This window comes from Schistocerca nitens, chromosome 7, assembly GCF_023898315.1.
Source record: "Schistocerca nitens isolate TAMUIC-IGC-003100 chromosome 7, iqSchNite1.1, whole genome shotgun sequence".
NCBI lineage: Eukaryota > Metazoa > Arthropoda > Insecta > Orthoptera > Acrididae > Schistocerca > Schistocerca nitens.
In genome coordinates, this window is record NC_064620.1 from 108,864,165 (window position 1) to 110,017,597 (window position 1,153,433).

The 1,153,433-nt window shown below is 42.5% G+C and overlaps 1 protein-coding gene, 1 non-coding gene and 1 pseudogene across 2 annotated transcripts; all 3 read right to left on the reverse strand.

Annotated features, from left to right (window-relative positions):
• Window positions 1-14,387: 14,387 nt before the first annotated feature.
• On the reverse strand, window positions 14,388-713,411 carry LOC126195052 (dipeptidase 1-like). Its single transcript, XM_049933499.1, has 13 exons — window positions 713,302-713,411; window positions 674,361-674,489; window positions 585,277-585,412; window positions 450,038-450,203; window positions 442,157-442,313; window positions 433,204-433,333; window positions 399,007-399,157; window positions 319,062-319,131; window positions 281,314-281,490; window positions 238,121-238,205; window positions 42,658-42,733; window positions 25,052-25,190; window positions 14,388-15,464 (listed from the first exon to the last, which is right to left on the reverse strand). The coding sequence occupies exons 2-13, from the start codon at window positions 674,454-674,456 to the stop codon at window positions 15,363-15,365; spliced, it is 1,485 nt and encodes a 494-aa protein (XP_049789456.1). The 5' UTR covers window positions 674,457-674,489; window positions 713,302-713,411; the 3' UTR covers window positions 14,388-15,362.
• Window positions 713,412-931,728: 218,317 nt separating this feature from the next.
• On the reverse strand, window positions 931,729-931,846 carry LOC126196048 (5S ribosomal RNA; annotated as a pseudogene).
• A 205,825-nt stretch (window positions 931,847-1,137,671) lies between these two features.
• Window positions 1,137,672-1,137,778, reverse strand: LOC126196840 (U6 spliceosomal RNA). The gene has a single exon (XR_007539272.1). It is a non-coding gene; the product is annotated as a U6 spliceosomal RNA (small nuclear RNA).
• Window positions 1,137,779-1,153,433: the final 15,655 nt, after the last annotated feature.

The following is a 1,153,433-nucleotide window of genomic DNA, read 5'->3' on the forward strand; positions in this document are numbered from 1 at the left end:
CCTCCGGAATATTTTACCCAAGAGGACGCCATCATCATTTAATCATACAGTAAAGCTGCTCTATCAAAGGTACAGACACAATAAATTTCACTTTCACAAATTCAGATAATATAAATCCAGTAAGCATGTAATAAAATATCGTGGTATGACGTTAAAGAAGCAATACATAACAGCAAATGGATCAATTACCAGTGACATGACGGTGACACCTGTTGATAAATGAGTTACGATCGTATATCAGTCCAATACCTGTCTCCTACGCTGTTAAGTCAAACATTTTGTGTGAGTAGTATTACACAGTTTCAGTGCCTTTAAAGACATTGTATTATGTCAAAAGCTGCTGTGTTTTGTTCTTTATCTGTGAAACAGGTTAAGATAACCAGAAGGTTACGTCATTGTCACAAATACTCGCGAGGTTTCACTTTAGCAGCGAACTTTGCAAGATGAAAGCACTGGAAGAAAAAAAATCTGTCTGTTAAACTAGTACAGCCTATCACTTTAGTCGTACGAACTGCTTGTATCCTGCATGAGATATTGCTATTACCAAGTGTGTGCTGACACGAGTCACTTACACAAAGCCTAGGATCTGGATCTACCGATATCTGTTTATAGATGGCACCAGCGATTGTTATTCTAAAATATTGGAACCTTAGGGGACTCAGTGATACGGATAGGCAAAGCAAAACTGTACACGTTCTGTCTTTGTACAGGTCTGTAAACGTCTCATAGATAGTGTTACTTACTCCAGTCATCCCCTGGAATATTACCATTTTACATATCCAGATAACCGCTAAATGTGTATAAATGTACATCAATACAGACACTATCCTCCTCATATTACGACGAAACGATGTATATGAAATTGTATCACGTATAAAAAATTATTAAAAAGCAGTTTCAATGCGCACTTCCGTGTTACAAGCACAATGGTAAACACAAATAAAGTTCTTCCTACATATTGCTTGAAATATAACATGTACACAGAAGCACATACTGAAGTAGTTTCTCATTTGAAAGCCACCTGATAGAAACGGCTTCCACATAATGTATCACTCGGCAGGTGGCGAGTCACTGGAATGGGGCAAAGGCTCATCTGCTAGCACAGTCTTATCTTTGGTTATGCAGCGCACCCTAAACAATACTTTGAAGGCAGGCCGTTGTCTACCAATCAGGTCGGTAGGCCGTTAGATTGGAGTTTGCCTGACCCAGGCGTGTGGGAACAAAGAACTCTTGACTTTTACTTCCTTACTCGCAACACCCGGGGGTGGAGACACTGGTAACATCGCGCTGTACTCCGACGATTTAGTAAAACTATAGACAAGTACCCTTGTGAGTAATTTGAGATGAGCATTACGCAGATGAAGCTTGCAGGAATTTTCCTGAGAATGATGGATGCACTGTATTGGCATGATTAAATTTTATGTCGTTATTTAGGTACAGTTGTGTATCCGTGTGTGTAAGCCTAGGATTTATTTTACGATCACGAGATTGCCAGAATATACAGGGACCAATATCGGTCTTTCATTTGGTCACCCGTGGATACAGATCGAATTTCACCTTAATTTACCCACTCACTTAATAGCATTACAGGGATCTGAATGTATATCGGATTCTATTCTGCTTTTGTGAATGTGTGATATATGTACATGCACGTGGACGTAGTCTGATTGTGAACATAGGTATGTGTGAATCAGGAATTTCCATATTTAATTTGAATGAAAAACGAAACTAACTTAAAATCTCTCATGTATTTTTACTCAAATCATCCTTTAGGAGTAGAACTTTTGGAATGGGCGGCACATGTTCTCATTTAGATTTTATCTTGAGTAGTAACTGCAGGTGCGAACTGCAAACACAACCTATTGTAAACGATCTACTTTCATGGTAGTCTGTATAATTTTCAGCCCATTTAAGCAAGTCACAAATTGCAGAGAACTTCGAGACATTACATTTCAGTAATTCATGCTGTTGTTACTTGTCTTTAGGACATGTAAGAAGCTGTTCTGTAAGGAAAGACGCATTGCATTCACACTGGTAATATGTAATTGGATATAATTACATAGCTATAATTTTGTCTTACTTTAACAAATATTAAAGATACTTTTAAGCATTCCATTGCACTTTAGAGGTCAGCACACCACTTAACAATAGTCAGGTTGTGTTGCATCAAATTTTTGTAAGCATGGGAATATTTTCGGGGCACTAATACCGGAGCCATAGCTTATGTACACTATCAGCTGAAATCGGATTTTGGTGAAGATTCCACGTATTGAAAAAAAATCCATTTTTCTAATTACCGTCGTAGATAATGGAAGAATCCATGTATCGCTATATGAAAGTACAGCAGGAAAATCAGTTTCTCCTCTTCTCTTTTTTGTTACAGTTAAAATTGGTAAAACAATTAAAAGTAATATCTTAACATTTACTTAATAAATAAAAATGTATAACAGAAATGTACAACACTTTAGAAAACCACATTGTATTTACCTTATTGGAATTTAAGCCCTGTTCTCATGCTTATAGAAAATAATAATGAATTGAATGAATTGAGCCATATATACAAAAAAATTTAGGCGAATTAAGAATACATTAGGTGTATACTGAAATCATAAATTTTCGATTTCTTGTTTAGATAACGTATGCAATTGAATTTCACCATTTGATACAGAATGTCTCTCTCTCCTGTGACTGTCAAATAAAAGCAGCCATGTCATGTATTCCGCCAAACAGAAATGTTACAGTAATGTCAGTATTCATTTCTTTTGCATACTATATGACCTCGGAACTCTATCTTAATGTAAAGAAGTTGGCCGGTTCCCCATTTGTTGTTGCTACATTAGTTTGTGTTTGAAGTAAACTGTGGGCGTTGGTAAAATTTCATTGCATTTGTTGTGGAAAACTGTCTGCTGTGATACATAAGAGCACACTGTAAATTCTATTGTGAATTTGTAACAGCGATTACTTGTGTTGTCACGTATTCGTTGACGAATTCTGATTGTTATTTCACTGCTGTGGCTCACACAAACTTATTGGGACACAGTTACTCTAGAGATGTACAATTATCAATAATTTTTAACGCTGTTATGTTTGTAATAGTCGATCAGAATTTTAGATTGTTCTGTTGTGTTTTCAGTTTGTTTGTTTATTTCTGTGTCTGTGTCTGAGTTCATTGTGTGTTTTTTGATAGTCCGCTTATTGTTGATCTGATGAGGTTTTTTCTCCTGTAAGAAGTGTTGGATATTGAAGGTTCGCTCAGTTGTTAGGAAATATTAGTGACGGTCACTGCGCATTGGGATCTGGACTTCTGTTTCAGAGCTACTACGAAGGTGATTGTTTTCAGTGATGTGGTCTGCAAATGTGTACCGATGACTTTCAGTGCTCTTATGTCTTCGGCGTATGTCATCCTAAAATTTCCACTTGTCTACCTCACATATAATGATTCATGCTAACTGATGTATAATTGAAACTTCCTGGCAGATTAAAACTGTGTGCCCGACCGAGACTCGAACTCGGGACCTTTGCCTTTCGCGGGCAAGTGCTCTACCATCTGAGCTACCGAAGCACGACACACACCCGGTACTCACAGCTTTACTTCTCCCAGTATCTCGTCTCCTACCTTCCAAACTTTACAGAAGCTCTCCTGCGAAACTTGCAGAACTAGCACTCCTGAAAGAAAGGATATTGCGGAGACATGGCTTAGCCACAGCCTGGGGGATGTTTCCAGAATGAGATTTTCACTCTGCAGCGGAGTGTGCGCTGATATGAAACTTCCTGGCAGATTAAAACTGTTGGAAGGTAGGAGACGAGATATTGGCAGAAGTAAAGCTGAGAGTACCAGGCGTGAGTCGTGCTTCGGTAGCTCAGATAGTAGAGCACTTGCTCGCGAAAGGCAAAGGTCCCGAGTTCGAGACTCGGTCGGGCACACAGTTTTAATCTGCCAGGAAGTTCCATATCAGCACACAGTCCGCTGCAGAGTGAAAATCTCATTCTGATGTATAATTGTTTTGCTGCACTTATTTGGGGCTACGAGCACACCACACGACCACAAGAGGGCGTATGTATTCCATGCAGGCGCAGGTCGATTAAAGATGATTATGTCATTGAAACTTTTGGTGAGTTAAAAAGACTTTTTTAAAAAATTGGTATCATTTTCATGGTATATTTGCTTGTTACCTTAATATGGTCCCTCGTGAAAGTTAAAGACGTGTCTTACCTTCTGTAATGCTTCCTTCAATATTTGTTTTTTGAATTTAACAGTTTAAGACGTCGTGTGTTGCGAAAGAAATTCAATAAACTTGTACACACAGTTTTTTGCGGACGTCAACTCTCGATGGACATTATTTATTGAACTACATAAACGCAGTGTGTTCAATGTTTATCACTCCACGTGCCTCTGTCATTTGATTTATTTATAAACATTAAGAGTTATGATTGTTTCAACGATATGATACAAATGGATAGTAGAGGAGAGCTATAGTATGTGACATAGTGGGATGAATCAGTATTATCCACTTTATCGTACCCCATTTCCTTACTAGTATGTGAGACAAATAACCCAGAGACTAATTCAATAACGTCTTGAAGAAATTGAGCTTGACACAGTCTGAAATGAAAAAAGGAAAAAAAAAATCCCACAGGGATGAGACAAACATCACCTCACAGTGGTGGGAAACTTGAGGAATAGCTACTCACCTATGGTAGACCCATGAACAACCGAATTTGCGGTGTAGCAACATTATTCGCCCTGTAGACAGCGCTGACATTTCATAGCATGGACAGAGGGAACACAAAGCATCCTGGAGCCATCCGGACCAATTACCACCCAGTACTCAAGGCTATTTGTCAGTCAGAGTTAGATCCAAGACGCTCACATCTGGACATATCAGACCCCAAATGAGCTCAGTTTCAGTATGTCTGCACTTAGATAATTTCGGGGACAATAGCGGAAGGGGAAGGGAGATTTACACAAGCACAATCCGAACATTTTTCTAACCATTCTATCCTAACTACACATAGATCTATATTTACATGAATACTCAGCAGGCCACAGTACGGTGTGTGGGAAGGTTAATAGTCTGAATTCCTTCCGTCATTACCTGGTTTTCTGTCCTATTCCGTATAACACTGCGTTATCGGTTTGGTACTTTCATGTACGTAATTAGCAACAGAGTTTACAGAATTCACTTATAATATTAGTCCTTCAAGTTATTTAATGCTCTAGCATATACTCCTGTATTGTTCTGATATTGTCATCTCTTCGTATCTACCATACCTAATGTCCCGTAAAATCTGAATTGTATATTCTGGTCTTCCAGCTCCTATTTTTCCCAACTTCTTTTCCTTTCATCGCCAAGTTAGCTTCTCAGAGATGCCATAGCACATGTCCCACAAACCCGTCCCTGGTGCTGGTAAGTTGTTTCTTCCATGCACTTCTTTCCCCACATATTCTTTTTGTACTACTTCATTTCGGGACTAATATGTTCAGTTAATTTTTAAAATTTTTCAACAGCAATGCATTTCATTTACGATAGCTCAGTTTTCATGTCAATCCACTGCTGTGCTCCCGGTGTAAGGGGCATACAGTTTTAGGAACTCGTTCTTTAGTCTCAAATCAGTATCTGATACCAGCATGGCTATTTTGTTGAAGAAATTCTCTTCACTTGTTCCTGTCTACTTCTGACATCTTCATTATTTAAGCTATCCTACGTAGTCTTGCTGGCTACGTAGAAGAAATCTTTTTCCTCTTTCACTACTGGATACATCCTTAATTTGATGTAAATTAAACTATTATTTTCCTTTTTAGAGAGTTCATCACCTTCATCATTGCTTGTTTATGAAAAGGCCATATCCCTTGCTTTCGACAGAACCTGTAAGTTTTTCTAACATTAGAGATCTGAATTGATCTGCACGTACATGGCGAGCTAGTTTAAGTTGAAATTATAAACAGAATCTGACAGAGAAGCCGTCTGTCCCTGTTGACTTGGAAAGGTATAATGACTTCGCCCTATTTTTAGCGCACTGTTACCGGAATGTACGTCTCTGAGTTTCAGCAGTTAAATTGTAGTCAACTTTCTTGATCTTACTTTGACAGAGCAGTTGATAACAGAATCTAAATTGGTCTTATGTTCAGGTGTCTTGTCACTAAATTACCCGATAAATACCAACCTCTGTGGTCTAGTACAAAATAGTTTGCTATTTGACTAAAGCATTCTCCAGAAATTCAACTGATTGGAACAACAACACATGTAGATGCTCTTTTTCCCTCTTTTTCCCATCAAGACATCCTTCAACTGTTAGAAAATCCCTTGTACTATACACCTTTTATGCCTTTTTCTACTATCAAAAAGGCACATTCATTACTTGTAGATTCAACATCAACTCTTCCTTCAGCTCAGACATATACAAAACTGTTTTGTCGATTTGTTTCGTTGACCAGAAATTGTTGACGTGTTAGTGGTGCCAGTACACTATTTAATAGCTTCAGACAAGAGAACGACCTCGTCTGGGTCATACATTTCGAATCCTTCAATCTTATATCAAATGCTACTCAGTTCGAAAGGGAAGAAGTTACACGGTAGACCTACAATGCCTGTGACTGGATTAAGAGTGTTTCAAGGAACAGGAATCAGTGTATCATTCGGGACAGAACGTGAGGACTTATATACAGAAAAACCTATCTTTGGCCTGGAGCAAATTGTTAAGACAAAAGAGCAAACGGTCATAGTTCACAATAGTATCACTTGTTAAATGACGACAAGTGTCCGTAGGAATTACAGCGTACCACAGTACAAGTAATGTACTATGAAGTCTTCCAATACGGAAACACGAATACAACTTGGTGTAATGCATGAAACTTATACATCACCAACAAATCCAGACTTACTCGCGTGGCAAAGCTTGCTCATCCCTTAAATCTCATGACACCATCTCCGTTTGAAGCAAGAGAAAATATAGCATGTAAAGCCAACATTGCTCTTACATTTAACACATAGAACGATGTAAATTCACTTCCAAACATCCTTTTCTAATATTCTTTTTTGAAGAATTATTCCATTATCAGGACACAATTTTTTGGGGTCATTAGTCTACAGAATGGTCTGATGCGGCCTGCAGCGAATTGTTTTGTAGTGCCAAGCTCTTAATCTCAGAGTAGCACTTGCACCCTGTTTTCTCGGTTATTTGTTGTATGCATTCCAATCTCTATTTTGCCTTAGAGTTCTTGCTTTCTAAAATTCCCTCTAGTATCATGAAAATTATTCCCTGATGTCTCAGCACGAGTTCTATCATGTCATCCCATTTTCTTCTCAGTGTTTCGTATATCTTGACTTTGACGATCCTGCCGCGAGAACCTAATGTTTTATGTTATCAGTCCCCGTAATTTTCAGCGTTCCTATGTAACGCCAGGTCAAACTCAACAATATTTTCCTTTTCGGTTTTCCCACACTTCGTGATTAACTACCATTCGATTTTGCGTTTCAAAAGTACATTCTAAAGAATTACTTCCTCAAATTAGATCTATGTTTGATAGCAGCAGACATTTCTTAACCCGGAATGATCTCTTTGCTTGAGCTAATCTGCTTTACATGTCCTCCTTGCTTCGCCGTCATTGAGTTAGTTTGCTTCCTAGGCAGCAAAATTCTTTAAATTTGATGTTAACTTAATCGCTACTCTAATTTCTACTACGCATCTTTACTATCAACTTTATTGAGTTTACTTTATATCCGCATTCTGTACTTATTAGACTGTCCTTTCCATTCGACACGTCCTCTAACACTCCTTCACTGTCACTGAGGATGGCAATTGCATTTGCGAATCTTAACATACACATTCTTTCAGCCTGAATTTTAATCCCACAAATGAGCCTTTCTTTTATTTGAGTGACTGCTCCTTCGATGTCCAGAGTGGGCGAAAGACTAAACCCATCTCTTACACCCTTTTTAACCCGAACACTTTGTCCTTAGTATCCGTTCCTATGGTTAATTCTTGGTTCTGTGTATATTAGGCACTCTCTTATTTTTCCCAGAATTTCGAGTCTCTTGCACCATATTACATTGTGCAACACTTTTACAAGTCCCACTAATAATATGAAAGTACAGATAGATCTCGTTAACGCGATTGTTACATTCTACCGGATCGCCACGTGTACAGAATTCACGTAAATCGAGTGTCATTTTATATGTAAAGTATGGCGTTAGGTTCTCCTTCACGCAGATATTATGTTAAAAATAGAGTTTTTTAGTACTTTTAAAAAACTGAGCATTATCATACCTGTTAAACGCACTGTAATGCAAAATTTATGCATTTAAAAATTTAACACTGAAACACAAGAATACATCAATATAATTTCTCCGTCTCCAATGAACTCCTACACTTCTCTTGTCACAACCCTTTAGAGCTCTAGGATTTTAAGAGTGGTAGATCGTAAGGGGTTTTAATTTGCAGCCTTCGGCAGCATTCCCTCCAACAAAAAGGGTGCGTCAGGTCTTGACAGCCTTAAATCCAAGTGATATTTTTATCTCGATTGAAATGAACCTGAGGCTAGACAGTCGTTTCCAAAAAAAGCCAGCTTCATCAAGGTTAAAACCTGCTTCGTAATATAACCTTTTTCTGTTAAAATTTCTTTAAAGCTCTTTTTAAATTCCCTGGCTTCAACTTCGTAGATCCCTCTCTTGTCATTTTAATGTTGTGAGCGCCAAAACGATGCTAGAAGCGATCAAAGCAATCTGAGCTGGCGGCCAATTGTGCTCGATCTTGCTCTTCTTTCGTTAAATCTACAAGCTATTAGCTTTAGCTTTAATAGCAGCTCCATAGTTAGGCATGTGCTGCTGTCTGAGGTGTTCAGTCAAATATCTTAACATTTTTTCCATTCATTCCATCGCCTCCGAGCGAGATTTTGTCACTCTAGTCACTCTTAGGTCAGTTGAATAGTGAGCAGTTTTTCGAATTGATTCAGCATTGTAACGAACGGTTTTCACATTCGATTCAAGTCCCAATGCACACTGTCAAGAAGACGCTCACCTTTCTCATGTCTATTCAAATCTTTTTCTTTCTAACTAATACGCATTCGTACACGATTCTTTCCCTCAACAGGCACGCCTTCTTTCCTTTTACCTGACTTTATAAATACAGTCCCTGTCAAGTGCAAATTCAGGATTCTACGGACATGAAATAATGACTCACGACTCGACAAACACGATAGGAGACTCTCGTTCAGACACGCTGACGCATTACTGCTTCCGTTTACTGCTAACAGATGGCAGCACAACTTAAAATTAAAGTAGCGTATATGTGAAAACGCGGACAACGAATCCGCGTATATCGGAGTTCACCTGTATCTTGATTTTTCCTAAGTCATGCTTCCATCATCAGTCACAACGTCACAAGTGATTCTCGGGTGTTTTTACCTTTCCGAAAACCACACCGATTGTCATCCAACATACCCTCAATTTTCTTTTCCATTCCTGTCCATATTACTTTTGTCAGCAGGTTGGATACATGAGATGTTCAGATAACTAAGCCAAATTTTTTGCACCTTTTTGCTCTTGCTGCCTTCGTAACTGTGTGAATCAATTTTTTCTGGAAGTCTTATGGTATGTCTCTAGTCTCATAGGCTCTAACACCAACTTGAATAGTTGTTCGATTGTTTCTTCACATAACTGTTTTAGAAAATCCGAAGGAATGTTTTCTGTACGTTATGTCTTATTTAATCTCAAGTGCTCCAGACCTCTATTAAATTCTGACTTTAGGACTGGATACCCTATATCTTCCCTATCCAATCCCATTTTTTTTTCTTTCATGTCATCAGGTAAGTCCTTGCTCTCGTAGATGCTCTTTCCACCTATCCGCTTTCACCTTTGCGTTTAACAGTGAGATTACGATCACACTATTAACGTTTCTATTCATTTCAACTAGTTTTTTTTTTTTACTTTTCTGTCAAATGAATCAGTTCTTCAAACTACCGTCCAATTATCGATTTGTTTGAATTTTCCTGCAGTTATTTCGACTAGAATTCCCACCATTTTCTATTTATTTCATTCCTGAGGGACTTACAGCGCCGGTATTGCAATGTTTCCTCTGAAGATTTTTATGCTTCCGGGTTATTCCCTTAAATTTCAATCTACTCTTCGTCATTACTAAATTGTGATCCGAGACTGCATCTGCTCCAGGGTACGCCCTGCAATCCAGTATCTGATTTCGGAAGTTCTGTCTAACCATGATGTAATACAGCTGCACTCTTTCGTTGTCGTCAGGTGTTTTCCAAGTATTCCTCCTCCTCTTGTGATTCTTGAACAGTGTATCCGCTATTGCTGCCTGATATTTTTAGCGAAATTCGGTTAGTCTTTCTCCTCTCTTATTCCAGCTACCAAGCTTACATACTCTCTTGATGTTTTCTTTTGCTCCTTCCCCTACGGCCGCATTCCAGTTCTACGTAATTATTAAATATTGCTCTCCCTTTACACACTGCAATGCCCACTCAGTATTCTCACATATTTTCTCCATCTCTTCATCTTCTGCTTGCGATGTCGGCATGTCTACCTCAGCTATCGTTGTCATTGTTTGCTACTGAATCTGATGTGGAAAACCCAACCACTGAACTGTTCATAGTACCTCGCTCTCTGTTCTACATCCCTATTCGAAACGAATCCTACTCCCATTATCTGATATACTACTGCTGTTGATCTTACCGTACATCCGTCTGACCAGGAATCCTTATCTTCTTTCCATTTCACTTCACTGACCCCCTCTGGATCTAGACTGAATCTTTGCATTTGCCTTTTTTGCCTTTTTTACTACGTTAAAACATTTGACTGGTAGAATTTTATCCCTTCGTAGTTAATTCCATATTTTTCTTAAGGTCACCTCCCTCTTGGTAGTACGCTGCCGGAGATCCGATGGTGGACTGATCTGTAATCTTTTGTAAATGGAGAGATCGCCATTACACGTTGGCCAGTCACAATTCACGTGTCCTGTGCGTACAGATTTTGCATCTTTAATTCAGTGGTTTCCACTGCGTTTTGCAACCCCATGCCGTTAATCATTGCTGATTCTACCGTCTTTTTGGGGGCTGTTTCCCATTCCAAGTGCAAGAGAGCACCCTGAACCTCTGTCCTCTCCTCCACCCTCTTTGACAAGGACGTTGTTTCCAGCCGGGTTGTAACAACATAACTCGTCACCATAACGACACAGCTGTCCATCATCATGACATTAGGTATTGTAACGCGTTGCACCGTAATACGATTTGATCGATACCCGTTTAATACAAATGTTATAAGCTGTAAACAATTGAAATCTTACGAAATAAAGCTAGTTCATCGAACAAAGTTATTACAATATGTTGTTTCACGCCAGTACTGCAACCTGTGTATGGCGAAATGGTTGACCCCAAAATGGTCATTCTTTTAAGTTGAAGCATCGCTGCATTTGTAGGGGTACAAGAACTCAGAAAATCATCGAACTTGGTGCACTAGAGCCTTCTTCAATAATATAAAGAGCCGCTGTAAAATAGGAGTGTCGCGTGTCATTGGTGCAACACGAATTATTGGACTAGTGTTGATCCATCAAACCAAAACATCTGATAGGAATGTGAACGATGAATTGCAAACATTCTCGGAGCACTAACAGTGGCAGTTCCTATCATCAAAACCTATTAGTGTCACAGACTCATAAATGGCGTTGCTCTTAACCTGCAACAAGTAAGTGTAGGATTATCCTTTATGTTTTCGTTATGTTCTTATGAACATGGCACAAAATGAATACAGCAGTACCAGGAGAGACCGCCATCACACAGAAACAGGCACAGGCTAGTGATCTTCTCAGTTCTGAGCAGCCACCAATACATGGCACTCACTAATCGGGACTATCTTCTGCTTCCGTGCAACGTTCACTGTCTCTTTAGATTCATCTACCGACAGTACTGCCAGCTGCCAGATAGCACTCATAACTGTGAACTACTTTCTTTCTCTGTAATACAGGTGCGAATGAGAATCCTTCTGCCAACAGGTTCAAAAGGCGATACGGTGCTGGAGCTCACGCAGTTCCTGAATTTCATTCAGTTTCCACAGTGTCAGAAGAACGGGAACTCCTGGACTTACACAGTTCCACGAGTTTCACTAGTTCCATTCAGAACACTACAGTTCCAACTTCGCAGTTTCCATTTATGGGACATCAGGAACAACGAAGTACAAGTGCCTACAAAATACTTTCATAGGGACTAAATCATACACTGCCAAGAGACAACGAAGTTATTTGGATTTCATTTTATTGGTTATAGGACATCAAGTGTCACACCTCAGACATTACCAAACTTAAGTGAAACTGCGTGTCATCAATATTAACAAACGTTATTGAATATTTCTTATTGTGTTGTTACATTTCTGGTCTTGTGGCACCTTGTCGACCAAGTGTATAATTAGATCTTATTTGCCTGCGTATTGCTATCTTTTATAGAAACATTGTAGGAAGTAACTGTTCTGCTGGATTGGTCAGTGTAGACACTACTCACTACTTTGTTAGGTTTCATCTTGTGTTTGCACACAGCTCTCCATTCAGATGTTACTGATACATTAGTCTGAGCAGCTAAAAGACGCAACAATATACCTATATTTCTTTCCAGAGGCGTTCCTGTTGGCTGATACCAATACGACAGTTGCCAGAGTCCGAAAAACGAAGCGCTGTGTACAATGTGGTGATGGGTGTCTGCCTCCTCTGTTTCCCTTCTCTGCCCATCTCCTCCCCTGTCTCCCTCTCATCCCTTTCTCTCTGTCCACCTCATCCTCCTCCCTCTCAGTACCCATCCCATCCCCAGCCTCTCTCTGCCCCCAAATGTGCCCATCCCCATGCTTACCCACCGGAAAACCTCTCGATTTACCTGCAAAACTGCCTGTCTTGCAAGGCAGCCTAGATGTCAGGGATTACCAATCCCTTTCACTTCCACCCCCACAGCACTTTCCAGACAATAAATAGAATTTCATCCAATGTATACAGAGTGTTGTGTTACATTATTATTAACATTGTGTTTCAGTGAATGGTACAGTGTGATACATTTTTGAATAGCTCTTTAGGAGAGGAAATGAATTACCGAACAAAAAATACAAGGTGCCATTTAAAATAATCATACCACTCTAGAATGAAATTTTCACTCTACAGCGGGGTGTGCGCTGATATGAAACTTCCTGGCAGATTAAAAGTGTGTGCCGGACCGACACTCGAACTCGGGACCTTTTCCTTTCACGGGTAAGTGCTCTACCAACTGAGCTACCCAACCACGACTCACGCCCCGTCCACACAGCTTTACTTCTGCCAGTACCTCGTCTCCCACCTTACGTGAAGTATCATACTGACGATCTGGAACAAGTGAAGCTGAAACAGAACTGTTACTGTTGATAGGGGTGGTTCATTTCCTTGGTCTCCTTGATCGTCTGACGTTACACCAGTGGACTTCTCTCTAAAGCAGAATGTGAAAGACAAAGTCTACCAAACGCTTATGAAGCACATCTATGATTTTAAGAATCGGATAGTTACTACCATTAATACTACAAATGTGGATATGTTGCTCCAAGTGTGGACAGAGCTTGAGTATGGACTGCATGCTGTGCAGGACACCGCAGGTGCACATGCTGAAATTGATTGAATGGCATAAAACTTTGTGAGATAGTGTATCACGTAATCCTAGAATCGTCGGAATTTAATTAGCTTGGATGCAGTGACATATTCAAGTTTATTAATGTACCTTTTGACAAACCCGGTAAGTAAATATTCTTCTTATAATCTTTTTCAAGACGCTATCCATCCATTAAACTCATCATCCAAATCTTCCTACAGTTTTCAAACAATTAAATGGTTATCTTTGAACTTCAAAGTTTTCATTTCGTCGCCCAAACTATTATTATCTTTCCAAATTTGTTTCATTCCCTTTATCGCTTGCTCTAGGTTCCCGACTGAGCAACATGGAATGCTACAACACCTTTTCATTTTCTTCTCAACTACTGTGTTCTTTTCATGCTATTCCACTTATAATTGCCGTCTGGTTTCTGTACTGTGCTGTGGATAAAGTTTCATACACTATTTTGTATCCTGCTACGGTATAATGCATTATTAACTACGTAATATATGTATTTAACAGAATTTGTTATATTAGTGTAAAGGTAAATAAAGTGTTTGTACCTGAATTTCAGCAGAAACTTCATTATTACTTGTGTCAGACTGGTAAACACAATGGATTACTAAACATTACTCAGAATTCAACGTAAACAATACACACAAATTTTGCTTAAGAAATATTTCCCGCAAAAGTATATTAAAACAGATCAGATCAGTTCGTAGATTTTATATACTTATTTTGCGAAAACCTTATATCTTATACCAATAGGTTTAGCGCATATTAAAAAAAATTGTTACAGCAAGGTCTCAACAAAACAAAATATTGAAATATCTAAGAGTAGAACAGTTGCTAGGAGGACAATACGAATTTATGTTCATTCATTGAGCTAGAAACTTTCAGGCAAATAATCTGTACCAGCACATGCTAGAAATTAGCGTACGAAAGTGTTGTGAACTGTTTTAGCGAGGTAAGGAAGGATAATAAAGGAAACATTTCCTTTTTATTGATATGATGCATATGCTTCTGTACATTTCTTTATGCGTATACGCTGCTTAGTACTTTTCCAATAGCTTTGGTCCAACATAAGATTTTATGCATTCTACAACATGTAACAAAACGGAATAAATATAGACAACTCTGATTTTTGCACAGTAAGTGTTTTAGTCGCGCTTATCTACCGTTATTTATTCTGTTCGCTGACATTATTTTGCTTCAGTCGAAACAGTCACTTGCGTCCTGATGTTCCTGAAGTGGCACTTCTATCACTTTTTCGTAGATATCAGTCGTTTCACACTCCACTCGAAGTAGTAACAAGACAATTGATCGTGGAAACTGCTGTTCATTAAATGCGGAAGTATAATCTCGAAACGAACACATCCACGGTCGGAGTGTTCTGCTGTTCGTAAACTCTGTGAGGAAATTAATAAATCGATAAACGGATTATCAGTATTTGCTATCATGAATGAAGGGAAGACTAAGTCACTTTTGTGATCATGGAAAAACATTGAGAACATTGTGCTGCCTGAACTGTCCAGGAAAAGTTTGCAAGTTGTTGCATAGATGCCCTCCACAATAGGTATTAAAACTGTCGGCAGAGCTCGGCAATGAAGTTGCTGACTCCCACGACAGTGGAGCTCGTTGAGTACTGAAACCCCCGCAGCAGAGGCCACTGCAGTCAGGTCGACGCACACAGAGGCTGCTCCTCTGGGCGTCAGCCTGGAGGAGCGTGCGGAGTCTCCCGCTGATGGACTGCTCCCGGTCCTCACCTACCGAGACAGCCAGCTGCGTCCTTGCCCTCGAGTTCCGCTGGAGGAACCACATCCTCGTCTGGTTCAATGGCCAGGAGTCGCATTTCTTCCTTTACCTGCAACATAAGGTGTTCAGTGTCTGTATCAATCGCGATACGTTGAAAACTCTAGAAAGTTGTAATTGCGAATAAATGCGACGCCACCTTCAAATAGAGTAACCAATTATAATCACACACCTCTTTCGATTGTGAGAGACTAGATTTTATTACATTGTGCATTCCGTAGACCTTTATTGAGGTGACACTGCGGAGTGCCATTAAATACTTTATGTGGAGATTGACTCAAAGAAATATCCATCCCAGCTTAAGGCTTAAGCGGTTCAGTGAAAACAAGGCAACCCTAAATTCTAGCCAAAGCCGGCATTACTTGCAGAAGTTAACGTCGCTACCTGTAGACTCCAGGATTACGGATTCTGTTCCCGACCAGCTGACAGATTTTCTGTGTGTTATCATTTCCTCTCATCTTCATTGACGCGCAGTTTGCCGAAGTACATGTATCAGGTGGCCGAACTACCCAAGACTGTGTCTGTCGGCCAGTGATATACGATTATTTATTTGACAGCGGCCCGTTAGAAACTGATTGAAAGAGAAAGCTAAACAGATCGCGAATTCAAAAAAATCAAATGTGTGTGAAATCTTATGGGACTGAACTGCTAAGGTCATCAGTCCCTAAACTTACACACTACTTAACCTAAATTATCCTAAGGACACACACACACACCCATGCCCGAAGGAGGTCTCGAACCTCCGCCGGAACCAGCCGCAAAGTCCATGACTGTAGCGCCTTAGCCCGCTCGGCTGGTCGTGAATTGGATGCTGTTTTAAACACAGGTTTCGGACTACCAATAATAACATCTCCTGTCACTCACCAACGACGGAAACACGCCAAGAACTCATAGCTACGACCAGTAGCATCGTCAAACAGAATGTGCCAACCTACACGATACGGCAGCTGACGATTCAGATGGACGTAATTTTGAATTTTTGAAATGGTATTGTAACACTATATCTCAGTGCCTCAAGTATTTTTCAACTACTTAGTTTCTCGAATTTATAACCATTTTTTTGTAAATGTATATATTAAGAAATTTTGTCATTAATTAGTGTTTGTGAGAAAGTAATTTATGTTGATAGGATAGATTAGAATTATTTATGTTACATCATTACGGTAAACACGCTGGCCATTTTAGGGATATTGTTATTATATAACGTGTAGAGAATGTCGTTCGTATAACAAAACGTAGTTGGCGTGAGTGCGTACAGTCATAGAGGTGAAGGCAGAGAAGTAGTTGCGAAACATCTGTGATGTGGAACTTACATGTGTTGGGACGTAAATACCACAGTTGGATCTAAAATGTTTTAATACATTCCTGGAAATGGAAAAAAGAACACATTGACACCGGTGTGTCAGACCCACCATACTTGCTCCGGACACTGCGAGAGGGCTGTACAAGCAATGATCACACGCACGGCACAGCGGACACACCAGGAACCGCGGTGTTGGCCGTCGAATGGCGCTAGCTGCGCAGCATTTGTGCACCGCCGCCGTCAGTGTCAGCCAGTTTGTCGTGGCATACGGAGCTCCATCGTAGTCTTTAACACTGGTAGCATGCCGCGACAGCGTGGACGTGAACCGTATGTGCAGTTGACGGACTTTGAGCGAGGGCGTGTAGTGGGCATGCGGGAGGCCGGGTGGACGTACCGCCGAATTGCTCAACACGTGGGGCGTGAGGTCTCCACAGTACATCGATGTTGTCGCCAGTGGTCGGCGGAAGGTGCACGTGCCCGTCGACCTGGGACCGGACCGCAGCGACGCACGGATGCACGCCAAGACCGTAGGATCCTACGCAGTGCCGTAGGGGACCGCACCGCCACTTCCCAGCAAATTAGGGACACTGTTGCTCCTGGGGTATCGGCGAGGACCATTCGCAACCGTCTCCATGAAGCTGGGCTACGGTCCCGCACACCGTTAGGCCGTCTTCCGCTCACGCCCCAACATCGTGCAGCCCGCCTCCAGTGGTGTCGGACAGGCGTGAATGGAGGGACGAATGGAGACGTGTCGTCTTCAGCGATGAGAGTCGCTTCTGCCTTGGTGCCAATGATGGTCGTATGCGTGTTTGGCGCCGTGCAGGTGAGCGCCACAATCAGGACTGCATACGACCGAGGCACACAGGGCCAACACCCGGCATCATGGTGTGGGGAGCGATCTCCTACACCGGCCGTACACCACTGGTGATCGTCGAGGGGACACTGAATAGTGCACGGTACATCCAAACCGTCATCGAACCCATCGTTCTACCATTCCTAGACCGGCAAGGGAACTTGCTGTTCCAACAGGACAATGCACGTCCGTATGTATCCCGTGCCACCCAACGTGCTCTAGAAGGTGTAAGTCAACTACCCTGGCCAGCAAGATCTCCGGATCTGTCCCCCATTGAGCATGTTTGGGACTGGATGAAGCATCGTCTCACGCGGTCTGCACGTCCAGCACGAACGCTGGTCCAACTGAGGCGCCAGGTGGAAATGGCATGGCAAGCCGTTCCACAGGACTACATCCAGCATCTCTACGATCGTCTCCATGGGAGAATAGCAGCCTGCATTGCTGCGAAAGGTGGATATACACTGTACTAGTGCCGTCATTGTGCATGCTCTGTTGCCTGTGTCTATGTGCCTGTGGTTCTGTCAGTGTGATCATGTGATGTATCTGACCCCAGGAATGTGTCAATAAAGTTTCCCCTTCCTGGGACAATGAATTCACGGTGTTCTTATTTCAATTTCCAGGAGTGTACGTGCCCCTGGCAAATAAGTTGGCGAACAAGTGTGTAGGTACAGTGCAGAGTGTTTCAAAAAGGGCTTTAAAACTCTGAAAATTCATATAAACTAATTCATAGTACCTACAGAGGTGACTGTTGCGTCAATTTGTAGAGAAATACTTCACGTTTTGAAACTTCTTGGCAGATTAAAACTGTGTGCCGGGCCGAGACTCGAACTCGGGACCTTTGCCTTTCGCGGGCAAGTTCTCTACCAACTGAGCTACCCAAGCACGACTCACGCCCCGTCCTCACAGCTTTACTTCTGCCAGTACCTCGTGTCCTACCTCCCAAACTTAACGGAAGTTCTTCGAGTCTCGGCCCGGCACACAGTTTTAATCTGCCAGGAAGTTTCATATCAGCGCACACTCCGCTGCAGAGTGAAAATCTCATTCTGGAAACATCACGTTTTGTCTCGTGCAGCTCGCTAGTGCCGAATCGCACCGTAATGACCGCTAGCGGGAGTTGCGTTAAAGATGGCTGCGTTCACTTGAGCGTGCTCGCTGTGTGTCTTGGTTTGAAGAATCGAAGTTAGCCACAACAGTTGAGCGTAATTTCTGTGCCAAGTACGCTAAAAATCCTCCTAGTAGGCCTACAATTTATGAGCTGCATAAATGTTTTCGAGAAACAGGGTGCTCGGTAGGACATGGGAAAGCATCAGGTCGTCCAAACACATCTAACGACGTCTTTGAGCAAGTGAAATAACTTTTTGCCAACAGCCCTACATAATCGATCCTGCGTGCATCTCGCGAGCTGCTAATATCACACAGTAATGTTTCGGGTGTGTTGAGAAACCGTTCGCATTTGAATCCGTACAGATTGACGATCGTACAAGCCATAAATGATACTGCGAAAATTGCTGGCAATAACTTCTGTGCGGATATGTTAAATCGATTACACGAGGATGATAATTTCTTGGATCAAATCATCTTTCCTGCGGAGTGGCCGCACGTTTTGACGCGTCATGTCACGGATTACGCGGCCTCTTCCGCCGGAGGTTTGAGTCCTCCCTCGGGCATGGATGTATGTGTTGTTCTTAGCATAAGTTAGTTTAAGTAAAGTGTAAGTCTGGGGACCGATGACCTCAGCAGTTTGGTCCCTTAGGAATTCAACACATTTCAACATTTGAACATCTTTTCTGACGGGTCAGCTTTTCACTTAAGTGGCATGGGTAACATACATAACTGTAGGATTTGGGGCAGTAAAAATCCGCGTCAAACATTGCAACATGTTCATAATAGCCGTAAACTGAACGTTTCTTATACATTGAGCAAGAACAAAGTGAACGGCCCCTTTTTTCCGTAAGAGAACCATCAACGGGATAGTGTACCTGGATATGTTACAACTGTTTTTGGTACCACAGATCGATGAGAATGACGAAGAACGAAATGTTTACATCATGCAAGATGGTACACCATACCGCTACCTGGCTGAAGTCCAATATTTTCTCTGTGACCACCTTCAAGGCCAATGGATTGGCCGTGGTGCGCCAGTTGTATGGCCCCACGTTCCCCAGACCTGACACCACTCGATTTTTTAAAATGAGGATTCATTAAAGTTATCGTGTTTGTACCTTGTGTGCTGGCTTCTCTACCCGAACTTACAGCAAGATTTGCACCGCCACTGAGCGAGTTACACTGCAATGCTACAGCGAGATTGGGAAGAAATTGACTTCCGACTGGATGTGTGCAGGAAAACCAACGGAAGCCACATACAACATCTTTAGCTTAAGATAAAAAAAGTTTGTGTGTTTCCATACAAAATAACACTACACCCAGCTGTACATTTTCTTTCAATAAGATGTAAAGTCCTTTTTGAAACGCCCTGTATATGGTCGCAAGAAGATTTTCGAAGTATTGAAGAATACTGTGTGTGCCAAAAGTATTTAAGCTTATCACTAATCAAGAGGAGCCTGTCGCCAATAACAGGTCTTATAATAAGCTCTTCATAGCACCACAAACATCGCCTCCGAAAGCAAGATCCATCTAGTATTTTTGTAGTTGTGTAATAGGCATTCCAGCATCTTAGTAACGTTCTGGAACATTATAGTGTGGTTAGGTAAAGAACAAACTTGTTCATTGAACAGAGTCGTTAACCATCAGCAACGTCATGTCCTTTCACCACACATTAGAAGAAAGTCAGAAGTAAAAGAAATAGTCGAAAACAGACAAATCTAGTTAAATTTACAGTTGACTATCAATCAATTATTTACTGTGTTCGGAAGCAATAGTAACAATAGTGGTTCAAATAATGTATTTCACTACTACCGGAGACAGTTTAAACTAAAAGTGATTTAAAAGAGATTCATATTAAATGACAAAAGTATGCTGGCTTTCTTATAATAAAAGCAGTTTTATAAATTTGTTGTATTATGTAAGGAATATTATGTGCACACGTCTACGTAATATTACTACTGAAAAAAGTCGTTACTGCATTAACCTGAAACGCAATCATTTGCAAAGTAATAGTAAAGAATGAGAAACAGTGTGTGTCACGACCCGCATATTTTCTATTGAACAGCATTATCGTGAGTTACGTATCACAATTCAGTTTTCCGTAAAGAGTTGCTAGTGATTCATTATTATTGGCGATAATTATGGTAACTAACACCACTGACTTCTAAATGAACGTCTTTTGTGTTCATGTTACACGTGTCTGTTACATGTTGGTTAGTATGTGTTCATTTTCTCCAGTTGCTGCATTGTCTTTGCAACACTATCTTTATGCAATTTCAATATATTTACAATCATTTATCACATTTAACCTTTGTCGTTTTGGCGCTAGCGACTGTTTTATTCTTCAGTTTATATTATTTTGATATAAATTCTGTCATTCACAATTATGGAAAACTATACAAAAACCTTAATGTAGCCTTTTTTATTTTATTTTGTTTTATTTCTTTTCTACATTTACATCGTTGTTGTATGTACTAAAAAGCACTCGTGTGATAGCGATCAGGTTGTAACGACATGAATTCTATCGTTGAACATTGGTCTTTGGACTCGATTCCTCGTTTCCATTAACAGCGGAACTTAACGTACACGTGTCCCAATAAAAACCTTACATACACCGTAGAGTGCAGGTACTTTATAGTACCATCTAACGATGAATACCTAAGTGTGTTCTATGACTATCTTCAGGCGTCACAAGGAATCTTGCACTTGTCAACAGAAAGACGATCAAGGTTATATTCCACACGTTCCGTTACTCATCTGCTTTGGGTACCCCGGTGCTCGTCATGGACTCCTAGAGATCGAAATTATGTGTGGAGACTGCTGCGTACCTTCTGGGTCGATATTGTCCTCCCAGTTTCCACCAAGATGGAAGCGCACAATATTTTTGCATTCTCTTTGATGTAAGTATAAGCCATATTTTGAAGGAAGCCGTCCACATGAGTAAGTACAGGAGTGCAGGTATCTCTATGTTGTAAACAACAGATCTACATTATTCTTTCTATCAAAATATCGGTAGCATGTAAAAATGGCGGCTCTTCTGTACGCCAATCGCGAGGGCATCTTCCCGTCCTGGTAACCTTCCATGCGGGAAGAGACTTTTTTCCTTTCTTATTTTTGTATGGTTTCACAGAAGCACTACCACCCCGTAGTTGGACTCCCTAGGTGCAAAGGGTGAAGGTGTAATTTTCTGTTTATTTCCGAGTGAGAAGGGTAATGAGCATTAGATGCTTTGACCCTCCTAAAGTGTGGCTTACTTTAATACATTTTATTTAACATTGCAATCTTTGCCAGCTGACTTTACTCTTCTGTCACGCAACGTTACATTACTTTTTCTCCTATTTTTGTTACTAAACATACATTACTTTCTTAGGTCACTGAGATGCCTCTATGAGGGAGCGGGGAACTCTGATGCGGTGCCACTCCCAGGGGTGACAGACCCCTCGTAGTCAACATATAGTGTGCCTTAGTGCTTCAGTGGTAGCGAGCTGCTTTTGCGTGGATGACACGATTACTTCCCTAGTGCTTTCCAGGTGCAGCTCCTGATGGAGATCCCCTACGCTTGCCCATCTAGAGGCTCCAAGGATTAACCATAGGATGCCGGCCGGAGTGGCCAAGCTGTTCTAGGCACTACAGTGTGGAACCGCGCGACCGCTACGGTCGCAGGTTCGAATGCTGCCTCGGGCATGGATGTGTGTGAAGTCCTTAGGTTAGTTACGTTTAAGTAGTTGTGAGTGTAGGGAACTGGTGACCTCAGATGTTAAGTCCCATAGTGCTTAGAGCCACTTGAAAAATTTAATTTTTTTATTTTTTTGAAAGTTGTGTTGCTTCAGGATGGTTCGAAGAACAAGAAAGTATGATCAGATGCTCCACGTAGTCACTGTAGTGGAGCGGCGAATGAGTCAGCTGGATGTTTGCAGCGAATGTCGCTGTGAGTCAGATTGATGTCTCTAGAATGTGGAACAAGTTTCTAGCGACGGGATCGGCTGAGAATCGTCGCAGTAATGGCGATGAAGGAATACAGCAGGTGTGCAGGACCGAAAGCTGCAACTAATAGCAGGCAGAAACGCTGAACGTTGCTATACGTCTACGGCGGCAGTTCCAAATAGGTACAGGAGTGCAGGTATCAATGGTATAGACACCATGACCAGGAGGAATTACCTGGCAGAGGACCTCTCAGGGCGCTTTCTCCAAACCGGGGACGGAGAGGGACTCGTATAGCATGGGCACGAAACGAGTCTTTGTGGGATAGGCAGCAGTGGAACGCAACGTTCTTTTCTGATGAGATCCTTATGAGTCACCCTAACAATACTGATATTCGTGTGTAGAGATAACGAGGACAATTTTTACACCCTAAGTGTATTGTAGAGCCCCACTCTTCTCAAGGCCGTTCAGTAATGTTTTTGCGGCGCAGTCATGTATGGCTGCATTAAACCCTTGTGGTAATACACGGGTGAGTGACTGATGGTTCAAATGGCTCTGAGCACTATGGGACTTAACTTCTATGGTCATCAGTCCCGTAGAACTTAGAACTACTTAAACCTAACTAACCTCAGGACATCACACATCCATGCCCGAGGCAGGATTCGAACCTGCGATGGTAACGGTTGCGCGGTTCCAGACTTCACCGCCTAGAACCGCTCGTTCACCCTAGCCGGCGAATCATTAATGTTGGGTATCGGGATGACATACTAGCTCCATTTGGTGAACATACTGGCTCCATTTGGTGAACATACTGGAGCGGGATTCACACTGATGGACTATAGTTCACGCCCCCATCGTCAAAGTCTTGTAAACGACTTCCTAGTGGAGCACTGAATCAGTCGGACGGAGTAGCCTTTATATTCTCCCGATCTCAGTTGCACTGAGAATGCATGGGCTATGGTAGGACGAGCTGTTTGAAACCGTCCTGTTGCACCAGAGGCATTATAGGGCATTATACAGGTAGCGGTGGAGGGTTGGGACAATATCCTACAGGCGTATCTGGACAGTTTTATGAGGATTATGCCTAGCGACATTAAAATGTGTACGCAATTACGAGGAGGACGAACTGGCACACAAACTATGTGTTATCCTAGATGACAACACTAGTGACTGCAGTAGAAGCGTTTTTGTGGAAATGTGTTTGTCTTCTTACGTATGTAGCTGACAGAATAGAACCAGTTTTATATATTAGATGCAGTAGCGATGTATAGCAATATGGTAACATTTATTGTGCGGCGGCCGGAGTGGCCGAGCGGTTCTAGGCGCTACAGTCGGGTACCGCGCGACCGCTACGGTCGCAGGATCGAATCCTGCCTCGGGCATGGATGTGTGTAATGTCCTTGGGTTAGTTAGGTTTAAGTAGTTCTAAGTTCTAGGGGACTGATGACCTCGGCAGTGAAGTCCCATAGTGCTCAGAGCCATTCGAACCATTTTTTGTTTTTAATTATGCGCGACTGCAGAAGGAAAATATAAAAATTTGAGGTTTCCAAGAGAACTATAGTCTGAGGAAAGAGAAAAATATGGTAAAAAATATGAACTACGAAGGAAGATCAATAAGTGATGCAACACGTTATTTTCTGAAAGTGGACTGGTTCTAATCAGTACTCCAATGTACCAAATTATTCCCTGCTCTTTTGGCTACAAAACCCCATTATTCAACATAATCTCCGTTCAATTCAAAGGCCTTACGCCACCATCCTGGGAGGGGGAACTGTGTAACCACGTGGTACTGCTCTACTGGTCGATGTTGGAGCCAACGTGTTGCTGCGTCAGTAACCTCCCCAATACACACACACTGCTTCCTAAAGCGGAACAGATGGAAGTCGGAAGTTGCGAGATCTGGCCTATTGGGTGTGTCAAGGACAGTCCAGTGAAGTTTTGTGAGCTCCTCTCGGGTGCGCAGATTTGTGAGATGCCTTGCGTTGTCGTGGAGAAGGACAAGTTCGTTTGCACTTTTGTGGCGGCCAACACACTGAGGTCTTTTTTAAATTTCCTGAGGGTAGCAAAAAACACTTCGAAGTTGATCGTTGCACCATGATTGAGAAGCTGAAACAGAATAACTCCTTCAGAGGTCGAGGACATCGTCGCCAGGACTTTATCGGCTCAGGGTGCGACTTTGGTTCAAATGGTTCAAATGGCTCTGAGCACTATGGGACTTAACATCTGTGGTCATCAGTCCCCTAGAACTACTTAAACCTAACTAACCTAAGGACGTCACACACATCCATGCCCGAGGCAGGATTCGAACCCGAGACCGTAGCAGCCGCGCGGTTCCGGACTGAAGCGCCTAGAACCGCTCGGCCACAGCGGCCGGCCTTGCATTAACATAAAATAGAAAATTAGAAGTAAGTTATAGAAATATGGAGAGACAGGAGAATGTGATAGGTCGAGGTCTCACCTTCTCGACTCCCCTAAGGACCCTGAGGATGTTCCTGCCAGCCAGCTTCTGCAGCTGCTCCATGGTCCAGCCCCGACTCCTGTGCAGCTCCGCCAGCAGGAAGGGATACCGCGACACGTCCTCCAGCCCCAGGGGCGTCCTGCAAGCAGTGATCAGTATAAGTGCTACTGCTATATCACTCTGTCCGGACATTATCACGTTTCTAATTAATTTACGCATCCTTTTCACTAAGCACGATTGGGCTCTCCCTCACACCTGTAGGGAGCTGACATTTAAATATGCACAACAATCAGCTGTTTATAATACTAATAATAATAATAATTATTATTATTATTATACAGGGTGTTACAAAAAGCTACGACCAAACTTTCAGGAAACATTCCTCACACAAATAAAGAAAGATATTATGTGGACATGTGTCCGGAAACGCTTGATTTCCATGTTAGAGCTCATTTTAGTTTCGTGAGTATGTACTGTACTTCCTCGATTCACCGCCAGTTGGCCCAATTGAAGGAAGGTAATGTTGACTTCGGTGCTTGTGTTGACATGCGACTCAATGCTCTACAGTACTAGCATCAAGCACATCAGTACGTAGCATCAACAGGTTAGTGTTCATCACGAACGTGGTTTTGCAGCCAGTGCAAAATGCGGAGTTGGCAGATGTCCATTTGATGTATGGATTAGCACGGGGCAATAGCCGTGGCGCAGTACGTTTGTATCGAAACAGATCTCCAGAACGAAGGTGTCCCGACAGGAAGACGTTCGAAGCAATTGATCGGCGTCTTAGGAAGCACGGAACATTCCAGCCTATGACTCGCGACTGGGGAAGACCTAGAACGACGAGGACACCTGCAATGGACGAGGCAATTCTGCGTGCAGTTGACGATAACCCTAATGTCAGCGTCAGAGAAGTTGCTGCTGTACAAGGTAACGCTGACCACGTCACTGTATGGAGAGTGCTACGGGAGAACCAGTTGTTTCCGTAGCATCTACAGCGCGTGCAGGCACTATCAGCAGCTGATTGACCTCCACGGGTACACTTCTGCGAATGATTCATCCAACAATGTGTCAATCCTCATTTCAGTGCAAATGTTCTCTTTACGGATGAGGCTTCATTCCAACGTGATCAAATTGTAGATTTTCACAATCAACATGTGTGGGCTGACGAGAATCCGCATGCAATTGTGCAATCACGTCATCAACACAGATTTTCTGTGAACGTTTGGGCAGGCATTGTTGGTGATGTCTTGATTGGGCCCCATGTTCTTCCACCTACGCTCAATGGAGCACGTTATCGTGATTTCTTACGGGATACTCTACCTGTGCTGCTAGAACATGTGCCTTTACAAGTACGACACAACATGTGGTTCATGCTTGATGGAGCTCCTGCACATTTCAGTCGAAGTGTTCGTACGCTTCTCAACAACAGATTCGGTGGCCGATGGATTGGTAGAGGCGGACCAATTCCATGGCCTCCACGCTCTCCTGACCTCAACCCTCTTGACTTTCATTTATGGGGGCATTTGAAAGCTCTTGTCTACGCAACCCCGGTACCAAATGTAGAGACTCTTGGTGCTCGTATTGTCGACGGCTGTGATACAATACGCCATTCTCCAGGGCTGCATCAGCGCATCAGGGATTCCATGCGACGGAGGGTGGATGCATGTATCCTCGCTAACGGAGCACATTTTGAACATTTCCTGTAACAAAGTGTTTGAAGTCACGCTGGCACGTTCTGTTGCTGTGTGTTTCCATTCCATGATTAATGTGATTTGAAAAAAAAGTAATAAAATGAGCTCTAACATGGAAAGTAAGCGTTTCCGGACACATATCCACATAACATATTTTCTTTCTTTGTGTGTGAGGAATGTTTTCTGAAAGTTTGACTGTACCTTTTTGTAACACCCTGTATACTGAACTGTAAAGATAGTGCTTGAAAAACGGTCCCATATTCGTACAGTATACAGTATTGGCCCATACTAGAAGTAAACAGAGTCGAACTTGATACCAGTGGGATACAAGAAATAACATACAAATTAATGAAATACCTCAGGAAAGAAGAAGGACATATTGTAAACCTCAACGTAATACAACTATCAAACTGAATTACACATTATAAAGAACTCTGGAACAATCTATAAATCAAAGAAGCTGATGAAGAACAACTGCAAGGATTAGACTATACTGGAGCGGCGGAATTAAAGACAAATTAAAAAGAAAAACGAAAACCGAAAATCACCGGGAATAGATGGAATAAAGGCCGTAATGATTAAACGCCGAATAATTACCTTATAATTAAGAATGTTACATCTCTTTGACATGTGTTGCGTAGAATATGAGATACCGGAGGAATAGAAAATAGCAAATGTCATTTCAGTACATAAGAAAGGTGAAAGAAGTAATAGTTGTAATCACAGAGGCATAAATATTCTGAGCAATGCTTTCAAAATTTATTTTAATTATATTACGGCAAAGGTGCTGCAGTCATGGACTGTGCGGCTGGTCCCGGCGGAGGTTCGAGTGCTCCCTCGGGCATGGATGTGTATGTTTGTCCTTAGGATAATTTAGGTTAAGTAGTGTGTAAGCTTAGGGACTGATGACCTTAGTTAAGTCCCATAAGATTTCACACACATTTGAACAATTATAATAGTAAACGAATGATTGTGAAATATATCGGACATAATTTTAATGGAAGAACAAGCAGGTTTTAGAAAGGAAACTCATGCATAGGTGGTGTTGTTGCACTGAAAGAGGTAATTGAAGAGAGACTACTATTTTAAATGGAAACTCAACCAGCATTGTGGATTACGAAAAAGCGTTTGACGGAATTCACAAAGAGAAGATATGAGCAACAAAGGAAAAGAGGGGAATCGCAAAACATCTGATAGAAGTCGCAAAAAACGTGTATACGAACTCCAGCTCTAGAATTGACACAGGGATAGAGATACAGTAGTACCTGAAATATAAATCAAGAAAAAAAAACGAGGCTGTAGCTTATCACCAACATTATTCAGTATTTATATATACGACATGACCAGGTGATCGTAAAGAGATGGAACACAATCAGGCATTAACACTGTAAGGAATAAAAATATGAACACAATGTTATCCGCGGATGGTCAAATTATCATACAAGATAGTGAAGATAAATAACAAATGGCGTTATGCAAAACTAAATACGGTAAGTACAAGCTACAGTCTGCCTCCATATATACAAATGCAACTAACACCATGGCCATTTTAGGTATTCACCCAGTACGAACAAAAACAGTCCTCAATAATAAACCAGTAGAACAGGTAACCCGGTTTCAGGTATGTAGGATGTGACGTATCTTTTGATCATGAGATGAATACACAAAAAAACTAACAATTAACATTGTATATGTGCCACTATCAGAAGAAAACTTAAAGGTGAAACAAGGAAAGATGTACAACTGAAATTTTAAAAGTCCATGGTAATTCCTACTGTAGTGCATGGCGCAGAAAGTTCGATGCCGAGAAAGATAAATTTACGGCAGCAAGAATCATCAGCAACGAAATTTCTAAGATCTGTGAAAGCCTCTACTAGGAAAGACAAACTTAGAAACGAAGTAATGAGGGAAGATTTACACTCCTGGAAATGGAAAAAAGAACACATTGACACCGGTGTGTCAGACCCACCATACTTGCTCCGGACACTGCGAGAGGGCTGTACAAGCAATGATCACACGCACGGCACAGCGGACACACCAGGAACCGCGGTGTTGGCCGTCGAATGGCGCTAGCTGCGCAGCATTTGTGCACCGCCGCCGTCAGTGTCAGCCAGTTTGCCGTGGCATACGGAGCTCCATCGCAGTCTTTAACACTGGTAGCATGCCGCGACAGCGTGGACGTGAACCGTATGTGCAGTTGACGGACTTTGAGCGAGGGCGTATAGTGGGCATGCGGGAGGCCGGGTGGACGTACCGCCGAATTGCTCAACACGTGGGGCGTGAGGTCTCCACAGTACATCGATGTTGTCGCCAGTGGTCGGCGGAAGGTGCACGTGCCCGTCGACCTGGGACCGGACCGCAGCGACGCACGGATGCACGCCAAGACCGTAGGATCCTACGCAGTGCCGTAGGGAACCGCACCGCCACTTCCCAGCAAATTAGGGACACTGTTGCTCCTGGGGTATCGGCGAGAACCATTCGCAACCGTCTCCATGAAGCTGGGCTACGGTCCCGCACACCGTTAGGCCGTCTTCCGCTCACGCCCCAACATCGTGCAGCCCGCCTCCAGTGGTGTCGCGACAGGCGTGAATGGAGGGACGAATGGAGACGTGTCGTCTTCAGCGATGAGAGTCGCTTCTGCCTTGGTGCCAATGATGGTCGTATGCGTGTTTGGCGCCGTGCAGGTGAGCGCCACAATCAGGACTGCATACGACCGAGGCACACAGGGCCAACACCCGGCATCATGGTGTGGGGAGCGATCTCCTACACTGGCCGTACACCACTGGTGATCGTCGAGGGGACACTGAATAGTGCACGGTACATCCAAACCGTCATCGAACCCATCGTTCTACCATTCCTAGACCGGCAAGGGAACTTGCTGTTCCAACAGGACAATGCACGTCCGCATGTATCCCGTGCCACCCAACGTGCTCTAGAAGGTGTAAGTCAACTACCCTGGCCAGCAAGATCTCCGGATCTGTCCCCCATTGAGCATGTTTGGGACTGGATGAAGCGTCGTCTCACGCGGTCTGCACGTCCAGCACGAACGCTGGTCCAACTGAGGCGCCAGGTGGAAATGGCATGGCAAGCCGTTCCACAGGACTACATCCAGCATCTCTACGATCGTCTCCATGGGAGAATAGCAGCCTGCATTGCTGCGAAAGGTGGATATACACTGTACTAGTGCCGACATTGTGCATGCTCTGTTGCCTGTGTCTATGTGCCTGTGGTTCTGTCAGTGTGATCATGTGATGTATCTGACCCCAAGAATGTGTCAATAAAGTTTCCCCTTCCTGGGACAATGAATTCACGGTGTTCTCATTTCAATTTCCAGGAGTGTAGAATCCAACCAACGACCCAAAAGGCAATGCAATGCAAAGGAAAATGGATAGAACGTATACTTCAAATGTCACCACAAAGACTGTGCGAACTAGCAATAAATTAGGAAAACAATAAAGCAAGAGAAGTGTGGGAAGACCGAGGACGAGATAATGACACCGAAATAGGACTTAGGCCTAACCTGGAGTGGCAGAAGAAGATTAGAAAAAAACCCTGTAAGCATGTGATTGGAAACAAGCACTGTTTCACAGACATACCACTCTGTCCTTTGTTATCATATGTTGGGCTACAAGAATCATTTGACTGGACGTCCGATCCGAATATTACTCTTACTTTTCTCCTATCGCCACTGTTAATTAACGTATGTATTCGGTCATGATAAACACTGATGAGCCAAAACGTAATGAACACCTGCATAATGGCGTGTAGGTCCATCTTCGGAACGAAATTCAACAGTGATTCAGCATGGTACGGATTCAAGAGGTATTGGTAGGTTACTCGTGGTATGAGGCAACAGACGTTACCCACTGACCACGAAATCCCCGTAAAGTACGTACCTGTGCCTTATGGGCGTACAGCTGGCAACCAATAACGTCCCAGATATGTTTTATAGGGTTCAGTTGAAGTGGAATTATTGTCAGAGGCATCAGTGTACGTTCTTCACTGTTCTCCTATGGAAAGGTTTTTGCCTTGTGACATGGACAGTTATCCTGGTGGAATATGCCGTAGCCGACACGGAATACATCAAGCATGAAGGTATACATATGTCACTCAATTATATCCGCGTAGTGCGCAGCAGTCGTGGTGGCTTCGACTACTAACTTCATAAAACTGCCACCACTGGCATTCGCTCTTAGTTGGTTGTGTTTGGAGCAGCCGTTTGCCTGTGTGAAGGCGTATCCGGGAACAACCATCCCCCTGGTGTAGCCAGAAATGTAATTCATCCGAACAGGGGACGCGTTTCCTCTGTTCAGTCTCGATGATCCCGCGCCCACTGCAATCGTAACTGAGGATGTGGGGACAGGTACGGTTCATCTGCTGCAGAGTCCCTTATTCAACAATGAGAGCTGTTACAGTGCTACCTGTACCATCACTGTACTCTGTCGTCAGGTCTTCCACAAATTGTTGCCTATCCCGCTTTACAGAGCTTCACATTCTTTGAGGAGGTGTGGACATCCAACATTCATCCAACATCTTGATGCTTATTCGTGGCTTCACCGATCTTCAACAGATTTCCGTAAATGCTCGAGCTAGTACCACATAGAAAACGGCAGGCCACCTTCGTCGTTCCAAAAATGTTTGTTCTCTATAGCAATATCCTCTTTTTCAAACTCTCTTGTGTCACTAAAATCCCCATTTTCGGTCTATATCGACACTGGTCTTTGCTTCACCCATACTTCACTCATACGCTATCCTTGCCGTATCACGTGCAAGAAAGGCCGTCACGCGATATTCAACCTCACGGTGGGTAGTAGTTATTACGCTGTGGACTGTCATTTAGTGACTGAGTGATAACCAATGAATCAACTAACGGCAGGACGGGACAGATCGTGAAGAGCATGTGGAATCAAAAACACCATCATCCTTTTTGAAGACTAACTGCAATTTATGCAGAAAATATAGCAATTCATTTATTTTCGCCAGCTAGTTACCAGACTAAGATCGACATTGTAGCTGTTTTGATATCCATACGCTCGCTCCTTCCTTGAAGACTCGTCAGTGTTTATCCTCTAACTATTTCCATGGCATGACTGAATAAAACCTTATCAGGTTTCAAGCCACATCCTTCCGACTAAAACTCGAAGCTTTCGGAAACTGTCTTCACCATCGTTACCAGAAATAAAAACTTGCCTCTGGAGTCCGCATGATATTGCTTTTATATCGGTGCGTCAATATTAGCGCGGCACAGCTGATGAAAGAGCGAGATGCTTATTCGAAATGATAACCGCAGAAATTTTATTCACGTATGGTTCTGATAATCTGTAAGTGTGATCATAAGCCGATTCATCCACAGACTTTCTACAGCAGGTCAAAGATATAGGGCTACAATTACGCACTTGCTTGTCTCACAATATGTACTAGTACTTCTCTGTCGTAAGGACTTCCATTGCTTAACAAAGGTTCCCTATATGCGCACTAGGACGAAGTTTTCTCAGGGTGTATACGGGGACAAGGAAAAAAAATTCCCGGATTATTCCCGGATTTCTCCGGTATATCCCGTTTAAAAAATACGCTTTTTCACGGGCGAAAATACACTTTTTCTGTGCTAATTGACAGTAGATTTTCCGTAGAATTTCCCTCGTAACTGTAAAAGTTATCAATTCTTTGAATGGTTAACGTTTTGTACAATCGCGTAGAACTTCAAAAAAAAAAAATAAATAAATAAATAAAAAAAATAAAAGGAGAGAAGTGTTGGAAAGACCTTTGATTTGCAGCAACATATACGTTGCATATTTTCGTATTACGAAAGTATAAATTCGAATTGCACCAAACACAGCGCGTTAGTTTGCGGAGCGTTGAAACCGAGGTTGCGATGTCCTTTTGTAAGCGAGTCATATCTCAAGCCACGAGATCTCGTCAGCCGATGACAGCAGCTATTCAGATCATAGGACACGTGTTATAGTCAGCCAATACCAAGATCACTGGTTAAATAGCGCGAACACGCAAGAGGAAAAGTTACGGTTTACATTAATGTTCACAGTACCGTATGTCTACAATAAAAGCTAAGCTTTCACATATAATATTAGTCTCTAAGATTAACACGCTACAACAGAAGCTTAGCTTTCACATGTAATATTGATCTTTTTTGCGTGTGTTATACTTTAAGATACATCACACAAATGTGCCAGTAAATTTAATATTATGACATAAATGTCTCGGCTCGAAATTCTTGTAAGTGGCTGGTCCTCAAACCGTTCAGTTTCGAACGCTCTGTGATTTATATATCCATCCCACTTTCTCACAGGTAACATAATTCAACCTCGCGTAAAAAGAAATTTACTTTGAAAATAACGCTCTTCTAACCTCCGTTGGCAATATTATCCGAAGACTGTTAGAAATAGGTTCGATTTACCAGTTTCCAGAGAGCGCCAGAAAACAGGCATTATTGTGCGTGTGCAATTGCAGTGGTGTAGGAAGCCCGTATGTTCGTGTGTATAAAGCACTAAAAGAGCTTACATTACACCATAAAACAAACAGGGCATCAGAGGGTACTCCAAAGAGCATCGGAATTTCGTAAACCATACTAAAGTGCATAATTCGGCTTGAAGTGCGAATTGGCTTTTTCCAAATTCACAATGAAGTATGTCCCATCTGATATTAAGCTTTTCAGTGTGGTTTTTGGGATGTAAATTTTCTTGGAGTACCTCAGCGGAAAGATTAACAAAGCCAAATTTCTTTAGCAAACTTGCAAAAATAACTTCACTGTTCTGCAAGGCGAGTAATGCTTGACTGCCACTAACTTGGAAATAAAATAAAATCAGAAAATTGAAATTAATAATATATTTTTGCCCTCCATAATTATGTGAATGTATTTTAATTCACTTGATAGCTCCCCGGCCACAGAAATCCGTTTTGTTTTCATTTGACTTGGGAGCTGTACACGAAGAGACGCAGCGAAATCACTTAACGTAAACACGCGTCACGTGGAGGTTAACCCCTCCCCACTACAGCTCAGACAACTCTGTGCAAGCGTGAATCTGGCAGCTAGGGCGCGCGAGAAAAATTTTTCTCGTTTGCATCTGGCTGCCTGCTACTGCTACCGACACAGCTAACAGCCAAACTACAAGTAGCGGGAGAAGGTACTGCTTATACGCTAGTCAAATGCGCATGCGCAACAGACCGCTGGCAATTGGTCAAACAAACCTAATGTGAACAGTTGTGACGTTATGCTCATAGGAAGCAGTTTATTGTTACGAAGAATTACAGTCTGCGCCCTAAGGCCTTTGACATATTTTTGCTATTTGCAAACGCTTGTGCGTGCACGGTTTTTTGTCGTTGTAAATTGCACATTTCCATTGTCACTAAAGTTTTATTTATTTCCCTCTCGTTTATATTTTATTGCTGCAGTATCATTCTCCAGTAGCAGGATACAATAACATTCTTCGCTAGAGAATCAATTCAGCAGCCAAAATTAAAAAAATTTAACTGAAAGCTAAAACAATGAAAAATTCCCGGAATTCCGAAAAATTCCGGGGTTTTTCCCGGTTTTCTGCCGGATGAAAAAATTCCTGGGTTTTTCCGGGATTTCCCGGTTGTCCCGTGTCGTATACACACTGTTTTCTTCTATTCATCTGCACAGAGCGTAAATTTTTTCTGTAAGCATATGTATTTCAGTTTAATTTTCTATATACTGATCATGTTTTATTTTGTTTCTTTTCATTTTCTCTTCTCTGCATTTCGGTGTGATCTATGCTGCTCCTCCTTTCATTAATAGACAGATTTCACATGAGTGCGTCCGTAGACATGTCTACGGCTTATAATAAGGGGCAGCCAATGATAACGGAAAGGTGGAAAAAAGTACGTAAACTGTTTATTATCTCAAAAGTAATGGCCGTAACTGTTACTACATTCATCACATATGAGATAAGATGGAACATGAACCGATTACCTCAGAAGTAATCGCCATAACTGTTACTGCATTGATCCCATGTGAGATAAGACAGCCAATGCCTTCGTGGAACATACCATGAATCGTGACTGTGTTGACAAGAAAGAATAAAAGTACAGTTGTCGTATCGATAATTCGGATGGTTTTCCTTTCAACTGCATTAAACTCTATAGCAATTACCGATTATATGTTGTGCCGGGTGATTGGCGGAGGGGGAGGAGGGGGGGGGGGGGTGAAAGCAGAACCTTGTGACTGGAGAGACCAGATGACTATTCTGTGGAGCAACAAGGAAGACTGTTCCAACTTCCGATCGTTCACTTGTTATTTGGAATTGAAAACAGTAAACGCAGGAATCAACGACGAGGAAATAGACTTGGACCACAATGTAGGATTGGGAAGGGACGTGGAAGAATGTTGGCCATGACCTTTTAGAAGGAACCGAGGCATTAATCGATTGTCCACCATGTGCAACCTAAATCTGTATGGCTGGCTGGCTGAGTACGGGTAACTTATTTATGACTTGTTGAATCTTTGAGGTATATGTGTGTTTTCTATGGCATGTTGAAGTCACAGTGCTTACGCAATAATATTGTGACATTTACTGCAGTTGTTTTTCACTTCTGGGAGATGTCCTATAGGTGGACGTATGTAGTAGGTTCCTCGTCATCGTGTCGCCCTTCCACAACAAAAAATCCCTGCAGTGACTGTGGCAGTGCTATGTTGTCCACAGAAGGCACCTCAGACTGTGTGTTTGTGTGTGTGAGAGAGAGAGAGAGAGAGAGAGAGAGAGAGAGAGAGAGAGAGAGAGATCACCATCAGAGCCTGCTGTTGGCCCCAGTATATTTAAGGCTGGTCAAGCTATTGCACAATCGCTTTGTGTAGAAATTGATGGATGTGAGGTCCGTCAGTTATGCAAAGTATCGTTTATCCAAGTTCCCAAACATATTTCAGTACGTCTGTGACATTATCAGTGGGCTTCTGTTTTATTTAATCTGCAACGTGAACATTTTTACTAAACGATTACAAAATTATGTGGATATTTAGTTCAAACAATAATTCGTTTCTTTTTGTTAATACCTTTACACTCAGTTTACATGGTTTTTCAGGACCACTTGTGTATTATTTATTACAGATAGCTTGTCATCTGCAACCAAACGATGTTGATGAGAAATTTTGTTGGGAGTTAACCTATAATTTTATGCCCTAAACGTAATTTAGTTCGTCGCTATTTTTGGTGCTTATATTCGTTTTTACTTATGTTTTTGTGTACATAATTGGTTCCTGCTGAATGTTACTTAAATATTTTTTTCAAGTTGTTAATGCTTCTGTGGAATAAAGTAGTTTACAGTCTACTGGCTGTGTTGTACTTATACCTAATTACAACACAACTAGCGATGAGTGTGGTCCTGTTCTCTGTGCAAATTTGTACTCTAGTTGTTCGTCCATTTATTGTCTCAGTGATACAGAGGACATTTTATGTTGGTTGTTGAACAGCAAGAATCATTCACTCAGCGCTGCACCATGAATCACAGGCACTGGACGATCAAATTCAAATACTTCAATCACTAGCTTCTGTTTTGTCTAGTCAGTCAGTCTGTGTCGCCTGCTGTTTTGCCCTCCAAGGCCCCCTTGGCTCATCTGCCTCCTATTGCTACATACAGTGAGTCTGTTGAGGAATGGGACGCATACGAGAAATGTCTGCGACAACACTTTCAAGCTTTAGGTATTACTGATGCTATTTTATGTCCTGCGTTGTTCCTTTCGAGGATATCGCCAAGGATGTATCAAGTCCTATGTCAACTTGCCCCTTTGCAAGACCTGTCTTCTTTAACATCTAACCAAATGTATTAACTTCTTTCAAAGTACTACTGTAAGCACAACTAAGTTATTGCATCCTGGGTTGAATTTACGCACTGCAGGAAGCAACCACATCAAACCTATCAAGCACGGGAAGCTCAATTTCGCCGATTACGTCGTCATCATTTTGTGTCCGATGCGCATAAAGAACCACATGCTGATCAGATAGTGAGAGATGCTATCATTCATTAATTCTGGATCATGAGGTGTGAAAGTGTGCCGTCCAGTGTGGAAATCAAGCCCCCTCCAGGGTTTTAGCTACCGCACAGTTGTTCAAGGTGTCACAAGCTGCTGGTAATCAGACTGAGTCACAGTGGGAGGTATTGGCAATCCAACCGTCTCCTCCACACCAAGCATCTGATAAGTTTCAGGGTCAAGCTTCATATAGTTCTCAGGGGGAAGACACAGTGGTGGCAGTCGCACACGATCACAGCGTCAATGGAGCCGACCTCGCTCTTAGCAGTAGCCCCACCAACAGAGTAAACAGGCCTGTCAACAGCAACGTACATGATCCACGCTCTCGGTGTACTGGACTACCTGTCAATTGCAACAGAAAAGGTCACATTGCTTCTGTTTGTAAAGCAAAAATCCAAAGGTCCTTTTGTTGATATGGATGTAAACATTGTATTGGCTATTTCTGTTGCACCAAACAAAGCTTTTCATTGATGTTATGGTTTTTCATAAAGTTCTGCACATGCTGTGGTAACCTAGTTAAACTCACAAACTTATATGGACTTGGGTTCCGCTTCGCTTCTCCCCCTGTCGCAAAAGTTAGCAAATTGCAATAAGCAGAGCACTCCTATTTTGGCCAATTCTCTGCCCCGGTGACCTATAAATCAGTAGTCCGGTTACTTACATTTCTTGTTGTAGATAATGCACATATGGAGAATCTTTTTGGATTAGATGCTCTTAAGTTGTTTGGTTTTGTCGTTTCAGATGACATGAATTTAATGTCTCAGCATGTGCACACAGATGCATTACATTCCGAGTTTTCCTCTTAGTTCTCTCTTGGATTGGGGTGTGCCAACGATTTCCATGTGCAAATTACCGTGAAAACTTCTGCTCGTCCTCATTTTTTCTGGGCCTGTCCGGTTACAGTGGCACTCAGGGAACAAGTCAAAGATGAATTACATTGGCTCACAGAATCTGCTGTTGCTCAACTTATTGCATGAAGTGAATGGTCTACCCCTTAATTATAGTAAAGAAACTCTTGGACCAGCCATGCCTCTGTGGCGATTTTAAAGTTTCTGCGAATGCACATACCCGATAGCGCACCTGGACGAACTCTTTGCAAAGTTACCAGGTGGTCAATATTTCTCAAAAATTTAATTGTCAGAAGCCTGCTTACAACTCTATGTCCATAGTAGATCTTTAAAGGACTCCACCGGTGGTGTGAATTACTCACTCCTTCAATGGTGACATGTTACGCATCTCTAATCACGCCTATACTGAAAGTAGCACAACTGAGACCTCATCCTAACTTCTCCTAACCTCCGTGGACGTATCTCTGCAGACTTCCTGGGTTCAATTGTAAGTGGCCACCTACCTAACCAGCTAGCTATCCACTACTCATCACCTCTCTTCTACTTACCCCATCTCAACATCCTCCTCAAACTTAATCAAGACTACTCTCGGGCCAACTGGAGTGCCTTCTGCAAATCCGTGATAGCCATACAGAAAGCTAGCCGTAAAACATCCAAACTGGCTATGTATCTCGTGCAGCCTGTTTCCTGCAGCAAGCCTCCTTAGAGCCAGTATACACCTACAACCCTACTGAACACGTTTATCCAGACCGCTCTACACTTTCTCCACAAGATCTACTACTCCTACGTGACTCCTGTCGCTTGTACCTCTTGCTCCTGCGGTGCAGACTCATGACCGCCATACACTCAACCGCCACCGGCGGTTACAGAGACAAATCGGAAACAGACTCAAGGCCGAAAAACACCGATTCGGCGCCAAACATACACAGAAAAACACTCCCTAATAACTGCTCTGAGTACCGGAAAGCTTTGCACCGACTCACAGACAGCAACTCCATTCCTCATTCCCTACTTCTACACAATAATAATCCCTGCCTGACGCCCTGAGCAAAGCTGATCACTATGAATCCTATCTGACACCACTATTTCACTACTTGTTCCCAGATTCTATCCTACCACAGACAGATCGAACGAAATCCATTCACAATACATTGCAAAAAACAAGCGTTACACAATAAAGGCATCACAGTTCCCGGTCACAACTACAGGCTAGTATCCTGAGCTTTAGAAAACCTCCAGGATCCTACTTTTCCTAAGCTCGAACAGACCCCCTAGCAATACTTCCTCCTACCGATCCATCAGCCTCAACTCAGTATTTAGCAAGTCTACCAATCCATTCTCTCCCCACACATTCATAAGCACCTGAACCAGCACCTAGCCCTTTCTGCGGACCATTCAGGCTTCTGTCGTAATTTATCCTATACAGACCAATTCCCATGCTTCACAAATCTCGTAACCCTTCACCATAACAACAGAAAATCCTCAGTTTTCGAACCCTCGACGTCTAAATAGCCCATGACCGTTTGTCTCCTCTTTAGACTGCAGACATATGCATTTCCACCTGACTATGTTCGCGAAATTGATTCCTTAATGTTTAAGCGACCATCGTTTGTCACTATTGACAATAGCTACAATTCTTGTAGCATGTCTCTTGCAGCTTGTATCTTGTAGCTGTGCCATTAAGTTCTATCCTCTCTCCCCTCCTGTATCTTGTCTAATACTGCTGATAAGACAACGCCACTCACATAGGATTTGTGACTATCCACTAATTCCACTCTGGTGTCCTGTGTCTATGTTGCCTGGATATCCCCTCAACCCAGGTTCTACCATTCCCTCTAAACGCTTGAGTGCCAAGCACTGCGTTCGACTGTACTTTCTGCACCCGTTTCCCTACCCTCACACGGATTCTGTACAGTCTTACCAATTTCGCACCACTTCTAAATCATAGCGAACACCACCACGTTTCTTAAATTATCCACAAACCATATTGTGATGATCGCATTTTTCCCCTCCTATCACCAATATCAGTGTGCTGACACCTGTACCAACACGTGGCCACCGCCCCTACTATCATATCCCAATGTCACTTCAGCCGTCTTCTTCCATAGACAACGGAAACTGCGCCGCTATTTATCTGAACTGTCAACTATAATGCTAAAGACGAATGTTGAAACCGAGCGAGGTGGCGCAGTGGTTAGACACTAGACTGGCATTCGGGAGGACGACGGTTCAATCCTGCGTCCGGCCATGCTGACTTAGGTTTTCCGTGATTTCCCTAAATAGCTCAACGCAAATGCCGGGACGGTTCCTTTGAAAAGGGCACGGTCGACCTCCTTCCCCAACCTTTCCTAATCCGATGAGACCGATGACCTCGCTGTCTGGTCTCCTTCCCCAAACAACCCAACCCAACCCCAACGAATGTTGAAAATTTGGTGGACTGATAAGGTACGGAATGAGGATGTTCTGTGAAGAATCGGAGGGGAAAATAAGATGTGGAAAAACTGACAAGAACGAGGGACAAGGTTATAAGACATCTGTTAAGTCACGAGGGAATGACTTCCGTGGTACTAGAGGGAGCGGCGGATGGCAAAAACCGTGGAGAAAGACAAAGACTGGAATACATCCAGCAAATAATTGAGGACGTGGGTTGCAAGTGCCACTCCGAGACGACGAGGTACGCACAGGAGAGAAGTTCGTGGCGGGCTGGATCAAACCAGTCAGAAGACTGATGAGAAAAAAAAAAGCTATCTTCCATCCCACTCCACATCACAGCTTGCCTCTTCACCATCTTTCCTCGCCCCTTCTCCCTTTGCTATTACAGCCGAGCACCAGACTCCTTGTCACTTTCTTCCCACTATCCACTCCCAAAACCTACCTTCGTTTGCACGGATATTGCCCCACGAACCTTTACATTTATACCACCATTCCTCAACGCTGCACAAGACATATTCTCCTTCCTAATTCTTTTTTCCTTTTTTACAGTTCAAGTCCTCCAGCTTTTTAGTGCAAGTGCAGAGTTTATTTGTAAAAGAACGCCACCGTTGCTGAAATATATAAATATATACACAATAGTATCCTTTTATAGACTATAAAACATATGTACAATTTGCAACTATTATTATTTTCAATCTATATTATTGTTATTATACCCTTTGGATGAAGAGCATAGCTCTGTACTGTAAATAGCCCGCCTAGCACCAGTTTGGGACGAGGAGTATCAAATACCAATTAAAAAAGAAAAGTCGTCATCGTGTTTGGCTACTAGTAATCCCGTTTATCAGAAATGCAGCGTGTTTAAAAAATGGCCATCCGACTTCGCAAGACTATATCATCTACAAAAATAAAAATAGAAATTTGGGGGGGGGGGGGACTTTAACTTCCTCATGAGTCTAAAAGATCTCTTAGCACCAGCTGTAAGTTGCGGCTTCATTTGATTGGGCGCAGGTATCTCTCTGATGCTTGTAGCTGGCTTGCTCGTCCACTAGCCATTACTGCACAATTACGAGAATCTGCTGGAAATTTCATTTTTCAACAGAAACGAGAGCTACCGGACTGGCGCCTGGATGTAGTAGGGTGTCTTAACAACGATTTGCTTTAACGATGGAGAGGCTGCAATGAGCATATGGGTTTTGCATTTCACCACTGGCCACCAACGTTTTCTGATCCTTTTTTTTCTTTTTTGACTTTCTGAAAGTTCCCGTATATGAACCTGTCTTTCTAACAGCTTTGCCTGGACTGTAAGGTCACATATCAACAGCATTAATTGCAGTAACCCCAGATGCTTTCTCAGAAGCATCTGTACATCCGATGGAGGCCGTATTAACTGTTGGTAAAACATAAATGAATGCTTTTAGTCCAAATGTAAATGTAAAAAGTAGCCGAAAGCTATATATGGTTGTTTATAAAATAAAAACTGTGTAGTGTTGTGTGTAAGTTAACACCTACCACAAATTTCTTTATTCAGGTAGAAAATATGGTCGTGTGAAAGAGGATGAGGCGTTTTGAAACACCTTGTACTATGTGAATTAATTGTAACATCCTCCCTACCCCTGCCAGCAGAGAATTTCCAGTATAGAAGAGTGCTTTCAATTGTACAATTACTGACCATAAAATTCTAGTTCGAGTTTTGGGTGAACACCAAGTGGGCTAAGCTGTGAGTGGGAAATTTTACTGAGGAGGGAGATGTACTAGGGTGGTCTGTGCACTACTGCAAAGCCACTGTGCCACGGTGGCGTAGTGGTTAGCGCATCTGCCTAGTGAGCAGGAGACCTGGATTCGTGCCCTTCATATAAGGTTTCATTCGTCGCTTCAGTCCGCTTGTATACATCATAGATATTTGAGACCTGAAAAGGCCTCTGGGGATCATGCAGTTTCATTTGATCCACTATCTTTGCCTGAAATTGTCACTATTTTACAGGAAGAATGGTAGAAGAACCCCTTGGAAACCATACAGGACGTGTATTTATCCATTCGGAGACGAGTGGAAACTGTTTTGAGCGCCACCGTTTTTTCTGCCCCGTACAAGACATGGTGAAGTGTCATGCTTTTGGTGCTTCCATATTGTTGTCCACCCCCTGTAGACTCATAGGCTACTGAAAATAATTTTCAAATTGGAACTTTAACATCAATAGTGATTCATATCCACTTTTCGACGTGACGTGTTGTTAAACTCTCAATTTCGAGAATCTTGTTAGTCGTTAAAAATTTGTATTACTGCAGTAAACTATGTTATCGAAAAGTTTCTGCCTGTTGATGTCCGCTTAGCGAGACAGCCATCAATTTCGTGAAGATTAGTGTCCACGTGCGTGGTAGTAAGCGCTTGTCTCCTCCTCTGTGGCACTACAAAAGCGAATCGTCGGTCCCACCGTTATTCGGAGCGGATTGTGGAGGAACGGCTACGATAAAATGTACAGTCAGGAAGCGGTGGCGCGTGGTGACAGCACGCCGCTATCGCGTGGCGAGCATCCCCTGGGAGACATTGGCAGCGCCGCAGGCTAACGTATGGCCGAGGTGCGAGGTGCTGACGCGGCGGCGCCGGGCTGGCCGTGTTTGGGGTTTGTTACCCACCTGTTGATGCCGTCGTACCCGGCGCCCAGGCCCACGTGGTCGTCACCCGCCACGTCGCGGATGTGCGTCAGGTGACCTGCGGGCACACAGCAAGCAGACGGTGCAGTCAGCAGGGCGGGGAACACACTCGGGGAAATGGATTTGGGTTCAGATAGTTAAAAAAAATTCCTCAAATGGCTCTGAGCACTATGGGACTTAACACATGAGGCCATCAGTCCCCCAGAACTTAGAACTACTTAAACCTAACTAACCTAAGGACATCACACACATCAATACCCGAGGCAGGATTCGAACCTGCGACCGTAGCAGCAGCGCGGTTCTGGACTGAAGCGCCGAGAATCGCTCGGCCACCGTGGCCGGCATAGATTTGGGAAAAACACAATAAGCGAGGGGTACCTTTTATAAAAAGGGTTTCGTTTCTTTGGATTTTCGTTGGTAAAAATACAGCCATTTAAAAATTATTTTTTAAAGTTAGCGAACACAGTATACAGTTATTTTACAGATATAAAGAGCAAGTCACCCACAGTTTTTACCGATTTTATTTCGTGACCGGTTCCATATATCGAAAGAGATTTTCTGCAAATGACGGTAAGCAAAAGGGCACTTACTTTTCTCAACTCTCGCATCAACAGAGATAGTGACGATGGTGAGGTCCCATACTCCGAGGAGAGTAGGGAACGATGCGGAACACCCGCACCGCCGACTAGGCAAGTTCATCTACATCTACATCTACATGATTACTCTGCAATTCACATTTAAGTGCTTGGCAGAGGGTTCATCGAACCACAATTATACTATCTCTCTACCATTTCACTCCCGAACACCGCGCGGGAAAAGCGAACACCCAAACCTTTCTGTTCGAGCTCTGATTTCTCTTATTTTATTATGATGATCGTTCCTACCTATGTGGGCTGGGCTCAACAGAATATTTTCGCATTCGGAAGAGAAAGTTGGTGACTGAAATTTCGTAAATAGATCTCGCCGCGACGAAAAACGTCTTTGCTTTAATGACTTCCACCCCAACTGGCGTATCATATCTGCCGCACTCTCTCCCCTATTACCTGATAATACAAAACGAGCTGCCCTTTTTTGTACCCTTTCGATGTCCTCCGTCAACGCCACCTGTTAAGGATCCCACACCGCGCAGCAATATTCTAACAGAGGACGAACGAGTGTAGTGTAAGCTGTCTCTTTAGTGGACTTATTGCATCTTCTAAGTGTCCTGCCAATGAAACGCAAACTTTGGCTCGCCTTTCCCACAATGTTATCTATGTGGTCTTTCCAACTGAAGTTGTTCGTAATTTTAACACGCAGGTACTTAGTTGAATTGACAGCCTTGAGAATTGTACTATTTATCGAGTAATCGAATTCCAACGGATTTCTTTTGGAACTCATGTGGATCACCTCACACTTTTCGTTCTTTAGCGTCAACTGCCACATGCCACACCATACATCAATGATGATGATGAAGACAACACAGCAACACCCAGTCATCACGAGGCAGAGAAAATTTCTGGCCCCGCCGGGAATCGAGCACGGTACCTCGTGCGCAGAAAGCGAGAACACTACCGCAAGACTACGAGCTGCAGACGAGATACTGAAGCAAGTACTTTTTTTAATGGAACGTCATACATTTTTAGCATCGTTCTAAAGCCCTTGGAAACAAGACTGTAGTGATATAACGCTTGTTGAAACTGTATTATTGGAATAAGGGAGAAACAAATATTGAAGTGTTCCTTTTTGTAGAATAATATAATTTCATTGACGTGTGTGAAGAACCAGTCTCCTTGGAATTGTTCTTTCCTTTCATAGCCTCTCCGTGAGGAGAAAGACCTCACACAATGTCTCGTTGTTTAATGAAATTCCAGAGTGGTCATTTATCGATGGTCAGCGATGTTTAAATGGCACCCGCCAGGGTAGCAGAGAGCGTTAACGCGCTGCTTCCTGGTCTCGGGGAGACGCACCGGCCCCGGATCGAATCCGCCCGGCGGATTAACGACGAGGGCCGACGTTCCGGCCAGCCTCGATGTGGTTTTTAGGCGGTTTTCCACATACCGCTAGGTGAATACCGGGCTTGTCCCCATGTTCCGCCTGAGTTACACGGCTCGCAGACATCTGAACACTTTCGCATTATTCCATGCATTACACTCGACGCAGACAGTTGGGGTACACTAATTCCGCCCTGGAGGGTACTGTGTGGCGGAAGGAAGGGCATCCGGCCACCCCTTCACCATTAACATGCCAAATCCGATTAACGATGGCTGACCCTGCGTAACTGCGGGACAAGGCTCAAGCGATAGAAGCGATTTTTAAAAGGCCTGTCGATAAAAAAATTGAAGTATAAAGAATCTTACGTTGTTTTTATATAATATTGTGCGTTCCCTCACTCTTGTTCTGTCTTTCTTCGGTGGTGTGAGTAGCGAACAGACATGCTACGTAAGTTGCGTTTAAAAACCATTGTTTTGTGGCTTAAAATCGTTAAATGTGATACTCATTTAGAAATACTGCAATTATTTTAAATCTGTCTACTCCTAGTACACATAAACATATGACATTTGTGTAAAATATTTCAAATCGGGAACTGCGAAGTTGGTAGCTCATTGTGAAGAGACGTATTGCGTTCAGTAATTAATATGCCTTTGCTCAAAGTAGTAATTAGACTGCTGATACACATTGACGACAGAAAGGTGGCAGGAATGTGAAACCGTGGCGATGTAGTGTAGTCGTGAACAGGATGGGAAAATAGAAAAATGAGTACCCAGGGAGGTATTTCATGCACCGTAAGGCAGCCCACCCAACTTACATTTACTCCACCCATGGCAGATGATGAAAACTGGGCTGCCCATTTTATGGTGCACGAATTATTTAACAGGCCATACTTCTATTTCCTGTCCAGTGTAACGGAGACTACCAAAATGTGACAAGTAAGAGGTCTTAGGTCACTTAAACACAACATAAAAATGAGTTAAGACTAAAGCTCGCTTTACAAGTAGCGTAAAATGGACACCTGTTTGCGTACCAGGTCCATGCAACAGTTTACACCGAGCATCTGAGCGATGTAAAATTTCTGTCTCGTTCCAATATTCTGTTCAGCGGAACGTTCGTGAAGTATGAAGACGGATGCGCATTAGTGCGCTTATAAATAAAAGGGGAGAGAGAGCACGTATTGTCTATGAAAGAGCGGTGTTTCATCGCAGCACCCAGTGACTGGCATGCTATGTCGCAAAGCAAGTTTTACAACACGTTTTACTCAGCTGGCCCAGGATGATACCGAATTTTTCAGTTATTTTAGTGCAAAAAGTTTGGTATCAAAGCATGAGTACAGAATAATATCGAGATCACATGCAAAGACACGGTTATGAGACTGTGTTATTCCGGTACAAATGTCTGGTTTTAGTTGGATATAGAAAATGAATTTCGGAGTAGTTGGTTGTTTGGTTTTGGGGAGGGGACCAAATAGCGAGCTCTTCGGATTAGGGAAGAGTATCGGCGGTGCCCATTCAAAGGAACCATCTCTGGAGTGATTTAGGGAAATCACTGAAAACCTAAATCAGGATGGCTGGACGCGGGTTTGAATCGTCGTCCTCCAGAATGCGAGTCCAGTTTGCTAACCACTGCGCCACCTCGTTCGGTGAATTTCAAAGTGTATTTATAGTAACGAAATATATTTTCTGAAAGACCGGATCCCAGAAATCAGTTGTTTTTGCATTTTTCTGTGAGAGGTCTTCCAGCAAGCCAATGCTTCGGAAGCGTTTCCATCTCTATGTAACTACGGCAACCTACATGAATTTGAAATCGTATAGTTTGCCTATGCAAATTAATAGTCTCGCACTTCCATCCATGTGTGGCATATATTTTGTTTCTCCTTAATTTTATTTCAAGCCTCTTCATTAGTTCTCCGATCTCCTCATCCAACATTCAGCATTCCTTATTTCAGAAACATCGATACTGCTCTTCTCTTAACTGTTTCCGCCGACATTTCATTTCCGTGTAGAGCTACGCTCTATGCAAATACATTCCGAAAGACCCACCCATGCAATGTTCAGCATTCGTCTGTTACACCTTCTTTCAAAAGTCTAGCCTGAACTTTTTTCCGTTAATATTTATTTACAAGGCTTTACTCTTTACAGTTACCTTCGGAAGACCTCTTGCCATCTCAACTTACACAAATACCTCTGTTTCAGTAACCCTTTTACGGTGTCAGTCTGCAAGTTGTATTCCCTATGCTTCAGCTATCGTTAAAATTTGTTGCATAAATAGCAAAACTCATCTGCTACTTTTACTGTCTTTTCTCAATTTATTTCAACTCTCCTTGTTGCACTTTCGTTTATATTTTATAACAGTACTTATGATCTTCGAATATAAACTCTATATGTATGTATTTTACCAGGTGTACCTTTCTAATTGTTTATTTCACTTTTTGTACTAGATGTAGTTTAACATTCCTACCAAAACATATGAATGTAAAATAAGTAGAATGCCTGGTTAGATGTAAGAGAGGGCCTCATGGCCCTAATCTTGCCAGGTTCAATAAATAAATAAATAAATAAATAAATAAATAAATATATTCATCTTATAACCTCTTAAAGGCTCCGTCAGTCTGCTGCCCTGATACACCATGTGTACGCAATACTACCGCCATCCCATGACTAATGTCACTTCTGTGTGTATATGTGATTATTATGATTTGAAAACAGGATCCGATTCACTGACCACACAGATAAGTTCCTTCTCTTCGTTTCAAAGAGTAGCACAAATATGTCTTGGCCTTGTCTCGTATCTGGATTTGGCAATGCTAGTGATAGAGGGTGCCCGGATGCACTTCCTATCGGAAACCATTTTTCCCTCATTTTTCGGTACGGGTTTATAATTCCCATTGTCTACGTCAAGTGTTAGCCTATCTAAAACTATGAGAACTTTTACGAAGCGTTTTAGAATAATGTAACTGAGGTGGGACATGGGAAACAGCCCAGTATTCATTTAGTCGGACGAGGGAAACCGCCTAAAGACAACATCCAGCATGGGTAGCACATTGGCCTTCGCCATTAATCCATGGGGCGGGGAATTGGATCCGGAGCCGTCGTTTCTCCCCGAAACCCGAATGTCATGGGCAAACCCGCGGAGCTATCAGGCTGAGTTTCAAACAATAGTATAGTGATGAGATTTAACTGTTAATAGTGACTATAGAAGTAACTTTTCCCTGTCAACACATATTTGACTCGTTCCACAGCCCTCAGTGTTCCCTGTTGTGAGCGAAATCCAAGGGAAGTTGGTAATGTAATGCGTGTAGTGACAGTCATCGTTACGAGAACATCAAGTGAGTAACAAGATGAGATCTAAACATATACTTTCGGGGAAAGGAGCAGAGCACAGCATTAACTTTTTAAGTACCCTGTTCTTCATTGTATTTCGATTGTCAGTTCATGAGTTTCCAGCATGTATCTGATAATGTTTTTGTCTTCTTTTGAGTGCAACATCGTCACAGGTACACGTCTATGTCGGTAGAAAACTGGTCTTACGTACATTTTAAACAATTTATTGCAAGACATTCCTACTAGCTAGTGTTTCTGAATTATTCTAGCCAAACACCTGTCATATTAGTTTTTGCAGATTCTGCAGCACGGCGGAAATAATCAGTATTGTGGGAAAATGTATCCGGGGCAATTCGTAACATGCAGCACAAAACTGTATTTGGTATGGAACGTATTTTCAGTAATATTTCCCCGATAGCTGTCACTATTCATTCTCGCACACCTCATGGAGCACGAGGGAAAGAAAATTATAACTTTTGCACTAATTACACGTCATGAATCGTTACAGCATTTTATCTAAATTACAAAACTTTTCTGGTTTAAATTTCGTATAAACATACAGAAGAGCTGCTACGGAACGTCTGTCAGATTGAGATCAATAAGAAATGAAATTTATAGGACGGCCAGGCGGATATGGGAGCTGGATGCTATGAAAATTGCATGGGACCACGCTTTCGGTATGCTGAATGTTTTATTACTTCATTAGGTGCTGCGGAAACCTCTGCAAGCGTTTCCGCTCGAACTTCCGGGAAGAAATATCTCAGGTTATGTCGAATTCAGTGCTTAATTCAGTGATTAAATTCTGCCTATTCCTTTCTCTCTACAAGTGCGTATGAGTATGTGTGTGTGTGTGTGTGTGTGTGTGTGTGTGTGTGTGTGTGTGTGTGTGTGTGTGTGTAGGTGGGACTGGATTGAATGCGAGTGGATATTCTTCTTTATAATGACCTGACTGCAATTTCATTGATTTACATGTATAAGTGTGGTGAAAAATCATTAAATCAAAATGCAGTTTTACGCGATGTCTTGTACATTGCCTCATGTGTGTTTATTACTCTTCCAGGCATGGAAAAAGAAATGGACTAGGAAGACAATCGTATTTCAAAAGAAATGATTGAAGCTGCATGTAATCAAAACAAAAGGAAGAACCGAAATTACTTAAAGAGTGCGCAGAAAGACCGTTTTCAAAACTTGAAAAAAAGGCTCTAATAATTATACTTCATGGAAAAGTGGCAGACAAGAAAAATCTGTTGACTTTTAGCTGTCTCTCTACAATGTATAAGACATTTACTTAAACTTTCACAAAAGCATATGTAAACGAACAAGACTGTATTAGAAACGTATGTAGTGTAATGAATCATTTGGCACATGAACTAGATTATAGAATGAGTAAATGACATTGAACTACGACTGCGTCAGAAAGCCGTGCATTCTGCGAAAACTTTGGACTCACTTTCTAAAAAAAATCGATACTGACAAGCTCTCAGAAACTAAACATTAAGTTGATACGCTCAAGATTAAAAATGCATTTGCTATGGGAGCCATTATATTTTATCATGATAAGCAGAGATTCAGAATGGACAGGGGAATCATACAAGGAGATTCAACACTAACACAATTGTTTTTGTCATCTCTAGAACAAGATTTGATATCCTTTAACTGAAGCATAGGGTCCTTAACTGAAGAATAAATGTTGACACGACATCGACTGTATCTTTCTAGTGCAGATAAACATCGACAACGAATGAAAGAGCATAGTGGGCTACGTTTGGAAATTATTTACCAGCTTGAAAATGTGTCACAGAAACAATAAAATGATGTACAACCAACATGTAGAAAATCTGGCACAAATTAAAAGAGTATTAATTGATTCGATTATTGAAATGTTGCAACTACTTGATAGCACTGGATGAAAAAATCAGTAAAAACATGAAGTTACGCATTTGTCCATATATGGTCCACACAGGCCCTCCCGACCGGAGTGTCATTCTCTGCCAGTAACGTCACTGGATGCGGCATGGAGGAGCGTGTGGTGAGCACAACGGTCTCCTGTCGGTATCGGATTTTTGACACTGCAAACGCTACCTATCGGACGAATAGCTCCTCAGCTGGTCTCTCAGGCCAATCAGGGCTGGCCTTGGAACCTCTAACTTTCATTCAGGTAGCACCTCAGTTGACCCCACGAGGCTGAATACACCCCATCCCAATCCTTCCGCCATGAAAAAATCCCTGCCCGTCTCGGGAATCGAACCCTTGTCCTCGGTATTGCAGACGGATACATTGACCGCTGAGCTATGGAGATGGAATATTACCTAGAAATAACTAGAGCTTAAATCTTAGGCATAAAGAATTTGAATCTTCAGTAAGAACTACGTATTAAGGTTTGGGACAAATGATTACCTTCGGTGACAGGGGTACGAAAAATCCTTTGCAAAAGACTGGGCTCATGTTTAATTTTAATGATTTCTTTTAAATGAGTCTAAGTTTACTAACTTATGGTAAGAGACATTGCTCAAGACGGACAATAAATGCAAACACCGCCGTGTTTGATGTCGGTGGATACTGCTTTGGATTTGGCACACCGTGATTTCAGTAGTTTCAATGTAGGTTATATAGAATGTAGCTTCTATCTTCATTTGTATTTGCGTAGTAAAAGGTGCAAGACGGCAGATTATCTGGCCTCTTCGTTCAATTTTAAATGCCATCAAACCTGCCTATTTTGCATTTCTAAAATCTGAATTTGCGTACGTGCAGATTAATGCCATTTCGTTACCGTAATAAGCTGTCGTGCAAAGTAGTAGTAGTAGTAGTAGTAGTAGTAGTAGTAGTAGAGGCGTTTTGTGGGCGCACGACAGCAAGGTCTTCAGCGCCCGTTCAGTATCATAGTGAGACGGGTGTCAAGAAAAAAAAAAAAAAAAAAACTCAGAACATTTACATAAAACGGAACATAAAACACGGGGAACAATCATTGAAAAATAGGTGCTCACCAACACCGAAGCGTGGGATGAAGCAGGGCGTCAGCAGTAAAACATGGACAACACAGGAAGAAAATGGTAGAGGGAGCTAAAACAATGTAGCGGATGGAAGTGGCTGGCTGACCGCAAGGAAAAAAGGGAGGAGTCAGCCACTCTGCAATACACTAAAAGTTGAGGCCAGAGTCCAGACACATTACAAAACTTAAAAACCCTAGACACACACGTCTCATCGTTAGCTAAAACAGAAGGCAGATCCCCATCAACTTGTGCTTCTGCCCTTGCATCACGGTATAAAATGCAGTCTGTTAAAATGTGCTGGACAGAGATGTGCACACCACAAGCATCACAAAACGGAGGATCCTCCCGCCGTAATAAATAGCTATGCGTCAGAGGACAGTGCCCGATCCGAAGACGTGTGAGGGCCACCTCTTCCCGCCTGAGCAACCGGCAGGAGGAACGCCACGACCGAGTGGTTGACTTTACCGACCGCAGTTTATTGGCCGTCACCGCCAGCCATTCGTCCTCCCACAACTCCATGCACTTCCTGTGGAGTGCAGCGATGACTGACTGCAAGGGGATAGGACACTGGACCACATCCTGCTCTCTGCAGGCCTCCTTGGCAGCCCGATCAGCCTGTTCATTGCCCCATATGCCGACATGACCAGGCACCCAGCAGAAAGATACCTCTTTACCCCGCAAAGTAGGTACTTACACGATATGCACCGGTATGTACATGATCGGTAGCATGATGCATGTATATCGTAATACTATTCATGTCAAGTAGGAGACGAGTGGGAACTTTTGTAGTGTGGGGATGCCAACCACTCACAACAGCAGGTGGTGGGCCGACTTGCCATCACTGGCAGTTGCGAACCGAGCCCTGACCCCGAGCTGGCAGCTTTCTCTTTTGATGTCGGGTCTCAAGGGTAAAAGCGAAGGACGCTTGCTATTTTTACAATAGCTGGGGCAGTTTTCTCGCGAAAGCCTCGTGTTCTGGGTAGCAACGCGCCAGTTCGGCGCTTTGGCTGTGCTATTATCTGGGATGTTTCGGTGAAATGATAGCCGAGCTCCACGGAAGAACCGATAGAACGGCACCGAGTGTCGCACTCCGATTATATTCCGTTGGCCCCTGGAAGATTCCCACGCTAAGTCCTGGTGGAGACTTCGATAGGCTGCTCAACTGTTACGTCAGTTGGCGGGAAGGAATGGTATTGACGCCCGGGTTGACAGAGTAATGTAGTGGCAGCCTAGACAAATTTGTTGTAAGGCCGCAATTGGTGAAAGCTTTGTTTATCGGCGACGACTGTCCTAGTTCTAGCGCAAGTGGAATGCTCACTCTCTGGGCAAGGTTTGGAAGAGAATAGGAGAGTTGGTTCCTGGCCTCCAGACGAGTTGGTTGCGTACTTTGCCGCCTTTGCCGCTGAATAATTTCATTAACAGTTTTACTTGTCCGGCCACCCGGACAAACACTTGGTTCTTTTTTTCGTGCTCGCGCTTCTGTCGATTTCCAAGGGGGTGACCATCTCCATGCAGTGGCCGACCAAGAGCAGCAGCAGCCACCAGCACCCCGCCTGGCACCGTACTGTCGTTAATAAACGCACTTCCGGCCAGTAGGGGCTCACATGATTTTTCAGCCGCCCAAAATTCGAATCAAGGATTTTTAGCGTTTCCATCCGTAGAACCACTTTGCTTCCTTAGATGATAACGTGGTACTGAATCACATTAGCAACATATTTATCGATGTTATACAATTCACCTGTTCTCTTCCCTCGCCCTTCTCGTAATAGAGGAGAAGAACACTAGATTACATGCAGTGTTCTCTGCAATACCTATACCAGGTGAGGACTATTTAACGTTTATTTTACGTTAACATACGTGATTGTTCCTAGAACAAATTCATAAATTTTTAAATAAAATAAATATAAATGTATATTTGTAGGACGGCATTTATCTGTCAAACAGTCACGCTCACCAGGATCTTTTCCCATCATTTTTGGAGGGGATCTTTTATCAGTTACTTTAATGATTAGGTTATATGAGAGGCTAGCCATTTAATGTAGGGTTTATATCAGAGCCGTTGTAAGTCTACATTACAAACATTGTGCAGATTGAATGTAAACTCACTTGCGTGTGATTTACACACACCATGATTCTGACCCTTCACTTGCATATTAGTTTATGGTAACAAACAGCAAACACGATTCCTTAAGAAAGTACTTTGAAAAATATATTAACATGACCCGGTAAGGGGATGAGCCAGTAACCACCACAGACTTATTGCGAGTGTTAAAAGCTAGATTACCCATACATATTAGAGAAAAATTATTTAATGTTACAGACACCGATCTGAAAGAATTTCTGTCTGTAATTGATTCTCTGGATCTAGTGCAAGAAGACGCCAGAAAAAATTCTGACGTGATCAGCAATAATAATAGTCCTAATAGAAAAAATTCATGGAATGGAAATAATGGAGATAGGGGCGAAGGTACTCCAAAGAAAAATAAAATTAAAGCTTATAGTAACGGAAAATACAATAATAATAATAGTAGTAGGAATCCATACAACCAAAATCTTGGTTATCCTAATAATAATAACAGTAATAATCAAAAGGCCGAAGAACACCAACAACCGAATGGTAATAAGAGGCCGTACCACAATGAAAACCCAAACAATAACAATAACTACCGAAAGAGACGAAATGACAACAGGTCAGACAGTCCATATAAAGACAAGCCTAAAAATATGCGGGGTAACAGTGAATATTGGCGACATCCAGGGCCAAGTCATTGGCAGCCGCAGCAAAATTCTATCAATTCAGGTGAGCCAATAAATTATGTACAGGCTATACCTATACAAAGCAATCAATAATCACCGTGGTGGGATCCAAGCAGGCCTCCTCCGACTGAAAACTCACAAAATGTTAGAATAGTGGAGGTACCTTCGGAAACAAAACAAAACATTCAAAAGCCAACAAACTAATTTCGGTCCCTGTAGGCCTTCGCCAGGTGACCGAGGCCAACAATGAAGGCAATAGGTCGACAGAACAAAAAATAAACATGATAGAGTATCAGGATGGCAACAGGATTGAAGATGAGCTATATCAGGAACCTGCTGTCTCTGATAAGCCACAAAGGGTAAATATCCAAACAAGTGTCACCGGAGCTGTAAATGGTGTAACAACTACTATTCTGCTTGACACAGGTGCGAATGTATCAGTTATGAACACGCAGTTTTTCAAGAAGGTATCGGAGATAAGGAGATTGCCGATTTTGCCGGTTGCAAATTTTAAGTTTATAGGGGCATTGGGAAACAAGGCACAGAGTATAAAATACCAGACACAGGTGGAAGTTTCCTTGGGAAATGATCGCTTATTATGCACGTTCCTACGAATCGATAACTTGTCAGTACCGGTGCTTCTGGGTCTCGAGTTCCTTCGGGAAAGAGAAGCTGTAATTGATCTCGCCCGTGGGACATGTGCACTTAAGTACCAACAGCGACCCATAACATTAATGCTGAATCGGGAGTTCGGTGCGAACCTTCCGCTGATGAGAAAAATGAATCTTTCTGTCAGCAAACAAAAGTTGTTAGTGTTGGATCATAAGCACCCACAGATGTGTCACAGAAAGCGAAATATCGATGCACCCCACAACGTGAGTGACATCGTCACAACAATAGAAGAGAAAGTACAGGAGGCAACTTGCATTAATGCTTCAGAGGCTAGACAATTAACAGAATTATTATCCGGATACGTCGAAGTATTCACTGAACGCTCTGGAATCATAAAAGATTACCAGTATAATATGAAAGTATATCCGCACAAGACCTATTGCAGAGCATCTTACTCGGCCCCCTGGACTAAGAAAAACGAAGTGAATATACAAAGGACCAATCAGAAGTGCAAGTGCACTATCCCATAACTGTAAATATAATGTTTATGGTAAAATAATTAGCAGTAATAATTTGATAATATTATGTATGTATTAGTTTATAAGCTTTTATGTCAAGTATTACACTGCATTGTTGATGAATTATTTGAACAAGGAGTAGAGAATCCCCATAATAAATGTATTTTTACTCTAAAAGGGATAAATAACTTGATAAACACTTGAGTGTTGTTGCATTAAATGTGAGGAATTTTACCTTCCTATACGTAGGATAGAGATGATTAAAATGCTTAAGTAATATATTTTTTCGTGTGTAAGAATGGATATAACAAAAATATTTTCATAAGATCGAGTCATGTTGTCCCACACACGTAGTGAGTGTTGGTGGTGCGTGAGCTGTGTGATTGATAAAAAATAAATAAATAAATAAAAAATAAAATAAACTGCTTTCACCATTAGTGAAACGAAATCTGAATGTGTACTGATTTACGTACACGGTTTCATTACAAAGTCATTTAAAATGCTCTTATGAGCAACATTCCGGTTAGATAAACCGAACGTGGACATCTCTCCCAAAAACATGGTAATAACAACCCCAATAAAAAAATAAAAAATATAAATATATGTATCTACAATAAAAATGGAAATGTACTGTTATCTGGACAGTTCAGTAATGATCTCATAGTCAAGATAATGTAGCAGATTCTGAAAGTTTTATATTGTCTCATGTTTATTTGACAGTGTAAAATTTTAAATTTTGTTATTCAGTCGTGGTAATATGAACTTACGTGCAAGTGTACCAGACCACATTATTTGAAAAGTGTCATTTGCATATAGATTGTCTGTTAAGTACTGTGGAAAACTACTGACAGCAATCAGAACAGTGAAACGAGTTTCGCAGGAACTAGTGGACGCGTGAAGAACTGTGATTTACATTGTGAATAATGATGAACAGTGATAAAAACTGTTATCACGTAACCTTATGAACGCTCTTGGAGTGTCAAAGTTAGCATCAATGCTATGAACGTTGAGTACTGTTGACTGTGTTGATAATTAATTTGAACTGATGACTTTTAGTAGTTTGATATGAAGCGTCTCCACGTGCCAAATTTAATGTGACAGACTGTACAGCCAGCCGCACGGCAAAACAATAATACACGTTGGCTACGCAGCGCGTCACGAAAATATTTACTTTCCGCTTAAGTAAACGAAGCACACTACGGACACTTGTATGATTAACGGTGCAGTGTTGAAAATATGCATATTGTGATGAACTAACATGTGAATCACTACATTGTGTTGAACAGTGTCAAAATACAGAACATACTCCAAAAACAGTCTAAATCCATCCTTGTGAATGCAAGTGAAATGGACACTAATAAACTTTTCCACAGGATGAGAATAGTAATTATCTTGTCACTGATGTTTATATTTTGACATTTCATGTACCCGTCTTAAACTGAGGGACGTGGGAAAGGAGAAACAAGACCTGCTGCAGCGCGACTTCTAGCCAGCAGCAGATCCAAACCACGATGCAGCCGACGGCAACCAACGCCCCACCGACTCGGCCGGGGGCGGTCTAGCAGCAGCCACTGCCTGTCTGCGGTCCAACGGCTCGACACGAGGGCGGTCTTACGACGTCAGCAGCGAATTCTTATGACATTCGATGAATGAGTGACTTTGGAAATTATGATATACCACCATGAAAAAACATTCATTATCTCAAATGCTTACAACAGAGTCATAAATTTGCATTTTCCAGCATATTTTTTTTACATTCATGTCAAGCCTGACTGTTAAAAGTAGGTGTCTGTATTTTCTTGAAGCCCCTTGGACGGTTTTATTTCCGGTTTTCCGAGTCCATTGAACCCAAATGGGGGGGGGGGGGTAAGTTAATCCGGGAAGTATCCGCAGCAATTTCCGAGATAATACAGTCACTGAAGTCATTTAAACTACTCGATTCAACTATAATTTTGTCATGTCTAAAACAACATTGAAACTAAACATTTGCATCTTGAGAGTAGCAAATCTACGTGGATTACGTGGACTGATAAAAAAAAATACACAATAGATAAACAAATTTTTTTTCTCAGCCCAAGGGGCATTGTAACATCTACGTGATAAATTTTTGGCTACAGTGCGACGAGAGGAAATTATGCCTCTAACAGTTATAAACATTATGTATTCGACGTATGAAAACACAATAAAAACTTATAAATATTAAGTATTTATATAATATTCCATGATGTAATTAGACATATCGATGTGTATCATACAAAGACAATGATAATTGTAAATTCCTTTTATGATCTGTGATTGTCTTCTTTTGTTTTTTTACCTTTTGTTGGTTGGCTTTTGTAGATTGCGGACCCATATCGAACTGAGGTCTGTTAAGAAATTGTAATTATTTGTTACTTATTACTTGAAAATAGAGTTTATTATTATTATAAATATGAGTGAATAATTATTCGTAACTTTAATTCCTCTCTCGGTAAGCATTATCTGTGTTAACTATTTCTTTCCGCTGCAAGGAGTGCAGCCATTGATGATAGCGATTTGTATCGCGTTTTTGTCTGTGTTTTCCTTAGAAACAAATCAAATGTTTGCTTGATGAAGTCTAAATAGTGCACAATACGAAAGTAGATTTTATAGCGTTTAATAACCATTTTAAATATTTACTTACTTGCTCTAACAATAGAAAGTCTCTATCAATTGTCTGCCGCCATCTTAACAATTATCTCAGCGGCAAATTCAAATTTAAATTACGCAAATCTGCAGACATAAATGCCAAACGTAATACAAATGTGTAAAAATAAATGTGCACCGGTGGTCCCGAACTCATTTTAATGAAAATAATTCGAATGAGATTGGTTCTTTAAAAACAGTGCTCATAGCACGATCGTTATAACAAACTTTTCTTGGTGATGTATGGAGCCGAAATTAATTACGCACAAGTTGCGAAGAATATTGTTTCAGGTAACATACGTCAGCGTTGTGCGCGGCTGATATTCGGTGGTTTTAATTATCATTTTGCTGAAGATAACTGCTTCCATCATAATCCATAGTTGTATAGAATCTGTTGTATGAACTGTGATTTAGTGACACTTACACAACTTACAGACAACACTTTAACACGACGTTAACTTGGAGTTCTTTAGCAACTTGCCGGCCGTAGTGGCCGAGCGGTTCTAGGCGCTACAGTCTGGAACGGCGCGACTGCTACAATCGCAGGTTCGAATCCTGCCTCGGGCATGGATGTGTGTGAGGTACTTAGGTTAGTTAGGTTTAAGTAGTTCTAAGTTCTCGGGGACTGATGACCTCAGCAGTTAAGTCCCATAGTGCTCACAGCCATTTGAACCATTTTAGCAACTTGATCAAATCTTTAGCCGGGAGAAAAATTATTTAGTAATTACTCAATGTAATAAAATAAGATTATCATTTTCATTTACAAATTAGTTAAATACCAAACCACTGAATAACACAGCGAACGCCACAATGTGAGAGTGTGAACTTTCTGGTCGTAGTAACAACTCCCCGTGGCATGTTTCATGTTCTGTACGGATGATTTTGGCGATCACCTCTTACGAAGAAGACAACTGAAACGACCGAATGCTTAACTCGCGATTAGTTGTGGGTCTGTGACAGGTAGAACGTGAAAATTAGTCGGGTCGGACTTACTAAAGTTCTGGCTGCTTTTCGAGTGAATATTTGTTATACAGACGGTGAACTTTGAATGATGTCACGCTAATATATTAAATACGGACTTAGTAGCCATTTAATGTGTTTCAGTAGGAATAAAAATCAGAGTTCATATAATATTAAACGCTTTTCTGCAAGTAGACTGAAGATCCCGAACGCCCGATTTTTTAATCATGAACTTTCAGGAACTGACTGTCAGCTGCCTCTCTGTGGTAGCTATTGCTTTACATTGCCTAGCACGTATCTGCTACCACAGAGGGAAGGGACGTCGGAAAGAATCATATCGGCGTAGGTGGACTGAACCATAACGTTAGCAAAAACGCAAACGACCGACCCCTTCCCCCGCCGCAGTATGCGTTGTTTTATAGATTAAATTAATGAAAATTCTGTATTTGCATTGCTAAGACGAGCATCGATGTCCTGCTTGTGATCAGTACATTTGGAAGGAGTGGGCTGATAAAGTCATCCCAACTAAAACGAATTAACGATGGGGTGGCGGTAATAATTTTTCTTTGATATTTTATTTCTCTTTTATACATGAGTACGATGGACAATAGAGAAAGAATTCTGACGTTGCGTTTGATAATGGAAACAAGACTGAAGAAAATTCGAGGCATGTTCATTGGATTTGTCGACCTGGAAAAGCGCTCGGCAATGTAATATGCTGCAAGATGTTCGAAATTTTGAGGAAAAAAGGGGTCAGACGAGTAATATAGAATACCTACAAGAACCAAGAGAGAAAAGTGAGAGATGAAGAACGAAGGGCTCTTATGAATAAGCCTTTAAGACAGGGATATAGTCTTTCGTCCCTTCTGTTCAATCTATACATCGAAGCAGCTTGTGGTCTTACGGTAGCGTTCTCGCTTCCCGCGCGCGGGGTCCCGGATTCGATTCCTGGCGGGGTCAGGGATTTTCTCTGCCTCGTGATGACTGGGTGTTGTGTGTTGTTCATCATCATTGACTCGCAAGTCGCCGAAGTAGCGTCAACTAAAAAGGACTTGCAATACAGTGGCCGAACTTCGCCGCTTGGGGCCTCCCAGCCAACAATGCCATACGATCATTTCACAATCTTTCGTCCCTTCTGTTCAATATATACATCGAAGAAGAAATTACGGTAATAAAAAAAAAAAGGTTCAAGATTGGAATGAAAATTCAGGGTGAAAGGATGTCAATGATAAGATACGCTGACGAAATTGCTGTCCTTATGGAAGTCAAGAAGATTACAGGACCTGCTGAATAAAGTGAACAGTCTAATGGGTACAGAATATAGGATTGAGAGTAAATTGACGAAAAATGAAAGTAATAAGCCGTAGCAGAAATAAGAACAGAAAGAAACATAACTTCGTTATTGGTGATCAAGAAGTAGGTGAAATTAATAAATTCTGTTGCCTAAGCAGCAAAATAGCCCATGACGATTGCAGCAAGAAGGACATCAAAAGCAAACTAGCACTGGCGAAAAGGGCATTCCTGTCCAACAGAAGTCTATTAGAATCAAACACACGCGTTAATTAGAGGAAGAAATTTCTGATAATGTACTGCTTGCACACAGAACTGAAGCATTAGAGATGTTGAGCAACAGAAGAATATTGCAAATTAGATGGATTGTTAAGATAAAAAATGAGGAGGTTCTCTACAGAATGGATTAGGAAAGGAATATATGGAAAACACTGACGGGAATAAGGGGTCAGATGGTAGGACTCCCGCTAAGACATCACGAAATAACTTCCATGATACTACAGGAAGCTGCAGAGGTTAAAAATTGCAGACGAAGACAGAGATTGGAATACACCCAGCAAATAATTGAGGACATGTGTTGAAAGTGCTACTCTGAAAGGAAGAGGTCAACATAGGAGAGGAATTCGTGGCGGGCATTCCACAGTATTAAATAAAATCTGTTTGCTTGTAACTGTACTGTAGAAGTCGGGCGCAATATTTGCCGGTATGTTAGAATCAGAACTTTCTACAATCTTCAGTATTTAAAGCAGCTTTCTGACTTTATAGACTATTTTATTGGGACTGAAATTTAAACTATAGGCCTAATTAATCTACTTCGGAGGAAAGAGGATTATGATAAATTTTGAGTCCGGGAAAATAAACCACCAAATACGCTATCGAAATTCCGGGTGCAGCTTACTGATAAGTTTACGTTTGGAGTATGCCTTAGAAAACACATTTATGTTAACGTTTTATCAATGTCCATTGCTGTGCTTCTGGTGGTGAACGTTGCTGAATAAATTCTTCAAGATGAGCTAAGTCATCGCAGAAGGAAAAAGATTCCTATTTTCTCTTCTAAATGCAAGTAAGCATTCTCCTGAGAGGTGAATTTACTGCTAAAATGATAACAGATGTGGGACTATAGGGACGAAGTAATGTAATATAGGTCCACTGGGAAATAACGTAATGGTTGTGTTTGAACGTTAACGTTTCTGTGATGACCTTTGAAAAAATATCTTACTTCCTTTTGTAATTTCTACCACAGTGTTGAGGAGGGTGCACACCTGTATGGTCACGTTTGAAAGACAAACACAGCAAAGTTCTCCTATCGCGTTGTAAACTACATGGCAACCATGTTCTTTCTCGTCTTCCTTCGCTTCCTTGACATCGAACCTCAGCTTTGACAATTTAAGGGGCTCCGGAAAGGCTCAAAATCATGAAAAGTTCAATTTTTACTTTTTTGCGTTTTCTGAATCTGCAGACTATTACCTTTTAATAGATATGTAATTTATTCAATTCCGAAGACTACAACTATTTTTAAATTTTTTTTGAAATGTGTTCTACATGGGCGTGACCCACTGTGGCGCTGTTAAACTGCTGTCAAATGGTGTTATTATTAACGTCCGTGTTCATCAGGTACATTTTAGTGATGTGAGATAAAGTATGTGTTGTGGCTAACCTGTGATGGTTCAATATATATCGCTGGTGTGATTGTCGATTGTTTCATGTTTATTTACTCTGTCGTTATCTCGAAAATATTCGTAATTAATTCTGTTTCTTGAGTCTCTGTTTTGTTGAAGTATAATAATGAGTAAAAGTAAAGTTATTAGAAATCCTCTGAAGGCTTTTAAGAAAAGGAGAAATGTTGGAAAGCCAAAGGTATTTTGAAATATGGGAATGAAGATAGGTTCTAACATGGTACGAGCGATGCTTGCTTTAGACAAGGAACGCCTTCGGGCTGCAGACAGGGCTGTAAAGAGTCTAGAAATACAAGCAAGAGTAAACAGGAGGAGGAACATGAGGAAGTTGGAGGAGGAGTTTGCAGAGGATGAAGATAATCCATCCAATGGACCTGGAATGCACTAAAAAAGTTAATCCAATCTTTGTCGCTCGATTCCCAAAACTTTTATTTTCTCATACTAATTACATGTTTTCTAAGGATCTTCCAAACATATTTGTTTCAAACTCTCAGTAAATGTTACACAGTACCTTCTGCATAATTTAACACAGCCTTTTTCCAAAAAACTGTATATTTTTGAATATATAAATAAAAAATTGCAAAAAAATGTTGTGAATTTTCATTGCAATTGAAAAAAAAATCATCTTTAATAACTGAACTAAAATTTTGTAAGATCCCCGTGTTAAGTTGTAGCCCATATTCCAATAAATAATCTGTAAAAAGTTCAACTTCCTACCTCAAATACTTTGTGAGGAAAGATGTAATTTATAAGCGTTATTTTAACATTGCAAGTATAGGGCGTTCCGGAGCCCCTTAAAGGCCTATATATTTTTGTAATTATATTATTTAAATCGTAAAAAAAGGCATTTCAAGAAAACTGTTTCTCTTTTTACCTACCTGATGTATTGCTAAAAATTATTCATAGGTTCATGAATAAATAGACGAACTTTGAGGGAATGAAGTTGTGGCAATGCAACTGACACATTAACTATTGATGAAGAAGAGGTTACACTTGGCGGGATTTCTCCAAGAGATAATATTAAAGAACACGTCCCCCGCACAAATAAACCTATGGCAGCACGTTTTGTATTATCGCGAAATATGGGAGAGGGTGTCACAGATATGATACAGGATTTGGGCTGGACATCATTAAAAGAAAGGCGTTTTTCGTTGCTACGGAATCTTCTCACGAAATTCCAATCACCAACTTCCTCCTCTGAATGCGAAAATATTTTGTTGACACTGACCTACACAGGCAGGAACGATCACCACGATAAATAAGGGAAATGAGGGCTCTTACGGAAAGATATAGGTGTTCATTCCCTCCGCGCGCTATACGAGATTGGAATAATAGAGAATTGTGAAGGTGTTTCGATGAACCCTCGGCCAGGCGCTTAAATATGATTTGCATAGTATCCATGTAGATGTAGAACCAAAGTACGATGAGAGCTGTTTAACATTTGAATTGACGTGTACTGGCGAGTCAGATGTTCTTCTTGCACTGTGCGTTTTATGTCGAACAAAACTCGCAAACAGTTTTTTGAGCCCAGCCAAACTTCGTAGGCACTTATATCAAATAATTACCTTTGAAAAAAAAAAAAAACTAAAATTGAGAATGTAACAGAAGAATATTACCGTGTAAGTTTTGTATCGCACTTAATGGTGAACCTCATTCAACTGAAGAAAATGTTATGAGCCATGTGTAAAAGACAGTGTCATGCGCTATTAACAAGAAGACATAAATAGCTAGAGGAGGAGATATATTCACTTACATAAAAGATTACACTGTAAAACATAAGATCGGTTGCTACTACCTTATTGATGTTTGTATAGATGGTGCTACAGCCAAGATAGGAAAAATAAAGGGATATGTGTCACGTCTCTGTATAGAGCTCCAAGAGCCACGAGCTGCCACTGAATTTTGCGTAGGTAACCACTAGTAAAAAAAAAAAAAAATTAAAAAAAAAATTGCCTCCTGATTTAAAATCCGTTATCGATGAAGCGGTAAACCTGATAAACTCTAGGCCACTACAGTCCAGATTGTTGAAAATTTTGTGCAACGAAATGGACAGTGAACGCAACACACTTCTGCGTACAAAAATGAGATGGCTATCCATAGGAAAAGCCCTACCGATCCTTTATAAACTTCGTAATGAGTTCAAATGGCTCTGAGCACTGTGGCACTTCACTTCTGAGGTCATCAGTCCCCGAGAACTTATAACTACTTAAACCTAACTAACCTATGGACATCATACACATCTATGCCCGAGGCAGGATTCGAATCTGCGACCGTAGCGGTCGCGCGGCTCCAGACTGTAGCGCCTAGAACCGCTAGGCCACTCCAGCCGGCGTAATGAGTTATTAGCCTTCTTTAATGCATAAAATTATTTAGTCTGAAATGTTATTGACTTTTAAGAAATCCTTTATAGCTGGTAAAACTCGCAAATCTAGCCGACATTTCTACCAAGGGCGACAAAATTAACTTTTCACCCGAGGGAAAGAGTACTAAAGTTATTAATATTTTTAATACAAGACACATAATTGTATCTTTTGAGATAAAGTTGAAATTTTAGATTTATTTATTTCATGGAATTAATTTTAACTCTTTTCCTGATTTACATAAATGTTTAAATGAAAAACATTTAAAATAGATGACTTTTCTAAGCCATTTATACAGCACTTACAGGACTTTGAAGAAACTTTTCTGCAATATCTTCCGAGTATTAGTGAGGATAATTCCTGAGTTAGAAACCCATCTCCGTAACAGCTAAACCAGCTAGCCTAAATGAATGAGACTACGAGAAAGTAACTGACTTAAAAAGTGACTGATTTAGAGCAAAAGCAGGAAGTTTAGCCATTATGCAATATCTGGCCGAATTTATCAGGGGAATACTTCTGTTATCAGAAACTAGCACTGTTTTTCTTCTATTACGACTACATACGTATGTGAATCAGAATTTGGTAATTGTGCTGCAATGATCTCAAAGATCGAGAACTGGCTTGATGCTCTACCAGGTATCTGAATTCAACTTTCTAGCTGATATCAAGATTTAAGGACCCAAAGTCACTGACGCCATAAAAAACTTTATTTCTTTTGGTTCTTATGTGTTAAGAAAAAATAAAAACAGATCTGAAATAAATACAGAATTTTTTCTAATTTATTTAAATTGTATTATGTTTATTAGGTATGATTGAAAATGGAAGTAATCAGTAAGTAAAACAAGTTTTTCTCATTCCAAAAATTTTATTCATCTTATTCACATTCAAAATAAAGTGTTCCATCAAAGTACCAGGGAAAAAGTTCGGTAAGATCTGCCCTAGACAACCACGAGCCAAGCAATTTACCAGCTGCTGTGCCATCGGCTGTCGCCTCACGCCTAGCTACCACTCATGCGGTGGAGTATGACGGGTTGCCGCCTTCCAGTACACCATCAACACCACTGCGAGAGATCACCCCTCCAGCTGCATGACGGTACTACGTGTCGTTACTCTCTCCGTATGCAGCGGTTCCGACATCGGCACTATCTCGCCTCTGTCTGTCACGTTCCACAACTACGCCTTCCTGTTATTCTCCAGCTGATCAGCTTACTCAAGGGATATTCGGAAAGTAAATTCCGATCGGTTAAGAAATGGAAACCACTGTGAAAATCTAATAAAGCTTTGCACATATGTGTTCGACAGAATCCCTAGTATGCCTGTTGGTTACATCACTTCGCTCTTTTCAGTTCTGAGCGCATAGTGAGCACATAAAGATGATAGAAAACAGTGTCTTCCGCCAAGTAAGAGGTCCTTGTGAGAGATTTCGCCTGATGTTACGCAGCCCACATTACAGAACTGTCATCCGGTTCCTACTTTGTAACAATTCTCGGCAACAATGTGCAGAGGCAATGAAAATGTTCCTGCAGCGTTTTCGATAGGAAGTGTTTGATCACCAGCACTACAGCCCGTAATTGCCTCCCTCTGTGTTTCATCTCTGCTCACATTATCTGCTGGCTATGAAGACAACATAGTCGCACAGACAACGATCTATAGATGAGCGTAGAGAATTGGCGGGAAGCATAGGCGGCTGCCTTCTATGACGAGGGTATTGGAAAGTTGGTACAACGCTACGACAAATGTCTAGGAGTGGCGACTATGTTGAGCAGTGGCTGGAAGCTGTAGCTAACTGTTGCAGGTAAAATATTTCTGATTTTCAAAAGTGGTTTTCATTTCGTGATCAATCGGAACTTACTTTCTGAATAGCCCTAGTAGTTGGCCGAACGGCCGCTTTCCAGGCAGTCTACATCGGGAGTGCACAGTTAAGGGTGGTCTGGGCTTAACGCCGACCGTGCCATGATCCCTGAATCAGAGTTATATTGGCTCAGTTATATTGGCAGTTCACTTCAGGCTCCATGCCGGCCATGTCCATGATCCACAAGTCGAAGCCTGCTGCCTCAAATGCCGCTTTCAAACCGTCGAGTCATCGTGAGCACATCGACCACGTACGAACATTTCCCGGCTATGTCAGCGATATCCTATTAGGAGATCCTAGGTGATATCCTATTAGGAAAGACTACGCAATGTCAGCGACTACGCTAGTACACATGGTGTGGCTAGTGTGTTGTAAGAAAATGCTATTGGTTTCGAAGATTAATAAACTTCAATTTTTCTCTGGCTATCTGGCAACATCCCTTCATTAGTAGCTTGTATCATCCCACAAAGAATAGATCAGCAGCCACACATCATTCCTGTGGTACTGATGCTGATTACCTGTGACGTCGATGAGTATCAAAAGTAAGCCCCTGTTGTAACTATAAAGGAACGCTTAGAGTCAATATGTTTTATTACTTTTAATTTAATCCTTGATTCATCAGTTTTTATAAATGTCCATTAATAATTATTTTCATATACAGTATTGGTAGGAATACAGGAAAAATTTAATAAAAGGTACTTTTATAGTTCGTTAAAAATGTATTTTATGACTTTGCATACTTGCAAAACTGTGCGTTTGTGGTCACATTTACCAATAGCGGTACAAAGCTGCACCAATTCAAATACTGCTAAACTCCGATTGACAGCATAAAAGTATCCAGTTCAAGCTCTGCTGCTCAGGTGCGCTGATCAACATTGATGAGAGAGTAGTTCTGTAACTCTAACTTGCCGTGCAATGCCCTGCTGTTGGAGCAGCTGACAGGGTTCGCGAGAGCGACATCACGTTCCGGAGTGACTTTAGCAGCTGTCGTCCTCTTATTTTTGCGAATCCTCTTCCATGGTCACTCAACACAATTTATTCCCTATGTAAATGGATGATAATGGACGGACTTAATTCTTTGCTTGATTGCAAGAGTTAGGAAAGGAGGGGGACCCCGAAATTCTGGAAAATGGATGACGTTGAAAAACAAGCAAAAGCAAACTGAAAGTGTTGACTGCAATGCGTGGGAAACTAGAGGGGGTCGATATCAATCACAGGATCATAAACGCTCTCTGAGGACGATGGCAAGGTTACGTACTTGTGTCTCAAGTGAAGCTGGGGTGCAGCTGAACCTTTGGTTAAATACATTCACATGCCAAAAACAAGAATTACGTGTTGCAAAATTGTTAACATTTTTACTGCCCTCTACCTATTATATCCTAAATGAAACCTGGTGTAAGCGACATGTATATTAGTTCAGGAAACAAATTTCTACTGTTCCCTAGTTTCGTACCTACAAAATTTCCATAAATTTATTAATTAATATTTGCACTGAGATGGTTAATTTTCATTCTCGGATGGTTTTTGAAGAGCAAAAGGGAAAAAATATGGGTCTAATTACACGCCAAATACATTTGCTGGGAAACATATCCTGACAGAAATAAATAATGCAGATGAAGGTTAAAACTATATAGGGCATTGTCAAACGAGACACAGGACAGCAGTCGGTGTACAACATTCGATAATCATTAAACTACATGAGAATGTTGTGACTAACAATTCATAAGTTACAAGTACTTTTAACTGTCTTTCCAGTCGTGGTAGCGAATATAGGAATGAACGGTACAGTTCAAGAAGCAGGTATGTATGTTGAAAATGTCATTCAATAAAACTCTTAGCAGCTGGAAGTAGCACCAATATCCTTTACTGAAATTAACACAATTATAAAAATTCTAAAACACAAAAGCTCTTACGGGATTGGTGGAATTTGAAACGGACTTCTGAAATGGTGGTCCAACTTAATAACAAATATCCTTCGCCATACACGCAATGCATCTCTGGAAAAAGGAATTTTTCCAGACAGGTTAAAATATGCAGTTATTAAACCACTTCATAAGAAAGATGACAAGACTAACAACTATCGTTCAGCTTCCTTATTGACATCTTTTTCCAAAATATTCGAAAAAGTAATGTACTCAAGAGCAGTTTAACACTTTAGTGGAAACAATTTACTTAGCTCATCACAGTTTGGATTCCACATAGGTCACTCGACTAAGAATGCTATTTATACACTAGATCATCAAATAGTAGAAGCCTTAAATAATAATATATAGCCAGCTAGTATTTTCTGTGATCTGTCCAAGCCCTTCTATTGTTCAGACCATAAAAATCTCTTACAAAAACTCAAGTTTTAGGGAATCGATGGCCTTACATACAACTGGTCTCAATCATACTTGACAAACAGAATGACAAAGTTGTGCCGAACAGTCCAATGTCGGAACGGTAGAATAACGTAGCGACTGGGGTAAAACCACAAAGGGAGTCCCAAAGGGTATAATTTTGAGTCCACTCCTTTCCTTATATATGTGAATGTCCTTCCACTTGACATACAACGAACAAAATTGGTACCTTCTGCCGACGATACAAGCGTTGTAATAAATCCCATTAGACAGAAAGCAACAGAAGAGCTACTAAATGATATTTTACAAACACTTATTTAATGGTTCTCTGAAAATGGACTCTCACAAAAATTTTAAAATTTTTGAAAAATGAGATATGTAGCACATCAGCAGAAGTCAGTAAGTAGTGTAGAATGCTGCAAATTTTGGGGCACACATGTTAATGAAAACTTGATCTGGAAGAAGCATGTTACTGACTGTTGAGCTTAGTATAATTGCTTTGCATGGAAATAAGCTTAACCTCCTGCGATATTTTGCTCTTCTAGGAGTTAACTTTCTATCTGCGCCGTCACAATACATATTTTCGATAGTGAAATTCGTCAAATAATCTATCGCAGTCTGAGAAAAACACTTACATACTGACATGGCCCCGCAGGCGTTAGCTGGGATAGATACCCGGGAAAACATCAGACAACGCCCGAAGGCCCAGGGAAAGGTTTTCCACTATGTTAACAGGGGGCAACCAACTTATACAAATTGCATATTGGAATTATATGTCGATATGGATGCGGCTCCCAAATCTTAAAACGGGCGAGGGAGTAGATATCGTACTATTGAACACTTCGACTATACCGCACCGCACCAAACATCAGTACGGTAGGGCAGACAAGAGACAAATCAACAACTGTTTCAAGGCAACCTCAGTAAAGGCAGTAAGAAAATATTTGAGACTTGGAAGGGCCACACCAAACTACAGAACGAGGTCCCAAGCTAAATTATGGAAATGCTATATGCGATTTCTCCACGCCAAGTAGAACCATAAAATACCATAAGAAATGAACTACAAATAGCACGATTCATAAGCGTCCGACTGAAAAGCTCCACAGTCATTCTTTCGATTACTGCAAACCGGGCGGACACTACCAGAGTGTCAAATTACTAGTTATAACTATAGATAGTGGGGTTTAACACTCTGGGGGCCGACTTAGGTTACTTAATAAGGCAAGCAATGATTCGGTCCTTCACTTGGATCCACCTTCGATCCAAAACAGTCATTTACTTTAAAGCAGCTAAATAGATGACAATGCCGATATCAACGCTCTCCTCCCAAGCAGCGCTCTAACTGGAGACTGCAGTACCGAAGAAAAGCTTATACCACCCACAAGTCTGATATACGCGCCACCAACGTGCACCTTTTCAGAATTCTTAGGTTCACCTCAAACACCAAACATGCCGTAATCCAAGGGCAGAACCAAGAAATCACTTCTCAGCCCTTCAGTGACCACACGTTGACCGCTATCGGACAAAACCGTCCCTGCACACTACGTCCTTCGAGCCCACTGCGTTCCGTCCCCAACCGATTGCTTCCGCGGGGTCCACCGACCAAGCGGCATTGCCCTACGACACCGACGTCGGTTCTCACACAGTCCAGAGCTAATTCACAGCAACCCATTTCTTCCTCGTTCTGTCACCTCGCGGCGCGCGGGAAGCCAACTAGCCAAAGATATGCGGCGACCAGAGACTCCAATCCGATCTCCGTATTGGCATCGTGGCGAGTAATGAGAAGGCGGGGCCGACCGGAGTGGCCGTGCGGTTCTGGGCGCTACAGTCTGGAACCGAGCGACCGCTACGGTCGCAGCTTCGAATCCTGCCTCGGGCATGGACGTGTGTGATATCCTTAGGTTAGTTAGGTTTAATTAGTTCTAAGTTCTAGGCGACTGATGACCTCAGAAGTTAAGTCGCATAGCGCTCAGAGCCATTTGAACCATTTGAGAAGGCGAGTGATTTACAAAAAACAAAAAAACAAAAACAAAAAAATTAAAAAGCGAGCCGCACCGGCTCACATACCTTCAACACTACAGGGAAAAATGATGTTTATTACCCACTATTAAATCTGTCAGTAACTTAGAGAGATGTTCAATATGCAGTAGTAAATATTTTAAAGATTTGTGATCATTTGCCCAATAAAATAAATTGTCTGACAGGTAATGAAGCAAGGTTTAAATCTAACTTAAAATACTTCTTCAATAAAATTCTTCAGGGTATCAGACCGCATCGTCATAATTTAAAATGCGCCAACGTTTCGGCCAGCGTTGCAGCTAGCCTTCATCAGGGCCTTACGTTAACTGCTAAATGAACACACGTGGTTCCTTAAATAGCTGCACGAGAAAACCGTGTCGTTACTTGATTGGCGCATTTTAAATTATGACGATGCAGTCTGATACCCTGAAGAATTTTATTGAAGAAGACAACGGCCGCGGAAGCCTACGCTTACAACTAACTTAAAATAATTTCTCGAGGAGAATTTCTGATTCACTGACGAATTTGTACTTAAGAACTTGTAGGCAGAAAAAAACAGATTTTTACTCGTATTTACTTGAGTGGGAGTAGTAAAATGATAAAGTGTTCATTAATGTTAATATTAATCATGTATACATATCGTGTAACCTCACTCGACCCACATAATTTCGACGAAAGACTCACGCAAATGATCTATGGACCTTGTAATTAACTTACTAATGTGACCAACGATCAGGTACCTTACCGAAGCTCTGAAATCTCTAAAGTGTTAACCACCATCAAACGCAGAAAAATAGTATTGTTTGGGCACGTACTTCGAACTAAAGAGCACCACTTCACGCAAATCATCGCTGGAGGACAGAGAGCAAGAAAACATAGACATGGTACGAGAAGAGTTTCATCGTCGCAGAATGTGCACGAGTGGTTCGGTATCCCAGGTATTCCCTAAACGATTAACGCAGCTGATAACAGAGAGCTTTCCATCGAATCTTCTATATGCGGCCATTCAGCTAAACTCATCTTTTCGGCACTGATTATCAGTGTTTAAACATTTATTAACTGCTACGTAATTTTACGAGCGTGCGCACGCGCACGCACGCCCACACACGCACATGCACTCACACCCACACATCCACACACACATACACACATTTATGCCGTTTCTATAAGTTCTGATTATGTGTTTGTATGATTTACGCACTAACACTCATAAATGCCACATTTAAAATCCAAAGCCACTGAATGACACCTGTCGCCTTATACTAGCACAAAATATTAGTAGGCTCAGCTTCGCGAAATATCTCTTTTATGATTTCCTAAATCCAAAGAATGACTACGCAAGTAGAGCCTACGGTCGCTTCCCTCGAAGAAGTACCAAACATTAAATTTCTGATTAGTGCGTCAAATTTATTTACATATTAATAACTGAAACTGATAAAAGGGTACCACCTCACAGATCATTTGATGATCTAAGAAAATACCATTTCATATGTTGAATATACTATAATCATGATAAATTTCATTGAAACATTGTTACTCGGAGGTGAAAATTAATTGATTTTAAAGTTCCTGCCTCGGAAGCGGAATGGCAGTGTGAGATGCAGTAGCAACAAATTTAGCAATAATTACCGTTTACTTCCTCATTAAAAGTAATACACACACACACACACACACACACACACACACGCACACACACACACACACACACACACACACACACACACACACACACACACAGATGTTAAGTTAAATTACTCTAAATTACATTCCAAGTAACTCTAAATTACTGGTTACAGATTATCAGGATCATACACACCACGTTCACACTGATCACTCACGCAACAAAAGATAGAATTTAGAAGGAAGTTTCCCTACTCCACTTGAAGCTCACTGGGTAAGATGGCGGCTGGCTTTAACGGTCAGTTTCAGAGAACAAAGTCCACTTCTGAAATTCTTCACTTCCGAAATTCAGCACAACTCAGCAATTTCGTAAATAAATGTATCAAACGTGAGCATATCTAATTCGTGATGAGAGGATTCAGTTCGAAGACGAGAGGTGTTTACGTCGAATTGGAGTCTCATGTTTTAGAAAGAAACGCACATGGTGCAGCAGAGTACGGGCTACTAAGTCAATGGGAAAGAAGCACACCTCGAACGGCAAACTAAAACAAAATTTACCACAAGCATTGCACAAATCACACGACATATTCTCACATGAAACTAGCCAAACCTGTACATCATGTAGTTGTACAAAACATCTCATCGAATAAACTGAATATTGTTTGTTTCTTGTGGTCTTGAGTCCTGAGACTGGTTTGATGCAACTCTCCATATTTATTAAATGAATACCGTTCCCTGACTGAATTAGTTGGTGCGGCATGATTATCAACGGAACTCAAACTGAGCTCTCACACATTTCAGCTTAGTACACAGAGCATCCTTAGTCATCGGCCTCCAAGGGAAGACTAAAACTAACCTGCTCCATCACCAGGGTATATACAGCAACCCTGAAGGTCTCAGAGAGCTTAAGTGGCTTCTACATGCACAAATCTCATAATAGATGCTGACCAGTGGCCACTAATGCCTCTCTGACCCTGCATAACCGTATTAAAAGCTCTACACAATGGTTGGCTGAACTGCCCTTAACATTCAAGGAAACCTCCTGGCAACTAAGAAAACCCGAAGTGGCAGCTACAGGCAAATAACATGTTCATACTGGAAGATGACAGTGGGGTCAGGAAGGATTAGACATGGTTACATGATAATAGATTCCACCGACGGGTACAGGACACATTTATGAATTTGAAACTTAAAAACATATTCTCCTTTGGCCTTGAAACCGTGCTGAGAAATGCCACTTAATATCACGCACTCCCTCGTCCATCGTTCTTTGAGTCGTTAAGAATTTTTGCAAAACGAAAGGTTGCTCTCCAAGATCAGTGGAACGGCTCACGTGGAGACGTTTCACCCTATGGTGGTAGCGATCTTCACTGTCGACTCTGGCCATCCTTCATAGCGTACTCTGTTTTGTTCTAAGTAACTGCTTGATGTTCCGCAACTATATTTAAACAGCATTTAACTATCAGTGGCAAGAAGCAATCATTTTAGGCTATCTCTATAACGGAAGAAAGAATTTTGATCATAGATACGTAGTATGTCTGAGCTAGATCCACATCTTCGTTAAGCCTTGCAGACATTGACTCTGCAAGTAGTATTAAACTTGTTAGTGTCGAAGTCACTCTCTCTCTCTCTGCACCCTCCCTTGCTCGCTCTGCTACTCTGTAAGATAACTAATTTATGCTGACGACTCGAAGGGAGCGAACCTAATTACGTTGTGCAAAGAGAGATTTCCTTTACTACCTCATTAGCGAAACGTAATTACGTGTCTGGAAGTCGACGCGAAGCTTTTAACTTATTGTCTATATTAAAAACTCCTCGAGTCTTGTCTCCTTTGGAGGTTTTTTCAGTGAAAAATGGTTCAAATGGCTCTGAGCACTATGGGACTCAACTTCTGAGGTCATTAGTCCCCTAGAACTTAGAACTAGTTAAACCTAACTAACCTAAGGACGTCACACACATCCATGCCCGAGGCAGGATTCGAACCTGCGACCGTAGCGGTCTCGCGGTTCCAGACTGCAGCGCCTAGAACCGCACGGCCACTTCGGCCGGCTTTTTTCAGTGAATGACATGCAGAAAATGATGATGAATGTTACTTTATGAGACCTAAGTGAAACACAAAAGTGACAAAACTTATGAATGTAAAGCAATGGTTTCAACGTTGTGCCCTGACATTACCATGACACGATTGAGGTAAAGTACGTCACTTACAATATGCGCAGCTATCGACGGTTACCACACTGATCGTTCAATAATAATAATGGTAATCAAAATAATAACAATGTTAATACTGTGTGCTAACTCTTCTTGGGCTTAAAGGGATATAAAACATATACAAACAGCTGCAGGGGTACCTCCTTATTCCGAGTTACGGGCAGATTCCTATCGAAAATCATACTTAACAGACCTGAAGCGCAGATAGACCAAATACTTCTCCGGATATTAGGCAGCTACAAAAAAAAAAAAAAAAAAAAAAAAAAAAATGTTCTACTCCGAAAAAAATTCTTAGTGTAGCAAATATACGTACTTCACAGATCAGTAAACCCAGATGATTGTAATATCATTCCTGTGCTTCAGGCATCATAAATTTAACAACGCACTCACAATATTCGACAGATTAGAAAATAAGAAACAAATTAAACTTCAACATTCCGTTGACGGTTTCGTAATTAGAGACGGAGTACGAGCACGAATTGAGAATGAATGTGGACGCATACCGGTTGTGGCACTTGAAAGGAACATTGTGATACTTTTCTTGAGCGATTTAAGGAAATCAGAGGAAATTGTAAATTATAGAAGCCGGTCGAGAATTTGAGTCGTCGTACATCAGAATCAAAAATTACTAAGTGCAACACTAAGAAGAACAAAGGGTGTACATAAGCTGATGGTGGGTATTGGCGATCCTCATCAAGGTAGAAGGAGTAAAGAAAATCGACAATAGCAATTCATTTTTTTCCCCTGGTTCGCAGTATGGTATCACTTTTTTTTTTTGAGCCATAAGTCTTTTGACTGGTTTGACGCGGCCAACAGCGAACTTCGCTCGTGTATCAAACTTTTTTTTTCTCAGAGTAGCACTTGCTAAGTTCCTCCGTCATCCTGTACAGTTCTACAGCTATCTCTAGTACCATGGGAGTTAATCCCCGATATCTTAACAGATGTCCTGTCATCCTGATTCGTCTGCTTGTCAGTGTTCTCTGTACTTTCCTTTCCTCACCGATTCTGCGGGAACTTCTTCATTCCTTATCTTACCAGTCCACCTAACTTTCAGCATTCGTCTGTAGCAGCACACCTCACAAGCTTCGATTCTCTTCTCTTCTGGTTTTGCTACAGTCCAGGTCTCACTGCCATCTGCGCTCCAAACGTACATTCTGAGAAATTTCTTCCTCAAATTAAGAGCTGCGTTTGATACTATTATACTCCTCTTTGCCAGGAATGCCCTTTCTGGCAGTGCTAGTTTATTTTCTGTCTTCCTTCCTCTGCCGTCGTAAGTTATTTTTCTGTCTAGCTAGCGCACTTCTTTAACATCATCTTCTTCGTATTAGCTACTACGATGTTATTATCGATGTTCTCATTTCTGCTACTGATCATTACTTCCGTCTTTCTTAGATTAACTCTCAATCCATGTACTGTAATTACTAGGCTGTTCATTCCATTCAGAAGATCCTGTAATTCTTCTTCACATTCACGGAGGATAGTAATGTCATCAGCGAATCCTACCATTGACATCTTTTCACCTAGATGTTTAATCCCATTCTCGACCCATTATTTTATTTCCGTCAGGGCTTCTTTCTCTTACAGACTGAACAGGAGGGCGAAAGACTACGCCACCGTCTTTTACACTTTTTAATCCGTGCACTTCGCTACTGGTGTTCCACTCTTACTGTTTTCTCTTGGATCTTGTACACATTCTTAATTACCTTTCTTTCCCTATAGGGGTACCTATTTTCCTCAGAATCTCGTTTAGAGGTCGAGAAAACCTATGAATGTGTCTTGTCAGAAACTTGGATATATGAGCTGTTAAGCTGATTGTGCATTAATCCTCGCAATTTTCGCCTCTTGTTGTTTTAATGATTGTGTGGAAGATGTTTTTCGAAAGCCTGATAGTATTTCGCCATCCCAAATATTCTCCATAGCAACGTGAATAATAATTTTCTTCATTAGTTAAAATTTCCGGGCTAAGAGGCCGTGGTAGATCTGTAAGACTTCTTCTTCCTAATGTTTTGTTGCTAACTACGGGCAACATCTTCCGAAGTGAGCGGTTGAGTCACCTCGGAAAATGTTGTCCGCAGTTGGCAACAAAACGTCAGGAAGAAGAAGTCTTACAGATCGACCACGACCGCTCAGCTCGGAAATTTTATTTAATGAAGACGGCGGCCGTTGAAAGCCTACACGCTATGAATAATTTTGTTACAACTTCCCTCAATGATGCTGGGAATTTTGATGAACTGTTATCCATCCTTCCTGCCAGATTTCGAAATTCTGTTTCTAATACTAGATCCTCTATCTCTTCCCTGCAGACTCCTGTTTCTTCTTCTTCTATCACATCATCAGTGAAATCCTCCGCCGACAAAGGCCCTCAGTGTGCACTTTCCACCTATACGCTCTCTCCTTTGCATTTAGCAGTGGAATTCAAATTGTACTCATGGTGTTATCACCCTTGCATTTACTTTTGTCGAAGGCTGTTTTGATTTTCTTGTATGTTAAGTCAGTGCTTCCGACCAGCATTTCTTTTTCGATTACTTCACAATTTTCATGGAGCCACTTCATCTTAGCTTCCATGCACTTTCTAATTATTTCGTTCCTAAGTGACTTGTGTTTCTGTATTCCTGAATATCACTGCACATTTTAGTATCTTCTTATTTCATCTATCAGCTCAAGTATTTTTCTGTCACCATTGGTTTCTTCTCAGTTACCTTCCTTGTACGTGCGGTTTTCTCTCTAACATCTGTGACTGCCCTTTTTAGAGATACCCATCCCTCTTCAACTGAACTACCTGTTGAGCTATTGATATTTGGAATATATATAGCCTCAGTGATCTTCAAGCGTCACTACAACATTACAAGCAAAGCCATGTCTCCGCTAAGATCCTTTCTTTCAGGAGTGCTAGTTCTGCAGGTTCGCAGGAGAGCTTCTGTAAAGTTTGGAAGGTAGGAGGCGAGGTACTGGCAGAAGCAAACCTGTGAGGACGGGGTGTGAGTCGTGGTTGGGTAGCTCAGTTGGTAGAGCACTTGCCCACGAAAGGCAAAGGTCCCGAGTTCGAGTCTCGGTCCGGCACACAGTTTTAATCTGCCAGGAAGTTTCTTAACATTACAATTGTTAAACATTCAGCTAATTCAACAGAAAATCATTTTATTAGATGCAGTAGCGAGGCAGGTGGGTGGGGCGGAGACTGAAACTTAGCTTATATGAAATTTCGTAAGTTCCTCGTAATGTCAAATATTTTTTATAATTTTATAGAACAGCGTAAAACTGATAGCGGCAGTCACTCGTGACGATTCCGATCACACAATAGGATTGCTTGGTCTAAAAGGACGCTGTTAATCAGTGTTACTTTTGTTAGGACTACGTTTAGTGGATTTACCCGAAGCAAATGGGGATGGACGGCAGTGCTCTGATCCTACTGTCGGTGTTATACTCAAGGGAGAGTCCACAAAATACATACTAAACATGTACTGGAAATAACTTGTAGTCAACAATTAATAGCAAAGTTCAATTCAAAGAGAGAAACGGATTCGGATTCCCGTCAATGAAAAAGCTTATTCATATTAGTGAAGGTTAACTGTTATATTACACTTATCTTTAATCAGTACTAGAGCAATAACAATCTGCTGCATCGACGCACAATGTTCCGCAGTGTCGAGGCAGATGTATGCAAAATATATTTGAAAGTAAAACTGATTTAATCTCAGACGTTTCAAAGGATGGAAGGTTAGGGTTTAAGGCACCGTTGACAGTGGGGAAGAAAATCAAGGTGCTCTTGCAAAAGGACCATCCCTGCACTGACATAAGCGATTTCGAGAAATCACGGAAAGTTAAATATGGATTGTAGGGCGTGGCTTTGGACCGTTGTGTTCCCATATGGGAATTCAACCGTGAACAAATACGTACTTTACTTCCACAGACGCAGTCAAATGCTTCGTATGTTGAAATATGAACGTATACTGATCTGCTTCATCGTGTTCTCCTGACAGCCTAGACTTCCCAACACTTCCTCGCCTTTCATTTAATTTACTCGATACAACGCAGGAAAGTTAAAGAAATGCCTGTGACTGAGTAAGTTACATCCGGCAATTTTGGTGCAGATCATGGAGATATTTTCAATAACTAAGAATATTTTTATTATTGCCTTTGTTTTAAGTCAGTGGCCTGATGTGCATCTCTGTTTCATATATTTCCGAATATGTTTATGCTCTCCACCCTTATTAAAATTCTAACCAGTAATTGTAATTAAAACAAATAATATTCTTAATGTTTTAATTACTTTGTGATGGGGTTAGGAAACGAGGTAAGTATCGGTAAAGGACAGGCAGGTGAAAGAATTAGCTTCCGTGTCCGAAGCAAGTGTGAAAGATTGTTATTACATTCTCAATAGCTGATCATTTGTGAGCAAGTTGGCCGTATTTTGTGTAAAGACGCACACGTTCCGGAACACATACATAGTACAAAAATGGTTGCACACACACACACACACACACACATTACACATCTCTTCATAAACTACTGGACCGATTTCAATCAAACTTGGTAGACCTATCACTCACTGTCTGGAAACAATCGATGTGGGGTAAGAACCAAGTACCTATGAGTGTGGCTGGCGTGACGGTGAAAAAGTAGTGTAGCTCATGACGCGCGAATTCGAGAATTTATGCATCCAGTACTTAAGAAACAGAACACTTAGTGACTTGCAACAAACTTTACATATGAATTCAAACCTGTACGAAACTTTCTCGCGCTGACAGCTCGCTCATAAAGAGAGAGAAAAAAGTTTGTCACAACATTTTCGCTGCTCATGCAATAAATCCGCCACCCAAACATGACGTTTTAATCTATTATTTCTTGACTACTGACCGTATGGAAGATACATGTCGCAGACGGTATTCACATATGCCTCTGAATGTACCTGAAAAATTATATCAATGTATGACGCATAGTTAAGGAGAAATGACGTCATAAACGTCGAGCTGGGTGAATACGAAACTGCAGCGTAATATTCGCTACAGATACAGATGCAACATCTGTGCAGATATGTGTGAAATATATTAAATATAAGTAAAGTATATGTAACATGTGCGTATGTCATCGAAGCCGCGGGTGAAGAACCCCTAAACCAGTGGATCGATTTCAACAATGTTTGGTACGCATGTTACTTACTATCTGCCAAGAAGTATTGTGGGGGTAAGAGCCAGCAACCTCCTATTGGGGTCGGGGGTGATAACGTGAAGAGAGAATGAGGAAATAAAAGCTGTATAGACAAAGAGGGCGAAAGAGGTCATGGATAGAGACATGAGGAGGAGAAAATCGAGAAAGAAAGGAAAGAGGGAAGTGACAGAGAGAGAGGGAAGGATACGGTGGACTGAGTGGGGGACGAGGAGATGGGCAGAGACAGGTGGAGAAGGAGGCAGGCAGAGAGAAGAGGCGGAGAGAGATAAAGGGAGTGAAGGATAGAGTTGGTAGGAGGAGACTTACACAGGAGGGGGAGGAACAGTCAGAGAGGAGGAGGGAACACTGAGACAGAGGATGCTGGAGCAGATGGGAGGAGATCATGGACAGAGAGAGGGGGAAGTAGCAGATGGACTGAGAGAGGTGTAGGAGCGAGTGGTACAAGAGCAGAGCAGATAGATGGAGCAGAAGGAAATGGACAGAGAAGGACGCGCAGGAAATGAACATAGAGGGGCGGTAGGGAGAGACAGACTAATAGAACTAGGTAGGTACATACCAAGGCAAGGCTGGGAACTCAGATAGTAAGAGTGCTATACGAGTATAGCTGGAAGCATTTTTATTATACAACGCTTTTCGTAGATTTACGTTGTTACTTGTTTCATATTCTCTGAAGGCTGAATGAGACGAGCACATCCACAGCCAAGTGTGACAATTTGTTAACGAGAATTCCACCTACGGTGGTAGACCAATTGTGGAACAGGTATGCTTTCCTGTGACTAAGGAATGTGTGCTCACTTTAAGGGAACGATGGAGACTGGTCGTTGAATGTGCCGAACATGTTGCATTCTCCTGTTCATCGTCAGTCACGTATCAATGTGAACAGACCTTGCTTCCTCTAATGTAACTGACTCCTGCCGTCAGATGGTTATAAACGTTTCCCTTTATAATTTTTCAGCAAACAATTTTCTTATAAAATCAAAGTGATTAACATACTGCGTGATGAAAAATAATTTTCCATTTGCTGATCCAATGCAGTAATTTTATATATAAAATATTTTTTTCGTTATTTTACAAGTGTACGACGTTACCCAACATTAAATTTCCGTTTTGTGTTAGGTTTGCCTGCTATTTTATGTATATGGGTTTTCCAGGTGATTATCGGTTAGGGCCTATGTCACGGTACATAAATGTACCTGAAGACGTTCATTTCGAAATGTTTGCTCTTTGTTTACGAAATGTATTTGCCGTTTAGTATCCATCATTATGTTAGATCGGTGAGATTTAGGTAATAGGAGCGTACGAGCTTTGCTTTGGTGGAACGTTCGTATAGCGCGAAATATTTAAATTTGACGGCTACTGCATGAAAACAGTGTTTGGATCCTGAGGAGTACCATGAACCATTGTGTCTCAGCTGATGACTGAACTTGATCCACACAGGTAATCAGGTTGACCTGACCGACAGGAACTATGAAAGTGATTATTCTACGCCTACATGTGTCCGAAGTCCATAGTACAGTGGACACTAGATACTTGATATCTCTAAACCGTTCCTCACAATTGGTTCCTCTCTTACTATAAACAACTTTACTGATAACGGCTACGACGTTCAGTCGCTCTCTAATATGGCAGGGATTTCTTGAATATTTCTATTTGCTGATGATAATAGCTTGCAAATGAAGCAAGTTCTGAGCAAGATTGACAATGTATCAAATATTACAGTTCAAGACATGAGTTCATGGCTGTAGAAAAGAAACTGATGCTAAATCATAGTAAGTCATTTTTTTTACAGTTTCTAATGTACAATTCAACTAAAACTGACTATTTGATTACTTGGAAGGATTATTTTGCCAGTGAGTTCTGAACAATTCATATTTCAAGCTGTTGAGGTAGACCTTAAACTGTCGTGGTAAGTCCAGAGTCAGGGATTTAGTCAAACATATAATGCTGCTATATTGATCATTAGAGAAGTGTCTGAAATAAGTGACACTTCAACAAAAAAATTAGTGTCTCTGGTTATTTTCATTCGAAAAGGATATTTTAGGCTCAGTAACGGGCAGTTCGACAGTTCTAGCAATATATGGTGTATGCGAACCTCTTGCCCATCCCTGTTCAGGGGTGTGGCAATTCTGACATTGGCCTCTCAATACGTATTTTCTTTACTGTCGTCTCTTGTTAACAATATGAGCTTATTACCAAGAATTCCCTTTCGCTCACTTAATACTAGGCAGAAATCAAGTCTGCATTTGTGTCGTACACCTCCTTTACTCTTGTGTAAAGACGCGTGCAGTGTTCTGTTTCACCCATTTTCAATAAGCAGCCACAAGTATGAAAATATCTTAGCAATAATTCACGCAGTTTCCAGTCCTAACTGATGAGTACCCTGATGGATCACTCTTTCTATTCTGCCGGTAAGTTCCTGGGAAAAATGAAGGTTCTTCCTGTGTTACATTGTTGATTATGCTAATATACTCTTGTAGATTGTCGTTTGCATAGGATTCGTATTATCACAGTTCTGGTAGTAATTTCATGTACTTATCCGTTAGCCGGCCGCTGTGACCGAGCGATTCTAGGCGCTTCAGTCTGGAACCGCGTGACTGCTACGGTCGCAGGTTCGAATCCTACCTCGGGCATGGATGTGTGTGATGTCCTTAGGTTAGTTAGGTTTAAGTGGTTCTAAGTTCTAGGAGACTGATGACCTCAGATGTTAAGTCCCATAGTGCTCAGAGCCATTTTTGGCATATCCGTTCAGTGACCATGGGGTCTGCTCCTCAGTTTGGTTTCACAGAACTAGTCGTGTGAAAATAGAAAGTCTATTCGTCTGCTTCGTATAAAACAGGGTAGACCCAACAAAGTTAATTTTTCTTATTCGCACTAAAATATCTTCCTATACTTAGAGGCCGTCGATCATAACGTTTTCTTGTGGAGAATCATTCTGTCAATATACTGGCATTGGTAGTATACAGCACACCACGTTCTCCAGGCTGAACGAATATTAAAGTCCGCGAAGCATTGCTGGGCAGCGTCGACGAACATTTTGCCTCCAACAAAAGTGGTTCTCCATGACGTGATCTACCACCCCTAGGAGTTTGATTCAATGGCTTAGAAACACCTAGTAGTTATGAATATAATTTACCACTCCTCCAGCTCCATTCGTAAATAGTAGTTTGTAAGAAGTGTTGTGAGTTATTTCGTGTCGTGGTCATTAAACGAGATATGTTTTAGATGATGTAATATGTTTCCTCCTGTTTCTGCAACTGTCCATTCAGAACAATGTAGGTAAAGGCTACTTTACACTATGACACTAAGTTCCGAAAATCGTTTTATCAGATCAGTCTCGCGAAAGTGGTTTCGTGTGTGACGGTAGACACGGTAACCCCAGAGTACACTTCAGTTTCTCGTACTTCGTAAGGCGAAGTCGTCTCCGAAACAAAAATTCTCGAAGCTTCACAAGTGGTGGTGGGATTAATATTCCTCTGCATGTTATCATTGCACACGAAAACAAATGAGACACTTGCTTGAAATAATGACTAGATAAAAACAAAGCTGCTCATCGACCTCGATGAAAGGAATTTTTGCCAGCCGGTGTGGCCGATCGGTTCTAGGCGCTTCAGTCCGGAAACGAGCAACCGCTACGGTCGCAGGTTTGAATCCTGCCTCGAGCATGGATGTGTGTGATATCCTTAAGTTAGTTAGGTTCAAGTAGTTGGAAGTTCTAGGGGACTGATGACCACAGATGTTAAGTCCCATTGTGCTCAGAGTCATTTGAACGATTTGAAAGAAATTTTTCAGAAAGACCTGGGATATTTTTACAACCATCTAAGAATGTCAGCAGATCAATTCACGTTGCGCTTAATAGAGCTAGTGATGCTATAAGGAAGAAAGCTAACGTAATGCGTGAAGGATTGTCACCACAATTGAAAAACTATATATATATATATATATATATATATATATATATATATATATATATATATATATATATATGCAAGTGGGATTCGTATTCGTATGTAGAGTCTCAAAATTGTGCTCCAGTATGAACTACTACTAAGTTTATACGAGCCGTTTGTGATGCCATCTAACTGGGACTTCCAAAATACATGAAAATAAGGCTCAGTAGAGTTCCATTATTTGTTTAATCTAAAATCTCAAAGTAAAGAACACACAGATACTTACAACTGTAGCAAGAAATATCCTTACAACTTTATAATTTAAGGTGTCATCGTAATATATGAAAATTTTTTGAAAATGTGACGCAGACTCAGCGGGTGGTGTTTGAAGAAATCACAGTAGCAAGTAGATATCTACTACTACTGTATTGCTGGCCCCTGCTTCGATTACAAGCGACGTAGATTATTCCTACACGTCGGCCAGGGGCCTGAAGATGATGTAATAAAGCACTGAAACTGGTTGTCTAATAAAATAAGGCTGAAAATTGACGGCTGAAAGGTGTTTGACATCATCAATCGAACAGCCGAGTCCCATGACCTAATTTCCCCCCCCCCCCCCCTCCAATTCTAGTCGGTACCTACTGTTTAGTTATGTGATCTATCCATCTAATCTTCTGCATTCTTCTGTAGCAGCATATTTCAAAAGCTTCTATTCTCTACTTGTCTAAACAGTTTATCGTCCTCTCCCGTGTTTCACTCTACGGCCAGATGTTGGAAACAGTGTAATACAAGACTCATTCGACCAAGTGATTTTCTCCGTTGCTGCAAATTCCATGTTTTATGCCTGTGGCATCACGATTTCCAGTTACGGGGATTTGCATCTTTGATGAGTGGTTTTGCAATTCCAGCTAGTCCCACAATTCGCAGCTTATGAAGCAGCCTTCGTGTCCTTATCCTGCTGACAGAGTTCGCGAATGCGACGTTCATTTCTGCAGTGGCTTTTGCAACAGTCGTTCTACTATCCGTATGTAAAGGTCATTGCCGGTCGCGGTGGTCTAGCGGTTCTAGGCGCTCAGTCAGGAACCGCGCGACTGCTACGGTCGCAGGTTCGAATCCTGCCTCGGGCATGGATGTGTGTGATGTCCTTAGATTAGTTCGGTTTAAGTAGTTCTACGTTATAGGGGACTTATGACCACAGATGTTGAGTCCCATAGTGCTCAGAGCCATTTGAACCATTTTTGTAAAGGTCACTCAACACACATTTTAGTCAGCGCTGTGTTTTTAAGCTCTCCCTGGGTTCAGTATAAATCTTCGATATGGTGTCACTTGAAACGGCAAACGCTTCGGCTACGTTGTTTACTAAAGCACATACTGGACTAGTGCCAACAATTTGCCCAAGTTTTAAATCACTTAGCTCCGATATACAGCATCCATAACTAAGCAGAACACTATTCAACCACGACTGATACTTGGAATGTATTGAGGGCATTATGTAGGTGACGTTCGTGGTCAAATACTATAGCACAACTTTCAGACGAGGTTAGCATCTGCATTTGTGTTCAATGACATATTTCTCGCGATATTTTCGTATTTCTGTTGAATCCCTTTATGTACAGCAGTGCACAGAAATAATTCAGGTCCGCCAACAAACGTTTCGGAGTAAGCCCCCAAAACAGCACGTTGCGTCCCCTAATTTGGTCCACGCACTGCATACTGCTGCAAGCACGTTCGTTCCCGGCGGCAGTGCGAACAGGATTTCACCCAAGTCTGGGGAAACCCCGAAGTCAGGACATGAAGGAGCGTTTCTATGGTCACGGATAAGAGAAAGCTAGTTTTCTGGGGGTAGTATCGCTTTATATTTGTCACTCAATGAAACCGATGTTTCGGACAAATTTCCAATGGGCCTCTTACGAGTCAGGAGACCCACGAGGACACTGAAGCCAAAACCGAAACGTCGGTTTCATTCAGTGGCAGTTACCTACAACACCCAGGAAGCTTTGCATTATGTGCCTTTTGCCATGGACTTTAACGCTTTTACAATAACAGGTAATCAACGACTGGTTCAAACTATTTAGTGCGTGAATGATGCTTCCTTGTGGCTCTTCCAATAAATCTGAGTCCGAAATTCACCTTGCTTATGGCTAGATTTATGTGGGCATTGAATCATAAAACTTGCAGTACCGAAGCTCCTTGGCACTGTGTGATAGAATTCTCCGCAACTGACTGGTCATTCCATAAATCCGAGGTCGATTAGGACCAGTCAGTCTTTTCCAAATCAGCTGCTTTAATGTTAAAATTTTATCTCAGCTACCTATTTACACTACAAGCTAGGCGTTTCGAAGTCAAGCCTTCATCTTCAGAATAGTTGTACAAGAAACCTCAAACGTGGACCAATACAAAACATAAAGAAGAACAATGACGTGGTTGCTTCCCTTGCAGCCGTGTCTTCTTAAGTTATGCACCCACATTGCGGTCACCTAATAAAATGGATTAAAGTGGAGCTGCATATGTTGTCCACAGGTATTGACAGCGTCAGAGTAACAGGTATGGTACGTGCACAGTCCGTGTATCTTCTTGAAACCCACATCCTGCATACAAAAACAGGTGGTTGAGGTGACGCATAAACATTGGGTTTAGCACCAACGGCCACATATCTGTTCTGGACTAAATTAGAGAAAACCGCTTTGTTCGTCATAATCGAAATTCTAGGTAATACAATGTTCTTCTGTTTTAACATCATAGACACTGTCGGGTATAACATAGAATTGCTTGAAATTATTCGTCCATTTCCATATCGATCCTTTTACATATATTTAATCAACTCTCTTTCTGTGAATAAAGCTTTCGTACTTGGCTTCTCGTTTAGAAATTATCTTCAGCTGATGACTAGTTTTACGAAAGGTGTGTTAACTGCTACCAGTTAATTATAAACATGCATCAATAACTTTCGTGTCCGCCCCCGGTAGCTGAATGGTCAGCGTGACGGATTGTCAATCCTCTGGGTCCGGATTCGATTCCCGGCTGGGTCGGGGAATTTTCTCCACCCAGGGACTGGTTGTTGTGTTGTCCTCATCATCATCCTTTCATTCTCATCGACTACAGATCGCCAAAGTGGGGTCAAATTGGAAGATAGGCATCCGGCGAACGGTCTGCCTGACAGGGGGCCTTAGACATACGATTAAATAAATAATAACTTTCGTAACACTTTCAGTAAACGAAACGCAATTTGAGTTTCACAGTACTATGACGAAACTGAATCGTTTGATATACAGCACGATAAAATTTTTTTCGATTGATACAGGGTGTCGCAGGAGGAATGGTCAATATGCAGGGGTATGACCGGAACGATGATTCGAAGGAAAACGTCTGGTAAACATGGACTCTACAGTGCATACCTTAACTATTATGAGCGCTTCATGTTAGATGCTGTGAAACAAACCTTTTTTACTGCAAGGTCTTTGATTTTCATACTGTTTGGGAGGAGGTAGTAGGAACCAAAAAAAGAAAAATTTTCTGGTAATCACCGGCCCTAAAGTGCATGCTTTAAAAATTATCAGCACTTGTACAATAACGAAGATGAACAAGTGCTCATGCCTCTTAAAGTATTTACTTTAGAGCCCACATTTATTCGACTTTTTGTTTGTTTTGATACATAATACTACCTGTCTAAATATGGAAAGCAAAGAGATTGAAGCAGAAGTGATTTGTTTCATAGCATCGAGGATGAAGAAGTGTCTATGGCTCTTAAGGAATGCATTATAGAGACCTTGTGTACAGATCTTCTTGCTTCATGTGATCGTTCCTTACGTACCACCGAATACTGTGATATTTTAAGATCTTTTGACTTTTATTTTTTGAATACTTATTTTAATTACATTATTTTCTATAGTATGTATTACAGCGATGCTTTGGGAACTCAAATGGGAATCCCTGGAGGGAAGCCGATCTTTCCGCGATGCACTGTTGAGAAAATTTAGAGAACTGGCATTGGAAACTTATTGCAGAATGATTCTACTGTCCTGAACTACGTACCACGTAAAGACCACGAAGACAAAATAAGAGAAATTAGGGCTCGTATGGAGGTATATAGAAAGACGTTTTTCCCTCGCTGTGTTTGCGAGTGGAACAGGAAAGAAATTGACTGGTAATAGTAAAACGTACCCTCCGTCATGGACCATATAGATGTAGATGTAGAGTGACCGTTCTTTAAGGTCACACTATGTTTTGATATTTTCTAGTGACCTTCTGCAATCGCACTCCGATTCAATCCGGTCGAATCAATGTACACTACTGGCCACTAAAATTGCTACACCAAGAAGAAATGAAGCTGATGAATGGGTATTCATTGGACTAATATATTATACTAGAACTGATTACATTAGAAGTGATTACATTTTCACGCAATTTGGGTACATAGATCCTGAGAAATCAGTACCCAGAACAACCACCTCTGGCCGTAATAACGGCCTTGATACGCCTGGGCATTGAGTCAAACAGAGATTGGATGGCGTGTGCAGGTGCAGCTGCACATGCAGCTTCAACACGATACCGCAGTTCATCAAGAGTAGTGACTGGCGTATTGTCACGAGCCAGTTGCTCTGCCACCATTGACCAGACGTTTTCAGTTGTTGAGAGATCTGGAGAATGTGCTGGCCAGGGTAGCAGTCGAACATTTTCTGTATCCAGAAAGGCCCGTACAGTATGTGCAACATGCGGTCGTGCATTATTCTGCTGAAATGTAGGGTTTCGCAGAGATCGAATGAAAGGTGGAGCCACGGGTCGTAACACATCTGAAATGTAACGTCCACTGTTCAAAGTGCCGTCAATGCGAACTAGAGGTGACCGAGACGTGTAACCAATGGCACCCCACACCATCACGCCGGGTGATACGCCAGTATGGCGATGAAGAATACACGCTTCCAATGTGTGTTCACCGCGATGTCGCCAAACACGGATGCGACCATCACGATGCTGTAAACAGAACCTGGATTCATCCGAAAAAATGACGTTTTCCCATTCGTGCACCCAGGTTCGTCGTTGAGTAAACCATCGCAGGCACTCCTCTCTGTGATGCAGCGTCAAGGGTAACCGCAGCCATGGTCTCCGAGCTGATAGTCCATGCTGCTGCAAACGTCGTCGAACTGTTCGTGCAGATGGTTGTTGTCTTGCAGACGTCCACATCTGTTGACTCAGGGACCGAGACGTGGCTGGAAACGTTTTTCTTCCATTTCTTCATATCATCACGGACCATATTGGTAAAGGTCTCGAGAGACGGACTAGCACTCGCCCCAGTTGTACGGACGACTTAGCTAGCGATGCACACTGACGAAGCCTCGCTCAGAGCAGATAGTTAGAATAGCCTTCAGCTAAGTCAATGGCTACGACCTAGCAAGGCGCCATTAGCATTACATTGCATGTATCTACAGAGTCTCACTTGTATCGTCAAGAGCGATGTACAACAAAGTTAACTATTCCAGCAGCTACGTACTTTTCTTTATAGCATTCATTACGTATCCTGTTTCAGACCTCACGCCAGCCTGCGTGAGTTAACGCGTGCATTCGGCCTCCTCAACCAAGTAGTGTGCGTAGTGTTGGCTAACTGCTAACACTACAGGAACAACTAAAAGGAATGTTAATACCCGGCTGAGAAATCAGCTGTAGCGGAACACGTTTTCAAAGACGGTGATCACGAAATAAAATTTAGTGAGACAGACGTGGTAGCTAGGAACTCACAATATTATACTCGCATGTATAGAGAAGCTATAGAGATCTACAAGCACGGAAATAATTTTAATAGAAAAAAATAAGGATTAAAACTAGACAAGATATGGCGTTCGATTCTGTACCAACGAAGTGACAATCGATTACCTGTAATCGAGTGAGATGGCACTAGCCAGAGATAGTTTTAAAGTCGAAAGCACGTGTCGAGTGGTGGCGCCATCTAAGCGCTCTATATAAGTGGGACTACCAGCGCCTAGCAGCCAGTCGCCGACTCAGATGATGTTGATTGCAGCCGGCAACGAAACGTCAGGAAGGAGAAGAAGTTTTATATATGGACCACGGCAATTCAGCCCGGAAGTTTTAATTAATAAAGTATATTCATTCTGTCAGAAGATATATGTAAAATTACTACACAAGTAGCCACAGGCCCTCAGTCTGTTCCTTTCATGACTAGTAAGTAGAGGAGGAGGCACATAAACGTCGCAATTTTCCGGTGCGTCTGTTAATTGTGGCTGCCAATTAGAGAGATGGCTACGCGACTCCCCACGGCGCTCCGTAATCTCAGATGTATGGTAGGCAGCAAGCAGAGACCAGATCGCAGGGGCGCCTGGTATCGATTGGGCAATGGAGTGGTCGCGCTGACAGCCGTAATTTGCGTCCAGCCCAGGTTACTCCGCACGTATCCTCCGGGGATACGAGGCCCACTCTGGTAATTAGCAAACACCGACCCCTGGGGCCGTTCTTTCATATTTAGGCCGAAGCTACCCGTGCTCGCTGTTAGGCACGCCTGTATGAACGCGTCCCACGGCTGCCGTCTATGTGCCGGAGGGCGTTGTATCAACGGAAACCCTGTGGTCCGGCGTCTTCCGCATCACAAGTGTTCCCCACACAGACGGCTACAACTTGATGCAGCTCTGAAGCAATTAATGATTTCTCAACAAATCAGAGACTGTGGGTATCTGACAAAACGAGTCCCACTAATTCCTTAATATCGTAACTTTGAGGAGTACGTTGCACTTAATGATGAAAAGTGGATCACGTGCAACAGTCCTACATGTTATGGTGTACTCAGTGTGGTGTTATCCTAACATCATCTGTAAGGTGTTTGCAATAAGTGGACTATTTTCTTAAATGAACAAAAATAATTTTTTGTGTAACAACCATTACAAAATACACTGAGGTGACAGAATTCATGTGATAGTGATATTTACATACACAGACAGTGTTAGTATCGCGTACACAAGGTATAAAAGGGCAGTGCTTTGACGGAGCTCACATTCGTACTTTGCTCATACACGAGAAAAGGTGTCCGACGTGATTATGGCCGCTCGACGGGAATTAACAGACTTTGAACGTGGAATAGCCGTTATAACTAGACGCGTGGGATATTACATTTCGGAAATCGTTGGGGAATTCATTACTCTGAGCTCCACAGTGTCAAAAGTGTGGTGTCACCGCCAGACACCACACTTGCTAGGTAGTAGCTTTAAATCGGCCGCGGTCCATTAGTACATGTCGGACCCGCGTGTCGCCACTGTCAGTGATCGCAGACCGAGCGCCACCACACGGCAGGTCTCGAGAGACGGACTAGCACTCGCCCCAGTTGTACGGACGACTTTGCTAGCGACTACACTGACGAAGCCGCGCTCCTTTGCCGAGCAGATAGTTAGAATAGCCTTCAGCTAAGTCCATGGCTACGACCTAGCAAGGCGCCATTAGCCTTACATAGCAATTGATACTTTTCGTATAAAGCATGTCTCATCAAGAACGATGTATACAACAAGGATGGATTAAAGTTAAGTATTCCAGAAGCTACGTACTTTTCTTTATAGCATTCATTAAGTATCCTGTTTCAGACCTCACGCCATCCTTCGTGAGCTTATAGCGTGCATTGCGGTCCCCTCAAATCACACTGTGTCGGCACTTCTGTCGACACATCAAAAAGTGTACCGAGAATGCCAAATATCAGGCATTTCTCACCACGAACAATGCAGACGAGGGCGCCCTTGACTTAATAGTCGAGAACAGCGGCGTGTGCGTAGAGTTGTCTGTACCAACAGGCAAGCAGTACTGCGTCAAATAACCTTAGAAATCAATGTGGGACGTACGTATCATTAGGAAAGTGCAGCAAAATTTGGTGTTCATGGGCTATGCCAGCAGGCGACCAACTCAGCTGCCTTTGCTAATAGTACGGCATCGCCTGCAGTGCCTCTCCTGGACTCGTGACCACATCGGTTGGACCCTAGACGACTGGAAAACCGTGGCCTGGTCACATGAGACACGATTTCAGTTGGTGAAAGGTGGTGGTATGGTTTGAGTGTGGCGCAGACCCCACGAACTCACGTACGCAAGTTGTCAACAAAGCATTGTGAAAGCTGCTGGTGGCTCCATTTGGTGTGGGCACTGTTTACATGAGACGGACTAGGTACTTTGGTCCACCCGGAACGATCATTGAACATTTGCAGCCATTCATGGACTTCACGACGCCAAACTCCGATGGAATTTATATTGCTCTCTATTGGTTTGAAGAACATTCTGGGCAATTCGAGAGAATGATTTGGCTCCCCAGATCACCTGACATGGGTTCCATCGAACATATATGGGACATAACCGACAGGTCGGTTCGTGCACAAAATCTTGGTCCGGCAACCCTTCCGCGTTTATGGATGACTATCGAGGCAGCATGGCTGGATATTTCTACAGGGGACTTCTAACGACTTGCTGAGACCATGCCACGTCCAGTTACTGGACTATGCAGGGAAAACGGAAGTCCGACACGACATTAGGAGTATTCCACGACCTTCGTCACCTGAGTGTAGTTGACTACTGCACAAAATGTGAAGAATTGTTAATGGAATGTAAACACCTGTTGTGAGGTGACTCAGATTCGATTCGAACCAGCAGATTGACGACTATTTATTTCGATCTCTGATTAGCCAGGACGTCATTTTTAGGTGTTTCCCCCGTAGTTTTGGCTTATCTTCCATGTTAACCCTAGAGGGCATCATACGCAATATACAGTCAAACAGTCAGAACGATAATTGCCCAATTCATAGACACGTGGCGCACACGAGTTTCTCATTTACGATGGAGGCGAGAATATGACCAAATCATGCATTAGCTGACCCTACTACAGGTGAAATTAAAATTTAAAACCATAACTACAAGACAAATACCCTAGCAAGAAACAGGGGGGAAGAAGAACAACTAGTAAATGAAAATATAGATGGTACAGGAAACACAATACGATGGTTTCTGCGGAACACAGCTTTCAAATCCACATCTGAACATCGCAACAGATACAATCCAGAAAAGTAATAATTTTTCATTCGGCTGTTAGCTCTGTTACGTGGCAGTGCGGGTAAACGTTTTGTGTCATAGAGACAACTGATTAATATTGAGTATAATCGCTACGTGTTTTCGATTGTGAATCCGGTTGTGTTGCTGGGCTACTTCTTAAGTTACACTGATTGACAAAAATGTGAAGCACTCAAAAGACGTGGTCGGATGCCAACGTTACTTCGTACAAATACGCACCATCGGCGCGTATGTAAATGATTAGAGCTGTGCTTCTCTGTGACAGGTAGTACGGGCAGCAGGTGCACTGGTGTTGTTCATGTTTAGTGTTGTTAGCAGGCCTGGTAGGGCATATAAACAGCGTCACATGTTGAGTGATCACTGAAGCACAAGGGGACGCCGCGTACTCGTGTGAGACAGCGTAATCAGTACCTAAGGGGGATGATCGCCATCCTGTGAAACAAGCGGATTGTAATCCCGTCACATTTGCGTCTGCCATCAGAGAACAAGTAATGGAGCCCTTGAAACATCCTGTGTCATCCCGCACCATTGGTCGGAGACTAAAGCAACCGGACAAGGGCTCTGAGCACTATGGGACTTAACATCTGTGGTCATCAGTCCCCTAGAACTTAGAACTACTTAAGGCTAACTAACCTAAGGACATCACACACATCCACGCCCGAGGCAGGACTCGAACCTGCGACCGTAGCAGTCACGTGGTTCCGGACTGAGCGCCTAGAACCGCTAGACCACCGCGGCAGGCAACCAGACTAGGGAATTACCATCCCACGCGTAGGTTGCCGCTAATACCACAATAGAAAGGGCTGTGTTAGGAGCGGTCCCGTGATCGAGAAGAATTAGCTCTGCGTTTTCTTTGACAATGAATAGAGGTACTGAGCTACGCCATCGCCAGCGAGTTTCAAGGTAACCCTGCGAAAGGCAACATCCATCCAATGTTTTGGAGACGCACGACGTGTTAGTCCTGATATTATAGCATGAAAATTTTCGTTTCTGATTTCCGATTATGGTTGGTAGCAATTGAGGGAACTCTGACGTCACAACGGTACATTACGGGCATCTTACATTCCCTATTTTCCAGTAGGTCAGTGCCTGTCCACACGTGGCAGGCTCTATGTGAACTATCTGTAAAAGCTGAGGAACTCTCTGGGCTGGCGATATCACCAGATCTGTCCTAGATAGAAAATATGTGGGACCAGGTCTGGCGTCAAATGTGTCCCAGTGCCATTTGTAATAAAAGTGGGTAAGATGAGATAAATGTACTAACTGGTCTTGGGCCATATGAAATGACCGACTCGCAAGCTGAAAACTAAAAATCCAGAAAACCAGTACCATATAATTATACGAAAATGTGTAAACGTTAACATATGTAAACACTTTGTCTAATTACTATGATTATTACTGATTATAAAGAATTATTTCCACTTTAGTTTTGCAATGTATGGTTCCAAAGATACAATAGCGCTATGTTTGCTTTATGTTGTGAGAGATAGACCTTTGTTCTTGTTTAGTACGATTTTTAGTACGATTTGGGAGTACGAGCTACATACGAGTTGAGTTAGCATGGAGGTTGGTCTTCGTTGTATTGTGAAGTGATATGATTAAAAATACACCAATTTAACAACGGAAAATCCACCAGTACCCACGTAATGCAAGAAAATGAAGCTGGGCACCTTCTAGGCCAGTACACAAAGTTGCATTTCAGAATCTGCCGTGGACGTGGACTACAGGCCTACGACTCTCGACAACTACGAAGAGGAACAACAATAGATGAGTAGTGTAAAAACAGTTTATTTAAATTGTGCCGTTCCTACCTCTCTCTGCAGTGCGTCACTGTTTCAGCGTGCGAATTATGCAATTGTGACCAGCCGCCCAAATTTAAACTTACTTCAGTATTAATGACTCAACTTTGCGTTACAAGAGGGTGGTGACGTTACACAGTATACGTGATATAAAGGACCAGTTACAACAATTGTTTCCCACATTGCCTCAGGAGACGGTACAACGGCTTTATGACACACCCCCAACCGAATCATTGCGCGCATCCAGGCCAGACGGGGTGCATCATCATTCTGATCAGTGTGCTCATACTGCCTAATTCATTTAACTTTATTCTGTAATAACCAAAATAAAATCACGTACCTTCTCAATCCACGAAGTTTCGTCCTCTCCTTCTTTTCTCAGCACTTTTCTTTTTGTTTTTAGTCAGTTTGTTTACAGTAAAATGTCAATGGAAAATTCTGGAACATAGCCTGCCCGCTAACTTTTCATTAGCGTGTTCTGTTCACTAATGCGAATTTTTATGCAAAGATTAATCTTCACATGTTTAGTGAGCTATCCGAAAAACTTCATCGGGTCATCGGCGTGGCAAAACCGTGTTGCCTTGGTAATATAGTGCTTTTATAATTGTAAATAAGTAATAGTAATACACCGACGGTAAAAAAAAAATCGCAACACCAAAAAGGAGTTGGTAGGAGTGTTTATACATCAAAAAGGGGGTGTGTATTCAAATTTCACTTGAGTTGTATATGCGTAGCGTCACTATGAGTATGCAAATCAGATTTGCTATCATTTTCAAGCTTTTAAAAACCACGAGCTCTGGTCTTTAAAGAGTTGAAAATGACAGATGAATTAGAAACATTGTGCCTGTCACGGCTGACATTATGCTTTGCCATGAAAAGCAACGAAAAGCATTTTCCAATCACAATGCAGCCAAGCAAATATGTTAATAAAAGTAAAATACAAATTTTGTCTATGGCAACAGAAAAAAAAGATTAGTCCTGATTAGTTATATTAATACTTAATAAGCCTGTTATTATTTTAGAAGTAACTTATAAGTAATCATAATTTAATCCCATAAATAACAAATTTAGTTCCGCTCCTTGTTGAAGAAAGTAGTCGTTCAGTTTTTGCTTTTCGCAGCTCGTGGTCTAGTAGGTAGCGTGTTCAACATACATATACCCAACACACTCTTTCACCTCAAACACCTCTTATAGAGTATAGCAACGTTCAGTTAATGTAACTTGGACAGTTTTCGATGAAATTAACTGCTATCATATTTCAGAGCTTAATATGAAAATCCCCCTCATTAAGCAGTCGTTCAGTACGCTTCTCTGTAATTTTAGATCTGGATTAGCACTGCCAGTGGCTCTTTTCTCCTTCAATTCTACCATTCGTATGTAGTTTGTCGTGGTTCAGAAGACTGGAAATCTCACAACATGGACCCGATAGAATAGATCCTCTGTTATCAGAGGAAATTGCCGCCATAAAAGTGTAGCCCAGTCCGCGGATCGTAGGCTGCCATTATCGTTCCCCCAGTCCACTCTGCAGAAGGGATGAGGAACACTCATTCCTTTCTCGAAGTAAACCTGGATTTTCTCACAAAATCTCTTTTAGCCAGATAAGGGATCTCTAGCCAGGTGTGTTTCTCTCCGGGCGCGTGAATTTTCGTTACGACTACTCAGAAATATGTCGAGTTCAAACTTCAGAACACCACCCCCTGACTGGCTCACTCTGTAAATTTCGTCAGTGTGCCCGCTTTCCTGCTGTGCCTACGTGCAGAGCTTCACATTTCTCCAATTCAGAATCATGTCACGAGGCAGGAGAAATCTCCTGGCTCTAGATGCCCGTCCCTGAGCTGTTGGCTGAGGTACACTATAACAGAAAACAGTAGGAGACTCTTTAACGTTGTTCGCATTTTTCATTCGGCGTAATTCGGAATATCAACTATCATTGTGGAGCGATTGCCACGTCTGACAGTAGGGCAGACGAGTCTGAGACGTTCTTAGAGAAAACATTCGGTTTTAGGTCTTCGTAATGTAAAGAGTAGGACTTGCAATCTACATCCTCAAACAACTTAGGGAAGAATATAACGAGCTCCCATCGGTGGTCCAGTCTTCCATGTGTGGACGAACGCTTCGAACTCGAAACTCGGTTACAGTACGATTGGTTCAAGTGGCTATGAACACTATGGGACTTAACATCTGAGGTGATCAGTCCCCTAGAACTTAGGACTACTTAAACCTAACTAACCTAAGGATATCAAGGTAACTACCTTGCACACCACATGTTACACGCTACAATTTAGAGCTCGCTAGTGGCAGAGGACTACAATATGTGCGCGTGCAGAATGAAAATGTAGAATGTTAATAACGTTTGTTTTATTTATTTAAAAGGCTCTGACAGTCTTCACAGAAGAAATTCGGAGGCATTACTTTTTGACACGCCCTCTTAAACTGAAATCGCAATAGTATATAAGCGCAATTTTCTAGTGTGAATTAAAGGGCAAAACAATTTTTATAATCTGTTACTCAAGGTAATTCTAAATTGTATATAGAAACAGACGGCTACACACGTCTTTACAATAGCCTAAAAAGACGCTGCAGTCTGTTGATAGAAAATTACCTCGTCAACAAATTAACATGATCCAGTGTACGCAACATTTCAATATAAAATTTCCCAACTTACACACTGTATCTTTTTGAAAATGTTACACTAGATAGAAAACCTTACATTAGGTAAGAAACTGCGATTTTCCGTTTGTGTTAACGCTGATTGACTTACTGTAAGGTATAATTTTTACATATTTTTACTGTCACTTTTTTCCGATACAATCATAGCTGCTTTCGGCCTTCAAAGGCCATCTTCAGATGCTATGGAGCGGCACTTGTTCGTGAAATACCGCCCATAGCATCCGAATACTGTATCTGCAAGCCGAAACCTCTTATGATTTTATCATAAAAATGTGACTGTGTCAAAGATATAAAAATAATACCCTACAAAAGAAGTTTCAGGTCTGTAACATTATTCTAGCAACTGTGATATTTTTTAGAACATGTATTATGCGCTAGAATTTTATCCCTCATAGCTAATTAAGAAAGCATAACAATTTTCGTTTCACTAAATATAAAGCAGTGGTTATGAAAAGTTTTTCATGTGATTTGTTACGTACATAACATTAACCGTGTATTGTAATATATTTAATTCTTTTATTTATAAAGTGTAAAAAATGTTTCCGAAAATTATTTTCAGTTCTTGGGTGCTGTTTAAATAATTCACTGGAAACAATAAAAAAGCTTAGAAACCTGACTTGTATCAAAATATCATACACTAAAATTCATTCATGTTTCTCCATTTTACTCGAATGAATCGTTATCAGTTGTTTTTCAGTACATACATAAATTGTACATTATTACGCTGTGAAGTACTGTAAAATTTAAAAAATTATACGTTTCGGCTTTTGTTATGATGGACAGGAAGACAAAATCTATTGCATTTCAAAATTTCTACTCCCGTTTCCGTTTTCATGGAATTTCCCCTCAGTGCCTTTGTTGGCCTCCTGTCCAGGACCTATTAGCACCACATAATTACGGCGCAGTGAGAGCAAGTAATCGGCAGCCATGGACCGGTCAAAGACGCTTAGTTAGCCTTGAGCACACGCAGGGCGCTCGCCAGCTGCCACGCCTGGGAGTTATGTGAACTTGGGCGCTGGTGAATGGCCCAAGTTGCGCTCTGTGCCAGGGGTGGGCGGTCGTGCGGTAGAACGCGCTTCGGGAAGCAGGGGGACGAAACTGTCGCAGCCAGTGCCGATAACAAACCAGCTCCCTCGATTCAGAGACAGAGTGTTTAAAGGATCTAGAGATTCATAATTAATTTGCAATTTCACGTTTTTGTGGACATATTATGCAAACAACACGCTTTGTTACTGGAAGCTAAGTAGCTGTTATTTCAGTAACGACAAATACACTACTCACCCGCAAATTAAATAACAAACATTGAATAATTGAAACTGGCCAGGAAACTCAGTCTCAGGTTGTTCGGCCAGCAATTGAAAGTGTTTCCATTTGACAACAATGTAAGTCTTACTTGTCGATGAAGATGGAATCATAGGGACAACACAAACGCCCAGTCCCCAAGAGAAGAAAATCTCCAGTGCGGCCGGGAATCGAACCCGGCTCTCCACAGTCTACAGGAAGTGACATTGACCATTGGACTACGAGCTGCCTACATTTTGCAGCTCTATTTTGCGATATTTTATCGGGAAGAACTTTAATTCAATTGGCAAATGTTTAGGGGAGAGTTTTCCAAAACTGGGTAGTTTAATAAAATGTGATATCCTCCCCCTACCTCCAGTAGTTGCTGCTATCTACAGTTTTTTGTAGGCTGCCACATCCTCCCTTTGGTCCGCAGCTCGTGGTCTAGTGGCTGGAGTGGCTGTCGCTGGGCACGGGGTCCCGGATTCGATTCCCGGCCGAAATGGGTAATTTCTCTGCCTGGGAACAGGGTGTTTCTGTCCAATGTAAGTGCTGTTCGTACCTACTTATAATGAAGAACGGGAAAAGTAATTTGATGTTAGCAACAAATTATTGTCAGCCTTTAATCATGTTTCATAACCTTGGAACAGTCGGCACTGGCACGAATATTTACTTTATAATGCAGAGTTTGCCCAGATGGGATACTACGTGGTTGGGAAAAATCACAGAGTGTGCCATTTTAACCGAATAAATTCCATAATTTGCACAGCTTACAAGTAAATCATTTCCTTATATTTCCTTCCGGTTGGAAGATGGAAAGGGAAAAAAATACAATATAACTTTTATTCATACAAATGATGGTTTTGATGTTTACTTATTTTTATTTCTATGGGAAGGTAAAAAATGGCAAAAGTTCATTAGTAGATATGACCAGAAAATATATAGTTTTATTACCCTCTGTCAGTTCGTAAAGAAATGTGTGACTATTGAAATGGACCAAAATTAATATCTTGTTTTTTGAAAAAAGTTCAAGTCAAGGGAAAAATGTGAACCTGCTTACAACAATTATTTCACAGTCCGCAGGTGGAATATTGTCTCATTTCCTGTTCAGATTTATGGTTGGTTCAAATGGCTCTGAGCACTATGGGACTCAACTGCTGAGGTCATTAGTCCCCTAGAACTTAGAACTAGTTAAACCTAACTAACCTAAGGACATCACAAACATCCATGCCCGAGGCAGGAGTCGAACCTGCGACCGTAGCGGTCTTGCGGTTCCAGACTGCAGCGCCTTTAACCGCACGGCCACTTCGGCCGGCTTCAGATTTATCCGTGAAGAAATAGGAAAATCAAGTAGATTGTGACATACTCAACCAACCAATAACGTCCTTTCTATTTTTCTTAATTCAGATTTGTACTACACAACGAAAATAATCCTATCCATTAATTTTTTCAGATTGATTGGTGATGTGGGAAAATGTACGAGAACAACTGAAAATCAATCAAGGAGTGCGGAAAGTGTGAATCACGCCATTAAGGATATTTTAGGAAGCAACATGAGTTACCTGAGGGCATTTGAGGAATACAGAGCTCGACAGCCGCGGTGACCGAGCGGTTCTAGGCGCTTCATTGCGGAACCGCGCTACTGCTACGGTCACAGGTTCGAACCCTGCCTCGGGCATGGATGTGTGTGATGTCCTTAGGTTAGTTATGTTTAAGTAGTTCTAAGCTATAGGCGACTGATGACCTCAGATGTTAAGTCCCATAGTGCTCAGAGCCATTTGAACCATTTGAATACAGAGTTCCACGTAATACTATACAAGCAAGAGTATCTAAAGTGGAATAAAGCGTTTCTAGCTGTGCAGAGATACACCTGTCACTTAATTGCGATGAACTTCAATTTCTTTCCTTATGCAGTTATTGCACATGATTACTTCTTCAATAGGTAATAACATGATAGCCTGTAAAAACAAAAGTGCAGGGTGCCCATAATATATCTTTACAAATTTCGACTTCAGTAACTTTAATACTAAGCTAGATAATAACATGTGGTTTTAGACATAGGAAAAGATAAGTCATAGATTCTTACGAGTTATCTGGTCACATTTTGAAAAAGTCAAATATTGTTATGACTTGCCTGGTCACATTTTCCAACTATCAGTTGCTGTTACTTAACTAGCACTTCGCCACGCCGCTATGGCCCGTAGGATGTCTATCGGCTGCTGTGTCATCCCCTGCCTTGCGGCGTCCTGTTGATGCGGTATGAAGGGGAGCCATTACTTCTCTCTAAGGTAGATTCTCAGTTGGCATCAAGAGATTGAGTGCACCTCGTACCAGCTGTCCCACCAAGGAAAAATCCTTGACAGTACCGGGAATCGAACCCGCGTCATCCGCATGGGTGGTATCTAAGCTGACCGCTTAGCTACGGAGGCGGTGTTGTTACTGTACGCTATAACTTTAAAGTTACTAAAGCCAAAAGTTGCACTGCAATTAATGTGTCTCTCATCTCTTAAATGATTACTTGTACAATTAACAATCACAGTTGTAAGAATTAAATAACTGTTGGTTGATATCGAATATAGTGCTTTCTTTCGATCACCAAAACTATCTGCATAGAGAATGGTTTAGATCCTTAAACTAGGAAAAAGAAAAAAGAATATTTGTTAATGAAATGTATAGGATTCATCCTCGTTTAGCTCTGCTTGCCTCCACTAAAGATAAACTTCATTCTTGAACGAATGGAATACCTCAGTCGATTACTTTTCATAGTAGAGGTAAAATGCAGTTATAATGACTAAAACCTTATGTAAACGACATATCAAATATAAAATAAAAGCCGGCCGTTGTGGCCGAGTGGTTCTAGGCCTTTCAGTCCGAAACCACGCTGCTGCTACGGTCGCAGGTTCGAATCCTGCCTCGGGCATGGATGTGTGTGATGTCGTTAGGTTAGTTAAGTTTAAGTAGGTCTACGTCTAGGCGACTGATGACCTCAGATGTTATGTCCCATAGTGCTCAGAGCCATTTGAGAAAATAAAACAAAACACCAGTGAGAACAGAGAACAAGTGAATGAATTTTATACTTGGGACAGTCGAAGAAAAGACCAGATTAAGCGGGAAATAAATAATAAGAGGTAAACTTGCCTCTAATACTTCTATGAAACTAAATTTGGTTTTCAAAACAAAGCTTCTTACGTATACGCAACCTACGTCTCAAACGCACGACTGTGCATGGTATCTCTAGTCCAAGGCAATCGGATCGAACCTGCTGGTGAATGACAATTTCGCGGCGAATATTTGGTAGGCAAGATAGTAGCGTAAAGTGGCGTAAAGTTGCTGATCACTTGCATTTCCGCCATGCTCTGGATTAAATTCCAAACCACCCTGCAATGACTCACGGACTGAAAGTATGTGTCGGTGTTGATGGTGATCAATGGGTCAAATGGAGACCTTATTTAATTTATCTCACCTTCATTCTCGACGGCCGCGTTGCTGCTATTCGAGAGGAATAAGCTATGTGCCGGCTTCACGTTCCACCCTCTCCCTTGTCTCACGCAATGCAAACATGACACCTCAGTATACATGCATACGCTAAAGTCACCTGCATTCAACAGGTGCGCTTACGACACAAATCTCGTACAGTGCGAGGAAATGAGTCATTGTTCTACGTTCTTGCCGAAAGGGAAGGTGATAGAGGGAGGGGCATGGGAAGTGGAGGGTGGAAAACCTTTTCCGATTAGGTGGATGGACCTGCCCCTTCTGGTCTCCCACCCACCAATGCCATACAAGTTTTTCTCTTTCCAATGTCCCTTCAACAGGAATTATTATTATTTTTTAGTGATTCTTGTGCGGCAAGACGGTATCTGCTATGATGGCGAAAACTTGTGTCTTCCATGGATAATAAAAAAATGTTAAAATGTGTGTGAAATCTTATGGGACTTACCTGCTAAGGTCATCAGTCCCTAAGCTTACACACTACTTAACCTAAATTATCCTAAGGACAAACACACACACCCATGCCCGAGGGAGGACTCGAACCTCCGCCGGGACCATGGATAATATTCACACTTTGTGGATAATATTCATAACAGTTTAGCGTGATGTGGAACTGTCAGGAGGTTTACAAACAGAGATGAATTTTTCCTGTGGAAATATGTCTATAAGCTGTCCATTTATACAGCTGAGCATTTTTTTTTAAATCTTGATCACTATCGAAATTTGGTAAGACACCGACATACATATTATCTTTTCATGAATTCAGGAATTAAATAGAAATGATTCCAGTTCGTTTTTAAAACCTTTGTTCCACAAAGCATGTAATTAAATCTTCTTATGATTATGTACTCTGCTCTTTCAGCGCATCAGTAATCTTGATCTTCAGATCTGAAAATTTTGGTTGTACTTAGCGCTAGTATTCTTTACTAATTCTGCCTGGTTCTGCACAACAAGCTTCGTAACACATCAATGTCTTGTGGATCTAATTTTTTAAATAAATACCTACATGAACTTCGAGAAAAGATGCCAGGTATCATCCCTATAGTATATTTCTGTGTAATAAATACTTTGTGTATTTGGAATTGCCATATAATACTTCCCCGTATGACATTAATAACAGGAAGTATGTTAATTTTCTAACACTTTCATTATCAAAATTGGCTGTTAGACATTGAAAGCTGCAGAAGATCTATAAAATATGATTTGCAATTCATTTTAGATAAATATACATAATATGAATGTGGAATATTCGGCTTTACTTTTTTCTCCTGCGGTCTGTTATATTGTTGTTGATGAAGGTAACCACGAGGTATGCCCTATAGAACAGACCTTCGCTATAGCAGCGTATTAAATATTCCGAGAGGATGAATGCCTTTACCGAGAGATGACGTATTGGTATTGCCAGTTCCACAAGTGAAGTTAGCGGTTTCGCAGCAATTTCCCCACTTCTGGAGAGCTCCACAGTTGATCACATGATGGATTTCTCCAGATCAGCACAAAGAGCGGTTATCCAGTTTTTTTTCTTGCAAAAGCCGATGACGCTTCACGAATTCACCTCATGAAACAGGAGCAGAGAGAGTGGTGTCCTCGAACGGTGAACAGTAATACGGTGGTGTCAGTGTGGGATTTCTGGCCAAGAAAACATACTAGTCCCGTCAAAAATTTCAATGGGAGGTCCTGGAATATCTTCCTCGTAACCACGATATCCCCCCATGTGACCCTCACATCCTCGGCCCCTTAAAGCAGCATCTGAAATGTCCGATGTTTATTTGCGACAAGGAAGTGCAAAACCGGAGAACTGGATGCGTCAGAAACCCATGAGTTTCTGCACTGAAGCCATATATTCCCTCCCACCGCGCTATAATCAGTGTATCATAGTCATTGGCAATTATGTGTAGTTGTTATGTTCCACAAACACTGTAATTATAATAATGCTATTAAAATTTCTGTACATGTAACTCTAGTCCGTTTTTCATTTGGGCTCACGTTATGTATCTTACCCTGTATAAAATTAAAGGAACTATGTTTTTCTTCTAGGTTAATTGAAGTACAATTTCCCCGATCAACTTAATACTAAGTTTGAGTATTTCATTTATTGCCCCTTTCCATTTGTAGCTGTCTCATATCCTGACACGGATCACCCATAACAGCAGCGTTTGACTTTTGACGCTGCCCTGGCGGCAAAAGCACTTTCTTTCTACCTGCGGACATAAAAAAAGATAATAGTCAATGTGAACACCGAATTCCACAAGCGCTGTACTGTGGTCTATACAATAGTCGGTCACTAGAAGCAATTGAAGTTTACTCGACCCGGCACCTAAAACTTCACACTGGTGCCACCCTGGAGCTAGTCAGGTCTCGTGAAGTTACCCGTCCTCTGTGGCTGCCACACTACCAGCCGGAATCTATTTGTCAACAAGGTGGCCTTTGGAGTCCTAACAAGCTGCGTCGTGCGTCCGCCTACTGCTGCCGCGGTCCTCCCACAAAGCGCCGAGTTTGTCGTGTGGGCGGAGTCCGCCCCCACGGGCGCAGTGAATACTCGAATTTAATTCCATTACCGCCATTTTCTCGGAATATTCTCCGAGGCAGCGGCAATTATTTTAACGCGCGCAGTCCAGGGGCTGTAATCTAGAGAATTACGGCCTCGTGTCTCAGCGCCGTCGGAGCTCTTGCGTGACTAAGGCCTCCTTTTAGTTCCGAATCAGACAGCAGGCGCCGCCACCTGCCACAGGTATTTAACGTTTAACGAGCTTCGGATCCTTTGCCTTTCCCCTTTGTACAGAACGCTTATCATTAGCAGCTATGCACTTGAAGTATGGCACTACAATATTGTCTCACTCCGAGAGTACGTCTGATATCACTTCAGTACGCAATTTGTCAATTAAGTATCCACTGATCCATTGTTATCACTAGCAGTGAGAGAATATGCAATTATGGAACAGCGATGGCATCGAAGATGTCCCTCTTTCCAAGCATTTATTTTCAAGGGCTAGTTACGCTGCTTCTCGTTATTTCGAAAATTTGTTTTGATTTAGTAACCGAAGGCCCTTCTGTCACCAGACTCTTGGGGTAAACAAAGGGCAGGAAGCTGTGTGCGCCATCTGTTTGTAAATCGCGTAAACTTTGTTCTCTGTGTCACCGTATTTTAAATGTTCGTGTATTTAATTTTCAGAGAAAGAGACTGGGTAACAGCAAAACATATGCCCAAGTTCAAGCTTAGATTAGCCGGTGTGCGAGGAAACTGATTATTATTTCACCACTGGGATTCAGTCCAGGTTTTGCTCTTATCTCTGAATATTTTCTGAGGTCTGCACGTTACTTCACGCCAAATTAAGACACCGACTTTCTTTTGTTTACTTTGATATGTGCACTATTTTCTAGGACACTGGAAAAGTGGAGAAACAGTTCAGAGGTGTCGATTGTCTCTATCGACATGACAATGCATCCAGTCACGAAGCAACCTCTGCGGTGCACTGGTTTCTGGAAAGTAAAATTCATGAAACAGACTGGGTCGGCCAGAGTCCCGATCTGAACCCAATGGAACGCCTTTGGATTGAGTCAAAAGTTGACTTCGCTCCGGACTCCAGCATCCTACATTACTACCTTCTCTCATTACGGCTTCCAAGGAAGGATGGCCTGTCAATCCGCCAGAGACATTGAGACACCTCTATGAAATTATGCCCAGAAGAGGTGAAGGCGTCATAAAGGCCAAGGGTGGACAAACCCCATTTCACGTATCCACTAACAGGTGTCCAAGTCTTGTACGTTTTGAAAGCAACTACAAACGGACGTGTTTTACTGGCTAGCTAGGCGTGAGGTATTGGGGGATATTCTTTCATGGTTAATTCGCGGGCGTTTTTAGTCTCGTGCCGTATCTGCAAAGCAGCAGGATTCTGATAAATTTACTGGGCATTTCCGCCACTCAGGCATCATCAGTACCCTAAGGTACAACTCTTCCGCCCACAGTTGTTGGTTCTCCGTGTCAGAATAAACTTACACGTCCGCCTTATCTAGCGTTCGGATTAACATAAAGGGCGATCAAAGAGTTTGCATTCAAAGACCGTCCCGTCCAGAGTTAGACAAAATCTCCGTGAGCATTGAGGTACTCATTCCAACGAGGCAACACGTTGAAGATACTTGTTTGGTGTGACAAGGTGTGCTGCTGCGTGAAAAAGTCCATGACTGCCTGCTGTAAATCCTCGTCAGACAGTAATCTTCGAGCTTCCAAGGCCTTTTCAAGGGGTGGTAATCGCATAGTGAGAGAACTATACGGCGGTGCTCGAGTACTCCCACTTGATGATGAATGAGACTGACCTCCCTGATCGACTAGTGTCTTGTGCCGAATAGCGAACAGCACGGAACTTGGCGCACCATACCACAAAGGTGGTTTTCGATAAACATGCTGCCCCATCCTCTTGCTTCATTGTTCGATTGATTACCGGTGTTTGTCCCTCGGCAACTGAGAAAACGATAACAGCACGTTGGTCCTGTTTGGACGCACCATAGTTTACGTTTATGCATTTGCCGCAGGCACGTCGGAAAGACCCGAATGCCATGCCCATCTCTCGCTTACATGTCGGTGCATCGGAGTCACGTTGTGCTACATATATGCTGCAGCAACACCCTCAAACGGAAACTTTTTTATCGCCCCTTAAATCTTCATTCGCCTTTGAAGGCGTTGGTCTAGTTCACCTCCCCTCACACGTTGCTGACTACTTAGCTTCGTCTCACCTCTTACTAAACGACTAGATCTTAGAAGTAGACAGTCCCGCATTGGTTATCTGGTTCACTTATTACTGAGTCCCCACATCAAGTCAAAGCTTAGCCCGTCGGAGGGACCATAGGAAAATCTCCAGGTGCAGGTGAAGTGAATGCTGACATGGTAAAGACAGCAGGCGCAGAAGGTTTACAGTGGCGTTAGAGAGCACTCAGTGCAGCGTGGAAAGACCAGTTGCCTGCAGACTGGAGGAAGGGTGTTATAATTCCCCTGTTTAAGGAACGCAGTAGGTGGAAGCCCAATAATTATGGAGGAATAATCCTCCTGCCACATGGGCTGAAAATTCTAGAGAAGCTCAAAGAGCCATAATTGGGAACGATCATAGAACCCAACAGTGAATCTAATTTTCAGCACCATGCTGACGGAAAAATACTGAGACAAACACAAGAATCTATCCACTGTGTTCTTAGATATAAGAAGGGCTTACGATGGTGTTACAAGGGTGAATATCTGGAGTGCCTGAATCTACCAGAAGGGCTGTAAGGAAAATCCATCTGTTATACCAGGACTGTAGTAACTGTGTACAAGTTGGAGAAGATAATCTTCAGGGTTTCAGACGAAGAATGGAATTCAGCAAGGTACTGACGTGCCTTATTACTATTATGGATGACATAATAAAGTACGTCAAGAAAGGTGGCTTTCACAATGATGTCAAGACCTAGAGTGAAACAAGAGGAAATTCAAATCACATTAAACTCATAGAAATGCAAGTCCAGGACACACAGTCAACATGGGTGTAGAAAACATCGTTCCTGTGAAACGCAAAAAGCTCTTTATTTACATGGAGTGTTGAGTGCTATTGACAAGAGATTTTAGAACGATTCCGTATTTCTGGATTTCCGGAAGGCTTTTGACACGGTAGCACCCAAGTGGCTCGTAGTGAAATTGCGTGTTTATGGACTGTCGTCTCAGTCATGTGACTGGATTTGTGATTTACTGTCAAAGAAGTCACAGTTCGTAGTAACTGACCGAAAATCATCGAGTAAAACAGAAGTGATTTCTGGCGTTCCCAAAGGTACTGTTGTAGGCTCTTTGCAGTGCCTTATCTATATAAACGATTTGGGAGATAATCAGAGCAGCCATCTTCGGTTGTTTGCAGATGACGCTGTAGTTTATCGACTTATAAAGTTATCAGACGATAAAAAAAAACCTGCAAAACGATTTAGAAAAGATATCCGGGGACTGATGACCACAGCAGTTGAGTCCCATAGTGCTCAGAGCCATTTGAAGCCATATATAGCTCTCGGGATGCTGTATATGTAAGAGCAGTATGGCTTAAAGTCTTTAAATTGTAGGCATTTTTCTTTCAGTTGGTGATTCTTCACAAGCCTTGTCCAACAAAGTGGTGCGCGGTAGCCTCTCTATACGCCAAGGTGGAAAAGGAGGCTGTAGATGTGAAACAAAGTTTAGCCAGTGTTGGTTGGACGGGAATTATAGTTAGAACTCACGTAGATTTATATTTGTGTGCAGTACTGTGGCTCGGGACATGTGATACTTTTGCTAGACATAATTTCAGGCTCTAATAATTATATTCATGGTCAGCAAAAGGACGAAGAACAAATACAACCGTAATTCGAGGACTGATTATTCTGCTATGATGAATAGTTTTTACACGGTGAACAGTCCTCTCTCTTTCATGCTCGTTTGAATATAGAGCGGGTTGAGCTAACTGTCACATATATTGTCTCGGCGTAAGAGTCCAAGAACTATGAGAATAGTTCACAAAATTTTAGTGCACTTGTAGGGGGAGTTAACATTGTTTAAATTCAGTTGATCTACATGAATTTTCATTATTATTTACTGGAAGGACATCTGTGGAAATTGTGATTCCTGCCTTATGGTGCCGATTATTACATTTCAGACACTTCGGTGCTGTCATAAAGAGACGGCTAAATTATGCTTCATATCGAAGAGCCCTTAATAAGTCTTCGTGATACGTTACCAGAGAGTATCTGACCGATACTTGATTTCGGTTTTCTGACTTTACAATTAAAAGAAGAATTTCGGTGCATGAGTATTGTATCCCTTAATTGTTAGTGTGAAACTATTAAATAAAATAGTAATCATCACGAATATCACGGATCAGAGTGACACTGTATTGCAACATCGTCCATTACCTTGCAGTAGCATTGCCGTCAATATTAGTGTAATGTGGCTGTGAGACAAGGCAACGTTATCATAGTTTGTGTGGCCTTGCCACATCTAACCCTGTCGCTGTCTATAAATGCTTCCCACTCGCTCTCACCCTTGCCTCATCTTCCTCTCCCCTACAGCGCTAGAGTGCCAGGTCACGTCTCAGTAAAGATTGTTTCGCTTCAGTTAAAAAGTTGATGCCCGCTCGTACAAGCACTTTATTTTTTTGTTGCTAATAGGAACGTGGAAGTGGACAAGCATGAGAACCGGAATATTCCATAAATGTGATCCATCCACAAGCAAAGCTGTGGAACATAACATCGCAACCATAACATCGCAACCAAAAAAATCATTTTTTCCCTGCTGTCGTCGTATTATAGAATATATGAAAATGTGAACCATAACTGTATTCTGAATAGGTTCGTAATACTTTAAACTTCCTTTGAACTTCATCACGTGAGTTTACATGTTTATGAGTAACAACTATCTAAATGTCCCCTTTCTTATGGCGCTCAATGTACAGAGTACTTTGCTTGTCCCATAACTGTAGCCGTAGATGTATAGTATTGATGAGATTGAGTTTCTCTGGAAGTACTGGTAAACCATAATAACATATTAACATTAACATTTGATGTTAATGAATTTTTTGAGTCCTTCTCGAAAGAATTGGAGACTACTTGTTCCAAGTGGCACTGCGGTGAGTAGCGGACTTTAGAAGTACATAAAACTTCTGCAAAGATCACCAAATTCCAAAATCTGAAGTGTGACAGCCGGTTGGCTGTTTCTCTTATACAGTCTTTCATAATGGCAGCTGACGTACCAGTTCTGGGGCATATTACTGTCACGATGTATGCAAAATCGTGTTTCGACGGTCTGTTGAAATTAGGAAAAATTATACGTATTCAGCATCAGTTCACGAGTTAAATTTTCGGAAGCAGTTAGATTACTTGAAAAATAACGAATCTATAAAATTGCTGTTTCTCGATCTTTTTTTCCCTTGTTTAATGCAATGTCAGGAGAGTTCGTTTTCGAGCATTTCGCAACAGAACCGTGGCCGGGAAATGGATTGTTGCAAACACTGCGAGGGAAGGGTCACCGGTAATGTTGCTGGACATGTAATTACAATTCGTGACCAGAAACGTTGTCTTACACATGGTAGGCAGTATGCAATTTCTATGGCTCACGTAAACGTGTGGTAGTACTGTGTCCTATTTGAATCTAGAAATATGATTACAGATACAATGTCTCTGAACATACAGATCTCAAAGTCCTTGGATGTTCTGTGACAGCAAATAACATTGTGTGACAGCAAATGCATCTAAAACCAAATAATATGTTAACGCAAATTCCAATCCTGACCACTGCGGTTACGACCAGTGAGTTCCCAGACCACGCCTCATGCAGCTGAACGGGGCGCTAGTGATGCGAAACGGAAACTTCCTTGTAAACTCATTACAACAAGTAAATTGAATCTCTATTCAACTGTGCGCAAGAAGAGAGGGGGGGGGGGAGAACCACAAGAGCGAATAGTTCACAGAGGCCACGTCTCTGGTACACAAAATTTTTAACGAGAAAGCCGAACTACTGAGATAACCATCGCTGCGACTACCTAGAGCCGATCAAATACGATTTGAAATGTTTACCACTGTGCCACAACGTTCAAAAACTGATGAGAATTTTACATAGTATTGAAGGAATGTTTAGGTACTATTTCGCATATTGTCTACTGAAAGGATGTTACCACAATTCTCACTTTTCAATCGTCTGAAGAATTGAGAGGAATTCGCAAGTACAGGCATTCGTGAGTAACGCAGTTAGCCAAAGGAAAGTATTGGAGCCGGTCGGTGTGGCCGAGCGGTTCTAGGCGCTTCAGTCTGTAACCGCGCGATCGCTACGGTCGCAGGTTCGAGTCCTGTCTCGTGCATGGATGTGTGTGATGTACTTAGTTTAGTTAGGTTTAAGTAGTTCTAAGTTCTAGTGCTCAGAGCCATTTGAACCATTTGAAAGTATTGGAGAGCGGATGTTTTGTTAACATTTTAGACAATTTGCTTCGTTTACTCATACTCGCTGAACAATATAAAACTTCCATTGTAGGCATCAAGGTCGCACTTAGTTAATGACTTGGATTTATGTTGAGAAGAAATATGTCTGACGTGTTAATGTGACAAAATCAGCAATTTACATAGTATTTGAGAACTACTTAACATTTTGCCAAACTGAGTGACAGAAATTAGCTATATATGCACTGCTTCTCACTTCTAATCTATAAGGGACAATCAATAAGTTTCCATTCAGAAGCAACACTAACCCCTTGCTTAGATGTCAGTACTGATATACGTGTATGGGAGTCGCGTTGGGTTGCAGCAGCGGTATCAAGCGGAAATTTTTTGATCGCTCCTTATACTTGCCTAGTAGGAAGTTATTCGTAAGAGAAGACGTTAAAAACTGTGAGAGTGATCAAACTTTTTGGTAACCTCGAAAAAATGTTTATGTATAAAATATTATGCTTTCATTCAACAGTCAACAGTTTTCTTATTGTTCTGACGCTGAGGGTCGCAGAAACTTGATGAGTTACTACTAAAATGTCAGTTTCAAACGCCTGCTAGTATAGTTCCGTGATATATCCTCGTAGAATATGTCTAAGAAACGTTCTTATTACCTTTCCAATGCAAAGTATCACGTAAGTTGATTAGTTGAAATGGTTCAAATGGCTCTGAGCAGTATGGGACTTAACTTCTTTGGCCATCAGTCCCCTATAACTTAGAACTACTTAAACTTAACTAACCTAAGGACATCACCCACATCCATGCCCGAGGCAGGATTCGAACCTGCGACCGTAGTGGTCGCGCAGTTCCAGACTGTAGTGCCTAGAACCGCTCGGCCACTCCGGCCGACTGATTAGTTGATTTGGGGCAGGGGACCAAACAGCGAGTTCAGCTGTCCCATCGGGTTAGGGAAGGACGGGGAAGGAAGTCGGCTGTGCCATTTCGAAGGAACCATCCCGGTATTTGCCTGAAGCGATTTAGGAAAATCACGGGAAACCTAACTCAGGATGGCCGTAGGCGGGTTTGAACCGTCGTCATCCCGTATGGGAGTCCTGTGTGCTAATCTTTGCACCATCTCGGTCGGTCACACATTAGTCTGTACACAGGACACAATCATTCCACCTCAACATAAGCGGAATCTGCTTTCATTCAGCGTTCCATATCTCAATAACCTCCATCAGGCGCCGGATCAACCACTTTGCTATCGCAAGGACGCATTCTGCATGCCATCAAAACTACAATAGTTGTTCTTCAGTTGTCACATCTATCAAATGGTTCGATTCTGACAGCCTCTCACGACAAGACGTTGATTTCTTTAGATATCATTGATCCATATCATATTGACGACTACGCCATTACAAATACTTAGACTTGTTCAACGTTACTAACACGCTGGGATGGTTCAAATGGTTCAAATGGCGCTGAGCACTATGGGACTCAACTTCTGAGGTCATTAGTCCCCTATAACTTAGAACTAGTTAAACCTAACTAACCTAAGGACATCACACACATCCATGCCCGAGGCAGGATTCGAACCAGCGACTGTAGCAGTCGCGCGGTTCCGGACTGAGCGCCTAGAACCGCTAGACCACCGCGGCCGGCGCTGGGATTGGAAAACCTTATGACTACTCACTCAACGGAGTGTGGTATATCTCTGGAACACAGTATAGCAGCGATTCTGCGTGGGATAAAGCTCTTGACACGATTCCGGAGGTACATGTGGTGGATAAAAATTTGGAAACACTTTATCATGCCCAATGCGGTGTAGGAAAACCGTTGGCTTTAAAGCAGCACCCATTCATCTCTAAATGGATAAATACAGACCCTGCATGGTTTTCAGGGGAATATTGTACCACTTATCCCGCAAAAAGGTGGCGATTACACATAACAGTGATAGCTATCCTGCACTATACTTCTCCAATAACAATGAGATTCGACAATTCATCCTCGTGCTCACAAAACCAGTCCACGACAATGCGAGCTGTCTGAACACGGGCTCTATCGTGTTGGAACACAGTGTCACCATTGAGTGACAATTATAATAACATGGGATTGACCTGGTCGGCCGAAATTGTTACATAATCCTTTGGAGTAATTCGACCTTGCACGGTAACCATGTGGCCCATGGAATACATGGATACTTCTGCCCAAATCATAGCCGAACCCCCCCCCCCACCCCTCCACGCTTCATTCCTGGGACGTAAAATGGGCCAGAAGTTGGAAACAGTGTAACACAAGACTCACTTTCTTCCATTGCTTCGCAGTCCGGAATTTATGAATTCGGCACACGTTTTCCTGTTACGAGCACTTGCATCACTGAAGAGTAGTTTTGGAATTCCAGCTCGCCCTGCTCCTGGAGCTCCCTTCGTAGTGTTCTGGTGATGACGGGGTTCGCGAGTGCGACTTTCAGTTTTTCAGTGAGTTCTGCGCCTGTCGTCTTGTCATTTTTCGTTTAGCGGATGATGTTTTTCCGATTTTCCTGTATGCGGTATAAAGGTTCGATACGGTGCCTCTTGATACATTGAAAGGTGGCTACACTGAGCCACAGCGCCAGAGATCGCGCCAGAGAGTTTTGTTTAGCCGCCTCCACTGGCAGTGCTTGTTCAGAACTCGTAGTAGGCAGTGATTATTGAGATGTCGTAGTGGGCAGTGCTTGTCGAGGACTCGTAGTAGTCAGTGTGTGTTGAGATGTGTTAGTGGGCAGTGTTTGTCGAGATGTTGTTCCGAGTTTTATGCAGTTGTTTGATGGGCTAGACAGCAGATGGTTCGAATGGAAATACTGTAATGATCAGAGTGCTTTTCGTCAATATATATGAAGGTAAAATATTCCGTGTTTTTTTTTCATTATTTCAGTGTCTTAAATAATGCGTCATTACAGGTTCAGTCAACAAAGCATCTGGCTTGTGTTCTTGGATTAGAGTGTAATTCTGGTTCTCTTGAGTAATTATGGTGTTTTTATTTTCTTTAATTAATTCAGTATAAATGATATTTAAAATTTCTTGTGTTATTGAAGAAGAACCGTGCCAGATGCGTACGTTGAGTCATACTTCCACACACAGAACAGTTATACTTGTGCTTTGGTTTCGTAGGTTTTATAGTTGCTGGGGACTTAATTAATTAATTGTGTTAATGAAAATTTCCATTTCAGTCTTTGTTGTTGTTCTAAGCAGTCAGATTGCGTAATAATACTAGTCAGGGCCAACCGTTTACGAGACTTCGTAATCGGACAGACAGCTACTAAAGCAAAAAATTAAAATTATTTGCATTTCATATTTATTTTAATTAAGCCCCCATGCAACATCAGACACTTTGGTTACCTCGGTTACGGAAGCACCCACCATACTAGAACCAAAAGAATGTCCTTCTGACATAAAGGGCTCACATTTACCCAGCACACCGCTCTGACCACGACTGACACATGCAACATACTGACATTACAGACGCGCCGTTCGTGGTGAAATATAATAGCACCACCTTAATGGGTGGCTAGTACCTACATTGACGTTCAAGCGTGCGTTTCCCGCGTTATTTACATATTTTCGTGGAACCCCTGTACATGGCAGCAGCTGACTACTCTCAGGTCACGCATTGCCGTAAATTATAGGATTGTGGCTGCGGATTAGGTGCCCGATCGCGTCCAAGATGTTTTCCATCGCGTTCGGGCTAGGCGAATTTGTTGGCCAGGACATCAACTAGAATACACTGCCGTTTTCATCAAACCATTACAGTACAATACTGCTGATCTGGCATCAGAACCGGAGATTTCATCGCCGTCTGGGAATACATCGAAGACGGAGGGATGCAGGTGGCCAACAATATTGTTCACGTTATCCGCAGCTGTAATTGTGCGTTCTCTTGTTACCACGGCTACAACGGGATCCCACGTGATTGCCCCCATAGCATAATACTGCCTCATTTTTCCTCTTCCCTGGTGCGGTGGGTGTTTCGAGCAGCTGTTCACCTTAATGTCGGCGTATCCAAGAACTACCATGAGCTTTATATAACAAGAAACGTGATTCAACTGACCAGTCCACATGTTTCCATAGATTCTCTTTCTGTTCTCGAGAATCCGGTGCAGACTGCAGTCCTAATTAACGGTGTCATTGGTTCAACATGGGAACATTGGGGACTAAGCTCCAGCGGAACCGCATGTTCAGCCGTCTGTGTTCAACGATATGTCCCGAAATCTGCCAGAGATAGCAGCCTATCCAGCTTTACAGAGCGGGCAGTCTTCCGACTTCCACGTTCTATGATGAGGCTTGGATGTCAGGAGCCTTGTCACACATTCCTGTTTTCACGTTCCTTCAACCTCTTTTTGTGGATGCGCGCGACTGTAGCACGCCAGCAACCATCAGGCCTGATCTCCCAGTTTTACCACTTTCTAATGCACACCGGGCTGTGCCACTCCTGGGAGAAACAATTTTAAGGAGGAATGGTTTAGCCATAGGTCAGGGAAATGTTTCTGGAATGGATGTTTTACTCTGCAGCGAGGTTTGAGCTGCTTTGAAATTTCCTGCTGCATCAAAACTGTGGGCTGGTCCTTCACTCGAACTATAATCTTCGCCATCCAGGTGTGTAATTCACACAAGGTATCTACATCTACACCTACACGATTACTCTGCAATTCACAACTAAGTGCCTGGCAGAGGGGACATCCAACAACCTTCAAATTATCTCTACCGTTCCACTCTTGAACGGCGTGCTGGAAAACCGAGCTCTTATTTCTCTTACTTTACCATTACGATCATTTCTGTCTGTGTAGGTGGCCCCCAAGAGAATATTTTCGCAATCGGAGGAGAAAGTTGGCGATTGAAATTTCACGCGAAGAACTTAACGCAACGAGAAACGCCTTTATTTTAATCACTGGCACCCGAATTTAAGTATTATGTCTGCACTCACCCATTTCGCGATAATTCAAAACGAGTTGAACTCCTGTAAGCTTTATCGATGTCCTCGGTCAGTCCCATCTGATATGGATCCGACACCACACAGCAGTACTCGAGACGAGGACGGACAAGCGTGGTGTAAACGATCTATTGCACTTTCCAGATGTTCTGCCATTAAATCGCAGTCTTTGGTTTGCTTTCCCCACAACATTATTTATGTGAACGATCCAATTTAACTTATTTCTAATGGTAATCCATAAGTATTTAGTTAAATTTACAGCACTTACATTTGTGCTGTTTATCGTGTTACTGAGATTTAGCTGATTTATTTTAGTATTCATGTGGATGACTTGACACTTTTCATTATTTAAAGTCAACTGACATTTTTCGCACCTTGCAGATTTTTTGAATGATTTTGTGATTGGTTTTGGTCATTTGATGACTAGACGGTAAATGATTGCATCATCTGCAAACAATAGAAGAGTGCTGCTCATATGGTCCCATACGTCGTTTCTGTAGATGAGGAGCAGCAGGGGTCTATAACACTTTCAACACTTCCTTGGGGAAAGCCAGATACTACTTCTGTTTTACTTCATGAATTTCATCAACAACTAAGAACTGTGAACTTGCTGACAGGAAATCACGAAGATTCCAGTCGCACGACTGAAACTATACTCCACTGACAGGCATTTTGAAGTTGCTCGTAAGGAACGGGGTCAAGTCTTCTGTAAATATGAAACTATGGACTAAACTTGACATCGTCTGTCGATAGCACTCATTATTTTGTGAGAATAAGGAGCTTGTTGTGTTTCGCAAGTGCTATATTTCCTCAATCCACGCTAACTGTTTGTCAATAAATCGTTTTCTTGGAAGTATTTCATAATGCTGGAACGCAGTACATATTCCAAAACCCTAGTACAAATTGACGTTAGTGATATGGGCCTGTAATTCAGTGGATTACTCCCATTTTCTTGTCTGGGTATTTCTGTAACTTGCGTATCTTCCCCTGTTTAGGTACGGATCTTTCGACGGGTTGTACATGACTGATAAGTACAGAAGTAATGAATCAGAATACTCTGAATGGATACATGAGAATTTCTTTGGTATTGATAAGTAGTTGATGCCAGAAATAAAGCTAAGAGGGCGTTTCATGAGACATGCAGGGTAGGTAAGAAAGTGAAGTTTCTGGGTTTGAGTCTCGGTCAAGCAAACAATTTAAAATTGGCAAGTAATGTCAAAACAGCGCACAGTTCTCTGCAGAGTGCAAGATTCGTTCTGGAAACAGACACATGTTCCACCGAACGTTTATGAAACATGGTAGACACTTTGTAGTCATCGGATACCACCTCGGAGCAACAAAATAAAAGCCATCGTGTGCGGTCTAAAGTGGTGGCCGAGGGCTCAGCCCGTGGCCATCACACAGTGGATGCAAAACCCGCTTCATTGCGGCTGGAGTCGGACTGCGTAACGCAGCGTTTATCGCCGTGCAGGTCGACCATGTACGTGCTCGCCTCAGGCCATAAAATCCCGTGTGTGGCCGCCGGCGGTGTAGCATCGTCAGCGGAGCAAATCAAGTTGTCCTGCGTTTTTAATGCGATGTAAATGCGCGGCCTTTTGTAGCGTGCGCAGTCCGCGCCGCATTCAGCTTTCGGCCGCAACTTGCCGGCAGTTTAGTGGCCGTGGGCACGCGCAGCTCGCAGAGAGGTGGGCGGACAAACAACACATTCCCGCCGGCTGCGCCACTTTGTAGTTGCCTTTGCTGGCTGGCTGCGCGTTTCGCTAAAACTGCGCTTTCGCGGATGTTTAGCAGCGGCGGGTCGGGCACGCTCGCACGTGATTGGCGCGGGTAGCTGAAAGATAAGCTGAATTTGCCGCCTATTCGGCTTGGAATAGTGTCTGTTGGTAATGTTGTAGGAAGTGACGATAGAAGAGAGGATGCTGTCATTTTACGAAAGACAGTGAACATACTCCATCAATGTTCGTTCTGTTACACTCTACATGCCTTATAGAGCAACATATTACGTTATGCTGTTAAACGAATATTTTCATGCAAGCTAAGAAGGAAACCAAGAGAAATTCGAAATGGAAGGAAGGTATTTAAATTTTATGATTTTCGAATGACAATCTATTTCTGTCAAGACGACTAAGTATTTGAAAGATCAGTCGAAGGGAGTGTATAGTGCTTTGAGAAGATGTAACGTGAACATCAATAATGACAACATAAGGGTAATGAAATGAAAACAAATTAAGTAACGCAGCACTGAGTGAATTAGGTGAGGGATTTGATATACTCAATCGTATAGACGGGTTTTTACAAAATATATCACGATGGCGAAAGCAGGGAGGATGTAAAATGCAGACTGACAAAGCAAGATAAAAATTTTCGAAAACAATAAATTTGTTAACATCGAATACACATTTAAATATAACGGTTTCTTTTTTTGGAGGTATTTCTCTGGAGTGTAGCGCTCTACGGAAGTGAAACGTCGATTGTAAACGATTCAGATGAGAAGAGCATAGAAAAATTTGAAATGCTGTGCAACATCAGATTGCTGAAGTTTATATATGTAATGGAACAGCTAATGAATAAGTACTGAATTTAATAGGGGAACACATACAAACATGAAAAAAGTTTTGCATCACTTCGGTTCAGAGAGATCCGGACCCTGCACAGAAAATTGGAATAGAGATCAAAATAAAAATTATTTCCGCCTTTTTTATTGCTCATGAAATCCGCTCATTGCATGTTGTACCACCATACAGCGAGACCTTCGGAGGTGGTGGTCTATATTGTTGTACACTCCGGTACCTCTAATAGCCAGTAGCACGTACTCTTACATTGATGCATGCCTGTATTCGTCGTGGCATACTAACCACAAGTTCATCAAGGCACTGTTGGTCAAGATTGTCCCACTCCTTAACGGTGATTCGGCGCAGATCCCTGAGAGTGGTTGGTGGGTCGCGTTGTCCATAAACAACCCCCTTCAATGTACCTCTGGCATGTTCGATACGGTTTATCTCTGGAGAACATGCTGGCCACTGTAGTCGGGCGATGTCGTTATCCTGAAGGAAGTCATTCACAAGATGTGCACGATGGGGGCGCGAATTGTCGCCCATGAAGACCAATGCCTCGCCAATATGCTGCAAATACGGTTGCCCTATCGGCCGGAGGATGGCATTCACGTATCGTATACCCGTTACGGCACCTTCCATGACCACCAGCGGTGCACGTCGGAGCCACATAATGCCACCCCAAGACAGCAGGGAACCTCCACGTTGCAGGACTCGCTGGACAGCGTGTCTAAGGCGTTCAGCCTGACCGGCTTGCCTCCAAAAACGTCTCCGACGATTGTCTGGTTGAAGGCACATGCGACACTCATCGACGAAGAGAACATGACGCCAATCCTGAGCGTCCCATTCGGCATGTTGTTGGGCCCATCTGTAACGCGCTGCGTGGTATCGTTGTTGTAAAGATCTCCTCCGCGTCCGAGCAACATCGCTTTGGTTCACTCCGAGACGGACACCTCCCTTGTTGAGAGCCCTTCCTGGCACAAAGTAACAATGTGGAGGTGGTCGAACCGCAGTATTGAGTGAAGTTGCGCATCATGCAGCCTATTGCGCACACTTTGAGTCGTAACACGACGTCTTATGGCTGCACGAAAAGCATTATTCAATATGGTGGCGTTGCTGTCAGGGTTCCTCCGAGCCATAATCCGTAGGTAGCGGTTACCCACTGCAGTAGTAGCCCTTGCGCGGCCTGAGCGAGACCTGTCATCGACAGTTCCTATCTCTCTGTATCTCCTCCGTGTCCGAGCAACATCGCTTTGGTTCACTCCGAGACGCCTGGACACCTCCCTCGTTGAGAGCCATTCCTGGCACAAAGTAACAATGTGGAGGTGGTCGAACCGCGGTATTGACCGTCTAGGCGCGGTTGAACTACAGACAACACGAGCCGTGTACCTCCTTCCTGGTGGAATGACTGGAACTGATAGGCTGGCAGACACCCTCCGTCTCATAGGCGCTGTTCACGCACGGTTGTTTACATCTTTGGGCGGGTTTAGTGACATCTCTGAACTGTCAAAGGGACTGTGTTTGTGATACAATATCAACAGTCAACGTCTATCTCAGGAGTTCTGGGAACCGGGGTGATGCAAAAGTTTTTTGATGTCTGTATTTACGGCAGAAAGTAATTAAAAGGACGTATCGTTTGACAGGACACATTCTGAAGTAAGGAAAGAAGGAGAATTTGGTTTAACGACCATTCGACATCACGCTCATTAGAGAAATAGCAGAAGCTCGGATTGTGTCAAGAATGACGAAGAAAATCGACAGTGACCTTTGAAAGGAACCATCACTGCATTTGCCTGGAGCGATTTATATAAATCGCGGAAACATAAATCTAGATGGCCGGACGACACAGTCTGAGGGGCTAAGGATCGCCAGTTTTGTAATGAGGAACGCTTTTACAATAAAAATTGTAGAGGGAGGCCAAGACTTCATTCCAGCGAGCAGGTCCAAATGGATGTAGGTTGCAGCACTTATACAGAGATGAAGGGGCCTGTACACGAGAGACTAGAGAGGAGCAATACGTCAACGTTTCAGAATGAAGACCACAACACCGACAACAACTGGACCGTTTTTCATTGGAAAATAAGTTATTTCTGTTTAAAAAGAAATCAACGTCATGATATATTATTTGAGAAAAATGTCACAAGCCAGTACACATTGAAGCTTGTTAAATATATACCGTGCAGCTGGTAGTGCCAGGAAAGGCGTCTTGCGAGAGTTGAGGCAAAGATTTCAATAGCCTGTGAACGAATCTGACCAGAAGACCTTTAATATCGGTCGCACACCAGCAGCAGCAGCCCTCTGTTGTGGTTGGTATACAGAAAAACCTCATCCATGTTGTAACACCACATCTTCCAGTAGTTGCGACACTGGAGATACTATCTACAGCTATGAAGGGGACTATTTTATTGGCTGCAATACTGCGTTCTGGAAATCAGGAGCCTCCATCTAGCCCTGGGACATGTATTTATGTGTCAACATTTTGATGATCGCTTCATCTTGGGTAGGACATTCTACTGTTGAAATTGTACCCCATTTTAATGGGAGGACGAGATCAGGGAAGAGTTATCAATCTACTAAAAAAAGGAAAAAAATATACAAGCGCTCGGAAAATGTGAGAAGCAAAAATTGAGGTACTATTTTCTTCAAAATGTGGCAGAACAGAATTTGTTACTTATGGGAGGAAATTTTGATTACTTGTGAGTTATTTCCAAAGTATTAATAGATTTAAGTATTAATGTAATTACTCGTGACTAATCATTCATTCTATTACCATAGTCAAAAAATTATATTTTACTTTTCCTAACATATTTTCTTGGCTGCAGAGTGACTGGAATATTATTTTCGTTGCTTTTCATGCCAAAGCATAATGTAAGTCTTGATCTGTCATTTTTAACCCTTTAAAGACCACAACTTCTGGTCTAGTAGGTAGCGTATTCAACATATACCCAACACAACATATACCTCAAACACTTCTTACAGAATATAGCAACGTTCATCTAATGTAACGTGGCCAATTTTTCGTTAAAATTGACGGCTATGATATTTCAAAGCTTGGTATGCAGAGACCCTTAATTAAGCAGTACGCCGTTCCGTAATTTCAAATCTGGATTAGCACTGCCAGTCGCTGTTTTTCCCTTGACTTCTACCATTCTTATGTAGCTGGTTGTGGTCCCAAAGGCTGGGAAGCTCACGACCCGCTAGACTAGAGCCTCTGTTATTACAGGAAATAGCACTCAGTGAAAGCACCCCGTCCACGGGTCACAGCATGTCATTATCGTTCCCCCAGTCCAGTCAGCAGAAGCGATGGGGAACACTCATTTTTTTCCCCGAAGTAAACTTGGACTTTTTCACAAAATCTCTTCTAGCCAATTAAGGGATCTATAGCCAGATTGTTCTTCTACGGGTGCGTCAACGTTTGTTACGACTCCTCGGAATAATGTCGAGTTCAGACTTTAGAACACAAACCCCTAATTGCTTCACGCTGCCACTTTCGGCAGTGTGCGCGCTTTTGCGCTCTGCCTACGTTCTGAGCTTCTCATTTGTCCATTTCAGAATTACGTCATGGAGGAGGAGAAATCCCCAGGTGTTAGATGCCCACCCATGAGCTGTTGACTGAGGTATACTGTAACAGAAAAGAGAAGGAGACTGTTTAACGCTATTCCCATTTTTCATTCGTCGGAACTTGGAATATCAACGCTCATTGTGGAGCGATTTCCATTCCTAGCAGCAAGACAGACAAGTTTTAGACGGTTCTTACAGAAAACGTTCGGTTTTAGGTCTTCGTAATGTCTTGTCAGGTTTTGGAAAATACAGACCTCAGGAGAAAAGATGAGACGAGCCCTGCTCCCGCTGGGACGATGTCTGTACTCAAGCACTAAGTACAAAAAGCGGTCTGAAGGCACATCTTCCAGCCGTTGCCGCCGCCAGCCCTTTTATGAACTCACCTGCCTAATGGTAAGATAATACACCGTAGCGCCCGCCGAAGCAGCTTAATAACGGATGTAAGTAGCTCCCATCGGGACCGAGTTCGCAATCTTAAAAAGCAACGCAACCAGCTTCTTGCTCTCAGGGCACATTTCGGCCATCTCATGTTGTTTACTCCTAATCTCTCCGTGTACTTTCTACACTTAACTAACAACTTATGCAGTCACTATCGGTGCTCGCGAGTTATTAACGAAACTGTGTTTTATCCTCCCTACCCAACCGTACTTAGGCTACACTTTGAGTAGTATTCCCTCGTCCGATCGTTTATCACCTTTTTAAGCCGCCGTCAGTGGGCAACTTTCGTGTTCAGTTAATAAATATGTTTGTTGTAGTGTACATTTGTTTCCCTTCATGTATAGAAGATCCTTCTTCCTACTGATAATCATACGTCTACGTTAGTGTTGTTGTACCTATCTATTTCATGCTAACATCTTCATCTACTACTACATACACAATCCGATAGCCGCCGTACGGTGCGTGGCGGAGGGTACCCTGTATCAGTACTAGTCATTTCCTTTCCAGCTCCGCTCGCAAACAGAGCGAGGGAAAATGATTATCTACATGCCTCTGTGTGAGCCCTAATTTCTCGAATCTTATCTTCGTGGCCCTTACGCACAATGTTTGTTGACGGCTGTAGAATCATTCGGCAGTGAGCTTCAGATGCCCGTTATTTGGGACACCCCATTAACATTCAATTTAATAGGACGTTTTCTGTTGCGCGCCAGTATCCTTTTTTCATTTAATTTGCATTAACATTTGGGTTGATTCCTCATTATGTTGGGTACCAAAATTTGGTTTTGTGCATCGTATGGGTATGCTCCGGCCACAACCGACACCGCACACTATCAACTCCAGAAAGGGCGAGAAGCAGAGGAAAAGACGTATACATTAACCTAATGGAAGGCGACGATAGCAACATAACTGAACAGTAGTACCCAAGTTTTGATTTGCATTGAACTCGGAAAAACATCAACAACTGTGACCTGTCATCTAAGGATAAATCTATCTTGTATTTATCGGTTAATAGGTGAAAAGCTACCAACCCTTAAACTGCGCAGTACATATTTAGTGGATTCACCGAAGTGTTACGTATCTCATTTAATAGACACTGAAGAGTACAGATTTGTAGGCAAAATAGTGGACGAAATATGACACTGCATAAGGCAAAAAAATCGCCTGCATCAACAGACCGTCCCCAAACGTAAAGCCGGCACCTTTCCTGAATACAAACGAGATGCTTTTTCCCAGCAACAAAAGAGGCTGCAACTAAGTGGATTAAATGACTAATGACTTACTTTATATTAAAAGAGAGAAACGAAATGGAAGGAGATTACTGGGTGTATCTCACTACACAGCTTCATATGTTACTAAACAGTACAAAGAAAAGTACACAAATTTCCTGATAATGACAGGTAAATACTTCAACGACAATACTGAACGTGCTACGACGAAGTACAGAATATAGACTGCAAGACAGAAGTTACTGTTTGACAGTTTACTTCTTTATACTTTTAATTTCTTGGTCTAACACATGCTATTACTAACGTCATGTAATTATCAGCCTTATCATTGTATAAAATGACATTTTTCCATAATCGTCTTCAAATCTCTTATCTGGTACAAATAAAGTCCCTTTTACTATGGGAGAGAAGAACATTTGTTTTACTAATATTGCCGACGAAGAAAAAAATAATTTCCTTGATGATAAAACTGTAACTCGAAAAAGGAGAGTGATTTTAATCAGAATATGTTACTTTTACTCAAATAACGTATCTTCTTTTCTAAAATGTGTTTAAAAAATCGGCTGTAAAAAGGTGGTAAAATAATACGCACTAAAAGAACTTATAATGAAAAAAGGATGACAACTGATAAGCTCGGTGTTGAAGACATAATTGGAGAGCGTTAAGGACGGTGGAGGAGACATGGGGAAAGGACGCGAGAAAAGTAGGTAGCGTCAATCCGCTAGCTCGCTGGGAACCATGTCGGAGACTTCCCTTGCATGATGAGTGAGTGACTGTCTCGTCCTCAACATTTCACCTCATCTTCATCGACAGGAAGGTCATTGAAATGGTTTCAAATAGAAATATTTGCACCTGGCTCCTGAATAACACTAGGCACGGCCTCCCGGCCAATAATACCATACGACCATACCATTTCATTTCTTTAGACAACAAAATTTAAGATCTTCTTGCACAGAAAGGGTGTAAAAAGCATATTTATGTGTTTTAACGCCAGTCGACGACGAGAAAATTAGAGATGGAGTACAAATTAAGTTTGGACGAGGAAGTGAATCAGTGTAATGAACCTACAGAGAATCTGGATGAATACCTCCTGATTATAAATGCAGTGCCGAGCAGCATACACAGCACACGCCCGTGGGGCATTTGGATCACAATAGCCGTGGTCTAGGGGTAGTGTCTTTGATTCATAATCAAAAACGTCTTCGGTCCCGGGTTCGATCCCCGTTATTGTTGTTGTTGTCTTCAGTCCTCAGACTGGTTTGATGCAGCTCTCCATGCTACTCTATCCTGTGCAAGCTTCTTCATCTCCCAGTACCTACTGCAACCTACATCCTTCTGAATCAGCTTAGTGTATTCATCTCTTGGTCTCTCTCTACGATTTTTACCCTCCACGCTGCCCTCTAATACTAAATTGGTGATCCCTTGATGCCTCAGAACATGTCCTACCAACCGATCCCTTCTTCTGGTCAAGTTGTGCCACAAACCTCTCTTCTCCCCAATCCTATTCAATACTTCCTCATTAGTTATGTGATCTACCCATCTAATCTTCAGCATTCTTCTGTAGCACCACATTTCGAAAGCTTTTATTCTCTTCTTGTCTAAACTATTTATCTTCCATGTTTCAGTTCCATACATGGCTACACTCCATACAAATACTTTCAGAAATGACTCCATGTTAACAAATTTCTTTTCTTCAGGAACGCTTTCCTTGCCATTGCCAGTCTACATTTTATATCGTCTCTACTTCGACCATTATCAGTTATTTTGCTCCCCAAATAGCAAAACTCCTTTGCTACTTTAAGTGTCCCAATTCCTAATCTAATTCCCTCAGCATCACCCGACTTAATTCGACTACATTCCATTATCCTCGTTTTGCTTTTGTTGATGTTCATCTTATATCCTCCTTTCAAGACACTGTCCATTCCATTCAACTGCTCTTCCAAGTCCTTTGCTGTCTCTGACAGAATTACAATGTCATCGGCGAACCTCAAAGTTTTTATTTCCTCTCCATGGATTTTAATACCTACTCCGAATTGTTCTTTTGTTTCCTTTACTGCTTGCTCAATATACAGATTGAATAACATCGGGAGAGGCTACAACCCTGTCTTACTCCCGTCCCAACCACTGCTTCCCTTTCATGTCCCTCGACTCTTATAACTGACATATGGTTTCTGTACAAATTTTAAATAGCCTTCCGCTCCCTGTATTTTACCCCTGCCACCTTCAGAATTTGAAAGAGAGTATTCCAGTCAACATTGTCAAAACCTTTCTCTAAATTCTGATAAATAATCAGCATTGGCGGCCGAAGACTTCCGGCATAAGAAGTCAGCCTCATTCTGCCAAAGGCCTTGTCAAAGACGGCGGAGGAGCGGATAGAGGTTCAGGGCACTCTCTTGTCCTAGGGGTGGGAAATTGCCCCTAAAGGCGGAAGAATCAGCAGTGATCAACGACATGAGGATGCAGAAGGCAATGGAAACCACTGCATTAAAGACACGTAACGTGTATCCACAGGAAATGTGGCCTGTAATTGAAGAAGTGACATGATGATCTCTCCATTGGCAAAAGATTCCGGAATAGTCCCCCATTCGGATCTCCGGGAGGGGACTGCCAAGGGGAGAAAAAGATTGAATAATCAACAGAAGGATAACGTTCTACGAGTCGGGGCGTTGAATGTCAGAAGCTTGAACGTGGTAGGGAAACTAGGAAATGTGAAAAGGGAAATGCAAAGGTTCAATCTATCAATCTATATATAGTAGGGGTCAATGAAGTGAAGTGGAAGGAAGACAAGGATTTCTGGTCAGATGAGTATCGGGTAATATCAACAGCAGCAGAAAATGGTATAACAGGTGTAGGATTCGTTATGAATAGGAACGTAGGGCAGAGGGTGTGTTAGTGTGAATAGTTCAGTGACTGGGTTGTTGTAATCAGAATCGACAGCAGACCAACACCGACAATGATGGTACAGGTATACATGCCGACGTCGCAAGCTGAAGATGAACAGATAGAGAATGCGTATGAGGATATTGAAAGGGTAATGCAGTATGTAAAGGGGGACGAAAATCTAGGTGTCATGGGCGACTGGAATGCAGTTGTAGGGGAAGGAGTAGAAGAAAAGGTGACAGGAGAATATGGGCTTGGGACAAGGAATGAGAGAGGAGAAAGACTAATTGAGTTCTGTAACAGGTTTCAGCTAGTAATAGCGAATACCCTGTTCCAAAATCACAAGAGGAGGAGGTATACTTGGAAAAGGCCGGGAGATACGGGAAGATTTCAATTAGATTACATCATGGTCAGACAGAGATTCCGAAATCAGATATTGGATTGTAAGGCGTACCCAGGAGCAGATTTAGACTCAGATCACAATATAGTAGTGATGAAGAGTAGGCTGAAGTTCAAGACATTAGTCAGGAAGAATCAATACGCAAAGAAGTGGGATACGGAAGTACTAAGGAATGACGAGATACGTTAGAAGTTCTCTAACGCTATAGATACAGCAATAAGGAATAGCGCAGTAGGCAGTACAGTTGAAGAGGAATGGACATCTCTAAAAAGGGCCGTCACAGAAGTTGGGAAGGGAAACACAGGTACAAAGAAGGTAGCTGCGAAGAAACCATGAGTAACAGAAGAAACACTTCAGTTGATTGATGAAAGGAGGAAGTAAAACATGTTCCGGGAAAATTAGGAATACAGAAATACAATTCGTAGGCGAATGAAATAAAGAGGAAGTGCATGGAAGCTAAGCCGAAATGGCTGCAGAAAAGATGTGAAGACATCGAAAAAGATATCATTGTCGGAAGGACAGACTTAGCATACAGGAAAGTCAAAACAACCTTTGGTGACATTAAAAACAACGGTGGTAACATTAAGAGTGCAACGGGAATTCCACTGTTAAATGCAGAGGAGAGAGCAGATAGGTGGAAAGAATACATTGAAAGCCTCTATGAGGGTGAAGATTTGTCTGATGTGATAGAAGAAGAAACAGGAGTCGATTTAGAAGAGATAGGGGATCCAGTATTAGAATCGGAATTTAAAAGAGCTTTGGAGGACTTACGGTCAAATAAGGCAGAAGGGATAGATAACATTCCATCAGAATTTCTAAAATCATTAGGGGAAGTGGCAACAAAACGACTATTCACGTTGGTGTGTAGAATATATGAGTCTGGCGACATACCATCTGACTTTCGGAAAAGCATCATCCACACAATTCCGAAGACGGCAAGAGCTGACAAGTGCGAGAGTTATCGCACAATCAGCTTAACAGCTCTTGCATCGAAGCTGCTTACAAGAATAATATACAGAAGAATGGAAAAGAAAATTGAGAATGCGCTAGGTGACGATCAGTTTGGCTTTAGGAAAAGTAAAAGGACGAGAGAGGCGATTCTGACGTTACTGCTAATAATGGAAGCAAGGGTAAAAAAAATCAACACACTTTCATAGGATTTGTCGACCTGGAAAAAGCGTTCGACAATATAAAATGGTGCAAGCTGTTCGAGATTCTGAAAAAAAGTAGGGGTAATCTATAGGGAGAGACGGGTCATATACAATATGTACAACAACCAAGAGGGAATAATAAGGGTGGACGATCAAGAACGAAGTGCTCGTATTAAGAAGGGTGTAAGACAAGGCTGTAGCCTTTCGCCCTTACTCTTCAATCTGTACATCGAGGAAGCAATGATGGAAATAAAAGAAAGGTTCAGCAGTGGAATTAAAATACAAAGTGAAACGATATCAATGATACGATTCGCTGATGACGTTGCTATCCTGAGTGAAAGTGAAGAAGAATTAAATGATCTGCTGAACGGAATGAACAGTCTAATGAGTACACAGTATGGTTTGAGAGTAAATCGGAGAAAGACGAGGGTAATGAGAAGTAGTAGAAATGAGAACAGCGAGAAACTTAACATCAGGATTGATGGTCACGAAGTCAATGAAGTTAAGGAATTCTGCTACCTAGGCAGTAAAATAACCAATGACGGACGGAGCAAGGAGGACATCAAAAGCAGACTCGCTATGGCAAAAAAGGCATTTCTGGCCAACAGAAGTCTACTAATATCAAATACCGGCCTTAATTTGAGGAAGAAATTTCTGAGGATGTACCTCTGGAGTACAGCATTGTATGGTAGTGAAACATGGACTGTGGGAAAACCGGAACAGAAGAGAATCGAAGCATTTGAGATGTGGTGCTATAGACGAATGTTGAAAATTAGGTGGACTGATAAGTTAAGGAATGAGGAGGTTCTTCGCAGAATCGGAGAGGAAAGGGATATGTGGAAAACACTGATAAGGAGAAGGGACAGGATGGTAGGACATCTGCTAAGACATGAGGGAATGACTTCCATGGTACTAGAGGGAGCTGTAGAGGGCAAAACTGTAGAGGAAGACAGAGATTGGAATACGTCAAACAAATAATTGAGGCAAGTGCTACTGTGAGATCAAGAGGTTAGCACAGGAAAGGAATTCGTGGCGGGCCGCATAAAACCAGTCAGTAGAGTGCTGACCAAAAAAAAAACATGAAGCAATTACCGTCAGCACTGGCTGAATGTTACGTGATACCATGTACTTACAAGTTTGTGACTATTACAGCGCCATTTATCACAAAGCGAAAAAAGTGATCCAACTGAAACATTCATATTTCTTTACGTACTACACGAATATGTAATAAAAATTGTGGGTTCCTATTTTAAAAAAACGCAGTTGATAGTTCAATACATCCATCTTTACAAATTTCCTTTTTCTGGCAAACACACGTCCAGTTCGTCTCAAAACTCTGGCATTTCTCTCCCTACATCCACCACTGCTGGCGGCTCACCTCCCACTGCGCAACTCTATGCACTGTTCCGATCCAACTGCCGAACACTACAGTAGTGAATATTCCAACAATGCCAACCTGCCACAGACTGCACGCAGCACAGTCAGTGATTTTCATACAGAGCGCTACGTGACGTTACCAACATAAAAACCTAAACAGCCTACTTACAAGCAGCACGTGTTCAAGTGTTTGGCGTTAGAAATATTTAGATGCACACTTTTTCGGCATTTAATCACTTTTCCAATGTAACAGTTCGTAGCTTAGAGAATTTTTTTATCAGTGAGTGACTGTATAGCTATTAGTGACTGAACTTTGTTTTGGTGGAATGGTTATTCCACATGGGTTTGGATGAAATTGTTGAGCATTAGGAATTTTATACAGTATAGATGAAGTTGGTGCACTTCACAGTATCTATGGCCTACATTTGTCATTACCTGCACACGCTCTGCCTCCTCTGTTAGATCAGTTCACGTATCTTATTTGTATCACTGTGTATAACGTGGTAGTATGTTTTAAGGTCACCAAAAAACTTGCGTTTGATATGAATTAACTGATAATTAATTGTAGCTTGCTCGTTTCTTTTGGCTTCGGAGGGATGGAAATTAAAAAAAAAAAAAAAAAAAGAAGTGAGTATTGCCTGTCACCGTCTTTCCTACCATCAGATTAGAACCTCAGGCGATGATTTGCTACTCTGCGGACCTTGATGGAGTCTGATTCTTCTTCAAGTATTGCTTAGTGAAGAGAAGATAGGAAGACTGCAGATGACTAACACATAGCTAAAAGAAAAGCAGATGTATTCTCTTAAACACATTGAAAAAGTATGGAAAGAAAGAAAGTAGGAACAAAGATTACGCTATCTATTCCAGTCGCTATAGAGGGTTCTCATGCAGCGTAATAAAGATAAATTCCTGGATTCGAATCACTAGTTACGACAAAGAGCCAAGAGTAGAAACATAGTGTCAGCACGTAGACAAAGACAGTACGACAAAGTCGACCGAATTAACACCGGTAAGACTGGAAGGTTGATCTATCGCACTCCAAACAAAATGTTTACATTTTAAACACGGCCGACTTTGTTATCAGCTTTCTACCACGGATGACTTGATGAAAATGGAGTGTAATGGTGCCTGCTTGTTTCCATAGCGGTGGAAACGAACACATGCAGCGAAAAATGGTGAATACTACCGTATCACTGCAATGTACTGGTGTGGAAGCAGGAATCTGGACGTCGGAGAGGTTGGGTCCCTCTGCGCAACCGTCTTCTTGGCGTGGATTTTTGAAACCACCGACCACTGGATTTTCAGCAATTCTACGCCATTTGGACAAATTTATGTATTAAATGACTGGTGAACACAGAAACCTCTCTGTCCCCGCTACGTCATAAGTCTCTATTCAGGCAAGCTATCTGTAGAAACTTCTTGGCAGATTAAAACTGTGTGCGCGACCGAGAGTCGAACTCGGGACCTTTGCCTTTCGCGGGCAAGTGCTCTACCATCTGAGCTACCGAAGCACGACTCACGCCCGGTACTCACAGCTTTACTTCTGCCAGTACCTCGTCTCCTACCTTCCAAACTTTACAGAAGCTCTCCTGCGAACCTTGCAGAACTAGCACTCCTGAAAGAAAGGATATTGGGGAGACATGGCTTAGCCACAGCCTGGGGGATGTTTCCAGAATGAGATTTTCACTCTGTAGGGGAGTGTGCGCTGATATGAAACTTCCTGGCAGAGTAAAACTGTGTGCTGGACCGAGACTCGAACTCGGGCCTTTGCCTTTCGCGGGCAAGTGCTCTACCATCTGAGCTACCGAAGCACGACTCACGGCCGGTACTCACAGCTTTACTTCTGCCAGTACCTCGTCTCCTACCTTCCAAACTTTAATAGAAGCTCTCCTGCGAACCTTGCAGAACTAGCACTCCTGAAAGAAAGGATATTGGGGAGACATGGCTTAGCCACAACCTGGGGGATGTTTCCAGAATGAGATTTTCACTCAGCAGCGGAGTGTGCGCTGATATGAAACTTCCTGGCAGATTAAAACTGTGTGCCGGACCGAGACTTGAAATCGGGACCTGTGCCTTTCGCAGGCAAGTGCTCTACCAACCGAGTTCGAGTCTTGGTCCGACACACAGTTTTAATATGCCAGGAAGTTTCATATCAGCGCACACTCCGCTGCAGAGTGAAAATCTCATTCTGGAAGCTATCTGTTGCTATAGATGGCTTGAGAGAATTACTTGTAATGCATAATTAAGAGAATGAAGTTCATCATCTTTTTATGAAAAGCTTTTCAGCTCCGTGCTTAGTACCATTCAACTCGTAATTGTATAAAAAATCTGATCTGAGAGTGCAACAGTAGATTTAGTTTACCCCTCTCATTGTACAAGGCTGTGTTCAACCACTTTAGCGACTTCGACATGTGCTCTAAACGTCTCTGGAAAGCCTGTGTGTCACAAACTCTAATCCTGTGGATAAGGTACATCATTATCATACGGGATCCTTCCTTTATCAACTTCATTTAATAACGTTCCTTTACTTACGTGCTTTTGTATATTGTTCTCTGATTGTTCCTTAGGCTGGCCGTATGATTATTAGACGCGTCCATAAAGGTACAGTGCAACAGTGCACGTCCGAACTGCTATGTTTTCTGACAACCCATAAACAGATTTAAGGTAGTGTACTTGTTCTCTCCTGGTCAGGTAGCAGCAGTTTGATTCCAGCCGACGATTCGTCTCACAATATGTAGCCTATTTTGTTCTCGTTCTTCTTCTTCTTCTTCTAACTGGGTCCAAGATCGGCGCCGGGTCGGCAACGTTATTAACGCATTTGCCACAGTTATTTTAAGCTTCTGAGGGTATTTTCGTTCCATCGTTACAACTACATGAAAATGTCCGTTTTTCTCACCAGACGCGTTTCGCTTTATTGACATAAAGCTTCGTCAGTGGTCTGTAATTGAAGATATTCACAACATGTTTTTGGAATCGAAAAACATTTCGTTAACAGTTCCTTAGTTCCAGTGATTTGTGATAGCACGCCTTTAGTGTTTTTCTTCAATAGACACTGTCACTTGTAGTCTAAATTTTCGCTAATGAAGAAAAATACCTAAGATGTGCTAGCAGATGGAATTTCCTGATGTAACCGATCTTAAAAACAAATCAAATTTTAAATATCTTTGCCGCGCGGAACTAGCCGAGCGGTCTTGGGCGCTGCAGTCATGGACAGTGCGGCTGATCCCGGCGGAGGTTCGAGTCCTCCCTCGGGCATGGGTGTGTGTGTTTGTCCTTAGGATAATTTAGGTAAAGTAGTCTGTAAGCTTATGGACTGATGACCTTAGCAGTTGAGTCCTATATGATTTCTCACACATTTGAACATTTTTGAACTACCTGGGACGGAAATGTGTGTACACTGTCTGTGTGTAGTGTTAGTTATGTAAAAGTAAGCAACAGCTTCTAAATATTTACGAATCGTGTAATTAAAGAAGAACTTAAGGATCAGCCCGGTATTCATCCAGCAGCATGTGGGAAACCGCCTAAAAATCACCTTCAGGCTGGCCGGCACATTGACCCTAGTTGTTAAACCATCGGACGGATTCGATACATTGTTGTGGTATCTCTCCACCCCAGAAGCAGTACATTAATACGTGCAGTAACCTGGAGTCGCCAGTGCAGTTGTAAGTCTCGTAAGAGGTAACCACTGGGTAAGCAGGATGTCTTTGAGGTACTGTTCTGACATGAGATTTACCTGTATCACCTCCGGGGTGACCGATGAGTGGAGTAATCTCGAATCTCGTATGCTCTGCATCGAGAGCTGTAGCGTGGAAGCAGGGCTTCGGCATCTGTACCACCGTTAGGAAGAGGGTACGGAGAACCTCTGGAGTCGCCAGTGCAGTTGTAAGTCTCGTAAGAGGTAACCACTGGGTAAGCAGGATGTCTTTGAGGTACTGTTCTAACATGAGATTTACCTGTATCACCTCCGGGGTGACTGATGAGTGGAGTAATCTCGAATCTCGTATGCTCTGCATCGAGAGCTGTAGCGTGGAAGCAGGGCTTCGGCATCCGTACCACCGTTAGGAAGAGGGTACGGAGAACCTCCGGAGTGATTTATTTGGAAGCGTCATATCGTGATGTAGCAGACGACGCGTTAAGGGGGACGTGTCGCCGCGCCGTGGAGCGCCAGTAATGGCCGACGACGGGCGGGGATTGGGTGCGTCCCCCAGCTTCCGGTCTTTTGTTGGCTTCCGGCGCCGTCGGCCGTGACAGCCGCCCGTATAGCCAAGTTCCAATCCGTGGCTCAATTCCACCGCCAGCTGACGCTCCGTCCGCGTATTGATTCCCGCCACCGCCGCTCTCGCCACTTGAACACGCATAAAACCCGCTCCCGGCCGCGATGCCGCCGCGACTTTGTACCGCCTCGGACTGGCTGCTATAAATCGCTCTCTTACCCGGCACTTTTAGCTGAGAGCATTTTACAGTCTCTGCGAGCTACATGTGACACATCATGTGATTGGTGGAGTGAGATTTTTGTCTTGAGGCAACGAAATATATCAACAAGTACGACTCAGATAAGAAAAAAAGAAAATAAGTGCGCAATGTTTTTAAAAATGCTATCCGACGATGCCAAAGTTGACTCCCACCACCAACGCCAGAGGGTTACGATGTGTTGGAAATGGGGGGCTACTTCTTTATCATCATCATCTACGTCAAGGATTAGGCTGTTTGGTCCATTTCATCTCCTTCAAAACTGGAAAAGCCATCTCTCCATTGGCCTGCCTAAAGATCTTTTGTATCTAGGTGTATATTGTTTTGCGCTTGGTATACGGCCTGTATGTTCTTTCCATCCTAACTGATAGTTTTTTGATCTGATGGAATAGCATTTTTCTGGAGACATTTGAGTCTCAACTTTATATTCAGTAAGGATAGAAGCTGAAGTAATGTATTAAAACATATACAATGGAGGGGACTTAAACCCGTGTGTCTCGCTTGGTAGGCAGTAGTGGTAGCCATTACACCATTACAGCATTGTAGCTACCCCCCCCCCGACCCTCCCCCCCACCCCCCACCCCCCACACCCCCGCTCTGTGCATGAACTACGTATGTCCAATGCCTTCTCTAACATAAACTTTATTTCAGACGTTCAGCCCATTTTCCCCTTTTCACATTGTCACAATTGTCGAGGCTGTCTGAGATTGGAAAGCACCTTAGCTTTGTACGTAAGGGGGAAATCTTTGCCTGTATCCGAGATATAGGTGATCTATTGATCTGCTGGAGTAACATCTTTCTAGAGGCATATGAGTCTCAACTTTGTCTTCGATAAGAACAGAAGCTGAAGGTATGAACTGAAATTTGTGCCACAGCTGGGACCTCAACCTGGGTCTCCTGCTTAGTAGGCAGATGTGCGAGCCGTAACGACTTCTTGGCGTAACGGATAGCACAATTGCCTAGAAGGCAGGACAACAGGATTCACGTCCCGGCTATGGCACAAATCTTAATTCATTGCTTTAGCTTCTATTCTATTCGATGATACTGTTTTATTATTCCGTTCAGCCCGGATATCATCATTTCTACTTTGATCTAAAGTATATCTAGCCACGTGTCTAATGAAATTCATTTCACATTCCCCTGTTCTCTTGTCAGTTTTCTTCTTAAGGGGCTAGATTTCGTATCCTTGGAGCAGTGCTGATACAGTCATAGCCTTAGAGAACTTTATTAGAATACATCTGAGGACTTTCCGTAAAGTTACAGGTAAGCAGTTAAAAAGATCTAACTTATTTTGTATTTCATTGTTTGCCCTAAGTGTAATAGTGCACCATAGAGCCGGCCGAAGTGGCCGTGCGGTTAAAGGCGCTGCAGTCTGGAACCGCAGGACCGCTACGGTCGCAGGTTCGAATCCTGCCTCGGGCGTGGATGTTTGTGATGTCCTTAGCTTAGTTAGGTTTAACTAGTTCTAAGTTCTAGGGGACTAATTACCTCAGCAGTTGAGTCCCATAGTGCTCAGAGCCATTTGAACCATTTTGCACCATAGATATCTACACTGAGAAGCCAAAACATTATGACCACTTGCTTGATAACTTGTTTGTCCGTCTTTGGAAAGAAATACGTCACTAATTCCGCGTATCGGGGATCCGACAGTCTGCTGGTAGGTTTGCCGAGATCTGTGGCATTAGATTTCAATGCAGAGGTCATGTAATTCGCTTAGATAATGGCCCGCTTATTTGCGCACCCGGAGATGGCGCCCGATAGCGACCCAAATGGGTTGCATAGAATTTATGTCATGTGAATTAGCTCGCCGAGACACCACTGTAAGTTCACTATAATGCTCCTCAGACCACTGGAGCGAGGTCCTGGCTCTCAGACGCGGACAACTCTAGTGCCTAAAGATGACATCGCTGTCGGGGAAATACTACCGCAGGTCCAGTGCAAGCGCAGGAGCATATCTCCCGTAGCAGAACACTGCTCCCACCTGCCCGCGTCGGTGGTACGCAGCACGTTTCGAGCCGCCGCTCACCTCGATGACGGCGTTTGTGGCAACGACCCTCGACCTAGTGTAGCAAAAATGTGATTCGGGCGAAGAGCCGACACATTTCCGTTGATCGACGGTCGAACCCCGATGGTGCCGTCCTCACTCCAATCGTATTTGCCGCTGTCGTTGGTCAAAATGTGAACACGTAGGGGTGGTCTGCTGCGGAACTCCGTGTTCGACAATGTACGACGAACGTTATGCTCCGAAACGGTTGTGCGTGCACCAGCATTGTTCTCTGCCACAGGTCACCATCTATCCTACTTTACTGAGCAGACAAGCCTCCGAGCCCCACGTTCTGTAAAGAGTAGTCGCCCTCCAACCATTTGGCGCTTAGTAGTAGTTTCATTATCCTTCTAGCTCCTTCCGTGGAAGTTCAGCACAGTAGCACGTGAACGTTCAACCAGATTCACCATTCTCGGGGTACTCTTAGCTCACTCAATGGATTTCCCCACTTGCAGCCTTTTTTTTTTTTTTTTTTTTTTTTTTTTTGACCGCATAATGTTCCCGCAACGCCACCAGGCGGCATACAACGTCGCGGATGGCACAGTGGTCTATAATGTTTTGGCCTATCAGTGTAAATGTATTAACTTGCTCTATGACCTTTTTGTCGGTTTCAATCTTAACTCGCATGGGCTGCTGTCCTAAAAAGTCACTGATTTTGTCTTCGTGCTGGAGACGTTCAGCATGTGTTTCCTGCCTATTTTACATAAGTTAAACACAGCTTCTTATAACCCATTTTCATTCTGACTGTTACTTGGTTGGAGGCAAAAAGTAGTGTGCTGACATTCACGTCATCAATTGTAAAATGTTTTATTGCCCGTATCCAAGTTTTGGCTACTTCGTCGTTATATATATGAAAAAGGGTAGGTGAGAATGAACACCCTTGTCTAATTCCTTGGTTTATTTCAGCCATATTATGTCTGCTGACTGCTATTTTTACTTGCATTAGGTTCTTCATATATAATCCCTCTATCGCTCTTACAAGATCAGATAGGATCCCTCTGTTTCTTAAAATTGGCAGTTTGTTTCCATTTGCTTTATCAAACGCTTTTTAGTAGTCAACAAAAGCAATAAAGGTTGGTAAATGGAATTCACGACGTTTTTGTATTAGTTGAGTGACGGTGGACTACAGCTCGAGTATGATCTGCCGGTCGAAAACCATGATGGGCATCAGATGACACAGTTTCTGCGATTGATGACAGCAAAAATGGTTCAAATGGCTCTGAACACTATGGGACTTAACTTCTGAGGTCATCAGTCCCCTAGAACTTAGAACTACTTACACCTAACTAACCTAAGGACATCACACACATCCATGCCCGAGGCAGGATTCGAACCTGCGACCGTAGCGTGACGACAGTCGTTTTGTTAATATTCTAGAATGAAATTTACAACATGAATTCGTGTGCAGTTCATGTCTGTCTCCTCTCCTACAAAATGGGCAATCTTGACTATATTCAATTTTTCAGGTACATAACCACTTTGCAAGTACATATTTGTAAAATATAATATAAATTTTGCAATATTTGATTGATATTTGACTTTGTCACATCCCGGAGCGAGATATAGCTTACAAATCTTAACTAGGAACATCCAGTTGTTATTATATAGTCGGACTCTGCGGGCGAAAATGCGTAATTTCTGTATAACATTTTTGTCATTGCACGACAGATGGTACTGTGTGTGTACATACACACACACACACACACACACACACACACACACACACACACACACACATATATATATATATATATATATATATATATATATATATATATATATATACCCGCGCTCAGTAATTGTGAAAAAAACTTGTTTGAAGTGTGTCTCTCACCTCTCATTAACGGTGTGCTCGTTTAAACTGTGTTCTTTTATCTCTCACGTCACCAATGAAACGCTTGTTTGTGAGAATTATTTCACAAGAACAGCTCAAAAATGTCGCCTCTAGCTTCGATGCACTTACTTATCCGCACATGCAATGATTCGACCCAACTGAGGAGAAATCCCTGTTTCATCTGCTGACATGCATTGATGATACGCTGAGCCACGTTATCACGAGTTCATTATGAATTTCACTTTTAAAGTAACCCCACAAACAAAAGTCATGCTGACCAAGACACTGAACGGCCTCTTCCGATCCAGTGACGATTGCACACGCGATCTAATATTTCGCGTGCTGCTGAAGAATAATGTGCTGTATAATTATCATGGGAATCGCAATGTTTGTCAGAATCCCAAGGTAAGGTCTGAAAACAATACTGGACTATCGTTCTCCAGAAATTTGTGATATATATCAACACTTAAGGTGCCCTCGTTAAGGAATGGACCAATGAGTCTGTCGCCAATTATTCGACATCAGACATTAATCTCACGTACGCTGGTGTTCAGCCTGACGTAACTAGTGTGGGTGTTCCACATTCCAATTATATATGTGGCGTCTATTAATAGTACCGTGGCTCTAGAAGGTCGAATCTTCAGAGAAACCGAGCGAGGTGGCGCAGTGGTTAGACACTGGACTCGCATTCGGGAGGACGACGGTTCAATCCCGCGTCCGGCCATCCTGATTTAGGTTTTCCGTGATTTCCCTAAATCGCTCCAGGCAAATGCCGGGATGGTTCCTTTCAAAGGGCACGGCCGACTTCCTTCCCCGTCCTTCCCTAATCCGATGCGACCGATGACCTCGCTGTCTGGTCTCCTTCCCCAAACCAACCAACCAACCAACCAATCTTCAGAGAACAATACTCAAGCAAAGAAATAGAGGTCTGGTTGTGTTTCATGAACTAACACTACCAAAACGTTACTCGGGTCTGGAGGGCATTGGCATGAAGTTCCTGATAAGAGGGAAATATGAAACGAATGATATTTTCAACGATTCAAAATTCGGCAAACGGTTGCCTGACTAATTCCCGAGTCACGACTTAAATGCCGTGTGCTAATGTGAGGGCTATGATTTACTTCAGCTATTATCGAAATTTCGTTACTGTCTCCAACAACTGTTCTTCAACAGTTCTTTTTTCGTTGTTGTACAGTTCCTTCAGTGAAGATCGAATAATCAGACAAAAAAGAAGCACGGGAATGCACCGTTTTGGAAACGTTGAGCACAAATGCTTACAACATAACCGACGCTCCTACCACTTTCTCCATATATGTAACCAATTTTAACTTTCTCTTCTATCGGAGCAGCCTGCCTCCTAATTAATAACGCAGTCTGATGGAACTTGTTGCAGAAAGGACGACTTACATGAAATAAGATCAAGTCACATAATGAATGAACAGCTACACAGAGACAAATGCAAAAACTGAGTCATTTGCCACATACGTCTGTTTTTATGTTTGGTTCAAGGTATTTTCTCAAGACAATACCTTTTCAGAACACAGCTGTGTTATTTTTCGATTTCAGCGCCATATATATGCAATGAAAAACGTGTTACAGAAAAAAAATTCACGTATTTTTTCTCGTAGAATCCGATTCTACAATAAAAATGCGATGTTACTATTTAAGGCGCGGCGGTGGGGCTCAACAGTGGTATCACCGGATAGAGTTTTGAAAATTACTGAGCATGTATTTTTCCATTTCTTAGTTCGACGCCTAGTTTTTGAGAGTATGTTGTCTCAGGATATAAAACTCACACCGTATATATTTTTGCAGAACCACTGTTCTATAGCTTTCTGGATTATCTATTAGTTGGTTAGTTAATTAGTAATTTGCATGTTCCCTGACTGTATTTGATTTCTCGCGCTGTTATGTGAAACCAGTGAGTTAATATGCGACTGTAATACAATTCCTTAGTCATGGAACTTCCTGATCAATTATGTGACTGCCTTCCACAGGAGGGTGGTACAGAAGGCAGTGTCGTTGCTTGCTTAGTACAACCCAGGGATCACGTGAAATATATTTTAAGGTTACACCTATGGACGTGACGAAACATCTGCATAGTGCTAAAATTGGCCATTGACACTAAATAACGAAAGTGTGAGGTCATCCGCATGAGTAATAAAAGGAATCCGTTAAATTTCGGTTACACGATAAATCAGTCAGATCCAAAGGCCGTAAATTCAACTGCCGTAAATTCAACTAAATACCTAGGAATTACAATTACGAACAACACATAGAAAATGTTGTGGGGAAGGCTAACGAAAGACTGCATTTTACTGACAGGACACTTAGAAAATGCAACATATCTACTAAGGAGACTGCCTACACTACGGTTGTCCGTCCTTTTTTAGAATACTTCTGCGCGGTGAGAGATCCTTGCCAGATAGGATTGTCAGAGTACATCGAAAAAGTTCAAAGAAGGGCAGCACGTTTTGTATTATCGCGAAATAAGGGAGAGAGTGTCACTGAAATGATACAGGATTTGGGATGGACATCATTAAGACAAAGGCGATTCTCGATGTGGCGGAATATTCTCACGAACTTTCTCCTCAGTGTGCCAAAATATTTTGTTAACACCGCCCTACATAGGGATTAACGTTCACCACGATAAAATAAGGGAAATTAGAGCTCGTACGGAAAGATGAAGGTGTTCGTTATTTCCTCGCGCTATACGAGATTGGAATAACGGAGAATTGTGAAGGTGGTTTGATGAACCCTCTGCCAGACACTTAAATGTGATTCCGGAGTATTCATGTAGGTGTTGATGTAGGCGTAGGAAACGTCGTTATTGTTCCTAATGATGTCTTCAGCCACGTTCCGTAATTGTATTAAATTTTTCAGTGAAACTTAACTTTCACTAAATCTTAACTTTTCACAACAAATAACATACTTACATTTTTAGTTTCAAGACCCTTCTTACACACCAGTAGTTTTTTAAAAGGTATGTTGTCAATAAAAGTCAACGAAAATGAAGAAAATTTGTGTTATCTTAACTTTTGGCCTTGACCATGAAGTACTGCACTTGGGTTATGAGTAATTTGTTGGTATTACTAAGATTATTCTAAAAAATATTTTAGAGCTCTGAACCCTACTTACACATCAGTGGCCATTCAAAAAGTGTGTTGTCAATAAATGTCCAACACAATTAATGAAATTTTATTTTTATTTATGCTTTGGTGCTGGATATAATGCCCCTCCACATCCTCCCCTTTGGGAGTACACATTATGGAAAATACACTGGTATTGCTGAGGTTAATGTTTCAGTGAAGGAGTATTAAGTTTACTATTTGGGTGTACAAAGCATTGTTCATTATTTTTCGTGACAGCAAGAGTTTCACTGTGGTCACTTACCATCAATATTACTGCGCTGCGTTTTGATTCATTCATTATCCTATTAATCACCATATTAAGTAATTCAAACTTCGTTGATTCTTAACTTTGACATAAATATCCCCTGAACACAAGATTTACTTCGCACATAGTGAGTGACGTCAGGAATACAAGCATAAAAGATTGTTGTGTGGAACCTATTACCACCAATTAGTTCTAGCGTCATTAATCTGCTGTAGAGCTAGGGATCATATCATTTATGTTATTAATAGTATATCACTTAAATAGGAATATGAACAACCACACTTCTTCCTAAACAATCGAAACCAAGCTTTACTTGCGGTTCCATTAATTAAGTCATGATAACACATTCTACCGAACTGCTATTCTCGCGTTTAGATGTAAATCTTCATATTTTCAGGGAGAATTACTTGATCAATAAAATTGCGCGATTTCAGCTATAAACAACCCGTAATAAAAGTTTCTCGGGCTTCCAGCTGTGTCAAGTGGTTTATAATCCACGAGCTTTCGGCCGAGTCACAAGTTTTTATTTCGGTCGCTTCCTTTACTATACCAGCCCTAAAACTGTTAGTCCGTGTGATAATAGATGTCTCGTCGAATGCAATACGATGACCGTTTTCTAGTGCATGCTCTGCTACCGTTGATTTCTCTGGGTACCGTAGATGAAAACATATCTAGTGTTCTACACAGCACTGTTTAATGGTACGCACAGACTGTCCGATATAGAACTGTCAACACCCACATGGTATTTTACATACTCCTTGAGCTCTGAGGCCTACGTCGTCTTCCACAGGCCTCAAGAGTTGTCGAATTTTTGCTGGAGCCCTGAAAAACGAATAGATTTTATGTCTCTTTAGGAGTCGGCTCATCTTTAGTGTTATTGAGCCACAGAACGGCAAGAACGGAAACTTCTTCGAGTCCTCCTCGGAGTCTTTCTGCTTACGTATTTTCGGAAAGATATCTTGCGAAATATGGCGGTTGCTGTAGCCGTTTTTCTTGAATACTTTCCGCAAGTAGCTGAGTTCCTTCGGAAAGTTTTCAGAATCTGACACGGCTTTGGTTCGATGCACTAAGGTCCTCAGAACAGAAGGTTTTTGCGACGGATGGTGGTAGCTGTTGCGTGCAGATATCGGTCTGTGTGGGTGGGTTTCCGGTGGCTGGGAGACCTATTTGCCTTGTGGCGGACGAGGACATCAAGAAACGGCAAGGCACCACTGTCTCTATCTCCGTGAACTTGATGTAATGGATGTTGTTGATGCAGTCCAAGAAGTCTCCCAGCTGTCCATGAGACCAGGCAACGAACGTGTCGTCGACGTAACGATAAAAAGACTTTCAGTAGCCCTGTCCAGGTCGATGTTTTCGAAGTACTCCATGAACAGATTGGCTACAACTGGAGCTAATAGGCTTCCTAAAATATTCTCCATCTTACGATGACGTCAGGGTATGCTTAAATAAATTCACAACACTGTCGTCAAATAACTGGGAGAGCAGATCTACAAAGTCTTCATTGGCAACGCGCATGAACAGTGACACTACATCAGAGTTGACCATAATATCCCTTCCTACAAGACGCAGGCATTTAATTCGACTGATAAAGTCGGCTGTATTCTTGATGTGGTGCACACAGTGGCCAACGTGCGGTGTAAGGAGGTTGGTCAGATGTTTCACGAGTCTGTAAGTTGGTGATGCAATGGTGCTCACGATGGGGCGTTGAGGAGTGTTCTTCTTGTGAACCTTTGGAAGGCCCTACTATGTAGGTGGTCGAGGTGACCGAGGGAGGAGATTTTTGGTAACATTCTCTTCCAGCGAAGACCTTTTGAGAAACTCCGACGTCTTCCTCATTATTCTTGAATTTGGGTCCTTTGACAGTTTTTGATCTGTCTCCTCCTCCAGCATCTACCGAATCTTTGCGTTATAGTTGGCTCGTTCCATAAGCGCCGTGAAACTATGCACTGTATAACCAAACCGTGTTTTAAATTAATATTTTGGCCGTAAATCGATCAGCAACGTTTGGAGCGAATCATAAAGAGTGATGATAGAGAGGGGCAGTAGGTTAGCTCACTGCCGCCTGTGTGACTCCTGGTGTGCGCCTGCGCATTTGGGTTAATCGCATCTTTGAGGCCGGCTCCGAAGGAAGACATGACTTATAAACGAAATATTAGCAGGAGTCTTGGTCTGGCTACGACTGAATTGCAGTTTTACAAGTACGATTAGTTGTTTCCCATAACGTTTTCGTTAAAGTACTTCGTAGTAAATACCTTACCGATTTATTGGGGACGCGTAATTATGGTGCAAATGACTAAGCAGAACGAAGTACGAGTGTTACAGTAACAGGAATGTAAAATTTAATTTCAATGAGTGCAACTCAACACATACATGCGGAAATCTGTAACATATAATTCCAAATTCTAATTCTATATTGCAACAAAGCTGTTCCATACTCTCAGGAAGGGACTAGCCTCGCTCAGAACGTTCGCAAGAAACACGTCCGCCTCTTCATCGAGCTATTGGTGGAGGTTGCAGGATGGGTTTTTGTTCAGGACGGAACAAGAGCCGGGCTGAGCTAATTAGGGCAGCACGGCATGGGTTGGCCGCCCGGCCCGGGGCGCTGGCTAATTTGCGTCACGTGTTCCATTTTACCCCATCAGGGCCGGCGTCCTCACGGAGACGAGCGACCGGCGAAGGGGTTAGGAAGGCCGAAACCCAGCGGGCGGAGAGGGGCGCTGTAATGCGGGACAGCATACTTGCAGGGGCGTACGTCTTCACTAACAAGCCCACTGCAGGAGGCACTTGCCAGGAAGCAAATTCTATCGCCCGCTCACGGTTATAAAAAATGTCTTGTTGTTCGCCAAAAACTGAAAATCGGATATCTGAGCTTTTATACCACTTGCTTTATTGTTTCATAATATTACTCAGTCCATTAAACATCTATGATTATACTCTTAGATATCTACGTAGTTTTTTCCACTAACCACTCCGAAATGAGTAGCAGCAGTGTGTATACATGTGTGTGTATGCGTGAAAAGTTTGACAGAGCACTGAAAGACCTAAGTCGAAACAAGGCCCCAGAAGTAGACAACATTCCATTAGAACTACTGACAGCCTTGAGAGAGCCAGTCCAGACAAAACTCTACCATCTGGTGAGCAAGATGTATGAGACAGGCGAAATCCCCTCAGACTTCTAGAAGAATATAATAATTCCAATCCCAAAGAAAGCAGGTGTTGACAGATGTGAAAATTACCTAACTATCAGTTTAATAATTCACAGCTGCAAAATACTAACGCGAATTCTTCACAGACGAATGGAAAAACTAGTAGAAGCCGACCTCGGGGAAGATCAGTTAGGATTCCGTAGAAATGTTGGAACACGTGAGGCAATACTGACCCTACGGCTCATCTTAGAAGAAAGATTAAGGAAAGGCAAACCTACGTTTCTAGCACTTGTAGACTTGGAGAAAGCTTTTGACAATGTTGACTGGAATACTCCCTTTCAAATTCTGAAGGTGGCAGGGGTAAAATACAGGGAGCGAATGGCTATTTACAATTTGTACAGAAAGCAGATGGCTGTTATAAGAGTCGAGGGACGTGAAAGGGAAGCAGTGGTTGGGAAGGGAGTGAGACAGGGTTGTAGCCTCTCCCCGATGCTATTCAATCTGTATATTGAGCAAGCAGTAAAGGAAACAAAAGAAAGGTTCGGAGTAGGTATTAAAATCCATGGAGAACAAATAAAAACTTTGAGGTTCGCCGATGACATTGTAATTCTGTCAGAGACAGCAATGGACTTGGAAGAGCAGTTGAACGGAATGGACAGTGTCTTGAAAGGAGGGCATAAGATGAACATCAACAAAAGCAAAACGAGGATAATGGAATGTAGTCGAATTAAGTCGGGTGATGCTGGGGGAATTAGATTAGGAAATGAGACACTTAAAGTAGTAAAGGAGTTTTGCTATTTGGTGAGCAAAATAACTGATGATGATCGAAGTAGAGAGGATATAAAATGTAGACCGGCAATGGCAAAGAAACCGTTTCTGAAGAAGAGAAATTTTTTAACATGGAGAATAGATTTAAGTGTTAGGAAGTCGTTTCTGAAAGTATTTGTATGGAGTGTAGCCATGTATGGAAGTGAAACATGGACGATAAATAGTTTAGACAAGAAGAGAATAAAAGCTTTCGAAATGTGGTGCTACAGAAGAATGCTGAAGATTAAATGGGTAGATCACATAACTAATGAGGAAGGATTGAATAGAATTGGGGAGAAGAGGAGTTTGTGGCACAACTTGACCAGAAGAAGGGATCGGTTGGTAGGACATGTTCTGAGGCATGAAGGGATCACCAATTTAGTACTGGAGGGCAGCGTGGAGGTTAAAACTCGTAGAGGGAGACCAAGAGATGAATACACTAAGCAGATTCAGAAGGATGTAGGCTGGTGTAGCTACTGGGAGATGAAGAAGCTTGCACAGGATAGAGTAGCATGGAGAGCTGCATCAAACCAGTCTCAGGACTGAAGACCACAACAACAATGTGTGTGTGTGTGTGTGTGTGTGTGTGTGTGTGTGTGTGTGTGTGTAGGTGCGTGCACGCAAAGAAGGCACGAGTTAAAAGATTATCTCACGATTAGTTTAGTAAGTCGTGCATGTAACTGATGACGAATCAGGTACTCTTGCGGCCCACGGTTCCTAACCCTATATTTTAGTAATACGCATCTATTAACTAACAGCCGAAGCCAATAACTTCAACTAGCATTAAGAGCTTGTTAAGAGTAGTTTCCCTGATCATTAACAAAAAGTGGCCGAGCGGTTCTAGGCAATTCAGTCCGGAAACGCACGACTGCTACGGTCGTTGGTTCGAATCCTGCCTCGGACATGGATGTGTGTGATGTCCTTAGGTTAGTTAGGGTTAACTAGTTCTAAGTTCTAGGGGACTGATGACCTCAGATGTTAAGTCCCATAGTCTTCAGAGCCATTCGAACCAATAACAAATAAAAATAATATAAAAGACAGTAATATTTATAGAAGTCCTTAATTTTAATTGACGTTGGTGAATTTAGACATGAGATAGGTTGATAGCTTACCTCAAAGGCAAAAGAATAAAGTTGCTTGGCCACTGCAGCTATAGGGGACGTTAGAAGGCGAATATTTTATTGTCCGTCTTCCAGTACTTACAACATACGGACGTACGCAAAGTATGAGACAAATTTTGACACGAAAGTGAGATTAATGAGTGAATGCACAACCCAGAGATAGTCATCTTCAAATGTGGTTTTAGGCCTATTTGTATAAAGGGTCATTGAATTAACTATTGATGTTGTAATCCGGCAGAATGAGTAGAAGAATGACATTCAAAACATTTTTGATTTTGTTCCATGTGTTTCGTACTGCACAATGCATGTTAATAAAACTACAGTTGCCATTATCAATCAATTAATCATCTGCTCAAACAGAGACCGCAACAACATTTCGTCAGGCTGTTACAGTGGTACTGCTTTGGGGTCGCTGGTTGTGGCAGCAATTTTAAAACGAACAGTAGAAACGAAATGTTTCAAATGCTGAAGACTTCCAATGATCATCACTTGGGGGACAGCGGCCAAGCTATCGCACCCTTACTATAGATAGCGTATTGGATTCTCATGACATACCAATTTATGTAGGTTGCCAACTAGTAATAAGGTCGGTACAAATGCGGCGCGGTACCCCCCACAAGTCAGTATTAGGGCTTGAACAAAACCTTTTGACCACCTGGAGTGAGATCCATATGATTTCCGAAAAGGAAATGATACAAGGGTAGCAATGCTGCCATTGACCATTGAAATTAACCTTTTACTGAAGAACAACCAGGATACCTTCCCACATTTTATAGGGCTAGATAAGTCCTTCGACTATTTAAAGTGGACCAAGGTGTTTACAATATTCAGAGGATTGATGCTTAACTACAAGGACAGTGTGTTAATCTACAGCCGCTACCAAATCCAAGCTGGAGTTTTAAAAGTTTTTCAGTAAAATTCTTGCTAAGAATGGTGTAAATCTGAGTCGCAGTTTACAACACTGTCGTTCGACTAGTACTTGGAAAAGCAATGAAGAAAGTGAAAGATAACTTCACATGTGAAATAAAAGTTAAGGAGAACATGTGAACCGGCCGGAGTAGCCGAGTGGTTCAAGGCGTTACAGTCTGGAACCGCGCGACCGCTACGGTCGCAGGTTCGAGTCCTGCCTCGGGCATGGATGTGTATGATGTCCTTAGGTTAGTTAGGTTTAAGTAGTTCTAAGTTCTAGGGGACTGATGGCCTCAGAAGTTAAGTCCCGTGGTGCTCAGAGCCAGCCAGAACATGTGGTCTTTATGTCTCACTGCGGGCCATGATTTATTATATCGCATCTAACCGGATACGCTGGTGTAGCTATGCAAATCGGTATAAAAGGTAGGCTACCCACTCCAGTAGTAACATGTGATCATCTCGTACGTACCGAGAGTGTGGGAAAGCGATAAGAATAGGGTGAGTGGTCCCTGAGCGACGACAGGTAGTATAGTGAACGCCATATCAGATAATTCACAAATTCAAGAGCAAAAATTCTATGTTTAAAATGTTAAGAGACCAATCGGAAAATTATTAAGACTTTACGCACTCCCATCCCTATACAACTAAAACTGAAAACATGATCTAAATAGTTTAGTAAAGGAATTTATGTAATGTTACAAATGACTGGCGGACGTAACCGACGAATCACACCTGCTCGGGAATGTGCGGAACAGTTAGGATAGCCCAGCTAGGAGTGTAAGACTTGTCTTCACAGAGGCAATATGTGTGCACTAAGTGTGACTATTTTGTTTAATTAAAAGTGTGTTAATTTTAGCTTTGACTTAGGAAACGTTTGTGCCCAGTCTAATTTTGGCATCCAGACTGTGAACACGTATAGAACAAGAGTGCCACATTTCAGTTAAGAAAACCACTTAAAGTTTGATTCTGAATGTTGCGACGATTTGGAATGGATAAACATAGAAACAGATAAAGTGCATTGCTATGTGATTATTATGGTGCTCGAAGGATCTGACAAGCTTCCGCGATTGTTACTGTGATTAATGAGTTCGAAATGGATCTCATATTGTGTTGACTATGATTATTCATTTTCCTCATTTGTATTAATAAATGAGGTGACATCCCGTGTGTCAATACTTCATTGTGGCATTGTAGCAATATCCCAGAAAGCTATTCCAGAATCGAATGTCTTTAAAGCACATGATATGCGCCGCAGCCTACGGAGAAGAGATTCAATGAGGTCATTGAGACACCTTCAGAAAAGATGAGGTAAACAAGGCTCCACTTCACAATCAAGAAAGAATCAAGTGTAATCTGCTTCACAGTTCATTCAGAGTAGCCCTCCACATGCACCCGATCGCGAATTACAACTTGAGCGGTTAGTGTGTTCTATGTAGTAACGTGTCACGGCAGGAAAATCTTCTCATTTTAAAGGTTCGTTTAAATCTGACAGTTATTGCATGATATTTATTTCAGGCAGAAGCCGTATCTCACGTAAACAGTGAAGAATTTATGTCAGAGGTACATATTTCTACCTCGAGTGATATGTGTCCACACATCTGTACCAACACACGTCATAGCTATTAATTTTCAAGTTAAAACTCGTCCGAAAGAATTGTGCAACATTATACACAAAAGTTATAAAGACAGGGCGAAGAAACATAATACCTCAACAAAAATGCCAGAAGAATTTAGATGAAATTCAAAGAAAAATTCATAACTTCATAAATTAATTTAAAAGCGTATATAAAAAAAACGCACGAAGCCAAATTCCGGCCAGGGCAATGCAGAATTGTATGTAACAAATGGGCCGTACTATAATTTGCTGTTATTCCTGCTAGGAGGCTCAGTGCCTAAGCTTCATCTTTAAACATGTACGTTTATATTTGAAATAATATACTTTTAATAAGCGTTTTTTGAAATAAAATGGTATTTGTACAGTAGTGTTGCTACTTACTTACTTGATGCTAAAAGTTGCAAGGTAACAACGAATCGTTCTGTTACTCTAACAGCTTTTCCGAAATTGGTTTCTTGCTTTGATATAAGTGAACCAGTTTTACAATCACGATTTTCGAAATTAGCTAGTTTTATTCTTGAATATTCGAAAACGGCCCTGGATCATCAATACAGAGCTCAGATATTAATTGACGCAGCAATGAAATTTTCACATCTCTAAGATCCAGTCTTTTGTAACATCTGTAGAACAACTGCTCTGCCGGCCGCGGTGGTCTCGCGGTTCTAGGCGCGCAGTCCGGAACCGCGCGACTGCTACGGTCGCAGGTTCGAATCCTGCCTCGGGCATGGATGTGTGTGATGTCCTTAGGTTAGTTAGGTTTAAGTAGTTCTAAGTTCTAGGGGACTGATGACCACAGCTGTTAAGTCCCATAGTGCTCAGAGCCATTTGAACCATTTTGAACAACTGCTCTGTCCGTGATTTTGCGTTTCGATGCTTTCATCGCGGGAAGCAGAATGAAATAGATATACGATACAGGAAACACTTTTACGTATCGTGCAATAACTATTATATGTAGACGTACTTACAAATTGTAACATTCGGGGAACTTTCAGATACATATCCATGACATGAATTTCTAGTAGTTTCTGCCAGTATCTACATCGTCAAAGCGATGTTCTGTCCCACACTCAAGATACATTTTAGAAGAGAAGTGTCAGATGTAAACGCAGCATAAGAGAGGAAACGCTGCAAACAGATACTGATGCTAAGGTTCGTACCACTTCTTAAATAATTCAATTAATTAATGGGTTAATTAATTAATGGCTTAATGAAGAACAATATATGGGTGAAGACGATGGAGTGTGGAAGAAACGAGAGCAAAGACTTGCTTGGAAACAACATCACAGGCGACCAAGTAGTGGAAGAAGAGAAAGAATTCTCCTGTCATGAAGTAAGATTACAAACAATTATATATGCAAATGAAGATATCAGTAAACTGATATAACGTATTCTTATTGAAATGAGGGAGCTGCTCGTGAAAATGTATGTCTGGAGCACGGCACTGTAGGGAACTAAAACGTGAGCTATGAAAAATTCGGAAAGAAGAAACTGCAATCATTTGGAATGTGGTATGATGCAAGAATGTTAAATTATAGGCGCACGCAGAAAGTACGAAATGAAGAGTTACTAGAAAGTACAAGCGACGGAAGGATGTGTAAGACGCGTATCAGATGATTCACGTGTCATCACGCAGAGTTTCAGCATCTTTCCAGCAGACTGCTGTTTACAACATAGTGACATACTGAGCTACAACTGTTCGTGCAAGAATCACTTGGATTCCGAGATGAAGTAACTGAAGAAGTTTGTTTATAAATTACAGAGTGCAGCAATCAGTCATCCTTTTTTTTGTTTTTTGTAGGTTTTATCTAGCAGATCTAGATTTCGGCTAGTGCCTAGCCATTACCAATGCACTATTTTCTAGTCTCGATACATGTCAGTTTCCTGTTGTTCGGGCGTCAGTCACAGTTCTTTGAATAGTAATGTCTACAGAACAGTGCCTAGTCATTATCAATGCCGTATTTTCTACTCTCGGTACATGTCAGTTTCCTGTCTTTCGGGCGTCAGTCACAGTTCTTTGAATACTACCGTATGCAGTATACAGTACAGGAAACTGACTGACTAGAAAATAATGCATTGATAATGATTAGGTACTAGCGGAAATCTGGATTTGCCAAATAAAACCTACAAAAAAAGGACGACTGAGTGCTGCGCTCCATAATTTATAAATTATATTACAATAGCTGAGTGCACCAACTTTCCTAATGGAAGGTAACCTGATGAAGAAGTATGTATCCGAAACAATAGCAATGGTGCCCGAGATATAAAGTTAAGCTCCCCAAGCAACGAAATCGTGACAATGTTAATCAGTTACGTGGTGATTTACTTATTGTGTGACTTATTTTCTATCTTACTACCCCCAGGAAAATGGGCAAAGTCCTGCGTAGACTCATGACTTATTTTTCGACCACCTAAGGAGTGAACCGGCCGGAGTGGCCGAGCGGCTCTAGGCGCTACAGTCTGGAGCCGCGCGACCGCTACGGTCGCAGGTTCGAATCCTACCTCGGGCATGGTTGTGTGTGATGTCTTTAGGTTAGTTAGGTTAAGTAGTTATGAGTTCTATAGGACTGATGACCTCAGCAGTTAAGTCCCATAGTTCTCAGAGCCATTTGAACCAACCTAAGGAGATAAAGTCTATGTACCCGGCTACGGGCAGTCTCGATCTTGGGTCTACAGAATTCAGAAGATATGTTGTGATTTCAGATGCAACTACAAAGTATGTGAAGCTTAAGGACTAAAGTGACTTTCGCACGATGTGTCACTGCCAAGCATCACAGCTCTATGAATCCTAAATCATACTTATAAAGAACTAGTACACTATACTACGGAAAGTAACTGAAAGAAATCGCCAATGAGGTGGTCGGAAATGACGCTCTTATTCAAAGACAATAATTTCACTGAAATCATTGGCATTAATGATATTCCCCTAGACATTACAAAAGGTGTGACATGGTTCTTAATAGGGCGTGTGATCCACCAGCCTGGTTCATAACTGCCGGATGGTCGTTGGTGCGTGTGGACGAGCTGCAATACGTCTCTCCAATGCATCCAGTAAGGCCTCGACGGAATTCAAGATTGGAGAGTGGGAGGCTCGTCCATTCGTTGATTAACCTCTCATTCCAAAAACTCCTCCACCTGCACTGTTCGAAGCGGTCGCGCATTGTCATCCACACAAAAGAAGTGTCGGCAGAATGTACCTATGAGAAGATGTACATGGGGAAGGAATTTAGTTCACAACACGTTGACCGGTAAGAGCATCGTGTCAAAAAATTTGTTTGCTATTCACCATTATGCCTCCCAAGACCATAATACCTGGACCACCAGAACGATCATGTTCATCAACTCTGGACGCATCGTCATATGGAGAGAGGTGGCCCCGTATTTCCATTCATGGAACTATATTAAGAAACACGTACCGCATTTTCTAATGGCGAGGGGAACATAATGAAGTGCGATGACTTCAGAGAAATTATTTTCAGTCAATAAAAGAGTCAATTCTGTTCGTCTTATTCCGTAATTATTTCAGTTATCTTCTGTTTTATAGCGTAATAGTTCTTTCCTTGTTTAGGACTCACCAAGGTATGTTACTCGACAGTGACGTCGTGCGAAGGTTACTTTAGTCCTTACGTTTTGCACAATGGTTTGTATCGATGAGTCTATACGCGCCATGTCTAACCGACATGCAGAGCACGAACGGTACAAGGAAAATCTGGAACTTACAAAAGCAGCCGTTTATGAACACCGCTCCACAAAAAATACAGAATTACGGATGTTTTCTGAAACGAAAATCTTGTCCTATGTTTCCACATACTGAGATTCTGTTATTGAACAGGGAATAGAAATTTGAATGTGCGAGAAGAGCTTCTACCAGGATATTGGATATATTCCCTATTAGTGCGTGGAACGGAGCTCTCGACGCTGAGGAGATCCAGAGCAATTCCCAAATTGTTTACTTTTCTATGAGATCGGTGGTGACCACAGAACAGAAATTGTCAGAATTTCTGGCAGCAAGATGAAATGACGTCCTACACATACTAATCCCAAGATATCTATGGGCTATAAAAAGCCACCACAGCAGCAACTGAGACGGTTAGTTGCTCCTCACAAATACGACAGACATGACTGTTAGAGGCTAGAGTTCTTACAATTTAAACTGCAAGTTTGCACCAGATTCGCTGTTAGAATCTCGTTAATTTTAATTGAGAGAGCAGCCAAGTTTGAGTGTACATTTGTTTTGTATTGCGGGCTAAAGCTACTACGCTAACAAATATTTTATACAGTTGCTTGTGACGTACAACCTTTTAACTAGGGTGCAGTCGATTTTTCCTTCGCTAAAGCTGCTTCTGAATGTCGAAGACTTTAACAACCGACTTTGTTACTGATATGAAAGATTCTTCTTCCTTTCGTAACCGCTTTCCACTTTTAATTATTTTTTTTAAACTTCTTGTGAGTCGATCCGTGGATCAGAGATAATTTCTCTATCAACAGAAACGAATCTAGAAGTTATAGGGCGGAAACATTTCAGGAAGAAAAATTCTCAAGTTCTGTATCAAGCTCAAAAATCGTGTACAGAAGTGGTTACGTCCACTATACTTTAGAACACGCGTTTAATTAGGTTGAATTTGGTGCTTCTAAGTCCAGAAATATCTGCCTCCACTACCGCATTAGTGACGTATTATTACTTTCAGAATATGCAATAACGTTTAACGATTGAAAATTAGAAAGAAAACTAATATTTATCATGCTATTCTGAATATCAGAATTCCAGAATGAACAAAATGTGTTTTTAGATAAATTGATCTTAATTCTTTAGCAGCCGAGCAGGTTCATGTAACACTGATTTAGATAGTGTCATTTATTGCAAAGAGGTTTGTGTAACATTTCAAAGATACATTTTTACTGTCGTAAGTGCGTGTAATGAAAAATAGGAGGGAGACATAACTTTGTGTCTGAATCATTGTCCTCAATTTTTTGAAACTGACTTTCTGTAACCTTTACTTACATACTCTTTGAGGTCTTAATACAATACCGTGTGTGTGAGGATTATAAAGATTAATAAAATTGTTCCTCAATATATTATCTTGTAAACAATTAACAAATTTATTAAAGAATTTTTTCTTTGAATTGCTTCATTAATTCAGCTTCAGAACTCTGCAGGATTTGACGTTAAAAGACGGCTTAAATTTTCGCCAATTGAGGCACTAATATCGCTTCAGCTATCAGACGGTGACCCTCACAACGGCGATTGTCGCGAGTGTACAGTCGAGCTCAAAAGGATCCGAACGACCTGAATTGCATTTCGCCTGATTCGAATGTAACCAACGTAGTGCAGCTGTCTAGCAGGTCCTCTAATCGCCCCTCGGTACAGTCGTATGACTATTGAAAATGGTACCAATAAGTCACCACTAGAAAACACTGCTCTGTATCGCAATAACTCAAGATGTAAAGTAATACCAAGGTACTACCAATATTAGGGAACATCTTATCACAGATAAGACGGTTCTTAAGGCGTGTAAGCTCACATTTGTTACAACATGTGTCATACATGAAATGTTACCACTCTCATTATTACGTCAGATAGGTAATTCACATAGTAAGTTCGTCGTATTCATGATTTCCTCTTCAAAATAACATACCGTACTTATTATTTAACAAAAAATGACAGCAGGAAGTGATCCTACAGTGGACTCGGAAGTGACCATAGCTGACGTCTCAAAGACGCGGCTGCTACGGCCTGCAGTACGTAATCCGTCTGATTCACATTTCTGTAACTGGGTTTAGGGACGGGAGCGTAGTTACTAATAGTTACTAATAATACTCAGAACTGACTGCAAACTAAGCTTCATAAATCAGCAACTCTCATAGGCGTTTTTACGTAACTTTCGTAAGTGTACTCAAATCTAAGAAAATCATTGACGAACGTTTTCGTGCCTCGCCGATAGTCGAGCACAACAAACAAATATAATTAAAAAAAGGCTGTGTGTGTGTGTGTGTGTGTGTGTGTGTGTGTGTGTGTGTGAGAGAGAGAGAGAGAGAGAGAGAGAGAGAGAGAGAGAGAGAAAGAGAGATTGAGTGAGGGATAGAGATAAAAATTTAAAAAAATGAGAGAGAGTGAAAAAAATTGTTGCAAAGAAACTGAATCATGGTATGTAAAGAAATGTTTCATTAACATGTCACGTTCCACATCATTACGAAATGTCGTATTCATAATCTATGGAACAAGTATTCATCTAATCTAATCTAATCATATCATATTGCTGACTAGTCATAAAGAGGCACGGATTACATAAATTTTCGCCAATATCAGTAACCAAATCTAAGCCTGAAAATAAAAGACGACAGTTTTGTAATCAACCGAGACGCCTGTAAGGACCCTTTCGTCCCAGTTAACTAACCACGAAAGATGTGTGATATACCTCCATTCAGAAGGAATAAAGTGTTCATGCATTTAAAGATAAGAAAACAAACTTATGTGCCTGAGCGACAATCGAACCGCACACCTACCGTCCTTCTTTATCATCCGCATACATAGCTTAAGTAACACTTGCTTACTCACCAACAGTAAAATGTGTGCGTGTTTGACTAGTAATAACGACACCTATTGCGATTGTTGGCAACACATGAACAGACATTGTGACCACATTTCCCAGCCCCAGGAGTGTGCTGTAACGAATGATGTGCTTAGCTTACAAAATTGGTAACGGTGGAAAAAATGAGAGTCTATTAAATGGTTGAGTAAATGCAATCTTCTGACGTGGAGATTATGCTATTGTCATGTCAGCAGGATGTAAAGACTCTTCTAGGTATCATAGCCTCGATGTGAAGCCATTTTGAAATATTCACTAATTCAGCAAATTTCTTAGTTCGAGAAAATCCACTGTGAAGTGTGAAGCTACCGGATAATTCGATTATTACCGTCATTGTTACTATCATTTTCTTCATACTGATGCTGGAACACATGTGCTTGAAGATCATTTAATGCCTTTTGGTCATTATAGAAGTAGTTGCCCAAGAAGAGATTCTTTCCGTTTACGAAGTCCTTTTCATGTTAATATCAAACATCAGCAATTACTCGCAGATTACATTTAAACTAAAGTAATTGATAACAAAAACGCGCTTCCTTTCTTAATTTACTTGCGCTTAGAAATGGCTGTCGAATACTGCCAAACAGAAAGCCAAGGGATCTTACTGCCTTCCGTTATACGTCGCTATCAATTCTTCCACATGATTTGGTCGACGTGACCTGTTTCAAGTTGTGTATGGCAGAGAATGTTTTAAAAAATCAATTGTTTTCCTTTGCAATAAACAGAAAGATTTTCATTGTAAGCTATCCAAGTTCGAAATTTTCGCATTTTTAGTTGAAATTTAATATTCATTTCTATAATGAAGGAAAGTATTTCACAGTTGCAACATCATTCTGACAACAGTAATGTGCTTACACTGATGACAGCCTCACTGTTCGTTTTAGCTGATTTTGTAATCATTTAAATAAAACAACATCACCTTCCAGTGGGAGTCATTTCGTGCCCGTTTTCCTTGTGTGAAATTTGTCAGTAAGCTTTTTGCCTTCCAGACAGCGAAATGCGGCAGAGTACGGCCAGTAAACGATTCACATGCCACGATTTAGTGCCGTTAAGACGATTTCTTTAAACATTGTTGTAGCTGAAGGAATTTAGTTTCTTCCTTAATCGTCTTATGCAGCAACTTTCACAGACATCTCAAATAGGAAAAGTTCTTTATCCAGGTACGAAGGTTGTGGGACAATCTTCCCACAGTTTGTGTCAGGTTGATCTTTTCGTTTGAAAGCACTGCATAAGTATTTTGTCTAAGAGGTACCACTAGTAGTGTTGGTGTAGCTGTGGGAATCATTGGTTGAAAACAAGTTTAACACCAATGGGTACACTACTGCCAAATATTCAAAATGATTATCAACCTAAGTCTGAGTTCATACACAAACTGAGGCGTATTTATAATACTGTAGCTAGACTGTGTATCCTTCTCTTCCTTGAGTGGGCATTGAAAGGCTTTTACACACACATATACAATACTATGAATACTTCGAACGCTACAGTTAACGTTGCTCCCATAAAATAATTTTGTTTTGTTAAGTTTCCTGGGTGTTCAGCGTGCAATACGTGTTGTCAATACAGTCTTAAGCAAAAAAAAAAATTGTCCGTAAGGTGGACAATACAATCGTGGTGCCATCAGAATTCTATGTCCGGCAATATGCTCGATCTGGCTTCGTTTTAGACTGCGTCACTTCCTGGAGGATGTCTTGAGTGCGTCATTTTCCACTGCGACTATAGTCTTGAGGTAAAACGCCGGACTAGCTAATGCGACATCTGGCTACCGAGAGCACACGTCGACATAATTTTTATCGCCCCTTTCCTCTCGGTACTGAAGCTATGAGTGTATTTCAAGCGAATCTACACAATATTTCGCTTTCTGTCACATTGGTAATAACAGTTTGGTTCAACAATATTTTAGCGAGAGATGTCTTGGCCGACCATCCGCCTCTGAACATCGCATGCGTCTGAGTTCTCTGTGACCCGTTTGCTGCCTACCGGCGGGGGCTGAGGCACTGCGCTGCCTTCTGCCGACAACGTCTGCTTCACTCCTCACTCTCGACGATGTGAAATGCTTTAAAGTTGTTGAGTGGTGACCCATAAAATCTGTCTTACGATTTGTGTTTCACACTACTGCAACGGAGGCACAAAACCGTTTTTATTTGGTAAGTATTTCATTACACTAGTATGCAATACATCAACGTGGCACAGATTTAAGTTCATTGTGATCCAGTGCGCTATAATTAAAGTGTCATATCCTGTTCTTTTCCCTTTCACAGGAGATTCTTCAAGCAATTGGTTTATTTCATGGATTCATATGTGTTAGTCAAGGCACAGTGTGTAAATGCAGTGTAATGTGTTTGGTTCCTTTCTTTGATTCCCTATGGTAAATGGATGCTAAGTATAGTGTGAATACCTTTCAGAACCTGCTATATAGCTACTCAGGCATATTGCTTGTTTTGAGGTCTATACATTAATTAAAGGAGAAGTGAACGCTGTTAAAAAGTGATATTTAAAATATTCAATTGGATTTAAGGCGACAAAATTGCCCATATTTGAAGCTACCCAGAGAAAATGTAAGTCGCTAGAGCCGCTGTTAGTAAATGTCTGCAGAGAGTTCCTAACAGCTACTGTGGAAATTTGGCATAGAGGCCCTACAGTAATCAGGAGATTCATTCCCTTCATACTTATCACCCTGGCATGTGAGACTTAAGTGAAGAACAATATTGAAATTCGTATCGTAGACGGTCGATTCGAATTTCGTCAGAGATGCTTGTATTGTAAAGCAGTTTGACAGTCAGAAAGCCAAGAAGAACAGCATTTCTTTAGCCAAAAAATTGAATTTTCAGTATCACTGTCTTAGTTTACATGAGGATTATATAGCACGAGTCATTCAAATGGAAAGGGAATATCAAGCGAATTTAGCGAGTCAATTCAGTACCATACGGGGAAGTGATTGCACTGTCACAGTGTTGCCAAATGTTTATGACGGTGTTACCAATTCTCAGCTGTGCTAGGAACAGCTCTGTAGCGGTATGTGAGGAGAATCCCATGTTCATCTCATTGCAGGATACAGAGAGGAGGCGTGTGGTTTGGTTAATATGCAGTGTTTTCTCCTACCACTTGTGTTAAACATTCAGGTGCATAATCTTCCATAACAATTACAGTTTCCCACAAAATAGATATGAATAAGACACTTACCTTGTTACTTTGTGACAAAAGATTATTTCAGTACAATAAAAAGTTTTTGGAAGTAAACGTTTCCAATCTGTCACAAAAAGTAAGATAACAAACACTATACACCTCGAAATCGATTGCACCTATGTGCAGTCTTGTGATCATACAGGTAGAATTTCATGAATTGAACGAGAATGTAGAAAAATGTTGGTGCGAATGGATGCTGTAAGAATCACAGTTAACTAATGATTCTGTGCCATGTAATAATCAATTCATTTGAAAATTCAAAAGAGAAGAAACTAAAAATTATGCCCATTAAGACAGAAAGTAAAGTGCAGATCTGCGCTTTTTCATCTTCCGATCCATACAAATAATGCATACTAATCAGCGTATTCATTGCTTTCGTAATGTTTCCCTCTTGTTTAGTCTTATAATGATGAACTGGATCCACAACCATGAGTCTGATAGTTTCTTTGTATCCTTCCATCTACTATCTTTGTTTGTTATTGCTCAGTGTTCAAAAAACAAAATATTAAGCCTGCTCCCACGAGGTATTAGAACGAGGTCGCAAGAAGGCTAACGAATTATAATCAAAATACACCGAGACGCCAATTTCTCTGTCGTCATGGTGTTAAGTCGACAGAAATAGTTGGATATTATTGCCTGTATCACCGGCATCCCGTTGTCGTCTTCTCTTACTGAGATTTTCATATTACCCTGAACATAACACGCCGAGAGAAGAGTGTATATTCTCCGCGACGAAACATCCCACATTCCATTCATCCTGATCCATTCGTAACGTGCTTCGACAGCAGGGAGTGATAGGAAATCTGTTGTGAGGTGACGAATAACAGTCACAATGGTAGTAATAAAAAATCAGTAATCAAAAATGTTTACTGCATTACAGACAATTGCTAAGGATTAACAAAATAACCAAGAAAGACTGAGTGTTTAGCTGTCGCACTGCATAGGTCTTCTTACCTCTTTGTTACTAAATTCTGTTCTGGTTGTTTGCAGAGAGAAAAGAAAGACCCCGGTAGCCATACATATCGCTAGTACAACGAGATACTACCTATCAACTATCCTTGCTTTACATCACGAGACGAACATGGCGTCACCGAGCTGATATTTGAACTCTCCCTCTCTTTTATTTTTCTTTTTATTTTCTGAGGAAAGCATCGAGAAGCGCGAGTAATAAGCAAGTAGGCATATAATCTATTTACAGTTATTTTAATCGGGATACATAATGCTAAAATACAAATTTTAATTGTATTATTGCGTAATTCCAATTATTGACAGTCTATTCGTGAGCTTGGTCGCATTCAGTGGGCTGAAACCCGTCACAGAAGCAAGTTAAACAAATATAATTCTTACACCATGCGCAACACACAAACGAAAGAGAAGACGGCAATGGGATGTCGGTGACGCAGGCAATAATACCCAACTATTTCTACCGACTTAACACCATGATGAAGGACAAATTGGCGTCTCAATGAATTTTGATTATACTTCGTTAGCCTTCTTGTGACCTCGTTCTAATACCTCGTGGGAGCAGGCATAATTTATTGCTTTTTGAACACCGAACAGCACCACACAAATATATTAGATGGAAGGATACAAAGAAACAATCAGACTCACGGGTGTAAATCCACTTCATCATTAGAACACTAAACAAGAGGGAAACACTATCAAAGCAAAGCATACGCTGATTTGTATACATTATTTATATCGATGATAAAAAAACGCAGATCTGCACAGTGCCTGCATCTGCACTTTAGTTTCTGTCCACACCCATGAGTCTGAGTGTTTCATTGTATCCTCCCATCTACTAAAATTAGTTTTGAGACCAAAGTTAGCTACAGCGTTCGCGGTATTCATAGTACTGTATACGTGTGTAAATGTCTTCCAATGCCCACTCAAAGAAGACAAGGATACACAGTCTAGCTACAGTATTATAAATACGCCTCAGTTTGTGGATGAACTCAGACTTAGGTTGATAATAATTTTGAATATTTGGCAGTAGTGTACCCATTGGTGTTAAACTCGTTTTCAACCAATGATTCCCAGAGCTACACCAACACTACTAGTGATACATCTTACACAAAATACTTATGCAGTGCTATCAGACGAAAAGATCAACCTGACACAAACTGTGGGAAGTTTGTCCCACAACCTTCGTACCTGGATAAAGAACTTTTCCTATTTGTGATATCTGTGAACGTTGCTGCATAAGACGATTTAAGAAGAAACTAAATTCCTTCAACTACGACAATGTTTAAAGAAATCGTCTTAACGGCACTAAATCGTGGCATGTGAATCGTTTACTGGCCGTACTCTGCCGCATTTCGCTGGCTGGAAGGCAAAAAGCTTACTGACAAATTTCACACAAGGAAAAGGGGGACGAAATGTCTCCCACTGGAAGGTGATGTTGTTTTATCTAAATGATTACAAAATCAGCTAAAACGAACAGTGAGGCTGTCAGTATAAGCACATTACCGTTGTCAGAATGATGTTCCACTGCCCAGGGCCTGTAATGATAATGGGCCCGTTTAGGTCAGGCATATTGTATACAGAAGTGGAAGAGAGAACATAACTAAATTCCACAATCCGCATGCGTTGCATACTCACAGAAATTACTGTTACAGTGTACTATTGGAGCCCAATGAGTGAACTGCATATTTTCCGGTGAGAAAGAGCACTGGCATACAGTCTTCGCTACATTAGGGTACTTATAATGGTGGCACTCTGAGCTAGAATTTATGGTCAGCGACTAAATATAAGGTCAATGAGTTGGATGCGGGTTTTGCAACTGTGAAACACTTTCCTACATTATAGAAATGAGTATTAAATTTGAACTAATAATGCGAAAATTTCAAACTTGGATAGCTTACAATGAAAATCTTTCTGTTTATTGCAAAGGAAAACAATTGATTTTCTAAAACATTTTCTGCCACTTTTTATTTTTTGTTTGTTATCAGTCTACTGACTGGTTTGATGGGGCCCGACACGAATTCCATTCCTGTGCTAACCTCTTCATCTCAGGGTAGCACTTGGAATCTACGTCCTCAATTATTTGCTTGACGTATTCCAATCTCTGTCTTCCTCTACAGTTTTTGCCCTTTACAGCTCCCTCTGGTACCATGGAAGTCATTGCCTCATGTCTTAGCAGATGTCCTACCATCCTGTCCCTTTTCCTTATCAGTGTTTTCCACATATTCCTTTCCTCCCCGATTCTGCATAGAACCTCCTCATTCCTTACCTTATCAGTCCACCTAATTTTCAACATTCGTCTATAGCACCACATCTCAAATGCTTCGATTCTCTTCTGTTCCGGTTTTCCCACAGTCCATGTTTCACTACCATACAATGCTGTACTCCAGAGGTACATCCTCAGAAATTTCTTCCTCAAATTAAGGCCGGTATTTGATATTAGTAGACTTCTGTTGGCCAGAAATGCCTTTTTTGCCATAGCGAGTCTGCTTTTGATGTCCTCCTTGCTCCGTCCGTCATTGGTTATTTTACTGCCTAGGTAGCAGAATTCCTTAACTTCATTGACTTCGTGACCATCAATCCTGATGTTAAGTTTCTCGCTGTTCTCATTTCTACTACTTCTCATTACCTTCGTCTTTCTCCGATTTACTCTCAAACCATACTGTGCACTCATTTGACTGTTCATTCCGTTCAGCAGATCATTTAATTCTTCTTCACATTCACTCAGGATAACAATGTCATCAGCGAATCGTATCATTGATATCCTTTCTCCTTGTATTTTAATTCCACTGCTGAACCTTTCTTTTACTTCCATCATTGCTTCCTCGATGTACAGATTGAAGAGTAAGGGCGAAAGGCTACAGCCTTGTCTTACACCCTTCTTAATACGAGCACTTCGTTCTTGATCGTCCACTCTTATTATTCCCTCTTGGTTGTTGTACATATTGTATATGACCCGTCTCTTCCTATAGCTTACCCCTACTTTTTTCAGAATCTCGAACAGCTTGCACCATTTATATTGTCGAACGCTTTTTCCAGGTCGACAAATCCTATGAAAGTGTCTTGAATTTTCTTTAGCCTTGCTTCCATTATTGGCCGTAACGTCAGAATTGCCTCTCTCGTCCCTTTACTTTTCCTAAAGCCAAACTGATCGTTCCATTTTCCATTCTTCTGTATATTATTCTTGTAAGCAGCTTCGATGCATGAGCTGTTAAGCTGATTGTGCGATAACTCTCGTACTTGTCAGCTCTTGCCGTCTTCGGAATTGTGTGGATGATGCTTTTCCGAAAGTCAGATGGTATGTCGCCAGACTCATATTCTATACACCAACGTGAATAGTCGTTTTGTTGCCACTTCCCCCAATGATTTTAGAAATTGTGATGAAATGTTATATATCCCTTCTGCCTTATTTGACCGTAAGTCCTCCAAAGCTCTTCTAAATTCCGATTCTAATACCGGATCCCCTATCTCTTCTAAATCGACTCCTGTTTCTTCTTCCATCACATCAGACAAATCTTCACCCTCATAGAGGTTTTCAATGTATTCTTTCGACCTATTTGCTCTTTCCTCTGCATTTAACAGTGGAATTCCCGTTGCACTCTTAATGTTACCACCGTTGCTTTTAAAGTCACCAAAGATTGTTTTGACCTTCCTGTATGCTGAGTCTGTCCTTCCGACAATCATATCTTTTTCGATGTCTTCACATTTTTCCTGCAGCCATTTCGTCTTAGCTTCCCTGCACTTCCTATTTATTTCATTCCTCAGCGACTTGTATTTCTGTATTCCTGATTTTCCCGGAACATGTTTGTACTTCCTCCTTTCATCAATCAACTGAAGTGTGTCTTCTGTTACCCGTGGTTTCTTCGCAGCTACCGACTTTGTACCTATGTTTTCCTTCCAAACTTCTGTAATTTGCTGAATTAGTGAATATTTCCAAATGGCTTCACATCGAGACTATGATATCTAGAAGAGTTTTTACATCCTGCTGACATGAGAATAGCATAATTTCCACGTCAGAAGATTGCTTCTATTCAACCATTTAATAGACTCGTATTTTTTCCACCGTTACTAATTTTGTAAGCTAAGCACATCATTCGTTACAGCACACTCCTGGGGCTGGGAAATGTGGTCACAATGGTCTGGTGGAACGAACTACCATAGGTGCATTGCGCGGGTTAAGGGATTTACTTTTAAGAGGCACAAACAGATTTACTTCACCTCTGGTAACCTCAAGAGAAAGACGTTATAATACAGAATCTGCATTGGACAGAGCCGGTTTACGTTGGGAAATGACATAGGCGGAAGTCATGGTAAACGGAAATACTGTCTCCAGTAAACTTACTTACATTAGAAAATTTTATTTTATTTGATGAAACGATAGCCATTTAAAGGAACGGAGCTCTCATTTGTCTTGGACTTGAATGAACTAGAGACGTTGAAAAATTTGGTGCCGGACTGTGATTCGAATTCGTATCCATTCTTTCGAGGATCTGAATCTCTCGGAACAGTATAGTTCAATCATTTCGTTCCTTTATCGAAGACTACAATTTTCTCTAGGTCTCCTCCGAAGGTAAGTACGTGGGTCCGAATCCTGATCCACTACAAAAATATTCATAATTTCATTTCAAGCCCTATCACGTGCATACCAGTCTGCTCGTGAAAATCAACGTGCATTTTTAATGTCTGTTCATGTGTTGCCAACAGTCGCAATAGGTGTCGTTATTACTGGTGAAACACACACACATTTTACTGTTGGTGAGTAAGCAAGTGTTACTTAAGCTATGTTCGCGGATGATAAAGAAGGACGGTAGGTGTGCGGTTCGATTGTCGCTCAGGCACAAAAATTTGTATCCTTATTTTAGAATCAAACATTTAGCAGCCGGTAAGGAAAACCGATACGTAACATTTGATTTCACTTAGTTAACAATCCTATTCCGTGTTGGGTTCGTATCTCCGTCACAGAACTTCAAATCATGCGCTTCATCTTTAAATGCTTGAACACTTTGTTCCTTCTGAATAGAGGTACATCACACATCTTTCGTGGTTAGTTAACAGGGACGAACGGGTCTTTAAAGGAGTCCTGGTTGATTACAAAACTGTCGTCTTTTATTTTCAAGTTTAGATTTGGTTACTGATATTGGCGAAAATTTCTGTAATTCGTGCCTCTTTATGACTAGTCAGCAATATGATATGATTAGATTAGATTAGATTAACACTTGTTCCATAGATTATGAATACGACATTTCGTAATGATGTGTTACATGACATTTTAATGAAACATTTCTTTACATACCATGATTCAGTTTCTTTGCAACAATTTTTTACACTCTCTCTCATTCTTTTTTATTTTTATCTCTATCCCTCACTCAATCTATCTTCTCTCTCTCTCTCTCACACACACACTCACACACACAGCCTTTTTTTAATTATATTTGTTTGTTGTGCTCGACTATCGGCGAGGCACGAAAACGTTCGTCAATGATTTTCTTAGTTTTGAGTACACTTACGAAAGATACGTAAAACACCTATGAGAGTTACTGATTTATGAAGCTTAGTTTGCAGTCAGTTCTGAGTATTATTAGCAACTATTAGTAACTACGCTCCAGTCCCTAAACGTAGTTACAGAAATGTGAATCACACGGATTACGTATTGCAGGCCGTAGCAGCCGCGTCTCTGAGACGTCAGCTAGGGTCACTTCCGAGCCCACTGTAGGATCACTTCGTGCTAGTAACGTAACTGAGACTCGGCAACAAGACAAGCTATATTTGTCAACTGTGTGATCGACGAGTTACTTCCTGGTGTGCACGGAATTAAGCCTCAAAGTTCACTAGATTTTTCCTGTTATTTCAATTGAATAATCTGAATTATTATTAACGCTTAAGCTGTAACAAAAGACTGTAAATTTACGGTTTTCAGCCCAGGAAAGTCGTTGCACGTGAAAATCGCATCTAATCTCGTCCTTTAAATAGCGGTTTACGAGTTCTAGCCACTACTCCTAACGTAAGAGGAAACCAAGACGCGTGCCTCCTCCCGAGCTTTGTGGAAGCGTGCTAACCTGTGAAAAAGCGGCTGCTATGGTTTGCGGTTCCAGTCCTGCTGACTGTAACGTTTTTATCCCTTCTGTGAAAGAGCTACAAACAGCTAGATCACACATCGATAAGGAAATCGCAAGAAAATACTTTCGGCTCATAGTGCAATGGTGAAAAACGTACAATGCTGCACAACAGGTAACGCCTCTTTCCGCTGCTGACAAGCAAATTTCTGGTTTCTAGAAATACATAACTTTATTTATGAAATGCCACATTTGCATACCACTTGAGTATGACACAGCATACCAATCAAATACAGACCCAATCGAAATCTAAGTGATTAGTATTTTACTAATTCTTGCCGATAGAGGCACGCTTTTGTACAGATACTCAGTTTTATTGAAACAGACTTTCGTCGTAAGGTTATCGTGGGTAGTTTTATTTCATTTCTTATAATACAGTGCCCAATTTTCGTACGGTTTCTTTTAGTGTTGTTAAAACATTAGTTAACATGAGAGAGAAATTAATGATCAACGATATATGCGAATTCTCTGATGTTATCTATAACAGTCTGACAATGCACATGAAGTTTATTGATTACATGCATGTAGAAAACTTGTTCTGAGTTAAAGCTGTTAAACAAGGTTTGATGAAGAATAAAATGCCACTGCCACACGACAGCTAATGTAGAAAATACTTTTCTGACGTATTTTGGAACGATGCGCTCTCCCCATACATCATACAAAAGTTTCGAGATGCATCTGCAGCCTGGGCATTTATTAAACCTGAAAAGAACAAAATGTCACAGAAGTTAGCCATTTTTCCACATGCGACTATTGTGGGTTCAAAAGTGAAGTGAATTATGTTCAAAGTTCCATTAGATCTATAGCTCCAGCAGACAGCAGTATGGCGTTTTAAAAAATGTAACAGTGAATGTACCCAAACTCGCGACGTCTTATCAACAGTGCGCGACGCTTACAGTTTCTTTTTTTGATTTTTTGCAGACGCTCTATCCATTTTTTTAATGGCAGACGCTCTATCCATCTTTTTTTCTTTTCTTCTTTTTTTGAATTTTTTCAGGAAGCAGCGCGTTAGCGCTCTTTTTTTATTATTTTTTTAATTGGAAATTATTATCGCTGCCAACCTTTTTTTATATATATGGAAAAAGGCGTCTTTCAGTTACGACAAACAAAATTAGAAATTTGTATCCGTAGCAACAACAGAACAAGAGTTCCTTGTAAACTATGAAAAACAATTTGAAACTAATAGTGTGATGATAGATAATAAAGAAAGAAAAATGTAACCAAATACCGCACGCCATTCCATGTGCATGGGCCATCTGCGTACAGATTCCATGTTCCAAATTGGTACAACATTTCGCAGCGTGTGGAGCCCCATGTCGGCGGTCATCCTCTGCCCGGTACTCCCCAACTGTGATGTGGTTTATCGAAGACACTGCGCAAATAGTTCGCAAATAGTTGTCGGTATCGGGGTGTACACTCAAGTGTGCTATGACTGTCCTGGAGAAATTGCCAGTAATCAAGCACCATCTTCTCATTATCTCGAAAGAGGTAGTATATGGACATGCCTTTAAACCATGTGAGAGCGCGAGTCTTCGCAGGTGGGAAATAAGTATCCTCTGGACAAAGGAGGAGCCGTGGCTCAATTGAGCGAGGCGCGATACGCAGGTAGCAGGCGAGGATCTTCTGCACTAGCAGCCATACCTCTAACGCCGATCCACATGTTAAGCGGTGTTCGTCAGTATCCAGGAGGTGGCAACGTGGCAAAGGGGGGAATCCGTCATCCCAATAGCGTGCAGCCTTTGTCGTGTTACAATCTTCCCGTTCACCACCTGGTACCACGCGGATCGTACCCGCGTGGGGAGGAACGGCTTCTGGACCGCTCTCGACACTGCAGGCCATAGGGTCGTAGGGATCTTCCTCTCAATCACATTCCGAGGGATGGACCTTAGCAGCAGTCTGTAAACGTCTATCGCCTTGGGAGTGCGAGTGCTGGGAAGGTCTGGGTGCACGTAACTATATTCAAGAATAAATGCCGAGAGGTGCGAGAGTGAAGGTATAATGTGCGCAACCGTGACAGGTGGCAGAAGAGACGCCGGCAGCAATTCCTCTAACAGACGCCCCGTAAGGGAAGCATCTTTGTGGGTCCTCAATTTCATCATTGTGCACAAGTATAACGCTGTAGCTCTCGCTCGTACATTTATAAGTCCCAGTCCGCCATCACGCGGAGGGAGGGTGAGTGTTTCGTAGCGGACTTTGAATAGGTGTCCGGCGGTAAGGTAATATCCAAACGCTGCTTGCAATCTGTGTGCCATCGCTGTCGATATCGGTAGGACCTGGGCCATGTGGATCATCTTAGTCGCCACGTGAAGGTTGAGGTATTCCACACGCTGTTGGAGGTCCATCCGTCGAAGTAAGTTCCGGCGAAATTCTGTGCGTATGGCCTGTAGTAATCGTGCATAGTTCATGGCTGCCGTGAGGCGCACATCCTGTGTAAATGTTATGCCCAAGAACCGGATCTTGTTAACTAGTGGGAGTGGGGCTAAAGCGTCCTCCTGTAGACCTCTCCCAATCGGCATCGCTGCCGACTTGGCCACATTCATGAGGCTGCCCGCTGCCAAGCCATAGCGACTGATCCATTGTATCACCAAGCGTACCTCGTCACCAGATCGGACAAGTAATAGGTCATCAGCATATATCCTGCAGTGAAAGGCGTAATCCCTCAATGACATTCCCGAGAGCCTGTTTTTCAACCCTCCGACAAGTGGTTCGAGTGCGATCGCGTAAAGGATCATGGAGAGTGGGCATCCTTGGCGAACTGACCGTCGGATCGGAAAGGGACCCGCAATCCGTCCATTCACCAGTACACGGGATGCAGCTACACGGAAAGATGTCGAGAAAGTCAGGCGGGAAGGCCATGCCGGCCATAACGGACAGAAGGAACTTGTGGTGAACTCTGTCGAAGGCGTGGTCGAAATCAATGGAGATCAAAGCAGCTAGAAGGCGACAGGATGTGGCGATGGCTGTTAAAATTCCTGCATTCGCTGGTTGCCGTTTGCATGTTGGTCACTCCGCCCTGCGTCGTTTGCTGCATTGAGAGGAGTAGGGGCAGAACCTTCTTTATGCGGCTGGCGAGTAGTCGGGCGAAGATTTTATAGTCCGAGTTGAGCATCGTAATGGGCCTGTAGTCCTCGACCGTCCGACCTCTGGAAGGCTTGTGTATCGGTATAAGGAGACCTTCCACGAATGCAGGTGGCACGTGGGAACCGGAGGTCATCAGTTCTTGGAACATGATGATCCATCGGGGCATTATTAGATCGCGGAAAGTCCGATAAAATTCGAGTGGCAGTCCGTCTGGCCCGGGAGATTCTTTGAGTGCTCCCTTGTTAAGCGCGTCCTCGATGTCGTCCCGTGTAATTCCACCTAACAGCGTCGCCGCTGCTGCATTGTCGAGGGTGTGCGACACGTGCTGTAGTATGTCGTGATCGTCCGCTTCCTCTGTATTCACCTCGTCGTAAAGCCGGCGATAGTGATCTGCGAAGACTTCTGTAACCGCCGCCTGAGTTATTACGACCCTACCACCTGGCAATACGAGGTCCGTGATCAGCTGCTGTCGGCGTCGGCGGCTGTCGAGCACGATGTGATGCCTAGACGGGTTTTCTTCTTCCGCTCGGTCTTGACGTCGCGATCGCACGACGACCCCCTCCAAACGTTTCCTCGTAAGAGACAATATTTGACCTTTAATTCGGCGGCTTTCCATTTGTCGGTTTGGAGATGGTGGTTGGCTGTCGAGTTCGCGAAGCATCGTGTAATAAAAGTCCAATGTGTGACGATGCCAAGCTGCGATATCTTTACCGAATTGAGTTAGCACACGCCGAAACGCTGGTTTTGCACAGTCCACCCACCATGCTAGAGTCGAAGTGTATCGGGGAAGACGACGTTCGCAATACAGCCATGTGTTGGCGATAATCCGACAGCATTCCGGGGCTTGAAGATGTGCCACATTCAGCTTCCAGGGTCCTCGGCTGCGCCATATCTGCTGCTGTTGTAGAGTGAGTGTGCATATCCCACGCCCGGGTTCCCGGGTTCGATTCCCGGCGGGGTCAGGGATTTTCTCTGCCTCGTGATGGCTGGGTGTTGTGTGCTGTCCTTAGGTTAGTTAGGTTTAAGTAGTTCTAAGTTCTAGGGGACTGATGACCATAGATGTTAAGTCCCATAGTGCTCAGAGCCATTTGAACCATTTGAGTGTGCATATGAAAGCGCTATGATCGGAGAAGGCAAGCGGCCAACGTTCGGCGTCCAATACTCCCGGCGCTAGAGCGCGTGAGACATAAATGCGGTCTAGGCGATTGGCTGAGTGACTAGTAAGGTATGTCGGCCCGGGACGGTAACCGTGCACTGTCTCCCACGTGTCGGTGAGAAGCAGATCTCGAACCTGGAGCCGCAGTTCTTGACAAGTCGAGAAGTGTGGGACTTGGTCTTTGGGGTGGAGCACACAGTTAAAGTCGCCGCCGAAGATATATTGATCGAAGCGGCTGATAAAGAGGGGGGCGATATCCTCCGAGTAGAACAGCGATCGTTCGCGGCGTTGGTCAGTTCCTGATGGAACGTAAATGTTAATGATGCGTGTGCCCAGTGCTGTGATCGCCAGCCCCCTTCCGGACGGAAGGTAAGTCACTTCTTCGATGGTAATTTCGTCGCGCACTAGTATTGCCGTACCGCTGCCATTCCGGTCCGCCGGTGACATATATGTCACATAATCGTAGAAAACGGGGAGGGCCGCTATATAGACTTCTTGCAACAGGGCAATGTCAACATTCGAAGAACGAAGCATCTCACGCAGCAACTGGATCTTCACTGCCGTTCGTATCGTGTTGAGGTTAAGCGTGGCGATATGATAAGCTTGTTGCCGAACCGCAGGTGTTAAGTTATCCATTAAGACTGGAATTACCTATGACGCTTCTGACTGTATTGACACCTCCGCATCCCCCCAAACCTCACCTGCCGTCCATTCTAGAGAGCCGGCGCCAATGGCGTGGGCCCTGTTGGCGTAACTTGCATGGGTCCGTCGTCGTCGTGGTCATCCGCCCACGTCGGGGAACTGAAAGCAAGATCGGCTTCCCTAGTTTCCTCAGGACACGGCATAGGTGCTTGCACTCCAGAAGGTGGTGGGCAGCATCTGTCCTGCATATCGTCATCCGATTTTGCCACTGTAGGTATATGTGGTTTGTCCTCAGTTCCGTTCGGTGGTGCCACACTGCAGCAAATGGCGGCTGCCTCTGTGGTAGCGTCGTCATTGAAGGTGGAGTCGTCGTCCTCTGGAGGCTGTGTCGCATCCCGTTCGGAAGTTGCTCTACGCCTCCGCTTCGGAGAGCGTTGCTTCCTGGTGTGTCCTTCTGTGTCAGACGACGGCAAAGATTCCCGACGTTCCGGCACAAAGGCAGCTGTAGGCACAATAAGCGAGTCTACGGCCATGCTATCGTCATGTATGTTGTTATCCGTCGACGGGGGCGGCGGCATCGGAATTGAACCCGTAGCTTGTGGAACGGGTGTGTCGTCATCGCCCTGTATTGGAGGATGGAGCCGCGACCCAACAATGGATGTCGGCTGTCGTGGTGAAGTGGTAGCTGTCGTGAGGGCTGCTGCATAAGTCGCGGGAAGCAACGTCGGCTGCTATGACGGGTCTGCGTCAGCCGGCGGCAGTTGAGTGATTCGACTTTGGAGACATTCTGATCTGATGTGTCCCACCTTCCCACAACCAGAGCAGGTCTTTGGTTGCCCATCGTAGATGACGATGGCACGGCAGCCACCGATATTCAGATATGAAGGTACATGTCTTTTAAGTTCTATTCGAACCTGGCGGACTCCGTTCAGGATATGTCTGGAATTGCGTCGATTTTTCCGCAATATGATCATGGACCGTGCCGTAGGGGCGCAGCGCTGTCACGACGTCCTCCGCCGGTAGTTCGAAAGGAAGTTCGAAAATTCTGATCCTGCGAAGTCCCATGCCAGAATAATCGACGTGTGCAGTTCCCACATTGCCATCAGCATGGCAGAAACGGAGGCCCGGTATCGTGTCCCCAAGGATCCGTTCACATGTTGCGTCGTTGATGATCTTGACATATACGATACTATTCACAATGGACGAGTGAATGCCGAGAATGTCGGTCGCCGGGATTTTAACTTCTTCTCGTAGAAATCGTTCGACTTCGAGTGCTTTTGGCCGTGCAAATTCGTTGCGGAACGTAAATTTGAGCGTCGATTTTCTGTATTGGTGCGCCATAGTGATTTATATGCTGAGTACGGCACGCGCGAAACGGCCGCGTACGATGTAAACATCACGAGCGCTCTCTCCGCGGCAGGAACACAAACAGCGCGTCCTCACCGCAGCATAGCCAAAGGCCAACTAGTTACGCTACTAGCTGACACATAGATACAACACCTCCAGAACGCAACAACAACGCCTCCAGTGCTGTGAGATAATGCATATGGCCGGATCTAGACTTCTGAGAGACCGGCAGTTACAGCTTTTCTTTTGCACTGCACGACGTTTTTAACAAACAAATAGCGGAATAGAGTAGCTCAATTTGAAAGGAACACTTCCTATTTAAATTTCTGCGTCCTACACTGTTGGCAGTTCTGTGTAGGTGTCAGTTACGTGATTTAATTTCGGTGTTTACAAATGTGGAATGTAAGCACTGGATAGCCGAGGCAGCAAGTTCATGGCGATTCGGTCAACCAAGTGAATGAATGTACTGAACATGCTGTAAACCACTACAAGGAGTCTGTCAGAATCCTCATCCAGTGTGGCGCAACATTGTTATGATAGAAAAATGAGTGATCGAGAGGAGAATTTGGTGGTCTCTTGGACTGATGCTATGTTCATATACTCATGGTGTGGGTTCGATTCCAGCTTCTGTTGATGATTTTTGATAAGGAGAGACAGATTCTGTTCTCTTCTGGCTACGCCCAGTGAAGAATATATAATGGCATTGTGGTCTGACATTCATGTTGAACATGATATTCCTTCTCTACCAAGTAGACGTTAGGTTGAACCACAATAAAGTCAGGAGTCGCGACCCGTAGAAACTCTATCAACAGTAACCTCTCTTATACTAGTTATTTATTTCTAGTGACGAAACAAACCCTATGTAGGGTCACAGAACAGTTATTCCATCTTTTATTTGAGCTTCTGTATGTCGATAAAATGGGTTCTGAACTGGGAATGCAACTCAGACCGCCCTTAATGCGGAATTTGATCCCTTCGTGACAATACAGCTCGACTGCAATTTGGTATTTGTTCAAAACTGCAGATTCCTCAACATCTCCACATATTGCGCGTGAAAGGGTTAGAATCCTGGCCCGGCGCTAAAGCTTTCGTTATGTATTATCAAGCTCTAGCATGAGAACACCTAACTGCTGGTAGGTAATAATTTTGATTTTTAATGTATTTTCATTCGTTGTCAACACTAACGATATCGGACGTTTTTGAGTCCCAGTGAGACACAGAACTGTTTGCGAAATCATTGTAAATTCAAGGATTTTATTCCGAGCTGCTGGTGGAGAAAAATTCGGTAGCTGACGTCTCTTTGTGTGCAGTCAACAACGATATGTGTGGGGTTCGATTCCCAGTCAGCACTGAACTCTTCGTCATATTGTTTCTAGTTCAAGCATGCTCACATGTCGCTGCTTGTGTAACAAACCCATTTTTAACGTTCGCTTTCTCTAGAATATAGCAGCGATAGGTGCCAGGTTGGAGTCCTGGAAAATAAAAAATTAATGTTTCGTCTCGTCAATTCAGTTAAAACATCTACCTACTGCCGAGAAAATCCGATATGTCACAGTTGATTGTGCTTCGATGACAATCCAATTAGGTCCTGGGTTCGAATCCCTGTCCAACACAAAGCTTCATCTCACGGCATTTCAAGTAAGTTACTTGCGAAGAGGCAATATTTAACATCTCTCGTAGTTCGTTAACAAGGACAATAGATGCTGGGTAGGACTTCGCGTCCGTTAAAAATGTTTAGGTTATGTAATTTAAAGTTGATATTTGCTAACTGATACTGTCTAATATTGAGGTATATCACTCTCTGTATGCCTAGTTAGGAATGACTGTTAGTTTCCGTCAGTCACGAAGTCTTTGCTTAGTCTGTATGACCTGGGTTTGAATCCATATGCAGCACGAGACGGTTCGTCGTGTCATTTGAAGTTCATACATGTTCTCAACTAGCTGCTCGTGAATAACTAGAATTTTATGTCATTTTGTGTTAAATAATAAGTACGGTATGTTATTTTGAAGAGGAAATCATGAATACGACGAACTTACTACGTGAATTACCTATCTGACGTAATAATGAGAGTGGTAACATTTCATGTATGTCACATGTTGTAATAAATGTGAGCTTACAAGCCTTAAGAACCGTCTTATCTGTGATTTTGAGTTATTGCGATACAGAGCAGTGTTTTCTAGTGGTGACTTATTGCAACCATTTTCAATAGTCATACGACTGTACCGAGGGGCGATTAGAGGACCTGCTAGACAGCTGCGCTATTTGGTTTGCATTCGAATCAGGCGAAATGCAATTCAGGTCTTTCGGATACTTTTGAGCACGACTGTACATGTGAGACTGTGGCGAAACTTAAGTACGGATCGTTGGCCGGCGAGCCGTAGCTTGCAGCGAGCTGTTCCCCCTGTCTGCGCAGTGCAGCTGTGTATACAGCTTGCTGGCAACGGAACTGCACGGCCGACTTACCTGTAGCTGAGAGCGCTCGTGCGTTGCATCGCTGAAACATCGAGCGCCATCGCAGTCCGCCCCATCCATACCGGCAGAGTGCACTTCCCACGGGTCTGCACGTCCGCTCACTCGACACGGAGACTTTTGGTGCGGTTCCTCCGAATACTGACGCCCACAGGCGGATGACTTTCCGTAAGACCGCCTTTGTATCACACTTGTGCCTCGATGTCACCTCATCGACAAAAGTATACACGTAAGCAATGTAATGCTAAGCTCACTTGATGCAGTCTCTTTAGGTGTCAGCGTCAATTTGAATTACCATTCTTGAACCGTCAAAGATCGATAGTAAGCAGCTGATCATTAAAGAGCGCAAAGATAAAATGGAAAGTATAGGACTCTGACAACGGTAAAAAGAGACGTTTTTCCCTCCCTCTACTTACGAGGGGAACAAGAGTGAGAATGAGTACCAACGGTTCATCATGTCCTCCGCCAAACACTGGACAGTCGCTGGTGCAATATACAGTGCGTTTGAAAGAATTTTTTCAAACGTTTAGGTGATGAGGAACAACTTTTGTCAGAGGCTAAATATAAGCTGACACTCCTGTAGAAGTCCTTCAGTATTCGTTGGTCGTGGGGCGACGACATTTCACCAAAGTAGCAGGGTCTGCTAACTAGGTGTACTGCATACTACCTAGTCCAGCAAATTAATAGAGTGTTTTTCGAAAAGCATATCTTAAGAATGAAAGTCTGTAAGGGAGTAGAAGTACATGAGAATCTTTAACTGTAACGGGGAGCCATTCCGTCTCTTAGGACCATAACCAATGCAAACGGACGCGTAGCGTCGCCGGGAACATCAGCGAACAATTAGTCTCTAACAAACATATTTCCCCATAACACGACTTATCATCTCTTCATATTAAAAGCAAAGCCTTTTAAACACACTGTATAACGGTATGTCCAAGGAACACCGATAACAGTTACTACGTTATGCATTATGACAGGCAGATTAGTTTTCAAGAGGTATTTCTGTACGAAGATTAGGTATTTGTGCACGTCCACTAGGGAAGAAATTTTAGTGTTAGTGTGAATATTCTTTGCATTTTTATTGTAAAGTATCGAAATCATTAATGTATCATCTAATGCCTAACCAATCTACTATCTGTTGCATTCACCAAATGCACTTGGCTTCAAACGCCCGCAGCTCGTTGTTTAGTAGCTAGCGTTGCTGCCTCTGGATCACGGGGCCTGGGTTCGATTCCTGGCCGGGTTGGGGATTTTCCCCGCTCGGTGACTGTGTGTTTGTATTGTCGTCATCATTTAATCATCATTCATTAAAGTGGCGAGATTGGGCTGAGTAAAGATTGGGAATTTGTACCTGCGCTGATAGCCGTGCAGTTGAGACCTCCACAAACCAAACATCACCATCAATATCATTGGCTTCAGACATACAAATATGGTAGGAAGACGACCCTCTACCAACGGAAGTCGTTGGGGTTATGAGGTGGCGTATTTGCACGCAGTTACTATGCGGCCTCCTCACAGGGCCAAACAAAAAAATGGTTCAAATGGCTCTGAGCACTATGGGACTCAACTGCTGTGGTCATTAGTCCCCTAGAACTTAGAACTAGTTAAACCTAACTAACCTAAGGACATCACACACATCCATGCCCGAGGCAGGATTCGAACCTGCGACCGTAGCAGTCGCACGGTTCCGGACTGCGCGCCTAGAACCGCGAGACCACCGCGGCCGGCCAGGGCCAAACAGATTGCGGCAACAGCTTTGGGAACTACTTTGGCAAAAGTAGATGCCAACTATTTACAATGACTTATTGAAAGAATATTTCTTAGAATTTACTAAAGTACGAGGATTGAGCATGGGTAAGTAACTCAGTGTTCACTTTCACTGATCTCCCTTTAAAACCCAGCGTAGTTCCACATCCAGTAAACGCTAACATCACTTTCATAATGTTCAGTTGGCTCTTCTTGCCATTGACTGTACACGACTCCTGTGACATTCGCTGAGCCCTGTTCTGCAGTAATAAAAAAGCGGCTAACTGCTAAGTGGAGCTGTGTGTCAGCTCATATTAACGTTTGGTGGATGGCTGTCCACTTGGGAACTTTTTGTGTGGCGTCTGGCAGATGCATAACGTAGACCTTATTGGTGCGCTTGCTTTTGGAGCTTAATATTACTAAGTTTAGTATGAGTCATAGGCAGCTTCGCCGTCTTCTATGAAGACTGTGACCCGTATCCTATGGAGTGCAGAACACTGTCCAACGATGTAAGCACATGAATAATAAATAAACTGTAATAAAAAATTGCTTTGCGATTTATATGAGAAGACGGGCATTTTGGCTGAGTTTCGATGAAGGAAATAGTCTCTATGACATTGGGCAATAGCAGTAGGGTGACGAATAGGAAACACAAAGAAAGTTGCTTTGTGAAGACGTCTCATTTATTTCTACCCACCCATTAACATTCTTGCACACTTCGCCCCTTGTTTATCACTTAGCATCGGAAAATGTTCCTTTTAAATGTGGAGGAGGTGTCATTTCTGTTTCCTGTCCTGGAATATTATTTAAGGGTGTGGGACGAATACCAAATAAGATTAACATGGGATATTGAACATACACAAAAATTAGCTGCACGAATACTCAGAGAGTTGTTTGACCAGCTGGAGGAGGTCTTGCAATGTTGACAGACATGAAGAGGTTTGCCAGTTATCCCACGAAAACTCCTTATTAAATATGAAGGAACGCCATGAAGTGAGGACCATGGCAACCACTTATATATGATGATTCAGCTGCATGTACCACTGGTTTTTATGCATCCCGCAACGCCTTCAAATACTATGCAAGAAATTTTCATTTCTCTCGCTCGCTACATGCAAACTACTAGTCCTGGACAAAAATTGAACATGATCTTTTTGTAGGAAAATGTATGTAGTTAAATTTTGTACTGGGCTGCGTTTTCGCTAGAGGCCATAGGGTTCGAATTATTCAAGAAAATGTCAAAACCGACCTTCACAGTGAAGGTGATCGCCACCTAAAAGATACACCAGTACAATATAAAGTGCAGAAGTTTTCATACAAAAAGGTTCTGTTCATTTGTTCTGTGGGACTAATAGTTAGCACATAGCGTATGGCATTTCAAGTCTCTGCGGGCTGCATAAAACGCAGCGTTAGGGGCACTTTACTCACCCTGTATATCCCTTGTTAGGGATCGCAAAAGTAAGACTAGACTAATTACAGCTCCCACAGAGACAATTAAGCAATCATTCTTGGCGCTCTCCATATCTGAATGGAACATGACGAATCTGTAACACACGGTACTCGGGAAGTGCCCTGAGCCATTCACTTCACAGTGGTTAGTAGATTTAGTAGAGTGTACATGAAGATGTAGGTGACGCCTACAGTTAATATCGTGACAATGGAGAAAATTTCCACTAACGCTAAACTGGAAGGTGATCTGCTCTCAGTTAAAACACATATGAGATTGTGAGAGGACTGAATGGGAGCGCCAATTCGTGAATGACAGGTTGAAGCAGTTTTACCATTTTTCTGGTGAGCTATCATCACTATGCGTGACATCTGAAGTATATGCAAAACCATACAATAAATAACTCCTCAAAATATAGCTAAACACTAGATTAATAATTTAATGATAATTCCCTAGTGGATCAAAAATTGTCTTCCCGCACAATGACACGTGACCAGTGTGAAAGTAACTAGTCAAACCCAGGTACATATTGGACTCACTTGGTTCACATAAGAGCTGGCGATAGCAGCTCTGCCATTGCTGTCCTTCTTACATGACTTGCATTGAAATTTTTCCACAGACACAACTGGCTGTCATGGATTTCTTGGGACAAATGAAAAGGGAAACATGTGTACAATATAGCGTCTAGAATGAATTTTGGTGATTGGTGCCCAAATCTGTTTATTTTTAATATTTTATCCAGTAATAAATGGTAAACTGCGAGCGTCAAAACAGCAATAAGATGAATAAAGGCAAACGTTCACGAGACATGTACCTGCGCAAAATATCATTATGGGGACTGTACCCCTTCATACGTAAGTACTTCGGAATATGGTGTTGCCTGGAGCTTGGGAAACGTCGAATTCAAGCAAATTTAAGGCTCAGCACGCAGAAAATAACGAAAATTACGTCTTCGTATTAGCTGCTAGCCCTCACCGTTAATCCAAACATCACATTTTCAAATAAAATGTATTCGGTTTTCATGCCTCATTTATTCGAATTGACGAAGCTTAGAAACAGTGAAGATTTTATTCGTAGTTGCCGACGCGAAGGACTCCTAGTGGGAAATCATTAAACGGTTACCTTGTAGATAGGCAGCACACACTGCTGCTGTGCTTGCTGCGTGAACAGATATAATGGCTTGTGTGCCACTTCCTTAAAGCAACTGGCCGAGAAAGCCTAAATCTGCATGCATGACACGCATGTCAGTACTGTGCGTTACCGATCTCTCCGGACTGATTTTCCTTTCCATCCAAAAATGTAATATCTGCTATCTGCTATGACAGGCATTGTACGAAGCCACCCATTTTATACCTTTCGCACTGTGCTTCGCAACACATCGCGAATTCTTGTTTCAAGTCCAGGGCTACACACAACAGTTTCAGGGCGTCGCTCTTCGTGCGCAGTACAAAGATTTTCTGTAATTACGGGTTTTCTACAGTCGTTTTATGTGCATAATTGCTAGACTGCTCGTTTTCTTTACTTTTGTTCACCTGTTTACCACTCTTTTTTTTAATAAAAAATTGCAAATCATCACCTTTCGTGATCATCGAGCTGCTTAAGATTAATTTACGTTGAGTGAGAGATACCAAACAATAATGGAATATTGTGCGTATATTTGCACTTAATATTAAATCCAGTCGTGTTATTAAAGTTAACATCCATCATTAATGCTTTACCAGTAATTTTTTTCTCTATTGCTGTATGTAACAAAAGAATGTTTCCAATGAGTTCTGGAAAGGCAACAGCTACCATATTTATAGGTTCCACTGACAGATTCCCGATTGACAATTGTAAAACGGATGACCTCGCCCATTATTACAGAAATGAAATAAATTATACCCTTTCCTTCATCCTTATAAAAAAACTACAAATCACTTAATTAATGACCGTATTGCATCAGCCATAAGGGACCAACTCTGTGTGAGCATTGTCCTCAGTGATTAGGCAACCTCTTATCTCTCTGTGTTTACAAACAAGCACGTGGGTACGCGTGCTGCTAAAGCGACTACAGCACGCGTACGGGATAACACCCAGACGCTGGACTTAAGAAAATTTCTGCATCGGCCGAGAACTTGTAGATGTACGTACATCGAGAACCAGGGGCTCAAAGATGCAACAGTTTTGTCTATATAAGTAATTAATCAGGTAAGAAGGCGTCAGTCTTCGTGCAGCCGCTCGAGCAACAGCATTGGACCGTTCAGTCAGAAGATGGCACGATATTATAGGAGGAGAAGGCGTACCCGCCTTACTGTCTATAAAGCAATAGACAATATTTCTATTGATACCGAAGACTATGTAGGTGCACAAGTCGTCCTGCATGGTCCATCAGTGTTCTGTGGTGGAGTTCTTAACTTTACCCTTAGCAACAATGATACCATGCAACATGGTAACGGCTGGGTAACCGTAGCCCTCGTCGGTGGACCTTAAGTCGATAAAACTGCAGGGCTAGAAAATTGTAACAGCCGTGACGTCATTGCTTATCGGACATTTCACATCGGAGAGGTCTACAATAGAGATATGGAGAAAATAACTGAAAGGGCACCCAGGAATCGGCCTCGTTAGCAATCTGTAACGTCCCCGATGACATCGAAAGACGAAGATCACACTTTCAGATGTTGTTGTTGTGGTCTTCAGTCCGGAAACTGGTTTGATTTTAGCTCTCCATGCTACTCTAACCTGTCCAAGTTTCTTCATCTCCGAATAACAGCTGCAATCTACATCCTTCTGGATCTTCGTACTACATTCATCTCTCGGTCTTCCGTTCCATACTAAACTGGTCATTCCTCGAAGTCACAGGACGTGTTCTGTTAACCGATCCTCTCTTTTAGTTAAGTAGTGCTACGAATTTCTTGTCTCCCCAGTTCTATTCAGAACCTCCTCAGCGGCATGAGGATTTATAAAATGTAAAGATCTGTGGACTTTTTATCCAGTTTCCGTCTCCCTGGGTCCACCACCGTAATTTACTTTTACTTCTTTTCCCGCAGGATAGCACCTTCTCTGTATCCGACCAATTCGCAACTCTCATCATACCCAAGAGATGCCACTATAACCGCCAATTCAGTAGGTAACAGATTACAAGATATACATTGGCGGGAAAAAATTGCGACACCAAAAAATAATGAATGTGGAGTAATGAAACTTCGAGAAAACATTTGTCTAACTGTCATACTTAAGTGATTAATATTTCAAGACCACAGGCTAATGTAAGGGCAAGATAAGCTATTGCAAATGTGAAACGCTGATGCATTAATAACCAGAATACTGGACGTAAGCATGCTAAAGCGCATGCCTTGTGTTGTACAGGTGTCAGTTTGTGGGTTGGCATTCAGTGCCTATCGCACTCGGTCGATTGATACACGGACGGTTAACGCTGTTTGTGGAGGTCACTGCTGTTGTCATCCGATGATGTCCCATATGTGCGCCATTGGAGATAGATCTGGTGATCGAGAAGGCAAATGCAACATTACACACTCTGTAGACGATGATGGGTTTTGGCAGCGGTTAGTGGGCGAGCGTTATCCTGTTGGAAAACACCCTCCGGAATGCTGTTCACGAATGGCAATACAACAGGTCGAATCTTTAGACTGACGAACAAATTTGTAGTCAGTGTGCGTGGGATAACCACGAGAGTGCTGCTACAGTCGTACGCACCTCAGACCACAACTTCAGGTCTACGTCCAGTGTGTCTAGCACGCAGACAGGTCAGTTGCAGGCTCTCGACTTTCCTCCTTCTAACAAACACACGGCCATCACAAGCGCCGAGGCTGAATCAGATTTCACACAAAACACAAAATACTTCCACCCTTCCCTCCAATGTGCTCTCGATTGACACCACTGCAGTAAAAAATGGCGGTTGGTGAGGACAGTGGACTACACACTACAGGACGTCTGGCTCGGAGCTGTCTTGAAGTAACCGATTTGTAACAGTTCATTACGTCACTGTGGTGCCAACTGTTGCTCAAATTGCTCCTTGAGATGCATTACGACGCGCTAGAACCATATGTCGAACACGATGATCTTCTCTCTCGGTAGTGCCACGAGACCGTCCGGAGCCCGGTCTTCTTGCGATCGTGCATTCTCGTTACCGTCACTGGCAACAATCATGTATGGTGACTGCACTCCTGCAATATCGCGGAAGGAACATCCAGATTCCCGTAGCCCTATTGCACGACCTCATTCAACTTAACGAGGTGTTGATAATGGCGTCTTTGTTGCTGTAGAAGCATTCATGACTAACATCAATTAATCACGTCCACTCTCAATGGTAACTAACGCTCGCAACCGTTGCAGAGGGTATTTAAAGTACACCTCATTGACGACCTCATGAAGGCGCTACTAGCGCTACTTTTATGCGACTGGAGCGACATCTGAACAGACACCATCTTTCAGGTGACGGAACACGCCTACCAACTTTCGTTTATGTCGCACAACTCCTTCTTGGTGTTACGATTTCTTTCCCCGTCAGTGTATATTACACAATCATCACTATAATTGTACATGTGGTGTCACCGCCAGACACCACACTTGCTAGGTGGTAGCTTTAAATCGGCCGCGGTCCATTAGTACATGTCAGACCCGCGTGTCGCCACTGTCAGTGATCGCAGACCGAGCGCCACCACACGGCAGGTCTCGAGAGACGGACTAGCACTCGCCCCAGTTGTACGGACGACGTAGCTAGCGATGCACACTGACGAAGCCTCGCTCATTTGCAGAGCAGATAGTTAGAATAGCCTTCAGCTAAGTCAATGGCTACGACCTAGCAAGGCGCCATTAGCCTTACATAGCTTGTATCTAAAGAGTCTCACTTCTATCGTCAAGAGCGATGTACCACAAGGATGGATTAAAGTTAAGTATTCCAGGAGCTACGTGCTTTTCTTTATAGCATTCATTACGTATCCTGTTTCAGACCTATCTCTAGCCTGCGTGAGTTAGCGCGTGCCTTTCGGCTACTTCCGAGTGGCGTGGCTGCCTTGTTACGCCACAACAGTATACGCAAAACTTTCTCCTGAATTAGTGTGTCGATTAGTGCAACCCGTATCATAGTTCCTTCAGTAGTTACTGAGATTATCCGTCACATTTAGACTGACAAACGCGGCTGAAGGCTTCAATGACGACTTGTATTTTGTTTGCGTGCCACGAATGAAATTATTCAGAGAACAGCGTTAAGCAAGTGAATATCATTAGCTTCATTTACCTTACATAATGTAGGCAGTACATGACAGATGAATGTTATGTGTTCCGTGTAGAACTGGCACTTGGAGTTACATCTCATGGCAATGATGTACGTAATATGTTTATGGCGTCTGTAAATATTGTATGCGAAACATGGGTGAATGATTGAGCACGCATCGCAGGCTGGTTGAGGTGACACAAATAAAAGAAAAAACACACAATGTACGCGTTTAGGTGGTGTCACAGCACACTTCTTGTAAAGTTCACTAAGCACTGTGTTGCATTATTGAGATTCGCTAGTACAATTGTTTGTCAAAAATGGCTCTGAGCACTATGGGACTTAACGTCTGAGGTCATCAGTCCCCTATAACTTAGAACTGCTTAAACGTAACTAACCTAAGCATATCGCACACATCCGTGCCCGAGGCAGGATTCGAACCTGCGACTGAAGCGGTCGCGCGGTTCCAGAATGTAGCGCCTAGAACTGCTCGGCCACTCCGGCCGGCAGATCTTTGTCGTGGACTGTTTATGGCAGACTTCTTCGCCGTGCCAAGCAGAGAATCGTGTCCACGTCTAAGTTTGAATGAAGGAAAGCAGAAATCTGGAAGTTGTATCATCTGCGTTGCTGAAAAGGTACTGCACATAAACGAAGCACAGTTTCTGAAATAGTTTTTCGGGAAACGTTTTACTTGAAGCATAAAAAATTAAACACCACATGTTTTGTATTCATACGTTTCCTCCTTACGTAATGGTTTTCAAACGATTGCAAAGCAACTATTGGTTAAAAGGGTTTAATTATTTGAAATTACATGTCCAACAACACGTGATAAAGTGGTTGCATTTCCGTTACTTGTCAAATTTATTTGAATACTGCAAAGTTCAGTAACTCACTGGCCACTGTTCGAAGCCTTTGCAGCAAACTAGGAATGGGAAGTGCGATGTATAATGTGAAGAAAGCAGTAACTGGCTCTCTGGTGTCGTCGTAATATTTGGAAATGCGTTCCTCAACCATCTGTAAAAGTATTTCAAAACCTTGCTTGTTCAACCGCAAGGAATTTCTAAATCGCATTCAAGAACATCGTGCCCATTTGTTTCTGGCCTTCAAATGATCTAAGTCCCTTACTCGCCAGTGGCGATCCGTAAAGCAGTCTTCTGCATAAATTGAAGGCGTCCAAAAAAATAATATCTTTCGCTCCATCTATGTTAGAATCAGAAAATTGAAAATTGAGTTATATGCTGAGCTTTTGCACAACTTTCTCACGTAAGCGAAGCAAAGATGCATGCCCATGCTGCGTTATACTTTACGCATAAAGAATTGAAATCCACAGGTTTGCGACAAGCATGTTATTTTCACTACGCAGTTTTCCGAAACGATTACAATCATCTAGATGTCACTTGGGTGACTTGCATGTCCATAACCAGTTATCCAACAGGGAGAAATGGAACCTACAATGTAACGTGCAATGCGACCCACGTTTCGTTTCTGGCGAATTTCCACATCAATGAGAAATGAATAATTGGTTAGAAAGGCAAAGGGGAGGAAAGAGATCTAGTCGGAATTCGATAATAGAACCTTTCTGTTTGTAGCGAGACCTTACCGCTAAACCAATATAACAGATGCCAATTGTGTAACGCTTCCCTTTCTCTCAAGTAACTGCTCCTCTCTTGAGTTACGACAGCTGCTCGCTAGCTGGCAACTGCGTTGCTTTCAGAAATGCAATTTATTTCATGATAATTCAGAAAATTTATATTAAATGTTTAGACAATACAGAAAAAAACCTTCCTCGTGAATCAGTGTGTCTATTGATCAAACGGGATCAAAATTCATTCAGCATTTCCTGAGTTTAGCCTACAGGTACGGATAGATGCAGTTTAAATTCAGGAAAGTTTATATATATATATATATATATATATATATATATATATATATATACTTGAGGAATTGATTGAACTAGGCGTGACGCAGTGCAATTATTAGGTAACAGTTAGAAAGGGAAGATAGCGGAACACCCATTTATCGCTTAAGTACATTTTTTGCATTAACACTTAAACATTAGGTGTTTAAATTATTCTAAAATAAGAAAAACCAACATGCTGTACATACAGGACAGTAGTCGTGCATTACAACAGCGGCTCGATGTGGCGACCTTTATCGTTTTCACAGACATAGTACTTACGGTGCATTTTCCATACGACTGAATATCTCTTCAGTTTCTAGTCCAGCGGTCAGAACTCGTTCCAGCAGATATACCTCTATCTCTACAGGAGACTTGTAAATTAAACTCTGCATACGACCCCACTAGAAGTAGTCCACAGGAGCTAAATCCTAGGCAACTGGACAACCTCGGCCTATCCATTTTTCTTCATATCGTCTATTGAGATGTTTCGAACAGCACGTGAGAAGTGCGGTGGTGCTCCATCATGCTGGAACATCATTTCCTGACAGACCTTAAGTGGTGCGCCTTCCAAGAACGGGTCCAATACGTTTTGTAAGAAGGCCAAGTACGCATAAACCGTTAGCTTAGGTGAAAGGAGGTATGGTCCAATTACATGACTGTCTAGAATGCGGAAACGGTACGTTTAGACATGGGTTCCTTTTGAAAATATAGTGTACTCATTCTTCTCTGCAAGACCTTGAAGTTTGTAATGGGAATTTCCGCACACAGTATATACAGTGCTCGGAAATTACCATTACAAACGGCATATATATCGGTCAAGAATACCATCCTACGACTGGAAGAGCGGTGTGCCGACCCCACGACCCTCTTATCCGCATGGTCCACTAAGGATGACACGGCGGTCGGATGGTCCCGGTAGGCCACTCGTGGCCTGAAGACGGAGTGCTTTTTATTATTGTTATTATTACTATTAGTATTATACAGTATATGTATATGCCGTCTCGATAGGTTTATACGTTCTTAGCCAGTGGCATGGAATTTACCAGGTACGACTTCAGCATAAGACAAATTGAGTTGCGAGCAAAATACGTGCAGATACGGATAAGGCACTTGCGGCTGCGGTGTGGATGTCGGTCTTATGTCTCTTATTCCCGTGGACCCCTGGTGCTGTCAGGCAGCTCCCGTGTATCCTGAACAACTGCCGGCGCTTCCCACCTGGCGAGGGGCGGAAAAAGACTGTGCTGCAGTGGTTGCCGTGTTGTCGAGTGGAAGCGAGTCGTGCTTCACTGTCCTGCCGCCTTTTAGGAGCGGCGCGGCCCACCAGCCACTTCCCCCGCTCCTCGCCTCCCCCCGGTGCAAAGTGGGACTCGGAAGAAACAATGAATCAGACAGCACTGTGGTGCGCTGTCGCAGTATTTTTCCGGCGACGCCGTCCTGATACACCCGTTGATAGCGGCTGCCTCTTTGCTCTGCTCCGCTCCGCCTGGTGGATAAAATCTCCGCACAGAAACTCCGAGCCGCTACAAACAGATTCGACTTTTTTCCAGGTCTGGGATCCTCCGACGCTAACTGCTACGGTAGCGTCCGCACCAACATCGTCCACAAATACTTCGCGGTTTTTGAGGTGGCTCAGCTAACCCTCCAAAAGTTTCTCTAAAAACTGAAACCCGATGAAAGAGATTCAGTTTCGTGCAGCCTCTGAACCACTGGACTTCATCTTTTCGAGGGTTCCGTATCTCAGTTGGTGAAAACGGAATCCTTATAGGATCAATTTGCTGACTGCATGTCGGTGTGCCTGTTGAAAACCCTATTTCTCAGGAACGGATGGACGTTTCACGTAGAAATGGACGTTACATATTAAAGTCTACGGTTCCTCGACGACAGAAAAGATTGGAGCTTCTAAGTCAATGCAGTCGTATCATATAGCGTACTTTCCCTTGAACAAGAATCATGCAATTTCACAAGAAGCAAAAGTTCACAGTACACGTAAAGGGAAAGATACAAAAATCGTTAATCTGCAATTACATCACACGAAAGAAAATTTTTTTCTCACTTCGAGAATCTAGTTGAAATTTATTTCAAATACTAAGGTCACCGGTATCTTGGCAGTGTAACACATTTCAGATTGTAAGTCAATGCAGTTGAAAATACGGATATTTATGTCACATATTTCGATACTTGCGCACTCACTAAACAAAACGTAGAGGGTATTTCCCGCTGACTTAAAATCATGAAATTTCGCAAGAGGCTATGTTTTACGCTACAAGTAAGGCAAAAATAACGAAAATTGTAATCTGCAACTATATCAGACGAAACAAAAATTTTACATTTGTTATCTGACTGTGTTGAATGTCCTTCTGTTAAGACCTCTTATTCTCTGAAATGGGTTAATATTCCCAGTATCGATCTCAACAGGAGGCAAAAACTGTCGATATCATCTATTCCCGGTATGGATGAACTATCTATAAACAAAATTAAGTTTATACGAAACCCTCAAAGCGTGAAGCAACCTCGCACTTCTCCGGACCTATTTCCCACTAAATGCCTTCAATTATTTGTTTGATGTACTCCAATCTCTGCCCTTCCGAACAGTGTTGGCTTCTACAGCGTTCTCTAGTACAAGGAATTAATTTCTTGGATACCTTAAGACACCCCTTCATCTTTCCTCTCTTTGTGGCAGTGTTTTCTGCATGTTTCCTTGCTCTACGACACTGTAGGGAACCCTCTCAAGCTGCAGTCATGGACTGTGCGGCTGGTCCCGGCAGAGGTTCGAGTCCCCTCTCGGGCATGGGTGTGTGTGTTTGTCCTTAGGGTAGTTTAGGTTAAGTAGTGTGTAAGCTTAGGGACTGATGACCTTAGCAGTTAGGTCCCATAAGATTTCACACACATTTTTTGAACCATATCATTTATTATATTCTTAGTCCACCTAATTTTCAATTTTCTACTGTAATACCACATATCAAACTCTTCGATTCTCTTCCTTTCACAGTTTTACCACTCTCTATGATTCACTACCAAACAATGCTATGCTCCAAACGTACATTCCCAGAAACTTCTTCCTCGAGTAAAGACTGATGTTTGATACTACATGCTAATCCACTTTTTACGTTCTCCTTGCTTTTACTCCCCAGGTAGTAAAATTTTTTGACTAAATCTACTTCGCGTTTCTAAATTTTGATGAAGTTAATATCCGATGACACTTCTGCTAAATCTTATGAGTTTCTCGGTTTTTGGTTTACACCCAGTCCATATTTTATGCTCTTCAGTACAAGAATGGATCGCACTATCACTCTATGCATTCATTAATCAAACTCAACCTTGGACACGCTGGTGAATAGGAAGCCATAACAGCCACAACAGCGGGAAATGAGAAAGTTTGAATGCATGACTAAAGAGTGTTGTCCAAAAAAGTGCGAACGTAATTAAAGTAACAGTTATTTTTCACAGAAGTAGGACAAAGATGTTTCAACAGTTAACAATAATATCAGTTAAAATATCTAAAAAAGAGATTTTCTGATGTTTAGAGACATGGAGCTGTTATGTTAGGTTGTAAGGAATGGAAAAGACCCACCGCAGTTTAACAGCGGTGCTAGGAAACTTGCTGCGTAACCAAATATAGCTCCTTCCTTGCCGCCTTACCCTTCGTACCACCAAAGATATAACTTCAGCAGCTTGGCTGCTCCCACGAGGCGGTCGACAATAATTCCCGCCCACGCAGTGAGTCTGAATTGGCGCTAATGTTTCGCTGACACCAAACCGCGAGGGTTCTACGTAGCCCACAGGTTCGTGCTGTGAAGGTTGACTATATTGTTCCTCGTAAGGGTAGTTTCATCTGTGAGTATGAAGGATGATAAAAATTCCAGCACCGTGAGGGCCTGTGCTACGAAACCAGTGACCATCTGCCGGTGCAGAGGCCAGTCCGTTTGTAATAAGGCCTGCACGTGTTTAAGTGATTCGGATAGTGGAGAATGTTCTACACAGTCGTCAGGGCATACCCCATGAAGATTGGCCACCTGCCTATTGCTGACACCTTTCTCATGTGGTTGTACGTTCCTTGGAACGCATTTCTATACGACCATCTTTGCTCCTTATCCTGTAAGGGATGGTTTTCTGTAGTTTGTACCCATTTAGCAAAATCAGGCTGCATGTTGTGATAGATAATAATCCAATAACAGTTTCTTGGAGTACGCTGAAGTTACTTCCATGTTGAAGATCTATCTCGATCATGAATAACATACTGCGTTCTGTTTACTAGGAAATTTTCAGTCCAGTTACAAAGCTTTTTTGAAAAGTTCATATCTGACTAAGGTGAGGCCAAAAATATCAACAAGTCTATGCAACCTCCCACATGTGCGACATCTTTTGCATCCGTGATTCAGAAGCCTACTCCAAAAGCCGATGCCTCTACGCAGACAGAGCTGGTGAGTGTCAGAACTAACACCTCCAGATGTCAGTGGACTTGCAACTCAGCCAGTGTTTCAGAGCCTGTAGCCCCTGCTCGAACGGCAGACAAAGGTAGAGTGGCGAACTTGGGCCAGCCCCTGGCGCCTCCAACAGCTGAGACTGCTTCGAAGCCCAGTACGGCCATTACCACTCCCACGTCGGCACCCCCAAAGCCCACTAAACCGCAGAAAGCTCCTATACAGCTGCAACAGCGGGTCAAATCACGTGGTAAACCGTCTGACCATGCAGATGTCGTTTTACGTGAGGCTTCATCTGACTCTTCCCCAGAGCTGATGGAGTACGACGTATGTTTGGGGCAATCATCTCGCCCCACGACTGCCCCTCCACTTGCTGCAGTCTTCCCACCCGTCAGCGAGACAGGATTAAGGTGCTACCCCCATCATAGTTGGCGCCCAAACTTCAGCGGAACTTGCAGGGGTTCAGGACGCATGTGGAGAAACTTCGTCTCCTCTCTCAGGGCAGACCCCTGTGTCTTGTGTCTCCAGGAGACTTATTTCCATCCATCTTACTCCCTTGAGCTACGAGGCTATACATTCCACAAAAAGGACGACCTGCGTGGAGAGAGAGCTAGAGGAGGCGTAGGTATTTTCGTCAGGACGGACTACCGCTCCTCACCTCTCTCGCTTACGACGAGTTTACAACCGGTCGCTGTGTTCGTGCACGTGCGTCATCCATTTACTATGTCTTCTCTTTACTTGCCACAACATGATGGACTTGATGACGCGGCCCTCACCGACCTTCTTACACAACTCCCCACGCCGTTTATTATTTGTGGTGATTTTAATGCCCACAATGTGCTTTGGGGCCCTGCAATTATCAGTCCCAGGGGTAGAGCAATTGAGAGGCTTCTCCTGTCATCCTGTGCCTACTTGTTCGATGGAGGACAGAGCACTCATTTTTGCACTGCGACTGGGTCATTCTCTGCCATTGATCTCTCGCTTTGCTCTCCAGCTCTTGCCGCCAGTGCTCAATGGGAATTGGTCGCTGACTTGTACGGCACTGATCACGCTCTCCAGCTCTTGCCGCTAGTGCTCAATGGAAATTGGTCGCTGAGTTGTACGGCAGTGATCACTTCCCAATCTGGATTCACCTGCCAGATGGAGTGGGCCCCAAAAGAAGGCCACTCAGTGTGGCTGACTGGACACTTTATAGCCAGTTGGCCCAGTTAGAACACTGTGCGAATGTTGAGGCGTGGGTGGATCATATTACCGAAACGGTCCACCACGCCGGTGCGGCATCCATTCCACAGTCCACAGGCCACCGAAAGAGACAACCTGTCCCTTGGTGGAGTGCCGAATGCCGCTCTGCAATCAGGACCAGGCCTGCGGCTTTGATAGGTTCCAGGGTCGGCCAACTGCTGAGAACCTTGCAGCCTTTCGGGTGGCGAGGGCAAAGTGTCGCCGCATTATTTGAGAGGACAAGAGGAGGTCGTGGCAACAGATCCTGAACACCATTTATCGTTCCACCAAAAGTGCCATTGTGTGGGAGACCGTCAAGAGAATTTCTGGGAGAGGAGGGAGGTGCCCCATGGCTTCTGTAATGAATAACGGTACTCTCCATATGGATCCGCGATACATTGCCCAGACTATGGCAGCGTATTTTGCGACAGTTACTGCAACAACCAGTCAGCATCCGGGTTTCCAACACCATAGAGCGGTTGCTGGGATGTGCAGTCGAGACTTCCAGTCCACCTCTAATGAAGTTTACAACTGCCCATTTCCTATGTGGGAGCAGGATTCTGCATTGCCTGCAGCTCGTGACACATCCCTTGGTCACGACAGGATCCATTACAGTATGCTACAGCACATCACAAAGAGCAACAAAGAAATGCTCCTCACACTTTTTAATGCCATTTGGGCGTCAGGTCACTTTCCTCACTCGTGACGTGAGGGAGTTTTAATTCCTTTTTTAAAACCAGGGAAAGACCGCAAGAGCCCGAGTAGCTACCGTAGTGTTGCCCTCACAAGTTGCATGGGAAAGACCTTGGAGCAGATTGTCAACCGCCGCCTTGTCTGGATGTTAGAATCACGGCAACTCCTTAGTCGCTTTCAGTGTGGGTTCAGGAGGTTTCGTTGCACCTTCGATAACCTTGCCCTCCTGGAGGCGGCTATACAACAAGCTTTCCTAGGCCGTTATCACCTTCTAGGTGTATTTTTTGACATCGAGAAGGCCTACGATACCACTTGGAGGCGTCTCATCCTGGAGCAGCTTCTCGTATTCGTGGTTGTCTTCCTCTTTATTCAGGCCTTCTTCTCGCCACGATATTTTAGATACGGAATTAATGACGTCCTGTCTGACTGTTTTGAGCAGGAGAACGGCGTCCCTCAGAGTAGCGTTTTACGTGTGACTGTATTTGCCATAGCTATTAATAAGATTACCTCTATAGTGAAAAGTCCTGTTCAGTGTTCCGTGTTTGTGGATGATTTCTCTTTGGTTTGCTCTTCTTCAAGCCTTGCAACGACAACGCGTCAGTTGCAACTTACTCTTAGACGTTTGGATGACTGGACGCAGAAGAGTGGTTTTAGTTTTCAACCGAGAAGTCCGTGTGTGTTCGATTTTAACCTTTCCTGAGTTGAGGATGAGGGACACTGTCCTTACTTTCAAAGACACGGTGAGATTTATGGGGCTCATTTTTGACTCGAAGCTTACGTGGTTACCTCATCTTAAAGACCTGAAACGACTGTCCCTTAAGGCTTTAGGTATTTTAAAATGTCTTAGCCACAGCACATGAGGAGCCGACAGGACTTGTCTGCTCCAGTTTTACAGGGCGTTTGTGCGATCTTGGCTCGATTATGTGTGCACGGTGTATGGGTCTGCGAGGCCTTCTTACTTAAAGATATTGGACGTTGTGCACCATGAAGGGCTTCGGTTGGCGACTGGGGCATTCAGAACTAGTCCCATACCATGCCTGTGTGCAGAGGCCACTTCATATGCGGCGGCGGCTACTTACGGTGCGCCAGGCGTATAAAACTTTGTCCACACCATACACACGTGCATACCATACCGTTGCTCAGCTTCCTCTGGCACGGCTATTTCATAACCGGCAACGAGCGACGCGGATTTATGGGATTCGTGCACAGGATTGCGTCCCTGTGATGGATATGGCTCGTCTTCATGTTTTCCGTCGCGGCTGGAGTAGATTTCCACCTTGACTCCTCCGGAGACCCAGATTTATTTTAGATTTGACTAATTTTAAGAAAGATGGTACACCAGATTTTACATTCCAATCTATTTTTTTTAACATTTTAGGTGTGCATCACAGTTTTACCGTCGTTTACACTGATGGCTCCAAACAAGAGCATTTCCTTGGCTGTTCTGTAGTGTTCCCTGATCATGTTACTCAGATTCGCCTCCCTAATGAATATACCGTTTTCGCAGCGGAGCTCCACGCGATCCTGAAGGCACTGGAGCGGATGAATTATGTTCGGGGCAATCGATTTCTCCTCTGCTCCGATTCTCTTATTGCCTTACAATCATTGCAGAATCTGTACGCAACTGAGGAGATGGTCTAGCTGATATATGACCAACTGTACTTGCTCCAACGGCGGGGTAAGGAGGTGTCCTTCTGCTGGGTGCCTGGTCATGTAGGAATATGGGGCAATGAAAAGGCCGATCGGGCTGCCAAGAAGGCCTGCAGGGAGCAGAATGTGCTCCAGTGTCCTATTCTCTTGCAGTCTGTCATCTCTGCACTCCACCAGAAGTGCATAGAGTTGTGGGAGGAAGAATGGCTGGCGGTGACGGCCAGTAAACTGCAGTTGGTGAAGTCAATAACTCGGCCGTGGCGTTCCTCCTGCCGGCTGCTCAGGCGAGAAGGAGTGACCCTCACGCGTCTTCGGATTGGGCACTGTCCTCTCACACATAGCTTCCTATTATGGCGGGAGGATCCCCAGTTTTGTTATGCTTGTGGTGAGCACATCTCTGTCCGGCAAATTTTAAGAGACTGCATTTTATACCGTGATCCAAGGGCAGAAGCACAAGTTGATGGGGCTCTGCCCTGTATTTTAGCTAATGATGAGACGTTGAGACGTGTGTGTCTAGGTTTTTAAAGTTTTGTGATGTGTCTGGACTCTGGCCTAAACTTTTAGGCTGGAGGTTTTAGTGTGGATGGCTCCTCCTTTTTTCCTTGGGGTCAGCCAGCTACTTCCATCTGCTATATTGTTTTAGCTCCCTCTACCATTGTCTTCTTATGTTGTCCATGTTTTACTGCTGACGGCATGCTTCGTCCCACGTTTCGCTGTGGTTACGCACATATTTTTCCCACCTTGTTACATGTGTTTTACGTTCTGTTTTATCTAAGTGTTCTGAGTATTTTCTTGACACCCGTCTCAATCTGTTACTGAGCGGGCGCTGAAGACCTTGCCGTCGTGCGCCCATACAACCCTCTCCATCATCATCATCATCATCATCATCATCATCATCATCATATCTGAATATTATGTGACAGTGTGTGACCGTATCTAATGCCTTCTGGAAGTCAAGAGGAACAAAGATGGCTTTCACATGGTTGTTTTTTGTGGGATCTAAGTTGATTTATTACAGAAGCATGATACGTGTTCCAAAGATTCTACAGCAAAACGAAGTCAGCGATATAGGCCTGCACATTCAATCTTTCACTTTGTGAGAAACCATTGACCTGAAAACAACAGTTATCGAAAGTAATAAGAAAAATATAAATCGTTTGTTATTGACGACATTCTCTCTCTCAGTAGCGAGTGCTATAAGTAGTAGGGTAAATTTTATCGTTTGACAGATGGCAAATCCTGAGGGTTTATCCGATTTCATTTTAATTAATTCAGGTCATGTGTATGTACACATTTTATGCTCTGTTATCTAATTGGGAAGGCACAGGACGTTTAATAAATTGGGCTGACGGGGGTCCATTTCACTGAGGAAGACTGTGGGGTTAGATACGGTTGCGTGATTCGTTGAAGAAATCATGCCAAATGTTAATTGGTAGTTAGATAATCCAAGGCGGTCCATGTGGAGCCTTTCTTCGAGGCGTATGTTTCTGGAGAGGGTTTCGATCAATTGCTCTAGAGACGGCGTGATAAGATGATAGGAGAGCTCTTCTGTGGACTGCTTGTTATGAAGATTACATAGGTCGTCCAGGGACGTCGCAGAGCGAAGATTGAAGTGGTCGCCCAGAGAGCATCAGTAGAGGCACAGTCCAACATTCGAGTCCAGGCAAGGGAGCGCTGATCGCGTACTTACAGATTTGCAGTGCAGAGCGCGGGTTTACTGGAGATGAGAAGTTGTGTGTTGTGAGCATTTTTGCATATGCGGCACATCAGGAATTTTTCCGAGATGCTTCAATCCCCCCGTCCCCTCCCCTCAAAGACGTGTTCTTTAGATCTGCAGCAGGAGTTGTTTAGTTAATACATGTAGCACAATCTTACAGTTAGGGGTTCACATTCATTGTCGCTTAAGATAGAGTTAGTCAGGTACCGTTAACGTTGATACTCAAAGACGGCGGCGTCGCCGGCCGAAGTGGCCGTGCGGTTAAAGGCGCTGCAGTCTGGAACCGCAAGACCGCTACGGTCGCAGGTTCGAATCCTGCCTCGGGCATGGATGTTTGTGATGTCCTTAGGTTAGTTAGGTTTAACTAGTTCTAAGTTCTAGGGGACTAATGACCTCAGCAGTTGAGTCCCATAGTGCTCAGAGCCATTTGAACCACGGCGGCGTCGCCTAGAGAATTTCACCTCTTCCCGCAGGTTTACCAACCGTCCATTGGTACTTAAACAATAGCGATGTATACGTAATTTAATCGCACATCTCCTCTTTATTAGTGTGTCTGAACGTCATAACGCATGCATGAGTTTTGCAATAACTGCATCTTCACAATCAATAACCTTCATCATTTCAATAGAGAGTACACCCTGCTCACTTGATAATTTATGTTCTTTTTCTGTAGGATATTTTATGTCACTTACTGTTTTGTTAGGAATTGGCCAACTTAGGGTTCACTACCAATTCTACCCATTACTGATATGCGTTTAGACAGTCCATTGCACACAGATTACAGTAGAGTATCTTAAGGGTGGTTCGGTGGCGAGCGTCATTCCGATGCAGAAATTAATCACAGATGATTTTCACATTGTATAAAACATTCTCGGATTTCCTGCCGCGTCACTTCAGGGTAAAACCTCGAGATTTCTTCGATTACCTCCATCATCTTCGTCAGAAGCAACCGACTGTCGAAACACCTGCTATGGTGGCCTTTTGTAGCCCATATACGGCTTCAGACGGGTCGGTAATTACGCAGAGCTGTCGGAGATCTCGCTTCCACGCACCGCTAGGGTTATATCTGCCGTCACCGTTGAAGTTTCTCTTGCAGATTCTTATTTCTACAACTTCTTTAATAAAGGACTCCCAATATACAGAAGCCTGAGACAAAAATTTTGCTTCATCAAAAAATATTTTGTGTTTTTTGTGAGGCTGTGGCAGCAACTGCAGACTTATCCAGTTCTCGATTTTTAATACGCTGTTGATGTTCTGGACAGCGGTCGCAAACGGTACAGATGGACTGACCAACGTAACTGCTTCCGCACTCACAAGAGATGTTATAAATCCTAGGGATCCAGAGGCCGAGACAGTCCTTAACAGGGCGTAGCATCACCTTTATGTTCTTAGGAAGTCGTAAAATATGTCTTATACCTCATCTTCCCAGGACTCTCCCTATTTTTCTGGATGTAGCGCCACAGAAAGGGAGGAATGCAATCGGTAGCTCATCACATGAATGTTCAACACTTACACATTTCCTTTCCTTGGAGAGTTGCAGGCCCAGGAAGACGAGATATAAGGTTTATTTTCCGACCTCCAACTATGATGCAGATGCTACCTCCCGTTGAGGGCAGTCTCGGCATCAGGTTTCATGAAATTTATAACATCCCTTCTGAGTGCGGAAGTAGTTACATTGGTCAGTCCATCTGTACCGTTTGCGACCGCTATGCAGAACATCAACAGCATATTAAAAATCGAGAACTGGAGAAATCTGCAGTTTGTGACGACAGCCTGATAAAAGGCACAAAATATTGTTTGACGAAAAAAAGTTTTGTCCTATATGCTGCTAGTCCGTTATTAAAGAAGTTGTAGAAATAACAATATGCAAGAGGAACTTCAACCGTGACAGGGGATATAATCTTAGTGCTGCGTGGAAGCAAGCTGTCGACTCAGAGAAGAGCTACAGATATTCGTTATAATGTTTACCTTACGTCTACACCTTGGTACTACCAGTTTAGACGTTGATACCCTCCGCGGCAGCCTTAAGTAATTACCGACCAATCTGAAGGCGTCTATGTGCTACATAATACCACTACAGCAGCAGTTTTGTCAGTAAGTTTCTCCTGATGAAGACGATGGAAGTAATGGCCGAAAGCTCGAGCTTTTATCCTGAATGACAGGGCAATAAGTCCGATAATGTTTCATACAACAGTGACTTCGAGAAAGACTTCAGTCCCAGTTGCCATACTGCCGTAGCATTTCGTATATTTGCCGGTGTTCCCCATGCCAAATGTATTGTTCACAGTGGATGGAGCGTAACCGTGTCAACAAAACAGCCTGTTGAATATAGTAATATTCTTGTATTAATCAAATAAACAGTCTACACAGTTCGCCGTATACATACACATGCATACTGAATGTGGAGGAGTGCCACTTCGTCATGATGTTTGTCACAATTCCATGTGTGCTAAAACGGCCATTTTCAATCGGTATTAGTGATTCTACAAAGGGATTACAAACTCCTCCAATGCCAATGATGTGTATTCGGCAGATATGGTTAAAGTGACTTTTCGCACCAAAAATGATGTATGCAGTAAGTAAGCGTTGCAAGACACCACTGTGCACTGGTGAATCCCACATGTGGGTCTGTTTGTGATTTAATAAACTTATTTTCTTACATACAAGTTCATTTCTCCATGACACGACTGATAATATTTGTTATGTGATTAAGTGAATGAAATACGCCGTAGCATTTCTGAGCTATATAACTAAAGAAGCTAAATTAATGACTGCGAACTTCGCTCAAGACAAGAACCTTGTACGTCTAAGATGCGTGATGGAATAGTTTAACTTTCACTCTCAGTGATCCAATAAAACTTTATACAGGTATTAACGCTTGACTCTTCTATGTGTCGTAGAGATATTGTTAACAGCTGCCTGCTAGTAGGTTTCTTTAGAGCTACCAGACACTTTGTTTCGTTCTTCTGAATTGCTACAGGCAAAAGTTTGAGTAATGGACTAATTAAAGCGCTAAAAGTTTACGCCAGAGAGACTTTGTAAAGCCTGAGCACAAACAAGCTCATCCTAATGACCCACGATGAAACGAGAGGGCGTCTCTCCACAGCTAAGGTAATTTGTTGCAATATCTGGATCTTCTTTTGTAACTTTAGCGGGAACGTTCCACGTTTAAGAAAGATATGAGAATCCTTGTTCTGCGTATATTACTAAATTCTGTTGACGGAAGTTTCATAATTCAGGACGTTGGTCTGGCAGTCTTTTTAACCTTGTATTATTTTCACTTTAATTGTTGTAGATGAAATGGTTTCCTATTTGCACCATGCAAGTACACGCGATCATTATTTTCTGTACGGTAATGTACTGTTCCGGTTTCTTACACGATGTGCGACAATAAAGTAATGAGACTGATGTGAAAAAATTTTGCTTACCGTTTTAGTCAGGTTTAGTGTTGTATCCTTCAAAGAAGTTCACCTCTGATTCGACACAATTTTTCCAGCGCTTCTGCCATTGATGGTAACATTTGTGGAACTCATCTTCTGTAACATCCTCCAGGACCCTCGTCACGGCTTTTTGAACATCTTGTGTTGTTTGAAAATGGTGTCCCTCGACCGCCGTTTTGACTCTTGAAAATAAAAAAAAGTCGCACGGAGCGATATATGGTGAATAGGGTGTCTGTGGTAGTACTGAAATTTGTTTTGAGGTTAAAAGTTGGTGTACTGACAGAGCAGTATGGGATGGCGAATTATCATGATGCTGAATCCAAATATCAGCAATATTGGCACAGACGTGAAGAACTCTTTTACGAAGTCTTTCTAAAATTTCTTTGTAGTAATATTGGTTAACTGTTTGTACAGGAGGCACCCACTCTTTATGAACAATTCCCTTGGAATCAAAGAAGCACACAAGCATGCATTTCATTTTGACTTTGACATGCGAGTTTTATTTGGTGTGGGTGATCCCTTTGAGCTCCACTGCGAACTTTGGCATTTTGTCTCTGCATCGTACTGAAAAAACCAACTTTAATCACCAGTAATAACATGGCTCAATAAATTCTGGATTGATTTCCGTTTGCTCTAACAGTTCGGCTGCCACATTTTTCCGTGTTTCTCGCTGTTGTGGTGTGAGATTTTGGGGGACAATTTTTCCACAAATCTTTCTAATACCAAGATCTTCAGTTATTATTAAACTAACCGTTTCTCGATTGATGTTCAGTTCTTGTGCAATCATTTTCACGTATAATCTTCTATCGAATGGTACGAGTTCACGCACCTTGGCCAAGTTGACATCCGTCCGTGAGGTTGATGGTCGTCCATTGCAGTCTTCATCTTCGACATTCGTTCTGCCTTCACTAAACATTTTATGCCGATGAAAAACTTGAGCTCTTGACATAACTTTGAAAGGTGGCTACACTGAGCCACAGCGCCAGAGATCGCGCTAGAGAGTATTGTTCCGCCGCCTCCACTGGCAGTGCTTGTCGAGAGGTCGTGGTGGAGAGTTCTTGTCGAGATGTGGCAGTAGGCAGTTCTTGTTGAGAAGTCGTAGTGGACAGTGATTATTGAGAAGTTGTAGTGGGCAGTTCTTGTCGAGATGTGGCAGTAGTGAGTTCTAGTCGAGAAGTTGTAGTGGGCAGTGATTATTGAGAAGTAGCGGAGGAAGTGCTTGCTGAGATGTCGTAGTAGGCAGTGCTTGTCGAGAGCAGATGTTGTTCCAGTGGGGATATTGTAATGATTAGAGTGCTTTTTTTCAATATATATGAAGGAAACAAAACTCTTATTCTTTTTTTCTCTCATTATTTCAATGTCCTGAATAATGCGTCATTACAGGTTCTGTCAACAAAGCATCTGGCTTGTGTTCTTGGATTAGAGTGTAATTCTGGTTTTCTTGCGTAATTATGGTATTTCTATTTTCTTTAATTACTTCAGTATAAATGGTATTTGAAATTTCTTGTCTTATTGAAGAAGAACCGTGCCAGATGTGTACGTTGAGTCATACTTCCACACACAGAACAGTTATACTTGTGCTTTGGTTTCGTAGGTTTTATAGATGCTGGGGACTTAATTAATTAATTAATTGTGTTAACGGAAATTTTCATTTTATTCTGTGTTGTTGTTCTATGCAGTCAGATTGCGTACAAAAACTAGTCAGGGCCAACCGTTTACGAGACTTCGTAATCGGACATACAGCGACTGAAAAAATTTAAAATTTTCTGATTGTAGAAATAGTAGACAGTAGGATTGTTGTAGTAATTTGTAGTTAGTAATTGTAGTCTATATTGCATGTGTAGATTTGGTAATTGTCATTCTTCTATTGTTCGTTAATCGTGTTTGAGGGAAGCATTTCGTGTGAATGATATTGTTTATGATAAAGTGTCATTGTGTGTAATTTTCATATAGTGACGAGATTTGTATATTTTGTAAATGATTACGCGATCAATGAAAAAGGCGAAAATGATGGATAGTGAGAATGACGAAATTGTTGACATGGCGAACTCGCCAACACAGGAGAACAGTATGATGAATAATGAAGTTGAAAATAATTTAATAAGTCGGGAAAGTAGTCCGGAACCATTTCAAAATTTTTCACAATAAAAAAATTTTCAGAATACGAGATTAATGACAGAAGATTCTGGAGTAGTATCGAACACAGATAGCTTTACAGCTATGACGAAGGAAACTGGTTTTTCAGGAAATGTTAGGGGCGAAAAGAATTTTGAAACAGTTAACATGGAGCAGTTGATGAGTGCAATATTAAATTTGGGATCTCGGTTAGACTCACAGATGGGAACAATGGAGCAGTTACGATCTGAATTAAAAACTGATTGGGGCACAATGGAAACACGGTTAGACTCACTGGGATCACAATTAGGATCTGAATTGAAAACAGTGGCAACACGGCTAGAAACAGAGATAGAAACAATGGAAACACGGTTTGATTCACGAATAGGGACTTGTTTCAAAAACATGAAAGATGAATTAAAGGAAGAAATTAGAGAAGAAGTACAACCGATTTTGAATCCTCACAATAATAGTTTAATTTCAACAGGAATTAGACAAGAGGAACAGGACAAGGAACAGGAAAAAAAGGTCGCGTGATAGTACGAAAATTTTCAGAATTAAATTTACAACGTGCAAACGATAAGGAAGAAATACTTGAAAGAATCGAGGAATCCGTACCAAATGACAGAATAAATAACTAAACGCAACAGTGTGAACAGTTAACTACTAAGTGTGACAATACCGAAACCCGAGTCGCAACACTTAAGGAAGATGTAAATAAACAGAAAGAAAAAATAGGTGACTTATCGGAAAGAGTTGAGCAGATTACAGATAAATTGACAAGTCTTAGCTTATGGGGACAGAGATTCGGATGATACAGCTCCATTTCCATTTGCAGAAACAGAAGAGTACCAGAGCATAAGTAAACATGTTGACAATCATGGAAAATTTAATGAACGCGTTAAAATAGAATTTGAGGTGTTACAAAAGTAAGTCGAACAAATTGAAGGCGAAATCGTAGAAAAAGACAGCAGAAGAAATTTAGAATCACAAATGGCAGAGGGGTTTGAAGAAAGTACACTCCTGGAAATTGAAATAAGAACACCGTGAATTCATTGTCCCAGGAAGGGGAAACTTTATTGACACATTCCTGGGGTCAGATACATCACATGATCACACTGACAGAACCACAGGCACATAGACACAGGCAACAGAGCATGCACAATGTCGGCACTAGTACAGTGTATGTCCACCTTTCGCAGCAATGCAGGCTGCTATTCTCCCATGGAGACGATCGTAGAGATGCTGGATGTAGTCCTGTGGAACGGCTTGCCATGCCATTTCCACCTGGCGCCTCAGTTGGACCAGCGTTCGTGCTGGACGTGCAGACCGCGTGAGACGACGCTTCATCCAGTCCCAAACATGCTCAATGGGGGACGGATCCGGGGATCTTGCTGGCCAGGGTAGTTGACTTACACCATCTAGAGCACGTTGGGTGGCACGGGATACATGCGGACGTGCATTGTCCTGTTGGAACAGCAAGTTCCCTTGCCGGTCTAGGAATGGTAGAACGATGGGTTCGATGACGGTTTGGATGTATCGTGCACTATTCAGTGTCCCCTCGACGATCACCAGTGGTGTACGGCCAGTGTAGGAGATCGCTCCCCACACCATGATGCCGGGTGTTGGCCCTGTGAGCCTCGGTCGTATGCAGTCCTGATGGTGGCGCTCACCTGCACGGCGCCAAACACGCATACGACCATCATTGGCACCAAGGCAGAAGCGACTCTCATCGCTGAAGACGACACGTCTCCATTCGTCCCTCCATTCACGCCTGTCGCGACACCACTGGAGGCGGGCTGCACGATGTTGGGGCGTGAGCGGAAGACGGCCTAACGGTGTGCGGGACCGTAGCCCAGCTTCATGGAGACGGTTGCGAATGGTCCTCGCCGATAACCCAGGAGCAACAGTGTCCCTAATTTGCTGGGAAGTGGCGGTGCGGTCCCCTACGGCACTGCGTAGGATCCTACGGTCTTGGCGTGCATCCGTGCGTCGCTGCGGTCCGGTCCCAGGTCGACGGGCACGTGCACCTTCCAACGACCACTGGCGACAACATCGATGTACTGTGGAGACCTCACGCCCCACGTGTTGAGCAATTCGGCGGTACGTCCACCCGGCCTCCCGCATGCCCACTATACGCTCTCGCTCAAAGTCCGTCAACTGCACATACGGTTCACGTCCACGCTATCGCGGCATGCTACCAGTGTTAAAGACTGCGATGGAGCTCCGTATGCCACGGCAAACTGGCTGACACTGACGGCGGCGGTGCACAAATGCTGCGCAGCTAGCGCCATTCGACGGCCAACACCGCGGTTCCTGGTGTGTCGGCTGTGCCGTGCGTGTGATCATTGCTTGTACAGCCCTCTCGCAGTGTCCGGAGCAAGTATGGTGGGTCTGACACACCGGTGTCAATGTGTTCTTTTTTCCATTTCCAGGAGTGTATTTTGTTTCATTTACGGGATGCAACAAGAGAGCGCCAGGCGCGCGAACTTGACAATAATCGACATTCGAACTGGGACAGACGCGGTAGGTCTTTGTCGCCACGAGGCGAAAACTTTGACTATAAACACTTTTTGACTGTTCGGAAATTTAAGATCTTCCGCAATTCTAAGAATGACATACATCCATGTTCATGGTTAGATCAATTTACGTACGCACTTCCGCCAAATTTGCCACTAAGTCACAAACTGAAATTTATGTGCAGCTATTAAGGTCCTCACTACACTACACACTAAGTGAATATGTGCCGTAGCGTTCACAGGGCCCCGAGCTGTAGTGGTGCTATTTCCCTTTTAGTTTTCTGCACCGCTGCCTACTCTTTCACTATTCTTTGTATCTATAAAAACAACTCTTCAACTATCAATCTATCTAGACAGTAGGTAAACAATAACCGGATATGACGATTTTACCCAAAAGTGACTTCGGAAATTACCATTTGGACTTACTGTATCTTCAGCAGCATTCGTTCGTAGCTTAAATGAAATTTTACCTGTTTATCTTCGTGACAATATTACTTCATATGTTGACGATATTCTTATTGCTAAACGTTCTTGGAGTGAGTACAACAAAATTTTGGATTCATTATTACGTATTTTTGCAAGAGTCGGCATTACAGTGAACTTAAAAAAATCTGAATTTGGTCGTTCTTAGGTGAAATTTCTCGGTCACATTATTTCTACAGAAGGTATTCATCCTGATCCAGAGAAACTAGACGTTATTCGTAATTATGCTGTTCCTACCATAAAACGTCATGTTCGTAGTTTCCTTGGTGTCTGTAATTTTCTTAGACGCTTTGTTAGATTGGATGATTTGGCCACACCTCGTTTACACATTTCAGTTATTCACACTTTGTCCCAGAAAATGCTTTCATAAATTACGAGAAAATTGCTACTTCAGCAATGTGGAAAAACGTATTCGATCTGTTCTTGCCAAATGTAAATTATGTCAACAGGGTAAGCCGCCAACTGTTTCTCACAGAGCACCGTTGTTTCCTATCATTCCAGCGAAATTAAAGGACATGGCTGCAGTCGATTTGTTCGGTCCAGTGGCTCGTTCTATTAATGGTTTTGCGTATATTTTCGTAGCAGTGGAATTGACATCAAAATATGTGTGTTTTACACCTTTACGCAAAGCAACAGCTCGTTCAGTATCTAACGCTTTCATCAAACATTTTCTTAAGGACGTGGGTCATGTTGATAAGGTTATATCAGATAATGGATCACAGTTTCGCTCTAAAATTTGGCTTCGTACTCTACGGCGTCGTAAGATTAAACCAATTTTCATTTCACTTTTTCACCCTCAATCTAACGCTTCAGAAAGATGAATGAAGGAAATCAATAAATTGTGTCGTCTTTATTGTCATCAGTATCTTCATATTTCCAAAACATTCTGAATGAACTTCCTAATGATTCAACTTCTTTACCGCCTATACTGATATTAAAAAATAAAGTACCAACAAATTGCATTTCTGAAATCGTTCCTTTTCCGCCTTCACGGAAACTGCGGGATTCTGAAGTTGTGAACCTGGCTCTGCAAAATATTGCATCTGCGGCTGCTAGAAGAGAGAAATCAGCTAAACGTCCTGGTCGTTTAAAAATTTTGGCAGTTGGTCAGAAGGTGTTAATTAAGTCCCATCGTTTGTCTCACAAAGTAAAGGGCTTGTGTCGCAAATTTTTTCTGCTTTATAACGGTCCATATAGGATTCGCAAAATTATTCATGATAACACTGTTGAAATAGAAACTCTTAAATCTCGACGCTCTAAGGGAATATATCACATATCTAACGTTAAAATTTTTGTGGAATGACATACTTTCGAGAAACCAACAGTTATACGTAAACATGCGGAGAGTACAAGGATACCGCGCCGTGTTCCGGCGGCGGCACAGACTCAAAGCAACAGTGAAGTCTGCGCGCCGCACAAGGCAGTCGTTGACCGCAAACAATTACTTCCTACGTCACGCGCCTACAGCTGATCGAGCGCTCAGTGCGAATGCACTGACAGCCGTAAACAGATACACAGTCTAATTTCTTGATTAAATTCAGTACAAAGCTATAGTGACTTGACAAATTATGTTATTAACGTTCAGTATTTTTCAGGATACGGTTGTATAAAATATTTAAGAACTTCAGGTAAATTCTGTGTGTCCGACGTTAAGAGGACTTGCTATCGAGAAAATTTCAGGAAGAATGTAATTTCGAAGAAGAAACTAATAAACTAAAAAGGTAACTATTAATTGAGTTTATTTTTCAGGTAACATATTTCCACTTAGGTACGTACTTTAGACGTAATTTGCTGCTTGCGATTACGTGACTCATACTTTGTGCTAAATTTCATGTTCTATGAATTTACCTGTGAAGCGACGTGCTTGCGTACATTAACTGATTTTGACAATGTTTTATTAATGAACAGTGTTATTACTTGCGTATATTATGCATCGCTTGGCTGCTATGCTTTTTCACTGATGTCATATTTTTTTTTATTATGTGCCTGCTGTGCTTATTTATTTAAATTGTAATTGTCAACTGATTAATTGTGCTGACTGTGGTTATGTATGTAAGTTATACTTTGTGATTTATCTGCTTGCGCCTTTATGTTTACTTATTAAGATTACGTACGAACATTTATTTGCTTATGCTGATATGATGCTAATGACCTGTTTATTATGTAAGATATGTATTTGCTGCTTTGCGTATGGATTGCATATTTACACATTTCTGTTTTGTTGTCATAACTACTCTTTAATTTCGAATATAGAAATGCTGATATGCGGAGTACGAACATGGAGTTTAGGTCACACTATTGTATTAATTATAGATTGTTTGCTTGGCAGAGCCTCGTTGTGGGGATTGTGCTGCATCCACTTGTTGACATTCTGTTCTCTACTGGTATATTTACTCGCTATTGCATGTTTTGCTTACGCTCAGTGCATTATATTTTAAGATAAGAAAATGAACTGCTATAATTCTACGAACGACATTGATACACGAAAGTTCATAGAAGTCACATGAGCTCGAGGTTTTATGGAAGCTGTATAAATTTATGCTGATAGGAAGAAAGCTAACGACATGACATACCAACACTAGGTTTAGACCATTGGCAGTTATTACACTGCATTCTTTGTGAGCAATTGAAATAGCAAGTGACACTTGACACAAGAAATACTCCACATGTTTGCTTCTGTTTGCCATAATTCTTGAAGTTGTGTACACACTGAAATATCATGATTATTCACACTTCATAATCGTACTTACTTACTGAAAGTTCTTCGAACTAAAGGCTGTTACAGGTCATGTATGCATTTCTTTTGTTTAATGATGGACAAGGTAACCAAAATGTATCTTCTAATTCATAATGAGTAGAAGATTTGGGTCAGATGGATTACACAGAGGTTGTGTGTTGACATTGTGTCTTCGGATTGTATGAGATGATGAATTGAGGTTTGCACTAGGATTTTATCTGTACTTGTTCGAGGAGACTGACTAGAGGAAAGAGTTGTTATGGAAGTGAAATGATATTGGTAATAAGGTTTATATGTATTGACGTATTGAAGAGGTATTATTGAGGTATTGAGATTATGTGAAGTTGATGATTATTGGAGTTTTGGTGGACAAGAGGTAAGGTAAATGATATTGATGATAAGGTTTATATGTATTGATGTAAGAGGTATTATTGAAGTATTGAGATTATGTGATGCTGATGATTATTGGAGTTTTGGTGGATAAGAGGTAAAGTAAGTGAGGAGCATATTTTTTTGTTGGTTTATATGGAACAAGGAGGATGAGGTTGGCAGACTAGAACACTCAAGTAGAAGGAAGATAGTCTACACACACACTTTGTTAAATCAATAAGCAGTACATACTTTTTTTTGAGAGAGGAAGCATTTGCATATCTTGGCACACTGACAGTTGTTCAGCAACCGTACATTTTGAGCTGGCTTGGCAAACATTGGTCTTGACATGATGACTATGACGTTGACTAACTATTATTGACTGTTATACATTGCTGCCACTACTACTTGATACACATGATGAACATAAAATTTTGACAGAATTGCATTTACACAGTTAACACTATTCAACTACACAGTAGCACTAAATGTGGATGAAAGATGAGTGAGTGTGTTTTGTGTGTTTTCCTTTTATCATCCCAGAGAAGTGGTCCCAACCTATCTCCTAAATATTATTTTATTTGTTTGTTGTGGCTTGCACTGACACCCATAAATATTATAGGTTTACTGATATTTGTGTATTTGTAATAGTTAATATGACAATGATCTGATATCATTTGTGTGTTTATTATAATTTGTATGTTTAGTGTAAGAGCATTGATAATAATTTTGTTAAAGCAATTGTGTGTGCATTCAAACTATTGTTCATGACTGAACTGTCTCAGTAGTGATGGTGAATATTATGGATTGTTACCTGCACTTGTTCAACATAATGGGTGCCACTTGGAAATGTTTAATTTGTGCTAATGAACTTTGATTAACTGACTGATTAGTGATTGTGAATATTATGGACTGTTACTTGCACTTTTCTACTTGATTGGTGCTACTAGGACATGTTTAATTTCTGCTGATGAACAGTGTGATTAGAGATAGTGAATATTATGGACTGCGGTCAGCACCTGCTTAACAATGCTGGGTGCAACTGATGGAACAGCTTCTATTGAAAAGATGTCACCTGTTGCTGTCAGCACCTGTTCAACATTGCTGGGTGCCACTGATGGACTGCTTCTACTGAAATGATGTCACTTGTTGCTGTCTGCACCTGCTCAACAATACTGGGTGCCTCTGATGGACTGCTTCTACTGAAATGATGTCACTTGTTGCTGTCTGCACCTGCTTAACATTGCTGGGTGCCACTGATGGACTGCTTCTACTGAAATGATGTCACTTGTTGCTGTCTGCACCTGCTCAACAATACTGGGTGCCTCTGATGGACTGCTTCTACTGAAATGATGTCACTTGTTACTGTCTGCACCTGCTCAACAATACTGGGTGCCTCTGATGGACTGCTTCTACTGAAATGATGTCACTTGTTGGTGTCTGCACCTGCTCAACATTGCTGGGTGCCACTGATGGACTGCTTCTACTGAAATGATGTCACTTGTTGGTGTCTGCACCTGCTCAACATTGCTGGGTGCCACTGATGGAACTGCTTCTACTAAAATGATGTCACTTGTTGGTATTTGCACCTGTTGACCATTGCTGGGTGCTACTGCTGGAACTGTCAACTACTTGTTCTTGAACTATGGAAAGCATTTATGTGAATATTTGTATAAACTGCTTTTTTGTGTATTTACTGTTTATGAAAGTTATGAGACTCTTACCTGCACATATTCATCATTGCTGACGCTATTGATTGAATTGTTTAACCACATAATACTTGTGTAAACTATTATGTAAAGTCACATGTGTGAAAGAATTTGTATTCCTTACTGTATTTTATACATTAGGTTAGTGAAAGGTCAGTGCAAAGCCAAAATTTTATCTAGTTATATGATATTTACGCATTAATATTATCTTTTATTTTTGTCTGTATTTTTTTTAAGAATTTGGTGGTATTTTCACCACCAATGCTGGCAAAAATACCATCAAATTCTAGCCTGTGGAGGAGGGGCATATGAAAGGTGGCTACACTGAGCCACAGCGCCAGAGATCGCGCTAGAGAGTATTGTTCCGCCGCCTCCACTGGCAGTGCTTGTCGAGAGGTCGTGGTGGAGAGTTCTTGTCGAGATGTGGCAGTAGGCAGTTCTTGTTGAGAAGTCGTAGTGGACAGTGATTATTGAGAAGTTGTAGTGGGCAGTTCTTGTCGAGATGTGGCAGTAGTGAGTTCTAGTCGAGAAGTTGTAGTGGGCAGTGACTATTGAGAAGTAGCGGAGGAAGTGCTTGCTGAGATGTCGTAGTGGGCAGTGCTTGTCGAGAGCAGATGTTGTTCCAATGGAGATATTGTAATGATTAGAGTGCTTTTCGTCAATATATATGAAGGTAACAAAACTCTTATTCTTTTTTTTTCTCATTATTTCAATGTCCTGAACAATGCGTCATTACAGGTTCTGTCAACAAAGCATCTGGCTTGTGTTCTTGGATTAGAGTGTAATTCTGGTTTTCTTGCGTAATTATGGTATTTCTATTTTCTTTAATTACTTCAGTATACATGGTATTTGAAATTTCTTGTCTTATTGAAGAAGAACCGTGCCAGATGTGTACGTTGAGTCGTACTTCCACACACAGAACAGTTATACTTGTGCTTTGGTTTCGAAGGTTTTATAGTTGCTGGGGACTTAATTAATTAATTAATTGTGTTAACGGAAATTTTCATTTTATTCTTTGTTGTTGTTCTATGCAGTCAGATTGCGTACAAAAACTAGTCAGGGCCAACCGTTTACGAGACTTCGTTATCGGACATACAGCTACGAAAAATAAAAATTATTTGCATTCTTTTTTATAATTAAGCCCCCATGCAACTTCCTCTGCAAAAGCCTTCTGAAGCGTACCATAAGTTGTCGTCGCGTTCCACCCCAATTTAACGCAAAAGAAATGGCATGCCGTTGCACAATATTATGTGGTTTCATTTCCGTGACGAGAGACACAAACAAGTGTTAACTTATTGCAGCACAACTCACGACTGAGCAGTTGCATCGATGTGCTGCTTGGAGTAGAAGCAGCTTATAGACCAAGGTCAAAGATATTGTGCCTACGCAAGCCTGCTGGGTTGCCATAACTCGCAAAGAAAATCAGTCTCGTTACTTTATTGTCGCACATCGTAAAGCTGTATGATACTATCAAACACTGCAGCACATAAGAGCACGTTTAATTACGTTAGTGCAGCGTCTGTATTGGGCAGTGTCTGTAAAATTCGATGCAATGCTCCTTTGGACTGCGTGCATGTCCAAAGTAACAGATACTGCTAACGATTTATAAGCATATTATGTCATGAAAAGTATTTGCAAAACTTCGAATACGATACCACCAAGGCTATATAATTTACTGGAAACAACTTAAGATTTGTACCGAAAACTGCAAACTGTATATCTGTGGTGGTAGAGTATTCGTAATATGTGTAGAAATGTCATTAGTTAATTTGGCTATAAATCGTCAACATGGTCTGTTGCTTCTGAAGTGAACGCATTGCATCGAACTTCACAGATACTGTCAAATACACATACTAAAGCAATATATTTCAAACTTCCTGGCAGATTAAAACTGTGTGCCCGACCGAGACTCGAACTCGGGACCTTTGCCTTTCGCGGGCAAGTGCTCTACCAACTGAGCTACCCAAGCACGACTCACGCCCGGTCTCACAGCTTTACTTCTGCCAGTATCTCGTCTCCTACCTTCCAAACTTTACAGAAGCTCTCCTGCGAACCTTGCAGAACTAGCACTCCTGAAAGAAAGGATATTGCGGAGACATGGCTTAGCCACAGCCTGGGGGATGTTTCCAGAATGAGATTTTCACTCTGCAGTGGAGTGTGCGCTGATATGAAACTTCCTGGCAGATTGAAACTGTTTGCCCGACCGAGACTCGAACTCGGGACCTTGGCCTTTCGCCGGCAAGTGCTCTACCAACTGAGCTACCGAAGCACGACTCACGCCCGGTCTCACAGCTTTACTTCTGCCAGTATCTTTAGTTCTGCAAGGTTCGCAGGAGAGCTTCTGTAAAGTTTGGAAGGAAGGAGACGAGATATTGGCAGAAGTAAAGCTGTGAGACCGGGCGTGAGTCGTGCTTCGGTAGCTCAGTTGGTAGAGCACTTGCCGGCGAAAGGCAAAGGTCCCGAGTTCGAGTCTCGGTCGGACACAGTTTTAATCTGCCAGGAAGTTTCATATCAGCGCACACTCCGCTGCAGAGTGAAAATCTCATTCTGGAATATGTTTCAAGCCAGAGCCAAGTCAGTCTCACGACAAAACTAAATAAGTCTCTCCCTGAATCACATGACTGTGCAAGCACTGTGGGAAGCAGACAATGGGACCTATAGAAGGCTGAATAAAGAAAATGAACCGCCGCAGTCGTAACATCAAACGAATTTATTTCAAACGACTACTTTTGGCGTAACATGTACGCAGTCTTCAGGCCCGCCATAAACTAGAAGTGTACTATGATTTCTTGGCCTATGTCTCGTAGAACCCATGTAATGCTAATTGTCGTGGTTTGCTATATCTGAAGTGTATATTCTATAACGTGTTCACTGTATGAAGGAGCTACGTTACATGGGTCAAGGAATGCTAGTATTCTTTTGGGTAATGGTGGACCTGAAGATGGCATAAGTGTTGCGTCGAAACAAGTCATTTGAATTAGATTTCCCTGATGATCGGGATGTGGTGCTTCGTTTTCCTGATTTATATTATCAGCCAGTGTTCCACGTCCTCGAGAACAATGGACTTCCACATGTGGAAATTTCGGTCTATCCTCGAAGCGTGTTCGGATAGGAGAAACAGTAAACGCGACTTCTCGCGTAAAGCGAGACATTCTGGTTGGAGTCCCGGTCCGGCGCAAATTTTCATTTCTTTCCAGTAAATTGTATAAGTGTGGTGCTTTTCGTGCCACATTTCATTATTTTGTTGAATTATATTTCCCATCATTTCATGCAATGTTAGCCTGCTAGCGAGTTGAAACAGCCACATCCTCACGATTACCCTGCAATCCCCAATTAACAGTTTGGAAGAGAGTGCAGGACACCACTTCCAGACTATATTTCAGCTGTTCCACTCTCTAATAACGTATAGAGGAAATGGACATCTGAATGCTTCCGTGTGAGCTCTGATTTATCTTACTTTACACGATGGTCTTTCCTTCCTACGCAAGGTGGGAGGCAACTCAGAAAAGTCAGCTGTTGACTGAAATTTTGTGAAAATATTTTATTCCGATGAAAAAGTCTTCGTTTTAATGACTGCCATCCCATCTCAAGGTCGCTGTACGTTATATTTGTGATAAGACACAACGAGCAGCCATTGCTTGAACAATTTTTGTGTCTCACATCACCTGTGTGTGGCAACAGTCTCAGAGTGTACAGCAGTACTTCAAAACAGGACTTCTCCAGCTGTGTTTCGCGGAACATTGCTGTTCTGCGGGAGGTTAATAAGGGCTCCGCAAAAATCTATTAATATCACGATGGTTTCTTTCGAAGTTCTAGCATTATTTTAAAAACGTCCGCCTCCATAGCGCAGCGGTAGCGTTACCACCTACCACGCAAGGGGGCCCGGGTTCGATTCCCGAAAGGGGACTGGGTGTTGTGTTTCCTTCATCATCATTTTCATCATCATTGACACGCAAATCACCGAAGCGCCGTCAACTAAAAAGACTTGAAATACGGCGGTCGAAGCCCGAAAGGGATATCCCGACCAATAAATGCCATACGATCATTCACTCCCTTTCATTTAAAAAAAAAATTTGTTGTGATTTCTGTGTTATGGTTGAAAATCAGAGGAATTCTTGGCGGGCCAATTCAAACCAGTCAGAAGACTGATGACTAAAAAAAAAAAGGGGGCTCTCGCTGTAACTGGCTGAACATTAGTACCTTAGGAGTACATTCTAGGGCCCGTAGGTCAATACACAAATGAGTAAACAGCACTTGTACCTCTAATAATTACGTATGTGGTATGAAAAATTTAGGTGCTGTTGCAAGTATTAGCTGTCACTACTAAGAAAGGGCGGGCGCTTTCTCTCTGATGTTTCGGCATATATTCTCAGTCTCGTTGCTGCGATGTATGGCTGCAGTAATCTCAAAGAACTACTGCGTATTATGTTTTTCATGCGGCAATTTAGATGATAAGCGTTTGGCTTGTTTCCCACTGCAAAGCAAAATGATTTTAAAAATGCGGTTTAACCTACCCTTTCGACAGAGAGGTCCCACATCAGTCTATTGTGACATAAGTTTCATAGATATCTTTTAAGAGGGACAGTAGAACACGAAGATTAACTAGTACTCCACCAGCGACTGAGCAGCATTGCTACGTGGCGGTAGCATTCACTGCGGACCACGGCGATGCTATCGCTGATAGGGTACTGCTTATTCTCCGTGCTTCGATCTCCCTGTTAATACATGTGAATATAATACATATGTATACATATACATTTGTTTATAAAATAGTATAATGGTTCAAATGGCTCTGAGCACTATGCGACTTAACAAGGTCATCAGTCCCCTAGAACTTAGAACTACTTAAACCTAACTAACCTAAGGACATCACACACACCCATGCCCGATGCAGGATTCGAACCTGCGACCGCAGATATAGATGATGTATGTGTACATGCATGAATACGAACAACCAGCAGCTGTATCTGGGGATCACGAATATTTGTGCTGGCCAGGACTCCAACTCGGGTTTCCCGCTATACATGAGCAGTCGTCTTCACGGCTTTGATTGTCCGTGCTCGAGACACGGCCAGACACAAACCACCATAAGTCGTCGTTCCTACTCGTACACATAGTATGTAATTCCCGTACACAGGAGGATACTTTAATTGAAAGTTGCTGCTTCGTATAGGCGCTTAAATATGATTTTACAGTGCTGGTGTTGTTAACAAAACCGACACAGCAGTATCATAATTTATGATAACTCTGCAGCATGGGCACTAAAAATTCCAATTTTAACATCATTTTGTTTGTTACGGGAAACAAACCGTACTTTTCCGTAGGCACTGGGCATCACGTAAGACATGAGTAATATTTGTTTGGGTCGATTACAGCAACCCATTGCAAAAGAGAAACTGAAAACATCTGCCGAAATACGAGAGAAATTCACCTGACAATTCTTAGGAAGGGCACTCTGTATATTACCTGATGAGGTTTATAACATAACATGATACATCGGTGTTAGGGACCGCATTGCCATAGAAAACAGTTTTACAGTAAAACCATAAATTTTCAATAGTTCGTGCTCTATTATTTTATAAAAATAAGCAATGAAACGAGACAAAGGCTACAATCTCCAAACAGCATTAGCACAAAATATTTTCAAATACTTTCAGTAGTCTGAAATAGTTAATAGCAAACGTTGTGAATGTTTGATCCGAGTACAAATAACGTCCATACGTTTGGGTATAACTGGATTGTCACAGTATCGGTCTAATTCACGCGGAAAGATTACTCGCTTACAGAATGGTGGGAGGAAAGACTAGTAAAGATAATATTTCACACCGGAATGGGATATCGACGACTGACATTCGTAAGCAACTGTGTGGGTGATGGGAGCACTGGTTTTGAGAACTGTTTACCGTATGAATACCAGCAGTGAATTATGAATCCATCGTAAAGGTAAAGATCGTTCCACATGCTGGAATTTCGCTCTCTGAATGCAGATACATACATTATGACAAATGAATATCGGTGAGCCTTTATAACTGATTCAGCTGTAAACGAAGCTATAGATCCTTAATTTCACAATCGGACAACGGGACATAGTGCCGCTACCATGTCTCATGTTTACCACTGATAGACGATTCTGCCGCTATGAGAGGCAACATTGGATTGTGACCGAATCACCCCATTGTACACACGATATCGGTGTTTTGGATCAATAACTTGTTTCTCCCCGCCCCCGAAGATAGTATCTCTTTTTTCTTTGGTACTGATTTTTAGCCCGTTGTGTTTTTTATAGCGCCCGTGAAGGAATATTTAAAGAGGATATAGCTAACCACCCATTTAGTACGTGAAACTACGCTACATCGCACTACATACAGACGAAAAATTCTATGCTGAGATGTCGCAAACGCTTGATGTTCAAAACTCATAGAGATATTTACATGATCGGTGAATGATGCTACCTTCAATGTATACTGCAAACATTTATAAAGATTTTCAGGAGACGTTTATGATCTATGCCAGGTATTGATGTTCTTCTCAAGTACTGACTATTCCATGGTGGTTCGGTACTGAAACCGGTCGCAGTTTACTCTCGGGAAGAATATATCAGCTAAGCACCTGCCAGTCATCTCATGGTAAATATGGAAAAACTGTCACAGGATTCCTAATTCACTGGAAGGGAGTGTTCACATTCTTCGAGTGTCACGGCCTGAAAAAGCCACATGTATACTCAAAACAACTGTGCATGCAGGATGTGTTGTTCCCGGCAGGGATAAATTGCCTAAGCAGCTTGACCACATAAAGAAATTATTCACAAGAAATGAATTTTTCAGTCAGGAGATTAACAGAGCATCATCAATCAGCATCAAAAACCAGGCAGAGGATACTGTCGAAAGTACATAGACAAAGTCCTTGGCTTTAGTAGACTAGCTGTAGTGATAAAACGCTGTAAAGTTTGTGAGATACAGAGGCGAGAGAGTGTGCCGGGACTTACCCCAGTTCACTGCTAGCAGCGCCACGTCACTATAAAGCGTCTGTGCGTAGCGCACACTATTGAACCGTAATTAAGAATAAAATTAAGAGTTACAGTTGCTTTTTGAAACTTTGTCAACATATACTTTAATGTAACGATGTTTTAAATGTCAAGTCTCAGATTGATTAGGTCAATATTTTACCTACATACATCGTTTTAAGAGAATAAATAAGTGGCGCTAAATAATAAAGCTGGAGAGCCAGAAATTGGTCATAATGAGCAGATGTATATCAAAATTAACTGGTGAAAGTCTCAACGTGACTAAACAAAAACTGTGGTCAGAATCCCCGTTTTTAAGAAAAATTGAAGGCGCTAAGTATTAGACTTAGAAATGTGAAACTTTGTTTGATGCTTCAGTTCAATCTAAAAATAACAACTACGTGACCCCATTAAGCTACCTCTAATAGTTTTCGAGTAATTTACTGAAAACAAAAATTGGAACAAAAGCGTCGTTATATGTAGTAGATTAAGTATCAGTTATATTAATGCTAGAAAGATTTGGTTACAGCACATTATAAAACCTATTAAGTATTAGAGTCTTTACAAGTTTTAGGACCGTGACGTTAACAACAAGCAATACAAGGTCTCCTATAGATCAGAACTAACGATCTACTGTCATTTCCGTTCTAAAAATTCTAGAAGGCAAAGATTTTATGCAAGTGAGATAAAACTTTTTCTGTGATTTTAACCAACTTAACTACATGCATGCAAAAATTATGAACTAGTTTAATTCATAGCATTGTTATTAAATATTGTGTGTACAAGAAAGCGTCCGTTTAGAGACTGCTACCGTGTGCATAGAGCGGATGACAGCAAGTGTTCCCTTGGCTGTCCGCTGCGCCACATATAGAAATACAGCCCGAGAGGCAAGACCAGGCTTCACTTCGCACTCAGCCACTGTAACATCCGCGTCAGTCAAAGCCGGAGTGCACCCTGCCTCGGATGACGTCAGAGACAGGCTGTTACAAAACGCTGATTTTCAGTAATAATAGATAGTGAATTCGCGAGGACTATAAACAGTCATGGATCGCTTAGATTTCGCTAAAGTAATTATTAGTGTGCCGTCGTTGATACAAATCCACGTGGCAAGTGGTGACAATTATTTTTCACTTCTGTGGCATGTTTTTTGAGTTCCGCAGTTCGTGGTCTTACGGTAGCGTTTTCGCTTCCCGCGCACAGAGTCCCGGCATCGATTCCAGGCGGGGTCAGGGATTTTCCCTGCCTCGAGATGACTGTGTGTTGTTGTGTCGTCTTCATCATCATCATTCATCCTCATTACGGTCGGAGGAAGGCAATGGCAAACCACCTCCTCTAGGACCTTACCTAGTCGGCGGTGCGGGTCTCCCGCATCGTCCCCTTACCCTCCTCGGAGTATGGGACCTCATCATCATCATAAGCGAGAATTAAAGACAATTTGGTAAAAACGTGCCGTAGACGTCGCCTCTGAACTGCTCATAGTGCTGTTTAGGATAGAGGGATTTACTGTCAATATGAACATAATGAATATTACAATGTTGTGCATGTGAAACTTTACTAAATATATGTATCAATTAGAACTCTAAATCTTCATGTATAATCATAGTCCTGATACCGCTAATCAAATACAGAATAGAAACATTTTTTTCAGTGGGCTGGACAAGAATGTGGACATGCAGACTGGAAACTATGGCCAGTATGTTCTCCATCGTCCTTGGGTGGCCACAAAAATAGTTGCCAGGCTCTCGTAAAAGACGTCGAATAATACTCAACAATGTTTACAAAAATTTCAATTCCCTCCAGTTATTACAATTAAGATCAACCCGAAACCACACATAGTGATACTGCCTCACGGAAAAATCATGACCGTCTTGTTTCTTTATTGTTTCCATAGGAAATGTGACTTATATAGGCTGAGTTACTGTGAACATGAATACAGAACACATCGTTTGTAACCCACCAAGTTTGTCATGTCCCTTCACTGCACACTTACCAGACATTGAACAGGGCACGGGAAAATAACTTTGCAACATCGTTGTTAAAATCCATAATGAAACAATACGAAGATACAAACACTGCTGAGCACCCTATTAATCGTGAGTGCAGTTGTTGTTGTGGTCTTAAGTCCGAATACTTTTTTGATGCAGCTTTCCATGCTAGTCTGACAAAAACTCTTCTTCTCTGCACAAGCGATGCAAACTATATTCCAATGGATATCGAGTTTAAACTGCTTAATGTAGTAAAGCCTTATGCGCCATCTATCATTTTTATCCCACTTTACTCTATTGCAAAATCGAAGATTGTATGATGGCTCATGATATATCTTAGTAGTCGACCTCTTTCTTGAGTGAAATTGCGCCATAAATTTATTTCCTCCCCATTTCGATCCAGCACCTCTTGATTAGTACTCCAATCTCTCCTATTAATTCTCTGCAATTTTCTATAGGACTTCATTTCTAAACACCCTATTTTATGCTTTCCTGTCATCGATGTTTCACTTCCATACAAGGCTCAACACACAAAGACATCATCCTATTCAGCTGCCCCTATAGCTGGCTTTTATGCAATCCGCAATGCCTTCAAATATCATGCACAAGATTTTCATATTCTCTCGCTCACTACATGTAAAGTTCTCGTCCTACAGAGAAAATGAATGGCACATTTTAGTGAGAAATTTAAGGAAGTTAAATTTTGTACTGGGATGCGTTTTCGCTTGAAGCCACGGTTTACGAGTTATTCAAGAAAACCATTTTTGAAGGCCACATTCGTACGTTTTTCTTGAATGATTCCAAAACTACGGTCTTTAGTGAAAACGCATCCAAGCACAAAATATAATTCCATTTAATTTCCTACAAAAAGACCGGTTCATTTTTTCTGTAGGTGCAATAGTTTGCATGTAGTGAGTGAGAGAATTTGAAAATTCCGTGTCTGATGTTTGAAGGCGTTGTGGGCTACACAAAACCCAGCTGTAGGGGCAGCTCCATCACTCTGTCCGTAGAAAAACTGTTCTTGCAATTAACAGTCGGAACTTGATATTCCGTGTTCTTTGATCATCGTCAGTTATGTTACTTAGCAGCTAGCAAAACTCATCTGGTACTCTCCGTGTCGTGTTACCTACACTAATTCCCTCAGTATTACACGAATTGATTAAAACTACATTCCATTACCTATGCTTTACTTTTTGTATTCTTCCTATAACCTCATTTCAAATCATTATCCTTTCGTTTCAACCAATCTTTCAGTCTGAGACAGTCTCTGACAGCATTACATTGTCTACAGAAACCGGATATCAGTTGAGTGATGCATGGAGTCCCACCATTTCTTGCTCTCTGTGGTAGATTGTGCAACACTGGGCTGGACAGACGAGATTCACTCTCCTACCTTCGACGGCATTGCCAATGCCGCTAGGCAGTGTGCGTAGTCTGAAGACTACCATCATGTCTCACTGGCGAGGCGCTAGCTGTGAGACGTGCGAAGTGCGTAGCCTATGTCATAAACGGAGAGTGCAAATTTTCTCATTCATTCCTGGAGTGACAGGCTGTGCTACTCGTACTCGGTTTTTAAATAAACTTGTTTGCCTGCCATGCAGCTCTGAAGTTGCTGTTGTAACTCCACTCTCGTAACTGTCTCATTCGCCACAAACAAAAAGATATGCCAAAAGAAAATTTTTTGTATTTGCTTGAGTGAACAGTCCTGCAATATCTTGGATATGTGAACATTTTCCGCCTGACCTGTTTTTTAGAGATCACGATTTCAATGCATGATCGTTTCATTTAAGAGGGTACTGTCCTAGTATCAACCGTCTTTACATATTTGATGTACATAAAAAGACGAGATACTATGTTATCTATGTTAAAGTAAAGAGTGACATTTATTGAACTATATGAAATGAAATCGTCAAAACTTCTGAACGGTTTGCGGTTGGCCGCGGCGCATGATGGGAACTAGTACGCGAATGTATGGTTTGGTTTAGCGACGAAGCCCACTTCCATTTGGATGGTTCGTCAATGAGCAACATTGGAGCATTTGGGGGCTGCGGACCTGCATTTCGCGTTCGAGAGGTCTCTTCACTCTCAACGAGTGACTGTGTGGTGAGCAATGTCCAGTCACGGAATAATCGATGCGATATTACCTGATGCCACGGTGACTACCGAACGGTACGTGAAGGTTTTGGAAGATGATTTCGTCCCTGTTATCTAAAGTGACCCTGATTTCGACAATCTGTGGTGTATGCAAGACGGAGCTCGACCTCATCGAAGCAGGAGAGTGTTTGATTTCGAGGAGGGCCCTTTGGGGACCGAATTCTTTCTCTGTAGTACCCAGAGGCCACTGGCATGGGCCTCGATTGGCTCCCACATTCTCCGTATCTGAACACAAGCAACTCCTTTTTGTAGGGCTATATTGCAGACAAGGTGTACAGCAATAACCCCAAAACCATTGATGAGCTGAAAACAGCAATTCAGGAGGTCATAGACAGCGACGATGTTCCTACACTTCAGGGGTTCGTGCAGAATTTCGCTATTCGCCTATGCCACATCATAGCCAATGATGGCAAGCACTAGAACATGACCGAGCGAGGTGGCGCAGTGCTTAGCACACTGGACTCGCATTCGGGAGGACGACGGTTCAATTCCGCGTCCGGCCATCCTGATTTAGGTTTTCCGTGATTTCCCTAAATCGCTCCAGGCAAATGCCGGGATGGTTCCTTTCAAAGGGCACGGCCGACTTCCTTCCCCATCCGCCCCTAATCCGATGAGACCGATGACCTCGCTGTCTGGTCTCCTCCCCCAAAAACCAACCAACCAACTAGAACATGTCGTGATGTAAATCCAAATATCGGTCGTGACTTTTAAATGTTGAATAAAGTGTGTGGACGCTATAGTTTGCAACTAATTTACGTATTATTTTTATAGAGTTCAATAATTTTCACCCTGTAAGTAGCTCTTCATGTGATAATTACTATCCAACTCATGTCATTTGCCCGGTTTTCACTGTTAAACTAGATACCCAAATAACTTTCATCAGTGACACATTTTCTTATTCTGGGCATACCTCAATAGTCTTCAGCTTCACAGGATAACAATTCTCCTTTTGTAAGGTATTCCCATTAGCAGCAAGTCTTGTAACAGTACAGTTGCATAGTAAACAAAGAGACTCCACTTTTCTCTGCGAAAAATAAGGTCACAATATAAACCTGCCGAACTCATTCAAATGACACCCCAAATATTGCAGCAAGACCTAATGCGAAGTTCTCCAGAAACCTGTGCTACTCTGTTGAGAGAATGCTGTGCATATCACAAACATAAAAAACCTTTCAAACCATCAAATGGTATCCTATGGGTCAGAGGCGTGATACCATTTAGGATGAAGGTTGGTGTTGAGCAACTGTTGGCTGCCAATGGAAACTGAATTTCCGAGGCTTCGTTTTACTACAGCTGGAATTTCTACGTACGCTAATGATGGGTATCATGTTTTTTTCAGAACATCTCTTGTCAGCATTCAGTGATCTTGAAAGTTCAGGTGGCTTCTCGGTTGTCGAGTTCTGTAAAGCATATTCGTGCCACAGCTACACCACGTGAAGTTTACGACGAGTAAAATCTTTACCTCAGTTCAATACCATCGTTTCGAAACTAGCATTTACTCACTTCAAAATGAGAGGAACGTCTCTATAACATCATACATAAGAAATGCAATAATCGTATTATATAAGTACTGCAAGAAGTTTCCAAAGAATATTTTATGTGAACAGAAGTTAGTTACAGTACTGAACGGAAACAGAGGTAATGTAATAATTCCAAACGAATGAATTATACGTGCCATTATAGTAATAATTTGGCTTATTATGTGTCATTATACGAACATTTTGTAAAGTTTCTGTCATTTAGAAGAAAAATAATGCATATATTGGAAAAGTACATTACTTCCTTCTAGCTGGAATGCGGTAACAGACAAAATTAGTACCAACCAAAGCAATGTTAAAAGGAAGGTATTCCGTTTCGACACAGAAAAAGTTGATTACCAGAGCAAGGGAACCTTATTCACTGCGTCAAGAACTCAACACCAAAGACTTACAATACTTTGTCGACTAGTCTATGAAATTTGACCGCTTGATTAAGGTAAACCACATTCTTTACTCCGAGAAAGTTCAGAGTATCTTAATAAGCTATGTTTCAGTAGTTCTTCTGGGGTCCTACAGTTTCTACAACGTCCTGTACCGAGATAGATTTTGTCGACTGATACAATAATGCAGTGCACACCAACGAAACTTCCTTTAGCCTGATATGAAGGTACCCGTCATTTGAATATGGTATCTTGACGGAACTGAGTGACTGTAAAGAAATATTCATTGCAGAAGCTGTTGGTGGTTTCGAGGTGCCCTTCTTTATTCTTCCCTAATAACCGATCGCAGAATTGCTCTGATTTGCCCTGTCAGCGATAAGGTCATAATCCTGCGCATTGTGGCTCGCACTAAGACAGTGATATGGAAAAATTTCGTTGTTTAACGCAGAAGAAAAATGGTTGCCTGTCGTTGTAACCACTTTTATGTCAATTCACATTACTCATACATTTTTTCTCAGTGGAACGTCTACGGCGTACTTGGAAAGATGTTCACAACATGTGGGTGGGCGCACGTGTTGATTTGTTTGTTTATACGCTGCGGAAGTTTCGATTCGAAGCCCTTACACACGCTCCATACATTTCAGATCTCTTCCCTAGTGATTTCAAGAGGCTTGGAGCCCTTGAAGAAAGACATTAATGGCGGTCGATTTGGTTTCGATAAAGAAGTGCACGCCTGGGTGCAATCGTGGTTTTGCTGACAACCGCCAAAGTCTTTCCACACGGAAATTACGATCTTCTCTCACAGTGCGATAAATCCATTAACAGTTATGGCGATTGCTTTTGGTGTAGTAAGCATGTTCTTTACTTTTTTTCCATCTCTCTTGTTTTCAACTGACTGTCCCTTAAAGCAGTATATACAAGATTACCACAAATTTCGATCATACATGATTGTGGGTTCATATGGACAGGAAATACACTACTTGACAAAAAATTTGAAGCACCGAGAAGAGGAAGAGGAAACGAAATGACATTTAATGGGTTAAGACGGTTTTCGATTTTGTGTCAGTGATAAAAAAATCGAGTCACATTTACAAATAGACAGGCACTATGAGCCCATTTACTAGGTGACGTAGCACCTCCTCGGGTCTGGGTGCATACATTGATTCTGTTGGGAAGGGTGTCATAACGCCTTTGTATGCTCTCCTAAGGCAAGATAGCCCACAAGAGTTGTAACTAGTCCTTGATACCCTCGATGCTTGCACTTGGACACAGCTGATGTCTGAGCTGGTCCCAGACATGTTCTGCCAAATGCAGACTTGCGGATCTTGCCACAGGAGCACCTCAACATCACACAGACTACAAAAACTAGTACTACGTGTAAACGAGCGTTAACCTGTTGAAAAATGGCACCACGATACAATCGCATGAAAGAAAGCCATATCTACGTGACCCACCGTTGTGACATCAAGAGTTCCCTCAATGACGCCCAGCCGTGACCTGAAGTCACACCCAATGGCACCCCACAGCTTAATGCCACGAGTAAAACTGCTGCGCTTCTCCAAAACATTGTAAGAAGGGGGTCTCTTCCCAGGCTGCCTCCATACTCACTAGCGATGGTCACGCGGGATAGTGTACAATCATGATTTATCGCTCAAAAAAATGTGTCGCCATTCATCAGCAGTCCATGCTTCCCAGTGATGACACCAATTCAAACACAGTCATTTATATTGTGATGTTAACGGCAGCCTTTGCATGGGACCATAATTCATTAGTCTGGCTACTGCTAGTCTCTAGTCAATAGTTAGGTACGACAAACGGTGTTGAATGGCTCTAATTGGTCATGTACAGCAACTGCCGATGTGAAGGAGTTACGATGAGTCTGGAGCAAAATACGGCGATCTCCCCTTGTGGTGGTCAGATGTGCTCAACTGAAACCTTGAAGACCAATATGTCTGCCTGATGTTAACATGGAGTCCAGCATCGGGCCACTGTCCAATTAGAAGGCCTTGCAAATATGCATACTGAACTAATCGACAAGCCGACCTAATGGAGAGCTCACGATGAGGACACTTTGCAAGTACGCGGCATCTCCGCGTCCTTCACAGTAATCGCTCAACTTCCGCCGTTGTTCACGTCTCTTTTATACCCTACCAGGCCCGTTTTTTTTTTTTCATCAGTCTTCTGAGTTTTCAGACTGGTTTGATGCGGCCCGCCACGAATTCCTCTCCTGTGCTAAACTCTTCATCTCAGAGTAGCACTTGTATCCTACGCCCTCAATTATTTGCTGGATGTATTCCAGTCACAGTCTTCCTCTGCAGTTTTTGTCCTCTACAGCTCCCTCTGGTAAAATGGAAATCATTCGCTCATGTCTTAACAGATGTCATATCATCCTGTCCCTTCTCCTTGTTTTCCACATATTGCTTTCCTCTCCAGTTCTGCGCAGACCCTCCTCATTTCTTACCTCACCAGTCCACCTAATTTTCGAAATTCGTCTGCAGCAAAACAGGCCGGCCGGGTGGCCGAGCGGTTCTAGGCGCTACAGTTTGGAGCCATGCGACCGCTACGGTCGCAGGTTCGTATCCTGCCTCGGGCATGGATGTGTGCGATGTCCTTAGGTTAGTTAGGTTTAAGTAGTTCTAAGTTCTAGGGGACTGATGACCTCAGAAGTTAAGTCCCATAGTGCTCAGAGCCATTTGAACCATTTTTTTTTTCAGCACCACATCTCAAATGCTTTGATTCTCTTCTGTTCCCGTTTTACCACAGTCCATGTTCCACCACAGTACAATGCTGTACTCTAGACATACATTCTCAGATATTTCTTCCTCAAATTAAGCCCGATATTTGATATTAGTAGACTTCTCTTGGCCAGGAATGCCCATTTTTTCCATTGCTAGTCTGCTTTTGATGTCCTCCTTGGTCCGTCCGTCGTTGGTTATTTTACTGCCCAGGTAGCAGAATTCCTTAACTTCATCTACTTCGTGACCATCAATCCTGATGTAAGGTTTCTCGCTGTTCTCATTTCTACTACTTCTCATTACCTTCGTCTTTCTTCGATGTACTCTCAATCCATACTCTGTACTTATTAGACCGTTCAATTCGTACAGCTAATCATGTAATTCTTCTTCACTTTCTCTCAAGACAGCGAATCGTATTATTGATATTCTTTCACCCTGAATTTTTATTCCACTCCTGAACCTTTCTTTTATTTCCATCATCGCTTCATCGATGTACAGATTGAACACTAGGGGGAAAAGCTACATCCTTGTCTTACACTCTTTTTAATAAGACCACTTTGTTCTTGGTCGTTCACTCTTATTACTCCTTCTTGGCTGTTGTGCGCATTATATAAGACCGGTCTCTCTGTTCAGTTTACCCCTACTTTTCACAGAATTTCGAACATCTTGCACGATTTTACATTGTCGAACGCTTTTCCCAGGTCGACAAAGTCTATGAACGTGTCTTGATTTTTCTTTAGTCTTACTCCCATTATTAACCGCAACGTCAGAATTGCCTCTCTCGTGCCTTTGCCTGTCCTAAAGAGGAACTGAGCGTCATCTAGTGCATCCTCAATTTTCTTTTTCATTATTCTGTATATTATGCTTGTAAGAAACTTGGAAACATGAGCTCTTAAGCTGATGTGTGATAATTTTCGCACTTGTCAGCTCTTGCCGTCTTGGGAATTGTGTCGACGATGCCTTTCCGAAAGTCAGATAGTATGTCGCAAGACTCATATATTCTACACACCTACGTGAATAGTTGTTTTGTGTCCACATCACCCAATCGTTTTAGAAATTCTGATTGAATGCTATCTATCCCTCCTGCATAATTTGATCTTAATTCCTGGAAAGCTCTTTTAAATTCTGATTCTATTACTGAACGACCTATCTCTTCTAAAGCGACTCCTGTTTCTTGTTCTATCACATCAGACAAATCTTTCCCCTCATCGAGGCTTTCAATGTATTCTTTCCACTTATCAGCTCTCTCCTCTGCATTTAACAGTAGAATCCCCTCTGCACTCGTAATGTTATCACCCTTACTTTTAATATCACCGAAGGTTGTTTTGACTTTCCTGTATGCTGAGTATGCCATTCAGACAATCATTTCTTTTTCAATGTCTTCACATTTTTCCTGCAGCTATTTCGTCTTAGCTTCCCTGCACTTCCTATTTATTTCATTCCTCAATGAATTTTATTTCTGTATTCCTGATTTCCCCGGAAAATTTCTGTACTTCCTCCTTTCATCGATCAATTAAAGTTTTTCTTCTGTTACCCATAGTTTCTTCGCAATTACCTTCTTTGTACCTATGTTTTCCTTCCAACTTCTGTGATGGCCCTTTTTAGAGATGTCCGTTCCTCTTCAACTGTACTGCCGACTGAGCTATTCCTTATTGCTGTATCTATAGTCTTAGAGAACTTTAACCGTATCTCATCATACCTTAGTACTTCCGTATCCCACTTCTTTGCGTATTGACTCTTCCTACTAATGTCTTAAACTTCAGCCTACTCTTTATCATTACGATATTGTGATCTGAGTCTATATCTGCTCCTGGGTACGCCTTACAGTTCATTATCTAATTTCGGAATCTTTGTCTGACCATGATGTAATCTAACTGAAATCTTCCCTTATCTCCCGGCCTTTTCCAAGTATATCTCCTCCTCTTGTGATTCTAGAATCGAGAATTCGCTACTACTAGTTGAAACTTGTTACAACACTCAATTAGTCTTTCTCCTCTCTCATTACTTGTCCCAAGCCCATATTCTCCTGTAACATTTTTTTCTACTCTTTCCCCTACAACTGCATTCCAGTCCCCCATGACTATTAGATTTTCATCCCCCTTTACATACTGTATTACTCTTTCAATATCCTTATATACTTTCTCTATCTCTTCATCTTCAGCTAGCGACGTCGGCATGTATACCTGAATTATCTTAATCGGTGTTGGTTTGCTGCCGATTCTGATAAGAGCAACCCCGTCACTGAACTGTTGACAGTAACACACTCTCTGCCCTACCTTCCTATTCATAACGAATCCTACCCCCGTTACACCATTTTCTGCTGCTGTTGATATTATCCTATACTCATTGACCAGAAATCCTTGTCTTCTTTCCACTTCACTGGTATCATCGTTAAATACGAAAAAACATTACTGCTCACTAGTGGCCGTCCTACCCGTCAGACAGAAATGCAAATGTAATGATATACATAACCGCCGATAGCGCGTATCTATACGAAATTACATTGGCATCCGACCATGTCTTCTGCATGCTTCACATTTACTTATTTTTTGTTGCCAATCAGAGGCGGTATTCTAAATCCATCCTTTTAAACAGTAACCCCTTCGTACAGAAGTGCGGCTTGGAAGTCGGGAGCTTATGCGACCAACGCATGGCGATGTTTTATGAATTATTAACTACGCAACCTCCTACTTGGAACTGAAAGCCAGATCCCCATTGGTCAACGTCAAACATGAGGAAGTCAGCTAAGAAAGCGACAGAAAAATTACACGGAATATTGTTATATCCTCGAATAACTGCCGTTTTATAGAAGGGTCAATATTAGTGCTAAATACTAACTATAGAAATTCCAGGTTGGAAGGTAACAATATTATGAAAAGGATAGTTGCTATTCACCGCATAGCTGAGTTGCTGAGTCGCAGATAGGCACAAAAAAAAGACTACCACAAAATGAACTTTTTGCCAACAAGACAGTCAGAAATAGCCAACACACACACACACACACACAAAAGCAACTCACATGTGCATGACCACAGTCTCTGGCAGCTGAAGACAGATCATTTTAATTTTCTGATTATGTTACTGTAGGAGAAATATCTGTTTCTTTCTTTGTGTTCCCTTGATAGTTGTCACCAAGAGGCATTTTTCTTATTTAAATTTTTAGCGGCGACCAAGGATGGCTTGGAATTGTTTCTGCCCTTCAGGACTAAAATTTGCTAGATCGTTCTGCGGCGGCGCGGTTCATGTTGAGATTAAACCAGCATGTACCTGTGAATTCGTCGCAGCAGATCGCCTGTAGGAAAGCCGAGCAGAAACCTAAAATACTGCGACTCGCACCAGGCTGGATACAACGTAACTATTCTAAAAATCGGGAAAAGATCCTAACTTTGAATGAAAGATGAAAATACTGGCAAAACTGCGGTACATTCTGAAGTCGTGAATTACACGTTTACTACTAAGCCCGTGCTAACCCTAATACAGTCATGCATAAACCCTTTCATTCACGTTAGCAAGTTTATGGTAACGTATTTCCCGAAATTTGAACAGCAACTAAACACGAATTGTTCTTAAATAAAAATGTTCGTCATACTATAAAGTATATCAGTGTCAAATGCACTCGAGTTTTTGGTCAACGATCTGCTCAATAAGCCACGCGGAATTATTGTCTTTTCTCACACACAAAATTACTTAAACAATCCGTACTTTCTAAAAGAACACACCGGAATAAATATGCTTCCTCTTTAAAGCACGTTTGATGATTGTAGCACAACTAAAACCGGCAAACTGTAACTTCCTTCGGATCTCATACCACACACGACCGTGCCATTGAAAGACTGAGCTTCGACTACTTTAGACTACGTAAGCATTCCCTATCTCCAAGAGAAAAGACGCGCCAAGGATACTCCGTTCCGATTGGTCAGTTTTCTTTAAGGCCAATAGAAAAATATTACTCTCCCGCGTTATTCCGAGCTTTTCATGACTAACCAATTAACAGATAACACACTTTCGAAGCTTACTTTTTTCCGAAATAGATATTTAACATTCTGATATATTATTTTTACTTTACGTTATTAACTATTTTCATTTGCAAACGAATTAGCTTTCCTTTTACCATAGACTTTACTGTGAACGTATTATGATAGAAAATTCCCAGTCGTTTGCATTTACACTCTCTTAAAAATTTCTCACGCTAGTTCGTACAGCGTTTGTCAGTATAATAATGATCTACATATTTACTTTAGACCACATTCACGCATCATACACACTACTAAAAAAGAAAATTCACAAAAACATTCTCTTGACCTGTTTCTTGAATGTCTCTGTTCGTTACTGTACTCAGGTGGACGAAAATTAAAACTACATACTAGACTGAATCCGCTTCAGACCATCTGTCACTGTGCACTCATGAGTCATTCTCCCGATACACAGGCTCCAGACAGGAGCGATGTAAAGGCAAAACACCTCAGTTCCGTTCGAAGAAGAGGTCCTGCTTTTGGATGCAGAAAGGCAAATTGAATAATCAAAGGGTCAACTTTTTCCAAGGGGACGTTGGTGACCGCAAGTACTGACCGAAATAGGTGGAAGAAGAAGGAAAAGTATGAAACAAAGTTTATTAAGGAAAGTCCTCGCGAAAAGTGGTAGACTCATGTTAGAGTCCTGATGTGGCATATACACTCCGTAACACAACCAAATGGTAGATGTTTTCGAAATAACAGATACCACTGGATCCCGTGCAGCTTTTCTAGAATAAATGATAATTAACTGGAACTCTCAGCTGCCGACAGCTGAGGGTTTCAATTAATTATCATTAGTTCTAGAGAATTGGCACGGTCATCAGTGGTATCTGTTCTTTCGAGAACAGCTACTATCTTGATATATAGTTAAATGGCTACCTGACCATTGAACATCGTCTGTGTGAATGCGCACAGGTTGCCCGAACTCTTAAGGGAATCATCACCCTAGTAAGTGCGAGTAATAAGTGGATGGGCAAATATCTATTATAAACATTAGGTATGTAGATTGTGGACTGTTGGGAATGTGGGTCTAACAGGAAGCGTGCAAGGGATAAGTCCCTACAGTCGCCCTATTCATCTGTGTCCTCCGTGGCTCAGATGGATAGAGCGTCTGCAACGTAAGCAGGAGATCCCGGGTTCGAGTCCCGACGGTGGCACACATTTTCAGCTGTCCCCATCGAGGTATATCAACAACACCTGTCGGCAGCTGAGGGTTTCAATTAATTACCAAATGGTCACTTATTCGAAACCCCTAATTATCTCCCACTGCGGCGCAGATGTTTGAAATTCGGCTCAAATGTGGCCTACAACCATCCTTCTGGAATGGTACGAAACACCTAGGGCTCGTGGACGTTTTGAACAGCAAGGTGTCGACTCGTGTGGAAAGAAGGCCAGATATCATGAGTTTATGTGGGTTAATGATGTCAAATTGGCACCAAATATCTACATACATATTCTCGGCGCCACCGTGGACATTTCATACCAATGGACTGTCGTTACACACCCACTTATCACCCCTCCTTTTGACAGCTCTGCCACGGAGATTAAAACCGTGAAGTCCAGCGTTGAAATCATTCGGTGTACTTATAGGTGGACAAAGGAAACATTACAGATTCTCCGCCGCTTAGTATCGACACGAGAAGACACCCCTTTCCTTGGGACGTTGTTTCCCACATACACTCCTGGAAATGGAAAAAAGAACACATTGACACCGTTGTGTCAGACCCACCATACTTTCTCCGGACACTGTGAGAGGGCTGTACAAGCAATGATCACACGCACGGCACAGCGGACACACCAGGAACCGCGGTGTTGGCCGTCGAATGGCGCTAGCTGCGCAGCATTTGTGCACCGCCGCCGTCAGTGTCAGCCAGTTTGCCGTGGCATACGGAGTTCCATCGCAGTCTTTAACACTGGTAGCACGCCGCGACAGCGTGGACGTGAACCGTATGTGCAGTTGACGGACTTTGAGCGAGGGCGTATAGTGGGCATGCGGGAGGCCGGGTGGACGTACCGCCGAATTGCTCAACACGTGGGGCGTGAGGTCTCCACAGTACATCGATGTTGTCGCCAGTGGTCGGCGGAAGGTGCACGTGCCCGTCGACCTGGGACCGGACCGCAGCGACGCACGGATGCACGCCAAGACCGTAGGATACTACGCAGTGCCGTAGGGGACCGCACCGCCACTTCCCAGCAAATTAGGGACACTGTTGCTCCTGGGGTATCGGCGAGGACCATTCGCAACCGTCTCCATGAAGCTGGGCTACGGTCCCGCACACCGTTAGGCCGTCTTCCGCTCACGCCCCAACACCGTGCAGCCCGCCTCCAGTGGTGTCGCGACAGGCGTGAATGGAGGGACGAATGGAGACGTGTCGTCTTCAGCGATGAGAGTCGCTTCTGCCTTGGTGCCAATGATGGTCGTATGCGTGTTTGGCGCCGTGCAGGTGAGCGCCACAATCAGGACCGCATACGACCGAGGCACACAGGGCCAACACCCGGCATCATGGTGCGGGGAGCGATCTCCTACACTGGCCGTACACCACTGGTGATCGTCGAGGGGACACTGAATAGTGCACGGTACATCCAAACCGTCATCGAACCCATCGTTCTACCATTCCTAGACCGGCAAGGGAACTTGCTGTTCCAACAGGACAATGCACGTCCGCATGTATCCCGTGCCACCCAACGTGCTCTAGAAGGTGTAAGTCAACTACCCTGGCCAGCAAGATCTCCGGATCTGTCCCCCATTGAGCATGTTTGGGACTGGATGAAGCGTCGTCTCACGCGGTCTGCACGTCCAGCACGAACGCTGGTCCAACTGAGGCGCCAGGTGGAAATGACATGGCAAGCCGTTCCACAGGACTACATCCAGCATCTCTACGATCGTCTCCATGGGAGAATAGCAGCCTGCATTGCTGCGAAAGGTGGATATACACTGTACTAGTGCCGAAATTGTGCATGCTCTGTTGCCTGTGTCTATGTGCCTGTGGTTCTGTCAGTGTGATCATGTGATGTATCTGACCCCAGGAATGTGTCAATAAAGTTTCCCCTTCCTGGGACAATGAATTCACGGTGTTCTTATTTCAATTTCCAGGAGTGTATTTTACAGTCGAAAGCGACAATTCGCTGTGCAGTGAGCAACAGGACGAAGTTCTTGACGACCTCTGACACTGCTGACACCTCATCTAAGCGCATTGTGAGCCTACAGCCCAACTGACCATGTCGCACCCCTCTAGATTGTATCGCGATCGCAAATTTTGCCTTAGTGTACAGACTGGAATCATTAGCGCCCAATGAAAACGAAATTCGACGAAATTTGAATGTGATCGAAAGCAGGAAGTATTTTTATGCTTTTTCAGCTCTCCTTCTCGAGTGTTCCTATGAAGTGGCCATGAGAGTGGATGACATTGTCAAGTGTGTGAATAATATGGTAAAGGGTCCCTCTAAAAGTCCACCAATTGGCAACGCCCTCGGAGCAGCCCAATTACCTTTTTTGGCACTTTAAAAATGTACCAGTGCCGGTTTCCTAGCTGCCTGCAGGTAGGCAGCGCTTGAGATCTTTCAGATAGTGGACGTTGTGCTCTGAGAGGTTCCAGGCGTTTGCTTGCTAGCAGGCGCCTATGAATCCATCACGGATTACCTCCGCGCAGATACGTATTTAAACTTCTCAGCAAAGGTGGGCAAGCGTCACAGAAGATGTTGCCAACGTGGGGAGAGGGGCGGAGGGCCTTATAGGAATTAGTCAAGCGTGTGTCACTGTCAATGTCACAACACGTCACGGAGAGCTGCCAGACAGGAACGCTGGAAAAAAAAATGCTGCTTCAGATCATATTCAGATTTCGTCAAGTGGTTTTGAATGTGTCCTTGCAATGAAACAAAAATTACGGTCGCCCTACACTCCAAAGGGGTGCGAATACATTCAGTGGTGTTATCGGTACATACTGTCCTTACAGAAGGGTTGAATCAACCTAAGGGCGTCAGTGTGTGTGCGAATCAAATCCCAAGGGAAGGAAAGGTTTCATCGCCCCCCTTTATGTCACTTCATGAGACTTTTTAGCGTCGATTCTGAGCGGTGGTGGGTGCGAGCGTAACTTTTGCTTTAGTTTACACGGTGGAACCCAAGAGGGAATCGCGTTATTTCTGCGCTGAGCGTCGTGGTTCTCGTCTCCTTTAAAGAGGCGCCAAAAGAAGAGGTGAAATGGGTGTAAGAAGGCATGTGACAAACTTGTCGTCGTGTGAAATTTCCACGATAGCGTTTACAGAACTGCGGTTCCAGTGTGATACTTATATATTTATTTACTTGCTATTTTCTTTTAGTCTGTTAACTGCATAAAGGAAACAAACCGAATGTTGCACATGCATTGGCATGAATAAAGCACCTTATATTTTAATTAACGTAATTTCAAATGTGTTAATAGTAACTAAGCATTATGCTACTTGGGGTTGGGGGGGGGGGAGGGGAAGTATGTGATTGTTTCTCTTTCTTTTATGTTAGGAAGGAAATGGTAGGTTCTCCTCTCTGTTTCTGCCCTTTTCCCAGATTTCTTGCCATTCTACATCAATGTATGCCTTTATTTGCTTATTTGATACTGATCCTGTGCCCAGAGGCTTATCGTAATAGTGCTTTTTGAGTCAAAATTGTTGTGCACCTCTGTTTCTTACCGCTAGGTCTAGAGACCGGTAGCCTGATATCATCAGCAGCGCCTCAGTCGGTGTTGATCTATACGCGCCTGCCAAGCGCAGGTGTACTCTCTGCTCGTCGAAGAGCCTGTTCTGTCCTCACCTTTCTAGCTTTACGAACCCGAACACAATAGCGAGTAAGATGGCATAGTGATACGTCCTTATAGCACTCAGTGGCTACCGAAAATTTGTTTGGTCAATTGTTGCTAGCCGGCCGAAGTGGCCGTGCGGTTAAAGGCGCTGCAGTCTGGAACCGCAAGACCGCTACGGTCGCAGGTTCGAGTCCTGCCTCGGGCATGGATGTTTGTGATGTCCTTAGGTTAGTTAGGTTTAACTAGTTCTAAGTTCTAGGGGACTAATGACCTTAGCAGTTGAGTCCCATAGTGCTCAGAGCCATTTTTTGAATTGTTGCTATTTTATTTGGGATTGTAATGCCTCTCTGGCAGACGGTATGTACATGTGAATGGAAGTTTTGCGTTTCGTCGGTGTTAATTTCAAAGTATCTATATATGTATTTTCTTTTCACAAGTTCGTCGTTTATTCTGATTTTTGGGTTTCTCATTCTTGATAAAGTGCCTATTAGTAAAATGTAGACTGTCTTGTGCGCTGCTATCGTTAGTTTGTTTTCAACACACCAGTTGTTTGACCTTTCAAGAACTAACCTACTGTTTTCTTCTAACTTAACCCTTGTGTTAGGAGATACTATATTTAGCAAATTGTCTTCATAGCCGATGAAGCTTCTAATGTTTGTTATAGACTGAAGGTGGTTCAGTAATGGCTCTATGCCAATATCCCAGAACTATGGACCACAAAGAGAGCCCTGTGGGCTACCCTTCGCAATGTCTTTCACAATTTTCTTTCGAAGACATTCTTATTGCACCTACCTGTTTGTACAGTCATCTCGTAGACTATGTCTTCCGTGTGATATCATTAATCTGCCTTATACCATACATGAACTTCTAAATCTGGTCTGTTTTTTTCGTGTATCAACACTTTATGTTTGAACCCTATGCTAGCCTAAGTGTGACGTATCGTGTACCCACGCTTTTCCACCGCAGCAGACGAAGGTTGTAGGCACCTTTGAGTCAAATTTCAAACTTATGCGTTGCAGTGGAAGACAACTACAGGGTTTTGAACAAAATGACCTTCGATTTTGTTGCACAGAGTATTTTTACATGTCACAAAATGTTAATTACATTGCACACTGAGCATATGTAAGCCATTTTCGCTTTTATCATTTGATGTCATTAGATGTACATTAATGGGATTAACTCCATGTCATTTAACGAGTTTAATTTCATTTGCTACATGTGGGAACTGATGGAAAGTGGAGTGGGTTTGATTTGGTGAGAAACATAACTTTTTCATACAATTTTGTAGCTCTAGCCGCTGAGCTTAGCACCGCAAAGAAACTTGGACGGAAGTTATATGGTCATGATGAAAGCTGATTTTTTCCCCTTTTCAGCTCAGACTTCCGCCTTAAACTTTCTTTCACTCAGTTAACACAGAAACAAGTGCCATTAACGTCAATTATCGTTTTATCAAATTTCGTCCTAATTAAAACGAATAATATTTTAACATGCAATAAAAAAGTTCTTTTCTGGAGATGTAATCAACTTCGTTTTCTTATTTTATGGTTGGCTATTTCTATTAGCTGCTATGAATGCTGTTTCTGACTTGAAATGTTATTCCCATGTTTCAAAATAACAAATCTACACATAAGACAGTTAAGTTTCTTTATAAAACGTTCGAAATACATCTGAAAACTTCGTTCTCGCGCTTGCTTGTAGTCGACCTTTAACATAAGTGGCACACATTGTCCTCAATGATTTCTCATATATGGTTCTTCGTGTAAAGGTTAAGGCATTTTTTATTCTGATATTCCTTTCTGTTAACTGATTCAATCTTAGAGCCTACATTACTCGATACCATCTTATGTACGTTTTCAATATCTTCATCTTGTGATTGCAGTTTCTTAATGTCTTGAATATGGAGCATTTCCAAGGGAATCAAAGCCATTAGCTGACACATTGACAATGAAAGTACAGTACCATTACATGACTTCATCAATTACAGATTATTTCCATCGACTATAAATCATTCAAAACAAAGAGTTATATGACAGACCAGTGCTCCAGTTTACCCTTTGAACGAAATGTGCAACACGACTACTATAAAAAAAACACTGAACAAATATTTTCCGCTATTGATTCTGGTAAGTTAGTTGCCGTGTTATGAAACACATCCGGACATGGCAGGAACAAAATCTTCTAAAAGTCAGTGCCATCTGTGCTGTGGGGACAGCATTCCATCAAGTCGTCAGAATAGCACACTTCGCGTTTGGCCTCTGTCAGTGAAAAACATTCAGTATTCATCTACAGCACCACAAATGAAACTATATTCATCACGTCTGAACTGATTACCGTGATATTTTCATTTCCATACAAGGCTATATGCCAGACAAATACCCTTAGAAAAGACTTAACAGTGCTTACATTTGTATTAGTCGTTAATAAGTTCCTCTTTCTCAAAAATGATTTTCTCCTGTTCCCAGTCATCACCACTTATCCAAAAGAATTATAGAGTCCTTTGGTCGATGACATCAACAGGAACAGGGTTGAACTGAGGCAGTGGGTTGTTGTCAGGATGATGACCGATAGTTGCAGAAAGAATCATCATTACTACGTACTTTACTGGAGTACAAACTACAACAAACACACACACACACACACACACACAGAGAGAGAGAGAGAAAGAGAGAGAGAGAGAACAGGACTTTGCTTCAGCAAACGCCAGACTTAAACTTTCATGATCGGCATGGTGTCACAGTGCATTCGAAGGCACGATTTGAAGAATGAGTATAGCGAAAAAAAGGGGAAAATAACACTGATCTAGTTACTAAGGGTCTGTTTGTCCTAATGACTATTTTACCACCTTCAACTGTCAATTTTCCTGAGACAAGTTTCATTAAAATCGATCAACTCATTATCAATGGACAAACAGTTTGCTACGAACATTACCTTCCGCTCAGTTTGTAGTCTGAAACAGCGGTGCCTCTGCGTATCCTAACGGGAAACGACATCTAGAAATGTTTCGAGCAGTGTAAAGAACGACTGCGGATATGTGTGGCAGTCTTCAGTATCAAATGTTGCAATTTTCGTAACGTGGCACACTGCTATGTTATTATTCATCCGTCACTCCTTCCTGCTTTTAAGTAATTAAATCACTCCTAAAAGCTACAGTGATTCTGCGACGAGACGATCGTCTCCTGAATTACAAATTCTGTCCACCATTATTACAACTGTTGTTTTCTTGTTACAAGCTTGTCATATACCTGAATAGGTTTCAATTCGTAAAACGATACAAGCACATTGCGCATTTCCGTGGATGGAGGGAGTTTCAGAGTTTTGATACAGCCTCGTTGTTTGTTTGTAACAACATGGCTACGGCACCACGAGAGAAATCATTTTGTGCATTGGAATTTAGGTGAAGTTAATCCTGAGCCGTGACGGCTGGCACATGTTATGTGTTGGATTAAACCTTGATTGCTATTCTGTGTTTAGTCTCCCGCGGTTATCGCGATTAAGCTGTTATCCTCTCTCTACGCGAGTGACAGCAGCGGTGTGTATCGATATTCGCACCTTGTACTATCTTCGGCCTGGCGCTTATAGTTTCGGCTGTGCTGTGTGCGATCAGTTGGTCGGTTGGCGTGAAGCAGCGAGGAAATCTCCGCGGCGCGTAGTTTGGCCGAGGCCGCTGGCGGCGTCCACGCGCGGTCGGAGTGTGTGGTGCTGTTCCCATTGCTACGAGGTCCATGGCTCACCGATCCTCGACACGAAAGTTGAGTTTTGACTTAATCAACCAGCTAGTCACGACTGTTCACATTGTGTCGTTTGGATTTCGTTGTCGGCTGTTGGGACATTCCCGCGAGCAACAACGTGTGTTTTCAAGTTGGCAAATTTCAGCCACCCCCCGTTAAGTTTAACTGTACTTGGTTATTTTGAACTGAAGTACACCAGGGGAATCTTCTACCTTGTGGGCGTTAACGTTCCGGTTAGCTGCTCTGACCGTTGACGTAAATTCAGGCAGTGTATTCTCCTCATCGTGTTGTCGCTGTCCAGCACGGTGTGTAGTTTGACAGTTTAATGTATAATTGGTTGTGAGCGCCAATACCTTCTACGTTGTTCCATTGAACTCCCTGTTGTTTGCTGGTCAGGTGGAGCGGAAGTTGTCTTGTCCGTGGGTCCGTTGACTATCTGTCGGTTGGGTTGTCGTCGGATCGAGAATTGTTGGGCCGACTGTATGTCTCACCTAAGCGAGCGTTAGTGTTTGAATTCCAGGCCGACCCTCGGAAACTTCTGAGCGCTTTTGGGTCTGCTGCCTTTTCTTATTTGTTCTTGTTGTTTGTATTTGTATGGCGTCTAGTCGATTTTTAAATATTGTTTTGCCTTATGGCGTAAGATTGTTTGGGCCTTCAGCGTAATTTAAAGAACTGTTATAAGGAAAGGCATTGGCCTTTTAAAAATTTATTTTGGTTTGAGTCTTAAGTGATTGACCTTCAGCCGACTGTTAAATTAAGGTTGTTTTGCCCTTAAGGCGTAAGATTGTTCGGGCCTTCAGCCTAATTTAAGGAACTGTTTTAAGATAAGGCCTTAGCGTTTTAAAATTTTATTTTGGTTTGAGTCTTAAATGATGTGCATTCAGCCGGTTGTTAAATTAAAGTTGTTTTGCTCTTAAGGTGTGAGATTGTTCGGGCCTTCAACCTAATTGAAAGAACTAGTTTTAGATAAGGCCTTCTGCCTTGTAAATTTCTGATTTTGATTTGAGTCTTAAGTTATTGGCTTTCAACCGATTTCAAATTAAAGTGGTCTTGCCCTTAAGGCATGAGATTGAAGGGCTCGTCAGCCGGTAAATTAATGCTGTGTTTTTTTTTAATTTTCTTGGCCCTTGTAATGTTTGCTCAAATAAATAATGTTGTATGTTCGAGTGTAACTAACAGCCGCTTAGTTTGGCCCCTTTCCACAATATAAACTACCTGTCCTGTCCTGCGGGTTTAGCAGGGCGTCTCAAATCCATTCTTCTAGCGCAACTTGCATTCGACCGTCGATTCACCAAGAAGCAGCCTTGTGCACAGCACATTTGTGACATAAAACATTCTTGGAAGTTGGTTGCACACGCAGAGGGAAGAGTACTGGTAGGCACGCACGTCTGATGAAAATGTCGACCGTGTGCGAGATGAGTTCATACTGATACCTCGAAAGTTCATTAGATCTCTAACTACGGTGTGACCTGTTCTGAAACAACGCCAACGCCTGCATATGAAGCCTTACAAGTCGCAGTATCTGCAGGAATTATGCCTCGATGACCACAACAGAAGGTACGAATTTTGCATTTGAGTCGTTTCATCTATTTGGTGAATAAAAACCACAACAAAGTAGGAACATGGGATACTACCTTTTTTTTTTTTTTTGGGACGAAACTGTGGCAGGGGTGTTACACCTGGACGAGCAGGAAAATTGATTGCTTCCTCACTTCACGAAGATTCAGATGATTTCATTTCTATGCACGAAGGCGCTCCACCTCACTTTCACATTGAGGCGCAGGGGCATCTTCGCAACACCATCCCACAACTTCGGACTGGAAGAGGCAGACATAGATCTTCTTGATTACTTTTGGTTTCCGTATTAACCAGACCTCAAATTTACTAGTTTTTTCTGTGGTAGTACATAACAGAATGAGTCTTCGCCCCACCTATGACATAACTTATTCGAGAGCCGAGAAATCGAACTGTTAAATCTGTCGTTTCAATGAACAGATACCTGTTGATTCGTGTGAAGAATGAAGTAAACTACAGTTCCGATGTTTCTCGAACAGTGCATGGTGCTCATGTTGACTGTATGGTCTACTGTCTATGCGAGCATAAGACCTTCAACTTTCCTCTGCCCAATGATACGCGCAACGTGTTTATATCGTTTACAGTTTGTCCGTAATAAACGACTGAAATCTATCCATCATATTTGGATCACCCTGTGCTACCCGGTGTGGCTGAGCGGTGCTAAGCGCTTCAGTCTGGAACCGCGTGACCGCTAGGTCTCAGGTTCGAATCCTGCCTCGGGCATGGATGTGTGTGATGTCCTTAGGTTATTTAGGTTTAAGTAGTTCTAAGTTCTAGGGGACTGATGCCCTCAGCTGTTAAGTCCCATAGTGCTCAGAGCCATTTGGATATTCATACGTCAAAAGGTTCACTTAAGTTAACACATTAAATTCAATGCTTACCGTGTTATCAACCATTATGAAGAGGTGACAGGATTGAACATTCATTTCCGTGAGGATAGCGTATACCTTAGAGGTTCAACCAGCGCGCAGAAAGCTTCAGTTGTTGTTACAATAATTTTGAAGGAACCATACAGTCAGTTCGCTGTTGTTAACGACGTACTATTAAATCTCACTGTTTTTGGGATACATCTTGGATCGCACCACTTTGTTGCAGTAGAAAATTTTTGAGTAAGCAATAACAGAATGCCGCGCGGGTTAGCCACGTGGTTTGAGGCGCCTTGCCACGGTTCGCGCGGCTGTCCCCGTCGGCGGTTCGAGTCCTCCTTCCGGCGTGAGTGTGTGTGCTATCCTTAGCGTAAGTTACTGCAAGTTAGATTGAGTAGTGTGTAAGCCTAGGGAACAATGACCTCAGCAGTTTGCTTCCGTAGGAACTTACCACCACCACCACCAAATAACAGGAAAATATTGATGGGTACTCACGCATCACGTCCTCCATGCGAGCGGCAGGAGAGCAGGTGAGGAAGTCGTTGTAGAAGCTGAGCATCACCACGCCGCCATTCTGCGCCTGAAACAGCGGCAGCAGCACACTGGTGATGCACACATGTGCGAGCACACTGACATACACTCCAGGAAATGGAAAAAAGAACACATTGACACCGGTGTGTCAGACCCAACATACTTGCTCCGGACACTGCGAGAGGGCTGTACAAGCAATGATCACACGCACGGCACAGCGGACACACCAGGAACCGCGGTGTTGGCCGTCGAATGGCGCTAGCTGCGCAGCATTTGTGCACCGCCGCCGTCAGTGTCAGCCAGTTTGCCGTGGCATACGGAGCTCCATCGCAGTCTTTAACACTGGTAGCATGCCGCGACAGCGTGGACGTGAACCGTATGTGCAGTTGACGGACTTTGAGCGAGGGCGTATAGTGGGCATGCGGGAGGCCGGGTGGACGTACCGCCGAATTGCTCAACACGTGGGGCGTGAGGTCTCCACAGTACATCGATGTTGTCGCCGGTGGTCGGCGGAAGGTGCACGTGCCCGTCGACCTGGGACCGGACCGCAGCGACGCACGGATGCACGCCAAGACCGTAGGATACTACGCAGTGCCGTAGGGGACCGCACCGCCACTTCCCAGCAAATTAGGGACACTGTTGCTCCTGGGGTATCGGCGAGGACCATTCGCAACCGTCTCCATGAAGCTGGGCTACGGTCCCGCACACCGTTAGGCCGTCTTCCGCTCACGCCCCAACATCGTGCAGCCCGCCTCCAGTGGTGTCGCGACAGGCGTGAATGGAGGGACGAATGGAGACGTGTCGTCTTCAGCGATGAGAGTCGCTTCTGCCTTGGTGCCAATGATGGTCGTATGCGTGTTTGGCGCCGTGCAGGTGAGCGCCACAATCAGGACTGCATACGACCGAGGCACACAGGGCCAACACCCGGCATCATGGTGTGGGGAGCGATCTCCTACACTGGCCGTACACCACTGGTGATCGTCGAGGGGACACTGAATAGTGCACGGTACATCCAAACCGTCATCGAACCCATCGTTCTACCATTCCTAGACCGGCAAGGGAACTTGCTGTTCCAACAGGACAATGCACGTCCGCATGTATCCCGTGCCACCCAACGTGCTCTAGAAGGTGTAAGTCAACTACCCTGGCCAGCAAGATCTCCGGATCTGTCCGCCATTGAGCATGTTTGGGATTGGATGAAGCGTCGTCTCACGCGGTCTGCACGTCCAGCACGAACGCTGGTCCAACTGAGGCCAGGTGGAAATGGCATGGCAAGCCGTTCCACAGGACTACATCCAGCATCTCTACGATCGTCTCCATGGGAGAATAGCAGCCTGCATTGCTGCGAAAGGTGGATATACACTGTACTAGTGCCGACATTGTGCATGCTCTGTTGCCTGTGTCTATGTGCCTGTGGTTCTGTCAGTGTGATCATGTGATGTATCTGACCCCAGGAAAGTGTCAATAAGGTTTCCCCTTCCTGGGACAATGAATTCACGGTGTTCTTATTTCAATTTCCAGGAGTGTACTTACACTCGCACGCCGCACTCGAAACTTAGTTGTGCGAAGTCTGTTGGGATATACAAACACAGAACATGGTCTCAGTTTAAAACTGCAGAAAAGAGGTCATAATAACAATAACGAAAAATACATACTGGGCTCAATTTAAATAACTGTTTATAAAGTTGGGGTTCTTCTTGCAGCATCTACCAATCTGTTTGGCCAATTGGTAAGAAAATCAGTAATTATTTCGCTCACAAGAGCAATGATAACCATGAAACAACTGTACCTATTGGTAAAAAAAAACACACAAATCACGTTTTTCTTCAAGCATAAAGTTTTACAACCAACTTCCAAAGGAGATTAAAGGTAAAAATTAAAACAGCATATTTCTTACTTCGTTAGGACAACTCTCTCCAGCAGTACATGAAACACAATCACGGATTATTTAGAGAACACAAAGGAAGAATTATTGCGAAGTAAATCTTTAGCATACCCCATTGTCATTTTACAGTGTCCAGTCAAAATATTAGGTTGGCGTGTAAGCTCGCAGCGTTTTGGATTTGCATCTTCGTATTCCGGTTGCTGCTGTTTTATTTATCGACTGTAAGTTTCCTTGTAGCGCTCTGTTGCTATTTGATTTCACATATTGTCATTTTGTCATTTGGAGACAGTGGGTGGAGTTGTGTACGGTAGGAAATGTGATGTCATTTGAGAAATTGGAGCATTTCCGACATACTCTTCTTATTGAGTCCAATGGAGGGTTGACAGCAGCGGAGGCAGTATGAAATATTTGCGACGTGTATACGGGAATGCCACCGGATAGAGGACGGCAGGAAAATGGTTTTGTCGTTGTAAGAAGGTTCTTATTGACATTAATGACACTCCTCGTTCAGGGAGTCCTTCGTGATTAGATGAAGATTGTTTAAACGCATTAATTCAAAAAGATGCGCGTCATTGTACTCGAGAACTGGCAAATGTTACGAACTGTGATCATACCACCATCTTCAAAAATTTGCATGCAATAGGGAAGGTTCACAAATTGTTTGTATGGGTATTGCATGTTCTGAACCAAAATCACAAAAATCATCGGGTGGCAATATGTGCAAATCTCCTTGCTCATCATCAGCTTTCTCGTGAACAACACCGACCATTCCTATCCTGTATCATTACTGGTGACGATAAACGGTGTCTTTATGCTAATATAAGGATAAGAAAGGAATAGTTGAGCGCAAACAAAGCGGCAACTCGCCGTACCAAGACTTGCACGCATCCACATATGATAATGTTATTCATCCGGTGGAACAATGACCGTGCGATGTACTACGAACTGCTTCCTCGAGATAACGTCCTTCCGCATTTTGTTAGACTGACAGAAAACATTAAACGGGAGTTGGGTTGCGACATCATCGGCACCCACTTTATTCACATGAACTTATGCCCTCAAAATTTCACCTTTTCGTCTCTCTCTACTGAACGATCTTCAAGAAACCTCCTTTCCTGGTGAAAATGCGCTCCGGACAATGTTCGAGTTGGAATAGAAAAATACCCCAGCGTTGGCAGACTGCTATGGAAAGCGCTACCAAATTCTGCGACAACCTGATATAAATGCTCTCTGTCCCCCCCCCCCCCCCCTTATAGTAGCCTTTACGTTATCTCACTGAAAATTCCCTTAGTCAGCCAGGTTTGTTGACATTTACATTTCGATACCAATTCTTTTTATATCTTTTTAGCTACCCGTTATGTGGAACTAAAAACGTCTCTAAGTCGTTCCTGGGGTTACCTATTAAACAAGCATTGTGAAGCCTAATGCAGGATTGGCTCAGGTGACTGTTAACATAGGGGGGTTATGTAGGGATCAGGTAGTGATTGTGGGTGGGGCTGGTAATAGTATTGATAGGGATGGGGAGTATGACATAGATGGTGACCTGGAAAAGATATCCACTCAGACCGGCAACACGAATGTGCATTTCGTGGAACTGTTTCAGCGTCACGATCGGCCTCATCTTACTACAGCCGTCAGGCGTAATAACATGAGACTTGGGGGTGCGCTGATGACAGAAAGCATGGGTCACATTTCAGTGGTGTCGGTGGAGTCTACCAGCGGGACCGGTTTCACTAGACATGGCCTGCACCTCAACAGGTATGGGAAGGGGAGGTTGGCAAAGCTTATAGGTGACAGCATAGGTGGGGTTGGTGGGATCACTCATGGGAAAATTCCTGCACTAGTGGGTTTTAGAGCTGCACCTTTTTTAGATTGAAGTCAGCTGATAGGTATTCTTGCTTAAGGGAAGTCTCTCTAACAAAGGAACCACTTTTGACAAAGCTTAGGTATCCGAGTAATGAGGGAGTTAGTACATATCATCAAAATATACAAGGTATTAGAGATAAAGTTAGTGAACTGCTTATAGATGTTGATTCTGAAATTATTGGTATACCTGAACACTTCTTAAATAAGGAGACAATTCAGAGGCTTCCTTTACCAGGATACAGGTTGGCTGGCAGCTTTTCGAGGAGCTCTTTGCGGTGTGGGGGAGTAGCCATGTATGTGAAAAACGGCATCCCATTTGAGTCAATTGATGTTTCAAAGTACTGCACTGAAAAGGTATTTGAATGTTGTGCAGGTGTGGTTAAATTTAACGGAGCTAAACTTCTAACTGTTGTTATTTATAGATCCCCAGACTCTGATTTCACAACATTTTTGCTAAAGCTAGAGGAGGTTCTTGGTTCACTTTATAGGAAATACAAAAAGTTAGTTATATGTGGTGACTTCAATATTAATTGTATAAGTGATTGTGCAAGGCGGAGGATGCTGGTAGACCTCCGTAATTCATATAATCTTATGCAAACCGTATTCTTTCTAACGAGAGTGCAAGCGAACAGTAGGACAACCATAGACAACATTTTTGTTCATTCCTCATTACTAGAAGGGCATTCTGTTAGCAAAAAGGTGAATGACCTTTCAGATTATGATGCTCAAATTTTAACTCTGAAAGATTTTTGTGCTGCAACACATGTTAAATATAGTTATCAGCTGTTTAGGAAAGCTGATCTAGTTGCTGTAGAGACCTTTGTAAACCTTATCAAGGAACAAGAGTGGCAAGACGTTTATAGCGCTGATACAGTAGACGATAAATATAATGCTTTTCTCAAGACTTTTCACGTGCTCTTTGAAAGTTGCTTTCCGTTAGAACGTTCAAAACAGGGTACTAGCACAAACAGGCAGCCTGGGTGGCTGACTAGAGGGATAAGAATATCTTGTAGAACAATGTGGCAATTATATCAAAGCGTTAGAAACAGTCAAAATCTAAATGCAGCAGCCCATTACAAACAATATTGTAAGGTGCTTAAAATGTTATTAGAAAGGCAAAAAGTATGTGGTAAGCAGATAGAATAGCTAAGTCTCAGGATAATATTAAAACCATATGGTTAGTCGTAAAGGAAGTGGCTGGTCTGCAGAGACAGGTTGAGGATATAGAATCAGTGCATAGTGGGAATGTCCGTGTTACTGATAAGCAGCATATTTGTACAGCATTTAATAATCTTTCTGAATATAGCAGGTGAACTAAATAGAAACCTAGTCCCAACAGGGAATCATATAGCGCTCTTAGAAAAAGTAATCCGAGACTGTGACCTGAAATGCCCCTCCGTGATACTAACAAGAGGGAGATTGAGTTAATAATCAAACCACTAAAGACCAAGAACTCTCATGAATATGACGGGGTATCTAGCAGAATACTGAAGTATTGTTCTATGTATGTTAGCCCAGTACTTAGCGATATCTGTAACTTTTCCTTTTGGAGTAGTCGGTTTCTTGACCGATTAAAGTACTCGGTAGTGAAGCCACTTTATAAAAAGGGAGACATTGATAATGTTGACAATTTAGACCTATTTCTATGCCATCGGTGTTTGCTAAAGTTATCGAGAAGGTTGTATATACAAGGTTACTGGAGTATTTAAATTCACATAATTTGCTGTCAAATGTTCAGTTTGGTTTTAGAAATGGTTTACAACTGAAAATGCTACTGTCTATTTTCTCTGTGAGGTTTTGGACGGATTAAATAAAAGGTTGCGAACGCTAGGTGTTTTCTTTGATTTAACGAAGGCTTTTGACTGTGTTGACCACAAAATATTACTGCAGAAGTTGGACCATTATGGAGTAATGGGAGTAGCTTACAATTGGTTCGCCTCTTACTTTAAGAACAGAAAGCAGAAGGTAATTCTCCGCAATATTGAGAGTGGTAGTATGTTCAGTCCCAATGGGGCAGTGTTAAGTGGGGCGTTCCCCAAGGGTTGGTGCTGGGGCCACTGCTGTTTCCTATTTATATAAATGATATGCCTTCTAGTATTACAGGTGATTCAAAAATATTTCTGTTTGCCGATGACACCAGCTTGGTAATGAAGGATCTTGTGTGTAATATTGAAACAGTATCAAATAATGTAGTTCATGAAATAAGTAAGTGGCTTGTGGAAAATAATTTGATGCTAAATCACAGTAAGACTCAGTTTTTACAGTTTCTAACTCACAATTCAACAAGAACCGATATTTTGATCAGACAGAATGGGCACATTATAAGCGAGACGGAACAGTTCAAGTTCCTAGGCGTTCGGATAGATAGTAAGCTGTTGTGGAAAGCCCATGTCCAGGATCTTGTTCAGAAACTAAATGCTGCTTTATTTACCATTAGAACAGAATCTGAAATAAGTGACACTTCAACACGAAAAGTAGTCTACTTAGCATATTTTCATACGCTTATGTCGTATGGTATTACTTTTTGGGGTAATTCTTCTGATTCAAAGAGGGTATTTTTGGCTCAAAAACGGGCTGTTCGAGCTATATGTGGTGTAAGTTCGAGAACCTCTTGTCGACCCCTATTCAATAGTCTGGGAATTCTGACATTGCCCTCACAGTATATATTTCCTTTAATGTCGTTTGTTGTTAGCAGTATTAGCCTATTCCCAAGATTTAGCAGCTTTCACTCAGTTAATTCTAGGCAGAAATCAAATCTGCATGTGGAATGCACTTCCTTGACTCTTGTGCAGAAAGGAGTGCAGTTTTCTGCTGCATCCATTTTCAATAAGCTACCACAAGAACTCAAAAATGTTAGCAGTAGCCCAAACTCTTTTAAGTCTAAACTGAAGTGTTTCCTCATGGCTCACTCCTTCTATTCTGTCGCGGAGCTCGTGGAAGTGCTGAAAAATTAAGCAAATTGCAGTGTTACATTGTTGATTTTCTTTATTTAAACTTACGACTTGTCACCTGAATATGTTTTTTTATATTTCATTTTATCTGTTTCTAATATCGAGTTATAATTTCATGTATTGACTCGTTCCATGACCATGGAGACTTCTCCTTAATTTTATCCCACGGAACAATAAGTAAATAAATAAATAAAATAAAAACAAATTTTCGTTGTTTTCTTTGGCTTGTATGTGTCAGACCATTTTGATGCGGTCCGCCAACATTCTGTCTCTAGTGTTAACCTAGCCCTCTGAGAATAGCACACACAAGTAACTTGAATTATTCATCGTATTTTCTACACTACCGGGTACCTAGAATGCGTTGCAGTGCCAGAAAAAGAAAGTGTCTGCGTTTAAATTCTGTTTATTGAACAGCTTTTAGATTCACAAAGTTTTTTGCTGACACTATGTAGTGACTCTCCCTGTACTTTCTTGGTGGTAACTGCAAATGCGTGTCCCACCAGATACTACAAACGATTGAATTCGAATGGCATATTTATAAGAATCATTAGGATGCTTGGCAACGGCACGTCTACTCCAGAAAATTTTCCATCTGAAATGATATTATTCATCATCTTTTTCTCTGAAAGCCTGGTACCCTTACAAAGTCGTGATAGATGTATGCTTCGTAAAGGAAACGGAGGCACGATAGTTTTCAATGTCAAAACGTGCGACTCCATGCCTGCCAAATCAACGGAATTCAATAATTTAGTTGGATGAGTGACAACTTCGCCTTAATACACGACAGTATCAATGGACAGACACGTCGTTGCTTCTCCTGGCGTTTCGTTTCGTATACTGAACTGCTAACATAGCACGTGCACTGTGCCACTGTTCATTTCCCCCCCAAGTCATTGAGTGTACGATGAAGTGATTCCAATGCCTTTTTGGGCGCCATAGTACAGTCGACTCATAAAACGAGTTGTCATTACTGAAGTAATTTGGAGAGTTCTTGCTGATATTTCATTTTGGTGCCTCAGTGATCGCGTGATTACCAAAATAAGTGAAATGAGGAAAGTTTTGCCTCTGCCTCCACTTGCTTCTAGGAAATACAATCCTTTGTTTTCACTTGTAATTGCATGAATAATTCTAACAAAGGAAATGCCTTTTTCTGAAAGCAGTTTCGGAAAATTCGTTTCAACAAATGTACCCGATTCGTCGACATGAGTGTATGATTTCGTTGCCAACAAGATCGGAAAGATTTTTGCATATCTATTCGGCGCAGCCATTCCGAATTACAGTAGGGCTTTATAGTGGTCGCCAAACATGTGCCCTTAATCAAAACCGATGCCTCAAAATGTGGATAACGCTCCATCGCACCGTGTTTGGAGTTCGTGTTAAAACTGTAGGTCCAGATGACACTGACGTTATGTTGTTATTTGTGGTCTACAGTCGGAAGACTGCTTTGATGCTGCTCTCCACGCTTGTTTTTCCTTTCAAACCACTTCATCTATGCAGAATAGCTACTGTAGTGGACTGTTAAGGCAGCCAGTCCACAGTGAAGTAGCCGAAAGGGCACGCGTCAACTCACGCCGTCTGGCGTTAAGTCTGGAACAGGATTCGTAATGAATGTGATAAAGAAAAGAACGTAGCTACTAGAACACTTAACTTTTATATTGTCCTTTGGTATACAGCATTCTGGATGATACAAGTGAGACTCTATCTTGAGGTACAAGCAACGTTACAAATGGTTAATGGCGCCTTGCTGGGTCGTAGCCATTAACTTAGCTGAAGGCTATTCTAACTGTCTCTCGGCAAATGAGAGAAAGGCTTCGTCAGTGTAGTCGCTAGCAACGTCGTCGTACAACTGGGGCGAGTGCTAGTACGTCTCTCGAGACCTGCCTTGTGGTGGCGCTCGGTCTGCGATCCTAACAGTGGCGACACGCGGGTCCGACATGTACTAATGGACCGCGGCCGATTTAAGCTACCACCTAGCAAGTGTGGTGTCTGGCGGTGACACCACAACTACAGTGTACATCCATCTGAAATTTTATATTGTCATATGTAGTTATATGTTCCAGAGACATACTCGTATTTAGTCTCTGCTTTATCTATGAGCACGAATACACGCGGAAGCAATGAATTAAAATTTATGTGAAGGCTGGCATTAGAACCTTGTTCTCCTACTCACTAGTGAGACGCTAACGCCGCTGCACGGATTACCCAGTATCTCTCCTTCCCCAATACAAATTCCGTTACTAGTTAAGGAGAGGAACATTAAAACGAGATGAAGAGTGAACTACGATGTTTCCAGTCAACGATTCCCTGTCCTACAGAAGCTTTCCATAAATCTCTTTTCTACTTGATGTGGAATAAGAAATGTCGAACTACTGGCTTCATAAGTCAGTTCAAAGTTCGCAAGAAGACAAGGATGTACAACCTCCAATAAGATGATAATCGTTAAAGTACTGCGTTCTTCAAACTAATCTTCAGATTGATGACGGATTTACTTACTTACTGCCCGCATCTCGTGGTCGTGCGGTAGCGTTCTCGCTTCCCACGCCCGGGTTCCCGGGTTCGATTCCCGGCGGGGTCAGGGATTTTCTCTGCCTCGTGATGGCTGGGTGTTGTGTGATGTCCTTAGGTTAGTTAGGTTTAAGTAGTTCTAAGTTCTAGGGGACTGATGACCATAGATGTTAAGTCCCATAGTGCTCAGAGACATTTGAACAATTTTTTTTTACTTACTTACTAATTTGACGAAACTGCTGCTCTGAGAGGACTAGATTGGAACAGCAGGGAAACAAAACTACTCCGAAGACCTATGGGAATAAAAACGTAGCCGTTTAAGGATGAAAATAAGGAAGGAAGGAAATAAGATTATGGTTTATCGTCCTGTCATCGTCGAGCTCGTTAGAGATGGAGCTCTAATTGATTTGGGGAGGGGAGGGGAATGGTTGCGAAAGGGAAGGAAATCAGCCATGCTCTTTCCAAAGTAATCATTCCGGCAGAGTGATGTGGAAGAATTAAGGAAAACTTAGGTCTGGATATGAAACTTCCTCGCAGATTAAAACTGTGTGCCCGACCGAGACTCGAACTCGGGACCTTTGCCTTTCGCGGGCAAGTGCCATTACTAGTTAAGGAGAGGAACATTAAAACGAGATGAAGAGTGAACTACGATGTTTCCAGTCAACGATTCCCTCTCCTATAGAAGTTTTCCATAAATCTCTTTTCTACTTGATGTGGAATAAGAAATGTCGAACTACTGGCTTCATAAGTCAGTTCAAGTAAAGCTGTGAGGACCTGGCGTGAGTCGTGCTTCGGTAGCTCAGATGGTAGAGCACTTGCCCGCGAAAGGCAAAGGTCCCGAGTTCGAGTCTCGGTCGGGCACACAGTTTTAATCTGCCAGGAAGTTTCATATCAGCGCACACTTCGCTGCAGAGTGAAAATCTCATTCTAGGTCTGGATGACCGGAGGCATATTTCAACCGTCGTTCTCGTAAATGCGAGTTGGTTATAGGCGTCTACATTCGGACCTGGGCTGGTTCATATCAATTGCAAGATAATATAATTACTATCATTAACTGTATAATTTAAAAAAATCTAATTCTAGCAAGCTGCATAAATTTTCCGTCTTAAAGAATAAATGTTTCAAATGGCTCTGAGCACTATGGGGCTTAACATCTGAGGTCATCAGTCCCCTGTAACTTAGAACTACTTAAACCTAACTAACCTAAGGACATGACACACATCCATGCCCGAGGCAGGATTCGAACCTGAGACCGTAGCGGTCGCGCGGTTCCAGACTGAAGCGCCTAGAACCGCTCGGCCATACTGGCCGGCCGTCTCAAAGAACAGCTCTCATTGAATTAAACATGAGTCACTATACTACACGTATTTAAGTTTCCACCTAAACGGTTCTTAAGTTTTATGTAGAGGTATTTCACCGGGTGGTGCACAGTGCATTTACTAATTAAAAAATCGCTATCAATGCTTCGCACACAGTGACAATATTTCGAAATCAAAACGAAACAGCAACTTGTGTTTTCCAACAAAACATCAATCAAATTATTTATCTTTCCCATCCAAACTGCGGCTTGTTACACATACTATGAAGTCTTTTTCACGATTCACTAATATTTGGAACAGTTGATCAGGCAGGAAGAAAATACCCATTTCTCAATTCGGTATAAGCTAGTAATGCAAATGTTGCAGTTGATTAGAAATTCTATCTAATGAGCTCACGTTATAGATTGAAACGATTACTATACTTAAAGTGGCTAATGTAAAAATTCCGCAGCCAAGGAGATTTGTTCTCTTAAGCCTGTTTATCGGAACAGTTTAAGACGGACAATAAAGAAAGAAATAATCGTTTGAAAGAGAAAGTTTTAATATAAACTGATGCGTTTCGGAGTATGCAAGCGAAGTATTGTATACAGAAGAGGCATTAAAATTTAAAGATTCATGTTTTACACAATGTTACTCTGAAGTATGAAGGTATGTAATTCCATGATATACTTCCTGTAGGATAGAAGTGGCGTTGTAGAGGAACTTAGATGGCCGCGGAGAAGGACTACGTGAGAGCGGATATTCCGCGATGTGTGACATAACGTTCTGGCTATCAACAACCGTGTCTCGTACGTCCTGCTGAACAGATTTACGACGAGAAAGTTTTCGCATCCCATAGTGAACTTTAAACAAGAGGCAGTATCGTGAGGGGAAAACCCAACGCTGGGTCACGCGAGACGAGAATACGTTTTATGATATAGGACAATACGCAGCTGAAAGCATCGACTACATGAATCCGCAATCTGTCAATGGAAGCTCACAGAAAACCGACGCTACGGGAAACTGCCGGTATTACATTTTTAATACTTTTTCCATTACTGTTATTATTACATCTCTCCTCGCCGTAGTTATTAGCTATGCATATATTGCCACTGAAGTCTGTTAGAGCGGCGTAATGGAAAAGTCAGTACTATGTTGTGAGACGGAGTAATTTCGAGAAAGGTTAATGGGTAGCACAGTACATGTCTTTCGTGTTTGTCACTACTTGCCATAGAACACGAAATTTGCAGGCTACATGTATTTTTGTTTCCTACAGACAGGGAAAAGATATTAATATTTGAAAGAAGAGTAATGAGGAAGATATGGGGACCAGTTTTAGATAACGGAGAATGGAGGAGGAAGAAAAACGAGAAAATCTACCTTCTGATGCGACAACTAAATATACTACAGAAGATAATGAGCAAAAGAATACAATGGGTGGGCCATATAGCCCATATGCCAGATGGAAGGCAGGCGAAGATGGTGCTAGTGGGGAAACCAAACACCAAACGCCCCATTGGACCAGCAAGGCAGCGCTGGTTGGACGACCTGGTGAAGGACCTAGCAGCCCTGTGAATTGAAGACGCCTGGAGGAACCGGGCACAAAACAGGAAGAAATGGAGGCAGTTTGTGGAATCAGCGCGTGGCCTGCAGGGCCTGTGATCGCTGAATATCAATCTATCTATAGACTATAATTCTTCATCAATCATCCATTATACGGCAAACACTGCACTGAAATCACAACCGAAATAGGAGTTGCATGCGACAAAAGTAACAAAGTCACAGATTTCAGGTAAGTTTAGTACAGTAATGTACTAGGGCGTGATGAAACGTAATGTCTTCGAGTTTTTTATGTGAAGACTCTTAAAACATTTTAAATCAAACAAACATTACTAACATCATCCATCTTTAATCTTCATGTCTAAAATATCTACTTCTCATCATCGTCACGCTGGTGGCGAATACATTTCTTCCAATGAGAGCCCAATTTGTTGACACGGTCGCTGTAAAATGTTCGACTTCACCTCAGCACGAGGCAGATGAAAATCGTATGGGGCCAATTCGGGATTTTATGGAGGATGGTCAGTGACAGTAAAGTAGAGGCGTTGGATTGTTGCAGATGCCTCAGAACTGGTGTGTGGTCTGGGATTGTCACGCTGAGGGATAGGGTGCTGCATATGTGGGCGAACGCTTCGAATTCGAAACTCGTTTACAGCACGCTGTTCCTCACACACGGACGTTGTTATGTTATACACCGATATCTTACACACTATAATTCGAAGCCATATACTGGCAGAGAGCTGCAAATATGTAGGCTTAAGAATAAAGATGTAGTATGTTCATAATGTTGGTTTTATTTAAAAAAACATTAAGAGTTTTCAAATAAAAATTCAAAGGCATTACTTTTCAGCACACCCTCGAAATATGTATTCTGAATAGTCTTTTGACAATGAGTAGAGGTTACACACAATGAAGGAGTGGCTTCTTTAATAGTAATAGGATATAATCTAATATCGTCTGAGATGACACAAAAGATACCCATTACAGGAAATTTTCTCGATAGGCTTATATTAAACAGTGAAAACTTGTTCAGTAGCAAAAACTAAAAATTAGGGCACCATTTTTAAGAAGGGAAACTCCCCAATGTACCGCTTTCAGATTTAGTGGTAAAGTGGCCCAGTGGAAAGTCCGTTGAAAACTGAACACAAATCATACATGAAAATAGGAAAATGTTGTACTAAACTGCGAAAAGGGAACCAAAATACCAACAGCAAAATGCACTATCTCAAGGTGTGCAACATCAAGCAATTTGCAAGAACGGTGACGTGTTTGTGTGTTCACGGTGTTGTACTGCAAAGCGGGGGATACATGTTGAAATCTCCGTAGAGCAACATTTCTGTTTTTCCAAAAAATTGTGAACTTTACGACCGATCATCGAGGTTTATGTTCTCCTACTGTAATCTTGGCAATTGTCATAGTATACATTGGTTATAGAATATGGGTCAGGTGGAAGGAATAAACCGCATGGTGTAGCCGCGTGGTCTTGGGCGCTATGTCACGGTCCGCGAGACTCATTCCCTCGGAGGGTCCAGTCCTCCCTCGGGCATGGGTGTGTGTGTGTGTGTGTGTTGTCCTTAGCATAAGTCAGTTTAAGCTCGAGTAAGAAGTGCGTAAGCTTAGGGACCGATGACCTCAGCAGTTAGATCCCGTAAGACCTTACCACAAATTTCCAATTTGTGGAAGGAATACATTACTGTCAAAAGTAAATATGATGAATAGTGAGTGCACCCGGGATACGTCATTGACCTCTCACAGAAAGGAAAAAAACAAACAAACGGGTATGAAGTATCTTACAACAAAGGAATTCATGGGTGGAAACGTAGAAAACGAAACGCAAGAGTGATAACATGTAGTACTTGTGTAAAACAAATAGGAGGTATGTACGTCTGAGGGTCCCTTTCTTACACCTCGCTGTTGCAAATGGACGTTACACCACGACACAGACACAAATTTGAATATAGAGAAGAGACACGTCAGTGGCCGGACTGACAATTCATAGCTTAGTGAAAAAATATATATTGTGCGCGAACGAAATTTGAACACCGATTTTCCCCTGCGGAGTCCAACACCGAGTTCACAGAACCAAGACCCAATTACAATTCAGATTCGCTCTATGTTGCACATCTTTAGCTTGGACCGTTCACTGTTTCTTTTTCGCTTCTTTTTCACTGTCCAGTACACCTTCTTCCTGTTTTCATGCGTGATCTGTGTTCAGTTTCTGACGGGCTACCCACTGGATCATCTTACCACTAAATCTGAGGGGCTGCGCTCGGGAGTTTCCCTTGTAAGTAACATATTTTACCTTGATGTAGGTACAGAGAAATGTGTTCGCAGTTGCAAATACGAACAATTTTAAGCTATTTAATGGAATGACGCCATTGAAAATTTGTGCCGGACCAGGTTTCGAAGCTGGATTTCCCGCTTGTCGTGACCGGTCATCCTAACCACTTCAGCAACCTGTACACGCTTTACGGCCAGACCAAAACATCCATACGTCGTTTTCCATATGTGTGCAGTGACAGTCTTGCAGACATGCAAGAACTGTAATACCGTCTTTACTTTCCACATTATCATAAAAAGGAAGAGTACAGCACAGTGCTTGTATCTTCATCTGCGTCGGCATTATGAAAATTTAAATTTTAGTTACTCGAAATTTTTGTTACAAGTGCTGTAGTGTAGAGCAAGAGTGTAACGAGCTCGTCATCCAGACATTGGAGGCCCAAGGGATTTCGACCAGACGCCCTGTCGTATTATGCCTTGCGGCGTCATGCGGACGCGGTATAGAGGGGCACGTGGCCAGAGCACCACTCTCCCGGTCGTTTTGCAGACATTGCAGACCGTGGGACGCTATGTCTCACACAGGTAGCTCCTCAGTTCGCTTCGAGAGGTTGATGGCAGTCCTGTACCAGTACTCCCACGAACGAAAATGTCTTTGGCAGTACCGGAAACCGAATCCAGGTCCTACTTGTGCAAGTCATCTACAGTGACCACACAGCTATGGAGGTGGACGGATCAAGAGCGTACTAATTACGTTTGAGAGGGTGTCTGTTGTTTCTAATGAAGTGGGCGATTGTAAGCAAGATTACCACGGGAGATTCAAATCTGGATACAGAGTTTCACTGTCAGAGCAATTTTTGAGTAGACGTCACCGGAGTGGGTACTTTGTAGAGATGTATCAAAAACTAAACCCACGGAAAAAAATCGCAACATAAAAAATAATGTACAGTAATAAAATTTCGGAAATACTTTTGCGTAGGTAACATATTTAAGTTATTAACGCCGGCCGCGGTGGTCTCGCGGTTCTAGGCGCTCAGTCCGGAACCGCGCGACTGCTACGGTCGCAGGTTCGAATCCTGCCTCGGGCATGGATGTGTCTGATGTCCTTAGGTTAGTTAGGTTTAAGTAGTTCTAAGTTCTACGGGACTGATGACCTAAGATGTTAAGTCCTATAGTGCTCAGAGCCATTTAAACCATTTTAAGTTATTAACATCGCAAGATCATACGTTAATATAAAAGCTGATACATCAATAACAGTTGTAACTGCCACAATGTTGAATTCAAGCATGCAAACTTGAGTGTATTGTGTTGTACAAGTGTCGAATGACAGTTCGTAAGACGGACTACCATGCCTTATTGCACTTGGACGGTCAATACAGGGGCAATTAAGTTGTAGATAAGGCCTGTCATCCGATGGTGTCCCATATGTGCTCGACTAGAGACAGTCAGGGTGATCAAGAAGACCGAGGGAAAAGTTGTCACTCTGTCGAGCATGTTGGGTTACAACAGCAGTATGTGGACTACCGTTATCCTGTTGGAAGACAATCGCTGGAATGTTGTTCACGAAAGAGAGCGTAACTGGTAAAATCCCCAGACGGACAGCACAAATTTGCAGTCAGAGTGCGCGGGATAACAACGACAGTGCTCCTACTTTCGCACGAAATCGTACACCAGACCATAACTCCAGGTGTGTCTACCACGGAGACAGGTTGGCTGCAGGACCTAAAGTGGCTCATTCCAGCCAACACACGGCCGTCAATGGCACTGAGGGAGGAACAGATTTCATCAGGAAACACAACAGACCTCCAATAAGCTCTCGCTAGACACCACTGAAGTCAAAAACGGTCCTGGTTTGGGATCAAAAGAATGCACGCTACAGGGTGTCTGGCTATGAACTCTCCTAGAAGTAACCGATTTGTATAAGTACTCTGTGTCACTGTGGTGCTAACTGGTCCTCACATTGCTGGTGTAGATGCAGTACGATAAGAACGGCGTCATACGCCGAACGCGATGGTCTTACCTCTCACTAGTGCCATGTGGCCCTATGGAGCCCGGTTTTATTGTGACCACACTTTCTAGTGACCATCGCTGCCAGCAGTCATTTACACTGGCGATATTCTTATCAAATCTTTCTGTAATGTCGCAGAAGGAACATCCAGCTTATCGTAGCCCTACTAGTCGACCCTCTTCAAACTCACTGAGGTGTTGATAATGGAGACTTTGTCGCCATAAAGGCATATGTGACTAACATCAAGTCTCTATGTATAGTCACCATGGTGACTAAAGCTCGAGACCTTTAAATAGTACGTTTAAGGAAAAGCATTTAAATCAGTTACCTGTTACAGAATCTTACTCTGCGACAAATCTTCTTTGATTCGATTGAGTTTCTTTTATTTATTTGAAATTTTGTGACTTTTGGCCTGGAGGCCACACAGCCCGGTACGTCTGAAGATGAAATTATGTAATTTCGAAGCTGACTGCAAAATAACTTACGAATGGCGTGGATAGCAAATAGCTGACCATATGAATTGAACTGAATAAATACCTCAGCTGAATGGGTTATCCAAAAACAGTATCTTATTGAGGAAGTAAGTGGTCATTGTACAATACCGTGTTATAATGGTAGTATGTGGTGTCCATCCTAGAACCCTTTTAGACGACTCTTCTAGCTGTTGAACAAATTGAGAAGATTGTGACAGTACATCTACTGTCTGATAAAGTCTATTACGAATTAAGGATCACAGCAATTACACCTATTATAAAAATGGATGTAAGTGTGTGTGTCAGCGCGCGCGCATGTGTGTTTGTGTGTGTGTGTGTGTGTGTTCAACATCCCCACCTAAACCACTGAACCCATTTCGACCAAACTCGGTACACATATCCCATACTGCTAGGCAACAATTGGTGTGTGTGGCCCTGCTACGCAACAATTGGTGTGTGTTGGGGGGCGGGGGGGGGGGGAGGAGCGTAGAAGGGGGGGATGAGATTCACCTACCTATAACAGCTCAGGAGGTATAACGTCATAAACGACGAGATGCGTGAAAAACTGCCACATCATGCATGACGTTCAAATTTATTACTTCTGTGGCGCTAACTTTATTCGTAATGCGTTTTGCAGACAGTATCCTTATATACCATAAAACTCACCTACAAAATTATGTTGTGATAGCTTGCATAGTTCACGAGATATAACGTCGTAAACATTAGATATGTGAAAAACTGCCACATTGTGCATGACGTTTAAATTTATTATTCCTTTGCTATCCACTCCATTCGTAAGTTATTTTGCAGGCAGTATCTACATATGCCGCTGAATTACCTACTTAACTATATCATTGTATGACATACAGCTAAAGACATGTGACGTCATAAAAACGGAGATATATGAGATTAGATCAATTTCTTCTGTTCTACAAACTCTATTCGCAATAAATTTCATTGACGGTATCCACATATGCCGCTGAATGTACATACACAAATATATGTTGTGCGGAAGGCTAACAAAAGACTGCGTTTTATTGGCAGGACACTTAGAAAATGTAACAGACCTACTAAGGAGACTGCCTACACTACGCTTGTCCGGCCTCTTTTAGAATACTGCTGCGCGATGTGGGATCCTTACCAGATAGGACTGGCGGAGTACATCGGAAAAGTTCTATGAAAGGCAGCATTTTTTGTATTTTCTCGAAATAAGGGAGAGAGTGTCACAGAAATGATACAGGATTTTGGTTGGAAATCATTAAAAGAAAAGCTTTTTCGTTGCGACGGAGTCTTCTCACTAAGATCCAATCACCAACTTTCTCCTCCGAATGCGAAAATATTTTGTTGAAACCGGCCTACATAGGGAGAAACGATCACCACGATAAAATAAGGGAAATCAGAGATCGTACGGAACGATACAGGTGTTCATTCTTTCCGCGCGCTATACGAGATTGGAATAACAGAGAATTGTGAAGGTTGTTCGATGAACCCTCTGCCAGGCACTTAAATATTATTTGCAGAGTATCCATGTAGATACAGATGTAGAGCGTTGTACGACACATAGGTCAAGAGGTATGAGGTAATCAACACTTGGGTACGACAAAAAATGTCGCATAATGAATGAAGTTGTAATATATTTACTCTCTGCTGCTAAGACAGTCCTTCGGTCGAGTCACTTAACGAAATCCCTGACACCAGGCAGAGGTTTCGACAGTTCCAAAGTGCGAAACGCAGACAGCTCTAGGCGGAAACGATATGCGCCTATAGAGTTATGAAAAGGCGTTACCACAGAGACGATAACAAAATCGCGTTGCAGAGAAACGAAACAGCCTTTGCCCAAAGCATAGAAATTGTACTGGATCATGTTTCTTAATTTGGACATTGTACTTAAGACATTTGTACATTATGTATATTTCTTTGTAGACTGTTTCTCAATTTCAAACGTAGTTTCACGAATAGATGGAAATGAAACTTTTTCTGTACTTCACTGCAAACGCAAGTTAATTTTTTGTTTTCGTTTGTAATAGAAAATTGGTTAAATGAATTCCTTGACAATGCCGGGTTTGTCAGATACAATGTGAATGTAATAACAAAAGGAGAAATGACTTACAATGCCCATTCTTTGGGCTGAGTGGGGTCCAGAAACTAGCGAGAGATTCATCAACAAAATCAGCGACCACATATCCAGTGACTGAATAATTTAAATGATGATAAAATTGACTTGAAACACAAATATAGACAGTATATGCAATATATGCTTGACAGTTGGTTCTACACCAAAGAAGAATTTATGAACCTGTAAACTGTAGAGGAAGTGTGTACGTATGTGTCAGGAGAGATAGAGAGTACAGAGAGAGAGAGAGAGAGAGAGAGAGAGAGAGAGAGGAGTGGGGGGGGGGGGGGAGGAGAGGAAGACTGGTGCTCAGACAACGAACAAGTCAGAAGCGCCCACGGAATTTATATTTACGGTCAGCAGTTCTCAGTTACACATCGCCCATTCTGATATCTGAAGAAAGAGAGGCCGGCCTGGATGAGAATTCCAGGGGCCCAGAATTGAAGCTCGGAAAGAAGCAATCCACTCGTGCGTGGCAGAAACGCACGTCGCGGCGCCGTGTACCCGCGGTCCGCCGTTCGCGAGCCGCGGTGACCCCGCGTTTTATGGAAATGAGCGCTCGTCTGCGTCTGGCGTCTGTCGCGGACGCGCCCAGATTGGGGACGCGTGTTGCTGGCGCCCGACGATGTGGACAAAGGCCGCCAGCAGAGGTGGGGGGGGGGGGGGGGCAGCAAGGGGGCATTTTTCATCCGCGGTACCGGCCCGGGGTCGCCGCGGTTGTATCGGATTCTCGTGCGGCCGGTCTCGTCCGCGTTCTGCACCAATAGGAGATTACAAACGGCCTCCTACAGCCGTCGCCGCTGAAGATTTTGCGGCGTTACTGAATGAAAAATACCTCTCCTTGCGTGCAGTCACAAAGTGCTGCTCTTAGCCTTTTTTTTTTTTTTTCATTTCGAGTCCAGCGCCGGCAGACTGGAACGGAAAAATGGGGCAAAAGTGCCGTCGGAGAGAAAAAAAAAAGAGAAAGAAAGATTAAATTCATACTGTTGACCACACGCTGACTCTGTCGTATCGTACGGGACGCCCTTCCGTTTTATTGGTTTCATTTTGTCATTTTCAATGTCGTAGTGTGGCACCCAAAACGTTTGAGATTACACAGGATTTAACGGGTGTAAGAGTAAATATTTTTATATTTAGTACTTTAATATGTACACACATGGTTGTTATTCCTCTCCCTCTAACAGTCTTCCCATAAACACGTCACAAACTTAACCGGATCTTTTCCGTTCGATCGCAACTGCACCACTAAGTGGACTAGACCTGTCAGTATAGACTTACTATTTACGTCTACGCGTTTACACTTCTACACCTGACCTACTGTCCAGGGGAACAAAAAAAGAAGCCCTGATTGTATGTTTTTGCCACAACTACTCCGAGGTACTCAAAATGGTTCAAATGGCTCTGAGCACTATGGGACTTAACTTCTCAGGTCATCAGTCCCCTAGAACTTAGAACTACTTAAACCTAACTAACCTAAGGACATCACACACATCCATGCCTGAGGCAGGATTCGAACCTGCGACCGTAGCGGTCGCGCAGTTCCAAACTGTAGCGCCCAGAACCGCTCGGCCACCCCGGCCGGCGGACTCCGAGGTACTACCCAACCTGAAAGCAAACGACTTGTAATAGGTGTAATTAATAGTCAGCATATGACATAAAAACTGCCATAATGTTGTTCAATATACCGTCCGAATTGTAATAGTTGTAATTAATTATATATGACATAAATACTGCCGTAATGTTGTTCAGTACACCGTCCTCAGTCACCAATAGAAAAATCTGCATTTACAGCCTTTGTTCAGCGAGTGAGTTGTTCAAAAATCATCATTATCATCATTTACTGCATTATTTGACATTTGAGACCTACAGTAGAAAAGAAAAGAAAGACTGCATTAAAGAAGAAAAATTAAAAAAACACCACACTACAAAAAAACAGTGAAGGATCACATTACAGAAAGCACAATAACCAAGGGAAGTTAGTTACATGTAGGAGATCTCTACCGCAGACGGTAGTCCCTTGTTGACAGTTAATCGAAGCTAATGTTTTAAAAGCGACGTGGCATATTTTCCCAAGAGGAGAGGAGGACAGAAATTGAACTGCATTATCTGTTAGCTCACTATCACTTTGAGAGGTGCTTTTGGTAGGTAATGAAATCTTATCGTACCTCATTTTAATTCGTAACTAATAATTTTCACGAATATGCTCATTTGGTCGAAGTTGAGCACCATGATCGAAAGGATGCCTGTGCTGTGGCAGTTATCAGTATAAACAGGGGAAGAGCTCCACTGCCTTTCGCATACGCTGTAGGTGATAAATCACTACGAACTGCCACGTCTGTAAAATACCGAGGAGGAACCTTCTGGTGCCATCCTAAATGTAACGGCTGTCACACCTGCTACAGTGTCACACAGTCTTTATTACACAGAAAACATGGATACCCTGTTATCACTTGATACTCCACGTCAGTACGCAACAAGATGTCGTAAACTTTAGAACAGACCAATGGAATAAACCCGATAGTCTAGGGTCAAGCAAATCCTTCAATAACACGCACAGCAATCCAGCACATAGTCCTGTCGGAAACCAGTAAACAGCCAGGTCACGAAGCTGCTGCCTTCGCGAGGTAGAGACCTTAGCAAAGAAGGATTCGAAGTGTATTGCTGCGCCACTGAGGGCAGGTTATATCTCCACCTTGACGTCAGCTATCAGGCTAACAAGACAGTCTGCTGTCACCTCTTACCAGCTGGAGGAGTCCTTGACAGCGGATTAAGCAGGGTATCGATTTCGCATTGAGATGTCAGAGATTAGCAATGGCCACATAAAGTCAACCGTCAGAAAAGCAAAATACAGGCTGACATGCACTGGAAGAATCTGAAGAAAATGTAACACCTCAACGAAACCAGAGCCCCACAAAACTACTGTAAGACGAATTACTGAATATTATTCACTCCTCTTGGAAATTTATGAGGTTGGATTAATTGAAGAGACTGAGAAGATGCAAGAAAAAGCGACACCATTCAACATGGGACCAAGCTCCAGTATCAATCGTTAAATAAATGGCTTTGTGTTATTTAGAGAGGTTTAGTGATGAAAATACAAGAGAGAATGTTCCAGCAGTAGTCGGGCGATATGCTATTGATCCCTATATCTTTCGCAGAAAGACCGCGACGAGAAAAATCAGTAAATTAGAGCTCTTTCAGATATTCTGCCACACACTATTTCACGAACAGAACAGGCAAACGAGGTTAAAAATTGGTTGAAATGGCTCTGAGCACTATGGGACTTAACTGCAGAGGTCATCAGTCCCCTAGAACGTAGAACTACTTAAACCTAACTAACCTAAGGACATCACGCACATCCATGACCGAGGCAGGATTCGAACCTGCGACCGTATCGGCCGCTCGGTTCCAGACTGTAGCGCCTACAACGGCTCGGCCGCCCCTGCCGGCTGGGGAAACGAGGGAGTGACACAGTTACGAGTTATTTGTATCTTCCGTAAAATGTTTTATGCATTATAGCTGTAGATGTAGGATCAAGCAGGCAACGAAAACTAAGAGACTGCTATAGTATCCTCAGAACTTGTTCGTGAAAGTGGCGGTATTTTACCAAGGACGTCCATTGAAGATAGAAATGGGAAAGAGCGCCATACAGGACAATACGGTGTTTCATTTCTGGGACCCAATCTTGAATTAGGAAACAGAAAAATGGCCACTTTTCTATTTCGTCTGTTTTCTGTAAAAGGCAACATTTAATTTCAGTACGATGCGGTCAATGCACAGTACAAATGTCCCTCTAATTAGGAATTGGGACCTTTATATTGAAGTATTGATGCACTCAGTAGATGAATCCCGTCTTACGCTTCATTAAACTTCTAAAAGCAAACACTGTGCAACAACCGAAGGGCCGTTAGCGTCTGTGGAATGTGTTGGTCGCATTCCCTGGATGATCTCTTCATTGTGGAAGGCACAATGGATCAAACCAAGAATTCATCTACCCACGGGAATCTATCTGTACTTATTGTTAGTTTCTCCTTGGCACGATGACATCTACCAGCAGGACAACGCAACATGTCACACATCTCGCAATAAACGTGCGTGGGTCGAAGAGCGCAAGAGTGAGGTTACCGTACTTTCCTGAGCACCAAACTCACCGGATTTAAACAGTCAGAATCCGCGGGACCACCCCGATCGCACTGTTCGCGCCATGGATCCGCAAGCGAAAACCTAGCGCAGCTCCAGAATCTCACTGACACTCTTCCTGCACGTCTTGCAGCGATCCGTGCAGCAAAATGCGGCTATTCCGGCTTTTGCGGGTGGTCTCTTTAATGTGACTGGAAGTGTATTGGAGGTATTCACGTGACACAGAAAGAAAACTTCATGGTTATTTTATAATAAGTGGAGTAAAGTAATTAAGTCTGGTTAATGGATCACGCAACACCATCACGCAATGACGTCCATATCGGAAGCCGTAACTTGCAGTGACTACTTCGATCACCGACAGTTGACAGAGCATCAGAAGCATCATGGAAGGATTGTACCTTAGACAATAAGACTGTCTTTCTGCATCCACAGTACGGACAATAAAACCGAGCTCAGTGTAAATCATACGACTTGAACATCAAAAGTTTTGATCAAATTGCAAAACTACAATAACGTTTTCACTTTTACTCATCAGAGACAATTTCTTACGTGTCCTGATATTCTTAAAAATGAAGTTCCATGTGTTGTTGTTGTTGTGGTCTTCAGTCCAGAGACTGGTTTGATGCAACTCTCCATGCTACTCTATCCTGTGCGAGCTTCTTCATCTCCCAGTACCTACTGCAACCTACATCCTCCCGAATCTCCTTCGTGTATTTATGTCTTGGTCTCCCTCTACGAGTTTTAGCATGCACACTACCCTCCAATACTGAACTGGTAATCCCTTGATGCCTCAGAACATGTCATACCAACCGGTCCCTTCTTCTAGTCAAGTTAGTTATGTGATCTACCCATCTAATCTTCAGCATTCTTCTGTAGCACCACATTTCCAAAGCTTCTATTCTCTTCTAGTACAAACTTTTTATAGTCCATGTTTCACTTCCATACATGGCTACTCTCATACAAATACTTTCAGAAATGACTTCCTGACACTAAAATCTATACTCGATGTTAACAAATTTCTCTTCTTCAGAAACGCTTTCATTGCCATTGGCAGTCTACATTTTATATCCTCTCTACTTCGACTATCATCAGTTATTTTGCTCCCCAAATAGCAAAACTTCTTTACTACGTTAAGTGTATCATTTTCTAATCTAATTCCCTCAGCATCAGCTGATTTAATTCGACTACATTCAATTATCCTCGTTTTGCTTTTATTGATGTTCATCTTATATCCTCCTTTCAAGACACTGTCCATTCCGTTCAACTGCTCTTCCAAGTCCTTTGCTGTCTCTGACAGAGTTACAATGTCATCGACGAACCTCAAAGTTTTTACTTCTTCTCCACTGATTTTAATTCCGACTCCGAATTTTTCTTTTGTCTCCTTTACTGCTTGCTCAGTATACAGATTGAATAACATCAGGGATAGTCTACAACCCTGTCTCACTCCCTTCCCAACCACTGCTTCCCTTTCATGCCCCTCGACTCTTACATACATATAGTGCTTACATATATATATATATATATATATATATATATATATATATATATATATATATATATATATATAGTACTTTAATATCCTGAAGCGTTAAACAATTGTGAATTTCGTAAAGTAGATTAGACTAGTATAAAAATTGTAGAGGGACAGGAAGGCTTTGCAATTGTAAGGAGGTGCAAATGGATGTAGGTTGCAGTTGTTAATCCGAGACGACAAGTATAACAGAAAAAATAAGTTCACTTATTAATCTTGGGAAACAGTGTCAGTCTAAGCGACTACCTTCAGTTCAGAAGCTCCTTGATACGCCATTTCATGGAGCTGCTGTGCACACAAGAAGGTACTGGCAATTTGTACCTTTTGGTACGCACAGTTGCTTCATGAACCAGCTCTGTAAGTCGTCAAAGACCTTCTGGCCTGAAGATAGTGTCAGTAATTACCAGATTTAATAAATAAACTATTGTTGCTATGTGGAGTCACTGATTCTGTTATAATATTAAATATGACAGCTGTCGTTCCACTACGACATCTGAACTGATTAGTGATGAAAAGTCTTACATAGGATGGACTTGCATAGAAAGCTGTAGACAACAGCAACAAAAACAACAAGATCTACTACTATTAATTCTATTTCTACTGTCAGGTGGCCATTTATTTCTTAATCTGTCACCCAACATATTTCAGAGTATTTTTAAGCTCATTTTCCTTGATCAAGTTGTTGATCTCAGATGTTGCATAACAACTTAATTCACGGTGCAGTACCTCCATTGAGTTTTCCTTTTATTGTTTTCTATTCCCTTCTCTTTCTAATATGACAAAGGGACTGCACAACTAGTAGTCTATGGCCTGGCTAGCAAAAGATAAAGCCCCTTATAAGAGGACATGGTTCCCATCAAACTGTCCAGAATCCGAGGCGAAGTCGCGGCCTCAGGTAAACGAATAGGCATTCATTTCCCTCATCCTGAACTCTCCAGGTGGGACATGGGACGGCTGCTGTCTGTCGAAAGACAGCCATGTATCGCTTTCCAGATTCTGATGTATGAACCTTCGTTACCAAAGATGCGATGCCACGAAATAACGTTCTGTTCAGATTTTCAAAATCCATCGTTCCGGTTGGTTCTCACTGTTATTTTCCGTAGAGCACACTGTTTCTCGGTCACACGTACGTGTTCGTTGGCGCTTGTACCTCAGCCTTGAGAATTACGGCATTTGGTGGAAGTGACAGTTGTTGCGAGTTAGTGAAGGTTTGCGATTATGTTTTGTGTTAATTCTGACCCGCTAATGCCCTGCAGTCATGGACTGAGCGGCTGGTCGCGGCGGAGGTTAGAGTCCTCCTTTGGGCATTGGTGTGTGTGTTTGTCCTTAGGATAATTTAGGTTAAGTAGTGTGTAAGCTTAGGGACTGATGACCTTAGCAGTTAAGTCCCATAAGATTTCACACACATTTGAATATGCTGACCCTCTTGTAAACATGAGCTGCCAACTTTATTCTAGGTGCAAGGTTGGCAGCCATGTCAAGAATTGCACTCTCTTCATATTCTCTCATACGCTCCTGTCATACTGGTTACAAGGATCACATCACGTGTTCATTCATGTTTCCATGATGTTGAGGGAACCTACTGACCACACACCGGTTGGATATACTTAGGAACAGGGAAAGCTTGCAGTATCATGATTGCTCATCTGCTCCAAAACTCAGTGTGTCACCGTGCAGAAATGCCGATGTCTGCACGTCCTGAGAAGCTGATAGTGAGAGAAACCGAATACAGGGAACAACACGCTGAAGGCAGCGAAGGAGATATGTACGCCGACCCAACACTTCAACGCCACTGTTAATCAAACGAGTCACAATTTTTGTGTAAAGGTGATTTCAGCTATCTTGCTCGTGATTTAAATTTGTCTATGCAACAGACTTTTCATCGACAAACCTAAAAGCATTTTCTCCTTCTTCCTGAACTTTCATTCTTACTCCAAATTTTTGTCTGGTGTCCCTTGCTGCTTGCTCAGAGTACATACTGAATACCATTGGGTATAGGTTACACCCCTGTCTCACTTCTTTCTCAACCACTGCTTCCCTTTCATGTCCCCCGAAACTTATAACTGCAGTCTGGTTTCTGTACGAGTTTTAAATAGCCTTCCTCTCTGTATTTTATCTCTGGTACCTTAAGAATTTCAAATAGAGTTTTCCATTCAACATTGTCAAAAGTTTTCTCTGGCTCTCTAAATGTAATAAACGTAGGCTTGCCTTTCCTTAACCTATCTTCTATGATAAGTCGTAGATTTGGCACTGCCTTGCGTGTTACTATATTCCTTCCGAATCCAAACTGCTCTTCCCCGAGGTCGGCTTCTCAAGGTTAACTGCAATTCATTTCGATACTCAGCCTGGATAGACAAAGCATAACTGCTTCCTATGCGGATGGGACAGTAGAGACAGATAAAATGATTATACTGGAAAAATGGCATGCTCAGAATGAAATTCCGCCTGAACAGATAAAAGCTGAGAACACTCCTTTAATTGGCCGCAGACATGTGTATCTATCTCCACTCCACATTAAATTTGGTCTCGTCGAAGACTTTGTGTAACAACGTGGGTTAATTTAGTTCCGAGAGAAGTTTAGATGGATCAGTGAATCAAAAATAAAGGGAAAAATATTTGTAGGACCACCAATTACGGAATTAATGTGCATGAACTTCTCCTTTATTTGTTGAGTAATACTGAAACAACGACAACCAAAAGCTCTCTTAGGCAACTACAGGGCCTGAATTACTTGATATAATGTAACATGTCACTTAGAGTACATTTTTTGAATGATGGCTTGGACTTATTCCCGTATAATCTTGACACCTTCAGTGACGAACAGAATGGTTCCAATTGAACGTTTCTCAAATGGAAAAGCGTTTCCAAAGCAAATGCAGTTCCGTATTACTCCCCGATTACTACTGATGCTTACGGAACTATCACCTTGAGGCTCAGTGTCGCAGGAGATCGAGACAGAAATGTTTTAGATGTTACAGTTTCATTACTCTTTGTTACTCATTTCTTTAATTCCTTGGCGTACTGACAGACTTCTGCTGTCTGCATTTTGAAGTCTCGCTGCAAAAACAGGTCGTTTTCCCTGATTCGTTGGCTGCTGTAAGCACTTACAAAATACCTCTATTAAATGAAAACTGAGGCATGTATAGATATTATGAAATTATTTAGGGATTCACTGGGCGAATTATTTACCAAAAAGGTGTATATTGTTATTGTAACAGAAACCAATTTTTTGTTATTTCACAGTTAATTAGCACAGTTACTAAGAACATGTTCAAGACTGACTAGAAACAACCACAGTACCCAATAAATGTGCCTGTTAGGCGACAGATTCCGTGCTGTAGCAAACCACCTTCTGATACATTAGGAGCTACTCCTCTGAGCATAAATTAACGAAATGCGACTACAGAGAGATGAAGTGAAATCAACGAATATTCAAACCGTGGAAACAAAGTAAAACGTATTGTTCGTTACACGTAGGCATAGTACGTGTAAGTGAGCACCTTAAAGGTTAGGCTCTTCACATTCTTTGAGCGAGAGAGAGAGCGACGGTCAAATTAAAGCAACGAAATCCAGTAAGATAGCAAATTGTAGACGTAACTTGCTGGACTCACAAATAACAGAAAATCGATCCAATAAACAAAAAGATAGGAAGTAAGTGGCGTGAGACAGTATAAAGGAAAGCACGGGTCAATTGAAGACCGTAATTCATGGAGAATGCTTTCATGCAACAGTAAAAGACAAACAGCTGGTGACGATGAGGATGATGATGATCTAAACGTCTGCAGAAATTCACCATAATTCATAACTCCGGGAACGGTTTTGGAGATTTCAATGGAAAAAGCGTCGAGATGACATGAATCTTCCAGTCGGATCTCTGAATGGGAACTATCACTTGAGAGGTGATCGTGAGAAAAATATTGTATAACTAACGAAATGGCAACATTCTTTGAGTAGGAGCGTAGACTGCTCAAAGTATGAATGTGACAGGGAAACTAGATAGTCTGAAAAAGGGAAATGCAAAGGCTGGCTAGGTATAATGGGGATCAGTGAAGTCATCTGGAAAGAAGGTAACGATTTCAAGTCGACTGAATGTAGGTAAGAGATATTGGATTCTGAAGCGTACGCCGCAGCAAATATAGACCCAAAGCACCATTTAGTAACAGTGCAGAGTAAAACGAAGTTTAAGGCATCAATGTGGAGGAATATATGTGGCATCTCAAAAGGGCAGTCACAGAAACAGGACAGACTAATAGAGGTATAAGGAAGGTAACTTCAAAGAAATCGTGGATAACTGAAGAAATACTGGAATGAATGAAATGCAAAAACATTCATCAAAAGAAAGAAATATATCAATGGAAGTCAATTAGGAACGAAATAATGAAAAAAATTCGGGGTCACTTAGGAAAATGACCACACGAGAAAGCTCAAAAAAATCGAAAGAATTGGCCGTCGAAAGGACTGATTCAGTTTGTAGAAGAAAAAACACGAATTAGAAAGAAATAAAAGAGGGTTGCTAAAGTTATATGCGGATGAGAGAGTGGACAGTTGTAAAAAGTTCATTGTAGACCTCTAAGAGAGGACGGAATGTATAGTGACGCGATAGATGAAATGGGAGTCGATATGGAAGGTACAGAGGCAGTATAAAAGCCAAGGTTTGACACAGCATAGGAAGATTTGTAATCAAATAAGGCGGAAGGAAGAGATAATTCTGCAGTCATTGAGGGAAGCGGCATCCAAACGACTCTAAGAATGGGAACATTATCAGACTTTCGGAGTAAAACCGTCCACACGGTTACGAAAATAGTCACGGCAGATAAGTGCGAGACTATTGTACATCGTCTTAGTATCTCTTGCATCCAACGTGCTAAGAGCAACAATGTAGGGAAAACTAAGATTCTGTTAAGTGACGATCGGTTTGGCGTCAACGTGAAGATTCAGCAAGGCACAAGAAAAATTACCACATGTTTATACGAATAGTCGAACTAGAGAAAGTGTTCAATAATGTTTAATGGTAAAACGTTCGAAATTCTCAAGAAAGTGCGTATGCTATAGGAAAGGTCAGGTAATGTAAAATACGTTCAATAACCAAGAGGGAGAAAGAATAATGGATGACCAAGAATGCAGATAGGTAATGAGATAAGACTGTACTCTTTAGTCCCTACTCTTCTATCTATACGCCGAAGATGCAATCACGGGCGTAGAAGAAACGTTCAGGAGTGGAACTGAAATTCACTGTGGAAGGATATTGATGAAGAGATTCGATGATGACATAACCATCGTAAATGAAAGTGAGGAAGAGCTGCAGGATCTGTTGTTGACAACCAAGGTCCATGGTTTCGCGGTATCGACGCCACACCCGAACTTTACCATCAGCTCTTACCAACTGAAATCTGGACTCATCTGATGAGGCCACGGTATTACAATTGTCAAGGGTCGTACCGATATTGTCACAAGCCCAGGAGAGGCTCTACAGGCGATGTCGTGCTGTTAACAAAGGCACCCGCGTCGGTCGTCTGCTGCAATAGCGAATTAACGTGAAATTTCGCCGCGCTGACCTAACGGGTAGGTACGCCACAGCCGGCCGGTGTGGCCGTGCGGTTCTAAGCGCGTCAGTTTGGAACCGCGTGACCGCTACGGTCGCAGGTTCGAATCCTGCCTCGGGCATGGATGTGTGTGATGTCCTTAGGTTAGTTAGGTTTAAGTAGTTCTAAGTTCTAGGGGACTGATGACCTCAGTGGTTAAGGCCCATAGTGCTCAGAGCCAGGTACGCCACACGTTCCACATTGATTACCTCGGTTATTTTACTCGGGGCTGTTTGTCTGTCATCACCGACAAATCTACGCAAACGCCGCTGCTCTCGGTCGTTAATCGAGGGCCGTCGACAACTGCCTTGTCAAAGTTTAGGTGTAATGCATGAAATTTGGTGTTCGCGGCACCCTCTTGACAATGTGGATCTCGGAATATTGAATTCCCTAACGATTTCTGAAACCGAATGTGACGAGCGTCTAGCTCTGTTTTAATTCCCTTCGTGCTGCCATAATCACGTCGGAAACCTTCTCACATGAATCACGTGAATACAAATGACAGCTTCGCCAATACACTGACCTTTTATACCATGTGTGCGCGGCACTACCGCCATCCTAATAGCGTGAGCGCTGCAAGTGCAGTTATTCAAACTGCTCAAGAACCGTAGATAATACATCCGTGAAAGTTCTTCGATAAGTTAAGAATGTACAAAACTAAGAATAAATGAGGTTCAACAGTTCTGACAGGTTCCTTCTTTTTTTCTTTTTTATTGTGGGACTCAGAACTGCCCCAGTTCACAAAGAGTTAATCCAATACCCCCATAATCATGTTATTTTGAACTAAAATACACGCGTCACGGAAATACAGGCGGCCCGTCATGAAGAGGATAGGATTTTTGTCACCTGTTCATCGGCTGTGGGGCACCCTTTGATGCCTTTATGACAGTTTGTGTAAGCCGCTTACATTCTCCAGCTATACTATCCCTTGTCTTAGTGTTCCTTGTACATTCAACTGTGCGATACTAGCCAGTAATTTGTATTTGTTCCGTATTATAAAGTACACAGAAATTTTTATGTTCACAATACAAATGGTTCAAATGGCTCTGAGCACTATGGGACTTAACAGCTATGGTCATCAGTCCCCTAGAACTTAGAACTACTTAAACCTAACTAACCTAAGGACATCACACAACACCCAGCCATCACGAGGCAGAGAAAATCCCTGACCCCGCCGGGAATCGAACCCGGGAACCCGGGCGTGGGAAGCGAGAACGCTACCGCACGACCACGAGATGCGGGCTTCACAATACAGCTGAAGGCTCCCCACGTTCAGAGGTTTGAAATCCGAGTTAAAGAGAGATACCATACGTTGATACAAGCACATGTGGACTTTACCAAGTGGTTTACAAAATTCTTTCAGTCACATGTGGTCATTTAACCATTTGCCAAAAAAAAAAAAAATACAGCGGTATGTATAAAATGCTTTACAGAGAGGGTAAAGCCCAGGCCCGCACTTCCTGTGAAGCGCGCACGCTCAACACCTTTTCTTATTTTATTCATTTATTTATTCTTTCGTGGGACCAAATTAAGGAGAAGTCTCCATGGTCATGGAACGCCTCAGTACATCAAATTATAACACGATAGTAGAAACAGATAAAATGAAATATAAGAAACATATGCAGGCGACTAGTCGTAAGTTTAAATAAAGAAAATCAACAATGTAACACTGCAATTTGCTTAATTTTTCAGCTCTTCCAGGAGCTCCTCGACAGAATAGAAGGAGTGAGCCATGACGAAACTCTTCAGTTTGGACTTAAAAGTGTTTGGGCTACTGCTAAGATTTCTGAGTTTTGGGGTAGCTTATTGGAAATGGTTGCAGCAGAATACTGCACCCCTTTCTGAACAAGACTCACGGAAGTGCATTCCACATGCAGATTTGATTTCTGCCAAGTATTAACTGAGTGAAAGCTGCTAACTCTTGGGAATAAGCTAGTATTGCTAACAACAAACGACATTAAAGAAAATATATACTGTGAGGGCAATGTGAGAATTCCCAGACTGCTGAATAGGGGTCGACAAGAGGTTCTCGAACTTACACCACATATAGCTCGAACAGCCCGCTTTTGAGCCAAACATACCTTTTTTGAATCAGAAGAATTACTCAAAACAAAAAAATACCATACGACATAAGCGTATAAAAATATGCGAAGTAGACTACTTTTCGTGATGAACTTTCACGTATTTCAGATACTGTTCTAGTGGTAAATAAAGCGGCATTTAGTTTTTGAACAAGATCCTGAACATGGGCTTTCCACAACAGCTTACTATCTATCCGAACGCCTAGGAACTTGAACTGTTCCGTCTCGCTTATAATATGCCCATTCTGTCTGATCAAAATATCGGTTCTTGTTGAATTGTGAGTTAGAAACTGTAAAAACTGAGTCTTATTGTGATTTGTCGCCTCCTCGTCGTTTCACCGTCCTCAAACCATATGACAGTGGCATGCGAATAGCCGACAGACTTCGCCATTTTCAAGAAGCTCGTTCCCAGGTACCAGTCCATAACCGTTTGTCCTCCATCAAATCCCTACATAACTACTGGATGCATTCATTACGTAATGCAAGACATTTTCTTTCTGAAAGCGGGTTGGTTTTATTCTTGATTCTAATACATCGTAGTATGCCCCACCCTTTTGGCTACAAAACCATACTTTTCAACATAATCTCCGTTCGATGCGGTAGCCTTACGCCATCTTCCTAGGAGGTCCTCTGTGTCAGCATGGTGCCATCCTCTTGGTCGACTCGAAACCAACACGTTGTTGCATAACCTCCCCATCATCCATACACTGCTTTCCGCGGAGTGCATCATGCATTGGGCCATAAAGGTGGTGGAAGTCGAAATGTGCGAGATGTGGGCTGTAGGATGGATGATGAACAGTCCAATGATGTTTTGTGAGTTCCTCACAGGTGTACAGGCTTGTGTGAGGTCTTGCGTTGTATGGAGATGGAGAAGATAGTTTGCAGGCTTATGTAGCTTCTTCAGATTCCTGCACGTAGCCCAATTCACGTCGGAGGTGATCGTTGCATCATGTCGGATGACATCAAATTGAATAGCCCCTTCAGAGGCCGATAAGACCTTCACATTGAGTTTATTGGCGGAGGGGGTTACTTTGCACTTCTTCTTCGGAAAGGGGTGGTATAGTATCCTCCATGGATTGCAGTTTCGTTTCTGGCTCGAAGTGATGAACCAATATTTCTTCGGCTGTGACGGTATTCGAGAAATAAATGTCACGACCAGTCTCGTAACGCGCAAGCAATTCCTCATTTATGGTCCTTCGTTGCTCTTTATGCTCTTCTGTTAGTCGCCGAGGAACCCAGCAGCCACACATCTTTAAATATCCCAACTGATAAAAGCGTGTGTCAGCACTGTCATCAGAGACTTCTAGTTGGGCAGCGAAGTGTTTGTCTGTGATCCATCGATTACCTCGAATGAGAGTGTGTGCACGTCTCAAAACTGCGCATGCCTGGGACGCGCGCGGTGGTGGGCACGCGCGAGATCGATCAAGTTTGCGCGACCCTGTTGCGATGATGACAGACGCCTCGCCCAACGACTCACCGTGATTTTGTTCACTGCGAGTCAGCGTAGGCACTCTGCAACCGCCTATGAATGTCTGCGATGGTCTGGTTTTCCTCGAAACGAAACTAAATGATATCTCTCTGTCTGGAACGCATTTCCGTTACAGACGCTGTTTTGAATTCTATGTACAGGGCCACCGCCTATCGGAACTTCACGAAACCATATGGGTTGAAACGGGAATATGCCATGTCGCCCCACAACAAATTCTGCGTTTCTCAACCGAAACCGACCAAGAAAAGAATGTGATGCCTTACTTTTTGGGTTTCCACATTTGCGGTCTGCATCGTCATTGTTTCTTCGCAGTTCAAGCGTCCGCAAGCCCTACCAGACGACATTCAGTCTCACGGGGGACAGAGCGCGTAATGTATCGGTTCATCAGAATAAGTTTTCCACTGTCTTAAACTAGGTTGTTACAACTTTGAACATATAGTCCGCAGATCGTGGTCGTGCGGTAGCGTTCTCGCTTCCCACACCCGGGTTCTCGGGTTCGATTCCCGGCGGGGTCAGGGATTTTCTCTGCCTCGTGATGACTGGGTGTTCTGTGCTGTCCTTAGGTTAGTTAGATTTAAGTAGTTCTAAGTTCTAGCGGACTGATGACCTCAGAAGTTAAGTGGTGGTGGTGGTTAGTGGTTAACGTCCCGTCGACAACGACGTCATTAGAGACGGAGCGCAAGTTCTGGTTAGGGAAAGATTGGGAAGGAAATCGGCCGTGCCCTTTCAAAGGAACCATCCCGGCATTTGCCTGAAACAATTTAGGGAAATCACGGAAAACCTAAATCAGGATTGCCGGAGACGGGATTGAACCGTCGTACTCCCGAATGCGAGTCCAGTGTGCTGGCAAATGCGCCACCTCGCTCGGTTAGAAGTTAAGTCTCATAGTGCTCAGAGAGATTTGAACCATCATCAGGAGGATAGGAGCTGGGCGGAAAGCTTTTGGTACCAAAACGTGCTAAGAAATTACATTTTTGTTTTCATGTCCATCTTGTGCAATCACCGTTAAGTATCAATCAGTATTATTCCTTATTTTAAGTTATGCAGTTTCAGAGCGTTTTTCACAAGCAGCATTCCGCCTTTATTTTCAAAGCATCTTCAGTGGTAATTCGAGAAGTATGAAATACATATTACGTTTCTACGTTTTGATATTTAGAGATTTAATGCGTATTTCTTTCAAACTTCTTTCTAACTTGTTTTACACACACACACATATATACACTCCTGGAAATTGAAATAAGAACACCGTGAATTCATTGTCCCAGGAAGGGGAAACTTTATTGACACATTCCTGGGGTCAGATACATCACATGATCACACTGACAGAACCACAGGCACATAGACACAGGCAACAGAGCATGCGCAATGTCGGCACTAGTACAGTGTATATCCACCTTTCGCAGCAATGCAGGCTGCTATTCTCCCATGGAGACGATCGTAGAGATGCTGGATGTAGTCCTGTGGAACGGCTTGCCATGCCATTTTCACCTGGCGCCTCAGCTGGACCAGCGTTCGTGCCGGACGTGCAGACCGCGTGAGACGACGCTTCATCCAGTCCCAAACATGCTCAATGGGGGACAGATCCGGAGATCTTGCTGGCCAGGGTAGTTGACTTACACCTTCTAGAGCACGTTGGGTGGCACGGGATACATGCGGACGTGCATTGTCTTGTTGGAACAGCAAGTTCCCTTGCCGGTCTAGGAATGGTAGAACGATGGGTTCGATGACGGTTTGGATGTACCGTGCACTATTCAGTGTCCCCTCGACGATCACCAGTGGTGTACGGCCAGTGTAGGAGATCGCTCCCCACACCATGATGCCGGGTGTTGGCCCTGTGTGCCTCGGTCGTATGCAGTCCTGATTGTGGCGCTCACCTGCACGGCGCCAAACACGCATACGACCATCATTGGCACCAAGGCAGAAGCGACTCTCATCGCTGAAGACGACACGTCTCCATTCGTCCCTCCATTCACGCCTGTCGCGACACCACTGGAGGCGGGTTGCACGATGCTGGGGCGTGAGCGGAAGACGGCCAAACGGTGTGCGGGACCGTAGCCCAGCTTCATGGAGACGGTTGCGAATGGTCCTCGCCGATACCCCAGGAGCAACAGTGTCCCTAATTTGCTGGGAAGTGGCGGTGCGGTCCCCTACGGCACTGCGTAGGATCCTACGGTCTTGGCGTGCATCCGTGCGTCGCTGCGGTCCGGTCCCAGGTCGACGGGCACGTGCACCTTCCGCCGACCACTGGCGACAACATCGATGTACGGTGGAGACCTCACGCCCCACGTGTTGAGCAATTCGGCGATACGTCCACCCGGCCTCCCGCATGCCCACTATACGCCCTCGCTCAAAGTCCGTCAACTGCACATACGGTTCACGTCCACGCTGTCGCGGCATGCTACCAGTGTTGAAGACTGCGATGGAGCTCCGTATGCCACGGCAAACTGGCTGACACTGACGGCGGCGGTGCACAAATGCTGCGCAGCTAGCGCCATTCGACGGCCAACACCGCGGTTCCTGGTGTGTCCGCTGTGCCGTGCGTGTGATCATTGCTTGTACAGCCCTCTCGCAGTGTCCGGAGCAAGTATGGTGGGTCTGACACACCAGTGTCAATGTGTTCTTTTTTGCATTTCCAGGAGTGTATATACGAAACTGTGAAAGTGTTCAAAAGAGCAGTACTGATAAGGTTGGCAATACTCAAAAGCTACAAAAAAAAGAAAGAAAAAAAGGAAAGATGGAGAAACGGAACATGCACTGTTAGTACATGGTACGCCAAATTTGTGAAAAAAAGCTGTTTTGAATCTATAAAAACCATAGTCGAGAATTCTCAGTGAAGAAGCTTTACAAACAAGTGCGGGACGCGTCTGATGAGAAATACTCTTAAACTGCAGTAAGCTTCAAAGGGAGACTAACAACAACTTACATGCTAAGAGAGTTTCATACTGAAAATGCTTTCCGATTTTCGACTAGACCGAGAATATGAGCACAAACATAACGCACCGTGTCTGTGTGACCTGAGACTCATGTGTAAATAGGTTGTACTTCAATAATGTTTAAATTAAGTAATAATGACATTGTTATCGAATCGGTGGTAAAATTAGTAGTTACCTTCTCATCTGGCGAAAAGAAATTTGCGCTGTTCATGAAATGTAGATACGTATTACTTTTAGTTAAGAAACTGTTGAATCGCTTCCATCATCAGCCATGGTATGCAAACAAACAACTGGGAGTAACATTGTGTGCGCATACGATGCGGAAAGTCATATACACTACGTCACAAAAAGTGTACTGACAGTCCTGTGGAATGTGGAATCGACAGGTACGTGTCACGTGAGGCGGACGCACCACTATAAAAGGAGGCGGGAAATTTTGCGTTGTAAGCGGAGAAGGTGTAATGGGAACGGGTCGGTCAGTAGAACATGGACTCGTCGCTGGATGTCAGCTCAGTAACACAACTAGTCGTTGGATGTCACCTGAGTAACGCATCCGTCAAGGACATTTGAAGCCTTTTACAACTGCACAAGTCGGCTGTTGTTGATGTACTTTGAAGGAACAAAGCAGAACCAGGAAGAACTCATGGACTGACGGATATGGACCGTCGAGCTTTGCAGTAGGCGGCTGTAAAAATAGTGTGGTGTCACCGCCAGACACCACACTTGCTAGGTGGTAGCTTTAAATCGGCCGCGGTCCGTTAGTATACGTCGGACCCGCGTGTCGCCACTGTCAGTGATAGCAGACCGAGCGCCACCACACGGCAGGTCTAAAGAGATGTACTAGCACTCGCCCCAGTTGTACAGCCGACTTTGCAAGGAAAGGTTCACTGACAAATACGCTCTGATTTGCCGAGACGATAGTTAGCATAGCCTTCAGCTACATTTGCTACGACCTAGCAAGGCGCCGTATTCAATTGATATTGAGATTCTATTAATGTATCATCAAGAGCGATGTTCTACAAATGTGGATTAAAGTTAAGTATTCCAGAAGCTACGTACTTTTCTTTATAGCATTCATTACGTATCCTGTTTCAGGCCTCACGCCAGCCTGCGTGAGTTTAAGCGCGTGCCTTTCGGCTTCCTCTCATTGTGTCTAAGCTGTCTTGTCTAGACACAACAAATAGCATGAGCGGAAGAAATTACTCATGAGTTACACTGTGCTACCAGAAATCCTGCTACTACAATGATTATGGGTAAGGAGTTATGAAGATTGGGGTACAGTCGGCGAGAAGCTCCTCATTAGGCAGAAATTTCTGTAGTCAGTGCTAAGTGACGCTCCGGGTGGTATAAATAGCGACGCCACTGGACAATTGATGACTGGAAGCTGGTGATTTGGTGCGATTAATCACGCTGTACCCTATGGCAATCTGATGGAAGTGTTTGGTCTGGGATATGCCTGGAGAAAGGCACGTGTCATCATGTGTAGTGCCAGCAGTGAAGTGCGAAGGAAGTGATGTTAAGGAATGGAGGGTGTTTCGTGATTAGCAAAACGATGGTTGAGGAAGGATATGAGCACATTTTACGGAATTATGCACTGACTGAAACAGAGGAACAGTTAAGAGACGATGACTGGTTGTACCAGCATAACAATGCATCCCGTCATAAAGCAGCATCTGAAAGACAATGGTTTATGGACTTAACATTCCTGAAACGGACTGGCCCGCCCAGAGCCCCGACCTGAGCCCAATGGAACGAGTTAGAATCTCTCCGCTCCAGACACTAGCATCCAACTCCCTGCCTCTTCTTATTTGGGCTGCTGAGGAAGAGTGGGGTGCCATTCCTCCACAGACATTGACACACCTCATTGGATATACCCTGCAGAGCTCAAAGCACCATAAATGCGAAGGGTTGACACAACCCATATTAGTACTCCCTAAAAGGTGTGCGAATACGTTTGATCATGTAGTGTAGTTTCCATTACGTGCGACAAAAACACGAGACATTTTTCCGATAGCTGCTAACTGTAGCTGGTCTACAAATAACTTATTCATAATCTCTGTAATAATGACCAAGACTGTGTGATACCTAATGGATGGAGTGTCGCAAACACTGATGTAGTTTCGCTTGGTGTTGTGTAATTGGTACGAGACATCGTCATGACATTTCGCCATAATTCGCGGCCGGCCCGTGTGGCCGAGCGGTTCTAGGCGCTTCAGTCTGGAATCGCGCGACCGCTACGGTCGCAGGTTCGAATCCTGCCTCGGGCATGGATGGGTGTAGTGTCCTTAGGTTAGTTAGGTTTAAGTAGTTCTAAGTTCTAGGGGACTAATGACCACTAGATGTTAAGTCCCATAGTGATCAGAGCCGTTTGAACCATAATTCGCGCTAAGTAAGAACGCAGCTATACACAAAAACTGACAGTTCAATTAATACTTTCTAACAATAAAAATATGTAACCACAAGTGCCATGACTAGAGCGTACGACTAATGGAAATGCTGAATAAACTTAACTGTCAGAAAATATAACCACTTCCTGTGAATTATAACACAAAATACCACGTCTATACTCCCAGAAAGAAATATTTCTTCAGTCCACTACATACCACACCACTAAGGACTACAAATGTTAAGTTATGCTAATAGTAGTTTTTTGAAGCCAGAGAGGAGTCATTACTCTCATAAATCTAAAAAAAAAGTGATGGGAAGAACCCCCATATTCCATTAGTCTGAGACGCACGCTGTAATGTGTTACTGATGGCATGAATACGAATAAATAATGGGAAGAACCATCAAAATATATTACCTTGAAACGTCCCCTTAGAAAAATTTATGAATTACTGCGCTGATAAACCTGTTACGTTATTTGATTTTCAAACAGCTGAGCAGAACTGAACGCACTCGGACATTTCTCTCTTTACTTATTCTGATCAACACTACACTGACACACAATATTTTTAGCGCAACGCAATCTGACTTTCAATAATCCCCACCAAAGATGGCCCTGACTGACAATACCTATACCTTTCATGAATCACTTACATCACAAAAATCTTCGTTACTCGAACTACTGCAAAACAGCGAGCGCCAATACCGCCAGCTAAATAAAAGATTCTAACTACAGAAGGCACTAACTACTGATAGGCATAGTTAGCAAATGAAAGATATTGATAGAGAACAAACAATGTATTTACCTTAATAGTGTTCAAAAGTCATTATATATATATATATATATATATATATATATATATATATATATATATATATATCAGTTCATGACATCCAGTCTTACAAATTTTCTCTCTCTGATGGACACACGGCCAGATCATCCGCTCTCAGAACTCCATCTCTCCCCCCACATCCACCACTGTTGGCGGCTCACCTCCAACTGCGCAACGCTACGCGCTGTTCACATCCAACTGCCCAACACTACAATATCGAATATTGCAACAATGCCAACCAGCACACAGACTGCACACAGCACAGTCAGTGATTTTCATACAGAGCGCTATGTGGCGTTACGAACATAAAAACCTAAACAGCCTACTTACAACCTTAGTGGGAGACCCACATACCAAGAAATTTTCCAAGGTAATAGCTCTATAGCTCTCTCCCTCCCCCCCTTCTTTTTTTTTTTTTTTTTTTTAGTGCTGAATTCGTATGTGACACGTACAGTTCCGTCTCAATGCTACATCTTTATATACAGGAATTTTGTGCCCTTTGACTAATAAAGTACAATCTCCTTTCTTTGTAAATAATGTAAAAGGGTCGTTTCTCCGATGAGCTGCTTGTTCTACGTATGGGTGAAGAGATGAAAATTAGACTCGCATCATAATTTCCATTGGCCCTGATACCAAACGTCCAACACTTTGATGTCTTGATTAATGGTCTGTCGTTGTTCCACACTGGCATCTCTCGAATCTTTTGGAGGGAATTCAAAGTGACTGTTCAAAGAGTGACACTTGAGTATCATCAAGCAACTTAAATCTTGAATATTTTCAATATATTTGTTACAACAGGTATATGAGTCCTTCTAGCTGAGTATGAACTTGCTATCAAATTCCTTGAAAGACAACAAACAATTAGTATGACTCAGTCACTTTTTATTCAAAGTTAAAATCGGATATACTTTTTTAATGACAGCGGTGTTTCAACTTAGTTTCCAATAAGTGACGAAATTTCTCACAGAGATGCTTGAAACAGTCTCCATTTCTGACTAAGAATTTCACCTATTGTTTCATTAGGCCCAGCTTAACGTGTAGATATTTTATCGGCTGCACGATTTTCTAGTGCAATAGGAGAGCAAACAAGAAGCTTGTCACTATAGTTACATTTATCAACCAGTGAATCGTAATCCACTGAAATGTAAATTTCGAATGATTACTGATTGACATAGTATGTGAAATATATAGCATTTAAATTAAAAACAGTTATTTTTTCCAATATTTTGTCTTAATTGTAAAAAGAAATGGTAAGCAATACGTCTGTTTCGTTAGGATACTAGGCTTCAGAACACTAAAAGTTCAATACGTCGTTGGTAATACGGAAACACACATGAAACGTAGCTTCAAGAGTGCACAAAGGGAGTGTTTTGAGGATGTTACTGTTCTCGACGCATATATAAATGATATAATGTATAACGCCCAAGGCTACGTGACGTCGTATGGAGGAGTCGCTGTTGCATGTGGGAAATCTATAATGCCAGAAAACTGTAGCAAAACGCAGCAAGACCTGCTGAGGATCGACGGCCAGCGCAGAGACTGTCAGCTGACCCTCCTCGTAAACGATCTGTGATTTACCAACTACACAAATCTATTTGTAGGGAAAGCCCCCTATTCTGCTCCTAGTCGTGGATATTTTGATGATGATCGGAGAACTGCGTGAGTTGTGAAAAAGAGTGTGTGTTTGCTTGAGTCGTAGCAACATACTCAGAACACACAATTTAATTTTCTGGATGTACACCATTTGGGGTTAAAAACTTCGTCACATACCTGACGTAGAAGACTGCGAGAGATAGAATTACAGCTGTTGGTTCACCGAGAGAGGTGGTGCAGTGGGTAGCACACTGGACTCGCATTCGGAAGGACGACGGTTCAATCCCGCGTCCGGCTATCCTGATTAAGGTTTTCCGTGATTTTCCTAATTCGCTCCGAGCACATGCTTGTATGGTTCTTTGAAAGGGCACTGCCGACTTCCTTCCCCGTCCTTCTCTAATCCAACGAGACCGATTATCTCGCTGTCTGGTCTCCTCCCCCAAACTACCCTACCCTACTGCTGTTAGTTATAGCCGCTAAAATGGACGTAATGCTACAGATCAGGAATTCTAGTGACGCAAGCCAAAGCCATGTCCTGTATCGCTACTATATGCACAATGAAGCAATCGTACAGCAGTCTTTACAGAGAGACCCAGAGAAAACTGTCTTTCTTCGAGTGTCGTGGCATCTTCTTTAGCGACGTGTCAAAGTGGTATCTTAAAATATATGTGTTGAAAGTTTGTAACTGTGACAAGTGTTTATAGAATTATTAACATATTTGTGCTGTTCATGAAGGAGGGTGGCGGCAAATGAACTACATCTTCCAAATGGATCAAACGGAGCAGCTTAGCTCTGTATACACAACCGACTCTTCTAAACTTCCACTTTTTCTCATGTCAAGAGACACTGAAGAGATGTTTGGAACTTCGCTCAAGATATTTGCCCCTTGTCAGGTGAACATTATCCTTACGTCATTATCCGTCATCCCATTGTGAGCAAATGCTAGCTGAGAAACCTTGTTCCGCAACCAGAAACAGAATCGCATGTCCTAGTCGGGCGTCACCGAGCTTTTGTACCTTGGGGACCTTAGTAATGTAGACGAGCAGTTGTTCACTCGTTTTTGAAATAGTAAGTACAGACATTTTATATCAGTGTGACAAATATATACACAGGTCAGTCTCAGCAGCTCTGTGACATCCGTGATATATCATACTTCCACAAGCCAAAATTGCATAAAAATTCCTTTATTTACAAATAAATGCTTTCGACAGACTTTGCTATCATCATCAGGTGTTAAAAATTTTTTGTTATAAGATTTGTTTATTTTTAGTCGATCTCAAGCCAAGTTTTGATGCAGGCCTAGATAGAATGTTGCACGCTTTACAAAGTCTTTATTTATGACAAACTTTATATAATGTGCCACGTTTTATCTACATGATAACTTGAGGTATAACAAAAATTTTTGAAGACCTGAAGATGACAGCAAAGTCTGTCGAAACCGGTTGTTGGTAAAAAAGAAATATTTATGCGATCTCGGTTTAAGAATTTTTTTAGCAGGTAAAACAGATCGTTCCTTCTGATTTCTCAACATGAGAAAATTGAGATTGACGACGTAATTGGTTTATTTTCAACCGATGAGGACTCAGCACAGCTTCAAACTGGAAAGAAGCACCTAGTCGAGAATGTAGAGAAATGAGAGGACAGACTGTCTTACCAGCTGGGTGAGCACGGAGTCAGGCACGTTGCGGGGGTTGTCGCAGAGGGCGGCTGCGGCGGAGTGCGAGAAGATGACGGGGCTGCGGCTGACGTTGAGCACCGCCTGCACCGTGGCGGGCGCCGCGTGCGACAGGTCCACCACCACTCCCAGGCGGTTCAGCTCACGCACCACCACCTGGCCAACAGGCAGCACGCCCACACCTGTCACAGACGAGCTACGTAGCTCCGTGAGAAACCACACAGCGCTGGTTTTCAAAACGATAAGCCCAAGAAAACAGGTTCACCACATCCTTAAAGCACTTCAGCTCATGTGCCTGCCACCACCTGACCCCAGGCAGTAAGCTGACACTTGTCACTGCCAACCCAGGTAATGCACCTAAAACGTACACAGCGCTGATTTCAAAGGAAGAAGCCCAAGAAAACAGGTCCACTACCGCATCCAACTGGTTAGGTTCGCACTCCATCATCTGGCAGACAGGCAGCATGCCACAGTCTGTCACTGCCAAGCTACCACACCATGAGACCATCGCGCCGTGAGATGGTACGCAGCACTGGATGTAAAAACGGGAAGTTCAAGAAAACAGGACCACCACCACAACCAGGCAGTTCATCTCGTGAACCACCATCTGGCCAACAGAGCATCTCGCCAACACCCTTAACAGATAATACAGGCCAACGATGGAAAAACTTTTTTGCTGAAAACAACTTACGCTTATGTTTTTTTATGGTGGGAAATCGAAATAAGATACTTAAACTGTATCACCCACCATTTCTTCACATTTTAGAGTTAAATTTATTAAATTAAGCGATTTTTAACAGGATTTAACAGCTTTTATACAGTTAAAATAATTTAAAAAGGAGGAGTAATGAATGTGGATTACGTTGGTAGCACTGCTGAAAAACATTTACTGGCAAAAAAGGTCGATTCTATTTTTGTGTTAGCAGATGGTGTTTTGTTTACTCCCAACCTAACCTCACTTTCCCGTCTCCTGTACATGTGCTCAGTACAATGTCTTACAGTGATTGTAAAAACTGTGCTGACAGTTTTTGTTATATTTGTGGTAAATTTGTGATTAAAAACACCAAAAAATTACAGATTTTGTGAAGAAGGTTTATCTATCATACTTTAGATCTAAACTTGGTGATCAAGATAAATCTTGGGCGCCACGTAAGGTATTTTATATGTGTGTTGCGGATCGGAGAAAATGGTCCAATATGGAGAAAAAGGCCTTTAGATTTGCTGTTCCTATGATATCGAGGGAGCCATGAAATCATTCCGATGATTGCTGCTTTTGCAATGTTGATACTACTGGTTGTAATTCGAAAAACAAGAAGGTAATAAGCTCCCCCAACCTTCCGTCCGCCATCCCACCAGTAGGGCATGGTGTAGATTTGCCGGTTCCTGAACCAGAAGTATGTTCTGATGTACAGTTTGATTCACATGAACCAGATGATGACGAAGTCCATTGTAATACAGAAAGTCTAGAGCCCAAATTGTTTACTCAGACCGAGCTTAACGATTTGGTAAGGGATCTGGGCTTAACGAAAGGGAAAGCTGAAATGCTTGGCTCTAGATTAAAAGAAAAGAACTTATTGGCAGTTGGAACCATCATATACATGTATATAAAGTGAGAGCAGCAATTTTCCAAGTTTTTTCAACAAAAGGTGATTTAGTGTACTGATCAGACATTCCCAGTCTGATGAATGCGTTGGGTATTGAATACAAAAAGGAAGACTGGAGGCTGTTTATTGATTCATCCAAAACTAGTTTAAAGACTGTTTCATAACACAATAGTAACATGTATGCATCTATACCTGTTGGACATTCTATACATATGAAAGAACGGTATGAAAACCTAGAAATAGTGCTAAATAAAATAGTCTATTCTCCTCAAAGTTGGATGATATGTGGCGGTCTAAAAGTAACATGCATGCTCCTTGCTCAACAAGGTGGCTTTAGCAAATTTCCATGTTTCTTGTGTGAATGGGACAGTAGGGCTAGGGATCAACACTGGTGCGGAAAGAACTGACCTGTTAGGGAGTCTTTAAGACCTTGTGAGAAGAACATTCTACGTGAAAACCTAGTAGGTCCAAAAACGTACTCCTGCTACCTCTACATATAAAGTTAGGCGTAATGAAGCAGTTTGTAAAGGCTTTTCCAAAGATAGACTACGTTTTAAGTATCGCTGCCAAAAGTTCCCACACCTTTCAGAAGCTTCACTAAAAGAAGGCGTCTTTGTCGGATCTGACATTAGAAAATTTATGTTTGATGTTAACTATGAATGCACAATGACCTTAAATGAGAAAGGAGCATCGGTATCATTCAAGCAAGTCGTTACAAAGTTCTTAGGACATAAAAAAGTCCCAGAATATGTTTCTGTTATACCTACGATGCTAAAGAAGTTTAAAACTTTAGGATGTTTAATAAGCCTGAAAGTTCACTTTTTGAGCAGTCACCTTGAATACTTCCCAGACAATGTGGATGATGTTAGCGAGGAGCAAGGAGACCGTTTTCACAATGGCATTGAAGTGATGGATAAACGCTACCTACGCCGGTGGAACACAAATATGATGGGGGACTACTGTTGGTCACTTCACCGAGAAGTTCTGCAGGTAACTCATCGTAGAAAAAGCTACACAAGAAGCTTCAAAGAAAGAAGAGAAAGAAAATACAAACCAATTCCAGCTGACAAGTGAAACCTCTATGAACATGTATCATTGTTTTAAGTAGCTTACTGTTAGTATAAACCATGCTTATATTGTAACAAAGCGTTTCATTAATTTCCCCGTGTACCGTATAGCATAGGATTTTTATAGTATATAATAAAAAGCATATTGGCCGAAAACCATGGGTGATACAAAAAAACTAAGGCTACATTTGGATTCAGCTCATAAAATCTATGAAGATCAGCTTTCAAGGTAAAATTTTTCGTTGGCCTTTGTAATTTATGTAGCGTCGTCAGAAAAGACACAGTGCCTTCTGTCAACTGAATACTGTGTATGTGTGACACCTCCAGAATCGACTCCAGACAATGCAGCTTGAACATTAATACTGGCCGCCGGCCGAAGTGGCCGTGCGGTTCTAGGCGCTGCAGTCTGGAACCGCGAGACCGCTACGGTCGCAGGTTCGAATCCTGCCTCGGGCATGGATGTGTGTGATGTCTTTAGGTTAGTTAGGTTTAAGTAGTTCTAAGTTCTAGGGGACTGATGACCACAGCAGTTAAGTCCCATAGTGCTCAGAGCCATTTGAACCATTAATACTTGCCCAACAGAGCACTGTGGCCACTGGCCACTGGAACCAAGAATGAACATGATACGAAACTCACCGCTGTTTGCCGATGCTGAAACGCGAATAGGTCGGTAATGGTCGCCGAGTCTGTGACATTCGGTAAGCATCATATGATTCTGCGACCTCCATTAACAGTATGTCTATGTAGATATTTTTTGAGTCGTCGCGGTCTCATGTGCATGCATGATTCCACCGGCGCCACTTGTGCACGGGTTCCATTGACTCTGGCCCTCGTCGTATCATCTTTGGTGGGTTATGTGTTCCCTCTGTGGCTGTGTGGTAGTGAGTGGCGTGTGGGACACGGAGCTGGACAGGTGTGCCAGAGTACTAGGCGTCCTGACGACTACAGCGAGTTAACACCGTTGACCGTTGGACTAAGGACGCCCGCGTTTCCCTGCAGCGCTGACCGTTGGTACCTGCGAGTTTAATAGGCAAGAAGCGTCTGTTGTCGCGTGCAACCAGGTAAGACGTGCATCGGTCAGCGTTGGAGTGCTGGCTGGCCGGTGTGGCCGAGCGGTTCTAGGCGCTTCAATCTGCAACCGCTCGTCCGCCACGGTCGCAGTTTAGAATCCTGCCTCGGGCATGGATGTGTGTGATGTCCTTAGGTTAGCAGGGTTTAAGTAGTTTTAAATTCTAGTGGACTGATGACCTCAGATGTTAAGTTCCATAGTGCTCAGAGCCATTTGAACCATTTTTGTTGCAGTGCTAAATACGTCGAGATGTATTGGACAACTTGTTAGCAGCCGCGAGCAGCAGAGCAGTACGATCCTGTGCCTACCTGGAGTCCTGAAGCCATTGGCCTTCTTGACGCTTTGTTAGAAACCATCGATGATGATTGTTTAGTAAGTACTGTACTTAAAGAGTATTAGTAGTGCCCGGTGTGTGGTGGCCAGGAATTTAGTTTCTTCATGCCTTTCGGTGACCCTTTTGTGGCTGTGTGTCTCAATCTGGAGGTCTCTGTTGCCAAGCTAGTATTTTGCAATGTCAATCTCGTACCTACACTCGTTGTTTGTTATTATTGAGTATGTCATACTACAGATTGTAATTTCTGGTTGTCTTTGACCTCATGGCCCTTCCTGGGTCGAGTTATTGGATTGCGCCTGTAACCAAAGTTGTGTGCGTTGAGCCAAAAAGTACGCACGTGTGGGTCATGTGTGTGTGCTTGCTTGTATTTGCTCACTCTCTTCCTCTGTATTGAGAAGACCCTCGGGCTATAAATGTACAGTTCAACCAGCCATCTGCCATTGGTGCGTATCCCAGTTACAGTGTCCATAGACCTTAATAAAGGTATATCTTGATTTTCTAAATCTTGTTGGAATTTTTGTGTAATTATTCTTTTAAATGACCTTGTACATTGCTTCTTGTTATGGCTAGGAAGGTTAACTTGCATTGTTACCAGCGAGCAGCTCCCATACTACAGTTTAAATAATTCAAATTTCAACTGCCCGTTTAAATAATACAATCTATGTTAATTTTTAAGGAACTCCATTTGCTTGTTGTTCTTTGGTATATACTGACAGCCTTGTATCGGTAGCAGTTGACGCGTAGCTGTTCTGCCAGTCTGGGACAGCTCGTGTTGTCGGATTAGGAAGTAATTGACTCAGCAATTCTGTTATTTCTTGTGCTTCGGCGTCCTTCCCGTCATCGCACGAAGCCATAATAACTGGCAGGTCACACGCAATACTGAGGATCTCCCATTCCAGCCTCAAGATGGGTAGTCTGTTGTTATTCTTTTGGTATCGTGCCACGGCGGGCGTGTTGTCGGATAAGGAAGTAATTGACTCAGTAATTCTGTTATTGTAAGGCCCTTCTGGGCGTGTGATGAAAATCGTTGGGCAAACTGAGCACTGAGTTTCCTTTAAAAAAATTATTGGTTGATTGTCATTATCATTTTAATTGTGTTTTAGCGACTCGGTAGCTTAAAGTGATTTATATGGGACTGGCTTGATGCGTATCAGTGAAGTGCTACTGTGGCTTCGGTTTCAAATGCAGCGTGGCCGTATCTCGTCTGTATGAGAGCAGAACAACCAGCGGAGATGTATGCTTCTTGACGTTTATTGTTTAATGTTTGTCGAACTTATATTCAAGTCCTGTTGTGGGGTTAGCCCACAGTTGTGGTATAGTTGCGGGGACACACTTCCGCCGCAGATTTATTTAATGAATGAAATGTTTGCAGGCGGTTCAACATTTGTATTGCACAGTTGACATCTTTCGGTACTATTGGTAATTTTATGTGTAATGCAAATATCCTTATACGTTGTTAAATTAATTTAAATATCTTAGCTATTTGTATGTACACTCCTGGAAATGGAAAAAAGAACACATTGACACCGGTGTGTCAGACCCACCATACTTGCTCCGGACACTGCGAGAGGGCTGTACAAGCAATGATCACACGCACGGCACAGCGGACACACCAGGAACCGCGGTGTTGGCCGTCGAATGGCGCTAGCTGCGCAGCATTTGTGCACCGCCGCCGTCAGTGTCAGCCAGTTTGCCGTGGCATACGGAGCTCCATCGCAGTCTTTAACACTGGTAGCATGCCGCGACAGCGTGGACGTGAACCGTATGTGCAGTTGACGGACTTTGAGCGAGGGCGTATAGTGGGCATGCGGGAGGCCGGGTGGACGTACCGCCGAATTGCTCAACACGTGGGGCGTGAGGTCTCCACAGTACATCGATGTACACTGAATAGTGCACGGTACATCCAAACCGTCATCGAACCCATCGTTCTACCATTCCTAGACCGGCAAGGGAACGTGCTGTTCCAAGAGGACAATGCACGTCCGCATGTATCCCGTGCCACCCAACGTGCTCTAGAAGGTGTAAGTCAACTACCCTGGCCAGCAAGATCTCCGGATCTGTCCCACATTGAGCATGTTTGGGACTGGATGAAGCGTCGTCTCACGCGGTCTGCACGTCCGGCACGAACGCTGGTCCAACTGAGGCGCCAGGTGGAAATGGCATGGCAAGCCGTTCCACAGGACTACATCCAGCATCTCTACGATCGTCTCCATGGGAGAATAGCAGCCTGCATTGCTGCAAAAGGTGGATATACACTGTACTAGTGCCGACATTGTGCATGCTCTGTTGCCTGTGTCTATGTGCTTGTGGTTCTGTCAGTGTGATCATGTGATGTATCTGACCCCAGGAATGTGTCAATAAGGTTTCCCCTTCCTGGGAAAATGTATCCACGGTGTTGTTATTTCAATTTCCAGGAGTGTATTTCGCAACAAGCTTGGTAACTGTCAGGTTACTCACGACTGAATTGTTACTGAATAAAAATATGTGTTTGGGAATGATAAATGACGCATCAGGTTGGTCCAACCTTCCACGTGCTTTCCTTGAATTAACCCCGATCCTTGTTCTTAGTCTCACCTTCATCGAGCATTATCGGCTGCGTCGCTGCAATCGCCACCAATGGCGCATTTCTGTATAGTGACACACTGAACCTATCAACGCCACCACCCCAACTGCAAGTGCCTTATAAAGACGACCAGCCTGGATATCTGATCATCGAGGTCTGAGTGAACCATCTCACACTTCCATATGAGTACGCCAACCTGTTCGGGTACTGACCGGGTGGGACTGAAACACTGCGATGTGTGATGTGATGCCTAGGTGATAAGGACTCCTGATGTTGGTGCAGTACTAAAGAATTGGCCATGCTAAGGTCTTATATGCATTTTCCTTTATAGATCCACTAAGCTATTACAGGCACCTTCGAAATAAGCTCAGTCTTCCACTAGCCCTACTTACTCGTATTTCAGACCTTATGAGTTGCTCCACTTTATACATCTTACTGCCACTTGTAAATATTTAAATGATGTGACGTTCATAAAATATTCGCTACGAATATCGGATATTGCCATGTTCTTTTTCACTGCAATAGCTGTTTACCCTCCATTAAATAAACCTGCCGTTTTTTGTACCACGACAAAATTTGCGCAAGGCTCTCTTCGTTTCGTTACAATCGTCCAGAGACGATATTCCCCTGTAGATGACAGTTTTGTTAGTGAACAGATGCCGTTAGCTACATTAGCGGTGCACGATCCCATGCCTTTGGTAATGAAACTATGATGTGGTTTGAAACAGAAGATTGTGCTCAACATATAGAAATTCCAGGTCCAGAATTAGAGACTCCACGTCAGCGAGATCAAGACAGTGGTCACGATGGAAGAGATGGACATGACGCAAGTGTGAAAGTAGGAGACCATCAGATAGAGTTTGTTGACACATTTCCTAGCTCAGAGGTACGGTGTCGGGGATAGCTTAATCAAACAGAAGACTACCGTCAAATAGCAAGAGGGTTCTGAATTTTGTCAACCAGTAACAACCCTTAGGGGACTATATGACTGAACAAAAATCAAAATCAGTGACGCCCAACAGCTCTTTTATGCCTATAGTCACTAATAGTATCGAAGTATGAGCCCTCTAAAAGAGAGAGTCAAGACCAGGCATCAAAATCCATTTTAAATGGTACCTACACATCCTGGCTACAGTGTCACGGCATGTAATGAGGTCAGAGCCCACAGTAGCAGCTCGAATAAATGTGGAAAGAGAGGTGGACGGGGAACATCCTGTAGGAAGAACCACAAGCCGTTGGTCATTCAGTAAGTACCCCTTTTCTTAAAGCAACTTGGTTTTATTCAGAATCCCAATATATCACAGTATTCCCCACTCATTTAGCTACAAACCCTATTTTTCAACATAATTTCCATTCAGTACAACGGCCTTACACTACCTTACTGGGAGGGTTGGTATGTCAGCATGGTACCAGTCTACTGGTCGAAGTCGGAGCCACCGTCTTGCTGCATGAACAACCTCCCTATCATCCACGTACTGCTCCCGCGGAGTACATCCTTCACTGCGACAAACAGATGGAAATCGGACGATGAGACATCCGCGCTGCGATGTGGATGAGGAAGAACAGTCCAATGAATTTATTTGAGCTCATTTCGGTGTGCAGACGCGTATGAGGCCTTTCGTTTTCACGGAGAAGCTGATGTTCGTTTGAATTTTTGTGGCGACGAACACTGTCGTTCCTCAGTTTTCTGCACGATACACTTCCGAGTTGATCCTTACACCATGAGGGAGGCCAACAAACAGAATAACGCCTTCAGAATCCCAGAAAGCCGTCGCCTTGACATTGCCGGTTGAGGGTGCGGCTTTGAACTTTTTCTTCGAAGGAGAGGTTGTGTCGAGCAACTCCACGGATTCTCGATTTGTTTCCGGTTCGAAGTGATGAACCCAAGTGTGATCGTCTGTGATGATGTTTCATAAAAAATTGTCACGATTAGATTTGGCAATGCGCAAGCAATTCCTCACAGATTGTCAATCGTTGTTCTTTATGGTCTTCTTTTAGGCGGTGACGAATGCAACCGCCACACACTCTTTTGAGTACCCTGGTGGACGAATGTGTCAGCACTACCAAACCACTAGTCCGGTTGTGCAGCGAGGTTCCGACAGTTCAGGCGTCTCAGATATGCGCGGCAGACCGATACCCGGGAGACGGGGTAGCTACGTGAAACCTTGCTGGGATGATGATGACTCGCCGTTTGTTTGTTCACTGCCACATCTCCATAGTCTTTCTGAAAAAGCCCATGAATATCTACAATGCTCTTGTTTTCCACGCACCTCCTTTACAGACACCAATCTGAAGGTTACGCATAGCGCCGCCACCTATCGAAACTTCATAAGACTGTAGGGGTTGGAGCAGAATATTCCATGATGTCCCACAATAAATTCCGCATTTTTTCAACCGAAATTCGCTGAGAAAAAAAAAGTGTTGCATTACTTATTGAACTCTCCTCGGTCAACGAAGGAAGACCTCGCTGGCAGAAAAAGAACAGAGGGTGATATTTCTGTCTAAGAAGATGTACCAGGACAGTAGGAAATGTAAGAAGCTCATTAACAGTAGCTGAGAAACTGGAACTATACAGTGCTGATTTTATTTTCTTTCATTAGTTCGAGCTGAGATAGTTCCCTTGTCGAAAGTTTATACTTTTCGCCCTGAAAGTAGCGGCAGACACAACACGACTGCTACGTTCCCGTACAGGGTTTAATTCTGCAGACGCGGAACAATTTTGCGGGAAGACCGGACGTCGGCAGCCGGCAGCCGTGTCGCCAAGAGCTGTTCCGCAGCGGCGGCTCGCTTAGCCTCGCGTTTCCGCTGCTGGCGCGCCGACCACTTGCTGCCGCCTAATTTGTAGGTCTGCGGTTGCGGTCGGCCGCCGCCTTATTAAATAACAAGTGCTCCAGATTAAGCCGTTCCGGTCACGCGGTCGGTCCTTTTAATTAATTCACAACTGCTGGTCGCGCCTCGCCGACTGCGGAACCCGCTCCGCCAGCGTGCGGCCCCAGACGCACTGCGACGAAATTACACGGCCAGGAGCAGGGCCAGACTCCCCTGCGCACTTCGTATCTTTATTTCCGCCCACAACCTTTTTTTCTCTCTGACTTTCCGTCTCACCACAGGTTTATGAGCAGAAATGGCGCCTCGGGCAGGAACATCGTTTACTGCAGTGCGAAAGCAGAAGGTGGAAAAAGAGACGGAGCGATAGAAAGGGAGAGAGACAGAGAGAGAGAGAGTTAGTTGCGGGAGGAGGAAGGAAGACAGAGACGGTGTAATAAAGGAACGCGACCTTAATTTGAGCTGAGGGCCGCCAAGCTTCAACATAGTTCGCATGCTCTGGCAATACCGCGCGCGCTTAGCGACAATACGCGAGCAGAGACTGGTGGATGAAAATGTAGCGACAAACTTTAGGCAGGAATGGTAGAACGCTGGAGATCAACGTGCATCACCACACAATGCGATCTAGAGTAAAGGGAGACTCTCTAGCGACAAATATGCATGCTTAAGTTTCAATATTAAAACCTGGCGTCATAACTTCTCTTACAATTATAAAACAATGTAACTCTTTCCCTTTCAACCTTTCGTTTGTTAAACATATATGTATTTGTTTCATAACCTTACAGATTTGTACTACCTGCAGATTTGTTAATGTACAGCATTACACAATACACTTTCATGCCAGTGTTTCATAACGTTTTTGTTTTATACAACCTAGATCTTAGGCTAGAAACTCATTTTCAAATCCACTATTTGAAATAATATTCATGCGCTTTCGTGTAATATGAAACGAAGAATGCATAAATAGCAAAGAAATTAAGCAATAATACGTGTTACATCGAAGTACTACAATATAGGACAAGTATATAACGTGGTGACGTAAAACTTGAGTGAGTAAATTCGTAGCTCATTGTACGTTTTAATACAAATTTTCTCATTCCAGTTCCATGAGATTAGCGTCTTTGTTTACCACACAACAGAGATAAGAGATAGGATTTATATAACTGAAGAACACAGAGTGGATGTTGGAAGATGGTTGACTGGGAATTTGTTTTGCTTTTCTTAAATTGAAACATTACAAAGCAAAATCCGTTTGGTCACTCAGTAGAAATTCTGGATGGTTCTTGTGGTGTTCTCATTCGGTGGTTAGTTTCACTATTTTAGGCGCTGAAGTAGTGAGAGCGTAATAGTCGATTATTGTTCACGATATAACCAAATAATCGTTAGATAACGTTGGATGCTGTGGGTGGTCGTTCGTGATTTATGCAGCTGTATATCCGAAATTCGTAATGCCAGAATGTTATGGGGAAGTGGAAGAAGATCTGCTTCAGGATGAAGTTTAGTAGGCGGGCCTCGCACTTGACAACTTAAATATATGTGACATACAGCACGTGCATATGCAAAATGGGACTTAAAGTCCCTCAAGAAATCTTTTGTTAACGTTCCGATATCATACTTTCCAAGGAAAGTCAGGCGTAATAACACTTCATAGAGTTTATATCTCTCAGAAAGACCATAACGGGATGCTGGAGAAATACAAGCCAATGCAGAAACTGATTACAGTCGCTCTTAAACCGCGAAGCAAAAGGAGAAAAGAGCATTGGTGCATCAATTACGCTTCACCACATGTGATAGGATCGCAGCTGAGTACATTTTTACACATGTATGTGTGACGAAATGTAAAAGTTAGTAAAAAAGTGTGTAGAAGAAAAGAAACTGCACGATATTTACTTGCAAACACGGCTGAAATACACAATTAATCATTGCAACAGAACACGGAGCGACTTGAAATAGTGAAACACATACCCTGTCGTACATGGGTAGAGTAAAAGGTTAAACCAGTCATTCCACGTGAGTAATATCAGATGTGCTAGTACATTGCACATTACACGTAACCCTACAGCCACCTTTTCCAGTCAAAGGTACTTTTAACCCTAGCATTACCAACGGGGGGGCCTCGTAGGCCCACTGACTCAGTTTTTCTATGTTGTATCCACACCCTTTGATATATGAACTTGAAAGCAAAGGTAATTGTTCGTTATTGAATGTACTATTGAGTCATTACAGAATTTCGGAATAAAAATGTAATTAAAATTCATTTACTTGATTTAATTCTCTGTGGGTTCAAATGGCTCTGAGCACTATGGGACTTAACATCTATGGTCATCAGTCCCCTAGAACTTAGAACTACTTAAACCTAACTAACCTAAGGACATCACACAACACCCAGCCATCACGAGGCAGAGAAAATCCCTGACCCCGCCGGATTCTCTGTGGGCCTTAGAAGCCCACCCGTTGGTAATAGCAAGGAAAGATTTACGAGTATGAGTCTCTCGTTTCAAATTCTTACCATGAAACGAATTTTGGCATTGTTGCCTTCAGACATATTATTATGAAGCGGACCATTGTTATTTTCAGTGTTTCTGCTGCTGTTGAACCAGCAACATGAGTAGACATCGTTTACGTGATAGTTCCATTGAAAGAGTGCTAGAAGAAGTTTTGAACGAATCAGATTTAGAGGAAAGTGAAGTGGATGATGATGTGGAAGAAATTAGAACTGATTCATCGTCTGAGAATGAAGATGAGGTTGAAGCCAATCCACCAGATGATAATGATACGGAATGTGATAAATTCATTGCAAAAAGTGGACGAGAGTATATTACGAAGCCATCTCGACAATATCGGCGTTCTGTACAAAATATAGTGCGAGAAAGAATGGGGCTAGGACAACAAGGAAGAATTGCGTCTCCGAAAGAGGCTATAGAGCTCTTTTTTACACCTCAAATTATGAATCTAATAAAACTACACTCAAATGAAGAGGCTTCTCGACTAGGTATTCAGCACACAGATGAAGATGAGTTATTTTGTTATATAGGACTCTTGCTAATCATGGGTTCAAATCATGACAATAAGATACCTGTCCAAGATTTATGGTCTTTGCTTCAGGGCCGACAAGTGTACTATGGATCAATGAGTCGGACCCGATTTTTCGAATTGACTAAAATATTGAGGTTTGATGATAAGAACACAAGAGAAATTCGTCGCCAGACTGACAAGTTTGCTCCAATGAGGGAAATTTTTGAAAGCTTCAATTCTTCACTTCCATTGTATTTCATTCCTGGTCTACATACAACAGTGGATGAGATGTTGTCTTTGTTCCGTGGTCGCTGTCCATTCAAGGTGTTTCTAAAAGAAAAACCTGGAAAATACGGCATTCTAATTCGAATGCTGTCTGATTCTGAGACTAGATATGTGATCAGCATGGACATCTATACAGGCAAGTCAGGAAATACACAGCATTCAAATGGACCGATGGAAATTGTAAAGAGACTAATAAAACCTATTGAAAAATCAGGCCGTAATGTTACCACAGATCGGTACTATACTTCAGTGGAGTTTGCTGAGACTCTATGGAATGATTTTCACCTCACACTTGTTGGCACCCTACAGTCTAACAGACGACACATACCTGAAGAGCTGAAGACTACAACTGGCCGCAGTTTACACTCTTCCATCTTTGCTTATACTGACCCTCAGACACAGAGGCCACCAGTTACTCTTGCATCAACGCTAGTCCGCGAGAAGCCAAAACGACTGCTGTTGATGCTTTCAACTTATCACTCAGAAGGGGTGTTGAATGAAGACTCAAAAAAGACTAACATAAATCTTTTTTACAATTCTACAAAGGGAGGCGTGGACACCATAGACCAGATGGCAAGACACTACAGCACAAAGAGAGGAACAAGAAGATGGCCTTTGTCCCTCTTCTACACACTCATTGACATAGCAGCAATAAATGCATATTCACTCTTCCTCCTCAACTTTCCGAATTGGAAAAAGAATTTGCTAAACCGCAGAAGAGTTTTTATCACTAACTTAGGTCTCGAACTAATAAGATCTCAAGTAGATAAACGGGCACAAAATTTGTATGGACTTCAGAAGCCAGTAATAATGGCAATGGAAAGCATCACACAACGGAAGCTCAGCTGCTCTGTAGAACCATCATCCTCAACAGCAGATGGACGGTGCCACCTATGCTGCCAAGAAGCTGCATCTAAAAAGATCAAGTACAACAAGCTGGGAAAGTCAACTGTTACCTGCTCTCAGTGCCACAAACACGTCTGTGGGAAACACTGCAGGAAGACAGTGTTGTGTGAAAAATGCGTTGCAGAATGAGACAGTAAATTTTGTTTGCTTCATGTAGTGTATCGAATTAAAAAAGTCGTTTTTATAAGAAAACACTATTTTGAAACATTATTCCAAAAAATATATACACTGAATCTTGTGATTTGTTCATTTTATTCCTATTATAATAACATCTTTTATTATCCAGTATACAAAAACAATGTCTAAGCATTTTGAATTGTTATTAGAGGTATCAGAAGTAAATAAACTTGATTTATGATAAAATAAATTGTGGTATTCTTTATGGGCCTTTGAGGCCCCCCCGTTGGTATTACATGTAACAAAAAATACGTTGGTAATGCTAGGGTTAACATAACATCGGTGGAATGTGAGTCGAATTTATTTCTATGAGTAATTTATTGCGGTAGCTCGTAGATATTGTTTATTCGGAGGCTGTCGGTTAACCCCCACATATAAAAGTATGCAGCACGTAAATACATAAAAGAAACCAATAATTGTGACTGGCAGATGATGATTGAAATTGGAATTCAGTACTTAGGTTTTGTGCCATTTTAAAATCAGCGGCAGTATTGAATTTTAATGACACAAGTACCTATTTCATTTGATTGTGAACATTAATAGGTATTTGATACAAGTGCAGGGTTTCTATACCGGCTAGAGACTCTGAGAGACGTCTTATAATGTCGCAGAAAGCCCGCCTGGGTAGCCGATGGGTCTAAAGCACGGCTTTCCGGAGTGGGAAGGAGCGCCTGGTTCCCCGGCACGAATCCTCCTGGCGGACATGTGTCGAGGTCCGGTGAGTCGTCCAGTCTGGGAGTGGATATAAGGTGGTTTTCCATCTGCCTCGGCGAATGCGGGCTGGTTCCCCTTATTCCGCCTCAGCTACACTATGTCGGCGATAGATGCACAAACAAGCTCTCCACGTACGCGCACACAACCATTACTCTACCACGCAAACATAATGGTTACACTCGTCTGGTGTGAGACGATCCCTGGGGGGCGTCCACCGGGGCCGAACCGCACAATAACCCTGGGTTCGGTTTGGGGTGGTCGTCGTGGGGTTGTGGACCACTGCGGCTGCGGCGGGGACAGAGCCTCTCCGTCGGTTCTAGGTCCCCGGTAACCATACAATACAATACATACAATGTGACAGAAGTAGTTTCCTGGGCGAAGTGATTCCATTATTGCCAATAGAATTCCTGTGATTCAACAACAGTTTTGACATTGATTTATCGTTGATTTTGCCTTTTCAGTTGCAGATTTGTTTTTGTGGTATGACTACATTCGTTATAAGTTGATCATCTTCAGTTCTATGCAGTGGGGCAAGCAACCGTCGTGTCCATATGGAACTACACAATAGGTGCTTGTGGAGGGTTGATTTGCAGCTTGTTGTTAATAGCTGATTGCAGACTTTCGCCTAGTGCACAGGGTGTCCCAAACCATTATGTTTTGATTGTAGAGACACTAAGGTAAAGCCTGTCAGTCTCGACCTAACTCTACAGAGAGTACTTCCTCACTGCAGCATTAGGTGGCGGGATGGTGGAGGGTGGGTTGGGGGGCAAGCTTTCCGCTCCGGCTGCCTTTCAGTCCCGGAAGATATCCCCAGTACTCATCTGATAGCAGGCTGAGTCGACAGGGGCGCTCCTGGGGCGAATAGAACAAGGAAAAATCCGTGCCCCTATTCAAGACTGAGGCCGAAACCTCCAGGAATGGAGCCTAGTGCCCTACGCGCTAGACAACGAAGGCCACATGGAGACGATAGTGGGTTCTAAACTACAGGGTGTTTAAAAAATGACCGGTATATTTGAAACGGCAATAAAAACTAAACGAGCAGCGATAGAAATACACCGTTTGTTGCAATATGCTTGGGACAACAATACATTTTCAGGCAGACAAACTTTCGAAATTACAGTAGTTACAATTTTCAACAACAGATGGCGCTGCGGTCTGGGAAACTCTATAGTACGATATTTTCCACATATCCACCATGCGTAGCAATAATATGGCGTAGTCTCTGAATGAAATTACCCGAAACCTTCGACAACGTGTCTGGCGGAATGGCTTCACATGCAGATGAGATGTACTGCTTCAGCTGTTCAATTGTTTCTGGATTCTGGCGGTACACCTGGTCTTTCAAGTGTCCCCACAGAAAGAAGTCACAGGGGTTCATGTCTGGCGAATAGGGAGGCCAATCCACGCCGCCTCCTGTATGTTTCGGATAGCCCAAAGCAATCACACGATCATCGAAATATTCATTCAGGAAATTAAAGACGTCGGCCGTGCGATGTGGCCGGGCACCATCTTGCATAAACCACGAGGTGTTCGCAGTGTCGTCTAAGGCAGTTTGTACCGCCACAAATTCACGAAGAATGTCCAGATAGCGTGATGCAGTAATCGTTTCGGATCTGAAAAATGGGCCAATGATTCCTTTGGAAGAAATGGCGGCCCAGACCAGTACTTTTTGAGGATGCAGGGACGATGGGACTGCAACATGGGGCTTTTCGGTTCCCCATATGCGACAGTTCTGTTTATTGACGAAGCCGTCCAGGTAAAAATAAGCTTCGTCAGTAAACCAAATGCTGCCCACATGCATATCGCCGTCATCAATCCTGTGCACTATATCGTTAGCGAATGTCTCTCGTGCAGCAATGGTAGCGGCGCTGAGGGGTTGCCGCATTTGAATTTTGTATGGATAGAGGTGTAAACTCTGGCGCATGAGACGATTCGTGGACGTTGGCGTCATTTGGACCGCAGCTGCAACACGGTGAACGGAAACCCGAGGCCGCTGTTGGATCACCTGCTGCACTAGCTGCGCGTTGCCCTCTGTGGTTGCCGTACGCGGTCGCCCTACCTTTACAGCACGTTCATCCGTCACGTTCCCAGTCCGTTTAAATTTTTCAAACAGATCCTTTATTGTATCGCTTTTCGGTCCTTTGGTTACATTAAACCTCCGTTGAAAACTTCGTCTTGTTGCAACAACACTGTGTTCTAGGCGGTGGAATTCCGACACCAGAAAAATCCTCTGTTCTAAGGAATAAACCATGTTGTCTACAGCACACTTGCACGTTGTGAACAGCACACGCTTACAGCAGAAAGACGACGTACAGAATGGCGCACCCACAGACTGCGTTGTCTTCTATATCTTTCACATCACTTGCAGCGCCATCTGTTGTTGAAAATTGTAACTACTGTAATTTCGAAAGTTTTTCCGCCTGAAAATGTACTGTTGTCCCAATCATATTACAACAAACGGTGTATTTCTATCGCTGCTCGTTTAGTTTTTATTGCCGTTTCAAATATACCAGTCACTTTTGAAACACCCTGTAAGTACTCTGAGATAGTAAACCAGTAGTTGAAAGTGTATATTTTGTTTCTTTTTTAATACATACATACAACTAAAACTTCGCAATAGCCAGCCGGAGTGGCCGAGCGGTTCTAGGTGCTACAGTCTGGAACCGCGCGACCGCTACGACCGCAGGTTCGAATCCTGCCTCGGGCATGGATGTGTGTGATGTCGTTCTTAAATTAGTTAGGTTTAAGTAGTTCTAAGTTCTAGGGGACTGATGACCTAAGAAGTTAAGTCCCATAGTGCTCAGAGCCATTCGAACCATTTTTGAACTTCGCAATAACGGGTTCAGTCCGCAGAAATAGGTCAAACTGCTGAACACTGTTCTCAGTGCATGTATTGCAGTGGCGCACAAATTTTCCTCCGCTGCGTCAAATACTCATCTTGCGCGTTGCATAGTAGGACAGGCAGCTACGTCCATTCCAAATCCCTCCATTGTCTAACAAATTTTCATACTAGTAAATCAACTGAAATACACAAGGCAATTTTATGTCGTAATCGTAGCTCCTCAGTAGACATGCAGCCTCAGAGCAGGCCGCAGTTAAGCAGCAGCATCTTATCGGTAGTACACAGTTCGTTGACATAGCTTAGTTTCAAGAAATGGTTCACATGGCTCTAAGCACTATGCGACCTAACATCTGAGGTCATCAGTCCCCTAGGCTTACAACTACTTAAACCAAACTAACCTAAGGGCATGACACACGTCCATGCCCAAGGCAGGATTCGAATCTGCGACCGTAGCAGCAGTGCGGCTCCAGACGAAGCGCCTAGAACTGCTCGGCCACAAAGGCCGACACACAGCTTATTTTAATGCTGTTCTGCGTAGAAGTGAACAGCGATCAATCTGCGGAGCAGACGTTAGTGTTGGTTTATTCTCCTGTTTCTATTTGTCATACATTCCATCAGCAGCGATTTTGAGTGGAATGACCACAAAAAAAATTTATCGCAAGTTAGGCAGTTGCCAGACGGAGATACACTGTAACAATCCTCAGGAAAAAAAGTCCACGGAAAAAGGAGGTACCTTTGAAACCACTTGGGCAACCAATACTTGAATCCAGAATGAGATTTTCACTATGCAGCGGAGTGTGCACTGATATGAAACTTCCTGGCAGATTAAAACTGTGTGCCGGACCGAGACTCGAACTCGGGACCTTTGCCTTTCGCGGGCAAGTGCTCTACCATCTGAGCTACCCAAGCACGACTCACGCCCCGTCCTCACAGCTTTACTTCTGCCAGTATCTCGTCTCCTGCTTTCCAAACTTTACAGAAGCTCTCCTGCCAACCTTGCAGTAAGAGACGATATACTGGCAGAAGTTAAGCTGTGAGGACGGGGCGTGAGTCGTGCTTGGGTAGCTCAGATGGTAGGACACTTGCCCGCCAAAGGCAAAGGTCCCGAGTTCGAGTCTCGGTGCGGCAAACAGTTTTAATCTGCCAGGAAGTTTCAATACTTGAATATTTAATCATCAGTCGGCGATCAGTGCCACATAGCACCGATAGACAAAACAGGGAACAGGAGCGCTTTTCGCAACAGGTTCTTTTATAAAGTACAAAAGGGCCACTGAGATACTCAGCCAATCCCGGTGGCAGACGCTGCAAGGGATGATTCTGCATCATAATGTGATATGATGTTAAAGTTCCGAGAAAGAGTAACACAATATATTGCTTCCTCCTACGTGTACATCACGAAAAGTCAATGAAGAGAAAATTAGAGTGATTCGAGCCAACACGAAGGCTTATTAGGAAACGTTCTTTCTGTGAACCACTGACTACTGGGACAACAAAGGGGAAGGATTGACAGTAGTACACAAAGTAAAAAAAAAAAAAAAAAGTTTCAAATGACTCTGAGCACTATGGGACTTAACATCTGAGGTCATCAGTCCCCTAGAACTTAGAACTACTTAAACCTAACTAACCTAACGACATCACACACATCCATGCCCGAGAGTACACAAAGTAACCTCCACCATACACTGTAGATGCGGCCTGCAAATTACAGATGTAGGTGCAGATCAGAGGACTCCATAGAAAACGTCAAATACCAGGAAACATAAGCACATATTCATCAAGACCTGGTACAACCTGTTGTAATGATTTATGACAATCTGTTCTTTTTCTCAAAATATACAGTTTACAATAACTCATGTCTATATAATTTTCGTAGATGTAGATGGTCAAATGTTTTCGCGTTTCACAAGAACTAATAACGACAAAAGTTAAAATACATGTGACAGTAACGTGATTTCTACATTCATGTAGTAGTGCTCTGCTGAATATGGGTCCAAGACATTTTTTCCGATTTTCGGTATCACTATGACGTAGTCGCTGCTTTCCTGCAACATTTCGAGATTTCGAGATGCTTTTCCGGCAGAGGCTTGTCTTGCGTTTCATTCAACAATGCTGAAGCACTACTGTTCTCGCGCCTTTACGTGAAATGAGGGAAGAGTCATTCGGTATTCGCACGGAACGGTCGCAGTCAGCCTAGCAGAAACAAAAATTATGGAGAATTTTCTCATCTTGAATGTAGGTTAAGAAGCTTTCCGGCGAATGGTAAGACAAACTGAGCGATTAATTGGCTTATCGGTGAAAGTGGGGCGCGTAATTACAGATGAAATAAATGGTGTAATCAGCATCGTTAGTCACAGCCGGTAGCATGCGATGGGGGGCTGTATTAGTACCTGAACAATTATTAAGGTGACAGTGAAGTTTTATAACATGATAATTTAATACAGAAAAGAAATACAGCGATGACAAACTTTAGTGTGGAAATGGAACTGATTTAACTATTACTGTGAGCATTGTTGGGTCTATCTATCGTTAGGAAGTGTACTACTTCCGAACTCAATAAGCAAAGTAAGCCGTATGAACTATTTTCCTTTAAAAGCAACCTTTCCAATTAAATTGAAGAAGTGATGACTTTAATATTCGTAAAGAAGACAGACACGTTTTCTTTTACACAACAGGATTATGTTTCGTAGGAAGAGTGTTCTCTTTCGTGAAGGTATGTAATGTCTATGCAACTAATTGAAGGCAGTTTGTTTCGTTGCCATACGCGTTTCGCTTCTTTTGTTTGGGAAGCGTCATCAGTGGCCTGCAGTAGATGTTTCCTTTTAAACATACAATAAGCGTATTATGTGGTAGATATAATATGCTGCTGTATTACATTTTGTCGTGTCTTTCTCTTGTGTTTAGGTTAAAATCAACTTTTGTAGCACAAAGTTCGTAATGTGAACTTACCGTTCGGTGTTGCTAACGATTTCCAGCGCTGTTAACTCATGAGTGTGGTCCTGGAGATGTATTCGTTAGTTTACATACTCCATAGTTTCCATATATCTCCAGGACCACACACATGAGTTAACCGCTGGGAATCGTAACACCGACAAAATGTTATATAGCAGCATATTATATCTACCACATAATACGTTTATTGTCTGTATAAAAGGAAACGGGTATTACAAAAATGTTCATATGTGTGTGAATTCCTATGGGACCAAACTGCTGAGGTCATCGGTCCCTGGACTTACAGACTACTTAAACAAACTTAAACTAACTTATGCTAAGAACAAGACACACCCATTCTCGAGGGAGGACTCGAACCTCCGGCGGGAGGCGCCGCGCATTCCGTGACAAGGCGCCTCAAACCGCTGGGTCGCTCAGCGCGGCCAAGTATTACAGGTCACTGATGTTGCCTTCCCAAAAAAAGAAGCGAACGCGTATGGCAGCTAAACAAACTGCCTGCAATTAATTGCATGGACGGTACGTATCTCCGCTAATTTCAAGCAACTAAGGGAAAGACGAAAAATAGAATAAAGTGTTCTTTTTATTAGCTATATTCCACCAACAGCCGGCCGGTATGGCCGTGCGGTTCTATTCACTTCAGTCTGGAACCGCGTGACCGCTACGGTCGCAGGTTCGAATCCTGCCTCGGGCATGTATGTGTGTGATGTCCTTAGGTTAGTTAGGTTTAAGTAGTTCTAAGTTAAGTCCCATAGTGCTCAGAGCCATTTGAACCATTTTTTTTTTCACCAACATCAGATTGCCACAAACAATAAAATAAATATCAGCATAGCTGCAGAGGTACAAGGGCTATAAGTTTACTTTCGTGGTACTTTTTACGTAATTTATGAGGTCGGAGTCTGGTTTATGCAAAGATATTCGTATTACATCTCATCCTTCGAGCTATGTACATTGCGTCAAGGTCTGCCATTCAGTATAACTAATACTCTCTGTCTGAGAAAAGAGTGAAGCTGCCAGAAGTCGATTGCAGAATCGAGCAAAAGTTCAGTACAACTTGGCTATATGAGCCCACGTACCAATATGACGTTGCAACACCTCTGGCCTGGATGCATGCAATGATTCAGTTCGGAATAATGTCTTAAAGTAGTTGGAGAGAATATCTCCTGAGACATACCTGTTGTAACTGATCTTTGCTATCGTGGCACTGTAACATGCACTGGGATCGAGTTGATGTCCGTCTTAGATCCATACATGGCGACAGATCTTGAGATATGGCTGATCAAGGGAGTATCCCAACCATACAGACTGTCATAGAGACAGATGCCATGTGTGGACGAATATTGTCCTTTGCAAAATGGCACCACGGTACTGTCACGTGAGACGTAACACAAGAGGACGCGGTATACCCGTGCCAAACCGTTGTGCCACGAGTACTTAGAATGTCTGTGTACCTTATAGTGGTCTCTCAACGTGACTTGAGTCCTACCAGGTCAGGTAACGAGTTCTCTCAGTCACTACTGTTTGTATCCGATGGCACCCCACAACACGATGCCATGAATAACACCCTATTCCTCTCCAAAACATATCAGCAATGGATCATTTCCCCAGGATGGTGCCATACACGCTGACGGTGGTCATCTGTGGTGGTGCAGAGGGCGAATCGTAACTAAACACAATGCGACGCCATTCATCAGCAGCCCAGGCTTTCCGGTCATGGCACCAAATGCAGCCGTTTGTGTTGTGAAGTATGGGACGGAGGAGGAGGAGGATATTGGTGTTTAACGTCCCGTCGACAACGAGGTCATTAGAGACGGAGCACAAGCTCGGATTAGGGAAGGATGGGGAAGGAAGTCGGCCGTGCCCTTTGAAAGGAACCATCCCGGCGTTTGCCTGTAGTGATCTGGGGAAATCACGGAAAACCTAAATCAGGATGGCCGGACGCGGGATTGAACCGTCGTCCTCCCGAATGCGAGTCCAGTGTGCTAACCACTGCGCCACCTCGCTCGGTTGTATGGGACGGTAATTCCATAGTCCGGCTACTGGTACTGTCCGACCAAACGCGCGGGATGGCACAGAATGTTGCAGTTAGTCAATTTGTTGTTTTCTGACTGCAGACGCAGATGTGAAGGGGTTACGATGCGCTTGGTGCAGAATCTGTCGATCCTTCCTTGTAGTGGTCGGTCGTGCTCGGCTCGAACTTTGAGGATGCTTGTGTCTGCCCTCACGTTCACATGCAGTCCTACATCAGGCAGCTGTCGCATCCAAGCGCCCTGCAAATCTGTATTTTGCGCCATTAGACCAGCCAGCGAAATGGAGATGTACAATGAGTCCCGTTCCAAACACTATGTCTACAAGTACTCAGCATTTCTGCGTATTTGTAACGGTTCTGAAGCGAATGCGGTGAAGTGTTTCCTTCAGTTTAGAAATCGAACTCACGAGGGCTTAATTCAGGGAAGTGCAGTAGGTGGTATAGCAATTAGCAGCCCCATCAGTCAAGCAAATCAGTAACAGCTTGCACTGTACGTGTTTGAGCATTGTCCTGTAAAATTATGGTCAGATCCTGCAGAAAGTGTCATCACTTCTGTCTCTTAGCTGGTCGTAGGTTTTCTTCCAAAAATGAACAGCATAGAGAAGACATTCGCTTCCACACTGCTACAGATTCGTCGGGCCATAGACCGCGCTGCTCGAAATGTCAACACAACTGGCACTGCTGAGAGTATCCTACGAATTCCACATCGGTGGCAACAGGTTATACACAATGCTGGTGACTACTTTGAAGGTCAGCAAGACTTTGGAACACGTATCTATTTTCGAAGAGCTGTGAATAAATAGTTACCACTATTAAAGCTCCAACCTTCGTATTTCTTTATACGACTGTTTCATTATTTCACAGGTGTTTTCACGAATACATGTAAATGAAATTTTTGACACTTCAGTACAAACACAGAGTGTTGTTTTTTTTTCGTTTATAACAAGAAATCTGGAAAATGAATATCTGCGCAATTTCAGGTTTGTCATCTAGCGCTTTCAGTAAAGTGAACTGTGGCATTCTGTAACTTTTGCATGAAGAAAGTTTGACGGCAAGTGATATTTATCGTCGGACCCAAGCCGTGTGTGAGGAGGCACGTGACAGATATAGCACTGTGTTCACGCAATGTGATCAGGCTCCGGAGCTGCCAACGAAGTGGCCGGACCTCTTTCGCCATAGACTGGACATAATAATCAACTGTTTACCATACTAAATGTATTCGCCGTTGCGAATATGGACAACCGTCAGCTGTATAATGGGATGACGACAATGAAAATTTGTGCCGGACCGAGACTCAAACCCGGATTTCCCGCTTATCGCGAGAAATTGCCTAACCATTTGGCTATCCGAGTGCGGGTCACGGCCAGAAAACTTCCATATGTTGTCAACCGTGTATCTATAACCTGTACTCGTACATCCATTACGTATATTCCCGTACAGGAAACAGATTTTAGTCGAAAGTAGCTTGCACAGTGTCGGCGGATAAACACGATATTGCAGTTCCAGTGTTATTCAGAATTACGGTGCAGTGTTCCTACTGACATGCGTGCATGTATGTATGTCCGAAGGAACATTGCGTCGTAATTCAGAATAACACAGGCTCTGCAGTATCGTATAATCGATTGTAAGTTTAAAACCTACTCAGTTGGTATCGAACACTGCCTTTCATTTTTTCTTATTGGCTCTTTTTTCCGTGTTTATTACTAATACTATACGGGCGCTAATAGATTGTAAAAACACAGAGAGGTTTGCAAAAGCAAATATTGACGTATTTTCTCCCTTTCGTGTCCGAAGAGAACAGATGGAAACGGACGACGGTGCATACCAGAGGCGCTGCTGGGAACCTAAGAGCATTTTTGTACACCACATGTCATGGGCAGAACATAGAGAGGTGACTGCGTTGATTTAAAACAAAAAAAAAAAAAAATTTGCACGGCATATCACCAATTACTCAATCTCTGGATGGATGTATCTGTGAAATTTGTTGGCTCTGAGCACTATGGGACTTAACAGCTATGGTCATCAGTCCCCTAGAACTTAGAACTACTTAAACCTAACTAACCTAAGGACATCACACAACATCCAGTCATCACGTGTGAAATTTGTTCTTCAGGACCAGGTGTCTTACAATTAGCTCCCCTTCGTCTGTAAGCTCCGTTAGGGTAAGATATATGTGTTAAGGCTGCATGAATTCTAATTTTTTTTAAACTGCGGTTAACCAATTTAACACTGTATAAAGCTATATTGTAAGAGAAAAACGCGTCAATGATTGCTGAAAAACTAATTCTCTTTGTAATGAGCAATTTCTCTTTAGTTAATGGGTTACAATTAAAAACTATTTTTCATTCTTACTGGAGGTAGAAATTCATTTCTTTTCAAATCAACAACACTGTTGCAAATAGTCAGTGGTGAATTAACTCGACTAGAAATGGCGATTCTGCATTTGTAGTTTCCAGTTTACGTATTAACAGAGGAAAAGGACTGTTCTAAGTTTTTTCCATCAAAAAATACATCTACATCACACTCAGCAATCTACCTAACGGTGTATGGTGGTTGGTTGATATGATACCGCTAAGTGACCCCACCTGCCCTGTTCCACTCGCGAATGGCGCGTGGGATGAATGATTGTCACTAAGCCTCTGTATTAGTGCTAATCTCTTGAATTTTCTTGTATTGCTCGTTTCGGGGGACTTATGTTATACATATGTTGTCTGACTCTACCGTGAATGTGCTCTCTCGAAACTTCAGTAGTAAAGCTCTGTTTGAAGCAAAAGGCCTCCGTTGTAGTGCCACTGGAGTTTGTTGAACATTTCTGTTGAGCGATTCCGTGACGAAAAGCGCCGCTGTTAGTTGGATCTGCTCTTTCTCTTCTATCACTCCCACCCGGTAAGGATCCCAGACTAATGAACAGTACTCAAGAATCAGTCGGAGAAGCGCATTGTAGACCACTTCCTTTGTGGATAAGCTACATTTGCTTAATTGCAACTGCGCGAAATTTGCACATACGTGTTTCCGTATTCGGTTCTCTAACCACATTATTTACTTTAATCACTGTTTAGTTCTTTCTAGTGTTCAATACGTCAATCGATGAAAACAGGACCCTTACAGGGCCACTACAGTCACTTGGTGGTGTAATACAGTTAATCTTATAAGTCTATGCAGTTAAAAGATACGGACATTTTTGCCACATATTTCTACAAACATAAACACTTATTAAAACCTATTATGTTGGCCTAGACTCAGGAAAATTGGCAAGAAGAAAAAAATCAGATAATTGTTAATTACAAATTATTTTTCTTTTGTCACTATCACTCGACTACCAACTTAAAACAATCTCAAAGGTCTTGGAGTTCCCAGGACCGATATCTTGACAGTATCAATTCCGATAATGGGCAAAAATCGTCGACATTCTCAACTCTTGGGATGGATGAACTGTCTATATACATAGTTAAGTTTGTACGGATCTCTGAGTGCACAATGTCAATTCTTTATCTGAATCCGCATCTTACGTGAGCCTACCTTTAACACCTTTAGCTAGTAATAACGAATACCCTGTTCAAGAATCACAAGAGGAGGAGGTAGACTTGAAAAAGGCCGGGAAATACGGGAAGATTTCAATCAGATTACATCATGGCCAGACAGAGATTCCGAAATCAGATACTGGACTGTAAGGCGTGCCCAGGAGCAGATATAGACTCAGATCACAATATATTAGTGATGAAGAGTAGGCTGAAGTTCAAGACATTAGTCAGGAAGAATCAATACGCAAAGAAGTGGGATACGGAAGTACTAAGGAATGACGAGATACGTTTGAAGTTCTCTAACGCTATAGATACAGCAATAAGGAATAGCGCAGTAGGCAGTACAGTTGAAGAGGAATGGACATTTCTAAAAAGGGCCATCACAGATGTTGGGAAGGAAAACTTAGGTACAAGGAAGGTAGCTGCGAAGAAACCATGGGTAACAGAAGAAATACTTCAGTTGATCGATGAAAGGAGGAAGAACAAACATGTTCCGGGAAAATCAGGAATACAGAAATACAAGTCGCTGAGGAATGAAATAAATAGGAAGTGCAGGGAAGCTAAGACGAAATGGCTGCAGGAAAAATGTGAAGACATCGAAAAAGATATGATTGTCGGAAGGACAGACTCAGCATACAGGAGAGTCAAAACAACCTTTGGTGACATTAAAAGCAACGGTGGTAACATTAAGAGTGCAACGGGAATTCCACTGTTAAATGGAGAGGAGAGAGCAGATAGGTGGAAAGAATACATTGAAAGCTTCTATGATGGTGGACATTTGTCTGATGTGATAGAAGAAGAAAGAGGAGTCGAATAAGGCAGAAGGGATAGATAACATTCCATCACAATTTCTAAAATCATTGGGGGAAGTGGCAACAAAACGACTATTCACGTTCGTGTGTAGAATATATGAGTCTGGCGATATACCATCTGACTTTCGGAAAAGCATCATCCACACAATTCCGAAGACGGCAACAGCTGACAAGTGCGAGAATTATCGCACAATCAGCTTAACAGCTCATGCATCGAAGCTGCTTACAAGAATAATATACTGAAGAATGGAAAAGAAAATTGAGAATGCGCTAGGTGACGATCAGTTTGGCTTTAGGAAAAGTAAAGGGACGAGAGAGGCAATTCTGACGTTACGGCTAATAATGGAAGCAAGGCTAAAGAAAATTCAAGACACTTTCATAGGATTTGTCGACCTGGAAAAAGCGTTCGACAATATAAAATGGTGCAACCTGTTCGAGATTCTGAAAAAAGTAGGGGTAAGCTATAGGGAGAGACGGGTCATATATAATATGTACAACAACCAAGAGGGAATGATAAGAGTGGACGATCAAGAACGAAGTGCTCGTATTAAGAAGGGTGTAAGACAAGGCTGTAGCCTTTCGCCCCTACTTTTCAATCTGTACATCCAGGAAGCAATGATGGAAATAAAAGAAAGGTTCAGGAGTGGAATTAAAATACAAGGTGGAAGGATATCAATGATACGATTCGCTGATGACATTGCTATCCTGAGTGAAAGTGAAGAAGAATTAAATGATCTGCTGAACGGAATGAACGGTCTAATGAGTACACAGTATGGTTTGAGAGTAAATCGGAGAAAGACGAAGGTAATGAGAAGTAGTAGAAATGAGAACAGCGAGAAACTTAACATCAGGATTGATGGTCACGACGTCAATGGAGTTAAGGAATTCTGCTACCTAGGCAGTAAAATAACCAATGACGGACGGAGCAAGGAGGACATCAAAAGCAGACTCGCTATGGCAAAAAGGCATTTCTGGCCAATAGAAGTCTACTAATATCAAATACCGGCCTTAATTTGAGGAAGAAATTTCTGAGGATGTACCTCTGGAGTACAGCATTGTATGGTAGTGAAACATGGACTGTGGGAAAACCGGAACAAAAGAGAATCGAAGCATTTGAGATGTGGTGCTATAGACGAATGTTAAAATTAGGTGGTCTGATAAGGTAAGGAATGAGGAGGTTCTATGCAGAATCGGAGAGTAAAGGAATATGTGGAAAACATTGATAAGGAGAAGGGACAGGATGATAGGACATCTGCTAAGACATGAGGGAATGACTTCCATGGTACTAGAGGGAGCTGTAGAGGGCAAAAACTGTAGAGGAAGACAGAGATTGGAATACGTCAAGCAAATAATTGAGGAAGTAGGTTGCAAGTGCTACTCTGAGATGAAGAGGTTAGCACAGGAAAGGAATTCGTGGCGGGCCGCATCAAACCAGTCAGTAGACTGGTGACAAAAAAAAAAAAAAAAAAAAAAAAAAAAAGTTTAACACATGTGTGGTTGTGATTCAAATAAACTGTTGATTTAAACTAGAAGTCCTAGGTTTTGTCAAAGTCTTTAATCCTACGTTATTTATCCAATCATTTATCATGGTTATACAATATGTGATCAAAAGTATCCGGACATCTGGCTGAAAATCACTTACAAGTTCATGGCACCCTACAGCGGTAATGTTGGAATTCAATACGGTGTAGGCACACTCTTAGCTTTGATAACAGCTTCCACTCTCGCAGGTATACGTTCATCTAGGTGCTGGAAGGTTTCTTGGGAATGGCAGCCCATTATTCTCGGAGTGCTCTACTGAGGAGAGGTATCGATGTTAGTCAGTGAGACCTGGCACGAAGTTGGCGTTCCAAAACTTCCCAAATCTGTTCTGTAGAGTGCAATTCAGGACTCTGTGCAGTCCTGTCCATTACGGGATGTTATTGTTGTGAAACGACTCCATCACAGGCCCTGCATTATGAACAGGTGCTCGGTCGTGTTGAAAGATGCAGTCGCCAGCCCCGAATTGCTCTTAAACAGTGGGAAGCACGAAGGTGCTTAAAACATCAATGTAGGCCCGTGCTGTGATAGTGCCACGCAAAACTCCAAGTGTTGCAAAGCCCCTCCATGAAACCCACGATCACACCACTGCCTCCGAATCTTACTGTTGGCACTACACACGCTGGCAGATGACGTTCACCGGGAATTAGCCAAGCCCACACCATGCCATAGGATCACCACATTTTTTACCGTTATTCGTCACTCCACATAATGTTTTTCCACTGTTCAATCGTCCAAAGGGAAATGGATAGGTTAAAGTTAGATATGGTGGGAATTAGTTAAGTTCGGTGGCAGGAGGAACAAGACTTCTGGTCAGGTGACTACAGGGTTATAAACACAAAATCAAATAGGGGTAATGCAGTAGTAGGTTTAATAATGAATAGGAAAATAGGAATGCGGGTAATCTACTACAAACAGCATAGTGAACGCATTATTGTGGCCAAGATAGATACGAAGCCCACACCTACTACAGTAGTACAAGTTTATATGCCAACTAGCTCTGCAGATGAATAAGAAATTGAAGAAATGTATGATGAAATAAAAGAAATTATTCAGATAGTGAAGGAAACGAAAATTTAATAGTCATGGGTGACTGGAATTCGAGTGTAGGAAAAGGGAGAGAAGGAAACCTAGTAGGTGATTATGGATTGGGGCTAAGAAATGAAAGAGGAAGCCGCCTGGTAGAATTTTGCACAGAGCATAACTTAATCATAGCTAACACTTGGTTTAAGAAACATGAAAGTAGGTTGTATACATGGAAGAAGCCTGGAGATACTAAAAGGTATCAGGCGCCAGGTTGAGATTCATAGGAAGAATTCTAAGAAAATGTGACTCATCGACGAAAGAACTAGCTTACAAAACGCTTGTTCGTCCGATTCTTGAGTATTGCTCATCAGTATGGGACCCTTACCAGGTTGGATTAATAGAAGAGATAGACATGATCCAGCGAAAAGCAGCGCGATTCGTCATGGGGACATTTAGTCAGCGCGAGAGCGTTACGGAGATGCTGAACAAGCTCCAGTGGCGGACACTTCAAGAAAGGCGTTACGCAATACGGAGAGGTTTATTATCGAAATTACGAGAGAGCACATTCCGGGAAGAGATGAGCAACATATTACTACCGCCCACATATATCTCGCGTAATGATCACAACGAAAAATCCGAGAAATTAGAGCAAATACGGAGACTTACAAGCAGTCGTTCTTCCCACGCACAATTCGTGAATGGAACAGGGAAGGGGGGATCAGATAGTGGTACAATAAGTACCCTCCGCCACACACCGTAAGGTGGCTCGCGGAGTATAGATGTAGATGTAGATGTAGATAGATTATATAATGGTAAGACAGAGATTTAGGAACCAGGTTTTAAATTGTAAGACATTTCCAGGGGCAGATGTGGACTATGACCACAATCTATTGGTTATGACCTGTAGATTAAAACTGAAGCAACTGCAAAAAGGTGGGAATTTAATGAGATGGGACCTGGATATACTGAAAGAACCAGAGGTTGTACAGAGTTTCAGGGAGAGCATAAGGGAACAATTGACAGGAATGGGGGAAAGAAATACAGTAGAAGAAGAATGGGTAGCTCTGAGGGATGAAGTAGTGAAGGCAGCAGAGGATCAAGTAGGTAAAAAGACGAGGTCTAGTAGAAATCCTTGGGTAACAGAAGAAATATAGAATTTAATTGATGAAAGGAGAAAATATAAAAATGCAGTAAATGAAGCAGGCAAAAAGGAATACAAACGTCTCAAAAATGAGATCGACAGTAAGTGCAAAATGGCTAAGCAGGGATGGCTAGAGGACAAATGTAAGGATGTAGAGGCTTATCTCACTAGGGGTAAGATAGATACTGCCTACAGGAAAATTAAAGAGACCTTTGGAGATAAGAGAACGACTTGTACGAATATCAAGAGCTCAGATGGAAACCCAGTTCTAAGCAAGGAAGGGAAAGCGCCGAAAGGTGGAAGGAGTATATAGAGGGTCTATACAAGGGCGATGTACTTGAGGACAATATTATGGAAATGGAAGAGGATGTAGATGAAGATGAAATGGGAGATACGATACTGCGTGAAGAGTTTGACAGAGCACTGAAAGACCTGTGTCGAAATAAGGCCCCCGGAGTAGACAACATTCCATTTGAACTACTGACGGCCTTGGGAGAACCAGTCCTGACAAAACTCTATCATCTGGTGAGCAAGATGTATGAAACAGGCGAAATACCCTCAGACTTCAAGAAGAATATAATAATTCCAATCCCAAAGAAAGCAGGTGTTGACAGATGTGAGAATTACCGAACTATCAGTTTAATGAGCCACAGCTGCAAAATACTAACACGAATGCTTTACAGACGAATGGAGAAACTAGTAGAAGCCGACGTCGGGGAAGATCAGTTTGGATTCCGTAGAAACACTGGAACACGTGAGGAAATACTGACCTTGCGACTTATCTTAGAAGAAAGATTAAGAAAAGGCAAACCTACGATTCTAGCATTTGTAGACTTAGAGAAAGCTTTTGACAATGTTGACTGGAATACTCTCTTTGACATTCTAAATGTGGCAGGGGTAAAATACAGGGAGCGAAAGGCTATTTACAATTTGTACAGAAACCAGATGGCAGTTATAAGAGTCGAGGGACATGAAAGGGAAGCAGTGGTTGGGAAGGGAGTAAGACAGGGTTGTAGCCTCTCCCCGATGTTATTCATTCTGTATATTGAGCAAGCAGTAAAGGAAACAAAAGAAAAATTGGGAGTAGGTATTAAAATCCATGGAGAAGAAATAAAAACTTTGAGGTTCGCCGATGACATTGTAATTCTGTCAGAGACAGCAAAGGACTTGGAAGAGCAGTTGAATGGAATGGACAGTGTCTTGAAAGGAGGATATAAGATGAACATCAACAAAATCAAAACGAGGATAATGGAATGTAGTCGAATTAAGTCGGGTGATGCTCTGGGAATTAGATTAGGAAATGAGACAAAGTGGTAAAGGAGTTTTGCTATTTGGGGAGCAAAATAACTGATGATGGTCGAAGTAGAGAGGATATAAAATGTAGACTGGCAATGGCAAGCAAAGCGTTTCTGAAGAAGAGAAATTTGTTAACATCGAGTATAGATTTAAGTGTCAGGAAGTCATTTCTGAAAGTATTTGTATGGAGTGTAGCCATGTATTGAAGTGAAACATGGACGATAAATAGTTTGGACAAGAAGAGAATAGAAGCTTTCGAGATGTGGTGCTATAGAAGAATGCTGAAGATTAGATGGGTAGATCACATAACTAATGAGGAAGTACTGAATAGGATTGGGGAGAAGAGAAGTTTGTGGCACAACTTGACCAGAAGACGGGATCGGTTGGTAGGACATGTTCTGAGGCATCAAGGGATCACCAATTTAGTATTGGAGGGCAGCGTGGAGGGTAAAAATCGTAGAGGGAGACCAAGAGATGAATACACTAAGCAGATTCAGAAGGATGTAGGTTGCAGTAGGTACTGGGAGATGAAGAAGCTTGCACAGGATAGAGTAGCATGGAGAGCTGCATCAAACCAGTCTCAGGATTGAAGACCACAACAACAACAACAATCGTCCAATGTTTACACTTCTTACACCAAGCGAGGCATCGTTTGGAATTTACCGGCGTGATGTGTGGCTTATAAGCAGCCGCTCGACCGTGAAATCCAAGTTCTCTCACCTCCCCTCTGACTGTCTTAGTGCTTGCAGTGGATCCTGATGCAGTTTGGAATTCCTGTGTGATGGTCTGGATACATGTCTGCCTATTACACATTACGAGCCTCTTCAATTGTCGGTGGTCTCTGTCATTCAAGAGACGAGGTCAGCCTGTACACTTTTGTGCTGTACGTGTTCTTTCACTATCACATCTGAAACAGTGGACCTAGGGATGTTTAGGAGTATGGAAATTTCGCGTATAGATGTATGATACAAGTGACACCTAATCACTTGACCACGTTCGAAGTCCGTGAGTCCCGCGGAGCCCCGCATTCTGCTCTTTCACAATGTCTAATGAGTACTGATGCGCTGGTATGGAATACCTGGCAGTAGGTGGCAGCACAAAGCGCCTAATATGAAAAACATATGCTTTTGGAGGTGTCCGGATACTTTTGTTCACATAGTATATGTTACTCGACAAATTTTCTAGTTGCTCAAAAGTATTTCAGATTTACTTCTTTGTTACATACATGGGCTTTAAAGCGGTGAAGCATGACTGACCCATGTGATACAAGTAGCGTAATGAGACAGCCCAGCAAGTGGAGTCGTGCATTGTCTACACCGATAGCCGTATTTAACAGGCGGCATTGGGCTCGTAAATGGAAACATCCGTCATCAGATCGGCCACTCAGAAATCAATCATTTGCTGTACGTGTAAATCACAGTCAACGGGCAGTGCAAATAATAAACTCCGCAGGACTTTCAAAGGACTAATAGACGAATGTGATCAGGCAGACTGCCAGAAGATGTAAATTTTCTTCATATAAAGCAATAACGCAGAATGTGAAGACTACTCAGGGCACTAAGTGTTTACTACCGTGACAAGTGATTAATCAACCGGCTTTCCGTATTGCCTACGGAATTGTGATTATTGCTGTTTGGTTCCTTAAATAAATCTTTCAAAGATCAGTGTTTCATGCATTGCGGGTTGCTGTGTAAGAATAGCATCATCAATAAACATCATCCTTCTTCGGGGAAGGTGTACAATCTTTCGCTATATTCTGAATAATGGAGAAGGTCATGGGTTCTTGAAGTTTCACGTGCTGTTCCATTTCTACAGTGTTCGTTTCTTAGTAAAGTATCTAAAAGGTCCCAAACGCCAGTATAAATTTTATTTGAACTGCCGGTGTTCATCCAGCGTGGTGAAATACCAACAGGGGATCTTTTCGCTCCATTTTACTCAGATGTATTAGCTAATATGAGGCTTCTAGCGATATTGGGAATGAGGTTATCTCAGACAAAAACCTATAAAGACACCAGGAAAGTATACTACCTTTGTTCTTAGTGTCTAGTAGAAGTCAAAGTTTTTAAGCTGCGCACTGGAAGAAGTCTCTTCGAAAAATATTACGTGTGCAGTAAAAGTCTGTTGCGAGAAGAACGTCTTGAAGTGTTCTTATGCCGGATATAAGCGGAACTTGGCGCAGACTCGTGAAGCGGTCACAAGAGAGGTTTGTTTAGTGGACCAAGAGGAACAGCATATCCCGTGGAGTGAAGGAGAAACACAAGGGAAGTGCTTATTTGCTGGAGCACAGTTCTGCTCAAGCGCGGGAGAACTTCTGTAAGTAAGCGGACTGAACTGCGAACAGTTTAATCAGTTAAAAGCGAGAAGCGAATTGACCTTGGGTAGATGTGCATTTAATTTAGCTTTTTCAAGTACACTTCTCGCTTAGACGTTAGAGAGAATACTGGAGTGTTCATGGCCTGAAGTGGATGCCGCCGATTCAGTCGTAATGAACTCTACGGTCCAATGCGTAACAGCGATATGCGTTGGAAAAAAAAGTACCCTACCAAGTAACAGTAACTGGCAGGTTAACAAGCTATCACGCAGTTACGAAGAACTAATTAACTCGGTTTTGACGAACAAAAGTGAACATATCAAAGAAATCACCAAATGAATTGAGGCAAACTCCAGAAGCTTTTAACATTGTTATCTTCGTAGAACGAAAACTGTGTAAAAGAAGAAATTAAAGTATTCGCATTAATGTAACAGTCAAGTTTCATATTACTGCAATATTTCCTTCCAGCTTCGTACATAAAATTCCTCACAATTAGCTGTTATTTTAATTATTGCAATTCTAATGCCACAAAAGTTCGTCAGTATGGAGTGGAAGAGGAGAGAAGATTATTCAGTTTTTGGTGTGTGAAAAGGGAAACGACATCTAATTTCTGCTAGCAGGAGAAATATTAACGACCAGTATTATTATTCATCTGAATATACAATCCCAAATATCGATGGCATTCAGTAATGTTACTCTACACGTGGCTTTCATTGTTCATCACACAGATATGTTCCTTGCGCCGGTGATTCAAAGAATGAAAGATGATTGAGTGGAAGTATTGGAGGAATTAGAGAAGAACAATCCAAACGGAGAAGTCTTCCAGCACAAATCGCTGAGGATATAGGTATAGGGTGTAAACCTTTATTGTAGGCGTCGTTTAGGACTGGATTTCTCGAAATTCTATGGCTAAGGAAATAGGGGATGAAAGGTTTCTTAAAAAAAGGGTATGAAGCTAGTATTACGAAATTGGTATTTTGCTTCTCGGTCAGAAATACAGAAATACCTGTTTCAGTGTTTTCGGAAATTCAGCCTCTAAGGGGGGGTTACATAATGGACGAACATTTCATGCAAAGATTTCGTTATATTAAAACACTTTAAAGTAAATAATAAATAATAATTGTTAGGGGGTGAACGTTTCTATGGCAATATCACCACAAGAACTGAAAAAGCAGGATGAACCAAGATCTCCGACTCTAGCTGGCAGAATCCCTCTTAAGTCAGAAGTAAATTCAGAAAAGACGTTCCTTTAATGCCGTTAATTAGCGTGCAAAGTTTAGAAGAAACTCAGTTTGTGAATAAGAGAAAAATTCGATTGAAGGAAAACAAATAATTCTAAGTAGACCATGCAGTCATCGCAAGCGATGTAGGGGCCGCTAAGCTAGTAATAATAACAATAAAAATAATAATCAGCATCATCACCATCGTCTTCACTACGATTATTAGTCCTCTATGAATCCTACTTGTTCAGTTTCCCATCGTCCCCTCGCTCTTCCTTGACTTGTTCTCCCAAGTCGATTAGTCTTCACCTCTGGAGATATAACTTTTCCGCTCACTCTTTCAAGATGTTCGTTCCACGTTTTCCAAGTTCCTTTTTTTTGTAGAGGATATTAAATATATTCAGTTCTTCCTTACGTTCTGACCTTCAAAATCTGTCAGCTCACGTGCATCCCTTCACTGCTCATAGAAATCTCACCTCCATTGCTTCCATGTGACTTTCTTGATATTTATTTATGATCCGTGATTTACCTTGTAAACAAACATTGGGTCGGCCATTGTCTCATGAAATATCAGTCTTTTTTCTTTCTTCGTTTTAGTTTTTAGACACCAGTTTACTGTTCCACATATGTGTTCCCAAACATTGCGGACTTCCTCTCTATGTCTTCATCATGCTCGTATGTGACGCAGCAACCTAAATAACTTAAATGTTTGACTGGTAACTTTACTCTCCTGTTAATAATAATTTTCATGTACTATTTCACTTACAGTGCTACCTTTCCGTGATATGTTCTGGCAAATTTCATGTTTTTTTTTTACTTGCATTATTATTACTACTGTTGCAAAACTAAGTCTGTTTACGAAAGCGTTGAAGAATGGACAAAATTCTAATAGCTACTCCGTCACTAAGGAATACATTTTTTGATACAGATCTACCGCAGTGTTCAAGATGTGTATGATGTGTTTACTCCGTCTTTTATAAAATGAATAGTTCTCCTGTAGAATCACTGTTTTGACTGTATCAGTTCCACTGCTGTTCCCAACAAGCTGTCAAGGTGAGCTTCAGCAAAGAGCAATGGTGATGTGTAATTGGGAAACCATAACAGGCAGTAGCAAGTGTTGTAACAAAGAAAACCAGTAGGACACATAAATTTAACTATATAAAAATGGTCAAAAGAAGAAAAATTATTATTAACTTAATCAGAATTATTTTAACATTTTGACGGAAACCCTAAAACATCAATGTCATAGATCAAAGGACTGAAGGTAGACTTGAGGATGATGATAGTTATAGAGGGAGAAATAGGAAGAAGAGAAAAGTTCAGAGCAAAAGCAAAACGTTTCAGGAGCTTGCAAGAGAACATAAAGAGAAAGCAAACGAAATACAAACACAAGAAAGTAGAGAAAAACGTAGAGAAAGAATGAATAACTACTGGAAATAATGAAAGGAAGAAAGGACACAAAAGCTATTTCAGATGGCCCTTAGTAGACCAAAACAAGGATAAAAGTAGTCAAATGAATATCATACGTTTTGTAAACGATGAATGTAAGCCGTGAAATAACACTGAACGGAACTACTTTAGAGACCATTACCAACTCACAACAAAAACGGCTCTATATAATGCTAAACAACTGTCTCTTTCTAGATGCATCGTCTATGACTTAACTCCCGACACCGATTATGACATCGCTCACAAGCAAAATAAATACGGATTGTGTCAGTAGCAAACCGAAGTTCACCATAAAGAAAAACGATGGAAGTGAAAAGAACGAAATTTTAAAAAATGGTTGTTGCAGCAGTTCTTCTGTACGGCTCAAAAATGTTTGTGATGAATAAAAAATAGTAAGATATAGGCACCAGAAATGATACTCGTGAGATCCGTTAAGGCTGTACGACACTGGATAATTTTAAAATGACAATATGCGGAGAGAATTGAAAACATTTAAATTACATTAAAGATTAAAATAAAATAAAAAGAAACGAGTTTTATACCGGAATAATTTGCAAAAAGGAAAAATATAGTAAGAAATTAAGTCCCGTTGTCGGATGAGTTGGAAGACCACATAAACGTTTGTAGCAATTTGCTCTGTGGCTAGAAGATGAGAATCGCCAAATTCTTGAAAGATGGACCATTGAAAGCTAGGAAGTCCTTCGATAAGTGAAGTACGTAGAAAACTTTCAGTAATATCATAGAAACATCTGCACGGTTAACCTCTCCGACCATGATTTGAGTGTTACAGGTAAGAAAGCTACGCTTATTCAGTCAACACCTGGATGGTAAACTCGATGTAACGAGTTCTCAGGTCTGTGGAAACAGTTCAGCAGTGCAGTGACCAGTACCAGGCCATTCCCAACTCGCCGCCCCCGCTCCGCTCCTCACACACACACACACACACACGCACACGCACATACACATACAGAAAGAGATAAAATATAATCGTGAAAAGAAGGGGAAAAAACATGTAAGGCTGTGCGCACTACTCACCTTCCCGAAGTCGGTTAGCCCTTGACCTTTCGTGTTGGAGTCTTCTGCTGACCCTGAGGACGAATCTGCCCTAACAAAAAGGGAAGTTTTAGAACGCTTACCAACAAGGAATAACAGTGAAAGAACAGCACTAAGTACATACATTACTCAATTTTCTACTACATAGAAATTTGGATTAAAAGAACGTTTCGTTTTACAAAGTTATTTCCTAATAATATTTCACTGATGTTGCACAATATGCTACATACAAGTGTACATTTTGCGTTTTAGCACCTAATCATTTATTGTATTTTTATTTTCATGCAGTCTTGTAATGGCTCAATCAATCTATCCATTGTGGCCTACAGGTCTTTTCTAGCAAAATGATCATTCATCTTCATAGATGCGGAGAATTCGTAAGATATTGTGTTTGTAATGTGTAGAGGAATTTCAGTTTTCGCAAACAATAAAGACTGCGTTTGCTAGGCGGAATACGGGAGTGTATCGTAATGGTGTAAAGCTACTCTTTCTGTGTGTTGCGTCTGTAGTGATTCTGTTGAGTTGAAGCATAATATACAGGGTGATTCAAAAAGAATACCACAACTTTAGGAATTTAAAACTCTGCAACGACAAAAGGCAGAGCTAAGCACTATCTGTCGGCGAATTAAGGGAGCTATAAAGTTTCATTTAGTTGTACATCTGTTCGCTTGAGGCGCTGTTGACTAGGCGTCAGCGTCAGTTGATGCTAAGATGGCGACCGCTCAACAGAAAGCTTTTTGTGTTATTGAGTACGGCAGAAGTGAATCGACGACAGTTGTTCAGCGTGCATTTCGAACGAAGTATGGTGTTAAACCTCCTGATAGGTGGTGTATTAAACGTTGGTATAAACAGTTTACAGAGAATGGGTGTTTGTGCAAAGGGAAAAGTTCTGGACGGCCGAGAACGAGTGATGAAAATGTAGCACGCATCCAGCAAGCATTTGTTCGCAGCCCAGGAAAATCGACTCGCAGAGCTAGCAGGGGGCTGCAAATTCCACAATCAACTGTATGGAGAGTCCAACGAAAAAGGTTAGTTATGAAACCTTATCGTCTGAAATTGGTTCAAGCACTGTCTGCAGCTGATAAGATTAAAAGAATCGATTTCTGTGATTTTATCCTTGCTCAAATGGAAACAGATGAATCTTTCGTTTCAAATATTGTGTTTAGTTATGAAGCAACTTTCCACACTAACGGGAAAGTCAACCGTCACAATGTCTGTATATGGAGCACTGAGAATCCGCGGGAAACAACTCAGTATGAACGTGACTCGCCTAAGGTGAACGTTTTCTGTGCCATTTCAGCCAATAAAGTTTTTGGTCCCTTTTTCTTCGAAGGTGCTACTGTAACTGGACTACAGTATCTGGAGATATTAGAGAATTGGCTGTTCCCTCAGCTCGAACAAGAAGCACAACAATTCATATTTCAGCAGGATGGAGCGCCACCACATTGGCACTTATCTGTCCATAACTAACTGAACGTCAACTAACCGAGGCGATGGATCAGCCGCCAGGCAGCCCGTAACAGAGCACTTCATCACTGGCCTCCAAGAAGCCCTGATCTTACCCCCTGCGATTTTTTCTTATGGGGGTATGTTAAGGATATGGTATTTCGGCCACCTCTCCCAGCCACCATTGATTTGAAACGAGAAATAACAGCAGCTATCCAAACTGTTACGCCTGATATGCTACAGAGAGTGTGGAACGAGTTGGAGTATCGGGTTGATATTGCTCGTGTGTCTGGAGGGGACCATATTGAACATCTCTGAACTTGTTTTTGAGTGAAAAAAAACCTTTTTAAATACTCTTTGTAATGATGTATAACAGAAGGTTATATTATGTTTCTTTCATTAAATACACATTTTTAAAGTTGTGGTATTCTTTTTGAATCACCCTGTACATTTGATGATAACATTTACTGATTTTGATGCTGGGCATGATATCAGCAGTGTTGGTTCAGTCAGTTTAAAAGTTCTTTCTTCACCAACTTCCGACGTATTCTCGTCAGAAAGCGTAATTTATACATAGAGTTGTTTTTTGAGCAGGCCCTACACGGTTAATAATATTTCACAATAATATTGTGGAAAATTGGTGATATTATCCCTAGTCTTCTCAGTAATACAGTCAATTATGTTTTCAATGATATGGTGCAATGATACTGTAGTTAGGGGTGTTGGGCGATCAAGTCGCTTCTGCTGTGATAATTGCTTTTCTCTGTTGCAATCAGAAAGAAAGATAGGTGAAAAGTTGGTCCAAGGAGCCCCAAAGAGCACACAAAAAAACATGTTAGAACTGAAGTGGAACGAAGAAGAAGATTATAATAATATTTTGTGTGTTGTTCGTTCAGCGTTTGATACATTACTGGAGATGATTCTCCCCACATATTGACTTTCCGTATACAGGGTGTTTCGCAATTCATATTCCACACTGCTAGAGGTTGTAGAGGAGGCTTAGTAGATCAAGTTCCACATAGGGAACCATGTCTCAAAACGTCATCGCCACGCGGCATTAGCCGAGCGGTCTCAGGCGCTGCAGTCATGGACTGTGCAGCTGGTCCCGGCGGAGGTTCGAGTCCTCCCGCGGGCATGGGGTTGCGTGTTTGTCCTTAGGATAATTTAGGTTAAGTAATGTGTAAGCTTAGGGACTGATGACCTTAGCAGTTAAGTCCCATAAGATTTCACACACATTTGAACATTTTGTAAACGTCATCCGACGACGCTACAGGCGTTTCCGTGATGATGATACAAAGTTGCAAGATGATGCAGGCAGATAAATGTATCACTTTGAGGTAAAGGTTCCTGGTCAGGAAAGAAACGATTCGACAGTTATAAACGAAAATCATTCCAATACCTCCAATAGAGAATGTATGGTATATAACTTTCTGAGGAGATAATATGGACCAAGACAAGAAACAATGCCGAGTGAACATGGGCTGTAAAATGAATATCTTAGGAACTGTGGGCACTTGTTCATCTTCGCTAGTATGAAGCACATCTCTTCTATTGAACAAGTGCGTGTAGCTCTTAAGGTATGCATTTTAGAACCCATGTCTATTGCACATTTCTTCTTGTCTTGCTGCATATTATGACCTCTAAAAGTTGCCTGCCTCACAATTTTAGCAACAACAGTACCGATGAGTGTATTCCACTATCAGAGATATCAGAATGGTTTTCACTTACAACTTTCGACTCGTTCGTATTCTGTTCAGGGACCATTACCTCAAACTGATACATTTATCATTCCCATCAGCCATGAATAACTGTAACATCATCATGGAATCACACTGTATATATACGAGCATAGATCAGGCGTCGATGCCTTTGACTCTCTTTAGCCTCGCTGGATGACTTTTTCGGACGTAGGTTCCCGTGTAAAACTTGATCTACCCTCTACAACTTCTAGAAGGATGTAACATGAATTGTGAAACTCACTGTATGGACACTTATCCCTCCCCCCCCCCATTCGAATAAAAATGTGTGGAGACCCCCTTTTCATAGTATCAGAAACCAGATAATACAATGAGAGTCGTAGTTTCATCAAGCCAGCGCTTACCCGTTACACCACGAGACCTTGTTACTGGCATTTCTTTTTGGAGGCTTGAAATTTACATGTTCAGTTTCACATTACAGTATTCGAGAGATAGTTGTGGAAACAGTATGAAGGCTTTCACGACCGGATGACATATCTTCTGGTAAACCTTCCGGGATGTAAGGTCGTGGTCCATGAAACTCTTCAGCTCCTAACGTTTCGTCCAGAGCTGCGCTGGATATCTTCAGAGGGGTGTTTCTCCTCCGATGAGTCTTGCCGACTGACGGGTCGGACGTCTGAGAGCGACTTATATATCGTAGAAAGTGGGCGTGACCAGAGTTGCACGTGATATGCAGAGATAATCTTTGTCAGAGATAAAACTTAACTGGTTTTCAGAAATTACTGCAACCAGTCGCCTTTTATGTAGATGTATTTTATTTAACCATGACCGGTTTCGAGCTGCCTAGCAACTCATCATCCGATGGTGTATACATTTAGTGCTTTTTTGTACCCATTGTGTGGGTGGTTGAGTATCTGTGGAAATAAATCTTTTTGCAGGTATATATATCTCTTTTAGGACGTATTTTTGAAACCATTGTGTCTTGTTTTTCACAATTTCACAAGTTAAAACTTTCACTAGATGTATATTACTTTTATGAGGCACTGTTGGAAACATATATCTCGTTTTTCGTAAACATCGCTGAACACACTTAGCCACAGTATTCGTATCTGTGGCTAAGTGTGTTCAGCGATGTTTACGAAAAACGAGATATATGTTTCCAACAGTGCCTCATAAAAGTAATATACATCTAGTGAAAGTTTTAACTTGTGAAATTGTGAAAAACAAGACACAATGGTTTCAAAAATACGTCCTAAAAGAGATATATATACCTGCAAAAAGATTTATTTCCACAGATACTCAACCACCCACACATTGGGTACAAAAAAGCACTAAATGTATACACCATCTGATGATGAGTTGCTAGGCAGCTCGAAACCGGTCATGGTTAAATAAAATACATCTACATAAAAGGCGACTGGTTGCAGTAATTTCTGAAAACCTGTTCACACCACAGTCGCAGTGCTCCACATCCACAATGGATAAAAGTCTTATAAAACTTAACTATCGATCGTAATCTCGTCACGGATAAAACTGTCTAGCAATTCTGTAGTGCTACTTTCCAAATATCACTAAGTTTCATGGTCTCTTCTTTCCGATTAAAATTATCCCTATGTTTATATATTTCAATTGCTTCTCTACAAAGCCGTGGGTAATAGTTCGTCGTTGTAGATAAAATTTTTGTTTCGGAAAACTTCACTTGATGATTTCCTGACTGAAAAGCGTGTTCTGCTACAGCCGATTTATCTGTTTTTCCTAATCGGCAAAGACTTCTGTGTTCTTTTAATCGTGTATTTACGCTTCTTTTTGTTGTTCCAATATAAACTTTACCGCATGTACACGGAATTTTATATACGCCACTGGCTGATAGAGGAGCGCGTTTATCTTTTACAGACCGGAGAACATGACAAATTTTCTTCGTTGGTCTAAAAACAGGTCTAATATCATGTTTACTTAAAATCTTTCCAATCTGATCCGTTACTTTCTTTATAAAAGGGGGAGAGACCGTATTCTTCCATCGTTTTCCGGGCTTGTCCTTCGGCTTTTTGTTGTTTGGGTGCATAATTCTGCTTACTTCTTTCTTTGAGTAGCCATTTTTCTCAAAAGCGTGCTTCAGATGTTTTAATTCGACGTCTAGATACTCCGGCATGCAAATCCGTCTGGCTCTGTCAACGAGACTTTTAATCACACCTCTCTTTTGTTGTGGATGGTGGTTAGAGTTTTTATGTAAGTATCTGTCTGTGTGCGTTATTTTTCTAAAAATCTGTTGTTTCAATCTTCCATCTGTCTGTCTTATATTTAAAACATCCAAAAACGGTATCTTGTTACAATTTTCTCTCTCCATGTTAAACTGGATTCTAGGATTTATATTATTAAGGTAATCAAAAAATTCGTCTAAGGCTTCTCTACCATGTGGCCAGACCACAAATGTATCGTCTACATACCGATACCAGCGAGATGGTTTCTTATCTGCTTTTTCCAAGGCTGACTGTTCGAATTTCTCCATGTAGAAATTAGCTACTGCAGGACCCAATGGATTACCCATTGCTACGCTATTAAGTTGCTCATAAAATTCATTATTCCACTGGAACTGACTGGAAGTAAGACAATGTCTGAAAAGAGCAGTCAGATGTTCTGGAAAAATATCCGTTATAAAATGCATAACTTCGTTAACTGGAATCATAGTAAATAAACATACTATATCAAAACTTACTAAAATATCTTCAGGAGTCAGAATTAAACCTCCGATTTTCTCTATAAAATGACGTGAGTCCTTTATATATGAGTCAGTTTTTCCAATATATGGTTGTAAACGAGTTGCTATATATCTTGCTATTTCATACGTAGGAGAATTGATAGCACTAACAATCGGTCTCAGAGGAAGGTCCCTCTTATGTACCTTGGGTAGGCCATAAAGTCTAGGACACATAGCTTCAGTCTTCAATAAAGCTCTTTTTTCTTCTTTTTGAATAGAAGTGGCCGATTTTATCAGATTATTTGTTTCCGGTAGTACGCTGGCTGTAGGATCTTTCTTAAGTTTTTTGTATTGTCCTGACGTTAAAAGATTTAAAATTTTGCTTTGATAATCTTCTGTATTTAAAACGACAATAGCGTTCCCTTTATCAGCAGGAATAATCACTATGTCTTCATCTGCATTTAAACCTCTCAGAGCCTTTCTTCCGCCATTGGTTAAATTACTTTCCAGAGGTTTACTGCGGCATAATACTCTGGTGGTTTCGATCCGGATTGCATTTGCAGTTTCTTTGGGGAGAGTACGTATACCTGCTTCTACATTTGCAATAATATCCTCAACAGGAACTTTCGGAGGAGTTATAGCGTAGCTTCCTCCTTTTGCAAGAACTGAAATTTAGTCTTGAGATAAAACTCTGTCTGACTTGTTAATAACAGCTTCGGACATTCACTGTATTATTTGTAGATTCTGCATAAGTTTGTAACTTTTCGAACTTCTTCTTATGCCTTCTAGCAGTCGTTTCCATCATGGTTTCAATAGATCGAAATGTAAGGCAATCTATTTTATTCCATAGATCTATCTGTATCTTACTAGCAAGGAATAAATGTAGCTGCAGTAACTTACGGTCAACAGAATCCATCTCTCGTCTTGTATAATGTATCCTCTCTCGAAGTAGCGCTGCTTCTGTATAATCAAATATCCGATGAACACTGGCTGTCTGGAACATCCTCTTCAACTTTAGAAAATTCGGTATGTGTAAGTAACGTATACACAGAGATAAACATCTATATATACTTTTATTCATAACTTTGCATTTATTATATTTTTGTAAAAATCTTGCTTCGTGGCCTTCTCCTGTATTTTCCGAGCAACAAATCACACGATTTATCAACACTTCCGTTTTGTTCTCATCTCTACTAACATTACGCAATGAGTTTTACATTTCGATGCAACAAAAATAAGCCTAACCTTCTTGGCCTGTGTAGCTTGCGAGAGAGTGTCGACGGCACAATATCTCGTAGCAGAACAACATATTCCCAAATTTTTTGATATTCTGAATATCACTGCGAGACCTCTCAGTCTCACTCGTAGACGGTCTGTATTATTGCGCACCGTGAAATACTGTCAATATTATTGGCCGTCAAGGGGGCACTTTACAGCAAATAATTTTTGCAGAATGACATTCCCTTGATATGGCGAGCTTACTTAGAAAAAATTAAATAGTGATGAAAGACCTGATAGCGAGGTGGAAGATATATATTCAGCTGACAATTATGTTGTCATTTGTTAAGTACTTATAACATAAGACGGAAAAAGTTGATGGTCCAAGGAGAAGCATTTGTATTTACAGCACCGTTGGTCTCATACTTTAAAAGTGCAATAAACATATTAAATTATATAACAGTCGATGAAGCTATCGTCGACCGAATGTAGCCTGAATGAATCCTGAAGGAAAGCACAGTTAGATACACAGACTGCCAAAACTTCATTTGACTTCTTAGCGTTGTTCGAGTCAGTAGGTTTATCAATAAAGATAACGATGTTTACTGCATCTGGGCAATAATATTGATGAGGTTCCCCTGTTGAGGACGTCGTTGTTTCTCTAGAGTGGCTGACATCCTGACTTTTAATGCTGCGGTAGTGGTTTCATCCCATCGTTAAGTAATGAGTCATTTGTTTGAGAGACGTTACACCAAACGACGCTATCCTCTGCAGATAAATTGTAGAATAAATGAATAGCAATGGAATTACATCTGACTCAAGCTTATTTAACGTGTTAAAAGCCAGAAAGACGAGAGAAAGAAACCAGGCGAAGCCCGGACCATGATTTTAGCTAGCAGATGCTTACAAGAAGTGTGAGTCCAGCTTACGGATTATGTTGCACAACAAACAATGACATGCAAAGGATATGTTCCAATTTTCACAGCCCCATAAAGTAGAAAATACCAGTATTCCTTTTGAGTTATACTCATTACAATGAGTTTTTCTCTGAGCCAAGATGTACGTTAGCTCAAAAACGTCACCTCACCCTGCTTTACTATACGAAATCCACTGATGAACGAATGCATTAAAACTACGATCAAAGCGCAAACTGAAAGCTACAATTAATATGACTAGTATGCAAGAGCAGAAATGGCCAATAACTGGCCAAATACGAAGAGACTTTGTTTGCTAATAAACTACAGTGCAATAATATTCTGAAAGATTTATTCTTAATCAACTCTATGTACCCTACCAGCGAATTTCTCGGAGGGAATATTTAATCTGTGTATTTCTATTAATTTCGAATATGGTCGTTTCTATGTAGTATTTAACCTTTGTTCGTCTTCTGTTCGCTGTAATAAGGCTATTATAAATACATACTGTAAACAATTTTATTTTGACTACTCCGGGATAAGACAATCTATGAATTATTAAATGCAAGTTAACATGTATTCATATATTTTATGACAATTATTGGGTTACTTTGCAGATCGATATAGTTAACATTCTTTAATATCGGGGAATACACAATAAATCGAAGTGGATGAACACTGTACACAATAAATGAAAGTATCAGCTCTACTATAAAATATGGTGCCGCTATTCGCTTTTTCTATACTCCACTTCGGCAGATATGTCTTCATTGTTGGCTCAAAAGATTGATTATTTATTGCAACCTGAAGCAAGCCACAACCTACTTCGTTCTCGGAATGACACCGGTTCTAAGTTGTGTCAATCAGTTACATTGTGAGATAATCATGTATTTCTTGAACACAGCTGATGCAGTATCCAATGTGAAACAACCAGAAAAGAAACATAAAATGTATAAAGAAGCAAAGACCCCCATACCGGTGGCTAGAGGGTAGGGGGGGGGGGGAGACTCACTCTCCCTCACCCCCTAGCTCTCAGGGAAAAGAAAAAAAATATAATGTAGTCAGGTTACTTTTTCTTCCTCCAAATTTGTTTAAAAGCTGGTGTTACGAATGTTTTTAACACGGCTGGAACTGTAACTTTTTAGAGGAGTCTTGCATTCGTCTTCCAAAATATTAAAAGCACTCCATAAATCCCAGACTTTGCCCCCCTCCCCTCCACCGTCCCTACAAACTATAGTATGGGCGCCCTTGTATTGCGAGAAATTCTATAAAAACTTCGAGATAATTATGTGATACGCAGAAATACAAACGCAAAGGGAACATGGGATGCAATGATAGGGAATTTATTTTACGTTATGTTTGCTCGAACCGGTCACAAACGCGTTTCCCACAGCTAGTATTACGTTCCCCGGCATTCGCCGGACATCATCTCTCCGCACAACACGACTTCGCCACCGGCCTACCTGTCACGTAGTCAGCGAGGGCCTCCTCCAGACGGTACTTCAGTCGGGGGAACTACTTCTCCAATCCTTCCTCAGAAGCCATTGAAACGACGGATGGCATCATCTACCCCGGCGAGCCAATTAGCGAGCAGCTCGTCAACGGGACCGGCGGCAGCCAATCTTGCAGACCGAGTGTATCCCTCCACGTGATATTATAAGCGATCCCGACGGGCTTATGCGGGAGTCTTCAGCCAGCAAGCAGCCATAAATCCAGCGAATACCACCGCCGAGATTTTTCGGAACGACTATTAGGAAGTCTGCGTGGAACTGTCTTTGTATTCCTTTCTTACGAGATAAGTGTTGCAATAAATGGTTCATAACTCCTTCTTGTGTACCTGTTCCTGACACTACTGTAGTGCAGACGGATTGAGGATATCCTTCATCGTATAAGTCTCTAGCTGTCACTGAATTTCGTTGGCATTCTCCGTAAACGAGAAGCATATTGACTTGTTCTTCGAAGGAATACATCAGTCACATTCGCTTGATTCTACGATACTAATCGTACCGTTCCTATTAGTGTTGTATTTCGAAACCGCCGAGTGGTGTTTACATGTCAATGGCACGTTAGATGAATACGCCGTATTCGGCGAATATCTAGTATCTGCACGATATACCAGAGAGAATTTTCACAGCATGTGCTTCGATAAGTGCCGAAGTGATAAGGAATACCACTCATTACATACAGGGTGTTTCAAAAATGACCGGTATATTTGAAACGGCAATAAAAACTAAACGAGCAGCGATAGAAATACACCGTTTCTTGCAATATGCTTGGGAAAACAGTACATTTTCAGGCAGACAAACTTTCGAAATTACAGTAGTTACAATTTTCAACAACAGATGGCGCTGCGGTCTGGGAAACTCTATAGTACGATATTTTCCACATATCCACCATGCGTAGCAATAATATGGCGTAGTCTCTGAATGAAATTACCCGAAACCTTTGACAACGTGTCTGGCGGAATGGCTTCACATGCAGATGAGATGTACTGCTTCAGCTGTTCAATTGTTTCTGGATTCTGGCGGTACACCTGGTCTTTCAAGTGTCCCCACAGAAAGAAGTCACAGGGGTTCATGTCTGGCGAATAGGGAGGCCAATCCACGCCACCTCCTGTATGTTTCGGATAGCCCAAAGATATCACACGATCATCGAAATATTCATTCAGGAAATTAAAGACGTCGGCCGTGCGATGTGGCCGGGCACCATCTTGCATAAACCACGAGGTGTTCGCAGTGTCGTCTAAGGCAGTTTGTACCGCCACAAATTCACGAAGAATGTCCAGATAGCGTGATGCAGTAATCGTTTCGGATCTGAAAAATGGGCCAATGATTCCTTTGGAAGAAATGGCGGCCCAGACCAGTACTTTTTGAGGATGCAGGGACGATGGGACTGCAACATGGGGCTTTTCGGTTCCCCATATGCGCCAGTTCTGTTTATTGACGAAGCCGTCCAGGTAAAAATAAGCTTCGTCAGTAAACCAAATGCTGCCCACATGCATATCGCCGTCATCAATCCTGTGCACTATATCGTTAGCGAATGTCTCTCGTGCAGCAATGGTAGCGGCGCTGAGGGGTTGCCGCGTTTGAATTTTGTATGGATAGAGGTGTGGCGCATGAGACGATACGTGGACGTTGGCGTCATTTGGACCGCAGCTGCAACACGGCGAACGAAAACCCGAGGCCGCTGTTGGATCACCTGCTGCACTAGCTGCGCGTTGCCCTCTGTGGTTGCCGTACGCGGTCGCCCTACCTTTCCAGCACGTTCATCCGTCACGTTCCCAGTCCGTTGAAATTTTTCAAACAGATCCTTTATTGTATCGCTTTTCGGTCCTTTGGTTACATTAAACCTCCGTTGAAAACTTCATCTTGTTGCAACAACACTGTGTTCTAGGCGGTGGAATTCCAACACCAGAAAAATCCTCTGTTTTAAGGAATAAACCATGTTGTCTACAGCACACTTGCACGTTGTGAACAGCACACGCTTACAGCAGAAAGACGACGTACAGAATGGCGCACCCACAGACGGCGTTGTCTTCTATATCTTTCACATCACTTGCAGCGGCATCTGTTGTTGAAAATTGTAACTACTGTAATTTCGAAAGTTTGTCCGCCTGAAAATGTACTGTTGTCCCAAGCATATTGCAACAAACGGTGTATTTCTATCGCTGCTCGTTTAGTTTTTATTGCCGTTTCAAATATACCCGTCATTTTTGAAACACCCTGTATTAAGAAGATTGCAGCACTGCATTCATACCAATGGTCATCACTTCGGACACCTTCTGTGAATGGACGTTCATGCCATCTTTTTTACATTCGTTGACCTTCAAAGACCTTACAGTTACACTTTATTGGATTCGTCGCGATAGCCGCTATAAGAAAATAAGTACCAAACTATAGCATCTCATTTAAAAAAAACAAAGTTGACCTTCAGATTTCTGACGTGACCCCACTTAGCAACAAAAAACCAACGTCATATTATGGCCCCCGTTGTCCCCACAAACTTTTCAGTTACTATCATGCTTTCGGAGTTATCCTAGGTGGCAATAGTTAGTGACTGGTTACTTTACAGTGACTGCTACTTTTAACTGATAGCCCTCGCCCCCCGCCCTCCCCGCCCCACACACACACACACACACACACCCACGCACCATGAAGTCGGAATGGGACCTGTTTGTCATTGGCGAACGCACTCAGGAACAGACAGCTCACCAGGTCTACCATGTATGACTATCACCTGCATACAAGACGTCAGAGGGCCATTCCACTATCTAGTCAACTCTTTTACGACCCCAAAGTAGTCATGCTTGACAGTGTCGTCGTGTCTGTGGTATCCTGGCCAGAAGCCCACGTGATGTGTCCTGCCGCAATCAGACAATTCCCAATGTTGCCTAATGACACAGTATGCGCTACATGTCCGAGGATTTCGTCCCTGGTTGGTCACCACAGCTCGATCGTGACGCCTCTGTACTATTCAGAGGTCCAGAGTCTGGTTTACAAGTGTCTGTATGTTCCACAGTCCACTGTGCAAAGCAGCAACACACCACCGATACATAGTGCCCAACAAGCGCAATAATCCGTCGATAGCCGGCCGCGGTGGTCGAGCGGTTCTAGGCGCTTCAGTCTGGAACCGTGCGACTGCTACGGTCGCTGGTTCGAATCCTGCCTCGGGCATGGATGTGTGTGATGTCCTTAGGTTAGTTTGGTTTAAGTAATTCTAAGTTCTAGGGGACTGATGACCTCAGATATTAAGTCCCATAGTGCTCAGAGCCATTTGAACCAATCCGTCGATATGGCCATCCATGTCCCGTAGGACCCCGCTGAAATGGCTGAAGCAGTTCAAGAGGAGTATGTACCCGTCGGTGGAGCATGGTTGTACCCTAGAATCAATGTTGCAAACACTCCTTTTGAACGCTGCACAATAAATTTCTTTATATTTAAATTGTGCACCCAGACGCGTTTCGCCTTAGTTACAAGGCACCTTCAGTGCATGTCCTGTAAAATTAGACGAAGTTTTCGTTTGCATTTGCAGGGTATCGTTTGCAATTATAAGTTACATTTTTAAAACAGCTCATTGAAGTTTTTATTACAAAATGGAAACGTGTTTACAGATCAGCGACTAATTCATTATTTGTAAGCCAAACAGCTTTCTCTCATATGACAAACTGGTTTGCCACTCTACACAAAGAAAACAGCAGTTACAGTGCTATATTTAGAAAACAGTGACCACAAGGAAAGCTGCAAACCTAGCTAGTGCTTATTAAATCTCTGAATTTTGTAAACAAGACTATTTAGTCTTCCAATTCATATACATATAATGAAAGACCAGTGCAACTGGTGTAGCGTACTTAATAATTATTAGGAAGTATGACTTCCTACAATTTATGTTAAAAGCCAGTTAATACTAACTAATGAATACTAATTACTCATTTATAGTTTGTTTGATTTCAAAAATCGTAAAACTGTCAGTGGATATAGATTGAGAGCAGCTGATTAATGTGCTGACGTTGACATTTAATCTGATCAGCCAGCGAAATGAGCTCCAACGTCAACAGGTGAACGATGGGGCCTAATATCCCGCAGTTTGTCATTCTCGCTTGGTGTGACGATGAGTCATAACTTTATGGGCAAATATGCTGCCGATGACAACTAATAAAATTTGTTAGATTATCTTGCTAGTTTAAATACAAAAATTACACAGATTTCAGTAATGGGTTTTGTTCGTCGACGTAGTGTAAATTATTCTCAGATATATTACAATGAATTTCAGGTTGATGAACTTAGCTGGAAGCAATTTTTCCACCTAACAAAACAGAGCTACCTCAGAAGCTAATGTGTCCAACTGATGCCAGTGTGGTGGTAACAGATTTCGAGGCAGCCGATTTGAATTGGGATAGTGAAAATTTTTTTTGTAGACATTGTGTGACTGGCAAGGGGAGAAGAAGAATCGACGTAACATTCTTGACTACCAGAGCTCATGACAGTGTTCCGACTCAAATTTTAAACTTTCTCACATTACTCCACACTGTTGATTCTCATCCGTTCTTTTGATGGAGATGTTAAGCTCTGAGGTCCTCGTTGTGATATTCGAGAGGAGTAAGCTGGGTATCAGCAAAGGCACAAGGTTCCATTCGCTGCATCCTCTCATTGTCACCAAAACTACAACACATGGCGAATGGGGATCTGTGGTACCAACTCACCATATCAGCTGGCAGAATTTGAGAAAATTAACCGTGAACCTACGTGGCCGAGACATGAACTCGAAATAGACGTTCATCATGACAATAAGTCACACCGAAATAGAAAACCCGTCCCGACCCGCCAGCTATTTTGCTAGGGACCTCAATTATACGCCTAATGTTGAAGCTCTAAATGACCAATATACGTATCCTCTGGACCTGTTTGGATTGGTTAGAAAACACAGCTATTAATCCAACAGATGAGGCATTCAGCGTTGTCTCACATCTGTTGTTAATACTGGACGGTATCTCACACCTAATGTTAAGAAGTACTGGGATCGCCATGAGATCAGCATTTCTACCGAGAGAACCAACCAATGTCTGCCACTCATCCCAGATTGAGATGAAACTTGTCATATTTTGTGCAACTGATGGTGCCAAGGCATCAGGTTTTGCAGGGGTTTCCAGAGAAGTGTTGCTGCAGTAGAATACTCAAAAATTAGTAATTTTTGAGAACATTTATCACGGAGCCTGGCCAAGAGTACTTCAAAAATGGGCACAAGCAGTCTCTACCACAAAAGCATTCATCTTGATGGTAATTTGTATTGGGCAGCTTGTGACCATCCTCAGAACCTCGTACCATGATGGAAGGCGCCGATGGTAAATGGAGTGGGTGTTGTAGCTCCACCAACGTCAGCTAAGCAGCTGAGCTTCAACACCCGCTCCATCCACCGTCACCGCCTACCATCACGGTATGAGGGTCTGAGGATGGTCAAAAACTGACCGAAACTGGTTACCATGAAAATGAATATTTTTGTGGTAGAGACTGTTAGTGTATATTTTTAAATTATTCAAGAATTGATCATGCAATGCTTTTGTAAGAAATCACTTTGATATGAGAACTACACTTCCTTACAAGCCTTCCAGCAACTTTAAGCCGGGATCTGCTTTTCTAAAGGTTATGTTTACAGACTAATTATTGTCACGAACCGATAGTTTTTCATACGACACGTCTGTGACATTCTAATGAGCGACTGTCGATTACAAAATCACAGTATATCGCATTTTTCCTCTAGCTAACAGACATGACATTTATTTCTGTTCTGTTAAGATAGGAAGGTATGCACGAAGCTGTGCTCAGAAGATTTCTTTCTAACGATATCACATTCCCGTGGAAAACTGGGACGTTTGCGAAAATCGTCAGAGATAGAGGCTCCCTCATAGTCTTTGAAAAGTTGCGAATATAAAAAACGAGTTCATAGTTATTTCTCCAACATTTCATTCATTCACGATTGACAATAATATACAAAGTGGTAACGACACAATAACAGAATATGAGAAAACAGATTACTTAAACAAGTAATCAAGTATAAACCAATACGAAAGGAAGGGCGGGAAAGAGATGACTTCAGTGAAGGTGTACAAAGTAGTACATGAACTGAAGAAGAGAAATACTTCCAAATTATCTTTACGGCTAAGGTTACTTGTTGCTCCCCTGACCAATTGAAATAGAATGTATTTTCCGCAAGCTTGGCGTTAATTTTGTGGCTACTTTGTACTGTGGGGAAAGAATAATTCCTTTGTGTCTTGTCTACCTCCGTTCATGTGAATGAACTGTACCTGTTTACGGAGACTGTATTGCTCTTCAGTCATTCTGAATACTGAAGAATGAATATTTTAATCTGGAGCGGAGTGTGGCATGACTCAGTCTAGAATCCAGTAATATGCCTCTAATCGCAAATCTATTACCTACCGAGCAAGAGTACGACTATCGCTTACAGATTTATTTACCCAGTAGACGACTCCTATCAGATAAAAAGTACTGCGGAATCGGCCGCCCGAAGTCACGAGATGTTGACACTCCAATTCAAAAGGAGGCGGGGAGAACTATGTTGGCAGTAGAGAAGCAGTGACAGCAGAAAGAGTTGGACAGGGGAGCTCAGTGCCTTCGAACTTGGACTGGTCACAGGATGTCTTCAAAATAACGAAACCATCAGGGAAATTTCAACGTTTCAAAAACCGCCCAAGTTGACATTTGGTGGTGTCATTATGATGTGGAAACACGAAAGAACAACCACAGATAAACCACGACCAGGGAAACTTCATATACAGATGGGCAGTGGCCGTCGAGCACTGTGGGAGGTGTTTCTATATAACCTCGCATGAAACCAGTGGAAGAAATCATTCGTGAGTTCCAAAGCTTTACCAACAGTCTACACATTTCTTAATTGAATGCTAAGGGACGCTTAAGTTAGTCTAGATTTTTTTTTCGCTTGTTACTACTGTCCTCTAAGTGACTGTAATTCCATTGAAAAAGTTATGTTCTATCTGCTAGTATCCCGGGGTTCGTTAGCCAAACGAAAGCCTTTGCTTGGGGTTTAGTGCTCCGCTCCATTTGGTGGCTACTTGCTTACCCCTCCCCCACGTGGCGCGAGGTTGATACGATTCGTGATTTCCAGCCCAACTTCCTGCTCGGTAACTGTAGTTGGCTTGGTTCAAATGGCTCTGAGCACTATGCGGCTTAACATCTGAGGTCATGAGTAGAATTTAGAACTACGTAAACCTAACTAACCTAAGGAGATCACACACATCCATGCCCGAGGCAGGATTCGAACCTGCGACCGTAGCAGTTGCGGGGTTCCGGACTGAAGCGCCTAGAACCGCTCGGCCACCGAGGCCGGCAACTGTAGTTGGAACTGTGTTTAGATTTTGGTTGCCTTGGAAGTTTCCTTGATTTGGCTCCGTTAACTCACTGAAAAATTATTTGCTTGTGTTTCTTGTTGCTGTAATTTTGACTACCGTGCGGCAGCGTTCGGGCTATAGTAGACGCCTTGCCCAGTTCCTGTACTAAGTTTCGTATTTCTCTTTTAATTAGTCTATCATTTGAGTTTCTTTAGGTGGGACTTGGATGACATCTGCCCGACTGATAGGGCCCACTACGCCTTGCCAAGACAGGCTCGTTTACGACATCGAAGTATTTATGTGAGTCTTATTCATTGAGTGCCTATTGCAGTTTTCCTTTTAATTTTTCTTTATTTCTAGGTCATGTAAAATGTTGATGTTTTATCCGGCTAATTTGGCAGCTGAATGATTACTAGATTTATTTACTTAAATATGTTTATGCAAGTGTGGCTCGACCAACTGAATGCTTATTAATCTTTCTTCCTATATGCACTGTTGGTTTTTGAAATGGGACACTAGGAGATTTAAGATCTGTCAGTTTCATGAGGATTTTCAGAGAGTATTTGTACAATTGAAGACGAAATATTTAAAATCAGTTTTGACTGACTATTTCTGTTGTGTGCCTTTCGCACTTCCGCTATCTAGTGGTGTAGTAATGATCTTATATGGTGTTTATTTGCGGAGTATACTTTCGTTTTGGATTGTAAATCTTTATGTTTCTTTCGAGAGAGAATTTTTAGCTATTTTATTGTATTGCTAGAACTTTTATTATTGTATTTAATCTGTTTGTTATGGATTAATATGGCCCAGTTTTATGGCTGTAAATTAGTCTGTTTTCTACTAATCAGTACCACAGGACATGTTTTTCCAACAGATGTTCAATAAATCTAACTTATTGTCTTCTTCTGAAATAAAGAAAAAGTTCAGAAGACAAATGATGTCCAATCCCATTTGGTCCTGTCCCTTCTACCACAGACAAACTGACGGGGCTATAGAGCATTATCGTCTCGATTTCGAGGTCTGCAAAATGATCCAATCATTATTTTATACCGGTTGCCAAGAATGACCTCTACCCATACGAACTCACAGAAACTATCTACTTCATTTTCTCCAGAAGATAAACTACTTATAACAGCAACCATAAACTTCTTCTAACTGCAATAAACATGCCACCGCTAACTATATTTAGCCTATTGCCTATGCCTATTGCCTTGGTGCAGGCAGTGGCAACTGTCCCTTAACATAGACAAATGTAATGTATTGTGAATACATAGAAAGAAGGATCCTTTATTGTATGATTATATGATAGCGGAGCAAACACTGGTAGCAGTTACTTCTGTAAAATATCTGGGAGTATGCGTGCGGAACGATTTGAAGTGGAATGATCATATATAATTAATTGTTGGTAAGGCGGGTACCAGGTTGAGATTCATTGGGAGAGTGCTTAGAAAATGTAGTCCATCAACAAAGGAGGTGGCTTACAAAACACTCGTTCGACCTATACTTGAGTATTGCTCATCAGTGTGGCATCCGTACGAGATCGGGTTGACGGAGGAGATAGAGAAGATCCAAAGAAGAGCGGCGCGTTTCGTCACAGGGTTATTTGGTAACCGTGATAGCGTTACGGAGATGTTTAATAAACTCAAGTGGCAGACTCTGCAAGAGAGGCGCTCTGCATCGCGGTGTAGCTTGCTGTCCAGGTTTCGAGAGGGTGCGTTTCTGGATGACGTATCGAATATATTGCTTCCCCCTACTTATACCTCCCGAGGAGATCACGAATGTAAAATGAGAGAGATTAGAGCGCGCACGGAGGCTTTCAGACAGTCGTTCTTCCCGCGAACCATACGCGACTGGAACAGGAAAGGGAGGTAATGACAGTGGCACGTAAAGTGCCCTCCGCCACACACCCTTGGGTGGCTTGCGGAGTATAAGTGTAGATGTAGATGTATTATTTCCGAACACCGTTAGATACTTCGCAAAAATTACGGCTGGACTCATCTTCAGCTTTAGCCTGCTTTCAAGATTTATAACGGTTTTAGCATCAGTGTCTTCTTTTAGCGCTTGTAGCTCTGATATTTTCCCAACACAGCTTCGTCAGTTTACAACTGTTATACCGATGGTTCCTAGATGTACGTTCTTACTGAAAATCCACCCACTCCACGCCACACAGCCCCCACTACCCGTATAGCCGTCTCATGCGTGTAATGGGCTCCTGACCTATTTAGCGGAACCCGAAACCCCACCACCCTATGGCGCAAGTCGAGGAATCTGCAGCGTACACGGTCGCAGAACTGTCTGAGCTATGATTCAGACACTTCACTCGGAATTGTACCACAGGTCCGCAATCGGTCCTATCGACTATGCTGCAAATAATAAGTCTGCTTTCATCTTACAAGAAAGATTGAAAGCCTTTACCACTTCTGAAAGCCGCTCTAAACCAGAGAGAATCTCTTCTGATCAAAAGGAACACACATCATTCGTACTTACGTGAGCCACCCCCTGCATATGTCTGTACCCTGTGCACTTTGTGGCATCCAGAAGGACCCATTCCAGATCTGGAATGACACCGAGCATGATTCACACCGGCTGAACAATGGCTTTGTTCCCCTCCTTGGCACCCATGTAGTTAAGAGACCCCATAACGCGCCTAACATTGAAGCTCCCAGCTACGAATAATCCCACCCTCTGCCCAGATCTTGCAGACTGAAAGGTTTCCTCTGAATCAAGACAAGTGATTGCATCTGGCTGAGGCACAGTTTCAACCACAGAGAGCACCTGGAACATGTTTGTCTGACTAATCGGGGAGACCTTGCGTTCAGATGCCCGTGAAGTCTTTCGCAGCCGGCCACGAATTGTGGCGACCTCCCACGCGGCGGTGAGTGAGTGATCAATGTGAATGAGAGCAGTAACTGGGTTGGTTTCCGGTGCAGACCGATCGGCGAACTTGTGCTGGACATCCGTTGGGTTCTCACGGTTGGCCCACAACAGTCATTCCCATCCACTACAGCCTCAAGCAGTGTATCAGAAGCCAACACCGCCTGAAGCTGAGGGCTAAGTGTCACCAACTTGGCTCGCATCCGCACTCAGCAATCGCAGTCCCTCTCCACACTAAGGACCGCGTAAGACTACAGTGCTCAGACAAACAAAGGACTATTGACTCGCGCTGCGCTACTCTGTTGTAGACACTGACGAGACCGCAAGAACTGTGTCTAATAAATTAGATAAACATGCAGAGATTGAAAAACTAAACTATCAAAGCACACAGGTGGGCCTAAATATATCGCTCCTGATTAGGAACTTGTAAAATGTCGCGAAATCGGTTTACTTTCGGACAAAAATGAAAATGCTAGAACTATGTATTTTAAATATTAAATTAACCCACAAAGTCAAGAACTAACCTACGAAAGCATGCAGCTGAAACTATACAGTATAATTCACTACTGGTTAGGAACTTGTAAAACGTCAAAAAATCGGTTACTTCTCTGTCGCTGCTCTGTCTTGGCCGGCGGCTGCTGCCTGACAACGAAGTGTAGTGCCAACAGTGAAGCAAGGAAGGGGTGGTGTTACGGTATCGGGGTGCTGTTCGTGGTTAGATCGTGGTCCCCTTTTAGTTTCAAAGCACTTTTAACAGCACTGTTTTCTGTTTACAGTACACAGACAATTCTGAAGCGATGATCAATTGTATTAGCGTGACAATGCTCCGTATCATAAAGCATTATCTGTGGGACAATGATTTGCGGACAATAACACTCCTGAAATGGAGTGACCTGCCAGTGGCCGCACGTGGAGCATCTTTGGGATGAGTCAGAGCATTTTTTCGCCTGAACCCAGCGTCCAGTGTCATTTCCTTATCTGGTTTCGAATCCTGACAAGGGAACCACCCCATCGCACCCCCCTCAGATTTAGTTATAACTTGGCACAGTGGATAGGTTTTGTTAAACTGAACACATATCAATTGAGAAAACAGGAAGAAGTTGTGTGGAACTGTGAAAAAATAAGCAAAATATACAAACTGAGTAGTCCATGGGCCACATAGACAACATCAAGGAGAATATGAGCTCAGGAGCGCCGTGGTTCCGTGGTAGCGTGAGCAGCTGCAGAAAGAGAGGTCCTTGGTTCAAGTCTTCCCACGAGTGAAAATTTTACTTTCTTTATTTTTGCATAGTTATTATCTGTCCGTTCGTTCATTGACGTCTCTGTTCACTGTAATAAGTTTAGTGTCTGTGTTTTGCGACCGCATCGCAAAACCGTGCGATTAGTAGACGAAAGGACGTGCCTCTCCAATCGGAACCGAAAACATTTGATCGCAAGGTCATAGGTCAACCGATTCCTCCACAGGAAAACACATCTGATATGTCCTATACGACACTGGTGACGGCATGTGCGTCACATGACAGGAATATGTTGTCGACCCACCTAACTTGTACACTTGGCGAATGGGTAAAACTATTCTTCTACCTTGCCCGATTTAGGTTTTCTTGTGGATGTGATAATCACTCCCAAAAAAGTGATGAAAACATAAGAGTCTGTCACATAAACTGAAAATAAAAAATTAAAGTTTTCACTCGATGTAAGATTTGAACCAAGGACCTTTTGTTCCGCAACTGCTCACGTTACCACGAGACCACGGCGCTCCTGTGGTCTCTGTGTCCTTGATATTGCCTATCTTACCATGAACTACTCAGTTTGTATATTTTGCTTATTTTTTCACAGTTCCACACAACTTCTTCCTGTTTTCTCAATTGATCTGTGTTCAGTTTTTCAAGGCCTATCCACTGTGCCAACTTATAACTAAATCTGAGGGGGGTGCGATGGGGAGGTTCCTTTGTGAGGAATACTGGGCTGCCATTTCTCCGCAGACATTCAGACATCTATTTGAAAGTGTCGGTAGTGAAGTACAAGTCACCATAAAGGAGAAATGTGGACGCAACGTATAATTATGTTTACTAATAGATGTCTAGATATTTGGCACCATAACGTGCGCTTTATGAAACTTCCTGGCAGATTAAAACTTTGTGTCGGTCTTCGTGAGCAAATCTCTAACCTACAGATCTATCCAGACAGGACTCCAGATACTCCCTCATAGCTTTTCAACTCCCTTCGCTGTGGCTAAGCCATTTCTACCCCCATGAGCGCTAACCCTGTAAGATAAGCAAGAGAACATATGTGAAGTTTCGAAAATAGGAGAGAAGCAAGGTTATAAGCAAACCTGAGAGTGGGTAGTGAGGCCTGCTTAAATAGCTCAGTCGATAAGGGAATTTATTGTATAAGAAACGTTTCTGTTCTATAATCTTGGGCCTTCACACAGTTTTAATCTGCGTGGAAGTTTCATAACAGTGAAAACCTCGATGCAGTGACTGATCCATTCTCTAATTTGCAGCTCCATCTGTATTAGGTTACATTATACACATCGGAGAGAATTATAAGCTCATCTTCAGACAATAAGTGATACGCCGCCTTTCTGCCTTCGCATCCCGATGAGTGATTGAGAAACTGACAGCCAGTTAAGATCTATCTGCACTGGACGTCTGCGTAATAGAAGGTGCCATCATTGTCAAATGGTGGTTTATTCACCTCAACTTCACTTCACTTATCCCAGGATGGAAAGGAAATTCCATACGTAACAAAAATCAGGATACAGTACCGTAATTAAGAAAACAGGACTTCATCAATGGCCAAAAAACAAATGGACCTGATATAATTAAATTTTTTCTTCTGACATTTGAGTCTCAACTTTACCTACGATAATGACAGAAAATCAAGAAATGAATTAAAATTTTTGCTGTGCAGTAACTTGCACCTGGGCTTCCTTGCTTGCTAGCCAGGTGTGTAGCCATTATACCACAGCAGCTGTACAGCCAAGACACCTGCACAGACTACCCTTGTCCAACGCCATCTCTAGCACAAACTTCAATTCACATCCAATGCTGGGGTGCTATTTCAATACCGGAGAGCCTCGACAGCAGCGACGATCTACGGAGGGGAAAATAAGCTCGATACGTGAACTGAAGTTCGTGTTAGGGAGGGAGTTCGAGTATGATAGTCGATGTAAGTGTATCAGATATACCATTGCAGTGGTGTAATAGCTGACACAGCAGCCCAGTAAGCAAGGAGAGCTGGGTTCAAATCATGGCTATAGAATAGATTTTAATTCATTTCTTCATCTTATATCATCTACGTATAAACCAAACATCTTAACAGATGTTCAAATGATTCAAACGGCTCTGAGTACTATGGGACTTGACATCTGAGGTCATCAGTCCCCTAGAACGTAGAACTACTTAAATGTAACTAACCTAAGGACACCACACACATCCATGACAGAGGCGGGATTCGAACCTGCGACTGCAGCGGTCGCGCGATGCCAGACTCTAGCGCCTAGAACCACTCGGCCACAACGGACTGCTTAAGGGGCTCCGGAACGCCCTATACTTGCAATGTTAAAATAACGCTTATAAATTACATCTTTCCTCACAAAGTATTTGAGGTAGGAAGTTGAACTTTTTACAGATTATTTATTGGAATATGGGCTACAACTTAACACAGGGATTTTACAAAATTTTAGTTCAGTTATTAAAGATGATTTTTTTTCAATTGTAATGAAAATTCACAACATTTTTTTGCAATTTTTTATTTATATATTCAAAAATATACAGTTTTTTGGAAAAAGGCTGTGTTAAATTATGCAGAAGGTACTGTGTAACATTTACTGAAAGTTTGAAGCAAATATGTTTGGAAGATCCTTAGAAAACATGTAATTAGTATGAGAAAATAAAAGTTTTGGGAATCGAGCGACAAAGATTGGATTAACTTTTTAGTGCATTCCAGGTCCATAGGATGGATTATCTTCATCCTCTGCAAACTCCTCCTCCAGCTTCCTCCAGTTCCTCCTCCTGTTTACTCTTGCTTGTATTTCTAGACTCTTTACAGCCCTGTCTGCAGCCCGAAGGCGTTCCTTGTCTAAAGCAAGCATCGCTCGTACCATGTTAGAACCTATCTTCATTCCCATATTTCTAAATACCTTTGGCTTTCCAACATTTCTCCTTTTCTTAAAAGCCTTCAGAGGATTTCTGATAACTTTACTTTTACTCATTATTATACTTCAACAAAACAGAGACTCAAGAAACAGAATTAATTATGAATATCTTATAGATAACGACAGAGTAAATAAACATGAAACAATCGACAATCACACCAGCGACATATATTGAACCATCACAGGTTAGCCACAACACATACTTTATCTCACATCACTAAAATGTAGCTGATGAACACGGACGTTAATAATAACACCATTTGACAGCAGCCGGCCGTGGTGGCCGTGCGGTTCTGGCGCTGCAGTCCGGAACCGCGGGACTGCTACGGTCGCAGGTTCGAATCCTGCCTCGGGCATGGGTGTGTGTGATGTCCTTAGGTTAGTTAGGTTTAAGTAGTTCTAAGTTCTAGGGGACTTATGACCTAAGATGTTGAGTCCCATAGTGCTCAGAGCTATTTGAACCATTTGACAGCAGTTTAACAGCGCCACAGTGGGTCACGCCCATGTAGAACACATTTCAAAAAAAAATTTAAAAATAGTTGTAGTCTTCGGAATTGAATAAATTATATATCTATTAAAAGGTAATAGTCTGCAGATTCAGAAAACGCAAAAAAGTAAAAATTGAACTTTTCATGATTTTGAGCCTTTCCGGAGCCCCTTAACAGATGTTATTTGCAAAATTTATATGAAAAATGGTGAGTATTAAAACAATAGGAAAACTGTCGCTACAACATTTCAGACACTGACATTCATTTTTTTTTTTTATAAAATATATCTATCGAGAGTTAAGAATGATAGTAAGGTCATTGTTCAACAACAGTGGCGACTTATCAGTACATGTTTTGGGTTTCTTGCAGACACCGTTTTGCTGTGGTAGGGCAATGGGTGCAATAATTACAGTGTACGGTTGAAATGGCGAGACAACTCGAAACAAATTCCAAAGCTGAAGTACTTGAGACATAAAGATTCTTGTGGGCAAAACACCAAAATTGCACACTGATTCATGGCAAAATTTCTGCAATATACGAACCGAACGTCATGTCGTGTCCAGCCTCTGTGAAATGGTGTAAACAAACTGATCGAGGCCTCAGAGACATGAGTGATTCCTATCGGGAAGTGCAGATCTTATACCATGCGATTTCCATCATTTTGACAATATGAAAGAACATCTGAGAGGAAGAGATTTTCCTACGACGAGGACGTTTACACAGCTGTTCGCGAAGGGCTCCATGTCCAAGGAGAGGATTTCTGTGCTCGAGGAATTGATCGATTTGTAGAACGTTGGAACCATCGCTGACAGAGAATTGATAACTATGTTAAGATTAGCGTTATGTATCTGTATAACTTTGAAGTGTGGTACAGCATGCAATAAAAGTTACTTGGCCTGCTACAACACTGTGTTGCTTTCTGAAGTCCCCTCGCTCATTTAATTACAGCGGAGTGCAAAAATTAAGGGTTAAAGTAACTTCCGCATGATGTGCCATTACGAAATAATATAGCTAGATGGAACTTGGGCCATACATACGAGCAGAAAGAGCTGCCATAGTACAGCACAGAAGATGATTGAAACGTGCAATGATACGAAGAGAAATGACTCTTTTATTCGAAGACAATAATTACACAGGAGTCACCGCTATTTCCGGAGGTATCCTGGCCATTATAAAAGGCGGGACATAGTTTTTAATAGGGTATGTGATCACCGCGGGCAGCAACGCTTGTTCTGCAATGCTCTCCCACGCTGGCCCTAAGCTTTTTCAGTTGTTCTTGTGGTAAGGCTTTCCATTCTCTTACTCGCGCTGTTGACAAATACTGGAGCCGGCCGGAGTGGCCGAGCGGTTCTACGCGCTACAGTCTGGAACCGCGCAACCGCTACAGTCGCAGGTTCGAATCCTGCCTCGTGCATGGATGTGTGTGATGTCATTAGGTTAGTTAGGTTTAAGTAGTTCTAAGTTCTAGGGCACTGATGACCTCAGATGTTAAGTCCCATAGTGCTCAGAGCCATTTGAACCATTTTGAACAAATACTGGATAGTCGTTGGACCACGCGGACGTGCTGTAATATGTCCCGTCAAAGCATCCCACGCATATTCGATGGGATTTAAGTCGGGTAACGGCAGGCTGGTACATTCACTGAGTATCTTCTCGTTCCAAGAGTTAATTCACGTGCGCTGCTCGGTGCAATCGCGCATTGCCACCCTTAAAAATGAAGTCGGGGCCGAATGCACTGCTGAAAAGACGCACATGCGGAAGATTGACCGGCGAATGTACTGGAGATCAGTACGCCAGTTCAACACTTTGCCCCACCACAACATAGCACCTAGACCACGAAAACGACCATGTTCGACAATGGTCAGACGTGGTGTGAATTAACGAGCATTGTGCTCTAATTTAAGTAAATGGCAGAAAGAGTCAGCCTACAAGAATTGTGGAACGAATCATGTCGTCCAGGACCGTGTGCCACAAAGGGCGCAGATTCACCACGAGATGGGGAAATTCACAGGCGTCTGTTGTCTATTGAGGCCTAAGCGCTGTAGTGTGAGAGTCAGACAGACGAGAACCTACGTCGTAGGGAAACCCTGTAGAAGACTTTTGTGGCCGAGGAGACGTAACAGTGTTAAGTATGGCTGACTTAAGATTGGTCATAAAGGGAAACATTTATGAAGACTATTTAATTCTGTAGTAATGCAGGGAATCAAGCCACAGTAGTTTTAATCTGCCATCATCCTCCATAAAATTTCATTGTGATCGCAAAAAAATTTGAATATTGATCATATCTATAATAGTTTAGAAGTCACTGTTAAAGTGAAATTAACAGCTTTTGTAACAAATGCCTGAATGCTAAAATCTGAACTCTTTGGTCGATCTTAACCATAGACATTTCATATAGAAGCGTATCATTAAAATGACAAATGGTGTAAATATCAACTCTAGTTTTATTTATTTAAAAGACATAGTAAATTTACATTATCAGTATTTTCAGTTTGCATCCGATCATCATTTCCTCCAAAAAAAAAAAAAAAAAAAAAAAAACATTGAAAGATGACAGCATGCCACCTTGTTGAATCATTAGGTAATAGAATATTTGTTGTAAAGTTTAGTGCATAATAGTTACTTTTTTCTATATTTATTGATCAGAAATCACATTGGTGCAAGGCAACTGGCCGTGGCATTCAAAGCTAAGAAGGAAATTGTATTGGTTTTATACAAAAGAATTTAACAGTGGATATTAATGTTACTTTATTTAGAATGTGAAAGTGGTCAAGCTTCGATTATTTAAGTATGTTAAAATGTAGAATATTGTAGAATAAGCTGTAGCCAATCAGATGAACGGCTTCAGGAAAGGGAATTGCCACAGTCAGTTGAGCGAGGATATTCGGCGCGAGGGAAACGCGGCCGGGGGCGGGCAGAGGCACAGTGCGGATGGAGACACCAAAGTGGACAGTGCAGGTGGAGACGTGAAAGCGGACAATCGGTCTTTTGGCAGCTAGGAGGTGAAACGACTTAGAAAATTTCGCGGTGTGTATCGCGGGACTTAGTCTCTGAGCGGTGAGCAGCCGCGCGCCTGGTGTGAACTCGCGTAGTCAAGGAGGAGGAGCACTGGACTTGTGTTTCGCGATGAGATTGTGAATGATGGAACTGTATCAAATGGATAACTCTAAATACGACCACTTCCGCTATTAGTTTGCTTTCTGAATAAACATTATTCTAAGCAAATCGCAACTGTGTCGCTTAATCATTTGTGGATCGTTAATTTAGTTCCCGATATTATTATTACTGTTACTATATGTTATATTAACTCTGTATTTCGCAAACTTACCATCAGCCAAACAATTTAACCAAAGGGTCACAAGTGTCTAATTTAGGGCGTGTAATGCGGCACGTGCAGTTCAACCCCTGGACTAGTTTGAGCCACGACATTTCGACGAAGAGGAACCGCATGTGAGCCCGAACATCTTTGGGATGTTAGCTCGCAGTGGGAACATGTAATGCATGCGCGAACGTTGTCAGACTTTATCGCTTTGGTGGTGCAGGTGTAAGTAGGCTGTTTAGGTTTTTATCTTGCTAACGCCACGTAGCGCTCTGTATGAAAATCACTGACTGTGCTGTGTGCAGTCTGTGGCTGGTTGGCATTGTTGGAATATTCACTATTGTAGTGTTGGTCAGTTGGATATGAACAGCGCGTAGGGCTGCGATGTTGGTGAGCCGCCAGCAGTGGTGGATGTGAGGAGAGAGATGGCAGAGTTTTGAGAGCGGACGATCTGAACGTGTGTCCGTCAGAAAAAGAAAATTTGTAAGACTGAATGTCATGAACTGATATACATTTAATATGACTTTTGAACACTATTAAGGTAAATACATTGTTTGTTCTCCATCAAAATCTTTCATTTGCGAACTATGCCTGTCAGCAGTTAATGCCCTCAGTAGTTAGAATCTTTTATTTAGCGGGCAGTATTGGCGCTCGCTGTATTGCAGTAGTTTGAGTAACGAAGATTTTTGTGAGGTAACGTATAGGTTATTGCTAGTCAGGGACATTCTTTTGTAGGGATTACTGAAAGTCAGATTGCGTTGCGCTAAAGAAAATATTGTGTGTCAGTTTAGTGATGATCAGAATACGTAAAGAGAGAAATGTCTGAGTGCGTTCAGTTTTGCTCAGCGGTTTGAAAATCAAATAACTTAGAGGTTTTCCAGCACTGCCATTTATAAATTTTTCTAAGGTGATGTTTCACAGGTGTTATGGTGTGGGAAGGCATAATCTTTCAATGTGGTACACTTGCCTCTCAAACTTACTGCCCCAATGTACTCCTTCTCCAAGTGCATCTTTACAGGAATGTATTCGGCCGTCAGCTCGTTCTCATTGACGGCAGTGCGCGACCGTATCGGACAGTGCACGTGGATGAGCGCACTTTGAACGAGAGGATACCAGTGAATCGACTGACTTGCCTTTTCACCTGAATCCAATACCACCGAGTACGCGTGGGAAGCGTCGAGGAGACGTATTTCAGCTCGCCCACATGCACTGCCACTCGCACTGGGGAAGGAATGGAATGCCCTACCGCAAGAAATCCTTATCAAACTCGTGGCCAGCGTGGAAGTACGTTGCAAACTATACATTGCTGCTACTGATGCTCACACACAGCGTTGAGAACCATGTCCCACCTTTTGTAATGTCCCGGGACCATCAAAAATTGCGGTGACTTAAGTGTTATTATTGTCTTCGAATGAAAGTGTCATTTGTGTTCGTCTCTCTGTGCATTTCTTTCGGGTATCTTATACACTAGATACTAGTAGTTCATTCGCTGTATGATCTAAATCTCCTCGAGCTACGTTACTTGAGCGTGACACATCATCGACAGACAATTTCATCCTTACGTTTTGCGCACCACTGTGTATCAAACAATAATTAGAAGACAATACATTATTTCATTTTTAAATTATTCTTTTTGTTCCTTCTAAGTACTAAATAGAGTAAAACACTACTATAATTTTCTGCTTCAATGTAGCTGATTTTTATGGCCGAGCGGTTCTAGGCGCTTCAGTCCGGAACCGCGCTGCTGCTACGGTCGCTGGTTCAAATCCTGCCTCGGGAATGGATGTGTGTGATGTCTTTAGGTTGGTTAGTTCTAAGCCTAGGGGACTCATGACCTCAGATGTTAAGTCCCATAGTGCCTAGAGCCATTTCTAGCTGAGTTTTTAGTGTTAAAAATGTTGTTCAATATAAATGGTTTCATCAACATTTGTTCTGATTTATGGAGTGTGCGAGCTTGCTCTCTATCAGATATTGCTGGACATAATACAATTTTCGCTTTCAGGCATCTGGCCTCTTTTGTTGTAGAACACCCATGGAAAAATATCCTAGTCGATATGAAAAATTTGCATCGTGCTATGAAAACAAAGACTAAAATAAACACTATGCCTGTACAGTAGCACAAAATCCACCAGCGTAACGTGAGCGAGGGCGGCGAGAATAGCCCACTTTACGATCTAAGCAGACCCAACAACGTCAGAGAAAAACAAAATTCTTCGCCGAAGACATTGAAGCAGCCCTAACGTCTCGTCCCGTTCCCGGTCTGTTGTGAATGTTCAGATTTGAAATTTATTGCGGGATGTTTTGATCTTTAGTTCCAGCCCTTCAAGTGTGACCCGACATTTAGCCCCTTAGGGCGAGACGCCCCCGCACCTGCTCGGTCCACATGACCCGCCGGCCACCTCCAGCTGTAACCTACCGCGCTGGCCGCTGCTGAGAGCGTGCCCACCGGTCCCGCAGCGGACGGTGTTTGATCAATACGTCAGCGGCCGCAGCGCAGCTCCGCGAAGCCATCCGGCCGGTCTTCCTCGCAGGATGGCTCCGTCTGCCACACACGGCTGTCCGCTTGCCTACGCTGGCACTGGCCGCTCCCTCCCTGTGGGACACTGACTGCGGATGGGCGTAGTGCCAGTCGCCGGCCGCTGTTGACTCCAATGGAGGAGCGCAAACAGCGGCACAGACCTGCACAGACGTGCGTAGCCACCTGCTGCTACCAGGTGCCGACATGGAGGAGCCGCACCAGTCGTCACCTCGGCGTTCTCGCAGGGTCGCTCCAGACTGAATCGTCAGAGCGAGATACGCTTCAGTCAGATTTTGTTTCACATCTCTCACTCTAATACTCCATCTTTCTCTTCTTTGGCTCGGTACATTTCTAGGCTGCTACTGTCTGTGACGAATTTTATTCCATTTCTATGAGACTAATAAGCCCAACATAATATATACACTACTGGCCTTTTAAATTGCTACACCAAGAAGAAATGCATACGATAAACGGGTATTCATTGGACAGATCTATTATACTAGAACTGCCATGTGATATCATTTTCACGCAATTTTGCTGCATACATCCTGAGAAATCAGTACCCAGAACAACCACCTCTGGCCGTAATAACGGCCTTGATACGTCTGTGCATTGAATCAAACAGAGCTTGGATGGCGTGTTCAGGTACAGCTGCCCATGCAGCTTCAACACGATACCACAGTTCATCAAGAATAGTGACTGGCATATTGTGACGAGCCAGTTGCTCTGCCACCATTGACCAGACGTTTTCAGTTGGTAAGAGATCTGGAGAATGTGCTGGCCAGGGCAGCAGTCGAACATTTTCTGTATCCAGAAAGGCCCGTACAGGACCTGCAACATGCGGTCGTGCATTATCCTGCAGAGTTGTAGGGTTTCGCAGGGATCGAATGAAGGGTAGAGCCACGGGTCGTAACACATCTGAAATGTAATGTCCACTGTTCGAAGTGTCTTCAATGCAAACAAGAGGTGACCGAGACGTGTAACCAATGGCACCCCATACCATCACGCCTTGTGATACGCCATTATGGCGATGACGAATACACACTTCCAATGTGCGTTCACCGCGAAGTCGCCAAACACGGATGCTACCATCATGATGCTGTAAACAGAAAATGGATTCATCCGAAAAAATGACATTTTGCCATTCGTGCACCCAGGTTCGTCGTTGAGTACGCCATCGCAGGCACTCCTGTCTGGGAAGCAGCGTCAAAGGTAACCGCAGCCATGGTCTCCGAGCTGATAGTCCATGCTGCTGCAAACGTCGACGAAATGTTCGTGCAGATGATTGTTGTCTTGTAAACGTCCCCATCTGTTGACTCAGGGATCGAGATGTGGCTGCACGATCCGTTACAGCCATGCGGATAAGTGCCTGTCATCTCGACTGCTAGTGATACGAGGCCGTTGGGATCCAGCACGGCGTTCCGTATTACCCTCCTGAACCCACCGATTCCATATTCTGCTAACAGTCATTGGATCTCGACCAACGCGAGCGGCAACGTCGCGATACGATAACCATAATCGCAATAGGCTACAATCCGACCTTTATCAAAGTCGGAAACGTGATGGTACGCATTTCTCCTCCTTACACGAGGCATCACAAAAACGTCTCACTAGGCAACGCCGGTCAGCTGCTGTTTGTGTATGAGAAATCGGTTGGAAACTTTCCTAATGTCAGCACGTTGTAGGTGTCGCTATCAGCGCCAACCTTGTGTGAATGCTCTGAAAAGCCAATCATTTGCATATCACAGCATCTTCTTCCTGTCAGTTAGATTTCATGACTGTAGCACGTCGTCTTGGTTGTGTAGCGATTTTAATGGCCAGTGGTTTAGTATGATTTGAATATCCCCAGCTCGCATCCTATACCGAAGCAGAATTCCCACACCCTGTATATAAACCAGAAAATCAATTCCAGACCCCACATTCCACCCTCTTATCCTCCTTGCCATTACAGTCATATTCCACATTTCATGGCTATATTAATCAGCCAGTTCATTTTGACTATGAGCTTAATAACGTGCATCTCTACAAAAATGCGGTATAGCAGCTGTTCTGCATGTCATGGATGTTAGTTTTCCGGAAATTTGTGACACGAGATGTCTACGCACAAGTCACCCAATCCCTATAAATGACGGGCCGGTGGTTTGTGGGACCGAGACCTGGTGTCCAATATCGTCCATGAGCTCCAGGTCAGGCTAATTTCGTGGACAAAACACCTACATCAGTTCACCATCATGCATTTGAAACCACTGTAGCACAACTCGGATTACATGTCGCGGACAACATCGCCATTGCGTAATAAATCGAACGCGAACTGACGCACATCATCTTCAACAACTCTCATGCTGTCTTCGATTACTAGAACAGACCCCTTGGAAGTCCAGGTGTGATGCGTGTTACGAGAAACTGGTCGCCAGGAAGATGGATCATCAAGACACGACCATTCATTTATTGTTACAAAAAACGTGATTCACCCGACCGGGCGACACGTCTACATTGGTCTACTGTCCAATGTCGATGATACGAAACCCATTGCAACCGTTTTTGACGATGTCATTGGATCAGCATGGGAACATATTGTGGTCTTCTGCTGTGGATTTAAATGTCAACAATGTGCGCTGTATGCAGTGCTCCGAAACTTCGAGGGTTGTCCAGAAAGTGATTTCCGATCGGTCGCTAAATGGAAACCACAGTGAAAATCAGAAACATTTATTTGCAAGAGTTAGCTACACTTTCCTGATACTTCTCTACATAGTCGCCGCTCCGACTAAGACATTAGTCGGAGCGTTATACCAAATTTCCAACACCATCGTTTTAGGAGGCAGCCGCCTGTGCTTTCCAGTAATTCTCTACGCTGGTCTATAGCACGTAGACTACGCCCAAGTGTTGTCTTCGTATCCAGCATTTCATGTGAACAGAGATGATACTCAGGACGAGTCGATTAGTGATGTGTTGTGGGTGATCAAACACTTCCCATCGAAAAGGCTGAAGCAGCGTCTTCACTGCCCCTGCAGAGTGCAGCTGAGAATTAACATGAAGACGGAAGTGCGTGTCAGTTGTGTTATGTGGGCTGCATTCATTAAGGCGAAGTCTCTAAGTGGGCCCTCCTACTTGGCGGGAGACATCGTTGTTCTAGGCGCCTTTACTCGCTCACAGTTCGCTCACAATTGAAAAGAGCGCCTTGATGCGATTGACGGTCATACTACAGACACTACAAAACACATCTGTGGAAAGATTCATCGCTGGCCGCGGTGGCCGAGCGGTTCTAGGCACTTCAGTCCGGAAATGTGCGACTGCTATGGTCGCAGGTTCGAATCCTGGCTCCGGCATGGATGTGTGTGCTGTCTTTAGGTTAGTTCGGTTTCAGTAGTTCTAAGTTCTGGGGGACTGATGACCTGAGATGTTAAGTCCCGTAGTGCTCAGAGCCATTTGAACCAAAGCTTCATCGGGTTTTCACTGTGGTGTCCAGTTCGCGACTGATAGGAACTTACTTTCTGGACAACCCTCGCATTATGCCACCACCAGCGTAGTACTCTTTCGTCAGATCTGCAAGAAATCGCCATCTATTGAACGTTCCACATCAGGCAAGTCTCCAACCTCCACCAGGACGTATAAAGAAAACCATGTCATTTACTCGAGGTTTCAATGTCGTTCAACTACTTTTCGCAGATACTCCTGACAGCAGCACGCGAACAACAGACGAACTTTGACGTTTCTGAGAACCTGGATCTCTTCCCCCCCCCCCTCCCACCCGCCCTTCCCATGCAATGAGCCATTACAATCTGCCTTTGATGATCATGATGGTGTTTGGTTTGTGGGGCGTTCAACTGTGTGGTTATCAGTGCCCATAAAAATTTCCAACTGTTGCCCAGTCCAATCTCGCCACTTTCATGAATGAAGATGAAATGATAAGAAAAACAAAAACACACAGTCATCTCGAGGCAGGTGAAAATCCTTTATCCCCGCTAGGAATCGAACCTGGGTCCCCGTGTTCGGGAAGCGAGAACGCGACTGCGAGACCACGAGCCGCAGACAATCTGCCTTTGTGTCAGTGTCAGTTACGTCAGAACTGTAAAGGAGACCCTACTTCAAGTTAGCAAAGAAAACATCACTAATACAAAACGGAATTGAATGCAAAAATGGATGACACTTGAGTTCCTGCCTATAATGGACGAGATAAAGATAATATAAAAATATAGATCATCACACCAGTTAGAAGATAATTCAGGCAAAGGAAAATTCTGTGAAAGAGAAATGTGACGAAATAAAAGAACTGGATAAAAAATACGATGCTTCTCAAGTCCTCAAAAAGATTAAAGAAATTACAGGAATGGCAAGAAGAAATAAACCAGACTTTAACTAAAGGTAAACAAGGAAACCAATTCCTGGATGCTTCCCAGGAACATAGAAGATGGGAAGAACACTAAATAACTTTTCGAAGGCTTCAGAGACGAGCTGAAAGAGGACGTAGCAGTATACGGTCCACCTATTAGAATGTTCAAATGTGTGTGAATTCCTGAGGTCATCGGTCCCTAGACTTACACACTATTTAAACTAACTTACGCCACGAACAACAGATACCCATGCCCGAGGGAGGACTAGAACCTCTTGCGGGAGGGGCCGCGCAATCCGGGACATGACGCCTCAACAAATAGGTAAAAATGAAAAAAGGTTGAGGCGTTCCAGATTTGGCTACATTGAAGAATGTTAAAAACATCAAGTTCTAAAGCGAACCCATAACAATAAGGAATTGAAGAACACAATCGAAACCAGAAAACTAGAATATAATGACCGTATCATTAGAGCAGAAAGGTACAATATTGTAAGTCTCATAATGAAGGGAAAGGTTGTAGGGAAAAAAAAAATCGGAAGAAGACGAACATCGAAGCTACAGAATGTGAGAGACTGGTTCGAAAACACCTCCCTCCAACTGCTGACATCCACAGTGTCAAAAACAAAAGTAGCCTTGATCATACCCAAACTCGGAAGTGAAACAGCACCTTAAGAAAAAGAACTGTATAAACGTTACACATTTATTAACATTGTAACTGTTACATTGCCAGACGCTTGAAGGCGAATAATGGCAGTTCGGGAAACAGTATATAGCTGCGCGTCACCTTTGTTATAACATCCCTGAATCGATAATGGGTTTGACCTTACTTGCGAACAATTAAGTGCATTATATTACGTATCTTAATGGTGTATCGTTACGGGCTGCAGGCTCGTAACTGGATAAAGCACTGCAAAATCAGCCTGCAAGAGTATTTGAAACGATAAGCAAAAGGTGAAGAAAGTGGCCATCAACTTACAAATCGTGCAGCGCATCGGCCCGTCATAAATCAGCGTAGCGTGTACTGGATGTTAGCCAAGCGATCGGGCGGGAACATCTGTTGTGAGTTATAGCCAACAACAGCAGACTAACCGAAAGAAGTGTTTTCAGCGTACGTGTCTGTAAACCACCCATCTGTCTGTTCATTATCCCTATTCTCACTGTATTTCCTGACTTTTAGATGGTTCACCCCATTTGTAGTACATAAAGAAAGTAAGGAAAGAAAAAATTGGCCATTGCTTGCATATATTTTAGTGTAAACAGTCTCTCAGTTTGCGTATGGCCTCCATTTTCCCTATTTTATCCCATACTTCAATTACTGTATAATTTCTACACCAAACGTCCTCTACAATTAGTCAAATTAGTCTTTGCCTGCCTCATAAATTTTCCCTTAAATTGTTCCATCCAGAGCCAAGGTAAATACTTCTAGGTCCCAAAGCAAATGCGCCGCTAACACATCACTTCTACTAATAAGAGATTTCTGTGGATTCTTGCCCTGACCTATCATACTTTCATTTTAATAGTTCTGCATTTCGTACTTTGCCTGTCCACTTAACTTTTTAACTTTCTTGATATCACGACATTTTAAAAATGGTGGTCACGAATCCCTACAATACAATTTCAGGAGCTTTTTTCTCAGTTCAGTACCATCAGCCGATACCAGTAGAACTCTTTTGCACAGGCAAGTTTTTCTGCCCGTGGCTATCTGGTTCTAATACCCTCGTTGCTTCGGCCATAGCGGGTAATCCGACTTACTGGGTAGGTCAATTCTTTCACTTCTTCCAATATTGCATCGTTCCCACATTTGATATGCAACGCGTTATTCTGCTTTCTAATACCCTTCATAACATTCATCTTCGATGTCTTTATCTTTACGCTATATTCTGTGCCAAGCAGACTATTTCTTTCAGCAGGTTTGTTATGTCTGTCTTACGTATCGTCGAAATGATATGTATCTTCTCTCTTTTTGGGCTTCGCCCGTTATATCCACCATTTGGCAATGTTATTGCTATAAGAGGGTGAGATGGCGTTCTTGCCGCTACTCCCTCGCTCCCCTTCCCCCCCCCCCCCCCAACCACCACCATGCAAGACAATTTTGCTGACTCCATCTGTCTGCGTCTAGTTATCCCACGTGAAAGTGTGGCGATGTGTTTCGGAACGTTTGCAAATCGTGTAATTGTGGCGGAACGCAGAGGCCAACCCGGTATTCACCAATGGGACGAGGGAAAGAGCCTAAAAACTACATCACTCTGGTCAACACAACGGCCCTCGTTAATAATCCTCCTGCCAATGTGTCTGTATTCCAAAAGCGGCATGCTAAAGTGCGGTTATCCGGCGGGAAGGAAAGGATGTGTGTAATACCAAAAATCACGTTACGAAACTAGACATGGATAATGAAGGAAGATAAAGCTTTAACGAATTCGTTACTGACGTGTCCTTAAGCATTTTCGAACGCGACGATTCAAAACTCAAGATCAATAAAGAATGTTTAGATGAACACGTACTCAGTACTACTCTGGAATAGCTTTACTCACAATCGTAACGTCACTGAAGTCAAATTGTAAATCCATCCTTACCTTTCTTGGAAGCAAAAATCCTTTGTGCTAACTTGTTTCACAGACAATGAAAAACGTAGCTTCAGCAACGATGGGCTAGAAGGACTCCATGTCATTTTCTTTCAGCTTTCTCGATAATCACACACCCGTGTCTACTTCTAAATCTACATATATATCCTCGAAGCCACCGTACGGTGCATGTCGGAGGGTACCCTGCAACACGACTAGTCATTTTCTTTCTTGTTCCACACGTAAAAAGAACGAGGGGAAAACGACTTTCTATAAGGAGTCCTAATTTTTTATCTTATCTTCGTAATCCATACGCGAAATGTATGATGGCGGCAGTACAGTCGTTCTGCAGTCGGCCTCAAATGTCGGTTCTCTAAAATTATCTCAACAGTGCTTCGCGAAAAGTGAAAAGACCGTCGTCTTCCCTCCAGGGAAACCAATTTGAATTTACTAACCAATTCCGCAATACACTCTAGAAAAAATTCCCACAAGCACCACGAAAGTAGTATCCGAATGGGATCAGTTTGATCCTTCATGTCGGGTATTCCTGAAATCAATATCGTTTATGTCTTCTACTAAATCTAGTACACATAGAAAGAATATTAAAGGCAAGAAGCAGAATACTGAGTAGCGTAGATAGTTAACAACGCAGACAGAATCTCCATTCCATCAACATAAGTAATACATGAAAATTTAGTACTTAATACGTAGTAAACATTAATACTATAGATGATTAAGCAAAAAGACACTAAGAAATTGGTAGCATGGACAGAATAAAAAAGAAAACTTTGTCAGTGTTTAATGGATTTTCGAGAGAGAATTACCCTTTATTAGTAAACCCGCAATACAATCTAAAACAAAGAAAGGGACGTAACACAAAGAAATTATCCTAATGAAAACAGAAACTGGCAAATGTGATGTATATGTATAGTCAAAAAATGACTACTATTTGAGAATATTTGAATTATTTGTTCGAGAGGAAGAGTTTCACAAACTGAAGAAGCATTATCTTGCTGGAATAGGCGCTTTGGTCTCTTGGCTGTGAAGAATATGACAACAGATCTTGACACATACTGGCGACCATTGAACTTCTCATCAAAAATTAGCAAATGAGTCCTACTGTCATATTCAATACTTCCCCACATTCTGATTCCAGAAGTTAGGCAGGTTTCCATCACGAAAATCGATGCTTTCTGCGGCCTCTCAGGAGGCTGTGTACTAAACACCTGGGCGTCGATCTGATCACTACAAACAGAAACGAATCTCTTACCCGAACAATTCTGAATGCCTAAACTGATTCTGATTCTACGCCATAGAAATCTGCTTTGTGTTATATGGTATCAGCAGCGACCAATGCATGTCAATTCGGGATCCAAACCAGGCATCCCGTAATTTTCTCCCGACAGTTCGTGGTGACATTCTACCTGTAACCCGTTTCTGGATTTCAGGTGTTGTCAGCCACCTGTTCAGCAGAGCCAACAGAACAATGCTAAGGTCTTCTCGTGGTGTAGTTCATTTGAAAGCACCCACCACACCCTTTTTGCTACACTGGTGTCTTCACGTCATCTTGTCACCAAACGTTTAGTATCTGTGCACTACAGCCATCTGTCAGTGTGATGCCCTCATGTCAATGATTCCATCCTCCCAGAGTTACAGAAATGTCTACAAATTGTATGCACACTTCATCTGCGCAAACTGTATTCCGACCTCCACATTAAAGGGTTCAGCTGCCGGTTCACCTGGCTCTGAGCACTATGGGACTTAACTTCTGAGGTCATCAGTACCCTAGAACTTAGAACTACTTAAACCTAACTAACCAAAGGACATCACATATATCCATGCCCGAGGCAAGATTCGGACCTGCGACCGTAGCGGTCGCACGCTTCCAGGCTGTAACGCCTAGAATCGCTCGGCCACTCCAGCCGGCCCACATTAGTGTGAAGTAACGTTACCACGCCTAATAGCTATGCCGTACTCACATCAGTCAAGACAGGCTCATTAAATTTTTCGACCTAAGGAGAGCAGTAGACAATGTAACATGGTGCAAGATTTGCAAAATTGTGAGATAAGTAGGTATACTCTGGGGAAAAGTAGGTGTAATCTACAAGGAATGACGGGTAATGTAAAATAGTACTAGAGTCAACTGAGAACAATGAGCGTTAAAAACGAAGAACGAAGAGCTTGGATTAAGGAGGGTGAAGACAGGGATGGAGGTTTTCACCTCTACCTTCAATATGTATATCGAAGAAACGATGATGGTAATAAAAGTAAGTATCTAGAGCTGGAACAAAACTGAGGGTAAAAGGATATCAACGACATCTTTCGATGATGACATTACTATGCTCAGTGAGTTTTCTCGGGATATGTTGAATGCCATGAACATTCTAATGAGTATAAAATATGGACTGAGAATAAACCGCAAAAGACAAAAGTAATGAGATGGTGCAGACGTGAGAAACTTAACATTAAAGTTTATGGTAATGAAGCGGACGACTGTAAGGAAATCTGATAGCTTGGAAGCATAATAACCCACTTCACACGAAGCAAGGATTACATAACAAGCAGATTAATGCAGGTAAACACGGCATTCGTGACCAAAAGAAGTCTATTGGTGTCAGACATACTTCTCAATTTCAGCTAGAATTTTCTGGGGATGTATGTTTCGAGCAGAGCGTGTATCGAAACGAATCATGCAGTGGCAAAACGGGAATACAAGAGAACCTAAGGATTTAAGATGTGGCTCTACAGAAGAATGTTGAAACTTACACTGCAGTAAATAATTAGTACAACCTTTTAGAACTTTCCAACACTCTCAAGAGATATTGATGCAGCAGTGTATTTGAGGTACATAAAATGATTTCATTTACAGATCGATGGCACAGGGGGTTCTGATATACCATGTATCGACTCATGCTGAAACAACCTCCATATTAGTACATGGTGGAGCCTCCACCGGCCGGCAGGGATGGCCGAGCGGTTCTAGGCGCTACAGTCTGGAACCGCACGACCGCTACGGTCGCCGGTTCGAATCCTCTCGGGCATGGATGTGTGTGATGTCCTTAGGTTAGTTAAGTTTAAGTAGTTCTAAGTTCTAGGGGACTGATGACCTCAGAATTTAATTCCCATAGTGCTCAGAGCCATTTGAACCATTTTTTGTAGCCTCCACAGGCGGCAATACAGACGCTGACTCTGGCATCCAGTCGATCGTACAGTTGGTGAATACTGTTCTGAGATACATTAATTCACACCTGTAAGAAATCTTGCTTGATGAGTCGCATGAGTCATTCCTCGTCCCGTTGTATCCAACACATGCTCAATTTGAGACAAGTCCGGAGATTGAGCTGACAAGGGAAATTATACTACGTCTTGCAGTGCATTTTGATATTCACGGGCAATGTGTAGGTGAGTATTATCCTGTTGGAACAACACATCACGTTCCTGTCGCAAGAACGGATGAAAAACTGGTCTAACAACATTCTACATGCTCCTAGTGCTGGTTAGCGTCCCCTCCAGTAACACCAAAGTGAATGAAATCTGTAGATTATCTCATCCCAGACTGTAATGATGTGTAGTGGGGCCAGTCGGTTTGGACGAATGGAAGTAAAGATATGTGCAGGTAGAATCTGCTTCCTTCGCTGAAGACCACAGTACGCCATTCTACCTTCCAAATTATCCTCTGACGCACCAGTCGAGCCACGCATGTCGATGCTGTGACATGAGTGGAAGATGGGCTACAGGTGTGCGTGCCAGTAGTCTCACTGCTAACAACCAGTTCGCAACAGTTCGTGCTGACATATCTGGATTTACAAGTCCTCTCATACGTGCTGTGGTGACTGTACGATCTGCCACTGCTGCCGTTGAAATACGACGGTCCTGCGGTTGTCTGTGCGGCGTGGACGGCCAGAATCTCTTCTGCAGGTGTCAGAGTGTTGACGTGTCCACTGATACCAGCAGCGTTGCACAGCTGACGCAGCGCGTCCAATTTCTGTGGCAGTTCTCCGAAGGGACCGTCCAACAGCTCGCAAGGCCACAATTCGACCCCTTTCAAACCCACCCTTCTGGCTGTAGGAAGAGCGAGTGAGTTTCTGTGGCGTGGTTGCCGGCTTACTGCACATGTTTGTACAACACTAAGCTTTCTGGCTGTAACCATTCTTTTAATAAGAGTAGACACAGATGGCGTTCTGGTGGCTACGCCACTACGATATTTGTTGGCAGACGACACTGAAACCATTATCATTGCATGTACTATATTCTAGGTGGCCTATGCCGACATCGGATCAAAATCGAAGTCTTCTTTCCAAGTGTACTACTTTTTTCCGGCAGCTTAGGAGGACTGTTAAGGTAAACTATGAGAAGATTCTCATCAGAATCGACGAGGAAAGGAATATATGGAAAACAGTGGTAAGAAGAAGGGTAGGATTACACGCCATGCGTTAAGATATCAGCGAATAACCTCCATGGTACCAGAGGGAGCTGCAGAGGGTGAAAACTGTAGAGAAAGACAGAGACTGGAGTACATCCAACAAATAACATTATGGGCTCGGTAAATTTAACTTATGGTATGAAATATAATTAAATTACACATATATTACATTGTGGTTAACTTTACGAAAGATGGATGTTTCGGCTTGGCTAGCAATTCAAAGAGCTTATTTTGTTATACATAACTCTACAATTCCATGCATTCCATATACGTCCGAGCGGAATCCGTTAACTCCGAAACAGTATGACCGCTATTTCATCATTACGATTGCCTATGGGTGTCATAACGTACATACTTCAAGAGAGTTGTTATACATTTATGATATTACACCTTCAAGTTTTTAATATATAACAAAGAAAAATTTTTATATTTCATTACAAATTGTTGACACTCATCTAGGCTTGCCTAAATGGCTATACTGTATGTCACTCATTGTTTGTTCGACTAGTGTAACGATTATAGTTCGTCATACTAATGTACTCATACAAAATTTATTTTTGTGACAGTTGTAATCTGATAATAGCTGGACAGTTACACGATCTAACACTAAGTTAAGCAGTATATACCTCCTATCATCTTGTAATAGTTCTTCCACTTCAAGTTGTTGGCATCAATTTGGGCTCATCTAAATGATTCCTTTATTTTATTACATGTTAGTCTTTTGTAATTTTAGTACATTTTGTGTACTTATGCAACTTTTATTCTGTGATGGTTGTGAACTTATTCCTTTACACTCATATTTTACTTGTTACTCATATCGGTTCTATAGTTTCCATTTTACCACACAGTTATTAGTTGCAGTTGCCTTCTGCTTTGGTTAAAGACTACCACTGTAAAGTTCTTTACGGTGTTATCTAAAAACAAAGTTTTCATGCTGTTAGTATGAGCTCTTCTTCCATAAACGTAGCATAAATGTTTGTGTCAAATTTGTTCACGAAGTGCTGACATGTACTTAATTGCAGTGTATAGAATTTGCGAAGTTACTCTTCGACTTGCTTTCTATGGTCAATGGTAGTGTAACTACTGGCCTTCGTTCACCTCTTTGGTAGTCCAATCGCCACATTCAGTTTTGCAATGATTCTTTTCGAATAGACGACGGCACAGTCAAATATACCTACATGAGATGAGATTTGTATTGTATTCAGTCTGTGTGTTCACTTTCCTGATCTTTGTTCTAAAGTTTGATTTCTCTGTAATTACGATGCTTTGTGAAATTTCTGTATCTTGGAATACTTAGATGCACGCATATGTATATTTTCTACAGTTTCTTGTACATTTCATTCCACAGTTTCAGTCTAATGATGAAATTTTGAAACGCACAACGCTTAATAAAGAATTGTGCGATCAAGACCTTTCTATGTTTCAAAGTGGTGCCAAATCTGAATGGTCGCCTGCCTCTACCCCATGGAAGTATTTCCACATCAAGTAATGGAAACAAAAAATATTCGAGGAGGTCGTGTGCATGTGCTACTGTAAGGTGAAGAGATTAATACAGGAGAGGAATTAGTGGTGGGTCGCATCAAACCAGTCAGAAAACGAATAAAGAAACTCACTTCATTCTTTATCTGTAGGAACAGCTGCCATAAAAGAACTGTTAAACCAGAGCCAAGGTAGCCCCTGAGGGCCGGCAACCCATATTACGCCACAGAGGACGAGGTTGTCTATGTCCAAGGCGTACCAAAAGCACCATGGTAAACACCGGCTATTTAAATACAATATAATGGAAACAGACATTCCGAGCACTACTTCCTGCAGGGGGAGCTCGAGCCAAGGGCTGCGCGAGGTATCACTACGCCAAAACCTGATTGGCTGGAGACAGCTATTTAGGGGCTAAATCAGCCCCGAAGTTCAGTTCACGCCAGATGTCGACCTCGAGTATGCGACCGTTGAAGATTACGTCTTCGTCTCTGAAATGGACTGTTACTATTGTGTATGTGTGTGTTACCACTACCCTTTGTGGAATACTAGAAGTGAACTTTTGTGTGCCTCAATTAGGAGACTTTCACTGGTATCGTTATTGTTACCTTTCGTTTGTTGTTGAGTCATCGACCTTGTGAACTTACATATAGCAACAACCCTCACTTTACTCTTTATCTTTAGGAACGGTTGCCATAATGAAGAAATTTTAAACAACATATCCTCCAAGTATTAAAATATAGGAGTCTCAGTTGCGTAGCGTTCGATCAGGGTGTTTATGGTTTAATACCTTCAATCTCCGTTCTGCATATTGTTAAATCCCGACAAGTTGATAGGAATAAGGCGGTAGTCCAAGGCAGAAGTTGACTGTACTGTAGCAACCATAAAAATACTGGACTACAGTGGATATATCGCTCTGGTATTATTCAGTGATTTTATGTGCGTATTCGTTGCATCACACAGCTTGTTATGGAGAATAAATCAGAATAATGTCTCGCGCTTTAAACCATTGATATCTGCATTATTGATTGCGGGCGTGTACTTTCAGTGAAATGCAATAACATTTAAAGCGAGCAAATTCCCATACTGATGTTGCGTACTTCCATTAATCGTTGAACGATAACTCCAGTGTAATAGATTTACATTGTCCACGATAATTAATTAAATACGTCGCTTTTATTGAGTTTAGCCTAACAAATTTTTTCCTCGCTGTACATGGAAATGTAATTTGCCAAATGGTCGTCATAGATTACTCTGGTCAAACAATGAGCTTACAACTCACGCAGATGCAAATAATTACCACTCTTTAAACAGTGGATCCCTTAGTCGCAGAAAATATTCTATATTATGGTAGTTTAGTTGCCATTAAATGAACTGCCTGGAGAAAAGCATTGTGGAAAGTATCTCTGCCGTACTCTACCGCAGGTTCATTGTACGCCTTGGAAAATTCATGAGCTTTTCTCTCTTACGTACGCAGGTTCACTGGAACCTTATAATTTTATCAGTGACATTTTGTTCAACGGGTAAGTTAAAAGTTCCGACCGAAGTTCTTGGAAAATTTCTCTTAGTTGTAAGGCAAATGCCGGAACGTGTAAACCTCAGAAAATATTGTGAACTGAAGACCATTCCGCTCCACTTCCAGGTCAACGACGATGCAGTTGAACGATACAGGATTCGCATTCAAAAGGCCTCGGTATGATTCAAAGAGAAGGGCATGCAGATTTAAGTTTTCTCTAGTTTCCCTAAATATCTTAAGACCAGTGCTAGGATGGTTCCTTTAGAAAAGTGTTCATGCAACGAGGAATGGTAAAAAGGTGATTCAACAACAATAGAAAATACTTCCCTAGCTTTAAAAGAACAATTATAATTCCCTGCGTTCTCTGCGTAGATAATACAGGGTGTTTCAAAAATGACCGGTATATCTGAAACGGCAATAAAAACTAAACGAGCAGCGATATAAATACACCGTTTGTTACAATATGCTTGGGACAACAGTACATTTTCAGGCGGACAAACTTTCGAAATTACAGTAGTTACAATTTTCAACAACAGATGGCGCTGCAAGTGATGTGAAAGATATAGAAGACAACGCAGTCTGTGGGTGCGCTATTCTGTACGTCGTCTTTCTGCTGTAAGCGTGTGCTGTTCACAACGTGCAAGTGTGCTGTAGACAACATGGTTTATTCCTTAGAACAGAGGAATAAACCGCCTAGAACACAGTGTTGTTGCAACAAGACGAAGTTTTCAACGGAGGTTTAGTGTAACCAAAGGACCGAAAAGCGATACAATAAAGGACCTGTTTGAAAAATTTCAACGGACTGGGTACGTGACGGATGAACGTGCTGGAAAGGTAGGGAGAACCGCGTACGGCAACCACAGAGGGCAACGCGCAACTAGTGCAGCAGGTGATCCAACAGCGGCCTCGGGTTTCCGTTCGCCGTATTGCAGCTGCGGTCCAAATGACGCCAACGTCCACGTATCGTCTCATGCGCCAGAGTTTACACCTCTATCCATACAAAATGCAAACGCGGCAACCCCTCAGCGCCGCTACCATTGCTGCACGAGAGACATTCGCTAACGATATAGTGCACAGGATTGATGACGGCGATATGCATATGGGCAGCATTTGGTTTACTGACGAAACTTATTTTTACCTGGACGGCTTCGTCAATAAACAGAACTGGCGCATATGGGGAACCGAAAAGCTCCATGTTGCAGTCCCATCGTCCCTGCATCCTCAAAAAGTACTGGTCTGGGCCGCCATTTCTTCCAAAGGAATCATTGGCCCATTTTTCAGATCCGAAACGATTACTGCATCACGCTATCTGGACATTCTTCGTGAATTTGTGGCGGTACAAACTGCCTTAGACGACACTGCGAACACCTCGTGGTTTATGCAAGATGGTGCCCGGCCACATCGCACGGCCGACGTCTTTAATTTCCTGAATGAATATTTCGATGATCGTGTGATTGCTTTGGGCTATCCGAAACATACAGGAGGCGGCGTGGATTGGCCTCCCTATTCGCCAGACATGAACCCCTGTGACTTCTTTCTGTGGGGACACTTGAAAGACCAGGTGTACCGCCAGAATCCAGAAACAATTGAACAGCTGAAGCAGTACATCTCATCTGCATGTGAAGCCATTCCGCCAGACACGTTGTCAAAGTTTTCGGGTAATTTCATTCAGAGACTACGCCATATTATTGCTACGCATGGTGGATATGTGGAAAATATCGTACTATAGAGTTTCCCAGACCGCAGCGCCATCTGCTGTTGAAAATTGTAACTACTGTAATTTCGAAAGTATGTCTGCCTGAAAATGTACTGTTGTCCCAAGCATATTGCAACAAACGGTGTATTTCTATCGCTGCTCGTTTAGTTTTTATTGCCGTTTCAAATATACCGGTCATTTTTGAAACACCCTGTACATGCATGTATGAGAGAACTACATAATTACCTTAAAATACCTAGGATCAGCCGTCCTGAAAGCCAGAAGTGTAACGACTGCATGAAAAGCAAAAGCAGATGCCGGATTAAGATTGATTGGGAGAATCTTAAGTAAAAATAAGGAGCGTTCAAAAAGAAACGAGCCGAAGGCACAATCATAGAGACCAGTACCTGTATGTTAACAATATTGACACTGGCTATTGAGACACTTGTCCCACTGTGACACAAGGCGGTGAATGGCTGTCTCATAAAATTCCCGGGGCTGTGATGTTTACCATTTCCGCACGTACAGCTGGACGTCGTCGTCCGAGGTGAATCCTTTGCCCCTCAGAACCCTTTTAAGGGGCCGCCTTCTGATTCACTTCCTGCACCACGAAACAGCAGTAAATACCCAGCGTGACTCTCAAACCTTGACCGCACTTCACCAAGCGATCAAATTAAAACGACCAGGAAATCGCACCCGTAGGGTCATTCGACAATACGGCCAACACAGTCGTGGTACTCCTGCAGAAATTCAAATGGGAGGTTTTCGGCCACTCTCCATACAGTCTGGATCTCTCTCCCTTTCATTACGTCATTTTTGGTTCCCTCTCTGAGGGGCAAACGATTCACCTCTGACGACGACGTCCAGCTGTACGTGCGGAACTTGTTAACATCGCAGCCCCGGGAATTTTATGAGACAGCCATTCACCACCTTGTGTCACATTGGGACAAGTGTCTCAACAGCCTGGGTCAATACTTCTAACATACAGGCAGGCTTTCTGTAATTATGCCTCCGTCTTGTTACTTTTTGAACGCACCTTATATAATTCATGGACGAAGCAAGTGGCTTACGAAACACTAATTCGTTCGAATCTTGACTGCTGATCATCAGTCCAGGATCCTTACCAAGTCGGTTTAATAAAGGAGATAGAGAAGATCCAAAGAAGATTGGCGCATTTCGCCACGGAATTGAGTACTCTGCGCGAAAGGCTGACGGAGATCTTCAGTGAATTCCAGTGGCAAACACTACGAGAGAGACGTTGTGCGTTACGGATAAGCTTGCTGTTGAATATTCTAGAGTGCACGTTCCAGGAAGTGTAGGAGTACGTTGTGCTTTCTTCACAAACTTGCAATAGAGTGATCACGACGAAAATTTCTGTGAAAGTAGATGTCATACGGAGCCTCGCCGAAAATCAGTCTGCCTAGGTGCCATTTCTGGATGGAGGCGGAAAGGATGGGAAAGATAGCCTCCACCACACACCATAACATGAGTTGTGGAGTATAGATGAAGATCTAGTCGATGTAGAATTGATATCACTTTTATAATGTGAAATATCATTGTCTGGAAACTGTATCTAATATCAACCTCATAAATTTGTTACAACTTCTGTCTTACTTAATCTCTCTGTCGGTGTGAAGTTATCCTCTCCAGCCGACCACTCACGCAGAGAGAGAACGAATGAGGTGAACCGTCATTCACTTAACAGATTTCCAGTCAGTCGCAATAAACGTAGGACCACACGCACTGTCGAGTGCATTTTGCGGAACAGGTCTACGAGAACACCTAAGAAAATAAAAATTTATTCGGGCGGAACCATCACTTACATACACGGTTGAAACATATACACCGAATTTCCATACGCACTAGAGAATGACACAACGGTGTAGCACTGCCTTTCTGTGTGTCGTATCTATTTATAAATTTAGCGATTTTGAAAGGTGTGTTTCAGTCGCCCGCATCTCGTGGTCGTGCGGTAGCGTTCTCGCTTCCCACGCCCGGGTTCCCGGGTTCGATTCCCGGCGGAGTGAGGGATTTTCTCTGCCTCGTGATGGCTGGGTGTTGTGTGCTGTCCTTAGGATAGTTAGGTTTAAGTAGTTCTAAGTTCTAGGGGACTCATGACCAAAGATGTTAAGTCCCATAGTGCTCAGAGCCATTTGAACCATTTTGTGTTTCAGTCAGTATTGTGATGATATGGTTCCTGCCGTGTCCTGGTGGTGAAGCTTAACGCCTGTTGATTCCCTTCAGATTCCTAAAACAGGCTTTAAAACTGCAGAATATTCCCAGTGGTAGAAATCCACACTAACCATAACTGTTCGGTTATCAGCTGTACATTGAAACTGAAGAAACTGGAGAAAGGTAACAAATAAAAAAGATTGGACTTGGATTGCTTGAAGAAAAGCTTTAAAGGAAGCATTACGCAAAGATTGACATAAACAGAGAAAATGAATACAACAGAACAATCGGTGTCTTTGACAGATGAAATAAGGAAGGCAACAGATGATCAAACGGGCAGAAAGACAAGCAACGTTTGATGTCCTTGAACAACACACGAGATGTTAATTTTAACTGACTAAAGAAGAAAGTGTAAAGATGCATCTAATAAGGGGGCAAGAACGGAATACACATGTCTAAAAATGAGCTACAAAGTGGAAACGGATAGAAGAGAAATGCAAGGCTGTATAAGCGTGTGTGTCTAGAGTAAAGAAAGAGTTGCTGGACAAAAATAAGGAAAACCAAAAACACAATACATTACCACGCCTAATGGAGCACAAGAAAGCTGCTGGCATTCAAAACAGCTTCCACTCGTCTCGAAATGGATGAACACTGGTCTCGCATGGTCTTTAAGAGAATCTTATGCCACTCTTCCTGGGAAACAAATGCAAGTTCAGCTAACGATGAGAGAGATGGATAGCAATGACGCACCCACCTCTCTAAAGCAGATCACAAAGGCTCAGGAATATAGAGATAACTGCAGTGGACAGGCGAGAAGCGATAATTCATCATCGTGCTTACAAAACGAGTCTTGGAAGATGCGAGCTGAATGAAAAGGGCTCTGTCGTCTTGAAACACATCATTACCATTGGGAAGCAAACATTTTACTGAGGGATGGACCAGATCATCGAAAATCGTCGCATGATCATTGGCAGTATTGCGACCTTGCAGGTTACTCATGGGGCTTATGGAATACCATGAAATGGCTCCATCAGTCATCACCGAACATCCATATTTTTCTCATTGGACGTAAACTCGGCCAGCAGTTAAAAACAGCCTGAAACAAGACTCATCCGACCAAATGAGTCTCTGCTATTACTCCATAGTTCAGGTTTTAAGGCTTGGGTACGGCATATTCTTGTTACGCTAATTTAGGTCAATGATGAGTGGTTCTGTAATTCCAGCTCGCAGCGAAGTTCCCGGGTCATGGAGCTCTCATTGTGTTGCTTTGGTGCTGACAGTGTACGCGAGTGCGACATTCAGTTCTGCAGTGACTTTTTAAGCTGTCATCGTCTTATCTTCTGTCACAATTCTTTTCAACGACCGTCTTTGTCCACCACTCAAGACACATTTTCGTCTTTGTTGTGACTTAGGAGATGTAAATATTCGATTTGGTGTCTCTTGAGACAACGAACATTTCGGCTGCCTTGCTTACGGAAGTACACACCATACAAGCACTAACAATATGCCCACGTTCGAAGTCACTTGGCTACACGTTTTGTAGTATACGGGTACCATCATGAATCGCGATGACTTCAGTGTGATTATTTTCTTTGAATAAAAGTGTCTTTTCCGTTCATCTGTCCACAACTGACACCTTCAACACATTGAGGTCATTTTGCAGGTTCCGTTAGTGGTGAAACAGAACAGCGCTACCTGCAGATTGACTAGCATAAGGGTTTGTGTTCAGGCTAGGATTTCTTGCTGGGTTCCACTACTTTTGACGAACCCCCGCAGATGATTCCTACAAGAAATTAGTGAAGAGGCCTTTGGAGGATAGCGATACAGCCTATCGAATACCAAAAGCTCATATGGGAAGTAAATACTAAACAAAGAACAGAAAGGTGACATTTGGAAGGCATAAATACAAGGGCTATATAAGGGAAAAAGCATTCGACAGTGTGAAACGGTGCATGATCCTCAAAATTCTTAGGAAAATAGGGGTAAGCTATAGGGAGAGACAGGTAATGTACGATATGTACAAGAGCGAAGAGGGAATAATAGGAGTGGACGAACAAGAAGATCGCATTAAAAAGTGTGTAAGACAGGAATATAGTCTTTCCCCCTTACTGTTCAATCAGTACATCGAAGAAGCGATGATGGAAATGAAAGAAAGTTCAGGAGTGGAATTAAAATTCAAGGTGAAGGGATATCAATGATACCATTCGCGGATGACATTGCTATCCTGAGTAAACTGAAGAAGAAGTACATGATCTGCTGAACGAAATGAGCAATCTAATGATTACAAGTGAGTACAGTATATTAATTGAGAGTAAATGGAAGAAAGACGAAATTAATGAGAAGTAGTGGAAATGAGAACAGCGGGAAACTTAACATTAGGTTTGATGGTCACGAACTAGATGAAGTTAAGGAATTCAGCTACTTATTCAGTAAAATAACCAATGACGGGATGGAGCAAGGAGGCCATCAAAAGCAGACTAGTAATAGCAAAAAGGGCATTCCTGGCCAAGAGAAGTCTACTAGTATCAAACATAGCCCTTGATTTGAGGAAGAAATTTCTGAGAACGCTCGTCTGGAGTACAGTATTGTATGGTAGTTAAACAAGGACTGTGGGAAAAGTGAAACGTTTGAGATATGGTGTCACAGACGAATGTTGAAAATTAGGTAGACTGATAAATCGGAGAGGAAAAAGAATTTGTGGAAAACACTGATATAGAGATTGGACAGGATGATAGGGCATCTGTTAAGACATGAGGGAATGACTTCCATGATACTAGAGGGAACTGTAGAAGGCAAAAACTGAAGAGGAATACATCCAGCAAATAATTGAGGAAGCAGGTTGCAAGTGATACTCTGAATGAAGAGGTTGACACAGGAGAGAGTTCGTGGCGGGCCGCATCAAACCAATCAGAAGACTGATGACCCAGAAAAAGAAAACACAAGGGAAAGAAGCAAGTAGGCAATACTAAGGAAACAGAAACGGAGGTAGATGAAGATGGGACGAGAGATACGTTACTGCAAGAAGAATTTCACAGAGCGCTGTAAGATATAAGTCGAAACAATACCCCTGCAGTGGATGCAACACCCTCAGAATACTTGGGACATTGTATTCTCTCCCCTTGTATTCTCTCCCCATGTGAGTCTTTTCAGGGATGTATTCGGTCCTGAATTTGTTTTTATGGAAGGCAACACGCGACCTCATGGAACTGTCCAATTGGATGAGCTCTTCGAACGAGAGAATGTTCGGCGAATGGACTGACCTGATACTGGCAAAGGAATGGGGAGCATACACTGTATCCGTGGTGATCAAACACCCTGTTTAGAAACATGCCCCCGTTTGTAATACCCAGGGGACCATAATGAATAGCAGTGGCTTCAGTGAAATTGTTGTCTTTGAATAGGAGTGTCATTTCTGTTCGTCTCATTGTGTATTTCTTTCAGCTACTTCAAGTACTAAACTGCTAGCAGTTCTTTCTACGTATGTTTCAAGTTCCATTGAGCTGTTACTTGCAGTGACACATAATGTAAAAATTACTTTCGTCATTAAGTTTTGTACTATAGTATATACACTCCTGGAAATTGAAATAAGAACACCGTGAATTCATTGTCCCAGGAAGGGGAAACTTTATTGACACATTCCTGGGGTCAGATACATCACATGATCACACTGACAGAACCACAGGCACATAGACACAGGCAACAGAGCATGCACAATGTCGGCACTAGTACAGTGTATATCCACCTTTCGCAGCAATGCAGGCTGCTATTCTCCCATGGAGACGATCGTAGAGATGCTGGATGTAGTCCTGTGGAACGGCTTGCCATGCCATTTCCACCTGGCGCCTCAGTTGGACCAGCGTTCGTGCTGGACGTGCAGACCGCGTGAGACGACGCTTCATCCAGTCCCAAACATGCTCAATGGGGGACAGATCCGGAGATCTTGCTGGCCAGGGTAGTTGACTTACACCTTCTAGAGCACGTTGGGTGGCACGGGATACATGCGGACGTGCATTGTCCTGTTGGAACAGCAAGTTCCCTTGCCGGTCTAGGAATGGTAGAACGATGGGTTCGATGACGGTTTGGATGTACCGTGCACTATTCAGTGCCCCTCGACGATCACCAGTGGTGTACGGCCAGTGTAGGAGATCGCTCCCCACACCATGATGCCGGGTGTTGGCCCTGTGTGACTCGGTCGTATGCAGTCCTGATTGTGGCGCTCACCTGCACGGCGCCAAACACGCATACGACCATCATTGGCACCAAGGCAGAAGCGACTCTCATCGCTGAAGACGACACGTCTCCATTCGTCCCTCCATTCACGCCTGTCGCGACACCACTGGAGGCGGGCTGCACGATGTTGGGGCGTGAGCGGAAGACGGCCTAACGGTGTGCGGGACCGTAGCCTAGCTTCATGGAGACGGTTGCGAATGGTCCTCGCCGATACCCCAGGAGCAACAGTGTCCCTAATTTGCTGGGAAGTGGCGGTGCGGTCCCCTACGGCACTGCGTAGGATCCTACGGTCTTGGCGTGCATCCGTGCGTCGCTGCGGTCCGGTCCCAGGTCGACGGGCACGTGCACCTTCCGCCGACCACTGGCGACAACATCGATGTACTATGGAGACCTCACGCCCCACGTGTTGATCAATTCGGCGGTACGTCCACCCGGCCTCCCGCATGCCCACTATACGCCCTCGCTCAAAGTCCGTCAACTGCACATACGGTTCACGTCCACGCTGTCGCGGCATGCTACCAGTGTTAAAGACTGCGATGGAGCTCCGTATGCCACGGCAAACTGGCTGACACTGACGGCGGCGGTGCACAAATGCTGCGCAGCTAGCGCCATTCGACGGCCAACACCGCGGTTCCTGGTGTGTCCGCTGTGCCGTGCGTGTGATCATTGCTTGTACAGCCCTCTCGCAGTGTCCGGAGCAAGTATGGTGGGTCTGACACACCGGTGTCAATGTGTTCTTTTTTCCATTTCCAGGAGTGTATTTAAGTTTTGGAAAGTCTTTTCTTAACTTATTTCTCTGCAATGTGGGTCTGTAGGGGAAGTGAAAAATGGACGATGTATACTTTGAAGATGAAGTGAATAGAACCTCTTGAAACAAGGTGCTGCAGAGTAATTCCGAAGATGAGACGGATAGATGGAGGAACTCCACTGAAATGGGGGAAAAGTAATGGAACAACCTGACTAAAAAAGGGATCGCTTCGCGAAACGCATAATGCGGCCTCACGAAATAGTTTCGTAATTGATGGAAGCGGTGATGGTGAGAGGTGGGGGGCGGGGGCGGGGGGGGGGGGCGTTATTAAGCGCAGGGAAAGACTAGGATAGGGAGCTGCATGAAGTCCATCCTCCGACTGAAGACCATAACAACAACATTAGTTTTACTATCTCTCCTAAGCCAGTCTGCTGTACTTCTTACATTAGTCTCCGTCACGTTCTGTGCACCACAGCAACCGCTCAAATCATAGCTAATTGATTCATCCTTTAGATGGACATCATACATACAGACGACAGGTTGTGGAGGTTCATGCAGTGTCGGTCTGTAACGTTTATCCTCGACGCATTCGAAGAGTTTGAGCAAGGAAACTTCTAAGGAAGGAAGATTTCAGGCTAACGTCCAGCCACCGATGATGTTATTGGAGATGGATCACAAATTCGTAACTTACGGGGATGGGATTTGGATAAGTCTTGTTCGAAGTAGACATCCCGACATTTGCAATAAGAAATCTTCTTCGCCTTCTTCTCCATTTTCTTCTGCTAATTATGAATTCTTCTGTTGTCCCATATCTTGGGTCGTCGCCCACGCGGTCGTCCATGATCAGAAATTTTAGTCATGCGTGGTCCACACTTTCCACATGATCCTTCAGATTTATTTTTAAGTCTTCAAGCATTTATTTATGTTTTGTATATCACACTGATCACTTATCAATATATTTGCTTTCTTATCCCACGCAGTTACTTCTTGGATCTTCCTCCTTAATTCCTTCGTTTTCATTGCTGTTATCATTTGATTTCATTTTCCGTTTCCACTCTAGTTTCGGCTGCATGCGTTTTAACACTGCGCAACATTGTTTAATATGTTTTTATTTTCCCCTCAGCTGTCATAAATTTGATTCTCCTTAGAATATTTTGCAGGCATCCTGCTACCCTTACTGCCTTTGTCACTTGTTTTTTTCTCCCGTGGTTAAGTCTTTATTGCTCCTAATAACAGGCCTTACATAAATAAAGCTCATCAGTTGCTCAACTGACAAACCATCTACTAGTTTACATCTTTTAGGTGTTTTTGATGTTACTATACTCTTTGATTTTTTAAGTGAGATTCTCCTGTTATATTGCTTAGCAGCTTTATTGAATTGGCGAAAGAAACTGTAAATTACAGTCATTTTCTGCTATCAGTACATCATCATCATCAACGTAACATATAATACTGACCACTTTATTTCCAATTTTATATCCTGGATTTTATCTAACGGCATATAGTCCATTATAAGGTGAACAGGAGTTAGCTTAATGAGTCTCCTTGTTTAACTACTTTATTATAATTTCGTCAGTCCTCCGCGTGTTGTAATTCTCGTTTCGTTTATTATAACGTACATCTTTATGATTTTCCCTGCAGCCTTTGGCATTTTTTTTTCGATTAAAAGGCTTTTGAGAAGTCACCGAAACACGGGTAGGCTGGATTATTAACTTCTATGGGTACTCCACAGTCTGTACTAGAGAAAAAAGTGGCATCTGTTGTGCTCCAGCTTTATCTAAATCCTTTCTGTTCTTTTATATTAATTTATGGTTCATAACGTTGTTACAGCCGGTCTCATAAAATGCATTAAAATTTAGTGTAATTCATTAACTGAGGTCCAGCGCGTCGTCTGGAGGAAATAATAAACACTATAAGATCGCTAAGTCTATAGCTACTGTTAATTATTCGTAATAAAACCAAATGTATGGCGTATTAATACAAAACAAACATATATTAACATAATTGTATTAATAGTCAGTTATTAAAAATCTTAAAAATCTGAATGCATCGTTGTGTATGTGTGCCATCCCTTGGTGTCTGTAATAATGTATTAGGACGCCGTTTTCATGGAGGCATCCAGGTTGATAAGTCAGCCAGTTGTCAAAGACGTACCTGACGCTTGTTTAACACTGGAGGTCGACATCGCTCACCAGAGATAAAAGGTGCGTTGTTCACAGAAGTGGCGCCAGTTTAGTCACTTTATGTTATGGTGGATACTATGCATTACATCACTTTTCACAAGAGAAACCGATTTGTTACAAATAATTTAGAAACATTTGCAGTTAGAATAAAAATATATCTTAAGAAGAATAATAAAAATGTAGAAATTATGTTAAAATCGTATACATGTCATTTGTAAAATCGTTGACGTTACTTGTACTACAAATCAATATTTCTGCGACTGCCCCGCGCTTAATGTCAGAGAGTCACGACTGCTAAAATAATGAGGTTCATTTACAAGATTTGTTGTCTATTTGATGCTAAAATTCGTAAAACATAGATTATGAGCCAAAAATGAATATAAACTCGTTTATTGATTAGTTAAATTTAAAAGATAAATATTTTAAATGACCCAAAACGATATGTAAGTCGTTCGCTATTGGCTGCTTAGCCATTAGCATCAGTTACAGCGACTGACGCATCAAAAAATGGTTCAAATGGCTCTGAGCACTATGGGACTTAACATCTGTGGTCATCAGTCCCCTAGAACTTAGAACTACTTAAAGCTAACTAACCTAAGGACATCACACACATCCATGCCCGAGGCAGGATTCGAACCTGCGACCGTAGCGGTCACGCGGTTCCAGACTGAAGCGCCTAGAACCGCACGGCCACCCCGGGCGGCACTGACGCATCCGCAGCGGGTCAGGCTCCATCGCCGTCATCCAGATGAGTAATGATACATCGTTTTAGAATATACTTTCAGACCACTGACTTCTCTATGTAATATAGCACTTCTGTCATTACAGTGCAATCTCTGATGATGTCCCGTAATCAAAAGGCCGAAACCGGTCAGAAGTTTACATCGGCTGCGATCAAGACAGATTTTAAACGATATCTTAAATTCATTCATTTCTGTGTCCGGTAAGCATTTCCAAAACATAGCAGCTGCAATAGCTTTGTCATTTGCTTCATAAACATGTTGTCTTATGCACGGGTTGTCCAGGAGGGGCCATAAAAGTAGGTGGCTTGGACCTTCTTCAGCCCCGCTGTCGCAAGAGGTGTCTACACTCGCTGGAAGGATTCCCCATTTCTTCAGGTTGGTCTTGCATCGGGAGACGCCCACTTTTATGCGGTTGAGGGACCTCCATACAGAGTATTGTAGGCTTGCGCCAGGAGCTAGTTCTTCTTTTGGTGAGACGTCTATGGGCCGTGAGCTCTTCCATGTTGCAAGACGAATTGCCTCTGGTGCTCCCTCCAGTGGCGCAGTCCTAGCAAGGAAACTCCTGCGGGATTTAAGGCGGGATCTTGCCGGCTGATGATCATACAGAGGATGTCGGCGGTCATTCTCGTGCTTTGTTCTCTCATTGTCTGCAGCAGTGGCCCCCAGGATATTGGATGGGGCTATTCGAACAATCGGATACAATATCTGCACTGGTGCTGGCTTCAGGCATCCTGAGATGATCCTTGCAGTATCGTTGACCGCAGTGTCGGCTTGTTTGGCATGAGCTGAAGCGTTCCACGCAGGAGCAGCGTACTCTGCAGCTGATACACAAAGCTTAAGTGGTCTTTAGGAGGTGCGGGTTGGCTCCCCAGCTGCTGCCAGTCAGCTTCTTAAGTAAACCATTGCGAGCACTGACTTCCTGTTTCATGTTAAGACACTGCTGCCTGTACGTTAGTGCCCTGTCCAGTGTGACACCTGCGTAGACTAGTGTTGGGCAATGTTTCATTCAGTTGCTCGACTCGCCATGTGATGTCCAGATTTTGCTGCGATTCCCTGTTTCGTAAGTGGAAGGCTCTCACTAGAGTTTTACTGGTTGCGTCATAGTACTTGGAGAGTTCATCCATTGCTATAGACAGCTTTACTTCTTTAAAGGTTGTCTCTGAACAGGTATTGATGTGTCATCGCCATAGAAGAAGAGCCTAGTACTTGCTGGCATTGGCTGATCATTTGTGTAGATATTGTAGAGAGCTGGAGCAGGCACACTGCCTTGGGGGAGACCGTACTTCTGCGTTCGCCATCTACCCTTCCTAGCCTGTAATGAAACTTGGAATCTTCTGTTCTAAAGGAAGGTGCTAATAAGTGATGTTATTTGGTAGAGCTTAGTACGGTCATACACTTTCTTTAACGGTTTCCTATGATTCACAGTGTCGTATGTAGCTGTCTGATAAACAAACGCGACTCCAGTAATCTCACCAGGCTCAAAACCGTCCTCGATGTGCTGGGTTAGATTCAAGATCTGACTACAAGATGAATTGCCAGCACGGAAGCCTGCTTGCTGTGGAATAAACTTCACTTCGAGGGTGGCACTGATTCGGTTCAGTACCAGCCGTTCTAATATCTTGAAGGAGTGGCATAAAAGGGAGATACGTCGAAAATTTTTCGGCTTGTTTGGTTCCTTCCTAGGCTTAAATATTGCAATGACTCGATACTTCCGGAACATTTTTGGGATGTGTAATTTGCCGACACATGTGTTATTTCTTAAATAACTTTAGGACATATGATCGCTGTTCTCCAACAATTTTATATAAAATTATTGAGTGAAAAAATATGTGTTTTGCACATCTTACAGTCTGATACCTTCAATCTGTGAAGAATTGAAGTTCTTTTCGTTCTCGATCATAATTACTGTGTTGCATTGAGTTAAGTAAAACATTGCACGAAGTCTTACAGAATCTTCAGGGATAAAAACGAATTGCGTCAACTTAGCGTATCGTTGGTTTTCGTTCGTACATTATTGAGAACAGAACGATATCTCATTTATAGCCAATGAACGGCTGCGAGCGCTCGCCCATTCTCGTTCTTGACCATTGCGAATCATGGGGTGGTAACAATCGGCTTGAGAATGAGATTTTCACTCTGCAGCGGAGTGTGCGCTGATATGAAACTTCCTGGCAGATTAAAACTGTGTGCCCGCCCGAGACTCGAACTCGGGACCTTTGACCTTCGCGGGCAAGTGCTCCACCATCTGAGCTACCGAAGCACGACTCACGGCCGGCACTCACAGCTTTAGTTCTGCCAGTACCTCGTCTCCTACCTCCACGATGGTGGAGCACTTGCCCGCGAAGGGCAAAGGTCCCGAGTTAGAGTCTCGGGCGGGCACACAGTTTTAATCTGCCAGGAAGTTTCAACAATCGGCTTGTCTGATAAACCATTTAAGACATCGAAACGAGGTGTTTTGCAATTGACAGCACGCAATGAGGCACATATGCTGCATGACAAATACTCGAAAATGACAAATACTCGAAACGTCAGCAGCTCAGGACACACACAGAAGTCCATAACACTGCAGGAAAACCGAAGTAGCACGCATTTACACGTCAACAGCACGTGGCTAACGGCGTATGTCTGTGACAAGCCACGCCGACATAACGAAAGTCCTTTACTTCCTACAATATCTCTTCAATATGTTCTCTGCGTTCAGTGCTGAAGGCGACTTTTGTTATGGCTGTACTGCTCGTCAGATCCTGGTTCATCTACTGACAGACAGCGTTCCCACCGATGTGGGATACTTATCATCCAAACTAGTTTCGAAAATTCTGTTAGTGTTTTGTGGAGGTGTCCTGAACTTTATGCTTTCTAATAAAGACGCCGCACAGCATGGCAATGGCTGGGTTACCGACGCTCTAGTGCGTGGGCTTCAAGTAGAAAAAGTACCAGGGCTGTCGTGACGTCATTGCCTATCGGACATTTCAGATTTGTGAGGTGTGTAACAGTGACATGAGTAAATGGTATTATATGTCCACCATGCCTTTGATTATCAGGAACAAGAATCATCGCAAAATAAATGAATCCGAATCTGTTTCAGTGTGGGACAACGGCGTCGATAACAATAAAAAGTAAACGTTGTAGGTAGTCTCACACGTTATTATAGAAATTAAATAATGTGTTCCTTATACCGTATTCCTACCAAAAAAACCTAGACACTGATCTTGAAAAAAGCCGAGAAGCCATTCTTCTTGGGGGACACTGAGATGGACTCTGTGTGAGCGTTGACCTCAGCTATTACACTACTGGCCATTAAAATTGCTACACCACGAACAAATGCAGATCATAAACGGGTATTCATTGGACAAATATATTATCCTAGACCCGACATGTGATTACATTTTCACGCAATTTGAGTGCATAGATTCTGAGAAATCAGCACCCAGAGCAACCACCTCTGGCCGTAATAACGGCCGTGATACGCCTGGGCATTGAGTCAAACAGAGCTTCGATGGCGTGTACAGGTACAGCTCCCCATGCAGCTTCAACACGATACCACAGTTCATCAAGAGTAGTGACTGGCGTATTGTGACGAGCCAGTTGCTCGGCCATCATTGACCAGACGTTTTCAATTGGTGCCAGATCTGGAGAATGTGCTGGCCTGCGCAGCAGTCGAACATTTTATGTATCCAGAAAGGCCCGTACAGGACCTGCAATATGCGGTCGTGCATTATCCTGCTGAAATGTAGGGTTTCGCAGGGATCGAATGAAGGGTAGAGCCACGGGTCATAAAACATCTGAAATGTAACGTCCACTGTTCAAAGTGCCGTCAATGGGAACAAAAGGTGACCGAGACGTGTAACCAATGGCACTTCATACCATCACGCCGGGTGATACGCCAGTATGGCGATGACGAATACACGCTTCCAATGTGCGTTCACCGCGATGTCGCCAAACACGGATGCGACCATCATGATGCTAGAAACAGAACCTGGATTCATCCGAAAAAATGACGTTTTGCCATTCGTGCACCTAGGTTCGTTGTTGAGTACACCATCGCAGGCGCTCCTGTCTGTGATGCAGCGTCAAGGGTAACCGCAACGGTGGTCTCCGAGCTGATAGTCCATGCTGCTGCAAACGTCGTCGCACTGTTCGTGCAGATGGTTGTCGTCCTGCAAACGTCCCCATCTGTTGACTCCGGGATCGAGACGTTACTGCATCATCCGTTACAGCCATGCGGATAAGATGCCTGTCATCTCGACTGCTAGTGATACGAGGCCGTTGGGATACAGCACGGAGTTCCCTATTACCCTCCTGAACACACCGATTCCATATTCTGCTAACACTCATTGGATCTCTACCAACGCGAGCAGCAATGTCGCGATACGATAAACCGCAACAGTGATAGGCTATACAATTCGACGTTTATCAAAGTCGGAAACGTGATGGTACGCATTTCTCCTCCTTACACGAATCATCACAACAACGTTTCACCGTCAACGCCGGTCAACTGCTGCTTATGTATGAGAAATCGGTTGGAAACTTTCGTCATGTCAGCACGTTGTAGGTGTCACCACCGGTGCGAACCTCAAAAAGCTAATCATTTGCATATCACAGCATCTTCTTCCTGTCGGTTAAATTTTGCGTCTTTAGCACGTCGTCTTCGTCTTGTAGCAATTTTAATGACCAGTAGTGTATTATATTATATTTTCTGATTTTTCCACTTCTTACAGGCTGATATTTTCCCACGTTTACAGCACTGAAAGGGCTAATTTATACTTTATTACTGTTTCAAAAAGGATAATAATTGCGAAATACTATTTCTGATGATATACTCGCGTATCCCATTTTGACAAATTTTTCGGTTGTACTGCTGAAGTCATATTCTTTATGTATCAAAGACAGCGCGGCCACCGAAATGTCAGGAATGTGTGTCCACCACGGTGTTCGCTTTGGCGTCCTGAGCGTTCACGCTGTGATTCCCGCGGCCCGCTTGTTTGTTAAAGAGGAACTCGACGAGCCTCCCCGTGGACAAAAGCGCAGTTTGCAGGAGTTGCTGCCGCAATTTGCAGAGGCACAGGGCAGCTTGATTACGGAGTTGGCGGTGCAGAATGCGGGCGTCGGCCGCTGCTGTAGGAAGCCGTGATGGGGCTTTTCAGGAGCGCCGAAGGGAGCGGCGCTGCCGAGCCGCTCCATGCCGTTACGTGCGTTACCGTCCAACACATGAAATCAACTTGCCACCGCACACGCGCCACTCTTGTTGCGGATAGGTCTTATTCCAATCATCGAACCTGTCTTGAGCGAAGTGGCGTATGGCTGTTACAATCTTAGACATGTCTTTGTTCTCATCAGCACTTACCTTACTTGAAATTTCACAAGACTCGTATAGTAACAGTACGTACATTTATTGAAATATTATAAGTGTTTTGGGGCGAAAATATATTTGGAGCCATATGTCTAAATACACTACATACAGCAATAACTATTTTCCACCTGTATGCTATCTCACTTACTTACTTACTTACTTACTTACTTACTTGCACTAGCCATACAAACCGCAGCTCGTCCTTCACCTCACTCAGTCCAGCCTCCCATACCTTCCTGTCAGCTGCGTCTTCCTCCCCCAGACCCAGTATCTGGTTGTCTCTCATGGTATTATCCTTCCATTTAGTTCTCGACTTTCCTAGTCGTCTCCGGTTTCTCCATCCGTTACTGCCTTTGTTAACGGGTTCTCCTCTCTCTTACTCCCATGTCCTACCACTTGAGTCTTGTACTTGTCACACTCGCTACGAGTTCAGGTAGTGTGTATAAATGTCTGAGTTATCTGTTTTTCCTTATATTCTACTGTTCATTTTCTTTCACTGGTCCGCACACTTTCGTAATTACTATGTTTTCAAAAGTGATGAGGTTTCTTTGTCAGGGTCCGTGGTTCGCTTACGCCGCACATCGTTGGTTTCATGATGGTGTGATGTATTCTTATTTTTGCCTGCCGGGATAGTAGCTTAGATCATGTGTAGCTTCTAAACAACTTCCCTCGAGTTCAATTCTCGTTATGATCTCTTCTTCTATAAGTTGTTGTCTGATGTTGACACCGAGGGACGTAAATGTATCTGTTTTCTGTATAGTTAGGTTCCTGATTGTTAGATGGTTTGGTCCCAACTGAGCTCTTCTTTCTATTACCATCAATTTTACTTTACTTTCCTTTATACTTACAAGGGGACCATCCACACTGTAAATCACGGATTTTGATGAGCTTCAAATATGTTGTACAGGCACTTACCCTGAGTACCTAGCTATCCGGTTTTTTAGCTACGGACCTTGGTTTTTGAAGAATCGATTTTGAAATTCACTGCGTACTTTGTATACCCGTAACATTACTTACGTTCCGAGCAAGTCAGGGTACCACAGCGGTAAAGGTTCACGGCTACCGCGCTGGAGGTACCGTGTTCGAATCCTGATCGCGGAGTAGATTTTTGGAGTATTTAATGGCATTTTTTATTTCGCTTTTGGTTATTCGTTCAATTCCTCTGCTTGTATTTTATCTTCTGGCTGCACTACTGCAGAAACACTTGGTTCTTCCATTTCACAGAATTTTTCTAACACAGGGCGCTAGAGACGCTTTGCGAGCAACTGACGCTGTAGTTAGATGCAAACGTAAAGGAATGCAACACGCATCGTCATTGGCCGGTACTAGGAGCTGGAGTTCCCGTTATGGCTAACGGCATTCACGGGAGAGGGGGCGATAATGGGCGGAGATCGATTTCAGGTAATACAAGAAGCGGCCGTTGTAGGAACATTTGGAACTCCAACTGCCAACCACAAACGGAATGAATATTTGAAAAAATATTGTTGATATTATTTGAAATAAAATAGAAAAATTCGGTCGAGTTTGAAAATATATTTGCCTTTACACATCTCTGCCTGTGTCTGTATATGTGTGGCTCGATATGTGTGTGTGTACGAGTGTATACCTGTCCCTTTTTCCCCCTAAGGTAAGCCTTTCCGCTCGGGATTGGAATGACTCCTTATCCTCTCCCTTAAAACCCACATCCTTTCGTCTTTTCCTCTGCTTCCATCTTTCCTGATGAAGCAACCGTGGGTTCCGAAAGCTCGAAATTTGTGTGTGTGTTTGTGTGTTTTTTATTGTGTCTATCTACCGGCGCTTTCTCGTTTGGTAAGTCACAGCATCTTTTATATAAGATGCTGTGACTTACCAAACGAGAAAGCGCAGCGGTAATGGTTCCAAAGATTCACGGCTATCACGCTGGAGGTGCCGTGGTCTAATCCTGCACACACACACACACACACACACACACACACACACACACACACATATATATATATATATATATATATATATATATATATATATATATATATATATATATATATATACGCAGGATTCGAACACGGCACCTCCAGCGTGATAGCCGTGAATCTTTGGAACCATTACCACTGCGTTACCCTAACTTGCCGGGAATGAATGTAATGTTACGGGTATACAAAGCTCGCAATGAACTTCATAATCGATTTCCTCAAAAACCAAGGCCCGTCGCTAAAAACCCGGATAGCCAGGTGCCTCTACAACATATTTGAAGGACATCAAAATCCATGATTTACAGTATAGAGGGTCCCCATGTTAGACCTTCTTTCGTAGCTTCTTCCATCAGTGCAGTTCCCATTTCCTCCAGGTCTTCCATGTTCTTTCCTACCACCACAGTATCATCTGCGAAAGAAAATTTATATTTTTCCCGCTGGCGACTCCTGCACATTCTTGTGTTACTCTCCTCAGGGTGTAGTTGAGTGCCAAACTGGACAGGGTCGGCGTTATATCAACTCTCTCCCTCATTCCTGTTGTTACCTCAGATATTTCTGCGAACTCCACCAGTACTTTCACTCTACACTTTGAGTCCATCACACACATTTTAATTAGTTTTGTCAGCTTATCGGGTATCCCATAATTCTCCACATCTCCTGTATAATGATGCTGTCATATGCTTTGTTGAAGAACATACACAGAGAAGGTATCCTGACTATGCTTCCAGCCTCAAAACAGGGCGCAATTCAGCAGTAGCACCTGACCATGTGTGGCGGAGGGTACTTTGAGTACCTCTATCGGTTCTCCCTTCTATTCCTGTCTCGTATCGTTCGTGGAAAGAAGGATTGTCGCTATGCTTCTGTGTGGGCTCTAATCTCTCTGATTTTATCCTCATGGTATCTTCGCGAGATATACGTAGGAGGGAGCAATATACTGCTTGACTCATCGGTGAAGGTATGTTCTCGAAACTTTAACAAAAGCCCGTACCGAGCTACTGAGCGTCTCTCCCACAGAGTCTTCCACTGGAGTTTATCTATCATCTCCGTAACGCTTTCGCGATTACTAAATGATCCTGTAACGAAGCGCGCTGCTCTCCGTTGGATCTTCTCTATCTCTTCTATCAACCCTATCTGGTACGGATTCCACACTGCTGAGCAGTATTCAAGCAGTGGGCGAACAAGCGTACTGTAACCTACTTCCTTTTTTTTTCGAATTGCATTTCCTTAGGATTCTTCCAATGAATCTCAGTCTGGCATCTGCTTTACCGACGATCAAATTTATATAATCATTCCATTTTAAATCACTCCTAATGCGTACTCCCAGATAATTAATGGAATTAACTGCTTCCAGTTGCTGACCTGCTATTTTGTAGCTAAATGATAAGGGATCTATCTTTCTATATATTCGCAGCACATTACACTTGTCTACATTGCGATTCAATTGCCATTCCCTGCACCATGCGTCAATTCGCTGCAGATCCTCCTGCATTTCAGTACAATTTTCCATTGTTACAACCTCTCGATACACCACAGCATCATCTGCAAACGGCCTCAGTGAACTTCCGATGTCATCCACAAGGTCATTTACGTATATTGTGAATAGCAACGGTCTTATGACACTACCCTGCGGCACACCTGAAATCACACTTACTTGCTACACTAAGAAGAAATACAGATGATAACCGGATATTCATTGGACAAATATAGTAGAACTGACATGTGATTACATTTTCACGAAATTTGGGTGCGTAGACCCTAAGAAATCAGTACCCAGAACAACCACCTCTGGCCGTAGTAACGGCCTCCATACGCCTAGGCATTGTGTCAGAGCTTGGATGGCGCGTACAGGTACAGCTGCCCATGCAGCTTTAACACGATACCACAGTTCATCAAGAGTAGTGACTGGCGTATTGTAACGAGCCAGTTGCTCGGCCACCATTGACCAGACGTTTTCAGTTGGTAAGAGATCTGGAGAATTTGCTGGCCAGGGAAGCAGTTGAACATTTTCTGTATCCAGGAAGGGCCGTACAGGACCTGCAACATGCGGTCGTGCGTTATCCTACTGAAATGTAGGGTTTCACAGGGATCGAATGAAGGGTAGAGCCATGGGTCGTAACACATCTGAAATGTAGCGTCCGTTGTTCAAAGCGCCGTCAATGCGAGCAAGAGGTGACCGAGACGTGTAACCAATTTCACCCCATTCCATCACGCCGGGTGATACCCCAGTATGGCAATGACGAATACACGCTTCCGATGTGCGTTCACCATGATGTCACCAAACACAGATGCGGCCATCATGATGCTGTCAACAAAACCTGGATTCACCCGAAAAAATTATGTTTTGCCATTCGTGCACCCAGATTCGTCGTTGAGTACATCATCGCTGGCGCTCCTGTCTGTGATGCAGCGTCAAGGGTAACCGCAGCCATGGTCTCCGAGCTGATAGTCCATGCTGCTGCAAACGTCGTCGAACTGTTCGTGCAGATGGCTGTTGTCTTGCAAACGTCCCCATCTGTTAACTCAGAGATCGAGACGTGGCTGCACGATCCGTTACAGCCATGCGGATAAGATGCCTGTCATCGCGACTGCAAGTGATACGAGGCTGTTGGGATCTAGCACGGTGTTCCGTATTACCCTCCTGAACCCTCCGATTCCATATTCTGCTAACAGTCATTGGATCTCCACCACCTCGAGCAGCAATGTCGCGATACGATACACCGCAATCGCTATAGGCTACTATCCTACCTCTATCAAAGTCAGAATCGTGATGGTACGGGTTTCACGTCCTTAGACGAGGCATCACAACAGCGTTTCACCAGACAACGCCGGTCAACTGCTGTTTGTGTATGAGAAATCGGTTGGAAACTTTCCTCATGTCAGCACGTTGTAGGTATCGCCACTGGCGCCAACCTTGTGTGAGTGCTCTGAAAAGATAATCATTTGCATATCACAGCGTCTTCTTCCTGTCGGTTGAATTTCGCTTCTGTACCACATCATCTCCCTGGTGTAGCAATTTTAATGACCAGTAGTGTAATATTTCTTCAGTATGTGGGCTGAGCCTGCTCAATATAGTTCTAGATGATATTTGCCGGCCGCGGTGGCCATGCGGTTCTAGGCGCTCTAGTGCGGAACAGCGCGACTGCTACGGTCGCAGGTTCCGATCCTGCCTTGGGCATGGATGTGTGTGATGTTCTTAGGTTAGTTACGTTTAAGTAGTTCTGAGTTCTGGGGGACTGATGACCTCCGATGTTAAGTCCCATAGTGCTCAGAACCATTTGAACCATTTTTTTGTTATTTGAACCTCTCCCTGCATCTACACTTCGCAAGCCAACTTGCGGTACTTGGCACAGGATACTTCTGGTAAACAAATAATTTTCACTTCTTTCTGTTCCATTCACGAAAGGTGTGCGTGGACAGCGGTTGGTGGTATGCCTTCCCTATCCACTCTTATCGATATGCAAGCGACAGCTTGCTTAAATACTATGTTCGAAAACGCCAGTAAATGTCTGCAGTCATGGTACACCCTGCATCGCCGTATCACGGTGCTAGCTCAGCCAAAACAAAATGACGCAGCTAATTGATAAACTGAAGGTGGCATTCGCCATTTTGAGGCCACCTTCATTTTCTCAATTTTTTGTTTTGGCTGCTCTAGCGAGGCGGTATAGAACTACGGCATGGGGATTTCATTGTGTACCAGGATTGAAGTCCTGCAAACAATAGAACAATGGCTATGTTCACGTTCTGAATGGAGTCGTCAGTAAATATTTTAATAATTGCAAGCCACAAACTAAATAAATATTTTTCAAGGTGATAATTAAAACTTTACGACAACTCTCTCCATACTTTTAGAGATTTAACGGCACTGAGATATTATGATAATGAAGAACACCTCTCTTCTAGCGTCTCGCTCTGCTGTATTCCCTTATTATCCCTGCGTGATAACTGTCTCCAGACTGAAGAGCCGTACTGAAAAGTGGTTGAGAAAGTGTTTTGTAAGTAACTCCCAGTCCGATATCTGCTTTTCTAGAACAGTTGTTATTTACTATGCGGCTAGTTTTTAGGGTCCGATCGTTCGCGAAAGTAAAACCACAGAGAGTATCCAATGAACTTTTGGCCAAATGTGAAAGTGTTTGATCAGCTGGGGTTGGCTCTCTCCGATTTACACCTCTTTTCCCACATGAGCCTTTGGGTATGAAGACAGCATTTTGGCACGCAAGGTTCGTACAACGTACCTGGAAGGTACATAGTAGCCAAATGTTGCAAACAAGACATTTTTTATTATCACCACACCTTGAAAAGAAAGTAGTCTAGTTCCAATTTACCTCACTGTGGATGGTTACTCTGGAATAATTTACGATTGCTACAGTTGACAGTGGATCATCACCAGTAATACAGCCGAACCTTAGTGCATCACACCGCCTGTTTATGCGAATTGCGTTACATTCATTTAGGCGGCCAGTCAGTGAACCAAGCGCCCATCCCTTCTGCTCTACAGCATTTCTCTACCCTCTTAAGCCATTTCAGTTTTACTATACAAAAACACATCACCCGCGATTAGCTTCACCGATTTTCCGACGTCATTTGTGTAGATCGTAGAGAGTAACAGTTGCTATTCGTTAAGTGCCCCAAAGTTTCCACGTCCGGTCGCTGCTACAGATAGTGGAATTTAGCCGTCATGAGACGTGTCGAATACTTGGTGTTATTGTTATCTTTGTTTCGCGCTGTAGACAACAACTGGCCTCATTTTAGGTCTCCTTCTTTTCTTTTGAAGTTGTTTTTGTGTTTTTGAATTTCTGTAGCTTCTCTGCACGTCGTGGCATAGTAATGAATAGACTTTGATGTGACGTACGGGAAGTGATAAGGCTGGGTTGAGTTTTGAGTGATCATAATTTTAAAACTTTTGTTTTACAATAGGACAGAGATTTTATAGTAGAACCAAACTAAATAAAAACTAGTAGAAGGAATGCTTTGAAACCCACCAACAAGTGGCTGAAGAGTAACGAACACTCAATAGTCAGTAAGGGAGAAGAACAAAAAGTGTTATGATCAATTAAAATTCAGAACCAGGTAATAGACGTAAAGATGTGAAACATAATTCATAAAAGTAAGTAATAAGGCAACCTACGAAATAAGAACATTTTGGAAACACATACCATGTTCAAAAATGAAATGATTGCACATGAGCCACAACATCAAATTCTATATTACTAAAACTATAAGAACATATATGTGAAGGTTTGCTCTATGTAATTGTTTCCAAAGTGACAAGAAATTAGAAAACGAAACAAACCATAAATAATTTCGTTACAGTTCGAAATTACTGCAATATGAGGGAACGTTTCCACGTACCTTCCAAAATTAGCTTTAGGCTTGTTACTCAGAACCAGCGTTGTAGGTAACAACATTAACAAGAAAAAGCAAAGTTCATAAGTCACTCACTGCGAAAGGAACCAGAATGGTAGTTACAACATCACTAGATCGAAGGCACCGATGTTGCGAAGAGTTTGCTTTACTTACAAGAGGAAGGCCACAGACACGGCCAACGGATTCGGCTCAAATTTGGCAGGTCGCTTGTGTACAACCTAAAACGAAGGACTCTAAGATATTTTGGGTCAACACAACCGCAATTTTAAGAAAATCGCACCTAAAGGTTATGACGAGCAATCGACTCAAAATTGGAGGGATCGATAGATAGTTGTAAATAGAGCATCTTTCATCATCAGGTATGGGGTCCGCAAACGCAAACTTTTCGAGAAATCGATGAAAGAAACTTTTACAACTGTTGCTTCTGTACCCACATGGTAAATGCTTTTGGCTGACAGCACCGATAGCGCAACGGCCAAGGTAACTGTCTGGGAATCGGAGAGGCGGGTTCGAGTCTCGAAGAAACCTAGCGGATGTTCTTCTTTTCGTTTGTATTTTTTCATAGTCGATAGGGATAGGAGGGTTAATAAAGTAAATCAATAAGGAATGATAATAATAAGGTAGTCAAATTAATTTCTCGAACGCCTTGGGATAGTAAACAACTAAAATGTTAGTCCAGGTCACTTTACAATGGCTCTTCCAGTCACTGTCACGTGTCCTCATTTTTATTCGAACAACTAGATGAAAGGTACTTGTCATGTAAACATTCGAAACAAATATACTCGCGGCACCAACAACATCTAATGAATGCAATCTTTCGAGAGCTACACTGTCCTTCCGAAGAGTCAGCGGAAAACAAACTTGGTTTACATTTAAAAATATGTTTTTCTCGGGAATTAATTTTAATCCGTACCGCGCGTACGATATCACTGCCTTAAAAATCAATGTTGAATGTTGGTTATGAATTAAGCTGTGAATAGTTATTCCACCCGTACAGTTGTGCAATTCCTGCTGGGTCGGCTGACCCTCGCCTTCTATGAACATTGTGTCAGATATTATAGTATTGATTTGTCCACTCCTGGAAATCAATATTAGACAAAACTTGTTATCAGAAACATATGGTTTTAAAACATTCTCAAGAAATGTTCTAATAATCACATTCGTCAGTTTCCCGGATTTGGAGCAGGTAATGTAAACATTTTCCAAAGAGTAGATTAAACGATTGACCTCTTCCATAACCCGAAGACCAAATGTAACATTGGTTTCTTGTAAACACAATAAAACCTTAGGCAAAACTTTTCCAGATCGTATGATGGCATATTGAGCCGTGTAAGTATGTATTAGTTTGTTTTTACTACCTACTGCGACAAGGGTTCGTTTTTCTCCCTTATGAGATAACGTGCGTCGAATGTTTATCCGATACTCGCATCCTGTTTGATCGGTGTTGATCATGTAATCACGATTAAAACCGGTCATAAGTGACGTCGTTTGCGTGCTGAAAAGAGCCGCCACTTTCTGTATATCTTGCATACTTCATACATCCTTATGAGAGACATATTTAGTGACGTGCCTTTGACGAATTTGATTCTCCGATTTAAAATTTCTTGCCCAAGATAATGATGCAGCAAACGTAAAATCCTCGTTGGCCGTATATTGAAGCGCTGCACCTGGAACCTACTCGTGAAGTATCTCGTTTTTTCATTCTCGTTACGACAAAGAGATTCGACAAATCGGTCGTATGTCAGTTATGTATCGCCTGGTATTTGTCGTATCTTGTCCCTCCTTTAACGATATCACTTTCCCACAATTTCAAGTCCTTCTTCCTTTTCAGGGCTGATCTTGCTCCATTCTTCTGCAGTGTTTGTAAGTTACAATTTGAATGATTCCTGGCTAGCGCTACCACCGTTACTTTTACTTCAAGGGGTATAGCGCCGTAGTTCAATCGTTTAGTAACCGGTTCGTAACACTCATCAGGACCAGATAAAGCACATATTCCCAGTGTGGTGGAGATTTCCAAAGTGTTGTGACCATTTTGCGCATCACTAGTTTGGATATCTTCTGATTCAGTATGAACAAAAGTCATTTCGTTCCTCAGCTCCAGAACTCGCTCGACGATAGCCGCTCCTATCAATATGGAACGCCGAGAAACAGAACTGCCTGCTTCCGGTAGTGCATTGATAATGCATCTGTCTTGCATCACTTTTACAAACCAAAACACTGCGTCGGTAACTTCCTGCTTGCCCTCGTCTGTGACAGGCTCCCAACTACGTATATATTACAGCGCTAGTCGAAGGGTGTACATCCTCCATTATTCAGATTAATTACCTGAAAGATATGACAGAACAAACAATAACTAGCTACTACGGCAAAAACATACCAGTTAATTACTACAAACTACATAAAGTACTCGTCATATGTTACTTACGGAAGAACACTGTATTCATTCACAAAACTTACTTCATTCGGCGCATTAACGATGGAAAAATCACTACATGTTTCAGCGAGGTTCGCGGCAGCCTAATGACTGAAAAGAACTCTTTCCGATTGACTTCTATAAGGATCGTGCTGGACAATTTCACTCTTCCAGGTTCACAACTATGATATGGCGCAGAGGCAACCGAGACAACACACCTTTTCCCACGTGCATTCTGTCTCGTGCCTCGCTGTAAACGAGAGTCGCGCGGTTGGATATCTGTGATCCCTCGTGAGGAATTTGCAGCACTCTTACTCGGAATTGTTTTCATGTCACAAAGCTTAAACATTTAATACTTCACTAACTCACGGCGTTTGCGAAATTAGTTTGCCTACCTTATTATTATCATTCGTTATTGATTTACTCACCTTATTAACCATCCTATCCATATCAATTGAGATATGGAAAAATACAAAGAAAAGAATAACATCCGCTAGGTTTCTTACAGATTGGAACCCGGGTTCCCCGATTCTTAGCCAGTTACCTTGGCCGTTGCGCTATCGGGGCTGTTTTTTTTTATTTTTTATTTGTTGATCTCATTATGTTCTACGTTTTTCGTTGTATTTGTTCGTGGCGGGCGTCCCATGACACCCGTTCAGGTTGTTCGTTGATTTGTTCACTCAATGGTTTTCTTACAGTGGGTAGCTAAACCCTCTGACCAAACACGCTGAGCTACCGTGCCGGCGCACTGTGAGTGAAAAGCGTTCTCCATGTGGGTACAGAAGCGACAGTTGTAAAAGTTTCTTTCCTCGATTTCTGGAAAATTTTGCGTTTGCGGACCCCATACCTGATGATGAAAGATGCTCTATTTACAGTTATCTATCGATCCCTCCAATATTGAGTCGATTGCTTGTCATAATCTTTAGGGGCGATTTTCTCAAAATTGCGGGGGTGTTGACCCTCGTTTTAGGTTGTACACAAGCGACCTGCCAAATCTGAGCCGAATCGGTTGGCCGTGTCTGAGGCATTCCTCGTGTTAGACGTGCTTACATCACCCAGCAAAAGGTACGGTAATATAAGCCGATTGTTCGCTGAGTAATTTTTCTGCTGTACAAGTGGCCAAAATGATTATAAAACAAGAAGTCAGAATCAGTTGTAATCTATTACAAAAAATCCTAACAGCCATGTAATATCATATAATCACTATTGCACAGGCTGAGAACCTATGCAAACCTGCTTTTTTCCATAAGTGTGATATCGGTCGTATGTGGGAGAGATTTAACAACAAATTGCACCACAAATAAGGGAAGCGTTGTATGATAAAACAGTCACACAGCCCGGGACCGTGCTTCACTTTTCAGGAATAGCCAGGAACAGCATGCTCTATAGCAAACACACGGAGCGTGCCATACGCCCCCTGTTTGGGCAACACACTCTCCTTTTCGGCCGCCAACTAGACAACGGCCACCCAGGCGTCCACTCAGATCCGTCCTGTCCAGTTGCTCGGTGGTGCTCCCAGGTCCGACCGTTGTGCCCAGCTGGTCTCGCACGGCGACTTACGCCAGCACTGATGCCATTGCGTTCTCATTGATAGCGCCCTCATGGAGCGGCGCCGAGCGACCACTACTCTGCTCATGCTGCTTCTCTAACTGCTGCAGCCTGAATACAGCGGTACTTGGTCCAGTGCATGATCTACTGCTGCACAGTTATTCGTCTCGACCAGGCGAGAATTTGTTTTGTATTCCTTAGTCCACGTGTTAATGTTTCTTTTAGTAGTTCCCATGTACATTTGACCACATATACAAGGAATTTAGTATACTCCTGCAATAGCAGGAGGTGGGTGTGTGTCCTTTGCAGTTTTCAGGCACTGACGTACCTTTCTAGCCGATACTTTGTCATTTTAACATTCCACTGATACCATCTGTGACTCTTTTACGAATGGAAGGAAACCTTTCTATTCATTACTGCAATGAGACGTACAGAGAAGCTGTATAAACAGAAATTCAAAAACACGAAAAATGCTTCAACACAAAAGAGAATCTGAAATCACGCAAATTGTAGGCCTTAGTGCTTTTTCCAGTTCAAACTCTAGAAATATGCGATATGTGACAGCTGACGGATGAAGCCACTACTCGACAGCTGCGCAGTTAAACGTAAACAGTTCCGGTTGCAGAGCTTGTTTGATTTCGAAAATCAAGAAACGAAGCCGTAGTAACGTCTGATGTCTCCATCATTAGGGTAACAAACGTTGGGTAGTGACAAATACTAGAAAATGGTTCAAATGGCTCTGAGCACTATGGGACTTAACATCTGAGGTCATCAGTCCCCTAGAACTTAGAACTACTTAAACCTAACTAACCTAAGGACATCACACAACACCCAGTCACCACGAGGCAGAGAAAATCCCTATCCCCGCCGGGAATCGAACCCGGGAACCCGGGCGTCGGAAGCGAGAATGCTACCGCACGACCACGAGCTGCGGACACAAATACTAGACACCACGCCCTAATGCCAGTACAAGTTAAAACATCGAGAATACAAATACCAATTGTGAGACACTACGGTGTTTATTGCTGTTTCCAAATTCATCAGACGATTTCATAATTCATGTCATATGGATTTAACTCTAATTGACATGATCCGAAATGGTCATACACTTGTTCTCTGTCTAGTCAAATTGTCTTTCGTACATGGTGGAGACCTAGTGATATCGTTTAACTTGCGATAGCACAACAAAACACAATGCAAAATTTACACATGAAGTGCGTTTTGTAACTGATGACCACTTAGGCGGAGACAGAAATTTGAGTTCAGCGTTATATACTTGTAATAACTGATTTCCATTCTGCTATATGTCACGTTATCCTTTACGGCATCGGTTACAATTTTATGATCGTCATTTATATAGCTAATCACACTTCCTACAGAAATGACAAGTGGCCATGTTTGTTAATCCTGATAACATGCTAAAAATATTACTCTCTTGGTCTTTCTCGATACAAAATCATTCGTGATAAGCACAAATAAACTGAAGCGCCAAAGAAACTGATATAGGCATGTGTATTCAAATACAGAGATATGTAAACAGGCAGAATACGGCACCGCGCCCGGAAACGCCTATATAAGACAACAAGTGTGTGTCGCAGTTGTTAGATTGGTTATTGCTGCTACAGTGGAAAGTTATCAAGTTTTAAGATGTTTTGAACGTTGTATTGTAGACGGCGCACGAGCCATGGGACACTGCATTCCGAGGTAGCGATGAGGAGGGAATTTTGCCGTACGACCATTTCACGAGTGTACCGTGAACATCAGAAATCCGATAAAACATCAGATCTCCGACATGTCCGCTCGGAAAAAAAAATCCAGCAAGAACGGTAGCAACAACGGCTGAAGGAAATCGTTCAACGTGACAGAAGTGCAACCCTTCCGCAAATTGCTTCAGATTTCAATGTTGGGCTATCAACGCCTATATCTTTCCGCGCAAGCTCTCATTTCCCTTATTTTATCGTGGTGATCGTTTTTCCCTATGTAGGTTGATGTCAACAAAATATTTTCGCATTCGGAGGAGAAAGTTACTGATTGGAATTTCGTGAGAAGATTCCGTCCCAACGAAAAACGCGTTTCTTTTAATGATTTCCAGCCCAAATCCTGTATCATTTCTGTGACACTCTGTCCCATATTTCGCGATAATACAAAACGTGCTGCCTTTCTTTCAACTTTTTCGATATACTGCGTTAGTCCTATCTGGAAAGGATCCCACACCGCGCAGCAGTATTCTAAAAGAGGAAGGACAAGCATAGTGTAGGCAGTCTCCTTAGTAGGTCTGTTAGATTTTCTAAGTGGCCTGCCAATAAAACGCAGCCTTTGGTTAGCCTTCCCCACAACATTTTCTATGCGTTCCTTCCAATTTAAGTTGTTCGTAATTGTAATACCTAGGTATTTAGTTGAGTTCCTTTTAGCACTCATGTGGAAGACCTCACACTTTTCGTTATTCAGGGTCATTGCCAATTTTCGCACTATTTAGATATCTTTTTAAATCGTTTTGCTGTTTGTTTTGATCTTCTGATGACTTTGTTAGTCGATATACGACAGCGTCATCTGCAAATTGTTTATACAGATAAGGAATTGCAAAGGGCCTATAACACTACCTTGGGGAACGCCAGAAATCACTTCCGTTTTACTCGATGACTTTCCGTCAATTACTACGAACTATGACCTCTCTGACAGGAAATCACAAATCCTGTCACATAACTGAGACGATATTCCATAAGCACGCAATTTTACTACGAGGTGCTTGTTTGGTACAGTGTCAAAAGCCTTCCGGAAATACGGAATCGATCTGAAATCCCTTGTCAGTAGCACTCAACACTTCATGTGAGTAAAGAGCTAGTTGTGTTTCACAGGAACGATGTTTTCTAAACCCATGTTGACTTTGTGTCAATAGACCGTTTTCTTCGAGGTAATTCATAATGTTTGAACACAATATTTGTTCCAAAATTCTGCTGCATGTCGATGTTAACGATATGGACCTGTAATTTAGTGGATTACTCCTACTACCTTTCTTGAATATTAATGTGCCCTGTGCAACTTTCCAGTCTTTAGGTGCGGATCTTTCGTCGAGCGAACGGTTGTGTATGATTGTTAAGTATGGAGCTAATGTATCAGCATACTCCGAAAGGAACCTAATTAGTATACAGTCTTGATCAGAAGACCTGCTTCTATTAAGTGATTTAAGTTGCTTCACTACTCCAAGGATATTTACTTCTACGTTACTCGTGTTGGCAGCTGTAAAGATGAATCACGTTGTAAGCTGCATCGGACGGATTGCTGTTGACGTGTACACTGTGAAACGTCTGAAAGCAAAAAGCCTGCAACCATAATCGGAAGGAGGAAGTGTTATATTTTTCGTTCCATTATCTGGGTAAACTCGTCATTCAGCGAGGCACAGCGGCTCAACGCGAGTATGCATCTATAGCTGGGGACGATGTCCATCCATATCTTTAGTTTGCTTTTCCTCGACACGATGACACCTGCTAGCAGCCGGCCGAAGCGGCCGTGCGGTTAAAGGCGCTGCAGTCTGGAGCCGCAAGACCGCTACGGTCGCAGGTTCGAATCCTGCCTCGGGCATGGATGTTTGTGATGTCCTTAGGTTAGTTAGATTTAAGTAGTTCTAAGTTCTAGGGGACTAATGACCTCAGAAGTTGAGTCCCATAGTGCTCAGAGCCATTTGAACCATTTGAACCTGCTAGCAGGACAATTCAATATTTCCCACAGCTCGCAGTGTACACGCATGGTTCGAAGTGCCTCAGGACGAGTTTACCGCACTTCCCTGGCTACCACACTCCACGGATTACAAACAAATGGAGAATCTGAGGGACCATCTCGACTGGACTGCACCCGCTATGGATCCTCAGGCGAGAACCCTAGAGCAGCTGAGCACGGCACTGGGGTCGGCATGGCTCGACGTCGCTGTCTGAATCTTCCAGAGCCTCAGTGGCTCTCTTCATGCACGCCTAGCTGCGGTCCGCGTCCAGCAGCAGTCCGCGCTGCGAAATATGATTATTGACGCTTTTGTCAAGTGGTCACATTACTGTCAGTGAACAGTGTATACTTAAAAAGAAACAGGAAGGAGGATCTGTACTGCCATTTATTAGTTATATACACATTGGCTGAAAAAATACGTCGCTGTTTCCAGCGGTGCCTGCTAAAGTGCATTACAAGCAAGCATGATACGTTCGTGCATGAATATCGCGTTAATCATGGCATTTCTTATCCCCATATAAAATAGTCCAGAGTAATACCGACAGTGTTCTGAACAGGCCAATCCATGCTCGTCCACGACCAATTTATCCGGCATGATGCCTTCGCTTCTATATACATCGTGCATCCTTGAATCCATAATGTTGGTACGAAATAATCATTTTATTATTGACGGCACATCATTCAAGAAACCAGGGAGCAGTTGTGTGATACAAGTGACATATGAGCTGCCGTTTAGGTTAACAATCATGAAATGATGACCAAAAATAGAACTACCAAACATCCCAAATCATACATTACCTCCATCTGTCAAAGCCATCCTGCGTTTTTACTACATCAGTAATACATGTTCTCCTTATTAACCTGCCTTTTATTTGAGAAGGGATATAAATTGATAAAATGTCAATGTCGTGTCAATAGGTTCTCCATCGGGTAGACCGTTCGCCGGGTGCAAGTCTTTCGATCTGTCGCCACTTCGGCGACTTTCGCGTCGATGGGAATGAAATGATGATGATTAGGACAACAGAACACCCAGTCCCTAAGCGGAGATAATCTCCGACCCAGCCGGGAATCGAACCCAGGCCCAGAGGATTAACATTCTGTCGCGCTGAACACTTAGCTACAGGGGGCGGACAATCGATAAAAGAAACATTGGAAGAGAAGTGCTGGTTCGCGAGGATGTTCTGCTGTGTCCATTGAAAAAATTGGCATGATTCTCAACATCGTTCCTAAGCAATTCTTGGTGTTAGTGGGCGTAATACGAATAAAAATAGTCAGGTTAGGATGAAGTTTACACTGGTCTTAGGAATGAAAATCACCTTAAAGCATCCCCAACTCTCTTGTGGTTACCTTTTTAGGTACTACACGTCGACGTCTGCTCGTAGATACGTATCGTCGGTAGGTTTTCCGGCTTTACTTCCCGACGTGAAAGCGGCGACTCTCCGATGAGGTGTGAGCCTTGTGTTTTGCTATTACTGCGAGTCTTGTAAATATTGCTTTTATTTAGTGATTTGCCGGCTAAAACTCTCCCCTCTTATGATTAAGACAGCCTGCGTCACCTTTCGGAGGGAGTGGGGACATGAAAGAGTCACAAAAGTTCATATTAAGCAGTCCGTAAAACACGTAAACGTTCACTTCAGTTAGCGTGTCAGTTAATGCCTACGCTTTCCGCTAGATGGTGCTGACTTATTGGGGAATAGCTTTGGTTCCGTAAAACCTTCACTGATTAGTACTAGGTAAATGAAATAAGTAGAGCACTTTTGTATTTAACTTTCACTCTATATTGAAGGATTAAGATGGTCATGGATGATGGTCTATTTATAAGGCTCCTAGCCTGGAGGAATCTAAATAGTCCGCAAATGCCGAAATGCATGCGCTCTACGTCCAGATTCGCAACTAACGGCACACGACACTTTCAAAAGTCCACACGTTAATATCAGAATACCGATACCTCTGAATTCACTCGTATCCGTAGATAACTTGATTTCTGTCGTCTATATGTCCGTAAACTTCCAATCTAGCACTAAAGTCCTAAAATCCCCTTAATACTCATTTGCTACCAACAGCCAGAGATCGTACACTACATCACTTTTAATCTCCGTACTATTCTAACAGTTTATCGTGAATCTTAACACGATCAAGTCCAATCTAATTATTGTCTCACTGACTGACATGGGTTCCCCGCCCTTTAACGAAACCATCAAGGAAAAAAAGGCGGCAATAATGACGATCAGGTCTTTTTATAGGTTTTTCATCACAAGAGTTTACTGCCTTCTCCATGACGGAGCTTCCGTGGCTTTGCTGTACTTAGACGTTAAATTACTTGCTGATATACTATAATTTAGCTCTGCAATTACCGAACTCTGATTCTACACTATTTTCCCCTCTAAAAATTCTATTCTTGATTTTAAATAATTCTTTCTGTTGTGTTGGCAGAAGAGCCAACACCGTGTTACTAGTGGAGGCTGAAATGCACGCGTTTTAGCTCACGCGGGCTGGCGTGAGGATGTAAGGACTATACTGACGTGAGGTCTGGAACATGACAAGGAATTAGAATTCAGAAATCGGACGTAATTAGTTTGATACTTAACTTCAGTCCATTAATGATGAACGTCGCTCTTGACGGTACATAATTCACAATATTATCTGTTCAGAATAGTAACTGAATATGGCGCCTTGCTAGGTCGTAGTAAATGACGTAGCTGAAGGCTATGCTAAACTGTCGTCTCGGCAAATGAGAGCGTATGTAGACAGTGAACCATCGCTAGCAAAGTCGGCTGTCCAACTGGGGCGAGTTCTAGGGAGTCTCTCTAGACCTACCGTGTGGCGGTCTGCAATCACTGACAGTGACGACACGCGGGTCCGTCGAATACTACGGGACCGCGGCCGATTTAAAGGCTACCACCTAGCAAGCGTGGTGTCTGGCGGTGACACCACACTTTCTATAGCTTTTATCACTGTAAACTGAACCGAGATGTTACAACCTTGAACTTCCATGTGCTCAGGTGTGGGTCCATTGCAACAAAAGTGAGAAAAGTAACTTCGATGTCTCCATCTGTGCGAATTCTAAGGCACCTTTGTTGCCTTGAGTTGGAACATCCTATTTCGTGAAGTTTGAGAACAAGTCGAGAAAACACCCATCGGGATGATGGGTTCTTCTCTCTACAGAATCCCTCTGCGTGGTTAGGATTACGCCTAATTTCAATCCCAGTAATGGAAAATCAATGGTGATGCACTTTTTAATCAAAGACTACCTTTACCGTGCAGAGCGTTGCACAGCACACCAAGGCTGAGCAGAGTGGGAGAGACGCGCTACTCACCAAGGGGTGTGGCAGGTGTGCGTGAGGGTGAGGCAGCGCACGCCCAGCTGGTACATGGCGCGCAGCACGCCCAGGCTGGCGCCCAGGCTGTGGCCGCCCTCCACCGACAGCAGGCTGGCTATGCGGCCCACGGCGTGCGCCTGCTCCACGCCTGCAACACGGCACCGTCTCGTCAACACATCAAGACTTCCTGAAGAGGACAAGGTGTGAGCCGCGGGTTATCACATGCTACACTACAGAAACGTAATACACTCAAATGGTTCAAATGGCTCTGAGCACTATGGGACTTAACATCTATGGTCATCAGTCCCCTAGAACTTAGAACTACTTAAACCTAACTAACCTTAGGACAGCACACAACACCCAGCCATCACGAGGCAGAGAAAATCCCTGACCCCGCCGGGAATCGAACCCGGGAACCCGGGCGTGGGAAGCGAGAACGCTACCGCACGACCAAGAGATGCGGGCTCGTAATACACTACAGGCCACTAAAATTGCTACGCCACGAAGATGACGTGCTACAGACGCGAAATTTAACCGACAGGAAGAACATGCTGTGATATGCAAATGATTAGCTTTTCAGAGCATTCGCACAAGGTTGGCGCCGGTGGCGACACCTACAACGTGCTGATATGGGCAAAGTTTCTAACCGATTTCTCATACACAAACATCAGTTGACCGGCGTTGCCTGGTGAAACGTTGTTGTGGTGCGTCGTGTAAGGAGGAGAAATGCGTACCATCACGTTTCCGACTTTGTGGTAGTGTTGTCTCCGGGAAAACTGAATTAAATGTTTGACGAACTGAGACTATATATTTACCGCCAACATGAACAATTGTTAGACTAAAAACACACGTTCTCCAATGGTTAGCATTTAACAGTGACAAAAACGAAACAAACGAACAAAGGAACTAAAATTACACGTTCACGTCAACACGTAACGACACACCCCAGCGATACAACTGACGCTGGCTGAAATAAACGACACAGTGGAATGCTGGGAGGGTCCACTTGAAGGGAAGTAACCCAGGCAGGCGAACAATCATACGGCACGCGCGGCTACGGCACTGCTGAGAGACCTTTTGAACACCCCGTATAATGATATGAGTGTCCATACAGACAATGTGAGTAAATAAACTGACTAAGAACTAATAAAGTTCATACTGGGAAGAATTTCTTCTATTGCTGCTGCCACCAATAATAATAATAACAATAATAATAATAATAATAATTACAGTAACGTCGGTGACAAATAGGAAGTGATTTAGAAATGTACAAAACAGATGTTTTCTGATCTAGCGGGTTCTGGAGTAAGAAAATTTAAGGATACTGCACCAGGTTAGAATACTGGGAAATAAGGAAGATCTGGTTGTAATTAAGGATGTACAGGGGTAACGAGAGTACACAGGACAATGGTAGTCATCATTGTTGCCTTAGTAAATTGTCATTAACTGTATTCTGACGAGTGAGATGTTATTCAGTTCTCTATGAAGTCGGAGTTTATTCGACAGTCGTGTTACTGCTACTGAGAAGGACTTTGAGAAGGTCGTTGAACGATGGAGTGGAACAAAAAGGATTCTGCTCTGATGTAAATAGACGATTCTATCGTGTTTTTCACACAAGAGCGTTAGGATCGACGAGAGATATGAGGGACAGTGTTCATTGATGAAACAGTAGGGAAGGCAGGCGGTATGGAAATTTGTTCAAATATTCAAATGTGTGTGAAATCTTATGGGACTTAACTGTTAAGGTCATCAGTCCCTAAGCTTACACACTACTTAACCGAAATTATGCTAAGTACAAACACACACATACCCATGCCCGAGGGAGGACTCGAACCTCCGCCGGGACCAGCTGCACAGTCCATGACTGCAGCGCCTCAGACCGCCCGGCTAATCCCGTGCGGCTATGGAAATTTCTGCGCTTGTCTGCACGCTGCCAGGGTAGCTATGCATATGATGGCGAGATATGATCAAAGAGTTCAACATCACAGATACGACGAATCATAAGGAGTTCCAAGCGCCGTTAGCTATTCTGAAAAAGATCTTCCAGGATAACATCGTTGTAGTCAATAATGAGAAATTTAACTACAAGTTTCTATGGCAGGTCGTCATAGCATTTCAGAAATTGTTGTCGACGAAGACACTTATCTAAATCGTCAATGAATTATCTTTCGCTGTTTGCTTCTTATTCTTTGTAGCTGATGTCCAAATCGCGCCCCATTGGTGTGGCGCGCTCCTTCCGTAATTTCACACCTCCGACTTGCTTCAGTTCTTGTGGTCAACTTCTAGGTTCCGTGTTCCGTCGCACTTCCTTCAATACTGTCAGCCCTTTCTCCTTCTTACTGTTAGTAAAATTAATGACATTCACCGCGCGGTAACCTTCCTTGCTTTCTCAGCGACGTAACGAGGCACTCTATTTTGAATTAGAACTTGGCTGTGCCTAGTCCAGCCTCGGACGAGTACATGGTTTGCCTTGGCCTGTAATAGGTGTGGAAACTGCTGGCGTGTTGACACCAGTAACGTGGAATTGGACCGCCACGTGGTGTATTCCGTACAAACAACGACGCGCTTTGCGCCTTGGTCGAGAAGGTGAGAACCGCGTGCACATTCCAATAAGGGAACGCGCGGCGCTTAATTCTACCCAGACACGCGCGGAATGGAACGTGGAGCGCGCGTCCGCCTGCCAAATGGATTGCAGATCAAGGATATCGGAAGCGGACGAAAACAGGGCCCCTGAGAATGCCAAGCTCGCCGTATATCGCAGTGGCTGGAGGGAGGTATTCCGCTGCAGCTAACTGTCGAGCGGTCCATTTGCATTACTTGTGACGAAGCAGCGGGGCTCCGTCCAGCCTTACCGCCAACATACGCTGGAGGTATTACACTACTGGCCATTAAAATTGCTACACCACGAGGATGACGTGCTGCAGACGCGAAATTTAACCGACAGGAAGAAGATGCTGTAATATGCAAATGATTAGCTTTTCAGAGTATTCACACAAGGTTGGCGCCGGTGGCGACACCTACAACGTGCTGACAAGAGGAAAGTTTCCAACCGATTTCTCATACACAAACAGCAGGTGACCGGCGTTGCCTGGTAAAACGTTATTGTGATGCCTCGTGTAAGGAGGAGAAGTGCGTACCATAACGTTTCCGACGTTGATAAAGGTCGGATTGTAGCCTATCGCGACTGCGGTTTATCGTATCGCGACATTGCTGCTCGCGTTGGTCGATATACAATGACTGTTAGCAGAATATTCAATCTATGTGTTCAGGAGGGTAATACGGAACGCCGTGCTGGATCCCAACGGCCTCGTATCACTAGCAGTCGAGATAACAGGCCAATAATATTGTTTATTTCCAAAAGATCATATTTTAATCAATTTCATTTTATCTACATTCACTTCTGGTTCACATTACACAGATAAAATGGTATCTTTTCATACGCACAATGGTTACATTCTAATCAACTTTATTAGGCAGTATTGTAGAAGGTCTTTATATTTGTAGCAATACAATCCTCATTTCAGCCCAGCTCTCTCAATATCTTATAGACGTGATTAGTATACACAAAGAACCGAGCAGTTCTGAAAAATTTTGTTTTGTTTTATAAATCGATGAACCTACATCAAATATATCTGGAGCTCATATTAAAAATATGTTAACTAATAACTGAATTACGATCAGTAAGATGGTCAATTTAATGGGTAATCTGAAAATGTCGTAACAGGCGATGGCCCCGACAAAGCTACCTCATCTGAATGTGTGGAATGTCTGGCGGTTATTGGTTTCTAGGTAAGAAACACGACATGTGGCACTGGTGTTAACTGTTTAGCTTTAAGTGGGTTCGTGTGACATATTTCTGATGTTAATAGCACTGATTTTATCATGTTGCATAATGATCCAGTATCTGATTGCGCATGGTTTTTCTTCCACGTGATAAAATAAAGTATTCAATGAAGATTTTATACACATACTATACTTTACTTTTCTCGTTGGCCGATGACGTTGAAAACATGTAGACCGGTAGCAATTACATGGTCCAGACACGGTAATCTGGCCACCGCCTAATAGGTCGATTTTTTTTTCTACCATGTACAAACTCTACGCATTGACTGATGAGAGGATACAAAAAAGGTCTAATGAACTTATGTCCGGAAATTCTTGGTTTCCATGCCAGAGACCATTTATTCAATCACACTTTGTTTCAGAGACTGCGGTCTAATACGCGCTGTACCATACAGCCACAGTTACAGCCTGCATCTAGAGGATGTCCTAGCTCCCTCTTCTGTGATAGTAATTGGTAATGTTGTGTCCGATTCACATCTCTTACTGTCACACCGTGTAGTGGATGTGATACAGCGTTGTACATAATGGTTTCGTATTCGAATCTGGAGCTTGACGATATGGTGTAGAGGAAAGGCAGATGGAAACGGTCGGTGGGCAGCAAGGTTGTATCAGGAGACCTATCCCTGCCAACAACAACCACAGCATCCAATATTTGCAACAGTGTTTTGCCGTTTGTCTAAGAAAGGTAGTTTCAGAAAGCAGGAAATCATGAAGAACGTACCCAAAATGTTCGGACACCAGACTTGGAGGGAAATGTGAGTCTTACTGTGGAAGGCGACCGCCGTGTCAGTACCAGGCAGTTGTCCCGCCGGTACAGGTTAAGGCAGACGACCGTGTGGAACATTTTACATGACGCCTGCAACTACCCTGATCACTTACAGAGTGTGCAGCGCTTACCAGTGACAGACATTTCACATCGGTAGCAGTTTTCTCATTGGTTTCTTCACCAGGCAGCCACGATCGCGGGATTTGTGTCATTCATTCTGTTCATAGATGAGGCCACCTTTACACGGAGGCAATTGTGGTTCACCATGGGTTGTAGATGACAGGGGTGAACGATTGCTGCGAGGACGAGTACGGGTGAATAGACGTGTAACTATTGAGGAACTGACCACCCACATGAACCAAAGAGCGAGCAACAGTGTCTCCTCAACGACCGTTCAGCGAATGTTGCTGCATATGGGCCTCCGCTGCAAGCATCTTCAACTTTCATACTGTAACGTCTTGTAATAAACAAAGATAATATATTATGTAATAATTAAAATATTAGATGTGTCATATTGTGTCATTATGTAAAATTATGTATTATTTTCTTTATTTTTTATTTTTGAGAACGTCTGTGTCGGCGAGTAATAAGACCGACACAGAAGATAAATGTTGTACAAAGATCACCAAATGAATTTGTATATAAGGCATGATGTAAAGCAATGTCTTTGTCTTCTTAATCTGAAAGCTGTGAGAGAAAGATCTCCTGTTATTGTCGTAGAGAGCGCGAAGGTAGCATTCTTTTGTCGAGATTGTGAATTGGACGCCATTGCGCGTGAATGTACACAGGTCTGTAATTATTAAGATATTTAAATGTTTAAATAGAGTTGTTTAAATGAAAACTTGTATTACTTAAATGTTAAAGTGTGCCTGCCTATTATCCCATCCTGTTAAGATATTTTTCAGCCATATAAAAATATTATCTGTGGAGCTGAGCTGTGTGGAGAAAGAAGAGCCGCTGCCGCGGCGTATTTAAACGACTTACAATATAGTCGAGTATACCGCAAGGAAGCGGTAAAATAATAGTAAAAAACAATATTATTTCTTTTAGCTCCCAGGCTGGCAGTGAAGATCAGCAGATTTTATGATGTGTTGCAGGTTGACGCGGGCTGCTGATAGGATATAATTTTCAGTGCAAATAATTTTATGTACCTAAAGAATCTGATAGGAAACTTGCTGTGCTCCGTTCTGACCACGGCTAAATTTTATAGTGAATACGTAATTTTCTTTAATGAGAGTCTCATGTTCTTGGGCTAGCCGTGGTATTAAATAGCATTTTAGTAAGAAATAAAATCCACTGCAAACTTGTATTTGTGAACGATCGTACGAACTGTAACATCAGTGATCATAGGACATTAATTTCAACTTTGAATAATTACGAAGTAGGAAAGATATATTGATACTTAGCATGAGTTGCAGTTACTAAAAAATCGTTCTTTAAATTGTAGGCCAGATTCAGAACAATAATACTTCCATCATTTTATTTTGCTAAAAAAGGTAACGATGATAAAGCAATTAAAAGCACAGCATTGTTAAAAGAATTTCACGTCACTCTTTCCATATATGCGTTGTTACGCCAATAATAATTAAAAATAATTAAATAAACCAGAAGGAGCAAAAACAATTTTTATAAAAGCAACAATTAACGAAAGGGCAGTCGGCAACAGATATAGTTTTTTTTTTCAGAGAGACGTGAAACTGGCGCCCAAAAACGCGGGGCCCGAATTTGCAGTGGCCACAATTATAAAATTTTATGTATTTTCTTTCAGTGTCTATTGTTATGTAGGTGTATATGTATATGTATTTAGTGTTAAATGTATGTATATCATGATCTATGCTATGTATTAATGAATGTTCAAACACTCTTACATGACAAAACGTACTACTGCAAGCGAGTTTGAGAAGACGATCCTGATTGTACTGAGAAGCTCTAACGACTACGTAATCCGGGGGCAGCCGGACCCCGAGATAATAGAAACTAAAGGTAAGACTACAGTGTAGTTGTCCTGTTTGTAGAAGTTGAGCTCCAGTGAAGTAATCTCATATCGCTAGTGGGGTGCATACTGTACGTAGTTTGATGTTAGTATTTGTGACAGGACAAAGTTGATGTAGATAGTAATTTTTAGTGTGCAGTGTAGTGTATATAAAGTGATGTATTTTGTGTGCAAGGGGAAAAACTGTTAGATTTTGTGTTTTAGTAAGCAATTTAGGAATATGGTTAAGTTGCGTAGTCAACGTCCAAGCAATATGGATACTGAAGAACAACAATTAGCTAGTGAAGGAAATGTGGAACAGGGTGCCTCAAGTAGTACTAGTATTCTCTTTGAAGATATAACTGGCGAAAATGTGGGGGCAGGGCCACAGGAAGTAGTGCCACCGCCTACTAGTCATCAAGTTGATGTAGATAAAGAAATTGTACCACCACCAGAAAAGCAGGAACCAGAGAGTGGTAATCTGCCTGGTGGGTATTCAATTCAGACTATATTAGAGCGTGTGCTAGATTACCAGGCAAAATTTGCGCAACAGCAAGTTGAGCGAGATCGCCGGCAAGCTGAGCGAGATCGTAAGCTAGCAGAAAATTTACTTGCCCAGCAAGCCGAGCGAGATCGCCAGCAAGCCGAGCGGGACCAGCAACTTGTGCAATCGTTAGAAAATATGAAAAAAGAGATAGCAGATATGAAAAAGAATTACGAGTCGATACCTAAGGCCGTGCAGGAGCTGACTGAACAGGTCACCCACCTGCAAGTAGCAAACACTAACATGGTAGATGAAATAGGTGTCTTAGCCAACAGAGTAGAAAAGCTAGAAATAGATTCCACACAGCTTGTAGAGCAGAAGTGGAATGAACAGGCAAATAAAATTGAAACAGAATTTAACTCATGGCTAGAAGTGAAGGAGACTGAGATTGACACGAATATTAATTCTAAAGTAGAAGCAGCAATAGCAAATAGAGATTCAGAATCGTTCAGTACCGCCGTAAATAGTCAGGTACAGAACGATGTGCAAACCATTAAACAAATACTCAGTGAGGATATTCCGCAGTGGCAAGTGAATGTTAACAAACGGATATCCGATCTGGAGAAGGGTTTAGCACAAAGCAGGAAACAAGTGGAACAGGAACCTCTGTCGCCAACAGCCCATGGTTTTGGCAACGCACAAACTTATATGCGATACAACAATGGGGAATCTGTAGTCGATAATGCGAAGAGCTGTAGCTTCGGTTCGGAGCACACAGCATATGTCCCAGCAGCGAACCCATGTAGTTCAAAAATATTAGTGGAAGAAAGTTTAATTAAAAATAGACAATTTCAAACATTTACTACTGAAAGGAAATCAGTACACCCAGTGGTATTTATAAAAAGCTTTAAAAATATCTTACCCAGTGTATGGAACGAAACACAGAAAATACAATACGTAATGTCGTACATTCAAGGTGACGCAGCACTGTGGGCTACAGAAGTAGCAGACAGCTGCAAGACATACGAACAGTTTGAAAGGGCATTTTTATCGAAATATTGGTCGCCGTGTATACAAGAGCGACTAAGAAAAGAGGTATATAATCCCGAACCGTACTCACCCCGTCTTGGGAATTTGAGGCGGTACTTTGAAAAATATATAAACAAAACACGCTACTGGGACGAGCCTATATCACCGAGAGACATAATAAGACTACTCAAATCCCATTTACCAATTCAGATCAAGGAGAAGTTAATACATGTACCAGAAAGCGACATGGAAAACTTCCTGTCGGTCCTAGATTCCATAGATTTGATACAGGAAGATGTAAAATCGGCGTGCGACCATTTGCGGAATAATGGGTCGGGATGTAATCACGACAGAAACAGTAGTGCACAGAACCACAACCATAGAAATGGTGGGGGTGGTAGCAAGCGACAAGAACAATCGCAAAATGGTAGTAACGGTAGAGGCCAAAACGGGTATGGACAACCAAATTATAACAAAAAGCGTCGATTTGACGACAGATACGAATCCGGAATGTCAGGGACCAACCGCTGGAAAAATGCGCGAGGTCAGTGGCAGAGTAATTATAATGATAGTAATCGAAATTGGCAACAGAATCAGTGTAGAAGCCCAGAGCGACAGGCTAGTGACCGGTATGACAACAATAGACCACCACCGCAAAACGCGCCTATTGCGCAGCCGTGGCGGCCTACAAATCAGAACGTACATATAGTGGAGGTCGCGGACAATAGCCGTCCAAGTACCTCCCAAGTAACTAATCCAACAAACTAGAATCGGCCTCGATATGCTCTCCATCGACGGCCGAGGGATGGAGTGAGAGCAACTCGAGTAATAACAGTAATAGACCTGGGATACGCATGCTGCGATACAACGAAGGTGTCAGTATGGATAAAGATCTGCTGAACGAATCGCACGAATGTAAGAAGGATAATAACGAAAATGTGCAAGCTATTATTGAAGCTAGAATCAATGATGTTGCAGTAAACATAATTATCGACACAGGTGCCTCAGTAAGTGTGATGAGTATGGAGCTATTTAAAGCACTGGGAAAGGGACATAGTATTCCAACCTTCCCGGTTAATAATTGTAAGGTGTCTGGAGCCATTAGTGCACAGAGCCAATCAGTTAAGTACCAGGTGCAGGTGGAGATTTATAAGGAGGGCGAAGCCATAGTGAGCTCGTTCCTCGGGGTTAAAGGATTGAAGGTGGCCTGCATTCTGGGAGTAGATTTTCTCCGTGAGAGGGACGCATTGATCGACCTCTCCGTGGGGAAACTAAGCATAATTAATAGGGGTAGAAGGATTGAATTATCTATGATGAAATCGAAGGAGGTACTTGTGCCGTGCTGTAATCGAATCGATATCAAAGGTAGGAACCCTTGGGTACTACACATCGATGATTTTTCACATGCAACAGACCTCTATTACCCGAACTTAGAGGATCAAAATTTCGAAACAAATGTTGAGGCATTTCAGACTAAAGTGCACGAATCGGAAGGTTTAAATGATACGCAAAAGCAACAGTTGACGCAGCTGCTATCGGAATATACTATGGTATTTACCGACCGTCCAGGAATAGTCAAAGGGTACCACTATCACATAGAGGTGATACCCCATAATACATACTGTCGCGCAACCTACTCCATCCCTTGGTCGAGGAGGGAATTAGTAGCTATTTGTTAGCACATCCCCATACGGGGAAGATCAAAGGATTATATCCACGTAAAGACGTGAAGTTATTTATTCAGTGACACATAATATATAAAGAGTAATAGGTGTAAAAAGATTTTAATTGTGTTTTAGAATATAAGTGTGTTAGTATTTAGAAAGAAATTTGTGTGTAATGAAGTTGGGAGGAAGTGGAACCAGAAAGTGAGCAATAGCTTACACAGGACAGATTTTGTTTACAGACAATTAGTCATTAAGATATTATGTGCTTATTAAAAAATGAACAATTTTCTTGTTGTATAAAGGATTAATTTCTTGAACCATTTTCTATGTGTAGTGTGTAAGTGCAATCAATGATGCAATCTTATAGAGTAAGGGAATTGCTGTAATTGTATTAGGATAAGAAACCCTGAGAGAGAGAGTCTTTACTAGCCAGACATTGACTTTGCAATATGCAACAATGATGTAATGTGATGTTGGCTGCCAGTAGTGATTTGAGAACGACACTGGAGCAGAACCTAATTAAAAACGAGCCCGTTCCGTGGAAACTCCGTTCTGTATGTAGCAATGCTTCAATTGAAGCCTGTGTACTTGGTACACGACCTTGAATATTCATTACGCGATACGCGAGTTAAGTCAGACAATGCAGAACCTACACTGTAGTCATATAGGAAAAATCATTAAAAATAATGTTATTGCTAAACGAAGTATTTATTGAACAATATGCCCGAGTCAAGCTGTCATGCACATGGTAAAATCTGTTTGATAGATGGGTGATAATCAGGCAAGCTACACAAAAAAAAAAAAAAAAAAAATATGTATTAAAAAAAAAAAAAATTCACACACCGTTAAAAAAAAAATTTACAAAAGGGCCAAATACGCCTAGCAACAATATGAAGAGTATGTTGTGATAAAGTGAAAACAAATAAATGCTATGTAAATCAGAGTGACTATGCAAGGAACAGTTAAAAGGTGTTAAAAAATAAACTGTGTGCATAAACACTTAAGGACAGGACGGAATATTGTGTGTAGTAGGGACAGAAAATGACTGTTGTATCTGCACCAATATATACGTCGATAAATCTAGTGTTGAGTGATAGACTGTCCTAGTGCAGCGCTCAACGAACAATAGACAGTGTATAAAAACAGTAGTTATTGATCCGTACGGAGACGATTTACACAAACATCGCTCAACGGAGACATGTAGTATGAGTGTAACGAACCATTTTCGCGTGTTGAAAGACGCTCTGGCAGTGCATCAACCGTGGAAGTGAGTGAAAACGTGTAGTACAATGTGCGTGTGACGAACTCTGAATACCAGTGTCACGATGCCACAAAAAACCTGTTATCATGCCAAAACATCCTGTGCATACCAGTGAAGCGACGGCTTACTGAACAATAAACGCTTTTAACAAATTGCCTCTTCTTCCACAGCTAGTAATCTGTGTCCTTAAAGACAGTACACCGTTGTGGAATGTTTGTTTCATGCGCCACGACGGGGAGCCATGCGGAGAAGCAGAGACGAGTGCCGTGCCGCCATCCAGCCGGTTGCGGTAAACCACTGCCACTCGCCGACAACAGCGAATGGTTCAGCGCGGTTCGCGACTGCTTGGGCGCCACGCTAGCACGACCTCACTGTTATTGAGAGCCGGTCGTCGAACCCAGCGGCCGTCGGTACGCGGCGTTCCAGACGACGCTACTCAACAATTGCTTCGCGCCGCCAGCTCCATACCACATTGTTGTCATTCAAATGAACTATTAACTATATGTATAATGTGCTAACATGAATGGTGTTTAATGGACACGCAATGACGGGATAAACATTTTTTTTGTTGTTATCCAACACGAACTCACAATATTCATGGATTTAGTGATGTATCGATCTAATATGTTTGCGTCATGTTAATGAAAGATACTCGCACGAATGCTAGACATTTTAAACCAACTGTCGCGAGTAAGTGCAAAGACGGTTCATTATACTATTGTAAAAATGTGTAATAAGTGACTTTCATAACAATCCAGAATACAAGTAGTATATTGATAACAAAGAGACTAAAAGTGTAGCATGCTATCACAAATAGCCTTTGTTATATGTGGACATTGAATAGAGTCTAAACTTTTCGTGAGATGACCATGGCTCCGGCGCAGTTTTCCCAGGTTTTCTGATCGCACGTAGCCCGAATGGGGGAGCCAAATAAATGTAATGACCCTGGGACTAGGTTGACGGTCACCTCGCAAAGTGTAAGAACAGTATACGAAGTGTAATTAAACCTACAGTGTAAAAGAACTGAGTAGTGTAAAGTGAATGTTCCAACCAAAGTAATAAACCATAAACAAGACAGACGTTAGTGGCAGCATATTGCCGAACATTTTCATCGTTAGTCAAATGCTGCCAGGGGGCAGTGTAACGTCTTGTAATAAACAAAGATAATATATTATGTAATAATTAAAATATTAGATGTGTCATATTGTGTCATTATGTAAAATTATGTATTATTTTCTTTATTTTTTATTTTTGAGAACGTCTGTGTCGGCGAGTAATAAGACCGACACAGAAGATAAATGTTGTACAAAGATCACCAAATGAATTTGTATATAAGGCATGATGTAAAGCAATGTCTTTGTCTTCTTAATCTGAAAGCTGTGAGAGAAAGATCTCCTGTTATTGTCGTAGAGAGCGCGAAGGTAGCATTCTTTTGTCGAGATTGTGAATTGGACGCCATTGCGCGTGAATGTACACAGGTCTGTAATTATTAAGATATTTAAATGTTTAAATAGAGTTGTTTAAATGAAAACTTGTATTACTTAAATGTTAAAGTGTGCCTGCCTATTATCCCATCCTGTTAAGATATTTTTCAGCCATATAAAAATATTATCTGTGGAGCTGAGCTGTGTGGAGAAAGAAGAGCCGCTGCCGCGGCGTATTTAAACGACTTACAATATAGTCGAGTATACCGCAAGGAAGCGGTAAAATAATAGTAAAAAACAATATTATTTCTTTTAGCTCCCAGGCTGGCAGTGAAGATCAGCAGATTTTATGATGTGTTGCAGGTTGACGCGGGCTGCTGATAGGATATAATTTTCAGTGCAAATAATTTTATGTACCTAAAGAATCTGATAGGAAACTTGCTGTGCTCCGTTCTGACCACGGCTAAATTTTATAGTGAATACGTAATTTTCTTTAATGAGAGTCTCATGTTCTTGGGCTAGCCGTGGTATGAAATAGCATTTTAGTAAGAAATAAAATCCACTGCAAACTTGTATTTGTGAACGATCGTACGAACTGTAACATCAGTGATCATAGGACATTAATTTCAACTTTGAATAATTACGAAGTAGGAAAGATATATTGATACTTAGCATGAGTTGCAGTTACTAAAAAATCGTTCTTTAAATTGTAGGCCAGATTCAGAACAATAATACTTCCATCATTTTATTTTGCTAAAAAAGGTAACGATGATAAAGCAATTAAAAGCACAGCATTGTTAAAAGAATTTCACGTCACTCTTTCCATATATGCGTTGTTACGCCAATAATAATTAAAAATAATTAAATAAACCAGAAGGAGCAAAAACAATTTTTATAAAAGCAACAATTAACGAAAGGGCAGTCGGCAACAGATATAGTTTTTTTTTTCAGAGAGACGTGAAAATACCTGTCATCGGCGGGGTAGTATGGACAATCCCCATGACATAGTGACAGCGATTCTTCAGCATCAGAACAGCCAGAAAGTGTCAGCCGGGATAATTGGTGACCATATTTTGGAACCAGGCTTCCTTCGGCGTTTCTTGCAGGTGACTTTGCCTTCCCTGCTGGAAGAAGTTCATTGATGATTCGAAGGGTTATGTGGCTGCTACATGATCGTTAACTTCCGGACGCTTCTCAATCGTGTATTCGTGGTCGATGGATGGTACGAGTGTTCCTGTTGCATGGCCTGCTCGTTCACCGGATCTCAACCCGTGTGATTTCTGGTTAATAAGGCAATCTCCAAAGTATCGTGTATGCAGAGCCCATTCCAGATGGAGCAGCGTATTCATGCTGCCTTTGACACTGTTCGGATGCAGCGTGGCCGATGTGAACTGTGAGACAGAACATGCTACAACGCAAACACGCATGCGTTTGGGCACATGGGAATCATTTTTAACAGGTACTAAACCTTTGGCTGCACGGTACAGCGCGCATTAGACCGCAGCCTCTGTAACGAAGTATGATTGTTTAAGTGGTCTCTAGCATGGAAACCGTGTATTACCGGACATAAATTTATTAGACCTCTTTTGTTCCGTGTCCTCTCATCGATCAGTCACTAGAGATTGTACACGATGGAAGAAAATCACCCTGCATTGGACGTCGACGTGCAACAACCACTCACTGAGGGCAAGTGGCACCACTAACAATGGAGGTTATATGAACCATGTTGGAGAGATGCGGAAAAGACGGCAGTCGTTGTGGTAATGCGGAAACGGAGCTATTTATGTAATCCTTTTCAGGACAAGGGTGGAAGCGTTTCCTAAACGGCTAAGTTTGTAAATTACTCGCGTGGCACCACTGTTAAAGTACACCGAACGTGCAAAAATGGCGCTATCCACAATCGACGCCGAGGCAGTTGAGGTACACAATGGGCCGTAGATGACAGGGGTGAACGATTTCTGCGAGGGCAAGTACGGGTGAATAGACGTGTAACTATTGAGGAACTGACCGCCCACATGAACCAAAGAGCGCCCAACAGTGTCTCCTCAACGACCGTTCAGCGAATGTTGCTGCATATGGGCCTCCGATGCATGCATCTTCAACTTTATTAACAGTCATCTGTGGGGTAGTATGGAGAATCCCCATGATATAGTGACAGTGAATCATGAGCATCAGAACAGGCAGAATGTGTGAGCCGGGATAATTGGTTACTATATTTTGGAACCAGCCTTCCTTCGACTTTTTTTGCAGGTGACTTTGCCTCCCCTGTTGGAAGAAGTTGCATTGATGATTCGAAGAGTTTTGTGGCTGCTACATGATCGCGCTACTGCCCGTTTTGCCGTTAACTTCCGGACGCATCTCAACCGTGTCTTCCTGGTCGGTGGATGGGAAGAGGAGTCCTGCTGGATGGCCTGCTCACCGGACATCAACCAGCGTGATTTATGGTTACGGGGCAATCTCCAAAGTACCGTGTATCCAGAGCCCATTCCTGATGTGGAGATAATGGAGCAGCGTATTCATGCTGCCTTTGACACTGTTCGGATGCAGCGTGGCCGATGTTAACCGCGAGACAGAACATGCTACGACGCAACCACGAATTTAGGCATATGGATATCATTATCAACAGGTAATATAACTGTGGCTGCACGGTACAGCGCGCATTAGACCGCAGTCTCTGTAACGAAGTATGATTGATTAAGTGGTCTCTAGGATGAAAACCATGTATTTCCGGACATAAATTTATTAGATCTCTTTTGCTCCGTGTCCTCTCATCGATCAATCCCCAGAGTTTGTACACGATGGAAAAAATCACCCTATATTCAATATCGACGTGCAACAGACACTCACAGAGCGTAAGTGGCACCACTAACAGTGGAGGTTATATGAACCGTGTTGGAGAGACGCGTAAAAGACGGCAGTCGTTGTCGTAATACGGAAACGAAGCTATTTATGTAAGTTTGTAAATTATTTGCGTGGCACCATGGTTAAAGTATACCGTGCGCGGAAAAATGGCGCTATTCACAACCGACGCCGAGGCAGTTGTGGTATACAGTGGGTTGTAGATGCAGGGGTGAAAGATTGCTGCGAGGACGAGTACGGGTGAATAGACGTAACTATTGAGGAACTGACCACCCAGTCCGCAGCTCGTGGTCGTGCGGTAGCGTTCTCGCTTCCCACGCCCGGGTTCCCGGGTTAGATTCCCGGCGGGGTCAGGGATTTTCTCTGCCTCGTGATGACTGGGTGTTGTGTGCTGTCCTTAGGTTAGTTAGGTTTAAGTAGTTCTAAGTTCTAGGGGACTGATGACCATAGATGTTAAGTCCCATGGTGCTCAGAGCCATTTGAACCATTTTTGAACTGACCACCCACATGAACCAAAGACTTGCCAACAGTGTCTCCTCAACGACCGTTCGGTGAATGTTGCTGCATATGAGCTTCCTCTGCATGCACGTCGTTTACGCACCCATGGTGACTGCTGTTCTAAGACTACGAAGGCTTGAATTTGCACGCCAGTTTCGCAAACGGACGTCCACTGAGTGGTAACAGGTGGCCTTTCCAGATGACTCACATTTTATGCTCGGTGTCAAAGACAGCCGTTCGTCTGTACGGAGTGGACCGTCTGAAAGGTAACACCTAGCAACAATCGAGGAAGCGTTACGGCCTGAGGAAAGTTTTCGCGGAAAATCCAGGAGATCTCGTCATTCCGGGAAGCCCAGTGGATCAACACATGTATGCCTCTCTCCTTGTGGACCATGTCCACCCGTACATGCAGTTTGTTTCTCCCCTGAACGATGCCGTCTACCATCAGGTCAGTGCAACATGACAAACAGCTCGCAGTGTACGTGCGTGGTTGAAAGAGGACCAGGGTGAGGCCACCGTTTTCCCATGGCTACCAAACTCCTCGTGTTTGAACCATACACGGAATCTGTGGGACCACCGCAATCGGTCCGTTCTAGACCGAGAAACCTAGTGCAGACGTACACGGATTTGGCGTCTGCTAGCTCCACATCCCTGTCAGTATCTTCCAGAATGTCGTTGACTCTCTTCCTGTACGTCTTGAAGCGATCCGCGCTGCAAAAGATGATTATTCAGCGCCGGACGCTGTGGAAGAGCGGTTCTAGGCGCTTCAGTCCGGGACCAGGCAGCTGCTACGGTCGCAGGTTCGAATCCTGCCTCAGGCATGGATGTGTGTGATGTCCTTAGGTTGGTTAGGTTTAAGTAGTTCTAAGTCTAAGGGACTGATGACCTCAGATGTTAAGTCCCATAGTGCTTGGAGGCATTTGACCCATTTGAATGATTATTCAGTTGTTGACGGGTGGTCACAGTAAAGTGAGAGGACGGTGTATAAAGATCGAATAAATTAATTACGTAAGTTTAGTCAGTCCACCATGAGTCTCGTTATGTTCTCAATATTTAAAGAGTAATCTCTGCCTTACTCACGTTTCTGTTTGAACTTGTTAAGTGGTTCATTCAGTCGGATAGCTAGCTTAGTTTTTATGATATTTGTAGAACTATACGCCTTATTATTTGTCCCTAAAGAAGAAAAACAAGTGAAACTAAATCAACTGAATCGTCTTGTCGAACATCAAGCGTTACTCAATCTGTCTGATGTCATCTGGAGAGGATAGGTAGCTGTGTTCTTACTTTATGTTTCTAGAACAGGCCAGGATTCCATCGTGCTAGAATGAGAAGCTGGTATTTCCAACAGGTGGTAATGTCACCAGCACAGCAGGTCTTAACTGTCATTTGTCGAAACTAATGACTGTTCTCAGATAGCGTAGGGCACTCGTGCAGGAAATTTGATACCAAACACCTGAGTAACCAAACGTAGCGTAAAATTTAAGCTTTTGCCGTGCTTACCAATAAAACATGACTGCAGCTATTGAACAAACTCAGAGCCCACAAAAAGATAAGGCTATGGAACTTCGCGCTCATGGTTTATAAACTTACTTCCGTACAGTATTTAGTACGACCTCCATACCAGTATACGCCTGGATTGGCTATACGCAAGATCAAAGCTGCGGCGAGGATAGTGGCGATATGACACAACGAATGTTCTTGGACTGATTTTCGGGTTCGGGACTACCTCATGTAATTTCACCTAAAGCCTACTGATTGCTTACCAGAGGTGATGGTCAGAAAAGAGCGCATGTTGCGATCTAGAGACTGCAGTTACGATTAGCAAGTAATTCAATATGTGTGTGTTAATATTGTACCTTGTAACACTGTTATCCATATTCTCTATAATTGTCTTATTTAATATCTTTGTCTGTTTTTACTTAATGTGATTTCTGTATAACTATGTTGTTTGAAGTAACATCTATGTAAATGTTTTATTTATTATTTCTGACCATTTATGTAACTGTAATTAAACTATGGATGTATATTCAAAAATAATGTGCTGTAAACATTGAAAATGTTGAAACATTATTTGTAATACTGGTCCATGCGTAGGGTACGTGGGTTTGCAATAACGTAAAACTTGTGGTGAAGTCCCTTAGCAACGAAACTGACTTGGTGGGAATAGAAAAGGCGGACCTTGCGGTCGAACTGCAAGGCGTCTTTGTGGCAAAAGTTAGTCGGTAGCTAACAGACAAAGTGCTGGTGTCTAGTGAAATGAATGAGGCAAGAAGAACTGAAAGACGATGAAATATAGCCTCGGATGCGGACGTAATTTGGCTTATTATTCGAGGCATAATTTCTGAGAATTTTCAGAGCTTGTTTCACAGCAAGACCCCTGTATGCTTTTATCGAAATTTTGGTCCCATTAAGTACCAGTGTAATATTTTGAGGACAGAGCATATATTTATTTATAAATACACAATAAATTATTAATTTGCAACTATGTCATATGTTGATGCTTTTTATAACAAATGTATGCTTACAGGAAATTAAAAGCAATAAAACCTACCATTAATTGATTATTGAATACTAAGGCCCACTTTTCATTATTACAGGTACTAACTTTATCGACAATTTAGTAGTATTTGAAATATGTGGCAAAGATCTTTTTGTGATTATTTATAGTCAATAATGTGTCTTTTAAATTACTTGCATTGTTAGCTCAATCGGAGTTATATTCATTGTTTTCCGTTGTTATAAAATTTGGTGTACTCGAAATAGGACACTGGGACTTGGTGTTATCATTTCAGTTATTTGTATTGCTGCACGTTCGAATGTGAAGCTCTGCTACTGGTGATGTATTTTCTTTTTAGAACATGGTAATTTTACCAGCTTTTGTTGCTGAGGTAAGTAACGGCCTCTCTTATACAGTTCCAGATGGACAGAGGTATTTATACATTCCCTTTTCTGAAGTTTGTGCTAATGTACTATTCTTTCATTTTACTTTATTTTATTACATTTTATTTCATTTCATTTTATATAGATTATAATGGTCTTCAGACGAGATAGATGCATCACTGAGGTAGAAATAGAAGAAATAATAAACAGTGACACATTCTATAATGCGGTGTCAGATGATCAGGACCATATTGATATCACCGTATGTTCTCCTGAAGTAGGCTGTACGACCGACGAAGAAGGAGGTCCAGACGATGTTACTGGAACCGTAGAAGTCTGAGATGTGCCAGGGGCTATTGAATTACATTATTCTGCATCAGAGAATAACGAAGAAACTGCATGTAAAACTTCACTGCCAAGTACATCTCAAGTTTCCAAAAGTAAATCGAAGAAGAGACGTCTTACTGATGAGGAAAGCAATTGGAAAAAAGACACCTCCAGTTTATACAAAGCTGTCTTAAACTAGTGAGCATGACATCAGCACAAAGAGAGAGGAATTGAAGGAACAACTTTCTTCCTTGACTCCAAAGGAGATGTTTGAAGAACTGATGAACGAAAACATATACGAGTTCATAGCGAATGAAACTGTGAGGTATACAGTAATTTTGAAGAATATGGAGGATTTTATGCTCACAGCTGAAGAAGTGAAGGTCTTTGTCGGATTTCTTCTTTTGCTGGCTACCAAAAGCTCCCTGCTGAGAAGCTATATTGGTCTGAAGATGAAGATGTTGGCATACCATTTATAAAGACAGCTATGGCAAGGAATAAATATCAGAAGTTGAAAACATTGCTTCATTTTCAAGATAGTGACCTAGCCAATGAAAACACGATCGCTGATTCAGAATTAGACCTCTCTTGAAAATGATAAATGAATCTTCTAAAAAATTTGGAATATTTGAGGAAAATTTGTCAATTGACGAAATGATAGTCAAATACTGTGGACGAAGTGGGCTGAAACAGTTTATCTGACGCAAGCCTGTTAGATTTGGCTATAAGCTGTGGTCTTTTTGTGGAGCAAGTGGCCATTGTTTCAAATTTGATTTATACTGTGGAAAGGATCCAGAAGATACTGCAAGGGATGACCTACTATTGGGATCAAGAGTATTCCTAAACATGCTGGTCTGCATTGAAAAACCCGAGAATCATTGTGTGTACTTTGACAATTTCGTCACTAATAGAGATCTTCTCATTCATCTGAGAAATTTGGGTTTTCGAAGAACTGGGACTGTCAGAGAGAATCGAGTTGGTGAATGCCCACTGCTGAGCAGCAACGAACTGAAAAAGACAGTTCGAGGAAACTATGACTACCAGTTTGACAGGATCGGTGAAGTCTTATTTGTTCGATGGCACGACAACAGATGCATTACAAGTGGTACAAATTTCGTCAAAGTTGAACCTTTGGGAGCAGCTACGCGGTACAGTAGACAAGCAAGTAAGAAGACACAAGTGCAACAACCTGCTGTTTTGAATTCGTATAACGCGTACATGGGAGGTGTTGACCTCCATGACTGGTTACTTGGAAAATATGCGTCGGTAATTAGAGGGAAAAATGGTACAGGATCCTATTTAGACGTACGCTGGAAATGGCCCTCGTAAATGCCCAGCTCTTCTACAGACTAGTACATGGGAAAAGTGCACTGGATTTACTAGATTTCAGACGTGATGTTACAGTTACATACCTGAAATAGGACACAGGAAGACCGAATATTGGACGTCCAATGTTTAGCCATCAAGTCAGTTGAGAATTATACCAGACATCAGATTTGATGGCATTTTGTCATATGATTGGCAAAAGAAGCACGCAAAGAAGATGTGTAAGAGCTAAATGCAACGGGAAACCAAAAACATATTGTGTTAAATGCCGTGTAAAACTGCGTGTGAAGTGTTTTGTACCATGTCACAAGAAGTAAATAGTTAAGACTTGAATACAGTTTAGTATGCTATACGATACTGTTAGATCCCAGCGTCCTATTTTGAGGACGGCCATTATATCAGCATGTATAAATATTCTTTGGCTATTGTTGTACTTATTGTGGTTTATACACTAAGTGCATTATAATTAAGGAATAAAAATTCAATAAAAAAATTAATTTGGGACTTAATGGGTTAGCTCACAAAGCCACCATCTTCATCTCAAATTATCAGTTCAATACTAAGAAATTGTGTGGAACATTTATGTAGTTTCCTTTTCAAAAATAGGATTGTGTTCTGTTAACTTTTTGTTGTTCTCCGATATTTTATCCTTGGTCGTTTACCTAGACAGTTTCCTATCCCAAGCGCTACAATAATTCCGGATATCCTACTTTATTAAACTGAAAAGCAAATACCTCCCTTAACGGAAGTTAACAAACTTAGTGGGGTATTCAAGTAAAAAATTATTTAGTGAGCATAAGTTTTCGAATAATCCATGTAATTTTCATAAAAAGATAGTTAAAGTTTCATCAAAGTACAATTATCAAGAGAATTGTTAAAGTGTTAAGTTTAAAGATACTTCATATTGAAATCTCAGTACAGTATTACAGTTATCTGCAAACGCTGTGTTGATTCATGATAGTTACTAGCTAATAGAATTGAAGTTCCAACATTAGGATTAATTATTGTAAAGCTATGGATGCAACAGTGTTTATAATTTCATGCAGTATGTGGTTAACGGTGTTTATAATGATTTGAGTAAAAAAGACTGTTGCAGCGCGTTAGAATTATTTGTTCTAGAACACTGCCGGTTTCCCAAATCACATTTGCATCTTAAGGTACTTCACTATATACAAAAGAATAAAAGAACATATCAAATACTTAGCCATGGCAAGAATCGAGGAAATTAAATGGATAAGGTATGTGTTAAAAGATTCAACGTTTTAAATAAACTGGATAAAGTCAATCCCAACATTTATATCCAAGTTCTGCAATAATAGATTTCTAACAGTCACAGTGGTCTTCTTTATTCAAATCATGGAATATTTCGTCTGTGGTTGCCCTGTATACTAGGTAGTATGTACAGTGTTTGAACATTGCGTTTTGACAAAAACGGTCAGCCTAGATCCAAGTCTATTTACAAACTAGATTCTGGGTCCCCATTCTAGTAGTTGAGCCATATTTAAATTTTATATTACAACCAACAGTACTCAAGATGAACAAGATTCATTCTTATAACTTGTGTGGTGTAGTAAACAAAGACCAACAACTATTCAATCTACACTACCCTACTGGCCATTAAAATTGCTACACCACGAAGATGACGTGCTACAGACGCGAAATTTAACCGACAGGAAGAAGATGCTGCGATATGCAAATGATTAGCTTTTCAGAGCATTCACACAAGGTTGGCGCCGTTGGCGACACCTACAACGTGCTGATATGAGGAAAGTTTCCAACTGATTTCTCATACACAAACAGCAGTTGACCGGCGTTGCCTGGTGAAACGTTGTTGTGATGCCTTGTGTAAGGAGGAGAAATGCGTACCATCACGTTTCCGACTTTGATAAAGGTCGTATTGTAGCCTTACGCGATTACGATTTATCGTATCGAGACATTGCTGCTCGCGTTAGTCGAGAACAAATCGTTCAAACGTCTCAGAGCACTATGGGACACAACATATGAGGTCATCAGTCCCCTAGAACTTAGAACTAATTAAACCTAACTAACCTAAGGACATCACAAAATCCATGCCCGAGGTAGGATTCGAACCTGCGACTGTAGTGGTCACGCGATTACAAACTGAAGCGCCTAGAACCGTACGGCCACACCGGCCGGTCGGTCGAGATCCAATGACTGTTAGCAGAATGTGGAATCGGTGGATTCAGGAGGGTAATACGGAACGCCGAGCTGCATCCCAACGGCCTCAAATCACTAGCAGTCGAGATGACAGGCATCTTATCCGCATGGCTGTAACGGATCGTGCAGCCACGTCTCGAACCTTGAGTCAACAGCTGCGGACGTTTAAGAGACAACAACCATATTCACGAACAGTTCGATGATGTCTGCAGGAGCATGTACTATCAGGTCGCAGACCATGGCTTCAGTTACCCTTGACGCTGCATCACGGACATGAGCGCCTCCGATGGTGTACTCAGTGACAAACCCGGGTGCACGAATGGCAAAACGTCATTTTTTTGGATGAATCCAGGTTCTGTTTACAGCATCGTGATTTTCGCATCCGTGTTTGGCGACATCGCGGTGAACGCACAGTGGAAGCGTGTATTTGTCATCGCCGTACTGTCATATCATCCGGCGTGATGGTATGGGGTGCCATTGTTTACACGTCTCGGTCACCTCTTTTTCGCAGTGACTGCACTTTGAACAGTGGACGTTAAATTTCAAATGTGTTACGACACGTGGCTCTATCCTTCATTCGATCCCTACGAAACCATACATTTCAGTAGGATACTGCACGACCGCATGTTGCTGGTCCTGTACGGGCCTTCCTGGATACAGAAAATGTTCAACTGCTGCCCTGGACAGCACATTCTCCAGATCTCTCACCAACTGAAAACGTCTGGTCAATGGTGGCCGAGCAACTGGCTCGTCACAATACGCCAGTCACTACTCTAGATGATTTGTGGTATCGTGTTGAAGCTGCATGGGCAGTTGTACCTGAACACGCCATCCAAGCTCTATTTGACTCAATGCCCAAGCGCATCAGGGCCGTTATTACGGCCAGAGGTGGCTATTCTAGGTACTGATTTCTCATGGTCTATGCACCCAATTTGGGTGATAATGTCATCACATGTGAGTTCTAGTATAATATATTCGTCCAATGAATACCCGCGTATCATCTGCATTTCTTCATGGTGTAGCAATTTCAATGGCCAGTAGTGTAGATTGAAGTATCACATGGTCTATCTGAATTAAATATTATTAGGAAGTGAATGCTCTTTGAGAATACAAACAATAATTATTATAAAAGTTAGAATTACCGGAAAAGTATTTCAATGGTAGTAATTTCCAAAAAAGCCCCATATCCAAACTAGTGGAACTCCATGATTAGTACTCACTTACTTACAATGATCATTAGGTTCCTGATGTAACGCACACAGATTAAACGCTATTGAGAGCCAGTTGTTGCCTAAACGTATTAATATGACCGTATAGTTCATGTCAAACCACTGGTACATTACTTGCTGTTGCGCTGCTACCTTGTATCTTATCAGCGAAACAGGATTTGAGTTTCAACTAAAGTCTATGTCAATAGGTAACTTTATTTATGAACCATGCTATCACTTGGTACAGTTTTGCCTGATAATGCTGGTGACGTTTTCTTTTTTGTAATTAGAGTTTACTTGATTACTAAAAGAACCTTGGTGCGACTCCGGTTTGTTCTGCTACTTTTTCCATTCAATAGAAACTTTTATAGATACAAAATAGTCCGATACCTTTCCATTACACACGATCACTGTCAAATAAGTATCCTTTCTCAGGAGTAGCATTATCGGTGTATTTCTACTTTAGTAGTAGTTAGTATGTTATAACTTTTATAAATTATTGTTACATTTTACAAAACAAAGGATTTGACGTTACAATTATTTTCACAGCTAAACCAATAACCTATTATTTTCTTATATTGGAATATATTTACGTGCGAAATTTACGACTATATGCTATAGTTTTGCTCTATACCAAACTAACGTACTGAAGTTTGATGAAAGTCTTATCTGCGATGTTGGGGTAGATTATAATACTGCAAATAATGGTTAATGTTCGGTGGGAGCAATACACGAACCCACTTCACTTCTGTTGTTTAGAATTTCTCTATTAGTGATTTATCTCCCAGTGAGAGAGAGAGAGAGAGAGAGAGAGAGAGAGAGAGAGAGTGAGTGAGAGAGAATGTATCACAACTCCATAGTAGAAAATATTACAGACGTCACTTAGTGGCTTCTTAGTATATCCGGTTCTATATGTACTTGAGGTTATGTTACAGATGATTTGTTGAACGAACATTCATCACATGTTCTACAAATCTTTCAGATATGCATCATCTCAAGAAGAAAAAGGAGATAATGCATCGTGTAATAAACTAAAGGAATACAATTGCCTGGCTTTTTATTGGGTGTATCTCATGAAAGGCCTTAAGTAGGTATGTATGAGCAGGCGTGTTTTATGCCTCCGATTTTGACGAAGAGTGACAGTAACTGATCGGTACTATAGCAACAGTGCTCCCTAAAAGTTTACAGATGCATTTAGCTTTCTTTTCATATCCAGTTACTAAATAATACTAACAGCAAATTCCATTTTAAGACCAATGGTATGTTTAGCTTCCGACGTCACATTTCTCGACACTTTTCTAAAACTGATCCCGTGTTAACTTTCTATACCATTTCACTATTAATGGTTTACTGCTCTCATCGGATCAGGAAAGGCAACAGCAGTTTTCGCCTTATTACATTCAGTAACAATTTTTGGTTTCATATCACTGGAATGTATAATGGGAAGAACCAAATCGTCTGCTCAGTCATTACATGTCTAGACCGTAATCCCTAGAGCAATTTCTTTCGCCATCTCCTCCACATGTTTCAGTATTGTCGTTACAATTTTTTTCCAAATTGTTTTCCGATTTACTCGAAGAGTAAAAACTAAATGCATATTATACGTTGTGAGTTCCTTTGCTGTATCTGCACTTATATACCGGTTACGGCACATAATATATGGTGTTTATTGAATGCAGGTTTACACACATTCATCACAAAATTTATTGGTGTGATATTTTCTATATGAAATACTTTGCCACTGTAAATTATAGGCTGTAGCGCTATCATTCATCGCCGCACAGTTTAATAATTTCGGTGTCATTCTTGTGATGTGAGTGAGAGAGAAAAGAGACTGTTTGAGTTCTGTAATAAATTTTAGCTCATGGTAGCGAATAATCTGTTTGAGACTCACAAGAGAAAGAGGTACATTTGGAAAAAGTCGTGTGATACGGGAATATTTCAGTTCGATTACATCTTGATCAGGCAGTGATTCCGAAATCAGATACTGGATTGTAAGTCCTACCGAGGAACATATACAGACTTGCATCACAATGTAGTAGTGATGAAAAGTAGGCTGCAGTTCAAGATATCAGTCAGGAAGAATCAGTTCACAAGGAAGTGAGATGCTTGAAGTTCTATAAGGCTATAGATACAGCAATTAGGAATAGCTCAGTAGGCCGTACAGTTGAAGAGAAATGGACTTCTCTAAAAGGAGCCATCACAGAAGTTGAAAGGGAAAACATAGGTACAAAGAAGGTAACTCCGATAAAACCGAATGTAACGGAAGAACTACTTCAGCTGATCAATGAAAGAAAGAAGTAGAAAAATGTACAGGAAGATTCAAGAATACACAAATACAACTCCTTGAGGAATGAAACAAGTAGAAAGTGCAGGGAAGGTAAGACAAAATAAGAATTTAAGAAGGCTTTGCAAGACTTAAATCAGATAACGTGGACGAGATGGACAGCATTCCATCAGAACTTCGAAAATCATTGGGGAAACTAAGTACAAAACGACTATTCACGTTGGTATGTAGAATATATGAGTCTGGAGGCATACCATCTGACTTGCCATGAGCAAGAGCTGAGAATTGCGAGAATAATCACGCAATCGGGTTAACAGCTCATACACCCAATCTTCTGGCAAGAATAATATACTCAAGAATGGAAAAGAAATTTGATGATGTGTTGAATGACGATAAATTTGGCTTTAGGAAAGGCAAAGGCACCAGGGAGGAAATTCTCACACTGCGGTTGACAATGGAAGCAACAGTAAAGAAAGATCAAGACACGTACATAGTATTTGTCGAGCTTGAAAAAGCGTTCAACAATGTAAAATGGGGCAAAATGTTCGAAATTCTGTGAAAATGTGGGTGAGCTATAAGGAGAGACAGGTCATATATAAAATATATAAGAGCCAAGAGGGAATAATAAGAGTGGGTGACCAAGAACGAAGTACTCGGACTAAGAAGGATGTAGGACAGGAATGTAGCTTTTCGCCCCTACTGTTCCATCGGTCCTTCGAGAAAACAATGATGAAAATAAAAGGAAGGTTCAAGAATGGAATTAAAATTCAAGGTGGACGGATATCAATGAAACGATTCACTGTTACCATTGCTAATCTAAGTGAAAGTGAAGAAGACTTACATGATCTGTTGAATGAAACGAACAGTCTTATGAGTACAGATTATGGATTAAAAATAAACTGAAGAGAGACGGAAGTAATTAGAAGTAGCAGAAACGAGAACAGCGAGAAACTTAATATCAGGATAAATAGTCACGAAGTAGATGAAGTTGAGGGATTCTACTCCCTAGGAAGCAAAATAATCAATGACGGACGGAGCAAGGAGGACATCAAAAGCAGACTAGCACTGGCATAAAGGGCAATCCTGGGCAAGAGAATATACTAGTATCAAACATTAGCCTTAAGTTGAGGAAGAAATACCTGATAATGTACGTTTGAAGCACAGCATTGTATCATAGGTAAACATAGACTGTGGGGAAACGGGAACAGAAAAGAATCGAATCATTTGAGAAGTGGTGATGCAGATGAATGTTGAATATTAGGTGTAGTGAGACGGTAAAGAATGAGGAGGTTCTTCGCAGAATCGGAGTGGAAAGGACTATTTTGAAAACACTGACGAGACGAAGGGACAGGGTGACAGGACATCTGTGAAAACCTCATGGTACTAGAGGGAGCTGTGGATGATGGAGAGAGGGAGGGATACATGGTTGGGCTGGCGGACAGTGAAGTGCTGCAGGTTCGTTGGAGGGCAGGGAGAGGTGGGGGGAAAGGAGAGACGTAAAAAGACTGGATGTCATGGTGGAATGGCGGCTGTGTAGCACTGGATTGGGAACAGGAAAGGGGCTGGATGGGTGAAGATAGTGGCTAACTAAAGTTGAGGCCAGGATGGTTACATGAATGTAGGATGTATTGTAGGGAAAATTCCCACCTAAGCAGTTCAGAAAAGCTGTTGTTGGTGGGAAGGATTCATATGACACAGACTATGTTGCAGTCATTGAAATGAAGGATTTCATGTTTGGCGACGTGCTCAGCAACAGTGTGATCCACTTGTTTCTTGGCCACTGTTTGTTGGAGGACATTCATGAAGACAGAGAGCTTGTTGGATGTCACGCCCACATTGAATGCAGCACAGTGATTGCAGCTTAGCTTGTAGATCACATGCCCTGGTTTCACAGATAGCCCTGCCTGTGATGGGATAGGTGATGTTTCTGACTGTACTGGAGTAGGTGGTGGTTGGAAGATGTATGTGACAAGTCTTGCATCTAGGCCTATTACAGGGGTATGAGCCATTAGGTAAGGGGTTGGGAGCCGGGGTTGTGTAAGGAAGGACGAATATATTGTGTAGGTTCGGTGGAAGGCGGAATACCACTCTGTCAGGGAAGAGAAGGATAATGCGTAGAGGACATTTCCAATTTCAGGGCACGACGAGAGGTAGTCGAAACTGTAGTGGAGAATTCGTTGCTCCAGTCCTGGGTGGTACTGAGTTACGAGGGTAATGCGCCTTTGTGGCTGTATAGTGGGATTTTGGAGGTGGTGGGAGACTGGAAGGATAAGGCATGGGAGATTTGTTTTCGAACAAGGTTGGGAGGATAATTACAGTCTGTGAAGACCTTGGTGTGGAATAGGTGCCAGCTGTAGAATTGGAGGTATTGCTGGTGGTTAGTAGGTTAAATTTGCAAGGATGTACTGATGTAACCACCTTTGAGATGGAGGTCAAGATCTAGGAAGTTGGCTTGCTGGGTTGAATAGGACCACGTCAAGCAAATGGGGGGCGGGGGGGGGAGTGGTTGAGGTTCTGTAGGAACGTGGATAGGGTGTCCTCCCCCTCGATCCAGATCACAAAGATGTCGTCAATGAACCTGAAGCAGGTGAGGGGTTTAGGATTCTGGTTTCTAGGAAGGATTCCTCTAGATGGCCCATGAATAGGCTGGCATAGGATGGTGCCCACAGCCATACTCTGGATTTGTTTGTAGGTAACATCTTCAAAGGAGAAGTTATTGTGGGTCAGGATATAGTTGGTACTGGCGACTAGCAAAGGAGGTTATTGGTTAGGAATCTGTTGGGCATTGGGAAGGTAGTGTTCAATAGCAGTAAGGCCATGGGCATTAGGAATGTTAGGGTAAAGGGAGTTGACGTCAATACTGATGAGCAAGGCACCATGTTGTAAATGGACAGGAACTGAGGAGAGTCGGTGAAGGAAATGATTGGTATCTTTTATGTAGGAGAATAGGTTCCAGGTGATGGGTTGAAGGCGTTGGTCTATGAAAGCAGAGATTCTCATAGGTGGGGTACAGTAACTGGACACAATGCTATGTTCTGGGTGGTTAGGTTTATGGACTTTAGGAAGCATGTAGAAAGTAGGAGTGTGGGGAGCAGTGGGGTGAGTAGAGAGATGGACTCTGGGGAGAGGTGCTGGGATGGGCATAAGGATTTGAATAGTGACTGGTGCTCCTGCTGGATTTCTGGATTGGGGTCACTGTGGTAAGCTTTATGGGTAGAAGTATCTGACAGTTGGCAGAGTCCTTCTGCCTGGTAACCCTTGTGGTTCAAAACAAAAGTGGTGGAGCCTCTGTCTTCAGGTAGAATTATAAGGTTGGGATTAGTTTTTAGACGGTGGACTGTGGTTCTTTCTGCAAATGTTAGGTTAGTTTGCATATTAAGGGATTTGGGGAATGATGGTGAGGCAAGGATCGAGCTCGAGAAATTCTCCATCTAACCTGCAGTACTTTACTGTCCGGCAACCTTACCACATGTCCCTCCCCCTCCCCACCTCAGCCTCCTCCTTAACGCCACCCAGTCATCCTCACTAGTTCTAGTGCTTGCAATGTGGTTTCAGTTGCCTGACACTGCAGTCGCGCGCGCGCGTGCGTGTGTGTGTGTGTGTGTGTGTGTGTGTGTGTGTGTGTGCGTGTGTGCGTGTGAGCTGCGTTTGCATGAGTGTGTGTGTGTGTGTGTGTGTGTGTGTGTGTGTGTTTGTGTGTGTCGTCTATTGTTGACGAAGGCATTACTGGCGAAAAGCCTTATTTCTGACAGTCGTTTTGTTGTGCCCTTCTGCGACTTAGCATTTCCGCTATATGGTTATTAGTAACTTTCCTTCATAGTATTAATTTACAAATATTTCTGTGAAGAGAAGTGGTGAAACCAGTTGCGTGAGTCTCTGAGCTGTTTCAGTATACACAGCTATTGTGTGAATGGTCAGTCAGTTATATGTAATTGACTTAGGTGTGGCTGTCCTAGTTTTAAAATTACCTGTAAACATGGTAACGCCTGTGTATGAGGTGTAAAGTACTGCACTACTGTCGCATGGATTGCGGGACAGCTGGCGTACCGTTAGGCGTTCGTTTACACAGCAGTAGCTCATAGTCGAAAATTCTTGACAGTATTTCCATTGGATGTAGTGCTAAGAAGTTCAATGATTTTATTCTGGAGGCGACCTGTCGGATCTCAAGCATTCTTGTACGGTGCATCATCAGAAATAGTGCAGGAACGACGCCTATGTTCCTTTGGTCTTCATGAATCAACAGTCTACAAACCCCCGTGCTAATGCGGCTTGGCAATCACTGGCGAAACTGCACGTGCCCTAAAAGTCAAGTGAACATAGCCGCAACTCTGAATTAGAGCAGACCACCAAATCAGCAGTGGACGATAACATAGATTAGAACCAAACCAAGGTTCTTTATCAGGATTTCTATACAACGCTCTATTCGTCGCAGGAATATCGAACTTTTTTTTAGAACCTGTATTCGAGGGTGATGGTGTGAATATTCCGCTGCCATCATCGTAAAGCTGACAAATGGATCATTAGAATAATCTAAGGAAGATTCCTGCGCTGTCAGGCAACTGGATCCCCACTGCAAGCAGCAGCGCATGATGGGAATGGCGACTGGGTGAGGGTGAGGAGGAGGCTGGGCGGCGAAGGGGAGGGATATGTGGTAGGGGTTGCGTACAGTGAAGTGCTGTAAGTACAGAGGGAAATTATGCAGACACATAATAATATCTCCCCACTCAATAGGAGAATAGAAAGGAACATAAAATGATAATAGTGATAGGAAATAACTCCGACATGCACTGTACAGTGGTTTGCGTTTTGTTGTGTAGATGTACCTGACGGTACATTAAACGCTTGCAGAATGCCTACGGAGACCCGGCACTGAACAAAAGCACAGCGAATCGTTGGGCGAGGCGTCTGTCGTCGTCGCAACACCTATCTGATAACACACGTACCAGCCGGCCGCATATATTTGTGGAAAGTGTGAACGCTCTCATTCAAGATGATGGACGAATCACAATCAAACACCTTGCTCCTGAAATGCACGCGTCTGTTGGTCTGCGCACCCGAGACGTTCTCAGAGAACTTCATTGCACTATTCTTCCTCATTCACCCTACAGCACGAATCTCGCATCTTCCGACTTCCATCTGTTTGTCCCCATAAAACATGAACTCTGTGGGGAACAGTACATGGATAACAGGGAGGTAATTGAAGCAGCAAGAAGTCGGCTCCTACGTCGACCAGTGTAGTGGAATGATGAATGAAACCAACCTGCTTTCAGAAAAAATGTGTCGCATTACTTATTCAAAGCCTTTCGTCGTCACCTCTTCTAATTTTGCCATCTCGAACCCTAATTTCGACAGACTCTTTAATCACGTTATTGCAGAAGTAGAAACACTGCTTAAGTATACTGGCTTTGTTGCATCCTATAGTATCATGAGTTTATTATGCTATGGTCGGTCATGGCTGATTTGGTGATTGAGCAGTAGCTCATAGTCGAAAATTCTTGACAGTATTTCCATTGGATGTAGTGCTAAGAAGTTCAATGATTTTATTCTGGAGGCGACCTGTCGGATCTCAAGCATTCTTGTAGGTGCATCATCAGAAATAGTGCAGGAACGACGCCTATGTTCCTTAGGTCTTCATGAATCAACAGTCTACAAACCCCCGTGCTAATGCGGCTTGGCAATCACTGGCGAAACTGCACGTGCCCTAAAAGTCAAGTGAACATAGCCGCAACTCTGAATTAGAGCAGACCACCAAATCAGCAGTGGACGATAACATAGATTAGAACCAAACCAAGGTTCTTTATCAGGATTTCCCCTTATGAAATTGCATTATTAACCAGCACATTGAAATTCGGATCCAAACCACTCTAAGAAAGATGGATGCCTGCTACTTAGTGAGCTGTCGAACCTTGATGCAGCAGCCAACCCACACTCACGCGACACTTCTTGACGTGCCACACTTGTACATATCTTGCCACGAGGACACGAGGACACGAGGTACATTTTTTATACTCTACTCTGTTTTTACGATGACACGATTGCAAAGGTGTGGTTTATCGCACATCTTGGTTTCATAACTGTACCCTGTTGATCTGATGTCGCCAGATTATTCCCTTTGAAATTAGTAATCCATACACGAGGTCAAGCCAATAAGAAACTTCATGTCATAAGGTTTCATTACATTAAAAAGAAAACTCATACAGTGACAACCACACCCAGTGACGATAGCGCAGAATCTGCGGACCGCAGTTCGCTGCCAGGGGTCGCCATCACTGCCGCCACCACCCATCGTGGCAGCTAAATGGGCAGCGATAGGAGCGGAAGAACGGAGGGGTGAGGACCAACGTATACACTACGTCGATCTAAGGAGGGCAGCAGTCGTACGATACCACATGAAGACAGTAACAAGTCGTGGAGAACTTATGATACGACCTGAGCGGACACCAAAGAATTCTATAAATTTATCATCTATTGTTTTAAGCCCCTTTTACACACTACTGGCCATTAAAATTGCTACCAATAAGAAATGTAGATGATAAATGGATATTCATTGGACAGATATATTTTACTAGAACTGACACGTGATTACATTTTCACGCAATTTGGGAGCGTAGATCCTGAGATATCACTACCCAGAACTACCACCTCTGGCCGTAATAACAGCCTTGATACGCCTGGGCATTGAGTCAAACAGAGCTTGGATGGCGCGTACTGGTACAGCTGCCCATGCAGCTTCAACACGATACCACAGTTCATCAAGAGTAGTGAATGGCATATTTTGACGAGCCAGTTGCTCGGCCACCATTGACCAGACGTTTTCAATTGGTGAGAGATCTGGAGAATGTGCTGGCCAGGGCAGCAGTCGAACGTTTTCTGTATCCAGAAAGGTCCGTAGACGACCTGCAACATGCGGTCGTGCATTATCCTGGTGAAATGTAGGGTTTCGCGGGGATTGAATGAAGGGTAGAGCCACGGGTCGTAACACATCCTAAATGCAACGTCCACTGTTCAAAGTGCCGTCAATGCGAACAAGAGGTGACCGAGACGTGTAACAAATGGCACCCCATACCATCACGCCGGGTGATATGCCAGTATGGCGATGACGAATACACGGTTCCAATGTGAGTTCTCCGCGATGTCGCCAAATACGGATGCGACCATCATTATGCTGTAAGCAGAACCTGGATTCATCCGAAAAAATGACGTTTTGCCATTCGTGCACCCAGGCTGGTCGTTGAGTACACCATCGCAGGGGCTCCTGTCTGTGATGTAGCGTCAAGGGTAAACGCAGCCATGGCCTCCGACCTGATAGCCCATGCTGCTACAAACGTCATCGAACTGTTCGTGCAGATGGTTGTTGTCTTGCAAAAGTCCCCATCTGTTGACTCAGGGATCGAGACGTGGCTGCACGATCCGTTACAGCCATGCGGATAAGATGCCTGTCATCTGGAGGCCGTTGGGATCCGGCATGGCGTTCAGTATTACTCTCCTGAACCCGCCGATTCCATAATCTGCTAACAGTCATTGGATCTCGACCAACGCGAGCAGCAATGTCGCAATACGGTAAACCTCAATCGCAATAGGCTACAATCAGACCTTTATCAAAGTTGGAAACGTGATGGTACGCATTTCTCCTCCTTACACGAGGCATCACAACAACGTTTCAACAGGCAACGCCGGTGAATTGCTGTTTGTGTATGAGAAATCGGTTGGAAACCTCATGTCAGCACGTTGTAGGTGTCGCCACCGGCGCCAACCTAGTGTGAACGCTCTGAAAAGCTAATCATTTGCATATCACAGCATCTTGTTCCTGTCGGTTAAATTTCGCGTCTGTAGTACATCATCTTCGTGGTGTAGTAATTTTAATGGCCAGTAGTGCAATTATGTACCTCAAGATGTATGCCTTTCTTACGAAACAGGAACATTTTCAAATGTTTCACTCGGGTGTTGTGTTGCTCGTAGGCCCCTAACATGGAAATTATGAGAAACTTTAGTTGTCCTCCTACTACTTACATCTCAAAAAATGACCCAGTATGGAGCACCATAGAAATTAGTGCAGACGTATTTTCTGTTGCTATGGCGTTCATCTTTTTACTGCAGCTGTAGCGGGCTTGATAAATGTCTCCCACTAGGTCCAGCTTCGCACCGCAACATTACTTTCGGTACCTGCAAGCGCGCTGCGACTCACCTGCGGCCGTGGTGACGAACTGGAGGTCAGCGTAGCTGTCGACCAGCCGGCGGATGACGCTGATCTGCTCCAGCGTCAGCTGCACCGCGTCCTTGTACTGCGAGTCGCACGGCACGTACGCTGCCCAGAACTGCGGACACAGGCGCACGGGTTCCATAGTACTGCAGCAGCTAGTCATCTCTCGTAGAGTCACAATGGCAGCATAGCTCAAAAGATTGGAAACACTGATGAATCATGAAAACAGGATATCTCAAATCTTTTTTAAATGTTTCTTTATACCTATAACTTCATCATATTATGACATTTAAACATTCTGTTACATCGGACCATGGTTTCACTCAAAAATATTTTGTATCACTATTTAATTAAATAATTGTTGTGTCTAGACCATACAGCCCAGACACAATGCTGTAGCCGATAGGGCACGCAAGGCTAACGCAGACGGGCGTGAAGTCTGGAACATGAGACTTATAAATGCACTAAAGAAAAATACGTAGCTTTTTTAATACTTAACTTTATTCTCTTGTTGGAATACATCTCTCCTGCATACTCGTAAGCTATTGGCACTGATACAAATGGCGCCTTGCTAGGTGGTCGCCATTTAACTTAGCAGAGGGCTATTCTATTGTCTATCTCTCGGCAAATGAGAGCAAGGCTTAGCACGTCCAATCGCTAGCTATGTTGTCCGTACAACTGGGGGCGAGGTCTCCTCAGTCTCTCGAGACCTGCCTTGTGGTGGCGCTAGGTTTGCGATCCCACAGTGGCGACACGCGGGTCTGACATGTACTACAGGACCGCGGCCGATTTAAGTTACCACCTAGTAAGTGTGGTGTCTAGCGGTGACACCACAATAATAACAATAATAACATCGAAAAACCACAAAAACAACAATCTTAAAACAGACGTTGACATAGACTAAATCAAATTAGTTTCAGTGTGGGAACAGCACACCCCTTCAAGATCAATGTTGGGGAAAAAGAAGACGAAGGACTCTCTTCATTATTATTCACGTGCGTGTTTGAAAAAGTGATTAATGACTCAGACAAAAATCTATCCTTCATATTAATCACCAACTCAGACAGAGTAAAATTAAAGATTTCCCTCGGTTTGGCCGATGTTCTGGGAATATTGTCACATTACAACAAGCAAGAAATAAACTTAACTCTTAAAAGAAATTGTAGAAAAAGTTGGTTAGCAAATTTCATTCGAAAATACTAAGTATGTTACCTTGCAATAAACAAGCAGCAAAATGTACAACTACAATGCACGGAAAAATCAGATGACTTTAATAATTTAAATACCTCACTGAAATCATTCATGAAAATTGAACTGAACGAAAGTTAATGAAGTTAGCGATTAAAAGTAGAAAAAGATTGTCTCCTCATACGAATGCATCTCCAAAAACTTCAGACTGAAATACAGCCATTCTGTCACTAAACAAGGCTGGCTCTGTGCTTCACTAAAATTATTTCTGAAGTGGAGAGAAGGTACGGAAAACACTGGAAAGTGAAACGAAAAGCTACAAGAAAAATCTTTCTACCAAGCTGGTCTATCGACGAATTCAGGCAAAGAAGCAACTTACAAATCAAACAGTGCACCAACATTCAGAGTGTCGTTAGACAACTATGATTAGAGTTTTACGGTCAAGTCAAAAGAATGAAACCAAGTAGAATTACAAAACAGAAGTATTTTATTTAACCTGGATTAAAGCAAAACATAGGCAATTTTGATCAAAGATAAATAGCACAGATCACATAAGAAGATACCCAGGCTCGGGAAATAGAAATGGCCGATCTAAAATTCAACAATAGTAATCTGACCACAGGATAGCAGCCGCAGAAGATAAGGGAGCTGTGTATGAGGCGTCAATACGAACTCACAAAAGAAATGGTCAAATAACAACAGCATTAATTGGTATGAAAGGATTCGTTAAAATCAGTTTGCATACATATGTGGGAGTTTTGGAAAATTACTGACAAGGAGTTAATAACACAAGTAATGTACTATTAAAAGTACAAGAGAAATCCAGGTAGACTGGCTCACCTGGGGTCTTTCAGGAATGACGAACGTCTGATAGGAAAACAGGGTACTTGGCTCTGATGCCGTAAGATGCTTTCACAAATCGCAAACAAGAACAGACAATACTGTCGTGAGTAGACATAGGAGTGGCGGTAAAATTAACAACGAACACCAGCCACAACGGGCCATGCGATGGTTCCATTCAAAAGTAATCACCACATGCTTTGAGTCATTTATCTCAGTGGGCTACGATAAGATCGATTCCTATTTCGTACAGCGCTGTCTGTCGCGACGGATCAACAAGCTCATCCACTCTGACTGAAACCGATGTCCACGCTTGCTTTTCTTCAGATCACCGACAACGAAATATCGTACAGTGAAGGATCTGGGGTGTGTGAAGAATGTTGCAATGTTTCCCACCCGAAACGCTGAAGCATAGCCTTCGTTCGATTGGCAGTATGGAGGAGTGCGTTATCGTGCAACAGCATGAATCCATTCGACAGCATTCCTGCTTGTTTTGACTGTATCACGAATTGTCTTCATAGCGCTGCACATTGACTGTGTTACCACGCCCGAGGAATTCGAAGAGCAGTGTGCCCCCCTTCAGTCGAACAAAAAAGTCATCATGACGTTACCGTAGTTCGGGTGAATAGCTTCAGATTTCTTTGGCGGGAGGAAGGGGTATTTCCAGTGTTGGCTCTCCCGTTCGCCCTCGCGCTGTGGGCTGGTGTCGGACGGGATCATTCTACGACACGACAGTGCCCGCCCCAACATTGCCAATCGGACGACGCCATCACTTCAACTATTTGGTTGGGAAACTCTGTAAGATCGTCCGGTAATCAAACGGTAATTCTTTTAATCTGCGCCAAAGTTAAGCACGCGAATTTAGAGTGTTGGTCAGTAGATTTAATGTTTAATTCAGTGTTCCTCAAGCCAGCTTAATGTGCACGAGAGTATGTACTACCTGTACCAGTGACTTGTGCTCCTCCTCCTGTTCGAACTGCGGGTGCCAAATATTAGTAGGGCTTCCCGGTCTGCCACAGCAGCAAGCTTTACAATTATAATGTTCAACATATATATATATATATATATATATATATATATATATATATATATATATATATATATATATAAACTGGCAAAAATATAGCTGTCAGAATTAAGAAGAACATTTTAGCAACTGTTTCAAATTTTTAAGTATCAAAACAGCTTAAAACAGTATTTTTTGAAAATTTTCTTCCTGAAATTTCAAGGAGAGGACCCGTGGGCCTTCTTTGTCTTCTAGGCAACCGCCCCCAGGCACGAACTTCATAAATCCACCCCCGGGGTAGCCACTTGGCAGCTGTGCAGTAGCAGATAGAAAAAAATTGCGAGTGGAATCTGTCGCAACTGATTTTGATATAATGCCGTTGGCAAAAAGACACATAGTGTCATTAGTCTTCTAAAGATAAGTGAAGCCAGTGCAATGTCGATTTGTACTGTTCTCACATGGCGTGAGTTGATTTTGGGATTGAGCATGTTTGGAAAATTGTTTACATTGCTGTTGGGACCATCATGTATTGCCGAATCACGATTGTAAGAATTGCGTGCATTATCATGGGGAGACTTCCTGTTCCAATTAAATTGTAAAACGTTACAAAAGAACAACTATTAGGAAAAACACGAGGTTCGAGACATTAACGTATTAATTAAGTGTCTTGCTGGGTTAAGGAATATTCACTGGAGACCACTGCTTCAGAAACGGATTATCCACCAACAATATTTGTGATTACTGCGGTTCGTGGGGCGTGTTATGTGATTGTAACTAACCATACTGATTCTGTAGGTTGTGAAAGCACGGTCGTAGAATAAGATGAATCGCACATCATAATTCACAAGTACGGGAAAGGGCGTTGGAAAAACTATATTGAACAGAAATAGGTCTTTGGAGTACTGAAAGCGAGTCTCGTGTGTGCTTCATAGCTAAAGTGAATTCGAGGGATAAACGGACTTTCAGTCTCCATTATTAAGCAGCTGTTCTTGTTATGAGCTTAAATAATTACTGACCTCTGGATGTCTTACAACAGTTTGTAGAAAGAATTATTTGACCATGAATTTTCAAACCTTTTAGCGGCGACTCCGTCGGTTGATACCCAGAATATCGAGGACGTGGAAATCTCTGAAATCCTCTATTAAAAGAGAAGGCCGATCGGGTACCTGTACTTCCGTAATCTGCAGTTCCTTGGACAAAGGCTTTCTTGTGAGACTCTCCCAATTTTTCTGACATATATAGTTAGAGTGTATACTCACTACGGCAATAAAAGACTGTTCCCGGCTGCATACGCAACACACAGAATTGTTCAGGATGAAAATCTGGATGACGAGTAAGCGAGGCGTAGCGCCTTACGTCGTGCCTATTGAGATTTGCCCCTGCGGTGAAGAGGCGTACCGTATGAGTCATGTGCAGGATAGGTGGTGGCTGCTGCCCGAGTGTATATACACTCCTGGAAATTGAAATAAGAACACCGTGAATTCATTGTCCCAGGAAGGGGAAACTTTATTGACACATTCCTGGGGTCAGATACATCACATGATCACACTGACAGAACCACAGGCACATAGACACAGGCAACAGAGCATGCACAATGTCGGCACTAGTACAGTGTATATCCACCTTTCGCAGCAATGCAGGCTGCTATTCTCCCATGGAGACGATCGTAGAGATGCTGGATGTAGTCCTGTGGAACGGCTTGCCATGCCATTTCCACCTGGCGCCTCAGTTGGACCAGCGTTCGTTCTGGACGTGCAGACCGCGTGAGACGACGCTTCATCCAGTCCCAAACATGCTCAATGGGGGACAGATCCGGAGATCTTGCTGGCCAGGGTAGTTGACTTACACCTTCTAGAGCACGTTGGGTGGCACGGGATACATGCGGACGTGCATTGTCCTGTTGGAACAGCAAGTTCCCTTGCCGGTCTAGGAATGGTAGAACGATGGGTTCGATGACGGTTTGGATGTACCGTGCACTATTCAGTGTCCCCTCGACGATCACCAGTGGTGTACGGCCAGTGTAGGAGATCGCTCCCCACACCATGATGCCGGGTGTTGGCCCTGTGTGCCTCGGTCGTATGCAGTCCTGATTGTGGCGCTCACCTGCACGGCGCCAAACACGCATACGACCATCATTGGCACCAAGGCAGAAGCGACTCTTATCGCTGAAGACGACACGTCTCCATTCGTCCCTCCATTCACGCCTGTCGCGACACCACTGGAGGCGGGCTGCACGATGTTGGGGCGTGAGCGGAAGACGGCCTAACGGTGTGCGGGACCGTAGCCCAGCTTCATGGAGACGGTTGCGAATGGTCCTCGCCGATACCCCAGGAGCAACAGTGTCCCTAATTTGCTGGGAAGTGGCGGTGCGGTCCCCTACGGCACTGCATAGGATCCTACGGTCTTGGCGTGCATCCGTGCGTCGCTGCGGTCCGGTCCCAGGTCGACGGGCACGTGCACCTTCCGCCGACCACTGGCGACAACATCGATGTACTGTGGAGACCTCACGCCCCACGTGTTGAGCAATTCGGCGGTACGTCCACCCGGCCTCCCGCATGCCCACTATACGCCCTCGCTCAAAGTCCGTCAACTGCACATACGGTTCACGTCCACGCTGTCGCGGCATGCTACCAGTGTTAAAGACTGCGATGGAGCTCCGTATGCCACGGCAAACTGGCTGACACTGACGGCGGCGGTGCACAAATGCTGCGCAGCTAGCGCCATTCGACGGCCAACACCGCGGTTCCTGGTGTGACCGCTGTGCCGTGCGTGTGATCATTGCTTGTACAGCCCTCTCGCAGTGTCCGGAGCAAGTATGGTGGGTCTGACACACCGGTGTCAATGTGTTCTTTTTTCCATTTCCAGGAGTGTAGTTTCTATGCGATTTGATACATGTGACTAGCTGACGGACACAGTTTGAGCTGCAGCCACAACACTGTCATTTTTATTTGCTGTTCTATTTGTTTACTTTCAAATTATTTGGTAATTGCCATTACAATTATGCTTGGTTATGAGAATGAATGAAGGTGTGAAATGTTTTACATAAAGTTTTTATAGTATGCACTGAAGCATCTTGTCTCGTGACGAATGTTCGAGAAGGACGTGTGGGTTAGTCATTCGTTCAGAGGAATTTGTTATAAATTATTTGACCAGTTTGTGATAGTGGGGAAATGAGATCATGACTTCCATAAAGTAGTTTTGTCAAGGAGTTAATATTACATAAGTGGATTTTTCTAAATTTATTCATGTCAATTTACTCCTCTGATTTAGTGACACATTTTGATTGGTTCTGTACATATGCGCGGGACTGAACGTGTTTGATGCTGCCTTCCGATTGGCTGTGATATTTCTCTGCCAGTCACAATTCAGCATAATCGCGCGTAGTTTGGGAACTAGAGACTATTTTGTGCAGTGAGATGAGTAGAGTCGGAGCTTGTATCTCATAGTGATCAGAGCTATTGATAGATACTCCGATGAAAATTATTAATATTGTGATACTTCGATACTAAAATGTTTGAGAAGTGTCGCAAAGTGCGGAAGAGTGTTCCATTTAATTCACGGTGTGAAATTCATAACCTTTGGTGACATTTTAAGTAACTAAATTCCGAACGGATTGTTGCTTAATCGCAAAGTGAACATTTTGTTACGTGAGATTGATAATTGCAACATCTGAGCGAGCAATTCTAAAAGAAACCAACCGTTTGCAAAATTTCTGTGAATGGTAACTAATAATTACCGCAAGCTGGCTACGGTTACGAGTGATATGTGCGTGTGAACTTTTCAGACTTTGTGCAGCGTAGAGTAAGGCTTGATAGTCATGAGTGTATGCAAGCTCACTCTAACAAAGTGAAATTTCACATACGTAAATACTTCCATGTAACTATTACTCACCTACCACCGACGAAACATTTTTAGTGCGACTTGTGGTTACGAGATATACAGCTGTTTTTTTCTATAGCTTTTCCCGGCCGAGAATTGCATTTCAGTAATGGAGACGTGCGTGTGAGGAGAGATTCGCCACACGGTGAGTGATACAACAGCACCGCACCGCGCCGCCGCAAAAACTAAGTTAAATTACATTTAATTTCATCATTGGAAGACGTTGATCTTTTGTCGTTGTTGCCAACGCTGCGAACAAAATTGATAATTGGCACCGTGATAACCGCGCACTAGATGCGTATCGCTTGATAGTGATCTTGGGACCAGTCCAAATTTTTTAAAATCGATTTTAATTTGTGTGTTTTGAGTTTACATAACATCTCTATTGCTAAATATACATTTAACATACACACCGACGACGTCATAAAGACGTGGCAGAATAAAGTGTTGCTTAATAATAAAGTTGTAAATACCGTCCTGTTTGTAGGTGACCACATAATCTTAGTGGACTCAGAAGATAAATAACAGAGAGCAGTTTGGTCGTTGAACAAGAAAGCAAAGAGATTACAATATTAGAATATCTAAAGGTAAAGCTAAGATAATGGCATTCCATGGTAAGAAGCAAAATTAATAGCTGATGATACACAACTAGGACAAATAAATACTTTTAAATGCCTAGGTTGTGAAGTCTCTTATGCCACACACAATGATCAAGAACACCAACTGCAAAAATCCCAGCAGCTGGTAGGTACTACAAATCGTACTCTCCACAAAAAGTTAGAAAAGAGCCAGTACTAAAATTTTATAACATGATGGCAGTACCACTTCTAATACATGGGTGAGAGACTTGGACTCCAGTTGCTAGTTAGTGGAGGAGGATCCAGGCAGCACAGATGAGACTCCTAAGACCTCTGGGTGGTTAGAAATTCATATATAGAATAAAAAACAGTGAAACATGGAATGAACTAGGTGTCAAAAGTGTGCTTAAGAAGATAGAGGAGTACAGAAGAAGTGGCATGAATACATTCAAACGAATGAGATTTTCACTCGGCAGCGGAGTGTGCGCTGATATGAAACATCCTGGCAGATTAAAACTGTGTGCCGGACCGAGATTCGAACTCGGGACCTGTGCCTTTCGCCGGCAAGTGCTCTACCAACTGAGCTACCCAAGCACGACTCACGCCCCGTCCTCACAGCTTTACTTCTGCCAGTATCTCGTCTCCTACCTTCCAAACTTTACACAAGCTCTCCTGCGAAACTTGCAGAACTAGCACTCCTAAAAGAAAGGATATTGTGGAGACATGGCTTAGCCACAGCCTGGGGGATGTTTCCAGAATGAGATTTTCACTCTGCAGCGGAGTGTGCGCTGATATGAAACTTCCTGGCAGATTAAAACTGTGTGCCGGACCGAGACTCGAACTCGGGACCTGTGCCTTTCGCGCGCAAGTGCTCTACCAAATCTACCAGGAAGTTTCATATCAGCGCACACTCCGCTGCAGAGTGAAAATCTCATTCTGGAAACATCCCCCAGGCTGTGGTTAAGCCATGTCTCCGCAATATCCTTTCTTTCAGGAGTGGTAGTTCTGCAACGTTCGCAGGAGAGCTTCTGTAAAGTTTGGAAGGTAGGAGACGAGATACTGGCAGAAGTAAAGCTGTGAGGATGGTGCGTGAGTCGTGCTTGGGTAGCTCACTTGGTAGAGAACTTGCCCGGGAAAGGGAAAGATCCCGAGTTCGAGTCTCGGTCAGGCACACAGTTTTAATCTGCCAGGAAGTTTCACATTCAAAGGATGTAAGAAGAACGAATATCTAAATTAATATACAAATATATAGCTCAAGGAAAAATGGAATGATGCGTGTCCTAACAAGAGACCGAAAGATCAGTCGCGTTATACTTGAAATGGGAACGAATAAGGATGACTAAACCTACGCTAGATATGTAGATGATGATGAGACACTGCATTGTCCTGCCCTGCCATGTGGTTCAGACGCGTAGTGGGTAAGTTAGCAGTACTTGGGAATACTGACCTGGGCTCCGACGAGGCCCTTGCGCAGGCGCGGCAGGTCGGTGTGGGACCAGGCAGAGCTGGACCAGGGCGCCACCTGCCGAAGGTCGGCCGACAGGTTGAAGCGCGACAGCCGGTTGTGCAGGAAGCTGCGCAGGTTCCACGCCAGGTCGTTGTGCCTGCACACCGAGCCAACACAGCCCGCTACAGCAGCTGACATCCACCAAGCATTTCCACACCGATTCCTTTTTCATGAATCACACTAAAGTAACGAGCATGAAGTTGAAAATTCGTCTATTTATAACACAAAAGAAGTCCATAAAAGTTGAACTGGACGTAACTGCTACATCGAAGAAACAACTTTCCAATCGTCACGGCGCACAGTGGTCCAACTCGCTTCAAAACGTGGACAGAATAGAAAGGGAAACAAGTGCTTGTTCCTACTTCAGTGTCGCAAAATCTTGTGTAGATTGCACTGGTGCTTACTTGCGCAGTGCTGCTGTTTCGTTCCAATCTCAAAACTATGTGATACGTGCTGTGACAGTCGTCGTTCAACAGCTAAGGAAGGTAGGACGTCAAACGGGCCGACTTGGAGCACGAAAGGCATCTCAGGACAATTTAATTTCCAGTGTCTATGCTTTTACAAATAAATACATAAAACTTTGCCAGCATCACCAAGGATTCAGTATTCACACTCATTGCAGTGGAAGTTCGAAAATATAACAAAATAATTTTTTTTTGTGCGAAATTTCATCATTTCTTTTACTTACTAATGGCTGCATTTGTTGCTATAGGTACACTTTTCTTCATAAGTTAGAGAGATTCTTCGATGAATTTTACACAGCATACATACCATACTTACATGTGTATGAAACTCTAGAATTTTTTTAATTGATGAAAAAACGAATGAGCTGTTATATTTTAAACTTCATGTTCAGAAAAAACACAAATTTTATAGTTAATTACCTCAATTTTTACCAAAGTTTTTAATAGATTTGGAAAATTCTAGAGTTTCATACACCTTTAAGTATGGTTTGTATGCTGTGCAAAATGCATCGAAGGATCTCTCTTACTTATTAGGAAAAGTGTTCCTATAGCAACAAATGCTGCCATTAATAAGTGAAAAAAATGATGAAATTTCACAAACAAAATTATTTAGTTATTATTCTCGAAGTTCCACTGCTAAGAGTGTGAATTCTGAATCCTTCCTGGTCATGCTGACAAAGTTTTATGAATTTACTTGTAAAAGTAAAGACAGTGGAAATTAAAATGTCCTGTGGTGCCTCTCCTGCTCAAAGTCATCCCGTTTGATGTCCTACCCCCTTAATGGGACAATGACGTATTTTCAGATATTGTTTATGTGGCCAATTTAATACATGATGGCGATACTGGCTAGTCGTCAGGACAAAGTGACATGGGTAGCACACCAGAAGGTATGCTTACGACATTTTAACCGGTGTATGACGTACAAAAAAGACTTAAATCATATTTCTATCGTGCGGCAGAGCCACACAGTGAAAACGTGTCCCTCATTATTGGAATTATCTCACAAACTTTGAACTGCACATAAAATGTCATTAGAGAATTTTGTAAAATTCTTGGGAGCTATTCTGAATTGTGATCGTATTTTTTATGAAAACTGTCGAAAAAATTTTTTACAAGATTAAAATTTTCCAGAGTCATTTGTTTTTGCGTAATGCTACAAAACTATCCAAATATTGTACAGATAGCTTTAGAACTATCTATCAAGAACTCCGAGAGAAATGTATACCTCTCGGAAGTCGATTGCCAGGTTCACCGGGCTCACACAATTCTACAACAATACCCGATGCCGACATCGGTGTACATAGTTTTGATGCACGAATATGCCATATCGAAGCTGCCGATTGGTCGGCTGTCTGAAGATGCTGAGCAAACTCGGAATAAAGGTAACGGGCGTTACTGAGAAGATTTTCGACGTAAATATTCCCGTGACAAAATAATGCATACCATAATCCATCGGCTTCTGGCAACTTCGTATCTATTCATCTTGAGAGTCCAGAAAATGACATATGCCTCCTGAGGTAAAAGGTCGGCTTTTTGAATCTCCTAGTGGGTACCCCACAGCGATCCTTCTGTAAGCAATAAAGACAAAAGGAACGAATGTGACTACGATTTCGATTTAAAAAGGAAAAACATCGAATGAAACATTTCAATAGGGTAATTTTGACTTCTAATGCGTTATCTACGACATCACAATATTTTATACTCGACGTTTTAGTTGAATCCCCTAAATTTATAATTTTTGATCCGCCAGATTGGATTTGCCATTTTTAATTGTGTTTTCAGACATCTGATTCCTAATCAGCGAACCAAATAAAGTACAAAGAACACAGATTTTTGGCATTTTTTATCTATTTTTCTATTATGTCCAGGTTTCGACACGATACGGCTAATTGTGCGTGATATTACACGAGTCCGACGTCGTCAGAACATCGACTTGTCGGAAGGATATAGGAGTAGGAAGTTGTTAGACTGTCGAGTGGCAAGTTATCAAGATTTTACCTGGAAACATCGCTTCTGCCAGTGTCAGCTTAGAGACAACGTCTAGTACTCGATTTAATTTTGTACTAAGTAAAGTGTGGGGGTAGCGGGAAGAATACGGCCAACTTATTTGACCATCCATCCCCCCCCCTCCCTCCCACCCCCACCACACACACACATACACTCACACACATACAAAATTTTCAGCTAGTGTTGTGTTCCGACCCCCGTGACCTCGTAGGCAATGGCTGGTAAAATCCTAATCTTCATTCCTTCTTCTTCTGTCCCTGCATCACTTTTATCCAAACATCTTTTTCTATACAGCGGTGGATAATTTTATGTTACACAACGAAAAGAAACTTTGAGGCTACCACACAGGAGATGTTCCTAAATTTCTGACATGTCATTAGAGGTCCAAAGTTTCTTTACACAAGAGAACGGAAAGAGCAGAAACGAGACTTCTTAGAAATGTGGCAGGCTCATCTTACTAGACAGTACGATAAAGCACGACATTAGAAGGGAAATGAAGACATTTAGCCTTAACGAAAAATTAAAAAATATGTTATTGTAGAGCCGACAACATGTTCCACATGAATTGTTAAAAAACGTATTTTTACCCCCATCTGCCTGTTATATATTTATCAAGTAATAGTTCTAACAATACATATTTCCGGCAGAGCATTTCAATTTTAGGGAAGAATTCTGGTCTCAATAATTCTAAGTGGTTACAGTTATTACTTGAGAATGACACAGTAGCCGAAGCCATGTCCGTTATTAAGTAAATTTAATGACATGCTTGGCTTCCTGAAATACTACCGGACTGACGACATAAGTAAACAGAAAATGACAGGGACTTCTGTGAAAAATGTAAGGAACATGTGGCAAAAAGTCTCCGGGCTGAAATTCCAACACTTTTACTAAACTATAAGCAGAAACATGGAAGAAGAAACGCTGGACGACCGAGGAAACCATGGCTGGACAAAGACATTGCAGGACGGAAGAAAGGAGACGGGTTTAATCACTGATGATGACGATCCCGACAATGATGACTCGCTTGTACTTGCTGGAGAGGAGGCTGATAGCTCTGTGGTTTATTATATTGGTCTCCAATCGTTCTTCTGAAGGACTGTCTTTCTCGCAGACATTCTGTAGACAATTTAGCAAGTTTCTTTACTATTCATTCACCTTCAGTTGTTTCTATTGGAAAGCCGTCATAGCCGTCATACGTCGAATATGTCTCTATACAACTCACTGGCGGATTACTTTTCCGATTTGCGAGCTACAGTGATGCTGGAGATGGAAGTAACGACCTCTTGGAAATGAGACTACCACGAATGTGAAAAAAAAATAAAAGCATTCTCTTCCCCTCCCTCCCTCCAACCTTCCCCCCCCCCCCCCCACAACCCAAAAATATCAGATTTACTCCATTGAGAGGTGGTACACTGACTGTCAATTTACTGCAGTGTCAATGGATATCCTCTTCGGAAAGCCGTACTGATTCTGATTCAGCCGAGTCAGCCTTGTGGGCGATAAGCCTAAAGCACAGAAGCCTTTCGTGTATTCAAACCACATTTGGCTGAAGCGAGATCTTTTGTTCTCCCCTTAGTTGCTGTAGTTAGTTATTTTACAGCCACACTCAGTTTTGGAAGGCACAGTTGCTGTAAATATTCTGAAGAGAATGCTTGCCAAATAAAATGAGTGTACCGATAGATATTCCAGCTGTATCGTGAAAAGTTCTCAAGAGCAAAGATGCACTGGTGTGCAAAACCTCAGGACGAAAGTAACTTTTGCATGATGCATCAGTGGCTAGCTCGATGGAGCTTCAACGATACATAGAACTAATATAGTATAGTAAGGTACAGTAGAGTACAGTGCAGTACAGCACAATACAGGAGGTGCCTGAAACACACTATAAGACGAAAAGAAATTACGATGAATTTTATCATTAGAGGATGCTGTTGAACTCCGTGACTGTTCCTTTATAGGGTGTAGAAAAATTTCCGCTACCAGTCACAATTGCGATTGTGACTGGTAGCGGAAATTCTTCTACACCCTAGAAATGACAATTTTATTCAAAGACAATAATTACCCTGCAGTCACTCCTGGAAATTACAAAAGGTGGGACATTGATCTTAATAGGTTGTGTGATCACCACAGATGTCAGTGCCTGCTCTGTAACGTACTCCTACGCTGGCCACGAGGTTGTTACGGAGTACTTCCAGTAGGATGGTCCATTCCTCCCAGCACGGGTGACGACTGCTGGATGACCATTGGTACTTGTCAACGTGCTGCTATAGGTCTCCCCAATGCATCCCACAAGTAACCTGTGGCATCCAATTAGGGAGAACGAGCAGGCCAGTCCGTTGGCTGAATATTTTTTCTTTCCAAGAGCTCCTGCACCATCTCAGTACGTTGCGGTCACGCGTTGTCAATCGTGAAAATCAAGTCAGGGCGGAATACACCCCACAGAAGTCGCTAACGAGGAAGGAATAAAGTGCCACAATAAAGTTGTGCGGTGAGTGCGCCGTGTTCAGTGATTTCGAGGTCAGTTCGGCATGCATGAATGTCCGGCTCTCCAAATCTTTGAACAGGTCAATGTCATTACGACATTGTGCTCCTTCCCCACGCCACTTTTTTTCACTTTTCAGGGGTCCACATTTCAATCGGTAAAAACGGAACCCCTACAGGATCAGATAGTTCTCCTTTTCTCTGTTCGTCCATCAGTTTGTTAAAGCCGCTTTCTCTCAAGAACGTGTAAATATCAAGTTGGAATTCGTGTCACACACTAAGGTATACAGTTCTTTGGCGGTGTAAAAATTTTAAACCTCTCAATCAACGCAATCAAAAGGTAGGGCCACTTATGTTACACATTTTCACACTAGCAAACTCACTTATCAAAACATATAGTATATTTCTCGTTGATCTGGAATCATGAAATCTGGCAACAACAAGATTTCACAGAACAAGAAAATGCAAAAATTCGAAAATTTTTAATTTTAACTACACGGCAACAACAAAAATATTTTTGTCATTTGTTATCCGACCGTTTGTCTGCCCGACTCCTAAGACTTCTTTTTCTCAGGAATTTCAGGAGCTAATACGAAATTACGCAGAAAAGTTATCCTTATAACATTTTTAAAAGCCTTTGAACTACCAAGACTGATATCTTGTCAATATCGATATAAGTACACTACTGGCAATTAAAATTGCTACACCACGAAGATGACGTGCTACAGACGCGAAATTTAACCGACAGGAAGAAGGTGCTGTGATATGTAAATGATTAGCTTTTCAGAGCATTCACACAACTTTGGCGCCGGTGGCAACACCTACATCGTGCTGACATGAGGAAAGTTTCCAACCGATTCCTCATACACAGTTGACTGGCGTTGGGTAAGGAGGAGAAACACATACCATCACGTTTCCGACTTTCATAAAGGTCGGATTGTAGCCTATCGCGATTGCGGTTTATCGTATCGCGACATTGCTGCTCGCGTTGGTCCAAATCCAATGACTGTTAGCAGAATATGGAATCGGTGGGTTCAAGGGGGTTATGCGGAACGTCGTGCTGGATCCCAACGGCCTCGTATCACTAGCAGTCCAGATGACAGGCATCTTATCAGCATGGCTCTAACCGATCGTGCAGCCTCGTCTCGATCCCTGAGTCAACAGATGGGGTCGTTTGCAAGACAACAACCATCTGCACGAACAGTTCGACGACGTTTGCAGCAGCATGGACTATCAGCTCGGAGACCGTGGCTGCGGTTACCCTTGACGCTGCATCACAGACAGGAGCGCCTACGATCGTGTACTCAACGACGAACCTGGGTGAACGAATGGCAAAACCTCATTTTTTCTGATTAATCCAGGTTCTGTTTACAGCATCATGATGGTCACATCCGTGCTGGGCGACATCGCGTTGAACGTACATTGGAAGCATGTATTCGTCATCGCCATACTGGCCTATCACCCGGTATGAAGGTATGGGGTGCCATTGGTTACACGTCTCGGTCACCTCTTGTTCCCATTGACGGCACTTAGAACAGTGGACGTTACATTTCAGATTTGTTACGACCCGTGGCTCTACCCTTCATTCGATCCCTGCGAAACCTTACATTTCAGCAGAATAATGCAGAACTGCATGTTGCACGTCCTGTACGGGCCTTTCTGGATACAGAAAATGTTCGACTGTTGCCCTGGCCAGCACATTCTCCAGGTCTCTCACCAATCGAGAACGTCTGGTCAATGGTGGCCGAGCAACTGGCTCTTCACAATACGCCAGTCACTACTCTTGATGAACTGTGGTATCGTGTTGAAGCTGCATGAGCAGCTGTACCTGTACACGCCGTCCAAGCTCTGTTTGACTCAATGCCCAAACGTATAAAGGCCGTTATTACGAACAGAGGTAGTTGTTCTGGGTACTGACCTCTCAGGATCTATGAACACAAATTGCGTGAAAATGTAATCAAGTGTCAGTTCTAGTATAATTCATTTGTCCAATGAATATCCGTTTATCATCTGCATTTCTTCTTGGTGTAGCAATTTTAATGACCAATAGTGTAGCACCTAAAAATCTTGGAGATTCTCGATTTCCAGAATCGGTGAACTATATATACACATAACTAGCTTAGCGTCCGCAGCTTCGCTTGCACAGTCTGTATAGTCTACATTGGCATTTTATTTTTCTTTAATAAAAACTTAATGATGTTCACAAGCTGTAACACCTTCTAAATTTTTCCCGCTAATTGAGTCCATAGAAGCATAGTGCTTTCCGAATGTACTTCTGATTAAAAAGCGATTCTGGCAGCTGGATTTGACGCCTATTGTGTTCTTGTGGAGACATTTCCATGGAGACTTCCATCTCCTAATACAACTTTCTTTATATCTAACCGAGAAATGAAGTATAAATTTTCATAGATTTGTCTTTAAAGTTTTTTAACGCAAAGAAATATTTTCTTGAAAAATTCTCAACCACTGTTGCAGCCTATTTTGAGTTGAATTTCCAAAAACAGAAACACAGCGAAACAGTGACTCTAAATGCTAATTTTCATAGATTTAGCTTTAGCTTTGAAAATGCTTTTATAAGGAAATAATTTAGAAAAAGATTTCATCGCGTATTTCAACACGTTAGTGATGGAATTTCGAATACTCCCTTCTTGAAGGACGCCTACAGCATAAGAACAACACCCTCTCCAAATACCAAGCTTCTGTCTTTAGATATTTAGAGTAGCCGATCCGTAGGTCAGGTAGCCGGAACATTTCCTTTTGTGTATATTGAGGTTAAATTTGTACGGCTCCCCCAATTGCTCTTGGTCATTTGTTTTTAGGAAATGTGTTTTATCCGGTTAGCCCAAGCTTGAGACAGATGAGAGTGACTCACCCGTCAACGAGCGGGTGGTCGAGCAGCATGCGGCGCACTGCGGCGAGGTGGTCGGTGTGCGAGGTGTGGCGCAGCCGCGCCGTCAGCGGGATGATGACGCCCAGCCCCGTCAGCGCCAGCAGCAGCACCAGCAGGCACGCCACGCACCACGTCCGCTGGCTGGCGCCTGCAACACCGTCACAACACCTGCTGAAAGGAGGGAGCTGTCAGGCAGTCAGAAGCTGGGCAGCTCTTGCAAGTCAGTGCCTGATCACTGTATAACCGCCACTTACTGCTGCAAGCTGTCACCTCACAATTACCCTACTCTTTCGTTCAGAGTACGTCGGTGGTCTATGACCACTATTCATCAACCAGTGTCGTTAGCAAAATCCAGGATGCAACCTCAGAGTTATGATACTTGGGACCATCAACACAGGAGGTCCAGGCAACAAAATAGCCCCCATACAATCAGCTAAGGACATGGAGTAGGTGACAGCTATCAGCGGGCAACTGCCATGGGATCCAGACAGGCATAATCGCTTGAACCGCAGCTACAGGTGCAACTGATACCGAACAGTTTACTGCTGCATTGACAGGTCTCATTTTTATTGTCATATTTGGTTTGAGTTCGATCGATGTTAGTTGATGAATCCTGACAGCCATATCAATAAAGCTTCTGTATATGCAGAATTTAGTTCGGCAATATATTTCTTACGTCTCTCTTTACACTTGTGGCAATTGCATGCAGATCTCTCAGTAACTTTCTTCAGTAGTGAATTCTAGACTGGATCACCTTGGCAAGATCTTTTGTGAACAGTGATGCAAAGAACCATATAAGAACTCAAAGGCAAACGGCCAGGCAGCAGATAGTCCCCTGTGACCAAGCAGCTAATCCACTTGTCCTGCTGTATTGTTTCGGGGTCTTGTGTACTTTTTGTGTTAGCAGAAGAGCCAACACCGTGTTACGAGTGGAGGCCGAAATGCACGCGTTTTAGCTCACGCAGGCTGGCGTGAGGAGGGAAGAACTATACTGACGTGAGCTCTGGAACATGACAGGGAATGAGAATTCAGAAAGCGGACGTAATTAGTTTCATACTTAACTTTAATCTATTAATGGTGAACGTCGCTCTTGACGGGACATGATTCACAACAGTAGCTGTGCAGAATACATTCTTGAAGATAGTCATTATAGGAACTGAATATGGCGCCTTGTTAGGTCGTAGGAAATGACGTAGCTGAAGGCTATGCTAAACTGTCGTCTCTGCAAATGAGAGCGTATGTAGACAGAGAACCATCGCTAGCAAAGTCGGCTGTACAACTAAGGCGAGTGCTAGGGAGTCTCTCTAGACTAGACGTGCCGTGTGGCGGCGCTCGGTCTACAATCACTGATAGTGTCGACACGCGGGTCCGACGTATACTAACGGACCGCGGCCGATTTAAAGGCTACCACCTAGCAAGTGTGGTGTCTGGCGGTGACACCACAGTACTTCCTGCTGTTAAGATCATTGTGGTCCTCGGAGGATATTCCGTGCTATGTGCAGTCTGGTAGCCTTCCTAGGCCCACATACACAGGCACACGAGTTCACTGAGCCGTCCACCGACTGAGTATGTCCCCCTGTGTGCAGATGATGGGTCTGTGGTCAGATCTGTGGTCCAAGTCCGTCTTTTCGACCGACGGACCTCTACCTGCTTTCCCGCACGGTACCTGCCGGCCCATAAACCATCGGTGGTGGGGCCCTACCCGTCTCCACCAGTCCACACGTAGTCGCACAGTTCGGCAAGTGTTGTAGTGGACAGGCTGATGGAGCACTGAGGCTGTAAATGGGCACCTTCAAAGGCCCCTATACACTGGTCGACCAGTTGGCCGACACGACCTACCGAGAGGGTCTGCCCCGACCTGTTTATCTTTGTGTGGACGACTTTACAGATGTTAGATAGAAGGTGCAGGTTAGCCAGTTTGTTGGCAGATTCCTACCTGGTTGCCCTGACCACTATCTGCCGTAACACACTCCGTTAGTGCAGACAGGTAGGATCGACCACACAGTCACAGCGTGTCCATACACAGTCAGACAGGTTTGGGTTTCATGGGGGGGGGGGGGGGGGGATTTGCAAACCATTAGGGCTGTGAGTGGGTGGCGTAAGGGGAGTATCAATGCCCTAACTTGATAATCTTAAATTTAACATACTTATATTCCGTTTTCTCAGGGACTATGAAAGGTAATAAAATGTTACCAGGACATAGAGTCATATCCTATTCATTCACTTATCTAAAATCAAGTATCTTTGTTAGGAATCAAGATACGAATTTGTTAATGAAAGTCTTAAAAATTTTTGTATTTTTTTATAATACTTTTATTATCAATCTATGAGACCTATCTGTAACGTTGCAGGTCCACGCAGACATAATACTGCTCTCAATAAAAGGTAAAAATTTCAGAGCTTGATCTTAAGTAGTTTCTTAGATTACAGGGAACGTTTAAAAAAATGTCGTTTTCCAGAAACCGTACCTGAAACTTGAAGTAAAACGGGACCTCACTATAGAATGAAGGGACAACCTAAGATACCCCAGCTTTGTATCCATAATCGTCTTTAGCATCAACCAATGCAGTCACTGTTCTGTCCAAAAGAAGCTTGCTCCTTTTGTTGTATTTTTGACCATAATTTCTGGCTTGTAGATTCGCTATCCAGCTCTTGCAGGGGTGCTTCTGTATTATGGCTAGATTTAATTCTACATTACTTAAGATCCTTTATTCAGCCTCCATTTCCATCACTCATGGGGATTACAGAATCACTGGCACCAGTATTCAGCTCTGCCTCGTGATGACTGGGTGTTGTGTGTTGTCCTTAGGTTAGTTAGTTTTAAGTAGTTCTAAGTTCTAGGGGACTGATGACCATAGATGTTAAGTCCCATAGTGCTCAGAGCCATTTGAACCATTTTTTTGAACCAGTATTCAGTGTCTTGAAGCTCACAAATACGTTTTTGGTCACCCTGCTCAATTTTCATTTTGAGCTTTTCCCATGAGACATTTCTTCAGAAAATTTGTATGTGCTAGTTTTCTATATAGTGGCTTTGTTACTGCTCCAATAGCTTCAAAGATGATTTTTCTAAGAATATATTAGGTTCCTGCTGTCGCAGATTTGCGGTATTTAATCATTGTATTGAATACAAGTTATCTAGTGGCTCCTTGTCACTTGATGACTTGTAGAAAAACGTTGCCCATACTGCTTTTCTCATTCCTTTCAGGTTCATTATATTCTATCTAGTCGTTTGGTGACAATATTCACTTGGGTGGTTGTTCTGTCTTTCATACATCCTCTAATGCTTCCAGAATGAGATTTTCACTCTGCAGCGGAGTGTGCGCTGATATGAAACTTGCTGACAGATTAAAACTCTGTGCCCGACCGAGACTCGAACTCGGGACCTTTGCCTTTTTCGGGCAAATGCTCTACCATCTGAGCTACCGAAGCACGACTCACGCCCGGTGCTCACAGCTTTACTTCTGCCAGTATCTCGTCTCCTACCTTCCAAACTTTCTCATTCTGGAAACATCCCCCAGGCTGTGGCTAAGTCATGTCTCCGCAATATCCTTTCTTTCAGGAGTGCTAGTTTTGCAAGGTTCGCAGGAGAGCTTCTGTAAAGTTTGGAAGGTAGGAGACGAGATACTGGCAAAAGTTAAGCTGTGAGCAGTGGGCGTGAGTCGTGCTTCGGTAGCACGGATCGTAGAGCACTTGCCCGTGAAAGGCAAAGGTCCCGAGTTCGAGTCTCAGTTGGGCACACAGTTTTAATCTGCCAGGAAGTTTCATCCTCTAATGGTCTTTCCATGTTTAGACATTCTGCTAGAATATTTCTACCTGATTTTACAGTCAGGTACCCATTAATTTCTGCACATGGTAGCCACCTACTAATTTTTGCGGTTTTAGATCATCATAGGTCCTGTTCTCCCTTATTGATTTGAGTGAAATGAAATCACCATCACCAATGAATGTAGATCAACGAATGCCACGTTGTTCTTGAGAGCGCAGAAAAATCTTCACAGCTGAGGGATCGATACTTCAGTGGACCCCTCATATGATTTCCGATAGTTGTGTTAAAAATTTGTTCTTTTTTATTGGTAACGACTTTTGTGCATCAATGACAATGTTTTGGCAATTCTCCAAAATCAAGCACCTTCCCGGTAACATTATTTATTGTAGCTGCCAAGAAATTCTAGACTGACACCTCTTTTAGCGCCATCATCCGTCAAATGCTATGTAGTTGTCATTGTTACTATCATTTTCTTTAACTGCTTCCACTGTTAAAGATTTCATTGATTCTTCTGCCATCACTTTTACTGTTTCCCTTCAGCATCTGAGTACCTTGAAACATTAGTAGTGGGAAATGACAGATTCACAACAGCACACCAAGTTTTTCAGCCATAGGGCCTTTAGCGATGCATCTCTGCCCATAGAAGTATCTTATTGTTTCTACAGTTTTTCAGATGTCCAAAATGCGCATTACTCTCACAACTCGCACAATAGAATTCCAAACTCTTCATTTGAAGATTTTTTAGAATCTCTCCACACACAAATTACAGTATGCAGTTTGATTAAGCATCAGGAACAGAAGAGTTTCTTGGACCACGACCTTACATCCCGAAAGGTTTATAAGCAGTTATGATTAAACATTGTTTTAGTACACTTAAATCTAATATTAAACTTATATTACTGGCACTGGTTTCACTGTTCACTTTATTATCGCTCACAAGTTTCTTCTTGGAATCACATGGTAGAGAGGAACTTCGTTCGGTGTTTCTTGTCCTAACGTCATTCTCTGGATATAAGCTTCCAATGAATCATGTTTTGCATACTCTAATCTCATATTTTCCCTTCTTAAATATTCCCATTGGTGGGGTCATATTAAAGAGAGAAAGACAACTCAATGAGCTACCACTCCAAATATACACAACGAAAGGTACAATGCGCATTAAAGAACATTGAAAATGTGATGCATTATAAAACAAACAGAAGTTACATCATTGCAGCCAGTATAGCCAACCTGCCCAGCAGGAGGTTTACTACAAATCAGCTATGACTCCTAGAGCAAAGATTTCCCAAAATATCTGTCTTAATTGAACAGTGTTCAAGGAAGCTGTAGAAATTACTTGCGCAGTAAATTATTTCAAAGTAAATTGAAATTGCTAAAAGTCATCAAAAGTCAACGAAACATACATCAAATTCAAGAGGAAACTAAGAACAAAAGTTTTCTATAAGAAAATAAAAATCGACATTTCACTCCCACACCATCTTTTCTACTCCCCTTAAGACATCAGATAACAGACGGCAGAACTGTTCAGTCTTGGCCTGATCGTGGAGCTTTGCAGCCGAGTGTAGCTGTTTGACATAAGAAGTTTGGTTTCAAGTTGGAAAAGCCCTTCCCAGAGTGGTGTGAGGCGGCAGGCCTCTTACGGTTCCCTGAGAAACGGAGTGGTTCTGCTCCTCAGAAGGGACAGGCCAGCCACTTGTTCCGGATTTTGAAACGACACTCCCTGTTGGGAAGTCGTTTCTGAAACTATTTGTATGGAGTGTAGCCATGTATGGAAGTGAAACATGGACGATAAATAGTTTGGACAAGAAGAGAATAGAAGCTTTTGAAATGTGGTGCTACAGAAGAAAGCTGAAGATTAGATGGGTAGATCACATAACTAATGATGAGGTATTGAATAGAATTGGGGAGAGGAGGAGTTTGTGGCACAACTTGACAAGAAGAAGGGACCGGTTGGTAGGACATGTTGTGAGGCATCAAGGGATGACAAATTTAGTACTGGAGAGAAGTGTGGAGGGTAAAAATCGTAGAGGGAGACCAAGAGATGAATACTCTAAGCAGATTCAGAAGGATGTAGGATGCAGTAGGTACTGGGAGATGAAGAAGCTTGCACAGAATAGAGTAGCATGGAGAGCTACATCAAACCAGTCTCAGGACTGAAAACTACAACAACAACAACGCTCCCTGTTGAGTAACAGCAACAGTTTAGCAGAGGGTAGGAGCCAAGAGCTGGTTTCCAGAGAATCCGAAACGGGGAACCAGCTGATGGCTGGGGAGGTAACTCGACAGGAGAGAGGGGCCGTCACACCAATTTATTAAGAACTGATTGCTTCGACAGGTTAACATCGCAAACTCGGAAACTGTTCATTTATTTACGACCGTGTCATTGGGCAACATATTGTAAAATCGTACCACTGGCGCACAGAAAGTCGTGCAGATGCAGCAATGAGTCTTATTCTGGAGAGCAAGTAGAAATGACTTCTCCATAGGGAGGGATCAAGTACAGACTTCTTCTTATGGAGGGTGTCGATTTGAGACTTCTTCCCTAGCAGTCGACAATAGCAGACTTCTAGCAGCAGCACCTATTAGCAGACCAAAGTTTCTACTCATAGAGTTGCAAAGTTTGGGGAAATTATGCGAACTTTGGCAAATGGATGAAGAGACTCAGAAATTACGATAGAAGCAAATAGCTGTTTAGAAACTTATTATTTCATGTAAAGTTTTAGGGAACATTCGATTCATTCTTTGATGTAGCATGCTTGTTTTAGTTAATCATTCTATCGACGTAATCTCGTAGTTACTGAACAGGCACAGCGAGTTCATATTGTCACATTTGATTTATGATATGGTGACCTCACATATCCCCTTACATTCCTTACTTTGCCAAGACACCAGCATCAGTCTTGTAAAGCCATTATTCAGCCCGTGAACTTGCCATTTTTGATTCTCAATCATATCTTACTATTAAATTAACGTTAATATTTTGTAACTGGAATTATAACAAGATCAGATTAATTTGGCATCCTATTTCATTACAGAACAGATGATATCCTTAATATTCATTACATACATTACTAGATGGTCAATCCATGACTCACGATTTATTAGGGCCAACCGTTTCAGATTAATTTTGACAGTTCCATGTAGTTCACTCAAATTACATGAAATCGAAATATATTCGCTGAGTAGGAGTATCTTGGCATTTGCTATGTTAACCATGCAAATACTACCTACTTACCAGGCCCAGAAGGCATGCATAGATTGCCGAACTCGTTAAGGTGACCGCTCGCGATTAGCGGGAAATCCGGGTTCGAGTCACAGTCAGGCAAAAATTTTCCTGTCCGTAATAGGTAAAACACACATACCTAACAGAGTTGAAGCCGAAATGACCGCTTTCAGCGAATCAATTTCAAATTAATTTAGTGTCTGTTCATCCAGATATGGAAGTAAATATTACATGCTACGGTAAAGACAGGACGATAATATCACAGGTCTCAGTTCCTCATACTCTCGTCTCACTGGTGCGGGAATACAGAGTAAATGTAGTAGCATTAAGTAATGACTGTAGCAGACTATGGTATATGGATGTAGGCAGTGTGACACGGAAATTTGGGTCGGCCCGTAAGACGTGCGATTAGTTGGGAATCCGGGTTCAAGTCATGGTCCCCACAAATTTCATATATGACTAATAGATATCGCGTCTGTATCTAACATAGTTGATGCCAGATATTAACACACAGCAAAGTTACTTCGAATTAATTCCATACGGCTGTTAACTGTCATTAAAGTCAGCTGACCCAGACAGGCAAGTAAATTATATTAGCCTATGAAAGCTTAATGCAAAAAATAATCACAACCGACCACAGGTACAAGCATCAGTGGAAGACAACATCATTTAATGGGACCATTTGGCGTATGATCAAGAGTCTGACACCAATGGCCCCGAAAGTACAACGGGGACTCTACTAGCCAAGACCCGCTTAGCGACAGTCAGCAGTTAGACGTCGAAGAGACAGAGTCCTCTCCTTGGATGAGACAGTCTTCGTAGAAGGCTGCTACTGGGTGGGCCAGCAACTTCACGACTACTTATCCAAGCACTGACACAGCATCACTTCATTTTTTGTTTCAATTTATTTCCACTAGTTTTTGATCTGTTATCTGGAAACTCTAAACACATCATACATGTCCAATAAACAACGTGACATATAGTGATGTGCATATACACACATCAAAAAACGTTTTGCATCACCCCAGTTCCCAGAACTCCTGAAGATAGACGTTGACTCTGGGTATTGTATCACAGTAAAAATCCCTTTGACTGTTCAGAGATGTCACTAGACCCGCCCAAAGCTGTAAACAACCATGCGTGAGCAGCTACTATTTGACGGAGAGGGTCCGACAGCCCATCAGTTCCAGTCTTTTCACCAGGCCACCAGGAAGGAGGTTCACGGCTCGTGTGTCTTTAGTTAAACCGTGCCCAGACGGTCAGTACCGCGGTTAGAGTTCCGCATTGTTACTATGTGCCAGGAAGAGCTCTCAACAAGGGAAGTGTCCAGGCGTCTCGGAGTGAACCAAAGCGATGTTGTTCGGACAATGAGGAGATACAAAGAGACAGGAACTGTCGATCACATGCCTCGCTCAGGCCGCCAAGGACTACTACTGCAATGGATGACCGCTAACTACGGATTATGGCTCGGAGGAACCTTGACAGCAACGACACCATGTTGAATTATGCTTTTCGTGCAGCCGCAGAACGTCGTGTTACGACTCAAACGGTGCGCAATAGGCTGAATGATGATCAACTTCACTCCCGATGTCCATGGCGAGGTCCGTCTTTGCAATCACGACACCATGCAGCGTGATACAGATGGGCCCAACAACATGATGAATGAACATCTCAAAATTGGCATTACGTTCTCTTCAGCGATGAGTGTCCCATATGCCTTCAACCAGACTATCGTCGGAGACGTATTTTGAGGCAACCCGGTCAGGCTGAACGCCTTAGACACACTGTCCAGCGAGTGCAGCAAGGTGGAAGTTCCCTGCTGTTTTGGGGTGGCATTATGTGGGGCCGACCTACGCCGCTGGTGGTCATGGAAGGCCCCGTAACGGCTGCACGATGGTGAATGCTATCCTCCGACGGAGAGTGCAACCATATTGGCAGCATATTGGCGAGGCATTCGTCTTTATGGGCCACAATTCGTGCGCCCATCTTGCACATCTTGGGAATGACTTCCTTCAGAATAACATCGCTCGACTATAATGGCCAGCATGTTCTCCAGACACGAGCCTATCGGAATGCCTGAGATAGATTGAAAAGGGCTATTTATGGACGATGTGACCCACCAACCACTCTGAGGGATCTACGCCGAATCGCCGTTGAGGTTTGGGACAATCTATACCAACATTACCTTGATGAAGTTATGGTCAGTATGAGACGACGAATACAGGCGTGCATCAGTGCAAGAGTACGCGCTACTGGGTATTAGAGGTACCGGTTGTACAGCAATCTGGACCACCACCTCTGAAGATCTCGCTGTATGGTGGTACAACATGCAATGTGTGGTTTTCATGAGCAATTAAATGGGTGGAAATGATGTTTATGTTGACCTCTATTCCTATTATCTGTACAGGTTCCGTAACTTCCGAAACCGAGGTGATGCAAAACTTTTTGATGTTTGTAGTAATACATTACGTTAACAGCAAGCATTGGTAATTTTAATGTAGAAATAAAACAGAAAATTGCAAATAAGAAGCCATAGGACAGCGTAAAATAAATGGAATTGATATACGTTAAAAGTGAATAACTTCCAGCCTGTATTACTAGATATGTTACTGGCAGCCTCGAAATAATTCGATGTTTGCCGCCTACCTGCGGCTATATCTACTTCTAACCCTCTTACAAGGGGAGGCCGCCAATTGTGAAATTCAGATTCGATTCATACTGCGCATAATAAAAGCTCATGCCCGGAGGTGTAATGTGGCAAAGCACCAAGATGCACTTCTCAACCGTTGTCGAGAAAATCGACAGTTAAAAGAAACCGTTGCGGTGAAATACTCTCTACGTTTTATAATTTCCTACAACGTCGTGGCGCAGCGGTAAGCGCTCGGGTTCGTAATCCGAAGGTCACCGGATCGAATCTCGCGCCATGCAACTTGTTTTTTTTTGTATTTGGTTTTTGTAATTCAAATATATATATATATATATATATATATATATATATATATATATATATATATATATATATGAATTACAAAAAACAAATACTAAAAAGAAGTTGCATGGCGCGAGATTCGATCCGGTGACCCTCGAATTACGAACCCAAGCGCTTACCGCTGCGCCACGACGCTGTTGCAAATTACAAATCGTAGAGAGTATTTCACGGCAACGGTTTCTTTTAACTGTCGATTTTCTCGACAACGGCTGAGAAGTGCATCTTGGTGCTTTGCCACATTACACCTCTGGCCATGAGGTTTCATTATGCGCAGTGTGAATCGAATCTGAATTTCACAATTGGCGGCCTCCCCTTGTTAGTGCCACACTATTCTACATTGCCCACACTTGTGTGTGCTTGCCTCGGTAATCCTCGAGTCTACGAGTACCTCTTTTTTAAATATATCTCATACATATGTAACGAAATGAAGTCCGATGCTTTTTGACAGAGCGTAGGAGAACGATGCGGGAGACCCTGTAACATACCCTTTTATTTATCCGCTCGTTCGGGATCTGAATAGCAGCCCAAATTTAGATAATTGATTAATGTGACCGTGTACCTAATGGGCTGGCAATCGATTGGACTGCTCAGGGGATGTTACATTCCGTATTGTCCTTCGCAAATATGGTAATACGTACTGTTTGGTGGTAAGAAGGACACAACACAGTTTCACAAACAAGATCTATATTCTCAGCAAAAGCACAAAATAAGGAGACAGCCACTGCCTTCGTCAATACACTGTAAATGACGGCTAATCTCAGCACAGGTTTCTTTGGTTATTCTTAATCGTCACACGCAACATCCAATCACTGTAATCCAAGTAATGCCGGCGCGGTAGACGCGGAAGTTCAATAACGGCACTTAATATCACTGAAATAACTCTATAATTAAACTTTCTCACTTTCCCGTATAATCTTAACACAAAAGGGGTTAAACCACGGCGATGGCCACTCCCTTTTGCCAGTAATTTGCCTTAATTCAACTGCTGGCTTCTGCACAGCTCTGCCCGCCTCGCGGGAACCTACCACACCCTGACTCGGCACTCTCCACTCTCTCAACTCTCACTGCTCTCCGCCCAGTTCTCCCCGCCTCGCGGGAATCTACCCAAGCAGCACTCGGCACTCCGGTGAACCCCCTTTCGCTCTCGCAACCTGCACACACACTACTCGATATTTGGCCTGTCGACCTGTGTGAGCGCAAACTTAGTAGTAAGGGCCTGCGGACCCCTTACATCCCCGCCCTCAAAAACTTCTTTTGAACCGCAGGTGAAAAAGAATCGGCAAGGGATTTAAAACATGGCTACATTTAAACAGTACATACAATACAAATCATTAATGAAATTACAATTTGTCAAAATAGTCCTGGACTCCAGTAGTGGGCTGCCTCCACAACAATTTTACAAAAGGTTATTACATCACATAAATGGCATTGTCCAAATTTACAATTTTTCATCTCAACCAGCAATAGTCCTCTCTAGTCCAATATCAAAATGAAACCACACAACATATACATTCAAAAATCATTACCTAAACACAGAACATATGAATTATTACTACAACATAGTTATTACAAGTTTTATGTTCATCCTTAGATAATTTTTGATATGAAATATGCAACTCTAATTGTAATACCTTACAAAACACAATGTAAATAAACCCTTCCCTCTTTCAAATGTCCATTTTACAGCTAATTGTTCTAATCATGTCCTACACACTACTTCAGGGAGCTTAGACACTCTCAGTTCATACATTTGCCCTAATCGAGTTCCTCTTCCTCATCTGGGTTATTTCGGTTCTCATGTGAGTAGTACCTTTTTATGTTTTCCACATGCTCTTTACCATGCACTCTCTTTGTCCGTGCATATTCCAACTCCACAGTGTTAGGATGACCAATTTTTATAATTCTGTATGGTCCTTTATAAACGTGGTTAAACTTATGTATTTCAGAGTTTATTTTCTTTGATCTAGTATGAACCTTTACTAATACCAGGTCTCCCACTCGGTAAGTTATCGGTTTCACTAGCTTGTCGTGTCTCTCCTGTCTTTTCTTAGCCTTCTCCTTCATACTTAATTCCACCAGCTCCAACTTCCTTTCCCAGGTCAATGAACTTCCTGGTGGGTAGACTACCAACTCACGAAAAATACTATCGGGTTCCTGATTGAGCAATACTTCACATGGTGCAAACCCTGTAGAATCATGTGGGAGGTGATTCCTAACCCGCTCAAATTCTTCCAGATATTCTTTCCATGAACCATGCTTCCGATGACAGTAGGTTCGGCATAAACGGTTCAACTCTTTCATTATTCGTTCCGCTGGGTTAGAAGCTGGCCTATACCTAGAAATGGCCATTTGCTCTATTCCGTGCTCACTTAGCATTTCCGTCCATTCCTTTGACCTGAACTGTGACCCATTATCACTCAAAATTCGCTTAGGAATACACACCTTTTGAAAATAGTCTTTCTCAAATTGGTTAATGATGGCTCTACTAGTAGCTTTCTTCAACGGGTAAAATTTTATGTATTTGGAAACCAGTTCTTCCGCTACTAAGATTTGTGTGTAATTCCCTTGTGAGGCAGGAAGTGGCCCAAATAGATCCACTGCAACTATGTCCTTAATTGCTGTTGGTACAATTGGATGCATGTATCCTTTGTGCTGTACTGTATTCGTCTTGGATTTCTGACAGGTGTCACATGTACTCAGTATTTTACGTATACGCCTTCCCATGTTGTTGAAAGCACAATCCAACTTCAACTTTTCCAGACACTTCTTCGGTCCATAATGCGCATTACTATAGTGCGTATACCAAATTAATTTTTCTACCACATGCTCAGGCACACAGAGTTTCCAGTTCTCCTCACTCTCCTTGTTTCTTTTATAAAGTATCCCATTGTGAATATAATAGAATGTGCGAATTCTTTCCTCTCCTGCACACCTGTATTTGTTTTTAATTGTCTTTAATTTCTCATCCTCGTTCTGTTCCCTATGCACATTCCTTAGGAACTTCCTTATGAATTCTTCATACTGTACTCCCCTCATCAGGTTGATTCTAACTCCTTCTCCTTCCGGTCTGTCCACCAACATTCCTCTTGAGTCAGCTGGTAATCTTGACAAGGCATCAGGTATTATATGTGTTGCTCCTGGTTCATAAATTATCTCGAAGTCATAGTCTTGTAATGCTAGGGCCCATCGCGTTAGTCTGCTATGCCTCAATTTACTTGTAGTCAGAAACGTAAGGGCCTTATGGTCAGTCACGACTTTCACATGCCTCCCGGCCAAATAATACCGGAAACGCTTAAATCCCCACACAATTGCCAATGCTTCCCTTTCAGTAATCGAATATTTTCTCTCCCAAGCATTTAAACTTCTGCTACCGAATGCTATTGTTCTTACTCTCTCACCTTTTCCGCTCTTCTCTACTTGGTATAAATGTATTCCTAGTCCACAGTCCGAGCTGTCTGCTCCTAAATAAAAATCCTTGGAAAAATCTGGGTGGTACAAGATATCTGCATTATATAGTGCTTCCTTGATATTCTCAAACTCGGTTTGGCACTCCGCACTCCAGTGCCACGGCATCCTTGCCTTGGTCAATTCCCTCATACTCGGGGCATTAAGCACATATCCTTTGACAAATTTTCTATAAAACTCGCAAACCCCAAATAATGCTCGCAACTGCTTCTTACTATGAGGAGCCGGAAAATTTTTAATAGTCTCCATTTTACTATGATCAGGATAGATACCCTCCTCAGATATTATATGGCCCAGAAATTTTATCTTTGATTTGCCAAATTCCGACTTGTCCAGGTTTACAGTTACCCCTGCGGTTTCAAAAGCTGCCAAGATTGCATCCAGTCTATCCAAATGCTCTTCCCACGATTCGCTTGCTATCAAGAGGTCATCCACGTAGACGGTGACCTTAAGTAACTCCTCGCCTAGTATCTTATCCATAGCTCTTATAAACTCAGACACTGACACATTAAGTCCGAATGGCAACACTCTAAATTGATAGCACCATCCTCCATAAGTAAATGCTGTATACTGGCGAGACTCTGTGGCCAATGGTATCTGCCAATACCCAGCAGTCAAATCGATACTACTCAGCACCTTTGCTCCTCGGAATTTTTGAATCAGTTCTTCTATAGTTTCTGGTTTGTCCCTCTCCGGTTCGATGATTTTGTTCACCGTTCGTGCATCCAAAACTATCCTCACCTTTCCATCCTTCTTATCAACAACAAATAGGGGGTTGTTGTATTGGCTATTGGCCCGTTCTATAACCCCAAGGTCCATCATCCTCTGTATTTCTTCATCTACTGCTTTTCGTTTTGCCTGGGGAATGGGATACTGTTTTATATTGAATGGTTTATGGTTCTTTATCTTTAATTTACACTCCACTCCTTGCATGATACCTGGCCGTTGAGAAAATACTTTACAATGCCTGTATAATACTGTGGCTAAATTCTTCTTAGTCCTCTCATCTAGGTGCGTCATCTCCTCCAATTTTTTTCCGATCTTGTCCTCTTTATGTCTATCCTCTCGTGCTAGTCCCTCAAGGTATATCAACTCTTCTGCTCCTGGTTCCTCTTCCCCGTATCCCGTGGTGGGTTCCTCTTCGTGACACAAATTTATTCTTCTGAATTCTTCCTCTTCCTCGATTGCACTCCCCTCAGCAAATTTCAACCTCTTCCCTTCTCCCTTTCTTCCTTTGACTTTGATAGTACCTTCATCAAAACTCACTACTGCATCAACTTCATTCAACCAATCTATCCCTAAAATAATCGATGTGTTCAATCCAGCCACCACCAAAAACGTTGCTTCGTATTCTTCTCCCTCTATTTCGAATGTAATTAACACTTGTTCTTTAATAGGTTTACTCTTTGCACCCAACGCGTTCACAATTCTCACTCCACTCACTGGGAAACTAGGCAAGCTAACATTTGCTTTTAGTATCTGTTCATATAACCTTTTGGATATAGCACAAGCTTCACTTCCTGTATCGACTAATGCCTCAATATTCAGTCCACATAACTTGATCCCTATCATGGGTAGCCTGGGTTCTTTGGGAATCCCACTTCTTTCCTCCAGTAGATCTTCTCTGAGGTCTCCACCATCGTCGTGTCTTAGTAGGTTTATTCTGGTCCTCGTAGTTCTCACTCCCGATCGGACCTCATCTGGAGTGTCATTCAGTTTTCCGGTCTCTCCTCCTCTTCTATATGCACCGTGTCATTCATTCGCCTATCCCATCTTCTCTCATGATCTCTTGGTTCTTCACTCCTTCTCCAATCATTTCTCCATTGACGTTCACCACCATGGTTCCGGTATCCATGACCGCCACCTCTTCCTCTATAATTAGACGAATTACCAAAATGATTCCTTGGGTCATTACCTCCCCCTCGGTTTTGATCATTAGGTTGATTATGTCCTTGTGATCGAACAGATTCCAACTGTTCCAGTATCTCCATCAAGGCCTCCCTATCTTTAATTAGGCTCCCAGATACAGTTTCTTGCATTCTCTGATTCAATCTTCTTTTTATTGCCGATATCATTACGTCATCACTCAGGGGTTGCTCCAGGGTCTCGTTCAATTCCCATAAATGTTCAGAAAACTCTCTCAACGTTCCCCTCCATGTACTAAGTGACTTGCGGTGGAGTAGGTCCTCAATTGCTGCACATTGATGGCTTTTGGACCAGTATTTCTTCAAGAATTCCTCTTCAAACTGATCATAATTAGTAGTCCCTTCCTTCTTCCTGACGCCCCAAGGGAAGGCCTCACCTTCCATCCTATCTATTGCAAATTGAATCTTGTCTGAGTCCTTAAGATGTGCTGGGAGAACTCCTTTTAGCCATTTCATAAATATCATTGGGTGCAACCCTCCTTTCGGTCTAAATTTCTGCCCTGTATTACTTTGGATGCACCGATTATCACTGCTCATCAATGTAACGACCTTACCTCCCCCAACGGCTAAGGTGGCATTACTAATTCGTTTATCAATTTCTTCTGTCTTGCTTTCCAATTGCTGCACTCCCTGTTGTAACTGCTTGACCTCCATTTCAACCCTCTTGTTATCCTCTTCTCGTTGTACGGCTATAGCATTTCTCAGATTGACAGCTAGTTGGTTTTGCCTATCTCCTATCCCCTTAACCGCCTCGTTGCATTGTTTCTGCATCTGCGTCACCTCGGTGATCCTTTCTCCCAATTCGGCTTTCGTTTCTTCAATATCGTCTTCTATCTTTTTTGTTAACTTTCCTTCCACCTTTTCCATGTCTCCCTGGACTTGATCTATGCTCTTCTGTAGCATCTTCTCTTTCTCGTTGATGTCCATCTTCAGTCGTTCCTGCAATTCCTGCATCTCCTTCTTCAGATTATATTCTATCTTCATTTGCGATGTTTGAATCTCTTGGGCTATAGTTTCCTTAAATGACTCCAGGCTTTCTTTGGTTTCTTGTGAATTCTTTTCTAATGATGCGTTAGTTTCTTGCAAACGCTTCTCTAACGATGCATTATTTTCTTGTAAACTTTTTAGTGATTCTCTCGTTTCTTGTAAACCTTTCTCTACTGCTTCTCGGAATATTCTTCCTTCTTCTCTATTTTCTTGTAATTCTTCCTTTAATGATTTGTGAAATATTTCTTCCCTTTCTCTTGTTTCTTGTGAATTTTTTTTTATCAAGTCTACCAACATCGACCACCTCTCTGCATCCTCTGAAACTGGCCTAACTCTCATTGCTTGTCCCGGTGTCTCAGGATAACTAGTTGAATGTGCTAGTGGGCTATCTAATGACACTCCATAATCACTGAATCCTGAATCATCTCTATCTTCCTGTCCTATCCCTTTCCTTTCAACTACTGCCTCACAGACCTGCTTATCTTCAGATGACATGTTTGGTTTATTTTTAATGCCCAGGCAAGTAATACAAAATAACCTCCAATAACCCAAAACACTCCTAATTACCATGAAACTAATCAAACAGTTCCTGCAATCCTTTCAGTTAATTCCCAAAATGATACAACATGCATGAGTACTGAACATAACAGCTCTCAAAAATCTAAATTTCCAATAACAATTTCCACATACACAGTTTATGTAAAAATGTTTCACAACAAGATAATCACAACACTCAAAAATCTATAAATGCAAAATTACCCAAAACAATTACCATTTATACAGTGCAGTGTGCATAAGTAAGCATGCTAGACTTCCGAGTATGTTTCGCAACTTTTTTGAAATTACTGCAATTGAGCACTTTTCCTAATGTAAATATCATTTAAAAATTGTTTCTTTATCACGAATATTGCACACTGCAATTTACTGTTATTTTAACCCGTCGTCTTCACTCACCAACCGACGTTACCGCGAGTCGCGATGTTTTGACGTTTGAGGTAGGTGTGGCTGTGCCGCCGCTGGAGCTCGCGTGAAGTTGAAGATCAGCTGCAAGGCGACGTAGTTCCCCGTCGGCCGCTCCGTGGCTCTGCAGGCGGGCGTAGTTCGTAGTTCGGCCGCTAGATGCCGGGACTGCTCTCGGTATCTCGAAATTGCGTCGCTTGCCGTGGTGTCGTGTGAAATCACCTCGCGGATCTAAGCTCTTTGGTGCAACTGCTACGCGGCTGCGTGACGTCATTCACCAATTGCGTCGCCACCATATATTATCGTCAGCATAACAGTTTACGGGTCCACACTAAACCGTCCGATTTTCACTGTTCAAAAGGCTATTTCGGTCAACATATTACCACAAAACACCTTTCTAACAACTGGTATGACGAAATCTTGGCTCGTCTCACTATTTTACTGTTCACACGTGTCTTTCTTTAGCGTCTACTTTTCACAGTTTTTCGCGCGGATTTTCGCATTTGCACTTTACAACACAGTTTATTGACGCTATTTGGCTATTTAATATGGCAAGAAAAACAGTTTAGTCACAATCGTGCGATATTATTACTTCATATTGTTCCAAAATATGCACTGTTCTTTATCGCGATTTTAACGTTCATGCACTGTCCCGATTCCACATTGAAAAATTAGTTTTCCGGCGTTAAACAAGGTAAATTACCTATTGTTCATTACGATTCGTCCGAAAATTGCACTTGTCCTTTCACGGTAAGCCAAGGGTGTAACAAGCCCTTTTATTTATCCGCTCGTTCGGGATCTGAATAGCAGCCCAAATTTAGATAATTGATTAATGTGACCGTGTACCTAATGGGCTGGCAATCGGATTGGACTGCTCAGGGGATGTTACATTCCGTATTGTCCTTCGCAAATATGGTAATACGTACTGTTTGGTGGTAAGAAGGACACAACACAGTTTCACAAACAAGATCTATATTCTCAGCAAAAGCACAAAATAAGGAGACAGCCACTGCCTTCGTCAATACACTGTAAATGACGGCTAATCTCAGCACAGGTTTCTTTAGTTATTCCTAATCGTCACACGCAACATCCAATCACTGTAATCCAAGTAATGCCAGCGCGGTAGACGCAGAAGTTCAATAACGGCACTTAATATCACTGAAATCACTCTATAATTAAACTTTCTCACTTTCCCGTATAATCTTAACACAAGAGGGGTTAAACCACGGCGATGGCCACTCCCTTTTGCCAGTAATTTGCCTTAATTCAACTGCTGGCTTCTGCACAGCTCTGCCCGCCTCGCGGGAACCTACCACACCCTGACTCGGCACTCTCCACTCTCTCAACTCTCACTGCTCTCCGCCCATTTCTTCCCGCCTCGCGGGAATCTACCCAAGCAGCACTCGGCACTCCGGTGAACCCCCTTTCGCTCTCGCAACCTGCACACACACTACTCGATATTTGGCCTGTCGACCTGTGTGAGCGCAAACTTAGTAGTAAGGGCCTGCGGACCCCTTACAACCCGCACCACCTTACTGGGCAAGGTCCTAATGGAGGTGGTTTGCCGTTGCCTTCCTCCGACAGTAATGGGGTTGAAGGATAACGATGAAGACGGCACAACAACATCCAGTCATCTCGGGGCAGGTGAAAATCCCTGACCCGGCCGTTATTTTGATATTCGCAGCGTCCACTGGAGCTTTTAGACTGAAAGTTGAGCAGCTGCGATTTAGATATTGGACGTGCAGTCATATTTGCTGTAGTCCGCAACTTTCGGTCACTGTTTATAGTTTGCAGATCACAATCCACTTATCTGCAGCCTCTCTCCACCTTGAAAAGGGAGCAACTGAAAACGACGTGATCAGCGGAACGTTCCTCTCCACATTCACGGACGGGTGTATTACTGCATCCCATTCGATACAAACGTTTGGAATATTGACCGTGACCTGTTAGAAGGTTCACCGTATCTCGAGTAGGGGCAATGTCGCGCAATTTGAGTCTGCTGCTCATGCTTGGGACTGTATTGTCACCCGCTTTGCGCTGCTTCTACTGCTCCAGTCAGACTGCCGTTTATCTAACTTTAAGATTCGTGAACGTCTTTTAACAGTAATATGCGTATTTGTGCTCTCATCCACATGATCGTTTTGTCCATGCCCCAAGCGATATCGAGTAGCCTACTACAATATCCACAGGACATAACCCGAGAATCTCCAGTAATCACTCGACGAGTGTAGTGCGAAAGGCATTGGTGAACCTCGTAAGTACTCTCAGCCGAATTAGTCGCAGTATTTTTTTTTTTTTTTTTTTTTTTTTTTTTTTGCAGCTGCCTAGTAGAAGGCGATGGTCCCAGACGCTGGCAGCGAAGCCCTACTGACGGATGCCTCCCCATCAAGATCGCTCCACTCCCGAGCCATGTCTCTCTGTTTACAGCTATGGCCGGAATCATGTAAGCACACCGGCGCCATCGGTGGCAAATGCTCATCCTGAATCTTCGCTGTACCATGACGACGCCAATAAAGCTATATTGTAGCAAAGTTATCTTTGGTCAGACTTCGTGAACATCGTAGAGGAACGCATGACATGTCTGCGAGTTAGTGCATCATTTTCTAACGACCATCTATATCAGATGGAAAGGGGAATTTCATGAACAGACGAACGGGGTAATGTATGGATTCTCGTCCTCCGCCTGCTGCAGCAGACATCTTCATGGAAGCATTTGAAGAAACAGCACTCCAGTCTGCACCATTAAGCCCAGATTGCTGGCTCCTATATCTACATTACATCAACATTCTGCAAATCACATTTGAGTGCTTGGCAGAGAGATCATCGAACCACCTTCACAATTTTCTATTATCCCAATCTCGTAAAGAGTGCAGAAAGAACAAACACCTATATCTTTCCGTACGAGCTCTAATTTCCCTTACTTTATCGTGGTGAACGTTTATCTCTCTACAGGTCGGCGTCAACAAAAAAATTTCGCATTTGGAGGAGAAAGTTGGTGATTGGAATTTCGTGAGAAGATTCCGTCGCAACGAAAAACGACTTTCTTCTAAAGATGTCCAGCACAAATCCTGCATCATTTCAGTGAAACATTCTCCCAAATTTCCTGATAATACAAAACGTACTGCCTTCTTTCAACTTTTTCGATGTATTCCGACAGTCCAATCTGGTAAGGATCCCACACCGCGCAGCAGTATTCTAAAAGAGGACGGACAAGCGTAGTGTAGGCAGTCTCCTTAGTAGGTATGTTACATTTTATAAGTGTCCTGCCAATAAAACTCAGTCTTTGGTTAGCCTTTCCCACAACATTTTCTATGTGTTCCTTCCAAAGTAAACTGTTCGTAATTATAATTCCTAGGCATTTAGTTGAATTTGCGGCATTTAGATTTGACTGATTTATCGTGTAACCGACGTTTAACGATTACCGTTTAGCACTCACGTGGATGACCTCACACTTTTCGTTATTTCGGGTCCTTCTGATGACTTCATTAGTCGGTAAACGACAGCGTCATCTGCAAACAACCTAATGCGGTTGCTAAGATTGTCTCTCATATCGTTTATGTAGATAAGGAACAGGTTAAAGTTCAAATGGTTCAAATGGCTCTGACCACTATGGGAAATAACAGTTCATCAGTCCCCTAGAACTTAGAACTACTTAAACCTAACTAACCTAAGGACATCACACACATCCATGCCCGAGGCATGATTCGAACCTGCGACCGTAACAGGCCTATAACACTACCTTGGGGAACGCCAGAAATCACTTCTGTTTTAATCGATGACTTTCCGTCAATTACTACGAACTGCGACCTCTTTGACAGGAAATCACAAATTCAGTCACATAACTGAGACAATATTCCATAAGCACCCAATTTCACTACGAGTCGCTTTTATGGTACAGTGTCAAAAGCCTTCCGGAAATCCAGAAATACGGAATCGATCTGAAACCCTTGTCAATAGCGCTCAACATTTCATGTGAATAAAGAGCTAGTTGTGTTTCACAGGAACAACGTTTTCCAAACCCATGTTGACTGTGTGTCAATAGACCATTTTATTCGTGGTAATTCATAATGTTCGAACACAGTATATGACCCACGATCCTGCTGCATATCGACGTTAACGATATGGGCCTGTAATTAAGTGGATTACTCCTACTACCCTTCTTGAATATTGGAATGACCTGCGCAACTTTCCAGTCTTTTAGTATGGATCTTTCGTAGAGCGAACGGTTGTATATGATTGTTAAGTATGGATCTAATGCATGAGCATACGCTGAAAGGAACCTAGTTGGCATACAGTCTCGACCAGAATATTTGCTTTTATTAAGTGATATAAGTTGCTTCACTACTGCGAGGATATTTACTTCTACGTTACTCATGTTGGCAGCTGTTCTCGATTCGAACTTAGGAATTATTACTTCGTCTTTCTTTGTGAAGGCATTTCGGAAGGCTATGTTTAGTAACTCTGCTTTGGATGCACTGCCTTCGATAGAATCTCCATTGCTATCGCGCAGAGAGGCATTGATTGATTCGTTGTCTACACTTTATTCAGTTGGCCACGTGGAAAAGTAGAGCTACAGAACTCCCACCAACACCTCAATCAACTGCACAACAAAATCCAGTTCGCGACAGAGATAGAAAAGAATCTGGCAGTACCATTCCTCGACGAGGAAGTTTACCGGAAGCCTGATGGTAAACTTCGCCACAGAGTATACAGAAAGTCTTCCATCACCTTACACAGAAGAAATCCAGCCTACACACTTTAACCAAAAGGGCTCACAGGATTTGGGATGAAGAACATCTGACTGTTGAATTACAAAACGTCAAGTCAGTTTCCGAGGTCAGTGGTTATGGGATGAAGATGATAGGCAAAACTACGGCGACAAAGGATGGGAGGCAAGCAAACACAAAACATCGTACTACTACCATGTGTTCAAGAGATTACTGCAAGTGTGAACGAAATTCTCCGCCGAGCAGGTATCAAGCTGATATTTCGAAGTAGCAAGAAAATAAAAGATGTTCTTGTCTCAACAAAATGATGATTATGGAGTTTTCGAAACGGGTTGCGAGTTTGGACTAGTGCATGTAGACGAGATAGGACGACCGTTCAGTACAAGGATATTCGAAATGAAAAATATATTAGACTAAGATAACACACCAAGTCAGCAGTGGTGGAACGCCAGGATGTGTGTGGCAAATAGATCAAATTTCGAGAAGCCCGCCTACTGGCAAAACAGCCTCCTACTTTCACCAGAAAGAATGGAGGGGCAACAGAAACAGCCAAACGACCCGCCAACATGACGGCTACCGACGTCCGGCGACCTGGCTGCCAGCCGTAACAGCACTACGGAACGGCAGCGCACGCGTAGCAACCACACAGGCAGGCGTGCGGGATACCACAGCGGCCGCAGGTACACACAGTACCGGCACGCCTTAGCCGGCATTAGGCAGCAAGTAAACAGCCCTACGTCACAACGTCTGCCGGTTTCCCAGTCGCCTATTTCTACCAGTGGCAAACAATTAAGCGAACACTAATCAAGAAGGACAGTTTTCACCAGTGAAAAGAAATAATGCAAACACGAAATAAAGACCGTGTAATACCCCTCTCCTCATTTCCAATGCCTTATCAAATTGCGACAACAGCGTCTCCCGCAAGTATAGAAGAACCAAAACTTCTCACATTCAACAGTAAGCAATTACATCCTGAGGATGGCCATTTGTAATAGTGGCGGAAACGTGGGAAAATTTTAAACATTGATAATGATGTCGAATACCTAGAAGAATTTTATTGACTGTGACAGTGACAGCGGAAGCCTACGCTTACATTGTCTAGAATGTAATTATTATGTGGATCTGTAAATGTTGTACTGCATCTAAGGTAATGTGACTGCCCAGGTTGGGTGATATTTAACTTATGTAAAACCTTGGCAGGATGAAGGAGATTTTATTGCTGAAACAGGGAAACGTGAGTCGCCCCTTCGGGACGAAGATGCTCACAACCGTTAAGGAGCAGCTATATTTTTGGTATGAGTGGGAGACGGTTTGGACACGGACTGCGAACAGTTTTGGTTCCGCAGAGACTTTTCGGTTGTAATGCGTCATGGAACGTGTGAAATAGATAGACTAATTTCCTGCGCCGCATTTTTATGCGTATGGAGGTTAGTGTTTTGCTAAACCCGGAGATTATTTGTAGTTTCACTCGTCCTTTTGAACTGTGTGGGAGGTGGAAGTTTAATAAGTCAGAATTGCTGACAATAACTAGAAACCGTGTTATGTGGCGCTGAAGAATATCGAACTGTGTTCTGTTCTCAATGTTGTATTAATGGCTTGAAAAAACTTTTCAGAGTCAAGGTCACATTAATTAATATTTATTACTGACGACCGCTTTCGATAGTTGAAACTGTCAGCTTCATATCTTTGAACAATATTTTGGTTGTAAATACTATTTCGTTATTTGTTTACCACTCATGCCACGGTGGAGAATATACAGTAATTATAAATGCCATGTAAACGTAAACATTTCTATAAATGTGAATTTTTACTATATATCGAGCATTTTGAGAACCATCAAGCCTTAGTGATGAGCCGCGTGTGTGATCACGTCCATTTGCACAAGGTGGTTTTCCTCTGTATATGGTTTTACTTTTGAAAGCACCCATGTATAATATGCTGCGTATTCTCCACCATAATGACAACATGGCATCAGCGATAAACTCATAATGGAACACGATTTATAATCAAAACATTCTCTGAAGCTCAGAAGATGACAGCGTCAGCCGTCAAAACCGTCAGTCAATAATAAATATTAATTAATGCGATCTTGGCTATAAAAATATTTTTCAAGTTAAATACATATCACTTCTTCCAATTTCTGAATAAGAGGAATTTCAATCAGTGGACTGAAGTTTAAACAGACAGAAGGTGACCGATTGTACCTGACGTTGGCTCATTTAGCGTGTTGTGTGTGAGGAATAAGATACATTTGAACACGCTGATTAAGTAAACTTGGAACGGACGTGCCTTGTTCATTATTAACTATGTTTTGCTCTGATTGGACTTCAGTCTCCTTCACTAGCGTCTGTGCCGTAAAGGCGGACTACCAGTGAACAACTGCACCAAGATCAATTTTAATTTTCGATTCAAGAATATGACAGTTTGGCGGTACGCCAGTACCAGTATCGTCCATTTTCGCATGGCATAGTAGCAGTTGCAGATTTTATTTCAATGTTTGTGAGATAACGTCATCACAATGTAAGCTACTTCTCTGACATAACTCTCGTCTTTGACGCAACTGAGCAGTGGCAAGAAGAGACGGTGCAGATATTGAGAACCTGGTACGTCAATGTTTATTTATAAGTATGAAGTGACAACAGGTAAAGTCAGAGTTAAATCTAGTAAACAGGTTAAAGGATCATCAAATTCGAGAAATAACTCATCTATAGTTAAATGGTAAATAGGGTTGCTTAATTTTGAATTCAAATTAAAAAATTCGTAGCTCTCTCTAAGAGTACTAAAGAGTAATAAACTGTAGCTGAGGTTTCACTAAATATTGTGTTTGTTTAAACAACAATAAATTACAGGATCCTTCACCACCTGACCATTAACTTGCAGAATAGTTTTTGGAGTCCGATGTGTGGCCAGAACGATTAATTGCTAAACAACATCCAGGAACTGAAAGTACAGATTGACAGTTATTGAAGTATATGAAATAAAATCGTCATAACTCCTGAACGGTTAGGCTTAGGATGCTGAAATCGCACGGCTGGCCGCGGGACATGATGGGAATTACTATGCGTATGAGAACGTGAACTTTCATTTGGATGGGCCTGTCGATAAGCTAAATTGGCGGATTTGCGGGACTGAGAATCCGCATTTTGTGATCGACAAGTCTCTTCACCCTCAACTGTGTGTTTTGCAATGTCCAGCCGTGGTATAATCGGTGTGAAATTCCTTGATGGCACGGTGACTACCGAAGGGTACGTCAAGGTTTCGGGAGATGATTTCATCCCCATTATTCATAGTGACCCTGATTTCGACAAGATGTGGTACACGCAAGACAGAGCTCGACCCCATCGACCCACGAAAGTATTTGATGTCCTGGAAGGCTCTGGGGTATCTAGAGGCCACTCGCATGGGCCTCGATTGGCCACCATATTCTCCGAATCCGGGCACATGCGACTGCTTTTTGTGGAGCTGTATTAAAGACAAAAAAGTAGGGGTAAGCTATAGGGAGAGACGGGTCATATACAATATGTACAACAACCAAGAGGGAATAATAAGAGTGGACGATCAAGAACGAAGTGCTCGTATTAAGAAGGGTGTAAGACAAGGCTGTAGCCTTTCGCCCCTACTCTTCAATCTGTACATCGAGGAAGCAATGATGGAAATAAAAGAAAGGTTCAGGAGTGGAATTAAAATACAAGGTAAAACGATATCAATGATACGATTCGCTGATGACGTTGCTATCCTGAGTGAAAGTGAAGAAGAATTAAATGATCTGCTGAACGGAATGAACAGTCTAATGAGTACACAGTATGGTTTGAGAGTAAATCGGAGAAAGACGAGGGTAATGAGAAGTAGTAGAAATGAGAACAGCGAGAAACTTAACATCAGGATTGGTGCTCACGAAGTCAATGAAGTTAAGGAATTCTGCTACCTAGGCAATAAAATAACCAAAGACGGACGGTGCAAGGAGGACATCAAAAGCAGACTCGCTATGGCAAAAAAGGCATTTCTGGCCAAGAGAAGTCTACTAAAATCAAATACCGGCCTTAATTTGCGGAAGAAATTTCTGAGGATGTACGTCTGGAGTACAGTATTGAATGGTAGTGAAATATAGACTGTGGGAAAACCGGAACAGAAGAGAATCGAAGCATTTGAGATATGGTGCTATAGACGAATGTTGAAAATTAGGTAGACTGATAGGGTAAGGAATGAGGAGGTTTCATGCAGAATCGGAGAGGAAAGGAATATGTGGCAAACACTGATAAGGAGAAGGGACAGGATGATAGGACCTGCTAAGACATGAGGGAATGACTTCCATGGTACTAGAGGGAGCTGTAGAGGGCAAAAACTGTAGAGGAAGACATAGATTGGAATACGTCAAGCAAATAATTGAGGACGTACAGTGAAAGTGCTACTCTGAGATGAAGAGGTTATCACAGGAAAGGAATTCGTGGCGGGCCGCATCAAACCAGTCAGTAGACTGATGACAAAAAAAAATTAAAGACACGGTGTACAGCAATGACCTAAAAACAATTGCTGAGCTAAAACCAGCCATTCAGGGGGTCATCGACAGCATTTATATTCCGACACTTCAGCGGGTCATGCATAATTTCACTATTCGTGTGCGCCACATCATCACCAATGATGGCAGGGTATGGAAGATTTCATAACCTAAATAGGAATATCTGCTGTGACATTTACTTGTCTAATAAAGCCTGTGCACCTCGAAGTTTGTACCTAATTTACGTTTTTTTATATATAGTTCAATAACTGTCACGCTGTATTTGCTGCGAAGTAACAAACCGTTTTCGCTTCCAAGAAACCCCTGAAACGAAATTCCTTTTCAACGACCAATGCACCGTTACCAACCAGGGCAACACGAGAAGTGCCATAACCCGATTTCCGAGAAGCTTCACTCAGTGGAAGAGGGTTTAAAATGAGCGAATACCCGTCCTTGCTTAGCCATAGATACTTAACAGTTTCTGAGAAAACAATAGTGAAAGTTTTCGAGGTACTTTATATGCCTTTTAGCGATCAAACAGTTCAGCGGGAGCGGTGACTAGCACCGCGGCTTAACATTTTCGTACCCCTTGTTGTAAACCAGAGTTTTAATTTTATTCTTGTTTCTCATTTATCTATCTGTAGAGCTTCACGAAACGAATGTTTCCCAACGTGTATTGTAATTGTAGTATTGGCAGAAGTGCCAACACCGTGTTGCTAGAGGAAGCCGAAATGCACGCGTTTAATTACACGCAGACTGGCGTGAGGTCTGGAACAGGACAATGTCTTGAGAATTGCAAATAAAGTACGTAGATGATGTAATACTTTACTCCATAATTGGAGTACATCGCTCTTGATGATACAAAAGTATAATAAGCTCAATATAACTGGTAATGGCGCCTTGCTAGGTCGTAGCTAATGACGTAGCTGAAGGCTATGCTAACTATCGTCTCGGCAAATGAGAGCGTATTTGTCAGTGAACCCTTGCTACGAACGTCGGCTGTACAACTGGGGCGAGTGCTAGTAAGTCTCTCTAGACCTGCCGTGTGGTGGCGCTCGGTCTGCAATCACTGACAGTGGTGACACGCGGGTCCGACGTATACTAATGGACCGCGGCCGATTTAAAGGCTACCACCTAGCAAGTGTGGTGTCTGGCGGTGACACCACAGTAATAACATCTTCCTTATTATTCTATTAATTGTATGTATGGTGAATTAATAAAGAAACACAATAAATGAGTGTAAAAACAATGAGAAATTGCTTTCGTTGATATTCCTACTGTGTAACTTGATCCACAATCAGTCGTAAGCAAAAGTTTTCGGGAAAGTGATCCGTTATGCGTGGTTCGCCGTTACATTATTGACACCTCGTGAAGTCTTCAGCAGTGTTAACGACGCCTTCTTTCCGTGTGAGATCCGTACGAATAGATGTCTCTGTAGCGGACCTGCCTTTGCGCGATGCTACTGCTATTCGGAATTTCTATGTTCCGAATGTTTCTACGATCGGTATCATCCAACGGGATGCTTTAAGTCTTCCTGAAGAATAAACATAAGAATAAAATATAGATATATGAATTAAGGCCGGCCGGTGTGGCCGAGCGGTTCTAGGCGCTACAGTCTGGAATCGCGCGACCGCTACTCTCGAAGGTTTGAATCCTGCCTCGGGCATCCTGCCTCGGATGTGTGTGATGTCCTTAGGTTAGTTAGGTTTAAGTAGTTCTAAGTTCTAGGGGACTGATGGCCTCAGAAATTAAGTCCCATAGTGCTCAGAGCCATTTGAACCATTTTTATGAATTAAGAATTGATAGTTTTGTGTTAGCAGAAGAGCCAACACCGTGTTATGAGTGGAGGCCGAAATGCACGCGTTTTAGCTCAAGCAGGCTAGCGTGAGGAGGGAAGAACTATACTGACGTGAGGTCTGGAACATGACAAGGAATGAGAATTCAGAAAGAGGACGTAATTAGTTTCACACTTAACTTTAATCCATTAATGTTCAGAATACATTCTTGATCCTTATGATACCTTTAGTGAAACCCGGTGGTAACTTTACAATTAGAAAAATGGTTCAAATGGCGCTGAGCACTATGGGACTTAACTGCTGTGGCCATCAGTCCCCTAGAACTTAGAAGTACTTAAACCTAACTAACCTAAGGACATCACACACATCCGTGCCCGAGGCAGGATTCAAACCTGCGACCGTAGCGGTCGCGCGGTTCCAGACTTGTAGCGCCTAGAACCGCTCGGCCACTCCAGCTGGCTTACAATTAATATAACGTCCTTATATCCCCCAATTTGTCGGTCTGATGTCACAAGAACAGGCACACATCCGACACTTTCGTCAGATTATAAGTTGGAGGTTTCCTTGAGCAAGGTTCCTCGTAAAAATGATCTCGGCCTTCTAAAAGTTATTTGTGCAAGCGAAACCCTTGCGCTCTCTATAAAACATTTTCCACATAATCTTCTTTCAAATTCTCATAGGATTCCCCAAGTTTAAGACAAAACTTGATAACATAACGTTTTTCTAAATTCCGTTGTTCCATTTTCGTAACACTCGACAAAATCACAGCCTCACTGATGACGCTCGACCCGCGCGGGATTAGACGAGCGGTCTGGGCGCTGCAGTCATGGACTGAGCGGCTGGTCCCGGCGGAGGTTCGAGTCCTCCCTCGGGCATGGGTGTGTGTTTATCCTTACGATAATATAGGTTAAGTAGTGTGTAAGCTTAGGGACTGATGACCTTAGCAGTTAAGTCCCATAACATTTCACACACTTTTGAACATTTTGATGACTCTCGCAAAACTTACGTGATGGCTGTACGGAACTAAAACTCAGGCTGAGTATCCGGAACCCATAGATCTACACAAGTAGAACAGCAGAGTATTTCCAGACCGCTCGCAGTCTCAATACTTTTCTCACACACCTTGTATATCCCGAAATTAGAATGAAATGTTAGATCATTAAATCAGAGGAAGAACGGTAACGGACCGATGATTGAATCCTGTGGAACACTCACTATGTTTTCTCTCCATGCATATTATCTAATCATCCTGCGTCTTGTTTATTAAATATTACCTAAAATAGGCGTTCTAAACCGTAATCACATATAAATTTAATTTCCCTATTTGAATAAAGTGATTGTCACAATCAGCTGCCTTTGATAAGTCACAAAACCTCCTCACTGCTGGAATTATATCATGTTAGGATGTTTCCATATGCTCAGAAAGTGTATAAATAGCTGTGACGGCGCAGCAGCTATTCTGATATCCACACTCTGATTACTATTAGCGATTTCGACGCGGAGGCGACGTAACAGAAAGCAGCCTATTTTACATAGAATCCGTTCAAGTGCGTCGCTGGAGGCTACATTGAATTAAATCTTTTGAGGCCGCTTGCTTTGGCCTCGCTAGGTTAGTGACACCCACTGTGCAAGTCACGTCGCAGCGGCTGATCAAAGGAGAAGCGAGAAGCCACAGCAGGTGGGGTGCTTCGTCGACGGGCGCGGGCCCCCCTCCAGTCTCACCGAGTTCACCCCAGTGGGCGACGTCTACGTGCAACAGAAAGGAAACCGCAAAAGAAACTTCATACAATCGGATAGAGCTCTTGTTGGGTTACTGAGTGAGAGGTGCAATGGTAAACACTGAATTAACATTCGCCTGGGCGGCGGTTTAGTTGCTCTTCTGTTCATTCTGATTAAAGATTTTCCAAGCTTTCCATAAAATCGTTTAAATAAAGTTCTGCAACCTTTCCTTCGAAAAGCAAAATACTCATTTCCACACCCGCCCTTCACCGTTAACCGACTCGAGTACAAGCTGGATCTCTAACAAACATGGCGCCGATGGCATGTCAGTTTCACAATCTCTCTTCTTCCTTTCTTGCTATTCGAGAGTTCGCTTGGCACGGACTTGCTTAAATTTTCATTTTATTCCTGATTACGATGGCGGGCCGATTTTCGAATAATCGATGCATTTGTTTCGGACAAAATCACTTTGTTCTTCTGTAGTGGCACTCTTTATTATTTAAATTTTGCGGTTGTGTTGTTGTCTTCTGTTGCACATTTATACGCTTTTTCTCGGTCGGGAGCGATGTCTACAACGCCGGCACCCGCATAGCTACTGAGGAAAAACATAACTAAAAACCTCAGCTACGGTTGGTGTCAATTAATCCTTGGACTCATTTTGTTTTCTTAGGTGTGGAAGTAGGTCCACTTTCTCTAGGATTCCTTCAGAGTTATAGAGTCCGTGATGTGTTGTTTATATTACCTGCGTAGGGGTAGTGCGAGGACATCGGTATTTGAACCTTGGAACGTTGAGTCAAATAGTGGGTCTTTTGAGCAAATTTTTTAGTCTGGATATCCCGTAGACTGCTAAAAATCTTACAAGTTTTTTTTTTTTTTTTCCGGTGGCTTTACGTCGAGTAGGCGGTGTAAGTCTCTCACACTGGTGCTTGGATTGGTTTAACGGTTATTCATAGCATTCTGTCCGTACTAATGGTCTTGGGTGTTTGTCCTTTACATGTTATTCATATTGGTGCTTCTTACTACAAACCGGCCAAAAGAAGCTGCAATATGTTAAAGTATGTGCTGAGATGGTTGCGCTATTGAATTTTCTTCTAATATGTCTCAAGGGACCAAGTCTCTTTCTAGCCTTCACGATTAGTTCTGTAATGGTTTGTCTGTTACGTGAGGCTGGTTTCGAATGTTATTACGAATTATTTTACGGTATTTCTTGATACTGCTTCTTTTCGACATAGTGCCATGCGTAGATTTTCAGTATTTTATGCCTGATTCTGTTTGAGATGACTTTAATTCCACCGCTCTAAATGTAGCGCAGTTCACACGAATTCACCTCAATCGCCACGTGAGGACTCTGTATTACTTCAGCTCTCAGAAAAAGACTACGGGATCGTATTTTAAAAATATTTTGTACTTCTGCATGTTTCCGTTTGTTGCACTTTGATGACAATCAAACTATATCGACTTATTTTATTTACGACGGTGTCAATACCCACTCAGATTGTCCGACAAATGACAGTGGATAAGGTAAATGTTTACTGTCTGTCAATTTCTAAACAAGTTCGGTTGGGAAGTCTCGAATACATATCAATGACACACAGTCAAAAGATGAACCAAGCACAGGACCAAGCACAGGTTGTACTGTCGAAATAAATTAGAACGGAACATTTACGTTATATGATATTAGAATACGTATACTTGTGTCAGACGGCAAGAAATCTTCAACTTCTGGCATACGTTCGTACGTTGCTTCACGGAAGGAAGTGTGCAAGAATGACAATAATATTTTATCCAGTGACAGTGTGGCAAACATTACTACTCAGAGTCGATGTACTTAGTTCAGTCGAATGTCATTTCCATTGAAACAGGAGAGAACAATGATAGAATCTTTTTACTGTGGATCTGGAGGAGAGTGGAAGATGCGAAATGAATAATTTAAAAAAAGGGAAAGAAATTGAGGTACAAATGGTGAACGTCAAAACATGAAAGTTGTACACAATTAAGTGGAGAAAAAGAAGTTGGTTAGAACACTGGATTAGAAGAGACTGGATGACAGAGGACGCACTAGCATGAACGGTGACTGGAAAGAGAACTAGTAACAGAAGAAGATGCCAGTTAATTGACTACATCAAGATACACAAAACGTGTTATAGAAAACTGGGAGGCCTGAGAAATGATGCATTTGCAATGATTGTTCTGCCGTTTATATGCAGTCAATAATTTGGAAATTTCTCCTTAATTCCGTCATCTTGTCGACAAAGTAATTTTGGCAAACGTAGAAGCTTGTATGGAATAGCTTCACATATTTAATTCCCTTTGTATGTAAGATTTAATATTAAATGACCAAACGTAGCTTAATTTTCCTCTCTACTAAACTTGACGTACCCCTCCCGCCGGAGGTTCGAGTCCTCCCTCGGACATGGGTGTGTGTGTTGTTCTTAGCATAAGACAATTTAAGTAGTGTGTAAGTCTAGGGACCGATGACCTAAGCAAATTGGTCCTTTAGGAATACACACACATTTGAACATTTTTGAAACTTGACGTAATCATCTCAGTTTTCCGTTACTTTCCACACTCTGATCCTTCACATATCTCTGCTTTCTTCTATTTATTCATTTATTTTTATTTCAGTATGATTGTCTATGTACTCCATATGTTTTGTTGTTATAACTGTTAATTATTTCTTTTACTTGGTTTCTGTATCAGTTTCCATGTGTAATACCTCTTTAAGTAGTCTTGTGAAGCACTAATTTTATTTTATTTTATTAAGTTTGTGTATTTAGTGTAAACTGTTATAATGTAACTCTTTCTCAAGATTAATGCTAATGTTTTTCCTTTCTTTTTCCTTTTACGTTCATCCATTGTTTAGCTTGTCACCTTTTGAATCGCATTACTGCCGCACAGTCAAAGATGACGTTTACTGTGTATTTGGTCCTGTATGTAGATGAGTGACATATTCTCCAGCGTTTTTAAAAATCATTGTAATTTCCTCTACGACTATAGTCAAAGTCTGATGGTGGCCTTTTAAGTCGAACAGTGCTGAACAATAAATTAAGCCTGTAGAACACACTCAGTATAGTGCTTTTCATTTATTACGAAAGATATGTTGACAACAGATTGCTCGATGCTGAAATGCCCAGTAACATAGGGAGAATGTCAAAAGGAAGCGTCACATACCGAGTAATGTTAGATTCGGAGGTAAATCTCTGTTCTCTCATTATTGTACCTCAGTCAGACTGATGGACAGTGCTCCCAAAACCATCTCCTCTGCTCGATTTTGCGGGCAGTTCGTGTCGGCTCGAGAGCCAAGCCCCGATAAATCACGCACGGACTGCGCGATACAGCGCTTCAGTTTAATCCCCGCGTATCCGCCCTTCTGCAGCCATCGCTTTATATGTAGGGAAGAGCACTCCTCGTTCACAGAGTCAGGTATCGGCGTTCTCGATGCTCAACTGGCGGTTTAGTGCTACAAGAGCTACTTTCGGCAGAAAAACTGAGACAAATCAACTACTCTACGAATCCTCTACTTTTCTTTTAAATTCGAGTGACAATTTATGAATTTAAAGTGGAATATAATTTTGTATTGTTAGTAGGCTGTTTAGGTTTTTATGTTGGTAAGGCAACGTAGCGCTCTATATGAAAATCACTGACTGTGCTGTGTGAAGGCTGTGGTTGGTTTGCATTGTTGGAGTAATATTCGCCATTGTAGTGTTGAGCAGTTGGCTGTTAACAGCGCGTAGCGTTGCGCAGTTGGAGGTGAGCCGCCCGCAGTGGTGGATGTGGGGAGTGAAATGGCGGAGTTTTGAGAGCGGATGATCTGGACGTGTGTCCATCAGAGACAGTAAATTTGTAGGACTGGATGTCATGAAATTCTATATATATATATTATGACTTTTGAACACTATTAAGCTGGCAGTAGTGGCGCTCGCTGTATTGCAGTAGTTCGAGTAACGCAGATTTTTGTGAGGTAAGTGATTTGTGAAAGGTATAGGTTAAGGTTAGTCAGGGCCATTATTTGTAGGGATTATTGAAAGTCAAATTGCGTTGCGCTAAAAATATTGTCTGTCAGTTTAGTGTTGATCAGTACGGTCCGTTCTGCTCAGCTGTTTGAAAATCAAATAATGTAAGAGGTTTATCTGCATAGTAATTGATTAAGTTTTCTAAGGGGACGTTACATATGTCGACCCTTAGCCGAGGATACCTCACTGGAATCTTCTGATTTTTTTCCTGTAGTTTCTGTAATTAGTGTAGCAATTGTTTATTGCTAGCACGTAATTATAGAGACAATTTCCTTTGTAGTTGTAGTTTTTCAGTGTTGTACAGTAAAACAGTTGTGGCATGCATGTAGATTTGCACCAAGTATTCCACAGCTGCGCTTGCAATTAACTAGATATTATTTTCAGTCCTATGTTAATGTGTTTTCTTATTTTGTTCTTCAAATTGTGCTTTTCTGAGTTGTCGTGTGAAATATTGTGACAATAATGGAGTGTGAAAAACGTAACACTAGGCTCCAAAGTAAACTGAGAAATAATAGTGACGACGAGCGTAGCTTACCAGCACCGCTGTGTAATGAATTAACAGGCATTCAAAGTAGTAATTTGGTAACTGTGCATAGGGAAATGGAGCGGGCGTCAAATAATGGTGTAGACAGTGAAACAGGTAGTGAACAGGGAAGCATTATCGTTCGATCGGTCGGCAACAGCTCGCCTCAGGAATCCGAAATGACAGGACACAATCTCGCAAAAACTGTAGATTCAGGTTTTGGGTCCTCACCGTTTTCTCAAATAAGTCAAGACACATTTTCTGCTCGTCAAAATGTGAATGTTGCCGGTGTAAATGAAGTGCCGAAAAGCATAGAGGAACAGATTCCAGACACAAATATATTATTATTACAATTAATGCAACAAATGAAACAAAATCACAGACAAACACAGCAACAGTATGACACAATGGAACAAAATCTTCAAAAGTTAGACACAATGGAAGAAAATCTTAAAAATTTAGTCACAATGGAACAAAATCTTCAAACGTTAGACACAATGGAAAAAAATCTTCAAAGGTTAGACACTACGCTTGGACAAACAAGTGAAGATTTAACTACTGAGTTACATAATATCGAATCGAAATGTCAAAAAGTCTGTAACGTCGTAAAACACAAATGTGTGAGCATTTTCAACCTATTTTTTCGCGGCATGAAAATGCATTACAGAATCACGAAGCAGCCATAAAAGATCTGCAAACTATTGTTCATGAAAATCACGAGACCTTGTGGGCTAAAATTAACTCAGTAGCATCTATCGATTCGGTTACGCTACTTGCAAAAGCTCAGGAAAACTTAAAGGACACAGTAGATACTCTGAAAATTGGTTCAGAAAGACACATGGAGGAAATTAGCTCATTATCAGAGAAAGTAGTCGAACTTTCGGATCAGCTAAATAAGCTATCTACGAAGGTAGATGATAATCTGAATGAAACAGGACCGGTAGTCTTTAATGATACAGAAGATACGAACAAATTAGGAAATTCAAACAAAATCAGAATCAAATTAATACGCAACACCAAAGAGAAATCCGGGAAGTACAAGATCAGTTGACGCAGGTAATACAAGAATTACATATTTCAGAAGACACTCCCGCTCCAATACGGGAAGAGGGACATAGAAATACGGAACAGCCACAAAATAATAACACAGGGTACTTCGGAAACTATGAAAGAAATTGGCAACGTACACCGAATTTTGAGATGGAACCGCCGAAACGACGTAACAATGACCGACATGTGACTCGCCGACATGATGATTTTGACTATAAACTTTTTATTACTACACGTAAATTCAAAATATTTAAGAATTCCGGCAACAATATTCATCCACAAGTGTGGCTTCATCAATTCTCTCATTGTTTTCCTCCCAACTGGTCATTAGAGCACAGATTAGAATTTATATGTGGCTACTTAGAGAATGAACCAGCTGTAAGAATGCGATTGGTCATTCACGATTATCACAGTGAAGGAGAATATATCATGCCTTCCTCTCAAGCATATTAGTCTCAAGCTACACAAGATCGAGTAAAACATAGCATCATAATGATGAAACATTTCGAACAATCTGAATTTTCCAGTCTTGTCAAATATTTCGAAGACATGTTACATAAGAATCAATATCTTTCAAACCCACACAGCCCCTCAGAACTCATCTGCATTTGCTTAATCAAATTGCCTGAACATTTACGATATATTATTTTGGCAGGTCGTTGCAAAGACGACACTGAAGCTTTTAGGGACTGTTACAAGAATTGGAAATTGACACTGACAATCGCGGAACGCGAAAACATTAACCCAACAATTACAGGTCACATCCGTCACAATTCCGCGATGACAGAAATAATAACTGGACACGAAAAGGCTATTCCTACAACGTAAATTGTGACCAAAACGGACACCACCCGTATGACAATCGTTGGCAGAGTAGTAATAATTACAGGGAAAGATCACCTCTCCCCGGTAATGACTATCACAGAGACAATAAGAGAAACAAACAATATGGGAACCAAAATAATTATTATCAAGGGAGACAGAATAGCGTCAGATGCAACGATCCACCGCGCAATTACGATACCGGGAGAAATTCTCCACCACATGACTGACAAAAAAGAAACTATGTAAACTACCGACAAAAAGACAGACATGAATTTCATCAGAACTGGCGGGATTCAAACAGGGAGGGCCCTCTTGACAAGGTGAATTTGTAGAAGTTTGATCTCCAAATCCCAATAACGACGCGCGCCAACAAAGAGACAATAGGCAATGACTCACACCACTGGCAGCCACAAAACGTACTTACGAAGCTGACGACGTAGCTTCCGTGGCTAGTAATTACGTAAAAATGGAAGACATTACGGACATCTTACTCCAGGGGCATGACGTAAAACATAACAACATTACATATCCTGTGATGCACATTACAGTAAATGACGTAAAATTTACGGCAGTACTTGACTTTGGCAGTCCCATTTCAGTAATGAGTGAAACAGCCTTTAGCAAATGCAACAAATCGAACGATTGCCCCACACTTCCGTTACGTAAGATTATTTTACAAGGTGCAATCGTTGGCCAAAGTGTAGATGTACGCCAACAAACCAACTTAGAATTCTTTTGTCAAAGGCACAGCTTCTCGATGAACTTTCTTATAATTCCATTATTGTCGACGGAAATTATATTGGGAGTAGACTTTTTGAATGAATACAAAGAAATCTTTAACTTCCGCGATGCTGAAATAAGTTTAGAGAAACAAGGTAAGTCAATAGCTTTGAAATTTGAAGATTGACTCTCAAACCATGACGAGGAAATTAATCGGCTTTACCTTCTGTTAGACAAAAGTTCGTAATTTTCGACGGAACTAGACACTATCAATCACTCTGCAAGTACTGACAGGGATGATATCAACTGTATATTTGAAACTAATGTGTTATTTCAGAATAAAATTCAAACAATTGAGAATTGTAATGACACTGATAGGCAGGACCTTTTTGAGATTTTACAAGCATATTCCACAGTTTTTACTCACAAAACAGGAACAATCAAGGGATTTTAATACCAATTTCGTGTTCGTGAGCATACTAAATTTTGTGTTAGAACATACGTAATTCCAGCACATTATAGGGTCTGTGTTAGAACAGAAATACAATCTATGCTTGACGAGGGCATTATTGAGCCTGCAGTAAGCTCATACAACAATCCCTTACATGTTGTTGAGAAGAAAAATGGATCGATCAGGCTTGTGTTAGATTCGAGACAAATCAATACTATTATCATTCCTGAAACATACAGGCCACAAACGATGAAATAACTTCTTCATAAATTTTATGGTGTAAAAGTGTTGTCTTCTATTGATCTCAGATCCAGCTTCTATCAGATCGAACTTCATCCAGAATGTAGAAAATACACAGCTTTTCTTTGTTTCGGCGTTTGTTATCAGTTTCGGAAACTTCCTTTTAGTTTGAACATTTCTTCGGTAGCGTTCATTCGCGGGCTAAATTCCATATTACCTGATTTCTTAAAACGTCACATCACCTTATATGTGGACGATATTCTGATAGCAGAAGCCTCATGGGAACAACATAATCGCATCCTCAACAGTGTGTTACGTATTTTTGCGGAATCTGGAATTACAGTTGACTTGGAAAAGTCTGAATTCGGTAGGTCAAAGGTGAGGTTTTTGGGACATATTATTTCATCTGAAGGCTTTCAGCCGGATCCTGAAAAGTTAGAAGCAATCAGAGCCATTCCAGTTCCATCCACAAAAAAACAAGTCCGCTGTTTTCTAGGTCTCGTAAATTTTTACCGTCGTTTTCTGAATATGCAAATTCTAGCTACACCAAAACTTTGTTCTCTCACAGGAAAAAATACTATTTGGAACTGGGACGAACAAGCAGTTGGAATTCAATTCTTTGAAAGAAGCGCTACTTAACGTGCCAATACTAGCTCATCCAGATCTGTCACAATATTTCTGCCTTAGCACGGATTCTTCTAAAGTCGGTCTTGGCGCCCATTTATTCCAAGGAGCCATAGAAAATGACACTACTGTTCAGAAAACCATTGCTTTTGCTAGCCGAGTGCTAACAAAATCTGAAAAATATTATTCCGTTACTGAATTAGAAGCTTCATCAATCGTTTGGGCATTTAATAAATCCCGTTTCTTTCTTCCTGGTAAGCACGTAAAAGTATACAGTGATCATCGTGCATTACAATTTCTTATGTCTTCAAAATTAAATCATGACAGGTTAAAAGGTTGGGCATTGTTTCTGCAAGAATTCCACTTCACAATTGTCTACATTCCCGGCAAGGAGAACATTGATGCGGACGCACTGTCACGCGCACCGGCTGGGCTTGAGAAAAGTAACACAGAAGGCAACCTCGAGAAAAATTTCAGTATTCTTTACATTCAGAAAGTCGCCTTTGAAAACTTCATCACCACATCTTTAAAGGACATTGCTCATGAACAAGATAAAGATCCGATTTGGAAAGACATCAAAAGTAAATGGCATGAAAAGACACACACTCAGATTCGGCATTATTATCTGGTTAGAAACAACATACTCTTCAAACGCTGCACTGTTGATGACAAGCTATGGGTACTTTGCATTCCTGACGATTTTGTTAATAAGCTCATATGGTACATTCATTTCAGCTACGCTCATTTTGGTCCAAGATAATGTTATCATATTCTTCGGACGACTTGTTATATTAACAATATGGAAAAGAGAATTCGAAGAGTCTATTTGTAAACTTTGTCAAAAAGCTAAACCATCTACCATCTCACATCGTGCTCCGTTGTTTCCTATCATTCCTTCTAAATTAAAAGAATTTGCTGCTGTTGATCTCTTGGGATCCCTTGTTAGAACATCGAATGGATGTTCGTAGTTCTAGTCGCTGTTGAACTTACTTCAAAATTTGTTTCTTTCACTCCGTTACATAAAGCCACTGGACAATCTGTATCCAACGCCTTTGTTAAAAATTTCTTACGTGAAGTTGGACACGTTAGTAAAGTCATTTCAGATAACGGACCAGAATTGAGATCTGCTGTTTGGTCACGCATGCTTCGGAACTATGAAATCAAACCTGTTTTTATTTCATTGTACTCACCACATTGTAACCCGTCTGAACGGATTATGAAAGAAATCAATAAGCTTTGCAGACTTTATTGTGACAGAAAGCATCAGCATTGGGACAGATATTTCCAATTATTTCAAAACGTGCTGAATGAAATGCCTCATGACTCCACTGCTTTACCACCTTTTCCTGTACTGAAGAATGAAGAACCACTGAACAGAATCAGAGAGCTTGTATCTTCCCCGAATACACGTGAACTTCGACACAAAGACATAATTGATTTGGCTATTAAAAATATAAAATCAGCAGCAGACAAAAGGAGGAAACTACACGGTAAAGCAAATGCAAAGAAATTATATATTGCTCAGAAAGTTCTCATTAAAGTTCATTCAGTGTCACATACAATCTATTTCTGATTTCCAATGGACCTTACAGAATCCGACGTATACCACATGATAATTGCGTTGAAGTTGAAACTCTGCGTACTAGGAAGAGTAAAGCATTGCACCACATTTCACATGTAAAACCGTTTATGGAAAGATAATCTGCTTTTTAACTTAGTCTTTGCCATAAAATTTTTCACTTCACGCTACTAGTACAATTTGTCACACTGAGAAACTGTTAACATGCAACAATGTTTTGAAGATAACTATCCAGTCTAGAACATAGGGAACATATTTAGACAGTAATTACCACTGCATTGTGATAGTGAACAGAGGACACATTGTTATTGTGTGTGTACATTCTTGCATGTTAGTTGCACGATTATGTAACGACTATAAGGCTTACATACTTCGAACATATACTGCTAATGAGATTTTAATGCAATATTTTGGTTTACTTGAAAAGACATTCTTTATTTGAAGTACTTTATGTGAGATAAAAGATGACCTATTATTTGGTTTCTTTGACAGCTACAGGATTATATCACGACGCTACTAATGTGTGACACAATTTACATTGTTGCTTTTGTGCTGTATCTGTTTCATATCTGCACAGTTTTTCTGAATTCTTCTGGAAAGTAAAACATCTTTTAGTAGTAACTTTTGTGGTATAGCTACAATGAGATAGCATTTTTTGTAGCACAACAATACGTTACAGTGTAGTGTTTTCTCGATCACGGAATTGTACATAATAACTGCGATATCTATATGCATAGCATTTCGCTTTTGTTTATTACGAGATAAGTACATTGACTTCCACAGAACTTTGCTTACGGACGACGATAATTACGACACGTGGCACATTTTTTACCCTTAAGTTATGACAGAGATTATATTACAACAAGACGCACAATTTAGCGCGGCAGTACACGTATTTGAGTAATTAATATTGTACTTAAAACATTTATTTTTAAATATTTTTTAATTATAAAGAAAGTTTTCCATGATACATTTCATTTCATTGCTGTAATCTGTAACACCTGAGGGTATAAATACATTAAACCTCAGGGGGGTACACACTTACTTTGTGTACCATGTGTTTGGCAAGCACAAGGAGCCCTAGCTAATACGGTATTAGCTTATACAACTTAACACATCTGTACCATATTTCTTTAACATACAATTACACAGCTATCTGATTATTTGACAGAGAAACAAACGTTCTTTTTACTACGTCAGTGACACATGTTTACGCAATTACATTGTTGGATAACTTCACACTTATGAAATTGTATTTTGTCTGTACTTTGTGAACTGCTCATATTTTTTCAGAACCATTGTGATATTATGAGAGCCTTGAATGATGTATTTGGTATGGGATCATGATTTTTAAAGTACGTTTGAGGTAGTTGACACTATTGAAATGAGCAGAGAATTCTTTTTAGGTCTTGAAATTATTGCAGAAAGCTACGACGATTTTGAGATTTGGCTGAGGTGTTATGATGTTAATATTATGATGATGATACGTATTACGCTGTTGATGTATGTTTATGATCAATAGGTTCGCAGAAGAGCTTCTGTAAAGTTTGGAAGGTAGGAGACGAGATACTGGCAGAAGTAAAGCTGTGAGTACCGGGCGTGAGTCGTGCTTCGGTAGCTCAGGTGGTAGAGCACTTGCCCACGAAAGGCAAAGGTCTCGAGTTCGAGTCTCGGTCGGGCACACAGTTTTAATCTGCCAGGAAGTTTCTTGAAAACATATGATTACACTGTGGAGCTCTCAATTTATGATATTTACTAAAATGCCTAATGAAATGATGAGAAACATTTTATATCTATTGTCTTTCTAGTTGAGAGAATTTTTACTGCCTTTGGAGACGCCATTTGCCTAGTGAATGACGTTTCACGCCTTGCCTTATGTATTTATGTGCTCATTTTGTTTAATATCTAGTTTCTAGCTGCACTGCAGCATTGGTTAAAATAAAATTCTATTGATGTACTAATATAGATATTTTATGCCTACAGATCAAGTAAATAATAACTTTCTGATCTACTTAAAAAAAAACGAGGGAGCACAAAAAGACATTTCCCCTCACAGGACTTACATAATTTTTGTCAATGACTGGTAACTTTTTAGTAGTGTAAGTTAAGGTGATGCATCACTCTAGTGTTAAGATCTGACATAGTTATTCGACATTTCCTATCTTTACTGTGATATTTTTTCTGATTGAGCTTTGTCATGTTTAGATATAAGTTATTGTATTTGCTGCTGTTGTTTGCGAGGCATATTTCTATTGAATTTTACATTGTATTAAGCCAGTATTACTAGGCCAGTATTACTACTGATTTATTTTTCTTGTTTGCTACACATTGCCTTATATTACTTGTAAAGTTGCATGTGATTTGCGAATTTAGATATACTGCTGCTTGCTTTGCCTATTTGCATTTTTTTGTCGTTGCTGTTTGTGTTAATTATTTTGTACTGCTGCATTGCCTTGTGCCTTAGTATATATATCTATGGAGAATAGGGAAAGAATGCATTGAGAAGTTATATGAAAAAGATTTGGGCCTAAATGAGTATTGAATACTGAGAAATAATTATTTTCAAAGAAATATGAATAGAATACCGAAAGCAGGTATGGATAGGACTTTTTGTGAATAATGGTGAATGAAGGGAGATCTCCAAGAAGTAAAGAAAGTTTTGTTTGCAAAATACTGCAGTGAAACAAACCCTGTCCTTTCCTTTTGTGTTACTCCACTATGTGTCTGTGTACCTTGTGTATTTGTGTTCTTCCTGTCTTTATGTGTTTAGCTGATAGTTATGTTGTAGAATTTTTCTAATATAATGTTATTTACTTTGGAAAGATGTTTAGACATTATTAATTTGTTCTGTTTCAATGCTCATGTGCGAAATTAATGTTTCGAAAAATAGTTTCATTACTTTATATATTTATTTATGTTATAATTACTGTAACACTGATGTACATTTTTATTTGTAATTTTTTGTAAAGCCTGTATTACTACAAATGTTATTTGTACTATTATGTTCCTTAATGATGTATTTCGTACCTTTGTAATTATATTCTTATGTTGTAAATTTATAGTTGTATACACACCAGTTCATCAAATTAAGCTACATTTCACTACACACTTTTCTGTTGGTCATAGTACACGCTGAATATGCGAGAAAAAAAGGGGACTGTTAGTGTTTGCACATGTGTTAATAATTTAGCAAGGGTCTGATTAACAGCATTGCTGGTTCTAAGGACAATTCCAAAAACTTTGTGAGTACACAAGTGGTAGTTTATGGACTTGCTATATTGTCTGCAAGATACTTCGATGGTGATTGTGCACCTGTACAGTTGCAACAGATGGCTGCTGGCCGTCTCTACAAGGGCTACAGTGGGTCTGCATCTTTGATGGCCCACAAATACCATTCTTTCTACAAGGACCGCAGTGGGTCTGCACCTCTGGTGGCCCACCAATACCATAATCTCTACCAGGATTACAGTGGGTCTGCTCTGTGATGACCTACCTACCAATATTCTTCAAAACGTCGACAGACTCTGCTGTGGGTTTGCTCTGTTGAGGCCCATTACCTGTCTGCATGTCCAAAGTCAGCACTGTCATTCCGTTGGAAGGACAACACTACTACTTCAAGACTGCATGGAAACCCACTACTTCCGTGTGCAATTTCTTTTACTGCTCAGACTTTGAGAAGAAAAAACACTGCAATCTTACTGTGAAGAATGATCAGGACTGTCTTTATGGACTGTGAGAAAATTTTAGCTTTTGACCGACATTGGACCAATAAGCGTATGCATTTGATTTCTTTGTTTTTGTAATTATGAAAAATTTTTTTCACTGCCCAAAACAATTTGTAAAATTTTTGTGGGGAGCATGGGGGCTATGTAAATAGGCTGTTTAGGTCTCTATGTTGGTAACGCCACGTAGCGCTCTATATGAAAATCACTGACTGTGCTGTGTGAAGGCTGTGGTTGGTTTGCATTGTTGGAATAATATTCGCCATTGTAGTGTTGGGCAGTTGGCTGTTAATAGTGCGTAGCGTTGCGCAGTTGGAGGTGAGCCGCCCGCAGTGGTGGATGTGGGGAGTGAAATGGCGGAGTTCTGAGAGCGGATGATGTGGACGTGTGTCCGTCAGAGACAGTAAATTTGTAAGACTGGATGTCATGAACTGATATATATATTATGACTTTTGAACACTATTAAGCTGGTAGTAGTGGCGCTCGCTGTATTGCAGTAGTTCGAGTAACAAAGATTTTTGTGAGGTAAGTGATTTGTGAAAGGTATAGGTTAATGTTAGTCAGGGCCATTATTTGTAGGGATTATTGAAAGTCAGATTGCGTTGCGCTAAAAATATTGTGCATCAGTTTAAGCACAGTCATTTATGATTTTTCTAAGGGGACGTTTCAGTATATATGTAATATTCTGATTCTATTAATGTATTTCCGGCATACTGACTTAATATTCCTTTAAGCGGTCATTAAATCAGTTAATGTTCCTTCCTACCATCCGTTAGGTGTATTAACTTTCATGTTCTTTTCCACGAAACCTTTGTGATTCTGCGTCAACTTCCAAATGTGTTTATTTATGCGTCTTCTCTTCCATCGTACATTTTTTATATTTTGTGTTTGATTATTTATTTAAATTACTAATTTTTGGGTGTCGTATACTTAAGCGAGGATTGGTCTGAGAAATCTGATACTGTCCATCCCCACTCTTTGGAAAACGAAGCAACATGGCGTTCTTGAAGAAAAATCGGTTACTTTTTCACTTGATAGTGGTAGCAGCTTCCTAAAAATTGAAATAGTCCTAATACTTAAAAACTTAAATTTCTTTTTTCTGTAATTTTTGTCTCTTCTTATATCACTTAAAGTACCAATCCTTGACGACAAATACTACACAGTGTGCAAGACCTATTCTTTTATAAGTGCCGGCCTTTGGTGGCCGAGCGGTTCTGGCGCTACAGTCTGGAACCGCGCGACCGCTACGGTCGCAGGTTCGAATCCTGCCTCAGGCATGGATGTGTGTGTTGTCCTTAGGTTAGTTAGGTTTAAGTAGTTCTAAGTTCTAGGGGACTTGTGACCTCAGCAGTTGAGTCCCATAGTGCTCAGAGCCATTTGAACCATTTTTTGAATCTTTTATAAGTCACTTAAGTAAGGTTCCTATAAGAGGTTCCTCAGGAACAACTGTTGTCGCATTTTCTAAGTAGCTTATCATAGTGGGGAAATAGCACCAAAATTTTAGAAAACGTAGCAACGGTGGGAAAGACAAACCAGTTTGTCTCTGCATTCTTGAATTATATCTGTAGTCTCATATCATGATGCAGCCATTTTACACCACATTTTTGCTGCTTTCCTTTACAACTGTGAAGGTTGCTCTCTGTTGCTGGTCTTATTGGTGAAATTTCTGTGATCTCACGTGTAACCGAACGCGGTAGCACAGTGATTAGCACACTGGCCTCGCATCCGGTAGGACGACGGTTCAAACCCGCGTCCGGCCACCCAGATTTAGGTTTCCCGTGATTTCCCTAAATCGCTTAAAGCGAACGCCGGTATCGTTCGTTTGAAAGGGCATGCCCGTTTCCTTCTCCACTCTCGCTACTCCGACATTGTGCACCGTCTCTAATGACCTCGTTGTTGACGGGACATTAAACAATATTCTCCCTCTCCATCTCTTTTGTTAACATTGTATTTTATTTGGTGTCCGCATTTATTTGATTATAATGATTCCTTTTCAGACAACTTTGAACATGTAATGGGCATTACATAAAAGCACTCTTCGTTCTGAGTCATATACTTATTTAATATTTCTGACGCCATTCTTTTTTTAAGTTCATATTCCTCTGTCACATGATTACAGGTGTAGTCTGACTTGGACAGAGCTGTACTTATATGGATACGCACTGACATTTCCATAATTCTTTGTCAGTTCCTGTATCTATCCTATTTTCAAGATCTTTGGTTGTATTCATCTTAATGAATGTCCAACAGGGGTTACCTCTGTAGCTGCTCATAACTGTTTTATTACCCTCGACCTGTACAGATGTCCCCATACCTCTAGTTCTTCTCCAAATACCACCTTTTCCTACAACGATTATGAGTTCATCTCTTCCTTTGTGCTCAGATTACTTTCACAATTTTAGAAGAAAGATATGTTCCTAAGTTGTTTGGTTGTTCTTCAAATGTTAACAATTGCATTTATTTATTTCTTCCCACGAGTTTCTCAATCACTGGTTTTGAATTTTTGATTGTGTTGTACTCTTGATGAGATTCCTCAGAACCAAATAATCATCATGGTGTTGTTCTAGAAATTTGTAACTTTTCCAATGATTCTAACATCTACACGTTCGTTGAATATTTTATGCTCGTATGTTTGTATCTTGAATTATGAATATTCTGCATGGCCTCGATCTACATATGAAGGCTGTCCCGTATTTCTCGCTCGATTTTCTCATGTGTCCGACTTTTTGCTACAGTGGTACTTCCAAGTTTCGATTTCAAACTTCCCCATTTATTTATTTTATAAATTCGCAACAAATTTAGAAATAATTGCAGTCTCTTTTGTCAAAAGGGCAACTTTGCAAGTCTAACATCTTCTTTCAGGAATTTAGTGAAACTGTAAGACGTAATGTACAAACAAGAGGGAACGTCGTGGCTAACGTGAATCAGTCCGTTCAGTTTGAACGACATAGTGCAGAGCTGCATTTATTATGGCCCGCACCTCAGACCGTACGCATAAAGATGGAACATCATAGTCTAACTTTTTTGTCCTTCCATCCCTCTGTCTGAACGAGTGTTAAAGGCCCTTTTTCTCAAGAGTGGGACGACGTATCATGTTGAAATTTGTGTCAAATATTAAGGTTTACGAACTATTGGCGGTGAAAAATAGTGGATATTCTAAGTCAGTGCATTGAAAAGATACGGCCATTTATGTCACTCGTAGACGCACTCATCAAAACGTGCAGGATACTTTCGGTTCACGTAGTCGCATGAACCTCAGCAAGGAACAAGGAACGTTGTGTGAAGTGACGTATCATGGTACACGATATGGCGATTCGATGGCAGAATGTGGGTATGGTGAATGTCATCTGCCAGTGTGCGCAGTGCCTATGGAAAAATTTGGAGGCGGTGGTGTTACGGTGTGAGAAACTGCTAAAAGGTGGGAATTTCAGGAGATGGGAGAACCAGAGGTTGTAGAGAGCTTCAGGGAGAGCATTAGGGAACTATTGACAAAAATGGGGGAAAGAAATACAGTAGAAGAATAATGGGTAGCTTTGAGAGACGAAATAGTGAAGGTAGCACATGATAAAGTATGTAAAAAGACGAGGGCTAATAGAAATCCTTGGGAACAGAAGAAATATTGAATTTAATTTATGAAAGGGGAAATATAAAAATGCAGTATATGAAGCAGGCAAATAGGAATACAAAAGTCTCAAAAATGAGATTGACAGGAAGTGCAAAATGGCTAAACAGGGATGGCTGGAGGACAAATGTAAGGATGTAGCGGCACATATCACTAGGGGTAAGATAGACACTGCCTAAAAGAAAATTAAAGAGACCTTTGGAGAAAAGAGATCCAGTTGTATGAGTATCAAGAGCTCAGATAGAATCCCAGTTCTAAGCAAAGAAGGGAAAGAAAAGTAGAAGGAGTATATAAAGGGCCTATACAATGGCGATGTTCTTGAGGACAATATTATAGAAATGGATGAGAATGTAGATGAAAACGAAATAGGAGATATGACACTGCGTGAAGTGTTTGAGAGAGCACTCACTGAAAGACCTAAGTCGAAACAAGGCCCCTGGAGTAGACAACATTCCATTAGAACTACTGACAGCCTTGGGAGAGCCAGGCCTAACAAAACTATAGCATCTAGTGAGCAAGATATATGAGACAGGCGAAATACCCTCAGACTTCAAGAAGAATATAATAATTCCAATCCCAAAGAAAGCATGTGTTGACAGATGTGAAAATTACCGAACTATCAATTTAATAAGCCATGGCTGCAAAATACTAACACGAGTTCTTTACAGACGAATGGAAAAACTGGTAGAAGCCGCCCGCGGGTAAGATCAATTTGGATTCCGCAGAAATGTTGGAACACGTGAGGCAATACTGACCCTACGATTTATCTTAGAAAATATATTAAGGAAAGGCAAACCTACGTTTCTAGTATTTCTAAATTTAAAGAAAGCTTTTGACAATGTTGACTGGAATGCTCTCTTTCTGATTCTGAAGGTGGGAGGGGTAAAATACGGGGAGCGAAAGGCTATTTACAATATGTACAGAAACCAGATGGTAGTTATAAGAGTCGAGGGGCACGAAAAGCAAGCAGTGGTTGGGAAGGGAGTGAGACAGGGTTGTAGCCTATCGCCGATGTTATTCAATCTGTATATTGAGCAAGCATTAAAGGAAACAAAAGAAAAATTCGGAGTTGGAATTATATCCATGGAGAAGAAATAAAAACTTTGAGGTTCGCCGATGACATAGTAATTCCGTCAGAGACAGCAAAGGGCCCGGAAGAGCAGCTGAACGGAATGGACCGTGTCTTAAAAGGAGGATATAAGATGAACATCAACGAAAGCAAAACGAGAATAATGGAATGTAGTCGAATTAAATCAGGTGATGCTGCAGGTATTAGAAGAGGAGATGCGACGCTTAAAGTAGTAAATGAGTTTTGCTCTTTGGGGAGCAAAATAACTGATCATGGTCGAAGAAGAGAGGATATAAAATGTAGACTGGCAATGGCAAGGAAAGCGTTTCTGAAGAAGAGAAATTTGTTAACATTGAGTATAGATTTAAGTGTCAGGAAGTCGTTTCTGAAGGTATTTGTATGGAGTGTAGCCATGTATGGAAGTGAAACATGGACGATAAATAGTTTAGGCAAGAAGAGAATAGAAGCTTTCGAAATGTGGTGCTACAGAAGAATGCTGAAGATTGGATGGGTAGATCACGTAACTAATGAGGATGTACTGAATAGAATTGGAGAGAAGAGAAATTTCTGGCAGAACTTGACTAGAAGAAGGGATCGGTTGATAGAGCATATTCTGAGGCATCAAGGGATCACGAATTTAGTATTGGAGGGCATCGCGGAGGGTAAAAATCGTAGAGGGAGACGAAGAGATGAATACACTAAACGTATTCAGAAGGATGTAGGTTGCAGTAGGTACTGGGGGATGAAGAACCTTTCACAGGATAGAGTAGCATGGAGAGCTGCATCAAACCAGTCTCTGGACTGAAGACCACAACAACAACATATTATTCATGGAGGAGGCTTTCACTTCTTGTCTTCTTGTTGTTTTTCGTAGGACTATCATAGCACAGGCCTACGTTGATGTTTTAAGCACCTTCTTGCTTCCCACTGTTGAAGAGCGATTCGGGGGTGGCTACTGCATCTTTCAACACGATCGTGCACCTGTTCGTGGTTCACGGCCTGTGGTGGAGTGATTACATGACAATAACATCAGTGTAATGGACTGGCCTGCACAGAGTCCTGATCTGAATCCTATAGAACACATTTGGAAAGATCTGGAACCCCGACTTCGTGCCATGCCTCACTGACCGACATCGATACCCCTCCTCAATGCAGCAGTCCGTGAAGGATGGACTGCCATTGCCCCAGAAACCTTCCAGCACCTGAATGAACGTATGCCTGCGAGAGTGGAAGCTGTCATCTAAGGATGGGGCAACACCATATTGAATTCCAGCATTACCGATGGAGGGCGCCACGAACTTGTTATCATTTTCAGCCAGGTGTCCAGATACTTTTTATCACATAGTGTATCCTTCTTATACTATTTGGTTACCTATGAACTACAGTTTCTCTTGGACGCTAGTCAGTTGTTTCTTGAAGATGACGTAATAAGCGGAAATAAAATTATAAATAAACATAATTCAGTGGAACTAAAGCAGTTTACATGTTATTCAACCTTAAACATGGAGTTGTTGTACTAAGAGATGATGGAAGAATCCATTAATAAGTTACAGGGAGTTTTATCCGGTAGCGAATGTCAGGATTCCCGTGTACCATATTAAAGATCTCTCTTCTGTCTGCGAAACCCTATTTTTCAACGTAATCTCCATTCAATGGGACGGCCTTACTGCACGTTATGCAAGGGCCTGCATCCCCACATTGTACATCTCTACTGCTCGATGCCGTAGCCAACGTTTTACTACATCATGAAAGTGCTCATCGTCCACGTACTGCTTCCCGCGGGCCAAACACATGGAAGGCAGAAGGTGCGTGATCTGGGCTGTAGGGTGGATGAGGTAGAACAGTCCAGTGAAGGTTTTTTGAGCTCTTCTCTGGCGGGCAGACTTGTGCGAAGCATTGGGTTATCGTGGAGAAGGAGAAATTCTTCTGCATTTATGTGGCTACGAACACACTGAAGTCGTTTCTTCAGTTTCCTGAGAGCGTGTTTCGTCGGCTGGCAGGCGGAAGATCAGACTGGTTTGCGCGACCTTGTTGCGATGATGACAGACGCCTCGCCCAACGACTCACCGTGCTTTTGTTCACTGCCAGGTCTCCAGCGATGATGACATATGCCTCGCCAAAGACTCACCGGCAGGTCTCCACAGACCTTCTGCAACCAGCTGTGAATATATACGATCTCTGGTTTTCCGAGAAAAGGAACTCAATGTTAGCAGCTTGCTTGGATCGCACCTCATTTACTGACGCCGTTTTGAAGGCTACGTATAACGCCGCCATCTATCGAATCTTTACGGAATTATAGAGGCTGAAGCGAAATATTACACAATGTCCCACAGCAAACTCCGCATTTTTAATGCAAAATTGGCTGTGTTGTATTATTTATTGAACGCCCATTGTAATAAATATTAGTCTGTCAGAACACTGACAACAGAGATTCCTTTAAATTATTTATCGTCTAGAGTAAATCCTTGTGAATCTTTTAATTTTACCTGTCAGAATATTTTTCCAAGCTGCTGTAATTACTCCCAGTTTGTGAACCACTTCCCTAAGGTACTGTATTGGGTTCAATGCTACTAAAATCTCATTTCCAGAACAATTGCGTCCCTTAACACTGCGGATCACCTAAATTGGTAGATACACTGGCGACAGGGGCTAGGCTGGAAGGGGCGAGAATATAGGCACCGGACAGTGGACGACCGTACTTTCGATCCCATCACGCTGTTCCGGCGCACTCGGGCTACGCAGCTCAGTCGCACTGTTTGCGTGTCTCTGCCGCCGCTCCGCGTCCCTTCAGCGAATGCTTTACCCTCCCCCACCCACCCGTCCCCTCACACCAATTTTCCCACCCTCTGACCCAGGCAGACAGGTAGCGCACCAGTTGATGCTTTTTGTCCGGCTTTTGCTCGGCCGCCTCTGATCGGCGGTCGGACTGTTCGCAAACTGAATCAGTTATTCTCGCGGCAACACAAACGCAGTCGGTTAGGCAAACAAGCGCCGGTGTTTGGATTTGCAGGTTAAATTACACGCGGCCACGCAGCGCAATAACGGAGCCTCCTTTCCGGTTGTTGCCGACGGCACCCCAATTAGCGCGGCTGTCCTTCCGCGAAACACGGAATCTAGCTGCGTCCACGAAACGTGTTCTCAGTTATGGCCATGAGCAGCATCAACGCGACCGTTGTCATAACACTGTTGTCCTGTTGCAACGGGCGTACAATCACGGTAGTCAGTTGAAGCGCTCCATAGTTAGTTAATAGCCCCGCCAGCTGACATTTTGTTGTGTGCAAGGGGACTGTTACATTTTGCACAATGATATAAAGAACTGTGCATGAGAAAGACGTGGATGGTAATGTAAATGATGGAGACATTAAAGTAGTCGTTATCATCACAACGTGGATTTCTGAGAACACATTAACGCTGAAAACAAAAATGCACTCTTGTGAAACCGAAATTTTATTGTCCCGTGGTGGTCGAGCATTTGGTGAATTTGCCGTTTTACACAGACGTTCCGCGCGGGATTAGCCGAGCGGTCGGGGGCGCTGCAGTCATGAACTGTGCGGATGATCCCGGCGGAGGTTCGAGTCCTCCTTCGGGCATGGTTGTGTGTGTTTGTCCTTAGGATAATTTAGGTTAAGTAGTGTGAAAGCTTAGGGACTGATGACCTTAGCAGTTAAGACCCATAGGATTTCACACACATTTGAACATTTTGAACATTGACGTGGCCAAAGATATGGGATAGCAATATATATATATATATATATATATATATATATATATATATATATATAGGGTGTTACAAAAAGGTACGGCCAAACTTTCAGGAAACATTCCTCACACACAAATAAAGAAAAGATGTTTTGTGGACATGTGTCCGGAAACGCTTAATTTCCATATATATATATATATATATATATATATACTGCTGGCCACCGTAAATGCAACAGCAAGAAATACAAGAGGTAGCACAACAAAATTTATTTTGTAGATAACATGTTGACCAAGTATCAAATGATTACGTTTACAGACGTCTGTGACATGTGGTTCCTGCCAGAATCAGTAGCCAGAGTAGCCGCCATTGTTGGAGATCACCGCTGCCACACGTCTCGGCATTGAGTCAAAGAGACGTTGGATGTGTTCCTGGGGTACAGCAGCCCAAGCAGCTTCCACACGTTGCCAAAGATCATCTGGTGTGGCAGCTGGGGATGTAATCTGGGTCACTCGTTGAGCAACCATGGACCACATGTATTCTATCGGCGAAAGATCCGGAGAGCGAGCCGGCCAGGGAAGCAATTCAGTCTGGTTATTGACGAAGAACCTTTGGACAATGCGTGCCACGTGTGGTCGCGCATTATCCTGTTGAAATATGGCTGTGGCCGAGCCCTGAAGGTAAGGAAGGACAACTGGCTCCAGCACCTCGGATATGTAGCGCCGGCTATTTAAAGTACCGGCAATGCGTACTAGAGGCGTGCGAGAGTAATATCCAATACCGCCCCATACCATAATACCCGGTACAAGACCAGTGTGGCGGTGCATAATGCAGCTGTCCAGCATCCTCTCTCCACGGTGTCTCCACACTAGAATCCGACCATCGTGGTGCTGCAGACAGAGGCGTGCCTCGTCAGTAAAGACCACGTCATTCCATTCTGCCGTCCACATCCGTCTGTCATCACACCATTGGCGACGGAGACGTCTGTGGTTCTGCGTCAATGGTAGACGAAGCAATGGACGTCTTGCGGACAGACCACTCTGCTGTAAACGGAGTCGAATGGTACGCGCAGACACTGGATGATGCGTTACAGACGCAATGTGCTGTGCTCTGGTTCGGGATGTCACTGAGCGATCCGTCACTGCCATGCGCACAATTTGCCTATCAGCACGTGCAGTGGTGCACCGAGGTGAATGCGATCGACCACGTCGGTCCGTCGTACCCTTCTGCATCCAACGGTCACATATCCGCATTACAGTTGTTTGGTTTCGTCCAACACGACTAGCGATTTCTCTGTATGATAATCCACAATCTCGGTAAGCCACTATCCTTCCTCTGTCGAACTCGGATACTTGATCAAAAGATGTTCGCTGTTGTCTACGAGGCATAACTGATCGTCTTGTGAAACAACCACAAGGTAAACACATGTGCCGAACGTACACTCGTCGAAATCGCCAAGACTTAAATGGCGCTATGAGGTGGCGCCACAGGCGCGCGTGATGTGCGTCTGCGCTGAAATTCTAATCAGTTGCATATCTCATCGCTACAAACCCATGGTGTAAATTTCACTTGATTCGGATGCTTCCTTCAGGGTGTTGCATTTACAGTGGCCAGTATATATATATATATATATATATATATATATATATATATATATATATATATATATATATATATGGCGATAGCATCGCGTACACGAAGTGAAAAATGGCAGTGAGCTGGCGTAACTGACATTTGTACTCACATAATTTGTGTGAAAGGCATGCGACGTGGTTATGGCCACATGCGGAAAGGTAACAGGAGCTACACAAACGCGACATTCCACTTCGGACAACATTATGAAATTCAATATTCCAAGATAAACCGTGTCAAGAGTGTGCCGAGAATACCAAATTTTAGGCACAACCTCTCACAACAGACAATACAATGGCCAGCAGCCTCCACTTAACGACCGAGAGCAGCATCGTTTCCATAGAGTTTTCAGTGCTGGGCTCGTGACCATATCTGTTGGACCCTAGGATACTGGAAAGCGATGGTCTGGTCAGATGAGTTCCGATATCTGTTGCTATGAGCTGTGGCAGGGTTCGAATGTGACCCAGACCCCACGATACCATGGACCAAGTTCTCAACAAGGCACTGGCACAGATCCCAGGAAGCCATGGAACCAAGCTTCCAACAAGGCGCTGTGCAAGCTGGCATTGGCTCTAAAATGATGTGATCTGTGTTTACACGAAATTGACTGGATCCTCATCAAACTGAACCGATCATTAACTGGAAATGGTTGCGTCCGGGTACTTGGAGACCATTTACAGCCATTCATACACAACAGGTTCCTAAACAATGATATCATGTCACTGGACTACAATTGTTGGCGATTGGTTTGATGAACGTTGTGAAGAATTGGAGCAAATGGCAATTGTTCTGGAAATAAGATTTTAGTAGTATTGAACCCAATACAGTACCTTAGGGAAGTGGTTCACAAACTGGGAGTAATTACAGCAGCTTGGAAAAATATTCTGACAGGTAAAATTAAAAGATTCACAAGGATTTACTCTAGACGATAAATAATTTAAAGGGATCTCTGTTGTCAGTATTCTGACAGACTAATATTTATTACAATGGGCGTTCAATAAATAATACAACACAGCCAATTTTGCATTAAAAATGCGGAGTTTGCTGTGGGACATCGTGTAATATTTCGCTTCAGCCTCTATAATTTCGTAAAGATTCGATAGATGGCGGCGTTATACGTAGCCTTCAAAACGGCGTCAGTAAATGAGGTGCGATCCAAGCAAGGAGCTAACATTGAGTACCTTTCTCAGAAAACCAGAGATCGTATATATTCACAACTGGTTGCAGAAGGTCTGTGGAGACCTGCCAGCGAGTCTTTGGCGAGGCATATGTCATCATCGCTGGAGACCTGGCAGTGAACAAAATCACGGTGAGTCGTTGGGCGAGGCGTCTGTCATCTTCGCTGGAGACCTGGCAGTGAACAAAAGCACGGTGAGTCGTTGGGCGAGGCGTCTGTCATCATCGCAACAAGGTCGCGCAAGCCTGTCTGATCTTCCGCCTGCCAGCCGACGAAACACACTCTCAGGAAACTGAAGAAACGACTTCAGTGTGTTCGTAGCCACATAAATGCAGAAGAATTTCTCCTTCTCCACGATAACCCAATGCTTCGCACAAGTCTGCCCGCCAGAGAAGAGCTCAAAAAACCTTCACTGGACTATTCTACCTCATACACCCTACAGCCCGGATCTCACACCTTCTGCCTTCCATGTGTTTGGCCCGCAGGAAGCAGTACGTGGACGATGAGCACTTTCATGATGTAGTAAAATGTTGGCTACGGCATCGAGCAGTAGAAATGTACATGAATCGAACATTTATGGGGTATAATCGAAAGATCAGTTCTTGCACAAAATCCCGCATCTGTAACACTTTTGCAGCTACGGATGGATTTACAAGCAAGATAGCTCAATGTTTCTGCAGGGGACTTCAAACAACTTGTTGAGTCCATGCCAAGTCGAGTTCCAGGACTACGCCAGGCAGAAGGAGATCCAACACGGTATTAGCAAATCCCATGAATTTTGTCACCTCAATGTGAATTCTTATGGCTGATGCTAGATGGAAGCTTTTCATGGAAGTGTCACGTTAAGTAGCTTGTGCAAAAACTATTCGCACTATAAGAATAGTCTCCACTGCCCCCAACACTAAAACATGCAGACTTTCATACTTTGCTTCCGTTTGATCTGTTAACTTCAATGGTCGGGCACACAGTTTTAATCTGCCACGAAGTTTCATATCAGCGCACACTCCGCTGCAGAGTGAAAATATCATTCTGGAAACATCCCCCAGGCTGTGGCTAAGCCATGTCTCCGCAATATCCTTTCTTTCAGCAGTGCTAGTTCTGCAAGGTTCGCAGAAGAGCTTCTGTAAAGTTTGGAAGGTAGGAGACGAGATACTGGCAGAAGTAAACCTGTGAGTACCGGGCGTGAGTCGTGCTTCGGTAGCTCAGATGGTAGAGCACTTGCCCGCGAAAGGCAAAGGTCCCGAGTTCGAGTTTCGGTCGGGCACACAGTTTTATTCTGCCAGGAAGTTTCATATCAGCGCACACTCCGCTGCAGATTGAAAATCTCATTCTGGAAACATCCCCCAGGCTGTGGCTAAGCCATGTCTCCGCAGTATCCTTTCTTTCAGGAGTGCTACTTCTGCAAGGTTCGCAGAAGAGCTTCTGTAAAGTTTGGAAGGTAGGAGACGAGATACTGGCAGAAGTAAAGCTGTGAGGACCGGGCTTGAGTCGTGCTTCGGTAGCTCAGATGGTAGAGCACTTGCCCGCGAAAGGCAAAGGTCACGAGTTCGAGTCTCGGTCGGGCACACAGGTTTAATGTGCCAGAAAGTTTCATATTAGCGCACACTCCGCTGCAGAGTGAAAATCGCATTCTTCAATGGTATAAAATAAGGCATTTCTCTGTTCTATCAAAATTATTCTCAACTAAGAACAGTGCGACCAACCAAAGTTCTATTGCCTGTTCAGCAAATTCGTGTAAGTTGTTGCTAAGATTTATTGGAACCCTCTGTTATCTCTGTACATCTACATTCAGTGAACAATAGACCAAATGGGATAGCACTTCCCTAAGCATTATACAGATTGGTCTGGGCTATTCAACAGGATTTCTTTTTCAGTGAGCTACCACTAGAATTGAAAAGCCTTAAATATTTCTTCATGGTAAACTCCTAGTCCGCAGAAGAGTTCCTTGTGGTAACTGAAAACTTTTCTATCCATATATTCTCTCAAAATAGATTCTTGTTTCTCTGACTATGTAGTTTATTCTGTTGATAAGTTTTCTGGTGGCAAATAATTAAGAAAATTGAAGGGAAACACAGATTTGGTTCACGTGATAACACTCTGTATCGAAATATATGAAAATCTTAATTCATTCAATATGTGCTAAAACATTCATTTTCACGTAATGAGAAAACAACATTGCTCCCAGAATCTGCTTTGCATTATGGAACTAAAAGGCTACTTAGTATTCTAGTTCTGCTGGATATGATTAGACTGGATGAACCGTATCAGAATTCACTACACTGGATTAGAGTGGCTAAGACATGAATAGGCTGGATTTAATAGATGGCACACAGACGCTGAGAAGAGACCTTACTCCACGTGACAGATGTATATAAAAAAAAAATGGAATACATGTTTAAATAGTTACATCTTTTTTTGTTTGTTTTCCAGATCCCATCGAAATAACAATTGCAGAAGCCGAAACGTAATGAAAGGTATGTGCTAAGGTCTGATCAGGGTGGCTCCAGAAAATAGTCGGTAGTTGCCAACCGCAAGGTGGAATGAGTGTATCTTTGAGTAGGAGGATCTTTGATGGTTAAGACCGCCGAGCGTGCACAGTAAAAACTGTGGAGTCGCAGCTAGGTGCCCGGAGGAAGCAGACGTGTGGTGACAGCGTTAAGGTAGGTCCCTGCCCCTGACCAAACTTTAGCACGTAAATGAGAGAAGATATATAATCATTTCAAATTGGTTTTTGTTAGATAATGTTCAGAGGTAGGATTTGTATGTTCAAGGTTTGCCGCAGTAAGCATTTTGTAAGATTTTTTGTAAGAGTGATTCGTGCTACAAAAATGTTTGAAATGGCAGGTTTTGTGTATGACTTAAAATTTTAACAATATATATATATATATAGAGATCAACATTGTGTTTAAATCTAACAGCCTGAATCATAATCCACATCCTTTGCTTGGATTGAATATGAAAATGAGTAGTAAAGTAAAGTTACCCACCAATGAAGAATGTAAAGAAAATGAGGCCCCTATGCTATGGTTTGAAATAGATTTTGGTCGAAGTAACGTTATGAGAGCAAAGTTAATTCAAATGACTAATTTTATACCATTTCAGAACCGGCGTTATTGAAGTCAAGATATAATTTCATTAAGTAAACGTCAGGACCAAAAGTTAAATTTTCAGTACCATCTTAATGCCATTGCACAAACTGTATATTCTCTTAAATTTGATTGCTGAGTCAAATACATGTTGCACATCTGGCAAAATGGAGGAGTGCAAGAAACAAATTCACAGACGCAGTCACATGCAGGTTTGTTGAAAAATTAATTTAGAACAATCTTATCAATGATACTTTCACAAAATAAAAAAGGGATACAATTTTATCTAAGATACTTTGACTTGGCGACATCCTCTGTGGTGACGATCTTGGATATATTTTCCGTAACTGTGGACTTTGTTTTCCAGCATTCTTTTCGACACACTGTTTCAGCTGTACGCTGCATAGTTAGCTGCGTAATATTGTCTTTGCTGCTACGATTGTGAATATTTACTTTTTAGCTCTGCTTCTGTTTGTACTGATTTTATGTGTCTATTCTAAATATTTTACCTTTTGTGTGCAAAATATCGTCTTGTGAATTACTACCATTTTGACATTTGGTCCACCATTTTGTCTCCCTCAAGATGTCAGAAACGAATCGACAGAGTGATAAAGTGCAATCACACAGTTCCTCAAAATCGCGTAAGCAACAACAAACGGACAATGACCTAGTTTTGTCAGCAAACCCTCCTACTTCACAAAGTGATCAGGAATTTGACAACAATGCTGCGGCAAGTAACGACGCCACGGAGCCACAAAATGCCGCATCGGTTCCTCTTTCGCCTTCGGATTCTCAAGACGCAGTAAGACAATTAGAAACAGTTTCCCATGACTCGTTCATGTTAATTCAACCTTCACAAAGCAATGTGGTTGATTCCGACAGACACTTTCTCTTGCAATATTCTTTCACAGACAGAGAAACTGTATTATCTGAGATATCTCAAACAGTTTTTAGCAACCCTCCCCAGCAATATGAGTTGCAACACCCAAATCCTGAGGTGACATCCACGGCTCTAGTTGAAGATAAATTAGACTGTTTTCTTCGACTACTGGGCGTACGTGATCAAAGCGTGATGAGCAATTTGCGCAATACCGTGCAGAGAATGCTAAGCGTGAGGAACAGAACGCAAAACGTGACGAATACTTCACCAATAACATCCAGAAATTAACCCAAACTATCGACACATTTAAAGAAGTAACTGACAGTAAATTACAGGATATCATTGAAGCGCATAAACGCGACGTTACTGACCTTATGGACAGAATAAATGCAGTACTTCCACCAGAATCCATTGAAAAGTTAGAACAAACTTCCGCTGCTCATTCTGAGCACATACAGACCAGAATCATGTACCGAATCCCTGAGATCTGACGTCACTCAACTTCAAACAGAAGTCAGTGAACATGGTGAGCAGTTCTACTCAAAATTAGAAAACAATATGAAAAGAGTAGCCGCTTTGGAAACTCATGCAGAAAATGGGTTAGATCAGTCATCCCCAGTTCCCTTTTTAGAGACAACTGAATACCAAGCACTGGCTAAATTTAACAGTAAACAAATCACTATTAATGAACAACAAAAACGAGAATTCAGTTCATAGTAAACTTTCCGATATTCAGCACCAATTACAGCACGACAGTGCGCCTCGTAATTTTGTTCCAGAACAGCAGCAAAATCCGTTTGCATACCCACAACAACAGCCCCCATTCTTATCTACACAGGCTCCATTTGAACAAGATTACCCTGCACAAAGTAGTACCTTCGAAAGGCAATTTTCCTTTGCCCCATGACGCTTCTTCTTTTCCACGCCAAGACAATGTAGATTACAAACACTTCCTGTCAATCAAGAAATTTAAGACATTCCGGAATAGCCCGAATGATTTACATCCTCTTGATTGGATTCACCAATTTATATTCGCTTTTCCTCCAAACTGGCCAGTGGCACATCAATTAGAACTTGTCTGCAGTTTCTTGGAAGGTGAACCTGCAACGCGAATGAGATACATTGCACGACAATGTTTGTCTTTCCAGTCATTCCAACAACAATTTCTTGATGCTTACTGGAATCCCACTTCACAGATTGCTGTGAAAGATAAGTTTCTAAATATGCCACCATTTTGTAACTCACAATTTGGCACTTTGAAAATATTTTGACCACATGATTTAAGAGAATCGTCATTTAACTGAACCTTAGAGCCCTTCCAGTCTCATTCAGCTTTGTATTTCAAAATTACCTAGATCCTTGAGATTTCCGTTGATAATAGGAAATCGCACAGAAAATTTTAACACTTTTCGTGATGTTTTACAGCTTCTTGAACTGAATGAAACACAGAATCCTCGATCTAGTCAACACAAAAGAACAGAGACAACCGTTTCCGTAATAACGGCAGGCAGTTTCCGAATAATAGACCCCAATATGGAAATGCAGGACGCTTGCTTCCCCAACCCCAGTATCAGCAGAATGTTGTGAATGGCTACCCATCCAGAATCAAAATTATCATCCCCTTTCATCAATGCCGGTCAGCAATGGTCAACATGGCAATACTTCACAAAATAACCGGCGATACAGTAACAACCAGAGAAACCGGGAGAATCAGCGGAATAATTCCAACACATCTTTTGTACAAAGAAACCAAATGTGGCACAAGAACCGCCATCAACCATACGGAACCAATGATTACTACCAACGACAACAAACCTTTGATCGCCCATCCACTCATCAGTACAGTCAATAGAATTTTTCAAATCGTAATAATAATTATCCAAGTCATAACCAGAGACAAAACAATGACAACCAACAGAATTACGGCAATGACAGACAAGTACCATTTCAACAACCAGATTCCCGGATTCACCCCAGACATGATTTCAATAATTCATCAGGTAAAACAGTACAGTTATAGAAGTTCGTCCACCAAATCCACGAAACAATGGAGATCATCAACGTGAGACAGAACACCAACAACAGCAACAAACTGCTCTGCCTAACTCGTGCTCGCTGCAGCGCGAGCGGTGCCATGATTCTTCTGAAAATTTTACATCACACGTTATCAGTTATGACGATATACCTTCTGCTGGAAAAAACCGAACTACAACCAATAATTCATCATCCCCTCATTAATATTTCGATAGACACACACAAATTCTCTGCAGTCCTCGATTCGGGTTCTCCCATTTCTGTTATTAGTGAAGCCGCTTTTCACAAATGCGCCACTGTTTCTATCATACTAACATTTCCACTTTCGCATACTAAGGACAGTGGTGCTGTTCCTGGCAAAAGTATAGATATTAAACATGAATGTTATTTGCAGTTTCAAGTCGATACACATTTTTTATATGCTACATTATTAATAGTTCCGCTTCTCATTACAGACGTCATCTTGGGGATCGATTTTTTGAACAAATATAAAGCAATTTTAGATTTTGAAGATCATTGGATTCGTCTCTGTGATTATGGAGTTTGCTTCTTTTTGGACTTTCACAAACATTTGTCGCAAGCAGAACAAGACCTTAACAAAATTTATTTAATTCAGTCTCAGCTCCCGTCGGACGTAGCACTGACGTCAATTTTTGTTCCTTCCCCAAACATTGACAATGACGATACGACACCAGACATTGGTAACATTATTCAGGATTAAACCAAGGTAATTTATTCAGCTTCAGTTCAAGAAAAAAAAATATTTACATGCAATTTTAAATGAGTTTCCCATGTTTGTACACGGCTCCAGGCACAATTAAAGACTTTTTATACGAGTTTCAAGTTAAACACAATACCTCTTTTGCTGTTTCACCTTATCCGAGACCACTAGTTCCCCGTGGCAAAGTCAAATAGGAAATCCAATCTATGGTAGCTCACAATATTATTGAAACTGCTACCAGTCCATACAATTCCCCAATACATGTTGTGCCTAAACGGAATGGTTCAAGTCGTCTTGTTTTGGATTCAAGACAGATCAATACGATCATCGTACCAGAGACGGAAAGGCACTAATTTTGGATGAAATCTTACAACAGTTTCACGACGTATCTATTTTTTCCTCCTTAGATCTTCGGTCCAGTTTTTACCAAATAGAATTACAAATGGTTCAAATGGCTCTGAGCACTATGGGACTTAACTTCCGAGGTCATCAGTCTCCTAGAACTTAGAACTACTTACACCTAATTAACCTAAGCGGTCGCGCGGTTCCAGACTGTAATAGAAATACACCCCAACGGCCGCAAATATACAGCTTTTCTCCGTTTTGGTCAGTGCTACCAATTTTGCAGACTCCCCTTTGGGTTAACAGTCTCATCTGCAGCCTTTATCCGTGGACTTAATACTGTGTTGCCGCGTCATTTGAAAGACAGGATTACCACTTACGTCTTTCTTCCAGCATAATGAAATATTGTCTCAATTTCTTCACTCGTTCTCTAGCTTCGGTGTTACAGTAAATCCAGAAAAATCTCATTTTGGACGAGCTAATATCGATTTTTAGGCCATCTTATTTCATCATCCGGACCCTTACAAGCTACAAGCAATCTGTAACATCCAGGTTCCTCACACTAAAAAGCTACTCCGTAGATTTCTTGGAATGATAAAATTTTTTCGCAGGTTTATTAACAGCAAAGCTTTAGTTACTCCAACTTTACGTGAATTAACAGGAAAAAATTCTCTCTGGATTTGAGACACTAAAACAGTCTCTTATAGATGCACCTCTCTTATCTCACCCCGATCTTACTTCTGATTTTTTCCATTTCAACAGACTCCTCAAACACAGCCCTTGGAGTTCATCTCTCTCAAGAGTTCATAGAAGGTGAAACTAAGGTACAAAAAAACATCGCATTTGTTAGTCGAGTATTATCTTCCTCAGAAAGAAACTATTCGATCACTGAATTAGAAGCTCTGGCTGTTGTATGGGTATTTTCCAAATTTAGACCTTTTCTTTTTGGTAGACACACCACAGTATACACAGATCATAGAGCACTAGAAGTTTTGATGTCAGCTAAACTATCTCATGGTCGTTTAGCGAGATGGGCTCTCTTGTTACAAGAATTCTCTTTTTCTATTGTGTATGTACCAGGACCTCAAAATTTCGTTGCTGACGCGTTGTTACGCACTTTAGACACCGACAATACTGATCCAGCCAACACCTTTTGCCATAACAATTGCAGTTTGCTATATATGTGCCAGGTCGCATTCGAAAACTTTGTATCCGATGCCCTGCACAACATTGCTTCAGAACAGGATAAGGATTCCATCTGGAAAGACGTGAAACAACAATAGCGCGATGTTAATAACACCACTCTGCGACAGTATTACTTAATATATAACAATATTCTGTTCCGCCATATCAAACCTGATACGACAATTTGGTTGGTTTGTATCCCAAAAGACCTAATTAACAAACTCATTTGGTATGTTCACCTTAGCTTCGCGCATTATGGACCGCGCAAATGTTTTCAGTTGCTCAAACAAACATCTTACATTTTCAACATGGAAAAACGTATTCACCAAGTCCTCTCAAAATGCAGACCTTGTCAAAAAGCAAAACCACCCACTGTATCCTCTGCTGCTCAGACATTCCCCATCATCCCTTTACGTCTTCGTCAGGTAGCGGCTGTTTATTTATTTGGCCCAATTCCCACTACAAAGAGAGGTTACACCAATGTTTTTGTCTGCGTGGAATTAACTTCAAAATTCGTCACTTTCACCCCATTACGTCGAGCTACGGCCCGCACTGTTTCGTATGCTTTTACTGAACTTTTTCTGAAAGAGGTGGGTCATGTAGCATCAGTAATCTCCGACAATCGGCCGCAGCTCCGTTCGGGCACTTGGTGACGTACTCTTCAGACTCACAAAATTCCCCCCATTTATATCTCCAGATACCATGCCTCATCGAATCCCTCAGAGAAGTTAATGAAGGAATTGGTGAAATTATTTAAGATCTTTCGCCATGCAAAACACAGTGAATGGGACAAATACCTTCACATGTTTCAAGATGTAAAAAATTCATTACCAAATACTGTCACACAGTTGTCTCCACATCTTGTGTTAAAGAATCAACACCCGCCTGACAAGATTAAAGAAATCATACATTTCCCGAAGTCTCGCTGCCTACGAGATTATTCAAATTGCATTACACAATATTAAGCGAGCTGCTAAGCAACGGCTGCGCCAAATGAAGTCACCAAAGAGGAATATTTCTTTTCAAGTAGGAGACAAAGTTCTGGTCCGCTCCCAAAGGCTATCCCATAAAGCCCGCAATCTATGTCAAAAATTCTTTCTGTTGTATAATGTTTCATATCGAGTAGTCCGTATAGCACATCCTAATGCCCTTGAAATCCAAACATTACATACAAAAAAATTACGTGGTGTACATCATATCACAAACAGCAAACATTTCATTGAATAGACAGTACCGTTTTCATTAGCAACGTTTAGGGTTCCTACTTCGGTTTATTACAGTAAATCCCATCTACGTATGTCCAGATATTTTATTTATATTATTTCTCCCTGGCACGAGTAGCGCCTCCACGGCGGTAACCTGGAACCCTCCTAAGGGCCTGGGTGGCACAAATTCCTGTCACAGCTGGCGGTAGGCCACAATGTAAACAACACAATGGAAACAACAGGGACAGACCCTTTTCACGTCGTTAGGCCTGGGTCTTGCGAATTCTTTTCCAGCGTGCACACATTCACTATATTTCCCCGTGTAAAAGCTCCAAATAACACCACCTTTGTTCTATTCTGGCATTAGATAAAGACATGAGTTCGGAGACATCTTTTTCTGGAGGCAGCTTAGTAGTGTGACCTGCTTTCTTTCCAGAGCGTTATAGGTTTCTTACTTATCGTAATAACCTGGAATTACTTCAGTACATTGCTGATGAATTACATTATTGTTTTCTGTGAAACTCTTGTCATACTGGCATTTGAAGGTGACATTCCAGTTGAAAATTTCGGTCATCAAATTGATGTTGATACTTTCTAGATATCTTTGCTCCTATTTTTTGTTGGAGAATCACCTCCGTTACTTTGCTATGACTACATTGAACTATGTTTATATGACATAATGACAATAACTGTAACAAGATTTTGTAGTATGTTGATGTTAAGCTAGTGGTACCAATTTTCCTGAAGTTTACTTAGGGTTTTCGTGCTAACGGATTAACATGAGTATTGAAAATGTATATAAGAAGATGAGGGTAATGATTTTGATGCTTTTAAGATATTTGAAGAAAGGTTGTGTTCATACGAGTTTTTAAGATGATATTCGAAACTTATGAGCAGAATGAGATATTGCTAGACTTAAGTTCCTTTCTTTTGAGGCTTTGGAATCTTGGATACTACAAGTGATGATTAGCAAATACTGTGTGCTGAAGTTACGACCATGGCAACATGAAGTGTGAGCGATGTTGTTCTACATTTTCCAGAAACGTCGATGGTGATTTTCTGACGATTTTCATAATTAACTATAATACTATTTAACAATTAATTTTCTCTGCAGCTTTTAAGAACAAGTATCAACTATTTAGCAATGTACCAAGTAACTTTCGTTTCTGACCCTTTCCTTTTTATAATAAGCAAATACTTTTCCCGAGAAACTTAACATTTTGTCTCCGTTTATATACTGTTTATTAATTTGCAACTATGTTTGAGATGCCATTAATGAAATAATATGATGACTTGGGATTACTAGAGTCCAATTGGGATTGTTTTCGGACTCATTGTTGAGGATACACTCAGGACTTACCTTATGGCATACTACATGTTTTCTTTAATAATTTTTTTCTTATACCTACAGCACAACAAGTATCATAATTTTTACCTTTTATGATGACTCTATGCTACCTTATAAGTCGCCTTTTTCTCTTTTCACATGTTTTTCAAGTAGAGATATAATCATCTGTTAGTATTTCATTGTTCATCACTTACGCTATGCTTTGCTTTAAGTGTCTCTACACTTTTATTTTCTGGTAGTGTTACCTATTTCAGGATTAAGATAATGTTATGGTCTATGCTTGCAGTTAAAAGTTTTATTTTGTGTTGGCCTGCTATTTTTGCTTTATTACCGGAAGTAGACATATTACTTTTCGTTACAGTTACTTCCAGACCTTCTCTGAGTCCTTACTACTTTTTGTTTATGCTACACTGATTATGGATCTTTTAAACAATGTTTTTGCGTTTGTACTTTGTGATGCTAATCATGTTGCCACTTACTATACATATATTGTTCTATTTATGCACACTTTTGATTTGTCACACTATTATGACAGCATCTGTGAACTTGTTTCTTGCACTCCTCCATTTTGCCGGAAATGCGACATGTATCTGACTCAGCAATTGTCATTAAGATGGTGCTGAAAATTTAACTTTTGGCCCTGATGAAATTATATCTTGACTTGAATAACGCCAGTTCTGAAATGGCATTAAATTAGTTATTTGAATTAACTTTGCTCTGACACGTTAGTTTGACCAAAATCGATTTCAAACCTTGAGTTACACATATTTATTGCATAAGGGCCTCATTTTCTTTACATTCTTTCATTGGTGGGTAAATTTACGTTACTACTCATTTTCATATTCAATACAAGCAAAGGATGTGGATTATGATTCAGGATGTTAGATTTAAACACAATGTTGATCTCAATATATATATTGTTAAAATTTTAAGTCATACACAAAACCTGCCATTTCAAACATTTTTGTAGCACGAATCACTCTTACAAAAAATCTTACAAAATGCTTACTGCGTCAAACCTTGAACATACAAATCCTACCTCTGAACATTATCTAACAAAAACCAATTTGAAATGATTATATATCTTGTCTCATTTACATGCAAAAGTTTGGTCAGGGGCAGCGACCTACCTTAACACTGTCACCACACGTTTGCTTCGTCTGGGCACCTAGCTGCGACTTCCCCATAAAAGCTGTCTGTACACGTCTGCTTCCTCCGGGCATCTACCGGTGACTCCATGGTTTTTTACGGCGCGCGCCCAGCTCTCTTAACCATCAAAGATCCTCCTACTCAAAGATATTATACTTGTTCCACGTTGCATTTGACAACTACCGGCTATTTTCTGGAGCTACCCTGATCAGACCTTAGCACATACATTTCAGTAAATAAAAGGGCGACACCTACTCATTTATAAATTGTTTTAACTGTTGTAATAAACACCAAAATTTTCGTAGACTGTTGTTCTTCATTACTAGATCTGTTGAAGTGTCTTCGATGACAATACATAGTGTTCCTTTATTAAATGGACACGCTAGATAATTAGATTAACACACATACAACGTAGGAGCTATAGCGATGTTTGAGAGAGCTAGGTATAAAAGAAAGGGTGGTGATTTTATGTATGCTGCTCTGTTTAATATAATTTCCTTACTATAAACTGGTGGGTGCAAAGACCTTGTTATTAATAACCAGGGTAATGTTTATAGGAGGGTGAATCAGATATAAACGGGATTTTTCTTCCTGAGCATCAACAGCTGGTAGGGCCGCACCCACGCATCTACTATTGCTGGGTGGGGCCGTTAGGAGTTGGGCCGGCCAGCTGTTACATATTTCCAACAGCTTCGTCAGTAACGCTGACGATGTCGGAACAACAGGTGCAACCTTCCACTGCGAAACGAGCAAAAAGTACCTTGCTCATGAAGAAGTTCAGGCAATGGATATTTTCCAGAGACTGACTGCACAGTTGGATGATCAAGCGCTGTGTTTCCCTGACATAAAGAGTTAAAGGAAGGACGAGAACGTATGGAAAATCAGCAAAACGATCGTCATCCCCGGACCAGAATTGTAGACGAAAACATTCGTGCGGCTCGAGCCATTCTTGTAGGCTATCGACGGATGAGAGTCTCATACGTTGGAGAGCAGGTCGGAAAAAACTATGGGAGCTGTCAAGCAATAGTCACAAATGATCCACAGTTCCATAAAGTGTGTTCCAGGTGGGTCCCTCGCCCTTTGACCGAAAATCAGAAGTAGAGACATTCGTAGGTTTGTCAGAAGTTTACAGCAATGTTTTCGAAAGAAGTTGATGCATACGTGACTCGGATCGTCATTTGCGACGAAACGTGCATCCACCAATACACTCCCTAAATCGAACAAGCCATTAAGGAAAGGGGAGGGATCTCAATGAAAGCCAGGACTCAACTGTCAGCTGGCAAGGTCCTGTCAACCGTTTCTTTCAACCGACTGTGCTCGTTGATTTTTTTACATGAGCAACGGACAATCAATGCTGCCTGCTACTGTGGGCTGCTGAAGAAGGTGGGAGATGAATGTTGCCGCAAAGGACGAGACCAACATATTCGACAGGTCATCCCCTTGCATGAAAATGCCAGGCCACATACTGCAACTCCGTCTCGAAACTACAGAATGCACTAGACTGAACTAGCTAATCCTCCTTACAACCAGAACCTACGCGCCTGCGATTTACATTTGTTTGGACCACTTAAAGATGATCTAAGAGTGCATCGATTCAATTATGACGAGGGCGTGGACGATTCCCTGTGCAATTGGGTCCTGATGCAACAAGCTTCATTATACATTGATGCAATAAAAAACCCTCCATCTCACTGGGAAAAATGTATTTGTAGGGCGTGAAGCTATGCGGGAAAATAAATTGCAACTGCCTTTTGTTTTTAAATAATTTTGTAAAATAACATCCCGTTTATATTTGATTCACCCCCGTATAGTAAAGGACCATTACTGACTTTTATGAGAGCTAGGAATCACAAAACGTGGTGATTTTAAATGTGTTACTCAAACAAACAGCTTGAAATAACACAACGAAACTGGACATACAGACAAACTGTTGAAAAACACATTACCATCCAACATGATATGATGGGCAATACACCCTAACGTCCAATTAACATACGGATTTAACACACTGAAATAAATTAGAACCTTAAAAGGCATCTTCCCCAGTAACAAATGACAACCGACGAAATACGTAGTAACTTACACCGCCAACATACAGATAGAGCGTTTTCTGTGGAACGCAAGAAAAATAGAGAACCCTCACTATTATAGAATGAGTTTGTCACTCTGCAGCGAAGTGTGCGCTGATATGAAACTTCCTGGCAGATTAAAACTGTGTGCCGGACCGAGACAAGAACTCAGGACGTTTGCCTTTCGCGGGCAAGTGCTCTACCATCTGAGCAACCCAAGCACGACTCACGCCCCGTCCTCACAGCTTTACGTCTGCCAGTACCTCGTCTCTTACCTTCCAAACTTAGAGGAGACGAGGTACTGGCAGATGTACAGCTGTGAGGATGGGGCGTGAGTCGTGCTTGGGTAGCCAGGATGGTTTGCTTGCTTTGATTACCGAAATGGCGCTTCTGGATACCTGGCAACTGCAGCATGGCGACAGAACGGGTTATACGTATGTAGCGGGACACTCGTTGAGTAGACCTGATTGAGTATATGTGACACGAGCTCTACGGACGGCGATACTGGATGCCGAAATCTGGCCAGCGGCTTATACGAATCATATGGCGTACGTCTGTACGATTTCACTAACGCGTCAGAAGATATGGCGGAGTAAGGGGCACTGGAAAATGAATAGTGACCTTTTACGTGGCATTGCATGTCGCCGGTCGATAGAGGTGGTCTGGGAGACCTGCGTTCGCCGCCAACGTGGTGGATCAAATGCGCAAAACCAACGTTACGGAGAACGTTGATACGATACGGGCAGGACAGATCGCAGTGGAACCGCACGACGGCGGATTTTTTTTTTTTTAACAGCCCTGAGGGAGCTGAAAACCCAACAACCATCCCCGAAATGGCACACGGCCATGCGCAGGATAAAAGCCAAGTTATTACAGCTGAGGAGACTAAGAATGCAGGGGATAATGATCCGGGCGAGATTGGCGGACACAGTTGCTGCGAAGCCCCCTCCATGCACCACGTAGCACGTGAACTCCAACGACGACGAAAGACGTTGATCAGGTAACTAATGTCTGAGACTGGCCAGCAAGTTGTGAACCAGCGTGATATTGTGTTTACTATTTCCGCCATTTATATGGACCTGTACAAGTGAACCACGAGACACTACATGATGTCATCTCCGAAATGCCAGATAAAGGACCACCATTGGATGCAGAGACTTTCATCACAACGATAACGGAGGTTGAGCTGACAGACGCAATTGCCAGGGGGGGCTCCGAACAAGTCCCCGGGACAGGACGGCATCCCAATTGAATTTTACCGCGCCTTTGCATACCTCATGGGACGGAAGTGGATTCAGATGTACAACGAACTCCTGTTATCGCAGACTGAGATACCTGTAGAATTCACGCAGGGTATCATCATCCCAATACCCAAACCACGCGATTGCAGAAGGCCAGGAGATTATAGACCACTCACTCTCTTGAACTGCGACGATAGGATTTTCGCGCGCATCCTTGGGACTCGCCTGCAGTCTTCAATTTCTGATAGACTCCTCATAGATCAAACTTGCCTCGGCGGTAAGAGTAACGTACATACGGCGCTCGGTGACTAACGAGATATCATCGCATTATCAGCGGCATGCCGAATGCGAGTGGCACTAGTCGCTATTGACTTCGATCATGCATTCGACCGAGTGGATCATATCTTTTTGCACGCAGTGCTGGGCAGATTGGGAATCCCGCAGGCCTTCATTCTAGTGATCATGTGACTGTTACACGGCGTGGGATCAAGGGTCTCGGTGAATGGGCGGGGCACTGACTACATTGTCATTTCAAGGTCAGTTCGTCAAGGTTGCCCCCTTTCGATATTTTTGTATGCAATGGTTCTGGAACTCGGTCCGTATGGTCTCCGAAGACGGGTGGAGGGACTGCCGTTGCCACAACTGACCTTTCATTGCCGCGCTTATGCTGACGATGTGATGCGGGTGGCAAGGATAGGCGACCAAGTACGTACGGCGTTGGCATGGATACAGCGATACGGGATGGCGGCGGGAAGCGTGCTTAGTCTACAGAAGTCACGCCGCATGAATGTCGGTCGAGGATTACAACCGGGGGAGGAAGGCCCGCTCATGTTAGTTAACACCATACAATGTCTAGGTGTTACTTTCCACACGCATGTGCAGCGGGCAGCAGCGGATAACTACCGCCGCATATTGAAGCTCATGCGGACAATGGTGCTGTTACAGAAATTAAGAGCGTTGGATATGATTCAGAGGGTGACCTATGTTAACGTATACCTAGCACTGAGACTCACGTAGCTCATGTCCTGCCTTTAACGCGCACAATGGCATCACGGATACAAGCAACTTTCGGAACTTACGTGAGTGTGGGACACCTGTTTAAGATCCAATACACAACACTTACGCTACCACCTGGAGAGGGTGGACTTGGTCTAGTGAACGTATATGAAGAGGCACGGGCGTTATTCGTCATTACGATTCTACGACAGTGGCGCGGTCAATTTCACATCTCGGGTGCGTTGGCCGATGTCCTAGCGCCTACTTCAGTTCTGCCCCCAGTCAATGTGGGGTGGGCCATATTTCACCGAAGATGTCACATTTCAAGTTTTTTTTTATATTTTTTTTATACCAACTCTTACAGCGCCAGTGACCCAGGAATACCCTGTAAAAGAAGTACCCAGGCAAGAACTGGCGTCAGATATGACGCGTTATACGGAACGTTTACCTCCCAACGTCGGTACGCTCAACATGGTATGTCGTGTTAAACAGGAAGTGCGCAACGAATCAACGGCGTCACGCGATTCATTTGGCTGACACTCCACTATGTTTAGGCTGCGCAACAGTGGACACTGATGAACATCGTTTAGCATGTAGTGGGACGGCTCCGGTGTGGCTCTTGGCACGACAGATATTGGCGTTCCTGTTACGCTCCGCCCCTCACAAAATTTCATCAGACACACTTTTTTTCCCCCAAGAATCTTATTTTCCGGTCCAAAAAAACCAATGCAGTGACATGGGTACGGGGAATGGTTGTGGGCTACGTCTATAACGAATCGGAAAAGGACAAAATAGATTTTTCTCATTTTCTCCTGGACGGACACACGAAGCTGCAACAGCATAAGAAATATAGGCAAGACTTCGCTAATTACCTGCGACTTACACTTACCGGCGCGCCGGTCAGATGGGGTGTCACGGGTGAGAGATGAGATAGACGAAGAAGCCGAGATAGACATCGATCACACTTTACGGACCCTTAGGTAATTTCGAGAAGACCACCCAGTCTTACACAAACGTCTGGAGAACGGGTCGATAGATGGCCCTATTGCTCTATCGAACTTCGGGTCGTGAGCAGATGTCGCCCCCGACACGAATTTCATTTCATTGCTAGAGAAGTATGTTTCTTTTGTATTTGTATTATCCGCGATGTCTTCATGTCTTTTAATTTGGACTTTTCAGTTTTATTCATTTCCTTACCAATTAATTTTCTAATTAGCCACTATTTGTCAACATTTGGACACAGTAGACACTATTTGGCTCTGAGGACTATGGGACTTAACGTCTATGGTCATAAGTCCCCTGGAACTTAGAACTACTTAAACTTAACTAACCTAAGGACATCACACAACACCCAGTCATCACGAGGTAGAGAAAATCCCTGACCCCGCCGGGAATCGAACCCGGGAGACACTATTTATGCGGTAGTATAACAAAATGTATGTCAGCAAAGGTTGTAAGTCTGACACTGGAAAAAAAAGAGTAGCGATGAAGTCTCAGTCTGAGCTTCAAACCACCTTTACCCCATTTCTTTCTTACTTACAAAAAAAAAAAAAAAAAAAAAAGATTGTAGAGCACTTGCCCGCGAAAGGCAAAGGTTCCGAGTTCGAGTCTCGATCCGGCATACACTTTTAAGGGGCTCCGGAACGCCCTATACTTGCAATGTTAAAATAACGCTTATAAATTACATCTTTCCTCACAAAGTATTTGAGGTAGGAAGTTGAACTTTTTACAGATTATTTATTGGAATATGGGCTACAACTTAACACAGGGATTTTACAAAATTTTAGTTCAGTTATTAAAGATGATTTTTTTTCAATGGTAATGAAAATTCACAACATTTTTTTGCAATTTTTTATTTATATATTCAAAAATACACAGTTTTTTGGAAAAAGGCTGTGTTAAATTATGTAGAATGTACTGTGTAACATTTACTGAAAGTTTGAAACAAATATGTTTGGAAGATCCTTAGAAAACATGTAATTAGTATGAGAAAATAAAAGTTTTGGGAATCGAGCGACAAAGATTGGATTAACTTTTTAGTGCATTCCAGGTCCATAGGATGGATTATCTTCATCCTCTGCAAACTCCTCCTCCAGCTTCCTCTTGTTCCTCCTCCTGTTTACTCTTGCTTGTACTTCTAGACTCTTTACAGCCCTGTCTGCAGCCCAAAGGCGTTCCTTGTCTAAAGCAAGCATCGCTCGTACCATGTTAGAACCTATCTTCATTCCCATATTTCTAAATACCTTGCACCTTACAATGTTGCCATCATTGAAAGTCGCAACAGCATCATACACACCAAAGTGAAGTGTTTCTATTCCAACAAATACAGTCTTGGGGATTCTCGACCATATAACACTATTTACACTTTCATTGGGGTTTTGAGTTTTTCCGTGAATACACTTTTTCAACAGTTCAGGTGCTGCTAAGTCTCTGAAAATAGGTTTTATCACCTCCATTATTGCATGAGGCAGACTATGCTTATGAGTGTACACTTCACCAGTTAGCAATCTTTTGTTTTATTTACACCAACTGTCTTCTTCTTTGGGACACAAGCTATGTTGGGGATTTCCATCGGTTGAAGAAGTATGAAAAAAAGAGCCCAAACAGCCTTCTTCATTTCGTCGACACTTTGTGTATTTTGCCTAATAGCCATTCCATAATAGTTCTGTATTTTGTCAATTACACTGTCAGTTAACCTTCCCTTCCCATCCAACCCTTTACCATCACTGAGTTTTTGTTTTTTGTACGAAGCTTTCAGTCGCCGAAGTCTTGTTCCCATTCGCTTCTGTACGTGTCCAATACACTCAAATTTCTGCACTACAACATCATCACCATAGGGCTTCAGTCCTTGAACATGTTTGAAACTTTTAGAATCACCGTCACCAAGGTAATTAACATATCGCACTTTATCACACGCCTCAGAACGCTGGAATATACTGGCAACACCAGCCACTTCCATTCCTCCACTACTGCCACTATAGTTAGCTTTGCAATTATTTTCATGTGTATCTTTATATTTTTGTGGACATCTATAATACTTTGATATTACTGCTACATCTAAAACTTTCCCTGTATACATACTGGTGGCAGATACTACACCATGAAGAGATGTGTGTCCCCGTTTATGCCAGGTACCATCGAACGCTGCAGTCAAATCTCTGTTACCATTATTTTCCATTACTGCCTCTTCCACAGCGTTCTTCATAGATTCTATACACACATCTTCTACTTTAGACCCTATTAATTTATTATAGGTCGTAAACTTGGTTGGGGGATTTGGAAGATTCATGATGCCACAGAAAATTGCACCTGCAGTAGCACCCTTACCAACTGAACGCAAGGAATAAACAAATCTAATGTTGTGCTCGTAGATTTTGCTACCATTTTCTTCAGTTGCAGTTACTGCAACACTGTTCCAAAAGGTGGTCATGTATGAACACTTATCACATTTCAGTTGTATTTCTCTAGCAAGTCCTACGTGCTTTATTATGGAGAGTTCCAGACCAACTTCACTACAATGAATACATCTTACACAGTTTGAAAAAATTCCTTTGAGAACCGACGTATCAAATATTTCATTCACATCCGATTCGCCCATAAAACATTCATAGTTTTCACTCATTGAACCAAGCTTCTTCTGTGAAGTATTTTCTTTCCCACTTTGACTGCTATGGGCAGGTGTACTTGAGAGGTTAGGTTCACTCACTTGGTTATCGTCTTTATTGTTTACAGTAATAACACATACCTTTGGCTTTCCAACATTTCTCCTTTTCTTAAAAGCCTTCAGAGGATTTCTAATAACTTTACTTTTACTCATTATTATACTTCAACAAAACAGAGACTCAAGAAACAGAATTAATTACGAATATTTTCGAGATAACGACAGAGTAAATAAACATGAAACAATCGACAATCACACCAGAGATATATATTGAACCATCACAGGTTAGCCACAACACATACTTTATCTCACATCACTAAAATGTACCTGATGAACACGCACGTTAATAATAACACCATTTGACAGCAGTTTAACAGCGCCACAGTGGGTCACGCCCATGTAGAACACATTTAAAAAAAATTTTAAAAATAGTTGTAGTCTTCGGAATTGAATAAATTATATATCTATTAAAAGGTAATAGTCTGCAGATTCAGAAAACGCAAAAAAGTAAAAATTGAACTTTTCATGATTTTGAGCCTTTCCGGAGCCCCTTAATCTGCCAGGACGTTTCATATCAGCGCACGCTCCACTGCAGAGTGAAAATTTCATTCTGTAAGCTGAAAAGTAGTATGAGGCGTTCAAATTTGGGAAACGATAGTATATTGTTTTACTACGCAGTCAGGGATCAGTCAACAAAACAGTCATCATCATGGGAGTTGTATTCAGAATGATGTAAGATGGAGTGACTACATAAATCTAGCCATTCAGATGGTACGTGCCAGATGCACAATTACTGCAATAAACCCAGGAACGAGTAATTTAGGCACGGAAAAAGTCCGCAAGAAGCGACCTAAGACGAGTTCTTGAGCACTGTTGTCAGTCTGGGATCCTTACCATTTTGAACTACTGCAGGAGATAAAAAAAGTTTCTGAAAAGAGCTGTACGGATTGGCGGTGCGGTTAGTGAGCGATAAATGTCAGAGAGATGCTTTGCAGCTGCCCCGGCCTCGGCGTGCTAAACCGCACGCCAGCTGGACGTGCAGGCGGCGTGCGGGCTGCAGCTCGGCCTGTTTCAGCTTTGCACCGCCTTTCCTGGAAAGGCCCGGTACAGCGCAACATTTCAGTTACTATTGCGGTGTGGCATTTTGCGGTACCCACAACTCTCCCTGTTTCGGCAGAATCGTGGTATTAGCACCGTTTATCCTTCGCTATTTGTTCGTGATATGACAGTCGTCGACAGGTCCAGTGGCTGTTTGCACAAAAATAGGCACTTTACTGATCTGTTTTCTCAAGTGTTTTAAAAATGAATGGGAATGACGAAAGAGAGGGATGAGAATTCTCCGTACCTACCATGCAGTCGTAAAATCGTCGGATATTGGGAACTGGCTGTGAAACAAAATTACAATACCACGCAGAGAGAATTTAAAGATTTAGTTGACAATGAGAGAGGAAAAAAATTACAAACATTGACAGACAGGATTTACCTCTCTGTACATCGAGAAGCACTTTGTGCTAAATTTGCAACCATGGAGCACGTGAGGAAAATGGTGGCATGAACAGTAAAATTTCAGAACTGGAACGCCTTTTTTCACTAGTAGTTGGAACCATTTTCGATGGAAGTGGATGAAGAGTGGGCAATTATATGTACGAATAAGTTGGTTAAGTCAAGGGGCACACCTAGAAAGTTTTTCGACATAAAACCCGCTAATGTTGAATAATGAAGAAAAGAGAAGTGCAGGAAGTAAACTTTTAACATCTGGAATGGATTGCAGACGTCTTATTTTACATGGACTTGAATCCACACTGTCCACAGTGAGATATACTGTAAGAAACCGCGTATTTCTGGTTTGATGGGGATGCATTTTAAAAGAAAGTCGTCCTGTGGAAGGGGTAAATTCTCACAAACACAGTCCAGTTACCCAACCTCATTCATGTTAAAGAAAACGCGTGATTTCAAGAGTTCATTGTGACCATGAATGAATTACAAGACGATTTGTCGTTTCGGTTGAAAGCGTGCCTGTGCATATGAAGATGCAAATAATTTATCCGTAGTGTAATTCCGGTTTTAAAGACAAATTCTTTTACGTTAAAACTGTCGATGACGTCTACATTATTTTCCTCAAGTACAGTTTCCACGTCCCAGTGATTTGGCTGCCAATGTGCTATAATACTTCGATCAATGTGTGTGTGTATGTGAAAGACCTGATTTAGATTACGAGCCGGCCGTGGTGGCTGAGCGGTTCTAGGTGCTACAGTGTGGGACCGCGCGACCGCTACGGTCGCAGGTTCGAATCCTTCCTCTGGCATGGATGTGTGTGATGCCCTTAGGTTAGTTAGTTTAAGTACTTCTAAGTTCTAGGGGGCTGATGACCTCAGCAGTTAAGTCCCATAGTGCTAAGAGCCATTTTTTTTTTATTACGAAACTAAGTTAGCCATGACTACATGGCAACGAGACTGCGAAAATCTGTGAAACTGTCTGCATATGTCCGTATTCCGACAGTTTGTACTAGATGAAAATTATATTATGTCTTCAGTGTGTCAAGAAAGAATTAAATAATACTGAAAACATGTTCGTCTGTCATCTACATTATGAGAAATATAAGACATGAAAGAAAGTCATATGCAGTGTGACAGCACTGCAGTCAAAATGCGACATGTTGCAGTCTCCCCTTTTCCACCTGCTCCCACTCAGACGGTGGGACGTTGCGACGGGGAAAGTGTGCAGCCAGACGGAGAGCTGTGGGAATGATGTCAGGGAACAGCTTGAGAGCCGAATTCTTAGCTGGCGCTGCTTTACGAGAAAACGTTTGTGTGGGACTGGTATCCTTCCCTCACAACATGAGTTCAGAATCGTTCTGTATTCTCCAATGTACATTCTGTGTAACGACAGAACAATTTCTGTTCATACAGCGAGATTCAAACACTTTTGTGTCTGTTTGTCATCTGCAAGATAAATAAGAAATGGAAGGGTTGGAGGAGGAGGAGGCGTATTGATATTGGTGTTCTACGCACCGTAACACACACTTTATGGTGGTTTGCGAAGTACAGATGTAGATGTTGTTTCAACCAGACTAAAACCCTTTGAGACCACTCGGAAATGCACCAAACGTCATGGAGACAATGTACGCACTTTTTGTGTGTACCTCTATGGAATAAATGAGTATCTCATTTCCTGTAATATGTGCGATCTGTATCACACTCGGTCGTAGCAATTATTTACGACTTGCAGAGACTGAACACGCCGTTGGATGGGAGGTGCTGAAATAGCTAATTTGTTGTTTGGTAATACTATTCCACCCGGAAGTACTGACCTACGGCTGCAACTGATATTTTTTGACGTTGTGTTGAGTCTCGTTCTGTGGGGGATTACCTGGGGATGGGGAGTGAGCGCCGCCACTACCAACATGATGTTAAGTATTTACTGAGGGCTGATTCACCCCTTTGTGGGTTACGAATGTGTCTGATTCGAATCTGCAAACTTGACCACACTATTAAAGTTTCACAGAATCAATATTAATAAATCGTTTACACGGTGCACAACGCACGGTACGAGTTGTGGTTGCCCATCTGGCAGCAACCAGAAGCAACAAAAATTTGACTATCAATATTTCTTGTAGTTATTCACCGCGTTTAAAAATTCAAATGCTGTGTTAATTTACTTATTAAGAGGTATAACACACTAAGAGAAATGTAAGTCAGAAACTCTGTTAATATACATCTCGAAATAGTGTAGCTCACGATGCGCAAATTACCACCAGAATATTCAGTCACTATTTGAGAATGAGGGCACTTAGTGACTTTCAACTAACTTTACAACTTTACACTTAAATTGAAACCTTCACGATCCTTTCTCTCGCTGACACTTTCCGTAAAATGATGAAAGGGAAAAGTTTATCGCTTACTGCATTTTTGCTATTCATGTAGTGAAACATCAGCATCAGACACGACGTTTCAATGTATTACTTCCTTACCACCAACTCTGCTTCCAACATACTATGCATTGGGTATCCATTTGCAAAATTATAACACTGTACGACACATAATTCAGAGATATGACATCATGGACAATGAGATGCGTGAAAAACTGTCTTATACTTAAAACGGAGCGTAATTTTGCCGTACCATACTCATCGAGTGTTTAGTGAATTCGAACAAACTTGTTACATAATCACAAACCTTTTCCAACCTTTCTCTGGTTAACATGCTTAGCGTCAAATATCTGACAAATCAATTCATTTTCAAATTACTCGGACGTTTGCAATTGGGAGTTCGATTTTCTGTAAGGAATCAGGTAGGTTGGGGGGGGGGGGGGGAGGGTGTTTACTGGTATTGTATAAAGCAGTACAGATCTATATCTTCGCGATGTGTTATACGCCGGTAAAGGCCGTATGGCAAGGCCGGGAGAGAAGTCACTTCACCTCCGACCGTGTTACGTTGCAGTGAAGTTCACAATGAATCACAGCCAATTTACGTGATCATTTGCTAGGGAGAGTATCGGAACGATTAGTGTGGACTTATTTAGGAATCAACTGCAGCTGATTTTAAGTGACCACAATGTGTTACTACAGTACCTGGATACAATTTTTTAGCTCTGATGACGATTCATTAAAGGCGAAACCGGTTACCTGTTATATATATCTACTAATAAGATTAGGAAATATTTGAATAAAAGAGCATACAAAGGAAAAACAAAATTTGTGTGTGCGTGTGTCTGAGATTAGGCGAGAGAGAAAGAGATAGCGAAACGTATAGGGAAAAAGAGATCCGCAAGAAGAATGGGAGGAAGGAGAGAGTCATGTGACATCAAATTATAGATTAATATTTAATCTGTATAGCACTGAAAATTTCGGTTGCAATTCCATTTACTCGTACCTCTCGACTCTCATTCCATTCCCCTTCTGTCTCTCACATGTGGACACCTGCTGTTGCCACATGCCTGGAGAGAGCTGTCTGTCACACAGTAGTTTAGAGGATGTACACAATGGCCTTCATGCACAATAGGACCCTGTGACCTGTCACGTAGTGAGTCCCTTGGGGCTGTTCCAGCCGATCGTCACACTGAAGCATGTACTAGCGGCTACATGCGCACGACTACAGCTAACCTGCCCTCGGCCGGATGAATCTACAGTTTGACAACATCTGGTTTATTATTTTTCCCAGTAGGAACATTTTCTACACCATAGTATTCACGGTGTCTGCACATAGCTATATCCTATTCACGTGCCGCACAAACTGCCCCCGACAGTCCACAGACCTAATGAAGATAGTTGCTGATTGTTAAATTTTATTGTTTTGGAACTCCTTGAAGAGAATGATAACAAGTTTCATGTAAATGTTCATCCTTTCTTTTAGTACCACCGATCTTTTCTATGCTTTCTTTGCACAAATAACAGTTACATATGTTCACTTAAGGCAGGAAGTGCCTATAAAGGGTGAGAAACTAAGACAGGCCCCACCAAATACATCCAGAATAAATAAATATATCGAGGTGCAGTTTTCGGCAAGTTATAGCGGAGAGTATGGCAAATTTCCTGGCGCTTGCATGTAATTTTATCATATGTAGCGGTCAAATTACGAGCCCGACTATGTCTTTTTTCTAATGAAACTATTTACATTTTTCTGTGGCGTTTGAGAGCAGCTTCCAGGAGAGCTTCAGCGGCATAACATGTACGGGACTTGTTCAAATAGTATCAAGACAAAGCGCCGCAAGCAACTGTCCCACCGTTAGAACGAGAGGTTACAGGCGTTGCGCTCTTATAACAAATGCAAGCAAACATGTATCTCATCAGTGGTTCTTGTGTTTACCTGTGTTTCGGAAGTCCATCTGTCTGTGTTCTGCGGTTGTAGTAATCACATAACTTGCTCGCAAAGCTATTGAGACACAGAATGTATACGACAGCCGAAAAAGTGAACATTGTCTGTAGGGAATGTCACCAAACTGTTAGAGCAGCTGTGCTATTGTATGTTGAAGAGTATCCAGATGATTATAAGCACCCACGTTCTATCTGGAGGTTCGAGTCCTTCCTCGGGCATGGATGCGTGTGTTTGCCCTTCGGATAATTTAGGTTAAGTAGTGTGTAAGCTTAGAGACTGATGACCTTGGCAGTTAAGTCCCATTAGATTTCACACACATTTGAACATTTTTTGTAGATGTCATTTGACACTTGCAGGACCAACATGAATGTTTGTAGCTGTAATGAATGTGAAATTATAGTGTCAGCGTTTATTCAACAATTAGTCTTATGCCTGGTGGTGTTGATGTTGGCTGCGACATTTTGCGATATTTCAGTATAGTAAAAGCAACACCATTCTGATTCACAAGTTCCAGTGCAGAGAATTACGTGTTAAATATACTCCGTAAGTGAACATTCATTAATTAGACGAAGCAGTGTCCACTATTTCATACAAAGAGTGAAACAGCTAAGATAAGCCACCTCAGATGTATCAGGAATAAATAAATATATCGAAGTGTGGTTGTCCACAAGTTATAGCGAACAGTATGGTGAATTTGGTGACGTTCGCGAGTAATTTTTGTCCTCCATAGTCGGCGAATTCTTCACCTACATTCTTTGTATTTGATTATATACACTAAGGTGACAAATGTAATGGTATACCTCCTGATATTGCAACGGACCTTCTTTCGCCGGGGCAGTGCAGCTACTAGATGTGGCATGGACTCAACAAGTGATTGAAACTCCCTTGCAAAAATAGGGAGGCATGCTGTCTTATAGCCGCCAGTAATTGCGAAAATGTTGCCGGTGCATGATTTTGTGCACGAACTGTCCTCTTGATTATATACCATCAGCTTTCGATGGGATTCAGTAGGGCGATCTGGGTGGCAAAATTATTCGCTCGCATTGTCCAGAAAGTTCTTCAAACCAATCACGAACAGCTGTGGCCTGGTGACATGGTGCATTGTCATACATAAAAATTCCATCGTTGTTTGGGTACACGAAGTCCATGAATGGTTGAAACGTCTCCAAGTAGCCAAACGAACATAACTATTTCCAGTCAATGATCGGTTCGGTTGGACCAGAGTACCCAGTCTATTCCATGGAAACACAGCATACACCATGGAGCCACCACCGCCTTGCGCAGTGATTTGTTGACAATTTGGGTCCGCCGGCCGCGGTGGCCGTGCGGTTCTGGGGCTGCAGTCCGGAAACGCGGGACTGCTACGGTCGCAGGTTCGAATCCTGCCTCGGGCATGGGTGTGTGTGATGTCCTTAGGTTAGTTAGGGTTAAGTAGTTCTAAGTTCTAGGGGACTTATGACCTAAGATGTTGAGTCCCATAGTGCTCAGAGCCATTTGAACCATTTTTGAACAATTTGGGTCCAAGGCTTCGCAGGCCTGCGACACACTCGAAACCTACCATCAGCTCTTATTAAATGGTATCAGAGATCTGACGATGCCACGGTTTACCATTCGTCTAGGGTCCAACCTACATGGTTCTGAGTCTAGGATAGGCGCTGCAAGCAGTGTCGTGCTATTAGCAAAGGCACTAGCGTCGGTCGTCTGCTCATTAACACCGAATTTCGCATCACTGTCCTAACAGAAACGTTCGTTACACTTCCCACATTGATTTCTGCAGTTGTTTCATGCAATGTTGCTGGTCTGTTAGAACTGACGACTCTCAGCAAACGCTGTTGCTCTCGGTCGTTACGTGAAGGCCATCGTCCACTGCTTTCTCAGTGGTAATGGTAATGTCTCAGACCTGGTATCCTCGGCACGCTCTTGACACTGTGGATCTCGGGACACCAAATTCGCCAACGATTTCCGAAATGGAATGTCCCATGCATCTAGCTCCAGCTACGATTCCATTTCGTGCGGCCATAATAACGTCGGAAACTCTTTCACATTAGTCAACTGTGTAAATATGACAGCCCCACGAATGCACTACGCTCTTGTACCCTGTGTATGCGATACTACCGACATCTGTATATGTGGACTTCTGTCACCTTAGGGGAAATTTTTCAGCAGATTTTGATAGAAGCTGCTAAGAGAATTTCAACGACGTAACGTGTATCGAACGTGATCAAATAGCGTCTACGTAACTGTGTCGCAAACAAATGTCCAACCCTCGGGAGAAGAGATTTCACAAACGTCTGTCCCATTACACCAAATGTCGGTAGCATGTAACACAGTGTGTTTATTATTTTAGCTGTTATACCATGTATTCAAAATGTTGGTCTTGTGTTGTGGAGAAACAATTCTGCAGTTTGAATTTCATGTGAAGTTAGCGGCAGCACAAGCCAGGCTTGTATGGGATTTAATGCTTTCGGAGTTAGTCCTGTTTCCTAATAGCACACTTGTTTTGATTTTCACCACAAATAACAGTATAGAAATGTTTAGTTTGGTGAGTGTGCTGTCCATTTTGTCTTTGCTGAACGACCGTTCCAATGCTCTCCAAATGTTCACTGAAGAGTTCCTCTCATTACGTGTGCAGAAAGGGAGCGATGCCCACCATGTTGGTGACACACTTATTGCCTTTCATCCGGTGGGATGCCTTGCAATAACGTAGGAACTCGAGATCTTCAGAGCATTTAAAATCCCATCAGTGAAACAGGAACTAATGAAGTGGAACTTCAAAAACATACACCAAACATCGATAGATCAAGAGCAGCGGCCATGTACCAAATAGCTTTAACTTGTGGCTGCAGTTTTACATGTCTTATGGAAAAGAATGAATATGAGAGCAGATGTTTTTTTTTATTTTTTGTGACAATGCTTTTATATTAGCTGCTCTGCCCAATGTAACGTTATACCCAAATGGTTTACAAATGTTAATATACATTCAGATCCGATGATGGCACATTTAGTATGTTGAAACTGGTTATCCTGTAAACAGTATTTAAGCGATCGTGGCTTCTGAATTATTTCTACAACACTGTGATCGCCCCACTACGCACTGTGTGTTCACTGCAAAGTAAATTTTGAACCGATATGCCGACACTATAATTTCGCATTCATTACAGCTAAAAACATTCATGTTAGTCCTGCAAGTGTCAAATGACATCTACAAAAAATGTTCAAATGTGTGGGAAATCTTATGGGACTTAACTGCCAAGGTCATCAGTCTCTAAGCTTACACACTACTTAACCTAAATTATCCGAAGGACAAACACACACATCGATGCCCGAGGAAGGACTCGAATCTCCACCGGAACCAGCCGCACAGTCCATGACTGCAGCGCCTGAGACCGCTCGGCTAAACCCGCGCGGCTGACATCTACACATCACACATTAGCTAGTCGCCATCTTGTCTTATTCTTTAAAGTACAGTCATGACCCACAAATTTTTAACTACACACAGCCCCTATCCCAATATTATCATCATTGGCCTTCATTACGTGTGTCGCTCCAGTCTGTTTTCAAGTGCCGGGGTCAGAGACGATGGATCCATGGGTCAAAGAGATTCGGCTTCCTACTGCCCCCCCGCCCACCAACTCCCCAATTCAGAGTTGTTTGCAACTTTCGACTACTTTAGTTTTCAAAACTTCTTATTGTAGTACAAAATTAAGTATCTATATTACATTAAATTAAAACAATGTTAGAATTACTTAAAAGAAACAAATCATGCTTCAGCACTTCAGTGTTAATTTTTTGCCTCAGTTATCTCTCACTGCTAATACGAAACCAGCATTAGAGCAAAGGAAGCTCACTTTACGTGGTGTCCCATTTCGAATGGAAAAGAAGTACTTTGTGGGAAAGGCACTAACCACTTTCACCTTAAATAACAAACAAACAAATGAGAGCGATGTGGTATATTCACAGTAAGAAAACAAGAAAGGTAAATCTTGAATAGAAACATTCACCTAGGAAGATAGTATTACACCCAAACACCTTACATTCATTAATGCGTCTCCAGCTGTGATTTCATAGACTGATCCACCCAACGGCCTTGGCAACGGAACTGCAAGTTTCCTTTTGACGTCGATAGTGGTCGGGCGGGATCCAAGGGACTGAATCGAGCATTCCTGCTGAATTACGTCTCCGGCGACTTTGAACTACGAGAGCCCTAAGTGGCCGCGATACAGGACCGCCGGGTTCAGCCACACAGCCGTATTCACACTCAGTTACTTCGCTACCTGACACAATGAAGATGCCTCATAGTCGCGGCTGCGACACCATCGCTCACGTTTTAGTTCAGAGAGCCTCATGCTTATTTCTCTTGTATTAGTTGGACTCTGTTCCTTGCTGCAATATTTGTAATGAGTCTTCGTGTGCTTGGAGAAAGCTACATTTGTGAAAAGCTTTTGTTTAATGTATTTGCTTATTCGTTCATCGTTTCTGCTCCTGTCCAGCTTTCCTTACGACGACAGTTGCCGCACAGCTTTGTAGCCCAACTCTCCTTACCGTTGTGTTCGAAGTCGTACACCGCATCATCGTCAAAACTTACAACAATGTCGCTTCCGTTTCTGACCCTTAACGTATCTGTAGCTAAAAGTTCACAGCTGAGGACACTTTCACTGAACGCTAAAATTTCTTCTTCGTGGTTAATGTTATCAATACAGATCATGCGTACCAATTTTAAATTTTCACGTTTGAAGTGGAATGGCATTTCTCACTTTTTCATCCTATTTTGTCCGTCACTTAGGCTCCTTACACCGCTTATCATGCTCGATAGCCTATATTTTGAAAAGAGGAGTCGCTGACACATGATATGATGACAACTGACAACATGGCTGTGTAACAAGATGTCAGGCCTTAAGCAGCCAATGACATCACCTCAACTACGGAAACATGCCATTGCCAGTGGATCTGAAAACGTACGGCGTTACTACTTTGGAAGACTTCGCTATTGCATTTGGAAACTTCGCTTTCCATTCTCTGGATATTCTGGTTATCTAGCTTCGGGCAAGAATGCAGAGAATTACGAACAACACTACACAACACAATAAAGGGTAACTTTTTCGAAAGCACTTAATTGTCTGCTTTTCCGACGCAGAAGTTCGAAAATTGTCTCAGAAGTTCCTACAGCGTTCCTCAGCAAAGATGCAAAAGCGCGGCGCCCTGCTACGTCAGCCACGGACTGGGTCACGCTTCAGAAATTCATCTGAGGTGTAAGATGAATCAGTCATGTCACATTGGCACCAAATTTCCCCACAATTCTATCCAATACCACAGTGGAAGTGTCACATGAGGGAAAGGTCATCACACCCTCTCTTACCTACATATAATTCCTTCCCTTGACGCCTCTGCAATTTAGGTCACAACCACGACGCCCAGTGTTGAAATTACGCGATTGCCTTATGGGTGGAGGAGGAAAACATTTGAGACGCACTGCCGCTTAAAAATGGTTCAAATGGCTCTGAGCACTATGAGACTTAACATCTCAGGTCATCAGTCCCCTAGAACTTAGAACTACTTAAACCTAACTAACCTAAGGACATCACACACATCCATGCCCGAGGCAGGATTCGAACCTGCGACCGTAGCGGTCGCGCGGTTCCAGACTGTAGCGCCTTTAACCGCGTGGCCACACCGGCCGGCCTGCCGCTCAGAATTGACACGAAAAGGGTAGCATCAATGGAGCCATCCATTCCTTCTGGGGCGTTGATTCACAGATATTTCTTGGTCGAAAACAACAGTGTTCAATGTGATGAGCAGCAAGATGACGTTCTTGACAATTTTTGACGCTGCTTACACTCCTGGACAATTCTATTATTCTCTAAGTAGTCTGTAGACCTACAATACCCTGAAAGAAATGGTACCCCTTTAGGGCGATCACAATTTCTGCTCTGCAGAAACCATTAGAGACCGATCAAAAATACTCCATGAAATTTGAACGTCAGCAGTGTCAATGGCGCCGCGCGCAGTGGCCGCGCGGTTTGAGGTGCCATGTCAAGGATAGCGTGGCCCCTCCCGCCGGAGGTACGAGTCCTTCCTCGGGCTTCTGTCTGTTTGTGTGTGTGTGTGTGTTCGTGTTGTTCTTAGCATAATTTAGATTAAGTAGTGCGTAAGTCTAGGGGCCGATGATCTCTGCAGTTTGGTCCCTTAGGAATTCACACACATTTGAACTCCGGGAGTCAAAAGCCCAGGTGCAGGGGTGGCTTCATTGACGTCCATTATGGCATCCCCTGAGGTTTTTTATGTCGACTATGAGAGGCAGTGTGTGTAAAACGCTTGCTTAAGAGTCCATATCCACACTGCCGGAGCCGGTGCCTTGATGAAGATTCCTGCGGATGCCGCAAGCAGCGGTTTGAACCGTTCCATCAATAGGATGACCTGACCAATGAAGAATATCTAGTCTGCCGACCAATGAACACTGCCAGGACGGTATTGCAAGCAGAAGGGACCAGGCACCTGCATCCTGTTCGAGATTAAGTCTGTGTTTCTAGTTGGTGGCGTAAGTTATACCGGCAAAAATCCGTTGTACACAAACGCAGACCCTTGTCAGGCCTCTGCTTATAGTTGGCCATGGCTGCCACTCGTTGTCAACAGTGTAGCGATTCGTCGGCAACAAGTTGACTCAAATATATATGTTTAAAGTGCACTTGTGTCAATTAATCGGCCGGCCGCGGTGGTCTCGCTGTTCTAGGCGCGCAGTCCGGAACCGTGCGACTGCTACGGTCGCAGGTTCGAATCCTGCCTCGGGCTTGGATGTGTGTGATGTCCTTAGGTTAGTTAGGTTGAAGTAGTTCTAAGTTCTAGGGGACTGATGACCACAGCAGTTGAGTCCCATAGTGCTCAGAGCCATTTGAACCATTTTTTTTGTCAATTAATCAGTTTCTGTGTGGATACTAGTCAACTTTCTTAATTACTTACGTGATGCCAGATAAGCAGGCACAGTCTTTCATGTTTATAGCAGTATTAATGCTTGTATCGGTCCCCGTGTCACACAGGCTTTGGAATGTTTATTTTGCTTGAATCAGGTCAGTTTCAGCTGGACCGTCAGCGAGAAATCCGCCGTCTATTGCTGCTGTAGATGAGTACACCGTTTTTTTCGAATCATACTTACGAGCTTCAAACGAGAGCGACTTATTTTCAGTTACCTGTGTGAATACTCGCTTTCTCCATTTCTTGTGCGTGTGAATCATAACTAGGTACAGTCTAGATTTCTATTAACTTTGTGGTATACAGTTTCAACATATTTAGTATAGACAGCGACTGTAATTACTACTTTAAGATGCAGTCTGAGTTGGTGATCCTTCGTTTACAGCTCCAGGTGGTGTTGGCATCGGTCACACAGCTTGACAGGGGATGTCCAGCACATCACTTGTGCCCCTCTATTGGTCCACTACTGTCGCCATCCTGGGTACGGTCCGCGCTGAAGTTGACCTCTCTCCTGTGGTCGAGTGAGAGATCGCTCCAAGGGGAGGCTGGCAGTGAGGTACTTACCGGGGGCCTATTGTAGGGCTACCCCGTTCACCTGACAGACCGGTTTTGACCCTTATCTGTCGCTGGCGAAGTCTCTGAGCCAGGTAAGGTCGCTCGCCCTGTTCCAGAGGAAGCCCCCTCAACCCGCAAGGTCTGGTAATTCACGGGGGGTGAATTTACTATAGTTAGGAGCTACAACATTAGGTGCGTATTGAGGTCCCTTAGGGATTTGGCAGCCAAGGACGGGAAGAAATTCGAAGTACACCCTGTGTGCATACCATGAGTATTCATTGCAGATCCAGAAACGGTGCAGCCAACGGCCGGTGGTGGCTCATATTGGAACTAACGATGTGTGTCACTTTGTATCTGAATATATTCTCTCAGGTTTTGGCCGGCTAACTGAAGTAGTAAAGACTGCCAGTCTTGCTTCCCAGATGAAGGTGGAGCTCACCATCTGCAGAATCGTCGAAAACAGACTGTGGTCTTTTCGTGTAGAACCACGTGGACAGTCTGGATTATAGGTTCAGACGGTTCTGCTACCGTGTACGCTGGAGACTCCGCAACTTGCTCCAAAGATTTGTGGCTTTCCGGGTTCTGCTTAATAGGTTAGGGGTCAACTACACACAGGAAGCGGCTACACGGGTAATGGGGGCTGTGTGGAGGGTACTGGGTGGTTTTTTAGATTAGAGGAGCTCAGGAAACTACAGAAAAAGTGTCAGACTAAAAAGGGAGGTACCGACACTCGAAAAAAGCCCTAGAAACAATCAGTATTGTAGTTAATTGCTATACGTGTGTTGGAAAAGAACCAAAGCTCCAAGAACTAATAAAAAGTACTGAAGCTCAACTCATTATAGGTTTGAAAAGCAGGTTAAAGGCACAAATAAGTTCAGCCGAAATTTTTACAAAGGAATTGCCTGTGTTCAGAAAGGATGGATTAAATACAGTTGGTTGTGGAGTGTTTATTGCCATCAGGAAGTATGGTGCGTCCGCAAAGTCTCTCCGCAACGGCGAGCTCCGTGTGTTTAGCCTTGCGGGGCGCGTAAGGTTGGCACCTCGTTCATGCCGCTGTATGTAAGCTAGCGGTCGAGATTAACTGCTGTTAGCTGCAGTTATATTGGGAAATGGATTCCAAATTATTACTGTTAAAACAATAAATTTAATTAATTTCATTTATTACAGTTAAAAACGCTGTGCTCACCAATATCACAGTAAGTGATGGAAATACACTACTGGCCATTAAAACTGCTACACCACGAAGATGACGTGTTACAAACGCGAAATTTAACCGACAGGTAGAAGATGCTTTGATATGGAAATGATTAGCTTTTCAGAGTATTCACACAATGTTGGCGCCGGTGGCGACACCTACAACGTGCTGACATGAGGAAAGTTTCCAACCGATATCACATACACAAACAGCAGTTGACCGGCGTTGCCTGGTGAAACGTTGTTGTCATGCCTCGTGTAAGGAGGAGAAATGCGTACCATCACGTTTCTGACTTTGATAAAGGGAGGATTGTAGCCTATCACGGTTGAGCTTTATCGTATCGCGATATTACTGCTCGCGTTGGTCCAGATCCAATGACTTTTAGCAGAATATGGAATCGGTGGGTTCAGGAAGGTAATAAGGAACGCCCTGTTGGACCCCAACGGCCTCGTATCACTAGCAGTCAAGATGACAGGCATCTTATCCGCATGGCTGTAACGGATCGTGCAGCCACGTCTCGATCCCTGAGTCAACAGACAGGGACGTTTGCAAGACAACAATCATCAGAACGAACAGTTCGACGACGTTTGCGGCAGAATGGACTATCAGCTCGGAGACCATGGCTGCGGTTACCCTTGACGCTGCATCACAGACACGAGCGCCTGCGATGGTGTACTCAACGACGAACCTCGGTGCACGAATGGCAAAACGTCATTTTTTCTGATGAATCCAGGTTCTGTTTACAGAATCATGATGGTCGCATCCGTGTTTGGCGACATCGCCATGTACACACATTGGAAGCGTGTATTCGTCATCGCCATACTGGCGTATCACCCGACGTGATGGTATGGGGTGCCATTGGTTACATGTCTCGGTCACCTCTTGTTTGCATTCACGTCACTTTGAACAGTGGTCGTTACATTTCAGATGTGTTACGACCCATGGCTCTACCCTTCATTCGATCCCAGCGAAACCCTACTTTTCAGCAGGATAATGCACGACCGCATGTTGCAGGTCCTGTACGGGCCTTTCTGGATACAGAAAATGTTCGACTGCTGCCCTGGCCCTCACATTCTCCAGATCTCTCACCAATTGAAAACGTCTGGTCAATGGTGGCCGAGCAACTGGCTCGTCCCAATACGCCAGTCACTACTTTTGATGAACTGTGGTATCGTGATGAAGCTACATGGGCAGCTGTACCTGTACACGCCATCCAATCTCTGTTTGACTCAATGCCTAGGCGTATCAAGGCCGTTGTCCGCCCCCGGTAGCTGAGTGATCAGCGTGACCGAATGTCAATCCTAAGGGCCCGGGTTCGATTCCCGGCTGGGTCGGAGATTTTCTCCTCTCACGGACTGGGTGTTGTGTTGATCTAATCATCATCATTTCATCCCCATCGACGCGCAGGTCGCCGAAGTGGCGTAATTGAAAGACCTGCACCAGCCGAACGGTCTACCCTACGGGAGGCCTTAGCCACACAACATTTCATTTCATTTCATCGAGGCCGTTATTACGGCCAGAGGTGGCTGTTCTGGGTACTAATTTTTCAGGATCTATGCACCCAAATTGCGTGAAAATGTAATCACATGCCGGCCGCGGTGGTCTCGCGGTTCTAGGCGCTCAGTCCGGAACCGCGCGACTGCTACAGACGCAGATTCGAATCCTGCCTCGGGCATGGATGTGTGAGATGTCCTTAGGTCAGTTAGGTTTAAGTGATTCTAAGTTCTAGGGGACTGATGACCACAGATGTTCAGTCCCATAGTGCTCAGAGCCATTTGAACCATTTTGTAATCACATGTCAGTTCTAGTATAATATATTTGTCCAATGAATACCCGTTTATCATCTGCATTTCTTCTTGGTGTAGCAATTTTAATGGCCAGTAGTGTATAGTTAAACACGTGTACAATTATTTGCGAACACCTTTAACAAAATTGTGCGTTTAAGTGAATGCAGCTAATAAATTATCGCTGTCTTTAGTTCATATACTTGCGTTATATTGATACACAAATGTTTTAGCTGCACCCCAAAGGAAATGGTCGGACGGGATAGATCCGGTGGGTGAGGCGCCCACAGACCTACGTAAAGTACCCTGTCTGCAAACATTTCATCTAACAGCCTTAGGGATTGGCATGTCGTATAAGCAGTAGCGTTATCTTATTCTAAAATGAATTATTGGTCTCATTTAGACTCAGAAGGTCAATAAATAGATAAAGTATCTGGGAACAATGTGATGGTAGTATCGAGGAGATCGGCTCTATAATTGGCTCTCGCGTCATGGCAGCCCACACTCTGAATTTCCCTAAAGGTATATGGATTTTCCGATGACCAAATTCGTGAATTTTGGGAATTAATGTTGGCAGATAAGATACTCACATCACTGGTTATTCCCTTATGTGCAGTTGTACGAGAGACTTTATCCTATCGTGATAATCTCCACACTGACTATGCTGAACTCCGCAGTATGGTGTCCGAAATGTCGTTAAGCTTCCGTTCTGTTGAAGTTGTAGGCCAACTAGTTCGTAGTGCATCATGAACGGAATCTGTTGTTGTCTGCAATTTGCATGGTAAATCACGTACAGTGTCACGATGTGGACACGTTAAAGCAGGAAAACCTAATATAAATTGAAGCCTCGCATGCTCCGTAGATCTTCCTCCTGCACGGAAAACCTCTTTCACTGAGAACGTTCTCTCTGCTGAACGGTTCAAAGAAAACTTGAGACTTATTTCAAATAGTTACTCCACTCATACAGTAATAACTGGTAGTGACTTCAATCCACCCCTGACATGTTGGCGAAAATACGTGTTTAAAGTCGGAGGTAGGCATGAAAAGTCGTCTGAATGCGTTCTGATAAAATTATTTTGAATCCCACTCGAAGTATAAATTATTGCGAAATCGTATTTCACCCCTCAGCAACAAATAATTCTGAGCAAATCAGCACGATCGTGACAGATGCAGGGATTAATGACCACAAGGTTGTTTTAGCGACACTGAATACCGTAACATGCAAACCCACCGATATGAAAGGCAAAATACATCTATTTACAAAAGCAGACAAAAATTCGTTTGAGGCCTTCCTAAGAGACAGTCTCCAGATGCGGTTAAATATAAGAATTAGTGTCGACAGCTTTTAAGAGACATGTGGCAAATAAATTAATAAGAGATGGTAATGATCGTCCATGGTCAGAACACCGCTGCAGAAGCAACGCAAAAAGGATGCCAAATATAAAAGAACGCAAAGCCCTCAAGACTGACGAATTTTTACATAAGCTCGAAATGTAGCGCGAACGTGAATGCGAGAAACTTCTAATGCTTTCCACTACGAAACTGGTGGAAGATCCAAAGGGATCCAGCGGAAACACACTATCAATATCCTCACTGCGGGATAACAATGATGAAGTTACTGATGGCAGTGCCACTAAAGCAGAGTTACTACATACCGTTTTTCGTAATTCATTCACCAAAGAAGAGGAAGTAAATATTCCAGAATTCAAAGCAAGAACAACTGCCAACATGAATAGTTAAGAAGTAGATTTCCTCGGTGCAGCAAATCAGCTTAAAGTTGGGAAAGTCACACCAGTACCCAACAAAGATAATAGGATAATCCGCCGAATTACTGACCCATTTCTCCAAAGTCGACTCTTAGTAGAATATAGGAAAAGTAATGAGGCTGAGCTTTTGAATCAAAAGTTATTATACAATTCTCTACAACCACTTAGTACTCTTCAATGTATGACCCTAGAGAGTCAACAACACTCTGCATGCGAAATTTCCACGCTTCAAACGCTGCCGCGAACGCTGAGTCTGCGATGGCCTTCAAAGCCCTCGTCGCGGTGGCTTGGACCTCCTCCATGGTCCCACGACGGTGTCCTTTCGGGGAAGTTTTTAGTTTGGAGAACAAAACAAAGTCTGGCGGGGCCACATCGGGACTGCAGGGAGGCTGAGGAATCGTTGGAATCACTTTGTTGGCCAGGTATCTGGCCATCAAGAAGCAGGTGTGACACAGCCCGTTGTCATGATGCAGCTTCCAATCACCGGCAATTGTTGGTCTCACGCGGTAGACCCGGGCTTTCAGTCTCTTGAGAACTTCGCAATAAAAAGCACCGTTGACATTTTGACCTTTGGGCACTAACTCATGATGATCCACGCCCCTGACGTCGAAAAACGTAATCAACATGGCTTTCACCCTAGATTTGGTCATGCGAGCCTTTTTGCGACGTGGGGATGGCAAAAATGGTTCAAATGGCTCTGAGCAGTATGGGATTTAACAGCTATGGTCATCAGTCCCCTAGAACTTAGAACTACTTAAACCTAACTAACCTAAGGACATCACACAACACCCAGTCATCACGAGGCAGAGAAAATCCCTGACCCCGCCGGGAATCGAACCCGGGAACCCGGGCGCGGGAAGCGAGAACGCTACCGCACGACCACGAGCTGCGGACGACGTGGGGATGCAGCGGTGTGCCATTCAGCACTCATGCGCTCTGTTTCGGGGTCGTACTGAAACACCCAGGTTTCGTCCTCTAAAAATTGCGGATCAGCTTCAAGGCTCTGGAGATTGTCTTGGCAGGCGTCCACACGTTCTTGCTTTTAAACGTCTGACAAAATCTTCGGGACCATCTTGGGACAGATCTTCCTCATTCACAGTTCTTTGGTGATGATGTTGTGAACTGTCATTTTATCAAGTCCGAGGTCGTTTGCTATCATCCTGACACTCATTCGACTATCAGTGTTCAATAAAACGCGCACACGTCGATGTTTTCGTCAATTTTGCTGGTTGACGGGCGTCCAGAGTGATTCTCGTCCTCAACGCTGTCCCGGTCCTATTTAAAACTCTTCACCCACCTGAAACCTGGGCTTTTGACAGGCACCCATCAACGTAGGCTTGCCGACACATATCCAACGTTTCCGTACACGATTTTCCTAGTTGCACACAAAACTAGATGGCGTAACGTTGCTCGATCGTTTGCTGCATGTCCCGCCACGACCGACGACTTTGCAACGTGTCCACTCAAGACACTATGCTGCCGAGACAAGAGCCCGCAGGCGCCTGGCACGCCGCACGTTTTCGGACACACACCCGCCACCACCAACCCCCACGGGTGAGCGCGCGCTGCCAAGTACAGTCGCGTCAGCCAAACATCACTCTGATTACTTTTCATACAAACCATGTGTCTCTAATAAAACGATTTATTGACAAACAGCCAACACGGATTCAGGAAAAGATCGTTCTTGTGAAACACAACAAGCTCTTTACTCTCAGGAATTAATGAGTGCTATTAACTGGGGATGCAAAATTGACTCTACGTTTTTAGATTTCCAGAAGGCATTTGACGTACCTCATAAGCGACTTCTATTCAAATTGCGTGCCTATGGACTGTCGTCTCAGTTGTGAGACTGTATTTGTGATTTCCTCCAGAAAGGTCACAGTTCATAGTAACTGGCGGAATGTCATCGAGTGAAACAGAAGTAATATCTGACATTCCCCAATTTGTGGTAAGTTTCTGTGGGACCAAACTGCTGAGGTCATCGGTCCCTAGGCTTACACACCACTTTATCTAACTTAAACTAACTTACGCTAAGGACAACACGCACACCCATGCTTGAGGGAGGACTGAAACTTCCGACGGGAGGAACCGCGCGAACCGTGGCAAGAGGCCCCTGACCGCGCGGCTACCTCGCGCGGCTGGCATTACCCAAAGGAAATGCCATAAATCCTCTACTGGTTCCGTTCTACATAAACGATTTAGGAGACAATTTCAGGAACAGTCTTACATTGTTTGCAGACGATGCTGTCATTTGCCGTCTTAACAAGTCATCAGACTATCAAAACAAACTGGAAAAAGGATTTAGCGAGATATGTGTATTCTGCGAAGAGTGGCAACAGACTATAAATAACAAAAAGTCTGAAATCATCCACATGAGTATCAAAATGAATCCACCAAATTTAGGTCATACGATGAATCAATAATGGCTGTAAATTCACCTAATTACTTAGGGATTACAGTCGCGAGTAACCTAAGTTTGCCGGCAAGGTTCGCCGAGCGGTTCTAGGCGCTACGGTCGCAGGTTCGAATCCTGCCTCGGGTATGGACTTTGTGATGTCCTTAGGTTAGTTAGGTTTAAGTAGTTCTAAGTTCTAGGGGACTGATGACCTCAGAAGCTAAGTCCCATAGTGCTCAGAGCCATTTGAACCATTTTTAACCTAAGTTGGAATGTGTGTATGAATTTCTAAGGGATCAAATGCTGAGGTCATCGGTCTCTAGACTTACACACTACTTAAACTAACTTATGCTAAGAACAACACTCACGCCCATGCCCGAGGGAGGACTCGAACCTCCGGAGCGAGGGCCACTAAATTAGAATGATCACGTAGATAATGTTGTCGGTAAAGCAAACCAAATACCACGATTTATTGTCAGGACACTGAGAAAATGCAACAACATGCCTACTCAAGAGACTGCCAACATTAATTTAGTTCGTGCTCTTCTGGGGTATTGTTGTGTCGTTTGGGGTCCGCATCGACGGAGGACATCGAAAAATTTCAGATAAGGGCTTTTAGTTTTGTACTGTCGGGAAATAGGGGAAAGAGCGCCCGGATATGATAACTGAACTGCTGTGGGAATCATTAAAACAAAGGCGTTTCTTGTTGCGGCAGGATATTCTCAAGAAGTGTCAATCACCAACTTTCTCTTTAGAGTGTGAAAATATTTTTTTGGATCGCACTTACCTAGGGATGAACGACCATCATAATAAAGTAAGAGAAATCAGTATTCCAACAGAAAGATATAAGCGTTCGTTTTTCCCGCTCGCTCTTGGAAAGTAGAACAACAGAGATATATCATGAAGGTAGTTCGGTAAACCCTCTGCCGGGCACTAGTTGTGAACCACAGAGTAATAATGTAGATGTAGAGGGAGACGTAGATGTAGATGTGGATGCTTCCTTGTCCAGATTCCTACGTCGACAGATCCCTTTAGCAACCTTCCACCCGTTTAACAAAATCAACAAGGAGATACCATTTGGCACCTCGGAACATAACGGTTACTGGCTCACATCATAACAGTTTGTAAGCTGCTTCCTTTTTTGATGAACAACGTTTCCCGAGGATTCCTTATAATGAATCTCAGTCCGGCATCTGCCATATTCGTAATGTCAACACCGGTGTGATGTCTTCAATCGGTCTCGTCTTACTTCTGTAAATTATCATATAAAACGTTTGATTGTGTTCCTATTTAAGACCTGAAAACAATTACTAGTGCAAAATAAATTTCCCTTACTTTACGTCTATGGCCACAAATATTTTTTGTCAATAGATTACCGGTTTTGGTCTATAATGACCATTTTCAGATCTGTAGCAAAATATGGGAAATATAAATACATAAGCAGATTGTCTAAAGTTTAAAACAATAAATGGACCATAATGAAAAGTACTACTGACATACGTATGTATTTGTGCGCTTTAAGTATGAAGAGGCACACCTCTATTACAAAAACAATGTCCTAATGTCAAATGTTAAATGCAAAATCAGCACCAGCATCGTCAAATATAAGTCAATAACAGCATATGCACGAGTCATGCTTCTTCATACTTAAAGCGCTCAAATGCATATGTACGTCAGCAGTACTATTCAGTATGGTCTATTCATTGTTTTAAGCTGTAGACAGTCTGCTAATGTATTTATGATTCCCATAATTTGCTGCAGATCTGAAGATGGTCATTACAGATCGAAACCGGTCATCTGTTGAAAAAAAATTTTTTTGACCTTAGGCGTAAAGTAAAGGAGATTTATTCTTTGTACGGGTCACTGTTTCATTCGCGACAGTGTCGCAGGTTGTAAAAAACTAGTGCATATTTGATGGTTGTGATTGGTCATGAGAAAGTACCTTACTTGTAAAGACGAAACTGTACAGATTAGGCTGCTCTTAGGGATTTTGTGGTCCGACAGTATGTGATCTCCAACGTACTGAGAAGAATGTTGACCTTTCACTAGTCTCTGAACAAAGTACGGTCATAAAACTGAAATCCGCCCGTTATGGCTTTCAAGCGTAAAATAGACAACCAATTATTTTAATAACATTTTATAGAAATAAAAGGAAACTCACGGAAAACGACTCGGTGTGGAAACACGTTTGGGGAGAGATTTAAAAAAGGAAAGACAAGGTGTTTGACAGAATGGAGCGTTATTAAAAGCCAAATTTACTTCATAAATATGAGAAAACCCGGAAACAGGAGATGCCAGTACCAGTAAAATGACTGTGAGAAACTCTGTATTTCAATCGTGTCTACGCAGAGGATCTAAGCTATCCTTGGGTGTAAAATTAAGGCCAGAGAGGAATCCGTGGACGGCGTGCCACTTGCTACCTGCACGGGCTAAACCAGACTGCAGGCGACTGTTGACGCTGCCAGAGGTCGGGCTGTCCACGGCGGCAAGTTTGTGCTCGGAGCGTAATCCGGGCCAGGGGGCGGTCCGCTCGTTATTCCCAGCCAGCACCGAGCTCTGCGCCGCTCGATGCAAATCTCGCATTAAATTTTCCGGCCGAATCACTGTTCCAATTCAAGCAGCGCTATGAACGACCTGGCGACGCGGTCGTCGTACATTACCACGACTTAATGGGTTCTCTCGTCGCTTAAAAGCCTTTTTAATCTTTCACGGTTTTTTGATCAGCCCCTCCAGCAACGAGCAAGCGAGCTGCGTCTCCGGGGCTTGTAACCGCCCTGCGTTGGACATGCTGGACGTGGTGTTAAGCTGCGAGCTCCACGTACGTCAACCTATTAGCGTGTGAATATTGACAGTAGAATGAATGTTTCTGGAATGGCACAAAGCTACGAACTTTATAAGTAATTCGACATGCCCTGCTGGATAAAAGCCTCATGTGGACTTTTAAATGCATTACTTTCTTCAGTGATACGCTTGTAATATAACCTGTCCTCTATTAGGTCATTGTCACAAAGCTTTCCTATATCTGGAATCCAACAAAGAACGCTCATAGTCAATCTAACATCAATTCGCCTAGCCATATGCTCCGCCATCAGTGATGCAGGTTGCTTATAAAACATCCAGTCGATTACACAAGGCTTGCCCTTATACAATGAGATGGCAAACGCCTCACCTCCTAATATCGTGTCGGAACTCCTTTCGCCAGGCGCTGTGCAACAACTCGATCCGACATCGACTCAACAAGTCGTTGTATGTATCTGAAGAAATATCCAGCCATACCACCTCTACAGCCGATCGTAATTGCGGAAGGGATGCCGGAGCAGTATTTTGTGCACGAACTGAATAAAAAAATGGTTCAAATAGCTCTGAGTACTATGGGACTTAACTTCTGAGGTCATCAGTCCCCTAGAACTTAGAACTACTTAAACATAACTAACCTAAGGACATCACACACATCCATGCCCGAGGCAGGATTCGAACCTGCGACCGTAGCAGTCGCGCGGCTCCAGATTGTAGCGCCTAGAACCGCTCGGCCAACAATGCCGGCTGTGCACAAACTGACCTTTCGGTTACGTCCTATAAATATTGGATGGGATTTATACTATTGACCATTAAAAATGCTACGCCACGAAGATGACGTGCTACAGACGCGAAATTTAACCGACAATAAGAAGATGAAACTTCCTGGCAGATTAAAACTGTGTGCCGGACCGAGACTCGAACTCGGGACCTTTGCCTTTCGCGGGCAAGTGCTCTACCAACTGAGCTACCGAAGCACGACTCACGCCTCGTCCTCACAGCTTCACTTGTGCCAGTACCTCGTCTCCTACCTTCCCAACTTTACAGAAGCTCTCCTGTGAGCCTTAGCTTTTCAGAGCATTCACACAAGGTTGGCGCCGGTGGCGACACCTACAACGTGCTGACATGAGGAAAGTTTCCAACCAATACACAAACAGCAGTTGACCGGCGTTGCCTGGTGAAACGTTGTTGTGATGCCTCGTGTAACGAGGACAAATGCGCACCATCACCTCTCCGACTTTGATAAAGGTCGGATTGTAGCCTATCGCGATTGCGGTTTATCGTATCGCGACATTGCTGCTTGCGTTGGTCGAGATCCAATGACTGTTAGCAGAATATGGAATTGGTGGGTTCAGGAGGGTAATACGGAACGCCGTGCTGGATCCCAACGCCCTCGTATCACTAGCAGTCCAGGTGACAGGCATTTTATCCGAATCGCTGTAACGGATAGTTAGCCATGTGTCGATCCCTGAGTCAACAGATGGGGAGGTTTGCAAGACAACAACCATCGGCACGAACATTTCGACGATGTTTGCAGCAGCATGGACTATCAGCTCGGAGACTATGGCTGCGGTTACCCTTGACGCTGCATCATAGACACGGGCGCCTGCGATGGTGTACTCAACGACGAACCTGGGTGCCTGAATCGCAAAACGTCTTTTTTTCGGTGGATCCAGGTTCTGGTTACAGCATCATGATGGTCGCATCCGTGTTTGGCAAAATCGCAGTGAACGCACATTGGAAGCGTGTATTCGTCATCGCCATACTGGCGTATCACCCGGCGTGATGGTATGGGGCGCCATTGTTTAGACGTCTCGGTCACCACTTGTTCGCATTGACGGCACTTTGAACAATGGACGTTGAATTTCAGATGTGTTACTACCTGTGGCTCTACCCTTCATTCGATCCGTGCAAAACCCTACATTTCAGCAGGATAATGCACGACCGCATGTTGCAGGTTCTATACGGTCCTTTCTAAATACAGAAAATGTTCGACTGCTGCCCTGGCCAGCACATTCTCCAGATCTCTCACCAATTGAAAACGTCTGGTCAATGGCGGCCGAGCAACTGGCTCGTCACAATACGCCAGTCACTACTCTTGATGAACTGTGGTATCGTGTTGAAGCTGCATGGGCAGCTGTACCTGTACACGCCATCCAAGCTCTGCTTGACTCAAAGCCCAGGAGTATCGAGGCCGTTATTACGGCCAAAGGTGGTTTTTCTGGGTACTGATTTCTCAGGATTTATGCACCCAAATTGCGTGAAAATGTAATCACATGTCAGTTCTAGCATAATATATTTGTCCAATGAATACCCGTTTATCATCTGCATTTCTTCTTGGTGTAGCAATTTTAATGGCAAGTAGTGTATGTTGCACAATCTGAGTTACCAAATCATCCGCTCGAATTGTGCACAATGTTCTTCAAAGTAATAGCGAACAATTGTTGCCCTGTGACTGGGATCATTGTCACCCTTAAATATTATATCGTTGTTTGGGAAGTCCAAGAATGGCAGCAAATCGTCTCCAAGAAGCCGAACGTAACCATTTCTAGTCAACAATAGGTTCATTTGGAGCAGAGAACCACTCTATTCCACAGCAAACACAGCCCACCCCATTCTGGATGTAAATGGCTCTGAGCACTATGGGACTTAACACCGGAGGTCATCAGTCCCCTAGAACATAGAACTGCTTAAACCTAACTAACCTAAAGACATCACACACATCCATGCCAGAGGCAGGATTCGAACCTGAGACCTTAGCGGTTCAGTAGTTCCAGACTGAAGTGCCTAGACCCTTTCGGCCACATCGGCTGGCCCCATCATGGATCCAGCACCGGTTTGCCCAGCTCCTTGTTGAAAAATTGGATCCATGGCTTCGTGGGGCTGTGCAAGGTCCTTGTTGACAACCTGGGTCCATAGTTTCATGGGTAACCGCCACACTGCAACTCCACCATCTGCTTTTACCAAATGATATTGGGAATCATCTGACGAAGCCATGGATTTCCAGTCGTCTAGGGTCCAACCGATCCAACCGATATGGTCACGAGCCCAAGAGAGGAGCTAAGGCGATGTCTTGCTGTCAGCAAAGACACTTGCTTCTTTTTTTTTTTGTTGCCATAGCCCATTAAGCTAAGTTTCGGCGCACTGACCAGACGGACATGTTTGTCACACGTCTCACATTGACGTCTGTTGTTATTTCCAGCAGTGTTGCTTGTCTGTGAGTACTAACCCTTACAAACGCCGCCGCTCTCCGTCGTTAAGTGGAGGCCGTCGGCCACTGCGTTGTCCGTGGCGAGAGGTAATGCCTGAAGTCTGGTATTCTCGGCACACTCTTGACACTGTGGATCTCAGAATACTGAATTCGCTAACGATTCCTAAAATGGTTCAAATGGCTCTGAGCACTATGGGACTTAACATCTGAGGTCATCAGTCCCCTAGAACATAGAACTACTTAAACCTAACTAACCTAAGAACATCACACACATCCTTGCGAGACGCAGGATTCGAACCTGCGACCGTACTGGTCTCGCGGTTCTAGACTGAAGCGCCTAGAACCATTCGGCCACACCGGCCGGCATAACGATTTCCGAAATGAAATGTCCCATTCTTGTAGCTCTAACTACCACTCCGTGTTCAGCGTCTGTTAATTCCTGTCGTACTCCCAGAATCACGTCGGAAAGCTGTTCACGTGAGTTACCCGATTACAAATGACAGCTCCGCCGGTGCACTACCCTTTTATAGCTCACTTACCCGATACTACTGCCATCTATGTATCTGCATATCGCTATCCGATGACTTTCGTCACCTCAGCGTACATTCGTCTCGGTAGTTAAGGTCGCGTAAGCACGCCAATAAGCTGGTGGTCGACTCGGTGGTACGCTGCTTCGAATCCAGGTGGTGGAAAATTTCCAGTGGCGGCAAGGAGAGGAGAGATGGTGATGTAAATCTTCGGTTCACCAGAACTTGTGCCGATGTCCTTCATTAAATGCTAAACCTCACTGCTGCGTCGCATGAGCTGGAAGTAAGTGACTTAAGTAAGGTGTTTAACGATGGCTCCACGCGGATGGTGTTTCGCTAACGGAGGTGGATGTTGGTGAAGTAGAATAAGGCTGCTCTTGGCAACAAGGTACCCTTTACCGCTGTTAATTTACATTCATTCAGTCTTTGATATTACTAGTGTTTAATGGCGCTCACGGAAACTACACCGCCACACGGTCTCACGGTGCGTTTGTCTTGCAGTGTCGGCCGTTTTAGCGGTTACGAGTACGTGTTGTGCCCGCCTTCACTGCGTCCGTGTAAGTTCCATGTTCTTAGCCGTAGGCGGCTCGAAGCGGCGGCGTCTGCTGTCACCGAGAGTACGGCAGGCTGCGTCTCGTCACCAGCGGCACTGGGCAGTGTGCACTTTGGAACATGTAGAGATGGTTGGATCCCAGCGGCTTAGTCCATTGAAACTGGCAGCGCAGAGCTGCAGGTGGCGATCGAACATTCTAGGCTCAGCGATGGTGGTGGCTGCTGCGTCATTGTTACGGCAATGCCTGGCACAGACTGGACATCATAGGAAAGCCCAGCTGTTCCACTACGAAAGGCTGGCCCTGCTGTTGTCAGGGGCTGACCTAGTGGAAAGAGCCGCATTTCTAGGTCACTCAGAAGTGTATTGAGCGGGTTACAGTGTCCTAGACCCAGCTGTTGCTACATGGTAGTAAGCTGAATCACATAAGTTGTCTGAGACTGCTGGATCAAGAGATCAATGAGTGTGACTGTAGCGGCAGCTGATGTCCTGGATACGACAATGGGCTGCAGCTGTGGGCTGTCCCACTGCATGGCAATATTGATATGACCGTACGTCGGATGGGGTTGTTAAGCTCGGCTTCGAGGTATGTGCCAGATCTGGGTTTCACACTGCCCCACCTGTTCGTGAACAAAAACGCTACACTACTCTCTGCAAGCTCCCATCACAATCATCCGAATTAAACAGACTGCACATCATAACAGGTCGGAGGAATGCGACAGAAAATCACCTCCACTAGGAACTTAGTTATAAATGCCAAGCTGGATTCCTGCATCTGTTGCCCTACCCTCATTGCATTGGTATAGGATTACTTTGATTACGCCATGTTCTACACGAATGAAGATTCTGAAAATCTCTTATTACACCGTCCAGTCAAATTAAAGTGGCCACCTGTGAAAGACCGAGTAACCACATCTTCCAGCTCTGACTGCTGAGAGACGTGCAGGGAATGAGTCAAAGAGGTAATGGAAGGTACTGACAGGGACGTGGATCCACGCCGGCTCCAGTGCCGTTGTTAGCTACGACAATTTTCTCGGTTGAGGATACCTGGTGAGAACAGCCTGAAAAAGGTCGCACATTGTTTTTCAGTTGGGTTTAAATCCAGGGACTTTTATGGCCGGGGGTATACGGCAAATTCACCCTGGTGTCCTTTGAACTAAACACGTATACTTCGAGCTGTGTGACACTTGCATTGTATAAATTATGCGTCCTTTCGCAGTCAGAGCTGGAAGCTAGAGAGACAGAATAACAGTCTCTAACCGTTCTTTTCAACAACCTGTGGTCTTGTGAAGTTGTGTCCCCAGCGCAGAAGATAGCTCATCGGTCGTGGGATCTTCTTCGGCAGATACTGTTATGCTGTCAACATGAACCTATGATTGAGCTTTTTGTGGAATGCCACTGGCCAAGTTTAGTCTCCGTATCTACACAGGGCAAGATCTGTTGTACTGACAATGATGGTAGGCGACACTTCTCATTAATGTATCCTGCTTCTTTATTATTTAAATATTAATACATTTTACACTGTCTTTTACAACACTCGACATAGTTTTCTTTATTGTACTGCCACTGTTCCATCCAATTTCCGATCTAGAGTACGACATGTACTGTAAGTGGGCTGTTTATGTTTTCTTATTGGCAACGTTACGTAGCGTTCTATATGAAAATCACTGGCTGTGCTGTGTGTAGTCTGTGGCTAGTTTGCATTGTTGTCTGCCATTGTAGTGTTGGGCAGCTGGATGTGAACAGCGCGTAGCGTTGCGCAGTTGGAGGTGAGCCGCCAGCAGTGGTGGATGTGGCGAGAGAAATGGCGGAGTTTTGAAATTTGTAAGACTGGATGTCATGAACTGCTATATATATTATGACTTTTGAACACTAGTAAGGTAAATACATTGTTTGTTCTCTATCAAAATATTTCATTTGCTAACTATGCATATCAGTAGTTAGTGCCTTCAGTAATTTGAATCTTTTATTTAGCTGGCAGTAGTGGCGCTCGCTGTATTGCTGTAGCTTGAGTAACGAAGATTTTTGTGAGCTAAGTGATTTGTGAAAGGTATAGGTTAATGTTAGTCAGGGACATTCTTTTGTAGGGATTATTGAAAGTCAGATTGCGTTGCGCTAAAAATATTGTGTGTCAGTTTAAGCACAGTCATGTATAATTTTTCAAAGGGGACGTTTCATTTGTCGACCCTTAGCCGAGGATACCTCACTGGAATCTTCTGTTTTTCTCTTGTAGTTTGTGTAATTAGTGTAGCTTTTGTTTATTGCTAGCGCGCAATTGTAGAGAGAATCTCCTTTGTAGTTGCAGTCTTTCACTGTTGTACAGTAAAACAGTTGTGGCATGCATGTAGATTTTCACCAAGTATTTCGCAGCTGCGCTTGCAATTAACTAGATATTATTTTCAGTGCTATGTTAATGTGTTCTCTTATTTTTGCTCTTTAAATTGTGCTTTTCTGTGTTATCGTGTGAAATATTGTGACAATAATGGCGTGTGGAAAACGTAACACCAGTACACAGTACAAAAGAAAAATCCGGGAAGTACAAGATCAGTTGGCACAAGTAATACAAGAATTACATATTTCAGATGACACTCGCGCTCCAACACGGGAAGAGGAACATAGAAACACGGAAAAGTCACAACATAATAACACAGGGCATTTCGGAAATTATGAAAGAAATTGGCAAGGTGCACCGAATTTTGAGATGGAACCGCCGACACGAGGTAACAATGACCGATATGCGACTCGCCGACATGATGATTTTGACTATAAGCTGTTTATTACTACACGTAAATTCTAAACATTTAAGAATTCCGGCAACGAGATTCATCCACAAGCGTGGCTTCATCAATTCTCTCATTGTTTTCCTCCCAACTGGTCATTAGAGCACAGATTACAATTTATGTGTGGCTATTTAGAGAATGAACCAGCTGTAAGAATGCGATCGGTCATTCACGCTTGCCACAGTGAAGGAGAATTTTATCATGCCTTCCTCTCAGCATATTGGTCTCAAGCTACACAAGACCGAGTAAAACATAGCATCATGATGATGAAACACTTTGAACAATCTGAATTTTCCAGTCTTGTCAAATATTTTTAAGACATGTTGCATAAGAATCAATATCTTTCAAACCCATACAGCCCTTCAGAACTCATCCGCATTTGCTTAATGAAATTGCCTGAACATTTAAGAAATATTACTTTGGCAGGACGTTGCAAAGACGACATTGAAGCTTTTCAGGGACTCTTACAAGAATTAGAAATTGACACAGACAGTCGCGGGATGCGAAAACAGGAAAACAATCACTACAGGTCACATCCGTCACAATTCCGTGACGACAGAAACAATGACTGGACACGGCAAGTCTATTATTACAACGCAAATCGTGACCAAAACAGACACCACCCATATGACAACCACTGGCAGAGTACTAACAGTTACAGAGAAAGATCGCATTTCCGTAGTAATGAATATGATAGAGATTACCATAGAAACAGACAATATGGGAACTAAAACAATTATTATTACGGGAGACAGAATAACTTCAGACGCAACAGTTCAGCGCGCAGTTACGATTCCAGGAGAGATTCTCCAACACATGACCGACAAACAAGATACTATGTAAACTACCGACAGAACGACAGACCTGTATTCCATCAGAACTGGCGGGATTCAAACAGAGCAGGGCACTCTCGACAAGGGGAATTTGTAGAAGTTAGGTCTCCTAATCCCAATAACGACACACGCCAACAAAGAGTCAGACAATGACTCGCACCGCAGGCAGCCACGTGTGCCGGCTGGCTCAGGGAAAAATAACATACATGCTAACCTTGAGAAAAAATTTAGCATTCCTTACCGACGTATACAACATGATAATTGCCTTGAAGTTGGAAGTTTGCGCACTATAAAGAGTATAGGTTTACACCACATTTCACATGTAAAACCGTTTATTGAAATATAATCTGCTTTTTAACTTTGTCTTTGCCATATAACTTTTCACTTTACATTACTAGTATGCTTTGTCAGACTTAGAATCTGTTAACATGCAACAATGTTTGAAGTTAAATATCCAGTCAAGAACCTAGGGAAATTAGACAAGTAATTACGAATGCATTGTTATAGTGAACAGACGACACAGTGTTGTTATTTGTACATTCTTCCTTGTTAGTTGCACGATTACATAACTAATATATGGCTTACATACTTAGAACATACACTGTTAATGAGATTTTAATGCAACATTTTGGTTTACTTGAAAAGACATTCTTTATTTGAACTACTTTATGTGAGATTACCAATGACTTAGTATTTGGTTTCTTTGACAGCTACACGATTATATCATGACGTTACTAATATGTGACACTATTTACATTGTTGCTTTTGCGGTGTATCTGTTTTATATCTGCACAGTTTTTCTGAATTCTTTTGGAAAGTAAAACATGTTTTAGTAGTAACTTTCGTGGTATAGCTACAATGAGACAGCTTTTTCCATAGCACAACAATACATTACAGTATAGTACTTTCTTGATCACGGCACTGTACATAATAACTACGATATCTATACGCATAGCATTTCACTTTTGTTTATTACGAGGTGAGTACATTGACTTCAGCAGAACTTTGCTTACAGAGGACGATAACTACGACACTTCCACAGAATTATCTTACGGCAAGACGCACATTTAGCGCTAAAGGACACGTATTTGAGTGATTAATTTAGTACTTAAAACATTTTTTTTAAGATTTTTAATTACAAAGAACGTTTTCCATGATACATTTTATTCCATTTCTGTAATCTGTAACACCTGAGGGTATAATTACATTAATCCTCAGGGGGGTACACGCTTACTTTGTGTACCATGTGTTTGGCAAGCACAAGGAGCCCTATCTAATATGGTATTTGCTTATACAACTTTACACTTCGGTACCATATTTCTCTAACACAGAATTCCACAGCTATCTGATTATTTAACTGAGAGAGACAAAGATTTTTTTACTGCATCAGTGACATATGTTTACGCAATTAACAGTTGGATAATTTCATACTTATGAAATTGTATTTTGTCTTTGTGATCTGTTCATATTTTTTCGGAACCATTGTGATGCTATGAGAGCTTTGAATGATGTATTTGGTATGGCATCATGATTTTTAAAGTACGTTTGAGGTAGATGACACTATTGAAATGAGCAGAGTTTTTTTTTTTTTTAGGTTTTTAAATTATTGCAGAAAGCTACGACGTTTTTGAGATTTGACTGAGGTGTTATGATGCTATTTTTACGACGACGATGTGTATTATGCTGCTGAGGTATGTTCAATAAGCTGATGCTATATGAGGAATTTGATTATGCTACATATTTGTTATGATGAAATATTGAAGAAGTGTCGACGAATATGTATATGTGTAATAAGTAAGGAATAATGAGTAGTGGTTTGGGACTCTGGTTTGTGAAAAAGGTTGGTGGAAACCAAGAATCGTACTTTAAGAGTTATGAAATGTATGTAAATGCGTGAATATATTAGAATGCCGACGAAAATTTTTTGGACACCGTTATGTTAATTGGATTTTGTTTCTACACATCTGTAACGCAAATTCTTGACCTATGAAACTTTTTATATGAGACTGTCGCTGTAATGCAAACTGGTGTCGTAAATATTTCAGTAAGAAAGTTAAGTGACCATCTTCACGTAATGAGTCGTGGGCACCCAGCTGCGTGACAGTCGCCTGGAAAAAAGCCATTAGTGTGTGCCTTACAGAGGAACATGTGGAGAAAAAAAAGAGGCCATTATCCTCGCTATTGACATTTCTTTGTAGAAAGCATCGCAAATACGACACGCTCAAACTTGAAAACATATGATAACACTGTGGAGCTCTTAATTTATGATATTTACTGAAATGCCTAATGAAATGACGAGAAATATTTTTATGTCCACACACCTGATTATGACTACTGTCTTTCTAGATGACAGATTTTTTTACTACTTATGAAATGCCACATGACTATTGAATGATATTGTTATGCTTTGCTTTACATAGTTGGTTATTTCATTTGATATCTGTTTTCCAGCTGTGTTGCAGCATTGGTTTTATAAAATAAAATTAAATGCATTTGCCAATGTGAACACTTTCTGTCTTTCTGTCAACAGATCCATTAAATAATAATTTTATGACGCACATTCTTAAAAAAAGGAGCACTTGGAAAGGAAAGAACAATAAGAAGGAACTAATAATAGTAACTGCAAACATAATTTTCTTTTGAAGTACTTGGTAATTTTTTTTTAGAATAAGATTTTGTGGTGCACCACTTTAATGACATAGACATTAAAATGTGAATAGAGATCTTCCTTATCAGCATTGTTGTCTTTAGTCTACTATTTTTTCTGCTTGTGGGTTTGTCATGATTAGATATAAGTTATTGAATTTGCTGCTGCTGTTTGCCAGGCATTGCGCTACTAAATTTCACTTTGTATTACTCTGTTAAGCCAGTTTTACTACTGAATTATTTTTCTTGTTGTTGCACATTGGCTCATATTAGTTGTAATGTTGCATTTGCTCTGATAATTTATATTTATTACTGCTTTCTTTGCCAATTTGAATTTTTTGTCATTGCTGTTTGTGTTAATTGTTTTGTGCTGCTGCATTGCCTCGTCCCTTAGTTTAGCATCTGAGCTCAGTAGATTTAAGTTAGCTTAAGATGGGGTAGGCTATATAAGTGATCGAGTTGTGATGAATTGGAAGAAATGCATTGAGAAGCTATAAGAAAATGGTTTGGCCAAAAAAGTATTTTGAAAGAGGATATGAACAAAAAAGTAGGGTTTAGGGACAACAGGTTTAGGTAGGATTTTCTTGGAAATAAATGATGAGGTAAGATAATGGAAAATAAATAATGAGGTAAGAAGTATGTGAACATATAAATACAGAAAGCATGCTTGGATACGATGTTCTTGGTGGAAATAAATGTTGAAATAAGAGGAAAGATCTATGGAATGAAGTTTTGGGTTGGACTGCAGTACCAAATGTTACACTGAAAACGAACCCTCGTCTTCCCTTTTGTATTATTCCGCTATGTGTTTATGTACTCTTGTGTATTTGTCTTTTTCCTGTCTTTATGTGTTTAGCTAATAAGATTTATGATGTAGAAGTTTTCAAATACTATTTTATTTTCTTCGCAAAGGTGTTTAGATATTATTTATTCTGTTTTGTTTTAATGCTCATGTGTGAAGTTGATGTTTCAAAAGCTATTCTGGTCTTTTATGTCATAATTTCTGTAGCACTGATGTATGTGTTATTTCGATTCTTTTGTAATGCCTGAATTACTACAAATGTTATCTGAATTTTTATGTTTTTTAATGATGTTTTCTGTACCTTTGTAATTGTATTCTCATGTTATAAAATTGTAATTGACACCAGTTCATCAAATTATTAACTTGTAAGTTACATTTCACTGCACACGTTTTTGTTGGTCATAGTATATTGACAATATGTGCGAAGTAGGGACTGATAGTGTTTGCACGTGTGTTAATAATTCAGCAAGGGACTGGTTAACAGCACTGCTGGTTCTAAGGACATTTCAAAAAAAAAAATTTGTGAGTGCACAAGTGGTGGTTCATGGACTTGCTATATTCTCCGCAAGACTCTTTGATGGTGATTGTGCACCTGCACAGTCGCAACAGATGGCTGCTGGCCGGCTCTACAAGGAGTACAGTGGGTCTGCACCTTTGATGACCGACCAATACCATAATCTCTACCAGAACTACACTGAGTCTGCTCTGTGATGACCTACCTACTAATATTCAAAACTTCGACTGACTGTGCAGTGGGTTTGCTCTGTTGTCGCCCATTACCGGTCTGCATGTCAAGAGTCAGCACTGTCTTTCCGTTGGAAGGACACACCACTTCTTCAAGACTGCATGGAAATCCACTACTTCCGTGTACATTCTCTTTTACTGCTCAGACTTGAGAAAAAAAAACACTGCAATTTTAGTGTAATGAATGATCAGGGGACTGTCTTTATGGACTGTGAGAAAATTTTAGCTTTTGACCAACATTGTATCAATAAGTGTGTGCATTTGATTTTAACAAATATGTATTGACCAGTGCCCAAAGCTATTTGTAAAATTTTTTGTGGGGAGCATGGGGGCTATGTAAGTAGGCTGTTTCTGTTTTCTTATTGGCAACGTTACGTAGCGCTCTCAATGAAAATCACTGGCTGTGCTGTGTGCAGTCCGTGGCTAGTTTGCATTGTTGTCAGCCATTGTTGTGTTGGGCAGCTGGATGTGAACAGCGCGTAGCGTTGCGCAGTTGGAGGTGAGCCGCCAGCAGTTGTGTATGTGGGGAGAGAAATGGCGGAGTTTTGAAATTTGTAAGACTGGAAGTCATAAATTGATATATATATATATATATATATATATATATATATATATATATATATATATATATATATATAATGACTTTTGAACACTAGTAAGATAAATACATTGTTCTCTATCAAAATTTAGTCAGGGCCATTTTTTTGTAGGGATTATTAAAAGTCAGATTGCGTTTCGCTAAAAGTATTGTGTGTCAGTTTAGTGTTGATCAGAATAAGTAAATTGAGAAATGTCTGAGTACATTCAGTTCTGCTCAGCTGTTTTAAAAGCAACTAATGTAAGAGATTTATCAGCACAGTAATTCAATAATTTTTCTAAGGGGACGTTTCACAACATACATAATTTGAAAGAGTAAAAGTTTTTTCTTTTCTCACTGCAGTTTGCCATTTAATGGTATGTATGGTCGGTAGGTGGTATAATAATGAAGGTAGCCGTATTTGGTTGTAATTAGGCTTTCTGAGTTCTAGGAAAAAAGGAAAAGAGGTCAGCGGATGTCCTACGAAAATTTAGGATGAAGTGCTTGAAAGCTGCACCAATCAGAAAGGCAGCCTACAGTTGGCATTTAACGTACGTTGGCTGGTTTCTGGTGTAATGAGAAGACGATTGGTCGGTCAAGTGTGAATTTAAAGGACACTAAACGAGTGAGAAAAGCTTTCACAAATAGTCCGGCAAAATGTTTACGTAGAGTTTCAAGGCAGATGGAAAAGTCAACAACGACTGTGTGAGGTGTTTTGCGTAAAAAATTAAACGTGAAACCATGCAGACTATAGTTTGTGCGAAAGCTATATCCTAAAGACGAAGACCAGCGATTCGAGTTTTGTAATGCATTGCAGGTCGTAGATGATCGTTCTGGGAATTGGACGATTTTTTCAGAGGAGGTAACGTTTCATGCAAATGGGAAGGTAAACAAACACAATTGTAGGATTTGGTGATCACAAAACCCGTGTAATATTGTGGAACGCGATCGTCCTTCAAATGTTACAGAAATGGTTCACGCCATTGTTGCAAAGAGAATCAGGGAACTTTGTCCTTCAGTTAGACGCTCAGCCTCAGATTCTCAACGTGAGGTTAGGGCATATCAGAACACAGTGCTGCCCAGTCCTTGGATTGGTCGCGGTGGAGCAACAGACCGACGTGTGGTAAAATAGCCGCTTAGGTCCCCGAATATAATCCCATGGGATTTCTTTTGATGTGGTTACATAACGAACGTTGTTTATGTCCCTCGTCTTTCAGATGATGTTGTGGAATTGAAAAGGAGAATTGAACGAGCAAGAACCACAGTCTCGGAAGATATTTTGGCCCGTGTGTGGCAGGAGTTCGAATATCGCGTCAGTGTTTCTAGGATCCCATATGGTTCCCACATGGGATGTATGTGAAGTGAATGTTGTTAAAGACTTACGAGTTAACTCTTTCGAATTATATATATTGGTACTCTGTAATGCTGCTGAATCGCCCACAGAAAAAATGTTTAAAACGTTCCTGGATGTCTGGAACACGCTGTATACAGGAAATTAACAAAGTGCTAAGGCTAAGAAGGAAGAGTAAAGCATTTACATTCAAATAAGCCACACCAGAAATTATATCTGCCGTCCAAGATGGAGCTGATGGATGAAATACCAAAAGGTCTGAGAAATCCGTGAAAGTATGGCTTAGGTATGAGAATAAACGACGCGGAACAGAACAAAGTGACTAATAAAGTCAGTGCAGTGTCTGCAAATTCTTTGATCAAGTAATATAGAGTGGAAAGGACAGACTTCGTTGAATGAAAGCGTTTTCAACATAACTAGACGATGTACAAGAGTGCGCCAGACTAAGTATCATATGGAATGCTTTCACGTAACTGCTACAGTTATACGTACATTTAATTAAGGGACCCTTAGGAATAATTAACAGTGCTCTGGCGCAGAAGTACTCAATTAACGCGGGAGTAGCCCATATTTGCATTTGAGAATATGCTAGTATATGCAGCACTTGAAAGTGAATGAGCGGTATTTTGTGGAGCCCGGTTGTTTGTGATCTTACGCACGGGGCACTTGTTTGTTCTACCAAAACTTCCATATCCCAGTGTTACGTTGACCTGCTCGAATATATGTTTCTATTACATATAAGCGTTGTTTACTGGGATAAAGGTTATGTTCTTTTTAAAAACTCTTGTGTGTGTTAGGAACGTAATCAGATTCATAGATTTACTTATCGATTAAACTCGATGCGTCTTAGTTCCACTCAAACATTAATGATCTCACATCAGTTGCACTGCCAGAAGCAGAGTTCGTTTTGTTTGCAGATGACACAAGTATTGCAATAAACAGTATTTCAAGTGTAGTTCTAGAAAGATCTGCTAATGATATTTTCATGGATATTAATAAATGGTTTAAAGCCAACTCACTGACATTAAACTTCGAAAAGACTCACTATATGCGATTCAGAACCTGTAAGAGGTTTCCACCCAGCATATGCATAAAATACGAAGAAGAGCAGATAGAAGAGGTTGACAGTCTTAAATTCCTGGGATTACAACTTGATAATAAATTCAGTTGGGAAGAGCACATCACAGAACTGCAGAAACGCCTTAACAAATCTGTATTTGCAATTCGAGTGTTAGCAGACATAGGTGACATAAAAATGAAAAAGCTTGCATACTTTGCCTACTTTCATTCCATAATGTCATATGGTATAATATTTTGGGGTAACTCTTCAAGTCAAACAAAAGTTTTCAGAGTCCAAAAGCATGTAATACGTATTATTTGTGGAGTAAATTCACGGACGTCCTGTAGAAACCTCTTCAAAGAACTGGGTATACTAACTACTGCCTCTCAGTATATTTACTCATTAATGAAATTTGTCCTAAATAATATATCTCTTTTTCCAACAAACAGCTCAGTTCATACATACAATACCAGGAACAACTATGATCTGCACAATGGCTTAAAAGCACTTACTTTAGTTCAAAAAGGGGTCCACTACTCAGGAACACTCATCTTCAATAATTTGCCAGTAAACATAAAAAATTTAGTTACAAATAAAGATCAGTTTAAAAGGAGCCTGAAAGACTTACTAGTGGCCAACTCCTTCTACTCCATTGACGAATTTTTTAGTAGAAACAAATGATGTATTGTATATATTCATACTATTAGTATTGTAATTTCAGCTTTAAAAAAAAAAATTTACGTGTTCCACATCCACGAGGATCTACTCAGCACGGATCTGTGGAACGAAAACTACTCTAATCTAGTCTAATCTCAAACGACTGTTGTCAATTTCTGTCATGTGAATTTTGGCAGCTGAAAACTTCAGAAGCGTACCACATCTTTTAAGGACTTCTCAGCGAACAGAACACAGTATGTCGTTCGAACTGTCAGGAAAGATGATGAATTCTGCCGTATCTCAAAGCAGTGTGACATATTCATTGCTGTTCAAGATGTTTTCTATACATGGCATGACGGATAAAGTATGTCGGCCTACAAGACGTATTGCAAAAAATGTTCAAATGTGTGTGGATTCCTAAGGGACCAAATTGCCGAGGTCATTGATCCCTAGACTTACACACTTCTTGAACTAACTTATGCGAAGAACAACATACATGCCCATGCCCGAGGAAGGACTCGAATCTCCGGCGATAGGGAACGCGCAATCCGCGACATGGCACCTATAACCGCCCGGTCATCATGCTCGGCGGCGTTTTGCAGATGACGCGATAGTACTGGGGGTGGTGTCACCGTTAGAAACTAGTTGCGAAATGTACGTGATAAGCAAATTATCAGCATACGGTCCAAATGTTGACAGCTTATTCCTAGCACAAACAAATGTAATGCAATGAAACGAATTTTTCCGACAGTTGGTCGACTGCAGGATCAGAAATTAAACACTGGGATCAGTCACAGCCTTCAGGAATATAAGTTTGTGCCCGAAATTATTTGAGCCATTCACAGACAAAATTATGAAAACAACAAAACACAAAACAAGTTTCAGTGCCTAATGCCGTGTAGGAAACCCGTTGCTATTCAAAGTAGCCTGCAGTCGTCTCGGAATGGATAAATGAAATTCCTGTATGAGTGCGACGTTGAATGTAATTGTCCTCGCTTGCATTCGTTCTCCCTCAGGTCGTCTAGGAGATCTACGACGGCCTATACATCTGAGTTCCTCACACAACAAAGGAAATACACTACCAGTCCACTAATTTCTGGGACTGATTTTATTTCCGGCATGTAAGCGATGTCAGCGTAGTAACTACTGTAAACTACAAATGTGCATTCGACCAGTTGGTTGTGAGCAGGAAGTATTAGTTCTTTCCTGAAAAAAAAATCATCATGGTTCATGAGACTTGATATTGTCAATAAGAAACTACAACAAAACAACAGAGCACAGAATAGGTCTAAATGGATCTCTTGAACCGGAAGATGCTCGAATATGATACTCCAGTTAACAACATCCAAAAGCAGAACTTTTCTCACGATTCCACATGGTTGTATGAACGTTCTGTGTGTTGGTCTCTAGGGGAAAGGGGGGGGGGGGGGGGTGCAGGAGTGTGAGATTGTGAGAGTATGTAGAACATCTTCCAAATCAAAACCACCATGTTATTTTTTCTCTATGTTTTTGTATTCCAGTCTGGAAACATTTGGGAATGAAAGAGCGTCTGCATCACTGGGCAAGGAAGGACTATGTGTTCTCAGTGACAACATCTCGTCCTGCGCAACACATTAATATAAAGATGACACGGTCGAAACCGATAATCTAAAAACTTAACATTAATTGTTTCTAGAAATAGAAACTATTTTAACAATAATTAGCGAACATGTTTTATGTGAATTTTACTATCTAACATTGACTCGAGAAAGTAATGAACAGTTACAGCTACAAAGAAGGAATTTAGTGCTGCTAGCTCCCCCGTTCCATTGTGGTAGACATCGAATACTGGTCTGGCAGCTTTCAGTCTACCAGAAGGCCCTCTGCGGAGCTTTGGAACATACTAAGGCAATCAGTTGGCTCGTTCAGACTCTGAGTCTGTTTGTGAGGCGCTCACAGATTGCGTAAAAGGTGCCGTTCTGTTCACAGAACGCGTATTTGACTACTTGGACAGCTCACAAACAGATCTTGCCACAAATTATCGTGTGTCGGTATGTCCCAAGGCCTAAAAGATATCTTTAGTTTCTCCATCATTTGAGTTTCTCATTATTGTCTTCCTGTAACTAACTGAAATCATTAACCAGTGATACTAAATAGATAATAATTGCATTTTTCAAAATATTAAGTAATGAATCCTAGACACAATCACATATACAGGGAGGTCCATTGATCATGACCGGGCCAAATATCTCACGAAATAAGCGTCAAACGAAAAACTACAAAGAACGAAACTTGTCTAGCTTGAAGGGGAAATCAGACGGCGCTATGGTTGGCCCGCTAAATGGCGCTGCCATAGGTCAAACGGATATCAACTGTGTTTTTTTAAAATAGGATCCCCCATTTTTATTATATATTCGTGTAGTACGTAAAGAAATATGAATGTTTTAGTTGGACCGCTTTTTTCGCTTTGTGATAGATGGCGGTGTAATAGTCACTAACATGTTGCTCACAATTTTAGACAAACAGTTGGTAACAGGTAGGTTATTTAAATTAAAATACAGAACGTAGTTACGTTTCAACATTTTCTTTCGGTTGTTCCATCTGTGTTTTCTTCCCTTATTATTATTTCGTTTTCTCATCCCACAGGGGCGAGGGCAGTTGGCGAAAAAAAAAATGTACTCTTCAGTCAAAGCAGTATAAATATAAAAATATTGAAACACAAAATTTGAAAATAAAATATAAACAAATGGTTTTAAAAATATTCAGAAACACGCTTTTCATAGTGATATTACAATAACACATTGGAAAAGGTTGTCTCACATTTAAAACAGTGATTTGGAGTTGTAAGAAGAATACTGTATTGTATTACACTTCACTACCACTTGATCGGAGGGACCTGCTTATATTAGGAGTATTGAGGAGGAGGTGCCTGTTTTGGTCCTTTGGCGTAGTTAAATGTTTGTGGAGACATCTACATCGACATCTAACCTCTGCCAACTACTGTGAACTGCACAGCAGTGGGTACATCAAACTGTACCACTTATTATAGCCTTTGCCTGTTTCATTCCCATATGGAGCGCGGGAAGAATAATAGTTTAAATGCCTCTGTACGTGCTGTAATTCATCTAATCTTGTCCTCACGATTCCTACCGGAGCGATAGGTAGGTGGTTTTAATATATTCCTTCATTCATCGCTCAAAGCCGGTTCTTGAAATTTTGTTACCAGACTTTCTCGGAATATTTACTATTAAAAACGGTCTTGATCACGATTTTTTTATCAAGGTGACCGGTTTCGACCACTACTGTGGTCATCTTCAGACCATTGAGTAGGAACCTCTTTCTGTTGGAGAAAGAGGTTCCTACTCAATGGTCTGATCAGATGAGACCCATGACCTCGCTGCTTGGTCTCTTCCCCCAAACAATCCAATCCAATCGAGTACATCTTAAAAGGTCTGCCAGTGCAGTTCTTTCAATATATCTGTGACACTTTACCAAAGGGTCAAACAAACCTGTGACCATTCGTGGTGTCCTTCTCCATATACGTCCAATTCCCGCTGTTAGTCCTGTTTGTTGCGGGTCCCACAAACTTTGAGCAGTATTCTAAAATAGGTACCACGCTTGATTTTTAAACAATCACCTTTGTAGGCTGAGTCCAGTTCCCCAGTATTCTTCCAATAACCGAATTCTACGACCCAATTTATCCACGACTGAGCCTGTGTAATCATGCCATTTTATACCCCTAGAAAGTGTTATACCCAGTTGTTTGTATGAGTTTACCGATTCTATCTGTGACTTCCTGATATTACCTTCTTGTGGTACTACGTTTTCTCGTTTTGCGCAGTGTAGAATTTTACATTTATAAACATTTAAATCAAGACGCCTATCTTTGCCTCTCTTTGCAATCTTATCAAGTTCTGATTGAATATTTGTGCAGTTTCGAAAAAATTCAAATGGCTCAAGCACTATGGGACTTAACATCAGAGGTCATCAGTCCCCTAGAACTTAGAACTACTTAAACCAAACTAACCTAAGGACATCACACACATCCATGCCCGAGGCAGGATTCGAACCTGCGACCGTAGCAGTCGCGTGTACAGTTTCGTTCAGACTGCACTCCACTGTACATAGCTGTGTCGTCCGTGAAAAAACTGAGGTTACTAGTAATACTATCCGCAGGGTCATTCATATAAAACACGAACAGTAAAAGACCCAAAACACCCTCCTACGGTAAGCCAGAACTTACTTCCACATTTGTCGAAGACTCTCCATCCGAGGAAAAATGGCGCATCCTACCTACCAAGAAATCCGAATTCCAGCCACAAATTTCGCTTGATACCCCTTACGATCGAACCATTGATAATAAACACAGGTGTGCTGCTGCTTCAAATGCTTTTCGGCAATCGATAGCTACTGCGTCTACCGGACGGCTTGATCCATGGTTTTCGGTATGTGATGTGGGATAAGTGCAAGTTGGTTTTTACATGGCCTGTGTTTTCGAAATCAATTTTGGTCGGCACTTCATATGTTTAGATGAGAATATGGTATATGATTCTACAACAAACGAATGTGAAGGACATTGGATGGCAGTGTTGTGGATCACATCTGCTACCCTTCTTGTTGATAGGTGTGACCTGTGCTTTCTTCCAGCTGCTCTGCACGGTACTTTGATCGAGGGATCTATAATAAATTATAGTTAACAGAGGGACTAACTCAGTCGCAAATTGGGTATCTATTTCATTCACCTTTCCAATGGTACAAGAAATAAGTTGGGGCCTTACTCTTGAGTTTTCCTTTGTAAAGAAATATTTGAAACCATAGTTAACTGTTTCTGCTTTTTCTCTGTTATTCTGAATTTCAGTAGATGTCTTGTCCATGAGCAACTGGAGACATAGTTCGGTACCAGTAACAGCCTTTACATAAGACCAGAATTTCTTTGGATTTTTTGAAAGATATTTCGACGAATTACCTCGCAGCAGTCATCAAGGTGCTATCTTGACTGCATAACATGTTTCGTTCAGCATCTCTGTATCTATAGCCCTATCTTTTGTTTTGTACCTGTTATGCAGCAGTCTCTGTTCCTTTAGAATTTTCTTTACCGTGGCTGTTTACCGTGGAGGGTCTTTCCCATCATGAGGTGCTCTCTTGGGTACACGTCTATCCAGTGTATGCACAACTATTCTTCTAAGCCAAAGCCACATTTCCTCTACATGCTTCTGAGCTGGGAGTCTCAGCTCCTTAGTGTCTAGTTTCCTGAACATATAAATCTTTCCGCTTGTTTTTGTTGCTCTTTGTGTTTTAGTATTTATTGTTGTTGTAAAATGGCCCATGGTCACTCATAGTAGTTTCGATGAGGGCATCCTCAAAGAGGTTAGATTTTTTTGTTGCTGTTAGATATAAAACATTTCCATCACGAGTGGGGTTCCGAACTATACATTCCAGGTAATTTTTTGGGAAGGCATTTAGTAATGTTTCACGGGATGTGTTGTTTCTTCCACCCCTAACAAGTACATAATTACCCCAATCGACTTTTTGATGATTAAAGCCTCCTCCAACGATTACCGTATGATTAGGGAACTTACGTACAAGCGAACTGAAGTTTCCTTTAAACTTTTTGGCCGGCCGCGGTGCACGAGTGATACTAGGCGCTTCAGTCCGGAACAGCGCGACTGCTACGGTCGCAGGTTCGAGTCCTGCTCAGAGACAATTATTAAACGTTTTGGTTAGTTCAGGAAGTGAGTCTCGTGGTCGACAGAAGGATCTTGTTACAAACTTACGCCTTCCCTGGATAACGATTGTTACCGAAACAACCTCACATGCAGCTTGAATTTCAATTCTGGGGGATTTGAGTTTCTTCTCTGTTGATACAAATACACCACCTACTCGTCCAATTAACATTGGGAACACACTTAAATTTTACCCAAACATCTCGCTACTGTCAACTTCATGTTTTTACGAGTTTTTGAGCCTAGTTTTACGTGAGCTGCAGTGCTTTTTAGGAGTGCTTCAAACGATGGCACGTTCTTGCGTATGCTTCGGGAGTTAACCTTTGAGATTTTAATTTTGTTACCTGCGGAGACATTCCTTTGAATCTTACAGAGATATTTCTTGGTTTCCTACATCTACCGTTATCTGGATTGGATGGAGGGTCTCCTAATCTGAAAGAAACCTTTTGCACATGTTACACATGGGTAGCCTGGGTAACTGAGTATGATGTATAGAGCTCACCTGATCCATTTAGGGGCTCTCTTCAACTCTCAACCCTATGGTGCAAGTCTACGATATGGCGTTAAGGTGAAGATTGCTGTAATGTGTGAGGATGATTGGTAGGAAAACATATGACCTGGGGCTTCGATGGCTACGATGGAGCCAGGAAATGTGGTCCAGCAACAGGGTAGACTTTGCTTACAAAAAAGGGATGGAAGATTTTATTTTTGTATCTAGTGCATTTAGTTGAGAGTATGATGACTCCAAACTCTAGACATCTAAGACCAACGGGCCAATTTTTTGCGGCAAAAAGAAAAAAAAATTGGCACTTTTTTCAGCATTTCGCCTATTACTCAGAATTTTTGCATTGTACTGAAAATTTTACTCTTACCGAAATGAAAGAGCATTAAATTTTGTGTCGAATGACCTACTTAAATGTCAAAATCGGTGCAGCAGTTTGGCCGAAATCAGTTTTCAATGTACTGTCCTTTTTACCAACTTCACTGAAAAGTCGTCTACAATGGCTGTAACTCAAAGACGGCCTCTCCAAACGAAAAATGTCTAGTTATCAATGTTTTAGAGCATGAAATTTTATGTTACAAAGTGTTCATACACCGGAAAGCCAAAGTAATTCCATTTTGTTGCTTTTTTTTGTAAGTCAGTTAGGAAGACTGCTCTTTAACGTGCACGTATGTTCTTTCTACGTATACCTTTTTCAATTTTCTTCATTAACGTGTATTTTTATTCATTTTTATCAATGCCTTAATTGGTATGAGTGCGTTGCTAAAATCAAAACCAAGGAAATAGTAATAGCCAACATGTATTTATATGTTAGTAATATAAAAGATTGTACGAATAAATAAGTAAAATTACGTGACAACATTAAAAAAAAAACAATTTAAATACCAGGGATTCACATTTTATCAAATGTCGGTTCCATCCTGGTCGTTTGGGAGACTGCGGCAGGTCCTGGTCTAGTATATGATCTTCAGAATCCATTGCGCCGCCTTCACCAACTTCCTCGTCCTCGAACATATCTTCCATCTCTTCTTCATCCTCGTCGAGTTCAGTTTCTGAGGCGTTGTCGCAAGATACGTCACAACGGACGTTGCACGTCAAGGAGCAGTTCGGCCCATATTTGCGACATCCACATACTGCGCTGCATACCGTTTTGCATGTTCAGGGAACCATATTCAGTAGCGTGTGTGGTGCGACATCTTTCATCATCGTCACGGGAAACATGCCTGTTAAGGTTTTCTTCGAGCCCCACTGAAATGGATCGCTTTTCTTCCTCGGCTGTAGCGTTTCTAGTTTCCAAGACTTTCTTGGGGCAAACTTCCCAAAATGTTTGTATCTGAGCTCGTCCAAAGTTGCGCAGCTGGAATTCTCGTACAGTGCAAACATCAGCTGTTCTCCTGCTTGTGCTATTACGCTTTGAGAGACTGAGGGTTTAGTAAGTTCTCTTTTCTTTGGCCAAAAAAAGGGGATGTGGTATCACATTATATGAAGCATGGCTGAAAAGGGCAAATGCAGGAAAGAAATTCAAAGAATTATTGGAGTATCACACTTTTGCTGATTTCTCTCTTCTCCGTTTATGATGTACAAGTTGTCGTTATTGCTTCTTCGACCCCTTAAGAGAACAAGCACGTAAACATCCTCGCTCACTAATGCCCCACTCAGCAAATGCAGAAATAGCCAAAATTAATGAATCCGCATCCTCTTCTTCCTGTGGCACTAGAATGCCTCCATCTTCAAATTTCCTCATGAGCATCAAAGTAAAGTGGTTCGTGCTGCCCTCATTTGCGAGAAACTTCTCCGGTACAACTGTAGCATTTTTATCTTCATGGAAAATAATATCTAATGAAGAACCCGGTGTCTTTAAATGACGAGATATTTTAGAAGACTTTCTTTCTCTTTGTGAAGCATACTTGGGTACTTGCGGAATATAATTCTGATTTTGGATCCACAGTGCTTTCTCAAATAGATTTCATAATTCATACAGATGGTTTCGGACTTTTCCTTCAAGTGCCATCAACCTTACGGAGTAGGTGTCCTCCATCCATCACAAAGCTATCTTTATTTTGGGCTTCATTCTTTTGGAGAGGTATAAATGCATCATAAAGAGACGAGTTTGTACTCTTATTCAGACCGTTTTTCGCGAGATGGGGAAATTATCAGATTGCTTGATAACACACGGTCTGTGAAGCAATGTTAGTTGGTTCATGGTAGGAATTCACTTCTTCCCTATCTTGAGAGCTGTAGTACAGGATGTGTTATAACCGTGAGATTGTGTTGAAATGAGACGTTCTTTAAGTTGTCTTCTTTAATGCTGGTGATCCCTGCAATTCCTTCTCCTAATGCCTCATGACAACTAATCGATCTATCATCAATTGCTCCGTTGCTTATTGACTTAAGCGGATAACATCTTGGAAAAAGCGGATATTTTAACAGCCAGTCATTTAGTTAGTCACTGTCTGCTGCATTTTGTTCTCTGCGTGAACCTCTTAAATACACTCTTAAATACACTTGTTCCTGATGATATAACACAGAATTTTTCATTTTGACAAACATCCTGTAAGGATGCCATCCCTTAAGTCCACTTTCTGAGAACAGAATCTGAAAATGCTCTTTAGTTAAGCCAACTTTCATTATCTTCGCTAAAGCTTGCTCTGTTGTCGTACCACGCCATACACCACACCAAAATTTATCACTTCGCCTAATGGCGAAGTAGCCTTCATTTGTAAATTTTTCGTATTCAGCAGCGTCCATTCGCTCTTCGAATATGAGCCTATCTTTTAAGTAAAGGTGAACACTTTTAGGGTACAGGAAATGCCCAGCAGCATGAAACTGTGGTAGGATTTCCTTAATGGTGTTTCCATGTAGATTCCGTTTCCAGATCGCTCAGGCTCAATGAACTGTATTCTGAGCGTAACCATGCGATAATATTGCTATATTGCTCCCAGAGTGTGGCTGTTTTACCTCTTTCTTCAATACTGAAAGTTCCATTTTCAATCTTATATATCACCTTCATGTAGTCTTCATTTCAAGGGCAATTGAATAATGTTATGGAGCAGCAAGACTTCCTCAGTTATTTTCACTTCACCTTCTTTGAGCTCTGTCTCCTGAAAGATGTAATATGACAATTGAATGTGTAACAGTGTATGAGGTCTTATTGCTCGAGCGTAAATATGCCCATTCAAAACTTCATCCAAACTGTTTTCAGCAAATATTGCGGATAGTAATCTTCTCAACCCGCTTCCTGACATCATTATACCGATGCACCCTAATAAGGACGTTATAAGGTGGAACCCACCTGGTCGCACAGTGACATGTTCTAAATCACTGCCTTCGCTTCTGTCGCCTACAGATAAAGTGGCTGACTGAAAGAGACAAAACACTACTTTTGACCATGTTTTATGCTTTTTTCAATGCTGTTAAAAGAGATGTACACATTGTGTCGTAAAAAGTTGGAAGAAAATTTAAAAATGGGAGTCACACTGTTTCTGAATGAATCAATGTCGTTCCTTTGTGGCTTCTTCGAAGAATCCATTCCACTCTGGTACCTCAGTAAATTTCTTCCCTTTTCCCATAAAGCTTTAGAATCTCATATCCCGACAGCGAAATCTTCAATCACTCAGAGTTGTCGAAACTGAGATTCTTTGTAATAATACTGTTTAAGCCAACATAAGTTGTGTTTTGATATGTGGCCAGCATAGGTACACCAACTGTAGGCAAAAATTCAGAATCTGAACGTCTTCCATGCCGATCAATGTTCTCAGACTCCACGGCTGTGTAGGAAGTGACTGCCATGATTCCTCCCATGTAACGGTAAGTATTCAACCCGTCAACTGTGTAGATGTTAAAACTGGCGTCTTGAAAGATGAACTATATGAAATCCTCACTGGTTATCTTAGGCTGCTCACGTCGTGCCATTGGGGACATCTCAAACAGGGAAGCTTCCACATATGGAGCTATGTACACAGTTGCACTAAAGGCAAGAAATATAGAATCTTTTACACGTGAATGGAGTGATTCCATTCAATACTGAAGATAGAAATGTCTGTGACCTTCCTGCAGAAATCACTGCATGTGACAAAGCAACGCTCTTCCTTTTCTATTAATATAGAATTCCTCGTTTGTGTTTCAAAATCAGCGAGCCAAGGAAATGGAAGGGATCACTGATTGGAAATGTGGCAAGACGTCATCAGGTGGCGAGTTTTGCGACGAATCATAGACCTGTGTACGGATGTCCTCACGAAGTATATCTGTAGCAGCGCATACAAATCTCAGGCGCCCTTCTCGTGGATCTGATAGTTTGCTGTGATAGAAACTATCAGTATCTTATAGCCTGAACTTTTGAAACATTCTATTGTGGTCTTTTTATGTCTGTTAACAATTAGTATTTTTTCAACATAATTCCGGTAGAATCGGATTTTTATGGTCCTTACATCTGCCTTCCAGCCGTAAGTGATTTGGTCCTTTAACTCCCGCGAAGTAAACTGGCATTCATCTGATTGTTATAGGTAGAATAAATCATTTCCACTGCTCTATCTCTGCGTTTCATCGGATTGTTAGATGTACGAAGAAATCATTTCCATTACTTTATCTGTCTGGGTGGATTTAGAGCTTCCTTGTTTTCGTCTACCCTTGATTTCCCGGTAAAAATCTCACGGACAAAACCTGTGGAATTGAGCTCTTTAGAACAAAGGTGCTCATCAGGGATTCGAGAGCCCAGTCACTTCGCCTTTCAACTACCCCAATAACAGTACCTCTTAATTCAGGTTTCATCATTTGATGAACTACATTTCGTTGTGCGTAGGGAAGTCTGCTAAGTTTATCTCAATTAGCATCAATTTCGTCGCCACTATAAAAGCAGTGTTTAGTAAAATCAAGTATTTTCCTATATGTCGAAGATTCGGCGTTGAAGGTGCAGGGCCTTTAGTCTCAGACAGTCTTATTAGTTTTGGTACTTCTTCTGACAAACACTGTGCACTTCAGCTGCAGCCAGACCACTTATGAACTTCCGATGTGCTGCCATTATCCTATCCCTATTGGATTGTACTAGTGTTTCCAGTCGTACCTATTTCACCTTATCCATATCACCATCTGCCAAATTGCCGTCGCACATAAAAACACCTCCGTATAATCTGGAGCCTTACTTTAAATGCACTGACCGCACAACGAAAGTAAAGTCAAAAGAGAAAATTAGAAAGTTGTAAGACGCTAGGAGTTTCGAATGCGTCCCTCTCCCAACACAGATAGACTGGTCAAGGCTAACAATGGAAACAATAACAAACGAACGGAAGGGATGGCAGCGTCGACTGTCTACGACATGTCAAACGAGGGATATCTATTCATTACGTCCGAAGGTGAGGCAGGCTTATGTCTTCCTATTTGAAATTTCATTTCATTGTTCAAGTAACAAAAAATAACAAAATGAAATTACTTTGACTTTCAGATGTGTGAACCCTCAACAGTGCCTAAAATTGAAAAAGCATATGGTATCGTAACATGAAATTTCATGCTCTACAGCTTCGATAGCTTGAAATTTGTTATTTGGAGTAGAGATTTCTGAGTTAAGGCATTGGATCCGGCTTTTGAGCCAAGCTATTAAAAATTTGACAACTGATTGCGCCCAAAAGGCTGCACCGATTCTGAAGTGGAAGTAGGTCATTCGAAGCAAAATTTATTGCTGTTTCGTTATGGTAATGGAAATATTTTCAACAGCATGCATAGTTTCCGGGTAACAGGCGAAAAGCTGAAAACCGAGCCTTTTTTTGCCACAAACAGTTGTCCCGAGGGTTCTGAAGGTCGAAAACTTCGATTCCACTTACTCTCACCTATATACACAAGATAAAACACTGAAATCTCCTACGTCATCTTTTACAAGAGAGGGCCTTTTTTGTGACCCCGTTACTGGACAAGTGATGAAGAAGAGGAAATAACGGGAAGGTGGGAAGGGAAGGGTGTCCTGAGACCGGAAAGGCATATGGAGGAGCAGGTTAAATCTCGTAGAATGGATAGATATCAGGATGCATTTGGTTGTCAGGAATGTGAGGATCCACTGTGTCTTCTGGAAGATACGGAACACAGCCATACAAAGAAGAATGCAGAACTGCCTATTAATCAGACGCACGTGAGTAAAGGGTAGCCTCCAACAGAGGGCGTATAAGGCGAAGACTCTTACGCATCCGCCATCTGTTACTCAGATAGTTTGTAGATGTAGATCCAACAGCCGAATGCTGAGTATAAGTCGACATGTGGCTCACTCAGCATTTAGTACCAGCGATAGTATCAGGAGTACCTCAAGACCTCGTCTACTGTCGCCACTAGAAGAGTGAAACTGGAGGTTCTACAACTGCTTGCAGTTACCGTTCACTGTATTCAGGACCAACCAGATTTGAAGACAGATCAGTACAAGTGAAAACTGAACTAGTGCGGCACACTACCTTCAATCAAGTACTGTAAAATTTCTGTTAACAAATTATAGTAAATTTTTGATAATGTCGCCATATTTTCCCTGTAGTGGTTTCCTAGTCCTGTTGGGCTTTGTGAGGAGGTGGCATAGTTGCTGCATGCAAACTAGCCACCTCGTAACAGTAACGGGTTTCTGTGGCAAGGAACTTCTTTCACTACTACTTTTATATGTGTGATACCAAGTGAATACCACTGAGATTTTCAAAACGGCGCTGGAAGAATATGTAGCATAAGTATAGGCAGCGGGGAATGTATTAACATAGGCTGGTCAGGTCTCCAGGATTTTTGATTTGGGGGTAAGCGATGAATTGCGGGAATCGAGTTTATTCGAAGTATAGGATATTTGGAAATGTGGGCAAAGAGGTTCCGAAAAGTGATGAAGAGGTATAGGATTCTTGCAGTGGAAGGTAAGTGGATTATGAAATCAAGGAGAAAAGCGTGGCGTTCAAGGATTTGGATGGATTGACAGAACGTCGGTGAGGCAGATATCCATACATAGGAGAGGACAAGTTTGCTCAAGACTTTGAAGGTGTGAAGGGTGTCAGAGGGGTACAATCCCCCCCTTTTCACCGATGGGATCCCTGTTGGGAGTATATTGGGTTGCTTTTCCACGTTAATGTACGATCAAGGGATACTTGAAGATTATTTACTACGTTGGTTAATTGAACAGATCGATCATAGATGATAATGTGGAAGTCACGGAGGTGAAAAAGCGGTTGGTTCGTACTATAGTTAATGGCTGAGTTTTCGTTGGATTAATTTTGAGAAGGCCTTTCTCTGGAGGCCCAAGAAGAAAATTTGTGCCTCGAGCATTCCACAAATAACAATGCACACAGTGCTTCGCAAACGTTTTCCAGGTAATGCTCGTAAATTCCATGCACATCAATGGATTCAACAAAAGTAAGAACTTTTTGGGACACTATTTGCTGCTGCCATGCTCTATCATGTCAAGGAATGATCTGAACCCCATTTGTTTCTTTAATTTATAAATGTTCCATATTGGTGAGACCGTTAATAAATCCAAGTGGAGAATATGGGACTCGAAGACTCCTAATTTTACCTATGATTTCCAACAAAATAATCCCTAGGTTGACGTTTGGTGTGGCCTGATAATAAAGTGAAATAACCTGTTTTTGTGTGACCAACCATTACACCTTTAGCGTATGAAGAAACGTTACCAATAATTTGTGTTACACAAAGTATTCGCGACACTGTGTTTCAGTTTAACAGTACCAGCCTGACTTGGAATTGACGATCGAGTGCTTTCCGCTTCGTTGAATAGTCAATAAGGATTTTACTGTAGCTTTGGCGACACCTATACAATTATTATTAAGCATAAGTTACTACCACCGGTATATTTACCATATTCGTTAATACCGAGCGCGGGAACTATCATCATGTTTCATTACTGAAGCGTAGATACAGAGTAAGTTCAAGAAACGTAACCACTATCTCCTACACAGTTAACTACAAGGGTAAGCAAATAATATTCAAAATATTTTCACAATACAAAAAATGAAAATTTCTGAAAGCAAAGTGAAAACATTGACTATAACTGAAAAAATGTTTCAACAGCAACCAATGCAGAGAATAATACAATAACAGAACTGGTAACTGACTTAATACATTTGGGCACCATATTTTGCAAACTGCAAACCAGGCAGACCTGAAGACATGTTTGGGGACTCTAAGGACTGCAGTGGGATACCAAACTAATTGTTGCCTACCATAAGGCCCGAGAACCAAGAGTGATGGTCTGGGGGGGGGGGGGGGGGGATTTCTTTTTATAGCTGGATCACTTTGGCTGTCATCTCCGACACCCTTATAGCACAAAGATGTTCTACGCCTCGTTTATTTGCCCTTCATGACAAGCAATACCGTGCTTCCGTTTCAGCAAGATAATGCCTGCCCACACACGGCGAGGGTTTCTACTGCTTGTCTTAGTGCTCGCCAAACTCGACCTTGGTCAGCAAGGCCGTCGGATCTGTCCCCAGGTGAGAACATTATCAGAAGAGGCCTCCGACCAGCTCATGATTTTGACTATCTAACGCCCAGTTGGACAAATTAGGACACGATCCTCCTCAGGAAGCCAACCAACAACTCTGTCAATCATTGTCAAGCCTAATACCTGCCTACGTAAGAGGTGGACCAGTGGGTTATTGGCTAGCTCAATTTGAGTGGCACCTCTTCTCGATTAAATCATCAAATTTTTTCTGTGTGAATATGAGTCAAAACTAACACTTCCTCCAGTTCTACCCCATGATTAGCGCCGGACTCTGTAGATGACGTAGATCAGTGTTATGTCCTCATGTCCAGCCGATTGGTGTGTTGCCACTCGCTTGCGTGAATCCACTGAATATTCGCTGATCGTCCTCGTCCTTTTAAGTGGCGGCTTAACCAGGAGCCCCCACCCCAGCACCTCCCGCCCCCTCCCCCGGTGTGCGCTTGAGATGCCCATTACTCTTCCACAGTTTCTTGTTCTTTCTAATCGGCTGTGTACCCTGTTTACGCTAAGAAGGCGGCTGAAGCAGCGGGGAGGGGGGAGTGGGGAGGGGGAGGGGGGGGAAGGGGGGCTGAAGCAGGGCTAATCTCCGCCCAGCGCAGCTGCCAGCGCGGCTCAAAGTTTAACGAGCTGTGAGAGCGCCGCTGTTGCGCTTTAATTATCACCCAATCTTCCGGCCTGCGAGAGCTGAGTAACTCGCGGCTCCCTCCAAGGCGCCATCGAGTCAATTGAACCGGCTTCCCCACACCTGCCGCGTGTCTAGTGTCTACCACTGGCAGCTTCGTCGCTGCTGCGGACTTCGCTGCATAAAGCCGAAAGGACAAATCTGTCAGTGGCCTTGCTGGTATGTCCTTTGAAATAAACAAATAACGAAATACGTCAGAACAATTGAAAATTCATGGCAGACCCCAACTCGAATCCCAACTGCAGTGGCCTCTTTTTACCGGCTCGACGGGGGTCTCTCTACATCTCCGGCTTAATTTCATCATAAATTTAATGGCTGGTGCAAGCTTTTTGTTTTTGTTTTATCACAGTGTTTGCACTCCGGAAGAGTAGATGTACTAAGTCCTCATCAGCACGGAAATCTTTTCCATCACTGTCGAAGCCAGTGCTTTTCGACTTGATACGGTGTGTTGAAATCGAAAGAATATTCTCCTACACAAAAATGAAACAACAGTTGTATGTCTTAACAAGATGAATGTTTAATAATTCATCTACCTGGTGAAAATGAAATACGCGATGCATACCTCTTTCTGCTGGAGTCCCTGGCCTGTTGCTCATCAAAAAAGAGAAGCTCTGTCATTCTGACCTCACGCAGGGATCGACCGAGCACCGTGTCCTCCTAAACCCATAGCGTGATTTGGATGCAGTACGCAGTAGCGTGGAGTCATCAAACCGGTCATTTCGACATTGCTGAAGTTGGTGCCAATACTGAACATTCAGTTAGCGTCACAATGCTGAGTGCACCCCCTCACAGTTCTCCAGCCAAAGAAATATAACTGTCCCTCGCACTGAGAATACAACGGAAATAATCATAAAATTAAACTGAACACTCATGCATATCTTTCGTTGTATGTAGAATATATGAGTGAGTTTTCGAAAGAGAACTGGGTTGGTACGGTTGCTTCGTCGTGGGTCAGTATGTGAATATTAGAATGAAATTATGAAAGGCTAATTTGTACTTGCACCGTAAACACTTTAGTAGATACTGCTAAATGATCTGAGGCATCTAGGGTGGGTTTACCTTCCGCAGGGCAGAGCATACGAAATGATTAGCAAGACAAACATAACGTTAATGTTTGGTATGTAAGAAGAATTCGTAATCCGGGTTCAGCAACTGCAGTATCTTAATACAGTGACGCTTCGTTCTCTAATTCGAAATTACTGTTTGGTCTTGAAGTAAGATACGTTTTACGATGGTACTATGAATTTGAAAATGGACACGAAAGGATCTCAGCACGCCTGTGAGCCAGTTTCAAACTTTCCTCGGCACTGACGTTTCCACCTATTATTTCTGGACAGTACTATTACAGACGCTAAGATGAGGGTCATTCTCAAGACATATACATGTCACTGCAGCTTCAATGCATTAAAACCGATTGCAGTGATGTCATATTCCACTGCATATTTATTGACTTCATACCCATCGATCATTCATTTCATTTCTAAGCATTTATTAAAACCAAGTAATTGTAACAGTACTTTTTATTTATCCCTTCCTGGCTAGATACGTACAATTGTTTGGGATGTAAAATGGTTTGATATCGAACTAATTGTGCTGTATGTGCGTTTTCACGCCAGTCGTGGTTAGTTTCTAGAACACCATGAGATAATTAACTTGTTTAATACAGGGTGATTCAAAAAGAATACCACAACTTTAGGAATTTAAAACTCTGCAACGACAAAAGGCAGAGCTAAGCACTATCTGTCGGCGAATTAAGGGAGCTATAAAGTTTCATTTAGTTGTACATTTGTTCGCTTGAGGCGCTATTGACTAGGCGTCAGCGTCAGTTGATGCTAAGATGGCGACCGCTCAACAGAAAGCTTTTTGTGTTATTGTGTACGGCAGAAGTGAATCGACGACAGTTGTTCAGCGTGCATTTCGAACGAAGTATGGTGTTAAACCTCCTGATAGGTGGTGTATTAAACGTTGGTGTAAACAGTTTACAGAGAATGGGTGTTTGTGCAAAGGGAAAAGTTCTGGACGGCCGAGAACGAGTGATGAAAATGTAGCACGCATCCAGCAAGCATTTGTTCGCAGCCCAGGAAAATCGACTCGCAGAGCTAGCAGAGAGCTGCAAATTCCACAATCAACTGTATGGAGAGTCCTACGAAAAAGGTTAGTTATGAAACCTTATCGTCTGAAAGTTGAACGTCAACTACCCGAGGCGATGGATCGGCCGCCAGGCAGCCCGTGACAGAGCACTTCATCACTGGCCTCCAAGAAGCCCTGATCTTACCCCCTCCTATTTTTTCTTATGGGGGTATGTTAAGGATATGGTGTTTCGGCCACCTCTCCCAGCCACCATTGATGATTTGAAACGAGAAATAACAGCAGCTATCCAAACTGTTACGCCTGATATGCTACAGAGAGTGTGGAATGGGTTGGAGTATCGGGTTGATATTGCTAGTGTGTCTGGAGGGGGCCATATTGAACATCTCTGAACTTGTTTTTGAGTGAAAAAAAACCTTTTTAAATACTCTTTGTAATGATGTATAACAGAAGGTTATATTATTTTTCTTTCATTAAATACACATTTTTAAAGTTGTGGTATTCTTTTTGAATCACCCTGTATAACTGAATACTTAATTATTGCAACACACACTTGAACCATAACATGCAGTTCGGGTTAGTCACATATATGATTCTATCCACGCTTGGAACTTATTTCTCTAACAAATACTTATTTCCAGAAGTAGACACCCGGCCAGAGGCCAAGTCTGTTACCAACCTCCTCGTGAGCTGTTTACCGTAAGCTGCCGAATCCACACTGGCGGCTGCTAACAGTGAACCCTGGACGGTATGGCTCATGCGCTCTTGAAAAAAATCCATTACTGTCAGAGAAAGATTTGAAGCAGTGCTGAAGGCGAACTCGTCACTCCACTGGCCGATAAACTTTCCACTGACTCTTTCGGTCCGAGTTTTGAGGCCGCACGGATTGATACATCTAATCCGCGTGACTGGCTGAGCCCGATAGCGATAAGACGGGTACATTGCTCCTAGGCTGCCCAAGCGGGCTGATATAATAGTCTAGCCCAACTGGTGCCCGTGTCGCGGGTTGGCGAAAATACAGGCCCGCCGCTGGTGGGCCCTGGGCAACGGCCGAAATGCTCACCGCGTTTGGCCTCACCTCGCTGTAGGCACGCTGATGCATAATTGTGACGGAAGGGTAGCCTACTGGGCAGGGGTAATGGACTGGGACGCTACAGTCCGACATAGGATTATTAAGATTATCTCTTCATACTGAATTGATTGTTTTTATAGGGAGAAAATTAGAGTTGAACGTCCCATCGTCAGAAGAGGATACTAGGAACAAAGCATAAGCTTAGCTTGAGGAAGGACAGTGAATGAAGCATCGAATCTGTATCAAAAAGCTTGTTTGATATTTCCCTTGAGAGGTTCACAGGAGCCACAGAAACCTAAATGTTGACTACCAGACGGTGTTTTGATCCATCGTCTTGTGAAACGGAGCTACAGTGTGTTACCACTGTGCTACATTGCTCTGTGAGTGCTTTGTTTCTTTAGACAGGTAGTAATATAAATGCCTTTCAGCGGTCAAACCATCGTTTTCGAGATTGTATTTTTGTCACATGTTTCACCTTTTTTGAGCTGGAGTAACTATTGGGTGCGACAAATGTTGCGAACGTTTAATGTAATGACGTCGCATCAATGGTGAAATATATTACAGTTTGTGGATATTTAGAGGTATGTATATTATCACGTAATAAATAGTTATCTCTACGTTTACTGCTACCACACAGTGCACAGATTATGCACGAAAGTACGCGTTATCCAAAAGTTTATTGAGATATAACCCTCCAAACCGCAGTAGAAAACTAAAAACAAGTGACTCATTATAGTCATTTGTCTCTTCCGATTGATATTGATAATATTTATGGTCAGACTTAATCTAAAATGTTCACCGTAAAGGTTTCGCTACCCTCTCACCACACTTTCAGAATTCTACGTGTATCTTCATTAGTGATAACCTATTACTTGAATTCACTCTATCAGTGAAAGTCTGTAAGGATAGCGACGATAAAAGCTTTCTGAGTGTTTACTTAGATGTTTCCGTTGGCTTCTTGCTTTCTTGTAGTATACCATATCGTCACTAGAATGATTATCCGTTAGTCGTTGTCCCGCTTATACACAGAGTGAAAATTATTGAACTATATAAAGGAACGTAAATTAGTTGCAAACTACGGTGTTCACACACTTTATTCAACATGTAAGCGCCACTACAGATATTCGGTTTTACGTTACGACATGTTCGATATGCCTGCCATCATTGGTGATGATTAGGCGCAGACCAATAGCGAAATACTGCCTGACACGCTGAAGTGTCGGAACATCGATTTTGTTGTGGACCATCTGAACGGCTGTTTGTAGCTAAGCACTGTTGTTGGGGTTATTGCTGTCCACATTGTCTTTAATATAGCCCCACAAACAGGAATCACATGTGTTCAGATCCGAAGAATATGGACACCAATCGTGCCCCATGCCACTGACCTCTGGGTACCACAGTGTTACAGTGCGGTCCCCAAAGTACTCCTCCAGGATATCAAACACTCTCCTGTTTCGATGGGTTAGAGCTCCGTCTTGCATGAACTACATCTTGTCGAAATCAAGGTCTCTTTAGATAACGGTGATGAAATCATCTTCCAAAACCCTCACGTACCGTTCTTCAGTCACCATGCCATCAAAGAATATCGCACCGATTATTCCGTGACTGGACATGGCACACTACTTAGTTATCAGTTGAGGGTGAAGAGACTTCTCGATAGCGAAATACGGCTTCTCGGTCTCCCAAATACGCCAATTTTGGTTACTGATGAACCCATCCAAATATAAGTGGGCTTCAAACCGTACAGTGCGTACTAATTCCCATCATGCCCCGCGGCCAGCCGTCGAGTTTGAACGTCCTAACGCAAACCGTTCAGAAGTTATAACCATTTTATTTCATATGGTTCAATAACTGTCACCCTGTAAGTTACTTATCGCGTCACGTAACCGTAACACCACTAGGGGGCCTTCAGTCATGTGGTGGGCAGTGGTCACAGTGATTTGTTTCTTCGTTGTATACTTACTATTTTACTGATATCATGTAGCTATCAAACTTAAAATGAGGAAAAGACTTTATAATTATGTAGAAAGCGTGTTCTATTCACGAGTAAAATACTTAGTTTTACGTAAAAGAAATAGAAGTATCCACTAGCTTTCTGGTACTGTCTTTCCTGACCATGAAATGGTCGTAGGAATGTCTTCCTTTTTTCATTAACAAACTGATAAGAACCTACCAGAACTTCATTGATTCAAAAACAAAAAGTGTAAACGAGCTTCCATTCTAGACTGGCCTTCCACATAGCAATATTTGGATGTTTCTTTTCGTAACTCAAACGAGGCATCAATATCTTGTCTGAAGCCGAAAGACGAGTAGTATTATAGAATTATAGACTAGGAATTAAGGATCTGACAGTTCGAATCATAAATGGTAGTTCGTAAAAGTAAAGATATCGGGCTGAAAGCTAAGTGAACTTCACAAGCTTAATTTACAATTTGAATCTACTTACATCCATTTCTGTTTGTAAGTAAACGCTTTTCACGCTTTCTGCGAATGGTGAAATAAAAATTCAAATTCACTGCAGAAAATATAGCTTGCAGCGAATTAACTTCCAGCATTTGGTTATCATTGTTTCATTTAGAACAATAGTAATTCAATGAATTCTTGTGAAAGGAAATGTAAAAACGAAAAAGTTTTCTAGAGTATCGTTACTCTCAGCATAAAAGCCTCCACAGAAGTGCGAAAGATCTGACAGTATGATAAAATTTGACAGATTGTGAACAGCAGTTTCCCCATAATGTCTCGTGTCGGATTTCATGTGACCAGAGTTAGAGCTTTAATTTTTCCCTTACTGACCTTTGTCGGAGGCGTCGTCCAGATCTGGCGAGTGGAGGCTGCTGGCGTCCGGAGGCGTCTTCGCCTTGAGGGGAGCTGCGCATGCACCGTAGCTGGGCCGGCGGGGCGCTGGGGGCACACCGGGCGCGCTCGTCACCTGCAACAAGCGCAACCGTTTCCATGGCAACGTAACTGATGTGATGCGACGTGTTGCGAACACATCACTCATACAGGCAGTAAATTGTTATGTAACTGCTACATCTGATAACTAAACAAGGCATATGTCATACCGTCGTTGAAGAAATAGTTCCACGTAACTGATTTTTCCTAGTACCCAAATTTGGCTAAGTTTCGTACCTGAGCTGGTGCACCTGCTGTTCTAGCGGCAGCCACGACCTTTCAGTTACATATAATGAAAATGCAGCTCAGGAAATACCGTGTAAGACGAATATGGTAAAAACTAACTTCGGCATAACTGTAAAAGAAACACATACCACGTAACTGGAGCGTTGGAAGTTAGGGTTGTTTGCAGGCAGTGCTGTTGTCTCTATGGACGCTACAGTGCTCGAAGACTGCAGGAAAATAAGCAACAGCTGATGAGGATCGGCGACTTGTGCAGTGAGCAGCAGCTTCTAATCCATCTCAGAAGTAAATACAAATCATACGTTGCTTTCAAGCGAGTAACGATTTCTTTCTCGGATAAAACAACATTTTGTGAAAAATTGTCGATTTACGCCAACTGGAACTTTGACTCGCGAATGCCTTTCCAACTCAGGGAGATATGTAACAAGCAGTAAAAATGTGCTGTGTTTGAAAGCGCTTTTGCATTTAGGCATTAAATATACACAGTGTCAGTTACGCGGTATAGTTACTTCGAGGACTGTACAAAGCACATTGTAGCTGGTACTAGCATAATATCAGAGTGTGATAATGGGTAACAAATATTTTAGATTTTACCAAACCTATCAACGTTGCAAACGACACTGTAGTGGAGAAAGTTAACAGATTCTCCTACTTTGGAGTTAACGCTACATACACTGTCCGAAGCAAAGATAACAGAAGTAAACTATCATCCGTGATGGCTTTCTTCAATAAAACAGATTTACTGGTAATGAGATATTAATGTGAAAATTAGGAATAATTTCCCGGAAGCGTAAGTCTGGCCTATAACAGTGAAACAAGATCCACAGGAAGTACAGGTAGGGATTACCACAAGATGGGGGAAAACAGACAGCAACCACCCAACCGTAACTCTGCTACGCTTGTATAAGCTACAGCGCCCAATTGTTTTCTATTGTAGGGTCACCGATGTGTCATTAAGTGCAATAAATTACAACAAATCGTACCAAGAACGACCTGGTTTTGAAGCATCTTCAGTGGGCCACTGCCTTGAAAAGGCATACTACCATAACATGCAATTTAGAATACCAAAACAACAAAATATTATTATTCTTTAACCACCAATATGACATTTTCTGTCATTTTTTTGCAACAAATAGTACGAACAACGACTCGTTTTTAAGAGATCTTCAAGGTACTGCTGCTTTGAAGAAGCGTATGTTCATATGATGTAAGTTGGAATACAAGGGTTGTCGAGATAGTAAGTTATGATCGGTCGCGAAATGGAAACCACAGTGAAAACCAGAAACGTTTTATTTGTAACAGTTAGGTACACCTTCCACCTACTTCTCTACATAGTCGCCCCTCCAACTTCGAGTTTTTTCGTAGTGTTGTACCAACTTTCCAATATCATCGTCATAGAAAGCAGCCGCCTGTGCTTTCAGCCAGTTATCTGCAGTGGTCTGCAGCTCGTTCTCTATGGAAAGAGTTTGTCTTCATGGCCAGCGTTTCTTGTGAGCAGAGATGAGACTCAGGGGGAGCCAATTACGGACTGTATTGTGGGTGATCAAACACTTGTCACAGGAAACCCTGCAGGAGCATCTTCAATGCCCCTGCACAGAGCGCCTGAGAATTGCCATAAAGAAGGAAGTGCGTCGCAGTTGCGTTATGTGGGCTGCATTCATTAAGGCGAAGCCTCTCAGCGGGCCCTCCTACTTGGCGGGAAACATCATTGTTCTAGGCACCTTTACTCACTCACAGTGCGCTCACAACTGAGAAGAGCGTCTTGATGCGATTGACGGGCATATTAGAGACACTGCCCAAAACGTCTGTGAAAATCCTCGACGGATTTTCATAGTGTTTTCCATTTCGCGATCGATCGTTCCTCACTTTCCGAATAGCCCTCGTGTATAGTAAGAATCCCTCACACTCGACCTTCAGCCTAGCACGGTTGGCACAACTATTTGGAAACAGACAATTAAAGTCCTACATTATTGACGTAAGTATGTTAAAATTTTGAAACATGATTTCTGTTCGTAAATTAATACAATTTTGATCTGTAGGAATAATGATGATTATCGCAAAGTATCATCGTGTGGAATCCAGCGCCTCTGTTTGCCCACAAAACCTGGAAAGCAAAGGATACCGTCGCCCAGATGGATTTCGTGTTCCTTAACTGTGAGAAGGCGTTCGATAAGACTTTGCACTGCCACTTAATGAACAAAGTACAAGCATAAAGGATATTAGAACAGCTATGTAAAAGGACTGAAGAGTTTCTAGCAAACGGAGAATAATCCTCAGTCGTAACATATACCTATTGCGCATCACAAAGCACTGTTAGAAGAAATGTAAATGACCTAGTGGATAGCACTGATAGTCTTCAAGAATGATTGTGTTGTACACAAAGAAGTCGCAACGTAAAACAATAGTAAAATAAAATAAAATAAAATAAAATAAAATAAAATAAAATAAAATAAAATAAAATAAAATAAAATGCAGAAAAATGTCGAAACACCCGCAGAAGACTGATGATTGGTGAAGGAATGGAAGTTGCCCCTCAACATGAACTGATGACTGGTGAAGGAATGGAAGTTGCCCCTCAACATGAACAGATGTAACGTATTGCTTAAAAAACAGGCAGAAGGACAAGTTATTGTTTTATTACACCGATTACCGAAATGTTGCTTGTATGGCTGCAAAATTGCGTAACAATCACTGGAGGCAGTCACATCCATTAAATATCTGCATAACGAGTGATTGAAAATGGAAATACTATATAAAACGAATCGCTGATGAGACACATGAAAGAATTCTCAGTAAGTATAGCCCACTCACATAGATGGTACCTTATATAACAGGCGTTAAACAGATATTTGAATGTTTCCCTGCAGTCTGGGGTCCATAACAGATAGGAAAAGAGAGGACATCCAAAGAACAGCCATTGTTCCTCCAAAACAATCTCCACTTAGCTGATGCTGCCGGCGAGTTGGCGACGTCCGCGTCGTTACTGCATGATCCTTGAGCGTGCATTCCTATAATTAGTGTCGTCTTGCTGGTCTCTTGGATTGTGAGTACCTTTTGGGAATAATAGGAAAGCTCGATGCCCGTAGAATTAATTCCATTTTGCGTATCTCCATGCAACGACGAATATAAGACAGGTTTCTTTTCATTAACGCAAGACGTAACCCGACGTCATAGTGTTTGTTTGACATCTTAGCCACTGTTTTCACGTTTGAGTTTTACTATTAGATGGCTGCGCGGCAGTTTTCACAGTATATCCGTCCACCGGAAGTTAATTGTACCGTGAATAATTAATCCGCCGTTTATAGCAAACAATCGGGGCCGTACACAATTGTATTGTCTATGTAATCACTTCAATTACGCAGCAGTCAGCACACCGTACTTGGGTGTTCACAGTTTAAGTGCTTTTCCGGCCGGAGTGGCCGTGCGGTTCTAGGCGCTACGGTCTGGAACCGAGCGACCGCTACGGTCGCAGGTTCGAATCCTGCCTCGGGCATGGATGTGTGTGATGTCCTTAGGTTAGTTAGGTTTAATTAGTTCTAATTTCTAGGCGGCTGATGACCTGAGAAGTCGAATAGTGCTCAGAGACATTTGAACTATTTTTAAGTGCTTTGTGTCAACATACGACAAGAATAGCCGTTACTGTATTTTGTGTTTGGTTTCACAGTTTGTGATACGCAGTAAGTATTCCGTACTGCCTACAGTCGAAAACGATATATTCACAACATGCACCGGTGTGGACATCAAAGTTTTAAGCATAATGAGTCAAACTGAGTTTCCGGCTAGTGAGCAACGGGGCACATTAAGTTACTAAATTTTTAATCGTGGTACTCGTCGATATCACAAATGTAGCACTATTCAAACACCGATATTTTTCACCGGTCATGAACACACGCGTGGCACGGAATCACCTTCATTCTCTATGTTCCCCCTGCTCCAGGTTCTTTGTTGGTGCCTCCCTCTGTCGATCTGTTCGTACATCTTGCTTCACATAACACTTTCGGAGATAGTAAGTACATCGATTTACATTCAAACACAACACCACAATTTTATATTACTCTGCCTGCACAAAATGAATACAAATAACATGTTAACAAATAAGAAAGAGTACACTATCAGAATAAATGAAAATGACTATCGTATTCATAACGACCACCTTAAGTAATCAAAAATATAACTTAAGGAAATCATATGTATTTACAGTTGCGAGTACGATCAACTTCCAGCTGCATAATGGAACGACGACAATTCCGCATTTCTCGTCCGATACCGGGCACGCGATTTACAAAGAAAGTATCTCCCCTTTGCGGGAATACCATCAATGTCCTTGATTTTTGGCACTTCCTTCATGAACGACATTGTGCAGTTGTCCGCAGTCCCAGACAGGGACAATATTACTCTGATTTTCTTCGTAGTTTTTTATTATCCCGCCCCAGATTTAGGGTATTACTGCAATGAGAAGCTGATCCAATCATCTCCTCTCTTAGTACCGATTATTCTTTGATCATTGGAATGTTTATTTCCGAGAATCTAAGTACCACCGAGTATGGCGAATTGACAAGTCCTCCTGCTCGCAATGTGCGTTTCCCGCTGTGCTTTCTTCTGCTTCTAAGATCTTCATTCTTTTAAATAAACGTTATGTAATTAATTTGCTTTGTATGCCTAACTCTACTCCTTGTTCTCTATGCTTTTCTTGGTCTGTGGGCGACGGGACGTGGTGTTCAGACCTCGGGTTGTGACTCCTGCCCATTTTGTCCCCGCCCTCCCTTTAGGCGTTGGCATTAGACTATCAATCTGCTGGTCCGTGTTCGCATCTTGGTTGAGGATTTGTTCGTTCAATGTTTTTGCCGGTGTATCTGATAATCGGAATACTTTTCTTTGCGTTTTTTAAAGTAAAACATCGGGAGGTGTGATTAATAATCATAAGAGTACATTACATTGTACTGAAAGTTATTTTTATCGTGATTCACAGTATAAAAATAGGAACAGTGAAGGCGACCAGACACGTACAGCGGGAAATCTGGGTTCGTGTCCCGGAGCTGCTCAAACTTTCATTGTTGTCATTCCGCTATACAGCTAGAGGTGGTTCACATTTGCAAGTGCGAACACATCTTACTTACCTCATGGCAGTTATAGTCTCCGGAGTGCCTTTTCCTTTGAACATACATGCATGTCAGAAGGAATACTGCATAGTACTTCTTCACAACACAGACACTATAACCTCATAATTACAGAAAATTAATTGTACCAAGAGTTACATTTAGAAATTAACCTTCTCAGAGAATGATGAAAATAAAGCAGGAAATAAGTAATAGAAAATATAGGAAACAATAAAAGATCTATACCTATTCGTAGTGTTATCATCACACGCTACACATGTATGTATATATTATAGCGAAAAACACACTGGCAGCAGTTACTTCTGTAAAATATGTGGGAGAATGCGTGCAGAACGATTTGAAGTGGAATGATGACATAAAATTAATTGTTGATAAGGCGGGTGCCAGGATGAGATTCATTGGGAAAGTCGTTAGAAAATGTAGTCCATCAACAAAGGAGGTGGCTTACAAAACACTCGTTCGACCTATACTTGAGAATTGCTCATCAGTGTGGGATCCGTACCAGGTCGCGTTGACAGTGGAGATAGAGAAGATACAAAGGAGAGCGGCGCGTTTCGTCACAGTGTTATTTGGTAAGCGTGATAGCGTTCCGGAAATGTTTAGCAAACTCAAGTGGCAGACTCTGCAAGAGAGGCGCTCTGCATTGCGGTGTAGCTTGCTGTCCAGGTTTCGAGAGGGTGCGTTTCTGGATGAGGTATCGAATATATTGCTTCCCCCTACTTATACCTCCCGAGGAGATCACTTACGTAAAATTAGAGACACTCGAGCGCACACGGAGGCTTTCCGGCAGTCGTTCTTCCGGCGAAACATACGCGACTGGAACAGGAAAGGGAGGTAATGACAGTGGCACGTAAAGTGCCCTCCGCCACACACCATTGGGTGGCTTGCGGAGTATAAATGTAGATGTAGATCACATGATGGTTTGTGGAGTATAGACGTACTTCTAGATGTAGCTACAAGAAATCTGCTTTTTTAAAAAGATCGCATTTTCTCAGTATCTTGCAAGTGTAATCTGTCGTCTCCTTTGCCTACGACTGAACCTAAGTGAACTTTCCGTTTCATATTCCCAATTGTGGCTTATTCCAGTTGTGAATCATTAATACATTAGTCATAGAACACTACGTTCCTTCGGTTTGGGATGTGCACATACATATCTGAGAATTTGAAATAAGTTGCCAGTATTTGCACCCCCACAGAAACTTTATCAAGGTCCGACTGAATATTCGCTATTTTTATAGGAGCTTCATTATACACGAAGAGCTAAAGAAACTGTTACACCTGCCTAATATCGTGTAGGGCTCCCGCGAGCAAGCAGAAGTGACACAACGCGACGTGGCATGTACTCTAACTGTTTCTGAAGTAGTGCTGGAGAGAACTGGCTCAGTGAATCATGCAGGGCTATCTATAAACCCGTAAGAGTACGAGGGGGTGGAGATATCTTCTGAATGGCACGTTGCAAGTCTCCCCAGATATGCTCAATAATGTTCATGTCTGGGGAGTTTGGTGGCCAGCGGAAGTGTTTAAACTCAGAAAAATGTTCCTTGAGCCACTCTGTACCAATTCTGGACGTGTGGGGTGTCGCATTGTCCTGGTGGAATTGCCCAAGTTCGACGGGAAGCACAATCGACATGAATGGATGCAGGTGATCAGACAGGATGCTTCCGTACGTGTCGGCTGTCAGAGTCGTATGTAGACGTATCAGGGGCCCTATATCACTCCAACTGCACACACCACACACAATTATATAGCTCCAACAGCATGAACAGTCTCCTGTTGACATGCATGGTCCATAGATTCATGCCGTTGTCTCCATACCCATACACGTCAATCCTCTCGACTCAATTTTAAACGGGACTCGTCTGACCAGGCAACATGTTCCTTGTCATCAATAGTCGAATGTCGACGTCGACGGGCCTAGGCGAGGCGTAAAGCATTCTCTCGTGCAGTCATCAAGGGTACACGAGTTGTTCTTCGGCTCCGGATTCCCATGTAGATGATGTTTCATTGAGTGGTTCCCATGCTGGCCCTTATGGATGGCCCATTATTGAAATTTATAACAATTTGCGAAAGGGTTGCACTTCTGTCACCTTGAATGTTTCTCTTCAGTCGTCGTTGGTCCTGCTCTTGCAGGATCTTCTTCAGGCCACAGCGACGCTGGAGATTTGATGTTTTACCGGATTCCTGATATTCGCCGTATTTACACTAGTGAAATGGTCGTACGGGAAAATCCCTATTTCATCGCTACCTCAGAGATGCTGCGTTCCATTGCTCGTGCGCCGACTGTATACCACGTTCAAACTCACTTAATTCTTGATAACCTGCCGTTGTAGCAGCAGTAACCGATCTAACAACTGCACCAGACACTTGTTATATTATATAGGCGTTGCCGACCGTAGCGCCGTATTCTGCCTGCTTTCATATCTCTTTAATTGAGTACGCATTCCTATATCAATTTATTTGGAGCTTCAGTGTTGATAGCATCATCAGAGATAAATCTTAGGTTACTATCAATAGTGCCTTTTAAGTCAATAATACGCAACAAAAATAGAAATGCTGTCATTACTATATAGTGAAGCATGCCAGACGACACTTTTACGTAGCTCTCCATCCAAAATAGCCGGCCGAAGTGGCCGTGCGGTTAAAGGCGCTGCAGTCTGTAACCGCAAGACCGCTACGGTCGCAGGTTCGAATCCTGCCTCGGGCATGGATGTTTGTGATGTCCTTAGGTTAGTTAGGTTTAACTAGTTCTAAGTTCTAGGGGACTAATGACCTCAGCAGTTGAGTCCCATAGTGCTCAGAGCCATTTGAACCATTTTTGAACCATCCAAAATAAATCTTTGCAACCCCCCTACCAAGAAATCATCAGTTCACTCATAAATATTGCTTCATACCCCACACAATCGCACCTTCTTCAATACCCATCAGCGTGATGTGAAGTCAAATGTTTTTCGGACGTCAAGAAATACTGCTCGTACGCGATTGACTTGATCTATGACTTACTGGATTTCATGTGAGGAAGGCGCTACTTGAGCTACGTACAACCGATGTTTTCGGTATCAGTGCTATATGATATGTAGGAGGTTATTCTACATTTACATCTACATCTACCTACGTACTGCGTGGCGGTGGACACCTAGTGCCATTACTAGTTATTTCCACTCACAAATAGAGCGAAGAAGAAATGATTGCTTTACCTTATCTTCGTGGAACGCTGGTGGCAGTAGAATCGTTCCTGTCAGCTTCAAATGCCGGTTCTCAAAATTTTTCAATAGTGTTCCGCGAAAAGGACATCGTCTTCCCTCCAAAGATTCCCACTTCCTTTCACGAATCATCTCTGTAATAGTCTCCTGCTGATAGAACCTTTCTATAACAAATTTATACCGCCTCTCAATTGTTTCGATATCTTCCTACAGTACGACCAGGTGGGGATTCCAAACACTCGAACTATACTCAAGAATGGGCCTGACTACGTGGTGTTCTTTACAATTGATTCATACTTTGCTAAAATTCACCCGATACACTTTGCGGAAAACATGTTCAGAAGTGTTTAACTAGACTGCCTGTCCGTAATACCTGCAGTGTATCAGTATACGTTCCTGTCTACACTCGATGAAAGTCACCCCCAACTAATATTGCATGATCTTGGTATTTCCTCGCTACTGAATGTGGACTTCCTTTGAGAAATTCTAAAACTGTCACTGCGCAATCGGGTGGCCTGTAAAAACATCCGATAAATGTGTTCGAGATGTCTCACTATATTTAAACATGACACATGAATTTTTGTCTATATCGAATTTCCTGTTCCATTTCTCCGGGGTGTTTTGCTAGGCACCCAAGCAGGATTCGCCACCCAATCTGTCATTATGTTGGTGTGCCTTAGTTCTTTGTTACCTATGACAGAATGTTTGCCAATCTACTAGGAGCTACACAGTAATGTTCATCTGTGTTGTATGGTGGTCCTTGAGATCGTACTGACACGACGTCGTATGGCACTGTGGCTGCGAGACCCCAAGGAACGGGTTCAACCTCCAAGTAGGAAAGGGTGTTTCTTCCTCTGCGCACAATTGTCTTTTTCCGGGCTGATATATTAGTTGTGTCATACAATGTATTTGGTGCGTATAGACTGTTCTAGTGGTAGTGTCTTTGACTAGCAATAAAAATGTTCCGGGTTCCGAGATCGAAACCAGTCGTGTGCTTAAATTATTGAATAAAAATCGTTAGCAATGGTGTCCGAAGACGTGCGGCATACGAAGTCACCATCGCTCTACCAATGGCCTTATCAAAGAGGGCAGACGAAAGGATAGGGTTCAGGACAATATCTTGCCCATGGCGTGAAAAGGAGTGGGAAACAGCAATTATTATGGGCATTATGGTGCAGAAGGCAATGGTAACCACTGAAAATTGTGTATGCCAGTGCGGTTAAAGGCGCTGCAGTCTGGAACCGCAAGACCGCTACGGTCGCAGGTTCGAATCCTGCCTCGGGCATGAATGTTTCTGATGTCCTTAGGTTAGTTAGGTTTAACTAGTTCTAAGTTCTAGGGGACTAATGACCTCAGCAGTTGAGTCCCATAGTGCTCAGAGCCATTTGAACCATTTTTTGTATGCCCGTGGCTTGTGGTCTGTTATGGAAAATGTGTCATGGGTGTCCGCAGAAATTTTTCCAACGGAGGGCGAGATTCAACGGCTGCCAGTTTTGATATAACTGATACTGTGAGTTTTTTACGTCGTATGACTAGGGCCTTCTGTCGAGTAGAACGTCCACCGGGTGCAAGTCTTTAGATCTGACGCCACTTCGGTGACTTGCGCATCGATGGGGCTGAAATAATGATGATTAGGACAATACAACTCCCAGTCCCTGACCGGAGAAAATCTCCGACCCAGCCGGGAATCGAACCAGGGCCCTTAGGATTGACATTCTGTCACGCTGACCACTCAGCTACAGGGGGCTGACACTGGGGGTCTGAAAACTCGTCTTATCTCGAGAACTAGATTTGGTAAGAAATAGTCCAACACAAAATTATTGTATGTCTCAAGAGTAACAGTTACCTATTTAGTATTTTTAAAGTATATTACTCCGGTACCCAACTGGTAAGCATATTTCACAATATATGTAGAGTACAGGTTTTTATATTATTAATGTGAGGAGAGATGCCACTTTCTCGAGTCGACGATCTTAAATTAAGTACTTATACCATTAAATCGACGGTATGCAAGAAATCATTAAATAAATCTGGAAATATTTGAAAAGTAATTAATTCATACTCCCACAATGTTAGGTTGAAATTGAAAATTAAAACCCGGAAAGGGGGGAAAAAGGGGCCAGAATGATTGAGAAAATCCTGCTGGATATCAACGGAAGTTACAGATCAATAATCCTGGACGAAGGAACAGTAACTGAATTTTAAAAAGTTTACAAAAAAGCCTAGTCAACTTTGATGCCATCTACAAGGCTTTGTAATAAAACTGTATACATTTTGGATTCCTATTTTCTAGTGTGGACTGTCATAACTGAAGGAGTTTCGAAGCTACTTTTTTGGCTAGTAGTTAAAATATAGCCAGCCAAACGACAATATGAATATGGCAGACCTTCTGAAACCGGCAGAAACAACTTTTATCAGCCTAGCACCAAGCACCTACCAATCCTCGCCGCTCAGTTTCTCACATTACTGTGCAACATGCCAAAAGAAACGCGGAATGTAGCTGTGTGATTGCATATGACACTCTATTTCGCCGAGGCTCCTAGTCCTGAAGAGGACGTTTTCTAGATCTCAAGGCTGCACTCTCCCCCCCCCCCCCCCAACTCCTCTCTTAGTGAGGAAAATTCTATTAGAATTTTTTGATTGATTTATTTCGAACCACAGATAAAATATGTAGGCTGAATCACCAAACAGTTGCACTGCAGATATTTCGGACATGGAAGGTGCTATCGAAATGCGGTTTCCGCAGAATTTAATTGTAGGCAAGGGCGCGTACTTGCACCTAGCGTAAATGGTTTATAGGTTATCGTATTGTGAACATTATAAAAATAGGCAGTTTTTGTTCCATCTTGTTACTTATATGCTAGGTAACGACGTTATCTGTTCCAACATATAAACTGCCAGTTTATTATTAACGCTGCCGGTGATCATTTTGAGCACGGGCTTCGAGAGTACATTACTTCTTTATATGTCAGACCTCACAGATGTACTGTAATCACAATTGGTTGTCTTTCATTTGCCCTAAGCAATGTACCATGTAACAACACGAGACCTGTGGTGACGTGTTAATATCTACGTAGCGCTGCACACACGCACCCACGTCTAGTTCACATTCGTTTGTACTACCACATGGGACAAACAACTGTCGGTGTTTCACATGTGCAAACTACGATTTCTCGAAAGCTACTTGCAATAGACTCCTCCAACAAACACCAATGGTATTCAAGTATAGTATACTTTGATTGTATACTGTCAATAGGAATTGTTCCAATAAATTATTTTTACCTTTCGTAAATAAATACACAAGAGAAACCGATAAAATTCAGTGTACGGTCTGCAAGGTGGGTCCCTGCCTACTTTTCCAGTCTGTGAATTTCGCATATTAATGCCACCTTCCATTCAAGAAATATTTGACCTGCAAGTTTTAGGTGATTCACCCTGTAAATGTGCAGACCCACAGTATAGCACGGCTTTGATCCTTCGGAGTGTACTTAATAGTTCTGTCGTGTAGAACTGAATGTAGAATCGGTAAGCCTTCACGCATTTCCCTTGTCCACAGACAGAACTGAATATAGAACCAGTAAGTCATCATGTGTTACCCTTGTCCACAGACAAATGATAAATTACAGTTGTGATCGCATCGTGCAGCAAGGAGACGGATGACTGGCGTGTTCAGTGCTGCCACGTTTATGATGGGAATCAATGTGCCAGGAAGTAGAACCAGCTACTTTCAGCAGCTCGGTGAGGACTGTCTGACGAAGCAACAGAAATAGATTGAAATCACTATTTCAGCACTGTTCTGTAAAGGTTTGCATCCAGCTTTTTGAGTGCAGAACAGAGCCGAAACCGGCAGTTGCACTAGAGAACCCTCATAATTTCCCGTAGACTGATTGAAAACTAAGCAAACCTAAGATGTATAGCGATAACTAGAACTGCAGTATTTTCCAACGTGGGCTGTAGTGTCAACCTACAATTTAGTAGAGTCGCAGACAGTAATAGCTAGAAATTCTAAAGAACTATCTACTGAATAAAAGACTGTATCCAGATTCAAGGACGGAGTAACTGCCCCCTCTTTCCTTCCATTGCGGACGCTTATTTGTCGTGATGATTTCTCCGTTGGCAAACGATTCCATATTAGTCCCGTATTTTGATCTCCTGGAAAACTGCCAGGGGAGGAGGCGACTATGGATAACATTCTACGAAACAAAACATGGGATTTCAGAAGTCTGAGTGTAGTACGAAATATAGAAAACCTGAAGAAACCCAAGAACTCAATGTACATATGCCGTGGGTCGGTGACGACAAAGTAGGGAAAAGATTGAGCTACTTTCAACACTTCAGTGATATGACTGCTGTCATCAGATTCGACAGGAAACCAAAACAGGAAACAAAAGTTAGGGTATACTCGTACGAACACGTACATGTTGACGCCGCAAGCAAAAGAAGAAGAGGAAGAAAAAGTATATGAGGATATTGAAGGAATAATTCAGTATGTAAACGCAGATGAGAATCTATAATCTCGGGAGATAGGAACGTGGTTGTAGCGGAAGGAATAGGAGGAAGGATTGTGGGAGAATACGGGCATTGCAGCAGGAAATAGAAAGGAGAAAGACTTTGAAGTTCTGCAATAAATGCAGATTGCATTAGCACATATGCTTTTCAAGAATCACAAGACCGGGATGTATACTTGGAAGAGAACTGCAGACACAGGAAGAGTCCAGCCGTGTTATATCATGGCACGACAGGGATTCAAATACCAGATACTCAATTATACAGTGTACCCAGGAGCAGATATAGGGTCAGATACAATTGAGTGGCGATGAAGAGTGGACTGAAGTTTAAGAGAATCGTACAGTAGAATCAGTGTAGAAGGAAATCGCATGCTGAAGTATTGAGGAATGATGGGACGAGTTTGAGGTTCATTAAGGATGTTGACATGGTAGTACGTAAAACCAGAGTAGACAGTTCAGCTGAAGAGGAGCGGACATCTCCAAAATGGGACAATAACGGATGCCAGGCAGTCATACATAGGTACAAGGAAGGTAACTCCGACGAAACCTTGTGTAACAGGAGAAATGCTTCAATTGATCAATGAGCAGAGGAAGTTCGAAAATGTTCAGGCAAAAACAAGAATGTAGCAATATAAATCAATCAATAATTAAATAAACAGTGAGTGCAGGGCTGCCATGGAGATGTGAATTCGGGAAAATTGTGAAGAATTTTGCTGTCGAGAGCACTGTATCCACCACCCTTTCCATCTATTCCTTCTTCTCTCTATCCACCCTCTCTCGACTTCCAACCCCTCCCTTTCTCTGTCCATCCCCCACTTCCGGCGTACTATGTCCATTTTCTCCCGTCCCTTTGTCCATCGCCTCTTGCCTCTCTCGCTGATCATGAGCCTCGTTTATTGTTACTGCAAATTCGATTCTGTATCAGTATACGAATCAAAAGCCGATAAATCATCAGTACAATGTTTCTGTTTATTAATAAAGTTTCACTATCATATAGGTTATTTACACATTATGTATGTTAGAAAAATACAGCCTACGTCCGTCCGAATATTCATTAGGGCATTGTGTTCAATTTGAAGAAAACTTCCCAGTTTTTTTTTATAATAACGTTTCTCCTTTATGTATCATATCTCTTACTACGCATATTCAAGGAATATCCACATAAAAACACGCACGTATTCAAACACAGCTTTGTGCCAAAATTTCTAAGCAGTCGACAAACAATTTTCGGAGATTTACAATTTTGTAGAAATGAGTATTTACATAATACTTATTTATATAGATGTAAATGCAGAAGATCATAATCTTGCGAAAGTTCTTCACCGAGTGCTTTGAAATCTTTATGGAATACTACATTTGAACACGAAAGTAATTTTATATGCCTATTGGAACGCTATACACTACATATTTAAAGAGGATACGTTGTTAGCAAAAATCTCATTAGCTTGCTCAAAATCTTAAATCTCCGAACTTCATTGATTTCTTTGAAACTTTGACACAATATTCCATTCGAATAAGTGCATTTGTTATATATGGGAGCGCCATATGGTATACATGTGTATACAAACAAGATTAGGTGATTGTAGCAGAAGTAAATCAGGTAATACCGGGAAAATTATATTAGTAAATGAGACACTTAAAGTATTGGATGAGTTCTGCTATTTGGGCAACAAAATAACTGATGATGGCAGAAGTAGAAAGGATATAAAATGTAGACTGGAAGTGGTAAGAAAGGCATTTCTGAAGAAGAGAAATGTATTAGCATCTGAGGTAGTCTTTTCTGAAAGAGTTTGTATGGAGTGTAGCCACGTATGGAAGTGAAAAGGGACAGTAGACAGTTTAGACAAGAAGGAACAGGAGCTTTTGAAATGTGGTGCTATAAAACAATGTTGATTAGATGGGTAGATCACGTAACTAATGAGGAGGTACTGAATAGAATTGGGGAGACCAGGAATTTGTGTCACAACCTGACCAAAAGAAGCGATCAGTTGGTAGGGCACATACTGAGACATCAAGGAATCACCAATTTAGTACTAAAGGGAAGTGTGGGGAATAAAAATCGTAGAGGAAGACCAAGAGATGAATACAGTAAGCAGCTCAAGAAAGAGGTGAGACGAAGAGGCTCACACAAGATAGAGTAGCATGGAGAGCTGCATCAAACCAGTCTTTGGACTGAAGACCACAACAGCTTGTGTGTGTGTGTGTGTGTGTGTGTGTGTGTGTGTGTGTGTGTGTGTGTGCACATGTGCAAAGTGATAACGTAGTACAAATAATAAATATACTGTAACACCCCACCCATCACTTATCTGGTTTTGGCATGTGTTCACCCCAGGTAATTGACTAACAGATCAACAGAGAGTGCAAAACTGCCGCAATGTAGGATAATGCAAAGAAAGTAATAAGACTCTGTGACTCCTCATTGAACTGCAGTGGCAGTGTTGACATTAATTGATTCAGAATTCATCACTTTTAACTAAGAAGGGGTGCCCATTGATGTTATATTCAGCTATTGAACACCAGATGCTAATGTTGAACATAAAATTAATTAAGAAAGTGACTTGGGATTTCAACTACTTGATTGAAAACAGATGCAGTCGATTATCACAAATTTATTATAACTCACAACCTTCAATCATCACATTACGTGACTCTCCTACCAGGCAGTGGTAATAAATTGCGGTTGCGTGGAGTAAGGTGCGATAACTCAAAAGTAATTCCTATCAACTGACCCAGGCGTAATGTGGAGTGTGAGAAGAATTCTACAATACATGTCCCATGAAACCCTCGTGGAAACTTTGCCGACTTGATCCACCAAATTAATCAGTGGCTGGAGCAGGCGCAATATCACCGAATACAGCGTGGCGGAGCAGCATCATTGTGTGGACGTCGGCTGACCTCGTGGTGGTGCAAGGCTGCGCTCGTCTATTCACTCCTAGCTATCTTGCTCAGTACATAGCTGAACCAAAACTTCCTATCTCCAAGCTCAATCGGTCCATTTGCTAAGTCCTAAACTGCAGAGATGCTCACAATTTCTCAGGCAAGCTGAGTAAAGAACGCCACGTCCGCACTCTAGGCAAGCTGGGAACGGAAGACTCCTGCGGAGACTTCTCCCAGTCCACTCTACGCCTCAGTTTCCCCTCCAGCAAAATCACTTACGCTAATTGCAGCGCAAGTTGCGTTAATTATGTGTCGCTTCCCAGTGCCGACCATTGCCTGCTCTGGGAAGTGAACAAATTCCCACAAAATTTCCCTTCCTCTCAACTTCTGCTATTTAGCTCCTCCCAAGCCACCCATCAAGGTTAGCGTCTGCACAAACACAAATTTTTCCGGAATTCTGACTCCCAGGAGAGTACTTCAAATTCCTGGGTCCTACATTCCCATCGGAGGCCGGCGTATTTCATTCTGTCACTCTTCAACTGATTTACTTCAGACTCTGTGGACCGTCAATTCAGCGTGGTCACGAATATGCATATTTGGACCTCTGTTGACCGCTCCACCTTAGCTTTGCGCGGCTTTCTCGCATGTTTCACTGAAAACGGGATGGCGGACATTTATCAACAGGCATACAAGTTCTCCATCTGCTTCCCGGTACACCAGCATGGGGTCAACCACCCAATCACTGTCACTCATCTCAAGGCAGTTGGAGGCCGCGCTCCGTTACCGCTTTCTCAGATTTTGAGCCACTCTAAGCTGCCTATTGTCGCTTCCATTCGCTGCTCCCCCACCGGCCACAGTGGTCAATTCGAATACTTCCCTGGGATGAACATGCCTCCAGTAAATCGACGAATTTCCACAAAGTTGTCATGTCATGTGAATTACTTTAAAACCATCACCCGAAATTAATTATTCCAATACGTCCATACTATACCGTCTACAAGATGTATTGTGCCTTGTCAGTCATTTTTGTTGGCACTGATGTGAAGATATAAAAACATGCTCGTATTTCAATGCAATTATATATAAAAATTTCAAAATTTTAACAAACTAACGAAATTTTTGGTAACAAGTTACTATATATGAGACCCTTAGGAGCCAAGGTGTATAAGTCACCAATTTTTAATTTTGGATGCATGTGTAGATTTAAGTAGTTAAGGTAGACACAAGTCTGCATGACAAATGGGTAATAGCAACAAGCAGTCTGGTGCTGACATCAAGTGGCTAAACAGAAAGCTGAGAAGACAGCCTCATTTTTTTTTTGAAGTGAGAGGCTGTAAGTGAACTGTATCTCTTGACTACAAAGTGATTGCAAATGATCACAAACATCTCCTTGTTTTCCTTTGTTTTCCTGTCAGAGTCCTTAACAGATTTGATTTAAAATTATTATATTGGTTCTTTTGTTATTTTACTTTTATTTCCTACATAATTCGTTGATTTTATAGATGTTTTTGAGCTATAGAAAATAAGTTCACATCTGTGGCAAATGTCTGAACTCTTGATAGATTTATTTGTGCAGAAAATAATGTACCACATTTAAAGAGAGCTACTACAGACTTGTCTTCATTACAGGCTTCATGCTGGGTTTCCATACACCTTGTACTGATGCTTGTGTGATGTGCGACACTTTGTAGATTTTGATAGCTCATTAAGACCAAAAAAGTTCAGACATTGACTCTCGAAAAGGTGTAAGACACAGGCAGCTAGAGAAGCAAAATACATAGCAAAAGAATGTTCAAAATACGAGAGTTGCCAAATAGCATTATGTTTTGACTTACAGGAGACATTCCCTACACCTGTTCTTTCTTGCAGCTGAGGATATTATTCAAGACAGATGTGAGCCTACAAATTTTATAAGCACGATTTTGCCTCCGGAGTTGCAACAACGTACATCTGGCATGAGAGCCAAGCTGCTGGTGGATGCCAAGAAATTGCTTCCTTTCTTTTGCATTATACAGAGTGTTACAAAAAGATTCTGCCAAAATTTCAGGAAACATTCCTCACACACAAAGAAAGAAAATATGTTATGTGGACATGTGTCCGGAAGCGCTTACTTCCCATGTTAGAGCTCATTTTATTACTTCTCTTCAAATCACATTAATCATGGAATGGAAACACACAGCAACAGAACGTACCAGCGTGACGTCAAACACTTCGTCACAGGAAAAGTTCAAAATGTCCTCCGTTAGCGAGGATACATGCATACACCCACTGTCGCATGGAATCCCTGATGCGCTGATGCAGCCCTGGAGAATGGCGTATTGTATCACAGCCGTCCACAATGCGAGCACGAAGAATCTCTACATTTGGTGCCGGGGTTGCGTAGACACGAGCTTTCAAATGTCCCCATAAATGAAAGTCAAGAGGGTTGAGGCCAGGAGAGCGTGGAACCCATTGATTTGGTCCGCCTCTACCAACCAATCGGTCACCGAATCTGTTGTTGAGAAGCGCACGAGCACTTCGACTGAAATGTGCAGGAGCTCCATCGTGCATGAACCACATGTTGTGTCGTACTTGTAAAGGTACATGTTCTAGCAGCACAGGTAGAGTATCCCGTATGAAATCATGATAACGTTCTCCATTGAGCGTAGGTGGAAGAACATGGGGCCCAATCAAGACACCACCAACAATGCCTGCCCAAACGTGCACAGTAAATCTGTGTTGATGACGTGATTGCACAATTGCGTGCAGATTCTCGTCACCCCACACGTGTTGATTGTGAAAATTTACAATTTGATCACGTTGGAATGAAGCCTCATCCGTAAAGTGAATATTTGCACTGAAATGAGGATTGGCACATTGTTGGATGAACCATTCACAGATGTGTACCTGTGGAGGCCAATCAGCTGCTGACAGTCCCTGCACACGCTGTACATGGTACGGAAACAGGTGGTTCTCCCGTAGCACTCTCCATACAGTGACGTGGTCAACGTTACCTTGTGCAGCAGCAACTTCTCTGACGCTGAATTAGGGTTATCGTCAACTGCACGAAGATTTGCCTCGTCCATTGCAGGTGTTCTCGTCGTTCTAGGTCTTCCCCAGTCGCGATTCATAGGCTGGAATGTTCCGTGCTCCCTAAGACGCTGATCAATTGCTTCGAACGTCTTCCTGTCGGGACACCTTCGTTCTGGAAATCTGTCTCGATACAAACGTACCGCGTCACGGCTATTGCGCCGTGCTAATCCATACATCAAATGGGCATCTGCCAACTGCGCATTTTTAAACATTGCACTGACTGCAAAACCACGTTCGTGATGAACACTAACCTGTTGATGCTACGTACTGATGTGCTTGATGCTAGTGCTGTAGAGCAATGAGTCGCATGTCAACACAAGCACCGAAGTCAACATTACCTTCCTTCAGTTGGGCCAACTGGCGGTGATCGAGGAAGAACAGTACATACTGATGAAACTAAAATGAGCTCTAACATGGAAATTAAGCGTTTCCGGACACAAGTCCACATAACATCTTTTCTTTATTTGTGTGTGAGGAATGTTTCCTGCAAGTTTGGCCGTACCTTTTTGTAACACCCTGTATAAGCAGATTTTCCACGTCAGTTAAACACATCAAATCTTTTAGTGAGAAGGCTGGGGAACAAAATAAAAGTAAATACCCTGGGGTGTTCTGGCATTACATTACCCAAAATACACACATTGAAACAGTAGTTCGCAAATTCATGTTTTTTGTCATTCCTGTATGGAGTCCGACCAAGATTTTGCAGCTATTGAGAAGGTTTCCAGAATAAATCCTTGGATTTTTGTACCTGACGAGTGGGAAATCTCAGTTCCATGGCCTGTAGGAAACACACTCCGGGAAATTGAAATAAGAACACCGTGAATTCATTGTCCCAGGAAGGGGAAACTTTATTGACACATTTCTGGGGTCAGATATATCACATGATCACACTGACAGAACCACAGGCACATAGACACAGGCAACAGAGCATGCACAATGTCGGCACTAGTACAGTGTATATCCACCTTTCGCAGCAATGCAGGCTGCTATTCTCCCATGGAGACGATCGTAGAGATGCTGGATGTAGTCCTGTGGAACGGCTTGCCATGCCATTTCCACCTGGCGCCTCAGTTGGACCAGCGTTCGTGCTGGACGTGCAGACCGCGTGAGACGACGCTTCATCCAGTCCCAAACATGCTCAATGGGGGACAGATCCGGAGATCTTGCTGGCCAGGGTAGTTGACTTACACCTTCTAGAGCACGTTGGGTGGCACGGGATACATGCGGACGTGCATTGTCCTGTTGGAACAGCAAGTTCCCTTGCCGGTCTAGGAATGGTAGAACGATGGGTTCGATGACGGTTTGGATGTACCGTGCACTATTCAGTGTCCCCTCGACGATCACCAGTGGTGTACGGCCAGTGTAGGAGATCGCTCCCCACACCATGATGCCGGGTGTTGGCCCTGTGTGCCTCGGTCGTATGCAGTCCTGATTGTGGCGCTCACCTGCACGGCGCCAAACACGCATACGACCATCATTGGCACCAAGGCAGAAGCGACTCTCATCGCTGAAGACGACACGTCTCCATTCGTCCCTCCATTCACGCCTGTCGCGACACCACTGGAGGCGGGCTGCACGATGTTGGGGCGTGAGCGGAAGACGGCCTAACGGTGTGCGGGACCGTAGCCCAGCTTCATGGAGACGGTTGCGAATGGTCCTCGCCGATACCCCAGGAGCAACAGTGTCCCTAATTTGCTGGGAAGTGGCGGTGCGGTCCCCTACGGCACTGCGTAGGATCCTACGGTCTTGGCGTGCATCCGTGCGTCGCTGCGGTCCGGTCCCAGGTCGACGGGCACGTGCACCTTCCGCCGACCACTGGCGACAACATCGATGTACTGTGGAGACCTCACGTCCCACGTGTTGAGCAATTCGGCGGTACGTCCACCCGGCCTCCCGCATGCCCACTATACGCCCTCGCTCAAAGTCCGTCAACTGCACATACGGTTCACGTCCACGCTGTCGTGGCATGCTACCAGTGTTAAAGACTGCGATGGAGCTCCGTATGCCACGGCAAACTGGCTGACACTGACGGCGGCGGTGCACAAATGCTGCGCAGCTAGCGCCATTCGACGGCCAATACCGCGGTTCCTGGTGTGTCCGCTGTGCCGTGCGTGTGATCATTGCTTGTACAGCCCTCTCGCAGTGTCCGGAGCAAGTATGGTGGGTCTGACACACCGGTGTCAATGTGTTCTTTTTTCCATTTCCAGGAGTGTATTAGGTAGTCCAGATGACTAACATTGGTTTTATCACACTAGGTGGAGTCAGTACGTCCATACGCTCGATATAATTTGAAACGAGACTCGTCAGACCAGGTAACATGTTTGTAGTCATCAACAGTCCAATGTCGGTGTTTACGGGCCAAGGCGAGGCGTAAAGCTTCGTGTCGAGCAGTCATCAAGGGTACATGAGCGGACCTTCGGCTCCGAAAGCCCACATGGATGATGTGTCGTTGATTGGTTCGGACGCTGACATTTGTTGATGGCCGAGCATTGACATCTGCAGCAATATGCGTAAGGGTTGCACTTCTGCCACGTTAAATTATTTTCTTCACGTGTTGTTGGTCCTGTTCTTGCAGGACCTTTGCAGGCCGCATCGATGTCATAGATTTGATGTTTTACCGGATTCCTGCTATTCACAGTACACTCATGAAATGGTCGTACGGAAAAATCCTCTCTTCATCGCAACCTCGGAGATTCTTTGTGCCATCAGTCGTGCGCCGACTATAACGCCACATTCAAACTCACCTGAATCGTGATAACCTGCCATTTCATGAGCAGTAACCGATGTAACAACTGCACCAGACACTTGTTGTGTTATATAGGTGTTGCTGACCGCAGCGCTGTATTCTGCCTGTTTATATATCCCTGTATTTGAACACACATGCCTATACCAGTTTCTTTGCGCTTCAGTATATAAAGAGTACTTAAGGTATGCATGCTTAAATGAGGTATATTTGGGTAAATGTTGTACAAGTGTTGTGAATCCAATGTTACGTCGAAAAAATAGCATCGCGAAGAAAATAGTAAGGCAGTTAATCACAGTTATTTATGGTTCAGTTAATCCAAACATTACAAGCTGTAGCCTTCTTACGAATCTTAAGCTAACAAATATAAAATGCATCGCTGTTTCGCTGCCTCTCTGTCTCCTGCTGTCCACCTGTTGAATCTTGCGACTTTCTTCTGTTCTTAATGCCAGCGGTGATCTTCATCTTTCTGCTGGACCTCACTCTAGCACAGTCATTTTTCATATTTCGTCTTTTTTCGTGCTTTATGTCCTTCCCCACCCCATTTTAGAGCCTTTCCGATTTTCCAAAACATCCAGAACTCATTTTATGTGTTCTCGTTCTCTACGGTGCTTCTCGGATGTAAGAGTAAACTTCCCATAGCTCTCAGATCTGTTAGACATTTTCTCTGAAAGCACTCATCTAAAGCCCAAGTTTCGCAACCATTTTTTAGTACAAGAACATCATACAGTTTGAAAAAACTTTTTAAAATTTATTGCCTTATAATATCTAAAAATGGTTACGATGCTTTCTTAAGTACTTGACCCTAGTAACATTCAGCTGAAATCTCTTAAGATTCCAGTTAACTGTCCCAGATAAACATATTCATTAACATTTATGCAACACTCGCGTCCAATATTATTTTGTCTTGCAGTTGTCCACCTATTGTGCATAATATTTGTTTTGGACATAGATCTCTTAATGCTCATTTTTGCAGCTATGTGATAAATCCTTTATAGAGCACTGAAATTATATCACATTGTTGGCTGGGACTACTATATTGTCTGCAAATCTCTAGTTGGTGAGTCTTTTTCCCATTTACTATCATTCCCCTTCGTTTCCAGATAATTTCTGGGCATAGCCATCTCAAGGATTGCTGTAAATAGCTTTGGGAAATATCGTCGTCCAATGGCAATTCCCTAGTATGTTTTTCTATACTAATAGAAACCACCGAAATATCATAGATTTTACGTAATGCATTTATGTACCTCGTTTCTTCATCTTGTTCGAACAGTGCCCATATAAATGTCGTGTGGCCGACAGAATCGAAAACCTTTTCAAAATCTCTAAAAGCTGTGCATAGTGGCATTTCTAATTCATTTGATCGTCTAATTAATTCACGGAACGGGTGTATAATGTTATTTGTGCTATAACATATATGAAATCCATGTTTTTGATCGTTCTCCACAGTAGTATTGATGTGATCTGTCAGGACTTAAGGCAAAACTTTGTAAAAAGAAGGGAGAAAATTGGCGGTAGAGTAATTCTTCAAATCATTAGTACTTCCTCACTTTTACACAAGGACTACCACTACTTTGATCAGAAGATGGGGTTGCTGCTTTTTTGTATACAAGGAATTAAGATATTTGCCACTGGCAGGGGCCTTGATTGGCCACCATATTCTCTCGATCTGCACACATGTGACTCCTTTTACAAGGCTATATTAAAGACAAAGTGTACAGTAAACACCCGAAAATCGTTGCTGATCTGAAAACAACCATCCAGGAAGTCATCGACAGCATCGACGTTCCGACACTGCAGCGGGTCAAGGATAATTTCGCTATTCGTCTGCGCCACATCATCGCCAATGATGGCAGGCGTATCGATCACGTGATAACGTGTTGAATAAAGTGCGTGCACGCAGTAGTTTGTAACTAATTTACGTTTTATTCATGTAGTTTAATAATTGTCACCCTGTATCTGTTAAAATGAGATAAATCACATAACCACATATGAGAAATATGGTTATATAATCAACATAGACATGCAACTAAAAACATTAAAACGTACTCTTTAGCTTCAAGTAACAAGTAGACAAAATAGTTACTTGTTTTAGAGGTAACAGACTTAAGGAGATTGCTAGAAGGCTACTGACATGATGCTAGGATACAAATTTTGAAAACTAGATGGTGTTGCCAAAGTGGATGTGGCCTTTCTATAGCTCCAGAGTATGAAGAAGTTTACAATAAATGTGAGGAAAGTGTACAGAAGACAAGCGTGATGCAAAATAATTTACACACTGTAATTCGCAACGTTCTCTGCGTGAATATTGACGAGTGTGCTAGTGTTCGGCGGCAGATGGCGCTGCACATGCAAGCGTCACGCCTCATAGTGGCACATTTTAGCTTGTGATGCATATAAATATAAAACATAGAAAAAATAAGAGCAATTATAATAAAAAGCACAGCTTACAGATGACAAGCGCAAAACAAATTACCTGAACAACACAATTCTCTGTCTGTTCTGAATGAAATGTAGCGTGCAAAAGCGCTAATACAGCTACATACCGCACGGCGTAGTTACGTTTTAACAATTGAACATTTAGTGCCGTCACATTAGCGTAACAGACCAAAATCAAAAAAATGTTTATAGAAACATGTGTAACTGAATTCAATGAGCGCTGTGGAGCTATCTACCATTATAGCAAGAACAGACCATGTGTAATATTTTATTTGTAATAGACAAAACAGTGTTAAAAAGACCGGTGGTCTTTAGACGAGACTAAAATTGAAAGCGTAAACATAACTATTAGCTGTTACGGATGCACCTGCAAAGAGTAAATAATGTAATAAAAAATGAGATGCGGGTAGGTTTTAAGTGGGTGGAGGTTTTGAGGGCAAGGGGGGGGGGGGTGGTTAGAAATAACATCTTCACAAGCAAACACAAGAGAGAAGCGAGAGGTTGATAGAACGAAGAGCGAAACCAGAGCCATATATCCAATAAATCACTATAAATATCAAATAATCATTTACCATTCCAGTTGATTTGCTCGTTCAGCAAGTTGTGTGAATTCTTCATACGAAGTCTGCAAATGTAAAGTTCTCTAAGTAAATCCAAATCTGTACCTTTCGATTCAAAGCATGAGCTGGACATCGTGCTTTCAGTTGGTCCGAGGGAATGATTCTCGCTAGCTAAATGACAGCCGACGGCAGCAGCGCTCCTATAATTACGCTCTCTAAACCTGCCTTAAAGTCACGACCTGTGTGACCGAGGTATGTAAGATCACATGAGGCACATGTAATTTTGTAAACGCATGACTTGGAACATTTATCTTCCGTTTGGTTTACTGAAGTGTTTAAGACGGAACTAAGTTTCTTCCAGGTATGGAAGCCAATCTGTACCTTAGGTTTCCTGAAAGCTGTAGCGATTCTTTCCTATAATTCATCTGAATATCAAAGGCAAGCATACTAAATGCTGTTATCAATTGAAACAGGACGGGAAGCCTGTTTATCAAAAACAGCACTGTGTGTTCAGAAAAAAAAAAAACTCTTTTGCATACCCGTTGTCCATACCTATATGCACAATAACATCACTTCCCCTATGTACGAAAACCTCATCAAGGTTTACTTACGCAAGTTTATAAAACGTTGAATGAAAAAAGTTCTCATTTGTGTGCGTGACGTTATGTTTGTAGTTGTAAGCTTACCCTCCCTTTTAACCTTCCGGTTAAGAAAGTTGAGGCATTAATTACTTTCAATTTCCACAGGGCAGTTATTCCACTGATTCCCTCAAGGTCGAAATGGATGCCTCAGTGACGTTATAATGCAAAATGGATACGTATGTGAATCATCACTGCCATTATAACATCTCAGCGGACACAGTATATCGACAAATTTAGGGAAAACACGTTTAAAATGGTAAGATATCTTGTTTTAAGCAGTTGGTATAGTATGTGCTATTTATTTAAACATTTACGAATGTTTTGGCCAGCGTAACGTATCGTACCATTAAAGGGCACGTGTGTAGTAGTATTTAATTTTCGCAACTTCACAAAGAGATTGCGAATCGCGTGGTCTCTTTATTTAAACATTTAGGAACATTTGTTACTACAGTGCACCGTACCACTTCTGTCTGCCAGCTGGTGATACCTGATGTGACAACAGTGGCTGCTACAATTTGCTGCATTTGTGGTTGACCGAACGTGCACTGCGCATGACACTGGATTCTAGGTTATTGCTTCCATATGTGAAATGGTGATGATGATGACGTTTCGTTTGTGGGGCGCTCAACTCAGCGGTTATCAGCGCCCGTACAAATTCCCAACCTTTGCTCAGTCCAACCACGCCACTTTCAGGAATGACGATGAAATGACGAGGACAACACAAACACCCAGTCATCTCGGGGCAGGTGAAAATCCCTGACCCAACCGGGAATCGAAACAGGGACCTCGTGCTCGGGAAGCGATAATGCTACCACGAGACCACGAGCTGCGGACTCCATATGTGAAGGGAAGTTCTCACAAGCCTTGGACCAGCACAGCCTCCAGACGCTGAATATCACCTAAGATCCTCTCCAAAAAATGTTTCTAACGTTTCAATTTTCGGTTTTTTCATTCAGTCTGAGGTTCAGCTCATGATTTATGTGGAGAGTGATAATAATTAAACTTAAATTACGCTGTAGAAATAACACCATTGGTCAGAATGACGTCAAATTCCAACCGAATATTATCAGACAAAGAAAAACGTAGAGGAGAAGAAAATAATAGTGTTAAAATTGAACAATAGATTGCGCTGTGTGTGTCAGCATACGTAAATGAGAACACCTGTCATGCGCACGACCCACTGAAATTGTTATAAACATGCCAGGTACGCGGTTTTTCCTTCTTTCGCGTCTGTGACGATCTCCATGACTGTCACAATGCAGGATCGCTCTGTGCGTGTAAAGCCGTATTACAAGGATGATGGACTGTGCACACGTCGCTCTGCAGAAGTTTCGGACACTGAAGGGTTTGAAAAAAGGCGTTGGTCCCATGACTTCCGTTGATCTGGAGAAAATGATTCGGAAATTCGAAAAGACGGGTTCTTCTGGTGTGCAAACTGGTAAGGCGGGGGGGGGGGGGGGGGGCACGAATTGATTCGACGTCAGTGGAAGCAGTGCCCACAGCAATGTAGCAGGAGACGAGTGGTGGTGTACAAACGTGTAGTGATAGGAGAATTGACCGAACATTGGACATACCCGTGAGCACGGTGCATAAAGTCCTACGAAGCACCCTTCTTTGCTATCTCTTCAAAATTAACCATGTGAATTAGTTGCTTCCTGTTGACCTGCCAGCAAGAGAGACCATTTGGAAGAATTGGAAATGTGTGGTAAGGACTATGGGACCAAACTGCTCAGGTCATCGGTCCCTAGGCTTACGCACTACTTAATCTAACTTAAACTAACTTACGCTAAGGACAACACACACACTCATGCCCGAGGGAGGACTCGAACCTCGGACGGGGGAAGCCGCTCGAACCGTGACAAGACGCTAAGAGAGACCTTTGTTTTATAATTTCTTGCTGGCATGGAAGCGGACAATGATTGGCCGTGGAAGATTTTGTGAACAGACGAGGCCCACTTACATCTGACAGGATATGTCAATACACAGAATTGACGAATAAGGGCAACGGAAAATCCACACGCAAACCAACGAGTATCACTTCATCCTGCAAAAGGTCACTGTGTGATGCGGGTTTACGGCATCATTTATCATAGGGCGATATTTTTTCGAAGAGACAGGTGCTTCCGGTCCTGTTACCTGTACCGATACCGGTAAGCGCTATGAGCGTCTTTTGCGCAACAACGTCATTCCAGCTCTCAAACAGCGTGGATGTGTGGATGTCATCATTTTGATGCAAGATGGCGCACCTCCGCATATTGGAAATCCAGTTAAGCACCTGCTGAAGTTCCATTTCGGAAAAGTTAGAATTATCAGCCGCACCTTTCCCTGCACCCCGGCCATCCCGGTCACCAGATCTTTATCCGTGTGAATTCTGGCTGTGGGGCTATCTTAAAGATGTTGTGTTCAGTGTTCCAATTGCAAACTTTGCTGCTCTGAAGGCACGCACTGAGCAACACATTCTGAACGTGATCCCTAAAACACTTCGATAAATTGTGGAACAAGCTGTTTCTCTATTTCAACTTGTTGCAGAAAACAGTGGACAGCATAACGAACATGTTCTGCGTCAGTCACACGGATTAATTATACGACTTGATTCTGATTGCTGCATTTTGTGGGGTTTTTGGCCTCAGGAAAATTAAAAACCTATGTGACTGATGCTTTTTATGCGGTTTTTGGCTGCAGGAGAATTAAAAACCGATCTTATTGATGCTTTTTATGCGATGTTTGGACTCAGGACAATTCAAAGCCGATTTTTCCCATTCGATGTGTTGTGACCTTGCCCTGGTGGATGGGCTTACGTAAGTAACAGTATCACACATGTACACGCATGCACACTGAGTAATACAGTTTGTTTAACATCAAACGTACACCTTAGGCATTGTTGTATGGTTCATTTGTCATTTGTAGTCGACCACTATTAAATTATAATGCTTACAGCGCCATATATTCCTACATTTCGTAACTATTAATTTTTCTTCTGCTTTAGGTTTTCCCCCTTCTCCGATAACATTCCGTTGCAATTTGACGTCATTCTGACCAATGTTGTTATTTCTACACCAGTTTGAAAATTTAACTTTAATTATACTTACCCTGTATTTTCAGATAGTGCACTGGCGCGTTTGGAATGGGAGAAAACAGGAATAGATGGTGTCGGCGAACGGTGGTGCTGGCAGCACGAGACAGCGTCTGGCTTGGCCATAAAGTGGAGGGACCGACTACCGACAATCGCCATGTCTTGTTCCGCAAGTTAACCTGTCCTGTTTCCGCCCCCGGTAACTGAGTGGTCAAACCATCAATCACAAAGGTTTATAATTGTCCTGAAGCCAAAAACCGCATACCAAGCATCAATCACATCGGTTTTCAATTATGCTGGCACGGTAGCTCCGCGTGTTCGGTCAGAGGGTTTAGCTACCCTCTGTAATATAAAACTGAGTAAATGGATCAACGAACATCCTGAACGAGTGTCATCAGACGTCCGCCACGAACAAATTCAACGAACAATATAGAACAAAATGAGATCAAAAAGAATGGTCAGCGCGACAGAATATCAATCCAGAGGGCCCGGGTTCGATTCCCGGCGGGGTCGGAGATTTTCACCGCTCCGTGACTGGGCGTTGTGTTGTCTTAATCATCATCATTTTACCCCCGTCGACGCGCAGGTCGACGAAGTGGCGTCAAATCGAAAGACTTGTACGCGGCGAACGGTCTACCCGACGGAAGGCTGTTTGATTGCGCAATAGCATCCTTACCGGATGAAGAACATAGAAAAAACATTCTAAGAAATACAGCTCATTTTATGTTATTGCGAAGTAGGATGAGAGTACTATGGATATTATGAGAGACTTAGGATGACAAACTTGAGGGTGAGTATGATATCGGTTTCTAGTAGAAATGAGACAGTTTTTGACTAATTATATATTCATTTTAAATGTAGCATGGTCAGCAGAAGATGGCAGCATTTCGTACTGCAGCATAAGGTCTTTTACTCCAGCATGGCTTCTCTATAATGTGTGGTTGACTATAATATTAATTTTAGCTGAAATAAGTCGATATTTTTACAAGTAATACTGATAGTTTAGATTTCGGTATAACACTCTTTACTTCGGTACCAAGATCAAATCATTGCCATAGATAAATGCACATTATGCTGCAAGTTACAGCAACCAAAACAGCAGCACGCCACCCAATTCCTATCATGATGCCACAGTACCATTCTGTTAGACGGAAAGCTGCCTCGATCTTGACACTGACTGTAAACACGTGTCACAATGAGGAAAATAATGCACTTAACTCAATGTAAAATTCACAACTATGTGAGATCTCCTATAGTGGATCCAACAAGCCCATACTTTTTATGCACAACTATTATTAACATCCATTCCAACAGAAAACCACTCGGCAATTACGAAACGAGTGCTTCTAGAACGGTGGCTAATACTTAACGAAATCATGCCTTATCGGGGTATTCCAAAATTTATTCATTGTACATTTTCTACACCTCAGAAACACATGGAACTAAAGTATTGCATAAACGACTTAGCTGTAATTTTTATTGACAATATAAAAACTCTATAGCCATATGAGAATTTCTATAGCATACTCTTTTGATCAATACGAACTAAAGATGTGGAGGGAGCAGCGCATGCATGGGTTTATACTCATACGCATCTCTCCCATGGAGGAATCGTTGACTGACTGTCGAAGTGTCCCCTGACACTGCAGTTGTTACATAGCCAATTTCTTGCTGAATTTCGGGTGTTCCGCGTTCTGAACAATGTAACACATTAACGTGTACTATAGAATGTCTCCTACATGGGAGCTACAAGAATCCAGTAAGACATTCCCACTTTATTACCTAAGGAGTATTCCATCTGCTACTAATTTCTCTACTTGTTAAAGCACTGAAGACAACATCTATAAGAAATATCGTGTCATGCTTCACCCGTTTCTATGTAGTTTAGATGTAACGTACAGTGACATAACTGTAATTTGCAAATGTCATAGTGTTCTGCTATAAATCCCTAAACGGTACGCCAAAACGTCTGAGAATTATAGAATTGTCAAAAGGGTGAAGACAACTGTCAGTGGAGATCCCTCAAAACAATGTAGCTGCTGGAAGGAATTTAATACACGTGAACAGTCTTCTTCAGTGATAAAGACACCAGCTATCAGTGTCTTTCATTTCTACAAAGTAATATTGTTAATATATTATAGGCCAGTACTTACAGGCTTCGCTGGTGTCGGCCAACAAGTGCCTTGCCGTGTGAGATATTTCAAATACGTATGAGTCACAGATCGCTGGTATTGAGAAAGAATACTACTGCACCCAGAATCAAGTTAAAGCATATCTGACGCAGTCACACTAAAGTAACATCAATAATAAAAACGCCTCAAGGGAACAGGACTTAAGCTGATGTATACAACAGAAAATAGACGATGGCATTATCACACTGTCTACACACAAACCTGCCATCATTTAATTATTGTATTTCTTTGTTCCTGGAATACTAACATAGCAACTGCTGCAATTTAAGCTGCCTACACACATTTGCCAGACCACTTTAAAGTCCTCACCTTAGTAGTAACACGTAATAGATACACTTTGCTAAACAGTATACTCAGAAACTAATCAGAATTTACAACAGAATCTGTGGGGCTTTACCATAAGAACTACATCTCAAACTACAGTATAAATAGGAGATGAGTGTATATACCTACATTTTAATAGAGGAACAGTGAAACATTGTAAATCATACATCAGATTCTTACTGCATAGATAAAATAAAATATGTAACCAAACAAGACTAGAGAAATGCTGTCTAACCTATGTATCAATAACTGAGACATGTCTATTTTTTCATCAAACCAATTGGTTCAAATGGCTCTGAGCATTATGGGACTTAACATCTGAGGTCATAAGTCCCCTAGAACTTAGAACTACTTAAACCCAACCAACCTAAGGACATCACACACATCCATGCCCAAGGCAAGATTCGAACCTGCGACCGTAGCAGTCGAGCTGTTCCGGACTGAAGCGCCTAGAACCGCTCGCCCACCAAGGCCGGCATTTTTCCATCGCTACTAAAATTATGATAGTATTGTCACCCGTCTTTTCCATTTCGTGACTTGTGTATTTTGATAAATAACATAGTTTGATTTTGGACATGCGATTTCATTTTTTTCCGTTTGCAATAAGAAATCATTAATCAAAGTTCTGCATTACAATAAGCAACCTGAATATGTTTTGTATGCGTACTGTTACTCTTTATCCACAAAAATCTACTTAAGGGTAAATTTATGGTGGTATGTTGATTAAAGCACACATTACAAAAATAGTGAAATGTTTTCAAAAATAATTGTTTTTCCTTACATTTTACCTACACATAAACTATGCAATCATTTTTTTAATTGCACAAAACTAGGGGACAGCACACAGCAGGCTTCTAAATTTGGGACATATAACCAGGAGTGATATCATGAATGTTTCATTGGAAGTGTCATCATCTTTGATCTTCAGAGTATAGAAGGAGACTTGATCGTAACTGATCTGTATAATGTGACTGCAGAAAGTGTCAACATGTCTCGCTCCCAAGTGGCAAATATCACTCAGATATTAGTGAAGACGATCAGACCAATCAACGTATGCCTTTATTAGTTTCTAGATTGGAGAACCTGACATTGATAACATAAATTATACCAAAATGGCATGCTTCATAGCAAGAAGAATTGAAATGTGCAAACTCATATTGAATAACTGCTTTGTCGCGACATTATGGTGGTTAAAATCTCTGATCAGGTGGACTGCCAAAACAATTAGACAGGGTAGGTCTCTAATCCCCCCCATGAACCATGGACCTTGCCGTTGGTGGGAAGCTTGCGTGCCTCAGCAATACAGATGACCGTACCGTAGGTGCAACCACAACGGAGGGGTATCTGTTGAGAGGCCAGACAAACGTGTGGTTCCTGAATAGGGGTCGCAGCCTTTTCAGTAGTTGCAAGGGCAACAGTCTGGATGATTGACTGATGAGCCTTGTAACAATAACCAAAACGGACTTGCTGTGCTGGTACTGCGAACGGCTGAAAGCAAGGGGAAACTACAGCCGTAATTTTTCCCGAGGCCATGCAGCTTTACTGTATGATTAAATGATGATGGCGTCCTCTTGGGTCAAATATTCCGGAGGTAAAATAGTCCCCCATTCCGATCTCCGGGCGGGGACTACTCAAGAGGATGTCGTTATCAGGAGAAAGAAAACTGGCGTTCTACTGATCGGAGCGTGGAATGTCAGATCCCTTAATCGGGCAGGTAGGTTAGAAAATTTAAAAAGGGAAATGGATAGGTTGAAGTTAGATTTAGTGGGAATTAGTGAAGTTCGGTGGCAGGAGGAACAATACTTCTGGTCAGGTGACTACAGGGTTATAAACACAAAATCAAATAGGGGTAATGCAGGATTAGGTTTAATAATGAATAGGAAAACAGGAATGCGGGTAAGCTACTACAAACAGCATAGTGAACGCATTATTGTGGCCAAGATAGATACGAAGCCCACACCTACTACAGTATTACAAATTTATATGCCAACTAGCTCTGCAGATGACTAAGAAATTGAAGAAATGTATGATGAAATAAAAGAAATTATTCAGATTGTGCAGGGAGACGAAAATTTAATAGTCATGGGTGACTGGAATTCGAGTGTAGGAAAAGGGAGAGAAGGAAACATAGTAGGTGAATATGGATTGGGGCTAAGAAATGAAAGAGGAAGCCGCCTGGTAGAATTTTGCACAGAGCACAACATAATCATAGTTAACACTTGGTTTAAGAATCATGAAAGAAGGTTGTATACGTGGAAGAACCCTGGAGATACTAAAAGGTATCAGATAGATTATATAATGGTAAGACAGAGATTTAGGAACCAGGTTTTAAATTGTAAGACATTTCCAGGGGCAGATGTGGACTCGGACCACAATCTATTGGTTATGACCTGTAGATTAAAACTGAAGAAACTGCAAAAAGGCGGGAATTTAAGGAGATGGGACCAGGATAAACTGAAAGAACCAGAAGTTTTACAGAGTTTCAGGGAGAGCATAAGGGAACAATTGACAGGAATGGGGGAAAAAACTACAGTATAAGAATGGGTAGCTTTGAGGGATGAAGTAGCGAAGGCAGCAGAGGATCAAGTAGGTAAAAAGACGAGGGCTAGTAGAAATCCTTGGGTAACAGAAGAAATATTGAATTTAATTGATGAAAGGAGAAAATATAAAAATGCAGTAAATGAAGCAGGCAAAAAGGAATACAAACGTCTCAAAAATGAGATCGACAGGAAGTGCAAAATGGCTAAGCAGGGATGGCTAGAGGACAAATGTAAGGATGTAGAGGCCTATCTCACTAGGGGCTAGATAGATACTGCCTACAGGAAAATTAAAGAGACCTTTGGAGAAAAGAGAACCACTTGTATGAATATCAAGAGCTCAGATGGAAACCCAGTTCTAAACAAAGAAGGGAAAGCAGAAAGGTGGAAGGAGTATACAGAGGGTCTATACAAGGGCGATGTACTTGAGGACAATTTTATGGAAATGGAAGAGGATGTAGATGAAGATTAAAAAAATGGTTCAAATGGCTCTGAGCACTATGGGACTTAACATCTATGGTCATCAGTCCCCTAGAACTTAGAACTATTTAAACCTAACTAACCTAAGGACATCACACAACACCCAGCCATCACGAGGCAGAGAAAATCCCTGACCCCGCCGGGAATCGAACCCGGGAACCTGGGCTTGAGATGAAGATGAAATGGGAGATATGATACTGCGTGAAGAGTTTGACAGAGCACTGAAAGACCTGACTCGAAACAAGGCCCCCGGAGTAGACAACATTCCATTGGAACTACTGACGGCCTTGGAGAGCCAGTCCTGACAAAACTCTACCATCTGGTGAGCAAGACGTATGGAACAGGCGAAATACCCTCAGACTTCAAGAATAATATAATAATTCCAATCCCAAAGAAAGCAGGTGTTGACAGATGTGAAAATTACCGAACTATCAGTTTAATAAGTCACAGCTGCAAAATACTAACACGAATTCTTTACAGACGAATGGAAAAACTAGTAGAAGCCAACCTCTGGGAAGATCAGTTTGGATTCCGTAGAAACATTGGAACACATGAGGCAATACTGACCTTACGACTTATCTTAGAAGAAAGATTAAGGAAAGGCAAACCTACGTTTCTAGAATTTGCAGACTTAGAGAAAGCTTTTGACAATGTTGACTGGAATACTCTCTTTCAAATTCTCAAGTTGACAGGGGTACAATACAGGGAGCGAAAGGCTATTTACAATTTGTACAGAAACCAGATGGCAGATATAAGAGTCGAGGGACATGAAAGGGAAGCAGTGGTTGGGAAGGGAGTAAGACAGGGTTGTAGCCTCTCCCCGATGTTGTTCAATCTGTATATTGAGCAAGCAGTAAAGGAAACCAAAGAAAAATTCAGAGTAGGTATTAAAATTCATGGAGAAGAAATAAAAACTTTGAGGTTCGCCGATGACATTGTAATTCTGTCAGAGACAGCAAAGGACTTGGAAGAGCAGTGGAATGGAATGGACAGTGTCTTGAAAGGAGGATATATGATGAACATCAACAAAAGCAAAACAAGGATAATGGAATGTAGTCGAATTAAGTCGGGTGATGCTGAGGGAATTAGATTAGGAAATGAGACACTTAAAGTAGTAAAGGAGTTTTGCTATTTGGGGAGCAAAATAACTGATGATGGTCGAAGTAGAGAGGATTAAAATGTAGACTGGGAATGGCAAGGAAAGCGTTTCTGAAGAAGAGAAATTTGTTAACATCGAGTATAGATTTAAGTGTCAGGAAGTCATTTCTGAAAGTATTTGTATGGAGTGTAGCCATGTATGGAAGTGAAATATGGACGATAAATAGTTTGGACAAGAAGAGAATAGAAGCTTTCGAAATGTGGTGCTACAGAAGAATGCTGAAGATTAGATGGGTAGATCACATAACTAATGAGGAAGTATTAAATAGGATTGGGGAGAAGAGAAGTTTGTGGCACAACTTGAGCAGATGAAGGGATCGGTTGGTAGGACATGTTATGAGGCATCAAGGGATCACCAATTTAGTATTGGAGGGCAGCGTGGAGGGTAAAAATCGTAGAGGGAGACCAAGAGATGAATACACTAAGCATATTCAGAAGGATGTAGGTTGCAGTAGGTACTGGGAGATGAAAAGCTTGCACAGGATAGAGTAGCATGGAGAGCTGCATCAAACCAGTCTCAGGACTGAAGACCACTACAACAACAACAACAACAGGTCTCTAATGTTAAAGAGGAAAATTTATGCTGTGTTTAAATTAAATAGATGGTAAATTCACCAAGTTAGTCTCTGCGAGACACACAGTCAAAAGAAAACCTCCATTTCTCCTACACGGAAATATCAGTATGACAGCAAGAGACACAATGGAAAGAACTGGCAATCAAGCATTGGAAACCGTTTCAAGAAAGTATAAAAAATCCTGTAGCTATACCATTTAAAATGGAATTGCCCAATATTAAAATTGCTATACTAATGAATGAGCAGCTTCACGTAGATGACAACGACATTATGGAACACGATATAGCACAAGATTTTCCTGGGATTTTTAACTACTTGGAGATGTGTGCAGGAAGTCTACCAACAAAGTAATGATGAGATTACAGACAACTGTAAGACAGTTGGAATAGAGTTATAAAATTAATGATCTCCATCAGTACTCTGAAGATAAATAGAAAATTCATATATCATATCAAAATCCCAGGAGTAAAAAAACGTATTGGTAACCAACTTATCGATTTTATAAATGATCCTGAGATGCATATCGCTCGGCTAAAGAACGTAGTAATACTAGACTGCAAGCCATGATATATAACAATGGAACGGATGAGGTGTTTGACGCTGTTGAAGACTGCATAAGTGTTTGAAATGCCAATAAACAATGTTTACAATCTGCCCCCTGTACTCTGCGCCAATTATTTCTACATCATGTAAATTAGGAGATAGCGTACTGACTAGCTGCTCTGTAGCTTTTATTGCGTTCTACCATTAGCCTACTGTGGAATTAAGCATATCCAAAAGTTGTTGGGTGTATAAGTAAACCTTCCAGACAACTGAGGCCAAGGCAAGACCTTCAAAATATTTGAGAAATTTTAGCACATGCTACAAACAAGATTACACGTAAGTGTTATGTTAAACCTGGAGAAACAAAATTTCTTGACTCCAGAGTATTGTTTCCCTAAGTACCATAAAATATAGAATACAGGAGAGTATCATAGTTGAGTTACTGTAGAAGGATACAAGATGACTTAGATTAATTTCTAATTGTTGTGATGAATGGTAATTGCTCTAAATGTAGAAAAATTTAAATTAATGAAGATAATTAGGAAAAACAATAGTGTAATGTTCGAATACAGTATTAATGTGTGCTGCTTTACACAGTAATATCGACTGAATATCCGGACTTACTTTTGTGTTGCAAAATTGTATGAAATGGGACAGGAACATTGTAGAGAAGCTACACGGTTGACTTTACGTTTATTGGGAGAGTCTTAGGAAAGAGTAGACTTAAGTTTAAAGAATCACCCGAAACAATCGATTTGGAAGGAAGTGGCAACTGAAATATTGAGGAACGATGAGACAGTTTTGAAGTTGGCTAAGGATGTGGCTACAGCCATAAGGAATATCACAGTATGCAGTTCAGTTGAAGAAGATTGGATATTTCTAAAAACAGTTATCACAGATGTTGAGTATCAAATGTTGGTGAAAAATGGTAATCGGATGCTTCCACACCGCTTGGGTCTGGAGCTCTAGTGGTAGAGTGCTTCAGAGAGAACTTTCATAATATTGTTAATAATTTCCCTGGTCTCTCTGTCTAATGAGAGGAAACTCCAACTTGCCAGGTATAGAAAGGGAGGCTCTTCAAATCGCCAGTTATAGAAAGGGAGAATAATGCCATCGAAACTGATGCTATAGACTGGGATTCTTGTGACATTATTCGGAAAGTCTTGTCCGAAAATTATTTAGAACAGATAATGAGAGAAACAACTGGTTAGACCTCCTAGCAACAAACAGACCTGAAGTTATCGAACCACTTAACCTAAAGGAAGGTATCAGTGGTAATAAGGCTGTGATAGCAACTATTATTTCGAGTATTACAAGGAATGTGAAGAAAGTTATGAAAATATTATTGCCTGTCGAAAGTGATAGGACACTAACTGCAGAGTATCTGAGTACTCAACAACAAATACTCAGTGCTGAGGACGAAGATGTGATGCACAGATAGAAAAATTCAATAGCATCGTTCACTATGTCGCAGAAAAGTACGTTCCGAGCAAGGTCTTAAGAAATGTGAAAGACCCATTGCGGTTTAATAGCCGTGCTAGAAATGTACTACGTAAATGTCATCACAGACTCAAGAGAAGTCAAAACCTAGTTGAAACACAAAAGCTGAACGAAGCAAAAATAAGGGTAAGGAGAGCAATGCAGGAATCGTTCAGTAACATTTCAATGTTACTGAACGATTCCTGCATTGCTCTCCTTACCCTTATTTTTGCTTCGTTCAGCTTTTGTGTTTCAACTAGGTTTTGACTTCAATATAGATAGGTCATTATATAAATCGATCCTGCCTTCTGGCACCAAAAACGATGGCCAAAATGCTGAATTCAGACTTCTGAAATTATTTCGCCGTGGAAGGTCGTAACACGGTCCCTCCTTTCATTCACTGTACGAACATCGAAATCTCAGATCTTGAAATAGACGATCAAGAAGCAAGAAGTAGAAAAGCACCTACAATCGATTAGGAGTGGAAGAGCATCACTACAAAATGGGTTAGCTGTAAGATTTAAAAAGATTATGCGAAAGAACTGGCTTCCGTTCTAGCAACAGCTTATTGTAGTTCGCTGGAGCAACGAAGGGTATCTATAGACTGGAAAAAAATGCAGGTCATTTCAGTTTTCAAGAATAGTGGTAAGACAGACGCACAAAATTATAGGCCCATATTGTTGACGTCAGTCTGTTGCAGATATGAAGTATGTTTTATGCTCAAGAATTGTGGATTTTTTGTACAACGAAAATCTCCTGCATAAAAATCAATATGAATTCCGAATTTGTGAAACTCAGTTCGCTCTGTTCCTCCAGGAAATCCATAGCGCTATAAACAACGGCGACCAGATTGATGCCTTGCACCGTCCCGCACTGCAGGTTAGCTAAAAAAAATGCTAGATCGATAGGATGGTTGCTGTATACAATGTAAATAAACGCACTATAGGAAGCACAGAAAGTATTTGACACTGTTCGTAGATGATACGATAGTCTACAAGAAAACAGCTACGCCAGAAGGCAGGATCGATTTATATAATGACCTATCTATATTGATGAATGTTGCAGGCTATGGCAGTTGACGTTAAACATCAATAAATGTAACTTATAGCGCATACATAACACGGGAAATATATTGCTGCACAGCCACACTCTTGATGAAAAATTTCTGGAAACAGTAACCACCGTAAAATATCTAGGAGTATCTATCCGCAGCGATCTTAAGTGTCATGGGCACATAAAGCAAATAGCAGGAAAGGCAGATGCCAGGCTGAGATTCATAGGAAGAATCTTGAGGCAAAGTAAATCATCCACGAAAGAAGTGGTTTACAAGGCACATGTTCGCCCGATTCTTCAACAATTTTCATCAATGTGAGATCCTTACCAGGTGTAACAGACAGAGAAGATCCAACGAAGAGCGCCACGTTTCGTCACGGGATGGTTTGGTCGGCACGAGAGCGTTACGGAGATGCTCTACAGACTTCAGTGGCAGACGCTGCAAGAGAGGCGTTGTGGGTCACAGAGACCTATACCATCGACGTATCGAGAGAGTACTTTCTGGGAACAATCGCCCAACATATTACTTCCTCCCACACATCCTCGCGAAATGAACACGACGAGAAAATTCGTGAAATGGAGCTAACATAAACATTCATCCAACGCTTGACTCGTTGTGGAACGGGAAGGGGACATCAGTTAGTGGTACCAGATGTACCCTCCGCCACACACCGTCAGCTGGCTTTCGGAGTGTTGATGAAGATGTAGATGTATCTCCCGCTTGCTTGGGTCGTAATAAGAAAGTAGACTGACCTCGTGTCAAGCCAATGAGCCGTTTAGCCGTGTGGTCGAACCTGCTCAGAATGAATGAATCGTTTGAAATGTACACTGTATTCCGGCGCAGCGTAGGGAAATATGAAATAACGGTTGGGCACAGACAATATTTTTAAGATATCTGCGAAGTAAATGTTATCGATTCGTCAGTGGGCAGAAATGATTTATTTGAGAATGGATAATATTTCAGTAACAATTTGGAAATAAATACTTGGTTTAAATTAATTATGTTTGGACAATTAGTTCAACTACGTGATATTTTTAGAAACATTGAGATACATCTACAGTATCTCGGAAGTTTTTACATTCCCACGTCGTTTCACTCCGTTTCTTATTTTTGTACGTACTCTTCAAGCTCTTGTTGGATGAGTTTTCTTTTGCGTGGAATCTGCATGTTTAGGAAATTGATCCCAATGTTGCGCGTTTAGTCGTCTCATTGATATTATCTCCGACCGATTATGGTCCTCGTCTTGCCTAAATTTGTGACGGCATGTTCTCTAATAATGATTCTGCTATTTAAAGTCTGTACGTGCTGAAACTCTGTTCATTCCTTATGACAGGAAAACCCTTATCTTGAGGTCAGTACCAATTACTCCAATTTTGTAACCAACAGTACATTTTGGTTCGAAAATAGGGCTTCGTGGACTCAGTTGTGTTCGTGCTTCTTAGAAATGATATGGATGTTCGCTTCATCCTTCCGCTTCAGTCTAAGCGGCCATTGCAGCTTCTCACTATTGATTCACCTTTGTTTTAAATTTCGCTATAAAAATGATCCGGCACATTTTTTCATTAAAACGAACTGTTCGAACACCTTTTGTTCCATTTTCAACTTAAGTTACAAACATTTTCAGCGAAGAATACCAATTATACATATACAAAATGTGTCCTTCAGTCAGTCCATCACGTCAGTTATAAGTGAACAGTAATCAAAATCTGTTCTATCGTTTCCTGAACAAGAGTGTATTTTAAAATTATGGCAACGGCCCGATGTTGACCCACTAGTTTATAACCTCTTCAAAAGATGAATTTGTTTGTAAGGCATGCGTTCATTAATTTTTATTAATTATTGATCAATCACGATGTTCTACTTCCATTATATTTACTCGAGGATTTCATTCAGTTTATCACAGGCGTGACCTTACGTAGTTTATCCATCTTTTAACTCATATAATTATTTGTAAAACGCGAATTTTCCAAAATATTTTCAATGGAATAGTTTTCCTGAATAATGCTGTTTCTTTGACGGCCTTCTGGACCAGCAGGTCTGATTTGTCATTTTTATCTGAGCCACAATTATGCATGATGCAAAGTGTATTTTTGTTGCATTATTTCTGACAGGGTTCCTTGTCTTATCAATGTTCTTTTTTGTATTTCCTTTGATAATTGTCTGTTCTGCGTACCAATTCGTTTCCGTCACATTTTTGTCAGAAAACACGTTGCCGATCGTTTGAATGGTATTTCCGACATTTGACTACACAACTTCTATATTTTATATTACTGTCATGATTTCGGCCTTAAGCTATTACCAAGTTCAACAATGTTGTTTGTATTTAGATTCGTTAAGTGAAGTCATCATCCAGATTGATTGAAATGGGTGTCCCAACGTGTAGATAAGCATAACATCAACTGAATGTATGGCAAGAAGGCCGAAAATATGTTTTCCAGCCATAAATTCTGTCGTCGACGAGATGCTGTACAATTTTAAATCGGTTGCGCACTGACACATTAGCATATCTACCACGTTTCACTGACACACGATAATTACAGTCCACACTGAACCTCTGTGAGCAGCAGCGCTTTAATTATAATCACCAGGTACCAAGAGGCAGGATCGCACTCATTGTTAAGGCCCAACTACCTTACCACGAATGTCACTCACGTTTGTAGGCCAAAGGACAAAAGAAGGTATTTGCTTCTTCGTTTTTTTCACATCGCCTCCAAATATTATTACCCCTTTATATTTACGTAGACGTGCACATTTAGTCCTGTCATCAGATAGGTTTCTACGGCTTCTCCGTGAAATGACGTCCTCGGTGTCGACGTGCTGTAGTTCCGCTCTGCGCCGCAGCTACCTCAAGAACGTGGTAGTACAGCTACACTGGCGGGTGACGTGTACTTAGTGGCTCTCGGTAGCTGGAACGATCTGTCAGCACAGAGCTGCACTAATGACGTCACGTCGCTGGACACAGGCAGGCGGTATAACTCATGGCGCGAAGAAATTAAAACGGGGCCATTAGTGCAGGGGCAAGGCGGGCGGAATAATAAAGATTAAGAAAGAAAAACGGCTCCGCAGATTTCAGAGGCGGGATCGGCTAATGGAAGAGCGTAATACGCACCGCTTTCTGCGGCTGAAATGGTTCGAGGCACTCGGCGACCGGCGAGGATAAGCGGTGTTTCCGACAGCGTTCCACGCCTTCGTCGCTCGTTCTCTGCGCAGAATGCTGTCGGTACAGTTTTCCACTGTCGCCTAAAGAGGAAAATATCTGCGTACTGAATATGAGAGCGGCTTTGTTATTGGATTGAGGAGTTCTTAGGAACAGCAATAGCAATAACACGTCATATTGATAAAGGAAAATCTACAAAATTAAAGCTACGCCAATGAAGTATTACACGACCATTATTCCAGTTCACGACATAAACAGGGTGAAAACTAATTAAACCGACAAACTCTGGGAGAGAGCACGGGACACCTAAATAAGTATCTCTCTAATGTCATGTGGAAAAAACTGGTAGAAGCCGACCTCGCGGAGGATCAGTTTGGATTCCATAGAAATGCTGGAACGCGTGAAGCAATACTGAGCCTACGACTTATCTTAGAAGAGAGGTTAAGGATAGGCAAACCTGTGTTTCTAGTATTTTTAGATTTAGAGAAAGATTTTGAAAATGTTAACTTGAATAGTCTCTTTCAAATTCTGAAGTTGGAAAGGGTCAAATACAGTGAGCGAAAGGCTATTTACAATTTGTACAGAAACCAGATGGCAGTTATAAGAGTAAAGGGGCATGAAATGGAAGCAGTGGTTGTGAAGGGAGTGGGACTGGGTTGTAGACTATCCCCGATGTTATTCAATCTGTATATTGAGCAAGCAGTAAAGGAAACCAAAGAAAACTTTGGAGTAGGTAATAAAATCCATGGAGAAGAGATAAAAACCTTGAGGTTCGCAGATGACATTGTAATTCTGTCAGAGACAGCAAAGGACCAGGAAGAGCAGTTGATCGGAATAGACAGTGTCTTGAAAGGAGGATATAAGATCAACATCAACAAAAGCAGAACGAGGGTAATGGATTGCAGTCGAATTAAGTCGGGTGATCCTGATGGAATAAGATTTGGAAATGAGACACTTAAAGTAGTAAATAAGGTTTGCTGTTTGGGGAGCAAAATAACTGATGATGGTCGAAGCAGAGAGGATATAAAATGTAGACTGGCAATGGCAAGGAAAGCGTTTCTGAAGAAGAAGAATTTGTTAATATCGAGTACAGATTTAAGTGTCAGGAAGTCGTTTCTGAAAGTATTTGTATGGAGTATAGCCATGTATGGAAGTGAAACATGGATGATAAATAGCTTAGGCATGAAGAGAATAGAAGCTTTCGAAATGTGGTGCTACAGCAGATTGCTGAAGATTATATGGGTACATCACGTAACTAATGAGGAGGTACTGAATAGAATTGGGGAGGTGAGAAATTTGTGGCACAACTTGATTAGATGAAGGGATCTGTTGGTAGGACATGTTCTGAGGCATCAAGGGATCACCAATTTAGTGCTGGAGGGTAAAAATCATAGAGGGAGGCCAAGAGATGAATACACTAAGCAGATTGAGAAGGATGTATGTTGCAATAGGTACTGGGAGACGAAGAAGATTGCACAGGATAGAGCAGCATGGAGAGCCGCATCAAAGCAGTCTCTGGACTGAATGCCGGCACGGTAACTCAGCGTGTTCGGTCAGAGGGCTGCTCGCTCTCTGTTATAAAAAAAAACTTAGGAAAAGAATCAACGATCAACTTGAACGGATGTCTTGCGACGTCCGCCCAGACCAAACGCAACGAACAATATCGAACAAAATGAAAAAAAAGAAGAGACCACAATGTCCCATTTTCATGTAAGGATTTTTTAAACGGTTAGCGGGAGTTTTCTCTGGATGAAAATTAATTTATCTTACAAACTGTCAGAGGTTGCATGTGATACTAAAAATGCTTGGTGTGTTTTCCTGTGATGAACAAAAGTAACACAAACAACTTTTATTTCTTTATCACCACAATATAATTTCTGTTGTAGCACCCAAAATGCCTCCAAGGACATAAATGGAGTTTACAACGGTGGGTCATGTTCTGTCTGACATGATGAAAGTGAGCAGGAGCGTCTTTAGTTCTTACTGCTGCTGTTAATATCAAGACAATCAGATGCTGTTCTGATTCAACAGCAGTTTGTAAACAATGTCTCCTCACGCAAAAAGTCCAGAAGGGTCAAATTAGGGGCTCGAGTAGGCCATGGTACAAGACCACTACTGAGACTCCTCTTTTGTAGAAACTGTCGGTTCAAGAATCGACGCACTGGACGTTTGAAATGTGCCGGGGGCCCTTTACGCTAGAACCACATCTGCCTTCTTGTATCAACTCTAGCAAGTCTGCCAATGCTCTGGCGAGAAAACTGTAATAATGTCTGTCAATTAATGACCTAGGCAGGAGATAAGGGCCATTTAAACAGCTATCAACAACACCCTCCCACGCATATACACAGAACTGCTCCTGGTTAACATAAGTAAACCTGCCATTTGTGTTAATATCACTAAAAAAAATGCAAATTGTGGATGTTGAAGACCCCCTTCTCGCACGAACGTTGCTTCAACAGTAAACAGCTTAGAGGACGGAAGTGTTGAATGCATTTGACACCGTTCCAGGTACCACTGCGAAACTTTGCTCTGAGTGGATATTCATGTGGTTCCAGGTTACGCACTCTCTTGAAGTCAAATGGATGAACAATTGGTCACGAAGCACGTTTCTTACATTCGTCTGATTCGTCCTCATAATAAGAACAATTGCACGAGTGCTAACTATAACGCTCTCTACCGGACTAAAAAAGCTAACAGATAACTATAATATCAGAGGAAACTGTTTATTTGGTATCTCGTGCAATCTCCCAGCCTCCCAAAGTCAGTTGACTTAAAAAGCTTTCATCCTGTACAAATAAGGTATCAGATAAGTTAGCCGAGCTGATGCTCCGTGAAGCTGGTCGCGAATGATATTTGGGGAAGATAGATAGAAATGTAAGTAAATGCGGAAAGACGAGCTACAGAGGATCGACACTTGGTGAAGGTGTTGGAGATGACCCTCATTACTGACCTGCGCTAATTTCTTCATTTCAGAGGAGCACCTGCAACCTACGTCCTCAATTGCTTGCTGGGTGTAATACAATTTTGATCCTACCATACAGTTTTACCCTCTACAGTTCCCTTTAGTATCATGCAGGTTATTCTCTGATGTCTTATCCCCTATCATATTCTCCCTTATTCTTGTCAGCCTTTTCCCTATGTTCCTATCCTTGCCGATTCTGCGGAGAACCTCCTCATCCTTTATCTTATCAGTCAAACTCAGTATTATTCTGTAGCACCTCCTCCCAAACCTTCGATTCTCTTCTTTGCCGGTTCTCAAAAAGTCCATGATTTACTACCATACAATGCTGTGCTCCAAAAGTACATTCTCAGAAATTTCTTCCGCAAGTTAATTTGCCTGTGGAACTTGTTTTTTATGTCCCCTTCCTTCGTCTGCCATGGGTTACTTTCCTTCCAAGGTAGCAAATGTCTTTATTTTTGTGTACTTAGTTATCAGCAACACTGATGTTAATTTTCTCGCTACTAACACTTCTGCTAATTCTCATTAATTTGGTCTTTTCCGATTTATCCTCAGTTCATGTTGTGTACTCAATAGACTGTTCATTCCATCTAACGAATCCTGCAAATCGTCTTCGCTTTCACTCAGGTTACAAAGTTATCGGCGAATCTTATCACTGACATCTTCTCCCCCGAATTTTAAAGCTTTCTTATATTCTCGTCATTGCTTCTTCGATGTATGGATTGAACAGTAGTGACATCCCTGTTTCACACAACTGTTATCCAAGCACTTTGTTCTTAGTGTTCCAATATTCATGTTATGAAGACACAAGCAATGTTCTTGCGGTGTTACTTATTATTATTACTATTCATATCACACATACTGGTTTCTGTACCAACCGTGTTATGAACTGAAAAATAGTAAGGTTCCCTGTTGGTTTTTGCGCAGAGTGTATATCGCCCGTCTTTCCTTGCAGCTTACTCTTATTTTTCGCCGAGTTTCGAACATCTTCCAGCATTTCGTAATGTCGAATGCGTTTCTGGATCCACAAAACCTATGAGTGTGTCTTGATTTTTCGTCAGTCTCGTTCCCATTATCAAGCGGAACGTCAGAACTGCCTGTTTTGTCCCTTTACCTTTCCTAAAGCCTTACTGATCGTCATCGAACAAATCCTTAGTTTTGTTTTCCATTCTTCTGTATATTATTCTTGTCAACAGGTTGGATGCACGAGATGTTAAGTTGATGGTGCTATTGTTTTCGCATTTACCCGCCTTTACTATCTTCGTTATAGCGATGATTGTATTTCCCGAATGTCTGGTGGTACATAGCCAGTCTCATGGATTCTTGACACTTCCCCAAATGGTTTTAGAAATACCGATGGAATGTTATTTGTTTTCTTCTGCCCTATTTTACTTCAAGAGAGTTCTTTTAAATTCTGATTCTAATACTGCATCCTCTATGTCACCTCTATCGACTACAATTTCTTCTTCTAATACGTCATCAGGCAAGTCCTCCTCCACACGGAGGCCTTCAATGCAATCTTTCCACGTATCCTCTTCTTTCCACACAACAACCTGAATATTCATTTTGTGCCACTTCCCCCAATGATTTTTAAATTCCGATGGAATATTATCTATCCCTTTGGCTTTATTTGATATCAAGTCTTCCAGAGCTCTTGTAAATTCCCGCCGTAATAGAAGAGCATTATATGTTTATTACCGGCTCTAGTTTCGCCTTGTATAGCATCATCAGACAAGTGCTCCTCCTCACAGAGGCCACCAAAGTACTCTTTTCGCCTATCCTCTCCATCCTCTGCGCTTAACAATGGGATTCCCATTGCACTTTTAGCGCTGCAATCCTTGCTTTCAAGTTCGCCGAATGTTTTCCCCACATTTTTTAGGCAGCCGTTTCGGCTTCGCTCCCTAGCGCTTCCTAAGTGGACTGTGTTGCAGCGGACTGTGTTGCAGCACTCCTGTCTTTTTCCGAAAATTTTTGTACTTCCTCCTATCTTCGATGTGTTGAAGTATTTCTTTGCAGCTACAGTCCTTGTATCTATCTTTATATGTCTAACATCTGTAATCGCCTTTTTTAGGAATTTCCAGTCACCCTCCACTGCCTACTACCTACTGCTATGTTCCTTATCGCAGCATCCACGTCCTTAGGGAACTTCAAACGCGTCTCGTCATTCGTCATTGCTTCAGTATCCCACTCCCTTCCACATCGATTCTTCCGTACGCCTGTCTTAAACTTCGTTACACTTTCCGTCATTACAAAATTGTGATTTGAGTCTACATCTGCACCTGGGTACACCTCACTGTACACTATCTGATTCCGGAATCACTGTAATGCCATCATGCACTCCAGCTGCAAACTTCTCGTGTCTCTGCAACTTTCCCAAGTACATTTCATCCCCTTGTGATTTTTTAAGACAATATTTGCTCTTACTAGCTTAAATTTATTGCAGATATGTGCTAGACTTTCTCCCCAGACATTCGAACGGCCTAGCCCACATTCTCGCGTAACCCTTTCTTCCAATATTTCGCTAAGACCTTGTTCTAATCCACCAGTATTAGTAGATTTTCATCTCCCTTGACGTACTAAATTACTCGTTTAATATTCCCATATTCTTTTTCAGCTAACGACGCCAGTATGTATACCTATACTATCGTTGACGGCGTTGGTTTTCTGTCGAATCCAATGAGAATAAACCTATCACTGAACTGTTTACAGCAGCTCAGTCTCTGCCCTATTTTTCAATTCAAATCGATTCCTTGCCCCTGTTGTATCATCTTCTGCTGCTGTTGATCTTGTTTTATATTCCTCCAACCTTAAACACTTATTAATAAATGATAGAGCACAGCAATCAGTCGTCCTTTTCTGCAGGTTTTATTTTGCAAATCCAGATTTCGGCTAGATCTGAGCCATTATCAATGCACTGTTTCATAGTCTCAATGCATGTCAGTTCCCTGTTCTTCGGGCGTCTGTCACAGTTCTCGCAATATCTGAAAGACCTGTCAGAGACGCCCGAACAACAGGGAACTGACTTGCGTTGAGAATATGAAACAGTGCACTGATAATGGCTCGGCACTAGCCGAAATCTGGATTTGCAAAATAAAACCTGCAAGAAAGGACAGATGATCGCTGTAAATGAAATGTTTGTATAGCATTAATTTGGCGGGATATTTCCTTCGGGGTTCGACCGCCGTATTGCGAATCTTTTTAGCTGAAGCCACTTCGCCGACTTGCGTGTCACTGATGATGAAAATAGTGATGGAGAACACACAACACCCAGTTCCCTGCCGGGAATCGAACCCAGATCCCCTTGCGTGGTAGGAGCTAACGCTACCGCTACGGTAAGGAGGTGGACGACTGAGATTTATCATATATAAATCAGATCACAATCGCTGGGTGCTCCCATGTTCGTAATGGAAGGTAACCTGATGAAAAACTTACCTTTTCTTCCATTTCACTTCACTGACCCTCACTTTGTCTAGAGCGATATTTTTCACTTACCATTTATGATTTTCTAGCTTCCCTGTTACGTTCAAACTCCTGAATTCCATGCTCCAGCTCGTAGAATGTAAACCCTAGTTGGCTATTCCATCTTTTTCTCATTTGGAAATTACATCTTTTTCTCCTGGTCACCTCCCTCTTGGCAGTCCCCTCTCTGGCATCCGAATCGGGGTCTAACCCCGAATATTTTGCCAACCGAGAGATTATGATAAGACTTTTTTCAGTCGCAGGTCATATATTCTGCGGTTACACATTATGTGTCTCTAATGTAATGGTTTCCATTGCCTTGTGTATCCACATGGAACTGATCGATGGATGGCCGCTGTGGCCGAGCGGTTCTAGGTGCTTCAGACCGGAGACACACAGCTGCTACGGTCGCAGGTTCGAATCCTGCCTTGTGCATGGATGTGTATGATGTCCTTAGGTTAGTTAGGTTTAAGTAGTTCTAAGTCTAGGGGACTGATAACCTCAGATGTTAAGACCCGTAGTGCTTAGAGCCACTTTTTTAACTGATCGTTACTGATTCTTCCGCCTCTAGGAGCAGTTTCCCACCACCAAGGGCCAGGGATTGCCCTGAGGCTCTGTCCGCTCCATTCGCCTTCTTTGAAATGGTCTATGACAGGGTGGGGCGACCTCTTGTACCGGAACGCCTCGGCCTCCTTTGCTGATTATTTACATTCCAACTTTATGCAGTGGCGTTTTGATTACTAGTCAAAGACGCCTTCCCTAGATCACTGGTTACGAACTGGAGTAAGTTTATGGAATGCTTTAAAGTGGAGGACCATATAAACCTCGTCGCTGAATAGGCAGATGCCTAATTGGAATTCACTGATGGAATCCTCGGAGGGTATGGTCCATTCTTATAGGATGTATCTTACAGGAATATCATTCAACGTTTGTTTATAGGCAGCTAGTGATTCCGGAATCCTGTACCAGAGAGCACTAATCGACGAAATAGAGAAGATCGAAGGAAGAGCAGCACATTTAGTCACGGATTCTTTTAATAACCGTGACAGCGTCAAGGATATCTGGCCACAGTACACGATACGAAAGCGGCGTTACGTATCACTTCACTTCACTGTTAAAATTCCTAGAGTGTACGATCCTCGAAGAGGAAAGGAACGTAGCCTCCTCCTAAGCATATTTCGCATACATGCAAGATTAGGGAGATTCGAGTTCGTGCAGGATTGCCAGCAATCGTTTCTTTCTTTTGTCCGACAGTGATTCGGATTCCCCGCGCACACCGCATATCGATATTGAGGAAAAGTTAGGATACGCACGTCGGCCAAACTTGCTCTCAGATGCGAAGCCACTGCAGTCGCGAGTGGGCCACAAGGTATCGCCCTCTGACGGGAGAGTACTTTAAAATACCGTGGCAGCTACCTTCCCTGCCTGGAAGCAATGTTCACCGTCTCTAATGACCTTGTTGTCGACGGGACGTTAAACACTAACCACCACCAGCAATGTTCCTACAACCGTGGCCGAGCGGCGGTAATCCGCCACTGAGCGCCGCAGAAGAGCTGTAGCGCCCCACGTGAGAAGGCGTCTATTGAAACCACTGCTTTGCCTGCGGAAGCGCCGCTGGGAAGTGCTTTTCGATTGCTCAGTATGAAGGCGGCCTTGGTCTTGCTAGCTCATTGAAGCCTTAAATGAGAACAATTAATTAGTATTGTTAGTATCACGTTTCTGATTCGGGTTGCTCCCTGGAGTCTTTTTGTGGGCTTATGGCGAGAAGCGCATTTACACTACTGCACATTAAAATTGCTACACCACGAAGATGACGTGCTACAGACGCGAAATTTTCCGGAGCATTCACACAAGCTTGGCGCCGGTGGCGACACCTGCAACGTGCTGACATTAGGAAAGTTTCCAACCGATTTCTCATACACAGACAGAAGTTGACCGGCGTTGCCTGGTGAAATGTTGTTGTGATGCCTCGTGTAAGGTGGAGAAATGCGTACCATCACGTTTCGGACTTTGATAAAGGTCGGATTGTAGCCTATCGCGATTGCGGTTTATCGTATCGCGACATTGCTGCTCGCGTTGTTCGAGATTCAATTACTGTTATCAGGATATGGAAACGGTGGGTTCAGGAGGGTCATACGGAACGCCCTGTTGGACCCCAACGTCCTCGTATCACTAGCAGTCGAGATAACAGGCATCTTATCCGCGTGGCTGTAGCGGTTCGTGCATTACGTCCCGATCCCTGAGTCAACAAATCGGGACGTTTGCAAGACAACAACCATCTGCACGAACAGTTCGACGACGTTTGCAGCAGCATGGACTATCAGCTCGGAGACCATGGCTGCGGTTACCCTTGACGCTGCATCACAGACAGGAGTGCCTGCGATGCTGAACTCAACGACAAACCTGGGTGCAGGAATGGCAAAACGTCATTTTTTCGGATGAATCCAGGTTCTGTTTTCAGCATCATGATGGTCGCATCCGTGTTTGGTGACATCGCCGTGAACGCATGTTGGAAGCGTGAATTCGTCATCGCCATACTGGCGTATCACCCGGCGTGATGGTGCGGGGTGACATTGGTTACACGTCTCGGTCACCTCTTGTTCGCATTGATGGCACTTTGCACAGTGGACGTTACATTTCAGAAGTGTTAGGACCCGTGAATCTACCCTTGAGCCGGCCGGCGAGGCTGAGCAGTTCTAGAGGCTACAGTTTGGGACCGCGCGACCACCACGGTCGTAGGTTCGAATGCTGCCTCGGGCATGGATGAGTGTGTGGTGTCCTTAGGATAGTTAGGTTTAAGTAGTTCTACGTTCTAGGTGACTTATGACCTCAGATGTTAAGTCCCATAGTGCTCAGAGCCATTTAAACCATTTTACCCTACATTCGATCCCGTCGAAACCCTACATTTCAGCAGAATAATGCACGACCGCACGTTACAGGGCGTGTACGGGCCGTTATGGATACAGAAAATGTTCGACTGCTGCCCTGGCCAGTACATTCTCCTGATCTATCACCAATTGAAAACATCTGGTCAATGGTGACCGAGCAACTGGCTCGTCACAATACGCCAGCCACTACTCTTGATGAACTGTGGTGTGAAGTTGAAGCTGCATAGTCAGCTGTACCTGTACACGCCACCCAAGCTCTGTTTGACTGAATGCCCTGGCGTATCAAGGCCGTTATTACGGCCAGATGTAGTTGTTCTGGGTGCTGATTTCTCAGGATATATGCACCCAAATTGCGTGAAAATGTAATCACATATCAGTTCTAGTATAATATATTTGTCCACTGAATATCCTTTTATCATCTACATTTCTTCTCGGTGTAGCAATTTTAATAGCCAGTAGTGTATGTTCTAGCACTCTCTCGGTTGCCACCGGTGCGGGCGATGGTAACCTGTGTTCCATGTACGCAGAGCAGGATATAAAAATTTTCCGTGAACCACGGAACGGGGGCCACCTGTTTGCTGCCCTTGTCTCATCGTTACTGCCAGTGGCAGTGATCATAAACTGTGTTCCGTCTATGCAGAGAAGAACAGAAACGTGGTGGCGAGTAATTTCTCACCATGCCACTACTCCTGAGAAGCATGGATTCCGAGTTTCCGAAGTTGCGGCAGCAGCAGTTGCAGCTGCAACAGCAACAGCAACAACGACTGCAGCAATAGCGTCAGCAAGAATCACAGTGAGAATTTCAGCAGTTGTAGCAGCAGAAGCAGCAAGAACAGCAGTGGGAATTCCACCGACAATAGGAGAAATTGCTGTTATAACTGCAGAAAACCCAGCAGTCTGCAGCTGCCGCTTCATCGTCAACCCCTCCGGCATTCGCTTGCTTTGACGAGATAAATGAGATGGGAGCTCTATTTACGTTGTTTTGTTATTTGCTGCGCTGCAATTCAAATAACGGACGCACAATGCGCTCTACTAGTTATAAACTGTACGGGTTGGAGCAGAAGCTCTCTCCGCTCTCGGACCCCCAGTACTTTGAAATTTTCTGATGTTTATAGTTTGCTGACATAATACTAGCGTAGCCAAACGCAAGTAGCTGCAACTAGACACGAATTTGACCAATATGTTAACCTCCTCACTCCTTATGTAGCATATATGGCACACCTAACTTTTCTTCAATCTCAGGGAATAAACTAAAAGCCGGCCGGAGTGGCCGAGCGGTTCTAGGCGCTACAGTGTGGAACCGCGCGACCGCTACGCTCGCTGGTTCGAATCCTGCCTCGGGCATGGTTGTGTGTGATGTCCTCAGATTAGTTAGGTTTAAGTAGTTCTAAGTTGTAGGGGACTGATGACCGCAGACGTTAAGTCCCATAGTGCTCAGAGCCATTTGAACCATTTTTGATAAGAAGGACCCTGTCACTGAACTTTCGCAGTAACACACGATCTGCGCTACCATCCTATTCTTAACGAATGCTACTCCTGTTATACCATTTTCTGCTACTGTTAGTATTAGCCTATACTCATCAGACCACAAATCCTTGTTTTCTTTCTATTTCACTTCACTGACCTCTACTATATCTATATTAAGCCTCTGCATTTCCCTTTTCAGATTTTGTAGCTTTGCTACCATGTTCAAACTCCTGACATTCCTCGGCCCGCCTCGTAGAACGTTATCCTTTCGTTGGTTGTTCGATCTTTTTCTTATGCTCACCTTCCCCTTGGCATTCCCATTCCGGTGATCCGAATGGGGGACTATTCCGCTATCTTTGGCCAATGGAGGGATCACCATGACACTCTTTCAATTACAGGTCAAATATCCTTTAGCTACATGCCATGTGTCTTTAATGCAGTGGTTTCTATTACCCTCTGCATCCTCATGCTGTTTATCATTGCTGATTATTCCGCCTTTAGCGGTAGTTTCTCACCCCAAAGACAGGAGAGTGCCCTAAACCTCTGTCCGCTCCTCCGCCATCTTTGACAAGTCCATTGGCAGAGTGTCCTCGGCCGACAAGGCTAATTATTAATTAAAATTTAAGCGTGGATGGGTTTCGAAGTCGGACCTAGTATGTTTAGATTTCTAATCAAAGACTCTATCTTTAGACCACGGGTTACGTAATAAAGTACGAGGAATCGGCGCCCGTACTGACAGGTTTAAGTGATCGTTTTACCTGCGCATATTCGAGACAGGAAAAGTGGACAAAAAGTTGAAAGTGGTTTGACGAATCCTGTGTCAGGTAGAATAATCTGGTAGATGCTGACGTAGATTAGTAGTGTCGTAATTCAACAGCGGGAAGATATGAATGCGAGTAAGATTCTTTTTTACGCTCAAACAGCTGTATGTTTACAATTACATGTATTTTTGAGCTAGAGCGCTCATTCACTTTTGGTCATGCCGGCACCAACAGTTGTGTTATTCCATTGGCGGTAAAACGGCGGATATTCAGTGTTATGGACGTGTTGTGTCCATAATTGCAGCGTTTATGTACGCTTCATTGATTGATTAGCTGTATAACAACTCTCGACTTCTGTGGATAGTTTCGTTTTTATTCTCGGAAAATTGCCCTGTCATTTTTAGCATTGTGCCTACGATCAATCCTGAAGACATGGACGAAGTATTTTAATGTCAACTAGACATCTATCTGTCAATAGCAAATAGTGTTTTCTGTCCAAGATCACCCAAAATTCTACTCAAATTTTACACCTTATTTCTCGTGTTTCTGTTAACAGGTGACGGGCCGCATCCTCAACATCTCAGCCGAGCAGGTCAGGTCAGTCGAGCAGGACGTGGATGCAGACAAGAAGTTTCTAGCGATAATGTCGCTCTAAATTGGTCGCTCTTACGAGAGGAGAGTTTTTGACTGATTGGTTGCCACCTCATATGAATTCCCCTCTCTTGTCCCAAACTCTCCATCGCAGAGCAGCACTTATACCCTATGTCCTCAGTTACTCCTTGAATGTATTCCAGTCCCTGTCTTCCCTCTGTATAGCCGCTACAACTTCTTATAGTACTACTTATTCTCCGATAACTTAACGCATTTTATGCCATCGTTACAGCCTCTGAAACGTCCCCTTAGAAAAGTTTATGAATTACTGTGCTGATAAACTCCTTACGTTAAGCCGGCCGAGGTGGCCGAGCGGTTCTAGGCGCTACAGTCTGGAACGGTCGCAGGTTCGAATCCTGCCTCGGGCATGGATGTGTATGATATCCTTAGGTTACTTAGGTTTAAGTAGTTCTAAGTTCTAGGGGACTGATGACCTTAGAAGTTAAGTCCCATAGTGCTCAGACCCATTTGAACCATTGAACCCCTTACGTTATTTGATTTTCAAACAGCTGAGCAGAACTAAACGTACTCAGACATTTCGCTCTTTACTTATTCTGATCAACTGACACGCAATATTTTTAGCGCAACGCAATATGACTTTCAATAATCCCTACAAAATAATGGCCCTGACTAACATTAACCTATACCTTTCACGAATCAATTACCTCAAAAAAATCTTCGTTACTCGAACTACTGCAATAAAGCGAGCGCCACTACTGCCAGCTAAATAAAAGATTCTAACCACTGGAGGCACTAACTACTGATAGGCATACTAAGCAAATGAAAGATTTTGATAAAGAACAAACAATGTATTTACTTTAATAGTGTTCAAAAGTCATTATATATATATATATATATATCAGTTCATGATATCCAGTATTACAAATTTACTCTTTCTGGCGGACACACGTCCAGATCGTCCGCTCTTAAAATTCTGCCATCTCTCTCCCCACATCCACCACTGCGGGCGGCTCATCTCCAACAGCGCAACGCTACGATCATATACAACTGCCCAAAGCTACAATAGCGACTATTCCGACAATGCCAACCAGCCACAGACTTCACACAGACAGTCAGTAATTTTCATATAGAGCGCTACGTGGCGTTACCAATTAAAAACCTAAACAGCCTAGTTACACCTCTAAGTCAGTGGTTTCCCAGTATCTCTCTCCTCTCCGATTCCTCTGAGAAACACCAACTTCCACCCTAATTACTTATTTAATTTTTCCACCAACTAACATGCTTCTGTAGCACCACTTCGTAAACCCTTCGGTTCTCTTCCTTTCCGAATTTTCAATAATCCATGTTTTCCCATATAATGCGCATTAGGCAATATATTTGCAGGCATCAAACAATCGTAGTGGATACATTTTCTGGATCTAATTGAATGTGGTGCCAACGACTTGGCCGCAGCGGTAACAGCGGTTCCCGTTAGATTACCGAAATTAATCGCTGTCGTATGTGAGCAGCGCTTGGATGGGTGATAATTCGGCTCCGTCGAGCGCTGTTTGCAAGGGGTGTGACTCAGCCCTTGTGAGGCCAATTGAGGAGCTACCGAACTGAGAAGTAGCGGCTCGAATCACCTCCATATCCGCATCCAGTGATGCCTATCGTCTGAGGATGACACGGCGGTCGGCTGGTACCCCTGGGACTTCCGAGGTCCTAATGGAGTCAATTTAACGTTGGCGACAATCCTATATCAAAGAAAATACTGTTCGTCCTCCGGTGATGTCTAGAGAACGCTTTTAAATTTCACCAAAAATTAACTGGCCAGTAGCTTCAGATCAGAAGGATATCAAGAAGCGTTTCCTTCAGTGCCGGGACGTACAACCTGTAAGCGAAATATCAATTAGAGAGATAGATTTAAATCGTAAGATTTTCTACATAAAACGGCCTGTAAATGGAAAGAATACTCGAGCACTACTAAGGCACATATATACAAATGGCTCTGAGCACTATGGGACTCAACCGCTGAGGTCATTAGTCGCACATATATACAGGTGGTCCATTGAATGTGACCAGGCCAAATATCGCACGAAATAAGCATCAAACGAAAAACTACAAAGAACGAAACTCTTCTAGCTTGAAGGGGGAAACCAGATGGCGCTATCGTTGGCCCGCTAGATGGCGTTGCCATAGGTGAAACGGATATCAACTGGTTTTTTTTTTTAAATAGGAACCCCCATTCTCTATTACATATTCGTGTAGTACGTAAAGAAATATGAATGCTTTAGTTGGACCACTTTTTTCGTTTCGTGATAGATGGCGCCGTAATGGTCACAAAGGTATAAGTACGTGGTATCACGTAACATTCCACCAATGCGGACGGTATTTGCTTTGTGATACATTACCCGTGTTAAAATGGACCGTTTAACAATTGTGGAAAAGGTCGATATCGTGTTGATGTATGGCTATTGTGATCAAAATGCTCATAGGGGCGTGTGCGATGTATGCTGCTCGGTATCCTGTATGACATCATACAAGTGTCCGGACCGTTCGCCGTATAGTTACGTTATTTAAGGAAACAGGAAGTGTTCAGCCACATGTGAAACGTCAACCACGACCTGCAACAAATGATGATGCCCAAGTTGGTGTTATAGTTGCTGTCGCGGCTAATCCGCACATCAGTAGCAGACAAATTGTGCGAGAATCGGGAATCTCAAAAACGTCGGTGTTGAGAATGCTACATCAACATCGATTGCTCCCGTACCACGGTTCTATGCACCAGGTATTGCATGGCGACGAGTTTGAACGCCGTGTACAGTTCTGCCACTGGGCACAACAGAAATTATGGGACGATAACAGATTTTTTGCACGCGTTCTATTTAGCGACGAAGCGTCATTCACCAACAACGGTAACGTAAACCGGCACAATATGCACTATTGGGTAACGGAAAATCCACGATGGCTGCGTCAAGTGAAACATCAGCGACCTTGGCGGGTTAATGTATGGTGTGGCATTATGGGAGGAAGGATAATTGGTCCCAGTTTTATCGATGGCAATCTAAATGGTGCAATGTATGCTGATTTCCTACGTAATGTTCTACCGAAGTTACTACAAGATGTTTGACTGCATGACAGAATGGCGATGTACTTCCAACATGATGGTGCCCGGCACATAGCTCGCGTGCGGTTAAAGCGGTATTGAATAGCATATTTCGTGACAGGTGGATTCGTCGTCAAAGCACCATACCGTGGCCTGCACGTTCACCGGATCTGACGTCCCCGGATTTCTTTCTGTGGGGAAAGTTGAAGGATATTTGCTATCGTGGTCCACCGACAACGCCTGACAACATACGTCAGCGCATTGTCAATGCATGTGCGACCTTTACGTAAGACGAACTACTCGCCGTTGAGAGGAATGTCGTTACACGTATTGCCAAATGCATTGAGATTGACGGACATCATTTTGAGCATTTATTGCATTAATGTGGTATTTACAGGTAATCACACTGTAACAGCATGCGTTCTCAGAAATGATAAGTTCACAGAGGTACATTTTTCACATTGGAACAACCGAAACAAAATGTTCTAACGTACCTACGTTCTGTATTTTAATTTAAAAAAGCTACTTGTTACCAACTGTTCCTCTAAAATTCTGAGCCAAATGCTTCTGACTATTACAGCGCCAGCGAAAAAACTGGTCCAACTAAAACATTCATATTTCTTTACGTACTACACGATTATGTAATAATAAATGAGGGTTCCTATTTCAAAAAACGCAGTTGATGTCCGTTTGACCTATGGCAGCGTCATCTAGCGGGCCAACAATAGCGCCATCTGGTTTCCCTCTTCAAGTTAGACAAATTTCGTTCTTTGTAGTTTTTTCGTTTGACGCTTATTTCGTGAGATATTTGGCCCGGTCACGATCAATGGACCACCCTGTATACGCGGGGACCGTGTACGAAAGTTTAATGGTGATATTCAAAATGTACGTTCAGTTATAACTTAGAAAAACAGGAACGCTAACCATTTACATACGCAAGTTTTAAGAGGTAACTGAGGATGAAAATGACTTATTGAATTAATCTAGCCGTCCGCGGTGGTCAAGTGGTTCTAGGCGCTTCAGTCCGGAACCGCGCGACGGCTGCGGTGTCAGGTTCGAATCCTGCCTCGGGCATTGATGTGTGTGATGTCCTTAAGTTTGTTAGGTTTAAGTAGTTCTAAGTTCTAGTAGACTGATGACCTCAGATGTTAAGTCCCACACTGCTCAGAGCCATTTGAACCATTTTGAATTAATCTTATTTCTTATTTTTTATTATTAATACTTCTTTCCTTTTCTTACATAAATTATTTCCACCATAAATAAAATTTACATCTATACGAAACAAACAATAGGTCTTGAAGGTCCAACGGTACCGACTGGCCGCCGTATCATCCTCAGTCCTTAGGTACCACCGGATATGGATACAGAGGGGTATGTGGTCAGCACACCACTCTTTGTTATCGTGACAGGTGCCGCTACTTTTCAGTCGAGTAGCTCCTCAATTGGCGTCCCACGGGCTGAGTGCACCCCGCTCGCCAACAGCAATGGCCGCCCTAAACGGTGACCCATGCAAGTGCTAGTCAAGCTCGGCAGTACTTAACATCGGTGATCTAACGGAAACCGGTGTTACCACAGGGGCAAGCCGTTGGCCTACATCTGAACAGGGGGCGGGAAATTCCCTTTTCTAACTTCCATGACTTGTAGAAGGGAGATGAATAGAAAACCATGCCCAGATGCTAACTCATCCATCTCTGCTTTAGGAATAAATCACGCGTGACGCAATACAATTATTATTTAACAATTCGAAAGGAAACAACGAAACATGCATTTAGCACTTCAACACATTTGTTTATATTAACACTTAAAAATTTCGTCTTCACGTTATTCCAAAACATGAAACAACTCAGCATACCCTACGCACAGAACAGTATTGATGCATTACAACAGCGGCTCGATGTGGGACCCCAATGTTTTTACAGCACTTTTTGGTACACCATCTCCATCCCATCTGGTGACTCTTCAGTTTCTAGTGCAGCGGCCACATCCCGTGCTAGGATCTTCCTCTGTCTCTACAGAAGTCTCGTAGCAAGGCAGACGTTAAGTGAGACCAGGTGACCGTCTGACAGAGTGTACGTCAGCGTATCTATCCTACTGTATACGAGGACAAGTAACTCTGAGACTTTTCTCTTTCCTCGGCAGACGTAGACGTGTTACACGTGTTAATCTAAACCGTCGTAGAAAGGAATGGCACGTTTCTGGGGGTGGGTTTCTGTTCGAAATATTACGTACTCGCTTCCATCTATAGGTCCTAGAAGTTTGTAACGGGAATTTCCGAACACTTTGTATATGTAGTGCTGTAAAATTGTGCTTAAGAATTGAAAAAAGTTTAGACTATTTTTAATTCGCAGTAACAGACTATACTTCATAGCATAAAATTCAATGGCCTAGCGTTTCTAGGCGCTGCACTCCGTAACCGCGGGACTGCTACGGTCGCAGGTTCGAATCCTGCCTCGGGCATTGATGTGTGTGATGTCCTTAGGTTAGTTAGGTTTAAGTAGTTCTAAGTTCTAGGGGACTGATGACCTAAGATGTTAAGTCCCATAGTGCTCAGGGCCATTTGAACCATTTTGAACCATAAAATTCAATTTGACTGATATATCTTAGGCAAAGTTTTCACAAGAAAGCTCCGAAAAATTCAAGGTAATCACGATATAACTAACTGAAATTTCTTTTCGCCTAATCCTTACAGTTTATAATACTCCAATTCCTTCTGACGTAAGTTGGTAAGTGCCGGGCAAGATACAACTACTTGCACAATACTCAGTGGAATGAAAAGGTTCTGCGAACTTCACAATGGTCTGCTCACAGTAGTATTTCAGTTCACACCTTTGCATTACCTGTGTTGTGAATTCTTTGATTGCTCTGGGAGAAAACCCGACACACTAGGACACATGAAATATTAGTTCATTTTATTACATAAATGAAATAAATGAATAAAAGATTTACATGACTTTGGGACACTTCTTCGCCACAGGGGTACTGTATATCTTACAGCTGTCACTGACTAGGAAATTATCACTTGATGCACAGATTAACAGAAGTTATCTTGCAGTACAATGTTCCACATTTTAATAAATACATCCTTCAGAAACTAACTTCCACGTTGGTCATGTACTGTGATGTTGACTGTTGTAGCTGATTTCTTGAAATGGACTCGACACTATATTGACCTCTAAGTGATGGCGCTGCTATACTGTGAAGTCTTTGCAGACAGCTCTGAGGCTAATACCTGTGATATCGATTCGCAATGCCAAGTTTGGTGTGGTAGCGCGATATTTGAGTGATACCACAACTTGCTCGAAAAGTCATTCTTTATAAAGAGAAAAAGACTATTTAGATGCAGAATATATTTTGTGCACAATAAGTAAATACAATTTCTTATTTGGTAGGCAACAGAAACACAGACAGATGTGACAGAGAATCCACGCTCTTCCTGAAAGAGCCTGTTAACACAGATGCAGAAACAGAACGCGGGACCGCGGCAGCGCGGCCGCGGAATTGCAGTTTCCTGGGCTCCAGTGGTACCTCCAGTTCAGCAGAGGTTATAACAGAGAGGCGGGGGCGGTGTTTGTGTTTCATTACCGGCGCACCGCTCCCCTCCACCTGGTGCCTACTTCTCCCCAGAGAACGCCATTGTGGGATTCTGCCCGGTCCAAGGGTCAGGTTGGCGTCCGTTCCTATCGTGACCGCAGCCGGCCTGCAAGGTTTCCACGCTCACATGCATTACGCCGTTGCTATACGATAGTCGCAAGGTAGCTCGTAAACGCAACAAGAAGACAGTATCCCCCTATTTCCTCCTACATCGCTGTACATCACTGTACTCAGTATAAGGCATATGGATGAGTAGCGTCATAAAAATAGTATCGTACAAAGAACGCAACAAAGGAAAAGTTGTGACCTACCAGACTCCCTCCATTTTTGGGACGAACAACAATACTAAAATATCTAAAACTTACTAGGAAGAAATGGCGCGGTATGCAGTGCTAGTTTACATACAGGCTGTACTTTCCATTACACATTTAATTCCAAATACACAAATTACATAAACTAGAAGACAGTTCTGATCAATACGTTTTTGTTCTCTAGCCATAACATAGCAATAACTTAACTTGTAAACAACACCCCCAACATTTAACGTCTGCTCAGTTATCGCCAACAGCCAATCGCCGGCCGGAGTGGCCATGCGGTTCTAGGCGCGACCGCTACGGTCGCAGATTCGAATCCTGCCTCGGGCATGGATGTGTGTGATGTCCTTAGGTTGGTTAGGTTTAAGTAGTTCTAAGATCTAGGGGACTGATGACCTAAGAAGTGAAGTCCCATAGTGGTCAGAGCCATTTGAACCAGTTTCAACAGCCAATCAAGAGTCAGTTATGAAAACTCTTATAATCAAAACAGCAATTTACATGAAATAGTTTGAACATGTAGCACAACAGTCATACACTCTGTCCAACGTCTATTTAAATGCAGTTATTAAAATCTTTGAAAGGTCAAATTCTTCTAGGGCTTCAAGTAATGCCAAAAATGGCCAAGATGCTCCGTCGTCTCCATTGTGGGCGCCACGCAAATAAGTATAAAAAATATCATGATCACTACCATTTATGGTTTACCGCTAAAGACTTTGGTGAGACCCACAATACCATTCAGTTACCTGATTGTAATTCCATCAGCAACTCATCTCTAACAAAATCAAGACAGGTTAATATTTAGATGGCGGTCTGAAAATAAACAGTCATAACACCTCACAGTGATAGTATACTTTTGTTATTCGTATCAGTTCTCACAGGACGTGGCCTGTAAGGCACACAGCTGATATCTCCTGTATGCTTTATAATTCAAACCACTAAGAACTTATCAGCTTATAAATTACAATTCAAAGCACTCTCAACTTAAAACTACTCTGGGAGAGGGGGGGGGGTATATACAAAAAAGGGAAAAGGTTATCAGGTTGTTTATTTTTATTTTTTATTTATTTATTTATTGTTCCGTGGGACCAATTTAAGGAGAAGTCTCCATGGTAATGTAACGAGTCAATACATAAAATTATAACACGATATTAGAAACAGATAAAATGAAATATAAAAAAAACATATTCAGGTGACAAGTCGTAAGTTTAAATAAAGAAAATCAACAATGTAACACTGGAATTTGCTTAATTTTTTAGATCTTCCAGGAGCTCCTGGACAGAATAGAAGGAGTGAGCCATGAGGAAACTCTTCAGTTTAGACTTAAAAGAGTTTGGGCTACTGCTAAGATTTTTGAGTTCTTGTGGTAGCTCATTGAAAATGTATGCAGCAGAATACTGCACTCCTTTCTGCAAAAGAGTCAAGAAAGTGCATTCCACATGCAGATTTGATGTCTGCCTAGTATTAACTGAGTGAAAGCTGCTAACTCTTGGGAATAGGCTAATATTGCTAACAACAAACGACATTAAAGAAAATATATACTGTGAGGGCAATGTCAGAATTCCCAGACTATTGAATAGGGGTCGACAAGAGGTTCTCGAACTTACATCACATATAGCTCGAACAGCCCGTTTTTGTGCCAAAAATACCCTCTTTCAATCAGAAGAATTACCCCAAAAAATAATACCATACGACATAAGCTTATGAAAATATGCGAAGTACACTACTTTTCGTGACGAAGTGTCACTTATTTCAGATACTGTTCTAATGGTGAATAAGGCTGTATTTAGTTTCTGAACAAGATCCTGGACATGGGCTTTCCACAACAGCTTACTATCTATCCGAACGCCTAGTAACTTGAACTGTTCTGTCTCGCTTATAATATGCCCATTCTGTCTGATCAAAATATCGGTTCTTGTTGAATTGTGAGTTAGAAACTGTAAAAACTGAATCTTACTGCGATTTAGCATCAAATTATTTTCCACAAGCCACGAACTTATTTCATGACCTACATTATTTGATACTGTTTCAATATTACACACAAGATCCTTCACTACCAAGCTGGTGTCATCACCTGTAATACTAGAAGGCATATCATCTATATAAATAAGAAACAGCAGTGGCCCCAGCACCGACCCTTGGGGAACGCGTACCCCCCTAAAAGTGCCCCATTGGGACTGAACATCACTACCACTCTCAATATTGCGGAGAATTACCTTCTACTTTCTGTTCTTAAAGTAAGAGGCGAACCTATTGTAAGCTACTCCCCTTACTCCATAATGGTCCAACTTCTGCAGTAATATTTTGTGGTCTACACAGTCAAAAGCCTTCGTTAATTCAAAGAAAACACCTAGCGTTCGCAACCTTTTCTTTAATCCGTCCAAAACCTCACAGAGAAAAGAGAATATAGCATTTTCAGTTGTTAAACCTTTTCTAAAACCAAACTGAACATTTGACAGCAAATTATGTGAATTGAAATGCTCCAGTAACCTTGTATATACAACCTTCTCGATGACTTTAGCAAACACCGATGGCATAGAAATAGGTCTAAAATTGTCAACATTATCATTGTCTCCCTTTTTATAAAGTGGCTTCACTACCGACTTTGGAGGCGCTATTCTGTCTGTTGATTCAATAAATCTTGCATTTAAACTGTTTCGAACAATAACACAAAATCAAGGAGGTAAGTGAAATCTAGAAAACTATGAGATTCCACGTTCACGAACTGAGACCGAAACGCTGCCCATGTTGGCGAGGCCAGGTCCGGTTTGAAGCACAAGTAATACAAGTCACAGCAACTATAATACTCGTATACAGAATGTTTCCCAAGTAGTATAGTCCGCGAAACAGAAATACATGATTTGTTTACAGTGCATACGACAATTAGTGGCAAAAACTGACACTGGTGAAAGTGTACGAGCGCAAATGGATGGTGGAGGGGAGAGATGGTTGTGTGATGGGTGCTGAATGATAGTTCCCTGTTATGGATCGATGTTCTCGAACTGGCCCTAAGCTTAGAACAGCGAACGTATTCGTACCCTCACTCTTCGTTCACAAATACGCTGCTCGTCCACTTGTTGACCTGTTTGTGCTCACGCATTTAATTGTTGAAACTCTTGTAACAGAGGCATGCGGCCAAAATTTAGGGTAAATAATAAAAAGTCATGAAATAATCAGTAGGATGCGATACCTGACGTGAAGTACTGGTGTGGGTAGTAGTATCATTTTAGAAGTATCGAGTAGAAGAAGTTTCAGTATCGAGAACCAAGTACTCTACACACTTCACGTGTGCTTAGTCCTACGCGACTGACAGATTTGTACCCTTGACCTTGCAAAGAACTAATCTAAGTATGCCACGTAAACACTTAGGACATGTATACTTCACTCGTTGTTAGTTCAAAACGGTGACCACGTATCCACAGGAGATATGGCCTGTAAAAAATGTCATGATTATTTCTCCATTGGCAAATAATCCTGACTAATTCCTCATGCGGAACTCTGGGACGTGCCTGCCAAGTGGGAGGTGGCTATGAGAAAAAGATTGAATAACCAACAAGACGACAACGTTTAGCGAGTGAGGGGGGTGGAATGTCAGAGGTTTGAACGTGATATGGAAGCTAGAAAATCTGAAAAGGGAAATGTTTAGGCTCAGTCTAGACATATCGGGAGTCAGTAAAGTGGAATAGGAAGATGATTATATGGGAATATTAACACCAGCAGAAATGGCATAACAGAAGTAGATTTCGTCATGAATAGGGCAGATAGGGCAGAAAGTGAGCTACTGCGATTAGTTCAGCGATATGCCTGTCGGTAGGAAGCCGAGACCACTAATAATAGTTCAGGTCGCAAGCCAAAAATGAAGACATGGAAAAAGTATATGAGGGTAATTTATGAGTAATTCAACATGTAAATGAAAACGAAAATCCAGTAGTCATGGGGGACTGGAATGCGGTTGTAGGGGAAGGAGTAGAAGAAAGGTTTACGGGAGAACATAGGGTTGGTACTAGAAATGAGAGAGTGGATGGCTAATTGAGTACTAATAAATTTCAGCTCTGTTCAAGAGTCACAAGCGGAAGAGAGGAGGAGGGTTTTTTTCTTTTTTATGCAGCCCGCCCGAATTCCAATCATGTGCCAACCTCTTCTTTCAGGCTAGCACTTGCAACCTACGTCCTCAGTTATCTGCTAGTTGTATTCCAGTCTCTGTCTTCCTCTATAGTTTTTGCCCTACAGCTACATCTGGTACCACAGATGTCATTCTCGTATGTCTTCACAGGTGTCCTATCATCCTGGCCCTTCTCTTTGTCAGTGTTTTCCACATAGTCCTTTCTTCACTTATTCTGCGCAGAACCTCCTCATACCTTATCTTACCAGTTCACCCAATTTTCAGAATTCGTCTGTAGCACCGATTCTCAAATGCTCCGATTCTCTTCTGTTCCGGTTTTCCCACATCCATGTTCCAGTACCATGCAATGCTGTGCTCCAAACGTACCTCTCAGGAATTTCTTCTTCAAATTAAGGCAAATACTAGCAGATATCTCTTGGCCAGGAATGTCCTTTTTGCAAGTGCTAGTCTGCCTGTGATGTCCCCCTTGCTCCGTCCGTCATTGGTTATTTTGCTGCCTAGGCAGTGGAATACATTAACCTCATCAATTTCGTGACCTTCAATCCTGACGTTAAGTTTCTCGCTGTTCTCATCTCTGCTACTTCTCATTACTTTCGTCTAGTTATTACCAGTTCATATTTGTGCTCAGTAGACTGTTCATCCCATTCAGCAGATGATATAAATCCTCTTCATTTTCACTCAGCATAGTAATATCATCAGTGAACCGTATCAGTGATATTGTTTCACCTTGAATTTTAATTCCACTCCTGAAACTCTTTTTTATTTCCATCATTGCTCCTTCGATTATACAGACTGAACGTTAGTGGCGAATGACTACATCCCTATATTACACCCTTTTTAATTCGAGTTCTTTCTTCTCGGTCGTCCACTCATATTATGCGCTCTTGAATCTTCTACATATCGTATATAAGCCGTCTCTCCCTATAGTTCGCGGCTCTTTTCCTCTGAATTTCAAAAACCTTGCTCCATTTTATATTGTCGAACGCTTTTTTTCAGGTCGAGAAATCCTATGAACGTCGCGGAGTTCTTTACGTGATTCTGCCATCTTAGCACGCTATATTTCCTTCGAAAGAGAATGGCTTAATCCCACAGAAAATCGACACTGATGATTGGTTTTGCACCTGAATATTCACGACCAAAAGCACTCGAAATTGAACAGTTTATCAAAGATGAAGTCAAGATTGATTGCAACGATCTTGTTGGCATCCACCCTGTCAATAGTGAGCAGTATGGTGTACGTGAAATTGGTTAACGAAGACATATATGACAAAATTCTAAGTGCAACTCGAAGTGGTCTTAAATTCCGTCACTCTGATGGATACTTCGGTGACGTAACTGCGGACGATACGTGTTTTTTTGAGGTGCCCTCAGAGGTAGTGGTATCTGCATTCAGCCCATTAGGAAAGGTGATTGGTCTTAGAGCTGGAAAGTGAGTACTGTTCACTGCATACTCGTTTCTCATGGGAGTTCGACAGATCCGCATTGAGCCAACCATACACGTGCTGTCATATATTGGTGGCTACCGTGGAATTATAATTTATGATGGCCAGCAGAAGACATGCTCTGTATGTGGCAAAGAAGGACACCTCAATTCCAGCTGTCTGTAACGCGCAGTCACACAGTTACCGTCTGGGGTCCTGCCGGCCACGACAACTCCGACGACGCTACCGCTGACGTTTGTCGAAGTTTTCCATATCGGCCGAGACCACAGTCACCGCTGGCTCCTCCTGCTGCCACATCGTCATCTCCGGTAATGCCTCGGGCTGCTGCGGACTGACGGACACCCTTGCCTCCTCCTCCTGACATGTGCAGTGGTGAGCAATCTCTAGGGCAGGAGTTGGTCCTTGACTCCATGGTTGTGCCTACCGATGCTTTTGTGCCTGACAATCCGGATCCCCAGGCGTCTTCGGACACTGAGGATCACGTGCGTAAGCAACGGTCACCCAAGAGACGGTGGAATGGCGGATCGCCCCGCCTGACACCTGCAGGATGCAGTCTCAACACGATGAGGATCACACCTATCAAACTGTTCCCCCCGATGGACGATTCCGTGGTGGAAGCACCTGTCTGCACCCCGTCGGAGGTACAACCATCTTCGCATGAACCTGGCGCTGTACCCATGGACGTTGAACAGCAGCTGAGCCAGCACCACTCTTCCACCGCCGACGTGACGCCGCCTTTTGACTCCACGGGTACTCAAGTGGACGCACACCACCCACGGACCCTTGGGTGGTCTGACGATGTAGACGATTAAACATCCACCGTTGAGACAGCAGCGAATGCTGCTGTTCCAGCCCACAACTGCTAATCAACAGGGTAACTGGATGGGATGTGCAGCCTACTGGGACAAAGTTCCTGTTCGCTGCTGCTCTTCGTGCCTTCATGAGCGTCCCAGAAGTCCCAATTCTACGACAAGCTTACAAGATTGGCTCCATCAATGTCAATACCATCGGCACCCCTGTCGAACTACTATTTCTCCTTGAAATGTTGAGGACGTCGGACCTCGATGTTGCCCCTCTGCAGGAAGTTCGCTTGGCGACGTTTCCTAATATCTGTGGCTATTTCCAGAATGAGATATTCACTCTGCAGCGGAGTGTGCGCTGATATGAACATTCCTGGCAGATTAAAACTGTGTGCCGGACCGAGACTCGAACTCGGGACAGGTCTCGAGTTCGAGTCTCTGTCCGGCACACAGCTTTAATTTGCCAGGAATTTCCATCTATGGCTATGTTTCCTACCTCACGCCATGTGCTGATGGTGGCAGTGGAACAGCTATTCTTTTAAAGGAAGGCATAGAGGTAGATGTGATTTATCTATCATCAGCCAGGCGTCTTGGTGTGACTTTCCAGGTTGTCCATATCCTCGGGCACGGCGAAGCGACTGGAACGGTTGCGATTCTATTCAGAACAGATCGCTACATTGTTTGTAGGCCGGTAGACCATATAACTCTTGTCGGCGACTTCAACTGTGTGTTATTCCAGAAGGAACAACATCCCCATTTCACCACATGCCAGGAACTCAAGGTGCTCGTGCATGAACTGAACCTCAGCGACACTTGGGACCCCGTGCATGGCGATCAACCTGGATATACGTAGGTCATCTGCCATTCAGAAAGTCGTCTTGACCGTGACTCCGTTTCCCAAGGAATCGTATCTGCCACAATTGACACTGATTTATGGCCTACCGCATTCTTCGACCACATCGCCTACATTTTTACTGTTTCGCTCCAGAGGCAGAAGGTGTGGTGCGGGCGAGGGCTATGGAAGTTGAATGTCCCCCATGTCAAGGATCCGGAATGCATGCAGGTGGTAGAAAGGACGTACAACAACTGTGTGAGACGTCACCCAGCGTATCCGGTGGTGGATCGACTGCACCAAGTCTTCTTTACATCGTTCAATGATGAATTACAGCCGCGACAAGATGCTGTGGCAACGACACACCATGGAATAATATTTCACAATTCTCTGGGAACTCTATAATCATGCCCCCTCTGTTCAACGACAGTTCAAATTCAACGGATTAAGGCGAAGATAATTTATCTTATGCGTGACCCCCTTGAAGGCACATTAGTACGCGCAAGATGTCACAATTGTGTACTAGAAGAGCCGGCCGCGGTGGTCGTGCGGTTCTAGGCGCTCCAGTCCGGAGCCGCGCTGCTGCTACGGTCGCAGGTTCGAATCCTGCCTCGGGAATGGGTGTGTGTGAGACGTCCTTAGGTTAGTTAGGTTTAAGTAGTTCTAAGTTCTAGGGGACTGATGACCACAGCAGTTGAGTCCCATAGTGCTCAGAGCCATTTGAACCATTTTGTACTAGAAGAGCCCCCGTCCATTCATCATATTATCCGAGGGAAGCAGCGGTGTCGCAGAAAGCTGGTCAACGCCCTCGACATACCAGACGGTCGTCGATTGACGTCCCAGAATGACATCGTAAAAGCCTTTGTGGATCACTACGATCAGTTTTAGGCAGCAGAGGATCAGAACATGGCGGTAACGAGTGATGTCCTCCGTGACTTGACAGGCACCCTTGACGGGGCTGCTGCAGAGAATCTCACAGCGACAATTACGGCTGATGACGTTGCTGATGCTCTTCATAAGAGTACGGTGAACAAAGCCCCAGGTTCCGAGGAGTTTCCGCTGGAGTTTTACCGCACATTCCACGACATCATGGGTTCACGCGGGACTGTGATCTATGACGAACTGATGGACCTTGATATTCCCCTCAAACCCGAATTGGTAGATGGCTTGCTTATCCCGGTCCTCAGGTAATCGGGAGGTCGGGGAGTTGGAAATCATTTGCCACTGACCATGTTAAATTGTGACTTCAAGATTTTTACCCGGGTTTTTGCCGTTCGCCTTCGGGGCGTCATCCCTCAAGTCATTTCTCTGGATCAAATGTGCTTTGGTGGTAGCAGTAACATTCAGACGGCACGATTAGCGTGACGTCTTAGCCATGGCCATGACCTGCAGCAGTCGCGGTGCTTTAGTGGACTTCGACCGCGCCTTTGATAGAGTGAGTCCGTCTAGAAAACCTACTCCGACGGATGGCCTTTCTCCACAGGTTTGTACACATCGTCTTGCGGCTCCTCCGAGGTGCCACGTCGCGAGTGCTGGTCAATGGACGTGTGGCGTGTGGTGTCACCGCTAGACACCACACTTGCTAGGTGGTAACTTAAATCGGCCGCGGTCCTGTAGTACATGTCGGACCCGCGTGTCGCCACTGGGTGATCGCAAACCTAGCGCCACCACATGGCAGGTCACAAGACACGGACTCGACCTCGCCCCAGTTGTACGGACGACATAGCTTGCGACCAGACGTACGAAGCTTTCCTCTCATTTGCCGAGAGACAGATAGAATAGCCTTCAGCTTAGTCCATAGCTACTACCTAGCAAGGCGCCATTTGTATCAGTGCTTATAGCTTACTAATATTCAAGAGAGATGTATTCCAACAAGAGAATAAAGATAAGTATTAAAAGCATCTACGTACTTTTCCTCTTATTCATTAATAAGTCTCATGTTCCAGAACTTCAAGCCCGTCTGCGTTAGTTTAGCGTGCACCTAGCTACCTCATTGTGTCTATGCTGTATGAACTAGACACAACATGGCGAACCCAATTAATGTCATGCGGTCGGTCCATCAAGGATGTCCGCTGTCGATGCTGCTTTTCGCCATCGCCCTTGAGCCACTGTTACACGTTTTGAGGAGCCGGCTGGCGGGGTTCACGCTGAGAGGGCCTGCTTTCATCTGCCGCTCCTATGCAGATGATGTTGTGTTCTTGGTTATATCGGAGGATGAAGTACGATAGGCACTGACATGGATCAACCAGTATGGCACTGCTGCGGGCATCAGTGTGAACCTCACGAAGTAAAGTGCTATGACCGTCGGTAGACGTCTTCCAGCAGAGAGTGTGGCTCCATTGCGATTAGTGGACAGGCTCAAATGTTTGGGGATCACCTTCACGCGTGATATACAGGTCACAATCTCATTTAACTATAAACATCTGCTTCAAGCTTTCCGCACGAACTGCGCATGTTACAAAGGGTGGATTTTGTTAACACTCATCTAGTCTCGCGTTTACCCCATTTAGCACAGATTTTACCGGTGCCAAAGGCAATGGCACTCAGACTTCAGGCGGCGTTCGGCTACTTTGTAAGCGCGGGTCTTATCTTCGAAGTCTTCTACGACACGCTGACACTTCCTCCTCGAGATGGTGGCTTCGGCCTTGTCGACGTCCAAGCTAGAGCAGCTGCCCTTTATGTAAGTACGATGGATAAATCGTGAACCCGCCGTCGAATCGGATTATCGGGAAGTCTGATTGACGAACTGGCCCCTCCCTCTCGAGTGGCACCCGTTGCAGCAGCCCATATTTCTTCATCTCTCTCACATGTCAGGACCTTTTTCATCGAATACAGTTATGTCCATGTCGACTTTCCTAGTACCAGGAACCCTATGGCACGTCATGTTTACCGCCTGATGATGAGAAATCATACTGGGAATGTTGTGGAAAGCCGATATCCCACGATGGCATGGCCCATGGTTTGGCGTTCTGTGCACCATATTCTCCTCGACACGAGCGCTCGTCTGACCTGGTATCTGGTCGTTAATGGAAAATACTTGAGACAGCTTCGTCTACATGCCATAAAAATGACAGATTCGCCGCTGTGTCCTCGCTGTCACACGCTTGATACGGACGAACATGGACTGATGTGTGGATCTTCTGCAGAGGTGTGGCAGCTGATTCAGAAGATGCCTGCCTTTCTTCTGCGTACGGCTCCCCATGCAATTACACCGAAATCTCTTCTGTTCGCAGATGAGACATATTTCCCACGTATGAAGATCAACGCTATGATCTGAATAAAAGGCCTCTCGATCTCTTATTTGTTCCATGAAGGTGATAAGAGTATTCTTGATTTTTGGACGTTCCTGCAAGATTCCTTTACTTTTCTCGTGCACCATCCGCGATATCGTCAGTACTATGCAACTTTTTAGGTAAAGCCTTTTTCGATCCCCCTGTAACTGGAGTGTCCCAGGTGTGAGAAGGTGATTTCAATGAGACTCGGTCCAATGTACCGGCGAAATGCAATATTCTTCATGAAGATCTGCCTGACTCCCTTGGAATTCAGTGTGCGTCTACCCACAAGTTGTCGGGACGCGCATGCCATTATCTTTGTTCCACCAGAAGGGCGTTTTCTTTCATTTCTGTAATTCCCTTTTTATTTGTTTGTTATTGATGGTGATTACACATAATTATTTTTCGCCTGGACGGCCTCCTATGTGACCTGCTGGATGTAGTCCTGTGGAACGGCTTGCCATGCCATTTCCACCTGGCGCCTCAGTTGGACCAGCGTTCGTGCTGGACGTGCAGACCGCGTGAGACGACGCTTCATCCAGTCCCAAACATGCTCAATGGGGGACAGATCCGGAGATCTTGCTGGCCGGGGTAGTTGACTTACACCTTCTAGAGCACGTTGGGAGGCACGGGATACATGCGGACGTGCATTGTCCTGTTGGAACAGCAAGTTCCCTTGCCGGTCTAGGAATGGTAGAACGATGGGTTCGATGACGGTTTGGATGTAACGTGCACTATTCAGTGTCCCGTCGACGATCACCAGTGGTGTACGGCCAGTGTAGGAGATCGCTCCCCACACCATGATGCCGGGTGTTGGCCCTGTGTGCCTCGGTCGTATGCAGTCCTGATTGTGGCGCTCACCTGCACGGCGCCAAAACGCGCATACGACCATCATTGGCACCAAGGCAGAAGCGACTCTCATCGCTGAAGACGACACGTCTCCATTCGTCCCTCCATTCACGCCTGTCGCGACACCACTGGAGGCGGGCTGCACGATGTTGGGGCGTGAGCGGAAGACGGCCTAACGGTGTGCGGGACCGTAGCCCAGCTTCATGGAGACGGTTGTGAATGGTCCTCGCCGATACCCCAGGAGCAACAGTGTCCCTAATTTGCTGGGAAGTGGCGGTGCGGTCCCCTACGGCACTGCGTAGGATCCTACGGTCTTGGCGTGCATCCGTGCGTTGCTGCGGTCCGGTCCCAGGTCGACGGGCACGTGCACCTTCCGCCGACCACTGGCGACAACATCGATGTACTGTGGAGACCTCACGCCCCACGTATTGAGCAATTCGGCGGTACGTCCACCCGGCCTCCTGCATGCCCACTATACGCCCTCGCTCAAAGTCCGTCAACTGCACATACGGTTCACGTCCACGCTGTCGCGGCATGCTACCAGTGTTAAAGACTGCGATGGAGCTCCGTATGCCACGGCAAACTGGCTTACACTGACTTCGGCGGTGCACAAATGCTGCTCAGCTAGCGCCATTCGACGGCCAACACCGCTGTGCCGTACCTGTGATCATTGCTTGTACAGCCCTCTCGCAGTGTCCGGAGCAAGTATGGTGGGTCTGACACACCGGTGTCAATGTGTTCTTTTTTCCATTTCCAGGAGTATATATATATATATATATATATATATATATATATATATATATATATATATATATGAGATCATAAGTTAAAGATAATGCTGATACATGGCGAAACATCGCTCTGGCGGGTGGTTTGCTGGATTAAATCACCTCGGGTTATGGCTATGCGGTGCATTTGACCTGTGGTCGTCACACGGTGGCGCGGGCAGCATTCCCCATACGCAGAGTCGTGTTCGTGCATGTCAGAGTACGGCGTAGCGCGTAGGCTGTGTGTTTAAAATGGCTCGAAGGGCATATATTGATGAAATTATGAGGGATAGAATACTAGCGCGACTGGAGACTGGTCAAACACAGCAGGTCGTAGCACGGGGCCTCCCGTGTGCCACAAACTGTGATCTCAAGATTATGGCAACGATTCCAGCAGACAGGAAATGTGTTCAGGCGCTATAATACGGGACGTCCATAGTGCATAACACCACAAGAAGACCGATATCTCACCATCAGTGCCCGCAGACGTCCACGGAGTACTGCAGGTAGCCTTGCTCGAGACCTTACCGCAGCCACTGGAACAGTTGTGTCCAGTCACACAGTCAGAGAAGACTGCACAGATATGATTTATTCGCCCGGAGACTTGTAAGGTGCATTCCACTGACTTCTGGTCACAGGAGAGGCCATTAAGCCTGGTGTCAAGAACACAGTATGTGGTCACTGGAACAGTGGCCCCAGGTTGTGTTCACAGACGAGTCCAGGTATAGTCTGAACAGTGATTACCGCCGGGTTTTCATCTGGAATGAACCAGGAACCAAATATCAAACCCTTAATGATCTTGAAAGGGACCTGTATGGAGGTCGTGATTATAAGGTGTGGGGTGAGATTATGACTGGTGCACATACACCCCTGCATGTCTTTGACAGAGGAACTGTAACAGGTCAGGTGTATCGGGACGTCGTTTAGCACCAGTATGTCTGCCTTTTCAGGGGTGCGTAGGTCCCACCTTCCTCCTGATGGATGATAACGCACGGCCCCACCCAGCTGTCATCATGGAGGAGTACCTTGAAACAGAAGATATCAGGCGAATGGAGTGACCTACCTGTTCTCCAGACCTAAACCCCATCGAGCACCGTCTGGGGTGCTCTCGGTCGACGTATCACTGCACGTCTTCCAACCCCTACGACACTTCAGAAGCTCCGACAGGCACTGGTGCCAGAATGCGAGGCTATACCCCAGCAGCTGCCCCACCACCTGATCCAGAGTATGCCAGCTCGTTTTGCGGCCTGTGTACGTGTGCATGGCGATCATATCCCATATTGATGTCGGGGTACATACGTAGGAAACAGTGGCGTTTTGTAGCACATGTGTTTGGGGACAGTTTTCTCAACTTATCACCAATACCGTGGACTTACAGATGTGTGCCATGTGTGTTCCGTATGTGCCTATGCTATTAGCGCCAGTTTTGTGTGGTTCCACGTTGTGTGGAACGTTATTGTCGATAAAACGGAAACCTTGTCGCATGCACCAAACTATTGGGACTCTGTTATCAAAGAGACTCTTAGATACTGGACTCTTAGTGGAGCAACGAAGCAAATTCTCAGTGTTGAGTGTTTGCCGCGAGTCTTGTTGATATTCTTTTACGTGTGTACGTGTGTTACAATATTACAGACTTCGACTCAGTCTCTGTCGGTATGGCAAGTAGGTTATCCCTGACGATAGTTACCTTATGCCCGATAACTTGAGGTCTTATTCTAATTTGACGCAGTAAGAATACCGGAAATATTTTATTGAAAGTTCCGTTGCGAGAAAATACCTTCACATACTATGTATACAATGCAAGTGAGCATATTTTTTAAGGGAAGTCCTCCCTGTTCTTTTTTCAGTAATTAATTTGTGCTTAAAAAAGGCAGGTAACTAACAAGTCGATGATTGTTCGCTTTACTTTCAACGTTTTTCTGGGTGTTTCGTTGAACGATTCCAGTGAAATCCACTTCACAGTGTGAGAAATGGCGTGACCGGATCGCCGCGCAGCCTGACGAAAAACGGCCATTTGATTGCTAATTCACTTGTAATGGGCTATAGCGCTGCGCGGCTACTTTTATTTGGCGACCGATTAGCCACGGTGATGCAATTGCAGTGCCAAGATTAATGGCCGACCACGCCCGCCATGACAGCGCTGCCAGCGACATCTGTGCCCCCTGCCGTGCGCGAACTAGGGGCTGCACGTCACGTGGGCTGCCAGCGAGCTATCGCCGCCATTCCAACGAGCATTTGCAATTTGCTTCATGCTTCACTAGCCGACTGCTAATTGAAGGCAAGTCAAGGTCCACGACGCTAACTTTTTTAATCTGACTGCCTTCGAACGAATTATTGTGTTTCTTTACTTAAGGGCTCAATTATAATATCTTCACGAATTTTACGCTTTTATTATAGATTCTTATCTGTATTATTATGACATGATGATACTTTACGACACCTGTATCACAAGGGATAAATGTAATGTTATTTAGAGGAGAATGGATTGAACTCACAATGATCGTATGGTACTGCCGTTCTGCAGTCCCCACCTGGGGCCAATACTCAATTTTTTTTATCTCGTTGGTACATATGTTCCTGATGTATGTCTGCATTTTCAGCTGTTTTGAGTATTTAGTTTATTGTCGACAATCGACAAGGCTATACATGCTTTCAAGAGCTCGGCGGATTCTGTCGAGAAAGAAGGCTCAAAGAATTTGAATTAAATTTTGCTCTGCAACATGAAATAAAGTGCGGCATCGCATTGAGATATGTTGACTGTGGCTTTTGGCGAATGTACTATGAGTAAGACAAGAGTTAATAAGTGGTATGCACATTTCAAAGCGAAGAGAGAAGACATTGAAGACGTCGACCGCTTTGAGCGCCTTTGCATGCCAGTTGCTGACGACAATGTAGAAGAAGTAAAGAAAATCATTCTGGAAAGTCGCCGAATCACCATCAGTGAGATTTCAGATGATGTCGGCATGTTCTTTCGATCATGCCAAGCATTTTTTCTGATGTTTTGGGCATGAAACGTATAGCAGAAAAGTTTGTTCCGAAATTGTCAAATTTCGACCAAAAACGACGTCGCGTTGACATCGCTCAAGAATTGCTGAATGAAGTCGAAAACAATCCAGCATTTCTAAAGAATGTTCAACAAGTGACGGAATATGAGTATACGGGTATGACGTCGAAATCAGCTTCCAATTGTCCTAATGGAAACTTCCCGAATAACCAAGACCGAAAAAGAAAGGGGAAAAAAAATCAGCAAGTTCGATCACATGCGAAGGTTCTTCTCACAGTTTTCTTCGATTACAGTGCGATGGTGCATCATGAGTTCCTGCATTATGGTGGTACTGGAAGAAGGAGTGTTACCTGGAAGCTATGCGCCGTCTGCATCAAGCAATCTCAAGAATGCAACCTTGTGGCAAAACCACACCATTACGATGATGCTCCCGCTCGCTCCTCAATGCTTCCTCGTAAATTTTTGGCAAAAAACAAAACCATTATGTTGCCTCACCCGCTGCATCAGCCATCTGTGTATTCTTCCTAGTTCTCAGGCTGAAGAGCACAATAAAAGGACGTTGTTTTTGCACCACTGGTAAGGTAAAAACTGAATCGCCGAAGGAACTGAACACCATAACGAAAAGTGAGTTCTAGAAGTGCTTCGAAGGCTGAAAGAAACCCGGCACTTGTTAATTATATCTGAGGGGGTTTACTTTGAAGTGGAAAAAATTGATGTCCATGAATATACGAAGATTCTCTAACAAAAACTAAAACTCCCGTTATTTTTTGATCACATCTCTCACGTCTAATTTCTCTGTGTGATTTGTGGTTATTATTCAATAATAAGTTAATTTACTTGTTAATGGGTCTGCAATCGTTTGTAGAATCCTTTAGGATCACATACGCTAATCTGGTTTACGAGTTTTAATATTTCAGGTGTGTGTATCAGGACTGTGCATGCACTGTTTGGGAGCAAAACTGATGATAGCTAGTCGTTTCACGACTATGTACATAAAAAGTCGAACCTTTTTATTATTTTTGTACCAAGTCGGAATTCACTCTTTTTGTGCGTAGATGTCAATATAAGATACCTTCACCGTGAATTCTTTGAAACAATGACGATGTACAATAGCCACCAGGGCTTGATACGTAGAGAGGACATCAAAATTACGATGGGTTAAGTAAGACAACAAACTGACTGTTAGCCAACCAAATAATTACATATATTTTGTGTGTTAAACTAAAAACTGCATCGCATCATCGCACTTCTCATGTGTCTTTCGCAAGGTAAGGCTTCTTAAATGCATTGCATATATTTTGGTAACAGTACATTGTTTATTCAAAATTTTATCCTACCAATGAGGAAGGATATGTAACAACATGACTAATGAACTGCATAATCACAATTATCACCACCGCCTCCACAACCACTACCACCACAACAATTGTCAACTCTTCAACATATAATACTGCATGAAGTCCTCTTTTCTGTACACATATATATTCCTACTGCGTCTTCCTTTCTTTTATCTCTTTCAATCCAGCAAAGAATTTTCTTGGCCCATCTCTTCTCAATTCGTCTGGCTACAAACCCCACACACTTTTAGTTCAGTTTTGTTGTTGTCATGATTACGCATACCATACTAATCAGTTAACTGATTCATTAGGTTGATTACGTGAATCCCATAGCATTTCTCAACATGCATCTCTCAACTGAACGCTCAGTTTGGAATGATTTTCGCGCTACAGGCAATGTGATACTGCCATACATCAAGACTAACTGTTTCAGCTGACTACACATTTACCTTTTCAGACTCGTCGGAAGCTTTTTTTGGAAACTGTATTTATTTTACTAAATGTGCTGTTGGCCACTTATAATTAGCAACTGCTTCCATTTGCTTTATTGGTAACTTTTGCTACTTATTCGATGTATCGATTATACAGTATCTTAGTCTTATTATAATACATTTTCAGCCTAAATTCAAACTACCTGTATGACGTTGTCCCGTTTGTTGTTGTCTTTTACCCGCAATAAGAGAAACAATTTCAGTAGTGAGGAAAAACGGGGCGGTTTCTGTATATCATATTAACACAAAGCCTTTCTTTGAAACTTCCATCCGTGGAGCATGAATCTTTCTCTATGAGTGCTGAGGATAGTTTGTATCAACTTTACCATCTTTCTTCGAGTAGTTCAAGCTTTCGTACTTCATTTGTCTTTTAGAACTCATCCCCATATTTACCAACATGTGCTGGACCAACCCTTATTGACGATCACACAATAGTTTTTGTGTGAAATATCTTCTACGAACCAACCATGCAACGCCAGATATGATATCACCGCTGTTCTTACTTTTCAGAAAAGCCTTTTGAAGGAAGTAGGGTATTTCAATTGAAGTACAGGGTCAATACGTCTTGAGACACAGAGGAGTTGCCGACACTGATTGTAACGACAGGCCCCTGATTAAAATTGACGGTTGTGGACACGTCAGAACTGCCTCTTTGGTGCCTTTACCTTCCCTAAAGCCAAAGTAATCATCTATAACATCCTCAATTTTCTGTTTCATTCTTCTGTGCATTACTGTTGTCACCAACCTGGATGCACGAGTTGTTAAACTGATTGTGCGATAACTGTCGCACTTGACCGCTCTTGCTATCCTCAGTAATGTCTGGATAATGTTTTTCCGAAAGGCAGATGGTATACCGCCAGACTCGTGCATGCTATACACCAACGTGAATAGCAGTTTTGGTGTAATTTTCCCCCATCAGTTTTAGAAATTCTGATGGGATATTATCTATCCCTTGTTATTTACAAAGTTAAACTCACGTTTTCACCCGTGGACTGGCATCAGCTTAGATGTCATATTATTATTGCGAAGTCGTTAAAAAAGAGGGAACAACACATTGGTAGATCTCAAAAAAATATAAGCCAAACTGGAATCGGACTTCGCACCGTATTAACAGAACCTTATCTGATAATTCGCGCAGTCCGGGTATGGTTGGTTGTTGGCTGAATTTCCCACTCTCTTCATCCCCGAGACATGTTCGTAGTCCTGACTAGCAGCGAAATCCGTCAGCTCGGGTCGCTGCACCTTCCAAGATAAGCCTCGAGAGGATCGCCTGCGTGAAGTGAATTAGGCGCCATCTGGCGTGACGGGTTAATGCGACGGGAAGGGCTCCCAGATGTGACCACAGAGGTCTGCTGCAGCAAAGGCTTGAGCTTCGTAAGACGCCGGTCCTCTGAGACGTAAGTCCGCTCTGCCGCCACAGACAGTTTCCACGAATTTAGGCACCATTCATTGCAACGTTGTTCCTTCACGTTTGACACCACATCTCACAGAGGTGTTTCTCTCACAGTCTCCGTCTAGCTCTACTAATTTGCCCTCAGACTGGATGTAAAACATAACACGAGCATGGAACAGGACTAGTTTTGTTACGTCACATTTTAGAATTTCACGATGTGGATGTGCAACATTTACGCACGCTTAGAAAGCACTGACATGGAGAAAGGGGCAAGTGTCATAACCTGATTTCCCAGAAACTTCGCTCAGTGGAAGAGAAATCAAAATAAGCGAACACATTGGCTTCTCCGTAGATAGTCGACCGTTTTGTCTTAACTCAAGATGCCTTTTAGTGCGCGCTCATCTCAGCCGTAATGGTGGCACAGTGACTACGGTCGCGCTTCTACCTTTTGCGCCCCTTGTTTAATAGCCCATTATTATTTTTGATCTTGTTTTATTTTTTTCCTTTTTTATACCCATGTCCATAGAATGTTACTACAAGAATGTTTCTTGTGAAGTTAATGGATAAAAGTGTGAGACCCTGCCAACTCGTCTAACATAGCGTGCCTGGGAAGCTTTTTTCTCCGATACCTAGACAACTTTCAAGCAAATCTTAATAATGGAGTTTATTACAGTAAAGTGAATTGACAATTGAACCGTGATTTATTTTCAAAGAATATTCTTAAGATATTAATTTATTTACTAGAGATTCATCAAAAACATTAACACATTTAATCACACTATGTAACGTGGAAGTAGTTGCCAGGGAGTAATTGATGAAATCATAACCAAATTTCTTTTAACAAATGGGAATTTTATTCACTTTACCAGTGCTTAAAAGAATTTTTTAAAACAAAGAGATTTAAAATTATAATCAGAAATAACCCTCTAAATATCAAGTTACAATTTATTCAGAGACAGAAAGAATCAAGTTTTAACTGTATGAGCTTTCAGGCAGAGAACCTTGCCACCCCCTTATGACACGGCCGTAGTCTTTCGACTACACAGGTGCAAATCAGCAATACACCAGATTTCTTTAAACTAAAAGTTTTAATAATTTATACATGCACACAAACTATGCACCCCCGTAGGAGGGATAGAATCGGTCAAAACACTAAAAATTAAAATATTAACTTTGCCACCGAAGGAGCAACTTGATTTTAACTTCTAAGAACGTCTTACGGTGAAAGGGTGGCAACTTTATTGCTAAAATGATCATTTAAATAAAAGCCAATGAAATGCAATCTTATATAAAATTCTACAGGGTTGTCCAAACAAGTTAAGATGCTTTACAGTACACAGATACCGCCTCTCAAGATGATAGGCAAGATCAAAACATGTTTCAGGAATTAGGCCGTTACACTCCAAGCAATAAATTCGTTAACACACCAAATCCGACAAACATGACAGAGGCAGCTCCGAACGACAGACAGACACTAACTCCCTAACTAATGCGGACGAGAGACAGACGAGCAAGCTGGTGACGAGAGACTGACTAAGAAAACAAGTCGATTTTAACAAGAGTAAATATCACAACATATCACCAATCACTTAACTTCTGCCGGCCGAAGTGACCGAGCGGTTCTAGGTGCTACAGTCTGGAACCGCGCGACCGCTACGGTCGCAGGTTCGAATCCTGCCTCGGGCATGGATCTGTGTGATGTCCTTAGGTTAGTTAGGTTTAAGTAGTTCTAAGTTCTAGGGGACTGATGACCTCAGATGTTAAGTCCCATAGTGCTCAGAGCCATCTTTGAACTTAACTTCTAATAAACTGCGATTTCTCGATAAGACCTGGCGCAACACCCCCAAATCGCTCTCTCGAACCGTCCGCTGCCAGTCGCTTCAACGGGCGCAGGAAGGCGCGCCGGTCTCCCGTCTCACGGCGTTGGAGCTCGCACCGGCCAGACGGATGTCGTGGGTTGACTTCTGTTGCTCTCGTGTCGACCGCGAAGCCACGGCAATACGGCGCGGCCCACTGGACTCACGAGGCCACCTCACATGCGCCGACGCTCAAGACGGACAAGTCATCTTGTGTGTCAGTGCTCGACCGCTGAACCGATCGATCCAACCGCCAATGACCATTGCCTGAGCAAACTCGATCACACTGGCGGCCCAACGCGCAGACTCAGACGCAGGAACTAAGCCCCGACCGGGCGACCACTCTCTGAGTTCTCTTACTGACGGAGTGGAAAGAGTCTCATTTTGCCGGCTTTAAAGGTTGATCCGAACGACAGACATACTAGCACTCCGAAATTGAGACTTTGTGTGGACTTCAAGGCAACAGTGAATCCACAGCTCGTGATTGCAACTTTCCCTTTACCCCGCCCGGAAGATCGTTTTGACAAACTGTGCCCAGGAATATATTTTTCGAAGTTGGACCTAGGAGATGCGTACTTACAAATACCGGTGGACGTAGAATCCCAGCGCGTTTTGGTGGTTTACACGCATCTTGGTTTGTATCAATTCAAACGACTGCCACTCGGATGTGCATCGGCCGCTGCATTGTTTCAGCAATATCTACAAACTGTTTGTGCGTCGGTCCATACTGCAGCAAACTACCAGGACGATATTGTGCTCTCCGGAAAGACGGAAGAGGAGCATTTAGCCAATCTCAAACATTATTTCAGGTCTTGCGACAAAATGGTCTTCGCTTACGGAAGGACAAATGTGTGTTTTTTGCTCGTGACTTGCCATACCTGGGCCATGTACTCAATTCCCAAGGCATTCATCCCAGTCCCACGCACCTCCGTGCCATACAAGACTTGCCTTGGTCGCAGAATTTGAAGCAGCTACAGAGTGTTCTGGGAAAGATCAACTATTATCACAGATACGGGCCGCATGCCTCTTCCATTTCAGCTCTGCTTCATCGCTTACGCCGTAAAAGTGTTCCGTTCGTCTGGACGACGGAATGCGAACGCGCCTTTCGCCGGTTGAAATCGGCGTTGCTTTCCAATACTTGCCTTACGCCATTCTATCACTAGAAGCCCCTTTTGTTGATGGTGGATGCATCGGATTTCGGGATCGGTGCTGTGCTTGCGCACAAAGATGTCTCGCACGATCGCCCTATTGCCTTTCCGTCCAAGAAGCATTGCCTCTCGTATTTGGTGTTACAAAGTTTCATGACTTATTGTATGGTCGTCACTTTAACATAATCACAGGCCACAAACCTTTGACATCGCTTTTTCATCCGAACAAGCCTGTTCCTCCACGTACAGCGCAGAAATTCAGTCGTCAGACACTAACTGCGTAACAAATTCAGACGAGAGACAGACTAGAAAGCTGGGGACGAGAGATTGACCCAGACTGACTCCAGACTGACTCACTGGCGAGCTCATAGCACCCCTTAAATGCACGTGAACAGGCAACTTTTCCTCTTTCCCACCAGAGGGAGACACCAAAGCTGCGATTGACACAACGGCGCCACCGCCAGAAATGGAGCGCGACTGCTTTACTCTACGCGCTGCGGCCCGCTCTTCAAAATAGCAATCCTTACCCCGGCTCGACAATACTTAACTTTTCCTTTTTTCAGAGAGGTCGTAAGCAATTGGCTACATGTAAATAATCAAAGTCTTTCGATATATACAATTTCCATGCAAATAATTAATATAGATGACAAGTCACGTCTCGTCTAGTGTGGCTCTTCTAGAGTGCGGAGGCAATGCGGGCGATGCTTATATCTCTTCGTGGATGGGCCTCTCCTGACAAGGTGCGGTCCTAGTCAACGTACTACAGGCCTTCTCTACTGTTACTTCCAGGCCGACGTGCCGGCGTTTGATGTTACGTAGGAACTTAAAGGGCGTTATATCAATTGTAAAATTACAGCTTGGTTTCACAGTAATTGTCATACATTTGTTATATATGTTTTTCCTTTGATTACAATGTGTTTGAATCCTCGTACTTTCATATTTCTTTCATACATCGATTATTATATAAATTCTTATATTCTATTCCCCTTTTTGTTATTCTTGAAGATGTAGTGTGTTCCCTTGGATGACAGTGATCGTAGGAAGATTCGAAAGCTTCAATTTCCGAACCCAACGATCATCATGCGAAGGTAGGTTCGAACCAGTCACATTTCTTCGTATGAATCTCACTCGGCAAAGAAATGTCGTTAACGTTGCTGAAAATTCCACGTGTTGGCGATAATTTCGCGGCAAACCACGCAAACAGGTCACTTTATGGAGAACTTGTGCTTGTAAATGATTATGAATCAAGAGGCACTACAGAAATTTCACCGGAAACAATTTCAAATAATTTCCTTATTCATTCATTTATTTATTAAGTTCTAATTCATTCACCAGACATGCAATTAGTAGATGAATAAAGACAAAATATTCTTCAAAATAAATGTAATAATCTGGTTTTGAACACGGGGGTCAAACGTGTTAAGACGCGACGCTAGCCACTATTTCACCGTTTCGACTGAGTTCTTAAAACTGAGAAGATTTAAGTTTGAATTTTTGAAACTGTTGCTCCTAAGTCTAATAATAGTATTCGTTCCTTAAAAGCAACATAAAGTAATTGGAAAACTCTGATCGTCGTTTTCTCAGTAGCGGTCTAGTACCTGCTGATAACCTGAGACTCATCGTCCCTTATTTTCAGCCCTGAAAGACTAACAACACTGCTGTCCAACATGCTGAAAAACCGACATTTCCAAGTCTGTCTTCATTACAAAACGAGCCAGTCATGTAAACGTAAGAACGGCATACCACAAGGATCTGTCCTGGCCCCACTATTGTTCTACCGGTACATAAGTCACATGCCAGAAACTATATCTAGGAAGTTCTCCTACGCTGACGATACCGCCAATGCGTATCAAAGCAAGCACATAGAGGAGGGAGAAAATGTGCTCACACAGGACCTTAGAGTACTCGTGACAATTACAGAAATTGGAGGTTCTGCACTAAACCCTACAAAAACTGAAGCGACAGCTTTCCACGTCAATAACCGATTAGCAAACCAGCCACTTAACGTCACCTTCTGTAACAAATCAGTTATAAAAAACCGAAGTACCTCGGAATCACACTGGACCGATCACTTACGTACAGGACCCACCTCACATCACTAGCAGAAAAGTTAAAGACCGGGAACAACATTATCCGGAAACTTGCTGGAACTTCCTGGGGTGCACAAACTGACTCTCTCCGTACAGCAGCCTTATCTGTCGTATATCCTGTGGTTGAATACTGCGCACTTGGCTGGTACAGGAATGTGAATGCCAATAAGTTTGACGTTCACCTGAATGACAGCATGAGAGTTGTAACGGGCACCCTGAGATCATCCCCACTACCTTGGCTGTCTGCTCTCAGTAGCATCGCCCCACCACATCTGAAACGACAAGAAGCACCGGCCCGCGAACGGGAAAAGATTAATAACGAAAAGCTTACCCAAAGACTACCAGCCCAGTAAATACTGATCAATCAATCCTACACGCGTCTCAAATCAAGAAAACCATTCTGGACAGCTCAAGAACCCGAACCATTAAAGATTGTAGATGTGTGGAAGGAAAAATGAGAAAACGACACCAGCATGCTTCGCCGTGGCCTCGAAGGCCCTACATACATATCAGGCTTCCAACTACCTAGAAGAACCTGGTGTGTGATCAACAGAATCTGATGAGGACATGGAAGAACTAAGTCCTTTAAGTACAAATTGGGAATCTCAGACTCCCTGATGTGCGACTGTGGTGCAGCAGAACAGTCTATTGAACAAATTGTAGAGGAATGTTCCAATACATGTTTCAGTGGATGTTGGAACGACAATCAAGGCCTCGCCAACAACATTGGATTGGATAGACACTCTGGATATCAGTTTGTGGTATAATTAGTGACCATAACAATGGTACATTCTTTTTCAAAAATGGCTCTGAGCACTATGCGACTTAACTTCTGACGTCATCAGTCGCCTAGAACTTAGAACTAATTAAACCTAACTAACCTAAAGATATCACACACATCCATGCCCGAGGCAGGATTCGAACCTGCGGTCACGCGGATTCAGACTGCAGCGCCTAGAACCGCACGCCCACACGAGCCGGCCTACATTCCTTTTGTAATGTATAAATATTTCTTATGTATTGCCTAAATACAGCTGTAAATTTCATGTGTATTTCCACACGATAACTATAATAACCCCTAGACCACTGAGTGAAGTTTCTCCTCTTGAACCCTCTCGCATTTTGACATCGTGCTTAAAAATATGACGTATACAATGCAATATCTCGTTGTCCACTACGTTTTTGAACGGCGCAAAGTCGTATTAGCACATAGCCTACAAATATTAAGTGCCTTTCTGTTTACTGTATTAAAAACGGATCACTATGAAAATATTCGTTTTCAAGAATGAAGCACGTTAAATACGAAAAAACTCGGGATGTGTTACATCGGTGGATAATACTGACGCCATACCTCACGTGTAAAGCAATACAATAAAATTATAAAATATTCGTGTGCTTTTCCCAACAGAGATGAAGTATTGTATTTAGGCAGCGATTCTTTTGTAAGCATATTACGAGTTGTACTTAGTAACAAGGGTGTTCTTGCCAACTTTTTACACAAACACTGAGTTGTAATACCCACGCCAACATTTTATTCAGAACAATATTCACGACAGCGTTGTGTGTGAAATGTGCACGAACATTAATCGTACTCTCGTGATATTAATAAAAAGGACTTCATCGTTAGTAAAATACTAAATAATTACTGTCAATGACATAACTTAATATTTTCTAAAACATTATATCTCAGACAACACTCATGAAAAAAGACAATGAAAATCTCAATCTTTAGTTACCTATGATACTACTTGAAAAATCCTTCTTGTTCGAACTGTTGTACTGATGGGATCTGAGTGATATCTCGTAACACAGAGGTCTGTAAAAATCTGTATTATGTTGCTAATTTAATATTTGAAATATAGAGTTTATGAGTCATTCAAATGAAGCTTCTCTGTTTGGAGTGTTATTTCATTGTAATTAAAAGTTAAGTTTTCTGTTCCGCTACAAAAGAGCTTAGCAATTAGCGCTATTGATATACAGCACGGTATACTGGTAAAGTACTTAGCGAGGTGGCGCAGTGGTTAAACACTGGACTCACATTCGGGAGGACGACGGTTCAATCCCGCGTCCGGTCATCCTGATTTAGGTTTTCCGTGATTTCCCTAAATCGCTCCAGGCAAATGCAGGGATGGTTCCTTTCAAAGAGCACGGCCGACTTCCTTCCCCGTCTCCCTAATCCGATGAGACCAATGACCTCGCTGTCTGGTCTCCTTCCCCAAAACAATCCAACCCAACCCAACCCTTTACTGGTAAAGCTGAATAATAAGCGATTACCATTGAGAAATATTTTCAAATGTTAATGCATATAGTGAAGGTACAAAAAGATTTAATATATATTATTTATTAGTACGAAAACAGGGCCTGAAGCAGAATCGATAAGTGACTGTCATGTTAGCCGCCATCTCAGTGAAATACAGCAGCGGCAGTGTGAAACTGATTTTCTATACAGACATAAATATTGTTGGCTATAATTGCTATAATAATTGTGTATTGCTGGCCCAGAACCCACTCTGACCTAATAAATTCAAGTCAGACTATGAATACAGTGAACTTCTATGAATGCGAACAGCATTTTACGTGATATAAATAGTTTCCTGCTGATGTATGAAGCCTAGTTGTTTCGTAACAACTTTTATGAAATATTTTGACAGGAAGAAATACATTAGTGTGCTATTGTGTGACAATACTATTCATTTTGCTTAAAGAAGTGTCGCCACCTCGAATAACAAAAGCGTTAAATTCGATGAACTATCCACAATCAGTAAAAAGACTCTTATACAACAGCATTGAAAATTACTGAAAATCATTACTATTGTTCAGTTCAGATTAATCATCACACATTTAGCTTGTTTGCTGGTTATATATGATTACTTTTGTGCTTGAACTTAGTACCATTTACACTGCTTGACAGACAACATCGCTATACGTTTCCCGATGTAGATTTCATTAAAAAAATAACGATCATCAGTCGGGAAAATCAGTGATTAAATGAAACCTCACGCTACATTAGTAATAAGTAACTAGTTTTATTGTAACCTTGCTGAATTGTGCAACCAAGCAAACATACCACAGAGTGCATAGAAATCCTGCTCTAAAGATGGTTGTTAATCAGCCAAAACCGACTATTAGCACGTTTAAATTTTATGTCTTATTGCGATTTTTTAACAAAAAGATTGTTTTCAAGAAATATAACTTCTCCTAACTCTTTAAGAAGCACGTCAATGAATGATCGTCGTTTTTAATTAAACGATTTCTCGTGTCAGGCAGGTTTAAATATTCCAGATAAATCTCACTTATTGTTCAATCTCAGCTGCACGTATTAATTAGATTACATGTTGCGGTCATTCAGCATCATCTTTAGATCTAATAAGCTGCGTCAACAACCCCACTTGTCTGTTGTGTACGTGTGAATAATAAGACAGGGATGTTCGTCATACTTCAATAAAATGAGAAAACTGTGTCAAATCAGGTGCCTCAACATTAATTCGCTCATCGTAGTACTTACTATAATAATTACTATCGAGTTATTATGATATGCGTACTTCACTTTCACTGTGCCTCCAACATGTGGGTGTAGCATTTGAAAACTGAAGTTCTACAAACGTGTTTCGTGCTACTACCAAAGATCCTGTCTCTAGTGTCAGAGAGAAATTAATTTATATGCTCCATAGTAACTTAAGTAAAAAAACTTAAAATTTTCCTTAAAACTGCCTTTTAATTATCTCCAGAGTGGTCGTACTTCAAGGAAGGAGTAGGGAGGAAGGTGTTTATTATAGGATGAAAAATCTACGGAATTAATGGCACGAATGACTTGCACTTATACAATTATCTGTGTTTTGTAGATATTATTGTATGCAGCACGATTTCACATCTTATTTATGACATTATGCCTCAGCAAGAAACTCAGTACTACAAACTGTCAATTTAAAAACAGATGATTCGTTACGAAATAAAATCTTATATATAGTAGTATAAACCGTTCTTAAATCTATAACAAAATATTTTGTACCGTTAAAGTACCTATGTCGTTTACACTATTTTCTTTGTCCGCTTTTACAGACGAGACCAGATATGTGGTATCCCAAGCTGAAATTACAGTCGGAGTATTCCTCTGCAGGATCTGTCTCTTTAAAAACATGATGAAAATTTTCTTTTGAACTGTTAATTAGTACTTTATTTTCGATTAAAACTTGATCTATCTTCTTCCTCCGATGACCAACGGTATGTATTTCCATCAAAATATTCATCGTTTTACCTTTACGTACATTAAGTACTATCGTGAGAGATTTTACGATATCTGATACTTGCTGTCGTTGTTCTTTCAAAATGGGAGTAAAAGTCCACAAGTTCCTCTATTAATAATAGGCACAATCATGATCGTGGTGAATAAATGAATTTAATAGCTGTAAAAATTAAAATTGATGTCATTTACAAAATATAAAAACAGACTGATAAAAACTGAGAGTCAATTGTTACCTTGGTCCAATCCCGGTCATTGGCCAGGTCGAGGTAGTTGCCGTAGCCGAGGTGGTTGCAGGCGCAGCGGCAGTCACGTATGTGCTTAAGCACCATCTCCTCGTCCTCCTCCCACGGCTCCCAGTCCGCCTGACGACACACAGAAGACTAGTGTCACACTCTAAGGCATATGTATAAACATACATTATGTGACCCAAAGCGTCTGGACAGCTGTTGGTAGATATTAATACACGGCGTGTCCAGCCTTCACGTTGAAGACGCCTTGACCAATGCTGAGCACGATTTGAAACAGATGTCTGAATCAGTAGATCGAAAAACAAGTCCAAGTTGCTAACTTTTAAACTTTTTTGACATCTTCGGAAATGCCACTGACGACCTTGTTAGATGATTCGAAAATAGGTCTCAGCCCGAAACTAGTCATCGAGCGAATAAAAATTAAGAATTTGCAGCTTGAACTGGTTTTAAATTCTACTGATTAACAGAAGTTGCTGACCCAAGCTACTCCAGCATGCTGGAAGTTTGCAGATGTCTGAATGTCTGTGGAAGAATGACAAACCACACTGACTCAAGAGCAGAAATGATAGAAGAGGTTACCGATGCTGTGGTCTGGAACGAAGTATACGTTCTGTCGCATCCCAAATGTGCTCCACTGGGTTCAGGTCGGGACTCAGAGCAGGATAGTACATTTTAGAAATGAAAAAAACCATTGCTTCCCAGATGACGCTTTATGACAAGGTACACTGTCATACCCACACAGTGAAGGTCTCCCTAACTGTACGAGGTACAAAGTGCTGTAAAACTTGTTCACAGCCTTCCGTATTTGGCGTTTTCGTAAGTGGAACAAGGGGCCAACAATAACCACTAAAAGCACCCTCACATAGTAATACCACTTCCGTGTTTCACTGTTGGCACTACATATGACAAGTAACGTTCTCCAGGAACTCGCCAAACACAAACCTTCCATCAGATTGTCACAGCGCATGGTGTGATTCATTACTCTAAATCTCTCGTTTACAGTCATCCATTATCCTATGGCGGCACTGTTTAAACCACTTCATTCCAGATCAGCACTGACAACAGAAAACTGCAGCTCATGAGGAGGCATTCGACCACTGTAGGCCATTATTTTTAAGTCTCTGCGCACAGACGCTGTTGTAACCGGGCTGATGTTAGTAGCTTGGAACTCATGAGTGGTTGCAAAATTCTGATTTCGTGTGAATATTTACAAGGACCCTACGTAATGCTCACGTTCCCTATCTGGCAGTACATGAGATCCGCCTGGCCTTCGCTGTGGCTTTGACTTTCCTTTCGCACTACACAATTATATCAACAAGTCAACCTTGGCAGCGTTAGAAGGGTTGAAAATTTTCTGATGAACTTGTTACTGGGGTGAAATCAAATAACTTGCCCAAGTCCGAAGTCGATGAACTCTTCTGGCCGACCCCGTCTGCTGTTCTGATCTCTACTAGCAACACAATACCCCTCCCTCCCCCTTCCCCCCCCCCCCCAGCCCCGCCGTCTTTATGATGGCCGATCCGCCTCTCGTGACATCTGTTCGTCGCCTCCGTATTATGTATGGGTGTCCGGTAACACTCTATTGGCTCAGGCACAAACAGAAATCCCTGTGGTTCCAATATATAAAATTCTTCATTCGAAACATTTGAAGAGAAGTGGTATGAAGATGGGCTACGAGGAAATAACTAATGCTCTACCTCCATTTCAAACAACTTTTTAGGAAGAAAAGGATGTACTTGTTTCCAAAATGGAATATCCTTTACAACTGACAGTCATTGAGTTTATCTGTACGCTACACTACAGGTTATTTGTCATGTACATAGTCTTTTCTGTGACTGTTCTTGGACGAATATATTCTGAAATATGAAACAGGCAGGTAAAAAGCTCTTGCTATGGTTTTAGCAATCAACTTTCATAAAATCAATAAAGCTGACCACAACAGGGACAAACAACTTACCATCAATTAATAGGACAACAAAAGTAGCATGGGGGGTTAAGCGGACAAAAAATATGCATGAGTAAAATTAAAAAAAAAAAAAAGGAATTAACAGGAGTAGAGTGTACAACAAGATTTTCAGATTAAAATGGATAGCGATAAAGGTAACAAAGCATGTGTGATTTGTTAACCAGCTTTCCACAATCAAGATTTAACAATTTCAAAGGTGTTCTTCAAACATGCAACTACTTACTATAGTTACTAATGATTCTGTTCTTGCCCGAAAACTGAAGTGCTCGATAAATTCAACTTATAATTTATGATTGGGTAAACAATAAACGTTCTAAAATATGTGGATATTTAAATACCATTGGAATAATGCTTTATCAGTATCTTCGTCCACAAAAAAAGTTTTCAGTTTCCAAGAGCTACAACTGCAGCGTATGAAATAAAGCAGGAAGGAGTTTCCTTGAAGTATGCCAGCTCCAAATACTGAATAACATACACCAAAAGCCCCTATTATACACATAATATGGAGTTTCTATGGAAACTGCAAAGGGTAATTGCAAAGGTATCCTCCCGAACAGTCTTTTAGATAATCGTTAATTAGCTGATTATATAATTAATGTAAATAAATGAATTATAATCAATAAATAGGTTCCTATGACATTTAACAACTTTGACAAAATAGTAGAAGGAAGTTAAATGGCCTACTAGATGATGAATACAATCCCGAGAGATGGAATACAATTATTTATCTAAGAAATTACTGTATACGATCAGGAAAAGATGAATTTGTACTGTTAAATGAGGTAAATAAACGTAGGAGAGAATCATGTCTATATAAGTTGAAATCTTGAAGTAACTCTAGCATTCCACCACCCCTGCCATCATTACCATTAGTGGTGTTAAGAAAAAAAGTCGTGTTAGGCGCTTCTGTCTTAGTTCACATGATAGTATATACCCTGAAGTGTGATAGCTAAGTCCTATCCTACACGTGGATGGGAAATAGGGGACAGAATCAGTTTTGTTTTTTTCGATGTTAGTCAGCAGACTACCTTATGCTATGTGTTTCTGAAGTATGCTGTATTTGTATCTTCAGCGACGTATCATTAAACACTAAGCTTTGAAAGATCAAAGTGGCCTTTTCTGTTTACCGGCAACAGCTCTAACACCTTCAGACCATAAAATTATTCAGCATCGAAATATGTGTGCCTTATACACTCCTGGAAATTGAAATAAGAACACCATGAATTCATTGTCCCAGGAAGGGGAAACTTTATTGACACATTCCTGGGGTCAGATACATCACATGATCACACTGACAGAACCACAAGCGCCTAGACACAGGCAACAGAGCATGCACAATGTCGGCACTAGTACAGTGTATATACACCTTTCGCAGCAATGCAGGCTGCTATTCTCCCATGGAGACGATCGTAGAGATGCTGGATGTAGTCCTGTGGAACGGCTTGCCATGCCATTTCCACCTGGCGCCTCAGTTGGACCAGCGTTCGTGCTGGACGTGCAGACCGCGTGAGACGACGCTTCATCCAGTCCCAAACATGCTCAATGGGGGACAGATCCGGAGATCTTGCTGGCCAGGGTAGTTGACTTACACCTTCTAGAGCACGTTGGGTGGCACGGGATACATGCGGACGTGCATTGTCCTGTTGGAACAGCAAGTTCCCTTGCCGGTCTAGGAATGGTAGAACGATGGGTTCGATGACGGTTTGGATGTACCGTGCACTATTCAGTGTCCCCTCGACGATCACCAGTGGTGTACGGCCAGTGTAGGAGATCGCTCCCCACACCATGATGCGGTTGTTGGCCCTGTGTGCCTCGGTCGTATGCAGTCCTGATTGTGGCGCTCACCCGCACGGCGCCAAACACGCATACGACCATCATTGGCACAAGGCAGAAGCGACTCTCATCGCTGAAGACGACACGTCTCCATTCGTCCCTCCATTCAGGCCTGTCGCGACACCACTGGAGGCGGGCTGCACGATGTTGGGGCGTGAGCGGAAGACGGCCTAACGGTGTGCGGGACCGTAGCCCAGCTTCATGGAGACGGTTGCGAATGGTCCTCGCCGATACCCCAGGAGCAACAGTGTCCCTAATTTGCTGGGAAGTGGCGGTGCGGTCCCCTACGGCACTGCGTAGGATCCTACGGTCTTGGCGTGCATCCGTGCGTCGCTGCGGTCCGGTCCCAGGTCGACGGGCACGTGCACCTTCCGCCGACCACTGGCGACAACATCGATGTACTGTGGAGACCTCACGCCCCACGTGTTGAGCAATTCGGCGGTACGTCCACCCGGCCTCCCGCATGCCCACTATACGCCCTCGCTCAAAGTCCGTCAACTGCACATACGGTTCACGTCCACGTTGTCGCGGCATGCTACCAGTGTTAAAGACTGCGATGGAGCTCCGTATGCCACGGCAAACTGGCTGACACTGACGGCGGCGGTGCACAAATGCTGCGCAGTTAGCGCCATTCGACGGCCAACACCGCGGTTCCTGGTGTGTCCGCTGTGCCGTGCGTGTGATCATTGCTTGTACAGCCCTCTCGCAGTGTCCGGAGAAAGTATGGTGGGTCTGACACACCGGTGTCAATGTGTTCTTTTTTCCATTTCCAGGAGTGTAGTACAAGTTCTTTCGTTTCCACAGCCGACTGGTGCCCTGGAGAGGGCAATACCACTTCATAGCTACCTCCACTGCCACTTAAAAAACACTCTGGTCGTATCACCGACAGCGAAAACCGAAACATAAAATAAAGAAGCGACTTTCACTGTGTCACCGAGCGAGGTGGCGCAGTGGTTAGCACACTGGACTCGCATTCGGGAGGACGACGGTTCAATCCCGTCTCCGGCCATCCTGATTTAGGTTTTCCGTGATGTCCCTAAATCGTTTCAGGCAAATGCCGGGACGGTTCCTTTGAAAGGGCACGGCCGATTTCCTTCCCAATCCTTCCCTAACCCGAGCTTGCGCTCCGTCTCTAATGACCTCGTTGTCGACGGGACGTTAAACACTAACCACCACCACCACCACCACTTTCACTGTGTCAGAATTAGTGAACAGAAGTTATATGTCGTTTGGAAGACTCTAGTAATGCAAAACAAAATTTATTGATGAGGACACCCAACAACTAAAAATTTTCGTTTTTTTGTGACAATCATGAAAGCCGATTAACGATTCTAATTAGTACCTCTCATACAGTTGGTACTGTCGCAGTATGGGAATCTCCATCGCCATGTGTTTCTATCTGATGAGTGGGACAGGCGGTTGGAGATCCCTGTTAATAGGCGCCCGCTCAACAGAGCGAAACATATCAACGTTGCCTGTCTGGCCCGCACTGGATCTCCTCAGGCAATGTGACGGTACTAATTAATCCATGAATGTCCACTGCTCCCGCATTTCCCTTCTGTCTGTTGTGCCCAGTAGTCGAAGAATTTCTGTCGCTGACTCCTGCATTTGAATCCCGAAATTAATATCTATTTCAGTAAAATGGTGGAACTTCTAAAATGTTGGGTAGACCACTCACATGAAAATGTGCAACTGATTGGTCCAGAGTTATATTTATCGAATTCCCTTTATTCTCCTCGCGTCCGTCAAATGTTCCTGAATTGGTTAAAACGCAATTGTGGTGGTGTGTTGGCCTGGCGAATGCAAAGATCAATTACGTATTGCTGTATATGGCTGTCCATCACAAGCCAAAAATTTCCTCCCCTTCTATTTCTATTCAATTTGTGGGTAATATGCAGAAACAGATTGTCTACAGACACTTCAAAAGCCACACTGGACTCGCATTCGGGAGGACGACGGTTCAATCCCGTCTCCGGCCATCCTGATTTAGGTTTTCCGTGATTTCCCTAAATCGTTTCAGGCAAATGCCGGGATGGTTCCTTTGAAAGGGCACGGCCGATTTCCTTCCCAATCCTTCCCTAACCCGAGCTTGCGCTCCGTCTCTAATGACCTCGTTGTCGACGGGACGTTAAACACTAACCACCACCACCACTTCAAAAGCCCAAATTTATCTGAGTTTATCGTCGCAATCATTACGTAAAATGATGGAGTTACTTGTTAATTTCGCAACACGTTTTGGAGCCTGGGTTCTCGCGATTAAAGACGCGTAGGTTAAAGGGGGGGGGGGGGGGGTGTTAGGACATCAAACGGGCCGACTTGGAGCAGGACAGTCACCACAGGACATTTTAATTTCCACGGTCTCTACTTTTTTCAAATAAATTCATAAAAGTTTGTGGCCGGCCAGAGTGGCCGAGCGGTTCTAGGCGCTACAGTCTGGAACCGCGCGACCGCTACGGGCGCAGTTTCGAATCCTGCCGCGGGCATGGATGTGTGCGATGTCCTTAGGTTAGTTAGGTTTAAGTAGTTCTGAGTTCTAGGGGACTGATGACCTCAGCAGTTATGTCCCATAGTGCTCAGAGCCAACCATAAGAGTTTGTCAGCATGAATGACCAGGAAGGGTTGATGATCACACTCATAGCAGTGAAAGTTCAAAATCATAACAAAATAAATTTTTTTGCTGTTGAAATTTCATTTTTTCACTTACTATTGGTTACGTTTGTTGCTATAGGTACTCTTTTCTTCGTAAGTAAGTGAGATTCTTCGATGAATTTTGCACAGCATTCAAACCATACTGGTGTGTGACGCTCTAAAATTTTCCAAACATATTAAAAACTGTGGTAAAACCTGAGTTAATTAACTGTGAAATTTGATTTTTTTCTGAACATGAACTTTAAAATGTAACACTTCATTCATTTTGTCATAAATAAAATAAATTCTACAGTTTCATACACCTGTAAGTATGATTTTTATGCTGTGAGTTTCACGATAAACGGCAGAGTTACACCGTTGTGGAAACTATCAAATGGATACAGATCTAGAGGAAGACCTCGCAACACATTGAAAGGAACTTTTGCATAAGATCTTCAATGCATGGACATGAAACTGGGGGAAACAGAAAGGTTGGCACTGATCGAGTTCGCTGAAGGAAACGTGTTCCCCCGTTATGTTACTAAGAATTGAAGCCACTAAGTGATTATCAATTGCGCTGAGATGAAATAAATATGTAACTTACGCAACAACACGATAAATGGGTGACTCGGAGAGGTAAAATACTTGTGGACAGAAAAACAAACATAAGGGCTTACATTTGAGACTGAACAACTAGCGCTAAAATTATCACACAGTGTCACTATTACATTGCAGAGTTACCCCAGAACAACACGGCGTTCTGTTGAGACAGATAGTCTACATCTGTACTTACTAACGAGCTTATTCATGGTCGTCTGTCTGGATGGTGACATACAAACAGCACCGCATTCATCTAGCAAGTTCTTCACAAAGCGCAAAGCGTCGACGCGCGACTATAATTCTAATTGCGCTCTGGCTTTGTTCTCCTAAATATTACGCGGAGCAATTTATTCGCGCGTGCGAGACAAAAGTACATTAAATTCAAAGCTGTGAGCTGAAGTTTCCTGTGGGTTGCTGTCCAAATAGATGATCCTCTTAACGCGAAGTTTCGTAGTTTTCACTTAAGTTTCCTGTTCAAACGGTGCGAAGTTGCCATTTCCTGTCTGACTCCTCCCCACATTGTTTGTTCATATCCGTAAAAGCGCAAGAGTTAATAAAGTTTTGACGCTTTCGCCCAGCGAAATTTGTGACGAAATGCTGCTATCTAGTTACCGTAGAGTTCAGTAAAACTATCCTGATACAGCGAGGATTGAGTGCAACGACCCGTAGACGTCGAGATCATGAGAGATGGAGAAAAATCTAGCTTCTTTATCGACAGTGAAAGGAAGAAACCGTAGAACAACTGAAAAACTAAGTTATGGTGATAAGACGGACATCTTAATGCATTTATTCAAGAATTTTTTCATCTAGATCGCCTTCAAACAGCGAAATTATTGGGAGGAGCTGACCCTAGAACTGCTGGAACGTCCAAACAAATACGTTAGTAGACTTTTGGAGGAGGAGTGAGATTCCATAAAATTCTTCTAGTCTATGGACATTATATTGTAGTACATATTGTGATAAAAGTCACTTGGAACGAAGACCGAATTACTGGTTCGTTATTGCGCAGCACGATGCGTTCTAATATCTAGGATAGAATTATGAAATCATGGTTTCCAATGCGAATATTGTTAGAAACTATTTAGTTTTGTTTGCTGTAGCTGTTTCATCATCTTTATTAACGGTACTACGCGCAGCAAGAGGCTACACGGGTAGCAGGGGCTGTGTGGCGTGGACGGGCCGGTTTTTTAGGTTAGATGGCCTCGGGCAAGTACAGATAGAGCAGCAGCCTCAGAGGGTGCGGGGCAAAGTCAGGACATGCGGGGGGCCAAGCAGCAATCGGTATTGTAGTTGTAAACTGTCGAAGCTGCATTGGTAAAGTACCGGAACTTCAAGCGCTGATAGAAGGCACCGAAGCTGAAATCGTTATAGGTACAGAAAGCTAGCTGAAGACAGAGATAAATTCTGCCGAAATTTTTACAAAGGCACAGACGGTGTTTAGAAAGGGTAGATTGCATGCAACCGTTGGTGGCGTGTTTGTCGCTGTCAGTAGTAGTTTATCCTGTAGTGAAGTAGAAGTGGGTAGTTCCTGTGAATTATAATGGGTGGCGTTTACGCTCAACAACCGAGCTAGGTTGATGGATGGCTCCTTTTACCGACCTCCCGACTCAGCAGCATTAGTGGCAGAACAACTGAGAGAAAATTTGGAATACATTTCACATAAATTTTCTAAGCATGTTAAAGTCTTAGGTGGAGATTTCAATTTACCAGATATAGACTGGGTCACTCAGATGTTTAGGACGGGTGGTAGGGACAGAGCATCGAGTGACATTACACTGTGTCCACTATCCGAAAATTACCTCTAGCAATTAAACAGAGAACCGACTCGTGGAGATAACATCTTGGACCTATTGATAACAAACAGACCCGAACTTTTCGGGGAATCAGTGATCATAAGGCCGTTGCAGCATCCCTGAATCTGGAAGTTAATAGGAATATAAAAAAATGGAGGAAGATTTATCTGTCTAGCAAGAGTAATTAGAAGGCAGATTTCAGACTACCTAACAGATCAAAACAAAAATGTCTGTTCCGACACTGACAATGTTGAGTGTTTATGGAAAAAGTTCAAGGCAATCGTAAAATGCGTTTTAGACAGGTACGTGCCGAGTAAAACTGTGAGGAACGGGAAAATCGCACTGTGGTTCAACAACAAAGTTAGGAAACTACTGCGAAAGCAAAGAGAGCTTCACTCCAAGTGTAAACGCAGCCAAAACCTCTCAGACAAACAGAAGCTAAACGAAGTCAAAGTTAGTGTAAGGAGGGCTATGCGTGAAGCGTTCAGTGAATTCGAAAGTAAAATTCTATGTGCCGACTTGACAGAAAATCCTAGGAAGTTCTGGTCCTACGTTAAATCAGTAAGTGGCTCAAAACAGCATATCCAGACACTCCGGGACGATGATGGCATTGAAACAGAGGATGACACGCGTAAAGCTGAAATACTAAACATCTTTTTCCAAAGCTGTTTCACAGAGGAAGACCGCACTGCAGTTCCTTCTCTAAATCCTCGCACAAACGAAAAAATGGCTGACATCGAAATAAGTGTCCAAGGAATAGAAAACCAACTGGAATCACTCAACAGAGGAAAGTCCACTGGACCTGACGGGATACCAATTCGATTCTACACACAGTACGTGAAAGAACTTGCCCCCATTCTAACAGCCGTGTACCGCAAATCTCTAGAGGAACGGAAGGTTCCAAATGATTGGAAAAGAGCACAGGTAGTCCCAGTCTTCAAAAAGCGCCGTCGAGCAGATGCGCAGAACTATAGACCTATATCTCTGACGTCGATCTGTTGTTGAATTTTGGAACATGTTTTTTGCTCGCGTGGAGTGGCAACTGACCCTTAACATAGACAAATGTAATGTATTGAGAATACATAGAAAGAAGGATCCTTTATTGTATGATTATATGATAGTGGAACAAACACTGGTAGCAGTTACTTCTGTAAAATATCTGGGAGTATGCGTGCGGAACGATTTGAAGTGGAATGATCATATAAAATTAATTGTTGGTAAGGCGGGTACCAGGTTGAGATTCATTGGGAGAGTGCTTAGAAAATGTAGTCCATCAACAAAGGCGGTGGCTTACAAAACACTCGTTCGACCTATACTTGAGTATTGCTCATCTGTGGGATCCGTACCAGATCGGGTTGACGGAGGAGATGGAGAAGATTCAAAGAAAGCGGCGCGTTTCGTCACTGGGTTATTTGGTAACCGTGATAGCGTTCCGAAGATGTTTAGCAAACTCAAGTGGCAGACTGTGCAAGAGAGGCGCTCTGCATAGCGGTGTAGCTTGCTCGCCAGGTTTCGAGAGGGTGCGTTTCTGGGTGAGGTATCGTATATATTGCTTCCCCATACTTATACCTCCCGAGGAGATCACGAATGTAAAATTAGAGGGATTCGAGCGCGCACGGAGGCTTTCAGACAGTCGTTCTTCCCGCGAACCATACGCGACTGGAACAGAAAATGGAGTAATGACAGTGGCACGTAAAGTGCCCTCCGCCACACCCCGTTGGGTGGCTTGAGGAGTATAGATGTAGATGTAGAATGACCAATCTTCTGGCTGCAAGTGGTCCTTCCACCTTGTGCGGCTGGTACAGGGAGCGTCCGATGTAGACACAAAAATGATTTCTGAGATGAAAACTTAGGCACTACAGAGGAGTTCATAGTGGGCTGCATCAAACCAGTCAAGACAGATCACTCAATAAACGGGTAAATAATAAATAAATAAATGTAAATAAAAATACCTGGTAGAAATAAAACTACATCATCAAATTTAGCATTACCTTTTATTTTACTTTAAACAATTACGAAAATCGCCTATTTTTCATTTGTTCAAAGAGGGCTGCCCTCAACTAAAATAGCGGATAGGTTAGTAAAACATATCCTGAGGCACCAATGAGTTGAGGTATCAAATGGCTCTGAGCACTATGGGACTTAACGTCTAAGGTCATCAGTCCCCTAGAACTTATAAGTTCTAAATAATGTAAGAACATGACACACATCCATGCCCGAGGCAGGATTCGAACCTGCGACCGTAGCGGTTGCAAAAGTTTAATCTTCAATAATGGTTTATGAAACACATCTATAAAACTTTTGAATATCGCAGAATAAAACCCAGGCCTCTTTGCACCCGAGCTTGGAATCATCACTACCTAGATTTTTGACGATTGAGCCATGAGTTCGAGGGATAATATGCCAGATTCTGTCCTCAATGGCGCGTTACATGTTCAGAGTCCCGAGACGGATGGAGGATCCTATCGTAGTGCTCCGAACGTTGTCCTTTCAATAGATATCCAGCGACCTTGGTGGTCAAATTTGGGTTCGGTAGGCATGAAGATATGAAGATAATCAGTAGGAACACTCGCCGTGTACGGTTGGGCATTATCTTGCTGAAATGTAATTCCAGTGTGGCTTGTCGTGTAGGGCAACAGAACGAGGCGTACAATATTGTCGACGCTGTGCTGTAATACAGCCACGGATGACAACCAAAGGGATGTTGCTAAGAAAATGGTGTCCCAGATCGTCTCTCCTGTTTTTCGGTCCTTATGGCGGACGCCAGCCAGGTTGGTATCCCACCACTGTCCGCGATGTCTCCGGACACGTCGTCGGCATTCAGTGGAGTAGAACTGCCTTCACTTGTGAGTTCTGCTTCGGACTGAGCCCCGATGACCAGCGGTTTTCTTTAATAGCAGGACCCCTTTTGATATCATCCACTGCTCCCTTACAGAACAGCGGTACGTCGACGATATTATACGCCCCGTTTGGATGCTCTTCATGGCAAGGCACCCTGGGTTTACATTTCAGCAAGATAATGCTCGCTCAAGCACATCGAACGTTTCTAATGCTTGTCTTCGTGATTGTTAAACCCTACATTGGCCAGCAAGGTCGCCGGATCTCCCTTCAATTGAGAATGTTTTGAACATTAAGGGCAGGGCCCTCTTACCAGCTTGGAATTTTGGCTACCTAAAGCGTGAATTGGACAGAATTCATCAATTTATCTGTCAGCAAAATATCAAAAAACTCTGTCAATCAATGCCAAGCTGATAACTGCTTGCGTAAGGGCCACAGGTGGACCAACGTGTTATTGACTTACTCAATTTCAGACGCTCTTTCTCTTGAATAAATAATCCAATTTTACTGAAATAGTAATCTTTTTTTCCTGTAAATGGACGTCATATCCACCATTTTCCAGCCCTCCTTCGGGTAACTACTTCGTGGTGCGTGTTTTTTCGCTTGGAGTGTATTTCAAGAATAAGATTTACAACCTAATTCATTTTTTCACTTTTCCTGAAAAGGGTCCAATAAATAATTTCTACATAACCAAAGTGCCAAGTGTAATTATTTCACTTAACACATTGACCCATAGTAATGTGAAATATATTCAGTTATGAATGTTTCTGTGTAGCCACTTATTGAGATACAAAGGACGCAGCTATCGACGGATCTCAATATCAGTTTTATCTTCATAATTTAATTTAATTAACCTTGGTGCAGAGCGTTACTTTTCTCTGAAGCCTTTAACGTTGATTAAATTTCGTTACTTGCAGGTCTTGTTGACCTCAGTACGATGTTTCAAATGACAAAAGAAAGACAAAGCCAACGACAAAACTAAGTGCTGCTAATGTTTCCAGAGGCTTTTTTTAGAGGCGTCACAGACGACGACCAGCTGTATTTGCAAGAGCCCGTTAGTAGCGTGTACTTTCTGCGGGGCTACGGCCGACGAAGGCACTGAAGTCCATTCATTTGCTCTCTACACACAGAGTCGGAAAATCTGACGTTAATAGTCTAACCAGATGAGGGTGGAAGGGAGGCGGAGTAGTGGGAAGGGAGAATCTCTGCTTTTATGTTGACTCTGAAACTCTGGGTGAGGAATTCTCAGAGTGGCTGCTCTAAACTTGTAAACAAAAAATTGCAGACAGTGCAATTCTGCAATTAGGGACTTCTGTCAATTTGCTCAACGTCTCTGAACAATTTCAGTTGTCGCTTCTAACAAAGGAGTAAGGTAGTTTCACAACACATCTTTCGTGTTTGTTTCATTTTATTATGTAATATTATTCTCAGAAAAAAAATAATAACTTTATTCCAACAGTTCAGGGAAGAAAATATGCTTAAATTATCGCTCAGAATTTCCTAATGTGAATATTGATGAAAACGTGAATTGTAAATCATTTGTCATCATTCTTATTAAACACTAGAATTCAGCAACGTTTGAGCTGCTTGCCACATCTGACTTTGGTGATGAAACCAGAAGAAAGCTGACTTTGAACACTGTCATTCATCGATGTCACATGGTATAATTTTCGGGGGAAATTCCACAGAAGCGAAGTAGACATTACGTCGCACAGGAAATTACTGTAAGGCAAAGATCCACTGACCATCTTCTAATATAATTAAGGGCATTGTCTGGAATACTAGGCATCCTAGAAAATAATGTTCACTTGCTTTCGCATTTCGCTGAGAAGAACCAATTACAAAGACTAAAAGATTTAAACAGTTGTAACACAAGGAACAAAATCAGTCTCTCCTGTCAACAGAATAATCTTACTATCGCACAGAGAAGAAAAATACTAGCAGATTAAAAACATTTTACCAGCTCAATTTAGAATGTAAGGTGTCGATAGACAAAAACAAAAGTTTTAAAATCTTACGGTATAGTGATGGTTTATGATTGATTTTGGCTCCATAAATGATTTTCGAAATGCATAATAACTAATTGCGACTGGATTCCGTTATGAAATTCTACGATATTGTAGTGCCTTTATTATTTCAAATTACGAGAAATGTTCCTTCGGACACGTATGCATGCCCGAAGGAACAGGCACTGTAGCGGGACCGTTATAAGGTACACGAAATTAACTCGTATTTGGGAATATAGATAACTATGAGCTGTATGATGGGATAATGACAATGAAAATTTGTGCGGGACCGGGACTCGAACACGTATTTCCCGCTTATTGCGAGCGGTCGCCTTACCATTAGGCTATCTGAGCACGACTCAAAGCCAGCTCCCTGTACGGAAATATCATAATAGATGTACGTTTACAGGTAGTAGGTACATGGTTGACGACATATGGAAGTTGTTTCTGTTGACACACTTGTTCAGTCTAGGTAGCAATATGATCTCTCCAAGGTATTTGACAGAGGATACATTAACATAAGCCCATATTACGTCAGCAGTTGAAATTCTCTTTTGAAGCAGACTACCCGTATAGTGTATTTTCTTGCATCTGGAAGCTGCCTTGTAAGGCTTTTCTATGGCATATCTTAACGTAGATGATACAGAACTAGTGTCTTTGACTACTATCCTCGATTCAACCACTGTTTAATTTCTTCGAACGGTCCCGAAAAAGAGGGCGAAGGCGCGGGCAGAGTTTTAGAGCAACCTCTTGCTTTTGGTGTTGGAAATGTCTCTAAAAGGCAGATGACTCAACAATGACAAACAGCATCAGACGCTAATGGAAACCAGACGATTAAGGACGCGTAAGGTGTATCCTAAGAGTATGTGACATGTAACTGTGTTGTTATAATGATGATGTCTCCAGCAGCAAAAGATTTCCTTTTAGTCCCCCATTTGGATGTTGGGAGGGGCACTGCCAAGGGGAAAGTGTGATCAGGAAAAGACTGAGTAACCAACGAAATACGAGGGTCGGTCAAAAAGTAATGCCTCCCATTTTTTTTCTACTTAAAGAAATTAAGTTAAGTGAAAAATTTGAATTTGGCGCCATTCCTCAAACCTTCTTCTGCAATCCACTGCAGTAGTAACTTTCTGTGTCAACAGGTGGCAGCACAGCAGAAGTTTGTAAGATGGCCGACATCGATGTTCGTTTGAGACAGCGTTGTGTGATTGAATTCTTGAATGCAGAAGGTGAAACGCCCATACGCATTCATGAAAGACTGAAGAAGGTGTATGGTGTTGTGACAGTGGATGTCAGCACTGTTAGACGATGGGTTCGTCGTTGTAAGGAAGCTGAAGGGCAAACACCGTTGACTGACGAAAAGCGGAGCGGCAGGCCGGTGAGTGCAGTGACTCCACACAACATTCAGCAAGTTGATGACATCATTCGTGGTGACCGTCGGGTGACTGCAGATGAAGTGTGTCGCATTATTTCTCTTAGTAAAGGCAGTGTGATCACGATTATTAAACAATTGGGGTACTCAAAAGTTTGTGCACGGTGGGTTCCAAGAATGTTAACCGATCAGAATAAAGAGGCAAGGAAAACAATAGCCTCCCAACACTTGCAGCGCTTCCGTTTGGAGGGAGAGGAGTTTCTGAAAAAAATTGTGACCGGGGACGAAACATGGGTGCATTTTTTTGAACCCGAATCAAAGAGGCAGTCAATGGAGTGGCGTCACACAAGCTCGCCGAGGAAGAAAAAATTCAAAACTGTGCGATCGGCAGGGAAAGTTATGGCAACAGTTTTCTGGGATACAGAGGGTGTGATTCTGGTTGATTTTTTGGAGCAGGGATGCACAATAAATTCTGTTCAATACGTCACAACCCTCAAAAAACTTAAAGCACGTCTTCAGCGAGTTCGCCCAACAAAATCAATGGCAGATGTTCTTCTTTTGCATGACAATGCAAGACCACACACCAGTCGTCACACCTCTGACGAGATTGTCAAAATGGGATGGGAAGTTTTGCCTCATCCCCCATACAGCCCTGACCTGGCACCATCAGACTTCCATCTGTTCGGGCCACTAAAAGAAGCTCATTGTGGGATTCATTTTGAAGATGAGGAGGCCGTCAAAACATACGTGCGTCAATGGCTTAGGAAGCAGAGCTGTGATTTTTACCGTGCTGGGATACATGCCCTTGTTCAAAGATGGACCAAAACTGTAGAGATGGGCGGAGATTACATTGAAAAATGACAAAATGATCCTCAATGTTGTGGTTTTCAACCTATGTAATTGCATTTAAATTTCCTGACAATTAAACGTAGAAAAAAACATAGGAGGCATTACTTTTTGACTGACCCTCGTAGTAACATACTTCTAGTCGGAGCATGAAATATCAGGAATTTTAACATCTTAGGAGAACTAGAAAATCCAAAAAGGAAAATTGAAAGGCTCAATGTAGATATATTGGGGATCAGTGAAGCGAAATGGAAAGGAAATAAGAGTTTTTGGTCAGATGAATATAGGGTAATATCAACAGCGGCAGAAAATGGTATAATGATAGTATGGTTTGTTATGAACTGGAAGGTAGGGAAAAGAATATGTTACTGCGAACAGTGACAGGGCTGTTCTCATCAACGCGACAAGGATAAAGACGAAGTATATGAATATTTAGAACGCGTAATCCGTATGTGAAGGGAGATAATAACCTAATAATCACGAGGGATGGGAACGAGGTAGTACAGGAAGGAACAGAAGACAGTCACGGGAGATTATGGACTGAGTAGCAGAAGTGACAGAAAGATTTATTGAATTCTACATTTAAATTTCAGCTATTAACAGTGCGTACACTATTCGATGCACATGGGGTTCTGAGACATAATAGATAGCTTGGAGATAATGGAAGATTCATACTCAATTACGTCATAGAGATTCTGGAATAGGATACTGTATTTTAAGGCGTACCCAGGAACAGACACAGACTCAGATCACGATTTAGTAATGATGAAGAGTATTCTGAAATGAATCAGTGAGCAAATAAGTGGCATACTGAAGTTCTGCGAAATGACGAGATGTGTCTGAAGTTCTCTAAGGCTGTAGATACTGCGATATCAAATGCGACAGTAGGCAGTTGAGTTGAAGAGAAATGGACACCTAAAAAATAGGCAACCGAAGTTTAACAGACACACGTAGGCACAAGGAAGAAAACTGTGATTAAACATTAAAAGAAGAAATACTTCAAGACAGCCACGGAAGGAGGAAGCAAAAAACATGTTGAGGGAAATTCAGTAATATAGAAATGTAAGTGACTTAGACCTGAAGTACATATGCAGTGCAGGGAAGCCAAAGACAATTTGACGCAGGAAAAACGTGAAGAAATCGTAAAGTAATGGTCGTCGGATAGACTGATTCAGCATACAGAAATGTCAAATACACCGGTTAAATTAAAAGCAAGGACGTCAACAGTAAGAATGCTGTGGGGGTACCACGGTTCAACGAACAGGAGAGGGTAATTATGAGGAAGAAGCACGCTGATGGCGTCTACCACGGGGAGTACATGTCTGGTGTCGTGACTGTGGAAGTAGTAGACGTCGATATGGAAGACATAGTGAATCCAGTGTTAGGGTAAGAATTTAATAGAGCCAATGTGGGCAGGCGAGCAAATAAGGCAGAAGAAATAAATAACGTTCTTTCAGAATTTCTGAATTCGTTGTGAGAAGTGGCAACCAAGTGACTTCATGTAGGAGTGTAGAATCTATGAAACTGGAGACATAACCTAAGACTTTCAGAAGAACAACATCCACAAAATAACGAAGATAGCAAGGGCAGATAAATAAAAGAACTAGTGGGTAATCAGATTAATGACTCATTCGTTCACGTTGCTGTCAAGAATACTATACACAATAATGGGAAAGGAAAGTGACGATAAATTAAATGAAGAAATTTGAGTTTCTTACAGCTAAAGGCACGGTAGAGTCGGTTCTGATGTTGAATATGATAATGGAAGCGAGAATTAAGAAAAAGATCACATTATTTGTCGACAGCGAAAAAGCGTTAGACGATTGAAGTGTTGGAGGATGTTCAGAATTGTGAGAAAGGATAGATAAGTAATCTACAGGGAAGGACAAACAGAATACAATGTATACAAGAGACAAGAGGAAACAATGAGATCGCGAAAGAAGTTCTCGGAGTAAAAAGAGAGTAAGACACTGTTCAGTCTACACATCGACTAAACAAAGACGGAAATAAAAGAGTGGGATTAAAATTTAGAATACCAATGACAAGATTCACTTACGACTTTGCCATCGACAGCGAAAGGGAATGGGTGTACCAGACCTGTTGAGTGAAATGAACAGTCTGACAAATATAGAATATGAGTTGAGGTTAGACCGAAGAAATACTGAAGTAATGAGTGATAGAAATGAGATTAGTGGTGAACTTAACATCAATATTGAGGACCACTAAGCAGACGGAGGAAGGAAACTACAAACAATATAACACTAGACGGAAGCAAGGACATAAAAAGCAGGGTAGCACAGGCAGTGAGGACATTAATGGGCAAGATAATTACATTTGACATTAATTTTGCATCCAAAGCAGCCTACTGTATTTAACCTTTTGATGTGTTTTCATCATACTCTTACGACTATATAATCACATTATTCTTTTAAATGTCGTAGAATATGGCAGTGTACTAAAAAATGCCGAAAAATCATTCAGATCGTATCTTTAAGAGGAAACAGAGGGGGTAAATAAGGAGGTAACGTGTATGAAGCAGTCATAATCCAAGTCGACGCTAATTACGTATGGAGTCCCAGAAGATTCCGATTTAGTGCTTTTACATGTTCTGCTACATATTAATGACCTTTCATCAGTATCATTACGAGAATGGAAGTTTCTTTTGTTTGCTGATAAATAATAAAGTCGTATGGCATGAATGACTGGGAGACCTCAAAGGCAGGTTCAGCCCCCTAATTGGAAAGGTTTTTCCTATCCTTCGTGAAGTATGAGATCTGTGTGATATGTTCATCTGTTAAGTGTAGGTAACTTTAGTGTGTGCTTGTCGTGAGTGTAGTGGCATGTTCGTGGTGGAGATGATGAGCGAAGGGAGAGGTTGAAGCCCGATGGCGGCATATGGCCTAATCCTCTCGAAAAGCAGCAAGGGAGCCACGGAGCTTAATGTCCTTATCCGACGAACGGATCATCATCAACAGTGTAAAATACACGCACTTCATGAGGCGCTGCGGAGAGGTTTGGAATTCATCCAAGATTTTGGCGAAAATACTACTGATCATGGCCTTTACGCCACCATCTCTATCCCCCTCCCCGCTTGCCAACCAAATACTCGAAGTAAAACTTTCATCCAGCACCAGAATTCGAAGCGGTTTGCCCTCGATTCGAGTGCCTTCGCAAACGCATACGTTAGCGACCACTGCTACGGGGGCGTGTTCTTTGCAGATGATGCAAACACAGCAAGAAGTAGCAAACGCAATGTACTTTTAGAAATGGTGGTAATGACATTTTACTGAATGTTAATGTATGTTTCCAATCCACTTATTCGCCACCAAACATTGGGAAGTTACACAGTATGTAGTTCGGAAATTGCGACAGGTTTCCTCAAAGTATATGCCTAAAATATAACGAAAAGCACAGAGAAGAAGTTAAGAGTATTGTTTTCATGGGCTTACAGCTTGCTAATGCCACATACCACTGAACTGCTGAACTGCTACAGCTCCTGAAGAAATCTTTCTTTGCAACGCGAACGTTGTCAGATGTAGGTGATATAACAATTAAAAGACTAGCATACTACGCTCACTTTCAATATACAATGTCGTATGGAATCACTTTTAGGTTATCTCGTGAAGCCAAGCTAAAGATTTCCGAGTCGAAAACGGATATACAAGTTATTTGTGTTGTAAATCCAAGAACATCCTGCAGAGATTTTTTCAGGAACAGATTCCCAAAATATTTATTCCTTAACGAAATTTGTCGTAAACAATAAATTTATTTTGGAGTCAACAGTTCTGTCTTGGAAACACTGTTGGATGTAAAAGAAAATCGTTGACAGCATACATTTTCAACAACTTGGCAGCAACCATAGAAAGCTTAACAACAGAAGGCGCCTAATGGATTTATTTTTGGTTAAATCCTTTTCCATTGACTTATATCGAAGTAGGACCGACTGATGAGGACACATTGTTGGTAGTATAAAGAAAAGCGAATTTTGTAAGACTTGACTTGTGTGCATCATCGCTGCGTTAATTTGGTAAATGTAAATAAGTGTTTAAACTGATTTTATCTTTCGATCATGCGTAGTTTTAATACCCAAAGTAGTGTCACCTGCACTTCAGGGTAATGTCCATTTACATACTTAGTACTTTATGCCAAGAAAATATATCTAATATTTTTATAACTATTTCCCACATCCATGGGGACCATTTATTTCACTTCACATTTATGGAAGGGACATATCTCCTTTGTCTTGAATGTGTATTCTTGTTTTACGACAACTGCAGATACTTGAGGATTTATTCACTATGAATTGATGGACCAAAAAATGCGTCTAGTCTATTCTGATCTAAATAGCAGAGGGGGAGACGTCTCCTCGTCAAACACCTCTACCTACCCAAAAAACTCACACATTTCATCAAGGAATTTTACTTTCGATGTTGTCTTTGTGAGAAACTGATAGATAGGTTTGCAGTATTCTTGTTCGCGCTGAGCTCTTTCAGTGTCTCAGAACAGGATATAAGTGCTCCTGTCACAGATTTAAGTCCACGAGGGTGGCAAATGTCCTTGCAAATCGGTGTAACCAAAGTGCTGTTCATCGCAAGATCGACCCTTCTCACTTGTCAGTCATAACTCAGTTGGACAATCTGTTGTCCAAACGGTTTAAGAGAGTTTTTAAAGCATTTTTTATGTGAATGGCAATATAAATATGCCTCTGTATTCGTTACTGTTTAGGTTTTTAATTTCCATATGCACTGAGTTTCCGTTCAATTTTCCATTCCTGTGGAGCTGTTCCACATTCTCGGATTTCCATCAAAACGTGTCTAGCCTCTTAAGAAATTCATCGCTTAACTTACATATCTCGCAGTAACGACTTTTCTACTCGGGGTTTCGTTCGCTTTAAGTGACCCATATCTACATTTACATCTATATACACTCCTGGAAATTGAAATAAGAACACCGTGAATTCATTGTCCCAGGAAGGGGAAACTTTATTGACACATTCCTGGGGTCAGATACATCACATGATCACACTGACAGAACCACAGGCATATAGACACAGGCAACAGAGCATGCACAATGTCGGCACTAGTACAGTGTATATCCACCTTCCGCAGGAATTCAGGCTGCTATCCTCCCATGGAGACGATCGTAGAGATGCTGGATGTAGTCCTGTGGAACGGCTTGCCATTCCATTTCCACCTGGCGCCTCAGTTGGACCAGCGTTCGTGCTGGACGTGCAGACCGCGTGAGACGACGCTTCATCCAGTCCCAAACATGCTCAATGGGGGACAGATCCGGAGATCTTGCTGGCCAGGGATACATGCGGACGTGCATTGTCCTGTTGGAACAGCAAGTTCCCTTGCCGGTCTAGGAATGGTAGAACGATGGGTTCGATGACGGTTTGGATGTACCGTGCACTATTCAGTGTCCCCTCGACGATCACCAGTGGTGTACGGCCAGTGTAGGAGATCGCTCCCCACACCATGATGCCGGGTGTTGGCCCTGTGTGCCTCGGTCGTATGCAGTCCTGATTGTGGCGCTCACCTGCACGGCGCCAAACACGCATACGACCATCATTGGCACAAGGCAGAAGCGACTCTCATCGCTGAAGACGACACGTCTCCATTCGTCCCTCCATTCACGCCTGTCGCGACACCACTGGAGGCGGGCTGCACGATGTTGGGGCGTGAGCGGAAGACGGCCTAACGGTGTGCGGGACCGTAGCCCAGCTTCATGGAGACGGTTGCGAATGGTCCTCGCCGATACCCCAGGAGAAACAGTGTCCCTAATTTGCTGGGAAGTGGCGGTGCGGTCCCCTACGGCACTGCGTAGGATCCGTGCGTCGCTGCGGTCCGGTCCCAGGTCGACGGGCACGTGCACCTTCCGCCGACCACTGGCGACAACATCGATGTACTGTGGAGACTTCACGCCCCACGTGTTGAGCAATTCGGCGGTACGTCCACCCGGCCTCCCGCATGCCCACTATACGCCCTCGCTCAAAGTCCGTCAACTGCACATACGGTTCACGTCCACGCTGTCGCGGCATGCTACCAGTGTTAAAAGACTGCGATGGAGCTCCGTATGCCACGGCAAACTGGCTGACACTGACGGCGGCGGTGCACAAATGCTGCGCAGCTAGCGCCATTCGACGGCCAACACCGCGGTTCCTGGTGTGTCCGCTGTGCCGTGCGTGTGATCATTGCTTGTACAGCCCTCTCGCAGTGTCCGGAGCAAGTATGGTGGGTCTGACACACCGGTGTCAATGTGTTCTTTTTTCCATTTCCAGGAGTGTACATACTCCGCAAGTCACCATATGGTGCGTGACGGCGGTATCCTATACCCCTACTAGTCATTGTATTTCATATTCTAATCGCAAACAGAGCGAGGGAAAAACTGTCCACATGCCTCCGTACAAGCCCTAATCTCTCTAATCTTATCTTGATGGTCGTAATGCTAAATGTATCTTGGCAGCAGTAGAATCGTTTTGCCGTCAGCCTCAAATGCCGGCTCTCTAAATTTTCTCCTGAGTGCTCTTCGAAGAGAACGTCGCTTTCCTTCCAGTGATTCCCATTTGAGATTCCGAAGCATCTCCATAATACTTGCGTGTTGTTACAACCTAGCGGTAATAAATCTCTGAATTGCTTCGATGTCTTTCTTTAACCAGACCTGGCGGGGATCCCAAACAGAGGAACAGTACTCAACAATGTGTCGCAGCACCGACCTACGCAGGGCCTCGTTTACAGATGGACCACACTTTCATAAAATTCGCTCAATAAACCGAAGTCGAGGATTCGCCTTCCCTACTAGAATCCTTACATGCTCATTCCATTTCATACTGATTTGCAACGTTACGCCTAAGTATTTAATCGATGCGACTCCGTCATTTAGCACGCTAGTAATGCTGTACTCGAATATTATAGGTTACCTCTCACCAATCATCTGCTTTAAACTGTATTTTTCTACATTTAGAAGTAGCTGCCATTCATCACACCTAGTAGAAGTTTTGTCTGTTTTGCATCATCCTACAGCAATACGCCACAGTATCATCAGCAAAAAACCACAGACTTTTGATTACCCAGTCCGCTAGATCATTTATGTATGTAGAAACTAACAGCTGTGCTGCTACACTTATCTGGTGCACTCCCAACGACGCCCTTGTCTCTGATGAACACTTTCCTTCTAGGATAGAATACTGGGTTTGTTACATAAGAAGTCTTCGAGCTCCTTACTTACCAGGGCAAGTATTCCATATTATCAGGTGATATCAGCTTATTCATCTGGGACTGAATAGGTTTCCCACGGGTAATCTTTCTTTCGCTGAATGACAGTTGAGTAGGTCTTGGGAGGAGTCAGACAATATCGTGTATTTCTGTCTAGTAATCGTCTCTAAGGTTCCATTTACTCGATAGAACCTTGGGGAAAGTCTTGTAGCTATTTATGTGGCATTATAATGTATTACCGTATTGGAGCTGCATAGGTCCCTTAAAAAAATTTATAAGGCCGGAGAAATATGACTATATTACTCATACTGCTCACTTGACTTTTTCGGATTTATTTCCATCATCATATATGTGTAACTCCAGCGTAATTCTTGGATTTATATGCGAAGGAAACCTCAGATATTACTCGTAAACTTTCATACTTGACCTTTACACCGTTTGCACTCCTAGCTAAAGATTTAAACTTATGCTTGGCGTAACTAGTAACCACACTATTCACTAAACACTCTATGTTAAACACAATTCTGAGTTGATGTTAGCACTTTTCTTCTACATCTACATCTACATCTACATTCATACTCCGCAAGCCACCCAACGGTGTGTGGCGGAGGGCACTTTACGTGCCACTGTCATTACCTCCCTTTCCTGTTCCAGTCGCGTATGGTTCGCGGGAAGAACGACTGTCTGAAAGCCTCCGTGCGCGCTCTAATCTCTCTAATTTTACATTCGTGATCTCCTCGGGAGGTATAAGTAGGGGGAAGCAATATACTCGATACCTCATCCAGAAACGCACCCTCTCGAAACCTGGCGAGCAAGCTACACCGCGATGCAGAGCGCCTCTCTTGCAGAGTCTGCCACTTGAGTTTATTAAACATCTCCGTAACGCTATCACGGTTACCAAATAACCCTGTGACGAAACGCGCCTGCTCTTCTTTGGATCTTCTCTATCTCATCCGTCAACCCGATCTGGTACGGATCCCACACTGATGAGCAATACTCAAGTATAGGTCGAACGAGTGTTTTGTAAGCCACCTCCTTTGTTGCTGGACTACATTTTCTAAGCACTCTCCCAATGAATCTCAACCTGGTACCCGCCTTACCAACAATTAATTTTATATGATCATTCCACTTCAAATCGTTCCGCACGCATACTCCCAGATATTTTACAGAAGTAACTGCTACCAGTGTTTGTTCCGCTATCATATAATCATACAATAAAGGATCCTTCTTTCTATGTATTCGCAATACATTACATTTGTCTATGTTAAGGGACAGTTGCCACTTCCTGCACCAAGTGCCTATCCGCTGCAGATCTTCCTGCATTTCGCTACAATTTTCTAATGCTGCAACTTCTCTGTATACTACAGCATCATCCGCGAAAAGCCGCATGGAACTTCCGACACTATTCTTCGGAAGACGTTCATGGGTTTAGCCTCCCTAATATTCCTGTGGTCTCTGGGTCGACATTTTGCTATTTATAATACATTACCTTGTTTTTGTCATAAGCTCGTTTCCCGTGCAGATTAATTTTGAGATCATTTCCTCAGTCATTAGGAGAGTCTCCCCTCTTCCAATAGCTGTATGTCCGTACCAATGATTTCACGTATTGATTTGGTCATCTGTCGCTTTGCCATACGCTGTATTTTATCACTTCAATTGAAGTTTTATAGCAAGTTGTCCTAATTATTTATTTCCAGTTTTCACTTTTTTAAAAAGTGACTGGTAGCAGAAACTTGAAATAAATAATTTTCCCACACAGTCACGGTTCACAAACATAGCCATTATGGCTGAAAATAATAAAGTTGTCCTAATTTCCTTCGTCAAGGTGAAGTGTCCCTTTCCATATATTTGCCATGAACCATATAAATAACGACAAAAGAACTATACATGCGTAATGTTGTGTGAACTTTAATGCCTAATTGTGATACGGGCAAAGCGACGAAATAACTTTAAAGACAATTTATCGATTCTGATAATAGAAAAAAGACGTTATTCTCCGTGATATAAGATGATATGTGTAAACTAAAGAACTGAACACTATAATCTTTGTTACATTATAAAAGGACTGGAAGACAATGAACTCAGTGGTCTTCTGATGTTTTCTTGTGTCTCAGCTGTTGTTTGAGTGCAGAAGGTACGATTGTATTGCGATAGCTTTTGTCTTGCTCTCGTTTAATTACTAGAACATAATTGATGTGTAAAAGAGTTACGAAAATATAATAAGCTAATCTGGAGTGCAGAGTAATCATTTAAGGAACCTACGCCACATTTATTATAACGTAAGTGTTTGTGTAGCATTTTTGAAGCTGCTGCGGAGCTAGCTGAGATCATCTTCGATTGAGAAAGTTGGCCGCCATTACGAGGTGCATTTCAAATTTTTTATTTCCACAGGAAATACGACTAAGCCGAAGCAGAAGAACTTATTTAAAAATACTATCAAAATTAATTCGCATCAAATCGCGAGATTTATTTTATCGTAAAGTGACTATTTTCAGTAATACAATCTATTATAGGTCAGGTGCCTTTTTGCATACACTTTATTACGCTAACGCCTATGATATTATTTGTAGGGAGCCCGGCGCTCGTTTTCAACCAGAATTTAAAGTGTAATTTGGCAACGTGCAAAATATTTTATTGCTTATTTGTAATTGTTTCTTACGGGGTTTTATAAAATATAGCTTTACTAAACTGAACTTCACGAACTTAATAGAATCCTCATATAAATTATAGCAGAAAGAGACATTACAAAGGGCCTCTTCTATTGCTTATGGTTGGAGGACCTGGGCATTTCAATAGAAAAATTTAATTTAATGGTTGCTGAACGATAGAGATTGGTCGGTTAAAATAATATTTATTCAAACAGCTTGTAATAGTCACCCAGGACACTTAAATGTCGAGCTTATAAAACAATTCGAGAATGAAGTTACACAACTAGAATAGAACAATGGTAAGAAAATGAATGGTTATTAGCGTCGCAACAAGCATGCTACTGGACACGTAGAACCGAGATGGGGCCCAGACACAGGTAAACATAAATTATGTTTGCAACCGTGGTTGCAAAATTAGGTAATTACACAAAAAAGTATTAATTCTAACACAAACACACAACAGACCAACGAACAAAGGAAGTCTCAGAAAGAAACGTCACTAGGCGACTGAGATCCAGTGAGTTAACTCGATTACGAAACAAAAGGTGAGTGGTTACGAAAGGAGGCCCCTTAGAAGCAATAAACAGACTGCAGAAAATCTTGCATACCAGTGCGTGAAGTGTGTCTATCATGAAAGGAAGATTAAACAACAGAAACCAGGAATGAGCTTCTCTTCCTTCAATATGTCACGATTTCCGAAGTCGGAAGCGTGTATTGCAGGTGTGATCTTTTCGTGGTCGCCACTGAGGTGGCTGCCGACAAGTCGGGATGTGCCGAACTCGGCCGCTGCTAACTGTTGCTGACTGAGCCGATTTGATGTCATTGCGTGTAGAGGATCTCATCACGCTCTTGATTACTCGAATCAGAAAACCCGTACCAACCCGAATACGAATCCTAATGCCCCTCTCAACTGTTAGGTAAATTTCCTTTAGACCCAGAAAAAGCACTCCGAACATTTTTTCTAGCCAATCCCAGAAAAGATCTAAGTACTCCTCCAAATAGGGTTCTGGAAGTCGGTTCCCTAGCTCCCACCGTAAAGGTAAGAGTGTATCCGCCAATGGGATACGCTTATAAAGAAATGTTAAACGAGTGTCCCACGTATGGACTTGTTTGTCGGAAATTCTGGAAACTTTGTTGGAATATACGGAGCATTCCCACGGGAAGGGAAAAGTTTGGAAATTTGATGACTCACGAATGGCTATTTACTTGCTTGAAGAGCCAAGACTGGAGACCGCACACAGCAGGATAACGGTAAGGCTACATGCAGAGCTCTCACCCCTTCCGGCAGTAGTTTCCTGGTCTGGTATAGAGGATTTTTTTTTTGGTCATCAGTCTACTGACTGGTTTGATGCGGCCCGCCACTAATTCCTTTCCTGTGCTAACCTCTTCATATCAGAGTAGCACTTGCAACCTACGTCCTCAATTATTTGCTTGACGTATTCCAATCTCTGTCTTCCTCTACAGTTTTTGCCCTCTACAGCTCCCTCTAGTACCATGGATGTCATTCCTTCATGTCTTAGCAGATGTCCTATAATCCTGTCCCTTCTCCTTATCAGTGTTTTCCACATATTCCTTTCCTCTCCGATTCTGCGTAGAACATCCTCATTCCTTACCTTATCAGTCCACCTAATTTTCAACATTCGTCTATAGCACCACATCTCAAATGCTTCGATTCTCTTCTGTTCCGGTTTTCCCACAGTCCATGTTTCACTACCATACAATGCTGTACTCCAGACGTACATCCTCAGAAATTTCTTCCTCAAATTAAGGCCGGTATTTGATATTAGTAGACTTCTCTTGGCCAGAAATGCCTTTTTTTGCCATAGCGATTCTGCTTTTTATGTCCTCCTTGCTCCGTCCGTCATTGGTTATTTTACTGCCTAGGTAGCAGAATTCCTGAACTTCATTGACTTCGTGACCATCAATCCTGATGTCAAGTTTCTCGCTGTTCTCATTTCTACTACTTCTCATTACCTTCGTCTTTCTCCGATTTACTCTCAAACCATACTGTTTACTCATTAGACTGTTCATTCCGTTCAGCAGATCATTTAATTCTTCTTCACTTTCACTCAGGATAGCAATGTCATCAGCGAATCGTATCATTGATATCCTTACACCTTGTATTTTCATTCCACTCCTGATCCTTTCTTTTATTTCCACCATTGCATCTTCGATGTACAGATTGAAGAGTAGGGACGAAAGGCTACAGTCTTGTCTTACACCCTTCTTAATACGAGCACTTCGTTCTTGATCTTCCACTCTTATTATTCCCTCTTGTATGTTTTACATATTGTATACGACCCGTCTCTCCCTATAGCTTACCCCTACTTTTTTCAGAATCTCGAACAGCTTGCACCATTTTATATTGTCGAACGCTTTCTCCAGGTCGATAAATCCTACGAAAGTGTCTTGATTTTTCTTTAGCCTTGCTTCCATTAATAGCCGTAACGTCAGAATTGCCTCTCTCGTCCCTTTACTTTTCCTAAAGCCAAATTGATCCTCACTTAGCGCATTCTCAATTTTCTTCTCCATTCTTCTGTATATTATTCTTGTAAGCAGCTTCGATGCATGAGCTGTTAAGCTGATTGTGCGATAATTGTTGCACTTGTCAGCACTTGCCGTCTTCGGAATTGTGTGGATGATGCTTTTCCGAAAGTCAGATTGTATGTCGCCAGACTCATATATTCTACACACCAACGTGAATAGTCGTTTTGTTGCCACTTCCCCCAATGATTTTAGAAATTCTGATGGAATGTTACCTATCCCTTCTGCCTTATTTGACCGTAAGTCCTCCAAAGCTCTTATAAATTCCGATTCTAATACTGGATCTCCTATCTCTTGTAAATCGACTCCTGTTTCTTCTTCTACCACATCAGACAAATCTTCACCCTCATAGAGGCTTTCAATGTATTCTTTCCACCTATCTGCTCTCTCCTCTGCATTTAGCAATGGAATTCCCGTTGCAGTCTTAATGTTACCACTGTTGCTTTTAATGTCACCAAAGGTTGTTTTGACTTTCCTGTATGCTGAGTCTGCCCTTCCGACAATCATATCTTTTTCGATGTCTTCACATTTTTCCTGCAGCCATTTCGTCTTAGCTTCCCTGCACTTCATATTTATTTCATTCCTCAGCGACTTGTATTTCTGTATTCCTGATTTTCCCGGAACATGTTTGTACTTCCTCCTTTCATCAATCAACTCAAGTATTTCTTCTGTTACCCATGGTTTCTTCGCAGCTACCTTCTTTGTACCTATGTTTTCCTTCCCAACTTCTGTGATGGCCCTTTTTAGAGATGTCCATTCCTCGTCAACTGTACTGCCTACTGCGCTATTCCTTATTGCTGTATCTATAGCGTTAGAGATCTTCAAACGTATCTCGTCATTCCTTAGTACTTCCGTATCCCACTTCTTTGCGTATTGATTCTTCCTGACTAATGTCTTGAACTTTAGCCTACTCTTCATCACTACTATATTGTGATCTGAATCTGTATCTGCTCCTGGATACGCCTTACAATCCAGTATCTGATTTCGGAATCTCTGTCTGACCATGATGTAATCTAATTGAAATCTTCCCGTATCTCCCGGCCTTTTCCAAGTATACATCCTCCTCTTTTGATTCTTGAACAGGGTATTCGCTATTAGTAGCTGAAACTTGTTACAGAACTCAATTAGTCTTTCTCCTCTTTCGTTCCTTGTCCCAAGCCCATATTCTCCTGTAACCTTTTCTTGTACTCCTTCCCCTACAACTGCATTCCAGTCGCCCATGACTATTAGATTTTCGTCCCCCTTTACATACTGCATTACCCTTTCAATATCCTCATACACTTTCTCTATCTGTTCATCTTCAGCTTGCGACGTCGGCATGTATACCTGAACTATCGTTGTCGGTGTTGGTCTGCTGTCGATTCTGATTAGTACAACCCGGTCACTGAACTGTTCACAGTAACAGACCCTCTGCCCTACCATCCTATTCATAACGAATCCTACACCTGTTATACCATTTTCTGTTGCTGTTGATATTACCCGATACTCATCTGACCAGAAATCCTTGTCTTCCTTCCACTTCACTGACCCCTACTATATCTAGATTGAGCCTTTGCATTTCCTTTTTCAGATTTTCTAGTTGCCCTACCACGTTCAAGCTTCTGACATTCCACGCCCCGACTCGTAGAACGTTATCCTTTCGTTGATTATTCAATCTTTTTCTCATGGTAACCTCCCCCTTGGCAGTCCCCTCCCGGAGATCCGAATGGGGGACTATTCCGGAATCTTTTGCCAATGGAGGGATCATCATGACACTTCTTCAATTACAGGCCACATGTCCTGTGGATACACGTTACGTGTCTTTAATGCAGTGGTTTCCACTGCCTTCTGCATCCTCATGTCGTTGATCATTGCTGATTCTTCCGCCTTTAGGGGCAATTTCCCACCCCTAGGACAAGAGAGTGCCCTGAACCTCTATCCGCTCCTCCGCCCTCTTTGACGAGGCCGTTGGCAGAATGAGGCTGCCTTCTTATGCCGGAAGTCTTCTGCCGCCAATGCTGATTATTTATCAAAGTTTAGGCAGTGGCGGAGATCGAACTCGGGACCAAGGACGTTTTGTTTATGAATCAAAGACGCTACCCCTAGACCACGGGTGGCTCCTGTATAGAGGATAGCAGTCTTTAATTCCGCCGCTCTTTGTCTGCGGAGGCTGAGCAGGAAGATAATTCTTACAAGCCTCGCGTGACAGTGAGGCCTGCTAGCGTAGGAGCTGCCTTCTGAGAGACCGCAAGCTTTTTCAAAGCGTTGGAAATCTCCTGCAGTTTTCACCCGAGATACATTTCATGGGAAGGACTACTACAAGAAGAAATGCTTTAGGTATAGATAGGTGGGTACCCCACGTTGCAACAAGCAACCCCCTACCACTCATGTAATCAGCGTGTAACTGAGAGGGAAAGTAAACGAAGCAAGAGAGTCTCATATGCAAATTTAATACGTAAATAAGATAAATGTGAGATAAAGGCCTGAAACAGGAATTGGGCTGAAAAACTAGTGTAGCCCACAACGCGTGAATACCTGTATTTTAGTAGTATTTCACTTGCTACATTTGCGCTCCTCATGTAATAAAACTGCCACATAAAGCGTGACCTTTCAGTTTATTATTTTTCAGAGAGTATTTGAATATACCATTGAGTGTACCACAAAAATTCCGTTGTGTAGCTCTAAGTTCAGGAGGTACGTCGTCAGCAGAATTGTGCTGCGTGAAAATTAAACAGGGTGAAATTCTGTAGAGATACGTGAAAAGTATATTAAATAACTATGAAATATATTTGATGTGTGTCTGCGGGCGAAGCTATGGGTAGAAAGCTCATACTAAACACCTGCAATGATTTCATCCAAATTTGGTACAAAATATGAAAAACGGAACTATAGTGGTAAGAATTGCCAGCTTCATATTGGGATGGGGATCACTATGGAGAGAGTAAGGGGGAGGAGGAGATGTACAGACAGATAGGGGGACGGAGAAGCTACAGAAGGGTAAGGGGAAATGGACGGAGAGACAGGAGAGAGCAAGGGATAGAGAGAAAAAGATATGAGGAGGGGACAGTCATAAAAAGGAAAGAGAAGGAGACGGGCAGAGTGAGTTGGAGGAGAGAATATGGGCAGAGGGTAGAGGAGGGAATGGAATCAGAAGAGTGGTTGTGTACAGAGGGGAAAGGAGCAGATTGGCAGAGGGAGATGAGCAAATGAAAGAGGCGGAGGAGCAGATAGGCAGAAAGATGGGGGGAGGGAGCAGAGAAGGCCGGAGGAGATGAGTTGAGACAGGGGGGCTAAAGGAGGTTTACAGAGAGAGGGGGTGGGGGAAATGGACAGAGGTAGGGAGAGGGAGGAGGAGGAGTTGCGGAAAGGGTCCAGGTGTGCTGACAATCAAGAATTTGATCAGCAAGTTTGAAAGAAAGGGTAGCGTTGGTGATGACAGTGTTGGCAATATCGGTCGTCAAAAAAAGGCTGGAAACGCCTGAAAACATCGAGAGGACATATGTTTCAAACCAACCCCACGAAATCGATCAGACGTGATGCTCAACAGGTGGGAATGAAATAGGAGGCAGTGCCACAAATTGTTGATGAATACCTGCATATCTTCCCACACAAATTTCAAACTCATCAGTCACAGCGCCCTTGAACAGCGGTTGTTTCGCCAACACTATTTTCACAGAATTGGCGAACAGGACTTTGATGTGAATATGATCTGATTTGGCGATAAAGCTTACTTTCATTTATATGGGTTCGTCGATAAACAAAATTGGCGCATTTGGAGGACGGAGAAACCGCATTTCGCGATCGAGAAGTCTCTTCACTCGCAGTGCATGACTGTGTGTTTTGCAGTGTCCAGCCACGGAAAGACCGATACGATATTTTTGAAGGCACGGTGACCGTTAAACGGTATGTGAAGGTTTTTGAAGATAATTTCATCCCCATTATTCGAAGTGTCTCCGATTTTGACAAGATGTGGTTCATGCAAAAGGGGGCTCAACCTCATCGAAGCAGGAGAGTATTTTATGTCATGGAGGAGCACTTTCGGGTCTGCATTCGGGCTCTCGGATACCCAAAGGTCACTGGCATGGGCCTCGATTGGCCAAAATATTCTCCGGATTTGAACACATGTGACTCCGTTTTGAGCACCTATATTAAGGACAAGGTGTACAGCAATAACTCCAAAAAAGTTGCGGAGCTGAAAACAGGCATTCAGGAGATCATCGACAGCATCGATGTTCCGATACTTTAGCGAGTGATGCAAAATTTCGCTATTCGTCTGCACCATATGATCGCAAATGATAGCAGGCATATTGAACATGTCATATCCCACTCGTAAATACACTACTGGGCATTAAAATTCCTGCACCAAGAAGATGACGCGCTACAGACGCGAAATTTAACCGACAGGAAGAAGATGCTATGATATGCAAATGATTAGTTTTTCAGAGCATTCATACAAGACTGGCGCCGGTGGCGACACCTACAACGTGCTGACATGAGGAAAGTTTCCAACCGATTTCTTGTACACAAACAGCAGTTGACCGGCGTTGCCTGGTGAAACGTTGTTGTGATGCCTCCTGTAAGGAGGAGAAATGCGTGCCATCACGTCTCCGACTTTCATAAAGATCGGATTGTCGCCTACCGCGATTGCCGTTTATCGTATGGCGACATTGCTGCTCCCGTTGGTAGAGATCCAATGTCTGTTAGTAGAATACGGAATCGGTGGCTTCAGGAGGGTAATACGGAACGCCGTGCTGCATCCCAACAGCCTCGTATCACTAGCAGTCGAGATGACAGGCATCTTATCCGCATGGCTGTAACGGATCGTGCAGCCACGTCTCGATCCCTGAGTCGACATATGGGGACTTTTGCAGGACAACAGCCATCTGCACGAACAGTTCGACGACGTTTGGAGCACCATGGACTATCAGCTCGCAGACCACGGCTGCGGTTACCCTTGACGCTGCATCACAGACAGGAGCGCATGCGATGGTGTACTCAACGACGAACCTGGGTACACGAACAGCAAAACATTTTTCGGGTGAATCCAGGTTCTGCTTACAGCATCGTGATGGTCGCGTCCGTGTTTGGCGACATCGCAGTGAACGCACATTGGAAGCGTGTATTCGTCATCGCCATACTGGCGTATCACCCGGCGTGATGGTATGGGGTGCCATCGGTTACACGTCTCGGTCAGCTCTAGTTAGCATTGACGGCACTTTGAACTGTGGACGTTACATTGCAGATGTGCTACGACCAGTGGCTCTACCCTTCATTCGATCCATGTCAAACCCTACACTTCAGCAGGATAATGCACGACGGCATGTTGCGTATCCTGTACGGGCCTTTCTGGATACCGAAAACGTTCGACTGCTGCCCTGGCCAGCACATTCTCCAGATCTCTCACCAACTGAAAACGTCTGGTCAATGGTGGCCGAGCAACTGGCTTGTCACAATACGCCAGTCACTACTCTTGATGTACTGTGGTATCGTGTTGAAGCTGCATGGGCAGCTGTACCTGTGCACGCCATCCAAGCTCTGTTTGACTCAATGCACAGGCGTATCAAGGGCGTTATTACGGCCAGAGGTGGTGGTTGTTCTGGTTACTGATTTCTCAGGATCTATGCACCCAAATTGCGTGATAATGTAATCACATGTTAGTTCTAGTATAATGTATTTGTCCAATGAATACCCGTTTATCATCTGCATTTCTTCTTGGTGTAGCAATTTTATTGGCCAGTAGTGTATGAATATCTGTAGTGACGTTTACATGTTGAATAATGCGTGTGCACGCCGTATTTTGTAACTAATTTTCGTTTTGTTTCGTGTAGTTCAATAGTTGTCAGCCTCTGCCATGGCAACGCCAGGTAGTCAGCTACTTGTGGTAATAGAATTGTAAGGCTAACTCTCTTGCCTGGGTTTTGTTTTAAATGCGTGCATTTGTAGAAATATCGGTGCTTATAATGTTTCTTTTCTTGAAATGTTTTGTGTACACCTGTCAAGCTAGGACCACTACCCACAGCCACGATCACAAACACGAGGGATCTCGTCAAGTCATCCTTGTTGGGGAGTAATGTGTCGCACTAAAGGAAGAATGTATAGGTAAGAACTAATGTCATTACGAATTTTCATGTCGTTGGACTGTCTTTTTCTAGGTAGTAATTAAAACTTCATAACTGCCTTCTTTCCTCATAAAAACAGGCTTAAGACAAGGTGGCGGCCTATCGCCACTACTTTTCAAGTGTGCACTGGAATACATAATGAGAGAATGGTACTAGGACAATCCAAAGATGATAAGAATTGGAAGTGCAAACGATGATATTAGCTTAAAATGCTTGGGATTCGCTGATGATCTTGCTCTCCTAGCCACCACCGTTCAAGAAGCCAGGCAACAAGTGAAATCACTACAAAAAACAGCGGAGAAAGTAGGCCCTAGAATATCATTTGAAAAAACGGAGATTATGCTAACTGATCCACCACTTGCAAACAAAATTACACTAGGAGAACAGGAAATCAAAATTGTTGATAAATTTAAATATTTAGGCGAAATAATAACATACAATCTAAATGAGAATCCATCATGGCAGAATAGAATTAAAAAACTTAACGACGCAAATTACATTACCAAATCTACATACAACAAAAAAAGGCTATCTACAGATGCAAAATTAAAACACTATAAAACAGTAACACAACCAGAAATAAAGTATGTAGCTGAAACTATCTTCAAAACAACTAATACAGCAGAAATTGACAGAATACTAAAAATAGAAAGAAGAATAATTAGGACATGTATAAATAAACAGTATAAAAGAATGGACATTGGAGAATAGCATCAAAGGAAAGAGTATATAAGAAAATAGAACCAGTCATGAGCGCGATCAGGAAGAAACGCATCTCATTCTCTGGACATCTGATGAGAACTCCAGAAAACAGAATTAGTAAAACAAAAATAATAAAAAAATAGTGGAATAGCAAGAGCGACATTAAATGGATCACAGAAATTAAGGAAGATATAAAAGAACTCCAAATTACAGTAGATGACCTAAAAAACAAGACAGAGAAAACCAGAATACTGTAAGACCCGCAAACCAGACTACAAATGAAAATCAATAAAAAGAGTACAGGAAGAGTGGTTTTAGATGAAGAAAGAAAGAAAATATCTGAAAGAATGAAGAAATATTGGGCAGACAGAAGAGGAAAACACCTTTCATATAAGAATAGACTCTAATAATTATATTACCTAAATATCATGTAAAGTTATTGTTGAGCCAAATTGTATCCCTGTGTAACAACTTGTTTACAACCTTGTATTTTTGACTAGAGTGGTCCAACGAAGGCCATAAGATAAATAAACAATAATAATAAAACTGTGATGTTTGAAATTTTCCCGGCGTAATGATTGTTCCATAAAAACACGGGAGAATTGCCGTAAGTCAGTAGCATCGTGCCACGGTATTTCGGCACAAAGTCTTTTGGCCATCTTCAGGTGAGTACAGCTGTAGAGGTACTGGCGAATACGCTTTTTTTTTTTTTTTTTTTTTTTTTTCCTTTATGGTATTTCAATTCCCCATCGGGGCGGGCTGGCAGCAGCATAGGCGCTGCTCTTCAGCCGAAAGACATAGAACAAAACAACAGAAGACAGTTAAAAACAGCAAAGGAGAGAATAAGGTGAACATAGATATAAAAAAGGGGAACATCATGGAAGGCAAAAAAAAAAAAAAAAAAAAAAAAAAAAAAAAAAAAAAAAAAAAAAAAAAAAAAAAAACGGGGAGACTAAAATGGAGATAAAAAACTGTTTAAAAGTAGCACACACAAAAAGCCACACACTGCGACGGTTAAAAGAACACGAGGCACAGTATGACTGGAGCATAAAGGTAGCGACGTAAGGCATAGCACATAATGTAACACTGACGGCGAACCTCAAGGCAGGACACAATTAAAATCACACCTCTTGACGCACACGAGGGCGAATACGCGCTGAGCTCTGCTATTTAAAGCCAAAGAGGGCTGCATTGCGCATGCGCTGCGCATGTACTGTTAGGCGTGCGCGTTCACAACCCAGTGCGCTGCGCCTGGCACCCTCCGCGGTGAAAACTTGGCATTTCGATATCAGATCGATCTTCATCTTTATACCGATAACTACTTTGACTACGGAGTTTCTCTACAACGGGATTCCAAGCGGAATTTAACTGGCAACCTCTATCTCGATTGATAACAGTCTCGCTGTCTGACAATTTTATTTCTAAGGATTCATTTATAATTGAACTCCAGAAATTTGGTGTTTGAGCCAAAATTTTTGTATCATTGTAATTCATAGAGTGGCCAGTAGAAATGCAATGTTCAGCGATTGCGGACTTGGTGGGTTGCAGAAGGCGAGTATGCCGCTGGTGTTCCACAATGCGTTCCTGCACCGTTCTTGTTGTCTGCCCTATATATGACTTGACGCAATCACACGGAATCTTGCAGACACCTGATTTACGTAGGCCCAGGTCATCCTTAACGAATCCCACCAGTGATGATATTTTAGGAGAACGGCGAAATGGGTGTCCTTAAAACTTAAATCCACCGTGCCCATACTATTTCTGACGTCGACAGTCTTCAAGTGGATCTGAAACACCAGCAAAAAGTATTCCTGATGAATGGCTTTTCAACTAAGCAAGTGAACAGAGCTATGCAGTCCTACAAACGACACAACAAGGAAGAAGAAGAGGTCTTCAGGCCAACGGCTTATCTACCTTTTATTGGGAACATCTCGTCACAGATAGGTAGAATATTGAGGAAGCATCAAGTCAGAGTCATCCTTGGCCCTCCTCCTAAAATATCACTGGTGGGATCCGTTAAGGATGACTTAAACCTACGTAAATCAGGTGTCTACAAGATTCCGTGTGATTGCGGCAAGTCATATATAGGGCAGACAACAAGAACAGTGCAGGAACGCATTGTGGAACACCAGTGGCATACTCGCCTTCTCCAACCCACCAAGTCCGCAATCGCTGAACATTGCATTTCTACTGGTTTCTCTATGAATTACAATGGTACAAAAATTTTGGCTCAAACATCAAATTTTCTGGAGTTCAATTATAAATGAATCCATAGAAATAAATTTGTCAGACAGCGAGACTGTTATCAATCGAGATAGCGGTTACCAGTTAAATTCCGCTTGGAATCCCATTGTAGAGAAACTCCGTAGTCAAAGTAGTTATTGGTATAAAGATGAAGATCGATCTGATATCGAAATGCCAAGTTTTCACCGCGGAGGGCGCCAGGCGCAGCGCACGGAGTTGTGAGCGCGCACGCCTAACAGTTCATGCGCAGCGCATGCGCAATGCAGCCCCCTTTGGCTTTAAATAGCAGATCTCAGGGCGTTTTCGCCAGTACTTCTACAGTTGTACTCACCTGAAGATGCCCCGCCCCATCCTTTGTTATGCCAACATCGCTTGGATTTCTGCTCCTCCCCGGTTCTATAAAGCCCTCCAAATCCTCGAACGCCGTTCACTCCGCCTCGCCTTCCGCATCCGCCTTCCGTCCCCCACGCACATCCTCTACGACCTCATCCCCTTCCCCCACCTTCTCCTTTTCCTTGAACACATCTGCACACTATACATTGTCCGCCGCCTTAATCCCCCTCACCCCCTGGTGTCTCCCTTCCTCTCCACTCCCAACCAGTTGCCGCGCCTTTACCGTTGTGTCCCTCCCTCTCTCCATCTCTGCACCCTCCACCTCCTTTCCCAACACAACTTCCACCACCTACCCCTCCTGGATGATGAGCTTCGCCCTGCCATCTACCCTTCCTACCAACTCTAACCCCCTCTTCCTGCCTCCTCCTCAGGGCTCCCTCTCCTCCCCCTCCCTCCTCCTGAGCGGCTTTCCCCTCCTACTCCCCCTCCATCTCTTGTGCCTCCTTTCAGTGTCTCTGTGCTCCCTCCTACCCAGCCTTCCCTTTTCCTCTCCCACCCCACATGTCTCCTGCCTCTTCGTGAAACCACGGTTGCCCCTCCTCTCTTCATACCGCTGCTTCCTCAGCTGCCCCATGCTCTTCCCTCCTTTTCCATCCTGTCTGACCTTTCCCTCGGCAGGTCCCACCTGGTAGTTGTACTCTTCGTCGTGTGTGCTCGAAGTGGGTTTTAAGTGTGTTGTTTCGGAGTGTTTTTAATACTGTGGCCAACTTTTAACCTGTGCATTCGCATTCAGTGTCTTCTCTGTGTTTCAAGAATCGCCAACTGTGTTTTTTAACTTCTGATGACTTTTTTTTTAACTGTCCCCCATGAACGTCTACATGTCCATGTCTTTTTACCTCCATTTTCTCTCCTTACTCTATTTTATGTTCCCCTTTTTTATCTCCTTATGTATGTATCATTTTATTCTTGTTTTAGTTGTCGTGTCTCTCCGCTGAAGAGCGGCGGATTGTGCCGCTGACAACCCTCCCCTCCCCATATGGGGCAGGGGAATGAAATCACAATAAAGAAAAAAAAAAAGAAACCTGAAGATGGACAAATGACTTTGTGCCGAAATATCGTCGCAAGATGTTACTGACTTACCGCAGTTCTCCCGTGTTTTTATGGAACAATAATAAAACTGCCTTCATAAGGGCGGGAAATGTGAACTGAATTGCGTCTATACTGCTGTAGTGAGTACAGCTGGTGACGTCTGGGGACTGACCTGCTTGGACTTGCCCTTGGAGCAGCGGCGGCGCTTCTTCTTGGCGTCGGGCGCGGCGCGGTACGTCTCGATGCGCAGCGCGGGCGCCGCCGCCGACGAGGCCGCCGAGCCGCCGGCCGGCCCGGCCACGTCCTTGAGCAGCAGCGAGCGCGGGCAGCCGCGCCGCTCGTACCACAGGCCGCGCACGGGGGCCGGCGGCGCCTTGTGCGGGGGCGGCGCGGGGGCGGAGGCGGCGGGGGCGGGCGGCGCGCGCGGCGGCGGCGGCAGCGGCTGGCTGCGGCGGCGCTCGCACGTGCACACCAGCGCGGCCGCCGACGGCCCGGGCTCGCACGGCGACGGCATCGCCACTGCCTCCTGCCCAAATGCACAACATCCCGCTGCACGTCAACGGTCACTTTTGATAGGAGCGCGCAGCTTAAGGCGCCTACATACCAGGCCAATGAATGGCAACCAGACGCTTCAATGGCCAAGATTTACTTAATATACCGCGTGATCAAAAAGTCAGTATAAATTTGAAAACTGAATAAATCACAGAATAATGTAGTTCAAAAAATGGTTCTAATGGCTCTGAGCACTATGGGAGTCAACTGCTGTGGTCATCAGTCCCCTAGAACTATTTAAACCTAACTAACCTAAGGACATCACACACATCCATGCCCGAGGCAGGATTCGAACCTGCGACCATAGCAGTCGCACGGTTCCGGACTGCGCGCCTAGAACCGCGAGACCACCGCGGCCGGCATAATGTAGTCAGAGAGGTACAAATTGTCACACATACTTGGAATGACATGAGGTTTTATTAGAACCCAAAATATCCAAAAGTTCAAAAAATGTCCGACAGATGGCACTTCATCTGATCAGTATAGCAGTAATTAGCATAACAAAGTATAACAAAGCAAAGATGATGTTCTTGACAGGAAATGCTCAATATGTCTACCATCATTCTTCAACAATAGCTGTAGTCCAGGAATAATGTTGTGAACAGCACTGTAAAGGATGTCCGGAGTTATGGTGAGGCATTGGCGTCGGATGTTGTCTTTCAGCATCCCTAGAGATGTGGGTCGATCACGACACACTTGCGACTACAGGTAACCCCAAAGCCAATAATCGCACGGAGTGAGGTTTGGGGACCTGGGAGGCCAAGCATGACGAAAGTGGCAGCTCAGCGCACGATCATCACCAAACGACGCGCGCAAGAGATCTTTCAGACGTCTAACAATATGAGGTGGTTCTAATAAAACCCCGTGTCATTCCAAGCAAGTGTGTCAATTTTTACCTCTCTACCTACATTATTCCGTGGTTTATTAAGTTTTCAAATTTATACTGACTTTTTGGTCACCCGGCATATGAACGGCAAATCTAAGCCAACGAAGTGGCTGGCCTTGGATGCGGTTCGGGCAACAGGTGGTAGTGGACCTCTCTCCTACCATCAATGCTCGAATGATGGCTCACAAGGGGAGGCCACGACGTTTGGAACGCGGATTTACTGCAAACTTCGTACACTCGTAGTACTCCATGGGGACACGAAAATGTGTAAGCAGTAGCGCGTACTTCTCAAGCGTTACTGAGAAAATCGCAAGATAATTTTGGTCGTCAAATATATATCTGTGCGTGGCCATTTTAACCACCAAGCGGCTGTATCTGAGTGGTGGCGGGACGGTAGCTCAGCGTGTTCGGTCAGACGGTTAGCGGCCCTCTGTAATAAAAAAAACTGAGTCAATCGATCAACAACGAACTTAAACGGATGCCTTAGACGTCCGCCCCGAGCAGATAGAACGAGCAAAAAAGCCGGCACGGTATCTCAGCGTGTTCGGTCAGAGAGCTGATTGGCCTCTGTAATAAAAAACTGAGTGGAAGGATCAACAAACGATCTTCAATGGATGTCATGTGACGTCCACAACGACAAAACACAACGATCAACAACGAACAACATGAAAAAAAGCGTGTTCGCTCAGAGCGTTAGCTCTCCTTTCCAATAAAAAAAAATGAGCGAACGGATGAACGAAAAAACTGAACGGGTGTCGTCGGACGTCCGCCCTGAACAAATTCAGCAAACAATACAAAACAATTTTTTTTAAGTGGTTGGCGTTCAAGCCGCTAGATCGCTGGATCGAGTTCCGTTCGTCAGTTTTTTTTTTATTTTCAACACAGTCATTTTCTTTATTACTTATATTACAATTGATATAATGGGAAAAATGCGTGTAATCGGATGGACTTTTATTAAAATTACAATGTTATTTGGCAGTCTACTAATTTTTATTATCACAAATAATATGATATTCATAGCTATCGACTGGTAAACGACCAAACGCATGAAGTGATACTGAAAATGTATGCTTGCCCGTGTCTTCAAAACTGTTCATATTTAATCGAAATAGAATGAGGAATTGCTTCTTGGAAGACGCTATTAAAATATACTCGATACTGCATAACTAATTATCAACGCCGATTTTTAAGGAAATACTGCGTTATGCATGGTTTGCTTCCAAACTATCGTCTGAAAGAGAGGTTTTTGAAAAAGTTAACGAGGTCTGTATTTACACGGAAAACGTCAAAAGACCTTGTGTATGAAGAAGCATAGCATTTATACAATGCAGCTAGTGCCGTTTAACTTTATGTTTTCCATGTTTTTAGGAAAAATACCCTCCTGCAACTTGTACTCGTAAAGTCGAAAACGACGATTAATTGTACATCTAACGAAAGCCGTCTGTGCCGGTCAAAACTTGGAGGTAACAAGCCGTTTCAGACTCCTTCCAGGTATAAGGGATTTCTCAGATCACGGACAAGCATACATTTTCAGTATCACTTCATGCGTTTTGCCGTTTACTAGTCGATAGTTATGAATATTACATTATTTGTGATAATAAAAATTAGTAGACTGCCAAATACCATTTTAAATTTAATAAAAGTTCATCCGATTACACGTATTTTCCTCATTACATCAATTATAATATAAATAGTAAAGAATATGACTGTGTTGAAAACAAAAAAACTGACGAACGGAACTCAATCCAGCGATCTAGTGGCTTGAACGCCAACCACTTTTTTCTTTAAAAAAATTTGTTCAGGGCGGACGTCCGATGACACCCGTTCAGTTTTTTCGTTCATCCGTTCGCTCAGTACGTTTATTAGAAAGGAAAGCTAATGCTCTGGCCGAATACGCTGAGCTACCGTGTCGCCCACGCACAGATACATATTTGACGACCGAAATTATCTTGCGATTTTCTCAGTAACGCTTGAGAAGTAGGCGCTACTGCGTACACATTTTGTTGTTCTCATGGAGTACTATGAGGTACGAGTTTACAGTAAATCCGCGTTCCAAACGTCGTGGCTTCCCCTCGTCAGTAGCGATTTGCATTGTCCGATGATCAGGTGTGTATTGGATGGTTGGTTAGTTGGTTGGTTGGTTGGTTGGGGAAGGCGATCAAACAGCGAGGTCATCAGTCCCATCGTATGAGGGAAGGATGGGGAAGGAAATCGGCCACGTTATTACAAAGGAACCATCCCGGCATTTGCCTGAAGCGATTTAGGGAAATCTTGGGAAACCTTAACCAGATGGCCGGACGCAGGTTTGAACTGTCGTCCTGACAAATGCAAGTCCAGTATGCTAACCATTGCGCCACCTCGCTCGGTAGGTGTGTATTCATGGAGTGAAATGCACAGGCAGGATTAAAGCTGGTAGAGTCCTTTCGTCAAAAGAAACTCCTGTGTGCAACCTACGAACTGTGGTTATACAAACAATTTGAAAAGATTAGACACTTGCAGGAAAATGAATGAGATGTTAGAAAGTGACGTGCACAGTTCAAAAGATTTTTTTCGCCGTGAAGTTACCTTATCACATTGCTGTAGACTTTTCAGTACAACTGAACAAACTTCAGTGAAAGTGTTGCAGATGATTTCCTTTAATATCTTAAAGGTGTACTTTAATCCCCAGTATCTAAATATCTTAGAGTGACAATATTTTCTGCTGCAGGTACAGCTCTCCCAAAATGGTTGTCGTATTTGGCAATTTTCGGGCTTACGCAATTCAATAACGACTCAAAACCTGTAGCATTCATTCGGAAAAAGTTAGGAAAGAGCCCACAGTCCAACTCCCTCGACACAGCAGCCTACTTTTAAAAGAGAGGTCTTCCAGTTTCGTTCCTCCTTCTGTTGAACAGCTTCTAGCAGTACAATATATTCTGCGCGTGCGATGATTACTAAATGCTCTTCTACCTTCGTGATATTGGCTTAGAAATTGTAATTAAAACGCCACTTCGTAACAATACGAAAATGGGAGCAACCTCAGTAATTTATCAGAGCCAACGACGATTCGACATACCTTAATCCCGGCCGCCCCATCTACATTGTTTGGCGAAGATGAGAGACAAACGCCAATGGGATGGCGACCAACGTTCGGCCGAATCCATTAGCTATCATTCGTTGGCCTTGCTTGTAGGTGCCTTTAGGAAAATCTTCAAACTGTAGCTCCTGCCGTGCATTAGCTACAACGGGAACCAGAAATATGCAAGTCATAGTCCATGGTAAAGAGAGAGATCTCGCTAGTATCTCAGTGTGCAACATCGATCAAATACTTGGAGGCGATAACGACAGTGGAAGCAGACAGCAAATAGTTAATTGTGTGATAGTGTATGCCTCACACCAGCCGACATTTTGTTATATTTTGTAGTAAAATTCATAAAGTCCCTCACTGCTGTCAGACAGCCCGCAAACAACGAATGCTTGGAAGGCGTGACAGCGATGTCGGGCCGTGATGATGCGTACACAGATAAAGCAGTGATTCACCTGTCAGCCAGGTGCGTGACTCTAATGACTTGTATTCAGTTTTTAAATGTTTGTGTAGGGTCCCAACTAGGCTCATGATCTCATCCACAATGCTGCTCTACTATTATGATTTCAGTGGCTGTACTTTGTCACTCCAAAATTAGTTAAAGCTTTTATTTAATGTCATCCGTCACCGGTGTCCGCCCCTGGTAGCTGAGAGATCAGCGCGACACAGTGTCAATCCTAAGAGTCCGGGCTCGATTCCCGGCTGGGTCAGAGATTTTATCCGCTTAGGGACTGGGTGTTGTGTTGTCCTAATCATAATCATTTCATCCCCACCGACGCGCAAGTCATCGAAGTGGCCTCAAATCGAAAGACTTGCAACGGCGAACGGTCTACCCGACGGGAGGCCCTAGTCACACGACGATATCTATCAACGTTGAACTGAACAGATCAACCACTAGCGCGCCTTCAACAGGCAGTCGCGAAACTGTAGGCCAAATCACTTCTGCAGTCTACAACATTTATCAAAGAAGCAATGTGAGTTTCCGGTGCATGCAGTACGTCACCCAGCTTGAGACTAGCTTTCATCCTGAGAGTATGTGTGTGTTACGAGTTGTGGTATCATGCACATAGAAGTAAGTTTAAGCCAGCGTCGTAACACATTAACACGGTCTGTAGCCATTATTTCGATAGGCAGTACTTGTGTGTGGAGGAAGCAATTATGTAGCACAAAAGTGAACTCTTAGTTAAAATTACCTAGGGAACATTTTCGGTGGTTTCCACTTATCGACAAAGTCGTGTGATTAGTGTTATGATATTTTGTTACGTTCGTCGATAAATAATAATTAGATTCCGTGATCTCACGCAAACGGTGACGCCAGACTGCCTCTTAAAACTGAACAGTATGCTTTGTTTAGTATTTCTGGGACAGAAAACTAATAAATACAGGTGGCATCCTAATATTTTGAACTTTAATTACCGTAGTTTGAGCATTCCCACATGCTACACCAAATACCCGCAGTTTAATGAGTGCAAGTTAGAACCAGCAACCGATGGAGAAGGAATACAGCAGGGACAATGAGACTGCTGTAGAAGATATGAGTTAAACATATCCCTCCCATTCTTTGCAAGGAGACCATTTTGGGGAAACGTAGCCTTCCACATGCGCTGTTAGCATGTCCGATGCAGTAATGTGTCACGACAGGAACATTCCATAGATCAACATAATGAATTCAATAGCATGTCGCACTTGTACACATTTTCAAGAAGGTACGATTCAGTGTTATAGGGGCTGTTGACAGCTGTACGAGGGCTCCAAGAGCAGAGAAGCGGCGCTAGCGTAACCATATAAGGTTAATTTTGCACTTGTCCAGCAGCCGTCCATACGGCATCGTGCACACGGCAATGTTATGGAGACCCATGGAACGGTTTCCACATCCACGCGTCACCTAAACGACACACGGCAGCCGAGGCGCTGCCGGAGAATTCCGAAGCACTAGACACCTGGCGTGGCATTAGCACGGTATTGGCTTAGGGGCTAAGTATATATTGGCGCCTTCGCAGCGTTGAGGCACGCCACAGCATTCTTCGAGGCAACAACAGCGTGTACATCAGAAAATTCGATGACGGGTATTCCCGTTCCTTTTTGTTTTCTTGTCCTAGGTCTACATGTGTTTCGGAAACAGGCAATAGACAATTAATTTCTTTAGTTGATGAACGGTTAGTTTCGTGCTACAGTACTCTAGAAATTTATAAAGGACAGGCTTCATTCAGAGAATTCATGGGTCGATGTATTGAAGGAACTGAGTCGATCATTACAAAAAAGAAAAAAAATTACGACGACAAGGGAAAGATGGATACGGTAAGTACTTTCTTCAGTTTCCTAAAAGAGGTCATACAGCACAACTTTAAATATGAATTTTCAATGAACGTAATAATAACAGACTTTCCAAAGATTATATCTGCATCTACATCTACATCCAAAAATCCATAAGCCACCTGACGGTGTATGGCGGAGGGTACCCTGAGTACCTCTATCGGTTCTCCCTTCTATTCCAGTCTCGTATCGTTCGTGGAAAGAAGGATTGTCGGTATGCTTCTGTGTGGGCTCTAATCTCTCTGATTTTATCCTCATGGTCTCTTCGCGAGATATACGTAGGAGGGAGCAATATACTGCTTGACTCTTCGGTGAAGGTATGTTCTCGAAACTTTAACAAAAGCCCGTACCGAGCTACTGAGCGTCTCTCCCGCAGTCTTCCACTGGAGTTTATATATCATCTCCGTAACGCTTTCGCGATTACTAAATTGATCCTGTAACGAAGCGCGCTGCTCTCCGTTGGATCTTCTCTATCTCTTCTATCAACCCTATCTGGTACGGATCCCACACTGCTGAGCAGTATTCAAGCAGTGGGCGAACAAGAGTACTGTGACCTACTTCCTTTGTTTTCGGATTGCATTTCCTTAGGATTATTCCAATGAATCTCAGTCTGACATCTGCTTTACCGACGATCAACTTTATATGATCATTCCATTTTAAATCACTCCTAATGCGTACTCCCAGATAATTTATGGAATTAACTGCTTCCAGTTGCTGACCTGCTATTTTGTAGCTAAATGATAAGGGATCTATCTTTCTATGTATTCGCACCACATTATACTTGTCTACATTGAGATTCAATATATTTGAGAAAACTGTCAGTTTACAGAACCAGTTGAAGTCAAAAAGTGATACATGGTTATGTACCTCATATTATTTACTGCTATTCCACCGCGTACTTATACAGGGTGAGTCACCTAACATTACCGCTGGATATATTTCGTAAACCACGTTAAATACTGACGAATCGATTCCACAGACCGAACGTGAGGAGAGGGGCTAGTGTAATTGGTTAATACAAACCACACAAAAATGCACGGAAGTATGTTTTTTAACACAAACCTACGTTTGTTTTTAATGGAACCCCGTTAGTTTTGTTAGCGCATCTGAACATATAAACAAACACGTAATCAGTGCCGTTTGTTGCATTGTAAAATGTTAATTACGTCCGGAGATATTGTAACCTAAAGTTGACGCTTGAGTACCACTCCTCCGCTGTTCGATCGTGTGTATCGGAGAGCACCGAATTACGTAGGGATCCAAAGGGAACGGTGATGGACCTTAGGTACAGAAGAGACTGGAACAGCACATTACGTCCACATGATAACACCTTTTTATTGGTCTTTTTCACTGACGCACATGTACATTACCATGAGGGGTGAGGTACACGTACACATGTGGTTTCCGTTTTCAATTACGGAGTGGAATAGAGTGTGTCCCGACATGTCAGGCCAATAGATGTTCAATGTGGTGCCCATCATTTGCTGCACACAATTGCAATCTCTGGCGTAATGAATGTCGTACACGCCGCAGTACATCTGGTGTAATGTCGCCGCAGGCTGCCACAATACGTTGTCTCATATCCTCTGGGGTTGTAGGCACATCACGGTACACATTCTCCTTCAACGTACCCCACAGAAAGAAGTCCAGAGGTGTAAGATCAGAAGAACGGGCTGGCCAATTTATGCGTCCTCCACGTCAGATGAAACGCCCGTCGAACACCCTGTCAAGGGTCAGCCTAGTGTTAATTGCGGAATGTGCAGGTGCACCATCATGCTGAGACCACATACGTCGACGCGTTTCGAGTGGGACATTTTTGAGCAAAGTTGGCAGATCATTCTGTAGAAACGCGATGTATGTTGCAGCTGTTTTGGCCCCTGCAATGAAGTGAGGACTAATGAGGTGGTCGCCAATGATTCCGCACCATACATTTACAGTCCACGGTCGCTGTCGCTCTACCTGTCTGAGCCAGCGAGGATTGTCCACGGACCAGTCATGCATGTTCCGTAGATTCACTGCCCCGTGGTTTGTGAAACTCGCTTCATCGGTAAACAGGTAGAACTGCAACGTATTCTCTGTTAATGCCCATTGACAGAATTGCATTCGATGATTAAAGTCATCACCATGTAATTGCTGATGTAGCGACACATGAAACGGGTGAAAGCGGTGACGATGCAGTATGCGCATGACTCTACTTTGACTCAGTCCACCGGCTCTCGCAATGTCCCGTGTACTCATGTGTGGGTTCATGGCAACAGTAGCTAACACACCAACTGTACCCGCTTCTCCTGTGACGGGCCTGTTACGGACCCGTTTGCGTGCTACGACCACACCTGTTGCATACAGTTGGCGGTAGATGTTTTGCAATGTGCGGCACGTTGGATGCTCTCTGTCCGGGTACCGTTCTGCATACACCCTGCAGGCTTCAGCTGCATTTCGTCGACACTCGCCATAGATGAGTATCATCTCCGCCTTTTCAGAGCTCGAATACACCATGGTCACAGTTCCTACAACACCACACTATCACAGACGTCTGGTAACACGGTGTACTACAGTTGGTCTGCGTGCGGGGACGAATGCAGAATAACAATAGCAGCAAGCGCTACATGCGGACACTGCGACAGCTAGACCAAACCACAACAGTGCACTACAGCCACACTCGTAAACGCGGTCGTCATTGTAAACATGTCCCTGCAGATGCTGCTCGCCGACCGCGGCCCGTGTTTGTTACAACACGCAACTGAACGTCGGAGGTTTCAAGCGTCAATTTTAGGTTACAATATCTCCGGATGTAATTAACATTTTACAATGCAACAAACGGCACTGATTACGTATTTGTTTATATGTTCAGATGTGCTAACAAAACTAACGGGGTTCCATTTAAAAAAACGTAGGTTTGTGTTAAAAAACACACTTCCGTGCATTTTTGTATGGTTTGTATTAAACAATTACACTAGCCCCTCTCCTCACGTTCGGTCTGTGGAATCGGTTCGTCAGTATTTGATGTGGTTTACGAAATATATCCAGCGGTAACGTTAGGTGACTCACCCTGTATAGCTGTCTCCAATCATTAAAGACATCCAGCGGTAAAGTGTCAACCACCTCAAAGACGACTTTGTCACGCAGAAAAGTGATGCAAAACGACACAATTCTCTATTTTTTCAATCTCGTATAGCGCGCGGAAAGAACGAACACCGTGGATTTAAAAATTCGTAATTTATTACTCAAAATTAAACACAAACAAATCAACAAATAGCTTTTCAAACTATTCCTTATTCCTCTGTTCCTGCAGTACTAACGTAATGAATTGTGAGGTTTTACGAGTTACTCGTCGACGTTTCGAAGGTCCAAGGGGTGTCGATCGGCCGCCGTGTCTTCCTCTACTTTTCAACGTTGTGCGTATGCGGTATGGAGGGGCAAGGGGTTAGCATACCGCTCTCTGACCGTTTCGCCGAATTTTCAGACCGTGAAGCTGCTACTTCTCATTCAGCTAGCCCCTCACCTAGCATCAGAAAGCTGAGTGCATCCCTGTACCAGTCCTCCCACCAAGAAAAACTCCTTATTACAGGGAATCGAACCCGGATCCACCTCATTGCAGACATATACACTCACCACTCATCTACGGAGGTTAACAATGATTTTTGATGTGCCAAACAGAAATTATAAAGATTCTGTTGTACGATGCGGCAGTAATTGTACTTCCTTTGCCTGATGGCGACAGACAACATTTTTTATAAGCTTAATAGTGTCAGTGAATATGGTGTTTTTGCACTGTAACGAATCCCTCTGTTACCCATGTAGTTCATCGCTTCATGATATACTCGTTCTAAGGTATAGAAAAATTTCTCAGAATCGCGATGGAGCTGTTGAAATAGGAAACGCCCGCATTCATTTTTACAGTAACTGCACAGTATCCTGTTTCTTCTTTTTAAGCGTCGATAAACTAAGACCCATGCTTGCGTTTGTTCACTATCCATTTCGGTGGTATTGTGCTGAGATACGGGGAAGGAATAAAATAGGAGCTACCGTGCGCAACAGCAACCGGATGAATGTTACAGCACCGCAGTGACGTGCTGCGTGGGTGGCGTTCTGAGTTCTGACAGCTGCCGGACAAGTGTGAAATGAAAGTAAAGTGACGGGCTACAAGTACGACTGTAATGCGTTCGCACTTCGTCGATTTTTTTCTCTGATTTTCCACCGAATTGTATCGCTACAACGAACCCTGTTCCTTCGGAAATGAAAGATGTTAATAATAGCGACGGAAATGGCAATGCACTCGTGGTAGGGTACAATAAAGAATAGTAGGAAATGAACAGTTATTTATCGATGTAGTCATGCTCGTACCTCAGTGACGTTACACCGAGCAATACCTGTTTCGAATTATGTACACCATATATGTACTGCTTCTAGAGCATCTATAGTAAGCAGCTATGTCATCTGTTAGTGAAATGCGCCGGCGTTGTCTTCTTCCCACAATGATCTTTTGTAGATCACTTCTAATATAAGTTTGCTTTCTTACGATCGTCACACGAGTATCTTGTGCAGGATCCGAAAAAAAAAGACCAGACTCGAACGGAGTACGGCCAGATGGTTCAAACGGCTCTGAGCACTATGCAACTTAACTTCTGAGGTCACCAGTCGCCTAGAACTTAGAACAAATTAAACCTAACTAACCTAAGGACATCACACACATCCATGCCCGAGGCAGGATTCGAACCTGCGACCGTAGCGGTCGCTCGGTTCCAGACTGTAGCGCCTAGAACCGCACGGCCACTCCGGCCGGCAGAACGGCTAGACTTCTAGTCTGTCGACCCAGCTGATTGCACTAACGTCACTACTCGTTAGCTGGCGATCTCGTTTGGTGTTAACAGGCTCATACAACTTCCTGCCTCGCATTCTCGAAAACGCATGAGAAGCGCATCCTACCACGGCATCGTTCGTCTGTCTACAGTCGTAAGAAACATGCATGAATTCGATTACCAATTGGGACTATAGAGGCAATGGGAGTTTTTTAAATGCAGCATAAAAGGGGTGTTGAAGAGCGTAGGTGAGGAGAAAACATTACGAAAAGGATACATTGCTACTCACTACATAGGGATGTTGAGTTTTAGGCAGGCACAACAAAAAGAGAGCTCAACACACGCACACACACACACACACACACAAACACACACACACACACACACACACACACACACACACACACACACGCACACACATGTTCACGCAAACGCAGCTCACACACATATGAACACTGTCTCTTGCTGCCGAGAAAAGAGACAGTGGTCATGTGTGTGAATTGCGTTTGCGTGCATGTGTGTGTGTGTGTGTGTGTGTGTGTGTGTGTGTGTGTGTGTGTGTGTGTGTGTGTGTGTGTCGTCTAATTCAGAAGAAGGCCTTATGGCCGAAATCATACTGATGTTTTTGTTGTGCCTGTCTGCAAGTCAAGAACTCCATTATATGGCGACTACTAATCGGTTCTTTTCACAATATTGTCATTATTCCATCAAGCATTTTCCATTGTTTGGAGAAAAAATTATTCCTTTGTTTACAGATATAAAATTTGTGTTTCACTACTAGAATGAATTATTTCAGCTGAGATACATGTATTTCTTCAGATCACAGCTGAAGCAAAATAAGACACACAACACTGAGGTACACGTATCAGTGTTTGGGTTCCTTTTCCAGAAGGAAAAATAACAGACAACAAATTCAGAGAGGTGCTGCAACTATTGTAGCAGGGAATTACAGCCTATGCGAAGTTGCTTGGAAATCTAAAGCAGGAATTGATGAAATGTAGGAGGAGGAAGAGGAGGAGTAGATCATAGTCTGGTCGACAGCGAGGTGGCTTCTGACGAAGCAGAAGCACGGAATACGGAAGGAGAGGGAAGGGTATCTGCCGAGCCCTTTTCAAAGGAACCACCCCGGCATTTGCCTGGAGTGATTTAGGGAAATCACCGAAGACTTAAACCTGGATGGCCGAATGCGCATTTGAAACGTTGTCCTCCCGAATGGAGACCGATGTCCTATCCATTGCGGGCCTCACTCGCTTCATCAAAAGCATATATTACCATCAAAAGTTTAGTTGGAAAGCTGGAGCATCAACCGGTTTCGATCTTAGACCATCATCAACGGATAAAAAGTGAAAAACTGTCGGATGGTGATATGACAGACGTGCTTATTTGAACTGTTTCTAAACTTATATCCGTTGAAGATTGTCTAAGACTGAAACCATTGGTGCTTAAATTCTTCAGTAGAACAGCTGATGGTCTAATATGCAGTCGACGAGTTACCTGACGGCTGCTGACAGTCATCTAACGTAAGTGTTTAAAACAGAAATTTTTCGAGGGAGGATAACTTTGTTCTTGCCAATCGCTGCCGAGTAGATGTAAACTGTGCGAGCGTTCTTCTGCCACTATGGTACATTTCGGTAAGGACTTTGACAGAAGCGTTAGGCAGTCATTTATTCCTTGCGCTAAAGGCGAATGAAATGGGGCAGAAAATTTATAATATTCTTATGAAGTATCCACACACTGTACAGTAGGTCATTGTGTGTACAGGACGTTTGTGTAGAGGGGACTTGACAGATAGAATTTTGGTAGGGAACACGTGTCCGGAAAGGTACAGTGTGGATGTAACGTAGGTCTGAAGATCAGATGAGTTTCAAGTCTCCCTCTTGAAGGAACGCACGCAGACAAAACGCTCTGGCCTGTATGCTCTATAGGAATTGCTCCAAGTAGGGAGCCTGCTGTTTGCTGCACACGGTCTATCTGTGAGACATGGTATCATACAGCAGACTCACAAACTTCGGTGGGTATCCCTGGAGTGACTCTGTCAAGCCTCCTAACTGCGAGGTACCAGTTTCTTATAAGAGTTGTTGTACTCGGACTAATACAATAAGTGATGGAAACAGCCGATCTGGAAATTGTTCTCTGTACACGTGTTGTGCAACTCTGCTTAGCCTTACGCGAGCGGACATCTCCCGATTTCGTCCCTAGTTGACGATCTTTGCCTGGATAACTTACGAGGTACGCCGGTAGCGCCATATGTGATGATGACAGCCGCGTAGCGACGAGGATTTGTGGTTCAAATGGCTCTCAGCACTATGAGACTTAACATCTATGGTCATCAGTCCCCTAGAACTTAGAACTACTTAAACCTAACTAACCTAAGGACATCACACAACACCCAGTCATCACGAGGCAGAGAAAATCCCTGACCCCGCCGGGAATCGAACCCGGGAACCCGGGCGTGGGAAGCGAGAACGCTACCGCACGACCACGAGCTGCGGACAAGGATTTGTGCAAAGAGTGTGTGGTGTGGGGGCGTGTCGGACGGGGGAGCGACAGGTTTGTAGATCTAGACGAGTAGAGAAGAGAACTCATCCGCTCTTGTAAAGGCACCGAGCGCGTTTTTCACTTTCTCTGATCGCCTGCCCAGCAAAAGCGGTTTCCGTTCCTGAACATGATACACACATCAAAAAAAGTTTACCATCACCCCGGTTCCCAGAACTCCTGAAGATAGACGTTGACTGTGGATATTCAGTCACAGACACACTCCCTCTGGGTTTTCAGACACGTCATTAAACCCGCCCAAAGATGTAAACAACCATGTATGAGCAGCGCCTGGTAGACGGAGGGGGTCCGACAATCGATCCGGTCCAGTCATTCCACCAGGTAGGAGGTACACGCCTTGTGTCTGTGGCTCAACCATGCCTAGTCGTTCTATACAGCGGTTCGATCGCGTCCGCATTGTTACTTTGTGCCAGAATAGGCTCTCAACAAGCGAAGTGTCCATGTGTCTCAGAGTGAAACATAGCGATGTTGCTCGGACATGGAGGAGATACAGAGAGACAGGAACTGTCGATAATATGCCTCGCTCAGGCCGCCCAAGGGCTACTACTGCAGTGTACAACCGGTACCTACGGATTATGGCTCGGAGGAACCCTGACAGCAACACCACCGTGTTGAATAATACTTTTCGTGCAGCCACAGGACGTCGTGTTACGACTCAAACTGTGTGCAGTAGGCTCCATCATGCGCAACTTCACTCCAGACATCCATGGCGTGGTCCATCTTTACAACCACGACACCATGCAGCGCGGTAAAGATGGGCCCAGCATATTGCCGAATGGACCGCCCAGGATTGGCATCACGTTCTCTTCGTTGATGAGTGTCACATATGCCTACAACCAGATAATTGTCGGAGACGTGTGTGGTGGCAACCCGGTCAGGCTGAACGCCTTAGACACACGGACCAGCGCGTGCAACAACGTGGAGGTTCAGTGCTGTTTTGGGGTGGTATTATCTGGGGACGACTTACGCCGCTGGTGTTCATGGGAGGCGCCGTAACGGCTGTACGATACGTTAATGAGATCCTCGAAGCGATAGTGCAACCATAGCGGCAGCTTAATGACGAGGCACCCGTCTTTATGGACGACAATTCGCACCCCCATCGTGCACATCTTGTGAATGACTTCCTTCAGGATAACGACATCGCTCGAGTAGAGTGACCAGCATGTTCTCCAGACATGAAACATATCGAACATGCTTGGGATAGACAGAAAAGTGCTGTTAGACGAAGTGACCCACCAACCACTCTGAGGGATCCACGCCGAATCGCAGTTGAGGAGTGGGACAATCTGGACCAATAGTGCCTTGATGCACCTGTAGTTAGTATGCCACGACGAATACAGGCATGCATCAATCGAAGAGGACGTGCTACTGGGTATTATAGGTATCGGTGTGTACAGCAATTTGCACCACCATCTCTGAAGGTCTAGCTGTATGGTGGTACAACATTTAATGTGTGGTTTTCATGAGCAATAAAAAGGGCGGAAATTACGTTTATGTTGAACTCTGTTTCACTTTTCTGTATAGGTTCTGGAACTCTCAGAACCGAAGTGATGCAAAATTTCTTTTGATTTGTATATTTTGGGAAACACACCAGCGACTTGGAGGTTACACGGCCAGCGGATGCTAGTGTATGGGTTCCGGTCTCTTGCAGGCTTAAGGACTAGACGGACGACAGCTATCTTGTCGAAGTTAAGTAAGTTCCGTATCTGTCCTTACATCTCGCTCTTACTTTTCCCACCCTCTCCCCACTTCCATCCCTCTCCTTGCCACAGTGGAATACCTGCAACCATCGAACATAACTAATGGCAGCTGTTTAAAAATCATTTGATTAAAGGCTCATCAGTGAATTTTGGCTAACTATACCTGACTAATCAGTGACGTTTAACTATCTTTTTTAAAGTTTTATAATTCTTTAACCCTGTATTTTGCTGTTCATTGAATGACAATGTGTTCATAATTAATGGCACCCGTTTGTAAATAATTTGCTTAAAATCTGATTCGTTAATTCTGGCTAACTGCAGCTGCTTATTCAGTGACGGTAATTTTTTTTTAAATTCTGTTTTTGCTGTCTGCTGAATGACAGTGGGTCAATAATTAAACACAGCTGTTTAAAAATCGTTTGCTTTAAATCTGATCACGGAACTTTGGTTAATTGCGGCTGATTATTCAGCGACTGGTAGTTGTTTTTAAAATTTTGCACCTTTGCTGTCTACTCAGTGACAGTGGGTTCAGAATTTCTGGCAGCTATTTTAAGGTCATTTAGTTTAAAAAATTCTCCTCAGTGAATTTTGCTAACTTTAGTTATCTCATTTTACAATTTTCTATTGTTGATGTAGAGCTAATGACTGGTGGCTCATAATTAGTGGCCACCGTTTAAATGTCATTTCGATGAAGTCAGCTGAGTCAAATTGAGTGTTTGTTGCTTTTTCTTATGGTTTGACTTTAATGAAGACAAATTATGTATTAAGATGATGAAAACTTAAACACTTACGTCCCTCCATTAGGATGACCTAATTCCAAACGTCCCCACCCGAATTCCTAATTATCATCTACCATTGCGAACTATACAGTGAAGCGTGATTTGAAAGTGATCCGATCTCCAAATTAATGTCATATCCAAACTAAATATTTCTGGACATGTGTTTCTTAACAAGACTTTGTCTAGTAAGTCGCCTCTGCAACCACTAGAAGCCCATATTGGGAATTGTGAAACACTCCGTACATGTAAATGTAGACATGCGATTACTTTTCCTCTCGGTATGTACACTCGCACCAGACATCCAAAATTATCGCCTCACTGCACAAAATCACCACTATGAACAAGTAAACTTTACGAATTTTTCGTTACTGAAACAAGATGACAGTGGAGCTGCGAAAGACATGGATCAACAATGTATCAAAACGTGTTAGGAAACGCACCACGTGCGTACAATATGACTAAAAGGTAAGTCACTTTAAAAAAATATAAACAATACAATATTTTGCATAGAAATACATTGTTTGGGCTGTTTTGCAGGTGACATGTTGGCAACTCGTAAGGTTCTTTGTGCCATGCATCTTACGCTATTAAATCAACAATAATGGTCATGCCTATTCCAAAAGCTTTTAATTATAATGTTTCATACACAGATGAAACACCATAACCAGTCGTTGTTCACACAGAAATTACGAATAATAACGCATTGATTCACACATTTTCGGGCTTTATTGAATTAGAAAGTTTATTTCGGACCTAATGGGTCTATCATCAGGGGCAAATCTTTTGATACACCACGTATATCCGCTATTCACTGAAGTATTTTCGTGTGGTGAGCAAGTCAGCTATTACGTTTAGAAATACGCTAATGAAATAACGAGAATATGATGAGGAACGATGAAAAACTCACCGAAAGATCCAGGAAGAGAAGCAGTAATTCTTCAATTTCTGAAAACGTTGATACATCCATTCAGTAATAGTTTGTCACTTCACTCGAGGAACCACAATTGTTTGAACATTTCTTTCGAAAATTCTTTACATGCCTTTTTCTTTTTAATTTAACAAATGATGGTTCTTGGTAATATTAATATGGGTGATCTCTTATCTATTCTTTCCTCACTCACTGTTGTATGACATCCACACACTGTTTTCCATATTCCAAAGAGTACAAAGGCTACACAATGTCTTATGCACAACTGATTTCCTCCAATTTTAGTGTTTATGCTTTCTTCTTGTAAACATTCTGTTTTCCTACTTTTCTTTTGTAAGTATGGATTAATTTTGTAAGTACACACGTCAAAAAAGTTTTGCATCGCCTCGGTTCTGAGAGTTCCACAACCTGTACAGAAACCTGGAATAGAGATCAACATAAACATCATTTCCGCCCTTTTTATTGCTCTTGAAAACCACACATTGCATGTTGTACCACCATACAGCTAGACCTTCAGAGATGGTGGAGCAGATTGCTGTACACACCGGTACCTCTAATACCTAGTAGCACGTCCTCTTGCATTTATGCATGCCTGTATTCGTCGTTGCATAATATCCACAAGTTCATCAAGGCACTATTGGTCCAGATTGTCCCACTTCTCAATGGCGATTCGACGTGGATCCCTCAGAGTGATTCGTGGGCCCTTTCAAGTCTATCCCAGGCATGTTCGATAAGGTGCATCTCTGGAAAACGTGCTGGTCGCTCTACTCGAGGGATGTCGTTATCCTGAAGGAAGTCATTCACAAAATGTGCACAATGGGGGTGCGAATTGTCGTCCATGAAGACGAAGGCCTCGCTAATATGCTGCCAATATGGTTGCACTATCGGTCGGAGGATGGATTTCACGTTTAGTAGAGGCGTTACGGTGTCTTCCATGACCATCAGCGGCCTACGTCGGCCCCACATAATGCCGCCACAAAACAGAACTCGCTAAACAGTGTGTCTAAGGCTTTCGCCTGACCGGGTTGTCCCCAAACACGTGTCCGACGATTGTCTGGTAAAGGCATATGAGTCACTCATTGGTGAAGAAAACGTGATGCCAATCCTGAGCGGTCCATTCGGCATGTTGTTGGGTCCACCTGTACCGCGCTGCATGTGTCGCCGTTGTTAAGATGGACCTCGCCATGGACGTCGGGAGAGAAATTGCGCATCATGCAGCTTACTGCGCACAGTTTGAGTCGTAACTCGACGTCCTGTAGCTGCACGAAAAGTATTATTCAACATGGTGGCGTTGCTGTCAGGGTTCCTCCGAGCCATAATCGGTAAGTAGCGTTCATCCACTGCATTAGCAGCCCTTGGGCGGCCTGAGCGATGCATGTCATTGACAGTTCGTGTCTCTCTGTATCTCCTCCATGTCGGAACAACATCGCTTTGGTTCACTCTTAGACGCCTGGACACTTCCCTTGATGAGAGCCCTTCCTGGCACAAAGCAACAGTGCGGACTCGATCGAACCGCGGTATTGACCGTCTAGGGATGTTTAAACTACAGACAACACGAGCCGTCATTCCTGGTGGAATGACTGGAACTGATCGGCTGTCGGTCCCCCTCCGTCTAATAGGCGCTGCTCATGCGATGTTGTTTACATCTTTGGGTGGATTTAGTGACAGCTCTGTATAGTCATACGGACTGTGTGATACAATACCCACAATCAATGTCTATCTTCAGGAGTTCTGGGAACTGGGGCGATGCAAGACTTTTTTTGATGTGTGTATTACACTTTGAGGTAACATAATGGTGGGCTTAAATATTATGATAGCCTAGGTAACGGCATGTGGGTCCGCTTCTGAGATGCAATAAAGCAGTGATTCCTTGTGCATCGATTCCACAACGTCCTGGTAGTTTACTGCTCGTATGTAGCAACTGGCGTCTACGCACAGCTCTTGTAACTGTCGTAAATACGATGTGGCTGGTTTTGAGGGCGGAGCTGGTGCCCGATAAGTGTTAAAGCGTGTTCGCTTATGCGAATGTGTTGACCAAGACATTATCACGAGTTCACTATCGTGTTCCTCAAACCACTGTAGCACGATTATGGCCTTGTGTAATGGACACTTATCGTGCTATAAGACCTTATCGCCGCCAGGGAGGGATGCAGGTGGTCTGAAATAGTTGACTAACTCCAAAGCTGTCATGGTACCTTCGATAACTACCACAGGTCTCATCTAAGATTAGGTGCATAATACTGCTCGCATTGGTCTGGACCCGTGGCGTAGAGTGGCCATTCCCTACGATCAAGGCTTACCTAGACACAGGCATTAATGTGGTGTACGAAGAAACGTGGTTTACCAGATAAGGAGGCAAGTCTTCAATGGTGGACGGTCCAATCTCGATGGACCAGTCTTCACTGCAGTCATAATTCACGAGGTGGTTGCATCAGCATGGGGTCAAGTAGATATCGCCATCTGCGAGCCCTGTGCCACACAATATGCTTAAGATGCTGAACTACACGTGTGCCTGCTCCAGTATTGTAACTGTCATCACATCTGGTACAGATCGCCGCTCATCCTGCTTTAAAGAACGGGTAAGCTTCCAATCTCCACGTTTTGTGATGAGACGTAGCGGTCCAAAACTTTGTCGCCCACTCGTGGCGTCTCCAACCTGTTTACATTGACGCTCACGACAGCAGCACGGGAAAGGCCGAACATCTTCTTCGTTTGTAAGGCGCCGAGCAATAATATGTCCTTAGTCAAAGTCACTTATGTGAATGGATTTCCCCTCTTGCAGCCCGTATCGTAGCTCGATTTATTCCCCATACGTCTTTGTGTCGCTTGAACACTCTCCTTACCGCCTCATGTGGTCGCAGCAGCACCATGTGATAGGCAATGGTCTGAAGTTCTGACTCATCAGTGTACTTATTACAACGTAAATCGTTTCCATACTGTAATGTACTGACATTAATTCCTGTAGAACTATCTTGTCCTCATTGTAAAAGATACAGTGTGTCGTCCCACGATTGAAGGACGTAAACTGGCCAAAATAAGAAAAAAAAATGAAAAAATAGATTTTTCTCCCAACCCTTGATGCAACAAAAGTACTTTAAAGTATTTGCGGCAAATTCCCGTGACGTTATCCGCTAAGAAATGAATTTCGTAGTTTTTTTAGAGAAGTAGATTATAGCTCATTACATGTGAAGAGCTTTTGAAGTTATGTAAGATGAGGCATAATTTTAAACCAATATAAATTTTAACTGATTAGCGGCAGTTATAGTGACTTTTCCACCCATATGAATAGCGACAACGTGCTTCCCCTGTGTAATCAGCAACACCCAAGTATCAACATTGTTTTATCAAATGAAATTTTGACGGTTTTTGTATTAATGTAGCAGAACTATTGAGACAAAATGGGTAACGTAAATGTTTTTACGTCTTAAACTTAAGATCAGAATTGGCGAACACTGAGTACATCACGCTAAGAGAGGCAACAAAATAACCCATAACGGACGGATGCAAGGGGGACTTATGTAGCAGACTAACACTAGCAAGAAGGGCACTCCTGGACAAGAGTAGGCCACTGGTATCAAACATAGGCCTTAATTTTAGGAGGAAGTTTCTGTGAATTTGCGTTTGCAGCTCAGCATTATACGCAGTAAAGCACAGACTGTGGGAAAACGGGATCAGAAGAGAATCAAAGCATTTGAGGTGCGATGCTACAAATGCTGAAAATAAGGTGGGCTGCAAGACAAGGAATGAGCGCGACCTCCGCGGGTTCGGCGAGCAAAGGAATATATGGAAAATGGTGAGAAGATGAAGTAGGGATAGGATGATAGGATATCTGTCGGGAACTACGGAACAGCTTCCACGATACTAGAGGAATTTATAGAGGGAGACAGAGAGTGGAATACATCCTCCAAATAATTGATGACGTAGGTTGCAATTACTACTGTGAGACGAAAAGGTTGGCAAAAAAGACGGACTCGTGGCAGGACGCACCAAACAAAAAATGCGAGTATCCCATATAATTTTGACAGAATTTTTCAATTTCTTTTCATATCCATCAGAAAGTTACTAAATTTCTTTTGTAGAAGTCTACTGTCGTATAACGTAAAAAAGAGTTTAATTTTTGAAAAATTTTCTGCTTCTATCTCAGTGATAAATAAGTTTGTGGAACCGTGTTGGATTTAGTTTCAGAATTTTCTGGCCGCTATTCTTGGACGAGAAGAGGAATTACGAGTTAAACAAAAGCTGACTGGGTGAAAAGAAAGGATCCTATCCCTAAATAAATAACGTAAGCTCCAGTTTCCTTTTTAGTCTGCCTAAATGTGGAAGATTATTTTCTAACAACGAAATAACAACGATATCTTTGAATTATCCGGGCATTTCACGGTGTGGCCGCTGAATGCTGCGATGGATACCTCAGAATACTGGCGCTGCTGGTCGGTAGTAAAAAAAATTGAGGGCTTGGAAAAGGAAGATGTTAGTGCGGTTTATAACGAGCGAAGTCAGTGGGGGTGAGAGCGAGTAGTTGCTTCGATAATGCAACGCAGCAAACTCAGTTTTTCCGCCCCACTACATCAGCTGGGGGTGGAGCGTGTCGACTATAATGGATCTCCGGGTGTTCGTCTTTTTGTCTTCATATCCGCGGTGCCCGCCCTTCTTCCGGCGGAGTTCTTAACTCAGTGGTGCGCTGCCACGATAACGATTCCTTCTCTTCTTCCACACCGAGTCCCGCTTCTGGAGGTTTGGTGGAGACCTGGAAGTTGAGAATTTTGTGTTTTTGTAGCTCTCCCCTCCCCTGCTGTCGACACTCTGTAGGCTACCGCATTGAAAGAATACATATAAAAAAATACTGTTAGACGTAGATACTTTCAGTTTCGAGACCGTATTAGGATCCATTGTAGAGGTTTTCCACTAAATGGGAGGTATAAGCCGCTGACGTTAATGTTGCAGCAGAATTCACAGAGCTAGTTGGCATATAAACTTTTATTACTGTAGTAGGCGTGGGCTTCGTGTCTATCTTGGCTACAATAATGCATTCACTACGCTGTTCGTATTTTTCATTCATTATTAAACCTACTCCATAACTGCCCCTATTTGATTTTGTATTTATAACCCTGTATTCACCTGACCAAGAGTCTTGTTCCTCGTGCCACCGAATTTCACTAATTCCCACTGTATCTAACTTTTATCTATCCAATTACCTTTTTAAATTTTCTGACCCACCTGCCCTATTACGGAATCCGACATTCCAGTTCCGGTTAGCAGAACGCCAGTTTTATTTCTCCCGATAACGACGTCCTCGTGGGAGTCCTCACCTGGAGATACTAATGGGGGACAATTTTACCTCCGGAATATTTTAATCAAGAGGACGCCATCATCATTTGACCATACAGTAAAGCTACATGCCCTCAGGAAAAATTGCGGCTGTTGTTTCCCCTTGCTTTCAGTCGTTCGCAGTAGCAGTACAGCAAGTCCGTTTTGGTTAATGTTGCAAGGCCACATCAGTCAATCATCCAGACTGTTTCCGCTGCGCCGGCCGCGGTGGTCTCGCGGTTCTAGGCGCGCAGTCCGGAACCATGCGACTGCTACGGTCGCAGGTTCGAATCCTGCCTCGGGCATGGATGTGTGTGATGTCCTTAGGTTAGTTAGGTTTAAGTAGTTCCAAGTTCTAGGGGACTGATGACCACAGCAGTTGAGTCCCATAGTGCTCAGAGCCATTTGAACCATTTTTTGTTGCCGCTGCAGCTACTGAAAAGGCTGCTCCCCCTCTTCAGGAACCAGATGTTTGCCTGGCCTCTCAACAGACACCCCTGCGTTGTGGTTGCACCTACGGTACTGCCATCTGTATCACTAAGGCACACAAGTCTCCGCATCAACGGCAAGGTCCATGGTTCATGGAGGACTGACAAATTATATGAGAATTAATACCACGGAATACTGATCTTGAAAATGTTATAATCAAATATAATTGATGGTGCAAAAGACAGAAATTTGTCTGTTATACATAGTGTCCGTTCAACAAAATGAGATATTGAATTTTGTGACCACTTATGAAAGTGATAGTGGTAGCCTTATCCGTCCTCATTTGAGGAAGAACACGGCTTACCTGCAGATTTTCTACAAAGCATCGATATCCACTTACGGGAAAATACCGCAACACCAAAATGTAATGAATGTAGAGTAAGGAAATTTAGGGAATAGAGTTGTCTAAGTAACATATTTAAGTGATTAACATCGCAAGATCTCAGGTTTATGAAAGTGTAAGATAAGCTATGCAAATGTGAAACACTGGTAATATAATAACCGCCAGAATGTTGAATGTAAGTATGCTGACGTGCATGGATCGTGTTGTACAGGTGCCGGATGTCTGTTTATGAGGTTTCTGTTGCACTTAGTCGGTCATTACAGGGACGGTTAATGCTGTTAGTGGTTGATGCTTATGTTGTTGTCCGACGATGCCCCATACATGCTCCATTGGGCACAGGTATGGTAATCGAGCAGGCCTAGACAACATGTCAACACTCTGTAGAGTATGTTGGGTTACAACACCGGTGTGTGGGTGGGCGTAATCCTGTTGTGAGACATCCTCTGGAACGCTGTTCATGAATGGCAGCGCAGCAGGTCGAATCACCAGATTGAAGTACGAATTTGTAATCTGGATGCGTGGCAAAACCACGAGAGTGCTCCTTATGTCATACTAAATCGCACCACAGACCATAATACCAAACTTAGGTCCACTGCGTCCAGCACACAGACAAACTGGTTGGCCGGCCGGAGTGGCCGAGCAGTTAAAGGCGCTACAGTCTGGAACCGCACGACCGCTACGGTCGCAGGTTCGAATCCTGCCTCGGGAATGGATGTGTGTGATGTCCTTAGGTTAGTTAGGTTTAGATAGTTCTAAGTTCTAGGGGACTTATGACCACAGCAGTTGAGTCCCATAGTGCTCAGAGCCATTTGAACAAACTGGTTGCAGGCTCTGAACTGGCCTGCTTCTAACCAACAAACAGCCATCTCTGGCACCTAGACAACATTTGTTAGAAAACGCAACAGACATCCACCGTGAACTCCAGTGAGCTCTCGCTTGACACCACTGAACTCACTAATGGCGGTGAGTTGCGGTCAGTGGAATGCACGCTACGTTGAGTCTGGCTCGGAGCAGTGCTTGAAGTAACCGAACTAACTGATTTGTAACAGTTCTTTGGGTCACTGTGATGCCAGCCGCTGCTCAAATTGCTGCTGCAGATGCAGTACGATGGTATTTCCTCCCGGTGGTGCAACATGGCCATTCGGGTTCAAAATGGTTCAAATGGCTCTGAGCACTATGGGACTAAACATCTATGGTCATCAGTCCCCTAGAACTTAGAACTACTTAAACCTAACTAACCTAAGGACATCACACAACACCCAGTCATCACGGGCCATTCGGGTCCGATCTTCTTGTGCCGGTATATTCTCGTGACCGCCGCTGCCAGCAGTCACGTACAATGGCTAAAATTGTGTCAAGTCTTTCTGCAATATCGCAGTAGGAACATCAAGCTTCTCCTATTACACGACTTCGTTCAGACACAGTGACAGGTTCATAATGGCATCTTTGTCGCCTTATTGGTAATCTTGACTAACATCAACTCACCAAGTTGTCTCAAAGGTAAATAACGTTCATGAGCGTTACAGCGTGTATTTAAAGAAAACCTTATTTTCATCCTCATAATGACGGTACCTGCGTCACTATTATGCCATTGCTCGATGGTTGAATAGCCATCATCTTCCAGATGTAGAAACACGCCTACAAACTGGCGGCAACATTGGGAATTGGTCTGCGTTTACCAGGGACGTCAGAAGGCTCGGTTTTGGTCGAACATTGCTGGAAGGCAGCGGCCTGGCCAATGGTTTTGCTCTGTACATGCATCCTGTTTGTTTTTCGAGTCTCCTTCATATTGGTGTCATTACCCCTGTCTGCTTTTGTAAGCCAAAGTCGCTATTTGTGTTTACATGGAACGCACGTTTTCGCAAAATGTGACGAATGTGCTGCAGGTTTGTTGTGTATTCGCTACGATATGTGTAAGTCTATTTATACGTGTATGTCGTAGGACAGATTAGTTATTATTGAATCAATTGTTTGTCAGCGATTTAACTGTGACATTCACGAATTTTTTTTGCAATACGACTGTTAAAAGGTATCTCTTTTGATAAGGCAGCTGGCCAGCCGAAGACATCAAGTCTGCACTGCCTGACATTTGCTATCATGTTTAACAAGCAACCTGTGTGATATTATTTGTCGTGCCTATATTTACCTTGCTGCCCGCCGGCCTCGCCCTCTTTATTTGTGTACTTGATCGGCTGCTGCCGTTGTTTGCTTCCCTGTGGCCCGAGGATGGATGTTTATCTCACTTAGAATTTGTCAATCATCTATACTCTATGTGTTTTCAGGTAAATGTTTCTCAAATGTTTAAGTAAAGTTAAGAACTGCAACCTAGAGGTGATCCGTAACGTAAGTGTAGCCTGTTGTTTTCTTGTTTATGGTGCTATAAATCTAACTACATACTGACGAAATTCCTGCGCTGTAAGCGAATTTCTGGTCAACCTTAAAGCGCCTTCACCAGTTGTAAAACTTTTTCATATGGCCACCAGCCTTTGATTCAGTTAACCTATAGACGTTCTTATTTTATTCAATACTACTAAACTCGAGTGTATTTAAGGTTAGTAGTACCCTTAAAACTTTGTTTTGCCTTCATCGTGGGCCCTTTGGGAGACTGCTAAGTATAATGATTAGTTACAGCATTTGTGTTATTACTCTGTACTTGCTCTCTATTTTTGCATACCCTGTTATGACAAGCTTTTATCTTTGTGCCTTAAGTCGTTGGTGCAGTTACTAAAATTAAATTTCGAAAATTTGGACTAGCGTTTCACTATTACTTTGTTAACTGCACAGTACTGCTCCTATTTGTAACTTAAATTATTTTAGCTTAGCCATGAAACACACCTTTTATTTTGCCTTAAGCCAGTATTGCAGTTGCTAAATTTTTTATCCATTGTTCTTACATTTTCACTCTAGGAACAAAATCACGAAGCGAATAACTGTTTAGCAGTAACTATCGTGTACTTAGGTCGTAATTTAATTCGGCTTATATCGTAAGTCATTGTATTACTGAAATTCAGAACTAACAAGGGGAGGCCACGACGTCGGGATCAGGATGTACTTCAAACGTTGTATACGTTTAGCAGACCATTAAAACAGCATAATGGAAGTAGTGAGGTGCACTACTCTGGTAATACCGAGAAAATCGCAAGAGAAGTTGTAACCTCCCCCTCACTTATCGACCTTAATGACAGTGAAAAATTAAAACGCGTGTACCTAATGGAAATTTGGGAAAGCAATCGTCACCGAAGTTAATCTGTCGGTAAAGAGGGAGGAAAGGGTTACATCTAAATGAAAGGAAAAGTGCAAATGAAACTGGTGGAAATTAATTTTGAAAAGGGGTAAAGTTAATAAAGAAAGTAAATGTGCGGCCGTTACGTCAACAATTAACCAGCGGTAATTAGATATTTGAGATTTGGGGGAAATTACGGTCGCCAGTCCTAAGGACAATTACTATAGTAAATGAAAAAGAAAGGTTATTACACATATAATTAGCACTAGAAGCGTGGCAACTGAAGGTTGACACGTGTAGTGTGAAAACTGAAAGTTTGTCAGAAGTAATAAATTTCGCTACACTCTGACTCAATTTAGCAAAAGAATTAATAAAACCAGAAAATTGAAAGTTAATTTAGTGACTGAAATTAATAGTGAACTTTGTTTTTGAAGCATATTGAAATTCAGTAAAATACAGTTAGTCTTGGGCTACCTCAACAATCATTTCAAAAGCTACTTGAATCCACGCAATTTAGAAATAAGAGATTTAACTTCGAACTTGAATTAAATGATTCTGAACAATTAACAATAGTAAAATTTAGTACGTACCAAGCTGAGCTGCAGTCACAGGTAAGCTAAAGTATGCTAACAAAACTCGCACTCTTAATTTGTGCTCGTGTAATCTAAATATTGTAGCCAGCTATGAATAATTTAACTGAACTTTGAAATTAAGGCAGTGAAATTGAATTATATTATTTTAATGCTGGCGTTTGAATTTCAACGACACTCGGGTTCATTTCGGAAAAGGAAGTGACCCTGCTTGGCAATGCAATTGGGACAATGAGCAACAAAGGTTCGTGCTAAGTTGCTGTAGTTTTGTGATGCAACAATTTTAAAAGCTGAGGTCTGCCATACAGTTCTGAAACTTTACGTGCTTCCAGTCTTCCTTCTTGGTTGATTGAAGGTTTGAAGCCGTCGATCGAGGAGGTGGCGACAGTCACTCATTGTCGGCCGTCGCTGTTGCAGAAGCTGGATGTTGGCGCGCCTTCTTCTCGACACGGTCTCCAGCCGAAACGGGCTCTTGATGTGTGCCAGGTAACGCTTCCCGTCTGCGACACCATGTCCGAAACTATCATAGCAAGTCGAGCGCAATTACACGCTGCCAAACCCCGAAAGCGCGGCAACTCGCGGGAGCGTCACACAACGCACCTGCTCCACTACACTACCCCAGCCAGACCCTCTCTCGCTGCCCGCGCTCCACGCGGCAGAGTTAACACTACCAAAGATCCTACACACTTTCGCTCTTCACACGACCTATCGATGTATTCGTTAGATAGCATAGTTTTCCCTAGGCAAGACCCAGCGTAAAATACAAATAATATTTACAAAACAAACCAATTATACATCGACATATATATATATATATATATATATATATATATATATATATATATATATATATATATTAAATCAATTACAATATATAAAGACACAGAAATGTTATATCTTCAGGTAACAAAATAAGGAAAAAGATATGGTACAATAGATGGAAATAGGAGGATATGCATTTCCAGCGTTACAAAGTTATACGCGTCTATTATGTAACTCCTATATCGGTGCGAAGGTGCTGACTGTAAGAAGTCATTGTGGTCAAGGTGTTAGCGTTCGAGTTTTGTAAGATGGTAATGCACAAGTCAACGGATTTAATCTCGCTTGAACTCATTTTTTAATCTATATTTTTTCATCGCTGATCACATTGTTCAATTTATATGTCATTTGAGAGGTAATAAGATGAAAAAAGATGCTATTCATTAAGTTGTAGCGAATTTCGTATGTTATTTGAGTATTTACTATTTGTAATTAATTTTTCGAGTACGACGAACAGGCTTGCGAATCCCAAGTCAAACCTCGATAATAATGATATTGTTCACAATCAGTAATATAGTAAGTCACAATGTGCCAGACCACAAGAGCAATGTACAATAGCTCGTCGCCGGCCGAAGTGGCCGTGCGGTTAAAGGCGCTGCAGTCTGGAACCGCAATACCGCTACGGTCGCAGGTTCGAATCCTGCCTCGGGCATGGATGTTGGTGATGTCCTTAGGTTAGTTCGGTTTAACTAGTTCTAAGTTCTAGGTGACTAATGACCTCAGCAGTTGAGTCCCATAGTGCTCAGAGCCATTTGAACCATTTTGAACCAATAGCTCGTCGTATGTGCTGTCGAGTCACACGTTGCAAGATGGTATATGCCATACAGACATGGAAAACATAAATTGAAACTTCATGCGAATACTTCATGGCTTTTTTCGTTATATTACTTCCCATAAAAAGTGTTAGCGGGAGTAGAACTGTCGCTTCATACGCGTTGGTCCTACGAAGCTTGGTCCTAATCACTGGACCAGCACCAACTATAACATCCGACACAGACGCACAGATACATAAGTCGCATAACAGACGAGTAAAACTTTACTTCTGAGTTTCTCGGAGTTGCCAGAATAGTGAACCTTACTAAATGCACATTATGTTGTTTTACTTGTCTACTGAAGGCGCACAAAGTTTGAAGCAAATCTGTGTTCCCATCGTCGCGGCCTTTCTTTATAGGTTTTTTGGCTTCCCTTTGCGAATCACTTTCCTTTGACTTTTAGCCGTTCTACTTAGTTGTTCTCGACCCTTACACATTATTATCTACTGGTGCCGCAGGGTTTTCAGGTTTCAAAATATTTTTTGCTTACTGGGGACCTCTTATTGATGCATTTTTCTCATTGTAAAGAGTTTGATTGCTTTTAATAAAGTTTTGTAAACTGATAGTTTATTTGGTGGTGCCAGTACCTTTCAATTCCCTAACCAGCTCCCTACTGCTTCGTTTGATATTGCTCGGAGCGTTGCCTCACGTGCATGTGGAACATTCAGAGCGACAGGCGTTGCCGTCCATGGAAGAGGAGGTAGGAGATGACGGTCAATTACAGCAGCAGATGATAGCTACATTGGGGTATATGCAAGAACTGACACGTTCAAACATCGGGTGCAAATTGCAGGCCCATTAAAGAGGGACTGCAAGCCACGCTATCTCACGCTTCACAGAGGGACGCCGGCCGAAGTGGCCGTGCGGTTAAAGGCGCTGCAGTCTGGAACCGCAAGACCGCTGCGGTCGCAGGTTCGAATCCTGCCTCGGGCATGGATGTTTGTGATGTCCTTAGGTTAGTTAGGTTTAACTAGTTCTAAGTTCTAGGGGACTTATGACCTAAGATGTTGAGTCCCATAGTGCTCAGAGCCATTTGAGCCACAGAGGGACGGCGACTGCGTGTGTGTGTTCTCTTTGTCCAACGACCAGTACGTTGTGTTCCGTTGACATCTCCTCATCGGCGGTATCGACTGCGACGGTGCCACGAGCACAGGCAGTGGACCGACAAGTACTGTGGTAATCTTCTTATCTCGGATGAGAGAAGATTCAATATGAGCAGTGATTCTGGACATATCTTAATATGGCGAGAGGTGGGGACACGAAATGCACCCAAGAACATTGTCGAACATGATCTTCTTGGAGATCAACTCGTTGCGGTGTGGGGAACCATACTGTTGTACTGGTGCACTGACATGAAAATCTGTGAATACTAAACACTCAGTGGTCACTGTTATTGTAAGAGTGTACTCCTTCTCCATGTTGCATCTTTACTGGAGTGCATTCGGCCCTGACTTAATTTTTATGGATGAAGTTGCACCAACGAACCGAAGAGTGAAAGGAAGAGGAGCTCTTGAAACGAGAGAATACTCGGCGATTGCGATGGACTGTCCAATCGCCGACCTAAAATGCATCGTGCACTTGTGAAATTCCGTTACGAGACGTATTTCAGAACTTTCACAGGCACCAACAAGCATGCAGTAGTTGTCAACCATGCTGGTTGGGGAATAAAACGCCCTGCCACAAGATTTCCTTACCAACCTGTGATCATAAGGGAGCACGTTACAGAGCATGCAATACTGTCCGTGGTGATCCAGCAGCCTTTTAAGAACCATGACCCACCTTTTGTAATATTCAGGGGACCGTTGTGAATCGCGATGGCTTCAGTGACATTATTGTTTTTTAATAAAAGTTCCATTTCTATTCATCTCATTGCGTAATTCTTTTAGTAATCTTCTGTGCTGTGCTTTCTATTTATGGCCCAAGTTATATCGAGCCACTGTGCTTGGCAGGGACACTTCATGCTTAAGGTTCTTTCGTGCTTACGTTTCGCACACCAGTGTATACTGGAAATATTAGTGGCCCTTTTACACTTTCTTGGAGAATACTGGATGTTAATTTCGTTTCTGTGGAACATTAGCTAACTAGTATAAGGTTTTGAGCTCTGTTGGTCAGATACTTCTCCAGCCAGTCATATACTTGTTAAGAAACTCCGTATGATAAACAACGTAGCTAGCAGAATGGTTGGTAGGTGAAGGATGGCGGATATACGTTGGATTTCAATTGCTGCAAAAATTGTGACAATGGCTTCAGAAAGCTTGCATGAGTAAACTCGATACGTGTAGCAGCATGAAAAAGCATAAAGGTGGTTCTTTGTCGAGCACTGAAGGCGAATATCTGATGACAGGGATGACATTTTAGTGGACTGTCACTACCGTTACTCGTCACATGACATTTCTGACAACCGCTCCGGACCGTTTGATACCACCTGAAATATGCAGATAACGAGAGCCGATGACAGGTTGTCACAACAGCAGAAGAGAAACCATCAGCACATCAAAGTGGAGCTACGTGCATGCTATGGTGTGTCTATGTCCTGTACGTATACGTGTTCGTTCCAGGATGAACTGCTTTGCACTCTGTAGCGGCGCTGCGCTGTCAAGCGCTCGCTTTGATGTCTCGGCGTGTTTGCTTCGTGTTTCAAGCATATTCGTTCTCCCCCCAGCGAGCCCGTCGTCTGCAGCGCGCAGGCAGCGGTGACACCGCGTAATTCCCTGGACAAAGACCCGGCTTCCCAGCCTGCGCCGCAGTTGGCTCCCAACTACGTGCTGCACTGCTGATTGCCTCGATTGCGCAGCGACACGACACCCGACGACCAACATTGTTCGCGTCCTCTCCTGCGTGGAATACTCCCCTCCGACGCCAGCGGTCACTGAGTCAGAGGTGTACATACCTCTCACAGGATTCATTACAGCAATACGGTCAGTTACTGTAGTTCTGATGAAAAAAGAACAAAGCTTCACTAATTCGGTGGGTCACACTTACAAACCATTCAGAGGGTTAAAAATTATACACATTTTAGTACTCTATTTTTCCGCAATGTAGCATGGCTCTAACCTTAGATTGTCCATATAGAAATGTGGTTAGCGACTGTTTGTGACAATAAATGATTGAAATTCTTATTCACAACAAAAAACAAGGGCAGTACTCAGAGATAGAGGCAATGGTATTCTTTAGGAGCTTCTCAGAAATACAAGATGACGTACCACAAGTTATTCTTCTTCTTCTTCTTCTTCTTCTTCTTCTTCTTCTTTTGCTCCTGTTTCCTTCACTACCCGTCATTGCATCCTGAGGTTGTCGCTCCACCTTTTCCTTGGACGTACAATATTTCTTTTACCTGTTGGTAATTTATTTCTTACGATTTTTACAATGTCCGCCCCCGGTCGCTGAGTGGTCATCGCGACAGAATGTCACTCCTAAGGGCCCGGTCTAGATTCCCGGCTGGTCGGAGAATTTCTCCGCTCAGGGACTGGGTGCTGTGTAGTCCTAATTATCATCATTTCATCCCCACCGACGCGCAAGTCGCCGTAGTGGCGTCCAATCGGAAGACTTGCATACTTGCATGCGGCGAACGGTCTACCAGATGGGAGGTCCTACTCACACGATATATATATATATATATATATATATATATATATATATATATATATATATATATATATAGTGTTTCGTTGTTTCACTTATTCATCCTGTCTATGTGTTCGTTGCATTCACGCTTTCTCTTACGTACCCACTCATTAATGGAGTCCACTCGACATACTTTTCTATTGTTTCCACTTCTGTCTCTTTCACTGTCTTCCCCGTAATTCTTCTCAGAATTTTCATTTTCGTGGTTTCCAAGACTCTTTTTGTTTTTGATTATCACCGTGTTGTCTAGCAGTGTATGTGATAAGCGGTCTCAGTTATCTGTCTCCTTGCCTTTGCATCTTTTCCTGTACGCTTTTTTTCGCAATAGTATCATTTAAAAAACCTGCTAGTTTATTTTAATTTGCTACCTGTTGTCTAACTTTTCGATATTTCCGCTGCTGGACAGTTCAGAACCCAAGATATTTAAATGTAACTATCCATTAAACATTTTTTTCATCCACTTCCGATTTTAATCTAATTTTCTCCGACAGATGTCGTCGTACATTTGGTTTTTATGTGGATATGGCCATATTTAGCTTTTTTGCTGCCAAGATACATATGAAAGTTCACAGGTTATTTTCATTGTTTGCAAGCACAACTGCACCGTCGGTTTTTTTTTTTTTTTCATTCCCCATTGTGTAACAACGACCAGCCCATACCTTCTTTATCATTTCGTCAATGACCTTATTAAAATTAACGGGTTCAGAGAGTCCCCTTGTCTAATAGTACTACTAACGGCTATGCACGTAGTTAAGATGGAATATTTTAATTACGTTGGAACGAATCAACCGTTTGTAGAGGAGGCTTGTCACGTTTGTTAACTGCATCCTATCGAAAGCTTTCTGGTTCAAATGGTTCAAATGGCTCCGAGGACTATGGGACTCAACATCTGTGGTCTTCAGTCCCCTAGAACTTAGAACTATTTAAACCTAACTAACCTAAGGACATCAGACATATCCATGCCCGAGGCAGGATTCGAACCTGCGACCGTAGCGGTCACGCGGTTCCAGACTGACGCGCCTAGAACCACACGGCGACACCGGCCGGCGAAAGCTTTCTGTAAATCAATACAACAAAGATAAGCTGGTCTGTTGTAGTCAGTTGACTTCTCCACTACCTAAGAATGAATGCTGCACCTATGCATGACCTGCCGGATTTAAAACAATACTACTCCACTGCAAGAGCTGTAACTCTTTTTATTTTATTTCTTATTACTTTGTTATGAGTGTAACAACTGATTTATACCTCTGTATTTGAATGAGTCTTCCTTATATCCTTTTCTGCACATGAGAATTGTAATACCAGTTCTCCATTCGTTTGGAATTTCATTAAACGTTATAATATTGTTAACCATCTTGCTTAATTGTTCAATTAGTGGATATCCTCCACACTTCAGTAAATCATTCTTCTGCTACTATCTAGTTTTCAGTGATCCAAATCATAAAACAATTCTCAAATTACCAAACCGAAACAATTATCTGAAGTGACGAAATTATTTTTTTAAGCTTTTTATTTTTAATATTTTTATATTCTTGCTATTACAGTATGCTGAAGCAATATTTTCGTAAAGAAGCAAAAGAAAATTGTGTTTTTTATCTGTACCTTTGACTTGCTGCTTAAGTTAGTAACGAAAGCTCGTTGCCTTATAACGAACTGTATTTCAACTTCTGCACAATCTTTGAACCGTTTGTCTTATTGGTTCGAGTTTGGATAACATTAAAAATGAAAATGTATGTTTATGAAGATCTTTTAAATTTGGTTCACGTTTCTCATAAAGAGAAATGAGAAGGAACAATTTGTATGTACCTTAAAGAATTATTTTATAGTTTAGATCACGTTCGAAGCTGTTTCTTATTGATCGGTGCTACGAATGAGAAACGATACATATGTGCTATCTGAAGACTCCTGAGCGAACGTTTGCGTCTCTTCCGACAGATAGCGTAGCTGCAGGACAGTTTGCAAATGGCATCTGTGCGTGATGCACGTTGCAAGCACCGTGCTGTCATTGAATTTCTCACTGCAGAGAAAGAAACTGTGGGAAATATCCGCAAACGCTTGTACAAAGGCTGTGTAGCATCTGCTGTCGACAGACGAACAGTCAGTCGCTGGGCACGGAGGGTGAGGTCATCAGAAGGCGGTTCGGTGGAGCTCCACGATTTGCACCGTCAGGGAGACCATCCACGGCTGTCCCTACTAGCATGTTACAACGAGTTGATGTTGTCATTCGTTAGGATAGACGTATTACGACTCGGAAGTTGGCGCAGCGTCGGTCAATCAGCAAAGGAAGTGCTGATGTAATCATCCGCACTCTTGGATATCCAAAAGTGTGTCCAAGATGGGTCCCGTGGTGTCTAACGGTGGATCACAAATCGTACAGAAGGTTTGTCTTGATTTGTTGCAACGTTTTGAAGCTGAGGGGGGGGGGGGGCTCTCTACCCGGACTGTGACAGGTGATGAATCCTGGGTTCATCATTTTGAGCTCGGACTTCCAATTGCTTGGACCATTCGTGGAAAACATGGGGCGATATCGTTACTAATGACAAATCTGTTTGTAATTTTATTTTTGACCAACCTGTGTGGAGAGTGAAATATACTCTCCACAAAAATGTTAACATGGCATGAGTAATGAACGCACAATGGAATATGACGCACAATCAAGACAGTTTTAAAGTTATGTGAACTACCTACCAAAAATTATGATGCTAGATGTAGCATAAAGTTACAGATCTGAAGATGACAGTTGTCGAAAACGACCGGTAAAAAATAGTTTTGAAGGCGATATTACCTAAAAAAAATTTCCTTAAATCTTAAAATTTGTGATTCTAATGCCATATTACGTTAACAAGCGTTAATTATACCTTATATATAGCGAAACGAAACAACTGGCTTCATCCAACAAATAAAAATGTAATGCAAAAGTATGATATGCCTGAAGATTAGGGTGTCAGCTCTCAAAACGCGTCGTGGGAGTAAATACAAGTGACTGACCCAAATAACTGTTTGAATTTACATTTTATAGCACGGCTTATCGAGTCATAAACCTATCTAGAAATAGAAAGTAATGTAATAACTGTGCAGCGTTTGAGCTGGTGGCCGATCTACGTTTGAGGACAAACTTTGTACGCACATAACAACTCTTATACGTTTCGAGAGAAGAAAAGTTTCTCACGATGTTTCGAAACATAGAACAACAAATCCGCGGTTGAATATCAGTTAATTTCGTCCTGTAATTTTAGTCTTTGCGCCTATGATTGGATTACTTACAGTTATCGAGATCATCCTTCTAGAGAAACACTATTGTAAGTTCATCTGCGTCTAAGGATGCTTCACCAAATTTCTAGCTTCCTCAGTGATCGTTTGTTAATTTGTCCTGAAAATACCTGACGGAAACAATTTTTGAAATTGGACCAATATTTAAAGTTTAGTGTCAATTCTCTTTTACCTTCGCTACTGTTTAAATGATGTTTAGTTTATATTTTGTTTGGCATCGTCCGCAGAACGAGGCCTCTTGCAAAAGCTGGCCCATCACGAGGGCACTTAAAATAAAGACAGTCGTTGCCACACGCATCAACGAATGGGAAATGTCGTCCTAGATACATCATCAGCGTTTCCTTACGCCCCAGAATCTGGAAAGTTGTTTATGTCCGAGCGAAGTGGCTCTCAGCCCAGTCTGCATGTAATCAGCGACCGCTTGTAATCATCGGTTAAGGAGAAAGTATCGTCTTAGCATAGATTGGCTGCATGCAAAAACCAGTTAACGCGAACTTTACATCAAGTTATAGGCAACTGTACTCTGATGTATACTATCATTCTGAAAGAACGAAGCGCTGAATGTTTTGTTGCTGAGAGTATCAAATACATATAATCTCTGAGAACAACAGTTACTTCCCAAGTGTTTGCCATGCTCAGCTTTTAATAAATTACTAATAATTTGATAATTTTTGTGTGTGTTTTGTAGTACCTGCTCGACCTTGTCCTGAAGTAGTCTAGACTAGCTACAAAAAAAATACATTTTCGAATCTTGTCAACCTACATCACACATGTGTAGTAAGTGCAGCATACTGACTGTAGAGTTTGTCTTTGTAGATGACTGTTCAGACCTTGTGACATGACGAGGTTTCAGTTTCCCATTCTGCAAAAGATAGAAGACTTTTTTCTTTTGTAGGAGGGGGTGGGGGGTAGGATGGACTCTGAAGCGCGATGAACACTGCCTCTCAAGGTCTGGGGGGAAGACAACGGCAGTTAGAGCTGCGTCCTGACCCCACAGTCATCCATGCCACTTTTTTTTTTTTTTTTTTTTTTGGTCCTCAGTCTACTGACTGGTTTGATGCGGCCCGCCACGATTTCCTTTCCTGTGATAACCTGTTCATCTCAGAGTAGCACTTGCACCGTACGTCCTCAATTATTTGCTTGACGTATTCCAATCTCTGTCTTCCTCTACAGTTTTTGCCCTCTACAGCTCCCTCTAGTACCATGGAAGTCATTCCCTCATGTCTTAGCAGATGTCCTACCATCCTGTACCTTCTCCTTATCAGTGTTTTCCACATATTCCTTTCCTCTCCGATTCTGCGTAGGACCTCCTCATTCCTTACCTTATCAGTCCACTTAATTTTCAACGTTCGTCTATTGCACCACATCTCAAATTCTTCGATTCTCTTCTCTTCCGGTTTCCCCACAGTCCATGTTTCACTACCATACAATGCTGTACTCCAGACGTACATCCTCAGAAATTTCTTCCTCAAATTAAGGCCGGTATTTGATATTAGTAGACTTCTCTTGGCCAGAAATGCCTTTTGTGCCATAGCGAGTCTGTTTTTGATGTCCTCCTTGCCCCGTCCGTCATTGGTTATTTTACTGCCTAGGTAGCAGAATTCCTTAACTTCATTGACTTCGTGACCATCAATCCTGATGTTAAGTTTCTCGCTGTTCTCATTTCTACTACTTCTCATTACCTTCGTCTTTCTCCGATTTACTCTCAACCCATACTGTGTGCTCATTAGACTGTTCATTCCGTTCAGCAGATCATTTTATTCTTCTTCACTTTCACTCAGGATAGCAATGTCATCAGCGAATCGTATCATTGATATCCTTACACCTTGTATTTTCATTCCACTCCTGAACCTTTCTTTTATTTCCATCATTGCTTCCTCGATGTACAGATTGAAGAGTAGGGGCGAAAGGCTACAGCCTTGTCTTACACCCTTCTTAATACGAGCACTTCGTTCTTGATCGTCCGCTCTTATTATTCTCTCTTGGTTGTTGTACATATTGTACATGACGGTCTCTTCCTGTAGCTTTTTCAAAATCTCGAACAGTTTGCACCATTTTATATTGTCGAACGCTTTTTCCAGGTCGACAAATCCTATGAAAGTGTCTTGATTTTTCTTTAGCCTTGCTTCCATTATTAGCCGTAACGTCAGAATTGCCTCTCTCGTCCCTTTACTTTTCCTAAAGCCAAACTGATCGTCACCTAGCGCATTCTCAATTTTCTTTTCCATTCTTCTGTATATTATTCTTGTAAGCAGCTTCGATGCATGAGCTGTTAAGCTGATTGTGCGATAATTCTCGCACTTGTCAGCACTTGCCGTCTTCGGAATTGTGTGGATGATGCTTTTCCGAAAGTCAGATGGTATGTCGCCAGACTCATATATTCTACACACCAACGTGAATAGTCGTTTTGTTGCCACTTCCCCCAATGATTTTAGAAATTCTGATGGAATGTTATCCATCCCTTCTGCCTTATTTGACCGTAAGTCCTTCAAAGCTCTTTTAAATTCCGATTCTAATACTGGATCCCCTATCTCTTCTAAATCGACCCCTGTTTCTTCTTCTATCACATCAGACAAATCTTCACCCTCATAGAGGCTTTCAATGTATACTTTCCACCTATCTGCTCTCTCCTCTGCATTTAACAGTGGAATTCCCGTTGCACTCTTAATGTTACCACCGTTGCTTTTAATGTCACCAAAGGTTGTTTTGACTTTCCTGTATGCTGAGTCTGTCCTTCCGACAATCATATCTTTTTCGATGTCTTCACATTTTTCCTGCAGCCATTTCGTCTTAGCTTCCCTGCACTTCCTATTTATTTCATTCCTCAGCGACTTGTATTTCTGTATTCCTGATTTTCCCGGAACATGTTTGTACTTCCTCCTTTCATCAATCAACTGAAGCATTTCTTCTGTTACCCATGGTTTCTTCGCAGCTACCTTCTTCGTACCTATGTTTTCCTTCCCAACTTCTGTGATGGCCCTTTTTAGAGATGTCCATTCCTCTTCAACTGTACTGCCTACTGCGCTATTCCTTATTGCTGTATCTATAGCGTTAGAGAGCTTCAAACGTATCTCCTCATTCCTTAGTACTTCCGTATCCCACTTCTTTGCGTATTGATTTTTCCTGACTAATGTCTTGAACTTCAGCCTACTCTTCATCACTACTATATTGTGACCTGAGTCTATATCTGGGTACGCCTTACAATCCAGTATCTGATTTCGGAATCTCTGTCTGACCATGATGTAATCTAATTGAAATCTTCCCGTATCTATCGGCCTTTTCCAAGTATACCTCCTCCTCTTGTGATTCTTGAACAGGGTATTCGCTATTACTAGCTGAAACTTGTTACAGAACTCAATTAGTCTTTCTCGTATTTCATTCCTCGTCCCAAGCCCATATTCTCCTGTAACCTTTTCTACTACTCCTTCCCCTACAACTGCATTCCAGTCGCACATGACTATTACACTTTCGTCCCCCTTTACATACTGCATTACCCTTTCAATATCCTCATACACTTTCTCTATCTGTTCATCTTCAGCTTGCGACGTCGGCATGTATACCTGAACTATCGTTGTCAGTGTTGGTCTGCAGTCGATTCTGATTAGAACAACCCGGTCACTGAACTGTTCACAGTAACACACTCTCTGCCCTACCTTCCTATTCATAACGAATCCTACACCTGTTATACCATTTTCTGCTGCTGTTGATATTACCCGATACTCATCTGACCAGAAATCCTTGTCTTCCTTCCACTTCACTTCACTGACCCCTAATATATCTAGATTGAGCCTTTGCATTTCCCTTTTCAGATTTTCTAGTTTCCCTACCACGTTCAAGCTTCTGACATTCCACGCCCAGACTCGTAGAACGTTATCCTTTCGTTGATTATTCAATCTTTTTCTCATGGTAACTTCCGCCCTGGCAGTCCCCTCCCAGAGATCCGAATGGGGGACTATTCCGGAATCATTTGCCAATGGAGAGATCATCATGACACTTCTTCAATTACAGGCCACATGTCCTGTGGATACACGTTACGTGTCTTTAATGCAGCAGAGAATTACACAGCGGCCATTAGGCATCGCGTGAACCTCTGGGCCTGATCACGGGGCTTAGTTTCGGGTTTACTTTAATATCACCTGAAACGAAATATTCTACAATATCTTTATCTGAAAGTTATATGGAAATTGTAACATATAGAAAAAGCTATTTTACTATTTTTGTAACCAACCTCCCATAAAGGTTATGATTTCGTTATTACATTACTCCATATCCCTTACGTTCTTGGTGCTCTGTAGGGTTCACAAAATTACTTGTTTGTGGCTCATTGTACTCAAAATCAAATGCTTATTGAAAGCATCTTCAGTATATATTCGTCCGGATCAATCTATCCTACTGAAGTAGGAGAGGGTTGCTTATATTGTGCCGGTTCTTGATTTATATGACTACTGTCAAATTCGTATCTCTTGTACTGCCCGACATAAAGAGAGGTTAGCGTGAGCTATGTGGTTCTTGGAGCCGTATTGTCAACTATGAATTGTGTGTATTGAAGAAGAGATCGTCTGAAGATAGCGTTGATTTTCTTGTAGCTTTCATGTAACTTTTTGTGTACGTAGAGAAGAGAAATGCAGTTTTCAGGCAAGTGGCGACACAATGTTTAATATAAGGGTGCATATACATGAAAAAAAAAAAAACGAGGCAGAAAAGACTCTGCACTCGTGAGTCATTTACAGGAAATTGGCTAATAAAAAATGGTCGGTGGAAGTTTCCAATGTTATACCGGCACAATTTTAGAAACTTGCTCGTATATTGAGCTTTAAAAATGCGTTTAGAATTACTAGTTGTAACTAAACTTAGAAACGATGTGGTAATTTTCTGATTAGTTCCTTATACTAAGTTATTAATTAGTTAATTGTCTTGTATTATAGTATAGTACAGTATGTTTTAAGCACATCACACGCAGGGAAACTTGCTTTCAACATTGCAGAGAGAAATCGTTTGCTCCATAATTTCAATGCAAAAAAGCCATGTTAAGTAAAAGTGGGCTAAAGTTGTTCCCAAGAAATATCACTGAATACGTGAATCCGTAGTAAATTACGAATGTTCCAAGGAAAACTTCACGGCCTCACGAAGGAGGCTGTGAGCCGCCACAGAATCTGTTTCGTAAAACAGAGGAATGATATGTTATGGAATCACCTTAATAAAAGAAAGAGTACAAAACGTCAGCATATATTAGGACTCCGTCTATGCCTCCCTTATTTGAGTTTTACGCCATGTAATATAAGCATCCGTAAGTGATGTAATAAACGTAAGTTTTTGAGATGCAATATTCATGTAATCTTTGCCTTAGCGTATTATGGGCCCCAAGGGGCTTCCCTTGATACTACACATAGACCTTGTCAAAAGCCCAGTAGTGTATGCATAGGAGAAGACATATCTTTGCTGCATGTAGTCTTTGGAACTATGTAACTTTGGCTTTAACTTGATGTCTCGGGCGCCACCATACAAACTCATTCGCAAAATAAAGGAATAGTATTGCGAGTTGTGTGAGTAAGATCTAATGGAAGAAAACGATCAGAAGCAAGATACGCCAAATGTGGCTAAGTGGAAAGCGCGCAAGGGTGGGAGAATAAGTGAAAAATTTGTGTTTTAATGCCTACAAATTGTGATCTAAGAACTAAAACATGGAAAATTTCCGTAAAAGTAGACTATAACATACCTAGAAGCCTAGAGATATAGCATATAAGGGAGGTACAAATATGTACCAACTGGTACAAAATAGGGAAGCGGATTCCTAATTTGTGCCACTTTCAGTTATTTGGAAAATCAGATGTAAGTTGGTTATTTCTCTCAGAATTTCAATTTTTTAAATCGGAAACCTAGAACAACGCCCTCCAGTTGAGGATGGAATTGTTTAAATAATTTTGTATCTCGCTTCTAGTCTACAATATATTAAAATACCAAAAGTGCTATAGTTTAGGCGGCTCTCCCCAATACATCGGAATTTCCCGGAAAATTTCTGGTGAAATCACACTCAGTTATCTTTGTATAAATGCCTAACATAAAAATATTACTCTCCAGTTTTCTCTTAACATTCTGAAACAGACTGGCTTTTAAGCTCGCCGGACAAAATACTAATTGCCACTTAATAAAACACGCTGATCGGTTTGCAGCACTTTAGATGGTTAGAAACGGTACCAAGAGGTCATACTAATCTACACTGTAGCAAATCACGGCAAGGAAGTAATGTCGGTGGTACGGAATCAGATCAGGATGGGTCGTCGCGGAATCATGACGAACTGATCGATGTGAGCTAACCTATATGAACGAACATAAGTGAAGTGGCACACATCGTCCCTCCTGGTACATTAAACTAAAAGAAATATGGAAGACTGAATACGTTCTTATGGAAGGAAATTTTCTGCCCTGTATATTATTCATTGCTTGTTCTGATGTGTTTTGTTTGCAGCTCATGTACGGTACAGTTGATATTTGTCTTGCGGTACCCTAAAGTACTATAGAACTCACGTAACTGGACATTACTGACGATTGGTTGCCTGTCGGGTTAGTGCGTGTGCTGTAGTGCGATATAATATCCACAGGCCCCTGACGTGGGCACTGCGCTATAGTGCATTTTCGGTAGCAAATCATTTTCACAGACCTGCCGAGTGCTAACTATGTCATCGGACCACAAGTGGGTCCTTCTGTGTCTTGCTAAGCATTAGAAGCTGTATCGTACGATATCTTTGTTTCAGATTAACATTAGGTATGGTAACTGTTATCCGTGTGAACAGTAAACAAAAAAGCTCAAACAAGTACCGGTGGTTAGATGAACGGAAATGTACCATGTCGGTGAAAAAAGATGCAACTGCATGCGCCATTTAGCCAGCTCTCCCAAGTAATGTAAATGTCTGTTTTACATCTAAAGGTCCTAAATTAATGTGCTTAAATTATTATTAAATGAATTACATTGTACTTTCGGATTTAGTTATGCTATTGTTGATTTCTTATTTTAGTAATGGTGTGAAAATTTTGAAATAATAGTACATGGTGCAAAATTATAATAATTATTGAGATAGGTGGACGAAGAACGGCTGGGAGTACATGAAAGGTTCATACTATAATCTGTGTTGGAATAATTCTTAGATGGGCTCGTTTTTGAGCCATATACGTCCTGTTAGTATTACAAGTTGTCGCTGTGAAACGTGGGAAAGCTTTTATGTTGGGAAATAAGTGTTACAGAAGCGGCAAGGTGTTGATTTTGAATTTAAGTGGAAATGAAGCAACATGAAATTTATTTTTCTGTAGCGGCTTGTTGCTCATAGATTGCTCCGGAACCTAATCGAATTACCTTTTCTATGAGGATTTTGTTATGAGGATTTTGGTAACATACTATATACATGTAATATTAATGTTATAATAAATGTCACTCTCTACTCACATTCCAAGTTTAATTTGAGCCGTTGAAGTTCCACGTCACAGCAGTAGAATGAAATATTCACTATTTGAAAATATGAAGTTGGCATGGGTAAAATGCAGTGATCAGAAGGTTATCTACAGCTTTTACAGACACCGTACTGCCGTTATAAGAGTCTAAGGACAGAAGGGAAGCAGTAGTAGTTGAGAAGGGAGTTAGGGTTGCAGTCAATTATTTAATGCATACACTGAGCAAGAAATTCGGAAAAGCTAGGCGGAATTTGGAAAAGGAATTAAAATCCGGACAAAATTAAAATTTTGAGATTTGCTTATGATATTGTTATTCCGTCGGACTTGGACGATCAGCTGAAAGATATGACAAATATCTTGAAAACACATTTTGTAAAATGAATATTAACTGCAGTGAAACTACGCGTAACGCGATTTAGTCGAAGTACATCAGGCCCTCTTCGCAACCTCTTTAAACCTGTGAAATATATCAGCTTCAACAGACGCCTATGTGTATAGTTGTATTTTATCGCAAATGTCGTTATATTATTGTGCCAGCACTTGCATGTTCTCTTTCCATACTTGTGTTCCATTTTCTGTCGCAAATTTGAACATGACTGGTAGTTGACTGGTGCAAAGAGTTTTAATGTTGCAAATAAAACGCAATCAGGACTGGACTGATGTGTAGCCGCAGTAGTAACAGTAGTTCCACACATGAGTTCAGATTTATCTAATTATTGCACACTGGCGTTACTTGAGATATACGTTAAAAGAAATAAGGTCTTACGAGTTATTTTGTAACGAGCGCTCCTGGGAATATGTAAGGCTCTTCGCAATACACAAAGCCTTTCTTGTAACATTCCTTGAAATTTTCGTGCAACTCTCACGTCGGCTAATGAAGCCCATGAATCTTGCTGCTATCTCTCTCTTTATCTGAATATGTTTTCCCCTTCTCTTTCTATTAAATGTAGTAAGAAAAAATATCATAATTATAAAGTCCAGGAAATATTTTTAAAAAACATTGTACGTAAATGTCTAAACTTAACGTAACAAACAATACACTATTTGAAAGATAAACTTTCTTTTCTTTTTGATGTTGCCATGGAAAACCGCCGACAGTGGCGTCAACGTCTGTAATTGTTGGAAATGGCGGCGAACCAGGAAGATAAATCATTTTGTGTGAGAGAATTGCTCGTTGCCAGGCGGTAGTAAGTGTGCAAACAATTTTTCGTGGCAAGTTTCACAAGTCACCACCACTAAAGTGGCCCAAGAAATTCGACGAGGGTACGACTCAAAACGTTTGGTGCAACCAGGCATGTCAGAACAGACAGTGGACCGTGTAAGGGTCGTGATCTTGTGAAGTACCACAAAGTCCACCTATTGAGCTAGTGCAGCCAACAATTTGGAACATTTGGTAACTGATTGTGAGGCTGTAGAAATTATGACTCTGTAAGCTATGGCTGCAAATTGCATCGTTTGCTGTTCTACATTGATACGCAGAATAGTCATGAAAATGAAGACTTAAACATGTATGTTATCCGTGGAAGGGTATCAGGACCAGATGGTACGCCCATAAGTTTCCACAGAGATTATGCGGAAAAACTTCCTCCCTTTCTAGCAGCAGTTTATCGTAGATCGCTGGAGCACCGAATGGTACTTAGTGTCTCGACAGACGTGTAGATCATTCCCATTTTAATGATCGACTGTATGACGGATTCACACAATTATAGTCCTATACAGAATTAGGGAACATGTTTTGTGCTCACTTAGTACGATAATTTTGGAGAAAGAAAATTTCCTGGATAGAAAACATGAATTCCACGAGCAGAGATCCTGCGAAACACATCTCGCTCTGTTCCTTCATCAGATCCACAGCGCTGTAAACAATGGGGCTCAGATTGACGCCGAGTTCCTTGTCTTCACGAAGGCAGCTGACACCGTCCCACATCGCCGTTTAATAAAAAAATACGATCTAATTTGTAACTGGATACAAGACTTCCTTACAGAAAGCATTCAACACTCTTAACGGAACAAAAGCGATAGACCTGAAGGTAGTATTCTTAGTACTTCAAGGAACTCAGACAACACCGCTACTGATTGCGGTGTATACAAACGATCTAGTACAAGCGTGGGAAACTCTTTATGACTCTTCAGATGACTCGGTTGTCAGTAAGAAAGTGGCAACACAAGAAGACAGTATCGATTTGCAGGATTACCTACGGAGGATTGATGAATGATGCAGGCTGCGGCAGTTGACCCTGAACGTAAATAAGTGTAACATATCGTACATACGTAGGGAAAGACATCCACCTGTACAACTACCCTATTGATGACAAGTTCTCGAAACAATAGGTACCGAAAACATCGAGGAGTAGTATTCAGGGCGACCTTAAGTTGAACATAAAAAACAAAACAAGATGCTAAACTGAGATTTCGAGAAAGAATCTTAAGGACATATCTCATCCACGAAGGAAATAGCTTATCAAGCGCTGGTTCGACCGATTCTTTAGCATTCTTCGTCAATCTGAGATACTTATCAGGTACTCAGGCTACTCAAAAGTTAATCGAAATATCCACGGGTGTACTGCCTGTCTACAGTCTCCAACGGGCACAATATTTGGGCGATCATACATGTCGCCATCATCAGGTGAACTGACGGACTGAGCTCCTGTTAACGTGCCGGCACGGAGATCCGTACGCTATGGCTGCTCAGGGGGAACTGGGTTCGGTCGCGGCGGCGGCCGATTTAAATACCCTCCGCCCGCGGCGCAGTCCCTCCGCTGTCCGCGCCCCGCGTCACGATCGCGCGGTGGAACAGATTGCGACGGCGTCTGAGATGACGTCGGAGTGATGGCTCTGTCCGCCGTGGTCGTCACAACCATACGTTTGCTCGATTTACTCTTGATTAACCCAATCGCTGGTTCCCAAGCCTTGCTAAGATTATAGCCACTGTCGCAGTTTATGAGGTCGTCATTGGTGCGAATTTCGATGGCCTCTCTAACAACTCTTTCCCAGTATCTCGAAGTCTGTACCAGAATTCTCGTGCATTCATACTCCATAGCGTGATTTTCCGACAAACAATGTTCAGCGACCGCCGACTTATTCGGATACATCAGGCGAGTGTGCCTCTGGTGTTCACGGAATCGATCCTCGACGGTACGCATCGTCTGACCAATATACGACTTGCCACATTGACACGTAATCTGGTACACGCCGGCTTTCCTGAAACCGAGGTCATCTTTGGCGCTTCCCACCAGTGCACGAGTTTTTTTCGGAGGACAAAGCACAGTTCCGACCCGGTGTTTCTTCAAAATGCGGGCGATTTCCCCCAGAGTGCGCCTGTATATGGAATAAACTCAGTGCCTACCTCCTCCCTCGTGATTTCATCCATCTCCACAGGTAGTGGTGTAGTGGTTGGGCGGAGAGCACGTTGAATCTGCCACTCTGAGTACCCATTTTTTCGAAATACAGTTCTCAGATGTTCCAATTCCTGGGGTAGACTCTCTGCGTCAGAGATAGTGCGCGCCCTATGTACTAGAGTTTTAAGTACCCCATTCCTCTGTGAAGGATGGTGGCAGCTGTCTGCGTGCAAATACAGATCAGTGTGAGTTGTCTTCCGATACACCCCATGACCTAGGGTGCCGTCAGCCCTTCTCTTGACCAAGACGTCAAGGAAAGGTAATTTACCTCCGTTTCAGTCTCCATAGTGAATTTGATGTTTGGGTGTATGGAGTTTAGATGTGTAAGGAAATCAAGGAGTTTATCCATACCATGTGGCCAGATGACTAACTTGTCGTCCCCGATATTTTGATTATCAAATACGCCGGGAGAAACTCAAGAATTACTCAAAAGTTCTTTCACATACTGAATCGTCTGCTACGTTGTTCTTGGCTATTTATCTACACCGATTGTTTGAAATGTTTCGTCGATTTTTATAATTACCCTGTCTTTAACAACTAATCTAACAACATTTTTGGAACCAACTTCTTCATGCGTGGGTTACGTTCCTTTCTATTCTTCCAACATAGATGAAACTGGCATTTCCCAACCGCACATTTAAATTCATCATCATTACATGTTAAGTCACTAGGAAAAGAAACTCAAAGATATGTCAAGGTTGCGACTTATTTCGGTATTTGTACACTGATCACATGGTAAAAAAAAAATAGCTTATCCTGTCATCTACCTACAGTATGTGCCATAAATTAAATTTATTTATGCTGAGGGCCAGCAGCCAACATGTGAAAATCGTTTACTAAAGGTACCGCATCCATAAAATCTAATTTAACAGGAGACACAAAAAACGTTTCACAATCACAGTAACATCAGAATATGTTTTGTAACTTAGTTTTCATATTCAGACAGATGTTGGGACACATTACGCCATGTATGTATGTTAAATGTATATTTATTTATTTGTCATTGTATAAATAAAAATGGATTTGTTGCCTTTAGTCAGAAAATTGTGTTAAGCTTGTTAACTGTTGTTTCGGAGTTTCTGTTGGCGATTCACAGCATACATCTCATATACCAGACTCCGTAATTTAGTTAAAAACTCACAGTGAACGTAAAAAACGTCAGACGCGCCCTGTCAACGTACAGTGTCATGTAAACAAATGTCGGTCATGTGGTGTTGGACGTCATTACCAAGAAGAGTAATAATTGGCTGCAAGAACTTGATACATCTTCGAAACGAAATAAAACTGGATTTTGTACTCTTCCCCATGAACAGCAAGTGTTAAAGGGAGATATATAATAGATATGGTATATTTTAGTATACGTAACAGTTCTTATCGCATTGGTAATGGTTCTATGTAATGCTACCACCTCATATTTCATTTTTAATTTTTCGAATTTGGTTGTTGTTGTCTTCAGTCCTGAGACTGGTTTGATGAAGCTCTCCACGCTACTCGATCCTTTACAAGATTCTTCATCTCCCAGCAAATCGGTGATCCCTTGATGCCTCAGAACATGTCCTACCAATCGATCCCTTCTTCTGGTCAAGTTGTGCCACAAACTCCTCTTCTCCCCAATTCTATTCGATACCTCCTCATTAGTTATGTGATCTACTCATCTAATCTTCAGCATTCTTCTGTAGCACCACATTTCAAAAGCTTCCATTCTCTTCTTGCCCAAACTATTTATCGTCCATGTTTCACTTCCATACATGGTTACACTCCATACAAATACTTTAAGAAACGACTTCCTGACACTTAAACCTATATTCGATGTTAACAATTTTCTCTTCTTCAGAAACGCTTTCCTTGCCATTGCCAGTCTACATTTTATATCTACTTCGACCATCATCAGTTATTTTGCTCCCCAAATAGCCAAACTCCTTTACTACTTTAAGTGTCTCATTTCCTAGTCTAATTCCCTCAGCATCACCCGACTTAATTCGACTACATTCCATTATCCTCGTTTTGCTTTTGTTGATGTTCATCTTATACCCTCCTCCTTTCATGACACTGACCATTCCGTTCAACGACTCTTGCAAGTCCTTTGCTGTCCCTGACAGAATTACAATGTCATCGGCGAACCTCAACGTTTTTATTTCTTCTCCATGGATTTTAATACCTACTCCGAATTTTTCTTTTGTTTCCTTTAATGCTTGCTCAATATACATATTGAATAACACTGGGGAGAGGCTACAACCCTGTATCACTCCCTTCCCAATCGCTGCTTCCCTTTCACGGCCCTCGACACTTATAACTGCCATCTGGTTTCTGTGCAAATAGTAAATAGCCTTTCGTTCCCTGTATTTTACCCCTGCCACCCTCAGAATTTGAAAGAGAGTATGCCAGTCAACATTGTCAAAAGCTTTCTCTAAGTCTACAAATGCTAGAAACGTAGGTTTGCCTTTCCTAAATCTACTTTCTAAGATAAGTCGTGGGGTCAGTATTGCCTCACGTATTCCAACATTTCTACGGAATCCGAACTGATCTTCGCCGAGGTCGGCTTCTACCAGCTATTCCATTCGTCTGTAAAGAATTCGCGTTAGTATTTTGCAGCTGTGACTTATTAAACTGATAGCTCGGTAATTTTCACATCTGTCAACACCTGCTTTCTTTGGGATTGGAATTATTACATTCTTCTTGAAGTCTGAGGGTATTTTGCCTGTCTCATACATCTTGCTCACCAGATGGTAGAGTTTTGTCATGACTGGCTCTCCCAAGCCCATCAGTAGTTCTAATGGAATGTTGTCTACTCCCGGGGCCTTGTTTCGACTCAGGTCTTTCAGTGCTCTGTCAAACTCTTCACGCAGTATCTTATCTCCCATTTCGTCTTCATCTACATCCTCTTCCATTTCCATAATATTGTCCTCAAGTACATCGCCCTTGTATAAACCCTCTATATACTCCTTCCACCTTTCTGCTTTCTATTCTTTGCTTAGAACTGGGTTTCCATCTGAGCTCTTGATATTCATACAAGTGGCTCTGTTTTCTCCAAAGGTCTCTTTAATTTTCCTGTAGGCAGTATCTATCTTACCCCTAGTGACATAAGCCTCTACATCCTTACATTTGTCATCAGCCATCCCTGCTTAGCCATTTTGCACTTCCTGTCGATCTCATTTTTGAGACGTTTGTATTGCTTTTTGTCTGCTTCATTTACTGCGTTTTTATATTTTCTCCTTTCATTCATTCAGAGACAGCAAAGGACTTGGATGAGCAGTTGAACGGAATGGATAGTGTCTTGAAAGGAGGATATAAGATGAACATCAACCAAAGCAAAACGAGGATAATGGAATGTAGTCAAATTAAATCGGGTGATGCTGAGGGGATTAGATTAGGGAATGAGACACTTAAAGTAGTAAAGGAGTTTTGCTATTTAGGGAGTAAAATAACTGATGATGGTCGAAGTAGAGAGGATATAAAATGTAGACTGGCAATGGCAAGGCAATCGTTTCTGAAGAAGAGAAATTTGTTAACATCGAGTACAGATTTAAGTGTCAGGAAGGCTTTTCTGAAAGTATTTGTATGGAGTGTAGCCATGTATGGAAGTGAAACATGGACGATAACCAGTTTGGACAAGAAGAGAATAGAAGCTTTTGAAATGTGGTGCTACAGAAGAATGCTGAAGATAAGGTGGGTAGATCACGTAACTAATGAGGAGGTATTGAATAGGATTGGGGAGAAGAGAAGTTGGTGGCACAACTTGACTAGAAGAAGGGATCGCTTGGTAGGACATGTTTTGAGGCATCAAGGGATCACAAATTTAGCATTGGAGGGCAGCGTGGAGGGTAAAAATCGTAGAGGGAGACCAAGAGATGAATACACTAAGCAGATTCAGAAGGATGTAGGTTGCAGTAGGTACTGGGAGATGAAGAAGCTTGCACAGGATAGAGTAGCATGGAGAGCTGCATCAAACCAGTCTCAGGACTGAAGACCACAACAACAACAACATCAATTAAATTCAATATTTCTTCTGTTACCCAACGATATCTACTACCCCTCGTCTTTCTACCTACTTGATCCTCTGCTGCCTTCACTACTTCATCCCTCAGAGCTACCCATTCTTCTTCTACTGTATTTCTTTCCCCCATTCCTGTCAATTGTTCCCTTATGCTCTCCGTGAAACTCTGTACAACGTCTGGTTTGGTCAGTTTATCCAGGTCCCATCTCCTTAAGTTCCCACCTTTTTGCAGTTTCTTCAGTTTTAATCTACAGTTCATAACCAATAGATTGTGGTCACAGTCCACATCTGCCCCTGGAATTGTCTTACAATTTAAAACCTGGATCCTAAATCTCTGTCTTACCATTATATAATCTATCTGATACCTTCTAGTATCCCCAGGGTTCTTCCATGTATACAACCTTCTTTTATGATTCTTGAACCACGTGTTAGCTATGATTAAGTTATGCTCCGTGGAAAATTCTATCAGGCGGCATCCTATTTCATTTCTCTCCCCCAATCCGTAATTACCCACTATGTTTCCTTCTCTCCCTTTTCCTACTCTCCTAATTTGGTACCTTTTGGAAATGAGATTTTCATATAAGATACAGTAGAAAATACCCCTGAAGTAAGTACAAACTACCCCTGAAGTACGCCTTAAGCTCCCTTCGCTTCTGATTTCACTCCACAAGGAGTCGTCAGTCAAGTAGTGTATCGGGTTGGGCATTCCATATGCACATGTTGAGTTTAATCTCCCATGGTGCAGGATTGTACTCCTTTTGTTCTAAAAAAACTCCTGACTAATCGTGTTACTCTTCGTTAAATCTTTCGATCTTTGTGATGTTCTGGTTGTTAAGGGTTCCAGACTGACGAATAGTAGTCGAGGATAGCTTACGACTTAAAGCAACAACAAAACCTCATGAACGCTGTATAAAGCACCGACTACCAATCTTAGTTCAAAAGATCGAATGTCATACATAGTCCCTTGATTCAAAAGTAGTTACTCTCATTGGTTATATGCGCAGTGTTTGCTAGTGGTGTAACTGCTGGTCCACCGGTACTATCCACACTGTATATTCGATGACGGACTTTAGTAACCGAGTTGACGCCTCTTATACATGAGTATTCTCTCACACGTCCAACTATCATTTCAAATTCTACTCTTCAACAGCTAGTAAGCCCCACTTTCTCATGAGTTTCTGTCTAGGACGGGCCGGCCGGATTGGCCGAGCGCTTCTAGGCGCTACAGTCTGGAACTGCGCGACCGCTGCGGTCGCAGGTTCGAGTCCTGCCTCGGGCATGGATGTGTGTGACGTCCTTCGGTTAGTTAGGTTTAAGTAGTTCTAAGTTCTAGGGGACTGATGACCTGAGAAGTCGCATAGTGCTCAGAGACATTTGAACCAATTTTGTCCAGGACGATAAATTTCTTCTATTTAGGATGACTGCTTTTGCGAAACTTTTCTTTGAATATTGGTTCGTCATTCAGAGCACTACACCGTGCCGCATCATACGTGAAAATCATAACTGCGACTTCCAGTTACGAGGAATGCTTTATCTTCATCAACGTGGCAGACGTAGTTTTCGATGAAAGATCAGCATTTTACAAAGATTTAGCTTACATGCTTTGCTCTCTCAAAACCTCTTTAAAGTGTTTGGTTAACAATCACGACAGGAGAGAATATTAGCTTCTAATGACCCACCATGTGGATCAGGATGGCGACAGGAAACGAGTGTCGGAGAGGTGTAGAAGTCACCTTCTGTGGGATGTATGTATTGTACTTAACTATATGGACATTATCAACATTAAAGAAATCTTCAGAATATACCAGTAACCTGAACTATGAACGCGAAACGAAAAATCACGTGCCACAGTGATCACTACGTTTGGCACCATCTATACCGAAGGCGAATCCCTAGGGAGTTACAAACCATGCAAGTCGTTCAGCTACGTACCCACTCTTAAAGAATGCATAAAGAATAATATTGGCATAACGGCGTGATGAGAACTGATGGAAAGTGACAACATGCAACCAAACGCGAAACATTCCGTAGCAGATCTTATCGTGAAAATGGCTAACATTTAAGGCGTAGCTACAATTAGTAGGATAATATCTTTTATAGGCACGAAAAAACAAACATCCGTAGGCTTAATCTGTCCAGTGGTTCAATTTGGTATGAACTGCCATGTCATACACTTTCCAAGAAATATAGTTAGCTCTAAACGCGTATGATTTTATACGCAAACCAGGAACCAAGCAAAAGTAAACCATTCTGACCAACTATTGTCCAAAAGCATTGCTTATAGCGTCGTTGTAGTTCTCTTAAGTCCATTTTCCCAATCTTGCTTGCTGTGACATAAATTTTCCCTACTGCCTTTGCAAGATCGCGCACACAGAAGAGAATCGCAGGGGGCAGAGCACCTCCAACTTGTAGCAACACAATAAATAACTTTCTAACCCTCTAACCATCCAGATTATCGGTGGAAATAATTGCATAAAAGCGCGTTAAGACATTTATATTAGCTGATTTTCATGCAACTCTCTTGGTACTTCTAACTTCCAGGGTTCCCTGTTTATGCATTTCCTCTTAAAATCCCCTTTTGTCGGAGCTGAACACAAATTCGTTACTGAACGGTGGGATAAGTTTGTTTATCTCTACAATTTTTCTGAAAGATTATGCAGTTTGCTGTGCATCGTTAAGTTGCCGAACCTAAATAAAACTTTGCCACCTTACATCATCAAATTCTGTTGCACTGTTTGAAGTTACGTAATAATTCACAGCTTCCCTCAAAATCACTGCAAATTATGTCGCGCGCAATTTCATGTCCATAACGCAGTAGGTCACAAACGTGCAAGTCCTGTAAAATGTATGGAGCATTCTTGAAACGCGCAGACACCAGCTTTTGTAGCAAGTGGCCTTGTTCTCCTTTGAATATCCGTAGTTTTTCTTCTACACTGCATGGTCATATTGCTGAGGGCTTCTTGGACTAATTCGAAATCTGTTCTTAATTGCTTTTCTTTTCTTTTCTTTTTTTTTTCAACATGCTGCGAATGATCTTCCGTATATGTGATTGTTTAGTACGCGCTCCTTGGTCATCTATTGTCCTTTGTTACGTTTCGCTGGGGACGGGATTTCTGGCTCCCTGTCCGACGAGGATGATAAACTACAGGTCTCAACGCCTGTTTCAACAATACTTTCACTTGTTAAGCACACATCGTCATCGCTGTGCTCCTCATGTCTACCGTCCGCACACTCGAGCGTATACGACACCACACAATCCACTGACGCATCTTGCGGAAACGCTAATATTTCATCTGACACTTTTTCCTCAAGCTGTGAAATTCCATTGTTTCCTTTCTGACGCGATGTCAACTTCGTCAGCTGTTGCCGTAGATATAAGGCAAAGTTTGCTTTGTTTATCGTTGCCTTTGCTCTGCTATGTATCGACTCCATTAGTATTGTAGCACTGTTGTCAGTTACTTGCCGTCTAAGCTGTTCAACTCCGCTCCAGAATTATTCATTTGACAACACTGCTTCATTTTTTGCAGATGTAAGCACTTTAGGATCCACTGTTTTTATATTTTGACCTTGGAAAATTGGTACACACTTTATTTGCTTTGATACAAAATGTGAGGAGCCTTTCACATTTATTGATTACGCTTACGTTTTTACCGATAATGCACCGTTAAGGTACAAATGCTTTACACCCTACGTCCGGACATAAGACACAATTGCGCCTCAGTGAGGCAATCCTGTCCTGTTCTGTCTATACCAGGCGCACCGCTTGCCACGACAACATCAAAGCCCGAGGCACCGTCTGTCACATGAGGTGCTTCTGGCGACACCCCAGACGTTCCTCTGACTGCTGTCTGCGCGCTCGACCCCCCCCCCCCCCCCCCCCCCCGCCGCACCATCCTCCAGCAGACGCCCAATAGGCAGTCTATCGGTCTCCCGCAGTCAACAGAGGTGCCAGCAGATACTGGGCAGCTACTAGTACCATCCACAGCTATCTTTGCTCGGGACTGCGTAATACCTGTACAAATTCAATGTTATTAACTGTTTTCGTACCTGCTCTTCCTATGTCAATAATTACGACAAGTATGACCATATCGGAAACCAGTTGTATACAACCTGACTTTATCCACGTTAGTAATTCCATCTACTAGGAAGATAATGGACAGTGTTTTCTGGCGTGTATAAATGAAATAGCACAAAAAGTTTTGCATTTTAGTTTCGTTTACGATATATCATATCACACCGAAGTCTCTTCTACCGTGTGCTTAGTTTATGTCGCTACACGTATGTGACCGAAACAATACACTTTATGTTATTAAGACATATTTTTTTGTTGGTAATGTATGGTCTGGATATTTCTGAAAAGTTTAGTTTCAATTTAATTTTACTTTACACTACATAGATGTATTTTGTGCAGTCTAGCTTCATGACAAGTGAATTCTCCAGAAGCTTAGTGCAGTCTTCACATAATAATACCATACGTATAAAATCATGCATGATCGCTCCATCAGATCACAGGGAGCTACATTTTCGTCGTACAAAGCGTCAGTTTCCGACTGAGGGCTTCGTTTAAATCTCTTGTATACAGTGTTGATCAGTTTGCTATTTTAGGACCCATAAAGGCACATCATTTGAAGTCTGGGATTCACAGCATGAACTGTTATAAGCTTTTGATTACCTAACATCATCACCTGCAGAAATGTGTGACGTAATCTGTTGCGTAATATTTTTCGAGAGTAACACCTGACGTTATTTAATTACACATTTTATCAAATGGTGCGTCCTTGATATACACCGTGTGAGTTATAATTTTACAAACTGCTTTCTCAGACGCTTCACCAGTCGATTGGGGGTGTTTCACTAAATTTGTTTGCCTCTGTAAGTTACGAAGTAATAGGCGACGGAAATATTTATTGCAGAAGGTGACCATAAGAAACGTTACACTGTCTGCGTAGCTATGAACATAGTTTATTGTGTTATTATCGAAAGAGTTACAGCAAAAAGATACAATTTCTTATGAAACAATAGTTGCTTCTATCATGCACTGGATCAGTAACACCAGCTGCGTATACATCAATTTAAATTACATTCCTATCAATTTTAGTTTGGGAGCTACAACCCTTCAGGGGCAGATACCACACGCAGTAAATAATACATGGCTGTGTGGTGGGTGATGAATGTTCTGGCGGTGGGGAAGCTGATTAAATGAGATGTTCCAATGTGTGTCCATGTCCCTGAATGCACAATGCAATGCGCCTTCTAAAGGATCTGTGGACGAGATGTAACATCGCCGGTGTCACGGAGCAACATGCGTCCTCGATGCTCCGTTTTACATCAACTGGGAATATGGGCTCAGTGACATAAACACGATCCTTTAGATATCCCCACAAAAAGAAATCTAATGGTGTTAAATCTGGCGACCTCGCAGGTCATCAATGAGGACCATGGCGCCCCACCCACCTTCCTGCAAACTTGTTGATTAGTTCTTCCACAACAGCACTCGCAGAATGGGCTGGGTGACCATAGTGCTGCGTCCACATATGGACTGTCGTGTGCAGACACACATGTTCGTGGAGACCACCCAAACTGGAGACATCCCCCAACTGTCGACTATGAACGCGCGATATATCTGTTAGTGTACCTGGGAAGTAGTGTAGACCGATGATTTCATCCACATGGAATCCACACCATACATTAATATATGACCTACGTTGACGGTCGACAGGTCTTACCCACTCAGAATTGTCAGCGGCCCAGTAGTGCACGTTATGGCGATTCACTGCACCATAATTTGTGAACGTGGACTCATCAGAGAACATAACACCTTGTAAAGACTCCAGCGTGAAATTACGCATGGCCCATCCACAGAACGTAAGTCTTTCACGGAAATCGTTCCCATGCAGCTCCTGGGTCAGTGAAAGGCGGTATCGGTGAAACCTGTGGCCGTGTACTATACGCCACACATATGTGAGGCTGAGACCAGGGTCTGCAGCAATGGCTTGTAAGTTGACATGAGGATCGTGGTGTACTGCAGCTAAAACAAACACCTCCGTCGCCTCACTTCTTGCAGTTCTTGGTCTGTTCCTGCGGCGCATTAGCAAGCTGCCTATTTTCCTAAGTCGTCGTTCGGCACGTAAGAACGTAATGGCAGCCGGAGCTCTTCGCCTAGGATATCTCACGGCGTTTGCCATGGCTGCTTCAGTGGCATCGTGTCGGCACTCACTGAACATCAGCAACATGTCAACGTACTCGTAGTTCGTGTATGCCATCTACATCCGCTGTCAGTAACTGAGGCATATTGAGCCCCGTTTGTTTGTGTGGCTCGAACAACTTGGCCGCACCACATGTAGAAGGCGCATTGTTTCACGCGCAGCGTGTGTGGTATCTGCCCCTCAAACTTTGAAGGGTTGTATGTCCCAAACTAAAAGTGACAAAAAGTAATTTAAATTTGTGCATACATAGCTTGCGCTACTGATTCCAGTGCATAATAGTAACAACTATTGTTCCATTTGAAAAAACTGTATCTTTCTGCTGTAACTCTTCGAATAATAACACAATAAACTATGTTCAGACAGTGTAACGTTTCGTATGGTGACCTACCGCAATAAATATTTCCGTCGCCCATTATTTCGTAACTTCCGAGGCTAACACATTTAGTGAAACACCCTATATATATATATATATATATATATATATATATATATATATATATATATATATATATATATATACTAGCGAGAAAGAGAGAGTGAGAGATTGTTTGTCTTAGAAGATGGAGTTCTGTTAGAACAGCTCAAGCACTTTAAACTTTAAACATTAAACACTGTATCTACTTTTACGTCTACTACCGCATGACGAATGAATTCCTTTCCGATTAAGGAACTTTAATTGAAGATTATATTTTCAAACATCCACTCTAGGAGAAGCTGTAAAATGAATTTCGCTGACAATACTTGCGATTAATCCGTCAGCGTGGCGTTTGTGGGCCCAGAGGGAACGGTAAGGGGACAACCAGTATAGATTACTGCAGAAACAGCAACAGCAATTTGATCATTGTAAATCTAATTCAAGCACTATCTACAATGTATCTAATTTTCTTCAATGTATCTAGGCAGTTGCCACCTCATTAAAAGTATTTCAGATACTGAGCTGCAATCGAGAAGCTGTTCTTCAGCCTGCAGTCAGGGAAGCAGTACGAGTCACAATTTTTTCAGTTACTTTCAAGTGAGAATACCATCAGTGTGAGAAGCGGCTATAGAGTGGGATGGAAAATCCACATTATCGTAACTACGACCTACAACAGAAACGGCATGCATCCCTGCTATAAATATACCAGTAGCAATACACAGTCAGCAAACGTCTTCACTACGTGATAGCACTGGTAACTGTACCAACGACACTTCATCTGAAGTGGAGTTACTGAACATGGTTTTCTGAAATTCCTTCACGAAAGAAACTGCACTAAAATTATCAGATTTAGTTTCAAGAAAAGCAGCTATTATACCCACGGTATTGTGAAGCAGATTAAGCCGCTTAATAAAGGGAAGTTTTCCATCCCACACTGAATACGAAGTAGGTTCCTCTCGGAGTATGCTGATGAAACATTTCCATCTTCAGCAGTTAGCCTATGAGCAACTGCTTGCTTGACGAAAGGTCCATACCTAAAGACGGAGAAGTTTCCGATGACGTACCAAAATTGATGTAAAAGTAATCTGCTGACTTACAGATCCATACAGCTGACATAGATTTGTAATAGGATTTTGGAAGGTATACTGCGTTCCGATAACATAAAATACTTGAAAGAAAACGAACAATTGACACATAACCAGCACGGATTAAGAAAATGTCATTCGTATGAAGGACAACTGGCTCTTTACTCACACATAGCAATGAGTGCTATCGACAGGGGACAATATGTTGATTCCATACACTTTCGACACTGTTGCAGATAAGCAGTTGTGTGACTAGATTAGCTATTTACCAGCTTGCAGTCATTGAGGGTGAGTTATACCAAAACCGAAGTGATATATCCCCGGGGAAGTGTTGCACGCTTCCTGCTGTTCTAGATCTACACTCCTGGAAATTGAAATAAGAACACCGTGAATTCATTGTCCCAGGAAGGGGAAACTTTATTGACACATTCCTGGGGTCAGATACATCACATGATCACACTGACAGAACCACAGGCACATAGACACAGGCAACAGAGCATGCACAATGTCGGCACTAGTTCAGTGTATATCCACCTTTCGCAGCAATGCAGGCTGCTATTCTCACATGGAGACGATCGTAGAGATGCTGGATGTAGTCCTGTGGAACGGCTTGCCATGCCATTTCCACCTGGCGCCTCAGTTGGACCAGCGTTCGTGCTGGACGTGCAGACCGCGTGAGACGACGCTTCATCCAGTCCCAAACATGCTCAATGGGGGACAGATCCGGAGATCTTGCTGGCCAGGGTAGTTGACTTACACCTTCTAGAGCACGTTGGGTGGCACGGGATACATGCGGACGTGCATTGTCCTGTTGGAACAGCAAGTTCCCTTGCCGGTCTAGGAATGGTAGAACGATGGGTTCGATGACGGTTTGGATGTACCGTGCACTATTCAGTGTCCCCTCGACGATCACCAGTGGTGTACGGCCAGTGTAGGAGATCGCTCCCCACACCATGATGAAGGGTGTTGGCCCTGTGTGCCTCGGTCGTATGCAGTCCTGATTGTGGCGCTCACCTGCACGGCGCCAAACACGCATACGACCATCATTGGCACCAAGGCAGAAGCGACTCTCATCGCTGAAGACGACACGTCTCCATTCGTCCCTCCATTCACGCCTGTCGCGACACCACTGGAGGCGGGCTGCACGATGTTGGGGCGTGAGCGGAAGACGGCCTAACGGTGTGCGGGACCGTAGCCCAGCTTCATGGAGACGGTTGCGAATGGTCCTCGCCGATACCCCAGGAGCAACAGTGTCCCTAATTTGCTGGGAAGTGGCGGTGCGGTCCCCTACGGCACTGCGTAGGATCCTACGGTCTTGGCGTGCATCCGTGCGTCGCTGCGGTCCGGTCCCAGGTCGACGGGCACGTGCACCTTCCGCCGACCACTGGCGACAACATCGATGTACTGTGGAGACCTCACGCCCCACGTGTTGAGCAATTCGGCGGTACGTCCACCCGGCCTCCCGCATGCCCACTATACGCCCTCGCTCAAAGTCCGTCAACTGCACATACGGTTCACGTCCACGCTGTCGCGGCATGCTACCAGTGTTAAAGACTGCGATGGAGCTCCGTATGCCACGGCAAACTGGCTGACACTGACGGCGGCGGTGCACAAATGCTGCGCAGCTAGCGCCATTCGACGGCGAACACCTCGGTTCCTGGTGTGTCCGCTGTGCCGTGCGTGTGATCATTGCTTGTACAGCCCTCTCGCTGTGTCCGGAGTAAGTATGGTGGGTCTGACACACCGGTGTCAATGTGTTCTTTTTTCCATTTCCAGGAGTGTATAATTAGGAGACGTCCTGAGCAGCTGTTTTAGATATTTCCCCGATGATGCTATCGATTACAGTCTAGTCAAGACTTTAAAATTAAATGAAAAATACTTACACAAAATGTCTGGGAGCTGTGAAAAGAAGCAGTTGAACTAAACTACAAAGAGTCGGAAGTCCTCCACACGAGCACTAAAGAAACTCCGCTAAATATCTATCATACGATAATTACAGAAATTTAAAGGTTGTCGCTTCGAATAAGTACTTATGGGTTAGAGTTAGTAAGTGTAACCATCACAAAGCAAATGTTATTGGCAAAAGGAACCAAAAATTTGTTTTCTTGACAGAACATTTAAGAGATGGAACAAATTGTCAGTGCTCGTTCGGTGTACTGCTGTGGCGTGTGGAATCCTTACCACACATGACTGACGGAGGAAACCGAAAAATAACAAAGATGTGCCTCAAGGGTACCCAGGAGAGAGGTGGCCATGGTGAATAACTTGCGTAGTTTGCAGCTTGCTGAACTGGTCGCAGATGAAGGAATTGTAATGAAGAGAAAAATGGAATCCAGTATTCATTTATTAAACCATTTTATGCATTTCAGCATTAGCCATAATCAGATTCCTGGTTCAGATAAAAACCAGAACATTATAAAGTTGGGCTTGCTGCTTCGTTCATACTAAGTGAAACAGGTGAGTGAGAGTTAGTGATATGAGAAGCATGTTTGGGGTGACAATTATCTGAAAACAAAATAGTTTTTCGTTCTGCTAAGATCTTTTCACGTAGCATAGCTGAGATCGGTGACAATTGTTATCATTTTCTGTCATTGCGTCTAGGGAGAGAGAGGGAGAGAAATGGAGAGAGAGGGAGAGAAATGGAGAGAGAGGGAGAAAGAGGGGGAGTGAGGAAGAGAGGAAGGAAGGGTGGGAGGGAGGGAGGGAGAGAGGGGTAGAGTTCTTGTCACACCCATATTTCATTGGGAAACTCTGAAAAAAAAGTCAAAAGGTCAAGATGAGCTTCAGTCTTTAGCAAGTGGAAGAAATTACAAATTACTTTGGGAAGAATGAAACAATAACTGGAGAAAACTACGCACGTCTTCTGCAGCAAATCAACGGTTGAAAAGAACTGTGGAAGAAGCGGCTTGGGTTTCAAAATAAGAATGTTTCTCATCGGGACTTTGCAACTGACCTATAAATTATATCGGAGTGGGAAATCCACTTTTTATCTACTCTCACGTCAAAAGTAATCTGTAAGTATGTAGCACTGTGTAGGGTTACGACAGGCAATAAACTGCCTTTTTAAGATCGGACTGGAGCACAACAGGCGGGATTTCTATGCACTGATATGAAACTGCGCTTATGGTTAAAACTACACTCACTTGGGCCAGACTGTTTATCTGTTATGTTACGCAGACGAAGTGTACTATAGGGATGCAGTTAGAAGCGCCGGAGTTTAACTTGGAATACAATCACAAGACGGTAAAATAAAAATCACTGCTCTGAAGCTTCAACTGGGCCTTATTTGACGATAGCTGAAGAGATACTACATCAGGGGCAACTACACTGCTCTCCTCGAACACAAATACTGCATGGACATGACACTTTGTAACTTCGTTAGCTAAAATCCAACCTGTTTAATTGCGTTTTATCTTCATCATAATAGTCGCATGCGTATTCGAAGTTTGCGTGTGTGGGTAGTTACCACAATAATCTTTTATATGTGCTTGGATTGTTCCTCATGTTTTATGAAATCCGACAGCAATGTACAGCTAATGTAACAACATATCTGATGGAGACATTTGGGTTACTTCTTTCACAAATTACATTTATTAACAACATGGCTTACCATGTATTGCAAAAGAAAAATATTTTTATCGATCAAGAAGTGTTTGAATGCCTACTTTTCACACCAAGTAATCCTCACCAGATAAATGTCGTGTATACGTGCTACACATTAATAACAGAAATTAGAACAAGTGACGAAAGCCTACAGGGCATAAAAACATGACGCAGCAAAGGAGAGGAGTTATATTTAAAAAATCGAATAAAATCGTATTGCTCTTGTTCCTATGCAACATCGGCTGAAGGAGGAAGTACAAAATGTGACGCCTGTCTTTTGCTTGTGAAGATATGATTTGACAATTAATTACCTTACTCCCAATAAATTACGTCTTACATATCAAATTTTACTGCATGTGCAGTGAACACTCTCAAGGTGAATTCGTGAACTTTCGTTCTACTATTGGGTGGAAATAGGCGTGAACGGCTATGATAACTTAGATATACAGGTGGAGCCCCATCTGAGTGGAGAGCACCCCAATGTAAACACCCCAAGGGACTGCTGGATTACGAGCAGGGAACCGTGTAAACGGATTACTGTCAGTTCGGATGCGCTATAACTGTCGGTGGCAACTCGGAGTTATAGCTATGTTTGTGTTATGTTACGGTAAATTCGTTCGAGGCTTCCACACTAACAGGAATGTAAGATAAGGATGTTTCTGATTTATCGAACACTGGGAGTTCGGGATAAAACTGGACAAAGTTGGGACACCGAATCAGCTGTGATCTTTCTGAAATCACCTATAGTGAATCAGTGGGTACGTAACTTAGCCCACAATTGTATAAGAGTTCAAATACATGTGACAAGACTCAAAATTATTTCCTTACCTGTTCGGTATTCGAAACTTCTCCGTACACGCTTCATTACGATTGCTGAAATCATTAATAAAATGACATCAGACTGAAAGAAACCGTGACCCCGCTAACCCCCCCCCCCCTCCTTCCAACCTTCTCTCCCATCCCTCTTCACAAAGTCTTTTATTTCGACACATTCTTAAGCCATCTGTAAACAGTAACCTCGTTTAGCTAGTAAGCAAAGTCTGAAACTCTTAAGACATCTCGTTTCCCTTTATTTTGAAGTCATCAGGGTGGGAGTTAGGTCTTCTGTAGCTTCGCCAAGATGGTTTTGGTTTATTTTACTGACTTGTGCTGAAGCATCCTTTATTGTTGGTCATAAGTCGTGTGAACCTTATTGAGAATTTTTTGAAACGGGTATGAAATGTACATCATTGCTGTGAAGATCTATAGTGCTCCATTTTGAGAACTTCAGTGGAGACACAATTATGAGACGCATTTTATGCTGTTAATTTCCTCTGTAGAAATCAGTAACGATTTGTTTCCTATTTTCTACTAGAAACAGAATGCGAATAAAGTGATGATTTTCTTAAGTCCGTCACTGAAATCATGTCATTCTATTCTCATCATAATTCCGATAAAAGTTCCGCACAGTTACTTTAGTGATAAGTAATATACAAGTTTTCTATAGATATATTACATCAGATAATCCATTCCGTTGGTTTGAGGTAGATATTTGGGAATTGCAGATCATTTTGATACATACACTCATGTATCCGTTTAGAAGTCACGTTTAGTCTTTTTCAGACCGAGCGAGGTGGCGCAGTGGTTAGCACACTGGACTCGCATTCGGGAGGACGACGGTTCCATCCCGTCTCCAGCCATCCTGATTTAGGTTTTCCGTGATTTCCCTAAATGCAGGCAAATGCCGGGATGGTTCCTTTGAAAGGGCACGGCCGATTTCCTCCCGAATCCTTCCCTAACCCGAGCTTGCGCTCCGTCTCTAATGACCTCGTTGTCGACGGGACGTTAAACACCAACCACCACCACCACCACCATTTGTCTTTTTCTGTTTCTTTTGAAAATCACACTTTTCACTTGTACCTAACTACTAGCGCAAATTAAAACATAGAAAGTAAATTATCTGCTAGGTGACTGCCACTTAAAATGACGTTATTGCGTATCTCATGCCTGTACCTTTAGTGCCACTTTTAGCACTGGCGTGCGTCTCTGCCGCGCTGTTATGATTCGTTAAGGAATAACCTTTTGGTACAAGCACCTGTACAATATTTTCTGTGACCGAGTAACAAGACGGAATATTTTGAGGGAGTTTCTTGATTGCTTCACATGCATTCCCCTTCAGTAATTCAACTACACTTTCGATCTCAAAACTTATTATTCACTGAAATGGAAGAGTCGCTTCCGATACGCAACCGGAGCTGTCGTGGGTCGTGTAATTTTTGAGTTCCGTTACCTACGAACCCGTTCACATACACACAGCTGATTTGGTGAAAGTGGTAGTGGGCACACATAATATAACACGTATTTCTGCTTCACTTGTTTCGCAGTTCCCCCGGCTAGATAATGCAGAGACTATTCTTCCTCGTGTTCAATCTCATTTACGTCGCTTATGCCTAAATTTTCACTTACTGGCATGACAGCCTCATTTTTGCTTTATAACTGTGTTCTACGTAGTTAATGAGGAGCGAAGTATTCAGCACTTTCCGTTTAGTAATTTCCATGGCGACTGGAACGAAAATACTGTGACAAGGCAATAGGCCTTAGAAGTGACTTAAAACCGATGGAGTTTGGAACTTGGTTATTTACTCGAATTGTGAAGTGCAATTTTTCCAGCGCATTTTTTGAGATCCTGTACAATATAACATTGTGAAAAGTTGTCTTTGTTGTCAGAAATAATCCAGTTCTCCAGTTACCACTTTTCCCAGCTCTCAAGCAGAGCAAGAATACCTGTGAGTAACTGCACAGAATGGGCTTGTTTGCATTTAACAGCTTTACACATTACAGTATATCTGTTCCAAGGTCATTAATTCGAGCAACCCAATACTATCTGTAAAAAAATTATTGCATCAGAACCTTAAAGCAATATTTGTTTTACTGTGTACTTAATCGCTGCTAAATCGTCATGATATAAAGTCGCGTAACAGTACTAACTTTTATTTAATCATAATTCTCCGGTCTTATTACATTTCCTCGTAATTTACAGGCGATGTTCAATTTTTATTATCTCTGTCAAAGTTCAGTGGAGATGGTAGAACCTGGCAAATGATTGACTTTAACGATTTGTTCGGAAGGAATAACGTAGTGGGAAATTATTAAACGATTTCTCAAATTCTTCCGGTTATGAGCTACTTTATTTATGAAATATAGCTTAGCACTAACCTTGCAATTCATTTCAAATTAATCAGTTGTACTCTTCTACAGAAGAAAATTAGAAAATCCTCTCTCACATCCTCTTCAAAGAAGTGTCTGCAGTTAAATGTTACACCAAAATACGCAAGGGTCTTTATTAAGAGATCTCCTGGAATAGTAAGTAAAGTTAAAGACAAGTCTCAAAATTATGTCGATCAAAATCCACATAAGAGGGTTTTACAAATCAGTTCATCAGTTCACTTAACGCAGGTCAAGTTCAGCAAGGTGGAAGAGCTTTTAAAAATAAATTAAGTGAGGCACAATTTCATCACATGGAGAATTTCTTTCAAGGCAAATTATAAGTACTGCTACAGCAAGTTAATAATAGGCACAGTTTTAAGTTGAGGCGGCCATAGAACTGGCGTAGTAACGTTGGAAGATGTGTCTATTTTTGCCAAAAGGACAAAAAAATCTTAATCATGTTTCTTTTACCGAGGCAGCAGTAAACTACTAGAAAAGGACTTGCACTACTTTCCAGGTAAATGTAGAACACATGATGATAAAGAAATTATAGCTGATACTAAAATTGTACTACATACTTCCGATATTGTCGAGATCTGAAGATCGTAACATTTATTATCGAAACCGGTTACTGCGAATAAAGGTTATTATTAGCGATCTTAGGAAATAAGTTTATCTTCTATAATGGATATGAAAAATTGGTGTGCAGTTCTGCACTTAACACTGGCTGAGAATGAGAAAAGAGCCAAAGGCTGTCATCGACTATTGGAAATTAAGAACGAAGATCCAACAACACGGGAAGAAAGCGATTTGGTAGAACGAGTCTAATTGTACATTGTTTCCATCTTCGATTCTAGTTTACATCGCAAGAGTGGAACATGGTTCTGATTCCGTGACGATTTGGACACTCATATCGTGGTATTCCGCGACCTCCATTGTTACTCTGCAACGTCCCCAAGGTGCTAAATTTGTTCCACAGTGTTGTGTGTGAAGACGATATGGCCCATATTCGTGGTGCTCGCATCATCCGGGACTGGTTTTCTGAGCAGTAGGAAGGACCGTCGCCTTTCCCCTTGCCACAGCAGTCACTATTTCTAAACATATTGAAATATTGTGGTCTAATTTGGCGGGAAGGGTGCGTAATCGCTATACACCTTGATCATCGGTATGATAACTTGCCACTGTTGTGCTGGAAAATGTTATGAGATTCCATTGATAATAATGAAAGACCCGTATTTATCCATTTCGAGACGACTGGATGCAGTCCTGGATGCCAGCGGTTTCTCTACACCGTATTAGGCACGGTATTGTGTTTGGTTTTCGATGTTTCCAAATTTTTTACGAACCCATGTAGATTTCTTCGCAGGCTGGTAACAAAGAAAAAGAGTTTGAGAAATTCTACTTTTTATAAAGGCTGATTCGATGTGGTCCGCCACCGTTTCCTCTTCTGAGGCAACGTCTACATATCAGGTTAGTACTTACAACCAGACTTTCATAAATGTGTTTCAGTCTCTACTTTCCCCTATAGATTCCAAGGTTCGTGGAACACATATAGTATTGTTAGTGGGCGCTGAAGTCTATGTGGAAGTGTAACACAGACGCTCCGGAAACTGTAATAGAAACCGCTGGAAGAAAAACTACGGCAATTTCGCGAACGCACGACGAGTACGTTTAAAGAGGCGATTTTCGAGATACTTTGTGCAACAGTTCTACCTCCATCACGAAACGTGAAGCAGCCGGAAGGGGAGAGGAATATTAAGCGGAACTTCACGGGTTGAAAGGGTATGTGATGTTATATCAGTTTTACAAAACAATTGACAATATGAGCCCATTTATCAGTACCAATCCCTCTGGCCTGTATGCATGCATTATGAGGTGCATTCAAGTTCTAAGGCTTCCGATTTTTTTTTTCTGATTAACTACTCACCCGAAATCGATGAAACTAGCGTTACTTCTCGACGTAATCGCCCTACAGACGCACACATTTTTCACAATGCTGACGCCATGATTCCATGGCAGCGGCGAAGGCTTCTTTAGGAGTCTGTTTTGACCACTGGAAAATCGCTGAGGCAATAGCAGCACGGCTGGTGAATGTGCGGCCACGGAGAGTGTCTTTCATTTTTGGAAAAAGCCAAAAGTCACTAGGAGCCAGGTCAGGTGAGTAGGGAGCATGAGGAATCACTTCAAAGTTGTTATCATGAAGAAACTGTTGCGTAACGTTAGCTCGATGTGCGGGTGCGTTGTCTCAGTGAAACAGCACACTCGCAGCCCTTCCCGGACGTTTTTGTTGCAGTGCAGGAACGAATTTGTTCTTCAAAACATTTTCGTGGGATGCACCTGTTACCGTAGTGCCCTTTGGAACGCAATGGGTAAAGATTACGCCCTCGCTGTCCCAGAACATGGGCACAATCATTTTTTCAGCACTGGCGGTTACCCGAAATTTTTTTGGTGGCGGTGAATTTGTGTGCCTCCATTGAGCTGACTGGCGTTTTGTTTCTGGATTGAAAAATGGCATCCACCTCTCATCCATTGTTACAACCGACGAAAAGAAAGTCCCATTCATGCTGTCGTTGCGTGTCAACATTGCTTGGCAACATGCCACACGGGCAGCCATGTGGTCGTCCGTCAGTATTCGTGGCACCCACCTGGATGACACTTTTCGCATTTTCAGGTCGTCATGCAGGATTGTGTGCACAGAACCCACTGAAATGCCAACTCTGGAGGCGATCTGTTCAACAGTCAATCGGCGATCCCCCAAAACAATTCTCTCCACTTTATCGATCATGTCGTCAGACCGGCTTCTGCGAGCCCAAGGTTGTTTCGGTTTGTTGTCACACGATGTTCTGCCTTCATTAAACTGTCGCACCCACGAACGCACTTTCGACACATCCATAACTCCATCACCACATGTCTCCTTCACCTGTCGATGAATTTCAATTGGTTTCACACCACGCAAATTCAGAAAACGAATGACTGCACGCTGTTCAAGTAAGGAAAACATCGCCATTTTAAGTATTTAAAACAGTTCTCATTCTCGCCGCTGGCGGTAAAATTCCATCTGCCGTATGGTGCTGCCATCTCTGGGACGTATTGACAATGAACGCGGCCTCATTTTAAAACAATGCGCATGTTTCTATCTCTTTCCAGTCCGGAGAAAAGAAATCGGAGGCCTTAGAACTTGAATGCATCTCGTAATTCGGTTGCGGAGGGTGACAAAGACATTGCCTCCTTTCCTGATGCACGTAGGCCCACGATTATTGTTACGGGCTTTTGATAAACTGCACGCTTGCACCCTCATGGATTTGACATCCGAATTGGGTCCACATACGTTCTGTCTCTAGAGAGAACATTAATGGCCACGGCAATACCACAACGTAATTGAGAGAGTTAACAGACATAGCGAAATGAGTAGACGCCTTTTGCTGTAGCAAAATGGAGCAATTCTCTGTCATGAGAGGTAACATGTGAGGTTTCAGAATCTCCGCGAAGTAGTGTTGTGCAGTCAGAGCCCCTTCAAGACTATCGGCCGGGACGTGAGGTCATATCAAATGGCTCCGCACCCAATTTGACCAGGAGCATCATCACAGTGTCTTTCTTAAATACTGTGAGAACAAGACCTCTCCCCTAGGTCGCTGGTGTACTCATTGAAGAATATCAGCCGGAGGAGTGCAGAATCCCGATTAATCGCTCAGTTCTGAGCAGTGCCATTTATGAGCAGAAAGTGCTTCCTGGTCACAACACCACTCTAAAAGCAGCCTACGCATACGTAATATTTCTCCAGTTCGGTTACTGCTAGTCTTCGACCATTCGTGCCGCATAACACAGAATGTTTCGCAGTAAATAAAGTTAAAATCTTTGCGGTTGTTTGGCTACATCACATTTCCTTCTAAAATAATGGACGTTTCGACCGCTCTTCCGGGATATTCTTAAGGATGTTTCTGTGTCCACTATTGCAATAAAGCGATCTAAACGTTATGTTAGTAGGAAATGTGATGCGGCCCAGAAGATTTTGACTTTAGTGACAACGGCCACGAAAGATTGCAGACTTACATTTTTCACAGTGTCGACTACTTGTGCTCTGTTGGAAGGTGCAATTGTGAAAGTGACTATTTTGTGATTGGTGTGTAACATGGCGATTTTCCGTTGCAGTGACAGTACATGATCGAGTATCGCTGCTCCCACGCTGCCATTTAGTCCAATATAGGGCCAGTGTTACCTCCAAATGTCCCACACATCTGGATATTTACCAAGGAAAATCGCCAAACTGCTGTATGGTTTGAGAATTTATTTTATTTAGACTATCAGTTTTGGAATCTCATTAATGCCATCTTCAGGCATTGTTGTCACCTCTCCGAAGTCAACACTCCAAAAACGAATTCACAGAATCCAGGCACCGAAGGCTCCAGTTATGCAGGTATCTGTATATCTGATTGTCTTACACATGAAGTTCATAGGGGCCTGAACAAGGCATTCATGAGATGCCGAAACTTGTTGTCTAAATGAAATAACATCTCCAAACGTAAGGCCCTTTGGCGATTTTCCTTAATATATATTTGACCATCCGCTGTCCTGTATCTACAATGGACGAACGGAGAATCAGGATACTCACGATTCGTCCCGCCGAACTAATGGAGACCCATTGTGAGTATCCTTTCAAACTCTGTCAGGTGCTGATAAGACTGTCTCACAAAGGCATGTGGCGTTTCCGAATCCTAATCAATGATCACTTAGCATCTGATGCTGTTCACATCCTATATATAATATATGATGTCTCGTACTATCACTGTCAACACTAGTACGCTGTGGTGGCCGTTCTACTTGTCACAGGAACTGCATCAGATAATTTACATATCCACCGGCGGTGTGTATACGTAAGAGCTCACATTTACACGTGACCATGTGTTCCGGGTACTTCACATTTTTCCAGTCAAAGTATCTACAGCTACACTTAGCTTATAAATTTGTCGTGTGTGGGAGAGGGAACTTTTTTACACCTTACAGTGATGTGACAAATGTCACGGGATACCTCATAATATCGTGTCGGACTTTCCTTTGCCCGGAGTAGCGCAGGAAGTCCCATGCCGAAATTCTGAGTCGTATTGCCTCCATAGCAGTCCATAATTGTGAAAGGGTTGCTGGTGCAGGATTTTGAGCACGAACATACCTCTCGAATATGTGTCATAAATGTGTGATGGGACCCTTTCCAGGCGATCTGGGTGGCCAAATCATTCACTCCAATTACCCACAATATTCTTCACACCAACGCGAGCAATTGCGGCCTAGTGACGTGGCGTATTGCAGGGCTTCACAACATACGTGCTCGCGGAGCAAGCTGTGAGCAGCAAGGCGCGAGCACGGAGCAGCGCGAGCACGCTACCCCCACTACCGGACCAGAGCGGAGAGCGGGGAGAGTCACGTGGGGTACACAACAGCTGCCGCCAGTCGATGTAAATCCGCGGCCACAAGCAGGGATATCACTCACGAATTATTACTGCGACAAATGAAACAAATAAAGGAGAATGTACACGTGCCTCATAATTTTATTAGCTTAGTGTATGTCTCTACCATCTGTAGACACTGAAACTAAAGAATTCCACGACAATCCTATATTTTCAACACTTTCTTCAACACTACTTAAAATATCACCTCCGGTTGTAGTGTTCTTCATGGCTACTACATCGAGGAGCTCCTCCCTCACCTGAAGATCTCTATTAACACCTCTAATAGATATGGCAAGCTGCGCTGTTCCAGTGATATCAACACTTTCGTCCAGAGCTAGAGAATACGCCATAAAATCTTTACAGATATTTGCAAACTGGCTCTGGACGTCGTCTGCCATGTCCTGTATGCGACGCCTAATGGTCATGTTAGATAATGGCACAATCAGAAACTGTTCAACTTGAGATGGACACAAATGTTCCGCTGCAGCTACCAAACATTCTTTTATTAAATCGCCATCAGTTAAGGGGCACAGGGATTTTGCTAAAAGCAAAGCAATTTTGTAACCCACTCTGAGAGCTGCCTCAGTTGATTTTTCTTCGTCGTCCAGATCTTCTTCGGATAGCTTCCTTTTAAGTTTAATAACTTCCTGTGCACGATCTGGTCAATCACATTTTCCACGTCCGTAGTCTTTCGCGTGGTACGACATATAATGTCGCTGCAAATTAAATTTCGTAAAAGAATTCAGCGTTTTGTGACATACTAATCATTTTGAAACACCATCTTTTTCAGTAAACAGATACAATTCCACCCAATGGGGTTTGTACTGCGAAAGCATGATTGGGGTTACACAACGGCGACTTCACATGATTCTTAACCAGCGAAGTGACTGTTACGAGCTGATCGTAGTACTTTAAACGTTACACAGTCGGCGCGAATTCAATAGGCACGCTGCGGCCCTATTCAAACGTGCGCGCGCATTTCCCCTCCCTCCCCTCCCTCCCCACTCCACGACCTTGCAGCTGCTCGCGAGCAGGTGCCTGAGCAGACGCGAGTACTCGTGCTCAAAACCGGCCAGTTGTTAAGCCCTGGCGTATTGTCATCCATAAAAATGTCATCGTTGTTTCGGAACACGAAGTCTATGAACGGCTGCAAATGCTCTGCCGGTAGCCGAAGATAAACATTGCCTGTCAATTATCGATTCAGCTGGACCAGAGGACTCAGTCCTTTCCATGTAAACACAGCCCCACACCATTATGGAGCCATCACCAACTTGCGCAGTGCCTTGTTCACAACTTGGGTCCATTGCTTCGTGGTGTCTGCGCCACACTCTTACCGACTGAAATCTGACCAAACCTAGGTTTCCCAGTCGTCTAGGATCAAACTCATACGGTTAGAGTTGAGAAGAGGGGTGTGAGGTAATGCTTGAAATTTGGTATTCCCGGCACGCTATTAGCACTATGGATCTCGGAATATTGAATACCCTAACCATTTCCCAAATGAAATGTCGTATGTGTCAAGCTCCACCTACCGTTCTACGTTCAAATTCTGTTATTTCCCGTGATGCGACCGTAATCACGTCGGAAACCTTTCACTTGAATCATGTAAGTGAAAATGAGTACTCCGCAAATGCACTCTCCTTTTATGTCTTGTGTACGCAGTACTACCGCCGTCTGTATGTCTGCATATCTCTACCCTATGAAACTTATTACCTCAGTGTATGCTAGGGTTTCTTCACTAACGTGTGGTGTATATGAGGGTTTCTTGACTAACGTATGGTTCTTGAGAGGGATGGTTACAAGTTCAAATGGCTCTGAGCTCTATGGGACTTAACATCTGAGGTCATCAGTCCCCTACACTAAGAACTACTTAAACCTAACTAACCTAAGGACATCACACACATCCATGCCCGAGGCAGGATTCGAACCTGCGACCGTAGCAGTCGCGCGGTTCCGGACTGAGAGGGATGGTTATCAGAACGCGTTTAGGTGTGCTATGAATTGCGTAAATTGCGTGTGCGATCTGTACGGTGTAGATATGAGGTAGGTGAAGTGAATACGTAATTTCTGCACTGAAATACGGTTCTTGTAATTTTTTACATAGTCTCTCAAAATGTACAGAGTCTTCTTGTTTTTCAGTCAACATAGTCTTCCGCTATTCGCTCAGTGTTCTCTGTAAGTCCGACCTGAAATCTGTGCCATACGCATGAGCAGCATAAAATTATTTGGTGCAATATGTGATTTCTATACATCCGACAGTTTCTTGAGGTCTTTCTATTGACGCGTAGAGGTCATGAGAAAAGTGAAGAGGAACTAGGATGCGGAAAGAAGCATACAGGCAGTGTTCCCTCGTTCCACAAGTAAATGGAAATGAATTGACAAAAATCAATATTTTTCTTTCCGGTGTTCAACTGAGTTCATGATTTCATTTCTCTACGTAAAGTTTCGGCAACAGGTACAATCTTATTCTTTAGAGGCTGAGAGTAGTGGTGTTCTTATGCATTGTATTGTAATGTATTGAACTGGGGACCTAGAAACGAGGCAGATGGAAAACCGCCTTAAAAACCATCCTCAGACTGGCTGGCGTACCGGACCTCGACACTAATCCGCCGGGCGGATGCGTGCACGAGACCGGCACGCTTTCCCGCCCGGAAAGCAGTGCGTTAGACCGCGGGCTGTTCCTATGCATATTTGCTGCCTTGACTTTAACCAGATTAGCTGTAGACCAAAAGTGAGTATGCATACTGATACAACATGCATCACCTGATGATAACTGCGTCAGTAATATATGGCAAAGAAATTAAATTAACACCTCGGCTGAAAACCCTAAACCACGCTGTCAGTAAATCACACAGGTGAAACCGGAAATGTAACAGGTGGTTAAAATTTCCTTCTCCCGTGTACTGATCAGAGGTTAAGAACTACACTTACATGTGAATATGTACTTCGATAAAGCGCTGTCTACATTTTCATTACTGTTGTTGTTGTTCCTGACGAAGTTGTTGTGATCTTCTGTCCGAGGCTGGTTCGATACACATCACATTATCTTGCTCAGGCTTCTGCATCCATTCGAACCTGCTTACGGTATTCATACCTTGGTCTCACTCTGCAATTTCCACTCGCCATAATTCCTTCCTTTACCAAATTGAGGATTAACTGATGCCTCAGGATGCGTCCTGTCAACCAATCCTTCTTTTGATCACATTGTGCCAAATATCTATTGTGGCCCCTATTCGATTTAGTTCCTCATTAGTTATTCGATATACCTATCTAACCTTCAATGTTCTTCTGTAGCACTGAATTTCAAAAGCTTCTACTATCTCCTTGTCAAAAGTGCTTATGGTTCATATTTAACTTCCGAACAAGACAGGTCTAGGGGTGGTATCATTCGTTAGAAGAAAACGTCCTGGTTGAACTAAAAATGTAAAAAAAGAGGGTAACTGATAAAAATTGTAGACAACAGAAAAAATACTTCAGTTGATTTTCGAAAGTGGAAAGTATAGACACTTTCGTGATCAGAAAGGAACAGAGCAATATATGTGACTTATAAATAAATAGAAAGAGCAGGGAAGCGATAGTGGTATGGTCGCAGGAAAAATATGAAGAAAAAGTCGAAACAACCTTCGGTGAAATTAAAAGCAAGTGCGATAGAACAAGATTTCAATGGGAATTCCACTATTGAACACAAAAGATACAGCGGATAGGAGGAAATATTACAATGAACGCCTATACAAGGGGAAGGACATGCCTTATTTCCTGATCAAGAAAGAAATGGGAGTCCATATGGAAGACATACGGGATCCATTATTAGAGTCAGTCTATTTAATAAAATTTTGGATCAACTAAGGCAGATGGGATATATAACATTCTTCTGGCATTTCTAAAGTTAGGGGAAGTTGAAACCAAACCAAACCAAACGACAGTTCAAGTTGCTGTATAGAATCTACCAGAGTTCCAGAAAAATATCATTTACAAAATCAGGCGATCATATTAAGGGATCAAGCTTAAAGCTGCGGACGAGAATAATATGGGGAACAAAGGGAAAGAAAGTTTAGGATATGATACATGACGATAAGTTTCGCTTCAGGAAAGATAAAAGCAACCAGAGAGTAAGTTCTGATACTGCGTAAGGTAATAGAAGCGTGACTAAGAAAATTCAGGATATGCTCATCGGATTCGTGGGTCTACAAATGCACTTGCAGTTAGGAAAGTAAGTGTAAGTCACAGGAAAATCGGTCTATACACAGTATATAGGAAAACAAAGAGGAACGAGTAGAACACGTAGAACGAAATACCCATATTGAAATACAGTAAGACAGGGCGCAGTCTTTGGCCACTGCTGTTCACTTTATACATCGAAAAACCAATGCCGGAGCCACGCGAAGTATCAGCGTGATCTCAGGCGTCTTGTCACGGTTCGCGCGGCTCCCCCCATCGGAGGTTCGAGTCCTCCCTCCAGCATGGGTGTGGGTGTTGTCCTTAGTAGTGTGTTAACTTAGGGACCGATGACCTCAGCAGTCTGGTCCCATAGAACATACCACAAATTTCCTAAATTTACCAATGACGTAAGTAAAGGAATATTTCAGGAGTGGGATGGCAACAAGAACGAAAGAATAATAATGATAAGATTTGCTGACGGCTTTAGTATCGTCGGTGAAAATGAGGCAGAATTACAATGCCTACTGACTGGAATGAACAGTCTAATAAGCACAGAATATGGGTTGATTGTGAATCAAAGCAAGACGAAATAAACGAGCAGCTGCAGTGACAATAGCGATAAACAACACCACAATTGGTGACAACGGTGGAGATGAAGTGAAATAATTTGTTTTACCTTGGTAACGGATCAACATGTGACGGAAGAAGCAAGAAGAAACCAACATGCAGACTCGTACAGGCAAATAGAGCATTCTTGGCCAGAATTTGAGGTAGGAATTTCAAACGAATACAGCTTTAGAATACAGTACTGTGTGGAAGTTAAACATTGACATTAAGGATTTCGGAAAAGAAGTAAATCGAGGTATTTGAAATGTGTTGAAAATTAGGTGGACTAAAAGATAACAAATTAGTAAGTTGCCTGTAGAATGGGCCAGTAAAGTAACATATACAGGTGAAAGCGACCGAATTACAGAACACGTGTCAAGATATCAAGGAATAACTTCCATGGTACTACCGAGAACCGTGGAGGGCAAAAATCTGTAGTAGGTAGAAGAAGCATACTCTAGTAGGGGAGGGAGAGTGTCTCTGGATATCACTTGTCGAAAAAAACGAAGTTCTTGCATTTCCTAAAGTAAGAGGGGAAAAGACGGGAAGTGCCGCCACGGTTTCCGTACAAACTTAAATGGAAAGGCGCAGCTGCAGATCATCTGAATGACCAACCTAGAAACTAATTTCAGGGCGTCGGATTTCCTTCTCGTCTCACATTAAAAATTAAAGACCTGAGGGTATGAACAGCCTTGAATCCGGGCTAAGAAAAACAGAAAGTCTTGGGGAGGGGCCCGGAAAGGAGAGTTTTATCAGCAGAGGCCGGCCCCTATTTACATTTTAATGGAACAGCTCTAAACGTTCGGGAGCACGGCGGCGTCTGAACAAATTGCGCGACCACGGCGCGATCGTCGCAGCTCCCGGCGAATCGCAGCCAAATGAAACCGAATGGCCCAAGCGGAATCGCTTGCCTGGATGCGCGCTGGGGGTGGTTTTCTCGACACTGTCTTCAGGCGGCATGATAAGAACGTCTAATATTTGACTTTCTCTGTTTTGTTTTCGAGGTGGTGTAACAACAAAGAACAATTTACGACTAATCCCCAGTGTTATTCACCGAACTTCCAAAACATCTCACAGGAGAAAGGAAAGTCTTCTGCTAATTTGAATGTCGCGATTCTTACACGAATATTAAATGTCGCTCATTCAGTCTCTCTCTTTCTATTGACTTTTTCGAGTGTTCCGTTATAAGCATACATATCACTCCTACTTGTTTTCTGGTGCCATTTACTCATTTTTCATTAAGTCGTAAGCTACGTCTAATCTTCCGTCTTTGAATTCAGCTGAAAATGTACTCTCTCCATTTATCAATCATTCCCTGGGACAAATGTGCCGTAAGCCCACTTTTCCTTTAATTCCAATGGTAAATTCCACTTCTGTCTGTCTAAGCCAATTATTTGTTTTTCCTCCCTCTTCCGGTATTTCCCAAGATGCCTCCATCCATTGTTCTCTGAACAATCATCAATGGTTTCCTCATTATAATTTCATTTCCCACTGAACTATGTCAATACTAGTAACATGCATTAACTGTGAACTTTCCCTTCTGGTAATTGGCTCAGAAGTGTTATATGTCAGACTAATCAATGTAAAGTTTTCACATTTATCAGAAAGTGCATTCTTTACAGCAATGCTTATAGTTCTCTGGAAATCTGATGGAAAGTCGCTTGTTACAGAGATCTTCAACAGTGCGTCAAATTTCCTATTTCCTGCACCTCCCCCTAGCTTTCAGTAACTTAGGTGTACCATTGCCTCCTGCTCTTTGTGTGTGTTCGGGTCACTTACTGCACGGTCAGACTCGGCTGTATTTCTGGATCACCTATTCTTTCCACAGCATCTCCCTCATACTGTCAATATATTCATACATCTCTCTCAGCCATTCTGATGTAGCAACTGTGATCTTCTTGTCAAAATCATTGCCTGTTTTTCTACGAAGACTGAACAGGCTGTAGATTTTTCTATCAGCGATACGACACTTCACGAATGTAAGAAAATGGTTTCTAAATAAGATAAATTTTGGGCACTGTCTGTCGTCATTTTACCCTACATTCTTCAGCATTGCACAGTTTTGATTGTTTTGCCTTCTTCAGGTGCAACGTGTAACCAATCAAAATAAGGTATTCAGGTCAAAGTCACAATTTGCGATAGTCGTACACTATTAAAATGCAGTGCTGCTACTCGCTTTGAAAATGAACACCGAGAAATTAACCATTTATCTCTGACCAGCTGTCCGCAAGTGGTCATTGTTACTATACCACGACGCTGTTATACGAGGTGATCCACAAGTCCGCTAAAATTTGAAAATTCAGTACTCCACGGAATAATGTAGATAAAGAAGTAAAATTTCACACATACGATTGAAATGACATGGGGTTTTACAAGGTGTACAACTTTGCTTCCGCCATTTGGCGGTAGGTGGCGACAACGGTAAGTAGCGGTCAAAAGAAACAGATCGCAGACGTCAGGCAGTTAGCTTGGACCTCGGTCAACATAACCTCATTAAAACGTTTGCCGATTTTTGTCTGTATCATAAAGCTGTTCTTGATTGAAAATGTCAGTTGGCGAGCCTAATTCTCGTCATTTGCGGGAGGTGTTACTGTTTTGTTTCAGTATGAAGAAAACAGCGGTTGAGTCTCATCGAAGGCTCTCAAATACGTGTGGTAAGGACGCCATTAGTGAAAGAACGTGTCGTGAGTGGTTTCAACTTTTCAAGAACGGTGATTTTAACGTCGTAGACCGGCGTAGTGGTGGAAGGGAGCATGTTTTCGAAGATGCAGAATTGGAGACATTGCTAAGTGAAGACTCGCGTCAAACTCAAGAGGAACTGGCACGATTAATGGGAGTGACACAGAAAACCATTGCAAAACGTCTCAAGGCTCCGGGCATGATTCAGAAAGAAGGAACTTTGGTCCAGTGCGAGCTGAAACAAAGAGATTTTGAACAGCGTTTGTGTGTTTGGGAATAGTTGCTTCAGAGGAACAAAAAAGGGATTTCTATATCGCATTGTGATCGCGGACGAAAAATGGATTCATTACGATAACCCTAAATGCAAAAAAATCATGGGGATATCCCGGCCATGCTTCCACGTCGACGGCCAAACCGAATATTCACGGCTCCAAGATCGTGCTCTGCATTTGGTGGGACCAGCTCGGCGTCGTGTACATTGAGGTGTTAAAAACAAGTGAAACAATCACAAGTGCTCGTTATGGCACGTAATTAATGCGTTCGAGCAGAGCTTGAAAAGACAAACGGCACAATACAGCGAGAGGCACGATAAAGTGATTTTGCAGCACGACAACGCTCGATCCCACGTTGCAAAAAAGAGGTCAAAACGTACTTGGAAACGTTAAAGTGAGAAGTCCTACCCCACTCGCCGTATTCTGCAGATATTGCTCCCTCTCACTATCACGTGTTTAGATCAATGGCGCATGGCCTGGTTGACCAACACTTCCGATCTCATGAAGAAGTCACAATTGGATCGATTCTGGGATCGCTTCAAAAGATAAAAATTTTTTCGTCGCGGGATTCGTACACTTCCCGAAAGATGGGAGAAAGAGGTCGCCATCGATGGAAAATACTTTGAACGATGCATGTGTAACGAATTTGTTTTATTAAAGCCTCAAATGTTGGGGAAAAACGGCGAAAGCAAAGTTGTACACCCCTTACTCAAACCAAAAAAGTGTACAAAATATCGAATAAATGGCGCTTCCTTTGACGCCAAATCAATAATTATTGTAGCTATCGATTTTTAGCAAAGACGATGTTCTTTATTACAAATGTTCATGATATCGTCCGTCATTCAGCAATATAAAGAGTCTAGCGACAATAATGTGAACAGCACTGCACATTATATCACTAAACATAGTGAGAAACTGCCGTCGGATGTTACCTTTTAGCGTCGCTAATGAAACTGGACGTTCGGTGTACACTTGCGACTTCAGGTAACACCACCAATAATAATCACACGGTTTGAGATCTGGGTGTCCAGGGAGGCCAAGCATGACGGCGGACGTGGTGGCTCAGCACGCGATGCTCACCAAAACAATGAGCGCGAGAGATCTTTCACACGTGTGGCAATGTGGAGTGAAGCACCATTCTGCAAAAAAGTCGTACATTCCGGCACGTGTTTATCGGCCAGGCTAGGGATGATGTAACTCGGTGTCCCACTACAGCTCATTTTATACAAGATTCTGATGCAGCTTTACTGACGTGTTGCTGTTCAGCTCCGTCTGTTGACCAGTTTTTTGCACTCTTTTTTGATTTCCATAAAACCCCATATCTTTTTAGGTATGTGTGTCTATTTTTATCTCTCTGCCTACAATTTTCCGTCAATATGCGGACTTATGGGACACCATGTACCTGCAAAGGGTATGTTACGTCGATAATATTCGACAAAAACTTCGGGTCATGTTTGCTCTTGAAGTCTGGTCACCCAACTACATTTCAAGAAAGCAAGGCCACGCGGAGAGGCATCGCGGTTTGAGAGGCCATGTCACGGGACTTGGCCCCTCACGCCGGAGGTTCGGGGTTGGGTGGGGTTGTTCGGGTGAAGAGACCAGACAGCGCGGTCATCGGTCTCGTCGGATTAGGGAAGGACGGGGAAGGAAGTCGGCCGTGCCCTTTCAAACGAACCGGCCCGGCATTTGCTTCGAGTGATTTAGGGAAACTACGGAAAACCTAAATCAGGATGGCCCAACGAGGGATTCAACCGTCGTCCTCCCGAATACGAGTCCAGTGTGCTAACCACTGCGCCACCTCGCTCGGTGCCGGATGTTCTCCCTCGGGCATTGGTGTGTCTGTTGTTCTTAGCATAAGTTTGTTCATTAGTGTGTAAGTCTATAGACCGACGACCTCAGTAGTTTGGTCCCCCTAGGAATTCACGCACATTTGAACATTTTTCTTTTTTATTTGAAGAAAGCAGGTTTTGTCTGTAACATCTTAGGGGAGTCTTCTGTCCTCTCTGACACGGGCACGTTACTCAGTTATTCATTGGTGCTACGTGAAAGGTTATCACAAACCACTAGTCTGTGATAAGCACTGTTCATATGTGGATACTAGTTAGTAAAATGTTATTGTACAGTGAATATGACGATCGCATACATTTCGGTGTACATATATTTATGTTCATCGAGTTCCACATATACGAAAAGACTACGAATGCTGTTGAGGACAAGTATGTAACTTCTCCGTGAGACTGTGTCTCTTGCAGGTCTGGTTTTGTTTTGTCTTAGGGAGCAAAAAACTACTTAGGTCATACATTCCCAACCGGTCTGGTGATTAGACACAGCAATATTATTCACACTTGAAGATGGCTAGCTGTTTTAGCCGAAACTAGTTGCCAATGGTCATAAATAATATTTGCGATCTTGACTAGCAAAAGAATATTCATAAGAATCTGTAACTTGTGACACATATGCATCTCTTATTTCCAGTAATCGAATACATCCGTTTGGCGAGTCATACTATGCACTGGGAAATGCCAACATAGGCGAAACTATGTAGTAGCGAAGAAAGTAAATGAATATGTTAATTCAAGTAATAGCAGCGTAAGACTATTGTTTAGAAAATTTTTTATGACAGCGGACTCCATTCCAACTAAAAGAGAATGATTTGAATTCCAGCATCTCAGGTAGTGAAATGATGTCTCTGAACAACTTACAGAAATGTTGCGCTTTGGAAATGTTGCTATACGGCGCTTTACAGAAGTCCGATGTTTCCAAATGCGAGGGTTGCCGTAGGCTATGGCCGATGTCTACTTGCCTCACGGGAGATGTACACAGGGATAGCAGCACTTAAGGGCTGTGACAGTTACGTATAGGGAGTAGATACATCATAGACAAACTCGATTTCTAAGAATGATGTATAACCTCTGCATAATGGTGGGAGTTGCTTTTCTGTCCTGCAGTTACTTGTTATATAACAACACTCCGCAGCTATGTATCATTGAAGTATACACCACAGATGGATTCCAGATAAGGTGGAGTGCAGTGGCAGGGACCTAAATTGTATTCCGTACTATACTCTTGGAGAATCACTACTTTGCTGTCAATAAAAACATTACCTGCATTTGAATAGTTTTCGTTCAGCGTAGGACAGGGTAGAGCGGAGTACTGACAAGTCTGAACGGTTGCAATATAAAAAAGACGCCCTGCATGGGTTAATATTAGAAATAACCGTTTACATTCTTCCGGGCTTGCGCCTGCTAAATGCGACTGGCAGTCACCACATAATTAACTAGCTGGTGTGGAAGCTGTGTCCTTTGTGCGGGCACACATGGAACATGCACTATACAGTATATCACATTCTGATTGGCCACGTACGAGATCTACTGCCGCAAACGTCAAAAGCATTAGTTGACGTGACCACAATTAGTTAATGGGTTAGAAAAAAAAAGAAAAAAACCAGTAAGCCGCCCTACTGCTACATGAATCTCTAACGAATCGAAACTCCATGTATAAAACAGCTTCAAAAGCGTGATTACTTTACAAACGTTGATGTGTTAAATATCTGCTATTAAGTATGTAAACTACAAAAACCTTAGCAAAGCTTTTCCATTATGTTTAATGTTTGTTGGAAGTAAATAAGTGCTTTCATTATCAAACGTTGTATTAGTATAGTCTGGCTAAATGGCACGCAGTTTGAAACAAAAACAAGTTTTCACGTATCTCGGTGTTAGTGACGTCATACCTTCTGAAATGTGAGATACCATGATAAAATTTTACTGGTGCACTCAGTATTGCACGTCAATATCGCCTTCAAAACATGTTGCGTATAGAGTTAGTAGTTAGGAAGTAATAAATTGAAACGCATTAGTTGACGCTGATGACTTACTGCACGAACAGCGAAAATGTAGTAAGCGATAAACTTTTCTTCTATTCATCAATGGAAGAGGAGCAGGAGGGCGTCTCCGAGGAAAAGTTTCTAAAATGTATGAAATTACATCTAAATTCTGTTATTCCGAAATACTGGATAAACATGCTCTAGGTAATGAGGTAGGTAGGGGATGAGGTCATACAAGAGTCGTGGTGGGGAAGGAAGGCAGATATGGAAGGCAAGATGGAGTGCATGGTGTTTGAGGATTTGCAGGGCCTTGTAAATGTGGGGTGGGGGGCGGAGCTACAGGCAATGCTGGCATAAAGGAGGATAGGATGGATGACGGATTTTTAAGTGTGGAGGATGGTGGAAGGATGCAATCCACATGTCCAGCGAGCCCAGAGTTTCAGGAAGTGGAGGCAGAAATTGGCTTTCTGCTGGAGAGTCAGGAGGTGATGGGTCCAGCTGAGGTGATGGTCATGGGTGAGGCAAAGTTATCTCAATGTGGGGGTGAGCTGGATAGGATAACCATAAATGGTGAGGTTGAAATCGTGGAGAAGGAAAAGTGGGTGGTTTGGTCTATGATGACTGCCTGGGTTTTGGACAGGTTTAGATGAAGGAACCACTGGTTACACAAAGTGGTGAAGTGGTCGAGGTGGGTTTGGAGGGTGCATTGGGACAATTGAAGTGTAGGATAGAGAGCCAGGAAGGTGGTGTCATTAGCATATTAGAGAAGGTTGACAGGTGGGAGTGGCTTGGGCATATCGGTGGTGTACAGGACATAGAGGAGAGGGGAGAGGACAAATGGTTCAAATGGCTCTGAGCACTATGGGACTTAACATCTATGGTCATCAGTCCCCTAGAACTTAGAACTACTTAAACCTAACTAACCTAAGGACAGCACACAACACCCAGTCATCACGAGGCAGAGAAAATCACTGACCCCGCCGGGAATCGAACCCGGGAACCCGGGCGCGGGAAGCGAGAACGCTACCGCACGACCACGAGCTGCGGACGGGGAGAGGACAGAGCCCTGGGAGACGCCAGCAGTGGGATAAAAGATACGGGAGTTGGTGCTGAGGAGGGTGACATAGGAAGGATGTTGTGAGAGGAAGGAAACGACGAGAGAGACAAAACTGATCGGCAGGGCTTAGGATTGGAGTTTAAAGAGGAGACCGGGATGCCATACACGGTCATAGACGTTTTGGAGGTCGACAGAAACAAAAATGACCGAGCGATGGAAGTTAAGCTGGAGGGAGAGAAGGTGGATGAGGTTAAGGAGTTGGTCTTCAGTGGAGAAGGACGGTCAGAAGCCACACTGGGTGAATGGGGAAGAGGTGGTGTTAGGTGCTGATGGATGCGACGGGAGAGGATGAAGACCTTACTGAAGATGGAGGTGAGGCAGATGGGACGATAAGAATAGGCGACAGAAGGGGGTTTGTTGGGTTTGATGAATAAGAAGAAGCAGAAAGTCTTCTACACGTTGTGGTAGAAGCTGGTAGAGAGGATGATGTTACACAGATTTACAAGTTCAGTCTGGATGGAGAAGAGGCTTTCTCTAAGGTGGCAATAGGTAACACAGTGGTGGACAGGGACTGTGTTGCATTTGGACCAGAGAATAAGTTTAATGTCATCTGCTGTGATTGGAGTGTTGATTTCAGATGGGGGCAACTGCCCCAATTACTGGAGTCTAAGAGCATGTGGAGCGACAGTGGTATTGGCGAGTTCCATGACGGTGGGAAAAGAGAATAGCGAAAGTGGGGATCATCAGGGATAGAGAAGACCTCGGAAAGGTGGTAAGTGAAGTGGTAGGCCTTACTGAGGTTGGTGGGAAGGGGGCGGTCGTTATGGACAAGGGGGTAATGGGTTGCGGACTGGGAACCAGTAAGAGGATGTAAGGCAGACCAGTACTTTGAGGAGGTGATAGGGAGGGTGGCGTTGAGTCTTGTACAGGTCTCGCACAAGTTTCGGCGTTTCTTTGCTGTAATAAGATCCCGTACGTGTTGCTGTATTTGCTGGGGCGTAGGAGTGTATCCCTGTCACAAGTTTCGAGGAAGGAGCAATAGAGGTGGCGGGATTCGCGAAGGAAGAGGACAGCCCCCAGAGGGAGAGAGGGATGGTGGGTTTGGATGGTGTTAGTAGGAACGTGGGCCTCCACTGCATCAGTAATTGCCTTCTGAAGGAAGGACGAGGAGTGGATGATGTCGTCAGGATGGTGATAGGTAAGAGGGTGGCTTTCGACTTGCGTGGCGATGGAGTCCTGTTAGGCATCCCAGTTGGCCCGATGGTAGTCATGTACGATCTTGGGAGGTGGTGCAAGGCGGGGAGCTGGCGGGGGATGGTGAGCAGACGTTATAGTGAAAAAAGTTCCAAATACCTTTGCATACACGATCCCATTCATGTGTCGTCGACACTTTGAGAACAAAGTGTAAATACATTAAAAAAACTCCACATGGTTTGTTATTTATGAAACAGAGCGGTTCCGGATGGGCTTTCCAATGAATGAGTGGTAAAAGTACAACATCCATAACACCAATAGAGTTAAAACTACACACTATGTCGACGACCTCACAAGGACTAAACTGAGGCGCAGCAGATGTGTAGACGTCAGATGGCGTCGTCGTATTAACCGGCGCTGTACTGAAATAATTTGAAATTAGCTTCATAAAACCTTACACAATTTAAAAAAAACTAATTGTTTACTTTAGGAATCACAAACGTAAATCCTAACACCTGATTCACATACATGGATACGCCGCATTTCACCATACAAATTATATGTATGGGAAAAAGGTAATGGTAACAAACATTTGTAATGAAATTACAATGAAGTGAATACCCCTAGCAGCATTCAGGTGTTGATGTACGTCAACGGGGATAGTTGAAAATGTGTGCCCCGACCGGGACTCGAACCTGGGATCTCCTGCTTACATGGAAGACGCTCTATCCATCTGTGCCACCGAGGACAAAGAGAACAGATACGGTCTTCATGTATATAAACATTTGTTATCCTTCTAGACTGTCGTTATGTGCTACAAGGCGCTCAATACAACAGCCATGAGCTCGTTCACTGCACGCGATAATTTTTTTTATGTATACGCTACACATATTAATCACTAATCCTTCCAAGCCTAGTCATACAACGAAAGTAATTGTAACGCACTATAGAACAATAAATCAAAAAATCAGAGTTGGATAGGAAAATGGTTCAAATGGCTCTGAGCACTATGGGACTCAACTGCTGAGGTTATTAGTCCCCTAGAACTTAGAACTAGTTAAACCTAACTAACCTAAGGACATCACAAACATCCATGCCCGAGGCAGGATTCGAACCTGCGACCGTAGCGGTCTTGCGGTTCCAGACTGCAGCGCCTTTAACCGCACGGCCACTTCGGCCGGCAGTTGGATAGGAGGATGGGAAGATCGCTGGGGGGGTGGGGGGGCGGGGGAGTATATGGGGAGGGGAGAAAGGGGGAAGGAGTTTAGAATAGGAGTGAAATTATGGAAATAGGGTGGAAAGAGGAAGCAGCGGGGGGGGGGGGGGGGACGTGGAAAGAAACAGGGTGAGTTCGGTGGTATATTGTAAAAAGTTATTTTCATGACAAGATTAAAAACATACGCTTGTCACACTGATTTACAGGATGATGTAAAGACCAAACTATGGTGCTTAAAACTAAATAATAATATACTAATGGCATAGTGTGCACGAACTAACATAATCCTGAGAGCAGGATAATAGCTAAGGACAATTACATTTCTATTGTTGTGGTAAGACTCGCAATCATTAAGGCCCGACGACGTCAGAAAAAAATAGGTGTCTGGTAAGTTTTATCAATCGGCGTATTCTGACGAACCAGCGCGTTGCGGGCCGCAAGTTACCCTGCTTCAAGACATAAACAGTTCCTAACTGCAATACTTGTCTTGTGTGCGTTAAACCATTAACATAACAAGTCTTAATTATTAAGATTGTGATAGAATTTTAAATTTTCAAATGTAGTCAGTACTTACATAAAATATTGAAAATTAAAGTTTTGTCACGCCTAGAAACCGTTACATAGGCAACCTGCAAGTCGTACTGTGCACAATAAACCATGGAGCAGGTTATCCCTTACGGAAAAAGGTACTGTCTGACATTGCGGCAGTTGATTTTGTGTAACACCAGTCGTGTAATAGTATCGCTTACCATGCTCCATTGATCAGCTATCATCTACTCCAAAATAAGCAACACTGCGTTCGCTATGGACAATCGGTGCAACAACATGGCTACCATTTCCATATTTCAGCTGTCCCTCTGTCATTATTGTTTTCGACAAGATTGATGTCACTGGACAAATAGCTTTGATCCGTTCATTTCTTTGAAACAGTTTCAAAACTTTTCTGTTTTTCTGCTAACGAGAGGGAACAAAATTTTATAATTCGTTCAATGCGTCGCGCATAAGTCTTCTTAGTCAACTTTGTGCAATGTTCAGTTTAAAATCCTGTTTACAACCGTAGTCGATGATGCTCTAACGGTATTATGATCAGTTTTTCACTGCTCCAACAGCTAAACATCATCAACCTGAACACATATTTTGAGAATTAAAAAACACTTCCAAAGTATCAGTCGAAGTAATAGACTCCTCGCGAAAATTTTCGCCATAATTCTGGTAGTACGCAGTTACTACCTTTTGAAACAACAGATTTTAAACCTCGCAGGCACCGATTCTTTCTCGCTCGCTCAGCGCTACTGCGGCTGCCTAATGCCCAGGTTGGTTGGTTGGTTTGTGGAATGAAAGGAACCAGACTGCTATGGTCATCAGTCCCTTTTTCAAAAAAAAAAAATAAAAAAAAACTAAAACAACCCACAGAGAATAAAAAACGAACAACAGGAAAGACGGCAGACGACACAGGACAAGTGATACTCCGACAGAGATCAGACAAAACAAATTAAAATCACACTGAGTGAGACGGTAGTTGGCCGACCATAGAGAAAAAAAAAGGAAAAGCCAACCACCGAGACCACATTAAAAACTCAGTTAAAAATCGGAGACCAAAAGCCAGAATCAACATTAAAAACAAACACTCAGATTAAATGATAAAATACCCCTGTTCGAATAAAACGTAAAACTAAGCTAGACATAGCATTGTCGTCAGTTAAAAGGGCAGGGAGCGTATCAGGCAGCCCAAACGTCTGACTGAGCACGGTTAAAAGTGGGCAGTCCAACAAAATGTGGAAGACCGTCAAAGCCGACACGCATCGACAGAGAGGTGGGTCCTCATACCGCAGTAGAAAGCTGTGTGTCAAGCGGGTGTGGCCAATGCGGAGCCGGCAAAGGACTACTGAGTCCCTGCGGATGGCTCGCAGGGATGACCACCACACAGTCATTGTCTCCTTGATGGCACGCAGTTTGTTGGGGTTGGTCATACCGCGCCATTCAGCGTCCCATAGCGCGAAAATATTGCGGTGAAAGACTGCTCGCAAATCAGTCTCCGGGAGGCCAATGTCCAGGGTGGGTTCACTGGTGGCCTGTTTGGCCAGGCGATCAACATGTTCATTGCCCGGGATACCTACATGACCGGGGGTCCACACAAAGACCACAGAGCGGCCGCAACGGGCAAGAGTATGCAGGGACTCATGGATAGCCATCACCAGACGAGAACGAGGCAAACACTTGTCGAGAGCTCGTAAACCGCTCAGGGAATCCCTACAGATAACGGAGGACTCACCTGAGCAGGAGCGAATATACTCAAGGGCACGAAAGATGGCGAGCAGCTCAGCAGTAAAAACGCCGCAGCCAGCTGGCAATGAATGTTGTTCATAGTGGTCCGCTAGAGTCAGAGCATAACCGACACGACCAGCAACCATCGAGCCGCCAGTGTAAACAACGCCAGAGCCCTGATACGTGGCCAGGATGGAATAAAAGCGGCGGCGGAAGGCCTCCGGAGGGACTGAGTTCATCGGGCCCTGTGCCAATTCGAGCCGAAGGCAAGGGCGAGGCACACACCATACAGAGGGGCCCGGAAAGGAGGTGGAACAGGGAAAACCCCAAGCCCGGAGAGAAGCCCTTTGACGCGTACGGCGATCGGACAACCCGACCGGGGCCGACGTTCAGGGAGATGGAAGACTGACTGCCGGAACAGGACACGATAATTTGGATGCCCGGGCAAGCTAAGAACATGGGCAGCATAAGCAGCCAGAAATTGTTGGCGTCGTAACCACATTGGAGGGACACCTGCCTCCACAAGTATGCTGTCCACAGGGCTGGTCCGGAAAGCACCAGTGGCAAGGCGTATCCCGCTGTGGAGGATTGGGTCCAGCACTCGCAACGCAGATGGGGATGCTGAGCCAAAAGCCAGGCTCCCATAATCCAGACGGGACTGGATTAACGCCTGGTAGAGCCGAAACAGGGTAGATCGGTCGGCACCCAAGCAGGTGTGGCTCAAGCATCGCAGAGCATTTAGATGCCGCCAACATGCTTGTTTAAGCTGCCGGAAATGAGGCAGCCAAGTCAACCGGGCATCAAAAACCACCCCCAAAAACCTGTGTGATTCCACCACCGCAAGAAGTTCGCCGTCAAGATAAAGCCACGGCTCCGGGTGGACAGTGCGTCGCCGACATAAATGCATAACGCAGGTCTTGGCTGCCGAAAACTGGAATCCATGAGCTACAGCCCAAGACTGCGCCTTACGGATAGCGCCCTGTAGCTGACGTTCAGCAGCTGCAATGCCAATGGAGCTGTAGTAAAGGCAGAAGTCCTCAGCATACAAGGACGCTGAGACAGACGCTCCCACCGCCGCAGCGAACCCGTTTATGGCTATTAGAAACAGGCAGACACTTAAAACAGATCCCTGTGGCATACCGTTCTCCTGGACTCGGGAGGAACTATGGGAGGCCGCGACTTGCACACGGAAGGTACGATACGACAGAAAATTTCGGATAAAGATCGGCAGAGGGCCCCGAAGACCCCATCCATGAAGCGTAGAAAGGATGTGATGACGCCATGTCGTAACGTACGCCTTCCGCATGTCGAAGAAGACAGTGACCAGGTGCTGACGGCGGACAAAGGCAGTACGGATGGCCGACTCCAGGCTCACCAGATTGTCGGCGACGGAGCGGCCTTTACGGAACCCACCCTGAGACGGAGCCAGAAGGCCCTGAGACTCCAGTACCCAATTCAAGCGCCAGCTCAACATCCGTTCAAGCAACTTGCAAAGAACGTTGTTGAGGCTAATGGGACGTTAGCTGTCCACCTCCAAAGGGTTCTTGCCAGGTTTCAGAATGGGGATTACAATACTTTCCCGCCACTGCGACGGAAACTCACCCTCGACGCAAATACGGTTGTAAAGGTCGAGGAGCCGTCTCTGGCAGTCCACTGAAAGGCGTTTCAGCATCTGACAGTGGATGCGATCAGGCCCAGGAGCGGTATCAGGGCAAGCGGCTAGGGCACTGCGAAATTCCCACACACTGAATGGAACATTGTATGATTCTGTATGGTGGGTGCGAAACGAAAGGCTCCGACGTTCCATCCACTCTTTAATGGAGCGGAAGGCCAGGGGGTAATTAGCAGAAGCGGAATTCAGAGCAAAATGCTCTGCCAAGCGGTTTGCAATGACGTCGGAGTCAGTACAGACTGCTCCATTCAGTGAGACCGCTGGGACGCTGACAGAGGTCCGATAGCCGTAGAGGCGTCGAATCTTGGCCCAGACCTGCGATGGGGTGACATGGAGGCCAATGGTGGACACATACCGCTCCCAGCACTCCTGCTTGCGTTGGCGGATAAGGCGGCGGGCTCGCGCACGCAGCCGTTTGAAAGCGATAAGGTGTCGCTTGTGACGCTGGAGCGCCCGCCTGCGATTTTTAACCGCTTCAGCGATCTCAGGCGACCACCATGGCACAGTCCGCCGCCGAGGGCACCCAGAAGAACGTGAAATGGCAGATTCGGCGGCAGTAACGATGCCGGTGGTGACCGATTGAACCACCACATCAATGTCATCATTAGAGAGAGGCTCAATAGCGGCAGTGGAGGAAAAGAAGTCCCAGTCAGCCTTATTCATAGCCCACCTCCAAGGGCGCCAAGAAGACTGACGCTGTGGCAGTGACAGAAAGATCGGAAAGTGATCACTACCACACAGGTCGTCACGCACTCTCCATTGGACAGGTGGTAAGAGGCTAGGGCTGCAGATCGAAAGGTCGATGGCGGAGTACGTGCCATGCGCCACACTGAAGTGTGTGAAGGAACCGTCATTTAAAAGCGAAAGATCGAGCTGTGCCAATAAATGCTCAATGGTGGCGCCTCGACCTGTTGCCACCGACCCACCCCACAGAGGGTTATGGGCGTTGAAGTCGCCCAGTAACAAGAAAGGTGGCGGCAATTGGGCTATCAGCGCAGCCAGGACATGCTGCGCGACGTCACCATCCGTTGGAAGGTAAAGACTGCAGACGGTAACAGCCTGTGGCGTCCACACCCGAACAGCGACAGCCTCTGAATGTGTTTGTAGAGCGACAGACTCGCTGTGAAGAGAGTTAAGGACATATATGTAGACGTCACCAGACACCCTTTCATAAGCTGCCCGGTTCTTATAATAACCCCGATAGCCACGGAGGGTGGGGGTTCGCATTGCTGGAAACCAAGTTTCCTGAATAGCAATGTAGAAGAAAGGGTAAGGACTGATAAGTTGTCAGAGCTCATCTAGATGGCGGAAGAAACCGCTGCAGTTCCACTGGAGGATGGTATTGTCCATGGCTGAGAAAGGCATGAAGCGACTGGGCAGGCCGTTTACGCCGTGTGTTCACTCGCTGCCACCGTTTCAGGACCCACGCGAGTGACATCCATGGCGTCTGAGGGACCGGCGAGATCAAGGTCCTCAGCAGACACCAGGATCTCGACCTCATCCTCAGAAGCAGAGCTGGAAGGTTGCAGTGGAGTCGGTGCCACCGCAAGTTCTTTGGCCTCAGAGGTCTTTCGCTTGGACTTCTCTCGCTGAACCTTGGGTTTTACTGGCTGGGAAGGCTTCACCGATTCAGTCTCCGGGATGGAGGAGGATCGCGAAGCCCTACGACCTGCCACTGGTGGGGACTTATGCAACTGTCGGGCGTCATCCTTCCCGCTGGTGGAAGCCTGGGAAGGGAGGGACCCAAGGGAACCCTTACGGGCGAAAGTAGCTGAAGAAGTTGGACGCTTCTCCGGCTGAGAAGCGGGGACGGACGTCCCCAATGGGTGGGAGGATGTTGCTCCCGAGGTAGGTGGTGCAGGAGCAACCGGTTGGGTAGAGCCCCCCACGGGCAAGGGGGCAGGAGGAGTTGTACTGCTCATCGAGCTGGCTGGAAGTCTCAAAACTGATGGGGCTAGCACAGTTGTTGTAGCAGCTGCGTAAGAAGATATTCTCACAGGATGTAGTGTGTCTTATTTCCTTTTGGCCTCAGTATAGGTCAGCCGGTCCAGGGTCTAATATTCCATGATTTTGCATTCTTTCTGAAATACTTTGCTGTCAGGCGAGCAAGGTGAATGATGCTCTCCGCAGTTGACACAGATGGGAGGCTGGGCACATGGTGTATTGGGATGTGATGGGTGTCCACAATCTCGACATGTGGGGCTGGAAGTGCAGCGGGAAGACATATGGCCGAACTTCCAGCACTTAAAGCACCGCATCGGGGGAGGGATATAGGTCTTGACGTCACAACGGTAGGCCATCACCTTGACCTTCTCCCGTAATGTATCACCCTCGAAGGCCAAGATGAAGGCACCGGTAGCAACCTGATTGTCCCTCGGACCCCGATGAACGCGCCGGACGAAATGAACACCTATACGCTCTACGTTGGCTCGCAGCTCGTCATCAGACTGCAAAAGTAGGTCCCTATGGAAGATAACACCCTGGACCATATTTAAACTCTTATGTGGTGTGATGGTAACGATGCCGTTTGTATCAGTACTGACCCAGAGCGCATTTTGGACAAGCCCTCCACCTCCCAAAACTTCTCCTCTAAATGCTCGACGAAGAACTGAGGCTTTGTGGATAGAAAAGACTCCCCATCAGCTCTCGTGCAAACTAAGAATCTGGGCGAATAACTGTTACCTCCATCCTGAGACTTACGCTCCTCCCATGGCGTGACCAGGGAGGGGAACGTTTTTCGGATCGCACTTCTGAGCATTAAATTGAGCCCGAGAACGCTTAGAGACTACTGGTGGCTGGCCGCCAGCGAGAGATGATGTACAACGCTTCATTGCGGGTCATCCGCCCTGATGCCACCTACTCCGACCTAGGGCCCTCCCCATGGGCGCCACCCAGCCACAGCAATAGCCATCTGGCAGGATGGCAATTGCCGGGAGTCCTGATGCCCCAGAGAGATGGGCATCTACTCCTTGGCATACGTGGGGAGTTAACGTCGCAGGCATCAGTAGAGCGATCCCTGTGTAGTCAGGGGACTACAACCAACAGGGTACATGGCAGCCCCACCACAACGGACTGGCTACCATGCTGGATGTTAGGTGACATGTGGTCCATGGTCGTCGACAGTGCAGAAAGTGGCACTGCAAAACGCAAGGTGGAAAGTGCATGCAGAAACGTATCCATGCCCAAGAGATGGAGAGCAGGCAGGACTACAATGCAACAACGAATAAGCTGGCGAAATTTCTCAACGCAAAATGGACACAACGCACCAAGTAAGGTGCCCTTCCCCAATTGGCTCGCTCTTTGGAAGAATTTAGAAAGATGGAGGACAAACCCGAGAGGGGACCATCACATAAGGCCGATACGTTTGAGACTCCTTTAAGTCGCCTCTTACGACAGGTAGGAATACCACGGGCCTATTCTTACCCCCGAACCCACAGGGGGCTAATGCCCAGGAGCGAAATACTGTTGCGCGGAGTAAGCAAGAGGTTTCTTGTTTATGTTACCGGTGAACCAACAACTGCTTGTGCATTCTTCCTGGAGGGTAGTTCCCAACCTGTTGCTTGTGCCAGAGATCTCTTTGCTTTTATGTTGCTATTAAAAACAAAATAATAAATGTCATGTGACTAGGGCCTCCCGTCGGGTAGGCTGTTCGCTGGGTACAAGTCTTTCGATTTGACACCACTTCGCGCGACTTGGGCGTCGAAGGGGATGAAATGATGATGATTCTGACAACACAACACCCAGTCCCTGAGTGGAGAAAGTCTCCACCCAGCCGGGAATCGAACCCGGGCCCTGGGGATTGACATTCTGTCGCGCTGACCACTCAGCTACCGGGGTCAGACTATTCAAAATTGCAGTGTACATTGATGAAATAATGCCATCAAAGAATCATCGTAGCACTGGTTCATTTTTATCTACGTCTACATCTACAAGACCATCTACATACAGACTCCGCAAGCCAACATAGACTTAGGAGCCAAAGAATCTGGTACACCTGCCTAATATTGTGTGGTCCCCCCCGAGCACGCAGAAGTGCCGCAATACGACGAGGGACGGACTCGACCAATGTCTGAAGTAGTGATGGACGAAACTGACACCATGAATCCTGCAGGGCTGTCCATAAGTCCGTCAGAGAGCGAGGGGGGAAGGTGGGTGGGGGGGGGGGAGTTCTCATTTGAACAGCACGAAGCAAGGCATCGCAGATATGCTCAATAATTTTCATGTCTGGGGAGTTGGGTGACCATCGGAAGTGTTTAAACTAAGAAGAGTGTTCCTGTAGCAACTGAATAGCAAATCTGGACGTATGGGGTGTCGAATTGTCCTACTGGAATTGCCCAAGTCCGTCGGAGACCGCAATGGACATTAACGGATGCAGGTGATCACACAGAATACCTACGTACGTTATCATCTGTCAGACTCGTATCTAGACGTATCACGGGTCCCATATCACTCCAACTGCACACGCCGGACACCATTACAGAGATACCACCAGCTTGAACAGTGTCCTACTAACATGCCGGTTCCATCGATTCATGAGGTTGTCTCCATACCCTTGGACGTCCAACCGCTCAATACAATTTAAAACGAGACTCTTCCGACCGGGCTACAGCAGTCCAGTCATCAACAGTCCAATATCGGAGTTGAAGGCCTTGGGCGAAGCATAAAGCTTTGTTTCGTGCAGTCATAAAGGGTACACAAGTGGTCCTTCGGCTCCGAAAGTCCCCATTGCTGATGTTTCGTAGAATGGTTCACCCGCTGACGCTTGTTAGTGGCCCAGCATTTAGAATCTGCAGCAATTTTCGGAACGGTTGCACTCTTCAGTCGTTGTTGCTCCGGTTCTTGCAGGATCTTTTTCGGCCGCAGCGATGTCGGAGATTTGATGTTTTACCGGACTCCTGATATTCACAGTACACCCGTGAGATAGTTGTACGGGAATATCCCAAGTTGATTGCTATCTCGGAGATGCTGTGTCCCATCGACCCTGCTCCGACTATAAAACCACGTTCTAATTCACTTAAATCTTGATAACCTGCCATTTTAGCAGCAGTAACCGATCTAACATCAGCGCCAGACACTTGTCTTATGTAGGCGTTGACGACCGCAGCGCCGTATTCTTCTTGTTTACATAGCTCTGTATTTGAATACGAATGACTATACCAGTTTCTTTGGCGCTTCAGTTATGACGTGAGGCAAAGGGTACCTTGTACCATTACTAGTCATTTCCTGTTCTGTTCAACTGGCAGACATATTGAGGAAACGACGACTCTCTATATGCATCCCTACGACCCCAATCTCTTTAGTTCTAGCTTCGTAGTCCTTATGAGAAACGTACGTTGGCGCCAGTAGAAACACTCATTGAGGAGTCAGCCTCAAATAGCGGTCCTCTAAATTTCCCCACTAGTGTTCCTCGAAAAGAACGTAGCCTTCCCGTCCAGTGATTCCCATTTGAGTCCCCGAAGCACCTCTGTAGTGCTTGCCTATTGTTTGAACCTACCGGAAACAAATACAGCACCCTGTCTCTGAAGTACTTCGATGTCTTCCTTTAATCTGACCTAGTGCGGATCCCAAACACTACAACAGTATTCAGCAATGGGTCACACGAGTTTCCTATGTGCGGCAACATTTACAGATGAACCACACTTTCCAAAATACTTGTAACAATCACTTTTGCGTTACATTTCCTTCAATTGTAGTTAACACAGTTCAGACCAAGTACATTTGCATGGGATATTCTCAGCGGTGGCTGGCCTGTTTAAATGGTAAATGGAACATCATTAACTTCATTTCTGAATAATTCACCTGCTGTGCATCTACAGGTTTTGGCGGCGCAAAGACTGTTCCATTAAGTTTCGGGTGTGCAGCCGCAAGAAATCTCCTTCTTCTTCTTCTTCTTCTTCTTCTTCATCTTCTTCTTCTTCTTGTAATATTTCGGCTGTATAACGTTCAGCCATCTTCAGAGTGAGCCGCAAGACTGCCGCTTCGTCCCATTATACTCGTGTACCGCGCGACTGCGCATGCGGCCACAGATGCAAATGCGCCAGAGACGTTGGTCGGCGGCAGAGACGTGCATAATGCGCGAAATGTATCTATGACTACGCAGTTGATCTCTGTTGGCATATCGATGTATCATTGTGAGCTGCACTGTGACGACGTCTTTGTGAGGTTATTACAGCAAGTGCCGGATTCCACGATATATCAAGATTGAAACCATTATCTCTATTAATTAAATTCGTCGTCAAGCGAATTCAATCGCCTCCTTCACAATCGAGTCCCAAAAGGATGATGTAGTTGCCAAAATTTCGACGTTGTCGTACAACATACTGTGACCATTATCAATACAGTGCTCTGCCACTGCCGACTTATTAGGTTGTAAAAGTCGTGTGTACCTCCGGTGTTCTGTACATCTTTCTTGGACAGTCCGAGTTGTTTGTCCGATGTAAGAAAGGACACATTCACATGGAATTTTGTAAACTCCAGATTTTCGGAGCAGCAAATCATCTTTCACGGAGACCACGAGTGCAGCTGTCGTGGGTGGAGGACGAAAAATCACTTTTACTTTGTGTCTGCCAAGGATGCGTCCTATTTTTGATGAGAGGCTACCCACAGATGGCAGGAAGGCCATCGATTTAAAGGTTTCTTCAACTTCTTCTGCTTTCTTTGTGGCCTCTTTCGGTTTCATTTTTAGTGCCCTCTGTATTTGCTCTGGAGAGTACCCATTGTCTTTAAACAGTCTTTGTAAGTGGGAGAGATCATCTGCAGACTGCTTTCGTGAGAAACAAGATGCGCTCTGTGGGTCAAAGTTCGGAGAACACTCATTGTCTGGGTAGGATGGTGGCAGCTATTTCCACGTGAATACAGATCGGTGTGCGTCGGCTTCCTATATACTTCATGACCCAAAGTGCCATCCTCCCTGCGCCGAACCAAAACATCCAAGAATGGAAGGCATCCCTCCTTTTCCATTTCCATTGCGAACTTTATTTGATTGTGGAGGGAGTTCAGATGTCTTAAGAAGTCTTGCAAGTTGTCTTCATCATGGGGCCAAACTAAAAAGGCGTCGTCAACATACCTCCAGAATACCGTGGGTTTCAAGTCAGCAGATTCAAGCGTCATCTCCTTGAAGTCCTCCATAAATAAATTGGCCACCAGAGGGGATAATGGACTACCCATGGCGACTCCGTCCGTCTGTTCAAAAAATTCATTGTTAAATAAGAAATATGTGGAGGTCAGAACATGTTTAAATAACGCTGAAATGTCTTTGTCAAAACTTCTTTCAATAAGCTGTAGAGATTCTGGAAGGGAAACCTTTGTAAATAAAGCCACCACATCAAAACTCACTAATATATCAGACGGGTTCATTTTCAATGATTTCAGTTTAGTAATGAAGTCAGCCGAGTTTCTTATGTGGTGTGTACATTTTCCCACCAGAGGCCTTAACAATGATGACAGATGTTTGGCAACGTCATAGGTCGGACAGCCTATGTTACTCACTATGGGGCGAAGAGGGACATCTTTGTTGTGGACCTTTGGTAGTCCATAAAGTCTAGGAGGCACTGGACCACTTGGTTTCAATCTCCGAACAACTTCTGGTGGAAAGGGAGAATCATTCAGAAGCGAAACAGTTTTCTTCGCCACTCTATTAGTGGGATCCCTGCTGATCTTCCGGTACATGCTGTCACTCAATAAATTGTACATTTTATCAAGGTATTCGTCCCGAGACAATAAAACAGTAGCATTACCTTTATCTGCTGGGAGTACCACCGTCTGAGTATCCAGGCGAAGCTTGCGTAGAGCAGCCCTCTCTGCCACAGATATATTGCTCCTTTGTGGGCGAGCCTTCATAATTGCACGGCATATTTCACGTCTTATTTCCTCTGCTGAATCCGAGGGAAGTGGTCGAACAGGTTCTTCAATGGCGCTGATAAACGAAGACAATGGCAGAACCTGTGGCGTGGGTGCAAAATTCAGTCCCTTACTCAAAACCATCATCGTAGCATCGTCCAAATCTCTACCTATCGTGTTAATAACAGGGCGTCGAATAAAAGTTTTAGAAGAAGAAGAAGAAGAAGGAGATTTCTTGCGGCTGCACACCCGAAAGTTAATAGAACAGTCTTTCCGCCGCCAAAACCTGAAGATGCACATCAAGTACCTCTGCGGGGAGGAGATGGTTTTATGTGTTCGACGATTGGATAAGCTTCGACACTTGAGAGCGAAATTACTGAGCTCTTTAGGTTTTTTACTAAGGTGCCGTGACCAAGGCATAATTCCGAAGTTTGCCAGATTAGTACATTTTATAAAAACGACGTCTATGTATAAGATTTTATCAAAAGCTGATTCTGCTGTTGTTAAGGAGAGGATCCACTTTACTCGCCGAAAATTGGACCTGGTTTCTGAAGAACTTTACCGCCTACACCTGAAGATTGGATTGATGGCACAACTTGGGCCAAATCAGACTGGTTTCGTGAGGTGGCCACATCCCGACAGACTGCAAAATTTAGTCGACTGAAGACAACATCGCAGCGAGAAACTCTTATTCGAGCCCTGTTATTAACACGATAGGTAGAGATTTGGACGATGCTACGATGATGGTTTTGAGTAAGGGACTGAATTTTGCACCCACGCCACAGGTTCTGCCATTGTCTTCGTTTATCAGCGCCATTGAAGAAGCTGTTCGACCACTTCCCTCGGATTCAGCAGAGGAAATAAGACGTGAAACATGCCGTGCAATTATGAAGGCTCGCCCACAAAGGAGCAATATATCTGTGGCAGAGAGGGCTGCTCTACGCAAGCTTCGCCTGGATACTCGGACGGTGGTACTCCCAGCAGATAAAAGTACTGCTACTGTTTTACTGTCTCGGGACGAATACCTTGATAAAATGTACAATTTATTGAGTGACAGCATGTACCGGATGATCAGCAGGGATCCCACTAATCGAGTGGCGAAGAAAACTGTTTCGCTTCTGAATGATTCTCCCTTTCCACCAGAAGTTGTTCGGAGGTTGAAACCAAGTGGTCCAGTGCCTCCTAGACTTTATGGACTACCAAAGGTCCACAACAAAGATGTCCCTCTTCGCCCCATAGTGAGTAACATAGGCTGTCCGACCTATGACGTTGCCAAACATCTGGCATCATTGTTGAGGCCTCTGGTGGGATAATGTACCCACCACATAAGAAACTCGGCTGACTTCATTAGTAAACTGAAATCATTGAAAATGAACCCGTCTGATATATTAGTGAGTTTTGATGTGGTGGCTTTATTTACAAAGGTTTCCCTTCCAGAATCTCTACAGCTTAATGAAAGAAGTTTTGACAAAGACATTTCAGCTTTATTTAAACATGTTCTGACCTCCACATATTTCTTACTTAACAATGAATTTTTTGAACAGACTTACGGAGTCGCCATGGGTAGTCCATTATCCCCTCTGGTGGCCAATTTATTTATGGAGGACTTCAAGGAGATGACGCTTGAATCTGCTGACTTGAAACCCACGGTATTCTGGAGGTATGTTGACGACACCTTTGTAGTTTGGCCCCATGATGAAGACAACTTGCAAGACCTCTTAAAACATCTGAACTCCCTCCACAATCAAATAAAGTTCACAATGGAAATAGCAAAGGAGGGATACCTTCCATTCGTGGATGTTTTGGTTCGGCGCAGAGAGGATGGCACTTTGGGTCATGAAGTATATAGGAAGCCGACGCACACCGATCTGTATTTACATGCAAATAGCTGCCACCATCCTGCCCAGACAATGAGTGTTCTCCGAACTTTGACCCACAGAGCGCATCTTATTTCTGACGAAATCAGTCTGCAGATGATCTTTCCCACTTACAAAGACTGTTTCAAGACAATGGGTACTCTCCAGAGCAAATACAGAGGGCACTAAAAATGAAACCGAAAGAGGCCACAAAGAAAGCAGAAGAAAATGAAGAAACCTTTAAATCGATGGCCTTCCTGCCATCTGTGGGTAGCCTCTCATCAAAAATAGGACGCATCCTTGGCAGACACAAAGTAAAAGTGATTTTTCGTCCTCCACCCAAGACAGCTGCACTCGTGGGCTCCGTGAAAGATGATTTGCTGCTCCGAAAATCTGGAGTTTACAAAATTCCATGTGAATGTGGCCTTTCTTACATCGGACAAACAACTCGGACTGTCCAAGAAAGATGTACAGAACACCGGAGGTACACACGACTTTTACAACCTAATAAGTCAGCAGTTGCAGAGCACTGTATTGATAATGGTCACAGTATGTTGTACGACAACGTCGAAATTTTGGCAACTACATCATCCTTTTGGGACTCGATAGTGAAGGAGGCGATTGAAATTCGCTTGATGACGAATTTAATTAATAGAGGTAGTGGTTTCAATCTTGATATATCATGGAATCCGGCACTTGCTGTAATAAACTCACAAAGACGTCCTCACAGTGCAGCTCACAATGATATATCGATATGCCAACACAGATCAACTGCGGAGTCATAGATACAACTCGCGCATTATGCACGTCTCAGCCGCCGACCAACGTCTCTGGCGCATTTGCAACTGTGGCCGCATGCGCAGTCGCTCGGTACAACGGTATAAAGGGACGAAGCGAGCACTGGAGCGGCAGTCTTGCGGCTCACTCTGAAGATGGCTGAATGTTATACAGCCGAAATATTACAAGAGGAAGAAGAAGGAGATTTCTTGCGGCTGCACACCCGGAACTTAATGGAACAATTTACCTGCTATTTAGGTTTATGCATTTTAATATACATAAACACTCCTGTGGACTATCAATACAACAATATGGCCAAAATAATTTTGAACGTATATGTGCATGAACTTGATGTATTACGCACTCATAATACTAACCTCATTCTCATACTTGACAACACGTGTTGCCAAACGGGATTTGAAAACCGGATTCGCCATGAACATCCTCCGAATAGGAGTGTTGTGATTGTTATTTCGCTGTACGGTAATTCGTTCTCAGGATTAGGAGGCTGCAGTGGTACGGACTTCTTGACAAACAACACTTGAGCGCCAATGTTTGGAAGTAATGGTTTAAGGAAACCCAAAGTTTTTGTACGATGTAGATTGCTGGAACTTTAAGCGTGCTTTTTCTCCTTAATATGATGGAACGATATCTCGCAAATGTACTTTCTACTCCTTAATGTATGATGTTAAGTTGGTGATGTTTGCTTGTGAATAAACTGAGGCGAGGATTTATGGGTCTGTTTGCAACCAGAAGATCTAAATGTTACCCTCACAAGTATTAAGCCAGTTGTAGGCCGAAGACCAGAACTGCAACAGAAATGCTGGTTTCCCCTTAGTTCAATGCTATAGGTTTTATGACGAAAATACTGCGATATTGTGATCTGAACATCACAGTCTGCCAACTGCATTTCATCAGGTAACAGCTATCAGAGCTTTTGGCACTAACAGTAAGTTCTGGCGTCCACCAGTCGAGAATTTCACGTGGGACTATTTAAAAAACGTTCACAAAACTTAATAAGCAGTTTTATGCACTGCCTCGCATATAACACGCAATTTCGAACTGTCGGTTAAAACTGCTCTCTAGTGGCTCTTAGTGCATTTTGACTGTCAGCCAGGAGCGCACCTATGTCATACGTGGATACAGAAAAAGCTCAGGCATCATAGCGCGTGTAACGGCCGGTCAGCATGGCCCAGGAATATTCGCCACAGGCCGGAGCAACACTGAATTTCACATGGCCGCGCGCGAACAGTAAAATGGAATGTCACTGAAATCCAATAAAAGACAAATATGTTGTTATATTAAGCCCGACGCGGCGTACTTTTTCCAGCGCGCGGGTGTGTGATGTGAATGTCAGAGTCCCTGTGCAAGGCAGTAATAAAGATGCAGCCTTTCTGCCTGTTGTCAGCGAAAATGTCCGCTGGGATGACGTGTGATCGTGTGTGTGTGAGTCTGTTTGTGTTTGGCTGCGTGTGTTTGTGTGTCTGTTTGGTGAATGGGGGAGGAGAGAGGGGAGGGGGAAGGCTGGGTTTTGGTTTTAATCCGTGTGTCCGCCTATTCACTGTTCGCGGACCAATCCCGACTGCCGCATATTTCATGCTGCCATCCAATGCTGAACGGCCCAATGCAGGTGTATGACTGTGCAGTGTCTCCAAACGAATTTCATTTACATGTTGTTACCGTAGAGGATTTTTGATGGTTCTTACGAAGCTCAATTCCACCATTACTCAGCGTATGTAGCAAAATCACGAAACAGCAAGAAAAACGGAGCTGGAAATAATGGCAATGGTCTCAGTAAAACCACAACAGATGTTACATTTACACAGAATATTTATTTTAGAGGCTCAGAGATTTCTCCGGGAAAGAAAAATATCTTGCGTCGTCCTTCTATTCACCTGATCATCGTAATGTCTGCGGGAAGTATTTGAGTACGTGAGAGCAGAAAGAATGTTACCTGTCAATGTTTATTTATTTCCATACCCCATTTAGAAGGCTTAAGAATACAACACCAGACTGTGACCGTAATAGTAACAGATTGTAGCTTAGAGTATTCTATGAGTGGTTCGGAATCTATGTTACACTGTAGCTTCACCTATAACTGGCAGAGGTAAATCAGTTTGAAGGTGGAAGGAAAGCAATGGCTCAGACCTACTGCAGTAATGCGGTCACTGTAAATCATTGTTGCAGAACGACTTATCTACTTGACGATGCATGGCTACAATAGCCTAGCGATTACCAAAAGGACCTCAGTGTATCGAATATTTGCATGTGACAGTTTAGTTATTACCTTTTAAAAGATAATATGTTTAAATTCTTTTTGGGTTATTGAATAACTACGAGGATCATCTCACTTGAGATCTTATGAAGGTGCAGTGGCAAGTTTGTTTTCTTTGTAAATATTATTGTTTATGCTTCTTTCTTATGATTGTTTCATTGACATTTGTTCCATCATGGAGGAGCTCCTCGGTATGGATCTATGAGATCGAAAATTATATCTAATCCAGCGTAATCAGACCTAAACTGTATTAAAGGCGCTTCGAAACGACGAGATGTACAGCAAAAGAAATAAAATGAAATCAGAAATGGTCTGCGGTGTTTTTGTAAAACAAATAGTGTTCATCACTTAGCTTATGATTCAATTCTAGAACCACTGAAAGCTGGAGACTGCTCGGTGAGCGATAGAAAGACACATGTTGGAATTGCGAAGAGATGCAGGAATGTAAAGAATTTGAACAAGGAAGAAACTGAAGTGGGAGAATATTTAGAAATATAATGAAAATTAAACACATGTGGGTAGTACGAGCGTACATGCATCCAGGGAATGGGTAATAGGAGCATCTAGGATGTCCTCCTCGTTATCCCATTAATTTCGTGGTATAACCAAAATGGCTATTCGGGGTTCATCCACAAAGTTACACCTATCTTTCCCAAAACCTCACAACGACCTACACCGGTCTGCTGGTGTGATCTTTCCATTTACCTCTGGTTTACTTTATTTTGTTTTACATTTTAATAACATTTAATTCTGTGTCTATGTTTAGACAATTCATTCTATGCAGACTAGTTTCCATTGACTTTGCAGAGAACTCATTCTCCCTCATTGTCGGTCACTCAACGAGCCATATGTCAACGGCTCCTGCGTCACTAATATACAAGAATAAGTGCTATATTTTAAACAGTGTGTAATGGGTATAATTGCTGATATTTATATTGGTGAGTGCGGACAGTGAACAGAACAACATTACATTAGTATTTATGTCATCTGCAGACTAGTATTTACAGCCATTAGCAGTAATGTGTTTTTAGGATGGTTAGCACCTCTAAGTAAATGTGTCAGGGGCAAGCCTTATTGCTTATTTTGTCCTTGGCAGCAGGTCAGATGTTGAAGTGTTAATGGGTGGAGGAAAACGGTAGTCTATACTAACAAGTGTAATTCTCATAGTTGTGCTGTTCCAACTGTGCAGAAAACATCAGGTCACAAAGTTGTTACATATTTGTGGGAAGACTGTTCGATACAGAGAAAAAACAATTAAAACATTTATGTGTGTACATATGGTATACACATAAAAATATCTGCACTTACACTAGTTTGCAGGGGGAACATGCGACTTTGCACATATTGACATATTTGTGTTAAATAATAAATTGTGGAAATTGTTAAACTCGGATTCGTTAACATACTATGCACTGATAATTCATTACTGTGGTCCATTGGTGTAATTTTATCAGAATAATTCGCCACAGTGATGGCAAATAGTTTAAAATCTCATTTTTGTTATATGTATCTTTGAATGAAGAAGTTGATATTTGGGGAGAATATTTGAAATTATAGCACATAGCAGTTAAAAGTGGGAATGATAACATTGAATGCCATGATGGCGTTATCCCATAGTATCTCCATCACACACTGTATTGTCACAATGCCTTACCCCATATTTCATGCCACCATTTATTACCTTGCTGAAGTGTTAACACCGGTTTCCATCACATCACCGATGTTAAGATTTGTTGAGCTTGGGTAACACTTGAATGGGTGAGTGTCCAGTATGCCAAGTGTTGTTGGCAAGCGGATTGCACTCAGCCTGTGTGAGGCCAGTGCAGGAGCTACTTGATTGGTAAGTATCAGCTTCAGTCATGAAAACTGACAATGGCCGGATGAGCAGTGTGCTGATCAAATGCTGCTCCATATCTGCATCCAGTGTCGCCTGTGGACTGAAGAAGAACTATGAGGATCTAGTGCTTGAAAAGGGGAGAATGGAGAGCGGAAGTAGCACTCAATTGCTATTGGCGTAGGTAGCAGGGAGAGGGGCTATGTGATCTCATTATCTGCTCCAGAAGTACCACAGTGGTGTGGTGACCTCACCATGTGCAAGGGGTTGGATGTGAGGTGATGACCATGATCCAGCATTGTTTCTGTGGTTCAGTGACCTCACAACATGTCAGGACATGTGGTAGGGTGGCATTGAAGATAACAAGCCCATTTGCCTTATTATACCAGAATGTGGGCTTTTACAGGCCATACACCTCATTGCACTTGGTCCGGTCTCATACCCACATTGCATGTCCATAGTCTTGTCCTAGACTCATATGCCCACTGCATGTCAGTAACCTTGTATCTGGGCTCATATGCCTACTGGCACACTACTCTACCTCTTCTGGTTGTTTATCTTTATCACCATTAAGCCCTAACATGACTGCACAGTGTGTTTGAAGGTGGTTACCTCATATAAAGAACGTGAAGTGATCTTTTTCGTCAGCAGTCTTCTGACTGGTTTGATGTGGCCCACCACGAATTCCTCTCCTGTGCTCACCTCTTCATCTCAGAGCAGCACTTGCAACCTACGTCCTCAATTATATGGTGAATGTATTCCAATATCTGTCTTCCTCTACCGTTTTTGCCCTCTACAGCTCCCTCTAATACCATGGAAGTTATTCCCTCATGTCTTAACAGATGTTCTATCATCTTGTCCGTTCTCCCTACCAGTGTTTTCTACATGTTCCTTTCCTCTCCGATTCTGCTCAGAACCTCCTCATTCCTTATCTTATCAGTCCACGTAATTTTCAACACTTGTTCGTAGCACGACATCTCAAATGCTTCGATTCTCTTCTGTTGCGGTCTTCCAACAGTCCATCTTCCACTACCATACAATGTTGTGCACCAGACGTACATTTTCAGAAATTTCTTCCTCAAATTATGGCCGATATTTGATACTAGTAGACTTCTCTTGGCCATTGCTAGTTGGCTTTTGATGTCCTCATTGCTCCGTCCATCATTGGTTATTTTACTGCCTAGGTGGCAGGATTCCTTAACTTCATCCACTTCATGATTCAATCTTGATGTTACGTTTCTCGCAGTTGTCATTTCTACTACATTAAAAATCTAAACTCCTACCGAACAGCCCATGAATGCCCAACGGTACTGACCGGCTGCAGTGCATCCTTAGCTCACAGGCGTCACTGGATGCTGATATGGAGGGGCATGTGGTCAGTACACCGCTCTCCCGGCCATATCTCAGCTTCCGAGACCGGAGCCGCTACTTCTAAATCAAGTACCTCCTCAGATTGCCTCACAAGGGCTGAGTACATCCCACTTGGCAATACCGTTCGGCAGACCGGATGGTGACTCATCCAAGAGCTACCCCAGCCCGACAGCGCTTAACTGCGGTGCTCTGACGGGAACCGGAGTTATCACTGCGGCAAGGCCGTTGGGCTGTACATTAAAAGCTTTTATAAATTATGTGACGGCTGCTCACAAGTTCATCAACTGAATATTTAACTATTAAGTCAAGACAACAAGCCTGCGACTATAGTCTTACAATTCAAGCAAGAGTTGCAACGAAATACTGAAAAAGTGATTGCAATAAAATAAAAGCAAGAAAATTTCAATAACTGCAATAAAACTCTTATTTATTAGTAACTCTTAATTCTGCTTGGCAGAACCCTGTAATCCAGCCATATCTCGTTAATACCTGACTGCAATGCAGCGGCTGTTCTATGGCATTCCACCGTATAATCCATTAATTCGATATATGTTTCAAAATTGTACTGTCTATACTATGTTTAAGGGCAAAAACGTTGTCTACAGTAGACCCCTACACATACCTCTGGCGCAGTGGTTAGCACATTGGACTCGCATTCGGGAGGACGACGGTTCAATCCCGTCTCCGGCCATCCTGATTTAGGTTTTCCGTGATTTCCCTAACTCGCTTCAGGCAAATGCCGGGATGGTCCCTTTGAAAGGGCACGGCCGATTTCCTTCTCCATCCTTCCCTCACCCGAGCTTGCGCTCCGTCTCTAATGACCTCATTGTCGACGGGACGTTAAACACTAACCACCACCACCACCATCACATACCTCTCTTTACTGTCACCTCTGTTTATGCTTTTAATGGCTCTGAGCACTATGGGACTCAACATCTGAGGTCATCAGTCCCATAGAACTTAGAACTACTTAAACCTAACTAACCTAAGGGCATCACACACATCTATGCCCGAGGCAGGATTCGAACCTGCGGCCGCAGCGATCACGCGGTTCCAAACTGAAGCGCCTAGAAACGCACGGCCACACGGGCCGGCGTTTATGCTTTTAAAAGGTATTTATTATCTTTCACTAAATTTTAAAGGCCAAATGTTCGTAGCTAATTTCTCAGTTTCTTCAGTAATGTACTGTTGTCGGATTTTTAAAGTTACTAGTTTCTTTCTATTTCTTGATATTCAGTGTCATCAAGAAGTTATTCTGACGGATTTCAAGTCAAAATAATAAACTAAGGGGCCGAAATGATAATTAAATAGACACCCTAGCTGCAAGCAGGCGTTGATTCACTTCACTGGGGACATGTTGAAAATGTGTGCCCAGACCGGGACTCGAACCCGGGATCTCCTGCTTGCATGGCAGACGGTCTATCCATCTGAGCCACAGCGGGCACAAAAGGGTAGTCCCTGCAGACGCACTATCCTCCAGTCTGCTTTAGGCAGTGGCGCGGCACGGACCTGCTGTCCCGGCCGCGGGCGCGCGTGAACGAGGAAGTGTTTACACCGCCGGTACTCGCGCGTGTTGTTGTCTGACTCGATCGCCATGGCACACAATTTTCGAAAGACTACGCTCCAATTTACGTTCGACAACGAATATGCCAGACCCAAAGCTTTCGAAATAGAGCGTTTTTTGAGGGACGAAGTTCGTTTACCTGCTGCAGACATAATTGGAATACACCTGTCCATTGTAAGCAGTACAATGTACGTAAAGATGACCGATGAAGCAGCGTGTGAAAGAACTCTCTCCGCTGCTCAAAGAGGATTTAAATTTCGACACTCTGATGGCCATATCAGCGATGTAACAGTAGCTCCTTCAGGATTGGGTGTGAGGGTCGTTCGGATCTTTGAATTGCCGTTTGAGGTGCCAGAATCGATGGTTACTGAATCGCTGCGACCATATGGAACGGTACTTAGTCATACGCCTGAACGCTGGGCTAGTTTTAATACCTATCCTGTGCTAAACGGCGTGCGACAGGTGCGGATCTTCCTTACTAAACATATCCGGTCTTATTTATACATTGGCGGATGTCGAGCTATTGTGATCTACGATGGCCAGCCACGCACCTGTTCTGGCTGTGGTGGAGAAGGACATATCCGCTCGGAGTGCATACAACGCCGCGTCGTGCAACTGCCACATGGAGACGCGTCACAGCGAGAAGTTCCCACGCAACTGCCGATGACGTACGTGTCGGTGGCCCGCCGGGAAGTGTTGCCAAGTTCTGAGCGTGACAAGGACGTGTTTATGCAAGAGCTGACCGAGTTACGGGAGCATGGAGGTGACTCGGAGAATGTCCCTACACCCATGTCACGACAGTTGAGGGAGGAACCTTCCGAAAACTCACATGTAGCACGCGACGTGGAAGTGGAGGTCCAGACGGTGGCGCCGGCAACGGACCAACGAACGACCGACGAACACAGTGAGGCAGCAGAGGGCAGGGCACGCAAACAGCGATCGCCGAAGCGTCGCAAAAAGCGTCGCCATAGTTCGGGTGACACGTCCCCCTCTAGCCTAGGGGACACGGAAGGTATCCTAGCGGAAGAACTGTCTGACACAGAACACGTGCCTTTAGAGGACGCTGACAGGATTCCGTCCGATGGTGACCGGATGCCCTGCCCTTCAGATGGTCCCTCTTCATTGACACCGACTGACCCAGCGCTGCCGACGAAGGAGTCAGGGACACCAATGTCCCGGCAGCCACGTCGAAATACATCAGAGGACGTTTCTAAGATGGATGACCACTGCGACTGGGCGGAACCAGTCGAAGACCTACAGGAATTGCCACCCCCAAATGATGACCACTCACCTACAGGATGCACACCACGGAACGACAACGAAGGAGGGCAGCCCGTTGGCGGACACCCCTCTGAGCACGAATAGTGGACTAAAGCCCTTGGAGTTCTCAATGACATGACACGAGCATGACAACGACAACGAACCAAGCATATAAGGTGGGCACAGTGAACATTAACACCGCACGTTCGCTTGCAAAGATGCAACTTCTCCGGGACATGATTTACGCCACAGACGTTGATATTCTGCTGATGCAGGAAACCTTCAATGATGCTTTTCCCGACGTGCATGGATACACCACTTATCTAGCGCCGACTCCAGATGGAGGACGTGGCACAGCGATACTAGTCCGGGAAGGGATTCCGATGTGTGACCTCGATTACCTTCCTTCGGCTCGGGGTTTGGCTATGACCGTGAACGGCATTCGTATCGTCAACATCTATGCACCCTCCGGATCTGACAATCGACAGGCGCGTGCACGATTCTACTCGGAGGAGATTGCCCCCCTATTCCATGGGAGGTATGACCACATCTTGGTAGGGGGGGATTTTAACTGTGTACTCACACCGAAGGATCAAACTCCTAATTTCAGCTCCTGCCACGCATTGAACACGATCTGACGGGACATGGCCCTTATGGACACGTGGGAAAAGATCCATGGCCAGCGAGAGGGCTACACGTATTTTACTAGCCACTCGGCGAGCAGGCTGGATCGGATTTATGTTTCTGACGGATTAAGAGATCACGTGTTGGCTGCTGAACGTTGGCCCACAGCTTTTACGGATCACCTTGCGTATTTATACACGTTAACCCTCCCACGGCAGCGGGTCTGGCGGAGTCGTAGTTCCTGGAAACTTAATTCCTCCTTATTGGTGGATCTCGAATGTCGCCAGCGGATCGAAGAAACATGGCAGACTTGCACTCGCCGTATGCCGCTGCACCGTACGGTTCTTTCGTGGTGGCTGCAGTGTGCAAAACCGGCGATACGAAGAGCTCTCATAACGTATGGCAAGGAAAAAGCGAAATGGCTCCGAGATACACTTGACTATTACTACATGGTGCTCCGCGACCTGTCCTCCAGGGCCCCATCGCCCGAACGTCAAGCGGAAGTCCATCGCATTCAGGCCTGCATTTTATCGATCACGAGACGTCGACTGGAGGGACTTTCGATCCGTGCTCGGTGCTTGGACAACGTCGATGGAGAACGTATTGGCATGCATAATGTGTCCAAGGGACATGCGCGTAATCGCCGATCCCTAATCACAGTCCTCCATGATGACGATGGTCGGCCCTTGACGTCACAACAGGCCATTGCTGCTGAGTTTCTGGAGCATTACCGCCTCCTTTTCACTGGGACGCCGACGGACAATCGGACAGAAGAAGAAATTTTGCGACAGATGCAAACGGAGGTGGATGGTCCGGATGCAGAGGCGCTATTGGAACCCCTAACGGAAGATGACATCCGGGGCGCACTCGCGAAGGGTGCGGTGCATAAATCCCCTGGGCCAGATGGGTTGACACTCGAATTTTACCGCGCATTTGCGGATTTAATGATGTCCCAGTTGGTATTGATGTATAATGAGTTATTGAGCCCTGGCACGGACGTTCCGTCGCAGTTCATGGCGGGACTGCTTATACCAATACCGAAATCGACAGCGAGTGACAGCGCCCATCAATTTAGACAGCTCACGATGCTCAATACTGACTATAAGATCTTTGCGCGAATGTTGGCGGCAAGGCTCAAGATTGTAATATCCAAGGCAATACCACCAGACCAGGCTTGTCTAGGGGTTCGGAGCAACATACATTCTATCCTCGGCGAATACCGTGACGTAATTTCCCTGACGGAAGCTTGTCGCATGCGAGCGGCGTTCGTATCGGTGGATTTTGATCGTGCCTTTGACAGGATCAACCATGATTTCCTTGACTCGACCATGAGACGATACCACAGGATTTTATTACCGTCCTCATGCGCCTCCTTCGCGGCGCTTCTTCGACGGTGAGAGTCAATGGCAGGGAGGTAGGAACGATTCCTGTTCGCAGCTCAGTTAGGCAAGGATGTCCCTTGTCGATGATACTGTTTACAATAGCGCTCGAACCATTGATGCAGACTCTTAGACGGACTCTAACAGGCGTCCGACTCCGTGCGAGCTCCTTCACGTGTCGTGCATATGCCGACGACTTGATGATACTCGTCCGGTCGGAGAACGAAGTCAGTCAGGTGGTTACCCTTCTTACTACGTACAGGGTAGCTGCGGGAAGCAGGGTCAACACGAATAAAACCAAGATCATGCACATCGGTAGAGGGCTGGACGCTCTGCGAAGTCCGTTTACGACGGTGGACATCTTGCGATGTTTAGGTGTCTTGTTCACCCGATCGCTACGGCAATCAGCGGCGGCGAGCTATCGACGTCTCCTCCAGAACGTCCGACTGCACATTCGCAACAATTCACTCCGAACGCATGACCTGCTCCAAAGGGTGGACTACACTAATGTTCACCTGGCCTCGCGACTGCCGCACTTGACACAGGTACTGCCAATGCCACATGGTATCGCTGACAGATTAATGGCGGCCTTTGGATACTATGTCAGCCAAGGAATGTTGTTTAAGATCAAATACGAGACTTTAACTCTCCCACACCATTCTGGAGGACTTATCCTCACGGATGTGCGGAACAAGGCTCTAGCTCTATACCTGCGAGCGACGCTACGAACTTGGAACCAGCGGCAACACGCCATCACGTCGGCCATCCTGGATGTGCTTCTTCCAACGTCCTTTGAACCACCGGTAGCAGTAGGCACCATATCGCCCTCGTTTTCTCAGGTCGCGCGATTTTTTGTTGATTTTAGTTATGTTCAGTTACAGATACCTTCTACCAGAATCCCCACTACCCGTGAGATATATCGATACTTGCGGCGTCATCATGGCAGCAATGTTGTCGAACTTAAATACCCAACACGAAACTGGCGACAGATTTGGAGAGCTGTCCACACACCACTCCTCACCACAGCAGCGCGATCGTCATGGTATACATTAATCAACCGAAAGACGGTCAACCGCCAACGATTGTACGACATTCGCATGGTGGATTCCCCGCTCTGCCTTAGATGTGGCATGCAGGACACCGACGAACACTCTCTGCAGTGCGGTGAGGCAAAGGATGTTTGGCGGCTGACGCAACGCATCATGGCCCTCCTCCGACACACCGACGAATCAACGATCACGACGGACGCTTTATTTTTCCCTGACCCTGTCTTTTTCCCCTCACAAAAAACATCGGCAATCCGATGGATTGGAGGACACGCATCGCACTACGTGCTCTCGCGGACCTTGATATCGGTCATGGACTATTGGCATTATCTACTAGAACAACACGAAATCATCAGACGCCACTCTAAATATAAAACGCATTTTGCGAACTTTCTAGGCAGCATGTTTCATAACCACCCGAAGCGGTGGGGAGTCCCAGGTTTACGTTGTTTCGAGGGATAGGATTTACTCCCAGTGAAGTGACGAGGATGTCACTTCGGCCCTATATTTATTTCCCTTCTTTTTTATATATGATTTTTCTTTTGGGACATTAAAATTAAATGAATAAATAAAATATTATTGTTACTAAAAAAAAATCAATGTTTCCTTCCTGCTGCCTCTCCCTTATTCTGTCAGGAGACGGGAACACCGTGGCCAGGCCTCCAAGTACGACCCCTGCCCACTCTGCCCCCTGACCTACTCTAAAAAATAAATAAATAAATAAATAAATAAATAAATAAAAAGATGGATAGAGCGTCTGCCATGTAAGCAGGAGATCCCGGGTTCGAGTCCCGGTCGGGGCACACATTTTCAACATGTCCCCAATGAAGTGTATCAACGCCTGCTTGCAGCTAGGGTGTCTATTTAATTATCATTTCATTTCTAGCAAAGCTGCATGGTCATCGACGGTAACTGTACTTTCGGGAACAGATACTACCGTCATATATAGTTATAAACAAAGGGGCCATTACCAATGTGCACGACCAGCATAAAATTTGGATAGCAGTAGACAATGATTCACTGATAAGTCAGTGACAATCCTACATACAGTAGTAAATAACATTGTGACTACTTCCGCAGATACGATAACATTTTAATTGCTGCCAGGAACTAGCAGAAACCTACATGAAAATATAACAGACTTGTTAACTGTAGAGACGAGCGTACAACAGCACTGATACTCCTTGCTCTATATACAAATCAAATTCCTAACGATGCCCTTTTCACTCGCTGACTTGTGAAATTTTATCAGCTTGAAGAGGCGTACAAATCTCGTGTTTGACTATGTACCTCACCCACAGAGGCGTGGCGATATCTGACCTTTGCCAAGAGGTATGTTCAGATCGTCCACTCAATTAAATGCGTTAATGATTTCTGTGACTTTTCAGTCCCTTCATCTCGGAAAATGTTAGCTTCATGGACGACTGAGTATCCAGAGTTGTACAACGTATCTGGTGCGTCGTTAAGTGCGTCATTCCTTACTGAATGTTAAACTGTTGTCATTGGTACTTACTCCAAACTGCTTTACACGTTATAACACTTTTGAAATACCACAGTTTCGTTCCTTGTATAACATTTCATCCTTCTGCAGCGTAAAATACACTCCTGGAAATTGAAATAAGAACACCGTGAATTCATTGTCCCAGGAAGGGGAAACTTTATTGACACATTCCTGGGGTCAGATACATCACATGATCACACTGACAGAACCACAGGCACATAGACACAGGCAACAGAGCATGCACAATGTCGGCACTAGTACAGTGTATATCCACCTTTCGCAGCAATGCAGGCTGCTATTCTCCCATGGAGACGATCGTAGAGATGCTGGATGTAGTCCTGTGGAACGGCTTGCCATGCCATTTCCACCTGGCGCCTCAGTTGGACCAGCGTTCGTGCTGGACGTGCAGACCGCGTGAGACGACGCTTCATCCAGTCCCAAACATGCTCAATGGGGGACAGATCCGGAGATCTTGCTGGCCAGGGTAGTTGACTTACACCTTCTAGAGCACGTTGGGTGGCACGGGATACATGCGGACGTGCATTGTCCTGTTGGAACAGCAAGTTCCCTTGCCGGTCTAGGAATGGTAGAACGATGGGTTCGATGACGGTTTGGATGTACCGTGCACTATTCAGTGTCCCCTCGACGATCACCAGTGGTGTACGGCCAGTGTAGGAGATCGCTCCCCACACCATGATGCCGGGTGTTGGCCCTGTGTGCCTCGGTCGTATGCAGTCCTGATTGTGGCGCTCACCTGCACGGCGCCAAACACGCATACGACCATCATTGGCACCAAGGCAGAAGCGACTCTCATCGCTGAAGACGACACGTCTCCATTCGTCCCTCCATTCACGCCTGTCGCGACACCACTGGAGGCGGGCTGCACGATGTTGAGGCGTGAGCGGAAGACGGCCTAACGGTGTGCGGGACCGTAGCCCAGCTTCATGGAGACGGTTGCGAATGGTCCTCGCCGATACCCCAGGAGCAACAGTGTCCCTAATTTGCTGGGAAGTGGCGGTGCGGTCCCCTACGGCACTGCGTAGGATCCTACGGTCTTGGCGTGCATCCGTGCGTCGCTGCGGTCCGGTCCCAGGTCGACGGGCACGTGCACCTTCCGCCGACCACTGGCGACAACATCGATGTACTGTGGAGACCTCACGCCCCACGTGTTGAGCCATTCGGCGGTACGTCCACCCGGCCTCCCGCATGCCCACTATACGCCCTCGCTCAAAGTCCGTCAACTGCACATACGGTTCACGTCCACGCTGTCGCGGCATGCTACCAGTGTTAAAGACTGCGATGGAGCTCCGTATGCCACGGCAAACTGGCTGACACTGACGGCGGCGGTGCAGAAATGCTGCGCAGCTAGCGCCATTCGACGGCCAACACCGCGGTTCCTGGTGTGTCCGCTGTGCCGTGCGTGTGATCATTGCTTGTACAGCCCTCTCGCAGTGTCCGGAGCAAGTATGGTGGGTCTGACACACCGGTGTCAATGTGTTCTGTTTTCCATTTCCAGGAGTGTATAATGCGCAAGCTAGTAAATTTAGAAAAAAGTAATATCATATTATCTCACGTTACAATATATACGGTAAATAATATATATGATGCAAGCTCGATACGCAATTTGTTCATTTGCATACATCATGATACAGCGAGCGGACGAGTAATCGGTTAAAATCGATGACAAAACAGAAATAGCTGATTTTGAGATGAAATCCTTCTGCTTGAAGCCATGAAGCAACAAAATACATTCCTACGTAGTCAGTGTATTGAAGGGTCAGCTATACCGTTCTTTAGCCAACCAACTACTTTATACTGGTTTTCTCAACCACTCTAAATTTGTGACGTGTTTACTTTATAAAACTGATATTAGAACGGTCCAGATTGTGACATACTTACGTTTAGTATTCGTGCTCTGTGGTACAACCACATACTAATTTTAAAAAAATAAAAAATGTCGTACTTACGAGGACAGTTCAATATAGAGAGGTAACTTTTATTAAGAAAAAGTCGAAAGCACTGATGATGTACTTTAACCTAGTAGTAGCTCCTTTTTTGCACCCAAAGTTGTGGTGTGCACTCAAGAACGACCTGCAAAGCTCTGTTCAAAGAAATAGGTGTACCATCTATTTCTTCCCATACATTTATTTCTTAATGAAATTTGTCGTAAGTAATATGCGTTTGAATCCAACGGTTAAGTTCATGAATCAGTACTAGAAATACGAATAATCTTCACTAATAATTAAAGTTCCGAGGAAAAGCAAACTGCATACACAGTCCTGCTCATAAATTAAGGAAATTGCAGAATGTGGTGCCACACAACGTGGCACTACACAAAACTGTTGCTAATAGCATAGGCACATAGGGAACACACACCACATAGATCTGTAAGTTCAGGGTATTGGTGATAAGTTGAGAAAACCGTCCAGAAACACATGTGCTACGAAACGCCCCTGTTTCCTGCGCATGTACCCCGACATCAATATGTGATATGATCACCATGCACACGTACGCAGGCCACACAACGGGTTGGCATACTCCGGATCAGGTGGTCGAGCAGCTGCTGGGGTATAGCCTCCCATTGTTGCAGCGGTGTGTGTCGGAGCTCCTGAAGTGTCCTAGGGGTTTGAAGGCGTGCAGGAATACGTCGACCGAGAGCATCTCAGACGTGTTCGATGGGGTTTAGATCTGGAGAACAGGCAGGCCACTCCATTCGCCTGATATCTTCTGTTTCAAGGTACTCCTCCACAATGGCAACTCGGTGGGCCCGTGCGCTACCATCCATCACAAGGAAGGTGGGACACACTGCACCCCTGAAAAGGTGGACATACTGGTGCAAAATGACGTCCCCGAGATATCGGTCTTCTTGTGATGTTGTACACTGTGGACGTCCGGTGCTGTAGCGCCTGGACACGTTTCCTGTTTGCTGGAATCGTTGCTATAATGTTGAGATTAAACTTTGTGACACACGGAGGGCGCGTGCAATGACCTGCAGTGTTTGACCAACCTCCAGTCACCCTAGTATCTTACCCCCCCCCCCCCCAACATAACTACATCAATATGTGTTCTTTGAGCCATTTTGAACACACAGTCAAAATCAGCACGTCTGGAAACGTCTGCAAACTTACTCGCTGCACCGTACTCTGACATGCACCAACATACCTCTGCGTAGGTGGATTACTGCCAGCGCCACCGTGCGACGACCTTAGGTCAAATGTACCTCATGCTCATACCCCAAGGTGAATTAAACCCGCAAACCGCCCACCAGACCTCTGTTTCACAGTGTTTGTTGTTGTGGTCTTCAGTCCTGAGACTGCTTTTATGCAGCTCTCCATGCTACTCTATCCTGTGCAAGCTTCTTCACCTCCCAGTACGTACTGCAGCCTACATCCCTCTGAATCTGCTTAGTGTATTCATCTCTTTGTCTCCCTCTACGATTTTTACCCTCCAAGCTGCCCTCCAATACTAAATTGGTGATCCCTTGATGCGTCAGAACATGTCCTATTAATCGATCCCTTCTTCTGGTCAAGTTGTGCCACAAACTCCTCTTCTCCCCAATCCTATTCAGTACCTCCTCATTAGTTATGTGATCTACCCATCTAATCTTCAGCATTCTTCTGTAGCACCACATTTCGAAACCTTCTATTCTCTTCTTGTCCAAACTAGTTATCGTCCATGTTTCACTTCCATACATGGCTACACTCCATACATATACTTTCAGAAACGACTTCCTGACACTTAAATCTATACTCGATGTTAACAAATTTCTCTTCTTCAGAAACACTTTCCTTCCCATTGCCAGTCTGCATTTTATATCCTCTCTACTTCGACCATCATCAGTTATTTTGCTCCCCAAATAGCAAAACTCCTTTACTACTTTGAGTGTCATTTTCTAATCTAATTCCTTCAGCATCACCCGACTTAATTCGACTACATTCCATTACCCTCGTTTTGCTTTTGTTGATGTTCATCTTATGTCCTCCGTTCAAGACACAATCCATTCCATTCAACTGCTCTTTCAAGTCCTTTGCTGTCTCTGACAGAATTACAATGTCATCGGGAACCTCAAAGTTTTTAATTCTTTTCCATGGATTTTAATACCTACTCCGAATTTTTCTTTTGTTTCCTTTACTGCTTGCTCAATATACAGATTGAACAACATCGGGGAGAGGATACAACCCTGTCTGACTCCCTTCCCAACTACTGCTTGCCTTTCATGTCCCTCGACTCTTATAACTGCCATCTGGTTTCTGTACAAATTGTAAATAGCCTTTCGCTCCCTGTATTTTACCCCTGCCACCTTCAGAATTTGAAAGAGAGTAATCCAGTCAAGATTGTCAAAAGCTTTCTCTAAGTCTACAAATGCTAGAAACGTAGGTTTGCCTTTTCTTAATCTAGATTCTAAAATAAGTCGTAGGGTCAGTATTGCCTCACGTGTTCCCATATTTCTACGGAATCCAAACTGATCTTCCCCGAGGTCGGCTTATACCAGTTTTTTCCATTCGTCTGTAAAGAATTCGCGTTAGTATTTTGCAGCTGTGACTTATTTAACTGATAGTTCAGTAATTTTCACATCTGTCAACGCCTGCTTTCTTTGGGATTGGAATTATTATATTCTTCTTATAGTCTGAGGGCATTTCGCCTGTCTCATACATTTTGCTCACCAAATGGTATAGTTTTGTCAGGACTGGTTCTGCCAAGGCCTATCAGTACTTCTAATGGAATGTTGTCTACTCTTGGGACCTTGTTTCGACTTAGGTCTTTCAGTGCTCTATCAAACTATTTCATCTTCATCTACATCCAGTTCCATTTCTATAAGATTGCCCTCAAGTACATCGCCCTTGTATAGACCCTCTATATACTCCTTCCATCTTTCTGCTTTCCCTTCTTTGCTTTCACCGTCTATCGGCATTATATTTGATTTGTGAGTTTGAGTGCAGATGTGCATGGTCGCCAAGGATAGACGCGTACTTATATCGATCTAGCGTGCCTCCCAGAATGACAAGATCACGCATTGAGTGCCACGAAAACATTGCCACACCACAACGCTCCCTGCTCCAGCCAGGACCCCTCCGACGATTGTTGCAGTGTCACCTGTCCAATGGAACGTAAAACATGGTTAATTTGAAAAAGGCCACCTGCCGCCGCTCAATGGACGTCCAGTTGCGGCATTGATGGGCAAACCTTCGTCCCCGATGAACAGCAGTCAACAAGGGTGCATGAACGATGCGTCCGCTGCACAGGCCTAAAACACAAGAAAGTTCGCTGAACGGTCGATGAGGAAACTTGTATTGGTAGCCCCTTCCCTCATCTGGGCGCACAGCTGCATAATAATAGCTCGTCCGCAGCCTTTGTTAAACCCTGTCATCTGTGGCCCATGGTACACCCTCGCTGCCTCGGCGACTGGTTTCGGATAGCGCCGCTTTGCCGTGCATGGTAGACTGTAACAACGCGGCACGCAAACAGTTTACAAACTTGACCTTTTGGTAAATGCTTCCACCCTTGACCTGATAGCCAATGATCATGCTCTTGTGGACGTCAGATAAATCGCTCCATTTACACATTAAGACAACGACGGCACTATTTTCCGCTTTCCCCACCGACAAGTTACACATACCATTCACCTACTGTCTGTGGGCGGTTATTGCACATTGACCCCGAACACGAGCGGTGGTCACGTTAATGTGACTGGCTGTGTAATCATTCAGCATCCAGTTAGCTGTTGAGAAGATTTAGATATGGTGAAAACATTGATGACTTGCTTTGAATGTTCAAAAATATAACACTTTACATAGTATTATTTGGGTACAATACTAGAGAGTTATGACTGGGATCCGTCAAAACATACAAATACCTGCACATAATTTGTAAGACAATTTGTAGGGAACTGAATAGTCTGCCAAGTACGTGACATTCGTTTGCACAGTAAGCAAGTACATAAATACTTGTTGAACAGCAGTTTACTCATTCATAAGGATGCTAATACTGGTTTAGCAGATAATATGTATATCAGAACTTGCAGAGGAACCGATATTGGCTCTATATCTGTACTTCGTCAGTCAGTAAGAAGTCGTTTTCATCACGTTCGTTTCCTGTTTTAAGATTTTTCCCTCTTACGTTTATGGATGGAGGGTGGGAAGAATGCTTGTACATCTCTGTGCGAGGCAATATTCGTGTAATACTTTACCGGCTGGTGTGGCCGAGCGCTTATAGGCGCTACAGTCTAGACCCGCGCGACCGCTACGGTCGCAGGTTCGAATCCTGCCTCGGGCCTGGATGTGTGTGATGTCCCTAGGTTAGTTAGGTTTCAGGAGTTCTAAGTTCTAGGGGGCTGATGACCTTAGAAGTTACGCCCCATAGCGCTCAGAGCCATTTTTTTTGTAATATTTTATTCACTATATCTAAGGTTTTAATATGATGTAGGCCGAGGAATCTTCATTTCTTCTTTTGCGCAGAACGGCTCTGGAGATTTTCTAAGGACATTGTTTTGGTTGTGTACGGTCGCAGGTTCGAATCCTGCCTCGGCCATGGATGTGTGTGATGTCCTTAGGTTAGTTAGGTTTAAGTAGTTCTAAGTTCTAGGGGACTGATGACCACAGATGTTAAGTCCCATAGTGCTCAGAGCCATTTCTTTTGGTTGTCTGCCAGTAAACATTTTTCAGCATTTCTGCTACGAGTCAAATAAGGCTGTGACCAATGGGACTGCCCTACTTTGTATATACTCTTAGTCTGGCTTAATATACACTCCTGGAAATGGAAAAAAGAACACATTGACACCGGTGTGTCAGACCCACCATACTTGCTCCGGACACTGCGAGAGGGCTGTACAAGCAATGATCACACGCACGGCACAGCGGACACACCAGGAACCGCGGTGTTGGCCGTCGAATGGCGCTAGCTGCGCAGCATTTCTGCACCGCCGCCGTCAGTGTCAGCCAGTTTGCCGTGGCATACGGAGCTCCATCGCAGTCTTTAACACTGGTAGCATGCCGCGACAGCGTGGACGTGAACCGTATGTGCAGTTGACGGACTTTGAGCGAGGGCGTATAGTGGGCATGCGGGAGGCCGGGTGGACGTACCGCCGAATTGCTCAACACGTGGGGCGTGAGGTCTCCACAGTACATCGATGTTGTCGCCAGTGGTCGGCGGAAGGTGCACGTGCCCGTCGACCTGGGACCGGACCGCAGCGACGTACGGATGCACGCCAAGACCGTAGGATCCTACACAGTGCCGTAGGGGACCGCACCGCCACTTCCCAGCAAATTAGAGACACTGTTGCTCCTGGGGTATCGGCGAGGACCATTCGCAACCGTCTCCATGAAGCTGGGCTACGGTCCCGCACACCGTTAGGCTGTCTTCCGCTCACGCCCCAACATCGTGCAGCCCGCCTCCAGTGGTGTCGCGACAGGCGTGAATGGAGGGACGAATGGAGACGTGTCGTCTTCAGCGATGAGAGTCGCTTCTGCCTTGGTGCCAATGATGGTCGTATGCGTGTTTGGCGCCGTGCAGGTGAGCGCCACAATCAGGACTGCATACGACCGAGGCACACAGGGCTAAAACTCGGCATCATGGTGTGGGGAGCGATCTCCTACACTGGCCGTACACCACTGGTGATCGTCGAGGGGACACTGAATAGTGCACGGTACATCCAAACCGTCATCGAACCCATCGTTCTACCATTCCTAGACCGGCAAGGGAACTTGCTGTTCCAACAGGACAATGCACGTCCGCATGTATCCCGTGCCACCCAACGTGCTCTAGAAGGTGTAAGTCAACTACCCTGGCCAGCAAGATCTCCGGATCTGTCCCCCATTGAGCATGTTTGGGACTGGATGAAGCGTCGTCTCACGCGGTCTGCACGTCCAGCACGAACGCTGGTCCAACTGAGGCGCCAGGTGGAAATGGCATGGCAAGCCGTTCCACAGGACTACATCCAGCATCTCTACGATCGTCTCCATGGGAGAATAGCAGCCTGCATTGCTGCGAAAGGTGGATATACACTGTACTAGTGCCGACATTGTGCATGCTCTGTTGCCTGTGTCTATGTGCCTGTGGTTCTGTCAGTGTGATCATGTGATGTATCTGAACCCAGGAATGTGTCAATAAAGTTTCCCCTTCCTGGGACAATGAATTCACGGTGTTCTTATTTCAATTTCCAGGAGTGTAGATCACATACAGCTCAGCAGTATTTAGGTGTGGACCGTACAGTATTTTTATGCAATTTCTTTCAGAACGCGTAGGAAAGTGTTAATAAAAAATGGTAACTGGACAGATGTCAATCAGGTTTGAATGCTGAAGGATGTCCCAGAAAGTTTACAGCGATTCTAAACGGCTATTATTATTTACCTATTCCATATATCTGTAATATCTCTTTTTTGGATGTTCACAAATTCATTAGTTTTCATAATGATATCTCTCTGTTCCTAGATCAGTTGCTATCGCTTAATGGGGGAAGTCCGAGAAAAAGCACTGTGTGTTGTGTGGCTGTCTGTGAAGAAATCTCCAGTCCCGGTGCATGGAAGTTCTATAATAATTTACGGAAAACCAGAAGCAGATTCAGAGTTGATTAGGAATGGATGCAGTCATTTTTAGGTACAGGTATATTTGAAAGAAACTCAGCAGGCGACCTTCAGGCTCTGCAGAGACTGTCTAGCAGGTTGTGCAGTGTTTACGTGATCGTCTTTCTAACAAGGGAACCTCCCCATCGCACCGCCCTCAGATTTAGTTATAAGTTGGCACAGGGATAGGTCATGAAAAACTGAACACAGATCAATCGAGAAAACAGGAAGAAGTTGTATGGAACTATGAAAAAAATAAGCAAAATATACAAACTGAGTAGTCCGTGTGCAAGATATGTCACATTAAGGTACCTGATCACTGAGGAGCGCCGTGGTCCCGTGGTTACCGTGAGCAGCTACGGACCGGAAGGTCCCTGGTTCAACCCTCCCTCGAGTGAAAAGTTTTAATTTTTTATTTGCAGACAATTATCAAAGTTCATGCACTCAGACATGATCAACTTTGCTCTCCAAAATTCCAGAACATGTTCAGATTTGCTTGGACATATGCTGGATTTGACGGTCTACACACGGAAAAACTTGAAAACGTTAAAAACGTTTGTTTTGACAGAGCACAGGGAAAACTGTGCGACTGTGAAACTGTTGCATTCATTTGTTGCCGTTTATGCGACAAACTCAATGTTTTCATCACTTTTTGGGAGTGATTATGACATCCACAAGAAAACCTAAATCGGGCAAGGTAGAAGAATCTTTTTACCCATTCGCCAAGTGTGCAAGTTAGGTGGGTCGACAACATATTCCTGTAATGTGACGCACATGCCGTCACCAGTGTCGTATAGAATATTTCAGACGTGTTTTCCTGTGGAGGAATCGGTAGACCTATGAATTTGCGATCAAATGTTTTCGGTTCGTATTGGAGAGGCACGTCCTTTCGTCTACTAATCGCACGGTTTTGTGGTGCGGTCGCAAAACACAGACACTAAACTTATTACAGTGAACAGAGACGTCAATGAATGAACGGTCAGATCGTAATTTTGCGAAAATAAAGTAAGTAAAATTTTTGCTCGAGGGAGGACTCGAACAAAGGACCTCTCGTTTCGCAGTTGCTCACTCTAACCACGGGACCACGGCGCTCTTCATGTTATATAGTCCTAGATGTTGGATATGTTGCACTTGGACTACTCAGTTTGTATATTTTGTTTATTTTTTCATAGTTCCACACAACTTCTTCCTGTTTCCTCGATTGATCTGTGTTCAGTTTTTCAAGGCCTATCCACTGTGTCAATTTATGACTAAATCTGAGGGGGGTGCGATGGGGAGGTTCCCTTGTAAGCTCGACATACATCGCGGCAGCTACTTAAACGGTTGCAACTGTATGCCGAAAAAATTTCAGATTGTGCAAGAAATGAATCTAAGTGATCATGAACTATCAGAATACACTGCAGGGAGTGAAAACCTCTTACAGCAAACAGTGATTTTAGGTAAAGCAACTTTTCATCAAATGGCGTTATAAACAGATGAAACTTGCATAATGAAAAGCCATGGTTTGCGACGGAGCCCGTGAGGTATAATCGAAGACCAACGTGTGGTCTGAAGTACTGCACGAGAAACACCTCGGTCCATTCTTTTTCTATGAGACTTCTGTTGCTGGTACTGTGTACTTTGATATGACCCCGAAGTATTTTCCTACGCTACTTCCAGGAGATTCATCATCACATTTTTCAGCTAGGCAGATCACCACTCGATTGAGCTTGATGAGTCTGAAAAATATCCGCATCGAAGGATTGAAAGAGTATGAGCCACATAGATCTTCAGTCGTTACCCCAATACATACTTCTCTTTATGGATATGTTAAAACTAAGGTGCATATCAAACATCTACGAACTACGCACACGCAACGTCATTGCATAGTTTTAACTATTGAAAATGTCACCGCTCAAATGCTACGAAGTGAGGCTTCAGACAGACTATCGTTCCAATATTTCCAATTCAGTGCATTAAATTTAACTATATATGTTTGATAACTTTACGATTGTGTTTATCTATGTGCAACTGTGGTGTCTGTGTCGAATTTAATTATAGAGTTGTACCATATCAAGTCATCGTAAACACACTAGGACACGCAGTATATCACTGTATCTGATTTTTATAAGATTTTTTGGGGAGGACGTTGCAGTAATTGTAATAAGACATAAGTCTTATGTGTAGTAGTTGTCTTGAGAAGTGAAAATCAGAGGCATTAAAAAAATCAAAATCAGCAAAAAGATGTATTTTATTAGTGGGAATAAAGAAACATTAGGTCAATTAATAAGAGAGAATATGAATCCTAACACATACTTGTAGTGTTCAATGATATGTTGAATTAATGTTCATGATTTAATGCTCCTGAAATCGGTTTGAGTTACCTGAGGCACAGTGAGAACTCTATAAAGTACTACCCCTGTGGTGTGGCAACGAGATGTTCGACTGATAGGTATGGCAGGTGATACAGTAATAGGGCAGCATATTTTATTCTTTCATTATGGACTTCCATTCGAAAAATTGTAACTGGTGATTGAGCACATTCCTTCTGTCACTAATACACCATGTTGCCGCCCTCGCCCTTGCACGTGGTAGTAATCGTATCTTAAGCTTTCCGCATATGTGAACGCATGTATGTACCCCACATACCTAATGTTACCGCTTCTCGTACACACCTTAAAATACAGGATATTTCAAAGAGACCCACCCAAGGTAACAAGAATGAAGATACAAACCTGGGGAGAATTGTAACCGACACATCGAAATTAGAAGTTTCCCTTGATCTCACTTGTAATTTTCCTGTTTAATGGTCTCCCTGGTGCAGCTGGCACGCTCGTTCATTGCCCGATGTACGTCGAATCTAGATCGCGATAATACACCAACAAAAGACGTTTTACGTTTTCCGTTTCAACAGATGCGATTTTCAGTAAGAGTACTGATCTGTACGGTCTATGGCTCTAAGCACTCGACTATCGAACCTGAATTTCAAAACACTGGTCGTTTATATGAGGGGAAATCCATAGGTAGCCTCCGTGTGTTCTTTCAACACTGTTGTATCCACAGATGCTTGCTCGTCGTGCCAGCCGAGAACCATGACTCTCGTGTATGCTAAACCACCTCAACGCCAACCTTTCTGTTGGCTCTATATAGTTGCCTTGCGACTTTATATACATATTTGCTCCTCTATCGGTTGTAACATCGACATCTACCGTAAGGGCCACACAAATGTTACAACTCACCACTGGCCTTCAGGGTTCCCATATCTCACACAACTTGACTTTTTTCGTTTAAGGAGGGAAGCTGTTGTTGAAGACTCAGTCTATGTTAGCCCACCGACCACTTCGTGTGAACTGCGTCATCATACAACAAAAGCAATGAATGTAGTAACGCCAGCCATTGTGACAAAACGAACACATTACCCATTTGAGACACGTAAATGTGAACGTCGATCCTAGTCTTAATTTAAAAAGCACACCTAAGACTTGAAAGCGCACTCGTTGAGATATAGCCTTCAGTATAATTATTTTTCCCGCATATATCATTAATCAAACTACCTACCTACATCTGTGTAAACATCCGATTAATGTTTTTGAAACACACTGTATTCTGTATTTAGAATTTTACATTTTTCACAAATTCCCTCCTGTATAGTATTAATGAATTCTCCGTTGGTGCTTGACTGAATTTGACAACAATAGGACGCCGAAAAGTTCCAGAATTTAGAATTTTACCCTCAAATTCTTACAAGTACACTGAAATACCGCCCTATGTCTCCTTGAACAGCCTTTCTGACTCACCATTGCAAGTAAATGTGAACTGGGTGGTTTGGTTAGTTGTTATCGATCTTATTTCCACGTCGAGTTTCCGCGAGTTTGTCATTTTGGAGTGGCTGACATGCAAAAACTTTCCTGTACCGTTTTGTCTTTGTGTAGAGAAAACCGCTGCATAAGCTCACCAAATGTTCAAGTACTCTTTTGAACACAAAGTAAGGACAGACAAGGATCTCTGAACAGTCCGCCATCACCTTGCGTCACACCAGAAAATGTTTAGAAACAGACGTGTCTGATTCTTAAAAATCGTTGACCGACTGTCTAACACAAGACATCTGCAATGTTTCGTGTTAGAAGATTTGCGCTTGAGAAGGACTGTGACTGCTTCAGGACGATCAGGTGCAACATCGCATGTAAGCCTCTAGCGAACGCAAACAACTGTTTCAAGGAGATCCAAGTTTTGTTTAAAACATTGTCGTTCGCTTCAAGTCACTTCTCGCTCTTCATCAAGATGAATATCAAGTTAAAGGGCTTCACATTTTGACACGCTGGAGGAGATTCAAGTGGATTCGCATAGGGCATTAAACATATTTATAGATATATACAGGATGCATTTGAAAAGTGGCAAAATGTTGGGATCGGTGTAAACATCCGCAAGGGTCTACTTTAAAACTGAGGATGCACAACAGATTGTGTGTTTCGTTTTAACGAAAGCTCTTTCCCGATGTCCCGCAAAATATTATTGCTTATTACGCACCGGCCTTCGTCTTCTTAGGTCATGGACGCTTTCTATGTTCAGTCAAGACTGGACTGGCCTACTTACACCTCCACGCGGCGTGCGTTAACGGCGCGTTACGTAAATAGAGACCAATCGAGGTGCCGTGACAGCACTGAGGGGCTTCCCCGGGTTCACGCGAAAACAACTGCCGACTGTCGCCCGCCGCCTGCTGCGACCGTGAATGGCTGCCAGCGATTACCGACGCTCAGTCGTTTCACCGACAGCGTTGCCACGTCGCCACCTTATCCCTCGTTTTGTGGCTATATTCATAGCTATGGTCAAGCGTATTGGCAGGCATAGCGGTTTCGCCCTGATGCTCCACTTGTGCCTAGTTTTACATAATACACTGCCTCTAACATTCGAAAATGAGCATCTGTAAGTACCCAGTTTGAACGCCAGTAGACCATCAGTAGCGAGACTGTGTGTAGATTTTCTTGTTTTCCATTCTTATTGAGTTATTTGTTTCAACAATTTGAATCGAAATACACAAAGTGTATTTTGTGGTATTAATTGTGCAATTAATTTACTGAGTAAAAGTATTTGCGTAAGGGAAAAATGGAAGAGGAGCAAGAAAGAGAGAGTTCTCCTGTGCCATGTGCGTGGAGTTTACAGACAACTCCAAAAAGAAATATTTTTACCGTTGGAAGAATGTACTGAAAATGGAACTGAATTCCGGCAGCCAATGTCTACAAATATTTAAAACATCTTTTAGACAACGATGCTGAAGTATTAGCACCTACATGCATGCTCACTAGGTTAGATTCACAGAACGCAGATAAAATCAACAGCGATGATGTCAAGAGATGCAGTGGTATGTTTCGGAAAAGAAAACAACAATCGTTTGTAAGAAAAAAATCTTGCTAACATAATAAATAATAGTGATGCAGCTTCTGGCGTCGGTTTAAGAACTACTCAGTACATACGTCAGAAGATAAAATCCCCAACTTCCGTTCCTCCAAGGAAAAAAATTAAGCAAAACAGTTCTTTAACCAAACTAAACGTTTTTTAAGAAGGACGCTGTCACGCTGACAATCTATAAATTTTACTACAATGTCGAGTACTCAACATCAGAAAAATTACTGAGAAGAAAATGAATCGGAAGAAATATATTTTTCTGCATCTCCTAGACCTGTGCGACACATATTAACCTACATAGGATTTAAGTACAAATCTCGTAACAGTGGTAGACAATTTTTATTTGAACGCAACGACATAGTGGTCCCTAAAATTAAATTTTTTAGGACAATAAATTCGTTGAGTACTATATTCTATTTTGATGGAACATGGGTTGTTCATAACCACTCACTAAGGTACATCTGGTAGAATTCGAGCCAAAGTGGGGATCTTGAGATATTGTTTGGGACAAAGCCAGGCTGTTGTTGAGCATGTGTGGTCAATGAAGATTGGTTCTCCTAAACAAAGTAAATTATTTTACAGGTGAAGCAAAACAAACAAATCAGAATATTATCATTCGTAAATGGACACAGCTAAGATTAAAAATTGGTTTGAGATCAGTTTTTTGAGTTTGTTGGGGGAAAGTCTCCATGAACCTCATAGAAAACGCCAAATATCATTCGATAGTGATGAACTGAGCTCCGGCAACGAAAACACAGGACGATCACAAAGCCTCCAGGCAAATCGCTAGAAATACTGCCTTCTCACCTACAGACATAACAGCTGACATGTAGTATAATGTTTAAACATTTAACTTATGAGATAAATATACTGGCAAACGAAAGGAGGCACCAAGTAGTACGCTTACCGCCCTATCATTGCCACTATAACCCGGCAGAACCCACTTGGGCGCACCTCAAGAGAGAATCAGCGGAAGGAAACAATGGCGAATTTTTAGCGCTTATTTGAGGAGGCCTTGGAAAACATCACAACAGAACAATTGCAGAAATGTGTTCAACATGCAGAAAATCCACAGGAAGATGATTCTGAGAAAGAAGTGGTCAGAGACAACATAACAATAATTAACTGCTACAAAGAAGACGACGAATAAGAAAAATACAATGATGAAGATAACTTAAGTAAAGAAAATTAAGATGGGACTTTGAGTTATTTCACACTTTCCTCTCAATTTACTATGCTGTTATATCGTAACATTTCCAAGGTAATAACGTAATGTAACATTGTATTGTAAACAAACTGTGCCGGCCGGAGAAGTCTTGCGGTTCTAGGCGCTACAGTCTAGAGCCGAACAACCGCTACGGTCGCAGGTTCGAATCCTGCCTCGGGCATGGATGTGTGTGATGTCCTTAGGTTAGTTAGGTTTAATTATTTCTACGTTCTAGGTGACTGATGACCTCAGAAGTTAAGTGGCATAGTGCTCAGAACCATTTGAACCATTTTTTGAAACAAACTGTATAGTTGGCATTTTGTATTCAGTTGAATCCTAAACCCATGTACATCAGATTGGATTCCATAGAAAACTCGCGTGCTCAGCGACTGTACAGTGATTTGGAAAACAACAGAGATATATACAGTAGTCATTCACATAGTAATGTGGTTTTATTGTAGGTCTAGATTTCATCTAACTTACAGCAAACGTCAGTGCGCTAAGATTAGGTTGTATTGACCACTTATAAAATTTCAGTAATGTGCTAATTTCCTTGATATTCCATTAGTTATATTTTTCCCACCTATATGCTTTTTTCCACATATTTACATTCATTTACACTTCACCACTTCATAGGCTCACCCATGATTTTCTTTTGCGTAATGAGCCACCCCCACTTTGTGGTTGTGGAGCCTTCCAGTCAGTAGCCCATATTTTGGTGGCATGCCCCTTCTTTTGGCTCTGTGTACTAAGTACAGACATCCCCGTATTTTACCTTAATATAGGCAGATGAATCCTGGATGGTTGAACAGGTTCGCAGTTTCCTTAGTGAAAGTAGTTTTTATTTTCAGTTCTAAGGTTTTTAATCTTCCTCTGGACTAGGGGCAGGGCGGTTAGGGTTGGGGGTGTCTCTCACTGTAAGCTGAGTTTACAGATTCCTGACTCCTCTCCCTGGCCCAGTCCTCTTTTCTCTCCCTTTACTCTGTTTTTATAGCTTTTTAGGTTTTATTAGTCTCCTTTTACAATACGCACTTCTACATTCTATCGGTTGAACGCTTTTGAATAGCGGGTGATATTGCCTGTACTGCATCAGAAGTGCCTCTAGCATATCCTTGGGGTTGCCCACTTCCTGATTTTCCTCCTTTTGTTTTCACCATTGACAACACGATTACACTTTTACGCTTTTTAGCCTTTGCCTTTTATCGTTATGACTCTTCAGAGATGTAAATCCGTCTGAATGGACCACCTTTGAAATAAGGGACTGATGACCTTGCTGTTTGGTCCCTTCAACCCGAATCAACCACTCAACCAACTTCTGCACTTCATATAACTTATAATACCTAACATTGTCGATAATAATTTTACACACAGTAGAAGGTAAATAAGGAATTGTATGAAAAACCTTTTAAAATGTTTTTGATTGAAATAATGTACACTTAATTGCTTACATAACTATATGACTGACATACCCTAAATCAGTATATCGCCGAAGAAACGCAATTATATTGATTGTTACCAATGCAGGAACTTTTATAACGAGTAACAGAGTTGCACATGACTATGAAACACAGTTGACTCACAGTCTGGTAACAGCGCACTAACAGCCACCTGACAGCATGCCTGACCACACCTCAGACCTCACGTTTGTTCCAACCTAGTACCAGAACCGTAACGAGGACATCCTGTGCAGAAATCCTGAAACTGCGGCTCGCCCGCCCCCCTCCTCCCTCCCGTCCCGAAAGACTACCATTCAGCAGTACCTAACAGGAATATTTTTTAAACAAATGAGTTTGCAGGTTTAATAAAAACGAAGCGCAGCTGAAGTGATTGTTCAGTGAGGTTTCGTACAATGGTTACAAGAGTGAAACGTTTAGCAAAGAACATTAAGATTTTCAGTGCTTAGGATGTATGAGAGTCATGCAGACTATAATAGCCACAAAATACGAAATACACTCGTAAGGCCTACTGCCAGTGGTCCAGTAGTTAGTCGGCAAAATCGGATGTCTTCGATCAAATAGCTTATTGGCTCCAACACATGCTGTCCGAACTTTGCGATCCTTCAATATTATATCGTAATAACAGCAAGAACTCCTCTATTGCACATAGATGAGCTGTGTAGGTGGCATTTCGGAAAACCAATATCACTATTCCCCCATAAACTGTGCTGGCCTTAAACACATGATCGGCAGTAGTCGCTTTTTAAGATAAGTGTGTAGAAATAATAGAGTGACAATAGCTTGCATACACAGTCGAGGTTTAGGTGAAACAGTGTTCTCACAGGGGCAGAATAACTCAACTTACACTTCTCTTTTGATTAAGTTTTGCCACACATTTGTTGTCTTCGCAATTCTGTTCAGCACCTCCTACTAGTTACGTGATCTATCCACCTAATCTTCAATATTTTTCTGTAGCACCACATTTCGAAAACTTCTATTCACTTTCTGTCGAAACTGTTTATCGTCAATGTTTCACTTCAATACGTGGCTACACTGCACACCAGTAGCTACATAAATGATTTCCTAACACTGAAATCTACATTCAATGTAAATATGTTTCTCTTTTTGAGAAATGTTTACTTTCCATTGCCGGTTTACATTTTGATCCTGTCTAATTGGGCCGTCGTTATTTTGCTACCTAAATGGCAAAACTCCTAGTTTTAGTGTCTCGATTCAGTAATCTAGTTCCCATAGCATCAACTGGTTTAATTTAACTACATTCCACTTTCTTTATTTAGCTTTTGTTGACGTTCATCTTAGGTCGTCCTTTCAAGAGACAGTCCAGTTCATTCAACTGTTTATGACAGAAGTTCAATTTTATCGGCAAACCTAAGTGTTTCTGTTTCTTCCCCCTGAACCATAATTCCAAAAATGGTTCGAATGGCTCTGAGCACTATGGGACTTAACATCAATGGTCATCAGTCCCCTAGAACTTAGAACTACTTAAACCTAACTAACCTAAGGACATCACACAACACCCAGTTCATGACAGAAGTTCAATTTTATCGGCAAACCTAAATGTTTCTGTTTCTTCCCCCTGAACCATAATTCCAAAAATGGTTCAAATGGCTCTGAGCACTATGGGACTTAAACATCAATGGTCATCAGTCCCCTATAACTTAGAACTACTTAAACCTAACTAACCTAAGGACATCACACAACACCCAGTCATCACGAGGCAGAGAAAATCCCTGACCCCGCCGGGAATCGAACCCGGGAACCCGGGCGTGGGAAGCGAGAACGCTACGGCACGACCGCGAGCTGCGGACGAACCATAATTCCAATCCCAAATATTTCATTGGTTTTCTTTACTGCTTGTTCAGTATTCGAATTGAATAAAGTTGCGGAGAGTCTCATCCACTGCTCCCATTTCATACCCCACGACTCATTAAACTGCTACCTGGTTTCTGTACAAGTTGTAAATAGCCTTTCGCTCCCTCTATTTAACTCCTGCTTCCTTCAGAATTTCAAGAAGAGTGAAATGTAAGTTTGCCTTTCGTTAAGGGTACATTGCACGTGAAATTTGTTGCAATTTGACATTTTCTCTTTTCTACTCCATAATGTACTTTGGACTTTCCTGAACATTTTGGTTTATAATACATTAAAATCAGACTATTGTAAGGCCTTCAAATAATATTTTGAAGATTGACGTGTGACTCTCAAATTTTGCGACTACGTATATACTGCCACAGTTGAGCAGTCTTGGAAACTTCACAGTCCAGAAGGCTGTGAACTGATTTGTTTTGTGCCTACTGCTACGTCTGAGAAGTTGGCATTACGAATAAACAAATCAGTTCTTTGTTTCTGATACTAGTTTTCGTTGAAAGTATTGTGATTATTGTTTTTTTTTTGTAGAAAGCTATTTTATATTTCTTTTTATACATAAATAACAAGACTAAACGTAAAAGTAACTTCAAGAAATGCAAATTTGCATATAAAAGATACGTGAGACCTACATTTCCTTCTGAAGTACTTGAAAACACGTGTGCTATTAGTGAAGGAAACCACGATAATGCTTCTGAAGTGACCACACCCCATAGTGCATCGAAAAGGAAAGTAACTTTAGAAACGGGTTACAGTGGTAAACGTTCTCTTCCTTTGGCAGGAATGGAGGCAATCAAACGTACGAGTATTTACAGAGATTGGGCAAATCCTAAGTACTAAAGAAGTGTTTACATGGGAATAACCAGAATGTGAATGAATCCTTCAAGAATGTTATGTGGTGCCGTGTGCCTAAAAAGGTATTTGTTGGCCTTATGACTTAGCAGTATCTGATGCTGTAATAACTTTTAATGGTGGGAACTATGAAAGACTTAAGGTTCTGGAGAAGTTAGGCGTAAGATTTCGACAGAACAAAGCTAAAAGACTTCGGGAACTGGATGAGCTTCGTGTACGTGAAACAGAGTTAGCTGGACAGCAAAAGATAAAAGAAGCAAGAAAGAAAAGGAGGAGGCTAGCTTTGGGCTGTTATGACACTGACGAAGGCACAGGCTATGGGTCAGGTAAATTCTAGTGCATAAAAGACACCGAAATGTAAGTCTGCATAATAATTTGTAATAAAAAACTTTTTTCAGTAGTTCTGATGCAGTACTGTCTACACCAGGGTCCTTATTTCGACTTAGATGTTTCAGAGATTGGTCAGATTCTTCTCGTATTATCTGCTGCCAATCTTCAGGGACCACACGTTTATCTGGCCTCTCGACAGATCATCTTACGCCTCAATTGTGGTTGCAACTAACGTATGACTATCTACATCGTCGAGGTACACTTTCACCCCACCAAATGCTAGGTCCATAGTTCATGGGGCGATGCTAACAGTAAAATTTTGTTAAATGCTTGTACATTTGCTTCCAGAATTGTATTTTAGCCTTTCCATAAGGAATTCATATCTCAAATACAGAAGCAACTTAAATAAGTTATCTTTCTTTTTGCGACATGTATTGAGGGCTGGCTGTTACTGTAGCACATAGTACGATGGATTGAAGACTGACTCCTACTGTAGCCCATAGTATGATAATAGGTTTAATTGAAAACCAACTTGCTCGATTAGTTTCAAAATTTTATCGTGTATGACCAAGAACGCTGTTGCAGAATATTCACATTCAGTTAAATAAAAAGTGACAGTTATTCAGGACATGTTGAATGACAAAAGACCATGATTTATTCACACACTTACCTGCATCAGATGAGTTAACCTCATTAAAATATAGATCGGGTTGTTAAAATTTGGACGAAAAAGAGAACGTCAAGAAGTAAGACTTGTATTCGATTGCTGTCATCAAATTCATGACATTACACTGATGATCTACACCAGACGCTTTTGTGGAGTACCTCTCCTATAACAATAAGTTGTGGCTCAAACTTACTAATCGGTCCCAACCAAAGTTACGCCACAAGACGTAACTCTAACAGCAATAACTGTAGTATGGTGACAACCTGCCACACACCAACGATGGTGTGGTGTTATAACTACGATGGGAAGCGAATTGTTATATAAGTTTCCTTGTTTTTAGTTTACTGGTAGAGCTTTCTTCCTAAGAGAAAGGAACTGACTAAGTGTGGCAAGTGTTTCAGCCTCTTTTTTTTATTCTGATGTAAGACGCTTACACAAAAATTAAACTGTATGTCACTGGTCAGTCTGGATTGCTATGAATAATGCAGTATTACAGGTTCCAATACACCGCTACTATCCTTACACCCTGTCATCTTGGTAGTTTGTGCAAAGGATGGAGGATGTGCTTCTGTATCAAGTCTTCGCTACAGTGTCAGTAACTCAGCGCTGTGATGCTCTGTTGCTAGTTAGTGACATGTCCAAAACTCATGTACTCGATTTTTATTGAAAGGACCATAAAACAGTTTACAGGCTACGAATACCGAATATGTTTGTGAATATATTTACATGCTGGCCTTTTGTGTGTTACGAAGCTAGTTTCAAGTTAATAATAGTGTTTATGTATTGCCTACTCTTATAACAGATGCTATGCTTAAATTTTGTCAAGTTGCATGCTTTCGAGTCCCTCGCGTGCTAGAAGTGTGTCGTGGTGGTACGAAGACGCTGTCTGTGCTCTGCCTCGGAAATTGTGTTGTGTGTGTACATAGAAGATTTTAAAATGTAAACTTTCACGGCTGGAAATGTCACAATTAATAAAATTATGCCGTTTCGAATGGATTTCACATTAAACCCAGCGTTTCGTCCCTATCTGCGGATACCCCTTGAAAATGTTCTCCGTAGATAGGAACGAAACGTGGTGTTTTAATGTGAAACCCAATCGGCCACGGCATAGTAGCCCGCATATTTTATTAATTGGAATGTAGATGAGTGTTCATCTACATCTACATACATACTCCGCAATCCACCATACGGTTCGTGGAGGAGGGTACCCCGTACCACAACTAGCATCTTCTCTCCCTGTTCCACTCCCAAACAGAACGAGGGAAAAATGACTGCCTATATGCCTCTGTAGGAGCCCAAATCTCTCTTATCATATCTTTATGGTCTTTCCGCAAAATGTAACTTGACGGCAGTAAAATTGTACTGCAGTCAGCCTCAAATGCTGGTTCTGTAAATTTCCTCAGTAGCGATTCACGAAAATAACACCTCCATTCCTCCAGAGACTCCCACCCGAGTTCCTGAAGCATTTCCGTAACACTCTGGTGATGATCAAACCTACCAGTAACAAATCTAGCAGCCCGCCTCTGAATTGCTTCTATTTACTCCCTCAATCCGACAAGATAGGGATCCCAAACGCTCGAAAAGTACTCAAGAATAGGTCGTATTAGTGTTTTATATGCCGTCTCCTTTACAGATGAACCACATCTTCCCAAAATTCAACCAATGAACCGAAGACGACTATCCGCCTTCCCCATAACTGCCATTACATGCTTGTCCCACTTCAAATCGCTCTGCAATGTTACGCCCAAATATTTAATAGACGTGACTGTGTCAAGCGCTACAGTACTATTCATCTGCATTAATTTCCATTTATCTATATTTAGAGTTAGCTGCCATTCTTTACACCAATAACAAATCCTGTCCAAGTCATCTTGTATCCTCCTACAGTCACTCAACGACGACACCTTCCCATACACCACAGCATCATCAGCAAATAGCCGCACATTGCTATCCACCCTATCCAAAAGATCATTTACGTAGTTAGAAAACAACAACGGACCTACCACACTTCCCTGGGGCACTCCAAATGATACCCTCATCTCCTATGAACACTAACAATCGAAGACAACGTACTGGGTTCTATCACTTAAGAAATCTTCGAGCCACTCACATATTTGGGAACCAATCCCATATGCTCGTATCTTAGTTAGGAGTCTGGAGTGGGGCACCGAGTCAAACGCTTCCCGGAAGTCAAGGAATATGGCATCCGTCTCATACCCTTCATCCATGGTTCGCAAGATATCATGTGAAAAAAGGGCGAGTTGCGTTTCGCAGGAGCGATCCTTTCTAAAGCCGTGCTGATGCATAGACAGCCACTTCTCTGTCTCAAGGAAATTCATTATATTCGAACTGAGAATATGTTCGAGAATCCTGCAACAAACCGATGTTAACGACATTAGTCTGTAATTTTGAGGATCCGTCCTTTTACCCTTCTTATACACAGGCATCACCTGCGCTTTTTTCCAGTCGCTCGGGACTTTACGTTGGGCAAGAGATTCGCGATAAATGCAAGCTAAGTAAGGAGCCAACGCAGTAGAGTACTCTCTGTAAAACTGGATTGAAATCCCATCAGGACCTGGCGATTTATTTATTTTCAACCCATTCAGCTGCTTCACAACCCCAGGGATGTGTATCAGTATGTCCTCCATACGGGAATCTGTACGAGACTAAAACGGCGGTATGTTTGTACGATCCTCCTGCGTGAAAGATTTCTCAAAGGCTAAATTTAAAATTTCGGCTTTCGTTTTGCTGTCTTCCGTTGCCAGGCCATACTGATCAGTGAGTGACTGGATGGAAGCCTTCGACCCGCTCACCGATTTTACGTAAGACCAGAATTTCCTTGAGTTTTCAGCAAGATCTTTTGCTAAGGTATGACGGTGGTAGTGGTTGTATGCTTCGCGCATCGCTCTTTTTACAGCAGCACGAATCTTTACTAACTTTTGCCTGTTCTCATTCTCCAGATTTTTCTTGTACCGCGAGTGCAACTGTCTTTGTTTCCTGAGCATTCTCCGAATTGTGGTGTTAAACCACGGTGGGTCTTTTCCGCCCGTAACCCATTTTTTCGCCACATACTTGTCCAATGCGTGATTTACAATGTGTTTAAAATTTGCCCATAATTCTTCCATATCCATCGTACCAGAAGTAAATGAAGTCGATTCATTTACTAAGTGGGATGCTAACAACTGCTTATCTGCTCTTTCCAGTAAGAGTACTCTCCTAGCCTTCTTGAGCGACTTTTTAACTTTCGTAACCATAGTTGTAATGAAAAAATTATGATCACTAATCCCTGTCTCAACACTGACACCGATGATGAGGTCTGGTCTGTTCGTGGCTACCAGATCGAAAATATTTGCATTACGCGTTGGCAGTCGATTTAGCTGCTCAAGACAGTTTTCGCGAATTTACAAAGAATCTACACGCTATTTCGCACTAAATTTGGCCGAGAAGATGAAGCACTGTGAACATTACACACTTCGGTGACAAAAGGCGTGGGGCAATGATACACAGTTTATACACACACACATACAGACAGCGAAAGCATCGCGTACACATGAAATAAAAGGGCAATGCACTGACGGAGCTGTCATTTGTACTTGCATGATTCATGAGAGAAGGTGTTCGACGGGAATTAACGGGCTATGAACGCGGAATGGTAGTTAGAGCTAGACGCACGAGACATCCCATTCCGGAGAATGTTAGTAAATTCAACATTCAAGAGTGTGCCGAGAATACCAAATTTCAGGCATTACCTCACACAACGGATAACACAGTGGCTGATGGCCATTAGCGACAGAGAGCAGCGGCGTGTGGGTACAGTTGTCAGTGCTAACAGACGAGCAACACTGTGTGAAATAACAGCACAAATCTAACGTATCCGTTAGAATAGTACGGAGAAATTTGGCAGTAATGGGTTATGGCAGCCGACAAACAACTCGAGTGCTTTTGCTAACAGCACGACACCACCTGCCGCGCCTCTCCTGGGCTTGTGTTGGTTGGACACTAGACGACCATGGCATGGTCAGATGAGACCACATTTCAGTTTGTAAGAGTTGATGGAAGCGTTCGGTTATGTTGCAGACTCCACGAACCGCGGACCCAAGCTGTCAACAAGGCACTATGAAAGCTGCTAGTGGGCGCATAATCGAGTGAGCTGTGTTTCACGGACAGGACTGAGTCCTGGCTATTTTCGGCTACTTGGCGACCATTTGCAGCCATTCATAGACTTCATGTACCCCACGACAATCGAATTTTTATGAATGATGCGGTGCTGTTTCAACGGGCCACAGTTGTTACAGTTGGTTTGAAGAAGTATTTGAGGGAACGGTGTGGCCACCTACATAGCCCGACATGAATCCCATCGAATATTTAAGTGGCATAATGGAGAGGTCAGTCCGTGTACAAAATCCTGCACGGGAAACACCTTCGTAATTACGGACGGCTTTAGAGGCAGCATGGCTCAGTGTATTTACAACAACATGTTGAGCCCCGCCACGTCAGTGTGAAGCTGTGTTGAATGGAGAGCTCTGTACATCAAGAGAACTCTACTGCATCACTAAATAAACAACTCTGTGAAAGACTTAAATGTGTTATATGTTTCTGAAGAGATTTTTCAGACTATATCTAGTGGTCTACGCAGTTTTCTCATCAGAAAAGTAGTCAGTTCCCACCCCACTAAATCTAGTTCATAGCTCCAACGAAGGAGTTGCCTTTCATGGGAAACATCCGGAGGAGCTAGTAGTTAGGGATGCACTTCTTTTTTCAGTAAGTTTCAGATGATAAAATCATCCATTTAAGCAGCCCTGTAGAGTGGTATGGCGAGTTCGCGTTGTCGTAACTTAGGACCAACGACAGTATAACAACGCACATCCCCGCACGCTTTGCTATCCTACGCTTACACATTTGGCGACACGGCCCAAGATGGTTTGTTTCGTCTGATATTAAAATAAAAATGTCATTTAAAATAATATCGAGAACGACAACACACAGAATCAACCGAAGGTCTCTCTAACGAGTGCTATTATGTAGTATACTGATGTGCAAAACTTAGGGAAGAAATTATTTTTAGCTTGATATATCACTGCCAAGTGACATAGCTCGAAGAAACTTTGACCATACATAGCATGAACTGCTACAGTATAATAGTATAGAAAACAAGTGAATGAAGTACGCAGATGCACAGAAATGTCTGTTTTATTCGAAGACAATAATTACACTGAAGTCGACTTATGATGGTCCCATGGACATTACGAAAGACTGGACTTGGTATATAGAGAGGGTGTGTGATTACAACGGACTACAATGCAACCTCCCATGCTGACCACAAGTTTGGTAAGGTGTCACCAGCGCGGTTAACATCTGCTGGATGGTCAATGGTGCATGCGAACAGGCTGCAATACGTCGCCCAGAGGTACTCAATAGCATTCAGATCGGCAGTAGGGGCTGGCCAGTCCATTCGCCAGAGGTCCTCTTGGTCGAAGAGCTCTTCCACCAGCACTTTACGATGTGATCGCGCATTGTCATCCACAAAAGTGAAGTCAGAGCCTGGTATACCTTTGGGAAGGGAGTGTCGCTACAACGTTGATCTGTGAGTGTACTGTGTTGAATGATTTGGAGGTCAGTAGGCCCAACCAATATTATGGCTCCTCACACCCAAACATCAGCCCCACCAAAACGATCATGTAGGACAATGTTCCCAGGTGCATTACGTCTTATGAGAGTACGTCCTGAATCACTACTCAGACTGAATCTGCTCTCATCTGAGTAGGGTACGCGACGAAAATGATGCGGACGATGGGCGGGTGTCAGCGGAACACAACGTACAGTCGTCTGAAAAGACCACACACACTTAGTTTTCGTACCGTGTTTCTTGCATTACTCTTAAATGTTGTTTCAATTGCTCCCGTTGCTTGATGTGGGTCCCTTCTTGTGTCTCGAACAATGTAGCGACTACCAGTTGATGTAGTTGATCGTAGTCGACCACTTCTTCTCCTTCGGGCATCGGTATCTCTGGTTAGGGCCGCTCCCCATGCAGGCGAAACAATACTGTGAGCAATACCAAACTGCTGTGCTACAATCGTAACACATCCTCCCTCTTCCGGTTTCCCGATGATTCTTCCCAGCGAAGTGATGCAGATGTTGTCTCCCGGCCATGTTGAAATCAACAGCACTACCACCGTAACATTGGCGTTCCATAAACTGCTCACGTTGCGTGCCCAGTGAAATGTGATACTATTGTAAAGCTCACCTCACATCGCCTTAGCCGTGTGACACCAGACCTTCTGTGTACGACTGGCAACATGTTTTAGCTCTTTCATTGCTTGATGATATGTTACATTATTTTATCCAACTCGTCCGAAAGTTTTGCAGAGCGGTATAGATACACCGAGAAGTCCATTTACAGATGATCAGTTCCGTGTGCGGTAAAAGAGCGCAAACGCTGTCCGCGGTTTTTACGTTTTTCATTGTTGCTGTTGGTTTTCATCATGAATGAAGGGAAGTGAAAGCGACGGATCAATATTCGGGTGTGGGTAGCCATTCACATAGCTCGTTCGTAATTTCCAATGCTTCCTCCACGAAGTTAGCTGGTACATTATTTCATTCGAAGAAATTTAATCTCTCATGTTAAATCTCAACCTAGCCACAACCTCGGAAATCGTGATGTATTTGGGAAGAACAGCTAAATATTTGTGACACTAAAAGATCATAAATGTAATTATTTCTGAATAGTAGGGACTTCCAATATGATACACCTGTGTACTCCTTGTACACTTTAAGTCATCTGGACGATAAAAGTTATAAACTTAAATAAATTTTCGGCCGTTTCTAAAGTGAGTCTTTTCACAATTCAGAGAAACAAGTAAAACCACTAACAGAACAAATAACTAGCCGCAGATTTAAATGAACACAACGCAGATGTAACACGCATCAATGAATACTAAATTTAACAATTCGTATTATCACAAAAATAATACACCGTTTAATATTTTCACTTACATGTGCCTCTGCTACTAAAATGAATTAATTATGTAATTAAGAAACGAATTCTACTAAAATTAAACAATAGTAAGACGAAATTAATGAGAAGTAACAGAAATCAAACCAACGAGAAGCTTAAAAATGGAATTAGTGATCACAAAGTAGAGGTAGTTAAGCAATTCTGCTGCTTTAAAAGGAAAAAAAAGTAATACGAACGAAGCACGGAAGATCTTAAAAGCAGACTAGCACACTAATAAAAGGCATCCATGGCCAAAAAAGTCCCCTAGTGTTGAAAATAGCGCCTAATTCCGGGAAGAATATTCTGTGAAAGTACGTTCAGAGTACAGCATTTCATGCTAGTGAATCGTGGACTGTCGGAAAACCGAAACATAACTAAAGCATTTGAAGTGTAGTGCTACAGAGGAATGCTGAAATTGAGGTGGACTAGTAAGACTAGGAACGAGGAGATTTTTCACAGGATCGGCAATGAAAGGAATATATCGACAACACCGGCAAGAAATAGGGATAGGATGATTGGAAATGTGTTAAGACACAAGAGAAGAACTTCAGTGGTATTAGAGAGAGCTGTAGAGCGTTATAACTGTGGGGATAGCAAGAGATTGGAGTACACCCAACAACTAATTGATGATGTAGGGTGCAAGTGTTGCTCTGAGATGAAGAGTTAGGTGGAACAAGAGGATATCATCGCGAATCGTCTCAAAGTAGTCTTAAGACTGATGACTCAAAACAGTTGGGACATCACTTCAACACATAAACCCTCTGTTGACGTGACAAGGCTGATATTAAGAGAGAATCGAATTACGATTCGTTTAAGCACAATATCTGAGTAGTAGTACGGTAAAACCGGTCAGCGATGGACACAAAAGTGGAGAAATTTCACGATCTCAATTCGTCAGTTTCGTGAGAACCTATACATTCTTTTTAAGAAAAGGATTCACATTTATATGCCTTAAAATGATGCTTTTTCCTGCTTAATGATACGTGAAAGTAAAGCAGTAATCACTCGCTATGTTTCCATTTCGAATATCCAATCGTCTTTAATTAATTACAGTCAGAAATCATAATAGCCTTAGGGGCCCATTTCGGAATTCCACATTACGAAAAAAAGAAAATAATCTGGAAACAGTCCACAAAAATAATTCGTTGTCACAAGCAATCGAGTTTGTTATCTCCGCGTAAAATTTGCTCTATTACTGTCATACGGATAACCGAAAATTAACGACCCAATTAGCGCGAAATTGCTTCGCCCTAAATAGCCAATAACCATTAAATTGGTATTTTTTAAGATTAATATTTGCTTCTGTTCTCAGTTTTCAAGTTTCACCCGCGTGGCAACATTTGTAGATTTGTCCGTATCAGCACACGGAAGTTTTCTACATCAAACATACGTCGATCACCGTGACGCTCGAGGAATCATTTACTTGTTCTCTTTCGCTTGGTTCCAGAACCAATTCATTACCTCCCGATTGAAATTACAAACCGTGATTTCACTGAAATATCGATAATTGAAAGTGACACAATGTGCGACTGTCAATCAAATTCTTAAATTACTCGCTCCAGGCATGCCTAAAAGGTACGATCAGCTACAAATGACGAGTGTAGGATGCAGATGTAGCTGGCCCACTAACACGGATAAGCGGCAGTAGAGTTTCTAACTTCCATATTTCTGAACACGTAATAAATAGTCTCTGCAGGATTTTTTCTTTTGTTGTCGTACATGACCTGTAGCTCCGGTATTAAACCTGTAGCATTTGGTTTGCCAAATGTAATGCTACGTTGAGGAAAACTCAGAGTAAGGCAATAACCATATTTTCCCGACAAGGTGACGAAAGTTGGGGACCACCAGCTTCTGACCGTCAGTCGTCGTTGCAAAGTCATGGATTACATTTCAAACCTCGCTGCAGTGTCATATAGGATGAAGCCATGTGACGCTGTTGATAGTTATGTATCATTCGGATTGTCGGGACTGCTTGTTTGGCGTTAAAGGTTGTGCCGAGAAACAAGAGAACGCAGGGTCGAGTTCTGATAAGACCACGTAACTTTCTGGTGTATTTAATCTAATCTTTACCTTCCAACGAAGTGTGAAGTTGTCAGGATTGACTTTGAGATGTAAGTCCTGTTTCCCCTTTTCGGTACATGACGTAAATTTGGGACACATAAATTGTGGAAGTGGAGTCCAATTAAAAGATTCTCACCTGACCTTTCTCCCAAATGAAATTACTGAGGAACTTCATGCAAGCTGGAGTATCTGTAGGTCAGCAACTTACGTTAGTTAGTTAGTCAGTTAGTTGGTTGTGTGTTCCATGGTTCAATCGCACGGTACGGTAGCCGTTATGATGTTCAACGTGTCAAGTGCCCAAGAAATTCACATATGAAACAAGATTTATTACAACATAGAGTTAAGGATTAATATTTCTGTTATATACCCCATAACCCTTAAATGGCACAAAATGCATATACTGTATTTATAGATTTATTTATTCCTATTCAAGAATTCATCTATATTATAGAAGGAGTTGTCAAGGAGATATGATTTCAATTTATTTTTGAAGCTATTACTGCTCTCTGTCAGACATTTTTATAGCAGCATACTTTACCCCATTCTGTGCCAAAGATAGGTTGAGTAAAGGATAGTGTATGTATTTCTTTTTTCTGGTATTATAATCATTAATGTCACTTTCGTTTTTAAATTTTTCCATGTTGTTGAGAACAAACTTCATTAGTGTGTAAATGTACTGTGAGGCTGTTGTAAGAATTCCCAATCTTGTAAAAAGATGCCTACCGGATATGCGACTATGAACCCCACACGTTTTTCTAACCACTTTCTTTTGAGCAGTGAATACTTTTTGTCTAAATGTTGAGTTACCCCAAAATATTATTCCGTATGACATCAGAGAGTGAAAGTTTGCAAAGTATGTTACCTTACTAATTTCTATATCCACAACATTGGCAACTATTCCGATTGCAAAAGTTAACAAAACAGACTCTTCCATGTACTGCCTGTCCATTTCTTTTGAACTGTTCTCACCAATTTTTTCTCCTACACTTACGAAATGGTTATTAAATACATCAGCTACTTGTGTACTGTTGGTTAGGATGGTCTCGTTCTCCTTAATAGTAATACTACCTACCCCAGTGGTTACTTTTCCTGTCTTCCTCCTAACAACATTCCACACTGATTTTATTTTATTGCCAGAGTTGCTAATTTCTTCTGTAACATAAATATTTATTGTTTACCTTACAACTCTTCTTAGTATATTACAATAATTTTTATAGTGTAAAACTACTTCTGGATCTTTAATACACTACTGGCCATTAAAATTACTACACCACGAAGATGACGTGCTACAGACGCGAAATTTGACCGACAGGAAGAAGACGTTGGGATATGCAAATGATTAGCTTTCCAGAGCGTTCACACAAGGTTGGCGCTGGATGCGACACCTACAACGTGCTGACATGAGGAAAGTTTCCGACCGGTTCCTCATACACAAACAGCAGCAGACCGGCGTTGCCTGGTGAAACGTTGTTGTGATTTCTATTGTAAGGAGGAGAAATGTATACCATCACGTTTCCGACTTTAATAAAGGTCGGATTGAGGACTATCGCGATTGCAGTTTACCGTATCCGCGACATTGCTGCTCGCATTGGTCGAAATCCAATGACTGTTAGCAGAATGTGGACTCGGTGGATGCAGGAGGGAAATACGGAACGCCTTGCTGGATGCCAACGGCCTCGTATCACTAGCAGTCGAGATGACAGGCATCTTATCAGCATGGCTGTAACGGATCGTGCAGCCACGTCTCGATCCCTGAGTCAACAGATGGGACGTTTGCAAGACAACAACCATCTGCACGAACACCTCGACGACGTTTGCAGCAGCATGGACTACAGCTCGGAGACCATGGCAGCGGTTACCCTTGGCGCTGCATCACAGACAGGAGCGCCTGCGATGGTGTACTCAACGACGAACCTGGGTGCACGAATGGCAAAACGTCATTCTTTCGAATGAATCCAGGTTCTGTTTACAGCATTATGATGGTCGCATCCGTCTTGATGGTATGGGATGTCATTGGTTACACGTCTCGGTCACCTCTTGTTCGCATTGACGGCACTCTAAACAGTGGACGTTACATCTGAGATGTGTTACGACCCGTGGCTTTACCCTCCATTCGATCCCTGCGAAACCCTACATTTCAGCAGGATAATGCGCGACCGCATGTTGCAGGTCCTGTACGGATCTTTCTGGATACAGAAAATGTTCGACTGCTGCCCTGGCCAGCACATTCTACAGATCTCTCACCAACTGAAAACGTGTGGTCAATGGTGGCCGAGCAACTGGTTCGTCACAATACGCCAGTCACTACTCTTGATGAACTGAGGTATCGTGTTGAAGCTGCGTGGGCAGCTGTACCTGTACACTCTATCCAAGCTCTGTTTGATTCTATGCCCAGGCGTATCAAGGCCGTTATTATGGACCGATGTGGTTTTTCTGGGTACTGATTTCTCAGGATCTATGCACCCAAATTGCATGAAAATATAATCAAATGTCAGCTCTAGTATATTTGTCCAATGAATACCCGTTTATCATCTGAATTTCTTCTTGGTGTAGCAATTTTAATGGCCAGTTGTGTAGTTCTTGCTGTCTCATAAAGTATTCTTTTTGTTTCTGAAGACATTTTAATACCTGTAGTAATCCTACCTTTCTTTGAAAAGTGTGGTGTTACATTTAGTAATTTTCTTTGGGAAACAATATTCGAAAAAGGATACAAATTTATCAAGAAATATGTTGCATTTATCATTAACATTTGGCTCATTATATACATCTCCCGAATTAACTTATCTTAAGGTTTCTTTGAAGTGCTCTGTAGATACCGGGTTGAGCAACCTTACACTTTTACTTAAAGGTATCCGAAGTGTACATCCTGTTAGGTTTTGTAAGTTAATCAGTTGTGCATCATGGTCTGACAATCCATTTACCACAGGAAGAGCATGTGTTTGTTTTACGTCCTCTTTCTGTACAAATACGTTATCTATTAGCGTGCTACTATCTTGACCTATACGTGTAGGGAAATTGATCACTGATTCTAGGTTATATGTTGTTAATAACACTTTTCCCTTAGGTTATATTTTGATAATAACACTTTTCCTCTCACAATTATTTAAAAAGTTTACGTTGAAATCACCACAGATTAATAACTTCTTCTTTTTGTCTGACAGACAGCTTAAAAAGGAGTCAAACTTTTTTTATAGAAAGCTCCTGGTCTCCTAATGGGGACCTGTACACTGTTGCTAATATCAATACTACATTATATATCTGAAGTTCACATGCACACACCTCAAAGTGCTGACCAACACAAAATATGATTACTTCTACAGTTTTGCATTTATAACCTTGTTTTATGAAAATGGCAACTCCTCCTTTATCCATCCTAGATCTACAAGTGTAAGATGCTAAATTATACCCACTTATACTGACACTATCCATTCCCACAGCTAGATGGTGTTCAGACAGATAGAGTATATCAATCTCATTCTTATTTCTGAGATCATCTAAACGCACTAATAGCTCATCTACTTTATTTTTTATACCGCTGATATATTGATGAAGTAAGTTCATACTGTCCTTAGCTTTACCCCTATTTACTGTACATGAAGTTTCTTTTATTCTATTACCTTGATTGTCATCTGTTCGGACTTTGACTTTAACCTAAAATAATCTATATGCCTGGAGCCATTAACCACACGGATCACCCCTTGTTTGACTGTGGACCCCATTACAGTTTCTACCAATAGAGAAGCTAACTCATTTTTCCCCATCAGTACAACGAAAACCCAGTCCAACGTTCCAAATGTTATCTGTAGGGGCTGTAACTGTTCGTTGAGCATTTTTGACATGGTTTTCACATCTTCGGAAATTCCACTTTTGACTATGTTACGATGTGAAAATGAATCTTGCCCGGAACTAGTCATCGAGCGAATCAAAAAAGAAGGAAAATATGCAACATTGGATTGGGTTTCCGTTGTACTGAAATTATTATTGTCCGTCGGAATGAGACTAAGCTCGGTGTCCCGCATGAAACTAATCGACGGGAGTAGTCTATGAGCTAGAAATAGGTTTCTCCCATAGGCTTCACCACGACTCATGACAAACAGTTTTACAATATACCATTGTTTTTGCCTGTGGATTGGCAAATGGCCCATCTTGAAACAACAAAGAGTATTTATTAAATCTGTGCTCCAAACCTACGTTTATGACGCTTAGACAAATTTATAATCTCAATACAGTACAAAAGTTATATAACACAACACATGTCGTAGTTAAAGAGTAACCTTTCGTAATAGAACTCTCAGTTTAGTGTCCTATTTTAAAACTGTACTGGCATACTGCCACATTATAACAAGATATTAAGAGAAGTTTGATTGCTGCAAACGCCTGTACCGTTAATGGGTGCCCTCTATCCAAAATAATGAATGTAAAATACAAAACTGAGATTATTCACGTATAAAACCTTTTGTAAATATTTTACTTTAAACACAGATGAGCATTTTTTAGAAATTTGTTTTAAACATTTTAAACAGCTTCATTGGTGAATAACGCCTGAAGCGTTAAAGAATTCCCTCCGCACGGATTTAAACGCTGTACTGAAATAAATAATACAAAAACAATCTAAGCTGAAAGACGCGCCCCGCTAATATTTCCTTCGTCACTGCTGCTTTCGGCCTGACGTTTATGCAAGTCACTCTGTGATCGTCCAATGAAAATAAGAGATTGCAGACTTACGTAAGAGAAGATATATCTACTAAATTTTTCTTAAAAGTTTATTTTCCCTACATTCGTAGGAATGTACGGCATTTTAATCCGTGTACAGTTGCGGTTGACAAACTGCGACCGAATCAAGTGATGCTTGCGGTTCTCAGCCATATTTTATAATGATACACTGAAAGGTCTCTGTTGGATTCCTTTCATGTTTTATTTCTCAAATTTGTTGTCATTTATGGAGTAAATTCCTCTCCTAAATTTACTGTGGCGTTTCTGACTATCTGGGAGGAGACTGAGTAGTGGAACGTGTTACTTTTACACGTAAACAAGAACGATCTGTCACACTACTACACTTTAAAACAAAGTTTATATGTAATTCTTATATGTAATTCATGTCACACAGTCTCATACGGAACCTACATCCGCTTTCTGTTGTATACTGTATATGATAAGATACTGTCATCTCCCTTCCCTTCTGTGTGAGAGGATGAATGATCAAATGTGTTTGTAGTTGCATGCTTGAGGGTAGCAGACAAGGCTGTCTGCTAGAGAACAGTAGGACCAACGTCGGAACAGGTAGCGACGGTTCCTAAAAGCAGAGAGGTTTCTATTCTTAGTATGGTCCGGTCCGTCCCTTGTCATGTTGGTATAGGAAGCTGCCCCTCTGGCCCCCTCCGCTTGTCTTTGTGAGCGACTCTCAGGAGCACGCTGGGTATTAGGCAGTTGGAGAGTTGCAGTCTGGCAGTAGGCAGTTGCAGTCTGGCGGTGCGAGCGTCTGAAATGGTAAGATCTCCGGCTAAGCGCGCGTCTGCTAAGTCCGTAGGACAATGGATTGGTTAAGTTCAGCTTAACTGAGAATTTAATCACTTTTATTTCGGGTTTAGCTCTAAGATATCCAAGGTTATCTTAAATTGCAGCGTAGTGTAATTCTCGTGTGAGGTTCATATTATTTTCCGGGAGTTGCTTTGTTACTACTTTGTGAGTAAAGTGGAACCACGTGTTGATCAGTAACTCTAAGTAAGATCAATCTTAAATGCAAATGCTTGTGTGATTATAACGTGTCGTCTTGACAATATTTTGAATATAGCAACTTTTCTTTATGTTCAACCCACGTGGCGTGTACTTTGTGAGACCAGTACCACGTGCTTATATAACTGTTTGACCCGTCAGGTTAACAGTAAGACGTTAGTAACCAGTTCGAGGTTTTCCTTTTGTAATTTGCTTTTCGATCGAATTTATTTTAATTATCAGAATTATTGTGGAGTTATACGCTTTGTGTAAACCAAGTTGACCACGTGAAGCATGTGGTGTAATCATCAAAGTAGCCCTCAGCTATTCTTTTCGCAAAGATTTCAAAAAGAGTTAATATGAATTTAGTATACCAGTGTGTGGTAATTACATGACGGACAGGATTGTGCTACGAACTTAATTTCTTTGAGCGAAAACTCAATCTGTTGGTTGTGGTTAATTTCTTCTTGTTTATGTTTCAATGTTATTTGTGTGTTGTTTTATGAATCCAGTGTTGTATCCAGTCTCCCAATCTTGGCTCCATATTTTATGTGTTCCGTAAGATTCCAATCTCACATTTTCACAATCGTAAATAAGGCACCAGCTCAGTATAACTCAAGTATAATATGCTGAAATTTCAATGAACAATCTTAAAATAAATTGGCAAATATAAACTGGTTTCTTTCTTTTTATTTAAATTCTCCTTTTTATATAGATATATTACCGGTTGTTGTATGACTGTAAAAGATTATAATCAATGTTAGTCTGACTGGTAATGTGGTGAACCTAGACGAGATACCCAGTCGTGAAACAGTTGCTTAGTAAAGCAAGATTAACTTCTCCCCAGACAGCTCACAGCTTGTAACCCGTTTTCATTATCTATTGGCTAGCAGTAACGCTTCCAGCATACCAAAATTAAAGCTAAAACGTTACACATGGCGACCCTGTTCTGTGATTCCGCTAGACTCTGGAATCTCTGAAACGTTAGATTGCAAGCGTTGTATAATCTTAATTTTTTTTCCCTACAGCGCTCAAACAACTTTTGCGTTGTTTCTGAGCAGACGTTCAAAAGATTCACGGCGTTGTTGAACGGCGTTGTGTTGTTTGTCTTGTTTTGTTTTCTATATTTGTTTGTTCTATATATGTGTGTTTTTTTTTCTCTCGCTGGTAAATTCCACTGTTTCGATCAAACATAAAAATTTGTTTTGCGTGTGAAAAAGTGCGTACTAGGTTGGGTATCTTTCGTGTGACTGTCGTAATTTTTGGGGGACACATTTATTGTGATTAGTGTGTTGCGTACTGGCTGTAAATTGCACTAATGCTGACACATAACCAAGCTAAAAGTAAGCGGTCCGACAACTTAAGCAACATGGACCAAGGGGATAATTTGATTTCGAATATTAACGCGTCGGGCGGTTCCGAAAATGCAATGGGGAATACTTCAGACGAAATGCAAAACAGCACGAACGGGCTCACATCAGAGCCAGAAATTAATTCGCCTCCAACTAACCAAATTGATTTGGCGGAACTCATGAAAGCCTTATTGCAACAAAATAAAGAATCATTTGAAAAATCGTTCCGAGAACAAAAAGAAGCATCAGAAAAATCGTTCCGAGAACAAAAAGAAGCATCAAAAAAATCGTTCCGAGAACAAAAAGAATCATCCGAAAAATCGATCCGCGAGCTAGGCGAACAAATGACGCAAAAATCTGAGGAATCGATCCGAGAGCTAGGCGAACAAATAGACGAAAAACTAATCCAGCAGACAAATAAAGTCGACAAGTCGATGCAGAGAGTGTCCGATGATATCTCACAAAGAATAAACAATCTGGCAAGTGAAATAAAAAGCGATATTATGAAAGAATTAGGCCGTACATTTGAACAAATCGATGACCGTCTGCAAGCCCTAGATCAGAGCAAGTGGAGTGGCGAGGCCGAATCTAAAGAAAGCGAAGAACGGCTCCTTAGGAATTTCCAAGAGCTGAGAGAAGAATGCCAAAGGGAGCACCAACAGGTACTCTCGAGGGTCCAAGAGGCGGAAACGCATTGTCCCACGGTCGTTAGCAACACAATAGCGGACAACAGTTTAGCGATCCACGCGTTGGAACAGCAGGTTGAACAATTGAAGCAGACTGGGGCGGAGGACAAGAGACAAATAGATGAGAAGATTGCGGCATTAGCGGACATTGTAGGCACGATGAAGCTGACGGAATGCGAGAACAATACTACACCGGTAGCGGCCGCAGAGACCGAAGAAGTGCGTTCGCTTCTTAAATTTCAGAAGGGACAGTTTGAAGTGAACAGACAGCACAAAGCTGTAACAGGCGATTTACAAGAACGCGTGGCGCATCTGGAAAACCGCATGTCGTGTGATTCCGAACTCGCCAATAGCAATAAAAATAGCCGTACAAACAGTGCAGAGAGGGACTCCGGCCACGAGGGATATTTTGACGACAGGGAAGAATGTAATTTAAGGGGCAGACATGAGACGAATAAAAACATACAAGGGCCTCGCCGGAAGGAAATGCGGGGATTTGATTTCAAACATTTCCTTACGGTAAGAAAGTTTGAGATATTCCGAAATTCTCAAAAAGGCATACATCCACGAGCATGGCTCGAGCAATTTGAGTTCTGTCTTCCTCCCGACTGGGCAAGTTCACATAAGATAGAATATATGTGTGGCTATCTGGAAGGCGAACCGGCGAGTCGCATGAGGTCGGCAGCGCGTCACTGCAACTCCACTCGGGAGTTTCGACAAGCCTTTCTCTCCGCATATTGGTCGGAAGCGGCACAAGATAGGGTCAAACATGGCATAATTATGCTGCCAAATTTGAACCAGTCTGGTTTCGGCAGCCCTGCACGCCTATTCGACCACATGCTGCAGGCAAATCAATTTTTATACGACCCATACGGACCTGCGGAACTAATTAGGATATGCATCACCAAATTGCCGATGCACTTGCGGCACGTCATTCTTGCGGGACGATGCAAAGAGGACGTGGAAACATTTAAGACACTTCTCCAAGAGTTGGAATACAGTACAGCAGAATGCCCGCCTAATCAGGCACAAAGTTATTACAGGGCACAGCAGCGCGACCGCAGTCGTGGCCGTATTACTAATCAACGGCGTGACTGGTCGTCGCGACGCGAACGAAACAATAATCGGGACCGGCCGTATAGAAACTGGGGTAACAGTCGCGAACACAGGTGGAGCAACAGAAATGATCGAGGACGTGGACAGAATCGTGAACGGAACAGTTACGGCAACCAGAATCGATATCACGGTGAACACGGTGGGAATAGGACTGTAGGCGGAGCACCTCATGATGTTGAAATTCGGCCGGCTAACCCTAGACATAATCCAGCAAATAGAAATGAGCAAAACCGGCAATAACAAACGATCAGCGCAGAAGGCGCCCAATCGGAACACATGAGCGACATGGCAAAGGAGTGCATACGGTATATAGAGAGGGAAGATATTAGAGAGGATTTGTTGCAAGAAACTACGAGTGCTAAAATTTCCGGCATAAATCCAGTCGTGACAGTTGCAGTAAACGAAATATGTTTTAAGTGTATCATTGACACTGGAAGCCCTTTCTCGATAGTGAGCGAGGCAGCATTTCAAAAATGCGAAGGGACTGGGACTTGGCCCGTTTTTCAAGTGCGAGGAATAAAGGTGAAGGGCGCAATCTACGGTAAGAGCGTAGAAATCCGAAGGCAGACTCGGCTTAATTTTACCTGCCAGGGAAGAGAGTTTGAGTACAATTTCTATGTGCTCCCAATGCTGAATGTGGCAATGATTTTAGGCAATGACTTCATGAATACCCACCATGCAGTAATTGACATGGGTGGAGGAGTAATGACAGTTCAAGTTGGGGATCAGCAAATTAATTTAGTATTTGATGAATGCATATTACGTGCCGAATCAGAAATTAGTTGCCTAAAATTTCAAGCTGAAACCGAGTCGCAACCCAGACTGGAGCTACTCGTGAACTATGTAAGTGAGTCGTGCTCTTCGTCTGGTGAGCAGGGAAAAGATGTTGCTTTTGCTGATGCACTGAGAAAGAGCATCGCGGGTGTCAGAACCACGGACAGGGAAAAGGAGAAATTGTATTGCCTACTTAGGAATCATGAACGGGTATTTTCTGAGACTCCCGGGGCGATTAAGGGTTTTACTTACCAATTCAGAGTACGTGACCATCAGAAATTTTCTGTTAGACCATACCCTATTCCCGTGGCGTATAAAGCCCAGGTCGAGAAGGAAATAAACAAGATGTTAGAACAAGGAATAATTGAGCGGGCAGTAAGCTCGTACAACTCACCCCTGCTTGTCGTGCCAAAACGCGACAACTCGGTTCGTTTGGTGCTAGACTCGAGACAGATAAACACAATTATTATGTCGGAAACGGACAGGCCTGAGAGCCTTGAGGAACTCTTACAACGTTTCCACGGGGTAAAGGTACTATCATCTGTTGACCTCCGTTCGAGTTTTTGGCAAATCGTGCTACACCCATCTTGCAGATTATACACAGCGTTCCTGTGTTACGGAAATTGTTTCCAATTCCGGCGTCTCCCGTTCGGACTAAACGTCTCATCAGCTGCTTTTATAAGGGGATTAAATAGCATTTTACCTGATGATTTGAAACAGCGAGTGACAATTTACGTGGATGACATATTAATTGCGGAAAAGTCGTGGGAGGACCATAATGACGTTCTAAACAGACTACTGGATGTTTTTGAGAAGGCAGGTGTAACAGTCAACTTAGATAAGTCACAGTTCGGACGAGAGAACATAAAATTCTTAGGCCATATTGTCTCAGCAAATGGAATACAACCTGACCCGGAGAAAATTGCGGCGATAGCGGAGTGTGCAATGCCGACAAATAAAAAACAGTTGCGAGCATTCTTAGGCCTGTGTAATTTTTATAAGCGATTTATAAATTTTAGTGTACTTGGTACACCCCGTCTATGTGGACTAACAGGGAAGAACGCTTTGTGGGTCTGGGATCAAGAGGCACAGGATGAATTTTATAAATTGAAAAAGGCATTGGTAGAGGCTCCCATCCTCGTGCATCCCGACCTGACACAAGAATTCTGTTTAATGACGGACAGTTCCTTGTCAGGATTAGGTGCGGTACTGTTTCAAACGGAAGGAAATGATGATATTACAACTTGGAAAACAATCTCGTTTGGGAGCAGGGTGCTCTCTCGATGTGAAAAAAAATTATTCCGTGACGGAACTCGAAGCACTCGCGATAGTTTGGGCATTCTCAAAATTTAGGTATTTTTTATTTGGGAGGACCACCAAGGTGTACACTGACCATCGTGCACTCCAATTTCTGATGAGCACAAAAATCACGCATGGGAGACTAGGACGCTGGGCACTATACCTACAGGAATATAACTTCACTGTAGAATACATTCCTGGACAGAAAAATGTAATTGCCGACGCTTTATCGCGCATTCCTATAGGTTTGGTTCACACAGAAGAAAGGGAACTCGGTGAAAATAATTTTAGCATCCTATACTTACAGAATGTAGCGTTCGAGAATTTTGTTACCACCTCTTTAGGGAGTATAGCGGACGAACAGGATAAGGACGCAGTATTGAAAGATATAAAGAAGAAGTGGGAGGACAAGGAGAATGTAGGAATACGCCAGTACTACTTAGTGCGCAACAGAATATTATTCAAGAAACGAGCCCCGGACGACTCCAGATGGGTGTTGGTGATTCCGGAGGAACTCGTAAACAAAATTATATGGTACATACACTTGAGTTATGGTCACTTCGGAGCACAGAAATGTTGTGAAAAACTGAAAGAGACATGCTATTTTAATAACATGCTACGGCGTATTCGTGGTGTACTTAGAGTGTGCGGACCTTGTCAGCGAGCAAAGGCAGCCACAGTGACTTATGCTGCATCATTGCACCCGATAATACCAAGCAAACTTTGTGACCTCGCGGCCGTGGATCTATTTGGGCCACTAATACGATCTAAATCAGGTTTTGCATATGTTTTCGTAGCGGTAGAGCTAACCTCCAAGTTTGTGTGTCTGACTCCGTTGAAGCTAGCCACAGGAAGGGCAGTGGCAACTGCATTTGCAAAGCAGTTTCTGCATGAAGTTGGGAGCGTGAAAAGGGTTATCTCGGATAATGGACCACAATTTAGATCGCAATACTGGCAGCGGATGCTTCGAAGAAGAAGAATTAAACCTATATATATCTCTCTCTTTCACCCCAGCTCGAACCCCAGTGAGCGTATTATGCGTGAATTAGGAAAATTATGTAGGTTATACTGCAGTCGTGATCACCGATCGTGGGACATACACCTAAAAGGATTTCAGAATATAATTAATGAGTTGCCTAATACGTCAACAAAGCTTCCGCCAATCACTGTGCTAAAAAACAAGGAGCCCCCAAGCAAAATCAAAGAGGTGGTGCCTTGGCCACTAGAGCCGAGACTACGCCGGAACCCAATTGTTGACTTAGCTTTACGCAACATCAAGCGTGCAGCAGAAGCCAGAGTCAAGGCGTATAAGAAACACGTGAGAAAAACAGTGTTTCATGTAGGACAAAAAGTTCTTATCAGATCACACAAGCTGTCTAACAAACGGTCAGGTGTCTGCAAGAAATTTTTTAATCTCTTTAATGGCCCGTACCGGATAAGGAAGATTCCCCATGAAAACGCCATAGAAGTGGAAACTCTTCGATCGAAGAAATCAAAAGGGCTACACCATGTGTCAAACGTAAAACCATACATTGAGTAGAAAGGACAGTGAGAAGTAGAGAGGACGGTGAGGAGAAAGAATTGATTAGTTTAAATTTGTGACATATGCATTTTGAATAATACGTTGGTAAAAATAATGATAAAGATGTTTCTATGTGATGTTTTAATTTTTTTTTCCTTGTGCAATTAGGATTTAGGTTGGTTCTAATGTGAACATAAAAGGTTTCCTTGTGAACGAGTGAAATGCTGTTTGTTTTTTTTTGTGTAAATTGAATGGAGTCGCTCCTGAGAGAAGCAAGATCGTTGCTGAATTAGTGCAACCTCAGGGGAATATCCGATCTGTGGGTATTATGGGTCTGGCAAACACAGGTCTCCAGCTGTTAGTAGCCTTGTTTCTGATTTTCTGCTTTCAGTGCTACTATCTATCTATTACTATTCTATATCTGTCAGTATAAATGAGGATCTCTTACTAGAGTATGCGTGCTGTATGAATATTTTAAGATAGGAGAACTCTGAGAAAGGAATGAGTAAGTTTGGAATCTTGAAAACAGGATGCGATAATACAATTGTTTAACCATTGGCTTCTCAATATGCGATGATATGTTAATATTGATGATATGTCTTTTTTGTTCTTTATAGCTGAATACGTAAAGTGCTGTCTGTGGATTTCGTAAGTATATTGATTCCCTTCAAGGTGAAAGAAGAATTGTGGTTTCTGTAATTTACGTGGTTCTGAAATATTATTGTGGTAGTCAAATACGAGCAGTTTTTCAGCAAATGGAGAATGAAACGGAAATATGGATCCTTTTTTTTGTAGTCTTCACTGATGTTGAGCCAAAGCCTAAAAAAAAAAATTATTCTGCGTTAATACTTGTCCTAGAAAAGCGACGTTCATGTGTTTTGCTGATGCTGTGAGCATTACAGCCTACTGTTTTCGCTGGTGCGGGATGCACTGCAGCCTATATGATTTGTACTGAGGAAATTTCCCTCTTGAAGGTAGAGGATGATTAAATTATTTTGATTATGGGAACGAAGGAAAGCTTGGTTTAAGGTAATAAGGATGAAGCAAAACATTTGTCATTTAAACCACAGGAGGATTCGGATCTTTTGTGTCTGTTGTAAGTTCAAATATGTAAAGATGAAACTGTTTTACAGAATAGATGTGACCACAATTTTGCCATTCATGAGAAATGAGTCCAGAATAACCACCACAGGCGAAATAAATGATTTGGAAGCGAAAGGTAACGTAAAGAAGGAACGAAATCGAAGCAAAATGGGTAAGAAAAGTAGTATAACCTGTATAATGCAAAAATTTTTAACCTTCTCAGAGCCATCTGGGTGATTAATTCTTGTAATAACGTAATTTTAGATGAAATTTTCTTACTGTGTTATGTGTGAATATATGAGTATGATAAAAGTATAATTGCGAGTCTCTTTTCAGGTGTGTGAACTGGTATAAATGTTTTGGCGTGTAAATAACCGTTGTTCTTTTTACTGTGTATGTTTAAGGAAAGTTTCTCCATATTTATCATGTGACAAGACGTAGGCAGCGAGCGTCAAGAAGAGGACAAATTAGAACATTGCTGTAGTGGTATATACACGGTGTTGGAAGTAGCATTGAAGTAGCTTGTTGGATTAATTAGTAGTGGATAGAAGTAGAATTTTGAGTAATGCATGTTTATGGGTAGTTAGTTTGTAGAATAGACAACAGGTGTGCATGTGTGTGTGTGTGTAAATAACATGTGAACCCTATGCTGTCCTGACCTATACTTGCACAAGGGATAATCCTATTCATTTTAGTTATTTAATAAATAGCATTTGATTTATTAAAACGTAAGTGAACAACATTAGTGATGTGGATTTAAATATGATATTGTCAGTCCATTTAAATTTTTATTTTACACTGTCAAGTCATTTCACTTTTATTTTTACATTGTCAAGTCATTTAAATTTTATTTTATATTGTCGATTCATCTAATTATTTTTATTAAAAAATTTATTAAGTCTCACTTTGTTCTTAAAAATTGTGAAAGACAATACTAAGTGGTATTATGTATGAAATTGTGTAATCACATAAGGATGATAAAAAAATTTCTGTGAATGCAGTTGAGAACGTGAAAGCGAACCGGCAAAACTCTTAAGAGACAGCGGGAGCAGCTGGACTATTTGTAAACTGGCGGGGTTCCCAGCAGGAGACGCTGTCAGCCAGGCCACTTCGGGAGCGCGGTCAACCACAAAAGAAGGGTCGCCGCAAACACTTTCCCTTGTACCTGCTGCTAATGGGCGGCCGCCCCGCGCGACCCCCCTGAAGGGAATGACCTGAGATGGGCGAGCGGTCCACCGCGCGGAAATCCATCTCCTGGCAACGCACCACACGCACGCGACCGTGACGAGACGGCCGCGGTGAAACAAAACAAGGGGCGTGGAGCCTTTCGACAGGTACTGTCCAAAGAAACTTGCAGACGTCAACGACGCCTATCGACATTTCCTGAAGGATGCCTACTGTCAAGCGACAGTAAATCATGGTTCGATGTTCTCTGGTCGCTAAGGGTGGCACAAAAGAAGAGCCATTGAAGTGTCATCCTTGCCCAGGAATATCAACCTGGCGTGTCAATCGAGGATACCGCACGAATTTGACAACACAAACATGGAACCAAATCGAGATGTACGTGACACAGACCACCAAGAGAAACTTCATGAGAGGGCAGAGACGGCGGGATTGCACGCAACAGATGGACAAAAATCCCTATTGACAGCTGTGGCGACAAACCCCCTCCCCTTATATTGAGCCTCGGAACAGTGGAACTAGTGAGTGTATCAGTGAACAGTGATTATACGGTTCTTAGTTCAATGCATATACGTGTGTTTCTGTCACAGAAACTTTGACTCGTGTGTTTTGCAGGGACTCGATTAATTGGTCTTTATTAAACTCTGACTCTTGTATTTTGCAGGTGTTCTATATTTTTTTTAACTTTGACTCTTGTATTTTGCAGGTGTTCTATATTTTTTTTAAAACTTTGACTCTTGTATTTTGCAGGTGTTTTATTTATTGGTGTTTTGTTTTAGATGTTGACTATTGTACTGTTTTATTGATCAATGTTTGTTCTTGTGTGATGTATTAGATTTGTGTTATTTTGTTTCGTAAATTCATTGCTGTGGCACTGCTTCCTTTATCAGTCAGATAGCTTTTCATTCTCATTGGACTGTGATCGATTAGCCCTTGCAATGGGCCATATTTATTGTGAGGAACCCCTTAAGGGTAACAATCACATAATTATTGTAGTTTCAGTATAACGACACAGTGATCATTGTTTGCTAGCTAACTGAAATATAGTAGAGTGATTAAATTAGTGCCATATAGTTATTTTAATTCTACAAATTATTAGTTTTATAAGATATAGAATTTTTTTGCGATAACCACTTTGTAAAACATGTTTTTTTTCTTATCATTTTTTTGCTTTTGCCGATTGTGCATTGTAATGTTCTGCCTTGTAATACTGATGTTATTTCATGTTGTTTTTTTATTGCTGTGGCACCTTTGCTATTTTCATAAATTTTGCTTGTTAATAAACAGTCATAAATTTGCCTGTGATCAGTTGGCTCTTGCAATGAGCAAATACTGGTGAACTCCATAAGGGTAACAACCAGAAATTCTTTTCATATTAATGACACAGGAACCATTGTTTTTACTTGCTGACCGATTTAGGTCTACACGATCTTTTAAATAGGTGTCACAGATTGTGTGTGTTTTTTTTTTCTCTCTTTGAAATTGGTAGATTGTAAAGATGTTTGAAATTATTGTGTTTTAGCAAGTAGCTGGTGACCTTTTGCCTTTTCTTTACACTTTTGGTTTAAGTAGGGTGTGAGAAGCCTGCTTGGGAATGTCCTAGCATGGCCAGAAAATTCCCTGCACAGACTTTTCCCGGAGCGTTGGGGTTATGAAAGGTCTCTGTTGGATTCCTTTCATGTTTTATTTCTCAAATTTGTTGTCATTTATGGAGTAAATTCCTCTCCTAAATTTACTGTGGCGTTTCTGACTATCTGGGAGGAGACTGAGTAGTGGAACGTGTTACTTTTACACGTAAACAAGAACGATCTGTCACACTACTACACTTTAAAACAAAGTTTATATGTAATTCTTATATGTAATTCATGTCACACAGTCTCATACGGAACCTACATCCGCTTTCTGTTATATACTGTATATGATAAGATACTGTCATCTCCCTTCCCTTCTGTGTGAGAGGATGAATGATCAAATGTGTTTGTAGTTGCATGCTTGAGGGTAGCAGACAAGGCTGTCTGCTAGAGAACAGTAGGACCAACGTCGGAACAGGTAGCGACGGTTCCTAAAAGCAGAGAGGTTTCTATTCTTAGTATGGTCCGGTCCGTCCCTTGTCATGTTGGTATAGGAAGCTGCCCCTCTGGCCCCCTCCGCTTGTCTTTGTGAGCGACTCTCAGGAGCACGCTGGGTAGTAGGCAGTTGGAGAGTTGCAGTCTGGCAGTAGGCAGTTGCAGTCTGGCGGTGCGAGCGTCTGAAATGGTAAGATCTCCGGCTAAGCGCGCGTCTGCTAAGTCCGTAGGACAATGGATTGGTTAAGTTCAGCTTAACTGAGAATTTAATCACTTTTATTTCGGGTTTAGCTCTAAGATATCTAAGGTTATCTTAAATTGCAGCGTAGTGTAATTCTCGTGTGAGGTTCATATTATTTTCCGGGAGTTGCTTTGTTACTACTTTGTGAGTAAAGTGGAACCACGTGTTGATCAGTAACTCTAAGTAAGATCAATCTTAAATGCAAATGCTTGTGTGATTATAACGTGTCGTCTTGACAATATTTTGAATATAGCAACTTTTCTTTATGTTCAACCCACGTGGCGTGTACTTTGTGAGACCAGTACCACGTGCTTATATAACTGTTTGACCCGTCAGGTTAACAGTAAGACGTTAGTAACCAGTTCGAGGTTTTTCTTTTGTAATTTGCTTTTCGATCGAATTTATTTTAATTATCAGAATTATTGTGGAGTTATACGCTTTGTGTAAACCAAGTTGACCACGTGAAGCATGTGGTGTAATCATCAAAGTAGCCCTCAGCTATTCTTTTCGCAAAGATTTCACAAAGAGTTAATATGAATTTAGTATACCAGTGTGTGGTAATTACATGACGGACAGGATTGTGCTACGAACTTAATTTCTTTGAGCGAAAACTCAATCTGTTGGTTGTGGTTAATTTCTTCTTGTTTATGTTTCAATGTTCTTTGTGTGTTGTTTTATGAATCCAGTGTTGTATCCAGTCTCCCAATCTTGGCTCCATATTTTATGTGTTCCGTAAGATTCCAATCTCACATTTTCACAATCGTAAATAAGGCACCAGCTCAGTATAACTCAAGTATAATATGCTGAAATTTCAATGAACAATCTTAAAATAAATTGGCAAATATAAACTGGTTTCTTTCTTTTTATTTAAATTCTCCTTTTTATATAGATATATTACCGGTTGTTGTATGACTGTAAAAGATTATAATCAATGTTAGTCTGACTGGTAATGTGGTGAACCTAGACGAGATACCCAGTCGTGAAACAGTTGCTTAGTAATGCAAGATTAACTTCTCCCCAGACAGCTCACAGCTTGTAACCCGTTTTCATTATCTATTGGCTAGCAGTAACGCTTCCAGCATACCAAAATTAAAGCTAAAACGTTACAACACATGTAGCAGCTAACAGAGGTATCCAAGAACGTGCTGTATTTTAAATGACTTTGGTGAATTCGGTAGTAAGCTGAGTGAAGCTGATCGCGTACAGCAAAGGCAGAGGGGTAAGTAGCGCGTCCACAGGTGGATTAGAGAATCTGAGAGAGGGGGGGGGGGAAGTTTTATTGTCTGCCTTCCAGTACTAACAACTCACGGTCGTGTGCGACTTGTACCGATCACTGGGTATGGTTCACAATTGGCAGGGAGATAATATGAATTCGAAAATGCTCATTACAGAGGCAGTCAGCTTCAAATATGTGTACATGTTTGTAGAAAATGAGATTGAATTAATTAAGTCTGTAGTAATAGAATACAGTGAGCATTAAAATATAAGTACAAACAGTATTACTTATCAAAGTCACCCGCACACGAAGTAAAACCAGTAACACTTCACCACGCAGCTATAGACACACAGCTGTTGGATCGCTGAGGTTTGCAGCAGAGCAACAGTCACAGGATGTGTTCCGAACCATACCGACATCTATAGTCAGTCGGCATAAGTTAATGGCTGACAGCCGGCAATGTTGTTGGCAGGTTTCAACTACGAGTTGCAAACGGTTGTAGCCGAAAACGGTAGTTGTGAATACAGCTCCGACAAGACTTAGATGTTTAACAGAGAAATTCGCGAAACACCCTGCAAATTGAAAGTTAAGAAGTAATTTTAGTTTTATTTTAGCTACCAGTTTCAGTAATTCAATATGTCATCATAAGGCCCAATATGCACCTCTCAAAAATTATCGATATTGGCATACTGGTACCATCTGTTTCTGGATGTCGCGAATTCACAAATGCTATCATCGAAGACTTAGCACTTGGGAATTCACGACATACAGAAGCAGATGGGCCTAGTATGTCAACGATGACCATTTTTGAGAGGTTCAAATGAGGCCAGAAGATGGCATACTGAATTGTCGAAACTGGTAGCGAAAATGAAATAAAAAATTTGCACGGTTGTTTGGCGAATTTCTTTGTTAGGTATTTGATCAGCCGCTGTCCCACGACCACATCGGATCAACAGAGGCTGAGATGTTGCCATAGAGACGTTTAAAAAACTGTGGAACGTAGTTGGTTGCAGCAGGCGAGCGAAGGTGCTGCGTTTCGACTATAGCGACCAGTACTGGCTGACCCGGTGGCCAGCTTAACGTTTCGCTACTAGAACTAGTTTACTGTAGGCTCATAAGAAACAAATTTATGTAGGTTACAAGCCTGCTATGTAAATAGCAATGTGTGCTCAAATTTGTTAAACTCCGAAAGCTCTTTAACGATTGCTTTCAAATGATGACTCAACATTGCATCCGAATATGCGTTTTATTTATACACCTAATGGAGCCCAGTCTTATAATACATAAATACACGATTAATATAGGATAGGAGAACTTTGTTTCCCAAAATTTTGGAAAGTTCTTAACCGATTTAATTCAATAAATGAACATTAGGACGGACATACGTTGATTTCTTTTAACATACATATCATAGAAAATGGAAATGTTGTTACAAAATTCTCGAAAAGTTCTTGGCAGTTGTATTTCATATGTTAACACTTCAATAAACGTTCGGATGAACATAGGCTGTATATATGAATGGAAATAAAATCCCATGCTTCTTGACAGAGCGTATGGGAACGATGCGGGAGACGCGCACCGCCGTACTAGGCAAGGTCCTAATGGAAGTGGTCTGCCATTGTCTTCCTCCGATTGTAATGGGGATGAATGATGATGATGAAGACGACACATCAACACCCAGTCATCTCGGGGCAGGTGAAAATCCCTGACCCTTCCGGGAATCGAACTCAGGACCCCCCCCCTGCTCGGGAAGCAAGAACGCTACCGTGACACCATCAGCGGCGGACGATAAAAATAGGCAGAAGTTGTCAGCAAAAATCTCGAAAAGATTTTGAGCGATTTACTTCATATTTTTTCTGAACACTACAATAAACTTTCATTCAGACATACACAGGTATTTTTAATCAAAAATGTACAGGTTTTCTCACTGACAGTGAGAAAGAAAATGTTGTGCTTTGCTGTATTGTGAATGCTGAACGTGCGGTTCTGTTTTCTTTCTCGCAGGAAGTTTTAACTACGACAATAGAACATTGATACAGTTAGGAAAATTGTTGCACTCTTACATATTCCTATAGAAAAAAATGCCATGTGGCTAGCCCCTCCCGTTGGGTAGGCCGTTCGCCTGGTGCAAGTCTTTCGAGATGACGTCACATCCGCGACTTGCGTGTCGATGGGGATAAAATGATGAAAATAAGAACAACAAAACACCAGTCTACAGTATATATATACACTCCTGGAAATGGAAAAAAGAACACATTGACACCGGTGTGTCAGACCCACCATACTTGCTCCGGACACTGCGAGAGGGCTGTACAAGCAATGATCACACGCACGGCACAGCGGACACACCAGGACCCGCGGTGTTGGCCGTCGAATGGCGTTAGCTGCGCAGCATTTGTGCACCGCCGCCGTCAGTGTCAGCCAGTTTGCCGTGGCATACGGAGCTCCATCGCAGTCTTTAACACTGGTAGCATGCCGCGACAGCGTGGACGTGAACCGTATGTGCAGTTGACGGACTTTGAGCGAGGGCGTATAGTGGGCATGCGGGAGGCCGGGTGGACGTATCGCCGAATTGCTCAACACGTGGGGTGTGAGATCTCCACAGTACATCGATGTTGTCGCCAGTGGTCGGCGGAAGATGCACGTGCCCGTCGACCTGGGACTGGACCGCAGCGACGCACGGATGCACGCCAAGACCGTAGGATCCTACGCAGTGCCGTAGGGGACCGCACCGCCACTTCCCAGCAAATTAGGGACACTGTTGCTCCTGGGGTATCGGCGAGGACCATTCGCAACCGTCTCCATGAAGCTGGGCTACGGTCCCGCACACCGTTAGGCCGTCTTCCGCTCACGCCCCAACATCGTGCAGCCCGCCTCCAGTGGTGTTGCGACAGGCGTGAATGGAGGGACGAATGGAGACGTGTCGTCTTCAGCGATTAGAGTCGCTTCTGCCTTGGTGCCAATGATGGTCGTATGCGTGTTTGGCGCCGTGCAGGTGAGCGCCACAATCAGGACTGCATACGACCGAGGCACACAGGGCCAACACCCGGCATCATGGTGTGGGGAGCGATCTCCTACACTGGCCGTACACCACTGGTGATCGTCGAGGGGACACTGAATAGTGCACGGTACAACCAAACCGTCATCGAACCCATCGTTCTACCATTGCTAGACCGGCAAGGGAACTTGCTGTTCCAACAGGACAATGCACGTCCGCATGTATCCCGTGCCACCCAACGTGCTCTAGAAGGTGTAAGTCAACTACCCTGGCCAGCAAGATCTCCGGATCTGTCCCCCATTGAGCATGTTTGGGACTGGATGAAGCGTCGTCTCACGCGGTCTGCGCGTCCAGCACGAACGCTGGTCCAACTGAGGCGCCAGGTGGAAATGGCATGGCAAGCCGTTCCACAGGACTACATCCAGCATCTCTACGATCGTCTCCATGGGAGAATAGCAGCCTGCATTGCTGCGAAGGGTGGATATACACTGTACTAGTGCCGACATTGTACGTGCTCTCTTGCCTGTGTCTATGTGCCTGTGGTTCTGTCAGTGTGATCATGTGATGTATCTGACCCCAGGAATGTGTCAATAAAGTTTCCCCTTCCTGGGACAATGAATTCACGGTGTTCTTATTTCAATTTCCAGGAGTATATATATATATATATATATATATATATATATATATATACACGGGCCAATAGCATTGTATTAACATATTTTTAACATAATTAATGCATTAGCATTTATATATATATATACTTCCTGGCAAAATTTGTACACACAACAATGTGGCGTTTTGCTTTCTTCTTGACAGACGCGTTTCACAGAAAACATAAAAGTTATCACAAGCTCATAAGCCATAAAAACACTAGACGAAGAATAAGATCAGAGTGAGAGGGGAATGAGTAAGTGGACAGAGAAGGGGGGAGGGAGAAATGGACGACGAAAGGGGAAAGTAGGAGGAGGAAGTGAGAGAGCTAGGAGACGGGCAGAGAGGTAGGAGCGGGAAATGTACAGAGGGCGGACGAAGTGGTGAACGGAGAATTAGCAGGGAAAGATGAGGCAGACAAAGAGAGGACGAGGAGGAGATGCATGTGGAGAGGAGGAGGAAGAGAAAAGTGATATACGAGGTTCCCATACATATTTTCTATCAGTCGCGAACCATTGTTGGGTTCGCTAGTGAATAGTAAGACCAGCGCCTATGCAGCTCAAGGTGCCACCTCGCAATGACCCTTGAGCAAAAACGTTTGTCTACCACTGGAGTAGACGGCACCTTTCAATGCTATTGGCAATATGGGCCAATAGCTTTGTATTAACATAATTTTTAACATAATTAATGCATTTGCAAACCTATGAAAGCATCATCAACGTATTATCTATAATACTTAGGACTTGTATTGTATTGTACTTTAAGTCCCTTAGTATGGATAGACGCCACTCTTTAATGCTTTGCACAAAAGTGACAGCTGGATCACTCTTCTAGAATTCAATTACCTACACTAGTGTGGAAAGAAAAACCAGGTTGCCTCCGAGTCGCAAAGACTGGCATGAAATCCGCTCACTTGGCATGCACGAAAGCAGTGTGGGTTGCCTGATGGCCAGTCATCGACCTATACGCATTACACACAACTGCGTTAACGCGAAGTACAGGTGCTCACTGCGTAGTTCTTTTCTACTGCCTTTCCATGCTCTTTCTTAATCTGTCTTGCAAATTTACAGCATTGTCAGGATTAAAGAGTCCTATATACATGGCCCAAAGCTTATGTTCGATGCGATCGTGCACCACAGCTAATAGACAGCAGGTTGCAGTACTAGCAGTGGAGAATTTATAAAGCGTGTCCGGGGTATGCAAGAAACTAAGCAGTAACTGTAGTATAGCGGAAACGGAGCCATTCATCTGGCGTTCAGAAGTACGTCGTCATTGTTTTTCTGGCCAAGGGTGGAACCATTTCCGAAACTGCTAAGTGGGTAAATTGTTCTCGTTGCTGTGTTTAAATATACCGTTCATGGAAAAATAGCGCTATTCAAAGCAGAACTAGAAGCAACAATAGTGCACCACACGCCATTAATGAGAGAGGTGAATGGCTGCTGCGGGGAAGTGTACGGTGAAATAGACTGGCAATTTTTGAGCACTGACCAATAGTGTTTCACCAACGACCGTTCAGCGAACGTTGCTACGTGTGGGCCTCAGCAGCACGCGCCTGATTCGTACACCCATGCTGACTACTGTTCGTCGGCGACGAAGGCAGGAATTCGCACGCCAGTATCGCAACTGCACGTCCACTGTGTTGTTTTTGGCAGCTTTTTCAGATGAATCAACGTTTATACACCGTCAGAGGGAAAGCAAACACAACGCCAAAACCGTCGAAAAGTCTAGGCCGGATGAACGAGCGTTATGATATGGGGAATATTTTCATAGAATTCCCGTGGTTGTCTCGTCATCCAGAAAAGCACAGTGGATCAACAGACTTATGCATCTATCTTTGGAGACAATGTTCACCCCTGTATGCAGTTTGCTTTCCCTCGACATGATGACATCTATCAGCGGGACAATGTCAATGCATTGCGTCATACAGTTCGCAGTGTAGTGTACGTGTGTGGGTCGAAGAGCACCAGAATGAGTTTACCTCACTCATAAGGTCATCAGACTCCCTGGATTTAAACCCAGTGGAGAATGTGTGGGACGACGTCGATCGGGCCGCTCGCGCCATCAATCCCCAGAAGTTCACTGGCTCTCTTTCTGCGCGTCCCGTAGCGAATCGCGCTACAAAAGGTGGTTATTCAAATTTTTTACAGTTGGTCACACTAATACGATTGGACAGTTTAATTTGAAGATGGGAACCTCTGTTCAACGCATGAGTGGATATGGTCTTCCCACGCCGTTTTTCGTTACGTGACGCAAGAACGTTCTCCTGCTCATTTCACTTCGTAGTTTCATCAGTTACGTATACAACTTATCGCTGAATAAGGGCCATTTCAAGGTGAACAACTAGCTCATAAATTACTTTGCAACCAGTATTGTGGTTTTGTTTTCACGTTTTTTTTTTCAGGTATTACGACCGGTTGGAATACAATATCAAAACACGCTGTATTTTAATAGTAATCTGTCATATCAGCTTTGTTCGGTTTGCAGAGTTTGCGGTAAGCAACGAATCATGTTAAAATCTTGTCTTGGTCATGAAAGCTACTTTAATAAAGATGTCTCTTACCTACGGCCTTTCAAGTATGTTTGCAAACTACTTCCTGTTCCATTCTTGTGTAATATGAATTTCTGTTGTGGCTCAAGCTGTATAGTCGTCAATAGGACGTTGACACCTGACATTTCTCTTTCTCTTCTAATCTCCCAGAAATTTAGAAAAATGCACCATAGCACTCCACTTACGACTTTTGAAATTCTGAGTGATTTTTTAAGTAACTTTCTTGCACCAGACATGAGACACAAGGCAAATACTACTGAAAGGCTACGTAACAAATAACGTAAATATAAGTAAAATTATCTATATTGTTAACACCACTTATTTTCTGCTTGGCGTAGCATGGCAGCTTGTAACATTCTACTACTGATGGTGATGGCAATGACAGACTTTTGTCTCTGTAACAATTATTTACCCTGCTAGATAAAGTCACTGGGACAAAATATCGCTTTTGATTCTCTAATTCTAAGAATGATGAAGACTGCTTTAGGACAGAGCTGTAATGTGTGCTTCACAAAAAGGGGGGGTGGTGGCAGAGCGAACACAAAACGCTTCACATGGCGTTGTATTTCTTTGTTACCTCTTTTTCTTCTTCCTCCTTCTCCTCCTCGTATTTCTACTTCCTTCCTTTACTTTGCGTGGGAGGTAACAGCTCTTTTTTTACTAACAGTCGTAGTAAAAGGAACTGTTGTGAGAACTACACTTCCTAGTCAGAAAAGAATGAAATACGACCGCGGCCCTGATATAGCAAGAATTATAACCACTTCTAGACTTGTACTTCCTCTGAAATCTTTCAACATAAAAACCGTGATATAAGTGTGTCATTATCAACATTGAGAGTCAATCCCGAGTCGTCAAACAGGACTGTAAAAGTCGTTATTGGAATTCATCTTCACCATTACTTCTCTATATTTGAATGTGTAACAGTGTGTGAACAACAACAGCAACTGGGAATGTCTATGCAAATCGTATTACAGGGTTTTGCATTTAGCGTTCTGTGAGGATGAAATACTTGCAAAATGTCTTCTCGGTTACCAGTAAGTGGCGTGGTCTTATTCTCCTGCACTTAATGGTCTAGCGAAATTGCCTGTTCCAACTTTACATACACAGCTGTTCCCATCTTTCCGAGGACCTCCACGATCGTTTCTTTGTAGTGGTTTATAAAGCCTTATTTCTTTTGACAGTTAACCTTCATTCATTCTGTTAATATGAGCTTCCAATTTCCTTATGTAATCATTCACTCTTTCCCCAGTACAAATTTTAAATTCTGTTCCTATGTCTGCTTACGTTTTGCGTCTACTTATCTTTAGATTTTGGTCATGGCATTCTGTGCTGGAACCCTAGTCTCACTCCCACACATTAAAACTACAGTTGCTTTTAGTTTCAAATTTTTTTTTATTTTTGTGTCCTTTCTTGCCTCTTTATAGCACAATGCATATGTTGAAAAGTTGATTCTTAGTTTCTGTACCTCGATGTTTATTATAATAAATATCTATTCCTAGACAGCAGAAATGAGCGATTTGTTCTATGGGCGTTCTGTTGATAATTTTATTTGGACGAAATGGGTGCTTTCCATGAACTGATACCACGCTAGTTTAGATATCGAAGTTTTTATGGCGAATTCTTTAAAGATTTGTTCAGATATACACATGTATCTTTGAATATCACCTCTTTGTTCTACGACTAAGATCATCCGCGAACAGTAAAACATATACCGCAGTATCATAATTTATCTGTGTCAGCGTTTATTTCTTTTTTTGTTCTCGAACAAAAACCAAGCATTTCATGAGACATCAAGACGGTAGCCGACATACTGTGCTGAAGAGTGGTAACATATATTAAGGACATTCACAATTAATCGTAAATTCCACTTACAGAGGAAGCCGGATGGATTTATGTGATGTGGTATGCTATATGACAAATAAAATGTATGACGAACCACGGTTTCACTATTCCTAACTGCCCAGGCCCGTTGATCTTTTTAGTTTCCCTTGCTATATTTTTTGGAAAGCATGAAGAGAGAAACCGTTAATATATAAAAACACGATAGGTCTAACTGATGTTTGCTTTCTGAACACAGGTGAGTCAATAAGACAGACGCATGATGACTCCAAACGAATATATGTTTGATCGAGAGGTTTGCGGTTCGCAACCCCCATATAGCCGTCCGCGTTTTGGTTCACCGCGGATATTCTAGAATAATTTAGAAGAGTGTGCTGATAGTTCTCGAACTTGATTGCTTGTTACGTTTTCCAACAGAGCTCATGTCGTCATCAAGTGGGGTCATTAGAATCTACTAAACTTCCCCCTTCCGTCACAGATACTATGACGTCCAAGGAAGTCGGTTATCGCGTTAATAAAACGTAACAAAACAGCAGGCAGTCATCTTTGTGCTATTCCTTATGTCATGTACAACTAAATACTCCTCCACTCTAAGGTTGATGTAATCGGAAACGTGCTACACGAGGGATGGTCTTCACAAGGAATGTTCGTTCCTAACTCGATTTTTAAATGACTTTTAAATGACATGTCCAGCCACTAAAAAGAGGGATACAGTTAACCCTGATCTCAGGATCACGATGTAACGTTGCATTTATTGCATTAAGACATTATTTGCAGAGGCGAGAAAAGCGCTGAGAGAAAAAGTCTTTGGACTGACATGGGGTCAAACCCAACGCGCTTTTCCACCTTTTTAAAATGACTGTGCAGTGAAAGTTTTTATACCTTTTATTTTCGTGAATATTTTCTAATCGATATAAAATTAAATTAGTAAACTGTTTTAAACATAAAAATAGAAAGCACGCGCTTCAAAAGAAGGAGGTTACTACTAAAAGTTACCAATTGCAGCATTCGTAGAATGAAGACATATACACAGGAGTCAATAGTTACTTAAGGAAAGAAACTAAATTCCAGTTCAAATTAGGATACCGACACTGTCGCTCTTAAGTACCGCCGACACACACACACACACACACACACACACACACACACACACACACACACGCACGCACGCACCTTGCATACATAGTGTTAGAGCTACAGCAGGTACAGGTACACTAACAAAGGCAATCAATTATTCGTTTTTAAACGTATTCCCCATTTAGCTGTCCCTCCTTTTATCTAAACAATTGTTTACTTAGAAAATATTGTGTGCAGTGAGGATATTGTAATCGGTATTACGGATGCCTGAAGTTTTCGACTTCTCTGAGAACGAGTGATTAACGCATTACATACTCGTATGTCAAAACGTCTATGCAAAATCCAGTTGTAGTAGTTATAGCCTACTCCCATCTGCTAGTAGCATTTAATCCCTTGGATCTGACACGAAGAATTCAATGGGAACGGTTCATAAGAATGCTGAACTTGCTTTCAGTTGGACCTAAATTAAGTTTACTGAATTCGTCGCTCGTTTCGCGAGAGGCTGAGTACCTTCATTGATTAATGTACGGTTACAGGTTTGTTTCTATTTGGTAGAAGATAATTAGCGTCAACGCGGCCAGGCGTGAACACAAAAGGGGCTCACGGAGGGGGGGGGAGGGGGGGAGGGCGGGAGGGGGGGCGTTCCCTCCCCCTCTCCCACTCTCTGAAAAAACGCAAATTCTCTTTATGAACCACTGATGCCCACAATTGTAATTTTCACATTGAAATATTTTATATAATTTTTATTTTTATTACAATCATATTCATCTATGGCACATTAGATGAGGATGTGACGGGAATTTATGTTTGTGGAGGGGGCAGGGATGGGGAGAAGGGTGCTGTAAAGGTCTGACCCTTCCAGAATAGCACGCTTCCAAGTAGACCAGCTGTTCTAGCAGTTCGAAATATATTCGCTGATTTCGAATTATTTTGACATTAGTTGTATTAAGTGCATATATTAAATTTGTGCCCTACCGGGACTCGAACCGCGATCTCCTGCTTATCACGAAAGGTCGCCGTAACCACTTCTTCTTCGGACGAATCCAAATTTCCATATTCCGCACTGCCTACATTATGTTCGAACTTTACGTGAGACCACAAGGCATCAAGACGAATGTCATTATCATTTCAGACCGCCAAGGCTTTTAAACTAATTTTTATTTTACAGTGCCTGAAGGAATAGACATTGCAAAAGAAAAACAAGTACAATTGCAGTTCTGTGGTATGAATGCGGAAGGCAGTAAAAATATGTAGTTATCGACATACACATGGCGTAATGGTAGCTACATGCAGTTGACAGCACTGCCGAAGAGAGACCTTTACTTGTTGATAATCTCTTCAATTAGTAATCGAGGATTTTTGTAACGGTCAACAGCCTACTTGTGCCATGAAAAGTCTTACATAAACATTGGTAGTTAGGAAAGTGCGGAGATAGGATTCCGACCATTCTTCCCAATTTCGGGTGTTATGGTCGAGTTTCTACTAAATAAGCGATAAAATCTTTGATTGAAATTGTCGAAGACACTGGAACTGCTCTAAAAAAGAAACTTACAGGAAGATCGATAAGTGCTCGTGCTCGAGAGAACGTCAAAGCTGTACGCATTTAGATCTTATGGAGCCAAATCGTATAATTGGTAAGCAAGCTGCTGCGGGCTGTGTCTCGACAGAGTGTTCCCCAAATTCTCAGTTTTCATTTAATATTTAAGCCTTTAAACTTGCAGATCGTGCAAGATTACCTGTTGCTATTAAAATTCTGTCAGTAAAATGTGACGAACATAATGGAGGACAATGGAAATCTGGACAAGCTGCGGCTGTCAGGCGAGGCGCATTTTCATCTGACACGCGTGAATGAGAAGAACTGCAGTTGCTGAGCAGACAGGGACCCAAATGAAGTTCGTAAACGCTCCTTACACGTCAACAAGGTGACAGTATGAAACTTCCTGACAGATTAAAACTGTGTGCCGGACTGAGACTCGAACTCGGAACCTTTGCCTTTCGCGGGAAAGTGCTCTGCCATAGCTGCAGAGTGAAAATCTCATTCCGGAAACATCCCCCAGGCTGTGGCTAAGCCATGTTTCCGCAATATCCTTTCTTCCAGGAGTGCTAGTTCTGCAGGGTTCGCAGAAGAGCTTCTGTGAAGTTTGGAAGGTAGGAGAAGTACTGGCAGAATTGAAGCTGTGAGGACGGGTCGTGAGTCGTGCTTGGGTAGCTAAGTTGGTAGAGCACTTGCCCGTAAATGGCAAATGTCCCGAGTCCGAATCTCGGTCCGGCACACAGTTTTAATCTGTCAGGATGTTTCATATCAGCGCACCCTCTGATGCAGATTGAAAATCTCGTTCTGGAAGGTGACAGTATGGCATGCACATGCTTCACATGGAGACATGGGACCTTAAATTTTCGATAACGAAGTGCGAATCATAGCGACAGTTGATCGATGTGTTGGGGTTTTGCAATTTTTTGTTGCACCTGCATTGAAGAATATTCCTCAACGTCACAATTGCTGGTTTCAAAAGGATAGTGCGACATAGCACATTGCAAGGCAATCAATGGAAACTGAGGGATTTGTTCGGTAATTGTGTCATCTCAAGATTCGGTGATATTCTTTGGCCCCAAGGACACCGGATTTGTTAGTTTGTCATTTATTCTTGAGGGGCTACCTTAACATACAGGTGTACTCGACTCTCTATCATGTACACTGGATGAACTGAAACAAAAGCCTCAACAAAAATTCGTGGTATCCCAGCTGACATGTTTCAACACTCAGTGAGGAACCTCACGAGTAGTTTGGACGAATGCATTCGTGCAATAGGACGCCATCTACAGATCGTAGTTTTCAGACACTGACAATTTGGATTACTGCCTTTTGAAAAGCAGGTTCTAGTGGCTCAGTTGCTGCCAAATTTTACTGTCGATTATATTTTTATTGGGGGTTTCATAATTTCTTGCGTTTATGTGTCACCCAATACAGTAAAAAAGGACAGCTATCTTGTGTATTTGTGAAGCAACGTTTCCCTATAGTGCATGTTACGTAGGCTTTACCCCTCAGGTCCTGTATCGAAAATCAGATTCACATTTACCTTACCCACAAATCCGTGGAAAGGAAGTTCTCAGTCCTTCCCAGCGCGGGCAAGTTTCTAAAGCACATTCATTTCGAAGACTAATACCTCCAATATCGGGAATCGATATTTCCCCGCAGATAATATCTGCTGCTTGGTATTCACTAGGAGCAGACACAATGTCCCGTACCCAATTCATAGAAGAAAATATCAATGCAACTTATTCTCTTGATGTTCACTTCGTCACATCTTTTTCCTCTTCTTCTTCTCGTTACGAGAATTAAGCGCCGATTCATAATTAATGGTGAAAGATATTCTGAAGGAATTTATAGGACTGCTTGCGCCATATGTACGTTCTTAAAATTCATTCATTTACACACCGTAAACTGAAAACGTTCTACAACTGCATGTATGTATTTAGTATTATTTCTTTTCCTTATAGGCTTTAGTTTCATACTGGGTTAGTTATGTCGTTAGATACTAGTTCACATATGAAACACGCGATTAACTGATTGAAGCAACGGAATGTGATACCTATCATTTCGCCCTCACAGAAAAGGTAATCTATTGTACATGAAAATATTCAGCAAAAGCTCTAACACAGTTGTGCTCCATGCCTGCCTTATAATTCATGAATGACGTATTTGTGTGGTACAATGGCAGCTGCTGTCTAAAACGTGCTACTTAATAAAGCTTTTGACAGTAGTTGGTGGTATAATTATACAATTATGTCTTTGAAAATTCAGAAATGATATTTTTTGCCGTAATCCATAATGCAATCTCTATATTTGTTGTTTGTTATAATCTTCAGTTCAAGGGCTGATGTCAGTTTTGCCATTCACAGTATACTTTAACCACGGCGGAACGCAAACAATTTACAAACTTAGTCGTTTCGGAAATGCTTTCAATCCTGGTCCAAAAGCCAGTGATCATGACTTTTTGGACGTCAGATAGCTCACCCCATTTCCGCATTACGACAATGACCGCACTGTTTTCTGCGTCCACCGACACGTTTTTGTACCCTACACGGCTAGTGGTGCAGCCTGTCGTCTATGAGTGGTTACTGTACGTTGATGTCGAGCATGTGCTTTGGTCAGATTAAAGTCACAGCATCGTGTAAAACTTTCTGCAACATTCGTCAGCAGGTTTGTCTAGGTGAACTCGGACGGAAGATGACGGTTAGCAAAAGGCTACTATCTTGAATGCATCTCGGCCCCGTAGATCTCCTGCACTGCTAAATAAACAAAAATGTCTTTCCAGTATCCTCTTCAGTCTGCTCATTCCTTGACTCCAACTTGATTCGGAAAGAAATCTAGAAAGGTGAAACGAAAGCGCGAATATAGTTACTTAGTGTTCTTGTTGCATATCACGGATAACAAGAGTAAATTATGTACACATACGAATTTTATGTTGCTGTCTGTTTGAAAGCAGGATGCGAAGGGTGGACACTGATTTCAACTCTATTCGATGCAAAATACATAGAAGGACCTGTTGGTTTCAATAAAAGATGCAGTGTATTCTGTACCAGAAATAATCTTCAAATGAAACATTAAGAAATGGCTAGATTGCCGGTTAAAAATTAAACCGGAAAATCTATTCTTTTACGTGAATTTAATAAGACTTGAGGATAGCACACTGCGTAAAATCATTTTTTAGCGAATGAAATACTGCGTGAGAAAGTGATAAGGACAATATTGTTCCAGATCTCAGACCTTTTCAACAACCATTTAGTACTGGAAACGGGGATAATGCGTAATTACGCACCTTCTTAACCCCTACAGGGACTGCATGCCAACGCGTAGAATGATTTAATCGATTCCGTACGAGTTGTCTGAAACATAGTCGCTGCCTACGAAACCTGGCAGGCGGTTTGTTTATCGAGTCTATATTTTCCTTTTTCAGGTTGAATTAACAGAATGGTTAGAAAGTTTTGTTCACAAACACCCACTAAATGTTCTTTTCTAAGCTTTTTCAGAAGCATTTCCCAATTACTTAAAGCAGAAAAGACCGACCTCTCTCTACATTGTCCATCATTCAGTATATTGGCATTAATATACAACTTAAGATTTGTAACTGAAGTTCTTCAGAAGCATTAGATTTATGATAAGAAGTAAATAATTAATTCACATTTTCGAACTTACGGTCATTATTTACAAATGAACGATAAATTTTTTATATGTGTGTCAATGAAGTAATTCGCTTTCGATTTGCTAGAACATACGGATTCTTACAAGAAAATGCACATTATGAACTGATGAGGAAGATACATGCAAAGCTTTACTCTTTGGATTGTAATTAACACAAATTAAGTATACAGGACTGAAAAAACTCGTTTGCTTCAATAACGTTTGAGTTATGTCCCTATACTAGTGTCCCATATCATACCGTAATATAAAAGTTTGAACGAAAGCGCAGAAATGTTTCCCTGAAGTGCAAGGAAAACGTCCTCTTACGGTGTGCTCCATATTTATGGCATCTGGAAAGATGGCCATCAGTACCTGATTTCCACAGTATGTCGGCTACAACGTTCTTCACAGAAAATAAGTCTGTATTTGAGGAAACACGGTTCTCTTTATTTAAAAGCCTCACTGGTGGTCGACTACGCACTGGTGTTAACACCTAATCCGTGGTTTGTTTTCCTTTACGAAAATCTAAATCTACGTAAACAGTTCGCATTTTGTTGTTCAGTGAGATTTATTGCTGTAACAACGGATATGGAGATAATGAGATGATAGTTTTAGGTGCCTTTGTAAGTGTAATTTTTCCTCCTATCTATGTAATTATGTAGTTATGTACTTCTCAATTCGTTCGAGCAATCAATCATTCATAATAGGAAACACAGTGATAGCTCAGTCACTCAAAATGATTCAGAAATTTTACTTGTTAGAATGAAATCAGGCGATGATTCTTCTTCTCTGCAGGCTCGTGCTTCGCGGCAGTCTGCTAATCTGTACAAATAAAATGCCTCGTATTTTTGGGAGCGTTGTATAATCAGTCGACAAACCTCAGATCCAGCGGATATTTAGCTTTGATGAAGTTTAACCTTCCGAAGAAGTAATGGAGCGCTAGGATTATTAAATGCAGGTTCGTATCCAGTCTTTCGGAAGTTCCCTTCTGATTAACAACCACGCAATATATCGATGAACATCATTAATTCTCAAATGTCAAATAATGTTGATGGCCGTAAAAAAACCTCTATCGTTCTACTCCAGTCCCATATAAATCCAGGGAAAAACGTATGTCTCTCTTCGTATGTCTCTTCTCATCCTCATGATCCTAACGCGAGACAAATGATGGATGCAGCAGATCCGTTGTATAGACAACCTGGCACACCGATTTTCCAAGCTACCACGTGAGACTGCGTGAAATAACAATTTTATTACAACACTTCTTTTGAAGTTACGTTGCTTTTGTACGCAGTAGGTTACACGGGTTATGAACAAAGCAGATCACTGCATTTTCTTGACGTCTGCTGTCAACACCACCGCATGAGGATTTCAAACGTCGGCGGAGTATTGCAAAGAAGCTCGCACTATGATGTTGTATGCATTTTTCGCGATATACAAAAAGCACTTTCTCACAAATCTCTCAGCAAATTGTTCATCGATTCGTGAAACAACATGACAGGCTGTGTAATTTCAGTAATTAATCTTTTAATGTATTAGTCACGTCGTTAGTCCACTTTTTGAGCAGTCCTTTCCAGTTGTTCACACTCATTCAACAGAGACGAGCAAAGGCGGCGAATAATGTACCAATGCTTCAGACGATATGATAAATTGTTTAAGAACTGCAGTACACTAAATTTCAGTAAATTTTTTAGCTGTAAAAATATTGTATTATGTACAAAAATGGAAAAAAATATTTTAAGTAAAGCCTTACAAGCTAGTAATCTGTGACGAAAAATTGACCCCAATTATTGCAAAAAGGCTTCTGAACCTTATAACAAACCATGTAAAGATCACATAACATTAACAGAAATGGAAATAATATCGAGCGTATTTTATGTATGTTTTTCGTATCACCCATTTATGAATTAACGGATTGTTTTAGTTGTAATCTCAGTCATTTCATAGATGACGCAGTTTTCAACGTGAAATAATTTATTCGGTTCAATTTTCAGCAGTGACCCGTTAAATGTTGACAAAATATCTGTCTGATGTAAGGTGAAAGTAAATTTTTTAAACAGGTGTACAGAATCGTGATTTCCACGAAAGGTTAAAGCGTGATATTCCTTGAGTATACTAGTGCTGAGTCGTAACTAGTCATTCGCGTTATGCACATATTGAGATCATGTAAGGAAGTGGGTCGAACACACAGGCTGAGTAGTAAATAAAAGGTTTTAGTGCTAGGATCCTGAGAAGTTGCAGCTTCGCAGTTGTAGAGATTGCATACAAAACAGTTGTGCGACCAATATTTGAACACTGCTTAAGCGTATAGGATGTAGACTCATCGAGCATTGCAACTTCGTAGCTGTAGAGATTGCATACAAAACAGTTGTGCTACCAATACGTGAACACTGCTTAAGCCTATAGGATGTAGAGCATACAAAATAATCGAGAGAATGGTCAACGGTTTGTATGAATGGCTAGAGACTGTGACGCGAACGTTGAGAATACTTAACGCTTTTAGGAGAACGCCATACTGCTCGCGAATACCACTTACAAAATTTGAAGAACAGTGTTTCAGGGAAAGTATCTTGAGCTACATTTGTGTCTCCCCTGTAGTGATCGTGCTGCAAAAAATTGTTGAATAACATCCCGCACTTAGGCATATAAATAATCATTATTCCCACTCTCTATCTGTGAGTGGAAAGACAAACAGCGGTAGTCAACCGTGCAATGACGGTACCCTGAGCCACACACTTGACAGTGATTCCCAGAGAATTGGAGTAGGTGTAATTAGATTCAAGGCATCATTGACGTAAATAAATGAAAAAATACTATAAGCATAGTATTATACGTAAAACTCTTACTATGGACGAAAAAACTCGATATAATACATAACTATTGCTGACGATGCTGCACTTGTGGCAGCTGGCTGTTTCCAAAGTTGAAAGACAAAGGAATTGGCAGTCGGCTCTGACACGCAATAAACGGTGACGTGTACAGAGCTGTTGTAGAAAATGCGAATGTACACACTGGGTTAGTTTTGTGCATCATGCTCCTGAAGGTGGAAGCGTCGCGCACTTGCCTCGAGGCAAAGCAGCTGATAGCCCCTGGCGGGTAGACGTACCTGTGCGTCACGTGCGTGCCGGCACTGTGGCCATGCGCGGCTCTGCCCCTGGAAGCTTAGGGTGCCGCTGGGCTGCAGGCCGCGCGCTGCGCTGCCGCCACGGCGACTGCCGCCGCTGGTCGCGCCGCTACCGGAGCCTCTTGCGCGCATGCGCACTACGTACCGGCCGCGCACCACCGTCAAACGCGGCCAGCAACTCTTTTCCTCCTGCCCTGCGATTCGATATCGCCGACCCGTGGCCCCTACTCCTATCGCACCCTCTTACCAGATCACTTCCTTTCTTTGGGTTCAAATGGCTCTGAGAACTATGGGACTTAACATCGGAGGTCAACAGTCCCCCAGAACAGAACTACTTAAACCTAACTAACCTAAGGACATCACACACATCCATGCCCGAGGCAGGATTCGAACTTGCGACCGTAGCGGTCGCGCGGTTCCAGACTGAAGCGCCTAGAACCGCTCGGCTTTTCTTTGGGGGAGACACAACATTACAAATGAATTCTTTTTTTTTTTAATGTTCGGTGGCTATATCACATCTTTTAGATCCTAATATGATCTGGTTCCATTCGAATTACGAGTACTTTTAAGAAATACGCTACTGAAAAAAATTAGTACACCGTTTCAGACGTTTACAATTCATTAAAGATTTATTGCTGTAACAACGGATATGGAGATAATGAGATGATAGTTTTAGGTGCCTATGTAAGTGTAATTTTTCCTCCTATCTATGTAATTATGTAGTTATGTACTTCTCAATTCGTTCGAGCAATCAATCATTCATAATAGGAAACACAGTGATAGCTCAGTCACTCAAAATGATTCAGAAATTTTACTTGTTAGAATGAAATCAGGCGATGATTCTTCTTCTCTGCAGGCTCGTGCTTTGCGGCAGTCTGCTAATCTGTACAAATAAAATGCCTCGTATTTTTGGGAGCGTTGTATAATCAGTCGGCAAACCTCAGATCCAGCGGATATTCAGCTTTGATGAAGTTTAACCTTCCGAAGAAGTAATGGAGCGCTAGGATTATTAAATGCAGGTTCGTATCCAGTCTTTCGGAAGTTCCCTTCTGATTAACAACCACGCAATATATCGATGAACATCATTAATTCTCAAATGTCAAATTATGTTGATTGGTACAAACCTTTTGTATGAAGGAGCAATATATATATATTTCCTTTTAATCGTACAATTTCGTATGTTATCTTTTGTCATAAATCTCAATATTCAGATTACAATTCTTCACACAAAGCTCAGGCTACTGGGCACGAAGACAATATCGGAAGTTTTTTTCTAACAACCACCAGAGAGAGTACTAGAAAGCATAATTATGCGCTCATGGCATAGCTATTGTATGAAACTACTTTGCGCATGGATTCTGCGAGTATGAAGATAGATAATTAGTAAATGTCATTCAAGGGTAGAATTCTATCAGAATAATTCATCGAATATAAAGAGATATTACATAAGTATACTGTCATATCGCTGGTTTAGTTGTGGAGCATCTTTGCGGGCAGCCGCGTCTAGAGAGTCGAGTGCGGGACACGGAACTGTTATGTTGTATAGTGTGTAGCTCTGCATGTGAGAGGCATTGTTAGCATGGAAGCTGAAGTGTTGCTACAGGTGCTATTACGGTAAAGTGACAAAATAAGTAAATACTTCAGAGGAAAGTGCGTCAGGAAGTAATTTAAAAATGAGCAGTGCTACTAATAACGTATTTGTGTATCCTCTCTTTGCGTATCGTACCGTACAGTATCAGTAATCCGCGCCGTGTTTGGTCTCCCAAAATGAACTGATTTGAATGATTAGAAATTAGTTACCATAAAAGAGTGCAATCAAGTGCCAGTGATTTGTAGCGAGCGTGAGAACGTACGTTCGGTCATCGCGTTTCCGCATTATCAACAATCAGCCTCGCCGCGACGGTTACGCGCACGCTCGTCCAAGTGAGAACTGAGAACTGAAAAACTGACTTTACGAACAGTGTGAAAATATCATTACCAGTGTCAAGGAGGACTGGTACCAAATATCTGAGTATGCGTGACGAGCGTAAGAACTTCCGTGCGATCATTCGGCTTCCGCATCATCAACAATCACACCGCGTCGTGTCCGTTACGCGTCCGCTAGTCCGAATGATATTGCGGACTGTTAATCATCCATTAATTGGGATAACACTTCTGAATTGGAATATAACAGTGCAACCTGCGATTTTCTTTAATCGTCTCAGAATATAGTTGTTCATACCAGACGTCGAACTGCGTTGTGTTTTAACGTTGAGTTGCTCCCCTAAACCCGCTTGCATATTTCGATAGATAATTTCAGGCAAGCCAGCAGCAGTGTGGAGCAGAACAGTACGTCCGCCGCGGGATTACCAGGTACGTGCAGTTGACAGGGCGCACGGTCACGAAACGAAAAACAGTTTACAGGTACCACCCCACCCACTTATACTCCCGGGCGTGTTACAACTGGCAAAAGCAGTTCTTACAAGGGAACCTCCCCATCGCACCCCCTTCAGATTTAGTTATAAGTTGGCACAGTGGATAGGCCTAGATAAACTGAACACAGATCAATTGAGAAAACAGGAAGAAGTTGTGTGGAACTGTGAAAAAATAAGCAAAATATACAAACTGAGTAGTCCATTGCGCACATAGGCAACATCATGACAGTATGAGCTGAGGAGCGGCGTGGTCCAGTGGTAGCGTGAGCAGCTGCAGAACGAGAGGTCCTTGGTTCAAGTCTTCCCTCGAGTGAAAATTTCACTTTCTTTATTTTTGCATAGTTATTATCTGTCCGTTCGTTCACTGACGTCTCTGTTCACTGTAATAAGTTTAGTGTCTTTGTTTTGCGACCGCATCGCAAAACCGTGCGATTAGTAGACGAAAGGACGTGCCTCTCCAATGGGAACCGAAAACATTTGATCGCAAGGTCATAGGTCAACTGATTCCTTCACAGGAAAACATGTCTGATACATTCTATACGACACTGGTGTCGGCATGTGCGTCACATGACAGGAATATGTTGTCGACCCACATAACTTGTACACTTGGCGAATGGGTAAAAAGATTCTTCTACCTTGCCCGATTTAGGTTTTCTTGTGGATGTGATAATCACTCCAAAAAAAGTGATGAAAACATAAGAGTTTGTCACATAAACTGAAAATAAAAAATTAAAATTTTCACTCGATGGAAGATTTGAACCAAGGACCTTTCGATCCGCAGCTGCTCACGTTACCACGACACCATAGTGGTCCTGCCTTTCTAATGTCCTTGGTATTGCATATCTTCCCATGAACTACTCAGTTTGTATATTTTGCTTATTTTTTCACAGTTCCACACAACTTCTTCCTGTTTTCTCAATTGATCTGTGTTCAATTTTTCGAGGCCTATCCACTGTGCCAACTTATAACTAAATCTGAGGGGGGTGCGATGGGGAGGTTCCCTTGTTAGGTACAGTTCCTGCACCCGTCTTAGTACTTTGTGCAGCTTCCGTAGTGTAGGGCTGACTTTGGCATCGAGTCGATCGTACAGATAGCGAGCACTGTCCTGGGATACGTTATGCCATGCCTGCTGGACCTGTTATCTTACTTCTGTAGGAGTTGTAGGCTGACGAGTCGCAAGAGTCCATTCTCGCCTCATTATGTCCCACACATGTCCGATTGGAGACAAGTGTGGAAATCGTGTTGACCGGGGAAGTTGCTGCATGTCTCGCAAAGCAAGTTAACTTTCAAGGGCACTGTGTGATCGAGCATTACCCTGTTGGAACAACACATCACCCTCCTGTCGCAAGTCCTTACCGAGTGCTGGTTAGCGTACCATAGGTCAACGAGAGAGGTATCTTATGACAATCCAGACCTTAAGGCAAGGCCTGTGGACAGGGCGTTTCGGATGAACGTGCTGTGGAAGCACTCACCAGGACTCACCAGGTTAACGACCATCACTTGCAGGCCAGTAGAATCTGTTTTCATCACTGAAGACCACAGAACGCCATTTCATATTCCAAATTACTCTCTGAGGGCACCTGTCTAGTCGTGCACGTCGATGCTGTGTGGTGAGTGGACTACGGGCTGGAGTTTTTGTATGTCCATCCTTTTACCAGGAGGTCTCTGGGACGACGGCCGTTTACTATCGTGACAAAAAATAAATACACCTACAGCCGTCCTTATGATTTTATTTTGTTTTGTCCCTATCAGTTTCAAGGCTTCATTCCGTTATTTTCAGGCTGTTTTCGATTCGGTACAGGTTGATATGATCCCCATGCATAACCCATCAGTTGCCAGCAGATAATCTGAAACTTACATGTCAGCACTCCAACCACGAACTGCCATGAAAATGCAATGTAGGAGTCCAGCTTTAGATGGACATGTCTGGCTTTTTACGGTCGTGTCAAGTCGAACTCATGCAGGTCAGACCTGTCTGGCTTCTTAAGCTTTTTAGCGATGATATAGATAAACGCTACTAAGGCCAATTCCATAGCACATGATTTAAGCGCCAAGAATAGTTATAAGGGGGAAAAATGACGGGTACCATAAGGATATACAGAAATACAAAGCAGTGGTACTGTTAACTGTATCACCGTTTTTCTCATAGTCCGATCGAGCCTAAAGCACAGTGTCACAAGCACGCTACGTCCAGAGCGAGAGAACCAAAGTAGAATTACCGATCATCCGATGAGAACACGAGTCGCCCCGCCACATCGATGACAAGAAATTCTTTGGTATCCTGCAAAATTTTAAAAAAATCATGTAAAATCGGATGTCTCTGTCTGAAAAACATATTGGTAGATGGAATATGGACAGCTTATTTCAAATCATAGAATAACGAATAGTTTATTTGGAATTCTGAAATTTTGGCAGGTTTTTACTTGGAAACTGAATGCCACAGTACCAGCGTCAAAAGGGTCTTCTCGGTCATAAATAACCAATGGACAAAGGAAAGCAATAAACTGCAAGACGACACAGTCGCAGAGGTAAAGTTGTTGTTATGTAATTTGAAATTATTCTGTCAAGAGTTCCACGAAATGATTTTCAAGGAAAATAACGTTCTTGTTGTAGTGGACTAGCACGAGATATATCATTACTTATCTACATATTATTGTTATTTCTTTATAACTGGAACTGAAATGACGAAGTATATTGAATATGTTTTCATTTTCATTTATTAATGAACACTTCTCATTTATTTTGGCAAAATGTGATCTTAGAAAGAAGTCTGAGTAATTAAGAAGACTGCTTTCAAAACTGACGAATCATAAGCAAGTTTAAAGTTGATCTCGCAAATAACTGACTGTAACAGACTATTAATAACGGGCTGAAAATACTCCAGTGATATTCTTCCTCTTTAAAACAGATAGTCGCGGTATTAGGGCAGAATTTCCGGCTAAATACAACGCCGAATGCAGCTTTTCTGTTTTTGTACATGAAAACTCTAGATAATGCATGTTGTAATAACGGCTGCCGGACGTGACGCCTATCGGTGCGATATTCTTGTTCCGTCAGGGGCGATACAAAATGCGTTACGATCCACGACGGGCCTCACGAAGTGACAAGCAACATGACAGTATGAATCATGGTAATGTTTAAATTCCAGCTGCGGTCATAACCTCTTCTGAAGATGACTATTTGGGTTTATTGTTGTTTAAAGCTCAAGAAGCTGGAAAGGGAAAGGAAGTAATGGGTACACATGTGCAATGCTATAAATTCAAAATATATTTCGGATGTGGTTTCTCGTGAGGTCTTTCAGCATCTACATAAATACCACGAATTCTACGGAAATATTCCAGTCAGTTTCCATGTTTTGGAGCATATGGTAACAGCTACTCTGACAAAGCAGGAAACAGATTTTCGACTTGCTGTTTTTCCTGCTGTAAAGCTACTCATTACAGTACGGTATGTTAGCGAAACTGTGTGACTGACTTTGCAAATAGAACCATGAAAAGTCTATATTTTGTAAGATCACGTAGTATGGTACTTTATTCAATGTAGTACATATATAAATAATTATTAAAAATTAATAAAGCTAGGGCTGCATTTCTACACCTGTTCAGTTTCACAAAGCATTATATGATCCGGCTCCATGAGTCTTCAGAAGAATATTGTTAGATTTCAAGTGAGATCAGTTACCAATGCTGCTGTAGCGGTGGGTTGTGAACTCTACATAGAAAATGTGTTTGAAGAAATGGAAGAGGACAATGATGATAATTGCAATCCCGACATATCCTTTTTAGTTTCGTATGTCTGCTCTTTTACGATTGTCGCAAAGTTCTCTGAAATCAGACTGAAAAAGGATCCAGGCAGTATCTTCAGCTGATGAATCCCAGTGTCTTTTAATTTCAGTAAGTTTATTCGTTCCTAGCTTCGGTTTCTATTGGTAGCATACGAAAAAGAGAAACGTAAGGCAGCTCCGCACGTTGCATAGCAGGTGACATTAGCCTCGTGTGTGTGACGTAGCTGCCAAACTTGTCTTAGATAACCTCGAGTATATCTCAGGAAATTCATCAAGAGTGGGAAATGGTACCATTCTCCTGTCACAATTTAAAACGATATCGATATGTTATCTATATTTCGTATGCTACAATGTATGATTTTAAACGCACCGAGCCGGCCGGAGTGGCCATGCGGTTCTAGGCGCTACAGTCTGGAACCGAGCGACCGCTACGGTCGCAGTTTCGAATCCTGCCTCGGTCATGGATGTGTGTGATGTCCTTAGGTTAGTTAGGTTTAATTAGTTCTAAGTTCTAGGTGACTGATGGCCTCAGAAGTTATGTCGCATACTGCTCAGAGCCATTTGAACCATTTAAACGCACCGAACACAAAATGGTCACCGACTAATTTTCTCACCGCAAATTATTCGAAATATCCCCATTGGTTTATTTTTTGCTTAGCATCATAATAACTGTGGGCGATAGCGAAACGAAAACAAGTTCATTACCAAGCTGTGATGTGGGACTATAAGATGTGAAAAAACAATTTATTTATATAATAGTTTCCTTAGAACTGTACAAGGACAACACATGAGAGAATATATGCGAATCTAACAACCAAGGTTCTCCTTTTTCTTTACTCAGAAAGTGAAAGCTTTGCTGAGAAACTAAGAAGAGATACCGACGTAGTTTTGCATTATTTACATAAAAGAGTTTTTTTTCAGACACATATGATGACTCGAAATTTGTATCACATGTTGTGTGGAGCAACCAGCATTCCTTGTTGCACCGGACAATACGATATGTGTCACTGTTGTATCTCTGAGTTAAGCTGCTTCAACTCCTTCTTTAAGCGCTCCACCAATGTGGAATACTTCTGCACTGTATCATGAATTGCGCTGTGTGTCTTATCGTATTACATATTGCATCACTGGGAACAATGCCTTACGCTGTCAACAAGTGAAAACCGACTCGCGTCCACGAGTATTGGGGCTGCCTCGTCATTCACTATGCTTACAAGGGGCTCCCAAAATATAATTCTATAGACCGATTTCCTGATACAGCTGATATATGGTGATATAAGCTCTCCAGCATCGCTTCTCGAAATGTTGTTCGAACTGCCATATTTTCACTTATACAAACGGTTTCCACTCACATATGAATGTACAACCGTTTTTGAAGTGTTTTGTTTGTCAGGCAACGTACTGTTCTTAAAAGATATTCTGTAATCTGTAGGGAGTGACTTTCTGAATGCTTACGCGTGTAATACGTATTATTAGTGGCATGAAGGCCTGCAAAGGCCTACTCGAGGAACTGTGGATTCTACGTAGTCTATTTCAGTATAATTATTCCTTAATGAAAGGTAGTCATAAATAATGTATCTCTAATTCAAAACCAAGTTAGTAATAATTAACTGTACTGAATTATGTATGATGTGTGGCTGTCTAGATATTACAACCTGATATTCATACTTAGAGCTGCAAGTTAGCTACAGCGCAGGCAAAATCTGTGTCGAAAATTTATAATCTGAAATGCGTAAGATAGCGTTTGTCAACTTTGACGCTTAAAGTTATAGCAGTGACTCTTTTTCGGACTGTAGTAGGTCGACATTAGCTGTCTACAATTCATAATTACTGCGTACTGATGTTTCTGTGGCGATGGGGTGGTTATCAGTTAAATGAGGCTGTTCGAAATGTAGAATGTGTTTCCATTTTTGAGTTATTTAGGTGTTCAGAGAACCTTATTCCAAAGTTTGTATGTTTTTCATACACATGTTGAATGTCAGTCATTGCAGGTTAATTAACTTCTGCCTAATTTGCTGAATTCACTTGAAGTTTTGTAAAGTATTTGTAATCTTATTATTCAGTGTCACATGTTTTGTGTAGTAGAATGTTTTTTTTCACTGTCATATATTTGTAAAACTTGTATGGTTATTCCAATAATTGAAAACGTATTCTATAGTGCTCGCTACATTCTTTTCGGAACAGAAATAACGCATTCACCAGCATTCTGCGTCGGTTTACTTCCAAAATCTGCAATGCTGTCGTGATGCTCATCCAGCCAAAACTTGCGTAGGAAATCGAACCGAGCTGTCGGCTGATGCCATCGGCCGACCTCCGTTGACAACATCTGACCACTATTGTGGCCGCAACCCTAGTCTGAGGAAGCCTGCAGAATGAGTGGCAGACGAGCAAGGTGTGCACAATCGCTCATCAAACTACGGAAAGTAGCAGCAAAAATTTGTATGTAATAATGCACAAAGGATATTTCACCGAGGCCAGACCGATTCAGAGAAGCAACGGCTAACATGAGTGGAACTTCGAAAATTTTTTGTTGCTTATAGACTGCGAATAATGTTTCGATATTGTAGGGACGTATTCTATGACCTTAAAGTATGATAAATGCAGCGCCCAGAATAAACTGTTTCAAAAGCTCTTTCTCAACAATATATTATGTGTTACTGACATAGTTATGTGGGGTAACAAGAGTAAGAGTTGATTAGGCGTGTGTAACTAAGGCTCACGGTTAGGAACCTTATTCCAGTGATATGTGTACCCTGGGAGTAAAGCTACGCGACAGTTTTGTCAAGATCAACAGTCCGATGCAAAACAAGTACGACAACCAACTAAAGCAGTTGGTTAAAAAAATATCTAAACACGACGTGGGGCTTTGTTGAGAATAAATGGCTTGAAGTTGCTGTTGTAATGAAACGCAACCAAATGTTTGCAGCATTTACAGCGTAGCCAAGAAAGCTTGTCGGTACTTTTAAGAAATCACTATAACTCAATGTCAAAGAGTTAACACTACTTAACAAAATTTATCTCTTGTGTATATTCAGCTGTCTATGGAATTTTCGTTCTTCTATTGTTTCAAAATGGAAAAGCGATGTACAACTCATTCTTGTTATTTTACCTGGCAGAGCTTGGAAACGAAATCATTCTGCTATTTTTGTTATTATAATAAATAATGAAATAGTAACAAGATGCTAAAAATTGTATTATGTTTTATTCAAAGTAGTGCATACTGTACCATACTTCACTAATCCCAAAATTTCAGCCTATTAATTAGCTGGAAGTGACTGGTTGGGGACACAATAATTGCGTGCTTTATGAGCGCCATAGTTCTCAAATTCCAACGTACTTGATTCGAGCCTTCAGTTTATAATGTTAGTGAAGTCCGATCATTGTTATTGTTACCATGCAAGCCAGTCTTTGCACTGAAGGTGACACAAAGCTCTGTTTCGCATCACCAAACTTTTCCGTCTCCAACAACGACTTCTGTACCTGATAAATCAGTCGCACAAAGAAAACAGGTATTTAATCCATTCACGACATTATATGAAGCAGGAAAATTTTACTTCAACTCATTATTTCTACTTTGTCATGATTTTTTTGTTCTCTTTCTGGCGTCTGCGTGATGTGGCACTGTTTCGTGAAATTTTACTATTGATTCTTAAACCTTTAAGACATCCACATCGGTCGGAACAAGGTAGCATGACACGTTATAAACCACTACATGACGTTATCCTTTGACGAAATATGCTCAGGCGTGACTGCGTGTTCTTACGGCACATCCTATTTCTTTTACACCGTAACTCAGGGGCGGGAAAACGTTGCACGCGGCTCATGAGCACACAGTACTGCACGTGTGCTGCTCGCGTGCAGGCGTCGACCGGGGCTGTGGCGACAGCCGGCACGTTGCGGCAGTGTAGTGCCAGGCTAAGCTGCGGACGTTGATCCGGAGCGAGCACTATGTGGTGAACGTTGTATTTCAAGAAACAGAGATTTGCTATCTTTTAAAAAGTAATGGGAGAATCATTTTTTCTTTGTGCAAAAACGTGAAAATTCGAAATATTTAATATGTGGCAGTATTCTCGCTGGTCAACGGAAGTTTAGTATTGAAGGCCATTATAATAAATTTCACAAGGACGAGTACAATTTATTGTCGGATTCTGAGCGGATGGGGAATTGACTGAGTTTAAGAAGAGCGATCTGACGATACCAGATGAATCTGTCGTAGTTGGCCGGCCGGAGTGGCCGAGCGGTTCTAGGCACTACAGTCTGGAACCGCGCGACCGCTATGGTCGCAGGTTCGAATCCTTCCTCGGACATGGATGTGTGTGATGTCCTTAGGTTAGTTATGTTTAAGTAGTTCTAAGTTCTAGGGGACTGATGAGCACAGCAGTTAAGTCCCATAGTGCTCAGAGCCATTTGAATTTGTCGTAGTTGCTGTTGTCACGAGAGATCTGCGACTTTCTCTCGTCACGTCTCTCATCTAACTGATTTAACATTTCATGGAGCACTGTTTTCAAGTTTTCAGGACGACAACAATAATAGCCCAGCGGTATGTGCAAGTTATAAGACTGCGCTTAATATAGCGAGAGCTGGAAAACCATTTGCTGAATTAATAAGTCTCGGTTAAGAGCAAACATCAGTGATGAAAATTTACGTAACTGTTTGTGTTTGTCTGTATGTAGAAATTTTGTTTCAGATATTAAACGTTTTGTAAACTCCACCTGTGATAATTAAATAAAACGTATCGTAGGTAATAGGTACTCTTTCAAACCATGATTTCTTTCAAGGACTACTACTAACCTTATTCATACACTCAATAAAGCAAGCTAGGAAACAAAACGTACTACAGAGGAAGGAGCGGACAGAAGGTATGGTGAGGATGGGAGATAAGCGGGTGGCCAGCTTGCCCCTGTGTGCAGGCGGAACACCTGTTAACTGCACGCGTGCAAGTGCCCCGCACATGTGCAGGATTCCTGCCCGCCCCTGCCGTAACTGTAACCATTGAAAAAAGTAGAATTATATCCACCCCATATTTCTTAACACACACACACACACACACACACACACACACACACACACACACACACAAACAAACATTTGCGACGCATACGTACTCCTGTAATAATCGAAAGAGAAAATATGCCAACAATTTGTACGGAATTCAGTGTTGAAACCGAGGGCCACTGCAATGCGATCGGCTGTCACTCTAGTTAGTTACAGACTGCTTCTACCAGCACACTGCAGTTGCATTACAGCTACTGTTCGGTGCCAAGCCTCATGTGAAGAAAACACATTATCCACGTCCAGTGGAGTCACTGGTAGTATGAGAGTCATGCCAAATGATGAGATCCACGTCATAGACGTTCTGGAATTCCTCCCATGTGTCGTAAGGACCTAGGATACTGCAACGGCAGATGGGATACTGTAATGGCGGACAACCAATTGTAGGCAGCGGACCTGTACACACGCATTCGTATACTATCAAATGCGATAAAGCCTCCAAGCACACTACCGCGTCACCTGCATCAATTTCCTCCGAACAATATTTAAACAAGGGTCCTAGACCTCTGAATTTACCCCACAAACGGCAGCCAGAAATGTCAAATGGACTCCAGACAGCGGAGTACCGTGAAACATCGTTATAGTACAGGAACAAGGGAGTAAAAATTTTCAACAGCCCTGCATTGCTTTATCACAGGGAGGTTTCAGCACAAGCAAACCAAAAGGCTTAAACATGTCGGCATGGCTAGTCTGTCACCAAGTGCCATCGACTCCTCTGTGTGAGAGAGAGAACAAGCTCAGCGAGAAAGTGCAAGGCAAGAGCTCTCCAAACTGTCTTCGTTGTTCTCGTAAAATTAAGTGATGTGTTATTCTTTTCGACACATCGAAATTAAACACGTAACCCGTTTGTAGTTTCCATTCAATTCATTATTACAAACACAACTGCTGTGCATATTTAAATACATAACTGGTTTCAGCTTTACAGTCACTATCACATCCTGAAATAGACTAGTTTCGTACAGCACACGTTCATAAATACACCTGTTCACAAATATTCGCTTTCATAAGCATGCATTCTTTGTTTTGCTTCTCTTTTTCTGATTGTCAAAGCTACCACTTAGTCATATTGAAACATATACACTTCTAAAATCCTGTTGTTCTACCTGTGGTTATAATCCGCCCACCACAATGCGTTTAACAGTGATTTGCTAAATATGTCTGTAGATGAGATTTCCTAAATCTGTACATAATGTCTGAAGTTACTGGGTCCGACGAATGACATACGAAAGAAAAATCTGCGCCACTGACCCCATTCGATATTGCAAAGCCTGAAATCTAATTTGTGCTCACTATCCTCAGGCGCTTTAGGAATCACGCACTGTCAGGCTGGAAACTTCTACTGTTTCGTCATAGTATGTGGTTTGAAATCCTGTGTGGCGTTGTTTGATGCAGATAAAACAAGGTTAGTTATTACTCATTCTATTGTTCAGTATAAATCACTGCTGCGGCCTCATCGACTACCAGTTGCTGCATACGCCGTAGCCCTCAGTGCCAGACACATGCCGTCTGGAGGTCGCTGTGTCAGCACATACACTCCTGGAAATGGAAAAAAGAACACATTGACACCGGTGTGCCAGACCCACCATACTTGCTCCGGACACTGCGAGAGGGCTGTACAAGCAATGATCACACGCACGGCACAGCGGACACACCAGGAACCGCGGTGTTGGCCGTCGAATGGCGCTAGCTGCGCAGCATTTGTGCACCGCCGCCGTCAGTGTCAGCCAGTTTGCCGTGGCATACGGAGCTCCATCGCAGTCTTTAACACTGGTAGCATGCCGCGACAGCGTGGACGTGATCCGTATGTGCAGTTGACGGACTTTGAGCGAGGGCGTATAGTGGGCATGCGGGAGACCGGGTGGACGTACCGCCGAATTGCTCAACACGTGGGGCGTGAGGTCTCCACAGTACATCGATGTTGTCGCCAGTGGTCGGCGGAAGGTGCACGTGCCCGTCGACCAGGGACCGGACCGCACCGACGCACGGATGCACGCCAAGACCGTAGGATCCTACGCAGTGCCGTAGGGGACCGCACCGCCACTTCCAAGCAAATTAGGGACACTGTTGCTCCTCGGGTATCGGCGAGGACCATTCGCAACCGTCTCCATGAAGCTGGGCTACGGTCCCGTACACCGTTAGGCCGTCTTCCGCTCACGCCCCAACATCGTGCAGCCCGCCTCCAGTGGTGTCGCGACAGGCGTGAATGGAGGGACGAATGGAGACGTGTCGTCTTCAGCGATGAGAGTCGCTTCTGCCTTGGTGCCAATGATGGTCGTATGCGTGTTTGGCGCCGTGCAGGTGAGCGCCACAATCAGGACTGCATACGACCGAGGCACACAGGGCCAACATCAGGCATCATGGTGTGGGGAGCGATCTCCTACACTGGCCGTACACCACTGGTGATCGTCGAGGGGACACTGAATAGTGCACGGTACATCCAAACCGTCATCGAACCCATCGTTCTACCATTCCTAGACCGGCAAGGGAACTTGCTGTTCCAACAGGACAATGCACGTCCGCATGTATCACATGCCACCCAACGTGCTCTAGAAGGTGTAAGTCAACTACCCTGGCCAGCAAGATCTCCGAATCTGTCCCCCATTGAGCATGTTTGGGACTGGATGAAGCGTCGTCTCACGCGGTCTGCACGTCCAGCACGAACGCTGGTCCAACTGAGGCGCCAGGTGGAAATGGCATGGCAAGCCGTTCGACAGGACTACATCCAGCATCTCTACGATCGTCTCCATGGGAGAATAGCAGCCTGCATTGCTGCGAAAGGTGGATATACACTGTACTAGTGCCGACATTGTGCATGCTCTGTTGCCTGTGTCTATGTGCCTGTGGTTCTGTCAGTGTGATCATGTGATGTATCTGACCCCAGGAATGTGTCAATAAAGTTTCCCCTTCCTGGGACGATGAATTCACGGTGGTCTTATTTCAATTTCCAGGAGTGTAGCATGGCTCAAGAGACAAGCGGTCTGGCTGGTTGCCAGCACGCCGATCTGTAGGCGCTTTCTATGTGGTCGGGGACGTGACCGCGTTGCATGTGTGGCTGACTGACACGCCACTCTGAGAGTAGTCTGTCGGTCGCGTTGTCCCATCAAATGGACCACACTATCAGGTGTTGTGAATTATAATGTTGTGATGTATGCTGATCCTGGCCTGCTTGTTTTATAAGCCCTCTGGTCTGTACAACGCTAAAGCCTCAAGGTATCTCCAGCCCTCAAATGGCATGGTGTTGGTAGACCCACAGACTATCCATCAGTCCCGGGCTCCAGCGCCAGTTATCTGTGGTTTCAGCAGGCAGCAAGAGTATGACTGGCAGAGCGTGACAGCATTGGAACAATGTTACGCAACATGTTGCAATAAAATGGTCTGAGAATCGAGTTTGAAAGATATGGACGCCAATATTCCTACTAGAATGAAATTTGCACTCTACAGCGGACGCTGATATGAAACTTCCTGGCAGATTAAAACTGTGTGCCGGACCGAGATTCGAACTCGGGACCTTTGCATTTCGCGGGCAAGTACTCTACCAACTGAGCTACCCTAGCACGACTCACGCCCCGTCCTCACAGCTTTAATTCCGCCAGTACCTCGTCTCCTACCTCCCAATCTTCACAGAGGCCCTCCTGCGAACCTTGCAGTACCAGCACTCCTGGAAGAAAGGATATTGCGGAGACATGGCTTAGCCACAGCTTGGGGGATATTCCTAGAATGAAATTTTTTACTCTACAGCGGAGTGTGCGCTGATATGAAACTTCCTGTCAGATTAAAACTGTGTGCCCGACCGAGACTCGAAGTCGGGACCTTTGCCTTTCCCGGGCAAGTGCTCTACGAAAAGAGCTACCCAAACACGACATACGCCCCGTCCTCATAGCTTTAATTCCGCCAGTACCTCGTCTCCTACCTTCCAATCTTCACAGAAGCTCTCCTGCGAACCTCGCAGAACTGAGCACTTGCCAGCGAAAGGCAAAGGTCTCGAGTTCGAGTCTCGGTCCGGCACACAGTTTTACTCTGCCAGGAAGTTACAGTATTACTACTGATCGACTGCCTCTAGGATAGCTGTTCGGGCTATTTGAGAAGAGACTTTGCTGTGCATCGTTAGTGATAACCAAACCGCTCCAGCTTATTAAACTTAGTCAGTTCTTTCTAGTTCTGCAACACTTGCTTATAGGTTTGTTTCAGTACTGCTCCGTTACGCACCTGATATGCATTGTTGCGCCTTACTTAATGAGCAGGTGCGCTGCTGGCACCAGTCTGTACGATCTTTGTGAGTCGATTTTCGATGTCTACTTGTCTTCTTGGTATCTTTGGTGGATGGGTATTTAACTGCGGTGCGCGCGCTTTACAGGTTTTGAGTTCGGGTATCAGCTGTGTGAGCGACAGTGACGTGTGGCGCTGGCGAGTGGCCGAGTTTGTGCGAGGGAGGAGCGTGGGCAGCTACTGCGACGTTTTTAGCCGTTTGAATGCAGATCCGTTGTCGACGGTGATTGGGATTTCGTTGAGATTTGAGGGACACATTTCCTTTGCGTCTGTTATATGTTACTCAAAGTGAATTAACTGGAGTCCTCGAATTGTTCCTTGGTGGGTTCTGTTCATGTATGAATACACGAGTGCACTGAAAACTATCTTCATTGTTTCACTTACTTGTTACTGTATTTGGGCTGGCCGCCCGATATGCTCATGGTATTGAAGGGAGTGCTAGGTACGCTCAACAAATAGACATGAAGCCGTGCTTAATGCGTAGCTACAGGAGTACATAAGCCTGCGCCTGACGTCCAAGAGCGGGCAGATATAATTTTTCCTGTTTCCCCTTTTTTATGTTATTATTTTGTATGTTTGTTCTAGAGAACTGGCAAATCAAATTTTAAGAGCCGTTACTGTGCAAGTGGTCACGTATGTTAGTTATGCTTGGGCTCATTTGTGCCGTGTATTGTTAAAGGTTTATTTATAACCAGTTGGGCGGATATGTTTTGTGTATCTGATGCGCCAGAATGTTGTCTGCCGCTGACGTATTTATGTTTCAGATAATTCGCAGTGGTCGACACGAGCAAACTTCGATCGTGGTATCACGGTGGAAGAGGGAAATTTAAGGACGGAGATCGGTGTCTATGGTTACGTTGTTAGTGTCATGCAATTCCATCTTTGTGGTGGAGCGTTGTGGTTTGCTGGAAGCATAATTGTAGCTCAAAGTTGAATATAGTTCCACTTTACCTTCTGGTCCGTGAATCTACTGAGTCTGGTAGAACCTTTCGGTCTGCTCGGTCCATCACTAATTTTCAACGTAAAATTGAAACGGCTCCATTTTAAGACTATTTAATATGCTGTTATTATATTCTGGCCAAGAAATGTATGTGAACCTCGTACATGTGGGTAATACTAAGAGAACCTTAGTTGAGTGTATTAATCTGATAATACTTTTAAGTTGTTACAACTGCTTAAGATCAGTCCATGGAAGATGTCTTAGTTGTTGGAAGCAGTTTTAGAATTGGGTATGAGTTTTGTGAAAGCCAGTCATGAAGCATTCAAAAAAATTGCTCAAATGGCTCTGAGCACTATGGGACTTAACTTCTGAGGTCATCAGTCCCCTAGAACATAGAACTGCTTAAACCTAACTAACCTAAGGACATCACACACATCCATGCCCGAGGCAGGATTCGAACCTGCGACCGTAGCGGTCGTGTGGATCCAGACTGTAGCGCCTAGAACCGCTCGGCCACCCCGGCCGGCTATGAAGCAGTCAGTTATGTTAGTTAACTCTTATTAATGGTGGTTTTATGAAAATTGTTTTAATTAGTGAAAACTGGTTGAGTAAATTTTGAAAGATCTGCGTCTATCGCACTGAAATGCATCAATGTTCTAATCTGAGTACTACTGCTGGTTCTGTAACGCAGGTGCCTTTTATTGTAATCGTTGTGACCGTTGGTTTAATTAACACAGCAAGAGAAGAAACTAATTTTGACATCAATTAGCGACGAAAGCTGTTTGTATTGATTTAGCTTTAATGCATTCAAATCCATTTTAACGGATCAGTTTAGTATGTATGAGTCACGATGCGCAGAGTCTGATTACTTTGTATCTGGCTAGTCCCTATTCCCTTTTCCGAAACAATAACTTGGCGTACAAAATCGGTTGGATTCGATTTCAACTGGTTAAAAACCGCTAAGAAATTATCTTCCGCATTTCCCTTTAGCCAAAAATTTCAAAAATTTTGCCCCAGTTTATGTTGGTGAATGATTTGCCTAGGTTAATAAACTGTATGAAAGTAACATTGTCAATGAAGACTGTCAGTCATCTACAAAAAGATTATATTAATAATATTATTTACAATATGTACATTCTATGGCCTACTTAATCGTTTCATCATAAAAATATTTCTTAAATAACAACAGATATTTAAATATGACTTTCGCAGGTATGAATGTAAAGAAGGTGCTCATGAAAGTAAATACCGTGAGACATTCAAAAACGGAAGCAAATATTGTTTTCAACCAAAACAAGTTTTTTTTTAATGGACATCCCGTATTATTTCTTAGGCAATCAATAACATGAGGAATCACAAAAAGAATGACGTTGGTTGCCTCGTATTACGTGAATTACATCCCAAGATTTGCAAAGCGAAGTTGATGCTTGAAATAAACGAAATGCACCACTATTGTGCATCCCGAGACAAATGTGTGAACCAAGTGTTGTCCGTAACCGCGTTGTGATTCACATACTACGATGAGACAAACGCTGTACTTATTGCTATTTATTGGAAGCAGCACAAATGCCCAGTAAAACGCTACGAAAAATAAGGAAAGGGTTTGCTCGTTCGTGCTTTATTTATCTTTCTTACGGTACTCGAACGCTAACGAAAAATCGAATAACACCGGCCATGTAAACATAATTAATGGCTGACCAAGGATCTAATAGAGGGATAAATGGTAATTGTATGTAGTTGTACATCAGTTACATGATTATACATGACACGAGAGGTCATGCCACAGAACACTTTTACTGATTACGTTACAACTGAACTTTTCACATGATGAAACGATTACATGACTGTACAATAGCATCTTCAAGACAAACATGCGTCTCCTCAGAAGCACACAAAATGTATGCTGTCACATTTATCGCAGCAGAAACACTACAACGTATGTTCGAAGAGATCGCGATTTAGATGGCAACAACGCTGAGCACTATACAACACTGATCGACTAATTGCTGTCAGTGTTTCTGCAGATACTGCAGCACACGCAGCTGTAATATGGGCTTCCATTGTTGTATGAAATTTCTGATACAGCACGTTTTTCGCATGTCCTCAGAAAACAAGTTCATGGGGACGAAGTCCGGAGACCACGCTTAAAAATCTTAACTGGACTGCCCCGCCCTGTCAATCGATTTGGAATTGTTTATTTGGTACACTTGCCAATGCTGTTCCAGAGAGTATACGTAGGCAAGTAATACACACAGGAGAGAAATCGTTACGGACATACCAATGTTTGTGGCGGAAACCCTGTCATTACTTGTTGCCCTCATTGTAACAGTGAAAGTTAGATCACGTACGTCAACGAAATCGCGATTACGAGCAACGTGGGGCTCATGCTTGCATTTTGGGATGCGCAGTAGCGGCACCTTCCTTTACTTCAAGCGTCAATTTAGCTTCGCAGTTTTTCAGGATGTAACTGACGTATTGCGATGCAACCAACGCCATTCTTTTTGTGATCTTTCATTTTACTAACTGCCTAAGAAGTAATGCAGGGTTATCATAAAAAAACTCAAGTCTGAGTTGAAAATAACACCTGCTTATGTGTTTCATAGCTTTTACTTCAAGAGCCTCTGTCTTACATTCATACCCTCGAAGGTCGTTCTTCAGTGCCTACTGTTGCTCCAGAGGTATTTGCGATGAGGTTGTTTGTGGTCCTTACTATATACAATAAGAGTAAAGTCCCTCGTGGAAGGAAATAATGTCGTACGCTGATACATCCTATAAGTCTCTGGTAGCAGCAGCACAGTGCCATGTCGATGTAGTTTCCTCACTACTATCTCCTGTGCTAAGGTTAATAACTGTCTGAAGTTTCACTGGGAGCGAAATTCCGAATGAGTCTGCTTAACTAAGCGCCGGTCAGTCAGAGCCGCAGGCAGTGAGGTCATGTAAATTCAGCGGCCTCTGGTGCGTGCGTGCGTAACCTCTCACCCCCTTCGAAAAGAGCGAAAGATAGAAAAGCGATTTCGCCCGTTGGCTCGCTGGCGACAGATTTAAATGTTCCATCGTAACGGTGAGTGGCGCGCGACACTCCAGGTGCGGTCGATGAAGATCCCGTCGATTCCTCATTAAGCGGAACGTCTGAACTGTGTTGGTGTTTTCACCTTTCCTGAAGCCAAACCTCTCGCCATCTGACGGACACTTTTCGTTTTTCTTATGTTATGCCGCTTGGTTGGTTGATTTGGGGGAGGGGACCAAACAGCTAGGTCGGACCTATCGGATTAGGAAAGAATGGGGAAGGAAGTCTGTTGTTTAGGGAAATCACGGAAAACCTAAATGAGGATGACCAGACGCAGTTTGAACAGTCATCCCACTGAATGCGAGTCCAGTCTGCTAACCACTGCATCACCTCATTCGGTGTATTATGCTTTGTTTTGTTGACTGTGCAATAATTCTCGCATTTATCGTCCCTTTCTTTATTCATGAGTATGTGAATGGAGTACTTATAAAAGACCAGCAGTATTTCTCAACTCCTGTAGATTTAATGCGCGAAGTGGAATGAGTTTTGTGGCCGTTGTGCTAAAGACTAGAGATATTCATAAGGAATAATATCTATCAAAAATGGTTCAAATGGCTCTGAGCACTAAGGGATTAACTTTTGATGTCATCAGTCCACTAGAACTTAGAACTACTTAAACCTACTAACCTAAGGACATCACACAGATCCATGCCCGAGGCAGGATTCGAGCCAGCGACCGTAGCGGTCGCGCGGTTCCAGACTGTAGTGCCTAGAACCGATCGGCCACACCGGCAGGTGAATAATATCTATCCTTTCTGATTTGCTTCATTACCACCCGCTAAGCGATGTAAACTTTACTACTGGGTCCCCTAAACCGAAAAAAAGTAAACTCAGCCTGAACAGGCCATGAAGACTCAGCGGTACCGACCGGTCGCCGTGTCACCCTCACCCCACAAGTGCCTCTGGATGCGGATTTGGAGGGGCATTTGGTCAGCACACCGCTCTCCCGGCCGTTAGTCAGTATACGAGACCGGAGTCGCTACTTCTCAAGCAAGTAGCTCCTCGCTTTGCCTCACATGGAGTTTGTGCACCCCGCTTTCCAACAGCGCTAGGGAGACCGGATGGTCACCCATGCAAGTGCTAGCCCAACCTGACAGACTACTGTGTCTCCTGTGGACTCTAAACTCGATAATCGTTCATTTAGTTACCATGTTTTTAGACATTCCTCCCCTATCATCGTAGCACTCGATGTATTCTTTTCACCCATCTGCCCACTCTTCTGCTTTAGAATGGTAACGTCTTAGCTGTTACATTTTCCGAAAGATATTTTTATATTTCTGTATGAACGTCTCCTAGTGTGGTATTGCCACAGATAACGGTGCCACACCAAAGTCAGCGACATGTATCAATAACACAGACATTAGCAATGTACCGCTGAAATCCACAACGACGAATGGGAGGAGCCCTAGAAGACACACCTTCTCTCTCAGCACCAGAGCGCCATTGCACGGAGGTCATTCTGCTCTGCTCGTATGAAGCATCATGTAGTTAGGACACCAGTGCTATTCAAGTCTAAGATGTACTTCAAGAGAAGAGTTTGTAACTGTCTGCATTCAGTGATGCTTTACTATTCAGAGACAGTTGTAAATATTCAATTGTAAATATTCAGCACTCTCCTGTGGCAGTGGATATTCTATACAACTAGGTAATTCTTTTTTATCATTCCTGTAATAAAGAGAACTAACGTTTCATATGTTTTAGTTCTGATCATACATCTACCAGAGTAATCAAACAATCCATAGTTATGATCGGATGATTGCAGTCATAACACCTTCCGACAATTATTTGTTGTACAACTTGTTCATTTCACCCCTGTGGGCATGTTCCTCTGGTTTCCTTTCAGTTGCTGTTGAATACATTCTCTAAGTCACTTGTATTTCAAGTGGCAAACGAAATTAAAAGATACAAAAACGTAACATGTAGAGAAATACTTCTCCTTTTATCCATAATATATTCAGAGCCCTCACTTTTATACCACATTAGTCAGTTCATGACTACGGTTATAATCCTTTAGATATACCAACTGATCTTTAACTGAATCACCTAATATGACACGCTCTCCATCACTGCACGCTACCAGCAGCCTCAGGAGGACGTAAATCGTGCATCATTCCTTAGCGGTTCAGTAGCTCTCTGAGACGTACGTTGACCCTTCTTCACGATACACTTGCTAATAAACTTCACTCTACTTGTCGTCGCTACAAAATTATGATGTGAGCGTTTATCTGGCTTCGCTTACACCCCACGCTCCAATATCTCATCAAGGAATCTCTCTCTCACTTGAAATAACAGAGAGGGTATCTTCTCGTATCACGTTACCTCCTCCAAGTATATCCATCCTGTTAACAATGTTCTCCCATTTACCTAGACCTATTTATTCCAGGAATCAATCAATCTTCCTTCTCACTGTCTCGTTACCGAACATCTATTCTTCCGTAAGTTGTTGCGGTCTACCTAGCGATTGGATTAATAGAAGAGATAGACATGATCCAGCGAAAAGCAGCGCGATTCGTCATGGGGACATTTAGTCAGCGCGAGAGCGTTACGGAGATGCTGAACAAGCTCCAGTGGCGGACACTTCAAGAAAGGCGTTACGCAATACGGAGAGGTTTATTATCGAAATTACGAGAGAGCACATTCCGGGAAGAGATGGGCAACATATTACTACCGCCCACATATATCTCGCGTAATGATCACAACGAAAAGATCCGAGAAATTAGAGCAAATACGGAGACTTACAAGCAGTCGTTCTTCCCACGCACAATTCGTGAATGGAACAGGGAAGGGGGGATCAGATAGTGGTACAATAAGTACCCTCCGCCACACACCGTAAGGTGGCTCGCGGAGTATAGATGTAGATGTAGATGTAGATGTGTTAGCCAGTCAGTTCACTTTTCTTCCCGCCCGAAACTGGCGGCGCAAAGATTCTAAAACCTGATCCAGGTGCACGCCAACGAACAGGACCTAAAATAAGTCCACTGATGATGTGCATTCATTAACAGCCACTATGGCCTGATAGGAATGTTCAGAAATGGTTCAAATGGCTCTAAGCACTATGGGACTTAACATCTGAGGTCATCAGTCACCTTGACTTAGAACTATTTAAACCTAACCAATCTAAGGACATCACACACATTCATGCCCGAGGCAGGATTCGAACCTGCGACCGTAGCAGCAGTGTGGTTCCGGACTGAGGAGCCTATAACCGTTCGGCCACAGCGGCCGGCCCAAGGAAAGTTCACATATGTGTGTAGTTTCTAGTTAAAATAAATCGTAACTGTTGTAACACACAAAGAGACTTACAGACTTACGTTAACAATCTAATATTTCTCCACACGTATTTCTTCGAAATAAATTAGCGATTCAAAGCAAGACTTCATTAAATGTTCCCTATGACAGCAACAGCATCCCTCAGCTCTTTCCTCAACCTAACAGTGTTGTGATATAAACCGTTATATTATAAACCACCTTCGAGATTTCTACGTCAAATCCCAAAAAATTCTCGTGATACTTATGTGTCATTTCCACCCTAAACATGTCGACTTCGTGTCACACGTGACTAAAATTAATTTCAAACATTTCTTAAAGAATTAAATGTTTATTTTACCTCCTGACTGACTACAAATCAAAGTCTTGATTAAAATACCTCATGAGAGTTTTCAACTCTTAATACGGTCTCTAAGCATGATCGTCATTACTATGAGCCAAATTTGTAAATATATATCCTCAGTCATCACTCTTCTTATTAGCCTCCATTTCTATTGATTACAGAGATATAGTCTCACTGGTGTTCATATCTCTAACACTTCTTACTGTTTCATTGTCTGTTTTAAAATTACCTGTTTAACCACGGATGTCAGTAAGATCCCTTTTGCAAACCTTTTACACTTTCATTGTCAAACATTCCAGTAATTAAGATGTCTTTTGAATTAATCTTCATTATAGTCGTCTAGAATAATAGTACCGTTGTATCGTAGATCATCTGCCGAAGTGTCATACAAAATCAATGTCGTGTGACTACGGTCTCCCGTGGGGTGGACCGTTCGCCTCGTGCAAGTCTTTCGTGTTGACGCCACTTCGGCGACTTGTGTGTTGACGGAGATGAAATGATGATGATAAGGACAACGCAACACCCAGTCCCTGAGCGGATAAAATCTCCGACCCACCAGGGAATCGAACCCGGGCCGTTAGGTTTGACATGCCGTTGCGATTACCTTTCAGAGCTACCTGGGGCGGACTGCCGAAGTGTCATAATTGTAGCCGACGGACACGCGACGTGAGAGCTGCAGGCGCATCACCTCTATGCAACAGCAACCACCAGCTCCTAGGCTGGCAGATTAAATCTGTGTGCCGGACCGAGACTCGGACTCGGGACCTATGCCTTTCGCGGGCAAGTGCTCTACCAGCTGAGCTATTCAATCAAGACTCACGCCCCGTCCTCACAGTTTTACTTCTGCCAGTATCTCGTTTCCTACCTTCCAAACTTTACAGAATCTCTCCTGCGAACCCTGCAGATCTAGAACTCCTAAAAGAAAGGATATTGCGGAGACATGGCTTAGCCACAGCTGGGGGATGTTTCCAGAATGAGATTTTCACTCTGCAGCGGAGTGTGCGCTGATATGAAACTTCCTGGCTGTGGCTAAGCCATGTCTCCGCAATATCCTTTCTATAAGGAGTGCTAGTTCTGCAGGATTCGCAGGAGAGCTTCTGTAAAGTTTGGAAGGTAGGAGACGAGATACTGGCAGAAGTACAGCTGTGACAATGGGGCGTGAGCCGTGCATGGGTAGCTCACATGGTAGAGCACTTGCCCGCGAAAGGCAAAGGTCCCGAGTTCGAGTCTCGGTCCGGCACACAGTTTTAACCTGCCAGGAAGTTTCATATCAGCGCACACTCCGCTGCAGAGTGAAAATCTCATTCTAGCTCCTAGGCTGCTTACCCGCTCCATGTGATGATCTGGCGACGCTACAGCTAGCTACTGTCAACTACGTGATCCGCTCACTTTCAAAGTCTGCTACATGTGTGTTCGATGTCTATGTAAGACTAGGCAGGACGAATCAGTCATATTGGAGAGTCAAAGCTAGCACGCAAACTTGCGCACAGACCACTCTACGACTTTGCTGTAGCGTCTCTGCCGGACCCGCGTAGACAGCGTTGACGAATTCCGGACTTCGGACTTGGCAACCTGCGCCATTCTGTCTGCCCCAGTCTCACCCAGAAGTACTGCAGAAGTTATATGAGACTACCTGAGTCTCACCTCACTACGAGACGACTAGAGAGCTGCCCCAGCGTACCTGGTAGATAGTTGAAGAGCACCGCTGCAGCCGGCGATCTACTTCTCTTAACCCTTTCTTGAAATTCGATTGCCTGAGCCACGTGCTAGGAAATTTCACCAGTTTGGGAGGACAATTTGATGAAATGTGTTAGTAAGTTAAATTTTCCTTGTTACCAGACCCAGACTTGCAGAGATTTTTAAAATCTGAGAATGAAACCGTGGTCCAAGTAGCATGTATTCATTTTATTAACCCGCAAAATCGACTAGTATCCACCTTGGGTCATTTTCAAGGACATACTTTAAGCTTGCAACTGCATTTCACATTGTAATACATCGCTGGAACATGTGGACAGGTGTTCATCGTATTCCTGTGCCACGTTGCTCAAAAACCGTACGTAGTGTACGTGATTACATCCATTAGCTATGGCATGATAAGACAGCTCTGTTTGTGTCGATTCATTGATGTAGTCATGTACATTGTAGTATTACTTTCGTGCCACATAGGCACAGAAATACGATTTATACCTGTCCACATGTACCAACTATGTATTACAATGTAGAGCCGGAACCTTAAGACATGTTCTGGAAAATGGTCCACCGTTAAAATTAGCCAATTTTACTTATAATAAAAAGAATACAGCCTACTTGGACCACATGTTCATTCTCAAAATACAATGAGATGTGACCCTCCCCCCCCCCCCCCGCCAAACACTCATATACACCAAAATAAAATTCCAAAAACTGAACCAGGTGGACATCAGCTAAAGAGGCCTAAAATAAATCCAAGACCTGCGTAGAGGTGCAAGTTAAATACACCGTAACTGCTCACACCTCATAAAAGTTCAACGCACACAGAGATTCTAGTTTTTCCATGTAATAACTAACTAGTATTTCTTCGTAACTATTTCTTCACTCCGAATTAAATATTCTGTTCTACAACTTTTACGAATATTATTAAAACACATTTACATTCACATTTATGTGACCACCCGTCGAAAGCCTGAATAACCACCTTACGAAGTATGAACTGGCTCTAGACGTGCAGGAAGCGAGTCAGTGAGATTCTGGAAGGAACCTACAGGGATATGAAGTCCTCTTGATTCCAGTGCTGTGGCCAGCGCACTAAATTTTTCGGTTGAGGACCTGTGGTGCGAAATGCCGCTCGAGGTGGCCCAACACATTCTCTAACGGGTATTAATCCGGCGAGTTTGGTTCAAATGGCTCTGAGCTCTATGGGACTTAACTTCTGAGATCATCAGTCCCCTAGAACTTAGAACTACTTAAACCTAACTAACCGAAGGACATCACCCGAGGTAGGATTCGAACCTGCGACCGTAGCGGTCACACGGTTCCAGACTGTAGCACCTAGAACCGCTCGGCCATCCCGGTCGGCGGGGAGATTGGTAGCCAGGGGAGTACAGTGAACTTATCCTAGTGTTCTTCGAACCACACGTGTACACTGTGAGCTGTGTGAAACGTTGCATTGTCATGCTGAGGCAGAAACAAACTGCATGGGGGGTGGACATGGGCCGGCCGAAGTGGCCGTGCGGTTAAAGGCGCTGCAGTCTGGAGCCGCAAGACCGCTACGGTCGCAGGTTCGAATCCTGCCTCGGGCATGGATGTTTGTGATGTCCTTAGGTTAGTTAGGTTTAACTAGTTCTAAGTTCTAGGGGACTAATAACCTCAGCAGTTGAGCCCCATAGTGCTCAGAGCCATTTGAACCATTTTTGGTGGACATGGTCCCCGAGGTTAGATGCCCAGTTGCGTTGATCCATTGTGTCTTGCACAGTACCGAAGTTACCCAGGCAATCCAACAAAAACACTCCCCATAACGCTCTGACCCCGGCTTATAGCACTGTTCTTACACGATATAAGCTGCACGCGCCAACGGACATCTGTCTGACGGGCATACAACGTGATTCACCTGGAAACAACTTGTCGCACCCCAGGTGACGTCAAGTTGCGTTATTGGCGTTCAAATTCAAGCGTTTGTCCCCGATGGACAGCAGATAACACGGATGCACGAACCAGGGCTCTGTTGCGGAGATCTATAGGCAGTCACACTAGGTGGAAGATGTTGAGGGGACACTGTTTGCCGCCCCTAGGTTCATATCGGTGGTCACTTGCTCGACAGTTGCACGTCACCCTCACATGCCCCTGTCATCTATGTCCGGTGTTCCAACACAGTTACCTCCGCTCCCCTTTTCGGTGGTGCCATTTTGACGCGCCTGGAACATTTTAACCACTGCAGTACGCTAAAAGCTTACAATTTTGGCCGTTTCGGAAATGATTCCGCACTTGCCTTCTATCAATTATCGTGCCCTTTTGGAGGCCAGATAAATCGCTCTGTTTCCGCATTACGACGACTACTCAACGGTATTTCCGCGTCTCCCCAGCACGCTTTATGTACCCTCCACTGCCAGTGCTGTTATCTGAAGTTTGTGAGTGGTTATTGTACGTTGATCTGGAACATAGGCGACGGTCACGTTAATGTGACTGGACCGTGTATTATTCAGACATACTGTGCCGTATTATTCGGTAACTAAACTCAGTCAAGTTCAGTAACATTCACTATTACGTATCATCTTGGTCTGGCGCATCAATCGTTCAGAATACAATTTATTATTCATTTTCTTCAGCGGAGACAGCTGGGCGCTCTTTGATGGAAAATAGTTTGTAGTCTTATTGCCGCTGTCCACCCTCTTGGGTGCCAGCTACTATTCTCGTTACAAATCCGGAGCTTCTGGAAAATTAGTATTCCAACCACTAGCACAAATAAATTCCTTTCGCTTGTTGCATGGTTGTCCACTCAGCTGTGATGGCGCATGAGAATTTCTGTCCTTACCAGATATTTGATGATTTAAAATAAATATTGATAGTCGGACTAAGAGAAGCGTCACGGTCTCTGCGTGCTATTCAAATTTCGTCACTGCCAGGACTAATCTGGAATATTTTATCAATGACGAATTCACCACGATCAGTTTCAGCTATAGACCATATTTCCTGGGGAAACACATTACCTTTCAATGATGGAGCTTTTCATTGTGTTCTACATATTCACATCGTTCATTCATGCTTTTTCTGACTGCCTCTTTACGTCAAGGGAAAGAGAGTTCCATAGACGTTTATCCAGTGGCCATCCCACTTCCACTCTTTTGAGAAGAATGGGGTCCTCTTGTTTCGTCACAGCTGATGATATTTTCTAGAATCCATCCAGTGCCTTAAATCTAATTCACTGCCAAAAAAAAAAAAAAATCTTTCTGAGTACTATGGGACTTAACTTCTGCTGTCATCGGTCCCTAGAACTTAGAACTACTTAAACCTAACTAACCTAAGTACATCACACACATCCATGCCAGAGGCGGGATTCGAACCTGCGACCGTAGCTGTCGCGCGGTTCAAGACTATAGCGCCTAGAACCGCTCGGCAACCCCGGCCGGCACTGCCAAAAAATTTAAGCAAAACCACCAGTACCAAACTCAATATTAAACTCTGAAACTAATTCAGACTCTTTTTCAGCAAAATCAAAAGGAAGTATAAGGATCGGATGTGGGTATCTGCTGGTCTCCATTTGTATCTCCCTCTCATATAGTGCTCGACCTGCAGTTCGTTTTGTGGAATTCTTCACACCACTATCTCCACTCTTTTTCAGGAATATAATAGCCACTAATTGTTTTGAAGGATAGCAGTCAGTATGTGCATTGTCTAGATATCAGCCAGGCTGGTAGTCTGAAGAAACACTGCACACAGAAAGAAGACACCAGAACAAAGCACGATTGTAAGGAAGAGTAACGTACTGACTATACTGGTTTGATTCACAGTAAGATCCCAGAGTACAGACAGTTTTCTGTTTGTACGTTAGCCTAAATGCAAAAGGATTTTAGAGTGAACAACAGAAATGCGGTATATAAATTACGATAAATATCTTCCTCCATTGTAAAACTTTGTGGAGCTTCGTGAATACCTCTACGTACTATGCCTCGAAAGAAATACTGCATATTTAATCTTTTAGAGAAATACCAGATACAATTGACACTTGGTGTTACATTAGCACGTTAGAAGTCCATTCAGCATGGAACAGCAAGCAACCTGTTCCAGAGCCGTGATCCACACGAAGCGATGATGAATAGGCAACATTTCGCATTTGTATTTATGACAGGAGGGACCTACTAATCTCTGTTATTGTTTCGTGGCAGATTAATTAATGCGACGGTTTTAATGAGGTTCACAATGGCACGAGCAGGCAAAACTAATCCGCCACGGTCTGCATATGCTTGGAGAGAAGCTTACTGCTCCGTTCCCAAAATCTGCTGATATGTTAATGTCCCCTTTCGAATGCTGTGGCTTACAGTTGAAACTGAGGAAGCAACAACTGCATACAGATAAATTTCCAGAACGTAAGCAGAAAATCTTCTACTCTTAGGACATTTATCGTTACATTCATAATAAAAAATCCTTGCTTTTATTATTTTCACTTATGTTGCTCACGAATGTGAGGAAAACATTACTTTCATCAAAGTGAATCATAGCGGTTTTGAAGAAATACTATTTTTTATTATCGGTCTGCCAATCACCTAACTCCCTCCTGGAATTTATTAGACTTATAATCATCTTTCTTTCATCTTTTTCCCAAGTTTAACGTTTATGTTTCATCCAGAAAATAATTTTTCTCCGACTCATTACTGGGATGCATGATCTGAGGGATGCTATGTTGCCTTTCTGATTTGTACATTAGGGTATGATATTGAATGTCTGCTGACTCGTGGAGAAAGTGAGGAAAATGTTTCAAAACAGAATTCCAACTATATTAGAATATAAAAGGAGTTACTAAATGGAAAGCAAATAAGAAGACGCCTGTTAATGATTTGTGGTTAATGAGACACATTGTGACAATAATATCAGGAACAACAATCGACAGCTGTCGGTGGTATGGGGAACTGGCAGTAGAGTGTGCTGAATACATCGCGAAACAGATGACGTTGCGAGTGAATACGCAGTTCCAAGATAGATGAGAGTTTACTATATAAAGAGAAAAACAAACAGATTGTGAGGGAGATTCATATAAATTAAACTATATCTGCAAGAGCCTCTTGATGCCATCAGGAAGGTGGAGTGTAATAGGTAAATAAAATAGGTAAATACATAAATAAGTGAAAGTGTCGCAATCAATGTAATATCTAGGTAAACAGTTGAAGTTATACGTGGAGTCTTCAACAGAACCGGACGAGTAGCAATTCAGAGGAAAAACTGCGATGATTGATGTGATGGTGCCTGTATGTACGCAGTTTGAACATTAACGTCGTCTAGTCGTTCATATCCCGAGTTACGAGGACAATTTATACGAGCAACAACTTTACAGGGATTGGAAGCTACTTTCAGACTCATAAGTCGGTATGACAACTAACGGCCAAGACGATGGTGATGTGTCTACAATTTAGGCTGTCAAATTACATGCGGACATAGTATTGTTCCCGTCAGAAAACTGGTAAGACAGACTTCAAAACCGTCGTCAAATTATATCCTTTTTATGACTTACGGAGAATCACTTAAAATCGCGGAAACATTTTGGATACTAACAACCAATCCCACACAAAAAAAGGAATGTCTACAAATACGTCTATCTATAATTCTTTTTCTTTTAAAAATGCTGTCAAGAATGAATAGTTTCCGGGTAGTGAAAGGTAAGAATGCCACGGGATGCTCGACTCTGCAGAAACCATTGTCAGTGGACCAGTATCGTCTTTAACATCGGAAAGTGAGTAATGTTCAAATTAATGTGAAGACCCAAGCAAATATCCATTGTTTTAATGTTTGTTCTTTAAGTTGCAAGTAAGATTTATCACTTGATTACATTCTGTGAAACTCAACCTAATTAATTAGCAAAATATGTTTTCAGTTTTTATTCATTTATCCTTCTGATTAAAACATCACAGCCTGCTTGCACACAAACTCCTGAGCAGCATCAAGTAAGGGAAATAAATAAAGTTAACATCTACTGTAGAGGCTTAGCTGTTGTAGTTTTACAGATTCAGACAATGAGATTGGAAAAGTGTATTTTATAGAAAAGATGAAAGAATTGAACTGGAATTTACAAAGAGAAGGAAGAAATAGGATCTGGATAAAAGTTTTAACAGTGGCGTTGGGGAATTATGAATCACTGAATAAGTATATCAGAAAAGAATCATCACGCTCAAAATTTTACTGAAGGCGCATGGCTCGTTCACGGCTTCCTAACAACTTTGCATATTACTTTCATTTTCTTTTGTCAAACTGCAATCTCTCACATTTAATATTAGCCCCTTAATCTGTTGGTATCCTTTTACCGTAGATACTATCTTCGGTATTGGCATAAAACTAACTAGAGGAGGACTACTGGTAATACTGCAGCTAAAAGACGTAACCTGCAATGAAAACGGTTTGAGTGAAGTACATTAATTCTGCAACATCTGGACTATAACCGAATAACGCCCAACAGAAAAAGCAAGGAATGTGTTAAATAATGACTGACCGTTTTCAAGTAAGAACAGAGGAAAACACATCGATAAGAAAAGAAAATTGTATTATAGTCCGTTGGAAGGATCAGTGGGTTATCTCATTAATGAACGAGATCTTAAAGGAAAAAAATAAGTGGAAAATGAAGGATAACGTCAATCGTAAGGGGAGAAGAAGTATCCTCTTGGAAATGCCAGTGAACGTAAACAATAGAGGTATTACGAGAAAGGTGAAAATGGAATATGTAGAAAAGTAGAGGAGGAAGAACAGGACGATAAAAGGGGAATCAAAGAGCAGTGTTGAACAGCGGAAGTCTGAGGAATGGCGAATAAGAAAAAAGAGAATTGTCGGATAAGAGATGTATACTGATGTATAAGAGAGGGATAGGAACTTATGGAGTACCGTTGACAGAATCCAAAAGAATCTCGGAAGATAGTCACAAAGGATACTCGACTGCAGGGGGAAGTATGAGTTAAAGGAATTATGAGGATTACTCAAGGATTCCTTCGTGATCATGCGACGTTGCTAGTGTAGCACAACTCTTCAGAACCACTTGAAAACATCCTAACGTTATAGGCGAAGCCGGTAATGCACTCAATAAAGTTCTCATCAGCAAGTGGAGTGGTTTTCATTGATTGCGGAATCCATACACACTCCGAACATGCGGAAAGTAATAACCGATAGGATATACTCTTGTCAGTGGATACAGATCCTTCTCAATCAGTTTTGGAGCCAAACTGCGAAAAGAAGTATATGCAAAGCAAATGTGGACACTGATATCCCGCAAATGGCCTTTGTTACAGCAGCAGATACAGCTGCACATCTGTGGGGGAAACAAATCGCAAACCGGGCAGTGGCTGAGCGGAAGCGGTTTCCATGAGTAGTAATTTTGCTTCTTACCATATGATATGTGGCATCGAGTGCACCGACAATCAGGTTGAGTCGTTTAATCCGCAGTGTTGGGAGGATTTAGCTCAAACCAGAGCCGGTTTGTTGCGGAATTTTATGGGTATTTGTTGTACGATTACTTGAGCCGATTCATTCAGACTACTGTGAACATGTGCCATGATGCTTAAATCCATATTCTAGGTGATCAAGTGTTGCCTTCTCTTCTGTACCTTCATTGTGAGTAGCCTGTGGACGGTCTCATCTTCAAGATATCAACAGCCATGTCCATTGTTTTATACACGTTAATTCCTCATCGAACATTCATGCATCCTGTCCCATATCGACTGGTCTGCCACTCTTAACTTGATGGTGGGCGCTAGGGAAACAAAACGTGGCTATTTTGGATGTCATTATTTATGATACCGCTTGGCATAGCGCTGGCAAATTTTTTCAACATTCGTTCGGTCGCAAAATGGAAAATCAGAAACGTCCTATTTGTAACATTTTCTACACATTTCAGGTACATCTCTACATAGTCGCCGCTCCGACTTCGACATTTGTCGAAGCGTGGTACCAAATTTCCAGTACCCTCGTCGTAGACGGCCTGTGATTTCCGTTCTTTCTCCAGTTTGTTCTGCAGCTCGAAAACGCTGCGGGAGTGTCTTCATTGCATTTGCACCACGTGGCTGAGAACTGCCACGAAGAAGGAAACTCATGGAATTTACGTTATGTGGGTTGCATGAAATCAGATGAAACCAAAGTATGTGGCTGCATACTTGTCGGGAGAAACTAGTTTCTAGACATCTTTACCTGATCACCATTTTCACATGCACATCAGGTTCTCAAAACTGAAAAAGGGAATTCGACTTGATATACGAACGTACAAGAGACACTGCTTGGCATATGTATGCAAAGCTTCGTCTGTCACAATGATTTTAATATCAAATATACTGTGTAGAATGTTACATTGTATAGACATCTAAAACACTACTGTAAAACGAGGTCACACGTTTTCTTAACATTTCACTTTTGATAATACTTCTAATTTGTTTCCTTAATATCCGTCTTGAGCCAACGGACAGCGAAACTGTGGTGGAGAGTACTACATCACAGAGCATTTTCAGCTGACATTTCCGTGCACCCAATTATATGAAATGATCGCTTGGCGCGGCTTTATGGAGGGGACAGGGTGCATTAATCCTGCGAATAAATGTACTTCTACAAATATGGCCATTCATTAGCAGAAATCTCTGCTAATCCATTACGTTTTCCTCGCAGGGTGCGAATTTTGCTCGCATCATACTTGTCTAAGGCACACTGAATGATGCTTCTGAATTTTTTGCATTTTTGTTCCACGTCTTTGCCCTTGAAACTGAATATTTTATGCTGACTGCACAAATACACTGCACTTTGACAAGATACAAGTGGGAGAAATTCAGAATCAGCGTTTAGTATGCCTTGAACAAGTATGTTCTCACCAAGGTCTTAAGGGATGGGAAAGACCAACCACAGCTTAACAGCCGTGTTAGAGAAGTGTTACGTAAACAAGGAGAGTCTCATCACAGATTGAAGAGCAGTCAAAACGTAGCTGGTAAACAAAAGCTGAATGAAGCGAAAATGACCGCAAGGAGTTCAATGAGACAAACGTTCAATGGTTTCGAAAGTAAAATTTTTCCAAACGGTCTCACTTAAAACCCTAGGAGGTTGTGGCGTTGCGCAAAATCAGTAAGCGAATCGAAATCACCTAACCAGTCACTCCGTGACCAAAATGACACGAAGGCGCCAAATGACAGAGAAAGGGCCGAAATAAGAATTAAGTCTTCCAAAATTGTTTCACCCCAGACGGTCCATTTACAGTCTCTCATCGTACGAACTTCGAGATGGCACATATTGAGAAAAGTGCTAGCGTAACAGAAACGCAACTGTTATCACTTTGCAGTAGAAAGACCTCAGGACCAGATGGAATTCTTGTAAGATTCTACGGAGATTATGCTCCCATTCTAGCAGAGTTTGTCGTTCATCGCCGGAGCACCGAGAGACACCTCGCGACTAGAACAAAGTGCAGGTCGTTCCCGTTCTCAAGAAGGGTTGTAGATCAAATGCATGAATCATTGACGTCAGTCTGAGGTACAATTATGGACCATGTTTTATGCTCACGTGTTAATTACATTTCTGGAGAACGAAAATCTCCTGTATAAAAATCATCATGCATTCTTCAGAGATCTTCCGAAACTCAGCTCGTGCTCTTTCTCCATGAGATCCACAGTGCTGTAGATAGCCACGCTCAGGTTAACGTCGTGATTCTTGACTTCAGAAAGGCATTTGACACCGTCCCGCTCTGACCTTTAGTGTAAAAATACTAGCTTACCGAATATCGGACCAGGTTTGTCACTGGTTTCAAAACTTCCTAGCAGACAGAAAGGGCGTCGCTCCTAACGCTACATAACAGACAGATGTAAAGTTAATTTCAGGGGTACCACAAGGACGTGTGGTAGGACGGTTACTGTTTAGGTAGCAACACCAGGAGACAGAGCGTTTTGCAAAATGACCTACAAAGGATTGATGGAACATGCAGGGGTTGACCCGGAACGTAAATAAATGAAACATTCCGATCATAAATACGTCAGAAATTCACATCTGTACAGCTATACCATGGGTGTCAAATTGCTGGAAACATTAACCTCCGTAAATATCTAGAAGTATCTGTCCGAAGCAACCTTAGGTGTAGTGATCAAATAAGACAAATGGTAGGAAAAGCAGATGCAAATCTGAGGTTCGTAGGAAGAATCTTAAGTAAGTGTCTAGGGGTCTAGCGGTGGAGTCTTTGATTAGTAACAAAAACTTCCTCGGTGCCGGGTTCGAGCCAACCACTGCTTAATTTTTCAATAAAAATCGTCAGTATTGTTGGGCAAGGCTTCTGGCATGAGAAGTCATCCTCATTCTGCCAACTGCCTTGACAAAGAGCTGGAAGGGCACTCATTAAAAGCATATAACGTGTATACACAGGACATGTTTCCTGTAATTGAAAAAGTGTCAGGATAATCTCTCCATTGGCCACAGATTCAGGTCTAGTCCCCCGTTCTGTTCTCCGGGAGGGGGTTCCGACGGGGAGGTAATCATGACAAAAGATTGCATTAGCAACGAAAGGATAATGTTCTACGAGTCAGGACGTTCAAGGTCAGAAGTCTGAACATGGTCAGGAAGCTAGATAATCGGGATAACGTAATGCTGAGACTCAATATAGATGTAATGGGGCTCACTGAAGATAAATGGAAAGAAGACAATTATTCCAGCTCAGTGAGTATAGTGTAATACTAGCAGCAACAGAAAATGGTATAACGGGAGTAGGATTCTTTACGAACAGGAAGGTAGGGCAGATAGTGCATTGCTGTGAACATTTCATAGTGTTATTCACATCAGAATTGACAGCAAAACAATACTGACTATGATAGATCAGGCATATATGCTGACGACGTAAGCCGGAGGTGAATAGACAGGGATAGTATGTGAGGCTACTGAACGAGTGTTCAGTACGTAACGGCAGATGAAAATCTAATAGTGATCGGGAATTGGAATGTGATTGTAGAGGAAGGAATAGAAGAAAGGGTTACAGGAGAATGTGGGCTTGGTACTAGATATGACAGAGGCAAAGGAATGAAAGGGTTTTGCAATAAATTTCAGCTAGTAATACTGAATACTCTGTCCAAGTATTACAAGAGGAGGAGGTATACTTGGAATAGGCTGGGAGGTACGTGAAGATTTCAATTAGATTACATCATTGTCAGACAGAGATTCCAAAATCACATACTGGGTTGTCAGGCATACCCAGGAGCAGGTATAGACTGAGATCTCAATTTAGTAGCGATGAAAAGTAGGTTGAAGTTTAAGAATCAATCTGCAAAAAAATGAGGCGTAGCTTCCTCAGTTGTCGATGATGTCACTCTGTGGTGTTGACATCGTAGATAAGGGCTGGTGTGGCTGCTGACGCTATGGCTTGGGTGCTGACCTTGAAATGGTACACATTGTCCCGTTTCACAAAACTTATTGTTTGGAATTTCTGTGCATGCCGACAACATGCAAGTCACACCAGACCTTACTGTTGTGCTTTGACAATGAGCATGTGGTGAAAGAATGAGGCCGAAAATACATACATTTATTTTTTATGCAATGGCATCTATTTAAACCATATCCTCTGCTGTTGATTCTTTTCAGTGACTGGGTGAATAGATTACTCTGTTTTCAAAGTTATAGTGCTGAATTATAGTGGTGAACCAGAGACGAACCACTGTTAATCTGAGCTTTGGCAACCTAAGAGTAGGTTGGTACGTATGTATAGCAGTGACCTCAAGGCAGGCCAAGGGTCTACGGTTTCCATTAAAGCACCTCTAACGGGTGTTGGTACTTTGGTACTAGGAAGCAATTTCAACGTCGCCCCAACCCAAGCCCTGGAATCCCTCCCACTTTCCAGGAGGACGTGAGCAGTGAAAGTCACTAGCGGTCTGATACCCCAGAATTTTAAGAAGCTGGTGACGGCTGCTCACACCTTGTTAGTATGTTTTGGAGTTGTTTCATTCCAACTCGTAGTGAGTTTTATTATGTGTAATTCCATAGGTTACTTACACTTCCTACGCAAGGAGCGACTTAATTTGTAAGCGTTTTTGTATGACGAAATGCAAGCACGATTTTCGATAGTGGTAACATGATTAGTCCACAGTAATTATAAACTGACTATGTATGGACACGCGCTTTCAGTGCTCTAGTTTCATAATTTCGCGATTCTCTAGTTCTCAAAATTTTCCGCGTGTTAACGGTGTCTTTTCTGCGTTGAACATAGCCTTGGTGGACAGTCTATGCCAGGTATCCATCATTCAGTACACACAAAGTTGTACTATGATCCACTTTTAATACATTGCTCGTATAACGAAAACCAACATTTGTAAACGATTCTTCCCCGTCTTCCTTATTTATAGACTTTTATGTGCTTTAGTTGCTATGGTATCCGGTCAGTACTATGTCTGTGTTCATGCTGTGTATACTCTCGTGGGTTTAATAGAAGTAGTTTATTACCATTAAGTTTCTGAGAATGTTTTCATGCGAGAGTAAGCATGAATTATTCTATTCTCCTTGTGCACCTTGCATTTGCTCCAATGAAGTGACACATAAATTTATCGGTTAAAAATGGAAGGAAATCGATTTTAATCAATGCTTCATCATGATCACTGAGCTTGTAAGTTAACATCTAATTCATTCATTTTGAATGTATTCAGTACTGATGTTTCATTTTGTCGGTACCATTCTTACGCGTGAGAATTTCCACACGAGTTCAGTAGGTTTTTAAAGCAGACTCTTCTGATTTGTCCTAGGCAGTTCTGCTAAGGCGACCCTTTGGAAAGCAGGAATACTATTATTGTTATTATTTTTATCTGTGCGAGTGACGCCACGCGGTCACAGGCTTGAACTTGTAGGGCAGATATTTCACCACAAAATGTGTCGGCCGAGTTGGTCTCATTGATGACTCGTGTTAGTCGTCCTTGTGCGTCTTTGGTACATAATATTCTTGGTGGGACTGGAGGTTTCGCCGTGATTCACTTGGCTGTGTCACATAGATCTACACTTCCCTCACTGTCTCTGCTGTAGCATCAGTTTCCAGATCTTAGTATGTGGGTTCATTCGATAAATCTCTCATTTTGGCTTCATACGATTCAGAAATTATTATTACTATGGCGATACCATTGACCACCGGTAAATTTACTATATCTTTGTTGTTCATGAATCCACCTAGGATTCAAGTGACATCTTCTGCTTCGGAGGCTTTGTATGCTGTACGATCCTGTTTCTTGACGAATCTTCTCTGTTTCTACAGACAATTTTTTGATTTACTCTTCTTCGGGTTGTATAATATGCTCTGCTGTTATACGCAGCCGGCCACTGTGGCCGAGTGGTTATATGCGCTTCAGTCCGGAACCGCGCTGCTGCTACGGTCGCAGGTTCGAATCCTGCCTCGGGCGTTGATGTGTGTGATGTCCTTAGGTTAGTTAGGTTTAAGTAGTTCGAACTCTAGGGGACTGATGACCTCAGATGTTAAGTCCCCTAATGCTTGGAGCCATTTTTTTTCTATACGCAGTGAAGTTTAAACGCTTAGGCAGCACATCTGTAATTGCCTTGATAGTGGTACGCACTGAAAGATTCACCACAGTGGGAGATGTATCCAGTTTAGCCTGAGTACTTCTTTCCAGCTGGGCAAGCTCAACTAATTTCATCCGTGGGCGGACCCTTTCAAGGATGTGAAAGTTTAGTGAACATCTAGCGGCCAACTGGGGTATAAAGTGTACAGGAAACCGATGCTCACAAATACGAGGGCTGTTCTGAAAGTAAGGTCCGATCGGTCGCGAAATGAAAACCACAGTGCAAATAAAAAATTATTTATTCACAACAGTTAGCCTCACCTTCCAGATATGTCTGTAATTAGTCGCCGCTCCAACTTAGACATTTATCGTGGTGTTGTACAAACTTCGCAGTGCCCTCCGCACTGAAAGCAGTCGCCTGTTATTTCCACCAATTCTCTACGCTGATTTTCCTTTCGTTACATGTGCCAAAATGTTGTCTTAGTAGCCAGCGGTTCATGTGAGCAGAGATGAACAATGGAGGGAGCCAATTAAGAGCTATATTGTTCGTGATCACATTCTATCGAAAACGCTGCAGGAACGTTATCATTGACCCTACAGAGCGCTGTCGAGAATTGTCTTGAAGAAGGGAAAGCATGACAGTTGGGTTATGTGGGCTGCATAGCTTCAGGCGAAATGTCTCATCAGATCCACTTGGCAGCAGACACTGTTGTTGTAGCCACTGCTACGTGATCACTTTTGGCTCTGAACTGAAAAAAGCGACGTGAAGCGATCTACAGGCACACTAAAGACACTGCCCAACAGAACTGTACAAAATTCCATCAGGTATTCGCAGTGGTTTCCAATTCGCGCCTAATCTGACCTTACTTTCTGAATAAGCCTCGTAGATAACTCATGCGGTGTCGTAAAACAATCCAGCTCAAGAGATTGATACACTAAGAACGATGATAGCCCAAGCTCATCGGATTATTGACGCTGACAACCTCTAACGTGAACAGGATGAGCTACAGACAACACTGTGTGCGATGGATTCAGCAACAAGAAAATACGGGTTGTGGGTAACAGTGAAGATGTAGAAACAGATGAGCTCTTCCTATTGCTCGCTTACTTTTTGTGAGAGACGTCACGAGTCTTTTAGTCAAGGTGCAGCGCAACACAGACATTAAATCAATATATCAAAGTGGCCTGAAGATCTGGCAACCGTTGAGGCCTACGAGGGTTTCCATTCATGTTCTCAGCACTTCAAGTATATTCGAAGTTTTCATCGGTGAAACTAAGAGAGAAGTGATAAGGTAACAAAGCAAATTAGCCACGGCTAAACACCACAAACGCTAGTGTCCATCTAGTAATTTTCAAGGACCTCGCATGACTGCTTGCAACTGTGGACAAGGCCAACAGAATAATTAAACGCCTTAACAGTATGAACATGGAGAATGGCTACAAGTTATCTGGCAGACTGGCTGCAAGCAGTCCCACTTCAACTGTGTTCGTCAGCTAGCAGCTACAATAGCCCCGTGCTCAACAGTATAACGAAGCAGCTTCATGAGAACTAGATGAAGTGTATTCGCAATTGCGAATATGACCCACCGTTAGCTCCATAAGGGAATTACGGCAGTGAAAATTTCTGTCAGACCGGGACTCGAAACCGGATTTTCCGCTTCATGCGAGCAGTCGCCATAACCGCTTTGGTTACCCATGCATGACTCATGGCCAGACCCAAACTTCCATATGTTCATGCATCACGACCTATAAACCTCATGTACACACATTAAGCAATTCCCGTACATAAGAGCACATTTTAACTGAAAGTCATTGCCCAGTTGCTTTTTTTTTCTTTTTTTGGGTCATCAGTCTTCTGACTGGTTTGATGCGACTCCGAATTCCTCTCCTGTGCCAACCTCTTCGTCTCAGAGTAGCACTAGCAACCCAAATCCTCAATAATGTGCTGGCTCTCTGCCTTAACTCCGTCAGAACAGGCCTTGGAGGCCCAACGGTACCGACCGGTCGCCGTATCATCCTCAGCCTACATGCGTCATTGGATGTGAAGATGGACGGAAATGTAGTCAGCACACCGCTGTCCCGGCCGTATTTCAGTTTACTAGACTAGAGCCGCTGCTTCTCGATCAAATGGCTCCTCAGTTTGCCTCACAATGGCTGAGTGCACCCCGCTTGCCAACAACGCTCGGCAGGCCGGATAGTCACCCATCCAAGTGCTAGCCCAGCCCAACAGAGCTTAACTTCGGTGATCTGTCGGGAACCGGTGTTACCACTGCGGCAAGGCCGTTGGCATCTCTCTCTTCCTCTACAGTTTTTACTCTCTATAGCTCCTTCTAGAACTATGGAAGTCATTCCCTCATGTCTTAAAAGATTTCGTATCATTTTGTACCTTCTCCTTATGTGTTTTCCACATATTCATTTCCTCTCAGATTCTGCACAGGACCTCTTCATATCTTCTCAGCACACCTGATTTTCTACATTCGTCTGTAGCACCACATCTGAAATGCTTCCATTCTCTTCTATTGCGATTTTACCACAGTCCATGTTTCACTGTCACACAATACTGTACTCCAGAAGTACATTCTCAGAAATTTCTTCCTCAAATTAAGGCCTATGTTTGATACTAGTAGACTTATCTTGGCCAGAAATGTCCTTTCTGCCATTACTAGTCTGCTTTTGATGTCCTCCTTGCTCCATCCGTAATTGACTAATTTTCAGCCATGGTAGCAGAATTCCTTAACTGCGTCTATTTCATGACCGTCAATCCTGAAGCTAAGTTTCTCGCTGTTCCTGTTGTGTCTAGACAAGACAGTCTAGACAAGGCGAGGAAGCCGAAACGGCACGCGTCAACTCACGCAGGCTAGTTTAGGTCTGAAACAGAATACGTAATGAATGCTATAAAGAAAAATACGTAGCTGCGGAAATACTTAACTTTAATCCATCATTTGTATACAGCATTCTTGATGATACAAGTGAGACTCTATCTTTAAATGGTTAATGGCGCCTTGCTAGGTCGTAGCCATGGACTTAGCTGAAGGCTATTCTAACTGTCTCTCGGCAAAGGAGAGAAAGGCTTCGTCAGTGTAGTCGCTAGCAAAGTCGTCGTACAACTGGGGCGAGTGCTAGTAAGTATCTCGAGACCTGCCGTGTGGTGGCGCTCGGTCTGCGATCACTGCCAGTGGCGACACGCGGGTCCGACATGTACTAATGGACCGCGGCCGATTTAAAGCTACCACCTAGCAAGTGTGGTGTCTGGCGGTGACACCACAGTTCCCATATCTGCTACTTCTATTACTATCGTCTTCCTTCGGTTTACTTTCAGTCCTTATTCTGTACTCAATAGATTGTTCATTCCATTCAGCAGATCATGTAATCCTTCCCTTTCACTTAGGATAGCAATGTCATCAGCAAATCGTATCATGGATATCCTTTCACCTTGAAATTTAATTCCACTCCTGAACCTTTCTTTTATTTCCATCATTGCTTCTCGATGTACCGATTGAACAGTAGGGGCGAAAGACTATATCCCTGTCTTACATCTTTTTAGTTCGAACACTTCGTTCTTGGTCATCCACTCTCATTATTCCCTCTTGGCTCTTGTACATATTGTATATTGCTCGTCTCTCCCTATAGTTTACCCCAACTTTCTCTGAATTTCGAACATCTTGCGCCATTCTACAATGTCGAACGCTTTTTCTTGGTCGACAAAATAATATGAACTTGTCCTGATAACTGCCTCTCTGGTGCCTTTACCTTTCCTAAAGCCAAACTGATCATCATCTTGCACAACCTCAATTTTCTTTTCCATACTTCTGTATATTATACTTGTCAGCGAACTGTATGCATCAGTTGTTAAGCTGATCGTGCGATAGTTCTCGCACTTGTCAGCTCTTGCTGCCTTCTGAATTGCGTGGATGATACTTTTCCGAAAGTCAGTTGGTAGGTCGCCAGATTCATACATTCGACACACCAACGTGAATAGACGTTTTGTGGCCACTTCCCACAATGATTTTAGAAATTCTGATGGATTGTTATATATCCATTATGCCTTATCTGATCTTAAGTCCTTCAAAGCTCTTTTAAATTCTGAGTATAATACTGGATCCCCTATTTTTTTAAATCGATTCTTACTCCTTCCATCAAATCTTCTTCTATCACATGCCCGGTATCGGGGAATAAATACGGTGTTGCAGTGGCTATGTCGTTAAGAAGAACGACGCAATCTTCCTTCGGACATGAGTACATCTACGTCTCGCTACAGGAAAGCAACGCCCCCAATTACAAATCATATGCCAGAGTAGCGTATGCCACACGTCAATAGCACTCGTTTCTTGGAAGTTTCGAGCTGTGTCACAGAATGTGACGTCAGTAGCTACGTGACAGCCGTAGTAGAATATAGGGGAACACTATTACCAGCAACTAGTCTTGCTGAAGAAGTCTGCTGCAATGATGGTCGAAGTGTCGATATTCTACTTTTTATTAGAGTTGACTGAAAAAAAAATGATTTATTCAAGTAACAGAGCACTGAAATCATTACCAAATGCAATTTTTGTTTAGTGTAGTTAAAGCTGTTAGCTCAGGAGATATCGTTGTTGTTTTGTGGTCTGCACTCCAGAAAATGGTTTGATGCAGCTCTCCATACCACTTGCGGCGGGGCGGGGTTGGTGCGCTGCGTTGTGATTTAATTATTGATGTCCACCTACCTCAGTATAGTTTCCATACAACACGCGTTGCTCTGCATTCGTAGGTACCATGTAGACGGTGAGAAAATCAGCGTTGAAGAAAACCACCGTCCATACTTACGACTACTAAGTCCGCGTAACTCCAATAACAAAATAAACCTGTAAATCTCTATTAATAACAGGCAAAGTGGGTGCTTCCTACCTTCAATGAAAATGTTTATTTGCAGATACTGATGTTTTATTACGGTCCTTTTCATTTATTGTGTCACTAAGCCCACATTTACGTTGGTAGTATATCTACTACTAGTTCGTGCAGTTTATATCACACGTAAGACAGCCAGAAATGTGCTAAGTCCAACCCGAAATACTACGAGACGCACACAGACAACACACTGATACCAAACGAGTTCACATTTAGTCCTTTTCAGTGGATTCTTCGACAGAAGATGCTTGCCAAAATGTTCTGTACATGAATACGGAGCACGCCACGCAGAATATTAACAAAGGCCAATAGTTTCACACGCGGTTTATTCTGGAGTCAACATTCCAAAATCTCTCAAAAACTTCACCGTGATGTCCGTAATTGCATCTGCTAGCACGGCGATATAAAGCGAGTGCGATTTAACCGTCATATCTTCATCTTAAGATATTTTTTTCGAACACATTTAACATGACCTTTTCGTCCAACAGAGTGTCCACGACTGCCCGAATGCCGTTGCTCACAGAACTTATAACTCATTCAATTACGCCGGAAAGACTTTTCTCTCATTGGTTGATCGAAACGATCATCCAATGAGATTAAACTTTCATCAATTTCTCGCGCAAACCGCTTTACTCCAGTCAGCATTCGCAGATGCATCTACGTCATTTCATATTGCAAAAACTGACATAATGTTCCCCAAAACCAAACCAAATGAAAATCAAAAGAAAACTATGCTTGAAATATACTTTAGTACTAAGTATCCTCTTACTATATTTCTGTCAGCCTTATTACAAAAGTAGACGCTCCTAAACGCACGTCATCCATCAGTTAGGGGGATTCACCGTTTTCCGGACATCCTGGTTACATAACTATTCCTATTTACGGATAGTGTAATATTTTACAAAATTCAAATTTGACGTATGTCCCCACATACACACTCACATTCGCTCTCATCTACTCCTACCCTAACACAAAGTATAAATATCAACTCTTTGTAAGTAGGCTGTCTAGGTTTCTATGTTGGTAACATCACCTAGCGCTCTGTATGAAAATCACTGGCTGTGCTCTGTGCAGTCTGTGGCTGGTGCCCATTGTTGAAATAGTCGCTATTGTAGTGTTGGGCAGTTGGCTGTTAACAGCGCGTAGCGTTGCGCAGTTGGAGGTGGGCCACCAGCAGTGGTGGATGTGGGGAGAGAGATAGCGGAGTTTTGAAATTTGTAAGACTGGATGTCATGAACTGCTATATATATTATGACTATCAAGGTAAATACATTGTTTGTTCTCTATCAAAATCTTTCATTCGCTAACTATGCCTATCAGTAGTTAGTGCCTTCTGTAGTTTGAATCTTTTATTTAGCTGGCAGTAGTGGCGCTCGCTGTATTGCAGTAGCTGGAGTAACGAAGATTTTTGTGAGGTAACTGATTTGTGAAAGGTATAGGTTAATGTTAGTCAGGGCCATTCTTTTGTAGGGATTATCGAAAGTCAGACTGCGTTGCGCTAAGAACATTGTGTGTCAGTTTAGTATTGATCAGAATAGATATAGATCGAAATGCGAAATGTCTGAGTACGTTCAGTTCTGCTCAGCTGTTTGAAAATCAAATAATGTAAGAGGTTTATCAGCACAGTAATTCATTAATTTTTCTAAGGGGACGTTACATCTTAAACTATTATTTTCCTTACGAAAGCAAAATTATAAAAAATTTACAATTAAAATTCTTAAAAAATAACTTGTGTGCACTGAGAGGACTGTTAGTATTTTCAAGTGACAAAGAAACTTAAACTGTCATGATTCCTGTCTGAATTTACTTTACTAAGTGTCGGCTAAGTACTTTTTAATGGGTTTTTTATATTTTCAAAACTAGTAAAGTTATCCGCATGAAAGTTTTACAAACTGTTCTTCTAAGTTATAAAAGTTCCTATACCAAATTTGAAAACAAACAGATCATATTTACCATAGTTATTTAGTTTCTTAGGTGAGAGAATAAGTGATCTTGGTACGCTCTACACATGGCAGTTCTCACGCTCCGCACACCGCGACAGATGGCACTATGACGGCAGCAACCGACTACACAACGGTCGGTGCTGGAGACTTCATTGCCAGCCTCCAATACAGCTTGACCTAACGGAATAAATCTTTCTGAAAAACTCTGCAGGCGTGTAAATAGTTGCGACGTTACACACCCTAAACCTCTGAAAGCCTCTTCATCTCCGATTAACTACTGCAACCTACATCCTTCTGAATCTCCTTAGTGCATACATTTGTTGGTCTCCCTCTATGATTTTTACCGTCCACGCTTCCTTGTAACACTAAATTGGTGATCCCTTGTTGCCTCAGATCGTGTCCTACTAATCGATTCCTTCTACTGGTCAAGTTTAGACACAAATTTCTCTCTCTCCCCCCCCCCCCCCCCCAATTCTCTGCAGTACTTCCTCATAAGTTACGTCTTATGCCCATCTAATCTTCAGCATTCTTCTGTACCACCACGTTTCGTAATCTTATATTCTCTTCTTGTCTACACTATTTACCGTACATATTGGCAATTCCATACATGGCTACATTCCAAACAAATACTTCCAGAAACGACTTCCCGACTATTAAATCTATACCCAATGTTAACAAATTTCTCTTCTTGAGAAACACTTTCCTCACCATAGCCAATTTACATTTTATATACTCTCTAATTCGACTATCGTCAGTTATTTTGCTTCAAAGATAACAAAATTCATCTACTAATTGAGCAAATCATTTCTTAATCTGATTCCCTCAGCATCACCTGATTTAATTCACCTGCATTCCATTATCCTCGTTATGCTTTTGTTAATGCTCATGTTATATCCTCCCTTCAATACACTGTCCATCCCGTTCTACTGCTCTTCCTGATCCTTTCCTGTCACTGACAGACTTACAATGTCATCGGAAAACCTCAAACTTTTCATTTCTTCTGCATGAATCTTTATTCCTACTCCAAATATTTGTGTCATCTTTACTACTTACTCAATACGCAGATTAAATAACATCGGGGACAGGCTACAAACCTGTCTCACTCCCTTCTCAATCACTGCTTCCCTTTCATGCCCCTCGACTCTTATAACTGCCATTTGGTTTCTTTACAAATTGTAAATATCCTTTCGCTCCCTGTATTTTACACCTGCCGTCTTCAGAATTTGAAAGAGAGTATTCCAGTCAACACTGTTAAAAGATACCTGTAAGCTGGAAAATGCTAGAAACGTAAGTTTTCCTGTCCTTAACCTATCTTCTAAGGTGAGTCGTAGGGTCAACACTGACTCGAGGGTTCCTACATTTCTACGGAATCCAAACTGATATTCCCTGAGGTCGGCTTCTACCAGTTTCTCCACTCGTCTGTAAAGAATTCGTGTTAGTATTTTGCAACCGTGACTTATTAAATTAATAGTTCGATAAATTTCACTTCTGTCAAAACCCGCTTTCTTTGATGTTTGGATTATTATTTTCCCCTTGAAGTCTGACAGTATTTCGCCTGCCTCATACATCTTACTCACCAAATGGAATAGTTTTTTCATGGCTGGCTCACCTAAGGCTATTAGCAGTCTAATGGAATGTTGTCTAGTCCCGGGTCCTTGTTTCGACTTAGGTCTTTCAGTGTTTGTCAAATTCTCCATGAAGCATCATGTCTCCCATTTGATCTTCATCTACGTCCTCTTGCTTTTCCGTAATATTACCCTCAAGTACATCGCTCTAGTATAGACCCTTTATATACTCGTTCCACCTTTCTGCTTTCCCTTCTTTGCTTAGGACTGGTTTCCCATCTGAGCTCTTGATATCGATACAGATGGTACTCTTTTGTCCCAAGGTCTCTTCAGTTTTCCTGTAGGCAGTATTTGTCTTACCCTTAGTGATATGCGCCTCTACATCCTTACATTTTTCTTCTAGCATTCCCTGCTTAGCCATTTTGCACTTCCTGTCGATCTCTTTCATGAGATGTTTATATTCCTTTTCGCTTGCTTCATTCACTGCATTTTTATGTTTTATACTTTCTGCAAATTAAATTCAATATCTCTTCTGTTACCCAAGGATTTCTACTAGTTCTCGTATTTTTCTCTTTTTGATTCTGTGCTGCCTTCACTATTTAATCTCCCAAAACTACCCATCGTCTTTCCATTTGTATTTCTTTCCCTTGTTCTTGTCAATTGCTCCCTAATGCTGTCTCTGAAACTGTCTACAACCTCTGGATCCCTCAGTTCTTCCAGGCACCATTTCTTAAATTCCTACTTTCTTGCAGTTTCTTCAGTTTTAATCTACAGTTCATAACCAATAAATTGTGGGCAGAGTCCACATCTGCTCCTGGAAATGTCTTACAACATTAAACCTGGTTCCTACATCTCTGTCTTACCGTTATAAATCTACCTCAAATCTTACAGTGTCTCCAGGCCTCTTCCACGTGTACAAACTTCGCTCATGATTCTTATACCAAAAGTTATCTATAAATAAGTTGTACTCTGTCCATATTGCTACCACGCGGCTTCCTTTTTTATTCCTCACCCCCATTCCATATTCACCTACTATTTTTCCGTCTATTCCTTTTCCTACTGCCGAATTCCAGTCCCCCATTGCCATAAAATTTTAGTCCCCCTTAACGATCTAAATAATTTCTTTTATCACATCATGCATTTCTTCAGCCTCTTCATCATCTGGGGACCAGCTGGCACATAAACGTGTACTACTGCGGAAGGCGTGGCCTTCCTGTCTATCTTGGCTACAGTAATGCGTTGAGTATGCTGATACTTGTAACTTATCCCCGCTCCTATTTTTTTTTATTCATTATTGAACCTACTCCTGCGTTACCCTTATTTCATTTTGTATCTATAACCCAGTATTCACCTCACCAAAATTGTTGTTCCTCGTGCCACCGAACCTCACTAATTCCCACTATATCTAACTTTAACCTATCCATTTCCCTTTTTAAATTTTCTAACCTCCTGCCCGCTTAAGGGATCTGACATTCCACGCTCCGATCCGTAGAACACCAGTTTTCTTTCTCCTCATAACGACGTCCTCTTGAGCAGTCCCCGCACGGAGATCCGAATGGGGGACTATTTTATCTCAGGAATATTTTACCCAAGAGGACGCCATCATCATTTAATCATACAGTAGAGCTGCATGCCCTCGGCAAAAATTACGGCTGCAGTTTCCCCATGCTTTCAGCCGTTCGCAGTACCACAACAGCAAAGCCGTTTTGGTTAGTGTTACAAGGCCAGATCAGTCAATCATCCATACTCTTGCCCCTGCAACTACTGAAAAGGCTGCTGCCCCTCTTCTGGAACTACACGTTGGTCTGGCACTCAACAGACACCCCTCCGTTGTGGTTGCACCTATTCTATGGTTATCTGTATCGCTGAGGCACACAAGCCTCCCCACCAACGGCAAAGTTCCATGATTCGTTGGGGAGTTTAGGAGATATGACGTCATACTCAGTGATATGCGGGAAAACCTGCCGCTTTATGAATGACATTTAAAGTTATTACTTCTGTGCTACTATCAACATTCACAATAAATGTCGCAAACAGTATCCACATATACCACAAAATGCACCTACAAAATTATATCATAGTACCACACACAGTTCAGAAGGTACGAAGTCATAATTATGGATATACCACTGAATGGTTTTTTTGTTTGTTTTTTTTTTGGTTAAATCTGGTCAGTGTCGGTTAGACCGTCAGTGAGAAGAGAACTGCATTATTGTTGCAGATAAAGGTGAGCACACTATTCGATTACGAATTATGTTTCCGAACTTCAAACGGGAGCGTCTTATTTTCAGTTATCTGTGTGGATAATAGCTTAGTTTCATTTTTTTCTTTAATATCTTGCGTGTTTTGGTGGTTACTAGACACTGTATTTCTTTATAATGGCAGTGTAATGTAAAGGAACCCCGCTTCTCTCGACGATAGTATCGACCCCAGTATCATACAGGTTTTTGTGTATTTGGTTTGGTTGCATATGGTCAGTGTCAGTAAAAACTTTAGTGAGAGAGGACCTGTCTTCCAGCTTCAGATAAAGAGAGTACATCATTTGTTTGCTAATTGTATTAAGAGTACTTTGAATTAAAACAGCTTGTCGTAAGAAGAGATTTATCTTAAATTTTGTCATTGTTCTTCGCTTCAATTCCTATAGTTCGTGCGTGTTTGTTCATTTATTAGGTACAGTTCCGTACTTTATTATCAGTGTAGTGCGGGGAACCGCTGTTTCCATCGCACCAGGTATTTCTTTTTCTATTTCAAGAGCCTCATGTAGCAGTCAGGTCCCCCAGTCGTGTGAGAGATCTCCTTGGAGCAGAAGCAGCAGCGCGTTAGAGTACAGTGAATTGACACTTCTTCTCACAAAAAATGCGAATTACTTTATATTTCTTCAGTGTTCTTTAGCTTAGGGTCGCCGGCCGCGGTGGTCTCGCGGTTCTAGGCGCGCAGTCCGGAACCGTGCGACTGCTACGGTCGCAGGTTCGAATCCTGCCTCGGGCATGGATGTGTGTGATGTCCTTAGGTTAGTTAGGTTTAAGTAGTTCTAAGTTCTAGGGGACTTATGACCACAGCAGTTGAGTCCCATAGTGCTCAGAGCCATTTTTAGCTTAAGGTCCTACATTTCTTGCGTGTTTGTGTATTTATCAGGCCGTCTTCAGTATGGAAAGCGGCTGTGATGGTTGGGTTCAAGTGCGAGCCGACTTGGTGACGCTTCGTACACAGCTCCAGATGGTGATGGCTCCGGTCAAGGAGCTTGAGGCTGTTGTCAACTGCATCACTGTCGGAGGCCGGACGGGTGGTTGTGAAGGCCGTCCAGTACGACTCATGTGTCGCCCGATCTGTCCACTAGTGTGGCAGCCCCAGATACTGCTCCCAATGAGGTTGATCCCTCAACCATGGTCAAGTGGGAGGTCATTCCAAGGTGTGACTGCCGGCGAAAGACTTTCCGACGGGCCGACTGGAGGAGTTCCCTGGTTCGTTCGACGAACAGATTTCGGGTGCAGGCTGTGGCTAACGAGGTCCTTGAGCTAAATGAAATCGATCGCCCAGCTCCAGAGGGATCCTCTTGGTCGACAAGGTCTGGGCATCCACAGAGGTTGGGATTACTGATAGTTCGGAGCTTCCAATATTACTGGGTAATTGAGCCCTTTAGGAGTATGGCTGCGAAGGAGAAGAAGGAATTCAATGTGCACTCAGCGTGCATACCCCGTACAGTTATTCTAGATGTGGAACGGGTGCTTCTGTATGCCATGAGGAGCACAGGGTGCTGCCAGCTGCATCTGGTGGCTCAAGTTGATGGCAACGATTTCTGTCACTTTGGATCAGACAATACTCTCCCTGGTTTCGGGTGGCTAGATGAAGTACAGAAAAATGACAGTCTTGTATGTGACATTAAGGCAGATCACCTCTAGTATCGACGACAGAACCGACTGAGGTCCTTTCTACATCTACATCTACATCCATACTCCGCAAGCCATCTGACGGTGTGTGGCGGAGGATACCTTGAGTATCTCTATCGGTTCTCCCTTCTATTCCAGTCTCGTATTGATCGTGGAAAGAATGATTATCGGTATGCCTCTGTGTGGGCTCTAACCACTCTGATTTTATCATCATGGACTCTTCGCGAGATATACGTAGGAGGGAGCAATATACTGCTTGACTCCTCAGTGAAGGTATATTCTCGAAACTTCAACAAAAGCCCATACCGAGCTACTGACCGTCTCTTTCAAAGTCTTCCACTGGAGTTTATCTATCATCTCCGTAACGCTTTCGCGATTACTAAATGATCCTGTAACGAAGCGTGATGCCCTCCGTTGGATCTTCTCTATCTCTTCTATCAACCCTATCTGGTACGGATCCCACACTGGTGAGCAACATTCAATCAGTGAGTGAACAAGTGTACTGTAACCTACTTCCTTTGTTTTCAGATTGCATTTCCTTATGATTCTTCCAATGAATCTCAGTCTGACATGTGCTTTAGACGACGATCAACTTTATATGATCATTCCATTTTAAATCACTCCTAATGCGTACTCCCAGATAATTTATGGAATTAACTGCTTCTATTTGCTGACTTGCTATATTGTAGCTAAATGATAAGGGATCTTTCTATCTATGTATTCGCAGCACATTACACTTGTCTACATTGAGATCCAATTGCCATTCCCTGGACCATGCGTTAATTCGCTGCAGATCCTCCTGGATTTCAGTACAATTTTCCATTGTTCCAACGTCTCGATATACCACAGCATCATCCGCAAAAAGCCTCAGTGAAATTCCGATGTTATCCACAAGCTCAATTATGTATACTGTGAATAGAAACGGTCCCACGACACTCCCCTGTGGCACACCTGAAATGACTCTTACTTCAGAAGACTTCTCTCCATTGAGAATGACATGCTGCGTTCTGTTATCTAGGAACTGTTCAATCCAATCACACAATTGGTCTGATAGTCCATATGCTCTTACTTTGTTCATTAAACGACCGTGGGGAACTGTATCGAACGCGTTGTGGAAGTCAAGAAACACGGCATCTACCTGCGAACCAGTGTCTATGGCGCTCTGAGCCTCGTGGACGAATGGCGCGAGCTGGTTTCACACGATCGTCTTTTTCGAAACCCATGTTAATTCCTACAGAGTAGATTTCTGGTCTCCAGAAGAGTCATTATACTGGAACATAATACGTGTTGCAAAATTCTACAACTGATCGACGTTAGAGATATAGGTCTACAATTCTGCACATCTGTTCGACGTCCCTTCTTGAAAACGGGGATGACCTGTGCTCTTTTCCAATCGTTTGGAACGCTACGCTCTTCTAGAGACCTACGGTACACCGCTGCAAGAAGGGGGGCAAGTTCCTTCGCGTACTCTGTGTAAAATCGAAATGGTATCCCATCAGGTCCAGCGGCCTTTCCACTTTTGAGCCTACGTCAAATGTAAATGGTAGCCACGAATTCCTCCTTTGATACAGACCAGAGTGTTTGAATGAAAGGCGCAGGCGGTTCTGCGACCGACTTGTGATTAGGGTGTTCTGTTTCCTGGTTCCGCTAAAGAGTAGTTGGTTGTGACTTCAAGATACCCTCGTTATGTAGGATAAAATTCATGTTTAAGCTCGGTGGTAGATCTTACTCGTCTTCCGAAATCATACTGAATGCCTTCTCAGACAATTATTTTGAACTTCCAGTTCAGGAACCAACGTGAAATGTAAATGATTGCCTCTTCATCTCAGAGTAGGACTTGCAAACTACGTCCTCAATTATTTACTAGTTTTGGCCATCTGCAGCTCCCCCTAGTACCATGGAAGTCATTCCATGATGATTTAACTGATGTCCTATCATCCTGTCTCTTCTCCTTATCAGTGTTTTCTATATATTCCTTTCCTCTCCGATTCTGCGCAGAACCTCCTCATTCATTACCTTATCAGTCCACTTAACTTTCAATATTCATCTGTAGCACTACCTCTTAGCAACAAATAATCCTGACCATATAAAGACCATCATGACAGATACAGGGATTAGTGACCACAAAGGTCTCATAGCTAGAATGAAAATTGTAACATCTAAAACCACCAAATATATACAGAAACTTCATCTACATTCTCCTAAGATACAGTCTCCACTCCTTCAAATCAGGGTAACCGTAGACAATATATTGCTTAAAATCGAAGAAATAGCTGCGACGGAAATTGATACATACCAAATAAATTAACAGGAAGTGATACTGATCCCCCATGGTAAACAAAACAGGTAATAATGCTGTTGCAGAAGCAACGAAAAAAGCGTGTCAAACTTAAAACAGGGCCAAATCCGCAAGATTTGCGGAATTTTGTAGAAGTTCGAAATTTAGTGTGAATATCAATGCGAGATGCTTTTAGTAGTTTCCACGACGAAACTCTAGAAGGCGAAGCAAAGATTTCAGATATCGACTCAAGAACAACTGCCTACATGAGTAACTTAGAAGTAGATATCCTTTTTGTAGCGAAGCAGCTTAAATCACTTAAGAATGGTAAGGCTTCCACTTCAGATTGTATACCAGTCATGTTCCATTCAGAGCGTGCTGACACAATAGCTCCATACTTAGCACTCATATACAACCACTCTCTCATAGAAAGATTCATTCCTAGAGACTGCAAAGTAGCTCTAGTCACACCAGTACCCAAAAAAGAAAATGCGAGTAATCCGCTGAATTATAGACCCACGTCACTAACCTCGATTTACAGGACGATTTTGAACAGTAAACTGTGGTCTAACATTATGAATCTCCTCGAACAAAACGATTTACTGGAATATAGCTGACACGGATACAGAAAATATCGTTCTTGTGAAACACAGCTAGCTCTTTATTATCACGAAGTACATAACGAGAGCTATTGACAGGACCGTAAAATTGATTCCATGTTTTTTTTGATTTTCAATAAGCTTCTCACACAGTTCCTCACATGCGTATTCTAATTAAATTGTGTGGCTGTGGAGTGTCCTCACAGTTATGAGACTGCATTCGTGATTTCCTGTCAGAAAGGTCACAATTCTTTCTAATTGACAGAAAGTCATCGTGTAAGACAGAAGCGGTATCTGGCGTTCGCCTAGGAAGTGTTATAGGCCCTCTGTTGTCTCTGATTTACATAAACGATTTAGGAGACAAATTGAGCAGGCGTCTTAGACCGTTTCCAGATGGTTCTGTCATTTATCGTCATGTAATGTCATCAGATGATCAAAATTATTTCAAAAATGGTTTGGACACGATACCCGTATGGTACAAAGAGTGGCAATGGACTGTAAATCATGAGAAGTGTGAATTCATCCACGTGGGGACTGAAAAGAATCCGCTAAATTTCTATTACACAGTAAAGTACACAAATCTAAAGGCTGTAAACTCAACTACATACTTTCGGATTGCAATTAGGAATGACTTAAACTGGGACTATCACGTAGAAAATGTTGGGAGGAAAGCAAACCAAACTCTGCAACTTATTGGTGGAAGACTTAGAAAAGAGACTACTTATAGTAAACGTTTCCCCCCTCTTATGAAGTACTTCTGTGCTGCGTGGACCCACAACAGATGCAAATGACGGAGAACGTCGTAAAAGTTCAAAAAAAGGGCAGCTCATTGTATCTTACCACGAAATAGGGGAGAGGGTGCCACGGATGTGATATACGAATTATGGGGTACCAGTCAGTAAAGGCGTTTTTCGCTGTAACAGGACTTTCTCATTGAATTTCAATCACCAACTTTCACCTCAGACTGCAAAAATATTTTGTTTGCGATCACCTACATCTGGAGAGGGAGAAATGATCACTATAACGAAATAACAGAAATCAAAGCTCGCCCGGAAAGGTTTGATGTAGGCTTTCCGCCAAGCTGTATGGAAGAGGAACGGCAAGGAAGCAGCTTGAAGGTGGTTCGATGAATCCTCTGTCAGGCACTTAATTGTGAATTCCAGAGTAGTCACATGGATGTAGATGTATAGACCCAAAGAATTATATAATTTTATGCCACATAGATGAGGAGATATGACGTCATAAACACCGAATTGCCTAAAAAACTGTCGCATCATGCGTAACGTTTAAATTTATAACTTCCTTGCTAATAACTCTGTTGGCAACATATTTCGCAGACGGTATGGATATATGGCGTAAATGTAAGAAATATATCATTCTACGTCACGTAGTTCAAGAGATATGACGTCATACACACAGAGATGCATGAAGCAATGCCACATAATGCATGAGGCTTCAACGTATTCTTTTTTTACTACTAAGAGACTCCTACAGCACAGTAAACTTAATGAAATCCTTACACTTGTAACTCTTTCCATAGCTTTCAACTGCGAAACGCAGATTGTAACAACAACGACGCTGTACTATTGTACATATAAATAGTATTTTTTCTTCTGATTTTTCAGTAACCTTGTGTAATGGATGTTCTGATTTCAATTTTTTTGTTTCATGCCATTATATTAAGAAAACTGTAAATAAGTTTCAGTGTGAATATTAATGTTTATGTCAAATGTCAAGCAATATTGTAATGGAATTGAAATATAACAAATGTTGAAACTGTTGTAAGATGTTTAAAATTGTAACTGTGCGTCTCGTCCATACGTAGGCAATGTGTTAGGATATGTAGAATGCAAAACCTCGGGTGAATACCCGGTCTGTCAGGGAGTGGTAAAAGGTGGATGGCAGGTGAGCGCGGGAAAATGCACGCGGGAACTGCACGGCACAACGGGCTCAGTAGCAGTTGGAGTTTGACATTGGTTTGAGCAACACCTTCTCGAGCGAGGAGGCTCTCCTGGAAGACATAGCTTCACTGAGCCTGGGGTATGCTGTTACAACGCCCACACAGCATGGCAAAATTCCATAGGCACTAAATGGAAGAGTATTGCGACGCTAAGAAGAATTAAAGTGTCGATACATCAAGAGCCACAGCAGTGGTTGTATGTGTGCTCTGTGCCTCGCCACCTCGCCGCCCTCCAACCGCCGCATCAATACTACCAGGTTGAAACTTTTAGTACTCTATTCGTATGGATCAGAGAGTGAACTGTGCAATAATAACCTAAATTTTACCAGAACTTTCCCATCATTTAATTTCCCTCACAACTAACCTAGACAGGGTCCTTTCCAAATGTTGTGCAATCCGAGTGTCCCGAAATGAAAAATTAAAGTTTCTGTTAATAATACTTATTTGCAGAACTAGCTATGTTAGAATGGTGTTTAAAGAAATTTTTTGTTAATGAACCAGTAAATTAATAACGAAAGTCTAACGAAGTTTTAATAGTAACGAAGTTTAATTATTTCGATACAGTTATAAAGGTATTTAAATGAGTAGTAAATAAGATGAAAAGAGTAGTAACTTGTATACTGGAAATCTTGAACGAATAATAAATTAAGTAATCAATTTTTTTAATACAGTGATCACAACAGTTTCATGGTCCCCGCCCCCCCCCCCCCCCCCCACTTTTATTCATTTGAATGCTGAAGTGTTCTAAATTGGTTTGACCAGCAAAAGTTAAAGTCAATATAAAAGTCAAAATTTATCAGTGTTTTATCTTTATCAAAATTGACATATTGTGGCACGAAAGTGATATTTCTAGCGTAAACTATGCCCGATTTTAATCAGATTGATAGACGCTATAAAGTTTTGTAGTATGCATTATAGTGTAGTGTTATGTATTCATGGTTTTTCCATATCAGTACAGAATGTGAAACGATCAGTTCAATAGATTTTCTGGTTCTAAAATTCTACTATATTATGTAGTGTTACTACTTGTTGTTTTGCATGAGTATCTACCAACTTGTACAGAGAAGAAACTCAGTTAATGCCTAATTAGGCAGGCGATCGTATTTTTATCAAATTGGTAGCATCTTCAGTGTTGCCTTTTTGTCCATCCTGACGTGTAACTAAATGGTTCAAATGGTTCTGAGCACTATGGGACTCAACTGCTGAGGTCATAAGTCCCATAGAACTTAGAACTACTTAAACCTAACTAACCCAAGGACAACACAAACATCCATGCCCGAGGCAGGATTCGAACCTGCGACCGCAGCGGTCGCGCGGTTCCAGACTGTAGCGCCAGAACCGCTCGGCCACCAGCGGCCGGCGACGTGTAACTGCATTTCGAACTTGCTTAACGGATCATTGTTATTACAGAGTGGGTGTAAGTCTGATTTGCCACCATTCAGGTACATGCGGTCGATATCCACACAAAAATCCTTTCTCATAAGGTGAACCCCGCTCACTTACCATAGCACAGGCTTCAACGAGTGCTGTGTCACGCGGAGGTTACAAGATGGCTGTTGACAAAAACAGTAGCCATCTATAGAGGTATGAAGAGGAGTAGTGTCAGAGACGGTTACAAAATCGTGTTGTAGATACGCGAAGCAGATGGGCCCATCGTACAGAAGCTGTAGGTTTGTGATTGACAAGTGGCAAGATAACTGCTCGGACAAACCACGTTTTTCAGCTAGATTTACCTGGGTTCCAATGTTAATTCGTGTTGGAAATAAAAACGAAAGAGTGACTGGTTGGAAAAATTGTGTGATCTATTTACTTATCACGTTGTTTAGTCTGTTTGTGCGTACATGGAACTGTTTTCAGCATAAACATCTCACACGGTGATATAACTTATGAAATGCTCACGTAGACAACACATTCCCAAGCAGACAAGAAACATATGAAGAAATACTGTGAACAATTTAATAATTTGGTTACTTGCAGTACTTCAGTCCACCGCTGTAGTTAAATTGTAGAGGGTCGACGTTCATTTCGCTCGACAAAACAAGCAGCAATGTTTTTAGTGCCGCAGAAGCCCGGATTAGTGAGGTAGCTCTTCCGTACGCAATTAATTGCATTTGCGGTCTGTGTCGTTTAATGTCAGTGTCATATCATGCGTAGTCGATTTATCAGCAATTTTCCGTGTTAAACAGAGAGAGGGCCTCTGGATAACCGTTACCGACACAAACAGTTTCGACATACAGGCACTACGCAATCAATGGATACTGTCATGAGACAACATACAGGTGATAATCTCGTGGCCGGGGTTGCATTACAGTGGATGCCATTTTTCACGCTAGGACAGACTGTTTCGTCATGGAATTATAAACAATATATATATTTGACTGTCCAAACACCGAAAAACTCTAGGGACGTATTCCTCACATCAAAACAAGAAAGAAATATCTAGTAAACAAGGGCTTTGCGCATAACTTGAGAGATATGAGCACTTGTTCCGTTTACATACTATCAAACACGTCTATTGTACTGGAAGATCTTTGTTTTTCATATGTTAGAAGGAGGTAGTATGGATTAAAACAAGAAAAACAGTAGTGAACGTGGGTTCCAAAATGCATACCTTAAGATCTACGATCACTCGTTTAGTAGAACAGATGTGTTTCACACTAGCGAAGATGAACAAGTACTCATTTTAGCCCCCATTTTTCCTAGACTTGTTTATGGTTTTGGTGAAAACTTCTCCCTCCCAAAATATGGGAAAGACGTTGCAGTAAAAGACGTGTGATTCATAGTATCTAAGATGAACAACGGCTCATACCTCTTACGCTACACATCAGAGAGACCATGTGGACGAGATATTGTTTACTTATTTCTGTGTAAGGAAGTGTACCTAAAATTTATAGGTGTTTCTTTAGACAATTAAGAGTCTTTGATTCCTGGCATGTTCACTGATTTGTGTTTTGTGTTAAAGTATTGGGCTGTATGTTCTACAGTGTAATCTGTTTAGTCAAGAGTTACACATATGTTACTGTGGCGACCATTATAATAAATTTGGGGAATTTCGTAATATGGCCCCTCTCGCGAGTTTACTGTGGCGACCATTAAATAAATTTCGAGAGGTTCATAATTTAATGCCTCTCGCAGTTCTTGTTTCGTACCGGTGACGAAATTTAGAACTGTAATTAAAATTTTATTTATTTGTTATCTATAAATATTATATTATTTTTCATATTAGAAAGAGCAATCAGTGGAATAAAGAGGCCACGGAAAACGCTATTGAGGTACTAAGGGAGAAGAGAATGGATTACATTTCAGCCACAAACAATTTAAAATCCCACAAGCAACGTTGAAAGACTATATTAAAAAGGCTGATGACCTACGCTCTTAGAAGACGAATTAGTACCATACCGCATGCAAGTGGAAAAGAATTTATAGGGGCTACCCGTGAAAGATCTCCGTTGAATTGCGTTTCAGTTTGCAATTTGTAACAAAAAACGACATCTATATTCAGACGATCAGAAGGCAGCTGGATGCCTCATCTGCGGCATGCATCATTAGCTGTCTTTAAGGAAACAACAGTCACTGTTACTCACCAGATTTCAAAGATTCGAGGTTAAAACTATAACTGAATTCTTTGAAGTCTTGAAACCTGATCTAGACTAGTCTACTGAAAACGCACTGACTTTATTTATCGTGGGTGAAGCAGACATTTCCGTTATCTTACCACAAAAGTCAGAGAAGTTTGTAATGAAAGGTACGAAGTAAATCCACAACACGTCAGTCGACAAAGCCTCGTTCGTGACGATAGTTATGTTCATGTCTGTTTCGCGACAGTAACTTCAGCCAAAACTGATATTCCTCAGAACAATGATTTCAACATTTGAGGCGTAATGTAAATCCATTAGAAAGAGAGACACTGGTTTTAACGTTACATGGAAATTACTTCAATGAGTGAATTGTTATTGATAATGCAAGGAAAAATAGAGTTTCATTAGTGTGATTGCCGCAACATTCTGCTGCAAAAATGTAACAACTCGATATTTCCTCTGTACTCTCTTTCGAAACATTATATACGCAAATCATCGAGAATTGGGTGAGCAGCCAATCTGACCTTCAGATTGCTAGGATGTCAGCTCAGTGTTTATATTCTCTGCAGCAATGGAGACCGTTGTGAGCTATTTCCGTAAGACAGGAATATTTACGTACAAATTTGGCGACCTCAGGGATACTAAGTCGAATTCTAGTGAATCCTCTACCTCAAAATCAGGGCCGTGGCAGTAACCTAGCCGTCAAAACCTACAAGATTTGGCTCTGCTCTTCTAGTGAGTAGCAACCCGTACAAAAGGAGAATTCATGCAAGATCTAATCAGAAAAAGGATCTACCTCGAAAGTAAAGTAAGATGCCGCTGGCTCCCCGTACAGAATCTTAGAAACCACAATCATGAGAAAATCCTCTGACTCGAGTAACGGAATTGTCAACTGATACAGAAGGCAGTAATGAAGGTGAAGCTGAATTGTACTGAGATGGTACAATAAAAGATACATGCGGCCTATGGCTCTATTCAGAGTGTGGTTTGACTATTCAAAAGTGTGAGGGAACCTATGTACTCGTATTCATGGGGGTCATTTAGAAAATTGGTCAAACCATCCATCCATTTGTAAAAGTTGGAAAGGACTCCTGAAGAAACATCATGTCCATAAATTTTGGTTTTCACTTAATTTAGTGCATTCATCCATTGGTGAAATAGCATCATCTTCGACTAGAAACTGTCTGTGGTACGATGTTCTATTGATTCCACTGTCGATTTCAGCCTTCAGTAATTTTGTGATAGTTTTTGAAGCGTCATAGGGCACGTCGCAGGCTGAAAGGGAGGAAGTAATGTACCACACATTTCAAATCGCTAGCACCCGTGGCTATAGCGCCAACTTTTATTGGATCGTTACTAGTTTCTCTTCGTATTGTATGAACCAAAGATCAGATGGAAATATTCTTTCAGTAATAACATACCCATTACTTCACTCATCAGTGATACAATCCTCACCAGATTTTAAGAGGTAAGTGGTAGTGGTTGTAGTATTGCGCATGTACAATAATGAACGCCATGGTGTTGATGGAACACTGTATAGAAAATAAGCTTTTAATCACAGTCCAACCAGATTTGCATTATTTTATCATAACATTTCAAGAAAGACGCAGTAGGTAAGTGACAATATCCACATTTAGGACTTACTAAATAACAAGGGGTAATTATTGATGTGTAACTACAAACCAGGAAGTATAGAACTTCTTTCACTTTTTATTACAAAATGAAGAAACTTATTGCTATATCATTTCCGAACACAGACTATAACGCTCAACCCACAGTATTTACTATATTAATTTACAGTAACATTCCAGACCAACACACGCTGTGGAACAAGTTTTGCGTTCTCTGGCTTAACTTCTTTCCTGGTAATCATAAAGCTTTACACGTTTCTCCAGAATCACTAGATTTATAAAAACAGCTGCCTGCAATTAGCTACCTGTCCGCACCTCTGCCTGACAGGACGTCGGCTTACAATTTCGTCCAACCCCCTCCCCATCCCCGTAACTTTCATTATGCCGGATTTTACTAATCTCCGCAATTCCCGTTGTTCAGATGATTAAACTGCATGTCATCGCTTGACTGGAGCAAAATAAATAATAATGACACTGCATGCCAGGTATTTGCACATTGCATAGAGGCCCCACGTTACCTGCGCGCTTCGTTGAAATTACAAAACTTTAATTATACCCGCTCTAAACGTGTATGTTGGTATAATTAAACTAAGATCTATACAAAATTCCATTGTAGTTGTCCGATTACATTCGGTGTTGTGGTTGAAGTACAGTTTTATTCCACTTGATCAACACAGCACACTACTTAAATTATTTGTGGTACAGTAAGGCAGAAGCAAAAATGTACTACCTTTAATTTTTAGGAAAGAAAAAATAATTAATGTCAACCTCATTCTTTTTCTGAGGATGGAATTAAAGTTCCTGATTTCTGGGAATAAATTAGAAATACAAGGTATCAACCAAAGAAACATTATGATTTAGAAACCTGTAACTTCTGCATATTTTATTCTTTACGTGGGAATAAAAACAGCATCAATTTGGAACATAACACTTCAGATCATATTTAATAAGTGGGCAATATGTGTGTAGTCTTATCTCTATATTTGTCAAATGGTTCAATTGGCTCTGAGCACTATGGGACTTAACATCTATGGTCATCAGTCCCCTAGAACTTAGAACTACTTAACCTAACTAACCTAAGGACAACGCACAACACCCAGTCATCACGAGGCAGAGAAAATCCCTGACCCCGCCGGGAATCGAACCCGGGAACCCGGGCGTGGGAAGCGAGAACGCTACCGCACGACCGCGAGATGCGGACTGTATATTTGTCGTTCACCAGATATCAACTTTGCTAAAAATACAGATTTAACAATACATGGTAGTGTATGAGTGAAGTTTGTAATACATTTTAATTAAAAAAACTCGATTGCTTTCAGTAGTTTTTATTTGTCAGATATATGTAATTACTTATTAATTATCTGTCCTCTATGAGTAGTTGTAACTGTTGGTGTACAACCAACACATCAAATCACAGTCTGAAAATAGTTTTACTGATTCTACACCTTGACATGATGAGATATAAGCCATTTAAAATTCAACCTAATTCGAGACAAGCATAATAAACACTAAAATTCTGATAAACCGTGATACAACAGGGACAACAAATTAAACCTACTTAAATAAATTTTATATAATATTTCATAAAATAATCAAATTACAAATAAACTACAATATAAAAAATCAATTTTGTAAAATATACTTACACAATATAATACAACAAAATTATTATTATGAAATAAATAAATAAACAAAGAAACAATATAATACATTAAATAATCAAGGTATCCTGATTTGCACAGAAAAATTTTCAGTGTAAGTGAAACATTTTACTAATAAGTTATATCTTGAACATTTTCCTAGATACCATTTCCAGTACATGTACTATGTTACGACTTATCTAAATTGAAGATATCTTAAAATAATTTCAATAGAATAATAAAAAATGAGAGTGACGAGCGATGAGTACATATCTCACAGCCAATATCAGTTAAATAAATTAAATTACTATAAAATCCACCTTCATTAATAGTATTTCACTATAAAATTCGTTATAAAGAAAAATCTATTGTAACTCACCTCCTCTTAATTATAAGCTGCACCTTGACCTGAAATATTTTTTTATTATAAATCTTGAGAACTCTAAACAGATTCTACGATAACGCACATATACAAACAAGGAATTTATGTAGAGTAAATCTTGTATTATCAGTCATGAGGTTGGTTCCCCTGAATGGAATAAGATACGGCCAAATTTGTACTAGTAATTGCTATTGTTTAAAAATTACATTTGACAAAATGGTTCAAATGGCTCTGAGCACTATGGGACTTAATATCTGAGGTCATCAGTCCCCTAGAACTTACAACTACTTAAACCTAACTACCCTAAGGACATCATACACATCCATGCCCGAGGCAGGATTCGAACCTGCGACCGTAGCGGTCACGCGGTTCCAGACTGAAGCGCCTAGAACCGCACGGCCACCACGGGCGGCTACATTTGACACCCAGACTATTACGAAGTATATTTATAATCGCCCTTTCGCCCTATTATACCATTCTCAAGTGAATTGTGGTGCTGCTGGAATATTATAAAAAAATCTTCGACGTTTACAAGAGGCTGAAAACTATTTTTCCGGTTAGCCAGAAAGCGATGGAGAACATATTGACCGTAATTTCTAGTCTGCGGGTCCACATTACTCTTCCTACTCACCGAAAAAAGAAATGTTCCAACTTGCAATTTACTCAGCGGGATCAGGAACTAAATAAAAGTTTAAGATTTTAACTGACAAATATATGCAGTAAAAGTTCACACCTGTACGGGAAGTTCCTAGCAGAATGGTCTATCAGCCTTACTACTAATTGTTTGTTGATCGCCTTAAAAGTGGAAAATAATCTCACCACTTGCCACACTGTTTTGTCAACAGTCCGGGCTGCACACGAACAGTTACTTCCGTCAAATCTAAGCGATCCAGGTCGGTAAACCGTATTTGCGAGGTAACTTCCTTCCTTTACCGAAATGCTTTTGGTAGCTATCCGTCTATCTGAGGCACACCGTACGCACGCGTTTGACTGACGCGGACAGTTTGATATGTTGGTGCGAAGTGTCTCTTCTTACAGCCTCACTGTGTGCATTTATATATGGGCGTAGCGGAAGGCCGAAGTGAACATCTGCTATCAACAGCTCTAGGCACAGGTGGCAGCATCTAAATGACCCCATTCTCAAACAGGTATTAACAAATAACTCTGTCGTTCAACAATTTGCAAACTTCTTAAGTTTTATATGATTATGGCTAAGTTTGCTTTAGTTACTGAGAAAGTTTTAGTTCGGCAGCATTTAGACTTTGCCGACTAGAATTTTTAGAACGTAGCCAACACCAGAACTTGACCTCTGGACACCCACCTTAAGATTCCTAGTAAAGATTTTAATTTATATTAAAGTTTTGAAACCTGGACGATAAATCGGAAAAGAAGAAAGACTTACGTTAGGTGCGGCGAATTATCAAGGCCTAGAGTGATATATGCCTGCGAGAATAGGACATTCCGTGCTACGATCGCATCTCTCTCGAATAAGTAACCAAAGACTCCGTGTGAAGCAGTTACGGAGATCGGACGTGTTTTATGTTGGAAATATTTTGCTATTGTTGTGGGACCCTATTAACTCCATTGTGAACGTTTAGTTAGTCGATAACACAGTAAACAAATTCAAGAAAATAATACGCTTTCAAGGTGTGTATTTATCAATTTATAAAAGATTTGACAACCATTCTCCACATATCACGTGACGTAGATCGATCGGTGGTGCAGTGTGGAATGATAGTGCGAGCCTGCATCTTTTCACGGTCAATATTCTGCGAGAGAATATCTCAGAAGCAATAAACTTTCCGTTAATGAAAGAGTTCGACACATCAATCCATACGCCTCCTAGCACCTCTTTCAAGGTGTGTATTTATCAATTTATAAAAGATTTGACAACCATTCTCCAGATATCACGTGACGTAGATCGATCGGTGGTGCAGTGTGGAATGATAGTGCGAGCCTGCATCTTTTCACAGTCAATATTCTGCGAGAGAATATCTCAGAAGCAATAAACTTTCCGTTAATGAAAGAGTTCGACACATCAATCCATACGCCTCCTAGCACCTAGTTGTGTCGAACGATCTTCGTAACGAAATAAACATTTTATAGAGTATCGGCGAGATTGACGCTGCGGGACATGTATCTAGCTCTCCTGTGGTATTTGAAACCAGAGACTTACATTCTTTAGCTTTTAAAAGACTGGAGCTAAAACCTAAATAAAACCACTGGAAATCATAATTAAAAATAGCAAAAATAAATAAGAAGCAGAGAATTTTCTTAAACAAAGTTACTTAAATAAATAAATAAATAAATAAATTAAAATATAATAAACTTGGTACAGCTGTTTTATTTCATCAGTGTAATGAAGTGCTGTAATCTTAACTTTATATAAAAAATACAGTTAATACTTATTCCCTTATGAATAACAATTTTTTCGTTCCAAATTTGGTTGTTAGTAAATAACTTGAAAACTAACAGAGGTAGCTTAATGGAGTCACATGTTTTCATAAGAAACCGAAGCTAGATACGAATTTTCTTCTTTCTGAGACTAATATTTATGGCCTTCAACTTCTCTTAGAAACGCCAATTTTGAACAAATTGTTGCCCTCATCAAGTTGGGACTTGTAACTTTTATGACATACATTTCCACATTATACACAATTTTTAACTGTCCAGCTTCATTATTTAGCGACACTTAAATTTTTGCTAAAATAATATATTTGGTGAAACACATTCATCAGATCATTCTAAAACTTCGCAATGTTAACATTAATATACAGAAGCGTACACTGGCATAGCTTGGGAAAGTAATTTTAGTTTTTAATTTCACTGTTATGTTACGGTGCATTTATTTGTATGCTAAGCGTAGGCGCGTTATGATGGCGTCCAACTGGCAGTAGTGAACTGGGCTCAGTCCCGGTACAGCCGCTCACCTCTGTGTCTCTCACAGTGATACAGCTTTTGTTTCGCCATGACTACCTGCTGATGAAGGTTTGATCCTTCGTTCTGAAAGTAAAGACAAATGCACAATATGCTACGAAAAGTTATATTCTTGGTAATACTGAGAAGTCCACTCGGTGTGTTGTTCGACTATTTTCCAATAACGAGTAACCATTTATACTGGGGTGATGCTTTCCAGTAACATTCAAATCAGTTTAATTCACATGTTCAGTACAAGTATGTAGTAAAAGAAAAAGCGATTGGGAAATGTTTTGAATTGTTGATATGAGTCTACATGTACCTCTAGAAATTTGTAATTTGCTGCTAATGATGACAAGAGATAACACTCGACAAGACGAGTGCCTTGCATCATAATAAATGAATTTTTATGAAGTTCTACATCCACGCAATCGTGTGAAATGGTGTATCAGTCTCAGATTTTCTCCCTGATTCATTCACGGAGGTAACGTGAAAAGAGTATGCACTCCGTATCACCCGGTAATGTAGTGAAGATCTACCAAATGTGTATTCATAATCTGTAGTAGAGGAATACGTGAAGGTCAGGATAAATGGCTCTGAGCACTATGGGACTCAACTGCTGAGGTCATTAGTCCCCTAGAACTTAGAACTAGTTAAACCTAACTAACCTAAGGACATCACAAACATCCATGCCCGAGGCAGGATTCGAACCTGCGACCGTAGCGGTCTTGCGGTTGCAGACTGCAGCGCCTTTAACCGCACGGCCACTTCGGCCGGCGAAGGTCAGGATACGTCTCCCCAAATTTTATGATAGATTTTTGATTTGTGCAGCTATAGCGTAAATGGTTGTTTTGCAGTTATGGAATATATTTTAAATCCGTCTATGAAAATACAAGAAAGTGCGCATTTTTGTCACAAATTCTGATCCGTTTTATTGATGTAACATACTATCACTGGTCTGTAACGAAATAATGTGTATTGATTTATAGAGCTGAAAACTATTTGTCACGAAAGACTGTCGACCACAACAGGAAGTATCCCTCTGATTCCATGTTTGTGGGGTATTCCACTATAATTTGAAACTATTATTTTTTTGCATAAGCACACACCAGTTTTCAGCAATGCACATTTTTTTATGTGAAGTACGACAAAATATAGTACTACTCTTTATTTGCATACTTAAGGCTGAATGGGTCCTCGTGTGATTTTGTGTAAGTATTGTTGCGAACTTAACAACTAGGTTTGGTTTCCACTTGCTCTAAAATGGTTTCTTCAGCCACTTTTAGATCAAGTGAAAACGTTGTTTGTCCAGTTACAGGACGAAATTAATACCCATTATCTACTGATTCGTGGAGTGCACTTTCAGCACAATTGTCTTTCGCTCTGTTCCATTCTATTGGCAAATACTGTGCAGTATTGCACAGCAGTAACACTTCGTACCAGCCTGAGGTGCCCCAAATTTATCTCCATTGACAATTGCTAATGTATGTGATAGAAGAAGAATTGTAAAATCCCGTTAGTACTGAAGCACAAAAAGCCAGAAATACGGGCTATACGCGTTTGCGGTGAGCAAAATATTACCCATTTTGCATACTAACCATTGTGACAAATACGTTTTAGTTTAATTTAATTTCATTCATGCGCCAAATAATCGTGAACTAATGACGAGCATCAAAACGGATACAGGGATTAGTGAACACAGGGTTGCCGTAGCGATAGTGAGTACCGTAACCCCCAAATCCACGAAAAGTAAAGGAAAAATATATCTGTTCAAAAATGCACATGAAAATTCGCTTGACACCTCCAAGAGAGACAATCTCCACTCCTTCCAAACTAGCAATGTAAGCGTAGACCAGGTGCGTTTGAATGCAAATAGGTAGGATCGACAGCTATTGCGAAATTCGTACCAAATAAATTAACAATGCAAAACAGTTTAGAACACTTCTGTAGGGAAAAAACGAAAAGAGCATGCCAAATTTAAACGAATGCAAAACCCCAAGACTAGCGATCTTCTAAAGAAGCTCGATATTAAGCGCGGACTTTAATGCTAGATGCTTTTAATAGTTTCCACAAAGAAACTTTGTCTCTAATCCCGGCAGAAAGTTTTAAACGCACATTTTTAGCCATAGCATGTAAATCTATTTTTCTTAATCAGAGAACCCTGTTTAATAAAGCATGAAAGACAATGCAAGTTATCTTGTGCGCGGTCGCACGTGATCGCTGGCGAGACACAGAAAGGATGTCTAGTCTTTTGTTAATTACTTCTTCTGTTATCTCTTCTGGAATGGAGTCGAGGGAGAGCCTCGCGCGTTAGACTGGCCGCTCTAATTTAAACTCTTTAATTTTATAAAAAGTCACTGCGTACTGCAATCGCATACTCGCGCATACTAGTAATTATATAAGGAAATTTCCACTGCGCACGGACGAGATACCGAAGTGCGGATAATCAACATATCATTAGTGATTAATATTGTATTACCAATGCAAGTAGCATAGTGCACTTAAGTAACTATAGTTATGAATAACGCTATTGTGATTTCATTATTTGTTTAATCCATGATCCTAAAATTTCAACATTATATGTAAACTGTATCTTCAGTATTTATTTCATTTTAGATCAGAAATAACGTGGCCCACGAACCTCCTTCTTACGACGACGAAATTCTCAAAACATATGTCCGATGCCACCTTATCATGTTCTAAATATATTCAGTGATTTTTAAATATTGAGATGGATTAAAATATTTAAAAATCAATGAATATATTTAGACCATGATAAGGTGGCATCGGACATATATATAGGGTGTTACAAAAAGGTACGGCCAAACTTTCAGGAAACATTCCTCATACACAAATAAAGAAAGGATGTTATGTGGACATGTGTCCGGAAACGCTTAGTTTCCATGTTAGAGCTCATTTTAGTTTCGTCAGTATGTACTGTACTTCCTCGATTCACCGCCAGTTGGCCCAATTAAAGGATATAGTGTTGACTTCGGTGCTTGTGTTGACATGCGACTCATTGCTCTACAGTACTAGCATCAAGCACATCAGTACGTAGCATCAACAGGTTAGTGTTCATCACAAACGTGGTTTTGTAGTCAGTGCAATGTTTACAAATGCGGAGTTGGCAGATGCCCATTTGATGTATGGATTAGCACGGGGCAATAGCCGTGGCGCGGTACGTTTGTATCGAGACAGATTTCCAGAACGAAGGTGTCCCGACAGGAAGACGTTCGAAGCAATTGATCGGCGTCTTAGGGAGCACGGAACATTCCAGCCTATGACTAGCGACTGGGGAAGACCTAGAACGACGAGGACACCTGCAATGGACGAGGCAATTCTTCGTGCAGTTGACGATAACGCTAAAGTCAGCGTCAGAGAAGTTGCTGCTGTATAAGGTAACGTTGACCACGTCACTGTATGGAGAGTGCTACGGGAGAACCAGTTGTTTCCGTACCATGTACAGCGTGTGCAGGCACTATCGGCAGCCGATTGGCCTCCACGGGTACACTTCGGCGAATGGTTCATCCAAAAATGTGTCAATCCTCATTTCAATGCAAATGTTCTCCTTACGGATGAGGCTTCATTCCAACGTGATCAAATTGTAAATTTTCACAATCAGCATGTGTGGGCTAACGAGAATCCGCACGCAATTGTGCAATCACGTCATCAACACAGATATTCTGTGATCGTTTGGGCAGGCATTGTTGGTGATGTCTTTATTGGGCCCCATGTTCTTCCACCTACGCTAAATGGAGCACGTTATCATGATTTCATACGGGATACTCTACCTGTGCTGCTAGAACATGTGCCTTTACAAGTACGACACAAGATGTGGTTCATGCACGATGGAGCTCCTGCACATTTCAGTCGAAGTGTTCGTATGCTTCTCAACAACAGATTCGGTGACCGATGGATTGATAGGGCCGAACCAATTCCATGGACACGCTCTAGTGAACTCAACCCTCTTGACTTTCATTTATGGGGGCATTTGAAAGCTCTTGTTTACGCAACCCCGGTACCAAATGTAGAGACTCTTCGTGCTCGTATTGTGGACGGCTGTGAAACAATATGGCATTCTCCAGGGCAGCATCAGCGCATCAGGGATTCCATGCGACAGAGGGTGGATGCATGTATCCTTGCTAACGGATGACATTTTGAACATTTCCTGTAACAAACTGTTTGAAGTCACGCTGGTACGTTCTGTTGCTGTGTGTTTCCATTCCATGATTAATGTGATTTGAAGAGAAGTAATAAAATGAGCTCCAACATGGAAAGTAAACGTTTCCGGACACATGTCCACGTAACATATTTTCATTCTTTGTGCCTGAGGAATGTCTCCTGAAAGTTTGGCGGTACCTTTTTGTGACACCTAACATTACCGCTGGATATATTTCGTAAACCACATCAAATACTGACGAATCGATTCCACAGACCGAACGTGAGGAGAGAGGCTAGTGTAATTGGTTAATACAAACCATAAAAAAATGCACGGAAGTATGTTTTTTAACATAAACCTACGTTTTTTTAAATGGAACCCCATTAGTTTTGTTAGCACATCTGAACATATAAACAAATATGTAATCAGTACCGTTTGTTGCATTATAAAATGTTAATTACATCCGGAGATATTGTATCCTAAAGTTGACGCTTGAGTACCACTCCTCCGCTGTTAGATCGTGTGTATCGGAGAGCACCGAATTACATAGGGATCCAAAGGGAACGGTGATGGACCTTAGGTACAGAAGAGACTGGAACAGCACATTACGTCCACATGCCAACACCTTTTTATTTGTCTTTTTCACTGCTTTCCTGTCAAAATTCAGGTCACATACCGTGCAGGAAAGAATAAGGAGACAGATCGTAGAACCCCAACCATTTAATCCAAAGTACGGAAATCTTAGACGTTACTTTGAGAAGTATATAAATATGACGCATTTCTTGTCAGAACCTGTCGCGTCTAGAAATCTGCTCCGTTCGTTGAAAGCACGTTTACCGTTCTATATCAAAGAGAAGTTGTTACATATCCCGGATTACGACATAGAATATTTTCTCCGGGCTCTAGATACTGTTGATCTGTTATTTGAAGATCAGCGTAGCAGCCGACATGACAACAAACAATATGACAGTAGTAATTCAAACCAAAACAAGCAGTATAGCCAACATAATCAATACACACCATCTACCGTAACATATGTTGCGCCGCTGTTTGGTCCTGCAGCGAATGCAAATTATGCTGGCAACAGGGTACCTAATATGCAACCACCCATCTTGAACACTAACCCAACATTTTCGCCTAGCGACAATGGTTACAAGCGCAGGCGGAACAATAAACAAAACCGGAATTATGTAAATGGCCAACACTGGCAAAATAACCGACAAAATTTTAATTACAACGGTAACCAAAACCAACAGGGGCAGGTTTGTTACAGTAATAACCCAAACTACGGAATGCAATATCCAGCATATCCGCAGCCTCAGAATGTAATCAACGGGGCATGGAAACATCAAACTCAATCACAGCCGCGTCCGCAAAGGAATGACAGCAGTGTAGTACAGAACACAACACAACAGACACCTACACAGCAACAAGGAAGGAACGCGGGTGACTGGAATAGACAGTGCCCGAAAGTAAACATAATAGAGGTAGACAATAACCCACCTACACCAAGACAGACTGACGGAACACAAGACAGACATTTAAACTAATGACAGCCGTTACTAGACCCCAAGTTGCGGCAGAGGAATACTATGGATGCGACTTTGATTTGCAAGGATTATTAAAGAATGACACAGTAAGTACTGAACAACAAAAATTAAGAAGTATTTACAAACATAAACCTGTGTTATTCTTACGTTATAATTATGGTCAAAATTTATCAGATGAACTCACTGATAATGATGACCATATTTGCCGTTCATCACACATAATAGTAGTACTTGCTTCCACTAAAGCAAAAGTAGGAGGTATAACTACAAGTCTCACATTAGATAGTGGTGCAGCTGTAAGCGTATTATCTGAGAATTTTTACAATTTAATGTAAGAACATGGAAAGGTGGATGGGTTTCCAGTGCAAGGATGGAACATACTGACTACTGTAGGTAACACGCCTTTTAGTATTAACAAGCAGGTTTATATACCAGTTCAAGTAGTGAATGGGTCGATCAATTGGGCATTCTTACAGTACAATTCTTTTATCTTGGCGGCTCGCGCATGCCCGCCCAGACGCGGGAGATTGCTGCGTTGGCAGTTGCACACGACGCACGCGCCGAGAAACAGCGCCATAGTACAGCATAGTTCGCAAGCTTACGTTTATGGGGGGGGGGGGGGGGAGCGCAGTTCATGAAGTAAAGCCACCACGGCCGCATTAACCCTTTTGCTGCTACAGAGACGTGCTCCCCGCATTCCGCGCTGTGCGCGATTTTGTCACTGCACTGCTTGCCTGTGCTGACACATAGTGTTCCGACTGCTTTGATACACTTATCATTCGATTTAACAAAATCTATTTGGCCCAAAAATTAGATTTTTACACATCTTCTTGACTGATACCTTCCCCCCATAAATGACTTAACTTTGTTTCGATGTTCAACGTAGTTATTATGCAGCATTTAATATAGTAAACCATAACAAAATTATATTTGACATAGAACAGAGCACTTCACTGATGGACGGTATATTCAAGTCCTAATGTTTTTGTTAGTCCACAGTTTTGTTTAATGTATTTTGTCTACGTCCTTTTGATTGATTGAAGTGCTTTAAAATAAAGCCAAACACACCCGGGGTAAATTAAACTTTTATTACAGTCGCGAAAGACGGAATATTTCTCAATATTACAAACGACACCTATGTGGTACTTAAATTAAATGAGATATTGTTATAGAGTAAATTATATAAGAAATTTAGGTATCTTGTCCACATTTCATTCTCAACATTGTGGCAACTAAAATCGACCACACGGAAAGTATACGCTATGAACTTTTACCTCTGCAAACTCTTCAAAATTTCGTGCAATGGTTTACTACATTTAATGCTGCACAATAACTGCGTTGAACATCGAAACAAAATTGAGTCATTTATGGGGGGAAGGTATCAGTCCAAAAGATGTGTAAAAATCAACTTTTTGGGCCAAATCGTTTTTGTTAAATCGAATGATAAGTGTGTCACAGCAGTCGGAACACCATGTGTCTGCACAGGCGAGCAGTGCAGCGCGGAATGCGGGGATCACGTGTCTGTAGCAGCGAAAGGGTTAATGAAGAGACAAAGCACTAGAAATTTCTAAAAATTGAATTCAAACGAATAAAATTCGTGAAATAAGACTCTTCCATATTGTTTTTAAATAAAGAAAATAATTAGCACTGCACAAGGTTTGAACTCTTCACTTTCCGCTTACTAACCCAATGCCTTAACCGTTACGCTAACGCAGCTCGTCAAACAATGTGTCACCATGAGGAATCTAACAAGTCACGCAGAATACTGACAAACACTGTCGGTATAACTATGAATTACTCACACTTCGTCGAGGTACAATAGGAAATAAACAATTACCGCTGTTCTTTATTGCGAAAAAACGGTTAGTGAGATTGATACAAACAACTTTCCTTGCTATCGCCTGAATTATGAGTCTTATTGCTTGTTTGATTTATTAATTAATAGAATATGAAGCAATTGGTATAAAGAATGCTTTTTCCAAACTTTCTATAAAAGAATGTCTGCTATCAAGACATTGTTTTTGCTCTATTACTTTATTTATGACTCAACGTTTCTAAAACTGAAGACACTCGACCGTGCTCTGCTCTGCAATCGAGATCTGGTAACGTCGTTCTCTGATCATTGGCTGACTGTGTTTTGTGACGTCAGATGCGCAGAACGAACCTAAACTCGGCCGCCAACATAAATGATGCGCACTTTAGTTGTACCAGATTTAATATGTGATGCTATACTGGGACTGGATTTCTTGAGTGAAAAGGACGCTATAATTAATTTTTCTGCACAAAAATGTAGTTTTAAGGATTTTGGCAATCAGTACACTATGCACTTAGAAACTAGAGAAGTAATCCATGATAAACACTGTCCAGGATACAAGTTACAGATAATACATGAACTTGATTATACAGAGACATGCACACCCGTACTTAGCAAGACATCTTTGAGAGAGATACAACTATACAGAGTAAGGTACAGCAATCATCGGCCTTATCTGAGGATGAACGAAGTGAACTAGCAGAACTATTGCATAGATATGCCAGTGTTTTCTCAAATAGACCAGGAGTAATTAAAACATATTCTTATAACATCGAAGTGAAGCCTCATACAGTATTCTACTACTAATCATATAGTGTAGCACACTCACAGAAAGAAGCAGATTGGAAAGATTTAAAACAGATGCTGGAGTGGAATATTATTGAGCCCAGCACATCTTCATATTGTAGCCCACTATTAGTTGTAAGGAAAGCTAATGGTAGCATTAGACTTGTGTTAGATGCTCGAGCAATAAACCAGATTATACTACCTGTTAGAAGTAAGCCTGAGAACCTTGAAGAGCAACTGCCGAAATTTCTAGATGCAAGATATTTTAGTTCCTAAGATTTCGTCAATTCCTTCTGGCAAACAATACTGCAACCTCAGTGTAGAAAATACACAGCTATTTCGTTTAATGGAAAGAGTTATCAATTTTGTGTACTGCCTTTTGGCTTGAATATTAGCTCTGGTGTTTTCATCTCAGCTTTAGAGACGACACTGAATGAAGACTTAAAACATTGTCACACACTACGTGGATGATCTTTTGATAGCCACCCACACATGGGAAGAACATTCATACATTCTTAACAAGCTATTAAACAGACTTACGGAATGTGGTGTTACAGTGAATCTATCTAAGTCTAAGTTTGCTTGTGAACAAATAAAATTTCTAGGATATATTATAAATGCTCAAGGCATAACGCCTAATCCCATGAGACTGGATGTACTGAAGAATCTCCCAGCACACAGAACAAAGAAACAACTGAGGTCACTAATTGGTTTTTTCTCATTTTGTAGAAAATTTTTACCTCACCCACTTCTAAACAACCCACATCTAGTGAACCTACTTAAGAAAAGCCAGACTTGGCACTGGAGTAAGGAGTGTCCGAAAGGTTTTGAGAAAATTAAACATGCACTAATGAGTACAGACATATTAAGCCACCCAGATTTTAGCACAGAATTCTGTTTAGCTTGTGATGCTTCCAACTATGGTTTAGGAGCATGTCTTTTCCAAGTTGTAAATAAAGATGGAAGGAAGAAGTTAGAATTATAGGATGTGCTAGCAGAACTTGGACCGAATGTGAAAGATCTTACACAACTACAGAACTAGGAACATTAGCCATAGTCTGGGGTTTCAAGAAATTTAACAACTATATTTTTGGGAAGCACACAAGGGTATAAGGAGATCATCATGCGTTGACATTTCTTCTATCATGAAAATTATTACACCCCAGATTAGCCAGGTGGGCGATTTCCCTTCAAGGATACTCATTTGAAATAATTCACATTGAAGGTACAGATAATGTTATAGCAGACACACTATCACGACTTCCACAAGGATTAAGTAAGGATAAACAGAACCAGAGAACCTCCACGATTACAGAATTTTGCAAATGCAGAATAGCAATTATACTCAGCATTACAAAGACTTGGGTACAAACATGTAAACACTACTGATGGGAGACTCTCACTGGTCAAAAATTAGGAAAGTTATCACAGATCAGCCTCAGCACAAACTGTGTAGTAGATATAAACTAGATAGAGGAGTATTATTTTACAAAAGACACATTTTGAGTAAAAACTGGTGCGTTTGTATTCCACAGGAATATGAAGGATATCTTATTTGGCATACATATTTTCTCTTTGGTCATTATTTGTTTTTCTAAATTAAGCTCATACTGTTACTTCACGAACATGAAGAGTAAAGTACATAACACACTCAAAACTTGTACCATATGTCAGAAAGCAAAAGCAAGTAACCAGTCACACAGAACAGAACTACATTCAATCCTGCCTACCAAACCATTGGAAATAATTAGTACTGACATATCTGCACCTCATCCTACAAGCTATGGAAGAGCAAAATATATACTTTTATTTTACGATAATTTTAGCAAGCATGTAAAATTATTTACACTGAAATCTGCAACAGAAAATGCCATGATCAGGAAATTTAAGAACGATTACATACCAGATGTAGGAAAACCTGTTAAAATCCTATCAGTGCAGTTTTACTGATGGTGAAGTATTCAAACGAATTCTGGATACTTAAGTGAAACACAGGGAAAAAGAGTTATGAAGAATGAAGTTCAATTTAGCAGCAGCTTCACTGCAAACGGAAGCCTATTGAACTAAATTATGTAATTTAAATTCACTAATGAATCATTTTCCACACTATACTTTAAATCATCGAAATTCACACTACTGTCCAACAAAACGCACCAACACGTGAGAAAAATTTCTTGGCAAAATCAGTATCACAAAAAGGATCGCATTATAACGAAATAGTACAAATTTTTGGAATCTTAATGCACAAAATGGCAAATATCGTCATCACAGAACCATAGTAGCAAAATTACCTCTACACAAAAGAACCAAGACAACACAGAAACGCTCTTAAGTCTACGAAGACAGAATGTGCATCTGTCTGAAACAAACTGCATGGGTACCACCAAATCTAGTTTTTACTCAGAGAACTCAACCTTGTTGCTCCGAAGTAGAGGTACTTAATGCAAAAGTTGCAAAAAAAAAAAAGTGACATGTTTCAAGAGATCTAGAAAGTCTGAGAAATATCAATGCTCAACATATGACAGCGTTCGTCTAACGCAACTGGGAAATATTTTAAACTGGACAGCACGAGGGGCTTTTGTCAAATATGGAATGTAAAAAAAATATTTTAAATAAACACACACCATCAAGCTTGTAGTTTGCAGAACTAAAATCACAGAAGACTGCAGTTTATAACACAAGTTCTGAGTACATGTGGACTACTTAAGAGCATTACATAACTGCAAAAAACCGAAAAGAAGAATTTAATACTGATAACGTAGTCCGAATACAAGCAGATTCAAAGCCACGAATGGCATAAGATATCAGAGAAAGAACAAAACAGCTTAAAAATAAAGTATGTGGTTAAGACAATATATTTGTTGAATTAAAGAAACATTCTAGTTACAACATTTGTAAGCTCTTTAATATATATGTTTGTGTGTAACTTAGCCCAAATTTACCTCCCACTCTATAAAAAGTCTATGTGTTCCAAAAACTACGTACCCACAAACTGTTATCCAACTTAAACTTGGACTAAAGACAATCTAATCTGAGCTGAACTTTGGTCTGAATGTAACCTGTCTTCGTATTAAATGCACAGCTGAACTACAACAATTATCTGGCCCTAATCAAAATTTCCACTTACTTCGCATCTTGATGACACTGTAGCAGATTTCTCGAAAGCACAAGGACAGGCAGTTATCAGGCGGCGGCTATGCTACATTTCTGTTTTTAAATAAAATTTCCGAACGGTATACAAACTTATGAATGGTGGGCTCCATGTGGTCCCCAAGTTGTGCAGCGACCCATAAAATTACGAAACAAACAGCAACCAGTCGCAAAATCATGTTTTATTTATTCACTTTTGCAAATCGATTTCAACTGATTAACAACCATCATCTGTGCTACAGATACAAGAATAAAAATAAAAACACTTAATAACAGTGACCAAATGAATAAATGTACATAAAGCAACGTAGAACCAATTAAATGGATACACACGCATTAAGAGGGGTAGGACTTCAAACGGGCCGACTTGGAGCAGGAGAGGCACCACAGGACATTTTAATTTCCACTGTCTATACTTTTACAAATAAATTCATAAAACTTTGAAAGCATGACCAGGAAGGATTCAGGATTCATACTCAAAGCAGTGGAAGCTCAAAAACGTAATAAAATACATTTCTTTACATATGAAATTTCATCATTTCTTCACTTACTGCTGGCTGCATTTGTTGCTATAGGTACACTTTTCTAGCTAAGTAATGGACATTCTTCGATGAATTTTGCACAGCATACAAACTATAGTTACATATGTATGAAACTCCAGAGTTTATTTAATGTATGAAATAATGAATAAACTGTTACATTTTAAACTTGATGTTTAGAAAAACCTCAAATTCTATAGTTAATTATCTAAATTTTTACCACAGTTTTTAATAGATTTGGGAACTTCTACAGTTTCACACCCCTGTAAGTACTGCTTGTATTCTGTGATAAATTCATCGAAGAATATCTCTTACCTAGGAAGAAAAGTGTACCTACAGAAACAAATGCAGCCAGTAATAAGTGAAAAAAATTATGAAATTTCACATGTAAAAAAAGGTTTTTTTGAACTTCCACTGCTGTGAGTGTGATTCCTCAATCCTTCCTCGTCATGCTGACAAAGTTTTATGAATTTATTTGTAAAAGTATAGACAGTAGAAATTAAAATGTCCTGTGGTGCCTCTCCTGCTCCAAGTCGGCCCGTTTGACGTCCTACCCCCCTTAAACCATTTAAAATGCACATACACATTTACCTTACAACGAATATGTGTCCTGAGTAGTACTACTGTCTTAAGCAGAGGTCGAACATAAAGTGACACATCGAGAATTGACTATGACAACGAGAAACCATAAAGGGATGCTGCAAAGCAAACCTGCCCTCTATGCGAAAAGACCCAGTTAAAATAAAAATGTGAAGAAGAAATGACATACATAGTGAAGTAAAATGTAGTGATATAATACTAAAATATTTACATAAAATGGATATATTGACTAACATTTTGTCAACCACTTGTTACAGTTATATACTCCAAAAAGCGATTGCACAAATTAGTAAAAAGGAACAAACATAGATGAGAAGCACACCATAGAAAAAACATCCCCACTATAGCTAACATGAAGCTGTTATTACTGGATATTGTGAATTTATACACAAATATCCCGATACATGAGACTATTGACATTGTGAAAAATAATTTACTGCTGAATAATCTGACAGGCAATGAAATTGTCTCTTATGCTCAAATACAACTTTTCCCGGTTCAACGACGAAAATTATGTGCAAAAAGACGGTCTTAGTATGGGATATGCGATATCTGTTTTTTAGCTGACGTGTTCATCAATCATCTTGAAACCAGATGGTTTCATGAGAATGTTGAGTTGGCAAAGAATATTGTCTTATACTTTAGGTACATTGATGATACATTATTGCTTGTGAATGGCGATGAAAATGACGTTAACGAAATTGTGTAATCATTTAACGCTTTACATGCTAAAATAAAGTTCACATCTGAATTTGAAACAAATGGGGTTATTAGTTTTTTGCATCTATACATAAGGAATAGTGACAGAAGACTTCATTTTGGCATATTTCGAAAAAAGACTGACTGTATTATAAACTGTCATTCAGCCCACACTAATCAGTATAAAATGTCGTTTCCCAGATTAGCATTTAATCATAAAACTGAGTTAAATATTTTTTCCATAGCTAAATCTAATGACTATCCGCTACCCTTTGTTCAAAAAATTTATGAAAAATTTGCCAATAAATATAAAGACATGGGAGCAAACGAAGTAATTGTACGGCAAAATGAAACAATGAAATATATTTCTGTACAATACTACGGGGTAGTTAGTCTTAAAGTTGCAGCTGTTTTTAGGAAACTCAAGGTTAAGATTACTTTTTCAACTAAGAATAATTTGGGACAAATTTTAGATCATAGCATAGATAAAGTAAGAGTTTTGCACCAGTCAGGGGATTACAAAATACTTTGTCCAAGCTGTAAAGCATGTACCGTAGGTCAGACTGGATAAAAAATGGAAACTAAGTTTGCTGAACGTGTCGCTGTTGACAGAAATGACGCTGCTGATAGGTTGAATTTTGCAGCCCACATTATAAACAGTGGACATGAACTTCCTCTAATTGAGACCCATGTGAGGTTATTACATAGAGCAGAAAAGGGAAATTAACTTGATTTGCTATAGGATACGGAGATCTTTTGTCACCATAAATCAGCTAGCGTGTGTCTTCTCAATGAGCAGGTGACCCTGAGGGGAGTCCATTTTTGGGAGCTCTACGTCGAGCATTTGCTTCATGGGAATGGAAACGATAGGACAAGGAGAGATGAGAGGGGGTTGGAAGAGGGAAGAGTGAAAGAGGGGGGGGGGGTGGTTAATAGATGGGTGATATGAATGAAATTGTTGTGACTAAGTTTGCGTTTACGCCCTTTAATTGGGCTTTTGCCGTCTTCTCGGCAGCACGAACAGACATATGGTTCTGGATATATGTCTCATAATATATGAGAACACCGTTAGAGCCCCGACGAGTTCTCAATTCATCCTATAGAGCCTGTGTTAATTTTCCCGTGTATGAAGTGTGCTTGCACTTTATTTTTGCATTTGGTCTTGTTTCTTTAATATGTCTGTTTTGCTCGTGTCCCTAATTTTCTTATCTGAACTTAGTTTACGCCACATGCGCATTAAGCAATGTGGTGCCATTGACCAAAAAATCCGATATTACTGAATATCATGATCTGCACGCTAGATGGATGCCAACACTGTGTTACGTTTTCGCATTATGATTAACTTTTGCTCTTAGACAATACGATAAATAATTTTAAAAAATTTATAAAACTTTTTTAAACATTTTTTCTATGGTGTGTCTCTCATCTATGTTTGTTCCTTTTTACTAATTTGTGCAATCGCTTTTTGGAGTATATAACTGTAACAAGTGGTTGACAAAATGTTAGTCAATATATCCATTTTATGTAAGTATTTTAGTATTGTATCATTACATTTTACCTCACTTTGTATGTCATTTCTTCTTATTTTTATTTTAACTGTATCTTTTCGCATAGAGGGCGGGTTTGCTTTGCAGCGCCGCTTTATGGTTTCTCGTTGTCATAGTCAATTCTTGATGTGTCACTTCGTGTTTGACCTCTGCTTAAAACAGTAGTACTACTCAGGACACATTCGTTGAAAGGTAAATGTGTGTGTGCATTTTTAATGGTTTAATGCGTGTATATAAATTTAATTGGTTTTTCGTTGCTTTATGTACATTTATTCAATGGTCATTTTTATTTTTAGTCTTGTATTTGTAGCACTGATGATGGCTGTTAATCAGTTGAAATCGATTTGCAAAAGTGAATAAATAAAACAAAAAATGGTTCAAATGGCTCTGAGCACTATGGGACTCAACTGCTGAGGTCATTAGTCCCCTAGAACTTAGAACTAGTTAAACCTAACTAACCTAAGGACATCACACACATCCATGCCCGAGGCAGGATTCGAACCTGCGACCGTAGCGGTCTCGCGGTTCCAGACTGCAGCGCCAGAACCGCGCGGCCACTTCGGCCGGCTAATAAATAAAACATGATTTTTCAACTGGTTGCTGCTTACTTGGTAATTTTATAGAATAAGAACTGCTGCATGCCATATTGTCCAGTGTGGTAATGAGTAATGATAAACCCTGTTTAAAAAGTCGGATGGGAACTACTACTACGAAATGATATTCCAAGACAACGGTTTTAGAGTGAAGTATGTATCCAAAATGTCAGCACAATTTCGCGCGATATTCATACTTAAAAATGGTCTGAACAATACTATGCTTAGTAAAGTGAACAATGATTTTAAAAAGGTACAATATTTCCAGTGAATTTAGACACAAATCAAACAACCTAATCAGTTGATATCTTAATGTGTGCCTCAGGGAAGTGGGATGGTCTTTCTCTCAGCTCTCAGCAAGCTAATTAGTTGACAATAATCATTCTGACAAACTGGCTGGGAAGCACTGCAGTCCTACCTCAAACTTCGTCTCTTAAAAAATAGCCACATTATTGAAAATTTACATTCTTTCCGCCTTCCTATATGTACATGAAATTCATCCTTGTTGTCCTTTACAATATATCTTTCTCCATCTAATAGATAGAAGTCCAAATAGGACTACTGAATACGTTCATCACCTACCACATTTCAACTAAGAATGTTGTCAGACAGCGCAGAGGCGCAGACTGAGCCACAAGCCCAAAGATTGTTTACCAGTAACATAACTTGCTCTCTCTCTCTCTCTCTCTCTCTCTCTCTCTCTCTCTCTCTCTCTCTGACAAGCATGTCGGTCATTTACAAAAATCAAAATGAAATGCCCACCTTGCATATCCTCCACGTTCCCTGAACAGAATTTTGTACAAGCGTCATTTCACATTGGAATGGGATATCGACAACATTCTAAATATTATGGATAGAAAGAGAAAAATGTATTTACAAGAATATGAGTTGCAGAACTATATGTAAAAAATATTTATAAAATTTAAGAACTTATAAGTGAAATGTACAGAATTCACTACAGGTTAGTTACATTTTAATGATGTCAGAGAACGTTCTACACTGGCCTACTTATAATATCTATATGTCAAATTTTGTATTGTACCAAGCAGTATTGCCTTGTAGCAGACAGGAAGTAGGTTAGTCTCTATATCACAGAAGGCCGACATTTCTGAAGAACAGTCACATATGGCAGTAGTAATTTGTACAATGAAAGTAGGTGGAGAAGTATCTTTATGACCAAACTTTCTTTAACTCACTGCAGTTATGTCACCGTTTTTGAAATTTATGTGAAAGCAGATTCAGTAAGACTAAGCACAATTCTCAGCTGACAACTCCACACATGCACACACAGTAAAATAGATAGCAGTATGTGCTTGAAACAGTCTGTAAATCCATTGAAACCTCCAACACTACCATGTACTATCGACAAGTTCGTTATAAAATTAAGTTTTAGCTTTTAATGGTGAAGTATGCCAATCTTTGGCAAATAATATTTCCATATATGATCATTAAACATATTTCTTCTGGCCTGGCAAGTATCAATCATTTCTGGTGAATGGTTAATCAGTTACAATTTCTTACATTTACAATACATAGTTACCTATATGAAGACAGGAGTAATAAGATTTTGCATAGTTGTACATACTGTGTGCACATGTAGTGTAATGGTAACGGCAGATTTCTGTGTATATTAGAAAAGTAAAAAAAAAATTTAATGGTTTTTCAATAACAAATTACAGAAAAACCAAACAAGTAAATCATGTGAAACAGAGTACAGTAACAAGCATGATAAGAAAATGTTATTATAGATGTACAGCGCTGGAAAATATTTCGAGTAGATTTCCCTACCATGTTATAGTTATGGGTGGAGATTTTAATTTGTCGGATATAGACGGGGAGACTCAAACGTTCATAACGGGTGGCAGGGACAAAGTATCCAGTGAAATTTTTTTAAGAGCTTTATCTGAAAACTACCTTGAGCAGTTAAACAGAGAACTGACTCGTGGCGATAACATATTAGACCTTCTGGTGAAAAACAGACACGAACTATTTGAAACAGTTAACGCAAAACAGGGAATCAACCATCATAAAGTGGTTCCTGCATCGATGATTTCATCCGTAAATAGAAATATTAAAAAAGGTAGAAGGATTTTTCTGTATAGCAAAAGTGACAAAAAGCAGATTTCAGAGTACCTTATGGCTCAAAACAAAAGTTTTGTCTCAAGTACAGATAGTGTTGAGGATCAGTGGAGAAAGTTCAAACCATCGTGCAATATGTGTCAGATGAGTGTGTGCCAAGCAAGATCGTAAGAGATGGAAAAGAGCCACCGTGGTACAACAACCGAGTTAGAAAACTGCTGCGGAAGCAAATGGAACTTCACAGCAAACATAAACATAGCCAGAGCGTTCCAGACAAACAAAAATTACGCGAGGTGAAATTTAGTTGTGAGGAGGGCTATGCGAGAGGAGTTCAATGAATTCGAAAGTAAAGTTCTGTGTACTGACTTGGTAGAAAATCTTAAGAAATTTTGGTCTTATGTCAAAGCGTTAGGTGGATCAAAACAAAATGTCCAGACACTCTGTGACGAAAATGGTACTGAAACAGAGGATGACAGACTAAAGGCCGAAATACTAAATGTATTTTTCCAAAGCTGTTTCACAGAGGAAGACTGCACTGTAGTTCCTTCTCTAGATTGTCGCACAGATGACAAAATGGTAGATATCAAAATATACGACAGAGGGATAGAGAAACAATTAAAATCGCTCAAAAGAGGAAAGGCCGCTGGACCTGATGGGATACCAGTTCGATTTTACACCGAGTACGCGAAGGAACTTGCCCCCCTTCTTGCAGCGGTGTACTGTAGGTCTTTAGAAGAGCGTAGCGTTCCAAAAGATTGCAAAAGGGCACAGGTCAGCCCCGTTATCAAGAAGGGACGTCGAACAGACGTGCGGAACTATAGACCTATATCTCTAACGTCGATCAGTTGTAGAATTTTGGAACACGTATTATGTTCGAGTATAATGACTTTTCTGGAGACTAGAACTCTACTCTGTAGGAATCAGCATGGGTTTCGAAAAAGGCGGTCGTGTGAAACCCAGCTCGCGCTATTCGTCCACGAGACTCTGAGGGCCATAGACACGGGTTCTCAGGTAGATGCCGTGTTTCTTGACTTCCGCAAGGCGTTCGATACAGTTCCCCACAGTAGTTTAATGAACGAAGTAAGAGCATGTGGACTATCAGACCAATTGTGTGATTCGATTGAAGAGTTCCTAAGTAACAGAACGCAGCATGTCATTCTCAATGGAGAGAAGTCTTCCGAAGTAAGAGTGATTTCAGGTGTGCCGCAGAGGAGTGTCGTAGGACCGTTGCTATTCACAAGACACATAAATGACGTTGTGGATGACATCAGAAGTTCACTAATGCTTTTTGCAGATGATGCTGTGGTATATCGAGAGATTGGAACAATGGAAAATTGTACTGGAATGCACGAGGATCTGCAGCGAACTGATGCATGGTGCAGGGAATGGCAATTGAATCTCAATGTAGACAAGTGTAATGTGCTGCGAATACATAGAAAGATAGATCCCTTATCATTTAGCTACAAAATAGCAGGTCAGCAACTGGAAGCAGTTAATTCCATAAATTATCTGGGAATACGGACTAGGAGTGATTTAAAATGGAATGATCATATAAAGTTGATCGTCGGTAAAGCAGATGCCAGGCTGAGATTCATTGGAATAATCCTAAGGAAATGCAATCCGAAAACAAAGGAAGTAGTTTACAGTACGCTTGTTCGCCCACTGGTTGAATACTGCTCAGCAGTGTGGGATCCGTACCAGATAGGGTTGACAGAGGAGATAGAGAAGATCCAACGGAGAGCAGAGCGCTTCGTTACAGGATCATTTAGTAATCGCGAAAGCGTTACGGAGATGACAGATAAACTCCAGTGGAAGACTCTGCAGGAGAGACGCTCAGTAGCACGGTACGGGCTTTTGTTGCAGTTTCGAGAACATACCTTCGCCGAGGAGTTAACAGTATATTGCTCTCTCCTACGTATATCTTGCGAAGAGACCATGAGGATAAAATCAGAGAGATTAGAGCCCACACAGAAGCATACCGACAATCCTTCTTTCCACGAACAATACGAGAATGGAATAGTAGGGAGAGCCGATAGAGGTACTCAGGGTACCCTCCGCCACACACCGTCAGATGGCTTGCGGAGTATGGATGTAGATGTAGATGTATAACCTACTGAAAATTCTAATTCTATTCAAACAAATATGTATGCATACAAACCAGGAAAATTTGCAGAAGTATAGGGAGTAAGGTAGAAAGAGGCTCATAAAGATAGTGATCACACACAAGGAATAAACACATGAAGATGGTGGTCACACGATGATAAGGAGAACGTAAATATATAATTAGGAGAAACATGTACTAGGGAATAACGAAGGTTCACATTAAGGAAAATGCGCACCTAATACGGTTAGTAATTACAATGCTACCTAGTTACATTTCTTTTTTAGATTTTGCACCTCTTAATCAATTTACCTATAATTTCATCAAATGTGCAACAAACACAATTGTTTACTTTGTCTCTTTGCTTCTTTCTCTCGTATATGTCATATATCATATAAGCTCATATTATTTATCTCCATTGCCGTATCTAATTATTTCTCATCTGATAGTTACCCTACCTAATCATTTCATCACAAATTCATCTTTGTAACTTTCTTTGCTGATGTGTATGTTGCACAATTTCCTGTTTTACCTTCTCTCTTTACTTCCTCCTTACTCATCTTTGATGTTTTATTACACATCTTTCACGCCTTGTGAAAGTTCACAACAGTACTTCAATTAACATATTTATTATATTAATGGCGCAGCATCCTATAGTAACGATTTATACAGAGACTTGGCATTACAGATTAACTAAATAAATAAGGTTAGCGTAAGAGGAAAGTTCAACTTGAAACTTTCTTCAGCTAAAGCAATGCATGTGATTATATTACTTCTTAAGTAAATAAGGAAGACATCCGTCTGTAATGTCACACATATCAGTAGAAAAATTTACATAAAAGGATTTCATCCTATGCCATGGCAAAATATAATAAAACTGAAATAAAACCATAAAACCATCATCAATATCTCACATAATTCCTGTATGTTCTTTCTCATATGTCACTACTTTTAAGTATATTGTCTATCCATGTCACACCTCGCAGATCATGAGTGTCATCTTCACTTCGAAAATGTCCCAAACAATTAGACTGATGGACAATATTTGTATGACATCGTTTTATGTGTCAGATAAAGCAAAGTCAGATTAGTTCTGCAAAACTCAGTATAAGGTAAACTTTTCGTGCATATAGCTATAGATACATCAGGAACAAAGGTTCATCAATACAAACAAGAAAATAGACACTACTATAAAGACAAGTAACAAAAAGGTCAAGCTTTTTCCCTTTTCTACTGATGTTTATTTAATTTTCCTATATGCAAGATATATATTTGCTAAGTAAGTGCATCTGCAGATCTGCATTTCTTCTCTAGCCATCCTTACTCTGCACTTTCTGTTCTTAACTCATTTCGACGTTTGAATTTTGATTTGCCTGCTCAAATAGTTTCAATTTTATTCTTATTTCCTCACTTTATTTCTGGCATTTATTTTGGTTTGTCTATTCATCAGGTCAATTTAATTCGTCTTGCGTTAACCAAGGACTCCATTTGGGCCTTGCCCCTTTGTCGAATTATTCTTCTGCTGCCTTCACTTTTTCATTTTTCATGACTACTATTAACATTCTATTGTATTTAATTTGCCTTTTTCAGCTCATCGTTTGCTAATGCCGCCTCTGAGGATCCAACCAACCTCTAGATGTTTCAACATGTCGATATCCCGTTTCTTCACTCTGTGACCTTTCTGCTATTTTTAATTAAGTAATAAATTATGGCTAAGGCCCGCATCTACTGCGGGAAAGTGCTTTGCAGTCTAAAATCGGGATTCAGAATCTCTGTCTTGGTAATATAGATGTGGAGACTTATAGTTTTTCATGGCGTTTTACGGGAACTAAAGAATCTTTCATGATTCTTAAACAAATTCGTAGCAGTGATAAAATACTAAAGTGTACTAGCCAGCAGTCCCCTGTAAAAATTAAGTTTTTGTCTGGCTTCATGATGTGAATAATTCATCCTATCTCATCCTACACCTTGTTTCAACGTCTTGGTTCAAATGGCTCAAATGGCTCTGAGCACTATGGGACTCAACTGCTGAGGTCATTAGTCCCCTAGAACTTAGAACTAGTTAAACCTAACTAACCTAAGGACATCACAAACATCCATGCCCGAGGCAGGATTCGAACCTGCGACTGTAGCGGTCTTGCGGTTCCAGACTGCAGCGCCTTTAACCGCACGGCCACTTCGGCCGGCTCAACGTCTTGCTCATCTGCTGAGGTATCAGGGGTATAAACCTTTACTACAGCATCTTTCTGTATATCTGGACTATGATAATCTGTTCATTACAATTTTCGTAGCTTCACAATTTGCGAGTGATTTCCCTTTTATCACTTTTCTCCTGCAGTTTTTCCTTTTCTTTCTTTTTCCACCGTCAAATTCCAGTCCATCAGAATGAAATTGTCGTCTCTCTTAATACACTGAATATTTTCTGTAATTGCATTACACTTTTTTTCCAGTTCCTTCAACATATACAGTGCATTTACGAATACATAAAAGTACAGCTGTATTTTGTTACAGTGATCCGTATTACAGTGATTCGTATTAACAAGTTGTCTAACGTGTGTACCGATTAAGGGGTCCAACACTATATGCTTCTACCCGCAGAACGTCGTATTTGATGTCATATATATATATATATATATATATATATATATATATATATATATATATATATATATATATATATATATTCTGAAGTACAGCCGGGCTCCAGTCTGCGAACGCACGTTGCTGTCGTACAGTGGAAGCTTGCTATTAATAAAATTAAATCAGTTGGCCATGAGAAAGAGAAGATGGAACTTGGAAGCAGCCTGCCAAAACAGATCAAGCCAATATCATGTAGGCTACTTCCGGAGGGCCATGTGGCTGAGAAGAATGGATTTGAAGTATTTATCCCAGAGAAACGAAATCGCAGTAGAGTGTCCACAACAAATATTCCATTTGCGATGTGGATAAATGTGTTATTAGGCAGAAATTTCTGGGATGTTATGAGCAATTTAGGGAAATACCAAATTTACGAGTACTTCGTAGCCTATATCGTACAAGCGGAGGGCGAAAGACGGGGATGATGATCTCAGGAAGGAATGAATACATATTACTTTAAGACCGTTCATGTTGACAAACATTTGTGCAAGAATTTGGTGACGAGACAAATTTAGCTGTGATCTTTTAAAATCATCGTATTTAGCGGAACACGACTATATCCCAATATGTGATGTTATATGTTACTATACCGGTACCCGTCAGATCACCGATGTTAAGCGCTGTCGGACTGGGCTAGCTCTTGGATGGGTGACCATCCGGTGTGCCGAGCGCTACTGGCAAGCGGGGTGCACTCATCACTTGTGGGGCAAACTGAGGAGAGCTGCGTTCTGACCACATGCCCCTCCGCATCCGCATCCAGTGACGTCTGTGGGCTGAAGATGACACGGCAGCCGGTCGGTACCTTTGGCCTTCATGACCTGTGCTGTAAGATGTAAGTTATATGCTACTATTCCGTGCGTCGTGCGTTCGATCCTAATCCACTAAAAATTTGTTTTCTCCATTTTTCATCACTCTTTCTCTGTTTTAAATTCTGCTAACAAGTTATAAATCTCTTCATTACGTTGGTTACAAGTGGGATGACCAAGAGATAAGATACGATTGATTTCATACTTACCACATAGCAACTGTATGCAAATTTATTAAGTTACGATTAATAAATTTCAGAGTGACAGTCGTCAAAGAAATACGAATAACAAATTGTTCTTGTAACGTGAACATTATATTCCTCTGCGACATTTAACTTTCAAAATAGTTTACGGGGAAACATATGTCACTAACACACTGCAATATTTGCTTCCAATATATAGAGTGGTTCCGTGATGACGTCACAATCATTCAGGGATGATGGAGAAGAGTAAATGTATCAATTTCAGATACTGGACCCTGGTCCAGAAACGACCAAGGGTACGTTACAAGTGAAAATCGTTCTGCTAACTCTAACAGTTGGGCACACTAGACTGTAGGCAACTTTCAGAGTAGGTAGTATGGAGCAAAACCAAGAAAGACATGAGCTCTGTGAAACACATCGCTTCTATCGAACCAGTTCTCATATCTCCTAGGTATGTATTTTAGAGCCCATATTTGCTAGACATTTATTTCTGGTTTTGGCCGATAGACGTACTACTTCTTCCAAATATATGGAAACCAAAGGTTCGTTGCAGAACGAATGTGTTTCATAGTGTCGAAGATAAATATACCTGTACGTATATTCCACTATCCGAATTATCACAACGACATCCGCTTATAATCTTTGAATTTGTCGTTTACGGAACAGGGTCCCTTATCTCAAATTTATATATTTACCATTCTGCATCACCCCTGGAAGTTTGTCACAGCATAACGCAATCGCTCCGTATTACTTTCATACTCAAGAACCAGCATCTACCTCAAATTTAGAAGTTTCTTGCTCATTTTCGGCCATATGTACGAAATCTACAAAAATAAAACCAATGAAATTATTATACAGCATCATCGAACATGCGATTTATACTGGCAATATACACTCTCGTCTGTCTCACAATTTTTAATACAGGCACTATTTTTCTGGATAAGAGCTAACCTGGAAAAGGTAGGTGATCGAGTTGTAGAGTCACAATTTTAAAAGAGCTTTGGGCGACTTAAGATCAGAAGGATGTATAACAGTCCATCGAAATTTCTAATATCATTGATGGAAGTGGCAGCAAAACGATTATTCAGGTTGGCGTGCAGAATGTATGAGGGTGGAGATATACCATCATGCTTCCGGAAAAATCATCCACACAATTACAAAGATAGCTAGAGCCAAAGGTGAGAATTATCGCACAATCGGCTTGGCAGCTCATGCACCCAAGTTGCTGACAAGAACAGTATACAGAGGAATGGATAAGGGCATTGAGGATCTGTTGGATGACGATCAATTTGGTTTTAGAAAAGGTAAATGCACCGAAGAGGCAGTTTCGACGTTGCGGATGATAATGGAAGCCAGACTTACGAAAAGTCATGACACGATTATAGGATTTGTCGAACCAGATAAAAGGGTTAACCTATGCGAAATCGTGCATGATACTAGACATTATGAGAAAATTAAAAGTAAGCTTTAGGGAAAGACGGTAATATACAATATATAGAAGACCCATAGGGCCAAAATAAGAATGGAAGACCAAGAGAGAGGTGCACGGATTAGAAAGTGTGTAAGACAGGAATGTGGAGCCGGCCGTTGTGGCCGAGCGGTTCTAGGCGCTTCAGTCCGGAACCGCGCTGCTGCTACGGTCGCAGTTAGGAATCCTGCCTCGGGCATGGATGTGTGTGCTCTCCTTAGGTGTAAGTAGTTCTAAGTGTAGGGGACTGATGACCTCAGATGTTAAGTCCCATAGTGCCCAGAGCGATTTTTAGGAATGTGGTCTTTCGCACCTGTTGTTCAGTCTATACGTCGAAGCAGCAAGAAAGGAAATAAAAGAAAGTATTAGGATTGAGACTGAAACTCGAGGTGGAAGGCTATCAGTGTCAAGATTCGCTGATGATATTGCTGTTCCCAAGGAAAGTGATGAAGTATTACAAGATTTGTTGAATGGAATGGGCAGTGTAATGAATACAAAATATGAATTGAGGGTGAATCGAAGAAATGCGAAAGTAATGATAAGTAGTGGAAACGAGAACCAGAAGAGATTTAACATCAGAGATTGTAATTACGAAGTAGATGAATTAAAGGAATTCTGTTACCTAAGCATCAAAATAACCCATGACGGACGTAGCAACGAGGACATAAAATGCATACTGGCCCTGGCAAAAAGGCCATTCCTGCCCACGAGAAATCCACTATCATGAAACATAAGCCTTAATTTCAGGAAGAAAGTTCTGAGAACATATGTTTTGAGCAGAGCATTTTATAGTAGTGACTGAAGTACTGTGGGAATGCCGGAACAGAGGAAAATCAAAGCATCTGAGATGTAATTATACACAATAATGTTGAAAACTAGATGGTCTGAAGAATTAAGGAATGAAGAGGTTTCCGCAGAATCGGCGAAGAAAGGAGTATGTGCAAGTTAGTAACACATAAAAAGAAGGGGCAGGCAGATAAGACATGTGTTAAGACATCAGGTAATAGCTTTCATGGTAGTATGGTTCAAATGGCTCTGAGCACTATGGGACTCAACTGCTGAGGTCATTAGTCCCCTAGAACTTAGAACTAGTTAAACCTAACTAACCTAATGACATCACAAACATCCATGCCCGAGGCAGGATTCGAACCTGCGACCGTAGCGGTCTTGCGGTTCCAGACTGCAGCGCCTTTAACCGCACGGCCACTTCGGCCGGCTCATGGTAGTAGAGGGAGCTTCAGAGGGTAAAAAGGGTAGATGAAGGCAAAGACGTAGGCAGTATGTGCTACGCTGAGAAGGAGAGATTGCTGCAAGAAACTGTTAAACTCATCTCGTCCGATTACCGAGTATGGTATCTCTTACACCAGTGGGAACGGCTTTACCGTGAGACAGACATTACCATCAGCTACGTGTAATACAATACAGTCAGTCCTATTTCCTATAACCGTATGACATAAATTGCTGTTGTAAGAAATTGGTTTTCATAATGTACCATAATACACCAGTTTTCATTTACGAACGAGACCACAGTGTTTCAAGCAAGACAGACTACAGCAGATAAGTACGAAATTATGAGGCATAAGAGCAAATGTGTGGAAACGTCTGCGCCAGCAGGACAGAGCGGATTAGGTTGTGGAAAGGGGCCTAAATATGTTGCTGTCAGTTTAAGTCAACATACAAACTTTATTGATCAACACACAATATTGTAACAAGGATGCAAACACTCAAAACCTTAATCGACCTCCTTTGATTAACTTTAGATAGGCTGAAGGCCACACTCAAAATCCAAGACACTATGCCTAAGCAAGAAAATTAAATACAAAGTTCTTCTGGAGGTTTCACTCAGGAATATTTTCAAAATATTCAGTCTGAACATGTTGAAGGCCTCAAAAATTTAATTTTAATGGAACTTGGCTGGAGGCCGCATATTATGCAATAAGAAGAGTTTTAATCAAAATGCAGAAGGCCTTATCTTAAAACAAAGCATAACAATCTTGTGCATTAAGGGCCAGACAAGGAAATTAATTTAAGAGACATTAAAATTCGGCTGAAGGCCACACCTCAAGCAAATGAATAAACTTCAAACAGGGAAATTACTACATAACGCACAAGGAACGGCGCTCAGTAGTTTTCAAGGGTCGGCCTGGGATTGTAACACTAACGCCCGTTTAGGTGAGACAGGCAGCCTGTCCAACGACTTCTTGATATGGAGGCAACCCAACCAACAGACAGCCGACCAACCAGTCAACCAAATGAGTTAGGCTCCACGCAACCAGCAAAACGGCCACAAAATTTCAATACAAGACACACAGACTACTGGCGGCCACACCGTACGACACCCGAGCAGTTTAACTACACGCCGCGCTGGACAGCAACAACACGAAAAGGAAAATACATTGCCTAAAATTACGTCAACGGCCAAGGTAGGTTACCGGAACGTCAACGGCCACAAGGCAGAAGATATCGCTGGTGAACTTCCGTAACGGGGAATAAATTAAGTTAAATCTTAGCTGACTTAAATACACACGCGTTGTTGCTCGCGGGAATGTCCCAAAAGTGTCCAAAAAAATGGTTCAAATGGCTCTGAGCACAATGGGACTTAACATCTTAGGTCACCAGTCCCCTAGAAGTTAGAGCTACTTAAACCTAACTAACCTAAGGACATCACACACATCCATGCTCGAGGCAGGATTCGATCCTGCGACCGTAGCAGTCCCGCGGTTCCGGGCTGAGCGCCTAGAACCGCGAGACCACCGCGGCCGGCCAAAAGTGTCAACCAGGATCAAACCAAGTAATGTCAACAGTAGATGCTCGATAGTAAGTTAAGTCAGGACTCAACTTTCATGTCCAAGATCGGTGATGGACGAACTTCGTAGCACTCGCAAGCAGCACTTCACACTCCAAACTCATGTGCACGCCACCAGCGGCTCCAGCCCGACTCCGCGCGACAGGGGCTTGCTTGATGCTCCACACCAACCGACCGACTGGATTGCTGGTCCGTCCTCGACTGCTGCTCCGTCGCGACTGCACTGCTTGTACGTCTCCCACTCGCTGACTTCCTTCGGACAGACGACGTCGCAGAGACACTGGCTCAGACCCAACCATGCAGAGGGAACGCAACCGACATCTCTGCACAGGAAGGAACCGACCCAAATACACGTCGTCAATGAGGCGACCGATCGAACGACCAACCAATGGTCATCCCTGCTGGTACTGGCTGTGCAGACCTCCCTGGGGCTCCGTCCCCAACTGCACTGCTGCTGCGTCGCGACCGCTCTCGTGGTCTCCAACTATCCACACACACGACGACCCGGAAATACTATCGGTCGCTCAAGAGATGGTACGACTGTACAATTATCGATACGCGCTGCTGCTGCCGCTCACGGGCAAGTAAGGCAGGAAGTTAGTGATGCCAGTAAATGGAATATGAAGGCAAGGCGACAGTACCGTAACAGAAGATGACAAACAATAAATGGCATGAATGATATTTCATGTAAAAATACAGCAACCAGCCACTTTTTAATGCGTTTTTATTTATGCCAATATGCATTTCGGGTTTGCACCCATCTTCAGCTGGCAAATTACATGGATCTTCAGTTACTACAGTAGTACAATCTCGACAGCAGTTTGGATGCTGCAGCAGGCCTGTGCAAAAGCAACGATTCCAATCATTTACTTCAATTTCGCGAGTTTAAAGTCATGCACTATCAGTTGTTCATTTTACTTACATTCTCCTCTCCTTGTTTTTTCCTGGCTGTTCCTCTTTTTTGCAACAACACAAACACTTTTTGTCACGCATTTTACACAGGCACACTGCGTTATCCGCCATGTTGTCGACAACATGGCGGATAACGCAGTGTGCCTGTGTAAAATGCGTGACAAAAAGTGTTTGTGTTGTTGCAAAAAAGAGGAACAGCCAGGAAAAAACAAGGAGAGGAGAATGTAAGTAAAATGAACAACTGATAGTGCATGACTTTAAACTCGCGAAATTGAAGTAAATGATTGGAATCGTTGCTTTTGCACAGGCCTGCTGCAGCATCCAAACTGCTGTCGAGATTGTACTACTGTAGTAACTGAAGATCCATGTAATTTGCCAGCTGAAGATGGGTGCAAACCCGAAATGCATATTGGCATAAATAAAAACGCATTAAAAAGTGGCTGGTTGCTGTATTTTTACATGAAATATCATTATCCACGGCCACGGAGCTCAACAGTCCAAATAAAAGGGACAAATTGGTAAAAGGCATGAACACGAGCCGTGCACGGCTCAAGTGTGCAATAGTTTATTTAGACGAATCGTAAACTTATATTATTTTTTTGATAAATACTGGCAAAGTGATTACGGGCAAAGGTGTATTGTCAAACAAAAGTTCCACTCTAGATTTAATTGTTGTGCTAGTCAACGCATCAGAATCTGCAGCTGTAAGACTAATTAGGTAAACTGTAGTTCGAAAGAGCGCCAGGGAGGGGGGTGGGAATAAAAGGAAGGGGAAGGAATTCAAGAAGTCAGTTGTATGCGGAGTACGCGGCGACGAGTGAAAATACGTGCGCCGAACCTGGATTCGAAGCCGGGATGTCCTGCAAAAAAGACAGTTGCGTTAGCCACTGCGCTACGCAACTGCACGGACTATCTCGGTACACTCCCCAGCCGACTCGCATTCCTACCTAGCGCTACCTGTCCGCAGTCTCCGTCCTCGTCCTAACGAACAGACGCCACGTATTTATATAACAGATTCTCCAGTAAGGGCAACAGCGGTAAACAATGCAATTAGATGGTAAGAAGTAGATCGTGGCTTCGAATACCTGTCTAGCACACATTTTCACTCATTCCCGCTCCTCCGCGCACAGTCCTGACGCAGCTGATATAATGAATTCCTTCCTTGCTTTTCTCACCCCGTCGCCTCCTCTCCGAACATTAACTTGCATAATTCGGGTATGTTAGTTTTTGGAGTCGACAATCGATTACAATAACGACTTCTTAGCAAAACTAAGGAGACATTGCTACAGAAGTACTGTAACATAATGTGCCAAACGTTTAATTAGGCACTTTATGTTGGCTGTCTGATGTCCTTTGAGGCACCGTTGTACGACAGCGAGAGGGAAGGGAAAAACTTGACACATTCGGATCAGCGGCCCCCGCGTCGGGTGAGAACTCGTCAGATCAATCACTGTCAGCGGCCAGGAATTATGGAGAACGAAAATTGAATAGCAAACCGAAAAATTTGCGGCCGAAACTTAATCACACGTGACAGCGCGATGAGCGATCGAGATAAATGCGCGCTGTCAACTGAAGAGCGAAATATTAATGGTAACGAGCAGCTTGTGGTGCGAAATGTGAAGGACCGGAAATCGCTGACACGGGCGTCAGCAGAACTGTGCTGGCTGGAAAAGGTTTCTAACGCGAACGGAAGAAAATGAAAATACACAGTAATAAACTGATGGATGTTGTCGATGGCAGCGATACAGGAATGTTGGCGTAGATCAGGTCCCCCTGAATACAAGATAAACGTGATTTCATGAAGCCATTCACGATTTAAAAGGATGTAACAGCATATGTAACCACTTCAGTAGTATTACTAAGCAGAAGACGAGCGCTTGATTGCCGTGTGTGGCATGTATGAATTAAAATTGGTATGAAAATTGCAGTACGTGTTCAACTCTATGAAATCAAGCTACTTACAGAGTATAGTCTCAAACCACAATATCATAGTATTTCTATATATTAATTCGTAATTTGTTCGCTGAACCAGTTTTAAATTTTAAATGCTTAAATAAAGACAGCCATTGGTAACTGAAAAAAAATGTACCTTGCGCCTAGACAGTTTCGTTGTCCTTAAAATACCCACAAAACTTTTGTCGGTACGTTAGCCTCTGTTTCATAGTTCTTAGTTATTTCGCAGAACGAGGTGGCTCAGAGCATGAAAGATTTGTAAGGAGTTCTTTAGGGGTTCATTACTATTCGCTAACGAGCAGATGTAATTTCGATGGATTGCTCACGCGCTGCCTGCGATATGGAATATCTATGCTACAAGAGAATCCCAGGTCAGAGCAGTGTTGGCAGTAAGTCGAGTTTAGTAGCTCGCAGAGAGCAGTCGTGTTTTGTAGCTCGCACAGAGCACTTGAGTTCTGGCGTTCGGACAGGGTAGCGCAGCAGTTGACTTGTCTTGGGCCGGTCGTGCAGAACGATGGCGGTGCTTCAAAAGAAAAAAACTATTATTGTTCTTTGTTGCCGCGCATATATTAATTTCCACAACTGATTTAACCACAATTGTAATGTTTAAGTCCCATGTAATTCCTTGCAGAAATGTGTCAATAACTTTTGTTTTGTACAAAACTTTTGCCAGTCATTTGTTTGGGTTTAAAGATTTTACGATTTTTTCCTGTGCATACTCATGTTTATTAAGCAACAGAAAATCAGTTGTTTTCCTACAATTGAAAATCTAGTGGCCAGCACTGCACTGGGCTGTGCCAAAAATTTCTTATAGGAGTAGATACAGGGTGTTTCAAAAATGACCGGTATATTTGAAACGGCAATAAAAACTAAACGAGCAGCGATAGAAATACACCGTTTGTTGCAATATGCTTGGGACAACAGTACATTTTCAGGCAGACAAACTTTCGAAATTACAGTAGTTACAATTTTCAACAACAGATGGCGCTGCGGTCTGGGAAACTCTATAGTACGATATTTTCCACATATCCACCATGCGTAGCAATAATATGGCGTAGTCTCTGAATGAAATTACCCGAAACCTTTGACAACGTGTCTGGCGGAATGGCTTCACATGCAGATGAGATGTACTGCTTCAGCTGTTCAATTGTTTCTGGATTCTGGCGGTACACCTGGTCTTTCAAGTGTCCCCACAGAAAGAAGTCACAGGAGTTCATGTCTGGCGAATAGGGAGGCCAATCCACGCCGCCTCCTGTATGTTTCGGATAGCCCAAAGCAATCACACGATCATCGAAATATTCATTCAGGAAATTAAAGACGTCGGCCGTGCGATGTGGCCGGACACCATCTTGCATAAACCACGAGGTGTTCGCAGTGTCGTCTAAGGCAGTTTGTACCGCCACAAATTCACGAAGAATGTCCAGATAGCGTGATGCAGTAATCGTTTCGGATCTGAAAAATGGGCCAATGATTCCTTTGGAAGAAATGGCGGCCCAGACCAGTACTTTTTGAGGATGCAGGGACGATGGGACTGCAACATGGGGCTTTCCAGTTCCCCATATGCGCCAGTTCTGTTTATTGACGAAGCCGTCCAGGTAAAAATAAGCTTCGTCAGTAAACCAAATGCTGCCCACATGCATATCGCCGTCATCAATCCTGTGCACTATATCGTTAGCGAATGTCTCTCGTGCAGCAATGGTAGCGGCACTGAGGGGTTGCCGCGTTTGAATTTTGTATGGATAGAGGTGTAAACTCTGGCGCATGAGACGATACGTGGACGTTGGCTTCATTTAAACCGCAGCTGCAACACGGCGAACGGAAACCCGAAGCCGCTGTTGGATCACCTGCTACACTAGCTGCGCGTTGCCCTCTGTGGTTGCCGTACGCGGTCGCCCTACCTTTCCAGCACGTTCATCCGTCACGTTCCCAGTCCGTTGAAATTTTTCAAACAGATCCTTTATTGTATCGCTTTTCGGTCCTTTGGTTACATTAAACCTCCGTTGAAAACTTCGTCTTGTTGCAACAACACTGTGTTCTAGGCGGTGGAATTCCAACACCAGAAAAATCCTCTGTTCTAAGGAATAAACCATGTTGTCTACAGCACACTTGCACGTTGTGAACAGCACACGCTTACAGCAGAAAGACGACGTACAGAATGGCGCACACACAGACTGCGTTGTCTTCTATATCTTTCACATCACTTGCAGCGCCATCTGTTGTTGAAAATTGTAACTACTGTAATTTCGAAAGTTTGTCCGCCTGAAAATGTACTGTTGTCCCAAGCATATTGCAACAAACGGTGTATTTCTATCGCTGCTCGTTTAGTTTTTATTGCCGTTTCAAATATACCAGTCGTTTTTGAAACACCCTGTATATAGATAGCGTTATCCGGCAACATCATTGTGAGGTAAGAATTTTTCAGTTTATTCAGGATGATTTCACAGGGCCATGACGCAGCGTTGCTGATGTCAAAACTTATTAATCTCGATATGGAGTGTGTCTTTAAAGGAAGGTCACACTAAAACTTGAAATTTTATTATTGGAAACAAATTTCTCTATTGGGAACATAAACGAGATTTTTCTGTTGGGAGGTTACTCCAAATGTGAATATTATAATTATTTTTCTGTTGTGAGGCTACAGATTCGCTAGAGACAGGGTACAAAAACAGTGTGTGTAGATATAGAAATCACGTAGTAATATGTCTGCAAACCCATTTCTGAAAGGCATGTATTGGAGTCAACAAGTACATAGTGTTGCAAAAAGTATATGTTATTCCTGAGGTTTTCCTTTCTTTAGCTCGTCATCCCTTCCACTGATATGTAGCTGTTCTCCATCTTTTACTATCTGGTGCTACACCCAAAATCTTTTTCGATGGGTTTTCATACCATGTTCCTCATTTGTCGCTAATATTTATCCCTTTCCCTGGTACTTAAAGCGCCAGGGAACAGCACTATTTGATCAAAAGTATCTGGACACCTGTTGTTGAACACTGATTTGGGGCCTGCCGACCCTTCGCCCTTATGACGGCTTGAACCCTACTGGGAACACTTTTAGTGAGGCACCTGAATCTCTTTGGAGAAATGGCAACCCATTCTGCTTCGACAGGCGAACCCAGAGAAGAATGTCACTTTGGATGCTGGGGCCTGGAGCGAAGTCTACGTTCCATCTCATACAAAAAGGTTCCCCTTGGGTTCATATCGGGACTCTGGGACGGCCACTGAGTTTCAGGAGTGTTGCCCACAGTTCATTGTATCACAAATGTTGCTTTATGACATGGTGCATGGTCCTTGTAATACAAACAACATTCGTTTTCGAACTGTTCGTCTATTGTAAGCGAAAACAATGCTGTAAGATGTGTTCGTATCCTCCGTTAAGGGGACCACAGCCAAACCACGAATAACATTGCCATACCGTTACAGAGCCTCCTCCTCAATTCGCTGTTAGTACTACAAAGGGTGGCAGGTGACGTTTCCCTGGCATTCACCAAACCCAGACCCTTCCGACCTATTGGTACAGGATATAGAGTGATTCATCACTGTAAATCGCTGGCTTCCAGTCGTCCACTGTTCTGTAGCAGATAGAACATTTGGTAGACTTCAGATCATTATAGGACGCCGGATAAACCCAATTATTCTATGAAGGTGATATCCAAAAAGCAATGTTCTTCAAACGCTGCTCAAGTGTGTGGCTGCTATACCACAAAATACTGACAGGGGATTCAGAACGTAGTTAATGTTACAAATGCCGAGATGCGTCGTGTTTCGGTGTACACCTTAAACTATGGGTTCCCTTAAAACTGGCAGTTCAATGGTCAGAGGAAGGAATAATAAGAATTTCGTGTAGGTCAGTGGCCCGGGGCAAGTTGTTCTATTGGACGCCACCTCGGCGACTCACAGGTTCCTAATCTACCCCAGTTACTGAGAAAGGGGACCTACTGTTCAATGTAGAATCCGAACCAAGAGTTTTTTTTTTCTGGTGACTCCTTACATCGTTAACAGGTGAAGGCTGCGTGTAAAAGAGGACTGAAAAATCCATCGTTTCGATCTCACGATTACTCTCTTTACATGCTGTATTTTACCGCTAGACCATTAAACCCGAAACATGTACTGATTTTCCATTCATAAGTATTCGTGGGTAAATTTGTGAGTATTGAAATATGTAATATACATAACCGTATCTTTTGAGTGCATTGACTCACAAGGTTAAATAATTTACACCCCCAAGGCACCGTAGACCTTAGCATTTGACATAAATTTCTGCTTTATACCTCTTCGCGTTCGTGAGAGAAAAGTATCTTAACAGTTTTACAGACAAACAGACGGACAATAAAGTGACCCTAAAAGGAGTCCCTTTTTACCGTCGAGGTACCATGAGTGATCAAAGGTTTCGTTAGATCAACGGTTGAGCGTCACAGAGATGTAGAAGAGCCTTAACTTCCTCTTCCTTGAAGACAGACGCCAACCATCCATCCAAAGACTGCTTACAACGTCTCAAGGACCAAATATATGTGAGCTTTCTACAAATATATATCATCCCAGTGGCTTTCATATCCGTAGGCATTGCGAAGACAAAATAAAAATCAATTACGCTCAGAGACCTTAATCAACAGTCTTCCCGATCTCCACAAACGAAAGGAACGGAAAAAACCGTAAAATACGGTTCAAGGAACGACAAAAATATTTTGGAAGTATACGAAAAAGTGTTATTGTAGAAACAGTCTGAGAGTTTAGAATGTATTAAAGCAACTCCCTGTAAATTGTAAGTGAAACGATTAAGAGCCCCTTTCTCGTGGAGTTATTGACAGCTTCTCAAGAGTATCTGCACTGTGACAATAGGTCTCGCCTTTGCCACCGTCTAATCTTTGAATGGTTTACAACTCTGTGATTTAACTGTTGCCTAGTTGAGCATCAGATTTGAGGGCGAATTTTCGCTTCGTAAATAGTCGATTAGATGCATCGCTAACATCATCTGCAACTATCTGCTAAATATATTCGTGTAGTTAACTGAAATACAACCCACCTTCGTAGCCGAAGTCGCTAACGCGCACCTGTGAGGTAACACTCGACTTGGAGATAGGGATGGGAACAACGAAGCAGCTAAAACCCATACCGCATTTAGCTCTGAATAACTATATTTTTCTGTATTTGACTGGTCTCGATTGTAATGGGTGCATTTCATTTTTTACTAATAACCGGATTAAAAAACTAAAAATCGATTAGCCACAGCAGTAGCACATAGGCTTTCCATTTTTAAGGTAACCTTTTAAAAAATTGAGTTATTTTTATTCGTAAAATTTGCATTGCTTTGAAGTAGTGCATTTTTATAGAAATGAGAAATGCGACCATTGACATTTCAATAACATTCGCGACAGAAACGAGCAAGAAACTCATGGCATAAGAATTAGTATAGCACTCCTGAGACAATAATGCACTTGTTACCACGTGACGTAGCCTTCTAGATGATACGCGTGTAGATGCAGTGTGTAAAACTTGCCCCTTCTGGTCTCTATTGTAGTTTTTCACTTTCGTCGCCGGACATCAGTTGTGTATCAGCACGGCGCAAAATCCAGTCTCGAAATATTTTATGAAGTGACATGGTAATGAAGTACACTGTTTCATATGCTTTAAAAGATTAAACATTTGTCTGATATTTCTACGAAGTAATGAAAGTGGAAGGAAATTATGGTAAACGTAATAAACTAAAAAGTTAACAAATATTCATTCACAGTTAACAAAAAAATAGAGAGTAACAGATCTGTAGTCGATGCCTGTTTAATAAGCCTTTATCTGCTTGTAGCTATTGAAAACGGACAAATGAAGACGAAAAACAGATTTATTTAACCTCAGTTTTCACCCTCCATCTCTGTCTGTTCGCAATGCCAAACTAGAGGTACGATCCATGATAACAACATGGATTTTGAGCAGAGTTTCCAAACATTAATGTCAGTAGGAGAATACTGGTGATTTTTGCAGTATACAACCACTGTCCATCTTTACAGAAAAGCAACGAAGGGTGGCCAGACTTTGTTTTCTGATATCTGCTTATCTAACATAGTAATTTGACTCCACACGTCTTGAAACTGAGGGAGTCAAAATTTTTCAAACTGAGGGAGTCAAAATTTTTCAATCTTTATTCGATTTACGTGTTCTCCACAGGAAATAAGAGGAATAAACAACAGAAAATCTATTGTTGTTTCAAAACCAGGTTGTTTTGAGCAGTTTTGACACCCAGGTTAAAATTGCGTGGAAAAAACGATATAACTGAAAAAGCGTTGTTTCAGTGATAATAGCTATCCCTACTCGGAGGTACACAGGTTAGAATCCTGGTGCCTGTATTTGGTCGGCAAGAGCAGGAAAGGTGGTGACTCAAAGTTCCTTGACCACTAGCCTTTGCGCCAATACCTTGGATTAAATTCTGGACCTCTCCACTGTCTGTAACTAAGTGACATGTGATAACGTTGATGGCGATCCATGAGTCAGGTGGGACGTTAAGAACGGGAGCAGAGCAGAAGCATGTGTGCCACCTCCTGGGCCCACACTCCCTCTTCTCTCATTATCAAAATACAACAAAAACCTATCACGACACTGTACGGCCCTTCCATGACACTCACATATACTCTACAAATACACATACAACACAGTCATGACATATTGGCAAGGAAAGGGGCCAACGTGTGCTGAGGAAAGAAACCCTTTCCGACAGGCAGCTGAATCCACCCGTCGGATTCTCCTGTCAACATCGCCATGGATCAGTTACAACTTTTATACTCTAGTATAACTGCAAATCCATAGTCCTATATGTTCCAAAATTTTTCTCCATAAAAGGTTACTAATACCTATTGTTATACTCATGAGCCAAAACATTATGACCATCTGCTTAATAACTTGTTGTCCGACTTTGGAACGAAATAGATCATGAATCCGACAGTTTTTTGGTAGGTTTGTGGAGGCACGTGGCATTAGATATCTATCCACAGGTCACATAATTCGCTTACATACTGAGCCGCTGATTTGCGAGCGCGGTGATGGTGCCCGATATCGACCCGGATGGTTTCCATAGGATTTACAGCAGGTGAATTTGGTCGCCGAGGCATCAACCTGAGTTCACTATAATGCCCCTCAAACCACTGTAGCACGGTTCCTGCTCAGAAACACGGACAATTACACCGCTGAAAGATGGCATGACCGTCGGGGGAGAAATCAAGCACGAAGGAAAGTACGTAGTTTACAAAACTCTCATCGTGTCTTCGGTTAGTATCACAGGTACCACGCAAGCTCAGGAGAATGTCTCCCATCACATAATACTGCTCCCACTAGCCTACGTCCGAGGCGCGCTACACATTTCGAGCCGCCGTTCACCTTGATGTTGATATGTGGAGACGACCACGGACCAAGTGTAACAAAACTGTGGCTCACCCGAAGAGCCGACAAGTTTCCATTGATAGACGGCCGACTTTCGATGGTGCCGTGCTCACTACAATCGTAATTCGCGATTTCGTTGGGTCAACATGTGAACACCTAGGGCTGGTCTGCTGCGAAACGTCATGTTCAACAATGTTCGATGGACGGTGTGCAGCGAAACACTTGTGGGTGCACCAGCATTATGCTCTATCGGTAGCGATGCCGCCGATTAACTATCCTATTTTTCAGAGCAGACCAGACTCCGAACCTCACGTTCTGTGAATAAACGTGGACGTCCAACCATTAACGGCCTAGTGGTCGTTTCACTGATCTATCTTCTTCCGTAGACGCCGACGACAGTAACACGTGCACATTCGACCAGCTTTGCCGTAGTTCACAAGCTCTGTATAATAACAATCGGCTCTTTGTTAAAGTCGCTTATCTCAATGGATTTCCCTGTTTGCAGCCCACGTCCTCTCTAGGGCGATCTCCCATCCCTGCCTGCTGTGCGTATATGTTTTGTTGCCGCATAAAGTGCCCGTAACACCACCTGGTCGCATCCATTGCTGCGGTGGGCAATGACCATAATGCTTTCTCGTACCAGTGGAAATGGCAGTTGTTTTTTTTCCTAAAACTACTGCGCCATATATTTCACGACGTAATACGCTGATCCTCTAGCTCAGTGTACTGGCGCTCTTAAGCTGCTTCATAACGGCAGACAATACTCAATTCTACCAGTGGCTGCCCAACTTGATGCTCCTTCTCATTTCTTTTACTACAGGAGGACTTACTATTTTCTATAGAGCTGAAAGCATCCAAGCTGACTGATATGAGATAGAAGATTACTTTTGGGAACAAGGAGAGCAGTCTTAAAATCATACTGTTGAAGGTTTTGCGCGAGAGCAGTTGGCAGAATTGGCGTCTCTTATTCTTGGCACTCCAGGTGGTAAGCAGGGCCGAAAACAACATAGTCAAAGAATCCTTTTAGACTGATAAAAATCTAGACATATGTAGGCTTTCAGCGGCGCTGGAGTATGAGAAACACCATTTAGCCGAGGGGCCATGCTATGAAAGCAAATTCGCTTTAAACTTTTAGAGACTGGCTTCCTCCTTCGTTCATAATGTTATTTTCTGTACAATGTGCGCCTTTTCAAGCATTTCAATGTGGAAGCTATGTTGTTTGTCAGCTTCAGAATCGTACCATGGAATGGGAAACGTTTTCTATCGTCATCCACACGCCACAGCACATCTGGTTTATAACAGTAAAATTCGCAGGAGTGGAAATTTGTTCAACCTTTCGTTGGTTGACGAGAATCCTGCTCTATAAGAAACAGCCAAGTTTCTGAGCATAGGCAGAGAAGGCTTCTTTCTGGCTTTTGGAACAGAGCAATTACAGCTAAGCTGTTGACGAGTTAACTTGTTGCTGGCTCAACAAAGAGGAAATATTTGCCGCTGGACAACTGAAGAGAGAAGATTTTTGAGTCAAACGACGAAAGGGTTAAGACCTGCTGCCAGATGAACCCTGAGATCGTAGAAAAGGATGATTTCACTCACAGCTGAGATAACAATAGGCTGGAAATGCGATCATCTTTTCGGTAGTGACGCTATCAGCACGTTTTCATCATCTTAGGTAGTTGCTTTCATAGTGCACTTTGACCATCTTACTGGTGTTCGTAGGTATTTTCCCGTGTCCTCTACCAAGTGGGATATTTTTGGCTTTGTAGCCATATGATTCCTTCCCAGTTTAACTGAGAGTATAGTAGATGAGGCGTGGCATATGAGATGGGATGGGAGGAAAACAACAGATGGTACAGTGTTTAGCAATTATTTGAGAAACTGCGCCAGTCTAATGTTAGGATATTGTGGTTGCTTGCCGACCTAGGAGCAAGTGGGCCAAATTTGTCAGATTCATTTTTTCATAGTCGACAAAAATTAATCCAAATTTTAATTTATATAACTCAGAATAAACTCTGAATAGCAAGCTTCAATGACGTATTTCAGATCTCAGTTGCATAACAGTTTTAGTTACCACTGGATTAACTAAATTCTGATGCAGCACTTCGTTGACCTTCGGCTTCAACCAAAATTACGCTCCAACGCTAAGTGATTCGGGCTGTCTGGTCAGTCTGGAAGAGGGACTGAATGGTATGGTTCACTTTCAGTTCTCGGACGCACGACACATAATGCTGCATTGAAATAACAGGGCTCTGTTTGAAAGAAGAGAAGACGAGAGTACCCACGTACAATTTTTGTGAACATCTTTCCTACATGAGTTAAAGTAACAATGTTGATAATTATTCTAATACGAAAACTGAAATGTGTGGCTTCGTAATCAAACATACTATGCAAAACGGCTTATTAGCAGTTTACAGCTTTAGCTGCTTCGAGTGGGGTTCATTAAAAGCTATTGGCATTCCTAATTTGGAAATTATCAGATGGTTTTTAACGTCGGAAGTCTTAGACACTTCACCACATAATTTATAGCCTCTCTCCTAGAACAACAAACTCCCAACCTGAGCTCGGCATCTGTGCTTGGTCAACGACATCCACACATCAGGTTAATGAACTGTAAAAGAATTTCTGTACAGTAGCTTGAAACGGCAGAACACAACTAGGCCTCTCACATGCCCTGATTTTCCAATATAAATGGACTCAAGTACATACAATTCGTGCTAACACAGAGGAAGGTGGGGACGGAATGTTTGTTTGGAAAAAGACTATTATCGTCACATTCATTAGATGAGTCGGTTTTGACTTGACGAGAAATACATGAAATTCCTCACTTAGAGCCATAATAATTCATACGTTTTCCCATTCATAGAGGCATACAATGTTAGATTTTAGAATTATAATCCCTTGTTGAACTGTTAAATGTTAATTGAGTTATATCAGTGGGTAGTTCATACATTGATGCTTTGTGATAATAGACCTGAATGTTACAGTGATCACTTGTTCCTGTCGTACATAGATGATACCTTTTCGCGTCTATATATCAATGTGTGTGTTGTGGCACCCATGCTTGATTCGACTACCCCTATTAATTATCATTCACTAAGACGATTCCAGTTGCGAGAGACTCTATTTCATTAAAATGAATTTGGGTGTTGCCACGATTCGCTTCCCTTATCTTTGGTCACCAGAGAGCGTACCATAGTATCTGAAGGATACGCTAAACAGCCAAACTGACACCTGACACTGTGGTGTCACCGCCAGACACCACACTTGCTAGGTGGTAGCTTAAATCGGCCGCGGTCCATTAGTACATGTCGGACCCGCGTGTCGCCACTGTGTGATCGCAGACCGAGCGCCACCACACGGCAGGTCTCGAGAGACGTACTAGCACTCGCCCCAGTTGTACGACGACGTTGCTAGCGACTACACTGACGAAGCCTTTTCTCTCATTTGCCGAGAGACAGTTAGAATAGCCTTCAGCTAAGTTAATGGCTACGACCTAGTAAGGCGCCAATTGTACCATTACATGTACCTCAAGATAGAGTCTCAGTTGTATCATCAAGAATGCTGTATACCAAAGGACAATATAAAAGTTAAGTGTTCTAGTAGCTACGTTCTTTTCTTTATCAAATTCATAACTTATCCTGTTCCAGACTTCACGCCAGACGGCGTGAGTTGACGCGTGCCCTTTCGGCTACTTCACTGTGGACTGGCTGCCTTGTCAGTCCACTACAAACACTACATATGTATGTGTGTATTAAATACCCTACTATTTACTTTGCTGCCTACAAATATTTATGTGAAATATTATGATTTCTTTCTAAAGGAATATGGCTGAAATAGCTACGAGTCAGTGTAGTGACTATGTAGGAATGGTTTTGTCATTCTCACAATATACAGCGCCTGCATAACACATTATACACAAAACATGTATGCAAAACGGATTGCTGGTACAAGTATGATGATGTGTAAAAGGTAGCAAAAGAAACCACCTTAATCGAAGGGGATATGAGTCATAAAAATAACAGTGCATCGTGTTTTTATTGTTTTTTTCCCATTAAACTATGGGTGCTATTCTTAAAACTGTTCCTATTTTTGCCCATTATGCTCTTCAAGGACAGATGATCAGAGCTTCATGATTATGTTTGTAGTGATGAATAGCATCATCAGAAAATAAGTATAATCAATGTTGTCAAGTGTGAGGTGGTATCAGAGAGAGAGAGATGGAGAGATAGACAGAGAGAGAGAAAGAGAGACAGAGAGACAGAGAGAGGGGGGGGGGGGAGAATGCGATGGGGTAAATGTGGGACAGAAATTGATTTAGTTAGGCACACGCATATAGGCACATGGCGGAAACGTTTTTCGGCTTATCGAACCGACAGTAAAATATTAGTAGTGTACATGTTATGGTATCATTGCGTTCTTTAAGTTATTCTTATGCTCTGGGCAAGTGAGATGTGTGGTGAGTGTAGATATCCTTCGTTTTACATTCAGATCACTGGCTGTATGGAAACATGAGATGAGCATATCTGTACGATACTTCGTATTTTGAAAGAGAAATCAACTCATATACTGATGATATTCTGCCAATTAAAGGCATACAAGCAGCAATATTTATGATTCACGATCGGATTTACGCAACAGTATTTTATTGAAAAAAGACGGCGCAAGGATGTTAGAGTGGAATCCGAAGACATTGGGGAAAAATAACGTAAGTTACACCTCCACCTATTGAAAACTCAAGCAAAAATGATGCGATAACAGGCAGATAGCGAAAAGAAGGGTCGTATTAACAGTACTTATATACACTGCTGGAATTCAGAGATTCGTTACATTCCTCTTAGAGGATATACGATGTAAGAAATCCTCGTTCACTGCAGCGACGGAGAATTTTTAAGGCCATTTCAGCAGCTTGGGAACCGCCAGTTGCGAGTCGATGGAAAACAAAGGACCCGAGATGAGATATATGCTGGAAGAATTTCACAACGGCACATGTAACGATCGCTGTCACACAAGAAGAGTTATTTTTTCTTCTCTCCTGAAATTCAATTTCCAGAGGCCTCTCCTCGGCTTTCGGACACTGAAAACATAAAACTCTTTCGAAAACGGGTTTGCCTCGTTTGCTTTCTCCATTCCCTCCTTCTACGAGGAAGAATCATCTCAGTTCAATGTTTTTATTTACAGTTTCTTCGCTGAATGTATCGCAGTATAACGATTTGCAAAACATCTCACCCGAAGAAAACGGCCGCGTAACGTGGGATATGAAATCTTTCGTCTGTGTGAAAGGTGAACCAACAATGCACCGTTTCTTCGGCGTAGAGTTATTTTAATCCCGTTCACTTTCTCCGATGTCCTTCCAATTAGGGGAATTCGTCCCTGATATAGGATTCCATAATATATGGAGACTAGCCAGCTAACGAACTTAAAAGTTTGTCATTGCGTGTAGAACATTTCCCAGTCACACCAGTCACAAATTTCGTGTGTGGATACAGACGAAAACAAGATATTGGCCAAATCTCTCATAGATCAAAAACAAGTGTTACAGAAGCCTCGGTTTTACCATTTCTGTTTTGACGGGAGAACATTTTCTCTTTCCTCAAACAAAACAGTCAGTTGTCACGTATGCGTCCATGGAGCTGAACATATTGACATGAATAGAGTTACTTTTTTCCAGTCTCTTACGTTGTAATCAATGAGAACGAACCGTCTGCGTTCCCCGGAAAGATATTCCAATAACTTTTTGGCAGACGACATCAACTTCTAATTTTTGTTGAACGGTTAACAGATTTTACTCATCACCATCGTTGCTACTACATTTCTGGAGTGTTTTGTGGGCTCGGGAAAGTTTACGTATAAAATTAGTCCCGATGTATTTTACGGAGACAGTTCTGAGGAATTTGCTACCAAATTCGCTTTTGACCAATATTCATACGGAGTGACGTTTATGTTACAAAAATATTTCTAGAAATTGTGCGAAACCTGTCGTATCATTACATCTGATATCCCTGTGTCATTAAGTGTTCCACAATGCTTTAACAACCAATTCATTAATGCCATATTGTTCAGTTTCCCATGAGTTTTTCTGTTTGTTGAGGTGTGTCTTTATTGTCATGTGTTAGAGACCACATGTGTTTCCATAATAATGAGAATACACTAGTACTAGTCGCATCAGCATGTCTTGACGATAAATACGTCATCAGACGAAACCACAAGAAGTCCTTTCTGAAGACGCATCCTGTAGGCCTCCCTATCAACAATCGGTGGAGGAAAGTACAGCTCTACAAAAAGTAAATGAGAAGTTCGGTGCAACATGGAAATGACAGAAATCGTAAACAAGGCAGGGATGTCTGAGTGACAGGCCGCACTGCTGTTTATGTGCTTATGTTCATAGTCTACATGGCAGTGAGAGGCACTGGGGTAATGCGGCATCTACTTAGATTCGCGAACGTTTTCTATTGCTTTCGAGCTATTCAGTTCCAAGACTGGTCTGATGAAGGTCTCCTGAACAAGTGTATTCCTTTCTTTATAACTATTACAGTGTGGACATTATTAGCAATTTAACCATCTCGTGATGCCTCATTATGTGTCACTCAACGCCTTCTTGAGGTCAAGTTGTGTTGTAACATCGCAATTCGATTTACTACCTCCTCTTTAGATATTATGATCTGCTCATCAAAACTTCAGAGCTGCTCAGTAACAGCACTATTCAAAAGCGTCTACTCTGTTCTTGCTTGTAGTCCTTATTGGTGTTTGAATCATTTTCCATGAACACCTAATGTTTTTCTCTTAATCGTAAACAGTGAGTAATATCTATTCTGCTGTGTTGGCAGAAGAGCCAACACCGTGTTGCTAGAGGAGGCCGAAATGCACGCGTTTAATTACACGCAGACTGGCGTGAGGTCTGGAACAGTTAAGGGAATTTTTAGTAGCAAATAAAGTACGTAGTTGATGTAATACTTAACTTTAATCCATAACTGTAGAACATCGGTCTGACGGTACAGTAATAAGAAGCTCAATATAAATTGGTAATGGCGCCTTGCTAGGTCGTAGCAAATGACGTAGCTGATGGCTATGCTAACTATCGTCTCGGCATATGAGAGCGTATTTGTCAGTGTAGCATCGCTAGCACAGTCGGCTGTACAACTGGGGCGAGTGCTAGGAAGTCTCTCTAGACCTGCCGTGTGGTGGCGCTCGGTCTGCAATCACTGACAGTGGCGACACGCGGGTCCGACGTATACTGACGGACCGCGGCCGATTTAAAGGCTACCACCCAGCAAGTGTGGTGTCTGGCGGTGACACCACATATTCTACAGGCAATAATGGTGTATTTTATTAGAAATCTGATGAATGCAAACGAACCATTCTTAATTCCGTAAAAATATTTCGTTTTAGTCTTCGTAGAACTGACAGACATCGCCTGACTTTAAAAAATTGTGTCATTACTTATCACTGCATCTATTAAACGCTAGGTTCTGTTTTAATATGGATTCATGTGACAGGAAAAATTTCTGTTTCGAAATTATTTTATAGTAAGAGATAGTTGAAAGTTGTAAACGCTGCCTGTAATTTATTCGATTTTACTCCTTATTACTGGAACATACAGCATAATTAGCAATTTCCGTAGCAGGGTAGGCAAATTGAATTAGATGGCACTTGTATTTCGGCAAACTGAAACCTCCCCTATCACTAAAGCAAAACTGGGAAATTTACGCCATGTATTTAACAAACTGACTTACATGGATTCCACTATTTCAATAACTCTCTGGGATGGTGGTGGTGGTGTGGGGGAGGAACGGAAATATTTCCTTACTTTGATTCTTATCTTGTCCGGGATTGCAATAAATTAGTCCACCAGGCAATAATCATACAAGATGATCCGACGGATGTCTGTTTACTTACCTGAGGAGTGTTCATGCTTTTCCAGTCAGACACTTCTCTAGTAAACTCTAGTAGAACTGTGCATAGGTGACTTCTAACTGCCAATGCACGAGCAACAATCAGAGCGACAGTTTCAGAACAGTCGGACATGTTGTCAGATTAAACATGTTTATGTGGTGGCTTCTTACGCTCTTGGCTCTACTTGGTCACGTGAAACCAATTCATGCACGTTAGTTTCATTGTCTACACCATCCTGTACGTTATAAAAATATTCATTAAACAGTCTCGCAACGAAATTGAGCTCAGTCTTTCACATTTGTAAAAGAGAGTAATTACCTTTACCCAGTTCACTTGCACGGCGTGTCTGAATATTATTGTCTGCACAGTTCAAAACCCGAATAGTATATAAACAGTGGCTATAATCGAAGTGCAGCTTCTGACGGAGGTCAGTGTGGGATGTAATTATCGCATGACGGCGAAACTTGGTAGGTATGCTAATGTGTAGCCGATCTGTAAGACATTAGTTCCAATGTTAGCCACCAGGTACAAATATTGCGCTGCAGAGCGTCTCGTCGACTTCTCTTGTGCTCATATTGAACAAACCATGCAATGTCTGTAAGCTGCGGTTAATAGTAAAATCAAGATTTTGTCCTACTCCTTTCTGCCCTGTTCGTAATCCATCACACTTGGAAACAATTCGGCACGTCTTTCTTGCACTCATAGCAACAGATTTGCACCAGAAGGCCAAAACTGAAACTAATATTTTTCCATTGAAAATCCTGCCATATCAACGCATTAGAATATATGCTAAGTTTCACTGCCGTATGATGATTATTTCCCACGTTAAAGCTCTGTTGGGAGCTGCACTTTAATTGTAGCCGCCACTGAGTATCCACTGAACCACATAACCCAAAGAATGACTTTTTGCGTGAAGTACATCCAAACCTCAATTGGCCGTCTGTGTATTCGATGACTTGCATCATTTGTAAACATGCAAAATCTCGACTTCTCACATGACGCTTCATGCAACAAGTCAGTTGTCGTCTTGTACCTACGTTTTTTCGTCGACTAAATGCGCGCAGATTAATGTGACACTGCGATGAATGGCATTTAGAGAGGAAGTAAATTCTAAACATCCACTGCATGCAGTTCCCAAGATTTGCCCGGAAATTTGTTGAGAAGAACTACATTCACTGGTAGCAGCAATTCGTGTAGGTTTTGAAATTTTTTGTTACTAAGAATGCGCGGCAATCACCTCCAGTCCGAGTCGGATACTAAATACTTACGACCACTCTTCTTAAGGCCTGTTAGATGGCTGCCGGTAGAACACAATTCCTTGTAGATACGTTGGACAGTCTGCGTTCATTCACAACCAAATCGAGTAGCTCCACTCACGATGTGGTCATGGCCACGTCCAAACACAATAGCACTTTCTACCACTCTATCCCCTCTTCAAATCTCCCAAATTCCTGGGCTGATTCTCCACACCGGCTACCATAAACAAGCCAAATCACTGCCATGACTAGTATCATCAATTGACGGATATATGACTTCTCGATATCAGTTATACTCCATCGACAGTTGAGAAGGCCAGGCTATTGACTATTTAGAGATTACTACAGCTACCGGTTTGGCGAGCAAGTTACATTGCAGGGTCCCTCTGTATTTTGTGGATATGAACTGTATTGTACTTTACCAAAGCTGATGCTGCGCAGTGTGGTAATGGTTGGTTAACAATTGCAGTATTGCGGTATTATGGGGATAAAGGTAAATTGTAAGTAGGCTGTTTAGGTTTTCTTATTGGTAACGCCACGTAGTGCTCTGTATGAAAATCACTGGCTGTCTGTGGCTAGTTTGCATTGTTGTCTGCCATTGTAGTGTTGGGCAGCTGGATGTTAACAGCGCATAGCGTTGTGCAGTTGGAGGTGAGCCGCCAGCAGTGGTGGATGTGGGGAGAGAGATGGCGGAGTTTTGAAATTTGTAAGACTGGATGTCATAAACTACTATATATATATTATGACTATTAAGGTAAATACATTGTTTGTTTTTTATAAAAATCTTTCATTTGCTAACTATACCTATCAGTAGTTAGTGCCTTCAGTAGTTTGAATCTTTTATTTAGCTGGCAGTAGTGGCGCTCGCTGTATTGCAGTAGCTTGAGTAACGAAGATTTTTGTGAGGTAAGTGATTTGTGAAAGGTATAGGTTAATGTTAGTCAGGGCCATTCTTTTGTAGGGATTTCTGAAAGTCAGATTGCGTTGCGCTAAAAAAAATATTGTGTGTCAGTTTAAGCACAGTCCTGTATAATTTTTCTAAGGGAACGTTTCATACGGCGACCCTCTGATAAGACTTATGTTGTAGAATTTTTCTAATACTCAGCTACATGAACTATGATGAGGAATACTGTTATCCTCAGATATAATTTGCATTAATAATATGTTATTTACTATGTAAAGAAGTTAGACATTATTAATTCTGTTCTGTTTTAATGCTCATGTGTGAAGTTGATGTTTCAATAATTATTCTGATCTTTTATGTATGTACTTATGTCGTAATTCCTATAACACTGTTGTATATGTTTATTTCTATTCTTTTGTAAAGCCCCCATTACTACAAATGTTATCTGTATTATTATGTTTTAATGATGTATTTTGTACCTTTGTTATTGTATTCTTATGTTATAAAATTGTAATTGACACCAGTTCATCAAATTAAGTAACTTGTAAGTTACATTTCACTGCACACGTTTCTGTTAGTCATAGTATATGGACAATATGTGAGAAGTAGGGAATGTTAGTGTCTGGACGTGTGTTGATAATTCAGCAAGGGACTGGTTACCAGCGTTGCTGGTTCTCAGGACAATTCAAAAACTTTGTGAGTGCACAAGTGGTGGTTTATGGACTTGCTATATTCTCCGCAAGACTCTTCGATGGTGATTGTGCACCTGCACAGTCGCAACAGATGGCCGTTGGCCGTCTCTACAAGGACTACAGTGGGTCTGCATATTTGATGACCCACCAATACCATTATTTCTACAAGGACTACAGTGGGTCTACACCTTTGCTGACTCCCCAGTACCATTATTTCTACAAGGACTGCAGTGGGTCTGCACCTCTGGTGGCCCACCAATACCACAATCTCTACCAGGACTACAGTGGGTCTGCACCTCTGGTGGCCCACCAATACCGTAATCTCTACCAGAACTACAGTGGGTCTACTCTGTGATGAGCTACCTACCAATATTCTTCAAAACTTCGGATGACTCTGCTGTGGGTTTGCTCTGTTGTGGACCATGACCTGTCTGCATGTCAAGACTACAACACTACTTCTTCAAGACTGCATTGAAATCCACTACTTCTGTGTGCATTGTCTTTTACTGCTCAGACTTTGAGAAAAAAAAAAACACTGCAATTTTACTGTGATGAATGATCAGGACTGTCTTTATGGACTGTGAGAAAATTTTAGCTTTCAACCAACATTGTATCAATAAGTGTGTATATTTGATATATTTCTTAATGTAATTATGAAAAATTTAATCAAATCATTATTGGCCACTGCCCAAAACAATTTGTAAAATTTTTTGTGGGGAGCGTGGGGGCTATGTAAGTAGGCTGTTTAGGTTTTCTTATTGGTAACGCCACGTAGCGCTCTGTATGAAAATCACTGGCTGTGCCGTCTGCTGTCTGTGGCTAGTTTGCATTGTTGTCTGCCATTGTAGTGTTGGGCAGCTGGATGTTAACAGCGCGTAGCGTTGCGCAGTTGGAGGTGAGCCGCCAGCAGTGGTGGATGTGGGGAGGGAGATGGCGGAGTTTTGAAATTTGTAAGGCTGGATGTCATGAACTGCTATATATATATTATCACTATTAAGGTAAATACATTGTTTGTTCTCTATTAAAATCTTTCATTTGCTAACTATGCCTATCAGTAGTTAGTGCCTTCAGTAGTTTGAATCTTTTATTTAGCTGGCAGCAGTGGCGCTCGCTGTATTGCAGTAGCTTGAGTAACGAAGAGTTTTGTGAGGTAAGTGATTTGTGAAAGGTATAGGTTAACGTTAGTAGTTTGTAGGGAGTTCTGAAAGTCAGATTGCGTTGCGCTAAAAAAAATATTGTGTGTCAGTTTAAGCACAGTCCTGTATAATTTTTCTAAGGGGACGTTTCAAAATCAGCTCCAGGACTTGAGAGTTTTAATAGTAAGGACGCTACTGCCTATCGTACCTTTCAGACTGGAGAGGTATGTAATAGAGATATCGGTAAACTCCGCTTTACATCTACAGTGTCATTGGTATTAAGGACCAGGAATCATTGTAAAATTAATGAACAGGAAGGAGCTTGTATATGGATCAAGGGTGATCTTGATATTAGTTCTACTCTAGCTACAGTTCTGAAAGCGATCAGTGTCGTCTTCAAAGAGGTTGGCGATTATTTTATCTCGTAAGCTTACCTTGAAATTATTTTAAAGTAAATCGCCTCCTTGGCTATTAGTTACCACACGTGTGCAGGGATTATGAACCGGTCTGAGTGAGAAACGCGAGCTTGCAACCCTGCTTGCGACTACAGCACTCTAGGGCAGCATTTCCCTGGATGCACCGCGGCGGCAGCCACCAGGTGGTGCGTAAATTGTGAGCCGGAGCCTCGTGGCCGCTTGCCCACCGGCGGGCATAAAGTAGCCGCCTTAGGGCCACCGGCGCAGGGCAGCCCTTAATGGCTCTAATCCCCTTACGCAGTTAACTCTTCGCGACCAGCCGCCGGCCCTCAACCCTCTGATGCGCCCATCACTTGCCAATAGCGCCCCTGTCAGAGGCCCTCCAGAGAGGATGTTTTGGCACAAGAACTGGGCAAGCCGTGTCAAGCAATACACGGGGTAAAAACTTGTTGACTTCCTTTTTCCTTATTATCACAACTAGGACGGATTCTACAGTTAGTTTCATTGCTGCATAAAGCTCAGTTCTCACTAAATTTTATTCTGGACAGACATTAATAATTTCTGAAAACGTTATTGGAGACAGCAGCCATTTCGGTAAATAATTCGGAACAGTAATCAGTTTTGCTCCTCGTCCCTGCTCACCAACTAATCAGACTCGGTCTGATGATGATCTAGATATGGTCGAAACCTGTTTCTATTGGCATATGATTTTTAATTCCTAGTAAACATTAGTGATCGTGTCTGAATAGTATTTCAAAGGTTTGACATTAGTTGTAAGTAAGTGGAGCGAAAATGGAAGAAAATCAGGAAAGGACAAAAATATGATCTATTTAATAACATATTTTACTATCATGTTACACAAGATGAACCGCCAGAAGTTTACAGGTAAACAGTCATGAAATGACCTGTTTAAAGACAGATGAAATTGCGGCTGATATAAAACTAGGAAACTAAATTGTAAATCAAACAAATTTCGACACAAATGTGTATACACTTGGATACGTGACAGCAACTTGTTAACTGAAGAGACAAGCTGTGGCGCTGACAAAGTAGGAAAAAAAACTTCACCAAAGATAGTGAAGTAAATATTCCAGAATTAGAATCAAGAACAGCTGCCCACATGAGTGACTTAGAAGTACATAACCTCGGAGTAGAGAAGCAGCTTGTATCAATAATAGGAAGTCTAATCACTAGTATATACTATAACCTTTTTGTCTTGCCTACTAATAATCTGGGGCATTATCTTGACTATTTGTTCTTGCGGAAGCTATGAATTTCTCATGTGTACTGAATGAATTAGGAAACACATACACAGCATTACTGACAACATACACAAATGATACTTCTACACCTGAGTTGTGTCTTATCATTTTCCATACCCATGCTTTTTTTATAAAAATGTTGTATGTAGGTTATATTATGCTTTATTTGTCTTATATTTTGGGATAGATTGTGGAGTGCTTTGCAATTTGTTTATTACCTACAGGCAGTTACATTATATACTAAGGCATATATAGTTACTTTGATGCTTATGGTGAACCTTAGTCTTGCAATTTTTTACCACTAGCAAATTTTTGCCAACGTCTTACCACAGTTTTGTTAAGGAGTGACAGATCTATATACTTCAGCAGTTTAGTACAGTCAGCTTGGTACATGCAGAGGTAAATGATAAGCGTTCAGGTAATGGTAATGTGAATGAGACCTTGGCAAACCATGTATCGTAGTTTTGCAACTGATGAATTTTCGAAGTTTGTACTAATCCATCTTCCCAGTTTGAGAATAGGTGAGGCGCTGCCTTTGTCAACAAACTGTATGGTGTTTATGGTATTCTGTTAATGTTTGCTTCCCCACAGGTATACATTTTCGATTTGCTTCTTGTATCAGTTTAGTCATTATTTTGGCCAAAATTTTCTTGTTGTGACACTGAATGACGCACGACGAATGACTTTCAATTATTTCTTTCTACAGGTAGTTTAGGCCTAGTGCTCTATACAAACTTTCTTTTACTCCTCACGTCCTATTTGTTTCCATAGTTAGTGGAGCTCCTATTTTTCCACTTGTGTGTTCACTCTGCGCAGATAGTTAGTCTAGATATCAATATAAATATTTCTTCTGTTAAAGCAGAGATGTACTTATAATCATATGGATAATATTTTAATAAATTATGTTATAGACATGTGAACTCGTGTCACCGATCTTGACACCCTTTGCTCCTGATAACTATTTTTCACATGCCACCAATAAACTTTGTATGCAACTATTCTGGTCATACTGCCACTAAGCTAGCACATTACACAGAATGAGGCGCGATGTTCCCATGCCATTTATATGTACTATGACATATTAGAATTTATGTACACTGTTTTCTTGCTGATATTGCTACACGTATTATTTGATTAGTTATGCCACTTCTGTAGTGTTAAAATGAACTCTATTCTGATTTTTTGTGCTCTTTAGTATCAAAGATTATTGTCGCACAGAAACTGAATTTGCACATTACTTTGATGTGTGGACTTTGTATATACTTTTGAGAAACTGATCATTTGCTTATTTTTAAGGCATTTCGTTAGTGTCAAGATGTACTCTATTTTGGTACTTTTGCTCTTTAAGGTAAGATCTTTCTCACTTTGTTTCTCTATGTAACATGTTTGCTTTTTTTACCACTGTATTTCATTGTCTGGACAAGCCCTCTTGTGCTAAATGAAGTGTTGTACTTCATTTGCACTCTGCACAGGTATTGAAATATTTTCATTGGGAGCTGCTATCAGATCTCACATTTTATTTGATCAGAGACTGTAGACTCTTATACCCTGGCTTGTGATTAGCCTGTACTGCACTTACGGTATATGTACCGTGGATGTTCTCGTGGAGACATTGTTTGTAATGAGTCTTTAGGTTCTTGCTACAGTGTGGATGACTACTTTTTTTAGCATATTCTGAGCTTGCTACCTCCTCATTACTGCCACTATCAAACTTTTCTGATGTCGGTGCCAGTGGGACTGCAAGATTGTCCTACACTGCTCAATTATACCAAACATTTCCGATGACTGAGCCAGTGGGACTGCAACATTGTCCTGAACTGGTCAATTACACCATATATTTCCCATGTCTGTGACAGTGGGACTGCAAGATTGTCTCATTGTGCTTTTCTAATAAAATATATAATTAAACTTCCTGACAGATTAAATCTGTGTGCCGGACCGAGACTCGAACTCGGGACCTTTGCCTTTCGCGGGCAAGTGCTCTACCACTTGAGCTACCCAAGCACGACTCACGCCCCGTGCTCACAGCTTTACTTCTGCCAGTACCTCGTCTCCTACTTTCTCATTCTAAAAATATATAATGTCATTGTCTGTGGGACTGCAAGGTTTCCCCGCATCGTGTCGTATACTCTTTCTACTCAGTTATGATTGGCATCTGATTACGAGTTTTACTACTCAGAGGGTACCTTTTGTGCCCTTTAATTCACGTGCCTGTTGCAACCTATAGTGGTGATAAGCACTTTCGTTGTAGTTAGGATACTACTATGTGTCGTACATGTATGTATGTTATCGCTTCTATTTTTCTCCCTCTACTAACGTTCTACACATGTAAAGCAGTACGCACTACTGTTAGTCTACCGTGATATTCAACAGGTACTGCATTTGTAACAAAATGTTTATACCCAGCAATAATTTGTACCTCTTTTCCTTCATGTATATGTTTATTATAACCTTTGTACTCATCTATTGTATCTTTAAACTTTTTTACTCAAATTTGTACATATTTTTATCAGAATATTGTTTTTTGTAAAGTAGAATTTCCGTCTCAGCAATGCCACTGACGTCACCTCGCCTGTGAAGTCTTGGGTCTGTCGGACCGATGCGTAATGATAGGTGTCATTTGAGTATTAATCGATTGTATAATATCGTCGTATTTCTCCTCTCGAGCAGTTACATGTGAGCGTGCAGCGATGTTGTAGGCGGTATCCCAGGGTTAGGTTACCATCTTTGGAGTGCGCGTCGGCGCGGTTGCAGATAGTGGTTAGCTGTGTTAAAGTGAGGAAGTAGTTGTTTATATTATATTTCAAACGTAAAGTCTTAAATTATCGATGTGTTTAATTAAGAGGATTATGTAATTGTAACTGATCTGAGAAGGAGGAAGTGTAATGGAATCTTTTATTTACGTGAAGAGCAATTGCAAGGTAATTTTTTTGAAGTCACTCTTTTAGTATTGCAGAGACATTTTTCACCTACCTTTCTCTTACAGCTTGATTGATCGTGGTTCTTTTCAGAAGCAGAAAAGGAACCAAGTGCAACTAACAGAGAACTCATTGCACCTCACGAGTGACTGTGTGTAACCGGCCGGAGTGCCCGAGCGGTTCTAGGCGCTACAGTCTCGAACTGCTCGATCGCTACGGTCGCAGGTTCGAATCCTTCCTCGGGCATGGATGTGTGTGATGTCCTTAGGTTAGTTAGTTTTAAGCAGTTCTAAGTTCTAGAGGACTGATGACCTCAGAAGTTAAGTCCCATAGTGAAAAAAAAAGACTGTGTTAGATGTAATAATTTGCACCTTTAGCACAGCAGCGCGCAAGACAGAGCAGTACTGCAACGCATTACCTACATTTGCCTAGAATAGAGGCAAGAAGTAAATATTTTGATTTTTTTTTTTTATTCAATGAGGGCCAACTTATGTCATTCAGAGACAGTTAGATTTTTCTGTATTGTGTATCAGTTTTATTTCTGTGATCTAAGATCGGTTTTGCGAATGTGATTATAGTAGCTTTTATGTCAAAGTTCATTATTCAGGCAGTTTATACTGTTTAAAATTCTTTCAGTCAGATTATTAACTTTTACAGTATGAAAAACTTCCCTTTACATTACGACAATTAATTATTACTGCAGTGCAGCTTTTCCTTCACAATACGACAGTACAAGTTTCATTACGACAGTTCATTTACACTACTGGATATTAGAATTGCTACACCACGAGGATGACGTGCTACAGACGCGAAATTTAACCGACAGGGAGAAGATTCTGTGATATGCAAATGATTAGCTTTTCAGAGATTTCACACAAGGTTGGCACCAGTGGCGACACATACACGTCCTGACATGAGGAAAGTTTCCAACCAATTTCTCATACACAAACAGCAGTTGACCGGCGTTGCCTGGTGAAACGTTGTTGTGATGCCTCGTGTAAGGAGAAGAAATGCGTGCCATTGCGTTTCCGACTTTGATAAAGGTCGAATTGTAGCCTGTCGCGATTGCGGTTTATCGTATCGCGACATTGCTGCTCGCGTTTGTCGAGATCCAATGACTGTGAGCAGAATATGGAATCGGTGGGTTCAGGAGGGTAATATGGAACGCCATGCTGGATCCCAACTGCCTCGTATCACTAGCAGTCGAGATGACAGGCATCTTATCCGCGTGGCTGTAACGGATCGTGCAACCACGTCTCGATCCCTGAGTCAACAGATGGGACGTTTGCAAAACAACAACCATCTGCACGAACAGTTCGACGACGTTTGCAGCAGCATGGACTACCAGCTCGGAAACCATGGCTGCGGTTACCCTTGGCGCTACATCACAGACAGGAGCGCCTGCGATGGTGTACTCAACGACGAACATGGGTGCACGAATGGCAAAACGTCATTCTTTCGAATGAATCCAGGTTCTGTTTACAGCATTATGATGGTCGCATCCGTCTTGATGGTATGGGATGTCATTGGTTACACGTCTCGGTCACATCTTGTTCGCATTAACGGCACTTTGAACAGTGGACGTTACATTTCAGGTGTGTTACGACCCGTGGCTCTACCCTTCATTCGATCCCTGCGAAACCCTACATTTAAGCAGGATAATGCACGACCGCATGTTGCAGGTCCTGTACGGGCCTTTCTGGATACAGATAATGTTCGACTGCTGCCTTGGCCAGCACATTCTCCAGATATCTCACCAATTGAGAGCGGACGTTACATTTCAGGTGTGTTACGACCCGTGGCTCTACCCTTCATTCGATCCCTGCGAAACCCTACATTTAAGCAGGATAATGCACGACCGCATGTTGCAGGTCCTGTACGGGCCTTTCTGGATACAGATAATGTTCGACTGCTGCCTTGGCCAGCACTTTCTCCAGATCTCTCACCAATTGAAAACGTCTGGTCAATGGTGGCCGAGCCACTGGCTCGTCGCAATACTCCAGTCACCACTCTGGATGAACTGTGGTATCGTGTTGAAGCTGCATGGGCAGCTATACCTGTGCACGCCATCCAAGCTCTGTTTGACGCAATGCCCAGGCGTATCATGGGCGTTATTACGGCCAGAGGTGGTTGTTATGGCTACTGATTTCTCAAGATCAATGCACCCAATTTGCGTGAAAATGTAATCATATGTCAGTTCTAATATAATATATTTGTCCAATTCAGTCTTATTTTTATTAATTTAGAAAACTGTCATTATGTCGTCTTACTTGTACACGCCATAGAATAAGAATACTGGCGAGAGAACGGTTAAATTTTGTTTCACCAGAGTGACCTCGTGTATTTTTGTCGGATGACAGCCGATTCAGTCCGAACAGATATACCTTCCTATGGTGAGAGGTGGAAACAAGTGCTGCACCCACGAACGTTGCCGAGCATTATCGTTTTGATGGTCCTCGTGTTTTGGTGTGGGATGACATGTTGAATGGGCGTATCGACCTCGAGATCTTTGAGCACGGTACACTCATATGTCAACATTGTTGAGACACTATACTCTTTCCCCACGTGCATCCTTTCGGGGGTGCTTTCGACCGTGACTTTATTTTTGGGGATGCGGCTGCGATGCCCCCTCAAACAGTGCCGGTGGAGGAGTTGTGAGGAAGAGAGGATATTCAGCGAGTGGACTGCCCTGACGATTTCCCCTACTTAAACCCAATCGAGTAGCATGGAATGCCCTGGGGAGATGTTTTGCAGCACGCTCACATGCACCAACATCCACTTAGTAGTTCTCATCTGCGTTGGCGCAGCAATGGAACACTCAACCACAAGAACTTCTTACGAAATCTATGGCCAGCATGGGGACATGTTGCTGAGCATCCAAGGCTGGCCGTGGCTGTGATACAAGTTGTTGTCAACTTCATCCCGCCTTTTTCATGTCCCAGGGACCCTCACAAATCACGATAACTTCAGTGTAATTATTGTCTTTGAATAAAAGTTAATTCTCTTCGTCTCAATGCGTATTTCTCTCAGTTACATTTTGCACGGCACAGTTGCAGTTCTTTCTACATGTGGTCCACTTTTAATCGAGATATGCAACTTGGCAGTGATGCATCATGCGAAAGTTGCTTTCGTCCATGTGTTTTTGCACAACAGTCCAACTGTTCTTCCCTTTTGCTTATGTCTCATGAAGGGCGCCGTGTAGTATGACATCGTCATACTTACCACTATGCCGTCCGGTGACACGACAGTGGTGACGTGTGTGCATAGTATCGCTCAGTGGCCGGCGGCAGCACTTTAGTATCTTTCGAATTCTGTTGTTTTGTTTAGGTGACAATAAGTTACACACGTCAATAAGTTTTTTGTTTCTATAAGTACTTGTGTCTCTTTATCATGGCAGACGAAAGAGACGATAGAGGTATTTACGATGAATGCGCGGACGTATCGTCTGATGTTCCGGACGACTTGGCCGATTGGTAAGAATACATTGGACATCAAAAAAATTGAAGTGAAGCAGAGTCGTCGGAAGATAGTGAAATATGTCCAGGAAGAATTCGGCGAACGCTACGGTTGCCAACTGATTCGTATGAATCAGACGAAGAAGACAGTGCACAGTGGTCAGACTTTGATTTGCCGAGGACCAATAATAAATCTGAACGATCTTCGCATCCAGACATATTCCTCAAAGATACACAGAGCGTCCAGGATATCTTATAATTATGCATTGGGAACGATCTATTTGAATATATTAGCAACGAAACCAACACGTACTTGAGTCAAAATTGGATATAAAATGCCAAATTTGTCGACGTTATGAGACCCGAACTTAGAAAATGATTTGGGCTAACTACCCTTATGGGAATTGTAAAAACAGCAAGGATCGATGATTATTGGTCAACGAGTCCGTTGATACACGCAACGATATTTCGCAAAACGAAGTCCCGCAACCGATTCAGACAAACATTATCTTTTTTACATTTTGCCGGCGACAACAATAAACTAGATAACGAAGACAGGCTTTTCAAATTGCAATTCGTAATTGAATATTTTTCCACAAAGTTTCATGAAACTTTTAATCTAAGTCAAAATATATCAATTGATGAAGGTATGATACCGTAGCGTGGGCGGTTAAATTTTAAAGTATACAGTCTGCCGAAAATTACGAAATACGGCATACTCATTCGGATGCTGTGTGATTCGAGTAAAGGATACATTTAATCATTCTACATATATTCCGGCGCTGGACAGCCTTCAACGAAAACAGTGATCGAACTGTTGACACCTCCATATGGAAAGTGGCATCACCTCTTCATGGATAATTATTATCACAGTGTTGTACTTGCAGAGAAGTTACTTTAAAGAAAATTCGAGTTTGTGGAACGATAGGGCAAAATGATTTCCGGAAAAATTAAAGCGCGCAAAGTCAATGTGGGAGAGTAGAAAACTAAACCGATACGAATTAGCTCGACAATGCCACATGGACTGAAACTCAAAGGAAATGTAGATAAACCAATTACACAATAAATAAAACCTGAAAATTTATTAGAGTACAACAAATAAAATGAAATGAGTGGATCAGGCAGACCAATATCTGAGTTACCACCCTATATACAGAAAAACCATGAAATGATCAAAAACGGTTTGCATGTACGTCTCTAATTGCGCATTATTTAATGCATTCTGTATATGTCAGTATTTGAATACAGAACACCAGAGTCTCTGATTTTTTTATTGAAAGTGTCAGATGCGTGGATAAAAGACCATGTACTTGCTTCTGAGCAAAACTTGGAGGTTGCCACTACATCACGCACGTCTCATTACGATCCGATTGACAGACTTCCTGGTCACATAAAACAACACCAACCAATACTTATTTCCGGAACGAATAAACGATAACGAAGAAACTGCCACGTATGGTACAAAAACAAAAAAAAGAAGAACAAATTTAATGTGCAAGTCTTGTGGAGTTGGGTTACATCTTTGAGACTGTTTTGCTGCAAATCATACGAAAGAGAAATACTAAGTACCACAGACAAGGGAAAAAAATATATGAAGCAAACACATTTTTTATTTACTTACGTATGTTGGTTCAAATGGCTCTGAGCACTATCTGACTTAACTTCTGATGTCATCAGTCCCCTAGATCTTAGAACTACTTAAACCTAACTAACCTAACGACATCACACACATCCATACCCGAGGCAGAATTCGAACCTGCGACCGTAGCAGTCGCGCGGTTCCAGACTGTAGCGCCTAGAACCGCTCGGCTAGCCCGGCCGGCTATTTACGTTTGTATATCATCGAAATCTCATGAAAGCTTGGGAACAGGGTTGAGAACTAACGATTAACAATTTATTATCTCCCGATAATGTCCAGAACGGCCAGCGACAAGCCAAGTAATACGAATTAGCGCTGCCGGCGCCACGTAAAAGGATTTGTACGAGCCGTGCGGACGGCAAAGTGTTAAAATAAGATTTATGCTGCAAACATTTGTAGGATAGTTGCTACGAAAATCTTTGTGCAAGGAAGAATGTCGCATATTGTGGTTGTGAAGCATAGGAAACCAGGTTCCCCAACAACCCGGAACCATAGGTACCGTGCACAAGGCATGTCCTCCTGCTTTCGGCACTGTGTGATCTCGTCTTGAAGTTTTCGACTTGGCTTGTACACGGTCACAATCGGGCGTAGTCTCTATAGTTCACTCTTGCCTGAGATGTTATCCTGGGATATTTAGTGGAAGAGCAGTTTCGCTAACAAGCTATAAGGCCGGTGGTGACCCGTTGTTGCGAGATCAGTTACACAGTCGCACTCAGCTCATCTCGATCGGCACTGCTGGCTAAAAATTGTTGAAAGCCGAGTTAATACACGCTCTACTCACATTAACGTGACCACCTGCCAGAAGCCCGAATAACCACCTTTTGCAGTGCAGACTGCTGCGAGACGTGCAGGCAGACCGTCATTGAGGTTCTAAAAGGTACAGAGAGGGATGTGAAGTCGCGCTTACTCCTGTGCCGCGAAGAGACGCGCAAAGTTTTCAGTTGAGGATCCGTGGTGTGAACAGTCCGGTCGATGTGGTCCCACAGGCTCTCGGATGCGTTTGATCTGAGGAATTTTGTGATCATGGAATTATGGCAAACTCATCCTAGTGTTCTTCGAACCACGTATCTACAATGCGAGCTGTGTGACACGTTGCATTGTCCTCCTGCTAGATTCCATCTTGCCGAGGCGAAAGAAATCGCGTGCACGGATGAACATATATCTCCAAGGATATATGTAAGATGACTCATTGTGCCTTCCAGAATGATGATCTCCCACGGAATGCCACGAAAATATTCTCCAGACCATAGCGCTCCCTCCTCCGGCCTGGGTCTTTCCGATTATGGTTACAGATATTTTGCTTTCAGACGTTTCACCCTGTATATAGCAATCGTGATTTTTTTCGATGGAGCAATTCATGTGAAAAGGCCACCAGTCACTACCCAGTGGACGTCCAGTTCGGACGTAGGCGTGCAAGCTTGTAACCTCCCCCTCACTTATCGACCTTAATGACAGTGAAAAATTAAACCGCGTGTACCTAATGGAAATTTGGGAAAAGCAATCGTCACCGAAGTTAATCTGTCGGTAAAGAGGGAGGAAAGGGTTACATCTTGGTGAAACGAAAAATGCAAATGAAACTGGTGGAAATTAATTTTGAAAAGGGGTAAAGTTAATAAAGAAAGTAAATGTGCGGCCGTTACGTTAACAATTAACTAGCGGTATTAGATATTTGAGATTTGGGGGAAATTACGGTTGCCAGTCCTAAGGACAATTACTATAGTAAGTGAAAAAAAAGAAAGGTTATTACACATATAATTAGCACTAGAAGCGTGGCAACTGAAGGTTGACACGTGTAGTGTGAAAACTGAAAGTTTGTCAGAAGTAATAAATTTCGCTGCACTCTGACTTAATTTAGCAAAAGTATTAATAAAACCGGAAAATCGAAAGTTAATTTAGTGACTGAAGTTAATAGCGAGCTTTCTTTCTGAAGCACATCGAAATTCAGTAAGATACGGTTAGTCTTGGACTACCTTAACAATCATTTCAAAAGCAACTTGAATCTATGCAATTTAGAAATAAAACATTTAACTTTGAACTTGAATTAAATGATTCTGAACAATTAACAATAGTAAAATTTAGTACGTACCAAGCTGAGCTGCAGTCACAGGTAAGCTAAAATACGGTAACAAAACTCGCACTCTTAATTTGTGCTTGTGTAATCTAAATATTGTAGCCAGCTATGAATACTTAAACTGAACTTAGAAATTAAAGCAGTGAAAAGGAATGATTGTACTTTAATGCTGGCGTTTGAATTTCAACGACACTCGGGTTCATTTCGGAAAAGGAAGGGACCCTGCTTGGTAATGCAATTGGGACAATGAGCAACAAAGGTTCATGCTAAGTTGCTGTAATTTTGCGATGCAAATGGAACAGTTTGAAAAGCTGAGGTCTGCCATACAGTTCTAAAACTTTACGTGCTTCCAGTCTTCCTTGTTGGTTGATTGAAGGTTTGAAGCCGTCGGTCGGGGATGTGGCGACAGTCACTCATTGTCGGCCGTCGCTGTTGCAGAAGCTGGATGTTGGCGCGCCTTCTTCTCGATACGGTCACCAGACGAAACGGGCTCTTGATGTGCGCCAGCTAATGCTTCCCGTCCGCGACACCAGGTCAGAAACTATCATCGCAAGTCGAGCGCAATTACATGCTGCCAAACCCCGAAAGCGCGGCATCTCGCGGGAGCTTCACACAACACACCTGCTCCACTCGCTACTCCAGCCAGACTCCCTCTGCCCGCGCTCCACGCGGCAGAGTTAACACTACCAAAGATCCTAGACACTTTGATTCTTCACACGACCTATCGATGTAATCGTTCGATAGCAGTTTTCCCTAGGCAAGACCCAGCGTAAAAATACAAATAATATTTACGAAACAAACCAATTACACATCGACATAAATGCATAAATATATATATATACAAATAGTAAAACAATTACAATATGTAAAGACACAGAAATGTCATATATTCAGGTAACAAAAATAAGGAAAACAAATTTATAGTACAATAGATGGAAATAGGATATGCATTTCCGGTGTTACAAGCTGATGAACAGTAGTTGGCATGGGTGCATGGACAAGGCGCCTGTTACGGAGGCCTACACGCAGCAACATTCTCTGAACGATACACTGTTGGTATCCCGCTGGTTCACCTCGGCAGTCAGCTGCACTACAGTAGCACGTCTGTTTGCTTGCACATTTCTCCGCAGCTGTCATTCACCCTTATCTATGGCCTGTGATGCATCACAGATCCTCAGTGTCAGTTTTAGATAGCGCCATTTCGCCATGCAAACTATAATTAAAAGACGTTCGTACGCGGACAGTTTACAAACTTAAGATGTTTTGGATATGCTTCCAACCTTAACCCGTAAGCTAATGCTCAGGCCCTTTTGGATATCACATAAATCGCTCCCATTTCCGCATTACACCGACACTACTAGTGCTGCCACGTGCAGTTTGTGAGTGGTTATTGCACGTTGATGTCGAAAGAGGGCGGCAGTCACGTTAATGTGTCTGTACCGTATATACTAGTAGCGTTTCTAGATGTGAACCTACCATTGGCGTATAGCCCATTCCATCAGTACCTCTTAGCCCCATGATAAATGCCTCCACGAGACAGCTACCTGTGGAAGACCAATGTGTTCTCTCTACTCTTTCCGTTGAATGAGTGCATGCTCAAAGGAGAAATTCTCCGAGATAGGAGTCGAAATTTAAGTAATTAGTCTTTCATGTTCAATAAATCCTTTCTTCACTCCGGATTTTCAGAAAACAACAAGCTTGTCGGAAACATTAGTGTTGCTGGATTTCTTTTATCCTATTTATCCAACACCGTAGGTTCGCTTTCCAACGCTTTTAATAATAAAATCTTCCTTTAATCTTACTGAATTAGTTTTATTTCTTATTTTATTACTGTTACAAAATAGAATCATTCTTCTACTTTCGGAATAATCCGGAGCTTTTATTACATATATGTAAATAAATGTATCTGATTCATACAATGGCTAAGCTCGTACTAAAGAATTTACATAAAATATTCTTTTTTGTTAGGAGTGTTATGTTGCACAGTCATGAAATCACATACGAAATATAGCTCTCTGAGAACCTCCTTGGCATTCCGCCTGGCGTTGGCAGTCCACAGGGCACCTGCTGTGAAACAGGGGTTTCGCCTGTCTAACTGTATCCCCTGCACCCCGCCTAAGAGCCGGCCGTGGTGGCCGTGCGGTTCTAGTCGCTCCAGTCCGGAGCCGCGCTGCTGCTACGGTAGCAGGTACGAATACTGCCTCGGGCATGGTTGTGTGTGATGTTCTCAGGTTAGTTAGGTTTAAGTAGTTCTAAGTTCTAGGGGACTGATGACCACAGCAGTTGAGTCCCATAGTGCTCAGAGCCATTTGAACCATTTTGAACCCGCCTAAGAAGTGCCCGAAACAAATAATAAAACACCAAATAGTATTTGAAAATATTTAGAGGGTCACATAAATGACAATCACTTTTTGGATTAATCTTGTCCTGTTTAACAATTATTAAACTTATTTATCATTTATAGATTACGATGTTAAAGAAAATTTAGCATGTCTAAAATCTGTGTGAAAATTTCCTACTTAAACGCAAGCAGTTCTATACTCTCACACTGTGTTTGTGTGTTTGCGCGGCTGTGCATTTGTGCGCCGTTTATGCGTTTGTGCCTCTGTGCGTAAAATACCCGCCGTCCGCGGATAGGAAAATCTCAGAGTGTGAGTTATAGCGTTTTTAATTAAAGTCTTTCTTCAAAATTTACAAAACAGTATTCGTGAGGTAGGACTGATCCTTCAAGCCTACCAATAACTAATTCAGAGATTCTTCTAAACATAACTGTTTGTAGTAACCATACAACTTCACCAAACCAAGCCCCGGGCGTCTCGTGAAGAGCGGCGCTGAGTCCACGTTGCCGTCACCTGAGTCAGAGAACAAGTAGAGGCCCTGCAAGGATGGCTCCGGTACGATGGCGGCGGTGGACGAGGACGCGGCGGCTACGATGACACCAGTGGGCTCGCTCGGCGTGAACCGCCTCACCAGGTTTTTTTTTTTTTCTGTATTGAATTTCAATTCCCCCCGAAGGGGGCGGGCTGGCAGCAGCTTAGTATGCCGCTCTTCAGCCGACAGATTTTGTGACAAAGATCAAGAGAACAAATAATAAAAAACAGGCGATAAAATCGGAGACTTAGAGAGTAACAAGGCGAAAAGAAATCGTGGAACTTAAAACAACAACAGAGGGATGATGATGCTAAGAAAAATACATACGAAGCAGACAGGGAAAACAATAGACAATTAAAAAACACGGCGACAGTCCGGATTCTGTTCGCAAAAGACATAAAATTCACACCGAGCGACAGCATGGTTTCTGTTCGCAACACGAGAAAGACAAACAACACTGAATAGTCACTGGAACACTGCACTAAAAAGTGGGCAAATGTGACACCACAGTCGAGAGCAGGTGGGGGGAGACGGGACAGAAGATGGGAAAACAAAAAAGGGGGGAAAGGAGAGTAAAAGCGAAAGGGGCAACCGGGAAAGGAGCTGATGGAGGATGAGGACCCAGAAGAGGAGTGGAGGGCAGACGCGACAGGGAGTGGGCGAGGCAGAGGAGGGGAATACAAAAGGACTGGGGGGGAGAAGGGAGGTAGGGAGAGGTGGGAGAAAACAGGTCGGAAGGGGGGGAAGAGGGAGCCCAGGGAAAGGACAGAGGAAAGGGGGGGGAGTGAGGATCAGAGTTGATAGGAAGGTTAAATGGAGGGAGAGAGGGCATTATCCGGGAGGGGGAGTTGATGGAAGCCACCTTGGGAAAGGAGATGGAGGGTGTAGAGATGGAGGGTAGGGGGGACACAACGGTGAAGACGTGGCAGGGGGCGGGGATGGGAGAGGAGAGGAGCAACCAGGGGGTGAGGGGGTTCAAGACGGCGGGAAGTGTAGAGGATGCGGATATGTTCGAGGAACAGGAGCAGATGGGGGAGAAATCCAGGAGCCGGAAGGAGCGAGTGGTACGACCTACGATGATTGCCTGGGTCTTGGAAGGATTGAGTTTCAGGAGCCATTGGTTACACCATGCAGCAAAAAGGTCAAGGTGATTCTGGAGAAGGCGTTGGGACCGTTGGAGGGTAGGAGCGAGGGCGAGGAATGCGGTGTCATCAGCATATTGCAAGAGGTGTACTGGAGGGGGGGGGGGGTTGGGGCATATCTGCCGTGTACAGGAGGTAGAGGAGAGGGGAGAGGACAGAGCCCTGGGGCACACCGGCAGAGTGGTAGAAGGTGTGGGAATTGGCATGATGGATGGTAACATAGGAGGGGCGGTGGGAGAGGAAGGAGGCCACCAGACGGATGTAGTTGATAGGAAGGGTGTAGGTTTGGAGTTTAAACAGGAGACCGGGATGCCAGACACGGTCGTAGGCCTTTTCGAGGTCAAGTGAGACAAAAATGGCGGAGCGACGGGAGTTAAGCTGGAGGGAGAGGAGATGAGTGAGGCGGAGGAGTTGGTCATCAGCAGAGAAGGAAGGTCGAAAGCCACATTGGGTGTTTGAGAGGAGGTGGTTTTGGTGGAGGTGGAGATGGATGCGCCGGGAAAGGATGGATTCCAAGAGCTTGCTGAACACCGATGTGAGACAGATAGGACGATAGGAAGAGGCATCAGATGGAGGCTTATTGGGTTTGGAGAACATCAGGATACGGGAGGTTTTCCACAGGTCGGGATAGAAGCCAGTGGCAAGGATGACATTGTAGAGGGTGGCAAGGAGGGAAAGGAAGGAGGGAGGGCAGTGTTTGAGGTGGCGGTAGGTAACGCAGTCGTGGCCGGGAGCAGTGTTGCGTTTAGTGCGGAGTGTGAGGCTGATGTCCTGTGTGGTGATGGGAGTGTTAAGTGCAGATGGTGGGGTCCTCTCCAGGCTCCTGCGCCAGCCTAAATACTGCTTGGCGCATGGATATGGCAGGCTCTATTTGCAGTCACGTGTCGAGCGGAAGGAAAGAGGTCCGCGGATGTAGCGACCTCTTGCGGCGCCGTGGACGCCTCCTGGTGGTCTCTGGGAAGCGTCTGTGTTTCCGGGACGACCGGCCAGGCTCACCCCTACTCGGTCCGGGGCCCGCTGTACCGGTCTGCTTCGCGGGAAGCGAGTGTTGCAGGCGCTTAGTATGGACACAGTAGTGCGTTCGTGCGTGTACTTGCTTGTATACATCGGCCAATGTCTGTTGACCCATTTAGGCTTAAGAAAATCTTTGCGCAAAGCTAGATGACGTCATTAATATTATGGATACGCTTCTAACAGGCCAGTTTCAACAATGCAAACTCGTTTTGTTTGCTCTATAAATGTGAGCTTTTTATAGGATTAACTGTGGAAAGAAGGAGATGACGTACCTCTGGCAAGTCACAGTGTAATAAATCGTCTAGTGCTGAACACAAACCATTCCTCAAAGTGGGCAAATAGGTGTAAAATATTTGTTCAAGAGATCAGTTATTATTGCAACTGACTGAGGAATAACTTCACAATAGAACTACGCCTTAAGATAATATTTCTTTCCAATGTTTCAAAGCCTCTTTCTTTACCACTTATACAACGTAGTTAAATATTATATTTTCTTTCCATTTGTTGTGAAACAGCCTTCGCCCAAGTAGTATACCACCCTAACGCCGGATTCCTGCGTGAGGCAAACTATCGTGGAACACTACCTGTATGACCAAAGGACCGTGAGTTTGACCCTGACTTCACAGGCGGACGTGGGGGATGACGCCTCAGACTGATTTTCAGTCGTGAGTTTGCCTCTTTCGTAGTTGTATCATATTACAACATCTCCATAGTGCTAAGAACAACAGGATGACAACTAGTGCCATTAAAGAAGTTGTGTGCTCAAGTTGCAACAAAGTGAAACTTAACAATTTCAGGAACTTGACGCTGCTGAACAAGTCTTGTAAGGCGTAAACAGCCAAGAGTACAGAGACTGAAATGTCAGAATAGCAGACATCAGAGGAGTTATTGATGCTCTCCAAAAATCCAGGATTGGGACCGCAACAAGTAATAGCAAAATTAAAAAACTTGAAGTTCGTATTGTCAATTACCGAAAGCCTGGAGCTGGCAGCGACGACATTTATAAACAAAACTCTTCTTGGTCGACAAGATGAATTCTTCTTAAAACTTCATCTGTTTTCAGAATTGTTTCTTTCAAAATTTATCACACAAAACACACTGTATATTACGGGAACGCGGGAATATTTAGCACTATAAGCATACATTCATATATAGTTACAAAACATATTTAGTCATAAAATATATTCACAGTTATAAAATATATTTTAACAAGTGCACTGTTTTTGTTCTACTGATCTTTGTTTATTTCTAGCCAATTTTGGGCCATCTTCAGGAAAAAACTGACTAGCGTTTGCAAGGGACACTACTTCTTAGGTAACTAAACATTATAAGCAATGGTACAAGCCACTTGCAGATGATGTTGTGCATCACTTGTTTTTTACTTAATGGTCTATATTAAGGGCAATAAATAACTAAACTACACATTTCAAAGTCTTACAGGTTATACGTATATAATGCTAAGGTTTGTGAGGTCTTGACTTTGTTTGAGACACTGCCAAACCGAGCGCTCTTCATTTATGTTGTGCACCAAAAGTGTTTTTAACATCGTAAATTACACTTTCCGCAACGGACCATGTTTGACACAGTATCCCAAATACACGCTATTATGGTTATATGGTTATGATGCCATACATTTTATGGTCATGACATTGGTTGAGAACTATCAAATGTTGAAATGTGTGAATTCCTAAGAGACCAAACTGCTATGGTCATCGGTCGCAAGACTTACACACTACTTGAACTGACTTGAACTAAGAACAGCACACACCCATTCCCGAGGGAGGACTCAAACCTTTGGTGGGAGGGGAAACGCTATCCGTGACATAACGCTTCTAATCGCGCGGCCACTCCGCGCTGCGAGAACTGTCTAATTGGGCACTGGTCATTTATGTTGTGCAACAAACGTCTCTTAAGTTGTATATTACCGTACACGTAATGGGCAATATTAAACACAATACATGATTAACATCAGGACTACTACAGTATTACAGTTTGGCATTCCGGCCCGATATGCTCCGCGTTCGTTTTCAGTCAGACCAATTGCTACACCCTTGCCGGTTTGACCAATATACAGTTTGTTGCCGTCATTGAAAGTGATTTATATGTAACAATCTATTTGTCTTGTAACGCATGAATATTGAAGCTGACTTTGTACAGATTAACTGAACACAATGTTCACACTTACGTGTTCTACAGTTCTGAATTTGGAACGTCTCGCTTCCCACGCCCGGGTTCGATTCCCGGCGGGGTCAGGGATTTTCTCTGCCTCGTGATGACTGGGTGTTGTGTGATGTCCTTAGGTTAGTTAGGTTTAAGTAGTTCTAAGTTCTAGGGGACTGATGACCATAGATGTTAAGTCCCATAGTGCTCAGAGCCATTTGATCCATTTGAATTTGAAACGTCATTCATTATTGCACTTTGCTAGACCCCAACACCTTCATTATTGAAGTAATCACGGTATTTACCCCGAATTTGTTGCGCCTGTAGATGTGGATACCTGTGGGCAGCTTGCGGAATGGTGTGTAGGCCAGTAATTTCTTCTTGATGCTTCGATCTAAGGAAAATATAAATGGTTTTCATCTTTGAAGTCGATTGTTTTTTTAGAGATGTAGGCGGGATTTATTTTCTGCAGCAAAATGTGCAACGTGCGGTAAAATAGTACCACTTCTTCCACCGACTGCCTTTCTACATCTAGATGGATATTATGCAAATCACACTTAATTGCCTGCAGATGATTCATCTTTCCACCTTCACAATAATTCTTACTCCACTCTCGCGAGCAGAAAAAACGAACACCTACACCTTGCCATGCGTTCTCTGATTTCCCTTATTCTATTATGGTGAGAGTTTTTTCCTCTGTAGGTTGGCGTCGAAAAAATATTTTTGCATTCCGAAGAGAAGATTGGTGACTGACATTTCGTGAGAGGATCCGCCGTAACGAGAAACTGTCGTAATGATTTCGACTCCAAAACCTGTATCATGTCCGTGACACTCTCTCACCTGTTTCTCGATAGTAATAAAGACCTGCCCTTCTTTGAAATTTCTCGATGTACTCCGTTAATCCTAATTGGTGAGGATCCCACACCGCGCAGCTGTACTCCAAAAGAGGATGGACGCACGTAGTGTAGGCAGACACTTCAGGAGATCTGTTGCACCTTTTAAGTGTTCTGCCAATAAAACGAAGTCTTCGGTCCCCCCCCCCCCCCCCTGGTTTTTCGAAGAATTTACTGATAAGTATGCTGAAAGTATTTCTCACAACACTTTGAGCACTTGAATACCGATAGTTGTAGATTCTCTCTGTTCGAAACACGCTACGCCAACTGTAAGGTTTCACCATATACGTTTTAGCGGAAACCATCATCCTCTACGCTAATAAAATTATCTGGCATTGCAAGGGAAATTTTCTCAAAAGCGGTGTATAATGATCTGTTTTGAAATGTACGTCTATCTGAACTTCTATCCTGCATCTGCATGCAGGGAGCAATAATCAGTATCAGGTGAAACTATTAATACATACTGAAATTCTTCTTCTAACAATCGGATCCAGTGGAGGGACAATGTGTTTTCAGGCCAGAGCTCCTGCACAGCCTGCAAAGCTTTATAGCTATCTAAACCCGTATTGTTTTATTTTATTTTTTGTGTCAACAGTTTCTGACTGGCTTGTTGGGCCTCACCACGAATTCCTCTCCTGTGCCAGAATTTTCGTCTCAGAGTAGCACAAGCAACCTACATCCTCAATTATTAGCTGGATGTACCCCAATCTCTGTCTTCGTCTATGGTTTTCACTCTCTGAAGTTCCCTCTAGTAATATCCAATGTCTGTTAATGTTAATGTGTGTGATATCTTACGGGACAACTGCCAAGGTCATCAGTCCCTAAGCTTACACACTACTTAACGTAAATTATCCTAAGGACAAACACACACACCCATGCCCGAGGGAGGACTCGAACCTCCGCCGGGACTCCAATGTCTAGTAATACGCCTCTCATTCTTATTGTCAGTGTATGGTCCATGTTTTTGAATGTGCCTGGAGCTACCGGCGCCTGAAACAAAATTAGTTTTTTTTTTTTTTTTTTGTAGCAGGTGTCACCAAGAAACGCAAATGAATAAACACAACTGTAGTAGTCACAATCCCATCTGTAGATTTAATTGCTGTTGAAGATCTCTAGGAGACCTCGCCAAAGACATCACAGGTACCAGCAGAATCTGAGACACTCAGGGCAGTACTAAAACAGAAAATGCTTTCCTCCGCGGTGTTCATCATCGAAAATCAGTAACAACGTTTTGACGACTTCCAAATCGATTTTTTTCTGATCGACTGACAGGTTACCAGCCATTTCAAATCTTTCTGCAGTAATACACCTATAATACCCCTGCGACGATTTCCGCAAGTACGTTGCGTCAACGCAATAACGGGCCTCCAATCGCCATAAGGCTTCAAGAGTCAATTATGTTGCAAATAACAAATGCAATGGGCCTACCCCAACCTCCCTCCAGGCCGCAACTCTACCAAGTGTAAAAAATGTAATTTGAGTGACGATCTTTCAGACTAATATTTGTTTATAAATTTATTGGTTTTATGGTATTTTTATTATTTTAACACGAGATTACTTTCCTTTTAATTACTGGTAACATTTTTCTAACGACCAATATTATTGTGTTAATCGACAATTTTCATGCTGTTGTTTCTTTCTACTCTTTTTATGCTTAGACACAGAATACATCACTATGTTGAAAATTCAAATAAAGTAATAAAAATACATCTCAGCGAAAAATTGGATTATTATATATTACTTTAATTATTTGTATGAATTGCTTAAGTGCGTCCGGGATCGCTTCGCAGGTTTCAGGTATAAATTTGCTTACTGTAGTTTTTGGAACACAGAATAAATATTCCAAGTTTTTAAAGACTCTCCTATGACCAAACAGCGTATAGTTGCGTGAAGTTTAATTTTTTGCTGTAGCTGCTTATCTCGCATTCACATCTGACTTTGAAGTCATTGGTAAAACACGTTCCAGAAGGCAGTCACACTTAGTTTGAGAGATTCGTAATAAGTCTTTGAAAGCTTCACGATATCGATTTCTTAGTTCCATGTTAACGAAATTATGTGCCCCCTATTTCCTTCAGTTCATAACCCACCGTCGTCTTTTCCCCGTCTTTTTGCGTTCCCACTAACCAGTTCAATCTCTGTGCTAGAATAGCAGCAGAAACTGACGTCACCACAACACAGCTCTTGATGAGGAGCTCGTTAATGGCCTGCTTCGCGCGGTCAACAGAACCGCGATTTCGTTGGCACTTCATTCCGTGTGAACTGTCCACGACACACCACCACCGATGGTTTTACACCTCTCATGGCATGACAACAAAATACGAAAGCGCAGCACACACCAGTGGTTACTTATGTGAGAACCGACCTGGTCCTATGTTCTGACGGGCTCGGATAAAAAAGTGTGCAACGCCTTCGTACTAACTTCCAAGTTTTTGTGTCCATGGCCATACCACTCTGGGCTCGTGGGTAGTTCACAAGGCCAAATGTATGTTACATAATGTGATTCAGTTAACCGTGGAAAGCCGACCTCACAGAAAACAGAGCTGGTGTGGATTCATTTTTCGCTGCTGTTATAGCACCGAAAGTAAACTGTGTAGTGCAACGGACACAAAAACGCAAGAGAAGCTAACAGTTGGTTAAGAAGTGGATTCTACATAGGATATCATAAACATAGAATTTAAAAGACTGGAATTAAGTAATAGATAACCCGTATATTTCTGAAGGAGCGCCAGAAGAACAGTTTGACTACCCTCTGTATTAATGTGAAATCTGCAGTAGGCAACAAAACAAAACGTCATGTGAATTTACGCTATTTAGCCTCAGGAGAATTTGAAGCGTCTGTAATTCTAGTCCAAGACCGATACTTTCAAACTTACCAACAAACAGCTTAAACAATTTATGTGCTACTTATTATGTCAGGGCAAATGGTAGGATTCATTTTTGACATGTAATCAGTGCCGGATGCTGACCGTTCGCTGTCACAGAGCTTCAGCTCCTGACAATAACTCTTCAAGTTTCTGAATTATTTGCTCAACTCTTTTCGTCAAGAACTAGAAATTACGAGCGTTTTGAAAGTCTCTTCGACATTGCCAATCCCGTGTCTCAGTAATGTTGCCTATTTTTACCATTCGACACTGGCTCACCTGCATACAACTCCAGAAACCACAGAATTTCACCCTCTCCAAATTTTATCACGTGATTCATATTTTTTACGTGACTTGCTCTCGCATGCTTGCCTGTGTCGGAAAAGAATTTGTTTCGTTTAGATGGGTCGCTTAGTTCACGAGAACGTGACTCGAGCTTGCATGTCACCCTTCGTAAGATACACACCTTACAAATTTCCTTTCTTGTTTCAGTTTCTCTTCAAATATAACTGTAACGTTTCAGGGAATCAGAAAGTTGTTTCCACAAAAACGTTGAATAACGAGTTTATTCCACGAAAAAACTGCCAAGCTGAAAGTACCATAAGGAACTTATTCCTCTGCCAATTGAGACATCGATTTGTTCAAATAAAAACTCGTTTTTTGGCACTACCATCAAGTCAACAAACATCGTTTGAGTCTTTTTGCGTCTCTGAATCAAATCAGATTAATTGTATTAGTTTCTAGGAGAAAACAACCCGTGACGTAATTTGCTTTCATTTTTTCCATTCCGACAATCACGTTCGTTACTAATTAAAACAGAAAAAAATTACAAACGGGAACTCTTCTGAGACTGGCTTTGTCTGTGTAGCACACCTTTTCATCAACATTCCTGTGGGGTTCCTTTTACGCCTTCTGCGTTTGTATAAAGATATCTTCCATCCACATATGCTGAGTGCTGCAGAAAAAAAAATACAGCCTAACCTACATCCTGCTTGATATTTTAATTACAAAAATTTATGAAGCACTGAAATAACGGAGTGTTGTCTCCCGCTGTGCTTTACTTGGGAGTGATTTCACCGGACTACGTGAGGGTGCTCTAACAACTTCTGGGCGCGATAATGACAGTGAGATTCAGTCGTCTCAAAAACCTTTCTGTTTTCAACATAGTATCCTTTAATTCTCTTCGTGCTGCGGTGATCAAGGGAAATTATTCAATTTCTGTAGACACCCTGGAAATGCTGTGAATTCATGTCCACTGCTGGAAGCGGTACATGGTTAGAAGAAAACATTGACCGGCAAATAAGAGGGGCGGATATTCCAACACTTCATTCTCAAAATTTTTCACTTTCTCAATTGGGTTTGGATTGCCTTCATGAGAGATGAATTTCGTCTTCTCCAAACCATTCTTTTCTCGAATATTTGCATTCAGATCCGATAGATGGTTAGAATAACACACCGTGTTCTTGTTACATTTTTTCGAAGATAATAAATAAAATTACTTTCGTAGCACACAATAAAGATGAATGTTCTTTCCCACTTTGATATCTTCGCCTTCTTTGTAGCTTTTGTGCACTGTTTCTACTGTTCTGATTCTGGGATGTTGTTCTGTTCGAATATATTTCTGATATGTTGACGCTTTACGGTCGTTCGTCAGAAAGATCATCTTTGACGCTTTCATGGCTACGTTTCAAGTCGGCAGCCCGTTACCTAAGGGCTTAACTCATCATACACACTTACGAGCCTTGAATACGGCTTACGATTTTTCTAAGAATTCTGTTCTGACTGTATTTTATTGACATTCTTCATATAAACCAGCTTTGAAACATTCACGGTCAGGTTTAAATTCGGCAGTCCATTATTTTGTGGTGAAAACTGAAGAAAAAGAGTCACTACGCCCGCTGATGAACCTGGAAAGAATTTCGATTGTCATCAAATTTTCTTTGATAGAAAAAGTTTCCTTTGCACTATATTTGATTTACTCTGGTTCCGAGAATTTTCGCGTACCGCACCTTGTTCAGACAACCATCCACAGCCAACAATTTGACATAACGACTTGCTATTTCACACGGAGCTTTTTCAAAGATTCATCATCCTTTGGGGATAAAATACGCTGAGGTAAATTGACGAGGCAGACAAATTTACGGATCAAGATCATAATACATAGTTTGTGTGGGCAATAGTTTGTTTACCAATGTTCGTATTTGTCTGAATAAACTGATGGCATTAGGCCATGCGTTACCAAGAAGCGGTATTTGCGTTCCAGTAGGACGGCAATTACGGCCCTCGTATTTTAAAGAAGACGTATACCGTACATATGCCGAGTTACGACACGGGACCTATGACACTATTAAAATTAGTAACACAATTATCAGACCTGGATGAGGTCGAAATAAGGCTCAGCAGCTTGTGCACCAGCTACTGTTGTCATAAAAGCTTGTGAGCGAGTAACACTCTTTATCTACTCTGCAATTAGTATATTTTTAAAAACAGTGATTCCCCACTACACACAATGGAAACTCGTCACAAATAATCAAACATACTAGAAATGCAGCTAGTTATATTTATTACTTAAGGATCACTAACCATAGAGAAGTTGCGAGACATAAGCGATCTCAAAATTTAAACCACAAGGAGAATAAAATACTTTAAAGTAACCTGATCAGCTAAACAACTAACTATGAACAATCAGAGATATATTCTGAGAATTGTAGCAAAATAAAATGAAAATACTCTGAACACCATGGGACTGAACAAGACGGCTACTGTTGGCCAGCTCGCAAAACATGGTACATGAATTTAAAACAGATAACAAATAATAATTAATGCAGCAGAGTGTAAAATAGATAAAAATACAAGCCCTAATAGAAATCATTGGGTGACTCGAGATGGATTGAATTTAACTGATGATAGGAGAAAATTTAAACATTTAGCAAATTAAGCAAGAGAAAGTGAATACAAAGTTTATACAACGGGAGTGACAGGAAGTGCAAAACTGCCAAGCGGGTCTGCTAGAGGACAAATGTAATGATTTAGAAGCATATTTTTGTAGGGGAAAGGTAGATACCGCCTACAGGAAAATTAAAGCGGCCTCTGGAGACAAAAGACGCAGCTGTGTGAATATCAAGAGCTTAGAGTCCTAGCAAAGAAGGGATAGCTGAAAAGTGGAAGGAGTACGTAGATGTTCTATACAAGGGAGATGAACTGGAAATAAACATTAAAGAAAGGAAAGAGATCGTATATGATAAGATGGGAGATGTGACACGGAGAGAAGAATTTGACAGAGCTATAAAAGATCTAAGTCGAAATAAAGCCTCGGGAATAACGATTCTCTGCCAGAGTTACTGATAAGCTTGGCATTGAGAGTCGTGACAAAACTCTTCCATCTGGTGCGCAAGATGCATGAGACAGGCGAAATACTCTCAAGAAGAATGTAGTAATTACCATTCCTAAGAAAGCAGCTGCTGACACGTGTGATAATTACTGGACTATCAGTTTAATAAGTCATTGTTACAAAACACTAACACAAATGGTTTACAGAAGAATCGAAAAACTGGTAGAAGCCGACACTGGGGAAGACTAGTTTGTTTTCCTGAGAAATGTAGCGGCATTCGAGGCCAAAATGACCCTACGACTCATTTTATAAGATAGGTTAAGGAAAGGCAAACCTACATTTATATCATTTTTAGACTTGGAGAAAGCTTCTCAGACAATGTTGGCTGGAATACTCTCGTTGAAATAATGTTGGCTGGAATACTCTCGCTGAAATTCTGAAGGTAGTACAATACAGGAAGCGAAACGCTACTTACAACTTGTTCAGAAACCATTCGACAACTGTAGGAGCCGAGGGGCATGAAAAGAGAAGCATTGGCTGATAAGGGAGTGAGCCAGGCTTGCAGCCTATCCCCGATGTTATTCAGTATGTATATTGAACAAGCAGTAATGGAAACCAAAGCATAAATTGGAGTTGGAATTAAAGTTCAATGATAAGAAATAAAAACATTGAAGTTTGCCGACGATATTGTAATACTGCCAGAGACAGCAAAGGAATTGGAAGAGCAGTTGAACAGAATGGACAGTACCTTGAAGGAAAGACATAAGATGAACATCAACTAAACCAAGAGAAGGATAATGGAATACAGTCGAATTAATTCAGCTGATGCTAAGGGAATTAGATTAGGAAACAAAATAATTGGTGATGGCCAAAGTTGAGAGGATATAAAATGTAGACTGACAATTGCCGGCAAAACATTTCTGAAAAAGAGAAATTTATTAACATCGAATGTAGGTTTCAAGTGTTAAGAAATCTTTTCTGAAGGTATTCGTCTGATGTTTAGCCATGTATAGAAATGAAACGTGGACGATAAAAAGATAACAGAAACTTTCGAAATGTATGCTGGAGACTATATGGGTCGTTCACATAACTAATGGGGAGGTACTGAACAGAATTTGGGAGACAAGGCATTTATGGCACAACCTGACGAAAAGAAAAGATAGATTGATAGGACACATTCTAAGACATCAAGGGATCACCAATTTAATACTGGAGGGAAGTGTGGGTGGTAAAATAGTAGAGGGAGAGCAAGAGATGAATACAATAAACACATTCAGCAAGATATATTATTCGGAGATGAAGAGGTTCACACAAAATAGTGGCATGGAGAGCTGCATCAAAGCAATCTTCGGACTGAAGACAACAACAATGACCACAACAACAACAGCAGCAACGCCCAAATGGTAACTACAACTCTGTAAAAACTGACCAGGTTCGAATGGGACTCACGCATTGGGTGTTCCGTACAAACTTAATATTGTATATGGCCAATTCATCGAATCGATAATTTTGACAACTTTTGTCAGCTGTCGACATTGATACTGGCAAGATATCGGTCACAGGAATTAAGATTTTCGAGAAGGTTTTAATTTCGATTATATAAGTGTGACAGTCATGCAGAAGCAGGGAGCATCGTTATTATAATAGTAGTTATGAATTCAAGACGACTGGGTAACAATGGTAAATGTCAAACATCAGGGAAGAAATGTTTTTATTGTTCATTCGACGCGTTTCAGAAATTATCGATCATGGGTCAATATGGAGGCTGTCCGGCTGGACTCGCCCGTTCATCCTGTCAGTGGGCAGGTGGCCGCTCCTCTAGCAGGACCCGAGCAGGCACACGGGGGCAAAGGCTTGCTAGTTATTGGGAGCTCCAATGTTAAGCGGGCGATGCAGCCCATTAGGGAAATGGCGTACAGGGCTGGATAGAATTCCAACGTGCACTCGGTTTATCTGTCTGGGGCCTCATCCAAGATGTGGAGGCGGCCTTGCCTGCGGCTATCAAGCGTACGGGGTGCAGTCGTCTGCAAGTAGTTGCTCACGTCGGCTCCAATGATGCCTGTCGCTTGGGTTCTGAGGCGATCCTCAGTTCGTACAGGCGGCAAGCGGATTTGGGATTCGGTGAAGACCGCTGGCCTTGCACACGGGGTGGTACAAGCAGTGCTCACTATCTGCAGCATCGTTCACAGAGTGGATCAGGGTCATTTGGTTTCGAGCCGAGTGGAGGGTCTCAACCAGAGGCTTCGTTGACTCTGTGACGGTCTTCGCTGCAGATTTCTAGGCTTGCGCTATTGGGTGGGGAATTGTAGGACGCCCCTAGATAGGTCAGGTGTGCACTACACAAAGGAAGCGGCTACTCGGGTAGCAGAGTACTTGTGGCGTGCACATGGTTTTTTTTAGGGTAGGCAGTAGTGTGAGGTGTCCTGATGAACACTCACCAGTCGACATGCAGGCAGGGATATCAGGATGCGCTCATTGTAAAGACACTTCAGCTATCAAGATATCAGCAGTAAATTTTCAGTGTGTTCAGAATAAATTTCCTGAATTTACTGCCCTCCAGGAAGCGTGTGGCGCGCAAATTATTCTCGGGACTGAGACCTGGCTGAACCCTGAGATAGGAAGTTCTGAAATATTTAGTGAGGGTTGGAACGTGTATCGGAAAGACAGATTAGACACCTAAGGAGGTGGTTACTTTATTGCAGTTGACAAAAATATTGTGTCTACTGAGGTCGAAGTAGAGTGTGATTGTGAAGTTATCTGGACACGTTTAACAAGGCTAGGAGAAATAAAGTTAATTGTTGGCTGTTATTACCGGCCACCAGATTCCACCGTGACAGTTCTAGAATAATTCAAAGGGAGTGTACACTCTGTATCGCAGAAAAACCCGGATAATGCTATGTTAGTCGGAGGTGACATCAACCTACCTAGTATAGACTGGGATGTCTATGGATTCATTACAGGTGGTACCTTTGAACACATTATCCGAAAACTGTCTTGACCTGCTAAATAGACAGCCAACGCGTAAAGTAAATATTTTAGATCTGGTAGCCACGAACAGACCAGACCTCATCGACGGTGTCAGTGTTGAGACAGGGATTAGTGATCATGATGTTGTCATTACGACTATGTTTACGAAGTTAAAAAGTCGGTCAAGAAGGCTAGGACAGTATTCTTACTAGAAAGAGCAGATAAGCAGTTGTTAGCATCCCACTTAGTAAATGAATCGACTTCATTTACTTCTGGTACGATGGACGTGGGAGAATTATGGGCAAATTTTAAACACATTGTAAATCACGCATTGGACAAGTATGTGCCGAAAAAGAGGGTTACTGACGAAAAAGACTCACCGTGGTTTAACAGCACAATTCGGAGAATGCTCAGGAAACAAAGACAGTTGCACTCGTGATACAAGAAATATCGGGAGAATGAGGACAGGCAACAGTTAGTAGAGATTCTTAATGCTGTAAAAAGAGCGATGCGCGAAGCATTCAATCACTACCACCGTCATACCTTAGCAAAAGATCTTGCTGAAAACCCAAGGAAAATCTGGTCTTACGTAAAATCGGTAAGCGGGTCGAAGGCTTCCATAGAGTCACTCACTGATCAGTCTGACCTGGCAACGGAAGACAGCAAAACGAAAGCTGAAATTTTCAATTTAGCATTTGAGAAATCTTTCACGCAGGAGGATCGTACAAACATACAGCCGTTTGAGTCTCGTACAGATTCCCGTATGGAGGACATACTGATACACATCCCTGGGGTTGTGAAGCAGCTGAATGGGTTGAAAATAGATAAATCGCCAGGTCCTGTTGGGAATCCAATACGGTTTTACAGAGAGTACTCTACTGAATTGGCTCCCTACTTAGCTTGCATTTATCGCGAATCTCTTGCCCAACGTAAATTCCCGAGCGACTGGGAAAAAGCGCAGGTGACGCCCGTATATAAGAAGTGTGGAAGGACGGATCCTCAAAATTACAGACCAATATCTTTAACATCGGTTTGTTGCCGGATTCTCGAACATATTCTCAGTTCGAATATAATGAATTTCCTTGAGACACAGAAGTGGCTGTCCATGCAGAAGCACGGTTTTAGAAAGCATCGCTCCTGCGAAACGCAACTCGCCCTTTATTCAATGATGTCTTGCGAACCATGGATGAAGGGTATCAGACGGATGCCATATTCCTTGACTTCCGGAAAGCGTTTGACTCGGTGCCCCACTGCAGACTCCTAACTAAGGTACGAGCACATGGGATTGGTTCCCAAATATGTGAGTGGCTCGAAGACTTCTTAAGTAATAGAACCCAGTACGTTGTCCTCGATGCTGAGTGTTCATCGGAGGTGAGGGTATCATCTGGAGTGCCCCAGGGACGTGTGGTAGCTCCGCCGTTGTTTTCTATCTACATAAATGATATTTTAGATAGGGTGGATTGCAATGTGCGGCTGTCTGCTGATGATGCTGTGTTGTACGGGAAGGTGTCGTCGTTGAGTGATTGTAGGAAGATACAAGATGACTTGGACAGGATTTTTGATTGGTGTAAAGAATGGCAGCTAACTCTAAATATAGATAAATGCAAATTAATGCAGATGAATAGGAAAAAGAATCCCGTAATGTTTGAATACTCCATTAGTAGTGTAGCGCTTGACACAGTCACATCGATTAAATATTTGGGCGTAACATTACACAGCGATATGAAGTGGGACAAGCATGTAATGGCAGTTGTGGGGAAGGCGGATAGTCGTCTTCGGTTCATTGGTAGAATTTTGGGAAGATGTGGTTCATCTGTAAAGGAGAACGCTTATAAAACAGCAATACGACCTATTCTTCAGTACTGCTCAAGCATTTGGGATCCCTATGAGGTTGGATTGAGGGAGGACATAGAAGCAATTCAGAGGCGAGCTACTAGATTTGTTACTGGTAGGTTTGATCATCACGCAAGTGTTACAGATATGCTTCAGGAACTCGGGTGGGAATCAGTAGAGGAAAGGAGGCGTTCTTTTCGTGAATCGCATTTGGGGCTGTCTGCAGTACAGTTTTACTGCTGCCAACTTACATTTCACTGAAAGACCACAAGGATAAGATAAGAGAGATTAGGGCTCGTACAGAGGCATATAGGCAGTCATTTTTCCCTCGTTCTGTTTGGGAGTAGGACAGTTCTTTCACATAAAGCTTGAAACACCGTATCTAGGTGCAGTAATCGCTTCTGGATATATGATGCTTGATATACGCCGAAACGCGTCATACGAGCAATGAAGTCATTCCTTGCTGAATGTTTGACCTTTAGCACCGCTACCCAGTCAGCCTGAAAGCAAACAGCTGACTGTTCTAATTTCAAGTTCCACATCGAATAACAAATGACAAAAGGATTTTTTTGCGTGTAATGCAATAACATGTTTACAATTTTTGAATTTTTTCCTTGGTCGTACTATGAAACCTTGCTTCTTGCCAAATTTCATAATTATAGGCCAACGGGAAATACGCTATTGGTTTTGATGAGTGAGTTTGTGAATAGTAAAATATATGACATAAGGAGCTGCATCTTTTGATCGCGTTGACTTAGAAACTTCAATGTCGTATACAACAAGCCTCAGAATCTGACAAATTTCAACTTGATATGTCTTCCCGTTTCCTGAGAAAAAGGATTTTTGACAGTCGGACAGACAGACGGACAGTCAAGCGATCATGTAAGGATTTCGTTTTTACCTATTCAGGTGAGCAATCCTATAAAACTCTCATAAAACATGGAAATGGACACAACTTGTCTTTAACAAAAATATATGGAAACGAACAACATCAGGTGAGGAGTAGAATACGCAGAAACCAAAAGTAGCCAAGCTCTAAATAAGCGCTTGTGAAAATCCCATATGATTAATTAAAAGTTTTTAAAATGATAGAACACAGCAACCAGTCTTCCTTTTCATTCAGGTTTTATTGGGCGAATCTAGATTTCGGCTAGTGCCAAGACATTATCAATACACTATTACATAGTATCAATGCCTGAGCTAATACGTAGCTCCCTTGTTGTTCGGACTTTTGTCACAGTTCGTTCAAAACTAAAGTCTAATTTTTCCTTGTATCCTATTGGAAGATACTATGATTGGTGTATTTGGTGGAATTCGACCCTGCAACGACCCAGTTTCCAAATCCTTCTGGATTTTTTGCCTTTACCTTCTATTGATGGATACAGGCACAATTGTCATTTAATAGGAAGTTCAAACTGCTGGAGGTAGCTGAGAATTTCAAATTTCAGTTCAGTTACATACTATGTCCTTAAACAATTTGCTGATGGGTTGGACTGATGTGTGTTCTCACAGTCCCGCTATCAGTAACAACACATTGATCAGTCAGGAATTTGATGCTGCAATTGCTAAAGCCAGCCTGTGGCCCCATCACAAGCTTCAGCAGTACAGGAACGTTTATGGGGCGTGTACGAGTTAATTTCTGCACTAAATAACGTTACTAAAAGGTCAAACCAACCATTTTCAGCTTTTTCTGCCGTTGTTTTGTCAGTCATCTCACTAGAGTCCACTAGTAGGACACTTGAGGGATTGTATGCCATCCCACGACTCAATGATGCGGCCAAGGGTTAAGAATTACTATGGGTAATAGATGATTTCATTGTAGATACCAGTATACACAATAAGCAATTTACCGTATCTGCTCATAAGTATGTGGACACCCTTATATAACGTGGAATCTACACCTACTACATCTACATGAATACTCTACAAATCACATTTAAGTGCCTCTTCAATTCACTATTATTCGAATCTCCTATAGCGCGCGGAAACAATGAACATATATTTCTTTCCGTACTAGCCCTTATTTCCCTTAATTTATCTTGGTGGTAGTTCTCCATATGTAGGTCGGTGTCAACAGAATATTTTCGCATTCGGACGGGAAAGTTGGTGATTGTAATTTCGTGAGAGGATTCCGTCGCAACGAAAAACGCCTTTGTTTTAATGGTGTCCAGCCCAAATCCTGTATTATTTGTGTGACATTCTCTTCCATATTTCGCGATAATACAAAACGTGCTGTCTTTCTTTTAAACTTTTTCGATTTACTTCGTCAGTCCTATCTGGTAAGGATCCCATACCGCGCAGCAGTATTCTAAAAGAGGACGGACAAGCGTAGTGTAGGCAGTCTCATTAGTAGGTCTGTTAAATTTTCTAAGCGTCCTGCCAATAAAACGCAGGCTTTGGTTAGCCTTCCCCACAACATTATTATGTGTTCCTTCCAATTTAGGTTGTCCGTAATTGTAATACCTAGGTATTTAGTTGAATTTACGGCTTTTAGACTGATTTATCGTGTAACCGAAGTTTAACGAGTTCCTTTTAGCACTCATGTGGATGACCTCACACTTTTCGTTATTTAGGGTCAACTGCCACTTTTCCCACCATTCAGATATATTTTCTAAATCGTTTAGCAGTTTGTTTTGGTCTTCTGATGACTTTATTAGTCGATAAAAGACAGCGTCATCTGCAAACAACCGAAGACGGCTGCTCAGAGTGTCTCCAAAATCGTTAATATAGATAAGTAACAGCAAAGGGCCTATAACTCTACCTTGGGGAACACCAGAAATCACTTCTGTTTACTCGATGACATTCCGTCAGTTACTACGAACTGTGACCTCTCTGACAGGAAATCACAAATCCAGTCACATAACTGAGACGATTTTCCATATGCAAGCAATGCGAATGCGTTAATCAAGGCTAGTGAAGATGTAGGTCTAAGGATAAGTGAAGACAAAACTAAATACCTGGTTACTACTAGAATGCCAACAGCAGTAGATAGGAAATGTTAAGAGTTGGAGACATGCAGTTTGAAAAAGTGAACACATTTAAGTATCTAGGCGTGGACATCACTTCGAGAAATGAGATTGAATCCGAACTGAAGAAGAGATTACGGGTGGGAAATGCGTGCTACTTCTCTCTGAATAGATTAATTTCATCACGGATATTGTCTAGGAATTTAAAAATTAGAATATACAAAACTATTATTCTACCAGTTATGCTGTATGGGTGTAAGACTTGGTCTCTCACTGTGCAAAATGAAAAGCCGTTTCGAGTATTTGAAAACAAAATATTGAGGAAAATTTTCGGAGCAAGAAGGGATGAAATTAGCGGAGAGTGGCGAAAACTGCATAACGAAGAAATTCACGAACTCTATTCAAGCCCCGACATAATCAGTATTATTAAATCACGTAGGCTGCGATGGGCGGGTCACGTAGCTCTAATGGATGAGGGCAGGGCAGCGTGCAGAGTGCTGGTAGGGCACCTGGAGGGAAAACGTCCTGTGGGGAGACCGTGGCGTAGATGGGAGGACAATGTGAAAGCTGATTTGAGGAACCTAGGTATTGAAGGGGAATGGAAGGAAATAGCCCAAGACAGGGATAGACGGCGAAAATACGTTGCTGCGGTAATGGACTCTCGAGTCCGGTATGACCAGTGAGTAAGTAAGTAAGTAAGCAATTTCACTACGAGCCGCTTGTGTGGCACAGTGACAAAAGCCTTCCGGAAATCCAGAAATACGGAATCGATCTGAAATCCCTTGTCAATTACACTCAGCATTTCATGTGAAAAAAGAGCTAGTTGTGTTTCACAGGAACGATGTTTTCTAAACCCATGTCAACTGTTTGTCAATAGACCACTAGATGTCACAAGAGGTAGACCCGTCAGTGCATAAGGACACGGAAAGCATTTTGTTGTCAGCAGAGAAGCAGAGGGGGTCGGTGAGGAGAGCACACTGACTTCAAACGTTGCCTGGTCATTCGATGTCATCTGAGTAACAAATCCACCAGGGACACATTCCACCCTTATAATGTTGGCCAAATCGCCTGTCGGTGATGCATTTTTGAAGTGGTAACGCGAAGGAAGAATCACATCTAAACAACACCAAATAGACTGCGTGTACTGACAGGCAGAGCCATCGAACTTTGAGGAAGATGGTTGTAAATCACCGCATGAAATCGTCGGAAGGAATCACTCATGAGATAAAAAGTGCTCCCACCTAGCATAATGACTGTGATTAAAGAGTTAGGAGAAATAGGGTCTAGTGGTCGAGCAGCTTCTCATAAGCGACACATTTCTGTACTAGGTTCTGAGCGACGACGAAGGTGGTGTATGAAGCGACGCCATAGGACAGTGGACAGGAAACGAGTGGTTTGTGGTGATGAATCAGGCTATGCTCTGTGGCATCCGATGGAAAGGAATGAGTCTGAGTCCGCGGCTCGTGGTCGTGCGGTAGCGTTCTCGCTTCCCACGCCAGGGTTCCCGGGTTCGATTCCCGGCGGGGTCAGGGATTTTCTCTGCCTCGTGATGACTGGGTGTTGTGTGATGTTCTTAGGTTGGTTAGGTTTAAGTAGTTCTAAGTTCTAGGGGACTGATGACCATAGATGATAGGTCCCATAGTGCTCAGAGCCATTTTGAATGAGTCTGACGCCTGCCTGGAGAACATATCTGCCATCGTGTGTAGTGCCAGCAGTGATGTAGGCAGGAGCTGGTGTTACGATGTGGGTGTGCTTCTCGCATGTAGGGCGTGCTGCCTTATTTCGCTCAAGAAAACGCTGAATGAGGAACAATATGAACAGATTTTACACCATTGGTTGTTGCTCACAGTAGAGTAACAGTTCACAGACGGTTATTGCTGACAATGGATCTTGTCAGACGGAAAAGGCTTGAGGCAATGGATTTTGTACAGTATTAATCCTAATATCGACTGACCTGCCCATGGTCCCGAACTGAACCCAATGGGACACCTTTGGGATGAGTTACGACGGAGACATCGCTCTATACCCCAGCTTCCTATTTCACTACCACAGCTGGTTTCGGCTCTTGACGAAGAATGGCCAGCATTTCCGCCACAACCCTTCAGACACCTCTGTGATAATATCCCGAAAAAGGCGAAGCTGTACAGGCCATTTATTAATGTCCACTAATAAGTGTTGGGATACTTCTGATAGGATAGTGTATGTCAACAAAATTGGTAAGACTTTCGTGACCACTTGTTGACACTTGTCGGCTTCTGTCTAGCATTCTTCAGCCAATGTGTGTTTGACAAACGTTGCAAATGCCGACGGAAAATCCCCGGATACAGCAGCCGACAGGCAATGTTCCATTATGTGTGACCACAGACTGACACCCTCTGCTATCAGATAAATACACTCCTGGAAATTGAAATAAGAACACCGTGAATTCATTGTCCCAGGAAGGGGAAACTTTATTGACACATTCCTGGGGTCAGATACATCACATGATCACACTGACAGAACCACAGGCACATAGACACAGGCAACAGAGCATGCACAATGTCGGCACTAGTACAGTGTATATCCACCTTTCGCAGCAATGCAGGCTGCTATTCTCCCATGGAGACGATCGTAGAGATGCTGGATGTAGTCCTGTGGAACGGCTTGCCATGCCATTTCCACCTGGCGCCTCCCTTGGACCAGCGTTCGTGCTGGACGTGCAGACCGCGTGAGACGATGCTTCATCCAGTCCCAAACATGCTCAGTGGGGGACAGATCCGGAGATCTTGCTGGCCAGGGTAGTTGACTTACACCTTCTAGAGCACGTTGGGTGGCACGGCATACATGCGGACGTGCAGTGTCCTGTTGGAACAGCAAGTTCCCTTGCCGGTCTAGGAATGGTAGAACGATGGGTTCGATGACGGTTTGGATGTACCGTGCACTATTCAGTGTCCCCTCGACGATCACCAGTGGTGTACGGCCAGTGTAGGAGATCGCTCCCCACACCATGATGCCGGGTGTTGGCCCTGTGTGCCTCGGTCGTATGCAGTCCTGATTGTGGCGCTCACCTGCACGGCGCCAAACACGCATACGACCATCATTGGCACCAAGGCAGAAGCGACTCCCATCGCTGAAGACGACACGTCTCCATTCGTCCCTCCATTCACGCCTGTCGCGACACCACTGGAGGCGGGCTGCACGATGTTGGGGCGTGAGCGGAAGACGGCCTAACGGTGTGCGGGACCGTAGTCCAGCTTCATGGAGACGGTTGCGAATGGTCCTCGCCGATACCCCAGGAGCAACAGTGTCCCTAATTTGCTGGGAAGTGGCGGTGCGGTCCCCTACGGCACTACGTAGGATGCTACGGTCTTGGCGTGCATCCGTGCGTCGCTGCGGTCCGGTCCCAGGTCGACGGGCACGTGCACCTTCCGCCGACCACTGGCGACAACATCGATGTACTGTGGAGACCTCACGCCCCACGTGTTGAGCAATTCAGCGGTACGTCCACCCGGCCTCCCGCATGCCCACTATACGCCCTCGCTCAAAGTCCGTCAACTGCACATACGGTTCACGTCCACGCTGTCGCGGCATGCTACCAGTGTTAAAGACTGCGATGGAGCTCCGTATGCCACGGCAAACTGGCTGACATTGACGGCGGCGGTGCACAAATGCTGCGCAGCTAGCGCCATTCGACGGCCAACACCGCGGTTCCTGGTGTGTCCGCTGTGCCGTGCGTGTGATCATTGCTTGTACAGCCCTCTCGCAGTGTCCGGAGCAAGTATGGTGGGTCTGACACACCGGTGTCAATGTGTTCTTTTTTCCATTTCCAGGAGTGTAATTACATAATCGTTTTGTGGTCGAAGCTCTTTCCTTGTCAGCGTTTTCGTCCTATTATGTAATAACGAAATACGGTTCTGCCTGAGCAAACAATATTTCTTGTTTTACTACCCACAGAAATTAACATCACACAAACAGTGAAACAGTGTGTCCTAGGAAGCTCTTCTCAAACACCCTGTAGAAACTCGAAAACGCGGGATCTATTAAAAGTAAGCACACACTTTTACATCCAAAGTCGGCCCTCCCTTCCCAAGCAACATTTCACAAAGCTAATCACAATCAGCATACATTTCAACACATTTTTCTAAAAATAGTTCTGTAACCTAAAAAAGAGTCAAATGGTAAAACAGCAAATATTTGTTTGCAAAACATCGTACTATAATGACAGCAGTGCTACAGGAAAAGAAAAAAAAACGATAGTATCATACTAAGCTTTAAATAGAGTTAAATACGTAGCAGAACATTAATAAATCTATGTTAATTACTGGGAGGCAATAGCTATAGCTGTGATGGAAATACCTTTAGACTGTCTCAGAATATGATGGTGGAGGACTCCTACTTTCTAGCGTTGCGGTGCAGTGCAGTAGCGAACTGGGCCGTCAGAAACTTCACTGGCCCCTCCCTCACCGCCCCTCTCCACAACCTCAATCTCTGTCTGTCTCCCTGTGGACTGGCCGGCCCTGGTGCTTTATCTCGCGACACGACAACTTTACCCCGAGCGGTAATTCATTCTGTCAAAACAGGCGGCCATTGTTAACAAAATGTTATGAGCCAATTCGCCATTGTGCACGTCATTAGAGTGCGCAAAATGAATTGCGGCTGCCAAAGGGAACGCAAAACAAGAATATAAAAAGAACAGAGGAGGACAGCGGAGGGGGAAAAAGCGCGGTCCACTCCATGCCGCCAGGCCACCGGCGTCTTTGTCGTTTCTTTTCGCAGCGCGCGGCTTCAGCACGCGCAGGTTGAGAAAACAGGTTCGCGGGAGGGCGCCCGCCGCTTCTCTTTGACCATATTTCATTAAACGAGAAAACACGTTACGCGGCGCTGCTGCCGCTTCTACGGTTTCATTTTAATAATGCAGCAGCTTTGAAGTCCCGTCCTCGGCTAACTCTGTCGAGATACGGTTACACTGCCTGGCGTGGAGAACGTGGAAATTTCTTGCCTGCGTTCGTCTGAAACGAACGCACAGGGCGCAGCGGTGATTCGGTAGGTACAACTAGCGGACAGATTCCGATGTTTCACCCTATCATTCGTTATTCTTCAGGCGTGGCTACCGATGGCCACAGCTTCCAATTAAAATTGTGTAGTAACGTGGGTAGCAGGTAACAAATGTCAGTTTGGCATAACGTGTGCTACACGATTGGACATTCAGATGAATTAGCTTTTCTGGACAACCGCTCTACGAATTACGCCTCCTTCCGCTTCTTCTTCAGACCATAGATGTCCACTCCTGGTTGTAGGCCTCTTTCAAAGATTTTTATGTCTATCTTTACTGGGCGGTTCGGATCCAGTTTTCATTTTTTTTGTCATGTAATTGGATGTCATCTATTATCTCGTCAGAGGATGTTCTATAACACCCCGATTCTTCCCCGAATTTGCGAAATTACAAGTTGAAAATGACCGTGAATTATGAATTTTGACCCGTGTCTGGATAAGGCATCCGAATCCGAAGTAAATAATGATTATTCCGCGGGAAACAGGAGACGTTATAACTTGATCGTTATAGAATGAGTAATTTCATTCAATAACGCCGGTAAATGAAATAACGGAAATAATTTGGAAATAAATTTTGGCAGTGGAAATTTTGCCGAAAGAAATGATTAAGTTGTAAAAGCAATTTAAATATCGGTCGCTATCTCAACTGATGAGCGACAGTTATAGGGGTAAATAATTGTGTCAAAAATAAAGTTTACCAGTTTGTAGCGTAACAGGCGGAACGGGAACTTTTACGTAAGTGCTGTGTCAGGCTCAGCAGTCATATAAAACCATGTCATAACAATGTATCTACACTTATTTTGTTCATAATTTGTCAGCTAAGTGCAATGCTGACAACACAGATATTTATGTATCGAGATTTTGAATAATGGACTGTCATTCTGTCTTTAAAATTACGTACTTTGCACAGTTTAATCTACTGATAATGAAATATATTGCCAACAATTTATTAATTATGTTTTGACTGATAATAATTCATTAATTGGGGATTGTCAGGTGTAATTAGCTTCATAGTTTCATGAAATATCCTTGAATTAACTTTAGCTGGATACGCATTGAAATAAATCTTAATAATCAAATTTATTACTTCAGTCTAATATTGAGTTACTACGGTTGGCGTAGGGTTATTAAGTGCAACAATTAACTACGGTGACTAGTCTGAAATTTACTCTTCACCGTCTAGGCAAATAATTTGATAACTAACATATTTTCTCTTGATAATGGCGTGACACACTCGGTTCAATAAGGTAAGGATTGGAAGGAAACTACTTGGTGTTACTGTCGGGGGGAATGTAACTGCAACACTTCGATTGTAAAGTGCTTGTTATTAATTGTTCAACTTCAGAGAAAAGCATAGTCACTGGCAAGCCTTCTACATTTTTATCCTAGGAAAATTACGTAGATCTTACTTCCCTCGTTGTCGGTGGATCGACGGAAATCCACGGCAGCGACACAATGTGGCATCGTGCTTTTACTGTTGCGTCTTGGGCCCACAGTGCGCTTCACATTTAAGTCCTCATTTCTACAGCTCTATGCTCATTATTCCATAATAATTTGCCCGGTCATGCTTCCAGATATGCCGACCATTACTTTCCCGTCATACTTAGATGAACACACTAGCCGTTAGATAACACAGCTAGGACTAGCAGCACTCGACTGTACTTCTTACTCCGAGCACAGCGTCACTGCTACTACTACCCGCTGGTGCGCTCCCGCGCCCAGAGGCGCAACAAAGCAATCTCTCTGACTTCAACGTTAACAAAATAAGCCCTGACTTGCCAGTGTTAAATACTACATAATTTAAACATAGTATTTACAATACATATTTACACTAGACAATACATCGTATACAAACAGTTTCATGTGTTAAGTAAGCGAAAAAATTCATAGCAACGACTGCGTTGTAGCGTCACAGTGCGCCACCTCTTGGGCTATATCGGGGGCCACTGCATTGGTATTTTGGTCCATTTGAAGTGCTTACTGCGCAACGCCACTTCAGTATCGGTATCCGTTCGACAGCGTCAAAGATTCTGTTCTTCTCCTTACGCCTTCATTCTTGATTCTGTCTCCCACACTCACTCCAAGCGCTGCCCACTCTATTGCTCTTTGACAGAGCAGGAGTAGATTTGCGCTCCTTGTTTTGTCATTGTTTCCAATCTGTTTATTGTAACTGGCAGGACATGATGTCACGAAATAGCTCCTCAAATGAAGTGTTTCAGTTGTGTAATAAATTTCCCAAACCAGGACTGGACAATATGGACTCTGCTGTCGTGGGTAAACGTGTTACCTCGCTTTGATAACAGCACTGACTGCGAAAGTCTTGAAGTTACGAACTCTAGACTTCATGTCTTGATACATCCCACTCGCTGCTGCAGAATGGAACACTTATTCTAGGCTCATACCATGTCTGACTGTGATAATCATATATACTGTTTTTCAAGCAAGCATCCCTTTTTATTAACTAATCGTACAAGTTTGAACTGGTTTTCCTTAGAATTTTTTTTACTAGCTTCCTACACTGCATACCGATTTTGCGCTAAAATCATCAAAAGACTTAAATCGTAAAAGAGATAAAAGGGTACCATGAAGATCCACACTCATACTTATATTTTCCGAAAATAACTTATCTTATAGCTCTAGTAACTGGATTGTTTGCCGTTGTATCACAGATAATAACCGTGAGCACTGCGGTAGTCCATTATCTCAGCCTGTCGTACAAGGTGACTTTTCTAAATGAATGTTCTTTCCGAAACGATTAACATATCTGTCATTGTCGCCAGCCACCCCTATCACAACGACAATACTAATTCCAAATGGTGTCTTTATGTTCAATTATGAAAGCGCGGTAGCTTTGCACGGGTTTCTTAGTCCAATATGTAATACGCGACGCCGAATGTTCAGCAGAAACGTCGGTATTGTTTGTATTTGCGTCAAGAAACATAAACGATACATATATGGGATAGAATAACTAGCGCCATCAGATTGTTTATTGAGGAGTTATTGTCAGGAGGAATACATTTTCACTGGATGATGGAAGGAAGGTTCGAAAAATTTAAGGCATTATTTTTATTTGTTATACCGATAGAATACTCTTTTTTAATGTGCTATTATACCAAAAAGTACGAAACAGATAGTATCTGACTATAACACTAGTGACAAACATCCCCTGCCTATTTGAGTGTTTAAGGCTAAAGCCACGAAGATACCTGAAATGGGACGAACACGTACAATCAGTGTTATGGAAGGCAAATGAAAGCATATTATTGTTGAAATTCCATAAGAATCTTAATGAGTATATGAAGAAAACAACGTATGGGCTCTATTTTAACTCATTCTATTTTTACATTCCTTATTATACAGACATTAAGGTAGGCAACGAATACGAAGATCCCCGGTACTGCCGTGGCAGACCACTACATCTTCTACTTATGAATGTGTACAATGATAAACAAGGAATTTACTCAGCGTAGTGATATCGGTGAAGTGAGGATGTGGCGGAGACAGTATGACACGACTGGTTAAATCTTATCGCTAAGGATGAATCTTCAGTGTCTGTCCCGATAGCTGAATGGTTAGCGTGACGGACTGCCGTCCTAAGGGGCCCGGATTGGATTCCCGGCTGGATCGGGGATTTTCTCCGCTTAGGGACTGCATGTTGGGTTGTCCTCATCAGCATTTCATCCCCATCCGGCGTGCAGGATGTAATAAGACCTGCACAAAGGCGGCCGCACCTGCCCCGTAAGGGACCTCCCGACCAGCGACCACAAACGCTAGTTTCATTTCCAATCTTTAATAGTACACATATATCCTTGGGTTTCACACATTTATTCATTAGTAACAGCAATGTTGCGAAATTGTTGCTCTTACGGTTGCAAATGGTCATAGGATAGAGGAGGAAAAGTTACGAGTCATACTTGTGTACCACTAAGATATAATTATGGTTGTCATACTAGTAGACGCTTCATATGTTCGAGAATAACACTACATAATATCGTAAAGAAACGAGGAATAAGAAGAACAAACAAGAAATCTAAAAGTAGCAGATGACGCAGAGGAAGTAGCTCTCTAGTTGAAGCACATTCCTGGAAAGGTAACCTCAATAAATTGAAGGGGAAAATATTTGGAACAATGAGTGTGTTAAAGCAGTGGTAAATAGGCACCAATACTGGTTAGGTAGCATAACCATACTTGGAATCACACTTGGAATTCGCAGAGTAAGGAAAGATAACCCAAAAAATAATAAGAAAGATTAAACCCCAACATCAAAAAGATATACTTCTAATAATAGAAACAAATGGAGACAAAACAAAATAAAGGCATTACGAAAAAATATTGAGCGAATACGAGAAGGATATGACCGTCCAACATTAATATTGAATAATAATAATAATAATAATAATAACAAGTCACGCTTGATCAAGGTCTGCGTAACATTCCATTTTTAACCATACATAACGTCTCAGAAAGGAAAGAATAATAATAATAGTAATAATAATAATAATAAGAGGGTCCATAATAGCATATAAAGTACAGAACTTATTGCGGAAGTACTTAACAAACTACTAAATTGCGTAAGATCTCCCAGATCTACTTCAAATAAACACACCTATCTTTACTGAAACAACGGCAGATAATACAAACCCACCCGCAATCCATGACAGAGCTCAAAGCAAGTAGAGAAGCTGAAATATTCACGGACCTTTCGAAATATCAAGCAGAACCAATGAAGATATTACACCAATGCATAGCGAAAATTTGAAGTAAGAAGAACTACCGGAACATTGCGCACCACCTATAACACATCTATTACACATAAAAGTAGAAAAATCGAATTCTGACAAATACTGAAGAATTTTCGTTTTGGATATGACATATAAAATCATGTCTATCTTTCTATACAATCTTTGTAAAGATCAGCTTGAACTGGAACTAGGGAAATACCAAGAAAGATTTACACCTTGGAAAAGCTGCCCGGAATAGAAAATCACTTCGAAATTATTAATGGATTACTACAAAACAAGTACAATAAATTATAAGCTATATAACCTTCAGAAAAGCTTATAATTGTATCCATAGATCTTCATTGATGAAGATATTAAGGAATTTTGGTATCCATCCCAAATTACTAAAATCGATAGGAACACCACATCTAAAATAAAGTTCAGAGTATAAATATCTGCCAGCCGGTGTGACCGAGCGGTTCTAGGCACTTCAGTCTGGAACCTCGTGACCGCTACGGTCGCAGGTTCGAATCCTGCCTCGGGTATGGATGTGTGTGCTGTCATTTGGTTAGTTAGGTTTAAGTAGTTCTAAGTTCTACGGGACTGATGATCTCAGATGTTAAGTCCCATAGTGCTCAAAGCCATTTGAACCATTTTATAAATATCTGAGCCACAAACGTTTAAAATAAGCTTAAGAGAGGGAGTTGCGTTATCGTCGTTACTTTTCAACTGTGCTCTGGGGTACATGATGGGGAAAGGTACAAGAAAAGTCTTGGCAAAGCTGTATCGTATGATATCATCATTTGCGCTTCCCCTCCTTATTTATTACCAGGTCGACTGATGACGGGCTATGCCAGGGACCCGTCATGAGCACAATAAAGAAGTCAATAACATCTGAATCTGTATTACTTACGCGACTTGCCAGTATTTTTAAATTCACTTTCATAGTTACTGTTATTACGGTCGCACACCTCTGCCAGGAGTTCAGGACCGACATATTTTTAAAATAAGAAGATGAACATCAACAGGATCGTCACATTGGAGTTGGAGGGAAATATCAGGGGTAAAAATTATAGAGGTGGACAAAGAGACAAATAAAGTAAGAAAGTCGAAATGGATGTACGTGGCAGTAGTCATACAAAAATGAAGAAACAGGATAGATTACCACGTAGAATTTCATAAGCCAGTTTTTAACTGAAGACCAAAACGATCGCACACTCATTGTTTTATTGTCTCCATAGTATCGCTGGTGCATTTTGCAACTGGACCTCGCCGTACCAAATCGTCATCTGCTCACTCTACTTTAACTGCGCTGATTAACTGACCTAGTATGTGTTCCTTCTCAGTAGGTGTCTGAATAACGATGTTATGGCTCATTTCTGTGGCTGGACATCTACGTAATTACAGACGTAAGGACATCGGGATGTCTAAAGGACCGGCCACTGCTGTCAACCGTCAGCAGATGGAAGAATGCGCGTCACGGCGTACCGGAGAGGCTGGTGAGGTACATTCGCAGTAGAATGGGACTTCCATTATTTGTGCTGTTCTTACTTCGTCGACAGTCTTCATGTTGAACGATGTGATGCAAATGACAGCAGACTGATGATGAGAACTTTGATTTAAAACGTTTTTCGGTGAAACAAGCTAGATATTTCACAGTGTGAGAATGTTAGAACATCGATATTCTTTAAAAAATTTCACTAGCGCGATGTACCCGTTTTCACAGTCACATTTCCTGTTACATAAGAGAGCTGATCTCTTGCTCTTCATGAACTGCCATGATATACACCCCAGTATGCGTCAGACTGAAGTACGAGGCACTGCAACACTGTTAATGCCGATTGCCTCTATTTAAATCCACGATGGGCATACCAAACGCCTTACATGGCATTAATAAGTACTTGTAATTTTTACTGTACATAAAATATTGACAGGTGGAGAAGTTCATACGAACAAAGCATAATGAGATATCTTGATTCTAATTCTATATTTCTGACAATAACACTTAGATTATTTGCAAAGACAACGTTCATATGAGGGTAATTCGACTTGATACTCGGAAGCAACGCATCATGCTCCACTGAGAATCATTTTCACCGGCTCGTAACTTCTCAAAAATGAGATCGACAGGAAGTGCCAAATGGCTAAGCAGGGATGGCTATAGGACAAATTTAAGGATGTAGAGGTACATTTCCGTAGGGGTAAGATAGATACTGCCTACAGGGAAATCAAAGAGACCTTTGGAGAAAAGAGACATATTTCTATGAATATCAAGAGCTCAGATGGAAACCCAGTTCCAAGCAAAGAAGGTAAAGCAGAAAGGTGGAAGGAATATATAGACTATACAGGGGCGATGTTCTTGAGGACAATATTACAGAAATGGAAGAGAATGTAGGTGAAGATGAAATAGGAGATATGATACTGCTTGAAGATATACGAAGACAGTAACTTAATCTCGAAAGGACAGTTACTGTTAATGACCGTGCAGCTTTTCGCTGGAATAAATGATGACTAACTGAAAACGTCAGCTGCCGTCGGGGCACACATTTTCAGCTGTCCACATCGAGGTATATCAACAACACCTGTCGGCAGCTGAGGTTTTCAGTTAGTCATCACTGCTTCAAGAGTTTGACAGAGCACTGAGAGACCTAAGTCGAAACAAGGCCCAGAGAGTAGACAACATTCCATTAGGACTACTGACATCCTTGGGAGAGCCAGGCCTAACAAAACTCTACCATCTGGTGAGCAAGATGTATGAGACAGGCGAAATACCCTCAGACTTCAAGAAGAATATAATAATTCCAATCACAAAGAAAGCAGGTGTTGACAGATGTGAAAACTACCGAACTATCAATTTAATAAGACACTGCTGCAAAATACTAACACGAATTCTTTACGGACGAATGGAAAATCTGGTAGAAGCCGACCTCGGAGATGATCAGTTTGGATTCCGTAGATATGTTGTAACACGTGAAGCAATACAGACCTTACGACTTTCCTTAGAAAATAGATTAAGGAAAGGCAAACCTACGTTTCTAGCATTTGTAGACTTAGAGAAAGATTTTGACAATCTTGACTGGATTACTCTCTTTCTAATTCTGAAGGTGGCAGGGGTAAGATATAGGGAGCGAAAGGCTATTTACAATTTGTACAGAAACCGGATGGTAGTTAGAAGAGTCGAGGAGCATGAAAGGGAAGCAGTGGTTGGGAAGGGAGAGAGACAGGGTTGTAGCCTCTCCCAGATGTTATTCAGTCTGTATATTGCGCAAGCAGTAAAGGAAACAAAAGAAAATTTCGGAGTAGGAATTAAGATCCATGAAGGAGAAATAAAAGCCTTGAGGTTCGCCGATGACATTGTAATTCTGTCAGAGACAGCAAAGGACTTGGAAGAGCAGCTGAACGGAATGGACAGGGTCTTGAAAGGAGGATATAAGATGAACATCAACAAAAGCAAAACGAGAATAATGGAATGTAGTCGAATTAAATCGGGTGTTGCTTCAGGAATTAGATTAGGAAATGAGAAGCTTAAAGTAGTAAATTAGTTTTCCTATTTGGGGAGCAAAATAATTGATGATGGTCGAAGTAGAGAGGATAAAAATGTAGATTGGCAATACAAGGAAAGCGTTTCTGAAAAAGAGAAATTTGTTAATATCGAGTGTGGACTTAAGTGTCAGGAAGTCGTTTCTGAAAGTATTTGTATGGAGTGTAGCCATGTATGGAAGTGAAACGTGGACGATAAATGGTTTAGACAAGAAGAAAATAGAAGCTTTCAAGATGTGGTGCTACAGAAGAATGCTGAAGGTTAGATGGGTAGATCACATAACTAATGAGGAGGTCTTGAATAGAATTGGAGAGAAGAAAAATTTGTGGCACAACTTGACTAGGAGAATGGATCGGTTGGTAGGACATATTCTGTGGCATCAATTTAGTATTGGAGGGCTGCTTGGAGGGTAAATATCGTAGAGGGAGGTCTAGAGATAAAGACACTAAATAGATTCAGAAGGATGTAGGTTGCAGTAGGTACTGGGAGATGAAGGACCTTGCACAGGATAGAGTAGCACGGAGAGCTGCATCAGGACAGCCTCTGGACTGAAGACCACCACAACAACAACGACATTGTTTCAGATACTATCCAATAGTTCCGTCGAGGTTATGGACTTGAAATTAGTATCAAGAACCATTAAAACAGAGTTTGGTTTTATTCTTCAAAATTCCCCACACAGATTACAAAAGAAGGATACTATTTTCGCTTTTGAATTTGTTCTCTTGCGAAGTGTTGTAGTAGCAAGAAACACATGAAAATTTGTACTCAATTTTCATTGAATACAGTGGTCGGTGAAGGGAGAGGCAGCAAATAGGAGAAGCTAATTATAATGCTAGCACGTGTTAATGCAGAGATGCTTCCGCTCATGAAACGTGCTTGCAGCATTGCTTCATTGGTCACTGATGTTACCCATAAATTGTTCTGGGCTTCGAGGGACGATAAAACTATTGGTTAGGAAAGCAAGTCATAGATATACTATTTTGTTCAAATTATGTCCACAAAAATTGTAGCAAAATTAAAAAAAATAATACTTTTATTGTAAATCCATGACCATAGGCAACTTTTGCATACAAATCCCTGACCGAATTGCCAGAGCAGCAAATTCGGTATACAGTCCATCGCAAAGGCCACTTCATTTCAATGAATTCGAGCAGACTGAAAGTAGGGTTGAGAAATTATCGTTTGGGAATATTTGAATAACATGACTGAGTTGCGGTGTTTGTTTTTGATCGAGGACAACCTTGAGAGAAGTTGCAGCCTTACATTTTCACTAACGCGTAAGACAACTTTCAATACTACTCATTACGTTAGACTGCTGCCCTTCTTGGCCGTTGTAAGCCCAGGTGGAAGTATAGCAGCAGAGTACGTGGAAGGAAGCATCCAGGTCTAAATATTTCAGTAATATTAAGATCCCAAAAGGCTTCCACTGGCCATTTATCCAGTGGTTATTGAATTTATCCTTATCAGTCTTTCCATGTTCATTCACAATTGCAAGAAGGATATAGCGTGCATTCAGTAATACTACATATAATAATTAAGCATTAGCAATCTACATCTACATCTACATCTATACTCCGCGAGCCACCTTACGGTGTGTGGCGGAGGGTACTTATTGTACCACTATCTGATCCCCCCTTCCCTGTTCCATTCACGAATTGTGCGTGGGAAGAACGACTGCTTGTAAGTCTCCGTATTTGCTCTAATTTCTCGGATCTTTTCGTTGTGATCATTACGCGAGATATATGTGGGCGGTAGTAATATGTTGCCCATCTCTTCCCGGAATGTGCTCTCTCGTAATTTCGATAATAAACCTCTCCGTATTGCGTAACGCCTTTCTTGAAGTGTCCGCCACTGGAGCTTGTTCAGCATCTCCGTAACGCTCTCGCGCTGACTAAATGTCCCCATGACGAATCGCGCTGCTTTTCGCTGGATCATGTCTATCTCTTCTATTAATCCAACCTGGTAAGGGTCCCATACTGATGAGCAATACTCAAGAATCGGACGAACAAGCGTTTTGTAAGCTACTTCTTTCGTCGATGAGTCACATTTTCTTAGAATTCTTCCTATGAATCTCAACCTGGCGCCTGCTTTTCCCACTATTTGTTTTATGTGATCATTCCACTTCAGATCGCTCCGGATAGTAACTCCTAAGTATTTTACGGTCGTTACCGCTTCCAATGATTTACCACCTATGGCATAATCGTACTGGAATGGATTTCTGCCCCTATGTATGCGCATTATATTACATTTATCTACGTTTAGGGAAAGCTGCCAGCTGTCGCACCATTCATTAATCCTCTGCAGGTCTTCCTGGAGTACGTACGAGTCTTCTGATGTTGCTACTTTCTTGTAGACAACCGTGTCATCTGCAAATAGCCTCACGGAGCTACCGATGTTGTCAACTAAGTCATTTATGTATATTGTAAACAATAAAGGTCCTATCACGCTTCCTTGCGGTACTCCCGAAATTACCTCTACATCTGCAGATTTTGAACCGTTAAGAATGACATGTTGTGTTCTTTCTTCTAGGAAATCCTGAATCCAATCACAAACCTGGTCCGATATTCCGTAAGCACGTATTTTTTTCACTAAACGTAAGTGCGGAACCGTATCAAATGCCTTCCTGAAGTCCAGGAATACGGCATCAATCTGCTCGCCAGTGTCTACGGCACTGTGAATTTCTTGGGCAAATAGGGCGAGCTGGGTTTCACATGATCTCTGTTTGCGGAATCCATGTTGGTTATGATGAAGGAGATTTGTATTATCTAAGAACGTCATAATACGAGAACACAAAACATGTTCCATTATTCTACAACAGATTGACGTAAGTGAAATAGGCCTATAATTATTCGCATCTGATTTATGACCCTTCTTGAAAATGGGAACGACCTGTGCTTTCTTCCAGTCGCTAGGTACTTTACGTTCTTCCAGAGATCTACGATAAATTGCTGATAGAAAGGGGGCAAGTTCTTTAGCATAATCACTGTAGAATCTTAAGGGTATCTCGTCTGGTCCGGATGCTTTTCCGCTACTAAGTGATAGCAGTTGTTTTTCAATTCCGATATCGTTTATTTCAATATTTTCCATTTTGGCGTCCGTGCGACGGCTGAAGTCAGGGACCGTGTTACGATTTTCCGCAGTGAAACAGTTTCGGAACACTGAATTCAGTATTTCTGCCTTTCTTCGGTCGTCCTCTGTTTCGGTGCCATCGTGGTCAACGAGTGACTGAATAGGGGATTTAGATCCGCTTACCGATTTTACATATGACCAAAACTTTTTAGGGTTCTTGTTTAGATTGTTTGCCAATGTTTTATGTTCGAATTAGTTGAATGCTTCTCTCATTGCTCTCTTTACGCTCTTTTTCGCTTCGTTCAGCTTTTCCTTATCAGCTATGATTCGACTACTCTTAAACCTATGGTGAAGCTTTCTTTGTTTCCGTAGTACCTTTCGTACATGATTGTTATACCACGGTGGATCTTTCCCCTCGCTTTGGACCTTAGTCGGTACGAACTTATCTAAGGCGTACTGGACGATGTTTCTGAATTTTTTCCATTTTTGTTCCACATCCTCTTCCTCAGAAATGAACGTTTGATGGTGGTCACTCAGATATTCTGCGATTTGTGCCCTATCACTCTTGTTAAGCAAATAGATTTTCCTTCCTTTCTTGGCATTTCTTATTACACTTGTAGTCATTGATGCAACCACTGACTTATGATCACTGATACCCTCTTCTACATTCACGGAGTCGAAAAGTTCCGGTCTATTTGTTGCTATGAGGTCTAAAACGTTAGCTTCACGAGTTGGTTCTCTAACTATCTGCTCGAAGTAATTCTCGGACAAGGCAGTCAGGATAATGTCACAAGAGTCTCTGTCCCTGGCTCCAGTTCTGATTGTGTGACTATCCCATTCTATACCTGGTAGATTGAAGTCTCCCCCTATTACAATAGTATGATCACGAAACTTCTTCACGACGTTCTGCAGGTTCTCTCTGAGGCGCTCAACTACTACGGTTGCTGATGCAGGTGGCCTATAGAAGCATCCGACTATCATATCTGACCCACCTTTGATACTTAACTTAACCCAGATTATTTCACATTCGCATTCGCTAATAACTTCACTGGATATTATTGAATTCTTTACTGCTATAAATACTCCTCCACCATTGGCGTTTATCCTATCCTTGCGGTATATATTCCATTCTGTGTCTAGGATTTCGTTACTGTTCACTTCCGGTTTTAACCAACTTTCCGTTCCTAATACTATATGCGCACTATTTCCTTCAATAAGAGATACTAATTCAGGAACCTTGCCCTGGATACTCCTGCAGTTTACCAATATTACGTTAACTTTTCCTGTTTTTGGTCTCTGAGGACGGACGTTCTTTATCAACGATGATAATGTTCTCTCTGGTAAGCCGTCAGGTATTTTATCGTTTCGCCCAAGGGGGGGTCCCTCTAACCTAAAAAACCCCCGTGTGCACGCCACACGTACTCTGCTACCCTAGTAGCTGCTTCCGGTGTGTAGTGCACGCCTGACCTGTCTAGGGGGGCCCTACAGTTCTCCACCCAATAACGGAGGTCGATGAATTTGCAACCATTATAGTCGCAGAGTCGTCTGAGCCTCTGGTTTAGACCCTCCACACGGCTCCAAACCAGAGGACCGCGATCGACTCTGGGCACTATGCTGCAGATATTAAGCTCAGCTTGCACTCCGCGTGCGATGCTGGTTGTCTTCACCAAATCAGCCAGCCGCCGGAAGGAACCAAGGATGGCCTCAGAACCCAAGCGGCAGGCGTCATTCGTTCCGACATGTGCTACTATCTGCAGCCGGTCACACCCAGTGCGTTCAATAGCTGCCGGAAGAGCCTCCTCCACATTACGGACGAGACCCCCCGGCAAGCACACCGAGTGCACACTGGCATTCTTCCCCGACCTACCCGCTATTTTCCTGAGGGGCTCCATAACCCGCCTAACGTTGGAGCTCCCTATAACTAATAGGCCCGCCCTCTGTGACTGTCGGGACCTTGCCGGAGAATCGGCCACTGGCCCAACAGGCGAGGCATCCTGTGGTGGCTCGGAAACGATGTCATCACCACTAGGAAGCACCCCGTACCTGTTGGAAAGGGGTAAGGCAGCCGCCACGCGGCCAGATCCCACCTTCGCCTTTCGGCCAGGCACGCGCGAGCCCACCACTGTCCGCCATTCACCCTGGAGTGATGGCTGACCGGTAAGATGCTCACTGCCGGAAGACGCAGCGACATCAGGGGTTCCATGTGATTCCAAGGCCACCGAAGTAGGCATAGGTCTCACCACAGTTGCCCCAACGCCACTACGAGCCGACGCCTGCGCCTCGAGCTCGATGAGCCTAACAGACAAAGCCTCCACCTGTCCCCGAAGAGTGGCCAATTCTCCTTGCGTCCGCTCACAACAACCACAGTCCCTACACATGACTATGTTTACCCTACTCTATACGGTGACAAATTCCCAAGATAATCTTCTGATGAGCTACTCTGATAATCAAGAAACACTCACTGAAATACGAGACGCGGAAACTACGCTAGGTTTTCCCAGAAAAACTATTTAAAAGCTAAGCGCAGCAAATAAGTACAAAAACACTGTTATTGAAATAAAAGGTTCTACCTAGTAAGCACTCGAACACGCAAGAAATTACAAAAATAAACTAGTAATTACACAGATAACTGAAAATAAGTCGCTGCTGTTTGTAAAATATGTAAGAAGCAAACGGTGTACTCGCCTTAGTAGTAGCAGGAGCTAGCGATGCGCTCTCGCTGACGGTCTAACTGAAGATAGAAAGAGGAATTAAGAGCTGAATTTAAAAATCTGAATCGGAATTAAGTGCATCTACATGCTCACAAGGTATTCAAACATAAAATAAACAAGCAAAACATTGTTAAACTGATACATCTGCATTTAGTGTGGAAAAGAAAGCCGATGACCTGAGCGAAATGTGTTTCATTGTACTTCTCTATTTCGACATAACAGTTCTTTTCAATCCGAAAGGGAGAGTTACACTTCTCCCACTCTGCTATTAGAAACAAATTTGTTAATTCTCTTAGAGAAGGTAACGTTAAGTCGTCCAGAGCAAGAAAATCCTCTTTCTTTTCTCTCGATCATATTCGTGTTCGATAAATGCCAAATTGAATCCCTTTCTAATATGGCTGGCACTCAACGTAATTACTTGAAGAAATTAATTACTCAGACTACTCGGATAGTTTCTGTAATGTCCGTATTACATTAACGCTGCTAGTTCTTTCTAGTCACGGTTCACAGTAAAACACAAACTTCTCCCGCCAGAAAAGAGGAACAACTGAATTTGCAAAATGTAACTGCTAGAATACGCTTTTACTCTGGGCTTTGACAAAAATGAACAGTCCTGTCTGCCGTGATTAATTAGCGCTGAAACAGAATTTTCCATTTTTGCATGTTTTAGCAGTTACCAGCATCTGTGATGCCGTGAATGTAAATATTATGGAGAACTGAAATCGTTGGAAATGTGTAGGCCAATATGACATCACGTTGCTTTGCTCGTTACGTCAACAATTCTTTGCTTTATTGATGGACTAAAAAACTACATTCCCTGTCTACTGCATAATACAAGTTCTTCATTACATAGAGGTTATATAAGTGACATAATCGCCACCAAAACTCATTTCGCACAAAAAGCGAATTAAAGTGAGGTGTGAAATATTTGTTTGATTCCGCTGCCTGTCTACCGAGAGCAAACTGATTTCACAGGGTTATGTACATAGTTTACAGCAAAACTTCTGCTTGTTCACAATTACCTTTGTGTCTTGCGCCAACAAACTCCTGCGTGGAAGAAAGAGCCCTCGATCACTGGATTATTTTGGTATCTGGCAATTCAAAATTGGGTCTGCTCTGTTCGTGTTAAACAAACTGTCTTTTGTATAAAACAAAAGCTTCACAAATATTTGACACATTATTTGCCAAAATATTCATCATTTACAGCATTTATTTGGACATAAAATTTTATCTTTAATTAAAATCACGTTATCCATTCTTGAATACGAACCATACAATTACAACTAACAAGCAAAAACGTTGTCCTAATGTTTGCACGCATAATCTCAAATTATCAAAATAGTTATACGCACAACACACGGAATGTGATATGTTATCGATTTCAAAATGAATGCAACACAGTGACGTAAGTTGTAGTCTTGGGCGCTGCTAAGCCTATATGTGCTTTTCAGCATGTATATGAGGAATTTTGCCTGTCATCTTTCCCCTACCAGCGGATAATAACGATCTAATATGCTAATCATTCTACTACATTTCCTACAGCAGGTATTTATATCCAAGGTAAACGACTTGACTACCGAAGGAAAACAATATCGACAGGAATAGAAAGGTTTGCATCCGATAAACTGACAAGAGACGGAACTGTTACCTCCATTGTACATAAAACAGGTCAGAACACTGTTGCAGAAGCTGCGAAAAAAGTACGCCAAATTTAAAAGAACGATAAATCCCCACGTTTGGAGAAGTCTTACAGAAACTTGAAATTTAGGCCAAACCTCAGTGCAAGATATTTTAATATTTTTCACAACGAAATTCTGTCGTGAGATCAGTCAGAGAATCCAGGTCGATGCTTGTCTTGTATGAAGTACACCAGTGGCAAGATAGAATAATGTCCTCACTGCATGAGAGCAATACCGTTGAGAGCGCCACTAAAACGGCATTACGAAATACGGTTTTCCGACATTTTTCACCAAAGGAGACGATGTACATATTCCGAAACTTGAGTCAAGAACTGCTGCTACCACGACTAATGTAGAAATAAATATCCTTGGTGCAGCGAAGTATCTTAAATCACTTGATAAAGGCAGATCTATTGATTCAGTTACGCGGCTGCTACGGTCGCGGGTTCGAATCCTGCCTCGGGCATGGACGTGTGTGATGTCCTTAGGTTGGTTAGGTTTAAGTAGTTCTAAGTCTAGGGGACTGATGACCTCAGATGTTGTTCCATAGCGCTTAGAGCCATTTGAACCATTCATTCAGATTGTACACCAATTAGAATCCTTTCAGAATATGCTGCCATAATAGGTCCGTACTTAACACAAATAACAGCTCGCTCAACGAAAGATCCGTTCCTAAAGATTGTAAGGTTGCGCAGGTTAGATAAGTAATCAAGGAAAGAAGTAGGAGTAATCCTGACATTGATTTGCAGTATGATGGAACATGCTGTGTTCGGACGTTTTGAATCCCTTGAAGAAAATTATCTATTTGCACATAGCACAGATTGAGAAAATATTGTTATTGCGAAACACCACTAGATCTTTACTCTCCCGAAGTAAAGAGGGCTGTCGACAAGGGATCTCACATTGACTCCATTTTTATAATTTCCAAAAGGCTTTTGCTACCATTCCTCACAAGCGACTTCTTATCAAACTGCGTGCCTATGGAGTGCCATGTCAGCTATGCAACTGGATTCGTCATTTTCTGTCAGAAGGGCCACAGTTGCTAGTATGCCATGGGAAGTCATCACGTTAAACTGAAGTAATATCTATCTTTCCCCAAGGAGGTGTTATAGGCCCTCTGCTGTACATGATCTTTATAAAGGATCTAGGCATAATCTGAGCAGCCTCTTGAATTGTTTGCAGATGGCGCTATCACGTACCATCACTTCATGAGACAGTCGAAACCTACTGCAAAATGATTTAGACAGCATATCTATATGGTGGAAACAGTGGCAACTGATAATAAATAATTAAGTGTGAGAAGTATTTGAGCTGAGTGATGTAATGAATTCGTACACTTTCCTACAGGATAAATGATACAGATCTTAAGTTTGTCAATTCAACTAAATAGCTAGGAATTACTATATCGAGCAACTGAAATAGGGACTATCTGATTAATAATGTTGTGGAGAGGCCAAACCAAAGGATGCGTCTTATTTGAAGGACTCTTACAAGATGCAACAGATCCACTAAAGAAATTTCCAATATTCCGCTATCCGTCCTCTGACAGAGTATTGCTTTTCAGTACGGACCCTTACCAGGCATAACTGACGGAGGACATCGAAAAAGTTAAAGGGAGACCAACTCGTTTTGTACTATCTCGAAATTGGTGAGAGAGTGACATGATTATGATACGCGAATTGGGGTAGCAATCAGTATGACAAAGGCGTTTTTCATTGCACCGTGATATTTCCGCAAAATTTCGATCACCGACTGTCTCCTTCGAGAGAAAACATTTCTTTGATATCCACCTACATATGGAGAAATGATCATTGTCATTAAATAAGAACAACCAAACCTCGCGCGGAAAGGTATAAGTACTCGTTTTTCCTACTCTGTTAGAAAACGGTAGAGCAATGAGGAGAAGAAAACAGTTTTTGTTGAGACGTAGAATTTAGCGTTTATTTATTCATCAATTCAGAATGTTCAACAAAAGCTGATAAGCAAGTTACGGACACTGACGATAAAACATCGGCGGGTGTTTTATCATCGGTATCAGTAACTTCATTATAAAGATCTAACTGCCTATCTGAAGATGAGTTGCCTTGAATTGGGATAAACGCGAGTCGTTGATGAAAAAGTAAAAAGTAATTTCAGCATCGTAACCAAACGCTTCATCACCAAGCCATGAAGTGGAAAACCTCCTAGCGTTGAAGTGGTTCGATGAACACTTTGCCAGGAAACTTACGTGAATTGCAGAGTAGTCATGCAGATGTAGATGTAGGGAAGAGAGGTAGAGCTACGGATCACAGAGATAACTGGAACCAAACGAACTATATTCTGGACGAAAATACGTAAATGGAAGACAGCCTTGTCACAAAAAAGCAGCATTTAGCCAGCCCACAATTCTGACGTATAAGGCGAGCCACTAGCTTGCAAAAACTATAGCTAAATGGTCATAAAACGGATACAGAATCAAACGACAGACAAACTCGACCAGTCGTTACATAATGTGATAATCGGATAAAAACAGACATGAATCTTGGGAATTGATGGTCAAGAACAAAAGCAATTAGCCATAAGAAGTTGAACAATACGATTACCCACATTGGGACAGCGCGACCAAGCTCGGTGCATCAGTATCGGAGGAACCGTGATGCTGGTTGCTCATGTTGCAAATCCTGTAATTGCCTCTAATCATGGAGGAATTTGCGACGTGCATTCTACCACGAAACGTCTCGACTATACCTGACTGAATCTACACACGGTTGCTTCCTAGATGTTTGAAACTGACACATAGAGCGCGAAACGCCAGTAACTACCGCACTAATGCTAGTTACGAAGGGAGACGCACTTGCAGATGCAACGGAAGGGCCTGAGAGGGCGTCTGTCAGTTGTTTGCAACTTCGGACGCTGCGTGTCAGTATGCCTCCTCTGACCAAGAAAGGTCCCTGCAGCCAACGTGACAGATGGTGGAAGCTCAGCTCACCGGTGCTGAGGTTCGTGAGTCTGTAGTGGCAGCAGTCCTCAGATGACAGGCAGTGCCAGCGTTCCCACACGCCATCATTCCTGTGCCCTGAAGTTAAAAGTGACTGCACAGGAATTTCGGCTGATTTCCGCTGTCCTGTGTATTTTATAAATTAAATGATCGGTAGTCCTTTGTGCTGGCAAAATATCACTGGATGCAGATCGTCTGGGAAAACTGGATTTAAAGCATAAATAGACATATTAGTTTCATCGACTTTTTACGTGGTTCAATTGTAGGACCTTTTGTTTATCCTTTGTACTCGTGACTACTTAAGCGATACGAATCAGTGATCGGATACGTGATTATAACATTCTTCCACTTTGTAAACGGACTAAAGTAGACAGCCACACTGCTCTGAACACCTAAGAGAAGTCTCCTGCTTACGAAGTTACCACGTATTTCACCACGCAAGCTACTACACGTAAACAATTCGTACAGACAGACGCTGTCAAGTGCGAAAGCAACAAAAATAATCATTATAAACGCACTCTTAAACTACATGACATTTTTGATGGGCTACTATAATATTTTCGTATTCGCAAGGTATTAAACCGCTACCTGATTTTAAGCTCTACGTATTTTGTTCAAATAACTCACCACCCATCAGCAACAAACGATGAATCGCTGAAACCTGTTATATATGACTGAGAACGCATCTTCTTATTCAGCGTAATGTATTTCTGTAATGATGCCTGAACCTGTAATTACGACTTTGAGATCTATTGCACAAGTACCGGTAACATTGTCAACACAACCTTCTTCTCTAGTTTTTGTCAACGGAATTTGCTCAGTCTTAGATCTAGAAAACTACACTATATGATCAAAAGTATCCGGACACAAAATGATAGGTTTTTTACATTATGTGCATTGTGCTGCGACCTACTGCCAGGTAGTCCATATCAGCGACCTCAGAAGTCGTTAGATATCGTGAGAGAGGAGAATGGGGCGATCCGAGTAACTCACGAACTTCGAACTTGCGCAAGTGATTGGGTGTCAATTGTGTCGTACGTCTGTACGTAAGATTTCCACACTCCTAAATACTCCGAGGTCCACTGTTTACGATGTGATAGTTAAGAGGCAACGTGAGTTGATTCGTACAGGACAAAAGCGCACAGGCCGACGTTGTCTGTTGACTGACAGAGACCGCCGACAGTTGCTGGTTGTAGACAGACTTCTATCTAGACTATCACAAAGGAATTTCAAACTGCATCATGATCCACTGCAAGTACTTAAACAGTTAGACGCGAAGTGAGAAAACTTGGATTTCATTGTCGAGCGGCTGCTCACAAAGCACACATGTCGCCGGTAAATGCCAAACGACGCCTCGATTGGTGTAAGGAGCGTAAACAATGGGCGACTGAACAGTGGAAAAACGTTGTGTGGAGTGACGAATAACGGTACACAATGGGGCGATCCGATGACAGGGTGTGGGTATGGCGAATGCCCGGTGAACGTCATCTGCCAGCGTGTGTAGTGCCAACAGTAAAATTCGGAGGCGGTGGTTTAATGGTGTGGTGGTCGTGTTTCTCACGGAGGGGACTTGCAGCCCTTGTTGTTTTGCGTGGCACTATCACAGCACAGGCCTACATTGATGTCTTAAGCACCTTCTTGCTTCCCATTGTTGAAGGGCAATTCGAGGATATGGCGCCATGTCAAGGATTGGGCGGCCGCTCAAGCCGGAAGTTCGAGTCCTCCTTCCGGCATGGGTGTTTGTGTTGTTCTTAGTTAGTTTAAGTTACTTTAAGTAGTGTGTAAGTCTAGGGCCAGATGACCTCAGCAGTTTGGTCCCTGAAATGATCGTGTGGCATTTGTTTGTTGCTGTTGTGGTCTTCAGTCCTGAGAATGGTTTGATGCAGCTCTCCATGCTACTCTATACTGTGCAAGCTTCTTCATCTCCCAGTACCTACTGCAACCTACATCCTTCTGAATCTGCTTAGTGTATTCATCTCTTGGTCTCCCCCTACGATTTTTACCCTCCACGATGCCCTCCAACACTAAATTGGTGATCCCTTGATGCCTCAGAACATGTCCTACCAACCGATCCCTTCTTCTGGTGAAGTTGTGCCACAAACTCCTCTTCTCCCCAATCCTATTCAATACCTCCTCATTAGTTATGTGATCTACCCATCTAATCTTCAGCATTCTTCTGTAGCACCACATTTCGAAAGCTTCTATTCTCTTCTTGTCCAAACTATTAACCGTCCATGTTTCACTTCCATACATGGCTACACTCCATACAAATACTTTCAGAAATGACTTCCTGACACTTAAATCTATACTCGATGTTAACAAATTTCTCTTCTTCAGAAACGCTTTCCTTGCCATTGCCAGTATACATTTTATATCCTCTCTACTTCGACCATCATCGGTTATTTTGCTCCCCAAATAGCAAAACTCCTTTACTACTTTAAGTGTCTCATTTCCTAATCTAATACCCTCAACATCACCCGACTTAATTCGACTACATTCCATTATCCTCGTTTTGCTTTTGTTGATGTTCATCTTATATCCTGGCATTTATTGGCCAGGATATCCACTTCGAGGTCCGGCCGCCGTATTGCAAGTCTTTTAGTTGCCGCCACTTCGGCGACTTCCGTATGAGTAGGAATTCACACACATTTCGGGGATGGCGATTGTATCTTTCAGCACGATCGAGCATCTTTTTCATAATGCACGGCTTCTGGCGGAGTGGTCACACGACAATAACAACCCTGTAATGGACTGGCGTGCACAGAGTCCTGACCTGAATCCTATAGAATAGCTATGGACTCTTTTGAACGCCGACTTCGTGGCAGGCCTCACCGACCAACATCCATACTGGTTCTCAGTGGAGCACTCCGTGAAGAAAGAGCTGCCCGTCCCCAAGAAACCTTGCAGCACCTGATTGAACGTAAACCTGCAAGAGTGGAAGCTCTCCTCAAGGCTAAAGGTGGGCCAATAATATATTCCAGCATTACTGATGGAGAGCGCCACGAACTCGAATGTAATTTTCAGTCAGGTGTCCAGATACTTTTGATCACATAGTGTATTACTGTCCATGCTTGGCATATATTGAAATATTGCTATTTGCCATTGTGCAACAGAATATATCACAAAAAAGTGAAAATTCATGAGGTTAGACTAAAGAACAGCAGGTGACTTGATACCTGTGCAAAGAAAAGCAGCTGATAGGGAGTAAGAATGTTGCACTTACTGCATCTCTCGCTGACTTTTAATACATACTGAGAGGAAAACTGAAACAAATGAAGACGTACAGAGGTGTTGAAATGTTGGTAAAACTGAAAGTCCAATTTGCCGCTTTAGTTATTTTACTGCGTTAATTAAAGGACGTTCGGAGAGCACCAGACCTCTCCCAACGAAAATTGCCAATGACAATTCTCTCTACTAAATTTGACTACTGTTAGCGGTTGGTTCAATAACGGTCTTAACCTTATCTTCGAACGCGCATTAAGGCATTTAGATAACACGGGACATTACACATTAAATACACCTGAGGATATACCTTCGTGGTACGAAACAGATTGCACAAGTCTTTGAGCGACTACCATAAACAGGTAACGCGGCAAATTAGACTCGTCAATTTTACCATCATTTCAACACCTCAGTACATTTAAATTTGTTTGAGTGTTCCTTTCACTGCGCATAATTATTTTAGTTGTTGATGCACTACTTATAAGATTGATTTCAATGACTTGAGAATGTCGTGGGTATGAGCGCAACTAGGCAGGCTGAAGAGAAGTTTGTTAACATCGAGTATAGATTTAAGTGTCAGGAAGTCGTTTCTGAAAGTATTTGTATGGAGTGTAGCCATGTATGGAAGTGAAACGTGGACGATAAGTAGTTTAGGCAAGAAGAGAATAGAAGCTCTCGAAATGAGTTGCTACAGAAGAATGCTGAAGATTAGATGGGTAGATCAAATAATTAATGAGGAGGTACTGAATAGAATCGGGGAGAAGAGACATTTTTGGCACAACTTGATTAGAAGAAGGAATCGGTTGGTACGACATGTTCTGAGGGATCAAGTTATTACCAATTTAGTTCTTTAGGGCAGCGTGGAGGGTAAACATCGTGGAGGGTGACTAAGAGATGAATACACTCAACAGATACAGAAGGATGTAGATTGCAGTAGGTACTGGGCGATGAAGAAGCTTGCACAGGATAGAGTAGCATGGAGAGTTGCATCAAACCAGTCTTCGGACTAAAGACCACAATAACAAACAAGGCAGGCACCACAGTGGTTTCGTACCCATGAGGACGGTCGCTGGAGTAATGGAGATGTATGCCAATGGCCCAAGTGACAATTGGTTCTTGTCTCATTACGAGGTAGAACAATGCGTTTCATTTCCATTCAAGTAGTGTGCAATGACGATCTCGCAGTTTCCTCTCTGTAAACTACTAGTACTCTCTTCTGCGTCATCTTAAATCTTCATTAATTTCTGTGACCTTGTTGCGTGCACAACAGTTGAATGGTGGCACTTCCCAAGTAGGCAATTTTTATGAAGTGCTGAAGCCTCGTCAATCCCAGTTCTTCACCCTGATAATGGAAGGGTAACAGTCAGTACAATTTCTTTGAAGCAGGGACGATGGAGCAAGTTAGGAAACCGTGTTTACATAACTTGGTTTCACGTTTCTCGAAACGCTGCTGCGAAAGAATTACAAGAAGGAATTTATGCAGAGAAGGAGCGTATTGAGATCTCAAGAGACGCCAAATATCAGGAGACGGCAGAGAGCTGAAAATGTAAATGCGAGGCAAGGCGAGGTGCCCGACCGACGCAGCGCCCGCGCCGACCTTGCGCGCTGGCTGGCTGGCAGCCGTAGCAGCAGTACAGGGCGTTTGCTCGCGGTAAATACGGCGCCTGCTCGCACGCACGTGCCGCCCAACACTTGCAGAGTTGGGCCCGTGTGTTTGCCGTTCGTAAATGGCCCGCAACCGCCGCTGCCATGTTTACAGGGGAGGTACAATGCTCGGCGCGTTTCCAGGGTCGCGGTGAAACTGGGCCGCCCATGGGATATGAATACCGTGCCGCTCCCGTCCACACATACGCACATGTGGGTAAACAACGCCCGTCATCATTATGCCGGCGTCCGACGCACTGATCCACCTTTGCATCTCGCAGAGCTCCAAGTCACAGGAGCATTGCTGTTCTACATCTCACTAGTACCTTCAGTCCGGGTTACTAATTTCGCTGCTAACGTCTGCTGTTAGCATACATAGCCTAGAAAAGCAAATATTTTCCACCTGGGCTGCCATCAAATACGAGGATCATTAGGCAAATATAGGACGTCTTTTTCTACAGAAAGTCTGTTTGAAATGACTTAACAAAACTGAATATTAGATACAATATTGTACGCGAGGTACATTCCTGCGTAGTCACCGATCAGATTGTGATTGGTCTGTTTAGATTTTTTTGTTGGTAACGTCACGTAGCGCTCTGTATGAAAATCACTGGCTGTGCTGTGTGCAGTCTGTGGCTGGTTGCCATTGTTGGAATATTCGCTATTGTAGTGTTGGGCAGCCGGATGTGAACAACGCGTAGCGTTTCGCAGTTGGAGGTGAGCCGCCAGCAGTGGTAGATGTGGGGAGAGAGATGGCAGAATTTTGAGAGCGGACGATCTGGACGTGTGTCCATCAAAAGAGTAAATTTGTAATACTGTATATCATGAGAATATTATTAAGGTAAATACACAATTTGTAAAAATTTTTGTGGGGGGCATGGGGGCTATTTAAGTAGTCTGTTTATGTTTTTATGTTGGTAACGTCACGTAGCGCTCTGTATGAAAATCACTGGCTGTGCTGTCTGCTGCTGGTTGGCGTTGTTGGAATATCCGCTATTGTAGTGTTGGGCAGTTGGATGAGAACAGCTCGTAGCGTTGCGCAGTTGGAGGTGAGCCGCCAGTAGTCCTGGATGTGGGAACAGAGATACAGAAATTTGACAGCGGACGATCTAGACGTGTGTCCATCAGATATATTGAATTTATAATACTGTATATTATGAACGGATATATATATATATATATATATATATATATATATATATATATATATATATATGATGACTTTTGAATATTATTAAGGTAAATACATAGTTTGTTCTCCGTCAAAATCTTTCATTTGCTAACTATGCCTATCAGTAGTTAGTGCTTTCACTAGTTAGAATCTTTTATTTAGCTCGCAGTATTGGCGCTCGCTGTATTGCAGTAGTTCGAGTAACGAAGATTTTTGTGAGGTAAGTGATTCACGAAAAGTATAGGTTATTCTTAGTCAGTGCCATTTTTTGTAGGGATTATTGAAAGTCAGATTACGTTGCGCTAAAAATATTGTGTGTCAGTTTAGTGAATGTCTGAGTACGTTCAGTTTTGCTCAGCTGTTTGAAAATCAAATAACGTAGCGGTTTTCCAGCACTGTCATTTATAAAAAATTTCTAAGGGGAGGTTTCAAGATTTAGGCCCTTGTCGTATCGTTTAGTCAGCTTTTGTTTGCTTTCTGCATCTCAGATCGCGGCATGTTGTTGAGCCACTGATTAATGCTTCTTTAATTTCATCATCGTTCCTGTAGCATTGTCCACTCAAAATGCTTTCAGTTTTGGTGAATAAGCGATAACCACTTGGGGGCTACCGACTTTATGGTGGATGTTGAAACATTTCCAACTGAAACACCTCAAGCCATTCCTGTGGCACTCACTGCTGCATGTCGACGTGCACCTTGTATTTATGTTTCGGTCATTGCTTGGGGTCCACTAGTTGCCACTGAGAATTGGCCTGAGTGATCTTTGTGAACAATCTTCTGTTCGCCAATAAACATGATATGCCACTTCTGAATTGATTCTTGGTTCATCACATTACTATAAACCTCAGTTATTTGTCTAAAAATTTCGATGGATCAGACTTTTTGCGCGTTTGATAAGTAGATGGCAATGTGTACCTGACACTTGGTGGAATGGTTAGTTTTTTCACAGACTTTAAAGTCACACAGTTAAGCTGTACTCATCCGTATTGGATCTTAGCCACCACGTTACTGAAGTGGATGAATCCAAAGGTCAGTGATGAGTGAGCAGTGATAGCAGGGGTGTACAGTCACATGTCAAAACAAACTTTCTAAATGACTCTCTAATGTGTAGACATCACGATCGCGATTTCTGCTTATAATGTCATTTTCAAGTGATACCTCACTAGGAAGTTTGTCACTGCACCGCTCCTTTTAAGAGGACATCGTCCTTTGTCATACATGTGCTACAGCACATAGTGTTACGGGGTAGGAAATATGAAATTTTTATTAAAACTTAAAACTCATTCACAGTGTCACAGGCAATACTGATTTATGGCAGAGACAGAGGTTAAAGCCGAAAATGTGGTGATATGTCTTAAGTGGGTTAGGCCCACGACTCACTGCAGCACCATTTGCGACAGAGAAATACGCATTCAACAGCAAGAAGACTGCAATATAAAACCAAGGGAAGAAAGACAAGCACACTAATTAGCTCGTAAGTTGTGTTGCCAGAAACTCTATATCTTAAGCAACTGATACTGCAGTTAACACGTTGTTAAGTGGTTAAGGAGGACACATGCTAGCGTTACATTCTTAGCCACATGTCATAGTCTCGTGCTAGCTCTCTTTTATCATCCCAGCTTATCAGCTCTCATCAAGATTTGATAATTGGGATTAGTGGCTTTCACAATAACAGCACTCGATTGCATAATTACAGTACTGTTGAGAATCTATGACCCAGATGCTCCAACACAGCATATCAACTGGCCAAAGGTATACTTGACACGATGTTCTTCACCTGATGAACTTCATGCTGTTCGCCACCTCCCATCTACTGATGTAGAACCTCACTGTGTAGCCAGCTCTGACCTTCAACGAGGAAGCCAGTAACAGTACCTGTTTGGGTCCACTTTCCTGTTCAACGTGGAGGCACCTCTGGGTGCTCAAACCTAACAGGCCAGTAGGGGGAGAGATCAACCGACTACATGACTACCAACACAAGGTACACTGCTGATGGGTCATCGATGGTCACTGTAGAATTTTGAGTAGGACCAAGCATATTCCAGCAGCCAGCATGAGATCCCTCCATGTTGGGCAATCGCTACCCGTGTTCACTGAAAACCTGTTGCGGCCCTAGAGTCGCTGACATCTTCTCCTGGGCATGGAACTCCTGAGTTGACTGAACACATGTCAGATGTATTCCAGCACGCAGTTGAATGAGCAACAACCGAGGCTAGTACAGAAGAACGACGAACTGTATGCATCGTGAATAAAGAACTTAACTCTAATAATATTTTAGTAGTATTGAAGAAGCTTCACAGGTTCCCCTCAGCTATGTTGACTAACAAAGAGGTGCCTTTGTTTCGCCACCTGTAAACGTTTAAATATTCCATGCATATAATAAGACAGGTGTCTATATCATTTATGTAATCACCTACATTATCTGATCAAAAATATCCAGACAATTATTACAGGTCACAAATATGAGACATACCCATTATTCGCCTTTATTCTGGCTTAAACTCTTCTAGAGACTCTTTGAATGATATGTCTGAATGTCTGTGGAGGAACAGCAGTTCAGTCTTCCTCAGGAACCAATACCAGAGAAGATAATGACGTTGGACACTGTGGTCGACACTCTAACTTACCACGAAGGTGCTGCATTGGCTTCAGGTCGAGACTCTGTGCAGGATAGTCCATTTCTGGAATGGTGTTGTCTATTCTTCACAGGCCCTGCTTTCTGACAGATTGCACTGTCGCGCCCTCGGGGAGGCTGGGGGAGGGGGGGGATGTAATCCCTAGAGGGTGTGCCCCATACATGGTGAATTTGCGAATGCTTCCGAGATATAGGTCTTAGCAGGGAGATGAAGTATCTCCGTGAGACTAACAGGCAATGTAGCATCTGACTCGGAGCGAGTGGCTGTAAAAGGCGTTCGTAGCTTCTTTATCCCATTTTAAAGGCAGCCTCAAGAAATGCAGAAGGCAACGGAATACAACCGCAGATCATTTTCCCTTCATAAAGCAGTCTCCATTTTATATTCAATGCATGGCTTCCTCTAATGTTAAATCAATATTCTGAGGTAAAATATTCCCCTACTCGGCGATCTGGGCGAGGGAGGGTGTGGAGGATAACGTGAAGAGAGGCGCAATATCAAAACACAGATTCGTACTTGGAATGTCTAAACGCTATTCTGACTTTAAAAGAGATATGGAAATGAATAAAAGAATGAGACGAATACGTAATATACCGCTAGTAGCAAGACAACTCATGAAAAACATTTTTAACTTATAGCAGTACGGCGAAAACCATATACTGTACAATCGGGATATTCGATTACCTTAAACCGAAAAATACAAATTTCAAAAATATTTTACGCCACGTCTGATCTGTCAGCAATTTCAAACATTTTAACAAAATTTAGGGAACTGTATCATTACGATACGTTTGATTTTTGAAATGTGGTTCCATGATAGATTTAAGATACGCAAAATATGTTTTCCAGACGCCTGTAGAGTAGCGCAGACCTCGGGAACAATTTGAAACAAATAAAAAAAGAAATAAAAAAAGTTGTAGAAAACCACCCGGAACCTGTTTCACTAGTACATTTCAGTCTATTAATGCACAGAAATCAATTTTCAGATGAAAATAAGAGCATCTTCCGTATTGAAATAGTTAGGAAGATGTTGTTTTACCCATCTTTAACAAAGCATTACATCAGGAAACTGTTGGAATGAGAAAATAAGTCGCCCATATGCAGACTCCAGACAAATTTAGTATAATACCTAACTAGTCAGACAATTTTTCAACACTCATAAATCATTACAAAAGACTACTGAGGCGAACGATGTCTATTTCGCAAGCCAATGAATAAGATGCAATCTTCAAATTCTGATACGATTAAGAAAAAGCTTGTCCGAAACCATCGTCTGAAGGATTTTTTAAATAAATTGCACTAGACGAATGTGGTGTAAGGTTCTAAAAATACATCATTTATTTATGTATAAAAATCTCTACAGTGAAACTCATGTCAGCTAGCTATACCGTTTGTGGATGTCGATTCTTCATCTAGAATAACGACAGTCATTTCTTGTATTTGACTACCGGAGGGTTACAAAAAATCGTTACGTCCTTCGTTGTCATACAACCCTTTATCTGTGCTGTTTAGATCTGTTAGATTTTTCGTAAGAGCTTTCGTCCATTTTTGCGAAACATGTTTAGTTTTCAGTACATCCTATTCCCATTCTGTTCTGAACTGCTGTTGATTGCAGGTGACAAAACAAGACAATGCAAATTTAGAGCTGCCGAAGGATGTAAAACTGTTCAATCTACCGAATCGACATCATTAATTTGTTTAGTTCTACAATCTGTATGTGAATTCTTCAAAGACGTTGAATAAATTCTCAATGTGAAAAGTATATCTGCCGACTCTGTGAAAGCCTTTTAGTAGCGTGTAGAATTTTTCAGCATTGTCAGTTTTTCCCCACTTGCGGTGGAATGCGGTACTGTAATCGCTACTGGTAATAGCACGAAAAGCAGGTAAAGATTTTACAAGAGCAATCCGATTATTTCGTACGGACGCGGAACATAAATGTAAAGACGAAAACTACTCCTGCCAACATACATCTAAATCCTTAAGAAACTTTTTGCGAATTCCATATTTCCAAGCATTATAACTAAAATGTCAGTGTGAACCTTGAATGGATACTTGACCTCGTTAACTAACTCGACAAACACGATAAACAATCCTAGTATCATATATGAAGATGGTAACTTTTCTTTCGGACATATCCGAAAGAACAGATACCATTGGTGACCATGCAGCGCTCTAGAATGATATGATAATTAAATCAAGACCCTACGCACTACGAATGTAGTGTGTGAACATTAAGTTGGGAATGTGGGTCTCACGGGGAGCGTGCAAGGGATAGGTCCCTGCAGTCGCACTATCCTCTGTGCCCTCGGTGGCTCAGATGGATAGTCAGCACTATAGTTCAGCGTATTCGGTCAGAGGGTTACCTGCCATCTGTAAAAAAATGAGAAAAAAAAGATGGATAGAGCGTCTGCCATGTAAGCAGGAGATCCCGCGTCAAGTCCCGGTCGGGGCCCACATTTTCAACTGTCCCCGTTTATGTATATCAACGCCTGTCGGCAACGTAGGGTCTTGATTTAATTATCATTTCATCCTAGTATGAGTCTCTTCGTGTTCTTGAAAAGTTAAGTCTTCATTTACTGTTTGATAAACAGTATCATATCCAGCCTAATATTCATGGTGCATGTCATGATTAATATGAACGTCGTGTTGCAACCATTTATTAATTAAAAATTCGAAGAGAGCTTCCTTAAATTATATACTTTCCAGTTCCTTTTGTTTGAAATCCGAGGGTCTAACTTGTTGCTTTCCTGAGATTGAATTGAGAAGCAAGAGCACAAAACGTAAATAGCAGTTCTCAACATGGGAAGACACAAGCGCTGGACTGTTATATTCGCTCTTGGAAAGCAAACATTTCCGTAATAAAATGACAGAATCGACGTACATTTCTTTAATATAAAACGAATGGTCATAAGACAATCGCCGGCCGGGGTGGCCGTGCGGTTCTAGGTGCTACAGTCTGGAGCCGAGCGACCGCTACGGTCGCAGGTTCGAATCCTGCCCCGGGCATGGATGTGTGTGATGTCCTTAGGTTAGTTAGGTTTAAGTAGTTCTAAGTTGTAGGGGACTGATGACCTCAGATGTTAAGTCCCATAGTGCTAAGAGCCGTTTTTTTGAACGCATGGGACATTCCACTTGGGAAATCGTTACCGCATTCAATATTCCGAGATCAACAGAGTGAAGAGTGTGATGATAATACCAAATTTCAATCATTACCTCTCACAACGGACAACGCTTTGGACGACGGTCTTCACTTAACGACCGAAAACAGAGGAGTAGTCAATGACAACAGGCTAGCAATAATGTGAGAAATAACCGCAGAAATCAATGTGGGCCGTACGACGAACGTATCCGTTAGGACAGTGCTACGGACTGTGGCTACGGCAATAGACGACAGCCGTTGTAAGTAGGCTGTTTAGGTTTTTTTATTGGTAACGCCACCTCAGTATGAAAATCACCGGCTGTGCCGTGTGCAGTCTGTGGCTGCTTTGCATTGTTGTAATACTCAACCATTGTAGTGTTAGGCAGCTGGCTGTGAACAGCGCGTAACGTTGCGCAGTTGGAGGTGAGCCGCCAGCAGTGGTGGATGTGGGGAGAGAGATGGCGGAGTTTTGTAATTTGTCATGATATCAAGGTAAATACATTGTTTGTTCTCTATTAATATCTTTCATTTGCTAACTATCCCTATCAGTAGTTAGTGCCTTCCATAGTTTGAATCTTTTATTTAGCTGGCAGTAGTGGCGCTCGCTGTATTGCAGTAGCTTGAGCAGCGAAGATTTTTGTGAGGTAAGTGATTTGTGAAAGGTATAGTTTAATGTTAGTCAGGGCCATTCTCTTGTAGAGAATTTTGAAAGTCAGATTGCGTTGCGCTAACAAAACATTGTGTGTTGAAAGTCAGATTGCGTTGCGCTAAAAAATATTGTGTGTCAGGTTAAGCACAGTCCTGTGTATAATTGTTCAAAGGGGACGTTTCATATGTCGACCCTTAGCCAAGGATACCTCACTGGAATCTTCTGATTTTTTCCTTGTAGTTTGTGTAATTAGTGTAGATTTTGTTTATTGCTAGCGCGTAATTATAGAGAGAATTTCCTTTGTAGTTGTAGTTTTTCATTGTTGTACAGTAAAACAGTTGTGGCATGCATGTAGATTTGCAGCAAGTATTTCGCAGCTGCGCTTGCAATTAACTAGATATTATTTTCAGTGCTATGTTAATGTGTTTTCTTATTTTTGCTCTTCAAATTGTGTTTTTCTGTGTTTTCGTGTGAAATACTGTGACAATAATGGCGTGTGAAAAACGTAACACTAGGCTCCAAAGCAAACTGAGAAATAATAGTGACGACGAGCGTAGCTTGCCAGCACCACTGTGTAATAAATTAACAGATGTTCAAAGTAATAATTTGGTAGCTGTGCATAGGGAAATGGAGCGGGCTGCAAACAATGGCGTAGACAGTGAAACAATCAGTGAGCAGGGAAGCATTATCGATCGGTCGGTCGGCAACAGCTCGCCTCAGGAATCCGAAATGACAGGACACGATCTCGCAAATACTGTAGATTCAGGTTTTGGATCCTCACCGTTTTCTCAAATAAGTCAAGACACATTTTCTGCTTGTCAAAATGTGAATGTTGCCGGTGCAAATTCACTGCCGAAAACCACTGAGGAACATGTTTCAGACACCAATGCATTGTTATTACAATTAATACAACAAATGGGACAAACACAGCAAAAGCTTCAAAAATTAGACACAATTGAGCAAAATCAGAAACAAATGGAACAAAATCAGAGTCAAACACAGCAACAGTTAGACGCAATGGAACAAAATCTTCAAAAGTTAGACTCATTGGAGCAAACTCTTGAACAAACACGTGAGGATTTAACTACTGAGTTACATAACATTGAATCGAAATGTCAAAAAGTCTGTAATGACGTAAAAACACAAATTTGTGAGCATTTCCAACCTATTTTTTCACGTCATGAAAATGCACTACAGAATCACGAAGCAGCCATAAAAGAACTGCAAACTACTGTTCATGAAAATCATGAGACCTTGCAAGCTAAATTTGACTCAGTTGCATATACCGATTCGGTTATGCAACTTGCAAAAACTCAGGAAAACTTGAAGGACACAGTAGATTTGATTTCAACACAAATGGACACTCTGAAACTTGGTTCAGAAAAACACACTGAGGAAATGTGTTCACTATCGGAGAAAGTAGGCGAACTTTCGGATCAGGTCACTAACTTATCTACAAAGGTAGATGATGATCTGAATGACACAAGACCTGTAGCCTTCACTGACACAGAAGAGTATGAACAAATTAGAAAATTCAAACAAAATCAAAATCAAATTAGTACGCAACACCAAAGAGAAATCCGCGAAGTACAAGATCAGCTGACACAAGTAATACAAGAATTACATATTTCAGAGGACACTCGCGCTCCAGTACGGGAAGAGGGACATAGAAATACGGAACAACCACAAAATAATAACACAGGACACTTCGGAAATTATGAAAGAAATTGGCAAGGCACACCGAATTTTGAGATGGAACCGCCGACACGACGTAACAATGACCGATATGCGACTCGCCGACATGACGACTTTGACTATAAGCTGTTCATTACTACACGTAAATTCAAAACGTTTAAAAATTCTGCCAACGACATTCATCCACAAGCGTGGCTCCATCAATTCTCTCATTGTTTTCCCCCTAACTGGTCATTAGAACACAGATTAGAATTTATGTGTGGCTATTTAGAGAATGAACCAGCTGTAAGAATGCGTTCGGTCATTCACGATTGTCATAGTGAAGGAGAATTTTACCATGCCTTCCTCTCAGCATAATGGTCTCAAGCCACACAAGACCGAGTAAAACATGGCATCATAATGATGAAACATTTCGGACAATCTGAATTCTCCAGTCTTGTGAAATATTTTGAAGACATGTTGCACAAGAATCAGTACCTGTCAAACCCATACAGCCCCTCAGAACTCATCCGCATTTGCTTAATCAAACTGCCTGAACATTTGCGACATATTATTTTGGCAGGACGTTGCAAAGACGACATTGAAGCTTTTCAGGGACTCTTACAAGAACTGGAAATTGACACTGACAATCGCGGAACGCAGGAGCACAACAATTACAGATTACATCCGTCGCAATTCCGCGATGAAAGAAATAATAACTGGACGCGACAAGGCTATTCTCACAACACAAATCGTGACCGAAACAGACACCACCCGTATAACAACCGTTGGCAGAGTAGTAATAATTACAGGGAAAGATCACCTCTCCGCGGTAATGACTATCACAGAGACAATCAGAGAAACAAACAATATGGGAACCAAAACAATTATTATTACGAGGGACAGAATAACTTTAGACGCAACGGTCCAGCGCGCAGTTACGATTCAGGGAGAAATTCTCCACCACTTAACCGACAAGAAAGAAACCACAGAAACTACCGACATGACGACAGACGATGTGATCGTAACGACAGACCTGAATTGCATCAGAACTGGCGGGATTCAAACAGAGCTGGGCCCTCTCGGCAAGGCGAATTTGTAGAAGTTCGGTCTCCTAATCCGAATAACGACGCGCGCCAGCAAAGAAACAGACAATGACTCGCACAGCAGGCAGCCACGTGCGCCCGCTGGCTCCGAGAAAAATAACACAGACGCTAACCTTGAGAAAAATTCCAGTATTCTTTACCGACGTATACCACTTGATAATTGCGTTAAAGTTGAAACTCTGCGTACTAGGAAGAGCAAAGGTTTACACCACATTTCACATGTAACACCGTTTATTGAGAGATAATGTGCTTTTTTAACTTGAGATTTTAATGCAACATTTTGGTTTATTTGAAAATACATTCTGGATTTAAAGTGCTTTCTGAGAGATACTAGATGACACAGTGGTTAGTTTATGTGACAGCTACAGGATTTTATCACGACGTTACTAATGAGTGACAATTTACAATGTTGCTTTTGCGGTGTATCTGTTTTATATCTGCACAGTTTTTCGGCATTATTCAAGAAATTAAAACATGTTTTAGTAGTAACTTTTGTGGTATAGCAACAATGAGACAGCCTTTTTCGTAGCACAACAATACGTTACAGTACAGTACTTCCCTCATCATGGCAATAAGCGTAATAACTAAGATATCTATACGCAAAGCATTTCACTTTTGTTTATCATCAGGTAAGTACATTGACTTCTGCAGAACTTAGCTTTCGGAGGACGATAACTACGACACTTCCACAAAGGTTATGTTGCAACAAGACGCACATTTAGCGCTACAGGACACGTATTTGAGTGATTAATTTTGTACTTAAAACATTTATTTTTTAAGATTTTTGGATTACAAAGAAAGTTTTCCGTGATACATTTCATTCCATTGCTGTAATTTGTAACACCTGAGGGTATAATTACATTAATCCTCAGGGGGGTACACGCTTACTTTGTGTACCATGTGTTTGGCACGCACAAGGAGCCCTAGCTAATATGGTATTTGCTTATACAACTTTACACATCGGTACCATATTTCTCCAACACAGAATTACACAGCTATCTGATTATTTACCTGAGAGAGACAAACATTTATTTTACTACATCAGTGACAGATGTTTACGTAATTACACAGTTGGATAACTTCACACTTATGAAACTGTATTTTGTCTGTACTTTGTAAACTGTTCATATTTTTTCGGAACCATTGTGATACTATGAGAGCTTTGAATGATGTATTTGGTATGAGATCATGATTTTTAAGGTACGTTTGAGGTAGATGACACTATTGAAATGAGCAGAGAATTTTTTTTAGGATTTGAAATTATTGCAGAAAGACGTTTTTGAGAGTTGACTGAGGTGTTATGATGTTATATTTACGACGACGATGTGTATTATGTTGTTGAGGTATGTTTATGATTAATAAGCTAATGTTATATGAAGAATTTGATTATGCTATGTATCTAATGATGAAGTATTGAAGAAGCGTCGACGAATTTGTATATGTGTAATAAGGTAAGGAGTAATGAGTAGCGGTTAGGAACTCTGCCTTGTGAAGACGTATGTTGGAAACCGAGAATCGTACTTTTAGAATTATGAAATGTGTGTCAATGCGTGAATGTATCACAATGCTGACGAATATTTTTTTTGGACACTTATATTTATAGGATTTTGTTTCTACAGATTTGCAACGCAAATTCTTGACCTGTGAAATATTTTTATATGAGACTGCCATTTTAGCGCAAACTGCTGTCGTTAATATTTCCGTACGAAAGTTAAGTGACCACCTGCACATAATGCGTCGCGGGCACCCACCTGGGCGACAGCCGCCCGAACAAAAAAAAAGCCATCAGCCTTCCAGCGGCACAGGTAGAAGAAAAAGCCATTTGGGGAAGCCATTATAATCGCTATTGACGTTCCTTTGTAGAAAGCATCGCAAAAACGACACGGTCGAACTTGAAAACGATGAGAAACATTTCACGGCTATTGTCGTGCTAATTGAGAGAAATGCCATATGGCTAGTGAATGACGTTTCACGCCTTGCTTTGCCCATTTTGTTTAATATCTAGTTTCTAGCTGCACTGCAGCACTGGTTAAAATAAAATTTTATAGATGTACTAATATAAATATTTTCTGTCTACAGATCTATTAAATAATAATTTTGTAATCCACATTCTTAAAAAAAAAAAGGGAGCACTTGGAAAGGAAAGGACAATAAGAAGGTACTAGTAACAGTAACTGCACACATAATTTTCTTCTCAAGTATATGGTAATATTTTTTTTGCAATAAGTTGTTGTGGTGCACCACTTTAATTACTTAGACATTAAGATGTGATTATACATTTCCCTTATCTGCATTGTTATCTTTAGTCTACTATTTTTTCTGCTTGAGCTATGTCATGTTTAGGTATAAGTTGCTGCTGTTTGCCAGGCATAGTGTTATTGAATTTGACTTTGCATTATTCTGTTAAGCCAGTTTTACTAATGATTTCTTTTTATTGTTTGCTGCACATTGCCTTAGATTAGTTGTAATATTGCAATTGCTTTGCTAATTTCTAAAATGCTGCTTCCTTTGCAAATCTGCACCTTTTTGTCATTGCTGTTTGCGTTTATTGTTTTATGTTCTGCTGCATTGCCTCGTCCCTTAGTTTAGCATCTGAGCTCAGTAGATTTAAGTTAGCTTAAGAGGGGGTAGACTATATAAGAAACTAACTATGATGAATTGGAAGCAATGCATTGACAAGGTATATAAAAAAAGATTTGGGCCTAAATGAGTATTGTACAATGAGCCATATTTATTTTGAAAGACTTATGGTTGGAATACAGAAAAGAGGTACAGATAGGACTTTTTGGGAATAATGATGAACGAAAGGAGATCTCCAAGAACAAAAAAGGTTTTGTTCGCAAAAGACTGCAGTACCAAATGATACACTGAAAACAAACCCTGTCCTTTCCTTTTGTGTTATCCCACTATGTGTTTGTGTACCCTTGTGTATTTGTTTTCTTCCTGTCTCTGTGTAGTTTCATAGAATTTTTTCTTCTTCTAATACTAAGCTACATGAACTATGATGAGGAATACTGTTATCCTCAAATATAATTTGCATTGATAATATGTTATTTACTTTGTAAAGATGTTTAGATATTTATTATGTTCTATTTTAATGCTCATGTGTGAAGTCGATGTTTCAATAATTATTCTGAGCTTTTATGTATGTACTTATGTCATTATTTTTGAAACATTGACGTATATGTCTATTTCTATTCTTTTGTAAAGCCTGTTTTACTACACATGTTGTCTGTATTGTTATGATCTTTAATGATGTATTTTGTATCTTTGTAATTGTATTCTTATGTTATAAAATTGTAATTGACACCAGGTCATCAAATTAAGTAACTTGTAAGTTACATTTCACTGCACACGTTTCTATTGGTCATAGTATATGGACAATATGTGAGGAGTAGGGTCTGTTAGTGTTTGCACGTGTGTTAATAATTCAGCAAGGGACTGGATAACAGCATTGCTTGTTCTAAGGACAATTCCAAAAACTTTGTGAGTGCACAAGTGGTGGTTATGGACTTGCTATATTATCCGCAAGACTCTTCAATGGTGATTGCGCACCTGCACAGTCACAACGGATGGCTGCTAGCCATCTCTACAAGGACTACAGTGGGTCTGCATCTTTGATGATCCATCAATACCATTATTTCTACAAGGACTGCAGTGGGTCTGCGCCTCTGGTGGCCCACCAATACCGTAATCTCTACCAGGACTACAGTGGGTCTGCTCTGTGATGACCTACCCACCAATACTCTTCAAAACTTCGACTGACTCCGCTGTGGGTTTGCTCTGTTGTGGCCCATTACCTGTCAGCATGTCAAGAGTCAGCACTGTCTTTCCGTTGGAAGGGCAACACTACTTCTTCAAGACTGCATGGAAATCCACTACTTCCGTGTGCATTTTCTTTTACTGCTCAGACTTTGAGAAAAACACTGCAATGTGATGAATGATCAGGACTGTCTTTATGGACTGTGAGAAAAAATTTTAGCTTTTGACCAACATTGTATCAATAAGTGTGTGCATTTGATTTCTTTGTTATTGTAATTACGATTATGAAAAATTTTAACAAATATGTGTTGCCCACTGCCCAACAAAATTTGTAAAATTTTTTGTGGGGAGCATGGGGGCTATGTAAGTAGGCTGTTTAGGTTTTTTTATTGGTAACGCCACCTCAGTATGAAAATCACCGGCTGTGCCGTGTGCAGTCTGTGGCTGCTTTGCATTGTTGTAATACTCAACCATTGTAGTGTTAGGCAGCTGGCTGTGAACAGCGCGTAACGTTGCGCAGTTGGAGGTGAGCCGCCAGCAGTGGTGGATGTGGGGAGAGAGATGGCGGAGTTTTGTAATTTGTCATGATATCAAGGTAAATACATTGTTTGTTCTCTATTAATATCTTTCATTTGCTAACTATCCCTATCAGTAGTTAGTGCCTTCCATAGTTTGAATCTTTTATTTAGCTGGCAGTAGTGGCGCTCGCTGTATTGCAGTAGCTTGAGCAGCGAAGATTTTTGTGAGGTAAGTGATTTGTGAAAGGTATAGTTTAATGTTAGTCAGGGCCATTCTCTTGTAGAGAATTTTGAAAGTCAGATTGCGTTGCGCTAACAAAACATTGTGTGTTGAAAGTCAGATTGCGTTGCGCTAAATAATATTGTGTGTCAGGTTAAGCACAGTCCTGTGTATAATTGTTCAAAGGGGACGTTTCACCGTTACTGCCTTTGCTAACAGGATGAAATCGCCTGCATTGCCTCTGCTGGGCTTGTGACCATGTCGGTTGGAGACCATGCCGGCTGGACACTAGACAACTGGAAAACTGTGGCCTGATCAGATGAATTCCAATTTCAGTCCGGAAGAGCTGATGGTAGGGTTCGGGTGTGCCGTGGACTCCACGAAGCTATGGATCCAACTTGTCAACAAGTCGCTGAGGCAGCTTTTTGTTGCTCCGTAGTGGTGTGAGGACTGGGTCCTCTGGTCCTCTGGTCCAGCTGGACTTATAATTTACTCGTACTGGTTACGTTGTGCTACTTTGAGACCATTTGGAGCCATTCATGGACTTAATATCCCTCAACACACTAAAAAAATGGAAAAAGGATGCCATTTCACCGAGCTACAGTGCTTCACAACTGGTCTGAAGAACGTTCCGTACAATTCGAACGAATTATTCGTCCAGCCAGATCACCCAATATCATGGAACATTTGTAGGACATAATCCAGAGGTCAGTTCGTTCACAAAATGCTACACCGGTAACGCCTTCGCAGTTATAGATGGCTATGGAGGCAGCATGACTCAACATTTTTGCGAAGACTTGCAACGACTTGTTGAGACCATGCAACGTCTAGTTGCTCCACTAGGCCAGGCAAAAGGTGGTCCGACACCGTGTTAATAGGCATGCCATGAGATTTTTCACCTCAGTCGATACCGCTGAAGATAGAGTATGAGATCAAAAGTATGCGGACACTTGGCTGAAAATGACTTACAAGTTCGTGGCGCCCTCCATCGTTAATACTGGAATTCAAAATGGTGTTGGCCCACCCTTAGCCTTGATGACAGCTTACACTCTCACAAGCATACGTTCAGTCATGGGCTGGAATGTTTATTGCCGAATGGTAGCCAATTCTTCACGGAGTTCTGCACTGAAGAGAGGTATCGATGTCAGTCGGTGAGTTCTGGCACGAAGTCGGTGTTCCAAAACATCCCAAAGGATTGGGATCAGGACTCCTGCATGCCAGTCCATTACAGGGATGTTATTGTCGTGTAACAACTCCTCCACAGGCCGTGCATTATGAACAGGTGCTCCAAGGTGTTGAAAGATGCAATTGCGATCCCCGAATTGCCCTTCAACAGTTATAAACCAGAAGGTGCTTAAAACATCAATTTAGGCCTTCGCTGTGATAATGCCACGCAAAACAACAATGGGTGCAAGTCCCCTCCATGGAAACCACAACCACACCATAACACCATCACCTCCGAATTTTACTGTTTGCTCTACATACGCTGGCAGATGTACACCGGGCATTCGCCATACTCACACAATGCTATCGGATCGCCACATTGTGTACCGTGATTCGTCACGCTACAGAACGTTTTCCCACTGTCCAGTCGTCCAATGTTTACGCTCCTTAACCAAGCGAGACCTCGTTTGGCATTTACCGACGTTATATGTGGCTTATGAGCAGTTAGTCGACCATGAAATCCAAGTTTTCTCCGCTCTCCCCTAACTATCATAGTATGTGCAGTGGCTCCTGACGTAGTTTGGAAATTCTGTGTGATGGCCTGTATAGGTGGCTTCAACTTTCGGGGGTCTCTGTCAGTCAACAGACGAGGTCGGCCTGTACGCTTTTATACTGTAGGTGTCCCTTCCCGTTTCCACTTCACTAACACATCTGAAACAGCGGACCTAGGGATGTTTAGGAGTGTGGTAAGCTCGTGAACAGACACAAGTGACACCGAGTCACCTGACTTTGTTCGAAGTGTGTGAGTTCCGTGGCGCCGCAATCTGCTCTCTCACGATGTCTAATGACTACTGAGATCGTTGATATGGAGTAACTGTCAGTAGGTGGGAGCACAATGCACCTAATATGAAAAACGTGTGTTTTGGCGCGTTTGCAGATAGATTTGATCGCATAGTGTATCAAATTATATCTTCATGTACCACAACAGTCCAAATCTTTAAAGAAGCAGAAGTGGGGAGAGGGTGTATGTACTGTCTTAAACAAATGGTTAAGACTCCCGTCTTCTTATACGTGTTATATTTTAACATGGATGACATTGCACAGTTCCCTCGTAAAAGGAACGATAAATTGACACACTTCTTAGTAAGCTATCACTCTAAAGTGACATTATCAGAAGAATTCGCTAATTACATTTAATATTGGACCAGGATAAAAATGTTTTATTATTCTGACATACAGCAAGAGAGTGGACACAAGTAATCAGAAAACATATGAGTCCTATTTTTCAGGTATGCAGCTGGATGATGTATTCATCTTGGCCCACAGTATCTCAACGGACTAACTGACCGCCATCTTTAGGTGAGTATGCTAATGCACAGTCTCGCCGGAAGTGAGTTTCCGACAGAATCGGTAGCTCATTCATAAGCCGCAGTCGGCCCTCCGTGCATGCGCGAGCAGCTGCACCAGTGTTCAAAATGGTTCAAATGGCTCTCAGCACTATGGGACTTAACTGCTGTGGTCATCAGTCCCCTAGAACTTAGAACTACTTAAACCTAACTAACCTGAGGACATCACACACACGCATGCCCGAGGCCGGATTCGAACCTGCGACCGTAGCGGTGGCGCGGTTCCAGACTGTAGCGCCTAGAACCGCTCGGCCACTCCGGCCGGCTGCACCAGTGTTCCCAAGCGAAACTGAACTAGTGCGGCACCCGTGGACGAAATAGGCAAAACGATATACCACTAGGAGAGCGCTAAGTAAAACAATCCACTGGTCGAAGTGAAAACTGTTGTGGTTTACTATCAAATTAAATCGGATTCTACATGTTTCTTAAGGGGTAACGTCTATTCCTTCTAATAATATTATGAAACGATTTAATTTCAATAGATTCTGTTAAAACACATTCCAAGTAGCAGGAAGCCGGAGCGATTATTTGCGTCTTATTACACAACATCTTATATCCATCGTTAACGCTTTCGCTGCAGTGGGCGTGTGTACAAGGCTTGCTACGCCGTTCCCTAATTGTTGTCGATGTGTTAGCAGGATTTTTCCGCAAGTGATATGGACCTCTGAATGCGCCCTGAGCCGGCAACCTGTCATTGCTGTGGATTACTTCCATTTCTCGGTGAATAAAAAAGTTTGAAGTATTTGTCAAACACCATAAGTGCCTCGTTGTGTGCTTCCATTTGTAGAAAACCTCACTTCCATATCCTGATCCTTTATGAGATATAACGATTCTTATGGCCAAGGGAATGACTCTGCGTGGAATGTCACAAACTTGAACGTGGTAGAGCGGCTAGAAGATCGAAAAAGGGAAATGCAAAGACTCAATCTAGATATAGTAGTGGTGAATGAAGTAAAATGGAAAGAAGGCATGGATTTATGGTCAGAAGAGCGTAGGGTAATATCAACAGCAGCAGAAAAAGTATAACGAGAGTACGATTCGTTATGAATTGGACGGTAGGGCAGAAAGTGTGTTACTGTGAACAGCTCAGTGGTAGGGTTGTTGTCATAAGAATCGATAGCAAACAAAGATTAACAAGGTTAGTTGAGGTATACAACCCGATGTCGCAAGCTGAAGATGAAGAGATAGACGAAGAAGATACTGAAAGTTTAATACAGTACGTAAAGGGAGATGAAAATCTAATAGTCGTGGGAGACTTGAACGCAGTTGAAGGGGAAGGAGTAGATAACGGATTATAGGAGAATATAGTCTTGGAACAAGGAATGAGAGAGGGAAAAAAACTGAGTAATAAATTCCAGCTAGTAATAGCAGATAGTCTGCTCAAGAATTACGAGAGGAGGAGGTTTGCTTGAAAAACGCCGAGTTTTACAGGAAGATATCAGTTCGATTTCATCATCAGGCAGACATTCCGAAATCAGATCCTGGAATATAAGGCGTATCCAGCAGCATATACAGACTCTGATCACAATGTAGTAGTGTTGGAGAGTAGGGATAAGTTCAAGAGATTAGTCGAAAAGTATCAATACGCAAATAAGCGATGACGAGATACGCTTGAAGTTCTCTAAGGCTATGGATACAACAATAAGGAATATCTCAGTAGGCAGGACGGTTGAAGAGGAGAGGAAACCTATAAAAATGGCAATCACAGAAGTGTGAAAGAAAAACGTAGGTATAAACAAGAAAATTGCGAAGAGACCATGGACAACAGAAGAAACACTCCAGTGGATCGATGAAAGAAGGAAGTACAGAAATGTTCGAGGAAATTGAAGAATACAGAAATACAAGTCGTTGAGGAATGAGATAAATACGAGTAGTAATCGTAGCGAGGCTAAGACAAAATTGCTACATGAAAAATGTGAAGAAATCGAAAAAGAAATGTTTGCAGGAAGGACGGGCTCAGCGTATAGGAAAGTGAAAATAACCTTATGTGATATTAAAAGGAAGATTGATAACATTAAGAGTAAAACGGAAATTGCACTGTTAAATTTGGAGGACAGAGTGGATAGGTGGGAAGAGTACGTTGAAGACCTCTATGAGGGGGAAGAATTGCCTGGCGCGATAGAAGAAGAAATTAGAGTCGATTTAGAAGAGTTAGGTCTAGTATTAGAACCAGAATTTAAGAGAGCTTTGGAGGACTTAAGAACAATTAAGGCAGAAGGGAAGATAATATGCCATTACAATATCTGAAATCTTTGGGGGAAGTGGGTACATTCGTGTGTACAATGTATGAGCCCGGCTCGCTCCGTGTTCATTTCGTGCTAAAATGTTTCGCGTGTTGTACATCTGTTCCTGCAGCGCTTTTTCTAACTATGTTCTCGCACATTTTGTCACAAATATCTTCAATGAAATACTGTCACGATGACACATGACAGACTTTCGGTCCGCTGTCAGTGTATGGTATTTTTCCACGAACGCTGTTTTCGAGGTAAATCTTGGATACGGTGCCTCTTGAATCACCAAGAACCTCGGCTTCCTTGGATACGGAAGGACAAACAGTTTGCCCACGTTCGAATTGAGTTAACTGTCACATGATACTCACCACATCTACACAGAACACTGTTCTTACGACGGCTGACACTTGATACGTACTGAGGAAATTTCACAAGTGCCGGTGTCCGTCAAATACAGCAGAGAAACCAGCACGCTTGGCGATCATGTGCATTTATTTCTTGCAGTGCTTCCTCATGTTTGTACAACAGCGGCATTTGTTTTCATATGTTGCAAGTAAGTCAAAACTTGCGGTGTGTGTTGTTATTTCTTTATTTATTTTTTGCCCATTGAATAAAAACGTGTATGTGAGTGGAAAAACGAACAAAAACGATAATATGATTTCGTGGTATATAAACGAATATTTAAGAATTTTTAACATCGTGCAGCCCTGTCAGCAACTGTGGTAATTATATAACACGTCAGTCTCGGTTTCAAGTAGAAACCAACCTTTACCTAGGTTTCAGCCAAAATAACATGGCCTTTTTCAGATGCTGCTGACACTAAAATATTGCATGCCAATGTTTGGCCATGTCAAGTATAAAACTATAGCACTGTAGTACCCAGTCATATAGTCTACGTTACTTATCTGAAGAGAAACGGCAGGCTCCACTTCGCGGACGAGGTTGGTAGGCCGCGAGAGCTACGCCGGAAATAATCGCAGCGAACAGCTGTGTACCGAGCAACGCTGATACGTCATGCGCATGCGCGCGTGGAAATATAGCTACATTTACATTAGGAATTGGATTAATATAATCATTCAAACAGTTAATGACGTAATATGTAACTGAACTTACTTCTGAGGAGAACGAGAACCCTATAAATGGATTCGGAGCCTGTGAGGAAGACTAGCTATTACTCGGCAAAATTATTCCTCAATGAATACATTACTATTCGACTAAAGAAACTCAAGTCAGGCGTCGGCGACTGCAAAGGCAGCGTAACATCACGGCCGGTGAAGCAAAGGTTGAAAACCTTCGAAAAAGTTCTTATCTCTCAATTGTAGCTGGTCATTAAGTAGGTTTTCTTTATGAAGCAACAGGTGTTTAAAGCTTTGCAACTCCGTAAGGATGTCAAGCATAGTGCCTTTAACCTCCCAAGTTAATAGCTCTGTGTTATTTCGTGAATTGGGGGCATGGGTCAATTGAACAAGGTGCTCGGCAAAAGTCGAGCCACGCGTGCCATCACCACTTTTCCTGGGTATATGCTATTTATGTCTAGTTGACAAGGCTGTCCATGTCTGGCCGATGTAATAACTCGGGAAATGACTACAGGTGATTTTGTACACCCCAGAACGAGAAAATTTGTCATTGGTATTCTTTAACAAGTGGACCAATTTCTATTTGAGGCTGTTATTCGTAGAATATGCAATCTTAAAGCCGTGGAGCTTTATGAGTCGCCCTATTTTATGAGATGCTTTGCCTATGAAGAGAATAGAAATGAAGCTAGTGGAGTTAGCCTCTGGTGTGACACCTAGTGTAGATGAGGTCGCAGTTTTTCCACCTGTTTTCTTGTTAAAGAGCTGTCTCACAATTTATGGTTTATATCCATGATTATAGGAGATAATGTCTAGGGTTTGTAACTCGTTCTTCATTGCGTCTGCTGAAAAGGGAATAGCGAGCGCTCAGTGTATGCAAGAATGGAAGAAGGTCATTTTTGGGCTTGAGGGCGTGTAGAATGGAATGTGTGTGAAATCTTATGGGACTTAACTGCTAAGGTCATCAGTCCCTAAGCTTACACACTACGTAACCTAAATTATCCTAAAGACAAACACACACACCCATGCGCGAGGGAGGCCTCGAACCTCCGCCGGGACCAGCCGCACAGTCCATGACTGCAGCGCCTCAGACAGCTCGGCTAATACCGCGCGTCGAGGGCGTGTAGAGTCGGCTGCGATGATATTATCGGAAAAGTTATTTTTCCGAAAAACGTTGAACATAATACGGTGCTAAATTTTCATACTTGACATAGCCAAACTTTGGCATGGAATAGTTTAGTGTCAATAGCTTGTGAGGAAGGCCAAATTATTTTGGCTGAAACCTAGGTAAAGATTGGTTTCTATTTGCAACTGGGACTGACGTGTTATATGTTTAAACAAATGTTTCAGGCTGATATTTCACGAAAGCTGCATTCCAACAAAAGTTTTAACGTCAGCAACATTCTTACACTTGTATGGCTATGAGATATTAGTTATGCTAGAGCAACACCCATGAAAACCAACGTGCGCAAGCAGTTCGATGATGAACTGTATCATTTCAAAACCGGCAACACTTCTTTTTCAATAAAGTGAAACAAAACCAATTTGTGACTGAATGTTGGTGGACAACACCGTCAACAGTTTGTATCTCATAAGAGCAAATGTTCTCCAATCATCGTTATTTGAGAAAACAGCATTTATGCAGTGATTTATAATACAAGTGTGACACATGCTTGTGACACATGATGCCATTCTTTACGTGTATTGCAACTGACCCGCTAACCATACTGGAAACACCAACAAATGAAATTTAGAACCTGATTTCATGATATGTTAATTAATAATTATGTTGTATGTAGCATCTTCTCCAACAAAGGGTGACTTGAAAATAGAAACTGATTAAGCGTATGCTCTATTCGGTTTAGTTGAATACAGTTACGACTGATTCAACAGAGATTAAACAATTCACTTTTACCTTATTCTAGACAGGCACCCGTTGCATCCAGATTTGTATTACATGCATGTTTGACTAATTAAAATTCATTCTTTTAATATCTCTCCATTGTAATAGAGACATATGTGTGTACAGGCAAGTACGCTCGATCAAACACCTGTCTTCTCGAACAGGCGGTTTTTATTTCTACCGAACAAGACGAAACAGAAGATTCATAGGACAAGAATCCGTGCGCCAAAGAGATCCCAGGCCGTAACATTATTACGTAATTCTATTTTAACTGACAGAAAGTACGAGTTATATTGGCATTAATACATAAAAAGCATATGGAGCCTCTCTGATGTGATGATTTTGTGAGCTACGTCACATACACTCCTGGAAATTGAAATAAGAACACCGTGAATTCATTGTCCCAGGAAGGGGAAACTTTATTGACACATTCCTGGGGTCAGATACATCACATGATCACACTGACAGAACCACAGGCACATAGACACAGGCAACAGAGCATGCACAATGTCGGCACTAGTACAGTGTATATCCACCTTTCGCAGCAATGCAGGCTGCTATTCTCCCATGGAGACGATCGTAGAGATGCTGGATGTAGTCCTGTGGAACGGCTTGCCATGCCATTTCCACCTGGCGCCTCAGTTGGACCAGCGTTCGTGCTGGACGTGCAGACCGCGTGAGACGACGCTTCATCCAGTCCCAAACATGCTCAATGGGGGACAGATCCGGAGACCTTGCTGGCCAGGGTAGTTGACTTACACCTTCTAGAGCACGTTGGGTGGCACGGGATACATGCGGACTTGCATTGTCCTGTTGGAACAGCAAGTTCCCTTGCCGGTCTAGGAATGGTAGAACGATGGGTTCGATGACGGTTTGGATGTACCGTGCACTATTCAGTGTCCCCTCGACGATCACCAGTGGTGTACGGCCAGTGTAGGAGATCGCTCCCCACACCATGATGCCGGGTGTTGGCCCTGTGTGCCTCGGTCGTATGCAGTCCTGATTGTGGCGCTCACCTGCACGGCGCCAAACACGCATACGACCATCATTGGCACCAAGGCAGAAGCGACTCTCATCGCTGAAGACGACACGTCTCCATTCGTCCCTCCATTCACGCCTGTCGCGACACCACTGGAGGCGGGCTGCACGATGTTGGGGCGTGAGCGGAAGACGGCGTAACGGTGTGCGGGACCGTAGCCCAGCTTCATGGAGACGGTTGCGAATGGTCCTCGCCGATACCCCAGGAGCAACAGTGTCCCTAATTTGCTGGGAAGTGGCGGTGCGGTCCCCTACGGCACTGCGTAGGATCCTACGGTCTTGGCGTGCATCCGTGCGTCGCTGCGGTCCGGTCCCAGGTCGACGGGCACGTGCACCTTCCGCCGACCACTGGCGACAACATCGATGTACTGTGGAGACCTCACGCCCCACGTGTTGAGCAATTCGGCGGTACGTCCACCCGGCCTCCCGCATGCCCACTATACGCCCTCGCTCAAAGTCCGTCAACTGCACATACGGTTCACGTCCACGCTGTCGCGGCATGCTACCAGTGTTAAAGACTGCGATGGAGCTCCGTATGCCACGGCAAACTGGCTGACACTGACGGCGGCGGTGCACAAATGCTGCGCAGCTAGCGCCATTCGACGGCCAACACCACGGTTCCTGGTGTGTCCGCTGTGCCGTGCGTGTGATCATTGCTTGTACAGCCCTCTCGCAGTGTCCGGAGCAAGTATGGTGGGTCTGACACACCGGTGTCAATGTGTTCTTTTTTCCATTTCCAGGAGTGTATAAATGCTACATTCCTACGCCTATAATAAAATAAATCGTATTTGTTTGGCTGACAATCTTAAATTAAATGTTATGATGTGGGAAACAGTTGTTTCAGTTTTGTACGTACGTTATTTTTTCTGCTTGATATTCATCCAATGAATGAATTGTAAAACACCTTCCACTAAGAGATACAAACATACGTTAAAGTTCAGAGTTCGCTATCATAAGATTAATTACGTGTACTGTGATAATAACATTATTTTCCTAAACTCGAATAACAGCGCTTGAGTAGGTGTCGCAGTTAACGAGTTGCTAGCGGCGAGAAGCCTGAGAGTTGGACCGGCGTCTAGGAACAAACAATTACTCTCATTAACATGCAGAGAAACAGCCCACTGCTACCACAGTTCTAGTTTCTAAACGTACAACCGCCCATAGGGGAACAGCTCAGCAACTCACCGGTAAACAAAAGTGACAAAAATAAAAAGTGTAAATTCTCCGTAATCCGTAAAGTGAGTTTAAAAAGCGTCTGTAAAATTTCTTAAAAAGATCTACACCTATGTTGCATACGTAGTCAGCAACTAAAATTGTGAATCGTATTACGTAAGTTAAGTCAGATAATAAGAATATTTCAACGTGATATAATGTTCGTTGGTTTACTGGATTACAGAAACTGTTTTAAAACGCATTACTGAAAATAGACATAAATCACTACACTCAGCTGGTGGCTACACGGGTAGCGGAGGCTGTGTGGCGTGGACAGGGCGTTTTTTTAGGTTAGAAGGCCTCGGGAAAGTACGGGGTGGGCTGCAATCTCAAAGGGTGCATGGCAAATACAGGACGTGCTTGGATCAAGGAACAGTCGGAGTTGTAGTTGTAAATTGTTGTAGTTGCGCTGGGAAAGTCCCTGAGCTTCAAGCGCTAATAGAAAGCACAGAAGCTGAAATCGTTATAGGTACAGAAAGCTGGCTAAAGCCTAAAATAAGTTCTGCAGAAATTTTTACGAAGTCTCAGACGGTGTTCAGGAAAGATAGATTAGCCAGAATTGGTGGTGGAGTGCTTGTGTCTGTCAGTACTGGTTTACCTTCTAGTGAAGTCGAAGTAGATACTCCGTGCGAATTGGTATGGGAGGAGGTTATACTTAACAGCCGAACTAAGTTAATAATTGGCTCCTTCTACCGACCCCCAGACTCCGTTGATATAGTTGCGGAACAGTTCAGAGAAAATTTGGGTCTCGTAACAAATAAATACCCCACTCATACGATTGTAGTTGGTGGGCACTTCAACATTCCCTCGATATGTTGGCAAAAATACTTGTTCAAAACCGGTGGTAGGCAGAAAACATCTTCCGAGATTGTCCTAAATGCTTTCTCCGAAAATTATTTCGAGCAGTTAGTCCACGAACCCACGCGAATTTTAAATGGTTGCGAAAACACACTTGACCTCTTAGCCACAAACAATCCAGAGCTGATAGAGAGCATCATGACTGATACAGGGATTAGTGATCACAAGGTCGTTATAGCTAGGCTCAATACCGTTTCTTCCAAATCCACCAGAAATAAACGCAAAATAATTTTATTTAAAAAAGCGGATAAAGTGTCACTAGAAGCCTTCCTAAGAGACAATCTCCATTCCTTCCGAACTGACAATGCAAATGTAGACGAGATGTGGCTCAAATTCATAGTAGCAACAGTAATTGAGATATTCATACCTCATAAATTGGTAAGAGATGGAACTGATCCCCCGTGGTACACAAAACAGGTCCGAACTCTGTTGCAGAGGCAACGGAAAAACCATGCGAAGTTCAGAAGAACGCGAAATCCCGAAGATCGGCTAAAATTTACAGACGCGCGAAATATGGCACGGACTTCAATGCGAGATGCCTTTAATAGGTTCCACAACGAAACATTGTCTCGAAATTTGGTAGAAAATCCGAAGAAATTCTGGTCGTATGTAAAGTACCCAGCGGCAAGACGCAGTCAATACCTTCCCTGCGCAGTGCCGATGGTACTGTTACCGACGACTGTGCCGCTAAAGCGGATATATTGAACGCAGTTTTCCGAAATTCCTTCACCAGGGAAGATGAATGGAATATTCCAGAATTTGATACACGAACAGCCGCTAGCATGAGTTTCTTAGAAGTAGATACCTTAGGGGTTGCGAAGCAACTCAAATCGCTTGATACGGGCAAGTCTTCAGGTCCAGATTGTATACCGATTAGGTTCCTTTCGGATTACGCTGATACAATAGCTCCTTACTTCGCATTCACATACAACGGCTCGCTCACCGATAGATCTGTACCTACAGATTGGAAAATTGCGCAGGTCGTACCAGTGTTTAAGAAGGGTAGTAGGAGTAATCCATCTAACTACAGACCTATATCATTGACGGTTTGCAGTAGGGTTTTGGAGCATATACTGTATTCAAACATTATGAATCACCTCGAAGGGAACGATCTATTGATACGTAATCGGCATGGTTTCAGAAAACATCGTTCTTGTGAAACGCAGCTAGCTCTTTATTCGCACGAAGTAATGGCCGCTATCGACAGGGGATCTCAAGTTGATTCCGTGTTTCTAGATTTCCGGAAAGCTTTTGACACCGTTCCACACAAGCGACTTCTAATCAAGCTGCGGGCCTATGGAGTATCATCTCAGTTGTGCGACTGGATTCGTGATTTCCTGTCAAGAAGGTCGCAGTTCGTAGTAATAGACGGCAAATCATCGAGTAAAACTGAAGTGATATCAGGTGTTCCCCAGGGAAGCGTCCTGGGACCTCTGCTGTTCCTGATCTATGTAAATGACCTGGGTGACAATCTGAGCAGTTCTCTTAGGTTGTTCGCAGATGATGCTGTAATTTACCGTCTAGTAAGGTCATCCGAAGACCAGTATCAGTTGCAAAGCGATTTAGAAAAGATTGCTGTATGGTGTGGCAGGTGGCAGTTGACGCTAAATAACGAAAAGTATGAGGTGATCCACATGAGTTCCAAAAGAAATCCGTTGGAATTCGATTACTCGATAAATAGTACTATTCTCAAGGCTGTCAATTCAACTAAGTACCTGGGTGTTTAAATTACGAACAACTTCAGTTGGAAAGACCACATAGATAATATTATGGGGAAGGCGAGCCAAAGGTTGCGTTTCATTGGCAGGACACTTAGAAGATGCAACAAGTCCACTAAAGAGACAGCTTACACTACACTCGTTCGTCCTCTGTTAGAATATTGCTGCGCGGTGTGGGATCCTTACCAGGTGGGATTGACGGAGGACATCGAAAGGGTGCAAAAAAGGGCAGCTCGTTTTGTATTATCACGTAGTAGGGGAGAGAGTGTGGCAGATATGATACGCGAATTGGGCTGGAAGACATTACAGCAAAGACGTTTTTCGTTGCGGCGAGATCTATTTACGAAATTTCAGTCACCAACTTTCTCTTCCGAATGCGAAAATATTTTGTTGAGCCCAACCTACATAGGTAGGAATGATCATCAAAATAAAATAAGAGAAATTAGAGCTCGAACGGAAAAGTTTAGGTGTTCGTTTTTCCCGCGCGCTGTTCTGGAGTGAAATGGTAGAGAGATAGTATGATTGTGGTTCGACGAACCCTCTGCCAAGCACTTAAATGTGAATTGCAGAGTAGTTATGTAGATGTAGATGTAAATGTAGAATTAAAGGACCATTCCGTAGGAGTGTCTCAGATTTGATTACGAAGTCCATCATGGAATTTGAGTGTTGAGTTGAATAAGGTATTACACTATTTCGAGCGTTTAAAATCCATGACATAACCCATTTTATTTCAGCGGTTGGTGCTTGAATTGTTGTTCTGGTACAGACTTCAGTTCGAAGATTCATATGATGCAGTTAACAACACTAGTCCACACTAGTATTGTGTAATTTTATTCACATCTATACAACTACTACATTCTACATACATCGTAGCTCGGTTAATGTACTGAAATCTTGGTGGCCCTTTATAATTTTACTACTCTACACTTTTCCCAGTTTTCCAACGAATTTTGTTTAATGCCTGAGGATGTCTCCCTCCGGCCTATCCCATCCTGTAGGCCAATTTTGCCAACACAGTGCATCACAGGTCTACCATATAATTAATGTATAGCACGTCACTGTAACGGTACATTTCGGAAGTTCATATTCACTACTTGTCTGTACCTTTTATCAAGAATGTAAAATTTTCATATAACGCCGCACTTAACACCCTCTACATAAATTTTCTTTTTTTAAAAACTTATATTTGATGTTCCCATGTTTCTCTATTTGAGAAAAAGTTTTGTTCCCATTACCAAACAGCATTTTACTCGTATATTTTCTTTATTCCTGCTGCAACTAATTGCTTTTCGGCCATTAAATCGACTACTTTTAGTCTGTCATTTTCTGTTCTCATTCCTCCAGACTCACTGGCCTTAAATCAGTTATTATTGTTATTCATCTAACTTAGGGCATTCATCTTACAACCTTGTTTCAAATCGATATCCATTCCTATATAAATGCATGATGTATGTTCTTTTTGAAATATCATATATCCACATGGGTGTCAGCGCGTGATTATAATGCATTTCATAAAATTAGTATGTTGAGTAAATAAAAGGTATTACATTATTTGTGACGTCTTACAAGCCCTGAGATAACTCTTTTATTTTAGGCTTTGGTATTTGGCTTATTGTTGTGGTACAGACTTTAATCCAAAAATTTATATGATTCAGCTATCAACACTAGTCCACACACTAGTATTTTGCAGCTTCATTCATATTTGTGTAACCAGGCGTCCTCCACATACAGTGGGAATCTGAAATAAGTGAGCATGAAAAACGTGGACAGGCACTGCGGATAGCCAGTTGCCAAACAAAGGTTTATTAGCCCCTGCCCCAGGTTCCGATATTTTTAAAAATATCTTCTTCAGAACAAATGAACGTTGTTACATCGCATGATGGTACATCAGATTAGATGAAACCTAGAGGCTATTGTCATGTATAAAACGGACAAGACAAGAAGTATCCCAAGCAATGGCTTTAGATAGCACCCCAATTACATGTATCGTATGTCAGAGTCCCACAATTAGAGGCCCTCGTCAAAATAAAATTGTTACAAGAGTCACAGGATAAAATATCTGCGTTAGTTTCGTGTAGGCATCATGTTAGAGACTAAGGCCTTAGTCTCTAGCATGGAATAGGAAGTGCCGGGAAGCTAAGATGAAATGGTTGCATGAATGGTTGCATGGTTGCATATCCATGACCATGGAGATTTCTCCTTAATTTGGTCCCACGGAACAATAAATAAATAAATAAAAATAAATAAATAAAAATGTGAAGCAAACGAAAAAGAAATTCATGTTGGAAAGACTGACTCAGCTTACAGGAAAGTCAAAACAGCCTTCAGTGATATTAAAAGTAACAATAGTAACATTGACAGTGCAACGTGATTTCCACTATCAAACGCAAGGAGAGAGCGTATAGGTGGAAAGAGCACATTGAAGGCCTCTACGAGGAGGAAAATTTGTCTGATGTGATAGAAGAAGAAGCAGGATTCGATTTAGAAGTGATAGGTGATCCAGTAATAGAATCAGTGTTTAAGAGAGCTTTGGACAGCTTAAGATCGAATAAGGCAGAGGGGATAGAAAACATTCTGTCACAATTTCTGAGGAAAGTGCCAACAAAACGACTGTTAACTTTGGTGTGTAGAATGTATGAGGCTGGCGACGGACAATCTTATTTACAGAAAGATATCATCCACACAATTCCCAAGTCCACGAGAGCTTTCAATTGCGACAATTATCGCACATTCAGCTTAGCAGCTCATGCATTCAAGTTGCTGACAAGCACAGTATACAGAAGAATGGAAAAGAAGATTGGGGTTGTGCTGGATGACGATCAGTTTGGCTTTAGGAATGGTAAAACCACCAGAGAGGCAATTCTGACGATGCGATTAGTAATGGAAGCAAGACAAAAGGAAAATCAAGACATGTTCATAGTATCTGTCGATCTGGAAAAAGCGATCGACAGGGTAAAATGGTGAAATTCTGAGAAAAATGGTGGTAAGCTATAGAGAGAGAGAGACGGGTAATACATAATATGTACAAGAGCCAAGCGGTAATAATAAGAGTGGACGACCAAGAACGAAGTGTTCGGATTTAAAAGGGTGTAAGACAGGGATGTAATCTTTTGCCCCAACTGTTCAATCTGTACATCGAAGAAGCAATGATGGAAGTAAAAGGAAGTTTCAGGAGTGGAATTAAAATAGGTGATGAAAGGGATCAATGATAAAATTCGCTGATGACATTGCTATCTTGAGTGAAAGTAAAGAAGAATTACATGATTTTCTGAATGAAATGAACAGTCTAATGAGTATAGGGTATGGATTGAGAATAAATCGAAGAAAGACGAAAGTGATGAGAAATAGCAGAAATGAGAACAGCGAGATGAAGGATTGATGGCCACGAACTAGATGAAGTTAAGGAATTCTATTACCTAGGCAGCAAAATATCCAATAACGGATGGAGCAAGGAGGACATCGAAAGCAGACTAGCACTGGAAAAAAGGACATTCCTAGCCAAAAGAAGTTTACCAGTATCAAACATACGTCTAAATATGACGAAGAAATTTCATAGAATATTCATTTGGAGCACAGCATTGTGTGATGGTGAAACTAGGACTGCGTGAAAACCGGAACAGAAGGGAATCGAAACATTTGAGAGGTGGTGCTACAGACGAGTGTTGAAAATTATGTGGACTGATAAGGCAAGGGATGAGGACGTTCTTCGCAGAATTGGGGGGGGGGGGGACCTTCTACGTCTTCCTTAGTTCGTCCATTGTATGTTATTTTGCATAATTAACTTCATCTACTTTGCGCTCTCGAGTTTCGATATTAAGTTTACCCGCGATCTTGATTCTGTTTCTGATCTTTACTGTCGTCTTTCTTTGATTTTTTCTCAATTCACAGTCTGTGCCTAGTAGATTGTTCAATCCATGAAGTATATCGTGTAATCTTCCTCGTCCTCGCTGACGATAGCAAGGTCTTTAGCGAATCTTATTATTCTTAGTCTTCACACTGGATTTTAACCCCTTTCCTTAACCTTTTATTTCCTTCATTGCTTCTTCGACGTACAGATTTAAATCTAGGGAAGAAAGTCTGCAACCCAGTATTACATACTTTCTTATCCCTCATAGTTTCAAAACTCCGAAGTGTAAACTGCAGACAACATATGAGTTGCCAAAAGCCTTTCCTAAACCTATAATGTCTGGACCTGCGTAATTGGCTGATGAACTGTACGACTCCCCTTGATAGTCAGGAAGTAGCTACTCGTGTAGCAGGGTATTTGAGGTGTTGACAAAGGGTGTTTTAGGCAGGGTGGCAGTTTGAGGTTCTGTGATGAACGCTCGCCCAACTACTTGCAGATAGCGAACTCAGACGCCGTTCAGAATAATGTCACTTGAACTGTCAAAATTTTATCAGTAAATAGTAAATGTAACAAAGCTCCCTAATTTACTGCCTTACAGGAAACTTCTCGAACTCAAATTATTCTCGGTACTGAGAGCTGGCGGAGACACGAAGTAAGAAATTCTGTCTAATTTGTCAGTAGGAGATGGAAAAAGTAAAGCCGAAATTTTAAATTTCATGTTTAAGAATTCGTTAAGCAGGAGAACCGTACCAACATAGCGTCGTTTGAACGTCGCAGACTTCAGTGTGGACAACACTATTATTGTGTTCATTAAATCATCACTGATGTAGAGAAACAACCGATAATGTAGAAAGCTAATAAGTCGGCAGATTTTGATGAAATTCCAATTCAGTTTTACAAATAGTACTTTACAGCACTGGCCCTTACTTAGCTTGCATTTATCGCGAATCGTTAACCCAGCACAGAGTACTAAGCGAATGGAGAAAAAGGGCAGGTGACTCCTCTGCATAAGAATAGTACAAGAACGGGCCTCCAAAATTACAGAACAATATATCAGACATTAGTTTGCTTCAAATTCCTCGAACATATTATCGTTTCGAATATCACAAAGCTTTTGTACACAGAGCTGCACGTTTTTAGAGAGCATCAAATGTGCGAAACTCAGGTTGCCATTTTCTCACTCGAGATCCTGCGAGCCATAGATGAAGGGCAACCGGCGGATTCCATATGCCTAGATTTCCGTAAAACATTTGACAAGGGTTCACACTGCCGACTGTTAATGAAATTACAAAGCATGTGGAATAGGTTTCCAGGCATGTGAGCACACGAAAACCTCTTACGTAATAGAACCCAGTGCCAGCATGTGTTCATCAGAGAGAAGTATATCGTCACGAGTGCGGCAGGGAAGTGTGATCATACCGCTGTTATTCACCTAATACGTGAATGATCTGGCGTACGGGGTAATCAGGCGTCTGCAGCTGTTACTTGTTGATGCGGTGGTGTATGGAAATGTGTCGTTGTTGAGTGACTGTAGAAGGATACAAGATGACTTAAACAAAATTTCTATTTGGTGTGATGAATGGTAGCTGGCTCTAAATGTAGAAATATGTAAGCCGGGGTGGCCGAGCGGTTCTAGGCGCTACAGTCTGGAACCGCGCGACCGCTACGGTCGCAGGCTCGAATCCTGTCTCGGGCATGGATTGTGTGATGTCCTTAGGTTAGTTAGGTTTAAGTACTTCTAAGTTCTAGGGGACTGATGACCTCAGAAGTTAAGTCCCATAGTGCTCAGAGCCATTTCAACTTTTTTTTGTAACACAGCTCAGATCAGTAGGAAAAACAAACACATAATGTTTAATACAGTATTAATAGCGTGATTTTTGACAGTCACGTGTACTAAATTTCTAAGTGTAACGTCGCAAAGTAATATAAAATGGAATGAGCATGTAAGTACAATAGTAAAGTACATGAATGGTTGACTTCAGTATAATGGGAGGGTTTCACGAAAGTGAGGTTCATCTGTAAAGGAGGCCATGTATATGATACCAGTGCGATCCACTATTGAATACATTCGAGAGTTTGGATCGGCACCAGGTCCGATTAAAGGAAGACATCGAAGCAATTCAAAAGTAAACTGCTAGATTTGCTACTGGTAAGTTCGAACCACACACAAGTATTACGGAGATACTTCGGGAACTCAAATGGGAACCACCGGAGTTGAGGCGATATTCTTTTCGAGGAGCAATGTTGAGAAAATTTAGAGAACTGGCATTTGAGACTAATTTCAGAAGGATTCTGCTTCCGCCAACGAACATTTCGCGTAAGGACCATGAAATACAGTCGTTTTTCTCTTCCTGTGTTTCCGACTGGAATAGAAACCGAAGTGACTGTTAGTGGTAGAGGGAACGCGACGCGATGTGTTGTGGAGATAATTCTCCCCAGTATCTTTCGAAGATTCGCAATATGGTCAAGAAATTACAAAGTATGGGTAATGTTTGTAAGATAGTTGAACAAGGAAACGTTTAGACGAAAGTGGGCAGGTAGTCAACTTGTAACATTGAGGGAAAAACGACGGGCCGTGCCCGCTAGTGCCGCTCGGAACGCAGCTGCTGCGCGAGACAGGCCATTCCGCAGATGTGCAGCCAATCCGATTTGAGAGAGGGGCACTTCACGCTCCCCGCTTTATGTGCTCACGTAGCGCCGTTGGCAGCCCTGCCGCCTCACGGCGCCTGGTGTGGGGCTCCCGCGAGACAGTCGCGGAGATGCCGGGACACGACCGTTTTTTATTTATGGAGGAGACAACAGCATAACACTCGGGATACGACCGTTGTCATCGTTCCCAGGGGAAACAGCGCTCTACGACTCCAACTTTTAAAGGCAGGATTCCAAAATCCCCTGGTTACGGTGGCGATGCTAGCTACCATAATTAGCGAGCCAGAGATATCTGTATAGTGTGGCGGCTCATGACAAATACAACTGGCCGGTCACGAGTGAATGTAAAATCGTCCATGTGTATCAAATCATTAGAAATTTTATATAAAGAACTCACTACCTTACTATGTAATATAAGTGCAAAAGAGTTTCAATGGCCTGGAATATTAATATTTCAGGTTGTGAATGACTTTATCCAATGCATTTTAATCCAAAACGCATGACGGGTCACAAACTAATATCGCCAAATTGGAATTAGACTATTTACGCACTAAACGACTTATAACCCAGCAATGGTATTAATTTTTACTTCAATTCGATCACTCACTTTAAAGCTTCAGTGAGTACGAACAACAGACAGCAAAACAAGAGATACCAACTTGACAGTAATGGTACACTAATAGTAGAGTTATTGTTCATAATTCTTGATAGTCCTAATTGCCATTAATGCCGAGGATATCGGTTTCCACCAAGGCGAATTTTCGTCGCAAGGGAACTTTTGGTGCTAAATCTGAACAGTCTTGTCATGCCTGAATAGATCAGATAGGAGTCTGGGAAGTGGTTTTGCTGAATGAGATTTTCACTCTGCAGCGGAGTGTGTGCTGATATGAAACTGCCTAGCAGATTAAAACTGTGTGCCGGACCGAGACTCGAACTCGGGACCTTTGCGTTTCGCGGGCAAGTGCTCTACCAACTGAGCTACCCAAGCACGACTCACGCCCCGTCCTCACAGCTTTACTTCTGCCAGTACCTCACCTTCTACGTTCCAAACTTTACAGAAGCTCTCCTGCGAAACTTGCAGTGCTTTTGCTGTTGGAATAAGTCAGTGGGATTTAGGTGGAGTGGGGTTCAGGTTGGGGCCGTGCAGATGTGGACTCAGTTATAATAACAATTTACTTAACATGCAGAATATTAACACATAAAACTTAAATTACTCGTGAAAAACCAATCTATTCTTTGTAGCCTGAATACAGCCTGGTATGGCTCAAATAATAACACAAAATATCTACTTTAAAATAACAACATACAAAAGGAAACCAAATACACGTAACAAGTAACAATATATGACCCTCAGTTCTCATGTTTGGCATCGGCATAGCTAGTCGAATTGTACAACGATGCGTCATTATTAAACAGTGTCTCTTTCAGTTGCCATCAATCGTCTTTTTTTCGTGTCTTGTGATTATTTATTTACAAGAGGTTTCTGATTGACAACATTGTTTCCCTGTAAAGTTATAAGCATCTTGTACCCAGGCGCCAATTTCACCATCTAGGGTTGAAAAGTAATGCCTACACCTTCTTTGATTGTGTTTGGTTGACAATATTTAAATAAGTCAAACGCTGAAGTAATCTTTAGAACTTGGTCTTTAATTACCAGTATTCACTTTTCCACATAATTACCAGTCAGTTAGATACATTTCTGCCAACGATGAACAAGTTTTCTGAAGCCGTCACGTCGACACACTGTTTCCGCAACCACAGTCTCACAGTTCTCTCAACGTCTTCATCACAAGCATAATGATGTCACCTCAGATCGTCTTTCACTATCGGGAACAGATGGAAGTCAGACGTAGCTAAACCTGGACTGTATGCAGGATACCGTAAGTTGCTGAGAGTCAGTCTCTGAAGTTTTCCTGTGGTGGCACATAAAGTGTGTGGCTTGGCATTGTCATGCTGCAGGAAACATTTCCCTTTCCCTTTCCAACCCTTGTTAGCCGTCGTTTCAGAGTTCGCAGGGTTGTGATGTATCGCTCTGAATAGATCGTTGTTCCACTATCAAGGAAGTCAACATTTTCCTTGTGAAACTTGGTGGTTGCTGTCACAGGTCGTCCAACTCTTTGTTTGTCACGCAGATCAGATGTTCCCACCTCAACATCTTTAAACGTACCCGCCCAATGACGCACAGTACTCACATCAACACAATCATCGTAAACTGCTTTCATTCTCTGATAAATCTCCTTTGGGGCGATACCTTCTGCTGTCAAGAATTCAATGACTGCACGTTGCTTAAATCGCATTGACCTACCATCTGCGCAGGGTTCCATCCTTTACAATGTAACAACACAACCGTTCAGTGTCAAGGCTTCCCGCCAACTGGAGCAGTAGAGAAGAGGCTGCGGAACAAGCAAGTACCTGCCGCATACAAATGCTGCCAACTGGAGGTGGCGGCATTACTTTTCAGTCAACACTCGTATATAACCTGTCATTTGTGCGGGCTTCAAAACGCAACTTTTCATGAAACCACGACTAATATTTCTGCACATGGGCTCCTGATACCGTTTCAATTAAGATATTATTGGACCTATGACTTTTATTCTAAATGAACGGTAAAAAAACTATATTTTCAAAAGAACGAAGATTTCATAGATATTAATGTCTCTAATGGTCTTACACAGTGCAGGCACTCATCTTCGTTCTACGAAGTTACAATTTCTTTCTGTATGTAAGAAGCGACGTTAACCTGTTTGCTTCTCCTCCTTTTGGCAGCAGCAACCAACAGATGTAAGTGTAATCGTTGTAAACTTTTTACCCATAATAATTGGATCACATTGTTTCAAACATGTGTTACCTTGTGAAACGAACAACGTTTCATTTCTCCTGTGTTAACTGTAAGAAGAAACACATTTCTGGTAATTTTATTTAAGTTGGAAGCGATTTGTCTGGTGATGCAATGATCGAGTACCATAAGCACTCTACCATTAGTTATTTTATCTTTTCAAAGTTGAAGCAGCATCAGTATGTTAACTTCTATATATTTACTGCAAATTAATTCCCTTTGTATAAATACTAACTATGAAAACCGTTATTCACAATCAAGCACACCTTTAACGAAGACTGAACATTTTTTCCCGAATTTATTTTTAATGTATTAGGTAGTAAGTTCAATAAGGCTGACTTTGTTTGAAACTGAACTAATCAGCATTTATAATAGCTTTAACTGTATATTGCATTAGTTGCGTGTCTCCCTTTTTTACCACCATTGAACTGGTTTCGCTTTCTTTAAGGTTTTATAATTCAAGCTAACATAAAATATTATTAATTTACGTCTGAGAGCCACTTCATCTTTCTTATTAATATAGCTGTGGGTCTTTATCAGAATACACGTGTTTACTTGAGTCTGTATTCAATGCTTAGTGAAGCAGTGTTATGCTGTTGCCTTCTGCAGTTAGCCATAGACATTGATTTTGAATACGCGTTCGAATCTCAACTGTACTAGGAGATGAATTCTATGGCTTAGACATGGTCAGTACAAGAAGTAGGGTAGTCGGCGTCCGTATCTAAGCCACACAACTGGGAATGATGTTTATCCTTTCCACAACATCACATTCTACAACTGATGATGTGTCAGGACCAGCAAGAACAACGTTCTCCCTCATTCCATTTTCACTTGGAATAAGAAAGGTCAAGTCTAATAACTGGGCAAAGTTCCTTCCAAGAGGCATTGGAACTGGCTTACAGACTGCAAATGTAGATGGATGTAGATGTGGTTACAGTTCTCCCAAAATGCTAGTGCCAAAGGGAAACGTGATAAATACAGAATGATACATCCGCGCGTCGCCTTCGAAAACCATATGTCAGATTTTTCTATTGTCTGGCTCATGCTATTAGTTCTAAAAATAATTATGTTTGTACAACATATGATGAAGCTAAATTTTCTACTGCGATAATATTTCGCTGGAGGCCATGATTTCCACGATGTTCAAGAAAATTACCATTGGAGGTCACGTTTGTACAATTTTCTTGAATAATTCAATAACTGCAGCCTTTAGCGAAAACGTATTCCCGTACAAAATTTATTTACATTAAATATCCTACAAAAATATCTTGTTCACTTTTTCCTTGAAAGCTAATAGTTTGCACGTCGAGCAAGAGAATATGGAAATCACGCACTTGGTATTTGGTGGCGTTGCAGGTTGCATGAAAACCATGGGTAGGGGCAGCTGAATTACCGTGTTCTATAACAAGATTCACAGAACCTTCTGCCACTCCATCTGAATTATGGTGTCAAAGCCGCGGCGTAAAGTAGGAACGAGAGACAGGACAACGGCCTCTGGATCCTGCACGTCATGTAGTAGATCGACGAACGTGGCAGCAAGCGGGGCAGCGTGGGAAGCGAAATGTGCGCATCCGGCCAGAGAGCGGTCTGGAGCTCATCCATTTCGATACCGATCGATCATTATTTATTTATGTGACGACAGCGCCGAGCAGTGCAGCGGCACAGATGTGGGCCAGCAATCGGGTTTACGACTTCCTGCCGAGTGAGCAGTCCTCGTCTCCCGCCTCTTTGCCTGCCACTCAACTCCGCATCCTCTACTGCAAATGAAACTTCCTGGGGAATTAAATGTGTGTAGCGGACTGTAGTTCGAATTCTGCTGCTTACTTTTTGTGGGTAACATGCCTGTTCACTGATCTCTCTTCTCACAATTCAATGTGCGTCACAGATCTACCATCTGCCTATAGCTGTCACTTCTAATTCCCATTACGAGCAATGTTGGAATATTTCTGCAGACAGGAGGGAAATGATTTTAGTCTGAGCGGCAATCTCATATACAGCAGTTTGCTTTGAGGATTTCACGTTAGCGTCTAGTTCGGTACACAGCGAAGTATCCAATTTACAAACCAACTTTACTTTGTGACGAACCCATTCTCTGTAGTATTATTACTCACTGTGGTACTGGTTCAGCAGTGTATCTAGGAAAGTCTGAGTTACCAGAACATTATCTGAGGTTAATGTTCCGTGCTGAAGACGCGATCGAATGCTCAGTTATGACATGTTAGGAGATTTATAACTGCACAATGATCGCGAGACTCACAAATCAAATGTACTCGTAATGGAGGGTACTGTATAATGGCTTTTTTTATGTTGTTATGATTTTCCCTATTATTTCAAACTCCGAATGCCCCACTGAAACTGGTGATGAACTCGCATGATTCCTCCTACGCTTTACCCATAAGAGCAGAATGCATTCAATTTGTCCGCCACCTTAGATGAGTGGTGAGCACGTCTGATTGCCAAGCAGCGCGCCCGGTTTTGTTTCCCGGCCTTGTCGGAGAGTTTCTCCACTCGGGGATTGGTTGCTGTCCTCATCATCATTTCCCCATTATCGACAGGCAAGTCACCCAGTGTGGCGTCGACTGAATAGCCTTCCTAGGTGGGGACACGCGGCCAAGGTGCCATACAACCATTTCATTTTATTATTAAAATGTCATTAGTCGTGGCCAAATTGCTGTCCATTGCTACTATCTAAAAATGTATGCATATATGAACTAAAAACACACGAAATGTGTACTAAATCGTTCTGGAAATCTGCCCTAAGTTCTCATCAGATGCCCACATCACAGACACGAAATAAGAGATAAGAACTCTTGGCAGATTCCAGCACTTTACTAGCAACTCATAACATGAAGGATAATATTTTCACTTTCTAGCCTCTACGGAGATTTTTTCTGCCTTGGGAATGGGTGTTTGTGTTGTCCCTATCTTTTCATCACCATCATTCGTGACTGTAGCTAGACTGAACTGTGTAAAAATTGGACTGTGTCAATATTGGGACTTCGTAGGGGCACTGATAACCGCGCAGTTGAGCGCCCCACAAACGAGACATCATCCTCATCATCACATCATCATCATCATCATCACATAGCGACTATTCACCGTGATTATTACAATATGTTACTGAGCATTTTACCGTATAGTAAATTATTTTTCCGTCAGCGAAAACATTTTCCTACTAGAATGAGATTTTCACTCTGCAGCGGAGTGTGCGCTGATGTGAAACTTCCTGGCAGATTAAAACTGTGTGCCGGACCGAGACTTGAAGTCGGGACCTTTATTTCGCGGGCAAGTGCTAGTTCTCCAAGGTTCGTAGGTGAGCTTCTGTAAAGTTTGGAAGGTAGGAGACGAGTTAGTGGCAGAAGTAAACCTGTCAGGACGGGGCGTGAGTCGTTCTTGGGTAGCTCAGTTGGTAGAGCACTTGCCCGAAAAAGGCCAAGCTCCCGAGTTCGAGTCTCGGTCCGGCACACAGTTTTAATCTGCCAGGAAGTTTCACATTTTCCTACTATTCAAAATTAAAATATCGTTTCACGATTGGGAAATACGCTTCTAAATACACAAAGACAAAAATAAAATTCCCCCCTCACCCCACGAAGGATTTATACGAATGGGACAGAAATCGGTAGATGTTTTGTACATGTACAGAGAAACAGATGCTTACAATCTCAGAACAATTCGAGAGAAAGTGATTACAGTTTCAGAATAAATTTGTGATCTATTCAAGAGAACTAACTTCGCGAGTTGAACTTATCAATAACGCTTTGGTCCATCTATGGCCCTTATGCAAGCAGTTATTCGGCTTGGCATGTATTGATAGAGTTACTAGATGTTCTCCTGACCGACATCGTCACAAATTCTGCCCAGTTGACGTGTTAGAGCGTAAAAGTCCCAAGCTGGTCGGAAGGTCCTGCCCATAACGCTCCAAACGTTCATAACTGGGGAGCCGGCCGGAGTGGCCGAGCGGTTCTAGGCGCTGCAGTCTGGAACCGCGCGACCGCTACGGTCGCAGGTTCGAATCCTGCCTCGGGCATGGATGTGTGTGATGTCTTTAGGTTAGTTAGGTTTAAGTAGTTCAAAGTTCTGGGGGACTGATGACCACAGCTGTTAAGTCGCATAGTGCTCAGAGCCATTTGAGTCCAACTGGGGAAAATGCGACGACCTCTCTGCTCAAAGCAGGCTTTGGAAAGCCCTATTAAAAGTATTAGAAACTCTTGCATAATGCGGGCGTGCACTACCTTGCACAAATGTAAGCCCAGGATGCGTTGCCATGAAGCTCAACCGAGCAGGGTGCAGTATATCTCAGCGTGCCGTGAGGGTGCCATGTATAATAAGCAAACGGGAACTACTTTATAATGGGTCATCAATCTCCAGACTGGTTTTATGCGACCCGACACGAACTTCTCTCCTGCTACAACTTTTTCATCTACGAGTAGCTCTTGCTATCTTTGTGCTTAGTTTTTTCCTCTAGAGTATCCAGATACACCCTTATTGGTCATCGGGGCTCACTGCTAAGCGGAACTCATCACTGAACAAAAACTTCAACACCATTCAACGAGAATTAGGTCAAAGAAGTGTCTGGAGACGCATCGAACAGCGATAAGATACCAACCCGATTGACTCTCACCATACGGACCGACAACCATGAATTATGGGATGCCATTTTCTTTCGTAGGAGGACCATTTGGTTTTCATCTGCTGCTCCCTTACGGCACATTGGTACGTGGATGATATCCTACCCCCAGTATGTTACACTTGATGGGAAGCTATGCTGGGCTTACACCACAGCAAGGTAACACCAGCCCGCTCACGGCGAGAGGTTCTATTGCTTGGGATTTTGACCATCTAACACTCCATCTGGTTCAAATTTGGCACGATACTATCAGGAGGACTTCCAATCAGTGACTAACCCAATAATTGCTTGTATAAGAGCTGAAGGTGGACCAGGGCGATACTGACCTGCTCAATTTGTGACCTTCATTCTCTTGAATAAATCATTCAGTGTTTATGAAATTGTAATCACTTGTGAAATTTGAAATTACCTCTGCACATTAAATTCGGGTTTGCTGCCGGCCGTCGTAACCTTCACGATATTTCTAGTAGGCACCTGCCCATCCTCTTCAGGTGAGCCATTAAAGACTGACGGTGACGTTCTCAACTCCGTCCTATATAGTGCGCTGGGAGTTTTGCTGCGCATGCGTCAGTCACGGTGACAGTGGGATCTGGGACCGATGACGTAGTTTGGTCCCTTCCCTCCCTCTTTTAAACCAACCAACAGAGAGACCACACTTCCCGGTGTCAGCGACCTCGCTGGTGGGTGAAAATGTGAAGATCAACAGTCTTCGGTGTTGCCGCTCGCCGCAGCCATTGGAGTATTCTTGTGTCTTCGTCTGGAGAAAATCTCGGAGATGACTGAATTCCACACTTTAACCTGCTGGTAGCCGCTGTCACGGTTAATTCGGATTTTCCGCGATGTATATTTCAACGATTTTTGTCCTAACTGATTCCCAAAAAGATGTTGCTGAGGCAAAAATTGATGGTTGTCATACTTCATTGAATGTCCGTTGGAGATGCAATGTTCCGCAGTTGTAGATTCCGGTTGCAGAAGGCGAGTGCAACGTTTATGTTCTGTGCCGCCTTCTTACACTGTGCGTGTTGTTTGTCCTATATAGGCCATACTAGATAGGCAAAGGTATTTTTTAAATTTCCGCCTTCCCCAGTAACAAATCGTCCTCCACTGATCTCAGCAGGTCCGAAATTTTACCGGGCTGAAAATCACTTTCACCTGAAGATTACTAAAGAATCTTGCTGTTTCGATAAGCATTTCCAACGAAGGGAAGAAAAGCTAAGGACTTTGCTGGCTGCTTCTCTCTTTATCCGCTTCCCGGTTATTTGTTTTTGCTGCGAATGCCTCCTTAATTACCCAGGTAGAGTGTCCATTGTCTCTGAACGCTCATCTTAAAATGGAAGCTCTTTAGGAAAACTATCTGTATCCGCCACTATATGGGCTCTGTGTACATGGCACATGGGTTTTAAGCACACACATGGTCTGGGATGGATAATGGCAACTTGAAGAGTGTACGTACAATCAGTAGGAGCGAGCTTACGATAAACAGAACGTCGCTGAGATCCGTCACTCTTCTGTCTAACCGAAACATCTAAGATGGGAGACAACCATCTTTCTCTAACTCCTTAGTAAGTTGAATGTGCCATACTACGAAAGTATTATCCATGTACCTCCAAAAAACAGTTTGTTTAACAACCGCAGATTCAAATGCTCTTGCCCACATCTCGTGGTCGTGCGGTAGCGTTCTCGCTTCCCACGCCCGAGTTCCCGGGTTCGATTCCCGGCGGGGTCAGGGATTTTCTCTGCCTCGTGATGGCTGGGTGTTGTGTGCTGTCCTTAGGTTAGTTAGGTTTAAGTAGTTCTAAGTTCTAGGGGACTGATGACCATAGATGTTAAGTCCCATAGTGCTCAGAGCCATTTGAACCATTTTTTCAAATGCTCTTACTCAAAATCCTTCATAATAAAATTAGCTACAGGGGGAGACAAGGGGCTGCCCATGGCGACGCCGTCAGTCTATTGAAAATATTCTTTGTTGAACATAAAATAGATTGAGAAAATAGCGTGCCCGCCTGAAACTGTTTACCAATTAGTGCCAATGAATCATCAAGAGGTACCTACGCAAAAAGAGATACTGCATTAAAACTCACTAGCAGAACCGAACTACGTAGGTGGAGAGACCCCGTCTGTTGATAAAATCGGATGAGTTCCGTATATGATGTAGATATTTTCCAGCTAATGGTCTCAGCGAGAAAGCAAGATGTTTAGCTAAATCATATGTGAGGGTGTCAATATTACTCAGTACAGGACGTAATGGAAGATCATCTTTGTGCATCTTAGGAAGTTCATGCAGTCTTAGTGGTACGCTGCCATGTGGTCTTAACCGCTTGATATTCTGTGGACGTAGCGAGGAAGAATTCATAATGTACACGTCTTTCGCCGCACACGTGCCTTAGGGTCGTGATCAACCTTCGTGTACGTACTATACTATACTAAGTAGGCCATACATCTTCTCCAAATACAAGCTACGAGGTAACAAAACAGCTGACTTATTTTTATAAGCCTTTAGCACCATTAGTTTCGGATTCTCTCTGAGATTTCATAGTGCAGGCCTTTCTTCAGCGTTTATATCACTTCGTTCAGGAGGAGCTTTCAATAGAGCACGGAAAGACTTCCTTTTTATTTCTTCAGCAGCATCGATAGGAAGGCGTCGTGTAGCGTCGACAGCGTAGGGTGGAGCGGAGAACGTCTTCAGTCTTCGATAGCTCACCTGAAGATAACTGGCAGGTATCCAGTCAAACTATCGTGGAGTGAAGCTTACTACGATAGGCTGAGTTCCCGAAATCTCTTCAAACTTGTAATTATTTACTTGTATATCTACGTAAGGTTTTCTTTTCTTGTGACATCGCTAATAAATCATAGGCTTTGTAAGCTTTTAGAATTGAGGCTCTAAGGTCTTTCGTTGATTGCTTTTCGGTAATGGTTTCGCATACATTGTAAACACAAACTAAAATAGGTACTGCCTCCTCGTATACTTTGATTGCTGGTATGTGATATTACAGTTCTGCTCTCTCACGTCCTTTAATTTCGATCTACATGCTGCATCAACTATAATTACAATTTATAGTTCCACTAACTGCTTTAGTGTAGTCGAAAGCGGGTAGATCTCAAACCTAGTAACGAGATATGTGCTCTAATGCAATTTCGCGACAAATTTATTTTCGTGGCTGTTTCCTGAGACATGAGATCACAATCCGTAACTATATATGTATTACAGTGCTAAAACCACAAGGGACTGCAGTTGTGACTTCTCTACAAAATATGTATCACTTAAGAAAAACACTAATAGTTTTGAAACAGTTCAGTCAAATCGTTGCACAACTCTTGTATGTAGAATGCGTCTAGTAGGGTCACGGTGCTGAATTCGTAATACACCTTGTTATGCTCCACTTACAACCAGAATCTGGGAAAGTGGGCAGACAATTTGTAAATTTATTTCACCAGTATAAGTCTTTCCCATTACCCATTTATCCCAGAAATGATTATCTATGTGCATGTGCGTGAATTTCAATTTCTTCCACATGCAGCAGAGTTGATCCTAGTAGTCAGTAAGCCTTACCAACTCAGCATGGGGGAAATGTATAACACTGGCCGCTATGGCCGAGCTATTCTAGGCCCTTCAGTCTGGAACAGCGCTGCTGCTACGGTCGCAGGTTCGAATCCTGCCTTTGGGATGGACGTGTGTGATGTCCTTAGGTTAAGTTAGGTTTAAGTACTTCTAAGTTGTAGAGGACTGACGGCTTCAGGTGTTAGGTCCCATAGTGCTTAGAGCCATTTTAACCAATTGAAAGGTATAACACCAAACGGGAAAATAGTGAGTAGTATCAATGTTAAATAAACGCTTTGACCTGAAGTCAGGACGGTGTGGTATGTCAAACGTAATGTAATTCTCTCCACTGTACCTGTTTGAAAGAGAAACTCTTTCAACCACGCACCTTACTCCTCATTTCTTCGCCTACCTCGTAAATGGACAGACATGCTCTTCTGAGTAATTTTTTTTCACTTGAGAACCGAGTATTTCAGAGTGATAGTACAGTTGTAGAAGTGCTTAATTCGTTTTATTTTAGCTTTGTTACGTTTTTTTTTAATCATTTACTTCATTTCGCGTATTGAACGTAACTTGATTGTGTGATTTTTGTTTTTATCAACTTCCACCGTGGGAAAATTATATCCGAAATATTAGACACTGTGAACACCCTTTCTGCTAATTTGACTACGCATTTCCTCCTGAATCCTGCGGCGAAGACGGAGTAAACTTTATGATTACTTTGGCTGGTGGTACATTGTGTCTCATGCCAATGACTTTGTCCGTTATCTGCTTATAAGGTCAAGCCATACGTGTCTGCTTTACACCTATCAGGTAAGAAAGCTCAATAATCTGTGGTGGTCTTACAGTCTATTAATGTAAGCACAGGTGAGCTAAGTGAACAAATTTATAGTAATAAATTACAGTTAAGGGCAATCATCATAAATTTTAAAATTGGGAAATATTTTCAAATTAATGTAGGGTGTTAGCATGAGTTGACAGTTGCACGAGTCTGATAATTTATTCATAAATAACGCAATGCTATACAAAAAAGGAGGCCCTGCAATCTATGCTGAAACAACGTTATAGAATAATAAATATTAAACAGCTGTTGATACTATGTGAAATGTAGCACGAAGGTTGTTGAACCTCCAATAATTTAAAAGTTTGTTGCTAGTTTGAAAGTTACTAGACCAACTCGTAGCCTAAAGAGAAGTATTACAAAACTTTTGTATTACATGAAGTATATAACCGATTTCACTGTCTTCTACAAAGTGATATAAACGTAAAACTTTGCTACCGCCTTCTTCTATGGTCCCAACGGAAACCCTCTTCCTGCTTCTCTCTTGTACCAAAGAGGACAACTACTACCCAGCCCTCATCAGTTTCCTATCGCTCCCGTGAATAAGGGATTGAGATGCCCCCACCACAGAACGAATTCCTTACAGTGCCATAAAATGCCCAAAACGGACCATTATGATACTCGGCACACAGTTTTAATCTGCAAGGAAGTTTAATATTTGAAATGTTTGTAGGAATATTATCAGTTCTGCTGTAATTTCTAACTTCTATGATTTTAGCGAAAAAATTGTGCTTGACATTTTATTCGATGCATCACAATGCTGGAATTACTTTGATACGCCTAAATTTAGTCTACCATTTATCTTGCTTCTTCATTATAGATCATAAAAGTTTTTGAGAATGTCCATGTATTGTGAGTCTTAAATTCTTGCTAGTGTCAAGACTCGCTCACTTTAGATGAAATGAGATGGTGGCAGGCCGACAGCGGCAATGGGGGTAAAAACCCCTAAGTGCCTGTGATAATCCTTCCTTTGTTGCTGAATGCCCAACCTTGGCAGCAGAGCTCCCGGCCACCAGCCTGTGTTCAACACTCCATATGCAGGCCAACATTTAAGTGTAACTTTGAAATATTTTCATCGGCCTTCGATTTACCCAGCATCAACATCATGTTGTACTACGTGTGTGTGATCTCATAGCCTTAACATAAAGTCGTTATGCTTTTCTAGAGCACGAAATTATGTGTACAATGGGTATCAGGATGCACTGGGAATTTTCTTCTATTAACCTCCTATCGGTATTTGACACAATTTTTTCGACCACGCATCTCTGATATGACGCACTGTAGTCTTCACTGGCATTTATGGGAGTAGATTCTGAGGTTAAACATCGCCTGCTCCTTCACTGTATGAGTACTTGGTGATTTACACGAATACGAACACGAGGCTGATCCTTTCACAATAGCATTCAAGCCTCTTCTGAAACCCAAAAAATATCTCCAAAATGACTCTCTTTATTCCTTGTATATTTTGTATTATCGAGGGGTTTTGAAGTGTTTGTCGGTGCCAGTGAGAACTGTAGTGAATAAATTATCATTCATGATCACAGAATCTTCCTGTCATTTTACAGTGATTTTTGTACCATGCATTCCTATTGAACCTCCTCCCAACCTCCTTCTATCCCTTACATACTAGCTTATATTAGAGTTATCCGTTGTGCGATATCGTTATTGTCGTTTTCAGTGTGCCTTATTGAAGTATATCAATCATCATGAGAACCAAGTACGATAAGCAGTGAACGTGATGCACACGGAAGTGCATTTTACTCACCACTAGATGTGCGAATTTTTATTAGAACCACCCTGTTATGAGGCGAAACAACCTCTGAATGTCAGCTATGAAAGATACGCCTCCCATACTCTTTTGAATTTACTTCAGGCAAATAGTGCTTGCCTCCTTCGTTCTGCCACTTTCTATGTTCGGTTCAACTTTATATAAGAGTTATTTCAAATGTGAGGCTTCAGTCAAGGCACGTTTTCAAGCGGTAAACATATGAGGACGTCAAACATAATGTGTTGTACTCTCCTTTTGTAAAACACACCCTGTTTTACACTCACTGAGAGAAAAGCATTATACGCTTTTATAAATAAAGGTGTTGTTGTTGTTGTTGTACCCTTCAGTAGGACGACGGGTTTGCTGCAACTTCCTCGCTAGTCTATGCTGTGCAAATTTAATCGACTTACTACTGCTCCCTACATCCATTTGAACATACTTACTGCATTCATCACTTGGCCACTCTCTATTAATTTTACAACCCGGCACCAAAATGTCGGTTTGTTCATGTCTCAAGATGCCATATCAAACGATTCATTGTTTTAGTGAGTGGCCGGTCGTGGTGGCCGTGCGGTTCTAGGCGCTCCAGTCCGGAGCCGCGCTGCTGCTACGGTCGCAGGTGCCAATCCTGTGTATGATGTCTTAGATTAGTTAGGTTTCAGTAGTTCTAAGTTCTAGGGGACTGATGACCACAGCAGTTGAGTCCCATAGTGCTCAGAGCCATTTGAACCTTTTAGTGAGTGTGTGCTATAAATTTCTCTGGCGCCAGTTAGATTCGGAAACTTTTCATTAGTTACTCCATTAATCTATCTGCTCTTCAGCATTCTTTTATAGCTACACTTTTTGACATTTCTATTCACATCTTGTTATCGCTCATGTTTCACTAACATAGAAATCCCACCTTCAGACACATACCTTGAGAAAATACTTACTCCAAGGGCGTTAATGATAGTTGGTGCATGACACAACCAGCCACAAATACTTTTTAAATGTTTTATTTTAGTGCCATAACCAGCTTAAGGCTTCCATAGTCTTCTCCTTACATCTAACATTTTTCGTTACGCAGATGTTTCGGTCAACAGCGTATCGCGCACACTGCACAACAATATTTGAGTATTTAGTGCCACTTTATCAATTGCTTCATCAATCAAAACACGTTAAAGTGCCTGCATTTTTATATAAGATGCAAAGAGTTTTGTTCACTACATAAAAATTCCAAGAACTTTGTATACTTTTATTAATAAAACAGTTGATAAAGTGGCACTAAACGAAAAGTACTAGTCATCTGAAGATGGGCATCGTAGTCCGGAACAGGTTATGCCACTAAAATCAAATACTTAAAAAGTATCTCCGGTTGATTTCGTAGTTCATGATTTATTTGATATAGCCAGTCTACGTTTTAAATCATCTCTTTATAGTCCCCCATCAGACATTTCAACACCAATGCTCAGTACCTCTTTGCCACACTCATTTTCAATATTTCTTACTTCATTCCCCAGTCTAATTCCTTCAGCATTACCTGATTTAATGCGGTTGCACTTCACTATATGTGTTTGACTTTTGTTGATACCTTACCAGTCTTTTTCAAACACATTGCATTCTGTTCAGCTTCTCTTCCAAGATCTTTGCAGTCTCTGACAACATTACAATGTCACTGTCAAACCTGAAAGTTCTTGAGTATTTCTCCATGAACTTAATTTCCCTGTCTAAATTCGTTCTTAGTTTCCTTTCCTGCTTGCAGAGTGGACAGACTAAGTAACATCGAGGATATGTTAGAACCATGTGTTACTTCCAGACCACTGCTTCCCTTTCATGTCCTCCGAATTTATAACCGCTCTATTGTTTCTATACATGTTGTACATCATTTTTACCTATTGAACCGTGTATTTGATTCTTGTTACCTTCATATTTTCAAAGAGTGCAGTTCAGTGAACTCTCCAAAGCTGTCTTCAAACCTACAAATGTTACAAACGTAGTTTTCCTTTCTTAAACCGGTCTTCAAAGAAAATTAGTAAGATCAGCTTGGTAACATCCAGTGACCACGATGCCACTCCAAATTCGGCAACGCGAATCGATACCATAGACATTAGAGAGGACTCACTGAATATGTCAACAGCAAATGGGAGGCACTCCAGAAAACCACGTCCACGTCTGTGCATAGTAGCGGCCGCGGTGCCTGAGCGGTTCTGGGCACTTCAGTCCGGAACCGCGCGACTGCTACGGCCGCAGGTTCGAATCCTGCCTCGGGCATGGATGTGTGTGATGTCCTTAGGGGACTGATGACCACAGATGTTAAGTCCCATGGTGTTCAGGGCCATTTGAACCATTTAAACCTGACAATGAGGTCAATATAGTGTCGAGATTGAGAGAGCTCAGTCCAAATATTCTCGGTTACAGCAGTCCACATCATCATACGTACATACGCACACCAATCCTCTTCCCTCTTCCATGAATACGACATTTCGTAATTATGTGGAAGTTGTCACTTTAGCATCAGTTTTCTTTACACAAAACAATAATATATATATATATATATATATATATATATATATATATATATATATATATATATATATATATTACTGTTATCACTTCCTGTCTAAAAATTCATCTATGGAGTAGAAGGAGTTGCCATTCAGAAACTTCTTTAATTTGTTTTAAAATTTTGGTTGGCTATAAGTCAGACCTTTTGATGCTATTTGGCAAATGAGCAAAGATTCCTGTGGTGGCATAATTCCCCTCTTTGTGTGCCAAAGTGTGATTTAATTCAGAATAGTGAAGATCATCCTTTCTTCTAGTGTTGTAGCTATGGACTTCTCTGTAATTTTTGAATTGGGATGGGTTGTTAATGACAGATTTCTTAAGTGAATAAATGTATTGTGAAGGAACTGTGAATATCCCGAGTTCCTTAAATAAACGTCTGCAAGGTGATCTTGGGTGGGCTCTAGTTATTATTCAGATTGCTCGCTTTCGTGCAACGAATATTTACTCTCTTAGTGACGAATTGCTCCAAAATATGGTAATATATGAAAGCAGTGAATGAAAATAGGCAGAATAGGCTAATTTACTGATACGTTTGTCACCAAAATTTGCAATAACCCTAACAGCATAAGTAGCAGATCATCGATGTGTTTGTTCCAATTCAATTTCTCGTCAATGGAAAAATTTTGAATATTCTGCCTTAGCAACAGACTTCTGTTCATAGTTCATATTAATTAATGGTGTTATGCCATTTACTGTACAGAATTGCATAAACTGTGTTTTCTCAAAATTTAGTGAGAGTCCATTGGCAGAGAACCACTTAAAAATTTTTCTGAAAGACATTATTCATGATTTCCTCAGCTGATTCTTGCTTTTTGGATGTGATTACTATCTTGTATCATCAACAAAAAGCACTAGTTTAGCATCTTCATGAACATAGAGTGGCAAGTCATTAATATATATTAAGAACAATTGAAAGAACCAAGTAATACTTCAAGGTCATGCATTCCATCGGACTCTTTCAGAAAATCTACATTGAAATTCTCACAAACAATAATTTGCTTTCCTGTGTCTGACAAATAGCACAAGAAAGACTCCAAGTTTTTCAAAAATAGTTGAAAATTTCCCAATAGGGATCGATACACGGATACAATTTCAAAAGTGACATTACTTGGTTTAAGCTGACAAGCACATGCTTCTATATGTTGCTCTATGCAAAAAATTTTAGTTTCCAGATTTGACAGTTTTTAACATATATGTCAACCCCTCTCTCCATAGTATCTCTACTTACGTATGCTCAAAGCTTATGTCCACCTACAGTTATCATTTCCATACCTGTGAATATATTATGTTCAGACAGGCGTAGTACATCTATTAAACCTTCAGTTTCTAAATATTCTAACCAAACAAGAAGCACATCTACTTTGTTTTTTAATCCCCTGATATTCTGATGCAATATACTAACATTATTTTTTACTCTGCTTTTATGAGAACCTTGTGACATACTAACATAATTTTTCACTTTACTGTTATGAGAATCTTGTGATATTTTACCTAGTACCTGGCTGTCTAAACTCCTGATAACCTTAATTACAATCAATGTTGGATGATTGCACACTGAACTTAGCCTAAAAAGATACTCCCATGACTTTCAGTGGCGACACCAAGTGTGGCTGAATATCTTAAAGACCTCAGTAATTCTGAGATAATGCCATCTACTTCAAGAGCCTAGGTTGACTTTGGTCTTTCAGGTGGAAATGGAAATGAAGTCCCATGCTTCTTTACAGAGCGTAGGGGAACGATGCGGGAGACTCGCACCGCCTTACTAGGCAAGGTCCTAATGGAGGTGGTTTGCCGTTGCCTTCCTCCGACCGTAATGGGGATGAATGATGATGATGAAGACGACACAACACCCAGTCATCTCGAGGCAGGAAAAATCCCTGACCCCGCCGGGAATCGAACCCGGGACCCTGTGCTCGGGAAGCGAGAACGCTACCGCGAGACCACGAGGGGCGGACGGTCTTTCAGGTAGACATTCAAAATATAATATATGTCACATATGTACATATGAAACACAAATCAGTCCTCCAGTTACTGGAGAGCTGCATTTTAAAAAGTTTAAGGGTAGCTTCAAAACCGTGATTGTAATTCAATTTCAGTCAGTTAAGTCAGGTGTCTTCATTCGAGGAAATTCAAGCAACTCAATTTTTGATATCCCTGGATGAATGTCTCAGTTATATTGCAGATTTACCTTACAATCGAGCTGGGTATACGAACCAAGTGTATGTGGAAAACTAGGGCAGCTGAAACTCAAACAGACCAGTCGGCAGGAAGACAATGAATGTTTAAATGGGTACAAGTTCTGTAAAACTGTCAGTGGGCGATTCTGTTGTCTATAGGATGGTTGAAACACAAGCATCGCACGGTACCAGATAGACGAACACTCGAAGACGATCAGCATTGGACCAGCTACTGGCAACTAACCTAGAAGTATTTTTTTATTGGTCATCAGTCTACTGACTGGTTTGATGCGGCCCCCCATGAATTCCATTCCTGTGCTAACCTCTTCATCTCAGAGTAGCACTTGCAACCTACGTCCTCAATTATTTGCTTGACGTTTTCCAATATCTGTCTTCCTCTACCGTTTTTGCCATCTACACCTCCCTCTAGAACCATGGAAGTCATTCCCTCATGTCCTACCATCCTGTCCCTTCTCCTTATCAATGTTTTCCACATATTCCTTTCCTCTCCGATTCTGCGTAGAACATCCCCATTCTTTACCTTATCAGTCCACCTAATTTTCAACATTCGTCAATAGCACCACATCTCAAATGCTTCGATTCTCTTCTGTTCCGGTTTTCCCACAGTCCATGTTTCACTACCATATAATGCTGTACTCCAGACGTACATCCTCAGAAATTTCTTCCACAAATTAAGGCCGGTATTTGATATTAGTAGACTTCTCTTGGCCAGAAATGCCTTTTTATGCCATAGCGAGTCTGCTTTTGATGTCCTCCTTGCTCCGTCCATCATTGGTTATTCTACTGCCTAGGTTCATTGACTTCGTGACCATCAATCCTGATGTTAAGTTTCTCGCTGTTCTCATTTCTACTACTTCTCATTACCTTCGTCTTTCTCCGATTTATTCTCAAACCATACTGTGTACTCATTAGACTGTTCATTCCGTTCAGCAGATCATTTAATCCATATTCACTTTCACTCACGATAGCAATGTCATCAGCGAATCGTATAATTGATATCCTTTCACCTTGTATTTTAATTCCACTCCTGAACCTTTCTTTTATTTCCATCATTACTTTCTCGATGTACAGATTGCAGAGTAGTTGTTGTACATATTGTATATGACCCGCCTCTCCCTATAGCTTACCCCTACTTTTTTCAAAATCTCGAACAGCTTCCCCCATTTTATAGTGTCGAACGCTTTTCCCAGGTCGACAAGTCCTATGAAAGTGTCTTGATTTTTCTTTAGCCTTGCTTCCATTATTAGCCGTAACGTCAGAATTGCCTCTCTCGTCCCCTTACTTTTCCTAAAGCCACACTGATCGTCACCTAGCGCATTCTCAATTTTCTTTTCCAGTCTTCTGTATATTATTCTTGTAAGCAGCTTCGATGCATGAGCTGTTAAGCTGATTGTGCGATAATTATCGCACTTGTCAGCTCTTGCCGTCTTCGGAATTGTGTGGATGATGCATTTCCGAAAGTCAGATGGTATGTTGCCAGACTCATATATTCTACATACCAACGTGAATAGTCGTTTTGTTGCCACTTCCCCCAATGATTTTAGAAATTCTGATGGAATGTTATCTATCCCATCTGCCTTATATGACCGTAAGTCCTCCAAAGCTCTTTTAAATTCCGATTCTAATACTGGATCCCCTATCTCTTCTAAATCAACTCCTGTTTCTTCTTCTATCACATCAGACAAATCTTAACCCTCATACAGGCTTTCAATGTATTCTTTCCACCTATCTCTCCTCAGCATTTAACAGTGGAATTCCCGTTGCACTCTTAATGTTACCACCGTTGCTGTTAATGTCACCAAAGGTTGTTTTGACTTTCCTGTATGCTGAGTCTGTCCTTGCGACAATCATATCTTTTTCGATGTCTTAACATTTTTTCCTGTAGCCATTTCGTCTTAACTTCCCTGCACTTCCTATTTATTTCATACCTCAGCGACTTGTATTTCTGTATTCCTGATTTTCCCGGAACATGTTTGTACTTCCTCCTTTCTTCAATCAACTGAAGTGTTTCTTCTGTTATCCATGGTTTCTTCGCAGTTACCTTCTTTGTACCTACGTTTTCCTTCCCAACTTCTGTGAAGGCCCTGTTTAGAGATGTCCATTTCTCTTCAACTGTACTGCCTACTGCGCTATTCCTTATTGCTGTATCTATAGCGTTAGAGAACTTCAAACGTATCTCGTCATTCCTTAGTACTTCCGTATCCCACTTCTTTGCGTATTGATTCTTTCTGACTAATGTCTTGAACTTCAGCCTACTCTTCATCACTACTATATTGTGATCTGAGTCTATATCTGCTCCTGGGTACGCCTTACAATCCAGTATCTGATTTCGGAATCTCTGTCTGACCATGATGTAATCTAATTGAAATCTTGCTGTGTCTCCCGGCGTTTCCCAAGTATACCTCCTCCTCTTGTGATTCTTGAACAGGGTATTCGCTATTACTAGCTGAAACTTGTTACAGAACTCAATTAGTCTTTCTCCTCTTTCATTCCTTGTCCCAAGCCCATATTCTCCTGTAACTTTTTCTTCTACTCCCTACCCTACAACTGCATTACAGTCGCCCATTACTATTAGATTTTCGTCCCACTTTACATACTGCATTACCCTTTCAATATCCTCATACACTTTCTGTATCTGTTCATCTTCAGCTTGCGACGTCGGCATGTATACCTGAACTATCGTTGTCGGTGTTGGTCTGCCGTCGACTCTGATTAGAACAACCCGGTCACTGAACTGATCACAGTAACACTCCCTCTGCCCTACCTTCCTATTCATAACGAATCCTACACCTGTTATACCATTTTCTACTGCTGTTGATATTACCCGATACTCATCTGACCAGAAATCCTTGTCTTCCTTCCACTTCACTTCACTGACCCCTACTATATCTAGATTGAGCCTTTGCATTTCCCTTTTCAGATTTTCTAGTTTCCCTACCACGTTCAAGCTTCTGACATTCCACGCCCCAACTCGTAGAACGTTATCCTTTCGTTGATTATTCAATCTTTTTCTCATGGTAACCTCCCACTTGGCAATCCCCTCCCGGAGATCCGAATGGGGGACTATTCCGGAATCTTTTGCCTATGGGAGATCATCATGGTACTTCTTCAATTATATGCCACATGTCCTGTGGATACACGTTACGTGTCTTTAATGCAGTGGTTTCCATTGCTTTCTGCATCCTCATGTCGTTGATCATTGCTGATTATTCCGCCTTTAGGGGCAATTTCTCACCCCTAGGTCAAGAGAGTGCCCTGAACCTCTATCCGCTCCTCCGCCCTATTTGACAAGGCCGTTGGCAGAATGAGGCTGACTTCTTATGCCGGAAGTCTTCGGCCGCCATTGCTGATTATTTATCAAAATTTAGGCAGTGGCGGGGATCGAACCCGGGACCGAAGACGTTTTGATTATGAATCAAATACGCTTACCCTAGACCACGGGTATATATGTAGCCTTAAGCCTTATGCCTGGTCAATACTCAGGAGCAGTCGACGGTAAAATCCGGTCCATTCATATAAACTGGAAAAGACGAGATCTTGTCGCCGCGCTGGCAGAGAACCGCGTCCGGCAGTGGTGGCACCTGGACAGGGGTCAGCTATTCGAATCAAGGTGACACGCCCTCCCCTCGTCCCTACCGCCGCCAACGGATCCAAGACACCAACTCCGCCATCGGGGCTGCCATGTAGGCGCCCCAGCGTGGAGCCGGAAGCTCATAAACGTGGTGCCTAGCATAGGTCAATCAGTCATAAGCAACGCCCGAATAGGGCAACAAGTTGACTTGCCGAAATTAGCGTTTTTGAGCGGCATCACCGGGCAGAATATCCAAGAAATGCCTAAAATATACCTCCACAGTGATGATATTCAGTCAGAGATCTGTCACTCTTTCTTAGTACAGTTTGGCAGTCCTATCAGGCGGCGGTTTGATTTTTGTTTCCTTTTTGTTTTATTGGAGTCATCAGTCTTCTGACCGGTTTGATAAGACCCACCATAAAATCCTTTGCTTTGCCGAACTCTTCATCTCAGATTCCTCTAGTACCATGGATCTTACTCCCTGATATCTTAACGCATGTCTTGTAACTCTTTCCACTCTTCTTGCAGTGTTTCATTTCCTTGCTGATTCTGTGGAGAAACTTCTCATTCTTTAGCTTATCAAACCACCTAACTTTCAGCTTTCTTCTTTAACACCATATCTCAAATGCTACGATTCTCTTATGTTTCTGTTTTCCCACGGTCCGTGTCTCACTGCCACATAATGTTTTGCTCCAAACGAACGTTCTCGGAACCGGATCCTTGAATGAAGACCTATGTTTGATTCTAGAGACTTATCTAAGCCAGGAATGCCCTCTTCGCCCATACCAGTTTGCTTTGTGTGTCCTCCTTGCGCGGTCCGTCAGTGGCTGTTTTGCTGCCTAGGTAGCATAATTCCTTAATTTCATCTACTTAGTGATCAGCAATTATCATTTTAAGTTTATCGGCATTATCATTTCTGCTCTTCTCATTAATTTCGTCTTTCTTCGATTTACTCTTAGTCCACATTCCATACTTATTAGACTGTTCATTCCATTCAACGGGACCGTCATCTACGAATCTTAACACTGACATCCTTTCGACTTGCATTTTACTCCTACTGTTGAACCTTTCTTTTATTTCCATCATTACTTCTCCAACGTACAGATTGAACAGTAGGGGTGGAGGACTATACGCCCGTCTTAAACCCATTTTAATTCGAGCACTTTGTTCTTGTTCCCTCCTCGTTCTTGTAGATATCGTATACTACAAGTCTTTCCGTATAGTTTACCTCTCTTCTTGTCAGCATTTCGAACATCTTACACCATTTTAAGTTGTTGAAACCTTTTTCCAGGACGACAAATCCTATGAACGTATCTTTATTTTTCCTCAGGCTTTCTTCCAGTATCAACTGCAGTTTCACAACTGCCTCTGTGGTACCTTAATCTTTCCTAAAGCCAAACCAATTGTCAACTATCACATCCTCAGTTTTCTTTTCATTTCTTGTCTGTACTGTTCTTTTTCAGCAATTCGGATTTATGATATGTTAATCCGATTGTGCGATAATTTTCGCATTTATCGTTTCTTGCAATCTTGTGAATTGTGTGAATACTGTTTTCTCCGAAAGTATAATGGTGTATCGCCATACATTCTACACACCAACGTGAATAATCGTTTTGTTGGCGCTTCCCCTATGGTTTTTAGTAATTCCTCTAGGAAAGTCATTTTCCTTTCTGCCTTAATTCATTTCAGTCTCCCAAAGGAACGTCGTGTGTAGGGCAACCACAGCCGGAATATTCCATGATTTGAATAAACAAGACCACCGTGTTTGTTAGATTTCTTTATTGCAGAGCACGACCGGTTTCGCAAATTAAATGTGCGTTTTTAGGTGCTTCACAGTATACAAATTTAGCCATGCTATGAAACGGACAAAGGTGGCCGGAGTGGCCGAGCGGTTCTAGGCGCTTCAGTACGGAACCGCGCGACCACTACGGTCGCAGGTTCGAATCCTGCCTCGGGCATGGCTTTGTGTGATGTCCTTAGGTTAGTTAGGTTTAAGTAGTTCTAAGTTCTAGGAGACTGATGACCTCAGATGTTAAGTCCCACAGTGCTCAGAACCATTTAAACCATGAAACAGACAAACAGAAGTGAGAAGGTCCGTGTCTACTTGCAGTCAAAAGATTAGGTTTTTATTTGAACCCAACATTTATATCCAAGTATTTAAAACTTATCACTCACGGAAGTGCGAGCGTCTAAGATGAAATGCATTGGGGGTATAGGCCATCCCCATCCCAGAGAGTAGTAGCTATAAAATAGCTATTAAAGTAATTTACAAGTAAAAATATTTTAAATACTTAGTAAAATTGCCGCGTTTGTAACTTTAAACAATGTAGACAGCCCGGAGATGGAGCGTTGTTGTTACCGGCGCCAAATAACCACTATCTCCAGCGAGGCCAACGTGGAAAGCCGCGCATGCGCAGCGTCGCAAATATTAAGTAACCAGATACCTTGATTAAAATGTTGGGGTCTCACTACACATTTTACGCTCGTGAATTACCAAATTGCAGTAATCTGAAGTAATACACTCTGTTTATGAGGCGCATAAGTCAGTATTACTATTGCAGTTAATTTAAAACGGCTTCCTGATAATGTCTATGGCGAGAAGTTTTAAATATCTCGATATAAATGTTGGAAATGGCTTTACCCAATTTAAATATAACCTCAGTCTTTTGAGTGTAAGTAGGCACAAACCTTATCCATTCCATTTGTCTGTTTCTTGGCACTGCTAAACTTCTGATAAGTTCTCTCATTTCTTTGTACACAGTGAAGCACCTGAAGATGCAAATTTAATTTGTGAAAACGCTCGTGATCTCTAATAAAGAATTCTAACAGTCGCTGCGGTCTTGTTTACTGAAATCTACCAAAGCTCTTCCGAATTCTAATACTGGATCCCCTTTCTCCTCCCTATCGACTCCTCGTTCACCTTCCACAATTGTCAAATATGCCCTCCCACTCATACATGCCCCCAATATACTCTTTCTACGTATGTGCTCTCTCTTCTGCTTTTAATAATGGAATTTCCATTGCACTCTTAATGATACCGCCCTCTTTCTAATTTCAACGAAGGTTCTCTTGACCTTTCCATGTGCTAAGTCAGTCCTTCCAACAATCATGACTTTTTCGATTTCTTCCCATGTTTGAAGTCGCCATTTCGCGTTAGCTTCGATTCACTTCCTATTTACTTCATCTTTAAGAGACTTGTATTTAAGTATTCCTGGAGAAACCATGCATATGCCAAAATTATGCTTCTGTAACATGTGCTGTATGTCGCAATAATTATTATTTCCCACGCTTGTATTGGCAGTATTGTCCTGTTTCGTGTGGTACTCCATATGTTACATGTTACACTTTTCGCAGATATGGATAGAATAATATTAATGAAACGAACGTACTGATCTGATTGAAAGTCCTTTTGTATCCTGTTTTTATATCCAATCTCTTTACGTGGAAGAAATTTGTCCTTTTCTTAAGGCTAACGATAATGAAAGAAATAAATGAATAATCAAATACTGATAACTAGTCCTCATAATAAATCTGTTCTTAAACAATGTATGTTCTTAAATTATGCGGGAAGGAAAAAAAAAAGTCCCAGCAGTTAGATTCGATCCACAGATATCGCGGTTAAGAAGCGCTTTCCATTTCTTCATTTTACTTGTCACTGTTCTCATCATGTAGTATGGGTTGACGTCATATGATACCCCATTATGTTTATCGTCGAATACTTTTCTCAGTTTTTAGTTGCAGGAACAAAGTAGACAGAGGCCGCAACCTGAGGCCTGGGCATAATGACCCGTTCCCTCCCGCAGGAACCAAGGAAATTTAGGGAACGTGGAGCAGAGGTACACAGAAAGTCAATGATTTATTTAATTTTTTTTCCTTTTTTTGACTACAGAATAACCGGTTCCAAGAATGGAAATGATGTGGACCAACTCCTCACTACACTAACACTCCAACACCGGGGAGGGTTAACAAAGACACTACGAAGGAAACTCGAGAAAAATTGCCAGTATTTGGGATTGTGGATAACTACACAATGGCGTTCATTAAGGACGTGACAAAAATCAAGTACATTCTTCTCGCCATCATATATTGGTTCCTTGCTTTAAACTACGTAAAATGAGACTTTAACATTAATTATTTTCATTACGTGGGCGGGGCCAATATAAGAATAATACTTTGTAGGAAACGAAATAAATGCTTGATTCTATTTTAGATAAGCGCCAGACTCCCTATAAGTTGATAATTTCGCGAAATGAAGTCCAGGCCAGAGTTCACTGATCTGCCTTAACTGATATCGCTGAAAATATCTGAACTCTTGTAAAACCGAATTACTGAAATCCTCAAACTCAAAGTAAATAACGATTTAAAATGAGTTTGTAGCCACTGCTATTAATGAAATCTGCAAAATAACTTAATATTTGATTGCTTTATATATATATTTAAAGCAATGCTTTACATACATACCTTAAACATCGTCTAGGAGAGGAAACAATATGAACATGTGAAAGCGTTAACCGCTACCCACCATCTCTAACGAACAAAAGAAGCAGAAGAAGAAGATATGTTCTGTCCATCGTATATATAATTACACAAAGATAACAATATTTTATTTCTATATAATTTTCACTACGATATTAATCATTAGCGATAAAGTCCTTTTCGCATCAGAGTGTTTACGCTACAGGTCTTCATATATGTTACTAATATAGTTCTTCACAAATGCCTTTTAAGTCTTGTCTGTTTTATGTTATTCACTATTTTTATATTCATTGCACATGCACTATCCGTAAAAATAAGGGACACTATACTGCCCCCTGGGCTACAAGAAACATACTTTTTCAATTTCCGAGCCATTTTATCCACAAGTGTAACTGCAAGATTGTTCAGTTAGAACTTCTAGTCACTTGATTTTCTGGGCACGTTGTGCCTTACTTTTACATAACTCCCTAATATGATATAGTCTGTTTCTAACAGCTGGGGACTAAAATTGATATTAAGCTCCTCCATTCGGGCAGTGGGCCGCAGGGAAACCACAGAAAACCTCGGCGGAGCTAGCAAACTAAACCCTGTACATTGATTGATACAGATTGATTATATGACATGGACATAGATAAAAAGACAAATAATCATTCACTGAAAAAGAGAAAAAAGGCACGTAAATATCACATAAAAGTGTTCATTTCCTTTATTGTGTTGCGTTAGTTTGTTACCCTGTGCCAATATTAAAATCAGCAAACAATTAGTGAACTGCATGGCCACATATCCAAATTCCAGAAAAAGGATCAGTCGAAGAGGTATCTGATGAAGAGTTGTATGGGTCATTAGGGCCAACATCTAATGCACAAAGAACCACACACTTATCAGCAATCTGCGCACCAGATATGCTCGTTTGTGTCCAGAACATCACAGGCAACACACAATGGGATGCCTGCAAGGTGAATCCCGAGAAGGTGTGATCGCCATACTTTCTTTACATTGAGCGTAAGATATCTCACGCAGTCTGAACGTCTTTGGAAAGACAAGGAACACAAACCGATCGCCAGATCGCATGTCAGTCGACGTGGGGATGCTTTCACCTTAAGAGGACATTGTACGTGAAATTCATTGAAATTTAACATTTTCTGTTTTCTACTAAATAATGTATTTTTGGACCTTCCTGAACATTTTGGTATATAATACGTTAAAATCAGGCAATAATGAGACCCACAAATAATATTTTGAATGGTGACGCGTGACTGTCACATTTCGTGGCTATGAATATACTGCCACTATTGAGCAGTCATATCTTGGGAACTACAGAGTCTAGAAGGCTGTCAAATTCTTTGTTTTGTGCTTACTACTACGTCTAAGAAATTGCCTTTACGAATAGACAAATCTCTCCTTTGTTTCTGATACTGTCTGATGGCAAGGCAATAAAATGTGCTGGAAGACTAAGGGACAAAGTAATTGATAAATTACAGGAACATTATGGGAAGGCCATTAGAGATAACTGTGACAATTTAGAAAAGATGAAAAGAGCTTCTTTCTTTCATCGAATATGAACCGATGAAAAGCCATGCCATGCTTTGTGTCCACCTCCACCAAACACTTGGTGTAAATATAGGCAAGCTGAATTTTCTAGCACCCTGCAAGAATTTACACCTAAACATTCTCCCCCTTTGGCAGTAATGGAGGCAATGAAACCTATCTACAGATACGTGGCAAATCTTGAGCTACTAAAGAAGTGTTTACATGGTAAGACCCAGAATGTGAATGTGTCCTTCAATAATGTTGTGTGGTGCCGTGTGCCTAAAAATGTATTTGTTGGCCTTATAACTCTAAATTTAGCAGTGTCTGATGCTGTAATAACCTTTAATGGTGGGGAATATGAAAGACTTAAGGTTCTGGAGAAGTTAGGGGTAAGATTTGGACAGAACACAGCTAAATGACTACGGGAACTGGATGAGCTTTGTGTACGTGAAGCAGATTTAGCTGCTCAGCAAATGTCAAAAGAAGCAAGAAAGAAAAGGAGGGAGCAAGCACTGGGCTGTTGTGACACTGAAGAAGACGCAGACTATGGGCCGGGGCAATTCTGGTGCATAAAAGATGCTGAAATGTAAGACTGAATAAGAATTAGTAATAAAAAAGGTTTTAAACCTCAGTATCTCTCAACTACATCTTTCACAATAAATGACCCGTTTTCTAAACAAGTACGGATGGTAGAGACATGTAATTTGCACAGCATACCAAGTGTGAGATTCAACACATATGGAAATAGAATTATTAAAATATCCTGAGCTGTTTTGTTTTTATGTTCGTTTACTTACAAAATTCTGTCAAAAAAATTGAGTGTTTGAAAATAAAGAAAGATAACATGCCCCACAATACAATTTTAGTTATAATTCTAGTTCAGTGTATCTAGAAAGGTGCACTCAATAATTATTGAAAATTGTAGGTTGGTGTATTAAAGAGTTTCCAAGGTAATGGGTCGAAAAATTCGATAATTTAACACTGGTGGCATAGGACATACAATTTCCCAATAACCACATTCGGTATTTGTGATGCCGAAGAAAGCCATAGATCGCCTCTGTGTATCGCTGTAAGGATGTAGCTCAGTTCAAGGAAACATTGGCAGAAGTAAAAGGAGGGCGGCGGGATGTCTCAAAGCTGAATATGTGCTGAAGAGTGTGGTCAAAAGGCATCTAGGAACAGGCTGGTAAGGCTCGTAGGACAACGGCGCCACAGCGCCACGTGAGGTTTGCCGAAACTGATAATCGCTCTGTCACATCTGTCACATATATGATACAGGCTTCAACCGCCCCTGTACCACGGAAGGGTGAAGTCTCGTACCACACCTTAAACAGCAAGTCGTGGCAAACATATGAACCCTATCCCACTAGCATGTAGCGGGCCATGAACGGCGGAATAGGAAGTGTCTGTGCCCCATATACAGGGTGATTCAAAAAGAATACCACAACTTTAAAAATGTGTATTTAATGAAAGAAACATAATATAACCTTCTGTTATACATCATTACAAAGAGTATTTAAAAAGGTTTTTTTCACTCAAAAACAAGTTCAGAGATGTTCAATATGGCCCCCTCCAGACACACGAGTAATATCAACCCGATACTCCGACTCGTTCCACACTCTCTGTAGCATATGAGACGTAACAGTTTGGATAGCTGCTGTTATTTATCGTTTCAAATCATCAATGGTAGCTGGGAGAGGTGGCCGAAACATCATATCCTTAACATACCCCCATAAGAAAAAATCGCAGGTGGTAAGATCAGGGCTTCTTGGAGGCCAGTGATGAAGTGCTCTGTCATGGGCTGCCTGGCGGCCGATCCATCGCCTCGGGTAGTTGACGTTCAGGTAGTTACGGACGGATAAGTACCAATGTGGTGGCGCTCCATCCTGCTGAATTATGAATTGTTGTGCTTCTTGTTCGAGCTGAGGGAACAGCCAATTCTCTAACATCTCCAGATAGCACCTTCGAAGAAAAAGGGACCAAAAACTTTATTGGCTGAAATGGCACAGAAAACGTTCACCTTAGGCGAGTCACGTTCATACTGAGTTGTTTCCCGCGGATTCTCCGTGCCCCATATACAGACATTGTGACGGTTGACTTTCCCGTTAGTGTGGAAAGTTGCTTCATCACTAAACACAATCTTTGAAACGAAAGATTCATCTGTTTCCATTTGAGCAAGCATAAAATCACAGAAATCGATTCTTTTAATCTTATCAGCTGCAGACAGTGCTTGAACCAATTTCAGACGATAAGGTTTCATAACTAACCTTTTTCGTAGGACTCTCCATACAGTTGATTGTGGAATTTGCAGCTCTCTGCTAGCTCTGCGAGTCGATTTTCCTGGGCTGCGAAAAAATGCTTGCTGGATGCGTGCTACATTTTCATCACTCGTTCTCGACCGTCCAGAACTTTTCCCTTTGCACAAACACCCATTCTCTGTAAACTGTTTATACCAACGTTTAATACACCACCTATCAGGAGGTTTAACACCATACTTCGTTCGAAATGTACGCTGAACAACTGTCGTCTATTCACTTCTGCCGTACTCAATAACACAAAAAGCTTTCTGTTGAGCGGTCGCCATCTTAGCATCAACTGACGCTGACGCCTAGTCAACAGCGCCTCAAGCGAACAAAAGTACAACTAAATGAAACTTTATAGCTCCCTTAATTCGCTGACAGATAGTGCTTAGCTCTGCCTTTTGTCGTTGCAGAGTTTTAAATTCCTAAAGTTGTGGTATTCTTTTTGAATCACCCTGTATATCTACATATTGTGTCTGTTGCAGAAGATCGAGGGCTCGTAAACGATGACCCAGGAGCACAGTTCGTATTTTGGACAGCAGGCATTGGCAGATTAGGGCAATCGTGTGCCTCAAATTACTTGCGATTAGTAGCAGCTACAAGCATTGGAGTAGAACTGTACGCTGGAAGCCCCGCACATATAGCCAGGACGCTCGATTTTCGGAAGTTGAGGCAGCTACGAGAAGCTACGCCATAGCTGGAAACCCATGCCAGTGACTCACTGACCTCACCACTACAACAAAAAGATTACCAGATCGTCCGCATAAGCAGTGCAGCTGAATACATGGTTACTGAGGGAGAACCCAAACAGGCGTTGACGGAGGCCGCAGAGCAGTGGTTCCAAAGAGAAAGCATACAACAGCGCAGAGAGTGGGCAGCGTTAACGCACTAAACGGCGGAGCCAGATGGGTGTAGTGAGACGGCCATTTTACAGAACACCGGACGTTGCTCCATGCATGAGACGCATTACGTCGTCGACGGTAGTATCAGAATATCCTGTATTGTTGAGCATCCCCTCCAGGTACTTGCGATTGAACCGATCGAGCGCCTGGCTGCCAAAAGTCCAGGCACACGAAGAGATTGAGCAAGAGCAATTAATACAAGATAGCGACATAGCGTATTGGAAATGTTATTGGATCTCCCTAGAAAATTCAATCAGGCGAATCCACCTACTGGAGCGTCCGTTTTAGCTGTGAAGCCAACAGCTCGTTAAAGACCTTTGTGCCACTGTTGAGGAACGTCAAGGGGCGGTAGTGGCTTATCCGTGAGGGACCCTGAGGATTATAGATGGGAATGTTGAGACTGCCGGTGAAACTGTCTGGGATCTGCAAAGGAGGTGACATAAGGTCTCGACATTGGGGGACGGAATGTCGTATAAAACTCCAGTGGTAGGCCACTGGGACCAGGCGACATGCTCGTACGGTCTCGATAGCATAATGGACTTCGTCCTCTGGGATTTCTGCAAGCAAACCAATTGTTGCACACCGCCAAACCGAGCCAAAGTAGAGACAGAGAAAATTGTAATGCTGGCAGGATGATGACGTTGTGCAGAGTATAAACTTAACATAATGCGCACAGAGGGCAAACCTTGTATCACATTGGATATCTAAGCGCTGTCCATTACCAGTCGTAATAACAGGAGTCAACCTATATGAAAGTCCAGTGTCTGTCCGGAAGAATAGATACCATGAAGAATCCACTGCTCGATGGGAGTGTGGTTCGGAAGTGAGGCGGGCAGAGGTAATCCATGCATTTGCGATAAGTCTGTGTCCAGGATGACGCAGTGGTTGCCGCACCTGCCAAGTAAGCAGGAGATCCTGCGATCGAATCCCATTCCGGTACACATTTTCACTCATCGCTGCTTATTCCGCTTAATGTCTCATCGCAGCTGTCACCAGTGATCCTCTTTAATTTACGTGTAATGTTTCACAGCTGCGGATCCTAAGTGATGTCCGTTCCTACGGACAGACAATGCGGATATCATTGTTAAGCCTAGTGGGACAATGGCTCAGCTTTTTTCAACTGCGAATGCACAAACACGTCCGACCTCCGGTGGGCATCTCTGAGTAGCGAACAGGAATGTAGTGGACAGGGACTGTGGACAGATGGCGTTCGGTTGGAGTGTGGATCGGCAGTGAGGCGTGCCGAAATAGTCCTTGCAGTTGAGATAACGATCTATCCCGGATGGGACCAGTGGTTACTGCATCTGCCTGGTAAGCAGGCGATCACAGATTTGAATCCGGGTCCGGTACACATTTTCACTCATCGCCGCTGATTCCGCTTAATGTTCTGTTGCAGCTGCAGCTGAGATCCCATATAATTTATGTGTTAATCAAAGTCTTCTGACGGTGGTACTAATCCGCTATCCATGATACACAGATGGATACTCCTGCACTAACCCGTCATTTGCGTGCGTCCTGACCATAGCTCCTCCAAGGTGATGGCTGGAGAGGGATGTGAGCTGTCGCTTTTGCGAATATGGCGTGTATTACATTCGTGGAGATTGAAATAGAAATCGTGGATTAGTGGCCGCCGGACAGCAATCTTCCTTCCATAACGAATCAAGGCCTTGCAGAGGGCAGGCTTTTCCCAGAGCACCCAGCATGACAAGGCAGACTGATACGCATCGCAGCCCCAACAGCAAGCTGCCAAGCTCGATGAGCTACTGGCAGTCAGGTAAAGGAAGATGGACCATGTTCATCTTCCATATCCCCGTCCACGCCACACCCTTTGTGAGCAGAAATTAATGGCACAGATATATGCATCATGGTCAGACACCGTAATGGGCCAGATTTTAGCAGCCTGCACCCCGCGTATTTTAGACAGGAGATGTCAACATAATCGACGCAGCTGAAAGAAAGTCTAGTGAACTTCATAAATCCTGAGTGGTCACCATGAATATACTCCCAAGAATCCACAAGGTTGATGTGTTGGAGAGTCGCTATAGAGATTGATGTGGCAGTTGGTCTTTGGCCGCCTGGGTGGAGTGGAAATTGGCTCCCATGATCAATGCAACATGCCTACCCAGGAAGAAAGCCATGACTGCCTCGTAGAAGGAAGTAGAACGTCACGGCAACAACCCAGACCAGGTGGTGCATAGACGTTTATAATCCTGACGCCACTAAATGTGAGAGCCTTATCTTTGGCATCAAGGAGATGGATAACTTATCACCGAGGATACCGTCAAGTAAGACGATTGCCACCCCACTACCACTAGGGGAAGCAAGGGGGACAAGTGTTGCAAAACCATGGGGAATAAACAAAGTTGCAACATGCACCTCCTGAAGGAAGGTGCCGTCAATGCCGACAGCATACAGCATTTCATTGAATAAAGCCAGTTTGTGGCATACGCAAATGGTATGTGGACGCTGACCATGGATATGCGGTAACTCTGACAAGCTGCCATCATCAGGAGGAAGGGGGATTCAGGTATGATGGAAGCACAAGAAGCTCCCTGTTAGGGCCGTGTGGAAGGGGAGGACACCGACCCCACCAAGGGGCTCCAACGCTCTGCTCCAGAATGTCCATCCTCAGCATCGACGTCGTCCACCCTCCAACAGAAGTCTCAGTGGGCTGCCTCAGAGGTGTGCCCACAGGTGGTGTCAGAGACAGACAGGGAGGCAACCGCATCAGATGCATGTTGGGGAAGGTCGGTGTCTGTGGGCGGAATCTGACTGGAGACGGAGGTGGGGAAAGACCTCGCGTCGTCGGGAGCCACGGCATCATCAGTTTGAGGTTGTCATCCTGTGGACACATCTGATTGAGGCAGCCATCAGAAGGGGTACGGCGTCACCTCTTCCGTTTCCTCGGCGACCATTGGTTCCTAACATTTTGTTCCGTGTCGGATGGGGCACGGAGAGCGACGTCTCTGATCGGCGTCTGAACCAGTCTACCACGGAGACATTCAGAACGGACATGGCCTTCCTCGCCACAACCTGAACAAGTGCGTGGCTGGCCATCCTACATAACGACAGCCCTGCAGCAGGCAATTACAGGTATGAAGGCATGTTTCCTCTCTTCAATTTTTATCTGACGGACACCACTGATGATGCAGTACGTTTCGAACATATTCCACGTTTCAACAACGTAATTGACGCCGCTGCCTTAAAGTTTAAAAGCTGCCGCCACAACGTCCGTCGGTTCCTCAAACGGGCGTTCGAAAACCCGCAATGTTTGGAGGCCAAAACCAGCGTGGTCAACATCGACAGCACCTATATGGGCGTCAGAATATCGGAGCTTCATATTGTTAGCATGACGCCGTACAACGTCGACGCACAGCTCTTTATACTTTATGTATACAGCAGTACTAAGGATCTAAAAATGAATTGCGAGAATATATTGCGGCGGAAAGGCACTTCGTCCCGTTTAAATCGTTGTACTTCGTATTTTGTTTGTCGGTCATGATACAAAGGAAAAGATAATTTAATCGTGGCTGGGAGACAGGAAAACGCCATAAATGTCTGTGAATTCGGACACAAAGACAGACCGCTAGCGGAAGTAAACAATAACGCGAATTCGCTCGCAAGTAGCAGAACAGGCAAGACGCAAACAAGGCGTGATAGCCTCACCACTGCTGAAAGCAAACTGATCTTGTGACCGGACACATTGAGCGACCGTACCAGCTGTGGAACACTTCATGATTTTGTGTGCGATCCTTGCGCAGGAGCCGTACTAATCTTTTCTGTATCGGTGCAATTTTAGTATATGTACTGCCGAAGCAAGTACTCTCAGTTGTGGACTCCTTTAATAGTGACCGATACAAAGCATAAAACCACAGCTAAAATTTTCAAATTCGCTTCTCTCGAAAACGTTAGAGAACTCTGTCTTCCTGTTATTGTTGTTAAAGTCCTAGTCGTGCTCTGGACTCGCTACCAATATGAATGGAACCTCAGAGTGGAAGTTGATACTGTCCCTTGTGAGCAGAATCGAGAGCGGAGCTTTCGCGACCGTAGATTGCACACCATTAGGTGTATGGAAAAAATTGAAAACAGAGTAGGACTAGATGCAAAACAGTCGGCAAACTTCTGTGAAATTATTTCAAGTTTCTCTCTATTTGCATGATCCCCATTCTCGTCCACATCTACATCTACATCTACATCTATACTCCGCGAGCCACCTTACGGTGTGTGGCGGAGGGTACTTATTGTACCACTATCTGATCCCCCCTTCCCTGTTCCATTCACGAATTGTGCGTGGGAAGAACGACTGCTTGTAAGTCTCCGTATTTGCTCTAATTTCTCGGATCTTTTCGTTGTGATCATTACGCGAGATATATGTGGGCGGTAGTAATATGTTGCCCATCTCTTCCCGGAATGTGCTCTCTCGTAATTTCGATAATAAACCTCTCCGTATTGCGTAACGCCTTTCTTGAAGTGTCCGCCACTGGAGCTTGTTCAGCATCTCCGTAACGCTCTCGCGCTGACTAAATGTCCCCATGACGAATCGCGCTGCTTTTCGCTGGATCATGTCTATCTCTTCTATTAATCCAACCTGGTAAGGGTCCCATACTGATGAGCAATACTCAAGAATCGGACGAACAAGCGTTTTGTAAGCTACTTCTTTCGTCGATGAGTCACATTTTCTTAGAATTCTTCCTATGAATCTCAACCTGGCGCCTGCTTTTCCCACTATTTGTTTTATGTGATCATTCCACTTCAGATCGCTCCGGATAGTAACTCCTAAGTATTTTACGGTCGTTACCGCTTCCAATGATTTACCACCTATGGCATAATCGTACTGGAATGGATTTCTGCCCCTATGTATGCGCATTATATTACATTTATCTACGTTTAGGGAAAGCTGCCAGCTGTCGCACCATTCATTAATCCTCTGCAGGTCTTCCTGGAGTACGTACGAGTCTTCTGATGTTGCTACTTTCTTGTAGACAACCGTGTCATCTGCAAATAGCCTCACGGAGCTACCGATGTTGTCAACTAAGTCATTTATGTATATTGTAAACAATAAAGGTCCTATCACGCTTCCTTGCGGTACTCCCGAAATTACCTCTACATCTGCAGATTTTGAACCGTTAAGAATGACATGTTGTGTTCTTTCTTCTAGGAAATCCTGAATCCAATCACAAACCTGGTCCGATATTCCGTAAGCACGTATTTTTTTCACTAAACGTAAGTGCGGAACCGTATCAAATGCCTTCCTGAAGTCCAGGAATACGGCATCAATCTGCTCGCCAGTGTCTACGGCACTGTGAATTTCTTGGGCAAATAGGGCGAGCTGAGTTTCACATGATCTCTGTTTGCGGAATCCATGTTGGTTATGATGAAGGAGATTTGTATTATCTAAGAACGTCATAATACGAGAACACAAAACATGTTCCATTATTCTACAACAGATTGACGTAAGTGAAATAGGCCTATAATTATTCGCATCTGATTTATGACCCTTCTTGAAAATGGGAACGACCTGCGCTTTCTTCCAGTCGCTAGGTACTTTACGTTCTTCCAGAGATCTACGATAAATTGCTGATAGAAAGGGGGCAAGTTCTTTAGCATAATCACTGTAAAATCTTAAGGGTATCTCGTCTGGTCCGGATGCTTTTCCGCTACTAAGTGATAGCAGTTGTTTTTCAATTCCGATATCGTTTATTTCAATATTTTCCATTTTGGCGTCCGTGCGACGGCTGAAGTCAGGGACCGTGTTACGATTTTCCGCAGTGAAACAGTTTCGGAACACTGAATTCAGTATTTCTGCCTTTCTTCGGTCGTCCTCTGTTTCAGTGCCATCGTGGTCAACGAGTGACTGAATAGGGGATTTAGATCCGCTTACCGATTTTACATATGACCAAAACTTTTTAGGGTTCTTGTTTAGATTGTTTGCCAATGTTTTATGTTCGAATTCGTTGAATGCTTCTCTCATTGCTCTCTTTACGCTCTTTTTCGCTTCGTTCAGCTTTTCCTTATCAGCTATGATTCGACTACTCTTAAACCTATGGTGAAGCTTTCTTTGTTTCCGTAGTACCTTTCGTACATGATTGTTATACCACGGTGGATCTTTCCCCTCGCTTTGGACCTTAGTCGGTACGAACTTATCTAAGGCGTACTGGACGATGTTTCTGAATTTTTTCCATTTTTGTTCCACATCCTCTTCCTCAGAAATGAACATTTGATGGTGGTCACTCAGATATTCTGCGATTTGTGCCCTATCACTCTTGTTAAGCAAATATATTTTCCTTCCTTTCTTGGCATTTCTTATTACACTTGTAGTCATTGATGCAACCACTGACTTATGATCACTGATACCCTCTTCTACATTCACGGAGTCGAAAAGTTCCGGTCTATTTGTTGCTATGAGGTCTAAAACGTTAGCTTCACGAGTTGGTTCTCTAACTATCTGCTCGAAGTAATTCTCGGACAAGGCAGTCAGGATAATGTCACAAGAGTCTCTGTCCCTGGCTCCAGTTCTGATTGTGAGACTATCCCATTCTATACCTGGTAGATTGAAGTCTCCCCCTATTACAATAGTATGATCACGAAACTTCTTCACGACGTTCTGCAGGTTCTCTCTGAGGCGCTCAACTACTACGGTTGCTGATGCAGGTGGTCTATAGAAGCATCCGACTATCATATCTGACCCACCTTTGATACTTAACTTAACCCAGATTATTTCACATTCGCATTCGCTAATAACTTCACTGGATATTATTGAATTCTTTACTGCTATAAATACTCCTCCACCATTGGCGTTTATCCTATCCTTGCGGTATATATTCCATTCTGTGTCTAGGATTTCGTTACTGTTCACTTCCGGTTTTAACCAACTTTCCGTTCCTAATACTATATGCGCACTATTTCCTTCAATAAGAGATCCACAGCCCCGGACAGTGCAAATTCAGCCGAAACGTTAGCAGGAACTTCCAGGGCATTGTTCAGAACAGACCCCTGTCAGTTGCTTTGCGTTACATTCGCTGTCCTGTCATAGTTTTTACTATGGACTCCTGCAGAGAGCAGGACTTTCAACAATTAACAAAACAACAAACGTAACAGTTTGAAGACTAATCGCTGCCTAGAGAGGAGGACGTCTTTTCATGGGCGTAAACTTTTACATTTACGCAGTGGTAGAGGAGGAGGTTACTACATGTACATTAGGAGTGACAGAGAATGTGAGAGGGACGGAGAAGGAGAGGTGGGTGAGGAGGCAGTACGACGAAGTGAGAAACAGAAGTTGCCGCCGCGCACGAACTGAGAACAAAGAGCCGCGCCGCTGCTAGCAGGACGTGCGTTCTGCATTGTGAGCAGAGACCTGTGCTAACTTATTGTGCGTGACGACGACCAGAAAATTTGCTGCCTGCTCCGACCGAGCCCGGCAGCCGCGAAGCCCTTCGTGGAAATCCTCAAGGTTGGTCCCATTGTCATCGCTTCCCTCTTAGTGAACTTTTCTCATTCAGGGTACGATATTAATCTGGGCACCTGCGACAAATTTGTGTTTAATTTTATGTAATCCGCACAAACGCTCCATTCCATATGTATGCTACAGTTAATGTTTATTTTAGTTTAGAAGACGTTCTCATACTGGGTGATGAAAAAGTCAGTATAAATTTGAAAACTGAATAAATCACGGAATAATGTAGGTAGAGAGGTAGAAATGGACACACATGCTTGGAATCAGATGGAGTTTTATTAGAACCTAAAAAATATAAAGGTTCAAAAAATGTCCGACAGATGGCGCTTCATCTGATCAGAATAGCAATAATTAGCATAACAAAGTAAGACAAAGCAAAGATGATGTTCTTTACAGGAAATGCTCAATATGTCCACCATCATTCCTCAACAATAGCTGTAGTCGAGGAATAATGTTGCGAACAGCACTGTAAATCATGTCTGGAGTTATGGTGAGGCATTAGCGTCGGATGTCGTCTTTCAGCATCCCTAGAGATGTCGGTCGATCACGATACACTTGCGACTTCAGGTAACCCGAAAACCAATACTTACACGGACTGAGGTCTTGGGACGCGGGAGGCCAAGCATGACGGAAGTGGCGGCTGATCATCACCAAACGACGCGCGCAAGAGATCTTTCAAGCGTCTAGCAATATGGGGTGGAGCGCCAGCCTGCATAAACATCGTACGTTCCAGCAGGTGTTTATCAGCCAGGCTGGGGATGATGCGATTCTGTAACGTATCGGCGTACCTCTCACCCGTCACGGTAGCAGTCACTGACGTTTTGCTGTCCAGCGCCATCTGTCGGACATTTTGTGAACTTTGTTTTTATTTTTGGTTATAATAAAACCGCATGTCATTCCAAGCATGTGTGTAAATTTTTACCTCCCTATCTACATTATTCCGTGTTTTTTTTTTAAGTTTTCAAATTTATACTGACTTTTTGATCACCCGGTATATTCCGTAATTCACTTTCAAATGATTGTTTTATGTATGCCACTGAGCACATTGGAAAATTGCAAACGTATTCTCTATGTAATGCTACGGTTCCTACACTGTTAAATATATGGGCCTAACTGTGTTAAAGCTCATAATACTTTCAATGTAAGAGGTCGTGATGAAAAGCTGTGCCTCTGAATTATGTGAAAGGTCTTTCAATAAAACAAAGTGTATTAACATTCCTCATCTTTATTCAACTTCTCTCCATATTTATTCCTCAACATAGTCATCATGGCGGGAGCAAAGTTCTTAGAAACGGAGACAGTTTGTTGACGCAGTCATTGTAGACTGTTTGACTCTGTTGACGGAACCTGAACCTCACGTCTCCTTGCACCTCCTCATCTCTATCAAAATGAAGGCCTCGAAGGTGTTCTTAAGAAGATATTCTTAAGAAACGGATGACCATCACATGGAGCCAAGTCGGAATTTTATGGAGGATGATCGATGACTGTCAACTCAAGTTGTCAGATTGTTGCAGATGTCAGAGTGGTCCTCTGTCTTCTGGCATCGTCATGCTGAAGGATAGTGTACTGTGTCGTCCGAACAAGACACAGCCTGGGAAAAGGCACCACCGGTGCAAAGATGCCAGCTGGCGCCAGTCCTATAGAGACTTGCCACTCACGCGAGATCCACCAGAATTACGAGAGCGCTGAGGATGAAGACATCGACCTCGCCTCGGCCAACTGCCGGCCGAGTACAAGCCGCCAAAGACCGGACGACAACGAACACAAGCATACTCGAAAGATAGAGCAACTTTCTCCCACTATGTTATAGATCATCATATGCTTTGTACTGTGAAGCTTACCTACGAATAATTGCACTTTGCCATTGAGGGCCTTTCTTTTGTTACACTACTGGCCATTAAAATTGCTACAACACGAAGATGACGTACTACAGACGCGAAATTTAACCGACAGGAAGAAGATGCTGTGATATGCAAATGATTAGTTTTTCAGAGCATTCACACAAGGTTGGCGCCGGTGGCGACACCTACAACGTGCTGACATGAGGAAAGTTTCCAACCGATTTCTCATACACAAACAGCAGTTGACCGGCGCTGCCAGGTGAAACGTTGTTGTGATGCCAAGTGTAAGGAGGAGAAATGCGTAACATCAAGTTTCCGACTTTGATAAAGGTCGGATTGTAGCCTATTGCAATTGCGGTTTATCGTATCGCGACATTGCTGCTCGCGTTGGTCGAGATCCAATGACTATTAGCAGAATATGGAATCGGTGGGTTCAAGAGGGTAATACGGAACGGCTTGCTGGATCCCAGCGGTCTCGTATCACTAGCAGTCGAGATGACAGGCAACCTATCAGCATGGCCGTAACAGATCGTACAGCCACGTCTCGACCCCTGAGCTAACAGATGGGGACCATCTGCACTAACAGTTCGACGACGTTTGCAGCAGCATGGACTATCAGCTCGGAGACCGTGGCTGCGGTTACCCTTGACGCAGCTTCACAGACAGGAGCGCCTGCGATGGTGTACTCAACGACGAACCTGGGTTCACGAATGGCAAAACGACATTTTTTCTGAGAATGCAGGTTCTGTTTACAGCATCATGATGGTCGCATCCATGTTTGACGACATCGCGGTGAACGCACATTGGAAGCGTGTATTCGTCATCGCCATACTGGCGTATCACCCGGCGTGATGGTATGGGGTGCCATTGGTTACAAGTCTCGGTCATCTCTTGCTCGCACTGACGGCACTTTGACCAGTGGATGTTACATTTCAGATGTGTTACGACCCGTGGCTCTACCCTTTATTCGATCCCTGAGAAACTCTACATTTCAGTAGGATAATGCACGACCACATGTTGCAGGTCCTGTACGGGCCTTTCTGGATACAGAAAATGTTCGACTGCTGCCCTGGCCAGCACATTGTCCAGATCTCTCACCAACTGAAAACGCCTGGTCAATGGTGGCTAAGCAACTGGCTCGTCACAATACGGCAGTCACTACTCTTGATGAACCGTGGTATCGTGTTGAAGCTGCGTGGGCAGCTGTACCTGTACACGCCTTCCAAGCTCTGTTTGACTCAATGCCGTTATTACAGCCAGAGGTGGTTGTTCTGGGTACTGATTTCTCAGGATCTATGCACCCAAATTGCGTGAAAATGTAATCACATGTCAGATCTAGTATAATATATTTGTCCAATGAATACCCGTTCATCATCTGCATTTGTTCTTGGTGTAGCAATTTTAATGGCCAGTTTAGTGTATATTACATGCAGTGTGGCAGAATTCATTATTCGACAAGTCACAAAGATAAGTAATGCTTTTTAACTCATTTGTGCGACTTTGTTTCTAATTTTTGGAGTGTTGTGGAACAATGGTTCTCCTATCCCGTTACCTGAACCTGCAGCATAGCTGTGTAATAGTGACAGGGAGAAATCGTCTTAGCGATGTACTGCACTAGGATCCGTTTCGCGAACTCAAAGACTCAGCCTGCCGTAACAATAACGGCAACTAGGCCTTCGCAGCGGTAGCGACGAGGCCATTACAAAACTGAAGACGATGGTTTGCAAAAGAGGATGACGAACTTTTCGAATTCGTGCTTTCAGATGTCTGAGGGTCTCGCAGTACTTTTCAGAGTTTAAACTCAAGCCTTTAGCCATCAATCCCAAATCAATCCAGAACATTGTGAGCATTACTTCGCTTGCTGATGCTATGGTCTTGAACATTTCTGGCGTCGGTGGTCGTTTGTGGCGGAACTCCACTGATCCTATCTTGTTTTCGGGGTCAAAATGGTGAACACAGCTTTCATCACCTGTCACACTGTAGTTCTACATCTACATACATACTCCGCAATCCACCATACGGTGAGTGGCGGAGGGTACCTCGTACCACAACTAGCATCACCTCTCCCTGTTCCACTCCCAAACAGAACGAGGGAAAAATGACCCTTATCTCTCTCATCTAATCTTTATGGTCTCTCCGCGAAATGTAAGTTGGCGAAGGTGCTGCAGTCAGCCTCAAATTCTGGTTCTCTAAATTTCCTCAGTAGCGATTCACGAAAAGAATGCCTCCCTTCCTGTAGAGACTCCCACCCGAGTTCCTGAAGCATTTCCGTAACACTTGCGTGATGATAAAACCTACCAGTAACAAATCTAGCAGCCCGCCTCTGAATTGCTTCTATGTCCTCCTTCAATCCGACCTGATAGGGATCCCAAACGCTCGAGCAGTACTCAAGAATAGGTCGTATTGCTGTTTTATAAGCGGTCTCCTTTACAGATGAACCACATCTTCCAAAAATTCTACCAATGAACCGAAGACGACTATCCGCCTTCCCCACAACTGCCATTACATACTTGTCCCACTTCATATCGCTCTGCAATGTTACGCCCAAATATTTAATCGACGTGACTGTGTCGTGCGCTACGCTACTAATGGAGTATTCAAACATTACAGGATTCTTTTTCCTATTCATCTGCATTAATTTACATTTATCTATACTGAGAGTTAGCTGCCATTCTTTACACCAATCACAAATCCTGTCCAAGTCTTGTATCCTCCTACAGTCACTCAACGACGACACCTTCACGTAAACCACAGCATCATCAGCAAAAAGCCTCACATTTGTACCAAACCTATCCAAAAGATCATTTATGTAGACAGAAAACAACAGCGGACCTACCACACTTCCCTGGGGCACTCCAGATGATACCCTCACCTCCGATGAACACACCATCGAGGGCAACGTAGTGAGTTCTATTACTTAAGAAGTCCTCGATCCACTCACATACTTGGGAACCAATCCCATTTGCTCGTACCTTAGTTAGGAGTCTACAGTGGGGCACCGAGTCAAACGCTTTCCCGAAGTCAAGGAATATGGCATCCGTCTGATACCATCACGATCAAAATGCAGAAGTAATTGTTGGCAGATCCCCAGTCTCCTCTGTTTCATGTCAGGAGTGAGCATTCGAGGCACATGCAGGTTTCTGTACCGCAGTTATACAGACACGGTCTGTACACGCTCTCGTGATTTGCACCACCGTTTCTTTCATTACGAGCACGAACAACCCAAAGTTGTAATACTGGTGTCGATACAGTTATCACCGAACAGAGCTACCACTCTACGATTGGAATCACGTTTATTACTGTTATAAACTCTATTACAGCATGTTACACAGTGCAGTTCTGAGTCATCTAGTGTCAGTGTTCCAACTTGCGTCAGTGAAGCAGAAAAGTCGACTGGGTAATATACAGAAATAGGGGATGTGGGCACTCCAATAATACCAATAATACGACACAGTCAATGGCTTTAGGGAAAAAATGTTTGCAGTCGAATAAAGAATCAAGATTATATCACGAAGCAATTCGATGTCCAAGAATGTATTTATTTCAAACTCAAGAAATACAGAAATCTCGTTGGGTGGGATCGGGAGTGTATAAAGGCATTGTAAGGGTTTCCCAACGAAACTTCTGCTGTGTATCCGGAACAACATGCCAACAAAACGCCCGTCCACATTATGCCAAGGTTGACTTCGCTGCAGAGGATTCACAGCGAAATCCTTACCTCCTCCATACCGTCACGATCTCACCCGTCGATGTGCCACATTCGTGGCCGTAGATTTGCTATGGAAGAAACAGTACCGTTCTGCTACAGTTCGGCCACCACACTGTTCGTATCGGCCGCCGACTTCGGCACGTCTGCTCAGACATGCGGTCAGATCCATGCTGTTCGCTTGTTCAGTAGTGCTTCCAGGTCCATTCTGATGTAACTCGCTTGGTGAAATACTGTGCTCTCCTGTTTCCTGTCAAGCTGGTCTCGCACGCTGACACTCAACGGTACTCCTTTCGCAGTGAACTTGCAGACAGTGCCCTCCAAAAGTCACGCTGCCGCAGCCGCAATTGTGCTGGCGCCGTTTTTCAAGTTGCTGCTGATGAGCAACGTCCCGTAATATTTATGATGATGAGAAAACGTATACGCTTTAAGACATGAAAAGAAAATTACTGTTCTCCACGAATCAGTTGTGCAAATTGGTCACAAACTGATATTCATATTCGTATCGATGCACAGATTGGCGGCAAAGCAATTACACCGCGCTGCTGCCAAGAACTGTAAAGAGGGATCATGTCGATACCACGGCGTAAAGTCTTCCCGAATTTTATCGTGTATGCAGTTGGCCAGAATGCCCGTCAGACAGGCTCATTAACAATAAGCAGATATCAGCATTTGAAGGAGGGCGTGCAGTTCGGATCAGTGAAGCCAGTTGGACATCTGGATGGGAGTGACGCCATTATTCTACGATGGCAGGAATAAGTGAACCACAGACGAACACAGAGTAAAGAAGGAGCGCTCGACCTAGAGACCGACGAGATGGTACGGCCGAACAAGCGTTAGAGAGTACTCACAACTTCGGATTCGTCATTACCAACTACCTGACGTGCAGCTGGTGCCTCAGTTACCACAAGAACCATTAAATGTAGGTTACAGAAAGAAGGTTGAACTCACTGCGCGCCTTGCGCTGACTACCATTGACCTCTGTACAGCAACAAACGAGTTTGCTGAGGTTTTGGGGACTTTTGGCCTGGAATCTCATTGACTGACGTAGCCGTAAGTGATGAGTTCCACTTTAGACTAAGCGACAATTACCATTCGTGTCTGGAGACTCCTGGACAGCGGTTGGATACCAACCTGATCGTCGTCCACCATAAGGCCTGACAACTGGAGGTCACGGTTTAGAAGGCCTTATCATAGCAAGAAGTCTCTGGTTATCATCTGCGGCATTCTTACAGGACAGCGCCACATCGACCCTGTTCTACGTTCCGTTTGGTTGTCTTTCATGGCAAGCCATCCTGGGCTTACGTTTCAGGAAAATAATGCCCATCCACACACGTCAATAGTTTCTGCCACTTGTTTTTATGCTTGCCAAACCCCACCTAGGCCAAAAAAGTCGCCAGATCTCTCCCCAAATCAGAACATTTGGAGCATTATTGGCAGGACCATTGATTTTGATGACCTAACGCGCCAGTCGGTCAGAATTTGGCACGGCGTCACTCAGGAGGACATCCAACAAGCCGGCCGCGGTGGGCGAGCGGTTCTAGGCCCTTCAGTCCGGAACCGTGCGACTGCTACGGTCGCAGGTTCGAATCCTGCCTCGGGCATGGATGTGTGTGATGTCCTTAAGTTAGTTAGGTTTAAGTGGTTCTAAGCTCTAGGGGACTGAGGACCTCAGATGTTAAGTCCCAATTAGGGCTCATACAAAGGCATAGACGCCCATTTTCCCCTCGCTCTGTCTGCGAGTGGAACAGGGAAGGAAACGACTAATTGTGGCATAGGGTACCCTCCGCCAAGCACCATTCAGTGGCTTGCGGAGTATGTATATAGGATGTAGATTACGCCAGAGAGTGAGACTGGTGATCGGCTTGATATAAGCTGACTCGTCGGCAGACGTATTAAAAGTCAGAATGCAGATTTTAGCTCCAGGTTGTGCAGAGACGACGGAGACTGTTTTTGGTGACATGTTCTTGGTGAACAATTCGGCCACAGTCGTAAAATACTTTAATGACTGAAGTCTTGCATGACAGAAGCCGCTATACGCTACCATAGTTTTGAGATCTTAGCCCCATCAGTAGAAGGATGAGGGCAGCTTCAGTTTAGTTTCGATAGCGCATTGATATACCAATTAATTACATTGATCAATTAACTATCCCCACAAAAACCAACACCTGCACCCACCCCTACCACTAGATGACGTCAGCTGTTTTCCTCAGTAGTTTGGTAACAAATTTGTGTACAGCGACAACACATCACTGAGCTGGTCCACAGACTCATCCTGTGACACACTTCATGAAAACTCAAGTCTGGGCCGGCCGTTGTGGCCGAGCGGTTCTAGGCACTTCAGTCTGGAACCACGCTGCTGCTCCTCTCTAATATGTTGGGATCTGCAACAGGGAGTTGACATGTGTATAGAGTTGACTTTTGGTGTTGCACTGATATTTTTTCCCTGTAAGTATATGCTCTGATTGCATACCAGATGAGCTTCGCTACTTTTGTTTACACCTTTCAACTCTGATACATCCCCACAATCATGTCAGGATGTCTACAATTTCTAGATCTGGTCTTTTTTATCCTAGTAAAAAGGTATTCGTTAGTTGATAGAGTGTCAATGGCACTTAGCATCCTGGAATGCGACTCGTTCCCTTCCCCATACCCTTTCCCTCGCGATAACAATGTCAACAGCGCATCGAATCATTAATATCCTTTCACCTTAAATTTTAATTCCAGTCCAGAACCTTTCTTTTATTTCCGTCATTGCTTTTTCGATGTACGGATTGAACAGTAAGGGGGAAAGATTACATCCGTGTCTTACACCCTTCTTAATCCGAACACTTCGTGTTTTCTTAAATCTTCCTTCGTCTTGCGAAAAATTGTGTTATTCATCAGTTTATAGAAGTCCGTTTCAAAATCATTTTTCGCAGATGCCTTCATTTCAGTATTTAAATCAATATACTCCTTGAAACAGGGTGACTGCTTGAAGGAGACAGTGTGCCCAGTTGCAATTAGCCCCATTCCTAAATCTAGTCATTGCTGGATGTTCATTTAATGCATAACGTATCTGTGTTTGTTCGCCAGCATTGTAATCAACCTATGGAACTAGTTGCTCTGGACTTAAAGGCAAATCGCTTTGCATGTCATGCAAGTTGTTAGGGCATGTGATATCTGCTTCCACAACATACCCTACACAAGAAGCAGCCACCACAGCCGCACCACTATTAAATTTTCATCTGATCCAAAGCATTTGGTCTCAAAAAGCCACGAAAACTTACTCACAGCGATTATTACATGGCATATCAATACAAGTTATTCACGTTAATTACATAATATAGCTCAAATCATTGGATGCATAGAACCTCTCACCCATAGGTGGGTTATTCGCCTTGGTATGTCTATGCCCACATCGGCAAAGTCCTCACAGATCCCTAACTCAAAGAAAATAATGATGTCAGCTTCGGTAAAAATTCAATGTGACTTTTGTTTTCTTCACTGTAGTGTCCCAAACAATGGAGATGCTGTGTAATCAAAACCAGAGTCAAGAGAATATGGGGTCATGTATACACTGTGGAATTTCTCGAAAACATCCGCTAGTAAATGCACATCTATGTCCATACAAAGTCTCGCATATTCACCCAAGTTTGGGAGGTTAAGCTCCTGCCAAACTCTCACAGCATCTCATACTCTGCATCTGACATAGCATCCCCTGTAATGTTACTGGACAGCGCACTAATGCTGGGTAGCCTGGTTTTGTTGAGTTACCCCACTGAGTCCAGATATGGGAATACCGTTTCTTTGTCATGAGCAGAAATTTAGCGTCATCTGGATATGCACCTTGATGAAAAGCATATCCTTCTCAGGCAGTGTTTCAACAAGTTTCTGTAGTGATGGCTGAATGAAGCGTAGTGAGCCCAGGAAGTGGAGCATAATTCTTGGTGTCAGTCGTTTGATGAATGAGATATGTTTCTTGACACCCGCAGGCAGGACACTAATGTGATAATACTTCATACTGAAGTTAGATAAATGTTCATTGATAAACTGTGCATTGATTTTAACCTCCGTTGCAGTTCTCGTATCTCGCTCTCTGTAACTTCTAAGACTTTTTTCCATGTGCAGACCGTTTTATAGGATTGTTTCAGTACTCGTTTTATCAATGTCCTTCCGATTACGAGTGGTATTGTCTATTAGGGCACAGAGCAAGGTGAAAATATGCACAAGAGCTAGGAAAAGTGGGGAAAAGGGGTAGTAGAAAGTAAGAGTGGTTGAGGCACCTGTAGGATAGTTTCGAGCACACTCTGGTGGCGGTATTGTGGACTATAGCAGTCGGTCCTCAATCTTTGAAGCGATCATGTACATGCGCGATAGGAAAAAATTGGGGTCGGGGGCAGCAGAAAGTGAGGGCACAGGATGGCGGAGTGTAGGTGTAGCTGTAGTACAATCCAGTAGCAGACAGTTCCGCAAAAAATAAATAAAGCAAATAAATGAAGACATGTGCCAAGTTGATTACGATGCTGGTGAACAAACACAGATATGTTATGCATTAAATAAGCATCTAGCAATGACTTGATTTAGGAATGAGGCAATTGCAATTAGGCACACTGTCTCCTTCAAGCAGTCACCCTGTTTCAAGGAGTATATTGATTTAAATACTGAAATGAAGACATCTGCAAAGAAATGATTTTGGAAGAGACTTTTATAAACTGATGAATAATACAAGTTTTCGCAAGATGAAGGAAAATTTGAGAAAACACTGAGAAATTGTCAGTAGGAGCCTTTGGGGTCGGCGTTGGGCACAAGGAACTGTACCACCAGAATAATATTCGAGTGGGTCACAATATCCAATAAGAACTTCGTTACTGTGGCGATGGCAATGACTGTAGTAGAGTGCATGAAACCTGTCTATGTGTGGATGTGCATGCCGGACCTCTCCATATTCCACATGTAGAGCTTTCATTACAGGTTTTGTGAAACCTCTGTTCACTGATCCCAACTTACTTCATATGCATAGAGATAGCTTCATGTACTGGGTGTAGAACTGTGATCCTAATGAGAGTAATGATGTGCCACAATGAAGAATTCGACATGTCTTTGTACACAGATGTTAATCCTTATGGGATTATTCCACAGAACAAGAAGTTTATCAGCCTGATAGTCGAATGGGCCACTGGTTGTGGAATTTGGTTGCCTAAGATCCCATTTGTGTATGTATAGCACACTGGAAAATGCCATCCAGAGGCTGCCAAAGGGTGAACGTCACGCAGAATCAAGGGCTTTGAGATTCAAGACTATTTGAAATGTCTGTACGGTGGTGTTCACGGCATCCCATGCATCCGCCACACATGGGTCACCAAATCAATATTCTATCTCGTTGTCATAAGTTGCACATTCTGCTGCAATATAAACTCGAGTTGTCAGATCATTATTCCACATAACAAGAAGTTTATCAGCGTGATGGTCGAATGGGTCACCGGTTGAGAAGTTTGTGAGTCTAAGATTCAAGATGTATTGTATCACACATTTGAAAATGCCATTCAGAGGCTGGCAAAGGGCGAGTGTCATGCAGCATCAAGGGTGCTTGAGCCTGAAGACTATTTTCAATGTCTATACAGTGGTGTTCACGGTACTCCAGTGCAGCTGCCACACGTGATTCAGCAAACCAATATTCAATCTCGAGGACATGACGAGCACACTGTTCTGCAGTCTAAAATCGATTTTTCAGAACATGACAATAAGTGGGCCATTTGTAATGACAGGACGGAGCTCATCCGTATGCACAATGTTCACTTGATGATAGTGTTATGTGAATGAGAATGAGTGAAAGCATGCGAACGGCGTTTTACGTTTGTGACCACTGGCTTATTTATCATAGTGTAAACATGTTAGAGTAAATGTGTGTGTAAATAAATACATAGTCGCTTTATAAAAAGTAAACCCTCGTGGCGATGAAGAAAATGTTGTGTAAATAGTCTAAGTAAATAGTTATAAGTGTTTTAGTTTCATCTGCTACAAACCATCTAGCCTGACTGGATTTTAATGTGGATAGCTCCCAGTCGTTCTAAATACTCTGTCAGTGATACTGTGACTAGGAAAACTGGAAAAAATTCTGAATCACTGCTACCGAAAATTGTATAAATATTTTCAATCCGTTTCACTGTTTGGAGGACTGTGAAATGTTTTGAGGTTTCTAGACGGAGTCATTAGTGTTAGTGTGTAAGTTTAAAGAATCGCTGTAATGGAAATATTAGAACCAAATTGTGCCGAGTCATCGTTATTTGTACCACTCCACTGAATTATTACAATAAAATTGTATCTCAAGAACTATATTGTATCTTAATAATCGAATTGCAGTATCGAAAACCAAATGGTATCTCAAAAAGTAAATTGTATCTCACAACCAAATTCTGTCTAAAGAATAAAATTTTATCTGTGAGAATTGAATAAACCAATACAATCGTTATTATATGTCTTTGTTGTTATTATTTAT

Excerpts from the sequence above, each read along its gene's own strand:
- LOC126195052 (XM_049933499.1), bottom strand. The coding sequence starts at position 674,456 with ATGGTGCTTAAGCACATACGTGACTGCCGCTGCGCCTGCAACCACCTC. Across the intron at positions 450,204-585,276 it reads GGACGACGCCTCCGACAAAG|GCGCCAGCCAGCGGACGTGG; the intron begins GTCAGTAAGGGA and ends ACGGTGTTGCAG. Across the intron at positions 319,132-399,006 it reads CACACCTGCCACACCCCTTG|GGCAGATTCGTCCTCAGGGT; the intron begins GTGAGTAGCGCG and ends CCTTTTTGTTAG.